Raw genomic sequence first — 1,002,866 nt, 5'->3', positions numbered from 1 at the left:
AGGGGATGGTCTCTTTGGACACCTGCAGTAGCCTTTCTTGTTCTCTGTGCATGGATACCCATGCAAAATTATCAAGACCAGGGAAGGTGGTTGGTTGTCCAGTAAGAAAGACTTGGCTGGCTGCAGCAGGAGGGACACAAATGGCACAAAAATGCAACTACAATACTATTGGCTTAATTTTTGCCTTGTATTTTGGAAGAAGTCAGCATAAGGGACAGACAACCTTAAGAGCTGTGTGTCTGACTGTTGTTATAGTACCTTAGAGGTCTGCGCTGTGCTCCCTGGAAGAGTTCAAAAGACTCGTTAATTAGAAGTGATTGCCCTTGAAGCTGACTGATGATTGAACCTAACCCAAGAGGAGAGGGGACTCACTGTGACTTGTGACAAAGGCACTACTCACTGCATCAACATCATATTTGTGTTTTAATTATAGATTCTCTCTTGCCGTTCTCCTCTAATTAAAGCCATTGCACAAATTTTTAAAAAGTGATTGCTACCTGAATTTGCAGACGTAAAATATACAGCACACCTAAATGCCAGGTGACTGGAACCCACTCCTACCACATCACTCACCATTGCCCGTGTCCCAGGAGGGTCCTACGGGAGCTCTTCTACTGCATGGGTGAGCACAGTTTGGTATTACAGCCTAATGCAAGATGAAATATCACAGTTCAGTGGGGATCAGGCAACAAAGATTCAGGAGAGAGAGGGTAAAAACATGGAATGTGCTTGAGCAGTAAAAACAATGGAGATATAATTGCTTGGCATATTTAGTATGTAACAGAAATATGTAAATCAAACACACTGGTTGCCTTGATAGGCAGGTTGCCGTAACCACCTCTCCTATGTTACCTTTGATTCATTTGCTTCATACAGTGTGCCTGGCATTATGAAGTTAGAAAGCTGGTACTTACTTTGACAGCACTCTGCCTTAATAAAGACTCATATTTGTGTGGGGTTTTTTTCATTTATTTGTCAGTACTATCATTTCTCTTCTTTTCAGATCAAAAGCTGGATTTTGGTGATGATGCACACTTCCAGTTTTAAGCCCAAACCAGCTTTATGCAGATTTTTGTCTTTCTAAACCTCTGCCTCTGCCCTTCAGCAGTCAGCATCGCTGCCATCTTACCAAATTTGATACTATAATATTTTCTCAAACTGCCTATTTATTTCTCAGCCATTTATCTTTTTGTTTTGTTTTTCTGCCTACAGAGTAAATCTTTGCATTTGCTTTGCTGCTTCGGAAAAAAACAGAAACGCAGGTAACTAGGAAAACTCTTTATCATTGGCTTCAGCAGAGCCAGGATTTTATCCTCTGGTTTTTAGGTTTGTGTTGGCCGTGTGTTTTTGCTTTGTTCTTAATTCTTTCTGCATCCTTTCATATTTCTCTGCAGCATTTCTGAGCGATAGCACGCACCAGGAGTACAAGATCCTCCCCACTCCTGACTCTTCCTCAGCAGAAACCTCCTTAATGCAGAATCCTCCTTAATGCAGGATAGTTATAAGTAGCTCAGAGTATCCAGGGACTCTATGCCCCAGCACTCCTGTTTCTACAGGCAGAAAATTAGTCTTCCTTTGTTTGGCATGTGGGGAGCCTGAGGGTGCCCCTGGAGCCACAGGCACTGTTCATGGAGCAATTCAGCAGCAAGAGCGATGACTTTTCTAATAGCAGAAGGATCAGGCTCCAGGGATATGCATCTCTGTCTTTATGAAATGTGTATCGTGGAGAAAATTCCACTTTCCCAACCTTGATTTTGAGCATCTCCCGTGCTGAGATGCTGTGTTTCTCACTGCACATGTTGAAGACTTTCATCACAGGGAGAGAAAATGACAGTGCAAGAGAGGAATGTATTTAAAGTGGAATTGCAGCCCTGAGCAAAAAGATTTTTTATTATTTTGCGGGCTATTTGCTTATTCATATGTTCATCATGGCTAATTTCAACCAACATAAAGAAACTGGGCTGGGTTTTGGGGAAGGAAGGACTAACTGAGGTGCTCTGGGACTCTAGTGAACCAAATCTACTGTTTATAGAAAGAAATATATATATATATATATATATTTTTTTTTTTTTTTAATAGCAAAGTCCTAACTTTAAATTTCCAATTGGTCTACAATACAGAGCCAGTCTAAAGAATTAACACCCAATCCTGGAACAAGGCCTGAGGTAAGAACTTACACAAAAGGGAAAAACATGAAGAAAACCAACGTGGTGACAAGAAATTTAGATTGTGTGAAGATGTTTGCAAAAAAATACATCAAACTTTTACATTTAATTAAGTAATAGCTAAATTAGAAACTGGAATATAAATGTTTCCTCCTTTAAGCATTTTTTTTTTCAGCCACAGAGACTTTGTTCCAACACGAGCTTCATCATTTTGAGTGTATTGTCACTTAGTGTTCTCTCGCAAGATTTGTGTGGGTGACATTCCAGCACAAACCAGCTCCAAACAGATCTTCTAGGTTGAAAACAGTTTGTCTCTCTTCATCTAGTTAAATTAAACTCTTTCAGTAAAGTCAGCTGTTGTTTTGCTAATTAACCTCTAGACTCTTAAATACCTTCACTCCAAATGTGAAAAATTGACTATCCAAAAAGTCATTAAACAGAAGAATCACTCCAAGAAACTAAATAGAAAGGTCGTGCTTTCTCATTCTGTCTCATCTACTCCCTTGTGTAGTCATGCTCAAAACTCAAAAGGTTTACCAGCTAAAGACCATCTCAAAGTTGTAAGCAGATCTCAGCAAGCAATAATAATAATAACAACAAGAAAATTAAGATAGATAGGTAGATGTTGAACCTGCACATGGCAAAGCAAACGATGAACTGCTTGTCAGATTATTTGCAACCTCTCTGTCGTGTGACTCCTCCAGCTTCACGATGCTGATTTTGCCCCCACAGCTCCAAGTTTCTCTCAATGAGTGAAATGATCTGTCACTGGGTTTTATAGATTTTTTAAATTTTTTTAGAGCAGATGGCAGATTCTTTTTACCTGGAGAGCTGCCATTTTCTTTAGATGCATCTCAGTTTTTGTGGTGCTCTAATTTATCTGTTTACTCGAGAAATAAGTAATTTAACTTACAAGAGTGTTGTAATTTCATTGACCTTAGAGAATGTGATAGATTTGCTGCATAGCCTTGAAAAAACACAAAGGGAAAATAATTTAGTCCATTGGTAGATGGACTGCTAGGCATGAAAAAAACAGCCAAGGTCATTATTAAGTTCTGGCATCTGTGAGAGCATTTCATAGCTGCTTGCTGGATATTCTGCTTTACGTTTCAGCTTGCAGAGTTACATCAGGAATAAACTTGCTCTGTGTAGCCATTCACCTGTATTTATGTCTAGATTTCTTATTTCTGTGGGTTGCCTTTTATCAGCTTCTAGTCCTGAGCTGGAATTACTCCTTGTTTGTTTGTACCAGGTTGTTCTTTTCGTGCTGCTTCTTCCATCCTGCCTGACCAATTCTGCACTGGCTGATAGTGAAGCTGCCAGATATTCCTTATTCGGACATTAATCACACAGTTTTTGCATTGGTGACCAGGCCAGGGGTATTTTCTTTGTGTGTATTTGGGGCACGGTTTAAGGTTAGCAATAAATAAACAAAGATTTACAGAGAAGAGCACATGAAGACACCTTCATAGCAAGAGGTGACTGCAGATGAAGTTTGATTTTGAGTATTTGAGCTCTGACTTGCAGCCCATGGAGGCAGAGATCTTGCATTTGACCTCATGAACCTCCATCGTTGCTCATACCCCACTGATAGGAATAACGCACATTTTGCCCCAGTCAAACACGCTTGTGAAAATGTTCTCTGCCTTCTACAGAGCTATTCAATGAAGTATGAATGATCTTTCTAAATTCTACTCTTGCCAATTCCCCTTTGCTTGAATGTTGATACCCTTACAAGCCCCAGGTTTGACAAACATGACGAAGAAGCCATGCAGGCAGTATGACCTTGCTAAAAATTAACACCAATGCTAGGCTTGATAGTAGAAATAAACTAGTATTTTAATTAATTAGCTGGGTATGCTGATAAAAGATACATCCAGGTAGCTGGCACCAAGTCTAAGCTGACTGGTGTTCCTTGGAGAAAGCAAACCAGGATTTGCCCCCGTGGTACAGAGAACTAATGGTACAGTTCAGGCGTGCATTTCTAACTGTGAGACAAAGCCCGAGAAGAATAACTGTATAATCCAGGCCATTTCATTTTTTCTTATTAAAAACCGACTAGGGAATGCCCATTTTACCCTTTTTACACAAATTTAGCATTAAAGTTTCTGTTTTCTGTCATCCCCACGGACCCCCTGTCAGCGTGATATATACATCTATTTCTTTTCTTTTTGATCTTAACACTTGTAAGTAATAAATAATTGATTGCCAAAGGAATTCTGGGAATATATTCAGCCTTAAATTGAGCACTAAACTATTTGCAAATGTGCTCAGGCACTAGCCCAAAAAGATACATCAAAGAATGTCAATTGGATATTGGGAAGCGAAGTGCCATCATATGTTAGAATTAGGAAGCATAAAATATAAGTGGGGAGATAACAGCTGTCAGATCTGTTACTGGTACTAATAGAAAAAGGTATGTTTTTATAGAACTTTGTTCAAGCCAGACCACGCTTTCACCTCAGCAATGACACTCCAGACCCTTTTCATGGAATGCCTCGTTTTTGACTGTTTTCTTGAAACTGGGGCTTGACAGTGCACTCACCCTGGAGATATCTACAGCTTGGCCTGAATCATCTGTGAAATAAACCTACTAGAAAGAACTGGGGTATATTTACTGCGGTGACTGGCCATCTTTGGCACCGATGACAGATTTACTATGCCAGTCTTCACCATGGCTACAAGCCCCAACATACACTTGGTCAGTAAAGCCACAGTGTGTGTGGCTGTGGCCAGACTGTTTGTAAGGTCAGAGATAAACTGACTGCACCTACACGGCTGCACTTGCAACCCTCTCATACCCCAATATCTAGATATTTGTGAATAGACTTAGATGTTGTATGATGTTGGCCTTGGCATTGCACCTAAAGCCCAAATGTGCTTTTCATGGGGCACATCCTCTTGGAATCCCTTTCCAAACACGCAAATGACAAGAAGGTAATGACAAGGATGAAGGAGGATGGAGTTATTTACCAATGGTAAATCATGCTTGACCAACCTGGTTGCTTTTTGTGGTGAAATAGCTGGCTAAGAATATGAAGGGTGAGTGACGGATGCAATAGATCTAGTCTCCAGTAAAGTATTTGACACCATAGCATTATTATCTGGAAGCTGAGGAACTATGGGTTAGATGAATAGACTTAGATCAGTTCAAAACTGCCTGGGACCAGGAGATTTGAAGAACATTATTAACAGCCTGACACCCAGGTGGTGGCTGGTTAGTAGCTACGTACCATGGGGTTGATACTGGAGCTGATGTTGATCAGCACAGTCATTGTGATCAGTGAGAATGCACCCTCAGAAAACTTATGCATGATGCTAAATTAGAGGAAGCAATTAGGACGCTGAACAATAGAGCTTCGGTCTGGTGGGATCTTGAAACGCTTGTGGATTGGGCCTTAAGACATTCAGTCAGGTGTGTGGAGCTTGGTACCTGGAGCAGAATAACCTCATGCAGCAATACACACTAGGAACTTACTGAGAGAAACGGAAACTAAGGGCAACTTTGAGGGCAAGGGCCACAGTTTACATCTTGGGAGATTCAAACTGGCCATTAGCAATACTTCCTCAACAGGAGGACAATACAGCACTGGGGTACATTATTGTAGAAGAGCTGTGGAATCTTGATCCTTGGAGGTTTTCAAGATTCAGCCAGATAAAGCCATGGCTAATTTCATCTGGAGTTGCTGATGGTCTGGCTTAGAGTGGTAAGCTGGTTCAGATGGCCTTCAGGACCATTTCTCTCATTCTGTGATCTTTGTTTCCACATAGCAGCTAGAAGAGTCATGAGTGACTTCGCTTGCGAGCTCCCCAGATCTGTTGGGTTTTTCTTGCTTATAAGTTTCTTGCATCTGTGCAAGCTGGACTTCTTTGTCAAAAGCAGTTTTGACTTTTGATACTATGGAAAGCTGTGTCATCCGTGATGCACGTTACATCAGCCACAGGGATTCTCTTGAGTAAGGCAACTCTTACAAAGTTGCACATGTAGAGTGTGGCAAAGAGAGCACGTTGCACCCATGTTCACCTGGCATGCTTGTGGTTCTTCTGTCATGATGATGGAAGATGGTCATGGGAGCGACATAGAATAGAGTCAGTCAACAGTTTACTGATCAGTAGTTTTCCAATCAGAATATACACCAGTGGAAAACAAAAAGTTCTTGCAGATTCTCTTGATTGAATGAAAATAGGTTGGGTGGATTTCTCATCTTCAAAACTTCAGGGCGAGTGTTTTGGAAGTTGTTGAGGCATTATCGATCAGTAATTTTGATGTGAAAACTGTCCTGTGAAACAATTTTTCTGATAGATCTTAGAGTTAATTATACTAAGATATTTGAAAGACAAAAGGCCATAGTTGAAATGAAACATTTAAAAAATGCTCTAGTTGGCTCACTGGTGGATTAGAGTACAAGACTTTGCTCTTTTGGTTCTGAAGTACTGAAACTCCCCCAGGATGGGAAACCTCTCCATGCTGTTTGTTAAATAAAATAGCCATCCAATGTCATATTAGGTCAGAGTGGCACAAAATAGCCCTGCTGTGGGTCGGGAACACCATCCTGTATTTTGATATCCTGTATTTGGTGGATCCTGACACTGGTGCAAAACGTCACTTTGGGATAACTACTATTTCTCTGATTTTTAAATGTATTCACTTTGTTTGTGTTCATACCTGTTTCAATGCTTGATTTTCTGCAAACATTCTCACCAAAAGCTGCTGATGGGAATGCTCACTGAAGCAGCAATTTGTAAGAGAACGTTCAAGTATATCTGCAGAAAATTAATTAAAAATAGATAAATATAAACTCCACTCTTTCTTTTCATCAGCTGTATGATCTGTGTGCTCACATAAGCAGTGCTGGCCTTAATTTTCTGATGATATGTGTTTATAACCAACTTGCTGAGGGATAGGTTACAAAAAAGAGATTTCTTACAGAGAAGTTTGAAAAAAGGTAATGGTAGTCTCTGGAGAAAAACGGTGTATGATAATATTCCTTCTCTGCAAAGAGGTTTTTCTGAAATATTTGAGGATTATGTAGATCATGAAAACATGGTCACCTTTTTCGCTGCCATAATCTTCGATGAGCAGTGCAGCAGTGAACAGTGTTGCATCAAAACATTAGCTGTGAAAATTAAGCACTCGACTAAAACAAATCTGAGCAATTTAAGATTTCCAATGTGCAGGCTAAGGCTGCAATTGCCTGATTTTTTTAAAATGACATAAATTCACGCTGCTGCTACAAGACGTGATCCCTCTCTGGGCTGCACTGGTTAATCTCAAAGGCTGATTTCTCCTCCGTGAAATTTATGATCTCAAAAGCAAAGCTTAAAATTCTGAAGCACGAAATGAAGTGTCCAGAAGAAAACACCCTGTTGCTGGGCCATCCAGAGTTGATCCAAAAAGTTTTTGTGTGCCTGACTCAACACAGGGCAGTTTCTACCCTTTAATTAGTGAGGGAATTGTGACAGACCTGATAGGTTGAAATAATTTCTGCATAGATCATTTGAGTGCAGCAGAGTTTCAACAACAGTGATTTCACCCAAGATAGCAACTGAAACAAGAAATGTGTTATGATACTTCCTAAACAACTGCATGCAAGCACTAGCTTAGATTTATGAAACGGATGGTCAAAAACAACATGGCAAGTTGGGAATGAGTAGCAGACTTACAGGAGTTGCACAGCCCATGATCATGGATTTCTGGGAACATCTCCACGTCCACGGGGCATTTCAGAAGTTACCTGCAATACTAAAAATGACGACAAGGAGCCTCTGCATCAAGAGCAGGGTTTCTGACACACAACAGCCATCAACAAAGGTCCCTGGATTTCTGCGAGACCACTGCATTTTCCAGCAGATCTTTCTGTTGCTGCCAGCATCCCACGAGCTGATTTGTGTCTATGTTAACTGGAAGATCTGCTTCTTAGGAAGAGATGCAGTTGCAGCAGGAGAGCGAAGCATGGAAATATCGGCATCGTTGAAATGGAGCCACTGGTTTGAGCGGTATAAAGGGTGCTGAGAACAGAGCACTAGGAAAGAACAGGACTGGTTTGCAAGAAGAGAGGGGAAATAGGGCCTGATATGGTCAGGAGTCGGAGGTTAACACCACATCTTCTAAGTGAACTCAGTAGTTGCTAAAATTTGTGATTTTTTTTTCTGTGTTTAAAAATAACATGGGTTATTTGGAGAGTGAAACAGTTATGGGGATCCAGCAAAACTCTTGTCATCCCCTAATCTGGAGTCTTCAGCTAAATGTCGTGTTTGCCTGCCCTTCTAAAGTGAACCCAATAGTTCCTTTAAAAATAGATTTAAATAAAATAACCAGAATCTTTCCTTCCATTCCCCTTTCCTTTTTGTGCTGGCAAACAAAGCACCAGCAGACAAAAGCCTTCACTAGTGTAATCCCCAATACCCCAAATTAATTCAAAAGGTAACATGGAGGTAAAATAAAAATGTATAATCTGGGTGATTTTACCCATTATTAGAGCCTGAAGGCTGCATGAGCAAGTGTTCTCCACCTTCTCAAGAAATGAGGTGCCTCTGGGGAATTAAACAAAGCTAGAGAGATGAGGAGTCTCAGGAGCAGTGAAAGGGAACACACACATGGGCAGGTTGCATTCGTCACAAGGAACTCTGCTTATGGTTTAATGCAGACCTAAATTAGAGGCCTGGAGAAAGAAAGGGAAACAGTCCTGATGAGTGTGAGCGATTGTGGAAGTATCTTATGGAGGAAGAATTCCAACTTTATCTGCATCTTCAATATTGTCCTTTTTCTCTTGGGATCCTGTATTGGAAAAAATATCACATTTCACAATCCAAGGTAATTAGCCAACAGCTATGATTTAAATCATTAATTACAAGCATCTCTGCTTACATAGGAGTATGCATTGACCTTTGCATGGCTAGATGAACTGATGTAGCACTGCTTTCTTCTGTCACATTTTACGATCAATCTCTTTCATCCTTATGGCATATTGTCTTGTGCTTTGCCTGTGGGATCACAGAATCATAGAATTATTTAGGTTGGAAGAGACGCCCGAGATCATTGAGTCCAACCATAACCTAACTCTGGCACCAAACCATGTCTCTAAGAACCTCATCTAAATGCCTTTTAAACCCCTCCAGGGACGGTGACTCCACCACTGCCCTGGGCAGCCTGTTCCAATGCCCAACAACCTTTTCCACGAAGAATTTTTTCCTAATATCCAATCTGAACCTCCCCTGGAACAACTTGAGGCCATTTCCTCTCCTCCTGTCACCTGTTACTTGGGAGAAGAGATCAACCCCCTCCATGCTCCAAGCTCCTTTCAGGCAGTTGTAGGGAGCATGAAGGTCTCCCCTCAGCTCCTGTTCTCCAGGCTGAACCTGCGTATTTCAAGCCAGGCAGCAACCTGTGCTCCCCTCTTCATAAGCAGTTCTTTGACTTATGTCCTTTCCCACCAGAATACTCGGTCCTCAGTGGCAGCAGCGACTTGGCGAGGAAAATGATGGCTGGCAGGTTATCATAACACTGTCTTCACAGGGTCAGCCAGGTCTTGACCACAGAAAGAGAAATAAATGTTGATTTTTTTCCTCAGGCTCATCCACTCCGTTTCTATTAAACACGAGGTGAACCAGGCCCAGCCAGTGCTGAGATGTCTGCTGACGTTCTCCAGCTGTACATTTATCATCTGCTTCTATTCTTTGTTTTTTTTGGTTTTTATTTTTCCCCCTCACTTTTGCAGGATGAAAGTAATGACAACGTGGGATTCTAAATATACCCGAGCTGCCTGCAGGTTCTGTGATTGCGCTGTAGGCTGTGTGAAATCTGCAGGCGACAGTACGCCCGCTTGCCGTGTTGCTTTAGGTGAGAATCTGTTTAGTGCCCTAAGACAAAGTTAGACACGTACAAAGGCCCAAAGGCTAATGCACTGAAGGAGATGTTGGCAGTGTTTGCCTGAAACCCTGCTGTCTGTTAGCAGGTAATGTCCCCACTGGAAAATGATGAGTTTGGTTCGGTGGTAGGTCTCCATGACAGTGTATTAGCCACCCACCAGCACACAGAGGTTCAGCAAGTGAAGCATTTCAGGGAGAGAACACGTCCATTCTCACAAGGGCACCTGAGGAGACCCCAGTGAGGCAGTCAGTTATTTTTCCAGGCTGGGGGTCTCAGATCCGCCAAAGCAGCCCCTTCTGCTCCCTCACCTCCTCCTACTCCCAACCACTCATTCCCACTCCCTTACTCTTCCTTCTGCTACACTGGCACAAGCATTTGGACATGTGGTGAAGTGCAAAGGGAGAGCTAATCTGGCTAAAAAAATCCTGGCTGAAAAGGAAGGGGGGTGGGGGTGAGCCAGCTCAGCTCCCTGCTCTGATTTATTTGCAGCAACCCTGGAGGTACAAAGAAGAAAGATGTAGAATCAGAGAATCATAGAATGCTCTGAGTTGGAAGGGTCCCACAAGGATCATTGAGTCCATCTGCTGTCCCTGCATGTGACAGCTCCACAGGTCACACCATGTGTCTGAGGGTGTTGTCCAGTCTCTTCTTGAACACTGTCAGGCTTGGGGCCGTGACACCTCCCTGGGGAGCCTGTTCCAGTGTCCAGCACCCTCCGGGTGAAGAACCTTTTCCTGATGTCCAATCTAAACCTCCCCTGGCACAGGGACTTCTTAAGTAGACAGAGCTGCTGAAAATAACGCTCATCGCATATCTTTTTTGTGATGACTTCTTCCTGCCACCTGCAAGGAGACAAGACAGCCCTGTTAGAGTTTGCTCGGTGAGGATGAGTAAGAAATTACCTGCTCACAAGAGCTGAACTCCAAGCTGGGCATCAAAGCAGGATTCAAAAGAAACTGTCAAGTGATGCTCAAGATCTCTTACACTCTTGTTTGTTTGGCCTATAGTTCATTTTAAAATAACAGTTTTTCACTAGAGAGGCTCTGCATAGTTTGAACCTCACTACCTCCAAACAGAGGAGCTGCTGCTTAGTTCAAAACAGATAAGAGAAACCAGTGAATCATTAGAGAATCATCTACTGAAAGGGAAACATCTCCTTGGTTTTTATCAAGGAGTACCTCATTTATACTCAGAAGTTTAATGGCTTATGTAATTTGTAAAATATCTTTCTATGCTTTTTTATTGTGGTGTTAAATATTATAGTTATGTTTATATGCATTTATATACCCTCCCCTCTTTTATTTTTCAATCTTACTTACTTCTTGGCCTGAGGCGATAACTGGAGGCTGTAGAGAGCGTTTTCAATGACTCAGTTTGAAAGTTCCTCTGGGGATCTGAGGTTGCACAAGTGCTTTAGAAAGCACAACCAAGGACTCAAATATACCCAGTAGCTTCAGGCACTGCCTTAAAGTGAAATAATGCTTCAAAACTAAGTCCTGGCCATCAGGCAGTGATTCCAAGCTGCTGACCCAAATTCTGCGGGTCTCCACATAGTAACTGAAGGCAGATAGCTCGGAGGGCACGTCAGCCTGCCCAAGGCAATACCTCTCCTATGTGCAATGAACCAACTGGATGATGAAGCCTGTGGGCTGAGGAAGAAGCTCTTGGGCAAGCCGACGGGAAGCGATGGATGAAGATGTTTCTGAGAACAGGTGCCTGACTTGGGACTACCCAGGGATTGTCTCTGTCCCTTGCAGATCAAGAATACTGAGCTCTAGGAAGGTAGGTGTGCTGGTTTGACTGAACATGGAGTAATTTTCTTTGTGCAGTTAGAAACCTTTCTTTTTCATAGCTAGCATGCTCATTATTTGGACTTAGTTTGAGAACAAGAGATAACACCCCAGGACAGAGTTAATGTTTTTAATTGCTCTGGTCTGAGAGCCAAGGACAAGCTGAGCATTCGGTCCACAGGTGTGAGGCAGTGAGGAAGTGGGACAAGGATGGGGCAGAGCTTGACTGACATCCATCCCACTAGCATCATGCTTAAGATATAAGGAGTCAGGGCCTTCTGGTTGGCTCTGCTTTTCAGCTTGCTTGCTTGCTCTGGGGTGTAGCTGGGGGAGTTTCAGGCCTGAGTTTAAGTTTGACCTTTTGCCATTTTACAGAGGCTTTAGGAGCAGGCGTGGCTTGCTGGGACTGGCTGCTCAGTTGTGGACAGAGTTCGTGAGGAACTGCCTTGAGTATCTTTTATTTCTATTTTATATATATGTTCATCAGTGATTTGGATGAGGGAATAGAGTGTGCTATCAGCAAGTCTGCTGATGACACGAAGCTGGGAGGAGTGGCTGACACGCCAGAGGCTGTGCTGCCATCCAGAGACCTGGACAGGCTGGAGAGCTGGGCAGGGAAAAATTTAATGAAATATAACACGGGCAAGTGTAGAGTCTTGAATCTGGGCAGGAACAACCCCAGGTTCCAGTATAAGTTGGGGAACGACCTATTAGAGAGCAGTGTAGGGGAAAGGGACCTGGGGGTCCTGTTGGACAGCAGGGTGACCATGAGCCAGCACTGGGCCCTTGTGGCCAGGAAGGCCAATGGTACCTGGGGTGGATTAGAAGGGGATGATCAGTAGGTCAGAGAGGTTCTCCCGCCCCTCTACTCTGCCCTGGTGAGACCACATCTAGAATATTGTGTCCAGTTGTGGGCCCCTCAGTTCCAGAAGGACAGGGAACTGCTGGAGAGAGTCCAGCACAGGGCAACAAAGATGCTGAAGGGAGTGGAGCACCTCCTGTGTGAGGAAAGGCTGAGGGAGCTGGGGCTCTGGAGCTTGGAGAAGGAGAGACTGAGGGGTGACCTCATTAATGTTTACAGATATATAAAGGGTGAGTGTCACGAGGATGGAGCCAGGCTCTTGTCGGTGACAACCAATGACAGGACAAGGGGTAATGGGTCAAACTGGAGCACAAAAGGTTCCACTTAAATATGAGAAGAAACTTCTTCTCAGTGAGGGTGGCAGAGCCTGGCCCAGGCTGCCCGGGGAGGTTGTGGAGTCTCCTTCTCTGCAGACATTCAAACCCGCCTGGACACCTTCCTGTGGAACCTCAGCTGGGTGTTCCTGCTCCGGCGGGGAGATTGCAGTGGATGAGCTTTCGAGGTCCCTTCCAGTCCCTAACATTCCGTGATTCTGTGTGATTCTGTATATATTTACCAGTGTTGTATTAGTATTTTGTTATTTTATTAAACTGTGTTTATCTCAATCCAAGTTTCTCCCTTCCCTTTTGATTCTCTGCCCTGTTGGGGGTGGTGAGGGAGGGGGTGAGCGAGTGGCGATTGTGGTTGTATTGCTAACTCAGGTTAAACCACAACAGCAGGGAATGACAGGTGGGCTCTTAAATGGGAAAATACAAGCCATCCCTGAGTGAGAACCACATGCCTGCCTTCTGGAGATGATCACCAGTAAGAAGTCAGGTTCACACTTACTTTCTTACTGGCCCATTGAAAGTTGTCTCTGCAGCTCAGTGCACCAGCTGATACAGGAGATATATGGGAGTGGGACAAGATCTTGCCAGAGAAGTGGGAGCTGTGGAGGAGCTGGGTCTTTAACATGTTAGGAGTGTGTGGCAGACACTGAGTTATGATACAAAAGGCTATCACTGTCTTCTCCACCTGTGTAAGAGTCACTTTGATATACTAAGATAAACTCTTTTTCTTTTCTTTCTTCCTTTATTTTCTTTCCAGAGACTTTTGCAGGAAGCACAAAAAGCTCACAGCTATTTTGAGGCAGCCTTATGAGCTCTGCATGTTTCTTCTTCTCCAGACGTCAGGTAAGTTTGTATTTCAAAGCGGTGACAACAGTTAAGACAGACAAACACACACATATGTGTATGTACAGATTTAGTTCCTCTGGCAGCTATTTGGTACTGCAGTAACTGGTCAGAATCATTATCTGACAGTGAGTTCCCCCACACTGGCTGATTTGCTGCTGATGTAGCTGGGGAGGATCCAACCTTCTGGCTTTCAAATCAGGTAGACTTTTTTTTTTTTTAAACCAAACCTGAATTGTGTTAGAGAAGTACAACATAGAACAAGCCCCTTGTGTTCCACTTATTTCCTCATTCCAGCGGGAATGGCTTTGGGCAGCGGTGTGGTGCACAGAGATGACGATGGCTTTATCTTTCCAAAGTAAGGGTTCACGAAGTGATGATGCAGCGGCTGCATCCTTGCAGTGTGCTGGGCAGATTATAACTGCTGGATAATCTTGAAACAATTGCCTCACCCTCTGTAACTCTGAGCTCCTGAATTACTTTAGAATCTCATGTTTCATCTGTAAAGCTGAGCAGCAGATACATTTTTCAAACAGTAAGAAACATTTTTTTTCCTATTTTTTTCATGCCAATTCTATAGCTTTCCTGAGGGAGCCAGACTGCCTGGCTAAGTGGAAAAGTAATAGTGGGTCTGCAATAAATAGATAAGATTAAAAACTTGCCCTGTGGTAAAGGGTGCAGCTGCTTGATTTCATCTGCTTATTTTGTCAGCGTGCGATATCCACTTTCTTCGTGTCAGACTTTGAGATTATTAGTACTGAATCTTCACCTCATTGCTCACATCTACTGATAGTCTTTTTTTTACTTTTAACCTCATGACGTGATAGTCTCAGCTACTGTAATGATAGTTGACTTACGCAGAAAACCCTCCACAAATAACAAAACCAAACCATCTGAGGAAAGGCACGGCACCCACAGAAGCACTTTTTCCTCAGCTGCTCTACAGAGTTGGTACAAACCTGAACATTTATTGGAGTGGGAGTATTGGCAAGAGGCAATTTGGTGTGCAAGGGCTTGCAGAATCATGGAGTAGCCACTCACGTCTGCCTCAGCTGGGGGTCTGCTTGTAGTGGGTAAATACGTTTGATTTAGCTTTGATCTGCTTTGCTTGGGCAACACGCAGGGCGAAGAGATCAATGGAAGTGCCACCCACTTGGTTAATCACCTACAGCCCACCCCGTGCTGCTGCGTCGTCACTCCTACCCATAGCTGAGATATCTAGATTAGGAACAGCTTGCATATGTTTATAGATGCTGCAATTTTTTTTTCCCAGTTACTGAACAGACCTGTTGCTTTGTGGTATACGTGAAGGTGTTGTGTGAAATCAGGTGTCCACAGACTTGAAACTCTTTGTTTTCACAAATGCTGAAGCTATGATATAGACTTGTACCATGGGGTTTTGCCTTTCTACAGCAGTAGTACTGAAATATTTTGTTATTCATTAGCCAAATTCTATACTTCATGGAAAAGTCTGTCTGTTACTTGATCTATATGTCAGCTGCCGAAAACAAGTGGAGCTGGATGCAAGGAGCTATTAGTGGAGACACAGGAGTTGAAGGGGAAGAAGCAGCAAAGAGTATTTGAGAAAATTGTCTTTTTCCATACAGCAGAAGATGAAAATACTAGTTTGGGAAGATAGGTTTCCTTGATATCTCATGTAGAGAAATACTAAAGTTTGATGGTGAATGGGCTTGTATAAGTTAGAAACACTGAGGCTGGCATAAACCTTTACGGTGCTTGGGGTAGAGAAGCAAAAATGTGTAAATCAGTGGACAGTTGTGAACAGGATAACTCCCATAGGTCTGAGCTCTCTACAGCAGGTGACAGCTGTTGGATGCTTGACCTGAGAAGTTAAGAGTCAAAACCACAGCCCATACTCAGCATTTTTACTGCTAAATAGATGAATACTTGCAGTGAGCTAAGCCCAACTAGAGATGTTGGGGATTCTTGATCAGTTTCAATATGCAGATGACCAATAAAGGTATATTTACCTGAGTTACAAGTAAGGTCCAGCTCTGTTTTTTGTGAATCTTTTTGTGGCAGGGCCTTGGAGAAGGAAAGAGCCCATTCCCCTGCTGAGAGAAAGAATATTCCAGGATTTTTGTGTTACTGAGGAAAATGACCCCCTGGCCTCCGTGGAAAGCTGCGTTTCCATCCCCAGGTACTGTGTGCCAGTACCAGCCCCAGAGCCCTTCTGGTGTGTGACTTGTTGCAACCTGAAATAATCTCAAGTTTTTCCTCAAATAGCCTTTAAAAAGAAAATATTGTGCTGCTTGAGTAAGTTAAACACAGACTCAAAAAGATATTGGGTATAAATAGCAGGGGTTTAGGAGATGAGGAAAGGGATGCTGCTTTTGATGGTGCTGCAGACCAGCCAGTGCCCTTCTCCTGGGGCAAGGCTTGGTCAGACCCGCTCTGCGTCACTGGGGTTGGCCCTGTCCTGTGCAGTTTGGATGTCCATGATTCTGGACAGCTGTGTGCAGCTGCAAGAAATGTTTTCTTAAAGCCCGATTAGATCAAAATGATGTTTGTGTTGTGCGTGACAGTGCTTGTGGTGACTCGGAGAACCAAAGACTTCACCTCCACAAAGAGCTTTCTTGATATCTCTGGTTTGGCTGATTAACAAATGCATTTAGTAACTGGAAAAATATGTTGTTGCTTTGTTGATGTGTTGACTCATTTGATGTATTTTAAAAGCAAACAAACAACAAGCTGATTTGCTTGTCCAAACAAGTCTAGCTGACATATCTGCAGAGGTGGGCTGGGCTGGAGGATGTCAAGATCACCTCTCATCAGATTATTGTGATCTCTTGTTTGCTTCGTGGTCTGTATGAAGAAATCAGTTTTGTATTACCACCAGCTCTTCTGGGCCTCAGATGAGGTTTCATATGGCATCGTTGTGACAAACAGATCGATGCTTTATGAACAGCCTGTGATGGGAAACTTATCAAACCATGGAACTGGAGCGTGTTTGATATTGATAAAAACTACATTGCATAAAAGTTATCCGAATGGTATTTTAATTACTCAGACAGTAATAGGAGAAAATTATCCATTCACTGCACATGAGACAAGAAGTTTCCAAGCTGGAGTAACAGAGGGTTAGTTCAATCTGCAGGCAAATTTATTTAAGGATGGAAACCATTGGACAGGAGGTTCTGCACATACAAAAGTCTGCAGTTGCTTCTGAATGAAGCCTGATAGTGGGGGTGGTTCTATATAGTGTGTAGCTGGGTTGTTGTTTGCATCCTGGAGTATTCCTGAAGGTACTTAAATCTCTCTCTTTTGGTGTGTTTAAAAAGCCTGAATTGACATTTTTGGAACTGTCTGTAATGCATCTGTTTCCAAGCAGACAGAGATTTGGGCGGCCACACGTGCTCTAACGATGATAAATTCATCCCTGGATTGCTGTGTTCTGCACTGTTTTGCTGGCTTTCTGTAACCATTGCGGGAAAATTAAGCAAAAACTCCAGTAGATATTGGCACCTGGGAAGCTGCCTCTGCCATGTTAATTTGTTGTTGTCTGATGACACCAAATTGGGCAGGAGTGTTGATCTGCTGGAGGGTAGAGGCCATACAGAGGGACCTGGGCCAGCTGGATCATTGAGCTGAGGACAATTGTCTGAGGTTTAACAAGGCCAAGTGTCGGGTCCTGCACTTGGATCACAACAACCCCGGGCAGCGCTACAGGCTTGGGGAAGAGTGGCTGGAAAGTGCCTGGGGAAAGGGATCTGGAGGTGTTTGTTGACAGTGGCTGAACATGAGCCAGTGTGTGCCCAGGTGGCCAAAAGGGCCAACAGCATCCTGGCTTGTGTCAGGAATAGTGTGGCCAGCAGGCCCAGGGCAGTGACCGTCCCCCTGTGCTGGGCACTGATGAGGTCAAACCTCGAATCCTGGGGTCAGTTTTGGGCCCCTCATGACAAGAAAGCCCTTGAGGAGCTGGAGCGAGTTCAGAGAAGGGAACGGAGCTGGTGAGGGGCTGGAGCACAAGTGTGATGGGAGCGGCTGAGGGACCTGGGGAGTTCAGCTGGAGACCAGGAGCTGAGGGGAGACCTTCTGATCTCTGAACTGCCTGAAAGGAGCTTGGAGCATGGAGGGGGTTGGTCTCTTCTCCCAAGGAACAAGCAATAGGATGAGAGGAAATGGCCTCAAGCTGTGCCAGGGAGGTTCAGATTGGATATTAGGAAAAATCTCATCTCAGAAAAGGCTGTCAGGCACTGGAACAGGCTGCCCAGGGTCATGGTGGAGTTGCCATCCCTAGAAGGGTTTAAAAGGCATTTAGACAAAGCTCTTAGGGACATGGTTTAGTGCTAGAGTTAGGTTATGGTTGGACTTGATTCTTTTAAGGGTCTCTTCCAACCAAAATGATTCTGTGATTCTATGATAATAATGTATCTGTGCTGATGCTGCAGTCTGTCTGTGAGGGTGATATTGGACTTTCTCTGTAAATTTATTGGCTGTTTTCTGCACATAACTACTGGGAATGTTCACATCTTTCAGGTCTCTGCCCTTTACTCAGTCTTGGTTGAAGTTGCTCAGTGAGTTCAAGTTGGAGTGAGGGAAGAAACTGGCAGATAATACAAGCTTTATTTCCTAAAAATACCAAACTTGTCACAGAGGCACCCCAAAGTCAGTTTTAGGTGGACACCAAGTTCCAAAGCAGTCTTTATTCCAGCCGAAAAAGTGTAGCAAATAAACTGACTAGGAATAGGGTTTATATAATTAGTTAGCACTCTGACAACATAAAATACACGTTCGGAGATCAGTTGAGGAAATTATTGGGGTACAGCAAAATAAGAATAATGAGGATCCACATTGTGCACGCGCACACACACAAGAAACAAAACTAGAGCTCTCTGACTCCTGGGTACCCACAAGAAATAATCACTCGCCTGGGTTAGGCGGGGGCTTACACTTGCATGGTTAGGCAAGGACTCATTCAAGGATATATCCAGTAAATAACCACTCAACCAAATGAGGGGGTGAGGTGCTCTCAATCCTGGGAAGTCTCAACTGCCCCATCGAAGGCTCCAGATCACAGGGGGATGTGCAACTGCCACAAAACTGAAAACCCAAAGATGGAATTTGAAAGTGAATACTACAATTAATATAAAAACTTGACAAATACAGTTGACTTTATGCTATTCCCATCTTCAATATGGGCAGTCTTCTTTCTTTTTCCTTAAATTTACAATTCATAAATGCATGGCTGGTATTGTTTAGGAAGATAGGGATGAACAAAGTAGTTCGAACCTTCCCTAGGTACTCGCTGGACCTGTTGTTTTCCAGATTTCTTCAGAAGTGCAGAGGTAAAATCCTCTGACACAAAAACATAGTTTCTGGTGTATTACTTCTAAAATTAGAGGTGTAATGTTTGGCAAATTCCACGGTGCAGCATCACGAAAGACACAGAACTGAGTATATGGAACAAAACTGTATTCTGTTTTAAACAAACCCATGTAATGCAGTTGTGTTATTATATATACACATAGATACGCAGAGTTTTACTGTGTAGCTAATAATAACAAGATTTTAAGGTAGACAGGCACGTTAACTTAGGTGAAAGTGAGCATAAGAGTTTGCTGCAAGTCCACTGGCCTTAATTGCATCTGAGGAACTGCTGCTTTCATTAACTATGAATGTTCTATATCATAACATTTCTCTTAGAGAACCATCTAAATAGAAGCGTATTATTTACATGGGTGTCAGCATTACTGCAGTTGATATTTTCAGCTACAAGTGGGTCCCAGGTCACTCTGGACTGGCTTCAAATTTCAGACTGTTATTTGCAAAGTGCAAAAGGGTAATTTCACAGCTGGGCTAAACTGAAGTTGTTAGAATTCAGTTTTAAAGGCAAAGAATTGGAGTGGTTTAAAATAAGCTTTACATAGCCTCTACCTCAAAGATACTTTCTAAAGCATTCAGCTACCATGGTGATGAATGTGGTATAAATAGAAAGCAGATTAAATAGAACCCAAAGTGTTTCTATCTAAATTAACAGTGGCCATTCAGGAAAGAGAGGTAGGAAGTCACTGTGCAAAATTTAAGAAAATACATGCCAAGAGTAAATCTAGAGTGGCTTACAGAACGAGGAAGGTAGGAAGCAGTTGGCAATACCATGGCTGGTAATACAATACCAATGGGAATATTGAATTCTGATTCCGTTGAAGCCTAGCACAGAAAAGGCAGACACAGGAGATGTTTTAGAAACTTGAGAAGCACAGACAGATTTTTACCTGGGAGACAAAAAGCTCTTTTGAGCAGAGAGGTGCTAGAAATGGCAATGTTACCCTGTGTATCTGTGAAGCAAAAAAGGATCCCACAACAGTGGGATACACAAGTACGAAAGACACTGAGAAATAAGTCACTTATTCTGCAAAAGACATACATCTCTGCCCGCCCTCAATCAATCCCTCTTTGTCTTGCAATGTAAGACCCCAACATAATTTAAAGATAGCAAGTACTCTTAATCTGTTTGCATACGTAGCTTGTAGTTTTCTGCCACAATACATTCAGGTCAACTGTTTGGTAGGAATTAAAGCTGGTTTAGGCCCCAATTTGCACTTATTTGAAGGACATAAAACTTGAGGGACATGGATAATTCTGTTGTTTTCAGTGGGACTACTCATGTGCTTTAAATTGCAGGTGGACAGAAACACCCTCCTGAAGGATGGTCTTAGAAATAGCTGTGTACTGGTCTATGTAGATATAAAGAATATACAATAGGTTACAAATATGTCTTTGCATGAATGGTTTGCACCTTGTTGCTGCTTTTTTTTTGTCTTTGTTTCATCTGCAGCCAAAGGGAAAGCTGGGCTTCTCCAGCAACTTACTTTCCAGTGATTGAGTAATACTCTGTGATTGCTGGTGTGTGACCACCATCACTTGGTGACCTTTCCTCGTGATTGTACGACGACAACTGCGTAACAGCTGCCCTTAACCTCGCCCCATGTTGAAGATGATGAAAGGATTAAAGACCTGTCTTTCCTGCTGCTGCTTTTTGAGCTTCTGAATTGAGTCTTTTTTTATGCTGTCATCATTTCTGCTAGCTAGAAAACAAGTTGAGACTTCAATTGTGTATTTGTCACCAAGATGTAAGCACTGTTTTTGGCTGGTCAGATGAACTAAATCAGACGTTGCAGTTTATCCAACTCGAGTCATTCACTGAATGATCTGATAACAGTTCTCCACTACTTACCAAAAATCAAAGTTTAAAGGAAGAGTGCTGATGAATCACTCATCTAGAGACTGAAATTTAAGATTTGAAAGTATTTTAAAAAATATATATAGCTGAAATTATTTTGGATGAAGCGCAATAGCTGGACAGAATAGAAACTTCAGGGGATATGTGGTAGTGCTCCCTCATCCTCATGTTACTTGATTCAAGATACTGATGACCCCTCTGCGAGGAGGCAAATGTGCAGGAGAATATTCTGAGGGCCTCTATGAAGGTGCCCACTAAAACAAGAATGGGGGAATAATATATCCTTACAACCACCGCTTCAGCTAGAATGCACCATGAACATGCGGCCTGCAGGTAAGTTGTTCGGGCGATGTGAACCTGAGTGCCAGCACCACAGTCCTTCAAGAGATCTCAGGTCTTATCAGCACCACTGAGATAGCCCAGGGCTTTTACAGATGAGCTCAGCAATGAAGAAAAGCTGACTGAAGCTGATCTCAAGCAGGGGAGAGGTTATGTAAACAAAGAAAACCTTTGTTGTAGTCTCATTTCTTGGAGGGCATGCAAACGCAATTGGTTAACTTGCTAATTAATTTGGTGATGTCCCTGGCCTCTGAGCTGTCACTAAGCTTGTGCATGCATTTCGTTTAGGACCCCTTGTCTCTGCCTGCCAGATTACATATGTAACCAAAGCGGGGTTTCCATTACCCCTTCTCTGAAATACCAACATGATATATCTGGGCATGACACTATCAGCTTTGAAGATGCACGATCTAGTAAAACAACGTGCAGTTCATCTTAATAACCCAAAGCTCGCATAAATGCATCAAAAGCACCCTCTCCTCGCATATTGACTTCTCACAGCTAAGTGCAGGTTTGCTTTTTCAAAGTTATCTATGAGTTTCTTGGGAGCTGCTCTGTAACTGTTGAGTAAATTCTCACAGGAGTACAGGGTTATCAAAGCTTCAACACCTTCTGCTTCTTTAGATTACCTTCTTTATTGTAAACATACAGTAGTATCAACACTTTAAGATAAAAACCCTAAAATAAAAAGCAAAAACCCAATCTTCTCCTGCCTACGCAGTTTCCCCTTTGAGACTGAAATGAAAGAACAGTAGATATTAGCCACATCACTTAACACATTCCTGGAAGGCATTTGGATGCTGTGGTGAAAAGGGATGTAGGCAAACAAATGTAAAACAGCATAGCTGCAGTTGTGTAACTCATGGCAGGTTCTATAGACAGTCAAACCGAGACCATGTACACTTTTGGATGTCCATTTCCCTTTCAGTATAGCTTAAACTGAGCTAACTGCTGTGGTCTGTATGGTGCTGAGAGTGGGAAGACATAACACTCCCTGTGGGTTTAAAAGCACAAAATGACAATCAGAATGGCTCTGTTCTGAGGGAGAGGCCATGACATCCTCCAAACGCAGCCTGATGATGGTGTAAGAAAAAAATCTATCATTCGCTAAGCTGTATAGATCAGGTGTCTCCTCCTTCCTCTTCTACCTGAGGAACTAGTTATCATTATTGTCATTTAAAGAATCATTAGGTAGTTGATTTCTAATGCATCACTGGGGTGAATTAATGCTTTCACATTTCTCATTGCTGTAAGACTGTCAGCTGATGCATGTTATCGCAGTTTCACGGCACGGCTTTTGTTCCAGGTTCTCCATGGACTTGCCTCTGCATTACCTTGACTACAGGCAGATGTCCTCTTCTGGATCCAGGTGGAACAGCTGAAGATGTTACCATGCTTTACCCCTCCTCTTGCTTCTGCTAGCAAAGCAACTTGTTTGAGTGCTCCCTAACCCACTTCAGGCACAATCAACCGTGAGTTAGCACAGAGCTCAGATTTAAACTGTTTGAACTCCCTCAGCTGAATCTACTTGAAATGGGTTAGGGAGCACTCACACAAACAGCTGGGAGAGCTACAGGGGTAATAATCAATCCCCCAGGGACTCCAGTGAACAGCTTAAGAAGAGAAGGGCATGGCACAAATGTTTCAAACTTCTGCAGCTGTTAAATGGCTATGCAGAGCCTGCATGTGAGCTATGGCAATAGCTCTCTTTCCAGATGAGGGGCTCTCCTCTGCTGTAACAGCTAGCAACCTCTTTAAAAAAAGTTGACAATCATAAGAAAGTTTACAGTGACGTGTCCCTACAGCATATGAGCAGATATTCTCTGAGCCCAATGCAGCATATTGTGCAACAGCATGGGAGAGGGGAAATTTTGGCCAGGAAAGTCAAAGCATATTCTTTCCTTTATCTGTTGGATGCTAAAGCAGTGCTGCTCACATGATGTTTTGATTTGACTGGCCTGAAAAGGGGGGCAAACAATTTTTATTAGCCTTCAATCCTCAGTCCGGCAGCCCACTTATCAGAGTCTGAGCGTTAGCTGTTTCAACCCAGCGATAAGGGAGCCCTTCCAACAAGCAAACTGGGCTGCCTTCCACCACACTCTGTATCTTCCAAAATCTCCGAGGGGATCGGAGTGAACAAATATGTTGATCGAGTGTGCTCAGTTTGCGGCAAATGGCTGAACAACCCCCCTGGGTCATACGGACAGTCTACAGCCATCACACCAGCGCTGGGTCTGAGGACCAGAGGACCGATCTCATTGATTTTCCTCCATGGGTTTCTGGTGTAGAGGGAGCTGGGAGATGGTGACAGAAAACTGAACTCTCAGGAAACACGCTTGTTGTGGTGGTGCATGCCCAGGCATCCGGAGGGTCTATTTCTGGTGTTACCACACACCCGCAGCATGACCAGGGCTGAGTCACATCTGAGGCATCATTATTCTCTATGTAAATCAGGTATCAACAACTTTGCAGGTGATGTTCGTTGCAGCCTGCGGTGTTCTGTTTTGAATTACTTCAAGTGTACTAATATGTTGTATTCTGGGTCTGTTTATGGTCACCCCGGAAGATCTGTGGGCTGTAGTATGGCCACCTGCACCCACAACAGTTTTGTGTTTTTCTACAACTGACTGGTTCCATGTTGGTGTTTTTTCCTGGGACAAACGCCACCTTCACTGAAACGTGAACTCTGAGGCAAGTCTTGCTCTGAGGGGCAGCAGCATCTGCAGTGTTTGCTGGGGGGTGGTGAACCCTTTCTTCCCCCCACCACACGCAGGATCTGCTGTGGTCATACATGGCTTGAATGAAGCTTTTAAGCCGTTGAAATCCATCACGGCCAGTGTGTCCTTGCTGAGGTCAGCCCTGGCTGACAGGCTCGAGGCACATGCCTCAGGAAGCAAGAAAGCGAGTACAGCACCAAGCCCAGAACAAGGCCACAACCCCACTGACAGGCATGACCTCCAACACACTTCCCGCCCGCCTCCAGAGCCCGTGAGGACAGCTCAAAGCAGCCCGCGTCACCCCCTCAACCCCGCACCGCCCAGAGCCAAGATGGCGGCCCGGGGGCGGCCGCGTCAGGTGGCGGCGGGCGGCGCATGCGCCCCGGGGGTGGCGCTGACAGGCGGCTCCATGGTGCCCGCCGCCCGTGCACTGAGGCCGCGCCGGGCCGGCCCGGGGGAGCCGGCGGCGGCCTGGATGGTGGCGTAGGGCCCGCATTGCCGGCTCCCCAGCATGGCGAGCTACCTGCCCCCCTGCGTGATAGACGGAGGCACCGGGTGAGTGTGGGGACGGAGTGGGGGAACCAGCGCTGCCAGTCTGTTTCTGGGGAGTTGGGGGGTGTCTCCGCTGTGCTGGCGAGTGCTTTCAGCGGGGAGTCCCTTCCCCTGTCACGGATCCGGGCTCCTACTTGTCGCCTCTGGAGCGGAGGGTCTCCCTCCCCTGCGGGCCACTGGGGCGGCCGCTGCTGCCCCCCGCCCAGTGCCCTCCTCCTCCTGCCCTTCCTCCTTCTCCTCCTCCTCTGGCCGTTCCTCCCCGCTGGCAGCTCTGGGCAGGGCAGTCCTGCCGTGCCCTCCCGGTGCCTCCGGGGATGGTGTGTTTCTACGTGCCTTTTTCTCTCGGGTCCGATTTTGGTTCGTGTTCTCCGACTTCAAACTATTGCATCGCTAAAATGCTGAAACTGGGGGCGGTTTGTTTCAAACGACTGCCTGGAGAGAGGGGACACAGGTTCACTTTGCCTGGGTACTGTGAACCGGCGCCGGCCCAGAGGCAGGTGAGCTGTGTCCATGGGCTGCAGCGTCTCCTTCATCCACAGTGGGTCATCATCGCTGGGTCATATCTGCATGTACATCTTCTTGAACCTTCCCAGGTGTTACCTCCAGCCACCAATGAGACAACAGCCCACTGTCTTATACTAGTGGTATTCCTTGGTCACTAGGTCATCTGTTCTTCAGCTTTGTCAAATCAGTGCGAGATTTGGCTTGTATCAGGAATAGTGTGGCCAGCAGGACTAGAGAAGTGATTGTGCCATTGTACTCAACGCTGGTGAGGCCAAACCTTGAATCCTGTGTTCAGTTTTGGGCCCCTCATCATAAGAAGGACGTTGAGGTACCGAAGAGAGGGCAAAGGAGGTGACGAAGCTGGTGAGGGGCTGGAGCACAAGTGTGATGGGAGCGGCTGAGGGACGGAGAACAGGAGCTGATGTGAGACCTTCTGATCTCTGAACTGCCTGAAAGGAGCTTGGAGCATGGAGGAGGTTGGTCTCTTCTCCCAAGTAACAAGTGACAGGATGAGAGAAAAGAGCCTCAAGTTGCACCAGGGGCGGTTTAGATTGGATATTGGGAAAAATTTCTTTCTGGAAAGGGTTGTCAAACATTGGAACAGGCTGCCCAGGGCAGCGGTGGAGTCACCATCCCTGGAGGGGTTTAAAAAGTGTTTAGACGAGGTTCTTAGGGACATGGCTTAGTGCTAGAGTTAGGTTAGGTTATGGTTGGACTTGATGATCCTGAGGGTCTCTTCCAACCAGAATGGTTCTATGATTTATTTGGCATTTAGCTAAACCACAATTTTCGTCGCTCAAGTCTTTGAGGGCTAAAATTAACCTAGATTGCAGGGGCTGCGCTCAGGAGGCATTTCAGGAACAGGTCTTTCCTACCTGTCCATGGCTGGAGAAGACCCGTTCACCATCCAACAGACCAGTTCTGCTGTGCCTCAGGAGTGGGAGCTGTCAGAAGGTGCTACCGAATATGCAGGGTGCTCTTGCTAATATCTTTCTTTTGGCCCAGAACAGGAGACACCCGTCTATGAGTATCCATCAGCCAGTAGCTTTACTTGTCAGGCTGTGCCTCAGTGTCGTTGATTGCATCAGTTTATTGCAATGATAGACCTTTCCTCTGCAGGGAATTTCCAGCACTGCTTTTGTTTATTTAGTGCTTGGAAAGTTACCTTTGAACTACCCCAAACTGAACCATCATTAAAAAAATAACAAAAACAAACCCAAGACCAACCCAAACTCCTAGATAACCAGAGGAAGCAATTCCCAATGATGTGGTGTCACACTGCCTTCTCCTGAAAAAGTGGTTTGTATTTTGAAATCTGTCTTTATTCGGCTGTCACAGAGCTTGTAGAAGTCTCTTGCTCTGTTTCTACCTTATCTTACCAGAAATCAGCTCTGTCCCTTCAGTGGAGAGTACTGGAGTCCACAGCTGGAAACTTTAAGAGTAGAATAGAGAACAGGTTCCATCTTGCATGTGATTCTGCCTGTGTATTATATACTCCTTGGTAATTTCCCAGGTTCCTTCTCTTTATTTGCTGAAGGTATTCTCAATATCTGTTCTCCACAGAACCATTGGTGAATATTACTTAACTGTTGGAATATTACTTGGCAGCTTTGAAGAGGTTTTCAAGGAGAGAAATGGGTGCTCTAGGTGGATCCTTTAAAAAGGCTACAGTAAAGACTACAAAATGCAGCAAAATGTATTAAATGTGGTGTCTGTCTCTTGGAGGAGACCTCCTTTGCTCTCAGTTTGTGGAGGGATTACAGTGTTGCACTAGCAGTAGATATTGCGGACCAACAGTTGTACAAAATAAGTAAGGATAGAAAATGGTTTATTTTGTCCTTTCAGAGAAATAATAATTGAAGTAGAACTTCTAAAATCTATTTAGTGCTAGCATGGGAAACACTGGTGGAGTTTGTGTGTGTGGGCGTGTATATCAGTTTGTTTCAGGAAGGGTTCGGATAGTCCCCAAATGGTGCAACATTGCATTTCCATGGCTTCAAATGATCTTAATTCATATGAGACAACCTGTTGTCTCTGCTGATGGGACTTCTGCTTGTCTTTGCTGCAGGGCCCCGACATATGGAAGACTTTTCAGCAATGAGATTGTTGAATTTGAAATAAGTTATCTTGCAGAATTTGAGAAGAAATGAGTCTGAACTAAAGCAGCCAGAAGCATTAGCTTGACTCATTGATAAGCAGTCTCTGGAATTTTCCTCTGTGTGGGCTGAAAATCATCTTATTGTTAGAATGAATCTGCTTTGGGTTCAAAGCTTCAAACAATTCATTCAAATTATTTGTGAAAGTGCTTTCTGATGAAAAACTTTGAAGAGCATAGTGGAAAGGAAAAGGTATATGCAGACAGGAACTGTGGAACATTATGTATATAAAATACAGTTTCTACTTACATCTCTGGTACTGACTGAGGTGCATTGTCCAGGCACTAATCTGCCTTTGTCTAAGGGGATTTAAGAAGTTTGTGAAAAGACTCTTCTTGTTGGTTTGCACATAAGGAGCTTGGTGTAATTTACTGTTGTTTGTGGCCGTAGGCATCAGTCCTGTACAATGTGGGATTTTTTCTTAAAAAAAGGCAACAACAGGTGTATAGAAAATAGGTACAGACCTCCAGTGAGAAAGGTATCTTCATAGCAGGACAGGGTAACGTTCCTTTTCTCTATTGGATAGATGACTTGAACTTTCTTTATAGAGTGAACAGTTTATGACAGATTTTGCAGAAAGCGATAATAATTTGTTACTGCCTTTTCCATTAGTATTTGCGAATGACTTGTCCTGATTCAATTTTCATGCGCTACATCTTCATTTTCTTTGCATGAGGTTTTCCTCGTGATCAGTTTACACATTGCTATCGGTCTTTTTGTGGAGAAGGGCATGCTATTTTTAGTTTCTTAGGACTAGCAAGCCTTCCTGGTGTTGCTGTTTTAAGTAGCTTTAAACTTTGTAACTAGTTTTATTAACTGTCAATTAGCTGTGGGACATCAGAACACTAGTAGGTGGGTGTGCGAAACAAAGATGTCTTAAAATACCTCTCTCCTCTTCAGTGTGTGTATTTGCAATCACTGAGGAGTACTTCTATTCTGGGTGTGTTTTATCAAAGTCCATTTTTCTTTTAGTAAAGAAAAATTACTTTGGCAAAGTCTTGCTGATGAGCTTAGAGGTCAATACTTGATTTCTGGGAGAAGTGAGCTGGACTTGTCTAAATCTTGAAGCTTAAGGTGTTTGTTGTTGCTGGGCTATTAAAGGTGGCTGCAACCTCTGAAAATGTTACGTTTTCCCCCTCTTACTGTATTTCTGATGTTAAATGAGTTGCTTTAGCCGAGTATTACCTCTGCTCTTTACATGTGAGATTTGTCAGCAGGCGTTACTGTAATTGCTGGGTTAATTAACTGCTCTTTATAATCACAGGCTTCAGTTCTTTAAAGTTGCCAGATGCTCAAAAAAAGCACTTTATTCTTGATTCTATAGTGGCTGATGGTGCTCTTGCGTAACTTGAGCAGACATAATAGATTTTTTGACATTTCTCTCTTCATACCTCCTTTCTTCATGACCATTCCTTCATCACATCCTCTCCTGCGTTTTGGAAGTGCCTTTCCACATCTTTATGAAAACCTTGTGTTGCGAGTTTCTCAGCCATATTTGTAATAATGATAATACTGTTTATGGCGGTATCACATCCCTGGTGTTCTGGCAGTAATAACTGTTAGTTGTTTAGCATCAGAGAATACATTCCATTGGCTGAGGTTATTTTTTCTTTGTTTACTGGACTGTTGTTTTCAGTCGCTTCATATCTATCTTTTCAGAGCTTTTTTTGGCCGATGTAACACATTATTTTGAAGATCTGGACTAAAAAGCAATAGAAAGTGAGGAAATGCTACAGTGTTGACAGCTGGACTTTGGCCTTTTGCATACATGTCCAGAGAAGAATTGTGTATCTTATATTTTGAGACGGATAAAGCAGCTACCTGAGTCTGTGACTTTATACGCCGAAATTATGGTGTTCTGATGCTTTATTAAGAATTTTTCAAAATATACCTGTGCTCTTTAAAGTGGTGGAGAGTGCAGCATCTACTTCCGAGTCCGGTGCATTTGTATGTCTTTGCAGTTAGTTTTCTATGTACATTTTTCCATCTTTCCATGGCAGGACCTCACAAGGGAGGGGGTTAGGACAACCATTCCTCGTGCTGGTGAAACTGATTTGTGTACTAACTAATCACCTGGGAAAATACTGTGCAGGAGAGAACACTATTTTTAGAAACTGTTGTTTTCAGCAATATATAATTGCCAGTGATTTATTTTTTTAATGAGTATTCCCTCCAAATCTCTTGCATGAAGTAGCCTTAGTCTATTGGATCAGTTTTCTCCTCATCTTTAATGCAGTCTCCAGTATCCTATATTTTGGAGAGTTTCCAGTAGGTTCCTGTCTTACCACAATAAATCTGCTACTTATAATGAAATAGAGTTGGAATACTGATGATCTACATGTTCCCTACAGCTGTCTTTGTAATTTACAGATCACAAGACGTTGCGTTACCATTAGTCTGCTAGGCTGTAACCCAGGAGAAAGAAAACCATGTTTTAGATGCTTAAATATTCATTGGAGAAGGGACTGGAGACCAGGTAACCTCTCTAACTGTTTAAGTCCAGAGCCTTTCAGGTCAATGAATATTTAAATATCTTGTATAAAAGGGAACAATCTCTGTAGGAGCTCCTGGAAGTGGGTCACCCAAACACTTTAATGTACTCTTGGGTATGGCTCTGGAAGGTGGAACGTGTTTGGGTCCTACTGGGCGGAAGGAAAATCTGGGACCAAGCCTGCCATGGCCTGAGCACGTTGTCTCCTTTCCTTCTCATCCTCAATTATTTTGAAAGTAGTTTTAGTTATCATTCCATTTGGTTTTGTCAAAACACTTGAAATACACTGCTTGTTCAAGTCTGCTTGTTTCATCCTAAATAAGTATGAGGACAACAAAGCTGGTGAAGGGTCTGGAGCACAAGTGTGATGGGAGCGGCTGAGAGACCTGGGGGTTCAACTGGAGAACAGGAGCTGAGGGGAGACCTTCTGATCTCTGAACTGCCTGAAAGGAGCTTGGAGCATGTAGGGGGTTGGTCTCTTCTCCCAAGGAACAAGTGATAGGACAAGAGGAAATGGCCTCAAGTTGTGCCAGGGAGATTCAGATTGGATATTAGGAAAAATTTATTCCTGGAAAGGGTTGTCAGGCATTGGAACAGGCTGCCCAGGGCAGTGGTGGAGTCACCATCCCTGGAGGGGTTTAAAAGACACGTAGGTGAAATTCTTAGGGACATGGTGTAGTGCCAGTGTTGGGTTAACCATTGGACTCGATGACCTTTAAGGTCTTCTCCAACCAAAATTATTTCATGATTCTATAGTTCTAGTATTAATCTTTCATTCTTTCCAGATATTCACTTTGTGTGAGATGTGTTACTTGAAGAGAGCCGTTTTTTACTGATACCGAGAAAAAAGCTTATCTTATAGTTTTAACTGGAGTTAATTCACCTGGAGAAGAAAAAAAATCAGTAAAATATTGAGCTATAGGCTTTTGGTAATTTTAGGAGTTATTGTAGTAGGGGGATATCATCCCTGCTTGAGAGGGAAGATAAAACTATTGCAGGCTAATAGCCACTTTGAGAGGGCATTTTCTTTTTCCTCCTGTGAGCAGGTGCGAGTTTAGGATGTGGGTAGAGGGGGAAAAGGCGGTAAACTGAACTTACCTCTTGGGCAGTGTTTAGTTTAAGAAAACAGTTTTGGTTATATCGCAGGAGCCTTTTAATTTTTATATAGATGGATGTATATGCATATATATGGACGCAAATATATAAAAATTGTATAAGAGGGTGTAGCTACATATTTACATGCTTAGGTATATGCACATATATGTATGTATTGACTTGTTTTTCACTGGGGCTTGAAGGGTTGTTTTCATGAGGTTTCTGCATATTTGCAGTTTCTAAGGCTTAGAACTAGGTCTCTTGAATCCAGAAACCTTTTCCTTGGTCCTCACTATGTGCATTTGAGCAAAACCCATTTCAGAGAGAGAAACGAAGCAATGTGTCTTAAATCCCAGTGTAACTCCTGCTGTTGCTTGTTATGTTTTTAGCGATGTTCCCTAGATAGTCCTCATTCTAAAATGTGAAGAAACTATGCAGTAATAATAATGAAAAGAATTCTTGCTAGTAATGGCCTTCTTTACAAATCAGTCTAATTTTATGTCCTAATTATATTTTTTTGAGACTCACAGGAAGTATGTATAAACATTTTGAATGACTGGAAGCATATGCCCATATAATGATAATTAAAATACAACAAACCCTTGCCCCCAAAACCCAGTCCTTGTCTTTTTAGCCTTGGGGAAAATGACTGTTTTAGCTAGTATTTGAAGTCTGTTGAAGCTGTAGCTTTGAAAAGATGTTGAAAATACGATATTTGAATTCCTAGGTCATTACTAATTCAGTTTTGATTTAATTCCTTTATCGAAGCAAACTGACTCTTAATGAGTGTTTTCCTACCAAATACTCCATAAAGGGGAACTTACTGTTAAAGCTGCTAAAGAAGCAGCAACCTCCTGCTTGAGCAATGGCATAATATTGTTTGCAAATATTGCAAGTAGGCTGTAGACCAAGACTCTAAATTCACTTTAGGACCTGGATTGTGATTGGTCTTAGTTAAGTATGTCATGGCTTTAGACTTTCATGGTGAAAATGAATGTGAATAATGCTAATTTCTCTCAAATCATGCTATTATTGTACTTCTATTCCAATCTAATGACAATATTAGAGAAAGATTTCAGTCTATGGCATTTAATTTTTTTCTTCTTTTTTCTTCCCCTGTCTCTCAGGAATTAGAACTGGTTTTTATAGTCTGGGATGTTAATTATTTCTAGTCGCTCAAGACCAGAACTAGCTTGCAGCCAGTAACGCCATACAGAGATTATAGGTTTTGTGTGAAAATTCCTTTTCTTCTTTTTTCCTTCCCCAAGTTGCCAGTTGCTTTTTTTTGTCTTGATCCTTTGCTTGTTAAAATAGATATTAATATATATCATGTATAGGTATGTATCATATATAGGTATGCATAATATCTATGGCACACCTGAGGGCTGGGATGCCATCTGGAGGGACCTGGACAAGCTTGAGAAATGTGCCCAGCAGGTCAAGGTGATTCTGCTCTGCTGAGACCCCCCTGCAGTGCTGGTCCAGCTCTGGTTCCTCAGCACAGGTCACACATGGACCTGCTGGAGAGGGGCAGAGGAGCCACAGAAATGATGCGAGGCTGGAACAGCTCTGCTGGGAGGACAGGCTGAGAGAGTTGGGGTGTTCAGCTGGAGAAGAGAAGGCTCTGGGGAGACCTTATTGCAGCCTTTCAGTATTTAAAAGGGGCCTGTAAGAAAGATGGGGACAGACTTTTGAACAGGGCCTGTTGTGATAGGACAAAGGGTGATGGTTTTAAACCAAAGGAGAGGAAATTCAGGTTGGACATGAGGAAGAAATTTCTTACACTGAGGGTGATGAAGCACTGACCCAGGTTGCCCAGAGAGGTGGTGGATGAACCATCCCTGGAGACATCCCAGGCCAGGCTGGACGGGGCTCTGAGCAACCTGAGCTGGTGAAGATGTCCCTGCTCATGGCAGGGGTGGCACTGGATGAGCTTTGGAGGTCCCTTCCAGCCCAAACTATTCTATGATTTTATATTGAAAGTGACAGATGATGCTTCCTACCATCTGCTGCCTATTTCTAAAGCATTTTTTCAATGCATGCTTACTTTGGCTTAGGATGTATATTTTACTGCACACAGCTATTGTGATATTACACCTGTGACAAGGTGAAGGGTTTGTGCGAGGCGTGAATGGGAATTGTGTTGGGTTTGAAACTGGAGTTCTGAACTATGGTACCTGTGGTTTGTACTTAAGATATGCTTTTTTATTTTTTTCTGTGTTTGACAATATTAAACAACTATGCAAAGTTTAATGACATCTTTGGTCATAGTAGCTTTCTGAAAGGTAAGATCTGCACAGCCCTCTTTTTGCCAAAGGGTAGAATGTAACCTGCCCATCTTTGGTTATAGCTGGGCAACAAGATGGAGAAAGTAAGAGCTGAGTTCTCAGATATCATGGTTTGGAAAAAATACTACCAAAATTTGTAAACTGGAGGTGTCTGAAAAATAAATAACACCTAAAATATTTACCACTTCTGGGTTTTCTTCTCAGCTGGATGACACTTGCAAGCATAACCCAGAAAATGTAGATGTGGTGTGTGATTGTTTGGCCTTCACTTCAAGAAGTGTAGTGAATTGGAAGTGGTTCTTTTTTTTTTTAATTCTAAGTGCATCCAATGACCTTGTGATCATTCTTTTTCTAGGTATACGAAACTGGGCTATGCAGGAAATACAGAACCTCAGTTCATTATACCATCATGTGAGTAATTTCTTGTCTAATATACAGCACTATCATCGAGCACTTTCATGATCAAATGACATCTTTTCCTCCTCCACCTCAGTCTTCGCAGTCTCTTGTCCATCTGGGAAGCGATATTCATTGCCTTAGTATCTTTGGCTAGGGTGTAGCTGAACAGAACTCCTTTATCTCCATTATTTTTGTGCCAGGATGCTCTGAGCAGACAGAATACAATTTACCTCCTGTCTACCTGACACGTGGTTATTGCCTGGATAATCTGGAGAAGGCTTCCAATCAAATTAAGTACTAAAGTGGGGGTGGTGTGTGCCTTATTTACATTGTCTGGGACTGTAGACTGTTTAATATTCAGAAAAGTTGTTCCTTTTAGAAGATGTTGTTTTCAAGCCCCTGTTTACCAAGTAAAATAATTTTGCCCATTTAACATACTTTTGTTGAGCAGATTTACTCTCAATTTGTATGCATGTTAAACTTGTTTAAAATGTTCTACCTTTCTGGTGTTTTAGATTTTAATTGTTGTCTTAATGGTTTCTCTCACATGCTATATATGTTTATAAATAGTAGCCCTGACTATGTATTTGTGTCTATAATGACATCTGTTATCTCATGTTTATCTCCATGCCTTGTACTTTTTGTGAACTTCATCGATAAACTACTTATTAATGCATCTAGACTGCCTTGTAGCTACTCACAGAAGGTACAAAGATAAGGAAATAACTAAGGTAGTTGGAGGCCAAGGAAGTGGGGGGACACGCTCTTTACCAGGTGTAGCTGCACTATTGGTTGTAGTCTAAATATTTTAAGTATTGTAAAAAATTCCAACTGAAACCACTGGTAAAGATTTAAATGTCTCACGTTAAAGAAGTGGGATAGCAAGAGCTTCCTGTGAATTTGTTAAAAATCCTGTTACATAAAACCATAAACTTGTTGAGGCTTAGAAGTGTTTCCAAAAGAATTGTTTGCTTGTCGGTAGTTTTTGGCACTGATAGTATTCAGTGTCTTTGTGGAAGATGCCTGTCTACTCTGCATTTTCTACTGTGTGTTATTTAGAGCCTGATTATGACCTATTAAAAGAAAATGTATATAAATAAAGCTATGTTTTAAGAGTACTTTATTCTAGTTTTATTTCTAGCTTGCCCTAGATTTGGAGATTTTTTTGCTGTCTCACCTTCTCGACTATAGCAGCGATCATCTGATAATTTCAGTGATAGTTCCAGCCTGCTAATGGGAACCATAAGTGTCCCCAAAGATTTCTCTGTAACACCGTAAACTGATTTCTGCCCCCACCCCCTTCCTCCTTCTCACCAATTGGGATAATTATTCCAACGCTGATTTCTGAAGTATATAGTTTATTTTCTGCTCCTGTGCTCTGTCTCTTAATTCTCAGGGTTTAACCTCAGAAAAATTGCATTGCTTAGTGGCTTAAAGAGTATGTCCGGTGGAAAGCTGCACTTACACAGGTTTAGTGACTGCTGTAGTCTGTAACAGAGTAGATTTTTAAGATTTTCTTGGAGTTATTAATTACATTAACAAGGCATGGCTGACCGGAATCCTGCAAGATGCAGTGAGAGTGACCTCTGCTATACTGGTTTGTCAATAGATCGCTTGCATGATTTCAGCTTTCTGCAAACTAGAATTTCTATATCCCAATTTTTATTTCTGGAAAAGAATCCTTAAGTAAATAAATATTTGTTGCATGGTATTAATCTGTTTTGATTTGTTTGGGTTTTTATTTGAAGGTATTGCAATCCGAGAATCAGCCAAAGTAGGTGACCAGGCTCAGAGGAGGGTAATGAAAGGCGTTGATGATCTGGACTTTTTCATAGGAGATGAAGCCATAGATAAACCTACCTATGCTACAAAGGTAAGCATTAAGTATTTTCAAGAAGTCTTTCCAAATGTTCACATTTTTATTATTATATACTGTTCTAGGCCTTATTTTTTGGTAGCCATTTAAAACACACATTTGCTTTCTGCGAAGTATTACTGCTTTTTAAAAACTACATGATTTTGTCATGGCTTTGCTTTTTTAATGTCTATTTCACTAATACTGTCCTGTGTGATTGGTGTTTGAATCTTTTGTAAATATTCATCGATACAGTGCAGCCGTGCAATTTTCAAAATTATTAGCAATTAAATTAGTCACGAACACCGAATATTTAAATTCTTGCTGTATCCTCTTAACATGGCATGTGAACTGGGGAATGTGTTGGATACTTTTGCTTCAGGGAATGTCACAATTGTTTTGTGGAGCACTGTCTTCAATGCAGTTTTTCTGTGAATCATATTTTCCATACCCTGGTAAAGGACTTCTTGTACTTACAAAATGTTACTGGCTTGTGAATTATGTGGAAAAAAATGTATTTTATACATCCTACTGTATTACTTAAATGTCAACTGTGTTCTTAACATTGAACAAAATGTAAACATCATCCTTGCCAGAATTTTCACTGAAAAATATATAGCCTGTGTGGTCTTTATTTCTTTTAGTAGATTGGAAGGCATGTTGAAGCCAAATAAGATTCTCAACTTTATATATGATAAAATTGATACAAAAAGAGATTAAAACACAGTGCCTCAATAGAACAATAACAGTATTAGGAATGGAACCTGGGTTCTGACTTCTAGTCCTGCAAGATAGAATCACAATTTGAAGTACTGGAGCAGGAGGTTAACTTCAAATAGTGTCTCTAAATTAAAATTAGAATGGAGAATTTGATAAGGTAACCATGAGTGGAGGTGTTTTCATGCTTGCAGAAGATGTGAGGGTTTGGGGACTTGAGCTGTTCATGTTCCTGGGTTTCTTTATCCTTGTATGGTCTAGAGTATTGATAAGTTTTCTTGCTCCAGTGGCCTATTCGACATGGAATTGTTGAAGACTGGGACCTCATGGAGAGATTCATGGAGCAGGTCATTTTTAAATACCTACGAGCTGAACCTGAGGATCACTATTTTTTAATGGTGAGTGGGTAAGAAAAAATTTTTGTAAAAGGAAAACTAATATTCCAAGCAGAAATAGCTCTGTTGGATGATTTTTTCTGTGTGTGTCTTTTATTTATTCAGCGATGAAGGGCATGGTTGGGGCAGGGGGAAGAAAAGGAGGAAGAGGAAATTAATCTGGAAAGCTGCATTATGACTAAACTCTGCTCATTTTGTGGTGCAGGCTACTGCAGGATGGATTTCATTGAGCTTCAGTCACTTTGTTTAAACTGAATGATATTTGAAAGTTTCTATTTTGAGTGCACTGAGAATTTTTAAAGTTTCGTTACCACACTGAGCTAATCAATAAAAATGAACCATTAAGACTCTATTGAGGTGCTTTTTTTGCAGACAGAGCCTCCACTGAACACACCAGAAAACAGAGAGTATCTTGCAGAAATCATGTTTGAATCGTTTAACATACCAGGACTTTACATCGCTGTTCAGGTGAACAAAATGAATATATACTTCTGTAATAGCGTGGTCAGCAGGACAAGGGAAGTGATCCTTTCCCTGTACTCTGCACTGGGTAGGCCACACCTGGAGTATTGTCTTCAGTTCTGGGCCCCTCAGTTCAGGAAAGAGATTGAAGTGCTGGAGCGGGTCCAGAGAAGAGCAACAAGACTGGGGAAGGGACTTGAACACAAGACCCATGGGGAGAGGCTGAGGAAGCTGGGCTTGTTCAGTCTGGAGAAGAGGAGGCTTAGAGCTGAGCTCTTAATTCTCTAGAACTACCTGAAGGGAAGTTCTAGCCAGGTGGGAATTGGTCTCTTCTCCCAGGCAGTCAGCAATAGGACAAGGGGGCACGGGCTTCAACTCTGCCAGGGGAAATTTAGGCTGGATATTAAAAAGAAATTCCTTATAGAGAGAGTGATCAGGCATTGGAATGGCTGCCCAGGGAGGTGCTGGACTCACCGGCCCTGGAGGTTTTTAAACTGAGATTGGACATGGCACTTAGTGCCATGATCTGGTCAATGGACTGGAGTTGGACCAAGGGTTGGACTTGATGATCTCTGAGGTCTTTTCCAACCCAGTCCATTCTGTGATTCTAAAGTACAGTATAACTGCAGTATCTATAGTCTACTGTTTGCACATGTCTAAAATGTTTAACACAGTATTTTCTGAGCTTGTAAATTGTCACAGTCTGCTCACTCTAAACCTAAACTCTTTGTCATGTAGGCAGTGCTGGCCCTCGCTGCCTCTTGGACGTCACGGCAGGTTGGAGAACGCACTTTGACTGGCATTGTCATCGATAGTGGTGACGGAGTGACCCACGTAATTCCTGTGGTATGTAGCAGGATGTGATTTGAAATTATCGGTGATTTGGATAAGTATGGGGTTTGTTTACTATAGGTTTAAATAAGAAGTCCCAAACTAAGCTTTATTTTTTAGTGTTGCTTGATTGGGATTTCTTTTCTTCCCTTATGATTGCTTTGAAAAGTATGTATTTTATTATTTATGCAATTAATTTAGCTTGCTGACTATAGGAGTGTCACAGTTCATTGTATTTTAGAAGTTAGTGAACTCTGCTGGTGTGGAAACAATGATGAGCGGGTACATATACATGGCCGATCTCAAACGGCTAAGTTACGTTAGGATGATAAAAATATACAATTATCTGTGCATACTGACATCTGTTCTATTGATGTCATTTTGTGTATTTCTGAAGCATATAGTATGCTTGAATGATCAGTTATTTTAGAAATGAAAATTTGGTTCTCTTTAGCTTCATCTTGCATTTTGGTATTAATGTGGTCTTCTCCGTATTTTCTTCGTATGGAAAACGCTGGAATAACAGTATTTACCATATGAAACTTTAAAAAGTATTAAAAAAACAATGGAAGAAATGACGTTGGCTCAGCAATACTGACTTTTTCAGTAAATGCTTCCTGAAAAAAAGTTCAGCAAATAGATTTCTTATTTTTAGTGTGCTTATTGATAGTTACTTCACTTCATTTTTCTTGACTGAGAATTTTAATGAATTTTATACTTTCTCCTGTTCATTTTTCACTATCAAACAGGACATGAGTGATCTATTCATATTCCATTTGCTTTTCAGATCATACCTAAAAGGAACCATTTGATCAGACTTTGACTTCTAATGTGTGCAACATTTTTTGTCTATCACTTGCATGTCTATTAGATAATCGGGATCTGTTTATAAGTAGTAGACAAGGTCTTTTAAATAAAAATCATATCCACTTTGCAGCAGGCTGGCCATTTTTGTAGTAATTTTACAGTGTAAAGATTTTACTTTTAATTAAAAATCAAAACAATTATATAAATGAATTTTAGTTTTGCTGTTAGTTACTGGTACACAGTATGCTTTCCCCTAAATATTTTCTTTCCTCTCCTCCTACATAGGCAGAAGGCTACGTCATTGGAAGTTGCATCAAACATATTCCTATTGCAGGTAGAGATATTACTTACTTTATTCAACAACTCCTAAGAGAAAGGGAGGTGGGAATTCCTCCTGAACAATCTCTGGAGACAGCAAAAGCCATAAAGGTACATCTTTCTTTCTCTCTTAATAAATAAATACAACTCTTTGAGCTACTTTATATTTGGCTTTAACAAGTTGCCAGTGACTCTTTTAAAAATGCGAATGTAGGCAGTGTATTGTAATTACACAAGCTTCTGGTGTTTTATCCAATCAAGTGTGGGGGAAGGAGAAAGAGGAAGAAAATCTTCATGCTAGACTGTTTGGAGCGAGTGTTCTGCAGGTTCAATCACCATTTGAAGCTTTAAATTTGTTTAAAATTTGCTTTTTAATTTAATAAAAAATAAATGTATGTAACGTCAGTAGGGTGATAAGTGGGTCTGATCTTGCAATGAGAGCTCCCCGTTGAACTTCGTTATCGTCATAGACCTCATGGTTGTGATGTTTGCATTTTGAGAGACTAATCTGGGTGAGTCAGTGTGCAATGAGATTGAAACAAATAGGCCATGTGCATCATCCTGTAGGGTTGAGTCTTCAGTAGTCATTTGAGTGAGAACACTTGTTGAACAGCCCGATCTGTAAGAATGCTCACATACCTTTGTTTTCTGATTGTGTTATACTTTAATTCAATGATAGAAAAATTATTTAGGCAATTTTTAATGCATGGTGTTTCTTAACAGGAGAAATACTGTTACATTTGCCCGGATATAGTGAAAGAATTCGCCAAGTACGATGGAGATCCTCGAAAATGGATCAAACAGTACACGGGCATCAACGCCATCAACAAAAACAAGTTTGTTATAGATGTCGGCTACGAAAGGTTCCTCGGACCTGAAATTTTCTTTCATCCTGAGGTAAGAATAGAGCCGAGCAATATGAAGTTATAGAAACTTAACTGGGTGAGTGAGGAGCAGGGGGATGGAGGTGCTGTCATTTCTGGAGCCAGCTCGCCATCCTGTGGCAGCGAGACACCGCTACATGTCAACTGCAAACCACGGGCAGCCTCGAGTCACTTAAACGCAGAAAAACATAAGAAAAATAATTCTCTGCCCTGCTTATCTCCTGTGTAACATTTAAAACATTCTGTTCCTCTAAAGGCATTTAAAATTGAGAGGAAATTGTTTGAACTTACAGATTTTATATAGTGTTTTCCTTCTTTCTTTCAGCATTGCTTTAAACCAGTTTGCCTTTGCACTGCGGATTTGGTTATGTTGCCAATCCCTTTGGGCATTACTCTGACCAGTAGCAATGCACTGATAATATTCTAAATCTTAAGCACTCACTTTTGATTCTGAATCAGTTTATAAAGCATGGGTGCTAAATTTGTCCATTGAAATCTCTGTTGGTGTGTACATGTACAATTCTGGGAAACATTAAAATGCCTAGTATGGTTTTTGGTAGTTTGGTTTGGCTCAGCTTCAGGATATTGTGATATTGTGGGAAAGAGTCAAGTTTTAATATGTTACGGCATAGCAGAGAAGGTCCTCTCCATTTCTATATGCTCCATTGAGTTTATTGCAGCCACTCTCAACCTATAATGCTATTAAAAATACAATCAAGATCCACGTTAACACTGGTGAAGTTTCCCTTTGTCTACCCTCCTCCTATTGGAAGAATATTAAAAAAGCCCTCATTCTCATACCTTTTGTCTGAATTCCAGCCTTTATCTCTTTGTGGTCAGCTTGTAGCCATCTGATTTTGTGCCAACATTAAACCTCTGGGCTAAATAGTTTGTCCTCTCTGCTGTTTACCTGTGTGGTCTTACAGAAGCGTTGAATCCCATATCAGACATCATTTCTGCAGCTCCTCTTTCCATAGTTTCCAAAGGCTGTTAGGAACAGGATAAAGGACTAATTTCCACTTTCTTTATTTCTTGATATCTTCTTGGCTCTGTATTGAGAAAACAAAACAGAACCAACAAAAAAACCCCAAACAAAACAAGCACCAACCAATCAAACAAAACCACCAGCAACCCAAACAACAACAAAACAAGACCCAAACAAAACAAAACAAAACCAACACGACTGAACTGGCTTTCTAGATAAGAAAAACACACTAGATGGTATGTGCTGCATCCAAAGAGAATTTATCTCTGGACTTCATTAGCTCCTCACTTAAAAGGGTATCAAGTGAACAAGGTAAAAGCTGCCTTTGGTAAAGCCATCTTGTAATCTTTTGCTATTTTCAGTTTACAAAATTTGTTCTCACATCTTTAGTACATTTGAAGTTAGGCTTCGGGGTTTGTAGTTATCCAGATTATTTCTCCACTTTTAAAATTGGATATTTTACTTGTTGTTCTCCAACCACGTGGTATTTACTAGTGGACTGCAATTCTGCAGTTCTCTTGTCCCCATTCTGGGAGCATGTTGTGCTCTGCTTTGGATACCACAGATCTCACTTCTCCTTATTCCTTTTGCTCTGCTGTTTTACCCATATTTTTATGGAGAGCTGGAGAGAAGCTTTCAGGCTGTAGTTCATTCAGAGGAAAGGTCTCCATGTGAAGCAATGTTTCTTTCTTCTCTTTTAATTCATATGCCTTCATGTTTTAGCATCTTGCATGATTAATTCTTACTACTGAAATTAGCTTGAATTTTTGGGGATTTTTCACATCATTCTTATGGCTCCCAATCTCCAAGCCAACTTTCTTTGCTATAATAACTTCTCTTTCACTTCAATGTACACTTGTTTAGCTTTGGTTTTTGTTATTCATCCAGTTAGATACTGCATCTTGTTTAGGATGTGAATCTCAAATAGTTTCTACACCTTTGGGAAAGTTTTGAAGTTATATAATGTATCTATAGTAATACATTACTATGCATTGATAATTCATTTAATTTCTCAAAGTTTAATCTCTGAAAGAGCAAAACCTTGGCTATGAACTGGTTTGTTGGTTTTTGTTTAAAGACCCTGTTAAGTTTTAAGTAGAAAAGTTCCACCAGTCCAAGAATGTTTTCTAGCATTAGCAACTCTGATTCTCTAGTATTTAGATAATAAATGCAGAAATTTACATTGGCACTGTATTCATGTTCTCATTGATGAGGACTTCCATTCAAAACCTTAGAGTATGAATCCTTCTTTGAACATTGGAGACTGTGTGCTTGGAAAAAAAAAAATCTGACTTATTGGTGGAAATGTAACACAAGTATTTTGTTAGGATTGAAATTTTTTTATTTTTATTTTGATTTTCACACTGGTAGTTTTGATTTCTTTTCAAAGGGAACACAGGACCACATAGCACAGTAACAATACGTTTCATATTGCAGGAGAGTGCAGGCTCATGTGACATGCAATTGTAGGCCTGTAGTGCACAAATTGTCAACAGTCAATTTATGACCAAAGAGAATCTGAGTTTCTCAGCAGAAAAGGGAACTTTATTTCCCATGTACAGAAGTGGATTTATTATCATGTAGAATAAGCGGTGAGCAGGAGTAATACTGACCTTGATTCCCACCTCTCCTTTAAAAGTGCTGTTAGAAAATCTCTGCAGTCTCACTTCTGCCTTCTTGTTTCTCCATTTTGATGAAGAATCTGATGCCTGTTCTGTTTCATTTTAGTTTGCTAATCCTGATTTTATGGAATCCATTTCGGATGTAGTTGATGAAGTTATACAGAACTGTCCCATTGATGTCCGGCGTCCATTATATAAGGTATGATCTTTGTGTTGTAAGATTAACTTATGTGAAGGCTAAATATCTATATCATCATCGTAGAATCATCGCAACGTTTAGGTTGGAAGAGACCCTCACCACTTCCCTCACTATGAGACATGTGAACTTTGAATAGAAATAAAGTTCAAGTTAAACAAAGTATGACTTATGAATAAAGAGTACTTGGTATTTGCTGCTTTTTACTTTTGAAAGAAGAGTTATCTGTAACAGTGGCTTGATACATAAGTAAGTTCTTGAGTAACTGAGGCAGAGGGGAGTTATTTGTGTCTGACACTTGTGAATTCTGTGCATGAAGGACTTTGACCGTTGCCTGTTTTAAGGGTTACGTAATGGTCTCATCCCTCTTATTCCCATCACCCCCTGCTTTATTAAGTTGTGGTTTCAAATACACAGATTTTTCCTTTTTTTTTCTCTAGTCTTGGCTTGTGTCTGCCCACTGTCTGCAGTTTTAGCCAGATATTGAACCCAGTATTAAAATGTTTTAGGAGATAATTATGCTTGCTTGAACTTGTCCAGGGTGTAGTCCAGAGTACTTTTCAATCACCAATTCTTTCAGAAGTGAAAAGGAAGGTACTGACAGGCGTAGCCTATGGCAAACTCTCTCTATATTGGCAGCACATCCTATGTTTCCTGGTTGTTTTCTGCTTGTGGAGCAGCAAGTGCCCTTTTGGAAATAACAGCGTATTGTAATAGCACGGAGAGGTGATAGTTTTCTTCACCTATTAGTTCAAAATTAATGCTCATTGTAAGTCATCTCAGGGTGATTTGTAACTATTAGGATTTTTCAGTCTGTTTTACATGTCTAGTAAACGTACTCTGTAATTTAGAATGAGACATAGGGCTTCAGAGCAAACCTGTGGTGCAGGTCAAAATGGGAAGTTCAACTGCTTAACAAGCTCGTATGTGGAGTGAATTTTGCAGTAGATGTCTTCAAGGCTTTCAGCTTAGGTATGTTGCAGGAGACTTTAGGAAACTCTTAGTGTCTGGTAGTGCTTAGGTTCTGTGCTTTTTTTTTTCCTGAAAGACCAAAGTTGTCATAGAGTAATTGCTTCATTGCTTGGTGTAGAGTAGGGATTAGTACTGACTTCCAGAAAATGTTATTTAAAAACTGAGGTTGAGTTACTCTTTCCTCGCCTCAGGAGGCAAATAACTTTCCCTTGTTTTGCCATTTTCTGTTTTTTTGTTATACTTGCTTGATTAAAACAATGTAACACAACTACCTATTGAATAGAGTGACAGATGTCAGTAGTTATTAATGCCAGATCACTGCAAAGGGAAGAGCATCTCTGTTCTCACTGGTTAGAACGGTCTATATGTGCAGAAATCCACTCATACTTTCTCTTAGTTTCTGTGGTCTATAGAATCATTTTTGTTGGAAAAGACCTTAAAGATCATTGAGCCCAACTGTTACCCTAACATTGCCAAGTCCACCACTAAACCCTGTCCTTAAGAACCTCATTCATGCTTCTTTTAAACCCCTCCAGGGATGGTGACTCCACCACTGCCCTGGGCAGCCTGTTCCAATGCCTGACAACCCTTTCCATGAAGATTTTTTTCCCAATATCCAACCTAAACCTGCCCTGGCAGAACTTGAGAACATTTCTTCTCATCCTATCACTTCTTACTTGGGGGAAGAGACAGTGCAACAATTCTGAGGCTGTGCCTTCCCCCAGTAGAAGGGATACGTGTAGGGTCACTGGCTGTCCCAAAAGTTCATTTCTTTCGACCTTTTTCTACTTTGTTTTTTGCACAAGTATATGGATTAAGGAACTTAAAACAAGTGACATCTGAAACCAGGTAAATTCTGTCAGAAGTATCTCTGAAAGACCCTAGCCAAGCTTGTTTAAGTATTCATGATTAAAACTGATGGATCAAATTGTAACATCATTGACCTCAAACTTCTAAGCTACTTCTCAGACTGAAAACATTGTGTGAGAGGTGACTGTAGTATATGGGCAAATGTGGTGGTTTATTGTAGTTAAATCATACAGGTTTTCAGCATAAATGCAGGTACATGGAAAATTTAAAGATACTGGCTCTTTTCCTCAGAGATGATGATATCTTAGCTTTGTGCACAGCTATTGTGGACAATAGTGAACTTGAGCTTGCTGCTTTCATTAAGATTTGTACTAGACTCTGCTCTGTTGGGAGGTTGAACTGTTGACAGCTCATAATGAACCATCCTCAAAACCTGCAGAGATCTGGGATGTGGGAGGCTAAAGGGGTGATAAACGTACCCTCTAACATCACTTCTAACTTGAGTTTGTGGGAAATACATTTGAAAACAGCTTCACATGCGCTGCATGGTGTGTAGATGGCGCTGGCAGACTGCGAGCTGCAGGGAGAAATACCGGCTGCGATGGTGCCCAGTTTATTTGATGTATCAACCCTATTCTTGCCTTTCCTCTCCAAAATTGTAGATATCCTTGAGCTGAAGACTGAATAGGGTTCATATGACTTATCTGTGCTTCAGCAAAAATGACGATGTTTGTTATTAATTAGTGAGTACAGAGCGGAGATGCTCTGTGGAGAGACTGCCAAGCCATGAGCTCTGCATTGTATTTGCACCAATGATAAGACATAAAAAAGGAAAGGGATTCCTGCTGCTTGGTGTGGAAGTCTCGAGTGATTACCACTGTAGCATGGGAGTACTGTGAGAGTACTGTTTGCTTCTATAACAGCTGTAATTAAATTTATAACATTACCCACTCTATCTATTTAAGATTAGCTTGATGCATCTGCAGTATTTTGTGGTTACATTTGTGTCTGAGCGCAGGTATGGTTGTGCTGTTCCATAGAAATATAAGTCATGCTGAAATCTTTTGCTGTTACTTGAATTGTTTAATTAACTTCTAAAATTATGATTTTAAAGAAACGGAAATTGTTTCTTCATTGTTAAAAGCCAAACTTACTTAAATAGTGTTTCTCACAATGCATTTACTTTTTTGTAATATGTTTGTTATGTATAATATTTGTCCTTATACTTTCTACACAATGTTGGCAAATAATGCCCTGTTTTAACAAAACTAAGAGGCATGTGGTTTAATTATAGAATCATAGAACCACTTAATTTGGAAGAGACCCTCCGGATCATGATTCACTTCCTCATGAAGCGCTTGGCTTCAGCTTGTACACCTTCTAGTTTTACTAGTTTTTATTAGCAGTCATATATTACTCTCAGTACATGTCTCTGATGGGGGGGTTGTGTTGCTTTAAACAACCTTAATTTAGGCTGTCATTTGGAAGGAAGGGAAACTGGGATGTGTGGCTGAAGTTCGTATTCACAGAATCACAGAATGTCAGGGATTGGAAGGGACCTGGAAAGCTCATCCACTGCAATCCCCCTGCCGGAGCAGGAACACCCAGCTGAGGTTCCACAGGAAGGTGTCCAGGCGGGTTTGAATGTCTGCAGAGAAGGAGACTCCACAACCTCCCTGGGCAGCCTGGGCCAGGCTCTGCCACCCCCACTGAGAAGAAGTTTCTTCTCAAATTTAAGTGGAACCTCTTGTGTTCCAGTTTGTACCCATTGCCCCTTGTCCTATCATTGGTTGTCACCGAGAAGAGCCTGGCTCCATCCTCCTGACACTCACCCTTTATATATCTGTAAACATTAATGAGGTCACCCCTCAGTCTCCTCTTCTCCAGCTCCAGGGCCCCAGCTCCCTCAGCCTTTCCTCACACAGGAGATGCTCCACTCCCTTCAGCATCTTTGTTGCCCTGCGCTGGACTCTCTCCAGCAGTTCCCTGCCCTTCTGGAACTGAGAGGCCTAGAACTGGACACAACAGTCCAGATGTGGTCTCATCACGGCAGAGTAGAGGGGAAGGAGAACCAGAAAAGCAGCGGATGCTTCTCAGTTTGGTGCCGTGAAGTCTGACGTGTCCAGCGGAGCATGTACTTGTACTGCGGTACAGGCTGCGCTGTCAAGACACACAAATTTCATCACCTTGTGCTCGGTGGTGTTGAGATCTAGTGATACATTTTGGTACTTTTATGTAGAAACCCTCCAAGATGATTGGTGTTCACCCCCCAGTTTCCTTCCAGAAACAGCCTGCTTTATTTACTTGTGTGTGGAAGATCTTCAACCCTCTCTTCTAAGGGAATACATTCTTTCGAAGCTATTTTTCAACCAGTTAACTAAAATAAGTAAAAACCAGCTGGAGCCTGTTTCTGTCAGAGGGTCTGATAATCAGTGTTAGCTGTGAAACCTGTGGTCAGCTCAGAGCTGTTAAACCAGGCAAGGTGTGTTTGAGCAGGGTGAGATCAGAAGAATTCTTGTTTAAAGGAAGCAGCTGGAAACAGATGCTTAAATCCTGACTGCTGTTATCTGGGAGGCCAGAGAATTCCCAGGCAGGCTGAAAATGCAAATATCACTAGTAAGCTTTCTCCACAGAGGTATTTAGCATGCTTCATTGGTATGTTTTTTTTGTTAAATAGTTACTGGAATTACTGTCTTATATTACATTCAGTTATTCTAGAGAAGGTATTTGCTGTGTGTGGGGGGTGGTTTCATGATTTCTTTAATTTTTTTTAATCTGGCAGTCTTTTCCCACTTTCGTTGGGTCCTTTGTAAGTGGTGGGTGTGTTGCTTGAGGGGTGGGGAATGTGTGTGCATTCCGCTTTCACTGTGAGTCAGGACAACCTGCCTTCTGCTGAGCTGTTTGAATTTACTGAAGCCCAGACGTGAGCAACCTCCTGCTGAAGAATTAGCACAGTTTTGGCCCAGCGCTAACAAGAATTGCAGCGAGCAGGGGAACTGTAACTGTATAATTAACTGTCTTATAATGGCAGCTGGTGAGACATTTTCTTTTACATCCGAAATTCTGTTTGCCCTGGCTTGTCCAGAGATGTGATAATGAAATGACTCACCTTTTCAACAAGTATACCCTGGTGCTGCTGTTCTCCTTGACCAGTATTGTTATTAAACTTCTTTCAGTGTATAGGAGCACTTGAATAATCATCATCTGAGGAAGGTGTAACCTCTTAGCTTCTAACCCTGGAATAATAAAAGATTCAGTGTTACTGTTAATCCGTAGTTGCATGAGTTGGTCTCAGATGTGTTCAAACAATTATTCTTGGATATATTCTGCAATCTGTTTTTAGTGCTAGCATTTTCCACTTCTTGGAGTATACTTGACGTTTAATTTGCTTTAAATAGAATTATTCCTTTCACTGCCTTTGCCAACTTCATTATCTCCAGGTAATATTTTCTGATGGCATCTTTTTAATTGCTATTTCATCACTCAGGTTAGTCATTGTCTTTTTTTTCCCCCATTGGGAGTTTTCTTTTCCTATGTGGAGTGCGTGACTGCTTTGATGCAGGAGAAGGGATGTTCTTGTGTATGGGGGGAGCAGGGGGAATCTCCCTTCTGCTTTAATTTTAGTACCAACTATACACAGTGCTCCTCACCTTTGTCCTCTTTCTTTTGGGAAATGTTTCAGTAATGTTTTGGGGATGTGTGCTGGGTTTTTTTTAAATACACCTGCGTTGTTATGCATTCTTCTAGATTGTAGATAATCTGGAGCTGTGAAGAAATGAGTTTTTCCTACTGTGTTGGGTTTTTTTAGTGTAAATAAACAGCTTTCTTCTCACTTTACATATTGCAAACAAGATTTTCCTTGTTACCAGTTGCTTAAAATCCAGGTGGTTACTGCTGCACCCTGCAAGTGTGAACACTTACCATGCATGTCTCCGAGTGTTCGGGTCTGTGTGCAGGCTGCCTGGGTGAAAACAGTGGTTCAGGATTCTTTCATTACGTGCTCAGGCTTGGTCTGTAGTGTCAAAATCTATTACTGAGAGATAATCCTTTGACCTGTGTGTAATGAATTCTTAATCTCAGCTGAGTTCCTTGTGGACATGTGTCTAAGGCTTCAGAAAGCACTGATTAGCACTATGGTTTGCAGCTGCAGCAGTATGCAAGGGCCGTTCTGTCACGTATCAAGTTCGTTTTTCTGATTACAAAATGCATTTTTGCTTCCACCAATGCTGTGTTCTAGCGTTGCAGTTTTGAATCCCCCTCACCTTTAAAATAACTTTCCTATTAGTCTATGACCCTGTAACATTATCAGAATTGAGGACGTGACGTTCTAAAACCCCTGTTCAAAATCCAAGTATGAGTCCGGGCTAAGAGGCTTTTGGTTCTGCTCTGAAAAGTAAGTAATACCAGGCAAGCAGGTGTAGGCAGGAAAGGTGAATGTATTGCACCTCTCTCTGTGCTGCTGCCCTCTTTGGAGGTGTGCTACCTTTTTGAAGAATCGTTTGACTTGCTGGTAGCTATGCTTATAAGTTTAACTCTTAGAATAATAATTCATGAAAGAGTTCTAGATAACTTCACAGCTTTTGGAAAGACACTAACAGTAATACGAGGAGGTTACAGCTTACTCTGAGCTTCTCTGGGAAACTTTTTGATGTAGTGTCTTGTTTCTGCTGCTCTGCATAGGTAGGGTACTAGCTCACCATTTTAATGGAATCCTTCTCTTTTGTAATAACATTTGATATAAAACTCTTCTTTAAAGGGGGTCAAAAAAAAGAAAGTAGGAGACCATGGATCTCCTATGGAAATTGAGCAATGCTTAAGTTGTTCTGTGTAGCTTGTCAGCTTTCTAATGATGTTAAGATTCAAATAGTCACCTCTGCAGTGTTGACTTTTGGGAAACGTGCTTGAAGATAGATTTAAATAATGCATCTTTAATTTCTGCGCAGAATGTGGTCCTCTCAGGAGGATCCACGATGTTCAGGGACTTTGGACGACGACTGCAAAGGGATTTGAAGAGGGTAGTGGATGCGAGATTGCGACTTAGTGAGGAACTCAGTGGCGGTCGGATAAAAGTAAGTACGAATTTCAAGTGCATTAATTACATAAGTAGTGAACGAAATAAAGTTCAGAATTTTCACCTCACTAGTGAAAATTCAGTGTTGTAAAATGAGTAGTATATATGTATGTGGTATTAAACATGTTGGTAGCCTTGCAATGTATGACATGTCTTTACAGAAACCTTAGTTACTGTGGGCAGCCTCTAAGGGCATTTTTCGCTTTTCTTCTAGGAGATACATGATCTTAGCAGTGGGCGAGAGTGATTTAGCTGTTGTTTTAATATACATACTAATTGTGAAGAGTTTTATAACTTGATCTCCTGCTGGGTATGGCAGACTGAGTAATAAGTGTGGGATGGTGATGTGAATGGAGTGGGGAAGATGTCTGGGTCTGAACACTTTTGGTTTGTAAGGATCTTGCCAGAAAACATAAAACAACTACATATGACTTGTTTTTTCTTAGCCCAAACCAGTTGAAGTTCAAGTGATAACACACCACATGCAGCGTTACGCAGTTTGGTTTGGCGGTTCCATGCTGGCTTCAACAGTAAGTCTTCACCAAAATTGTTCTGATTTCTTTATTTATTTTAATTTCGTATTGTCTTCTGGCTCTAGTTGATCTGAGCATTAAGTTTTAAACCTTTTCATTTTGATTCCATTCTGGAATCCTTACCCAACTTCTATCCGAGTAATACTTTTATAGGGAAAGTGGAAGCTTTACTTATGTAAGAATAATGTGATTTGATCTAATTGTGAAGTACTTTTTACATGATAGTGGTGTGTTCCCTCCATTCTTGAAGTCAGAACTAGAGATTAGTTAGGACTTCAGAAATACAGGATCCAAGTCAATGATCTTAAACATGAGAGGAAGCAAATACAGGAAAATGGGAGCAAGTTCTGTCTCCGAAGTGGGTTTTCTTATTGCTGTGTTTAAAAGCAGTTTTCTGTCCAAACTTTTCTTGACTAGTTGTGTTCATATCCTAAGATTTCTAGCTTTATTCTATTTCAAAAATATAATACCACATCATAAAGCTGCAATCTACAAAAATGTTAAGGCATTAGTTTATTTGTTGTTTTTTCTACTTGATATATTCTTATGCTTTTGAGGGGATGTGTTTTATATTTTCATAGCCAGAGTTTTTCCAAGTATGTCACACCAAGAAAGACTATGAAGAGTATGGCCCTAGTATTTGTCGTCATAATCCTGTTTTTGGAGTCATGTCATAATGCTCGTCTGATGGAAACAAGATCTCTGATATCTTGCTGGTGAAGAAACTCATGTAAAGCAGAGGGAGGCAGCAGATACTGTAAATACTGAAGCAAGATGCGGTTATTGCTTGGAAGCATTTGGATCACCACCGTGCACTAAAGCACAACTTACAGCCCCAAGTCATTTCAGTAAAAGCCATTTCTCTGCTGACTACTTTAAAGCCTATCCTTCTTCCTTCCTAAATGTGAGGTAATTGAAAATAGGTAAGTCTCGGTTTAGGAGGTTGTGCAAATACTACTGAAACTGAATCTAGAAGAATAAGGCAGTGTTTTGCTGCTTGTGGAAAGATTGAAACCTTTCCCACTTGTGCCCTGATTCTGCAATCAAATCTTAGCAATGGAGCACTAAATACCACATTGCCTTTTGGGTGAGTTGGAATGGATGTAGGTACCTGCCCGAAAGGATTAGATTGCAGGACTGGGACTGTACTTTGTAAATGTAGGTTTTTTCATATCATTTTGTATTTTATGATATTGGTAGAGTGAATTGATGACTAGGTCGAAGCACGAACAGCTATCAATGTCATGGAGTGATGTTACGCTTTTCCAGGTGTGAGGCATGTATTGGAGTTGTGCTGGTATTTTTTTGGGGAAAAAAAAAACAAAGCCATGTATGCTAGAAACCGATTTGTTCTTGTTTGGATGACACAAGTGATTTATAGTAGTGTATGAAGTTTATTATAGCCACTGTTACTTTGTTTTGAATTTTCTGAAACTGTTTTATAGAAGAGTATGTTTTGTTTTGATGTTGGTGAGTGGTGGATGACACACAGGCCTTGCACCAGTGAAATAAAAGCTGTTAACATCTTTATTAGTGTTTGTGGTAGTCATGATTCACATACCCATCCATTTTATTTCACAAGGTTAGCTTTCCATTCGTATATCAATGTACATGGAATCACAGTAACACCGAAGTTGGGAGGGATGTGTGGAGATTTCTGGCCCAGACCCCTGCTCAGTGCAGGGTTTACTTTGAAGTGAGATCTGGTTGCTCAAACACAGTCAAGTTTCAAATTCCTGTGAATGGAGGTACCTTAATGTCTCTGCCAACCGGTTCCAGGGCTTCACTACCTTGTTATGGGTGGATGTTTTTGTGTTGCGGACACAGTGGTTGTTGTTCTATGGTTTAAATTTCAATCGAATAGGAAATCTTACTTTGTCTGTGCTGATTTTTATCCAAACTCTGTCAGCAGAGGTTTTATAGCAGTTTGTGCAGCCCAATAATTTGCAAGACACATCAATTTGGTTTTAACTGGCATGGAGGGATCACAACCAAGCAATTATTTGTTCAGCATAAATCAGCAATTAAACAAAATGGGACTCCATGACTCAAGCCTGGTTCTGAATGCTTTTGAACTTCAAGATCAGCTCTGAGGAGAAACTCACTGAAGCTTGCTTTGCGCAGTCCCCTCACTAAGAAATAAATGAGTAATCTAACATAACACGTACCATTTCAGCTTGTTCCAGTGTTACATCAGCGTATCTGTGTTTCAAGCCTGTCACTGCACTGGTGTCTACTTAGGTTTTTACCCTATACAGTGTAGTCCAGAACCATGAGCACAGCGTGGCTGGAGTCAGGCTTCAGAGGAAGATGGACACGTTTACTGTGTTAAGCAAGTGTGGGCCAAAATGCTGGCATACTCACTTGGTGCTACAAAATAGGGAATGCTGGGCATGTGGCACAGTCGCATGTGGCCTGCCACCAGTTTTAACCAGGAATTGAGATATATGGAGTTGACAGGAGGTGGTATTTTCACTGGACACTTCTGACATAAGACGTAGGCATCCATTTTTTTGGGGGGGGAAAAAACTTATTTCAAAAGTAAGCAAGACTCACGTTGAGCATTTTTCCTCATGTGTTTTTGTGTTTTCTTTGCATTAAAAAAATGTGGATAGTAAGAACTATGTTTGAATGACATGAAGCTGAGTTTTCCCATTGTTCAGCTTTTTGGAAGGCTGACCTACCATTCACTACAGACCAAGACAGTTTAAAACAGTCATTGGGGGGAAAAAGCTAAGATGAGGTGTGTCAGAGGAGAGATGCAAATGTGAGTTGTTAGACCCTTTTCTTTTGTCTTGCTGACTGTTTTTTATTTTAATTGTGTGGTTGGCCCAGGCTGCCCAGGGAGGTTGTGGAGTCTCCTTCTCTGCAGACATTCAAACCCACCTGGACACCTTCCTGGACACTCATCTGGGTGTTCCTGCTCTGGCGGGGGGGATTGCACTGGATGATCCTTTGAGGTCCCTTCTGATTGCTAACATTCTGTGATTTGAGGTTTGGCCTCCCCAGTGCCCAGCACAGAGGGACGGTCACTGCCCTGGTCGTGCTGGCCACACTATTGCTGATACAAGCCAGGATACTGTTGGCTGCCTTTGCCACCTGGGCACATGCTGGCTCATGTTCAGCTGCTGTTGACCAGCACCCCCAGATCCTTTTCCTCCAGGAAGTTTTCAGCCACTCTTCCCCGAGTTCGTAGCAGTACATGGGGTTCTGACTTTTATAATTGAGGTTTCTGACTTTGAGGGTTTATGATACCGTATGCCCATTAGAAAAGGGGATTACCTGTCCTCGTAAACCAATTAGCAAATGATGTGTTTTAGCCATGATTAAGTTTGACTTGATTTGAGTCAATGCTCTAAAAGTGCAAGGTATTGTTTCCTGCTACTGGTCCTCTATTTTCATTTTTTCAGTAGTATTTAAAAGCACTTAAGACTTTTTGAACCTGAAGAACATTGTGCATATATTCAGTGTGGTACTTTCAATTAAATACCATTAGTCTTGACGTGAACTGGAGTACTGCTCTTTCTGTAAATAATTCATTCTTTATGATCACTGGGTTCTTTCTCGTCTGGAAAAATTACTGTTGTGCCAAACAAGTGTTGGAGATAGAACAAGTGAAAAGCTTATTTCAAACCATGGGGGATACCGAGCATGGATAAGCAGCCTCCTGCTTAATTGAAAAGTGCATTTCGTAATATTAAGAAGTGCTGTGTGGTGGCTGTCAGATAATTACAGTGAATGAAAACTCAGATAAAACTGTGGCAAAGGAATAGCCAGTTACCTCATTTTTATTTGCTCATCTTTTTGCAAAAGGTAAAGAAAACCACAAAGGAAGCAGTGAAGGGGAGTGTCCATGTAATTTTTCAACTTCTTTAGTTTATTTTCTGCAAGGTGAATGTATGGGATAGAATAAAGAGGCAGAATAGTGTGTGTCCACAGCTTCTGTGTCTGCTTTTGTTCTTACTGTTTCACATCTGTTGATTTTCCTGTAGACACTCAGGGCCTGACCCAAAGTCAGTAGAAAATAATTCCCTTTGGCGTTATTGATCCTATAAAGTTTTACAATCCTTTCCATCTCTTCCTGCTGCCTAACAAGTCAGTCTTGGCCGTACTGCATCATTTTGGGCAAATCACTTCACTTCTGTGTGCTTGCTTCTGATCTTTTCCTAGCAACTGCCTCTGAGATGTATACCTGAGCATTTGTCTGCGCTGACATTACTGTCAAATCCTCAGGTGCGGATGTCTGACATGGTCACTTTGGCGTCAAAGAGAATAGCAGAATTGTATCCCGAGGGAAAGTTGTCTCATCCTGATATATGCACCTAACACAGGTTGGTTGGCTCCTCCTTTGGCAGCGCTTTCTCCATTCAGTTGACTATAAAAACTGATCATGTCTAGCACAGATGTTGCATCTAATCCTTCAAGGCTCAAAGTTAGAGGAAAAGAAAAAATTCCTACCCTGCTTTTGGTCTCTGGGCGCTGGGGACACTTAAGCAGTGTGGTGAGGCAGCAGAGTTGCTGAGGAGAAGGGCTCATGCACTGTACCCTTGAAAAACGGTGGAGATCAGTGCTGTGATGTTTTGGCTTCCATGTGGCTTGAGGATGTTTTTTGGTTTTTTTCACCTTAACTATTTAAATGAACAGCTTCTGTGGTCCTGCTTGTGTGTTCACAGCTTTAGTTTAACTGCCTGGTTTAAGAATAACTCCCGTAATCTGCAGCTTATTCAGGTGCGAGGTGGAGCTGTGCTAGCGTGGCAGTTTTGCCTCGGGAGCAGCCGCTGTGCTGTTCTCTCGCAGTGTTCCGCACAGAGCTCCCATGAGGCAGCAACTTCCTCACATATACCAGCACTTGTCACACTGTTCTAGAACAAAATTTTGTGCTCTCTATCAGCAGCGTAGCTTTGGTGACATCCACGTCTCGCAGCACCCTCCTGCCAGGCACGTGAAAGGCTCCGGAACAGCCCAGGAGTGTCTGCTGCCTCCAGCTGTTGTTGAAGTAGAGGTCAAGCTAAATCAAGACATTTGGATCATTTTTCAACTTGCCCTCTGGTGGAATTTGTTAGAAGAGGAAACATTTTGTAATTCTTCAGGGATTTAAATTGCTTTCATTTTTTACCAATATGTTACAATGAAAGGTAGGTGTTGTACTTGGGGAGAGGCATGGGGTTCTTAAGTACCTCTAAACAATTAAACAAACTCCCTATCACCTCTTCTCCTTCTCTAGTGCTATTTCTCTTCAAGTTCTCTAGAGTTCAGCTGATGAATGTAACTAGGTTATATTATTAATCATTGTTTCTTACTTATGTCTAGTTTGAAACCTGGTGCTACTTTGCTTGTGGTCCCAGGAGCCTGCTACATTTTCCCAGTTGTTCTAAAATTAAAGATTTTACATTCCCTGACAAAAATGGCATCTTGTGTTACATGTGAATACTTGAAAAATCATGAAGGAATTTTTTCCTCACTTCCAATTTATCTTCCTCTATAATTAGAGCAAGGAAGTGACAAGGTTACTGGTAATGGGGGATGCTTAACCCTTTGCCTGCTGGGGAAACAATGAGCTGATGTGGATTTGAAAAGTCAGACAATAAAGGGTATTTATGAGCATAAAGGCCACCACACATCTAGAGTTTCCCATCACATGCATCTTGTGTTTGTGATGTGTGTGCATCTCCACTTTAAGAAGTGCTGCCCTATTCTGTCTGTTGTACATCAGCAAATAAAGGAGCAGGTAGTTTAACTGGGAGGCTGCAGTCATCTCAAGCAATTTTTTAGCACTTTGCTGTGCTATTGTTTTTCTAGCACCCTGTGGGGTAATGACAAGAGTTGCAGCCACTTTTACAAAGGGAAAATGGTTCGCTGCCTTCGACAGGTGGTAGGTAGTGTATATGAAAGAGAGAGACATTTTTAATGCAAACATGTATTACTTGTTATTCTATTTCTACTGGTAGTCTGTAGTTTTGTACAGGAGACAGATGCTTTGGGTCAGTTTTGATAAGGATGTAGTGAAAACAAAATAGAAGATACATTGTTGAGGGGATGGGCACCCAGAGTAGCTCCAGAATTGGCAACTGGGTGATAAGGGTCCCCTGATCTGGACTGGTCCCTTAGGGTGGCAGGAATTATGAGCAGGGACACAGCCAGCCCCTAGGAAATACTGGGCATGACCGTGTCCTAATTCTTGTCCTTTAGATCCAGAAAAAGGATTGATTTGGAGTAGAGAGGTGTTACAGGGAAAGGTTCAGATAGGGTATCAGGAAAAAATTCTTCCCAGAAAAGGTTGAGAAGCGTTGGAACAGGCTGCCCAGGGAAGCAGTGGGCAGGTTCCTGGAGAGGTTTAAAAGGCATTTAGACGAGGTTTTTAGAGACATGGTTTAATGCTAGAGTTAGGTTATGGTTGGACTCAATGACCTTAAGGGTCTCTTCCAACCAGAATGATTCTGTATTTCTGTGACTACCCTCCTTCAGAGTTCACTAACTCGGCAGGGCTCAGCCTTTTTAATGTGGCAAGTGGTGTCCTCTGAGGTGCCAACCTTGGGGCAGGAGCAGCTACTGAGGAAACTTCTCAGCAGGCTGAAGGGGTTTCTCCTGGTTTTGAAGCCTCTTACAGCAGGAGAGGATGGGAGAGGCTGGGTGGAGCATCCAGGACTGGAGCGGGCAAGGTTTTATTTTCTACATTTGAACTGTTTATGCATTTGTAGTAGTAATCATTGCTTACAAATACAAGTAACTCTTGGATCAGTGAAGAGGTTCTTGAACACTGTGCTACCTACTTGAGAATAACGGCTAGGTTCCAAATTATCTTTTCAGTTTTTGCTTTCCAGTCCCATGTGTTGTACGTGTTCTTAGGCTGTAGATAAGCAAAAGGTTTAAGCAAACTGTGTCAGCTTCCTTGGCTCTGGTTTTCCAGGGTAAAACCAAAATGTTGACACTATCAACATGAAGAGCATAAGAGATGACCAGAGGAGTAATCCTTACTAGCACTTGGGTATATGGTCTGTTTTGGTTTCACTCTATTTTGGACTGGGTCAGCATCTACTGTAGTTCAAGTCCTCTTAATTTCTTGCCAAAGAATTGCTAGAAATCTATTTCTGCTGTTTGCTTGACAGTTGATTGATGTAAGTGGCAATTTATGACACAGATTTCTTTCAGCGGTTTTAATTTGTGCATCCAGTAAGGTACTCCAGAAAACCAACTATTGGTGCAACAAATATGCAAAGCGGGAGTAGAAATGCCGACGTTTCGCGGCTGTGTATTCTGACGCTTGTTAATCATGATTCTTGTTTAATAGCCTTCATACTGGCTGTGCTGTTGCTTTTACAGTGGCTTACTTGCAGAATGTTTCAGTACATTTGTTCATCTAGTCATAGAGTATGTCCATAATGCATTAGATGATATTGGCAATTAAAGGATTAGAGCTAGGATATAATTATGGCCGTGTGGAAGAGAGTTTTCAAATTATTCTGCTGCAGTCTGTAATTACCCTGTGTGTGCCCCTGATGCCAAGGATTAAGAGGGGGATTACAAACTATTTTCCTGTAACGTGTAGTTCATGGATACGTAGTTTACGATTCTCTGGTTTTGAGGAGCCAGTGACCTCTCATGGGAAATGCTATTATAGGATGCTGTCCACTGGAATGCTGCTGTTATATTATGTTTGTTTCTCTCCCTCAACCCAGAGTTCATCATGCGGTGCCCAGTCAGGGCAGCTCAAATCTTGAGCAGACAACCCTTAAATTGGAGTATTAAGGAAGTGAAAGCAGAGAAGCTTCAGTAGGCAGCCTTGCACTGTTAAACTTGCTTATATTTTGTGCTCTTCCTTCGCACCAGAGACATCTCAGCTAGATACTCTGGATTCTTCGTCTCCGTGGAAGGGAGATGGGAGCCTTTGTGATGTTATTACGTCTTACACAAACAGTAGGATTTAAACATTTTCTTTTTGTGTCTCTGAAAGTAATGTACTCAGAGAACCTCCGCAATCAGCGCTGCTCTGAAGAACCTCAGTTGTTTAGTTGTAATGAAGATAAACCAATGCTGATGCTATTTAAAATGGATGAGAATGTAACTATTTGAAAAAGCAAAATAGTGCTGAACTGTTAGTTGAATCCCCAAATGGGAAACATAGGCTTCTTTCTGCTGAATTACAACAAGTACACTAAATGTCATTTAATTTTCTGTGAACTTGAATGACTCTCTTTAAGGGTAGCATCAAACTTTATATTAACTTCAAAATGCACCATCTTGCTTCCCATGTCAGTTCTGGGTGGTTATAGCAATTAAATGTGCTCAAAACCCTCCTTTGGCACTGAGACCCAGTTGCATGGAACAGCCTGTTCTTATCAAACTCTGTTTAATTTACCAGTATAAATTGAACCTGTGTATTTTCACTGATGGAGTGATGCCAAATATTTCAAATGGGTTGTTTTATTTTCTTAAGGTTCCAGATCTTTGTCCTGCTCTTTTTTTTTTATTTACACAAACCTGATTTATATTTTAGGAAAAGGCTTCTTCTATAGTTGCTGAAGAAACATGAACCTCGGGCCGTCAGGTAACAATGACAAATACTCTCCAGTTTGCTTTGAAAAAAATATTGGAATTTTAAAGCCAATGTTTCAGTTCTTAATGTCAGAATAATATTTAAAAATATAAGTTGTACATATGTAAGAGTACAAGATCAGCTTATACTCTTTCTGTAGCATAGGGTGGTGGGTTTTGCAGTTTTCCGTAGTTAACAGTTTTTTTTCCCTTAGTCTTTTAATTTCACTCTTTTGCCTGAGTTAACATCACGTAACCTTAGTGAGGCTTTCATTGTAGAGATGTATCTAGCATCTAGTTCTCTTTGAGAATCTTTCCTCCTGATGGGAGCATGTGAGAAGGAAAAAGAACCCAGCTTGACTTTTCTGTTTCTCCGCATGGCTTTACGGAACTATAAATGGAACAATTTGTTCCGGAGCATTGCTGCAAATAAGGCCTGGCAGCTGGAACCGGCCTACTATGTGCATTGCATGAACATTAAAGCCTCTATGTCTTTCTCTTCAAGCAGAAAATGGTTTAAAATTGCAATAAATATTTTTCATGTCTGTGTGTGTTTTCCCTGTTCCCCTCTACCCCAGTTTTCTTCTGTCTTGGACCTAAAAAATTTGCATGGATGTCTTGATGAAATTATTAAATTGACAGAAGAGATTAGCTGTGATGAAATGGCTCCTTTCAGTGGGAATGGGAAGACTTTTTGGGCAACTCTACTAGAAAGTTTCTTTGCATAGTCATTTTTCTGAACAAGGAATACAATTCCCAGTGTTTGGCAAGACGCAGACATTTGAACCTCTGAGGTCCCAGATGGGTTAAAGAAAAATTGTGAAGCAGAATTAAACACGCTGCTGGATACAGTTGCCATCGTGGTTTGCGTAGCAGTGGAATAGCACTGAAAAACAAATTGTTAAAATCGGAGGACGATTCTGTCAAAGCCAAGCATTGCTTTCTGTTTCATAGGCTAGGCTGTATGCTCATAATGAAAAACAAAGCAAGCAAATCTTTAAAGAATAGTGATTTAAATCTATCCTGTGAGTTGGAGACGCTGGGTCATGATTGCTCCAAAGTCTTAATACCTGAAGGTAACACTGAAATTAATTCCCCGTTCCTCTTCTGGGGCTCAATGTAATTGGGCAGCAGATCAGTGCTATCATCAGTTACACTGCATGGATATAAATATCCAAAAAATTACACAAAGTCAACTGCAGCAAAGCCAACTCAGTTCTTTCCCAAGGGAAGGTCTGCTTGTTCCAATCATGATTTGCGCCACGGGCTTTTATAGCAGGATGGCAAAAATCTTACAAAAATTGTATTAGAGTAGGATCAGCCACCCTTAAACGTATTAAGCTTCCAGCTGTGAGCAAATTTGTCCAGAAGCCCGGGGAGATTTGAGTGAGGTTCCTAATTTTCTTAAAATCTTTCTTTAATAGTGTCTATTATTAAAGCTATTTCTTCCTCCTGGATGTGTACAGAGAAACAAGCAACTCGTGATTAAATGCATGTTGGGGTCCTGGCCATAGCCCTTGCTGATTCACAAGCCATTGCCTCTTCAGAAGCAAAAAGACAATCACGCTCCAGAGAGCAACGCTTTAATTGTTCAAATAGGTACATTAAACCTTTACACATGAATAATAAATTACGTGGAAGTAGATCTGACTCTCTGCAGCTATTTTATCTCTGCTCCAGCAATCAGCAGACGCATCAGCAGCCAAGGGAGATCATTCAGGTACTTTCTGGGTTCGTGCTCACAGGTCGCCTTTGTTTTTCAGGATTGAGTTTGCGTTTCCTGCTGCCTTTAGGGAGAGAGTTCTGCAGCTTCTTAAAGCAGCTGTCACTTCAAGTGAGATGCCCTGAATTAGGCGCTATTATTATTATTATTATTATTATTATTATTTTTAATGCATGTAAGGAAAGAAAAGTGCCAATGACTTGGTTACTGTATTTTGTGATCAGGCAGAAGTGTAATAAGGCTCAGCACTTGTGAGCTGGAGAATGAACCTAACAGGCGAGAGCACACACATGGTGTGGATATCAAAGTAAAAGCCACCTTTCTTTAAATGAGGCAAGTTTAAATAAAGTAGAATGATCCATTTTCCTTGTTCACTGGGGTATGCTGAAATTCTCTCCAAGCAGCATCACCTATGAGGATGATTTCTGGATCTGCACAACTGGGAGCTGAGCTGGGATCAATTAGTTCATGGGAAAGGCGCCATTCTTGAGCAGAACCCCTTGGTTTTGGCTGTCCCAGACTGGGCCTGGTTTAGTGAACAAGACTCAAGGAGGATTTGTGATGGGCTGCTTGACATTTTCTCAGCCAGATGAGATTAGTCCAAAAACCATTTTTTACTAAGCACTTCTTCATGAAAGGAGGCTTTTTTGTATGTGGAAAATAAAGCATTTCAATCCCCAAGCTGAAGAACTGCAAATTAAGTGCCACTGTTAAGCTGCACGTTCAGATTGGTACTGGTTGGGGTTTAGCTTTCCTTTGGAATTACAGGGAAGCGCTTCCGGGATTCTTCACCTTCATTTTGGTTGGTTGGTTGGATTTCTGTTGGAGAGTAAGTTTTCATTTAATTAAAAAAAAATCTTCTCAGAAGAGTTTGGTCAAAGTGAACTTTTGGTTTTGTGGGTAAAACTCCAATAAACCTAATATTTTAACCAATTTTACATACTGTCAGAGATGCACTCATGCTACCCAACCTTCGCAGCAATAATTAAGAGCAGATGCTAATTATCTTCAATCCAAATGATCTCTGATATGGTGAGTGCTGACGGGGAAGACGTTCCTGGCCAACACTAACATATCTCTTGCTCTAGATCTTTTTCTTTATTTTTTTGTCTTGTTGACCATGTTGTCGCAGCTTTTCAGCTCTCTGGGCAGCAGAATAGAGACAAATGTGAGCAAATCCACCTGGAAGGGGTTGTATGATGAAAAACTTGTTATTTTACAACCATTCCCTCTCCTGAAGGTGGCAGCTTGCACACAAGAAACACAGTCCTCACATTTGATATTCTGGATTCCTTAGTGGATGTTCAAGTAACTCACTGTTGTGTGCTAAGAAAACAGGGTTGGCACCCTGAGATGAGATGTTATTTTTTAGGACGGAATTAATCTGTTTGACTTGGAGCTGTGAACATACCTAAATCTGAGCTCATCAGTTTTGGCTCCCCTCATAATCCTAGGAGAGAAGTACGTGGCTGTGAATGCAATCAAACAGGTTTAAAATAGGTCAGGTAAATGATTTTGTGGCACCGCCTCTTTCTTTTAATGAAGAAAAATCCTCACAGATCAAGATACGCAGTGGAACTTCGGTGAGAAGAGTTTTCTTCTCAGAAACTCCAATCTGTGTCACAAGCTCTGGCTCAGATTTTCTGGTGATATTTCTGGTCTGTGACAAGAAGAGATGTTTGCTGAACCTTCTGGGGTGTATTAGAAGAGGGGTGGTCAGTAGGTCAGAGAGGTTCTCCTGCCCCTCTACTCTGCCCTGGTGAGACCACACTTGGAATATTGTGTCCAGTTGTGGGCCCCTCAGTTCCAGAAGGACAGGGAACTGCTGGAGAGAGTCCAGTGCAGGGCAACAAAGATGATGAAGAGAGTGGAGCATCTCCCGTGTGAGGAAAGGCTGAGGGAGCTGGGGCTCTGGAGCTGGAGAAGAGGAGACTGAGGGGTGACCTTATTAATGTTTACAGATATATAAAGGGTGAGTGTCAGGAGGATGGAGCCAGGCTCTTCTTGGTGACAACTAACGGTAGGACAAGGAGCAGTGGGTACAAACTGGAACACAGGAGGTTCCACTTAAATTAGAGAAGAAACTTCTTCATGGTGAGGGTGCCAGAGCCTGGCCCAGGCTGCCCAGGGAGGCTGTGGAGTCTCCTTCTCTGCAGACATTCAAACCCGCCTGGACACCTTCCTGTGGAACCTCAGCTGGGTGTTCCTGCTCCATGGGGGGATTGCACTGGATGAGCTTTCCAGGTCCCTTCCAACCCCTGACATGCTGTGATTCTTGAGAAACATGAGACTTCTTCTGAGTCCGAGAGCATCAGGTTGGGACTAAAACCACTAAAAGGCTTGAAAAACCTGTTTACTCTTAGAAACAGGAAAAGATCCTGCATTTCTTAATGAAATTTCTGGTAGTGTTTTCATCTTGTCCTGAATTTGAGTCGATTCAAACATCCATTTACCAATTACCAGCTGATAGTAGCACTAAATTGAGTGTAACAGCCATGATCAGATAAACTGTGAGTGTTTATTCTTTCCATGCATTCTTTCCACATTATTCAGTTGTACTTGGTGATGCTGTGTTTTAACTGCCCCATGTAATTTGCGTGAGTCTGAATATTACACATTTTCAGAGGTGCTGGGTTGATGTGCAGTGTCAGAACTGAGCAGGTTCATTTCTCATTGCTGCTGTTTGTGACAGTATTGCTTATGTTTAAAGATCTTCTTTTGACACCTTTGAGATCATCTGACTCCTGGACTGTAGCTGCTCTTGGGTCCTTCCTTGTTTGTGTTACATGGTTCTGCTTTTAAAGTTATTTTTCTCCTTATCTTCACTGAGCTGTCAAAATCTCTTCCTTCTAACAAGCAATGCTACAATGGCTAGGGCTAGGAACATCAACTAAGGCATTTATTATAGCTTTGTAGATCAATAACAGGGAATTCAGATTTTAGGATTCTGTCTTATTATCCTAAAGGCAGTTGTTAGTTCATGAGTGACTGTAATTCCTGTTCCTGAGCCTGTATCTGTTGCCACTGAAGGCAAAGACCAGACTCCTCAATAGCTTTATGAATTCATTTCATATCATTTGGGATTGCTTTAACCATTTCCAAAACAAGAATGAGAGTTTCTAAGAAAAAGCAGACAGAAGAGGAGAAGGAGAGCAATGTTTAAACACATACATGCTGTAAAAAGATGAGGATGAAGGGGAGCCAGCTCTGCAGGTAAGCTTGCTGTATCAGGATTTGTTTGATAAATGGATGCTGAGATGGAAGATGCCATAGAGTCAAGGGGGCACTGCTACCTTGAAGCCTGATCTTTTGGTTTTATTTCAGTCTTAATGAGAATTATTAGACCGGTGACAGCCCTGCCACGGCTTTGCTGTGCATCACCTTTCCAACCTGCTCGTTTTGACATCTCTGGTTGCTGATGGTGTTGATACGAGTGGTATTGACAGGGCTTTGAATGACAGTACCCAGCTCAGTGGTCCTTGTCGTGTTCTTCCACAGAGCGGGTGATGTGGTGTTGGAGGTCTTGGTTATAAAGCTGTGCTGTGGTTGTGTGACGTCGGCTGAAATCCCCATGTCAGCTCTTCGTGTAACATGAGCAGAGGAACAACTTGAAAGTCCCAAGGATTCCCCTCACATTTAAGTGACTAATGCCAAATTCATTGGCCAACAGTTCAAAAATGACTTTTAGCCAGTCTGAAGCATCACCTGTCACCAGTTTAACAACTATAGCTCGGTCACATTTTCGTTGTTGCTATAAAACTGAACACAGTGTTTTCATTCCTGCTGTCAGCTCCTATATGATGTTTGTTGTTTTACAGTGGCCATCTATCGTTCAAGCTATTCAGCTGCACAATATCCAGCTATTTGTCTTGCATTGGAAATTACTGCCAAGTGTCCTGTTGTTTCAGCTGTTTTTACTTCTGGTGAGGTCGTTACCTGTTGGATCAACTTAGATCTGTTGTGAACAATTGTCACTGACACCAGAGTGCTGTAAGTCAACTATCTCTGCGTTTTGAGGCTCATCTCAAGTTCCTCATCAGCAAAACATCATTTCAATAGTGAAGGTAAGTTAACCTATTAAGAATCACACCAAAGAAGCAAAAGACGTGCTGTTTCCTACACCTATTTGTAGCATTATACCTTCTCTTGAAATCACATCATGAATTGTATGGTTAAAAAGGGTGTGCTCGTAACAGAGAATAAGGAATAACACCTCTGCTTACATGTGGGTTTCCTTTTTGCAAGTCAAGAATTGTTCAAGGTGACTAGATACTTTTATGGCGTCTTCACAGGTGGAGGAACAAAGGCAGAGGACAGTAAATGACTTACTGTAGAGTGTACAAAGGATCGGTGACAGCTCAAGTATCAAAGGTTCCTCCCTGAGCCCAAACTGGAGCGTTTTCCCTGATAACACAAGGCTATTAAGAATCTCTTGCTGTGGGCTGCTGTTGTACTAGCACATTACTCTGAGGACAGGCTTCTAATTAAATTGTTTACAGATGAGTGATTTGCTGGACTACCCACACAGTGTCTTAACAAAACTGGCTTTCCTGAGGGTGTAGGGTGTTACAGTGAAAGAGTCGTTCAGCTGCGTTGATTGGGAGTGCTGAACACATCTCGGGGCTTTTTGGTTCTTTGCAGGAACATTTTCCCTGTGAGTGCATGGGGTAAGTGCAGCAGCTCAGCCCACCCTCACTCTTTCTGAATGACTGACAGACACTGGAATGTTGCTCAAAGCAAAAAGTTATTCAGGCAGCTCAGATGTTGGCCCTTGTAGTCTGCGTTGATGCTCTTGAGGTCAACACTGTTGTCTTCTTCTGGACATCTGGAAATCCATCATGTGGCTTTCCCACATACTGTGATGGTGTCTTTTGAAAGCGTACCACGGTTATGGGATATCAATGGTTGTAGCAGATCAATATTTCATGGGTGAATGTTCCTGAATAATGTATGTTTATTTGGTTATTAGTTGGCAACTTTAGAGGAAAGTTAGTGAGACACCAGCCTGCACGCAGGGGCAAATGTCTCTTACCTCCTTGGCTGGGAAGGGTCTTGGCGATAGATGTTTCTGGCAGCAAGGTGGGGTCTGGGGTGCTTGGGAAGGACCACCTGTAGAAAGCATGTAGTAGGGAAAAGGTGGCAGCCAGGATCAAGCAACCATTGTTTTTTCCGGGCTAAAAATAGAAGAGTAACAACAGTGGTTGCAAACAGGATCTCCTGTCACTCACTGGTACTGGAGAAGGTGCCCTCAGTTTGTCCTCTTGCTTGGGAGCGCAGTGCAGTTCTGTTAGTCGAGCTGTAAAATGCGTCACCTGTAACTGTAAGAACTTCCCTAGGGAGTCAAAAATAGTGTTAATTCACCCAAATGGCTTCATTACTCTGGATCGTGTTGACTTTTGAACAAAAAGAGTTGGAGGGCACAGAGGGATGGGGAAGAAGGTTCTGCTGACATTTAGTAAAAAGCCCTTGGGCACCTGATGCTGTTTCATCTTTATGCCTTTACTCCACAGGTACGTGTACCTGCTGGTGAAATTCTGTATCCATCTTCATTTGGAGATTGCTAGGCTTATCGTAGCATTACATTTTGTCCTGCTGATCACTGCAGTCCAAAGCAAGAACCTGAGTTCCTATGCAGGTTCATAATGTGGGAGAAGATACGCTAATTTATCTCATGTCATCCATAGGGGAAGTATTTTTATTGCTCTGTAGTTTTCTCTAGGGAAGTTGCTGAAAGTTCATATGCTTTTAAAAAGCTGATTTACTTTTGCCTGTTTGTTGTTGTGCTTAACTGGAATAAGAATTTGAAAACATTTGGTTTTCTCAATTTGGGCGAAAAATGTTTGTATGAAAAATTTCCCACCTGCCATCCAACACCACCATCTTGAACAGTGTCTATCAACCTGTTGGCTCCTACCTTTTAGCCAGTTTTAAATCCTTCTTGTAGTGCTAAGATCCTGCTATTACACTTGATAATTCAAAAAAATCCAAACTTCTGGTCAGTTAATTGCATGAAGTTTTATCTGATGCAAACCTTTTACTCTTCAGCTAACATTTGTATAAGCAAAACTAAATTGCACCACTGTGGTTAGCACAGAAGGTGCAAAGGTGTAGCTATTGGGCAGCAAATTCCTTCATTACTTTGATTTTTGTGTGGGAAAAGTACTTCTGGTATATTGCCAACCATTTTTTTTGAGGTCATTTCTATTTAATGTATCATACTGCTTAATTCTGCTACAGCTCTCCCTTTGAAAACATACTTCAGTTATACTTTTCAGAACAGTGACATGTCCAGGTATTAATAGGGCTGCTTTTTCAAGAATTTTGGAGATGGTAATAAAAAAATCTCTCATTCACCTCAGTGCTCTTTGCTGAAATTTAACTGGGGCACTTGATGGAAGTGTGGAGGCAACCCAAGAGCCTGGACCTGATTTACTTGCTCCGTTTCAGAGGTGAGTGGGAATCGGCAGAGGAGAGCTTTCAGGCTATGTTCATAATTGGGAATCTGATGGACAGATTTTGCTGGTTTTATGTGCCCTTTATACAGTCAAAATGTGTCTCTCATCAGTCTTAGCAGGATCCCCAAGTAATGAGTAATGAGTCCACCCACTGTCCAGTGTTGCAGTCCCATTGGAGATCAAATACGGAATATAATGTGAGTTAAACTGGGTCTGGGAAGGCTTCTAGTTCCTCATCTATTTTTGCCATCAGCAGAAGAGCACAGTTTAGGAGAGGTGGTGGGTTAGGGGGGTTCAATATCCATGAGTATCTTGCAGTTTATTTGGTAGAGAGTGGTCTCAGTTCTTCTCTGCTGCCTGTAGAGGATCCTGAACCTGGCAGGTGTAAATAGCAGCTTCTGGTCAGTGCAGTTGGGAGAGACTAGAGTGCAATCCACTGTTTGATGCATAGCTATGGTTTACATCCCATTTAGGTCACATATGGAGTAATGCTGTGTATGCATAGAAATGCTCCAGATCATGTAACCTGCTGCACCTTTGCCCAAGCACAGAAATGCGTGCATAGCTATTAGCTCCTCTGATGAACATTTATGTCTTTGCTTAAAACAACTCTGGTAAGGAAACCCTTCATTAAAATCGTTAGAGGTGGCAGGGTGATGTGTTGTTCTTCTCACAGAAAACTGTGTTTAGAGTAATTGAAAATTCTGAAACGAAGACAGAGAACATTAGGGTGAGCAGCACCAAATGAGCAGGGAGAAACAGCACAATACACCTGCAGAAAAGCACAGTTTCGTTCTGCCTGTTTGTACCAACCACCAACTCTTATTTACACCTGCCTCAGAGTCTGTTGGTTTGTGCCATGGGCAGATCACACTGTGTTTTACAGCCTCTCTGTTGTTGTGTGTATATTTGTCCTGTGCTACTTGTCAGCCCACAAACACATCTAAACACCTCATTAGCATCCAGGTGTCCAGGCCGAGGGGTTTTCTGTCCCAAGAAAGGTGGGGTGGTCTCCACTACAGTCAGAATTGTGCTGACCCTTCTAGGAATCCCTCTGTCTTCCAATAAATCCAGTTAACTTTGGGAGAGCTGACGACTGGCAGTAGAAGTTTTCCATTTGCTTTGCTTGGCTACGTAGGGAAAACACAGTGTGAGTTTGTATATCCTAGTTTCTAATTTCTTGCTTTTTATGAGTTTGAACTTTTCATAGTTTGATACTCAGAGATGACACCTGATCATAGAGTCACAGAATGGTTTCGGTTGGAAGGGACCTCCAAAGCTCATCCAGTGCCACCCCTGCCATGAGCAGGGACATCTTCACCAGGTCAGGTTGCTCAGAGCCCCGTCCAGCCTGGCCTGGGATGTCCCCAGGGATGGGGCATCCACCACATCTCTGGGCAACCTGGGCCAGAATTTTACCATCCTCGTTGTAAGAAAAATTCCTTCGTTCTATCTAGTCTAAATCTTCTGCTTTAGTTTAAAAGAATCACTCCTTGTCCTATCCCAAGAGGCCCTACTAAAAAGTCTGTCCCCATCTTTCTTATCGGCCCCTTTTAAGCACTGAAAGGCTACACTAAGGTCTCCCGGGAGATTCTCTTCTCCAGCTGAACACCCCAACTCTCTCAGCCTGTCCTCCCAGCAGAGCTGTTCCAGCCTCAGATCATTTCTGTGGCTCCTCTGCCCCCTCTCCAGCAGGTCCATGTGTGTCCTGTGCTGAGGACCCAGAGCTGGACCAGCACTGCAGGGGGGTCTCAGCAGAGCAGAATCACCTCCCTGACCTGCTGCCCAAGCTCCTTGTGTTACAACCCAGGATATGGTTGGTAATGGTGCTGGATGATGATTTAAAACTTCTTATCATGGAATAATGAAGGAACTTTAGATTCTGATCTGACTGAAGACAAGTGGGAAAGTGTATGTGAACTACAGCTTTGCAGAGGTAAGATTTCACATAATCCTACCCCATCCTTCAGCTGTCCCTTCTGCCCAGTTTCTGCTGTGCTTGACTTGACAGCCTCCTGTTTGGATTCAGTGCAGTAAAAGGAGACTGCATTTGGTAACCAAACCTAGCCCAAATTGTCAAAGGACCCTAAGAGTAAAGCAGAGGTATTGATGAAAGCTACCTTGTGTATCTGAGTGTTTTACAACAGACACATCATTTGCAAAACAGTTTTGGTTTCTTTTACCTACTTTTCTCCTCTAACCAGAAGCACCCTGGCCACCCACGTGGTGATCATAACGGATTTAATCTCATAAAAGAAACACACCATGTAGCAGTGTTTGGACATCACTGCAGCACAGTGATTTACCCAGTTGGCCACCTGCTCATCAGTAGATGGGTGTTAGCATCCCTCTGACTCTGAATTAAAATAAACCTGCAGCCAGCACTAGTTTGTTAGTTACGGAGAGGCGATTAAGGTACTAATTGGAAAGGGGGTGCATAAATTTGGCTGGTGTGAGTAGGAAATGCCTGAGGAAGCTGACAATCCATCTCCACAATGTTGTTCCTCAGAAATTCTAATTAGTGATAGCAATCGGGTTGTTTTAATTTTCTTCCATGTGCACTCCAAGCAACGTGAAAGTAATTAACTTTCTTATTGCATCTATACATTACTTTATGTACAGAACATAGTGATAGAAGACATTTCTGTTTGAATTCTTGCCTTTTGGCCTTTAATAGAAAATCAGATAGTTGCAGTTTATTAGACTATTAGAGAGTATATAGGAACACAAATTTTTATCTTTTCTGTACCAGAAAAGAAATCCTAGACCTTTATACTTCTAGAAACTTTTCTGTACAGTGCTTGTGATTTCTCAGCAATTTTCTAAGACCTGATAAGGATGCACATTAATTAAGTTTAGATGAAGGAAACTACTTTGCAGTTAATCTCTGAAGTCCAACTGCTATTCTGTACATGAAGTGCTCTGTGACTAGGAGGAGGTATTTAACCAGGGTTTTGTTTTGAGGCAAAGAAACATGCAAGCTTGAGTCTAAGCACTGTGCACATTCATACAGAGGATGAGTCTTAACGAAAAAGAAGTGTTTTGATACAGCTCGAGATGATTAATAGGTTTAACTTTGCCCTTCCTGGCTTTCTTCTCTTCAGGTAGGATTTGGTTCTCAGGGAAAGTTATACAAATCTGTAAGCTGAAGTTTTATGGTGATTCAAGTTACTTGGTTAGGTGTTGCCCTAATGAAGAGAAATACTGGATTGAGTCTGGTCTCAAGATGTTGTTCTATTCTAAGCCCTACTTCCATTTACTTTCTTTATCAGTTCTTCCTTCATAGCTCATAAATCAAGAACAGCCATGAAGACTTCTGAGAAACAGTGTCTGTATTTGGGGAAACTCAACCAGAGGTGACAATTGGCAGAGACTGAAGTACCTGGCACTGTCTAGATTTATGGCACTGTAGATTTATGGTCTTACAAACCCCACAGTGACCCTCCATCACGGCCTCACGTGGTGCTGCCCATGCTCCATGATGCAGAAGAAGAAAGAGGCTGTCTGCTCCCAATGTAGGACCATCCCCAGTCTATCACAGCTCTGTCCAGCCCTGAGAGAGATCCAGACCCAGCTCTCTGTTCAGACACCACCCCCAGGCAGATGCAGCTGATGGATAAACCAGTTTCTCTATTGCTCAATCAAGCCATACAGGGCAGCTGTACTTTATTTTCCTCATAAACTGTGCTGGGTTCTCAGGAGAGGATCAAAGCATGACATGAGTCCTCATTATTTGCAGCAGTGTGGTCCAACCTTTGCAAGTGCCAAATTTGGGGAGTGCGACCCCATCCTTATGATCTCTTTCTCCAGGGATGTAACCTTCTCTGCCATCTGGAAAATTAACCTCATTTTTCGTCTTCTCTCCCACATCTCCAGCTTTTCCAGCAGAGGTTGCAACCTCTACCTCATACCTGAGGTTGGGGAGAGGGAAGTGGGGCAGGGTGGGATGGTTGCTGCTACCTAACACACAGCGCAGGGACGCTGCTGATGGGCACGTGGGTGTTCAAGAAGCAGAGGGAGTGACTCAGACCCGTGTTGAGCCTGTGCAGGCTCAGGAAGGGGTGTCAGGGCAGTCAAGCTGCTTGAAGGCCTGTCCCCCATCTCTGCTGGGGACAAGGCAGCAGGTCACTCAGTCAGTAGCTTGGTTCATGGACCAGGAGACAACTCCAGATTTATCAGCATTCTGAGGGATTTGGAATAGGTGGAATCAGCCTTTTTGGGAATGCAAAAGGGCCTTAATTAGCATGGCTGCAGTGAGTGTAGGCACTGCCCTCGTTAGATTCTCAGGAGTCTGTTTTGCTGAGGAGTGTTTGTCCCTTTCTCCTGGCCAGTCAGCAGCTGTGTGTCACAATCTGTTTCCAGTGTGTTGGTTACTGGGGGAACGCTGAATCTCCCCGTTTGCTTTCTGACAACGGAAATCATCCTTTGGCTGGTGCTGCCAGATGCACTTGAAGAGGTCCTGCCTGGGCTCCCTGCGTTCCAGAGATAATGGAACAATTTCTGCTCAGCCATTTCCTCCTGGTGAACCTGGAGAGAAAACACCGGCCGCATTACACAGATTGACATAACAATATTGAGAACCATGATTTTTTAATTTTTTTTTTTTTTTCTGTAAGATGCTAAGAGTTACAAGAAGTGGCAAAAACCTCTTTTAAGCCAAATTGGATTTAACATTAAGGAAATAACCTCGGAAGTGACATTTCAGGAAGCCGAACTTAATGGCATACTCGTTCATATTTATTGCTGTTCTCTAACCTGTGGGGTGCCGAGAAGCAGACTTTCACACTGCATATATACTAGATGGCAATACTTTCTGTAAAGTACAACTTGCGTATGTGCAATGTTGCTCTGCGTTGCAAGAAATAGTTTTGTGCTACTGAATGCTATTTGGTTAGCTAGAGGGAGCTCTTTGTCTAAGATATACGCTGTTTCAGCTCTGCTTTTTCTCATCATTAAACAGTAATTTTAGTATTACCGACGTCTCACTACTGTTCCTTTCCAAACTCATTGTAAAATGACATTTAAAGATTTGGAAGAGGCTTTCTGCATAAGAAACTGGGTTTTGCTGAGTTTGTTTGCCTGTCTGATCTCCAGAAAAAGTTTGGTCAGCCTGGTAGGGGAATTTTTCTGCTTCCCTTGCTGTGAATTTCTACTACAGTGGAAAGACAAATAACTCAGTATCTGGTTTTGGTTTGTTTGTTTGTTTGTTTCTTTGTTTGTTTGTTTTTAATCCCTTTTTAATATCTGAAGCTGGTAGAGCTGTGTGTTAGTGGTGTTTTCCAGTGAGAGGAATATTTGCTCATGGGATGCTCATGTGCTTGCTCCTTAACAGCCTGATCCAAAGCTCTTTGGTCTGCAGGATGACACTCATTAACTTCAACAGTTTGACCCCAATTATTTCCTGCTGGAATTGTGGCTTCGTACAGGAAGGTCTCTCTGTCTGTTTCTTTTAAAGGTTGTGAAGACTCCGCAGGATTCCTCTTATAACAGCTTCTCCCTCCTCTCGCATTTGTATTTGGTAAAAATGTTTTGGTGCTTTCTGAATCTTGAATTATCGCTTTTCCCTGTTCAGATCATCTTGTGGCTATTAGTGAAATAAACCCTACAATGTCACATGGGCCCACTGATGCCACCATTCCCATTTTACACATGGAAGAACTGAGGCGTAACATGGGCCAGCAAGGTACATCGAGGCACGTGGGATTTCTGTGGCAAAGCCATTGAACCCCCAGACCTTCCTATTTCCCTGCCTTTGTGGCTTAGATGACAGTGCTTGTGGTCGTTTAGATGTTTGCACCTGTGTCAAGAGAGCAACTTGTGACCCTTTTCATTTCTGGTCAAGACTTCTGCTGTTTCATTTCTGAATATCACGCTCTCCATGAAATTCAATGTGCCAAAGCCAAAATAAACAGCTTGCCTGCCCCATTCCTCAGAATCCAGTTTGTTGGACCAGAGGAATAGTGAGATGTTTCTGATGTGTGTGATGGATTTATATCTGTATATCTATGACAGCAAGATGATAACTTCATCCAAAAATGTAATGTCTTAAAACTGGACTATCCGCATTTGTAATTCAAGGCTGCAGGATATGTTTTAGTGTGGGGACATAATGGGTATCAAGTCTAAAGTTGAGGGAGTTGTGGCTCTTTAGCTTGGAGAAGACTGAGGGGTGACCTTATTAATGTTTACAAATATATAAAGGGTGAGTGTCAGGAGGATGGAGCCAGGCTCTTCTCGGTGACAACCAATGGTAGGACAAGGGGCAGTGGGTTCAAACTGGAACACAGGAGGTTCCACTTAAATTTGAGAAGAAACTTCTTCATGGTGAGGGTGGCAGAGCCTGGCCCAGGCTGCCCAGGGAGGTTGTGGAGTCTCCTTCTCTGCAGACATTCAAACCCGCCTGGACACCTTCCTGTGGAACCTCAGCTGGGTGTTCCTGCTCCAGCGGGGGGATTGCACTGGATGAGCTTTCCAGGTCCCTTCCAATCCCTAACATGCTGTGATTCCGTGTGATTCTGTAAAAGACTCCTGCACAAGAGCAGCGCTAAAACCGAGCGGAGCATGGAGTACTTTTCAGTGCAGACGAAATCAATGACTCTCTCAGCTCCAGCTCCATCACACGTGATGTCCCAGCCAGGTCTGTCTGCAGGGAGCCAGCAATGCTGGGAAGACTTCAGCAGGCAGAGGGTAAGGTCAAGTACCTGATTTTGTGGAGGATCGGGAAGAACTGGCTGTGTAACTCCACCATTACCAGGAGTCTTCTTTCTCAGCCAACAAACAAGCAAATTTCAAAATGACAAAATAAAATACTTTGAGGCCCTTAAAAACTGCCTAATTTTTCCTCCTCCAAAATGATCCAAATAAACTAATGAAAAAATTTAGTTCCCTTAACAAGATATTTCTGTTATTAAGAAGGAAGATGTCTGGAAAATTTCGCTCAGCCTCTGCCCAGCATTACATGGCGATACGGTGCAGTTGCACACTGGCTGAGCTCCAGCTTGAAGAGGGGATGCTGCGCCTCAGCTGTGAAAATCAAAATCGCAGTTTGAATTATTTCTTCTGAACAACCTGGAGAGGCAAGGTGTGGTTTGCCCTTTCCTGTCTCTCAGGTGACTTTTGCAGGACTTGCTTTCTAGATGCTCTTTAGGAACCTCCTTCAGTCAGTTTGGTCTGTAGGGGAGCACAGATGAAAACAGAATTTTCTTCCTTATCTGCAAAGATGCTGCAATTGGCAGCTGTTGCTGAGGTCGCTTCCAGTCTTGCCTTGCAGAAATACGCTGTCAGTTAACATGCGCTGGACTTCGCTTTTCCCCATTACAGACGCAGCTGCCAGGAGCTGGGGATGGTCCCAGTGGGGAAACTGGCCACCAAGTCTGCAAGGTGATGTGTGTACAGAGCAAGATGGAGAAATGCTTCTTTTGTCTATGGATCTTCTCATTCCAGAGTGGGGATCCTGGACCTACCAATGATTTTCTCTTTTTGTTTGTTGCTGTCAAGTCTGCTTTACCTGTGAGTTCCTGCCCAGGGCCCGTATCTCACCATGTCTTTGTCCAGGGCTTGATATTTCTGTAGCACAAGAAACAATAGCAGAGGTCTGGAGGCTGCTCAGGTTGTGTGGATAGCAGCAGCCCCGTGAAAATCTACTGTAGGAGAAGCCGTGACAACATTCATCACAGCTGCACCTATGGACTGTACATATAAGCACAGATTTACAGGCAATGGGTTAGGAAAGATACAGTCCACCTTGCATTGAAACTGCTCCACAGCCCCAAATTTAATCTCTCAAAATTCCCAGGCCTGGCACACCTACCATTAAAAAAAATCCCTGGCTGAGAAGTTCTGGTGAGGAACGTTTTTAGGCCAGGATAAGACTCTGCTGAGTTGTTTTTCCATGGTGTAAGTTATTATACATATTTATGGTGTAAATAACTAATTTTGGGGAAAACTTTTAGAATGCAATTGTTAAGAGGTATAAGCCAAGTGGTGTAGACAAGAAGTCTTGAAGCTGCCCCAGACTCTTCACTCCACTGGTTCAGTGGAAAAGAATGAAAACGGTATAAGGATCATTTGATATCTGGTTTAGATACCAAAGATTTTGTGGCTATTGTGTAAGTATCTGTAAGTGAAGCAGACATCTGAGCTCTCATAGCTGATGATAATAGAGAAGTGGAGATGCCTGGTTTACACTGAATGGAATTATTCTCTAAACTGTTGATAGTCAACTTTACTGGGATCTTAGACACCTGGCTTCCATGTATACAGCTGTATGTAATCAAATTCATATAGTTTCGTTCATCTGGAGCCAAATCCTACTGTAGAAAATATAACCTGGATAGATTGAGAACAACATGGTTGCTCATCCTAAATGTGAAACTACTGAGAGGAGCAGTGTCGGTCTTCTGCTACCAAGAATAACTTGTTTTCCAAATCTCTGGAGCATGAGAAATGATGGATTTTGGTTGCAAAGAGGAGGATTTCAGATTAACATCACAAAAAACTTGGTGATGAAATACTTAATAGATTTACTGAGAAGGATGTCGAACTGTCAACATTGGAGGTATTTGTCAACAGGTATAGACAAATATATGTTGGAGGAGGTTGGCTTAGATTCCTTTCAGTTCAGTGACTGAAAGATAAGTTCACTTTACTATCATAATACAGTTGAAAGACAATGTATAAAATACCACACAGGTCACAGCTGAATTTATAGAGATAGTTCTTAGCCCCAGAACTGGGGATGTCATCCCGGACTGGGATGGTCCCTGTGTGTAGGTTACTTACCATGCTTCCATTTTCCTGAGGAGTTGCTGGTGTGACAGCACGAAGAAAAATGTCTTCCTGGAGCAAGGCAGAGGCAGTTCAGTTTTTAAAGGCTTAAACTACTTACAAAACAAAGTGTAAGTCATGTGTGAACACTTCTGCTAGCGTTTTGGCTCTTAAAGGAATCCCAGCCACCCTTTTGGAACTGGAGGCCATTGTGACATCCAGAAGCAGCTTGTGAAGCTGCAAGAGTCAAAGCAAAACTTGTGTGACCTACAGCACATCATACCGTTTCTGCTCTATCTTAAGGCTGAGAATTTGCAATATGCACCAAAAGAATACTTGGATAATAGATTTTCCTGGCAAAAAATAGAGAGAAATGAAATCTTCAAAGGCATTTGACATAAAGTAGTTTAAGCCTTGTGAACTGCTGAAACAGCATGATAGGGTAGGCCTATCTACTGTAGCTATTATAAATATCAAGCAATATATTACTGTGGCTGTGTTATCTCTGACAAGATTAAGTGCATTCCTGTCAGAGACAATTTTCCGATAAAGATTTCATTGCCTGTTCCCCACATACAAAATGATAAGTGACCCTGGTATTTCTCTGCTCCACTTTATCAATAAAAAATGTTCTGGTTGGATTATTTCTGTTTGTCTCCTAATGAAGTGACATTTTGTGATGTGTCAGTCAATCCTCGAATTGAGAAAGACATATCAACTCAAATCCACATCCAGAAAGGAGCAGATATGTACCACACACTGAAATATGCTGTGCTGTGCTTTTAGTCTGCTTCGCTCATAAAAGCATAAATCACCCATTAAAAATAATTCCAGAGGTGAAGGAATACATTATTTGATGAACCAGATTGCTCCCCGAGAACTGCTTGCTGAAACAGACATATGATGGTATGGAATTGGAGACATCGAAACTGATTTAGGAACAGACACTGGCAATGTTAAATCAAAGTTACTGCTTATAGAGCAGAATATATGGTCGCTGGGTAGACATCCTGAGGACCACATGGGGTCCCATGAATATTAAATATTCCATGCTACATGTGAAAAATGCAACAGGAAGGTCTAAAATATGCACAGGGATCTGAATTGATGACAGTGGCTGCTGCATCACTCTGCCATCGTGACCTTCTCATCACTCACGTACCCTCATGCATTTGTTTCCAGGGAAAGTCATCGAAGATGCGATGGACCATCTGCAGTCAAGTGGACCCAGCACAATGAAGGCAGTTGGGATTTCCACAGCTGAATTTACTCAGAATTAAAGTTACCCCTTGGCATCCATGTAGGTTGGAGAAGTTCATGATGGCCAAGGATGCTGTCGAGGGCTTCTTGTGAAGTGTGAATCCCATTTTAAGAATATTTTTAGCAATGGAGATGGCTTGGGGGATGCTATTGTAGAAAGAGTCTGTGGCCAAAGAAGTAGGAGCCTGGAATATCTGACCATTCCTGGCTTAGAGAGCTAGGGAGCTGCTGCAGGTGGTATCTGGTGGAGATTGCAACCAGAGTTTTACCTGCACCAGGAGCAGACATGTGTTAGTCCCCAAGCGTGAGACAAAGAAGGTGGAAAAGCATTTAGAGAAATCTGAGGCTGGTGAGATTGTATCATATCTGATTTAGAGAATGGAATTTGCTCTCTAAACTGAGACGTGGAACAAAGAGAAGAGCCAGGGAAATGGAGCAATGGGCTGTGACTAGAGAATTGACACCACAGCACAGATAAATGATTGATTCCTTCCACCCAGACAAAGACCCATTCATTCTTCTTGGACCATTGGCTGTTCTGGTGGCCTCAGATTACCTGAGCAGCAAGACCAGAGACTGAGAAAGTTGATGTGAGTCTGCAGCAGCTAGTGCTGCTGCTTCTTCAGGATCTGCAACTGTTTTCATAGGTGACATCATTTTCATTGCCTGTTATGCTGTCAAGTGTGTTAAATTTATGATGCAATGTGTTTCTTTTAATGTGCAGCATCTGCATCTCACCAGCCACATACATTTCAATCTTTAATGTAGCCATCTCATTGTATTATAACACTCTTGCATATTTACTCACAGTCTCTCTGAATGGAGCATTGAACAGTATCTCATGGCATTTTACTAATTAAATAGATTGTGTGTTTTGCTGGCAGTGTGTTGTGAACATTAACTTCTGAAAGCTTTTTCATTTGTCATTGTCTCATTCCTTGGCATTATGATTACTGCAATTTTATATGTGATAAGACTTTACAGAAAGTTAGACTGTATGTCAGAAATTCCTGCCCGCAGCAATCTGCTCCGCCAGATAGAAGTGTAATGGGATTCATAACGTTCACTCACACTCTCTCTTCATCAGCATTTCCTTCCTTCTCTTGACTGAGGGTTTTATTTGCCTTTCTCCCTCTTTCATTTGGACTCTGGGGCAGGGAGGCAGTGCTTGTTTTTTATTTCCGACTTTAACCTTGACTATGAAACACTCTTATCAGGAAGGTGGTGCTTCAAGAAGGCCTGAATGCTGAAGGAGGCTGTGAATAGGATAGGTGCTCTTACAACCACTATTGAAAGAATCCCTTCCTTTCAGGATGTGGAAGAAGACACTCCATCCTTAGAACTCTGTGGCACTACTCTGGCAGGGTGGAAGGCATAAAACCATGATGCTGAGCATTTGCTTGCTCCTGGCACTGAGTGAAGTTTATGTAGCAGTTTATAAATCCCCATGTTGGCTTTAGGGTTGGTGCTGCTGTTGCAGAACAGTGGTACCTCTTTGTGCCCGTTTTCTACTGTATAAAAGCCATGGCCATCAGTCTGAGTGGTGTGTATATCCCCTAATGTATGATGTCTATGTTATAAAAATTTGCCTCAACTATACTCTGATAGGGAATGGAAAAAGGATTTATCTTTGGAAAAAGAGATGTATTCTAGTCCTGATTTCAGAAACTGCTGGTGGGAATCACCTGGTCCTAAATTTAGGAATAGTTAAACTCCCAGATCAAGGTGGCTGTGTGCGAGCCAGCCCAAACTCCCATTTTAATCTACAAAGGGCCAGTTGATGGATGAATGTAGGATGAATACTCTCTAAATGTCACGAACTGTATGGACTAGCTCTCTATGGGATACAATGCACGCTCACGCATAGACATCTCTGTGTAGACACTGGCAAGACGTAGCGGCCAGAGGTGATGGTGCTGGATGTCGGAACGACTGTCCTGGCTGCAGACTGCAGCCACGATTGGGGGTTGGAGGTCCCTTCCAACCCAAACTATTCTATGATTCCATGATATCTGCCTCCAGGGATGGCAGGGACCTTGAAAATCGTGTTCTCTGGACACCTACCTTGCTTTGTCTGAGAGAGAGCTCCTTCTAGAAATGCTGCTGAGGTTAACCCAAGCCTCTCTTCCATGGACATACTTCTTTCTTCTTTGGTGATGCCAGGAGCTTTGTGTGTGGTGGTTTTCCTCCTGCCGGGGCAGTGGGCTCTGCATGGTGGTGCATCTGCTTCTGCAGAGGTGTTGTAACTCAATGCCTGTCCTCGGCTGCATCTCCAGGAGCAATCAGTCTCTTCCAGTCTGATGAAGTACATTCTTCCTCCTCCTCCCCTAGTGGCCTCATGGCCTGATGACATGCCTGTTGGTGTATTTATGTGTTTTGGAGCCCCTCTTAAGCTTTCTGATCTTTGGCACTTTTTTATGCTTGTTAGGCCCTTCAATTCCTTTAAGGTAGAGAGCTGGTCTCTTAAGTTATATTTTTTAATTGATTTTTTCTCAGGCAAAATAAGATCAATCAAATCATGTGGCTAATAAAATTGATAAAGGACCAATAAAAGCCCAGTGACACACCATCTGGCATGCTGAAGATGAACAGCAAGAAAACCAAGCCACTGCTCAAATCTTAACCCTCCTTATCATATTAGAAACTCATTCACACTTCATAATAGCCCAACATTTCATTTCAGCTACTGAGATTAATGCCAAAGAATACATAATCACACAATAATTCTCTGTATCTTTCTATCCAGATGCATCGCGTGGAGTCATCAAAATAAACAGATCAGCCATTTATTCCCCCCACCATATTCACTAAAACTGTAACAGCAACAACCAAAACAGAACCTCTGCAGGAACAGAGGATCCTGCTGCTAAACAAAAGGCAGCTTCAAAGAGCAGATTTTCCAGAGCATCAAAATTACTTAGGAGGAGAACCCCTGTTAAAGTCCACAGAATTTCAACTTATAACTCACAGGGCCTCATGCTGTCAAGCCATCAATGGGCTTTTGAAATTTTCATCTGACCTTGCCAAGAAGGATGTTACCACAGAATATAAAGTTGAGGCTTGGATGCAGATCTGATTTGATAGTTACCCATTGCCGTCAATGAAATTGTGTTTTCCCAAGGGCTGATTTTGGCTTTCAGAGTTCAGAAAGAAATTGCAACAGTGAAGTGGGGGTTATTGGAATGACTGTGATGCTGAACAGCCGCATCTATAATGTGAGTGACCTTTTAGAAACTGTATGAATGTATCCTTAATATGAATCATGGACCTGATGCACCCTGAAAATATGGGGTATTATGTATTGACAAGTTGTCAGCATAGTCATACTAGACAGGGCTGCATATTTGAAGTAGAGATTGCCAAAGGCTCCTCAGTTACAGCTGTCCCAATAGCGATCATTCCTCTAGTAACGCAGGATATAATGTATGTATCTGCTGAAGTATCGTGAGCTGTTCACAGTCCAAGTGATGAGTTTTGGTCATCCATCACGGCAAGTCCTAATCACAGTGCTGCTCTGCTCGTGATATGTTGGTGTAATACATCTGTGCAGAGTCGTGGGTAAGGATTGCATAACCGCATGTCTGGCAAATGCATACACCCCCCGTTTTTATAGATGTGTATGGAGGTGTGTGTAGGCACACACACGTAACTATGTACTGTTGCTCTCTTTGGCTTTAGATTAAAACGTTGTTGGTGTTTATAGTATAACTCAGGCATCCTGGAAGGGAGGGTGTGCATCTCTTGAAATGCCTGTGGGCCAAAGTAATTCTCGGTGTTTCTGCTCTGTGGGATGACATGAATTTGGACCAATGACTTTGGGGAGAGGGTAACAGCAAGGTGCTGTGTGAGTCTTCAGACATACACCCACTGATATTAAATGACCATTAAACCATTTATTATGCCGCACAATAAGTGGCATATTAATCCATGCAAAATGTCTTAAAAAGCTGACTGGATGAGCATGCATATACATAGGGTATAGCTAAGTGCAATGCATTTATCTGTGACCTAAAAGAAAATATCAGCTCATTACTAACAAGGTTTGCAGTTTGGAGCAATAGCTGGCAGTGGTGAATAATGGTAAGGGAAGGGCAGTTATACCTTGTTTTTAAGCTGGAATGACTTAAATAACAAATGCTTTTAATGTGTCCAAACGCCAGCGTACGCTTCTGGGAAGTGGAGACGTGCATAGCGCTTACAGGATGTGGGGCTGCCTCCTGGAAGGCATTGACTCGGGGAGGGAATGGGAGGTCATGGTCAATAAACAGCGCACGATGGTTGTCCGATATAATTGTGTGGCTAAGAAAGCTAATGGGAGCCTCGGATGTATGACCAGGGCAAAACAGGAGGAAAGCGATGTTAGAGCTGTATGCTGCAATAGTATGTCCATTGGTCAGAAGTGATCCTGGGGTCTGAATAAAGGTGCAATGCAGTAATTGCTACTAGAATAATTACAAATATTTTTTAAAAATTATCTGAGTTTAGGAAAAAAGCTTACTTACCAGAGGAAGGTTACTCAGGGGTAAAGAAGCATCTCACAAACTGTAAACACCTATGTAGGGAAAAAAATTACTGAAGGCAGAGGACTGATGAAATGAGGAGGTAAAGACATAGAGAGATCCCATGCCTGGAACTTCAAGCTGGACATATTCAGGATAACAACATGAAGTAACTTTTTATGGGGTAACAGTGCTGGTAATACTACATGTAATGATTTTCTGGATCTTCCATCACTATTGGATTTCTCTTGGTAAGTTTTTCTCAGTTCAAGCAGAAGTTATGCAGGAATTACAGGTGAAATGTTGTGCCCTATGCTATGATGCTGTCATACTCACTGAGCATAATGGTCCCTTCTGGCATTACAAATCTATGAACCTAAGAAATGTGTGACCGAAGGTCAGCTATGGTGCAGCTACTGCATTCTTAAGTGGCAAAAGCTATCTGGGTTGTATCTGGGGGAGAGAGACTCTGTTATGCTGGGGAGATGGGCAGAGGTGAGAACTGACCTTTGGCTTGTTCACAGTGACAGGAATTGCAAATACATGTTCTTTGCAAAAATACATCTTATCCTGCCAGTCCTGGAGAGCCTTGCTCCTGCAAAGATCTGCTATAGACAGCATCTGTTTCACTCTGCACCAGGTTTTGAGAAGGATTGGTTTTAACACTAGAAGAAGGCTATTTGAGTGGCTGCTGAGTGAGCCAGCATGTTTCTACCCTATTTGACCAACATTTCAGGCCAGTGTTATCCATATATAACACCATGCCATCCCATGCTGGCAATACCCCTCCTGATGTTAGACCTTCTTGGCTACAAGGGCACATTGCTATTCAGCTGGCTCATGTTGAACTTGGTGTTCACCCAGACCCCCATGACCTTTTCTGCCAAGCTGCTTTCCAGTCATCCAACCCCCCGCACACACTGATGGATGAGGTTGATCCTCCCTGGGTGCGGGATTTTGTGCTTGCCTTTGTTGAACTGCATGAGAGCCCTGTTTGCCCATTTCTCCAGACTGCCAAGGTCCACTGGATGGAACCGTGTTGTGCCACCCTGGATGGCACAGCTCTCTGGTGCATCAACCACTTCTGCCAATTTTGTATTGTCTGCACACTGGCTTATCAGTTTGGTAGCTTGAGTAGCCAAGCTACTGGTGGACTTTGTGCCACCTGAAGCATCTATCAAGATTTTCACCAATGCAAGGAAGGCATCGTGCCCAGGCAGCCTGACATCTCCAGGGCTGCGAACTGAATGCCACAGCTGGGACACCTCTACAGAGCATGTTTTTGTGACAGCAGCCCTCTTCTCTTACACAGGTAAGTGCAATTAGTGGGCTGGGACACAGGTATTTAGGAGAGGACTGATAGTTCCTGTGCTCTGTTTTTGCCTGACCTGTCAAAAATGTCCATGTCTCCTTAACAGCCTGCACCTTGTGCAAAGCTGTGCTAAGACTCTCATCGGATCTGTCCCAACTTTGGTTGTGTCAATGCCTTGTAGCTGATTTCAGTGCAAACAGCAGCAGGCTAATGTGGAGTTATCTGATTCAGACACATATCCTGTGGGCTGTTGAGTCACGCAGAGATACTTGCTCACACCCTAAGAACAATTTATTTCTCTTAGCACAGTGATAAACCCAAGATGATAATCTCTGCCTCTTAGCAAAACTTATGTACTGAGAGGAAGGGCTGTGCTCTTCTGGAGCCCAGGTGTTGTCATTTGGTCTGGCCTTTGTGCTCTGTTTCACAAAATCACAGAATCACAGAATGTCAGGGATTGGAAGGGACCTCGAAAGCTCATCCAGTGCAATCCCCCCGCTGGAGCAGGAACACCCAGCTGAGGTTACACAGGAAGGTGTCCAGGCAAGTCTTGAATGTCCACAACCTCCCTGGGCAGCCTGGTCCAGTGTTCTGTTACCCTCACTGAGAAGAAGTTTCTTCTCAAATTTAAGTGGAACCTCCTGTGTTCCAGTTTGAACTAATTACCTCTTGTCTTATCATTGGTTGTCACCGAGAAGAGCCTGGCTCCATCCTCCTGACACTCACCCTTTATATATCTGTAAACATTAATGAGGTCACCCCTCAGTCTCCTCTTCTCCAGGCTCCAGAGCCCCAGCTCCCTCAGCCTTTCCTCACACAGGAGATGCTCCACTCCCTTCAGCATCTTTGTTGCCCTGCGCTGGACTCTCTGCAGCAGTTCCCTGTCCTTCTGGAACTGAGGGGCCCAGAACTGGACACAATATTCCAGGTGTGGTCTCACCAGGGCAGAGTAGAGGGGCAGGAGAACCTCTCTGAGCTACTGACCACCCCCTTCTAATCCACCCCAGGTACCATTGGCCTTCCTGGCCACAAGGGCCCAGTGCTGGCTCATGGTCACCCTGCTGTCCCCAGGACCCCCAGGTCCCTTTCCCCTACACTGCTCTCTAACAGGTTGTTCCCCAACTTATACTGGAACCTGGGGTCATTTGTCATGGTGCGATGTAGACACAGTCTTAGATTCTTTTCAGACTCACTAAATGGCATTTCCCAGGAACTGAACCACGAATTGTGTTCTCAGCTCCCTGGAAAATTAGGGGTGTTATACTGTCACATCAAGAATTGGACAGGCGTTTTTACAGGCAAATAATAACTGATCAGGTGGGGAGATTGAGAGGTGTAACCAATAAAAAGAACAAAGCAACAGGGATGGAAAATTGTTTCAGTGCAGATTAATTGCAAAGCAGTTACAGATGTAAAGCACAAATCAAACAAGTCAGGTAGGCAAAAGACAGCTTGATAGATGATGAATAAGATGCAAAGTACAGGCACAAATGCAATTTCAACAGGAAATTTTATGAGGAATTATTTCCCTGAGGTAAAGAATCTGAGGCTGGAAGAAATAGCCAATAAAGCAGAGAGAAAGTATTTTATTATTTGAAGAGGTTAAGGTTTAAGGGCAACATCTGAGTGCCATTCTTCCCCTGGGTAACCTCAAGGCAGCTCTGAGGCTTGTCCAGCCTGCAGAATGAGTCCAGCAGTTGACTGTCCCATTCATAAAATGATTGTGGGTCCCTCTCCATAATTCAGCAACACAGGAGAGCAAGAAACTCAGAGGTGGAAAATGTGAACCTGAAGGCTGAATGAATTTGGTGAATATTTAACTTGTGAAATGTATTGCCCAGGGCTGTCATGGTGCCCACCATGTTGAGAAAATTCATTGAAAAAACAGTCATAAGGAGAAAGGCTACATTATGTTGACAAGTTGACATTATAGTTAAGTCTATCTGGCCTCCTGAGCTGGTGTAGGCAGCGTGTATTATACCATTATTTTAGGTACGTGATGGAGCTATCATCTGCTCAATGACGGGAGCAGCTCCTGCGGTATTCACAGACAACATTCCTGTCATTTAGGTTACTTGACAAGTCCCACTATAACACTGTCACCTTAGGCTGGCATAACTTTCCCAAACATGAATTGTTAGAGGGAGATTGTCTTGGATGAACAGGTCAAGAATCATGGGATTAGGCTTCCTCGGCTTGTCTCTCAACCATGCCCAGGTCAAGCATGGGTATATGATAACAGGCTTGTTTTGGGGTCACCTTGGGGCAGCCAAGGTCATTTGCCTTCTGCAGTTGGCATATTACTGATGTGCGTCACAGTGTGCAGTTACAGATGTCTGAGCAGGATTTTCCTTTCCAGGGAAAGAGGAGTTTGCCGTTTTTTCTTCCTTGTGAGTAACGCAGGAGATGGAAACCTTCCACATATACTGATTCCTGATCCAAAACCCACTCAGCCAATGGCTGTCTTCTGGTGAAGACCACCTTATGGATTGTGCTTGAAAACTTCTTAAAGATTAACCAAGTCTTGCAGACTTCATACTGCCCTGTAGTAGATGAAGGTCCCTGGAGAGCTTACCCATCAACTCCATCATGTTATGTGTAAATGGCTGCCGAAAAAGAAAAAAATGTCCCATTTATACCTTTTTGCTTTGTTAAGTTTTCCATGTATGAGGAAAACCATGTGGACTATCAGTCTGAAAGGGGCAAAATAGTTTCTACTATAAACTTTACTGAATGGACAATTCATAAGAATGTGAGAATGACCATACAAGGTCAGATCAAAAGTTCATCCAAGCCTGTGTTTCACACAGGCAATAAAGGTTGCACAGGGAAAATCAGAACAAAAGAGCAAGCAGACTATATACCCTTTTTACCACCAGCACTCTAGGGTTTCCTTATATGTATACTTTTTTATTTTTAATTGGTTTATTCTCTTGCCTTCACGGGCACAGATCATGGTGCTGAAGTCAGTAGCCATACTCTAGAATTGTATAAAAAAAGTCTGGTGCTGTCATCAGGCTGGGGCCAGTAGTGCAAGTCATGCCTAGGCAGACCTGTCACACTGATAAAAAGCCCCTTCTGCAGGAAGAGTCTGGAGCTGGAGATCTTTGGTGCTTAGATTTAGATACAGTTAAAGACTAGATAGGATTGACTGGCTCTCTGGGAATTGAGATACTGATTTGATGTTCTGTAAGAGTAAAAATAATCTGGTTTGATTTATCAGGGATTATATTTCAGTAATAAATAAACTTTGGTAGTGATTTCCCTCAAATGGCTGTCAAAGATATGCATTGGTGTTTCAGTAAAAATCAGAAGCCTTGATGATATAACAAAGCTGATGTACTAAAGCAAATGAAATTTTCACCAGTGAATGCTTAAGGTTCAGCTAATCAGTTCTTTAAAGCCAAGAGCATTTATTCTTTTAATTACCGACTTCAGTCATAGAATAAGAGTAAATACAGTAAAACTTGCTATAAATTGTGCTGGTCATTTATGATCACATTATTTGCAGGAATGATTGCTACATGGACTAGAATTACATTACCTCAGGTTATTGGATTACATATCATATCTTGCTGAATTTTAATATAATTTTGTTTAAATGCAAATGGTAAAATAAATGATAACTTCTTCTTTAGGGCTGTGGGCTAGTTATTCAAGATGATCTTACTATTAGCTGTGCAGGGAAGATAAATTGGTTAAAGGCAAAGCTTGACATCTTATCAATTTTTGCTATATAGAGGCTTTAGTGGGAAAAAATGCTTGTTGCAGCAGTTTCCTTTTAGTTCCTTAATCATGTGTTAAGTAAGCCTGTACTGGGAGTTTAATACAGAATTTTAAAGTGCTTGACCTACTGAAAGCTGAGAAATCACTGCACACGGGACAGTGGCACCGTGACAACAGCAGAACGAGGTGTTTTACGGTAGGAACGGCCCAAACAAGGCACATCAGTGTTCCTCCTTCCCTAAAACAAATCTGCCAAAGCATTTAGGGTGCCTAATGGCACCAAATTTGTGTGACAGAGATTCACAAGAGAGGCAGGTAGGTGTTGTGTCCTCCCAGGGAGGGAGAGGACACACAGTTGTGCACCTGTCCCAGAGAACAGTGACATTTTACCACTCAGTACAAAACTTCTGAGACAACAAATTGGACAGACTGGAGACCGGGACAGAGAAAAATGCAATGAGAGTCAATTTAGAGAAGAAAAACCGGGCACAAAACCCAGATTCAGTGGCAGGACCAAGGACATAAGGTGCAGTAGGAAGGGGGATGGAGTGAGGACATGGGTGTTGTGGCAGTGGCTCCACCTTCCCCAGACTGGTGTGCCTTGAATTTTCTGGTCTCCCTGGGCAGGTTATAACTGGGACACACTGGTGGGCTGGTTAGAATTCAAGCACAGATAATAATAAGGGCTGTATGGCAGGATTTATGAAGAAAAGTTAAGTACCAAATGTACACAGTTCATTTCCCTGACAGCCTGACATTAGAGCAGTGTAAATAGAGATGAAACTGTAGAGGTGTCGTTTAACATAATAGAAGGATGCTGTGAGCAAGGGCTTTCCCCAGTCCCTCACCTGAAGGAAATCAGCACATTAATGAAGACTAAACTAAGCAATTCAGCATGTTTGGCTGCTGCTGAGATCCCCCCAGCTCCTCAGCCTGTGCCCTGTCCCTCTTTTGTGCAGGCAAATCACTTCTAATCACATCCAGGTGGGATGAAGAGGGAGTCCCTCCTTCTCAGGGAGCCAGCAAAACTCCCAATTTCTCCAGAGGCTTGGTATAAATCCCTTTAATCACCATTATGCTGTACTCAAAAAATAGCTCTCCTACAGCCTGTAGCTCAGGCTATGTTTGAGTTGTAGCTATTGAGGTTATTATCTTTAGTTACTTGGGTTCTCCAAGCCAAGGAGCAGTGACACATAAATATCTGGGTACACTTGGCTCCGAGCAACCGCTTAAGCTAGTGAAGTGGGTCACAAAGTTACCAAACCTCAGGGTAAGCTTTGGAGACCCTCAGGTAGAAAGAGAATCCTGTCCAACAGGATAGGATTATCTTGCGAGCAGGAGCTGCAGCTCCTCTCTCTGTCTGCAGCTCTTCTTCCAAACCTCACTGTTTCCTTGCTCAAGGGCAGCAGCTGCCTGAAAGCTCCTACAGCTCAATATGAGGCAACTGGTGCTCAGCTACTAGGAAAGCACCCAGAAGTAGTAATTTCCCATTATTTCTGAGATTGCATTTTAATTATTGACAGGCAGCCAGCCAGCGTTGGATGGTGATGACTGCCGAGAGCCGGCGTGGTTAAAGGTGTTCTGTAGTATGGGGTTAAATTTTGTTAATGATCTGAGTTTCTGCCAAACTTGCTGCCACATATCATAAATGACACTAACTAGACTTGGAGGCTATTTCAGTTAAGTGCTTGCACTTTATTTACATGAGCCATTTCATATACTGTGGCGCAGAAAATACAGAAGAGCACAGAGAAGAAAAAAGGATGGGTGAGTATCTCTGGATGGCTTCGCTGGGTAAAAAACTGGCTGGATAGCTGAATCCAAAGAGTTGTGGTGAATGGTGTTAAATCCGTTTGATGGCTCATCATGAGTGGTGTTCCCCAGAGCTCAGTACTGAGGCCAGTTCTGTTTAATATCTTCATCAGTGATCTGGACGAGGGTGTTGAGTACACCCTTAGTAAGGCTGCAGATGACACCAAGGTGGGCAGGAGTGTTGATCTGCTTGTAAGCAGTAAGCATCCTGCATCTCGATCCTGTTCCTGGGTTTCTTTGGCCTCTGGGTCTCTGAGTGGCTGCACCACCTGCACACTTGATGGATCTTCTTGTGCTTACAGTCTTCATCTTCAGTGGTGTCTACCATGAACCAGATGCCCAGAATGGACCAGATGACCCGTGTCCATTGAGTATGCAAAGACACCAGAGTGATGAGCTCAGCTTTAAAGACCTTCACTATGAGACACTGACAGTCATGGTGCTGGTGGCTTCACTCTCCCTCACAAGTATGGGCTCTGCACTTCTCACTTGGTTGGTCACCTCTTGTCCATCACCCTACAGAGACGGACCAATAGGGAATATGAGTTTAATCTATACCTCTTGCTTGAGACAGCAGGAAAGAGGTGACAATACTGTCACTTTGCTGACTGAGTGACATGCTAACATGCTGTATCCACATGGCTGCATAGTCTTAATAAAACCAGCTGTTAATGCTCTAAGGCTGGTGATGTTTGTCTGGTTTTTGTTTTTGTTTTTACACTTCTTGTACAAATGAAAGTCCAAGAGCAATGCATTTCATTAGTGATCTTGGTTTTTTATTAGTCTAGGCAAAGCAGGAGAGGACATTGTATAAAGCACTTAATTGAGTAATAGGCTTAGCGCTAGAGTATTAGGAAAATAAAAAAAGAAATTCCCAGAAGGCTTAATGCTTTCTGTTTAGTTTGCTGCTTCACCTGGTTCCTTATCCTGGTAATAGACTCCCAGGAAAGTAAAATAATGCTTAATAAAACTTTCACTTGAAAAAAGTAATTTGCTTGGGCTATTGATTTAATTAACTTGAGTTCATTTGTTTAAGCACTGTTTGTTTCAAATGCATAGCACAGAACCTACAGAAGAATGTTCCATACTGCAGCTGAGTACCATATACCTTGCTGCAATGAGGTAATGCTTGGTGAAGAAGTTCCCTCTGCATGTGCCCTGTTGAAACTATAAGGGTGGATGGCTAAAATAATCCATCAATGACCTTGGGTGCTGGTTCAAAACTAGGCTGATGTCTATCCACTGGAAGCCCTTTGCGTGCTCGATTTAATGCAACGTGGTTCTAGCAGGGAGAGTGGGCAACAAAACATAAATGGGGATTTTCGGCGAAATTAGCTTTCTTCATCATTTTAACAAAACAAGGCCTTTAAAATACCATGAAACCTTTCAGGCTTCACAAAGCTGATGCCTATTCTACCAACTCTTTTTTTGTTAAATTTACTCAGCTGTATTATTTTGTAATGTCAATATCACTTCATTAGCTATGAGTCACACCATGCATTAGATCTGGTTAAGTGTTCTGGAAGACCTCACCTGTGAAAGGTCTTTGTGTGAGAGGTGGAAAGGTCCTTCTGTTTTGCCATTTGTGAAGTGGAATTGTGCTTTCCTGCTTGGCTTAGTGCTGGGAGACAGTTTTCAGTTGGAAGAAGTAGCAAGTAGGAGAAGGTAATTTTAAGAAACTTAACTCTTTAGCACAAGAGTACACAGACAAGTTGCCATGACTCTGTGATTGTTAATAAGGGATAGATGGGATGACAGATATCTCGTTTTCCCTGTGTATTTTTTTTAAGGCTGAGATGTGGAGAGTGCCACTTTCAGCAGTGGCATCCTTCATTCTCATCACTCACTCTGAACTGGGGACCGGTTTTGTCTTGTAGGGCTGTCTCTAAAAACTATAGAACTGATTAAAAATAATATTTCTGTAAGATTTCACTGGGCTAGTACAGAATAAAGATTGCGGGGAAAGGTTACAACTTCCTATTGAATTCTGTGCCTCTCTCTTGTGGGCATGAGACTAAAGAACTGCAATCAACTCAAATTACTAAACATTCTTTGTACAGAGTATGAAGTAAAGAATACCCACTCCTCCAAGTATTGCAGAGCAAGGCATCACTACTCCATCATCTAGGGACCCTGACAGGCCCTCAGAGAATGGCCACATCACTTCATTTTTGCTTGGAAGGCTCTTCAGCTCAAATTTCTATTCATGAAAGTTGCCTAAATATATTTGAGGGTTAGCACTCAGATTTTGAGAAATAAGGGTGGTATGAGAATCTGAATAGGATGAGTAAAAAAAAAGAAAATATTTTTATTCTCTTTCCTGATAAGTGCACCGTATTCTTTATAGAACCCAGAAGGTAGTTTTGTTTTTCTTCTGCTAGCATGATATAACTGTGTATTCAGACCTGATTTTTCATTTCCCTCCTCCGTGGCAAAGTTGCCATTTTATACCATCAACTAATTGATCATTAGAGTTGAAAAGGGGAGAGGAATTAGACACCTCCGTGGAAATCCAGAAGTCACTTGGTGTTTGTGGTTGGGTTCACGTAGCTAAGTGGACAGGTTTATGGTGCAGCTAATAACTTGTGCTCCTTTGACAGTCAAAGGAGATATAATCCATCAAGCCAATGAAGTGCATCTAACTAAAAACTCTTATTAGGTTTTGCAGTGGGAGCCTCATCACATAAGCTATTGATCTTTCAATTTGTTTGGAGAACTCTCAGCATCCTCGAGGTGCCTGATGCTTATGGACTGCTGGCCTTAGTGGTCAGGGATGCTAATGCTCAGTTAGTTATGAGCAGGTTAATTCCCAGTTAATTATAAACAGGTTCATGCTCTTAAAAATGCTAATGTGTTTACTGTCTGAGAAATTATTTCATAGTCAGCAAAGGTTTGGACAGGAAGAGCTGTTGGTGTTATTCCTCTTCTTGATTTAATTTCTTATGGATGTTGTGTTTTGATAAGTTTCTTTAACTCCTGTTATTTAATGTTTCTATGGGTAAAGAGAACTGGGAGCAAGAAGACACTGTGATTTATTATATCTATTTCGTAACATGAAAGATTTGTTAGAAATTTTTAAAACTGCAAATCCAGATGTAAAGAATTCATGAAATTACAGCCATCTCTCTCCCTCTTTGTGCATCGTTTAATGAGACATACATGGAAAAAAAAAGTGTGAAGATGCAGTTAAAGATTACATCCTGATGCATTTCTGGGGTAGACTGCTTGCTTTAGTATGGAATTTCACAGGGTGTTCTTTTTAAAAAGCCGAGGTCATAAAGTTCACTGTGTAACCAGTGGCATGACATCTGTCGAACCTCAAAACAAGGTCTGAACACTGGCAAATTGTTGCTTCCTCGTGTCACCCTGTCACCCTCTGGAGCTTTGAAATATCTTCTATTAGGTACAGATAGTAGGTTTTTCATAGCAACACAGCAAAGTTATGTATGAGCTCTAATGTGAGAGCTGTGCAAAACGCAGTTTAACATCGCAAATTCCCTCGGCTGTTGTACATATTGTGAGCTGCTTTGCTCCCCACCAGTTCAGCTGAGAAAGGACCACTCGCATTGTTACGGACCGTCCTGGTGAGCATCTCTGCTGAAGTTGTACAAGAGGGGGAACAAAAAGGGACCTGGGAAACTGTTGGTACCAGATTGATCATGTGCAAATCTTTCTCAGTGCTGCTGAGAATGAGAATAAAGAAAAGGAACAGCTTTTAAATAATCAATAATTATATTAATTAAATAACATTAAAGTGCTAGCTTTGTTTTTGTTATTTATTAATTTTGAAACAGCGCTTATTGTCTAGCAAAGCACGAGTTTTACTGACTTAATGAAAAGAATCATAGAATCCATAATGTGCCCCCTTCTTCCCCACCATCTCCTTGTTGAGCTAACACATACTTGGCCAGCTGCTACAACATACTGATTCTTTTAAATCCAGGCCATGCGTTTGTAATTGGTTGCAATCAGTGAGGTCAAGAGAGCTTTGCAGAATCATATTTTTTAGGCCCAACACTTGTAAAAAAATTAAAAGCCCATACTTCTGAGCTGAAGAATTCATTCAGCAAATTCTTCCTTTAATCATAATCAAGCCAGATTTCTATTAAAACTCTGTGAGCACTTGAGTGCATGTTATAGGAACCGCAGTAAACAATGAGGTATTAGTTGTTATTTTCCCTTTCCTTTTCCTGTGACCCTTAAATCTGTACAATATTCATTGAGTGCAACTAGTCACAATTCCTGTATTTAATCTTAAAATGTAATTAAAACAAAGAAGTGTGAAATGAAAAGCAATGAGACAGAAAATATGGACTCCAGTCAGAGCACTTCTGTCTTTTGTTTTGGGAATATAAATTGGACTGATTACATAACTTGGACCAGTCTAATCAAAGTAGTACTAGAAAACCAAGCCAGTTGTTGAGGAGAAAAAAACGGATGCAATCTACAGATTTTCCACTGTATAGTGGGCACAAAGCAGACAAAGTTGCAAAAGTCTTCTCTGATGTTGAGTCAAGCTCGGACTGTGGAGGATGAGCGTGTGCTGGGAGTCTTTGGGAAGTCTCCATCACTGGCATGTGACAACCCTGCCAGTGTTGGTTATTACTCTGTAATTGCTAAGCCAGAAATTACAACAGCGGGCATGCACTCTCAGCCAAATGAGCAGCGACAATGTCCATTTTGGTTTGGGATGTTTCTCAGGTCAGATCTTAGCTGTACTCTCCTTTGGATTCCTGTCTTATATGATCTTCACTGAGGAGGCTTTGAAGCCATTAAAAATAGTTCAATGCTTAATATTGGCAAAATTAATCTTAGGTAATGATCACATGCTCTATATGTGTACATCTCCTAGCCTAGTGGGAACTTCATCTCTCCTGACTATTATCATGTTGCCAGGATCTGTATAATAAATGAACAGTTCATGGCCATGTTGTTTTTATGCTGTAGATCAGCCCATTTGACTCAAAAATTAAATAATAATAACACAAACATCAGGTATTGATGCAGACAATAAAGCTCTCAACCAGCATATCTAAGAGCGCTTTAGGGAGGTGGTCAGGTACAGCAGTAAGTAGTCTGCAGACAAGGCAAATGTGTAATACTCAATGTTCTCTTTCTTAAAATAATGCAAGCAGGGATCCATTTGTCCTTATCTCCGTCCCTATTGTGCACTGTCTGGGATATATACTGTTCAAGAGTTGATTTATTTTTTTTTATCGGCATTTCCTACAGTCCCACCTCGGGGAGGCAGCTGGTAATCTTAAACAGACAGGTTTAAAACAAACCTCCAGTGTGTCCTCTCAAGAACCTCAAAATGAAAAGAAGGATCTCCCTCACCTTTGGCATATTTCACTCTGTTGGTATATTCACTTCTGCATTTGGCCTATATCCACCATTAGTCTTTGGCAGAATTAGGATCAATTCCGTTTGCTGCACCTCCTGGATGGACAGTGCAGGAAAGCATGTGATGGAAAAATATTTTTCTAAATGGCTATTTTTATCTTTATTTGAATCGTGGTGAAAAATCTCAGCACCATGTTGTCTTCCTAGGCTGCTAATCCTGTTAACATGAGCTCAAGAAGTTTGAGGATTATTTTTGCATTTATCTGTTATTAGGGGTAGAAGGTAAAGTGCAGAGAGATGTGCAGCAGCAGGGAAAAAGACAGCCTCATCACCTTGTCCAGGCTGGTACATCTTGGATTCGGGAGGACCCTGGGAGGCAGGAGCTGCTCCTTCCCAGCCAGCAGCAGAGCTCTCTTAACTGAGGAAAATCCCCTTGATGTGAGAATGCAGAGATGAGGAGACAAGCAATGGAGCTGTAGAAGAGGCGGTGACCAGGAAAATCTGAAGGGAGGCAGGGAGCAAACTCACATCCAAGCCTTCAGTGGGAAGGAAGGAGATGTTTCCTACAGACCCTGAGGGATGCAGAGTCTGTTGAGCCCCAGAAACTGCTGAAGGTTGCTGGGCTGAGAGGCAGTTGAGAGGAATGGACGAACCATATAAGGATCAGGACAGATCTGTGTACAGCCTGTTTACTTTCTGGTCTGCGTCCATCACATCCATAAGACCCAAGTTTCATACACCTAAAAGTTACCTCCTGCTAGTGTGTGCTCTGACAAAGTGCAGAACTTGAGCTTCAAAGACCTCTGGATGGAGGTAGAGCCCCTCAAAGCCTGCCACCTCCTCACAGTGCCAGAGAGCCCAGACAGGCTTGCTTTGGGACTCCAGCCATACTGTCCATCAGGAACTCAACCTTCAACCTTCCTCAGCACCAACCTAAGAGACTCCTTGGCATCAGGTGGTGGAGGAGAGGAATCGGTCTAGTTATATGAGAACACCACGTGCTTGGGAAGTGTTGGGAAGTGGTTTGGTGCAGCCAAATTTCTGATCAGAAAGCCAGACACCCCCTCAGTAGGATTGAGTAGAAAGAGGGAAATCCTGAAAATTACCTGCAGAGCTTTCCAGCTGATAATTTGCACAGTTTAACAGGAAGGAGGACTGTGCCTTTCAGCTGGTACTTTTAATGTGCCTCATGGCTTCAATGCAAAGGGAGAAGGAAGGCCGGTGAAACCCAGTGCTGAACGGAGTGCTCCTCCACTGATTGCTCATCGGGAAGGTGTGTTGGCCATTGACTAGAGGAGAGGTGCTGGATTTAGTTAGCGTCTCTGACTACCCAACTCTCCCATCTGGCAACATGACAACAACAGAAATTAATGTTCTTTTTTTCTTACTTCTGGTAGTGCTTTTGTCTCTTTTATTCTTTCCGTTTCCTTGCTCTCTGATCCTTTTTTCAAACTTTAATTCTCTCAGTGTTCTCCTCCCTGCACCGCCAGCACTGTCTCCTAATTTCTCCTTTCACGGCAGCTCCCTCTTATCTTCTTTTGAGCCCAAATTACTTTTGTTTAACACCACTCGGTGTTCTCTCACCATCTCTGTTCTTCCTCTTTACAACCCAAACTCTGTTTTCCCAAGAGGCCTGGCTCATCTCAGCTCTTTGAATTCAATTAATTGATCTTCATCAGCCAGATTGCCGTTGGCAAAGAAACCCAGTACGCGGACGGTCTCTGTGCTTTAACTTCTGTTTTATCCTCATTTAATTTGTGCCCTTTGTAGCTTACCGAGCCCTAATTACCTCTGCTACCACCTCACCGTATTCAATTATAGCCTTCATCTCACTGACCTGATGTCTCTGTCCTCATCAAATCTCACCTCTCTGACTTTGCCCATTATTTTTGTACGAAGTCAGTACCCTCCACGGGCACCTCGGTTCTTCCATCTCTTGCTTCATTTTCTTGACTTCTCCTAAGCACAAAGGACGTGCTTGCTTTGTGTGTGCTGTCGTGGGGACCACCAGCGCATGGATGGACCAGTGGCATGCAGACAGTGGCTTCAACCAGCACATCTTGAGGAAAGCTGATCTACATACACCAGAATTTTACAGTAAAAGTAAAAAAATCTCCCACACCCACTGCCCAGCTGAAATAAACCCTTCAATCTCCATACAAAGGTATTCAATAAAATTTTCATAACACTTTTCTGGTGAAAGCTATCCCGGTGGTGCCTGGGTACCTCCTCACCTGCTCCTTTCATTCTTCTTACTCTTCTTTTTTCTCCCACCATCCCATCCCACTGCTGTCAGGTCACAATTCCTAGATATGTCTCTTTCAAATCAGCTAAATTTCCCTCCTCCTTCACTCTCTGACCTATTTTTATTTGGTTCCTGCTCTTTTCCTTCTTACTAGCCCATCTATAGCCTGGAAGGGAGCTGCATACTGGCATGGCATTTCCTTCTCTTACACCCTCGCTGTTCCTCCACTCTCTCTTCCTTCTGCTGCTTATTTATCCTTGATTTTGTTATCTTCTCTGGAAAGGTCTTGCTTGTAGCTAACATCCTTTTATTTTGCCTATTTTTAATTTTTACCTTTATTTTCATATGCCCTGGCTCCCATGATGTTGACTTCTGAATGATTTATGGGGTGTTCTTTGGGTGAGGATGGTTTACCACTTGAAAGGCTGTTAGCCACAACACAGAAATGCCTGTGAAGGGTTATTTCTCACTGAGTTGATCCTTCAAAGAGCCTGGGTTTGACCATTTTCCTTCTCTCCATCCTTTCTTGCCTTCTGCTCTGAAACCCCTTCCTATGGTTGGACTGGGCTCTGGGTTGTGCCCACAGTTCTGTCCTCTTTCAGCAGGTTTCTTGTCACTGTTTATGTCTCTGTAGGTCACCAGAAGCAATGTTCATCTCCTGATGCTCATATACCAGGGTTTGTGGTGTCTCTTTATCTGTTAATTCCACCCATCTCATCAGTGCTTCTTAAAAATAAATAAATACAGGGACTGGCAACTGCTGCCCTTTTTGGGTACGTTATGAAAGGAGAAGATCCAGGCACAAGGACATTCTGCAGGAACACAAGCCTATTAAAAATGTCCATTTGTATAATTTCTTTTCGCTTTTGTAATACATCTCAGAGGTAAGGAGGGTCTGGGCAATTGCTCTTTCTAGGTGACATGAGTCCCAAACTCATTAATCAGGTTTCTGATTCCTCACAAAGGCCTGATTCCCATTTCAGCTTGTTCCTCTGTTAGATACTGGGCTTTGTCACTGACCCCAGGAGCTCCACTCCTCTGGTTTGGCTGAAGAGCAGTGCTGGTTTCCCACACTGCTGATGGTCAGAAGTGGCCATGAGGACATATGCATAGCACAGGTGTTGTGTTTTAGGTTGTATGTAAAAACCACCTACTTGGGTCTTTTGCCATGGACAGGGAGTCAAGGACCAACGTCCTGCAGCTGAGCCCCACTTCAGGGAAAGTCTCTAAACACAACTTTGAGTTTCTCTCTCCCACAGTGAAGCCTATTGCCTTGGGTGGGATCGTGGCTTCTGAAATCATATGCAAATTCCCCAGTTGCTAGTGCTATCTCAGATGAATATCTGCCTGTGAGGGAGCAGGCTGTGTGTGAGATTTTCCCTGAGTTATTTTCTTACTTGGGGCTTGCTCCAGGGGCAATGAGCAGAGTTACTGCTCGATCTCTCACTTGCAAAGAATGAAATATGGCATGCGAGGTTCCTACACTGATCTTATGTTAGAAAAGAAAGTCCTTTTTAGTACTTTTCCTTTTTGACATGACTGTACTCCTTTGTCTCTTTCATGTTCTTCCTGAACAGTAAGCTCATATTGTAATCCTCTTGCTAACCACAAAGTCCTTTCTTCATCCCTCCCTTCACTCTGCTGTGCTATTAGAGAGATACATGAGAATAAACTAAAATAAAGTGTAAATTAGAAAAACACAGAGCTGTTGTGATTATCTAGTTGCTTTTGTGCCTTCCTTGAAAATACTGTTTCTGCGTGGCATGCTGCTTTTTTAGGAGAGTTTTCTGCTTTCACTGCTCTTTGAGATCTTTTGTGGTACACACAGGTACAATAATATGATAGCAGAGCTTTGGGTATGCTCAAAGTCCCATTTATCCCAAAGCTTTGTATGAAAGCAAAGTATTACGAGGTCATTGAGTGAGTCTCTTTCTAAGGCTCCCAGAGCAGGCAGTCTGAACTCAAACCCTTCCCCAGGTGCAATGAAATGAGAGCTTCAACCCCATAACAGTATTTATCCCAAGGCATCAGAGGGAGATGACAGAACTTAATCCTGTAAGGTACTACAATAGCATTTTTTTTATCATGTCCAGCTTACGTCTCAGTTTTGCTTTAATTTACTTACCTTTAAATTCAGTGCATTTATGCTTCAAGTGTGCACTGTGGCTATTTCTGCTGAATAAATAATAGATACTGTGTGTTCTTACAGCTTGTCATAAATATATATAGGAACACATTATGAGGGTCAGATTTTCAACAGATACAAACCAACATTATTTCATTAATGTGTCTGTAATATCAGCCAACTTCGACTGCTTAGAGCTATTTATAGCCATTTCCTCCTTTATAAAATGTGTGGGTGTTGAGGCCACAGTTAACAATAAAACAGTGAAGAATTGGGTCAGGCTGGATTGTCTGCACCTACTGCGAGATGAATAAGGACCCAAGGGAGTGGCAGAAAGATGTGCTGGGGAGGTTTATGTTGGACATTAGGGAAAGGTTCTTCACGCAGAGGGTGCTGGACACTGGAACAGGCTCCCCAGGGAGGTGTCATGGCCCCAAGCCTGACAGTGTTCAAGAAGAGACTGGACAACACCCTCAGACACACGGTGTGAACTGTGGGGTTGTCCTGTGCAGGGACAGGAGTTTGACTTGGTGATCCTAGTGGGTCCCTTCCGAATCAGGATTTTCTATAATTCTAAAAGAAATGATGGTGCTATAAGCCCCACTTGACATATAAATTGGTGGGTGTTAAGTGTGTGGTCTTGGAAGCTTGCTGTCTGGAAGGAGAGATTTTGAGTTTTACTGGCTATTTCCTTATAGGCATGATGCAAGTGAAGCAGGATGATGCGATGATGGCGGCACTGGGTGCCTTACCCAAGATGGTGTACAATTCATGGCATACCCTTCACCTAGCCACAGTTTCTGCTCACTGCAGTGAAATAAAGGTACTGCTCTTCTCCTCTGTATTGAGGACCGTAGAGAAGAACAGCGTTTATTTTTTAACATAAAGCCCTCATTGAGAAAGACAGGTTGTGTCTGTACTGATGCCATGAGGGTGAACACCAGAGCTCTTCTGATCTGATGATGAATCATAAGCATTCCTGCACATTTGGGGTTCCCTGGGGAAACAGATAGAAGCAAATCTCTATGACTTCCATAAATACTGTTTTCTGTGAAACCTGCTCCTTTCCTAGCCAAGCTAATGGAGGCTCTGCCTTGCTGTCATGGAAGACATTTTTACATATAATATACTTTCGCCCCCCACGTTCCTCCTGGCAATTTTCTTCCAAAGCAATCTAAGAGCAGTAATTTGGGAGGTCAGGCTTTAAGTTTCCAATTCCTCTGTTGGCAGATCTCTTTCAGAGTCCAGGTCACTCCTTTAATGATGATTCACCTTTTGCCACCATGAGCAACAGGTTTACTACTTCATAAATTTAAAGCTCAAAACAACACCTTCTTTTCTGACATGCTGGTAGAGCTACAGTGCTGAAACAGAGGAGCGTTTCTTACCTTTTTTGGACATTTTCTGTGTTTTAGACTTCTGCCATATCTTCAGACCGTTGCTGCACTCTGTGCCATGTTGCTGTTTAAGCGGGATGAATGGAAGGGAGTGCAGATAGAGGAAGATGTGCTGAGCATGGGGTTTTACTGCTGGGTTTTACTGGAAGCATTGGCTGCATATTGCTCTGGAGTGAGGAGGAGATGAGGAAAGTGGGCGTTTGGAGATGCTGAGAATAAAATGCTAAGGAAGCGAAGTGATTATTGAGCAAGGAACACGGTCCTCCATGCAGAGTCACTCCTGGAGAGCACTGCATAGGAGAAGGGACTGTAAACAGAGAGAAATAGCTTTGTTTTGAATGGAAGACCTTAAGGAAGCTATGAAAGGCACTGACAAGTGGAAAGAAAATAGTTCAGTTCATTTTTGATATCTGTATTAATTATCTGTGCCTGACTATGTCTTGGGACCAGGTGGTGATTCAACCTTACTGTTGTGCTCGAAGTGGTGCAAGGACCAGAGAGCCAAGACCCCATTGATCAAGATTTCCTGTGGCTGAAAGACAGCTTCATCCAAATAGGCAAGATTTGGATGACTCTGTCATTGACTTTCTATGTCCTGTGTTCAGCTGAAAGGCCTTTGTGTGGCATCGCCACATACACACACTTCCCAGTGCCTGCTCTGGTCTCCTTCCCTGGCTCCCATTTGCAGATGTCTTAGTAGAAAGGGGTAACTAATTCAGTTTAGAGCTTGTCCATGTGTTTCCAGTGCTCCTTCCAGTAGCTATTGAACAAACTTGAAGGCTAACCTCCAATGAATGAGGCTGGCTGAAGTATAATTCACTGACTTCCCAGGATCATACTTTGCTGAGGCATTTCTGGTCCTCGGGGAAAATGAAGACTTACGTGACTGGTGCTAGAACTGGATACAAGGCACAGTGTGTAACTCTTCATCTTCTTGGGAGCTTTGTTCCAGGACCACTGGTAATTTCTCGGAGGCTGATGATGTTGAAAATTAATAATTCCCCACTTGAATTAATTGACGTATTTCAATTGTCTTAGTATTAGGAATGTAATGAAGAAAAAGTGGGTGTGGGGGAGGTGAACCCAATTAAAATGTAATTGTTTCATTTGCACTAGTGAATCTGTGAAAAGGTGCTTTTGTAATTAAAATCAGAAGTAGGTTTGATGATGACTACCGCAACATTGGGAAGCCATTATTTGTGGTTATCTTCAAATTATTTGTGGTTATCTCCAACACTTCCAGTTTACAACAACAGAAAGAAATTCAAGATGTCTGTTTGGAAGGAGCATCTGCTATGTGCCACTCCTTTCTGACTTGCTAAGAGTTTGTTAATCATTTATGTGTGAACAGAAAAAGGCAGTCAAAAAAAACAAAACATACCATGTTAAGCAGATATTTTACTATCACTTTTAATGCTGGAAATATGTAATGCATCATGGCGAAGACCCTTCTCCAGCACAGTAAGGTTTATAAGCTTGATGAACTGACTACCTACTAACTAAATTCCATCTGTTCAAGATTCTCCAGGAAGCACTGTATTGCACTAGATTTTGGCAAACTGTTATATGAGGTTCAGCCCCATATTAGCATTTTAATTGCTGGCTGATTGCTTTTCTGCTGCAAAACTCAGTTCACGACAGTATGTAAGTTGCAATTAGTTTTTACTGTGTGATTCATTAGTTCCTATAAAGCATGTTATGCTGCAACATTTGGAAGGTAATATACTAGAAACATGAGCACTCGCATTAAAAAATGTGGAGTAGTGTTGAAAATGTACCAGTCCTGCCTTTGACACACACATAGCCCACATTTGTTGGCACGACACATTCTCTCAAATGAGATTTTGCTGACAGCTGCAGATAAAATTGTTTCATATTGACAGGTTTTTCCATGAAAACAGCACCTTGGTCCCGCAGTCTGTTACATACAGGTTAACATCTGCCTGGGATTTTATCAACGTTGGTGGAATAGGAACAGGGGTGAGAGTTTCCTTTATGAGAGTTTGGCTGCCCAGCTCAACCTGGTTTGTAACGTTTCTCTGGGGAAGTATCTGACGTCTTTTTCAGGCCTGAAGAATCACATCCTTCTTTTGGAGATGCTATCTTATCCACATTGCTTGTGATGGGGAGGAGGTGTGTGTTTAAGTTACATTAATCAGTTCTGCCTTGAGAAAGGGAGATAAATTAAATGACTTTAAAACTTTCCTACCTCTATTGTCCTATATTCCTGAGGCAAAACAGCAGGTATTTTGACTGAATTAAAAAGCAGCCAAGAATTATTGCCTCCATTCTGATAAGAACTGAGGTTCATTTTGCTTTCTTCCACATCTTTTGGAAATTGTTGTATCTGGCAGAAAACTTCAACAAATAACACATGAGGACTTGATCAGCAAGATTTGTACTGGTAAGTGCACGGTATAACAGCTTTTTGAGTATACATGTCAGTCACACGTTACTTTTTAACTTCCCTGACTGAATGAAACTACCTTGGAAAGGTTATTCTGCATGTAGGTGTTGGCAGTCCAAATTGTAAATCCAGGCTGCGAACACTCTGCCTGGGGGATGCTGAGGTCTCTGCTGTGCCACACCATACATTGCACTTCAGCACTCACTGTCAGCACCTCACCAAGGGCGTAAAGCTCAAAATGTAGCCTATGCTTTTGAGAGAGTATTAGAATTTTTCAGGACTGATGAATAAAGAATGGATGCAAAGAAAAACAGTTGAAAAATCTCCCTTCTGGGCAATATCCCATGCCATTTTCTAGGTTTTATTTCTTCTGTTTTCACAAAAACCTGAAGATTTGAAGTCAAACTTTTGTCCCTGTTAGCTGCCAGAAGTTTTACACCAGGATCATTTGCCCAGTGAAGAAAAAGACTGCTTATTCCTGCAGTCTTTCTGTCTGAAGTCAAACTAAACTGGTACATTTGTAATTACACAACAAATTAAGTAAAATACAAACCTTCAAGACTTCACCTCAGACTGCGTCATCTCACTCTACCATATGCTTTACACCTGTAGGACTCAAAAGCACCTGCAGCCCTTCAGTCCTCCCCATTTATGTGGAATAAGTGGCAGCTGCCTCCCAGCCCTGATTTTGATCTCTTAGTTCAAGTATCTTGCTGCTCACACCAAACTGTAATGCATAGTATGGTCTAGCTGGGAGATATTAGATGTATGCTCTAGTTATATATTGAGAGCTTCTTAATTTCTTTTAGCTGAAATTATGCAATGGTGCCCATGTTAGGGCAGAGTGACTACTGAAAGTGTGAATGTAGCCATCAGATGTACTGATGCAGCAGGTCAAAACGCAGCTGGGATGGATGACTCCAAAAGTTTTGTGTTAGGTGAGTCAGAAACCTGGGATTTAGGTCTCTCTTAATTTTTTTGCTGCCTTGAAAGTGAAAACCATAGGAGCTGTATTGACAGCAGCAGAGGTATCACCAAAGTGGGAAAGATACGGAAATCTTTCTCCTTCCACCTTTTCCTATTTTCATAGTGCGTGGAACACAACCAAACCAAACCTTCACTGAAGTCTTGGTTGGTAGTCGCAGTTGATCTGCTGTGTCAGAAGTGCCCATCAATAATTTCTGTTTGAGATTTTGTGGAGTGAGAGCAGGTGGGATTTTCTGAAGAAGGGTTAACCTCACTCAGGTGAAAGGTCCAAGTCCCACTTGAGTGGCATAAATCGGCTTCTCTGATTGCAGCGAAATATGAGTGACTTTCCTGGGTGAACTGGTGAGGTTTGTGAAAGTTTATTATATCAATGGCAAGGCGGAAATAGTGCAGGCGGTGCAGAGCACCGTATATAGGGGGAAGTTATGGGCAGAGATTTGAATGGTGCGAATACTCATTTTCTGTCTGGGACGGAGGAAAGAAGGCACTGAACTGCAGGCCTATCTAGTTGCTTGGATCTTGTGTTACCCAAACTCTCCTTAGGATGCTGCTTATTCAATACTCAGCAGAGTCAATCTCCAGGAGCGTGGCTAATGCTCTTGCGGATCATGAAAATGTAACTGTGAGGACATAACTCCCTTGTAGATCCTTCTCTATTATAGTGAAGATATCTTTTTTTATTTTCAGCTTAACTTGGCTAAAATGACAAGCTAAGCTGGAAAAACAGCCATGTTATGCTGGAGTAAGAGTGTCTGTGGGGTATATAGCTGTAAGTAACTGAGAATTACATGGTGCATTATAGTGATCAAACTTTACTGCAGAGGCAAATCCTTAAGCTGGACTTGGTAACGTCTTTTTTTGGGTAGCATGGCAGGAAAGGTTTTTTTTTTTTACAGTAATTTTTTATCTATAGGCTGTAAAGGAAAATGGTGACTGTTAAATAAATTTACATTCAAGAAATAAGCAAGTATAATTAAGAATTTTCTCTAAATGTAGTTTTTATCTCACTTTCCCAAACATTTATTTGTGGGGGGAAGGTAAGATGGGAGGGTTGTCAAAATTTCCATGTTTCATCCCAGCACTGTCAGTCTGTGGTGGATTTACAGTCCTCTATAATCTATACTGAATTCATGATATGCAGCTTCAGGTGGGAAGCTGCTCCTTAATAAGCTAAAATGGAAAGGTGTATTTACATGTGAGGCACTTCTTTGCTGGAAGCTAAGAAGTGTCAAAACTCACTAAATTCACTGAGAGGTGTTTCATTTCAGAGGTTTCCTCCTTCTCTGGCTGCTGTTAGAGCTGACCTCGGAGACTCCCTTTGCAGGGATGAGGAAGATGTTTGGAGATGAGATATTCACTTTGTCTCACTGAGGGGGAGTGAAAAATAAGGAACAAAAACTGATGATAATGTGAGTCTTGGTACATACTTTTAAAAAATAATGTCTGGCAGCCCAGTGCTGCTCAGATTTCCAGCTTTCTTATTGTCTTTTTTTTTTATCGCAAGCTGTAGGTGTGGAATGTTGAATGGAGGTGACAGAGGCATCTTGTGTGAGTCTGTGCTCCGTTTAACACAGCGCACACATTGCTGGCAGCTGCTTCTGTGAGACTTCTGATGGTGAGACAGTGGCTTGCTGAAAACTCCTTGGATGCCCAGGAATCCTGGAGAAAGACAGATTTTCTATTTCACTCTTTTTTATCAAATGTTTATTCTGATGGACAAATGGAAAGCTTAACTTCTCTCTGACTCAATATTTAAATCATAAGGCATTGTGAGAGGCGAAGAGTATTCAGAGTCCAGCTTTGCAAATGCAAAGTGGGTGCAAAATTCTGTGTATGAGAGAAGAAAATTCCTTCTTATTTGGATGCCTATGTGCTCTGGGGGAGAGGATATGAGGGCAAGGCTGGGAACAGCCTAGCAAGGATGCAAGGGAGAGTATTTGGTGTCTGCTTCGTTCTGCAAGGCCGTGCCAGGTGAAGGGCATGGACACACCTTCAGTATTTTGGCGTAACAGAAAAATTCACTGTAATGGATGGTGTAATGTTCATAGGAGCTTGCAGGAAACTCCTGCTTTCCTGGGGGAAATGGGAGCACAGGAAACTGTACCTTTGAGGAGACTATGTAGAAATATCAAAGATGGCATAAAGCAAACGTGGAAGAAAAAAACTCCCACTTTTTAGCTTTGGAATGAGACCAGCCATATGCTCCAAGATGCCATGAAAGTGCCTAGTGATGGCCATAGGTCATGGTAAGACAACAATAAAAATATGGCAGTCAATTTCAACCTAGCAAACGAGATTATTTCAGTGCTACAGTAGATCAATTAATGGTTGATTTGATTATCCATGTATTTCTCTGCCTCATTCAGCCTCTCTTTCTGGAAAAGCAAAGCACTTGTGTGTTTGCTGCATGTAGGAGTTGATTTGTCAGTGGAGCTGCTCAGGATGTTAGTTAAGCACGAAATAATTTTGTGTGTTTTACTAAATATGATTCATCAGAAGCTGTGCAGATTAACTGGGTAGAGCTGCACTGAACACAATGGAATGTTCAGATACAAAATGACAAATGATGATGTTACTCCTGCTCTGTGATTCATTGGGAAGAACTCAGAAGTTGAGCATTTTTTTTTTCTTCAAACAAATTATTCAGTGAAGACTGAATAGCGACTATAAAACAACAAAACCACCTCCTTTGAAATGGTTTTAAATATACTACAAAATAAATAAATACTACAAATCATCTTTGGAAAATGCTATCTTGTAAACACATCATCAGACACCTCTCTAATAACTTTGTGATTATTAGTAAATGGAATTAGAGCACCTTGTAGTAGTTTTATTACATTTTGCACAGCTGTAATGGATGATAGAGAGGCTCACACTTCTCTAGTTCAGGCTGCATTTCAGCTTCCAAGTCAATATATGCTTTTCATAAGTCCTTTGATTTTTGGGAAGATACAACATTTTGCTCTGAAATGATCCATGCCTGATCTCAGCTGAATGTGGGAGTACTGGAACTGAACAGCTTAGGTTCATTAAGAAATCCCATTAGAAGAATAAATGCTCGGCCTTTACCACATATTTTTTTTTTCTTGCATTATCTGGCAACTAGAAGATCATCTGCTGCACCTCACTGAGTCATTAACAAGGTAGAAGATGGAGCAGGTTCACCTTAGGTGATGTTGAGTGTTGGTTGTGTAGGGTGCTGAGGAAGGGACGCCAGGCCTGCACCCCTCTGGGGTGGCAGCTGATGGCCAGACATGATAACCCACAGTGCCCAAAACAGCACCAGGCTCCTGTGTTTGTGGGACTGAATCTCGCCCTCTCTCTGCAGCTAACCTAGTCAATGTAGAATCATAGAACATTTTGGGCTGGAAGGGACGTCCAAAGCTCATCCAGTCTGACCCCTGCCATGAGCAGGGACATCTTCACCCAGATCAGATTGCTCAGAGCCCCATCCAGCCTGGTCTTGTCTCCAAGGATGGGGCATCCTGGGCAACCTGGGACAGTGTTTCACCACCCTCAGTGTAAAAAATTTCTTCCTTATATCCAGCTTGAATCTCTCCTCCTTTAGTTTAAAACCATCACCCCTTGTCCTGTCCTAACACACTCTTCTAAAAAGTCTGTCCCCATCCTTATAGGTTCCTTTTAAGTACTGAAAGGCCACAATAAGGTCTCCCTGGAGCCTTCTCCTCTTCGCCAGGCTGAACACCCCAGTTCAGCCTGCAGGCCAGGCTGGCGAGAAGTATGTTTAGGACACGAGTCATCTCAGTTTAGCCGTCTACTTTGTGGCATGCTAGTCTGCAATATGAATGTCTTCATTAGTTATATATAGAGATAAATAGCTTGGATGGATGTGTGTACCAATATGTTTAATCTAAACTAATTGTGTGGGGGTTTATGTCAACCACACAGGAACGGAGAGTGATTCATCTTATCCTTCTTGTAAACCTTCAGATGGGATGAACGGTATCTAGAGGTGTACTCCACTGACTGCAGAGAAATCCCAGGTGACTTGTTTAGACAGCATAGCTCACCTGTAACCAGCTCAGGTCAAATGGGATCAATCCTAGCTTTACAGGGCTGAAGAAAGATGTCTGCTGCCTGAAGTTTGCTAGCTTTATCCGACTACATACTGTGTAGTAAAGAATAAATACTATTTCCCCCAGAACTCATGTATTTTTGTTGTTAAATCACCATAGTTACAGCACCATGCCTAACGAATGTTGGAAACTGGTCTTGGGTTCTGATTTATATATTTACTTTTGAAAATAGAGCTCTTACTCAAGTTGTATAGTATCTTATCCCAGTAGTGACTGGCCCAATAGCATTGATAGGACAGTTCTTGCAGCTCTTATATGTTTCCTTATTCACAGAAGGACCCATGTGCATGCTAGATATGTGTTGAAGTTAAGTGCACACACAAGTGCTTTGCTGAACAGGGACTGATTAAAATACGTGCTTTGGGGCCTTAGTTAATTATGTGTCAGGGACTGCATAATTGCCACTATACTGAAGACATCTAATAGCTTTCTTCTGATAAATCTGTACATGCACAGTGGTCCTGGACTGTAATTTAGCATGATAATTTCAACTTCATCAAAAGCCACTTGGATCGCTGAGTCCCTGTGAGCTGAATGAATTAGCCATTGCAGTCTCTGGCCTGACAAAAAGAAGTTTCACTGTATTTTTCCACTGAAATAGCTTCTAACTTGAGTGGAACCAAAGAGCCCCCTGCACAACTGGCAGATGCTGAGCTTCCCCAGGTATTAAGGTAAATTTTTAGCCACTAGTCAGTCATGCTGACAAATAGTGAGTGACACAAGATAAATTAACTGTGCAAACTTAGATTATAGTGCCTTAAATAAGTTTTAAATAGTGCTTGATGTGCAGGATGCTCTCTAAAGCCTGGGCATAGTAAAAGATGTTATACTATTCCTGAGCTCTGCTCTGTATTTTCAGGGTCTCTACAAAACTAATACACTAACGGCAGCTATTGAGCCTCACAAAATGTGCATATTTAGTAAGCACCTTTCCTCGAGACCCAGTTGTGCCTGTTTTCTTCCTCTCTTTCTTGTAATACAGAAAGAAAAAGACAAACTCTTGTGATATCAGGCTACAGACATGTTGATGCCCACAAGGAATACAAATAAAGAAACAGGAGAGAGACTGTTGAGGAAGGTGCAAGCTGTGATCCAAAGGTTGCATGGGTCAGCTCTCCAAATAAAAATTGTGGATGTAACTGCTGATATTTCATTTCTAGTCATGGACAGGGATTACAACTTCTCTTCCCTGCTGTTGTCTTTCTTCTTGCAGTCATTCTGCAGGGCAGCTCTAATGTTTATACACTGGTGTGATCCTTGCTGAAGAAAGCCCAAACAAAGACGTGTAAGATGTGTTGGGAAGAAACGTGTTTTTCTCTGCAACTGAGAAGGCCTTGATGTGTATGTTTGAGTTTGAGTTTTCTTATGTGGTTCTGGAGCTCAGCATGTGCTGTATTGTGTAGTGCAGGGAAATAAGCCTGTACAATATTAATATCCCTGTGGTCAGGGAGACCATGGTGGGTGCAAGGTCCTCTTTACCTCTAGCAGTCTGCAAGAAGCAGACAGGTGAAGCAAGAAGTCATGAGATGTTTAGATTTGCCAATAAAATTGTCATTTGACAAGAAAAACTTTTGGACACCTACCACAAATGTGGGAAATGGTTGCTCTGAAGGAGAACTTGGCACCTCTACCAGCCAGTGCTTCACAGCTTGTGGGAAGGAGGGGTCTGCCTGGCCTGAGATGCATCTGTGGATATTTGTCATGTAGTTCATCCCTCCAGCCCATATTCAGGGTCCTGTTAATGTTTTTTTTCCTTTGTGGGGAGAGCTGATGACTTGAGCAGATATTTCTTTCCTGTTCGTTTACAAGAAACATTCAAAACCAACTCCTTCTCCCCCGAAGATTATAGAACTATGCAGTAGGGGAGGGTTTTACCACTTGCAGTTCCTTATTCTGCAACAGTCTATCCACAATATGGTCTCTTTCCTCACTCAAGCTTATAGGAAAATATTTGGATTATTTTCAATAAATCTGAAGGTCATTAAGTAGTGAGGGATTAGGTTTACATGGGAATCTGTGTGTCATCACAAAATGAGGGGAGGAGGAGAGTTTCTCTTGTATATACCCAACTCTTACGTGAGAATACTTTTCTGCGAGATCAAAGATCCCAAATCAATGGTCCACTCTAAATTTGGCAGTAGGAACATTTAATCAGGTCTTCCCCGATGCAGGGAATGGCCCTACCTGTTAAGCAGCCAGAACCAAAGGGTCACCTGGAATGCACCAAACCTGCCACGTCTCTCTTCTTACTTGTGCAACTGTAATCTGCTCAAACACTCTTTCTCTTGTTTCTACAATGCATACTCTTTTTGGTCTTCCTGCTTTCTGCTCAGACCTTCAGGAAGATCAATGCTGTGCGTGGTGGCTTCTGCAGTGTTGAACTTCACGCATGAACAATCTAATACCAGGGTAAGTGATACTGAAAATCTAGATTTGTAATGAGAATTATGAATGGCCTTCACATTAGCAACATTCACATTTGCCACCAACCGCACCTTGTATATTGGTATTGATGCTGAGAGCTTTTGGGGATGTAGAAAGCATTTTTTTGGGGGGAAGTGGAAAACCAAAACGAACAAAACCCCATAATGTTCCTTCAAAGCCAGAACATATTGAAAACGGATATATTGCATTGCTAGGATTTACTTGTAGCATCTCCAGCCAAGACTGAGCAGATGAACTGCTGCTTGCTGTGACCATACACCATCACAGCCCAAGGAGATCTGCCTGTGGGCCATTCATGCTTGCTTCTGAAGGCCTTGAAACAGCAACAGGTGAAGCTGAGACTTCCTGAGCAGTGAGCTAGAAGATGTGAGAAGATCTGGATTTGTTCACTGTCGAGCTAATAGGGCCAAAGTGTCCTCATAGATGCTTCACGCTATGTGTTGGGCAATGGGAAGGGGCAGCACAGACTCTCTCCACCTTTAAGGGAGTGTCTACAGCTTGAAGGTCATCCTGGTCAAAAGGCACTGTGAAACTCCTGTGTAGGCTGCTACATAGCTGAGATCAATGTAGAATCAAACAGAGATCCCAGAGATACAGAGTAGGATGCATGACTGTCTGGAGGGCACTTCCATCTGGGGACTGCTCCAGCTTTGCCAGCAACAAACTGGCCTGTGAAAAGTGGCAGGAGGCCAGTAGAGAGGGCAGATGGCACAGCTCTGGTTGCGACTTTGCGTGCTAAAGGGAGAACATTATTGTACGAGGCAAAGCATTTGCCAAATTCTCCCATATTCATTATATTTCCAAACATTTAAGATACTGAATGTATGCTGTTCTTCCCTTTTTATTTTAGCTTCTGTCGTCCAGATGAAATTCATTTTCTCTTGGCCTCTCTAGCATTATTCTTGCAGTGTGTTTATACATTGTTAGGACCAGCTTGCACAAAAGGAGGCTGAATAGCTTTTCTTTGTTTATGAACATACTGCTGACATAAATATTTTAATATCATTAAGTGGCTGCTCCTCTTCATGAGAGTGCTAAATACCATGCAAAACAGAAATAAATGTTATATCAGGAAGCTCTAGGGAACAGTAAGAAAAATAGTCTTTAAAACAGAAGCAGAACAGTAATTTATGTTTTTACTTAATTCTGTTTCATAGGAAATTATCCAGTTTTATAGTATAAAAAGAGCGATCTTGCCCAAAGGGAAGATATATTTTACTAAATGTTTTATAACCTTAAATCAGGACTCACTGTTTCTTGAACAAGGTGGAACAGATGTTAGAATGGCATAAAAGAAAACAAAGCATCTTTGACAGTCCCCTGAAGTTAAGCAAATGGCAAACAATTGTTAAATGGAAGGTAGGAAACGGGATGTAATTTTTGAGTAGGGTTTCTTCAGGAGAAAAAGAACCCCAACAATTTCAAGAGGTTTGGGAAGGGTGAGAGCTACAGACCGAAGAGCTGTAGTTATCTTAACCAGAAGTGTTTGTCATGCAAGGCAAACAGTAGAGTAGGCACAGATGCAGGCAGTGATCCCACCTTGTCCTTGCTTGTCAGAGCTGGTGTCTTCTGTAACTCTAGGCAGCACAAAGCCATCTCAGGTCAGGTTTCTTTGACTGCATGGAACTTTGGAGTCCTCTTGCCATCCCTTTATATTCAGCAGAAGTTCAGGACTCAGCAGTAGAGACTGAATCATTGTCATAGAGTAAATATCTACAGCAAACCAGAGAGATTGTGTTCCTAAGGTCTTGTCATGGGACGGAAAGGGATTTTGGGCTGATGGCTCAGCTCCTGCAAGTTCCAGCAGGCCCAGCAGCTGCAACATGGTTGGAAAGTTTTTGGGTTGTGCTGTTCACTCTGTGCCATCTTCCATGCTTGTTGTTAAGCTTTGGTGTCCAAGCGTGAGTGCTGCTCCATAGAGCGAAAACTGCATGTGTGTGGGCAGAGCACAGGGAGGTCTCCATGCCATCCTCACCCCGCAAAGCCACTCAGGCCCTTTGTTTGAAGAAGTATCGTGTCTATCAGCAGGAGCACACAAAATGCAAGGTAGGCATCTAAATTTGATGAAGGGTGGACTCCAAACAAAGTAGGAGGAATATTAACTTTGTCATAGTTAAGGAGCAAATAGAGAATAAAAAAACTTCTGGGAATAGACAATGATGAGGATTAAAGAGTTGTGAATTATCAACTTCTTGCCATCAGATAACGAGAGGCATAGTGCCACTCAACCTCTCCCCTGCTTCTTCCCTGCCACATCTGACTTACATCCACCTTAGATTACAGAATCTGTCATAAACATTAAATTGCATTACTAAGAACATTTGAAGGGTGAAAACAAAACACTGAAGGATGCTCCCACATCTGTAGATGCTGGTGGTCTGCGAACAGTGAGAATTCACTCAGCAGTTCAGATTTGTACCCCAGGGATTTCTCCTGCAGGTTGGTGACAATCTCCCTGTTCCTTCAAGTCCCTGCATCTCCTTTGCAGGGGTGTCCCTTCTGATACACTCCTGCAAAGACAAAAGAAGTCTGTGTAAATGAGCATAGCTCCACCACTCAGATGCACTCTGTTGTAGCCAGTCTGAGATATTCACAGCTCCTTGCCAATCCTTTGGCCGAGTGTCCCCAGTTGTCCCCCACTGAAATTACCCCTACCTGGATGCTGCTCCCCTCTTCTTGCCACTCAGGATGCTTTTGCCAGCTTTGTCAAGAGAGGGGATCTAAGTGCCATTGAATAGATTCATCCCCTTGTCTTATCTGCACGCATAAAGTACCGGAGAGCAACCACCCAGACCCCTTTCTTCCATGTATCCCAGCTACCTCTTGTGTTTGTCACAAGGTAGGTTGAATCAATGGATGACCTTTTCCTTTTCATCTGAATTTTCAACTATCAATACATCCTGATGTAGCCTGAAAGAACAGCTTGAAATGCTGCTGTCCAGCCTGGCAATGAAATACCCAGGCAGACAGTGCAGCCCAACACTCACGAGGCATCATTTTGAGCTTGCATGACTTTGACTCTCTGCTGCCTCCCGTGCAATATCTTCTTTGTGCTCCTCTTACCAAAAAGTAGAGTTGGGGATTGCTTTTGCATCAGATTTCAGGTTGATAACAGCCTGTTGACAAATGGTGCTAGGTAATACAGAGCTGATTTATGTTCTGCTTTGCTCAACTCTGCTATCAACTACCAGTTGGTGCTGCTTTCATTATTATCAGGTTGCTACAGAGACCTTAGCATGAGGTGCAATGTAAATTAAAGACAAAGAGGTGTGCCAAATAATTCATTGCCTTTCTCAGCTCTAATTTGGCATTGGGAGAATATAACTTCCTAATACAACATTCGGTGCCTGGCCAAATCCTAAATTTAGATATTAATTTTCCCCTGTTTACCATTCACATGCAGAGATAAATATTGCTCATCGAGTCACTATTATTACCTTAGAAATAGTTCAGCTGCCTTGAAAACTTACTCCTTAATTGAAATGGGCAAAAGGTATGTCAAGCACAGACAACAGAACAGCTAGCAGACGCAATGCCATGCCCTTTCCTTGTATACAACTTGATTAATTCTTATTGTTTACTGCCTGGAGGGAAATGTTGTGTATCACTTCTAGGTAAATATCATAGGGCATGACTCTATTTTTAATACTGGAGGCTATGACACTGCATTTATTATCACATTCTTAGCTATTGTAATTTGGTTTTCCTGACAGGCACAGATCCCAGTGTAGTTTATCTCAGAGGGAAACTGATGATGGGAAGGCAGTTTCTCCAGAATAGGAACTCTTTGTTGGGAAGATTAACAGAAGTGCTTTTCCTCACCACTCTTCCCTCGCTGACTCTGATAAGCAAATAGCAGTGGCTGACCATAGCTTGTGCACATGTGCTTGTCATATATAAAATTGCAGGGAATTGTGGGGGCAATGAGACCCTGTAACTATGGGTATAATGTAACCAGTGCATGGGGGTTTTATGGGAGGAAGGGGAATATTTGTATGTGATGTTGCATTCTGAATGTCTTCATGCACATATGCATAGAGAGATGTCTACAGCCAAGGCTTTGTGACTAATGATGCAACATTTAAGAAAAGAGTAAATTGTAGATTGGCCCAAGAAGTCAACATGGTTGTGACTGTGGCTTATGGTTGAGTAGCCACTACTTGTCTTGAGGAATCACATTGGTTCATTTATATATTGTACTCCTGCATCCTCATGCACAGTGCCAATTCCTCTTCTACTTAGTGCACCTCTCAGAAAGGACCACCGCACTTCATCACCAGGGCTGTGTTTCGGTTGTCTTCTTGGTTTTCATTCAACATTTTTGCCTGCTTCTGAGTTCCACACTAGATGCCAGACACGCATTGCTCCAGCAAACAACATGCAACATCCCGCAACACCCAGGTTCACAAGACTCACCTCCTGATTGCCTGGCACAGCTTTGAACTCCTGGCTCCCAGCTGTCCTACACATAAGCTGTGTCCTAATTCATCTGGAGGGTGGATGGTCACCTACTCACTTGCTTTGGTGAATTTTCTCTAGTTTCCTGTGTGTGTTTTGTTTAATTTTTTTTTTTTAAATCAATTTTTTCTTTGTCATTAGGTTTATCTTTGGTCTGTGTTTTTGCAGAGCCACCCCCAAGGGAGGTTTATTTCTTGACAGAGGCCCTGGGTGCTCCTGCATGTGGGTGAGCCACACGTGTTCCCTCCCGCTGCCAGAGTAGGTGTCAAAGCCATAAGATGCTGTAAACCCACAGCTCAGGCTGGTGCTGTATCACTGCCATTTCTTTTCTTAGCTGCTCATATGCAGAAAACCATGCTACGAAGATGATATAGCATTAAGATGTGGGCTCAGTTTTGCAATGTTTTGTACTGCTAAGAGCTGTTTAGAAGCTAGACAGTGAATTTTGTTTGCAAACCACACCTGCCTCTCGCTCAAAGACACAGGCCACTTGTTTGCTTCCTAGTTTCTATGCAAGAGCGTGGTGACATCTGTTCTGCTTGACATTGCCTGTGCTGTGTGCAGGATGCTGAAACACAGACTTTATGACTGCTGCCTCTTTGGGAACTCCAAGAAAATGAGATATTTGTCTCATGAGGTCCTACCAGAGGAAAAAAAAGAATTAAAAAACTGCAGAAGGCCAGAGTGATGCCATCTTTTCCCTTAAGATGAGAGAGCAGATTGGTTTGCTTTTGGCCCTCCACCTCTAATGCACATATATTTTGTCTCATACCCAGGGTGATGATTATCACTGACAAAGAGAGAACAGGCTGATTTCCACAGTGCTTTGGGCAGCATTTACACGAGTGCATATGTACTAGTTTTAATACCAAATAAAAGCAGTACATGGAGATACTTAGATTTGTGTGAGCACCACAGAGTAGTGAGAATGCATCTTTCTGCATGTACCCATGCTACTACATGTATTCCTGTTAATTATTGGCCTAAATGAATTAAATTCGACAATAACTGGCTATGTCTGTGTTAGGAAAAACAACTCAGAGGAGCTGATGCTGAGCACTCTCTATAGCTACATACTATGATGAATTTTATTTCAGACCAAATATAACCTGGTGCTCTGGAAGGAGCATTTCCACCTCACATGTAGCTTGAAGCTGTCCAATGGTCCAGCCCTTGGTTTGTGTCCCTACATCCCATTTGGGAGTGGGATTTGGGGTACATTTGGTGAACACCTGGGGAAGAGCTTCTGCTGTAATTTCCTCCACAGGAAATTTATTTTGCCAATGCCAACACTACACTGCAGACCAAACCAATGCATTGGAAGTCAGGATCGTTAGGGGATTCACTTTAGTGCCTCCTTGCTGCTTTGAACTAAAAAACTACCCTAAAGCAGACACAACTGTCATTAATTAGGCATAACTAGGAGTTTTTTCATGTGTTCCCTGTCCACATTAAGTAGAACAAATTCACATACTCCTTCCCTTTTTGCATTTTGGATGCAAATGGGGAAAAAAAATTATTAAAAAAATGCTGTTGTGATGGCACGTAGGAATTGGACTGGAGGTGAGTTGTAAACCCTTTCCTTACGACTGGGTTGGGTGAGCCGTGGTCTTGAGTTGAGGCTCCTTGAAGTTGTGTGGGATTCATCAGCTGCAGCCCACGGTGGGATGGGCAGCCCAGCTTGGGGTCTGGCCCAAGCACCAGGACAGAAAATACATCACCAAAACCCCCACTAGAGACTGCTGAACCACATTAGGACATGTATTTTTGGGAAGATTTTGTGATCTTTCTATCTCTCTTCTCCGCCACCCCCCTTTTACTTCACATTGGTTTAAGGTTTTCATTTAAATCTTGAAATTATCCTAAGAGAACATGTTCAATGAGCACAATTTTCTGGTGTAAGTCCATTATTAAACATTTTTGATCAGCCCTGTTGATCGTTGAATTCTTAAAGATTTCCTCTTGGCATAGTAATTCAGACTTTAAAAAAGAAATTTCTTATGAAATGACTCAGTGGTTGGTTATAAAAAAACTCAAACAGATGGGGTTAACAATAAAATCACACCATGATGTCTTTTAATTCTATATTAATACATAATTGAGTAATAAAGTAGTGGCCTAATGTTTTGCATGCTGCAGTTTTACATATAAATAATTTAGCCTGTAAAGTTACCTGGCTTTCTTAATCTCATCACAGTATAAAATTAGATTTTCATTATTGGAATGAAATTCTATTTCTCCTACACTTTATGTCTGAGTCTGCCAGGCAGCACTGAAAACCTTCAGGACAATTTACTAGAAGCTAAAAGTGCTGTTTATCTTTCAGCATAAGACCCAAATTAAACAAAATGACATCTTCCAGTAATGTGGATAATATACAAAAACTGAACTATATCAAAAATAAAAGGTTTGTTTATAATTAAGAGTAGGATAATCACTAAGCCTATATAGCCAACATGCAGAGTTGATTCTGAAATGTTTATGTCGCAGATATTCTACATGTTTGTGTTTTTTTTTTTTTTGAATCTGTAATCTTTCAAAAAACATACAAAGCTCTGCAAGCTCTCTTGGAGAATTGCTTACCAGCCTGTTTTGAATGCAATTGAAACAGGTTTCACTTACAGAAATAATTTCGTGAAGCTTCTCTGTCACCTGTAGATTCATTTCCCTCTGGCTCACTCTTATATCCAAACATTTCTTATAGAACAATCTTCCTGGCTTTAATGATATACAAAATAAATATATCACTGTTCTTATTCCTGGAAGTCATGACCATTTCCATAGGACGGAAACAATGCACATGTGATTTGATTGAAAGTGGTGTTAACACAGCGACTGCTGCTGCGTCAAGTTCTCTGCAGGCAGATTGCTTTTGGCTTTGGCAAGAAAATTAAATTAAACCTACAAAATGATGACCATCAGGTAATTTTGGGGCTCTTTTGTCATCTCCAAGCCGAGCTTTTTAGAGATGCCTTAGCTAGGTGCAACATTTCCAAACTGTACAATATTTTACCCATTTTCAACAGCATATTAAGAAAAAAAAAAGAGCAAATGTCACATGGGTAGTTAATTTTTGGATCTAGAAAACTACACGTGTTGCATCTAAAAGCAGAGGTAGATTTGATTTTGAACAGGAGCTGATGCTTTGGGCAGCACCCTGGGCTCTGTGGACAGCACCGGAGGATGGAGCCTGGTCTGATGTATCCTCTGAAACGCAGCCCTTGGGACTAACTGGTTTTTGCCACCAGATCACAGCTATAGGGAATAGATCAGGGTTAGAACAGAACATGGAAAAGTGCAGAAAAAAGCCTTATTTTATACATTTTTTTTCACGAAAGCAGCATTTCCCTTGCTATATAACATTTTTTTTTCTCAGATATATATTTCTACTGCCTTCAAATGTACTGTTGGCCATCACAAGCCTCAATTTATTGGTGAAAATGTTACATATTATCACTTTTCATATATTTCAGTGTATTTGGTTTGCGTAAACCTACTTATAAAAATCCATACCTGTTCCACTGACAGTTTTAATAGAAGTTCAGCCTTAGCAGAAACTGCATTCAGCGAGCTGCTGCATCTGCCCAAATCCATTTACAGAGAGAAATATTCTTTCTGTTGCCACATTAGAGATAGGAAAGGATGTAATAAATTCCATGTGGTTTAAAACAGTTGAGAAAACTGATGTTGAGTGTTTTGGAGGTTTGTGTGTACTCACAGTTCCAAGTCACTAGGTACAAAATATTTTTAAGACTAGAAGTTCAGATTGAACCTTTTATTAAGGTTTGGCCCATTGATGCTTGGGATAATCTTAAAAGTTAACATTTTTTCCCCAGATAAAATGACTAGTTCAGGGTAAGATTATCATATTTGCTGTAATATTTGGTATCCAAGCGTGTCAGATGCAACTTTCCCTCTCCTTTGAAAGCAACAGAAACTTCTAGGCTGATGGACCACTATGGTCATGTAAACATCCCTTGGTTGACAGACAGGACCTTTGACCAATGAAAAGCCTTGGTTGAGAGAAGCTTCTAGACCACTACTGGCCACAGCTGGAGTATAAATGGAGTTGCTAGAGCCTCCCATGGATTTGGTCTTCCTTGAAGCAATGGGCTTGTAGTGGAAGACTCCTCCTTAGACTGGGATGCTATTAAAGGAAATTTCCTGGAGGACTAAGACATTTTGCCATATTGGTAAGTGATCTTCTGGGTACTTTTGCAATTCCTTACATTTTATGATTTGAGAAGATGTGCATTTTGATTTATCATTCTAGAGTTATGGGATCCCTTGGGTCTGAAACGGCTATGTAGTGATCAAACTCCTCAACAGTATCTGAACCTGTGTTTTATAATATTGTTGGAGTACTGAATAATTTTGGATAAATCCTGGTTTTAGTTGGTTCTCTGCTAGACAGTTCTGGTTAGGGTAATGTCTGTTTGGAGCTTATTTCTGGCCCACATATATTTTTGGGGTTCTTCCATGACACGAAGAGCCAACGTATATCACTGAATTAAATGATTTTTTTTTTCTCTGAGATGTTTTTAGATAAGTTACATGTTTAACTAAAAAAAAATTGTTTTTTTTTTTTGTTTTGTTTTAACTTGCTCTTCAGTGAATCCTCTATGTCATAGGCCAGAGTACATCCCAGATAAGACTTTTCTACTTCTAAGACAGCACCTTGCAATTTTTAGCATGCAATTTTAGCACATAATTACTATTTAGTCACCAAAAGTGTCTTTCCACTACCTTCATCTTTGCCATTGTGAAGAAAAGGTACTCCTCACGTCGTCTCTAAAGAAAGTGATAGTCGTTGGAAAAGACTTAAGATCCTTTGAGCATATATGTGATTTTCTGTGTGCCTCAACATTTCATTATGCTGAAGGCTAACAAATAGATTTCCTATAATTTTGAAATTCTCTTGGCAGATGGTAAGGGATTGAAAACTTATGTCACATAAACTTCCAGATGAAAGGGTGAGTTTCCGATTGTGCTTTGCTGTGTTACACAGTATGGCAGTGAAGCACCTGGCTGGAAGCAAATATGTGTTCTTCTTTTACTTTGAATGGTAGACGTATTAAAATTAAAATTAGCAGCTCCAAATGAGGTTGCGTTTTCAAAGTTCCAGACATCTATCTGATTGCAGTAACCATTTTACATCTGCAAGTATTCCAAATAAAGTTTCCCTGCTGCCTGGCAGATAGTGATACAAAGGGTTGTTTCCCTTTGAAGCACAAATTCACAGTTTTTGGAGACGTTTCTGACATAGTCATGATTTCAAGTATTAGTGGTTGCAGAGAAAAAATAAGCTGTTTTCAACTGTTTTCATGTATTTTAGGTGGAGAAGTTGTATATATACGAACAAGGTATACAGAGGAAAAGCTTATGTATTTTTGGCCATGCACAAAGCTACTGAGATGCATCCTGTTATCTCTAAGTTTTGTTTTCCAAGATTCACACTTATATTTTCAATTACTCTTGGGGTATCCATATGAGTGAGTGTGGCTAATGCTAAAGGACATTTCTGTCCCTTCCGTAACCTTATGATCTTCTATCTCCTCCAAGGCTCTTGGCAACAGTGCGTTTCAAAAGTTTTGTTCTTTAAGGCAATAGAAAATTATTATAATGATCTGCTGCATTTGCATACTGCCTTATAACAGTCCACCATGACCAACTGAGAAACGCTGCCTGCATAAACTGCAGTAAGCCTTAAGGCAGTTATTGCTTTCCTTAGTGATCCATGGAAAATCATATCTCCACTCATTCAAGAAAATGTAAAGCTTTTCCTTATTTCAGGGCTCATGTCTTTCCTTGCTGATGGGATGTTAACATCTCCATCACTGTATTGGTCTTGAGCCTCTTAAGGCTGTAACGCAACTGACTGTAAATACATAAATAACCTGCTGATTTGAGTTTAGCTTGAGTTCACTTAATCTACTTGCATTCCTGCTGTGTTGGCTCACAGCTTCCCAGGCACTGTGACTAAGTGTGATTGGTACTCACTGCGGACAGTCAGTCACGGTTGAAGTAATTTTTGGAAAGTAAAAGTGTGTGTGCATATGGTAATCTTTATGCACTAAGCTTTTTATTCTGGCCAGGCTGAGGCTATTCTAGGAAATAGTTTGCTGTTGTGGGTTGTTTTTGGGTTTTGTTGTTTTTGTTTTGGTTTGTGGTTGTTTCGTTGTTTCTTTTTTTTTTTTTGGTATGTCAATAGTTATTGAAATTATGTCAGTTTGAAGTTTCTAGTGAAGCTTGTGACCCATGTGCTTAAAGAGATTGCATGAATGTATGGTCTTGTCTAGGGTCAAAAGTAGTGAACACAATATCAAGCAATGAAGTGTCTCAGGGATATATTTCAGTCTTCTCTGAAGTCCATCTTTTTATATGTGCTGATATTGCCAGATGAAGAGCTTTTTCAGGGTAGTCGCCTAGACTGCATCCTTTATTTTTTATTCATCTGATATTTTTAATCTTATTTGAAAGATACCAGTAAACTTGTTGTGCTGCCTACTATGTAATTAATAATTTTAGATTACACGTTTATCTCAAGATGTGGACACTGAAGGAGGAGTCAGTATACTGTGTTCCCTTCCTAGCAAGGCAGAATTGTTACTTCAGGAATGCTAACTGCCAGTTAGTGTCAGAAATGGATGCAAACTAACAGATTATTCTTCTGAGCTTCCAAAATCCTTAGTTGTTTCCACCTACAGATCGCACCAAAGCTTTGCTAAAAGGGAAATACAACAGATTCAAAATCCTCAGAGCTGCTGAAGTGCTTTCCCGGTGGAAACACTTTGGAATGCAATCTGAAGACCTGGGTGTTAGGATTCTAATGAGGGAAATCTCACAGAAATCATTGAGATGGGCAGCAAGTTGATCATCCACATAAAAGCTGGAGTACATCTACTCTCAGAAATAAAAAGTGTACTTGAAAAGACAAAGTACTAATGAGGTGTTGGGTCACTGCAGTACATTGGGTAAGGATGAACAAGTGAAAAACAACTCTGCTAAGAAGATGGGTGAAACCATTGCCTGTATAAATACTACAGAAAGTCCACGTCCCAGTAGTTATTATCACCATACATAAATCCAAGCACAAAACGAGAAGCGTAGAATGTGATTAATTAATAATATCTATGCTGAAATAGAAAACGTTACATTCATCAGAAGTGAACCTTTTGCTAATGGCTTCCTTGCTCCAGATTTCACAGAAGGATGAGTTGAAGCTTCACAGGGAAGAGATGACATCAAAGTACAAAAGATGGTCTCCTTGCTTTAAAACACTTTGCAGTCAATCATATATTTTTGCAAAATTATCTAGAGAGACAAACAGAAGTAGTTCATCAGCCAAAACAGAGGTACTAATAAGTTATTTCAGTGATGCCTTATGTAAGTGGAGGTGGGGAAAAAAAACATCTACTGAAAGCACATTTTCCTTCTTTTGCTCTGGTCATTAATATGGATTTTCTAAAAAGGGTGGTGCAATAATTCTCTTAGTAAATTAATTAATTACCTGTACTGTTCTACAGGACTTAGCCATTGGAAGTTAGGATTTCTTTCAGAACAAAACACTGTGTTTACAAGAAGCATTAATCTTGTGTGTTTGCTTGTCCAGCTTGGAGCAACGCAAGTAGACAGGAGCGGTGGGTGAGTGTAGGTGTTTACTTTAAACTGAGATGGATAACTCTGTTGATAGACTTTTTAACCTGATCACTTTTGGCTATAATGGGAGATTAGATTAATGCAGACAGATTAATTTAGGTGTTTGCTTCTTGAGCTGAATCCCACATGCAAGATAGTAAAGGTTCAGTTCAACTGCACACTCAGAGACCTCTCCCATCCTTTGATATGTTTTCAGGTATCCTGCTGAGCTACCTCTGCACTGTATGATGTACCTGGAGCTGGCATCTACTTTTCATTCATTAACCTGAAATTCAGAAAATGGCTGTTAAGGCTGGAAAGAGAAAGCAGAGAAAAACCAACATCACAACACTGGATCTGTAAAACGGTATTAGATTAATGTTTTTGGATCTCTGGTTTACAGGTGCCTGAAGAGACTGCAAAAGCTGAGGGTGAGCTAAGAGGAAGAATCTGCAGGCTCATATATATCCCCAAATAATCCCACTTGCTGACTATGGTTCTGTACTACTAATAGTGCGGTTGAAACAATGAACGGTGTTATCAATAACAAGACATTAGCCGAATGGGATGTTTCTGATCATTAGAGCTCTGTGAATATGCAGAAAGTAATAGAATTAATGTAGTGCTCAGTATTTATAAGGAGTTATAAGTTAAAAATGCTGAGAAATAAAACGGGGGATTAAACACAAACATGTATTTCAAAAACACAGGTGCAGGTTACAAAATCCAGTCTATAGTCTCATCAGCAAGTCAAGCCTTACCATGTTCTAGCCAGAAAAATGAGGGCGAAAAAGGTTACAAAGATGTGGTATGCAAGTTGTCTGTAGTACTTGTGAGCCCCTCTGATTCCAGTTGACTTAAGGCACTGAAAGGAAGAACTTCTGTACTCATCTCCTGAGGACTCACACTACAGTGGTTTTTCCATGCACTGTTCGTGTCCAGTAATAGATACAGAACATTCAATCAGATCTGAAGAAATTGGTGGCCTTGGGCTCCCTGTTGTGTATTCAGTGATGCCAATCACTGCCTAGTGTATAAAAAGTTGGAAAAGACTTTGACGTGGTCTATTGACATTGATGAATTAGCATTCTCCTTTGAAACTCTGGCATGAAAAACACTGGTTTTCCCGCTTGGCTTTTCAGGAGACTTTGTTAAGTGTGACATTATAATGTTTTTTCACTGATAAAGCTGGTAAACAGAGAACCTCTGCAAAGTCAGTGTCAGTGAATGCCTCTACCAGCCCTCCTATATCACGAGGAATGAATGTGACATCAATCACCCTGTTCCTGCATGTGTGATACACAGACCATTAACAAGCAATCAGGACAGCAGGAACATAGTCATGGGCATGAGAACTCTGCTGTTGATGCCCGTGGAGTTTGTTTAGGTAGGTCGTAGTAGCCAGATGCAAAGCTACCTAGGAGACTGTGAAATGCAGCTGTCTCCATTTGTGACAAATCAGTGCGTTAGTAATGTAATTGAGCATGCAGTGATGCACAAGTATTACCAATCACAAGGCTGGTAAGAGGAAAAGAATGTATTAGATCATTTCAATGAAGATAAAAAAGGAGGAAGAGAATTACCATAGTGTTTGAAGTACATATCATGTGTCTTACAAGTGCCTTACCATATGTCTGATGTTCTTTTATCAGAAGAAAATATTGGATTATTTATGTCACTTTTGAAAATGATTGTTTTACATATTTTTAGTTCCTTGTATATATTAGAAACCTCTTTTTTTTTTTTTTTTGTTTTTTCTGAATAGTAAGTAAGATTTCAGTGCAAAACTAAATTTATTGCAAAATTAAAGGTTATCACTGTTCAGATTACTACACTGCTTCTCAGCTGTCTTTCAGGGAAGGATATTGTACCTAAAGCGTGTCAGAGTATTCTCAGTAAAGTCCTAGCAACTGAGGTTGCTTCACTGGTGACTGCCAGAGTTTTCTTTCTGTTGCATGGTATTTGCTTACTGAATTCACAAGGATTTACTGGGAGCATATCACATTTTCTGAAGCCTTAAACAGGAAGCTAAACCCTTATTTTTCAGTTTAGGTTGTCAATTCAATGTAGAATTGTCCACTTCTCCAGAACTGGACAATTCTGTAGAAAAAAAGTTTTCTCCTTTTTTCTTCTCATCACCTTCCGTTGGAGTATGGGGTATATAGTCTCCTTTTCTACACCCCAACCTTTCAGCTAGCTGTACTCATTCTGAGCTTGAGCATCAAACACTGGGTTGTCATGCTGCATGTCTGGTACATGGACATTTCTCTCTTGGGAGCTGAATAGAAACTACATGGCTATAAGTAAGTGAATAACATCTTAACGTGTTTATCGGACACATGCCAATTGCTCAGTGGCCTCAGCTCTAACCCAACTTCTATTTTCAACGGGCTGCTAGGACCATTTACACAAGGCAGATTGTAAATGTGTTAGGAATATCAGGAAGCCATTTATCTGGTGGTTTTGTTTGTTTGTTTGTGGGTTTTTTTTTGTTTGTTTCGTTTTGGTTCTTTTGGTTCTTTACTGGACTTAAGGGCAAACTCCCACACTTTAAAGCTCTGTTTCTGTGTCACTGACGTTAGTGAGTGTTTCATTATTGATTCCCACAGAGGGAAGACTGAATGGTGCAACATGCAGCTTTGGTTCTGTTGCTTCATTTTCCTGGTGCTGGCAGAGGGACAATGTGAATGAGAGCAGAGTGGGTGGTTTGAAGGCACCAATTAAGACACTGATCTTAGTTTTAGGTCAAAACCGACTGTGCTACAGATACCTAGTGAGAAATCCTTCTATGAGCCCAAGCACTTAGGCCAGAGTTTAACAGACCATCCTCACTGAGGAGAACATACTGCACTTCATAAAGCATGTTCCCTGTGTAAGTCCCGTAGAGTTCAAGGGGACTAAAGCAAATGCAGTTTATGCGGAGTTGGGAGTCTCTTTTTAGCATTTTTTCACCCCATCCAATGTATTTGGTGGCTATTAAAATATCTTTTTTTAGCATGTACAACAAACTTTCATCTCCTCGCACTTGTTCTGAAAGCAGATTTTCCCCAGCATACTTCAGATATGTATGTGGAATCCCCCTTTAATTTGGCAAGAGTAAACAGCTGCAGAGCTACTTTAATTATTTTAAGATGAGTTGTTATTAGGGTTTTGTTCCAGTCTCCTTAGGATTCCTGTTTAATACTCTTATCGCTGAGAGAACATCAGTCTTTTACCTTTAGATGGAGAACAGAAAGTTTAGGACAGAAATACTAAAGTTTTTTTTTTTTTCAAATTATTTTTAGGGTTTTTTTTTAGCCTTAAATGTTGTTGTAGTGGATACTCTCCATGGCACTGAAAATAACAACGAAAGATCAGCCATCAATTGTAGGATATTATTATGTAATGGATAATGAATTAAATGCAACTGCATTTTCTTTCATTCTTAGTCAAGTTTAAATAAAATGTGACATTCAGATCAGGAGATGATTCTGATATTAAATGTCCCATTATCCTGTAATGGAACAATAAATACTAATGTAGGTGTTCCTAGATAATAACTCTCTTTGGAAGATGATCTGACTGTAGAATGCTTTAGCTTTTAGTTCATAATAGCATTTAATATGTTTGTGTATTATCACAGTATTTTAAAATGATTGGTTCCACCCTTAGGTAAAAAAAAATGACAGATAACAGATCTCTACATGAACTCGATTATCACTCCTACTTAGTGTCTCCCAAGTTTTTGTCCAAAAAGATACTGAAATCAGTATGCAGTTAGATTTGCTAAATGAACAGCAGAAAAGATGTAATTTTAGTGAGTCATAACAATGAAAAATAGACTGCATAATTAGGATATCAATTGTGATATATTTAAACAGAAAAACAATACTGCATCTTGATACCTCCAGCTCTTGGTTCTCTTTATGCACACAGGAGCAGGAGGCATTACTTTCAAAGTAGAAATACTAAATGTACAAGATTTGGGTATACGTTTGGTGTCCTGTGTACACTGGAGTTGACTAGGGCCTCGGAAGAAACCGGACAACAGTGGGAGCTCTGTTAGCACCATCCAGTTTATAACAGCTGACGGATACACGGTTGTCAGGGAAAGCAGATCTCAAACGAAGTCTGTCACTTTCTGGGCACTCGCGAAGCTGAGAAGATCAGTAATATTGCAACCTACAACAGGACCATCCCTGGAAGAGGTACTGTGAAGGCGAAGCATCTTCCTTCAGGACTAGTGGCACTAGGTGACTGGAACAGGTCTGGAGGAATTCTTTGAATAAGAGAGAGAAAATTCAACACTCCAAGTAGTAATAAAGGCTTATCCATTAACTTGTGTTTCTTCAAAACTTACTGGGTCCAGTTTTTAGGTGGTGTGAATTATCATGTGTTCCTTTTTCCTTGAGGAAATTTTTTTTTTTTTTTTGACTGTATCATGTTTTTAACTTCCAAATTCCAGGCAATGGTAATATACCTTGGGGAGAGCACAGCTGTGTCCTTAGCCTAATAGACATGTGGTGCTATGGGAAAAGAAATGGCCGTGTAACCGTGGGGTCACACAGGCTCAGTGTACCTAGAACTCAGTGGAACTAGAGACCGACCATCCAGCATAAATGTCTCCTGTGAGTCACTTCTGAGGTCTTTTAACTCATAGACATGTGGATGACATTTAGTTGGTCGTGTATTCTGTTGAGGCAAACCTCTTCTTGAAATACAAGTGAGAAAGCTCTACTTGCTTGGGTCTGATCCTATTAGACATCTTCTGAATGTTGCAGTTATGCATTGCCTGCAAACTTCAAAGTTAGGCTGACTTCAGAGGCAGAGTGGAAGAAGTATCTGACCATGATCCAGCTTCACAAAGAAAATAAATGTGACTGGCTTGTTCTGTGATCTCCTTTCCCCAAGGTTCCTCGTGCAGTTCTTCCAGGGTTGGCTCTGCTGCACAAAAAATGCGTCAGGTACTAAACTCTGATGGCAAGATGAGTGACAGAGGTCGGAAGTCACATCGTGCTGAGTGCAGTGTGCGCAGTCTGTTCAGCAGCAACAGGAATTCCCCCACCTTGGAAGCCACTGAAGCTGAGGTTAGAGAGCACTCACATTTTAACAGTTTCTAAGACACAAGTCAGCAGATGCATTGTCTTAAAATGATTTCCCTCTGCTCAGCTGTTTTGAGTGCAGTGGAGGAGCATGTTTTAGACAGCATTCCTGATTACTACAGTGTTTTCAATAGACAAATGTGGTAAATAATGCATCACAGCAATGGTGTGTCTAATCTGCTGCACCTACTGCTGCTAAGTGGGGCATGCCAAATTGTTTCACTTTCTGTGTAGTCTGAAATTTTTAGATATTTGATCATATTTTTCCAGTTTGCTTTGTCATTGAATAGAATATGGAATAGATTTTATATTGGTTTGCTTTAGATTTGCTTTGGGGTTTTAGAATGCAACACCAACAAAAGCAAAGGTTGGGCAATACAAACCTGATCTCAAGGTCTGTGTTATTCATGGGTTTAGCCTACCATTAACTCAATCCTCGTTTCTTGAATCAGAAGGATGGAACTGAACTCTTGTCAATCCAGCTAAACCCCTTAGGTATGAAGGGTTTTGTCTGTGAGTGTTGTATCGTGACAACTTGTTTAGTCAACTAAAAAGAACATATAGGATACCTTGTTTATCATAGGTATGCACAAGGCTGTTCTCCTGAATGTGTGTATCCTCCACCGTTGCCTGTTACATTGCATTAAGCAAATTCCAGTGTCACATCTCCTGCCCAAACTTTGCTAAGTTAATATGCTCAGACCTTTTACTTCCATTGCGTATTAAATGTGGCTAGGCTGATCTTAAACTCTTGTCACATTTTTGATTAATGAGTGTATTAAACTCTGATCTTGTGATGCAGCAAGAAGAAATAATAGTATGAACAGGAGAGTTTCTGTCAAAAGATGTAAAATATAACTTAAGAAGTCTTGTATCTGACTCTGAAACCTTAAAATTTTAAAGAAATATGTGCATATCTTCTGTTTATGATCAAAGTGCCCCAATTCCAGTTACATGTGTGTGGATCCAAAATAACTTCTCTCAAGACAATAAATCAAGGGCTTGGCTTTGCTGAAACAAGCCGAAATTTGCCAGGGTGAAGTAATGAACAGCATCTCACCTAATGGAAGATGTCTGAAGGACCAAAGTAAACAGTCACTTGGGCTTTGCTTGGCTAAATGAAAGAAGAGTTTGGCTGAAAAGTTGACAACAACCCAGATAGGTAGTTACAGAAGATGAGTTAATATTATTCATCTTTCCTTGCTTTATTTCTGTTTGCTCATAGCCAGAGAAGGAGGGGAAATTAAATGTTTTTTTGAGAAAATAGAAATCTTCCTGCTGAAGCCTTTGGTTACAGAGAAACTATTATTTTCCACTGAAAATAACATTTTGACTGATCATTCCTTTGGGCAGCTCCGTATATTTGCTTTTGATGTGAACTTAGTGTATAATGTTGTGTTGTTTCCTCACTGAGTAGCTGTGAGTGTGTCAACACTGACTTTAATCCCCTGGCCATCAGTGGCCATCTTAATCATCTTTAATCAATGGCCATCTTAATTCCCTTCATGCTCAAGTTGAGGCAAATGTATTCTGAAATGAAGAAATCAATAGATAATTGACATCTTGGAGGAGGTGAAAAATGAAATGAGAGGTGGGAAAAAGCACTACAAGAGATAGATAAATATGAAGGTGAAAATGGCCTTAGGCAAAATAGCTTCGTCTCATTTGTTACACCTTGCTAGACAACTGGTTTTGTGTGTTCGACAGATCAAGCAGAATTTTCTGATAGTTATGCATAATTTCTTAATGTGATATTGCTCAGGTCATTGTCTTTGCTGGTCTGTCTTGCCTCCTTTTCTCAATTGTGTGTGTTTTAGTAGTTCTTTATCATTTGCTTGCCGTTCAAATCCTGCACATTGTTCTGAGCCTGGCAACATCTCCTACCTCACAACTTTTTCTTTTTATCGTTCTCTCGCTTCTGGCATTCTTCTTCCTTTCATGCAGCACTCTGTGCTTTTCAAAGCATTATCTTGTGTGTTAATTGTGATCCTTATCCTTATTTAAATCTCATTTATTTTCTAAGGCTCTAATAAAAATCCCCCAGGCTCCAACAAAGCCTTTTGAAACTGGCTGGTGCTTCTTGCATTGGCAACAGCAGCCTCTGGATGAATCTAAGCTACTTTTCCTTAATATTTTAATGCATTAAACTGCAAGACCTTGCTGGTGAATAGCCTTCTTGTGTTCTAGCCTGCAAAGTCTAAATATTAATAAAGCTGACTTATGGGTGAGTAAGAGTTAACTTGCTAGTGCTGAGCCTGTGAGCGTTGAGAAGAGTTGCACAAGTGAGATGCAGGCAGATTTAAAAACACAACAGTTTGCTCTGTGACCAAGGGAACTGAAATCTTGGTTTCCCATGGCTTTATATTGTGTGGCTGGATTATCCTCCATAAAATTAAGTGCTGGCTCTCACTGAAACTTTTCCTGAATTTCTAACAGCATTTGTAACAGTCTGTACTCAGGGGAATTCTCTGATGTCTAACTCTATAATTAAACTCATGCTGAACTAATTTAAGTTTCTCTCTGTCGCATTGGAAAGTCCTTTCACAAATTTTTTAAGGACTAAACACATTTAAGACTTCGGTTCCTCTCTTCAGATTTTCCCTGAAACTGGATGAACAGTTCATATATTAAGAGGACACACAAGGCAGTGTGATTGCCCAACCCTTTTCTGCCTCAAACCAACCTTAGAAAAATGGTTGGAGCAGGAGTCATGATCCAAATCTTTTGAAAATTGATGGCAGTTTCCTAGTTATGGAGATGGATGGAGGATTGTCTACAAATTTCACAGAATCACAGAATCACAGAATGTCAGGGGTTAGAAGGGACCTGGAAAGCTCATCCAGTGCAATCCCCCCATGGAGAAGGAACACCCAGCTGAGGTTACACAGGAAGGTGTCCAGGCGGGTTTGAATGTCTGCAGAGGAGGCTCCACAACCTCCCTGGGCAGCCTGATCCAATGTTCTGTCACCCTCACTGAGAAGAAGTTTCTTCTCAAGTGCTAAGTGTCAGTAACACTCAATAGATACTCTCTGAATTACAAATATTCTGTCAGTATCTATCATCCATGGGCATATATTAAAAACCATCTTGGTGTGTCAGAAGATGCAGAGAACAAGGTTGATTCTTCTTTTACTTACAATTTTTTAAGATGGTTTCACTCTAAGTGAACTATGAGAAATAGAACTTTGTAGCAATATTAAAATATCTACTGTTTTCATAGACACTTGTTTTCAAACTGTATTCCTATAGAATTAAGAAACATGGACAACTTAGTGAATAAATGATGTAAATAGTGAGAATGTAATTTGGTTTTTCAAAAGTATTAGAAAAATCCACATTTTAAGCACACAGAGGGCACTTGTCGTCTTCCTTATGAAAGAGATTCTGCTTTTGTGGGTAGTGTTATGTCTCTGTCCTTCATAGTTACTGGACAGCACTGAGGGGCATGCTCATTTTGATTTAGGTTCTTGTTCTGAATGGGGAAATCACAAAAGTGTTGGAATGAATAAAGGACTCAGCATTCCAATTCATTGTGATTCACGCAAAGGCATTTATTACAGAAACAAGCCTCCTTATATATGCAACTATTCTCTGATCATGCGTCCATGCTTGAAGCATGCACTTCCATTGATTGACATCTTGTCGAGGCCCTGTTATTGTAGAACTGCCTCACTCCCACAGCAGGTCCTGTTTTCAGCTTTCCGAGGTGGTCTTGAAATTCCTTTGGGCCTGGATAGTTCAGTAACAAATCTCCATCTAATAGAAACCCATCCACACAAAAGGATTTTGGCAGAGTTTGGGAAGGAGTGGGGTTGCTGTTGTGTGTAGGCAGGAAATAAAATACTGATGCATCTAAGAATTCTGTTCATGAGAACAGAAAGGACTGGCTCCTCCATCCCCTGTTTTTTGATACTCTAGGTGATGGCATAGAATTAAATTTGCCTCCATTCACTGTGCTGCCTTGCTGTGTCTTCAACATTTTTGAAGCAGGTATCGTCTTTCTGCAGTGAAATCCCAGCTGACAGCTAATGCCTATCTGCCTTGTGGAAAAGCCAAGTGAAAAAACAGATAAGACTTGGTTCCTGATGGGAGGAATCACTTGGAAAACAATTTCTCTAGTACTTTCTGAACACAGCATCATTTCCCTCTGCAGAAACAGAGGGGAAGAGAGTGCTTTTAAAAGTGCACTGGTATTTAGTCAAACCTGTGCTGCACTTAGTCTCCCTGAATAAACATTATTTTTCAAAATCAGTTGGAAATTTTTTTCTAAGGATATGACCAGTGACTTGTAGTCATTTGTAAGCATCTGTTAGTGATTAACACTCTCTCCTAAAAAAATTGATTTTATTTCTTGGCTGAATTTGTTTCACTTCAGACTTCAGACATTGGACCATGTTATGCCTTCGTCTCCTGACTTGAGTCAGAAAACTCTCTTTCTTTGAGTAGGTATTTATAAACTACCTAATAATTTAAGCCAAATTGAATTATTTTAAATCACGTAGTGCAAACCTGATTTTACAGACCTTGAATTATTTTTCTTTAGCCTTTGTTAATCCTTCCCTGACCTCCACACTCTGAGAATGATGATTGCAAAAATGTAATGGGTTGATCTCCAGTCATGATGTTTTCATCATTTAGTGAAGAGGCAGTCCTGTATTCTAATGGGATATTTCTGGTTTTAGATTTCACAGTTCCACAGCCATCCCAGGCTAAGGTATCACCTTAGTTAGAGAGAGCAGAAGTATATTTATTCTGTTTGGCTTAATGATTTAATTCTTTTCCTCTTAAGCTTCACTGGTATTTTAAGATAAACGATAGCATTTTTCTTTTCACACTTTCCTCTTCAACTTGCCTGTTCTATCTGAAAATTTCACAGAAATTAGGTTTTTGAGGTAAGAAGCATATGCTTAGGGATAGAAGAGTCTCCCAAAAGGTCTTGCTTTTCACTCTTCATTTCATCCCAGCCACGTCCTAAGAGAGCTGGGCTGATGAAATAGCAATCACGGATGACTTCATTGTGCGTTCCTTATTTTGGTGTTACCAGACAGCAGAGTTAAAACACTTTTTTTCCACCCACCAGATATATGATGAAGCCACGGAACTTGTTGCAACAGAAAAATGTGAAAGCCAAGTGGAATGGGACAATTTCACACCGAAATTGCTCCACTTTTGGCTATTAAACACAATGATCCAGCCGCAAGCCTCAATTCAGAAAATTACTAGTCATCTTCTAGCTAGGAGTATATGCCACGTCTTCTTGTGAAGAAGACTTCTGCAGAGTTGACAAAGCCTGCACAGTGGGCATCGGTACCCTGAAGATGAGTTCCTACAGCACTTGACTCCTGACACTGGTGCTAATGAGAAAGAGAGGGATCCCTGCCAGGAGGCATTGTGAGCTTCAGGGCTACAGGAACGAAAGGGTTTGAAATGAAATCAAATGAGAAAAATGGGTTTGTAATGACTGTGAGACATTTGTTTCTCAGTATTGCTTGAGTATCAATAAGTCTCTGTGACCTCTGCTCTGCAGCAAGCAGAGTCTCTATTGCTTCAACCTTTTCTGGGGGTAGACTGTCCATGGTAAAATGAGCATTTCCAGAGGGAGGTAACCTGGGGTTTACTTCTGGCTTTGGTCCTATTAATCTTCCCTTTTTTAGAGGCACTCCAGCACGACACACTCCAAGAAAGGATTTCTGTAATAGGAACAGAGTTCAGGGAGTTAGCAAGTTTCTTCCTCTCTCTCGGCAATAAACAGATGTACTTTCTCATTATGGAGCTTTGTTGTTGGCACATTAATCTGAAACCAGGAAGAAAAAACCAACAAGTAGCAAGGGTGGTATGGGATTTGCTAATTTTTCATGAAGGCAGCTACATTGCTGCAATACAGCTGGGAAATTGGAATATTAAAGTCTACTCTAAACTCTGTTTTACTGTAATGATTCATAAAACATTGTTTCTTTGCTTTAAGAGACTGTGCCTGCATAGTGACTTTGCATTTCTGGAGAAACTATCTCTAAGTATGGTACAAAGACTAACTTATCAAATTGAGAAGAAATGAGTGGAAGAGTTTGTTTTTTTAAAGGCCTTTTTTTTTTGTCCCAAATTTTTGAGTAAAAACTGAAGTTAAATATTAAGGAAAGGGAAAATAGACTATAAATGTAATAGCTTGCTAGAGCACTTTATGAACCCTTGATACAAACAGCATTTCTTGTGATAGCTTTGAAGATGGAATTTAGGTCATTCTTCATGTCCGGGCACATACAACAATAGCTGTAGTATGTGACAAACGTAATGTTTTTTGAGAAAGGCTACATCTCATCAGTACAAAGACCTACCACCTAGAACACATATTGGATTTTGTTATCTTGCTTCCTATAAACATGTGTTTTGTTGAGGGGAAACAAAGAATAGTGGCAGCAAAAAACTGGATTATAATCTCTTTCATTTTAATTGAGTTCTTTGTTGTAGTCATTGGACTCCAAGTTAATACGGACTCTAGAAATGCTGTTTGCAATGAAACCATGTGGAAGAGCCAGGTCTTTAATTCGTGAAAATAATGATGCTCCACAGTGCAGCTCCGCACAAGTCAGCAGGATCGCTTCAGATAACCCCAGCGGAGGGTCTGCTCCATCTGTTCAGTGTCAGAACAACTTAATGCAGAGTTGATATCATTCTTCCCCTGTTCAGTTTACTGTACAGATATTAGGAGTGACCTCATCCCGTTCAGCTCTGGATGTCTGTAATCCATAGTCATCTGCAACTGAACCCAGCCAGCCTGTGCTCCTTTTAGTCAATAGGTTAGGTGAATTGGACCTTAAAAGTGTCTATTCTAGTGACTTGGATGAAAGGAGAAGTAGGGATCTATACCTTTGTGAAAGGAGGCAGAATCCAGGTATGTTAAGTGTTTTGTAGATGATTATGAGCATGTTTTGATCTGCATTTGGAAGGAATGTAACTATGTTAATGTGAACGCATCCTGTGTTTGTGCAGAATATACACCAGGTTTGAGCAGGATATACACCTGGGCTGTACACCAGGTACTCGTGGTTACTTGGCTTTGAGTTTAGAGCAAGAGCAGAGTGAGCGTATCTGCCAGCACAATACCTCTGTGGCTGTATCCTAACTATTGCCAACCCTACCCCGTGCAAGGACCTGGCACGATTTACATGTGCTATTACAGCAAGCTGGGTGAACGGCCAAACCAGCACTACCCAGCTTCCCCCTGAGCTGTGATAATCCACAGCTAGGGAGTATGGGATAAGAGGAAAAACTGCTGCAAAAGTGCCTTCTGGCTGCTTTTAGCCTGCAGATCCTTTTTGTGTTTCATGGGCACCGTCTAGCACAACTCAGCCATTTGAAGCAGGTATCCAAACAGGGGAAGAAAGATGCTAAATGCAGAGTGCATAACCCCCAGGACTAACCTACTGATAAGAAGACAGTACACAGCTATTAACAGATTCTATGGAAGTACACTTTACTTACCCCACGTGTTTTCCTTTCTCCTTGTTTTGCTGCTCTGAAACTCCAGCTTAAGGAGGCTGCTTATTTCTTTTGTTGCCAATAGCAATTTTTAGTGTCTTGTGATTCTTTCAGCCTACTGAAAGCTAAAGAATGCTGAAATTTGTTATAAATGTGAGGGGAATAAGAAGGAGGCCTGCCAGCCATCTTTTCACATTTCCTTGTCATTTTTGCTGTTTTATTTTGCTGCACCTCGTAACCCAACTCACAGTAGCTGCCTAGTGAACAAGCTCAAATGCAACTTAGAGCTCTCAGGCAAGGGAAGAAATACAAAGATTGACCTTGTGTTGCAGCAAGGACCACAGTGCTGTGCACCTTGCAATATTGTGGTGATGGGCAACATCAGTGTCCTTAAACTTGAGTTTACCCTCAGGAGCAGATCCTGGACAGCAGTTATTACAGCAGACTTTAAAGGAGATGATAAGGGTAGCAAATACTCTGCTAGACAGTGATTTCTGCACAGTTTACCCTTGATACCTTCTCTGTCTTTCCCAGCATGGCTTAGGAAAGGCAGGAGGGAGATGAAGTGGGTGCCTCATGGGGACCTGCATGTCCCACCCAGGACTCCGAGCTGGGACAGTGGTTCCTCTGCTGAAGGAGCAACATGAGGATGCATTTGTAGGGACAGGTGCCAGCAAATTGTAGCTGGTCCTGCCTGTGTCCTGGGCTGCTTCCAGTCCTGAAGCCAGAATTGGAGCGCAGCTAACACAGCCTGTCTCCTCCCGCCAGCTTCCACCCAATACAGACTGTTTTTTGGGAGTTGGTTACTTGGGGAAAAAGAAAAATTCTCTTGAAAAATCCTTAAATCTCTGTTCAGAGATACAAATAGTAATAGTGCACAAGTTAATCTGTGTAGGAACTCCACAATAATCTAAATCAGTCCAACATAACAGCAGCAAAATCTGCAGTGAAAAAAAACCACAAACTTTTCTTCCTTTTTTTCCTGAGCAAAGGCTCCAAGGTACTGAAAACATTTAGCCTTCTCTCCTCTTCTGTAAATATATGTCCCTTGAGAACCCAGACAATGTTTTAAATCCAACTGTTCAGTCCAGCAAAGCTCCAGAGACATCCTGCTGTTCTAAAATAGTGACTGTGAAACAGGATGGCAATATGTCTTATTATAAAAATTCCCTGTGATACCATTTGGGAGTCAATTTAGTATGCAAGTAGTGTCTTGGAGGAGGACAGAGGCTTTCCCATTTTTCATCCTCTGTTTGTATGTGGGAGGCAGCTGTTGGAAGGCCTGCAGGAGCTTGAGAATTTGACTGAAAGCCATAAAGTTGCACAAATATATTCAAAAGCTTTGTACAGTTTCCACTGGAATCCGGGCTGCAAGTTTAGAATGAAAATAGAAAACAGTGTCTATTATCTTTTTTGATGTGAATGTTTTGGAACATGTCGTTTGAAATACTAAAATATACCTGGAATAAGGAAGATGCATAAATAAATTCCAAGAATCAAACCCCATGCGAGAAAGTAATTACAGAAAAGAATGCTCTGCAATAGCTATCCACACGTCTGTTTGCATCTAGGGCTGCCGTTTGTTGCCATTCAGAGGTACTTTCAAGCTGTTTTGCACTACCATGTTAATTAAGATGATGTTTTCATTAGTTTCAGTTCACATATTATTTTAATCTAGATTTTTGAAGAAAGGGATTTTAGCAGATAATGGAATGTGGGCAGCACGGCGGAGGCTACAGGGAGCTCATTACCCTTTTCTCAATCCATTGTAGCTTCATCAGTCATTAATTCCACTCCAAGCTTCCTTGTTGTTAGAATGTACATTGCAAGTGACTTTATTTTTCATGTTCAACAATGTGCCACTTTCCATACATAATACAAAGGTAGAATGCAATTATTGGCAGCATTAGGATACTTCAAAAGATTTAAAGAAATGGAAGAAGGCTCCCTGAGGGGGGTGTGTTTGAGACAGCAACACAAATAACCTTCTAAGACTGAAGAAAAATGCAGAGGAGAAAAGAGATGATGTTGAACTTGGTCTCTCTTGTATCACAAAGCCATGGAGTGAGTTAGGTTGGAAGTGACCTCTGGAGATGTCCGGTCCAAGTCTGTGCTTAAAACAGGGACAGCTTCAGTTTTAGGTCGGGTTGCTCAGGGTTTTGTCCAACTGGGTTTTGAATCTCCAGGGAAGGAGATTGCCCACCTTTTCAGGACAATTATTTCAGGCTTTGACTACCCTCATAGTGATAAGCTTTTGTGTATGTCTAACAGGAATTTCTCTTGTGGCAACTAGCATCTATTAACCTCTTGCCTTATTGCACTGCACCTCTGAGAAAAGTATAGTTATGTCTTCTCTCTATAACCCCCCGTTAGGTAGTTAAAGGCAGTGATAAGATCCTCCCTTAGATCTTTTCTCTTTTCCAGGCTGAAACGACCGAGCTTTTTCAGGCTCTCATGGTACTTCATGTGCTCCAGGCCCTGAAGCATTGTGGTGGCCATCTGCTGTACATGCTGGTATATCTGTGTCCCTCTTGTACATGGGAACCCCAAGTGTGATGCAGTACTGCATATGCTGTCTTACAAGTGCCAAATAGATGGGGGGGGGGGAAATAACTTCACTTGCTGTCTGTGCTTTTATCCTGTATTTTTTTGCTTTTATTTGCTGCACACAGCTCACTTGTGCTGAACTTGTCCACCAGGACCCATGGGTCCTTTCCTGTGGAGCTGCTTTCCAGGCAGTTGGCCTCCAGCCTGTGCCACCGTGTGGGTTATTCCTTCCCATCTACAGGGATTTGTGTTTGCTGAACTCCAGGAAATTTCTGGCAGCTCATTTCTCCAGTCTGTTAAGTCCCCCCAAACAGCAGCTCTCTGGCATGTGGACTGCTACTCACCTGTTTGGTATCATCTGCAAAATTGCTGATTGGAGTCCATGCTTTTGCCCAGGTTGTTAATATAAATGTTAAACACTATTGGCCCTAGTAATACAATGAGCAATGCACCTCCAGTTGTACTTTTAACCTGTTACTGCTACTCACTGTGCCTGACAATTTGGACAGTCATCCAGTCACCTTTTATGCAACCCACGTGGTCCATATGTCACCAGTGGGGCTAGAGGATTTCATGGGCCACCTTGCCAAAATCTTTGCGAAATCCACGTCCACTGCTCTTTTCTTGTCCTCTTATTGCAGAAGGCAATCAGGTTTGTCAGGTATGGTTTGCTCTTGGCAAATCTGTGCTGGCTGATCCCAAACACCCGCCTGTCCTGCACGTGGCTGGAACCTGCTCCATAACCTTCACAGAACTGGGATAAGCCTGGCCTGTCATTTCCCAAGTTCTTCTTTCTTACTGTCCTTGAAAGTATGTATGATGATTGCTGTTTTCAAGTCATCAGAAGCCTCCCCGATCACCATGGCCTTTCAAAGATGATAGAGATCGTATTCTTAATGACATCAGCCAGCACGCTTTGATGCATCTGCTTGGCCTTATATACTTGGTACCAGCTTAAGTAATCCCTGGCTTGGTCTTCTGCCACAAAGAGTACTGTGCTGCCCCTGCCTCTGCCCTAAGCACAGGGACACACAAAGATTGAGAGAAGACCTTTCCAGTAGAGACTAAGGCAATGAAAACATCTGATACCAAACATAATGTCTATGTAGAGAATCAATGTCCACACTCACATAAATTTACACATATGTGCTCTTGACTTTAGGTATCACACCCCCCATTCCAACCCATTCACACAAACTTGTACAAACTTTGCGCCCTGACATCCCTGTGTCCTTGCAACCCTGCAAGTGGACAATATTAATACTAAGGCCCTCACCTGGGAGCTGGAAGCAAACTCCTCAAAATAGATTGATCTGATAACAGATTTACTGCTGGGCTGTGTTTTATTAATAGATTTACTATCCCATTTAAGTTGCTTAGGAGATGTTGCAGCTTTGTCAGATCCAGAAGTGAAGGATCCCCCTAGAAAAGTGAAGTGATGACTGGTTACGAGTCAGCTCTCAAGCAGATGTATGCAGAGAAAGGTAGGACAGAGGACTAGCAACTATCAGAAAAGCTGAAGTATAATCCAGGCACAGTCTTATAACTCACACAGCATATTAGACGCTGAAATTCTTATTCCTCATTTTCTTGACAAATGATGCAACACGAGCAGAAAATGGCTATTATGAATCTTGTCTCAAGACTATGATTGCAGCAGTAATAAGAAATGATGTAAAGTTAACTCGTTACAGAGTACTAAACAGGGTGACTTGGACTACAAGAGCAGTGTGCAGCCAGTGCAAAAGTTTGCTGTGAAATAGCTCTTTAATCACCCTTCTTCATATATTTTTTTTTAACTCTGTTCAGCAGGTGAGGTTCTTGTATAATAATCAAAGTGATAGAAAACAAATGCTTCTTGGCTGTACCTTTTGACTATCAAAGACAATTTTATTTAAAGGAAGGACATCTGTAAGGATATAAGGCCATGAAACTCTTGATCACAGGCAACATGTTCTGTTCAGGCCCACTGCTGCTTTACTTTACTTGAACCTGAAATCTTGCAGAAAACATAATATATGATATAGAAATTGTGGGAAAAGGAGGTTTCTGTTCATGGAGAACTCTATTTACTGCTCTGACTCTTGATCCCTTTCTATATTTTCTAAATAAAATGTTACTAAACTCATAAACTCTAAGGAATCCAGTAACTGACACAGCCCTTTGGTGTATTTTCATGCAGCTTTAGTGTGTCTCAATGTCTTAGGAGAGCGCACAGTCATTCTAAGCTGCTTTTTTACAGTCCTCTGGGGTGACAGGCTGCTGAGTTGTCAATACAGGGGTTATCTTGGGCATTATTTTTGACCCAGGTGGTTGCCCCTTCTGTCAAATTCTAGGCGTCTCGAAAGCCTGATTCCCTTAAAGGTCTTATTTTCAACTCAGATAAGTGACCGTGATTGAAATAATTATTTCTGGAATATGATAGCTTGGCTTATCACCTCCCATTTTGCCAAATTTTTGCCTTTTTTTTTTTTTTTTTTTTTACTATGGAAATACTCTTCTTCATTTTTAAAAAATACTTTGTTTTCAACATCTCTCTTCTTTTGATATGATGGTATTTCTTTAATACCTCTATTTATCTGTGGCCAAATGATAACTATCTTGCTTTATTGAGATTTTCTGTTTCTAGTATTCATTCTGATAGTTTCCATTCCATCACTGCAGAACTTGGTTTGTTCAGCCCTGAAAAGCATCCCAGACAACAGTGTTGGTATTTTGATAATGGAACTATGCACACAGAGTGATTCTCTTCTATTTGCAATGTTTCTTCTTGAGTGATTTGTATGGGGTTGATCTTGCAGACTTGCAGATTCAATGCGAAGCTTTTTATTATATCTGCATGCAGATTTACTGCTTGTTTCAGATCATTAGCTACTCTTGAAAGTGTTTGTGCCATTACTACTGGCACCTAAGCTGAACTTGAGTTCTAACAAAGTACTTCCATGTTTGCACAATCCTCTTTGGTGATACCTGTTAGAGTTTCTCTTTTGAGTCTTGCAGCCAGTGCTCATTGAGGAAACTTGGAAATGTTATTCATAGATCCTTGCTTAGGTCAATATAGCAAAGGTTGTGTACACATCTTCAAGTAGCTCTCAGAACTGTGGGTACGTAAGAGGCTGATCAACAACCTGTTTGGTGATTCCGCAGCAGTACTGCTCCCAGCCCTCCCTGCTGCATCTGGTAAGAGAGTTTGATGTCTTTCAACAGGTCAAAAGTTGATATTTACTACTGATGCCAAAAGGTTGTTTTGTTGGGCTCTTTTTGTTCTGTAGCATCAATGCCCATCAATAAACTAACATGAATCCTGTGAGTTTTGCAGAGAACTTATATTTCCTCCTCTGATTTTTGAGCTGTTTTATCTTCTAGACTTGGCACATGCAATATTGCTTGAAAATGACATTCAAGGGACAAAGGTTTTTTGCATATGAGAATTATGTAACTCTTGCTTGAAAGTAAGGTTTGGTCTTCTATGGCTTAAGACCCTTTTCTTCAGTCATCCCTAATGTTCTCTGCAGCTCAAATCCCTATGCCGTCAGCATGCCCTTTCACATTTCTCAGATGTACAACGTCTGGCTTGTTGTTCAGTGAAATTTCTTTGGAGACAAACATACTGCTACAGAATGCTTAAATTCTACTTTACAATGGTGAGGTGGACACAGGTGTAAGGGCTTCACTTCTGCTCATAAATTTAGCATCCTGCTTTCCCCGTTTCCTCTCTCTCATGGCACAGAAGCTGGAAAAGTGTAATTTTGGATTCTGTGCTGCACCCCATGGCCTTTTTCAGGACGAAAGGAGAATGCTCAGTTCCTTCTCTTACTAATCTTGATGCTTCTTCATAATTTTGACAAGCTGCACGTCAGAACTGAAAATTGTGCAGGCCAAGATAATAGCCCAGAATTCTTCCAAGGTGAAGAAAATGTTACCTGCTGCAATAGAAGTTACTGTGCAAGGGAGTTGTGTTAGAGGGCCACCTCCCTCTGATGGAGTTGTGTAGGAACACCTAGACTATCTGCATATGACACTTATCTAGCCTGCTTTCGAAAACTTCTATATGAGGAAGATTCATGAACTTCTTTATGTGGTGTGAAAAAGATTTTGTTAATTTTGATATAACATTGCCTTCTTCCTTGCTTCATTGGTACCAAGATAAAATAGGATATGTTGATTTGTCTCTTGTCTGAATGATATCTTCTGCTTTTGTATAGCAGATACCACAGGCTCCACATCTTTTTTGAGCTGCTGTGATTTTACTGATATACTATGTTTGTTCATATTTGTATTCTGGGCTCTGTGTAGGATACTCTTCTGGTGAAACAGCAGCTCCAAATGTGTTTAATTTGGTTGCTTTACCTAGCTATACTCATTCCTCTGTGTACATCTTGTATGTTTTATGTGTTGTTAGAATGCCATTCAATTAGCAAGATCTCTTTAAGAACCATGCTTTAAAATCCCTTCTGTGTTTAAAACACACATCTCACTGACTTTTTGGTACACTGAAGCGTAAATGTTGCACAACAGCATAGCCTTTTTTTCCATTGTCTGTATAGTTGCCTGAACAGGGCCATTTCCAGCAGCTGTGCTGATGGCTGGGTTAATGGCATTGCTTCCTGCTTTTCAGCCTTTACAAAATACATAAAATACATCCTTGTTGTGTGTGCTTCCCAGTTTTGCTTACAGTGCTTATTGATGTATCCTCTTGGCCTTTCTGTAGGGTTCTGTGTAATTGTTTATTTTGCTGCTTGATATATGCATCTGTATATATCTTGACTTCAGTAGCACCAAATCCATCCCAGCAGAGCTCATGGACTTGTTTTTTCACAGTTATAGCCTGTCTGGTTTTTAATAAGAAAGTCTTTTATGACCCCATCTTCAGAGGAAAGGGTCCTTAAATTTGCCTTTGCATTTCATCTCCTCCCGATTGCACTTTTTTAATAAGTAATGCAGAGTGCTCTAGACTGGCTATGGTCTATAAATGCATTTCTGTCTTGGATGTGCTTTTATTTTAAATTTCACAGAATACATCACATTCACAGGATTAAGAAAAAGTAAATGAGACTTCCTTCAAACCATGGGCACAAGCCTCATATTCACAAGCCCAAGGTCTCATTGTGGACTTAAGCCACCACAATATCTGCTGGAAGGGCCACGCATCAGGGAACAAGCAATCCAGCAGGTTCCTGGAGGGCACTATTGACAGCTACTTGACACACATTCTTGAGAAGCTGATGAGTGAGGAGACACTTGGCTGTACCTCATGCTCACAAGCAAGGAGACAGTGCTGAGGGATATGAAGTATGATGGAAATCTTGATGATGCTGACCGATGGTGCAAGTCAGGAAAGGAGGGAACAAGGCAAAAAGCAGGATCACAGCCCCAGGTGTCAGTAGAGCAGACTTTGACCTGTTCAGGAAGCAGGGCCTTGTCCTGTCATTTTGAAAATCTCCGAAGGCAGAGATTCCTCTGAGGACCACACACCCTGTGAATGTCTTTCTCCCTCTTCCATCATCCTGTCTTCTGTCCTTTTGTGTTTCAGCTGCTGTACCATCCTCTGTCTCTTCAGCAGCTAAGCACTTTGGCTGAACTGTTAGAGTCAATCTGCTGTGGTCAGCTGTGTACAGCTGTGTACAGCTGTGTACAACTGACATAGCCTTCAATTTCAGTGACCTGTTCAGGTTTCCCGTTTGGTGGGGCTTTTATTCTTTCCACTGAACATTTCAGTACCACAGGTCAAAGTGGTCATAAGGCTGCTGGGGAGATGCAAGGATGAGAGAAACAAGGGCAAAACTGATGTTATTGTCAGCCCATTCAGTCTGGGGTCAGTGTATAGAGAGGGTCAATATGCATCTTGGAATTAAATGCATGGCTACGTATCAGGAGCCTTTTGATTTCCTCACCCCAGAATGATGGTGATGAGCAAAAATGGAGACCAGTGAAGATCTTTGACTAGGAATTTATCAGACCCAGAAGTAGCATAAGCAGTGATGACTTAGATGAAAATAAATACAGGATGGGTTTTCTTCATAAACTCATAGGACTTGATTGCAATCACTGTGATGCAGGAAGGATGAAGAATAAGCAGAAGGAGCTGTAAGTCTTAATGCAGGTTATTAGTTACTGACATATCTGTTGCAAAGAAAATGTATTTCAGAGAGAGTCTGCTTAGCAAGTTCTTTGAACATGCTTTTGAAGGACTTTGGTAAAAGATGATTAAGATAACTAGAATATGGTGAACTTTGATACTGACCAATAGGAAGAAACAGTTTGTTTGGCAATGTGTGGACAAAGGCCAGGTTAGGTGAGAAGGACCATTAAATGATACATTTATGTCTCATAGGACATGAAGGAGAATAAATAGCAAAACAGTAACAATGGATTTCAAGTTGGAAGACTTCAATACTCACAAAATACGTAGGTGTTGCCTGGGAGGCAAGCCTGATGGAATAGGGAATTTAAGAAAGCTGGCAGTTCCTTTAAGAAGAATATTAATAAAGCATTCTCCTTGTGGAGGAGAGATAAGAAGTCAGTAAGAGATCAACTTGGCTAAATTATGATCTTTTCATTGACTTCAAACACATAAGGAGAGGATATAGAAAGTAGAAACTAGGTCAAGCCAGTAAGAAGCCAAATAAAGGCATTCCAAGAACTCTTAGTGTCCTAATCAAAAAGGTCAAGAAATAAAGTGAGGTGATATAGCAAGGTGCATTAGCTATGAGAAGTCCAAATGCTGACACTTAATAGACAGAAGATTTGGAGAAGCCTAAAATGATGAGTGCTTTATTCTGTATTGATCTTCACTTGCAATCAGGTGGATAGCCCTGGTGTTAACAGTGCTAAAGGAGTGAGATGCCAGCAGGAGAGGAACGTAGCAGAGGGAGTTTTCAAAATGATCATGCAAAGATTTTGTCAAAGCAATTTTAGTAGCCCTCAGAGCTTTTTTGAGATAATTAAGGTATGCAGTGAGTGTAGAAAGTGAATGGATGCTAGGAAAATGTGGTCTAGAGGAAATGACTACAGAATCATTAGTACTCTCAAAACAACCTAACACATGACCACGTTAGTGAAATTCTTCAAAGGTCTCCTATGAGTTTGGCTCTGCTCAGTGTTTTTGTCAGTGACCTGCACAATGGAGAGGATACTGGGATGAGAATCCCTATCAGTACACTGTGATGCAGGGCATAATTTAAAATGATCTTGGCAAAATGGAGGAGACTAATATTTAATAGGAAATGACTGTGCATTTGTGCAGGAATAATCAAGTATGTTAACACAGGATGAGCGGAAAACTATCTGGACATTCAGAGATGGGTAAAGAGGCCATGGAGGATTAGAAACTAGACACAAGTGAATGATGGCAAGCTTTTGCAAACCAATTAGTCTCACAGGAAAAGTGTTGAACAGGAGCAAAATCTGCAATGTGATGTAATTAATTATTTCATGTAGTGAAAAGATTGCCTTAGATTGAGAATTTTACCATTTTTAGTGCTGCCCTTCAGGAAAGAGATGATGTATCCTGTAGCTGAGAACAGCTAGAAATATGATCTGCAAGGAGATACGGAAATAATTGAGTTTGTTAAAGATAAACCATGGATGCTGAAGAGAACATAGCCTCTTCCTAGTTTGGTTTTTATTATTATTTTTTAATTCCTCTCCCTGCTATTTTCCCTATTTAAAGAAAAAAGAGTATCTTGTAGAATCATAGAACAGTTTAGATTGGAAGGGACCTCCAAAGCTCATCCAGTCCCACCCCTGCCATGAGCAGATATATCTTCACCCAGATCAGGTTGATCAGAGCCCTATCTAGCCTGGCCTTGTCTCCAAGGATGGTTCATCCACCACCTCTCTGGGCAACTTGGGACAGTGTTTCACCACCCTGATTGTAAAAAAATTTCTTCCTTCTATGTAGTCTAAATCTCCCCTCCTTTAATTTAAAACCATCACCCCTTGTCCTTTTGCAACAGGCCCTGCTAAGAAGTCTGTCCCCAACTTTCTTACAGGCCCCTTTTAAGTATGGAAAGGCCGCAATAAGGTCTCCTCGAAGCCTTCTCTTCTCCAGCTGAACACCCCAACTCTCTCAGCCTGTCCTCCCAGCAGAGCTGTTCCAGCCTCGGATCATTTCTGTGGCTCCTCTGGCCCCTCTCCAACAGGTCCATCTGTGTCCTGTGCTGAGGACCCAGAGCTGGACCAGCACTGCAGGGGGGTCTCACCAGAATGGAGCAGAGGGGCAGAATCACCTCCCTCCACTTGCTGGCCACACTCCTTTTCGTGCAGCCCAAGATAAGATTGGCCTTCTAGGCTGCAAGCGCTCCTTGCCAGCTTCTCATCCTCCAGTACGCCCAAGTCCTGCTCTGCAGGGCTGCTCTCAATCCCTTTAATCCCAGTTTGTGTTGATACCAGGGGTTGCCCTGACTCAGGTGCAGGACCTTGCACTTAATCTTGTTGAACATCACGAGGTTCACAAGGGCCCACTTCTTGAACTTGTCCAGGTCCCTCTCAACCCTCAGGTCTGTCAACTGCACCACTTGGCTTGGTGTCATCCACAAACTTGATGAGGGTGCACTCGATCCCACCGTCTATGTCATTGATAAAGATGTTTAACAGTAATGGTCCCAGTATGGACCCCTGAAGGACAGCACTTGTTACTGGTGTCCATCCAGACATTGTGCGATTGACCAGATCCCTCTGGATGCAACTATCCAACTAAATCCTCATTCACCAAACAGTTCCCCCATCAGATCCATATCTCTTTAATTTAGAGAGAAGGATGTTGTGGGGGTTCATGTCAAATGACTTACAGAAGTCCAGATAGACAAGAGTCTTCTGTAAATGCATTTTGGAAATGGAAAAAGGAAAGGACTTGACCTGCAGCAAGGAAGATTCAAGTTGAGCTGTGGTGACTCCATTATTAGCACTAGTTTAGGAGTAAATTTGACAAATATTCATCAGGAATGTCAATAGGGATCTTGCCTTAGGCAAGGGAGATGGATGGAGCAGTTAATGCCCTCTTGGATTTCTTCCAGCCTAATTTTCTATGGTGTGAGCGAATGGGATTTTTATTTGCATGGCTAATTGGAGTCAGTGACCCTTCTTATTATTAATGCTATATTGGCTTGTGAACAGAATGACATGAGGATGTATAAGAATACTGCTGACAGTAATCATTTGTTGTTGCCCCATCTTTAATTTCAGACACATAATCACTGAAAAAACAGATCATATCAAATGACATAGCTGGCTGCTCACATTATACAGACAGCTAGCAAAATAAGCCTTTGACTGAAAACAGTTTAACTTTGGAGAATACTTATGTGTTAATACTACATTTTCACATCACAATTGACAAGTGAACAGAAAAATAAATGTCTTTGTGATAATTTGTTTATAATATGGAAAAATCTGTTCACAGTTTGAAATGCAGTCAGTTTTACCAGCTGAGATTTCTTTTTCTATGTTCTTTGTGATTCAGAATTGATTAAATCTGAAAAAGCATCTTAAAGAGGCAAAATGTCATTGTTGAAGATGGAAGTTGGCTAGAGAGTTAGGATTAACTTGTCTGTCATCTGCCACATAAATGACTCTTGTCAGACTCTGAGATGGTTTGTGTTAAGACAATTCGGTGTGTTCAATAGCACTAAAACTATCTGTAAGGCAATATGTTTCAGCCTTGTGCACTCTCAGTTCTCTAAACTATTTGCATAATAGATAGAATTTCCTAGAACTAAATGCTGCTGTGGGCTGGTTAATACATACAAACCGAAAGTCCCCAAAGACTGTTTGTCAGCTAAAAAAATGTATTAGGAAACAATGACAAGAGAGAGACTTTTCTTCCAAATAAATCTGTTCTCATGAGAGGTGAATACTTCGATATCTCGTACAATGTTTTCAGGACAAAGAGCATCAAGTTTCAGTGTTTGATATGGTTATGCTTACATGTAATTTGTTCCTGTATAGAGCAAATAGCTGAATTCTGTTGAGGAAGCCAGTTTGAGCACAATCAGAATGTGTAATCAATTTTGTTGTTGTTGTTTGAATATTTGTTACTACTTGTGGGAAGGTATGCATAATGCAACATGTGAGAATACCTTTAACGCTGCTGCTAAAGAAAATCCATTATTTGAAAATCTCAGGATTTAATGAATACAGGAATGTGTTATTCCTTGCAGTCATTATTTTGAAGATTATCCCAGGTTATTAGATTTGATTAAAGGATTTTATGCTTGGCTTGCTTGAGAGCTGGGGATTAAGCAATAAGGAGCTTTTTCCTGTGCTGTATCTTTGAGCTTATCATTTCAGTACTGCAGGGCTCTGCTTACTTACCCATTTTTGTAAAACATGTAGATTTTGCTCATTTACAGCTTTTTAGATCAGTCAGAGCTATTAAGCCTGCTAGGTGATATCCTGGGTGACAAGTCCTGTTACAGGCTGGGTTTGCTTCTGTTGGCTTGACCAATGTATGTCCTTTGTCAATGCAGAGCAATCATCCATGTGAGACTTCAGTGCAGTGGAGACTGAACTCACCTCCCTGTTAGCAAATACACAGAACATTTTGGGATTAGAAGCTTTTTTGCTTAACTAATACAGAAGACTTGATATTCTTCAGCTTCATCCAGAGATAAGGACAGGTACTAAGATGGTTTGAGGGATGCCTGGTTGGATTGTTTGTCTACGAGTTGAACTACTCGTGATCCGTCTTTGCACCAGACCAGGCTTCATCTGGTGCTTTCTTCTAAAGAGTGTTTGGAGGGAAAGGTGAGGAATTGAGGTGCTCACTTCACTGTTACAGAGGCTTCCAGGCAAGAGAACAAATGCATTTCCACTATAGGGAAGCTGGGGACAGAGGGTGTAAGTGTGTGTCTGTATGTCCTTTTTCTGAGGCAGTGCATGAACAGGGTCAGAAACCACTGTAAATTATCCTCCTGAGGAGGAAAAAAACATCCGCACATAGTTCTGCCTCCCGTGTACCAGCAGTTAGGGTTATAAGAGGTCTTCTCCAGGTGGATGGGTATGCCTGGCTGTTGTGATGCATTTATTCCCATCCACATCAGCCTGTGTACTGGGGGTGGTCAGGTGGGAATGCCATCACTCACATCCCTACCAGCTAAAGCTGCAGCAGATTCAGCAGATGCTCTGCTGAAGGTATCTCTGCAGCCCAGTCTTCCCAGATACTTTGTCAATTATCCGGTAAAATTCAAGGATTCATCTCATGCAAATACCATCTTTGTCCATGGCAAATGGCTTTCCTTGTCCCTAGATAGCTGCCTCAAGGTTAGAGCTTTCTTACAATGGTCCTTCAGCTCATTTCCAGTATGGTATAAAGGACCTTGGAGTTTAGAACAAAACAAAATCTCTTTTTCTTCAATGTAACCTTCCACACATTGCCAACAGAAATAGCCCATCAGACTGCCCAGGCTGCTTTTTGATATTTCAAGACTCTGCATGCTTGTAGATTCCTCAGCATGTTCTTTTAAGTATGTGGGCTGCTGGACACTTCAGTGTTAAACTTAAGTGTATAGAAGCAGACAAATACAGTTGTTGAGCTTTCACAATCACTAATGCACTTAATTGCTACTGTCCCATCTGACTTGATGTTCCCACTTTGGTCTTTGACTTTGATTTTTTTCCAGCTTTGACCTCTTTTCTATATCAAAGAGCTGAAAAACAGACACCATTCTTTTACTTTTTATTCCCTGAGGTCAGTTCATAACTTATTCAGCCTATTAATTGTGTGTTGCATCATGCTTAGCTTATCTTTCTTCAACTTTCTTCAAACAATTCATTTGAAGAGTTGCAGTTCAATCCTGTTGCTAGAGCTCTGGTGCTAGTTCTAATTTAAAAGGGTTTAAAACTAGATTCAGTAGAGAACAGTGCCTGTAGCTAATAGCCCATGGGAGTGCAGGGAAAGCTCTGTACTGCAGAGCTATAGTTAACTTCTAATATATAAGGTGATCCAGGTGATGATGGGTGCACAGGAATAAATTATAGCAATGCCAGAGGGGAGCTGTGAGAGAGAGTGAAGACATTTGTAATGCTTTTGATCATATATCTTCCTTTGCTTTTCTTCTTTGCTGTTTCTTGCCACAACTTTCCTTCTTGTTTACATACTAGCCTTGGCAGGGGCATTTTGACAGGGTAGGTGGTACCAGGGTACATATATCAACATGAGCAAAATGTTCTGCTCAGCTGCTCTGTTGCCCATTTGTAAGTTTGGGAGGGAGGGTTACCTGGGTAACCTGAAGGAACAGTGAACAAATTACAGTGGCAAATAATTTAGAAACCCTTCCTAGCTGAAACACATCATGTTTGTTTTCAGTTTGATATTGTTTTTATCAACCAATTAAACTTATTAAAATATGAATCATATTCAGAGATTAAATGCCTTTCACCTAAAATAATGTTAGATAGAACCATTTTATTAGTGTTCTTAGGCTTCCAATGAAGAGTAATGCTGATAAATCATTAATATATATTCTTCCATTTTAAAAATTAAATCTGTGCCGTGATGTGTTTTACTGTTTTATAGCAATTATATGAAGCCCCCGGGGATGTTTTCGTAAAAGGTGCCCCATAAATTTTATATACCCTTGTACTGCATTATATTTTATTGCAATATTCCAGCTTTTTAAAAAACCTTCAAGGCATTTTTTTTTTTCTGAAGGCCTCCATGGGAGAAAGATATCAAAATTTGTGTTGGCAATTTGTAGTGAAAACACCTACTGTTTGCAATTGTCATCTCTGTTCTCAGTGACATATTGCCTTCTGTCATTTTCAATGGAGAAAGCTTAGGTGGAAAAGATACAGGGGGACATAAAGATGCAAGAATAAGAATAATTTCCATGTGTATTTCTTCTGTCTCTGATTACACATCACTTAGTTTCTCTCTGCTTCTTTTACCCTCCCACTGAGCTTTAGCGTGTTTTCCTGCAGTTCAGCTACTTCTGTAAAGATGAACAAAGCCACAATCTATAGGGAAGGAGAGAGGCAGGTGTTGGGTGTGTTCTTCATGTTCCCAACCCCAAATGATTACCCATGGGAGTAAGCAAACCCACCCTTGGGCAGCATCCAAGTTTGGGGACGTTGCCCTATAACCCCTCTTGGTATGGACAAGCAGAGAGATGCTAGTTTTGTCAAGGTTCTGAAGGCTTGTAGACCCTACAGAGGAAAGGAAGAATGGTCTCATGGATGCTAGCCTAAAATTTAGTACATGAACTTAATCCCTATATCTTCCCCAATCGACTGTCTGTGTATTGGTATAATATTGAAAGAGTGAAGGTTTTAAGGTTATTTTGGAAGCCTAAAGATACAGGCCTTCTGTGCTCTTCCAGTATGGCGATGTTAGAATGTTATGGGGTGCTTAAATGATAAAAATGGAGTTGGGTATGTGGAGGAGTATCTGGGATAGATGTCATCTCACTCTGAGTGTGCAGCGTGTCAGGCAGTGGTGCCTGAGGGACGAGGGTCCGTCAGGAAAGCGGCAGTGTCAGCTTCTGTGATTTTTGGCTTCCAGAAACAACAGTTGCTCTGGCTGCAAACTCCAACAAGGAGAGATTTCAGAAACCTAGTGGCTCAAAATAGAGTTTTTCAGATATTGGAGAATACAGAGGAACTTGCTCTGCGCTGTGAATATTCTTCAGCATCGCATCAGTTGTTTCTTAATGTGGAAATGAATTTATTGCTGCCACTCTACTTAAGGACAGAAATTAGTCTTTGCTTAATTACTTTGGGGCATGAAGGAGAGAGATACTTCTCAGGTCTTTCACTTTCTTCAAGAGCCAACAATGCTTTTCCTTAAAGCCTTGCAGTGTTTGTCACTTATCAATTAATACGCTCCCCTGGTTTCCAAGTTAAGATCAAAAAACATTGCAAATCGATATTCTTAAAGTAAAAGATACTTTCAAAAGAGTCTCGTGAGTTTTCAAGCTCCGCATGTTTCTGAACACTTGTCAGTCTCTTCAGTTATTTTTGGCAGGACCAGTGATGTCCCAGCTAACTCTGCTCATCGACAGATCTGAAACATGACAGGACATATCAGAGTCGCTGCCCCTGAGCAAATTACTCGAGAAGTAATATCTTTAAGTTGTGCCTTTCGAATTATGCATGTATCTTCTACCCCCTTCAACACCCACTTCCGCTATGATCTAATTCAAAATATGAACTAAAATTGGAAGAGGAAAGGTTTTGAGACACGCTCACTTCTTGTAATTCTGCGTCCTGAGTTTTTCTCTTGTGATCTGGTTTTGCTGTTCTATTAGGTGTGCTGCTATTCCTAATGCCTCTGCAAGCCCATTTACAGTCCCACTATTCACCATGCTCAGTTCTGTTCATCATTATTTTCCATTCTTGTCAGCAATTTTAACCACAGTGATGAAACCAGATTAAAACTATTTAAATATGCTAATATGGTGACAGGCAATTGAATGGCTTCTTATAAACGATTCAAAATCAAACATAGCTTCCTGTGCCTCACACAGCTGCACCTTATTAGCTTTGATATTTCTGCTTGTCAAATACATTTTATTGCCACTTACTTTCTTTGTGGTCTGACTTACCCTTTTGATTGCTCTTGGCTTATTCCATATTCTTCCCAAATTGCATTCCTGCGTTTCTCTCATCACAAAGGTGGTTTTGTAAAACTGCACCACAAATTGCACCTAATTGCATTTCTTACGCATCATAACCTACCAGAAAAGCAGGTGATCGGCAATGAACAGTTAATCACTGAAGAGCTTGAAAAGCTAAATCAGGAATTCTTGGCATCCATTTTGCAACTAGAAAGACTGGAGATATAAATTTGAACTTTAGAAACCACTGGCTAGCCAGAAGTAGGAATACAATGGTAGCACAGAGTTACCAGATCTCCCAGTGAGGGGTTTCAGCACTACAACAGGATTGTTACAGGGCTGATTTTATTGCTAAGCTTAATTTGGTCATCTAGAAGTATGACTTCATTTCATGCACTTGACTAACCTAATTATGGTGGCAAAACATTGTGCATTAGCGGTCTCCCGTGCAACCCTAAATGAAAATGACAGCCCAGATCCCAACAGAGAACCTGGCCTGTTTTATAATTCTGGCAGAGTTAGAGGGAGTGAGACTAGAAAAGGAGCGTGTCTGTTTTGTCTTTGCAGCAGAAGTGCTTGTCCCACATGGAGTTATGTGGAGTATGCAGACTTTACTAGAGGATGGGGCCTCTAGACATCTTCACAAAAGAAGATGTTGTTTCCTTCAATGTTCATGAACTGAGCTAGCAAATAAACTGGAAATTCATGACAGAAATATTTGAAATATTGTATTTTTGGGGGTTTAAATTGCAATATTTAGAGAAAACTGATTTGTGAAATCCTAGAGGGAAAATTCTTCCAGAAGTTACCAGTTCAGAAAAACTAGGAAAGTCTCATTTTTTGTATTATCTTTTTTTGACATCTTCATGAGCCCTGGAATAGTGTGATGTGCTATTGTAAACCCATATGTTTTGCTGGGAAATTTATATACAAATATGTATTTGCAGGAGACTTTAAGTTCATGAACAGTGTGGTCAATAGTGGTTAGATCTCACCTGCAGTGTTACATGCCTATATCAGTAAGACATATGAAGAAAATGCTGAACATTCATAGGGACCCTGGAGGATGATCTCCAGAAGAGGCCTAGAAAATACGACCCAAGTCTTCAAATTTGCTGAAAATAGGGAGTATGAATTTTATAGTGTTCTAGGAACTGGACAAGGAGTGAGCTTAACCCACAGAAAGGGAGATTCAGGTTATAATTAGCTCTCGTGCTACTATGTGTGACACACAGGGCAGTGATTACATTGAGCCTACACCAGGCAAGGCCACTTGTTCAGAAAAAAGTCTTCTTGGCAAAGCTTTAGAGCTGTGTGGGAGATGTGTGATATCTGTCATTGGAGGTCTCTGAGAAGCACTCAGCTGAACATTGCTGGGGATGGCAAAAGCGCAGCAGATTTTCAGATGGGACATAGCCTGTAGGTCTCCCAGAGTCCCTTGTTTCCTAATCACTGTATCAAGTGTGTAATAGTGAAATACAAATGCACAAATAAATAAATAAATAAATAGTGAGTTATAATTTTAAGTAAAAGACTAACAACAACAAAAAAAATACTTGGAAAGCCACAAACTCTTCTTCCAAATGAATCCCCAATTCTAGACTCTGGACAAATGAATGGTAGATAAATTCCATGAGAAATGTGGAAAGCATTGGAGAGATTAAACAACATGCATGTCTAAGCAGGATGCCATTTGTATGCTTTGCATCCAAACAAATATTACAAAACTGCAGTGGCTTGCACATCTTGAAAAATCTTAAGTCTGTCTTCACTCTAGCAAAAAAGTCTCTTACTGTCATGTACATACAGTGCAATGTCCTTGGAGGTGAGCTGGGAGAGAATGAGTGGCCTTCAGCAGAAGAATCGTGTTGAGGAAGCCTTGGGATACCTTGTCTGGTTACATCACCATTGCATGCTACTAAGAGTTTTTTTAAGAGGTAACTAAAATCTCACCCTTACAAACTCTTACAAGTATTTACAATCCGACACGATGAACCATGTTCACTACCCAGGCATGAGAATAATCTTGATGACGTTGCTACTACTCATAAAACAAGTAGCTTACTTAATGTAGGAGCAGGCATCAAAGCTAGGCAAGTCATTTTAGTAATTTTCTGCATCAATATAACGAATCGACACGTGCAAAAAGACAAAATTTGCCTGAGTTTAAAAGCTAATGGAAATAAATCAGTGTATATGAAGACAAGAGACAAATATAATTACTTAGTATACTCTTCTCCAAATAAAAAACCTTTGGCAAAAACTATACCTGCAAGCAATTGGGTAATATAAAGTGCCACTTACAGCCTTAGCTAATGGAGCTCTCAGTACATAAAAAGATGAGCTCCTAGCCATAGGGTTTATTGAAAATGTTAAATAGTTCAAGGCACATGAACACAAGCTGAGCTGAACTTGCTGCTCAGCTTTACCAAGCAATCTACAAAAGGCAGATGTAAATGGGAGATGGCAAAAGGCTTCTGCCCTGGATCCTAGCTCTGTCCCCAACCAGGGAAAGGCTCTTCTTTAAAGTATGTTTTCTAGTGTTTGTCTGTATGTAATCTGTGATTGAAAGGGACAGATCTGAAGATAATTGCATGTTGTTTTAAAAATAGTTTTCAATCAATACACAATTAGTATTGGGAGCTGAAGTGCTTTTATTCCTTTGTTGGATTATTATTGTCTCAGTGAGTTGCACCAGCTGGGAGGTGTTTGTTCTTTTTGTTACATAGATTTATTCTGCAGTATTCTGTGATTAGAGCAGGAGGAAAGCTGCCTTTCAAAATCTGTGAGAAAATGTAACGTAAATGGACTTAAAAAACATAATTGTTTTTGTCATCTTTTCACTGACGCCCTGCTTTGAATTTTTCTACTTTCATTTTCACCTATTTATATTCCAGCCTGTGTCCCTGATAAAACAGTGATATTTTACTTCTTTCCTGTTATTTCCCTTTTGTATGTCCCAAAGCTTCAATGCCAGGGCCCAGCTATTAAATATATCATGAGTTTAAGTTCAGTTCCTTGAAAGGTATAATTCGGTTGTAGTCTGTAGAAGATCTGCTTTCCTGAGGTTTGTTTTCGTAGAATGAACTGTTGGGGTAAGCTCTTCCATCTCTATGAATGAGCAATATTAGGCACAACAGAGTCTCCATTTTAACTGACTCCAATCTTCAGATTTTTTTAGTAAAAATATATAGTAATTAAAAGTGTTAAGGAGAACATTATTACAGCATTAATTACTCAGCATCCACACTCAAGTACTTTGCCTGGCATCATTGTTAATAGTGTTCAGCTAATCCTCTGAAACAGAGTTTTTGCAGCTTGTACTCCATTCAATTTATTTTCCATTTTCACTTCTCCTTATCTGTTTTTATGATAATGAAAGCTTGATCCACCATTCATCATTCCTGGTCTTAGTATGATCCATTTTTTAACATCTTAATCTGATTATATCAATGATGTAGCTCAGGGAATTAGCACAGCGAAGTGTGAGCAGCAAGACATTGGCTTTTTTGGGGGTAATTTTTTTTCAGATGGTATTTCTATTTTTTTTTTTAACAACAACAAATGCAATAACAATGCTGAAGGGGGAAGCAGGAGGAAGGAGGATTAAGCACAAGGTTAAAATGGGTTAATAACTGCCAGGTGGAGTAGTTGTGTGAGAGCTTATCAGCATGGATATTGGAAGGAGCCTGGATACTCTAACTGTTCAGGTGGAGATGGCTCCCCAGTGCTCTGGTGATTAATTTTTACTGGCTCCGTACAAAACCATAGAACTAGGAGAAACTTTACAAAAGAAGATATGAGTAATACTGTTAAAAGTGACAGAAGAGTCTGGACATGTTTTTGGTGCTAGACAATCCAAAGCCAATGTCTTGTTGCCTTTGAAGAAGAGTAAGACCTGAAGGGCAGTGGTTGTTTGCCAAGGCAGTTGTCTTGAAGAGTATTTCACTGGCAAAATGCAGGTAACTCCTATGGGGGAAGAAAAGTTTCTGCTGTCACAGCTTATTCCTTTCCCTTGAGCAGCACAGTGACGAAATTACATGCGCAACACAACCACACTGCAAAGCTTTTGCCAGCACAGCTGTTGGTCACAGATCGCAGCTTACCCAGCAGCTGGTGTAATAAGTATGGTAGAAACAGCTGGTGACAGAGATCTCTGCTATAGGCCTTGCCCCTCCAAAAAAACTCCACCTGCTTTAGCAATTCTGGCAATATGAGCAACCCAGACCTTGCTTTGCTTACACCAGTGTAGATGCTATTAAAAGTCAGTTAATTATAGAGTTATTTAATTATAAAGCTGCTCCACTGGGTTGTATTGGGGACAAGTACACAAACCTTGGGCAGAGACAAAGTTGGAACATCTTCTTTTGGTCATAGTTGAGTCAGTTCCCACCAGAGCTTTTTAAACCTTGCCAAAACCTTTCTTTGCTGTTGAGTCTTAATAATGGCATGCTGTAGAGGCTCCAAACTATAAAGGTTTATGAGAACAATATTGCACGATACGAGAACAATACAGATTATTCATTACTCTTATGACACTAACAAGGTGAGAATAATTAGTTGTTACACATGGAAATTAAAATAAAGACCATTTCTCTCTAAAGCATCTTATAACTTCCTACTTCACAGCCATGTCCTGGTCAGCTCAAATTGCTGCTTTTCTGTGTGACACAGTAAGTTCCAGGTGTCACAAACTGCTATCATAAGGTTGTGGGTTTTTTCACTCATGTTTGTACTTGCTGAAGAGTTCTCCTGCATTTATGTACCTGTGCAGCAAACATCATGGGGCATTTTGCTGACAACTCTCAAACTTCCAAACAAGGTCTGTGGTAAACCTCCCTTGTGTAAAGCACATGCGCACACACAGATCTACTACCACGGGCTTCACACAAGATAAGACACATCAAGGAAATTATTGGACAAAGCTTTAAGATTCTCTTTGTCTCAAGTGTTTTATGGTATAGAGGCTTTAAAGTCACTAACAATTTTCAGCAATCATCACCCCCAAGTCTACCCTAAAAACCCTGGCCCTGTAACACAGGGATTTGGAAAACATAGAAATTTCCTAGATAACAGTAATAAGCCATCTCAACGTCAGTTGACAAGTTCATAGCCTGGATAAAATATGAAAGTAGAGTGATTTATCTTCACTTTTCCCTCTACACATGAGATGAACTTGAATTGCACCATGTTTCTTGCAAGCTATGAGCGGCTAAGGAGTGTGGGATTGTGTCCATATGTTCAAATCATCTAGTCAGAACCAGAATCAAGATCAGTTCAGATGTGGAAAAGCTGGAAATCTTGATAAGCTCCATGTAAAACAGTCAAAGAAGAAAGGAGAAAGAAAAGAAAGGAGTAAGTTAACAGGCGTATCTGTGAGGGCAAGAAGCTGCTCTGAACATCAGGGCAGGGGATCTACTTTAAGAAGGCCAGTGCAGTGAAGCTACAAGGCATTAAGTAGAAATTTGGGGGGATCATACTGTAGGCAGATTCATACAGGACCTTTAAAGAAAAAGGTGGGAGGTCTGGACCTGACCTATTAGGAAAGAATACCTGGATTCAGTTGGACAAACAGGAGATTTATGGACCTTTCTGGGCAGTGTTCAAGACTGTGGCTTGCTGGGTGTCACTGCAACCAGTCCTGCTTGCCCTGGCCACCATAAAATGAAATATGAACCTGTTAGGAAGTGTAATGAAGAGAGGCCACAGCACGGAGAAGTGTAAGTGTGGCAATAACAGAGGTGCTAAGATCCCTGAGCCAGCTCATCAGCACTCTTTTCTTGTAAAGCTAAAAGCTCTTAAAGAACAGTCTCCATTTGATGGGCGAGAGGAGGGAATCCTGCAAGCTGATTGTCTTTCCAAAAGAGGGCTAAAAGCTCATGCAAAGTTAGAATTATGTCGCAGCTCTTCTGCCAAGAGCCATTGAACTTAGTGAAATATGAAAGTGCCATTTTTGGCCAGATTGGATAAGTAAAACAACTTCATCTATTTGCAAAACTTAAGCACTATGACATACAGTCATCCTATGAAAAATAATGTGCTGCAATATAAAAGGTGGCTTCACTGACATACTTGATACCTAATGATTTTGAAACTGCTTTGTTAGAGCGAAGGGGCTTATGAATAGGAACAAGAATGCTCTTCTGTATATATTAACTGTGAAATAACTTGGGGGTCATAAAGGAAACAATTTTCCCTTGGTAGGAAGTTCTTTTTTTCCCTCAGTCTTGGCTTCTTCCTCCGTTGTCACATTGTCATAAACAGGCTAGAAAGCATATGTTAGATGAACAGACAACTTGCATTCCAGCTCCAGCACATTTCATTATTCAGTGACAATGTCCCACCCAGGACATGACAGAGGACACAGGTACCTCAAGCACATTTTCAGTCATATTGTTCAAATGGAAAAAAAAAAAAATAGTTTCCTAAAATAACGCTGTTATGATCTCACATTTTTTCCATAAAAAGGGAATGAAGCATTTTAATCCATGTATCAGAGATGTGTGCCCAGCTCTGCCTCCAAAATTGCCTCAGTGGACAGGTTGTTGGGGTAGGGCAGGAAAAGCTGCCTTGGGCAGGTGAGGAGCCTGGGTCTGCCTGGGGAGCCACACAGGGAGTCATGTAGCAGCAAGTATGGAAATACTGCAGTTATTAGCTCTGCCCATGGAACTGTCCCTCTACTGCAAGTAACATTTCCATGGTTTCAAGTTCTGGCTTACTGACTCTATATTATTAAAGTAGTGAGGGTTTTGTCCTGCATTTATATTTCACAGATACGCCACTGTTCTCCATAAGTAGACTTTCACAGCATGGACAGTGTAAAGAGCTTGATTAGTTTTCCTCTTGTTTTTGCTGTGTTCTGTGTTGAATTATCTTCCTGCATGGCTGTAATGTGTAGTTGGGGGTGCTGTGGTGGGATATTAATTGATTTGTAGGGAATGTTCCCACTGGATCAAAAAAGTAATATAAGCATTAGACTCAGGTTTTGCCTAAAAATAAAATTAGCTGCAAACAATAAATTTTAATGGATAGTTTCTGTGATGGTTGCGGTGGAAGAGTCAGCAAAGCTTGTGGAATCACCATCCTTCGTGGTGTTTAAAAGGCATTTAGATGAGTTTCTTAGGGACATGGTTTAGTGCTAGAGTTAGGTTAAGTTATGGTTGAATTCGATGATACTTAGGGTCTTTTCCAACTGAAATGACTCTATGATCCTGTTAAAATGTCTAAACCCCATTGCATTTACTCATCCTTCTTATGATGCAATGATATGATGGCTATGAAAAAACAGGTTAACTAACCAGCAAGAAGGAAGCATGGAAGTATCCAGTTTTGTAAGTGAAGAGAAATCTAGATAGCTCAGATTAAATGAGTCAGAGATGAAAGACATCTTCTGGACTATGAGTATACAGAAATATTAGACTGTGCTTAATGGTATTGCAGCATCCCAGTCTGTGTCAATACATCAGAATGAATCCTGAGATCAATACTTACTTTTTTGCATACTTGCAAGGCTGAATGATTAATTTAACAGACAAACATCATTACAGAATGACAATTCCTTACTAGACACCTTTAGAGGAGCAATGTGATTCCCTAGTAGAGTTTGATTCCCTGTAGACTTTGAGGCCTATGTGTTTCTTTATATCTAGTTTCCAGATAGTGCTGCTTAGGTGCCTGCTTGATCGATCAAACAAAAGGGATTCACAATGCTCCCAGGTGAGGGACTGTGTGACCTGTCCCTTCTGCTATTTTCACTGGATGTGGAAGATGGGACAGGGGCTGTTGGCTTAGTACAGTGTCCACTGCATGTTCAGAAATTCCTGTAGCAGCTTCATGCTTTGGGGTGATTTTTCTTTTTTGTTTTTTGTACAGCTTTCAGCATGTTAATCAGTCTCTGTTTAGCTGTCTCTTGAGATGGAGAGTCCAGCATTTTACTACGCTTGTTATGTTTACTCCCCATTCAAAATATAGTCCTTATTTATAGTCTGAAATGATACTGCCTCATCCCACCTTATACATCTCATTCTACTTTCAGAAATTCTTTTTCTCTGTGGGATACAAGACTGACGCAGCCACTCTCTGTGAACCAAACTAAAACCACCATGAATCCCTGAACTAAGTAATTTCAGCTATGCCCACTAGACTCCTCATGGTCAGCTTCGTGTTTGCTGGTGAGCTCATGTATACAACACATCACCGAATGCTTACTTCACCTTGGTTCTCAGAGCTGGTTGCCTTGACTTTCTGTAGCTTTCAGTAAGTGACAAGGTTGAGCCTTCCTCCAGGAACTCATTTAGAGCCTTTTTCTCTTTCCAGTCTTTTAACTGGGGCTTTGCCTTCCCATAACTTCACCTTCTTGGAGATGCTGTCCATGCCAGGCTGTCAGATGTTGCTGTTGCTCCTTCTGCACCACCTCTTTACCTGTGCAGCTTCTCGGCATCTCTGCTGTCAAACCTGACTGCCCTGAACTCCATTATGGACTTTCAAGTACCCTGAGGGATGTAATGAAATGATGACAGGGAAGCTGTGTTTGTTCTTGCTTTCGTCCCCTGTTCAGGGTGACTAGAACCCTTAGAAAATTTACTTATTGGTATAGAAATTGTAAGTACTGAAGTGGCATTCTGTTTCCAAGGAGAGAAATTAAAAGTGGTGGTATTTCAGCCGCTTGTTATGCTAAGTTCTGCGCAGTGCATGGAAATGAGGACACAGCAGCATGCATATGGATGTGTTACCTCTGGAGTCTGGGTAGAGAATGTCAGCTTCCACTTTGGCAGAAACAGGTTCAAATCCCAGCCTTGCCTGGACGGTGACAGCACTTTCCTGTCCGTGTCATCCCGAATCTGGTAGAATGAGGAGCTGAATTTATCTCTTCAGGCATCCAGCTCCACTAATAACTGTGTTTTCCACCCCCAGCCTTTGGTGTGAGTTGCAGGAAACTGCAGAACTTCCACTAAATTTCTTTCTGATCAGCTCTGTACAGAGGAGATATTATAGACAATTAATTTCCCAGACATGCACAGTAGTGGAAATAGTACTTTCTAATTAGAGATGGAATTGGCACTTAGGTAGCCAGACAGGAATTAAGCCACCTTCTGAGCTGAAGGATATGGCTCCATGTCAGAAAACAGGCATAAGTCAGCTGGCGATACAAGCTTGAAGTGGTTTGGTGGGTTGATAATATAAAGAACAGCTCTTAGAGCTTTTCTAAATAGCTTGTATTTACTTAAGAATCAACATGAAATACAGAAGGGATGTGCTTTAGACAAACCCTAATTATTCAGCTTGTTGCAGGAGTATCTTCAACAAAGGAAATTCTGTGGCCACAGCAGATAAGAGTTGATGTTATAACTGGTCTCAAGATACTGCAGGGAGAGGGAGAAGAATCTGATATGAAATTTGCTTTGGGAGACAGCTGAACCTATGAATATCAGAACTTAAGGAAAACAATCAAGAGTTTAATTGAAAATGGGGAAAACATTTGCATTTAAAATATCAGGCCTTTTGATGCTTCTCCCTCTCCAGTTAGTTGCCAAAACTTTATTGAAAATTTCAGAAATACGAAAGATCCTTACCACAGGTCACATCTCTATCACTTTGTCAGTAAAAGATTATTTTTTTCCAGAAATACCACTAATATGAGCCACTGCCCCAGTGCTCTGCTCCATGGATAAGTCCAAGTGAAATCAGATTATGTCAGTGGAGGAAGGCAGGAATAGAAGCATTGGTGGAACTGGTCCCAAATATCTGAGGATTAAAATAGACTTATAATCATAGGGATTATGTCCCTCATGAACATGATTCCTTCACCATGAAACCAAAGGTGGTTTTGTTTTGTTTCATTTTGTTTTAACTTTTGATGTGTGTCCGCTTCATTTGGTGCACTGTAGAGGATAACAGTGTCTAAGGGTTGAAACAGCTCATGGGTTCTCCTGTGAGTAGGCTGAGACAGAAAAGAGTTGCTCTGCCTTTCTTCAGCGCTCAGTGGCAGAAAATATTTCCTTGGTTGTTGTCTAGAGCCATTAGCATTTCAGTTGTAGTCCTATGCTTCCTTCATACATGTAGTCAAAGCCAATGTCACTGCTCCTCCAAGACTTAGTGAGAGGGAATAATTATTAAAGGGTGAAAGGAGACTTCAGGGTAATGTTGCTATCTGCATGGTTCATATTTTAGACACCAGCAGTGACACAAGCCCTGGGACCTCTTCCATGAGCCTCACCTGCCTAAAAATAGGTGTCTGGCTGGTGAAGAGCAGCATGTCTACAAGTGTCCTTCACGTAAGTAAAGGAAGTTCAGACACTTGCCTTGACTTTTTCACTTTCAGATGGTTGTTTTGAGGTGGAATGAGACCTTGCTTTACTGATTAAAAGGAATTTTCTCTGCTCTCCAAAAAAACGTGGCTTTCAAAGGGTTGGTGATTCTGTTACCAGTGGGACTTTCTGTGCCTGATACAAGTCAGTCAGACTAGAATTTGTAGTTTTATATATTGATATATTTTTGAAGGAATTTACAGATAAATATTTAGAAAAACAGTATGACACAGGGATTGTTTTTCCTGTTTAGGGCTTTGCCCAGTGTTTTAAATCTGTGAAAAATGGGAACAAACTTGCAACGTGTAAAAATAAATGACATGCAGAGCAGAGCAAAATTCAGTCTCTTAAACCTGTTGAATGGATATGAAGTTGCTTTTATGATCGCAGCTCACTAGTTGTGCTGCACAGAAGGGTGCAATGGCTGCTTTCCTGACACCATTAAAACCTCCTCCTTTTTCTACAGTATTTTAAGCTGCACCTTGCCTGTGTGGTTTGCCGTCAACTTCTTTGCCCATTGGCTTGTAGTAAACATTCTTCTCTTTATACAGTCAGAGGGGAGGGAATTTTCAGGAGAAGCAAATCCCAGATAGAATTTTTGATAGCTTTTTGTGGACTTTTCCAAGCCAAGGTCTTTCTCCCTTCCCTTCATCTGAGAATCAGTGAAGATTGCCTTAAAGATCTAGTGTTGTTTATACTTACCCATGTGGAATACCAGGGCTCAAAACTTAATTGGTTTTGCCATTGAGCTCTGAGAGCTGTGAGGTTAGGGACTTGACATAACATTTCTTTTCCTGTCGTCTCTGATGATGCAGATGCACAAACGAGGTTCTAGCTGTTTACTTGCATGTTAATTTTAAGCATAATTAGTAACATAAGGGGTGTGGGGAATTAGTGTTTGACAAATGGAAAAAGACACGTTTGGTAAGAAAATGTAGCAGCATTTATTTTTAAGCTCCTAAGAGGCTGTTGCAAACTATGAAGAGAAAAAGAAAACAAAGTGGAACTGTAGGAAAAGTGCTTGAGAGTGTGTCCTTTCAAGTACTCCTTCCTCTAATTTAAAAGGCTAATGACTGCTAATATAAAGAATACAGCAAATTTGTCCTGTATTTCATTTGCTAGAGGAACAAGAGCAAGTTTGAGCCTGGCTGTTCCTTCCCCAGGGAAGAAATGAGACCAATTACAAAGGAGGAAATATCATTTCTGTGCTTCCTCCTAAAAGCAGTGGAAACACCTAGCTGATCAAGTTGTTAAACTGATAGAGACTTGCATTTTAAAAGATTTTAGGGCATTTATACTGTTCCTGGTAGTTTCCTTACTTTTATTTTGAGGATCTCATCCATCAGCCATATAGAATCTCTGTGGAGCGCCTGATGTGTTTCCTCTTAGGGCCTGGGCGTGTTAATGTCTACAACTGTCCTTGTCCCAAGGCTTTCTTATCTTCTTCTGTTGGTGCTCTCCAGGTATGCAAGATGGGTGAAAGTTAAATGAATTTCATAAAATCATGCTTAATTTCTACTTAAAAGATCTGTCACTCCACTGGGCTGAATCTACCTGTCCTGTGTTTATTTCTCTTTCTCTTGCACTGACCTGTTTGTTTCCTTTTGTAGCTATGCTAACCCAAAGCCAGCCTTTGGCAATTAAGTAAAGTGCATTTCTGCTGAAGGATGGTTTTGGTCATGAGCTAGAGGGAGGGATCGGTGAGGGTCCAACCTTCCCTTTCACGTGTCTGGCAGACATCCCACCACACTGACCTGTATGTGGGTGTAGAAATGGATCAGAGGAGCCTGAGAGCTGGGCTAGGAAACCTCGGGTTGGGGTCTAACTCAAGGAGTGAACAGAAAAGTGCATCCCATATAATTTTATCTCCTGGCCCCTCTGTGATTCCTGTAATCCATTAATGGCTTTATTCCAGCCTTGTGTTGACTAAACAGTCAATGGGAGAGATTGTTTCCTCATCCCTGTCCAGCCACTACTGGGGCATGGGGAGAATGGCTTTAAGGGTCTCTGCCAATCTGCTTTACCCCTAATCTTTCCCCTTCCTAACTGAACAGCAGCCTTTGTGAAGAATCTCACCTACTGTTATATATAAACTCTTTCTTAGACTCAAAATGTCAGCAAGGGTCATATAAAATAGACGGAAAGTCAAAACCTGACCTGAGGAGTAAGACAAGCACTAAACAACTGTATCAGTTATTCAGAGGACAGGATTTAACAGTGGCTCATGTCGTACTGTTCCCAATGCATTTCAAGGCAATATCTCATAGCTTCCTGCTGTACATGACACTCACTCATCTGGAAACACGGAGCAGCAAGATCAAAGCGCATGAAGCGGCTGCATCGCACTTGCAAGCTACTTCAAAGTTTTGTGCCTCTGTTCTTGGGAAGTCTGCAACCTGTCGGTTGTACAACCTCAGCAAAACATGATGGCTTTGCTCCACAGTTTGGTTTTGATTTCTGAGAGACTCTGGAGGGCAAGCACTTGATTTTGATTCGGAGGAAAAGAGTGCGAAAGTTCAGCAGGAGCAAGGGAAAGGTGAGAATTACTGTGCAGCTCGTGCATGAAAGCTCAGAGGTCACAGTTCCTGCAGCATTTAAGCTTCGAATGATTATCTCTTCTGCACAGTACTTTGCACAAGAAGCTTGTCTCAGGTCATCTCAGAAGCTGGAGATCTTTCTGGTTTTGTTGTGTTTAAAATGTCATTCAGCAACTCTGATGAGCAAGGGCATAGGGAGAGGCCACACTTAGTCACCCATGCTGGAGGTCATGACAAACAGCTCAACACTTCTCATCACCAGAATGGGCTCCTTCCACCACTATCCTCCAATGGGACACTCTTCTTCATGTGATTGTGCTGTTGTGGCAGCACCACACAGACGTGCCCAGTGACACCTATTTTGTTCTGCGCTGCCTGATTTATTCCCAGGTTTTCCTCGCACCCGTGCCAACTTCAGAAAGAGGGAGGTACAACAGGGTGTTATGCATTTGCTGGTCCATAGGAGGCCTGTTGTAGAGACATTAGGGACTTCTTCCATTTTCCCCACTCTACAGCTCTGTCACTAAAACTTTGATGACAAATTCATGTTTACATTTGGTATGAGCATTGGTGTTCGGCATGTTTCTTCTTGCATGTACAAGGAGTTGAAGAGTAAAGAGTGTGCCTCTGCTAAGTATCTATTGCTATATCAATCTGAAGACCAGGTTTGAAGTCCATGTGGGTTTTAAGACCCTTTTTTTTGTTTCTTTTTCCTTCTCTGAAAAAATACTACTCTCGTACATGGTGTTGGGCTCTCCTATGTTCCTTCCTAAGCTGGTGAGCATTTAGAGAAGTTTCAGTGTGGCTGGTTAGGAAGTGAATTTACTCTGGGGTTTTTGAGTAGAGCAGCTGGCCCTGCACAGATCTATCTTCATTGCCCTGTGTGAACTACTGTATGTAATTTTAATTCTGCTGCTTTACACCTCCCCTGAGAAACCATTTGCTTTTCCTTGAAATAACAGGGACTGCAATAGAAATTGGATTGGTTCCCAAATGCCATATGTCTTTTTCCTGTTTTTGGGAGGGACTTTCAAAATAATTGACTGAACTACAAGCAGAGTTAAATATATATTATACATCTACAAGCAATCTACTTCTAACACTTACTCTATGCTAACTATATTTATTTATTCATTTATGTATTTATTTATTTTAAAATCTATCACAGCCCTTCTTAGAGCTTCAAGCTGTTAGTGTATTCTGTAGTTATTTATGGATAAATGTGGTATCTGGCATTTGTGGGGAAATAGTAACCTTCAGCAGCCCTATGAGTTGCTTAAAAGGAAAAAGGCCATTCCATGTTTTAAATTTACAAGGTTTAATAAAAGTGAGTAGCATAGAAACATTTCTCCTTCATCCTTCAGACTGAGGTGAAGCCAAGTATTTTCTGTCTTCCACTAGGGACTAAGTGCAAGGATGCTCAGCGCTTCCTCAGCAAGGTTTCCTGAAATCACAGGGGAGACTCTCCTTGTCATGAATTCCAAAGGCATCAGCACAAATCCTTGTTCTTAAACCAGCACTCACAAACGCTTTTCTCTCTTTATAAAGTCAGCTTTTTTCTACAGTGAAGAAGCACTTTTCTAGATCTAGGAGTCATGTAAGGATACATGTTCTGGTTATAGTCTCTCAGCACAGGTTATCTGATGTTTCAAGAAGTTTCTGGACTATGGTTACAATATTCTTATTGCAGTCTTTTATTTTTCCATTTCCTACCATTAGTAATGGTCCTGGTTATTCAATGGAATGTCAAGATGAAAATTACAGCCCTATTTTATTTTGCAAAGATAATGGTGGGTTTTGTTGTTGACTTGTTTTATTTATTTATTTATTTATTTAATTATTTATTCTTTTTTAAATGTCAGGTTATAACTTTTGTTTTGCTGGAAAAGTTTTGGGTCACTATCATCTTTTGAGTTGTTGGCTGTCATAACTGAGTTGAGCCTGACAACATTTTTTTTTCAGTTTTCTGCAGCTGGATAATAATTCTGTTTGAGTTCATGTAACAATTTAACCCCACTTCACCTGCTTTTCCAGTCACTCATACTCAAGTAAATCTTATTAAGAAGACATCATGCTACAGACCTGTGCTGACTTTAACCCTGTTCTGCCTTAAAGTTAACTCCCACCCCTTTCCCTGTGATATCAGCTTCCTGTTCTTTGTCGTCTTACAGGTAATATAATGTATGAATTTAGTTTTTATGTTGGTCTTTTTGCCCTACTTTTTTAATGCATTTTTTCTGTATATTTATTCTTCCCACCTGTTTGAAATTTTTATTGCAAAACTTCTCCTTGCATTTTTATGAATGTTCCTATTGTTCCCCCAGAGAGACTCTTGTCTCCAATTTGCACAAAACTTTCCCATGCACTTAATTTTTTCCCTTACAAAAGGAGAAACAGTAAAATTTTTGTTCTGCTCCATCCATTGTAATTTGGAGAATGAGAAAAGATGATTCAACTTAATCCAGTTGGAAAAAAAGGACAGTTTTTCAAATCCAGAGGACATTTCTGTACAGCTTGTTACTGAAACTCATCCTTATTAATGATATCCTACTGTCTGGGAGGCCATTTAAGGGCTGAGTTGCCCCCCATATTTTATAAGATATGTGGAAACAACTGTTATTTTCCCTACTGGTGAATGCAGCGCTATTTCAATGCATTTATGCCTTTTCTTCAGCCTCTTTCTAGGTTATTTTATGAAATAGGATTTCTACCTACATTTAAACAAAGAAAAGTTATATTTTTTTTATTCTTGCTCTCACAAACCGCTTCCTCCCTTGATGAAAATCGTGGTGTTTGCACATCTTCTCTTCATGCAGGAACTTGCCTCCTTACTCCAGTTCTTATTTAAAGGGAGATTGGCTGGTTTTGTGTTGTCTAACCCCAATAGTTCAGGTGCCTCTTGCTAGGCTGGTTGGCTGCATTCCCATCTCCGTCTGTGGTGTTATAGTGCTGCTTATCAAGATGATAGATGAATATCCTGGCTCTGTGGGATCTGAACAAAGATAATAATATGTGAAAGAAAGGTTTAATGAATTCAATTAAATTAATGAAGTAACTTCTAGAATAATGAAGTTCCCTGGTCTGCATTCTGTGTGATATTCCCCTAATAGAGCAGACATTATCCTCCCATATTCCCCTGTTATTCCCATATATCCCTCCTTTTCTTCTCACTGAGGTACTGTGTGTATTGTTCCTGTGTGACTCCACAGAGGAGGTCCATGGGGATGAGGAACAGGAGCAGTGGGTGATTCAGACTACCTGAGGTTTTGCCTTGTAGAAGGCTCCCTGTTATGAGTGGGCTGAATGTCTCTGATTCTTTGGAGAGCCAGTGTGTGCGCATATGCACGTGTGGGTGTGTGAGCAAGGGCTGGCAATAGAACGGGATAGCAAAGCCTTCTGTTGGTGTATGCTCTTTTTGAAGGCAATGACCAAAAAGCAGAGCAATGGAGCTGGAATTTTAATTTTGGCAGTGTAGGAAATTATTGGAAAGAACCAGTGTAATGCCAAACACTCCATAGACCAATTTTAGAAAAGGCTGGTCTTTCTAATTACACCTTCCCCTGAGCCACTACAACAGACCCACTGTCTTCTGACAGTACTGGACTTACAGCTTTCATAGCTTCGTATGGGCTCAGAAAAGCTGCTTTATCCTTTGATATCTTTTCTTCCTTGGGGCAAACTTAATTTGCATTCACTTTTGCATTCCTGTACGTCTGTCTGTCTTTATCTTGGAGGAGCACTGGTACTTTTCCAGTGTCTCTCATCTAGGGGTGTTGAGGAGCCCTAAACAATACCTCTTTTTTCCTAAATCTTGTCCTGTCTCTGGTGGTACTCCAGAGGTAGACACAAACCAAGCCTAATGACATTACTTCCTCTGTTGTAATACACCTGGCTCCATTAACTTCAGAACATGAGGCCTCATCTTTCAAAAAGCATCACTCGTCTGACATGTTCAGGGCCTGGTGTGAAGAGCCTGGTGGTGAATGAGGAGGAAAGCCACATCCCACCCAACCTTCATGTGCTGCTTCTTTCCTGAAGATGCTTGTGTTTACTGGTGTTATTCATGGCCACAGAGGAACTCCAAACAAGGAGCTCAGCATGAGCTAGAAAACAGAAAGTTTAAATGACAGATAATTTGCAGCAATGAGTAGCATCTGTAGCAGATAACTCAAGGGGCCACAATGCAAACAAAACAGAAGGGTCAGCCTGTCTCTCCCATGGACTCTGCTCCTACCTCCGTAGAAGCACAACTAACCTCAAGCTCCACTTTGCCTTCCAGTTTTCCGGTGTGGATGAGAGCTCTTTTGTGCTTCTTCTCATTTTATACCCAGGACCAGTCCTGAAAAGCATAGGAGATGAACATAGTTCTCCTGATTCAAAGTGGCTACTGATCTTGCTGGGCTGTTTGTCCTTTGCTTGTCTTTCTTCAGACATTAGGTTTGGTTTCTTTTTAGAAGATATGGAGTAAGCAAACATTAAAGAATGAAAAATATATAAATAAGTGCCTTGATTTGTAGTGAGGGAAAAAAATAACTTGGCACAGAACTTCCTTCCCCTGCTGTCCCTCCTCTGTTATGTGTGGAGATCATTATCAGACTGTCAGAGCCTGGCCCATGCTTTGCAAAACGGAGATTGCCTTTCTCTGCAGTGGTGCTGTGAACTGGATTTTTGTGAGGAATCTCTTGGATTCCCCTGGGGTCTCTTATTTTAATCTTCCCACTCTACAGCTTTTGTTAATGCTACTGCTAAGCTTACAGAAGGACTAAATGGCCATAAGAGTCACCTGCTCCCAGACTCTGAAGTCTTGAGGAAGACCTCAGAAACCATATTGATCCCTCTGAGATAAAAGATTGTATTTCTATTCTTTCTTTCATGACTTGTCTGGTACTGGGACACGAATAAATATTTTAATCTGTTTGAGGAATTTTACCTATCGTTTACTGGTGAAACACATCTATGAATAATGGCAGTAGGGCAAATGTCTCTGTTCCTCCTTCACTGTATTTCTGTACCTAAGTAGTGATATAGCATAGATGGAGCAGCTTGATTGGGTCATAGTGGAAGCACAATTGCCCCCAGAGCAGCATGGAACAATTGTGTGATGGGGTTGATGCTGTGTGGTGGTGTGCAAGGGCTAGGAACTCTCTGGTAATGCCCCGACTGCCTGTTGTAAACTAAAATGCCTCCAGTTTGCCAGCTGTGGAAGCAACATCTCCAAAAGTGTCCAAACTCACTGATGACACAATCATCTCATTACAGGGGACCACCAGAAGCATGTCTCCAGCAATACTCTCAGCACTTATGTCAGCAATTCACAATGTGAATTATTTCCTAACTCAAAAAAAATTAATAATAAAATGAGTGGGTAAAAATGATAGCTTGAAAAAGTGAATCTCATAAAAGTAAATCAGGTTCAGTAAAGTCAAATGAGATACGAAGGTCTTTTATTTTTTGGCTCCTCAAAAATCTTGTTAATTTTAGGTCCTGGTCACTGAAGTGTTTTACATGATGAGATCACTAAAAATAATTAGGTATTTGTTGCTGATGTAAAGGAAATTCCAGCAGTGATTGTATATAAACTGATAAAGAATTGTTGTTGGTGGAGTTCTTGGAAACTGGAGTTGGAAAGAGGATAATTACTGTAAAAATCTTGTTGACATTAGCCAGTGGTTACATAAAACTGTACTGGTCTATTAAAGGCGAACTTGTTTCCTCAGAAATAAGGCAATATTTCCCTAACAAGGGTATCTCTTGGCATTGCTGATGGTATTCATCTAGGAAGAACCACATTTCCTTCATAGAAAGAGATATGTAGTGGACCATGTTTTACATATGGGGCTATAATTTGGATAGGATTCTGCTTGCTTCAGATGAAAAGACAAAAGACTCCTAAATAATCAAAGCTGGGCTCATGGTGTTGGGTAGATTCTTATCTATTCCTGCAGTTACCAGTTATTATGAAAGGTGCTTCTTCAGCCATTTCCATCTACAAGATCACAAGGGGCTGGTAGCTTGCAATTACTGCCAAGAATTTGGGTAATTGGAGGCAGACAAAGTTTTGGGTGCAAGTGTCATTACTGAAAACTGTAGGGCCACAACCTGCCTCTGACACCAGCCATCATCTCCTGCAGCATTTGGAGGCCAAGGTAGAGCTATGAGGAGCACTAGGGCTTGGCTCTGCATAGCCCAAGAGCCAGTTCTCCATGGCATCCAGCTCGGGGGCAGCCATGGGGGCAAGTCCAGAAAACCCCCAAAGAAGTCAAACTGGATTTTCCCTGCTATTTTTTTTTTTTTTCAAAACAGTTGTCCAGAGTGTGATTTGCCAATAGCCTGGTTATTTTTTAGAGACAAGGGCCACCCAGACTCTTGGATCAGAGCTCCTTCTGTGTAGAGGTATCTGTCAGGTGAGCATCTCCATTTCATCCTGTACAGAGGTGCCAGGGGTGTGCAGGCTTGAGGGTGTCCTGCCAAGTTGCACAATGGCCAGAGTAGTTTTCCTTGGGTTTTTTATGGCATTTTCAAACGGAGGCAGAGTGGTTCTGCTTCTGCTGAGAAGCTGAGTAATAACATCTCTGTGAAAGAGATATTTTGTTTTGATGCTTTTCTGCCAGTGGGAGGGAAGGCTGGAGAATACCAACACAAAATCCCACACACAAAGGCAAGCTTCACAATGAAAACATGGAGATTCCATGGGATTAGGAATATCCTTCTTGCAAATGGTGCCTGATTGCAAGCGAATTCCTCCTCTTTGTACCTCTGCTCTTCGCTGCTACTCACTGCTGATTTGGTGTGACCCAGTTGGTTCTTAAACCTCAGAGCCAGGCAAAGTGCTTTGAATTCTGTTGTATGTGGCACAACAACTGTTTTCTTTTGCTGTCAGCTTTCATACAGGCTGATAACCCCTTGTTGTTTTGGAAATAGGGCTGCTCAGTACCTGGGGAGGCTTAGGTTCACCTCTTGGCAGATAATTGAGTCTGAGTGTCACTGCACTCAGCTTCTTAAAATGATTCTGTTTGATTCGGTGCTCTTCCATGAATTCCAAACTATTCTTTTGTTTGCTTCACCTCTCCCCTAAAAGCTTGCAAGCCTTCAGAAGCAAACTCCAGGTAAAAGGTTATTGTTAGAGTGCCAAAACGTGTTCAGTGTGGGTGTTAAAAAGATACTATTAGCACTTACACTAGCTCTAATGAAGGTAATTGGAATTGTTTGGCTTAGGAGAAGCATGGTGATTTTAAAAAACCTAAAAGTACTGAATTCTGCAAATAGAGAGATCATCCTCAACAGGGAATGATTTAATTTGTTATACAGATGTGACTTCCTACCCTGGGCAGTAAGTACTGAGAACAAAAAGATTAGAAATGTTTCGGTTTTTAGAATAACTGGCCTAATAATTCAAGTCATAGAAGAGATTTGACTTATTAAATCCTGGTCTTCAGATAAGCTTTGTGTGAATCCCACCATTTAAGAGTCTTTAGAAGAATTTCTATTAAGAGGCTGGTTACACTGAGCTCATGCTTATAAGGAAAAGAGAGGCATGAAATGAAATCCTGATCTCAGTAATAGTAAAACTGCTATTTGCTTAAGTGAGAGAAATTTCTTCTGTGACTTATGCTGGGAGAAGCATGATGCAGTCTACGGTTGCTGTAAAAAGTGATTTCTTGTGTAAAATTAATCCAAACTGTTCAAGAAACCCCTCCTAAAAACCAGGGAACAGGCTGTTGGAAACTGCTCTAAACTTATGTTCATAACTGAGGCATAAAATGTTACTCTGTGTATCTGAAAAGACAAGAGTAGAATAGCAGAAATAACTGTATTTGGAACACTCTAAGTCCTGGTAAATGTGAGATAATGAGGTTTAAACGTCTTCTATTGAGATGAAAATAACTTGTATTAGCCTGTACTTGCTGTGGGCAGCAGTGCCTGTGGATGGTTATCAAAGCTCAGCTAGTCCATGGTAGCTGTTCCTCAGTAACTTGACTGTACATCTGAAAAAAAAAAAAGAGAGAGGGAAAAATGGCTCTGAACACTGCATAAAGCACCAGGGCTAGTGGGACTGTGATTTTACTTTATCATTATCTGGAAGATCAAAGATGCTGGCTGTCTAGTTTGTCTTCTCCTCTCATACCATGGCAAGCAGCACATTTACCCCATAGGTACGTAACAGATGATCAAAAGCTTTTATGCTTTTTCTGGCTATATCAGCTAGTGCAATAAAGATAAAGTCATCTTGCCCTATGCACAATGCTTTCCTTGTATATATAGAAGCCTACAGCGTTGTCACCACCATATCTTTAACATAAAAAATGAGAGGGGAAACAGATGAGAAACGGAAAATTTACCCTACGTCTTTCCTGCCCGAGTCAGGATAGCCCTGTATCATTCCTGCCCACTCAGTTAGGACAGTCATGTAATGACACTGTATCTGTTGCAGTGTTAAGAGTATTCAGGTTTATTTGGATAAAATATTGCTTTTTTTGACATCTCTTCTTTGGCCCTGATCTGATCCACTGCAGTCTTGAAACTTCTCTTCTGGGTTGACTTCATCAAGGTACAGGTGAAAACCATTCAGCAGGTGGTAGAACCTGCTCAGAACCGTCTGCAGTTCAGGTAGGAGACTCTCATGTCTGTAAATATTGACTTTCTTCTTAGTACCTTACTGTGGCTGGAATTTGTTGCTCTCTGTTCTCATTTTAAAGCCTGATTACTACTATTGGGGAGCTCAACGTAATCCTGACTCCTTCTGTATTATTAAGCTAGTAACTCCTTTTGTAATATTGAACCAGTTGACCTCTGATCTATTAATATTAAACCATGACATTCAGTAAGTAAAGGCTAGGCTTTAAATAATTGAACACAGGCTAGCGGGGTAATTAGATATTGTGAACTGGAGGTGAAGAAGATCTAATAATCTGGGGAGAGGTGTAAATCTGTAGAGAAAACATCTCTAGAGAACTATTCCTTTTTCATTTAGGGGCTGCTAGCCAGAAAATGTGTAATACATATGTCTGTGAACTAGTTTGTCAATACTGTGTAGGTTCAGGGGGAAAATAAGTACAATGCTGACATGGCCAATATGGAATACGTGCCAGAGCCCAAATAATTCAGATTAATATTTCTTAATTAGCTCAGGAAACATGTTGTCTTTCAAATATATGAACACTTCTAAGCAACTTCATGATTTATTTGTGGCTATTCCTGGCTGCTATGGAAGCAAACTATATCACACTACAAACCTCTTGCCTTCCTTTGGGTAAGAAAACCAAATCCAGTGGTAATTAACTCTTTATCAAGTTGATAGTCCTGGTGCCCCAAAAGATTTTTCTCAGGCACCGCTACAGGGAGAAAGGTTCAGATCCCAAATGTTCCCTTATTTCTGATGGAGTTAAAATACTTATTCAGGTCTTAAAAGATCAATGCAGTTGGAGCGCCAAAATTTAGGGCAGGGACTTAAGGTCCCTTGGTAGTCACCAGAGAGCTCCTATTGGACACAACTGTGTTTAAAATCAAGCTTTTGATTTCACAAAAACCACTGGTGTTTGGATCTGAAGATTTTTCAGGGAAATCTTGAGAAGTTCAGTAAGTGACTGTTTCTTGTTATTCCCTCCTGACATTTGCTTGCAAGAATTGAGTCAGTTTGCAGGTGCTGTTGAAATTGCCCACAATTATCCACCAGTTCACAGCAATTGCTCAAACTGTGATAAAGAACAATATTTCAGTATGATTAAGTCAAGACAGAGTCTTACTGGGCTAATGGCTTTTGAACTCCAGGGGACTCCTCATGTGGTTAGAATTAAATGCCCACATCAGCTCCAAAATTAGTAGTCAATGATTTCACTATCAGTTTATTCACCCGCTTTTTAAGGATATATAACACAATATGCAAATTGTATATCTCAAAAAAGGTAGCTATGAAGGGCACTCTCAAGTAGCTTGGAATCTCTATCACTACTGTATTTTTAAAAACTGGATTGGAAAAAGGGGTATTTACTGCTCCTGAAAAGAGCAATTCCTCTTCCTGAGCACCCACTGTTCCTAAAGAGGAGAGAAAATCCTCCAGACAGTTGAGTTACTGACATCTATAGCTGGACCAGTCATCCCATGCTCCTGCCTTACTATCTGAACTGAGATGCACTAAATCTCTCCCTGATTCACCTTGCTTTGTGTGAGTTGCTACATGAACTCATTCCCATCACCAGATGTGTCTGGGGATGTTGCGCTTGAACTGTTTGCAATGAGAAGCAAAGGAGAATTCAGGCTTATATCCTTTTCTGCTCGCCTCCAAACCTCTTTCTATCCAGGATAACACATAAAAAATTAGGAACACTTCAACTTCAGCAAGGAAAACACAGATATAAGTGCCAATATAGTAGCTATTCTTGTTCACATAGGCCATTTGGATGACTGTTTGAATTCTGTGTGTATTTGTGACTGCCTAGTAACCTCAATAAAAATCTTGAGGCCCCTTGGTAGCACACAAGGCAGAATCTCTTGTCTTAAATTAATTCTATTCAAAGCTTCTTGTGGAGTCCCAAGGAAAATCAGAATGCTGTCAGTGTCCCTGGAAAGCAGAAGAGAACAATTTGGAGGTAAACTCAGCATTTCAGCTCAGCTTTGGCATTTATTCATTATGTGGCAATTCCCAGTGAGGCTCTTAAAGTGTTCTGCCAGAAAGATACCCAAATGGAAATTCTCCAAAAGAGGGAACATAGATCTGTTTATAGATGAAATGCAGGTTATCAGGAATTTAAATTATTTTAGTAAAATTTCTGCTGAAAATCTTGAAGGTCTCTTGAGCTGAGATAAAAAATATTTCTACCAGTAATTTCTGATGACTTCAGTAGTCTCTAGAATTATGCCCTCTGTGTTAACAACATTGTTATACGGATCCAGATGAAAACGTATTCCTCACTTTGAAGAGCAGACATAAATGCTATAAAAAGAGAAACAGCACAAAGTGTAAAAGAAATTTCTCTCTTTAATCCACTTTAATATCTGTGCTACGAGCTTTGCTGCAAGACCCTTCATACTGATCAGTCTATACCCTCTGTTCACAGCTTAAAACAGAAAAATGCCTAAGTGAGTCAGCTTTTATTCTCTCTTCAAATACAAAGCTCATCTGCTTGTTTGTTAATCCTTTTTTATTCTCTCTTAATTGCATCCATGTGTATTAGCAACCATAATGTCTCTAATAATGTGGCAAAATTTGCAAAGGATAAAAGCTAAGAGGGGAAATTCTGAAGTGTAATTGTGCTAACACTGTTCTTTCTTGTTATGTGGGGGTGGGATTTTGTTTTTGCAGTGTGCTGCGGAGTGGCATCCCTTAGGGATGAAGAGATTGCTTCTTGTAACCCTAGCCAAGAGAAGAATTAGGAGTAAATGAGGGGTTTTCCTTTTTGACTTTCTGTGAAATGAGAAAACTTGCACTTGTAATAAGTGCTTGATGTTACAATTAAGCATTAAGACATGTTGAGCATCATATTTTGGGGTGATGATAGTGCACCTCAGTTGGCAATTTATTTATTAATTCATTCCCAGTTTCTACATGCACATTAACAGAGCATCTTTCCTGGATCTAGACACCCTACTGGATACTTAAAAATTCAATCAAGTTAAGACAAGAAAGAGTGCTAGCAAACTAGGAGAAGCCTATTTGGGCATTAAAATAGCTATCCGCAAAAAAACCCATATTTCTCCTTCCAGTGTTTTCTTCGGATCTTCTCAATCCTTATGTGCAAACACCCATCCTGGATCTCTGAAGCCCTGTAAATACCATCCCCAATGGGATTTTTGTATGTCCTCAAGAACAACAGACCTGGCATATTTTGGAAGCAGAAAAAATAAGGTTTATAGGCTGAAGCATTCTCAGAGAGCATATTCCAGCAGAGGCTTACTTTCTAATGTTCAAAAAAGGGCTCAGCACTTCTGTTTGCCTTATCTGTGGGAACATAAGAAGAGAGAGAGTGCCTTAGCATAGGAAAAAGCTATGAGGAAAAAATATTCTGATCCAGAGATGTAGCAGTGTTGCCCAATGCTGAAACAAAATACTTCAAACTACACAGAATTCTTAAACTTGTACCCAGGTGTTTTAACAGACTTGGCCAAAATATCCCACTCTGATATTTCACATATCTTGGAACACTGGAAAAATCCCGGCTTCCTGAACAAGTATAAAATGCTTGAGATTTATTAGTAGTTTTAGCTTTTCAAAGATCTTTCAAATCAGTTGTGAGGAAAAGAAGAAATAAACTGGTAACATAAGGTTTTCCAGAAAAATGTTGTTTGCCATCTGCCTTTAAAACACCAGCATGAAAACCCTCTTCCCGCTCTCGTTACTTGTTCTTCCTCGGCTGACCAAATTCTCTCGATCGTCCTAAAATCCAGATTTATGTATAGGTTTCTACTTTGCTTTTATCCATGTTAGTTTCTAGTGGAAGACTTCATAATCCTCTGTGAAAGAAAAACATGGGGATTATGTCTGACAGGCTTTCAGGAGTGGAATTTGCCAGCTTCACTGTATATTTCACAACTTTCTTCAAAAGCATCTAAATGAAGTTCATTTTTGTTTATTCTCTCTTTCAGACAAAAAAAAAAATAATGTGCCCATATATAGGATTTGCTATCCTGTCCCAAATGAATTTTGCAAAGCTATTAAATAGGTTTTTGACAGGACTTTTTTGTCACCTGCCAGTTAATTCCATTAAACTTTGTTTATTTTTTGTCACACTGTAAACTTTGCAAACATTCATAAAATATTAAAGTAACCCAAATATAGTGCTGTGTGTGATAGGAAAATTATAGACTAACATTTAAACTGCCATCTCTTGCACCTGCCAAGACAGCTTTTACACTTGGAAGAAATTATGTATTCTGTAATGATCTTTGTATAGTCTGAAAACTGCCATGATTTGTCACATCAGGGCGATGGAAATGAATAGTCTTTGGGTCCCAGGATGCCAAAGTCATTTAAAAGATTCTTACTTGTTTATACAGTGTCTTAATGTTGTCTTTTTGTGAGTGGGTGTAAGTGGATTAATACAAACAACTTTCTGAAATAAACTCTGAGCTCACGCCTTGACCGTGTTCCCCTTGAATGTGGTCGGGTCACGTTAGGTGGGTCTGTGGATGGGGAAGCGGGATTGTGTTCCCTGGCATGATGCTGGGGTGAACAGTATCACTTTTCTTTGGAAGTGGATGGTTAGTTTCTCTGACTGGTGCTCAAGACAATCCTCCTTGAACAAGTCTGACCTGCAACGTTGCGCTTGGGAGTAGCAGATGGACTCTCGTTTTGGTGTGTCCTGGTGTGTTCTTCCTTCTCTTAGGGCAGAGAGGACCAAAGGACTTTGCTTCTGCTGCTGCATGCAGCTCCCTCTGGCGTGAACTAGATTTGCTGTAAACTTACTACAGAGATGTGCGTTTTGGGGAGCTGGAGGAGTTCTTAAGGATCAGCCTTTTTGCTAGGTGCCCCTTGGGACACCGTGGCTCATAGCACTGAACGGCACAAGTAGTGCTGAGGGACCTGTAAAGCTGAGAAAGAAGAATTAAACTCTTCTATTTCAATTAAGATAATGGTTAGCAGAAAAGGGGCTGTAACTGCTCAGTATTGTTATTGCCCTAAATGATCTGCAGAGACTTTGGAGACTCATTTTACCTTATTACAGAAGACACAGCTATGAAACTCTTTCTCCAAAATAGATGCATGTCCTGGGCCATAGGAATGCTACTCACCATTCCAGATCTGTGCCGTGGAAAATGCAACTAATTTATTCAGTAATGCAAAGAGAAAAGGGAATTTGACAGTGAAGAGTAATGTATAGAATTAGTACAGAACTGGATTTATAAGGTTTCTTTCACAAACACAGCAACTACATGTCCCATCTGTACAGAACTAAGTAGAAGATGATACTGAGGTTCTCCTGTACCTTCAAAGTTAACTGTGGATTGAAAAATGTGAGCAGTGTGGCAGGTGTTCAGTTACCGATGCAGTGCACAGGTTTAGCAAGTCAAGCAGCACCTATGCAGTTCTATGCTAAAATACACTAAGCTACTGTAAAAGAAGGCCTACATGGCCAACTTCTATTGGAGAAGCTATAAGCAAAATGCCTTGACTTCTGAAAAAAAAAAGAAAAAATTGCTAAAGCTCATCTCCAGGAAAGCTGGAGAGGGCTCAGAGCCCCCAGTCCACCATGTAACATATAGGAATTCAGCATGACAAAACTTGGCTTCTTACTGAAGATACTGAGTGTCCCTTTTCAGATAAGTTCAATGTGATTTACCTTATTTGTTGGCGATGCAAAGCTGAGACTGCAAAGAGCAGATGATCTGGATACTACTTCATTTTAGGCATCATTAATAATCTAGATTAAGAAATTAAAATCATTTACCTTTCTGCAGCTGTGTGGCAAAGGATGATAAGGGTTTATTCAGCTTTTAGAACCCATACTGGTTTTTTTTGTTGTTGTTCAGAAGTCCAGAATCTGATTTATTCACAATGCCAGTTTGACTTTTCAGACCTGGTGGCTGAAAAATCCTATCACTTCTGGGTGAAATTTTACCTTTTCCTTTGGCTGTATGTAACATATATTAGTGTCATTGCATAATCTATATGAAAGGAGACAAATATGTCCAATGTACCCATGACAATTACAATTACGTTAATGAGAATATCAGCTAGACATACCTATAGTTGTAAATGTAGGGGATTGATCTGAAAATTTAAAAAATGCAGTTAAAATATATTCCATAATTTTGATTATAGTACTACTTCTGAAAAACATTTGGTACTTTAAACAGGGGCCCCTTCATTAAGAAGAAACCTTTAGATTTTAGTCTTCCTTGCAGCCATGTGTAGAAATGTAGATCCTTAGTGACTCAAAGCAGATTTCTTATTACTGATCTCATTCATTACCAGATAGAAAATCCAAAGTGAACTTGAGGAATGAAACGAATTCTTGTCCAAAACAGATGGACTGGGGATCAGTTTAAATTGCATGTGGGTTGCCTCCCAACAGTCATTCAGTAGAGCATATCAGCTTGACTTACCCTACAGAAGATGGAAAACAACCTGTCAGGAGGACAAAAATGCAATCCATTCAAACAGCGATCTGTGCTGATAATACTGGTAGAAACTCGACATGATTGAACTGTATGATGCTTGAATAAATGTCCAGTACCTAGCAATAGCTCAAAACAGCAGGCAAATTGAAGGGCATATATCAAGTTTGTAGTTTCATGTGGGAAGAGTCTGAAATCGAGCTTATTTTTCACAAAGCTTACCTGAACTATCCAGACCTTCAAGCACAGGTTGTAAAAGAGGTCGAAGTCATCTTTTAAATTCTCCAGTAGCATCTGCTTAGTGCTGGGTCACAGAAGATGGGACAGTTTCACTCCCTTTTCTTTGTACAGTTTGAATGGGTCCTAGCACATTAAAGGCAAGAGAAGAGTCCCAACCTCGCTCAGGCCACAGCCAGCCACGTTTCAAGATCACTGCAGGAGCACAGGCAGCTTTAAAGCTCCAGCATGGTGCATCAGCTGGACCCTGAGCACTGTCTATGTTGTGGTCTGTGCCTGTGACAAATGTGACCTATTGCAGTTTAGCTTCATCTTGTTTCACTGCAGGATAAGCTGAATTGCATTGCTACAGACCTGAGGAAGAAAAGGACCTGAGGGTATTGGTCGACAGCTGGCTGAACATGAGCCAGTGTGTGCCTGACAGTTCTGGCTTCTATCAAGAATAGTGTGGCCAGCAGGATCAGGGCAGTGACCATCCCCTGGTACTTGGTGCTGGTGAGGCCAAACCTTGAATCCTGGGTTCAGTTTTGGGCCCCTCTTCATAAGAAAGACCTGTGGTGCAGGAGCAACTTCAGAGAAGGGAATGGAGCTGGTGAAGGGTCTGAAGCACAATTGTGATGGGAGCGGCTGAGGGACCTGGGGGGTTCAGCTGGAGAACAGGAGCTGAGGGGAGACCTTCTGATCTCTGAACTGCCTGAAAGGAGCTTGGAGCATGGAGGGGGTTGGTCTCTTCTCCCAAGTAACAAGAGATAGGACAAGAAGAAATGGCCTCAAGTTGTGCCTGGGGAGGTTCAGATTGGATACCTGGAGGGGTTTAAAAGGTGTTTAGATGAGATTCTTAGGGACATGGTTTAGTGACAGTGCTAGGTTAGCAGTTGAACTCTATGGTATCGAGGGTCATTTCCAACCAAAATGATTCTATGATTTTATGATTAAACTTCTCTGTAGCCTGTACAGTAACATTGTGGTCATGCAGTCACCTTAAGGCAGATGAATTACCATTTTCTCCCGAACCAGGAGTGCACTTTCAGAGGTGCCCCATTTGCTGTCTTTGAGCTCATGTCGCAAAGAACTCTTGGAGCATGTGAACTGAACTGCTTAACAGCGTAAACTGTCCCAGAAGATGAGCTCCAGGAGTGCATATAATATGCTTCAGCTGCCAATACGTGGGAACATGACATGGTAACCAACTTGGAGCTCTTCTGAAATAAAAGCAGTAACATATAGGGTATATGTGAAGTCCATAGTTCTGTTTTATCTGCATATCTACTATTACTGGGCCACATTACTCACTATCTGGTCTTAGAAACTGTATTTAGCTGTCAAAATTAGCTGTGAGCTCCAGACGACCTTCCAACAAAGGAAATTAAATCTCAGTATTGCTCTTATTGCTGTGGTGTTTAAAGGGGTCTCAGCTGCAAGCAGAGATGGAGAGTGGCAGATACTGTGCAAACCCACAAGATGAGACAGGCCCTGTTCTTGTCACTTTGGCAGACAACCCATGAGTATTATCAGCCCCAGTAGTTTAAAGATCATGAATCAGGTTCATGTAAGTTTAGACTGAACCTTGAATTTATTTATTTACTTTTGTAATGTTGAAGTCTGGGTTCTTTTAGTTTAGCTCCTGGTAAGCAAAAGTTTGCAATTTGTGTTCTCGATCAAAGAGAAGGAAAACTATGTTTTTGTAGATGAAAGAGAAATGGCTGGAAAAATCCGAACTGGTGACACTCAAAGCACAAGGGGGAAATGCTGCTGTTGTTATCCCATTAATGCCAAAAGAAAGTTGCCATGCCCTTAGACTACGAGTATTAATTTCCTCTAAAAATTCCTTTTTAGATTAAAGCCTTGAAGGAAAGATTCCTACTCTCATAAACATGAGAAATCTCAAGTTCTTGAGTAACCTGATCACTCTTCAAAGCCTGACTTTCCAAATACTAAGAAATCTTTATATAGGGGCAAACTTCACTGATCATAAATCTTTAAAGATGAGATCTACTAAGACAAAGTGTTTGAAGGCAGACTTTCTGATGGGCTTTGAAGTCATAGGAGGCAGAAATTCCTAATTGCTAGGGAATTTCCGTTTAATCCGTCTTTTCAACTGAATGTTTAGTGTTACTAAAGCTGTTGTGTAAGATGTAAATGTGCATCCTGGTTCTCATAGGGAGCATCCTACAGCACAAACAGGAATTATTACGCTATTTCGTCTTTGCAAGAATACTTATAACTATTCTTGGTGGCCACACTGGATTTTCATCTATGTTGACTATTATAATTTGCTTCCATGCCCATTGAAGTTTGCTTTGGAGAACTGGAGAGAAGTAGTTGAGTTTATGTATCTCTTTTGATCGTCTTATGCTGTTGCCTAGGAAAAAAAACCCGAGACTTTAGAGAGCATAGCAAAGACAACAAAAAACACTGGGGAATGGTTTGATATCTTTACCTTTCCTCTAAATATTTCACTGTGGTTTCTGACTTTAACTCATAGACATATGAGCATTTGGGGCATGGCTATTACTTATCCTTGTGTTCTTATATATGAATAGAAAAAAAATCATATCAGTATGGATTAAAACTTTCCAGAGCTGTCTCCCAGATGTGTTTCTATTATTTTAATGTTAAAAAAAAAAATCCTAGCAAAGTTAATTGCTTACAGTACTTCAAAACTGAGTCTGAAACAAATGAGGTGCATGGAGTCCTTGTTGCGAATGGTGCTTTCTGTTTTCACTTGCAAAGATGGACCTTTTTTTTTTTTTTATCTTATATGGCAAGACTCCAGCCATAACTGTCTGGCAGAACAAAATCTTCTCTGAACATACAGCCAAATGCTGGAGATACAGTTCTCTGGAAAACATAGTGGGTGATAAAGATTTTTAGAGAGTAATAAAAGTAATATTTAGCTCTTGTGTAAAGTTTCCGTTTCCAGATTGCTCTGCAAATCTGTGCTAACTCCCATTTCCCTGGGAATGAGATAACAGCCATTTCCCCCATTTTATAAATGGGGGAGGTATAAAACCATAATTATGTTTGAAATTACTAGTTTTAGTATTTGTGAAAACCTTATGCAAAAACATAGAAGTGTCTGAACCTGATGCTGGTCCTACTTGGATCAATGTAATCTCAAGATTTCATTTTTATGGATCTCAAGGGCTGTGCCCTCTTCTGCAATAGGAAAATACTTACGGTTTTATTACCAAACAACTGGATCTTGATTTGTTGTTGGATGTGCACAAGTATTTGTACACATGTATGTTTGCTCATCTGAGCTAAGTTTACTCAAGCCTTGCTTTGATGAGCAAATACTATTTGTAAATAATGTGGCTGTTCCTTAAAACATCCTCATCTAAGCACTGTGGTGGCTGCTCATATCTGAATATTTGATCTGTGTTAAAACTAAAAATTTATGTGTTTTCAATCCATGTTTTCAATGTTTTCAAGATTTTGCTGAAAACTAAAAAAGGGAAGTTTTCAGTTGTAAAGCAGAACAGTCCAACCAAAATTTTCAAAAAACCTGCCAGCTCCTCATGGCAGCTGTTGCTTTTTTCTGTTTTCCTTTCATTGTAACACCTCTGCAAGACAGATGTTTCTGATTCTCCCCAGTCTACTGTTTTGAAAATAATTCCGATCCAAGGACTTCACAGAATCACAGAATGTCAGGGATTGGAAGGGACCTCGAAAGCTCATCCAGTGCAATCCCCCCGCTGGAGCAGGAACACCCAGATGAGGTTACACAGGAAGGTGTCCAGGCGGGTTTGAATGTCTGCAGAGAAGGAGACTCCACAACCTCCCTGGGCAGCCTGGGCCAGTGTTCTGTCACCCTCACTGTGAAGAAGTATCTCGTCACATTTAAGTGGAACCTTTTGTGTTCCAGTTTGTACCCATTGTCTCTTGTCCTATCATTGCTTGTCACCGAGAAGAGCCTGGCTCCATTCTCATGACACTCACCCTTTATATATTTGTAAACATCAATGAGGTCACCCCTCAGTCTCCCCTTTTCCAAGCTCCAGAGCCCCAGCTCCCTCAGCCTTTCCTCATAAGGGAGATGCTCCACTCCCTTCAGCATCTTTGTTGCCCTGTGCTGGACTCTCTCCAGCAGTTCCCTGTCCTTCTGGAACTGAGGGACCCAGAACTGGACACAATATTCCAGATGTGGTCTCACCAGGGCAGAGTAGAGGGGCAGGAGAACCTCTCTGACCTACTGACCACCCCCCTTCTAATCCACCCCAGGTACCATTGGCCTTCACTGCTGGGGTGGAACGCACTTAACATGAAATCTAAGGGGCCTAGAGCATCTCATCTCAAGCTGGGCAGGTGATCTTCAAAAAAGTGGGGAATATTTTGGAAAATTATGGTTGGTCAGAACAGAAAGCATTTGCTAGAAAAGTGTCCATCTTGCAGAAGGATTTTTCTGTCAGTTGCATAGAAAGAGATACCTACTTATTATAGAACAGCCAGCAGCTATTTTAGCCTGAGATGATCAGAATCTGTTGAAGAAGAAAATTTTCGTTTGCCAGTGAAACCAGTGACGTTTACAAGTGAGACCCACACAACTGACATTCACCTGTTCAAGCCCAGTGGCCATGAGGGATTTCGACATGGTGAACTTCAGACTGGATTGCGCACAATGTGCTTTATTTTGAGAATATTCTTGCATTTGTACTCTCCTAGTTAGAAAGGCTAGTCCTTTACATCTTACAGCATAAAAATGTAAAGGGTAGGGTAGGCCTGATATTTTTTCACTAATTATGACTGTAGAAGTTGTTCTCATTCATAAAAGTGTCTGATCTTTTAATGATTATAACTAAGTGGTTTGTTAGGTGAGCCAGGATTCCCCAGCTCTTTTGATTTATTAGTGATTTAAAGTAAAATAATTAGTCTCTTCCATATGGAGCAAAATGTCTTTTTGGTATTCAAGCGAATGCAAATGAACCAAAGTATTAAACACACTTTATCTCAGCAGCTCCTCAGATGCAGTTATGGTCTCCAAGAACTTGTAACACTTGCGTCTTTTAATATAAAGCATCTGATAGCAATACGTCACAGACCATACATGAAAGCAAGCATTCACAAATTAACATATGATCTGTTATTTATATTAGACGTACTTAAATTTTTTCTTGTTCTAAAAAGCCATGAGAACTCATTCTCTACCTGTATTGCATACACATTTAAAGCTGTTCAAAGTTGCAAAATAAATATCTCAAAAAGTTAGGAAGTGCTGGTATAAAAGGATCACACTCAATCCTTTTTTGGCCATATGCTGTCATGGTATTGACTTCAGTAACTTGTAAGCATAGGCGATATTTTAATTTGCACAGGATTGCTGTTTCTGTGTTTCAAGACCAATGACTTTCCCATTCCTTTTTGTGTCCTTAGTTGTCACCTGGCTGCAGAAGAAGCAATGAGAAGAAAAGTTTTGTTCAGCTACTGCAACCTTGAGTTAGACTCTTCTCACTACAAGCAGTGTATTCAGAAATGCAGAAAATAAAGTAGATGCAGACCCATGGTTGTACACCTGCATGTCTTGTAATCTCAAACCAGATCCAACCTCAGAATTTCCTTAATCATCTGGGATGGAGAGAGATGAAGTAATTTTGCATTTATTGACCAAAATGGGAGGCTGTGGAAAATGTGTGCCATAAACAGGTATCTTAGGTTGACTCCTGAATTTCCTGTTAGGAGCATTTAACAAAGAAGCAGGAATACGTCATGAGATAGTGCTAAGTATACAATGACAAGTGAAGTCCTGTATGACTGGATTCCAAGGCACAGAAATATTTCTAATCCAGGTGTGACTGGTAGACAGCAGAATGTAGGGTGAATGCTTATAAGGACATTTATTTTACATTCTGCTGCTGATTTTTTCCTAATCAGTTGCATGAACTCAGTAATAATGGGTCCAGGTGTGTTCTTACATGGTAAAATAAAAATAAAGCTCCATGTTCATCATTTCACTAAAAGCAGGTACATTTTCTGTGCAGCTCGTTAGTCACGAAGTGAGGGAGAAGCGGGAATGTGGCAGGCAGTCCCATCTGATGGCAACATTTTGCTGTGCGTGCCCTGGGCATGCTTTGGCTGGCTGAGCAGGTACCTGGCTGGCAGATGTGCAAAGAGCAGCCTCAGGTTTCAATGGGAGCATCCCAGCAGAGTCCCACGTGAAGAGAAACGTGCAGTGGCCCTTGAGTTACAAACCTGCTGCTGTCAGCTGATGGCGCTATCCTAGTGCTATCCACGCTATACCAGCATTCTGCAGAGGTTCAAGACTGGATGGTTTTGGGGTTATAGACCTTAGATTCCTCTTGGATACATGGTTGATGAAGCCAGCTACCTTTGCACAGGAACTAAGAGCAAAAGAGGGCTTTAAGAACGGACCCATGTGAAGAGTAGAGTCTGGCAGCTGGAACAGAACATCAAGGTTGGAAGAGGTCTGCATGGTTCTGTACAAGTGGCTGGAAAATGAGCTGGAGTAGTAGCAATGTCGACATGAAGAGTGTAATGAGAAACTGATAAAAGAGGGAGAAATTAGGATGAAATACTCTGAGGTATATGAATAACAGACTGAGAAATCTGCCACCTCACACAACTCAAGGTATTTGAAGGATCTACTCTTCTTCAGTTGTCCCAGGAACAATGTGCATTAGAAATCCCTAAACCAGTTTGGATTCAGCTTGAACCTCTTGTTGACAAAGTTGTCTTATTTCCAATTCTGTGCCCTACTGTAACCTGACAGCATTCTTCCCATTAAGATCAGCAATTGGATCATGCAGCTGAAAAGCTGTGACACCCACCAGAGACAGAGATGTGACACTGAGACACTTAATGTGCAGGATGTTTCCCGTGTTCTGTAAAGATTTCGATAGGTGAGAGTATCTGGATGCTAATGATGCAAATGATACCCTTAATGAGTCTGTGCAATGAAAGAGGTGAATTTTTCCTGTTAGTTGCACCTGTGTGAACCCAGGGAAAATTTCCCTGGATTTCCAGCATGACTCATAAGAGCAGAACTTGATTTACTCTTTGTCTTTCTTTTGCTTGCATTTGTCTGTGTCCTATCTGCTTCCCTCTGTGCTCCAAACCCATTTCACTTTTTAGAGCATCTTGAAACATTTTGCAAATGTAGTTTAATTACAAGTTTCAGACCAGCTTTTAGAAATAGGCCAGAACCCTTTATCTAACATAAGACATAAGAAGGCTAGAGGAGTTTGCCCTGTTAGTTTTGAATCTGAAGGGTGATGGCTATCCACTGGACAGAATGGGTATGTGCTTATTAAAGCTGACACCAGGAAAGTTTATTATTCTCTGGTGCAGGATGGAGTTTAGCTACCATAATCTTAGAAACCTCAACTGCTGAGAGTCTACACCCCTCCCTGCTGTCTGTTCCAGCTTTGAAATACCGGTAGAGTAAGAGAGTTTTCCCAGTGTCTAAATATCCATTTGTGTAGCTTAAGCTGCTTTGTTCTCCCAGCAATAGCAGGCATGAAAAACAGTTGTTTTCTGTCTTTTTTGCATATACATTTTATGTTGTTGATGTTTGTTTTCTCAGTCTCCACTTTCCAAGTTGAACTGACCCCATGGTTTAAGTCTTTCCTATAGGTCACATTTTCTAGAACTCTTGTTTTTTTCTACTCTCTCTGATCCATGAATTCCTTGAACTGTGATCCTCAAAGGAATACATAGCACTTTCTTAGGGGTTTGTTCAGCTTTGAGTTGCAAAGAAGGAATTCTGCTTGTATTTCAAGAGTCAGGATTTTTTTTTCCTGTTTTTACTGCAGTTTGGCATTTGCTTCTGTTTACTTTGTGATCCTCTAGAAACTTTTTTTTTTTTTTCTGTAGAATAACTATTTGCACTTTTGCTCTGCATTAAGTTCCTTACAGGGCATTTCTCCAAGGAGTTTTATTAATTCTTCACACAGAAAGGCACAAAGCACCAGCACTTCTGGCTGGTTCAGTGTCTAGGAAAAGAATACCTGTATCTGCAAGAAATTCAGGGAAAAAGTACGTAATTTTTTTTTTGCTTTAACTTGAGCATCATTTATCCCATTCATTTCTAATTTATGTACACACCATTAAATACTGACATGGAACAATTCTGGAATAGAGCAAAATTCAGATTTAGGAGGATAAAGGTTTATTGGAGCACTTTTTCTAGTGGAGTTTTACCGAAATCTGTAGAAACATTCAGAATTTGATGTTCTGGTATTTTCTGAGGCTGAAGTGGCAGGCTGTAGTGTTTCCCACTAGCTGAGTTGCAGAAGGGCTCTTATTATAGAGGAGATTTAGGAACTTTGTGCTGTCTCTTTTTTGTGTGAGCCAGAGGATGGTAACAAATGGAAATTAATAACTCATGGAAATTAATACACTACTAGTATAGGGAAATAATTTAGGTCCTGTGTATATTCTTCTGTAATGAACAGTACTTCAACTTTTGTGATTGCCATTACCACAGTGTGAGCTCTGATAGAATGAGAAAACTGGGGGTGTTCAAAACAACAACAACAAACAAAAATCAGTCCAATGGAAACCAGCTCAGTGACTGAAGTATCCTAAAGATTTTAATTGAAATGCAATATTGTTCACTCAATGACTATGCTGAGTGTTGATGCTGTATGTAGAAGCCCTAGTGTCACAGCTGTCATTTTAGCTGTCATATTGAGACAAGAGGAAATGGCCTCAAGTTGTGCTAGGGAAGGTGCAGATTGGGTATTAGGAAGCATTTCTTCATGGAAAGGGTTGTTGGGCATTGGAACAGGCTGCCCAGGGCAGTGGTGGAGTCACCATCCCTGGAGGTATTTAAAAGACATGTAGACGAGGTTCTTAGTGACATGGTTTAGTGCCAGAGTCTGGTTAATGGTTGGACTCAATGATCTTGAGGGTCTCTTCCCACCAAAATGATACTGTTTTTCCCAACTTCCAGCGGGGACAAGAATCCTACAAGTGAAGTCGGTCTTCTGCAATCTACATGTCTGTTTCCGTTTGAATTTTCACTTGTCTGGCCCTTCTTGGTTGCATGTAATTTTATGTTATCAGGTACTGCAGTTCCACTGAGGTGGTAGTTTTCAGCAAATACAGCTCAGATCTCGGAGCTCATAGGGTGCTTCTTGCTGTCTGCTGGCTAGAGGTAGTGTCAAATCAAATTCTACAGCTCTCTCTCACGCACCAATTAAAAATGATCCTAAAACGTGTTGAGGTACATGGCCTGAGAAACCTGACAGCTGTGTTATGAAAAGTAGGAAGATTAGTCTATAATCACGAAGAAATCCCCCATAACACAGTATTTGTGCACAATTAATATAAACAATATATCCAATTTTTACACATATCTTTTAAAATACACAAATCAGGAACTGGAGTTACATCTGTAAAATCTCTGTGAACTCTCTCATCTCTCTACTCTTCTCATCTCAGTAACATCAATCTTACCTAGGGGAACTATTTGAAAACTCAAGCAGGGGATTTCAAGCCTATATGAGCACCTCCTGCCCATCTCGCAGTAGATTAATCAATACTATAGCAGCACGATAATGCTCTGCATCAAAAATTCTGCAGCAGCCTTATCAAGAGCTACCAGGGAATGAAGTCATAAAGTGTTATTTTGAGTGCAAAGGCTGGCCACACATTTTGAGAGTGAAGTTATTAATCTCAGCACTGCCAAAAAGTATGGTACCTGGGGAAGAAGTAAAAAATAATATCAGCTTTCTTTTGTTTTTATATATATGGCTAGGGAATGCAGTATTTTCTTTTCTTCATCCTGATTCTGCCTTCCTCAACAGATTTCCCTCCATCATGGTGTAATAGGTCAAGTTAATAACTGATAGTGCCACTTGGTTTGACAAGAAGGCGGCATATGGCGTTTTTCCCCTTACTTCCTCTGTACTTTCACACAGCTGCCCATTTGTGGTATTCATATTTTACAGATTACCCTACAGGACTTGGTTTCTAAGGCAGAAGAAGAAAAACATTGTTATGGAATATTCAAATCATTTATACACATTTTGATGCCGACTCTCCAGCATCTTGTTGCAATGAAGCCAGTTCTCCTTTGAGAATGAGTTATAAAGTGACTACTACAAATGCAAGTAGCTGTAAAAACATACCGAGCATTACGATATCTAGCACTGTGACTCTAGAGTTGTAAGAGGGAGGAAAAACTATTGTATTTTAAGCTACAAAGCATGGCTTGCTCCTGCTTCTATTGGGGAAGATATCATCATAATACCTTCCAATAACATTATAATTAGTATTTTACAGTATTTACGTTAATGAGGGCCAAACAGCTGACTTTCATGTGGAAATCAAGAATACACTGTGTCTTTTATCACAGCATCAGTGTGATGGGTAATTAAAAGCTAATCAAGTGGTCTCCAAGCAGTTCTGGGCTATCACTTACCTCTATAACCAGCAGGATGGATTAAAGAGTAATTCTGCCTGATAAGATAGACTCAGTGTTGTTTTCCTCATTTTAATTCAAATGGTAGAATTTCATCCTTTCGGTAAATAGATGGTGCCATTTCAGAATAATATGTTTGTGGGTAGATTTAGGAGGGGAGGATATGATAATAAAGCACAGGGAAAAAGAGAAAGAGATTGTTGATAGAGCAATATAATACAGACAGCATGGCACGGCGGGCAAAATAGTAATCTCAAATCTCAACCTCTTTCAAACAAGAGCTGCAGTTTGGTGCAGTTCATCCTCTTGGATGCTCTGAGAGCTCAAGTTAAGTGTTTTTTTCTGACAGAAGAGTTCCAGAACACCACCTTCTCCCTCTCTCCTCATTTTCTACTTCCTGTTTCCTACTTTGATAGTTTGGGAAAATCTCACCCACCTGGAAAGCAAAAGTCCAGAGTTACAGACTAGCTACTGTAAATTATCATAGTACCTCTGGAGACTTGTTAGCTGTGAATCTGCTCTTTGATGTGTCTGTGAATGGTGAAACTGTCTGGATTGATGAGGATGCACATGAAAGTTTACACTGATTATCCTCTTGACTCGGCATTAACTTGGATTTATAGTTCTAGCAAGAGCTGCCAACCCCAGCCATTAGGTACCCTGAACCATTCTCTAGTAACACAAATGGAAGCACAGAGTTAAACCCTCGAGGCTGTTACGTGCAAGAGTCTTCTCCATAAGTGAAGGTAAAAAGCACACAGTGTAGACTAATCATGGGAAAAGTGAATTATTAAGAACCTAACCTCTCAAAGGCCATAGTGATGCTACGATGTATCATCCTACATCTACTAACATTAAAAACATACTGTGTTTAATTAAAATGCATGATGCAGATGCTTATACAAAGCTAAAGGCATAATTCTGAGACGCTGATTTCTACTGAAACCAGGATAAGTAGGGCTGAACAATGGTAGGTGAGCTTTTTTGTTTCATCCTGAGTTTGCTGAAGTTGTTAACGACAATCTCTGACAAGAAAACACCTTTTCTGTCTGTCCTCAAAGCAGTGGCACTGCGCTGCTTGCATCAGGGAAGGAAAACCCATGGTCTTCTCAGCAAACTGCCTTGCCCCATGTCAGTAGAAGTGATGCACAGCACTGATAAGTTCAAGATGGTATCAGTGCTTATTTTCAGTAAATCATATGACCTTGTATTTGACCCCATGACATTTGTCATCGGTGATAATTAGGTGTGTGCTGCATTCTATAGCTTGCAAATTTTCTCTACCCAGCATTTTCTCTTCATTTTCCTTTGCTGCTTTATTTTCCAGAATTCTTTCTCGAGCACATTACACAGAAATACAATGTTGTATTCAGGCTTTTAGTTCTACTTAATGAAGAGTATGAAGCACTTAGCTTAACCCTGGAAATTATTGACTATTAAGAAACTCCCAGATTCGACTACGTGTGATTAATGTAATTAATACCTTACTGTTTAGAAACACTTCAAAGAGACTCCTGGACAGATAGGGTCCTGGCTGCAAACCACCGGGTGTAAATAACTGGTTGCGTTTGTGTTGGCCAGTTTTATCTATTTGCTCCTTATACACTTCTCCCACTGAAGTGAGATACATACAGACTATTAACATGCATCTTTCTTTATTAGCAATAACGTCAGTAGTGGATTTGAACTGAATCAATAGACTCCCTGAAAGTGTAGCTGCAGCACAGAAAATTAATGTCACCGTAGGTTGGAGCAGAAGTCCGTCTTGCTTAGTACTGTCTCTGAGAGTGGACAATAATAGACACAACGTAAGACCAAGCAATGTGGACTTGTATTTTCAAACATATTCTTCCAGCCTCTGATGGTGCGTGGCTCATCAAATTCCTTAACCAGAGGTGGTAGATCTTTACATTTAACATCTTGTTCTCCATTAATATGTCTTACTGTTTTGAAATGTGTTTGTGCTAAAATTTGATGTAACAGCGATTTGCACAAATTCCAGAGGTTCAGCAGATCCAGACAGTGCTGGATGCTGACCCTTGTGCCACACTCCACACTGGGATGCAGGGCTCTCTTGTAAGGAGACATGTAGTCTGGGAGTCATGACACTATGTTAGATATTAGGTTTTTTAGTGAGGGAGTTTGGGACGGGCATTGTCCGCCTCCACATCTCTCCAGTGCTGTCCCAGCTCTGGGCAGCCTTGTGTGGTGGCCCCCAAGGCATCGACTGTTCTCACGTTCCTCCTGACATTCACACATATGAAGAAAGAGGCTGTTATGGTGAACCTCTGTGTTGCTCCAATAAACTGTGCATTCCTTTCTCAAATGATTTATTTCCTTCTGCTTCAGTGCTATACTGATTCTGCAGTATAGCTGATTTTCTGCCCTCCATAGCAGTGACTGGACAGTAATAAAACTGGACTTCTATATTTATTTTTTTCCCCAATAGTGATTGTATTTTAATGTGGAACGAAATATTCTCATGGAAAACATTTCTCAAAAGGAGAAGGAATAAAAATATATAAATAAATATCTAAGAAAAAATGGTAAGAAAATGGGACTTAGTGTGCTTGTTCTGCTCCCTGTGACCTGACAATAATTTACCTGCAGTATGAAGTAAAAGTTGCCATAAAGTTGCATATTGTCTCCCTCTTCAAGTGAATAATAATTATAAAACTGCAAAACCCAGATCCAGTTTACTGTTATAAATGGATTACATATATGAATAGCTTTTGGAGGTATTAGTAAGCAGCGAAACTGTTGCTTATGAAGATATTTATTTTATATTGCTTTTACATGCAGGGCAATAATTCTTCACTTGTTTGTGATTTTTGTTAAATGTGACGCCCACACATATTTTAAGAGAAATAGTTATCTGAAGTAATCTATTTGATTCAGCATCTCAATATTTACCTAATGAACACATATTGCATATAATTAATCTTCTTATATTTTACTGTTTGAAACATTTGAAAAAAGAACATAAACAGAGTGGGCAACTTCATGCTATGCAATAAACTGCAGGTGAACAGAGGCTTTTAGCAAAAGTGTTTGAATTTACAGATTGTGGCTGGCTTACAGTGTTTTGCCCTCAGACAAAATGAGATTTTTCAAAGAATTCTCTTGCAAAGCCTTTTTATTCACTAATACGTTCTTATAAATTAAAATGTCCTGGAAATTGATTTTTCTGTCTGTTACTGTATCAGGGAAAAGCATGAAATTCTGTGCGTATATATTCAGGTTCTCTTTTAATCACTATATCTGCAGGACTGGGAGTTCAAGAAGCTCTGCAGACAAACAGGCAAAGAGTGACACATGACACTTTTTACGTGACCCTTTTGTCTTGGAATCAAAGTTGTGTAGTGTAGCTCTTGGTCTGTCAGTTCCCCTCCTATAGCTTTTGATGCAGTTGACTGTTTTCACTCAAAACTAATGGAGAATTAAAGATCTTAATGATATCTTTTAAACTTGGGTAAATAAAGGACAAGAATGTCGAAGAAGGAACTCGGACCCACTAGAAGAGGCATTTGTAAGTTCATATATCCTGAGGGGCAAGGGCTCCAACAGCCATGTCACATAGAATCCAAATAGGTCTGCTGGAATGAGGTGGCAGTACTGGTTGAGGTGGATAGCAAAGCACACAACCTGACTTTTAGGATGTGAAACACAAATCTGCAAGAGAAGTCTTTTTAAACTTCACCATTCATGAAACAGCCTGTTAATTTTGGAGCTGGATTGAGTTTCTACTATGGTTAAAGCCACACTGTGAATCTCTACTGACAAGCAGGACACCTTTTGTTCGTGACTGACAGTCCCTGTATTGCCGTGCAAGACAACAGCTTTGAAGAATGACAGGGAAGCAAGGATGCTGATTAAGATATTAATATTATCCCAATAAGTAGGAAATTATCCATGTTCCTATAGGCTGGCAATTTAAAATACAGTATCCTGTTTTGTTTTCACACTTCCTCTAGTTTTCATACAGATATATAGCAGTTTGATTTAGTGACTTATTTTTTTTTAAATCTTCTTTCTGATTATTTAGTTTCAGACTGACTATTTCTTGGGCATCATGAATAATTATTTACAATTTTTCTTCTCTATGCTGTTCCTACTTATCCAGACCTCTCCTATCCTTCCCCTTCTATAATTCCTACAAGCTATAATTTTGTATGTGTAGTTATGCTTTTTTTTTCCCCTCACAAATGCATTACATTGTATTCATCAGTATTGAAATTCAACAGCAATTTTATCACCCTGTCACTCAGCATTGTGAGATTCTTTTGTGAGTCTTTGAAATCAGCACAGAATTGACTATACTGAATAATTTTGTGTTATTTATTCCGTTTTCCAGACCATTTATGAATATGCTGAGCTGAACAAACTCTGGGACAGATCCTTGAGGGACTTCCCTGGAAACTTTCCTTCACTCTGAAGAAGTTATCTGTTTTTCCTCTTGTTTCTTGTGTTTTAAATTTGTATTAATCCATAAGGAGATAGTTTGTTTGGTCAGTCTGCCTGTGGTTGCACTGTGTTGCTTCCCATCCTTATTCATGTGCTCCTGCTCCACCTGAGCTTTTCACAAAGGGAGACCAGTTCCCTGACGATTACACGGGAGTGAATCGGGAGCAAGTGGACCTAGGAGCAGCTCAGCCTAAAAATCCAACAGGTAAAGGAGACCGGGATGCTTTTCTCTTTCCTCTGTCACCATCAGAAGAGAACAATTGCAGCTACTACAATAAATGCAGCCAGCCCTTGATGTGACAGCAAGACAAGGGAAGGGGAGAGTAGCAAACCTGGCTGGCTGTTAATTGAACCTGACAAGTGTTTACACAAGGGACCAGACTGGCAGCCTAAAAACTCTGATTTATAAGGCTGTTGATGAGCAGTGACCCCGTCAGGAAGATCAGTGGCAAACTGCTGTTTCAGCATTGCCTGTCAGAGCAAAGTTCAGTGCAAACAGCCCACACGTGTGTATTTATAGACGTATTAATATCTATACAGTCATTACCATCCCAGATGTCTATTAGCATATACATATATTACAATATCTAGGCATTCACCATACCAAACATGTTATCCTTCATATTGATTAGGTTTCTATGTACATATTGAGACAGATGTACTAGATACACTTGTTTTTAGTTGATATTTATAAAGGCAGGCAACTAAATATGCACCTGTGGTCACAGTTTGTCTTTTGCTCCCTGCTTTCCCAGGAAGATTGCACAGCTCTGTTCAAGATTATTTCCCTTTTTATTGGTATCTCACCTTCCACACTGAAGCTGCATCAGTGTCTAAAGTTCTTCAAATTATAAATACATCTTAGCACTTCCTGGTGTAATGCATCATATGTATGCATCTCACTCTCCAAGTATGAAAATATTCACTTGGTTTACTTGGCTTGCTGTACGTGGAATATTTTAATATTACACAAATCAACTTCTTTTTTTTCAGACAAACTTTTCCATCACCTTCACATTGTAGGACATTTTTAGATGTATAAACAAATTCAGTGCTTTAAAATCCTCATTTAGAGTAATGGTTTTGAACACGAGATGCAGATACAATGCAAAGTAAGAGACTCACCGTTTGCTCTTTCTCTAATAGCACAGAGAAATTTTCTATTTCAAGTCCAGCTTTTGTTTTTTTAACCTGAGTTTGCCCATCTTGAGTGAGTAGGTAATGAACTGAGGATTAGCACTTTTTCTTTAAATGAGAAGACTTCAGGGTTTTCTTACCACCAAATTAAAATCTGAAATTCTGCAGACCTATAATCTGGAAAACCCCAAATCCTAATCTCAAAAATCTTTCAAACACAAAACCATTCATATTTTTTATCAAGATTTCAATTTTTATTTTAATCTTATATATATATTTATATATATATAAATGTGAATAATAATTAATTAACATTTCCAAACTTGAGCATCCTTTTAAAGAAAATTATTTTCATAATGCTGAAGGCAGTTATTTTTGAAAATTTGGAAGCAGTGGTATAAATACTCTGATTAGAAAAGTCAGAGAATCTGAGTCTCTCAGATGCTTTCTATTTTGATGAACTTCAATCTCCTGAGAGGACAGAAACCTTTAAGCAAAAAATTTGCAACCAGTTCTACTGGCATGCTCTGTATTTGAAGCTCTGCAATTCTCTTTCTCCGTCTGTGCCGTATCTATCAATTTACATGCAAAAAAATGATGAAAAATATAATGAACGCAGAACCTAAATGCGTTGGAGCCCTAGGGAACTGTCTCAGTAAAATCATTTCTCCTCATTTACAGAGCTTATTCATAATGGTTGTTATTCATATTTATTATTTTCCTTCTTCCCTTTGCACAGCTTGGCAATGCTCAACAGCCCTGGTGGCTGGGGAAGCTGGAACAGCCAAGGGGAAGATCGAGAGGTTAATGTCCTTCTGCACATCCAGGCTTCCCCTGACCTTCCATCAGGCAGGGACTTCTCCCAGCTTCCCATCACCAGATGTAGGATACTTTTTCTTTCTTCTTCTCAGGTGAATCAGACCTGACTTCAAAGTCCTGATTTCCACACACCACTGAGCTTGTAAGCCTCTCTGGGGGATACCTAGCTGTTGGAAGGTGGCTCTTGAGAGATGGCGGCTGGAAGTGATGGTCTGAAATCACAGGAGCTTCCTTTCAGAAGCAGCATCGTGGATCCTGAAGTCAACCAGAGCCAGAGGGCTGACACAGCGGGGTGATACCCGGGGCAGCATGGGCCCATTTTGCTTCCAGGGCAGGTTTTGGAGTCATCATCAACATTTGCGACTGATAAGCAACCCAGATGTCACCACACTGTCCTTCCGGGTTAGATGCATTGCCATGAGCCTTTGCTTCAGGCACCGAGAGGGACCTGCCAGTTCAGTTAGTTGTGGCATCAAGGAACTTTGGGATGGATGCTGTGAAGCGCAAAATGAACAACATCCTTTAGTACAGAGCTGAGGGCGCAAAGCAGGGCGGTCATCAGCAAAGAGAGGACACAGTGCTGTGAATGTCATCTAGCAAGACAAGCCAAAGTTTAGGGCTATATTAAATAGATCAGAGCTTTTTACTGCCAAAGCTCTCTCATTTGTACAGCAACTACTCTGATCATTAGTATGACGTTTGCCTTCAATATTATAGGAAAAAAGCATTTAAAAGAGCACTGCAAATGGGTTTGAGAAGCAATATTATTTGTATTTGTAAAGACTTGTTTTATAACAATAGTTTTGTTTTATTGGTCAGAAAGTCTCTGAAACAAGCAACTGCTCCCTGTTCCCTCTCTGTTTTGATCTGTTGTCTCCACTCTTACAGCTCCAGACAGTAACATCCTATTAATCAGGTCAGTCCCATACCATGACCTGGGTAAGACTGATCTGCGAGCAGTTCCTGGGTCCACATCACTAACTCTCTTCTCCTGGAGAACTAAATGAGCTTTCTGGGAGAGAGGCAGGAGCCAGAGTTGTTAGTCCATGAGCACAAGAACCATTTCTAACCATCTTTCACTCTTTTACTGGTTCTACAAGAATCTTTGCAAGAAGTTGTGAGTTCTGTGACTCTATAAATTGTTCTGGTAAGAAATCAATGAAGACTAAAGCCTCATGAATTAAGTTTCCATACCTGATTTCATTAGAGGCTGCAAATCAGCCAGATGCTTAGATAGGCTTACCTTTAAGCATCCGATCAGTATTGCTTCTAGTCAGCTCTACACTATCTTACCTCCGGGCATGCGAGCAGTTCAAGTAAAAATGCTTTGATGGAATAAATCTACGTGCGTGATAAATCACGATAAATGCAATATGTGCTCTGAGCTTTAATGTAGACCCAATAAAAAAAAGGCAATTACTGATTTGTTTTTGCCTTGAAAGTCCTTTGTATAGTAATGTTCCCTATTATCTTTAGGTATGACTAAAATTCACTGGACTGCATGAGCAGAAATGTAACTGGAAGAATTTTCTAACGTACATTAGTTTTAATGCTGCAGAGAGTTCAGGGGCAGCAATCGGGATCATCAGTAATCTGTTCTGAATGCTGGTTTGAACACTTGTTATGAGCAAGGCTTGGACAGAATGATGGGCTGGACTGAGGAACAGTCATCACTTTTGGTCTTGGAGGATATCTTACACTTAGCATTCCTTCAACTTTTAGTAATCTATAGGAATTACTAATTATTTTTCTTATTGGTGCCCTCAGAGAGCTTCAGTTTCTTTAGCTAAGAAAGGTTGTTGGAGAGAGGAAGGATTAAATGAACAACAGAAACAGAGCTGGAATCCAGAAGCTTTCCTGGTTTGCAAAGTACATTCAGCTGTGACTTTGTTTTGCATACACCATTCTTGGTTTGCAGATAAATAGCAGCACAAACAGTTTCACATGTAAATTTGTCCCATGATACTACGCAGCAGAAAAGAACATGGCTCTCCAGGGCTTGTCTGCTCCAGTTCAAGGGGTAGCAAGTCCCTCTGGCAAGCTGGCTGATGTGCTCAATGTTTGCAGAAGTGAGACCAGAGGAAAGAGTGAGAAATCACATGAATTCTTTTTTCTTTTTTTTCCCTACAAATTTCATGCAATCCAGAGGTAATCCCTCCAGCAGTTTAACAGCACACATGAGTGTGTGAGGGGCAAGGGGAGCACCTCCCTTATGAAGAAAGGCTGCGGAAGCTGGGTCTCTTTAGTTTGGAGGAGACTGAGGGGTGACCTTATTAATGTTTATAATGTTTATAAATATATAAAGAGTGAGTGCCACGAGGATGGAGTCAGGCTCTTCTCGGTGGCAAAAAATGATAGGACAAGGGGTAATGGGATCAAGCTGGAACACAAGAGGTTCCACTTAAATTTGAGAAAAAACTTCTTCTCAGTGAGGGTGCCAGAGCCTGGCCCAGGCTGCCCGGAGAGGTTGTGGAGTCTCCTTCCTTGGAGACATTCAAACCCGCCTGGACATGTTCCTGTGCGACCTCACCCAGGCGTTCCTGCTCCAGCAGGGGGATTGGACTGGATGATCTTTTGAGGTCCCTTCCAATCTCAAGCATACTGTGATACTGTGATATATGTATACATACATATGTATAAAATATATAAATATATATAAAACATTTGTTAGGGAGCTGATTTCCTTTAGAGAATCCTCAATTCAGAATGAATACAGTCCCCACCACTGTTTAATTGCTGGGCCTCAACCCCCAGAGCACAGAGGTCAGCTCCTGAATGGTAAAGGGGAGCCCAAGCAACCCAATATTTATTAAAATGCTACAGACCCAGCTCTCCTGGGCCAAGTGATGGCACACTTGTCTCTGCAGGAACATTTAAGCGACTCCCTGTGAAAATCAACTGTTTGTAATGGAAATGCTGATACTTTATCTGTAGTGACAATAATGGAGGAAGCATGAAAAGATGCCCAGGGAGCCCCTTTATTGGTTTTAACGTGAAAACAGAGGTGCATTCACAAACTGTAATCTGCTCGGGACAGAAATTCGCTCTTTGTTATCTGTGGGTCCAAATTTAATGCGTTTTTAATTGCCTATTCAATGCACCTAGCAATTAAGGCAAAATATTATCTCTTCTTTTGAAAAATGTATGAGCTTTACAATTAGAAGCAATTGTCCTCATTAATTGAAAGTGCAGCTTTACTTTCTGTTGATTGTATTTTTTTATTATTAAGGGATTCTAAAGGCTTTTGAAATCCCATTAAAGGGCAAACGCTATTGTGTGCTTCCACTGCAGTCACAAAGCACAAAAAACAAGGGGGTCAGCTCTGCACTTGTGGAGCTCTTAAATCTCTGTGATTATTCGGTGTAAAGTTACTGATGTTTACACTGAATTGTGCTGGAGTGTAACTATCACACTGGACATCGTGTTCTCACAACAACCAGTGCTCAGATTCATGCCTTTTGGGGCATCAGCCATTGCTATGTTATGTACATGTGCTTTTCCAAGGAAAATAGTGCCAGGCCCTTGTGTGCTGCTGTTTGATGAAGGAAGATTAAATCTAACCGCACTGCATAAAGAAGGAGACACTTGGACAACATCAACAATTTTGAAAAGTCCAGAATATTGGACACAGGGTCAGCAAATCCATAGCTGGATCAGGGAACCAGATAAAACAGAGCACACTGCACAGGAACTGCAGCTGGTACTTCACATAAAGGTTGCAGGAGATTGTTGTGACCAAGTTGTTTTTTCAAATGATCATCTCATTCAGTCTACAAGGGAGAGCTCCTGTCTGTTGCTCTCATGTTGCATCCTGGGAACAGTCAAACAGAAGGAAGACAGGAAAAGTGATGAGCTCAGATGAAAATGTTGGACAAAATACATTTTGGGAATGAAGACACCAGTGCAGTCCTTGTATGTCCTGAATATCTCACTCCAAATACAATTGTATCTATAATATAAGCTGTATCATGCCTTTGATAAGAGCATCACAACTACAGTAGAGGAATTGGGACATTTTCAACATCCAGGCTACTCTACCTGTCAGCAGATGCCAGAATTTAACATCAATGTATGATATCAAACCTCCCTCCTGTGCAAAGATCCTGCACAAGACCTTCGGAGTCCCACTTCACCCTTCAGCAGGGAGCTGGAGCAGGTAATGATGCACTGATTTACATGCAAAGTCACCTCATCTTTTATTGTCCGTGCCATTGTAAATGGAAGCAAATGGACATGGCCAGGGTTTTCTTCTGAAAACTCTCTGCCTTCATGTCACCTTTAAATTACTAAATGCTGTGTTTCACTGAGCAGCTCCAATGAAAGACACGAGGCAACTGCTTCATTTAACACTACTTGACAAAGTGATCTTTCCTGACCTCCCAACAGCAGCCTTCTCACTCATTTTAAGTACAATGTAATTGCTGGATTTCTGACTCACCTGGCTGTCTTTCAGGTGCACTTCTATGCCTACATTTTTAGGCATGGCTTTAAAATACACTGCTAAATGCTATCTGCTCATATTTCTGTGTTACTCTGGTGATCTGCCTGGGATGTCTGTCAATCAAATAGACGTTTAACTTTTTCTTCTGAGGGGAGAAAGTAACATGGGATAATATTCATCGGTCTGTGAGAAATAAGTACTTAAACACTGCATGCATCTGTGTACTTCTTTTAGTGTAACTGGATTTTATGGGACAATATCTGGGTTGCTTCTCCCCAGACCCGGTAAACAGCTCAACCATTTGATTTGTGAGTATTTCAGTAGTGGCAGTTGGGGTCCACCTCAGCTTTTGAGTGGTTCACTGTGTCTCTGACAAGAGACTGTGTATTCCCACAAAATGCTGGAGAATCCAGGCTGACAAGTAACAGGAAAGATGGAGCTATGGTTGTACTCCACATTAATGCACAAGAATATTACTTGTGCTGTATTCATGTCCTGAGGCTCTCCCCAAAATCGTGGTGCTACTGGAGCTGACAGGGAGTGAGCAGCATCCCCAGAAGGTAATTCATCCTGTCTTAACAGCAGTGTCTGAGCAAGGCACATGTATTATTCTCAAGGGGTACCTCTCTTTCTCTTAATTATAGTGGAAGGCTAGACAACTTGCCAGGCTAAATAGTTAGTATTAGCTGAAACAAATTCCCATCACGCTCTCTGTATAATCACAGTGTGATTAATGTGTTGGAAAATACCCCATGTAGAAAATCCCATTTACTCTACAAAGGAAATTCATGTTGATTTTTCTGACATCTACCTTAAGATGGGCTGAACAGCTCTGTCGAGGTGCCACTCTCCCCACCAGTTATTCCAAGAGCCCAAGAGTGGACTTTCAGATAGCCAGAGTAGGGAGGGCAACCCCAGTCTGGCTTGGTGAGCCATACGTGGCCACCTATTCCTTAGTTACTGCTTTTTTGCATAGTTTATTTTCCAAGTTTCCATGAATATATTTAGAAGGTTAAATATATTAATGGAACACAGTAATATAATACAATTTTAAAACATATGAGTAATATTCCCTTAAAGTTATTCCAGGGCATTCCAGCTCATGCTGCCATTTTGCACTAAAAATAGGTGTCTTTAAAATCCATAGTTCCTTCTGATTCCTGTTTGAGAATCTGTGGGTTAGAGTCATAGAAGCATAGAATGTCAGGTTGGAAGGGACCACAGGGACCATGTGGTCCAACCTTTTTTGGCAGAAGCACAGTTTAGACAAGATGGCCCAGCATCCAGTCCAGCTGAATCTTAAAACCGTCCTTAGGGATAGATTCTTGGTTGGTTTAAATGGGTGCCTGATCCTCTGTATTCAAGTGCCAGCTGTTATGTCTTAATCTAGAGACTAAAATGCTTATCAACCTGGAGCACGTCGTCCAATGTACAGGGCACTCAGGAGAAGTCTTCTCATTGCTACTGGTCCACTGAAATTAGTTGGGTGCTGCAGTTTTCCATCTCAGATCTCCTCCAGGTAGAATCTCTCTATCAAAAGCTTTTTCATGCATGGTTCCAAGTGCCTTGTGGGAGCCACAGAGCCTAGAACTCAATTCAGTGGTCTCCCATGAGCACTGAGAGGGCTGAGTCCCATCCAGTAAGGAGGTTTTAAAGAGAAGGGCTTGCATACTGCATATGTTCTTGTTGATCTCATTTTCCCCAGCCTTCCCTGCTGGTGTAAATGAGGCTTGATCGCTAAAACCAGAAGCCAGCTTTGCAAGAAAGTGGTTACACAAGGTGGTGTTTGCATTAAAAATTGTTAAAGTATGACGAGAATTTGGGGTGAAGCAATCTTGCTTACTGCTAAGGCTTGAATGGTACCCAAGGTGAATTTATAGTAGTTCATTCCTATGTTCTATAATTCATATGGATTTTTAATTCTCCTTCAAGAAACGTATTGCCTACAGTGGTGTGCATTTTTTACCATATTTGTTTCTCTTGCCATTCCCAAGCTGGTAAGTGGGGAGAAGGCATCTTTGATGCCCAGACTAGCAATTACAATGTGTATATGTAATTTAGCCATGAGCAGTAGAATATGTCTGACTCAATGTAGACACTAGTGCAGATGGGCCAGTTGACTGAAGCTGCCCCGGGTAATGGTGTTGATATAATAGAGGACAAGATCTGTGTCCTCCCAAAATGGGTATTTAAACTAAATCAGGTACACCATGTCTTTTTCTCTTCATCTGCTAAGAAGGGAGCTAAGAGAGAGTGGTTCACCTTTACAGTGTCTATACTTTAGATGTCTGAAGTTGGCTACAATAACACCCCTCACCTCTTACATCCCACTGGAACATCCCATGTGACAAGTGTTTACAGGGTTGTTGTCTAGGCTCTTGTTAGAACTCTGCCTCTCAAGAGCATAAGTTGATAATAGCAACTGACAGTTTTGTAGTTCCAGGATCTACAACAGTGCAACTACTGATGAGAGAGAGAGTTTTTTTATGTGTATATTAGCTCTCCAACTTGTAAATCATAAGCCTAAAATATTCTTTCAGTCTGTCCTCAGCAGTGCCTGTCTGTGGCCTTCTGGATGGACTGGGCTCTGACCCTAGGAAATAGTCTCTGAACTTCTGTAGCCCATTCTCAGGGAACAAAATCACAATTTATTTGGTCCAAGCTCACATTTCCTAGGAGAGCACAATGAACTGTAGAACTGGTTGACTTTATCACTGTACGAATGTCTAGAGACAGCTTTGAGTCATGAAGCATGACTGTGAACTCATCTTGCTCTGAGGATAGATGCAAAGCATGACTGGGATGGGTGACCTGGGAGTTTCCATCTTCAGACCAGCATCACTCCAGTCTTTCTTGGCTTTTGCTGGGACACAGATGTTGATCTTGAAAAATCATTAAAAAAACCCTTTATTGTGCTTATTCATGGTCTAAAGGAGTTTCAGAGTTGTTAATTATGAATTAATTAACACTTTAGTATGCATTTTGTATTACACCAGTGCCTTCAGGGAAACACTAATCAGGGTGGGGTGGTGACATGGAGAGAATAGGGACTGCATGTTCGCACTGAGGAAAAGCCTAAGAGAACAGACTTGAATCTAGGAAGGATCTGAACCATCACAGATCCATTCTCTCAGCCCATAGTGCGAAGAACTGCAGAGGTCTATGAGGAACATTGCCATGCATTGACAGGAGCCAGGCACAATAGTGGTAGAAAGTGGTCTCTGCAGAGAAAGAATTATAGTCCTCATTTGGGTTTGGCTTGTTGTGCCAGAAGATAGGTAGGGCTATCCTGAATGTGGGAAAAAAAACCAGAGAAAAACCACAAAAAATGTCAAATGTAAAGATTAAAAGCCAGCATATTCAAATTCCAAAGTTACCCTCTCACAGCAGCTTTCCTTAGTGTTTTCTGTCCTTTCACATTTTCTTGGCAGATAAATCTGATGCATCTTACTGCTCTGCTGCGATCTCTTGCCATGCAGGAATGGGTTTATTCCCATTTGTCTTTTCAATGATTTCTGAATATTTGATTCTAAGGATCACAGCATGGTCTGTGGTGAGGAAGTGTGCCTGAACTGAATGGTTGATAATGTGGCACATCGTCACCTGAATCATATTAAGTGGTGTTTTTAGAAAACATCAGCCTGGCTCCAGACAAAAGCATCTTATTGGTAGGAAGGAAGTGTTTAACCTAGAATTTGACTGTCTTGTTTCATTGATCTGAGACTGCTCACTATGTGCAGTACCATTAATAGCAAAACATCACAAAACCAAACTGTCTCCTGACAACTATTCCACTTTTTTCCCAATTGACCGTGTTGTACTGCTTCCCTAGCACCATATTGGAGTGAATTGATGTAAAGCTATCCTCTCTGCTCATGACATTAAATTAGTCCTTTACCTGTGCTATGGTTATGTTCTCCATAGAGAACAGGGGAGGTGGTCCTAATTTTGGGACATCGTGATAGGCTGGAGAAAAATAAAACAAACAGTTGCAAAACATCACCAGTGACCTACATTAGTAAGTCACAAATTTGGGGGTGATTTCTTACCAAAGGACAGTTTTCTCATTGGATTGAAGGTGACTGGGATGGCGATTAAAGGTGGCTCGGATGGGTTTTGTTGTGGTGATAAAAGGAGGTAAACCAGTTTTACAGATGGAGATGAAAATATCTCTGTTCTTGAGCATTTCATGATAGAGTTATGAGGACTAGGGATAGGTCCATTTATTTTTCAACTATTTGCTAGGCAAAGTTTCTTCTTGCCTATGTTCTTGCCCATTCCGATTTTAATTTACATGCTGAACTTCTTCCACTCCTCTGACAGTTCTTTGTGTGTCTTTGTGCTACACATCTGTTATTCTGCCTCTGCCTATTTATTTCCTCTTCCTACTTTCTAAAATAACTTAAAATCCTCCCTCCCTGCTCCCTTTCTTCTCTGTCAGCAGCCCTCAGGCTTTCCATCTACTGATCTGTTAATCTGCATTTTGTCTTGTATTACTTTGTTGTCTTAAGAGTGAAGTTTAACTGCGCAGGGGACTTGTCATTCCTGCACTGACAAAGCACAGGGCAGTTTAAATGGTATGGACAAGTTTTGCAATAATAATCACCTATAATGTTTCTATTTGTATGGCAAGCTAATAACTGGAGGGAAGTTAGGAGTGTAAATCCTGTAAATTGCAGAGGTTTCCAATTCCGTGGCTACAGGAATGACTTAATAATATTGAGGGCAGTTCTGTTCTTTTGTGTATGATGTGAGAAAACAGGCAGCAGAGACATGCTAGAGATTTTGCCTTTTACCTTACTCCACCCTTACCAGCAGAAGGACCACCACCCAGTTCAGCACCTAGTTATTTTTATCACAAATTTCTGAGATCAGAACTGTACAGCATTTTACAAAGCATATGTAGCTTTATTATAGTGTATGGCACAATATCAATTCAAAAATGCTGGAAACAGGAATTTTTATATATATATATACTCATCTTGTAGTAAAATTAAACTCTAAAGATTTTTATATGGCCTTTTCTTACAGGTGCATGTTGACCAGCAATGGGTAGACCTCATACTGTCCAGAATACAGGGAAATCTCACTGTGTCTTTTACAGCAGGTTGTCCGTGTGATGTGCAAATGGTGGCACACAGTCACTACTGAGATTTTTCAGCTATGTCTCAGGAATAAATCCTTATGAAAAGCAGACTCTTATTGACCCTTCAGCTTCTGCTAACATCAGGTCCAAATTAAGTTCCTGGGGGCACTCTTGAAAGCAAAAGGCATCAGATTATAAGAATGTGGTTTTTTTATTGCAAATGGAATACCTAAACAAATCACTGAGGTATTTATGTTAACAAACTGTTTCTGCACCCCAGCATAAAAATACTTATTACATACATGGATGAGTGACACACGCATATGTGCCCACACTGGCTGTGTACATACACCCCTCCACATACATAGGAAGAGAGTGCAAGGATTTTTTTGCACCATTACTCTCAAAGATATTTTACAGCAAATTCAGGGAGATTTTAAGCTTTGTCTGCCACATTCAGTCAACGGATATTAAAGGTGCAATAAAGATGCAAAGACATCAATGAGCACAACACCTGGTGCAGTCACAACTGACAGGTTGAGGTCTCTGGAATACATGATTTCTTCCCTTTCCCTTTAAAGTTTTTTTTCAAAAGTAGCAGTGAGCATAATTTACTGTCCTAGCAAGACATAAATTGTTTTCTGGGAGAAACACTGGGCTTTTGCCTACATATTTCATGCAGCTGTAATTGTAGAAAAAGAGGTTTTAGGAAACTGGCCGCCTCTGATTGCATCCTTGTTATAAATATATTCATTCCCGTATCTTCCTTTTGTTATAACTGCAGAGACATTTTGTGTTTTTTATTTTATTTAAATTAATGCTTACTTTTTAATTGAAACAAATATGTTGTAAGAAAGTTACTCATTTTGAAGAAAGTTCCTTAACCAAGTTTTAGGTATATTTTAGTAATTTGTTTTTCTCTCAGCAATGATTCTTGCCCTGGTGCTCTCAAACCAAGATTGGCTGCCTTTATAAGGAAATTAGGCAATCATCAGTGCTGGTTTGTTGGTTTGTTTGTTTGTTTGTTTTACCAAAAGCCAAGGTGGACGAGCTTTTGTTCAGGAATGGCAAAGACAGCTCTGATACTGTGTCTAAGAGTCCCACCCAGTCTCATTTTCCATAATTCCATGGTAAAACATCACTTCACCAAAGAAATTCCTGGACTAGTGTTCTAGGAGCAAGACGAAATGGGGAAAGATACCAGAGATGTAACCTGCTCTGTCACACTGTATGTAAATGACAAAATTCTGAATGTTAAGCAAGCTAACAGGGGTAAGCCCTCACAACCTGGTTCAAGAAGCACAGTCTGTGTTGAGAAAAAGATCTGAATCAAGGACAATCTGTTATTGTGCTCCACAGCGCCTTCCCCATGAATGGAGTTCAACCTCATTGTGCTCGTTGTAACGCGTTACAATGTCTGAGTACAAATACCAGATCCATAGAGACCCCAAAGCCTATCAGGAATATGCAAGAATTCAGGATTTCTCCTTGATTTCTGGTGGAGCAGAGTGGAGTGATAACATCCTCACACCTACCAGTCAGCTACCTGACAAGCACAATCCTCCCTGCCAGCACACAGAGAATAAGCAAAATACCAAAGTTGTGTAGTTCTTATTAAAAAAACCCAAACACAAGTTTTGGAGCAGTGGCCATCCTATCTGTCCACTAACCTTATAGCCTTACCAGTCCTCCATCCTGAGGAAATCTTCCTCAGAAGCAGAGTTGGCAGCATCGTAGCAGGACTCCTGGGTGTGCCTGCAATATACAGCAAGAAGGTGGGTGCTGCTGGAGTTTTAAGCTGGAATGTATTTCAGATACGGCCAGGCAAGGCTGTCGGAAGCCTTTGAGGGCTGTATGTACCTCTCCGAGGGTAAAATTTGGCCTTTGTTAGGTTCTTCACAGAGCCAACACAGGAAGTGTTGTGTATTGCAAGATGTGCAGAGCTCCAGCATATGAAACACGTTTCTGGTCACAATGGAAAGAATCGTAAGCTTGACTTACGGTTTGGACTTGCTGAATACATTACTTCTCTTTCTGGTACTTAAAACTATTGCAGCAGTTGTTACTACAAGAGATACCACACTTTAAAAAAGCCTAACCACTCTTACCTTGATGGGACAACTAGGATGTTCAGTTTTGCGATTCCTGGCATCTACAGCTGCCTCCTAGGAGTGGTTAAAACTCTACTCAGACCCCTTTTTTATAACTCATAGTTCTGATGGTGCTATTTACCCATATTCTCCATCATTATTGATACTTTCTGTTAGGGTGTGGTATGCAGTTTACACTTCGTTGCTAATTCTGAAATTGAAATGAAGACTTAATCTTCTACTTAATAAATAACATTTTCATAACTGCCTTTGAATGGGTAATTCAGAGCTGAGAATCATAAAATCATAGAGTTGTGGAATCATAGATCACAGAATGGTTTGGGCTGGAAGGGACCTTTAAAGATCATCGAGTCCAATGCCTTGCCATGGGCAGGGACACCTTCCACCAGACCAGGTTGTTCAAAGCCTCATCCAACCTGACCTTGAACACTTCCAGGGATGGGGCATCCACAGCTTCTCTGGGCAGCCAGTTCCAGTGCATCACCACCCTCATCGTGAATTATTTATTCCTTATATCTAATTTAATCTACCCTCAAAATCTGTATACCTCTGTCTATTTTACTAATGGATTGGATATTTAGTGGCAGTACAGATTCAAGAAACATTTCTACTGAGGCAGCCAATAAGGGAAGTCAAAGATAGACTTTTTATTATCCAGAAGCAATGGTAAATTTTGAAGCCTTGCAAATCAATTCTTGCTAAAAGAAATATCTATGGCATGGAATCCAGGTATTTTCTTAATCTGCATTCTTAATGAAGTTTATCTAACACATTCATTATGTAGGGAGGTGTTCAGAAAAAGCAAGTTAATCTCAGTCTAGACAACCCCAAAGCCATTCACAATTCACGCAAATTAAGTAAAAAAATAAAGTCCCTGCTTACAAGAGCTTCCCCAGAGGCAAGACATCAGCACAGTAACAATATGACATTTCTTCAACACTCTTGCATCCAGAGACATTATAAATATGGGTGTAAAGTCTTTAAGTGCCTTGCACAATAAGAACAGGAGAAGACTCTGTCCATGTTAGGTAAGGTAGGCAAATAATTAGCCATTGTTTGACATTTCATGAAAATTAGAACAAATTGAACTTAAGGTTTTGGGGGATGTTTTTAGCTACTTCTGGATCTATTCATTTGAGAAATAGCTATCTTTGAGCTCTTTAATGGGAAAGGACAAGTCTTTTGGTGGGAATGCTCCACGGTCTCAAGAGTTTTGTTTGGGTTTTCCTGCGTAATGAATGGCTGGGAGGAAGGCTGTGTTGAGAAAGGTGTGAAGAAAATCATGTTCTGCTTAATTATGGTACTTAAGGAATTTGTTCTTTTTCTTTTAAGTTGAAAATATGATTCATCAGAAATATAAAGAAAATGTAATGAGGGGGTGTAAGCTTCTGACATCATATTTTGTACTATACGTAGTCACACCATGGGGAAATGTTATAAGGAGGGTCTGTTTGTGTTCCATTTACTGGCTTTTCCTCCTTGGAAAGATGCTTTGATGATAAATGTGTTTAAAAACCCATTACAACTGGTACATTGGGTTTTTTTTTTTTTGAATTGGAAAAGGGTAAAAACGCAGCATAAACAATTTTGTATTTCAAATGCAATTCATGCTGAAACATTCTGCTGCAGCATAATTTAAACTGCAGACAGATTGGAACAAATAATGCAGAACCGCTTTGTTTTAAAATATTGGTATAGATAAAAATGTATTATTCAAGGGAGCTCTTTGAGCTAGTTCTGAAATAGAAAATAATGTATGCAGATGGTCTTATATACATATGTAAGTGAGAAATTTGAAGAAGCAGCAGCACATGGGACCCAGCTGTGATCTCATCAGATGCTCTACAGGGATGCTCTCTAGCTTGAAAGGCTATTTTTCCTTCTTCCTCTTCCAATTCCAAAGGCCTTTGTAATTATTTTCCACCTTTTATCTTCTTCTCTACCCACATTATTTAACCTTCCCTTGCCTCTTCCTTCTTAGACATCCTTGATAAGAATACAATGATTGGTCAGCTTGCTTACTCTATTATTTCTCCTGTTTGGTGTCATTGCTTTTGTGTTCTTTGTCCGCAATCTCTCTTCAGTGGCAACAAGAAAGATCTCTTCTCTGTTCCCTACTGTGGCCATCTCTATACCTCATTAGAGTGATTTCTGGACTACTTGGAAGGTATTTGGGACAGTGTCTGCTCTGTTGCCTCTGCAACACACAAGCTATTGCTTGACCTGGAAGGAGCCAGTGTACAGATCTCTCTTGTGACGCACTGGACATTGCTTCCTACACAAAAGCTCTTCCTGCAGCCTCTCTGTGAAGTCCTGTCATCAGGAAGATTATACAATCTTCAGCATCTTGTATTTCTTCCCAATGAACAGTCCTGTCCATCAAACAAGTGGAGTAGGAGGGTCTTCTCCATTTTCAGAAAGCAGTGGTGACGTACACAGTTGTGGGGATCACTTTGATTTCTGTAACGCACATCATCAGTGGAAACGTTGCGTTTCTAGGGTAGAAGTATCTCAACCAGTTGCTCCACCCTGTTCTTTTTTAAAGTGTAGATCATCAGCATTTTATTTTGCAGCATAAGCATTTCAAGTGGAAAGTGGCAAAGTGCAGTTTGTTGATAATGCCCACTTATGGTCAACGTTTAGCTCATAGCTCATGGAAAACCCATGTTAGTTGTTGGTGAGGATGCTGTACAGTCAGAAAACTGAGAGATGATATATCTACAGAAGTCTGCAGTGCTGTCCTCCTGCTTGAGGGCGATATGCTGCCTGAGAGGTTTTCTGGCTCTGCTTGCTGCCGGTGGAAATGGCAGCATTGGGGTTCAGGGCTGGCAGAGAGACAGAAGCGTGATGGTAACTGCAGTCTGCTGCGTCCTCCTATGGCTGCCCTTGAGCCAGCGACAGCTGAACCCCTCACCTAACACTCCTCACCAAGCACATTTCCCATTCCCAGCACACACACAGTATGGGAAAGGAACTGGGATTTATCTTCTCCAGCACAAGCATCAGGACCAGTGCTAGCAAACTGTCAGGGCTTATGGGTGCTGGTGTCTCTTTGCAGAGAAGACTTGCGGGCTGTAGGGGACCCCCAAACCAGTAGGGCAGACAGCGGGGCAGCTGGGGACAGCCTCAAGCCCAGACATCAGATGCTTCCATGGAGACAAGCTGAGGCCAATTTGTGATACTTCAACAAAAAAGCTGCAATTTTACACTCAGGCTTGCTCTGGGAGAGACAAAAGGCATCTGCCGCAAGCGTGGCAGGTATTTTTTCAACCCTCTTCACGTCTGGCAGCTGTAGACAGGCAAAATTATTCCAAACTCTGCAGCCTTTCTTTGTCCCTGGCCAGCATATAGAACCGTTCATGAGTTAATCAGCAGGAGGATGACCTTCAACAAGTGTGGTCTCTGCCTCCTGGTCAAAAATCGTAGTGACCCTCTAAGGCAGGGGTGTCAAACTCATTTTTACAGGGGGCCATGTCAGCCTCACAGATGCCTTCAAAGGGTGGGATGTAATTTTAGGACTGTATAAATGGAATTACTCCTACTTTTCTACAGTCCTAAAATTACATTTGGCCCTTCGAAGGCAACCACGAGGCTGATGAGGCCTCAGGTGAAAATGAATTTGGGACCCCTGCTCTAAGGGAAGTATCAGATCTTGCTGTCTGTGGTGGTCTGAGTTTCAGCTTTTGAATCTTCAGCAAATAACTGGCAGATGTAGCTTTCTAATCACTTGAGATGCTCAGGACTAAATAAATCTACTTACCATTGCATTCAACTTTGTGGCCAAAAATATAGGGCCAGTGCTTCAGCCAAAAAAGGCATAGAGCACACTCTAGGTGTGACTCACGTCTATTGCCATGTACATATGTGGGATGAGGCTTAACTTATTCTGGGTTCGTGTGGATGAAGGGTTAAGGTTTTCAAAGATGCCTAAGAGACAGCTGTTTCAAGGGACTGCAAACTTTATAGGCCAGGAGGACTATCTGTCTCCAGAGTCAATATTGCCATATTTTAAGTGACTGAAAATCTTGTGTTAGCCTTTCCTTTTGGTATGTGAGTAAAAGATCATGTGGACCAAGGTACTGGAGGAAAAAATCAGTAGGCAACATGACAGAAGGCAGAGAGTATATTTAATTTCTGCCCCTGAGGGAACTGGTGATGGGAGGGACGTTTCAAAGTGAAGACTGAAAATGTTAAATTATTTCATCTCCCTGATGTGTTTTGCTGTACATTTTTCTTCTACCCTTTCAGCTGAAGAAACTGTATAACAGGTGACATTTTATATAAAAGCAGATCTCAGTAAATAACAAGATAAAGTTAAGCGATATCTTTAATATTAGCAACATACATAAGTTCCTTTAATAGGCATGGCACTAGCTGTAAAAGTGTCTGTTCTTTATGAACACCTCCAATTGGCATATTCTGTAGGATCCTTTTGATGTGTAGATAGAATCTGTCTTTGAGCACTAATCATGCAGCTCACACAATGGTATTAGCATGTAGCCCATGCAGTTTGACTCTGTAAAAGCATTCTGCTGCAGCAGATGGAGTAGCAGCTTGTTTCTGAAATTGAGCTAAAATATAAAGAACTAGAAGCAATTTTTTGGGAGGATGGTATTGACTGTAATTTTGGAAGTTCTCAAGCTGTCAAGATCAAGCACCTGGACATTCTTTAACTAAAACTTTTATCACCATGAGATAAAAATGTTGATTCATTCTTCACATAATCAGTGTTTAGATTTTAAAAAACAACAAGTTATTTCTGGTGTCCCAGTTTCTATTTTTCTAGGGTTTTTCCACTATAGAGAGACCTATTTTTGCAAAGCAACACTTCAGAAATCAAGCCTCTTCAATGAGATTTAAATTGGACACTCAAAATCCCTAGTTATTTGTGAATAATTCAGGCCTAGATAATTCTAAAGTAAATATCCACCATTTACACATATCAGAATCAGCTAATATCTGAGAAACAGTTTAAACTAATATCGGTTCATTAATGTTTTATGTCTATGCGAAAGGAAGGAATAAACTATTCATCATCTCCCTTTTGGATAGGACAGAAAGTGATGAGATGAAACCCAATGGTTTAGCTTAAATACATAGATCAGCTTTCTAGTAGTAAGACACCAATTGAATAGTTTATTGGGAGGCTGGGCAATCTCTGTTGAGGTTTTTGTGAAAAGCTTAGAAAACCTGCCAGGAATGATCTGTTAGACCTGGTCCAGCTTTGCTAAAGAATATTGACTAGGTGAACTCATCATGTCTTTTTCAGCCTTACTTTCTATCATTCTACTTATGTATATATCATGTCATATGATGTATTTCTTCTGAACATCATCTATATGATTTAATAGATGTCAATTGCTTGTATTCCCACATATACAGGTCTCACAGACCAACAAATATTGATAGTTTATAGATGTGGCCTGCTGGATGAATACTTTCGTATTTGGCTTTCTAATTTTTCACGCTGTGGAATGAAAGGCTAACAGTCATGAAAGCCACTGTATTTGCCAGGCTGGCAAGAGCAGAGCAGATGCAGAGGTTTTGCTAAAGAACCCGTTCTTTTCAGATCCAAGAAAAGTCTGCAACGGGGCCACAAGGTGGCAGATGAGCTGCAAAGATTACAAATTAATAGCTGAAAAATAAAAAATAGATTGCAAATGACAAGTTTTTTAAAAAAAAAAGACAGTATTAAGCATAAGGTCATTACTTTGCTTTTGAATGCTTCCTAAAAAACCAGCAATGCTTCACATAATCAAATACTCCCACCTTCATTGCAACAGGTTTGGGCTCTATTTGCACTCAATGGTAACTAAATCAACCATGACCAGTTTTTGGGTGGTGTCCTTATCTTGGGCGTTATTCCAAAAAATTTACTGTGTTTGGCATTTCTTCAGTGTTCAGACAGAATCAGTTCAAGCATGAATTAATTTTTAGCTGTGAAGAAAAACAAGAGTTCCTTGAGACTATAGCATTTACATTGTATGTTTCTGCTGGAGTCTGCATCTGTGTGCTTAAATGCATTTATATGTCTGATGGTTGTATCAAGATAGAGAGGAGAGACAAAGAATTGGCAGCACCTGTTTTTTGCAGTTCAGAATGGGTGATCAAAAAGGGTGAGCAGAGGATCCTGATTCTGGACTGAGCAGTTCGTCCAGTGTCTGACAGACTCATTCTCTTTCTCAGCATTTTTTTCCTGAACTCTAGAAAGGCTGTTCTGCATGACTTACAATTAAGCTCAAAAAAAAAAAAGATCTCCTGAACTGTTTTCACTTTCCTTTTGGGAAAGCACTGGCTGAATCAGTCCCCACCACATCAAACATGAAGCAGACGGGAAGCATCCTGAGCAAGTTCTAATTAATTTCATAGAATCACAGAACTGTAGAGTCATAGAGTTATTTTGGTTGGAAGAGACCCTCAAGATCATAGAGTCCAACTATTAACCTAACACTGCCATTAAACCATGTCCCTCAGAACCTTGTCTAAGTGACTTTTAAACCCTTCCAGGGATGGTGACTCCACCACTTCCCTGGGCAACTTGTTCCTATGCCTGACAACCCTTTCTGGGAAGAAATTTTCCTTAACATTTCCTAATATTTCATCCTTCCTCAGACTATACAATCTAATTTCTATCCTGCACCTTGAAAACATTTAAGGGAAATTAAAAAGCTTCCAGGATATTTCTTGCTGCTTTAAACTATTTCTTCAGTTTTCAGGTGCTGTAAAACCCCATGACCTTCACAGGGAGTTGCTGTCAGCACATTCCTGGTCAGTGTCCTCTGTCCCTGGCCATCCTGGAGATGAGACCATGAGATTCCTCATGCCATGGTGTGTGATGCTCGAATGTTCAGAAGAGGCTGTTTAGCCCACCCATGAGGATGCAGCATCCTGAAGCTGCCATGGGGATGAACAGCCAGCACCACTCCACGTGTTTTGCCTCCGTGTTCATCCTTGGCCAGATCAGATCAAAGCAGCCTTAGGTAGACAGGGCAGACTGAGCTACCTCAGAGCCTGTGGAACGGGCAACACTTCAGATGTCATGGCCCCTCGGCACCACCGGGTTGACTATTTCCCATCTTTATTTCGCAAGTTCTATTTTACTTGGTTGTGCTAAAGAAGAGCGAGTTCTTTGGGTTTTCCTTCGAGGCTGATCTGATCTTGTTCTTGTAAGAGCTATTTGAAGCACAGAGTAGCTTTCAGACAGTGACAGCCGCTTGCTAGCGGTAATAAACCTAAGCTGAACAGAGAAGTGCTGCTTGTTAATGGAAACATTAATAACGGTTGTATTGCTTTTGTAGTTTTAAATAATTTTACTGAATAATTAAACAGCAATTTATTATTTTTGTTTAGAAAGCAGTCCTCAGACCTCTCTTCAGCTTGTTTTTGTTATGCTGTTGTTGATTTTCCCATGTTTGATCTTATGTTTGCTATAAGAAGGATATATACTGAAGTATTTTTAAAACAGAATAGATAAATGAATTTGCTGCCTGTGGTCTTATGAAAGGCTTTGTAATTACATGAGTGAATTTTTTGTCATAAATAATTCAGTCAGTATTAATTAAAAATTCTTGTTTATTAATCACTGGGTTCCATATCTTCTGTTTATTAATTTTCCTTTTATTACAATAGTTTCTGTTTAGTTATTGTCATTAAAGGAAATTTCCAAGTACATTCCAGAGGGATCTGGTGACAGAGTGAGTGGCTGAAAAAAGATTCCTGTTGATGTTTTTTTAAAGGCTCATCCTGTGTCTGTTACTTTTATTACTTCATTGTCCTAAGAATAAAAATAGCCAAATTTTCAGAGTGCACAAGAGAAATGTTCACAGCGCTTCTTGCTTTGCTGTTGGTTATGGTGGCTAATCATAATAAATCAAGAATATTTAATGAATACATTAATTAGAATTCAACGGAATCAAGAATACTTTTACGCTTTCTCTGTTTCAAAGGGTAAATATGAATTAATATCTTATATCTATCAACATATCCAGCTTCTTATAGTCAGAGAAGGAAGGAAAAAAGATGTTATGAGATACAGATCTCCAGAGTATCTAAGCTGAACAAAAAGAATGGTGAGTTCCTGTTCTCATGGTGCTGTGAGCATCTGCAGCCTTGGTGGAATCAGAGGCATTCAGGACATTTCAGGTGTGGGCTCAATTCTGAAAACATTAAGAAAAGAGTCTCATGACTCCTTGTTGGAGCTGGCACAGCAGAGACTAGAAGTGCTGATTTTCTCTAAGCTGCAATACTTACACTAATGAGATAAAAATCTTTGATTTGGGTAGTATTTGTTCACTCTTCTCCTTTGCATTTTCTGATTTATCTTGGTTAGCTATTTATGTCCCAAAACAGTGGTTTCAACAAAACCTCATCACTGCAAAGAATGTGATTTTCATAGTTATCAAAAACCTTATAAAAATAAAGTGCTCTTTTTTAATCAACTCTTTTGATATTACTCTTCAAAATGAATCCACTAGGATTTGCCATTCAGTGAGCTGTTTTCTTAGGGTAGCATGACATATATTATTAGCTTTATTGACCAAATCACTTTCAATATTTAAAAATTTAAGCATCAGGGAAGTGGCAGTTAAGAGATTACACTGTTTGTTAAGCCTTCTGGACATTTTCAGTCCCTTGAATCATGTTTCAAATTTTGTCTGACATCCTGAATGAAGTCAGTATTCTTTTGGAAAAGCTCAAATAGCAAGACCCTGTGCACAGGAGTTACTACATAGATGTCTACATCTGAACTCATTATCCTTGCCTTCCTTTACAGACACCAGAGTCAAAACATGGGACTTGTAGAGTGTTATTCCTCTCATCCCAAAATAATTTAAATGAGTCATATTCTTGAAGTGTCTAATTTTTCCCGCTGACCGTAAAGAGACACTGAAGTGATTAGTTTGGCAGATAACATCCTTTCTGGGGATGTTTAAAGTGAGATGAAATCCCACCCACATAGACTCTGTGAGACAAGGCAGGAAGACTTTGTACAGTACAGTGTCAGGAGAGCTTAAATGGTGTAAAGCTAGATTCATTGTATGAGTCAGTGATGCCATTGTTGAGGTTTGTGGAACAGCTAAATCAGCATCACAATTACAGTATCAGATTTTTTGCATATTTCTGGTTACAACACTGTGATTAGCTATGATATTATGCCATAGTTATGATACTAATATCATTATTATGAGATATTATGCTATGATGTATTTCCTAGATCAGAAAAAGGAGAATAAACTATCTTTAGAAGACTGAGCTGAAATCATTGCTGCCTTAAAAGTCTATGTGCTTTCTTTGTGTATCAGGTTTAAACATCGTATTTGTAATTTAGAATGAGCATTTATGAATATTTCCTCAGAGTCCTATCTGAAAGATCTGAGGTATTTCATATAAAGTGCTTGTTATAAAGTGATAATATGATACCCCACTTGAGAACTGAAGTGGAGAACCTCTGGCTTGATAATAGAATTGGCTGAACATTATCTCAGTTTTATAACCTACTGTATGTTAGTTATACTCTAAAGTAAATGGATATAGTACCTTGAAGGGAGGTTTTTTCTGCCATCATAGGCCTGCGGTGCGCATGAAGACCTGCCTTGCTAATTGCTGATGGAATAGAGACAATACCAGAAGATGGGGATGATCATGGTTCTTGGAAAAGTTAGTAGAAGACATCTTGAAAATTAGATTATTGCTAAAGCTAGGTAACATCTGCATTCCTACAACTGCCTACATAGAAATGAAAGCATGAATGCAGGAATCTGTTTAAGGAATGGCATATTATAGTCTTGGACACTGCTACAAGTGAAACTTCAAAGAAGGCAAGGTGGAGGAGATGATGGATTTGGAATACATTCCCACTGATCCAGGCAACACATATGTGTCAGAATCCATCATTAGAGAGCTTTTCTTCTTTCAAACTCCCTGTCTCTCCTGTAAGGAACCTGCAAGAGAATGCTCTTGGAATATTGTAGCAGATGAAAGATTGCCAAAGTTTATTAGCTGGAGTTAGCCTTCTCTGTATAGTTTTTATTTGAGTTCTGAAATTAATTTTATGTCCTATGGTTTTATCTGTTTCTTTCAATGACAAAGAATACAACAGAGGTAACTTTCGCAGGTGTAGCATATGTATACTTTTCCTCTGCTTTCTTCTCTGTGGACAGTTCCTTTTTACAGTCAATAACGTTTCATCCAGGTATAAGCTGGAAAAGCTCTACACAAGAACTATATGAATCATTGTTGTACAACACTAATAAAGCATTATTATATTTTTTTACCCTCTATTATCATTGCAGGCTTTGGTCAAAATCTCTTCAGACTAGGTCTTATAATACAGGAAATATAGACAAATAAATACAATATTCTTCACTCCAGTGTATCTGACCACTCTTCAAAATGTAGTGATACCACTTGGAACTGATTTCTACAACAGGACTCTGCCTCTGGGACCATTGCTGGATGAAGATGCCAGGAGACAGATTTAGACCCTTCTTTGTCTGCGAGTATTCTGAGCCTGGCACAATGTTCAAGTGGCGCCAGACAGCCCATTTCTACATTTCCAAGTTCTCTTACCCTCCAAAGTAATCTACTGGGAATGGCCAACTGTGCCCAGGAAGCCTGTGAGGTTCTGAGAGACGTTGTTCAAGCCTGCCTTTGGAAGCACTCTGACAGTGTGACAGGATGGACAACATTTCAAAGTCTGGGCACACTGACATTTTTTGGTTTAGTAGTAGAGATGCAGTTTTTGCGATGACCATAGTTATTTTGATATCACGGCTTAAGGAGTTATGTGCTAGTTACGTATGCTGCCAGTAAAGAGCTAGGGTTCATAGCCTCTGGGACTGGGGATTAGAGGAAAAAATACATGATTCAAGAATTCAGGAACTGAGTCACTCTATTACATATTGTCCCTTTTAGACAAATGCTTCTGAAAGCCAAAGAGTTCACATTGTTCCTCAGCTGCCTCCATACGCAGAAATGGCAGCATCCTGTCAGACATTGGGGCTATTGGTGGGCATTGAATAAAATGACCTCCAGTACCAAAAGAGTAAGACGTAAAAATTTGTGGAAATTGAATCCATGACCTTCAATACCAAAAGAGTAAGATCTGAGCCAAAAGGTAGGCCTCTTATCTGTAGCAAACCAGTGGACTGTTACAGACACCGGGGCTTGCTATTAGATGAAGACATGATTATACAGTAAGCCAGTGTATTATTACACTTTCATTTCCTCTGCTGAAAGGTCTATTATCCTCTCTGTGAGCATGATCTAATGTCTGTTGAAGTCAATGTGAGCTTTTCATTGAGTTTAATCGACTCTGAATCATGATCTAAATGTGTGAGCCTGTTCACACCTGCTAGAATTAAACAGGGTATAAGAGCTATGAAGAAGTGATCTTTAAATATCTATATATCTATCTCTATATCTACCTCTATATATACATCTATCTTCCATATAAACACTGGTTCAGACATAACAGAATAGCTATCCGAAGGTGATAACATAACATGTGAAGGAATCCAGCCTAAATTTAATCAAGGGGTTGTAAAGGGCAATTTGGGTAAAACTGACAGAATGATAAAGGAGATTTGTGGATGAAAGGAAAATGCAAGATGGGAGTTCTCAGGAGTAACCTTAGGAAAGAAGGGAAACTGAGATGCAGTTTCATGGTGGGTGGCTATCCTAATTCTGAAAACACATTCTCTTACAGCAGTTTTTTATAATCAGAATATATTTGTTTGAGGTTTATTTTCTACTTTTTCTTTCTCTATTACTGCAATGAATATTTTGGCTACTGATTTCATCGCAGTTCTAAATAGAACATAGGAGGGGGAGGACTCTTCTCAAGAGACTTTAGCAATACAAAGTGAATTGTCTGTTCTAGGTAGGATATGTAAACTCACCCTTTAATCAATGGAGAGAGATATTAACTCCACAGAAAGATGTATACCACACACCTCAGACACTTAGGATGAGATGACACAATTGTTGTGAAAATGCACGTCAGTTTGCAGAAGGCTAGTTGGCCACTTATGCCTGTGACAGGTCACACACTGGTTCTGTGCCTCTGTACTTGCGACCTTCCAGCTCTTTCCTGCTCTACCCTTTAAATATCTAATTCATATCTAATTGAACAGCTCCTGCCTATGAGCCTACCTGAGCAGCTTCATTGGTGGGCTGGTGCGTGCTCGCCACCTCACCGTGCACTGAATTTCACCACGAATGCCTTAAACATGTACAATAGTGAGTGTGACAGCTGTCGTTAAAGGCTGGTTCTCTGAAGGCAGAGTGGGTCTAATCCAAAATCCATTGGCAACAAATCAGCACTCTGAGGTTGTGTAAATAATATGGAAAATTTTCCTGTCTTTCTAATCCCGGACCATGTGAAATATCTCCCAGTGTCTGAATATTTAATTATTTGAAATTGTTATCAGAGGACAATGCTCTTGTAAGGACAAGACTGGGGCTTTAGGACAGTTTCATATGGCAGGAAAAAGGCTCTCAGTCGTCTTCAAGTTCTTGACCTGAATCTGTTTGGTCAGCTTACACTACAGTATATAAGAATAGTAACATCGGTCATACCAAAGGTTTGTCTGGAATTTCATCCTACACCTGACATTCAGTAGCCACTGTTTCTCAGAAAGCAGTGTATACACAGAAAGTGTGTATAGAGCTGTCCTGCTGTATGTATCCCTTATCTTCTCTTAGTCAACAGTTTCAGAAATTTGTGAGCTGCAGGTTTCTTACGTACTGTTATGTTTAAGAGTCAGTCTCAGTCCTCCCCTCTGGTGTTCTAGTTACATTTTTCAGCAAAGTAGGAGATTTTCTAATGTATTTATTTCTTGACAACTCCAGCTTATTTACATATATTCTCATGGCAATTCACTGATGACAAACTAACTTAGACTCTAAAAGGAATTGCACATGCTACAGTTCTGCCTACACTTCGGGTTTCCCCACTTTCATCTAGTGGTATAACTGCACAATTACAAATCTTTATTGTGACAGCCAAAACTTCCATTTCTACCAGTGGAAATTACCCCTGTTGGAAAGCAGGCGAAAAGCTTTTCCTGCAGATTCTGGTTGATTGCCATGAAGAGTCCATCCAAATGGAACTGCAGTTGTGCAGCTACAGCAGTAGATGGATCAGTTTAAATCTATAGTATAGACAAGTATAGACTATAAATCAGTAAACATTCTCAGTACACTAGCTATTTCAGCCACAATTATTTATTGTAGTGGAGATAAACATACATTTGATGTGTGTATATAAAAGGCGAGAGAATATACCAAGAGAGCATTACATGGCATGTGGCTGTGAGTTGCATACTGCTGGGATCAAATTCTCCTTTGCATCAAACTCACAGAAGTACTGACACAACTAAAATCTTCCATAGTTTGTCACTGCCAATAGAGAAATTGCCTGGCCAGTATTATGCTGTCTGGAAATAAAGGAAAACTATGATAAGTCATCCACTCACTTTTAAAATAAAAAATATATCTTAGTAATAATGCAGTGTTGACAACTTTAAGTTCTTTGAAGGGCTTACAGAGATTGGCATGCAAAATCCTCTGCAGAGAGTAGAAATAACTTTCAAGGATTTGAGGCCAGATTTTCTGAATTTCCTCATCTTCTCCTGCATCTTCCAGTCAGCTGACATCAGCTTCATTTACTATACATAACTGCAGGAAGTGAGAATGTTTTTCATACTGTATTATTGGTCTGTATATCATTATTTTGATCAACTGAACCTGGAAACTCGTAACAGGCCAAATCATGTGTTGTGTAGCAAGAATGCAGGTGCAGAATGGGAAACACTGGTTTCCATTTCCCTACTTTCTGCTGCCACAACAATGGAGTGGCAATGGCACAAACTCAGAAACCCCATGTTTCCAGGTGCCCTACCAGAAAACACACAATCACAGACTGGTTGGGGTTGGAAGGGGCCTCTGGAGATCATCAAGTCCAACACTTGCTAAAGCAGGTTCACAAGAGCAGATCACACAGGAAGGTGTCCAGGTGGGTTTGAATGTCTCCAGAGAAGGAGACTCCACAACTTCTCTGGGCAGCCTGTTCCAGGGTTCTGGCACCCTCAAAATAAAGAACTTTCTCCTCATATTCAGATGGAACCTCCTGTGCTTCAGTCTGTGCCTGTTGGCCTCATCCTATCACTGGGTATCACTGAAAAGAGTCTGGTCCCATCCTCTTGACAGCCACTCCTGAGATATTTATTAACATTGATAAGATGCCCTCTCAGCTTTCTCCAGACTGAACAGACCCAGCTCTCTCAGTATTTCATCATAAAAAAGATGCTCCAGGTCCCTCATCGTCTTTATAACCCTGACATGTCTGAGGATGTGGCTTTATCCTGCAACCTCCCTCTTTACCATCCTTCTCACACCACATGACATGGGTTCCTCTGCATCACTCGGTTCAAAGAGCTTGAAGTGCAGAAAATAGTAAGAAGAAGCTGGAAGATGCATTGTCTGGAGGTCTGGGCCATGTTTGCATGGCACAAAACGTGTGCCGTTTTGGCACCCTCAGCCATAGCATGTGTCTGTAGCATCTTCTGCTTGCCCTGTATGCATCTAGAATAGCTTGGGTTTTGACGTGGTTAACACCAAATCTGTGAATGAACATTGCTCTTTCAAGAATATCATTAAGTCTCTGCTATGGAGAGCCTATCTATTAATTATTATTATTAATGATTAAATATTATTATGATTAACTTCCTCTAGAAACAATGTGGCAATCCTAGGAAGATGATTTAGACAGGAAATGAGCATAACAAGGAAGGAAATTTAAGTATACAGTAATTTTTTTGACATTACCATTTTGGTGCACTTAGCAGGGGTGGTCAGGTTGTCTGATCAAATTTACGTTTGACCTAATGACCTCGGTCTGCCTTAATATCAGTGGAGACAAGTAGGCACTGCTAAGGCATGGCTCATCTTCTGAGAGCAGAACTCTGACTCAGATAAAGCCCCCAGAAGTGCCTGTTTCTTTCCATTGATCATACAGGTCAGATATAAGTGCTCACATTACAGATATATAAAGATGGAGGATGTGAAGCCTCCTGTAGAGACACTACACTCAGTGCAGATGTGCTGATTCAGGTACAAGTCTTGGAACAGCAATAAATGCTCTCAGTAATGTCAGAAGATAAATTATAATCATTTATGTAACTTATTGTCTTCGGGCTGATATCTGATATCTGGTGAGATGCTCAACTTTTTACAATATGGAAACTCAACCTGTACACTGAGATCCATCATAGAATCTGTGAAATACAACTGACAGGAAAAGAAAGGTAAAATAAAGAAGGGTAATTTGGTAACCTCTTAAATGTTCTGGGTGAAATTAGTTTTTATCAATTTGGAGGATTATGTTTCCACATAAACTTTTATTGGCTGCAACATCTTTATTACTCAGATCAAATAGTGTCTGGTGTTCTGGATTTTATTTTGGTCTTGAAAAGATACTTGATTTTATTAGATTGCTTGATCTTGTTTAAGTGCAGCTGTTAATCAGTCCCTTTCTATGTACTTCTCTCTTCCTTTGTCTTTTCTGGAAATATATTTGTGTCATTAAGACCAAACTCTACTAATCTGAGTGAAAATCATCTTGCCCATTGCTATCGTAGGAAAACTTCACATACATTCCAGAAACACAAATGCTTTCCACATGACTCACATATATCAGGTAGCTGAAGGAAGATCTTGGTGGATTTGAGTAGCCTTGTTACGCTTTCCTCTGTGCGGTGTTTTAGATTCACTGATCTTTAACCTCACATGTAATTTTCAAGAAATTACTGAGGATTTGGACCTTGCCTCTTTAATCACATAAAAAGTATCAGATTATCATGAGGTCTTTTGTATATTACACTTAAATATATAGATGGGTGCTGTCAACAGAAACAGTTGTGAGATAACTTCCGTTTTGTTTTTCTGTTCATATACAGATTTTTTTCTGAGTTACTGAATCCCAAAAATGTTCTGAATCTTTTTTCTGTCTCTGTTTATGCAAAAATAAAAATAAGTGCTGAAAAACGACAACAACAAACCCAAGCAAACCCACAACAGGTATTTGTTCTTTATAAATAAAAATCTTGTTGTTTTCCAAATAGCTCTCTATCCACTGCTTCACAGTATAGAAATAAATTACCAATTTATGCAGAAAATCATGGAACAAGAATCAATGAGGAGGATGAAAAGAAAACTGATGTTGTGCTAATCTGCTCTTTCAGCATCTAGAATTGGACATTACAAAAATCTTAAGTTATTTTTACATGATCAAGGGTATAAGAAAGCTAAAAACAGAGTCAAATTAGTCATTGTGTATCTCTGTAACATACTATGTACCTGTATATTTTCGAAGAAATCAGCAATGTTCAACATATACAAGAGGATTGAAAGATATAGTTGAGAGTCTGCTGTCCTCAATAGGATTAGATCAAAGGACATATTGAGCTCTACAGTTGTTCATTTCCTGTTTATTGTAGGTGTCTAAGTACCTCCAATGGGTGTTATTAGTGGATAGGCAGTCAGCCCACATCGTCACTGTGTTCTTTACATCAGTCACACACTGTGAATTCCTTAACTGGCTGCAACTATATAAAGTGTTCATGAACAGCTGGAGTTTGTTTTTTTGTTTGTTTTTTGTTTGTCTCATATGGTGTCATTTCAGCTGCCAGGATAATAATAGTCAGACTTTCTAGATTGTCCCTCAAATGAATCAACATTTTTCTCTATGACAGGGCAAACCCAGTGGCTCTGAGCAAGCCAGTCTGGTTGAAGATGTCCCTGCTCGTGGCAGGGGGATTGGACTGGATGGGCTTTGAAGATCCCTTTGAACGAAAACTATTCTATGAATCTATGACAGGACTGAAATTCCCTTTATATACCTGTGTGCTTTCATTCACTATTCATGGAGGATTGTGCTCAGCCAAGAGGGATGGAATAGTGCACTTCAGAAAGACCAAAACTACAAATGTCACATTAAAGACCACATTTCAACCACTTTTATGGTTAACATGAACAGGATAACTGAGGCACTGGAAAAGCAATAACCTCAGGAAATCATCTCTCCTCTCCAGGTCCGTTCTGTGATTCTTCCATAGCTGGAGGGGAGCAGGAACTCAGTGAAGGGTATCGCTCTGCACATCTTGGTGCACATTAACCCAGATGAAGTGCTGGGCTCACAAAACAACAACGATCCTCTTAATTTGGTCCATTCAGAGCTGTGCACACTTCGGTTCACTGCGTGTCTGGGGCAGCAATGATTTTCTGATTTGGGTTGTTTGCAGCATGTTGACTTGCAGGATGGAAGAAGTGATGCTCAGCTGCAAACATCCAGCAGCATGTGCTCCTCTGTCAGCACACTGGCAAATAAATTAGCACGCACTGTCTCTTCCTTTCAGGATACCTCTGAATGCTGATCATCAGCTCATAGGCTCTTGCTTATATGGATTTTGCACCTAATATGCTTTTTGCAGCTAAGAATTGGATCTAAAAGGAGAAATTTCTTCACCAGCGCAGTGGGATTGCTGCTTCTGTAGCTATATTTTTCTTGTCCTTACCAGTTCATTCCAGAAGCTTAACAGGCTGAGCATGTCTTTGAGCTTGAAAATCTCAGTTGTGAAAAATGCAGTTCAACAAACTGTGAAACTCCTGACAGTACAGAAACAATATTAACAGTAGATGATGATTAGAGCTATTGGAGCCTGATTGTTAATTGGATTGTTACAAATGAAACAAACGGACCATTAAAAGGACATCAAATATGGTGGCTTGCAGTAGAGACAGCATTCTTTGGCAAAGACAAATTGTTCATTAAGGCCATATGAAGACTATAAGTAGCAGTCATTAACACCAAATTTCACTCTAATGGGATGCTCTTTGGTGCCTGGCTAATTTCCCTTCTTCTTGTGCTTCTTTTTTAATGTGTTTGCTCTGTATTTTCATTGAATTTGTCACTCAGCCGTGTGCACTGTTACCCTGACAGACTCCTGACAGCTTTTCTGTTTGCCTGTTTGTTTGTGCAGCCATTTCTTGAGTCACTGACATACACCAGGAGACCTGCCAATCCTTTTTAGCCTGGTGGCAACGCTCCAGTGCACATGAGAGCCCCCTACTATTTATCATCCTGCTTGTTTCTTCTTTCTGTTCCATTATGGCTACCTGCAGAGCCACAATGCCAGACCTAGAAATACCTGTTGTTTTGCACCCAAACTGCTGCTTTTCTCATTTGCCCTGCCCAGATCAGAAGCAATCCCACCAAAATGGGTGTAACACAAGCATAAACAAGAACAGGAGCAAAGTCCATAAAGTCCATAAAGAGATCCTCCACATATTCCAGGGTGGTATGCTAGTGCTCTAAGTCAGAGTTGGTTCTGAGGAAACCTTTCAGTTTGCATTTCTTAGGTGTTTTTTGACTAATTTCAGGATGGACCTTTATTTTTCTAGTATTTAATTTCCAGAGGAGTTCTGCACTAACGAGCATTAAGCACTCAGCAGTTAGCAGCAGCTTCTGAGCTGAGCACCGGGTACATTCCACCGTGTGCCCTGAGCTCCTGCCTCCATATGTCTCACATCAGTGCCCTAAGCCCAGTGCTGGGTCTTGTGTGCAGCTCCCCTGAGAGGCTTTTTTTGCCCTCCAAGGAGCAGGTGAGGTGTGTGTTGCAAACTCAGGCCTTGTCCCAAGACCCTACACTCAGTTGGGGATACGGGTATGATACACACCCTTGCTTAGGGTCTTGGAAATGCTGTGAGTTTGATGGATTTTTCCAAACTATACTGGCCACGTACTGACAGCAACAGCCAGTGGCTACACTGCCTCTTCTTCAGACCAGCTCATACAGCTTTGGCTCATCATGCAGCTCAGTGCAACACTAGATTTACCACATTCCATTACTCAGAGCCTCCTGGTGCACAGTTTTACTGCTGCTGAGAGAGTGCATGGACGGGTCCAAGTTCCCAAAACTCCAAGCTCGAGGTATTAAAGATACAGTCCCTCTTTGTGTATATTTGACCAGTTGTTTGTATATTATGTAGCAATGGGAAAATCACCCCAGTAGTTCTCATCAGGCATCTGTTGTGTCTATTTTTATACCTTGATTACTTAACCCATACTCCTAGCATGCAAACTAGCTGTAGTCTTTAGCAATAATAAGTATTCAATTCATGCCATGTATCTTTAAACACTGTTTTTGAACATTTTCCCAGTCTACTCATCCTCCTCCATACAAATACCACGTGTATCTTGTGCAGACCTTCCTCAGTCCTCTGATGGATGACAGGTGGCCTGCTCATTAGTCCTGTGTTTAATTGGTTATCAGTCACACTCTCAAGCTTACCATCCCTTGGGTTGCACAGCTGCTTTTATTGAACCTCACTTTTTTTTCAGGCCTTTCCAGCATTTCTTTCACCCTTGCTTGGATATGAGGAAGCCTCAGAAGATTTCTAAGGGCATGGTGCTGGTCAAGAAAAGAATGAAGAGCGGAGGGATGCTCCATTGCAGCTTTGTCTCAAATAGTTGAGGGACTTCTGGGGCTCACGGCAATGTCCTTTTAGCTTGATTCACCGTTCTTTAGTAGCTTCTATTGTATTTTTATATCCAGTAGGATGTGGCTGCATGTAGCCCTGCCTGTGCGTGCAGACTTAGTGCAGGTAATCTTGTAAATTGACCAAATGCTTATGTGCTTCTGTGATCCATGGGAAGCAAAATAACCAGGTACTGCTCTGGGGGAATGGGCTGTCAGCTTGGCCTGTAGCTTTACTTGAAAAATTAGACTGAATAAATTCTTATGGATGCTCTGTCACTCAGCTGCTGCAGCTGTGTAGCTTTGTGGAATTTGAGAGTCGTTGGTGTCCTTCAGAGACATGTTTATAGCAGACCCATGGTGTGATAGCAGCATCCATCTCCACGCAGACCTTGATTCTTCTACTGATATTGTGAACAGAAGTCTTTTCACATGAGGAAACCTGCTGACAAAGATTTCCCAGGCTGGGCAGGGTCATCTGCAGACAGGTGACAGTATTTGTAACGCAGTGGCCTGTGGTCTATAGGGACAGAAATGACTTTGATAACAGACTTACTTTCAGTAAAGATTAAATGATGCTTCTCTCCTGTTGGTAAGATTAATACATCATATGTATTCTACACTCTGTCTCTCAAGCTGTCTGGCTCAAATTTTGGATAATGGAAATGATGTTTTTTTCCTACTTTCTACTTGCGGTACTCTTCAGTTGTTGAAGAAATAGCTTTTCACAGGAGAAATCACAGTTTGCAATGTTTTAATCTTTGTAAACTCAGAAAGCTGAGGTTTATAATTACTTCCAATTATTTCTTATAACAGCCCTATCTAACCCTAAGAAGTTATTGATGTAATTGTGTTTGTTCCTTGTTAGGGAAATGATATCCTGTACAGTGTCTTGAGCAAAATTAATTGCTCCATCTTTTATTGATCTTTTTGGTTCATGCAATTGATTTACCTTTTATTACTGATTGGCTGATGATATTTACAATACAAGCTGATAGTTAAATTCTTTTCTTGTGCCAAATATCACAAAAGGAATTGTTCACCTAAATATTTTTCTTTGCAATAGCTGTTCAACTGATACAGAAAGGAGGTCTGTCACAATGGATAAAAAGCAAAGGTAACTTTTGCAATGGGGAGAGATAATTCCTGAGAATTGAATCTGCTTTCTCTGGTCACAGGTAGTCTATTCCCAATGGAAAATACTCTTCTTCCTAAAATACCCTTCTCTTGTAAATCTAAGTAATCAAGTTCAGTAAACCAGTTATAGAGAATGAATGATGGGCAATGAATGCAGAATGATACGGGATGTGAAGCTTTTCATTTTTCTGTGAAATGACTTTTTGTAATGCCACTTCTTGAGGATGTTCAAATTCATAGCTGGTTGGAAATTACATAACTGTTGAAAGACATAACTGGATGGTGAAGCCCTTTGACTGCTCTTAGTGTTTTCCAAGCCACCTGCGTGAAATAAATGGGGGTGAGGACTGAGTCCATCACTCAGGGTGTGTAAAGGCCACTCTTGTTTGACCTAAATACGGCATGGGCCAGAGTGTGATGCGCACAGTTCACTACCTACTGTAGCACTATATTCCTTTGTAGTACATCATAAATAAAAGAGGTTTTAGAATCTAGTCTAATAGTATTTAGCTCCAGTTGTGTTTTTCTTGCAGTAGCTTGAAGGAGAGAGCAGATGCCAGGCTTATTCAGACAGACCTTGGTGGCTTTCACCCAGTATGCCATTGAGTAATAGGAATTACCCTTATAAGACATGGTCCATACCCATGAATTACCTTCTAAAATGTCTGTGATTTGTGACAAAGAGTGAGTTTACCTATACTGTTTGACTGTCTGTGTATGTGAAATTTCTAAGTGGATCCTTACCCCCACTGAAAGGGATCTACCAATCTGGAGAAGTAAGGCAGAGCTACATTAAGAAAATGGAAGACCACTTGCTCTTTCCATTTCTTCTCTAATAATCTTCAGGCTCATCTTTCAAATGCAAATGAGATCAAATGCATATAGATATGTAGAAAGTTTTTCCAAAAGTAAAAGCCTTAAAACAAAAGCAATGCCCAAAGTGTCATTGCATAACATGAATTTAGCTGTGAAATGTGCTTGGACCCGCTGTCCTGTGTCAGTCCTGTGTTGGGGGACAGAAAGGGTTTGCAGACTGTTGTCTTATGAGTATCTTAACTCACTACTCCCAAGTATCAGCCTTGCATAAGATGTTGGTAATGTCTACCACCACCACAAGAACAGAAGGTGTTTGTGCTGTGTACTCAGACTGTTGGTAGCTTTCCCATCAATATAGCATCACAAGGAGCTGGAATTCAGCTGAATTTATATGTGATTTTAAGGGAGTTTTTTGAAATCAAGAAGGGGTTATGCTGTCCATAAAAACATAGCCTGGGAACCAGGACCCTAAATCAGCCTGCTCATGCTGAAGTTAATAGTAGTTTCTGCCTTCATTTTTGCATGAGCAGGACATGAGAAAGCTGCTTCCATGTAGGTTACTGAAGGCAGAAAATGATGAAATAATCAGAATTGGGCCCTTGGATTATTTGCTGCTGCTCTGTTCTAATCTTCTAACCTGCTGCTGCTTCTTTTTGTCAGAAAATGCAGAACGCTATTATTTTATTTTTCACAAATCACATGTTCTTATTAAACAGACTCAGGCACCTGGATCATTGCTCCTCAAGAGCTCCTTTGCATATCCTGTTCTCTGACTGCCAGCCACACTGACCTTCAAGCGCTTTGTGCAAAATGCTGAAGAATGACCAAGAGCAACATTTTAATAACTTCACTAGCATATTAAAATATGGGAAAAGAGCTACTTTATTGTGTGGAGCAGCTGGTACTCAGTCCAATAGGATTTACCAAAAAACTTTTTTGCTTCTGGCTTTAGAATGAGTCATAATTGATCCCAAGAGGACAGCTCAACTAATCTCTGAACAAAATAGAATTATGATAAGTATTTTGCAAAATTTAATTATTCTGCCCCTGGGAACTCACAGCCTTTAGAAGAGATCAGCTTCTTACCGGATTTATTTGGACTAGGGATTTGTAAAGGGACAAATCATGTTTAACTTCTATCATAAAACTATCTTAATTTTGGTCTGGTTAAAAAATTAATCAAAGGGCATATTCTTTACTCCAAATGACCTTGGAGTGCAGGCCAAGACCCAGGTCCTCAAAGACACACAATTGTCCAAATAGGAATAAAACATCTAACACTCACTGATTTTGATGGAATTATTTACTGAACTACCTTTATGCATCTGATACTAAATCCTAGTGGGGACCTGGGCTTTCAAGAGACACTCGCAAGCACCAGCTGGTGTATGTGATGCTGTGTAAATGCTGATGTTACAGAGCATTGAGAGATACACTGAGAGAGCAGCTCTGACACAGCTGCCTGTGGATCAAGTGTGGGAGACCAGTGGTTTGGCGAGCAGAGGCAGAAAGCAGAGCGATGTCCATGCAGTCAGACAGAGAAGAGTAATGGCTTCACACAAGGGGAGCAAAGATGGTATCTTGAATTTTTAAGTACTAGAAGAAATTTTCCATAGTTCACTACTGCTCAAGTGTGTTCACAAACATCCTCTGAATGCCATCTGTATTTTGTGGGTTCAGACATTCTCTAGAGCATCTGACAAAAATATATTGAGGCAAAGATCAGAGCTGGAGAGGTTACACATTAGAGTAACAGCAAATCTTGCTCAGTCAGGCAACATTTGGATTTTGATTCCCAAAACTACTGCTGGATGTGTGATCCCACAAAAAAAGAATTAATTCTTCCAGTGAGTGGTGACTCAAACAGTATATTCTTGGTTTATTTTAAGATGAAACACTCAGTGGTAAATAGGGTTTCTGCTCTTAGGCACCAGGAGAGAGAGTGTCCAGGAAAAAAATGTTGATGAGGTACGATAAAAACCTTTAAAATGAAGAAAACAAACAAACAACACAAAAACCACACCACAAACAAACAAAACAAAAAAACCACAACCAAACCACAAAACAAAACAACAAGGGGAAAACAAATATATTTTCTGCTGACTTCAAATGAACATTCAGTCTTTCTGTCTGTGGTGAAATAATCAAAATAATTGAAAGAATCTATCTACGTGTCTCACAGAAACAATGTATCTTCTAGTTAAACAGTGTAAATGTATTTTTGTTGGTAGGAAAAAATACATTGCAACTAGACTTTTTTCTCAATTCCCTGAGATTGCCTTAATGGGGACACTGAAGCTAAACAAGTGCTCACATGTATCAAATTAATTTTCAATACATACCTGACACAGGAATACTTAAAGATGGAAACAGTTTGGTGGGCATACGTTCATCCAGTCTGCTGTGAAATGTGGATTTAAATCCTGTAGAACTAATTTTCATAATACAAAAAACTCAAGGTCTTATGTTAAGTGATAATGTTGACACCAGGAAAGCTGTGGAGTCAGACTCTGGTCCGTATATAGCACCGTTATGACACAGAGTGGTGTGTGTGAACCATCAGCTGTGATTTGCTGGTGTTCTGATACACGGAGTGCTGACAGGAGGGATGCATCTCTGCTGTATGCGATGCCAGATCTACTTAGGGGCTGCAGATGTTGGAAGGGACAATTTGGAGCCAGATGTGGGAATCTAGCTGCTCTCTCTCATTGGTACAAACTGCACTGGTGCGGCTAGAGATAAACTTTGTGATAATCTGCAGGGTGGAGATAGAAACACCGTTCAGAGAAGGAGGAGGCACTTCTGAATCCTTAAAGGAAGGAGCCAAACTCATGGATTCAGTTACTTGGCCCCAGGTTTGGGGAAAACAGTAACTGTCTGCAGGTGAAAGGCTGTGCTGCCACTTGCTTATTGTGGAGCTGGTGTCCCAAGAGAGTCTGCATGATGAATGTCAGCACTAAGATAATTTTAAAGATGGTTAGCTAGTAAGATGTGCATGTATAATCAGGTATGCATGACTTTTCTTTGGTACAACTATGCTTTACTGGGGAGGTCTGTAACTTCAAGAGACTCCCATAAGCACTGCTTGTTGCGTTGTGGACAATATTCACATTATTAGCACTTTGGAGGGCTGGAGAAGGTGGATTGCAAAATATAAATTTATGGGTTGGTGTTTCACAGACCTCTCAGTGAATTTATTTGTCTTGAAAGTAGATTAATTTCAGCCAAATATAAATTCTAAATTCAGACTCAAATCTGGAAGTCAAGCTGGAGACTCTTTCCTATTCATCATGAGTAGCAATAGGAATTATTTGGGTCAAACTGCTCCTGTGAAACCCATTAGCTTTCAGCTGAACTGTAGGATTTCTGTACCTGGGATGAATGCATAATTTGCAGACAATGGTGTTATATAATTGACAATATAGCACACATATATCCCTGTAACTTCTGCTTTTAGTCTGCAAGATGATCTCTATTGTTGATCCAATTTCTCACTTTTTTTTTTCTTCATTGTTTATGAGGGTTTCCAACAACTTGCTTGCTTGCTTGCTTTGTCTCTCTCTCTTTCTCTGTCTTTTCTGGGGCTTTTTATTGACCCTATTGTGTGGCTGTTGTTTAAATGAATAATTGAGTGGATTCAGGGTTAAATATTGATTAATTGTTAAGGAGTTTGGATTCAAAGTGGATGGCTGTACAAAGGGCTGGCATATGTGAGGAAGGAATTGCCAGAAAGGAAAATACCATATTTATTGGCTGATTTTGTTATATATTACTACACAGCTTTAAAAATATAATGCTGTAAGCTTTTCAGCTTCAGATCTGATCTGCCTATAAAAGGACAGTATTATTTTCCCTGCTGCAAAGAAAGAATTATGTGACGTGCCTGTCCCTACTTGCAGAGATGCAAAGACAATCCCGCCAATGCATCCAGATGCTCTTGTCACACCATCATGTTGCCTGTTTGTATGTCAAGTCTGGTTGGTGTTTGAAATCCAGATCCATTTCCTAAACTATACACTCCTCATCAGTAAGAATCCAGTTTTCCCAAATGCTCAAACTGTGAAAGATTCCTGATACAAATGTATATTTGGAAGCTTGGAGTCTTTGAATTTATTGTGCAGCTACGTGGTCCTAATGGCAAAATGTTAGTTTAAACAGTCTGTGTGCTACTGAGATCAGATAAGTCACAGTGGTTAAGAACAGAATTGGAATAAATTTACTTAGCAGAAACAGTTAATAAAGGGCAGAAATGTCCTATAGGTTGTTGCAGCCCTATGGATCACCAGTTTTAGGGAGCAGGAGAATCTATCAACTGCATATCTCCCTTACTGTTTCCTGCATTGCTATTTCTTGTAACAGGAGATGATAGCTGTGTGGCAAGGGCAGTTACACTACTGAAATCAGTGGAGTTAGTTTAGATTTACTACAGCAAAAGTGGGATGAGAATTTGGTTTCCTATTTTTATACCTTAGGTATTTGTCAGTTCATGTTTTTGTCAGGTCTCTGCCTAGGTGGAGATTGGCCAGGAAGAGCTAGGTTTAATAAACAGGTAAAACCATTTCTGTCAGTAAGCAGGGGAAAAAAAAATCGGCTCTTCTGCTCAATTACCCATACAGAAAGCCCATTTTTCTTTCCCAACAAAACCGAGGAAGTGATTTTCATTCTGAAGGAAACTACAGAAACAACATGAAAAGTGCTTCTTCCAAGGATTTTTCTCCAAGGCAGATGCACCTCGCATCCCAATGACGGCAGAGGGCTGGTGTTCTGTGCAGTCCTTGTGCACCAGAGGAGGATGGGGTGTATTAGTTCTGAATTACAAATTAACAAGCTAAATTCTCATCTTACATTCAGATCAGAGTAATCAGTCTGTCCATCAGTCTCAGCAACTGGTGCTGCTGCCCATCGTTACGATACATTAGTACTCACCATGCAAAATTCACTATCAATAGCAGTTTCTGACTCTGTTCCATTATCATTCATATCACTATCAGACTGCAAACCCCATGTGGCTAAGACATGTACAGAGAATTAAAGGAGCCCTTTCTGTGTGAAATAACTAGTAAATCTCTGATGCAGTTGTCTGTTTTGGTGATTCTGATGTGCAAGCCTGGATATACAGTTTCTGGTCACATCGATTTATCAAATCAAGAGATGTCAGGTCACCGTCAGAAGCTCCAAATGTTTCTGTGCCTGTATGTGGAAAGACAAAACAAGGAGGGAATTCTGGCTTTGGCTCTTTTTGCTACATATTTTTGTTGAAAGTGGTGATCTGAGGCAAGCATGAATTTGAAGGGGAAAAGCAAAATTGCAGAGACCAGTGCTCTAGAGATTTCTGCTTCTCAGCATTGAGTAATACATTTCCACAAGCCAGCACATTGGCTTCTGCAAGGGGGGAACAAATAGGACCTTAAGGATTCATTTTTCTCCCAGACAGCAGTGTTTGCTGCTTTGTGGACAGGTTTGTAACCCTGCACAACAGCAGTCTTTATTACTTGCTTGGCTGCCATGACTGGTATCACTGCCTTCCTTGCTGTAACTTGGCTTTTTGTGTTGTGAAAGACCTGCACTGCTGGGGTGAGAAACAACCAGCAGGCTGGAGGAGACACAGCTCTGAGGAGGATGACCACGAGGAGATGTTCGGTCTTTTCTACAGCCAAACAAAAGACCTTTGTGTTTGTACTTTCCCATGGCAAACTCATGTCTTGTTATTTGATAAATCAATATCTCCAGAAATAATCTGGCCAGGCCTGGATATCAAGCATTGTCCAAACAGTAAACTACTTCAGAACTGTGCTGCATACCAGGGGTGAGTGGAGAGGTCATTTATCCACATCTGTACCTTCAAGAAGAACTTCCCTGTAGCCCGGCTGAAGCTCTCAGCACAAATAAATTCTCTACTACCCAACTGAGAACTAAAAAGCTGCAGTGAAGCTTGTCTGGTTGTAAAAGCAGCAGGACTAAACTAGCACTAAGTGCTTCCTAAAACTTCAGCTTCCCTTGAGCCTTTTTGACAATTCAGGTCCTTTCCTTAATGTGCTACCTGCAGAAGCACTTATGTCCAGCATTAGTTTGAAGAAACAGCAGTTTTGCTGTCATGACTTAAAGAAAAACCAAAATGCAGGCTTGGAACTTTGCAAACAGCCAGTGCAGGGTGCCACAAGAGTGTAAGAATGTAAAAGTGGCCATAACAATTGAGATTAAAAGTCCATTAATCCCAGCAGTGCATCCCATTGCTGCTCACCAAGCTGCTGTGCTCAGTTTCTGCAAAACCCTGATGTGGAAGGTCTGGCTTAGAAAAACCTGTGTTATGGTTGTATCAAGACCACTGAGTTTGAGGGGTCCAGCCAGTTGTGTTGTGTTTTCCAGACCTCTGCAGCTACCAGTGCTGATGAAATGGCTACAACAGCAGCAGCTTCTCAACTGACTACCCAACCAATGCTTGAATATGAGGGGAGTCAAATCTGAAACAAATCACATTAAATCTAATATTGCTCTTTTCCTTATTATGACTTCTACAAGTTTGCCTGGTGGATCTTTTCAGCTTTCAGGTTGTTAGTGATCCAGATCCCTCTATGATCCCTCCATCCTCTACAGTTCCCAAAGACCCTTTACTGAAAGGTTAAATGTTGCCAGTAATTCAGCTATTTCATCACTGGGTCCCTTAGAAGGAGTTGTCACTTGCTAGTGTTCACTTTGCCTGTTTGTACCATCAGGTCTTCCATGATTACTTCAGTCTCAAACATACCTACAGGCTACCAAAGGATAAACAAGACTTTGCCCAGTTTCTTCTGCAGCAAACACCAATATGAAGAATTTATTAGCTGCCTGGCAGTGACCTTGTCATCCCTGAGTGTTCCTTGTCTACTGGGATCATCAGTTGGCCCTACAGACTATCTGGTAAGGTCTTTTGATCCTGGTGTATTGGAAGAATAAATTACTATTTGTTTTAATCTTTTGGTTGATTGCTTCTCAGACTGTTTTTTCGTCTGTCCCTTTGTATTTTTGTGTTTACTAAACAAATTGATAGTTCACTGTTATTTTTATTATAATTATTTGGTTTGGATACAGTTTCAGTATGTTGAATGATGCTTTCTTAAGTCTACTGACTCCTTTTTCTTTGCAGTGTTGTCACACTTATTTCCTTTTATCCTTTTTCAAGACTTTCTTAATGGGTGTTATTTAGTGGTGCTGTGCTTCCAGTTTTGTATCCTTCAGTAGTCTCCATACTGACTAAAAGGATTTAATTCCCTCAGCTGCCTGTTTTAACTTTTTAACAAGCTTCCTCACTTTTACTGAAGCTGTCTATGGGAGTTTAGCTCTACTGTACTGGGTTTTTGTTGCTCTTGTAAGGACATTGAATCTAAGTGCATTTTAGTCACTGTTAAAGCGTAGGGCTTCCACTCTGCAAGTTTGAATCGGATCCAGTGCATCGCTCAGTATCAAGGCAAGGGTTGCTTTTCATCTCACCATCTGCTTCAACGAGTTACTGCAGATACATGAAATCCCTGATATATTAAGAATATAATTCCTGTTTCACTGAGGTCATGGCAATCACCATTTTAGAGGATCCACTCAGGGGAGCTGCAGGCATACGAAGTTCAAGCCCATGCTCCTGAGATTGTTCATTTATGGTCAACCTTTATCAGTGGGGTGGAGAATAACTTGAGGAATGGGAGCTATTTTTGAATTTTAGAGCATAATTTCCTTTTCTGTGCATCTCAGTTCATCAGCAGCCAGAAACTGGTCTTTGCTGAGAGGCATAATGCTGCTCCCTAATTCACCCCCATATGGGCTATTTGCCAGACTTGTACAGGGACCGTCTATCCACAGGGTGGCTGCATGGTGGGAGAGGAGGAGGAGATCTTAACAACAACCCAGAAGGAAAATCCCCTCTGACTGCAAGCCAGCTGCAGCCTTTGGGGGTGTGTTTGCACCATATGGCACCGCACGGCTCTGAAAAACAAACCTGACTGAGTAGGCTTTGCACAGCCAACCTCACATGTTGTTTCTTGCTGTTATTTCACACTTCTTAGGTACACCTCCGGGAAATCTTCAGCATATGCCAACATAACCCAAATATGTATTCTACTTTGTCTTATTTCCCCGCCCCTCCCCCTTTCTTTGGGGTCAGTAGTATTAGGTAGAAGCTTTAGAGTGAAAAACTGACATCTAATTTACCTTGTTCTGCACTCAGAGAAGGTGGTATTCTGATTTCGTATACAAATATCATGTTTCCTATTCTGTATGCATTGATGTCTGTGATAAGTTTTCAAGTGTTTTTAGGAGGAGCGGGATTATGGGTTAGGGCTGGACTAGTTTTTGCAGGAGAGAAAACCATGTTTCTAAATCATGAATATAAGTGAATCATCACAGGGTTCTTATCTTGTGCTATTAAACACTGCTATGAAACCAGCTCCAAATACAGCTGAGGTGAAAGGAGTCTGATGCCTGATGAACCTCTGGCATTTTTATTCTTGCACTGTGAATATCCTTAGATAAGATGAAAACTTATCAAGGACTAAAGATATAGCTATGCCATCCTGGCAAAACCCATAGCAAGATGAAGGTATGCAGGTAAGAGATGCTAACTGAGGGAAAATATTCTTCTACTGAAAAATATTACTTATTGTTTGAAAATAAAAAGAATCCAAGCCCCTATCACAACAACGATTGAGCAAAGACAAGTTCCAACACTGAGTTTCACTCATGCTGTTTTTCGGACACAGTTTGTCAATGGTGTCATAGTGTTGGCAGTAACTCAAGTGGACAGAAACCCATGAAGATACCTAATGACACATTCTAATTTCTGAATGTATTTGTCTAGTGGCTTGTGCATTCTTAATTATTTATCCTGCTGACCAGTTCTCAGCACTGGCAGTCTGTGTTGTATGTTGGACCACTCAATGGAGCATAAAAGAGTGCAGAGATCTGTGAAACAAAGTGAAACATGTTGGAATTCCCACTGTATTTCCCTGGGCTGTCAGATGACAAATATTTAATCAGTCATAGATCAGTAGAGCACATATTTCACCTGTCAAGGTCTGTATTTGGAAACAAAGCCTTGAGAAATGCAACCATTGCAATGCAACTCTTGTGAAGAGAGCGTAGGACTGCGACAACATGGCTGTTGTTGGCAGTCTTATTTGCAGACTCATGTAATTTTATTAGGGTTTGATTGCTTCTCCTAGACAATTTTATGAGGGTTTGTTTTGGTTTTTTTTTGTCTCTTATGGTAGATTTTTAGGGAAGAAGACACTGTTCTGTCAGGTCTCTCAACAAGTGCTCTTATGAACTCTGGATGCTATATACACTATTGGGAGCTTGTCCCTTTTACAGTGAATTGCAAAGCTGAAATGAGAAAAACAAGTTTGTGCCCTTTATTGCTTCTTTATGATGCATAAAAGCAGTTTCATTGTGTGTTCTACCACTGGGCTTTCAGCACAAATATCAAACTCTCAGTTACTGGTTTTGCTCATGAGCTCTGAGGACAAAAGGTTGCAAGGGACAGAAGTTTCACAATGGGCAGAAGCAGAACCTGATTTTTATTTGTCATTCAGCCCCTAAACTGCTGTGTAACTACCCAACTCTACTTTCTCTCTCTAGGTGTCACCCTTTTAAATGAAGGGAAAGAAATAGGTATGTTTAGAGAGTGGCTCTTAGATGCTATCTTTAGCTTGAGAAGAATTCCACCATTGATCCAGAAATGCTTTACCTTGTCATAAAGTAGATGCCCAAAATAGGTCAGATGAATCACTTAAACTTACGAAATGAATATCACTGACAGGAGAACTTGGTGCCTCTTTAGCCTTATGTGCACATAAACACATGACTGTGCAACAGAGAGAGCCACCAAGGCCACAGAGGCCTTCATCTGATTCCTGCAATCACATCAGCAGCACTGTCTGATTCCCATGGCACAGTTCTGCTTTAGTTATGAGTCTTGTTGTTTTAAGGTGAAAGCTACCACAGCTGCTTCCGAAGAAATCCTCCAGTTTTACATGCAAGAGCAAGAAACTGCTTGTAGGCAAACAAAAAAAATCAGCTTGGGAGATAGGATATGGCAGTACCTTCCAACTACTATATATTTAAGTTTCAGAAAAGCAATTCCAGATGTTGTGTGGATGGAGCTGGCTGATGGCCCAGGATATGTTGAACTTGAGCCTTCACCTGAGCAAAGACAGAAAAAACACTAGGAAGAGATGGTGGATTTCACATACAATTCATGTTTCAGTCTATTTTGATTTCTACCAAATAAACCTCAGGCTAAAAAGATAAAAGCAAACTTGCTTATTCTTGGTAGACAACAGGAAAATAGCCCATTCTGATTAATGGACTTGAAGGGACGTAGTGACAGGCATGTGAAAGACTGACCTAACAGCTGATCGAACACTTCTATTGTGTTAGAAAACTTATTCCTGCTGATCAGTGGTGCTGATACACCCTTGGGACATGTGACAAGGACCAGACTTGAGTGTGTGCTGGAAAGCTTGTACTCTGAATAGGAGAAACCTGTGCATCATTATAATTACTTTTCATCCAGTTCACAGAAGCTGCTGGGGGCAATCTCTTGTAGATAGCATTAATATATCCCCATAACACACTATTATCCATACCTACAACTCCACTAGTATTTTATACTCCCACACTTCTTACACAGAGTTAGGAAAGAAAGATGGGGAAATGAATGGAGGGCTGTGTGTCATCTTTGTCAGATACCAAGTGTCCAGTGTATAGTGGCTGGTTAGGCTGCCAGTGCTTATCTTCTGAGGAGAATTGATTTCACCCACAGATACATCATGTCTGAATATGAAGGAAACCTTGAAATTTATTTAAATTAAACAGGTAGAGTGGGATCAATCTGAGGACTTGAGTTCTTCTTCCCAGAGACAGGAACCATTTTATCTTACTTTATCTTCTTTCTCAGTCAATTAGCAGACAGGAGCAATTTAGAGGATGATGTATGCGATTACTTAGACATCTGCTTTAGGGTGAGATAAATCATACTGCAGGTTCCCTTGACTGGGCATGAAGACAAAGGTTGAATGATGTCTAAGTGAATGTGAGCCAGACCTTACTGAATGTTTTCTGACCCAACTGTCCTTTTCTTCCTGCTCTGAATGTGTTTCTTTTTGCCATTTCAAGGGCAGTAGTTAATGGAGAACACAGCGGTGTCAGTCTAGCAACACAAGCAGCAAACCCAGCAGTACTAAGGCATCAGCTTCTAATGAAAAATTGTCAGGCAAGTCTGAGGAATGGGATTGTGCGAAAGATACCTATCAGACTGCATTTTGGAGACAGCACTGGAGCATAGCTTCCTTGGAAACATAAAATAAATAAACTTCAGATTTTAGCTTTGGGTTGAAAAGTCAACATATTTAGCTAGCTGGAACCAGTGGCTTCAGTTTACTATGTTCACCTCTGGAAAATTGTTGCTCATCCAACTGTGAATATCTGACAGAGAGTCAGACACCCCCAAGGGCACCTCGGGAACAGGCAGTTTCGGTGGATACCAGTATATTGTCAGCATACACATGCCGAGCAAAAGCGTGCCGGTGAGACCTATTCCCAAATGATGGCAAATAATTCAGAAATAATATCCTAGGCCAAAAGATTGCATCTTTGGAGGTTGTTGTGGTGTAGTTAAATGGAGAGCAGGTGAATGTGAATGACCTTCAGATGCAAGGAAATTGAGGGAGGCATCTGGGTTTCATGGGGTGCCTCCCAAGATGGAGAGGCAGGACTCAGAAGGGCGAGCGGGGATTTGGATGGCAGGTAGCACTAACAGCCACCACAGAGATGGAAGTGATGTGGTCAGAGGGGAATTAGACTAAGTTTTGCAGCTGGTGCATGAAAAGGGTGTTTCTGGACAGGGTGAAGCGAATAACCTGCACTCTGACGAGACAGCAAATAGATCAAGTCAAGGATCTAGCTAAAGGCTTGTTGTAGCAGGGAAAAACCTGGAAAACACAATGTATAAACCCAAGTATGGTTTCCCGTACTGAGGAAATATTGGTAGATAATTACTTGACTAAGGCCAGCTAGTGTGTGGAGTGCCAGAGGCCACCAGGCTTTAAGGACAAGCCACTATGCTTTGGGGGTGAACAACAGACTTTAGATAGGCTTAACTCACTTAAAGTTAGAGGACTTTTTTTTACCAGTACATGCCCAGTACTCAGATCAGATGTGAGAGAAGGGAATACAGGGGAACTGTTAATGATGCTATCTATCCTGGTGATATAGTCTGAAAATACCAACAAAACATTTTTCTCTTCCAAATATTTTGATTAAGCAAAATTCAGATGTTTCCATGGAGATGGCAGATTTTGCTGAAGCTCTAGTAAAACAGTGATCACCAGATGTTTTCCTGAACCTTCTTGTGACCTTTGTGACCTTCCCTGGGGTGTGATTTTATGATACAGCCAACCTGTTAAAATGAGTGGTGCCACTTTACCATCTCCCCAGCCCTGGCTGGCTATTTCTGTCCTCCCCCTTGCATTGCTACTGCTGTTCATCAAATCCTACAAGGAACTTTTTTTTTCTTCCACTTACTTTCACTGTCATTTAAATATTACTATTTTTTTAAAAAATTTTTTATTTTTTTAAGCACATCATTAGTCCTCTCTTACAATTTGTCTCTCCATGGCAGTCTCAGGCACATTGTAAAGACCATCCTAAATTCTTGCTCAGACACATCTGTTTTTATTCTCACCCAGCAGAGGAATGGTGCTGGAGGTAAAGCTTGTAACTGGCACAGATGAACTTTGACATCTATATGCCAGGAACAGCAAGAGCAGGGCCATGCTGTGAGCAAAGGAGAGATGATTGTGACAGTGGGGCTGGCATGGGATGTGGATGGAGGGTCTGGAAACTTCTTATACCTCCTTCTCAAACTTTGCTAATATCAGATAAATCTGATTCAAGATTACAGATGGTGTCACATGGGAGCAGACCTTGAACGCAGGCAGCCACACTCCTAGGAGTGGGAGAAGAGGCTGCAGAGCAGAATTGCGTAAAAACATGGTTACAGGATGCTCAGGGGAGTTACAGTCTGTCAGCACACTCAGAGCACAACTCTTCGTGTTTCACAGAATCACAGAATGTCAGGGATTGGAAGGGACCTCGAAGGCTCATCCAGTGCAATCCCCCCGCCGGAGCAGGAACACCCAGCTGAGGTTCCACAGGAAGGTGTCCAGGCGGGTTTGAATGTCTGCAGAGAAGGAGACTCCACAACCTCCCTGGGCAGTCTGGGCCAGGCTCTGCCACCCTCACCATGAAGAAGTTTCTTGTCAAATTTAAGTGGAACCTTTTGTGTTCCAGTTTGTACCCATTGTCCCTTGTCCTATCATTGGTTGTCACCGAGAAGAGCCTGGCTCCATTCTCGTGACACTCACCCTTTATGTATTTGTAAACATCAATGAGGTCACCCCTCGGTCTCCTCCAAGCTCCAGAGCCCCAGCTCCCTCAGCCTTTCCTCATAAGGGAGATGCTCCACTCCCTTAATCATCTTTGTTGCCCTTCGTTGCCTTCGTTTCCCTCACAGACTTCCTGACTATTTAAGTTCTTTTGGATCATATTTGTAATAAATATCTAAGTGCACCAGGAATCTCACTTGCAGTCAGAAAGTTGACAAGTGTTCCTCATGTAAAAGTTTTCGAAATTTTGCTGTTAATACTTCTGTGACTCCATTTCTTCACCAGAGAACAGGGACAGTTATGATTCCTTACTCCACAGAGATCTCAGTGGGTGGCTATAGCAGAATTAAAATGGGGAGCCGTGGAGATAAGTTTCCACCATGACATAGCTTGCTTGCAGGATGGTGTTTTGCAAGTAAAAAAGACATATCTGTATATTTTACAGTAGAATTATGTTTTATAGCATTCTCCATGACATCTCCCCAAGGCCAGTGCTGGTGTGTTGTATCTGCTAGAATCACTTGAACAGAACTGCTTCTGCTGCTCAAGAGAGGGGGGAATTTGCATTATTTTGTACTTCAGTCAGAGTGAGGATCCCACTGTGAAGTTTTAGAGAGTGTCTTTAGGGGAAATGGATGGGGAGCTCAGCTATCATCATGTTCTGGCTACAAATATGATAACTTCTGCATGAAGAACACCTTTGAAGGAGTCTGTGTTTCTGTTTCAATGATGCACAAGGTCCTATAATTGGGATTTATTCTAAGCCCATTGCAGCAGAAAAAGTGACTAATACTACCCCATGATGTCCATGTATGCGAGGTGGACAGGGGGCTTTCCGTGCATCATCCAGACCCATCCTTTTGCTATCAGTGAGTCTAAAGTCGTTGTTATTAATATCATTTGAGGCATGTGCAGTGATTAGTATACTCCAAAATCAGACCCTGTCTTGCCACTGGGAGGGTATCTGGAAAGAGATTGCAGTTTCCTGCAGAATTTACTCTGCAATCTTAATAAATTTGGAGCACAAAGTGTTTGGATTTGGGCCTTGTTTTCTGAAATCTAAACTCACTTAATCATTCAGGAGCATTTCTGTTTCTCCCCAGGATCTGCCCCTGTTGTATCTGGTGGCTGTTGGAGAACTGCAGGGCGATGCACTACCCAGGGACCTCACAGGGCACAGCTTTCCTCCCCATTCCCAGACCACAATTCCTGCTGCCATGTCCCAGCATGGACACCATGTCCCATCCCAGTGGAGCTGATGAACTGAGCTTCCCATCGCTTGCTAGTGCTGTACATTGGACACCTGATGCTTCTCTAGTCTCTGTCACAGCAGATCTACAGCGAAACACAACTGATCCCCTGCTTTTGTCATTCTTTGCCATTAATGAACAAACTGATCCCTAGTGAAGAAACAACCAAAATCACTTGCATGTGAGGTGAATATCAAAGATCCCTGTGTGCTGGAAAGCTTGGCTGAAGGGCGTGAGCCTGAAGGAGAACAAGGTAGCAGGGCTGTCTTTGCACAGCCTCACCAGGTACACTGTAGCCCTTTGTGCCCACAATGAATTGTGTTCAGCGAGTAAAACCAGATATCAAATTCATGTGAATCCAATAGGCTAAGCTATAAAATTGCTAATATGATGTGGAGGTGTTACTCTGATGTAATGGGCCATTTAGAAAAAAATAGATATAGATTTTCTGTCTTTAACCTGATCCATTTCCTTTCTCACAAAGGAACAGCTAAGAAGGAAAGTGCAGTGCTCTTGTTTCATGGTGATGCTTTAATGGAGGTGCTTTGAATCATTTGCTTTAAATCGCTGTTACCTATTATTTTCATATCCGCTTTCCGTTACAGTTAAGCAAAGCACCCATTTAGTAATTCTTACCCAAGGCCACAAGCAAACAATAGCAAGATATTTAGTGTTACTAAGAAGCCTCAGGAACCTGCTGTGTGTGTCCATAAACTGTACAAACATTTCCGTGGACCAAATGAGTTTGCACACATGACTGGGATTTGTGCTCAGAGTTACAGCTCTTAGTTGTGCAGGATTCTCATCATCTTTGCTCCAAGAGGAGGCGATTTCAGTAATTTATTAGAAAGTGCTGGATTGTGAAAGGTGTGAGGACTTTTTTAATGCAAAGGATTGAGTGTGTGTTGCAGATCCTCCTTCAGCACCTTGTCTGCAGGGAGGTTGGCCTCACAGCAACTGCAAGAAGAAGCAAATCCCTCATTGAAGCCGTAAAACTCCTGGATTTGGCCCTGGGGGTCCTTAAAAACAGCATCAGAGCAGATGAATGATGGGACTGCTTGTAGAGTTGATTGCAATTTCCTATGATTATGATTTTCTGTCAAAAATTTGTGGTTTTACACACACATATATATAACAAAGATCAACAGGAATCTATCAGCTTCAACAATATTTTGCTCAAAGCAAATAGAATGTTCTAAGCCACCCTGTCTCTCCCTATCACATGTGGTCACCCCCTGCAAACTAAGGAAGGAGTTTGAAGGCAACAAAACGTTCTACTTTTGACATTTTCTGAATGCATCATTTTTCGCTGCAAAGTCATCTCATGCTTTAGAATTTCCTAAATATTTGAGAGTTATAGTTAAAAAGAACAACCCCAAAAAACAAAACACACAAACAACAGCAACTGACAACAGCAACAAAACATAATGTACTTCACTAAAACCTTTAAATGAGATTGTTTTTCCCATTTTGCCTTACAGGCAGTGACTTCATTGAGTTGACGGTTTCTCTTCTGGGTGCTGAGGAACGCAGAAAGTTTGGCATTTGGGGGAAGAAGGGGTTCTTTTTGAGATACTCCATGCAGTCCTTTACTCTTCAGCCTCTGGTAGAGGTGCTTTTAATTATCTAGTTTGTCAGACATGCCACTGTGGGTTTATATGTAGCATACCAGAACTTACAACCAAGAGGTGTCAGGAGTGGGAGCCTGTGGAATAGTGGGAAGCTATACCATAGTATATTCTATAGCATATTGTATGAAACAAGGGACAGGTTCACTGTATTTCAGCCACTCTGAGGGCAAAATCTATCAGCTGAGTGCTGTGGAAACGAATAGGCTACATCTCCTGACAAAGTGGCTGTTTAATCTGTATGTACCTCTTCACTTAAATTAGGTGTCAAGTGCAAGCCTCTTTCCAAATTTAGAAAATAATTAGTTGGATACAACCAAATACAATCTGAGCAAGGCCAAGAGAATTAATGATTTGTCAAGTCTGTGTGTAGTAAATAACAAAGCAGAAATTAAGAGACTGTCAAAAAGATTTGCTTCAAAAAGTAAGTAAGAAGTTTTATTATGAAGTATAAATCAAACACTTTATGTTTTGCTAATTCATACTGTCATGATTGGTATTTATTGTGTATCTTGTGGTTTTCTCACTACCTGACTGTTAATTCAGTAAGACAAACTCAGTAGGTGACTGATTCAGCAGTAATGAAATTAAAAGCCCATAAATCATACTGGGCCAATGTTTAACAGTGTTTGTCTTTCAGTCTTTTTTTGAAAACTTGTTCCTAAAGCATTAGGACATGATTTAGTGGAGATGAGGGATTAATCTTTCTTTACTGTTCTTTCTTTTAGAAGCCTGTTTCAAAAAACAAAAGGTTGTTTGAATCACATAATGGTGCTAACACACACACACAAAAACCAAAACCAACCAAACAAAAGTTATTCTCAGCATAATAGTTGCTGAAACTCTAGTGTCTGCTCCCACTCTGTTTACCGTGTTGTAAGGACACTGTGCCAGAGCTGTACCATAAAAACTTGTAGTTTCTTTAGTTGTGCACAGTGGGGATCCCAATGTACTTGTTCCCTAAACACTCCTGAAGCATATAAGGGGTTAATCAGTCTGATCATTCAGTAAGCCCTGAATTACACAGCCTGGATTTCAGAGAGTCCTCAAACAGCTCAATTTCAGCCAAATTTCACCCAGAACTGGGAAATGTGCCTTTCTCATGACTAGGCTATACATTGCTCCATATGTCAAACTGAGCACAGATTTCTCAAGAAAGGCTCTTCCCGTGGAAGACTCTGGTACCAGTGGCAGCTCTGGACTCCCCTGGGGCATCCTTGCTCCTGAGGTCTGTGATGGAGGGTGTGCTGGGATGGTTGGTGTTCAGTCAATGGCTTTGACATGGGTCTCTCCCTTCCTTGCCTTTGAACTAAGCAAAATCTCTCTGGAGGAGTCTTGTAGATACCATGCTGTTTATCTTGCAGCATGAGCTCGTACTCTTGTTGAGACTCCTAAAGTAACTCTAAAAGTTAAAGGGCTGTAAAAGCATAGAGGTGGATAATTTGCACCCAAGAATTTTAAGGAAACTGGCCAAGTTACTCCTGGGTTTGCTAAAACTGATGGTTAGCAAGGCCATGAAACTGCAGGAAAGTGAATACACCAATGGTTTTAAAGGATAAGTAGAACAACTTGGATAATTGCAGTTCTTTCAGCATGACATATCCCAGAGAAGAACATTCAGTCTGGGATTTGACTGATAAAAATTAACAGACAGTAATGTAATTAATGCTAATCTACCTAGGATTATTGGAAATAGACCTTGTCAAACTAAAGTGGGTAACTTTATTTGATGTTTTACAAACTGTGTTGATAAGGGGAATAATATCAGTTTGATGGATTTAGGCTTTGCTAAAACATTTGTCTCAGTCCCACACAGAAAAATAGAAAATCAACATGGGGTTAATTGATTAAAAGCTGCTAATGGGAAGAACTCAGACCATTCCTGTAAATTTGGAATCATTGCTGGGCAGGTGAACTTCTAGTTAAGACTTCTATTTAATACTTCTGTCAATTCTTTGAAAGAAAGCATAAAATCCTTCCTGATAAAGCATGGTGATGACAGCAATATTGGGGGGACTGATAAATAGTGAGAGGAGGTGTAGATGGGCAAGGAGTGGTATGAATCGATCGGTAAACTGAGCTTGGCCAAGCAATGTGCCTTTTACAACAGCAAATATAAAGCTGTAAATCAAATAAAGAACAAAGTCATTGATGCTGGACAGAGGCTGCTGCTTCAGAAGCTGGTATCCTGGAAAGTCTGGTCATGGTGATAAAACTGACTCCTGGCTTGGTATCTCACAAGATGAGCTGAGGGGTTCCTTAGGTTGTCACATAAGGTGACATCCAATTGTCTTTGTGAGTTTTTAACATGTCACATCCACCTAGGTTGTGGCTATGGCCTGTGTTTGTTTTATTATATATCTATACACAACAAAAGCCTTTATTTTGCAGGATACATAGGGCCATGCTAAGTCCCTTCCTCCATCAAGCATGCACTTAAAGAGTTTGCTGAGCTGGGGACCTTTACCGCAAGATACTCTTCCATTATCTTGTGGTTGTTGTTTTTTCCCCCCTTGGTTTCATAAACTCATTTGGATGCAGTGGTTTTCTGTGGTTTAATTTACTTTCTCTGTGTTATTATTGTCTCCAAACTCTGTATATTTACAAAAGGAATTAAATGAGTACTATTTATTTTACAGCTTGTAATGGCCCTTTTGGAGGGAAGCCATTATGTAGATACTTATAACATACATCTTTTCCTATTAGAGAGCTCTCATGACATAAATACAACAAAACAAATATTGGGCTCAGTCCTGCAAACAGTTTCTCGCAAAACACACTTTATTTCCAAGAACAGCTCTGTAAAAACACGTAAGTATTCATTCAGCTTAATAGAGGTTGGGAGTGTCTCCTGATTTTATCCATTAAAGCAGATGTTTGATTATAAATGTCTGGGTAAAAGTGTCATTGAAAAATGAATGTGCTTGTGGGAACAAGTGCATGTGCAAAAATCTCAACCAATTTCAGTAGGACTGTTCCTATTGCTCCCAGTTTCAGCTCAGTAAACAAACTTAAAGTGATTTTAAAACTCCTTTGTGCTGCAGGGTCAGCACAGAAAACTTAGGCAAAAAAATATGAATCTGGGCCAATGTATTGGATTTTACATTGAAAGAAGATGAAAAAGTATTTCTGTTAATGGAGGAGAGGAGAGGAGAGGAGAGGAGAGGAGAGGAGAGGAGAGGAGAGGAGAGGAGAGGAGAGGAGAGGAGAGGAGAGGAGAGGAGAGGAGAGGAGAGGAGAGGAGAGGAGAGGAGAGGAGAGGAGAGGAGAGGAGGGGAGGGGAGGGGAGGGGAGGGGAGGGGAGGGGAGGGGAGGGGAGGGGAGGGGAGGGGAGGGGAGGGGAGGGGAGGGGAGGGGAGGGGAGGGGAGGGGAGGGGAGGGGAGAGGAGAGGAGAGGAGAGGAGAGGAGAGGAGAGGAGAGGAGAGGAGAGGAGAGGAGAGGAGAGGAGAGGAGAGGAGAGGAGAGGAGAGGAGAGGAGAGGAGAGGAGAGGAGAGGAGAGGAGAGGAGAGGAGAGGAGAGGAGAGGAGAGGAGAGGAGAGGAGAGGAGAGGAGAGGAGAGGAGAGGAGAGGGAGCAGAGAGAAGAGAAGAGAAGAGAAGAGAAGAGAAGAGAAGAGAAGAGAAGAGAAGAGAAGAGAAGAGAAGAGAAATGTGAAAGTGTTGTGGTTTAACCTCATTGACAGCTAAGCACCACACAGCCGCTCGCTCACTCCTCCACAGTGGAGTAGCAGAGACAATCAGAAGAGTAAAAGTGAGAAAACTCATGGGTTGAGATAAAGACATTAATAAGTAAAGGAAAAGCAATGCATGCAGGCAAAGTGAAACAAGGGATTCATTCACTGCTTCCGATCAGGTGTTCAGCAGGCAGGTGTTCAGCCATCTCCAGGAAAACGGAGCTCCGTCACACGTAATGGTGACTTGGGAAGACAAATGCCATCACTCTGAGTGTCCCCTTTTCTTTCTGCTTCCCCAGAAGTATATGTGGAGTATGACGTCACATGGAACAGAACATCTCTTCAGTCAGTTGGTGTCAGCTGTCCTGGCTGTGTCCCCTCCCAACCTTTTGCGCACTCCCTGGCTTCTCACTGACAGGCCAGTATCACAACCTGTAAAGCCCTTGACTGCTCAGTAACAACTAAAACATCAGTGTGTTATTAACATTCTTCTCATACTAAATCCAAAATACAGCACTGTACCAGCTACTAGGAAGAAAATTAACTCTATCCCATCTGAAACCGGGACATAAAGGAAAGGAAAAGGGAAGGCAAAAGGAAAAGGGAAAGGGAAAGGAAGATATGGAAAAAAATGTGAATGTTTCCTTTATGTCAAATAATCTGCAAAATTTGTTCCTTTTAGAAAGCGAATGAAAATATAAGCATTACAGACAACTGCAAAAATATTTTTCTTTTTGAATGAAAGTCTTTGGATAATTCAGGCTGCAGGAGACCTCAGCACGTCACTAGCCCAATCTCCTGCTCAAAGCAGGTCGGCTCTGAAGTCACACCAGGTCATTCAGGTCTGTATCTTGTTAGATCTTGGACACCTCCAAGGATGGAGACTGCACAAACTCACTGGGCAACCTGTCCCACTGCTTGACTGTCTTCATGGAGAAATGCAGAGTAAAAAGTAAGAAAAACAAGGCAGTCCCCACCTCTGACTTGTTGGCAGCAGGTCTTTTGGGAGAGCTTCAAGAGCTCTTTGCAGACACAGGAACCAATTTAACCGAGAGAGAAAAGTATGAGGTTGCTTGCAGTACGTGCCTTTCTCTGCTGCCTTGTGTCAGGGAAAGTGTTGATTGCTCTTTCAAATTTTGGGTGGGGGTGGTATTAACCCCCGTTGTCAAAAAAAAGTATGTTTGCTGGATGAAATGATATTATATTAAAAATTAGTGTACTGGGGAAATTTTGTGGAGTGAGTTTCTTACCGTCTACCTGCAGTCAGTTTTGAAAATAACTGGTGTAGGCTTAAATGCAATTGGTCTACCACAGATGAAGACAAAGGGTCTAATATTAAACATGAAAGTTGTCTGGATGTATTGACCTTAATGGGGCAACAATGATTTATTCCCATCTGAGAATCTGGCTCTGCCTGGTCATTTATTTCCTTTTGTTTTCTTCTCTCCCTTACTGTTCCTATACTTGGCTTCTCTCGTCCCTCTCTGCTCCTTTTGCAATCAAATATATCTAGACTTGTTTCTTATTCATGGATTTTTCATTTTACTGTCAGCCTTAAGGCTGATTTCTGAACAGAGGCAGGAGTGCTTCAGGTTTTAAGCTCAAGAAATTTTTGCAGTTTTTATGCTGCTCAGACCCAGCAATTTGTGTGAGATAAAGGCAGGCTGTGACTATCCAGGCTCAAAGATTGTTTCTTGACAGCATTTTAATACCAGAAATCTGGGTTGTTTTATTCTGGTCATTGCTGCTCTATGGACACAGGAAAACAGTTTATTCTTTTTGTATGTCCTGGAAAATCAACTCAATTTTATTTGAAAGCCTCTCTTGCCAGAATCTATGCCTTTGATGCAAAGCCTGATATCTTGATATTATGCCTAACTCACAGCAGGGTACCGAAGACCTTGAATAATTTACTTCAGAAGTGAGATGAAACAGATTTATCACCTACCGAACTGATACTTCTCGGAGACTAAACTTTTATTTTTTTTAAATGGTATTCCCCCGATCTGATCCTGAAAACAGAGCAACTTAGGACTTGTCACAGCTGTATTGATCAACTGAAGCACTGGAACCATCCATAGGACTAGTACGCTTATTAGTGATGAGTTGGTCAATCTTATCACTTTCTTCTGACCATATCACTTCTCTGTTTCAACCTTGGTGACTTTCTATATTATATATCAGAGCTCTTGAACTCTGCATGGCTTCTCCTTTTATCATATGCTCCAACTCAAGCTTTAGACTTTGCCCAGGTTTCTGCCTATTCACTGAAAGAAGGCGAGAGCACACACACACACACACACACACACACAAAAAAAACTTATGGAAAATGGTAAATGTGGTGTTGTTTCCAAAATTATTTCTTTGTAAAGGAAAGCCCCAGAAAGGGAGGTAAGGGATCATAGTGGCAGTGTAAGTATTACAAACTATTTTTCCTGAATTCTTGCAAATACAGCAGGTTACAATTAAGTGAGCCCCTTTATATCTCCTCCCTCTTGCATTTGTTGGATTGGATCTTACTTCTTCTTGCCAATGTCTTCGGGAGCTCCCTGTTGGTTTTGATTCAGCTGCACAGATCTTTGAGGTTCATTGCTGGAGTAGGTACCAAGAGCATTTTTCTGCTTCTGCCTTAGTTGGACATTTGCTCTGACAACACTGACAGTTGGTGGAAAGGGGACAGATAAAAGAGTCAAGTTCCTTCAGTCCTTGGACAGTAGCTCAGTTCAGACAGGAGACCTGGTCTGTGCTCAGCCCCATGTGACAAAACCAAGCACTTGGCACAGGGGCAGGAGGAGCAGAGGCAGATCAAGGCAGGCAGTGTCTTATACAGTTTATTTTTTTGGCATTTCCCATTCTAACTCCAGGTTTCATTTGCTGGTAAGTTTGTGAAACTGTAACTGTTCAGGCACCTTCTGCAAGGAAGATGCCACCTCAGGTTGATGTCTTTTTTTTTTTGTCTTCCCTTTTCTAATTTAAACTGAAAATATCCAGAGAATTAATCTGGTGATAAAAATATCATGTTAGCTGTTAGTCTTCTTTGCTGTTGAGAAGCTGTAGCCCCTCCATGTTTTGAGCCAAAGACTGAAGTCTGCAGCAAGAAGGTCTGTATTTCAGATCTGTGCTTTTGCCCTTCCTCTGAAAAATCTGCTGATGCCAATTTAATGTAATAATCTTTGAAAAACTGCAGTTTCCACATCTTTCGTATCAGATACAGAGATCCAAGGACAGCAGCAGCGGAGAGAGTTAGGTGGACCATGGGCCATGAAGTGCAAGGGAGCAGGAGATCAAAAATTAATCTAGTGTAAGAGAAGTCTAGTGATGGGACACCTGAGATGATACTTTGTGGGCAACAGCAGCACCATAACCTTTTCACTCTCCTTTCAGAGACTCAATAATCTCTGGTTGATAGCAAAGAATTGTCAAATCTAGTAGACAAGTGTGTACTTTATCTACATTTGGTGCTGCTTCTCTATAGGTTGAGGACTGCTGATATGGATAATGCCACTACCTCATCTGACAAGGTCTGTATGGTCTGAGGGTCTCAGGTGAAATTTTAGCTGATTTGTTCTTCTCAAGCACAGCTAGGGGAAATTGTTGTCTAAAATTGAAAGAACAGGAAAAGTGTTATAGCAGAAGGCAGTAACAAGATTCTGGTGACCAAACCATTGAGTGAATAAAAGGGAAGAGCCTTACTGTGTCAGTGGCTAGAAGACCAGGAGTCCCTGTTAAGACATAGACAGTAATATTTTTGTCATTGTTCTGTTACAAGGCTGGCAGATATTTGCTGATCAGTTGGCAGAGCTGTAAAGTTCTCACATATTATATATTGCATCCAAAATATCTCTAAATGTTTCTTTCAATGGTGCCGTTAATTCAAGACTTCTTTGCTTCATGCCCTTCCGGAATGGGGAGGGCAGGCAGATTCAAACCTTGTAAAATCAGGAGCTGGGAAAGGACCAGAATACCTAAAGGACACAGTCCTAAGGTTTTTGCTTTCCTTCACCTGTTTTAGTTTCACTTAAAAGCTTAAGCACACAGCACTGACATCTCCAGTTTATAACAAAGGCTACTTTCTTGTCCAACTGACAGCCAGGCTTGGAGCTGGGTAGTGAAGAAAATGAGAAATTTCACAAGTTAACAGGGAAACTGGTGGCTTTGCTGTCTCCTGTAGCCTTCAAATCAAGACTGGATGCCTTTCTGGAAGGCAGACTTTACCCAGTCAGTAATTATTTAATTTCTCACAAGAGTGACCAGGTAGAATGTGATGGCTTCTGTTCTGCTAGAGTATCAGGTGGTCCCTGCTGACCTTAAAATCTATGAATCTCTAAGAAGGAGACATAAAGAGACACTCAGGCAATGTGTTGTTGTCAACCTGTTGTCAGTGTGGAGTGTTTGTGGAGAACAGGAACTCTCCTGGCTTTGGCAAACAGCCGTTCAGCTTTGCTCAGTCATGCTTGTGCAGTTGATTCAGTGTCTTCTGTGAGTTCTGAGATGGGACCACACAGGTACCAGTGTTATCAGTGTGCTGATAACTGGAGCAGCAAAGTTGGCATGCTTTAAAGATCTTTGCATTTCCTTGTTTCTGCTATTTACCTTGAATATTTTGGAAGTGTCCAAAGTATAAACAGGTGTTCTTTCTTCAACACTTTTTGGGGCTGTAGTGAACAATACTAGTTATACAGCGAGACATTTCAAAGGGGGTAAATTTAACCACCAACACTATTTTTGTGGCTGCAGTGGCAAGAGTTTTGTCCATACTGAAGTTCATGGAAATCTTGAGTTATTGACTTCAGTGGGATTTGGATAAGACCTGATGACCTTCTGCTTCCATTCTTACAGTTAATAATGATGCATTATTGTCAATAGTGGGGACAGAAGGAAGCCATGAGGAAAGTCTTTACTTTTAAATGATTTGTCTTTAAACGATTTCCACTGTACAGGGTACCAGGCCATAGACCCTTTTTAGAAAAATGACTTAACACTGCAATTAAGTGGGTGCAACTTTCTCCTGTACAATACTCATCAGTCTCATCAGTCTAAAGAAAATAAATGCTCTAAAGCAAATTTATGAGGTTCTGCGGATTGATCAATGGATTAGTCAATATAAGAGAGTTCAGCATCTCCCACAAACACTTCATTCTAGTAGCTGTTGATTGTCTACCTAGGAAAGGGTTGCAAGTCTCCCAGATGTATCTCCTTCATACATCTCCTTCTGCTCTGAACAGACAGGGTCTTGGGGACGTGGGGATCAGGCTGTGGATTTAAGAGGCAAGCAGAAGGAATGGCCAGCTCTAAGGACAAGGTTTGGCATGAACTTTGTTAAATTATCACTTTTTTGTATGTGAAGTCCAAGCCCAGGGAATGGTTGCTGCTTGGGCTTTATAGGTTAAAAGACACCTGACATTTGTAAATGCCTGAGGGAAATTCAATAGTTACTAAACCACAGCCAGAACATGTCCTCAACTGAGATAGCATGCAAAGCTTTCAAAGTGAGAGTAGACCGCATTTTATAATAGTTTCTGGAGAAGTACCTGATTTCTGAGCAACTGCAAGGAATGCTTTTGTGTGTTTTTGTTTTGTTTTGTGGGTTGTTTGTTTGTGGGGTTTTTTTTGTGTGTTTGTTTTGTTTGTTTGTTTGTTTTCTTTCTTTTTTTTTTTTCTTTTAATGCATGCATTGCAAATTACCACAGGCTTCAGATTTTTAGGGAAGTCACTACGAGGTAACCATTCCACATTTGTAGGATGGTTCACTGGCAGGATTTGCTCTAATTGATCCATTCAGGAGAGTTATGTTGGTAGTGGGAATATAATCGACCCACCGCAGATTAGTATTTCTGTCACAGAGCTTCTCTGCAGATGTGATGGAAAGTAACTCTGGCAGGAGCTTCCGGGCTTTGGAGAATCTCATCAGCCTTGAGCAGTACACATACTTGTATGCTACTGAGATAAACATGAAATACAACATTCATAAATACCAGACCCTTGGGCTAGTAACACGTAATGAATGTGGAATGTGTTTCTTGTATTTAAGTAGATGTGAGGGAATGCTACATACTAACTTAAAATAGAGTACTATTCATTAAGCTTCCCTCGTAAAAATGTGTATTTATGTTTCTCCTTAATTAATACATTGCAAAAACATCTGTTCATATTAACTTAGGAAAATTATTACTCAAATACAAGTTATATGAAAAATCATAGGTCTCTGACTGATAGACTGACAGCAACATTTGCATTTTATATCTGTATCATGATAGGTCTGACAAATTGTATCTTCCTAGCCCATTATTATTCAGAAAAATTTCAGTAATGGAAGATATTTATATATTTTTATCATCTATCATATAGAAACAAAATCCAAAATTGAGTGAGATTTGGCTCACATTGCGATGAAAACACTGTACCTATAAAGAACAAACTGTAACTAAAATGTACTAAGGAGATTAATTAAAGAATATCTCTTGGTTTTGGATTTAATACTTCAATCAAGTCCTTTCTGAAATCATGGCATGCATGTAATCTTGCATTAGTGGTAGTGCCAGGGAAAAAAACTTCAGTGTTCCACTACTAACAGCTTTTACAGAAGCTGTGATTTGGCATCAGCTCCCCAAATCCTGATTGTATTCTCTTCTCACCCACCATCAGTAGATTGCCAGGAGTTTTTTGTATTTAAATTAAAAATGAAAATACAGGATGTGCAAACTCTGATGTAAGCCAGTATATAAATAAGTTGAACTGCAATGTGTATCACTCCAGAAAGTCGTTTAGAGTGTATTTCTGAAAATTGTTTTCAAAAATGACACATTCTTATCCATAGATTTGTGACTTCCTATGTTTATTTCAAGAAGATTGCTTGGTTTTGGTGACAAATGCATTTTATTAATTTTGTAACCAAGATTAGTGCACAGCAAAGAGGCAATGAACTGTGCATTCAATTCTTTGTGTGTGTTATCATCAGAGTGGCTTTCCTGACTCCAAGAAGTTGCGCTTGTGCAAAGCCATTGAAAACAATGGCATTGAAAACAATGTTTCTGAGAGCAGTTAAGGCTGAAAAACTTTTAGCTTTGCTGCAAAATTAGTTTAAGATTTCCAGCTCTTAGCTCAAGCCTTGAACACACAAACTATGAGATGGAATGAGCAGACTGGTCTTTATAGCTCATATAAACCAGAGTTTAAGTTCATGCAGCTCATCAGATTTTGCAAGTCAGTCGTTTGTGGTTCCATACAAATGCTACAAGTCTGTCAATGTCTTGTTGAAACCATATTCCCATTTCTGTTCCACTTGACCAGACAGACAGAAAGATTTTCCCTCAAAAGGAGGCATAGAAAGGTACAGTTTACAGCAGCACCAAGAGTTTGGAATTCCAGCTCTGGGACCAAAGGCTCTCTCTGTATTATCAGATGACTTCAAGATCAGTCCCTGGCCCTTGATCATCCACACTGTAGGATGAATGCAAACCACAGAATTTTAAACATGCATACCTCTACGGCTGGAAGGAGGAAACTGGAAGATTTTGTATTTATCTGGGTATGAGATAAATATGATACTCCACAGCCAGGCTTCTTGTCTCACCCCTCCTCAATCCTGCAAGGCTTCAGAGGATTGACCAAACCCATCCTATGTGACAGGTGTTTTGCAATGAAGATATTTTGCTATGAGAAATGAGCTCTCATGAACAGTTCAGGATGTGATAAAGTCCCTGGTTAGTGCCAGTCTTGCCCAGAGACAGCCCTAACCCCTCTTGATCTGTGAAGCTCACCCATGCTGTGATCCTTAGGGCACCTTAATCTCAAGGCATCTGAAGAGCAGATGGGTACCCCCTTAGCTGGCACTCCTGCTCACAAACAGCTGACTCAGCTATGTGTGGGATGAGAAGGGATGCAACCGTAACATGGAAAGACTGGTAGACAGGTTGGGATGTCAGCCCTGGGGCCACCATAACCTCCAGTACTGTTTTTGGAGGGCTCAATTTCTCTTGGATTTTTTATGTGACTTTCCAATCAGACTGATATTTAAATTTATCTGGTCTCCAGAATATTGTACTGGTTCATGATAGGACTGTTTTATCTCTGTTGATTTTGAGACTCTGCTGAGGTGGAAAACCTTAATTTAAAGTCTGTAGAATGGTTTGTGACTGCATCAGCTGCACACTGTTTTCTGCTTTTCATCTCCTTCAGTAGAGTGTGTTTGAGACTGGAGTAGCCTCATGTGAAAATGACTCAGTCCCTAAGTCCATTTCATTTGGAAACCACTGAGAAGCAATAAACACAAAATCCCACATTGACATTAATGCAAAACCACTTTTTAGAGCAGAAGTTAACATTACCAGGCACCAACAGATGGCTTTTATGAGCCACTGACAAGTGCTATTTGTGGAGACAATTCAGCATACTAACCATGTGTAGGGAGCAAGAAACAAGGTTGCCTCATTTTTATCAGATTACTTAGCATAAAAACATCATTTTTGCTTCTCAAATGTTGACTTATTCCTCTTGCTGCTGCTTTACTTGAACAGATTAAACCAAATTTGTCTAGAGTGAAATTTTGACTTAATTTAAGATAAAAGCTGCCTTTAATCAAGTACCTCATTCTCTGTAGCTTCCCAGGCATTCCTTATCTCTTATTTGAGCACATTACCTACTTCTTCATAATTTTAATTTTGTATCAACAGTTGCCAACATTGGTTGTAACTGTCCTCCCTGACCAGCAGATACTTTATCAGGAATTATTTGGGATGGCCAGACTCTTTCAAAAAAACAAAAGCAATGCTTTAGAAATAGTTGTTAGTGTTTAAACTGGTCTCCAGAGCTTTTCTGTCAAGTGAAGAGAGTTCTGTCTTTTAGACAAACTCCCAGCTTTCCAATGCCTTCTCTATTTCCATGTAAGTTCAATACCTTGGCTGATAAAATCACAGAATTCTGGAAATATTTCTCTGTAGACAAATGTTTTCTCTCCTTATAACCCTAGAGAGGAAAGATCGTGCTGGGTGGCAGAGACAAGTTCCCAGAGATGTACCTCTTCTAACTTTACAAGGGACCCGATCATGATGTCTCTCACATGTAAGATTTCTGGTAAAGAGGAATACCAACAGGACTTCTAAAGCAAGCTTTAGGACTTTGCACAGAAGCCACATCTCCAGTTCATTTGGGATTTTTTTTTTTTTTCTGAACAGCACTAAAACCTTTATTACCATTTGCCTTCAGATTTCCCACTGTTGCACCAAGACAGTTCAAGTGGCAACAGTAGGAGAACCAGTGCTTGCAGAATTAGTATCATCTAAGCCAGGTCTTTTAAATGGTGTTGGTGACTTTGGGATATGTTTCAGAGACAAAGAATTTTATGTGATTCTCTGGAGAGACTTACCATGGTTCAGGTTATGCAGTTGGCTAAAGAGGCCTCCAGAATCATCATCAACTTTAGAAAGTGCAGAATAGCTGAAAATACTTGTAGTCACTGTATACCTCAGTCGGATTAACCATCTTTTTCAGTGGGAAATATGAGAATAAGTAAGTGTGTTCAACAACACAAGCAAACACAAGCAAACAGAAGTGTATTGTCCTCAAGCAGTTAATGAGATGTGTTGACCACACAGATAACTTTTGAGACTTGGTTTCCTTCCTCTTCTTAAAATGAGTTGACTGGTCAAGGCACAAGACAACCTCTCTGGGATGTGATTTGAATTGCTATGGCTTGAGAGACATATTGCTGTGACCAAGACATGAGCAAGACACCATAACACAGTCCTTGTGCACAGACCTGTCAGTAGAAGCTAGTCCATTCTTAATCATACCCAACTATTTCCAGACCAGCCTTCAGCTAACCCATTCTTTCAGAGAAAGAATCAGTCCAGACACCTAGTACTTCAAAAAAGAGGGAAAAAACAAAACAAAACAAACATCTTTGAGCTGTTAGGTGTTGAAAACAAATTTTAATAAATAGAACATTTGTGATTTTGATGTACAGTGTTCAAATTTGATGAGCCCCAACATGTTTCTTTAAGAGTCTGTTTTATTCTTGGCTGGTTTTCAGTGCATTTGGAACAGGCTCTGAAAAATGTTAGGGCATCATATAGATAGAGAGCTACAAACACTCTGGGCTGGAGAGACACAGAAAAATCCATGCAGTCCGTTTTTCCGTCTGTGGTCTATGGATCCCTGGAGGGAGGATGAGGGCAGGGGGCTAAGAGGGTCTGTGCTTACTTTTTAGGGATCCTGAAGGAGTAATTAGGGAAAAAAAATACTCAGGCAACTTCACTATCCAGGGGTTCCTGTCTCTGCGGGAAATGTCTGCAGGTCTGCAAATTAGAAAAAAAAAAAACAACCTGATGAAAACCACTAAAATACATCAACACTGGAACAGCATAATCTTTCCAGACATTGCTGTGAATTCACTCACTTTCAGGCGATGCTGAGTGAATAATGTGTGACAATTTCTTTGACCTGTTTGTTTGTTTTCTTTTTTTCTTCTTCTTCTTTTGTTCTGTCTGTATATTGATCACAGTTTTAGTCTGTGCCCCCAGGCTTGTTTGTAAAATTGGGCCCCTATTGCTCGTTTATCACAGCAGGGTCTTAGGAGCAGCTGGGTGAACTCCACAGAGTCTGGTGGTGCAGCCCAATGCTGCAGGCTCTTTGAAAGTTCAACAAACTTCAATGTTCAAGGGATCAGGTGGGATTTGCCTCATAGAGCTAGGCAAACAGCCTCACTCTAGGTCTGAAAAGGCTTTTGAGAATGTTACACGAGGCTCAGTGAGTGTAGATCCAGCTTGTACAGATTTAAGGCTCTATGCAAATATATAGAGCAGTACTAGTTCCTAGGCTTTGTTCATTCACTTTGTAAAGTCCTCTTGAAGGATTAAAGGTGTTACCAGAGTGCATGATGAATTATGGATTCATAATAAATGTACCTGATCTTAAGTATATTCTGCACAAAAAGAACCCACATTAGCCATAAAGAGAAGCAAAAAAGACTGCTACTTTGAAGAATGGTGCATGCATAAGGACTCTATATTATTATAAAGTCATGCAGAAAACATCCCAAGGCTTGCTTCTTTGTCTCATTTAAATATGAGTTGTGGGCTAATAGTATTCTGCTATTCCATGGGGTTAACAATAATCATGGGTCACAAATGACCTGCATGACTTATTGACAGCTTGAGCATATGCTTATTTGAATAAGCAGAGATCTTTCTGATGGGAAACCCATGGCAGGAGGTATAAGGTTTAGTCTCTAATGGTGGGTTAAGGAGCTCATTCCCAAAAGTCTTCATTCTGGGAGAGTTCATCACTGGATTGAGAACTCCTCCATTGTGTGCATGAGTATAATGGTGAAGAAGATGCAGTCTCATAGCTAATGCCAGTTACCTTTCTAAGGTTTCCTTTTGGAAAACAAACCAAAACAAAAACAACGAACCACACCTTCGCTCCCCCCAAACAAATGTGCTTGTAATTTTGCACTTATAACTAATTTTGTACAAAAGAGTCTTCTATAAGATCAGTCCTCAAGAAACCACACCAGAAATTTCAGAGAAACAGATATTTTCTGAGATTTTTTTGATAAACTTTGGGTCTAACTAAGCTGGGTACATAATGACAGCAGTCTCTCTGGGAATACTTTTTATTCTAATCATAGACAAATCTAGACGTGTAATTAAAGAAAAACTCAACACGTTAAAGTTGACAGTATTTTTGGTTTTGTTTTCATTCCACCGGTTGGATATAGGTCTGTGTGCCTTCCTGGCTCTAATCTGAGCTGTTGACCATTCCCTGCCAAAGACTGCATCCAGCTGATGGATTTATTAACAGAAATGAAGGAGGTCTGCATTTGAACTTGAATGTCTCTAGTTTAACTTCTCTTGACAATCACTCAACTTCGCTCTTAAACTATTTGAAGTAATTTGCCCACAATTACTGATTGAGAGTGAACCAGATTTAGTCAATATATCTTTCTCTTTGAGGAAAAATATTGCAGTTGGTTCTCTGTGAGAGAAGTGCTGGCAGTATTTGCACTGGAAAGAAAAGAAAAAAAAATGCCCTGCATAAAATAACATGATTTATCTGGGAGAGATGTGATAAGGATGTTATTTTTAATGATAGCTCAGCTGATATAAAATGTGCAATGACTCTAGGAGGTTATCATTTGAGAATCGTGTCTTCTCATGAAGACAGAAAAAGGGCAGTATAAAAAATTGATCATAGGGATATCTATCTCACACAGAAGACATTTTTCAAAGGGGAACACCTTTCATGCTTACAAAGGGAGTCCTACCGCTTGAAAAGACGTTTATCAGAAATAGGAAACAAGAGGGCTGTGAAACTTGCAGCCTGAAACTGAAAACTGCAGAAACTTTTTCCTGGTTTTGCTGCAAACTTGAAATTTTGGATATATACAATATACAAATCTTCAGAAAAGTCTTTCCCTTAACCATGATGTCTGGAAAAGGGTCTATGGGAGGTACCAGAAGTACTGCCTTTTCTTTTTCATAGGATGCTAGGAAGTGGACAAATTATTGCCCATTAAAATAAGTAGAAGCAGAAAGCACTTAGCAACCTCAGAAAAACAGACCACCTACCTACATGTTATTTATGTATGTAAAAGCCTATTTTTAGTTTGATGCATAAAAAAACTAAGATAAAACACGGCCTGTACCTCAATTTGTTCCTTGATTTCATCCCAAAGCCAAATACAAGTCAGTGTGTCTTGCCTGTGGTTCTGCTGTAGCAGCTCAAATTGGCCAAGTATTTTGGTCCAAGCTCAAATTTTTAATCTTTAAAACACAGTTAGATTTTCCCCTCCGAGCACGTGTCAGTTTGGGCCATAAAACTTAACAGATTTTGTAGCACTGCTGCTAGATCTGTTGTTAAGTCTTCTGGAGATGCTCCTAGACACAGGATGTAGCTGTGTCATATTTTAAAAGCTGTTATCAGTAGTGTTCTTGAGCTTGCTGTGAACATAGTTTGTTTCTCACGCTTGTACAATCTTTCTGTTTCTCATGTATTTTTGATTTGGACTGCTATAACATTTGCTGATTCTGGTGATTTTTTGTGTCAGAATAAAGGAGCTGGAACTTGCTCGTATTTCATGGATATCTGAGACTTTTGCATAGCAGATAGGTCAACACAATCTCAGCAAAAACTCTGGGGATTCATATCTCTATGCAGATGACAAATACCTTCTTGAGCCAAGCTCGTGTTCTGACAGCTAATGGAATTAGTGTTTTTGGTTTGCACACCGTTGCCAAAGTATCTGATGCACAATACAACAGTGACTTGTACATTCATCAAAATCTGAACTGAAGAGTTTCTTGGTGTTTTCAGTATGACTGGAGAAATAGCTTGATCCAAATACCACTGGAATAGTTGACAAGATTCTGTTAGCTTTGCTGGAATTTAGGCTGAACCCAGAGCAGTTAGGGATTTTTGGAGGGCAGGTGTTTTTACATGGCCTTTTGAGATGTATCCTTTTAGATAGACATCCTACGTAGAATGTGCGCTGAAGGTTGAACAGTACAAACCATCAAAACTCATTAGGACCATCACATGGAGATTCATGAACTTCTTGCTCAACAGAATTATATATTTTATAGTCTCTAGACTCTTAAAGTCCCTTTTAGAGTTAGATTATGTCTTTGTAGTTCACATGTGACTTCACAACCCAGGGATCCACGTTCAGTCTACACCGCTTTTGGCCCAGTAATGGATTTACTGTTAAAGGTCATAGTTCACTTTCTGTCATACAGAGGTGAAACATTACCATGAATACATGCATTTTGTGGAATAAGTAAAACAGGCCACTTGTTGAGCAGTTTCTAACACCTGTACTGGATACTTAAAAATACTATGAAGCTGGTGATACCCCATTCAGCCCATGGAAGTCTGCATCCTGCTGAGAATACAAATGGTTTGTAGTGGTGCCTGTGCCTCATGCCCATTGCCATGTCAGGAAGTGAATGAATATGGACAACATGGTCTTGGCATAAATTGCATTTCTTACATAGATTTCCTTTTGTATAGCACTCTAAAGTCAATGGATATTTACAGAAGGCCAAATTCGCTCCACGGACTGTGCTGAACTGAATTTAGCACAAGTACAGAGAAAACAGAAGCAAAAATACACCACTTACCTTTTTCTTTTGTATCGTGAAGCCAGTAGACCAGTTCAGATCTTCATACAAGCTACAGCATTTTCTTCAGAGCCTTTTAAATCCCAGGTTGCTCATAGGAAAAGTTGGTGTCATCTCTCTTTGCAGTCTCATCTCATTATTAGAGTTGTTTATAGGGAAAAAAGCCCTCATTGGCAATGAGTGGTCAAGGATGATTGTTTCCCTATCCAGCAGTAACACCCCAGAAGCCACGAGAGCCTGGACTACTGATAATCATGGTCAGGAAAATGACTGAGATTTCCTGACAACCAACCAGTCAGGTGGCCAGGGAGCTGGGACAAGTGACAGAAAACCAGGTCTCCAAAGCTACAGGGCCGGCAGAGATCACCTGTCAGTCAGCCTGCAACTTCTTAGAGCATCTTCAAAACCAATACATCCTTGCAGAACTTTTCCATTCCAACAAATAGATAAGGTCAAATAGCAGAGTATCTATTAATACATATGGTATCGATCTCTGTCTGATCAGGAATCTGTTTTCTTCTTCTCACAGTTCAACTGTTTCTCACAGTAAGGTCAATTTTTGATCGCAGTCTAGTACTAGACTCATACCCTTCCTGCAGCACAGCTTCAGACTGATGGAAAATTGTTTTTTTCTTAGATTCTCAAAAAATATTTTTTTTTCTCCACCATCATTTAACTATTTCTCCAACCTCCATTAGTGCATCTGGTATAATATTCAAGTTTATGTGCTTCATTCAATCTGCAATGACTTCTTCCTCATGTGCATGACTTGCAAGACCGACATTTTGGTATTTTAAACTGTAGGGAAAGGTAGAAAAAAGCATAGAGAGAAGAAGACAGAAGTGTCTGGCTCACTTCAGGAGCATTTAATAAAAATTTGAGACAATCCTGGTTCATTTTTGAAAGTGAGTGAATTGCACCCTTTGGAACTGGAGGACAACATTGCCATTGAATAAGAGCTATCTCTCTAGGTTCCTACTGGATGTAAATAACATTAGAGAAGAAAAATATTTTACACATTAAAATGTTTGCTCTCCAGCTGTGAAGTGAACAGAGATGTATAGGTCTAGTTAAGCAGCACTTTTATTTTACAAATGAGGTGACTATGTGTTCATTTGCCCAGGATGAAAAATGAGATGCTTTCTTCTCCCTTTTTGACCTTTTGAGAAAAGCTGCAGGTGGACGTTGTAGGAAATGGTTGTTGCCTGTGAGTATAGCACAGAAGAAGTCACAAGTGAGGAGTTAGAACTGCTTCAGCCAAAGGTCAGAATTGGAATAGCACAAAATTACTATAAATTTTCCTTGGTTAAATTTAGACTGGATTGCTTGAATCAATAAAACTACCTTACAGTTAGTTTAATGAGGGCAAAGCAACTTGTCAGCTCTTGAAGCAGAGCTTGGTAAGCTTTCGAGATAAAACTACGTGATGTGGTAACTGCCATGGGAGCTCTGCAGCACTGCCTGCAGTTGGTGGCAACTGCCAAAATTCCCCTGGTCAGGTCCTTCTGCCTGGTAAAGGACAACTTGCAGCATGATGTGGCTACTGGGCACAGATGGCCAAACTCCTTTTCCTGCCCCCAAGCTGTTGCTGCCACTGTCATTGTGAAAGGTTGCATGGTGGCCTGTCTTGTCTGAAAATGTCATTCATTGTCTTTTTCTGCACATTGTGTGGGTCCGTTCAGTTGGAAACACACCTGAGGCCAGCTGAGATGTCCAAGGCTCTCCAATCCTACTAGTATCACTGCAGGAAGCAAGCCTTCTGTAGATCTTGTGTCTTGCCTGCAAAACTCGCTTCCTGGATACACAAGGGCATTTTGCACGGCAAGCACGCCTCTGTTTAGGAAACTAATTATGATTCAAACAGAGTTTTGTCTGAGTAAATCTAGGTATCTACAATGCAGACATCTGTATGAACTGGTCAATATCTCAGTTGACTACACCATGACTAAATCAATTGAGATTTAGTCAGTATAAGTCACTAGATCTATGGTGCAATTCGTCTTATCCTGAAGCAGACATCTAAAATTGGTCACGTGACTCCCACCCTATACATGCCAATTTCTCTTGTTTGACTGTAAAGGGAGACCATCGTGAGATGACCTGATGTATCCCTCCATTTTTCAGATGTCAAAAGTTAAGTGAGCTCAACTTCTTTTTTTGTAGCATGAACCCTAATGAAGCTCCCCAAATCCATGAGTTTCTGGTTGGAAGAAGGAGAGGTACAGTATTGATGATTTACCAGCCCAGATTTTGTCCGAGTGATAGGGTCAGCTCTGCCATCCACAGAGACAGTCATCAACTCAGTGTCTCATAGTGCCTAGTTTAGTTCAGGCCAACTGCCCAAGTCTGACCACAAAACCAGCTACTAAAGCTGCCCACTTAAACAACTATGGGTTGAGTGGCATTTTCCAGCTTAGAAACCAGAGTGAAGAAATTGATTTGCTAAGCTGTACATGTGTGTAATCCCATCTCTTATTAACATCTGTGGTATTTGCCGTATTTAAAGACTATGCCTTTTTTCTCCTTAGACCATTGGTGCTTGATTGCAATCCAGAGCACAACAGCTCTGTAGATAGTGCTGTTGCATGTTTTCCCCAATATGTCTGAAGACTGAATTAACTGATATAAGCAATTATAAGACCACAAGATTCATAATCGACTTTCTTTGGAGTAACTACATAAGATAAATGGATAAGATGTCACTAAACTGCTCTCTGATTATCCTTTAAAATCATAAACCCTCTTGCAGGTAACACTTGGGATGTTATATAGGTGCATAAATACAAAATTCATTGATGGCATATTGATTTTATACAGTGACTCAAAGCATTTATCTTAGCTCTACTTATTACTTAACTCCAAGGATGGCAGCAGAATCAGGTTCTCACCATTTTTCAGGTTTCTCTGAAGAGTGATACAAATTGTTTCATAACAGTATTTTGCATAATCACCTGTTTAAATGATTACCTTCTGATCATCATCCTTCTGATGATGCTCTATAATAAACCTAATGATTTCTGAAAACATTATATAACCTTCTCTAACTGGCCCAGATATGTCAAGGTTTTCTGGTCTAGCAGTCAGCAAGGTGAATAAATTGTGCTTAGCATGTGTATTGCTTTTTCCTGCAGTGTCAAAGCCAAATGTTTTGCCAAACGGCTTGCTCATGTGTAATGTTTTCTGAACAGCTGATACTGCCCTGCATCACAGAGCATTTGTGTTGCTGCTTGGATCAAGAAGAGAGAAAATCGTTTTGTCTTCGGGATTAGTCTAGTGATTAATCTTTTGTTTTGTTTTTGTTTGGTTTTTTTTTTTTTTAATTTTTATTTTCTTGTTTTCAGATAGAGTAACTATGGCTACTTGATACTGTTGTTTGAGTTTGTGATATTTATGTATTATTTTCCTCTCAAGGGAGGTGGGAAATCGACACCTCAATAGGATTAAAAGTATACTTATATAAACAACAGCATAAAATGCAAAACGTGTTTTGAAGTTATTCTGTCATTCCTTGCAAAGTGAAAGAAAATTTGAAGAATACTTTTCAGTGGAAAACTTACTTTGCTTTAGTTATGGTAACATTTAAACCTAATGGAAGCCTGTAAGTTTTCTGCAATGACATATTGAATGCTTATGATAGACAGGGATGGTGGCATGCAAAAATATTCATAGATGTCCAGATCTCTTTTGCTGATTCGTGAGTCCCCAGTGAAAACAATTCGGGAAGAGCAAGTCTTAATGTAGAATGAGGGTTGAGATTTATTTCATGTTTCAATCAACCCAGGAGAAATCTCTCAGAAAAGGGCTACACTATAATAATTGAAGGAGTTCCCAGCACCCTAAGGACAGACAGCTTGCTACTACTTCTGCTCTGGAGCACAATTTCTTCAGCTATGCCTGCAAAGCTATATGTGATGGATCAAAAAACAGATCTGGGTAAAAAATACCCTCTTTTTTTTTCTTAATTTTATTTTTAGCCTGACTCAGAAGACCCCATGAGTATTTGTGACACCACCATTGAGAAAGTAGAATTTTGTAGCAGGGTAACAGAAATCAGCACTGCAAAACCGTCACTTGTGGCTTCAACAGCATCAAACCACGGTTCTGGGCTTGACACCTCATGGTGGCAGTTGCGCATCCTTTCTGGTTCTGCTTGCTTGGTGGTTCACTTTACTGGCACTTTTAAACCGAACAAAGATGAGACGTTTTAAGTATCCTTCTCAGTTTAGTGGAAGTGAGGTCATTATTTAGCTATTTAATATTTTCTGTGTCAGCATCATTATTTTTTCTGCTAAATGTCCTTATCTCCTGTTGTGATTTGAAATTTCTGAGAGGATCACAGGTCCTCAGTAGCATGAAACTTTAAATATATTGATGTTAAAACCCACAGATACCGATGAGCCAGGATTAATCTCAAGGGCTTCCAAATGTCAAAGACAACATGGGAGTTGTGCAAGGAACTGATCTGAAAATTTCCACGAAGGCTGCCTGTTAACAAACACTGATTTTCACTTATTCCAGGCATTTCATTTAAAATTCTTATTCTTGGAAATTAACACTTTAAAAAGTTACACATTACTTGGGTTTCTGGGAGGATTTGTTACACCACTGAGTGCAGTTATTCCCAACATGTTGTGAGACAAAGCTCTTAATGCTAAAAGCAGCAGGGAGGCTGGGTGTTTGGGCCTCCCTCTTAAAAGCACATCAGCCTGTACACACTGGAGTTAATGCAGTCTGTTTTTCTCTAGATCCTATCTTGTGGTTGGCTGTCTAGTGTCTAATGAAGTGTGTGTTCATGTTGCATCTTTTAGTACTTTACAAGCTTTTGTTGGCAGCCAATTTTCATGAAACATCTCTGAGACTTCTGCTCTTATGTTAAATTTGGTTTTATTATAGCAGGACTGTCACACAGTTTCTCTTGCACACACATACACATATTTACGTACAATTGCTACTTAAGTTCTATATCCTTAGAAAAAGAGTTTAAGAAGCCTTGGCTGCAAATAGTTAAACTAATTCTGAATTTGCTGGCTGACTTTGCTTGTTCACGAATCACTGTTGCAATGGTCAATTTCTGTGTTCACTGGTTGTTACCATGATCCACATCTCAACTTCCAGTGATGTTCTTGCAGAAGCAAGTTGCCTTGGGATTGTTTTCATCAGGAAAGTGTGAAGGCTATGAATGCCAGTGAAAAGTGTTTTGGAGGGTTTTCTTTTGTCAAATGAATGCTAAGGGGTAACACTTTGTAACTTAGCCTGGTGATTGCAGTGAAATTACAGCTTGTGGGAGAAACATGATGGTTGTGTCTGCAATGCAGAGTCAGGGCATTTGAGTGAGGTTTTAATGAGGCAGAATATTGTTACGCAGCCCTAGATCCAATAGCTTGTCATCTAGTTGTGAGCAGAATAATTACCAGTGATAAGGATTCATTAGAAAGGTAACTTGCTTTTAAAAAGCAGTGCTGTCTGAAGCTCAGCCTTTGGGTATCAAACTTCTGAGTGGGATGCAGGGGAAGGCGATGAGATGACGGTTAGCATACAGCTTGGAGGATTGGGATAGAGTAGAATGCTTTGTAATGTCACCCTCCTCTTTCTAAAAAAGCACACTGGAAAGAAGTAAGAGGAATACCCAGTTGTAAGATTTGCAGTGGCACTTACCACTTCCAACCTTTTTAATTATAGAAAATACGAAGAGCTGAATAATATCTGACTCCACATATGTGCACAGGCTAAATAGCAGGGACAATGGCAGCAAATTGGATCTGAAATGAAAAGCGTTTAGAGCAACAAAGACTCTGGGAGCTTCAGAAGTAAGGAGGCTTTGGGGAAGATAGGAAGAAAAAGGAAAAGCTTTGCTTCTTTTAGGGGCGATGTCATCACAACTTTGTTTTTGCCCTTTGGGTTTGTGAAAGACCGATTTGGCTGACTGTCAGGATAAATAGAAATGCAGAAGTTTGCTGGCCTCTATGTGCTTAGGAGAAGGATCAACATCACTTTTTGACCTCTCACTGAGCTTCTTTTTTTTTTTTTTTTGTGAGGTTGGGAGTGTCTTCCTTCTTCCATTGCTGGATGGGACTGAATGGAAGAAGGGGACTGTCATTCAGGGAGAGGACCCATTCTCATCCCTACGGCAGCCTGGGCAAGCAGCAAGTGGGTAATGTTGGAGTAAGGTCATGTCCTCACAGCATGGCTGGTTGCTGCAATTAGACCATTCAGTTTGCTAAGTATTTCCATGTGTTCTGAAAAGCAGCTGACGGGAGTGCGATTTCACTGCTGGTTTGAGGGCTCAGAAATGTGTAACCAGCTCTCCCCACAACTATTTTTCGTACTGATCTTTAATGTCCAGTTCAGTGCTCTAGGACAACTACCCTCCCACCTTTATGGAGTCCAGGTCTTGGGCACTGAATGGGACGTTACCCTGACGGTCTCCCAGCCCAGGTTTTGGGCATGGTTTCTCCAGCCTTCATCAACCTTGATCCTGCTGGGTTCTGCAAGCACTAAAAATGATCTGCTGAGTGCTTTTTCTTCCAGTTCTGATCATTCTTTCCCTTTGGAAATCTCATCCATCAACACTTTATTGCTCCAACTGGCAGTATGTTAGGCGGAATTAAGGAGATGAAGGACAGAAAGCTTTGGGGTTTTTAGACACATTACTTTAAAAATGATCAAATTTCTCAAGCCCACATTCACAACGGAAGTGAGGAAAGACTAAACAATGTAACAGCATTATTATATACTATGTGTTTTATTTATTTATATAATTTTACTTTATTAGCAGGTGAAATGTATTGCTCCTTAGTGCTTCTCTAGGACACAATCCTCTTTTGATCTCACCTGAGTAATTTCCTTCTCTCTCCATCTGGGAAGACTTTTGATGCCGCTCATTTAGGGAGGAAGGGGGTGGTGCACCCCTGCACTCTCTGCTTTTCTGCACTTTTCCTACTGGGGCCATGGGGTCTCTTCTGTTGTCTGTTTACTGCTTTTACACCCCCTTTTGTACTCTTCCAGGGCATGTACTGTGAACTGGAGATCCCAGGAACAAGGATGTCAGTATTTCATTTCCATTTGCTTGAGTGCCAGACCGTCCTACCTGAGAGTGCTTAATGCATTTCAGGTCTGTTACTCCAACAACTATTTTGCAGTTGAGGTTGAGCAGTAAAGCTGAAACCCCACTGCCTCTCTCTCTTTACTCTTGTGGCACTGCAAAGCACATTTTAAAGTACATTTTTTGTACTCTGCCTTAAGAATACAGCACTGACCAGGGGCGAATGGTCCCTGTAGCTCTATTAATGTTAAATGAAGTTTTTCATAAATCATGACTGAATTTCCTGTGCTCCATTATGCCAAAAATTGTTATCTTAGTGCTCAGTGAAATTAAAGTAGCAAACAAGGATTGATATCTAAGTCACATATCTACCTATAAATATATTACAACTCTATTAAAGAGTACTCCATTAAAAAGTTGAAGATAATTTAACACATTAATTTATATTGCTACCATTAAATAGAAACAGAGTATATTTTTATTGCTGAAAAATGTTTATCTGGCAGCTTAATTAAATATTTACAACAAACAGAAAAAGCTGAGATCTAATTTTCAAATGCTACTTGGTCATGTTTGGAGAAGGGTAAATATACCTGCATCTGTCTGCCTTCCTAAACAAAGAGGTTGCCAGCTACAGGGGATCACTAGAAGATTTATATGTCTTTTTTTTTTGTCTTTCATCTACCTAAAACAAATAAAATTTGTGCTGCAGCTATAATGACGGAAGTAATAAGGGAAATGGTAATCAAGCAGCATTTAGCAATCTGAAATTGTCTAGAAGTGAAATGCTTCAAATGAATGTTTAAACTGCATAATAATTTTATTGGGAGATTGGAAAATGAGGACTCATCAGATGTTGCAGATAGATGGATGGAGAGCTGAGGGTCATCATTTTCCATGAGTTCACTCTTTGCTGATGAAAATGGTGCTTGCACTGATTACTGTGACATGCATGCCTCATTCTGCAAAACTCAATTCCTATTTAAATATTTACACTGGAGGTCTTACTATCTTCTTGCTGCTTTGGCATTGATCATCTGCACAGCCCTTTCCTATCATTTTGAAGACTGTGTTTACAAGAATTGGTGCAGCTGTTCTATGCTGTTCCCACCCTGTATGTAGACCTTGGTGCCTCTGAGAAGGCAGCGCACAGATGAATGCTGTGAGTATTTACAGCTTTTTATTTGCTTGAAAACATCTCACAGGTGCAAGGCTGGAGGATACTTGTGTGGTTGAATGAGCCAGAACTATTTGATTGAAGCAGTGAAAGCAGTGCCTTAGTTCTCTTTTGCTCTTTGCAGTCATTTGCACACCCATCAGTCAGTGTGGGAGTACCTCACACATGTCCAGAGTAGTGAAATCACAGCACAAGGCACTGGAGAATCCCAGATTGTGGCTCTTTAGTGTCTTCAGGCTGAAAATAGGGCAGGACTGTGTCACTCTTGGCTAAACCTCCTTGGGTCCCTCTGGTTTGTGTCAGTCTGGTGCAAGACTAGGCTTAGCATTGAAGTGTGAGGTGAATAGACAAGTTGTGCAAAACATGGGTCTGTCTCTGTCCCCCCTGCTGTAACTTCCACTGTGGGAATTCATGTTGCTAAAGGAGATTAATGCAGTCACAGAAGGAAAAGAGTTGTTCACTAGTGACAGTCAGCAGAAGTGGATCAAATACTTTGCGGCTGGTGCTGTTCTCTGCTGGTTCAAGGTTGAAGCTTTGCTCCTCACCTTTCTTTGTGTTGCCCTTTTCTGAGAGCACTGAAGAGTTTTCCCTGATGGCAAATTCCTCAGGAAATCACAGCTTATTTTGGCTGCCCTTTCCTCATGGTAGCTACAAACATGGCTAAGGGAAAGACAGTAATTGCCGATATCCACTTCTCACCACATCCATGTATATCCACTAGATGCAACTTGGAGCAGCAGTAGGGTTGCTCTTATTTATGGCAAATCCTTAGGGCGCACCTGTTGTCATTTGAGACATCTTTGCTCATCTAAGCCATCCGCATGACACTGGCAGACATTTTGTAAGGCATAAGAAGGACCTCATTGTTCCAGTCTACAGCTTCCACATATGAACAGGCTCCAATAAAGCATGTGATAGTATTTTTTCATGAGTGCTGACCCCCAAAAGGGAGGTTCATCCGTATGTTGGGGTCTGCGTACTGTGACAATGCACCTGCTCCCACAGCTGCATCCTGGCTGTGCAGTGGTGATGTGTTTCCCTGTTTCAAAGCAGAAGATTACTGTTTGGAAAAGTTCAGTGGCCTTACAAAGAAATGTTTCAAATGGGTGAAATCTCTCTGGCCCTCTGTTCTTTTTGTACTCACCAGCTTTCCCTGTGGGTGAGTTTTTCCTCCTTTCATTCAGAGGCTTAACAAAGTCATTAAAATTGCCACAAAGCTGTCTGTGAGCAATTCCTGTGTGTGGAAGAAAACAGACAGGAGGATGTTGAAGTAATGTTTGGTTTTGAAAAACTCTTTTCATTCTGCTGATCTCCTTGCCTGCTTCAATCATGTGAAACAGAAACAAGCATTTAACTAATAAAACATTTCCGTAAAATTACTTTTTTCTTGCCCTTGTTTTATATTACATGAATATATCAATTTTCCCTGCATAAACAAACAATAGTAATAATTCCTGGATGTTTGAGAATATAGCTATCTCTTATCACCAAGTTCATTTAAGTGATTAAAAGGAATAATAATAAGAATCATATTTCGTGTTGAATACAATGCCTTTTGTTTGGGCACTAACACACTGTGGTCTTTACTTACCAACATCCTAAGCAACTAAATTCCCATGAGGTAAATTAGCCTTTGAAGGCTAATCAGAAACCCAGCAGAAGAACATTTGAAGGGGCACATATTTCAGGAGCTGGCTGAAGGATGGATGTTAAGAGGTAGTCTTGAATACAAGCTGCTCAGAGCAGAAAATGGTTTGTTGTCACCAAAAGTGAGCTCGAATACATTTTCCCGTCTTGTGAAAAATGCTGAAGATTCAAGGAGTTCTTTGTGCCAAAGCCATGTGCATTGGAGACCTATCAAAATGGTTTCGTTTACTTATTTATTTTTCCTGAGAAATGAGGAAGGGAGGTTGAGGAACAGAGGAGACTTAGGAGAGTGAAGAGCATGGCAGTCGAGTCCCTTTCCTACATGTCCTGCAGATGTTCTGCTTCTTAGGAGGGAAGGGGCTCTTCCAACCTCCCCTCTGTGTCGAATACTGCTCTGAGTAAACAACCATGATGAACATGCATTGGAATAGGGTGGTTTGTGTCTCCTTTCTCTACTCAGCTACTGACTGGGGATTTTGATTTCTCATCTTTTACAAAAAAAAAGGGTAAAAAAAAAAAGAGAAAGCAAAGGCTCTTGTTGAGTCATCATTTTCGCAAGGAGTATTTTCCTGAACATTTTCCAATCATTTAGTTCTACTTTTTTTCCATGTTCAACTCAGCACCTAACTTTCCTGCTCTGTGCCAGAAGTGATGACATTGCTGTGATACGGAAGATAAAAGTACTGCTGTACTTCTTGTGACACAGTGAGGAGAGGCTGAGGCACAAGCAGCAGTGCTTTGTATGACTGGGATGAGCCTTGAGCACTCACTTGGTGTCTCAGGAGAGCAGTGGTGCTGGGAAGCAGAGTACAGACCCTTCAGGTCTTCTGGAGTTGGACCCAGTGAGCTTAGCCTGTATCGGCACCATTCCTACTTACGTGAAATACCTACCTATACAAACAAGAGTAACAAATCAAATTCACAACCATCCTGGCAGCATCAGGAAGAAAGGGAGATCAAGTAGACTCCCCTCTTCTCTTCTGTCCCCACCCCATTCCCTGGCTCCAGAGGTCAGAGGTCTGAATCTCTATCCAGAGGGCAAACCCTCTTGGCAGTGAAGCAGCCTTTGAGTTAGATCAGCTATGAGAAAAGGTAAAAGTAAGTTGATGCATGCCTGAGCACTAAAATGCACTGAAGAGGAACATACTGACCATTTGGGAAGTGTACCATTAAATGGGCAAACTTCTACTGTTGAGAGAGCATGCAGCAGGGGCCCACATAGATTGGCACCATCACCCCAACCAGGCAGACACAGAAACATGGGAGTGTTTTTCTATGTCCACTTGTCTTCTTTCTTCCACCCCACCCTCCAAGTTCAGTGTTTTGATGCTTTTTAATGCTTTTCAAAACCTGAACTGAACAAATCACCAATGGGTGCTGCTGACCTGGTAGAAACTAGCGATGTTCTGATAGCATCTACAGCCCACTGTGGTACATTCTGAGCTCGAAACATCTTTATCCATTGTCATATTCCTACTGGAGTTGGTCTAAGTCTTTAAGTTCATGGCCTTCTCTCTCTTTTCTCTTTAAAAACTTTCTCTCTTTTGGCCCATGAATATGGGAAAGATTTTGTGCTGGGTTCATCTTCAGTTCAGTCTTCATCAGTAGATATTTTGCAAGTCAAAAATTCACCAAAAACCACTTATTTTGTCAGCACAAACATTAACTCGAGTCAGACCTGCTTGGACAGTTGGATGAGGGGAGCGTTACGTGACTGACTTCAGAAGGGTTGCTCCAGCAAGTGTCACGGCTACTTGAATTTAAAATGTCAGAGACATGCTCCAGTTATAGCTCCTGCTGGGCACCAAAGCCTGTTGAAAAACCCTAAAAGACAGCTGGAAAGGGAATATTGTAGCAAATGTCAGTGTGTTTTAATTGACTGGTCTGAGCAAGGAAATCCACAAAATACTGAGAGGCCAAATCTTTGCCCTTAGATAGTTGGTTTCAGGAGAACTTGGCAGGTGCCTTCAAAGTGTACATCATGCATCCCTGTTGTCTAAGAAGATAAGAGTCTAATGCAGCTGGTGAAGTTCAGCTTTGAGTTTGAGAGGTGTAGATCTGTGCTTAGCTCCACAGGTCAGGGGTTCAAACCTTTCTAACGACTCTTGAAGAAGCAAATCTCACACATCTGTGGCAGAAATCAGCCCCAGAAGTTTAACACCAGAGAGTTCTTAGTAATCTATTGAAAAGCAATACTATGAAGAAGGGAAGTTTTCTGCCTGAGAAAACGCGGTCTCCACACCCTGCTGTATCTGAAAATGTGCTTTAGCAGTGGTGAAAATGTCACGTTATAACTAGCACTGAGCAAATTGCACTGGATAGACCTCCACAAAGCAGATAGGGACCATTTGACGTAATTCAACAATAAGTAGAGTTTCTCAGCATTCAGTGTATTTGAGGACTTTGGCTGAGCTATACTTGAGCCAACTCATAAGGTAGGACTAGTCCTATAGTCCTTCTTCATATATCTCTTCACACTTTTTCGTGACTTTCACCTAAGGAAAGCAGAGAGTGTGGTGAGGTGGTTTACTGTGCAGGGAGAAGGCAGGAGAGCTAATACATGTCTCAGATATGAAGATGTGCTGTTAGGGAGCTAAGGCCACAGGCATGGGCAGGATGGAACAGGTCAAAACATCTTGATTCACATTTCAGTCAAAGAATTACGGAAGCTTCTGGGGAAAAAATCCCGCAGATACGACCTTCTTAGCTGATACTACAGTACTTTTTGTATGTAACTAAATAAAAACAAGGCCAGTGTGCGGTGATTACTTGTATCTCTCATTTCTCTCATGCTGAGTTGTTGCCTACTTCCATGTATGGGGGAAAAGTGTGCACTTGAGCTTTATTTCCAGTGATAGGTTTGTGATGAACTTTCTGATATCTTCGAAGGCATCAATGACTGCTAGAGGGTGGGCTGAGAAACAGCAGCATAGATGCACCTTCCCAGTACCTGGGTCATGTGCAGCATGTTGTAATGCTCATTGGGAGAGACAGACAATACGGGGGAGGGCAGCAGCAGCCAAGGAAAGCTGGTATCAGGAGGAGGGGCTTAAGTGATTTAGAAGAAAGACATGAATACCTATTCCTTGTGAAAGTGAGAAAAACCCACTCTACTACAAAACCTCTGGCACGATGCAGAAAGAAATGAGTGCTGTACATTGTGGCACAGCCTTTTAAAGAGTGAAAAAGATGCTCTTGCTCCCCTGAGGTTTGCTTCAAATGAAGTTCCAGTTTCGGCTGGTGAAGAAGCCAGCCACCTTGCTCCTTTGCAGCCCTGCTCCCGTGTGTATACACGCTCAGTGCACAGAGAGGAAAGCTCATGCTCCCAAACAGTGTGGCTGCTCATGACACTTGGGGCAGGAAGATAACAGCTCAGCTTTCAAATGAGGGTGGAAGGTTAAAACAGAACCATAACCTGAGGGGGCTGCTATATTTTTTGTATTGTGGGAAGCATCGGGCGCCGAAAAGAAATGAAAGGAAAATCCACTTCTGTCCCCAGAGATCCTGCAGTCTAAACAGACAAGTGAACAAAAGGTGGGAGAGCAAAGGGATGCCTGGAGAAGTGAAGCAGTGGCCCAAGGGCACAGAGCCAGGGCAGGGTTAGCAGAGGAACCAAATCTTTCCTACTTGCAACCAATCCTTTGTCTATTTGTTGGATGATCTTGACTTAAGATGCCATTTTCAGTGCCAAGCTAGCAACTATAATCACAGTCCAGTCATCTTTATTGAGCTCTTGTAGTTTACTCAGACAGCCTTATAGGCACAGCGCTTTATGGACCTCTAAAACGGCAGGTATCTGCTGTGAGGAGCTCGGTTTAGACTGCGCTTAACACTGTAAGGTAATGGCAGACAATAAACCAAAGACGACAGGTGGGAGGGCTGTAACATTTAATGTGCTGATATATCAAAGAAAAGGTAATGAAATCCTACGTGGCAAGATCATCCTTCATCCATAAAACAGGACAGTTCACAGCAAGGAAGGATTACATTGAAATGCAGCTCTGCCTTACTAACATTTTTTGGGCCATCTTCCCTCCTCTTTTGCCTGTGCTGTGATGACCACTAGGCTTTTCTCACAAGATTTTCCCTTCAATCTTTAGTGGGTGAACAATTAAATAAGGCTTTTATAGCCTCTAAGGATAACCCAAATATAGGTCAAAAGCTGTTTACCTAGCATCATTTTTTACAAAAGAGGATAAGGTTGGACCTGGAAGTAAATGTGTATTAGTCAGTGAGAACGTATGTACAGAAAAATACATTGCTAAAGGAATAGTGAACACAAAGAGGTTACATTAGTCTGCTCTGCTTGGGGAGACTGGAGAATCACTGTCCTGCAATACCAAAAGCCAGGAGGGTGAAATCACATTCACAGTAGCAATTCTATAAATGTGCGCTACAACTGTTGGGCAATACAGTGCTTCATTGAGGAAGAAACAGGAAAAGGGGTACAGACAACTAAGCAGTAATAATCTGATTGCAATTGTACCAAATGTTTTGGAATCTGTGAAAGCAAGGAGCAACCAAACATGTGGAGCTGAACAGAAAGCACACTAAAAACCAACACAGGTTTATCAAAGAGACGTGCTGCCTGCTAACTTCCTGTGATAAAGAGATTATACCCATGGGATTGCCTTTTATAAAACATCAAAAAACACGTGAGACAGTGCCCCATGGGAAACTGTCAGTAAAATCAGAAAACAGTGCAAGAACTGTAAGGTGAATAAGAAGGCTTTAGTAGTTGCACAAAAAGGATCTATCAGTCTCAGGGAAGTAACTGACAATTCTTCTCAAGAATCTTTGCAAGATCTTTCAACAGACAATAAAGGAAAAATTGTAAAGAAAGAGAAGAGCCTTCATTCACAAGACGGCTGTGAGCCATAAATGTGGCATGGCTATGAACAAGCAAATATCATGGCAGGCTGCACTGGGAGAAGCACATCCAGTAGAGGTGGGTAAGTGGTGACACCACTGTGTAAGGCACAGGTCAGGCAACAGGAATTGCAGCATTTTGCTATATAAAATGTAAATGTAGAATTCCAGCCATCTACATTCAAATGAGATTAATCACAAGCCGACAGGAGAATGGAGAGGAGCAAAAGAGTGTCTTTTACAAAAAGAGTACAATTCTTACAGTCTAGCAAAAGAAGGATGAGCGAGTGTATGACTACAGTCAGCAAATAAATGATGATGAGCAAGTGCACAGGATGGGTACTCAGTGCCAGAGAAGATTAATGCAGGTGAAAGAACAGGCACACACAGACTAGCTAGGGACACTCTTGAGCTAGACATTTCTAACCATCAGAAGAGCAAGGCTCTGGAACAGTTTCTGGATGGAGTCAGGCTACAAGACCGAACTATTTTGAAGGTGGCACATAATTTGGCTGCCTGCAACAGCAGGGGCTAGATGCAATGGTCCGGGGGTTCCCCTCTTGCCCTGAGCTCCTCTAGGTTAAGGAGAAATGCTCAATGTCATGGGTGCACATAGGGAACTAACCTCCACAGGAATTGTTATTCACTGCCCTTTGTTGAGGGTGGGGTTTTTGTTGTTGTTGGTTTTGGGTTTTTTTTGTGTGTGTTTTTGTTGTTTTTTTTCCTGTGTTAACAGTTTTTGAACGCTGGCTGCCTGAGTCTTGATTGTGATATCTTTTGGAGTAATCTTCACACCTTCAAAAGCACGTCATCCAGCAGGGAGTACAACCCTGAGCATTCCACCCTCCAAGAATATGTCCAAAAGAGCTGAGTGTTCCTCGGAGAAGGCAATGCATCATCGAGACATAAAGGCACGTATGAAGTTCTAAGAGATGCTCTGTTTTATATATCTGCTGTGGGGAAGAGGTAGTATGCAAAGTACAGAAAATAAACTGTGGGTTTAGCACTGCTTTTATGATAACTAAGAGACTTCACAGTACATCAATTCTAAAATGACCTCCAGTCTTTAATCCAGTAGCTGAGGCTTACAAACAGCTTGCTATTAATACAATAACTCACTGAATCTTCATGACTCTCTGGGTCAGAAATGCAGCCCTGGTGATCATAATTCAATAGATCTCCACCTCTTCACACCAGGATTGGGTCTGGCCACACAGTCGTCCTGGTGGATTTTGGTTTAAGCTGTGTATTAATTTAGTTACAACATTTGTCTCTGCAGTTCAACAGAGTAACGTTATCAGTTATTTGAATAATGTAATATGAAAGGGAAACACTATTTCATTTAGAGATCTACAGGAAAAATTCAGTGTTCCAAATAGCCTCTTGACAGATATCTGCAAATTAAAGGTTGCTTTCTTTCTCAGTTTAATAATAGGGCTCTCCTAGACACATCCATCTTAGTAAAAACAAAAACAAAAACAAAAAAACCAACCAACCAACCAAACAAAAACAAAACAAAAAAACACCACAGCAAAAAAAAAAAACCCCACACAACAACAAAACAAAAAAACACAAAAAAAACTAATTTAGCAACTCCTCACATAGCTCTGGTGTATTTATATGGAAGTAATATCTGAATTATTTCAACCTTTAGTAAATCTCTAAATATCACTTACAAAAGTAGACACTGAGGTTTCTCCTTCTGTGAGCTGGAGTCAGTGGGTTGCCCTTCAAATCTGCCCTGACCACCTCCCAGCAGCTGGGCTTCAGATTTCTTGCTCCACAAGGAGCTGCTAAAAATGGTCAAAACCAGGTTCTTGATTTTGATTTGTATTAGTTGTATGCACTGCTCTGCATTCAGGAAAATGAGGATGGAAACAGTGCTGCTACCCATCTGTGGCATTTGCTTTTCTCCTTGCGATCTAAACTCCTCTGGGTCATTATCAAACAACATTTTTACAGTCTTTTGGTTCTCTGCTCAAAGCTGTTTCAGACCAGACCTCAGGAAACACCAAACATTTTATATTTCTGTTGAAAAGGACAGGTACAGTGAGAGTCTTAACGCCTACTCAGGTCAGGTACTTCTTTGATTCTACTAAAAAAGAGGGAAGTCAAGAGCTGCAGTTCCCGCAGAGTTATTCTGTGTTTATCTCCAAAGGGGTATGACATTGGAAGCTTAGTAACAAGCACCCATTCTCCTAAGCAGACAAAGCTAAATGCAAATTTCATGGCAATGCAAATGCAGAATTTCCATTTCATGCTTGGAAGAAGGGGATGGCTTTGTATGACCTGATCCAATTTCAGAGTTTTCCAGAACTAATAGATCTGATCTGATCCAAACTAGCTGCTGCTGCCCTTGGGTGCCTGCAGTCTTTGCTGTCTTCTTGCTCTTTCTGTATTTATTTCCTGGAATATGATCCTCTGACCTTCCCTGTCCCTCAGCATTGACTTTGTTTCAGCGTTTCATGAAGTTCCTCTTTCCCTCCCATGGGGGTTCAGTTAAGAGCCCACATTTCTAGTCTGGACTCCTAGCTTTGGCCATTCCAACCACTCCAGCTTCTCCAAATTCCCATGTCTCCCTGTCTACGCATTGACATCTCCACTGCCCTTCTCATGTGCAAACATTGAAATAGCATCCCATAGAGATGCCATAGTCATGCTTGGCTGCTACTGATTGCTCAGTTAGCAGGTTGTACGAAAGCTAACAGCCATTTAATTTAAATGCTGCTTCACTGTGTTCAGTACAAATCCCTGTGTGTGGCACCAAGCAAGAAATTGGGAACCAGTGGCAGCTTCTTGCCTTGATGCAGCTCTTATGTGTCCCCAGCGGGGCTGATCTGTGCAGGGATAGGGGTAAATGATAGTTTTGCCTCTTTGGTTTTGGTGAATTTTTTTTTTCATCCAGATAAAAGTCTTGCCTTGCCTTACGTTGCCTTTCCCTTTTGCTTTCCCTGCTGCCAGCACATACATTAAATTATCCTTTCGGTGGTGTCCAACGATGAAGGGCAACCAGCACAGACTGAAGCACAGGAAGTTCCCTCTGAATATGAGGAAAAGCTTCTTTACCTTGAGGGTGGCAGAGTCCTGGAACAGGCTGCTCAGAGAAGTTGTGGAGTCTCTTTGGACAGACATTAAAACTCACCTGGACACATTCCTGTGAGATCTGCTCTGGTGAACCTGCTTTAGCAGGTGGGTTGGACTGGATGATCTCCAGAGGTCCTTTCCCACCCCAACCAGTCGTGATTCTGCAGTCTGTTGGCTGGAGCAGCTCCCTGATGACATGGGGCAGCTACCCAAGGGCACATAGGAAGTCTGTGGTAGAGCAGGAAATCAACTCTCCATCAAAATGCAGAATCATCACTGTCAGAGCCTGAAACAATGACATATTATTCATTTGTTTAACTCGGAGCACAGGCAAAATGGCAGGGCTTGTAATCACTGTTGAGGGGGATGGAAGTAACTCTTTGCTGACTTCATACATGTGTTGCTGTCCTTGCAGCAGAGATAAGGCTCAGGGCTCTAATACAGGGATACAAGTGACCCCCCAAAATCTGCAGCTTCAAAGGCATGGGGCTCCTTCATCCTCTAGCAGGGACATGATATTGCTGCCCTTCATAGAGCTGTTATATGGAGCAGTCAAGAGCTTAAAGTCATAGAATCATAGAATCATTTCAGTTGAAAGAGACCCTTGGGATGAATGAATGTGCCCCAAAATGAGGGAGCAAAGCTTGCCCAGCCCCTGCTTATGAATCACAATACAAAACATGGCCACTCTGATCTCAATTTGTTCACATTTTCAGGAAAAGTGATTGGGAAGAATCCTCTCCTAAGGCTGCACCCTGTTCTCCAGACTGTGGGCTAGTGATAAGGGACAGCAGAGGAAGGATCTCTCGTGCCCAAAGCAGCTCATGCAGAGCAGCACAAAACCCTCCCCACCTAACCCACAGCACGCTCTTCTAGAGCTCTCCTTTCACTTAGCCAGGGCAATGCCATGGCCTTGAATCACATTCCTCCCCTGAGCAGCTGTGCACACAGTCCAGGTCCTCTCACTGTGCATTCATTCCCACAAAATGTGTGGTGCATGCGTGAGATCCTGTCTGCGTTAACTATTCCTCCCTTAATAAATTATTGATAAAGCTTCTCCTTGACAGATTGCAAAGCCAGGGAGCCCTGGGCAATTCTGCTCCTCCCCTAAAATGTTCTAACACTTGTATTTATCTGAAAATAAATGCATGACTTTCCTGATGACTTTGCAGCTTTTGAATCATCTTCTTCAGGAAGACAAATACTTTGGCTTCCTGCAGACAGGAAAACTACTTCCCTCTTGCCTCCCTACACTCAACTTTCAAATTTCTTTTGGGTTTCATAGGGAAATACTCTTCTGGAGACATGACCAGACTGCTTACTGAAAGATCATGAAGTATCAACTCTAGGCTGACAGCTGGCTTTGGTGTAAATGCTCAACAAAGAAGTGAATTAGCACACAAACACTATTTCGCAGTTGTAGCTGCCTTGTTCTAAATGCTGCTCTGTGATCTTGTCAGCAAGGGATGAAGGCAGTACTATCTCCAATAGGCTCCTTAAGGAAAACCCTGTTGGACAGTGGGAAGGAACAGAAAGCAATGGGGTGACTGCAAAATATTTAAACTCCTCAGTTTTGATGTTGTTTTCCTCCTGCTTGTATGAGCTGGCCCTGTACATGTTTGGTTTTCCGCTCTGCAGATGTGTGTACAACCTTCTGACAAACCACAGAAATGATCCATTAGTTGTGGAAAAAGACTGGGAGTCGGGATTATCAGTTTTTATTCAGGAAACCATCCCCATGCCACTGAGTGATACAGGAGACTCACTGAGCACTTTCTTGACTCAGCTAATCCATCTAAAACAGCGAACAGGGGCCAAAGCTTTTTAAGTCTTGAAAGCATTATGTATAATTAACAGACATGAAGAATGTATGTCAATTCTCAAAGGAAAGGTCAATGCCAGCAAGACTGACATTGTTACTGGTTTTGTTATTATGCCTGGTTCCCACTGGGAGCACAGCTTTTCACTGGGGTAGGGCAGTACTTCACGGGTTGTGTTTCTATACAGCTGTATATCTGAAGAGCTGAAGACCCATGGGATCATTCAGGTTTTAGAAACATGGGAAGTTTTCAGAACAGTAGGAAAACATAATTTTAGCAGAGTTTTCCCAAATACAGGTTCAAACTGACCACCTGAGAGCCAGCGCGGCAGATGTGAGCTTCTCAGAAGAATGCCTGCCCCGGGTCATCTTTGTATATCTTAGATCATTAAAAATATGAAGCACAGCCATATCTCTGCTGGAAACTGAGTTCCCCAGGCACACTCTGACTACAGTAAGTTGCCTTGGAGGTCTGTTAGCAGCAAAAACCTGGTTTATTTCTAGAAACAGACAGAGGAGCCTTCAAATGGCATTGGAAATTGTAAGTAATGCCACATACAGCACTTGCTGTCCCAAACACAACCAAGGTTAAGCTGGGTTCAGGAGACTCTTTGCAATGCTTGAGCTAAACAGGCAGGCTTGGGGCAGGCAGCTCTGCTGGACCTGTGCCCATGCACAGATCACGCCATGTTTGAAGGGCTTTATCGATTACTGGAGGTTCGTGTGCAGTTTTTAGAAAGTGGGATAACCATGAAACTTGATACTCTTTCCAATTTTCCCCATATCATCTTTCTAAAGTTCTGCATCCATTTACTGTGCCAAAAACATTCTTAAATATTCCCTTTTAAGTCAGCAAAATCTCCTGCCATTTCCATGTTTAACTTCAGCGTTATTTTTATCTGCTCTGTTTTGCTCTTCCAGAGTCAGGTAGGACTCTTTTGTTCTCATTGAAAGCTGAAAATGCTCCATTGCCAGTCTGGGTTTGTGCTGACATTAACCACTGGCTCCATGGACAGGGGTCCTTCAAATTCTGCAAGGAAGGGAGTGTAGAAAGGAGAAGGGATGGTAAAAAGCAGGTAGAGGTTGGAATATGGTCAACACTTATCAGCTCTGTTTGTATGAGTGGTTACATATATTCTCATTTAAAGCATTCAGAGCTGTCAATGACAGTCCCTGCATGGTAAGAACCTGCATTTTAGGGTTTTCTTTTTAAAATTTGATACAGCTGTTATCTCCATAAGTCATCAGATATCACACCCCAATGGCCATTGTTTCCTCACACCAGAGAAAAATACAAGCTAGTTTTCCTTCAGTATTCAGGTCTCACTAGCCAATCCTCATTTGACATTATGAAGTATCATAAAATTTATGTAAGACTGTTGTTTTCCCTGTATTTTTCACTATTACCAATATAGACTTTCAAGCAAAATCCACATATACTAACAAACCTTTTCTTGCTACTTCTTTCTCCAGACCTAGTGGTCTGGCTCAATTCTTGATTTGTGGATAAACTTAAGGGTACAATCTATTAACCCCATTTTGGTTTTACATGCCTTCTTTGCTGCCTGAGACCTGCATTTAAAACTCTAATCCAGAGTGAACTGATAGGAAAACCATTGACTGCTGGCTAGAATGAATATTTCTAATCCATCTTCATTGAAGTTACACCCAGTTCCCTCTCCTTAATCCTAAATGGCAACCGTTACCCATACACCTGGGAAAGATGTTTAATATTGAAAATAAACTAACTGGAGTGCTTCAGGGCAACATCTGTGGCAACAATTACCTTCCCAGTGAGGTAATCTCTCCATTCAGCTTTTAAAGGTTATAATTTTCGGTACCGGGGTCTTTAGAGGTCTTCAGTCAGGATTATGAGTTTTCAGGTGTCTTGCACTCTAGCTGGGATCTCTTTATATAACTTTTTTATTACTAGTGAATGTTTTTTAGGACACCACTGAAATGATCATGGGAAGGACACTGACAGAAATGGGATGACCCTGACCTGTTAGAAAGATTGCAGAACACTGTATCTAGCTATCTCTATGAACAGAGTTTCTGGGTCCTGATCTTGGGAACAAAGAGTTTATTTCTGAAGCTAATAATTTAAGATTAATCTGAATTAGATTCCTCAGTCTGAGTATCTCAAAATAAGATGTCTTCTCATTTATTTGACAGGTTTTGGAGAAAAGTTTTTCAAACTTTCTGCACCACAGAAAGGCCTCATAGCCCCAGTTGCACCTCACCCATGCACGCTCCTTGTACAATAAGATATTTGCAAAGGCAGCAGGGTTGTGCTGACCAACTGTGCCTCAGACTTGTTGAGTCCCACAAACAACAGCTAGGAGACCCAGTGGAGCTTGAACTGCATGGACACATCCCAAACAGACTGAACACAAACAAACACTGAAAAGAAAAGATAGGCTTGGCCTTCAAGAATTTGAAACCCGAAAAAGATGTCCTTAATTCCAGGGATATTTTTGAAACTGGAAGAGTGATTTCTCTGCTAGTTTTGTGCCTCAGTATCCTGAATTATGACATGTCAAACTGTGAGATGGAAGACAAGGGCCAGCAATGATCCACACCAGCACTACACACACCTCAGTGCAATGCCGTGGGAAGGTGCCAGCTGTGGTCTGGCAGCCATAAAGCTGCTTGGTCTGTGGCCCAGATGACCTATCTTGCATTTCCACAGGGCATATTAGCTCAGATGCTAACACATCTAACACCATTTCTAGTTCTGGTACTACCGTAGTCATCAGCGGCTTGAAGCTTGTGGGGCCACTTGGTGGGCAGCATTTAGGAAACTTCCGAGGATGATGTCCTTGAAGCTCATGGGTCTGTCTGGTAAGCATGGAGTGGTTTTTTACAAGGATGACACAAAGGATTTCTAGAAACTTCTTCAAACAAAACCAATTCAGCTTTGTGTTTCATTTGCACACTGAACTCTGGAACATGTAGTTACCTTGTGTCAAAAAATTTCAGTTCGTGAGACACAGATATAGGTGTCACAGGGAAAAAGCAGATTTGTCCTAAAAAAGCTACAATATAAAAAGAAATTTTTTTGCGTCATGTATACAGTAGAAGAGCGTAAACAAGGCAGAAGCATCAGGCTTTCGCATTTTCTAAGGGACCTTGCTCTGGATTCTGTTGTATTGAAAACACATTCTAATATGTGCATAACAAAAGCATCAACTATTCTACTATACCCATCCCCAAGAAATGCAGTTTTGATGGTATAATGGTACAACCAGAATTTCTTGTTACCAGAGCTATGACAATCATAGAATCATAGAATGGTTTGGGTTGAAAGGACCTTTAAAGACCATCCAGTCTTACCTCTCTGCCATGGGTAGGGGCATCTTTCACTAGATCAAGTTGCTTAAAGCCCTGTCCAAACTGACTCTGAACACTTCCACTCATGGGGCATCTACAGTTTCTCTGGGCAACCAGTTCCAGTGTCTCACCACACTCATTGTATGACAACACATGAGCCTGTCCATGCCTCTCAACAACACAAGTGGGTGCAGGTATCTATAATACAGACTTGAGCTCATCCATCCAGTCTACTCCCACTGCTGCCTCCTGTGCCTGCAGACTCCCAGAGGCAATGCAACCTAGAGCTAAAGGACGACTTGACTGTGGACCTTCCCAGAGACCTTTCATATACCCTGTCTGGATGACTGCATTATTCCTGAAGAGGGACCAAGGCAGGTGTCAGATTTGGACATGAATAAGAGATGAAGGAGTGGCTGGTTCTTCCCTGAGTCATGAAGTCCAGGCATTTTCACCTTTGTGAACATTATAAATCCTATCCATAATCTAGCCAAGGTCTATGTTGAAATAATATAGATTTATTTTCATCCGTTACTTTTACAATTGAGACATTTTAAATCCCCACTGTTCTAATAGAAACTGTCCTACAATTCTCAGACCAAACTTACAGACAGCTAAGTCCCTGTTCTAGCACTTTTAGTAGTTCTACCTCTATGGTTCATACCCAGGCCTTCATTTCACATTACACAGAATGATCACCTCTCTTCCATTTGTTAAACCAAACAAGTTAAACATGTTAGTGGCTTTAGGTTGAGAGGAGATCAGACTTGTCTCACAGAATTGCACAGCAAATCTCAAGCACCTCTTCCAAACCATGCTTGTTCTAGATCATGGGGGGCTGGAGTTGTGCAGTGAAGTATTAAAGACAGGGTGTTGCTGATTCCTGTGGAAAAAGCAAACGAAAAATCAAACATGCCCTGCTGTACCATTACTGGAAATATCTCATCTGAAAAACCCCTGGCTCACAGTGATTATTTTGATGCTGAATTGTCCCCTCCCCCAGCCATGCTGTTTTCTAGTCATGTGGGATTATTCCAAATACAGAAAGCTTTTTATAGTTCCTGCTATCAGGGTTGGATTTTATGTGTTGTGGTTTTTTTTTTTTTTTTCCCAGCATTCTAGGTTGGAGATTTTTCAATCCTCTGAGTGTATGGAGATCTCTGGACTTGGCTCTTACCTGGGATATGACTGTACTCTTCAATATGTGCTCCATTCTCCTGACTGCCTGGGTTTTACAAGCAATCCTACATCTTTCTCCTTACTAAAACAAGAAACACTGTGCTCATTTCATGTTTTATCTAGGACTTTAGTCCCCACCCCTATCCATATGGGCCCTGCCTCTTTTGTTCTTCTTGCTTTTAACAGCTAGACACCTTTCACTACCTCATTATTATTATTATTATTTTTTTTTTTTTTCCAGAAATAACTCAGTTTGACTCTTGGCATTTCTCATCCTGTTGAGAGAATTAACAGATTGAATATTTTGCTAATGCTTCTGAGAGGGTGGTCCCAATTTGCCTTTCTTATTCAGATTGGATTGTAGGAGTAATTTGCTAAAAGTGAATAAGCAAGAACCCTTTACTTGTAAACAGAACTTAATCGGTAATGGAATAATTTAGTGATAACATCACAGTGCCCTTCTGGCATGGGATGTACCATCAATTTCATGCTCATTGATTCCATTTACTTACCATGGCATGCAGACTGCAGCTCCCATCAGACCTCTGGATCCCACCATGGAAAGGTCACTATATTTGCCACATGCATTTAATTTAGCCTCCCTCAAAAGGGACTGTCTTGTGATTCCCGATTTCCCTGTCTCCCACCTTAAGTGATGTGCAAGTTCTGCGGAGCAGGCACAACTCATCCATTTGGTGTGTGCACCTCACCACAGGGCTCTTAGGTGTCACCATGTCCATACTAAGAAAAAATGATGGTTCTTTTCTCCACTTGAATCATCCCTCAATTTTGTGAGCACTAAAACCATCCAGTATTTTGATGTAAGTCTGGCTGACAGCTTTTTTTTATGTGAATAATGAAAAGAAGTAGAGTGAAATTAAATACCTCCAAAATGTTTTGTCAGTTTTCCGCCTATGTTCCAACTCTACTTGGCACCAACAAACAAATAAGTTGCATATGAAAATAAAATCACCAATGAATAACGCATTTCTTCAGGAGAGCATGTAAAGCCAGGAAGATTGTCTTTCCCATTTATGAGTTTAAAGAATGAATAATTTAGCAACATACTGGCACACTAAATATTTATTTGTGGTACTGCTCTGAGCAGAAAAGATTTTAAAAGGCACAGAAAACTTTACTTTGACCATAAAGCTACAAATAGGAGATTTACAGACCTTCTTAAGGGATTTAGGAGCAGGTACCTCAGTTGCAATAGGATTTATGCTACTAAATCCCTGAGTTTCTTCTGGAAACACCCTTTAACATCCTTTGTGGTTCCTAGACACTTACATTGGTTTGTCTCAACGTGCCTTCTACTTCTGGCATTTTTTGAACACAGCATGTGCTAACGCTGTAGATTCAGCACTTGAAAAAAACCACACATCAGCTGCTTTGGTTTTAATTATAAACACACTTCATGCAATTAAAAATTAAATCCACCATCCTTGACTATCTTTTCTGAAATTGGGCTAACAATCTGAGACTTGTTTTGCTGTGTGCAAAGCAAATCACGATCAGTCCTCCCTGCAATCAGCCTCTGGAGAAAAGATGGGGGTGGAAAAAGAGGATAGCAGAGTCTATTTGCTGTAAATAGAAAGGAAGGAACATGGTCACGTGTTTGCCACCATGCAGTTTCCAGAGATGAAAAGCAAGCACCTAAAATCCTCCAGGCAACTCAGTGTCTCTGTTTTTTCTCTCTGTTCTTAGGTGTCACCATTTGAAATGGCACTTAGGCTCCTAAATCTCTGCGTTCCTTTTCTGTAGCAGTTTACAGCAGTGGATGAAGGGACAGGATAGAGTGGACAACATGATCAGACAAAGCCCCGCTTTTAAGTACTCGGTTTTATAGTTCATACACCATGATTTTAAGATGGAGCTAACTGTATGTAGTTTTAGCTGGAAAGAAACAGCATAGATAAAGCTGTAAAAAGAGATCACATTTTAAAAAAAGAAGCACAAGATGCCAGAACTGTGACTGAGCATCTGGGTGTTTGCTTTCTGAGTCATATTAGGAGTATCTTTTCATGAAGCTTTTTCTGTGTTGTTCATTTGGCAGCTCCCTTTTTTTAACAAACTGATCATATTGTTTTCCTCTGCAAAGTGGTAAGATGAACACATTTTCAAACTAATGAATAAGCTGCCTGAATCCTTCAACAATGCATTTAAACCCAGTTTCTGCCAAATCTCCCATGCAGGAAAAGTGCCTTATGGGCCTAATAGTCTGACCATAGCAGAGTCTGGGAAACCCAAGATTCAGATGCAGTGTTAATTCCTCAGAGAGGCACAAAAAGTTTAAAGGGTCAATGAGATGGTTTTCCAAAAGAGGAGTCCTGGTTAAAAGTTAGGCCATGCATTTAGAAACCATTGGATGGTTGTATTGGGTTTGCCTGGCAGGGTTTGCTAGCGGGGGGACTACAGGGGTGTCTTCTGTGAGAAGCTGGTAGAAGCTTCCCTATGTCCAATAGAGTCAATGCCAGCTGGCTCCAAGATGGATCCATCACCAGCCCAGGCTCAGCCCATCAGTGACAATGGTAGAGCCCCTGCGATAACATGTTTAAGAAGGAGAAAAAAAACCTGCACAACAACAATCAGAAGAGAGGAGTGAGATCATGTGAGAGCAATAACTCTGCAGACACCCAGATTAGTGAAGAAGGAAGGGCAGGAGGTGCTCCAGGCACAAGAGCAGATTCCCCTGCAGCCTGTGGTGCAGACCATGGTGAGGCCAGCTGTCCCCTGCAGTCCATGGAGGTCCATAGCAGAACAGATCTCTACCTGCAGCCCATGGAGGACCCCACTCCAGAACTGGTGGATACCCAAAGGAGGTTGTGACCTCATGGTATGACCATGTTGGAGCAGGCTCCTGGAAGAACCTTTGGCCCCATGAAGAGAGGAGCCCACACTGGAGCAGGATTTCTAGCAGAAGTTGTGACCTCATGGGGGACCCAGTCTGGAGCAGTCTGTTCCTGGAGGACTGTACCCCATAAAAGGGAGCCACAGTGGAGCAGCTTATGAAGAACTACAGCCCGTGTGAAGGACTCACGTTGGAGATGTCTGTGGAAGACTGTCTCCTGTGGGAGGGACCCCACACTGGAGCAGGTGAAGAGCGTGAGGAGGAAAGAGTGGAAGAGACAACATGTGATGAACTGACCACAGCCTCCATTCCCCATCCCACTGCACTGCTTGAGACGTGGGGAGGAGGTAGAGAATTTGAGAGTGAAACTGAGCCTGGGAAGAAGGGAGAGGTAGAGCGAAGGTGTTTTAACATCTATTTTTTATTTCTCATTGCCCTGTTCTGATTTGATTGGTAATAAATTAACTTTCCCAAGTTGAGTCTGCTTTGCCCATGATGGTTATTGCTGACTGACCTTCCTGTCCTTATCTTGACCCACGAGCCTTTTGTTGTATTTTCTGTCCCCTGACCAGCTGAGGAGGTGAGTGGTAGAGTGGCTTTGGTGGGCACCAGGTGTCCAGCCAGGGTGAGTCCACCACAACGGTTTTATCTGGACTTTGTTATAGCAGATGGTTGGAGTCAGACTAGATAATAGCAATGGTCCTTTGTGGCTGAATAAGCCATAATTGGCATGAAGGTAGCAATGTGTATTCATGTGAAACCTGCAAAACCTACTTGAAACCATCACTAGAATTACAAAATCAGACACATGGAGGCTAGGGAAAGCCAGAATTAAGGAAAGACTTCTGATTTATGCACAGCCACTATGTTTGCCTTTTAAATTTGTATTTAATTATGCTCATTACTCTGTGATGTGAGGAGTCAGAAGGAAAAAGAGCTCTTTTCTGACCTCTCCTGACCAGTTGGTGGCAAGCCAGAGTGAGCAGACCCATGTCATGGGCCTCTGGGAACACCTCCTTTCCGTTTTGGGAACCCTGGGAACAAGGACCTGGGCACAGGGCTTCCTCTCACACTGCCCAGAGTGGTGGGCTGTGGGTCTGAACCCACACACCATCAGGGAGGGTTGTACTTTGCCTTTCTTTAATGTGTGCTCCAGCTGGCCCAACTCCGAGTTCCTCCCCCACAGAAAGGCTTATGGTGACATTCAGTCTTGCAGTGCCCCACTCCATCAGTGAACTAGACCTCAACCCTCAGGTCTCAGCTGGAAAATAGAGGCAAGAGCAATTCCCCACTGCACAGGAATGCTGTGAGGGCAGACAAGTCCATTACAGACAGATTGTAACGTGCTCAGATAGCGACGGTTAAATAAATGGAAAATGTCTCACACAAAACTGTCAGCTCCTCCACTGATCTTCTTTAGAGCAGAGGCTGGTAATTATAGCCTTGTACATTAAATTAAGTAGTGAGTTTGTCCAACAAAGTGTAAGTTAATTAATTTTTACTTGTTCTCTATAAGATTTGAACTGATCTCATTTGTGCTCAAAGGACAATGCCTTAAACCAACATCTTAAATGTGTTCTAGTCTCACTGTCTTGGTTTAGCTACAACTCAAATCACATCACTCTGAAGCTTGTACCATTCAGTGGCCAAGTGTTTAAAAGCTGATATTTTTTTCCCCACTTTGCTTGGTGGTAGGTGACTGCATATCTGAAATTAGAATCACGGCCTTTGTTTACTAGTCTGAGTACAAATTTTTCCTGCTTGAGTTTCCTCTTTATTCTTGACATGGTTTCAGGCTCTTTAATTATTCGACACAATGCATATTTTAATCTTCACTTCATAACTCTGTATATTTTAATTTCTTCTCCCTTTCTGAAAACAAGAATCATCATTTGTTTTGCCATTTGGAATAATCAATCTTCTGGGATCTCAAGAGGACATTAATCTTCCATCCTTCATCTGTAGATGAAAACAAGTGGCTGCCATTAATTAACCAGCGGAACACACTATTACCAACAGTGTTCACAGTGGGGCAGTTTTCCATCCTCTGCCTCTGAATGCTCTTTACTTCTTTCACAGTCATTGTTTCAGTTTGATGAGCTAAAGGCTCTCAACTCGGCATATCACTGCATTAGCTGGGTGTTGTTTGTGGATTTTCTTGAGAAGGGATACTGCAGTACATGTCAGTGTGGGAAGGTGGTCCTGGTCCACGTACTTTCACACACACAAGTGCCTTGGGCAGCCAGAATTATGGTAGCTCCTGGAGAAGGGGTGTGATTATGCAGGGTGACAGCTACTGCTGGAGGAAGAAGTGTTGTCCACCTCCATAATGAGCTGCACGTTGGGCTCCCTAGAACTCTCCTCCCATTTCCAGTTGTGACCTTTCTCTGTCCCCTTCCCATGGCAGCAAGACCCTGGCCCAAGCCTGGCAATTCTGTGTGGGTGGAGTAGCACATCCATCCCAGGAGAACCAAGAATCCATGTTCCTCCTCTGCCTGCTTAACTTGACACTGTCTTCTGCCCTGTAGATTAATAGAATCATTTAGGTTGGAAAAGTCCCTTCAGATTGTTGAGTCCAACCATAATACACATCGCTGCAAAGTACAGTCCCAAGCTGATGGTGATTTTACTTATGTATCTGTGTTTTCCAAGCTCTGGGACTCGCAGGACAGCTCAAAAATGACCCTTTTTGAGAGGTCTTTGGGACAGCTCATTGCTGGCCCCAAAATTTTGGTTTCTTTTGAGTTTTGCCTTATACTTTCATACTTTTGAATGCTGTATATTTTGAATACTTTTCTCCGTTCTTTGCATGTTTTGGTGCCTGGGCTGGTGGGCTGTTTTGCTGAACTCTGGATCTGACTCTAGAGTATGTATGCAGCAACAAAGACAGAGTAATCTAAATACTAGGGTACTTCTTATGCAAGTACACATTTAGAAGTCAGACTCTACGACACATTGCTCCTGGTGAATAATAATTTCCTTTGAGAAAGACTTACCTTTCTTCATTTCAGGTATGTTGATCTTTCTTAAGGGCAAACTGGATTTTGTACAATGGCTGACTGCAAAGGTATAGAAAATTACTATAATATAGACAGGACTGAGTGAAGATCCAATCAAGAATATTCAAAAGTGAACTTAACAGGAAATCAGATCCTGAGCCACAGTTTGTAATTACTCAAATAAATATATAAAGTTATCCCTGCCTATATATGTATATGTGGTTTTGCCTTATTTTACGTTGTCAAAAATTGTATTGTCAATGGTTTATCTGTATTAGAGTGATAACTAATTTTCTGTGGAGGAAGAGAATTGTATAATATACAGCTTTTTTTGTGGCTTTCAGGGAATAAAAGATGAGGAGAATGCTTCAAACTTTTTGTGAAAGATGAACCAATGACAAAGATGTAAGAGTAACCCACAACTCACAAGCGCTTTTCATTAGATACTACCCAATCGATACAACACTAAACAAAATTTAGACCACTGGGGTAAAAATAACACATTCAAGATCTCTTTGGGAATTGGAGTAAAAATAAAGATTAGTTTTTGCCTGGGAATTAGATTATTTGATCCTCCTTGTTCTTGTATTATTTTTTTTAATTGCAGGGTAGTTTGTTTAGCTGGGATCCTCTGTGGGAGGGATATGTTAAAGAAAATAGTGTTAATGGCAGGGGACCACAGAAGGAAGGAAATGATTTTCATATAAGCTGCTTATATGTTTGAAGAGGCAGTTCCAGCCCTTCATCCCTCCCTAGTATACCTGCAGCAGAGCCTTGCTCAAGGCAACAGGATCGTGCTTTTGGGAGGAACTGGAGTCTTGAGCTTTCCAGATGTGACATCTGTTTGGTTTTGTGAAAGCTATAACTTTTTGGCAGTGTTCAAAAAGTCAAAATATATCTGGCAGTTTAGTCACCAACTAAAACAGTTGCTGTGGGAGGTTGGTGAGAGCAAGGGAATGGAGAAAGTTGGCACAGTTCTCCCTCTGCCATGGACATGGGGGTCATTCCCAGATCATCAGAAGGAATTTGAGCAGCAAAAGTGCACTGACTTTGTCACCTTTCAGCCACCCCCTGTTTGGTTACATCCCAAGCTTGCTTTGAGATGGAGGTGGCTTGGCAGTTGCTGTTGATGAAAGTCATTTTACAACATGACTCTTTTTGAAAGAGGAATGGAGAGCTGTCTGAGCAGGGAAGATGTGGTCTGCAGAGATGATACAAACAAACTATTTTAAAATAAATTAGTAAGGAGACACCCTAGACAACATATATATGGTGTGGTCTCACTTGGAATACTGCATCCAGCTCTGGAGCCCTCAGCACAGCTAAGAGTTGGATCCACTGAAGCGGGTCCAGAGGAGTCCACAAAAAATGATCAGAGGGAAGAATAGCTCTATTACGAAGAAAGGCTGAAAGAGCTGGGGTTGTTCAGCCTGGAGGAGAGAAGGTTCTGGGGAGACCTTGTCCCATCCTTTCAGTACTTAAAGGGGGCTTATAAGAAAGGTAGAGACTTTTTACAAGGGCCTCTAGTGTTGGGAAAAGGAGTAATGGTTTTAAACTAAGAGAGGGTAGATTTAGATTAGATGAAAGGAAGAAATTGTTTACTATGACATTGGTGAGACACTGGCACACATTGTCAGAGAAGATCTGAATGCCCTGTCATTGGAAGTGTTCAAGGTCAGGTTGGATGGGAGCAACCTGATCTAGTGAAAGATGCCCCTGCCCATGACAGGGAGGCCGAAGCTAGATGATCATTAAAGGTCCCTTCTGACTGAAACCATTCTATGATTTTATGATTCTATATATACAGCAACTTAATAACAACTGAAAAATAATACGGAAAATAAGAGAGGAGCTGCTGTGAGTGTTCTGCTGAACTGAGACTCCCACCTCACTGTAGGAATTCAGAGAAAAAAGAATTTCTGTCCATGATGCTACCATTAGAAGTAGATTTTAACAGTGAAGCACAACAAACTAATTAAAGAGCAATCTATCTTAGGGCCAGTTGGGAGAGTAGCAAAATGTTTGATCAGCCTTTGAGTAGTAGAAGTGAGATGTTTCCATGATTTTATAATGAATCTTAATCCATTAAAAGAAATGATACATAACTAGGAAAGTAGTAACCTTAGTGGGATAAAGAATGATTTTTTTAATACCAAAGATGACTTTACAGAAACATGAAAGTCAGTCTGCTGCTGTTGTGAGCATCTGTGTCATACAACCAAATTTCTATTGTAAACATAAAGATTTTATATTTTGCATAATTGTATTCCTTCTTACTATTGACTAGCCTCAAGGCATTTTTTACTAATTTTTGCTTACTTTGCTTTGAAAAAATGTAAAATGTGATTGTTTTGTACCTCTTAGACATAATTTTTATTGTTTGTTATGTGTTCATGGGAAACAGAAACTGTATGTAAGAAGGAATGATAAAATTATCTACTCTAACATAGGACTGTATTCAACCTTACTGTAACCTCACAGCATTTTTGAGACTTACTCACATTTACAGCAAGGTTAAATTTAGTCATTGCCAGTCTGTTTTCCTAAACCTAGAATGGGCTGCTTAAACCTTCCAGTTTATGAAAATGCATTAGGAAATTAAATAGTTGCAGACATAACCTACCAGATAGCACACATACTAATTCAATGTTTCAGCTACTAAAATATCTTCTATGTGTTAGAATCTATATTGTGTTCTTTTTCATTTTAACAATGTGCTGATATAGGACTGTGATATTTTAAACTTGGTCTTCAATATTCTTTTGAACATAATCTTATGTACTTCTGACCACTGCCGACTTGTTTATCAGAGTCTCTTATTGCAGTACTATGCATACACACTCGTGTGCTAAAATGGGATGTATTAACTAAACCTGATTCCTTTGACCCCTGTAAATATAGAGATCCTGTTAGTTGTGACAAGTTGGCATACTTTAAAGAGAGCAGAATTTGATCCTTAGGATGTGGCTCACTACCTTTCTGTGGGTAAGTGCTAAAGAAAGTTATCTCTTCTCAAAAAGATTCATCTCCTTCCATACCACATCCACTAATTGATTCCTCTCTATAAATTGTGTAGTACTTGAGATGATAGTTTTACTATCTACTGAGGTTTCTGATTCATTGCTTTATTTGAACTGGCATTTTCTATTTCAAGGCACTCCGATTCAAGCACTCTGAGCTGGTATGACTTCATGGAAGTCACAACAGCAATAAGACACTGCACAGGTTGGGTTTGTGCTGCTGCTCTCATCTTCTGAGCAATGTTCAAACATGTAGGGTTGACAAATGCCTCAGAAGTTCATGGCATCCAAATAGCCTCATGTTACCTGCAGTTTCTGGAAGAAAAGCCATCTTTGTTTACATGTGGAGATAGAGACAAGACCTCAGTGTCTCTGGCTTCTGCCATTAGAATGAAGATGAAGGTACTTGTCTGGAAATACAGTGTGTGAGCAGTGGAAGATAATTGGAGAAATTACATCTCTTTAGTGAAAAGTGGTCAATAGCTAGGCTAAGTGAAGAGGCTTATAGCTGGTGGGGTACAGAAGATAAAGTGATTGAAAAATGCATAAAGAAACAAAGTGGTGGGAAAAAGAAAATTGTCAAGATCATGTGGGGAGTATTACATTACATGTGGGCAGAATTACATTTGCCAAGACCAGAGCAAAGAGTGTTAGCAGGACCATATGAGGAGACGCAAATATCTTTCTCCCCCCTCTCATCAGCTTCTTGGTTCTGCTTGATTATTTTTTTGGTGATGTTACAACTAAATGCTTCTTGCAGCTCAACTCTTCCTTCTCTGGTGATAAATTAGAATGGAATAGTTGTGACATGATTATGGAACATGACATTACTGAAAAGAACAAAGAAGGAGTGAGTTGTTGTTAGGAATGACATTAGGATGGTGAATAAGGTTTCTCAGCAGCAGTGATATTAAAGGCACTGTGTGAATTGTGTGCTGCAACTTTTAGTGTGCCTGCAGAGTGAAAGGAAGACGTATGGTTTACAATTTCCTGTAAGGAAATTGAGTGGTAAGGTCTGTCCTAAACTCCCAAGAGGAATCACTGAAAGAAGTTGTTTGATTTCTCAAAGTCATAGCATCAGTGTTGGAAAGGACCTCCAAAGGTCAGCCAGTATATTTGCTGCCCAAGGCAGGATCAACTTTACCTATGTTATTCCTGTCAAACTTGTTCTTGAAGATGCCCAGTGCTAAAGATTCATATGTTCCCCAGACAGCCCGTTCTCATGCACCCTGATCTGCTCATAAAATGTCTAGAAATCTTCTTCCCTGGTTAACAGTCTGTTGGTTATTAGTAAAATATTTTGACCTCCTGTTTTGGAAGTCACTTTATAGACTCAGAGAGATGGCAATGCTTGTCAGGACAACAAGGCAGACTCCTAATTCCTGTTGTAATAAAATACTGTTTTGCTATGGGGGTCTACTGGTTTAGTGGCCAGACCTTAGCAAATGTAGCCATGGCATAGAATTATGGTGGAGTCCAATAGCTGCACCTGGCATCATGCTGCAACACATGTTGTTATGCTGCAGTCTGGGAGTTCGCTAACATCATTGCCCTCCCTGGCTCTGATACAAAAACCTGAGATTTTGATTTTTTTTTTTTTTTCCTGAGAAAGACAAAACTGAGGGCCCTGCCACTGCTTTTTTAACCCAGGAAACAGGGGATCAAATGTGTTTTTCCTTGGGCTCCTGTCAGGTTCCAAGGAACTGCTGCACGCCTTCTGAAAAAGTTGCAGAGAGTCTCATCTGGAGGATGATTCTGCATCTTGAGTCATCTTAATAGTGAGAAAGGTTGTTTCAATCTTTTCTTGCTTATTCCTGTGAGATTAGAGTTGATTTAGTCCTCACATTCCTTTTGGTTTTATTATACGAGTGCCACTGTAACACTTTTGAAATATTTCATAGTTTTGTTATTTATGCAGAAATGATCCATTGAATTCCATAGATTTAATAGGTCCAAACACCCTAAACCAGCATTCCCAGAATAGAAAGAAGTCAGAGAATTAATCCCTTTGGATTTGTGCAGATATTGGGAGAACTTATTGTCTACTTCAGGAAGAAGGGAAAGCAAAACAGGGCGTGAATATTAGGCTTAATTTTTCATGTAAGATGTGAGCTCCTTGTGTCAAGAACTCTGATTAACTGCTTAGCTCTAAAGCACCTCATGCAGAGTAGCATTGCTTTAGATGTTTTCTCCTGCTATCATATTAATGATATCTAATAGGATAATAAAACCTTTTTTGTATCCCTCCACCATGATTCAGGGCAGGCACACTAAAAACAAAGTACTGGCATTATAAACATATTTAATAGACAGTTGCTGTTTCTAACCATTGAAAGGTCCTTTTTTACCATTAAGAACTTAGCATATGTTTCAAACACAACTGTTCTCTACAGTTGTGGAGAACAAGTGGTCCCCACATACTTGCCATGGAAAACTGAGATCAGTGGAAATGCTGAAACAGCAAGAACTCCAGGATTGCACTTCGGATGAATTTTGTGTCAAGAAATGGTTCAGAGACCCATGGTAACAGGCTGAGACACTTATGCACATGCAGGTACGACTGGGGCTTTCTTCTCTTCCTTCCACCTCTAATACACACTCTGTCAACACTTCAGAGTTTGTGTCTGGTTTCTGCTCTTTCTTCTCATGGTTACTTGAGTAAGTCACGGTCTTTCTTCTTTTGTATCACAACTATCTTTAAAGCAAGTAACTTGCATGTCATGGGTGAAAGAAATGTGTTCTAGTAGATGAGATGTTCGGTGGTGAGATCAGATTTCCTCTCTTGATGGTGGCCTATTTGGCGCCCATGAAGAGGTGTCATCACCTCCTCATGACTCATTTTCCTCAATAGTAAACAGAGATATTAATGCTCACCTTTCTTTTTGGAAATTGTTTCGTTGCTTGCCAATGAAAGATGTACAAAACAGCTAGTTGTTGTTATTATCAGTGTTAATACTAAATATTTCCTATGTATTTTAGGTAGAAGGAAAATAAATGTACACCTCCAAGAACCCCCAAACCCTCTGTTTAGTAATTGGATTGTTGTGACCAGGAGGATGTTCAGCTGTTTGAATCTGGTCCCTATATGCTCCTGGATGGAGTTGTTTGTCTTGTGCTGTCCTCCAGGCAATTGAGTTCTGTCTGCTGTCTGCGTCTGGGACAGTTCCTCTTTTAGATGGCCACTGAGCACTACCAGGATATTTCAGAAGTTTATTGGCACAGTACATCCTGGAAAATGTGATTTCACAGCTAGCAAAACATTAGACACGGTGATAAAAAGGCTTAATATGTGCTGTTTGTTTTTCTGGCAACAGTTTGGGGTTGTGGGTTTGTTGGTTGGGGTTTTTTATTGTTTTTTTACTACACTTCTGAAGCTGAGCAAAACGAAGTCTCTACAGGATTTTCTGAGTGATTTGGTTTTGATTCTCATCTGGAATTTATTGTTTCCTCACAGACAATAAACAACAACAAAAATAAAGAAAGAATTTTTTCTCTGGGTTTTTGACCATAACATGCACAAGCCATAGACACACCAGACTTGGAGCTTGCCTGAAATACGAACTCCGGTAAAACAAACTCTTCAGACAAAAACGGGTATTTGGTCTCTCTTTTGGCCTGTAAAACTATCAGATAAAGAATGGAATTTAACAGCTGGTTTAAGATAGCCTAATTCTCCACTGCTCTCTCCCCCAGCAGCCTGCTGTGCCCCAAAATCATCCTTCCCAACAAGTCAAGGGGAGCTGGAGGAGCCTGATCAAGCACAATGCTGATGCAGCCAAATAAATGAGGCTCCATTCAGAGTGGCTTCCTGGGGTGGCACAGCCCAGGGCATGGGGAGGGATGGGACCAGGACTTTCCACAGCAATTTCAAACTATGTGACTATGTTTTCAGGTTTTCAGGCAATTAAGTCAGGACTACTGAAGCCCAGGGCATTAATATAAACTGTAGCTGGTGGTGATCTTCATTAATCCAGGGTCTGTGAATTGTGCAGTTCAGGGGTAGCTATAAGCTGAGTTTGGATACCTCCGCAAGGAGGAAGGTTGAGAACGTAAACTTCAGCCGTTCTGAAATTGACTGTGAAATGTGAGTCAGAGCCTTGATTTAATTCTTTATTATGGCAGTGAGGTTCAAAGTGATGCGTTACATTTTACCTCCAAGCTCTTAGCAGTAAAGGCAACAGATTGGGAATAGCGACAGCCAGGCACAGGGCAGTCGGGGAAAGTGTGTGTGCCTTGTATTTAAATTAAACATTTTGCTCACCAGCAATATGTCAGTTATCTCCTACAATGCTTCCTATGCTTTCCGGTCTCTCATTACTTTCCTTGAAAATGGAGTGTTCAAAACTAAGAAGAATTTTAGGCACTGTCTGTCAGTTCCATGTCTGGGTAATGGCAGGACGGGGGCAGCAGAAGTGACTGCAGGCAGAAGGGTCTGTCAGGAATTGTATAACACTCCTGTTTTAATGTGTAACATTTGGGATCAAATCAGTGCCAGCTGAAATAGGGTGGCACAAAAATCAAAGCAACAAGTGAGGAATCAGCTGGCCAGAGAAGCAGAGCTGGGGCTCATAACCTGCTCTTTTAAAAGCATTCATGCTCTTCCCACATTTGCACCTTGGACAGGTGGACACTCAGGATGCAACTCCAGGAGCTTCCCGATGGTGAGGAAGGAGATCCACTTCAGAACCGAAAATGTCAGAGAAAATAAATCTCTCGATCAAGGGCATAAGGACGGAAGGCAGAGATAAAGGAGTGGGAAGTGATGCACGACTGCATTCCATCACCATGAAGATGCTGTGGGCTGTGGTTATTGGAAATGCTGCTGCCTGAGAGCAAAATGAAGTGTCACCTGCCCAAACTTCAGGAAATAACAAGAGGCCCTAAAGTAGCAAAGAATTTAACCTTTTAACCTTGAACACATATTAACCTTTATGTTTAATATCCACCAGTAGACATGCTGCCCATTAATATGGCTTATGACTAATTTGTTTTTTTAATCTATTCTTCTGGCTTGTATGATATATCGCAGCAATGAGTTCCACAATTTAAGTGTGTTATGGTCTTTGTGCAGACTAGTCTTGTGTACTTATATCGTGAGAAATAATAGTCAACAACTCTGCAGTGAAATAAACCTTTCTAGTTCTTCTTTTGCCTGCAAAGAGAACTTCTGTAAATTAGGAACTGTGAGACACTTGGGATCTTTCACCTAATTTTCTATTCTTTTGAGATTTTTCCTATCCTTCATCTCCCTTTTATTTCTTTTGTTGCCATGCACTGCCTTCAGATACGAAAAATCATGTTTCATTTGTGTTTCTGGTGGGTTTCAACAAATGTTGGTACTTCAGACTCTCCTTTAGAGTTTTGCTTTTGTTCTCATGTTATTCATCAGCTGTCCATGCCATAGAGGCTCACAAAGTGAATTCATGCTGATCATAATTTTTTAACATGAGCATCTGCTCTATGTAAGTAGTTTCAGTTGGTTTGGTGCACAGCCCCTGAAAAGCCCCAAAGCCAGACATAGTTTTCAGTGCACATGACAAAATGTGGATAATTCTGGGAATTAGCCACTTGTACCTTATCAGCTTCAGATGACTCTCCAGTATATAACTTTGCCAGTCCATTTATCTTTCCAGTTACTGCATATAGAGATCTCTCTTTATGGCCCTCTGCAGAAGATATCTGCACCTTTACAGAAGATGTCTTTCTCATTCTTTAAACTTATGCAAACCAGTAGGTTCTTGAGTCTCATGAGAAATATGCTATCAATATACATTAGATCAAAATTTTTGTTCGAGAAGGCAAATCTGTTACAGAAAAAGGAAGTAAATCTGTTGCTTTTGGTAACATCAGATTTCTAAGATGACAAAGCAGCCACAAGTGGATACAAACCTTGGGCAGCAAAGAGGTCCCTTCTAGTCCCTAGTATTCTGTGATTCTGTGATTCAAGCACTATCCAAATTGAGATATTAGTTATGAACCCAACAGACTGTACCTCTTCTCTGAGTGATGGAAAAAATCACCATTATGTACTGATAGAAAAGTTTGCAGATTATTTAGAAAACGTACAATGAAAGAAGAAGTGGCAGTATACAGATCAAGGCTCAGGCCTATTGGTTGATGACAGTTATAAAGATTGAAATGTTATTTACTGTTCACAATAATGCTTCCCGATCAAGCAGTACTGTAAATTACAATAAAATGTGCATCTTCTAATCAGATATACTTCTCATGTATATACTTATGTAGTTTATACTTCTTATGTGGCTTATTTATGCTCCTCTAACTACCAAAGAAAATGCAATAAGTTTGAGCTGAAATGAGCTAAGTTATTATTTCTTGTGTCCTCACTTGGGAATGCCAAACAGGCAGGGATGCAAGGCCGGTCAGACCTGTGCTGCTTCTTGCATATGTACCCTCATTGTACGCACAGATGGCTAAATAAGCAGATCTCTGACAGTGCTGTTGCATGTACCATCATGCTAGCTGACAGTACAAACTAAAGTTGCAGATGTGAACATATGCCTGCCTTAGCTGACAGATCTATCCTATGGACTGTGTTTCTGAATAAACTGTTTGTTTTGCAGTGAATCACAGAATCACAGAATGTCAGGGGTTGGAAGGGACCTTGAAAGCTCATCCAGTCCAATCCCCCCGCCGGAGCAGGAACACCCAGCTGAGGTTACACAGGAAGGTGTCCAGGCGGGTTTGAATGTCTGCAGAGAAGGAGACTCCACAACCTCCCTGGGCAGCCTGGTCCAGGCTCTGGCACCCTCACCCTGAAGAAGTTTCTTCTCATATTTAAGTGGAATCTCCTGTGTTCCAGTTTGCACACATTGCCCCTTGTTTTATCATTGGTTGTCACCGAGAAGAGCCTGGGTCCATCCTCCTGACACTCACCCTTTACATATTTATCAACATTAATGAGGTCACCCCTCAGTCTCCTCTTCTTCAAGCTCCAGAGCCCCAGCTCCCTCAGCCTTTCCTCACACGGGAGATGCTCCACTCCATCATCTTCATTCCTCTGTGCTGGACTCTCTCCAGCAGTTCCCTCTACTTCTAGAACTGAGAGGCCCAGAACTGGACACAATATTCCAGATGTGGTCTCACCAGGGCAAAGTACAGGGGGAGGAGAACCTCTCTTGACCTACTAACCACCCTCCTTCTAATACACCGCAGGATGCCATTGGCCTTCCTGGCCACTGAACTAGGTTCACATTTTTGAAGAAGACTTGACTCAGTGTCCATTGAAGTCAATAGGGGTAAAAAATACCTCCCAACAAAAACTAATTTTTTTCTTAAAATGGTGATGAAGAAATTGAATGTGCTTAGAACATGACCTTGAAAAAATGCTTCAAGTTATTTCAGGGAAATACAGTTTAGTCTGGCCCATGGGTACCTTAAGTGCAGTGTGACAGCTCTGACGTGCTTGTCCTTCAAAATGTTTAGCAATGGAAAGGTTTTGGCATATGAATACACTACTGGGGAGCAGTAAGTCTTTCTGTGTCAGCTACTTCATGTTCATTACCCAGGTACATGCATTTTTCTTAGAGGACCTGACAGTAAATGTGAGGGATTTTGGGGTAGTGTACTCAATGAAAAAGGGACATGTTAACTTATCTTCACTGAGGGCTAAAAAAATGAACACAGGGCAGCTCCTGTAGAGCATCTGGTGCACCGTGACTTGTTAGTCTGTGGGAGGTATTAATATTTCTGTATCCATGTTTTTAAAACTGGATTCTGAAAATTGGTGACCCTTCTGTCTGAGAGCAACAGTACTCTGCATTACATAATAATGCACATCTCCATTTTATGAATATATAGGATTTTTTCCTTAATGACCAGATGAAGATTCATTTTGTCCTGCTTGCTGGCTGAAATTTCAGAAGAAGAAGTGTTGCTCTTCGCTTTGAAGTGTTTATGGGTCTGTTATGTGGCTGTCTTTATGGTTACCATGTCAAAGGTATCTGGTGATTGGTCAGTATCTGGATGCCCAACTGCGAAAATCTCGCAGGTATCTCATCTGTATGGCTGGCACGTCAGATTTCTTGAAAAAAACAGTCCAGTGGAACATCTGGGGCTGATCATGCAAGCTGGTAGAAAACTATAGTCTCTGTCTGTAGTTGACAAAATTTCAGAAAGTTGATAATACAAGTGGGGAAACTTCAGGGAAGATTATGACTACATTAGATACATAGAGCTGCCGGGTGCTTAGATGGCTGTTTCTTGCCAGCATCAAGAGAACATAAAATCAGATGCTTTATACCCAGGTTGGAGGACTGTGTCTCGTGTCTCTCCTTCCTGGGCGGGGAATAGACCATCAGTGGGGAAAAGGAGAAGGCAGCAGTTTTGAGAGAGCTCACACTGTCCAAAACCTGTTAGAAGAAGATATCTCAAGGGAAATAGTTACAGTAAATCAGGTTTTTCCTGGAAATTGTAGGTAGTAAATCAGGGCTCTGCTTACTGAATGGGTTCACCAGAGTTTTCAAAGAAGAGAAAGCTTTTAGTACCCCTCAGTGCAAAGTGCTTGTTTCTGCCATAAGGGAGACAGCCACAAATTGGAGCACTTTTTTCTTCTTTTTTCCCCTCTATGTTGCATCCACACTCTGTTTTCTCAAAACCCCTTTTCTACTGCTGGGTCTTTTGCTGCCTTTCACCATGCCCAACCTGAATAACCCTTTGGTTTACTTCCTAACATACTATAGGCCTTGAATGTAAAAAGCTTTAGAGTCCCCAGAAGTCACAAGCTGGATGCTAGATTTAGCTGCTCTGTCTATGCTTTTATGTGTTGCTCTTTTTTCAGCATATCTAGGCCGAAGTGTTTTCATTAAAGGCACAATATCAGCTCTGTTTGAATGTAAGCATCAAATTAATTAGCAACATCTTCAAATGAGGTTAATGACTTAGATCATGAACTCTTGATCCAGAGATCACAGGAAAAAATTCTCATCTTCTTTCTTTTTCTTTCTTTCTAGCTATACCGCTAAAGGAAAATGCAAGGGCAGATATGCTGAAGGGTGATGAGATGAAGTATGTGTTGAAACTTTTCTCTTTGGAGGTATGAATTCAAAGCATGGAAGGGGGTGAGACCCTCTGACCTACACAAAGCCTCTAGACACTCAAAAGCAATTCCTTGGCTACTTGCAATGGCTGTCTTTCGACAATATTGCCCCATTTATAGTTTCTGAGCACCGAGAGTTTCTGAACATTGAGCTCAGTGGAAATGAAGACAAAACATCCCACAGTGTAGTGCTTGCAAGGAGACTAGCTGCCAAACAGATCCCATTGCCAGATGCTGCCTACTTTTCTTCTTTCATCAGCTATCACCTGCTTTTATACACTCAGCGATTAATGTAGGCCATCCCCAATCCTCAGGCAGAAGTTGTTACAACTAGATTAATATTAAATACTTATGGCTTATTAACATAATAATTTTGGTTTTGACTAATTAAGATCTTTAAGGGATTATATAGAGGTTTTTTTTTTTCTCTCTGTATGGTAGCCCTAAGAACTCAGTAGTTATTGATCAGTCCTTCACCACAAATCCTAATGGAACCGCAAGACCATGTGATGCAGCTCTGATCAGTCTCTGCATTGCTAATGAGTGCGCTTCAAGCAGATGAGATGAGCTTCAGCTTTATGTAACTCATACAGAAGCTTTGAAAATGTATGAAATAAGAGTCGTCCTGGTAATTTTGACATTATTAGAGATAAGAGTCTTTTCATAACATGGGGTAGCATCCTAATTTATTTTGAAAGCTGCCAGTGTAAACGTGTGGCTCTCTTCTGAATTAGCACACCAGGTTTATTGTGTTCTGCAGCAAAGACTGTGTGTTCTGCACCGTGATAACACCGCAGCCCCGGGGGATGGGACAATGGAAATAACGGCAAATGGTGATCAAAACGTCTGTGTTAAAGCTCATCTCTTGAAAAGTTTGCGTTGTTTGTTCAGTTTCTTCCTTCGTAAAATACTGTCCACTTCAAAAGGTTCTTAAGAAGCTCAGAAAAGTCACACATTTTGTTCTGCTTCTGGGCAGAGGGGCAAGATTAGAAATAGTGGCTTGACATCTGTTAGCACAAAAGGAAAGAGGAAAAGGGGAAATTTGCAACTATTCTAAGTCCCTGCAGGAGGACTTCTTGAGTGGTAGGTGCTCAAGAAGAGTCTTAAATTATGTTTTCTATTTGACTGTGATGAGATCAAGCCCAACCGCTCTGCAGACAGAGTATGGGAAGCAAAAGAAGCAAAGCTGGTCTCTAGGTGGCTGGAAGGAGGCTTCTTGGGATTGACTTGTCCGACAACTAAACCAGCTTCCTCATGGCCCAGATCTGGAGACTAAAGTTTGATAAACATTTCTGACAATGAGGGATGAGTTGTGACCTCCAGTGTGGTGACAATTCATAATCCTCTTGAGACTGTACATGATCACAGCACCCACATTAAGAGTGTGCATTGTTCGTGCAAGTTTTCTTTGACCATCAATGGCTCAAGTCTTTATATTTTACACTACTACATCTCTAGAATGCTACAAGACCAAAAAATACTTAATGATTACTAGGTCTTTGGATACTGTGGTAATAAAGCTGTATTAGTTGCCAGAAAAAATGTCAGTAATTGATAGGTGCGATGTAGCATGAATTGGACGATAGTTTATTTTTAGGTAAGATGTTTGCATCCATTTTAGCAATGTTTCACACTTGTTCTCAGAACCCTGAAAATCTAACAAGGCCCATTTTAGAAATTAAACATTTATGGCATGACGCTATTTGATGCTACCATTACGGCACTTCACTGCTGTATTCCTGGATCACCAGGGGACGAGGAGGAGGGGTGCCCTTCAAATTAGCAGCAAGCTGCACATTGCACAGTTGCGTGGCGGGAGCCGGAGTGCATTTTACTCCAGGAAAAAAAAGGTAGTGGTGGCCAGGAAAAGCTGCTTTATATAACAGAAGTGGCAAACAACAGTTAGGTGTGCAATCAAGAGGGAGAGAAGCCTCAGGACAGGACATGTCAAAACACTTAGGCTACTTTGCCACTGGATCCCAGTCACTTGAGAAGCCTGATGGCAGTGGAGACACCACACACGTGTTATTTGCTTTACATGTTTATCCCTTCTTTTAGGATGGTATTGTTCTTTCACTTTCTGGTCACATCAGTTTGGCTGTGTCCTGCTATTAGACAACCTCAAATCGTCTGTGCAGATAGCTTTCCTTCGATTTCTTCATTGTGCATGAAGAATAGAGTTGGAAAAGTCAAGGGCTGCATTAATAATACACTGCTCTTGTGCACGTGTGCACAGCACTGCCTTTAAATTCCTGTTGGCTAAAGGATTCAAAGCCAGGTGGCTGAAACTTGGCTGCTAACTCTGCATTTAAACTCAAAATGGTCTGATTTGTGAAAAATTACAGACACACACAGAAATTCCCCATCCTTCTCTGGATACATTTGGGGAATTTTCATTAAAAAGACTACAATACTACTTCCCACACCTTTCAGCTTGTTAATTCTGAGGGCTTGACTAATGGTAAAGAACTGACCTCTGCGTCTCCTCTGTTGGGTACATCTCTTTATTACAGGTGAGCTGGAATGTGAAGCAAGAGATGCTCAAGACCATATTCATGCCCTGAATCAGTAACAGAGCTCAAAGGAAAACACAGTTGTGAGCATTCCTACTTCCCTGCTCTATCTCTATTTGTGTAAGGCCTGGTTGATTACTGATTGTCGAAACTCCTTATTGTCATTATTTTGCTCTCTCCACTTCTGCAACAGCTACCACGTTCATTCGTAGCTTAGTTGTTTAAAGGAAGGAGATCAGAGATCCCAGTGTAGCCTTTGTATATCTGTGGGTGCTGGAGCACATTCTAGAGGAATGTCCAGCTCCGAGCCCATGCTCCACCTGACAGAAATGGACCAATTTCTCTCGAGCTTTTGTAAGTGTTCCTCAGACTGCACACAGGGAAAACAAGCTTTGGCAAGTGTTTCTTGATGTTAACACCACCTTCTGCTATCAGGAAAAATCACAAATTAGTGTTCTAGGGTTTGGCTGAAACTCTCCAAACTCTCAAATTTCCAACAACAGCTTTAGATGAAAATGCATGAAGTTTTTCATCTTAAAAAGGGCCATTAGTAGTCAAGGAAAATATCTCTGCTGTAGACTTTAGTAGGAAAACTCTGATTTCTAGAGGTAAAAAAACATTTCAGGTTTTAAGAAGTGACTTAGATTTGTATTTAAATGAGGGATAGCTCACTCTGTACAATATGAAGACCATCTCTTCCCAACTCAGTTTTGCCATATGACGTTTCATCCAAAGCTCCTCAAAGGCTCAAAATCATGCCACCTCGTGCCCATTTTTTCACCCACTGCTTGGGCTGGCTTAAGTCCATGAGAAACTCTTTTTAAGTTTGAATTTGGCCCCACGTTTTGAAGCTGAAACAGCTCCAGTGCATTCCCTCTGCGTGGCAGTGCACAGAAGCTGCATTTGCAATGAAACTTGTGATGTAGTGTTTCTCAGTCCAGACATGAGGCACTAAATCATGGGAAGGCAGCAGGAAGGGTTGCACTGTGACTGCAAAGTTGCTGGCACTGCTGTGATAAGCAGGTCATACTTAGTTAAGCAAACTGTTTATTTCCACTTTTTCTGAGCAAGAGGTCGAGAGTAGTTCAATGTAATTAACAGTTAAAAGATACACGGGATGGGAAAGTATGAGGCAGTGTTTATTTAAAGAGCTATAAAAGTGGTAAAAAAAATTTCCTACTAGAGAGGGAGCTATTAGAATCAGCTTTTCTTAGGAATGTTTCTGTAATAAAGTGTTGCAACTCCATAAAACAGTGTAAAACTGTCTGAATAAAACCCAAGGAACAGATTTCTGCATCCCAGAGGCCACAAGAGACAGGAGCACCAAATATCACTCATGGTTGTTTTACCTAACATGTGGGAAGCTGCATTTCCGCAAGTGCCCAGTGCATAATGGCCCGCTGTTGTCCAGTGGCCAAAATGGAAATTTAGGAGTCTCAGGGGGGAGCTGCCCCTCCTGAAGCACTCACATGAGAAATGTGTCTTTATAGTGCATGTAATGTAGCTCGGCACTCTGCTCTGCATCAGTTTGCTTTGGCCACAGCTGTAACCTGTGGTAATAATAATAATAAATAACTGTAATGCCATGACTGATAATGGTCCTTGGCATGGGTTTCCCAAGATGCAAAGCTTTTTTCATACCCTGAGGCTGTCCATTGCTATGTGCTGATCCTTCCCCTCTGCTTCTGGGAATGAGAAGGGTCAGAGGCACAAAACTCAGAGCAGCAGGGCTGAGCCAACACTGCAGCCAAAATGGGCAGAGCCAAAATAAATGTTTGAACACAGGTGGGTTTTTTTCAGGAATACTCTTGAACATCTCTCATACCCTCGAGCTCTCTTAAAATGCTGGTGTTTACTGGTAAGCACAGGTCTATTATTCTTACCGGAAGTTGCTTTAATGTTTAATTTCTGATAAGTCTCATTTTTAGATTGTTTCTCTTTCCTCCCATACATTGTCAATTGTCTCCTAAGGTAGCTTTCCTGCTCTAAACCACCATAAAATAAAAATAATAATTAAAAAATTGCTCCATTGACATTGTGGTTGGACTGGTGATATTTCAAAAATAAAAAAGGTCAAAAAATGGCTTGCCATAATTTAATGTGGAAATTAACTCCTATCCAGGGATCAAATGCTCTTTTTAGTTACAGAATTTGTCTTGCCCTTGCTCCTTTGCAAGCACTCACCACGCTTTTTGGTGCTGTGAAAATAAAAAATAACAATAACCAGCCCAATCAAATGTTGACAAAGATATAAAATATAAGTTTTATCTGAAAAAGGGACTTTTATAACTGTAAGTTTTGGCTCACTGTTAAGGATAATTTTCTATTTCACACCATTATATGAGCTTTTGGATTTGTAAGGAGAATACAGATTCTAAAATAAACCCCTTCTCTCTAAAAGCTGAGATTTCACACACAGTGCTTTACCATTATTGCTCAATGGGATAAATTTCTATGTAAAATTTACACAGAGTTTTATAAACCTCGTAAGATGTTTTCTATGTCCCAAAGTCCCACAATCTTAAGAAAAAAGGCAAATCATGTAGGTCAGGGAATACAGGAATGTTACCACCCAAAACCAGGCCTGAAATCTACCTTATGTATTAATATTACCTTGCTTCTGACACTGGCCCCTGGCAAGTGGTTCAGAGAGAAGCCAAAGAACTTGACAGGAGGCAGGCTCCTTTCCTTCCCCATGCTGACCTCTAATCACAGGAGATTGGCTTAAGTCCTGATGGGGGAGGTTTCAAAGCCCTTGAGCATGAAGGTCTCAGGGTGGAGGGAAGATGCTGAGGGGCAGATGGGGTGCAGACATCAAGGCTTTCCACTGATTCAACGTGGATACTGGACAAGAACTGTAAATGAATTGGTTCAGGTGACACTGGGAGCCTTTTCTAGACCCACAGATCAGATCTGGGGTCCACTTCAGGACCTGTCCTCTATACAAGACAGTAATTTCCACCAAGACATCAAACTGAATTGAAGTCAGACACTGAATTTGATATTAATAATGAAGGCATTGGCATCCCAGTCTGTGCTCAGCCAGCTGTACTGATCAGGTTCAGATCACCATCTATTTGTTGTAAAGCTATTTTGAACCCATATATTTCAGGAATAGTGAAATGACAGACAAGTCACAATGTCAAAAAAACCCAGGATAAATCCAGACGTTTCATGAGTATCTTTCATTTGAAGAAATTAATATGATGAATTAATTAGGAGGGAGACTATTTATGTTCAAAGAATGTGAAACCATTCTCTGAAACTGTTTGAAAGGTATTTCATACATTCTTTGTCATCTTCTTCCTCTCTTTTTAAGTAACTTGGCAACCTCTAGACCTGAAGATACTGGGAACAGCAGTATGCACAGGATTCACAGCTGCTCCCTGGGAAGCATTCATGTTCACTCCTATCCTTTGAAGATACAATGCTGCTAGACCCTGTTCAGTAGGTCTGAGGTCGTGACCACCCCTTTACCATGAAGACATGACTGCACGGTGGCAGGTGAGACTATACAACAGCATCTCACTGTCCCCTCTGTGCCTGTTTGCACTGTACAGCCAATGTTGAGTAATTTGAGGTACTTTCTTTTCTAAGGGTGAGCTAACCTTCAGACATACGAGCACACTGTAGATGGAGATGGAGAGAAAGCACCATTTGTGGATGTGACCAGTGAGCAGTGCTGCTGGGCTTGGTGTTAGCCTGGGCACCATCTTTTGCTGGGTACAGGAGGGAAACAAGACACAGAATGTTTTTACCAAAGGTTGTGAATTTCTGGTGAGCATTGATCACCGAATCCCAGGGTAAGAGCTGCCAATGCAAGAAAAATGTTAAAAGGCTCACAGAGTAACTTCAGACTGAGCTTTAGTCAAGGAGTGTGATTATCAACATGCTTGAATTTATGCATGTGCTTATGTGCTTGGTCAGATCAGAGTGACACTGCTCAGCATCAGCCAGAATTGAGCCCTTGTTTAAGCTTACCTTTGTGGCAGGGTTTTCTTAAGCTTAAAACCAAAGGTCTCTCAGAGACAGAGATATTTTTATTATTTTACATTGTGAAAACATTTATGGTCATTTGTTGTGGGGAATCAGAGTGTCCTGATTTTTTTTTTTTTTTTATGTGTGTGTGTCTTGTATCTTCCTAAAATGAAACTCTATGACTTTGACAATAACATTTGAGAGTGTTCACATCAAATTCACCTCTGTTTCAGGTGCCACACAGATGGTTGTTAGGTATGGGTAGCAGAGGACTTGACACAAGCGTGTAAGAGGAAATGTCAAGTGAATTTTTTTTTGAGAGAAAAATGTTTTCCTTTGTTTGTTTCTTCTGCTGGGTTTTATCATCAACAACAATGACAAGAGCAAAAGCTTTCCATAGTTAATATTTCCTTTTGTATTTGGAAGAGCAGAGGAAGAAGGGGCAGAGGAGTTTAAACCACAGCTATGTGGAGAAAGGAATTTCCATAGTGAGGGAGAGTCAATGCCTTAATATTTGTTTGCACCTCAAAATGAAAAAAGCTTGCAGTTTAAAATTGTAGAAGTTCTGCAAAAAGTTGATTCAAAAATGCTGGAAAGATTCTTTTTTCCACAGTTTCTGTGAAAATAAACATGCTGTTTGCAAGTACCATTATTGCACAATGCTGATTCGCAAGGAAGTACTTCATTCTGAAAGTCTTTATAAAAAATACAAATTAATCTTGTATTCCCTAGAAAGGAGAACTCTTCTACTTAATTGATTCCTCTGCCAGCCTCCTCCTTCCTCCTTTCCTTCATTGTGTCATTGAAGAAATAAAGTTAATTGAAAATTAGTGGTCAGCTCCACTTACATAGATCACACACAACAAATCACTGCAACAAAAGCAATGAGCAGAGATGCTGAAGCACGTGTCCCTCACACATGCTTCTGGGCTCCCTACAACCACCATTTCTTGAGTGCACAGACAACTTCCATCTCAACAGCCTCAGTAATACCTTCATGGATGATGGGTGCTTTACTCTCGAGCTCTTATTTATCTTTTATTTTGCTTACAGTGAGTAAGTGGGAGTCTTGCAATGGAGGTAAGTGGGAATAACTCCAGGTCTTGGTAGCAAAATCATCTAGGAATTCTTCTTTTTGCAAATGTGTTGAATCTTCACGGTAGGCTGGAGATTATTCTTCATTATTTGCCAGCAGCATGCTCAGATTGGGAAACAGGACAGCTCTACAGCATGGATTGCAGCAGGTGAAGGTTAAAATGTGCCTGTCTCTTCACCTGGTTTTAACTCCAGATCTTAATTTGACCACATCACTGCTAACCAGGCACTTTCCTGGATCAGAATTTTATTACAGTGGCTCATTATCTCTTTCAGTTCAAAATATACACAAAAACTTTCCCCCTCACTTAGGATACTGTCATTTGATCCTACAAAAAAGAATATCTCCTGTGGCTGTGCTTATAGACAGAATATTTGATATTTATGTAGTTCTCAGAAGAATGTGAAGTTACTCTTCTATGACATAAAGGACTCTATATTGGTCATTATAAAGCACACTGAATTGCTGTTGCAATGAGTGTATCACTGGTGACAACTTTAATCTGAAAGAGCGATTGAGCCACAAACAGTTTATTAAAAATTAATTCGATGCCTTGTGTAACATTGGCTCCAGTGCTGCTTTCTCTGAAGTCCTGCTTCCTTTGAAGTTTTGTCACTGTCTTCTTCAGTATCAAGATCAGATACTTCTTCTGCATAAATATTGCCATTCGGGCCAGTGCTGTGTATGACCTGTTTCCTTGATCAAGGTTTTTTGTTGACCCTATGCAATCAATTTGTATCTGTTATACTGCTGAACATCTGTAGCTCAGCCACGCAGATAGGAAGACTTTCACACTTCAGGGTTGTTTTTTTTTTTGCCATTTTGAGAGTGTGGTTTTTTTTTTTTTTTTTTCCTTTTAGCATCCTGAAATGGTTCGAGATATTGGAGATGATAGTCTGAATGCAGTTAGAAAGAACTTTATGCTTCAGATTCTGTTTTCTTATACTATGCCATCATAATGTCCCAATAAAATCCCCAAGTATCTATGGCAGTTGACAAAACATGCATTGCTCTTATTTATCATTAGTTTCATCCAAATGGAATAAGAATTAGAAGTCTTATTTTGTTTATAGCTTTTTCTCCCAGTTGCTGAGAGCAAGTTCACATTTATCAGACCCCCACCAAGTCACCAGGGTTGCTCTGCTGTTTTGCAATTTCATCAGTTTATGACAGAATGCTTACATTAGTGTAATTTTTCCTTCTACTTTTTCTTTCTCTGAAAGTATTCCTCCTTTGGATACTTCTGAATATTATTGTTATTATTCTGTAGATTGCTCTCCTGAGGCATAATAAGGTATATAAGTGTTTGTGCGTGTGTGTGTAATACTTTTTGAATCATTGCCCAGTTTCAGTCAAATTAGTGAGAAGTGACAAGGAACAAGGAAGAATAATAAAATTCCAAAAGGTTTTGTGGAAATGGGCACCAAGATGAACTCTGTAATTGCCCCGTATCAGTTAAAGCCTGCAACCTGAAGCTCCATGTTATTAAGTATCTGAGATCCCAAACCAAAGAGGTGCCAAGGCGAGAGAAAAGGGAGGAGAGAGAAAAAACCTTTTCTCTGCTCCAACCATAGGAAGTTCTGAGTCAGAGTTTGTACTTTCTTCAAGAGCAAGCCAGATGCACACAAGACAAGATGGGAAATGAGACTCCAGTACTCACAGAATTGCATTGCTGCATAGTTAATGCATTCGTAGAGCAGGACAACCACCCCATTTTGTTTGTCCCTCCCTGTTCAATCACTTGCTCTGATGAGCAAGTAGCACAAGTAGATATGACAGAGATATAGGTGGTAGTAGGAAGAAGGAGACTAACTGTGACAATTCTGCAACTTGTCTTAGTCTGAGAACTTATATTCTCTATCTTCAAAAGTGATTTAAGGAATTTGAGGATCTGAGAAATGGAAATTTTATTCCTGGTATTTCACCCAAGGTCACATGTAAAGAGCCTGTGTAAGAGCTGAGATAAAATATCTTGAGACCTGATTAGCCACAGGACTATGTGCCTTTTTGTTTATTCCCTCTCCTGCGGTCAGTGCAGCACCACACACTCCCACATGCTGACGCTATGGCTTTGCCACTCATATTTCGAACACCCCAAACTACAAAGATAAAGAAAAAAAGTCTTCAGCTCCTCATTTATAATTTCTGCTCTCACAGGATCTGTCACTGAAGAATTTGTTTTCAAAGTGAGTTAAGGGAAAAATCCATCTTAATTGCTAAACTTTTCTGGTTCTTCTCTTATTAGTTGAAATGAAACATATGAATTACTCAGATGTCTATAGTTTCTCAAAGATCATCATAAAGCATCTTTTTAAAGCACTTCAGGTTTTAGTGATCCTTTTCCCTTTTAGGGAAAATGTGATAACAACACAATAGGAACTTGCCAAAACTGTTTTCTGGGGTGGGTAATAAATTTATGTAGTAAACATCAGCTCAAGTAATATTGAAGGCAAAAGGCTCTATGGAGATTTGCCATAAATAAGCATGTTCTCACCTTGTGGATGCTTTGTTTTTACAGCTATCATATTTCACTGCCAGCACATTATAATCTGAATCCTTTCGAGACAATAAAAAAACCAGTCACACTCATTGCTTCCAAATAGTTTGCAAATTGTTCAATACATTTTGCCATTTCCTTGAAAAATCAATTCCATGTCTCTATTTTAGCTCTGATGAGCACAAAGAAGACAACTGTTTGGAAAAGTGCTGGTGTGCCAGCATATTCAGTGGCCAAGTGGGATCAGCACCAGTCAAAACCCCTGTGACTTTCCAGCCTGAGGCTTTATATATGAACACACCAAGCAAAGAAAGGCAAGTATTTCTTCATCTTCCAGGAGAAAGGCATTATGAAAACAAAATGTGGTTACTAGCTCGCAAATCTATGGTTAAAACAGAAACTAAGGCATGCACCTTTGTGGCATGTTATTGTTTTGGGTTTTTTTTAATAACAAGAAATACTTTCCTCTGGATTAGCAAATAATGACTCATGCCAGTTCCTACAGCAATGACACACAGTAAATTACACATCTAGCTCTTGACATCTTTTTGTCACCTGAAGAGTCAAGTTACAGATTATTTGCCTGGGATGCTTTTGGCATGATTCCTTATAAATATCTAAGCTCATATTTTTTTTAGCTTCCACAAGGCATTTAAATTACTTGTTTAAGTTTTAAGGCAAATAGAGAAGCAAAAGGGCACTTTCAGAGATTCTTTTTGCATCCTTGGGAATGGTGAGACCTCTACAAATGTTAGGCAGGTTTCAAAACTATACACAATGTTTTAGATATGACCTGGTTATCATTAGACTTGGGCAGTGTAACATGTGTGCTTTCATGCTGAAAACATTTTCTATTCAAGTACAGCTTCTGCTAGCATTTCCAGTTGAAGACAATAATTTGTTTCCAGACGACTAAACTCTGATATCAGCTTTCTTTTTAATTAACTAATCTGGCTATACAAAACAAGGAGTAAAGCCCACATGCCCGACTGAATACCCCAACAAATCATTAGCAACCAGTGACCCTCTGCTCCATGCATACCTTGAGGTATGACCAGAACTCAAAACAGCAAACTATGACCCACAGCTAAATTCCAGCCACCACAGGAACAATATTTTCTTATGGATTTGGGGTTGAAAGAGTGAAGCATTTAGGCAGTGAAAGATAAAATTGCAACATGATACAGTCTTAAAAACTGCAAAGCCACAGCAGGAGTAGGAAGACCTGCAGAGGACCTTGAGCTTCACCGACAACCACCTATACTTCTGTTCAGGAGAGGACAGCAGCTCACAAAGCTACAGAACAGCCATCTGTGTTGAGTTGTGTGTGGCAAGGTCACAGTCACAGGCAGAGATTTAATGGAGCAGAAAGCAGAGATGGGTAAGTAGAAGATGGACCAGCTCCATTCTCAAAGCTCTGCTGTCCTGGGCACCACCTCAGACACACAGTGAAGGCTGCAGGGTTTGGCTGACCTCTTTCTCCAGCCCCCTCTTTGCCTGTGATGGAGTCTGTTTTTGTGCACATCTATTTACATTGTAATGATAATACTTGTTTTGAAATGTTTATTTTCATCTAGGTGGGCTGTAAAAGCCTTCTGGTTTTCCTCTGCTCTTCAAATTCAGATGTGTTTTGAATAAAAATGTGGCTTCAAAATAATATGAGTTTTCATTTTGAAAGCTGTTATAACTAAATGCTCCATCATGCTATAAACGAAATAATTCATTTGTGAAACTTGGAAACAAAACTTCAATATTTCTAAAATCTTTCCTTTTTTTTTTTTTTTTTTTTTTTTCATCAGAAATAAACAAACAAAAAAAGCTCTGGAAATTAGATATGAATCTGCAGGGAGTTTGACTCATATAAAGCTGCATTTCACTCCCACTGAAACTCCTTCCTTCAGTCAATTTGGTGGTTAAAAGGAAAATAGTCCCCTCCCTGTTTAAGGAAGTAAGCAGAAGGGAATGAGAAAAATGTCATTAGCAGGTTGGATCATGGACTTAGGACATGACAGCACTTCCACTATTTTTCCATTTCTCATAGGAATTTGGTAATGGCCTTTTAGCCTGTGATTTGGGGGCACCTTGAAACAAAATCTTTGTAATAAAATATCCTTGAAATAAAATATCCTTGAAATAAAAGCAGTCTGATTTTCAGAAATACTCAATGCCTGCCACTTTTGCTGACTGGAGGGAAACTTCACTAAACTGAACTAAGGCACATTTTAGTGTAGGTGCTTGGCCAAGTACCACGTAGGTTATTTTATACATTGGATGTCAGCTATAAGGCATAATTTCTGTTACTAATACTGAGTATCTTAGCTATAAACAGTCATACAACCATATTTGGGAAAACCGGAGAGTGTTTCCAAATAGAATATGACATTTTCACACATGTTAAACAAATAGTACTTTACTGCATGTGTGCAGCTCCTTTTGGACTCAGGTGTACCAGAGCAAATACATGCGGAAATTTGACACCAAGAGATTGTGTTAGAATGTTCTTTCTAAAGCCAGATCTAACAGTTATCTCTTATTTTTCTAAATTTGTATTAGCTAATTGCTTTTCAAATCAAAATGAATAGAGACAAAGCTCCTCTGAGACTCTGGGGTGTGCTGGGAGCATGTTGTGTTACATCTGCTCACTTCACTTTGAATTGCATCAGATTTTGGAGTGTAACAGATTGTTAATGGGTGCTGTCACACATAGTTTGACACAATCATATTTCTACATCCTGAATTTGCAGCCCTGATCTTGCCCCCTCTGGCTCCATGAGAACTGTTTCAGCCCTCTGTAAGAGGCTTCTTTTAAATCTGTGTCTACACATTTTGAAGAGCTTTCTGAGGCTGCACTATTGCATAGCTGCCATTAGACAAGATTATATCTTTCAGCATCATAGGCCTGTCCTAAAACTGTCAAAGTCAACAGTCTATGAATTCATTCATTTTACAACTGCAGATTCCCGTGTGCTAGTGAAAGAGCCAATTTGCATCACTGAATTCAAAGAGAATATCACAAATAAAAAGCATAACAACATATATTATCACAGTGTGCAGAACCAACCAAAAGAATTCATGAGATGCAAGAGGCTTTAGAAGAAACCTCAGTGAGGAAATGGGCTAGAACAGTGAGTGTGGAATAAAACTGAGAGGAAGAAACAGGAAAAGTTTGGCACATAGGGCTAGAGTGAGGGCACAGGTGACATGAGGTAAAGCTCAGTCTATTCCACAGGAAAAACAGAAAGCAGATAGTTCACAGCTCTTGTAGCTACTGCAACTGTTCCTGCAAGCAGAAGTCATTTTGGCAAAGTTGCCTCCAGGATCTTAGATGGGAAGTGATGGAAGGAGGAGAAAGATGTCAGGAAAGGATCACAGGATCCTTTAGTCCACCAGGTAAGGAAAGGTCTCCTTTGCCTTTAAGGCTGTTAATCATATGATTTTACCACTCGCTTTTCCAATTACCTAAGAGATCTGTGCTCTCTGAAGATGTGCATGGGTTAAACAGAACCCAGGCTGAAAACTGGACCCCTAAGTTATATTTTAAAAGTGAATGAACTACTTCAAGGAGGTGAAAGCTGTCACTGGATCAGTCCATTCTGGAGAACATTGACCTAGACATGTAGATATTCAGAGTGAGCTATTTAGTTTCAGCAGAGAGATGTTCATTCAAACTCAGAGCCATGGTAGAAATGTGAAAAGCATTAAACTTGCATCTGATACTTACACAGTGAACCAAATTCTTACCTTCAGCAACGTAAATTTCAGACTGCAGTTAGCCAGTGAGGTTGCTCTGAACTACAGCTAATGGAAATGAGAGGCAAATCCGATCTAGAATCCCATGTGGAAACTGGTAATATAGATTGATTGAGACATTATTTTAGAAATATTTCATAGTCAATACCATGACTTCAAAGCTCAATGTCATCTCAAGTCTCCTGGCATGGATACCTGACATTTATTAATAGAGGTGCTGAAGGACTGGCAGCCAGTTGATGTCATCAGACAAATTACTTCTCCATTACCTATTGATTACTGTTCTGCCTGGCAAAGAGTACGTGCTTACTTTTCATACCAGTGGGACATAGAAAAATTCAATAGCTGACCACTTTAGGTAATTATCCAGTTCCTGAAATGCTTCATCTATAGCCAGATAGAAACTGTATTTTCCAGCACCCAGTAATCTGTCTTCTCAGCAGAAGAGTCACAGAGAAAATATTGCTCTTGGGTTGCTCACATTTCCCTGGATCTTTTCCATTAGATAATAAGTTTAATTCATGCTCCTGTCCTTATTTTCCATAGGTGTGGCACAGCTAATCAAAGGATGACTTTATTATGTCAGCTCCATGAGATGAGATAATCATTAGTAGGGATTCTGAAGAAGTTTGGATCCATCATGTTTCCATGAAAAAAATGAAAATTATTTCAATATAAATGCCTGTAAGAATGTGACAGTTTTCACAAAATATGACAGGAAAAAATTGGAGCAATTTTTTCCTCATTTTGCTTTGATAAGACAAAAATATCTTGTTGTGACTATATTGTCCATATTTGTTTTGCCCAAAGTGCTCTATCACATGCCAATATACATTTTTACAGTGTTGCAAAGGCATCACAATACCTCTGCAAAACATTTTGGCATCGCTGAAATTAAATGCTTCTGTAGTCTCAGAATCAAACAGTACATTGCTATGTATGAAAAGTCTTCTTGTTTCATTTTATTTTCCCACTTTTCATGAAACCAGCTAATATGACTGCAGATGTTATAATGTGTTCTGGTGACAGAATAGTATAATCTGTTTCCTAGTCATAGTTGACAGTACAGTTAGAAGAACCAGATCAGTTCTTGTTCTCAAAGAGCTGATCCTTCATATAGGAAAAAACAGCACAACTCTCGTTATGAAATTAGCCTGGCGTTGTTGCTTGTATGTAGAGGTGCTGTGGAGGTGACTTTATAGACCTTCTAGTTAGATCTGAGATAGGATAGACACAGCACCGAGATAGGAGTGCTAAAGGGCAGCTCATCAGGTTGGGAATGTGATGGGTAAATTTCAGGGTGCAGCCCATTGACAAAAGAACAGAGAAGATGATCAAGTGCCCTTAGAACAGTGATGAAGGAAACATTGTTTCTTTACTAGCATTGACAAAAAAAGGAATTTGTCGTATCATGAGTCTCACAAGACTCACAAGTCACTCACAACTCAAGGCTAAAGAAGCAAGAAAAATCACTGGCCATCTGTGACTAAACTCAGACCTTCCAGTTCCTCTGTGAAGTCCAAAGAGGATGAACTGGGATGGACACTGAGGTGGAAAGAAAAACCTAAAATTAATGGGTGAGAGGACAGCCAGCCTCTCGGGGCCAGATTTCAGCAATGGCCGGGAGATCATTATTAATATTTTAGTGCTTCCAAATATCTCTGTAAGACGAAGGGTGTGAGGAAGCATTTCTGCTGGAGCTAAGGAACAGCTATACAAGAAAAAACAGAAACTATCCCCTACCTCAGCAGCGCTGCAAGCACCCATGGGTGTGCTCTGCAGGTCTGTGCAAAGGCAGGCAAGATGCGGATTTAAAACCTCTAAAAGTTACATGGAAAGGACTTTGACAAAACTTTCCCTGATTTACATCTTTCACAACTCCAAAATTTCAGCCAACTTCCACAGGGAGTAAATCAGAAAAGAATTTGTCTCACTGATTATTTAATTAGTCTGCAGCTGCTTAGCAGCTCTCTAGATTGGCACACAGCGACTAGGGAACTTCAGGAGCCATGTCTTGCAGAGCATGAAGTGATTAAAAAAAAGTCATTCTGAAATCTACAATCTCAAGGGCAAGGTGGTGACCCACTGGTAAAATGGCCATTGAGCTGGATTTCATCAGTAGGAAAAAAAAAAAGAAAAATGCAAGGCCCACAGGCTGTGTTTTCAAGACTTCTTGTAAATACAGCTGGGGGAAGGTTGAAACCTTGCACTAGTCTGTATGACATCTCATATAAAAAAATAAATACATAGAACTATTTAAAAAGCAGCTACTGAAACCTGGTTTTAACATTTATTTCACAGAGAAGACCTCGATATCTCTGATTGTCCTACAGCATTCAAGTTTCTCAGACAACAGTGAGTCTATAGCCAGCTCATGCCTTCCTGCTTCCCAAACCAGAGAGAAGAAACACTCCACCAGCATGCAGTGAATATCTTGGTTATTTTGCAGTGTCTGCTTTGAAAACTTTGGATCGTTTCTTGACATCACATGGTTGCCTGAACACTGTGATTATTTATTAACTTTATAAATAAAAAGTAAGATCACATAAAAAGTTGAATGAACTCTGAACAGGAGTCAACATTGCGGAGCTATAATTTATTATCTGTAGACAACTGTGCTTTGTATATGGGAAGTGGGTGCATGGGCAGTTGCAGGGCTGTGGATGGCGTGTGTTTGACAGGACGATGTTTTCTCTTTCCTTGAGTAGGATCAGGCTGTTCTTGCTCTTCTGCCTCCAGCCCTTTTGACCAGGGTGACTTTTCCTCAACAGGACTGAATTCTTGGCCCTTTCCCATTTTCACAGTGAGCCCTGTTGCTCCTGTTGCAGTCATGTACATGTATCAGTAATAAGAAATAATACATGTGTTTATCTGTACCCATACTTGAGAGTTGCTCATGCTTCCCAGTATTGAGTGACCTAGCACTCAGACCATCTTTCAGAAGATAAATAAATGAAGAGACATTAGCTTTTTATTACTTCTACGATATATGTAAGTGCTTTTGGGAAGTGGCTACTTCAGTTTTAACAGCTGAAAGTTAAGCAGCCTTAGAAGAGTACAGTTTTGTGTTCACTGAAGTAGAAAGGATAACTTTTCTGGTATGATGGAGGTTTTTGAATGTTATTACATGCCCTGTGAGCAAGTGGGATTTTAAAATTACAGTTCCAGAACTGAAACCTATTGAGTGATACATCAAGGACTTGAGACTGAAACATAAGCCATGGGTAGGTCTGTTATCAAGGATGAGGCATGTGTAGCTTATAATCAGCATCCAAAAAATGTGAACATGTCCCTTGAAAAGAAGTTTACTGCATGTTTTAGTAGAAGTGGTGGAGATTTGTTAATGTTTCCAAAGAATTTCCCTCTATGAAAAAATGAGATAATACTAAGGCTAAGTGAATCAGGGACACATCTTTGCCTCACATGGCCACCACCATTCTCTGGTCTCCTGGCACAGGCATGCAGGCCGAAAGAAGAGACAAAGTCCTGCTTCTGCAGACTGTAGCACAGCTTCTATCAGCCTCAGCGTGACCAATTTCACCCAGTTATTTCACTGTTTAGAGGCTGAAGTAGCTACCTGTTTGCCTTGCATGAGGAGCTCTGTGTCAAAAAGTCTGTGGTATGAGGTATTTGGAAGAGATTTGTTGCTATGTGCCTGTGCAAATTACAGAAAATAGTAACTGGAATATGAACCCTAACAGTGGGACTCACTTCACTTAATCTAACCATTTTAAGTAAATAATGCAAAGTTCCTTCTCTGTTCAATGGATAGAGGAAGATACCTCCGAAGTATAACTCATTACGTCCATTTCAGTATGGAAAAAGGCCACCATGTTGGGGTGGCAGTGGATGGCAGGCAGCATGTTGCATCTTGGGGAAGAAGTGGATGTTGTTTATCTTGACTTTAGCAAAAGTTTTGACACTGTATCCCATAACATTCTCATAAAATTACTGATAAATATGGACTAGGTAAGTGAGGTAGATTGAAAGCTGACTGAACTGCCAGGCTCAAAGAGTTGTGATGAGTGTCATGAGGTCTGGCTGGAGTTCAGTCACCAGTTGTGTGCCCTGAGGGTTGTTGTTATTTTATAACATCTTTGTTAATGACCTGGACAGAGTACAGTAACAGTGAGTTTGCAGATGATAAAAACCTAGGAGGAATCATTGGTACAGCAGACAGTTGTGCTGCCTTTCAGGTGGAGTTCAACAGACTGGGAAAATGCACAAAGAAGAACTTCACAAAGTTAATCAAAGGCTATGCTTCAGGGGATCCCATCAGAGAAATTTCATTCTTCCTCAGGTGACAAATTCTGGACCCAGGGAGAATAACACTACACACCAATGAAGGTTGGGACCTGACCCATTGGAAAGCAGTTTTCAAAAAGGACCCCAGAGCATTCTGATGGACAAGAGGTTTACTGTGAGCAGCAATGTGCCCTTGCAACAAAGAAGTCCAACAGTCACCTGGGCTGCACGAGAAGGAATGTTGCCAGCCAGTTGAGGGAGATGGTCCTTCCCCACTGCTCAGCACTAGTGAGACACATCTGAAGTTCTGGTTCCAGGTCTGGGCTCTCTGGGACAATAGAGGAATGGCTATACTGAAGTGAGTCCACCGCAGGACCACAAAGGTCCAAAGAGACCAGAGCAGCTGACATGAGGAAAGGCTAAGAGGCCTGAGACTGCTCAGCCTGAAGATAAGGAGACCCGGGGGGATTTTATCATTGTTTATAAATTCCTGAAGGGTGGGAATAAAGAAGATGGAGCCTGGCTCTTCTCAGTGCTCAGTGACAGGACAAGAGGCAATGGGCAGGAACCGAAATACAGAAAATTCTATTTAAAAGTATGAAAACACTTTTATCCACGAGGATGGTCAAACAGTGGAGCAGGTTGCCCAAAGTGGTGGTGGAGTCTCCATCCTCAGTGTTATTGAAAGTGTGAGAGGATTCAGGTCTGAGCAACCCACTCTGCATGGCTCTGTGCTGGACTAGATGATCTCCAGGGGTGCCATTCAACCTCAGCCAGCCTGTGACTGTGTGGGTACCACTTCGGGTTGCAAATGTGAGGGGAGAGGATACACAGATGTATATATACACCCTTGCTCAACGGCGCAGTTACTCTGTGAAATGGAGAAATGTGCCAAAACTTCCCAAGCAAGTCCTGATGAGCTTGGCCAGAACCAGAAACACATCGGCCGTGTCACTGCGGTGTCATACCCAAATGTTGCCCTACACGCTGTCTTCTCACTCTGCAGTCAGGAGATGCACTGGTGCAAGACTGCTGGCTGATGAGCCGAAGTATCCTCTGTTCCTTGTTACAAAAGGACTCACAGTGTTTTGACTGACTTCATCTTTATTGTTCAGAGCCTGATGCAGAAATAATGCAAAGGTTTCCAAATGGTTGATAAGCAGACAAAGCAACTGAGTCCATGACTTCCCAGGGCTGTTGGCTTCATCAGCGTGATGATATCCACAGACTGATGATTCCCAGTTTTTAGTATACCTCTTTGGGTAGGGTAAATTGCACAGACATTCCTGCTCTTGTTTGATAGCTCTTTCTGCAGATTGCTTTCTTGGATTAACATCTTGCTTTAGTTCAGCTGTCAAAAATAATTCATGCAACAGTGCAAAATATATTTCAGGAAATAATAGCACAATAATGAATATAAACCATGTAGCATTGCACTGCAGGTGAAATAAATGGGGAAGGAGATGAAAGGATTAATAGCTACAAGTACTGAAAATTGATTCTTTTTTAAAAGATAAACACAGAGTGATAAATATCAGCCTAAAAAGCAGAAGTGTGTGCAGCCTGGAAACAAGGTGTAGACAAGCTGAACACAGCCTCCTCTCACAACAGCAGAAAAATAATTAGAAAATGTCTGGCAAGAGAAACTAAGTCGTCTTTAAAGAGTGCCAACAAATAATACATAATGCATTTGATTACATGCTTTGCTCTTTGCATACCCAAAGCTTTCGATGGTGTCAGAGGGAGATCTGGCAAAGTCAAAGGGGTGAAGTAAAACCCTGAACAGGACTCTAATACAAATTCTACATCACTTACATCCTTCTATGCAAGATTATAGGATTTTATACCATTGCTCATCACTGCAGCATCTGAAGGCTGATCTCAGCGGTACCAATCTACATAACGTTACTTCTGAACTTATTTGTCTGGAACAGCCCTGTAAGTTTGGTTGAATCTTTTGGGGTTTGTTTGTTTGTTTATTTTAACATCCTATTGCATTAAATATATGTAGTGTTCACTTTGTAAAAGAGAAAAGCTGAAGATTTGTCAAATTCCATGAAATAGAATTTCACAAATTGAAGACCTTATTTAAGCACATTTATGCAAGTCCTTCAATCCCTCAGTTTAAAGCCCCATTTAAACATGTGCATAATGCAAAGTATGTTTTTTCTGGCCATTGACAACAAGGTCTAGTAAGTGTATTTGCCTAGGAATTTTTCCTAGTGGTGCAAAAGTATATTTTATTGTACAAGAGTCCTAGTTAAAATAATATATATTTTTTCTGAATAACAACTTAATACAAGGCAGAAGGAGGAGTAAAGGTGGGTACCCTTCCCAGTGAGGTGTTTTTTGGCTACATACAAGGCAGAGATTTCCTGGGTTGTGGTCATGCTCCAGAACAACATTCTCTTTGTCCATGTCAGCAAAGGACTGAGGAGAGGGGAGAGAGCTCAGACCATGTTATGTTGCTTTCTAGCAACAGCTAGGCACCCTGTCCTTTGCAGTGACACTGACCTGTAGTGGTGGTGGTTAGGACAAGATTGAAAAGGGCAGTTCTCATCAGGCAGTGAAATTATTTTTTTTTCTTAACAATTTTAGTAATCCAAAAACTTCATTCTCCAAAGGAGATGGTTCGTTATATTTTCAGAGGAATTTTTAATCATCACGTTTGAGAGGAACAGAGGTAGTTTTGTTCCAAGAGCTCCACTAGGAAAAGCAAACAAAAAACCTGATTTTGTTTGCTGTCTGTGGGCATTATGTTTATGCCATATCAACCTCTTGCACTGAGATTCCTCCTGGTTATTTCAGGGGCCAGGAAAGATTTTTTTCCTCATTTTTAAACCATAGTTTGGCTACTTGGAACAACAATGAAGAATGGTAATGTGATAGGGAAGATGTGTTGGGTGCTCCTAGTGACATCAGTCTTTATATCCCTGTTATTGTGTTTTGTCTGTACTGAGGGTCCAGAGGTCATTTTCCTCCTAGGTTTGATTGTGGGAGAGAGGGAAAGTGAATTGATTTCCTCTGTAGCATGGTCTGCAGTTGCTTTCCTAGGGTACTTGGGAAAAAGCACATAGGAAAGGAAAAAAGGCACTTAGCAAGTCCTCAGCTAGAGGAGACATCTAAAGCAGTCACACTCCACTGCATATTACTGATGTGGCACATCACTTGCGTGGGTTTTTGTTTCCTACTCTATGTCTTTGGTCAATGTGGGGTGTTGGGAAGAAGGTCTGCAGTGTGAAGACAAATGTTCTCTGAGACAGCTAAAGAAAAAATCTGAATGTGCCATTTAGAGAATGCATCAACAAAAGGTTTGAGCATTGCCTTTTTTCCCCCACCTTTAGTTTTTGTCCAAATTTGACCTAAATTCATAGATATGGGTGGGGAAGCTCAGAAGGCTGAGCCCCTTTTTGAAAGGGAAGTGCTGCAAGCCAGTCAATTTGTCTCCTTCTGACTCACAGACTTGTTCAGGAACAAGAAGCTCTGGCTCTTTTTAGAAGCAGAGCAATTAATTTTCCACTAAGCTATGCCTTTCTCATTTAGAAAAATTACATGTGTTTGTCTATGTCTAAGACAAAATGCAGGCTGGATATTAAAAAGCATTTTTGTGTGTTGGTGATGAATGGGGTTTGCAAAGCACCATGATGACTACTTTTCTTTCATTTCAATGAGTGCCAGGTGATTTAGAAAATGCTGATAAGTACCTCTCTTACCTTTCTATAAATATCTTGAAGTATCTGACCTGCATGACCCAGATGAAAGCAGACAACATAGTTGCAATTGGAATGCTTTGCAGATAGTAAATGATCCACACTGATTATCTGGCTCCTCTTCACACCAGAGCATCTCCTTCCACTGCTGACCTGAGAAGGACAGGCCTGTCTGGAGTTAAACAAAGTTATACACATGAGTAAGGGAGTGGAACTGCTCAAAGGGGGAGGACAGCCTCGTCTGACAGCCAGGAAGGTCCTCCTAAAATTGTAGAGGTTACTTTGGGAAATGTTCCTGCAGAGGACAGATATTGATATCATCTGAGTCACTTAAACCATGACTGGAAATAAGAAGACCTAATCTAAGCTTTTCTGGAAGAGAAAACACTGTGGGAATAGCTGTTTCCCAGCCTACCCTATTCTTGACTCAGACATACCTTGAAAATTTGGGCCGTATATTTATTTGCATGTGGATTTGCCAAGGTTTAGAGAACATTTTTGAGAGGCATACATCCCTAGTGAAGAGGCCTCATTTAATTGCACTAAAAAAAAACCCAAACCCATCTCTCTCAAACTCTCCTTTTTTCTTTTTATCAAACTATAGCACGTAGCAACTACCACCAACTGGTGTGTCAGGAGATTGGTGCCAGGCACTATTAACATTTACATGTCCTTGAATGTGGCAGGGTGGTGAGTTTTTTTCTTGTTTGATGATCTAGCTTGTGAAACCAGTGAGAGCAGACCGGAAGAGAATGAATGCTTCACTTTTAAATTCCCGTCTCCTGTTGTTGTCAGAATCCATAACGTAGCAAGCTAAATACCACAGTACAAAAGTTGAGAGATTTTGCTTCTACAAACTCTTTTTATTCTTCTGCACTGCCAGTTCTTGAGTTGGTGTTTGGTAGTTGTGCCCTTCAGCTCAGCTTTTTACAGATCCTCTTTAGTTGTGGTTAAAACTTTTCAAAGAATGCCACTAAATTTTCTCTGAACATGCACCATACACTGAACATCAATATAAAATTGTTTCTTTTTCAAAAAAAAGAGAAGAAAAATAAGGAAAAAAAAAAAAAGATTGCTCCTAGCTCCTGACAAATCTTTCAGAGATGTCCTGACTTTCTGCCAATGGACATTCTGGTTATTAAAACAGAAGTCACGAGTACTAATTGTGACTTGTACAGCATGGGGACAGTGAAGCAAAATACAAGTAAGTTACAGAATTAGTAGGCTCAGTGGAGAAGTGAACCATAGATATGGCTCAGAATGTTGAATTCAGTAAACTTCCACCCGTATATTTCTGAAAGGAGACTACCAACAGAGATCTCCATCTAGAACTGAGGCCTCCAGAGCACAGGAGGCTATGAGGTCCTACCTAAGACAGACCTGAGGATGGCTCCTTCCCAGAAATGTCTCAAGGCTCCCCAGCTGTGCAAGACAAATGCTATCTAGCAACAACACAAGAATATGATGTGGAAGGAAGGGTCAGACTGTGAGACACTCACATATGGGGAACAGAAAGCCAGGATTGGGTGTGTCGAGACACCTAAGGAGCTCTTACAAAGTTGGGATTGGCCAACTGATGCTGGAAAGGGATTTGATCCTGATGGTGCTGTCACTAGGGGAAATAATCTCCCAATGAGTGCAGTAGATACTCCACTGCCTGGGCCCTTCTAAACAGCCTGGATTAAGCACTGGAGCTGTTAGCCCATGATCTCAGAGGCTTATCCACACAATAAACATGCCAGAGCACAGGCTCTGGACCACAAGTCATCTGGTGCAGTGCTGCTTGCGTCCATACAAACATTTATCTCAAGAAAGTAGCTTCTTCTGTACTGCCTTTGGGACCAGTCACTGACTTATATGATACCCCAGGAGATTAATACTACTGCTGTACTGCCCTGTGGATGTAGGCTGGGAGATGTCACAAGTGAAAACTGTTCCAGAATTCCACCAGCTGCGGCAAGCATGGGCTTGTGCCCAAGTCCTGCATAGTCTCAATGTGGTCTGAGGAATCATGGTCCTGTAGACTTAGGAACTGAAGTGATGAAACAGAAGTGCAGTCTTGTTCCAACAACTTCGTAGCACTTGCAGCAGCGTTCTAAAAATCTTTATGAGATGGATAAGATTATAAGCATATAGCAAAATAGGACTGAGAGAACAGGTAAAAATATGTGCTCCATAAGCCAGTCATAACCCTAATTCTTAGACGCCTGTCCCTCCCCACCATGTAGGGATCATCTCTTTAATTGTTTGCACTAATAAACTTCAGGAAACTCTCTGCCAACCCTGGAATGGGTGCTGGGGTACAGTGGCTAGATAAGAAACTGGGGATCACTGCTGCTTTGAGCCCAGGGTACTTCAGGCTGGTTTGCATCATTCTCCTGGAGCAGAAGGAAATGTGTCCAAAAGACCACAGAGACCTTTGAACAACACTGAGTTTGGGTGGAGAAAGGACATGGAGGATGGGTCTTCTTCCTTCTCTCTGAGCTTTGTCAGATCTGCACTGACCAAGGCAGAGCTGGTTAACAGATAAACTGTATCAATTCATCCATTGGTAAGGAAGACCTGCCAGCAAATTAATTTTTACTTGGGATTCTCTATACAGCTCTCCAAAGTGTAGATTTTCATAGGCTTGAAAGGTGGGTACAAATGCCATCAGAGGAGCATCTTACTGTTCTTCACACAAAGGAAAACCAACCCTTCTGCATGTGCCTACTTGGATGAATCTCCATTTGCTTATAGTAGAGTTCTCAATGCAGCAGGACTTCTATTTTAATGCTGTAATAAAATATCTGACAATAAACTCTTATTTAATTATCAGTGCTCTGTGTCCATCAGAAACTCCCAGTATACCTGTTTTCAAAATACAAGGTTTTTAACAGGTAAACTAGGTCAGTTAGGTCTTGACAGTAAATACTGCATCTATATAATTTCTATTTCTACTGAAGTCAAAATTATTATTTTAATGTATTATTAGTTGGTATTTTTCAGCAGAATATGTCACGTTAAAGTATCACATTTAGCATCCGAGTGTCACAAAAACAAAGATGTGAAGAAGCACAATGTGACCTGCAGAAATCGAAAGAAATTAACAGAGCCAGGTGCTTGCTGATTGCCTCATGGGCAATGTCATAGTGAAGAGCCACATCCTTTCCTTGGTGTCACCAGTGTAACTTGCAACAGGAGCACTGGAATGAGCATTACCATTATGTTCTGGTTATAAGGCAGGACAGTGAATATGATATCTGGGAAGAACTGTGTGCTTGAGTACAGGAACCCAGTGTATGGAGCAAAATGTGGTAAAGATATAATGTGTTCAATGAGTTGGCTTAAACAAAGGCTGTTGTTGAAAGGAAGAGTCCCTCCTCATCTCTGCTGCCCTCATCTGCAGGGTTCTTCTCCCTCTCTTCATGGTTCACATAATTTTACTGGGAGTTAAAATTTCAGCCAGCTCAGTGGAGATGGCTTGTGAGGCTTAATTTGGCATTTCCAGCCCAGCAGAACTACGGAATGTCTCAGCTTCCAGGTCCAGATATGTTTCTTCATCACATCATGATGCAGGATCAGGAGAAGATGCAGATACTCACTGCCTTATTCTGATTCCCACGGGCAAGAAACATGGGTCTGTACACCAGAAGGGAGCTTAATCTGCTGCAGTAGATTCCCATCTGGACATCAGGGCCACAGAACTCTTGGGTGGTCAAAGCATTTACCCCTCAGGTAAACACAGAAAATGAAAACATGAATTTGTAAAATGCCATACATGAACTCTACTGTAGGGCTGGAGATAAATCTCTTAAATACCAGTCGATAGTCTCAGTCACAGGGTCTTGAGATGTCTTCAGCATTTACCACTGAACTGAGCTCTGTCTGAACTGGGAATGATTAATATGACTGTGATGACTTCTACATCACTAAGCCAGACAGCTTGGCTTGAGGTCAAACTAGCCAAAGGAATATCACTGTCAATAAGCTATGGTTTCCAGAAGCCAAATTCTTTTAACTATTCTACCACAAGATTGCTACTGGGATGTGTTCTCTATTATCTAATTTTGTGAAGCCCATCCTTATTTAACATTATTTCAAAGTTTAATATAGTTTGTCTTTTTATAGGTCACAGGACCCACAAATCAATATATATTGAGATAGCCAACCGCAATGAGATAGTTAACTCTCATCCACCATGTTGAGCAATACCTGCATTGACTAAAGGTGGCAGAACTGGCTTCTTACACTTAAAAACAAGGAAAAACACCCACTAATAATGTCAAGAACAGAACCCAAGTTATTTAAGTTGGACTTTTCACTGAATTAAACTATCAGTTCTTCCACGTTCAGCAATGACTTTTCAAATGGGCATGCATTTGAAGTTTCTAGCTGCACTGTATGTTTATACTTCATGTCCAATTTCAAGAACATTAAAGGCAAGAATGCTAGAATCTGACTTATATGGACACTCATGTTCTTTCTCTGTTGTATAAATTGCATTTTATTGTATTTCAGTAAGAAGTTTCTATATAAACCTTGGTGCCATGAGTGAAAATAAATTTACTGCAGGGTGTTTGGCAACTATACAACAGCATAAGCCCATCTACACAGTTTATTTTTACACATAGACTTTACCAGCTGGTAGCAAGTGGTTATCCTACGTGTAACAGTGTGAAAGGTTTTAGCTTTATAAAGCACCAGCTGTAATTGCCAGCTTCTTCACAAAGCTCCAAATACTCAGCAGTTCCCTTCAAGTGCTAGTGTTTAGGTCTGTGTGATCACACACAGCTCTTCCTCTGATTAAAAGCAAAGACTTTAATGGCTTTATGATTAATGAGAAAAGCTTGGAAATGTCATTATTCACAACTTAAAACTCAGAAGGTAAACAGTAATAATCCAAATGCGTTTGGCTTAAAATTAGCAGAGTAAAATGTAAATAAAGACAAGCAGAAAAAATACAAACAAAAACCAAATTTCAGAATGGCAGTTATGAATGACCTGGAAAGGCAATTTATGGTTCACTAAGAGGATGGGGGGATGTATTATTGTCAGCCCCCCCATCGCAGGATTCCAGACCCAGTCAATGATTGCTTAGCATTACTATGGTACACATAGATAATGTATTTTTTTCTAAGTGCAGTGTTCAGAGTCTTAGCATTGTTTAGTAATGCTAAATAAAAGATAATGCCTGAAACAGCTTTCAGCTTCTGCAGGATTAAATGGACTACTGCCCAAAGCCCTATCAAATTATCACTTTGAGAATACCTACTGGAAAGAAGTCATGCCCAGCCTTGGTGTGACATACTGCAACGCCACAGGCAAAGCAATGTTAGGGTATGGCTTGTGTAGCAATGACATTACCCAAACCATGGCATGGTCATTCTTGACCTTCCATAGGTCCAGGAGCTACTTTCTCTGCTTGTGGAACCAGCTCCAACAACCACCACTGATGAAGGCATCTGACAGAAAATGTGTGTGGACTTTTGTTCATGCAGAGCAGGGAGCACAACCATTTTAAAACTCTTTTCCTTCATCAGTTCTTTACAACGCTTTTGATCCAAATTTTCCAGGTTCAGTTTTGATTCAAGCTGCATTTATAAAACATTTTTCGGTTAAAGTAGTTCTGCTCATTCAGAAAACAGAGATGGGGAATTATCTCAGCCAGTTTCTGTTGAAACATCTCAATATTTTTAAGCATTTGGCTTTGTGATATGCGTTTTTTACCATTTTTTTGTATGACAGTTTACAACTAGGTAAAGGCCATGTACAAATGCAAATTCCTTGCATTTGCTGCTTCTCTGGATTTGGGAAGTATGTAGTGATTTGGTTTTTTTCCATCCACTTTTTGTTTATGAACATAAAAGCAGTGAAAATCATGATGCTCCCATGACATGAAGTTTTTGTTCGTAATATCACCAGGAAACAACATTTATAATAGAGTCAAGCCAAACCTATTGCTAAGATTTCTTTTTTCTTTTTTTCACATAACATTGTTCAAGCCAGGGAAAAGCATAAACCTGCTGTTAATTTTTTTCCAGGATTCCCCTATGTCTCTGTCCTTCTGTCTTTCTCCTTGATTATTTTAACTCCTATTGAGCTTTGTGTATCTCTTGTACAGGACTACAGAACACTTTTCTGGATATTTTTGTCTCCTCCTTGTGTCAAACTCTATTAAGAAGTTACATCTATTCCTACAGAAAAGTAGAAGAGAAGGCAGTAAATAAAACCTTGGAATAAAAAGGATTGGGACTCTCTAAATAAATGTCTTTAAGACGGTAAGTTTCAGACAACCTGTTGGTATGAGGTATGTGGGTTATAATGATGGCATTAAGACCTTGTGGCTATGTACTTGCATAAATCTCTTAATCACAACCTACTTTTTCCCACCTGAAACATGAACTAGGATCAAGTGCAGGTGGTACTATTGAGGATTAAGTTTTAGTTCATTTTAGCACAGATTTTTAAGCTGCAGTTAAATAAAATTTAGACGGATGAGCAAACTAAAAGGTTTAATGTTTCATGCATTTCATTAATGTATTAGCCCATTTCTCAAGATTTTTGTACAATTTTGTAATTAAATCCTCAAAGTTTAAGAGTGAGGTTATAGAAGATCTGTCAGACGTTTCTTTTACTTCCAACAGTAAGCTGTTCTCTTAAATACATCTGTCTCCGGTTTTGATTCCAGGTAAGACTGTGAACTTTGGTTAGAATTGATGAAGAACATTGCAGTGCTTTGTCACCCTGCATCTTCAAAATTTGAACACAAATGGAGTATTTGCTAATGTGTCTCATTTATTACACCCTGTTCTCTGCAATGTCAAACATGTATTCTTCCAGAGACACTAAAAAGGGAGAGCCCACTCATTGTCCTTGTTCATAAAGAGCAGCTGAGATGGGTAATCTGACCCTTCATAGAACCTCTGGTCCCACTACCACTTCAATAACCAAATAAGCAAAACTCTAAATGGATGAAATTCGAAAAGATCGCACCAGAGATCGATTTTTTTCCCATTTTATTTTATACTTCCCACAACTGTCTGCAATGTTGTTCATGCCTTTTTTCTCCCTGCTATGTGGGTCACAGACTTGCTTGCTCCTAAAAAGTTATTGCATGCTTTTATCTGTGATCAGAACCAGTCATGCTGCTGCAGATCTACCTGTCCCATACCTTGCTGTGGATCATGACTGCTATTTTTTCCCATGCATGAGGTGTGCCAATAGACAGATAGAATAGATATGAGGAAGAAATTCTTCACTACGAGGGTGGTGAGGCACAGGGACTGGCTGCCCAGAGAAGCTGTAGATGCCCCATCCCTGGAAGTGTTCAAGGTTGGGCTGGATGGGGCTTTGAGCAACCTGGGCTAGTGGAAGGTCATGGCAGGGGGGTTGGAACTAGATGGTTTTAAGATCCCTTCTAACCCAAACCATTCTATGAAAAACTTCATTTTCCTAAACAGTTGCACTGTTGTTATAGGTATGGAAGAACTGGTGAGTAAACTGTGGAAGCTGCAAATGAATGGAAAGAGCAGGCTCATTTTCCAGCCTCAGCAATTGCTCAGATTTCCCTAAGGTCAGCTCTCCCACGCCTGCCTCTCTCTCTGTACAGGGCAGGGTTGGTTCCACAGCATGTGCTACCTGCTACGCGCTCCGTGCTGCTTCCATGGCTGCACCTGCCTGCAAACCACTGTGCACATCCCCTCCCTGCTGCTCACTCTGTCCAAATTCTCTTCTTGTAGGAGGGTGGTTCTCATTGGAAGAGTGTTTAGATCTGCCTGTAGGAGCATGTGAATTTACCTTCTTGTCCCAGGGCTACAGTGACTGCTGTCTGCTCAACTGCTCCTTGTCGACAATAGCTCAGGCCTGGTCACCTGTTTTGCTTCCATTGGGGACAGTGTCCTTTTTTTTCCTGATCTTCTACTAGAATTAGAAGGAGTGTGGGATATGCACTTCTCAGGAGGTGGGCATGGGTGCTTCCAGTGTGTGTGCATATTACAGTAAGGACCAGGGCTGCCAGAAATGCCTACAATTCTGATTATTAAATTATTAAATTGTTGGTCTCCACTTTTTAAAATACTTCAATGTGCTTGGAGCAGGAAGGTGCTTAATTTGTACTTCAGCTAGAACAGAGAATAGACTGTGAGTTGATTAGATGCATTGCAATTGCTGCCATGTATTCCTTCAGGCAAACGCCCAGGATTTATTTAGTGTAACACATGAACACCAACCAGCTGGTGGCTGTGCACAAGAGGGTGGGAACAGGGGGGATTTCCTTGTGCATCTGTCAGGATCATTCACAGGAGCTGATTCCCATCCTCAGCCTGGCTTCCTCCAAGCAAGGGAGAAAGGCTGAGGGAGCTGGGGCTCTTTAGTTTGGAGAAGAGGAGACTGAGGGGTGACCTTATTAATGTTTATAAATATATAAAGGGTGAGTGCCACGAGGATGGAGTCAGGCTCTTCTCAGTGGCAAACAATGATAGGACAAGGGGCAATGGGATCAAGCTGGAACACAAGAGGTTCCACTTAAATTTGAGAAAGAACTTCTTCTCAGTGAGGGTAACAGAGCACTGGAACAGGCTACCCAGGGAGGTTGTGGAGTCTCCTTCTCTGGAGACATTCAAAACCCGCTCACCTAGGCGTTCCTGCTCCAGCAGGGGGATTGGACTAGATGATCTTTTGAGGTCCCTTCCAATCCCAAACATACTGTGATACTGTGATACTGTGAACATTGGCTAAAGACTGGTGCATTGACCTCCAGCTGGTCTAGATCAGAACCCAGAAGACACAGAGGTTTGCTGAGAAAAGAGAAGGAAGGGCATTGCAGCTTTTCAAAGGTCATTCTTACCTCCAGGGCTGATCAAAGAGTCTGAGAAGTTATTCGGGCATGTCACTAACAAACAGTCATCCAGTCAATCATGTCATATTTACGTCCTTTGCCTAAATGGGGAGAAGGAGCCAAGAGAAAAATGAGCAGTTGGCAGAATGCATCCCTCAGTGTCTCCACTCAGAGATTCCTGTCCTTGGTGCATCAGCTGCTGGAGGACAGGGCTGCGAGTTATTCTCACTTTGTATGATCTATTAAATCCTGTAGATGAGCTCTTTATCATTAGTAATTATTACTAGCCAACATCTACCCAAAAGCACGTATTTGGCACCAATATGCAAAGTGAGGAAAGAACAACAGCCTTGGGTGATCCCTTTGGTGCCCAACTATTCCCACAGCAATGTGGGTTTAAGAATAATTTCAGCAGAAGTTCCGCATTTGGAAACTCCTCAGTCTTCTTTTTACTCCAGCCATCTTTTCAGCACAGCCTGTCAACAGCCTCTGGAGCTGTGCAGAACCATTTCTGTGGATATCCAACCTATTTTTCTAGTGCTTTTCACTTCTTTCTTTTTCAGTTTGTACACAGGCAGAAAATATCTCTGAATCTGTGGGATATATTTGGAAAATTAAAAAGAAAAACATTGTGTTTATTTTGAGAAAACAAAGAAAAAGGCACACATTTTGTAATAGAACCAAGGTGGCTGTTTAAAATATTGATACTGATACAGAAGGCCTGTTGACAGAATGATAGTTCAGCTTTGCATGTATTTGTCTTTCCCTTTGTTCTCCAATGAGACAAGCCTGTTTATTTATGCCAGGGGCAGATTGCATTGTGTAGATAAAGGCACTAAGAATGAATAATGAACACATTGGACAGGCGAGGAGCGTGCAGTAGCCCTTCTTGGCTGGAGACTGATGATTTTAATTCAGCGTGGAGGATCACATGCTGCTGGGGCTGGGAGGGAAGAGCTGCCCTTTGAGCCCTGCCCTGCTCGGAAACTTGGGGTGGATTTAATCTCACATAACTTTGGATATCTATAGCATCATCCTGTGTGTCCTTTACAATCAGTAAGAGTAATGGACACCTTTATGAGGCCTGTTTTCAGAGGAGGTGACCCCCCCAGACACTGTATCTCCACTGACTTTGAAGGAACCCTTGGGGGACCAGTGTGGATTGAGATATTTGAGTGCTGGTAGATACATTTAATCAACTGAATGCATCACTGGTGGGTAGAAGGTGCTTTATTTTTTTTTATTCTATCTACCAGAAGCTCTCTTTGCTGTAAATGTATATATTCCAACTTTTTATCTGCAACCATTCCCTGGAAGGAAGGATGCATGTGTGGCAGATTTAAGCCTACTGAAAAAGAAAGCTTGTTTTTCCTGTTTACTTTTCTCAGACTCCATAGAAATAGTCCTCTCATTTGTCAGGCTCCATGGATGAAAGGGTATAAACCACCCAGTTTTTGAAAGTGTATTGTCAGTGAAGCTATGAAAATAACCTCAGTGACACTGATAGTGGCTTGTGGTTTATGAACCATTGAGGTACCTCCAGAGAACATAATAACTAATTATGGAGGATGAAGAAATAAGAAACAAAATTCTGCTCCCCCTACACTGGTATGAGTGTGGAAAACAGTTATCTGACAGTGCTCAAGTTTTATCATAGTAGTTGCTGCTGGCCTAATTCTCCTCTCCAGTAAGCCAGGCTTTGACCTTCATGACAGGAGAGATAAGGCAGCCTGAAAATCTACTACTTTTCTCCATCACCAAGATGGATGCCTGTGGCACCAGAAGCATTTCAGGGGTTCCAGTCCATGTGAATGATTTTCTTGCTCTTAAACCCAGCTTGACTTTATATTTGTGAACTAATTTGTCTCCAGGTGCAACCTCTAACAGTGAAGAAGATACATCACAGGTGCTTTTCACAAAGCCTTTCCTTATGTGTTGTGCCTATAGTGACTTCCTTGACTGAAAAGTACACATTTTTTCCAGGAAACTCTGAAATCCCTCCATTGCCTTCTGAAAATCAGGAATAACTGTTCATCTGTTTTACAAAGAGACAGAAGCATTCTACTGCTGTCCTATTAAAATAATGACTGGTATGATTTTGAAAAATCAAGCAGGGGGAGTGAAAGTGCATGAGAGTGTGTGCACATTGCATAAAAGGCTGAGTGAGGATTAACATTATATTAGTAATTCAACAACTCTGAATCACGGCAGTTTTCATTTAATGTTTCACCAAATGACTATAACCTTAAAAGTCAAATACATGACAGATGCACTTAATTATCTCACTGTAAGAAAAAATAATGCTCAGGACTGTTAAATAGAAGAAATGAAACATGACTAAGCTGGCATTTGTTACAGTGTCTAGTTTTAGACTTTTCCAAGCCATCTGATGGCAAAGGCAAATCTGTAAGTGATGGGTAGTTACTAATGCCCTTTTGTCTTCAGGGAGACAGCAGTCATGGTCAAAGTAACACCTTCTGTGCCATTTTCCACATGAGGCTGGGCTAGGTCCTCACCAAGATGCTTCTGCCAGGAGAAAGGAATATCTGGGATGAAGAGAGCAGCAGAAACTGGAGCACCAGTCTGTCCTCACCATTGTCACCACTGGAACTGGGGGAAACATCCTTTCCAGAGCAAGGCCCATTGCAAGGTCACCAAGAAATTAATAACTTTGAGAGGTTTAAACTAAACAAAGAACAATATTTTATTTTTCTGTTTGTTGTTTGTGGTTTTTTGTTTGTTTGTTTGTTTTGGTTTTGGTTTTGGGTTTTTTTTTAATTTATCATGGCAAAATGTAATACCCAGTTCCTCATATGCGTGGTTCAGCATATAGGTTGCACCAGCAAACACAACCAAACACAACATACCGTTTTTGTGAGCAAACACAGCTGGCTGTCTAATGCAGAGAATGTTACCAGCCTTGTGACATAACTTGTTCTCATCTTTATCTTTTGAGATTAATTTTAATTCTGAAAAAAAACCTTGACATTAATGGTAAATCTAGCCATAGGCTTCAAAAAATGTACCTCGCTAGTGCCCTTGGCTACTCCATCAGAACACAAGGCTTCTGACTGGAGCACTTTTTAACCTAGTGTTTCTTTCTTCTTCTCCTTCTTTACTCAAATTTTTATTCATTGCGAATTCAAGAACTGTTGAGATGAAAAATGTTCACGTTTAAATTTCTTTTATGTTAAACATGTCAGTGAAGCAGCAAAGTGCTTTTTGTATTTCTCCATTGCCCAAGGCATTTCTTAAAGCCTTTTCTCATGAGCTACTTTTACCCAAATGCCTGGGAAAAGGAAAAAATGTCTTCTGAATGAATTGATTTATGAACACAGCTATTGGTTTTTAGCACGTTTCATTTTTTGTCTTTCTCTTCTGGATGAAATATATTTAGTCTATTAATATTATTGCTTTTAAAAACCCTCTCTCATATAGCTCATGTAATCACAGAGATTAGAGATAGAGAAGAGTTATTGGGTCATTTAATTCATCCCCTTACTATTACAGGACTGTCATCCAGAGTATATACAGTATTTTTTTGTCCAACTCAAAATAATCCAGTAGATGTGGGGTTTGAAAACGCCTAGAATGCAATTCCAGTGTCATGTCAGTCCCATGATGACTAGGATCAGTTGAGATAGCCCTCAGTCTATCTAGCACAGTCACAGAACAGCTGGTTTTGTGTACAATTTTACCGGATCCAGTGATACAACTGCCACCACATGTGGCTGCTTCCCCAGCCCAGCCATTTCTACACAGCTCAGACTGGGGCAGCTTTTGATGTGAGTCTACAGCAATGCTCATATTTGTACCCCTGCACCCTTCCATCTCTTGCAGCTTGAGGACTGGGGGCAGGAGGGAGTGTTACAAAGCTTTCACGTCCAAATTCCCAAGGATGCTCTGCATACCAGCTTGCTCCAACAACGGTGCTTAGAAATTTCAGATATACCTTTCTAGATGGTGCTTTTAGGTATGTAGCTATTATGATTTTCATCACTGGAGACTGCACCTTTGAATCCCATGCACAGTGTGCAGCAGTAATCTGCTTGTAGCAGATGGAAGGTGCACAACAAGTAGTTTCTGTAGACCAGGGATGTTGCATCAGTTTCTTGCTTTTGCTCAGAAAACCTCTCTTTTCTGGCTGCAATTGGGTCATGGCATCATCCTTCCCATCAGCTAGTTTTTGAGGGCAGCTGAGATCCAAGTTCAAGCACGTAATTGCTCTGTTATATGTGAGTGCCTTTGGCATATTTGGATACATTTATCTTTTAATTCACAAATAAGTATAACATCCTCCAAGAGCCAAGTCCTGACAAAGTGTTTTATTTCTGAGCAGAAAACATTGCGTTTCTCAAGCAACATAAATATTAGCTAAGGGCAGTATATTTTCAACAATATTTTATTTTGAGATTTCTATAATTATCATAGTTTTCCAATAACACAAAAACATTGACTGTCTTATTTCCTTGAAGAGACTGGAGCCAGATCCACTTGTAAAATCCATCACCAGACTGAGTTGTCTGTAATGCATAGGGCCAGGGTGCAGGTCCTCTGCAGAACTGCCAGTTGTTTGCAGCTGAGAAGAGGGCTCTCATGCTACATGTGACACACAGGACAGTGATTACATTAAGCCTACACCAGGCAAGGACACTTGTTCAAATACCAGCTAATTTTTAATGTCTGAAGTATCCAAGAATGAGGGTTGAGGGAAAAAGAGCAGAAACAGAGTCTCTCTGACAAGAGGTCCTTCGGGCAACATTGTGTTCAGGGTAATGAATGGAGTGCTCAGATTTTCCTACTTCACTGTTTGTTTTTGTTTGCTTGTTTGTCAATATGAAACAAAAGAGCAGCTTACACATATCTCAAGTATTTCCAGGGGATGTTTTCAAGCGGTAAAGTACCTACTCCTCTTTTTCACCTGATGTCTCTCACAGTGCTTATTGCAGTAATCAATTTAGGACACTGTAGTGAACATTTTTTTAACTTAGGCTCTTAAATACATATTTAGGAACCAGAGTAAGTCACTGGATTTCTATGTATGCATGCCTAAGACCTCACATGGGCACAAGGGACAGAGAAAAGGAGGAAAAACCCAAGGACTTTATAAATACGCCTAGTTTCATTTAGTTCATTTTTGAAAAATAATGGACAAGGAACATCGATATTTGCCTATATCCACTCAGGCAGACTTCAAAAGCTCAGACTCACCTATATGACTGAGATGTGTGTATTGGTTATGTGCTCTTCACTATGGAGACAGCAAGGTCCCAGAAAAGGACCTCCTTGAAGACAGGTGCACCTTAAATGCTTTATGACCTTGGAGAGAGAGTGTAGATGCCTGTGCAAATGCAAAGGTGTCTTGCTGGTTCAGGATGCTTTGCATAGAAAATGACCACATTCGTTGGAGTCCAGCCATGTCCAGCATGGACCTACCTTCCTTTCCTAAGTCCCTTACTGCTGCACCCTCCAGAATCTGGCTTGGGCCTTTCAGTCCATGCAACAGTCTCAGGTATCACCCCAGCTTGGCTCTTTCCAGCTTTAGCAGTGGCTGCCGTGAGAACAACATTGTGTTTCCAGGGCGCTGCTCGTGATCCCTCCAGACCTCTGGCCTCAGCTACAGACCTTGCAGCTTTCTGCACTCTGTTGTGTGAATCTTCTACCTACTAAACCGCATTGGGGCTTTCATGTCACTCTGAAAGAGGCCTTTCTTGTTTGCCAGCTTATGTGATAAAAGTGCCGTGTTATAAGAGTGATATGGTTGGGGCCAAGATCTGAAGCAATGCATGTGGGTTGCTACCTAGAGGAAGTTTCACTGAGTCCAACTCCTGTCCCTGCATATGACTGTGGCTGTTTCAGATATCATATTAAAATATTTGTAAATAATCTAGAAGTGTAGAGACAGAAGATCCTTGGTATTGTCCTAAAAATACTGCAGTCACTGTCCAGCCTTCTCTAGATGGAGCAAGAGGTCACCAAGTACAAAATCAAAGTCAAAATCAGCAAAAAGCAATATTAATAAGAATGAATGGAATAATTAACCAGCACAAAACTAATGGGACCTCCTGTTAAAAGGTGATCACAGAATCACAGAATCACAGAATGTTAGGGATTGGAAGGGACCTCGAAAGATGTGCAATAGCCGTTTTTCTAGTAATCTTCATTGTTTTCTATGAAGTAGCAAAGAAGTTGAGGAAGGAGAGTATATTGGGAAAGCATTACTCCCAATCCTGCTTGAGACACAGATTAAAATTCTGCCTCCCTCATGCAGCTGCTCTTCAGTGGAGCACAGGACTCCAAAACCATGTTTGTAATTCAGCCTTTTCAACTTTATTCTAAGCAGGGTGCTGACAATATCTGGGTAATTGCAGACTGCTTGCAGATATTCCCTGTTTCGAGTTTAAGGTCTCCCACAACAGCAGAAACAACAACGGAATTGCTTAGATTGTTACTTCAGAAACACTCAGAAATCACTGGTCTTCTTTCCAAGATGCTCCCTTGAAGCACAATGTTACCATTGTTCATGAGGAAGCACAATGAAAGCCAACAGTAAGTGTTGTGGCATACATCTGTAGTGGAAAAGTTTTGAAGGGGGGTAGCTCTTTATTGCTGTTATGAATAGCATCACAATGTATCTTAATGAAGCAGATGTTCAGATAAACAATTTCAGGCTACAAATGCAAAAAAAAAAAAAAAATAGAAGCGTCCACGAGTCTTGAGTTTCCAGCTCTGTTTCTCTTGTTAACCAGCTGTCATGCTCTACTTGGCACACCGTATGCACAAAGGCATCTAGTGGATGGAGAATATTTTTAAAATAGTGTCATTACAGTTTCTTAAATGCATCTTACTGTCATCTCCTTCATCATCTTTGATGGCGACTTTGTTTTTCACAGTTGTGATCTCAACTGCTATTTTGCCTTTCCTTCTCACCATGACCCTCATATGATACTGTTGCAAAACTGGGACCCTTGCTCATTTTTGGATGTACAGAGGACAAAATTGTAAGGTAAAGGGGAGAAAACCTTTTGGAGGAGAGGTCTTGTTCATACATTAAGTATGGGTTCAGAAAGTCACACCTCACTTTGGAGAAACTTGGATCACCTGTGGGTCTCTCAATTCCCAAACTGGAAAACAAGAGATGGCTTTGGAGATAGAGCACACAGCAGCTGCTAAAAAGGCTTCAGGAAGCTAGCGTTATGTTCAGGGCAATGACAATTAGACCACCAGGTCAAAACCAGCATTTGGACTGGGAACATCTGCTCCAGGTTTATGTCTGGACTCTCATGACCTTCTGCAAGCCAGAGGTTTGAGCATAAAGTCCAAGCAACCACCTGAAGAGTGTCTATCAGGGGATGTTACCCAGAGGTATGGGCAAAGGAATAAATCAACTCTACATTGCTCAGAGATGCGCACTTATTTGTAAGCTGCCATGGTTGATTTTGAAATGGTCTGCCTGGTTCGTTGAAAAAAAAGGAACTTGGCAACTGGAAGCATAAAGCTGGCTAGCAGGGAAGGGTGCACAAATCTCTGCAAAAAACAATATCTGGCTCTCTGCAGTCTGGAGGCAAAGCAAAAACCATCATGTGCACCGAGGTATAAAATGAACCAAATAAAAAGAAAAATGAGACTGCAAAGGGCAACAGCAGTGACTAGGGTGTAGCTGTGCTGCTTATGGCCTCCCACAGCCCATGTTAGCACAGATGTTGTAATCACTCCTCATGTTTTTGACTGGGGAGCTGAATATTTTCCTTATGATGTGGAAGAGCTGTGTGATGTGGTGGCCAAGACCGTCTGCCAGGACCTTCACAGCTGCCTTTATCCAGCATGCAGCTAGATAGCGCACGTCCTTGTTGTGAAAGTGATACAGAAAAACACAGGTCCCCTGGCTGCCCTATTTTAAATTATAAAGTAATAAGGTCTTGAGTTACAAGAGCCCTGCAGTGAAACCTCTATGGAGATAGCTGGAAACAGACTAAGTCTATCACAATAACAGGAGGTGGGAGTTAAAATTAAAACTTCTGAATGCAGCATCATTTGTGCAGACTGAATGAATAAACATGTGCTTAACCCACCATGCCCCAGACTCTGCAGCTGAGTGTGGGTTTGTGTCCACACTGTGGGAATGGCATCTGTCCTACAGGACCTGGAGTGGTACATGTTTAGACAAACAAAGCTCAATTTAGCACTCAGCAAGACAGAAAAGGTCCTAAATGTACGAGGTAGTATAAAGGGGACAAGTCATGTGGATTACGCCAAATCTGGAAGAGTTGGTGTCAAATTTTCACACTTACATATGGATGCTTATTGCTCCTATGAAGACAGACTGGATGCTGATATTCATTATGGACAGGTTTCTTTCCTCAGCTAAAAAGACATAGTTTTCTGAAGTCAAAAAATGCAGGGAAGGATCTGAGAGAAAAATTTTGCACTATGGTTACCGCATGTTCAGATAGCGATGACAGGCTACTCCTGAGCTACGTTAGTACTCCTCAGGAAGATAGCTTTCCTATGTGAGTTTCTGTCAGGACTGCAGCACCGTATCTCCTTTGTTTATTATTTTAGTTAATGGCTTGAGATTACTCCAGAAAAAGATGGTACCTGAGTAAGAAGGACTTTGTAAGACCTAAGTATGATGACAGAGGAATTGAAACAACTTTCCCCATTCGGACTTATCAGGAAGACCTGCACATATGGGACTCTTAGTTTACAATGCAGAGAAAAATTTCTTTTAAGAATGGAGGTTATCTGACCTATTTCAGATGTCTCTTTCAGGATGAAGATTTTCTCCCATCTCTGTCCGTATTCACTGGATCTCCATTGACTTTAAAGGGAGTCTACAGTAACTAGCTCAGCTACGGATGTCTCCATTTAGTCAGCTAAATCACAGAATCACAGAATGTTAGGGATAGGAAGGGACCTCAGAAGATCATCCAGTCCAATCCCCCCGTCGGAGCAGGAACACCCAGATGAGGTTACACAGGAAGGTGTCCAGGCGGGTTTGAATGTCTGCAGAGAAGGAGACTCCACAACCTCCCTGGGCAGCCTGGGCCAGTGTTCTGTTACCCTCACTGTGAAGAAGTTTCTTCTCATATTTAAGTGGAACCTCTTGTGTTCTGGTTTGTACCCATTGCCCCTTGTCCTATCATTGGTTGTCACCAAGAAGAGCCTGGCTCCATCCTCCTGACACTCACCCTTTATATATCTGTAAACATTAATGAGGTCACCCCTCAGTCTCCTCTTCTCCAGCTCCAGAGCCCCAGCTCCCTCAGCCTTTCCTCACACAGGAGATGCTCCACTCCCTTCAGCATCTTTGTTGCCCTGCGCTGGACTCTCTCCAGCAGTTCCCTGTCCTTCTTGAACTGAGGGCCCAGAACTGGACACAATATTCCAGGTGTGGTCACACCAGGGCAGAGTAGAGGGGAAGGAGAACCTCTCTCTTGACTTCTAATACGCCCCCTTCTAATACACCCCAGGATGCCATTGGCTTTCTTGGCCACAAGGGCACAGTGCTGGCTCATGGTCACCCTGCTGTCCCCAGAACCCCGAAGTCCCTTTCAATTACACTGCTCTCTTCTAGGTCATTCCCCAACTTATACTGAAACCTGGGTTTGTTCCTACCCAGATGAAAGACTTTACACTTGCCCTTGTTATATTTCATTTATTTTTTCCCCGCCCAACTCTCCAGCCTATCCAGGTCTCGCTGGATGGCAGCACAGCCTTCTGGTGTGTCAGTCACTCTTCCCAGTTTGGTGTCATCAGCAAACTTGCTGACAATGCACTCTATTCTCTCATCCAAGTCATTGATGAATATGTTGAATAGTACTGGTCCCAGTGCTGACCCCTGAGGCACTCCATTAGATACAGGCCTCCAACTGGATTCTGCCCCATTGACCATGACTCTCTGGCTTTTTTCCTTCAGCCAGTTCCCAGTCCACCTCACTACTCGATCATCCAGACAACACTCCCTCAGTTTAGCTGTGAGGATGCTGTGGGAGACGGTGTAAAATGCTTTACTGAAATCAAGGTAGACCACATCCACCACTCTGTCGTCATCTATCCACCTCTTTATGTCCTCATAAAAAGCTATGAGGTTGGTTAAGCATGACTTCCCCTTGGTGAAGCCATGTTGACTGCCCCTAAGGACCCTCTTATCCTTGATATGCCTTGAGATGGCACCAAGGATAAGTTGTACCATCACCTTCCCAGGGATGGAGGTGAGGCTGACCGGTCTATAGTTACCTGGGTCCTCCTTCTTGCCCTTTTTGAAGACTGGAGTGACATTTACTTTCCTTCAATCCTCAGGCACCTCTCTTGTTTCCCACAACTTAGCAAAGATGATGGATAATGGCCTAGCAATCCACAGGCTGATACAAAGAATCTGGGTCAGAGACGTCAAGTAAAAACTACTAAAGAAATGAACAGACACATTCATCTAAACTCTCCTATTTGATGAAAAGCTGGTGCATTAGCAGCAGTACACAACTATTTCTTCCCTTTCATTAAAATGTGCTTAATTTGGATTGCTATTCACTTAAAGGTCCTCCTTCACATTTCACCTTTTCCCTTAGATTTAGCCTTGGAACTCACAGCATTCTCTGAACATCATGACCTCAACCTGTACTAAGAGTAGGCTATTTTTTTTTACCAAGATTGTTCTTGTCTAAACAATGTTGTATATTAACCAAAATTAGGTTAAAACACTAATTCAGCCTCCTTATTATTTAGGGAGAGGAGGGCATTTGGGATATTTAAATGATGTTGCGAATCTAATTAGGCAAGTCCAAAGGACACTGAGTTTTCCAAGTCAAGAATATTTCCTGTGCTTCTTTCACTGTTGCTCTTGGTCATCCCAGTCACCTCTGCATCCCCCAGGAGATGTGAGACTTTGCAGAATGAATCGTTTGCCTAGGAAAATTAAATGTACTCAGTGTTCAGCAAAGTCTCCTAATTGATAATACACCCAAAGCACAGCACATGGTCTGCTTTTTCTTCTTTGGCTGGGTGCTGGGTGCCGAGTACTATCTGGAAGTCAGCAGACAGTGATTTATCTGAACCCCTCACTGCAGTCGCCGGGGGGTGATGGAAGGAAGTTGCTGGAGTCTGAGTTGGAAGTGCAGCAAGTGCAGTACTCAGGCACTAATAGCAGCTACTGTATTTCTGTCAGCAAAGACTCTATCTGGCAATGCAAGTTATGACCATTTCCAGTAATTTATGGGGAGGGTAGGAGCCAGTAACATGAAGAAAATAGTCAGGGAAAATCCTTAAAGGCATGAAACACAACACTAAGACAACAGCCTGTAATTTCAGGTCCTTCCAGCCCTAGCACAACATGACATGTCTTCTGTACTTAATTTTTGTTGATGTGCTATAATTTCCTGAAGGCCAGAAACAGCTTGAGATGCCAGATGAACCATGCCAGTCACAGGGACAACTGACTGCAGGCTGGGACTAAGTCTGTGGGGAGCAAAATACCCCTCTCAGCTCCTGTTGACCTCTGAGGACTGATGATGCTCCTCAGAGATGTGGTGCTTGCCTTATGGAGGAGAGCACCGGAGAGACAACCTGTCAGCAATCAGAGATTTTGTAAATCCATTTGCTGCTTGGTGTCTGGATTTTAGGTGATGGGACTCTGGCACACCAGGCAGTCTGCAGCAGAAATGGCTTCAGGAGTTCCTTGTTTTCCAACCTGAATGCATTGTCTCTTTATCTGCCCCATGTCAGACCTCACAGTAGTAATTTTAATATAACCTATACTCCTTATGAACATGTAGGGTTTAAGCACTTGCCATCCCTTGCTGTTGTGTGCCAGAAAGCTTTTCTGACTATCACTGCCGCTGCAAGTCATTTCTTCATCCCTTAAGTCTCTCCACATCACTTACAACAGTTTTGTGCAGCTCCCATGGAAGCTCTTCTATGTTACTGCCTACACAGGCAGATGGGGAGCTGGGCATTTTAGTACATTATTGACAGGACGTGCTTGATGAGATCACATCTCAACATTAAGATTTGCTGCTTTTGGGGTAATGAAACCCTTATTGTGTATTATATTAGCCCAGTAGTAGCTGTATTCAAAGTGTAAGAACAGAAGCACTGTTTACTTGAAAAATATACATTTTTAGTTTTGGAACCAAGTTACAAAAGAAAATTAAACTGCAAAATATATAATCAATACCCTTCTTGGCTACTTCATAACCTCACCTCTCTTCTTCTAGGTTATCTACTTAGTCTCTTTGACTAAAAGGGCTGGTTTTGCTTCTGTGCTTCTTCTAGGCTGCCTAAAAGGGTGCTATGGCTCAGTACAAGTGTTAAGGTCTTCTTCCACACTCTGTTCTCTACGGCATCTCTATATTTCTCACTTTCTGCTAAAGAAAGTCAATGCCTTGTTTCTGGTGTCACCGCAAGATTTTGTGAATATAGCTTACTATCTTCTTTACCTTTCTCCCTCATCCTTGTCCAGGTTCTCTAATTAATGTTTCTGTTGTAAAATCGATCTGGTATGTTGCTAGTCTCAGCTAATTTAGCTTTTTGTCTGCAAGATAGATATAACTTTAAACATTATATTATGAAACATTTTGAGTGCTCTGCATTTCCCCTGGCTTCACATCACTTGCTTTGCAACTATCATTGGTTGAACATTGTGCTCCAAATAACAAAATTGGTATGGAGTTCTTAATTTCAGTAGTAACCTCAAACCCTTTGAAGTCATTGGTTGTATGTGATCTCTGCTCACCAGAGTGTCAGTCTATACAAGAATCACAGAATCACAGAATGTCAGGCGTTGGAAGGGACCTCAAAGAATCATCCAGTGCAATCCCCCTGCTGGAGCAGGAACACCCAACTGAGGTTCCACAGGAAGGTGTCCAGGCGGGTTTGAATGTCTGCAGAGAAGGAGACTCCACAACCTCCCTGGGCAGCCTGTTCCAGTGTTCTGTCACCCTCACTGAGAAGACATTTCTTCTCAAATTTAAGTGGAACCTCTTGTGTTCCAGTTTGAACCCATTACCCCTTGTCTTACCATCGATTGTCACAGAAAAGAGCCTGGTCCATCCTCGTGACACTCACCCTTTACATGTTTGTAAACATTAAAAAGGTCACCCCTCAGCCTCCTCCAAACTAAAGAGCCCCAGCTCCCTCAGCCTTTCCTCATATGGGAGACACTTCACTCCCTTCAGCATCTTCGTTGCCCTGCGCTGGACTCTCTCCAGCAGTTCCCTGTCCTTCTGGAACTGAGGGCCCAGAACTGGACACAATATTCCAGGTGTGGTCTCACCAGGGCAGAGTAGAAGGGCAGGAGAACCTCTCTTGACCTACTGACCACCCACCTTCTAATACACCCCAGAATGTCACTGGCCTTCCTGGCCACAAGGGCCCAGTGCTGGCTCATGGTCATTAGTAAAAAAGAAAAAAAGAAACAAAAACTTATCCAATAGTCTGCTGGTTGTGCCAAGCTTGCACCTAACTAATGCGGTGTCCAGACTATGGTGTGTGACAGTGGACCACATTTTTCTTTTCATTGGCACTTCTAAGAAACTCACTACTGACTGACCTGTGAATTTACCAAAGTGTTGCCTCTCCTGATGACCAGCTTAGGTTCCTTCTGCTGGGTCATATATCATAAAGTTACCCTGATTGTTTGTACAATGCATAGCACAGATGGAGTCATGACCCCTGGCTGAGGTCATTAAACCTCCTATAATGCCAGCAAGAATGATAATAACAAGCTTGAAAGAAATCTGTGCCTTCCTAGAGGTGCAGGGCAGGACATCTGCTGTAAGCAATTCTTTCATACAAGGTGCAAAGAAATATTGTGAAAGCTGTGCTTATGATTTGTCACTGATTTCTGTCCCATTGTAACCCTTTCTCTAACCCAAATATTTTCATCTTCAGTTGTTCCCATATGGTTAATCTCTTTATTGTCATTCTTGTTTTCATGGATACAATTTCTTCTCATAAGTGACTTTTTATTGTTACAAACATTGTTTCATCACCATATTGTGTTGTACAGCTGCTGTTTTTTCCTAGAATTTTTCTTTTTTGTCAGTAATTTCCCAGTTAGCACAAAGCCCTATTGTCCTTGCCTACAATTTTTGCTTTTTTCCCTCCCTGGTCCAGTTTTGCTCTTGTCTGTGATTCAGCATCCATAGATGTGTTTCCTGTAGAATCCTTTTCCCTCTCCATAACTTGTATATTTTGCAATATTCATTGTGTTCCTTTCCCATTTGAAAAGAAAGTTGCAGCACTCTGTTAATCAGATTCTCTAGTTTCCTATATGCTGTTCTATTCCAGATTGAGCTATACTTTCTTTTTCTCCCAATTTCCACTATTGCATTACGGTTGGACTCAACGATCTTAAGGGTCTCTTCCAACCAAAATGATTCTGTTATTATCAGAGAATTTCTTTCCTCTTTATTATAAAGGATTCTTTTCTGTGGTTTTATTCTTTTACTTTTAGCCTGTATCTTTTTAAGCTGTGATGTGTTTTTCTATTTCTGAGTTTTTTTCCTCTCTTCAGTACCACATTCTTGATTTATTTATAGTTTTTTCCACTCTCTAGAACAGTATCTGATACTAAAGTATTATTACAACTCTGGGCTCACACCATTACTAAAGCTGATATTGCCCCTTTGGCTTCATGTCCTGCTGGTCTGCTCTGTGGTTTGGCAGGTGCTGGTGGCCATGAATCCAGCGCTTGAGGACAGACTCTGAGCCCATGTCTGTCGGTGGGTGAAATACCACCACTGCCCGCAGCAGGACTGGGCTTTTGATACCTTATTGGAGCCTTTCAGTACTTAAAAGGGACTTATAAGAAAGATAGGGACAGACCTTTTAGCAGGGGTTGTTGCAGTAGGACAAGGGTTGATGGTTTTAAATCAGAGAAGGGGAAATTCAGGCTAGACATGAGGAAGAAATTTTTTACACTACCCTCATGGTGATAAAGTACTGGTTCAGGTTGCCCAGAGAGGTGGTGGATGCCCCATCCCTGGAGACGTTCAAGACCAGGCTGGACGGGGCTCTGAGCAACCTGATCTGGTTGAAGATGTCCCTGCTCATGGCAGGGGTGGCACTGGATGAGCTTTGGAGGTCCCTTCCAACCCAAACTGTTGTATAATTCTATGCACACCTGGATGCTTCAGACCAGCTGCTGTCGAGCCCTGAGGGCTGATGAGGCTGGTGCAGGCAGGTGACCTCAGGTGTGAAGGGCCTTTCTCTGCCCGTGGGCAAGCGGTGCCAGTGAGCTGAGCCCTCCCTGGAGGCACTCGGCAAAGCTGCAGAGGTTGGCATGGGCAAGGACCTGGCTGTGCTTCCAAACTGGTGCTCTCCCAGCCTGACACGTACCATAGGGCTCCCTGCAGGCACTGTCCTTAACGGCGGGCAGGAGGCACAAACCTGCACTGCTCCCTCCCTGCCAGGGAGGCTGTGTGAGACTTCTGCTTTTCCCAAATACATCAGATCACCGTCTCCCTTCCCAAAGAAACCTGATAACTGAGCACTGCCTCTCCACTACCCTCTTATTCTCCTCTCATCAGGCTGGTTTTCCCGTCCTTTCTTTGCTGACCCTCCTGCTCCTTGCATCTCTCTCACTGAGCCACTACGTGTCTGCCTAAGCACTCTGAAAAGCGGGATCTAAATAATTATTTTGCTGTCAAATGTTCCATTTTCTTTTCCTTCTCCAGTCTATAATTCTTCTGTGAACGATGACTGCATAGTTAGTTGCAATTCATTACATGGCTGTCAGAAATCCAAGCCCTCGCTCCTCTTGACATATTCAATCAGCGTCCTTGGCTTGCATGCAGTAATATGTAGTGGGCTTTAGATTAAACTGTTATTGTTTTCTAACAGCTTATACATTTTCCAATGCAGTCAGTTTAGGACCTTGGTGGTGCTTGGGTGGAGAGATAGATAGAGTGAGCAGGAGAAATAACTGTTCCTGAGTGAGATCTGAGAAAATGTAACATTAATAATGGCTGACCCAGGACTGGTTGGAGGAGGCCATTGCCTGGTAGATCTCTCCTACATTGTGTGGCCAGGTGGGGCTCGGGAATCTTGGTCCAGGTTGTAGCTGAAGCAGATGGTACTGCTGCAAACTGTGACAAGGGTTCTCCTTTGAAAAGTCATGGAAATATTTAGTACGCTTTGAAGCTTGATGGGCCAAGGGTGTACGCGGAGCAAGTTTTGTGGAGAGAGGTAAAGTAATTTTCTGGATTGATTGTCATCACTGACAAAAGCAGGGAAACTTCTAGGTAAACAAGCCTTCCTTTCAGCCTGAAGTTAAATATCTAACCTTCAAAGCTAAATTAAGTTGATGGTTCAGCTAAAACTACCTTACTGCCACCATCTTAGTCATTAAGAATGTGCACTAGTATCGCACACTTGGTGGGAGCGCAACCTGTCCTGCATACCTACAGCCTGCACTGCGGAACTGTCATTGTCAAGTTCATATTTTTCCTAGCTCTCACCAACACATTTCCTCCAGACTATATGAATGCCTGTAGGCGCCGAAGTGGCTCTACACTGCAACAACTTCATCACTCAATGCTTAAGACATTTAAACAACCATAGTTTGAAGCCAACTTTAATCGGCATTTTACCTGAGAAACACAGATGGCATCTTCATTGTCTGGGCTGAAAGCTTTGTTTGCCTCACCGGTTTCTGTGATAAATTTACTACACTTCAGTCCTCCATCAAACTATAATCTCTTGAACACTGCTCTAGCAGTATCAAAGTCCAGCAAACCATGTTCAGCATAAAAATGCTAGTCAAAAAAGCATGCTATATAACATTTTTCAAGCCAGTACACCCACCTACACAAACCCAGCAGTCATCCAAAACATATCAAAAAAGATATAATAGACTGTCATGTTTTCAATACCACCACATCTACTCTAAGACGAACCATACCCCCCTTGACAGTCTAAAGATGTTGCTTATCCAGCAAATATTTTCAACAAAGACAGTAAACTTTGGAATTTTATGAGAAACTTGATTCCCAAACCTTAGGCTCCACTACAGATCACTAAACTCAGTATTAAAAGGAAAATACCACAGGACAACATGTACCAAGTGGAATCAGATTATTGTTTGAATCACATGTATGAACATTGTCAATATATTCCCAATCTTAAAAATATACCTGAACGCTATGCCTGATTCTCCCAGAACGTAAGACACTTCACCCACTCCATGTTGTCTTCATACAATTTTATACATGAAACGACCCCCATGAATCAGAAAAAAACTTGCACAAGTAACAGCAAAAGGGCAAAACTGCCCAGTTATTAGTAGACAACAAACAACACAGCCACTCAATTTCCATTGTCTCAGTCTTGAAAGCTACAAAACACTTGCCAAAGGTGACAATCAAAAGATATTACTCATGATAAGAAAAAGTCACAGCATTAACAGAGACAAACATATATGGCATGTTATAATTAATCCCTTTCACCACCACATTACAACTTGGTTCCCAGCGAAACCACTCAAGAGCCATCATCTATAAATTCTCCTCTCCCTTCTCTGATCCTGTGTATCTCTTTCCCGTAAAAGATACTGTAATGCCACCTTTCACTTTTTATTATTATTTCTTCTATACTACAGGTACCAAACTTTTTTCTTTTGTTTACCCTAACTGATTAAGAGAACCTAGTAAAATTCCATCCTTTGTTCTCAGCTCATTCTCAGCTTTGAAGTTTGATGTACCTATTCCTGACCCAGCAAAGAAAAATTGAATCCTGAAACATGTCAGTTGTTTCAAAGTAAATCAGTTGCTGAAACAAAATATGTTACGTTATCCCTACAAACTTTGCCTCGCTTAGTGAATAACTTAGATCAATGCTGAAAATAATAACATCCCAAATCTATTTTATTGCATAAATATCATTCAGACTTGATTTTCATAGCTCAAGTTGGTTTGTTTTGTTTTGTTTTAAGTTGTGTGGGAGCTTTAGTGGGCTAATACTGTCTGCCTTATTAGGATTTATACAAACTGGCTTGCTTAATCTTTAAAAAAGTGTGTACAGATTTGTGTGTATAAAATCATCTCCGCATCAACCTGAATGGTTTGCTGTAGCAACACAACACTTCATTCCTGTTGCTTTGGTAATGCATTAGAAGTCATGTACAGATTCCTTGGCACCTACATGTGAAATATCAGGATTTTAAGGCAATATATCTGTGTTAAGCTGTAAGATCTGTGTTTGTGTATCATCTGCTGCAATGAGACTTTGATTCATTACGTGGTCCCACGAGTATTGCCACTGAGGAAACTCCAGGCAAGGCCTGATCTTGCTGTTCACATGGAGTGGTGTCTTGAACTCAAAATCGATGGCGTGTTAGGTACATTGCTCAGGATGGGGACTGCAGGCAGAGCTGGGCAAAAGACCTTCCTGAAGCATGAATACATTAATAAGAGGAGCGCTGGGTTCCTCACAGCAGCTGATCATAGATGGAAAGCCCCCAGGTGATTTGCATAGTCTGGTACACCGTGATGAGCAGCGCCTTTGAAATGGGGAAGGTTTTGCCCTTTCTCCTGTTGAGCACAGCACGTGATGTGAGTGCAGGAACATACCGGCTGCTGTTCAGGAGAGTGAAATGGTTTGATAGTAAAGCAGTCAACAGGCATGAACACGTGAATTTGAGCATGTCATTTATGCTGCCTCTGATATTTAAACTTGCTAAATGATTCCCCATGAATTACTGTTATAATTCCAGAAGGATTATATTTTATCTTCTTTTTTGAAAGACTTGTTTTCTTTCAGTTAGTAAAAGCCCATAAGACTATAAAGCACTTCTGTACTCTTTTTGTCCTTAATAACAATGTATTATCTCCGTACCTCTGTGTACAGGAGTCTACTAGGGAAGCTCTTAGGGACTGAAATTCCAGGGAAAGGTTTCTCCAGGTGAACTGAAGCAAGTGAGGTGGCAGTTTTTACTGTAACATCTACCACAAATGATGTTTCAGTTCAGGATAATATACACCCAGGCATCTCTCTGGGTTAGGTGCAAGCCACCTTCATTACAAACTAGACTGATAACACGTTCAGTTCTGCTTTCTTCAGTATTGAATTAATCCACCACAGATTTCATATGAGTGACCCTGTGGCAGAGTCAAAGTCACCTGCACACTTCCAGACTGCAGAAAAGACCTGGAGGAAATGTAAGTTCTTAAGAATTGATGGTGCATTGACTTTGGTAGATGTCTAATGTCATTTTGGCATGTGATAGCACCAAAAAAATAGAATTGTGAAAACTTTGAATGTGTGTTTGTCAGTTGTTAATGGTAAGGACTTATTCCTGTGTGATATACAAAGTGGATACTCATTGAGACTATTCATAAAAATATAATTATTTATAAAAATATATTAGATGTAGTAGCTGAGTAAAGACAAGTGCCTGATTATGCTTGGGTGGACGCAATCAACTGCAAAAAAAAAATGCTGGCTAAGGCATGCTGGGGTGGGTAGTGGTGCTGCAGAAAAGGATTTGGAGATATGAGTAATTGCCATGGCAGATGCATCAATGGGCTCATGGAAACAGGCATCATGTTCATGTGCTTAAAACAAGTGGCACAAGTAATCTTCCATTCCCTGCAGAAAAGGTACAGATTCAGCTCAACCACTGCATTCAGTCCAGAACATTCCAGTAATAATGTAGACCATAAGTGGAAGATTTGAGGAGTTAACTGAAATTATTTTGTCAAAGATGAGGGGCAGTAACAGCCTTCAGAGATGCAAAAAATTATTTTAAGCAGCAAGAGATAAACTGCTCACTCTGTTCCTTGTGGGTAGGAAAGAAATAAACTGTGTACAGTGTCAGACTGCAGAAACACAGCCTCTTATTAGGCATTAGGAAAAACCTTTTAAGGTTACTGAAGCACAAGGAGGGCCCAGCATCTTCACCCTTGCAGGTCGTTACAAAGAAGCTGTGCAGACAATTTTGGCAATGATATGTTGATGATCCTGAGCAGCGTTGAACTCTGAAGGTCATGTCTGCTGTGAGTGGGAAGCCAGTGGTTCATGTAGTGCCCATACGTAATTTAGGAAGCTTGCAGCTGCTGCCCAAAGGCTTCCAAAACCAGCAATGCTCAAAAGTCCTTGGCAGCACTTTTCTGTTTTTCTCACTGGCACCCAGAGGTGTATGTGAAAAGGATTCATTTTTTTCTGTCTGAACATCAGAGTCTTCTGTTCACATATCCTTGACGAAGTGTACATTGGTGAAGTGAAAGGCAGTGGCCACATTTTAGGAATGCAGACCACCTGTCTTGCCTCAAATACTGGCTGGGCAAAACAGAATCTTTCTTTGAATATGGATAAAATGTAAAAAGAAACATCCAGAAGTTGTTAAAAACCTCAACCTTTAAAATAAAATTTTGGCCTATTAATTGCCTTGACAGTTTTTCAACAATATATTTTCTTTTACGCTGGTCATCTTGGATTTACGTTTTGTTTTGTTTTGGTTTTTTTTCTCTCAGTTCAGTATATTAAAATAAAATATTTAGACAATGAAAAATAATTTTATCAAGTAATTTTTCATACTGATCCACAACATTTTTTGAAGGTGGCTAGACACAGACAAGTCAATGCCTTCTGCTGCTTTCTTTGGCTACTTTAAGGTGCAAATAAACATCTGGAAATCCCATGAACCTTCTCTTTGATTTCAAGTTTATGATTGCCTTAAAAATTTAATTCCTTAATGATTATCCCACACAAAGTAGGAAAGCAGGGTACTCAGGACAGGTCCTCACTCTAACAACCTGATTTAGCAATTCTACTTTTCCCTGTGAAGAAATGATTGGAATTTAATTTGATTGGAGAAATGCTACTCTGCTTTACTACCTGTTCTGACAGTCTCTTAATCCATCTTTAATTTGACCCCACTGGTCCGATGAGCTTGGCCATACTTAGAGCAGACAGAACAATGCTATGGGACAAGAAATGCTGTGGTTTTCTCTCTGGCTATGAAAAAACTGTGAAATATACCTCTAACAAAACCTATTTCAAGAGCCACCAGTGCTACCTGACGAACAGGATGTCCTTGAAAAAGTATAGATTTCTTTCTTAGCCCAATATGTGCAACATTCACAAACTCATTGAGTAGTTGTTAAATAATGTATTCAGTTCCTAATTATTCTTGCAGATGAGAACAGCTGTATCACAGCCATCATGTTGTCCAGGTCTGCTTTTCTTATGAACATTGATATTTGCTTAGTAGGTTTTCCAACTGAATGCTACATTTGCTTTGTTTTGTTTGCAATGAGCATGAAGTTGGAAGGTCTTATGATCCTTTTGCAAACCATCATCTTCTCTGCAAACCTGACTCATTTCTGGAGAAGGCAGAGAGGACTGGGCACCTCACAGGGCCAAATCTGCACAGGAGTGGAATAATTTAGCATGAAAAATACCGTTGTAGTCAGCAAAATATTTCCCTCTAGGATTAGTGAATGCAACAGGAAAGCAAAGGATGTTAATGTTTGCCAGAAGGGAAATGAGAAAGCTCCTCAGTATGGGGCTCAGCTGAGCAATCAATCTTGAATATGCAGCCCAGCATGCCCAGAGCCAAACACCGTACTCCATTTCCCCAGTAGGAATTTATTAGTTTGATAAACTTGCCACTGCTTTCTCTCTGTACTCTATTTTCATAGCTTAGAAGTGTTCCTGGGGGGCAGGTGCTCTAAATGTGTGATTGGAGTAAAATGAGGGAAAATAATTTCCTTGAAAAAAGCAAGTGAGGAGACTCACACATCCCTTTCTCTGGCCAGGATGGCTGATCTATGGTAGCATGCATTTTCAACTGAAGAGGAATGTGGCACCTAAATGGTGGGGGGTGTCACCCATAGCTCTGATGCTGGTATCCTCTCCAGGACTTTTCCTGAGGGGCCCTGTTGAGAGTGGTGGTGGGTTATTGACCTACAGTCAAGGAGAGCCTGGATCAGCACTACTGGCTGAGCACAAGTGTTGAGACGGATTCTCCCTTATCTCCCTGGGCATCATTCAGGAAATCTTTTAATCTTCCAGGACAGCACAGCAGAGATAATGATCATTTTTAACTATAATCACTGCTTTCTTTGGGATCCATTGCACTTCTTCACATGGGAACTGATCACCTCCATCTCTGTTGTGCTGGGTTCACAGCTGATGAGACTTGCATTCCTCTCACCGACTCTCTGGGGTGGGATCACCTTGCTTAACTTGGCGTGTTTGCAGAGTTAAAGTTTCTGTCTGAACCAGTCATCCTGACAGTCAAGGAGGATGGGTAAGCACAGGAGGATGTAACTCACCTAGTCTCAGACCTTTCTTTTAGATGACTCGTTGTAAAAGCATGTACTTCACCAATGAACATAATTGATGTCATGGTCTCTGCATAACTCCAGACACCTGCATTTGGTCAGAATCAGCCCCATCTGTGGACTTGTGCCACATTTGGAAGATCTCTGGGGACAGGGCAAGGCTTCTGTCTGTTATAACACCTGACGCCTTAAGGAACCATGTTCATTACCAAGACCACCAGTTCTGACACTAATCTAGTTTGCAGGTTCAATAATTAACATGTTTCTGCTACCCATTTGTGGTCAACAATAAACATGCTATTTCTATCAACTTGTTTTCAGTTTGTTTTCTGAAGAGGGATTCCCAAAGCAGTAGCAAACTGATCAGAGGTTGGGTTGAAGGCATTGTTGATCTCAGTTTACTCGTGCCCCCACTAAATCTTAAACAGCCATTACGAAAGAGACCATGACATTGTTTCAAACAGCTGCTACTTAGTTTGAATGATGCTGTTATTTTTAAACCTCAGTTTATAATGAATGTTCTCAGCCTGACAAATCTTTATTTTGTGGACTTGGTTAAAGATTTTGAAGAACATTTTTCAGGAGGGGATGGTTTGATGATATACTTTGCACATAATACTTGAACAATTCCTATCTGAAAGCTGTGTTGTCAAGATATCATTTTACTTCTGGTGGAAGCAGGCAAATGCTGATAAATTGTCTATAAGATGCATGAGCAGAGGTGGCAAATTAAACAGCAGGGTCTGGATGAATAATTATTTTGTGTGCATACCAGAGGAAATTGATTATCAGACATTCTTGATCAATTCATTTTCCCTACATCTGCTTTTTCACAAGAATGAATATATTTCTTTTTATTAAAATTTCATGGTCTACGGGAGCTTTTAATACTGTGAACCAATAATGCCAATGAACTGCTACTATGAACAGCCCAGCCTAGTAGTGATGTGCAGAAACTTCAAATGTGAAAGTAAAGCAAGTGGAAAAGACAGGGCAAACAGGAACAGCTAAATGAAAAGAAAGAGAAGTTTAGTGAGTGCTAAGCTTATCCTTTGCCTCTTCCTCCTTGTGTTATTTCTTGATTAAAGTTTTCCGACTGTATTTCTGCCTGGAACTGTGTCCTTGCTCTCTAGAGCATCATGCACACATGAGGTGAAGAAGAAATACTTTATCTAGAATGTCACAGCAATTTTTGAGACTGGCTTTGTGAAATAAAAACATGTACCCAATGCTGTTACCAAAACTCTAGGCTTTGAAATGTATTGTTCAGTGCCTGGAGGCCACAGAAAGCAACAGATTTATGTAGAGGGGACAGGAGATGCGCCTTGGGCTGCTCAGTGCAGTCAAGAATCATGAGTCCCTCCATCTACCCAGATGCTGTGGTTTGATCCATCTGGAGTGGTGATGTGACTTCACATGAACCTGGAAGACTGACTTACCCTCTTAGTTTCTTCTTGGCCTTTCTTGTTATCTTGTCAGCTGTGAAAAGGTCCGTATAGTCTCTGCATGGACTGTCTCCTATCTTTCCCTTTGCATTTGCCAGCATTACCAGAAGCAGCCAGAAATTTGGCCCCAGAGATTATCTTTCACTCCTGCCTGGGGACTCCTGGGGGTCTGAGAGGGTTTTCACTGTTACTGTTTAATGTTTGTGGCTGATCCAAAATGCTGCTTAATGTTAAGCAGACATAATTTCTACCTTGACTTCAATTCCTTTAATTACGGGGTATGTTATGGTTCAGCTGTTTCACCATGAAGTATGGGAATGTGAGCCAGAAAGAGTTTGCAAGGTGGCAGAATACCTTACCATGATGTACCTGATAACTACAGTGTGTCTGCTTTTGCAGGAGTTGCTGTGCTGAGTGAAGAGAGACCATTCACATGTGAAGATGGAGCTGAAACCTTTATGTACCCAGTCTAGCTTTAGTACTCACTCAGAGCACCTGACCTGGAAGCAAACTTACTACCTAGTCATTGGAAAGAAGTGGCACATAGTGGCTTGGATCCCAGTGGAGTATTTTGGTTTGTTCACTGCTCAGGAGGCCTGGGCAGACACCTATGTTTGAGTGAGAGCTGTGGAAGTCAATAAGTTTGTCCTGTAGTGATAGTTGTGGTGCAGCAAGGAATCAGGCCTGTGATGTGCATACACATTATGAATCCTTGTGTAGTCAGGGACACCCGAGATGCACAGATGACAATGGCTGAAGTTCAAGTAATGGAGCAACCTGAAACAAGAGGACTAACTTCACCTTTCATTATCCACTGTTGCTCTCCAGGTGGGAATTTTGGACTGTCCTTAAGACTTCTCCAGGTGGTGTCTGCTGCGCCTAGACCAATTTTTATGTTTCAGAGCAATTTGTACATTTTGAAATGTTGATTAATGCCTAGGATGGAGAATCTCCATTCTCTGAAGTCCATATTTTTCCTCTACCTGCAAAATTGATCGAATTGTACAAAGATAAAAATATATGAAAAAATTCTCTTGCAGATACAGTAAGGGTCACAAAAGACAACTTTTTTTTTTTTTTTTTATTCTTTACTATTGTACTTTTTACTAAGACAAAAAATGTTTGTCTGTAGTTTAAGATAACCAATGACTATGGATTGTATATTTGTTGTAGTGGTCAGAGAGTGGAGAGAACTGTACTTTGGGGATTCTCTTGTAATTCAGATGGAGATGCTCTTGCAAGACTGCTTGGAACTCAGGCTCCCGTCATCATCCAGGCAGCAATCAGACACTGTTCAAGAGTTTTGATTCCCCATGGGAATCACAGTAAATCAGATTTTGTCAAACACTCTATTAATGCAACAGTTGGGTGATAAAAGGTAAGAAAGACTCGTTCACATCTGAACAATTTCTACTAAATTTCTACTAAAGCAAATTTCCTAATGAAGGAGCCAGATATGTCATAGAGTATTCCGGAAAAGTTGTTGTGACTTTGCAAGACATAATGCCTTGCTGTTGAGGATTCTCCTCTATCAGCTCAGAGTTCTGCTTGGAATATTGTGTATTCCTCTAGGAAATGCATTCTACATCAGTCTCAAAAGCAGGAATGTTTTCTTAACCAGCCGTAGACCAGTTGAGCAAGGGGGAATAGCAGCAAGGACAGAAGTGATGTCCTTGAATCCTTCATACAAATAATTTAGATTCAATCTGTTTACAGAGGTTAGATACCAATACATTATTCAAATTCCATTAGACTGTAACATCAAGGGTGAGATGGTATTTAGATAGATCCTGCAAGCACAAATCTCCATTTTCTTTTCTTAATGCAGTTAACCTAACACATTTCACCTTACAGTGCAGAATTAGCACTCCAAGAAGCAGAAGGGAAATGTAATTTAAAGCAAAATCCCAGTTTCTTGATTAATCTTGCAAACAACACTGTTGTTTGCACGGTTACAACTGTATTATTACAAGTCAGGACTCATACGAATTTCCAGGTTAAAATCCCAACATTAAAATAGAAGGAAATTATTTTCAGCATGCATTATGAAGGACAAAAGGGCAATCCAAAGACTTCATTTTTGGGCTCCTTGTTGACTGGAATATTGACTCACTGTGATCGTTATTGTCGAATTAATCTAACAGAATTTAGACACATAAAATATAGACTTCTGTGTAGGAGTTGGTAGTTACCTTGTACTCCTCTTGTGGCCATTGGAACTCAGCCAGGGAATTTTCAAGGAAGTTAAGATGCATTTCATCTCACCCTAAAGACGTCTACATTCATGACTTAAAAATGTTTGTTTCTTTCCATGAACTGAAGAAAACATCTTGGCAGACTCATTCACTTGTAGACGGCATAAGTGTGATGTTAGCTCAGGTGGAGCCTACACTGTTCGTTTATAAGAGAAGCTGTAGAAGTGCTTGAACTTCTTGTCTGAATCTGTGAGTACTAAACTTTCTGCTTTTCTTGTTGATCTGGTTCTGAAGAGAGGGGTCACACCATGAAATTCCCAAGGAAACCCCTGGGAATGAGAGCAGGAACAAACTCCTATCTCATGCATATCTTATAAAACTTTGGTCTTGCCCCATAGTGTAGGACTATGGGAAAGGAAAATGCCCTGCTCATTTTCAGGATGCTAAAAACAGCATAGCTGTGAAAAATTGTACTAGAAATAGAAAAACATCTGAATCTTTGTTGACCAATGGGAGCTAGGGACCAGCCTGACCTTCTGGAAACAGTAGCTTGCAAGAACTGATGAGCTGTACCCATTTCTGTGACAGACCTCAGTCAGCAAGTTCCCTTCGTTCAGTTGTAACTTCTGCTAGAGTAAGTAATTAGATTATGATTTTATAGCTACATATGGCCCTTACAACCAGTGAACCAAAACTTCCCTGCCTCTCCACAATCACTGATTCTGCCAGGACAAGGGTATTTTGCACTAAACTGGAAATCTGTGGCTTTAAATCCATCTTGCTCCAACAGCAAGGCTCTCTTGAAAAACAATGGTTCAGCCAATGACTAGTCTGTTAGTTTGCTGAAAATGTTATTGATTCTTGCCAAAATGCAAGAGAAGAGAAAGAAGAGCTGGGGTTTCCATCACCACTAATAAAAAAGTGAAAGTGATGAGACAAACTGTATGTACGGGAAATTAAATCTCTGGGACAAAAGCTGGTTAGCTAGAAAGGGAGCCAAGCAACCAGGAGACTGTGACACTGCAATCATAAAACATTCTCATCTTTGGCTGCCAGGTTCTTAATAAACACTCCCTTTGCTTCAGTGTTTTGCTCTCCACCTTCTGTCTATTCATTTTCTTATCCTGGAATAAAGCTTCCCACTTCATTTCTGCTTTTCAGTTCTGAATTCCAGCTTTCTCAGAGTTATTCTGTGTTGTGCTGTTCTATCTGCAGATGCCAAAGTCTCTAATGAATTATTCCAGAACTTTAGGAACAACAACAACTTCCTCTTCCAAGTGTTTTCCCAACAATCAGCTCAAAGGTGCTTTGGTCCATGATGGAATTCTTATGTCTTTCTGCAAATAGGTGCTGTCTCTTCTCACTGTCAGCCTGATTTATTATAAGATCTTGACTTTAACAGAGTAAAAACTTCCAAATGTTGGTAGCTAATGTTAAAAATTTATAAAAAAAACCCTACTATTCATGAGGAAAGACACTTAATCACAAGGACAGCATTCATATTAGAGTTGTTGGTCCAATGTTTGCTCTCCTTCCCTTCCTCATGAAGAGGAAGGAGAGCCCTACAAGTTTAAATTCATGAAACCTGGCTTAACACTGACAAGTAGGTTCTGAGATCTGAGAAACCCTTCCAAAGCAGATTGGTGCACTAGTCCTTCAGTCAACATGATTCCTGGAAAATCCTGTACTACACAACATGCACGCATCTAATCATGGGTCAAAACCTTCCAGAATGACTACACATTGGCCAACCAGAGTATTCAACTAGCACAGTCAGGACTGTGACCATGACAAGATACTATTTTGAAGAACCAAATGTTCACAAATAGGTTGAAGACAGGTTCCTGCTGAATGCTTGTTGTTTAATTATTTTTAATTATAGAGCTTGTCATGGTGAAATGTTTATGAGGCTCCCAGCTTTCACTGATTGTCAAAGGGAACAGGAAAGCTCTCTACCTTCATGCCACTGCAAAAACTGGCACAGTATAAAGCCATCAAGTGGAAACAAGGAATTAAACACCAGTCCTTTGCCAGGGCTTTGGTGACAGCCTTCTCCTCCCTCCTTTCATTGCCATGCTGATGGGTGATAGATGCACAAGGAAAGACAAAAGAAAAGAACCCCTTCAACAGGAGACAAAAAATGAATCACTTTAGAATAAACATAATTCCTCACCCATGAAGGGCAATTAAACCTATTTTACTAGTGAAAATGGGAGCTTAATAAAGTTATGAGTGTTTTAAAACTCATAAAAGCTGTTTTTACATTTCCCCTTCACGGATGAACTCTCACAAGTCACGAGTTTGTGAGCTCATTATCAGCTGCCATTCAGGGAGCAGCAGGCTGTTAAAGTGCTTTGTCAACTCTCTCATTTCCAAGCTTTTCACCATTAATTCAACAAGTGCTTTTTTCCCCTTCCATCCAAGGAATTCAAACTCAATAGCAATTATGATTAAAACAAGACAAATAATGCATTCAGATGCCCATCTCTTATTTTTATGTCAGTTCTGTAAAATGATATAATTGGTAGACTTCTGGTTTTTTGTTCCCCTCCTCCCTCCCCCCCCAAGTAGCTGTTGAAAAATAGACAGGTGAAAATATGTTACTTAGGCTCTGAACACATGACTGGAGAAGCAAAGCTCAAGGCAATACAATGAAGCAAATCCTGAGACATAGGAGTGATAAGCAAATAAGCAGGTTAAAGATAGGCATTTGAAAGCCTGGAAGGCTTAACCCTGATTAATCGATGAGCAGAACTGCCATTCTCTGAGCAGGTTCATATAGTTTTGAATGTTCACATCGTGTCTAGGGTTTTTTTGATTGTTTGGATTTTTTTCTCCTAGTCTGGATAACTTTACTTGCCACAAATTCAGTTGTTTTAGAGGCTCTGGTCTAAAATTTATTTGGATTCACAGACTGAAACTGCCTTCTTTTTCAGTGCTTATACAATTGCACATAGAACAGGGGAGAGGAGTGAGCTGGGATGAGAGGTCTTGATTTGTTTCTGATTCCTAGGAGCTCACATACAATAGAAGCGAATCTTGTTTGTGACATGCTGCATTGAGAATTCCTGCATCTGTGAATGCTTCAGGAAATTAATGCAATTCCTACTGCGACAGTGAGTAAAAGCTGTATGCACAAGTCCAGTCTTTTAGCAGCAGCTATGTTGTATCTAGCAATACGTAAGAAATAGTGACCTGAGAGGCAGTGCTTCAGTCACACTTCCCCATTCTGTGGTGAACCCCATGATGAAATTTCAGATACCTGAAACAATAGGACAAAGTATAATAGATACACTCCAGGTGGTGTTGCCAAAGGGGGTTAACATACAAGCAGTTGCAAGGAGGCTGCTAAAATCTCAGTTTTTGTTCAGAGACCTCTAGGTCGTCACCTCTCAAAAGCCAGCTGCTTTGTTCCTCTGTATAAAATGTTGAAAATTTGCTCCATCACATTTCTTTTCTGCATATCCTCATCAGAACTGCTCAGGTTTTGGGTATTGTACAGGTACACACACGTACATGCATATTTTAGGAGGTAATTCCTCTTTGAACACTCAGGTGTCAGGATAATGAGTATCACATTTGTTCTCCAGGACAATTATACTGGGTGCTTCTGTCTTGCTTGTTAAGCCAGAGGCCATATCACCAAACCTACTGGAGATATTCCCAATGTTAATCTTGTTTGTTTTTAAAACCCTAGCACAGGAAACAGTTTTTGAAACAAGAAGCATAAAAAAACCTACCAAGCATATATTTTTACGACCTTAGTGCTCCTGCAAGAATGAAATTACATGTAATCTACCCACACCAATATCCTTTGTGACTTCCATGGGCCAAAGAGGAATCAAATCTCAATATTCAGCCCTCTTCATGGTCATTGCAGAGTAATACATGAATCAGCATCACTTATAGCACCAGAGTCAGAAGGGTTACACTAACATCAACTGCATGTTAGCAGAATAAACTTCTGAAAATAATACACATTTTTCCCACTTGCGATGGTCATGTTTTTAACAAATGTCCCCTCAGACACAAATTCAATAAGCCTTTGGTATTCTGTGTGGTGCCCAAATACAATATCGTTATGTGATACACATAATTTTACTATTTTGTAATATAACAGCTCTCCAGTGTGAAATACTGTTAATGATCAGCATAATATACTGATCATTTTAGTACTGTTGTAAATCAAAATTTATTTTGTACCTGGGCTGCCATGAGGGTATGATTAACTTTTATAAAATGGGCAGGATTTGGGGAGCCATTTGATTGGTCAATATTAGCTCTAAGCTACAGGTATAAATCTTTATGACTAAACAGGTCGAAATTCATTAGCCCTGTGCCCCTCCTTCCTATCACATTGCTGTAACGCAGCAAGAAAAAAGTGCCAGTGGAAAAAAATCTTTGCATTTGTTCTCTGATTTATTTTCTCCCAGCAGAATACAAATATACTGCAGATTTTAGATCCATCCTTGCTTCATGACGATCTTTAAAGGTCTGTTACAGCCATGGGTTGACCGTCTTTGGACAAGCCTCTGAAGGTTGTGCAGCTTGGAAGACTCGTGAGAGCCAGCATCCTGCAAAAGGTGCTCAGCCCTCTCAGCCAAGGCCTGAAGCCATCACTGCTCCTTTCCTGTGTCCCAGGCCAAGGCTGAGCAGCATGAAGCCACCTGGTGCTGCTTGGAGTGCCAAAATAATAGTAATAAAAAGAAAACAACATGACACAGATTGAACAGAAGTCCCTGATATTACTGACTCTCAGTCATTGCTTCCTCCAGATCCTGGGGCAACCCCCAGGACAGATTCTATTTAAATTAAAGGCACTTAGTTTTGCACCGATTGTTAATTTCGTGCTTTTAGCTTTCCTCCGCAATGCACAGACATGAAAGTCCAAGGGACACAGGGGATTCCAGGTCTACAGTGCTCGCATGCAGGTGCTGCTGCCCAGAGCCATCAACACCGCTATGGCTGTGCTAGAAGGAAAAACCAGTCTGCTTCTTGCCTGCTTTTTGGTTTTCTACCTCCCTCTCAGGGAGGTGTGGATGTTGAGCTGTGATCAAAGTGTTCTGCAGACAACTCAGCCCATCACCAGGTTGGTGAGGGTCCTGCCTCTGCCAGCCACCATATTTTGCAGAGTTGCTCATGGAGCTGAGGAGTGTTTTACTTCAATCCTTGCCTTTGGGTGGGCATTGGGAATATCTCTGGTCGTGTCTCGATTGAGACATTCGCTTTCCTGCATGAAAAAATAGCCAAGAAACAAAAAGCCTTGCTAAAAAATGTGGGTACCTTTGGGGGGTTAGCCCTGCTGAAGACTGGCTTTGCAGCTAGAAAATTATCCACCAGCTACCAAACTAGTGAAGGGACCATTTGTGGAGCACATTTAATGTCGTGTTTATGTACCAGAATTTCTATCACTCTATAAGCGATTCATATAATGCCTTTAAACATCTTCCTTCAGCCATTTAAACTGCAGTTCCCATGAGATCTATAAATGAATGTTATTCATCAGTGAACAATGTTATCGAAGGAATCCAAACAGAATCCGTTGCTTTATACTTGGTAATTAGATGGTTTGATTATGGAAACTCTTCTTACTTTAATTACAGTGAGTGTTACTTTTGGCTGCACATATTAAAAAATATTTATCTCTTGTATATGCTAAAATACTGGCTCCAAAAACAAGTCTGAGAAAACAACAGAAAATATGGAGTAAAATATTTGTTATTTTGTTTACCTTAAAGCAGTCAGGGCATGACTAGTGCAGACTTAGAATAAGGATAACAGTAAAACCCCTGTTAGATGGGAAATAGCTTTCTTTGCTCAAAGGAAACCTAAAGAGATTTCCCCACTCTAAACAACAAATTTAAAAGAACGTTTAATCAAAACTGGAAGGAGCAGGTCTGCAAACTTTATTAAGCAAAGAGGACTCATTTCTCATCTGACTGGCTAGAGATTTATCCCGTCTGTGGAGTAAATATCCTCTGCAGCAGATTTTAGCACCTTTCTGACCTGGTGGCCAAAAAAGTACAGCCAAGCAGGTGAAAATTTGCTCATCGCCTCACAGACACTCACTGCTTCTTGTTTAGATAAGAAATGAGTCATCTGTGATTTTAACAGGAGGCATTGCTGGCCTCATTGCGCAGATTTTTTGACTTCAGAGGGTACTTCCCTGCCTTGGCCTGTTCCTTCCAAGGGAGGATTCTGCGTCTGCAGCAGCATCCAGCATGGCACAGCACTTCAATGTTCCCAGGGCTCTTCAGAGTGATTTAGTTTGATTTGATTTGATTGCTGTTGAAAGAAAACAAACAGATAAATAGCTATGCTGAAATAAAAGCTGTTTTCCTTATGGACTACTAGTTCGGGAACAGGAGAGCCTCTTCTTTCCGAGCAGCACTTGATGGGACACATTGTGCTTCTCAGATACAAGGAGCAGCCCCCTTAACTGAGACTCATACAATGATGCCAATAAGAATTACTTAATGCCCAGAACCATATCCAAATGGCATCTCTTCTCCATTAACACAGATGGCTGAGTGCAGGCTGGGCAGACCTTTAAATGTTCTTGTTTGACTTGTGCCCTCTGCATCCAGGGTTGATTCACAGTCTTTAGTGCCTTCACATGCCCATCTGCTCTCTTGGCTGGCTGCCCGGGGACAACCTCCTCCTACCCTTTCCCTTGGACATATGGTTGCAGTGCTGAGCGAGGGCAGCTGCCGCCGCAGGGCAAGAGGCAATGAGGGAAGGGAATTGTAAATTCAGGGAAATTCTCCTCAGTTTTCCCCTCTAATCTCAGTCTGTGCTCCTGCGGGGAACGGGAGAAAAACCGGCTGAATAAATATAGACAGGGAGCCTGGAGGGCTCCAGCATTCCTGGTTGCTTATGCTGTTCCCAGAGGACTCGTGGCCAGGCAGAGGGGACCCGAGGTAGGTGACCCCCTTGGAGCAGTTTACCCTGAGCTCCCTTGGTAATCTGAAGAGGTTTTTGAGTCACCAGCCATCTGACTCGCTTCAGGCTGTGTTAGGTTGAACATACCCGCCTCTGAAGGAAACTGGGGAGGGCTGGTTCCCCTTAGACACCCTGCCTGCAGACATCTACCCCTGCTTCCTACAGGCTTCACGAGTAACAGCTCCCACGGGATGCTGTGGGGAAAGACATTCTTGGGGGGAATGCAGCTTGAGGATATCCACCCTTTAAGGCTGGATTTGCATTTTGCACAGTGAGGTGCATATTATTTTAAGATCTGGATACCACGGCATCAAAAACATGACTGCAGTTCTCCTGAGTGCAACTCATGAACAGCTGATGTTCCCCAAACCCACCCTTCTTTAAACAGCAATTGCCAGAGAACATCCCCCCGAGAATTCCATTTGTGTGCAGACTGGCAGAAAGCAGCAGGTTGCTCTCGCTACAGGATACACGACAGGGATAATCAGTTTCAGGCTTCCATGCTTAGGGATGATTAGAGCAATAGAGTTCTTCGAAGGGAGGAGATATCCCCAGGGGATAGGAGGCAGCAGGTCAAAACCGGCAGGGAATTAAGTCAGTACTTCTTCCAGAAGATAGTTGATTTGCCATGAGTCGTCACGTAATATATAATTCAGAAATTACTGTGCAGTTCTGTTTCTTCAATAGTGTCTCCTAATGGTTTTCGAAAGGATTTATTTACAAAGGCTTGTTGTGATATTTTATTAATTTTATTGCAACATTTTATTGCAGGTAACAAAAACTGAGAAAATACTTTGAAATATTGCTACTATTTCTTGCATTCATAATCTACCCTTGACTAGAGAGTGAAGTGCCAGCTATTTTACAAAAAAAAAGTGAATTTAATTTCTTGCTTCACAGTTCACTATGGATTTGGAAGATTCCTGCACCCAGGCCGTGCTTTACAGCTGCAGAGTCGGTAAAAATGTTTCAAAATGAAGTGCCTATAGAAGAGATTTAGGGGTGAATTAATAGATTAAATAGGCCAAAATTGCTAGAGCCAGATGATATTAACTCAAGTGTTCAAATAGTTCTCAAATATGAAATTGAGGAATCACTAAGTACTGTTTAACTGAGCCTTCCTATTTGAGAAATGCAGGGTAATAAATACAATCTCAGTGGCAAATATACTGCTACTCTTTAAAAGAGCTTTAAGAGTGGTATAAATATCCAGAGATAAACAATTCTGTCTTTCGCATTGGACAAAAAGGTATAGGATACAATAAAGAAAAGAATTAGAAAATACTGATATGAAAAACTGATTTATTGTGAAGAATTAATGGAATTTTTCTAGAAAAGAAGTTGTGTCTTACAAATCTCTTACAATTATTTGCAATGAGCCAATGAGCATTAAGATAAATAAGGTTTTGTCAGTGCAGAGAAGATGGAGTTTCAGCATACTCAAACATTTCACCAAAGACTGTTATGGAAACTAAGTTCTCATGTGAGAAGAAGCTAAGTCCTATTCCAGATTAATTACTGAAAGCAATTAACTAGGAATTGCTTAATTAATTAAGCAATAGGGTAGGAATGAACAGTTTGTTTTCACACTAGAGAGCATGAAAAAAGATCTCTATTAAGGTCTGTGCTGTTCACATGTTCACCAATGAACCAGGAGAAGATACTTAAACAAGTCAACACCTGACTGATGAGCTGTGGAAGAGTCTTGTGATATTTTGTCACTTCAAGATAAAGGGACATATTTCATTAATTTCAGACCCCTTTCCCAACTCTCCCCAACAGGTAACAGATATGTTATGTGGCAACCCCAGACATGCCTTGTTCTTTCTGTCCCTGGTACAAGAGAGGTCTGATGGCTGTGGTGTCTTTACTGAAGAAATATGACATGGCACATGAATATCTCATGAAGCTATAGGAGGTATTTCTTTGGAAAATCAAGTCCTTAACATGAGGTGCCCAGACAGTGTGTGGTGTGTATGTACATGGTGCAATGTGGTTTCCCTGTATATCCTTTGCCAGAGACAAGGGGATGGAGGAATACAAGAAAACATTTGGGCTCATGAGAGAGGTGCCCACATACCCCAAAGCAGCCATAGGACCATGGACTTTGTGCATATGCAGGAATCTAGTGCAGACAATGCAAACACCTTTCAAAGGCGATTTGCTGAACTTTAATTTTTTCTCGCAGTGCTCACTGAGCTCTACATATAAATATGAACTGATAAACAGAGGCAGACAATACATCACTGGTAAAATAAGTCAAACTAGATGGAAAAGGTAAAGCAATGTCACTGCAGTGAAAGTCCAATAAACCAAGATAGCGGTGATATAAATATATTGGAAATGATATTTCTGAAAGTCGATACTGTAAATCCTTTCAAATCTACCCTGGTTCCTGGCAAAATGGAAACCTGCCCTTTCTGTGGCTCACTGTCCTGGCGCCACACATAAATCCTCCCAGGCAAAAAAATTATGCTGAATATTCCTTGGCCTTTTTTTTTTCCCCCTTAAACAAAACACAAGTGTTACCCCATACTCAGTCTGTAAACAGTGTTCGGATTATGAGCTGAAAATTGGACCTCTTAACAGCACACACCACTTAAAGCCCAAAGAGGAATTTTCATCCCACATGAAGGGAGGAGGCATCTTCAGTACAGTCCTTCACCACCTCATGTTCAATCAATTTTCCCTCAGTGCTGAACCAGTTCCTTTTACTCTATTTCCTGTCTTTCCCTTATGTAGGGTGAATCAGTTCCATCAAGCATTTATGGCAGCCCTTATTTCATATTGATAATTTTTAGCTCTCAGTATTCAGCAGCAGCAGAATTCTCTATTAAAGTTCAATGTGAAATCTAACTAGAGCAGCACTCTTGTGATAATTATTTTATGAATTAATTACAGGTAAGTGGCTGTGCATAAAGGCAATTGTAATTATCTGTGTCATACAGTGAACTCCTGCAAACTGTCACACACTTGGGCTTGTATACTTGTCCCCTGCTTCTTGAGAATAATCCCATCAAAGCTCAAAGAACTCCTTGCACCAGAATTTGGCTCACAGGCTGTGTTGATTGAATGCAGTATTTCTGTCTTAGGCTTGTGGGTTTTTCCCCTGAAGATCCCATTAGCAACTTTTTCTTCTCTTCCATATCCTTATTCAGTTGCTATGTGATGCTAGGTTCAAGGTCAGGCAATATCACCATGGGCTTTCATACCAACACCCTTTCTTTGGCCAAAAGTCTCATCAAAATGAATGAGGAAGGAGTGTGGAAGCACCTTTCTAATGTTGTTTGCTTGTTTTGGGGTTCTGGCGGAGCCCTGATTATTTATGTGGTATCTCATGTCTGCTGCTTCACTCTATCTTCTGAATCTTTCTAAGGAGACTATCAAAACTGAAGCCAAACAATCACGAAATGACAACAAATTCAGAGTTTATGCACATCTATCCTCACACATTCTCAATTGCAGTTTCATGTCTCAAAAGCCTTTACATTTTGCAGGGGTCAAGAGCAGAAGAACTGTGTGTTGCTAAAGCATCCCAATGGGGAGAGGTTATTATGCCATATCTCTGTAGGGCCAGTGTTAGACCCTGACCAGGATTTCCCCTACAGGAACTTCTACAGAGAGTGCTGAGCCAAAGGTACCTCCAGCCCTGCATGCTCTGCCTCTGGCCTCACACCAAGCCTGGAAATGGTTTGCAACTTTTTTGCATTACACATGCACTCCCCACCCCTGGTCATCCCTCTTTCCTCTTCCCCATGTATCTTGTCCTTCCTTAGCCAGTATTCCTCTGGACAGGACTCCAGATGCACAGAGGCATTTAAACAGTTAATTCCAGTGAAGGGCAGGGAGATGTAGGCATCATTGCAGATCTGGGTTGAAGAAAACTATCCTTCCCCCAGCTGGCTTGGCAGTGAACATTCGCAGGAAAGAAATCTAAGCACATTCAATATAGACTGTGGCACAACCTGCGAAGACAGAACAGGGTTTAATGAGGCACATGTAGGTATTCAGAAATTATCAGTATCTTGCACAATTAGTACGGAGAGTGTGTAGGGGTACTGAAAAATTTCTGTGGATCAGGTAGGTACCATCACGACACTCAGGAGATGGGCAGGATCATAGCTCAGCCCTGATCTGAGGGCTTCAGTGTCCCTTTGCTCTTCCCATCTCTCAGGGGGATGTCTGCACACGTTCTGTGTAGACCCCTAAGATCAGCTCCAGAAGGAAACCTAGATTTTGAAATTAAAGAAGACGGTTTGTGTGGGAAGAAGAAAAGATCAAAGACTAATTAACTTGGTTCTTAGGATATAAACCACAGCCTGAGCAAGAAAGAAACTAGGGAAATAAGAGAGATGTCAGGCTGCAGAATTCAGACCTGGAGAGCTGAATTACTCTGCAGTCTGCAGTCAGAACAAGAGGGTCTTGTAGCATTTCAATAATGAACATGAGACAGGATGAAGAACAGAAACACTTTTCTACACAACAGGTTACAAAAAAGCCAAAGGAAGCTAGAACAATGTATAATGTGTGCTAAGTGGTGTATCAAATGTGTAATTTTTTTTTTCAAATGTCAAAATCAATATAGATTATGAGGATTAGAAGTCACTGCTCCAAAAAGTAATGCTGAGAACATTTTGGTTGGGAGGCACTGAATGTTAATTGCCCTTCAGCCCTTATTCAAGAAGTTTTAAGTATATAAAACACCAGTGGAAGTTAGGAGAGCTGTACCTTCTAAACAGCTTCAAAAATTAATTTTTTAATGTCTCCATCTTCTGTATATTGTAAAAACATTTGATAAAATTTCTGAATATCCACAGGGAAAATAGAAATAGTCCCTCTCTTTACAGAGGAAAATAATTTTCTTAGACTTTGATTCTCCACAGATCATAGAATTATTGAATATTTTTGGTTGGAAGGGACCTTTCAAATCCCCTTCCATGAGCAGGGACATCTTCACCCAGATCAGGTTGCTCAGAGCCCCATCCAGCCTGGCCTGGGATGTCTCCAGGGATGGGACACCCACCACCTCTCTGGGCAACCTGGGCCAGTGTCTCACCACCCTCATTGTAAAAAACCTCTTCCTCATGTCTAGCTGGAACCTCCCCTCTTTTAGTTTAAAATCCCCTGAGCAGAGCTAAATAAGAGAACCTGGATTATTCAAATGCATGGGAAAGAGTTAAAACAGAGCAAAGGCTGAAACTTGGCCATATTGAAGCATGTCTAAAACTTCCATTTACTTCCATGGGGGCAGAATAACACATCAGCTTTGGAGAGGATGAGTTTAATTTTATAATAGGATTACCACAGTTCCTCTGAAGGAGGATCATTCAGCCCTAACTGCTTTCAACTTTCTGACAGTCTTTGGCAGACCTCATCTTTGATGTTGAAATGACTAAGAGAGGGTCAAAAACCCAGCTGAGCTTTGGATCCTGATGTCACTGAGGAGATGAACCTTAATTTCATAGAGCAAAACTGGGAGCTGGATTTGGCAAGACAAGGCTCTGATGGCAAAGACTTTCCCATCTCTTTTGCAGGAAATGTTTCAATGGGGGCCCTTGCCTGGCATGTGTTTATTGACAGGAAAGTGTCCTGGAAGTACCAAGTTGACATTATGAATGGGCCCTCGCAGTCTTACCACCTTGTCAAGTCACAGGGTTTGGGGAAGTTAACACCATAACACCCAACAACACCCACACACCTCAACCTGCTTCACAGGCCTCTGACATTTAGATAAGTTGGGTGTTTAGCTCTTCCCAAAGTCAGGCAATGAGGGTGAAATTCATCTGTAGTACAGACATTTGTATCCAAACAAGCTGATGGAGGCCACAGAGGGTAGGGAACAGCTCAGCACCCTGCAGTGGAGACAGTGAATAGAGGTGATCAATCATGCCTCAAAAGTGCCTATGGTCTCTCCAGTGACCATGAAGAGTAATGAGCTTGGTTCATAAGCTAGAAGAGATGAATCACAGCCCTAGTTAGCAAAAAAAGCATACAATACACGTAAAAAAAAAAAAAAAAACAACAAAAAAAAACCGAAAACCCCCTCTGAGACTTCAGTATTTTGGTCCTCAATAAGGACAAAAATTCCCAGACTGTCTCCTGTAATTGCTGTAGACTCAGAACAACTACTGAGCTCAGCAAGTGGACAGTTCTGTTCTCACCCTCTAAAGATCTGAACTGCTCTATCAGTACTGATGAATGGTGGTCTCCTGCAAAAGCAGAGACAGAAGCTGAGGCCATAACACTTCGCAATGCCATCAGGAAATCTTGCGGTAGTGAGGGAGTAAAATGTAGTTGGACTTGCTTTTCTTCATCTCTGTCTCATGGCTGCCCATAAAACCATTATTTCTACTGTCCAAAATAAATGACAGGACACAGGGCCCAGAAGTGTATTTCAGACCTTGCATGATAAAGCATCTTTCATTGTGAAGAGTGGAAAACTGACAACCCAGTGTCTATGCTTCTTAGCCATGTATTTTAGAAAGAAAATTGTCTCCATCCATTTTGACCTGTTTGTTTAAATACTGGAAATAAGAAAGATCTGTTTACAAGGAAGTAAATTTATTTTTTGTCCCTAGATGCATTCCTAATCTTGTCTTTTAATGTGGTTGAAGCAAAGTTCATAAGTGATGTGTGGCCAAAGACAGGTTTACGATTATTTCCTTAGAATTACCTATTTATTTATGAGCACTGTTAGCCTGGCTTAAGTAATATATTTGGCAGTCCCAGTTCTTTGTCAGGAATATAAAATACCATGACTGTTTGAGAAGTTGATTCTTATTAATTCTCAACCCTTTCAAAATTCAGTTTTACTGCAGTCCTTTCAAGTGTTCCTCTCTAAGACCAGGTGCTGACTACAGCAGCCCTCCTTGAGAAGCTATCAAAATTACTGAAAGAGAATAATGTCTGGGAGTCAGCCTGAGAGAAGGTACAACTTATAGTCAGACTGGCTCAGATGCTTAGAGATAAACAAAGTGACATCTGTCTCTTCCATCTCTGTATACTCTTGGTTTTGAGTGACTCCCATATCTCAGCTTAGATCACCCCTTTCCCCAGGGCAGAAATGTGGGGTTCTGGTTGGTGTCCCAACGTGACCTTGGGGAAGCCATCTAGCTATTTATGTCTATAAAATAGATTCTGCAAAACTGAATTCTGCAGGTATTAATTAGTATGAGCTGGGGGATCAGAGGAGGCAAAATATGTCTCAAATGTGGGTATTTTGTTTCCTCTTTCCAAGATTTTACACCCTCCAGTTAAGTAAATCACTTTATACACCAGAACTTCTTTACAGAATTGTAAACTGTAATGTTATTCCAAATTGCCAGTTTCTGCTCCGTTGTTTCACCTTCCTCTCCACACAGGTGAGCTTTGAGGGCTGAAGAATCAATTCTCATCTTGAAAGATGTTAAAGCATCTAATGAGATTGATAGGGTTACCTTCATCTCTAGGTAAAGCTGGCCAACTTTTACTCACTGTTCTATATGTCAAAATTTTCCACCCCTCCTTTAGAATAAGAAAAATAAAGGCTAAAATTCATTCTTGACCCATATCCTATAAACATTTACAGACACGGAGGAAAGTAATGTGAGTGGCGACAGAACTGGTTTTTTTTCATTGCTTTTATATATTTTATGAAAAGGGCACAAGAAGTTGGGGGATTTGCACAATTTTCCTTGGCACAAAGGTAAATTTCCTGCCATAGTTTCAAATCAGGAAAGGGGTACTAAAGCTGATAAGACAAGTCTCAAGGTTTGCCTGGCATGAGCAGTGCAGCTTGTTTTCCTTTATCTTTGCCTCAAAACAGCCATGATGTCTCTGCTGAGAGTTTCTGTGTAAGTTCAGCCTGAGGCAAACACATGGTGATGAGTTTTCTTCAGATAATGGATATTTGACAAACTTATAAACAACTGAAAGCAAATAATTGAATGGGCACCTTAGTAATCCTGTCCCACTGAAGATGTGTGCAGGTATGTGCATTTTGCAAGTGTTTGTTCACAAGGCAAGAAGCATAAAGAAGGTTGTTTTCCATCAATGAGTAGTTGTAATACCTTGAGAGAGCCTCTAAATCAAAAGGTCATGGAAAAGTCAAAGAACCCAAAAACCCACTGTGCTCCACAGGTCTCAAAGTTGGCTGAATAAGAATTGCTTCAAGGATTAATTCAGGCAAGCATCCTGCTCCAGGCAGGATATGCAAGCCCTTGCTGATGAGATTCAGAAAATGGAGAATGAAAAGCAGTGGAAACAGTCTCATCTTGAAAACATTTGCTCAGAAAAGCAATTCCAGTGAGCAGCCATGATAATAAAAAGAGGAACCATCATCAGGACTTTCATGCTTTGCTTAGGCTGCACCTCTGATCCTGCACGAAATCCCCAAAGCTTGATAGCACCTGACGTTGATGTCCTGCCTCCTTTGAGTGGAACTGGTTTAAAGGGGGGATCTGTTTCCAAAGAACACTAAACATGTAATCCGTGCTCCACTTCAGAAAAGCTATGTGATTTCCTAAAAAGAGGGTTGTGCTTCACTAGCTTGTTAGAACATGTTGAGTTTTACTGTCAGTGCAAAGTCTTCTGTAATGATACTGATCACTACACTGGATAGGATATTCATAAAGCTTTTAACGCAATTCCTTGGTTTCCAATTAAGATAACATCTAAGAGACAGAGCTGTTGAGCCACAAGGTATTAGTGCAGTGCTTAAAATTAGGCTAATTCTAGAAACAATCTTTAAAAAAAAAAAAATTATGACCATGAGAGAATCTGCAGAAACCAGCTGTGCAATGTGAGCTTTGTTATTGTTTATATTAACACTGGGTATAATGACACTGAAATCAAGGTTTTCTGGTTTGTAAATTATGCTAAAGACCAACAAATGATAATGACCTTTGAAATTGGACTCTGAAGTAAAATCAAATAGTGAATGTGATTAAATATAGATAAACAGAGAACGATCAGTCATGGAACAAGAAACCAAAAAAGCAATTGCAAAAATGGAAATTTTCTACTGCAAACTGCCAAGAGAAGAGATTTGTCAAAGAAAGAGAAAATGGAACAGAAAATGTCCTGAGTTCAGGTAGCAGCTTTGCTAATGAATGCAAGCAGGACTTTGTGTATACTGCTGAAAAATATAATCATTTGTAAATCAAAAGGAGATGTAGTACAGTGTTTCTGTACAATTTATTAAAGGTCATCTACAGTAACTGCCATTATGCTTTTGAAAGATTCTAATTTCTCTTAATGGAGAAAAATAGAGATGAAGCTTAATATCTTACTTCTCAAAGATTTGTATGGTGAAGTCATTTAAAAAAATTAGACTTGTTCTTCAGCACCTGATGAAAAAGTTTGTATGTGTAAACATCTCACACTGCATCAGTAACATTGCTCTTAATAAAAAATACACACACAGAGACAGGTGTAAGAGAGAAGAAATATAATTATCTCTGATAACTCTTACCCTAATGCTCTCCATCCTATGCCCTCCATCCCTGCCATGTGAGGACAACACTGTTCACTGGGGCAGTTGGCAATGAAATGTTCAGAAGGCACATGCTGGGGAAGGTTCCCCTCTGTGAAGTGTCCTTGGTGCAGTGTTGGAGGTGCCAGAAATGTCCTAGCAACCCAACAGCTTCTGTTACACACCATTTACAAAGAGATGTGCTCTGCTTTAGAGAGCTTTCAAGGCCAGTAGGGGAAACACAACCAGGGAGAGCAAGAGGTTTATAGTGACTTACATGGGTGGTAGGAGTAGAACCAGTATCCCCACGCACCGCAGTTTTGTGGGTTTAGAAATAAACCACTGTATTTCTGAGGTGTAGAACATGTGTGCAGAGAAGATTAATTCTGTTCAAAGCTTTCCCATGGGCATTTTCAGCATTTGTGCTTCTTTTCATTTCTGACCCTCAATTTCCAGATCTGCTGTGTTCCCCTTTCCTTTATTGGTGCTGCTGTAAAGCTGAGCTCTCTAATGCATTTAATACATCTATCCTGTACAGCACAAGCTGTTCAGCATGAATGTATTGCTCTTTGCTCGTCTCTCTTATGTTCCCATGACACTGCTGTTGACAGGTTTTGAACATGTCACAGATAGAGAGGAGGGGAGCGAGAAATGAATCAAACTAAAATCCCAAGCAATGAGCTTTCTTGCTTCTGAAATCTCTTATTGTTTTATGTTTGAAGAGAAAGTTCATTTATTACCTTATTGTTAAGTGAGTTGCCTATTCTACCTTCAGGGTCCTAATTGCTTTTCAGATTGTGTATATCATTAATAGTGTATATCTTCATTTTCTAGCCTAGGTAGTAATCGAGCATTCAGTCATTGTTATACTCACCATTCTGCCAGCATTTATTAAAATGAAGCAATTAACTATTGTCTGAAATGGAGTTTAGAGGTAAGGCTCATTAGTTTTAGACTCATTACAATTAAGTGGGATGATAAATGTAAAATTATTTTACTGCAGCTTTGTACAGAAACCTTGTTTGATTATGCAGTGTCAATGTTCATTTTGTCCTGTGCTTTTGCAGTTCATCTGGCTCCATTTTATGAAAACACAAGTCATTGCATGGACACTTATAACTGGGAAATCTCAGTCCACTCACAGTCCCTATGTTTGAATTTGTAGTTGTCCTGACTCACGTCCAGGTGAGCTGCCTGGTGACAACTAGATCTGCTGCCTTCTGAATGCAGTCAGACCTTCCAGTCCCAGGACACATTTCCTTCTCTATCTTGGACCCTTGGCATCTGATTTTACCCCTCACTATTTATGAACACAGCAGTTTAAAGGTCCATTCATTAACGCCAGGAAGCTGCTATTCCTCCATTCCCTTGCTGGGTCTCTCCATGGCACCAATGAGTCTCTCCATGGTACCGTAAGTGCTGCTCTCTTCAAGTTAGCTGGTTGGGATGTACAATGTCCTACTAGGAGACCTGATTTCAGAGCCTGATTTCCCCCCTGCATTCAGCTCAGCTATGAACCTTTCAGCTGAAATATTTGTCTAATTAAGGTCATTAATGCAGATTAATCTAATGATGTAGCTGTGTGTTCAAGAACAAGGTCAGAGAGATGAGGACTCTTGCTGAAGTCCGGAAAGTAGTACTCAGGGGCATAATGTTAAGGCAAATGATTAAGTACCTGGATGAATGAAGGCCTCAAGATCTAAATACACCCACCTAGGCTTGCAGATATTGGCATCAGCCTCCTAAGAGGCCCCATGCTACATCAGCTCAGACCTGAAGATAATACTGCTACTTCACTCCTTGAAAGCTTCTCTTTTAACACATAATTTCCAGTGTAGTATTTAACCATATTCCACAGCTTGGCTTGTTCTTTCTCTAGTGACACAAGTAGAAGGAATATTGTTAGCATAATAGGTAAGACAGGAGAGCCTGAGGAAAAAGTAAACAATAATCATAGTCACGCGATGGCCCCTTAGGGCTTAACTCTAAAGAGTACAGCTTTTCTGTGCCTCTGGCTAGCAGCCGAACAGAGCACTTTGAAGGTGTCTGCATTTCTCAGAGATGGGGAATTCTTGTCCAGATATCCAAATATGTCCACCCTTGCAGGACATATCTTGTGTTGCAGCTTTTGTGTCATTTGAGAGGTAAATTGCATCACCACTTTGCTTATATTTGCTTTAGGTGATAGAGGAAAGTCATCAGTATCTGGATCTGCCTGGCTCCACACATCACTAGCTTCCTCCCCTATCTCCACAATGAGATAAAAGGGCACAGTTAGAAAACGTCTCTTTGAAACCTGCCAGGCTTTGCTCTTGGTTTGTGATGGCTTTGAGAACCCCTGGGCTGGCTGCAAAAACAGTTATTGTAGTCCTTGATCTGATCTGCTCATGGTTGTAAAGCTGCACTGCTAAAAACAAGGGAAGTCTGGCTTCTGCCTGCAGGGAAGTCATGATCAAATACCTAAGAAATGCCTAAGAAGATTGCACTGAGCCACAGATGATCTTATTCATCACAGAAATACCACTGGCAGACAAGGAGGACTCCGTTCACTGGCAGACCCATCAGTAAATCCCCAAGATGGACAGGGAGATGTATCAGGTCCTCAGCAGATGCCCATGCTGTGAGTACATGCTCTGGGGTGTCGGGTTAGTCAAGTCAGCTTTTGATGAGAAAGGAACTGTGTGAATTTCCAGAAATAAAACTCTTTTTTCGCAGTATTTTCTGGATTCACAATTGCTTGTTAGCTTAGCTGTGCAAAGACCTGTTTTTTCAGTTCATTAGCCAAAATGAAAAGCAGGGCAGGGAGCAGTGGGAAAGGGGAAAGCATTTATCTCAGTTGAAAGTCAAAACCTTTGCAAATGGGAAAGTAACAAATAATTCATGTCACATTGGATAAAATCTTGTACTTGGTCCAAAACAAAACGCTTATGTGAGGAGTCTTCTTAATGTTGGAATGTTTAATAAAAGCAGTCAAATTAAATTAAATCTGACTGTGAGTGTAGGCCTCTTCTTATTAAAAATGTCAAAGCAAGGGGTGAGAATGCAAGCCAGAAGTCTGCGAAGTGCCAAGAGAATCACAGAATGATTTAGCTTGGAAGGGACCTCTGGATGTCTCTGGTCCAATCCTCATCACAGGGCAGGGCCAGCTCAGATCTGCTTGCTTGAGGCCATGTTCAGTTGAGTTTTGGATGTCTCCAAGAACGGAGATTTCACCATGTGTCTGAACAACCATTAAGAAAGATGGTCATGGAGTACCAATAGATGTGCTTCTACAGGAGGGGAAATCAGGAATGCAGAGACATGGTGCAACAGCTACCTGCCACAGCTCAGCAGTAGGGTGACAGCCATACTGTCCAGCATTCAATGTATTTAACATTGTCTGGGTTGCTCTATAAATGAGGAATATAATCAGCCTTTTCAGATACTAAAAAAAAAAAACATATCTCTAACACAGCCAACACTCACACGTTGAGTTAGTGAGTAAGGCTGGACCCATATTGTACAGAGGTCACATCACTGAAACAGCTGGGCACCCCACCAGCTCATGGTGCTGATTCTCAGCACAAGTTCCATGAGGAGAGAAAGTGCCTTTGGCAACCTGCAGAAGGATTTGCTATTCTTTCACTAGATCTACAGATAAAGTTATAAAAAGTCAAATGTGACCCAAAGTGAGGCCAAAAAAGCCAGTTTGGAGCTGGCCAGAAACTCACCTGACAGCCAAGTATTTGGAGATGAAATAAAACTGAAATTATTAGTTTGGTGTGTAAAATTCTTTCCTTGAGGTCCTTCCACCTTAACCAGTTTTCAGCTATATTTTTTTCTATAAATTTGAAGGTTTGATCAATTAATTGTAATGTGCAATACAACATACAACTTAAAATAACAAAATAAACCTGATAAATTTCTGATTAAACAAAATGACTTGATCTTTTCAAGAAAAAATATTTCAGTAATGACAAGTACCTTATTACAAACCAATCTGTGTTAAGGCAAAAAAGAAATACAATTCACAAACTGCAAACAAATAACGCTGAGCTTGTGTTTTCATCATAGTACTGGATTAAATTTCAAATATGAGAATGCTTCTTGGGTCAGAAATTTTGTTTTCAGCATTTTGTCATTTCCTGGGAGAGCTGGTGAGGTAGCAAAGCAGACTTCAGAGAAGCTACAGATACTCCAAAAACCTGTAAGTAATATTCCAGGAATGACCCTTTGCGGTTTTGTTTGGGTGGTATGACTTTGATGTAATCAAGAATAGAATTTGTGCCTTTCTGGGGAACTTTCACAGAATCAGTTGCTGCTATTCTTCAGCACCAAATCCTTAGGAGCCAGCAGATTCATACTTTCTTCAAATAAATAAGATCAACACTGAATTATTGTCTTCAGCGGTAAAATTCCAGGCAGCAAACTTTATTCCTCTTCTTTGGAAAGGGAGTTTAAATGAATGTAATTCAAAGCATCTGACTTACAGTGCCACCCTCCAAATGGCCTATAACTCCTGTCAATCTCTCTCAATTACCAGCCAGAGAGTTTCTGCTCATGATACACTCACTCTGATTTAAAAAAAATCTCATAGCTGCACATATAGGAAGCCCAGGTCACCTGCCTTCACCCACATGTCCTGTGTTTACCCAGAAAATACAGGCAGTGGATGCACTGATTTACCAGATTAGACATGATCCTCCTTCATATCTCGTTCAGAACAGAGTGCCTGTGATTAGTAGCTGTCTGTGAAATGTTCAAAGCGAATTGAGACTTAGCAGTCTCATCTGACTCCCTAACATTTTATAATCCCTCCATGTGGGGGCTGAGATGAGTTGATGTGACGCAATTCATAATTAGGCCGCTTGAATAGCAGAGAGCCTTCAGCTAGCTGGATAAATCCTGCTTTTCCCAAGGAGGGTGTTTCACAGAGCCAAAAGAAAAAAAAAGCAGCAAAGAAATCACATGGCTTCCAGCTTCCAACAAAGCCAAGACAACCCATGGCTCTTCGCTTTGCTTTTGCCTTTGCTGCAAATCGCATCTTTTCCTAAGAGATTCCCTATGCTTGATAATGTGGTTTGTTTCCAGAAACAGTGGCTGTTTCTCATGTCGGTGGTGTGGATATCGCAGTTGTGGCTCTGAAGAAGAGCAAAGCAACGCTACATTCATTCAGATCCTCATTTCATGCCTATTTAGATCACTGCTGACTTCAGTAACCCTGAAATAATTCTATTCCGATTTGTAGCAGATTTAATGGTTGGTTGTCACTCTGTCTTAAACATTAATATCACAATTTATTTCTATAAATGGAAGACCCAGCTGTTTTCTCAGGATTAAAAAGGTCTATTTCTTGTCTTATTTCTCTTTAATTTCCTGTTACAATTCAGAAAGATCTGTATCCTATGGCTCCCGCCTCTAAATCCTTGCTAGAATACAGGGGGTCTGTGTCAGGGCTCCTGGAATCTGAGTCTTGCTCTGGAGAAAACTGTTTCATATTGCAAGTTTATTTAAAGTCACTCCATTGCATTTTCACTGTTCAGCCTCCAATCCAAGATTATCTTTGCCCATCTGTTATTTATCCTGCTGGTTACATGACCCGTGGATCACCCAGCATTTCTTTTAAAATCTCATTCTGTGTTGTGGTTTTGTTGTTGTTTTTGTTTATTTTTTTAATGTCCATTCATTATTTGCTGCTTATTTGTCAAAAAATAATGCCTGCTTGCAGTTTTACCTGAAATAGTAGTCAGATGCATTATGTGCAAGAGAAGTGCTTCCGCACACTTCTGTAGCTATATGTGTTACTTTAATGTCAGCTCCCTGCTGTGAGTTTGTGATTCCTGTGTTACACAGGGACAGCAGAAGTCAGGAGAAGCACATGAGTATTCATTGCAGCTCCTGAGGAAGTCCAGATGGCAAAGATGTGAGATTTTACATATGTGATGCTTCTTGGACAAACATATACCCGTCAGTGTGATCTGAAAATTGACATTAGAAGTTTTCACTGATTGTTTTTTCACTGGTATCTGTAATCTGCATTCACAATCACCTAATGCTGCCCGTGCCTGAGCACACAGCCTTGCAAAAGGACTCTTTGGTAACCAGCTGACTTAGGGAGCAGTTTTGCTATCATTCCTATATTGCCATGCTACTGCCTTTCTGGATTGCAAAAGGGTTTTGACTATGACTATTTTTGCTGAGACATGTGGTGGATGTTCTGGCGCTGAGATTCAATCTTTGACCAGAAAGAAAATCCACCCCCCTCCGCCCCCACCAAAACAAACCAACCAACCAACCAACCAACCAACCAACCAACCAAATTCTAATCCAAGTACAGCTCTTGCACCTGAAACGTGAATTAATACCAAGCTGTACCCTGGACTTGTGTTACACAGAGGTCTGACAAGTTGTTTGCACAAAGTCCCTTCTGGCTTTAAAGATGTTCTTCCTGTCTTCTTTTTTACTAAATAATTTCTCAAGAGAGAGACTGAAAATACGATATTGCTGCTACTGATAGGCACTTTGCATCATATTGCATCTTTAAAGCTTTTCTCAGGGCTGTGTCCCATTACGCTGGGAGCTGTAAAAGTGGAGGGAGTCACTGTTGACCTCAGGGAAATCAGCATTTAACTTAATAGCATAAAACAAGCAGCTATGAAAACTTGAGGATGGCAAGGCCTGGAGGAAAAAAGCTGACAAAAGTAATTCAGGCAGGAGGAGAATATATGGGAAGTTAAACCCTGATTTCTTCCATTCTAACTCCTCTCCATTACAACCCATTTTTTAGGCTGCTGTAAAAGTAGAATTAGTCCCAACTGTTTTCTTTCCATTCTGATGTAAAATACAGTCATTTTAAACTAGGTTTTAAATGCTTTAAATTATTTAAATTCTTTGTTCTTGTAAAATTGTTGATATGATCTGGTGCTAAGTTCATCTTTTTGGTCAGGATCTGGATATCCAAGACTAGTGACTTACTATTTGTAGAGCACCACTGAAACCAGGATGAGGAGCAAAGTCTTCCACATCCAAACTCAGCATAGTACCCACCAGTTGTGCTTTGTGTTGCTCCTTCTTTTGTGTGTTTGGACAAGTTTTTGCTACCTAAATGACAACTAATGATATCCCTGGGAAAAATACAGAGATGCCTGGCACTGCCTTTGTCCTTCAGTGATGAAGAATTGATCAATGGGGGAAGAAAAGGTAGGAAATGGTGCTAGGAGACTTCATTACTCATGTTACAGGTGGGCTCTAACTGCTGAGCTCATGGGCATATGTTTATTTTACATGAGACCCAAGACCCTCTTCCAGGCTTGGGAAGGAAGCAGTGGGCCAAGACAGACTGCTGGCTTTCTCCAGGCTTGATTTCCTCCATCCCTTCAATTCCTCAACCAAAAATACCGTCCCAAATGCCTGAAAAGTGAAAAAGCCCAACCAAGTCATAATGGGCCACTCATGGAAAAGAAAGTACTGCTGGCTCTGCCTGTTACATAGTGCAAAAAGAATGAAGACACATTTCTGTTCAGAGAAACCTTAACTTTCTACCAACAGCTATGACTTGTCTGACAGACACAGGAGGAGATGTACCTCAAAATGCTGACTGATGCTTGCGGAAAGCAAAGAGATCTGCCCCACTCTCACCTGTGTGTGTGCAGAGGCAGATGGGTTCTGGCAGCTACATGCAAAGACACATCTGAGTGGACGAAAAATATCTTTTCCACAACGCCATATTAAAGGCGATTTTTTCTTTTTTCCTAAGCAGAATTTACAAGCCATTACCCATCACATACAGAGTATTACCAGAGCCGTCAAGAGAAAGGAATCAGTGTAGAAATATCATTCCACTGGGAAATGTGAAATGGCAACAAGTTGGTCCCTCTACAATATGTCCAACACTTAATATAAAATGATGTACAACTAACCTGCAATGAGTTCTGTGCAGGAACTCTCTTCTGGGATGCTTGTTTGTGATATTCTTGCTTGTTCAGAAAAAATAGCTTCTTGTAGAAAAATCTCCTTTTTTTCCCCTTATTTTTTTCAGGACAGGCTAATGAAGAAGCTGAATGATTCAGCTGCTTAATGTGATCATGGGTGGAACATGTTTCATCATTTACGATGATTCAATGAAGATTATAATTCCCTCTCAGTTACTTTCTATGCCACGATCTCTACAACATGAGTAACAAGTGGCTTCAGGCACTTTTTTTAGGTGGAAGATGAAGTGTTGGCTCAGTGACCAAGTCATCTCCTCTCTGATCTGCTCACTGTCCTTGATGGTTTGTGCTCTTCCATTTGCTTTCTCCTCATATGCTCAATCTCTCCCCAAAACTTCATTTTACATTTCATTTTTGATTAACCTACTGGTGCACAAGTTCTCCCAGCAAGGGCTCAAGGACACTGGAGGAATTTCCTGCAAGAAGTTGCCTTGTGCTCCTTCTGCTCTGATTTCAGCTCCCAGATTGAACCCCACACTAGCAAACCATGACAAAGTGGCTAACAACTGCATCTCCCTCCATCCTTCCTTCTTCATGATGTGCTTGTCCTTTCTTCCTTCATTCCCCCTCGACTTTCTTGCTCTGAATTTGAGGTCTCTTTCTTGCTCTTTATTCCCAGTTATTTGCTCCACTGATGAATCCTGCATTCCCAGCTATTGGCCACCTTTGCTTCTCTCATAGCTTCCTTTCCTGAAGCAGTCCATTCCTTCAACAGCCAAATACTTTTGAGGGAAAAAGCAGTGTTTGTATCACTTCATTGCCTAAGCTAACTTTACAAGCCATTACCTAGTACATTACCAGGGCTGTACTCAGCTGTTTCCCTGATAACCTTATCACCTCCCTGGTTTCCTTCTCCTCTCAGCTTACTGGGAATTCTGATGACACTGATGAATTCAAGTTTTTGTTCCCCCAGCCATTTTTTCTGGCTTGCTCTTCACCCAACTTTACTTTCTTCCTGAACACTCACTGACAATTCTAGTCTGGCCATGTCTCTAGGTGTCTATTCCCTGCCTGTCCTCCTTGAATCTTAGGCTGCTTCTGATGCTATTTTTTCTGATGCTATTCTTTCTGATGCTATTTTTCAGTCTTTTTCAACACTTAGTGGCCTATAGCCTCCTACAGCTGCAATTCTCTTCTAACTATCCTTGTATACATGTCCTTTTGTTGTGCTTTTTCATAGGTCTTCCTCTGATCACTTGCTGCTCCATAAGTGGTATCAACCCCATTCCTCCCTTCATGGTCCCAGTTATTGTGCACATGTTCAGTCCTGTAAATTCTGCCACCTTTCCATCATGCTTCTCGGCATCCCATATGCATCATGGTCACCTCAATTCTCCTTAAAAAAAACCTCTCCAAACAAAAAAAACCCAGGATGGTGGCTGAGGGAAAGCTTTCCATGGGAGAGCTTTGGTGTTGAAGAATTTTCTGTGCATTTTGCAATTCCATGTAAATTCAGAGGAGTTATTTGTAAACCAATATTGCAGAAAAGGAATTTTATGGGTAACTCAAACAGTTGTAAAAGTTAGGTCATAAGCAAGCACATCTTTACAGCACAGCAGAAGTTTTACAGCAGGAATTTTCCAGGGCCTTCTAGACACTATGTCCTATTAAGATGATCTGTTGTAACCACTGTTCCTCCCTTAGCATACAGTAAATAGTCATTCCTTATATATTATTTACACTGAGCTCTAGCCTGAGTAAATATATATGGTAATGCTGAGTGTGTAATTTTGCACCTCGCTGTATTCACGTTATTTTACTTGCTGTGGTAATACACTTATTTGCAGTGGCTGTTTCATCAGAATATCCTTCAGCAAGGGTAGTATCATCTCTCAGGCTCTGGTGCATTCATTTTCTGAGGGATACAGAGAAAATTGAAATAGAAGAGATTATTTTTTAAACCCCAAGATGTTTGTCACTTAGGCTGTAAATCAGCTGTGCATTATACAGATACATTACTGCTTTTTAAAGTGTTTGTATTTGAATATCAACTATAGAGGAAGCTGCAAATTCCCTCTGGACTTCCTTCCATTCCATTCTTTTAGTCATGCAGCAACGTCATCCTCATTTTGAATAAAAAGGGCCTGATTTTCATTGAAGTTAAAAACCCCCAGGCACTTTCAGTCCAAAGCAAAGGAGTTTTACAAGGAACAGCTCAGATCTCTTCAGGCCTCTCTCAACCTCACCCACCATGCATGGTGCAGGGAACCTCTAGGACTGAGGTGGTACCTGTGTAACAGCAATTAATAGATTTTTCTCCCCTGAACTTGTACAGTCTTTTCTTTAAGTCTATGCAAGCTTTTAGCATTTAAAACACCTATACCTCTCACAAAATTCCCACAGTTTAGATATTCATTGCACAAAAAGTACCCACTCTATTTTTTTTAAACCTGCCACCTCACATCATCTCTTGATGACCTCTAGTTCCTGTATTATGAGGACTACGTTCACTCTTCACTTTTCTTCCTCCACCGTGACATTCACAACTTGTATCTCTGCTCAGTAGTTCTATTCAGTCTAGTCACTTCTTATACAGACATAATTTCAAACCCCTGTTCACATTTGCAACTTCCCCAAGCATTCTGCAATTGTCTGTGTCCTTTTTTAAGAGGAGGGATTAAAATTTCAAGCATTGCTTCAAACATGGGATGATTTAATCCTAGTTGTGAGTTGTGTGAAAGTGACTTTTTTAACCTCAACATGTTTTTCTTGAATGGTAATAACTAGCTCACAGACCATCATCTTGTATGGAAAGTTAAGATTGTGCCTTTTTTTTTTTCAACACAGTGCATTGCTTCAAACTTAGGTGTTCTATTTCATCTGCCATTTTATCACGTAATACAGTAATTCATCTGCAATTCTTTGCAGTTAGCTTGTCTTTTACTGCCAGCAAGCTCCCCCATCTCACTGATTAAGGAGAGCAATAAGGTAAGAGGTAAACAGATAAAGCCAAATAATGGTTCAGATAACAGGTATTTTGTCCTTCAGATGGATCCAGATGGTGCTTCTGAAACATCTGGAAGAAAATCCTGCAGCTTGGATGTTGGAGAACTTTAAAATGGGGGATCAGAGAGTAGAAATAGAGATAAGCAGGTTGATGGTCCACCTGTCTTCTGTGAAGCAGATGATCTGTTTTCGGGACTTGACCAACGAGGCAGTGGATTCCCAGGGTCTGAAGTATCGTGATTTCTGTTACTGTCATTCAGCTTATTAACTAAACCGTACTGATGAGAAAGGTGCAGTGAGTTCAGACTTCTTAAATTGAATGGGGAACAGGGAGATGTGTATGAAGGAATTATGCTGGTTTTATATCTGTAGCTTTCCTTATCTGGAGATCTTGCTTCAAATCCTAACTCTAAACCCATGGATTATGCTTTTCTTGTCTTTAAAAGATAACGAACCAGGTTGAAACAGGTTATGGGGTTTAACAGAACTTGCTCTAGCAGCTGAACTCCAGCTGCCTCAATAATATTTAGTATTTCACAATTAAGTTAATTTATTTATTCTCTCTGCCTGTCTCCCTCCCTTTTTCTTTCTCCTTTTTTATTTTTTTTATTTTCCCAAAAGAAGAAAGTCTAAGTTTGAGATCTCCAGGAGGAAGTGAAATACTATTCTGCGATCTCAGAACTTTCAACAGTTCACTGATCCATTCAGTAATTTTCCTTTGCACAGCAAAATTCATCTATTAGAAATGAAGGCTATGTACAGCTAAACACTGCTGAATCACAAAATTACTGACTGTCTTCTAAAATAGTTATGGACCACTAAGGTAAACAGTTAAGTGCTTCATAGCAAGTAAATTATCATCTGAAAGACATGGTCTCTGCTTAGTAAATCTTTGGAAGAAGTGCAAGTTCTGTAGGCAATAGCTCAGGTAAAATAATGAATGATGGGAAAATTTTACTGCGTGATCTCATATATACATGGGCTGCTTAGCAGGTCTTAGGAAATGAACTTTTATTATCTAGCTTACAGCCTTTAGAATAAGGCTACATCTAAATGTCTCCACTGGCACAGGGTCACACTGTGTTGAGGACTCTGAATATAAAGCCTGTGTAACAATGTAGCAGCAAGAATCAGTAATATTATAAAATCAGTTATGAAGTACTTACCTTAGATCTTCTTTGAAGTCAGAAGAATTTTTGATGCAACAGTCCCTTGAGTTGAAATTCAGTTCTTTCAAGACGTACTACTTGTTTCTTGAAGTTGCTACAGACTGTTGGGTCAGGTAGTCTTATTTTTTACATATCAAAGACAAAAGGCTTTCATTTAGAGGTTCACACTGAGTCTGTACAAGGAGCCTAAATTGTAGATAAACTTCGAGCACCTATATAGGCAGGAGTGATGTATTTATTTCTCCTCTGATGCTGCTGTTGAAGTTCTTCTGAATAAAGTGCTTGTAGGCTGTCAACTTGCAGCATCAAGTTTCATCCTCTTCCTTTTCAGTCAACTTAATAATATTCTTCCTTTGGTGAAGGAGCTGAGGGACTAAGCTTTGAATTTCCAGAAAGCTAGGACTGAAAACAGTGAGTTTGACTTCTTTCCAGTAGCAAAAGTGACTTCATTAATCTAAGCTACAAAGGGATGAACCATACTGACTCACAAGTTATCAAAGCATGAACATAAAGATTGCAGACATCTATGTGTTTGCTGAATTGCAAAGGGCTGAGGTGGCCCCAAACCAAATGGAGAAGCAGGGGCTTCAGCTGCCACATAGCCAAGGGTCCATATTTCCATACAGATGATGCTGAACTAATGTTCAACATACATCAGTATCTGGGTGCCTGTGCTGTAGTACAGTTGATGTGTCACACATTGGACAATATCTGAATGTTTTAGACAAATGTATTTTTCTCCACTAAATTGATATTTCCTGAAAAAAAAGAAGGGAAAGAGAAAGAGAGAGAAGAGGAAAGGGAAAGGGAAGGGGAAGGGGAAGGGGAAGGGGAAGGAAGGGGAAGGGGAAGGGGAAGGGGAAGGGGAGGGAAGGGAAGGGGAGGGAAGGGAAGGGAAGGGGAGGGAAGGGAAGGGAAGGGAAGGGAAGGGAAGGGAAGGGAAGGGAAGGGAAGGGAAGGGAAGGGAAGGGAAGGGAAGGGAAGGGAAGGGAAGGGAAGGGAAGGGAAGGGAAGGGAAGGGAAGGGAAGGGAAGGGAAGGGAAGGGAAGGGAAGGGGAGGGAAGGGGAGGGAAGGGGAGGGAAGGGGAGGGAAGGGGAGGGGAGGGGAGGGGAGGGGAGGGGAGAGGAGAGGAGAGGAGAGGAGAGGAGAGGAGAGGAGAGGAGAGGAGAGGAGAGGAGAGGAGAGGAGAGGAGAGGAGAGGAGAGGAGAGGAGAGGAGAGGAGAGGAGAGGAGAGGAGAGGAAAAAGAAAAGAAAAGAAAAGAAAAGAAAAGAAAAGAAAAGAAAAGAAAAGAAAAGAAAAGAAAAGAAAAGAAAAGAAAAGAAAAGAAAAGAAAAGAAAAGAAAAGAAAAGAAAAGAAAAGAAAAGAAAAGAAAAGAAAAGAAGAGAAAAGAAAAGAAGAGAAAAGAAAAGAAGAGAAAAGAAAAGAAGAGAAAAGAAAAGAAGAGAAAAGAAAAGAAAAGAAAAGAAAAGAAAAGAAAAGAAAAGAAAAGAAAAGAAAAGAAAAGAAAAGAAAAGAAAAGAAAAGAAAAGAAAAGAAAAGAAAAGAAAAGAAAAGAAAAAATGAAATTGGAAAGCTAATGCCCCATCAACTGAATTTATTCCTAATAGCTCTTAATATGTATTTCACACCACATTAAATTGAAAAGTTTTGCAAATAAAAGCTATGAAATCATTTTAGTATTAGAGAAAGATGTCCTAAACCAGGACACTTAGGTTCATCCACCCAACTAATGGAAGGTATTAGAATCAGCTTGGATTGTTGTTGTGGGGGTAGGGATGTGCAGGGAAAGTCCTGCTTCTGAAAGGACCCTTTAACCTAGAAAGAGATAACATGTACCAGTGTCTAGAAGTGAAAACAAAGCTAAATTTGGAAGGATGCGTTTTGTATTATCATGATGATGTAACTGCTGGAAAAAAATCTCAGAGGAAATAATGGATTTTCCATTTGTTTGTCCTTAAAGCCAGCACAGCTTTCTGGAATAAGTGTTATAGTCAAACACAAATTTCCAGGATAAACAAGAGTATCTGTTTGTGAAGTGAAATAGTGAGGGACACCAAAGAAGTCAAAATAAGGGTTCTAATAATCCATTTAGTATTTAATGTCCCCTGAGTTCATGAAGCTGATCTTGTGCCTGGTTTCAGCAGGGCTGCAGGGATGCATGAGTTACCCCACTGATATGACCAGGTCTTATTATTTAATTACAATTAGGCAGATAGTTGTTGTCACTTCATGTAATACTCAGCAGCCTACTGCATGTTTGGAAACAGGGCATTACCTTAGAGGGACAATATATTCTCAGTGCAGTTGTGTTTGACCAGGTAATGACATGACCCTGAACAGGGGTTTCAGCTTAAGCTCTCAAAAGAAAAGGGTATCAGAGAAGAATTTTATCCCAGTTTGAAATGAGATTACTTGAGATCACTTTCAATACGTTTTCTTTCTTTTTCCAAAGAACATAAATCCTCTAACGTTAGAGCCATCTTCTGCATTAAGAGTCAGTGATACTGTCAACCCAACTTAGCCAAGACTTTGTCTTCACTTAATTTCCATTCATTTTAACAAGATTCCATGCTGAAATAAGATGCATCTTGGCAATGTAGGATTTTACTGCCTAACCATTTGAATATTGTCCATTCCTCAAAAAGCATCTTCTGATTTCCTAAAAGAAAAAGGCATGTCTTCCAGAAATCAAACAACTTTAGGGGAGATAAAGAGCACCATTGCCACTTTTTGCTTTTTTAGTTCTACTAGAAGATCAAAGCAGAATTGTTCTGAGCTGTTCCAAGATCCTCTAATATGTTTATTAACAAAAATGTTGTGTTGCTCTTTTCCGCCGGGTTGTAATAGGAAAAAAAACCACAACCAACCAACTAAAAAAACAACAACAACAACAACAAAAACAAACAAAAAACAAAACAACAAAACCAAAAACAACAACAACAAAAACACAACAAAAAACCCCACATAATCCAGCATCAAGAGAAAAATCCTAATTCAACACTGTCTAAACAACCGATTATGATACATTCAATGAAAAAAAACATATGTGCTTAAATGTGTAATTGAATCAGGACTTTTACATGCCCCAAGATGAATTGCATTCAGCCTTTTTTCTCAAGCACAACCAGAGTTTGAAACAAGGGGATATTTAGGTTCATGTTTAGCCCTTGCCTCCATTCTAAAGAATTAACCAAGATGCCTAAGAGTAGTTGGCTCAGCCACTGGTGGAAATACCTCACTCCTCTTGACATGGGCAGCACAGGGCTATGAATCTTCATAGACCACACCCCAACTCACTGTCCTCAGGCCCCTGGGAATGTAGCCACCTGGTTTCTACCACTTGGAGACAGAGACATGAACCATACTGGGACCAGTTTCCCAGGCACCAGTGAGAATGGCAAATAAGTACAGTGCTGCTGACCCAAGGGGAGGGTGGAAAGAGCTGCTGCTCTTCTGAACACTGTCTTTGCCAAGCCAGCCCTGCAAACCCTGCTGCCTTTTGAAGGCGGTGTCCTTGGAAACCACTTATCCCAGCATTATCCATTATCATTGTCTTATTAAGGAAGTTGCTGTTCTTCCTGTCTTTTGCTAGGAAGATACATGATGATAAAACCCAGGTTTCCATGTTCTTACCTCTCCATCTATCACCGCTAGAATAAAAGATACAAAAGCTTAACAATGGGAGATTAAAATTATTGAAATGAATGGCAACTGAGTTTTTCCATCCGTTTTTCTGTCACTCTCCCTCCTCTTTTCCCTGCTTACTCTTGAGAGTGGAGCTCTGTCAATTATCAGGCATGAACAGAATCAGAAAGAAATCATTGAGGTATGTCTATCTGCAGCAGGATGTATTGCTTGTTCTCTCCCCTCTTTGTGCAAACAGCTGGCAATCTTTTTTTGCCACTCCTGTCTGTCACTGTTTATATTTTTTACCAGCTTCACAATTAATGCATCTGAAAGCCATGCAGGATGTTTCAGGTACCACACAGAGGGCAGCGAGTTCTCAAAAGTGAGAGTAACAAACACACAATGCAGAAAAACAAACAAACAAAATACGATTCCTTCAGCGGCAAGCTTTGCTCACACTGTGAAACAAACAGACTCCTTTCTTCAGCTTTGGATAAAATATTTCATACTTACAACCTCCCCAACAACCCTCTTCTGCCTGGTTCAAAATGTAGATTATGGACATTTTACTTCTGTGGCCTACAGTTTTCATTTATATCACGTCACTTGACTTCCTGGTTTTAACTGTATTTTGAGTTGGCCACACTCAGACTGCAACTCTAGTGCTCACCCTGTGATCAGTCCCAGGGAAGGGATGATCCATATACAAGTGAGGTCTCACCCTGATGTCCCTAGTTCCGAAGACAAGAATTCATCTCCTATGGGAAGGAAAAAGAGGAATTCATTCCTCTCTCACCTTCATCATCATCAACTTCATAGGAGAAGGGAGAAGAAGGGATTGCATCCTTTCTGCTTCTGCTATCCTTCCTTGAAGGATCTACTCCCTATTACCAGCAGGACACGTGGAGTGCTCTTTAGACAGGGTCCATGTGCTTGCAGGAAGGAGGCAACACACAAATCAACATATCAGCTGCTGCAGGTGTGAGTGAGAAGTGTTGTGTCCCATCTGCACCTTTCTCTGAATCAATCTCATCTAATTTGGGCATTTAGATGTGCTGGGAGTCCAATCATTTCTGCAGTTGGTGCAGGAGTTATTAGATCTTACTGCTCTACTAAGCACAGCAGGATCATTTGCCTATTAGTTTTACAGCTTGGAGTACTTCAGGTATGTGCCTTTAGTTTGGGGAGAGGCAAAAACAAGGACTCCGGACTTTCATTCCTGAAGAGAAGGATTTTATGCTTTTCTTGAAGGAAAGTGGACAATATTGCTTTCATACCTGAGAGAAACTGCCTAAGAAACATTCCTTTAACTTCCTCCTCTAACCTATATATGTTCAGCGGAATAAAGTGTGAATACAGACCATACTTGAGGTAAAAGTATAGAGGAAACAGATTTCTTCTACATAGGAAAGTATGAGAGTGGTTATGTACTGAAGAAGCTTGGCTAATATTGCTGCTGTAACATGTAGAAGTGGAGGGTCATAAATCAATTGCATTGGAGCTGTAGGAAAACTGCCTAGAAAAACACATTCTAATGAAGCTTCATGATGTAAAATTGCATGACAAACCTCAGCCAGCTCAGGTGTAACTTCATAGGAAAATTAGATGTCTGTTTTTCCTAGACCATACCTTTTCTCCAAATAAGAAGTCACTCAAATTATTTCCTTAAACGTGTCTTGCATACATGAAGTGGGTACATACATTTGACACAAACTGAACAAGGCCGATTTACTTCAGTGCTACTGGTATGCGGGTGAAGATCTGTTACTGAAGATGTTTTTAGCAGAAAATCAATTAATACATTGCATTTGCAATGAACTTCACTCTGTGATGCACCTCACTGTGCTAATGTGGCTATAGCAAAATATATTTAGAAAAATGCAGAAGGCAAAAAGTCCATTGCAGATTAACTTCTCGAGACTTCAAAATGTATTCATTTTCCTAAACAGATGATTTAGAAGGTGGAAAGAGTAAAATGGGTAGTATATTTAGCAGAAAAAGCAATTTTCTAATCTTCCATCAGATTTACATGTAGCCTGCTAAAGTATAATAGTATCTATTACGTGAATTACTAAGTGTGAGGTTGAAGAAGAATCTAGTTATTATTCAGCTTATAGTTGTCATTAACAGTGGAGATTTGTGTGGCTATAACTATTAAACCTTGTTAACTGGAGTGTGACTATAGCATCATAGTCATCACTCCATCATCTGTGATGCTGGTATGTTGGAATACTCTGGATAACAGCAAAGCCCAGGTAGCACCACTATGCTGGGATGGATGGAGCCATTCAAGTTTGTTAGTTTTGTTCCCTGCTGACCCCAGGCCCAAGCAGGCTGCTGTATAGTCACTGGGTTTTCACTGCACTGTGTTCTTCATGCTTTCTGTTCTTGGAGCAGTCACAAGCTAAGACACAGTGCAAATCCGTGGGACCAATTCAAATCTGTCCTTGTAACTAAGCTAACAAGACAGAATCTGTTTGGATTCAGGAGGGCTTTTCTGATCCAAACCCAGTAGTTTGGGATCCAGGCTTACTGCTGAATCACAGGCTGGTTCGGGTTGGAAAGGACCTCTGGAGATCATTCAGTTCAACCCACCTGCTAAAGCAGGGTCACCAAAGCAGGTCACACAGGAAGGTGTCCAGGTGGGTTTGAATGTCTCCAGAGAAGGAGACTCCACAACCTCTCTGGGCAGCCTGGTCCAGGCTCTGGCACCCTTAAAGTAAAGAAGTTTCTCCTCATATTCAGATGAAACCTCCTATGCTTCGGTCTGTGCCCATTGCACCTCATCCTGTCTTTGGGTACCACTGAAAAGATTCTCAGATGCTAAGGTTATATCTGTACCAAGGGATTCAGGAATACTCTCCCAGTTTCAGTCCCACATCCTGACTGCATGGCTCCACTTGGCAAAAAGCATCCTTCTCTCCTGTTTCTCATTCCTCATGGTCATAGCAGTCGGTGCACTCCAACCAGTTTCCAGATGATAGCCTGGTGGTCCTGAAACCAGTCATAGCCTCAGTGTCTTGCACAGTTATCTTGAAGGTGATTCTGGCAGAGGGTTTGCTATCTTGGTTGTGATTCCTAGCAGGAACTAGGAAGATGCATTTTTCTGGATCCATCATGGTTGGAACTAATTATCCCAGCTCAATCTGTGTCAATGTGGAACCACAGGATGGGGGTCCAGAGTTTGGTCCAACCAATACACAAGAGGGGTACCTGTGCCAGCTTTAGATGGAATGACTTCTATTCTGGTTTTTAATTCAAGTTGGCACAGCCCAAAACTCAATGGACTTGTTTCTGGCCCTGGAAATAATGCAGCTGTATCTCCATGTGTTTCTTCAAATATAACACTTAGACCTGAGCTGGCTCTGAAGCCCCAGCATGGATAACCCACAGCCAAGATAGATGAGAGTTAACTGCACTCAGCAGTGCATTATCTTACATTTATATTTTTCAGGAGGGCATGAATTCAGTTAAGTGTTAGCATTGTAGGCTTCGGTAGAAGAACACCTTTGATGTCAGCTAATTAGCTAACCAAACGATATCCTCTGGAAGAGCAGACAATTTAGTTAAAAAGAACAAAGACATTATGTGAAATCCAGAACAGGAGTCTTCATGTTAGTAATATAGATACTTAACAGGTACAGCTTTTCAGCTCTCCACACATACAACTATCATAGACATCACTGTGCAGATGCTTGCACAAGGGTGGCGAGATTAAGTCTGTGGTGATCTGAGAGTCTCTAAGTGGACGGTGACTGCTTCTTTTAAAGGAAAGCAGATAGTGCACAAGTCAGATTTTTAATCTTCAGCATCATGAAATACCAGGAAAAAATATATTTTTCATTGAGAAATGGCTAGTCAAAACCATTTCTCCAATACAAAAAGGTTGGTTTAGACAAAAGGGAAAAAAAATGTAACATTGTTTGAAACAGCCAATATCCCAATGGCCAAAGCTCCTTCATGGCCAGAGAAACCAAGGCAAAATAGTACTTTGTCTCAAGTGTGAAGATGCATCACCAGTGTCCCTGGTTTTGAGTTATTTTGAGGTTTCACTGTTGAATTTCCTACATAAGACCTCGGATTTTTGCATTCTGATCCTGAACAAAACCTTCAAAACCTCTTTTTGTGTGTGTGAAGTACACTGTTGTGTTGTTTGTTTTTTTTTTTCTTCTGGCCAGGCCAGGCTGTCAGTTCCTTTGAGGAGCGGAAAGAGGGAACCCACACAGCATATGGTAACAGTTGGCTGCATTGCTGTTCCCAAAGAAAGCTGTCTGGCTCTCCTAAAATACAGAGAGACAAAGCATGTGAGGAGAAGTGCTTTGGATTAGCACTGATATCCTGTGTTATCTCAGACATCTTTTTTTTTTTTCTCAGAATAAAGCATGAAAGCTCAATAGGACAAGATACTTAAACATATACTTTAAATAGTGGCTATTCCTGAGTTAATCACTGAAATTACTCAATCTAGTAACCTCCCAGATTAGGTGTACACTGGTAGGCTGAAATGAAAGTCTAGTTATGACCTCTCAGATTTCACAGGTACAGCTAAATAGAAGGTCTAAAGAATGAGTGCAAGAAATGGACCTCTGATTTTCCACTCCTCTTGGTCATTAGCTGGCTCCTTGGGTCTACCTAACTCTCTCTATCCAGCACAAAATTTGGCACGTTTCTAGACGTGTCCTCTCCAGAGATGGTGCTCTGGAAGCTGCATGGACAAGGCTTCATTGTTTGGTCCCTTCCCTGCAAATGGTCTTCTGATAAGCCCAGAGCCAGGTCTTATGTAGTGTAGATGCTGTTGATCTTCTCTAACAGGAACGAGCCCTAAGCAGGGTGCACACAACCCAGTCTGTGCCATGGGGATTAGAGACCAGAAATTACCGCCTGACCTGATTTTATTATATATGCTAAATAATACATTTATAGTAGATATGCTGGTACATTCATAGCCCCAAGGCACATGGTAAGCCTGTACCATAGCCCTCAGTCTGAGTTCTAATCTGGTTACTGCTCATGAACCATCTTGAGTAGTGTCTCACCTAGCGCCTAAAACTCACTGCCTCTTAAGGATCATTGCAAGGAGGAGAGATCTTGCATCAGATTTATATGCAGTGTAAATGTACTTGAACAAGATTGCCTCAGGCAGTCTCCTTTAAAGGTTGTGCTGTGTTGATTACAAATGCTGCCTGTCAAGTGTATTTACCAGCAACACTTGTTCCCAGCCTTGCTGGTGGTCAAATGCCTGCTGAAACACCAAGAAACCAAGAGCTTTGCAGTTTTAATTCAAATACTAATGTGCCATTGAAAATTATCAGCAGTCTCCCTACCCCTGCTTATCAAAAGGCCTTGGGAATAAATAGCTTCTGTTGGCAGTCACTAAAGTATATGAAAAGCTCTCCTCCCTGCCCTTTTTCCTTTATCATGACTCACCTGGTGACCAACGATCCTCTGACTTAAGTATGTAAGTTGTTAATGTACCAGTTAGCGGAAGAGCTTAGAGCAGGGCAGGGACTTTGCCTAACAGCATGGATAGGAGACTTGAGGATTTTGCTAATCATTTAAGTGGATTTACTATGTGCCTCATTTTTCTTGCTTCTCAGGCAACCTTAGCTGCAAGTGCAGTTTTAGATAAGGTTTTCAGACATGATCAATCTGATATATTTTAGATTGTCTATTCTACAGCGAAATTATTAGAGTCCACTGAGTGGTTGATGAGATCTGCATTGACTGGAAATTCAGCCCTTAGTGGAGGGGTGTCAGACTTGTATAAATGTAGGAGTAGTTATATTTATCCAGTCCTAAAATTATATTTGGCCCTTTGAAGGCAACCGTGAGGCTGATGTGGTCCCCAATGAAAACAAATTTGACACTGCTGCCTTAGTGTAACTCAGAGGTAGAAAACTCTACTGTAACGACCTACTGCTAGGCAGATGGGTCCCATACTAAATACCTGTCCCAGCAAATTCAGTCAGTCTGAGCCCCAGGATTTTTTACTCGAGACCAATGTGAAATGTGAATGCGCCTTAAATTGAAATTTGTGATCCCTCTGCTTACATTTCAGTAATATTGCTGTCGATCGAAGGTTAGTTGTTTCATTTCATTAAGCAATTAAGAACCAGCTCTGCCAATCTTATTTTGGGGAGAAAAGCAGTTTGGTATCCAAGCACTATAAATCAGTTTAATCACTCTACTTATCTTGGTATATGGAGTGGCTATAACAAAGAATTTAGATGACCACCTTCCTTCAGCTGTCAGCTGCTCTGGAGCAGTGGAGAGATTTCTATCCTTTTGAAAGAGCTCTGCAGCTGCTGAATGTCTAAAGCAATTCAGGGACCTGTCACAGGCTTTCCTTGTGACCGCCGTGAGTGAAGTCTTGCTACAGAGGGAAAGGAAGTGAACTTACTTTGCTCTTTTAGTATGGATGTAATCAGCACCATTACCCAAGGGAATTGAGCTGTAAATCTAATGTCAACTTCAAGGTTAGTAACATCCAGAGGACTTCCTAGGAGAAGACTGTGACGAAATATTTTGACTTACTGCTGTTGTGTTCTTTCGATTATGTAGCTGAGGTAACACGAGCTGTTACCTCAGTGGCCATTTCCAACCTGTGTCCTCTTTTAAAGTGACTACAATAACTAAAACACTGCACATTGAAAATTCACATGTCAGAGGAGGGGTTGAAGTGCAGAATATTAAACTGCAGTGCTCCTTGGCCATCATAAACTCAAATCCAAAGGAGTGTATGGGTTTCATGAGACAGGAATCTCAGGATGAATTTCAGCCCTGGCCTCTTCTTTATCACCTTCCACTCTCCTGTACAGCCTGTGCACTTGGCCTTTCTGTATGAGCAATGGATCTTCCTTTCACACGCGCTTATGATGAGATTTAGACAGCATCCAGAGATGTGACCAATGCCAGAGTAATGAGCCAGTGATTTCCTTCATTCTCTCTCCTTTGCTCTGCCAGCTCTTCTGGACAACAACCTTCTCCTCTTGGGGCTCCTTCAAGTTTCTTGGGGAAGTTCTGAGGTCACAGGCATGCCTCTCTCTCTTCTCCAGATGTCTGTCCATGAATGGATGTGTGTCTTTCCCTCTACTTGTCTGTTCCTAAAATTCTTCAGGGAGAGTTGCAACCTCAGAGCTACACAACAGTCTGTTGACACCATCACAACCAAGCAGGCTTCTTCAGCCTGTGTTTACTGACATCATGGGAACTGATCTAGGAGGAGTATGGGGTTTACCTACAGATCAAAGCCATAACAGACTCTAAAAGGTGTCAGATTTTAAACCTGTAAGGAGTCACGCTTTCTTATAGCTCCATGCAGTGTTCCGACCACGCTGAGTTATTTGACCACAATGCCTAGCTGCATATGATTCAATCCCATAGAGTACAGTCTTACACATTTTAGAAAGTCTTCAGTGATCCTCTCCCTTCTCTATACTATCTCGTGCCTCCCAGCATGGCGGGCTGATGACAGACGTCTGGAGCTGACTCTTCCTCAAACAGTCTTTAAGCTCATGCATGGCTCCAAAGAAGGATCTGGCTGTTGTCAAAACTTTAAGCACAAGGTTAATGATGGCAGACAAGTAACTGTTTAAACACTTGTTAAAACTAAGTGAACTTCACAGCTCCTTGTTATATGATGACTGGTCACAAATTATATTGGAAGGGTGATAGTCCTAAAATAACCCAGAGAGGTTTCTCCAATATTGCTGTTTCACAAAGCTGCATTCATTTCCTTACTGCCTTTCTAAATGTCATTCTGGTGAAGGTAAGAATTTTGATACACAGATGTTATGGTCAGTGGCCTGGTATTTATCGTATCAAACACTGAGACACTGCACTGAGCACAGGCTGCAAGTGGCTATGACCGTAGATAATACAGGACACCAACAGGACTCTCTCATGGAACATAGTTTTAAATTGAATATCAAAACATGAGACTGAACAAAATAACCACATTAAAATCAATGGTGCTGTTAACCAGCAAAGTTCCATGAAAGAAACAAGAGGGTTTGTTTTTTTCTCAAGACTGATAGATGTGCTTCATCTTTGAGAAGGCAACCTGGTCTACTTTACTAACATATCTCAACCCTAAACTGGTAAAAGCCATTCAAATGTTCTTTCCCCTTCCTATTCCCTTCTCCATCCATGTTCCCTTACCTTTTTTTTGTCCCTATCTGAATAACTTGAAAGTGAACACCTATGCTTGAACACCTGCAATGGAATAGTTTTCTGTCCTAACTCGAATCTGTCCCCAGTGCATTACTTTATAAAATGCCTCCAAATATGAATACTTGCTGATGTTGAGTGGACATTACAAAACCCTCTGTTGGAATTTCACTTCACTTTCTAAATTCTCAGAATACGTTATCACCGCAATTCCTTATATTATGACTGAAATGGTAGTAATGCCCCTAATAAGAACATTCCAAGAAGACAAATTTTCCTGTTGTTATATTCCCATGTAAACCCACAGGCAAAATTTCAGTCAAAATACTTCACAGCAACACCTCAGTTGAAGACAGTAGAAGAAGTCACGCAGTTATGATAAAAAGGGTTACACAAAAGTTTTCAATTTTGCAGAGCTCAGTAAGACCTTACAGGATCAGATTTCTTTAATCTGAAGCCTGGTCTTAATGCATATTTATGCACAAGGACGCTCACCACTGCGCAGCCAAATTGTGTAAACTTCCAGTTTTATATAATAAGATTTACACATGCAAAGGCTTTAGTTGTTCTCATAAATAAACAGCTTCTAATGGCACTTGCTTTTATGTGCAGGGATAGCAGGTCTCTTTTCAGGCCTGCTGGTTTTTGCTACCAAATTTGGGTGAGAAATAGACTTCAGCATGGCTTTTGTATAACGCTTTTTATCATAACTGCATGACTTCTTCCACTGTCTTCAACTGAGATGCTGACTGTGCACCTCCAGATCTCAGACTATTAGTTCTGCTCTCTCTAAAGGAAGTTTAACATCCTATAGCTAGGCTGCAAAATGGGTAGTGTGCATCTTTCACTGTATCCTCCTAAGTTCAATTTCTGCTACACAAGTTCAATTTGAACTATATAATGTAAGCTAATAAGACTAGAAACTGCTTTTGTAGAAAACCAGAGAATACCTTCTCCCTGGATTGCTTCTTGTCATAATAACTTTACTTGGTGGCATCTCATCACAAGACTGATGGGGCCATGGTTCTTTGTGGAGAATGGATAATGAAGCACTGCAAAAGTGCACTGCACTACCGTATTTTAATTAGGAATAAAATACATTATATGCTTATTCATAACATATGGGACAGGAAGAGATTCGCAATGTAACATTTCCCACTTTCTTTTCTATGACTTTTTTTAACATACAAACGAATAACCTGTAACATATAGTAATTAAAATTCTAGTATATAAAGGGCATGAATGCCATTTAAACCAAGAAGAGCTGCACAGTGACGGAAGTCTTCATTTTCATGACAAAGTATAGTTGTAACAGTCATCATGCACATGTCTGTGTGAGTCCTAAGGAAGGATTAAGATCACATGTTACTACACTCAGTGCTATACTGAGAAGGTTCTGTATATTTCTACTAATTCTTGATGATATAATGTCAAACGAACATAGTCCAATATCAATGTAACTTTCACTCAAATCACTGTCTTGTTAAAGTGCCTATTACCTCCTCACTGATTTCATTTCACAGAGCAAATGGTCTAGTGGGGAGAATGCTCATGCAGGACTAATTTTTTGCTTTGCCAGGGGTGTCTTGAGAGGTAGGAGCACCCTTTTAGCCTCCTTGTCCCACTAAGTTCATTAAGGATTTGAATACTTGGCTCTTGGACTTCTAATTGGTCTGGCATCATCTCGCTGTCCTATGTAACACCTAGGGAAAACAAGTGTCTCAGAAGGGGGTTCACAACCCAAGTAGGAAGGTGTTTCCATAGAGACAGCAGACTGCAAAGGTGGCAAGGTTTATGTATCACATATACTCCGTGTTGGATAATTCAGTAACCATAAGGCACCAACATCACCTTCAAGCATGTTGAAGCCTATAGGAGGGTAGTGAGCCTATAAGAGGGTAGCGAGCAAACTAGAAGCCTGCTAATTATCCTAAACTATTGCGAGTGCCTAAACCAACAGCCACTTGAGCCATGCTTTTGGGTTTGGAAGATATTTACTCACAATGCAATGGAGGAACTGCAACAAGAGCAAATGAAAGTGACCTTCTTGCTTCCCAGTCCTCCCTCCCCAAAAAGGAGCCCCCCCCACATCCCAGATTCACCTTTAGTCCTAAAGTAGTGGATGTGCCCATAACCACCTATGGTAAAGGAAAGTTGAACCCAGGTCCCCCAAATCCTGGTGGAGTGCTTTAAGAAAGTAGTCCTTTCTGGAAGATGGAAACCACACACCCAACTCCAGCCAAGTTTTGAGGAATGCAACAACTGATGCTTGCTTTTTGCAAGCCAGCCTCAGCAAGATGCCCAACAGCCCAGGGGGTGGGAGGCAGATAGGCAAATACAACCTTCTCTGTGTTCTCCAGGCAGTTCTCCTAACTCTTCCCCCCACAAGAATTTGACTCACATTGTGAATTTTAACATTAGATGGAAGATGTCCAGTCTTTCACTACCTCCAGGGTGAGGTGAGAGGACAGCAGTGAGTGCTGGAGCTTTCTTTGGATCTAGTCCTGGGTATCTCTCTCTCTACCAGGGGAAAAAAAAAAAGCATTTCTGAGGGTAAATACACAGAAAATTGCAAGAGGCATAGTTAGATGTGGTGGTAATTGGAGCGTTGTCTCAGCTGGGCAGAATCAGATCTCAGGCAAATCTATCTGCCAGAGAAAATCAATCTGAAGGGAAAACCAAATCAAAACCATGAAGAAAACAGAATTAGAGTGGAGAAAATTCTTTTTAGCCACTTCCCCAGCATTATAAGGAGAATAAGCCAATTCAACACTGAAATGGTTTTACCTTCTTATCAAACAAACTGAAAGAGAACATAAAGCCAGTGCTTTTATATACACAGACTGCATTTGTACCTACCTATTTTTTGAAGTGTGCAAGTCAAGTAAGAAAAATCTGTTGAATTTCAGTATTCTTCTGACACAAATAAAAGGAATGACTGAACTCTTTTAATCTCTGTTACTTTTTATTTTTCTATTCAGAGACCCTTTAATTCAAAATTTCTGATCACGAGTTGACCTAAAATCAGGTTGCTACCTAAGTTTAACTTTATTCTTCTGTACACTAATAAACATTTATAGTATAAAGAACTTCCTGTTCAGTTGGCAGAACTGCCCTATTCAGTCAAGTTTACTGACTTCACAGAAATGCTGGAGATGGCACTTGAGCTGTCACAGATGACAGCTAGAAACTACTTAGCTCTAAAATCTGAGTACTTTTTCTTTTAATATGAAGTTTGAAAAATAGGCAAAGATGAACTGCAGTTTAAATTTCCTACCCACTTCACAACTCCAAAGGTAAGACTGGTAAGAATAAAGTCTTCAATTAGCCTTCAGAAGACCAAATGAGTTGGACTTTGTCATGCAGAGAAGTAGTAGCTCAGGAACAACCTAATAGGCTACCATCAAGATCATCCATTAAGACTCACAATAAACCTATATCATTATCATCCATCAGGAATTAGCAACCTGAGAAGTAATGAGATAGATACTGGCAGACACATAGTTGATCCTTCAACTCAGTTTGCTAAAGATACAGCTACAAATGCTATAGATATGATCATACTGTGCACATCTGGGTGCTTGTCTCTGTACACATACATTGGCCTGTTCCTCCCTAAAAGCTTTTGCACGAACTGGCCATTCTTAACCAGAATTGAGAATCTCAGAGTTATTATAAGATTCATGTAAATAACCCAGGAGAGCAGGGATAGAGAGGAAAAGGCTGCAGCCTGAAGCCAACTTGTACTGGACAACCCAGATTGAGGACAGCTGTTATGAACATCCCAGCTGGAACAAATGCTTCGCTGAGCCTTGTCCTGTTTTGGAGACCAGAAAGCTCCTTTGCTAAGAGCCTGGTCTTCATTTCCTTAATCTCTGAATGGCTCTTTCCCCTGATTTCCCCCATGTTCTTCCATTGGTAAAGTTTTCTGTCTTGATTGCACTGCATGCTATGGGAGAAATACAAAGATTTTTAATTAGCCTGGAAGAGGAGAAATGTAACACTTTATTGAAGGACCAAAATGAACTGTGAGGAGAAAAAGAAGCGGGGGATGGGGAATCAACCTGGAGGTAGATTGACATAGTGGATATTTTTAGTGAGCTTCACACCTCCTTTTTGTTTCAGCATATGTTCGTTTTTCATAGTGGCATTTTTTGGGGATTTCTAATGTTTAGTTTAAGACCTCTGCTTTCAAGAACTTGGTGTGGCCCTCAGTGTCAAATGGCTGTTTTCATTTATTGTAGTCAACCTTTCAGAACAAACAGTAAGAGCAGTTACATTGCTGATTATAACACTAAAGAACTGCATGTGCCAAGTAACTTGTGATAGGCTTTGACCATAAAATTGAGGTTGGCTGTGTACACTACTAATTAATCTGAGCACTCTCAGCATCTGGATATTCTTTGGATCACATCTGCACTGGGCACAGCATATGTATAAATCCTCATCCCTCCTTTACTTTCTTTTGCCATTCTGTAGACCTATCCTGAGATGGTCTTATCAGAAGCTTTTGTTAGACCAGGCACAGTGACATTAAAACAACTGGAATCTAGTTCTTTTGCAACAAATAAGCAGGCACTTGCAATGTTGGATGTTGTTTCTGTCTAACTTTTAATGAAGAAAATGAGAGTTTTATATTTGTAACAACTATCTTAATAACATACCTCCCAATCAGTCCTACACTGATTAATTCTAAATGTAACCTGTCAGCAAGAGCACCCCAGTGGCTTAATTTATTTGTCAAATAAAAAGTATGTTTGTGTTGCCATAGAACCACTCAGGTGTAGTGCGAGGTTAATGTGTAGGGCTTGACTCTAATGCTGCAGTTGATTGTTTTTATTTTTTTTCCATTTTGAATAATTCATCACTAAAAGTGATCAACTTATTTTCTCCCTCCCCTTCCCAGACAGACTGTAATTAACAGACACCACATTCCTTATGAGGTTTTACAACTGTAAGTACATAAGCTACACTGTGTTTTTGGTTTAAAAGACTGGACAGCATCCTTTCAATGTTAATTAGAATTAGGTAGTGTCTGTTTGCATTGCAAGCTTTTTCATCTTATTGATGAATTCTTTTGAGTTCCTATAAAGCATCATAGTGCAAATTATTCCTCATTGATCTCTTACATAGAGGTGGGGGAAGAACCCAGACAGGCTCTGTGTTCCAAACTAACCGGCTGCTAAATATTGATCTATTTAAGTTGACAAGAGCTTTCTTGTCAAGTTTTCTCATGGCTCCTGCATGATTTTCACTTTTCTTTAGTAGTCCATATAAAATAATTTATTTCTGTAAACAGTTTGATAAGGACACCAGAAGCACCATGCAGGAGAGAAAAACAAGAAGAAAAGGCACTTACCCCTGCACAGCAACACATTATTAATTCTTCTGGTAAATGCTACGGCAATGACTGCTTTCATTTGCTGCCCTTGATGCAGGGAGAGTCTGTCATCTCAAAGGTTTTCTTTTAATGTCTATGAATTCTCCTGAATGAAGGTTCTGTTGGATACCCTCCTTGTCTTCCCAGGCAACCAAAAGCTGTTCCCAGACAGCAGTGCTACAGGTAAACACTCCTGGAGAGATAATATAGCCTGCTTTAAAAGAAAACAAAACAGAAAACCAAATACAAACCAAACAAACAAATCTCATCTAAAACACAACAGATGCTGAAATGCCCTGTTAAATAGAATATGTTATAATGTGTATTTTCAGGTTTTATGCTATAAGGGTACTTTCAGCTGTAACAGTGTTTGTAAATGTCGGACGGCCCTTGGCAGCAGCTTTTACAGAAACTATTAACTTTAACTTAATTGGGGGTGCCTGAAGGTGCTGCCTCATTGTGTTGATGGAAGGGTTGACATAAGGGACAATTTAAGGGCTCATTGCAGCCTCAGGTTGTTGGAGGGCTGTAGACCTGACCCAACCACCAGGCCCTTCTCTGAAGGGGGTTGGATGTCCTGTGCTATCTCTCTGTCCACAGGTAGGAAGCACTGGCATGAGATGGGGATTGCAGCTGAAGGATGGAGGAAGGGATGGACCTAGGTAGATGGTCAGGCTGGATGAGTATGAAGGACAGTCTCTGAAGATGATATGAAGCTGAATGTACTCAGAACCACATTTAATCTAAGTTCACACTGTAATTAATATGCAGTTAAACCCAGGCTTCGGTAGGAAAATACAGACCATAAGATACACAACGGTGTTCTGTTTAGTGGATGACCAGCTAAATCTTGATACCACAAAATGTGCTTGAACTCTTTTGAGGCCAGCCCTGAAAATCTGGAGCTGCAGAAGATCTTGTGAGAAATGAACCAGACACTGCAAGAAGATTTTGGCTGGTGTGAAACTTGGTCCATCTCCAGCTGCCTTACAGAGTCTACCTTAAAGCTCAAATTCATCATCGCAATACAGGGCAGGTGCTGCAGTCCTGTCTGTGAAGATGTCTTTATCCCATTTTCTGCTCCCTGATCCCACCTTCTTGCACAGTAGAGCCATGCATCTTCTTCTGACTGCTTATTTCTCGTGCAGGAGATAAGCAAAACTTGCCCCAAAGCATGTATTCAAAGCTAAATCCTGCCCTCTGGTGCACTGCTCTTGAAGGGGGTAGGAGAACTTGATTAAACTCTATCTTTCTGTACAAAGTTTTTGCACCTCATTTACTCCCAATTTGACTGTCCATCATGTTGCAGCAGTCATTGCTACTCTTGTGCAGATGGACTTGTTCTGCAAAGCAGAATGTTGGTATTAGGGAAGTCTGTGGTTTTTCAATTATGGTTGTCAACGTGTATGTCTGTTGTTGAGTTATTCCTACGTTTGGGTTTTTGTTGTGTTTCTTTTTAAAGTCTCAGCGGTAGGCAATAACTTCTCTTGTTGCTGTTTTACAGACTGTATCTTCTGATAATTATAAGGAAAATTATGCCCAAATATAATGATACTTACACTGAAAGTGCAAGATAAGATGCTTAAGAAACAGTAGATAGAAGACAGGGTGGATTCCTGGGCAATTACTCCAAACATTATATGTTAGTTTGATAATTTTGGTGCTGTGTAGCTTCATGTGCCTGCTACAGTTTTCTCTAGAAATATATTTTGAGGCTCTTTGATTTCTTCAGAGTTTATAGTGGCCATGCTGGGAACAGGACCCTAACTGAGTCACAGCCCAAGGCTAAATCCATTGAGTTGGGTTGTTTCACAATGTTGAAATAAGGTGTAATGGATATTCCACCCCAGCTTGCCTCTTGTCAGTCACAACTCTTCCAAGATGACCCAATCAGCCCTCAGTCACCAAAAATAAGCTACCACAAACAGTGAATACAGATTAAATGCTTCTGTGTAATTCTCTCTAGCTAATGTCAGCATCACCAGCTTACTTGTGCTTCTGTACACCCAACTGTGGTTTTCAAATGCTGGAGTTTAAATTACTTCAACTTCTAGTTGTTTTGTTTTTCCATGCAAAAGTTGGAGTTTTGAACAGTGTGTTGGAAGACAACATGTAGTCTTTACATGGAGCTAACAGAGGGGTTTTGACATAGACTAACAAATGGGCAAGCCTACATGTGGGAATATTGTATTATGTTGCTCATCCTCTAATTTGATTTCCATCATGAGCTGACCAAATAAACAGTTAAAAATGCAACTCAGAATTCAGAGGCTGCTATTTGGTTTCTTCAGGAGCCTAAAAAATGCAAGTCTTCTTAAGAGCATCTGATTTTAGGGAGTGAAAGCTCACGGCTCAGCACTTTGTGAAAACGAGGAAGGTCTTTCAGGCTGTCTGTCCAATAATTCAAGCATTCAGAATAACTCGTCTGGTTTCAAGAATATTGGCTTAAAACATCTTTTTGCTACTCCTTTTCCATCTAAGTAAATGCTTTAGTTGCCTCAGGGATACGGCATATCTGTGTTGTGCATCCTTCATGCTAAAAAGTAGTTCACACAGAACGAAAATGAAATCTAAGGCTGCTTGGGAATTTTCCATCAAAAACTGACCATTGAAAAATATTGTGCTTTTGATTCAATATGGGCAGTGTGGATTTCCTCACTTCCTCGAAGAAAGGGATGGAGGAAGACTTTAGGAGATGGGGGAAGACTTTAGTATTTTTTTTCTGGAAAGTTTTAATGTTCTAATTTGAAAAAATAATATGTATAATATACACATACTTATATCAATAATGTATTTATATTATTTATTATTATATAAATTCTAATTGGTGGATCCAAGTCTTCTTATCTTTGTTTCTTTCTGTTCAGGATCCAAAAAGGGACTGCAGACCCATGCTGGGTGGCCTGCTGCTTCTCCAAAAGACAGTTGTTTCATGACATGTCAGATGTGCCAGATGAAGAGCAACTGAGAAATGCAGTGGACTTGAATTACTCCTTCTATGAGGTACTCGGCAACAATCTTTCCAATTACTTTTAATTTTTTTCTGGACCTATTCTAGATCTTGAACTTTTAATTAAAAAAAAAAAACAAACTTTTTTTCCTTTTCTATTTTTATTTTCTCTTTCAAAAATCTTCCTTTTTAAGCAAAATATCTCCTGTCATTTTGCTCTTAGAGGAACTTTGTCTAAAGAAGTATTTAGCTAAAGCTTTTTTCATTTTTTTTTTTTTTTTAATTTTGTATGGGTTTTGTAGACTGTTTGACAGCTATCAAAAGTGATCTGACCTTTCAAAACATCTAAGTGGTGACCAGTGCAAGGGTCAGCAATGCTTTTCAAACATGTCACCCAACTCGTGCATGGCCAAAATGTTGCACCATCTTGTGGTCAGCAGGATTATCGCACCAATGCACAAATCCCTCTCATCTATTTGAAGAAAGAAGTACTGGAGCTTTAGCTGGATAGATACATTTCATTTTCAGTACAGGTAGACCAATCTTTTATCTGCTTCAAACAGCTTCCTTCTTCTGCAAAGGTGAGATTTGAATAAAATTGTTTCTCATTGATTTATTAAATTAAAAGGCCTCATGTAGCCTTAATCTAGCCTCAAGAACATCTGATGGCGGGGTTTATCAGATGATTTTTCTTATGTTTATAATCTGTATAAATTATGCAGTATTTTTGTAACATGTCATATATCGTTACATGATTTAATATCCCATATATATTCTTGTGCCTGAAAGTAATGTGAAGAGATGTCTTTGAAAGACCATTAAGTATAAATAAATTAGAATGAGAGCTATAGTGGTGCTGATGAATAATATTCCTCAGTAAGGAGATCTTGTAGACTAAATGGGATGAGTAAGTTATTACTTAATAATGCCATGCTTAAAACATTCCTAATAGTCAGGGCATCCACCTGGGAGTGTTCATGCATCTGGCCAAAGCAATGCTTACCCAGCAGCTGCGTAGCATAAAATACAAAGCAGTTCCAGAAGCAGGCACAAACCCCAGAAATTCTAAGAAAAAGCTTTTATGACCCCTCTGTAGATGAGGTTCATCTTAGACGTGCTCTCTAGCTTTATAAAACCTGATTTATTTGCTAGGCAGGTTCATAGCTTTCAAGGGATGCAGATTGAATGCCTCATCTGGGGCATTCTGGGCATCCCTGGTGCCCAGTGAATATAGGAGCCTGTGGGACATACGAAACACAGAAGCGATGTTGGCTGTTTTCGAACTACCTTGGGTGTTTAACTTCCATTTAAGTCCTTTACCAAATCTAGTCCATTGTCTGTGCTCCAAGGGTCTAAAAGCAGCTCCTTGGCTGACCTGCAGCTGGAAGAAAATGTGGGTGATCCAAAGAACTGCAAGGACTCAGTGGATCAGCAGCTGAGCCAAAAGCAAAGCTTGGATCCTAGATCCCACACTGGTGCTCAAGTGTTTGAGCTACCAGTTCCTCCTGAACTGTGACGGTGAGATAAGTAGGCAGATAAAGGCAAGGGCATTGTTGTGGGCATACAGAGGGGTTCAGCGTCTGTGGAATTAATTGTTGCTTTTTAAGCTCCCTTTTACCATCATGTCTTGGGAAAACAACAGGCCAAGTAAAAAAGGAGTTGGAAAATGTAACTGAGGAGACAGGACGTGCTTGGCCAAGATGACAGATATTGTGAGCATACCAGTAGGAGAATGGTAGCAGAAAAGTGTGGAGTTTTTTGGCTTTTGCACACTTCTCAGATTCTCACTTGATCAACTTCTTTCAGCATTGCAGTCTGCAGGGGACTGCAGAGATGCTGTGAGCTCACACTAAACGCACTCGCTTCAGTACTGAAATTTGTCCTTTTTGGGGGGAGGATATTGGACCAAGCTGGGACCTTGGGGATTCCACCCTAAGTTACAAGCAGCAGGTCCAGGTTCTGTTAGAGTCTGCTGAGCAGAGATTCTTCTTCATAATTAAGTTTTAGGGGGACTTAGAATGCCTGTTTTTAACCTGTCTGTTCACAAAGCCTGGAAGTCCACACAGACAGCTCTGTTCTGAGGAGGCTTAATGTTCACATCTGTGTTTTTCTACACTGGCATTTTACCCCATCATTACATTAGCTGTGATTAACCTCCACTGCTGGTAGCAATAAAAGGTAAGTGGGGATGGTGACTGGCTTTTTGCAATTTCACCACAGAGCCACTGAACATAGTGTGGACAGAACAGGTCCAAGTGCTGCTGGGGTTATTCCTGCTTTCCAGCATTTTGCTGGGTCCAGATTGGTGGTCGCAGAAGAACAGCTGCAAGAGGAGATGTTCAATTTTGTCTGTAGGTAACATTTTTCAATAGGCTTAGAGACCTTTGTGTGTACTAGAGGATTTTTACCTATATTGCTGTAATAGAGACTAAAAGATACTGTGAACCTCCTCTGTGTTGCTGTCATGGGAAGAACTGTAACAATCAAGCCAAACTCTGCATTAACCATGTCCACTTGAGTGGATTCAAAAAGCTCAGTCAGGCTCCTGGCTATGACTAAATAATCTAATTATAGCCTTCCCATGCTGTGCTTTTTGCATTCGTTCCTGATCCATCATTGCATTGATTTTTAGAATTGTGTTCTTTAGCACTCCGTGGTCTCAGTTTTCACATCCTCCTTGTCTCTTGTGCTCTCAACTTCTCCGCACTTGCTGCATGTTGACTTCTCATCTTTCTAAGTGTTTTCCTTAAACGAGTCTTTTAATCACATTTCTGAGGTGAAGATCAAGGTGAATCTTGATGATTTCAGTAACACTTTGACCTTTGTACATGTGCAAGTTTGCATTAGACTTTCTGTGGCCCTGTACTGTGGCTTTTGACCTGTACAAAATAGATGTACTTTTCTGGTTAAGTCACAAGTCATGTCAAAAATTGCAGAGTGGTAACGTGCCAGACTGTCTCAGGCAGCTTTCTACCAAAAATATTGGTGGAGGAAATCAGAAGTGTTGTATCTGTGAAAACCTGAAAACCCCTGGAGTTCACAGAGCAGTGATACCATGCCCTAGACAGCCCAAATTTAGATCAAAACAGGTTCCTGAGAAGAACTTAGAAAAAGTGGGAGATATTTCTAAAGATCTTGTCTAAGTCCAAGCTGAAACTTGTAACTGCCTGAATTTAACAATGTTGGCAGTCCTGATGTTTTATCTTTTGAGTTTTGTGAGACTGGATGTTTCTCCAAAAGCCTCAAATTTTAGAGTCAAGACAAATATGTAGAGCTTTTGATTTTGTTTTTTATTTTCTCTCAATTTTCTAGAGTTCATTTGTGAAATAGGAATTCGAATAAATCAAATAAGCACTCAACACATTATAAAAAATTTTGGACATCGTTTTGGATTTAAAATTTTGGTTTGTTTTTAAATTTGATGTCATGGCTGCATGAATTTCCTTGCATCCATTTTGCATAGTTTTAGCTCAGCTCCAAAGACAGATTAGCTCTCTTACTAAATGTTCCCAAAAAGTATGACTGAGATTCCTTTTTAATACTCTTCTCAGCTGAGCTTATGTATAATCCTTTTCAAAGTGTAAAATGCCAAGGGATGTTTATATGCTACAGCTTATATGACAGTATATTGTTGTTCCTTTACACTTCACTGAACAGTCTACGAATACTAATCTATAAATCACTCACTTTTCTTACAGGCACTTGAAAACTTTGTGCTGTTGTGGCATTGTCTGTTCTTTTCTAGATATATAAAACACTTAAAGAACAACAGACTGTAATGATTTCACATTTGTTTTTCTGCTGTATTTAAGGGCCCTCACTGAAAAAGGGGCCAGATTGTGCTAGACCCTGTATGACTGTGTGGGTACGTCCTGCCTTAGGGAAGTTGTAAGTGGATGGGCAGAGGTGGGAAGCCTGGTGCGGGAGGGACAACGAAGGGCAAAGGACAATGGTGGTGGGTTCTCCCACAGGATCGTGTAGAGAGGCTTGGGCAGTGTTTGGAATTGAATCAATTCCTCCTGAATTTCAAAGGCTGCACTTCCACCATGCATTCAGCAGTACCCTTTCAAGAGCTAGAAAACATCAACATGCTTGTTCATATTTTTGAAAGCAAAGCCTTTCTCCTGTGAACTCTAGCCACTATCCCAGTTGGAAGATACCCTTTCCTATACAGAAGGGAGGACCGATGCCATCAGTTTTGTTGTGATTTTAGGGGAGAATGGAGATTCTCATGAGTGTGGTGGGCATTAAATGGAAAAATGAAAAGAAGCAGGAGACTTTCCCTGGCTCTTTCTTGTCAGGGCATAAGATAAAATGTGCCCAGCAGTGAAAATGGACACCCTGCCTGCTCTAATAGACTGGCTGCAGAATGCAGAGGAGGTTGCTCCTTGGAAAGGGTAGTAGAGTGCTGTCTTTCATATCCTGCTTTTCTTCAGGACAAAACTGTGATAAACCAGCATGCAGCAACACTCCCATTATCAGTCTGTGCAATGTGAAGAGTTTGTTGTTCAAGTAAGAATGTGTAGGCAGGAGTAAATTTCTTCTTTTCTTTCCCTGAAGAATTTGCCTTAAGAGATGGGACAAGAGTACAGATTTTCCACCTGCTCCATGTAATTGCCAGAAGAGTTTGCCATGGGTCTTACATCACTTTGAGCAGTTCTGCAGTTCTGCTTACCTACGTCTTTTTTTTTTTATTTGAAAGAGAATATAATGTAATCAGGGCCCATTTAACGTAAAGTTTATAACTGGATTTACTGGCGGACATTTTGTTTGGGAAGATATGAAAACCAAACCTCTGAATGGAGCAGTTGGAACAGTAAATTTAAATCTAAATCATTAAAAAAAAGTAAAAACCACCATAGGGCTGTAGCACGGAATAATATTAACATACTATTTGGGGCTGAGCATGCTTGATAGCTCAGTCAGGGTCCCAGCACCCACTGGTCATGAAGGTTGATGGGACACTTGTCCCTGAAGCAGACTTACTGGCAACACTTCTGAGCTAAATGCTTTGTTCTAGTAAAGCAAGAGGAGCAGACACTGCAAGATTTAGGAGCAGAGCATGGTCATTACAATACGAGAACTCCTTGGAAAGGAAGGACTGACCCTGAAAAGATGGTTTCTTGCTGGGGAAACCTGTTTCTCCTATCAAACTAGTCATTAGATGTCTGCTCTTGAAATCAGAGTGCTCTGCTGACAGGGAGGGATGTTTGATACCACACTGTGGCTTTTTGACCTCTCTCCTGCCTCAGAGCTGAAAAGCCAGTGGCTATAACAGAGTTCACCATTTAACTCCACTGTCTTTGCTATCTGCCATCATGGTGGTCTCTCCAAATCTCATTTAGCCACAGGGCTGGAGGATACAGCCAATTAAGCACATGATGGGATGTGTACCCTTCAGAAACGAAGGAGCTGGGATTCTCCAAAGCAGCGCTGGCTCTGGTGCATGATGAGCAACCAGAGCATTTCTGTTCTTCTGGAGGCAGTGCTGTATGGACTTGCTAACCTGAAAAAAACATAGCAGCACCCACAAGGGGCTTTATTTTCTTAATTATTTATTTAAAGGTTTTAAAGTATGCTTTAGAAACATAACAAAAATACCTGAAATAATCTATTCTGATGGACTAACCTCTAAGAAAAACAAACCCCACCAACCACCACCACCACCAGAAAAACAACCACAAAAACCCAAACCAAAACCTATTTGATAAAAGTATGATAAGCATGGATGCTTTTAGTCTTGGCTATCAAAGATCTTACTCAGACATAAGGTGGGTCGTGGTGTGCTTTTTTTTTTTTTCTTTGCTCTAGGAACTGAATTTCACAAAGTTTTTGTTTTAAGAAAAGAGCAGGCAACATCTGGCCTTATGGGCTGAAGGGGAGAAGTGGAAAAGGGATGAGAGAAAATATCTGGATAATGACTCACGACATGGATTTGTTTGTTTGCTTGTATTTTTACTTAAACACCATTTTTTACCAGCAAAGCAGAGCCGGTTGTGCAGCCTTTCTTTCACCAAAACAAAAACCCTGAACTCCAGCACACCTGCAACAGGAATTATGAGAAAAAGTAAGACCCAAATCCTGCAGCTCAGTAGTTAGTAAACACCTGTCAATCATAACACAACCAAACATTTATTTCACTGGAAGCAGCTGGAATAACTACCCCAAGAACCAGCGTGTCAAAAAACAACCCTGGTGGAAACCCTGGCAGTTTTTCCACACAATTTCCCACAAATAAACAAAATAATGCCGAAGAAGTGAGAGCTCCCCGGGCTCGCTGCGGCGGTCGGGGAGTCGGGGGCGAGGCCGGGCCGGGCTGCGGGGCCGCCGCGGCGTGGGACAGCGCGGAGAGGTGCGGACCGTGCGCCCGGGGCGAGGCGTGCGGAGCCGGGCCAGCCCTCCCCGCTGCCGCGGCGGCCCCGGAGGGCGGGGGGCGGGCAGAACCGGGCTCGCCTCGCCTCTGCTTTGGAGGGCGGGGGAGGAAAAGCGGTGCCGGGGACTGTGTGTGTGGGGGTGTCTCGGGTTTTGTTTTGGAGCCGGGAAGCCCGGAGCGCCGCCAGCGCGCAGAGCCCGGCGGACGGGGGCAGAGTCCCGGTGCGGGGCCAGCCAGCCCGCCCGCTCCTTCCTTCCGCGCCTCCGCGGGTGCGGAGCCCAACTTTCCTGCCCTCCCGCCGGCCTCAGCATGAACCAGACGGCCGGCGTGAGCAACAACGTCCGCTGCTCCAGCGGCAAGGGGCCCAAGGTAAGAGCGGCCGCGGGGGCTCCGCGGAGCGCGCAGCCGGTGGAAACGGGGCTCAGTGGGGTGCGCAGCCCGGCTCCCCCCTCCTCTGCTCCCTGTCACTAAACCTGTAGCTAAGTGCATCCCTCCCTTCCCGGGCAGCAACCCCTTGCGCTCCCCGCTTAGCCCATCACTTGGTGAAGTTCAGCATCCCACCCTGGCTCCCCGCCGACAACCTGGTTTGGGTTGTGGAGCCTCCTCATTGCAGCGGTACTCGGGGCAGGCGGGTATCGCTCCTCGCACAGAGGGGAGCACGATCAGGCTGCGGCTCGGGGAGGTGTTGAACCGGCTGCCCAGGGACCGAGGGTGCTGCGGCCTCGCAGCCCTAAGTGTTGGAACCGTCCGAACTCGTGCTCCTGCTTCAAACGGGTTAAAATGATTTGAAGGTAAAGGCTTGTGCTGATGTGTAATGTGGGATAAGGTATATCTGTATCTGCTGCTCTTGCTTCTTGCCACGGGGTGTTTGCATAGTCAGCATTAAAAAAAAATAACTGGGATATAAAACACCTTCTTGTGCACTCTGCTGAATTCAACAGAAATGTAATTGGGTGTCCGCACCTGATCCAGATAAAATTTAAATTAACCTTTTTTTTTTTTTCTTTTGAGTAATGAACATGGCCCTTGCATTTTGCTTTTACAACACCGATACACTGCAGTATAAACTACAGTTGGGTAGATGTATGTGTCCTTTTATAACCAGTTCTGTTGATGTTCCTTCTGCAACTCTTTGAAGTGTTTCTCGGTGTTTGTATTTCCATTTTATCATGACTTCCCCCCACCCAAAGATTTCAAATGCTTTTTTGAGACTAGCATTTTATAAAGAGACATGATTCCCTATTAGCTAATGGGATGCTCCTTAAAGAAATACAAAATTTACCTTTCACCAGAAATAATATTCTGTTAACTTCTTTTTTATTTCACCTCTTAATATTGGCTTCATGTTCCATCTTCTAAACTTGATGTTGTGGTGTTGTTTGAAATGCTGCTGCTCACCTGGTTGGGTACTTCATGTCTAGTCAGTGCACACCTGATTCTACAAACTCTTAGGCACACAGATTTACCTTAGAACTCTTTGTGAAGTGAATAGTTATTCCTCCGTTTCTCCTATGATGGTTTTAGGATTAAACGCACTAATCATAAGGCTATGAGAGTATCGAAAGATGCAACATGATGAGGGATGTGGAAGTACACAAACAGATTAGATGAGTCTGCTGAAATTATTTACTTAGCTCCATGACTAATCATATATTTGAAGTTAAAACAATGCATAAGCTCTTTGCATAATCTGAGGGCCTTAAATTGAAGGTTTGTTGTGGATCTTGCCTGTAATTTCAACACTGGGCCTCCTTTCTTTGCACTTTCTGGTTTTCTTTGAGTTTTGGGTTGAACACCTAAGGTAATTGCACAGCAGTAATAATTTATTCTATCAAGCTGCTGACCCGACACTTTAATGCAAAAGGAAGAGATGGGGCTCAAATGCGTGTATTCTTAGCACATGATAACTTGTATGTTTTTATTTGTCTTGAAGGCATCTTAATCTTATTTTCAAATGCTGGAGTATGTGGATATATTTTCTATTGGAAATAAATAGATTTTTTTCAAGACTGAAGATTGACATGATTGATGGTTTCAGGTTTTTAATTAAAACATAGATACATGACTGATTCTGTTGCAAGGAAACCTTGCAGAGTTCAGAAACGAGAGTGTATCAAACAGGGCTGAAAAAGGCAAATAACTGATCTGAAAGAGGTCCGTTATGGAGTAGACCAGAGGTAGAATAACAAAGTTTTTTTGTAACACTGACTTATAAAGCATAGATACACTTGTGAGATGTTTTATATTTGGGGGTTTTTTTGTCTGTAGCTATATCATAGATTGTCCCTTACCTGTCCCAGACTGCGTAAAGATTGGGAGGGAACAGAAGAAAGGAAGGAGAAGTTTGAGGCGGCCATAGAGGTGAGGGCTGGGGTATTCGCAGGAGGGAGTGGGGTAGGCAAATAACACAGGGCAAAAAAACATCATAAATCATGATTGTTTCCACTGCTCATGAAACAACTTTTTATGTGTGTGATGGTGTGTGTGTTTGTTTTGTTTTGTTGGTTTGCTTGTTGTGTTTTTGTTTTCTCTAAAAGGATAAGTCATCAGATCGTGTCAACTCAAAGAGCTGCAAATGCCAACTCACTGTGTAAGGTCACTCTTCTTCCTGGCTTTGCTCTGAGTTTTCCTCTTGTTAGGTAATGTGCACTTAGACTCCAACTTTTCTTCTCGAGATTTACAACTTTGCAGATGTCATGAGCAGTGACATTAACATTTTAAGGAGAGGGATACTATTAAAGGCCTCAAGTAGATAGCTTGATTGCAATTCCAAACTCTAGTAACACATGCCCACTAAAACATGTATATTTTTTTATATTTCTATGTAACACTTTTTAGCTGTTTCTAAACCAAGATCTTAGCTCTGAGCCACTTGAGACTGCTGTTGAAAGACTGATTTATTGGCTAGAGAGAACTATTTTTGAGAAAGAGTTTGTGTACATACAGCTTCTAATGCTCTTTTTTCCTGCCTGTGACTAATCCCATTGCCTTTCCCATGAGTTTGTGGGAGGAAAGCGGAGGATTCACCTCAATGCTGTAATGAAAAGCTTCATCGTAGGAATGTTTCTGATGTCTTGGGGTGGTGAGCCCTACGGCCACTGAGAGCCTGTATGGAACCAACCACCTCTTGTGTGTCCTGGGAGCAGGTTTGAGTCCAGTTATGAAGGTGCACATTACTGGAAAAATGCTTCAGTTATTCCGATCCTGGCATAAGAATTTGGGGTTCAGTTCCCAGCTGTCACATTTTGACAGATTTCTTGAAGGAATTAATGAGGACTAACTCCATATGGGGACTCAGACATTTCAACACTGTGTGTTGTAGCTTCTGGCTTTTGGCTTTTATTCAGCAGTCCGGAGTCTCATGCCAACCAATACAAGGTACTGAAATTGTGTCTTAAATTTCATTTCTTTTCTTAGGTTAGTACTAAGGAAGATGCTGTGACAAGGCACTTTATTTCATGGTGGGACTACCAATTTCATCTATCTTGAGGGAGAAAAATCTACAGAAAACATTTGGAGTAATTTCTTTCTTTAGAAACAACTCAATTTGGGGTCATCCATCTGGGTACACTGAACAAGGAGGTATCCCATGAAGCGAAATTCATGGATCTGGTGTTATTCTAAGCGTTGATGAGGACTTGGAGACCCACCCAGCTCCTGTTCTTCAACAGACTGTTGTATCTAGCAGGAAACAGGCTGCCCTACAGCAGGAGCCCTCCTGTGTCTCCTCTTGGAGAGGGGTCAGTGCAGGGCACAGGGCTGTTCTCTGGAGTCGGGAGATGAAAAGCTGCAGTGTCTTCTGGGGAGAGGGGGATGCACTGCCTATTTTATATGAAACCTCATTTAGCTCAACCATTGGCTGACACACACAGTCTAGAGGGTAAGGTTTAAACCCTCAGCTTTGAACGGCAGCCTCAGCTGTACATTAGTGCATCGTGGTTGGCACAATGCTGCTGCTGATTCAGTCTCTTTTGACTTCTCTCTGACTGTATTTTTGAATGACTGTAACTGATGCAGCTGTTCTGTGTAGAGCTCAGTCTCATTTGTGGTAAGTGTATAGCTTTTGGGTCAGGTATCCTAATTCTGAGCCCCCTGGTCCTGTGGGACAGGTCTGGTCCTGGGACCAGACTCTTTTCAGTGGTGCCCAATGATAAGGTGAGGGGCAACAGGCACAGACTGAAGCACAGGAGGTTCCATATGAATATGAGAAGACAGGTTGTGGAGTCTCCTCCTCTGGAGACATTCAAACCCGCCTGGACACCTTCCTGTGCGATCTGCTCTGGTGAACCTGCTTTAGCAGGTGGGTTGGACTGGATGATCTCCAGAAGTCCCTTCCAACCCCAACCATTCTGTGATTCTGCGAGATGTCAGTACAGCTCATTTTACATACATATACAGCTTGCGGCCCCAGCAGCACATCAGTGATGACTACCTAAATAGCTTATATCTGTTTTGAGGGTAATAAAGTCATTTTGCTACCTAAATTACATTGGTGTTTTGTTAGACATTTAAATCTTTTTGTGCATCTAGGCTTTAACCTCTTCCTGATTCTGGTCCTGACGTGTGGGTAGGAGATAAGTGTTTTCCTGTCCTGACTGAAGTGATGAGAGTCACTCAGGCTGTGCGATAAAATAAGTTAAAACTGAGCAAATGATGTGTTTCCATCGTGGGTTTCCTAGATATGGGTTACGGGACACACTTTGGGCTACAACAGATACTAAGCAACCACCCTTTCTCTCTTGACTTTAAGTACGTAAGCATCAAGAAAAGCTTGTTGAATCTAAGTCTTGAGATTAGGACTTTTTCTTGAATAACTATAAGGTGATCTTTAATCAGCAATAGTGAATGCTTGAGGATAACAGCAAATCATTTGAACAGGTTTTTTTTTTTTTTTCTTTTAAAGGAGGGACAATTGTACTCATTAACAATATAGGCATGTAAGAAAGTGGGTGTGAAAACAACTCAATGAAGTAATTTAAAGTGTTTGTTAAAGTAAAGTACACTCAATTAAGCTAAACTGTAAATACAGTTTTATTTGTACCCTTGATTGCCCTCCCATTGTTTTGAAAAGAATGAAATTAACTTATAATAAAAGCAGATTGCTGATGTGGGGTGTTCCTACAGAACTGAATCTTTGCAGGGAGTTGCCCTGATCTAAAGGGGCGGTGCAATGTTCATAAAGCTGTGGTCAACAGGTCAATAATGTCCTTTTGCCAGGATGTGAGTTTGTTTTCTATAGTTATTCTTTAAAGAATTAAGAAGATCTACGCTAGGTGAATCCAATTTTCTTCTCTTTTATGTTAAGTATTCCACTCATGAATTCCACTGATTTCAGCTGAATTACTACTTATTTATGTTAGTTTAATTGCAGAGAGATTCAATACCTCTGAAGTTATGGAAGCAATAGAGCCACAGCATTTCTATCACTCTTGGATGCTGAAAGTGAAGATAAGGAAGCTATAGCAGCTACTTTGTGTTACTGTTGAAGCAGAAACAAGTTCAGTTTTAGTGGCACGTTGCATTTTACTGTGTGTGGTAAAGCTTCCATGTATGGGCACAGCTAAGCGGTATATTTCTGAGTTGTCCAATTTTAATAGTCCAGTGGGAACGCAAGGTTGACTTCCACACATAATAAGTATTACAGTAGGACTTGATGTAGCTGCCAGGGCTTTAAAACATGATCAGTCAGCTACCTTCAAAATCCAGCCTCTCTCAGAGCGCGGTCCCTTAGAAATTACACTTCCATCTTGAAACATTAACCTTTTGGACTAATCTAATACAGCCTTGCGTGAGAGCCCCAGCCCAGTCCTGCTGAATGATGTAACCCCTGGATGCTGTAAACCCATATAGACAGAAATGGCTTTGCCTTCAGACTGTTGATGGTTTAAGTTGACAGTAAGAGGCAAAAAGTTGGGAGAAGGGGAGAATTACTCTGTTTTTTCATGCAGCAAAGTAAGGTGCTGGGTGTAAACCACCAAACCTACCAAGCTTAATGGAATATTAATGATCTCAAATTCTGTGAAAATTGCAGGCAGGGTGGAGAGGACAGACTGAAGTTGAGCTTCTGTGTCATGGAAAATGAAGGCAATACTAGCTATCAGCTGGCTTGTCAGCATATGCTCATGACATCCTACCACCGTATCCTTCTCTGTGAAATATGTTGTGCCTTGTCCAGTGTAGATGTCAGCAGGAAAAAGCCATGGACAAAGAAAGGGGAGAAAACCATAGACTTGGTTCCTCTGTCCATTTGGAAGCCAGGCGTTAGTTGGGCTCCTTATGGAGTGAGGGTTTTTTTGCATGTGGGGTATAAGTGTGTAGCGTTGATTTAACCCTTTTCCCTATATGAGCTTGTATAGATCCTCTGTCTTATTTGTTCTTTGTGGGGGATCTTTCACAAAGCTGCAAAGGCAAAACCTGACAAAACCAGGAATGGTGAGCTCTAAATCAAGAAAAAAAGCCAGGAGAGTAAAGGAGAAGTATTTGAAATGGAATTTTATCACATTATCTGTCTGTCTTATAAACTATAAGTTTTCAGTTGACATTATTCAGCACATTTCAGGTGCTGAATAAGTGAGAGAAGTTTTGCTTCTGTTGATGTAAATGGAAAGAAGATTTTAGGAATTTCTAAGACCTTAAGCAGCCTAGCCTTAAGGATTTTAGGAGTAATGGCTGTGGAAAGTTCTTGACCAGATAATGTATTATTTCAGACAGTGAAATCTGCATTCTCTATAATTCTACCTGTAAACCTGTTGGTTTTTTGTCAGTTAATTCCAGCTGTGTTCCCTTGAGTGCTTCCTGGGACTGTCCATATGTCAGCTGTCCTGTAAAGTTGCCATTAAAAGGAAATTTTGCAAGGAGGTTGATGGCGGGTTCCAGACTAGAAATTTCAGTGGAAGGCTGAAATGCCCCTTTGAAGGATGGGAAAACAAAAGGAGATGTCCAGGCTGAGTTTATAAATGCCCTGAATAATCAAAAACCCTCCTGGCAGGAGTCACGCTTTAATCCACTGCAAGGTGCACCCTGGAGAAAAGCAGACTCCTCTAGTCCTGATGTTGATGGAGCATCTTGTCTAGGGTATTTTGGGTGATGGGGAGCAAAAGGAGATGTTGATTTTGCACCATTGTGCAGCTGTGCACCAGCGAGGATTGCTTTGCCTACAACAGCTGTTATTTTAAGTTTTGAGGGTGTGCATGAGAAAAAGGCTGGAGAAAGATCGTTCCCCCCCAATAAATATTTTCTGGGAGCTTTATGATGGGGCTGAGTAGAGCTTGAGGGCTTTCCAGCAGTGCATGGGATTTTGTTCTCTGTGTCTGCTGTGCTCTCGATCATGGAGAGCCCTGAGCCCTGAATGTGAATGAGCTCTGGGGATCGTCTACACCAGAGCCATCCTGCTCCCTGTTTATCTGTGGGTGCTGCTCTCTGCTGCTGTTTTTCATCTTTAATGAGAGCTGAACACACCATAAAATTTTATTGGGTATTTATGCTAACAAAATTAACTAACAGTTGCTGCTTTAAAAATGCAGCCGGAGCTCTGAGCACTATAACTGGAGTCTGCAATGGCTTTTTAACTGGTGTAGGACACAGCAAATGTGTGAGCGCCAATGTCATTTAACAGTAAACCATTTTCTATTAACTTTTTCTTGACCAGAACTGATTAATTAAAATTTTTAAAAAATGTGCTTACAATAAAATAATTTTTTAGGCATTAGATAGCTAGATGCTCTGTCAAAATTGTGGGGTTAATTTATAATACCAAGACCAATGGGCTGAAAATAAAAGTAAATTAGCTTAGCCATTTCAATACCTTAATGCTTAAGTCAAATAATAGGAAGATTTATTTTAGCATTTTGATTATTGTGTTTCCCAATAAAATAGATACAATATCGTGCTGTGAATACTGTTTGGATCACTTGAGGCCAAGACTTGAATAGGAGCACAAAAGACCTCTAGGCTATAGAAAAGAAGAAAAAGGGATTAACTTCAGACTCAATTTCTTGTTCACTAGAGTTTATTTTGCTTATTCCTGTATTAGTGCGTTTAAGTAAGTATGGGAAAATGACTTGCTTTCATTCATTAATTTTTTTAGTGCTTCTATTCATTTTATTCATTTTCATGCAGTTTTCCCATGTCTTGTCTGGAGAGAGTTTGGTGTTTATGATCTTTGCATTATGCTAGGGATTTTTATATTGTTTTTAAAACAAAATAGCCAGATTTACATGCTGGGATTTTTGATTATTTTATTTTATTTTATTTATTTATGTATTTATTTATTTTTGTGGGTGAAATTATTTAATTATCAGTACTGATTTAACACATATTTACCTAGTTATATGCAGGGCTGATTTGCATTTCATAGAATGTCCTCAGTTGGAAGGAACCCACAAGGATCATTGAGTCCAACCTCTGTCCCTGCACGGGATAACCCCACAGTTCACACCATGTGTCTGAGGGCGTTGTCTGGTCTCTCCTTGAATACTTCCAAGCTTGGGGACATGACATGGTGTTGCCTGGAATAAAGTTTGGCTAAAAGATTTTTGTTACCACTCAAGAGGAATGTCCTAATCCTGAATTAAACCCTGAGTTACACTGGGACACTGACCAAGCGATTTAGGCTGTACATTTTCATGTTATCGCGTTATCATATTTCCCATCTGAATTTTCAGGGCCAGACACTGCTGCCATCAAGAAAATGTTCTCCAGTCTGCTCTTAACCTCCCAGTGTAAACATGTTCTCGGGATAGTTGCACCTCACCAAGACTGGGGCAAATATTCTGCCCATGCTTTATTTTTTTCTGTTGTTAAAAATAAAGATGAGCACTTTCTTTGCATGGACTGTGAGCTCTTTGGTGGAGGATAATAACTTGGTAACCCACCAAGTGGGGTTCCCATCCTTACCATTTGCCTTATGTTACTGTGCTTAAAATCTGAGAATTTAACATACTTTAGTGTCATTAAGAACATGTCCTCCTTTGGAATTAATAAGAAAATATGTAGGAGGGACAAAGATAAGTAGTTGCAGAGTCCCTATACAGTGGCATATAAATCTTGCTCCAGGAGATGACCTCAGAGGGAAGTGTCCCCAAAGGGGGAGTTGTGTTGCAAGCACAGAGCACATGGAGGAGAAGAGGGGAACACATCAGTGTTTCAACATACTTGAAAGAACGGTGGTTAAAATTGTAGAAACCTCGGGTAATTTAAAAAGAGAGCTTGTACAGCAGTCTTAGGTGTCGTGCTTTCAAGTAGACAGAGTGAAATATGCTGCAGCAAAGCCAAGGCTTGTCCTCAGTGAGAACCCCAGGGAGAAGGTTGGGGGCTGACAAAAGTGGTGGGCACTGGGTTCCTCTGTTGGCAAGTTGAAAAGGGGCAGGACATCAACATTTTGAGGTCAGGTAACCTGCTTACGTGCAGATGGCATCTAAAATTGGAATGCTGGGAGGAGGCTGAATTATGGCAGACAGATGTGCGCTGCTGGTAATTTACTGCTACTCAGGGCAGCAGATACACCATATGCTTTTTTTTTTTTAGTGTGTGTATTAGCTTATGCTTCTAAGGCTTTTGACTTTTCTTGGACTTCTCCTTAGTATCCCAACATCTTAGTGTTTGCAGATTTTTTTTAGTGCAGTTTTTTATTCAAGTCAGATTTTGCTGGATAATGACCTCACACAAAACCTTTACCACTGCTTTAACTCTCTTCTCCTAAGTAGAGGATCAGATAAGTAAAAAGTCCAGGAAAGGTCCAGCAGCAGGAACTCACTTCAGTGTTATTTCTATTGAGGCACTCCATAGGAATGGTAGTTGCATATTGGGATTCGATTTAACAAGAGGCTTTCCAGCCTGAGAGCATAATACTGCTTCCTACATCAAAGAACTTAGATTTTAAATTTGTTCATTGGTTTATGGTCATCCCTCGAACTAAAGATTTTATTCTTCACTTTATATTCTCACTGCTTAGCATTGATTTCTGTGTGTGATTCCATTGATTGCCATGGGGCTTCTCTTATGCTGCTCAACGTGAATCAGGGTTACATCTGGCGCCCACTGAAAACACACAGTGTCATATATTTTCCTTGACATGCTGTGTTGCTGCACTGCTAGTCCACTTGTCTGACCACCCGTTGCACAATTAATCTGCCAGCAGAGAGGCCACCAAAGATTTTCAGTCACTTACTCCAAGTTTAGCCACTTGTAATTGTTACAGATGTCTTCTGCAGCAGGTCAGGACTATCCTTGAATTTCCCAGGTCCACCTCTCTGCACACTCTGTACCTCTGTAACTTCTGATTTGTGCCGACTTTAGTTACTTATCTTTATATTACTGAAATTCCCTAAGGCTGCAGCTGTGTTAAAGAGCATATCTGCACCTTTCCTGTGTCTTTTGTCTTTTACTCCTTCATTTAGGGTTCATTCTTACTTCCTACCTGTACCACTGCTTTTTTTGTTTGTTTGTTTGTTTTTGTTTTGTTTTAATGGCAGGGGAAGGCACTGAATGTTCCACTTTACAAATAAGTTAATTTACTTCTAGTGAATAAAACCAACTGGTTTTCCCTTATGTTAAGTAGCAAGGGAAATTTGCTTGTGTTTTTTTTCTTAATCTGTGTGAATTGGTTGCACATAAAGGGCATTTATGCGTAAAAAAGAAACTGCCTTGCTGGTTTATCCAACCTGGGGACACTGATGGACTGATTCAGACTGAAAGACAAACATCTTCACATGGGCCTCTTAAAAGGTAGTGATGGCTCTTGGTCACTGCAGCTTGTGCTTTTACAAAGGTATTTCAAGCTGCACCTATAATATCTAGCCATGTATGGTCATAACGGAGGTGATGAAGGTATTAGCCAAGGACAGAAAGAAACTCTTTATGGACCCTCAAACTATTCATGGCAGTAATTCAAGTGGAGTGTTGTGGGGTTTTTTGTTTATTTATTTTTTAACCGCTTTTCTTTGCAGACCAGTAGAAAACTTCAGTGCTTTTTTTATTACTTTAGTGGAAAGTAATCAATGCTGTGCACCATCACAGTATTATGATAAAAATACCTCAGTTAAAACTGTCTTTCACAGCAAAATACTGTAAGTGACCTCCAATGGTTAGTTAGCCTTCCCAGGTGCTTTGCTGCTGTAACTTCATTATTTTTTACAGTACGTATTTTACACTAGAGAAATACTGACTGGCAGCTGATACGGACTAGTTAAAAGAGAGGGAGATTATTTTTTTACATTTTCTTTTTTAAGCATGGAGGGGACATCCACATTTAACTTTCAGTAATGTCAGCAGAAGCAACATGCCTTAATCTGTTGTGTGCTGGTGGAAGAATTGCCTCTAAAGCTTTTTCAGTGTAAAGCATTAAGCTTATTGAAGAGCCCAGTAATGAAGAACTATGGTTCCTGGTGCTTAAAATTTTAGTCATTGTACAAAAATGGGGCCTCCAGCACTTTAAATTATGGTTCGTAGAGACATTACATCAAATGACTTATTCTTTCTTGAAAGCTCTTCTCTTACTTCTTTGTAAGCATTTGTTATTGTAGATTTGGATTTTGATACGGAGATCATCCAGAAGAAAAAAAAAAAAAAGATAATCAATATTTTATTCAATAGAAGCTGTCACATATACTCTCATGCTTTGGAAACAGAAATTGAAAAGAGTGAGGAGAAAGCTAGCAAATTACAATGTGATCCTACTGCTGTTACTCCCAGACTTAGCAACTTATTTAAGATTGTAATGCCATTCATTCGAATGATGACTGTAGCCAACCGAGAAATAGCTGTTCTTTGCAGAGACTGAATCACACAGATGCATCCAAATACTAAAATAAGATGGTAAAATGTAGGTGTTACCAAAGCAAAATTATATATTTACATTCTGTTGTTTAAAAGGTCTACTGTCCCGTTAGTTGTTTGAAAGCCAGTATGCAGCAGCACCACAGAGTCCAAGTGATGCCGTTTGCCAAAAAATGGATTGTTTTGATGAGCGGGAAGGGTATACTGGAGCATCACTGGAAAGGCACCTTCCTTCTGATGTGTGAACATAAACAAGTGCTTGTTCCTCTTCGCATTTTCTCTAGGTGTTTATGAATGTTGTAGCAGCACTCATGTGTTTTCCAAAGTTTCCAATTTCATTGAATAAAACAAAAAAGAAAAGCAAGAAAGGATCAAGTTTATATCCGCTATTACTGCAGAGGCATTTTTTTAAAAGGTGAAGAAATACAATAAAAATTATGCTGAGGTGTTGACTTAAGTCCTCAGAAAGACTGAAACTCTCTCTCTGCAGTAACTGGGTAAAGACTGTAAGGTGATCCTTGAAGGATAGGACTCCATTTAAGGATTACAGCACCAATATTTAGGCATCTAATTTCTGTTGACATGTAACCTAGGGGCAGGATTTTGCTGTACTAGTGCATGCCAGGTTTCCTCTCAGCTGCTGTACCACAAGGATATAAATTTCCCGCAGGTCTTGTGTTATGTCTGCCAGCGCCAGCAGCAACTCTTGGAGATGCTGGGTTGTCTCTAATGATTCTGGATATCTTCATTTAAGCAGTGGAATTGGACAGGCAATACATAAGCTCCCATCATAGTCAATGGGACACAGCCAGTAGAGTCTAGAGAGTGATGCAGCTCACTGTGAGGTCACTGTGGGATGACTGTTCCTTGACTTGCTTATTCTGTTCCATTGATGTTTTTTGACTAGGCCCTGTTGACTATAATAGGAGTTTAGACACCTGGCACTCATATAAGCATCTAACTGTGGGCATCCTAATCTCAATTCACATCCCTCTTGTAGTGTCAGCCTCGTCTACTGTGTCACTAGTTGTCAGTGTGGGTAAGAAGAGCTGGAAAGAGTTATGGTATTAAATTCTTACCTGCCATTTCCTAAGAGCCAGGACAATTCTTGTTGGTCAGGACAGATGGCTGAATACTGGAGTGTAATCAGCATACCTGAGATTGATTTATCTCTAATAATACAAAGCACAGCAGTCAGAGCTTGGGAAAAATGACCAGTTTTATTTTCCTAAAATTCAGGTTTCAGAAAAACCTGGGTTATTCTGGTCCAAGTAATTGTGGCAGCAGACTTAGGTTGATGTCTGTCTTTCAATCTTGATGAACCCTTGGAGACATCAAGAGAAAAAGAACGCTTATGTGAATTGGGAGATATCTGTTTTCTTTATTTTTAAAGGTTGGTTCAGCCAAGCCAATCCTTTTGAAACGTGTGAATAAGGGTTGCAAAAATGCTGATATCAGTGCACAGAAGATTTATGAATCTCTGTGTAGGGCGGAAGGCAGATGTAGATAGAGCAGGCAAGGTTAAATCATGCTTTGCCTGTAATTGTGAGCGTGATATCAATGTCGGTGTCTTTGACTGCGAGGTCCTTTGGGAGCCATTCAGCGCACAGTACAAACATTAGCTGGTCAGCTACTACGGAGGCCGTGGCTTATTTCGTAAATGTTGTTCTAAATAAATTTAATCAATAAAGATCTTCTATTGAAAAATACCCTGCTTACAGTTGATATGTTATATTTTTTTGGCATGGCAGATTCCCCTCCCCCTACTGCTCTAATAACTAAAGATGGGGTATTTACTGCAGTGTTCAAAATAAGGGCCAAGGCTCATTTTCCACTCACTTAATATAGATTTAATGCCAACTTGGTGACATTTCCCTCAGTCCTGTTGTCATAACCTCACTGGACTCAATCCAACACATGGCTGATGATAAAAAAAATCAGGCTGGGCCAGTATTGCTAACAGCTCTTGTTGTATCAGCAGTCTTAGCATCCTGCCCTGGTTCTTTCATGTTTAGGAAATCAATTCTAAATTATTTAGATCATTGAGTTAAGCAAATGCTTGGAAAGTGTTTTTGGGAAATATGGCTGGTTTTAGTCTTCTTTTCTTGTAGGTAGCTTCGACTTGTTATATTTAGGATTCTTCTATTTGGTTATTCCTTTTAAAGAATATATATTTCTCTGTTTAAAAAAAAAAAACAAACTGTATGGCTAAGTGACAGTGTAATTTGTAAAAAACAGTGCGGAAAACATCAGCTCCTAGGGGAAAATGTGGATATGTTAGAAAGTTATTTTCAAAACTTTGCTGGAATTTAGTAAACCGTGTTTTAGAGGCATTATCTTCAGAAGGGAGGAGATTAGGAGTGAAGGAAGAAACAGTTATCAGCTATGGTATTTCTATGAACTCCATAGCTGTAGTATTTCCGCTCCTCAAAACCTCTAATGAGATTTCCTTGAGATAACTACTGATTGCTGTTAGATTGGATTGGATTACATTACATTAGATTAGTTTTACTCCAGTTTTACAGGCACTGGAATTGAGAAACAAGGACAGCATGGATCAGATTTTGAAAGATATTTAGTCACTTATAGAATAAAATGTGACATTTGGTGGTCTCTGCACAAGTGTTTGCCATTACATGGGATCTGGGAATTCTTTGTGGGATTTTTCTTTTTTTTGTTTCTGTTTCTCTCTTTTTTGAGCATCTCAGGGGTGCTTTCCTGTAACCTGGGCCATGTAATTTTGAAGCCCACCTATTATAACTCTCCTGGGTTCCTCTGGGTGGTCTGTGGAAGACCAAAAGAAAAGAGTTCAGGCTTCACTGTTATCTATCAATAAACAGCTCAATTATTTTTCCTCTGGCTGGCAAAAGGAAGGTGTTTCTACTCAGGTATCTACTGGCATCCCTGGAGACCACAGGCTGTTGCTGGTGGCCTGTATATCTCTGGAAATGTAGGTTCCTGTCTTGCATTGATTTCATTAGGCTTACGCGTCTAAACACTTCAAATGCTCTAGCCCTTTAGAACTGCTCCTGCCTCATTTTGCCTTAGGAGTATCCACTGCCATCAGGAATGACAGTTTCATGTGCAGTCCCTTGCTTTCATCTTCTAACTATCAAAAATACGATCAATTTTGTGCAAATGAAACACTTAGACTGTGGTTTCAGGTAAATTTTGAATTAGTCTTTGAATTATTAATATTTTTAAATTAATTCAGATAAATGGATGACATTTGTAAATATTAATTTTGTGTAGTCAGAATTGGGCACCATGTGTGATAATGGGAGGATGTTCCACAGTGATACTGAGCTGAAATTTTGCAAGCTGAGTCTAAGACTGCCATCAGCTCAATTACCGCCACTAGCTCTGACAATAACTAATGTGCATCACCGATGAGTTACCTGACTTTGATAGTCCTCAGAGCTTCATAAGCATCAGTTTTGATAGAATGTGCCCAAGGGAAGTGGACATCTCAAAAAAATAAAAAGAACTTCTACATGTCCACCTAAATCAGTGAGGGACTGAACTGGGTAGGAGGTTAAAGGCATGCCTAAAACACAGATGGGATCGTTTGCTTTCTTCCATTAATGAGTATCTAGCCATACCTTAGAAGAAGAGCATCAGCTTTCCATGGCTTTCCCTGGACAAAAATGTTGATGTGTCTGGTGGAAGACTGGGCAGTGTGAATTCAGAGTGGGGGGAGCTTCCTCTCAGCCCCAGGGAAGAGAAGGGTGCAGAATTCAAGATGTCCCCTTTTTTTAGCTTTTCCTGGTGGGCTGGTGCTGAGCAGTTTCAGGTGGTTTTAGGGTAGTTTTTAGGAAGTCCCTGTGCAGTAAAATGACAAGATCCTATTTTGAGGTGATTAATTCTCTGCGAGTTAGTACATATAATCTAGGAGTTTGGGCTTTACCAGTGTTTTGCTCCATTAATAAGTTTTGTGTGGACTCTTCATGCTAAAAATTATGAACAGTCTTCCTGTGCTTACTACATATTGTAAAATATTGTATATATCACAAAGGCAAGGAACACTAATGCCCAGAACTTCTATGGGATGAATATAGATTACTGGTAATAGTTTGTTATTTGCAAGATTGCAGTTCTGCAAAGGGGGTTTTCTGGGATCTCCTGTTTCATCTGATCAGTTCTGATGGCTTTCTGTGTGACATCCCCATGATACATGAAAAGATGTAGCTTCTTCACTTCTGCTGAACAAAACTCCTCCATGACATTTAATTAGCTTCAGTTTGTAAAGCTATAAACAAAAGTAGATGAGAATCTCCCTCCTTCACCTTTTCCCTGTGTTTGCTGCATGTGGAAAATAGGAGCAGGGGAGTTTCAAGCTATGTTTTTTTCCTGAATGCTACTTAGCACCTTTTCACAGAGAACCACTGTTCCCCAGCACTTTGTATGGGTGAGGAAGCAAAGACGCTTGCCTTGAGTGAAGCTCTGAGTTGTCCTCATTCAGGCTCAGGTTTTTGTTCACTTGGATTCATATGCTCTGTGCTAATAAGTAGAGTGCTCAGCTGCTCCTTAAAATATTTTGATCTTGAGATTTTTGGCATATTTTTGATCTTTGTAACATCCAGTTTTCCGATTTCCATCTCTATATGAAGGAAAAAGGCAGTGAAAGTTTTTGGAATACATGTATGCTTAATTTTCTGTAAGCTGACTTGTATCCTCCTGCCTTGCTGTGGAATGAAATGCATTTTAGATTCTTAGAGAAGTGATATGCACCATTAAAGAGCCTTGCTGTCTAACCAGGCACAGTGCTTTTGCAAAGCTGCCTCTTCCTTCAAATAAAGATCAGAAAGATAGCAGACTGAGAAAACCGCACTGCTTAGGAACAAATAGCATGTTTTATTGAACCAGAAAAAGGGGGCTGCAGTGATGTACTACTGGTGTGCAACATCTGCGCTTGTGCATTGGTTGTGCGCATGGATTGATAACAAGTAATAGCTAGCTGCTACTTTAAGATCATAATTTTGCCCTGTGCTTGAGGGCAAGGTTTCAGAATGTTATATGAGCATTTACAGCGTATTTTGACATTGATCTTTGAGTATAGCCCAATACCACAAGGGAAATTCAGGAAAGCACAGGGAACAGAGAAGGCTGTAAGGCTAGTGAAGCAGGCACTAACTTCCAGCATCCCAAGAAACTTCTGTTAACAGCCAGAGATAATGGACCAGTTGAGTCTCAACACTGTCATGACACTGAAATGTCTGAGTTAGACTGGGACACGGGTTACCTAACTCACGCGTGCCATTTCCAGCAGATAGCCATCCTTTCTCTTCTGGAGGCCAAAAGGGGCTTGCAGCCAATGCAGCTCTTCTCAGCGGAGCCCTTCTTACTCTCTGGGTGGCTGCCAGACATTGCAGCCCCCTCCTGCCAGAGCTTATCATACAATGCACGTCCACTTCCAAGCTACCTGTTTTGTTTTGGTTTAGGTTTGTTTTTTTGTGTGGTGTTTTTTTTTTTTTTGTTGTTGTTGTTGTTTGTTTGTTTGGGGTTGGTTTGTTTGTTTGTTTGTTTGCTTTAGATTATTATCCTCTTCTCAGCTCAGATCTTGGCCTCTCTTTGGTAGGTTGAGTGGCCAATATTTGCACCTGTTGACTGCTGTGTTGGCCTCTGCGGGGTTTGCGTTCCCAACCTGAGATTTGCTCTTGGAGCAGACTTTCCAGGAGGGCTTTAGCATCTCACAGGAGAGGAATGAGGTAATTTATTCAGCAAAGTTAGGTGCCTTCATATCGCTTTTTAAAAATCCTAACCAAAGGATATATACGTTTTCACTGTGGAATTCATCTATTTAGATGTTTTTAAAAAACAGCTCCCTTTTGTAAGAGCAAAGCATTTACCATGACAACCACTTCATCCTGCCCCTTTCCATCTGAAAAGGCTTAAGTTGCAACCTGTTTGGTTTTCACATTCGCCTGTAATTCTCTTTCAAAGTTCCTTTCACGGTGCACTGCAGAAGGAAAAAAAAAGAACAGACACAGAGAGATTTTATATGCTAAGGAGACTACTTCAGACAGAGGCAATTAACTGGCGTTGTACAGCTCATACAAGAAAATCAGGAGATGTGAACTGAAGATCAGTCTTTGAAAAAGTGGTTAACAAGCAGAGCTTGAAAGACTCATGCTGCAGCAGACTGGGCTGAGGGCTCCGTGGTTTGATCCTGTATCCTAAGCTATTTCCTTACAAACAGAGATGAGGACTTTGGTTCTCCTTATCCTCAGATTGCCAAGTATGGGGTAATTTTGCTCGATGCTGATGCTGGATGGAGGCATCCCAGAAGTCTATTACATAAAGGTAGTCTGTGATTTTTGTTTTTTTTTTTTCTTTTTAAACATATCAGTACCTACTGAATTATTTTGGGGCCACTTAAAAAAATAATGCAAAAGCTTCCCATCATAATGAAACAAGTTCTCTAAGCTTTGTTGAAGGTCCATGGCTGGTTTTACTCATTACCGCTGTGCAAAGCTCATGAGAAATGCTGTTGAACAGAAATCCCTCACTGCCTGGGAGCAGCCTTTTTGAGAGGGATGAGCAGCTTCCTGCAGGTGCATGGCTATGGAAACCAACCCTATGCTTCTCCTGACCATGAGTTTAGGATTTAATTCAGCTCACTAGCTGGTAACTCAAACATAAAGAAGAGCATCCATCTGTATCATCTTTGGACAAGAATCATATGTGGCCAAATTATTAGCTGGTGTTAGTGCTGCAGGGATCAAGTGGAAACGTGCTTGATCACACTAATAGAAATTTTGGCACAGCTTCGTCGTAAAGAGTCAGACATCCCCAAAGAGGGCTCATGTGTGTGCTGAGAGCTGCAGCTGCTCAGAACCAAGAAGGAGAACATCCGTGGGGATGGGGGACTGGTTGGATCTACCCCAAAGTCCAGTCATCCAACAAATGAAATGATGGCATGGAGAAAAACAGCTAATGACTCTTCAGATTAAAATACTGGGAAAGAATTCTACTCTAGAGGTACCAAAGGCATACAGATTGATTTCACCATGAGTCAGTAGCCTAAGTCATCTTTGAGCACCTGGGCAGTAGTTCGGCAAAAGCCAGGTTCGCACTGTATGCAACAGATTTTTCTTGGTTCATCCTGAAACATTACATTTCTGGGGCATATTTTATGCATATGAAACTGCTACAAAAACCAAGATGCTAAATTCATGGATACTTTTGCAGACAGGTGTTGGGAAGTCTCTGTCTACATGGGGTTTTTCTAACATCTTATTTTGCAGACTCAGACACCCAAGTGTAAACCCAAAAGCTTGGGGTTGTCATGTGAATTTGTGAAATTCCTTGCAGACTGATGAGCCTATAAGGCAAGAGGTGAGTTATGTTCTTTCATCAGTGCAGTTTTTCACTGTGAGAGAAATTCTGTGTATCCTTTCTTTAATGCATAAGGTAATTCAGCCTGCTACTGTATGCTAAAAGTTAGGAATTATTTTATGCTGTACAATTCTTCTTTGCATTCTTACATTTTCCTATATGATGTTTTTGGGTGGCTAGTGGCTAGCTGGCAGGGTTCAAGCACTGCTTAGTACAAGTACTGATGGACAATCAGAAGACATTGTCCTCCTTAGTTTGTCTCAGAGAAGTTTTAGCCTGATGTATATCCTCTCTTCTTCTTGTTTCCCTAATTAGTACAGAGTTTCCCTAATTACAGAGTTTTTTGCTGGTTAATTATGCAGGTTACTTGCTCAGGCATTGTTGACCTGAAGACATTAATAGAGTCTGAGCATTCTTTCTTTCCTCCTCCTTTCCCTCCTCCTTCCAGTGGTGTTTGTGCTTTGGGAACTAAAGGCTGTGGGTTCAGTGCCACCTTTAATAGAAACTATTCTAGTTTCTAATGTGCTTTATTCAGGGATTTAGGTAGATGTCACTCATAATAGAGAAATTTCGGTACCTGTTTGAAAGCTGCAGAATAAAGTCAGGCATTGTAGCATTTCAACCCGTAATACAGGATGTCCACGTGTTAATGCAGCTAATGGAAGAACAGAGACTCTGCATCTCTCAATAATAACACAGCGCATTAGCCTGTGATTCAGTGTTGAATAAGCTGGCACAGTTTTGCTTGAAATATTTGAAGTCAGAGCTCTGTTAACCAGTCCTGAAGTTTTTCTGGCAGCACAGCTCTTGCTCTAAGCACACCAATACTCATGGAAGTAACCCATGCCCCTGCCAGGCACAGTTCTAACATAGAGATTTTTTTTCCCTTCGTAATATCAAGCAAGACACACTTCAAGTCTCATACCAGCAGACTGCAGAAGTGATAAGTGGTGTAATTGGATCCAGTCCTTTTTTCTGCTCATTCAAATTTTTTTACACAAGGAACCAGAATATGTAAAATTCTATAAAGGGTGAGGTTTCAATTATTTACTTTTTTTTTTTTTTTTTTTTTTTTTTGCCAGGGTTGGTATGATTGCATAAACAGAGCTGGTTGTCTTGATCTGGCTTTTCCTGATGGAAATCTGTTCCAGTGGAAATCTTCTGCCAGATCTTGCTGAAGGACATATGGATCCTAAAACTGCTGTGACTGAGGAGTGAGGCAGTTGTCTGCCTGTGCATTTAAAAAACAATATATTAAAAAAAATCGAAAACAACAACAACAAGAGGAACTGCTGATTTGGGACTTAAGATCTCTCCATCCATCTCCAGTTTAAAGCCCTCAGTCTGAACAGAATTCCTGAGCACTGATTGTCATTGCTGGGAAAACAGTTTTGCACATAAGTAGCCTTGGACATCTCTCTAGAGTAAAGAAAGCATTACACAAAGCTTAATTTAAGAAAAAATAAAATAAAAAAATACATTTATTGCAGGTGATGGAAAGCTGTAGGTGGGTGACAGACATATTCAAACTCAAGATGCAAAGCCTGCTATCAGGGAGCTGAATGCACTGTCAGATAAACAAAAAACACTGTAGAAGGCAGCACATTCATAGTAACATTCAGAGAGATAATATATTCCAGGTAAAAGACAAGCAGCCTAATATATATCCTTCAATTGCCTGCACCAAATCACAGGAGTGTGCTTTCTTAAAATGAATATATGTATGTTCTAACAGCAATATTGAATTTGGCTTATTAGTTTATTCTTTACTTGTTCATGTAAATAGTATTTCTAACAGAGTTAATTAAGCAGGTTAGATTTTGTGGGGTTTTTCCAACTTCTGTATTGGACACTAGCTAAAAATCCTCCAGGGAGGGTCAAGTGTTGGCAGGAAAAAGTTGCAGTTCCCATGGGGTCTCGGCTGGGGCCTCAAGTTAAAATGGAAATGTAACTAGTTTGCTGTAGTAAAGAAGAAGAGATGCTTCTTTCCCAACCCTGACATCCCAGATGTGCTTCCCACATTATTTGAAATTCACGGAAATTAGATATTTATAGCACTGTGCTCATTAATTCGATAGAAATGGAGTCCAAAATAGTAAGTGAATGTTTTCAACTTTTATGTGCTCAGTTGCATCAGCCTATTCTTAGCTTATTCACTCCAGGTTTGATCAAATGGGATTAAGATGTGCATTCATACGTAGTGACAAGTTTGACGCAGTGCCTTGAAAGGTGGGAGGATAGTTAACTGATTCCCACTGCTATCAAAGTATTTGCTTGTAATTAGCAATCAGAAGCATGAAAGGATTTTGTTGCAGCAGGGATAAATCTTTAAATAATGCCAGCACATTTCCCAAAGCTCGCCATTCTGGTCTCTGTGGTTAAGGTATATGAACAGAGTTAGAGATGAACCAAAGGAAAAAGTGGCACTGGAGAGAAAGGGCCAAAATCAAATATTTTTTTGAAGATGTTTATCACAGAATCACTTTGCATTTGAATCAAAGTGAGCCTTTTATTAGAGATGTGTGCTAGTTGCTTTTAAACTGCTCTAAGAGAACATCCTTACTGTTCATCATCCCCCAAAATAAACAACAAATAACAGGCGAAACATCAAATAGGAGAGTAAAAGTATTTTGCTCGCCATCTCACTGCAGGTCAATGGCAGAAGGTGGGGGGAGGCCTGTAGATCCCCCATTCCCATTGCTTAGACATTGCTGTCTGTTCTCTGTAGCTGCTGCCTGGATTGGGCAGACAGAGACCCCACTGCCTTTCCTGGGGTGTTTGTGATCCTGAGACCTCTTGCTGATGGATGGTAGGGATGACCCAGATGCCTCTGACAGCTGCTGCTGAACTGAGAAATGGCAGGAAGATGCAGCTTGGAGCTTTCAAGCCATCTCTGTTTTGAGGGGTGCATGTGTATTTTGTATGCTTGAGTACAAGCTTGAAACAACTTGTGAGAGGAGGTCGCATACAGCTGACTGCTAATCGTGGCAGGAGGCTTTTTGATGCCTGGAAAGGACTGTCTCCTGTTGACCATGAACTGCAGGGGAGAAAGTAACCTGAGTGTGCAGAACAGATTTCAGCTGAGCTCTGGAGAAACATGGGTGCTGCTCTCAGCCTTGGTGTGACTGAGGGCTCTGGCATGGACCAGGAAGATGGAGGGCCCTCCCTGCTTCAAGTCTCTGGTGTGTTAGGCAAGATGATGACCATCACCTTAGATGAATTCTGATCTCTTGTGGGTCAAGGCCACATGGCCCACCAAGATGATCAGGCGGCTGGAACACCTCTCCTATGAGGACAGGCTGAGAGAGTTGTGATTGTTCAGCCTGGAGAAGACTCTGGAGAAACATTATTGTGGCCTTTCAGCACTTGAAAGGAGTCTATAAGAGAGACAGGGACAGACTTTTTAGCAGGGCCTGTTGCGATAGAACAAGGGGTAATGGTTTTAAACTAAAAGAGGGGAGATTCAGGCTGGACATGAGGAAGAAATTTTGTACATTGATGTTGGTGAGACCCTGTCTCAGGTTTCCCAGAGAGGTGGTGGATGCCCCATCCCTGGAGACATCCCATGCCAGGCTGGACGGGGCTCTGAGCAACCTGATCTGGGTGAAGATGTCCCTGCTCATGGCAGGGGTTGGACTGGATGAGCTTTGGACGTCCCTTCCAACCCAACCTATTCTATGATTCTATGGTACTAAGTCCTTTGGTTCTCTGTCAACAGAAGCAGGAACTGAATTATCTGGTATAGCCGGATACCCAAATGCCAGGCAGCTGGCTGGAAGTCCTGTGTTGCTGCAGTGTGACTTGTTCCTTTCCCTGCTGCACTCCTCATGTCAGAGCACTCTTCAGATTACTACCTAGTAATCTGCCAGAAACAGCTTTTGGATCGCATGATATTGGGATTGAATTAATTGTCCCTGTTGTTCTCGGGCACAGTGGTCCCCTCTCTGCTGCTGCTTCCCTGCGTGGTCCCTTCTGTAATGCCTCGTCCTTACGGAAACGTGGCAGGAGAAGGGGACGTGATGTCTTCATGCAGAACAGCCTGAACATTTCTGTTCCCTTGGACTGACGGGTTGCCTCGACTCCAGTAGATTAAATGTGCCTGGGACAGTTCTCAGACACTGAAGCCATCTGGCATAAACTGCCTGCATCTCTATAGCTAACTTCTTGGAGCCTTCAAAAGAGGCTGAATATTTCTTTTTGGCAATGGGCTGACACCTGTGCTAATTCCCAAATGGCACCCATGAGTTGCTTGCGGGAGTGCTAGCCAGCAAAGGCCAGAACCATGCCTGTGACTGTGTTAACGACATTATCATGGAATCACAGGCTGGTTGGGATGGGAAGGGACCTCTGAAGACCATCTAGTCCAAAGCACCTGCTAAAGCAGGTTCACCAGAGGAGAACACACAGGAATGTGTCCAGGCGGGTTTGGATGTCTCCAGAGAAGGAGACTCCACAACCTCTCTGGGCAGCCTGGTCCTGGGCTCTGGCACCTCAAAGGAAAGAAGTTTCTCCTCATATTCAAATGAAACCTCCTATAATAGAGGTGTCGGTACAAGTGCCCACGAATGGTCCTTAACACTGGCTAATTTATTATCACAGAGACACGTGGCCCTTTCCTTTTCTTCTTTTGTCATGCACCATTTTCTTATTTCTCTACGTGGCTCCAAACTCCAAGCTAGGACTAAAATTCAGAGGAAAACCTCTCCTGAAGCGTTTCACTTACTCTCACAAGTCAGTGAGTAGTTTCATAGCATATTTAGAAAATGGTAAAATGAAAGGACTGAAAATGAACACTGGTATCCCAAGAGCACGTTAGCTTGTTTTCAGTGTCTTTTCAAGGTAGTCATTCTGTTATTTAGTTATCGGAGGCACTAGAGTTTCTTCTTCAAGGACATGTGAATGGATAGACTATATGTCAAAATGCAATTTAAAAATAAAAAAGACACATAATAAAAACATTTGCCATTCCATAACTCTTAGTACCATTAAACCAGTCAGCAAGGGATGTAGAAGTCAGCCAGGAAAGAAAAAGCATGATAATTTTTTAGAAGCACATAGGCTGCTAAATTACTTTGCAGCTTCCAACCATCTGGGGAGAAAAATAAAGTATGCTCATCCCTGCTTGAACTGATGAATTGAAACTGCAAAAAAGTCTGGGTTTTTATATTGCTGGTCTGCACGTTAATTTGGAGCCTGGAGCTGGTGGATTCTACATTGACTGAGCATAGTTAGCACAGTGTATGTACTGAGAAGTGGCCCCTGTGATATATGCTGAATAATTTTGGCCTGGTGGATATGTTTGTTCAATGGCATGTGTAGAGAGTAAGATCTTTAGTCTGGTTTCCTGGGGAAATTAGGTGTTACATGATCACAATGTGTGAACTCACACTTGCTTCTCCTGCTCCTCCCCAGTAGTTTTTTAATTCAACTGGCCGATATCAACCAGATCTGATGAAAGGCCCATCAAGCCTCATGAAAGTCAGCGGCTTCATAGAGGAAAGAGACTCTTTTTGTGCCTCCACATTATAAAAAGGCCACAGGCCATGGAAGACCAGACTTCAGTAGCTCCATTGCTCGGGGAGTTAATAATTTTGCCCTTGGTTTTTCTTTCTACTCTTCCAGCCAACATTATAATGACTGGAACAAATAAAGAAGATACAGCATCCTGCTTAAGACTTACAGAAAGTGGCCCAGCAAATAAATAAGTAGCAAATATACTTCCATCTAGAGCATGCTGGCTTCCTGAGGCAGCAACACCATGGAGACACATCAGCATCCTTTGAACTTGTGGACATTCCTGTTGTAAGGAAAGGTTGGCCCCTTTGTGGGTGAGGAGCAGCTATTGCTGTGGGAATTGGCCATGCTCTGACAGGGCAGACACAAACCTTTTGTAACACAGGCTGTGACTTGTGCCCTCAGGACCAGCAGATAAAAGGGAAGTATATAGTTTTCAGCAGGTCTTGCTCATTTTTGGAGTGAACAGGTCTTTTTTAATGTCCACTGAGTTGCCATGAGGGGTGGGATTCCTTGGGCAAATGACCCCTGTACAAAGATCTAGGCTTATGTGGCTCATGGTGAGCCAGGGGAGGCTGAAGTAGCACCCAGTAATGACTCCAGTGACAGCACAAGTGGAAAAGAAAGGAAAGCAATTTTTGTAGGAGCAATAGGGCAGAAAAAAAATATTCATGTCCAGACTTAGTGTTCTTTGGCGCCTTTCAATAACATGATTATGTATACAAGAATTAAAAGAGAAAAAGGAATGAAGGCAGCTAACGAGTGTTTTGAGCTTCATTTATGAGATGTGATTGTGCACATGAGTGCTGTTTACATAGATACATCTTCAAATAAGGACTTCCACAGTTCCTTTCTTTGCATCAGAGGAGCTCTGTGTAAGCATTCATGAAACTGTCCCACTATCATCCTTTATCATCCTTCAAATTATTGCTCCTTACTGTCTTTCATTCCCATCCCTGATTTTCCTGTCTGCCTGTCTGTATCTGTGTGCCGTCTCCTCTCTGGTAGCTGGCTTGAGATTTCTGGTGCAAAAGCTCTCTTTCTGCTCTCATTTATATAGGATGTTGCACAATGAGTCAGAGCCCATAACTGATTAAAATAACGTATTACATTTACAATAGTAATACTTTACACAGATATTTAATCCTTTTTTTATTTCATGAAAAAAGATATGTGAACTCTGGCATTTTGAGAAAGAATTTTCCAGATAGAATTGCTTGTGGGCTTTTATTTTATTTTGTGGGCTTTTAATTAATTTATTTTTTTTCCCCAAATACAAGGGACTTTTATGCAGAATTTTACAGTGTTTCTGTTTACCCTTGGGCCTGCTTGGGATTTAGCTAGTGCTTTATCAGGTCCTGGCTCCTGTTCCTGCTGTATTTCTTGAATGCTTTCTTTTAGCATTTGTATCATTTTTGGAGCAACCTGTCCTATTCCATCTTCACTGTATCCACACAGTAGGATACTCTCCCACTTCCAACAGGTAGCTTGGATAACAGCAGCAGCATGTTACTCCTGATGCGCAGATCTGATTCTCTTTGCCACAGGGATTTAAGTGCCTGGGTTCATCCAACCTTACTGACAAATTTAAGTGAGAACACTAGTCCCCTGCAGGCTTTCTTTATAGTCAATGGGGTATGATGGACATGCCCAAAAGTAATTTTTTCCACCGGATATATGAAACATTTTTCACAAGCCTCTGTCCCAGAGCTTCCATCTTGGGTTTAGGCAGTGCCAGTGTTTAGCCATTGCATTTCCTGTCCTAAAAAGGTTGCAGAACACTCATATATTGGGAAAATAGACTAGTGACATTACTGCTGTTTTGATTTCTATTATAGTAAGAAATAAGACATTTGGTAATGAGTTTTTCTTATATGTTGTTTCTATTTTATGACAATAGAGCTGCCACTTATGGCTTACACTATATTTAACAAACAGATCATCAGTGGGGATACATGAGTTACAAATGAAGAAGCACAAACCAAGATCTTTGAAGTCACCTGAAGTGCAATGAAAAAGGAAGCTTGTGAGAGCCGATCACCCAGGGCAGAAGCTGGCTGGCTGACACATGACACATGGCGCTGATGGTGGAGAAGGGTGATAACAAAGTTGGGCTGTAGTTTGATGTCTTTTGGAGAGGCCATAGCTTAACCCATTGAAGTAAGCCATTCCTGGGCATGGACTGTAGTGAGAGGTAGCTCAGCTGCATGCCCAATTTAGTGCCCTGAGTCAAGAGCTGAAAGACATGTAGGATGACTATGGATCATCCTCTATCTTTTTGTACACACATAAAGAACTAAGAGCAGTGTCCTATGACTTTTGCATGAGGGCTTCATTCAATATTATTGAATTATTATGTTATTATGTTGTTTAATGGATTCACCGTAATGTTACTCCTGCACAGCAGGGAAGCCCTTCTAGCCCTCTTCTGCAACGGGAAACTGTGCAATGAAGTTCTTTGTCGAAGGTATTTCAAGAGGCTACTGCTGAAAGGAGTCTTGGATCAAGGCCAAAGGCTCACATCTGAGACTGTGTAAGACTCTTGAGATCTTTACTATTTGGTTGAGACCGGCTGCAAAGGTGGGTTACTTCTGGCCAGGACACATTCAGAACTTTGAAACAGATTCTGTTGTATTCTCAGAGAGACGATGGACATGGTGATATGTCTATCTGCATATTCATTGGTTTCAGGAAGGGGCAAGAATTCAATAAATAACCAAACTTTGGAGCTGACACACCTCAACAAATTTTTTTTTTGTTAATACCCAATATTCAGACTCAAATCTGTCAGGTTTTTTTTTTTTCCTGTTTGTGACTTTCTCGTCCCAAGTCTTTTTGTAGTTAATAATTTAAATTTTGCAGGCCTGTTATTCACTTTGTTTTGCTCTGCACTGCATTATTTGAAAAAGCATGGGAGCTTTACTCGATATGATAACCAAGACTAGGTATAATATACCCAGAGAGGTCTTATCACTTCCTTACAGTGTATAGCAATTATAGTAGCGCTTTTGATTTATGTTATATTCCCCTAGCAACCACACATTCTGTTTGCTGCCTTCATTTCAGCTGCACTGACTAACAGCTTTAGCATTTTTTTCTCACAGTAAAAATTCTTAATCTCTTGAACAGCTCCAAATCGCGTTCCTGGTCAGTGTGCTAAAACTTCTCATTACTTCTCATTTTTATAATGATTTTTCTTTTATTGCTATTACTGCTTCCTTTCACAGCTCTCCCCTACCCCCATTTTTGCTTAAGCTTTAAGCTTCACCACTTTATTGATTTAATACTCGACTGTAGATTTTTTAGATTTGAGGGGCTGATATCGGTACTCTGTGCCTACTCCAAGTTTGCATTTGCGAACTTCTCAACCCTATCCAAGTATTTTGTGCAGAGTGCATGCTGGCGCACAGAAGTTACCTGGAAACCATATACTCCATCCACAATACTTTCACTGTTTGTGCTGTTGTTGAATTTCTGCTGTGAATGCCTTGAAGGAAAAATAGCATTTCTTCCCTCCTGCTATCCACTGTGAAGAGAAGAACCACCCCGAAGAGTTCATTGCTGTTGGGAGGCTGTTAATTTATTATGGTGTTGTAAATTTATGTATAAACAAATATTAATCTGAGAGCAGGCAGCTTTTATAGTGACAGAGCCATCTGTAGGGGACTGAATCTAATTTAATTTCTTTATTTTTGTTTCTAATTTTAGAACACAGCTATCAGTCCGTACTCAGTGTGAAGACAGGTGGGGGCATCCACAGGCAGGACCCAGCGGGTGTTGAGATGCAACCCGGCTGGTGCTAACGTGGGAACTGTTTTCTCACATGAATTGCTCCAAGGACATTTATCCCAGTCCTGACGTGTCTGTGCTGTAGTTCTTGTCCATAGGCTCAAACTACAAAATTTGATCCTGACAAACAGTATTTTGCAGAGGCATTAGGAGAGTAGTGGGATCGAGTACTAACTAGTGTGTGAGGTAAACCTGAACTTTGTCTTCCCATCACCTTTAATGATCTAATGCCATGCGGTGGAGAGGCCAGCCCAGGATCCTAATCATACACTAATCATGAACTTGGGACTCCTCTTTATTCTATTTAATCAGTGGGACCTGGGCTCTTTGAGCCAATTTCGGTATCAGAGCAAAGTGGCAGCCTTGGTTTGGGCAGCAGATTTGAGCATCAGTGGCACTGAGCAAAGGGGTGTGTGTATTTGGAAAGTGGGAATATGGGAAGTGAGCTTTTCTTTCATGATCCATCCAAAACTATTGTGCTTGTATCATCTTGGGAAAATTACAAGCAAATGTGATATCGAGTCCTTTGGAAAATGCATGTTAAATGTGAGAGGCAGCAAAGAATGAAGCATACAGGTAGAACTGGGTATTTTAGCACAATTTCCAATCCAGGAATTTACGTCCCTTAAATTGAAAGTCTTTGAGAAACTGTTTTGCCTCTGGGGGGCTTCCCGGGAGTGAGCTTTGTCCCTTTACAATGCCTCTTGGTGTTTTTTAAAGAATAGTAACAAGGAGTTTGTTCTTTTACTCTTCATGTTTCAGGCTGTGACTATTTTGCATTTTGCAAATGCTTAGGCTGGATTTAAATACAGGATGCAAGAAAACACGTGGAAGTCAAAAGGTAAAATGTAATGTAAAAGCTATACTAGGAAAACACTGAAAAATGTCTGTGTAGTGTAAGAAACTAAGAGTTTGTGAACTGGACCACCACATGAATATGTGACATGAGGGCTATAAATGTGTTAGGCAGACTGATCCTGTGTCCCCCTCTTTTGATGTCTCTGGAAACAAATTTAATTTCTTTTTCATGCTGCTAAGTTGTGTTTTTAATTGGTGGCATTTACACTATTGGGAACAAGAGAAGTTTTGCAGTAATTTTGCTGAATTTAAATTAAACTGGAATCTACGCTACACTAAATTCAAAAGACCAACCATTACCTGTATTGTTCCTGGGAATACATTTTTTTCATGTGACAATGACACCTCAAATGTCCTGGCACCCCAGGACATTTTTTCTCATCATCTTGGTTCAAGCAGGATGATTATGGGGGGAATTTTCTGATTTAACAAGAAAGGACAATGAAACCTGTATAAAAACTTTGGGCAATCTCTGGCTTATCCTCGCTTAATATAAAATGTATTAGTAGGGAACATATTTGTGAAAGATGGCCATGTGAGAGATTTCACCCTGATGATGATGCTATGTGTCCCAGATAAAAAAAAAAAACTCACAGAAGAAATCTCAGATGCATTGGAAATTTATCTGGAAATGTTTCCTGTGTTTCTGTCCAGAATAAGCTTTGAAACCATGTTATAGAAAACCTTTGGGTCAGATGCTACAAATTTGAAGCAACCAGCAGTAGCAAAGTCTTTAAGGGACAGTGCAACAACCTGACAGAGTGAATGGTTTTGAAAATCTCACAGCTTTAATTTGTAGATCAGTTCCTTGGAGAAATACCCTTTCCAATGGGTGTTTCTGTGTATTGCAGGACTTGACTTTGCGCTGGCTTCTTTCAGCCCACACAATTGCAGCATATGTGCAGAGCAAGACCTAGCATCACTTTAATAATACCAGTGGACTCCTGAGCAAACATTCTATCCCACAATCTTGGTTGTTTCTCACCAACTACTGACCCAGAAATTCACAGCTCAGATTAGAGAGATTAAAAACAAACATGAAGAGGAGGAGCAGGAAGTATGTGCAAAACTGCTTTTCCATCTTTCACCTCCCTCCATCCCACACAGCCATTTCTGCTGTTCTTTTCCTCAATCAGCAGAAAAAAAGGATTTGTAAAGCAATTAGCTGTTTTATTCTTCTCTGGGGCAATTGCATGTCTTTCAAGGTCCAAAATTCCTCAGGGCTTTTTAAATTATGCTGTATCCTAGTACAGTGGAAGGGTGATAACTCAAGGTGACATATTTGAGAGACAGTGACTATTAGTTAACTGAAATGCTTTGCCTTCGGCGAGAGCCAGGTCACATCAATGGTACTTTTGAAAATCCCACCCTCTGTCTGTACCAGACACAACCTTCAGATGTAACTGTCATAGGCAGATAAAAATATCATGAATATTCTAAACCACTGACAATCATAAATCACTGAAAAGCATACACTTTTCATTTTCATCTTTATAATTTTAATGCTTGAATGGCTTCATTTGATTCTAAGTGTTTGTGGGAGTTGTGCTCGGTGACTGGAACTGTGGAGTTTCAAGCATAAACTTGGATTTGGCCACATCGACTTTGTAAATTCTCCAGTCTGACTTCAAGCCAGGAGGCAGGCTGGAAGGAGCCAATGATGGATGCAACCTCACTACTTCTCTGGAAAGAAGCATCCTCTTATTCCCAGTTCTGGACCTTCTGCAATGCTCAGCATAGTTGACGGTGCTGTTCTGCTATCCTACCAAAGGATGGTGGCAGCACTCCAGGAAAATATTTTGTCTTGATCGATGCTTTTCTTGGAGGACTGCGCACAGTCCCCCAGCCCTCTCTGGATTTCCTTAGTGCCATAGTCTCATCTCCCCCTGCATAACTGAACTCAGTTGTGCCATGAGGAGATTGACCCGCTCCAGTGGCAGCCCTGATGCCACCTCTGATCTCTTGTCTCTCCTTTCAGTTTGGAGCTAGCTATTTGTAGGAAACATTTTGTTTTCTTTAGGAACCCTTCCATGTTGCATCACTGATAAATTACCTGTCTTCTTCTCCGTTTCCCATAGGAGAAGCTGCCTTACCACCTTGACCTCTGCAAAACATCCCGTTCTGCTTCACAGGTGCATGCTGCCTTTCCTCTCAGGTGGTCTAACTGATTAAGATACTTCATTAAATTTTGAACAGCTGTTCTAAGCTTGCATTTTTTTTGGAAGATTGGTTTTTCTGTGTCAGACCTGGAGAAGGTCTTTGTGTGTCCAAAAACTTGACAGTTTCTCCAATTTTATCAATTGGTCTACAAAAATATATCCTCTCTCTCCACAAACAGAGAGGCACAAAGGAAATACTGGGGGAGGGACTCGTCAGTAGAAGTTAGTCTTCTGCCCATGGCAAACTGTCAACGGAGTCTGCAGTTTTGAGTTTTCCTTTGTAAGCATTTTGGCAACTCCGAATGACACATAGCAATCTCTGACACACACCAAAAAAATAAGAGAAAAGAAAAAAAGAAAGACGTACTTTCCTGTCTCTGGGGAGTTATGTGCCACCTTTCATCTTTGCTGGGAATAATGCAGGCTTCATGGCTTGATTGTACACTAAATGCCTTTGGTACTTCCCACCTCTATTATTGCAACATACTTTATCTGACCTTGAGAAGAATTATGCTTTTATGGCCAGGAAAAAAAAATCCATCTATTTTAGAATGGAGCTGTAAGCTTCCTCAGCAACATGGATTACTGAAATCACATCGCCTCTGTGCTCTGCTCACTCCACTGACTGCCTATATAGAGCAGCAAAAGGATTATGCAACTATCTAATAGATAGGCTGTCATAACAAGGCCCAAAATCAGGTGAGTTTGGTCTAAATTTGGGTTGTTGTGAATGCTTTTCAGATAGCTCTCTTTACACAGCTCCAGGTGTCCCAGTCTGAGGAAAATGGAGATTCAAGCTGTCTGATCTGTTTTTAACAGCTATATTATGCATAATTACATTTAGTCTTGAAATCCCTAGCAGTCTCTCTTTTATAGTTTGTCTTAATTAGCATTGATCTGGACATGCTGAGCAAAAGCTGAAATTTTAGCTTTGCCTTGTTCCATTCTTCTCTTTACTAGAGTAGTTTAAAGGATCAACTTGTCAAGAAGAATAAAAGACTCTCTCATGTTGAGAGTTCTCATAAAAGGCCCTAAGAGCTTCTATAGAGCCATTACTGTCTATTGTGTGCAGCAGATCTGTAAAATACTGACATGGGGCTATATTTAATGCACTGAACTCTGTTAACATGATTGGGAATCAGCATGTTTTCCTGTGGAATTGGGCACCTTTAGCCCCTGTCTCCATGAAAGCCCCACTATTGTGTACTTTCCACTACTTACTTTATTGCCTTGAAACAGTGTGTTTTGTGGAGGAAGAAAAAAATGTGAAAGTATGAGAGAAGACAGGAGACATTAACATTACAGGTATGAGTAAGCTTTGTGCCATGACAGCATACGTATTAAAAAGACAGCTTAAGGAATCTTAATTTCTGTTGAGTTGAAATAATTTAATGTGAAGAGACCTGAATGAGATGCATAAAATTGCAAGAGAAGAAGGAAGTAGCGGGTGTCACAAAACTGCATCAAGCTGAAAAGAAATGCACAGAAGGAGACAGTGAAATTTTGAAGGACTGATGTGGCAGCAGTTGCAGTTAAATACTGAGGGGGAAGAAAAAAGTCCTTTCTACACAAAGTACTGAAACGCTGGACTTTCGAATCAGTTTACAATGGCAGGAGTGCATTGGCATATACACAGTAAAAAAATGACACAGGATTTGTGTAAAGATAATTAATCATGCTTTTTTGGCAGTCTTGATCACTGAAAACTTTGACACTATAAGAGAAAATTATCCATTTGTATTATTTTTGGAGAATCATGTGTGCAGTTTGTGGGACGCAGACTATCTCAAGAAAGACCCAATAAGGCCATCTCATACACTCTGAAATCCTAGCAGTTTTTTTCAAACAGCTCCCTCAGCAACCCACCCCATAGCTGCAACAAGAAAAGGGTAATCAATGCCATCTTAAAAAAATGAAAATTCCAACGTCAAAAAGACATTTTGTCAGCGAAAAGTGGATCAAAGGCCACAGAGTCCATTAAGAGTTTTGCTATTATTGCCATTTTTTTTTTAGTCATGCTCCAATACTGTGTGGAACTAAGAAATGCTAAAATAGCTGAGTGAAACTAGTTGAGCTTGAAACAAAGATTAGCTTTTTCTGTGGCTAACAGAAATGTCCACTGTTAATATATGAATCACTACAAGCATCTTGTATTTTCTGATTCCTTTGCTTGTTTGGGGTGCAATTAATTTCTCCTAACTGAGGGCCAGGAGAGTTAATTTATGTGGGCAAATGAGTCACCAAAGGGACAATATTCAGGAAGAGACACCTCACAAGGACTGGTTATCACCAGCTGAGATGTTTAGATTAAAACTGCAGGGAATGCCCATTTTTCTCTATTGACAATGCCTGATATTGATGCCTGAGGTTAGGGTGTCAGAGGAAGTAAGAAGAATGCCATCATCAGCCTTCATATTTAATTTCAGCCATCACAAAGTCACAATTATGGACTTTTGGGCTGTATTTTATGATGCATTCTATGTATTTTATTCAAGCCCGGCTGCACCTTGAATATTGTGTTCAGTTCAGGGCCTCTCATGACAAGAAAGACCTTGAGGTGCTGGAGCGAGTTCAGAGAAGGAAACAGAGCTGGGGAAGGGGCTGGAGCACAAGTGTGATGGGAGCGGCTGAGGGACCTGGGGGGTTCAGCTGGAGAACAGGAGCTGAGGGGAGACCTTCTGATCTCTGAACTGCCTGAAAGGAGCTTGGAGCATGGAGGGGGTTGGTCTCTTTTCCCAAGTACCAAGCAACAGGATGAGAGGAAATGGCCTCAATTTGTGCCAGGTAAGGTTCAGAATGGATGTTAGGAATAATTTCTTCATGGAAAGGGTTGTTGGGCATTGGAACAAGCTGCCCAGGGAAGTGGTTGAGTCACCATCCCTGGAGAGGTTGAAAAAACATGTAGGTGAGGTTCTTAGGGACACGGTTTAGTGCCAGCATTAGGTTAACAGTCAGACTCTATGATCTTGAAGGTCTCTCCCAACTGGAATGATTCTATGATTCTGTGCTTTTTGCAAGGACGTTGGCTAAACCTGATTAACTTAGTGAACCTTGCCATTCATCCCTACAGCTTTTCTCATACCTTTCCGCTTCTTTCTTATTTACTTTGGATGATACTGTACTGCTGTGCTGATGGCGCATGACTTCCTTTGAAAGATGTGTTTGCTTTCTGGCAATGACACAACATGTTGCAGGTGATGTACATGATTTCTGCCTTGCAGTTGAGCTGGGCAGAGTGGGATCCTGATTTAGTAAGGGCTGGAAAGGTGGAAGCAATCAGACAACAGACTGAATGTAGATGTGGGAATCTGGGCATAGCTGCTGATGAGGTGCCTATCCAGACTCCAGAAGCCGGCACAGAATAGAAGAAAGTACAGTGTGGCCCTAATGAAAACAAAGAAAAACAGATTCTATGATAAAGATTTTTTTTGTCAAAAAGGGAGGTTCGGTATTGTGAGCAGAAAGCTCTTGCTTTGAATTGTATTTCAGGACACTACCTTCCCGCTGTGTTCCAGGAAAAAGAAAAAAAAAAAGTGTGTTGTTTGTTTGTTTGTTTTTCCTGTGAATAAGCATAATTACATCAGGGAAATATTTGACTGCCACCCACCAAAACAAAACATCAAAGATTGCCTAAGCACTTGGATCAGAAAGAGCTTCTAATTTCTTTGGTTTTGACCTTAAACCTTCTATAATTGCTTTCTGATATTTTTGCTAGTTCTTATCTAAATTTTCATCTTCAATATTGCTGTCTTTTGTCTCCTGGTATTGTTGAACTTGTAAATCAAGCGATAGCTTCTAGTGTAACAACTCAGCTTCATTTATTTCATGCACCCGTCACTGTGTTACTTGAAAATAAGTGGAAAACAGCTTATGCTTTTGCATTATCTAAACATAGCTGTTTCAGAATGCATTCATCTACAGCAGCAAAAACTTGTTCTTTATGCCTTTTTTACTATTTGATAAGTTTATGTGCTTATAGTCAAAGTAGTTGTTGCCCTGTTCAGAAATCTTGGTCTATTTAATTCATCTGTCCATCTTGAAAGTTGTGTCCTCAATATAGCTTATCTTTACCTTACAGTGAGATAGCAGAACTTTATCAGTATTTTTATATTCCAATAGCAAATGGTCCATATTCATGCCAATTCAGGAGCTTAATCTGTTTGCAGAACCTTTTACATACAGTGCTACCCCATTAGTTTGTTTTTTTCAGGACGTTGAATATACCAATATTGCATGGTTTTCCATAGATAGACTAGTAGTAATTTTTCTCTTCATGGAACAATCCTGTTTTATAAGTGCCCTTTCATGCGACAGGAATTTGAATTCGTCCATGATTGCTTTCAGATTTTTTGGCATCGCTGCTGTCACAATGCTCTCGCCAAAGTAACCTAAATTAATTTAGGTCTACTGGCTTTAGGAGCAATTTGCAGTAATTGATGATCTGTTCTTTATGGTTAAACCTTTAAATGTGTACTTATTTTCACTTGCTGCATTAGCCTGAATTGAAATAGGGAAAATTACATAAATTTGTCAAACTTTGCCTCATGCATACCGGTCATTTGACAAAATACTGGATTTGATCTAACCATTCTGTCATTTGCCTTGTTAACATATAAATACAGTTTCTTTCAGTGCTTCCTAGCTTGACTACAGCTAAGTAACTTCATCTTGCTTGCAAGTGTTGCAGCTTCTGAGAACATATTACCCCCAAAATCTATAAACAAGAGATCTTGGGAAAAACCTCTTCCTATCCTCACTATGTTGAAAAGTGCCATCTGTTCTTACTGTTTTATTTTTAACTCATTTCTAATTCATGGCATTACTTTCCCAGACTATGAGTCTGTAGAGCCTGACACGAGCCCATTGGAGCTCTCGCGAGTCTCCTTCTGTTGTCTCTAGAGGCCCTTGGGTTAAAACCAGTGTAAAATAAAAAGACAAAATTGGTATGATATCACTGTTAGTCTTACCTGTTCTGTTACGAAAGCACTGTATGACTGCAGAGGTCTCACTCCTTCCCTCCAAAACATCTGATGTGGTAGGACAAGAGGAAATGACCTCAAGTTGTGCCAGGGAAGGTTTAGATTGGATATCAGGAAAAAATTTATTCATGGAAAGGGTTGTCAGGCATTGGAACAGGCTGCCCAGGGAAGTGGTGGAGTCACCATGCCTGGAGGTGTTTAAAAGATGTGTAGACAAGGTTCTTAGAGACATGGCTTAGTGCTAGGGTTAGGTTATGGTTGGACTCAATGATCCTGAGGGTCTCTTCCAACTGAAATGATTCTATGAGTGTATCTCTGATAGAGAACTACACAGGGCCAGGGCAGGGCCTGAAAGCTGCTGGTGGTTGTCCATAATGTTAGTCTGTTCACAGAGCTGCTGGCACAGTTTTCATCTGTCACTAATCCCAGAAGTGTTTGGGCACAGCTCCAGCCATAGCAGAGGCTAAAACCCTTTCCTAATGGGTTCTCAGGACATGCTTCCAGTTTTGGAGGAGCAAGGGACTTCAGATGGGTGGATGCAACTATACTGCTTGGCCTCTGGACAAGAGAGTGTTCAGTGCATTATTTTATCTTTTTGCATAGAAATAACTATGTGAACTGGTACTGAAACAAGCAGTTCGAAGGTGTGTATTTTATGCATCATAGTGGGTTGATGCAGAAGACAGTGTTGCGCTTGATGCACGAACTGGATGCCAGGGAACTGAGTGCCTGAGAGAGGTTGGCAGAATTGCCACTGACTACTGGACACTAAGAGACACAGAGGAAACGAGAATTAGTTTTGATATCCTGTTCTTCAGTCTGCTGTCCTACTTAGAGCTCAGTAGGCACAAAATATCCTGGGCTGAGATCATGATGGGGTCATCTTCCAAATGATCCATGCAGGATATTCAATGGTGCTTTTAAAAATGATGGTTGCTTTTTTTAGTTAGTTGGACATTGTATGGGCAGTTGGCTGAGAGAAAAATGATATCTTTCACGTGTATACTCTTATTTCACAATTTAACTGGAAACAGTGAAGTTCACTATTAAGTGATCCACATTAAAAAAAAAAAAACAAACCAAACCAAAAAAACCAAACAACAAAAAAGCAAAACAAAAAGGCAAAAAAACCCACAAAGCAAATCAGAAAACAAACAAACAAAAAACCCCAACTGCAAGCAAAACCCAATATATGAAAACTCCAAACAGAAAACACAACATTGCAGGGAGTTTTCAATTATACTATTTCACTTTTTCAAGACAGAAGTAAGCACCAGAGTGACATTTGACAAGAAACCACCCTTGCCCCATAATAACCCTTTTTATTATGTGCAATTGTCCTCTGCCCTTAAACTCCACATCTGTTAAAAACCTTTTTTGGTAGTCTCTTAAGTCACACAAGATGCATTTTCAATTTCCTCTGAGAGAGACTTACCTTAACAGAAAAACAAAACCAAAAGCCAACCTTCTCACCCCAAACCCTGAAAACCCTGAAAATAGAGAGAGGCTGACCCTGAAGGAAGGACTGTGTTGGGCATTTCAGAGCACGTGAGAAAGCAGAGTCCTTCTCTCCAAGATTTCTCATCAAAACTGCCTGCCTCATAAAATGCTTTGCATTGGAAAATGGTTTAGGGAAATGAGACATTTCAGTTTACCAGGCTCACATTTTTGTGAAGTAGTCATTCAAGTGACCCATGCATGTTTCCATTTCTTAAATTAAAAGCATTACAAGAAACTTTATAAATAGGTGGGATGAGAAGTTCATGGAATAGATGTAGTTGTGCTCTTCCATGTACACAAAGGCATCAGCACTTACCAAGGCGAAGGTGAGTGCAGCCAAGGGTTGTGACTTGGTACCAAGAAAAGATGTCACCAAAATGATATGCAGGACGAGAGCTGCCTTTTCAGGTAGCCAGGAATTAGTGATCAAGAACAGCTCCTGTCCTCCGGAGTGCCACTGATCTCCATCTCCTTCACTTAGAAATTTATGAACCACCTTTCCTCACAATTTTGCTTAAATCTCATTGAAACACTCAATGCTTGCTGTATCAAAATGTAAAGTAAGAAAGAAATATTGAGACTAAGAATTGTAAGGACTTTGCCATGGTTTGCTTCCCTCAAAAAAAGCTGTGCACTTTCACAGGGATGGTACTCTTGCATTACCTTTGTATTTCACCATTTCTTATACTTTGTCTTAGCACCACACCACATTGCTTGTGCAAATGAGCTCTGATGTGTGTGTCTTAAAATATAATTACTCCATTCAAGGACCTTTTCTTGATGTTTGGAAAGTAACACGTTCATCAGTGGCACTGCATAATGGAATCACTCAAAAAATCCAAAACATTTTGGTTTTAGCAGCCATCGTGATACACCATTCAATAAGAAACAGAATTAATACCTCAAATTACATAGGAAAGTGGGGCTGTAAAGGACATCTGGGGCTGAGGCCAGCCCCCTGCCATAGCCAGCTTCTCTCAGATAAACCCTTTCGTGAATTAATTAGTGGGTCCATCTTAGGACAAATTAAGCCATTTGCTACCATTATCCCTACTGGAAAATTGTTCAAGAACCTCACTTTTCTGTTGCTTTGAAACATTCTTCTAATATTCAGCCTCAGTTTATTCATGGCCAGTTTATATCCATTTGTTTTTTTGGCAGTGTTGTCCTTTAGCTTAAATAGCTCTCCTTTCTCTCTTGTTGTATTCCTTGATGTATTTATAGAAAACATTCATATTCCCTCTGAGCTTTGGTTTTACTAGACTGAACAAGACAAGCTTCTCTCATCTTGAAAGACAGGCTGTGTTGGCGTGATCATCCTCATCGTTCTGCTCAGCCTCTCGTCTTATTTGAATTTGATTCACCCGTATGTATGTGGTGACAAATACAAATAATTGATGATAAGAGCAGTCGTCTCTATTCAATGTTCAATAAAGGAGAAATAATCTGCATCAAAAATGGGAAATGAAACTTGCAGTAGATAAGGAGGTGGTTATTTTTGGTAGCATTTATAAAATTCTGAGCTTATTTCAAACACAAAATGCATTCAGTGCTCTAGAAAGTTTCTACATTGCTTTCCTCCACTATCTGCCTCTAACAGTATGGGTTTTTTTGCCATTTGTGGTTGATGTTTTCTCCTCCCAGACACTTTTTCAGACCATTGTGTATTTGTGTGGCCACATGTCTCTTCAGCAGACTTTGAAAGGACATTTCTCTTTTCTACCCCTTATTCATGTGCAATTATATGCACAGAAGAATATGCTATGTAGGTTTGCCGCACACCATCTCATTACAGCTGACATTGCAGGTTTCCTCCTGCTCTGGTGTGCAGGGTGGTAGCCTGAGAACTGCTCTGCTCAGAAAGTGTTGGGAAGCTTTGAAAAAGATGTGCCATGGAGCTTGGGACATGTGGTGTGCCAGCAAAGGGTCACACGGAGCATGGAGGTCACTTTGGTCCCTTGAGTAAATCCGGTCCTGGAGACTGGCATCACCTTTTGTCAAACAGATCTAGTTCTCTTTCATGACTTCACATGCTCCCAAAAACAGACCCTGAAAACTTAATTGTTTATCGTTGTAGTTACTGTGTTGTGTTTGTTTTATGGTAAGAACCAAAGATGTTAACAACGTTGTATGAGATAGATATTAAAACAGTTTCATGGAATTTGTATTCTGATACTACATAGATTTAGGTACCTATTTCACTTTGAAAACAATGTATTTTAAAAATACATGTAACATTTAGAAATATATGTTCATCTGCTTCAGGTTAAGTAACTATGAAAGCCTTTGAAGAGTCGGATCCTAAAAGATGCATGTACCTGAGATGCTTTGGCAGATGCAGGAAAGGTGTTAGCACAGATTTATTAATTCAGTTACACAAACCCCACATGCTCTTCTCTTTATACTAAGAAATGTGACATTTATGGGCCTCACTGGTGAAGTAGGACTCTTGAAGGGACTTAAAACCCGGTGCTTCAGGTGTAGGAGATCATTTAATGTGTAGGAGTTTCTGAGAAGACATATACAATGTTTCACAAAAATTTCTGAAACCCTGAGTAATTCCTTTCTCTCTTTGTATTCTTGACAAATGCCATCATTAAAAGGCTATTTCACATACCCAGCATCTCTGTTTCTCATCTAAAATATTTCCTTTCTGTTTTGAGCAGTTCCTAGGCTTTAAGAGGTCTCTCAATTAGAGATTATCAAAAACATTTCAAATTTAACACTATCACAAAATGCAGCTTAATCAGAGTAGACGTATTTTGCAGGAACAAATTGGTTTCAGTTTTGATACAATTTTAAATGAAGATTAAATGTAAATGAATTGTGTCAGTTTTGTTTTATTTAAATATGTGAAATATTTCAGGTTTACTGTTTTGATTAATTTTGTTTCAGCTGTCATACTGTCAGTCAAAACACTGCTCCTATTGCTGCTCATTGTGCATTTGTTTATATTTCATATTTAACTAAAATGTTTTGGCATTTTGACTTAGAATTTTCCTGTTCTGATGGGCTTTTTTTTTTTTCGTTATAGTTTTGTGTTGGTGAGAATTTTAGATAGTCAATTTTTCTTTCTAATTCTCCATATTTCCTATGCTGTGTGGGGAATACAGCTTCCCTAGATTTTCATTTTATTACTGAATGATCCAGATCAGTTCTGCTCAGCCAGCATTTGGCACCAGAGGCTTCATCCAGATGTCACCAAGTACCAAAAACTGGCTTGGCAGTTCCAGATATGCCTTTCTCCAGGAAATGATTCATTGTGTGGAGGACAGCGGAGGGTTTTGGAAAAGGCAGTTCAAAGATTGTCTCTAAAAAGCAAGGGTACAGAGACTGGGGGAAGGCATGCTGAAGGAGCCTAAATGAGTCACGGGCTACAAGATAGTGCATTGTGACACACAAATTTTGTAGCTGAGACCACGGAGTGGAAGGCTGGAACAGCACTAGCCAGGTCTGGGTACTTATAATGTGAACTTGGCTGTCTTGGCTGTGCCCTGTGAGCAGTTTATTATCTGGAAAGTTTAAGAGTTCTGCATTTCACTGATGGTTATGCACCAAGTGTTGCCTTGGTTCCCAGGCTGTGCTCAGACGTCTTTCAAAGTTATGGTAAATATTGATTTAGTGCCCTGCTTAAACTTCCATCTCTGGCACAGACTCTTCAGCAAGTGTGCCTGTTTCAAACTGAAGAACTAAATTCACGGCCAGAGTTCACTGTCTTATCTACCTTGTCCTTGCCTTCTTGGAAAGCATCATACTGTCATGTGTGTCTCTGAAGTAGATAAATGTATTAAAATGGTAAGAACTTTGACAGCGAAATATCCCCAGTCCATTACTGCTTGAAAAGTCACCTTTGAAAAGTTACTGTAAAAATGGTGTTAAGCCTACCTGTGTCAGCTCCTAAGGAAGAGTGTCTCGCTATTCCTTCTTCCATTCTCAAGTTGTACTTTCCTTAGTTTCTAGTGTAGCACTTTCCACTTGAGAATTCACTATGATGATCATTCCATCTCATCCAACATCGGAAGTAAACCAGACATTCCTAGGAGAATGGGTTCTTGGGTTCACCCGTGAAAACATGGTGTCCAGAAGAGATGTGATGGAGCAGTTGGATGTTCTTTGGTGTGTGTGGTACCTGATGTGGAGCCCTCTTCACCAGTGATGGACCAAGTTGACATCTGTGGGTAGGCAAGCTTTTCTGCTGAGATTGAGAGGGAAGCCCACAGTGATTTATATGGCTGGTGGTCTTTGTGGACAGCTTCCACATGATTGCCTGAGAAACACTCTTATGTTACTAAATGGAATCTTTGCTTACTCACGCTAATATTAAAATGAGTTTCTAATTCCTCATTATTAGCTCTCTTGACCATAGTTTTTACAATAACAAAAATCGCTTTTGTATGTAAAATAATACAGCAAAAAAGAAAAGGGTTGATATGGTTATCTAGAACGGTTTGAGGCACAGGAAGGATTGAACAGACTCAATTTAAAAAGAAAAAAGCTAACTGCTGCTTCATAAGAAACTACGTTAAGTTGTGCAAACCCTGTCTCAGTTTTTTCTTTTTCAGGTACATGAAACCAACAATATTATTCTCTTTGATGTTGCATAAAGTCCAGCCACAAGCAGTATTTAATAGCTAGCATCTCTAGGAATCCATATTACTACAGGAATTCAATTTTCTTCATGAGAAACACGCTGTTGGCTGTACTGGATAGGACTATTGGTCCACTATCTAGCTATTAAGGATTTTGCTCCTCACCAATGTTACCTCTGCTATTAACTGATCAGGTTAAGCCGCATCCTGCGGGAATGACATAGCCCTCAGCAGACACGAGGGTGTTTGCCTGGTAGTGTCTGCTGCCCTGCTTGCACAGGAACTTTTATTGGTCCTTCCCCTTTACAACGCCACCTGTATTCACCAATGACTTTGTGCTCAACACAGCATCTCTCCTAGAGCCACATCTTTTGTAATCTGCCTACACATGGTGAAGCAGGAGTGAAGCTTTACTGATTTTTATTTCTGCATGTAGAACATGTAAAAATAAGAGGTTTTCAGGTCCTTCGTTCTGCAGAAAACTCACCCACAGTGAAGAGAGACACTGAAAATTCCAAAACACAGGGAAGTATCTGTGGTTATATAGGGGGCAGGCAGCAGAGGCCAAACTTGAGGGTTTTTTTGTGGAAAACTGAATTGTAACCTGGTACCATCACAGGCTGTAAGAGGTGGTAGATATCACTGTGGGAATAAAACTGAAACCTGGAGTACCTTGCTGTAATTGTGTAGCTACTGCTCTGCTGCAGCATTTCTTCTGGGATGGAGTTTTCACTCCAATATACACATTTTCGAGGTGGAGATCAGATAGGTAGATATTGGGGCATTTCTGCTTCTAGGTGGTTAACTTGCTCATTAGACGTTTCTTCTCAAGTAGACTTCACACTGAAAGGGCAAAAAAGAAAAGCGGGCTGATGCTGAGCCTTGTGGCAGGCTTTTCCTTCTCTGAAAAGAGAACGATAGACATAGTTCAGTGCAATATTTACGCTTCTTGCATTTATTTGTCTCTTTTTTTTCTTTGTGGCTCCCTTTCTGTTTTTTGGGTTTTTTTTTTTGTGTTTGGTTTGGGGTTTTTGTTTGTTGTTGGTTTGGTTATTTTGGTGCCCATACCAGTTTTTGTCAGAAGAAGGCATCTGTTTTGTGGGAGACAGGAGGCAAGGCAGCTGCTATTGGCTTTGAGAAGGAAGAGGATGTAACTCTTAGTGGTGTCAGTTTTAAGGTCCTGATGGATTGGATGACAGATTCAGACAGGCAGGGTGGTGTCCCTGACAATATCAATAATGTAAGTGGTTTAATTTATGGACATGGCTCATGAAGAGGCACCAGCTGGGCAGACCATGAGATGGATTTGTTGAAAGAGCATCACAGCTGAAACTGAATGTGTTAGGTTTGTTCTTCCAGAAATGAGCTCTTTAGGTGGACTTTCCTACACCAGCTTCATTGACGGTTCTCCAGGAGAATTTGCTTGAGTGTAAATAGTGCATTTGTGCTTGTGTCTATGTGTGCTATAGATATATGTGTGTATACCATTGTTGGCTCCCTAAAGGTCTTAGAGAAGATAAGGGTCTTCTGAGAGAGGATGTAGTTGATGATCCCTAAAGAGCCAACAGAAAGTTGTGTCCTACTGAGCACACTGTCTCCAATCCAGGAAGGTTTTTGATAATATGCTGAACTTCCAGCGTGGGAGTAGTCACAGCGGGTCCAAGTACGTGTGTAAACACTTTGCTGGTCTGAGTTTTGTTGCTCAGCATTTCGCAAGGTGGTGGCTGTAATGAGCAGGAGTGCACACAGTAACTGTGGCATTTCCCAGCATTCAGACATGATGGTGCTTTTAAGCACTTTATACAGACCATGGTTTTGCCTCATTTTAGTAACATATCTGGCAGATATGCAAATAAAATTTAAGTCTCATGATCCATAGGCCTGTGTCTGGACTAAGTTCAGCTGAGCCTCGCCGAGGAGCCACTATCACATCTAGATGGTGACAACTCCAGTGTAGTCCCTTTGGCTCTGCCATCATAAAAAGTCACTCTATTAGGAATTATTAATTGCCACTCTGCCTCTGTATCTCATACTGGTAAGTGTACTGGGTGATGGAAAGAGTGAGCAGGACTTCTTTCTGTCACTGTGAATGATGCCATCCCAACACCTTTTCCTGTGGGTGAAGGCTTGTTGTTGTGGGTGTGTGGGAAAAAGGTGTTGCTTATCAGTCTCCTTCAGATTTCCAACAGGAATGGGCATCACCACTGAGTCCTGATTTTGCTGCTTATCCTATAGAGAGTGAATTTGAGCTGGCCCTGAACTTCTTGCACCTCCACCTGTTGGCTGTGAGCCATTAGTTCTGTGAGAGGAACAGGGTACACATATGAAATGGTCTCTTACAAGCAAAAATTGTCTTATTCTATTAATTTGGCCAGGACCACGTCAGGCATTGCTGGGAAGGTTATGCCTGCTGTGCGTGGCCAATAACAGCAGTGTGATTTTGTGCTAGAGGCAAAAAGGTTCTTCCAGAAAACAGTCTCCAAACCCCCTGTATCCCTTCATAAAACCCATAACCTTACATTTTCAGACAGCAGCTAAGTGAAAACCAGACTACTTGAAACACGTGTGCTGATATGTATTTAATAAGAGCAGAGAGGTGACTTTGTTCTTTCTTTCTCTGTTACATATGTGGGGAAACTCCAGAAAATAGGTATGTAATTACTGATTAATCAAATATTGGAATTTATGGGATAAAACAGTTCATTAATGGAAAATATTCAAAACTTATATTCTTCTTATCAGTTTGTTGATTTTGTAATAAATACCGATTTGACTGAAAAGCCACTGAATGACAGGTAGGATTGATACTGTTTCGTCTTGTGAGTTCTGGTGTTGTAGGTTGCTTCATATCTTTATGGGTTATCAAATGCAAGATAAACATGTCTGAACATCTGCAGTTGACTGTCTTAGGAACACTTTGAGTATATATAGGCTAAGTTTGCCCTCTACTGGATTGCAAAATTACATCACTGACTTTATGACCAGCTAGAGACGATAGGTTCTTGTTATTCCCAAGGAAGTTTTCCATTACATGACATAACACATACATGCTTCACCCTCAAGACTATGTAATATCTTGTGCCATCTTTCCAGTCAATCACCTTTGCTGTGTGAACCTTTTCCTGAAGTATTTTGTGAAGAGTTGGTCCTTTTAAAAAGGACTCTGTACAGTGCTACTTTTGAATAGGGACAGGGTTTTTTTGTTGTATAAAAAGTTTCTGCAGTGGGAATAATTCTGAATGTCGGGAATAAACTCACAACTGATTGACAGGAGCCATCTGCACAAACAGATCCGCTCTTTTCCCTCTGACAGCTTGTTTCTAGCAAGGGCTGGGGTCTCCAGCAAGCTGTGTTCATAGCCAGAGAATAGCCCCTGAGGGGCAGCAGCTCCTGCTCTTTGCCAGTCAGGCTGCTTGCCATGTATTTACTGAATGCTCTTAGCATGGATGCAGCTACTTGCATTCAAGACATTAAATGATGCTGCATCCTATTTCCAAGAATGTAGTGGGATTTTGAAGCTCGTTTGTTATGGTTGTTGTTGTTTTCTTTTAGTAACAGTAACAAAAATATACATCTGTGACAAACTGTATTTTGACATCAGCTCTACAAGGGTGATCCCAGAGTTATGAGGTCATATCCATGAAAGCTAATTCTGCCTGTAATGAATCATAAAGTATATGAGGCCAGATGCTCATCCAATGTAAATCAGTGTAGTTTCTCTGACCTGAACAGAGTTGTGTTGACTTGTGCTGGCAGAAGATTTGTCTCATTTTTAATGTCATTTCTCATTTGTTGTTTTCCTCTGTTGGAATGGCTTGTAATGAAGGCTTATTGGCCTCATCATGCCACTTCAAATTTCTGTCCTTGCTCATCATTTTTTGGTCTGCCAGGTTCTGTTTTAGTACCAGAAATGCAATGTCAGACACATATTTGTTCCAAAAAGAAAATCAGTGGCTGACGGAACAATGCTCAATCTTTGTTCTGGCCCTGTGTCCGGATTTCATTGGTAATGACAAAGCAGTCTCTGGCTCGGTGGGACACTATTGTCACTATCTGTGACAGTACCAGCAACATGTTCTGAGCAGCTGATGACAATTTGTAGGGCTCCTTTTGCAGCTCTCCTGTAGTCTTCCTTGGAGCCCCAGCAGGAGTGTGAACCAGAAACCCATGCTGAGAGCAGTCAAGCTGACAAAGCTCAGGTATTTTTGCTACAAAATTGTGTAGTCACATCCTGGTGTGCTAGAAAGTTATGGTGAAAACCCCTGAAAACTAAAAAATCTCTTTCCAATAGCACTATAGTTTTCCAGAGCTAGCAGGCTGCTTTTTTTGTCATGGTAGTTTTATATATAGATAACCTGAAAGAGGCATGGAAATTGAGTATTATCTGAGCTGCCCATAGTCAAGACTGAATTTGGAGGTGAGGAGGAAACCAGCATATCTTAGAGCAACAGGTAATAGAAGGGGAGATATTTCTGGCTGGCTGATTTATTTGTCTATTTATTTCACCATCAATTTTGGAGTTAAAGTCAGTCCCTGGGAAAATGGGGTAGGCAACAAATGATCAGTAGTGAAAGGTGTAAGATAAATTAATGTGCCCAAGGCTCTACAGTTCATCTCAGGGGAAGCACCTCCAAAGCAGGCAGAGGAGAGTCAGCTGCTTGTGTTTGGGCAGAAATCTTTTTTTAAAAAAGAACAAAACCAGAAGAAAAGTATTTAGATATTTGAATGCTGTGTAGGTGGAAAAGGAGGACCACTGTACCAGCTGAGAGCCCCACTAATTGCTCTGACCATGGAGGCTTCTCTCAAAATCTAGGGGGGGTCAACCTCATCAGCATTTGATTTCTGAATCTCCTTAGGGGAAGTCAGAGCTTGACATTCGTCACAGTAACTCATGTCTTGTAAGTCCCAGCCACTCTCTCAGTCTCTGTGGGAACTTTGTGCTGTGGTTTCTTAGGCTGGACAAATTCTGGTTGCACTGGGGAATGTGTCTGAAGGCAGAAACCAGCCCAAACTCCTCAAATCAGAAGGTGTAGCTGCACAGAGAATAGCTCTGCTGAGTAATTAGTTTCTGTGATTTACGTTTTGGTTTTGTTGTGTTTGGGTTTGTCTGTTTGTTTTTTCAATTGTTCCTAACTAGCCCCTCTGTGCTGAAGTTAAACTGCATGGAGGTCTCATCCTGGATGATCTGAACTCTGTGTTTCCTGAAATTTAGGACTTCAGGACTCTTTGGGTGGCACAGAACTCCTCTGCAGGGAAGATGATCCAGCTCGGCTTCGTAAATGTCATAAGCAAGGCTGGTTACGGAAAGCAGCACACAGGTATTCCCCTACTGCATGGACCCTGTGCAGTGCCTGAGGAGCTGAATGGGATCTGCTGGGTGCTACCAGACCTGCAAATTCTGCCTTTCAGTGTAGTCTTTTTCCTCTTTGTTAGTGAATATTCAAGAACAGAATATGCAGAGAAGACCTGAACAGTTGCGTTATCACCAGGCAAGCTCTTTTCTTGACAGTAATCACTTAACTTTTGGCCTCTAAGTGATGTTAATAGGACAAATCCTGAATACCAGTACGTGTTTTCTAACGATAAGCCTAGAGCAGAGCCAGTAATGGCCTAATTTTTACATGGACTGATGCACAGAGAAGCTAAGATCTGGGTCCTCAAAATTTTTTGGCATTTAATGTCAAAGTTGTGGGTGCAGTAACAGGCCTGAATTGCCGTGATCAGCCCTGTCTTGGACCTCTGCCTCCACCCTGCTCATGGCCCAGGAGCTCTGTTCCAACTTGGGCTCAGCTGTCCAGGACTTGCCTGAACTATGTTTTAGGTGTCCCTGAGGCCAGCCCTGTCTCCTGCTGTCCTGCCCCTAATTTCCCTCCCTGGATGCCCCCCAAACCTAAGGTGTTGGTAGCTTCCAGTATAAGTTGGGGAATGACCTATTAGAGAGCAGTGTAGGGGAAAGGGACCTGGGGGTCCCGGTGGACAGCAGGGTGACCATGAGCCAGCACTGGGCCCTTGTGGCCAAGAAAGCAAATGGCATCCTGGGGTGTATTAGAAGGGGGGTGGTCAGTAGGTCAGAGAGGTTCTCCTGCCCCTCTACTCTGCCCTGGTGAGACCACACCTGGAATATTGTGTCCAGTTCTGGGCCCCTCAGTTCCAGAAGGACAGGGAACTGCTGGAGAGAGTCCAGTGAAGGGCAACAAAGATGCTGAAGGAAGTGGAGCATCTCCCGTGTGAGGAAAGGCTGAGGGAGCTGGGTCTCTTTAGCTTGGAGAAGAGGAGACTGAGGGGTGACATCATTAATGTTTACAAGTATGTAACGGGTGAGTGTCACAAGGATGGAGCCAGGCTCTTCTCAGTGACAACCAATGATAAGATAAGGGGTAATGCGTTCAAACTGGAACACAAAAGGTTCCACTTAAATTTGAGAAGAAACTTCTCAGTGAGGGTGACAGAGCCTGGCCCAGGCTGCCCAGGGAGGTTGTGGAGTCTCCTACTCTGGAGGCATTCAAACCCGCCTGGACACCTTCCTGTGTAACCTCATCTGGGTGTTCCTGCTCCAGCGGGGGAATTAGACTGGATGAGCTTTCGAGGTCCCTTCCAATCCCTGACATTCTGTGATTCTGTGTGATTCTGTGATTCTCTCCAGCCTGGTCTCCTGTTGGAGCTCTCTGAACAGACCTGGACCTGTCCTACCATTACAGGTTGTGGATGGTCCTGTTACCACCGTGGCCCTGCTCAGGTGCTGTGGTTTGGTTCTCTGTCAGTGAGGCCTTGTGTCACCCTTGGCATCTGTCTCGTTCTCCCCATGGAGCAGCCCTGCTGTTGCTGCTCCCTGGCACTCAGCCCGGTTGAAGTAAGTTGGCCATTTATAGACATTCAAGAGTTAGCCTGTGTCTTGCCCTGAGGCCATGGAACAATGTCAGCAGACATGAGAAGTCCCTGTTGAACTGTCTTTCTTTTTGTGCTGCATTGATCCTCAGGAATTAATAAGATTTACAAACTTACGTCCATTACTTAATTGCTTCTGTATCCATAAAAATGTCACAGCATTTAAGTTCCTTTTATATTTAGAAGCTAAAACTATGCAATCTGTGGGGCAATATGCAGATTTCCACTTTGTTATAATATAAGCCTGACAGATAAAGACATGAATGTCTTTGTCATTAGCTGAGGCCTGAGAATTCACCACTGTAGACCACAGGCTATTTCAATAAAAACATATTTTTGATAGATAAAATGAAGACAAGTGATGGAAAAGAATTTGGAAAAATGAAGTTGACAGGTCATTTAAAAGGGCTTGGGAGCAGATGTGGAGAGAGAGAAGAGATGAGGACCTGGGTCATGAGCACATTGCACAAAAATGGTTGGGGGGTTGTGCAGCACCTCTCATACAGGACTTAGAACCATTCATTTTTTCTGTAATTCGCATAAAAGGAGAAGAAACACCTGTGTCCATCTTGTGCAGAAACATGGCTCTGAATTCAGTTCTCTAGGTATCACAGAACAAGCACGTTAACTCAACTAGTAGTCTTCCATTTTTACTTTTAAAAACAATAGCTATGGCATTAGAATGAATCTGTTGGAGTTATAAAGAAGGAAAATAATTCCTCTTATATTCCATCATCTCAATGCACATCTAATTTATTCACTTCATAGAAGCATAAATTCACACAGAAGTCAGACTCAGCTGAAAACAGAATAGACAGAGTACTTATTGCATAGGCAAGAGCAGCCTGAGGAACATCAGGAAAAAGAGAACACCAAAATACATATTCTGAACTCCCATCTCATAAGCACCTTTGATTTTGAATTCTCTTAGAGAGAGGAAAATAGCATCAGAACCAACTGCCTTAACAGGCTTTATGTTACAGCTGACTGGGGAATAGTTTCATCTCTTGTATAAAAACGTGCTACTTTTTATTTAATTTTTAAAAAAATGGCAATGATTTGAAGAGGGAGTAAACCATAACAACTATAATGGCCGATCTCATGCAGCATTTGGACTTACACCAAATTGCTCTACTCTGACTTTGGCCCAGATTTGTAAAACCTTTTTTCAGTTCAGAAGTTTTCTTTGCCTTCTGTGAAAATGCTGAACACTTGAATTTCAAGGAGATTGCAAGCATTTGTCTGGAAGTGAATGAGAGACAGAAGAGAGTGGCTGCCTAAGATTAGGATCTCAGTCTACTTCTAACTACAACAGCAGATGTAGGAAGATATCTTTTATTCCTCAGTAAAGTCTTGAGAAAATAATGTCATTTTCTCCCTAAAAACTGCTCCCAAGCTCCCCTTCTCCTCAGCTCTTTAGGATATTAGACTTATATGTCTAGTCCCCAGAGGACTTTGGGTCCAAGTTCTTCTGGGTGGGAAGGGCTGAGGAGAGGGTGCCTTGTCCCGAACCTGTAGGGTGGTTGTTGAATGTTGGTTTTCATGCAACCCAAGCATACAGGCAGGCTTTGGAGCACCATGGCTGCTCACAACTGGGACACTTGTGCTAGGAGCCCAGGAATATGTGAGCCCAGGACAACTTTGCAGGTTGTAAACCCTGATGCCAATGGAGCTGAAGAGACACCAGAGTGAGGTGAGAGCTGAGCAGTAATTCTCATTATTGCATCTTGAGACTTAAATATCTGAATTCCACTTATATCCTGCTTTAGTCCTCCAAGTCTTCCACTGGCCTTAATCCTTTTGCTTCATGTGTTTCACTTGAAGAACTGTGGTGGTAATGTTTTCCTGACTCGGCCCATTCTGCTGTGTGCCTGATTTCTGTGTCCTTTTAAAGCATGGATTTGTTAAAATGTGCCGTTTACATTTTGAATTTACCATTAATTCATCCTTGGAACCACTGATTGCACTTCTATAAAGTATTTTGTTTGACTTTATAAATGGTAATTTAGATGGGTTCACTTTGTAAAGCATCTTGTAGATAGTTATCACAGGAGTCAATAGCTTTTCTTATATAAAATATAAGTGCTGATTACGAAAGTCTTTCTTTTAAAATATATTTTAGCTTAGTTTCTGAGAAATAGTATCCTGATTTTTTTTCAGCAGTCTGTACAATTGCACTGGATGCAACAGTTACTAAAGATTTACAGGATTCAGCTTCTCTGGAAATTAGAGGCTTGATAAATACTTAATCAAATATTTTAAAACTAAATGATTTTGAGATGCAGTTTGCAGGTTTTGATAAATAAAAGCTTTCATGGCCAGAATTTCCTTTTCACAGGAACACTCATGTTTTATTTTTACCTGTGTATTTGCTTGTATTTGGAGGAGGCAAGGGAGAATTCTTTGCCTTCTTGTAACCACTCTTTGGCTTTTCACATACTCATTGTTTCTGATTAACATTCCTTGTGTAGGTCACATTATCTGTTTCCAGGATGTGTATAATGCACCTGGTAAAGGATACAGTAGTTGAAAGCAAATGTCGTTTAACCAGGATCCAGACCTAAAGAGTTAATGGCATACGAACTCCCATAATGAAAAACAGCTGCATTTCCAAACCAAGTCACTCATGCAGAATAATTTTTCTTAAAAATATTCAGCGTAAAAATGTATTCTTGTCTGTAAAACAGAGTTTGAATCAGCTCGACTTCAAAATATTTTCTTGCTGTATTCCAAACACCGAACTTCATTGTTTCAGTTGCACTGATATTTAATAAATCAGTTTTGTTTTTCAGCCATGACAAGGCAAGATGAATTTTGTGGAAAAGGACGGTCTAATGGAGATGTGGTGTATAATTTGGATGATAAATTATCAGAGAGCCAGAATAGCCTGTGTTGTGGTCATTTTATTGTTCAGTGAAGTAATGGAGTTAAGTTATATTTACATTTTCTAATTATATTTTCTTATGCAAAAAAGTACGTAAATATTTCCTTGCCAAACCAACCACTGAACTCTATTCCTCCCTCAGAAAAAAAAAAAAAAAAAGAACAAGACTGAAATAGAAAACAAAATAGATAACGAAAGCCAGCTGAAATCACGGGGAGGCTCTGCACTGCATACCAGACAAGCATCCTGCTTTTCATCACAGCCATGGCCTTCGCTTGTCCACCCAGTCCACAGCTCAAAGTCTCTTCCTGCCAACAGCCTTGGCCAGGATCCCTCACTCCCTGCTGCTTTGGGAAACACATCTTTAAAACACCTTGATTTTGGGATAAGCCAAGGAGTGTTCTTGCTAGAGGGGACAGCACCCAAAAAGCTGTTTGAAATCATGCTCCCCTGTGCCACATGCAAAGGAGTTGGAATGGTGACCCTGAGTGACCAGATCATGGCATATTCCATCATTTCCCTGTATGCACTAAGTCTTTTGCTCCAAAGGGATGTCTCAAGCTTTGGTGCTCCTCTGTGCAGGGTGGTCACTCCAGAGCCAGGTGAGCTGTTGTGGGTTCATTACTCCTCTGGGGTGATTACAGAAAGGGAGGGACAAAGTTTTAAGGAATGGGCATTTTTTTCTTATATCTTTCCATAAAATACCTAAGCAAGCTACTATCTGTGTCACTGTTTTGGAGCAAAACAATATTTTTGTTATTTGTTTATTTAAACACATTATATCAGCCTAAGTTAACTGAGAGTCTTCAGAAATCCCGCTGACCTGCACCAATAGCTGCATTTCGGGCAACTCATTACAATCAGTGGATTTGGTTCACCCATGTATATCTATGTGTCTTCATAAGAGAAGGGTGGCACAATCCTTATTCTTTTGATTGGACTTCTAGAGCTTGTTCTTTGCTGCTTCCCAGGCATTTGTTTCAATGAACACCACTTTTCTTACTTGGCTCTTTCCCCACACATAAATTACTGTGTCTAAATTATACACAATAGGATGCATTAGAAAGCAAATTATGAATGTGTATTCATTTATGATTCAAAGTAAAATAGAGCTTACAACCATATCTTTTCATGAAAATAAGGTCTGAGGCAGGTTTAAATTTATTTTTTTCTACTGCAAAGCTAGCAACCTAACCTGATATCTAGAAAAAATAATTAATGACTTTCCTAAAGCTCCTTCTACTTCTTCTAGGAAAGGTGTTGATCCCGTATTAGGCAGCACTCAGTCTTTAATTGAATGCAAAATGAAGATATAAATTATCATTTGCTTTCTAAATACCTTGATTTAGAGCTGAAACCTGACCAAATCAAACAGATCCTTGGTTATTCTTCCTAAATGTTTTAGACATTCAGAGACAAACTTGGTCTGGACCCATCTTACTAACACTGGAAACCCAGTTATTCTTGTGTAGTATTTTAAATTATTGGACACAAGTCAAGGCCCTGTTTACTCCAGCATTTTATAAATGTGATAAGAAGTAGGCCCTGCCCAAAGGAGTTCGCAGTTTCATAGGCTCAAATCAAGAAAGTTAAGTGATGGGCACAAGAGATTAACTAAGTCCTTGACTTTGAACTCCTTAACACCATCCTAACAACTGGCTCACAGCAACAGACAATACAGATGACTTGTAGGCATGATATCCACTTCTTCAAAAGGACTTAGGTACCTAATCTCAAATAACTGAGAATTTGAGTTTAACTTACTACATACACCTAGGAAGGATAAATTATGTGGTCCTATGTTGCAAGATTGGGTCATCCACTGCAATTAAATTGCACTGAAAGTCCACTGAATAGTAAAGTAAAAAATATTTGCAAATGTGGTAGGAACATGATCCAACAGCAAGAAGTATTAGCATTGCCCTTAAGGTAGGGAAGAACTTGAAGTGAATTATATCAACCTCTTGTGATTAAAAAAAAAAAAAAAAGAAAAGAAAATAGTAACGCAATTAAGTGTAGTCTTATTTTGTTGAAATATTTTTGTCAGGCACAGGGTGTTCTGAGGTGATACAGATAATTAGCAGAGAAATTTAATCATCCATATCACAATGAAAGAAAAAAAAAAATTGGCTCTTTAATCAAAACAGAGGCCCACCTGATCTGAAATTAGAATGTTTCAGTATGTCTTCCAGGCTAGACAGTCTAGTTAAAAATTAATGGAAGTTGGCAAGCATTAAATTATCTACCTAAAAGATCCTATACAATTTCATGAATTAAATAGAAATACATTGATAGTCACAAAATTAGTTATCTGCAAGACTATTGCATTGAAATAGTGAAATTACATATACCAAAGGCAGAATACTTTCTGAGCAATGTACCATCACTAGGGCATGTATTAAAAAAGGTTCATACGTGGGTCCAGATTTTCTATTTGGCTGAAGTGGGAATTGTACTATTTTATACCAACAGTGAGCTTGACTCATGGTGATGTTGCTGTTGAAGGAAAGTTTATGGCCAGACCCTGGATGTAGCTGTGGGATTCAATGGCAGGACTTATATTGATTTCAATGGAATGAGCTCGCTTGGCATTTTCTTGGAAGTATGTGAGAACCCTCTTGATTCTAGGACTTATCATTCTGATATCTCTCCAACTTGGCTGGACTAACTGTAAGGAGTGAACACTTGAGTGAAGGGGACTTTGATGTTTTTTGCCTTCTCAACCTAATTGTCATTAAAAATGTAACTGTCAGAATGGTATTGAAATTAAATTAAAATTGTTTTAGAGGATAAAATCTGTTACATAACAAACTTTCAGTTGTTTTACACAAATCTGTCTATATTTCAGTTCAGTGTTAATGAAAAAAACTTAGCACATATGTTGCTTTTAGCATACTGTTTTAGTTACGCTTTTGTGTATTTTTATGTGTTTGTTTTTCGAAACTCTGAAGTACCCATTTCTGCTGAGAGAAGCTGGGTAGCACAGGATACTCTTAATTTAGGAAACCAATATGATCCATTGGTGCGGCACTGGAACCGGTGCAGTCCGGTTGGAAATCTGAAGTATATTTAAGGGTAAGGATACTTGCTAGAAAAGATTAATAAGGTGTATATGATGTCTACTACAGCACTTGCTTTGTTTTTAAGTATTAAAAAACGCTAGCTCTGATTAACCAGAAGTGGTACCTGCCTGAAAAGCAAGGTCTCATATTAGCATTTTCCTGTTACCACTAGTGAGTCTAATGATTCTGCCCAGATTTTCCTAGCATTCTCAGATATTTAAATTTAATATGCCCAACCATTATGCAGAAATTATATTCTGAATGCTTTTCCTCCTACTCTGAATCCCTTAGCAACTTGAACAATTTCATTCATGGAAAAGTAATTATTTGAATTCTGTATATTTTTAGCTTTTATTAATGAAGTTTAAAAGCTGGAAACGTGGGGAAAAAAAAAAAAAACAAAACACAGAAGCTTTAAAGGGGAATCTATACTTCTAGTAGGAAACCTCCAGATTTTGCCCTTTTGTCCTAGTCTGCATCTGTCAATGTTGCCTCACACCGAGGATGCTTTATGGACTATATCTCCTACCTGTCTTAGCAAGAAACCTCATGTGCTCAATATGGACAGGGACTCACTTGAGTCCCAGAATTTGAAATATATACCTGAGTGCTTCTACCTGACAAAGTAAAAATACAGGACATGTGGACCAGTAGCTCCGTACACCCCATAGTGCTCCAGATCTGCTTTGATGAGAGCGCAGTGGAAGCTTCTGTCTAGGCTAGTTGAGGCATCAGCACAACATCATGAAGGCAGTGCCCTATGTCAGCCTGTGAGCTCTGGAGTTTATCATGGACTACACGAAAACAAGCTGGCAATCTCTGTACCAGGGTTATGGTCTATTTGCAGCTGAATAATTCACTCGCGGATAATGGGGAGTTGACTGCATTCCAGGTAGCTGTCCAGAGGTGATGTGTCTCAAGCCAAATCCCTGATCGATCTGACAAATGACCCTGTTTTCTAAGAACTAAATGTCAAGCACATATACAGACATTTGGTGTTTAAATAGCATCAGGAGAAATCAGATGTGTTGAGCTCCCCACTCTTTCCTGCAGGATGGAGTTGGTACATGACAAATAAACTGTCCAATTATACCTTTGGGAAAATGTTCCTATTGGTGTAATAGGAAGGCATTGGTAAGTCTTTTCTCGAAGGCAACAGTTTTCACCTATGCAATTGCACATTTCCTGAGTGTGTAAAGTTGCTTAGTCCTGTGTCGCACTGGGAGGCATGAGAAGTAAATGGCCATGCTTGCAAAGAAATAAGGTGAAGAACATGGGGAGAGGAGGAGAATGTCACCATGCAGTGACAATGTTGGCAGTAACTCACAAAAATTCAGGTAAGGGTTACAAACCAAAATTAATGGTCCAAAGACAAGTAATTTTTATATTTGGCAGTTTCTGTCGTATGTCTTTTTTCCTCAGAATGTCTGAGATAACAACATTTCCATTTTTTCAGACTCTTTCCTCTCATTGGCTGAACAAAGATGGCTTAAGTACCCTCATGCATTAAGAGCTAGCAAATATTACCTTTTTAGCAGCAGCTGCTCTGTCATTATTCTAATTTTTGAAGAATTATGGATCCTCTGAACTGATCTTTGAATGTATTTAACAGTGTATTTACTTCATCTGACTCTCCAATGTCATCTTTTTAGTAGAAGTAATTACTGAAATTCAAAATACATGGGCAAAATTCTAGCATAGTATCAGTGGAGATTTTTCAGAATAGATGTGTAGCATAACTTTAATAACAGAATTCTCAAAATTGGTTCACTTAGGAAGAGAAAAAGGTTGTTTGTTGTAATTCTCTATTTTTCATGTGCTGTATTACCAAATACCATTATGGAATACATTTACTATTACTTTAAGCTCTGTTGCTAATTTCCATTAGGTTTGCACTGGATAACCCTCAACTATTCCATTTGGGATATCACCAACGCCATCCATCTTGAATATTTTAAGTTAATAGCAAAGCAAGTACTACAGATTTTATCTCTCTCTCAGCAGTTATCTCCTTTTCTTAGCAGTCATTAGAACATATCTGTGGTCCAGTTTTGTGCCCTCACTACAGGACTTCTATAAATTGGAGCCAGTTCATCAGAAAACCACCAGGATGGTGAGGGGCTGGAACACTTACCCTTGGCAGAGAGGCTGGGGGAGTCATTCACCCTGAAGAAGAGACAGGCTTGGGGGAACGTGGTAGAAGATTTCCAGTTCCTTGCGGAAGTTACCAAGAAGATGGAGCCAAGCTCTTCACATTGAAGCATGGCAGTAGGAGGAGAGACCATGGGCATAAATTGAAACAAGAGAAATTTAGACTGAATATAAGGAAAACCCATCAGAACAAGTTGTTTAGTGAGGCTGCGCAGTCTACATCCCTGGAGGATTTCAAGACATGGCTTGACAAAGCCCTGAGGAACTTGGTCCAACATCAGAGCTGACCCTGCTTGAGCAGGAGCTTGGGCTGGAGAGCTCCTGAGGTCCTTCCAGCCTGAATAATCCTCTCATCTCAAGAATTTGGATGGCGTTCCTCCTCAGTGTTTCTACTGAAAAGCAGTAGTTTTTCTGATTTTTGAGATAAAGTACAAATCAGACTCCCCTGATGCTCAGTTCAACCTGCTGGTCCAGTAGAAGGAAGATGTGGGTTTTATGACAAAACAATGTGCTGTGGACCTAGGTCTGGTGGGATTTAAGGAACAGGGAGATTTCAGGAGGAAGGTGTAGTATGACTTGGCCTGAGATTAGAGAGCAAAGTCTTAAAATTAGGCTGGAGAGAAGCCTGAGCACAAACTTGTGGGATAAGGCTGACAGGAAGAAAATAGGATCCTCTCAAAAGGGTCTGACTGGGAAGAAAAAGCCATTTGTTACATTTTGAAAACATGAATTCTTTTACTGGGGAGAATAAAAAGTAACCTTAAATTAAGCAGAGGAAATGAAATCCTGATACTCTTAGAAGTGACTTTTAGTAAAACAGCTGTTGTATTTGTCTGTGGTCTTACGTCCTTAAAATATTTTTTCTTCAAAAATACTGAATAAATAAAAGTCTGTGCTGTGCAGCCAGCTAATACTGTGTGAAATTAATTCTTTCCTGCTATTCAGGACTGTTCCCAGGCTTGTTTGGCTAGTGAGGAGAGCCACCATCAAATGCACTGAATGTGTTTTATTTGATAAAATAAATTCTCCCACTCTCTTATCATCATAGCTTTAAATAAAGCATTGTGAATAGGATGTAAGCACTGTAGCCTGTGTTCCTTTTCAGATAAAGAAAGTCAGCCTCAGAGTACTGAAATCCACAAAGAATAGAATATCTATAAGGCTTTTTTTTCATATATCTCATTCTCTGATGGATGTGAGAAAAGCACATTTCCTCAAAATGGCCTATAAAAACATTGGAGAATGAAGATGCCATGTTGGTTTTGTCTTATTACCTGACATATGGAGAATATCTCTAGATCACAAATAAAACGAAGCCTGTCTGAGTTCCCAAGGCTTTCCTCCTAGTATGTATCTTGGATACACATGGCTAGATTGCAAAAAATCCCCCTTCCTTATACAGGGATTTCACTTAAGATTTGCTGTTAAGATGCAGCTGAGCCTGGGCTGAATTTTCCCATAGTTACATCAAAAGTAACTCCACTGACAGAGGAGGTACACCGAGACTAAAGCAATCAGTGCAGAAGTCATGAATTTTGACAATTTTCCTCTGATAAAATGTTTCTTCATCATGTCAAGCTTTTTTATGTTTTATTGACATTTTCTGGTCCATATCTTTGACCTTAAATTCAGAATAGCCACCAGCAAGCTTTTTAGCTACTTAAATCATATTATTTTCCTGTGTCCCAGGGTGATTTGCTGTCCTTCCACATCATTCAATGAAAGTAAAAAAAGTGTTCTCTACAAAAATGTGGGAGAAATTTCAGATCATCTCTCTGCATTCACCATTTCACTTTCTAATCATAAAAAAGTTGATTCCTTTTCCAGTGAGAAGAGTAACTATTTGTTGCAGCTCTAGTGAATTTCCATTAAAATGATATAGAGAAAATCCATCAAGAGGAAAAGCTCAACAGTCATTTGAACGCTAGATGAAAAGGAGTCCAGTGGGGTTAATGTACTTCAGGGAGTAATATGGTAATATCACTTGTAGCTGGTTTCATCTTCCCAAACCTGAAGGACTGTTTCATGGACCATTTGCAGTGGAATCACCTGGCCACAGCTTGAGGTACAAATCTGCAATATGACTTAAGTCTCACAATTCAGCATCTGAGAGGAAGACTTAGCTGTCCCATCAGCCAAATGAGCGCGGTTCAGACATGAAAAATACCAGCTGAATTCGTGATTAGCAGAACCCAAAGTCTTTGGGCACATGAGGGATGCAGTTTGGGAATCATTTTAGGAAGTGACACAGCAGTCATTTCTTAAACAGACATTTTAATCCATAACAAAAAAAGTCACTCAGTTTGGAGTGTTGTGATCTTATGGATCATAGGGTAGTTGAGGCTGAAAGGGATCTCAGGAGGTCTCTAGCCCAATGTCCTGCTCAGAGCAGGGTGAGATATCAGATCAGGTTGCTCAGGGCTTCATCTGTCAACTTTTGGAAACCCCCAAGGGTGGACTCTGGTCATAAAACTTTCAGATGTAAACTGTTCACTACCTTTTGTCTCAAACTGGAAGATAAGTCAAAAAAAAAAAAAAAAAAAGAACTAAAAGCTGCAAATCAAGAATTTCTCTCTCATAATGGGATTTTTTTGCCCCAACATCACCAATGTCATCATTTTGCACAGCGTTGAAAAACACTGTCTTATTTCTCGTGAAATCTCTGGATTATGATGATGGGATCATAGTTTATGGCAGAAGTGGAAGCACAGTAATGTACAAATGCTGGCCAAGTGGACCCTGGTTGGTGTTCAATAATAACAAAAACCCAACTCAACAACTGGATGTTGTCAAAGGTGAAACAAAGAATTTTTCCGGTAGACTCAACTTTAAACAAAGCTGTTTTAATCAAGGCAATTGCTGTGGTTATGCCAATAGCACATAAATTAAATATTAAATGAAAATAAGCAGACAAACCCAGTAACTGCATTATGACAAACCTGAGGGAAAAATATAAAAAATCCCACTATTACCAGAGTTCAATATATGGTAAGTAATTCTATTGGTCTACAAAGTAATGCAGGATGCAAATGGGACTACTAACTGTGACGCAGATAACAAATATTTTGCGTTTATACATAATTAAAACACCTGAGGGTAAAATACTGAGATGCAACAGGACCTGCCTGATAAAACATCAAAATTGAAGTAAAGAAATCAAGAGACAAGAGTTTGAGGAACATACTGAGAAACTTCCTGCTCAAGAAGAAGCATGTATGAGGTGTAAGCAGTTCTCAGATAAAGACCAGGGAGAAAATAATCAAGACCTGCAAGTGAGGGGTGACTTTTCTGTAGAACAAAAGCTCCCACAGGTGATCCTCAGGGGCACCAGCATCATCTGTCACTGGCATTTCCCAGGGACGCCTTGTGGTCTCGCTTCGTTTTTTTGGGGTGGATGCTTAATGTCTTAGGTGAGATAATTTATATTTGAATATCTTTCAACAGCTGGGTGGCTTAAGGAAAAATACAGTGTGAGCAACACTGTGGGATTGCACATGTTGTGTCCTGTCTCTCATGAACAGCCATTGCTTATGAAATGAAGGTGCTGCAAGCTGTGAAGGACCAGAGTTCAAGGTGCTCCAGGTGAGCATAACAAAAGGAGCCATGGGTCTCCAGTTCCCCCACTGAAAAAAAGAAAAAGAAAAAAAAAGAGCTTCTGCTCTAGATGTTTGCTTGGTCAAACTTTGGATGACAAGAAGAGTTTCTGCTTTTTCTTCTTGGTTTCCTTTCTCATCTGTTAAGTGAATCACTTTCTTCTTAGAGTTGCTTCTCTCCTTTTGAGTGGGCAACATCTGAAGCAGTCCTGTACATGACAGACAGAATCAATGGGCACCTAGTTCTCCTGGAGCTGACTGTAGCTGCTTCTGGTGCATCAGGGAGAGAAAAAAGAGACAACTTGCTAGAAGGATATTTTCCATGTATGCAGGCTGAGGTGTAAACCTTTGGGATGAGAGCCAAGGCTGTGTGCCCCTGGAAAGCTGCACAAAGGTGAGGAGGGGCTGCGTTCTCACAAGGGCAGCAAGAGAGGACCATCTCCCGGCAGTTGCTCCAGCCACCTGCGGGGCAGCTCAGCTAGGGGACTGCAACTCACAGCTGTGGAAAGCCTCACAGAAAAAGTGGGGACACAGCTAGAAAGGAGCAAAGGGGATGGTGGGGGCTCAGCTGCAGATTCAGGCTGTGCCCTTGCCTTTGCAGTTCCCTGTGGTGGGGCCGAGCTCCGGCGTCCACCTGTCCGTTCCTGCGGTGTGCAGTGGAGTTCATCCCAAATCCCAAATCCCGGCGTTGGGGGAGATCCCTGGAAATGCCTCCTCCCCCCAGACAGCGCCCCGAGCACCCTTCGGGCTGCGGGAAGCGGGGGTCTGCGGGACCGGGAGATGTGGGCAGAAGGGAGCGGCGGGGCTGGGGGTCTGCGGGCGGGAGGGGTCTGTGCGGCCGGGAGGATGCAGAGGGCGGCCGGGCCGGGGTCTGTGGGACCGGGGGGCTGCGGGGCCGGGGCGATGCGGTTGAGCAGCCATGGAAACGCGGCGTGCGTGCCCCGCTCACCGCAGCAGCCTGATTCCCGTTCCCCACCCTCCCCGCATCAGACGTGGCCTGGCTGGGGCCGCGCCGGCTGCAGCCGGTGAACAGTTAACGCCGGGAGAGGCGGCTCCTCTCGCCGCCACCCCCCTCCCCGGTTCCTGTTTGTAAAAACCGTGTGGACCCCCCCCGGGAGAGCAGCGAGCCAGGCACAGCCAGGGGAGGGGGCGATCGCCCCTCCGCCCTCTCTTTTTATTTATTGTCCGTTGTCCCCCCCGCTTCAGCTTTTTTGCAACTGGTCTCCCGGGGTTGCCTCGGCGGGACCGCCCGGGGCGGCGGCCAGGCATGGCCGGGGCGGGGGGCGTGTGTGCGGCTCCCTCCTGCCCACCCCACCCCGCCGGTTCCCGCAGGGCAAAAGCTGAATCTGGGTGGTGACTGAGCCCGGCCGCCCCTCGCCACTCTTACCTCCCCTTTGAAAGGGGCTGTTTGAATTTTACTGCCTGTATTATTATTTTTTTTTTTTTGGGGGGGGGGCAAAAGGAAAAATACATATTGAAAGGGTGGGGAAGAAAAAAAAAGGCAAGCAGGCACCCTCCCCCTCTGCTGCTCGTAGTCCCCTCCACTCCACACCCGAAAAGAGCCATCGCAAGTGCACGCCAGTTCTTCACTAAAGTGATCCAGCCGCTGGATTAAGTAACTCTCGGAGACCAGCACACGCACGCACACACACGGCAAAAATGAAGGAAAAGGCAATGTTTCAAACGGCTAAAATGCAAGGAAACATGATGGTAAGTGGCTGCTGCTGGCGCCTCGAGTGACTGTAAGTAAGTAGCGGGGCTCCGTAGTCGGGCTCGGTGCTACGCAGAGCCCGTTCATCGCCCGCACGGTGGGTGCGGAGACCCCGCTGCTGGGGCTGAGCTCGCCGGGGAGCCAGGCGAGCCTGAGCCTTTGCTTAGTGTCTGTCTCCCCCGCCTCCTGAAGAGGGTCGCTGGTGATGCGGAGCCTGCCGGGGCGTCCCCCTTCCTAAGGGGAGCTGGGGGGCCGGGGCTCCGCGGTACCGGGGCGGCTGCGCGCCCGGCTCGCTCCGGAACGGCCAACTTCGCCAAGTTGATGACCACTGTGTGTTATGTGTGCGAGAGCTGCGGGGTGTGGGGGTTACCTTGCCTTTCCTCCGGCATTCCTAATGGAAATATTTGTCTCCGTGCCTTTTTTTTAAAAACCTACTCGGGATGCCTTTGAAATCCTCTTCCTCCCCCCTCCCTTAAGGAAAAAAAAAAGAAGCCAGCTGCTCTCCCGGAAGAAGCGCTGGTTGCCATCTTGTGCTGATCGAAATATATGTGTGTGTTTTGCCTGCTGGCTGGACCCGCTGGGGGTGTTGGGGTGCGGGGGGTGTCCCGCATGCGGCTGCTCCGGCTGCCGAGGGAGGGTGGGTCTGCACCGCAGGGTGGGAAACGTGATGGCTTCAGGGCGCTTTGCTTTTAAAACTACTTATTTCAAATAACCTGAAGGTTGTAAAGGACCTGTTGGTCTCTTGTCACCTCCCTCCTTTCAGGGAAAGCACTCGTGTATATGTTTTGCCTCTCCTGTGAGGGGAAATGCTAATATTTAATATAGAGGTAGTACATGTGTCTCTTATGTTGACGTGTTCAAGGAGCAGCCAAAGTATTCTCCATCCTTTAATTAAGTTCTGTAGTAAAATGCTTTGTTGGCTTTTTAAGGAAGTGCCTTCTGTTCCAACTCCAATAGTATTGCTTTTTCCAGCAGTAGTTTTTGAGAGGAAGGTGCAATGCTATGTGACCTGTGAATTCAACTAAGGGAACTGAACAGGAACTTCTGCAAACATTTTTTCCAGGAGAATTGCACAGCCTGTGTGATTGCATCGTATTCCTTTCATTATGAGTTTTAAATGCCTGGAGAACATCTGATGCTGGAACTTTTTAACATTGAGAAATTGAGATTATTATTTGCCTAAGCTACTGATCCTCGAGGACATTATAGCCTTTGATTAGGATGTTCTCTATCAATAAGAAAAAATCACCAGCTGAGATGACATTATTCTATTAAAGTAGAGGACTAACCTAATTTACATACACAATGTCACAGAATTAATAAAAATGCCTTGCACATTTTCCTTGCTGGTCTCTGAAGTCAGGGAATGATGAGTGAGCAGGGATTCCCCCACTGCCACTCAGCAAAGGGTTAGAGCTTCTGCTGGGATTTTTTGTCTTGGGCTTCTGAGCGTGGCAAAATGGATCCGCATACCCACACCTCCGCGAGATGGGCAAAGGCTGGGGTGATGGATCTGTGCACAGAGCTGTGTAGCAGGAGCTCTCCACAATTCAAAACCTTCTGCCAGACACAATAGCTTTTGCCTCTGATTCAAATGGGAGCAGAATCCAGCCCCCCAGGCTACTGAAGTAACAGTTATTTCTTATTGTCACTTGGGGTAGTCTCCCTGGACCTGAATGCAAGGTTTTCCTTTGGTGAACTCATTTTTGAGATGCTGTCAATGGAATTTCAATACAAGGAAACTGTTACACTGACACAGATGATTTCTTTAATTAATACTTGTGTTTTTATGGGCCACCTCTAACACAGACAGCTGGTTTCTGTGTTAATCTGCTCTGTGATGGCAACTGGATCTGCAGTCTATTTAAGCAAGAATTAAATTTAGGTGAATATTTGAGCTTTAAGATATTTGGACAGATTTTATGTTTCTTCAGGATAATAATTAGTGGACCTAATATTGAAATCTCAGATACGCTTTTGGTGGAAGTTCTAACAAGTTAGCATTATTACTTTCTTCACCCTTTTTCTTAAGCTGTTGTTTAAAAAAAATAGTATTTTTACTTATTCCTTTTGTTACAACAAAAATTAGAATCTTGAGCTAGTCACATCAAAACCCAATACTGTGATTGTCCTGTCTCACATACCTGGCAGTTGCTGAGAATACAGGGCTGGGTATGTGTGGAGTCCCAGGAGGTGCATTACAGTGTGTGCTGCACTGATTGCGTAGCAGAATTTGAGAAGTCATTGAAAATTCAAAGACCACCATGGTTTTCTTTTTTTTTTGTTAGTTTGTTTGTTTTCTGGCAGTTTTGCTGTTGCTTAGAATCTTGACTAGCTTCTAACTATGTATTGATTTTCTTCTCTTTAAAAATCTTTCTTAAATTGAGGTATTTTGTTCTTGAAATGATGTGACAGCAAGTGATAATATTGGCGTGCTGGTCCCTGGTCATGCAATGAGCCCTTTTTAAGTGTGGTGATAGCTCATGAAGTTGCTCCACTTGTGATTTCTTTATTACCTAATTAGACTAGCAAAAACAAAGCCATTCTTGTGACACTGAGAGAAATGTTTTTATCTCTGTGACAGTATTTCACCAGGGCCTTGTTTTGACTTTTTTAAACAACATTTACCTGGAAAGGTGCCTATTTTTATTTTACTGCACTGTTTCCCATTCGTCATTTGTGGTGGTGAAATGGAGCTTACAGAAATAGTTTGGGCTGTTACAATGGGATTTCTCTTAATTCTACATAAATACTGTAGGGAGTGAGTAATACACAGTGGTTTCTTCTAGTAACAACTGACATATACCCCATGAGTTTTCCACAGTCTTTTTCAAGTTAATATGCAACAGTAGAGTGTGGAGATAAATGTAATGCACTTATATTTGATCCTAACCTTAGGTACAGCTATATAATTTATTTCATTAAAATATTCCTGTCTTTTCCCTTACACATTCAGTTGTCAGGTCAAGGACGATGATACCAACTACACTTGTTTTATTCTACTCTTGCCTATGTCTTCCCAGGGACTGATTTATCATGTAGATGCATGCTTGTTTTTTTTTTTTTTTTTCATGGATTTGTGATCAAATAGATAAAAAATAACAGTTTGGAAGAGGACCTTTAGAGTAGTGCCAGGTTCTTCTCTTATGTACCTACTACGCAAATGCTGAGAACCCAGTTTGGTAGAGGTATAGGTGCAGTAAAGATAAAAAGCAGCTACTACATTCAGATGTAGACAATTAGGTGAGAGGAAACAATGGGCTTAGTGAGAGTGCGTAGAGATATTGAAGGCAAAATTTATTGTGCTGTATGTGAGCATGCTGTTATTTTGGCACATTTAGTTGTCAGTGAAAGGAGTGAGCGCTCTGCCGTAGCCAGCTATCTCTGTTTGAAGGATGTTGCTGTGGAGCTCTGGTTCTGAATTTCAGTCTAGCCAGCATCTGCTCTAATGCTTGGAAACTACCAAAAGAAACCTTGATGAATGTGTCACTTTTCTGCTTTACTCTGATGAAAAAATTTATGAATGGGGCAAAAGAAGGAATTTCCGCTCACTGAGAGGAACTGTAGAAAAGTCTAGAGATTTAGACGTTTAGTCTGACCATTTAAATCCCAACTCTGATGGCTGCAGTTTAGATGTACAAAAAAAAATGAGGCCAGTGGCAAGTGTTGTCCCCTAGGAACTCTGCTGGCATCTCTGAGACCTCAAGAGTACAAATGACATGAAGACAAAGCTACTCTGTTGTCTTTAGAGTGCTCCTGATATTCCTGGAGACACTTCGGTGCAGCCAAATAGTGAATCTAGCTTTCCTCCTGCCCATTTTTATTTCTGGTGCCTCTCATGAGCAGTAAATTCATATTAAAAACATAAATAAAAGACACTGAAGCTCTATTGTAATTTCCCTTATTTGCCGTATTTTACCTAGAGGTTTATTGCTCTCAGTGATCAATCACATTGCACTGAAATATGTTGCAATGCTTCTCAGCCAAGAATGCAGCTGTCCTGCCATGGGGTAAAGAAACTGCGTAGAGATTAAATTTTTTTGAAACTCCCACACTAAAGTAGGTGATGGAGTTATGGAGTTTCTGATCCAGGGCAGACTCCTTGCTACTTTATCCATTCCTCTGTCTCAGATTCAACCTTAGAAGCCAAATGCAGTCCAGATTTTGTCTGCTATTCATTAGCTGGCTACTCTCTTAGCTAAAACACAGGGATCTCCAGAGCTGAAAGCTGGGGAACTATGGTAGCAGTTCCAAGATGCGCTGTTGTGATTCCAACTGAAGTTTAAAGCCAGGCAGAAATTCAGTTGCCAAACTACAGCAAGAATTGCAGCAGCAGATCTTTGGGCTGTTGTTGCTGCTTAGTGAGAGTCAAGTTGTGTTTTAAGGACTGTAACAGTCTAGTTTCCTTTCTTGGTCAGTCATAAAGGTGAACAAGATTTCCCCTTGGTTAGGATAATACATGCAGGAGGGACTAAAATCCATGAGAGGTACTGGAATTGCTGCATCATGACCCAGTGGAAAAGCTGTAAGATGTGCTGGACTTGTTCTAATGCCATGTTGCTAAATGATGGAAATTAAGTCTTTGGACATTTAAAGTGGGATGGCAGAGAGCTCCACAAGGAAATATCCAGTAGGATCCTGACGTTGTCCAGTTAATGTAGAATGTCCCTTTAGATATGTCATTACTTAGGGGACAAAGTGTAGAGTCTGCCCACCGTGTATTAGAAAATTATAAGGGATCCACTGAAGTTGCAGGTCTTATGAGAAATACAGGGGGCCAGGCTGTCTCAGAATAGCTTTGACAGTTGTGTGAAGTAGTCCACATTGCTAGCTCACTGTTCAAAAATGTGAGAATGAAGGGGGCCGTGTGGTCTAGCTTTAATTGTCATAATGGGGGAGGTGCAAAACTTTGGTGATTCTCCCACTTGCATCTCTCTCTTCAGTATAACCCAGCAGCTCCCCTGCTCCCTCTTGCTTACAATGAAACAGGAACACTTTTGTGATCATTTCTTCCTCCTCTGAGTTGTCTTGACTGTTCACAGGATAGTGTATCCCCTCCCCTCTTTTTCTGGATCTCTTTGCTGTTTTCCTAAACAATAAGAGAGGAGAAATGGAAGGGACTTAGGATTTTACTGCTGCCCACTCAGTTGTCGTTCTGTAAAGCCCTGAGCAGCAGCCGAGGCTACGGAGCTGTCTGTGCCATCAGGAAAACAGCATTGCAGTCCGTATTTGAGAGGTTACTTTTGTTCATTAATGAAATCTGGATTTCCCTGATATTTCTAAAGATAAATAACTAAAATGTGCATTTTGGAGAGGTTGATGGCCTGAGGCTTTATTTGATGAGGAGAGGTCCCTGCTCTGCAGTGTGGAGCGAGTCTTTCTACTGCCAGAAGATACTTCATAGCATGTTCCCTTGCACCAAATGTTGCTCCTGTCTATCTTGGAGATTGCATTCTTGGCAGAGATTTGCACTCTGTTAGTATTGGTCTAACTGACTATGTCAAGGGGAAGGCAATAGAAATTATGCCTAAGCACAACTGTTGGTACAAAACTTCTCGTAGCCACAGACTCTTTAATACAGCTGACAGAGGCAGAAGGAGATTGAAAGCTGGATGTTGGAGTCAGAGCATTTTGGACTCAAAGTGCCCAGTTTTTACAGTGAAGGTGATGAGCTACTGGAGCAGTCTCTGTGGGAGTGAGGTAGTTTCTCTGGCTCTTGACGTTCTTCATGAGAACAAGATGGGGATAGAAGTCCTCCAATTAGACATTGGTTTCTTCAATGTAGACATCTACATCTAACATAGTCAGCCTAGGCTCTCTTTATAATTTAGGCAGTGGAGTCTGGGGTGTGATTCATCGCATTTTTGTGTAGATTTATAAAATGGGCCAGAGGAACTGCACTCTTAAATGCCAATTTCTCACCATTGACTTAAGGAAAGATAGGGTACTAGCTGAACCATAAACATCTGCCCTGCAGATATTTAAGGCTCAAGTCCATTGCTTAAACAGTCATAGATATTCCAGAGCATCTCAAGTGACACTAAGGACCCCAAGTAGGCCACTGCAACTATGTGAGACAAGTACTACTCTGCACATCTTTTCAGAGTTTGTCAACCACATTTGCAGTGGGATGTGGGGAAACAGGAACTGTGTGTTTGAAGGTCCCAGCATGCTTGTTGGGTCTCTCGGTGTCACAGTCCAGCTGTAGCAGGAGAGAAGCTCCATCTCAGCTAGATGCCATCTTGCTGCAGAAATCACTTGATCCATGGTTTGCATGTATACAGAACTGCCCTAGAACATTATAATGTACATCTAGCTTTAAAATGACTTAATCCAAATGGTTTAAAGTCATCACAAGTGCAATACATGCATTTATCCTTCTAGGTCTGTGTGTTTGCATGTGTGTTGTTTGTAGGCTATTGTACTAAACAGTGACTCACATGAGAGGAACAAGCAAATCTCATTTATTAAATTGTTTTATGTACTGTAAATCTTGTTTAATCCACTAATGCATAATGCTGTCACTTAGGACGCTTGGCATTCCTTCCCAATGGACCATCATATTTAGCCGGTTCTCATGGTATTAATTTTGAAAAGGCTGCAGTTGAGAATAAAATTTTAAAAATAAATCTAGTTTACAGAATAAATCTAAACCATTAGAGCCCACATGCTGACAATATATTTATAACCTGAGAGAATGGCAGGAAGATGTGCCGGGGGAGGTTTAGGTTGGACATTAGGAAAAGGTTCTTCATCCAGAGGGTGCTGGACACTGGAACAGGCTCCCCAGCTGGCTTTGTGCAAGTGTGGTGGTGTCAGTGTGGTCCTGGGAATTCCTGGAGCACCTGTGTTGTAATAATTATGCTGTGCACTAGGAAGAAGACAGTGTCTTGCAGGTGGTTTCCAAGCACAAAATGTTCCTTATGGGATTTGTATGTCCAGCGATATCCTCTTCATTGCTATAGAAGTAGAGAGTAGGGACAGGAGCAGTGGAATTGCATGTGGTATTTTGACCAGAGAGGTGAATTATTGCGTGTATAGCTGAATCTGCGTGCAACGTTTGGTTGGGAATAGGTGGTTCCCAATCTGTGCACTTACAAGGCACAGTAGAAGAATTGCAAACTCGGTGCACATCCAGCAACCACTACAGGATTTTGTTTGTGACAAGGCATCTTTCATGGTGTGACTCATTGTTTATTGCCTTTATTACCAAACATCAAGTATTTCCACCATCTCATCCCCCATTACTATGGAGGAATGACTTTAGGGGTTACCCTGAAATGCACCCAAATGTCCAGTCAAAGCAAGTATGAGAAAACCGACCGTGCAAAACAGTGGGATTAGCTGCAGTGGTGAATGTTGCACACTCAGATAAAGCACTAGGCAGTAAGCAGAGTGGTCAATTCTGTGAAAAATCCCTCTAAAGTTACAGGGAATATGGACCAGAAGATTTTTATCAGCTTAAGCATGTGTATAGACAGTTAGACTTGGCACGAATTCCAGTCACACATTAGATGGCCTCATTCTGGTGTCATTATTCAGCACTTACTCAAGCAAAACTTTTGCTGAACTTAACGGGTTTACTACTCCTGCTGAAATGAGTAGGAAATTTGTCAGAGGCTCAGGTGCTTTCAGACCTGAGTCTCAACACAGAAACCCACCACATTCTCTGTCAGTAAGGATTTTCAGTATTTTTTTTAAAGATAGTAAACAGTGAAATATACTGGAGTTGACAAAAAAAAAAGGTGAATGGTGGGGTAAGAAAGCAAGCAAAGGTAAAGCAGAGTGAGGTGGTGATCTTCGAGGATGCTGCAGATGAAGAAGAATGCTATGGAGTTTTTACTTTGTCTCATTTTGTAAGCTGTCCCCTGTGGAGAACCCCATTAGCTCCTCTATCAGATATTTCACAGAAGATGCTGCATTCCTGCACCTTTGCTTATGTTTGTTTTCACTGATGATAATAAACTGGAAAGCATGTTGTAAATGAAACATTTTTATTTGTTTATCATTTGGGACCGAAGTTATGGAAAATGAGGAGAGAAACTGAAATGATAGCTTGGCATGTTTTCTGTAAACACTGACTAGCTCTTCTGCAGCATATCATGTAACCAAAGTAACCTAGAAATAAGCTTGTATTGCTCCTTTCTTGTGCCTAATTACGAGGATGTGAAAAATATGCTCATATTAATGCCTTCTCATCCGGCTGTGAGGGGGCTGAAAGTACCTCTTATGAAGATCCAGTTTGTAAAGCGAATGACTATAATGCAGGAGTATTACTATTCATGAGCTCTGAGTTTATTTGCTCTGTTAAAAACTGAATTTGTGGTCCACATGAAGGATATGTAAAATACTGTGGGCAGAGCAGTAATTCAGAAATTAATTGTAGTTCATATCAGCATGACTGAACCTTTCCTGATCTCACTATTTGAGAGTTTTTCTCATGAAGGGGAAGTTTGTGCTGTTTGCTGTTGATTCTAAGTTCTTCTCTGTGCATTTTATTTCATTTGCATTAACCATGCACATTTACTATTTGTTAAAAACTTTATTAAGGAAGGTGCTGTTCATTTGGGTTTGGACATTCTTTTAGGAATCAAAATTGGTCTAAGGTTGCATGAATATTAAAAACGAAGTTTACTTATCTCCTTTTTTGTTGCAGTGTTTTACAGATATATGTACCTTGTTTTTTATAAAGGTAGCATCTCTCACCATTTTGTTACCCAGATTTTAATGGAACTGCAGTCTTAGTAGGGAAGGGAGGCTGTTCGTAATATCTAAGTGCAACAAATAAATAAAACCTGTACGCACGCAATAGCAATTAAAGCAAAAATCACGTACTCCAGAGGCGTGCTCCTTGTTATGTTCCCTGTTCAGCAGAGTACTTAAGCACCTGTTTAACATTAATGGTAAGCATATGCTTAAATGTTTCTGCTGACTCGGGAGTTAGGAGGAGTCCACCTTGCACACACAATAGTTGAACAGCCCGTTTTCCATCTGTGTGTGAGCCCAGAGCATGGTGCTAGCTGAGCATTTTCCAGGTTAATTAGATTGGCATAACAAGATCCCCAGCGGACTCTGTGTAGTCATCAGCTCTTCTGTGCTTGCCGGTGACGGGGAGCTCTGCTTGAAGTTGTGTATCTTTTGCTGGTAACTGGAACAGAATATTGCACAGTATTTCACCAGTGTGTTCAAATGGAAACAGAATTGAATGGATTGTGAGTACACCATAAATATCAATTTGGCTCCATATTGCTAGCGTGAATATGGTGCATCCTTCAAATGCACAGTGTCTACCAAGGACTGTTTATTCTATAGAGCTACGAATAATGGCTGTGCTTTCATGAATTATGCATATATTTGTCCCTAAACCTCACCTGACTGTGATTTGGAGTGTTTAAGATTTGAAGCTGGCTGTAATTATAAATTGCAGATATTTTTCATAAAATATAATGTCCTTACAGGTTTCTTTGTAATATTAGTCAGAATCTATCATGCCTATATCTACATTAATAATAATAACAATGAGTCAAAAGAATTCTAATTCAGTACAGGGAAAAAAAAAAGAGCTTGATGCTCTGAAATCTTGCAAGAAAAGGCAAAATTACATTAAGTCAAAGGTGACCTATCCCTCTATTCACTAAAGCAGGTGAAATGAGATGGAGTCCCATTGTAGAAATAAGGGGGTTATTATTTACCAAATGAATAAAGGAAAATGACCCCACAGTATACCTAGAAGCAACTTGCCAAGGTATAAAAAAGTAGCAGTGAGAATCACATTAGCCGTTCAGGTCTTTTGATGGGTTAAAATAAGGAGCAAAAGCACACACTTTTAGGGAGAGATTAAATAGATAGGGAGTATGATCATTTCAGCTGAATTCAGTGGCACAGAATTTAGCTTTCCAGTATTTTCAAGAAGAAGCTGCCATGGTTTCCTCTGAAGATTCCCTGTTTTTCCTCTTTATACAGTTCTATCACATCTGAATCTTTGGTTTCTAGAGACTTACCAAGTATGTAATTTTCACATTCAGGTTTGTTTTGTTGTTTTGGTTTTGCTTGTTTGTTCGTTTTGTTTTTTAACCTAACCTCTTAAGTTTTTAAGGAGTTGTATCCTTGTGAAGCATTGCATATGTTAATATGTTTGGCATATTAACAGTGCCATCACAGGCAACATTGAGACAAAGTGGACTAATCCGCAGAACGATGACAAATGGCTGTAGTGCGATCCTGGGCTATCTGCTTCCTGCTACGTTGAAGAAGACATATTATGAATAGATATGACTAAAGAAAGGCAGACCGGAAGGCTTTGGGCAGTTTTGCATTTAGGTATGGGAAAGCTTTCAATCTTCAGTCACCGTCTGAATCTATCCTAAACTGATAGTTATTGATGGTTGCTAACATCCATTGCCTGCTTGCTAATCTTTGTGTGCTGTAGGAAGAGGAGAGCCCCAGCTGCATGAGTGATTGCTGTTAACCAGCTTGTGACCACTCTCTGGAGGTGACTGATGAGTCCATGTTGCACATCACTTGGCAGGAACCTTCCTGGTCCCCAAGTGGCCTCGTTGTTACAAGAATTAAAATAATTTGCATGTGATTTTTTTTTCAGCTTGAAGGGCAGGATTCAGTCCTGAATGAGTCCTTTTGTTCTGTGACATGCAAATGTGTGTGTGTCAAATGCAGGGGTTGAGTGCAAGGCCTACTGAGGCAAGGCTGGAGGAGAGTTGCAGGAAGAGATGTCACTGAAGTGTACATGTCTCTGTGGGGCAGGCTCTGGAGTGGACTGTCTTTGTGAATTGTGCTTTTTGCCAGGAGCTAACAGCATTGCTTGGAAAGCAGGTTAGAGGTAAGTTGCCGTGTATGAGTCTCAAGTCCTTGTTTCTGCAGTTGAAATAAAGAGAAAGCTTAATTTGTAGTCAAGACACACAGAGTCTCTGTTTATGGGTAGAGTTCATATGTCCAAGATCGCTGCAGTTGGTAAATTCATGCACAGGCACATCAAGAACTTGCAACATGTAGGAAGTGTTGGATTGGAGGATACAGAGTCTAGTTCCCAGCTATCTAAGGAAATGGTAGCATAGTGTCTTTGTCACTGGTGTTCAGAGGAGGAACAGTGCTGGAGGCTATTAGAGTCCATTGGACCACATAAGCTGAGTCGAATAAACACATTTACTATCTGAAGAGTGAATTCAATTATTTCTCTTGTGCCTTGTAAATGTGTCAGACTGGCACATCCACTCTGGTAGATTCAGTATCTTGTGCTTTCTCTTTCTGGAGATTCTCATAGTAAGCTGTTTTTCCTCTCGCATAACTAAACACATAGAGACTTTTAACAGAAATATTAAGACTGGTATGAATGAAATGCTGATGCAAATGTGTTTCTGTAAACACTGGAAAAAACAGCTAAGTAAGTGTGAGAAAAATGTCATGTATTGATAATAAAGAACATTGTTCCCAGCAATAAAACTGAAGAATGTGCTGTGTTCTCATGCCCAGAAGGCCTGGGCTCTGATAAAAATGACAGTACCTGCATCTCTCCAGAAGAAGACCCTGCTTTCTAAGGACACAAAAAAGCTGTGAGATACTAGCACAATTCCTTCTCCTGTTAGGCCAGCAAGGAGCTATGCTGTAACCAAAGAGGTGTATGTTTTTTCAGACACTCCATACAAGCAAAGCCAGATAATGAGCTGCAACCTGGCTAATACTTATGAATGCCTAAGTAGGCAAGATTCTGAAGCAAAAGACCACCCCTTCTCAACTGTTGGCTCATAAAAGGTATAAAAGCCCTGCCCAAAAACTACCATGTCATTGCTAGTCAAGAAAAAACAAGTGTTGCAATAAGAACTTAATAGTCATTATGCCTTGTCCACTGTGACACATACAAATCTCAGCCAGTCCACCCAAACATGTACATCTTGGTGCATGTGACAATGGTGAATGAACTCTAAGGGAGAATGACTGTGGGTAGATAAAATCTGCATATTCAGATTTTGTTAGCAAATACCATCTTCTTCCCTAAGGTATTGCACTAAGGCTTGTTACACTAATTTCACACATACTCAGGAATTGATGTCTTTCATTCTTTGCATGCTAAGAGCAAGGATCTGTATGTTGTGGTAGGTTACACGTGGTAGGAGAATGGGGGAAGTTCACATCTTCTGACCTCCCCAACCATTTGATGGCAGCCAGGCCAGTGAAAAATGTGACTGGAAAAGATGGTAGCAGGGGGCTGGAGGCTGTCAGAGTCCAGTGATGGAAAGTGTTCAAATAATGAAACCGTTTGCATTTCCAAATGTCTATTATCCCTACACCATTACATTTATCACTCAGATCTGTAATTTCATCAAGTGAAATCAGGTTTGTTTGACAAGACCTGTTTCCCAGAAACCTGTATAGGCTAACATTAACTATGCTCCTGTCTTTTAGTTTTTTATTAATTGACTCTCATATCAGCTTTACTACTTTTCCATTCTTAAAATGAGTCATTCTAAAGGGAGACTAGCCAAGCTGTATCATTTCTGTGTGTAAATAAAGCATTAGTTTTGAAAAGATTCATTGTGAATGCTGTAAGTCATGAGAATAAAATCAGCAAGGGTAGAAGAGGAGATGCAGGGAGCCGCTTTGTGATGCAAGGTGAGACAAAGCACCATCGGCAAGAAGGTCCATTCAAAATTCTGGGGCATCAGTAAAATGATAGAGCCTGTGCATCTGTAAGAGGACAGGAGAGTATGAAGCAAAGCAAATTGATGTTAGTGAAAGCCCTAAGGTGGTGGTATTGTTTGTTATACATTTTGTTTGCAAGCAGTAGGAATTTATCCTGAAGGTGTGAGGAGAGGCGAAAATGATATTGATGATTCTGTAGAGAAACAACTTTATGATGGGAAGAAAGGCATTAACAATTCTCAGCTATAACGAGGACAGACTAGGGTGATGTATTGGGTTTGTGTGGCATGGTTTTGGTAGCGGGGGGACTACAGGGGTGGCTTCTGTGACAAGCTGATAGAAGCTTCCCCTATATCCAATAAAGCCAATGCAAGCTGGCTCCAAGACATTGGCCGAGGCTGAGCCCACCAGTGACAGTGGTAGAGCCTCTGGGATAACATATTTAAAAAGGAGAAAAAGTTGCTGTGCAACAGAAAGCTGCAGTCAAAGAGATGAGTGAGAACATGTGAGAGAAACAACTCTGCAGATGCCAAGGTCAGCGAGGGACAGGGAGGAGGTGATCCAGGTCCTGAAGCAGAGGTTCTTTGCAGCCTGTGGTGCAGCACATGGTGAGGCTGGCTATCGCCTACAGCCCGTGGAGGTCCATGGTAGAGCAGAGATCCACCTGTGGCCCATGGAGGTCTGTGGTGGACCAGAGATTCACCTGCAGCTAGGGGAGGACCACTTGCTGGAGCAGGGAGGTGCCCAAAGAAGCTGTGACCCTGTGGGAAGCCTGTACTCAAGAAGGTTCCTGGCAGGACCTGTGGATCTGTGAAGAGAGGAGCTGACCACAACGCCCATTCTCTGCCCCCGTGCCCTGCTCAGGGGGGAGGAGGTAGAGAAATCAGGAGTGAAGTTAAGCCCAGGAAGAAGGGAAGGGTGGGGGGAAGGTGTTGAAAGATTTAATTTTTATTTTGTCATTATTGTACTCTGATTTCACTGGTAACTAATTACATTAATTTTCCCGAGTTAAGTCTGTTTTGGCCATGATGGTAATTGGTGAGTGATCTCCCTGTCCTTATCTCAATCCATGAGCCTTCCATTATGTTTTCTCTGTGCTGTCCAACTGAGGAAGGGAGTAATAGAGTGGCTTTGGTGGGCACCTTATGTCCAGCCAGGGTCAACCCACCGCAAGTAAGAAGCAAAAGAATACTGAGACAGTTCTGTGTATGCTGTGCTGGAGTGGAGATATGCATCACGTAATCTGGCTGAAAAGCCTATGCCACATTGCAGTGATAGGGAGCAACTTCAGAAGCTGTTAATGCAAATGTGTCCTGCCATGGGGAGAGAAAAGCAAGGCTAGAGATTTGACTATAAACGAGAGGAAGGACTAACCTATGGTAATGAAATGCAAAGCATCTGATCAGAATTCGGCATGTTAATCTGAATAGTAAATCTTTTATTTGAACATGTCACTTGAGCCCCATAGGCTACAAGGTCTTCTTCATACAGTGTATGTTGCCCTTGATGTCCATTTCGATTTCAGAGTGTGGTAACACTGCACCGTTGCCACTTCATTTGCCCACTTGAGCTGCTTGGGGTCAAATGGCTCTAAAGTTCTTTCCTGACTACTAGGTCTCCAGGATGTGTAAGACAACTGTGATTTGTTAAAACAGAAAGCATGGACCTTTGCATGTGATTAAAAGAGTGTGATACTGAAGCAGTGGACATTGCGTCTGATCTATTTATAATATATATATACATATATATAAAATGAAAACCATATTTAAATGCCAATAAGCGTCATGCTCAGAGGAACCCATGCTGAGCAGTGACCATCATGGTATCCTCAGCTTATCTCCTGCATGCAGGCTTTAACATGTCATGTGGTTTCTTAGGAGAAACACTGTGTTTGACTTGGCATGCAACAAATTTGAATTTAGAACGAATATGATGCCGATTTCCTGTGTGACCCTGGACAAATCTCATAATGCTGTGGTGCACAGGATAGCTGTGTCAGTGCAGGGCAGCTCTTTTACCTCCTCCTGTGATAACTGCACCCTGTGTGGGGCTTCTCACTGGTCTTTGCCTCTGTTCCCTGTTCGTAAAACAGGGATGATAATTTCTCCATTCCCTTTGTTTGTATTGACTGTAGTTCTTTAAGGTCCCATACTATCCATCTGTATTTGTCTACTACATAAACTCTGTCTAATTGTGCTAGGTTTAATTACTTGTCTATAATTAGCATTATATTAAATGATATGAATGTCATTGATCTGTTGGAGATCCGGTTTTCAGTAAAAGATAATAGGAATGTGTCAACCTGTATGATAGCACTTGAGCTACACTTGTAGAACAGGTTTATTCCAAATTACAAAGAAAACTGAGGATGTCTTTTATTAATGTCCACGTTTGTGTCTGAATCAGAATTTTATTATTAATCTAAGCAGTATTTGTCACAGATGGTGCACAGTAATTAAGTTTCTTACTGTATCATGCAATATCCTACATATTAATAAATTGGTAATATTTCAGTTGATGAGAAAATTCTGACAGTGGAATCTAATACAAAATTTTCAGATCAAATATTTCTGTATTTTTACTATTAACCTCCTATAAGAACATCATGGTTTTGATAATGCTTTGTTCAGAAAAAGAATTAAAGTACTCTGCCAGAGTCTGACTTCTGGAAAAAACTTTGAAACATAATCCTTGATTTTTTTTTTTTTTTTGCTTTAATGTTAAATAAATAATTTGTGGAAAATTAATTATTTCAATTTTAATAAAATGAGGCATTTTGATTGATTTGAACTGAAAATTTGTTTGCTGGGAAGTTTCAGCAGTCCTTGTTTTCATCCTGCTTCGGAAGGAAAACAAATATTGAAATAATTTTTCTGCTAAATGGCAATTTAGTTTCCTCTCCTCACCTTGCTTTGGATTTTAGCACATGATTTTCCCATCCATCTACAGCCTATCAATACCATTAAAAATGAATTGTAAGTTGAACTGACTGAAGAAAGCATATTTAGACATAAGCTATTACTTGGTGCTTAATTCATTCTTTGCTTATGCAAGACCACAATCTCCATGCACAACTCCTTTAATATCCAGCATGGTATTTCAAGCATGCATTGACTCCTTTCAGGTTGTTTGTATAAATAACATGAGCAGGATTTGGTCTGGAACTGTCTACAGAATGGAAAAATATTATATTGAGGAGTATCTTGTTTCTTCATCTTCATCAGAAAGACAGACATCTGCTGTTTGAGATCCATAATGGATGTGTGTAGCTTGCTTTGTCTTGGTGCCCCAGTGGATCTGAGATGACTACAGAGAAGTCGTTACAGCTTTTACAATAAAAATGCAATAGCTACTTTGCAGCCATGGATATTCCTGTCAAATGTACTTTCACAGTCACTCATTATTGAAGTATTAAAGGCATCCCTAAGTCCTTGGCATACATCGTGTGTTGGTTTCAAGCAGAGCCTTCTAAGATCTTGAAATGGACAAAACTTTCAAACATGTCTAACTGAGTATGGCATCCTACTCTGGTTGCAATGCCATCCATTTAGGGCTTGATTCTCCATGTATATCATATACAGTTGTGTCTTTCAAGGGGAGTACAGAGAAGGAAATGATGCTCAGGTTGAAACCATGGCACATAAAGACACTCTTTATCCTGTTTTCAGGTAGTCATTCACTGACAGTGAATCTGGGTCAGGCAGCTACTCTGAGCACCATATTCCCATAACTAGTCTAATATCATCCCAGATCTACTTTCATAGATACATAAGAGCTGCTGTCATGCGCCGACTTCATTTAAACTTGCATTTGGCCACAATCCCACCTCTGTTCATTTGTTCTAAGTGCAGTTTATTCTGTCCTTGTTTACCTTACCAACTTTGCTGAAATGTGTGTGTTGACTTTAGACAAATAGCTCCTAGAGAAATTCTATCACTTAAGGTAATCCTTATTATATAGCAGATTTGTGTGGCTGATAAGAGTGTGTGTGGGATATTCTCAGGAGTGTTTGTGGTGAAAGATCCAAGTGTCCCAGGGTAGCAGGAAGCTATCTACAAGAATGGTGCCAACTGACTCAGAAAAGAGTTATGCACAAAAGCTGGCCCTGTGGTTTGCTGTTTTTTCCTAAAGCAGATACCTCAAAGTTTACACTCTAAGTCATGAGCTTTTTTAGAAGGAAGTAACAGAAAAGAAGTGCTGAAGCATAGCATTCAATGAGTTATTTGTAGCTAGTCTGTAAAAGATGATTTACTTAAATACTGTTTCAGTTTCTACAGTGTCTTCACTCTTTGCATGGACTGCATGTTTCTGGATCATTGTCTAAAATAACTGTGAAAGCATCAGTAACAAAGATTTTGACTGAAGTCCTAACCTAGTTGATTTTCTCCCCAGTTTGGAAGATCTAGCTTCCACCTTCTTCTTTCTTCAGGCCTTTCCTATCATCACAAGTGTACTGTGGGATGAAAATCAACCCCTCCTTATGGTTTGTCTTCCTGTACTTTTACAGATTTATGGTGTATATCTAGGTCATGTTCTTATTTTGCTGTGATGTACAGGAGAGACAGTCTTTGAACTTTACCAGGAGAGAATTTGGATGTTACACTGTAGTGTTCCCATTTCCTACTATTTTTTCACTCAACAATGTGGAAATGAACACTTCTATATATTTTTTTGCAAAATGTAATTGATAAATATTGAATCCAAAGCATTGGATTTAGCCACTAGCAAAGTAGGTGCATATACCTGTACATTGAACTGTCATGGACTTTGACTGCCAAATGCTGTTGAGAATGAGGTGGTGTGGCTTTTTTAAAACAACCTAAATACTTCATCTCAAGTTACAGTGCATTAGGACCATGTCTTTCTAACCATGCTATCTGCAGTCTTCTCTGTTGTAATGACAAAAATTAATGGCTATTAGCAAATTGACCCAAGTAAATGAAGGGATGGTTTTGTTGCAAGGGATGTTTTTGTTTCCTTTCCACTTGGCTGCCCCAGCACTGCATGGCAGAGACTTGTGGAGCTGTGAGTAGGATGGAGTGATCCTATAGATGACCCTGATTATCAGTTTTATAAATGACTCTGCATTTTCCAAGCAAATGACCAATGAAGCGAAAGACACTGAACAAGATTTTTAATTATAACAAATGAAATCTGTGCTCTCTAATCAGATTGTTGTATAGGTGGCTATTATTCATTGCTAAAAGTGAGTGCAATTAAACTTCAAGCAGTCATTGAGCAGGTTGTATCAAAGAATTGCTTCATCTGAGAGTTTGGATGTTTTTGGGTTGTGCTTGGTTTTTATTTTTTTTTAATGATTTTTTTTTTTTTTTAAACTTAATTACTATCTCTAGTGGAAATTCACAGTATATTGGTCCTTCAAATCTGTCTAAAGGTGAAGTATTAATACTGGTGCCAAAACAACTGCTGCAGCTGTTAGTGTTACTGACTTGCAAACCTGAACAAATTTAATATTGAATCCCCATTTTGTAAGACAGCAAAGGGAGCAGACGGTAATTTAGGGTTTTCTATTCTGTTTTATTTTTTGTTTTTAGCATGTCTTTCTCTGCATTTTCTATCTATCTCTGAGATGACTTTACTATGTCCTTTCTATTTTTCTATTTTTCTTTTCATCAAAGCTGACTGCTTGGCTGTTAGACAAACGTGGAGGGGGTGTCTGTCTTGTCTGATTGGGAGACTAGGGTATTCTGGAGAAACCCTGAGAGTAGATATGATCCCTCAGTTCAGTATGCATCTTATTGCTGACGCTGTATGATCTGATTTTGAAGAATAAGGCATGCTGCTCTTTTGTAACATATTTGTGCCAGGGATTTGCACTGATGCAGCTACTTTTGATTTTCAGAAAACTCTAATTGACCTCATTTTATCTCTGTTTACTCATTTGTAAAATGGGCAACTTAACATTTGTCTTTCACGTGGGAGTATTGTAAGGTTTGCTGAAGAGTAACTTTTGAAGCATTTGGAGGTCCTTAGATGACAGACACTATAGAAAATCTCTGATTCTGTGCACTGTTTTACTGCTTTTCCTTTCCATTTTATGTCCAGCTCAGCACATAAACCAAAACGTCAGCACTCTGCTCCTGTACAAAAGCAGGTTTGCTCACTGTTTTTATTGAGAAGTGGTGTTTGTATTCCCCATGCGTGCACACGCAATCCCTTCAGAAATCAGAGTGAAGCCGCCTAATTCCAAGTAGATTTAACTCACAGCAGGGTATGCAGAAAAGTGCTTCCACATCCAGACTGGATGTTGCCAGGATTCCTCAGCAGGTTTTACTTACAAAAGTGAGGAAGAAAACCAAGTCTGTAGTTCAATTGCTCTTCCCTTCAAGCCTGATCATTTGGAAACACAGAATCAGCTGGTCACCTAAGTGAGCTTTGAGCAATAGTATGAGCATCTTTCTTAAAGGTAAAAGTTGCTGCTTAGTTGGATGTTTTCCAAAATCGTTGATGAGATTTGAATGCCCAGTTCTTAGGAAATGAAATAATCCTCTGAGTGGCCTGAAAGAGCCCTGTCTGAATGCTGCGCTTCCAGAATGACCTGTGCTTTGTTACCTTACCCGCTGGATCTCAATTCAAAGGCATTTCTTTGGTTGGACTTTACAAAAACCTTATAAAATGATGGAAGATGGAGTGGCCGGTGGGCGGGTGGGTGGAGCTGGGGAGGTGGGGGGGCACGGCGCTATCCATGTGCTGAACGCTGCCCGTGACACTGAATGCTGTCTGGCGTGCTGGGCGCTGTCCATGGTGCTGAACGCTGCCCGTGACAATGAGTGCTGCCCGGCCTGCTGGCTGCTGTCTGCGGTGCTGAATCCTTTCCAGGGTACGGGGCGCTGCCAGGCGCTGTCCGCGGTGCAGATCGCTGCCGCGCTGTGGGAGAGGGGGAGCTCAGCACAGGGATGGACGAGTGTCTGTCCCAGGTCTAAACCCCCCAGTTCTCATCCCTCTTCTTGCCAGTCAACACCAGGGATTCATTTGAAACTAAGAAGTGATTGTGGTAGAATCCTGTGTGCAAGTGCAGAGAGTTGGGATGTGTAGATGTGGCCCTTAGGGACATGGTTTAGTGGTGGTCTTGGCAGTGTTTGGTTTATGGTTGGACTCAGTGATCTTTAAGGTCTTTTCCAACCTAAATAATTTTATGATTGTATGATTCCAGTAGTACCATGATAATGGCATCTTCTTAAAATATGGTTATAATTAGCCATTCATGAGCCAGTCTGAAAACACAGCACTACTGTTCTCTTCTTTGTCCCATATCAGTGTGTTGCAGATGAGGGAGAACACTTTTGCAAGAATACCTGCCCCTTCTTATTTCTGCTTGGGCACTGTCAGAGCTCATCTACTTGAGGGGGTCCTTAGCAAGTTCATCTGAATTAACTAAACCGTTGTCACTTGACTATTTAAGCTACGCTGAGCTCTTGTTCAGAATTAAAGTACTATTCATTTCACTTTATTTATTTTACTCATGAAGTGGATTAAGCTAAATTAAATTAAAGCTATTTTAATTCCATGTGGGGCTATCCTCTCAGATATTTAATGTGGCATAACTCATCCATCTACAAAGTAAACTTACATGTATCTTCCTGAGAATCTCAGTGTAAACAGGTCCTTAGTCCTTATCAATGTTTTGGGTGGATTTTTCGCCCCCCCCCCTCCTGTTAAACAGTATGCTTTGGAAGGGTTTAAAGTTATAATGAACAAGGATACCGAGTGCTTACCTGGGGAATTGGTGTGGAACAGCAAATGGACTATAAGTTCACATTCTAGTTGAATTTGTTGTACTTTTGCCTCTGTATAGACAAAGCAGATTCTGTCAAGGTGTATAATAATTTTCCTGTGGAATTTATGACCCTAGGTTCTGCTTAGAAAGATGATAATCACAGATTCATAAAGTGAAGTTGGAATCTGAGGGCTGATTCAGCAGGGAACACTATGCACATGCTTAGCTTTAAATATAGAGGTAGTTTGATTGACTGGTTAAGAATTATACTGAATCAGAGCCAAAGCACTGTGGCTTTTTGTGACATTTATATGGCTTCGGGATACGGATGTTCAATGAAAACTTCTATGACAGTCTTCCTTAATAATTCAGAAGTCCCGATTTTTCTTCAGAATTAATATCAGTCTGGATTATACATTCTGCTCCTTTGAGTCCTGGCTGTATAAGGACTTGTTTGCAGGAAGTGGCTACTGATTACAGCTTTATTACAGGCAGCAGGAGCATTGGGCTGTAACCTCTCTTAAAATTAAAGTTGTTTGGCATTTATTAAGGCTATTTTAAAACTAATTTTTAGTTTCCTGGTAAAACGACAGTGCATTTTCCAGCAATTTTAATTCAATTACATTTATATATGTGCAGCTTTTACTACAAGAAGTCTCTCTTTGTCATTAGGAGATGAAAAACACAAATAGCAACAGTATTGTGAAGTAATGCAAAGCTGTTGATGTACTTTATTGCAGTCACAGATTAATATTTCCTGTGGAAAGAATGATACAAAAGTAATCATTGGGGAAGGCTAGGGGAAATCATGTGGTACCTTGTAATTGCTATGAAATTCACACATTTTTGCCACTGTAAAAAAATCCTCCACCACTAATCCTCTTTTTAGATTTTAAACAAAAATGATATTTAAATTAAAAAGAATGCATGTAAGGTGAAAAATGGCTAAATTAATAAGATTTAATATTAATTAAACCGTTGAAAATTTCAAATATGAATGACTATTTCTATTCAGTGTCATTGGAATAGCACAGAAAACATCTGATTTGTGCCCTTAACATTCCTGCAAAATACTGCAAAGCAGAATGAACAATATTTGTGTAAAGTCCACAGTTAGCTGAGATACAAGTGATCTGCCAGTCAAGTTTTAGGAAACATGAAGTATACTTCAAGAAGGAACAGTTTTGTTTAATGCATATGTATTATTTGCTACTGATACATACATAATTTTTTCTAAGTGTGTGGACTGACATTACAGATATAATTGAATATGCCTAAAAACCTTAAATAGCTTAAAGTTAATAACCTAAAGTAAACTTATTTTAGTATCTCAATAAACAGGAGCAGGGAAAAAAAACAAAACCAAATCACGAAAGCAAGTGTATTTTCCTAAGAGCTTGAAAGGAATAAAATTATTTCTATGTAAAAAGTTGTTGCTTGATTGTAATTACAAACTTGTAATGGGTTTCTACACTGAAGTCTAAAGAAAATTTTAGAAAGGAGAAATGCATTATATGAAAAAAAAAAATCAATTTCATAAGAAACAATTGACTTACTGAAAAGTTAAACATGAAATTGCAACAGTTTGGCCCTGGCCAGATAAAATTTTCCTCATCTGAGGCCTAGGCAAAAGCCAAGGATTTGAATCTGTAAATGCTTAAGGGCATGAGCACCTTGTGCCTGTATTTTGTACTTGGACCTCACTGGAGAGTGTGTCGTGCAGAGATGCTCATGGGGGTGAGCATCTGCAGGCCACCAGAGCAGGTCTTACACAACGGTAATAAAGCAAGTGCTCAGAACTGCACTAGTCCAGCCATCCCTCTTTTCCAGCTTCAGGGTCTGGGACTTGATCACATATGCTTGTGTTCAAGCTCTTAGCCAAGAGCACGTATCAAATAATTTTCAGTCGCTCGCGACCTTGTAAAAGAGGAGCTGGTGACTACACTATCACTTGTCAAAGGGCAGGAAACAAGGCAGTAGAGATGGAGGTAAGATACAACTTCAAGGTGGGACAGAGACAAATTTAGGAATAATGTAGAATTGTGCTTCTGAGTCTTGTTCAAGGCCCTGTATTGTGTAAGGTCAACCCTACCCTACAACCTGTTCCAGTATTTCATTGTTAAGTAAATTGATCTAACATCCATGTCCTTCCTCTAAAGAAAATTCTACCTTGGGAACTATTACAGCTTTTTACTTTAACTACTTTATTTTGTGTTTTAGTAAAGGACTATTTTAAATTAATTATACTCTAATTTGTAGTTGAGGCACTCAGTGGCTCTAAGTGATAACATCTCCACAGTATCATTAATGTTATGCTTCTTTGTGTATACAAATACTTCATAGATGCATTTTTCTTTTATGTAGATTGAATTTTAATATGTTCAACAGGATAATTTCTGTATAGTGCTTAGCAATGCATTCCATGTGCTTAGAAAGCAATTTTAGAGAGGGTGAAAAAATTTCCACAGATCGTTCATATCTTAGAATTTGTAAGTTTCTCCTGTAGACCTAATGTTCAGTTAATAGGAAACGTCAAATGTTTTAAGATGAATTTGGCTATTTGGGTACAAGGACAATGAAGTAATTTGGATTTTCTGGAGTTTTGATAGAGCTTTTTAATGTAGGTTCAGTTAAGAAACTCCAATGAAAAACACATTCAAAGGTAAAATAAAAAAGGCATGATTCTTTTAATCTTCCAATATAGAACTTTTTTACTGTAATGGTGGGAGAGCAAGAATTACAGGAGTGATTTCTGTAGGAGGGTTTTGTTTTTTTCCAGTGTTCAAGGGGACATGTTAAAGCTTCTTGGTGGAAGATCTCTGAACTTTGAGGAAAAAAGACCCAGTAAAGGGTGGGTTGCACTGGCGGAAAATTTATGAGGTTGGTCTTTGGAATTACAGTTTTCTATTAAAAAAAAAAAAAAAAGTCAAAAGATCTAGGATTTAATAGGATCCAAAAGTGTTCTGTGATAAAGGAGTACTAGAGACTAAATTTTGTATTTGTGCTGTTAATATATTGTTCATCTTAATTCATCCACAAGGGAAAGAGGAAAAAAGAAGACATAGTTACTAGGTGGGTTTTTTGCTCTTTTAGATAAAACCCTAAACTTTAAAAGCACTCTCTGAGATATTTTTATTCATGTTTTGATTGCTATCCCTCCATCATTTATGTTATAATGCATTACTGGAAGATCTGGAGTAAATTTAATTTCCTTACCAGCTGCAGTCTTATCCTTTTGGCACAGAGTGAATATGTTTGATTGTGTTTAGAATGAGAATAGACAAAGCTTTTCACAGGGCTTCTCAGGTCTGTGGTTGTGTGCAAAGAACTGAGGTAGGAACTTGTCATAGTAGGGACCCTGCAAGATGGGACGTGAGACATTCTGCTAGAGCAGCAGTTCCCATTCGCCAGTGACATTGCAAGAACTCTGAAGGAAATAACTTGTTTTTTTTTTTTTTTTGCCAATACTTAGAATATAAACCATATTAATACTGCAGGGAAGATCAGTGAAACTTTAAAAGTGAGAGAACAATCTGGGAATTTTTTTAGCAGGTCTTCATCCAGGGTGATGTAGTTAAAAGGTAGCAAAAAGCCTGATCAGCAGTTCAGTGCTACAGATGTGATTACAGAAAGTGTCAGACTTAGCAGTGGTCTTATTGAGGCCAGCAGGCATTTTCTCAATGACACTGTGGGTATGGGGAACTTGTATGCTTTAAATAAGCAGTTTGCAAATGCATGTCCCGTGGGTACATTTCAAAGACTCTCAATGCAAGAGCTCCATTATCTTGCCCTTCTTATAATTTCTTTTGATTATACCATGCTAATGTTGACCGTTATGATCTGTGGGGTGGGTGTACTCTGGTATTGCTACTAAGTCTGTTCTCTTACTGGTAAGCATTTATCTAAGTCCCCAGTATGACTGCATCATCAGGAGTGGCTTTGCACCAAGAATGTTCTGCTGACCTTTAGGTACTGTAAAAAGCCCTTAGAAAACAGAGGAAAAGATAAACACAGCATGATAACAGCAACAACTCAGCAAGCTTCAGTCTTTCCTAAATGCAAATCAGTGCAAACTTAGACTAATTAAATTCTTCAGTTAATGACAGACTATACAAGCCTGATTTAGCAGATTCTCTAATGAGACTCTTGGGACTTGGAGAGCAGAAGCATGCTGCCCTCTGAGGTTATTAACACACAGCATCATCCTCACCTAAGATTATGGAGCTGCTACTGTGAGTGGGAGGCCAGAGCAGTCAAGATTGCCAGCCCAGGTTTCCTAGAGCAAGTAAGAGCTAAAAAAGTAGAAGGGAAGCACAATACTCTGTCATTGCTCCCCTAGTTATTGCCTGTTTACTCAGTCTGAGAGAAGGAAGGTTCCCCAAGGAAGAAAAAGCAAAGAGTTTGGGGTTTTTCCAATATATTATGCAACAAAAGATTCTTGGGTTTTTTTTGCCTGTAATGAGAGGGCTAATAACAAATGTGATTTCATTTGTATTATTCAGCTTTGAACATTATTTGTGCACTGTTCAGAAAAAGATAATTTCGATTTATTTTATTTTGCCATGACAGAATTTGGTGTGATTCGTCAGAGGTGTACAACTAATGCCATTTTTTGGCATTGTATTTCAAAGTGTGTTGCCAAAGAAGTGAAATGTGAGGAAAGAACTAGTACTGTTTTTTGCATGTTAGAAAGAGCCCGGTGCACACGTAAGCAAAGGCCTTGAACTTTCACTCTGAAGTCAAATTTGACACTAATATCTACAAGCTGTGAAATAGCCTTGATATGGAAAAGCATTCTAGGGATTAACATGCAAATAATGGCACAAGTCTTGTGGTTTGTTTCCCATTCCCACATTCAGTACTGCTACAATGGCCTTTTGAAAGTGGAACAGAGTTTGCCCCCAGGACAGGCTTATAAGATCACTGCAGAAGCTTATTCACTGCTGTTAGGTCTAATCACTCTGATGCACTGATTTGACTTCCATGCTAAGATCCAGACTCTGTTTCAGCAGAAAAATACTTTTTAAAAGAAAGCTGTTTCAGCTCCAATTTCACAGCAAAGCAATGTCAGAGCTCTGTGAAGTGTAAGATGTGGACAAAACAAGCTAGCTGGTTTTGTTAGAGTGAGCTGTTTTTGTTAGCTGTGCTTAATGAGCAATAAACAAACAAAAGCCTCTCAAACAATGATTGGTTAATTTGCTTCTGAATAATGAAACTGTCTTCTGAAGGAATTATGGACCACTGTGTCATATTATCCCTTCGTGAATCTGCGCTTACAGCCTAAACAGTTTCTTTTCTGCCAAGTTTCCGTAATCTGTATCTGGGAGGAGATAAAATTAGCATGTCGTGTGATATCCCATTGCTTCACTAGTGCTGAGTGTCCCGAAAGGGTCAAAGTGAGTATTTGTTCATATTGGCAGTTTTTTACTAGTTTGACTGTTTTTAGACCATCTAGCGCAGTAGGGCATAGACCAACCCGACAGTGGCTGCCATAACAACTTTCCTCCTGCCACATCTTCTGAGAGCAAAAAGATATCGGGCTGAAGTACACATTGTCACACTCGCAGTGGTTTAGAAATGCACTTCATTTTCAAATAATAACAAGTAAAAGAACAAAACATTGAGGGAGGAAGATAAAGCAGATATTTCAGTGTTGCTTAATGTATGTTTTCACTAAGCTTTTGAAATTTAAAGCTAGCTTTGATGGAAAGGAAGTTGCTGTAAATTTACATGGTGACAGTTTCTCTTTGAGTGAAAGTTTTTCTAGGAAAGAGGAATAGGAATAAAGAGAGGCATTCAAAGATATTTAAGGGTGAAGATCAGGAGAGGGTTCTTTGTGGATGGAGAATTAATCTGTCCTTGCCTGACTTATCCCAAGAACTACCTACCACTTCTATTAAAACAAAAGGAAAACAGGGTCTAATTATTTTCTGGGAAAAGGTGTGGGACTTGATGGTACAAACAAATTTCTCATCCTCCCCAAGCCCAGTTCCCTGTGAATCTTTATTCCCTTGATGACTGCCCACAATTATTCCTCGTTCTGTTTCCTCTAATCTGTCCTCAGTGTGGATAAAGGTCTTGAGTCCATCTAATTCCTCACTTGCCTGTTGTGTTTTGATTGTGGGATTTGTTCTGTTTTTCAAGCACAATTCCTTACTCATCTCCACTGCTTGTTCCTGAGGCACTGGCACGTTCCCCGGTATGATGGTGAAAGATGTGCTCCACCACACAGCACAAGGTGCCAGGGGCTGCAAGCCTTGAGGAGCTGCCTAATGTGTTGGACACTGCTGGGAGAGCTATTATTCTGAACTGAGTGAAACTCCCTTAACTTGTGAGCCTGACCAAACACCCAAGCAAAAATGTTGTGAGATATGGGACATGATAGAATCTTTGTCTTTAATTATGAATGACTGTGTATGACTTCAGTGCCTCTGAGGCCTAAGTTACAGACCAGGACTCCCAAGGTGCTCAGAGCAGAATAAAAACATGGTTACTGCCCCAAAACCCTCATAATTTAAGATTTACAAGCCAGCTGGTGGCAAAAACTAGTCTCTGAGATGACTATGGTGTCAGGAAAATAATTCACAAGGAAATGGGAAATCATCACTCTGAAGACAGATGAGAGCGGAGCAAATTAATGTATAATAAGAAATCTACATGTAGTCATCTGGATGTAAATTATTTTTTAAAGCATGTTTCATCAATACGGTGGTTGGTAAATATTCTCTGTGTCTGGTCCTAATTTGTTGAAAATACTTTTTTTTTCTTTTAAAAAGTACTTTTCCAAACTTTTATTGAAGATCTCACAAGTTTAAAAAATAGTCATGTAAATGCAACTGTTATCAAAATTAGTAATAATTACTTACTTCCAGCATATTAGTATCTAGATCTACTTTCATAAATGGAAAATGTTGAGAATGACTTTCTCTTCTTTTAAGAAGTTTAAATATTGATTGCTAAGTGTGTGTGTATATATATATATGTATGAATATATACATGTATTTTTGAGTCCATTACAAACATCTCAAAATGAAACCATTTCAGTATTCCAAAACCAGCATTTCATTTCTCTGTCAGCTGATTGATAAGATTAATTTAAGTCTGATGTCCATACAATGCTAAAGAAATACACAATTTCTCTACCACAGCATTGATGTCAAATTTTCAGCATCTTCAAGTGACAGCTGGATTTTTTTCAGTACAATCTGTTTTACAAGGTTGGGCCTCCTGCTGGGGAGTAGAGTGCTATATCACTGAAGGTAGATGTCAAAGCAAAGTGCTTTTTGTTTTTTTTTCTTTTTATTTCCCCTCCCTTTCTGACAAGGTATAAAGCAGCCTTAAGGGCCTTGCCTCCACTGGGAAATCTAAAAGTGTCCCACTCATTCATCTACAAATGATGAACTATCAGCTGGCACTACTGTTTCAATCCACAATCCTGAGGAACCCGCACAGCAGTAATGGCCCAGAGGTGATGGAATTTCCCAGGTGTAGTCAAAACTAAAGGTTTAGTGGTGTTCCCTCATCGTGGTTTTTAGGGCTATCAGAGCTTTAGTTTTTCCTTCTTTGTGCTCAATGGCTTCATTCATAATTCAGGTATTACCTTTATTCAGTGCTGTAATATAGGTCCTCTAAAGTTGCTTGCAGCCTTGTCCAGCAAAAAGAGAGGAGGATGAGGATCTGATTGTTCCAGTGTAATAAATTCCAGCAAACCAACAACAGCTTTGAAGATGTTTCTGCTAACTGGGTAATGTCAGTATTATTGTTTTGTACCTTACTAAAATTATAAATTGATGTGATGTGGCTTGTGAAGGAGTTTGATGCAAAGGAGACACCTACAACAAAATGAACAATTCTAAAGGCCCAAAAGACTAATTTCTCCAACCCAGTCCTGGAATACCATAGCTGCGTAGGCAATGTTGAGTACTGGCAGTGAAGGAGAAAAGACAGAGCTTGTTTACAAAGAGGAGTTACTGCAGAATTGCTACAAGGTGGATACAAACCTTCCTTGCTCTGCTGCAGTAAAGCTCCTTGTTTCCAGTCCCATCCCACAATCAAACTGTTGTTGGGTGTTTGTTAGAAATCAGTGCCACAGTCCTCTTGACTTAGTAAGGGAGGATGTTTCAATATTGGTAATAGAGGGTGGGACAGATCTGAGTGAATGAAAATTGAAAAATTAAAAGAATGGTGTAGAGATAACATGTTGGAAGCAGGACAGTCTATGGCTTCAAGCTGGAATTAGCTAAACTGAGAGAAACCAATGAAAATGGCTAAACAAGGAGAATAAATGTGAGTAAGACACAGGAATTTTTTACTACTTTCATCTTCCACTCTATGCGATTTGTTCCTTTTGGGGGGTCTGATTCAATAATGTGTTGTGCCAAAGTCTTACAGTCTTTATAATCAACTCACTGTTCAAATATCCTTGAGCGATGGAGCTTAGAGATATCAAATGCAGTTACTCCGGTTGTGTTAAGAGTGCTGAAAGATGGAGGAGCACAGGGAAACAGTGGCTGATCCCAACGTGGTTCTACTCAGTGTGTGGTAGAGAAATACCAGCCAGTCACTTCAAACATAAAGTAGAGAAAGATTCCTGGGCTTCTCTGTCACAGGTCTCCTGGGGGCATTGACACTGTTTTTGTCCAATAAAAGCCTCTCTCCAATAGGATGAGTGACAGCTTATTTCTATATATATTTTTTTATGAACAAAACTCCTCAACTCTGGTACCCTTGCTCATTAAAAAATGCAGAGTTCAGAGGAGAACCATAAATCTGGATTTTCTTTTTACATCAGATGTGACTAAAAGGTCATCAGACTTCCCTTTGTGATTTCAGCAATTCAGATGCCTTTTTGAGCTTTGTTCCTCTTTAACAGGAGTTACTTGGTTCTTACAGTATGCTGATTACATGTGAGAAAAAGCTTTGAAATGAGCTGTGGGCAAAAGGTCACCAGAGTACCAATTTTTGAAAATCATTTAAATCATTCCTGTGAGGAATTCAGTTTAGATTCAATAAATCAGTTTATTGTAACCAGATACAATTAATTTTAGAGTATTTAGTAAAACAGAAAAGATAATTTCTTAAAAGCATTTAACTTCTATGATATTTCTTGTCCACAGAGATAAAACTGCTTTTCAAAGGAGAATAAATAACTTGATTCCAGTTATTCAACAAGGAAATGAAGTCACCAAAGAGGTGACCTGAGAAAGACACATAGCAACAAGTCATCTACAATGTGAATATCTCCATTTGTATGAGTTATTCTGGGCTCCCTTTAGAGTCAGTGGAGAGAAATTGGCATGTTGAGGGTTCAATTCCACCGACCTATTTTGGGTATCTTCACTAGGAAGAGAGGAATCCTGTTGGCTTTTGAGGAAGCTGAGGATGGCCAGCTCAGAAGCTTGCAGTATCTACATTTGATCAGATAATATGTAATAAGTATTTCATTCTCTGGAGTGATTTGTTGCAGTGTCTTGGTTTTCCTTTATGGATAGCAAGCACTTAGCCAAGGCTCATTGAAATCTTATGTGGAGGAAGGCTGAAAATAAAATGTGGTAAATAGATATCTGCCAAGTATCTCTAAGCTGGGGAATGGTTCCCTTATATCTGTGACCCTGCACTTTTCAAAGCCCAGAAGTGAAACTGTGGTATAGCTGATAACTGCATGAAGCCCAGGGTGTCTCTTCACCAGGAGTTTAACACTCCATACTAGGAGTGTTAAACAGTAGCTGGTTTATTGATTATAATTTTCACATGCAGTCGTGATTACCATCTTCATAGTCTTCAGAGATTCCTTCTCCCTGAGGAAGAACCTGACTCAATTCATTTCAGATCTCTGCTGGAAGTTTCAATTCAGCGTTTGGCACAACACAAGGAATTACGGGAGGAATAGGGAGGTGAGAGTGACTGAAGTGACCAGCTGCATTCTCAATTTCTGGCAAATCGAAGTACTTTCTTGCCCTGTTACTTTTTCCCTCCTCCATCCCATGTAAGTGTCTGACTCTTGAGGAGTGGTTTGAACGGCTGCACTCCCAGCATGGAATTTTGCAGTCCAAGTCAGTGTAAAACTCTCTCCCCTGCTCCCTCGCTGCTCGCATGGCTGCATGGTGCTTTGCCTTCCCTTGCTACGCAGTTGTGCTCATGCCCAGTGAGATCAACTCATTGATCCAGCTGAAACGGAATCTTATTTTCTTTTGCTGGGTCTGGCTGGTTGAACAAGCCGATCTGATTCACTGACCCACAGTGTGACAAGTAGGCCAACAAGGAGCACGCAGCAAAGAGCCTGGAGAAGGAACCTCTCTGTTTAGTGGTGTTGTAGTGTAAGATGAGCTTAAACACAGCCTAGTGAAGGGAAAGGACGTCCATCTGGATTTAAAAATGATTTTTTTTTTCTTTTAAGTGTACTTTTACTTGATTAATGAACTACCAGTTATGCTTGCAAGGCAAAATTAATAGTGGTAATATAAACAGATGGAGCTGGCTCAGTTCGCAGTAGCCCAGTCTACATGTGTGGTGAAGAATAGTGCAGCATGGCAACAGCCTGGATAGCTATGTGTGCACATCCCTCCATTTCCCACCTTTCTGAGATAAAAAGTGTTCAATAGAATAAGAAAAAATTAGCAGGAGCTGCCAAGTTAGCAGGCAGTAGGGCTACTTTGGAACCAACCAGGGTGAATGCTGACACATGCGTCAGTGGTTAATTGGTCACTCTAGCAATGCAGGGTAATAATCAATGGTGCAAGGACTTTCGTTTTCTGCATATGGAAAGCAATATCAATGTAAAAGATTAAATATACTTCTGTTGCTAAGTAGGTCTTAATTTCAGATTAAATATTATTTCAGAATAAAAATGATTTTATTCCAGATTAGAGTGCATCCACTGGAACAGTATTAATTTATCTGTAACCAAGTATTTTTTTTTATGCTTTGTAACCACACCAGTTAATTTCCTCCTGTAGCTGAATACTGAAATGGTTTGGCTTTGAAGCCCAAATGCAGCTGTGAGACATGATACAGTGTGAAAATTGATCTGAACGTCACAGCTTGTAATGTAGAGGACACAGGTACCTGTTAGTACCTGTAATGTTCTACTCCTCAGCCTCGGGCATGATGGAGTAATCACTTTGAAAATTATCCAGAGTAGAGGGTCATCTCACACAATTTGCTGAAAATCACTTCCTGTGTAGTTGTTCCTGCTAAGCAAGTACCTCATTTCAGCTTCATGCTGATTAAGGACGTCTTTCTATATACAAGGATATTAAAATGAGGTGGTTCATTTTTTATTCCTAGTTGATTTAACAGATATTTTGTCTCTTGGCAAGAACTTTATTATTATCTGTTTCATTTGTTAGCAGGTAATAAAGCTCCATTTATTACTAAATAACCAAGGAGAGAGCCCTGGATTCTTAGACACTATAGACACAGAGAATAGGCAGCTCTTGCTCTAAAAGCGTGTGGCCTGTGTGAGATAGATCTGTGGGGAATGGGTCAGGAGTCCACATTTTAGGCTTCACATAAGCATTAAGACAGTCTTAAATGCAAAGAGTTGGGCACTGACCTTTCATAATAGCTTCTGGGACATTTTACAGTAGTTCTGCTTGTTCAGCTGGGATTCAGCTAAAAGCAAAGCAATGGAGCAGGTGTGAAGTGAAGTCTGGGGGCAGAAGATGTGAGAGACGGGGTGGAGAAAGCTTGAGCCTGTAATGTGTTAGTATACGATGGAGGAAGTCCAGGCAGCACTGCATTTCTGTGAACAGCTGAAAAAGATCTTCTTGTATTTGCTTCCAGAATTGTTTCTATTTTCTGGACTGTCTCAAGACTCTCTGCAGCTTTTCCTGGTGCTCTTTGCTGGAGAGGAGACACTGGGAGGATTGCACAGTGGGTAGACCATCCTCTGCTCAATTTCTGGATCAGAAGAGAGAGAATTACAGTGCTCTCCTTATCTTTCTCTGATCCAGCTCCCCATCTGACAATAAGAAAATCTCAAGTAGCATTGCTGCTAGTTTACTGGCAAAACAATGATTCACTTCTTTTTCACTACAGCAGTATTTCTGTCATTTCAACTTTCACTGGTAATTGCAGAGATTTTATGGAATGTGAAGATGTTGGTAATGTTGACAATGTCAGTGCTGTTTAGTTTCATGGGTAGCATCCCCTTTGTAGGGATAGCAGACAAAATAAGGAGGTTGGAAAACAGAGGTGTTAAGTGAAATCAAAGCAATCACTCAGGTGTCCCAAACGAAGATGACAACATTCTTTTTTGTTAATTCTGACTGACATGAAACCTTCTGCAGTCCTCCTGACATGTGCTGCAAGACGTGCAGCAGGATCAGAGCTGATTCCAGTATGAGATTGCAAAGCAAGAAATACTGAGCCTGAATCCCTATTCTGATAGTTGTTCCCACTGACCTGGAGGAGAATTTCTGACCACCACATCTGCTTCACTCTAGAGCAGAGTGTGACTCCCAAAAGCCACACACTCTCCCATGCCCCTGTGTGGATCATAGCGCTTAGTGCTGTAAGCTTTCGATAATAACCTCATGTACCACATGTCTTAAGCTTGACATACAGTCACCAGCCCTGAAAAGACTGGTTGGTCAGTCCACACCAATTTAAATAATCTCTTCAGGAAAAAAACAAGACATCATCATTAACCTCTGCAGTGGCAGAGGATTAAAAATGGAGGTTATTAGACAGGTCTGTTGCAGTAGTATTTGTTGCCTCAGGACTTCACGTCAATGCAGATAATAAAACACATATGGATATTGGCCTGCATGCAGCTGTGCATAAGAAAACTCTTTTCTGAGAGAAGGGGCAGTTTCTCATTCCTTTCTATAAAATGTCAATGAAATAATGAGCTTGATGAGACCACGTAAGTATGGCTGTGGTAAAAATTATAAATGGTAACAATTAAAGCCATACTTAATTGAGCTTGGATTCTCTGGCAGCTTAAATGAAAAGTTTTTTCATGCCAATGACCGTCACCACAAAGGATCCATCTCATTTGGTGATACTGTTTTGAAATGATGGATCGTTTAGCAATAAAGAAAACTGTAAATATCACCTTAAATCTTTGAAACATGAGACAAACCTTAACTGGTGAGAGCTTTCATTCTCCCTGCCAATTGCAACCCAGGGAACAAGTTGGTAATAGCACTACTTACGTGTCACCTTACTGTTAAAAGCAACTTTTGATAGGCATCTAGCAGAAGCCTTTTTTATTCTCCAGAGTATGTGATATAGAAGAGATGTTCAGTGTTACTCTGTACAGATGCTCTTCTGAAGTGTGTTGGTCTGGGATTGGATTTCAGCATTTCTATACGAGAAAGAATATCTGAAAAAAATGTAAGTGATCACATATTTAGTCTTTTAATGAAATGGATCTCTTGGTAATAAACCTCTTTGCTATTATGAAGGATATCTTTTAGAAGAGTATAATGACAAAGAAGCAAACATTTGATTAGCACACTTACACCACTACCTTAAAATCTCTTATTAAAAGTTTGAGCTGAGGAGTCTGCACAAAGATTGATTCTTCATTTTTATTGGTGTTTTTTTAAAAATTAGTACATGTGGCTAAATTATGATTGTTTTGTTTTTACCTCTACAACTATAAAATAATTATGCTAAGGAAAAAACAGTTGTGACTCTTGACTCCATGAATTTTCTTAGAAAACCTAGGAAGAGGGGCTACCTACATGCACCCAAATTAGAACTTTTCTAAAAACTATTCATTCATCTGCTTCCTGATGTAAGCAGATCATCAACTGTAGCTAATAGGGTCAAACTGTGCTAAGGTTCTTGTAACAGAGTATAATGCTTATGAGCACGTAGATACCCTGGTCCAGCATGTCTAGGGTATTATAACAAAAATGTTCTGAAGTGTAGAGCTCAACAGTTCTACAACGTTATCCTGTCCCTTTGAGTTACATGTGCTGAATGGAATAATTAAGTCAATAATCAAGAGCTGAAACTTTGCTGATGCATAATAATCCACTTTCTGGTTATGGCTTGATCCCTGTGAAGAGTCACCATGAGGTGCATTTATGAACAAGATGAGAGACTGCAGCTTGATAGGAACAATCCACTTAGTGTAACTTGCATGAACTAACAAAGGAGACAGCAGGAATGAATTGATGCTTGGGCATTTTAAGATCTCTTGATGAAAGTGCCTCTGTAGCATCAACAATAAGCTACACGTCTTCACTTTTAACTGTCTCTAAGGGAATGCAAAGCAGATCAGTATGTCAGAGAATAAGCAGGAAGCAACGGATGTTCAAGAACTGGTTGTCCATGGTGCACATGGGTGCCTAAATTATTAGTCTACATAAAAAAATCTATGGCAAAGTTCAAGACACAAGACAATAAATAAATGCTTGATAAACAACTGATCTCCTAGAAACAAATAAGAAAATTAGTAAACTGCAGCTTGTAAAATCATATTTATACTTAACTTATGAAGAGAATATCAAGGACCTTCTTTGAGTAAGCTCCATGCTAGGCTTTATAGCTCCACTGTTCTCAGAGTTATGCAAAGTATGTCTTGGTGTGTATTGTAACTACTAGCAAAAAACTACCAGGAAGTTTGGAATGATCTTCAAGCTGTGAGGTTACTTCCTTGAACCCTGGGTATCACTCAGCTTTTCCTAGGTGGGACTGGGATGAGTCCCTCACAGTGCCTTGGTAGTCTGTTCTGGAGAGTTCTTTGATGTGGACTGTGGTGTAGGAACCTCATCTTTGTAATGATTTTTAGAAAGAAAGAAAGAAAAAGTTATATTTGACAGAGTTTTTACAGGCTCAGTTTCTTGATTCTCATAACAAAGGAAATATCTGAGGCAAAAATATTTAAATGTTGATTATGGAAAAAAATATACACATTACCTAACTCTGTACTATTTTGTAATTGGGACAAACGAATTCCAAGAAGGAAAATTGTATTATAAAAGCAAAACAACAGCAGCAATTATAAATGAAAGCAAATAGGAATAAAAATACATCACAGAAAAATCCCCAGCGAAGCAAAATGTTTGCATTCATGGTATGAATTTCCTGCTGACTTCAGGGAAAGAGGGCAAGGAGCAAAGGTGCAAAGTTTGACAGAAGATGTTACTTAAACTGTCAAGACAATTCCGATGAGCCTGTCGACACAGTGTGGATACCTAATCTCACAAGTGATGCCAGGACCATAAATTTGAACTAATTTATTTGTGGAGAATTAATCTGCCAGTGTCAGATGTCTATTCTGTGAGCTCATTTACTGATATATGCCCTTAGTACAAAACAGAGAAATCTACTCAGTGAAAATCTTTTAAACACATTTTTGCAGGGAATGCCTGCATTCAATCATAACCATAAAAGCATTCTCTTGGTCCTGTTGTGAATTCTTACTATTGATCTGTAATGCTTCTCCGAGGTATGGAAACCAGGTTTGGTGAGGGTAAGCATGCTTGATGCTTGTTATGTCCTACGTAAATCTGTTTCTGAAGGGTTTTTGTGGTTCCGTGATCCTTTGCACAATGAGCTGCCTGGGGCACTTGGTGCAACACAAAGGCTAAAAGACTTCTACAGGACATATCATGCTATGTGCTATGTTGTGTTTTAGGTGGGATGACATTGTTCAAGTGGCAAGTTTATGCAACAGTGTATTGTCAGGTCAGCCAAAAGTTGTGCATTAATTTGCTCTGAATCTAGCAAATCACTTTTAAACCCAGAAAAGGAAAAGCAAGACTTATAAGTCAAAAATATTCTGCCTTAGCATTTTCTAAATAAAATATTTTGACCTTTCCTCTCAGAACAGTGTTTTGCTTTGTAGTTAAACCACATGTGCTCACTTTCTCCAAAGCACAAAGCTGATGTATTCAATGAAAACAGAATTAGTATTTTTCTGTTTCTTATTTATTTATTTATGAAGATATAACATCCAACTTTTAACCTAAAACCTTCACCTCTCTCTGTGTCGTCTACTTCTTTCTAATCAGTCATGAGCAAAAAATTCAGCATTCACGCAACACAGGTTTTATTCTTCATGACCCCTCGTGTTCCCATTGATGTCAGCAGAAAATGTTTCAGAGCAAGAGTAAAACAGGGTTAGATGCTGTTTGTGTCTGCCCTAGCAAGGTAGAGATTACATATTTTGAGTTCATCAGAACTTCTGGCTCCTTTCATAGGCGGCTGGGCTAACCTCAAATTTTAGATTCAATTTTACCTTTTTAGAGGAGGAGGAAATTATAATAGCAAGAAACTGTTGCTTTTTAGAGGGTTAAGAGTTTATGTTGATGATTTCTGTAACTTTGTAGGTCTCAACAGGAAGGTTAGAGGGATGAATTTGATTCCAAGGGTGCTCTTAATGGATGCCAAAAACTTCTATCCATTTAATGGCTTTTTCAAGTGGAGGTGAGAGAAACTTAAGATGGTGAAGTGGCTAAATGCATTTCCTGAACTCTCAAAGCATGTTTCTTCTTGTCATTAATGATGTGGTTCACGTTTTTGAAGTAGAATCTCATGACTACTTTAAATGTTGAATGAACAACAAAATATAAACAGAATGAGAGAAAATTACTTCCCTTTTTGGAGGCTGTATTTTTTTGTTTTAAAAACATTTTAGTATCAGGTCTCTCATAGCTCTGACTTTGAGTGTACTTTTTCTTGTCCACATTCGTTTTGTATGTTCTTGTCTAATCTGTCATGATTTGTGTTTTAACTTCTGCTTAAGAGTCTGTAGAGGGTATGTTAATTCTTTATGCTTTGAGGAGCTGGCCTTTAATTTGGACATCACCACCATCACCAGTCTATCATAAAAAACACCAGAGCAGTATTGCTTTAATCAGTCATGTAGTTTTGTAGAATGCTGATGCCATTGATATGATTTACTCTAAACCACAAACATCTATAGAAATATCCATAGTATTCCTTCAGGCAAAGATCCCACTGTAATCACAATTGGCTTCAGGGTCTGGCTGGGGAGTACTATTGCCCATAGGGATTTTTTATTGCTTTGTAACAGCTAAATTCTTATTATATTGTATAGCATTCACCAATATTTCAAACCAGCTTGTTCATTACTCCAAAGAAAAAATGGAATGTGATCTGATACACGATAGGTCTCTTTTGAACTTCTCTGTTTCTCTTGGGTATGTATAGACTAGTCTCATAATCCTAACCTTTGCTAATCAGTAACTATCAGTTTACTGGAAATTCCAATAGATAGCGTTAGTTTTTGGAAAATGGACCAGCTTAAATTAACTTTTGTTTTTCCTAAATCAGACAAGTAAATTCAAATTTAGACAAAAATAATCTATACCATCCTTCTCTTCTTCTACTTTATTAGTTTTAACACCCTGCAAGAATTAATTTGGTCTGTAATAATGATTGTTTTCTAGAGATAACAATCATGGACAGTGTGTTGACATGAGTTGCATTCCATCCCATGAGCATCTTTTCCTCTCACTCCTCCAAATTTGTATCTTGGGAGCAGAGCTAAAGACTTTTTTGCTTTCCCCTCCCCACACAAATCCCCTGTGTAGTATTTATTTCTTGTCCCATTTAAATACAGAGTTCAATACTCAGGTGTATAAGTGCAACATAAATAAAATGGCATACTCTGCTGAGCCAAAGGGACTATTTTCCTGGGAGCTGCTGTAATTTATGGTAGGCTTGGCACCAGCATAAATATTGTTGGTTCGTTATCACAACCAAACAGCAAACCACTTTGGGCTCATGGAAGGTGGGTGGTCTTGAAGAACAGAGAGGAGAAATAAAAGCTGAGAGCTGCTGATGCACAGCTGATGAACTGATGCTGAGGGCTGGTGAGGGGTCTGGAGCACGAGTCTTAGGAGGAGCAGTTAAGGGAACTGAGGCTGTTTAGCCTGGAGAAGAAGAGGCTGAGGGGAGACCTTATTGCTGTCTACAACTACCTGAAAGGAGGTTGTGGCATGGAGGGTCTCTTCTCCCAAGCAGAAAGTGATAGGATGAGAGGAAATGGCCTCAAGTTGTGCCAGGGAAGGTTCAGATTGGATATTAGGAAAGAATTTTTCACAGGAAGGGTTGTGAAGCTTTGGAACAGGCTGCCTAGGGAAGTGGTGGAGTCACCATCCCTGAAGGTATTTAAAAGGCTTATAGATGCAGTTCTTAGGGACATGGTTCAGTGCTAGAATTAGTTTATGGTTGGACCTGATGATTTTAAGGGTCTCTTCCAACCAAAATGATTCTCTTCTGTGTTGGGATGAGGGTTTGAAGCAGCTGTGACTGCCATGGCTATGGCTGAGCCAACCCTGCGCACCACCACACATGGCTGGGGGAAAAAGGAGGATGGTTTCCTTGAATAGAGAAACTGTTTGTTTTTTGTTTTTTTTTTTTTATTTTGGTGACTGATCACACCCTGGGGCAGGCAATGAGAGGCTGATGAGAAGACTGATGACTGGGCACAGGGGAGAAAGATCATTAGAGACTTCAGCTGGAGAATAGGTCTGCAGCCAGGACCTGGTGGGACTTGTGCCCCTGCCTGTTGAAAACAGCGTGAGCAGAGACGAAGGGAGTGAAAGGAGGGAGAGAAAACCCTGCTGAGGGGGACAAGTCCCTTTCAATGTCCAGCAGTGCTGCCGTGTGTCATCCACCTGCTGAGCGAGAGAGGTTGGTGCCTGTCATGGCCACGATGGGAAGTGGGTGCTGAGCTGAGACACCCCAGGGCCCCTCCTGACTGGCAGCGTGTGGGGCTGCGCCTGCCTCTGGGGAGAAAAAAGGGCTTAAATCTCAGCCAGTGTGCTCCTCTAAACCCTGAGGAGGAGGGGGAGGCAGTTGTATTCTCAGACAGCGATCTGGAGCTGTGCAAAGTCCCAAACTGGGCAACACGAGGTCAGCTGGATATTTATTTGCTTGATGGATCCTCCTCCCCTTCGCTCTTCAGATACTGTTGCCGGGTTTTGGCTTAGTTTATTGCAATTAGTATATGTGCACAGTTTTTTTATTACTAGATGAAAAACTATTATGCCACATCACTCATATTTCTTACTGATGTTTTTCCATTAAATGTAAGACCACTGAACCAAAAGCTAGACCTAAGGTTTAATGTATCACCTGCACACCTATAAGATCAATCACTTGAATACCCTTAAGAGTATAGTTTTCAAGGATTAAGGTGAAAGTGTGTGTGTGTGACCATTCCCCAGGATAAAATTTCAGTAATGCTTCATTTGGGTTAAAATGCTGGTGTTTTTCATCCCTTAAGTACTTGGCTAATAGAAGGTAATAATTGGGTTGATTATAATGTTTAGTTTGTTTTGTTGGTTTATTCTGTTTCCTACTGTGAGAAATATATTTAAGATTGCTTTAAGCTGTTTCATTTTGTGGCTGGAAATCAAAGTTAATCATAAGGCTCTTTTTTCTTTTTAATAGAATTTAAGTATTTCAAGTTGTAAGATTGAGCTTGCATTGTACACCATCTCATACAAGCTGCGTGCTTCACGGAGTTAAATAACAGAGTCAGGGCTTTTAATCATAAGTAATAGCAAAGGCAGAAGCAAATTAAGAACTGCAGGGAAGAGCAGAATAATACGTCCTGGTGAGATCTGAGAATTGATGGTTTATGTGATTTTTTCATACTCCAGGAGCACCTGTGGGCTTCACTCTGGGAAGAAGGGACAGGTGCGGTAAACACACATCATACAGGACATTCCTGATGGACAACAAGAGGTAGAAGGTGAATGAAATACACAGATAGAGCAGATGATAATAGAGCAGATTTCTGTTGCATTGTGTTTTTTAGGAGTGTAGCTATGGGCATAATAAAGCTCTGTGGATGTTACGGACATTTGGCAGCAGCAGGGATGCAAGAGGTCCAGCGGTGGCTCCTTGGGGGAGTTTGGTGAATGTGTACAAGCACAGAGAGAAAAATGCTCACAAAGTGGTTCCGGGGCACAAGAGCTATAGAGGAAAAGGTGTTTAAACTTGCAGTTTCCATGTGATATGAAGAGATGGCAAGAAAAACACATCGTGGATGTGATATAATACTTCAGGTTTTAAAGCAAACAAAAACCCAAACCAAACAAAAGACCAGAACAGAAAACCCGAACAAACAACAAAACCAAAACAAAATCTAAAGCTTTAAATAATGCAGGAAATGCCAACTCTTGCCTGGAAACTGAGCACACAGTTACGAAGCCTGGAGAAGAGACTTGCTGGCTAAACCTTGCTCATATTTTCAGATCTCTGGAAAATCAATGCATGCAAAGTGATTTTTTATAATTTCAAATATTAAGAATTTATATTATTATTTATTAATGCATGTGTCTATCAAAATATGCTAATTCAGTGCAATTGGATCATCATAGCATTTAGTATGTTTGGCTGATCCCTTAACTCATTAACGTTTCCAGCCTGCCTCTCCAATGCTTTGTGCTTGAGGCGGTCATTAACAGCCTGGGCAAAGAGGAACACCCTCTGCCACAACAGGATTGTTGTGATGTGCTTTCACTTTGCATGAGTGGAAATCATCTCACATGCTGGGAGATAACCCACGCTTGTTTTACTTTCAGGACTCGCGAGCCTTCTCAGGTTAAGGCAAATTTTTACTCCAATTTGACAGTTTGGGCTGATGCTCAGTCTGTAGATGAACAGACTAAATTTCTGCTGCTCCTCTGAAGTTTTCCTGCTGCTGCCTGTGCACCACCCTGCAAGTCTCATGCAGCGTCCTATGTAATTTTTGTATGGCAGTATGCAAGACACACGGTTGCCAATTTGTAGTGCATTTTTATATGTGGCTGTTAATAGCAAACCATTTGGATGACCTACACCCTGTGCTCTGGTAAACACTGCTCAGTCATTTCCCGTTATTATTGGTGTTGTAGAGGACTCTGTTGTTGGCTGACACCATAGTGATCCTCAAGCTTGGGTTCTGCTCCTTCAACATAGAGCAAACAGAATGCTCTATTGCCCTGATCAGCCCTTTTCGTCCATTTCTCTGCATTTACTCCATAGTCACCTTCACTGCTCTCCCCCCGCCTCACTTTGCTGCGTCTGCAGTTGTTTAGTACGGCGTATTTTCTACTGCAGTTTAGCTTGTTTCCTTTTTGTGGCTGTTTCAGAGCTGGAAACATTCCAGATCATGTTTGCAATGGCTTTAGGTTCTTGACTTCTTTGCTTCAGTAGGTTTGCACTTCTTTTAGCTGCTTTCTTGGCTTGATGTTCTTTTTCCTGCTAGGGTGCAATTGTCCTGAAGAGACCAAACAGAATCCTGACTCTGTCCTCTAGAAGGAGATAGTTGCAATGTTTCAGTATTTTTGAGTAGAAAGTCCATATTTTCCCTCTCACCTCTGCTGTTTAGTCTCTTGATGCTCGCACTGCTGCTTCTACCTTCCTCCATAGATTAATTGGGAAAAACTAGCACCATAACACTTCTGTGTTTCACCATGGTTATTGTTGTATTTATTTTAGTCCCTTGTCTGAACCCAGCACAGCAGATGTACTACCTATGGCAAACTTTCCTTTTGTTTCAACAGTCCATGCTTGAATTTCTCCAGAACTCTCAGTTTGGAGAAACTGGAGCAGTAACCTGTGAGCAGACACTTCCCTATTCAGTACTGTAGAGGGTAGATTGGAGCCAGACATCCCTCAGTGTTCATAAATGATTTTTCTTTTTGCTGTTGATCATCAGCTCTGTGGTCATTTCAGTGGATGCAGTGATGTTCCTGATTTCCATCATCTTTTTCAATGACTCCTGTGAATTTTGTATTTCACTAGCCTCCTGGGCTAAACGGGGTGGTTATTTCAAGCTCTACCTTGCTGTGTTTTAGTCCCTTACCTCAAAATATGTTTTTTGATTGTAATACAGTGCAGCATAAAACCTCTGGTTACAGTTGTCCCTCCTGTATGACATTAAGATTTCCTAATGTTTTACTGGGATTAAATCCATAGCTTGTGGTTCCCAGCAGTGGTTGGCTCTCTTGCTCACAGTTGCCATGGTCTGCTGTTAGTGCCTTGTCAGTGTTGTGGGGATAACATTGCAGCTGGCTACTCAGTCCTGCTGGAACAGAATTGCTCATTGACCTAAGAGCATTGCTGCCGACATGGTGATTGAATTGTTGGCAGTTTTTTCCTATAGTATGTATACGTTGATAGCCCTTGGATTTGCTAAAGTTACAGTGTATAACTCTGTTTAATTGGAAATCTCTGCATCTTTAATCACTGCATATATTGCTTTCTTCTCAGAATGGCTGTGGCTTTTAAAAATAAAAGACAGTGATATTCAACATATTTGACATGCCTGTCTTTCTTTTCCCTTCCCCACCCGCTTCATGTATCCTGGATCTGAATGCCTATATATCCGTTCTGCTTCTTGTTTTCTTCGTACCTCGGACTTCAGTATTTGTTCTGACTGATACTGTTTTAACCTTTTTTTCTGTCACATTACTTACCTTTGCTGTTGGCAACCATTTCTCTAAGGTCAGGTGCAATTCAAGCCCCTCCCCTACGTGATAGAATCAAATGTCTCAAACGTTTCTCTGATTGCAGAAAGGTCCTTCTTACTACAACATGTGGCCTCTCAGCACTATGTTGCTCAGCAATGCTTGGCCAGCAGCAACCAGCCATTCTGTTCCATTTCTTGCTTCTGGCTGTCTGAAGAAAGGTATTTCTCTCCAGGCTTTTTTTTTTTTTCTTTTACCTAATTTTTGTTTGGTTTTGTGTGGGTTTTGTGTGTTTTTTGTTTTTTGTTTGTTTGTTTTTTCTTTCCTTGAATGCCAGTACTTACTAGAGACTCTTATTGACTGTTACGGGGTTTGAGGCAGTATTCCTGGCAAGTCTGTCTCACAAGCCTTTTATTTTTGTCCACAATTACATTGTAAAATTTCTCATTTTTATTCCCAATAGTTAGCTGTTAATACAGATTGTTCTTTCAGCATCTCCACATTTGTGGGAAGGTTTTGTGTCGAAGCTGCTTTCCTCCATTTGCCAAACAGAAATCTGAATTCCTATCTGCCTTAGTTTCTAGTAAATGCTCTTGAGTCCTGTTACTCTCACTCTGTTCTTTGCTACATTTCCGTGGTTTTTGTATCAGTTGGTAGGTCATAACATTTCCTATTTTAAATGTGAACTTGCTTTTTATTCAGGGAGATACTTGAAAAATACTGTGTGTAATATGAAAAATGTGAAAACATATTGTTTGTCGTATACATTCATCAAACTCTTTTCAAGATCTGTGTTATTCTCTCCCGTTTTTGTGGTGTCTTTTGCTATTCACCATCTCACAAGATTTCATGTCTTTATTGTTTTCTTTTCACACATGACTTGAGTAATGATTTAATAGTAATCTGGATCTCTGGTTTTTCTCAATCCACATCAGCCTTACTTTTTGCACAAACTAGGGGTAAAGTTGTGATACAGACATGTTTGTTGTAGGCAATAAGAGCTTAATCCAAAGCTGGGACTCAGCTGATTAAACCTGAAGCTGTCAAGAATTTAGTCATGTAAATCTAGAATTACAGTCCTGGGAACCTGGTCTCAGCTATAGCCTAAAACTCAGGATACCTACATGACTTTAATATCTTACTTTTGAATCTTAGTCAGCCAAGAGCCCGGACAGCCTCTCTTTGTATGCTGAAGTTTGTCTCTTTTTTCCAAACTGGAACAGCCTCCTGCCTGTGCCATGTCAGGACAAAGTGTCCAAGTCCCAGCAAGGCTGTTCTCGTAGGTACTGCCACTGTGTACTTGCCAGGTACTCATCAAATATTACTGAAAAAAACCCATTAACAGCTGCTGCTTCAGATAGAATTATGCAGGAGTATAGAGGATGGATAACTTACTTTTTTCCGTAAGACCTGTAGTTAGAGTTTTCACCTATATAAAGCATAAGAACCTTCCTCTGCATGAGTGGACTCAGGCCCATATGTCCCTTCCTGGATGGAGAAGAGTTTTTTCCCTTTATCCTTTAAAATGCATGCATGCAATTTGGGATTCATGGGACAAGGGGCACAACAAGACCCACTGGCCGGCTGATTAAGTGTTTATCTTTGAATGTGGAGTCTTGAACTCTCATTCTAGCTTCTAAGCCTGTTTATGCATTTTGAATTAAGAAGTTACTGGTTATAGCTCTGAGTCCTTCAAACTGATATTACATGGCTTATTTAGTTTTATTTTTAAATAGCATGCCTGTCCTAAAAAGCCAGGTGATAAACTGTGTCTGTCAGATCAAAAACTAGATAAATGTAAATATCCCTCAGGCCAGGGAAATTCTCAGTTTACCTTGCTATTTTTTCAGTAATAAAAACGCTTGGAAAAATCAACACCTCAAATTCAAGAGGATTTTTATACAGGAGTAGAATGAATACAATAGAAGTGTGTGCAAAAACAATTTATTGCTTTCAGTGGTTCTCTGAAATCCCACTGTGTTTAACCTTTATCCACAACATATATTTAAAAAGCATTCTCTCTGCACCTGGTCTAACCAAGAATCCTTATTCAGATCTTTGTCACTATAGTCTGTTGCAAATATAAATTGGAGACAAATCACAAATATCTCATTTTATTAACATAGCAAATAACCTTTGGTGAGGAGCTTTGATTTGTCTCTGCTACCATTGATCTCTGTGACCTTGGGCAAATCCTGGAGGCTTTGTGTGTAAACTAGAAACTGAAGCAAGTCATAGAATCATGGAATACCCTGAGTTGGAAAGGATCCATGAGGATCATTGAATGGAACTCCTGTCTCTGCATATGACAACCCCAAAATTCACATCATGTGTCCGAGGGTGATATACCTGGCTAGCAGCAAACCCTTGATTTTTAGGAACTCCAGGAAGTTCTTGTATAGCTGCATCAAATTTATGTCTGAGCATCACCTATGTGTAGGCATTGTGAACTCTTCTCCCTGTAGCATCCTGTCATAGAATGAATATCTTTTGTAGCCGTGGGCATAGGTGTTAGTTGGTGGTAAGCAGGACTTTCTCCAGAAATATATATGGGGATTGGCTTGTAACCAGATTTAGGAAGGACCCTGACAAGACCAGCTGTAGGTTCTGTACTTTACAAGCATCATCTGAGCTTGGCAGTAGAGTATGGATGTGCTTCCTTCCCTGTGCTTAGAGAGCAATCCCTTCGCTTTAAGACATAGGAGAAACATCTATCCTTAGCAAGCATTAAAAAAACCCCACTCTGGAGTGCCACTCTTATTCGTCTGTTATCTGCATCCATGCAGGTACAAGCATTATCAACAAGAAGAAATGAAAAGGAAAGGTCAGAGCATAATACTGATGAACTGGATGCTCCATCAGTGCGTGTGTGCTGCCCCAGTCAGTCTGGGCAGGCTGACTTGGATTGCGCACCAGCAGACCTCAGCTTTAATTTAATTTATTGGGAGGTGAAAGAAGTTCTGTGCTTTTACTGACATTTTACTATGAATATGTTGCAGAAACACTAGACTAAGCTACTTTTATGGTTTATGCACAGACGTATGCCTTCTGGATTGAGAATAAATTAGTATTTATTTCAATGCAAATGTATTTTCTGTTTATGCTCTGGTCTTGTTATTATCTTATGTTCTCCTCTCCCTGTTATATTTGGCTATTGTACTCTGATGTTAAGGCAGTAATAGCCTTTGTATTACCAATTTTTGAGAGTCTGTCAGTGTTGCTTAACGTTTTATAGTGAACTTTCTCCCATCTTACAGTCACAATCTTGCAGTCACACGTTTATTGGAAAATATATTCTGATATTTAATTATAGTATTTTAAAGGCCATTTCTGTCCATGATGCTTATGAAGGGACTTGCAGATTGAAATCTTAGTCATTTGAAAAGCGAATGGCCAATAAAAGCACTGTAAGTAAATAATTTTTAGACCTTATTATTTTTAGGCCAGTTGCAGTGTTTGCAAAAGAATAGCACTGGAATTAATTTTTCTTGATAAAACTTGCAGTGCTGACTTATTTGTGTATGTTTTTGTCATGTATTCAGTGATGCCTCTTGGTACTACTTGGAAAAATAATGAATAATAATAACTTAATAAATTGAACAGGGTAAAGTGTAGAGTATATAGTTATGCAAACACAGAGAGAAGAAAGCACTCTGTTTTATAGTTTTCTTGAAGTTTTTCTCCAGTATGAAAATTACCACATGAAAAAAGACACTTTATAGAAAAACAGTGAATCTTCAGGAGAGTTCTAAACCTTAACTGCAGCAGGTGCTACCAAAAAGATAATAGATCCTCAAATATCTTCTAATTAATTTCACGTTATTACACACCATACTAGACATATGGCACAGCACTAGCAGAATATTAAAAAATACTCTTAGGGAGAAAGTGATGTTTTATCTACATTTTCACTTATTTGTAAGAAAATAATTTTCACCCAACTTAAAAATATTCTAATTCAGTTTGAGCTGTAGCTATGAGCCCCGTTCACAAAGACAAACTGTGACTTTGGTGCTGTGCAAACACTGCACCAAGTCCTAATCCAGATGCTTAAGACGGAAGTATGTACAGTGATTTCCTTCTCTGCTAGGATAACCACATGTAGAGGAAAATCTGTATAGTGAAATAGGTTCTTTTGTCCAGGAATAAGCCTTGGTGGAGGTGCTGAAAACATTAAGGAATATACTTGTATGTCAGGAATGTCTTTACCAGGTGTGTTTTTTCTCCCATGTCTCCCTGGTCGTCAGGTACCAAATGATGTTTGAATTTAACCCCTTAAAATATGTTCTTAATTGCTGCTCATTTTAGAAGCTACCAGTGTGATAAAGAATAGTATTTCAAAAGTACTTCATAATGGGTGGAGTACCCAGCTGTCTGCTCCTGTTAGTGAGATGTGTTTCCTCCAGTATCCAGCTCAATATAGGACTGAGGATCAATTTTAGTTTTAGTTAACTCCCAAGGCCCAAATATTGCCGAAGCTGCATTTTATGTCATTTCAGACATCACAAACCCTTAAAAAAGAGTAAAGAGTTATAAAGGCTCTTTGTTCTCCTGCTTGTAAGAATACTGTAGGAAAAATCACAATTCTGCTAATGAATCACACCAGCTTAAGGACATTTCTCTTGCAACATATTGATCTAAACGTGACTGTTGTATAGTGTGTGTTTGTGGGTCTTCTGCTGATTACAGAGTTACTAAATGGTTTAGTATATTTTTGTGTGAAGTATTTTACTTCACTTCAAAAAATGAGTGCATCCAACAAGTGTTCAGTGCTATGCATCATTGGTTTACAGGTAGGAATGGTCGAAGTGTGACTGATAATGCTCTGATCTGCTTCAGAATATGAAGAACTCAGTTCAAGTCTGTATTTAACCTCAGTGACTTGTTTAAAACTCTCTGTTTCGTGCGCTTCCAGAGAATCTTGCAGAAGTGAACAGAAGCAAATCAAGCCAGTCTCATTGGTGTCTTGGTAATGGAGAAGGTCTGTTGGGCTTGCCTTCCAGAAGAGGCTTGCTATTAGACTTAATACTTACCTTGCACCAGAATTTATTTTTGTATGTATTACCAAAAAGCAATATAATTTTTCAGTTGTGAAACTCATTCTTACACAGTTTGCATTTACAAAGAGAGAACAGGGTTTTTTTGCCTCATTGGAAAAATCAGACTCCCCAAGATTTATCGCAAGTAGTACCCTCACTAGAAGCAGTTGGTTTGTGTCTGTGCTCTTACGCATTTTAGGCACTCAGCAGCTTAGAAAACTAACCAAGAGCCCAGACATTTGAAAGCCTCTGAAATGGTTAGGTGGGTAATATTTCTGCCTTTTCTCTTTTGATTTGTATTTCTGAGCTTCTGTTGAATTTGCTGAATTGCCCACAATTGCTGAAACACTGTAAAAAAAGTTATTTTTGCTATTCTGTGCCATGATCCAGACTTTCTCTTGTCCTGCATGGTTGCTGTAGAAGCTTTTCAAACCACATTAAAGCTCAAGGACAGTACAGATCTGTGGGAACAGGCAGGCGTGTTTGTGTTCCCTGGGGAAGACAGAAGCTATGGCTTCAAAATCATTTGTACTCATCTGTGGAATACCAGATCACCCAGCACGATGAACTGGATCTAATTTGGGTTTTGGCACAAGCCCACATTTCTGTCAGCTTCCCTAGCATGGATGCTGGTGTTCAGGGCTGCTGTGGAAAACAAAACTGTACCTGATCTCACCAAAAGTAATGGTGATAGAATCTCAGTTTGTCTGTACTTCTGTCATGAATTCAGACCAGTAGAATGAGTTTCCATTGGGCAATGTTTTGTGTCATATATCTAGAAGATTTTTGATCTGTTTCTGGTTTCCTGTATTGCTTAGCTGTGGTCTGAGCAAAGAAATGTGAGGTTTAGAAGTTCTTACTACTTAACTCTGCTTGTAAACAGTTACAGGGCAACACATGCTTGTGCAGTTTTTGTTGCAACAGGAATTTTAATAAAACAAGGTTAAAAACTTGCATGAAAATGGATTTACATTATAAAGCTAGATTATACTTTTCATAATATAAGTCACATATAAGACATTTATAGCTTGCTACAGATGCCAATGGCAAGTGGACCCCTGAAAGCAGTGCACTCCCCAATCTCACTGCTCAGGCTGTCAGTATTGTCTTCACACTTCGGAAGCTGGTAAGACCTTGATTACTAATTTATTTTTCTATACGATTGATCACAGAGTGTGCAAAAAACCCAGAGGATGAACAGTTATTTTCTTAAGGCTTTTAGATTTGTTCAGTGTTTGACTTACACAAAGCATTTCACTTGGTTGTAATAGTTTAGCTTAGGCCTCTTGCTTCACTCTGTGTGTTTTTGTTTTGGTGGGGGGGACAGGTGTTTGTGGGGGATAAGAACCAGGACGGATGGTAATATCCTGGGTTGACACTGCTAGTCAGAGTAGCAGAGACTAATATATGCTAAGAAAGATGGCACTCTTCAACCTGACAACTTGAGAAGGCTTATCAGACTGAGTAGTTGTGTGGGTAGTAAACCCTGTCTTAATTCTGCCAGTCTGTACTTGAATAATGGATCTATGTACTAAACACCTGAATGTTGAGAATTGACCTTATCACTAGACAAGATTTAATGATAAAAAAATAAAACAAATGTGTTGTAAAGAAATTAAAACCTGAGAGATACCGTACCAAAATGTGTCCCTAACGTTGTGCTTAGCAATAGGGATTTTCCTTATCTGTTTCAAGTAAGTCAGCTAATTAACTTCTACAACCCATCACACCTGATGTGCCCTGGAGACTTCTTACAGCTACATCTTTTGTTTTTAAAAAGCAACATGCTGTCTTTTTAACATAAGACAGAGTAATCTAGCCTTGATCAGTTATGCCTTTACAGGACCTAAATTCTTTGTTACTTGTGATTTGGCACTGGGACATCACAGGTACTATGACCGTATTAAATAATACCTTTCCGCTGACCTTCCTGAGGTTTTATGGCATATATGGATTGGATTCTATTCCTGACTTTAGGCTCTATGTTGCCTACCGCATTTTACAGCCTTTCTTAAAGATGGTGATATGACTTTAGAAAATATATTATGAGAAATATTTGCAGCATAAAGTAATCTTAAAATTTGTAATATATAGCTCACCACAGGCTTTTATCAGGAATATATGTGTGCATGTATATATGCAGATAAAACATAGATTTTTAGAGAATATGTAAGGCTAGAAAACCAGAACTGTCTAACCCATGAGTTCCTTTCACGTACACTTAGTTAGGTTTGAAGGGATTTGGCAGACCTTCCATTGCAGGAGTCTAGTGCTATACTGTATGCTCTGAGACTTATTTTAGGAAATACTAGGCTATTTTCTGACACAATACCTAACTTGAAATGCAGTAGCTGTGTGTCTGTTGCCTTTTGCTGGCTGTATCCATCATACCAACTGCTATTGCTCAGAAGAAGTACAATTTTAAGGAGATTTTCATGGTTTAGTTCCCATATTGCCTTATAACCACTGTCTCTGTCATGCTGGGTAAAAAACCACTGTGTTCTGTAGTCCATTAATAGAAGAAAAAAAAAAACCACAACACATCTTAAAAGAATTCCCCCATAAATTTTCAAAGCTGTGCTTAGAGGTAAAATAAGTCTCTCTCACCTTTATTTGTCTTCTAAACCAAAAAAGACTAATTAAACATTTCCAGGATTTTGGCTTTTCTTATAAGTTCCAGCAGCCAGGATAGACTTCAAAAGAATCAGTGAAAATACTTAAAAGTACTGATGTGGGGCAGGAAGGTGACTTGATTCTTGGTGTGTCTGTTCGCCAGTCTTGTTCTTTCCTGTGGAAAAATCTCAAAAATAAACAAACAAACCAACCTCTTGTGAGCAATAGCTCAGACTCTGAAAGGAACAGTCAATCAAATGCCTGATTTTTACTGTTTCTTGTGCACTGATGAGGAGGACATTTAGCTTCTTCGTTTTCCACTGGTATGTGTTTGCTCTGCAGTAGGTGGCTCTTCTCTCCTGACTCTCTCCTTGATGGATGCTTTGGGCTAAAAGGCAGCTCTATGCAGTGCCTCACCCCAATTTAACTTTCAGGTGTGATGCAATAAGTTGAGTCAAAAGGGGTTATCTGAGCTATTTGTCCATGGTGAGGGTCCTTATACGTGAATGCCTACATTTAGGATCTTTAAGCATAAACGAGATCTTAAAATATGCCATAAAATTAGCTGATAAAAGGGATGCATCAGAGGAAGTTGAGGTCTTGCCAGCTGCGATGTCTACTGGTGTGTTTCCAAAGCAGAGTTTCTAATTATTTGAAAAACCCATTGAAAAATCTACCACTGCATAGGAGGAGGTTGAAGAAGGTGGAAGTTATTTCCTTGAATTTGTTAATAAAAGCAGTAAGATTTTTAAGTGCATCTGTTAGATTTCCTTGAATTTGTTAATAAAAGCAGTAAGATTTTTAAGTGCATCTGTTAGCTAATATCAATTAGACCAGAGAAGCTTACAGAGGACTCTTGTTTGACTAAACAAATAGGCTTGATACTTTCCCTGAGTTCTGCAAATACTACAGTCTGTTACTGATGCAGTAGATACACGCAAAGACTCTTAGGAATTTATTTTAATGGTCAGAGTATTGATCACATAGTAATCTGAGTTTCCCTCTTGTTGACATCAGTTCACAAAAGTGTCTCTGATAATGTTCTAGTTCAGATTATGGAAAATGCCATAGATTTTCTGGCTAGAAGGGATAATTATGATAACCTAATCAGAGCTTTCATGCAACACAGGTCCACAGAGGACCCGGTAGAGCTTCTGAGCTAGTCTGGCTGTCAAGCTTTACTTGCAGGGTGTACTGTCTCTTCTCTTGTGTAAGACTGGGATGCTTTCTGGGAAGAGACCATTTTTCTGCTCTGCGTGTGTACTGGGCAGCAGTATATGATAGGCTGCTGGTCCATGCCAGTGGTTCAAAGAATCTCAAGAGCAAGGAGAAATATGGATGTTTTTTTTAAATTATAATTGTTATTTTTTGCATGACCCTGTGCCTGTTTGTTTATAACACTGGAGAACTCTAAGACAGATAAACAATACAGATAAAGATCTTGAAATTTTATTGAAGTCCTGACTGAATACAACTTTAACTAAGGGCTTGGGGTCTGGACTGAGGTTTCTCATTTAGGAAACTTTAAATAAGTAATTTGGAAATGGTAGAAAAAACAGTCTTGATAGAGAGAGGGAAGGAAAAAAACAGGTGGAAACATTGACTTTTGTAATTGGGGCACTTAGAAGAAGACATTGGGTTCTCTTAAAAGTTCTTGGTAAGAGAGAATGCATATAATCCTTCTTATGTGATAGCCCATAGTTTCCTTGAGTAAGTACTTTGCTTTGCAGAAACTGCCTAGCATTATTACATCTTTCTGTGAATCTCAAAGAAAAATACTTGTCTAGCACTGGATGCACTAAGGCCTGCTTAGGAAGCATAGAAAATAAACAGAATCATATAGTGGTTTGGGCTGGAAGGAACCTTTCAAGATCATCTAGTCCCACCCCTCTGCCATGGACAGGGACATAGATCAGGTTCCTCAAAGACATCCAACCTGGCCTTGAACTCTTCCAATGATAGGGGATCTACAGCTTCTCTGGGCAGCCTGTTCCAGTGCCTCACCACTCTAATTGTAAAAAAAGTTGTTCCTTATGTCCAGTGTAAACCTACCCTATGTCAGTTTGAAACCATTTCCCCTTGTCCTGTTGTTATAGGCCTTGGTAAGAAGTCTCTTTCTTATAAGCCTACTTTGGGTATTGAACAGCCACAAGAGGATCTCCATGGAGTCTCCTCTTCTCTAGACTGAACAACCCCAACTGTCTCAGCCTTTTGTCATAGGAGAGGTGTTCCAGGCCTCTGACTATTTTTATGGGCTTCCTGTGTAACTGTTCTAACAGGTCCATGTCTTTCTTGCACTAGGGTCCCCAGAGCTGGATGCAGCACTGCAGGGGATCTCACCAGAGTGGAGCAGAGGAGCAGAATCACCTCCCTCCACCTGCTGGACACACTCCTTTTGATGCAGCTCAGGATATGATTTGCTTTCTGGGCTGCAAACGCACATTGCTGGCTCATGCCCAGCTTTTCATCCACCAGTGTCCCCAGGTCCTGCTCCACAGGGCTGCTCTCAATCCCTTCATCACCCAGCCTGTATTGATATGGGGGGTTGCCCTGACCCAGGTGCAGGACCTTGGCACTTGGTCTTCTGGAGCTTCATGAGGTTTGCACAGGCCCACTACATAAGCCTGTCAGGATCCTCCTGGATGGCATCAGAGTTGCTGAAGGTTATGTGAGAGCAAGATCCAGTTAAAAAGCTGTATGAATTGTAACCTTTCATCTTAAAATAGGAGCATACTCTAGGTCTGCTGTTTGGAAAGCTTTGAGCATACCCTTAACCCTGCATTCAGGACACAATTTTATTAGCACTAGTAAATGGTGCACACTTACCTAAAGCAAAGCATAGAGTAATATTAAGGGGAAGTCTAGTTCCCACACATAGCCAATGGGCAATTTTAGTTTGTCAGCTGATTTCTCCACAGCTTTGCACTCCCAGTTGATAGTTCTGTGCAGTGTTTCCCAATTTTCCATGCACTGGAAGGGTTATAAACTTCTGAGCGATGCCACTGGACCTGTTTTTTACATTCTTTTCTGACTAGCTTCTTGCAACTCTAACTTTGAAATAGTTTCAAAGGTGTAGTTTTGCTGTACATACAGATCCACTTATATTGCTTAAGGCAACATACTGTTCTCGCATACTCAAACAGCTTTACTCAACTACCATTTGTCAACAGCACTTCTTTTGCTCCAGGCTATTTTGGGGAGGATATGTCATTCAAAACCAGGGCGTTCTAGCTATGTGATTATATTAATATCTCTAGTCATGCATGCACAACACCTCCCCATTAATTAGGTACTTGTTCCTCTGAGGTGATGAACAAACTAATTTATTCTGCTAATTGCCAGAGGATTTGATCTCTGACCTGGAGAATCATTGTGGATTTGAGACAGGACAATGCTCAGGATTTCTTCTGTGATTAGAGATCCTCTCAGCTGTTGGCAGTCTGCACAATCAGGGGAACAGTTCTCTCTTGAAATGACTCCCCATCAATGGTGCACTGTGTGAGGAACAGCAGGAGCTCTTTTTATTGGGAGGAGAGGTGAAGCATTGCCTTTGGAGTGCTTATTTTGACTGATGATCCACAGAACTGTTTGAGGTGTCCTCAGTTAACCCCAGCTCTGGAGCTGAGATTGGTTTTCAAATGCTGGGGTTCATGGGCTTACCTCCATTTTAGGCACTTCCTTTTTGCCTCTCATATAGGATTCCAGGATCTTCTGCTTATATCATGGGCAGAAATCAGAAATTATCATTTATAAAAAGTTCCATAATGACTTCTCTTACGAGAAATGTATTAGAAGTGTGGTTAGGCAGCCAGGATTCCTTTGCCGTGAAAGGAATTAAACTCTTCCACCTGAAAAACTCTTCTACCTTATCTATTTGTACTTGCAAGGGAAGATAGTCTCTGTGATTATCAGCACTGTGAATTTCCTCAGGTTCAACCTTCATGAAAGAGTTTTGCAACGTAAAAAGGGTCATGACATGTAACTTGATATCTCCTGGCTCCCTAAAAACACAGTTTGACACTGCCCGTTATCTTCAGGGTGAAACAAGGTTTTGGAAGGGGACCTGGATTAGATTTTACTTGATTGAGAATTAAACCATTTACCCTTTTGATTCTTTAAAAGACAACTATGTTTGGAGAAAAACTGACTAAAACTTATCTGCTGTGACTTTCCTAGAGCCTTTTGAGATGGAGCATCTTCTTGAATAGCAGGACTATTTGCTCTTGGAGGGTCTCCGGGAAGGACAATCTCAAAAATGCTATCTGTGGCAGTGCAGTGTTCTTGATATTGAATGGTTATGGTCCTGTTCTGGGGTAGGCTTCTTCAGAGAGTTCTCAGAGATATACAGAGTTAAATTCTCATTCATGAGTTTTCTGTTCAAATCTTACGAGTTTAACATTCTAAAGCTGGAGAAGCTTTAAGTCTGCAAAAATGAAATTTGTGTGTGGAAGATGCTCACCTGAGTAATGATGTGGCACTGCTGGGAATCTCTAATATTTTAATATTGAATGTAATTTTAGAATACTTAAAAGAATGTAGTTACAGAGTACTGCTGGCTAAGTTAAACTTATAGGTTGTTAGAGTTATTGTTAGGGTAATTCTTTTATGAGCATTTCCTCAGATCCAGCCCCTGTGTAAAATACTCAAGGTCTTTAAGGCTTTTGTCTAGAATCAGACTGAGATCTAAAAAGCTCCCCAGATTCTCAGTATTCCTCATTTTGTGCTGCTGCATTCATGAACTCGGAAGTGCAACTCTGCAGGGGACATAGTCACAGCAACTAACTGGAAAACCCAGCCTCTTGAGGAAGCTTGTCTTGTTGCATGAGCATTTTCTTACAAGATGAATACACTGAGTCACTTCTTCTGTTGTTTTTAAACAGACTGCTGTATTCAGCAGTTTGCTGAAGAGCTTTTCATGTTACCTGTGTTTAAGAACTGCTGCAGCAAGTTACAGATCAATCTGACCCCAGCTGCAGGGTTCTGCAGGGGTTCATCTGTCTTTCTGTGCTTATGGAAGCAAGCGGTGTCTTAAAAAAACACCCTCATGCCACTGCCATCGAAGGGACAATTTATAGGCATAAATGAAACCTGGAGGACAGTAGTAAATTACAAAAAGAGCCCCAGAACATTAAGATCTTGTAATCCCAGATCCATTTTACTGCTTTAGGGCTGGGACTATTCTCATTTAGTGTCATGTAAAAACAGGAGAAATAATGCTATTGAAGACAGCAGGAGCGATGCCTGCTAAAGTGAGAAAAGAATCAGAGTATAATCAAGTGAGAGATGTGTAGTATAATGAAAATCATCTTAAAAATACCTACTCAGACACATGATGGTTTGAAGGCTCTGAGGGTTTTTCATGGAATTGTATTATTTCAAATGCGCCCAGTTTCCATAGAATAGGAAGATTGTTTCTGTATGTTCAAGCCCTGCAATCTCCCATGAGTGCCTGAAAGCCAGACTATGGACCTTCTCTCTTGTTCATCCACAGGAAAAACGAAACAAAGAAGAAACAAAGCTCACCACCACCAACAGGAAAAAAAAAAAAAAAGGCGAAAAGGGGACATCAGGTTTTACTGAGTTCATTGCCCAGCTGTAAGCCAAGATCAGCTCTGTCTTAGTCATTCTTGGGATGTGTCTGTTTAACTTTTTTGAAAACTATAAAGGGATAGGTTTCACAGTCTTCCTGGGTGATACCACAGCATCCCTAGAAAGGTTTTCTATTATCATTAGAAAGGTTTTCCCTCTCTTACTTTCCTAACTCGTAGTATCTGTTCTCTCCAGCACACATGTGGCAATTTTTGCCACTTTTGTAACTGGCTGTTAAAAAGCAATGGGGCCTTTTTTTTTTTTCTCTTGTCAATTAAACAGTTACTTCTCCTTCTGTGTAAGTGTTTCTCCTGGTTCTTCTGCATGCTGTCTCCAAACTGATCTACATTTTATGTCTCAAAATAGGCACAGAACCCTAAATGCTGTGTCAAGCAAAAATCTTACTTGAAGCTTAGCTCTCCTTCAGTATAGTGTTTGCACTACCCAAAAGTATGATGTTATTGTCTCATACTCAGTTTAAGATTCATGTTAATAGAGGATCCTTTCCTTCAGAACCTACATCTATCTGGAAATTCCCAGCCCACATTGGTGCATTTCATTATTCTCACTAAAGTGTAGTTTCTATTCCTTATTGCCTTTTTTTTTCTTTTTTTCAATTTCTCTGGTTGAAAATCTGCCTGAATTCTGATGCTCTGGTCTTGACTAATACAGTAGTGTGTTGATCAGCTTATTCCAAGACTAGGCATACCTGTGCTCTGTAATGAACTGGAGAGATATATGGTACAGTTGATGCACTCACATTTGTTGACTTTGCGGTGGGTAGGAGTACAGCTGTACCCTTGTCATGACAAAGTGATGCTGATTGCATAATGACCGACGATCTGTCCCATCTGTGATGTTAACATCACTTTTCCAAACCAAACCTTATAGGTTCATTAATGTAAACTGCAGAGTAAGACAAGCAATCTGCTCAGCTCCTGATATAAAGGTATTCATCTCTTCGTGGAATTATACCCAGTTATATTTTATAAATAATGAGATACTACAGCATTTTCCAAACATCTATTAATATCCAGGAGGTACAAGTGCTAGTGATAAAAATCACTGCAGCATTACCAGTTTCTTCTCAGGGAGATTTTTTCTGTCATTCTCAGGCTGAAGGCAAAGCAGAAGAAATGTATTTTTTTTCCTGTAATGCTTTCACCCTCCAAAGAAATCAAAGTGAAATTAAACCCATCATAGCTATGCTGAAAAAAAAAAAAAAATTACACGAGGAGAATATGAATGCGGTTTGTGGGCAGACTCTGTTTTCTGCCTCTAGGAAACACAATGAAAATACAAACCAGCTGGTTGAGTATCTGTTTGCGAGTGTTTTTTTAAGGCTGTAGGCAGGCCTGACAAGTCTCACACATAAAGTATAAGATCACACATTTGGCTTCCACCTCACACTCTCAAGTCCCTTGGCTTGTGCATCTTACATTTGAAGTACGCGTGGTTTCTCCCCTGAGCTGTGACCCTGTGGGGCGTGTGCTCTCCAACAGCAGCCTGGCTTCATGGTTCTTTGCTTTCATTGGGCTGTGATGCATGAGGAGGTATCCACATCTGACAGAAGAGAGACTCCAGATCTGAATATCTCTGTAGATTTAATCTTGGCTTCTCCATGCACTTGATTTTGAGTATAGCAGACACTGCCAAACGCTGGGAGTGCCCGTGGCCTGCCAGTGGGAGTTTAAGTACATGGATGCAAGCAAGAAGTGAGTGATAGAATGAGAGGAAATGGCCTCAAGTTGTGCCAAGGGAGGTTTAGATTGGATATTAGGAAAAATTTCTTCACAGAGAGGGTAGCCAGACATTGGAACAGGCTGCCCAGGGAAGTGGTTGAGTTACGATTCCTGGAGGGGTTTAAAAGACACGGAGATGAGGTTCTTAGGGACGTGGTTTAGTGCCAGTGTTAGGTTAACAGTTGGACTTAATCTTAAGGGTCTCTTCCAACCTAAATGAATCTATGATTCTATGATGCTTGCCTATGCATGGAGCAATTGTGGTGTAATTATACAGACACTTTTCTTCATTGCTTTTTCTGCATTAGCTTAATCCAGTGTGAAGGAGGATTAAACCAGAAAAGAATATTCTTCATGTGGAAGAAATTGATTGTGGTATTACTGTACCCCCTCTGTCACTCTGAGTCTGGGACCAGCTCTGTTTGCTTTTCCTTTTGCATTCACTGGTGAGTGACTCCGTACGTAATTAAAGTCACAGGTATTCTCTAAGGATCCTTGCAGTTTTCACCACCCTCAAGTCAATTGGCCTGTGCATCCCAGTTTCAAAAGTGGTTGAAAATCAAAGGTATTTGTGCTCTCAAGTCAAATGTGAAACTGAGGCCAGGCATTCTAGGTAACTGGAAGTTTTGCAGACATTTAAAATGAATATTTGTTCACATTCTTATGTGTTCACAGTGCCTTTATGTATGATATTTTCATATATACTACAGAAGTGCTTATGCATGCAATTAGGAAACCATACATGGCTCATGATTTTGGCATATTTGAAAATTATTTAGTGTGCATAGAAATGTTAGACAGACAGTTCTGGCTAGATTCAGTTTGGGTTAGACCCCAAGCATACCACTTGTTTAACAGCTAGGGTGTCTCCTTTGTTGTGTCCAAGACTGGAAGTCCCCTCTTATTTACCTGAATTCTCTCCAGGAAGGTGTCACAATATATGGTTCTTCGGGACCACTCAGTCTCAGTTCTGCCTTGTCTTTCTGTGGCCACACTACCGTAATAACCACATATAACAGTCTTCAATGCCTTTTTCTTCACAATATTTTTATGAGACAGGACAGCGTTATTGTCCACTTAGGAGACTGTTGGATACAGAGCAGGATTAATTCAGGATTCATGATTAAATGTAGACATATGCAGGGTAAACACCTTTCATCCTGACTTCCTACTGAAATTTGTGGGGGTCTAGTGAGGGTACTTACTGAGGCTTGCACAGAACTCACCTCTGTATGAAATAGATGCTAAGTAACACCAAATGATTCCTAACCTAAAGTGGTTATTACTTACAAAGGAACCTTATATAACTAGAGCTTACCTATAATTTTCTAAATTGTAGGTGCTTAAAGGTGTGAAAGAAAGCTGAGCTTGTACTGTGAGGGTATAGCACTGGCCAACAGTTCAGGTGATAAGAAAACAGTGAGTTAACTGTGGACTCCCTGCTTGGTTTCTAGGGAAAGTCTGACACTCTGTTGGCTTGAGATTCTTCTCTGTCATGGTTGGGTTTTTCTTGTGTGACCTTGCAGACGTAACTGTGGATGCAAGTTTAAAATGGGCAGCTGTGGTGCATTGGAGCAGTATAACAATCTAAATATCACAAAAGAGAAGTTTTGTGTTGCAGAAGCAAATCCATAGAACACAATGCATGTCTAGGTAGCATACTTTATGCCTATCTATCCTGTTTCCACAACAAAGGACAATCTAGAAGGAGCAAATTTGTGCTGTTGTATTGAAATGAAGAAATTTTGTTTGTTCCTGCTGAATGGTTTATTGCATGCTGTTAGTGAAGTTATATGAAGAAGGAGGACTTTCTGTGTTGCTATCTGGAAGCTCTGAGGCTGGTACTTGGTATTGATTTAGCCATTGTCCACAAGAACACTAAGAATTATGCCGCTGTGCTTGTTATGCTTTCATCGTAAAGCTTTTATTGAGCAGCCTTGGCCAGTAATACTAATGGATGGAGCACTATCAAGCTCCCTGCTCTTGTAGGTCAAATGAAGTCTCAAAATTTAGTACAAGTTCAGTGTGTCCTTTCTTTATCAGTGATTCTGCTCACAGTTTTCCTGGAGCAGGTTGCAACAACTGAATTGTGTAAAAAATCAGGTTTTTCAAATAATGTGACTTCAAAGACTCTAGACACATGAAGAACCTGATCTGGCAGTTACTGGAGACATTAGGAGCTCTCACATACACCAAGACAGGATCTGAACCTCTTCTCCTAACGCTGAGAACAGACCTATATTCCAGTCCTGCATATAATCAAAGTAGTTATCAGCTACTCTATTGTAAATACTGTTTTTCATCAAAGTTTTTAGAGTGTGGGGAAAAACACTTGCTCTTGGTTGTAAACTGCAAAACTAATGGGCCAGATAATTGCATAACTTTGTCATCTTGCGTTGTTAACAGGTGTTTTTAAGAGCTTAGAATTTCTTGTGGACCTAATGAAAAGTCCAGGTCAGCAGACCCTACACTAGTATAGTTGCCTTTGATTTAATAGGATTCAGATCTTGGCATATCTAGATACCTAATTCATCTTGTAAACTTCATTGATTTATTTGCAAATAAAAGCTTTCTTGCTTCAAACGTTTTGTTTTCTGTTTTATCAAAGTAAGGAAATATTGATAAAGAATGCCCCAAAGTAGGACTGGTTTTAGTTGAAAAATGTATCCACATGAGGGAGCTGTCAGCGAATAGGCTGCCTTAACTTATTGAATTATTTAGTATACTGCTTCTTATAGAATTTGTTTAGAAACTGCTTAGATAGAATTGCTTAGCATAAGTCAGTTTGCTTAGCATAACTTCTGCAAGCTGTGAACTTTTGAACTTTCTATCTCATTAAGAAAAAAATGCCCCAGAGTCTTCAAGCTAGAAGAGCAGGGGATCTGTGCCCCTGGAGATAAGTAAAGGAACAGAACGGCATCTAGAAGAAAATGAAACAGATGAAAGTTTTGAATTGCCAAGAACTTATTTTTCTAGAGCTGCAGGTGCAAAATAGCTACTGAAGATCAGGGCTTTGATAGAAGGTCTGCCTGATGAAAGTGAAGAGATCCAATGAAGAACAGGGAGACGCCAGACTCTAATTTTGCAGTTGGCCCAGAGCAACATGCAGGGGATGGGGACTTGGATTGTGGGGGTATAATTGTCCAAGTGTTTTTTTGGCTTGGGGTCTCTTTTCAGGAAGCACCCAGCTTGATCTGCTGTACCTTGCAAATAAATTATTTATTCAAGAAAAAATTCTGGAATCCATGCCTGAGTCTCTGCTATGGGAAATCTAGGGAAAAGAAACTTACTTAACAGGAGTGAATAGATGCAGAGGAATGTCGACTGTATTTCTGGTGGTGGTAGAGTGCATGGTCTTGTAGTTAATTCCTAGGGAAGATATTGGATCATAACAATTGTTGATTCTTAGGAAAGCTACTGGTCTTTTAAGGTAAGGGAAAATTTGAGTTAGGAACATCTTTCAAGATATAGATTCTTAATGTGTTGTTTTCTGCTTTAACTAAGGAAGTCTTCCTGTTATAACTTATTTTATTTCTCATATACTGAAAAGAGTCTGTGGGATTATAGAGTTAATTTCTTAAGGAAATACACTATTAGTCTATTGTTAGGAACATTTTGCATAACACTGAAATGCCAGCTTTACAGTGTATTTATTCAAATGAGCACTTGTGAATCAAGGTTCTTCCTGACTCTCTTGAACACTGTGCTTTCTGCGTATATGTGAGCATGTGTGTGCTGTCTAGTACGTTCATAAATAATCCTGGAATTATAGCACCAGCATTCACTTCTCCATAATATAGGCAAAAGATTTCCTTCACTACAAACAGCTTGAATGCAAGCTACCGTGCTTTACTCTGTGGGTTTTTTCAGTCTTGTCTTATGTGGAGAAATTTCCTGAGAACAAGAATCTGTTATGAATAACATCATTTTTTTGTGGTGTGAACTGAGACCTCTAGAACTAGTACAAACAGAAATCAGTAAAAAAAACAGATGCAAAGTAAGAGTACTAAGGAAGAATAAAGTGCTTGATTTTATTCTGCAAAGACTTTGTATTTTAGGCATGTGCAGGGTTTAAATTTCTGTCAGCATCACTTGTTTGGGAATTTTATTTTCTCAAGAACCACTTATTAAAATGTAATTGAGTATCGTATGTGAAGAGTGATTGTGACTGAGACCACTTTAAGTGATTAGAAAAGGGCAGTCTATAAAGATGCTTGTAAATAATAAGTTTAATATAAATGTGTATCGAGGAGCAGAGAGAAGTCTGAGAGAGGGGAAAAAAATCCACAAAACCAAACAGAAAACAACAACCAACAAACACACAACCATTAATGACTTATATTAAGTCTAGCAAATGAAAATTCTCGAATGAAATTAGTCTCAAACTCTTATCCACCTTTGGACCAGCCTCAAATGATTTAGTGGACAACTTAATAGCAAGAGTTGTTCTATCTTCACTGTTGGTTCTGTCCTGGCTGTATTTGAGATATGCCACAGGAGCATAACAAAGGCATTTGTCTATTCTTGGTAGTCGATGATGAACCTTGTAGTCATTCCTATACTTCTTTCAGTAGAGAAGATCATGCACACAGAGAGGAATAAATCTCCTTTATGCTTTCATAGTCTTGCGGCTTCATACTTCAGGAGATGAGGTGACCTACTTAGGGGAAAAAAAAAAAAAAGAAAAAGATGGTAAAAGAGAGGTAAAGGACAAAGGAGCAATAACCTAGTGTAGATTCATGAAGAATTATTGCAGAATAAACTGATCATTTTGGTTTCTGGAGGTGTGATTCAGCTTGCTTTCTGCTTGGGGCTCCTCAGAGCTTAGCTTGCAGAGATCCTACGGACACTGAATGAGTTCAAGATGTCAAAGTGTTTTGATTACTAAGCAGTATGACAGACTGGACAGAGGAGAGGCTTTGGGATTTGTAGGGAGACAGTTTTACTCTTAGCTTTGCGACTGATTTTGCTGTGTGTATGCTAGTTCTCTGTTTCTTTTCTCACCTTCTGTCTTCCCTCTGAAGACTGTAAGCTCTTCGGAGCCAAAATTGGCTTCCACTTTTTGTTTATATGTTGTCTGGCACACTGAGACTCAGATCACAGTTGGGGTTTCTACATGCTGCTGGAATATAAATAATAAACCTCCTTTTTCTTTCACTAATTCGAACTCTGCATCTCATGATATTTCCCTAGTTGTCCTCAGTTATTTGACAAGATTCCTGAGACATTTCAGGAAATGCGGAGTCCTCGCTTACCAGTTATCCAATTGGTATCAGAACAGAACCCCAGTGACTGCAGCTGAGCTTGGGATGGAGCATTACCAGAAATAAAGTTGTAATCCCAAATGGCCTTCCAGTAGTGACAGGTGCAGGAATGGCGACGGCTTTTCTATACATGTAATGCAGCTTGTTTTGTGCACATTCAAGTGATGTAAGGAGCAATTGTTTTGGCCAAATGCAGCATCCTTCTCTTGCTGAGACAGTACTCACGTCACACCATATCATAACATTCACAGGTATCCCAGAGGGTGTGTTGGATTTATGCCAGAACAATCTCACAAAAGCTCCGTGCCTTTGAAATCTCACCACCCCTTGGTTTTGTGCCAACTCTGCTTCAGCATAAGTGGTCCAGTTGCTTCTTTCCATAGAACTCCTTTCGAATGAGCTTCACCATGTAGTGCTTGTGGGGCTGGTCAATGACTGTCTAATAGCAGGAACCATTAAAATGTGACATTCACACTTCGAAGGAAACTCACTGGCTCCATGGAGAGGAATGTTTGGGGACATCTGCTAGATCCACAGAGCTTTTTATCTCCAAAGCTGCCAACTTAAGGGATGTTCATTGTAGGCATTCAGTTCAGGTGCCTTAGGGATGAACCTGAGCTCTCTGTAGCCGGTCAAGAGGAAGATAACCTTCCAGAGTCTCATTTCAGAGCTCCTAAGTTTTAAGCATGCTTAATTCAATTAACTTTAGACCACAACTGTAGACAGTAAGTATACTTTTCTAATGCTTTCTATCTTTTTTTTCCACAGTTTCTAAAGAAGATGAAGCATTCAGAGTCATGCTTGTGTGTTTTTGTCTTCCCTATTTCAGTAATTTTAAAACCAACTCTAGCAAAGCTGAGGGTAGAAGTCTATATTGCCACAATTTTCTTTGAAAATAGATAGTCTGGTAAGAACAGACAGAACCCATAGCCCCTTGAAGGGAGACTGCAGTGTAATTTTTGATCTTACCAAGCACTAGAAGCTTTATAAAGGAGGAATAGCTATGAAATGCCCCACCTGTAGGACAAACTTCAGTTGGAGCTGATACCTCATTAAACATCAGAGAATCTAACCATCAGTTATGTCTCACTAGTTCTGCTGCTCCACAAAACTGCATGTTGTTTTTTTTCCTCCTGCTTTTATTGTCTGCATTTAGGCCAGTTCTTTATTGTGTGACTGGCAAATCAAAGTACTGCAGTCTGGGAGTAGCAGTGCAAAATACCATCTGCTGTGAATGACTCCCATTGCTGTGTACCCTTTAGAACATCACCAAAGACCTATGCTAAGATACGATGGCTTCAGGAGACAGAAGTGCAACTGAAGCAACATTTTGCTCCATATGTGATCCCACTGACGCCAGTAGGATTGTCTGGAGTTTAAATTAGCATAAAACCTGACCTCAGCTGTTTAACATTAAGCAGTAGGGACAAATCTATTTCCATTAATCATAGCAATGGTGGATGTAAAATGTCTGCACTAAGTCATTGTGCTAATCTAAGCAAGCAAAGGTTGCTGCTCTGATTTGAGACAGTAAGAAATAGGAAGGATATCTCCACTAATGAAATAGGCAAAGTGAATGGTATAAAAAATTACTTTCATATAACCCTTTTTGTGCTGCATTAATTTTTTGCATTGTTTTGCCAGAAGGGAACCAGTGTAATTCCAGCTGGAAAAGTGTCCACTTAATACAAATTTGTGGCATTGCTATTACAGCCACTGAACTTGAGGATTCTTCTGCCCTTTTCACATATATAGAAGGTTATTGCTTTTCTTGTGCATATTTGCCTTTCAAATAGTAGGAGGAAATTTGGTTATTGCAGATGGTCAGTTAATTCAGACTCATAGCATTTCCCAGCTTGTGATGTGGGAGCTTTGGCAGGGAAGTAAGCAATGAAATACTGTTCCGAACTTTTCCCTTTTATGGGTCATCAACAGGAAGCAGGTTTTGGAAAGATTAGAATGTATTTTGTAGTTGCAATAAGCGATATATTTTACTGCACTGTAGTACAGTAAAAAACTGGTGGTGCTTTGAAATGTCTGTGGTACCTATTTGTACCAGAGTCATGAAAGACATATATATATACACAAGGGCATCACAGGTAAAATTCAGGGTGCAGAAGGAGAGTTAAATATTGCACCATTGTATAAACAGAAAAGCAAACTGAAATATCAAAAGATATTAATTTAAACAGGATGCTGTGTCTATACTTTCTGCACAAATAAACAAGAAACGTAGTTCCTGACATAAATAGGGATGAACAGAGTATTTTATAAATGTTCTACTCCCCTAGTCAGTACCTATATGGAGTTAATTTGCTAGTCTTGGGAGGATTCAATTATTCTTTGACTACATATAGAGAGGCCTAATGTCTTTGTGAGAAGACTGCCATTGTCTTTAGTGGACTTTGGATCAAGCCTGGGTTCCAGATTTAGACTGTCAAGAGTTTGGAAGCCCTGAATGTCTCCTGTCTGAACTGTGGTTCCAAACTTTGCCGTGCCAGTGCTGTGTGTTTATGTATCTATATAAGCACTGATATATTTGCTAGTGTTTTCAAAAGTGAATCCGGAGTAGTGGAAGTTCTCTTCTCTCTCCAGTCATATCTGAGTGTGAACGAACATGAGCTGGCTGAACTTCATTTAGGGCAATATGGGCGTCCTGAAGCAGCATGAGGAAGCACGTATTTTCTGTGCCTTAGAAAGAAAGAGTTGCATGTAATCCCTTTTGGACAATGCCTGCTGACCTTTATTTTCATCTGCTGTGTCCGTACCTGGTCATGTATGGCCAGATTATTGTTACACTGTCACAGACCAGCTATGGAGATGCACAGATTTTTCCTTCTGAGGGAAACATTTTTCTTGGTGTGGCCAGCCCAGGATCTCCACTGGCCATTTTTAGGTCATGAGTGGTGCATAAGATGCCAGTTATGATCTATTGTGCCTGGAGCTTGTCCAGCAAAAGGATCATGTTTGCATCATTGAGCTGAGATCAGAAGGGTGCCTGACCTGTATGCCCATTAACAGCTAATGCAATTAGCAGAATATTCTCCAGGACTCTGGAATATGTTTCTAATCACAGATCTGAAATAGCCTATGTTTAAAGAATTAGAGTATTCTGCAAAAGGCAGACAGGACTTGGGTTTCCTTCCCCTTGCACTGAAGCTGTTGAAGTAGCTGCCTGACTCGGTTTCTGTAAAACTGATTACTTTAAAGCTGTTGAAATTTTATTGAGTGGTTAATGATGTTAGGGCACTGAGAGCCATGGAGAGGCAAACTTATTAATAGTTTTAAATCTGAATAAACAAATAAGATGTTATGGCACATACCATATTGCTGTTCTGTTCTTTATAAATTACCCTTTCCTCCAGAACTCCCTTTGCCTGGTGCTGCAGACATAAAGTATCTCATTTATTTGTTTCAATGGGGTTTAAAAATGGATGTGAATCATCCCATACTTCCTCATCTCACCAGTAATCCTAGAAACAGGAAAGTAGCTGTGCACAGAAACACGGCTTCTGTCCTCTTGCCTTCCTGTGATGTGCCGCCTCAGACTGCAGAGCCCTCTGGCCATCCCATGTGGAGAGACAGTCTGGAAGCAAGAGCATATGGTGCTTCTTGTAGGAAGGAAGTGAGAGAGCTGTGCTGTGTGCTATCATGTTCAGCTGTCTGAACATGAGCCAGCAGTGTGCATAGGTGGCCAAAAAGGCCAACAGAATCCTGGTGTGCATCAAGAACAGTGTGTCCAGCAGGACCCGGGCAGTGATTATCTCCCTGTACTTGGCACTGGTGAAGCCCCATCTCAAATCCTGGTTTCAGTTTTGGGTCCCTCACTAGAAGAAAGACCTTGAGGTGCTGGAGCGAGTTCAGAGAAGGAAATGGAGCTGGTAAAGGGGCTGGAGCACAAGAGTGATGGGAGTGGCTGAGGGACCTGGGGGTTTCAACCTGGAGAACAGGAGCTGAGGGGAGACCTTCTGATCTCTGAACTGCCTGAAAGGAGCTTGGAGCATGGAGGGGGTTGGTCTCTTCTCTCAAATAACCAGTGATAGGACAAGAGGGCAAAGAAGATGATTAAGGGAGTGGAGCATCTCCCTTATGAGGAAAGGCAGAGGGAGCTGGGTCCCTTTAGCTTAGAGGCGACTGAGGGGTAACCTTATTAATGTTTACAAATATATAAAGGGTGAGTGTCATAAGGATGGAGCCAGGCTCTTCTTGACGACAACCAACAGTAGGACAAGGGGTAATGGGTTCAAACTGGAATGCAAGAGGTTTACATTAAATTTGAGAAGAAACTTCTTCTCAGTAAGGGTAACAGAACACTGGAACAGGCTGCCCAAGGAGGTTGTGGAGTCTCCTATTCTGGAGACATTCAAAACCCGCCTGGACACATTCCTGTGTAGCCTTATGTAAGTGTTCCTGCTCCAGCAGGAGGATTGGACTGGAAGATCTTTTGAGGTCCCTTCCAATCGCTGACATTCTGTGATTCTGTGAAATGGCCTCAAGTTGCGGCAGTGAAGATTCATTGGATATTAGGAATAATTTCTTCATGGAAAGGGTTGTGAAACACTGGAACAGGCTGCCCAGGGAAATGGTGGAGTCACCATCCCTGGAGGTGTTTAAAAGGTGTGTAGATGAGGTTCTTAGGGACGTGGTTTAGTGCTAGAGTTGGGTTATGGTTGGATCCACTGACCTTGAGGGTGTCTTCCAACCTAAATGATTCTATGATTTTGTGATTAGCTACATAACCTGCTTATCTGCTCCCTGAAGACCCTGAGAGAAGGAAGGGAAAGCCTGTCTTTCTCCTTTGTCCTTCTGCTGATACATGGTAAATCAGAATTGCTGTGCATAAGGGTGAAGTACATGTATCTTCTTCTTCTCTGCCCTGAAGTGTGGCAGAGCTTTGGAATAGATACGTAAATGGCAGAAGATGATGGGCAGTGCTTACCTTACACAAAGCATCATCACTGTGTAGCTCTGCCCAGCAAAGGAACTTTCTCTGACATACCCAAACACAAGCTCAGAATCGAAGTGTCTCAGAGCAGAACATAAGTAAGCACTCATGTCTGAACAGGAGATGTTAACTCAGGCCTTTCCATAAACTCATATGGGAACCAGGCAACCAAATACTCAAAATGCTTGAAAAGCTCAACCTTCAAATGCAGTGATTTTGAAAAGGGTTTTCTAGACTAGACCAACCCCTTTTAAGAGTAAGGAAGCCCCGTGGTGGCTTGTCCCAGTGCAGTGGGTGACCTTCCCTCTCTGTCCTTGAGCTAGGTAGGAACAGGAGTTGTGCAGATGAGGAACTGCTTGTCAGTGTCTGGCCAGGGCTGTGTTTAGGAGAAAGGTATGTTCATGCCTTGAAGAACTACATCTGGTGTTGTGGCTTAGGAAGGAAGGAGCCTTGTGTAGTGACAAGCCTGGAGAGAGCTGTCTGTGTCCTAGGGAGAAGCAGCATGGGGAAAATCCCTCCAGAGCACAGGAAGATGTCTTCTGAAGAGAAATGAGGTAGGGCATGACCTGGGGTAGCATAAGAGGAAGGATGAGATAGTTTCAGCTACTGTTTCTAAGGGTCCTGAATTTAGACACGGGGGTGTTGATAAGTCTTAATTCTGCTTTGCATGTTTTTCACTCTCCCTGAGAAGCAAAAGAAGTTACTAAATATTGAGAAGTGGTCAAGCTTTGTCCTTAACAGGAAAGAGAATGATAGAACTGGAAGAAGCAAGGAGTGAAATAAGGACTGTAGCTCTTTACAGTAAAGGTGAGGGTCCTGGTTCATGAGGTATGTTACCATAATATAGAACTGTAGCCCTGATCTTGCAAAGATTTCTGTGCAGACTGAACAACATTTCTTACAGGACTGGGCTGTATGATCAAGTTATTAAGATCACTCATTTCTAAGGATGAGCATCTCCAAATTCAGGTGCGATCCCACTATCACTGAACTCAGTGGAGAGCTTTGCAGGTGCTTTGCTGATGCAGGATAGATGCTTAAGTGAAAGATACAATGCACAACCACACGTTTTCCTGCACAAAATTGGAAAACAGATTGCAGTTCTGGAGTGTGCTCTAGCTTCTTGCTTCCCCTCCCCTCCAGCTGTTCATTATTCTTCTAGTTTAGATCTTAAGGGAGGAAATATTTATCTTTTGCTGTTTGTGTTTCAGTGAAACATTAACACTCTCTTACTAATTGCCTGTGCTAATTATCTCAACAGTAGCAGCATTCCTGCTCATCTGTTGAAGCCATGAAGGGAGAATATGGAGCAGGAATAATGAAATAACTTTGTTGTCCCCTTCCTATGCATGCTGCTCAGAAGCAGAGTAAAAGCCTGGTAGATCCTGACCCTGCTCTGCACAAGGTGCAGTGCTCAAGACCTGCCTGTAGGAGCACAGATGGTTTGAAATGCTTCTGTGGAGAAGTTTGGGGTATTTTGCCATAATTCAGTGTTTACACAGCTGTCACTCTCTCCTGTGTACATTGACACAAAGCAACTGCATGCTCCTCTGAATTAAATATTTCAGCCCGAAGATTTGAATGTTTTAAAAACATTTGTGCACAGCAAACCACAATGGTTTAATATGATTGACAAGCATTCTTCATTTGTAATGGGTGCTTACAGGCATTTGCTATGATACCAGTTATTTACAGAAGGCAAATTGGAAATGTTACCCAGCATGTTACTGGTATAATTAAACTGGATGAAATAGAGGGTAGGAGTATGCAATAAATGATAACATTATTTATTGAAAAAATTAGGGGCTACTAATGCTTATCTAATACAAAAGACTTTGCAATGGCAGGCTTAATAAATATGCCTTTTCTGTAGTGCTGTTTTCCAAAAAACATAAATACTTTTTGTTAAATAAGATGACTGAAAGAAAGCACAGCACTATGGAAATACATGACTGGTGAAGAGGAGGCAATATGAGTTATTCTGATGTAAAAGGCTGTTTCACATCCCTAATGCTGACCTTTTCCCAGTGAAATACGTTTACAGTGTTACATGTTACTTGTTAATAATTTCAACTATTCCAGCCTTTGAATTCACAACTCTTATCTTGAATAGATTTTTTTTGAAGTAACTGTGACCATCTTCTGAGAGACAACAGAGTCTGATAATTTTTCATATGTAGACATAACTGGGACAAATGTCTGTCCTTGGCATCCAGGTGCTTTCATACCATTAATCTTCACAGCCCCCTCGGGGGTAGGTGGAGGTTATTATGCACACATCTTATTCCTAGGGTAACTTACACAGAATCAGAGCAGCTTGCCCAAAATTTGATCCTGGTCTGACTGAAGTTAATAAGAGGTAAATGCATCACTTTACCGGAGGCATAATTTCCCACAAAGTCAAGTCAGTAATCACGAGTTCATGTCTGTGCATCCAACAGTCAAATCACTTGGCTGTGGCCTGTTTGCTGATTCTTCCTACACATGTAGGCCAAGCTGGAGCTCCACATAAACCTATGAGATGAACTCATGTATTAAACGAGGCCAAGGTGATATTCTACCTTTTTCTGCTATTTTTGTCTTTTTTAAAAAGTTCCCACAGCAGCTCTCTAACTTGTAAAAATTATACATTTCTTTTACTTTGCTCATTGGAAATGTTCATCTGGCATTTGTGACCTTGGTAAAGGGAATTGGGTAGGTCTTGTGCTAATGTTCATCATGTGTAAAGGCATTTATAAAGGTATGTAATTGGTTATCATTTTCAGAGGAATAATCAGGACACTGTCTGCAAAGTAATGAAAATTTAAAAATAACTAGTTGAACAATGCAATGTAGAAATGAATAGGCTGTAGAAAAGCCCACAAAATGTTAAGATTGTCTGCCTATTTCTAACACACTTTTTGTAAAGAGAGGGAATATTGGAATATTGGCATATTTGCTCTCATTTCAGATGCCCTAGTAAAACAATGTCTTGCTACATAGGCTTAGGGATTATTCCTGTCTGTGTAAAGCATCTGCAGTAGCTTTTGCTCTTTTTCTGATGCTGAGTATTGCAACATAGGTGCCAAATTACTCCAGTCTATTAGAGATCTAAGGCCAAAGAAGTGTGTAGCTAATCATATAATTTGCAGAATGAATTTCTGCTCTTGCACACTTCTCCTTGATACATTCAGCCTTATCTCATTGCTTTCACTTTTCTGTCTTTTGCTAGGAAATTGAGGCACAAGCATTTGTTCAGCTCTGTATATATACTGTGTAAAGATGTTCATTGGGATTAAATCAATCTTCTTTTAAAATTGGGTCGGTTCCTTATCTGTGTGAGTACAGCCCTGGGAAATGCAGGTTGTGGATCATGGGTGGTATCAAATTCAGCACCATCATGATGTTGAACATTGACCTAAGGGAGAGGATGTGGAAGGGGGTTGAGATTCTCTGCCTCTCATTGCAAAGGACTATTCCTAGTACTTACCTGCTCTTCAATTGTGTTCACCCTTGCACTAGGGTGCTCTTACTCTTTCAGCTGATGGCAGTACTTTGACTTTAAGACTGAGGTCCAGGTAATCATAATATTTTTCAATATTTTTAGAAAGCCTTTCCACCTACTGTGTTGTAGCAGGCACCCAGATCAGAGCTGAGAAGGACTCAGGTTTGCAGGTATTAGAAACTGAATTTGGGATGGGTCATCAGTCTTGGAAATGTCTGCTCTATGGCAAGCCAAAGAATAAAATTAGTTTGGGTCAACTGAAATAACTTATTCTCATTTCAAACTTACTTGTGGTGTTTTGTGTTTTGTTTTGTTGTTTTTTGTTGTTGTTGTTGTTGTTGTTGTTGTTGTTGTTTTTTCCCATTCTTCATTGGATTTTCAAAACACCATTTTTTTTTTTAAATAAATTTATTTTCAGTATGAACTTGGTTCATTTATATCTTTTAACCTTAAGCAATAAGTCCCCCTCCACAAATGTCTCAGAAGTGAGAATTTTGTTTTAAACCATACCTTTTTCCACTAGCAGTTTTAACTTCGATGGATCAGCATTTTCCAAGGGTATCATCAAATAGTTCCTGACCAGCTCTCTTGAGTGTCTGATGGGAGCCAGATGAAAGAACTGGAACTGGACATGCTTTCTAAACCAGAGCTCATTTTATGTGCAGTCACTATGCTTCCACATATATAGTGATTTCATAAGTTTCTTTTAACTTTGTTATCATCTATTCTTTTTTTCAAGTTTTTATATCCTCATGAGCAAATAACATCTTTTTATGATAAAAGGGAGGTACTACAAAACCGCAGAATCCTAGATAATGTTTGACTCAGACTCTCCATTTAGTTTGCCGTGGCTTTTTTTGAAATATTTGCTATTGTATTTTAGTATTGCTTTGTGTTTTACTGTCTATTCAATATATTTCCCACAGAGACTAGTTCTGTGTGTTTCCTGTAGTGAAGACTATTCAAATGGACTATAATCCTGTAATAGTTTATTGCAAAATCAATTTGAAATGCCTTGGAAAACATTTGCTTGTACTACAGTCAAAGAAAATGTGTGTGCAGAGTTGAGAATTTATATTTGTAATGAATTTTTTGAGGCTGGAAATGCATGTGCTTGTCCAATTGAGAGTCCTCTTTTGTTCTCCTTAATTTTTCTTTTTTCCACATCTTTTTAAGGAGAATCTTATTTTATCACCTTAGTTAGCTAGGAAAGTTTTAGGATTTAAAAATCTGTTTTAGAAGAAGAAGATCTCCTGTTCAGCTGTATTTTGTGCAAATTTAGCTCCAAATGTTCTGAGTGCTTCCATGGAAGTAATTAGGTGAATTATTGCCTTGTAGCTCTGTGTGCAGTACCTGACTGGTAGTACATCCTTGAGTTAATGTTTAAGAACTACTGCAGCACCCTCAAGTGGTGATGCTGATCCGTATTTATAGGGTTTTTTCAAATGTTTCTTTCTAGGACTATGAATCATTTTAATGTTTTGGGCTGACCTGCTCCGATATTGTCAGACCCTGCAGTCCTTTCTCAGGTAAAGCTCCAACTAAATACTATTAATCACGTTAGGATCTGAACAACAAACGTGGAAAAGTTTTCCTTGGATTGTCAAATAACTTTATGGAGGGCATAAAGCATTCTCTGTGCCCGCAGTAACTCTGCTTTTTTCTGTCAGTTGGGCTGGAATAAACAACCTGAGGACCCTACAGAAAGAACAAACCAGCACGTTAGGGTTTTTCTCAAGACTGCAGTTGCAAATGTAGAACAACTGTGCATGAGAAACAGAGCTGAGAACCACACGTATTCCTGGAGCACACACATATCTGTAGTAATGACTTAGGAAGAAGGCTCTTTCTCAGGGAAGTTTTGCTATCTTTGTGGTCTAGTTCTCTGACTTCAGGTTTTTTTTTCCATTAGCTGCCTATTTTTAGGGACCAGCTGTGTACTGGACCAGATAAATGGCCCTGGGTCGGGGCTTGTTGCTTCCAAAATGAACAAGTGGCATCTCTCCTCACGCTCCACTCCTTCTAATTCTGCTAAGCTTTCCCAGTACTCATCGTAAAGAGAGTCATTAGGCCATAGAATAAACAGCCATAGAATGAAGCCTGTTCCCTCTTCTGTCCCCAGTACAGGCTTCCATGAGCAAATCACTTTGTTCCCCTGGTCTCATCTGTAAAACAACAACAAGGAGTTTTATTTCAGAGGCTTACTCTAAGTTTTAATGGATGTTCTCTTCACTTTAAGGACATTAAAAAAGATATTAAAATGCTTACTCTCGTGTCACTTGTCATGGTGTGTGCTGGGCAGAGGGCACAGGCTGGTGGCAGTGGAAGTGTCCCCTCGCCACCGGTTCTGCTGCAGGTTAGCAGAATGGCACAGCTGCTTGTTTACCACTGCAAATTCTACCAGGTCCGGCATGTTTTCTGTATCAAACTCAGAGAACAGGCTTGAGAAGCACTATAAACAAAACAATGTTATTTCTGGGGGGTAGAAGGTGAATCCAGACTCTTATTTATAAAATTGTGTTGATCCAAATGAATTATCATCTTCAGAATATTGTTAAGAATTATCAAGATTTGTTTTTCCCCTCTTTCCTAGTTATTTGACTTAAAAATCACTAGCATTTTAGGCTTTGTCATCACATCATTCTTTCCCCCCCCGCCTTTCCATAAAAGACTGATCTCATTTAAAGTGTGCCATCTAGGTTGTCATGTATATAACAGACTGCATTGTGTTCACAAGAGAAGCATGTCAGTAGAGGGCAGGGTCCAACAGTAGTGAGTTTCCAAAGAGATCTGATAAAGAAATGACAACTATTTTCTAAAATGAACTAGATAATAGACAAAAAATTGCGTGTGATGGAGCATATTTAATATGTCCGTGCTCTCATCTTAACAGCCTGCTGTCAGTTTAGAAATCACACTGTGAACATATCAGTATCTTTTTATTTTATTTTATTTTTTTCTACAGAAAGGCACTACCAGTAACACAAAAGAGAGAAAGAGAGAGATTACTTTGTAAACTTGCCTTAGGCTGCTCCTAAAATAAGCTGAAAGGTGCAATCAGACCTCTCCTACCATGGCTGCAGTACTAAGCTGGGGTGTGCCAGCAGCCCACACTGCAGCTGACCCACAAACCTACTTTAAAATATTTTGGGGCACATGTGGGGCTTGCGAGGTGGCAGGATGTGCGGCTCCTTCTGTCTCTTAAACTAGGTGGCCTGGCTAGAGAATTGCCTGTGGTGGAGAGGGTAGCTGGAGCTCGGTTTGAGAATCCCAGCCAAGAGTGAGCCAGGAGAACAGAGAGACCCTCAGCCCTGGATCTGAAACTCAATGCACAGATACATCACAGTTAAAGCGGTGCTTCTCTACAACCCCCTGGAAAAAGCAGATTAAAGATGAAATCGCTGCCAGTGTATTTATTCAGAAATAGGACTTGGTGAGTGTTCTGAAAGTAACACTATTCCAAGCTTAAGAGACCAGCAAATTCCAAAAGTTTGAGCCCCTTACAAGTGCTTTCTTTCCTTTTTAATACAACAAAAGCTTTGTGTGTTTCGAGTTGAGGCAGATGCCTTTGGTAGGAAAATACCAGGTCATTTAAATTCTTGCAAGTCCAACATGACATCTCAAGTTCTAGCCAAAACATAGCATTGCTCCTCTTTGGGGGTGCTGCCCCGCTTTCTGGTTATGTCATCTCTGTTATCTAGTAAATGTTTCCACCTCTGACAAGTTGTTTCTGCATTTGTCATAATGTGCTGCAAATGTCAGTACTGCATGTGCTTTATCTTGAGGAACCCGTATGTTTCTACATGACACAACTAGGCCATGCTAACTGGTTTTGAGGTGTCATCCACTTCCCAAAATACCAAGCAATACCAATACAAGGATATGTTCCTTTGAATGAGGATACTCTTTTCTCGGTAAAGGATATTTTCAATAAATTTATTATCCCCAGAATCAGTAGTGAATTCTGTTTTACTGGGTTACTGGATAGGCAAAGACATGTTTAAATTGGTGAATAATGGCTAAAATAAACAATTTCCACAGGAAAATGATAAACTTTCCTCAGTCTCATGAAATCGAAGAAGGTTTTAGTGTGGTTATTTATATGAAATCATTTAAGATGTAGTGCTGAGAAACAACTTAATGATTATCAAGAACCTTAAATTCCAGACAAATGGTGGTGCTGTTTCCGTCTGCTCATTGCTGATGGCATTCCTGGAGGGGAGATATCAGCTAGTGGAGAAAGTGGTGTTTCATCAGAAATTGTTACTGCCTAAAGTCATAGTGGCTTCATTTTTTCAATGATTGCTTTCAGTGTTGGTGCTTTTCCAAAATGCGGTTCTGGCTGTGTTGCTGAAGTCTTGTTGATGTCATCGTTGCAGAAACTGTGATGGACTCCAAGGTTGTTTTTCGGAGCCCTGTTGTGACATTTTTAGCTGCCTGGTTGCTACTTGCCTGCTTTGTGGAGAGGAACAAGAGGATCTGAATACTCCTGCGTGCTTGCATAACTTGGAAGGAATTATATTATTTTTCTCTGGAAGAGCAAATCAGACTTCTTTCAGAGGTCTGAAATTATCAGTTGCAGTCAAAATATCACAGGATTGCTTTCGTCACAGCCGTATTCACATCATGATGAAGCAGCCTGTGTTTTCTTGCCCAGCAGAAGCCTGGACTGCTTTTATCTTTGCGATGAAATTATTAAACATCCCTAAAGTTAGTTTGCACACTTTCTTTAGTTTGGTTCACTTGGCATGCTTTAATGATTCTTTGACATGTGCAAATAAATATAGATATAGATCTACCTCTAAGTCAGGAGGGACTAGAAATACGCATGTCTTGTTTCACGAAGCTTTGGGATTATTTATTTTTTAAAGATATTACTTAGCAAGACAGATAAGATCTATATCAGCTTAACTAGCAACTAGAGATCAAATGCCTCTAAATTTAGGTACATCCAGTGAATACGTAAAGATGCACGTGAATATTCACTGGAATTTTCCAAGTAAGAAGCTCACATTGATTGTGCCATCACTGATCTGATTTTGATCATTCTAGTGTGTATTCCAGTACCTCACATTGCTAAATACCTTTGCAAAGCTGACCTTAGTGACTCTGTTTGACATACTTTTAAAGATTACAGTAAGGTTAAAAGGAAGCAGATATGTTGATGAGTTAAATAAAGGCATATCCTAAGAGGTATTTAAAATGAAAATCTCTCTTTGGTTGGCTTGTTTGTTGATCCTAAATAACTGTGCTCATAAACCTCTGTTAAATCAGTAAGGACATAATTTATTAATCTCTTATCAGTATTCCATTCTTGTCCTTGTGTCTCCTGCCTCTTGAAAAATGAATACACTGTTTGGACAGCCATTTATAATCCTGTATATTTGCTGTTACATAATGGTAGTTGACAGAAAGCATTAACAAACCTTTAAAATAGCTTCCAAGAGCCTCAGTCATTTTAGACTTTATGTTACTAAGACAGGTGAATTGGACGAATGGGGCAATTTGTACTTAGAAAACAGTAAGTGAACAAATAAGCTTTTTTTCCTAATCAATGTATAAAGACAAATGGGTGGAAAAGAACATGCACCAGCACTAATAGTGAACTGGCACAAACATCTACCAATTGAAATTAGTGCCAAATCCCAAAAGGATTTATTTACTTTTAGGTAATTTCAGGGGACTTCAGGCAGGTAATCTAGGACTGTGTTTCATAAAGTCCCTGCTTACAAACCACTTAACTCCTGATGACTGGAACTTATTAGATGCTTCTCTGTTCAGTCTGAAAACTTTCTGAAGTACCTATAGTGGCAGTTCTGTACATTCAAAACTGCCTTGAGAAAACAGTTCATGACAGCTCCTCACTTATGTTTTCAATCCTGATGGGAAACAGAAACCAGACTGAATTGTGCCTGCAGCCTTTGAGATCCCTGCCTCAGTATTTATTCCTAGAAAGTATGCAACGTGCTCTCTCACAGGGTGGGCCTTTTTACAAACCTCCATCATTACTCCTTTCTTTATAAGACACTGCAAGAGGAGAATATTTGAACCTGCTGAAGCTGTGCCAAACTGGAGGAAGAAGTGTATGTCTGGCAAGGTCAGAAAGAGAACAAAGGAGTAGAAGGATATTTTGTTAGTCTAATGGTAGCTAACCTTTCTGAGATGTCCATCTCTAGATATATGCTTTTTTCCTCTGCATATTCATATATTTCTCTAGGGTCTTCTTTCAGCTCTGGGGTTCCAAAAATCTAAAATTGTGTCATTGCATCCCTTGGGCCTTTTATTAGATCTAGGTTTTAGTTCTCTTCCAAGCAACAGGAAAGCTGTCAATTTAGTGACAGCTAGTCCAAAGAGTCATAGATTGTTTAAAGAAAATCTCTGTATTACAAAGAAGGCTTTAAATGAAAGTATTTTGTCTTGTCTGCTCCCTTTGAAATGTGTGGCATGCATTTGAAATGCTGACTGGTTAAATCCCTTCTGTTTCTCTAGCATTCTGCATGCACAAGTTCTTCTTGGCAAGTGGAAATTCAGAATTTCTCCAAGGTATGCTGCTTGTGCGTGCTACCAATTTTATAGTGCTGAATTAGAAAGGAGTCACATCAGATTCTCCAACATGAGCAGCTGAGGATATACAGATGTGGCTCAGACACTTAAGATGGAGCAGGAACCTTGTGCATCCATTTCACATATGAAGCTGAGCATAATCTCTTGCCTCAAGACAGAGTTCACCTGAAGTAGCTGACTGAAGTGCCAGTGGATCCTTTTGCAAGATAGTTACTCTTTCAGTAGACCTGCAACAGCCTCATTTACCTTTCTGAAGAAAAAAAAAAAATCATTTTCTTACTGAAAGCCCCCTCAGCAGATATATTAATCAGGCAAACTGGTTGTGGTTGTTATGGCATATCAGACTTCGACATCAAATACTGGCAAGTTGCAAAGCAGAGAAGAATATGCATAGTGGAGACCAGTTCAGCAACACTGACTGAGCCTTGCATGGCTGCCAACAGCTCTTGGCATCCAAAGAAAAATGTATTTATCTGTAACTTTAATGCTCAACTTCCTGGCTTGTCTTTAAGACATGAAATTGGGATTCGTCCTAACTTCTCTCAGATAAAGCTTCCAAAGACAGGATATTAATTAAGGCAAGAAAGTCACTCTTCAGTGCAAATTCCTATTTTCATATATTGCAATACTAGGTACAGTGGTAGACCAGGACCCCAGTGTGGTGTACAGCTGTTCAAACACATGTGCATCTGTACATTCTTTTACTTAGGCTTTGCAGTCACCTTTTCTAGCAACAAACTTGCACGACTGTTTTTCCTCAGTGCTCTCTTCTGTGTGATGTATTGTTTTTGCTTTTGTATTTTTGGTTGGTTGATTGTTTTTTTTCTGCCTTTCATAACCCCTGCACCAGTTGCAAAATCATGCAAAATCATATGGGAAAGACCCTGCTGCTCTTGTGGCCTATCCTTTTGCCAGTTGGCAGGATTATTCCTTACAGCACATTTTCGAGTGCCTCTTGCAGGCTATTTATAAACATCCTTGTTGTCAGGACTTTCACCCATTTCCTCAGGAAATAGTCCTGCTCCTGCTGCTGGGAAGTACTTGCTGATATTCAGCTATGTGTTCTTGATTTAATTTCATTAGGCCTAGGTGTGTATTAAGACTCCTGGTGGATAAAATCACCTGTCTACTGACCACTGAGTGAACTTAGCAACTAAGTGTTAGAAATACCTTCTGGAGCTGCTATCTCCCTGGCTTTGAGTATCCTCCCATTGTGTGGCTCCAGTTAACCTCCTACCACTCCAGCCTGTCTCCCCTAGTGTCCTGGTGCTTCCCATCTCATCTAATTTTGTTCCACTTCTTCTCTGCATTTTTTACTTTACTTGCCTTCACCTCCTTTCTCTCTCAACCCTCCTGGTACTTCACTGTGTCCTTGCCTCTTCTATGGGCTTTAGTTTTTCTTCAATCCTCCCCCTCATTCCATCTCTTCCCCTCAGCAGCCTTTTTTCCCAGCCTACTTTCTTTTTACCCAATATCTTGTATCCTGGAAAGCCGTCTTGCCTGCTGTTCCCAGCATTTGTGTATGAGTGTTTTCTTTTCCTCATAAAGGGCCTTCATTCAACCACTCGTGGAATATTGAATTATTCTTACAGGGCCCAGAAAACATTTATTTACAATGCTTCTCTTAGTTCAGCCTGGAAGGCTAGCTTGTTTGTTTGTTCAGGGGTTTAGGTTTGGTTTGGGATTTTTGAATCATTATAAGGCCTTCAAAAGTATTTTTTTTTAATGATCTGTGTGATACCAGAGAAAAATATGCCTCTCTATGTCCCAAGCTCACTCACTGTCCAATGCTGCATTTCTACAAAATTTACTCTGAGATGCTGTGAGCACAAATAATGACCTAAGGAAATGAACAGATTGGTATATAAATCCACAGTATATAAAACCTCTCAGTCTTCATCAGCCCTGGTGTCACTTATCTTGACACAATTGTATGCTCCCCCCAGCACACACATTAGATCAAAATCCATGATCAAGTGTATCCTCAGGGACTGCTGAATTGGTGCATTTGACATAGGAAAGAGAATTTCTGTTCTGTTTTGGTTTGGTTGGGTTTTCAGATGACACCAGGCAGCAGATGTATGTATGGTATAAGCCTGAGGCCATTAGAGATTCAGAAACAGCATGTTTTTTCTTGGCTAACAACAGTAATAGGAATTAAAGTAGTGTGTCTTTGTTTCTGTAGTGCCTGGAGACTTGCTATTTAAACAAACAAACAAACACACAAACAAAAAACCTCAGAGAGATGGTAATAATAAATATAGTCATTTTAAGAGCAAATGTTAATTTTGGGTTTTCTGGAGTGATATCAAATGATAATCAGGAAATTTTAAAATTCCTTTAAAAGTTGTTTGGAAATAGAAAATATAATATTTTAAATAATAAAAACTGCGTTTGAAGTATTGTAAAATTATTTATGTTTAAAATTTTTCACTAATAAATTGCTTATAACTACCACCACATGAAAGCTAGAAACATACTTAGCTCTGTCTGCAACAAACTATATATTATTTAGATGACAAGTTCAAAGTTTAAGCAAACATAAATTGCATAGTCAGAACAGAAGAATGGAACATGAATAACAATGCTTGAGTTCTCTGACAGACAGAAGTAATATTTTTAAAAATATATCGAAGAGAAATATTGTTGCATTGTTTTTTGCCAGTGTTATTATGAGAAAGCTTGCCCAAAAAGAAATCTTTTATGTATAGTTTTCAGACAGTAGGGATTGGGTTTGACCTGCTTTTGATAGTGTTACATTAATAGTGCTGAAATGTGGCAATGCTGTTTATTTGTACAATGTGGAAAAACCAAGTGTCATTTTTATCTGTATGCTTTAAAAAGTCAGTAGAGCATAATTACTTTGCTGCTGCAGGGAAAGTATCTTAAGCTAACACACTTTATTTTGATGGAAATGTCACTAGTTAGGAATCAAACCTCCTTGCAAAACTTTGGATACTGAATTAAATATACAACTGAGAGACGCTTGAGAACACTGTTTGTTTTGAAATGCCTTGATTTTTATCTTGGGATCTGTTTGCAGGATGTGGGGAAAGTATCTTTATTACAAGATGTGTGTTTAAAGACATGATTCTTATGTTTGTACTTATGAAATATTTTGCCTCTTCAAACATATTTCATAATGTGAGTTGCTTTCCTCTCCTCAAATCTTGCCATAGGCAGAAAAGGTTGTTTGTGGTTTTTTTTGTAATGAAACCCTGGTTAGTGATACAGTGTTTGTTTATTACCATTTTACTATCATGTCTCGATGATTCCTGTGCTGCTTTTTTTGGCTCCATCCTGTTTTCCATGCCCTGTTTCTGTGCACACTGTATGACAGTACCTGATCACGTAACCGGGACATTGTGCAGGACTCTGAGCTCCAAGTCATGCACAGGTGAACAACAAATTAACCATGGAATTGCAAGCGGAGAGTAGAGGACTTCCAGCACTGAGCTGTGACTCAGGAGCTTCTGGAATCCATGCCTGAGTCTCTGCACCAGTAAAACTGGGGAAAATAAACTTCCTTAACGCTCCCTGAGAGGCGAACAGGACTACCATAATACATGATTGTGGGGGACAAGCTACATCCTGAGGTAACTGGTGCACAGTCAGAACTGCTCTCCAGAGTCCCTAATGAAATCATCCAGGTCCCCTGTGACTCAGAAAAATCCTCCTGCTTTCAATAACAGCCTCAACAGACTGGTTCTGATGAATCTTAGTGCAGGGGGTAATTCAAGATATTTCTGCTTCCAGCTGCCTCCTCAGCCCTTCTACACAAGGTCACTCTTGCTGTAGCAGGGCTATGGAAATGTGTCTTGCACTTCCCAACTGGTGCAAACCATCTGCTTTCACCCACCACGATACCCGGAGCATGACAAGACTTTCCTTCTGGTGTCCTTGGTCTGTCATGGAGTAGAGAGCTGGAACCAGGAAGGCTTTTAAATAGCTGTAATTATTTATTTCAGGGCAAAGCTGCGTGATCAGGATTTTTTGGTGGATGAGAACCATTTGGCTGATTTTCACTGAGCTTTTAGAGTATTTCACGTAACAATATTACGTACCCTTAATATGACTTTTCCATGAATCGTGTACACACATACCTGCACAATATGTGCATGTATGACTAGACAAACTTGATTATGTGAAATCTTGGTTCTTAAGAATTAAAACCACAAACTGCATGTACTTGGAACTGAATTGGTCCTTAGTGGCTCTTCCAGTTTTGAAGTGAGCTATTAGACAAAATGTTTTCTTTTTTCTGTACTTTCTTTGAGACTTTTTAATTTAGACATTTAATCTTTGGTGTTTTTTCTGCCTGGTGGTTTCATCTTGCTTTTTTTTGTGGCTTTTTTTGATTATTCCTTTGTGTCCTAGTTTTCCTTAGAAGTTAAAAATGTATTATTTCTTTTAATTTGATTCTCTTGTTTCTTTTTTTTTTTTTTCTTTTCAGTGCTAGTTGTCACCAATTCCATGTAGTCATAAAGTCGCTGTTAATGCCATTCAAGATGGAATTTAGCTGAGCTAACTGTCCAGATTTTTGGTAATGCATAGTCAATTTGTGTCCAAAACATAACTTGTAGGGGGGTCCAAGTGGCTTCTGGAGAGTTACTGCTGTTATGATGTATGTTGCTATGATTTAGAAGGTAGACTTTTGCTTCAGAGCATTGTGTGCTCATCTCATTTTTTAATTAAATGTCAGGATCTCAGTTGTGAAGATCAAAATGATTCCTTCTTTCAAGTTCTGTCAGGAAGGATGCAGAGTGTTTGTTTTTGTTCTCTCTTTTGATGAGATAAGGTTCCGTTTTCATCTAAATGTTAAGACTTTTCATCCCTGACTTTGAAGATGCAAATAAAAAGCAGAAGATGAAAACTATTAAGATGTAAAGAGATTTTTGATCAGGCAGTTGTTAAAATCATAGGAGGGGGGTAGTTGCACTTTAGAATATTGTATGCATGATCTACTGAGGTGTTTTTTTTGGTTGCGTTTTTTTGTGTGTGTGTGTTTTGGGGTTTTGTTTGGTTGTGTTTTTTTAAGACTATGAAATTACTTATATCAAAGATAGCATTTTTAACAGCTAAAGCTTTAAGTAAGAACCATGTTTAGAAACATCTCAGTCCATCAAATCCACTTGTTAAAGTATAATCAAGTTTGTGAGCTTTTCAGCAGCAAGTCTCTCAGTGGGCATGGGCAAACTCTGGTTTATGCTCGGTGTGTTTCCCATAAAAGGACGCCCGGTAATCCCAATATCTCTGGCAAACTTAAAGGTCAAAGAAGAGGATTTCGGGAAGGAGAAGAGGGGACAGCAACTCTACCACTTTCCTTTAAACCTAAGCATCTGTTGCTATGGAAACCTGGGAGCCTGATGCTGGAGCAACAGGAATTGTCACCCTGTGTCCCGATGCAGCCGTGCTGGGAGTGGCTGGACCCCCCCCGGTGCCTACCGGAGCACATCCCTATTTTCTCCTCCGGGAGCTTAATTACCGGCCGCAGTTCTCCGAGCCGAATGAACGTGGCCCGGCTCCCCCGCTCAGCGGCCGCTTAGAGGCAGCGTAAGGACCGCGGCAGCGGGCGATCCCCGGGGCGCTCCCCGTCCGGATCTGACCCTGGCCCGACCGTTCCCGGCACGGGGACCGCGCTTGTTTATCCCCCGGCCGGCGGTGCCGGGAGCCACTTCGGGCGGATTCCACAGAGGGGCGCTGAAGCACGTTTTAATGCAGCAAAAAATGAATTAATACAAAAATAGTAAGAGACACAATTTACCGGATTCTTTGAAAAAGCGACAACAACAACCTCCAAAAACCCGCAACCTTCCCCCTCTCCCTCCCCTCCTCAGCTGTGGAGAGGCGGGGGGAGGAGGAGGACAGGGTGGAGGGAACGGGCACCAGGCACTTGCCAGCTCGCCGCGGCAGAGCTGGGGCAGGGCAGGGCAGCGGGGCAGCTTCGCCCCACCTCCCCGTGCCCCTTCCCCGGGGCCGAGCCGCTCCGGCCACACCGGCCGCCCGACGCCCCTCCAGCGGCCGGTCCCGCCTCCTTCCTCCCCGCCTCGCCTTTCGCTTCCCCACCTCTTTTTCTCTCTCACGACTGGCGATCAGGTGTCTGTTGCCTTTTTTTTTTTGAGTTGTTTCCCCGGGAAAAAAAAAAATAGGAAGAAGAAAAAGAAGATGCCGAAAAGGAGATGATTGTAGAAGAGCCCTCCCTCCCCAGAAGAGCAACGTGCTTTGAATGAGGCTTCCCAGCCTCTTCCACTCCGTCTCACACACTCTGTCACTCTGCCTCTCGCTTGTGCACACTGTTGGTATGCGACCTCGGAGGCGACTGCTCTGCCACCTCTGCCTGGGGAGCCGCTGACAGCCAGCGATTGAGCCAGCCCCCCCTTCCTTTTTTTTTTTTTTTTTGTTTTTTTCCCTCTTGCTTTTGCAAACACACACGCACACCCCCCAAGCACATTTAATGCTGATCCACTCAGGCGCCATTATCGGGGGTACGTCTCCGTGGAGTGTTTTGCTGTTTCTTTCTTTTTTTTTTTTTTTTAATTCTTTTTTCTCTTTCCCAACACTGGATGGTGCAGCATTCCCGGGGTCTGTGGTGTTACGGCTCGATTGCGTTTTAGTATTTATTTATCTATTTTCTCTTCTCTCCCACCTCATCACTCGCCCCCTCCCTGCTCTCTCGATCCCCCCCCCGCTCCGCTTCTCTCTGGGTGCCGGTGCAGAGAACCGGGGAGCAGGAGCTCTCTCTTTCCCTTCCACTGATGTGGGACTGAGCCTTGCCCGCGTGTAGCATGCTGTAGCCAAAAAAAGAAGACAGGAGGGGGCGAGGGGAACGAAAAAAAAAGAGAGGGAGAAGCGCTTCTCTTTCCCTCCCTCCCCCTCGTTTCCCGCGGATTGACTTCATGGCTTCACTGTACCAGCGGTTCAGCGGGAAGATCAACACCTCCCGCTCCTTCCCCGTTCCCCCCGAAGCGAGTCACCTCCTGGGCGCCCAGAGCAGCGAGGAGGACGGCGCTGCCGGCAAGACCTCGCGTCCATTGCAACAGGAAAGCAGCCGACCCCGCTTCCAATACCAGCCGCGAAGTGACTGCGAGGAGGAGGATGTAAGCGCCGGTGTGGTTCGCGTTGGGTTGGGTTTTGGGTGTACCCCCCTTTCCCCTCCCGTCCCACCCCCGTCCTGCCGGGTGCCGATGTGCTCCGCTGAGCTTGGCGGCGGTTTCTTCCAAGGGGGTCTTTGCGCTTTTCTTCTCCCCCGAGGTGCCAGGGATAGTACGGGATGGAGCCGGGGCTCGCTCGCCCCCGCGCTGCCCCCGCACCTCTCCGCGTTATCTGGCTCCTTGCGCGACTCTCCGCCGCCGCGGAGATGGGCTGAAGGTGCGGGATAAGCGCGTTTGGAAACCAAGTGCAATCTCCAGTTGCCTCCCTCCAAGCGAGGCGACAGAGCTTCACTCTCCCCCCCCCCCCCTTTTTTTTTTTGTTTTTTTTTTGTTTTTTTGTTGTTGTTATTCCATGTTTTACCTTTTAACTCTCCCCCAGGGCAGAAGTCTTCACCTCGTCCCTCCCTCCTTGCTTTCCCGTCAGCCTCACCCCAACCTGGCAGAGAGGAAACTTTTTAACCCCTGAGCAACCGTTTCTGGGTTCTTTCTCTCTTCCCTCCCCACCGCCCCCGGGCGAGCCCCCGCGGGAAAGTCGCAAACTTTGGCCGCGCACCTTCCGCTCCGCTCCCGCTCTGCCTCCGAGAGTAGCGACTTCAAAGATGCATCTGCATATTGCCTTAGTAACGAGTGACTCACCCAGGGCTCGCTGCTGTGCCTGATGGAGTTAAACTGGTTTGGGTCGATCGTGCCTAGTTCTTTGTGAGAGAGGGGGAGAAGAGAGGGTTTAGAAAGCCAGGAGGAGAAGGAGGGCCGGCATGGGTCCCCATTGCTGGTGTAGCCTGTGTGGTGCTAGGTTTGCAAAGGGAATTGAGGGTGTTTTGCTTCTGTGGAAGTGCACACAAGAGGAAGCAAATGGCTGCAGTTGGGAATAATGTTTGTGTCTGTTACAAATACTTCTTGCCCGGGTAGGACATGCTAGATTTGCAGCAGGGGTCAGCTCTGGCTCCAGGAGCCTTCCCAGGAAAAGCACTGCTTCAATCTGAGACAGCAGGTCAGTCTCACTCAGAGGAGAGAGTTTTGTTCACAGGGAAACTTCCTCGGGTTGTGTTTTAATTCCTCATCCCTTTTCCTGTACCTTTCTAGAGAGTTTTGCAGTCGATAAGAGCAAGTGAACTTTTTCTAAATTGGCCTAAAGCTCCCTGAGGTGGCTGCTACTCTGATAGCCCCTGGGGACCAAACGGCGACAGGACACTGAATTAACTCTTTGCTGTGACCCTCAGACCAGCAACGGTCTTGGTGCTGCTACTCCTTGGCCCTGGCCAAATGTGAGACGGGACCCATCCGCGTGCTCGGTCTCTCCCACCCACCCGTGGCCTTTCCCCGGCGTGGTGGGGACACGGGGCCCTTCTCGGCGCCGTGCTGTGCTCTAGATGTCGCTGCGGGCCGGCGGAGTGTCGCCGGCGGGGCTGGGCTCAGGCACATCTCCCTCTTTATCTGACTCTTTTAATTTTGCTTTCCTGGCTTTGGAGACGACAGATGTCTGGAGCCGCTTCTCTGATCACCAGAAGCGCTAAGCTGGGAAGCAAAGGACGCAGTTTAGCGTGTGCAAGTTATTTGTGCTGACAGGCTCCAAAAGAATGAAGAATTATATTAGCTACTAAAAGGAGAGTTTGTTTTGCTGTTCTTTTTTTTTTTTTTTTTTTTTTTTTTTTCTTTCTTCCCCTCGGGCTTTGTGTGTGGGTGGAGGGCATTGGTGTGCAGTGCCATCTGTAGAGGAAAAGGTGCCTGCCTGGGTGTTTTCCGCAATGGAATGCCAAAAGCATGGCTAGTTACAGGGTTTTGGGGTGACTTATAAATGCACGTGGGCACCTCGTGCGAATTGTTTTTAAAGGGGGAAACATGTCTGGGAAAGTTCAGTGGATGGAGTCGAGCAGTTCGAATGTGCTCCTGGCCAGCAGAGTTGGGGCAGGCTGGCCTGGGGGTCTCCAGTGGAGGCTCGTTCAGGTCCGAAGGATAAAATCATAACGAAGCCAGTGGAAATGGCCTTTAAAGCGTGTATTGGGAGAAGAAGGCGGCCGGCCCGCGGGGGGAGCGGAGGCGAAGGGCGGGCAGGGGCAAGGACGTGGGCGGGGTCGGTGGAGCTGTCCATGGTGCTGAACCGGGGTGAGCTGGGAGCGGGGTCGGTGGAGCTGTCCGCGGTGCTGAACCAGGGTGACGAAGGAGCGGGACCGGCGGAGCTGTCCGCGGTGCTGAACCGGAGCGACCGGGGCGGGGACCGGCGGAACTGTCCGCTGTGCTGAGCTGCACCGGGGCGGAGACCGGTGATGGTGTCTGCTGTGCTGCGCCCCGCCTGTCCCGTGGCAGGGGGAGCGGTCTGCGGTGCTGAACCCTCCCGGGGCCAGCTCTGAGATAAGCCGGCAGCGGCCTCTTGCCCTTGGCTGTGGCGAGATCATTGTGAAGAGAAGTGGGGGTTGTCTCTCCTGTCCCCGGGGGCAGCAGGCAAGCTCGCCCAGGATGAGCTGACGTAGCTTCGGCTATGAAATCCCTGAGGCAAAGGGAAAAGTGAGGCAGGCAGCAGGCAAGGACTATGGGAGAAATCCAAGGAGGGTGGTCTGCTTGTGCAGGGTGCCAGGAACATGTGCTTATCATGGGGAAGAGCTTAACAAGATGGCATTGGAAACTCCTTTCTCAAGTGATTAGACTTCTGATTTCTGTTTTGCACATATACTATAGCAGAACATTCACGTTTTCTTTTATCCTTCAACATAGATCTAGTAGGAAAAGCCAGAGCTTAAAAACATAGAAACAAAGTTTTGTTGGTTGGCTACACTTGGCAATAACAAAACAAACCTGAGAATGAGACTGTTCTCTTCCTAACTTTGTCATGTGATTAATGATCAGGAGACAGCTGAGATTTTTTTATGCTTCTGATTATGACTTTCCCTATTGAAGTATGTGTGCTGCACTCAGTATTGTACCAGTACAGACCTCAGTGCAGTACAAAACAAAGGGAAAGACAGGATCTTGCCTTTGAAGGTCACAGTATTGTTAGTAAGCATTTTGTTCACTGTAAGTACTACTGGTGGAAAAATACTAGATGAAACCTACAGAAGCCAAAGAGGAAGCAGTGACTTTGTAATAAACAAGTTTTAAACCAAATACAATTGTGATTTATTGTGACAACTGCTCAGTTCACTTTACAGCCACCATTGAGACAGGCTTGAGAACATTGCAATATGAAAGTACAGCAAATACAAGTCACAACATTCTTAAGTACTTATCTTAGCAAGTTTCACTATGTTTTGGATCATGGTAGGTCTATGAGAACATACATATAGTAGACCTAACTTGTGAACAAAACCTGGCTTAAATATTGCATTTTTTTTCGTGTTAATTGTTAGGCTGATAAAGCAATCATTTTATTTATGGGAAGAATATTGAAGAAACTGGGTGTTGTATAAATGACCCCAGAAAACCACTTCCCAGTTGGCTTTGTGGCAATATTGATACTGAAGTCAATTATTGCAATAGGTGTAAATAAACTTCTGTCAACATTTTTGCTTCATTATAGGGTTTCCTTTTCACTACATTCATTTAGATATGAGGAAGTATCTGTGAAGGCTCTTAGTGAAATCTGGTGTAGTGGTATAGCAGATTATGAAGAATTTTGGTAGCATAATTCTCCTTTTTAGATTAGGTTAATATTTTCCATATTGTACTGTAGAAGGAATTTTCTCCTAGATGTTGACTTGAGATTTTTTTTTTCCCGTAAAGTAAAGCTTTTTCATTTTTTCCAAGCTTTTTCTTTTTTGGCATCACAGTGATTAATGAGTTTAATTTTTGCAGGCAACTGCCAGGAGGTGCTGAGTAAGATGTATCATGCTGATTGTGTGTAACCCCGCTCCTTTTAATTACTGGGATGATAACAATGCATTAATCATGTGCATAAGAAATTCAGCAATTCTCTGTAACACAGAATATTGATCTATTTTATAAGGCACTGACTATAAAATGATGACCACAGAAGTCCTTTTTAAATTAAATTTTGTATAAGTTATGTGTTAGAAATATTGAACCCTTCACTGAAACATCATAAAACTTTTCTGTATGAAGAGCCATATGCTCCATGCTTACAGGTTCATTACTTAGCCAAATTTCCCATTGTCTTTAATAGGACACTTAACCATATAAAAATGACCAGACTCACAAAAGCTTTCATTACTTTGAATATTCTTTCCATGACTGAATTCTGAAGATTTATTTCTTTTCTACATTTGCTTAAGACTACATATGATACTTTACTAGTTTTGCAGTTGAGTATTCAGACGGATTTACATTTTGAGAAGTTTTTCACTCATATATAAATAGTGATAATTTTGAAATGCTTCAGTAAAACTGTGTTTCCTGCTTGAATAAATAAAGGATTAAGTAAATCAAATATAATTTGTTAATAGAATGAGTCTGAGAAAGTGAGAATCAAAGTCATTAGTGTAAAAAAATCGTAATTTGGTATGTCACACTTGCTGTTGCATGTAATTGAAAGTGTTAATTTTCAGTTCATTATTTGTCTAATGGGAAGAGATATTGCCTCCTAGAAATGTGTGTCAAGGACAGTGTTTAGAAAGGTTGAGGCCTGAGTGGCAGACAACAGGCATTTCAGAAGTGGTTTGATTTTTTCCCAAAGAGGTTAGTGATTTGATTTTATAGAAGGGTTTCTAGGGCTGCAGGAATCTTCTGCCTCTTTTTGGTGAGTTCTTGTATGCTGAACTCAGATACGTACAGCCATTAAGATGTAGAGAGCTGGGACTAGTTCTTTTGATGGAAATAGTTGGGCCCTACTGACGTTCTGTAAGCTCAGCTTTTGAAATTAATAAAAATTATAGCTTACTTCTTCTAAAAGAAATAGCTACAAACTTCATAAAAATAATAGATTTTATTTGCATGGAAGCCCATAATATATTTTGTGATTACTGAATAATGAACACTTTGATCTGGAGCTGATATATTTTTTAAACTTGGCTTTATAGTTATATTTGGAGTTAAACCACCCTATGATACTGCTAGTTTAAAATCAGCCTCTGTTTCTGCAGTCTTTACTATGCATGATGATGATGCATGCACTAAAAAAAATCTGCCAGAGAGAATATATTTTTAAGTATTCAGGAATAACTCTGCTAAGAGGCTGAATCATCTCTCTAATAGTAGTGAACTGTGTAGTGAGTTGGGATACCTCATACAGAGTACTCAGCTCATGTGATTTCTGTTGAACTAGTAGTTCAAGTGCAGAAAGAAGATGCTGAGCCCAGGGTCAGAGCAGCTCATGTTGGTTTCCAAGGGACTTTCAAAGACACAGGGGGTGGGAAAAAAAAAATCTAGGAATATGTTCTGCTCTCCATTCCTCTGCATATTTATGTTTCAGAAAAGAAACAAGACAGTTCTTAGGGTGTCCATCACAGCTTTGAAAATGCTCTTTGGGAGTCAGAAGATTTTTGTCCCTGGAAATAAAAAACTTTACATTAATTTGGGCTAATATATTTATGTTTGCGATGGTCCAGCAAAATCTCCCACTACAGTTCATTAAGTTGATTTTATTGGGATTTTTGCCTGATAAACTGGATGATGCCCAGCATGTTGCCGTGATGTACGTGCATTTTTGTTCTGTGACCAAGGGGTGGCAGCGTGTCTTGATTACACTGTTCCTATAGAGCGCTTGGCATTTCATTGCTTTTATAGTCAAACACTAACTAACCATTTGTTTATGTCCTCACACGTGAGGGTTATTTTCAGTTCCTTATTGCTTTGTCTAGGTTTGATTGACTTGATGACAATGTGGTAACTGTCTTTTTCACCATCAGGAAGAAATATTTGTTTTCAAAGCTCATAAAAAAATGGTTCAACAACAGTTTTAAATAGTCTCATATTGAAGCATGGAGAAAAGAGGGGAGAAACAAATCCTTCTTCTAAGGGAGTGTTTTTCTCCTTTCTCCCAAAGGAAAACAAAACCCAGCCTTTCCAAAAAGCATCTCGTGCTCATACTGGGTTGTGATAGAGTGTAAATTTTCAAAAGTACACACAGATAATTTAGGCTTTTAAATTCAGGATTTTTTGAAACATGATCTGTGATCAAATCCAAAAACATGTACTTGAATCTAATTGCTACTTAGATGCATAAGTGCTCATTTTGGTTCAGCTTCTTACTCACTTATGTGCCTTTGAAAATGTTATATATATTCATTAAATTGCATGTGTTTGGTAATGATGAGATTCAGTGTGGGTGAGTTAACTGAGTTAAAATGTATTTTGAGTCTGTGCATTAGTCTGTATGAAGAGATCTGGTGTACCATGGTCTTTACTGCTGATATGTAACTGAAAAATGAAAATGAGACATGGGCACTGGGCCTGTTTCGCAGCAGTGCAGAAGGGAACAGAGCAGTGTGGTGGTACAACCCAGTAAGGTGTTTTAAAAGGATGAATGGGCTGTGATTTTTGTGTGGTGGAAACATAAGCCCTTCACAACTTTTCTACCTGTAGAGTGTTTGGGAACCTTCATTTCCCACATTCAATCAGAGTTTTAGTTATTTCTCAGTTTTTAAGCACTTCGATTTAGAGAACTTGCATAGTTTGTTTTGTTAAAATAACACTTGAAATTCTTACCAAAGATTACAGCAAGATTAATGCAGTTTTTAAGCCTCAGGGAACCTGTCCATCCAGGGAGAGAGGAGAAAGAGGGCTCTGATACTCGTCCGCATCACAAGCAGTAAGTTTAAGCAAAGCTAATGGAGTATGTGAGGTAATGTGAAAAAGGCCGGTATTGTGAATCTCAGCTGATGAACTCTTACCAGATTTCCATGGAGCATATTGTTTAATTGCTTATCATTTGCATAGTGTGCTTGTTAGCAGAACTCTGCTGTTACATAGATTCTTCCATGAGCTGCTGTCTCTGTGTTTAAGGTTATTATCTTCACTTTGCAGATTGAAAATCAGAGGCTGAGTTGAGACATTGTCTCATAGACAGTGCATCTCAGCTCTAAGGCAGTGACAGTTTGCTAGCGATCAGCCCTGTGAGCTGTTCCACTTTCTGGTCCTGGGATGCAGGGGCTCTAAAAACAAAGAATATTCCAGTTATCACCACGGCTATTCTTACAGGTGTAAAAGTAATTGTGAAGTCTGGTGCCTTGAAGTCTTTGCTGTATCTTGCATTTATTAGTAACAGTTTTCACTTGACATTTCAAGTGTCTGATGTTTTCCTCCAGCTGTTCAAGGGTTTGGAGTTTGCTTTGAGAGAAGGGAGGTTTAAAACATCCAAAAAGAAGGATAGAAGTATCTTAATACTTTCATTTTATAATATTGCAGGTGTGGTGGCCCCTTTCCTCCTTTCCTCCTTTCCTCCTTTCCTCTTTCCTCCTTCCCTCTCTGTCTCTCCTTCCCTCTCTGTCTCTCCTTCCCTCTCTGTCTCTCCTTCCCTCTCTGTCTCTCCTTCCCTCTCTGTCTCTCCTTCCCTCTCTCTCTCCTTCCCTCTTTTCCCTCTTTTTCATTTCTGTATTTGTCAATAGCATCTGCTGCAGCATTTCAAGTAGATTTGACTCTAGGCAGACATCAAAAGCAAATGCAAATTTCTCCCCAGGCTTGCTATCTTGGACATACAGAGCTCCACGAAATTCAAAAGCAGCAGTGGGAAATACCTCGTAACCTCAGCTCTGGTTATACCACAGTGCTTGATTTTAAAGTATGTATTTGTTCCTTACTTTCCATTAAAATGAACTGCAAGTCTCTATCAAAGAAAGTAGCTGTGGTATTTTGGTCAGAGGGGAAATGAAACCCGTGGAGACTGAGCAATTATGGATGTTACTGCAGTCTCCAAGCCATAGATCTGAAGTCACTTGGTGAGTTTATGCAGAATCCCTGTCCCTGCTGTTTACCTCCCATTCTGGCAGAGGCAGAATCATGTCCAGCATCTGGGCAGCAGCAGGAGGCCTGTTATTGCCTGTTGTCCATGCTCAAGGGTATAAGCAGTGGTTTGCAGGGCTCAATCATGTCATGTTTGTGTCTGTGAAGATTAACTCAGTTGTCCTGCAGCACCTCTTGCTAAGGTGAACTAAAAAAGACTCATATTTATAAGGCCAACCTTTGGCAAAAGAAAATGTATGAACTGCTGACAGTAGCAAAACAGACATTTATACTTGTGCCAGGGTCATAGAAAAACCATCTGTTGGCAGCTGCTGCTGGAAGGTAGGGTGGTATGGGAGATGGCACAGACTGAGGCATAGGAGGTTCCATCTGGATATGAGGAAAAACTTCCTTACTTTGAGGGTGCCAGAGCCCTGGACCAGGCTGCCCAGAGAAGTTGTGGAGTCTCCTTCTCTGGAGACATTCACACCTGCCTGGACGCATTCCGGTGCAATCTGCTCTAGGTGTACCTGCTTTAGCAGGTGGGTTGGACTAGATGCTCTCCAGAGTTCCTTTCCAACCCCAACCAATCTGTGATTCTGTGGCTCTGGCATGAATAGCTCTTCCCAGTTGCTCCCAAGACATCCCAGTACCTTAAGAGCAATAGGAGCTGCAAGCACTGCTCAGCTCTTTCTCTCTCCATTTCCCCAGCCCTACCTCATAGGAGAAAAACTCAGGGTTTTTTGCACTGCCAGGAAGCCATGAGTCAGTTCTTCCTCCTTATCTAACAGGTGGCTGCTGGCAACCTTATCTCTCTCTGCCCTGGCGCCTAAAGATGGATCTTCCAGCAAAAACCTCAGATGGCTCCTCTCCAGCTGCTTCACAGTGACATGCCCTCTGGCATTGCAAAACGCAAGTGTCAGCTGCTGCCTGTCTCCCCTGCTCTCCTCTCTGGACAGGCAGGTTGGGTTATCTCGTATTCCAGAGGAACACAAGGAGCCTTGAGCAGAGAGGAAAGAGGATGTTGGGATCTGCTTTAAATAGTGCTTGACCTCTTGTGTCAAGCTGATTGTCCCAAGACAAGTTTATTGCATACACAGCTCTGAGATTTGCACAGATTGCTCATGGGATTATGCTTCATGTGACTGTAGAATCCTATCTTTATTTGTTTGTCATTTATTGCTAAATCCCTCTTCGTGTTTCTGGATAATCTGTATTAAATATGGTTTGTCTTTGCTTTTCTTTTTCCTATTTCCTTTAGGTGCCAGAATAGAAAGGTAATATTTAAAAGACCGAACACTTTATCAGTAGGGAAGCTGTAGAAATCAACAGTGATGTTGCCATAGAGACATAGATGGTTTATAGTGAACCAAAGATTTCTGCTGTTACTGGTCTTTCTGCTAGGCATCCTGAACAAAATCACTTTATTGGTACAGTTCCTCAGTTCCTCTGTTCCATATTCACCTTTTTTTAATTTTTTTTTTCTTTAATTGAGCATTTGTAATCCCAAATACAAGAGGAGGCACCTGGAGAAAACACTAGAGGTATTATAGCGCTTCCCAATATTGTCTCTAATAAAGTGGATGCTGTTGAAGCAACATCTATTGTGAACTGCAGCATTCTATTGTGAACTGCAGCACAAACAACACTTATCAAAACACATACAGTGTTTCATTGCAAAAAAGAGTGATTAATAAAGAGTGACATAGCCAAGGTTTAGGATCATGGTAACCCACTGTATTGTACTTGCCTTGTTTACGCTCTCTGTGTTGGAGTTCTGAGTGCTTGGAAGAGGCTTCTGCAAGGAGTGGGTAGTTCTAAGTGATTTCTGAGCACATTTTTACACCTTCTGTTTGAGGTGCCATGGATCTATGGTAGAGCATTGAAATGACCATTAGGGAAGTCGTGCTGTTCCTGGGTCTGCCACTGACCTGCTGCATCACCTTCAGGAGTTATTTATCTATGTGGGGCAGGATCTGTGTCTACTGGATACCATAAAGGAATCAAGGCCATGACTTAATTTGTGGCTTTGCTGTGGTAGTAGAGAATTAGATAATTCCTGCTTTTGACCTAAAGCTTTGGGCTAAAAAGAACCCACAGAAACATGAGATTATTTGTAATTAGCAGCATGGCCATTAATTCTGACAGTGGCAACATTTGTGGGACCATTGCTAATAGCCAAACCAGACCTGATTGTACTTGTTTATGGTGGGCTAAAGGTCTCTCTCGTTACAATGTTTCACAGACAATGCCAGGAACTGATAATTACTATAATACACATTTTTATTTTAGCTAAGAAAAGCTAATAAGCATCTGTAGTTTTGAAAATGTCAGATTGAGCCAAAGTGCATGCAATTAGATAAGGATAATGTAGCAGATAATAAGAATATACATGATGCTGGACGGGCAGTTATCAGACTATTGTGCTTTGGTTGCTAAAATGCTATGTGTCGTATAAAATAAAGTGGTTGTTGGCTGAGGGAAAACATGCCACAAGTTGTGTAGAGATGGAAATGTGAGCTAATGTGGTAAGGTGACAAGTCCTGGGGGAGTATAAACATGTATGTCAGGCTCTTGATAGATAGAAGAATTGTCTGGGTTAAAAGTCATGTACTTGGGAAGGTGGCAAAGGCCACTGAGAAAAAAAAAAGAAAAAAAAAGGAAGCAAATGTGGAAAGGAAGATGGGCAGAATGAAGTCATTTGTGGTTACTTTCTCTAAGGTATATTTTTTTCCTGTTTTCAAAGACTCTCTGTCTTGTGCGTGTGATGTCTGGTCTATTCTGGCTGCTTTAGTGTGTTAAAACATTTCCGAGACAACTTCTTTGCCCAAAAGGAGATAGAGCTGTGATGCACTGAATAAGAGGCTGGATCTGAATTTTCAAGCAGTGTCCTCGGTTTAATTTGCCACTGGGGAGAAGAAGGAGGCAGACTCCAAAAGCAAGAGAAAATAGCAAGAGGAAAAACCAGACAATGGAAAGAAAGAAAAAAAAGGAAAGCTGTAATGCACAGAACTGGATGCCAGCTCTGATGCTGGAAGCCAGGGGATTTTGCTTCTAAAATATTTTTTGCTATAGGGCAAAAACATTGCTCGTGTCTGAGATAAAAAATTCCACATTTCCTCTTTCCTTTTACTTCTCCTAATCCAGGAACTACCTCTGTGCAGGAGAGCAGGTTCTCCCTTATCTGGAAAAAGAGGATTTTTTATCTGATATTTTTTCCTGAAAAGCCTTTCCCACCTTTATCTCACCCTGTTGAAGTGTTGTGATGTTCCCAGAGGGAGAGGTTGGAAGCCATTTCTCCCATATTTTGATTGTATGATAGCTTTTACAAACGTCTTTTTCTTTTTACAATGCACCAGGTTATCTCACCTCTTTATAAAATACCTGATGGAAAAGCTGGTTATGTATAGTTGTCATCCTCTTCTGTAATTACTTGTTCTTTGGAAGATATTCTATAAATACTTAATTAGTGACCAACTATGTAGTGTTACAGGTGCCATCTCATAAAAAAAAACAAACAAGACAACAAACAAACAACAAAACTTACTAACCTTATGAAATGCTTGCATTGCAGATAACAAATTCAAGGTATATTTTTACACTTACAAAACATTGTTGGTTTGCCTTTCAATTTTACACCAGAATAGATCCCTTTTTGATGTAACTTTGTCCTAGATTAACAGTGTTTGTATGACAGAGTTGTATGGAAGCAGGTATTTGATACACCTGTTTGGAGAGGTCTCAAGAAGAATCTTCTTATATCCTCAGGCCTTCACTTTCACATTGGAGCTGAGAATTTCCCATGCTATCACCGTTCAGTGCAGTCTGCATTCCTATGTTGCATGACATGATTGCAATTATGTGGCTTTTCAGTCTGAGCCTTCATCTTTCTGGACCCTTCACCATTACAGAATCATAGAATCATTTAGGTCGGAAAAGACCTTTAAGATCATCAAGTCCAACCATTAACCCAGCAACGCCAAGTCCACCACTAAATCGTGTCCCTAAGTGCCACGTCTATGTATCACTGAAACAGGTGTTCCTGCTCCGGTAGGGGGATTGGACTAGATGATCTTTTAAGGTCCCTTCCAGTCCCTATCATTCTGTGATTCTGTGTGATTCTGTGATTTGCTGTCTGAGAACATTTAAGCTCAGGGCTGGTTGAAATTCTCTTCCTATGAGTATCCAGGGAAGATTACTTAGCACATTCCTAGGATGCAAATTCAGAGAATGTGTAAACATGGCCAAAAGCATTAATTTTGTGGTTGTTTTTTAGGTTTGTTTTTATAGTTCAGTCAATAGCAAATTATATGCTCCTCAATAAGCTGTTCCTCTCCAGGTGTTGGGCAAGCTTCATATTAGAGGAGAGGGAGAGGAGAGGAAATCAGTTGTCTCTTCTTGTGTTGGGTTGTGAGAGAATGCTGTCTTTCTGTCACAAATACAAGGATGCTCATAGCAACTGCATAGCTTTGTGGTGGCTCTCTCCTCTTTGGATGAGGTAGAAAGAAGTGCTCCATGGCACTAGAGAGAGAAGGTGAAGGTTAAGAGCAAGGTTAAAACCATTTTAATCCTACTCAGTAAATCTGCATGTGAAATCCCTCAAATTACAACCATGTTCCTTCACTGTTTTTTCCTGTCTGTGCTAAGCTGAAGTTCTTCTGGAAGTGGGCTTTTGGTGGATAGCACAATGCTGTTGGGATGGAAAGATAAGCGAGAATACCACAGTCAGCTTTTTAACGGTGCAATTTAGTATAAAATGTAGGGTGCAGCAGTGTGAATCAGAGGATTGAATTTGCTCTAAAAGTTCCACAAAAGCCTTCTCTGTCGCTAAAGACAGATTGTGCCAGTCCAACCTGAAAAACTGTAATTTAATTTGAAAGCATTGTTCTGCATTTCTTTCACCTGATCTTGATTGGTGATGAGCCATAAAATTTTTCTGTGGTCCACTGGAGTTCAATAGACAAGAATATCCTAACTTCATAAAATGATTAAAAAGACTCCAAATGTATATTATTAGCAGGGTTTCTGTGAGACAACTCAATCAGCAGGCTTCAGGTGCCTCTATGAAACATTTGGTGAGCGTCGTTTGAATGGCAGATTGCTGAGATAGATAATAATTGTGGGAAGACTAGTAAAATGCAAGGCTTTATGCTTAAAGTAACTTAAAGAAAAATGAGGTTTTTCCAGTTTGCCACAGTGCTGTGTAGATGAACTGGACAAGGATCAATATCTCGAGCAGTGGTAAGTGAGATCTGTGTGGCTGAGTTTGGCAGCAGCCCACTCCTGTGTTTTCCTTTAACCCAGTGCCTTGGACAGCACTGGAAAGCAGAAAAAAGTAGATTGGTTTTATGTGTACTGCCTGTATCTCATCTAGAAAACTCATCTCCTCCAGCATACTGTATCATAAACAAAAAACTGAATCCACTTCCATCAAATGTTTGTGAGTGATGAACCATTTCAGGACCATTCTGTTCTGTTCAAGGCATTTGTACAAACAGAAGAGGAATGATGGATCAACTCATTCCAAAATACATGTTGGGCATTAGGGACAACCTTTCCTCTCTCTCTCTCCCTCAGGCTTGCTCTGACTTTCCGAACAGACAAGACAATACAACTACTTCTATTTTGTTTTTCTGTTCTGTTTGTTTTCGTGAATACCACGCAGAGACATTTTAAGGGGTGAACGGGCAACCAGATTTGTGGGAACTGAGCCTCTTAACATCAGTTTGGTTACCTAAAATTTCTAAGATTGGATCAAGACATCTGGTGGATGCTTTTAGTCTAATGGGTGTTGTGGTTTAACTCCAGCTGTCAACTAAACGCCACACAACCACTCGCTCACTGCCCCCCACTACAGAATGGGAAGAAGACAATTGGAAGTGTAAAAGTGAGAAAAGTCATGGGTTGAGGTAAGAACAGTTTAATAATTGAAACAAAATAGAATAAAATAATGATGATGATGGTAATCATAACAATAATAATAATATTAATTAGTAGTAGTAGTAGTAGTAGTAATGAAAAATAAAATAACAAAGAGAGAGAAATAAAACCCAAAAAGGCAAGTGATGCAAATGAAAATTGCTCATCACTAATTGACTGATGCCCAGTCAATCCCTGAGCAGCTGCCCTCAGCTAACTTCCCCCTAGTTTATATACTGAGCATGACATCATATAGTGTGGAATATCCCTTTGTCAGCAGGGATCAGCTGTCTCAGCTGTGTCCCCTCCCAACCTCTTGTGCACCCCCAGCCTCTTGGCTGATGTGGTGGTGTGAGGTGGCTCTGTGTGAGCACTGCTCAGCAATAGCTAAAACTTCCCTGAATCACAAATCCAAAACATAGCCCAGTACTAGATACTTTGAAGAAAATTAACCCTACCCCAACCAGAACCAGAACAATGGGTTATTTGAAAGTTTGTCTATTGACATTTTTTAAACTTTCTGATTAAAACTTAGAATAAATACCTGTCAAAGTTAGTACTCAGTTCTCTTCCCCTGGAGCTCAGAGCAGGTACAGCACCAAAATCTGTTCTTCACTTCATAGTGACATAATCTTCAGAGTTCTTAAATGTAAATTTGTGTGCTTGCTAAGAAGCAAAGAGGCTTTTTATTCTTAATCAATTTTCTTGTCAAATCAGGGGATTAGAATTTTCTGTGAGTTTGTCACTCCCCTTTGCTCATAATGGTGGAAGTGGAGAATCTGTCTAACCTCAGGATATCTATCTTGGAGGAAGTTTTGTTGTAAGACCCAGGCACTCCCAGCATTTTTATTGCTCAGCTTCAGTAATCACTGCTTTTCATTTATTCAGATCCCTTCTCCAGGGGACAGTAAAGCTTTTTTACAATGAAAAGTATTGTTGGAATATGAACAGCTGGCTGTGATCTGGCCATAAATTGGTTTAGGCTGGAAAATTTAACATTTCTGAGATCTTGAGCATTGAAGTATTGCAAGAGTCTTCTGGTAAGAGTGGGAAAAAAATAAGTCATATCTAGCTTTATGATAGATCTCAATAACTCTGTTTTTCTGGGATTATGTGTCTGGCTTGGAAGCAGAGAAAACATAAGATCCCCTTTTACAAGTAAATCTGTTGAAATTTTGCATACAGCCAGTGAAGAGGTGTCTGCCTCCAGCCAGGGAACAGGAACTCCAGTTTTAATCCTGCAGGCTAAACATACTTTTGAAGAATTTCCTGAAGGAGCAAAGGTTATTACACTCAGTGTTTGTAAACAACAACAACAAAAGTAAAATGGGTTATATGGGTTATACAGGGCTGAATCCATCCTTCGCTTCTAAGATTGCTCAGTCAGGTTTATTCAGGAGTCCCTGGATTGCTGCATTTTAAACAAATTTGAGTCAAGTGTACCTGGTATATATTTCTTTAAGGATTTCTAGCTACCTACCCAGTAGGCCAAAAACTTTTCTGTTTCAAGAGGGAAGATGTTGAGAGATCCGTCACTACAAGAGCAGCAGCATCTACAAGCCTTTTAGTTGCAGATGGTGTGTGTGGCCAAATCTAATTCAGAGCAGTTCTTTTCCCTGTACTCTTGTAGAATCGTATTGTCTTGTTTTGCCAAAGTCCTGGAGTCCTTTACACATAGTACCTTTGTCTATCTCAGCAATAGAGACAGGTTGCAAAGGGAAGCCTATAGCTGGGAAGCTATTGGAAGAATATCACACAGGTTTTTTTTTCTTGTTACAAGACCACTATGGTGTATTCTGAAAGCAGATTATCTCCAGATTATGTGGATTGCAGCTTTTGGTATCTAAAGAGAATTCAGTAGCTCAATACATCCAAATGATCCAGAAAACTAGCTCAGAGTTTGAACAACCTTACTGGATATTTTCCTTTTTTAGTGTAAGTGATCCACAGGCCACCAGAGCAGAGCTGTTTGTGTGACAGAATTGCCCAGCTCTAAGCACCCAAGTCCGTCAAAGTCTCTCTGAAACAGAAATAGGCAGAACAATAGTTCACTTAATCTAGGAACACACCTGGTGCCCTTCAATGGCTCATTGCATTATGTGGGTCCAAGAGTGGATTTAACATGCATTGGAAGGTTTGAGTCTGTTATAAAGCACCAGTTATTTTAGAAACTCTGCCTGGAGGAGGAGAAACTGCCCACCTGCAACGTGGTGCTTTATCAGCTGTGACGTTCATCTAGTTTGGGTTTGGATTTCAGCCTTGTTAAAAACCCCATCTCCCAGGGTGAGCTCTTGGCTGTTGCTGCAGGCTCAGAAGGGCTCTCCTCTCTCCTGTCCTTTCTGAACCCAGGAGAGATGAGTGAGTTGGAAAGGAAACTGACAGAAAGCAAGCATGGCTGTGTGGTGGTGGGAAGGTCTCTGAGATGTAGGGCTCTGCTCCTCAGCAGCTGGTAAGCGTTAGTGTTCCCGTGAAGGAGTACCACACATGCCAGGCAATCCCTGGTAGGTTCTTTCTACATTGAGTGCCCCCAATGCTGATTTTTCAGGCTCACAGTGGGCTCAAAATGTTGTCAATATAGGAATGGCAGTGCCTGGCTTGTAAGCAGCTGTGTCCTTTATTATGTCTGTCCCTGAGCACTTTTGAAAATTTGACCTATGGCACAGACTTGTTTGAAACTAATGCAGCCACTTCTTCAAATAAAGTGATGAGAGGCATACATATGAAGGTATTTAATGTAGCAAAATACTTTAAGGCAGCAAATTTCTTACCAATTATTCTAACACTGGCAGAGGAGAAGAGCCCTGTTGCTGTTTGGACCATGCGGGAGGGAAACAGCAGAAGTGGTGCTTCTGAAATGGGTGCTGAGGGAGAGATGATGCTGTATCAGTGTGGTTAGAGGCAGGAGATGCAAATGACAGCTTCTTACAAGTGGGAAGAAGTGGTCTGGGTTCAGAGGACAGTGGGTACATTGATGTGATGGGAATTGCCAAAGTAAATCTCAACCCAGTAGCAGAGGGAAAACATGCTGTACCTGAGCAGTAAGTCAGCAAACACCATGGCTGTAGCAAGTGATTGGGAGTTAGAAAGCTGGCTTCTGTTCCTGTATGCCATTTCATTTTTTATGAGCTTTTAAATCCCTGTGTGGTATTGGGCAGATTTTCCAGAAGATTTTGGTTATGCAATAAAAGCCATCCAATATTGTTTCTACACTGCTGTTAAGATGAAACATTCTTATATCCTATAATCTTACTTGTGCTTTCTATTCTTGATGGTTTTACTAAGCCCTGGGCTAAAAGGCATTGTGATAAAAATGATTCACCCAACAAAACGTCCAAACTGTGAAGCACTAAAGCTCCTGCCTTTTTTCTGCTTCTCAAGACAGCAAAGATCAAGCGATACAAATTATACTGTTTGAAAGTGCTAATATATGTTGAACACACAGGATTTTCACGGTTGTTTGAGCTGGAATTTCACATGCCACCAAACACGCAGTTGATCTACATCACTGCATCCCCAGGGCAACATCTTCCCAAGGGATGCGCTTCCCTAATGCTGAGGCTACGTGCACATGGCCCAATGCGGTTCTCTTCTGGAAGAGCTGAAGGTATCGTGAGTGCTGTGTTGTGGTGATGTAGTGCCAACTTTCAGCTGCTGCTCATTCATATTAGTCAGAACTAATTTATCTACTGATTACTCACATGGCTGTAAACTTTCATTTGCTGATAGAGGTTGTTCAGAGCACTTTTAGTTATCTCTGCATGGTATTACAATATACATCAGAGAAATCATTACCATGTCAGGCACTCAAAAATTACAAGCAGTGCTGGACTTAAAGTTGCCAGTGAATCCATTCAACTTTTTCTTGTATTCATTACTCGATTTTTCTTGTGTGCCTTATGTTAGTCATTAATTATATTATTCCATGTAATTCTGAGATTTTTTTGCACAGGACCCCTCTTCCTGTGCTCTCAGTGATTTTTATGAAAAGCTCTTCAACATTTCATTTTCCCCCTGTTGTTTAATGTGTGGCCCTAGGCTTTAATCTGCGCTCTCTTCAGATGCTGTTTAATTTTCTCATGGGCTCTTCTTTATCATTTACTGCCACAGTATTGAATGTGTCTCAAATGCTCATGAACTTGTTTTTACAGGACAGATGCTGAGCATGAGGAAGTTCTCACTATAGACAGATAGTGAGGAACAATTGTTAATGCATCGAGAATACTTTGATGTATGTGTGCGACTATTTTTATGGGAGTTGAAAGCACAAGTCCGTGATCTCAGTGACAACGCTGACCCTCAGCATTTATGCAAATAGTATCAGAAGTCCCAGAGGTGAATGTTTGTGAAGTAAGTAATACTGTAATGCTCACTTAGCAGAATTCATCTTAAAAACATTTAACAGAACATTGCCCAGCATCACAGAACCTGATTGTATAAGAGACAAGGTAATAATCTGTGTGTTCAGGGTGTCAGTCCACTTGCTTAGTCATGAAACTGTCCTTCCTCCTTCTTTCCAGCCCAGTGCTTAATTCACCACATGCTGTTTCTTTTCAGCCATGCATGTCACCATGGACCCTAGAGACAGCTTGCTTTGACTTTCTGATTCCCTTCTGAGGCAATGGCCTTTGCTGTGGAAGCCCCGCTGTGCTTGAAGGCAAGAAGGCTAAGTTAAGGTTACAGGAGACTATGTCAGTTCTATATAGACCCCTGATATTGTACTGTACTTAGTTTTAAAGCAAGACTTGTGAGGGTAAGTGATATCTTTTATTAGAGTAATTGATCCTGTGGGTAGACAAACTTTCAAGTGTGTGAGCCCTTCAGATCTGAAGCCTTTCCTTTTATGTCAGTTAACTTAATGACACATTTTAAAAAAGAAAGCAGGAAAACAAGAGATGACATTACATGACAGCAAATGGAGTCTCCAGAGATTCATCAGTGGGTTGGAAGTAGGAGGGTGTGACCGTAGACCATTGAATTAACAGAGTGACTGAGAATAGTTTTGTTCTCATCCTCTCCAAGAATCAACTATTGCAGGGAAGTAGGCCCATCTTTTTCTGTAATTTCATAGCTGTCCGGACACTGGAAGTACATAGTGGTTTAGGAATGCTGAATTATTTTCTAGTAGCAAAGGGCATATTTTGGTAATTTCTACTTGACTCATTAGGAAATCAGATTAACTGTCTCTGACACATATCGTCTATCTGTTCCTCTCTTGTATGCATCTGTCTGTCTTTTGTGTCGTGCTTTAATGACAAATTATTTTTGATAGAACTTACTTACCTTTCTGTTGTTATTCATAGAGTGCCTATCACAGAAAGGATGTGGGTTGTGCTGGGGTCCTTAGGTAAACTTAGCTGAGCTATTTTCCAGATCAACGGTATTCTTTTTCCAAACTGTAATTTCAGTTTTCATTAAACTGGCACGGTTGTCCTGACTTTATGGACAGTTTTGACAATAAAACTTTAATTTAGACTAACTAAAAAAAAGAAAAAGAAGGGAGTCGAAACAATCTGTTAGGGTGGGGTAAATAACCTCTCAGAATGTTTCCTAATCACTAATACCTTATAGAGGCCAAACCACCTTCTAGAGTTAATTAAACATTCCCTGGAGAAAATGTTAAAACCCAGGTTTTTCAAGAGAAAAATCCATTTTTTCAAGAGAGTGTGTTGGACCTTGTGGTAGAGAATTATTCTTGCTTTCTGTCCTATACAATAATTTAAGTATTCCATGCAAAGTGGATCAGCTAACATAGAAAAGAACAAGAGTATCCTCTCCCAGCATACTTCCAAAATGGTTAGCCTGGGAAATTCAAGGGTGAAATTCCAGGATTCCAAGCAGTACAACTAAAACAACTAAGCTGAAAGAAGCAGTGTCCACAAAAACATGAAGTACAACTATTTTTTCACGATCCTTCTTGTTTTCCCACGTTCTTCCAAAATTTTACATTATTCTGGTTGTTATTGCACACAGTTTACTTGTACTGAAGCATTTCAATATACTTTTACCTTTTGTATCTTCGTGTTCTTATTCCTGAGAAAGACTAGTTTAAATCTGTCTCCCATTTATCTTCCTGCTCTGTGGGATATTGTGTCTGAGTTAAGTTTAGTCAGAACTTCAGAGCTGATGTAACATACCTAGAGGATTTTCTTACTTTTAATAAAACAGAACATCCTTGGGATTTTAGAACAGTTCTTGGAGGAGTCAATAGGAAGAAGTGTTCATCATTGCTTAACGGAAAACAATAGTCCTGCTACTAAGATAGAAGTGCAGCACCACAAGATTTTATATTTCTTTATTGCTTTATATGAGAAAATATATGCTTCCAAATTCCCTGAGGCTGGTGAAACTTCATGTACCTGGAAAACAGATTTTTTCTTGTGTCTTGAGTGGCTCAAAAGACTAAATTTGAGGAGGAAATTAAAATAAACAAATATAAGTTTATGGACAAATGCAGGAGAAATTGTGATCTTCCCTTGGATTTTCAGTCCATAAAGCATCAACATCCTTGTCTCTATCCTATTAATCTCATTTCATGTTTCCTAACTATTGATGGAGTATTGCTTTAATGCACCACTAATTTGGGACCTGTATTTCTCATTTTCGTAGAAACATAGAGTCATTTTCATTGGAAGAGACCCTCAAGATCATCAAGTGCAGCCATTAACCTAACACCATCACAAAACCATGTCCCTAAGAACTTCATCTACACGTCTTTTAAACATCTCCAGGGGTGGTGATTCAACCACTTCCCTGGGCAACCGGTTCCAATGCCTGACAAGCCCTTCCATGAAAAAAAAATTCCTAATAACCCATCTAAACCTCCACTGGCATAACTTGAGGCCATTTCATCTCATCCTGAGTTCCTTGAGACTGCCAGGAGTCTCTTATCTGCTCTGCAGATAACAAGCTCATACTCTTTCTGCACTCTCCCAGAAAAAATGTCTGGATACCCCTGTGCTGATTATACCTGCAAAATTTCTCCTTCACTTGGAACTCATAAGGATACTTTACTGGTGTCGCAATTCATTGTGCCAGTCTTGACTGGACTATAATCAGTGAAGAAATGATGCACTTTATACAGATGTGTTTGTCTACTAGAAGGTTAAATTTGTTGCAATCATCTAGTCTGTTGAAGCCCTTCTGGTGGCTCACAGGTCAGATGTGGTTCATAGATACTTTCATCCATCCATCCATCCATCCATCCATCCATCCATCCATCCATCCATCCCTCTCTTTAGTTTAGTGAAGACAAGAGGAAGGTGCTTGCTCAGGAAATGCTGCTCATCCTTTGCCTGTGGAATAAGTGGAGCTGCTGCTGCCAGGGCTGTGTGGCAGATGTTGATGGAGCCAGAGTCATGTCTCATCCTGTCTAGGCCTGGTCCAGCAATGCATGGAATGTCGGTGCTGATTGTGGCTGAAAGAAATCTTAAAAAGTGCAGTGCATTCCATGAGGCTGAATTGTTCTGAAGTTGTCTTACTGGCACCTTCCTTCTACAGGTTGTGAGCTTCCATGAATTCTGCCTGCTTTGAGCTGAGGAACTGTTTGAGATAGACTGTAACCAGAGAAAAATGTCCAGTCTGATCTGAGCATGCCCTGGTGTCCATCAAGGTGTTTAAGTTATGCAGTCATTAATCACATTGCTCTTGACTGTGTGCCTCATTTTTCACCTGAAGTGGTCTGACTTCAGATTTCAAGCACTGATCTCTGCTGGGAGGCTGAAAAACTTTCTATCATTCAAAATATATGGTAGGGGAAGAAACAAGTGCTTGATAGATGTGGGTCTGTGCTAATGTCACTTTCTTTTTCTTTTTTTTTTTTTTCCCCCCACTTCTTTTCCTATTTCTTCTCACAAAAAGACACCCACCTTGTCTTGCTTCTGCAAAGGTTCATAGCAGAATTACTGCAATTGTGGACGTAGAACTGCAACTCCTGTAGATTTAGCCATGTCTGAGAAAGGGCTATTTTGACTGGGTACCATTAGGGGTTTTGTCCTGGCAGCACAAATTCCACTGTGGTCTCCGTATGGTTGACAGATATGAGAAGTTTGTGTTTGCTTGGCCGACCTTGCTGAACTTGCTGCTGGGGACTTTGCTTCAGGGACCTGAACTTGCTAGAACAAAGCGAGTGTGGGCTGCAGTCTCCTGTCATCAGGTATGAAGAAATACCGTATTTCTTAATTTATTTCTCCCTGATCCGTATCTCTTGTCATGAAATTCAGATTAGTTCTTACCACTTAGGAGTCAGAAAATTGCTTGTTTATTGTCTGTGGGACTAATCAGAATGGAAATTCTGTGGAATGATATTACTGAAGCTTGAATAAACAAACTCATTTCAGGTAGTGTCTGTCTGACATAGTTTTAACAGAAAGCAAAGGTTTAGAATGTGCTACTCTTAAAAATCATGATAGAACTTGTTACAAATCGTAAGAATAGTTTGCTTGAACATTACCTTCTGGTTATATGAGAGAACTGAGATCTGAAGGGCTTTGGCTTTTACGTATCTCTGTGGAGCTGGCCTGGAATCCTGCATCTTGGGCACCAGAATTATGGACTCATAGCTTCTGTGTGCAGACCTCAAACTAAATTCAAAGATAAAAGAAAGAAAAAGAAGAATGAGTAAGGAAGGGAACAGCCAGTTCTCTTGTCCGAAGTATACTACAGGCGTATGATGAAATACAATAGCATATTGAGAGAAAAAGCAGAGGCAAAAATACAATGATGGTGGCAAAAGGGCTAAGAAAATAGGCTGGAAAAAACACACAGAAAATATTTTGACAGGAGCCATTGCTGATGCAGAGGGAGAGATTAATTTCTCCTTCCTGTTGAGAGGGTATAATGGTACACAGTAAACTAACCTGAATAACTTTGGGTGTGGTTAAACTGAAATTCATAGCTGCTGGAGAAGCTGATTTGCAGAGATCTGATGCTTTACCAGATACATCTTCAGGTCCTCAGCACTGCAGCTAATGCTGTTTTTCCTGATATGCTTGTGTTTACTTTTTAAACATACTTCATAGGATGGCCCTAATGTTGCTCCGCTAGGCAAACTTTTTCCAGCTTAAGTTCTTAACACAGTTGCAGTGATAAGGAGAGAGATGAGACTAAGGAGGTTATCTCCTGTCCTTCCAGAGCAGGCTTTTCTCCATAATACATTCTTGTGTTTGTCCAGTTTGACTTTAAATTATTCAAACTATGGGCATCCCTGAAGTAGCCTGTTTCGTAACTGGAATTTCAATGAGCCCCTCAGTTCACGGAACAAACCCTGCTATATTCCTCTGAGAACTGTGTGTGCTGATTTGGGATGGGCTGTGGACCATAGAATATAAATTGTTCATGGCCAGCCACAGGGGTTGTACATGACTCTGTGATCTAAGCTGTGGATCTCAGCTTAAAACAAACCAGCTGACCCCATGTGCAAATATCTCTCTCTAGGCATTTTGAAGTACCATTCTGTGCAGGCCACGGTGGGGATTGGTTTCATTGGAGCCTAGGTTGTAGATGCTGTATTTAGACACTGTGAATGGGATAACGCATGATCTGTGTTTGGCCTTGCTCTGCCGTTCCTCTCAGCTGCCTGTTCTCAGATCAGTGCACAGAATAGTGAACTCCTTCCTTTTAAGGAGCTGAGTCAATGGAAATCTCCAAAGAAGAATTGGACTCAACATTGATCAGTTGGTGGTAGCAAGTCAAGCAGTGCTTGTTTTGCAGCTTCAGCTGTGTATGTTTGTTTTGCCATCTGGAACAGTGCTGCACATCTTGCTTTCCCTCCTGGGAGTGAACATCATGTGTGGCTGAGCTTTGCCAAATCTTTACTTTTCTGCTTGCACGTTGCTGCTGTGAGGGTGCACAGGATATAGAGGCACTGGGAAGATTCACACCATGATTTCTGTTGTATTGCAAGACCAGATAGTGTGTCATGTGGCAGGACATGCATATGCCATTCTATTATAGATACCATGAACACATAGTTTGAGAGGAGCATCCAGAGCAATTAATAGCCTAACTCCTCTGTTGCTGCTACCTCCCAGATTCTTCATGGCACAGGACAGCAGGATAAAACACCTTTATGAGTTGAGCAATGCACTATCAATGGAGAAATGGATTCGGTCAGTACTGAAACAGAAGATATGCAGAATCCATACTGCTGATTTCCAGCATCTGTAAACTCAAGCCTCCACAATTTGAGCTATGGTGAAGATAATCTTGTCATTAAACAATTCAAAGTCTCCTTAAGACCTTTTATGATTTGCTTCTATGATTTCAGGCACTGGGGTTCTAAAAGAAAGCTGAAGTCACCAAGTAAATTCCAGTACTAAAACATAGCAGAGTGCATACTGAATCACACCAAAGGTCAAAATAGTTTAGTTTTCCATGACTTTGAAAATTGTCATTAGCAGTTGTCTGGAGAAAGTGTATTAGACTAGCATAAGAACACTGCATAGCTCCAGCAGTGTGTCCTACCAGCAGCCTGTGGCTGAAGAAGTTTCTGTACCCAAGGTTGTGTCACTGGAGTTTTCATACAAACACATATAAACTTCTGGCATATATAGCATCCTGGGGAAGTGAGCTTCACAGTTGAGCTATCTGCTGATGAGAAGGGAAAAAAAAGAAGGAAAGAGGTCTTTTGTAAGAAGAGGAGAAAATAATAGCAGCATTGCTGTTCTTGCACACCTGAGCACTGACATCCCCCTTCACTGCTTGTCCTACCCCTGCAGTGGAGCTGTCAGTCCTGTATGACCTGATCAGCCCCTATCCCCTCTCTTTCTGAGACATCAACGGGGTAATCCTTATCTTTTGGGACACAGTGGAGTAGTTTCCCTTATGTCTTGTCTCAGTGTATCAAGGAACTGGGCTCCCCTCTGCAGACTAAATTACTGCCTACCAAAGTGAGAGAGACGGGTACTGACAGAGACTGACCCTGTGTACAGCCAGAACAATCCATTAGCACAACACAATAAATTTGCCAAACTATTCTAAGCAAGAAGTTTATTATTATTTACTAGTAACGTGGAGAATCTGGATGGTTTCCCTAAATGAGAATGAGCAGTAAAGGTCTAGACATTCCAGAAGTCTCTGGATTGCATTAAGCAGTATATTTGAAACACATGGCATGGGGAGTAGATACGGGGAGGGCAGGTGTTATTACTGTGAAGTTAATGAGCTGCTTCCCAAGAAGGTGTGTGTGAACCTAACTTTGCTGCCCCTTTTGCCCTCATGCTGCGAGTTTGTGCTGGAATGGAGACAGAAAGCACCAGGCTTTCCTAAGCAGTGAGGTGCAGACTTGGCTTTGATTTTTAGCTCCCAGGTGAGAGTTGTGTCAAACATGCATGAGTTTCAAGCTGCTGTAGAAGTTCTCCAAATTTCCAGGATAAGAGGGGCAGATAAAAGAGAGGGAAGACAAACTGAAAAAGAGTAAGTAAGGGAAAATACACAGAAAAAGGAGAAACAAATGCATGTGTGTCATTTCGTTTATCGAAATGGCTTTGCCACCAGGCTGGCATCCTTGTGCATTGTAATGCATTTCTCAAGCTACATGGTGATTTGAAGCCACGTCTGGTACCAGAGACTGGAATGAAAGTAAAAAACTGTCTGCCTTCTGCCCTGAAATTCAATCCTTGCCTTGGCTGGAAGCCACTAAACCACAATTAAAATAGCATGAACAGGATGTGTCACCGAAATGAAGATCACGGTGTTCCATCAAACCCTCTGGTTGTGCCCTCCGGAGACCCTGCGACAGAAGGTAAGCCCTGCGTACGGCTTGCATCCCTTGGGCACTGATGTACAGGTAAAAGGCCTTACGAGCACAGCCTGAAATTTATGGCAGGAGCAGATAAGGAGACAAAACCAAGAATATAAAGCAAATGACAACAGGAGACAACTGCAAGTAAACCATCTCTTCTTTTTTTCTCCCTCCTTTTCCAGTATTTTAGTACTAAGAACAGAGCTCTGCATTGTCAGCAGTAAAAAAGTATTCTCTGTGTCTCCAAGCCATTCAGCATGCCTTCAGTAAATGAGCAGTTTGATGATCGTTGCAGCAGCAGAAATCCTCTGTATTGGCACTGCCATGTGTGGTAGCAAATTGCAGAGCTGATGAAGTCACTCTGCATGTACTCTGCCTACAAATCCAGGGCCTCAGCTACTGTCTGCACTGACTTCTCTGGCCCTTCTGCTATACAATTTCTGTCCTAACAATTAGGAGACTGGTGCCATACAGAAAAGATTGTAGATCATTGTTTTTTGAGTCCTCTCCTGGTGTTTCATTACCCTCAAGGCATTGGAGCCCATCTCCCTGGCTAGTAAGATGATGTAACCTCCTGCTATGGTATCTTTCTGTAGAAAACTGTGCTGAACTCAGTTGCCCAAGCTTGTAGTGATGGCTACTTGGGTGGCTGGGTGGTTTGGCTTCTCCCACTGCTTTATGTACTACTTATAATGGGTGCCCCACATTTGCTCATTCTCTGGCACCTGTTAATTGTTGATACATCCTTCAGCTCCATATCAGATCTGAGCCCCTTCAGTGTCACATTGACTGATTTTGAGGCTGTAGGTGCCCATGTCTACAAAAGCATGCATCAATTGTGCCTGAACCCCCGGTGACCTCCCTGACCATTGTGTGTTCTATATGCAGCTTGTAGGAGTCAGCTTGGAGGGGCCCTTTGAGTACATGCTTGGGGGCTCCAGTTATTCTTTATCTTCATGGGGCTGTGGTGGAAGAACAACCTATGATTTCCCACTCTTCCCACCAAAAAAAAAATCATCCACTGGATGGGGAAACTGTTTGATTACTGCAATTTCTAGGATGGAGGGGGGATCCGCAGAGTGGGAGAGACATGAGGAAACCAATGATTTAGAGTTGGGCAAATCTAATATAATACATTGACCTTTGACATGCAGGTCAAAATTGCTTCTCTTCTGAGAGCTACTGCCAGTAGTCCTTATTCAGAAGAGCACGAAAGGGCACAATTAAGCTCAGTGTATGACATAAAACCCTCTTGGCTCAGCAGAAGACCCATGTTCTCATGACACACTGATTTAAGCATGTGCTTAAAACTGTGCACATGTAAGAGCTTTGCTGAGTCAGGGTGAGAGCAAACTACTGTGCCATGAATAGCAATGAGAGCCAGAAAAGTTTTGTTTAAGGACACTAACAACTTGAAAATCACACTCAGCCTGAAATTGTATGTGTTTAATTAGCAGTAGCCCCGTGACTGTGAGAAAGTAGCAGGGTATAAAATGTCTCTTCTCTTGCATTGATAATTATTCTCCTGGTTGTGCTTTCAGCTCTGTTGTTCTTATGGCTTTATTTGTTTTTCGTGCCTGTTTTGCCTTCGCCGTATGCATTAGCAAGATGGCCTTGCTCAGGCATGTGGCACACGCTTTGCCTCGGGCTGTCCAGAAGGGAACATCCCCACAGCAGCTGCAGGAGGACTCCACAGGTTTTGCAGAGCTGGGTCTTCACATTTGTTTCGCTTTCCCAGTGGCTTCTCTGAGGGCAGAGGATCAGCCTTGCTGAGTTGCGTGATAGGACTCAGGAGTGAGCAGGCAGCTTTCACTGCTGAGAATAATGTCTTTCCCTCACTTGCCCATGCACTGGATGAGGGTTAAGAGTATTTTTCTTCTTTTTTTTTATTTTGGGGTATCTCTCATGGCAACTGTAGGGAACAAGGGGAGCAGGAAGAGTAGGCACTCATCTCTTCTTTCTGGCGACCAAAGACAGAACCCAAGGGAATGGCAGGAAGATGTGCCAGGGGAGGTTTAGGTTGGACATCAGGAAAAGGTTCTTCACCCAGAGGGTGCTGGACACTGGAACAGGCTCCCCAGGGAGGTGTCACAGCCCCAAGCCTGACAGTGTTCAAGAAGAGACTGGACAACACCCTCAGACACATGGTGTGAATTTTGGGGTTGTCTTATTCAGGGACAGGAGTTGGACTTGATGACCCTTGTGGGTCCCTTCTAAATCAGGACATTCTATGACTCTATGAAACAAATAGGATAGAACTGTCACCTTTGGTTCTGGGCTGGGATCAGTGGGGTAGTTGTGGTGTAAAACTTGTCTTTCTTCCTTTTGCTGGGACTATTTTTAGCTTCCTTGCTGTGTGTCATCCTGACACAGACATTTGTGTCAATGTCAGAGGACGGAGAAGGCAGGATGAGTTTTGGCTGTGCTGCCAGCTTAATACCTTTCCTGAGCTATCTTATAGCTACGGTGTTAGCGCCATGGTGCAAATGGGTTCCCCTGTAATGAGAGCAGTAGAAATGCAGTTAACCGGTTTTCCCAGCTGTTTCCAGTCTTTCAGGTATCATCCGGTCCCAGCTCAGTGCTCTGTGGGTCACCTGGAGACTTCTCTGCAACTTGGCACCCAACTCTTCGTCCACAGTGCAGCTCCCAGCCTGGGACTGGCAGGTTGTGGCCTGGAGCCATTGGGCAGGGAAGAAATTGTGGTTTATGGGCCTCTCCCCCACATTTCTGCCTGCCCGTCCAGATCTGTCTCACCATGACAAGCTTTGTGCCAGGCCTTGCTGCTGCCTAGCGATCTGCAGGGGAAATTAAAACAAAAAACACTGAAAATTCTGAAAACTACTCAGTTTTGAAAGAGAAACGCAGTACGTGCAGCTGGCAGCTCTCTGCGGTGTTGCAGTAAACTCTGGCCACCTCTCTAAAAATCCAGTGACCTGCTGATCTCTGCCCCTCATATGCTATTTAGGTTTTGATGACTGCTCGTGTGCAAAGAGTTTGGTTTGTAGCAATCATAAAGGTATATGTGTTACAACCACAGAAATTTTTCTGCAATGGGAGGGAGATGCATGCAGTTTATATGGTTTGGATTGAAACGTATTTTTATGCTAATCTGATGGAAAAATAATTTAGCAAATGGGTATAAATATAACTGTTGAATTTGAAGTCTGAAAAAAGGCTTTTGCTAAGGATCATGTACATATCTGGATTTCACAATTTTCCCACTGTTTGTGGAAAGCTTAGTTTTCTGATTGTACAAATGTGATAAATTTAGGACTGATGATTATGCCAATTATTTGTTGTCTCCATTATTGTCTCCGTTGTGTAACTGGTGTCACGGTGAGCTGGAAGTAGCAAAGTGCAGTGAGTGAAATGTCTCAGCTTGGCAGGTGTGGGCTCAGAGATGTTCTGTACAGCAGCCTGACAGACTGAGATGTTTGCACTTTCAGTGGCAGAAGGATGAGGCTGGACAATAATTCTGCAATACTGTGTGATCGATCTGGAAAGAGGCGTTGTTTCATGAAGAGTAGAGGGGTGAATGCAACATGAATTGTCTATCTACATCATGCACAGTGGTCCTTAGTGTAGGTAACACAAACATCTATCTGAAAGAGAAGTAAAACAATTTTTTTTTTATTAAGACGTTAAGAGGGATAAATAAAATCCAAAACGTGCCACTGAATGGATTTCTGCCTGCATTTTTGATCGCAATCTGTGGGCAAATAGGCAAAAAAACCACATGTGCATCTATGTATGGCACTAATGGCATTTGGCCAGCAGAGGGCAGGGTTTGCTGAGTAGAAAACCTGCTACGAGAAGTACGGCTCAGAAAAGAGCTACAGAGCCCTCGAAAGTGGAATTTTGAAGACGTCAGTGCATCAATACTTACACTACCATCACTCCACTCCCCCCATCATGGTATTTCATCTGTTCTCCGTTTCAGCTTTGGCATTTTTACTTAGACCTACTTGAAAAAATAAAATAATTCTTTCTGGGTTTCCACCTATAACATACCACTAACGCTTTGGTTCAGTTAAGCAGTTTAGGATATATTTATGAGCTTTGTAGGCTCAGGGACCATGTTTTAATTTTCATAAATATAGATTTGAAAATAATTGCTGGCCATGTTCTCTCTTCTGGGAAATGTTAAAAAAGTGGCAGAGTTCAACAAAGTAAAATTGCGATACAGAAAGAGTCACAAGGATTTTTTTTTTTCTGAGCTGAGGTCAGGAAAAAGCCAAAAACTCTTACAAGAAAAAGTTTCAATTACAGTGAACAAGAATAAATTCTGGACGCTTTTGTTTTGGCATCATAATAACTACCAGACATAAAGTTTAGGGAGGCTATTTAAGTATGTTGTCAGTCTTTTACCTGAATTGATGACAAAGGCATTTGAGGCTTTAAACCTTTCAGGCTGTATGTGGCAAATTATTGAGCTATTTATATTATTGATATTGGTATATAATACCTGTGAGCAGTGTGCTAGTGGGAGATTTTTTTGAACTACATAGAAAACTCAGTGTTTTCCTTTCTTTGTCAAAATTAGAATAAATTGCACAGTAAGAAAACTGATTCCTTTTTTCAAAATTCCAAAAGGAAAAACTGATTATATATAGGCAAGGCTTAGATCTGGACCTGCTGGCTTAAAAGTTTCCCTTTAGCTGCTCTCGTCTGTGGCTGAATTTTAATCAGGTTTACATGTGATTGCACATATGAAATGTGTGCAAGGTTATTTAGAGGAAAATGTCACTGGGAAGAAAAAAGAGCCACAGTGACAACCATGAAAATGTTGTTTGCAATCTCTGAAGTAGTTGGGATAGTTATTTTTGTGTTAGCCTGATTCTGCTTTCATTAAGCTCTGGAGTTCCTGTTGCTGTTCAGTGTGTATTATTAGATGAGTTTTGTCGTTTGTCAAAGCAGCTAAATTTTAAAATGATGTGAAGAGATGCTACTGATGTTTCAGATATGCCTAAAACAGAAGGAATGAGAGAATTCGCTACTGTACCTCTTTTGGTTTTCTTTCTTACTCTGACGAGCGTCATTCCTCTGAGATGCTTGAACTAAATAGTAAGAAATGGGGGAACAGTCAGATTCTTGGAGGGGAATGAATATTTTGAAACAACCACATCATCAGAGTGGGGGGTGATATTTTGTTTGGTCCTTTTGAGGAGCCTCTTCTAGGGACCAGCTGATATTCTGAAATTGAGACCTTCAACCAACAACATTCTTTCCCTTGACCTAACACTATAGAAGAATTTGGGTAAGAAAGGGTGAATTGGGTAACCTAACAGTTACTTCATTTGCTTCTTAAGGAAAAAAAAAAAAGAAGAAGAGGCGGGACAGTAGGATGTCTAAGCAGAGAAGCAGTAAGATGTACCACATGGTGACAGTCTGGAGTTCTGGAAAGCCCTATGAGTCACCCACTGATTGTGCCGATGCTGTTTGTCACCTTAATTCTTGAGGTGATCACTGGTGAACTTAGTGTCTGTCAGACAGGGAGGACTCCAAATACCTTTTGGGAATTGAGGGAAGAATAGACTGAGAGTTTGCCTCTGTTGGCTGGAGAAGCCTGTGGCACCAGAAGGAATTAACTCCGAATTCCAGCCTAACACTTCTGACCATCTTTCAGCCTCTCTTCCTGCAGCTTTTATCATTTATTATAGATAAAGGATATTTTTTTTGCCATGCCTGGCTCTCTAAGCAGTGAGACTCTTGCAGAGGTCTGCTCTTGGCTTTGCTGTTCATACCAACACTCTTTCAGAGAACTATATGCAGGGAAAAGCTGAGCTGAAAAAGTATTTTTTATTTTAGACCAAACTTTGCTGGAAAGTTGATTTCCGAAGTGAGTTGTGGGTTTGTTAGACATGTTCAGATTAATGCACGCTGCAGTGCAGTGAATGTTAAAGTAACTGTCAAGAAGAAAGTCTGTGTACGGGATAAATTAGGACTCTCTAGGGATTAAAAAGATGTAGGACTTTTTTTAAGTAGCTAGCCTACTATTGAAAAATAATGAGTAGTTTCCATAGCAACCTCACTTTCACATGGCGCACACATACTGTAGCAACATAAAAAAGAACAGTATCAAAGAAGGAATAAAACTGAGCTGTGCTATTTGGATTTTTAGAAATATTCCTCCATCCTAAACTCTGTTTACAATGCAAAGATTAATAAATAACACAGGATTTTTTTCAGATAAAGTAATAATTATAATCTTCATCCAAATACTTGGGAAAAGGAAGCGAAGTGTGAAATATTGCTGAAAAGAGGACTGGAAAAGATTATGGTTCTTTCCTATCTCTACTGTAGCTTGAACAAAGCCAAAATTATTTCAAGTTTTCAGCATCTTCTCATGGCCCTGTATCCCTACTTGAGTTTAGTAGGATGAGGAGACCACTGCTGTTGTTTCCTGAACGCATGTCAAGTTGTTTGACAATGTGTGATACACACATGTTCCTCATCATTTGACCTGTGCAGAGTATTTTTGAGAAAGGCAGAAGATATGTCAAACTCACGTTGCTATAATTTCTAAAAATTAAGGTTAGGTTTCTCTGAAGGTTGACTAAATGTTGTGATTTCTTCAAGTAATGTTGTATTTGTTTATAGTTTCACAGAGAAATCGAGTAAAAATTACATAATCTCAAAAGAGAAAGTCCAACAAACAGCTGACAACTTTGACAGAGGTTTACTGTGATTTTTGCGTGTCAGTTTGAATTCAGAATTTCCAACAACTGCTGAAGACCATGAACTTCAGGGAACTGGAACTCAAGAAAGTTTCAGACATCCTGACTTTGACAAGAGCATCTCTCTCCATTCTGCTCAAGAATAGTCCCCACACTCTAGAAAGAAAAATACTCTTTTCTAAACTACCTATTTTAGAGAAAAAGTGAAAGGAGATTTTAAAATGCAGAGAGAGGAGGGATGGTAAATATTGAAATACTATATCAGGGTGGGAGCAAAAAAAAAAAAATAATAGTAGTAATCACTACAATAAATGAGAAGATTGAATTTCTAGACCTTTGGTAAGGAAAGATGGCATCCTAAAGATCAGGTCTCCTCAGACATAACTGTTTTTCCCCCAAGAACAGTCTTAGTTGGGTAATGGATGTAACATCTGAGAGTTTCCTGGCTCTGCACCACAGCCCCACACAGCACTCAAGAAACTGCAAGGGGACCAGGACATGTGCAGCCTGGTTAGATTAACATCTGCCAATGACTGTATCACAGTATAATTACACATGGAGAACCATCACAGAGCAAATGTGCTTCCTCAGATTCTTCTTGATCCACCATCTCAAACCGTATGTAAATCACCTGAGATGGTCTCTCTCAACCTACACAATTCTGTGATTCATTAGAGTGCTTTGTGTCAATACTAAAGATCGTGGGACAGATCCAGGACAGCTGGAATCTGCTGGTAACCTGAAAGAACACAAACCCTATCTAATTCAAGAAACTCACATACAACAACAGTAAATATGGGTAATATTTGAAGGTCAAAGAGGTAATGTCTGTAAAAGAAAGGACTTGATGTCATTGAGGAGTATCAAGTGAAGGGCAAGCTCTCTGTCCATCGGTGTGTGTCAAACAATGTTAATGTGTATTTGACCCTTCAGAAAGAAGAAAATTGCAGTAGATCTTTGACTGACCCTGATGGGTTAATTAAAAAATACATGCATGACTAGGGTCCATGTTTCAAAAAGTGTTGAACACAATGAGGAGGATCCATAGAACAGATGTGGCACTGAGTAAGGAAAGGAAAAATATGTCTATCTGAGTGAGTTTGAAGTGTTTAGTTTGTCCAAGTAAACATTCAGGGCCCCATCACATTTCTCTGATCTACTTGAAAAAGAAGTAAACTGAAGGTAGGAAAATGTTTCAGAATGAGGCAGATAAGTGTAGCCTGCTAGTTGAAAAACTTACCAGGAATTATTTGTAATGAACTTTATATTGGGAATTTTTTTAGCCATGCCTAATCAACTGTCTACAAAACACTCTAATTCAAACAAAATTCAAATTCAGAGAAGATCTGTAGCCATCAAAATTTCTGGGGAGATTTCTGTAAATTTTCTTTATAGTTGATGAATGTATTAATCTCTATGATTTGTGAAAGCTTTGCCATGTGAACCAGTTACTGCACTACAGGAATTGCTTCAGGACAGCTGCTTCAGAATTGTTGATATACATCTGTCTTACTCCACCATCAACTGCTCAAGGTACCTTGTCCTCTTTTTACTCAAGGCATCATTCAATCAGTCCAGACTTGATTAACTCAGCTTGCCTTACATTTACCTCTGAGTGCCAGGTCATAAACGTGGATATATGCATAGTTATTGCAGAGAAACTGGTATCTAGTAATTTCCTGTGCTCAAGACCTTCAGAAATGCCAGCAGGTAATCTGCTATAAACTGTATTTTTTTTTTTTTCCTTTTTTCTTTTCCTGGCTTTCAAAAATAGAAAGGGATGATTTATTAATTGCAAACAGGTGAAAAAAACCCATAAAGATCATAAGATTTTGCCTTTGCAGCAAAAATTCTTACAGATAGTAAAATGTGTTAAAGTGTGTCCTTTAAAATGGAGAGAGCAACTTTGATTCTGAGGTATCAAGCGTGATGCCAGAAGGCTTATATCCCTGAAGTGAAGAATTTGCTTATGTGATTTCCTGAACTGGGCTGTTTATTTACAGGGAAAAGTGTCATTTTCTAGTCAGACTGTTGCAAGTAGTTGTTTTCCTTGCTGATAATTTCCATCTGTTTTTCTTCTAAAAATCTGCAAAAACGGAAAGGTTCTGATTTTAACTCCACAATGACAAATTGATGGGTTAGAACAACAGTCACCTTAACCTTTCATTAACACCATGCAACACTTCTAGTTTTGTTACTTAGAGCTATGACAGCTTTCTTGATAAAATACTTCTTAATGCCAAATACTAATTATTCATGGGAATATGCTTTTCTGTAGCCCCAGGTTGTTGCAGAAAATGACAGCTTTTGATATTACTAAATAAAATAATATATTGTTTCTCCTGTGGCATTTTAGTGCATACCACATTTAATGAAAAGAAGATTTTTAAGGTCATGTAATTAGTAATGAACCCAGTAGGGCTCTTTTTGGTGTCTTGTACTGTTGTAGTTTTAAAAACAAGTTCCTGAGAATTTTATTTTTCTGTGAAGTTCACTAGAGTTTCCTGAACCTTGAAAGTCTATTTTCTCTATTTATATAATAAAAAAAAAAAAAAAAATGATTGCTTGGATGAAAGCTGTGATGTGATAAACTGAAAAAGATTCCAACTCATTTTGTTTCTGTGAAGATCTGAAGTGCATTTCCCCTTCATCGGTTATATGACTCTCCATCCCACATCACTTACTTTTCAATTAACAATTTTTTTCCAATTCCATGCTCTTTGGGGAGCATATTTTTATTACTTCAGGAGTCCTCTGCTGCTTTTTGCAACTGTTCAGATTATTTTAAATACTTTCCTTGTGAATCATGAAAACCTCTAGCTACTGCGGCAAGATGTGGTGTTCACCAGAGAGTTGTTTTATCCCATGCCTGCAGGCCTGGTCCTGACCTGTATGAATCCATAGGGAATTTTGCCAGTAAAGCCATGGAGGAGAAGATGTATCCCAGCCACGTGGACACAGCCTGCTGGGTATTTGCAGGTGAAGACAAGGGAGTGTGTGAGTTGTCCTGGTGGGAATTACCTCCCTTTGGAGTCACTCAAAGCCACTTGACTCGTGCAGGTTCATAATTAGTGACACAAGATCAGCCTTTGTTAAGCCTATCCCCATTCAACGTGCCCTTGCAAGATGCCTCTGTCCTGCTTTTCTCATCTGCTGTTACTCCAGGGGGACATTTGCCCTCCTGACAACTCTTCTAAACCCCACTGTAGCACTGAAATGGTTAAATAACTGCCCCTTTTTAGCTACCACTACTGTCAAAATGGACCTTCTCATCTTGTTTTAGCTTCATGCCAAGCCATGTCGCTAGCTGCTGCTGGTGTGTCTTCTACAAAGGATGGCAGCCATCCTTGCTTACTTCTCTGCAGAGAGCAAAAAGCCTTTGAAAGTACCTTCTGCCTCATCGGAGTAATGAGCGCTTGGAAAAAAAAAAAAGCACAACAAAACACCAACCCGAGAGTCAGCTCAACGGTTCAGAATTTTGCTGGATTCTGTGTAATTAATTAAGATTTTTTTAAACGTTGGTTGCTCTGCCAGTCTGTGTATCTAGGTTGTGCCAGTTTCCAGGATTCCCCTCCACCCCCATCCCCGCCCCTCGCCCCGGTTCCTCGCACAGACGTGAGCAGCTGCAGCAATGGAAGACTTCTTTGTAGAGGAGGCAGCTCCAGTGGAACAGGTAGGCGGGCTGGGGTGGGCGCTCAGCATGCTGAACGTTACCTCAACGGCTGGCGATATTTAAAACCAACGGGCCTCGGCTCCAATGAGCTTTCAAGCTCTTGCTAGCTGCAAAGGAACAGGGATGATATGATGGATCTCTGGGAGACACATCAGGTGTGGCTGAGAGCAGCCTCTAACGTGGGATAAAGGTGCCCCAGTGTCTGCTAGGTGAAGGTTAAAAACTTCCCCAGGTGACCAGAAACCTCTGTGTTTTGCTCATGGGGCGGGTGTTGCTGTAAGTAGCGAGATCTCCTCCAGGGAGGAGGGAATTTGGATGGAATGGTGCCAAGCAGGGAAGGAGAGGAGTGGGGTGGAGGTTCCCTGCACAGGCCTGGGTGTGATGGGTGTTTCACCGATCCCTGCTCGGATGGGTCTGTCGGTGCCGTAGTGCTTCTCTATCTTTTCCATTTCGCGTTGTGTTGCAGACAAATAACAGGACATCGTTGCAGTACAGGTTACATCAGGACCAAATTTGCTCCTTCTGCCTTGTGTTGACTTGCAACGTTTTCTTCCTATGTGATTGATTTTATTTCATTTTTTTTTTTTTATTTTGGTGTGTGTTGGTTAATTTTTGGTTATGTACACCTGCTCTTGCTTCAGCCATGCTCTAGATACATGTATTTCCAAGCAAGCGATACCATTGGACAAAATGATTTATAGCAATAGCTGCATGGCGGAGAAATTCAAAGCTCATTAATGCCATCGAGTTTGACCAAAAGGTTGCAGTGCAACCCATGACTTGCTAGTGTTGCAGGTCCTTTAGGCCAAACCTGATTTGGGGAGCATTTTCTTTGTTAGGAGAAGTGACAACTGCAGAAGTTACCTCTGGTGCTTCTCCCTCTCCACCATGCTGATGCTTTAGTGTTTGAAACGTTGTACATTAGCATTGATTTGGGTTGTCTAAGATGCAACTCCATACAAATGGAGATTTTCAAGGTGGAAAATAATATTAAATAAATGTTAAATATTCAAACTCGCTTTTTAACTTATGGGCATATTTAACACGTTGGGAATGTGGGCTGAGTTTTGCTACTGTTTGAATAAATCCTAAAAACATCAGCTGCATTAGCAGTATCAGAACCTTCTGCACTTTCCCAGTGATCCTAATCTAGACATATCATGCAGGAAATAGCAGAAATAGTAGCTGAAAGCAGACAATATCCTACGCTGACAGATAAACCTGCGAGTGCTGGAGAAATCTGTGCAGTGACTGGGAATCACTAGATCTGACGTTGCCGGTGTGTACCATGGTGGTACAAGGCTGGGTTGCCACAGCAGGTTGTGTTTGAGTGATGCTTCACCCAAAAATAGATTTCTTGCTTGGCTTCTGGGGGGACTGAGCTCTACTGCGTGGATGGGCAGTTTCTCAGCTATTGGGCTTTCAGTTCTTCACTGTTAAAGGAGGATAATGGCATTCCTTCCCTCAGAGGGATGTTGTGAGGGTAAATACTTAATGAGTCTCTCAGATACATATTATGGGACTCCAGCTACATAAGATGGCCTTAAATAGGTAGACTTCATTCCCTTTATGCCTGAAACAGTGTTTTGAACCCTATGAGGTGATCTGTGTCCCTGATTAGAGAAGTTGGAGAAGAATTCAAGCCTTCTCAGTAGCTTCAGAAGAAATGCTCAGGACATTCATGTGACGATAATATTTTGAAGTGAAAGATTAATGTTTTGCAAAGTCACATCATGTTTCCTGACTTTTCTTTGAAGTGAAAGCCCATTGTTTCTAAATTAATTTGACAAGTAAATGTACGTTGAGCTTGGTGATTTTCCTTTATGCGTAGCTGACAGTATCTGTGAGAAGAGTTAGGAGTAATAGTCCTGTGTTAAATAATGAAATAGACACATCAGTAATAGGCTACCACTTCTTTAAGCAGATTTATTTGAATTATTCAGATATAAGCTCATAATTCAGTCTATATGGGCAATTCTCTTGTGCTGGGTAGCTCATTTTCATCTGCATTGATGCAGATGTTTGGCTACCATGCAGAACAGGACTCCAGCGTAATGCTATTGTCAGTCTGGAATTTATGACTTTGAAAGTGCCCTGTTTAATTGTCTGTTTCCCTGGGAGTGGTGTGTCAGCGTGTGAAGAGCACTGTACAATCCCTACAAAGGGTTACATTCAGCTGTTTCTTTTAGTAGTACACCTGGAAGGAGGTACAGGGAATAGTGTCTTTGAATTGGTGAAATTCTGAACTGGAGAATTTACGGTGTGTTTCTTTCCATAGAAAGACCTTATTACGATGATTATATCTTACTATAGATTTTCACGTGCTTGCACTCTTTCTACAAAGGCTGATATTTTCATATGAGGAGGAAAGAGTATACAGTATAGCTACGTATTTGTTGTGTAAGCATTTTGGATAATGGAATAAGGAGTACAATTAAAGTTTGCAAAATGGGTAATTGCAAACACTCTTGAAGAGGGCAGGCTTAGAATTTCAAATGGTCATGATAAATTTGAATGCCAGTGTTAAATCGATAAGATAAAATTCAATAAAAACAAATGCTAAGCATTGTAGCTAGGAAGGAAAGTCATACGACACCAGGACAAAGTGACAAATAATTGGCTAAGCAGCTCTCTGCAGAAAAGGGGTTTTGTGGCTTATGTATTTAGAGTGGATGACAAGTTAAATATAGATTCAAAATGCATGCAATTGTGGAAGTAGTAGAGCTCATTCCAGGGTATATTGATGGATAAGTTGTATTTAAGTTATGGGAAGTAATTATTCTGCTCTATTTGGTAGTGGAGAAATCTGAAATTGAGTACTGGTTATAACACTTGGTGGGAAATTAGGGAAACTGGAAGGAGTCCAGATGAACTCGGACGGGTTGAGAAACATCACAGAAATTTGAAAAACTGCATTTGTTTAGTTGAAAAAAAAGAGAAAACTGAGAAACAAATTTAGCAGTCTTATCTATGCAAATACTTCATTAGCAACAATGAGATTTTGGTTAGGTTTTAGGAGAAACTTTATAATAGATGGCTTTAGGGAAGACTATGGAGTGCTTTTTTTGTGAACAGAATGATTCAGAACAGAGAAAACAAACATCTGTCAGTGGTAGTTGGGAAACTGTCTGTACTGGAACATACTGAAAAGTCTCTTGGGCTTTCTTCAGTGGTGTCTTTTGGTGGATTTTATTGCTATGGAAAGTACATGCTATGTGCTAGGAAAAAAATGTGTGCTTCAGAGGATTTTTGTGTTGGCATAGAGATGTGCAGGAACAAGACCTATGTACCTGCTGCCGATGGGTCCCATGGCGTCAGCCGCAGTGCGGAGCATCCTGAGCTGTCGGGACTGTTTCTCAGAAACAGAGAAGTGCTGCTGTCTCTGTCCATCGGGTGAAATGCCAAGGAGGGGTTCCTGTAACTCCTGCAGATGAGCAGCTTACTAACAAAACATGAGTTTATAAATGTCTGTCTTGGAAGAATTCTGGTTCTTTAAATGATACAAGTGATTGATCCTACATTACTCGACACCATCCTCTATCATCAAATAACAACCCATCTCTATGACAAAATTACCTATTGAGAAATTTGCTTGCAGAGGTATCATTATTTTACAGCTTTCCCAGCTTTTGACTAAGAGGAAGGTGTTTCACTGTGTTTTATGTTGAGGTGAGGGACACAGGAATAAGAAGTTTAGTCAGAAAAAGCTTTGGTGGTAACTGCTATGATTACTTTGCCAGAAAAGGTCCCATTTTACTGCTTTGCTAGTAGAGGAAGAGCTAAACAGAAAGTGTTTTCCCCATGGCTTCCAGTAAACAAAATCAGAGATTGAGAGTTGTCATCTGCCCAGCCAATTCTAGGAGATCTATAGCTCTTGTGTAGCAGGCAAAGGATTTTTCTGGTGAGTCAGTCAGTACCTAGCAAAATCCTTAAATGAAAATAAGTAAATGAGGACTCATGCTGGTAGGTTGATATTCTTGGATTTCTAAGTCTGGTGATATTTACCAAGGTTATAATGCAAAACTTGAAACACTTAATGCTTTCTGCTGAGAAGGGAGGTTGTTACAGCTTAAGCATGATTTAAAAGAGCAAACTGACATTTTAAGAAGCACACTGATATGTCATGCATGTTTTGATCACTTTGAAGGAATTCTTCTGGATTATCTGTTACTGTGACAATCCAAAACTCTAGTATAAAGCACGAAAAGGGCTAAAGCTGTTAGAATATAGCTAGTAGCTAGCAATATTTTTTTTTCCCTGAAGAAAAAAACAGCCTTACCGACAACTCATATCCTGGATGATCAAAACATTACATCAGACTGTTTGAGTTTCCACAGTAAAGTAAGAGGAAATAGAGAATGCTGTATTATGGTGTTGCTAGAGCTCGATCAATGAGCAATTAAAATAAATTTATCCCATTAACTTAGCCCTTTCATCTGTTTTCAAGCTGTTTGCAGATCAGCCTTGTCTCCTGTGTATTTGTCTTTGCTGTATGAGTATAAAGCACATTGAGCATCTAGGTCCTCCGCAAATTATGATCACTGTTTTTCCTGTTCTGTGGCTGAATAACTAATAAATTTTGATAAGGATACTGTAAAACCAACATCATCTTTTCTGGTTTGCTTGTTCAGATAACTAGACATCTTGAAATCTGTAGATTTTTAGGATTCAGGAGCACGGTCTTAGATATTTTCAGGAACAGCTTTGTAGCCTTCAGCAATTTAATGAGCCAGAGCTCCCTGTGCCTTTAGTAGTCCTAAATGAATTTTTCTTCTATGAATTTTTCCAGTACCTTTTGAATCCATGTAACCTTTTAGGCCATTTTATTTGACGTTGCAGAGTTATTATATTGGAAGATAGAATAAACAAGCATTCCACGCTGACCTTCTGCATTCCACACCTCGTTACATAGACCCCTCTTGTCCCCTTCTATACTCAGGAGTCTGAGTTTATACAGCTGTTCCTCATTTGGAAGCCAACCCCTGGCTTCAGTCATCCCCCTTGCCCTTGTGTGTACATTATCCATTTCTACTGCATCATTTTACGGACAGGGAGCAGTGTAGGAACTACACACTGACTTCAGTATGAGGATGTCCCGTAGATTTATACAGTGGTATATTTTTTTCTGTATTGTTCCCTGTTTCTTTCCCAATAATTCTCAGGATTTCATTTGCATCCTTGACTACTCCTGGTCACGAAGCTGACCTTTTGATAGGTCTATTTATTATAAGCCAAACTCTCATCCCTAAGTGCTAATTGCTCAAACCCCACCACAGTCTTTGAAAGGTTTAGGATTGTTTCCCCATTGGGCATCACTTTAAATGTATTATATTTGCATTGGGCTTTTGCCAGCTGTTTCATCATTCGGTCACCCATGAGGGTTTGGTCACTAGATACCTGACAGTCACTTGAACAAGTCTTAGTGTCATGCCTTTCCTACCCCACTTACTGTCTGTGATATATTGGGTCTCCTGTCTTTACTTGTCCTTAGAGCCAGTTATTGACATTAATTCTGGTTCCGCTGAATCTGGTGGGTACATTCACAGGAATGTCAGTGGGAGAGACGTGTGCCTGGCATGTGCCATGTTAAATTCCCTTTCCATGTGGTCTCTAACTTGTTGCTTTGATTTAGTAGTTGTTAGTATTTGTTTTCTTCCTGGCAACATGATCAGAGATGCAATCATTCTTTTCGGGAAGATAATTTTATTACAAGTTATATAATAAATCATAAAACGAACTGGCATTTTGGGGTTCTTCTTATGATTCTTACAGTTTTACCACTAGAACTCGGCAGATTATGCCATTTGAAAAATATAGTTGCTCTATGGAGATAATTTGTCAGTGGTTTGGAGATTTGACATGCTAGATTTATGGTTCTGGCAAACTAATGATCTCTTTTCCCAGTGCTTTGTCATATCCTGGTATGCTGCCCACAAGCCAGACTAAGCCTTGATGTCTTTAAGGGAATGTGTTTTGGTGATTAACAAGGTGTTTTTTTCGTCATGTATTTATTACACTGAATTGCGTCAGAACAATTCTGATCCAGCACATTTATTAGATTGTATCTCTTCATGCCATTGATGCCACTGTGATGGTTTCCTGTGCCTGGTTCCAACATTTAAAAACAAAACCTGAAGAGAAATGTATATATTTGCATAGATTGCTGGAAAAGATGTCAGATAAAATATTGCTGTGTTTTCATGTTCTGAGAATGTTGTGAATTGTAGCCTTCTGCCAGCTGATAAATTCCCTTGTCAGGTATGCTTGAATAAGTTTTTACCTTGGTAAGTCAAAATAAAGATGTGTGAGTGGTTGTTTGGAGAACTCACAAGGTGAAAGGAATATGAAGGTTAATGGTTTTAGGAAATGCAATGAAAGCGGGAGAGTGCAGTTTTTCCCAAAGCCTGGAACCGTTCACACTTGTTTAAGTTGCATCCTTGATGTGATACAAACACAGATTTATCTCATGATAAGAAGAAAGGAAGAAAACTCCCTTTCTTTTAACAGTAACTCAGTAACTTCAGGGAATATCTGTGTCCCCTTTTCTATGTATTTGATGCGAGTTGCATTAATGCTATCACTCTTCACTATCAAATCTTGCTGTTAATAAATACTGTAACCCTGTAGAATGCCTTTCTATGATTTAAAAATACTTTAAGGGAGACTTTTCAGAAGCACAACAGACATTCAGGTGCCAAATGCTCTTTGAAAGTCAGCAGAAAAAGTAGTAGGTTTTGCCCCATATAATCCCAGACCAAAAAAGCTGCTAGTGCTGTGCCCATTTCTGGGTTTGCAGCACTGTGCTTTGGGAGTAGCACAGTATTGCTCTACAGTGACATGTGAAAGCAAGTTTCTTCTGGCTTCAAATGAAAGGTTCATTTCCTCCTTTGAGCATTAGTGCCCCATATTGTGCTTTATCTGCCGGGACACTGATATGTAAGCACGTGAGACTGCCTCTTTCTAAGTTAGTAGGATAGTATTGTAGTGAGCAAGAAGCTGCAATGCAATAAGGCTACAGAAAGGGAAGAGACCATGTTATTAGTGGCCAGAGGATTTATTTTATTTTATTTTATTTTATTTTATTTTATTTTATTTTATTTATTTTATTTTATATTTTATTTTATTTTATTTTATTTTATTTTATTTTATTTTATTTTATTTTATTTTATTTTATTTTATTTTATTTTATTTTATTTTATTTTATTTTATTTTATTTTCGCTGTAGACAGGAGTTGGAGCTGCTAAAAATTACTGTTGTATTTCTCTCCAAGTAAATAAATGTATGGTTTACAATATTTTAAGTCTTTTCTGCCATACACTTTACTGTGTCTAATAATCTTAGTAAAAACAGTTTAAAAACTAGTTAATATGTGCATTTTTCTGTCATATCCTGATGAGGCTTTTTGCTAGGCAGATTTTCATGCCATTTTTCGGTGCACCTGATGAATATGTTGCAAGTGTTTTGTCCTTCTGAGTCTTCATTTCCTTCCAGACTACAGGTTTATTTAGCAATTCAACAATGTCATAACATCCGCCTGTTAATCAGGGTATGAGAAACCTGGCAGACATTTCCTGAGTCCTTATTGAGAAAAAAAAGAACAGAGAAACACAGGGTACATGAAAGGACGTTGTTTCCTCTGGCATCTTAGAGCTCATCCATACTGTTATACAAGGGCTTCATAAGAAAGGTCTCCTGGAAGGCCCTTCCAGCATAAGGTCCAGCTTAAAATTCAGCAGGAGCTTTTTTGCCGATGTAGCTGTCAGACCTTTCCGCTAGCAGAGGATGCACTGAGTCCTTACAGGAGGCATGTGGACCGGTTGGTGTAAGTATGTCAGCATGAGAGGTGGGAAATTCAGTGTCAGGGTAGAGGTTTTGACTCCCTCATCTCACCTGGCTGTGCAAACATTTTCTGGTGTGCACCTTTAACTTAGCGAAGGATTGCGGTGTGACCTCTGATGCAGAAGGCACAGATGTGGTTGTGTAATTTATGTAAAGCTTTCTTCCGTGCGTGCAAACGCTTGTGGAAATCTTGGAGGCTCAAAGCAGACTCCTTCATGGTGGGAGGCTGCAGGAGGGTGTCTCAGCAAGGGCACGTACACCTGCTGTAATCAAATTTAGACATCTAATCTCAGTTCTCCCAGCTATTTCATGCTGTCCCTGCTGTAGCACCCCTTCCCTTTCAAGTGTGACGGTAATCCTAGGAACTGGTGCTTATTACTGTTTCTCAAGCCAAAGGTTTCCTTTGAAGAGACTTTTTTATTAAAGCGTTGTGAAGACTAATGCAATCTTCAAATCTTTCTCTTGCAACCAGCTCCTTGCCAATGACCTCTCCTGCCTTTTTTTCTCAGGAAAGGCTTTGTGTCCTCCCTCAGCCTGGCACAGGCTCTGCAGCATGTGGTCCAGCTGTGTCCCCTGTGTGCAGGGATTCAGCTGGGTGTTGGGAGTCTGGAGCCATTAACACTGAACTCAGGAAAAAGAACAGAATGATTTGAGAGGTGTTTCGTGAGGCAACGTGTACTATATAGGCAGCTTAAGGAGGACAGATTCGTGTGATCAAGACTCATATGGGAACGAGGTAAACAGGAGTTCTAGATACACAACAAACACTGTCCTGATGTATGTACTCATGGTATGTTACCAAACTGTTAGATGCTTATGTAGCATTTTAGATAATGACTACTGCTTATTAAACAGCGGAGACCAAGCAAGACCGTGAGCTGGGCAGATGTCTGTGTTTCTGTAGGATTCACGCTCGTTTCCTATAGAAGAAGCTTCCTGTTTGAATGAGTCTGTACCCATCAGGTCAGACTTCGTGTGTAGTTTTAAAAGTACAACTATGTTTATTCATTCAGCCTTGCAAAACTGTCGTGGAAATTTATCAGCTTAACCACAAAGACTAATCTTGCAGCTTTAGCAGGATGGAAGTACTGATGACATTTTACTCGTCCATCAAAAATAATTACTCGTCCCAGCTGAGTGGGCAAGTAGAATTTGCAAGACTCAATTAAATACCTACATTTAGGAGAGTTTATATGATGTTCTTGTTGTAAAGCACTTTGATTCTTACCAGAGCTGTATAAATTAACCACTTCAGTGCTTTCCAAGAAACCTCCTATGGGTCAGAACTCAGATTTGTTGGCACCTTTTGTGCTGTTACGAGTGGCTTACACTGAAATCAGGTAATAGAAAATGCCTACAGGAGCAAATTAATTGCCACCAAATGCACTACTAGTAAATACATAATACTAAATGATACATAATAATAAATGAAGTGACACTGTATAAAAAGGAATAGTATTTTCTCAAATCTTTAAATGAGATTTTAGTGCTCACTTAGACAACTAGGAGCCACATGTTAAACTGAGACCCACTGAAGCAAAGCACAGCAATGAGGACTGCCATGGAACCAGTCCAGAGATGCTTGTGAAGAGATTAATTTCATGGAGAAAATAGGCTTCACGCATCTTGCTGCTGTGTCTCTGGTGTGCATGTCCTGGTCATCCCCACTGTCCACCAGCCCTGGGGAAGACCATAGAATCATAGAATAGTTTGGGTTGGAAGGGACCTTCGAAAGTCATCTGGTCCAACCCCCCTGCAATGAGCACGGGCATCTTCAACTAGATCATGTTGCTCAGAGCCCCCTTGGTCATGATCTCTCTGCTTTCTGCTCTCACACTGCATGTCCTTTTGGGGGAGTTGAAGAGGAGGGACTGTGCTGTCCTGAGCACTGCAGTGATGAGATGCAGCTGGACTTTAGAACACCTCTTACCTTAACAGTGTGATCTTATCGTCAGGCTTGTGACGAGAGGAGTCCCTGGATTACAAAAAGCCAGTGTTTATTCACATGCCATGAGCTTTACTTATAGCTACTTTAAGTCAGCTAGTGATGTTTCTCAGAAGCAGAGGACTAGTAGTCATCACCTGCAGGGATGTTGCATCGAACAAATTTGTGCCTGACTTTTTGAGGGAGGAAGATTCCTTGAGCTGTTTCCTAGGACCTTCCACATACCTCAGCATTTAAAGGAATTCTTCCATGTAGTTGATTTCCACCACTGCAAAGCTGGATGTTCTCCAGGTAGGTATTTCTGGGGCTAATTTCTGATAAAGAGGAGATTAGTTCAGGATTTATGTAACAAAGTCCTGGATGTAGGATAAATTGAATTGCTCCGTTTGTTCTGACATAAATCACAAAGCACCTGCAGTCTGAGTGACTGTTCCTTAAATGTCGCAGGGACATGGGTCATTGTGGAAATATTACAGGTATGAGTCACACACTTAAATAGAAACATGAAATTCGGAAATCAAAGGCAGCTGTCAGCTCATTGAGCTTGTCACCTCACTTGTACTGAATATGCCTCAGGACCTGTCCGGAGCAGTGGCTGTTGGCTAGACTAATAGTCCACCATCAAATCAGTTCAGTGCAAATCTTGAAAGATACCGACTAAGTCTAAATGTAAAAGGCTCTGATGACAGAAATCCATTATTTTATTTTTTTTTAAGTATTTCTGAATAGCGTAAGAAAATAAAAAGGCCATGTCAGAGAGTTTTCAGTGTGTATTCTAACATGTTTTATAACCGATAATGACACAGCATGCAGGAAAAAAAAGGGCAAATAATAAAACATTTTCCTCTTAAAAACCAAAAAAACTTCCATCCATGTTAAAACCTATAGACCACCCACTGGTTAATTAAGCCTACAGCAACATAATGACCATTAAACAGCATTAAGCACTCAAAATTAGGTAACAAATTTGCTCAGCCATTCAGCAGCATTAAATAACCATACAGACATAACCTCAACTAGTCAATAAATTGAAGCTACACAAAATCATTACTTGCTTGCATGTCTTCTCAGAGATTTCTGTTTCCTTTCCAACAATTGTGCACATTAAAGGTTTTTCCAGTGTGCCTGCTGGAAGAGCATCCAATTGAGATGGACAAGGAGAGGAAGCAAGTGCCAAGCCCAAAGGAACAGGCTGCTCAGGACTCCTTCCTGCAAGAAGAGGCTTGCAGCTCAAATGCCTCTCCTTTGTGTGAATGCAGAAAGGTTCTCCTGGAGGCTAAAAAACTACTAGTTGAAATTGTTACGAGTAGGTCAGTCCTGGTGCTCAATTTCAGTGTTCTTACAGACAGTCGGTCAATAGTTTGTTGCCTTGGTTTTCACCCATTAAAGAGTGAAAAATACTGGTTCCTTCCACCGCTGGGAGAGCAAATATGTTGCAAATGGTGAAACAGTCAAATACTAGATAACTGGAGCCAAATAACTGCCTTAAATTACAGGACATACTAGATTGTTACCCGTGCGTTGCAATCCACCCAGAGGCCTGTCCACTGGGACCCTGAGCTTATCTGTCATGTTGTCCATGAAATGCTCAAGGTTTATTGCTTCATCCATGGGCGGGTACAAGGGGAAACCTTCTGGAGAGCACATCAAATTGAGCTCATCTTACAGTTGCATGGTTTGCAATGTCTGAAAGTTTAGAAGAAGAAGGTTGTATAATGTAAACCTCTCTGAGCGTTGTTGTTAGGATCAGCCTTGGTGGGTCATCCCGTCAGACTGGGCAGTGAACTTCCTACCATGGGAAATTAAGCTGCTGGTCAGATAGCTGCTGGGAGACAAGCCATGACCCGGAGAATTGTCCTTGCCATCAGGTTTTTCATTCTTTTTAAACAAGACATTGATTCCTAAGCCTTCCCTTGAGCAGATGTCACTGGAGATTCTATGGCAATATGTAAGTGGATGGGACAATGTATTCGAATTTTCTCAGAAAAAAAAATGTCTGAAAGTTTCCAAATTGCTCTGTTGAAACTCTGAAATAAACTCCTGCAAATTCTACTGCTTTCTATGTGACTTTGAGATGGTAAGAACTACAAAGAGCTCAGTTTTAACGGTTACATCTCAAAAATGAAAGCAATAAAGAAATACAGACAGGACAGAAATTCAGGTAGAGACCAAGTCAATGGCCAAGGGGAAGAATGAAAGCTGTAAAAAACAGATGGAACATTATCTGTCTGTAGCAGGCAGGAAAACTAATATGACATGCAGAAATATTTAGAAACAAACTCTTTATGGATATTGATCCATATTATTCATGCTTTCAAAAAATGTTCTGGGAAAAAGAAGAATCCCCTCTTGTGAAAGTCACTATGCAAAGGGACGCACACAGGACAGAAGTGCTTGCTGTATAGTTGTATTTCCAGTATTCTATTGTGGAAACTAATCTCAAATTATTTCTTCCCCTTACAGTTACCAGCTTGTAATCATGGTGTCTTTTGGTTTAGAGAAACAAGGCATTTCATGAAGAAGAATCCGAATGCAAAATCAGGTACCTGTTGAACAAAAGACTCCAGAAAGCCAGAATTTATGGTTCCTATAAACTCTGTGTAGCGGTTCCTGAAAATTAGGGAAAATGTAGCAGTTCAAGGTTACCAGTTTATCAGGTCAATCAAAAAGTGCATCGCTCACCCCAACTCCATCCAGTGCCGGCTCGATTCGAGTCTCTAGCAAATCTATTTAGACAGTAGTGGTATGTGTACAAAACCTCAGCTGATCAGGTTTGCAAAACAAACCCAAAATGAGTTTGTCACTCTTTTAAATTCCCACATACATTGGTGGAAAATTGCTAGATAATGAAATGAAGAAATGGCAGAAGCAGTTTAGTTTCCCGTCAGCTACGAGGTGCAGACAGCCTTACACGATTATGATACATAAGCAAGTTCTCGTCAGCATAATCTGGATAGGCAGACTAGCATGAAAGAGATGCTCAGATATTAATGGTCCATTGCTGGAGTTGCATTCCTGGGTCTCATGGTCTCGTCACAGCAGTGGGTCTCTCTGTTGGCTTTCCTACCCTTTGCTTCTCAGCTAGGGTTTGCTCAAACTGCTCATCCCACAGCTGATCACGCACATATGAAAACAGTGGGAATCTGCCAGACTCCTGGTGAAGTGTATACCTGCTTGTGGTGGCCGTGCTGGAGCTCCAAGTTTCCCAACCCTCACACTACCTAATAAGTCTAATTTTTTTGTTTGTTTTAATGTGAGCCCAGCACATTGTGGCACTGACTTTTGCTGGGCCCCAGGGCCAAGTCTACGCTCTGTTTATGGATTAAAAAAAAAAAAGGAAGAGGTGGGTTGAAATCAGTGAGTTTTTTCTACTTATTATAGGCTTAGTGGGTGCTGTTCACTTTCAAAGTGGGTCCAAGAACCTCAACTTGAGACAATTCAAATGTATGAAACTGTGTGCATGGTGAGTTATTTGGAATAGCTTCTCTTTGATAGCTGTTTCTGGAGTAATTTCGGTTTTAAACAAGCTCTTGTTACTTGATGGTTTTCATTCTGTCAAGCTGAAACCTTTCTTCTTCTAGCCTCCTTCTAGAAGCCAGATGCAATGAGAGATGTGGAGTCCAATGGACTAGCATTGCAAATACTCAGTTTTAATATTAAGTTTTGCTCCAGGTGCTCTCCCTCACATCTGTGCCCAGGTCTTGCATACTGGAAAAAAAGCACGGGGGAGCAGAAAATGTACTTTATGTATTTGTGCATCAGAGGATTTCTTCTGAGAAGTGCTGAGTATTTCTTTATTTATTATGTAATTCCAGGGGATATATTGAGAGTCAAAGATAAAAAGTCTCTCAAATGATTGGGCCCTTAATAAGTAGTAGTGACCCCAGTGTGATAGACAAACTGGAACGATGTGTGGGGTCACACCTCTCATGTGGCAGTGAGTGACTTACATAAGGAAACCCCTGTGGCTACAAACAAGTGTCACATCACTTTTTCTATTAAAGTGATCAAATGGGTTGAAATCCCCAGAGATGCTGTTATTGAGGTTCATGCTCAGGGCTACGCAGCCCAATTGCTTGCAAATGTCGGGGGAGGGGGAGCTTTGCACAGGAAATGAACTCTGGTCAGCTGAATTTTAATAATTGCCTCAAAGACTATTATGTGTGCACAACATCACGTAATTATCAGTTCCCCCTCCCTTTTTTTTCTTTTTTCTTTTTTTTTTTTTTTTTAGCCTTTTGCTTAGGAATATTTGGCTTGGAAAATGAAACCCAGTTATTTACTCCTTAAAGTGTTTCTTCCTCTAATTTTACTGAGGTCAGGGATTTGTCACTGGGCAGGGTAGAGCCTCATGAAGGTATAGTAGCATTAAAGTACAGTGATATGTGAATTGGCCAAACAACGTAAAGGGTACTGAAGTCAGGCTGTTTTTTTCTTGCACTGTTGCTGATAAGTTGAACAAACCAATTTTTGTTATTCGCAGGTTTTACAAACTGTTCCTTTGAGCGATTTTTAGGTTTGTCTTTCATTTTGCGTGGGGCAAGGATGTTTATTGAAAACAAAGCATTTTACTTTATGGTGATGAATTATCAGTCAGTGAGTTTGTCCTGTGAAACCGGTGGATGTTTGTAATCTTTGGAAACCTTCTTTTACCTCTTCATGCTGCTCCACCAGATTCCTCGATGAACAGACTTTCATTTCTTTTCTTGTGAATGATGGTCCATGTCATGTGGTTAATTTTTCTTCTCATTGTTCAAAACTAATGGAACCCAGAAGCAGTTTTAAAGGGAGGAAATGCCCTTGCCCTTCAAGATGCCAGTGCCCTTGACTGACCACACTGGGCAAGAGCTTACATTAAGTAGTGGGTGGTAAATTAGTCACTGATTGACAGCACTTCTTGGTGCTATTGCTCTGATTCCAAAGGGTGGGAAATAACACACAAGCACAGGATTTTCCCTTGCAATCAAACTCTTTCTGACTCTGGCTCTGGTGGGTATGTGCAGGTGCAGTGAAGCACACAGATGCTTGGAGGGAGTTTTTGAATTTCAATTTCTGTTTCAGGCTGCGGTTTTTGGTTGCAATGTATGAGTGTGATACAGTAAAAACCATCACCACGTTAATCAGTTGGAATGATTTCTTTGCATTTTAAGTAGTAACACTCATCTTTTTGTATCGGGTAACATCCCAGTTTTCCATGAATGCCCAGTCCCAATTCCCTTGTAATTAAGCTGTTCCACTTCAGCCATAAATATGCTCAAAATATGGTATTTTTTAGTCATTCAGGCACTGGGCTGCAGCCCTTCTGCAGGTGTGCTGCAGTAAGCCATGGAAATGCAGCTGCCACAGAAGCGTTTGGGAAGAGCAGGGCTCAAATTACTCGAGCTGCATAGCAATCAGGCTAAATTGCTGTCGGTTTGATCGAAAGGACAAATAGGTTGACAATAACACATGACCGTATTGACAGGCAGCATTTCGCAACAGCTATATAAGCTGAATAGAAAAAAGGTAGGACAGGACTCCAGCACATAGCCTAACAATTAGATTGCCTGTTTCTGTTTTATTTCTCCACTAAATGCTATTATACTTGACATTTATGTGTGTGTTCACCGCTATAATTTTAAATTGTATTATTGAAATAAAGAATGGTATGCGAAAGCCACAAATGATAGCTCATTTAGTGCTTTCCTTGTGGCTTTGGCTCGTCTTGGGTTTTTTTGACTTACAAAAGACTTGGCAATTGCATAAGTGGGCATACTGGGAAAAAAATGCACGCGTTTTGGACCAGATTTTTTGAATGGAATCTTCTTTTCAGTGGATGTGCATGGTCTGGTAGAGTGTGTTCATGGATGGGGCATTTCTGTGGTCAGAGGTCTTCATGCAGCCAAGAAGGCTGTTGGCAACATGCTGTGGGGGAAACTGTGACATGAAGCTTTTCTGATATTTTCTGGTGTAAGCAACAAGCTACATAAGGTTCAGCTCTCAGAGGTCGGACTGTTTCAAAGGGCAACTTAGAAAGCCAGGCATGAAGGAATAACACGAGAATTTTGAAAGAAAGGAAATTGAGCTGAAGCACAGAATAACTTTCAGCAAGCAAGTCACCTAAAAGACAACAAAAAAAGGTACTTTAAATACATTAGGAACATACGGAAGGCAAAAGAAAGTGAAAGGCAATTACTTAATGTTGAAAGAAAACAAAACAATATGATGGAGAAAAGGCTGAAATTTTCTTTGCCCTTTGTTCCATTCTTGTAAAAGAAATTTGTGACCCTATAATTAAAGTGACTAATTTTAAAAAGGTGATAGGCGTCCATGTGGAAACAGGGGACGAGAAAAGGTTACACAATATGTAGATAAGTCAAAAGCATTTAGTTTAAGAGTGTCCAGCTAAAACTGCCTGTGAGTACTTGGGGAATGAACCACAAGGAAGGAAAAAGAAACCTGAGAAAATGGTCCATCAGTGAACCTGACTCCTTTAGCCGAAAGGAGAAAGGACCTGTCCCTTAATAAGCCTGTAGAGCATAATAAGGAGATAAAAATAGACCATGTGGATTTGTCAAGTATAAATTGTGTCATCCCTGTAACAGGGTAAGAACTGCCAACTGGATGAAACATAAGTGCTAGATGTGATATATCTCTAATTTAGTAAGGCTTTTGACACCATTCCAAATGACATTTCCCAAGCAGTCTAGAGGAAAATGCATTAGTGCACGATCATCTTGGGTGTAGGGCTACTTGAAAAGCAGTAGAGTAACCTATCAATGGTTTGCTGTTGAGCTAGGAGAGCATTTCACTGACATTTACCCAGGCATTGAACACTGGGCCTCCTCATACTCAATATTTTCAGTGACTTGGATGACAGAGGCTAATCTACCCTTTAACATTTCCAATTGATGCCAGACTGGGATGGGTTACAGAAACCTTGAAGTACGGGTTAGAATACAAAATGACATGCTTGTTAAATAACCTAAAATAATTAAATTAAATAAACACAAATACTAACTGCAAGACTGAAGGAAGTGAAATCAATGCAGAGATATAAAATGGGGAATATTCTACTGGGCAGCAGCAGCGCACATAGGGACCCGCTGCTTGAGTGGATCATAAACCAGGTGGGCATTGCTGATGCTGTTGTAAAGATGTAAGGGAACTTCATGTGGGGATATATTAATAGGAGTAGCATGAGCTGGATGTGGGAAATAGTTATTCTGCTACATATGTTTTTTTTGTGCTTTGAGCCATACTGTAAGAATGATATGCGCAAGAGAATCCAGGAGAAAGCAAGAAGTATGACTAGATTTTAAAAATAAAATTAAATAAAATACAATAGCCCTGTTGGAAGGCTGAGGTTGTTTGATTTCAAATGAGTGCATTTTAAGGCACCTCCAGTGTATAGTTGTTTCTTAGAAAATGGAGAACAGTGAGTCAGAAACAGATTTAAAAGTGAATGAATTTAATTTTCACTAAGAAAGATTTAAGTTTATTAGCAGGAAAAAACTTTATGATTCTAAGAATAGTTAAGTGTAGGAACAAGTTGATAGCAGAAATAGGAAATATTACCTTGTCTGATTAAGGATATTATGCCCAAACTGGTGATGTTCCTTAATAGCATTGAAGAAACTTATAATTGTTTTCTCTATCCACCACCCTGGAATTCTCATAATCATCAGTGCTGTGATGTAAGGGCTAGTCAACACAGTTTCTGTTTCCTGTGACTCACTCTTTGCTCATCCTCAAATCTAGGGCAAGACTGCAATTCACCAGGTGCATCCTGGAAAAAAGGTCAACTTCTTCCTTACCCTTTGCTGCCTATTCCCATTCAGCATCTCAGATTCAACATACAGCAAACATAACAGTTGTTGATTCCTAATGCTCAATGATTATTTAATGACAGTTAAAAAAAAAAAAATCAAAATACAATGCAACCATACATATTACATTGGATGTAATATTTATATGTACTCCTTTAGCGTAATACTAAATATTACACCCAACACTGAACTTGACTTGAAATAATTTAATGAAGAGAGTTTGCACTGCATGTTTCAGGTTGATAATTAGCTCAGCTCAGTGCTATTTGCCTGTGAGCATTAAGGTGGATGTGTGCGAGTAGAACTGTGTGGTGCCAAAGACTGTGAATGAAATCATGGTCCTATTGATGTCGGTGATCGTAGTTCTGGTTCCTTCTCTGAAGGGTAAATTGTACCAAAGGGAGTAGAGAAAATAAATGACAGTTTGAAACTTAGAAATAACAGTAAGTCACAAGAGCTATGCCTGAAGTCACAAAGATAGACACCCAGATCTGAGTGCCCATGTTTGTCAAGCCTGGGGATGCAGGGATGTCTTGTGCTGAGAGGATACATGTCTTCTTTGTTTGTTTGTTTTCCTCTCTTGCTGTCAGGAAGAGTTCACTGCTCTTCATACTGGGACATGTGAAGGGTGGTGGAGAATGATCAACGCTCGCAGTCTGCTAAAATGTGTAGAGGTCACAAGCAATATTTCAGTGAGGTTAAAGATCTAACATCACACTCCCACCCAGGGACTTCTCCCTTCCCCTTTTCCCCCCATAGACAAGGAAGGTATGGGGCTAAATCTGAAGAACTTTGTTGTATATTTATGCTCTTGGTAGATAATATACTGTTATACTATTATCTGGGATAAATATCATTTGCATCTTACAGAGAGAGCTTTTCTTGGAAAGGTGTATTACTAGTCCCTGGTGAGTTCAGCATACACTGAAACAGATACATTGTTGGTGGGGGGTGGAAAAAAAAGAAAGCTGTTCTGATCCAAAATAATTTTGGAATATTTTGTTTGATCTGTAAATGAAACACAAAATCAGTTCTGCCTTTGTTTTGTCTTAGCTTCAGACTACAATATTGACTGAACTTTAAGAAAGTGTGGGGGTTTTATGACATTTTAAAGAAAGAAAACTAATTCTGTTTGTAGAATGTCTCTTTTTTAACATTCCAGTTTATGAGAAAACAAATACATAACACAACATAGATCTTTGTATAGTGAAAATTCTATTTGAAATTGAAATACATTCCATTTCAGAAATAGTGTGCCATTCAGAAAACTTAAATATGAGCTTGAAAATGTGGAAATAAATTGGGTCTTTTCATTCTCTCACTAGTAAACTTTAACAAATAAAATTTGATATCCTTGAAGGAGAAATGATTCAGAGCACTGAAAACAGAAAGCCTCTATGGATTTGGGTCATGCACTCAATCATTTCTTCTAAACTTAAGCATAGCTATGAGAAACACTCTTGGTTCTTTGTACATTAAAGGCTGGGTCTTAACTCCACACTTTTGTCACAAGTTGATATTGAGATATAAATCACTAAACAGAAATCTCCATAAAGCCTCATCATAGAAGGGGCTTCTGTTAGTATCATTGATTGATTTGCTTATTTTCTGCATGCTCATCATTGATTAGATGAAGTTCCCAGCTTGCTGAATATATTCCACATGCATCTAGTGAAGCTGGTGTTTGTGAAAGCAACTACACTGAAACTCAGTCACTTGTGCCTTTCCGAAATGTAGTCCGAGCTTCGCACATCATGAAATTGTAGCATGCGTTTGTAAATAGTAAGCCAAATTAGGAAAATTACTTATTTCTGAAAATGGACTTCTGTCCCATTGAAATCTACAGTATTTAAGCTTATGTATAATTTAATTAAGCTTGTGGTTTAATTTGCCTCAGTTCTAGTAATGGTTTAGTATTTATGTTTTGGTATCTAAAAAAAAAAAAGATTCTCGATTGTGTTCAATGCACAGAGTTAAGCTGTTGGATTCATATTTCTCAAAACAAAACAAACAACCAACCCCCAAAAGAAAACATTTTCATTTTGATGTTTGTTTTATTTTTAAATACAACTTTTGAGCCTGAGCGATATTTAAACAGAAAGTCTGCTTGACAATTAGTGTGTATGTAGTCTGAAGTATGTAAAACAGACTCTGAGACACTTAGGTTGCAATCTCCTGTGACTGACTAGGTAATGAAAAACATTATTTCATGACTTCTTCACAGTAGGAAGTGATTCCTCTTTTATTATTTTTGCTTCATTCAAGGGCCTGTTCAGTTTAAAGAAGGATTGTATAAGGCTTTTCGGTGCTATTTATCAAAACAAATGCAGGTGTTGGCATTTTTTACTCATCTGCAACTAGTCAGAAGAATACATCCATTGAACTGGAAGTACCTTGGTCACAGTGATGTATTTAGTTCTACTCAGGTTTGACTGTCATCTTCCAATAGAGACAAAGTGGAGAAAGCTTAAGAAAAGATGAAAGAGGAAAAGTGTTTTCTTGGTTCAGACTTCAAAGTTCTTACTTCCAAGACAGACTTCTTATTGTAGTTTGGGGAAGATTAATTGTTTGTGCCTTCTCTACAACGCAGAGTGTTTGTTTTTTTTTTTTTCTGTTCATAATCTCTTTCATCATGTAAGATTTGTCACTCTTTTTGTAGAGGACATTCTTAGACCATTTTTTGTATAACATTTAGTGGTCAAGGTGCAGAAGTGGTTGCGGCACTAATATTGCTCTCTACAACTACCTGAAAGGAGATTGTAGCTTGGAAGGTGTTGGTCTCTTTTCTCCGGTAGCAAGTGATGGGATGAGAGGAAATGGCCTCAGGTTGCACCAGGGGAGGTTTAGATTGGATATTAAGAAAAATTTATTCACAGAAAGGGTTGTCAGGCAGTGGAACAGGCTGCCCAGGGAAGTGGTGGAGTCACCATCCCTGCAGGTGTTTAAAAGATGTGTAGATGAGATTATTTGGGACAAGGTTTAGAGATCGACTTGGCAGTGTTAGGTTGGCAGTTGAACTCAATGATCTTAAAGGTCTTTTCCAACCAAAATGATTCTGTGATTCTATAAATGCATGGATCTGAATTTTGATGTTGCATTCAGAGTATGAGCTCAACAAAAAAAATCAGAAGTAACTTAAAACATAGAGTATGGCAGATACTAAATTTGGAGAGCCATACTTCATACCTCATTGCTTAATGATGGAAAAATGTATTTCATAAAAATCTTAGTGTGGTCTTATTCAAGCAAGAATAAAGAATTCCTTTTGGAAGAAAAAAACAACTAGGAAAATGGCAAGAAACCACAACAGGTTCCACTTCAGAGAATCTGGCATTCAGAAAAGCTTCTAAAACTCATACAGAAGGCACTTATGTGGGTAAAATGTGATCGAAACTCTGTATGATAGGCTCATCTTCATGCACTACACACCTATCAGTTCAGTTAGCCTCCCTCTGTCCGATGAAATAATTACATTGAGAGCATGGTAATGTGCCATTTTAAGCCTGCCATTGCTGATGGCTTATTATTTTGTCTGCCCCAACTTAAAAAGGTGCGAAGAATGTGAAACCAGAATGCATTAGCCTCTGGTCCCACCGACAGAAAGTCTGACTTATCAGGTTTCCTCTAACAGCATGACTGGAATATCTGAAGAGGAAGAACCAGCATGTCTTGGAAGCAAAAAATGAACTCCTGATTTTACCTTGTGCAGAAGCTCATTTGAAGTGTGGAGTGTTCCTTTCTGTGGCTGCCAGAGGAGCCTGGTCTGTCCTGGACACCTGTTCAGAGGGGGATCTGACTCTTCCTGCTCCTTACCTGGTCTTTTGATGGATTTGCCGAACACTGGACTTTCCAACCCTTGTAGCTGCTTTACTTAGGCAGCTCTGCTGTCTTACAGCATGACATACAGAGCTCTGCAGTGCACCCTGAGCACTGCATGGGCAAAGTACAATTGTCTTAAGTTGACTTGTCTGCCAGGCTGGATTTACTCTATTTGGATTCAGCTGGCTCTCTCTGTTAGACTTGTTTGTCCTTAAAACTGTAAATCCATTTTTAAAAGTAAGTTTTGTGATAGCACTCTTAATCTTTCAAGATAATTATGCAGTCTGTTCCAAGAATTGTGGTGAGACAAATTCACCCTTGTGTCTTCTGTAAGATGTTTATAACCCATGTGATGTTTTTGATCCATATATTTTCCATTTCATGACATCCAAAACTGTGAAGGTGCTTGATCTTATTGAAAACCTCAAAGTTTGCCATTTAAACAGAAGGATGAACTTCCATTTACTTGGAGATTTTAATTATAGTATAGTATGAACCCTAGTATAGCGTTCATAATTGTAGTTTTTCATGTCTTTGAATACTCTAAGTGATATGGTCAACATCTGTCTCTATGGGAGGAGAATGAGATGAACTTTACAGCATTTGTGGCAGTTGCATGCTAAAGAAGAGCTATTAAATTCAGATTGGGACAGTGTGAGGTTTTTTCCTTCCTTCTCTCTTCCTGTGGTGATGAATATGTCCCACATGTCACACAGCATAAGTGGGGACTGCATGAGAAAGTCTGTGTTTAGTGAATGGGATGTTTAAGAAACAAAACCTTCAGTCCCAGTTCTGTGTAAATGCTCTGAGCATCCTCATCAAAGAAGGTGACAGCTAGATAAAGGCATCTCAGACTATATAACCCTTTGGTTTTTCTTCTGTGGTTCACAGATGTCAGATCTTGTTACTTCGATGATTTTCTTCTAGTTTTCTCCATCTCTGGTAGTAACAGATGAGAAGGATGAAATCTGCAATTTGTTCATGGTCAAGCAAGGTACTTAGGCAGTGGTAGTTTATTTAGAATTAGAAAAAGAAATAACACCATCATGCTTTGGACTGTATCCTTATAGAGCATTAAAGTCCCAGTAAATGTCATGTCCTTTGGTTAAATTTAGACGTTTTGGGAATAGGAAAATCTTGGCTGCCAGAACCGTTAGGCCATGGGCATGCTAACTTAATGAAGCAGTCAAAGTCATTGGTTACCTATCTATATTCCCAAAATACATCCTTTAAATTCCCTTCAACTAAAAAGTCAACGTGTTTTTTTTAAAAAACAAAACAAAGACCCCACCGGGCTTGGTTTTGTACAAACACAGAGCAGACAGATGGTCTGTGCCCTGGAGAGCTGGACTCTGAGACCTTGCATTTCTCATGTGTTTTCTCTGATTCGAACATAAGCACTGGCAGCAAGAACACTTTGTTAGCTTCTCCTTCTCCCAACTTCTTTCATATGTATGCAACATTCAGCAGAGATTTGGACTTGATTTGATTTTTTTTTTTTCTTTTCTGTTCTTTCACACCCCGGTACTACTTTATGAACTCTTTTGAAGTCTGAATGATACTGAGTCGATGCAATCCTTCCTTTTGATTGTGTCCCCTAAAAGCTCTATCAATCTGGTAATTGTCTGGTGCATCACTCCTCATCTGTAAGCAAACTGACCTTCTGGATGGAGGCAGAAACATTCAATATGTAATCCACTACAGAAAATTACTCTTTGATGTTGAATAAATTGTAAGATCTCCAATTGTCCTGCTTCATGTTAATAAAACACAGATATAATATTAGCAGGGTTGCTATCTTTTATTAATAAATGAAGCCTTATTTTTTCCTCTGAAGAGAATAATAGCTCATACAGGCTGGGAACATATAAAGGAAGCAACTTGCGTTTTGTTGTGGGGCTGGAATTTGCTTTCTTTCCTTCCCTTTCCCATCCTTTTTACTTGATTTAGACATAAAGTTTTATGCCTTTTACTAAACTTCCCTGCGGCATTTTTGTTACACTGTTCTGATCTTCTTTCCTTTCTTTCTGCCACCTTTCTAGAGGTGAGAAAGGAAGGATGAGTTTGTGTCTTTTTCTTTTCTTTCAGATTTACTGGAAAAACAAAAAGGAGAGGAAAAACAGAAGAAAAAGGGGAAGATTAGAGAGTGGGGAAAAAAAAGAAAACTTTTTATTTCACTATGATTTTTCTAGATATCTTTTTTCTCTAAAAAATTAACATGATACATTAAAAAAAAGAGTTTTTTTTCCCTTTATTTTTTCTTTATATTTTTCTTTTTATCTTTTGAGGTGTTCCAAGATGAGTCTTACATGTGTCTTTCCAGCAGACACCACTGTGAGTCGTGGTTCCCTACTCACTCTTACTAGACTATAGAGTACCAAACTGCAGAACATACTTTTCATACGCTTGTATGTGTGTCTGAATTAAGTGCAGATTGTCATTTCATCAGGACAGGGGCTACATCATTTGCTTTCTCTGTCTGCACTGCACCCAACGAGATGGGATTCGTTAAAACCAGGATGTTACCTGTCAGGCTTTTTATTAGTCAGCTTGTTGCTCTTCTGTATCTCCTCTATCTTTCCCCTTTTTCTGCCTGTTTTTACAACATTGCCCAGTGCTTAGTCATCGCATGTGCCTGCCACACTCTTCTGCTCTCCTTATCAAAGAATTACAGAATAGTTTGAGCTGGAATGGATCTTCAATGATCATCTAGTCCAACTCCCTGCAATGAGCCTGGACATCTTCAACTATATCAGCCTGGACTTACATCTGTTACCTGCTTTGGTTTATCTGTCCCCAGAAGCCAATTTCCTTCTCTGTTTTCACCTTCCTATCTCTCTCTCCCGCCTCTTCAAGTCATAGATCTTCCGGAACCATGGTGACTTCCCCAGGGAGCAGCATGATGCATGGTTGTGGTGTTCAACTCATCAGCACTTGTACACACTGATAATTAAAGGGTTAGTAAAATAATGCAGTGTTAAGTGTAAAGGATGTCAGATTAAAGGTTATGCAATGAATTTAGTTAAACTGACAGTAGATCTGGGGAGGCAGGGGTTCAATTTCTTATCCCAACTGGCAGCTGTTTTACCTCCCTAGCTATCATTAAAGAGAAAAAAACCTGAGCCCTAGAGACATCCCTGACTGCCAGTGCAAATATTCTCATGAAAGTACAATAAAATCCTTAGTAAATAGATAGGACTTATATCTTCTAAGCAATGTACTTGACAGTCCTTAATCCTGTTGACTTTCAGCATTCTCTGAATATTCTTCTTACGTTTCTGTAAGAATGTCTAAAAAGTGGGACAGGAGATTTTCCATCAAAAATGGTATGTAAGCGTCAAATCCATTTTGCAGCTTGCAAACATAGGGGTTTTTGAAGATAAGAGGAAACACTTCAGATCAAATTACGTATAGGAGAAGTACCCTGAAAGTCAACTGGTCTTTTAAGTCCCAAACAGTATGGCAACTCTTGGCCTCCCTATGCTGTAGCTGACCATATGATTCAGCATGAATATAATCACATTTATACATGTTAAGTTCAGAAAGGACTATCCCAACTGAATTCCTACATGCAGAGGTTATTAACCTTTCCTCTGACATCCCTGTATTCACCCCAATGACTTCTAGTACAGTAAAGACAGGGATTTGAAAACATAGTGGGGAGCGCAAAAGAAGAAAAATACAGATGCAGTATATTTCCTTTGCTGTGGTCTAAGTGTTAATGTTTTAGGAAAAGAAATACTAAGTATGTAATTCTGCTTTGTAACTGGACTAAATATAATCAGGTATCCTTTCTGTGTGATGATGTAGGTGGACAAAAATATACTGTTTTTTTCATATAGAGATATTTTAAAAAGGCCTCTTTTCTATTTTCTTACAGAATTTTAAAAAGAATCATGAAATAGGGTAGTTCTCTTGTGATTGCAGTCTTCCTGGCTGCCTGCTCTGAACAATCACCGCACACCATGTGTGTGTCAGTGCTTTTAAGAGTGTTATAAAGTCCTGGAGATTGCTTAAATTCACAGATTAAGATATTTAAATATCAGCATCTGCATGACTGTCTGCATTCTCCTTACATCCCATGCAGGTCTGACCAATACAGTCAATCATGCCTAGAGAGCTAAAGATGTTTTTGGGCTAATACAGGTCCTTAATTTTAGGTAGTTTAATTTGCAAGTTGAATCTCACCCCTAGTGTCCCACCACCCTAATAACAGTCCCTAATAACCAGGCACAGGTTTCCTGGAGGAGCTGTGGGATTTTTAGCCTTGTTTCCACCTCACTGTACCCACATGTGGCTCTGGGCATTTGCCCTGTCTGTCACCACAGGTACCACATTTAGGGAGCTACAGAGAAGATGTCTGTGGGCACGGATTCTTGATCACATCAGGATTAAGAAGATAGGGAGAGCTAAAGCTTTTCCCCATTTGATGTTCTAAATCATCCAAGACCTGCCTTCATCAGTCATGAAGTCATTTCTACCTCTGATATTCCAGATCATTAATTATCTCTGCCCTCACTAGTGAGTCTGGCCACCTCCTCCAGCCTGGTCCTCTTTAGGAGTACACTATTATTAAAAGGCACTTTGCTCTCCACCCCAGAAGAGGTGCAGAAGCACAAGTGACTTTGCCAGGAGACCAAGGACAGTGTTGTATTAGTAACACAGCAACTCCCTGTTCACAGAGAAGAAAGGAAGCGAAGAAACATACAGTCCTTGAAGCAATTTCCATGCTATTTCATAGCTCCCCAGAGTGTGCCAGGTGTTTTCCAGATGCTAAATACTCAGTCTTCACTTTCAACAGCTTCCCACATCGTCCTAACTAAACATCATCACAGCACATAGTTTATCAGGTTGGAGACCATTTCCTTGTGGTTGAAGAGCAGGGAAATATCTTGTCCCAGCTGTGTCATAACCCCTGGTCCTCTGCCTGGTCCTCAGCTGGTCCTCCTGCTCACAGTTATCTTGAAGGCCAAAAAGGGCTTTTCAAATCCTTGTTTATCAGTGCCCAGGTTGGAGGGAAGTAGCTGTTATTTCAGTTGCTCACTATAGGGAGTTGACAACTCAATTGGACCTGTAGGGAAAAATAATCTCCTCTTAAGTTTTTTATTTGTACTTACTTTTTTTTTTTTTTTTTTTTTTTTTTGTTCCATGGGGTTTTATGTTTGTTTGGTTTTGGGGTTTTTTTTAGGCTGAAAGACCCTTGGATTTATTATTTTCCAATGTGAACTGGGTTTTCTTTATAGAAAAACAAGTGCCAACTTTATACACCATATTATTTTTCAAGTATTTTACATATTTGAGAGGTGGTTAAAAATTAGCATAGTTTAATAATCACTCTTTCTAGTATAAAAGCCAATAAATTTCACATACCATCTGGAACTAGACAGTGATATTTCTCAATTATGTTAGTCATATAATGAAATGGAATTGAAATAATAGTTTTCTAAAATATTTGTGTTACAGTTCTGGCACTTTACTAAGAATAAACATTGCTGAGAAAGTCAAAGTTGTTTATTATACTTTCTTCTGCTTTCAAGTGATGCCTTTCTTCTTGATGAGTTCTTGATGGGCTTGTTTGTTAGGATACAGAAAAGTGCTGCTCTCAAAGTGATGCTTCTATTCTGATATTTTTTATTTATTTTATTGACTCCTGTAGTACCTTCTCCTAGTTTCTTTTTCAAATCAGACTCTAAAAGTGAGCTATACTCTTTGTACTGCCAGAGATAGAGTATGTCTTTGTGACATACTTTTATACAGATACTGATGTGTGAGATATCCACTTCTTCCAGATTCCTGATGCAATGGAATAATGCAGAACAGACTGAAGTTAATCTTGACTCTAGCAGTTAGCAAAGGTGTGAGTTTGCTTCCTGCTTCCATTCAGGTAGTAATTTCTCATCCTAGAAGTCCCACGGGAGAAATAAGACACTGCTCAGGAGAGTAAAACTATGTATAGACAGCAGCCATTGACAGTAATACTGTAAACAAATCAACCCATTAGCTGGGAAATGTGCTTATTCTTTCAGTTTTTCCAGAAGTTTACCTTTTCTCTCTGCATTATTAGACAAAGGAGATCTGTCTTTCCATTCATCATTGTACTTATATCTCAGCACCCTGATTAAACCAAAAAATGAAGACACAAAGTCGCTTGTTCTGTGGAAAGATAACAATAAGTGGCTTTTAAAATAATCTCTGATTTTGGAGCCTGATGGGAGACACTGAAGATTTTTTTATTTCAGAAGGAGCAAGTTCAGTTAAAGCAATAGGATACCAAATTAAAAACCTTTTTTAAAAAAAAAAAAACAAACATAGATACTAGCTATGCTGTTTCTTTCAGGAGTCTTTAATGACTGCATATACTATTAAAAAGGATGAGCTTCAGGACATTGGAGTTTATGTGACCATGTATCATAGCAAATGATGTAGTGACATTTCTTGGGCACATCTCCAGACAAAGCAGAGAGACAGAGAGCAGAAATGTCATTTCAAAGAGATAAAATATGTTTTATCTAAAGGTGTTTCAAGAACAACTGAATCTGACCAGTGCATTGCCTAGACAATCCTGTTAAAACAACTGAACTCAGAATAAGCTCACTGTTCTATGGGGAGATACTATTCCTGACAGCCTTTCAATATGTCTTTTGATTAACCTTTCTTAAGATGCACAATCAGTGAGCTTAAATTCTATGAATTTTCCCTGACCATTCAGGTTACCGTATTCCTAACTCTTTCTTGATATAGATCAGTATTTATAGAAACTCAGATCTTTAAGAAAGCCCAGTTCTCTTCTCAGTTGCTGGGCAAACATAGCGAGGCAATTTATTGTGTTTGCTTTTCTGCAAGGATTAAGAAAGTAGAGCATTTTTGTAAAGTTAAGGATCACTGACAAACAGTACCTCTGTAACAGATCTCTATCAACAGCCTTTGATCTGACAGGTTCAGAGATTTTATGGTGAATCACGTAGCATTACCTGTCAGACCACTTGCATGTTTCAGGTGATAGTTTGAGAGTCATTTACATAGCACTTTATATAATAAATAATTCTGCAACTCATACAAAGAAAATAATACAGCTGATGCACGAAAGGCAACCAATACAACTCACTATACAAATACAAAAGTGGTGCAACACAAAGTACTACGATGACACACCATTTTTCATGCCTTGGTCAGTAAATCCTGCCATTGACCTCTCCTGGAATTGGCTCGTGCTTCACAGAGAAGCTAGACTGAAAATTTCAGGGCAGAAATTTTGAGTTCACTCCACCCAGTGGATAACATTTGGCTACAGCTCCAAGAGTGCTGAAAAAAAGTTTGTTGGTTTTGGGTTTTTTTTTTGGTTGATTGGTTGGTTGTTTTTTGTTTGTTTGTTTTAAATTAGCTAGCAAACAGATGAGTTTGATATGAGTGCATCGGAAATGTCGTAAGATATTTAAGCAGTATAAGTGAATAGAAAAGGCCACATTCAGGAAAACAAACCCTTCAGAGGAGACAGCTGGAGCTCTGCTGGTACCTTATGGTTTGTTAGATGGCACCATCACCTGTGTTTAGACAACTGAAACAAACAATAAGGACGGGATCTAAACTGTAACTAAACTTGAACCAAGCTGCTGAGTTTCTATGTTATTCACTGGAGGTTATTGATTAAATTAGTGGAGTTGGGCGAATTCAGATCACTCTAAGACAGAAATCTATGTCCCATCAATTGAACTGTGCCCGAAACTCCATTAACTGCATTGACTGGATCTCCATGGTCTGTAGTGGGAACTCAGAGATGTGGTTTGAGTGGCCACACTCGAGCATCAGTCTACAAGCCCTGTCCCACCCTGAATGCTATGTAATGCTCTCTACGTTTTTTTTGGTTTTAGCATTGCATTAGATTCTCTATATGCAGTTCATTATAGCCTGTGAGGGCTGTCATACTAGAAATGGCAAGTTTTAACACAAAATAAGTAGGACATTTGTTAAAAAAAAATGCCTGGAAGGGATTTAGGTACTATATGATAATTATACTTACCATTTTCATGTAAAATCATCAAAAGAAAAACAGCTAATGAAGTGAATGTCCTGGTTCAGGGTTTATTTAAAGTTCATGGCAGAGAGATATAGCTCTTCCACTACATCCCTCTGTTTTTTCTCAGCCATCTAAACATTGAGGAGGAATTCAATGCTTTTGCTTAGCTCACACATTTTAGGTTTTCTTCACAGCCCCTGCAGCTAGAAACAGCACTCCCAAATAAAAGATGCAATGCTGTTTCATGTTAATGAAATGAATGTGACAGCAACCTGAAAATGTTGCTAATCACAACTCTGCCTAGGGATATGAGAAAGAAAAGCATAATTCCTGCCCTGTTTGGGAGAGTATTAAATACTGATTAGACTCCAATAAAAGTAACAGGTATAAGGGAGAAAATGAGCTATCCCTGTTTCAAGCACTGCTTCCTTTTGTCGCGGTGGGTAGTTTAACCTGTTTAGGATCTATTTTTCTAGCTATAAAGATGTCTGCAGATGATTGAGAATCACTGACTCCACAGCACGACTCAACACTTTTGGATCTCTTAGCCTCTGTTAGTCACAGTTCTGCTTCTCCTCAGAAATTCTGTTTCTTCATCCTTTTTTTTGGTGCTCTGCAGCTCTCCTTGGAAAGTCTCTTCATTCTATGTCCCTTTGTTCTTCTCTAGTCCTCTATACATGTGTTTTGGTATTTTGTATGTGTTTTATTAAATTATTATTATTTTTCTGGGTAGTGCTTAATGGCAAGGAGTGCCTCCTGATAGATGTTTACATGACACCTAGTCCACAGGCTCTAATTTCTGAAAGGGCTGTGGGCAAAATTATAAGGATCATTAATTATCTCTTCTGCTAGTAATTGCATTTTTTTGGATGAGTAGCTTGTTATCAGAACTATCAGTTTGCTAAATAATAGCACCTTTGTATATTCAAAACTGTATTGAACAAGAAAAGTCTCTGCCCTGGAGCATCTGAAGGGTACAGTAACTAATGCAAGACCTACTAGTTCTGTATTGCTATTTCTACTTTTTTAGGCACTGTTGACTTAAGTGAAAATACGATAACATGTCCTGAACTCAGTTCAGTTTAAAACCAGCAGCTTCCTGTATGATACTCATGGTGATACCAAGCCCCACCATCCCGAATTCATTGGAATCCTGCAGTGAAGTGGATATTGAGTCTAGTGAGATGTAAGGATTTCAAGGACTCTGAGGTGATGTTCAATACTTTTTTAGTATTTCCCACTCAGGGAACTTGAAGCCTAATGGCCAAAATGCTTAAGTGAATATAAGCATCACTAGGAGTATCAAAGACTTCTGATTCATATGTGACCATTATGAAAAAGAGTTTGATTTTATGCTTTCTAGGTTCTTTGTTGTTCAACTGTTTGGTCTGCTTTCAGGGCTGTGATTGTTCTCTTCAGCCTTTGAGTATTGAGGTCAGCAAGGGACCAAGCTGTTTCTAGTTGTCCTTGAAATGCAGGCAAGAGGAGGTTTTACGATGTCTCATTGGCGTGCTCCTTCCTCTGGCATCTATTGTTTCTTTTGAAAGGGGAAATAGAGGAAAATGTTCAGTTTAAATACAACATTTCAACCTGTGGGATTGTTTTCTTTGAATGTGAGGTAGGCAGGTGAATTTCTAAAGCCTCTGAGGTAGTCTTGAACACAGGAAACAAATGTAAGTGGTTTTATGTCACTCTACCATGGGGCATTTATGTAAACGGCTGTTTAAATTCCTAGGTGGTTGGGAAATCTATAAATGCATTTTTGAGGTACAGAAGCTATTTTTACACCTTTTTAGATTATTTTTGAAGGCACCCTGAAGTGTTGCATCCCTTGTTTTAAGCAGAGGATGGCTGTGGGATCATGTTGGAGGGAGTACATTGGGGAGGAGCCAAAGTGGAAAGGTCAGCCAGGAGCCAGGGAGCCAACAGGGCTGGCAGGACAGTGCAGAACAAGGCGAGTAGAGCTGGTCCAGGGATGGTAGCCAGGGTCTGCAACAGGCCAGGTCTCCAGACATGTCTGTAGGATGAGATAGGTCCACAGTGAAGCCAGAATTCCAACCAGCAGGTTGGGACCAGCAGGGCACATGGCCAGGTTCAGACATAGCTGCAGCATCACTCAGGCAAGGGCCTGGGGAGAGGGCTGGAGCAAAGGCAGCTCCCAAGAAAAGGGCTCAGCTCCTGGTGGAACCTCTCCCAGCTCATGTCACACAGCTCCTCAGCTCCTGTCCCACCAACCTGCTCCCAGGTTGCAGCTCCACTGCATCCAAGCTGGCCTGGAGCACCAGCAGCCAAACCCTCAGAGATGGGATGAGGTTTTGCTGAGGCTCTTTTGTTGCACCTGGGGTCTGGACCCATTGGTATCTGGTACCAATTGTCCCAGCCCTTGAGGGGACTGGGGAGAGGAACCTGCCTTTCCCTTGCTGCATTTCCCCTGCACATCTCCCAGTTATCTGCAGGACTGCCTGTGCCTGACGTCCCCACTGCGCGATGCTGGATTTTACAGACAGTCCTGAAGCACCTGCAGTGAGTGTCCCTTGCAGTGTCCTTCTCAGCTATGACTTCTGGGTGAAGCATAACACTGATTTCTTGGCCACTGCAGCTACATCCCCAGCCAGTTGGATAAAAGATTAGCCCTAGTCTTTCCTCACCATGTGTGGACAGTTTAAGCAGAGAGACATGAATCAGTCCTGTACTTCCTATGCAGAAGGTAATCTTTTCTGTGTCTTCACCCTGTTGCTGTAATGGGTAAGTCAGAGACAACGTGTCCTCCTCTGTGGCCAAACCTGCCACCTGAGTTTATTAAAGGATGTTCTATTGTGTGGAAAGCATGCATTAACTCAAGGGAAGTTTTCAAGTCTGGGGTTCTGCAGTTCGGTCTCTGGTGCCAGTCTGAATGGCCTTTGCTTTCTTGTATATGTGTGCTGAAGTCACATTCGACTGAAAGTTAGGCTGGTGTTTGTGCTATGCTGCTCTAGAAAATGCAGCCTTTTGCTCTGAATGCAGACACTTGGTAGGAGAAGAAAAAAAAAATCAACTGAAACATATAAAATATGCTACCCATTTTTATTAAACACTACACAATGCATGTATCAAAAATATTCATAACTCAGTTTTACTCCTAACTTCTGCAAATCCACTGTGCAGATCTGAAGGGAAGGTGACAGTGCTCCAGTATCTTTGAATGCTTTGCTGTGTCTTCATGAGACACTTGGAGAACAACCTAGGAGAACAGATGGCACAAAAAAACATATAACATCCTTATTCTGATGTAGCAACAGTACAAATCTGATCTCTCCCTCCAGGGCTACTCTAGTATCTCATGAGAGCTGAATGGATGGGCTCGCAGCAAGACGGGATGTATCGTGATTGCCACTGCTGTGATTCTACAGATATTCTGGAGAATCTGTCAACACCGTCTGAGATTACTTGATGTCCCTGTTCTTTGGAAAATCTGACAGATCAGTTTCTACTTTTATGAGAATACAGGAAGTTCAGTAACTCCACCCCTATTTGTTTTATTTGTTGAGAACAAGCTGTTGAAAGCAGGCTGCTTTATGGTATAGAGGATTCCAGGGTCCAAAGCTGCTGGAGGCTCATGTGTTTGGGGGTGGGAAGTGGAGATTTGTATGGGTAGGTTAAAGAGCAGTGTTCCAACACATTTGCACCTCTGCATGCAGAATGTGTTTTCACAGCTGTGTTGCATGGTGTAGACACACAGTGGTGTAGACACACAGTGGTGTAAACACACAGTGGTGTGTCATGGCTGCAGCCAGCTCAGAGTGATGGGGAGGTCAAACTTTCTCTGTTCTCCAAGTAAAGGACTTTAGGAAATCAATCATATGCAGAATAAAACTTTGCTTGAAATGCAAAGTCATTTTCTGATCAGCCTATTATAAAAACATAGTTTGTTCACTGCAAAATGAAAACCTTTTCTTCTTTGCTTTCATAGGGAGAAATGGGAGGTAACATTAAACAAAGGTTATTCTTAAGAACTTAAATAGAAACTCCTTCCTTGAAGTTTCCAGTGTTGCCTTTGATGAGAGGGACTGAAGTTGAAATATAAGGCCCTTTTTTGAAGAGGTTTTGAATTCACAAAGACTCTGTGCTGGTTTTTCTTATTCAAAACAAAACACTGCCTGTGGAGGGGAGAAAAGAAAATGGAAGTGGTTAAACACTCAAGAAAAGTTTTAAGCTTCTAAGTAAGCTGCTGGAACTGATATTAAATAGCAGCAGAAAGTTTCTTTATTGTAACATTGATAAGAAAGAGGAGAAACCTGGTGCGACAGTATTTGCATATGCAGCTGACAGAGCTCCCTTATTCAGTCTGGAAAACTAGAGCTTGCAAGAAGTTGGAAATAAACAGGTATGAGGTCTTAAACTTTTAGGGAAATACCTGCAAGAAGAGACAGAGAAGAGGAGACAAGAAGAGAAGAGACAGAGTTTGCACAGGGAAAGGCAAACAGAGCAGTGTGAGTTGATGTTAGTAAATGAAGAGATCAAGCTGCACTTGAATGACAAAACATTTCCAGTCCATTGCATTGCCCAGTAATTTTGAGAACTTAAATTTGAGTTTGGATCGTGTGATATTAAGTAGCCTGATGAGCCAGGTACCAGACAAGGTAAGTTGGCTGGCTGGGACGTGTCAGGTTTATGATCAAACCCTGGAAGTCTTGTCACTGTGTCTCCAGCACATCACCCTGGAATAGTCTCAGTCACATTGTAAACCTCACTGCAAAAAGCAACCTGAGTGTTTCATTTGCAGGTTATTTGCAGTTCACTGTTTGTGCTTATTTTGTATGTGTAGTGCTTTTCAAGTTCCTATTTTTTACAGGCTTTAAATTCACAAAAGACCGTAGGTTAATGTAATCTTTTTTAAAAATTCCACCTGTCTCTGGGTCAAACCCTGCAATTTGTGCAATTTGTCATCCAGGAAGACACCCTGTCTTATCTGGAGGTATAAACACTGGAGAATCTTCCCATTCTCTCAGCAGTGATGTACACCTGGTTGGAAAATCTGAATTTCTGATATCTCTGATTTGACATGCAAGACATTTTGTTTTGCTGAAGGGAAAAAATATCTCCATGTCCTTAAACCAGCTTGTTTCAGATACTTAAGGGAATTATCATGACTGCATTGATTTCATTCACATGTGTTACTGAACATGCTGTTCAGAGGCTGTGTGCTCCATCCTTTGCCCAGGCATGTCCTTGGTGCACAGAGGACACATGTATGGGTGTTGTGCTTATAGCAACCATAGACAAGATTGTGCCACCAGAGAACCAGGTTTGTAATGAAAATGGGGCTAACAGGCACCTGAGGTATGACAAAGTGTTCCAGCAGCTCAGGATGAGAACAGACCAGGGTGTTTTTAGCCCTGAGGAAAGTGGCCAGTAGAACAAACCAAAACGTTGTTTTTCAGTAGTGCAGATATGAAAAACTGAAATATGTGAACACAAGTGTCCCATGGAAAATATTGTGGGTTTTTTTTTTCCTGGAAATCGTGTTTCCTCCTGTGAAGAAAAAGTTATTTGACGGGTGTATTCCCAACCCACTCTAACACAGAGTCTGTTTGAATCTTAGTATTGCCATCTGGCACTCAGTTGGAGAACCACAACAACATATGCTTCTTTTATGTTACTATTTGATATTTATGAGTAAGACAACTTGATAATATATTTGGCTAATTACTTTCTAAAATTCCATGTCCAGAAAATTCATGGGAAATGTGATGCAAAACTTTCTTAGATGCAAGTGAACAGGAAACTGTTTTCAACCTGAAATAGAGAGGAAATCTGAAGCAAAGGTACAGCACAGAGCCACACTGCAAAGGAAAACTCCTCTCTGCAACACACTGGGTTCATCATGCAAGGCTTCAGTTCCCAGCTGGGAAGTGGTGAGCAATCAGGTCATCAAAGCCTTGGGCTCCCAAATCAGAAACATTTGTGATAATGTTCTGGTTGAAAATTATTGCTTTTAAATGTAATGTGTATTGCCATCCTTGGGTTGGACCCCTCTCTTCCATGCCTGTGAAAAATATATCTGCTTTTTAAAGGACATCCAAACAGGAAATTCTGATTGAAAAGCAATAAAAAATGTTTTTGTTTTAGAAATTATACCACAGTATTTCATGTCATTCTCATTCCCTCATTCCCTGCACAGGCTGTGGCTCCTTGGAAAGGTCACAGCTAAGGCTGATCAGGAGGTGATGCAGCACAGTAGGAGCAGGTCAGTAGAGCAAAGCAGTTGATTTGGAGGATCCTCACCTAAGAAGAATGATCCATAAATGATTCATCTCTCCTACCAGTATCTGAAACAGAGTGTCATCAAGCCTTCCAGGTTTGTGATGGGCCTGCAGAGCCCCATGAGGGCTGGTGGAGAACAGCAATTATAAGCAGGGTGACATTTGGCTACTTACATTTTGCAAGATGCTTTTCTGTGTGTTCCATGAGCTCATAGTGTTTTGAGAGCATAATGTTGGGGAACGAGTGCTCAGTGCATGTTGAAAGACATCGTAGTTCATTGGTCTGGACCCCTATGCTCTCTTTAACTGTTGGAGTGCATTCTGTGTACATCTGGAGTGGGTCCGCCAGTTTGGTTTCATCCAAAAGAAATCTATGCATTGTGCCAGACCTACTTCCTACCCTGCACCAAGATGTGGTAAGTGAGCAATATCAAGGGATCCACCTCAGAAGTATTAATACCTTATTGTTCCAACCTGAGTGCTGAGGTCAGCCAGCATTTCTGATGCCCTCTCTGCCTGAAGAGGCAAGGCCATGAGCAGTTGTTGCCATTGCATGTCACAGAGTAGCCCAAAACATCTGGAATGGGCTGCAACTGGAAAACAAATCTCCATTGGCCCCTTAGCAGTACTGTCAAGTATAACTAGTTTGGATTCCCCTTGAATCATTTACTGCTGAGCTATTTGGTAATTCAAGGAAAAAGATGGGCATTTGCATTTTTGCTATGCAAAGTTGCCACCTTTTGTGAAATATTGACTAAAATAACAGTAGTCCGTTTGAAAATAAGTTCTGAACCTCCCTAACATAACAATAATTTTAAAAAATCTTCCACACAGATGCTTTCTTGACTTAGAAAAAACCTATGATCCTCTTAACACTGAAGAGCAAAGAGCTGTGGAACGTATTACTACAGTGCCATGTGGCAGCTCCAGTAGAGTTCATGGGGCTGTTACTGGAATCCTACCATAAGCTGTTAAAAATTAATAACTGCACATTTTTTTTCTATTATTATTATTGGTAGCAATCTTAGATGCAAAAATATAAAAACCTGATTCTTTAGACCTTAACTGAATCCATAGATGTTAAGGAAAGGACAGCCACCTACTTCACTGGAAGTTGGCTCAGATCGGGAGAGACTGCATGAAACTATATATTACTTTAATAGAGCCACATTTCACAGTGCAATGCAATTTAACAGATTTAAATTGCACAACAAAGAATGCACTGTTTTCTAAGAGCAGTATAAAAACTCAAGCTACCTTTGGTAGAGTGTGTGCAGAGAAAATGAGAAGGGAACAGATGGGAAAGCATTTACATAGGAGATGGCAAGCAATTTCATTTTTTCTATTGGCATGCTAATTAATGATCTTTCCAAAGAAGAAATGCTATATAAATCTCCTAAAGGAAGGATAATAGCAAGGTCAGATGTATCTGCTAAACTATGCAGGAATTTGAATGCACAAGTGTTGCAAAATCCTATGTCAGATTAATAACCTGTTCTAAAGAAAAAATTGAAGTACTTGGTAAATACAATTTGAAATGCAGATACGAGATAGAGGGGTGATGCATTGGAATTTCAAGCTGCAAAACTTGAACTCTTGAGCTGTCCTGGATCCTGCAATTTGTTTAAATCTATCGCACAGGGTGAATATTGAAAAGCTGAGGGGGAAGTCAGAGCTGACATTTTCTTCCCTTTCCTGAGCCCATGGATGTCTTTGAAGGTCTGCATAGTTTAGCTGAGAAATAGTGATTCAAAGACTTCAAAGGCTTCAGTTTAGCTGAGATAAACATTTGAAATAGCAGAGGCTTTTCTATAGCTTAGAATAATAATGATGATATTTGCAGTACTTGATGTAATGCCACACGCTCCATGGTGCTGGTAAGTTACCAACTCTCCAGCCTGGTCCTGAAGTAGCTCACAGCTACCAGGTGGTCTGAACTGCAGTGTTTGAGGTGCTGATCAACATGGGAGTGTCACAGTGCCTTGATGCACACCAAACCCATGGCAGTGAAGGATTTTTCCCTTTTTCATAAAATAAATGGTGAAAGTGGCAGAGGACGGTAACCCAAGACTCTCCATCGCCAGCTTTGTAAGACTGCACTATATTGTGTCCAGTTCTGGGCTCCTCAGTTCCAGAAGGACAGGGAACTGCTGGAGAGAGGCCAGCGTAGGGCAACCAAGATGATTAAGGGAGTCGAGCATCTCCCTTATGAGAAAAGGATGAGGGAGCTGGGTCTCTTTAGTTTGGAGGAGACTGAGGGGTGACCTTATTAACATTTACAAATAAACAAAGCGTGAGTGTCAGGAGGATGGAGCCAGGCTCTTCTTGGTGACAAAGAATGGTAGGACAAGGGGTAATTAGTTTAAGCTGGAACATAAGATGTTCCACTTAAACTTGAGAAGAAACTTCTCAGTGAGGGTAACAGAGCCTGGAAGAGGCTGCCCAGCAGGGTTGTGCAGTCACCTTCTCTGGAGACATTCAAAACCCGCCTGGATGTCTTCCTGTGTGACCTCATCTGGGTGTTCCTGCTCCTGTGGGGGGTTTGGACTAGATGATCACAGTATCACAGTATGTTTGGGATTGGAAGGGACCTAAGAAGATCAGCTAGTCCAATCCCCCTGCTGGAGCAGGAACACCTAGGTGAGATCACACAGGAACATGTCCAAGCGGGTTTTGAATGTCTTCAGGGAAGGAGACTCCACAACCTCCCTGGGCAGCCTTTTCCAGTGCTCTCTCACCCTCACTGAGAAGAAGTTTTTTCTCAAATTTAAGTGGAACCTCTTGTGTTCCAGCTTGATCCCATTACCCCTTGTCCTATCGTTGGTTGTCACCAACAAGAACCTGGCTCCAGCCTCGTGGCACTCACCCTTTATATATTTATAAACATAATAAGGTCACCCCTCAGTCTCCTCTTCTCCAAGCTAAAGAGCCCCAGCTCCCTCAGCCTTTCCTCACATGGGGGATGCTCCACTCCCTTCAGCATCTTTGTTGCCCTGCACTGGACTCTCTCCAGCAGTTCCCTGTCCTTCTGGAACTGAGGGCCCACAACTGAACACAATATTCCAGATGGGGTCTCACCAGGGCAGAGGAGAGGGGAAGGAGGACCTCTCTCGATCTACTAACCACCCTGCCTTGTAATACACCTGAGGATGCCATTGGCCTTCCTGGTCTCTTCCAGTTCCTAGCATTCTATGATTCTATGATACCTGAGTGTGTTTCTGCAGTCTTTCCAGCCTCATCTCTCTCCTTATCTCATAGTCTGACATTTTTGGCTCTTTTACTCTATGATCTCTGCTGACTTTCTGCCTCTGCAGCCAAGTCCCTGAGAATTTGAGTTTTTTGGCAACTCTAGCTATGCTGAATTATTTTTTTTTTAACATGTGGCGATTATAGACCTAAAATACACTGTGGCTGGAAACCACTTAGAAAACATTGTGAATAGTGTAATTGTGAGGAGAGGAGAGGAGAGTTGAAAGATGTATTTGGGGGAAAAGACCACAGGGCCCTGCTGTGACTAATAGATTGGCTCAGAACTCTGATTCTGGGAAGAATTTGATGTATAATGTCTGTAGGAAATGTCTTTATTTGCTCAGTGCCTAAACTGCTGACTGTCAAATTGATCAATTGAGAGCAAGTATTTGATCCTCCCTTTGGATCAGTCGCAGTTATGAATACCTCGGGGCTGAATTCACAAAGGAAACTGAGATAAGGTCCAAAGTCCAAATTGTGGAGCAGGAACAGCCCTCTGACAGCCTCTTTGGAAGCCCTGCTGCTGGGCTTGAGCAGAGAGATGGGCACCTTGGCAGTGTGGAGCTACGTGGTTTATGTATCCCACATTGTAGGACTCATGAGCTCCATCCATTCCACTCCTTTTCTTGGTATTTTCCATAATAACTGAGGCTCTTCTGCACAGTGAAGTTTTAATGACTTTACATCAGCCTTTAGTGGGAAGCTGAGGACATTAATATCTAGAAATTACCTCTGCAGCACTAAGGCAAAACTCCATATACATCTGCAAGTAAACCTTAGGGTAAAAAGGAGAAAAAAAGGTTCAGAGATGGGAATCAAGACCCTAAACAATAGTAGCACAAACATAGCAGTTCACAAAATAGTACAGTAAAATCTACTTTTGAGTATTCACATCCCATCACGTGGAAAGCAGTCCCCATCCCAACATTTTAAAAGAAGGAATTTAGATGGAAGAAATTGTTCTGTACTTTTAGTAATAGATGAGATTCATTAACAAAATATGAGTTAGAGGACTTGACGAGCAAGTAGGATCCAGAAGAGCATGCAAACACTGAAAAAAGTGAATTAATACAGTTAAAAATACAACAAGGCAAGCAACGAAAATTAATTTTAACCTTGAGACTGTAGAAAATGTTGTCTGTTATGTATTGTTATATTTGTGTGAAAAGATGCAAACTCTAAGAACTGCATGAAGAAAAGATACTAAAATCTCTGGAAATAGTTTCTGAAAGTTTTTTTTTGTTTGTTTGTTTTTTAAATAGAGGTAAGGGTGGCTGTTAGTTCACTGGGTTAGCAACTAACTTAATAGAAAATCAGACACTGGCAATAAAATAAATAATGCTGTTTAATTATAGTCATGACCTTTAGTAATTGCTGCATTATTGCTTGGTATTGTAAGAGATTTATTGAATTTACTGAAACAATTGGTTTTTTTTCCTCTGCCAAAACCATCAAGCATTGGAATTAGAAAATATAAATTAGATTATCTAGTTTATGTATCCACTGCTGCTCAATGTCTTGTCCGGTTCTGCTATAAATACCTTCAAGTGTTGTTTTGTGTGAAATGCACTGGACGGTTATTCTGCGACCTGAAATACTGTTTTTTCTTACCATGGAAATATTTTTGCCTCTGATGAGTTGAGATTCAAGGTTACTTCCGTCTCATTTCTCCTGGCTGGATTTTTTTCATGCTTCTCTTTGTCGACAATGGTTTTACCAACCTATTCTTATTCACTGTTTTCACTCTTTTCCAAGAGTTAAACCCATATAAAAGGGAATAGTTTTTATCAGTTCATGGGACTGCTTCTCTGATACTGAAGAAAATATGAGAATGCATTTTTTCATCAAATCTTTGTGACATTTGTGCAATTATTAATATAAAAAGGCAAATAATGAACACAGCAGAGTTGTTGTTCTTTGAAAATGCAAATTCGAAGATATTCGCTGCTGCCTCTAATTGCATAACATTCCAATGGCAATGGAAGAAATTCCTAGGGCAAAAAGTAGTAGTTTAAAAGCAAAAAAAAACAAAAAAAAACAAAAAAACAAAACCAAAAAACAGGCCCTCCAGTGTCTTTTGCCTGTTCAGACCTACTGAGTAATGTTGGAAAGGCTTTATGAAAACTGCCCTAAAATAGAGGAAAATAAATTCAGGGAACTACAGCTAATATTTAAGATGTCTAACCAGTAGAGGATAGTCTGGCATCTGTAATGAGTTCTCACACTCTTCTTTCAGATAAAAGTTTGAAGAATTATTAGGAATCTGCAATGATCTGTAATTGTGCCAACTGATCCTATAGTATTTGGCTTTATTGGGTAGTCAGGTGAAATATATAAGTAACTGACTGTATGGGACTACTGGGTAAATGTACGGAGGTTGACATAGGATGTGTCTATATAATTCCAAAAGTAGATTTGGAAAATCACTTACTAAATATATGTAACTCATGCATCAGTTATACAGAGGGAATTAATATCTGAATGTCAAGAAAAAAAATAAACCAGAAAGAATAAATCAGCAAACTTTGTAAATATTACCTGGTTTTATAATAAATAAATGTCCTCAAAGACTCAGTGTTGAAAGGACACTGAATGGTTATTCTGCACCCTCTGCTGTAGCTCCTCTGTAGTCCCTTATGCCTCAGTTTCCCTTCAGCTCTGCCTTCTCACTGTTTTCTTTATGAGGCATGTGTGAATACCTGAAGACAAGGGTTATTTGTATGGCAGAAGGCAAATCCCAGCCTTGCTGGAAGCTGAACACCATGAAGGGACTTGAAATTAAGTAATTTACCCATATGAATAAAATATCAAGTGTTATTTTTGGAAGCTTGACTGTTCTGACAGACCCAGTAGTTTTTCAGCTAATCTCAACGCTGGTCTTCCTGTCCTCCAGAATTCAGAAAGTAACACCATTAATGATAATTCTATGATTTTTATGCAATTTGCTACTTTTTAACCAAGCGTATTCCACTGGGGGCCTGGAGGTTCATTTCAGAGGCAGTCTCCCTTAGATAAGCTACCTTGGCCAAACTTTCAAAAACTCATTCAGATCATTTAATTGAACCTCTCACTCTTGCAAGGAAATATTGCTTATACTCAAAGACTTAATAAGTTTCCTGGTCTAGATAATTCCCTCTCTGATTGTTACAAGAGTCAGGACCATTAACATCAGCGTATCAAGCTTTGCTGCTCTGTCATATTTTCCCTTTTAATTTTTCTGAAAGTGTTATATTAGCACAGTTCTTCTGAAGAAATATGGGGTTTTTTTGCTCTGATTTTCCTTCTGTTTATAAGACAGGTTATTTTATTCATCAGCCCATTGTAGCAACAAGGCTTTTATTTCTTTCTCAGTGGATGGGAAACACACTTCAGCTATGATTTCTGCCAAAGGGTTCCTCGCTGGAAGTCGACAGAGGCAGACGGATCTAGAAATTCTTCTGACTCCCCATTTTTCAAATTTAGGCCGTGGGTTGCCTCCTGCTACTGCGCTGGGCTGAGCTTGGGAGATCATAGTAGCCTGTCTCCAGCCTTTATAAAGCCACTTTGCTGTGATGCAAATGGCTATATCTCAACTGTCTGCAAATTTCTGGCATTGAGTCCTTCTAGATAGGGAGTCACTCAGTTTATCTGGCTAACATTGCTATCTGATACTACCTCCAGGTATCATGGGTCATATGAGCCAGACCCTCTGCAGGTTAGAAAGCTCTTTGGAGAAGCCCACGTCCACTATGTCTTACTGGGCTCTAGATCATACCTAACTGAATCAAACCTCAGCACATATTTGTTTGACTAACGGTTTGTCCATTTGTTTGACTAACGGTTTGTCCTTCCCCTCTACTCTGCCCTGGTGAGACCACACCTGGAATATTGTGTCCAGTTCTGGGCCCCTCAGTTCCAGAAGGACAGGGAACTGCTGGAGAGAGTCCAGCGCAGGGCAATGAAGATGATGGAGTGGAGCATCTCCTGTGTGAGGAAAGGCTGAGGGAGCTGGGGCTCTGGAGCTTGGAGAAGAGGAGACCGAGGGGTGACCTTATTAACATTTACAAATAAACAAAGGGTGAGTGTTAGGAGGATGGAGCCAGGCTCTTCTTGGTGACAACCAATGATAGGACAAGGGGTAATGGGTTTAAGCTGGAACATAAGATGTTCCACTTAAATGTGAGAAGAAACTTCTTCTCAGTAAGGGTACCAGAACACTGGAACAGGCTGCCCAGGGAGGTTGTGGAGTCACCTTCTCTGGAGACATTCAAAACCTGCCTGGATGTCTTCCTGTGTAGCCTCATCTAAGTGTTCCTGCTCCGGCAAGGGGATTGAACTAGATGATCTGTTGAGGTCCCATCCAATCCCTAACATTCTGTGATTCTGTATGCAGTATAAATTTGAGGTTTCAATAGATCATGGAGGTCCCATGTGTTTTTGAGCCATTCTCAAACTTGACATTTGTGAGAAGAGAGCAGTATGGGCTACCATATCCAATGATCTCTCTTAGGATCCTGTTTCTTACTGAAAGTTGCCTGGATTGGTGATACCACTTCAGTTTTATCTCTGATAGATGTACAAGCGGTTTCCAAAATCTAGTACTAGCTCGCTAAATTCCAATGGCAACAGAGGAGTAGCAACTTCAGAGAAACAAACCAGCCAAGAGACCCAACACGGAAGCTTTTTTAAATCATCCAACTCGCATACTGAATAGTTGCATCTATCTTTTGACACTTGTAAAAATCAACAAAAGTGGTAAAAGTTGACTGGTAATGCTTCTCATATTATCTTTAAAGAAAAGTGAAATCTGTACTCTTTCAGGGAACTCAGCAGGACTTTGCCTTTTCTTCATTCCCCTTATTGTTCATTGTGTTCATGATGGAATTAATGATTTTCTCAAAGGCTTATTCCTTTTAGAAATCAGTTCAGAAGAAAGATCTGTCATGGAAAAACAGATAGTAGTCTTCCAAAACAGACCTTTCTAACTAATAGGTTGATGCTAGAACTTCAATGACCTTCACAAACACTTCAGCTCAGAGGAGACAGCTCTCATCCCACAGAAGTGTTGGCCCCAGTGTGCAATTTTACAAATATGCATTACCCCACACGCAAATTATTAATTTTTCCACGTGAATATTAGCATAGTCTTGAATTTGCTTATTGTGACTTCCAAGAGTTGAAGGTTTTGATGAAGGCAGCAGGAGGTAAAAAAGGAAAAAATGTGGAAGTTGTTAAAACATGTCTATAGATAGGAATTGCCATTTCCTACTCTAAATAGGGGAGAAGATTATGTTCTATTTTGGGAGCTACTCTGCCCCAGATAACAACATTTCTTCTGTCTGTCCTCACTTTGTCAGGACCACATATCTTTCTTCTTGACACCTCTCTTTGCCTTTCAGCAACCTCCCCCTCCCATAACTTCTGTTATTCATATCCCTCTCACCAGGCTGCTTTATCGCTGTTTCCTTGAGATTCTCTATTTCTTTCTTCTCTGGCTTTCAATTTCCTTAGATGTGCTCTGACAGGATCTTTCTTATCCCATATCTTTCAGCTCCAGGCTTACCTTTCTGTCCTTCTTCATACATTCCTTTTCTCTCAGCCTCCCCTCCCTGCCCTGTGGGAAGGCTCAGGTAGAAGTAACCATACAGTCTGTGGCCCTGTGCCTCTGGAGGGTGCCCAGCACATCCCAACCTGGGCATTTATTGCCCCAGGAGCAGCACTCCTGGCAGGTTACCTCCTGCCCTTGGCCACAAAAGCCTTGCACTGCTGCCCTGTTTGTTCTTCCCTGTGCACTGGCAATTTGCTGTTACTGCAAAGGTGGTTTGAAGAAGACATGGAATGGTATGACAAGGCCACCCGAAACTGTATGCCATATTTTGAAGAAAGTCCTAGAATGGAGTTTTCCATACCCCTCATCAAGAATAGTGTGGCCAGCAGGACCAGGGCAGTGATCATCCCACTATAGTTGGTGCTGGTGAGGCCCCACCTTGAATCCTGTGTTCAGTCTTGGGCCCCTCACTACAAATAAAAGCCCTTGAGGTGCTGGAGTGAGTTCAGAGAAGGGAACAGAGCTGGTGAAGGGGCTAGAGTACAAATGTGATGGGAGCGGCTGAGGGACCTGGGGGGTTCACCCTGGAGAACAGGATCTGAGGAGAGACCTTCTTGCTCTCTAGAACTACCTGAAAGGAGGTTGTACCATGGAGGGGTTTGGTCTTCTCTCCCACGTAACAAGTGACAGGATGAGAGGAAATGACCTCAGGTTGCACCAAGGGAAGTTTAGATTGGATATTAGGAAACATTTCTTCCCAGAAAGGGGTTGTCAGGCCTTGGAACAGGCTGCCCAGGGAAGTGGTGGAGTCACCAGCCCTGGAGGGTTTAAAAGGCATTTAGATGAGGTTCTCAGGGACATGGTTTAGTGCTAGAGTTAGGTTATGGTTGGACTCAATGATCTTGAGGGTCTTCTCCAACCAAAATGATTCTATGATTCTGTGATTCAATATGAATGTTTATTTTTGCCAAATAGAAGCTCTGTGTGTGTGTGCTCATCCTCTCGCTGCTTCCCCATCGTCAGCCACTTCCATTGCTGGAACAGCTGATTTAGGAGCTTGCTCTGGAGACTGTAAATTTACTGTATGAGACTGCATTGGTTCAGGCTTTTGTTTCATGCTACTTTGATTCTTTGTTTGAAAAAATGCAGCCAAAATATGCAATTCAGTGCAAATCAGACACTTGGCTATGCAGGTAACACAAGAAATTCTCCAAGTGACATTCTGGAGATAAACAGTCTCTTGGATGCCATTCCTCTGCTCAGAACTGCCCATGCAGATGTGCTCTCACAAGACTGGGTTTAGTCCAACCGGTTTCTATTGTGAAGCAGAAAAACAATTCTGGCAGATGCTTATTCTGGAAGAGGGGCCACACAGATATGAGGAGTGAGCTGAAAAAGAGGTATTTTAGCAAGATAATATGCTCTGAGCTCTCTGAGCAATGACCCCTTCTTTCTTGATAAGGTGTACAGAGATGGCAGGACCCTCTTGCCTCTAGAGCTTGGCTTCTTTGGGCTGTGGGTGTGAGGTGCATGGGTCAGATTTGCCTTTGGTTGCTCCAGGATGCTCTGCTGTACCTCTGCAGCATCACGTGGGAAGGACAGCTGCATGTCTGATATCACCAGTAGCAATGCTACTCCGTGTCCTTTCTACTCAACACGATGCTTTATTGGTACAAACCCACCCCAGAGCAAGTTCATGCAGCAAACTCCATTTAATCAGTGACGAATATGTCATTGCTGGTGCAGCGCTGTGACATTCATTGGCAATGTCTCCACTTGGACAATTCATCACTGTAACCTAAGGGAACAAAAACTGGCCAAAAAATGACATATGAGTTTTCCTATCAACCTCTGAGTGCAATTGTAGTATATATTTTAAAAGGTGATATGAACTCAACTGAAAAAAATCTATTTCTACTGGATTTTTTCAGGTCTTATCCAGTTTATAACAATTAACAGGAGAAAATTATCTACTTTCCTGTGGTACTAAAACAAAAAAAAAAGAGAAAACATTCAATTTTTCAACTTGTACCAGACTGTTCTAACAGAAACTGAGGAAGTTTGCCAAAGGCTAATGATTCAGTTTTATATGATCAGTTTCTTTAGCCAGATCCAGATATTTAGAGGAACTAATAATTTTTTACGCTGCTAATCTCTAAAATGCCTGCAAGGACTCAGTCTAACTACAATACTTCAGTCATGACGTTTTTGACCATATTTTTGTTCTGTGTTGGTTGGAATTAATATGTTAATGTAAGACCAGAACAATGACAAGATTATATGACCCATATAATTTTTCACAGCTTGGCATCATAGGGTTGTATAAGCACAAACAACGTAAGGGAGTTGCACCTAGATGAAGCTGGAGGTTTAATTAGGGAAGATTATGTGGTTATAAAATTGTCAGTGATGACCTTGATCAATGAAACTGTCCTTACATGGGGGCACAGTACAACTTTTTGACTGTTTCTCTGGTTTATAGCAGACTTTGGTATTGCAGAGTGGCATTTCAGTGATGTCTGAGACTCTGGAATACCTTTGATCTTAAGTGCAACATGGAAAGAAGTCTAATATTCAGAAATGTAGTGAAAATCAGTTCCCTTTATGATTGCTTGTGCTGGACCTTTTGGACTTTGATATGCTCAGAATTAATGATAATTTCCAAAAATGTTGCCTTAGTGAATGTTGTCATACAGTCTATGTATGACAGTTTTTTTCTATATCTCACTAAGTACCAGCCAACGCAACTGGAGTTCCTAAGAGAACCTTCAGGCATCTGTATGATGCTGACTGTAATACTACTAAACTCTACATTTACTGGTACATATAATGCAGTGTTTAAGCTCATAAAAAGTTTAAAGACATCTGCCAAACCTGCAGATAACAACTGTGAAAAATGTTCCCTATTTCGTTGTGTGTCTGAAGTAGGATTCGGAGCCCAGATCTTGATTCCTGAAATCTGCAATGCCCCTTTCTTCCCTCCAAGTACTGTGCTGTGAAAATCTCCATTAAAAAAATAAAATGCTTCTCGATAGGAAGGGAAGAGGTGGGAAAAGATGTTCTTTTCCTATAATAAAATTGACTTAGACTGGGCTCTGTGGCCAATGCCCATATAAATTGTTGTAAAAAAATAACATAGGAATTACCAGATCAGAATGTTACAGACTAATGCTCCATCTGGTCCAGTGTTCTGTTTCCAGAAGTGACTTACACCAGATGCTTCAAGGGAGAAATAAAATATTAAACATTTAGAGACTGCTATAAGTGCCCTAACCAACCACTAACATGGTTGTTGGGCAGCTGCTAGGAAATCTACCAGCAGAAGGAACCTGCCAGCATTTCTGCTTTTCTAGTAAATAGAGCAAAGAAATGCACTTCCCTGTGGGATATCAGTATCTGTGATATCTGTGCACATTTGTCATTCCTCCTGACCTCACGTGCAAACATGCATCCAGATGTACACACAAATCCTGTTCTCTTAAGTGTAAAACGTGTGCAGGGGTTGAAACGCAATGCATTTTATCAGAGGTGAAAAGTTGCTCAGGAGACTCACAGGGCAAAATTAGTTTTAATCAAGCTGAGACATTTCCATCTGATCTAGTCACCCCAAGCTGCTTTTGTAATCAAAAGAGCAATGCCAGCACTTTGAGGTCATAACTCTTCTGACGTTTAGGTGACTGTGACTTCACCAACTTGTGCTTCATTGACTGCAAAAGGAATCCAGGATGATGAGCTCAGCTGGAGACCTCTACAGGGCAGATGTCTGTGTTTCACTAAAGGAGTTCCACCTTTGGTGGCAAAGCTAATATTTTCAGAATGATAAGGATTTTTAAAGAATTAAGATCCAAAACAGTTAAGGCACTTGGGGACATATTTCAGTCTGCCCCTCTCTTTAGTCTCCCTTATTGCTTTGGCAGTAATTACATCTAACAGAGTCTAGATGATTATGGGAGGGGGATAAGGAGCTTTTTACTTTTAACTAGCAGCTCAGAATGATCCGTCTTCATAATGGTCAAAATGTGTTAGCAGTAGATGACCATGAAATGGGTTGATTGCACTGCTAATGGTTGATCACACAAAATGCCCTCTGGATTAACATTATTTGGTCACCTTGGTGAAGACTTCAGATGAAAAATCTTTCTTAACATGGGCTTCTATTTCCCTTGTAGAGTTTATCCTTTAGAAGAGGTGGAAACACCCGGAGGGGATGGTTGCACAACCACTAGCTATACAGAGAGTTACCTGCCTTCTCCAAGTCTGATGTCTTCTGAAGTCACTATGTCTGTGCTTATCCTAATATTTCTTTATATTTCTATATAAGCTTTTTATTTCTATGTTTTTTATACTTGGTTATCTAAAATACAGGGAGTAGAAACTAGCTTGTTGTGTACTTTCTTTCAATTTATAAATCTTTGTCTCCCATGATGGGGGACAAATTGACTTTAGGTGGCTAAACAACAATAATGGGAATAATACCAGGGCTGGAAGCCCATTACTGTTGCTAACAACCTAGGTCTACACAGGATATATAAACAAAAGCAGAAAACTGCACGGCACAGTATTGTATCACCAATCAATGTCAGAGAGCAACATAATATAGAAAGACAAAACACACTCCCCTGAAGAGCAGCACACCATTAAATGCTATGTAGAAATCTTTATCTGTATCTAATAAGGAAGAGAAACTGAAGCTGCCTTTATAAAATGGCATATTATCAGGTCTGAGAATGAATATTACACCATGGATGGAAAATTAATTTGTGAAGTGTAAAACCAGGTATTGTTTAATGTCTTCCTTCACAAGGGCACAGAGTGACAGTTTTTATTTATCTGTAAAGTAATTACAAAGAGGAAAAAATATCCCTAGGTCTTGTGTAGGCATGGCATAGAATAATGAGCTTGAAAAATTGGCTTTCTAGCTGTAGAGACTGGGATAGATTGTGTACAAATGTTGTCAGGTCTCCATCAGTAGAATTTTCTAAACTAGTGCTGGACAAATATCTGCCAAGAATGGCCTAAATCTCTACTCCTGCTTTGTAAGATTTTATTTCAGATAATCAGGACTCTCTTACAACAAGACTGAATGTAATTCATTGTATTTTGTTGTATGTAGAACAGGTATGCAGTGTTCTGGTTTCTGAGCTCAGTTGAACTACAGAAATTCAGCGGAGGGCAGCCCTGGATCTGCTCATCCTGAAAGCTGCTGCTCATCTGGGCAGCCCCAGTTGCAGGGTACCTGAAAAGCTGAGATGCTCAAAGAGATCTGGTGACTCAGACAAGTGCATCTTCCCATGGACCCCAGATCTCTTTTCTACTATATTTGACAATCTGTAAGGAATTGAGCGTCTTAATATACTTCCAGGATAGTTGAGGCTTTTGTGCTTTCTGTCTGTTCTTCTGTCTATCCACCTTTCTTCTGCTTGCCTTCTTTGCCCTCTTGCTTCCAAGCAAGAGGAGTGGCTCACCCAGCTGTCTCTCAAAGTGGACAGTAAACCCTGTGGTCCTCAGTCTGTGGTGCTACTCCCAGTCCTTTCTGCAGTCCAGAAGTTCAAGACACTGGGCTTCTGAATGCAATAGCATGTCATATAGTGCTGGTGCTGCTGTTGAAGGAGTTGGGACTTCCCAATGAAGCCAGTGGAACAGCTGTTACTGTAAAACTGACACATGTGGAATGTTTGGAAATTTTCAGCTGGCTTATTTAGAAAACAAAACCAAAACCCTAGTTAATTACAGACCGTATTTACCTTACACATGAGTTTCTGTAAGAAGCTTTTGCCTCTTGGGATTGAATTTAATGAAGGCATTGGGGATCTTGGGTACTATGGTCTAAACACACTGATGCAGATGTGAGAATGTTATTGCTTTTTCTTCTCTAACTTAGTTCAATAGCTTTTATATGTGCTGAGACCCAGAACATATGCAATAGAGAAAAGGAGACCCTATTAAGTGCCTCATACTGAAACCCTACAATCTGTGTAGGTGAGTTTGATGAAGACACTGCTTGCAAAAAGTTTAACGTCTATAACAAATGGAGCATTTTATGACAGGCGATGGTGATAGCAGGCTGTCTCAGAGTATTTTGTTCCACCCAGAGCACATGCTGCTTTCAAGACTTGTATCCCACACCTCCTGCAGACTGGATATCAGCCACTGAGTGTGGCTTTGAATAACTAACTGATCTTGCTACTTTTTTCAAAGGCTTCATGCCTGCAAGTGTGCACACTCATATATGAGGAAGTACTTTATTTTTCTCCTACTGTATTTCTCTAGCACAGTGCGTGGATGTGGCTGAAGTATTCATCTGAGTTAATATATATGCAAATAGTAGAGACCATTAAATATACATTATCTGCTCCCACTAATGATTTTCAGTACTTTCAGACTGTTGTGCTGTGGCTTCTTCCCAGTGCTTTTTGCTTGCAAATGGCTGATTCTCACCCTGCGAGGGTCAGTGTTTCCAATGAGCAGGGGGCACGTTCAGAAGTTCACTGCGGTTCCCAGCGTGAGGGGATGGAAGGTAATGCCAGCAAAGGGAGATGCTTGTTCTCCACTTGCCAACAGAACTGCTTGCACAGCTGTGCTCTGAACCAGATCAATGTGCTGAGAAGTGAACCGACTTGCTTTGAAAATGACCTGGTAAAAAATAACCTCGTAAAAGACAATGAATTTTCTGATCCATCTCGCAGTGTGACCCCACAAGCAGTTGCATTGGTGCAACCGAGGGGACCCCACACTGCAGTGTGCTTCACGTGAGTAATGTCATCAAAAGTATCTCCTGGTTTTGTCTGTTAATGTTATTGAAAAGAACAGCAGTTCATACTGAGCCATCTTTGTAGCTCACATGGGCACCATCCAACAGGGCAACGTGTGGTAAGCAATGGGCATGTTGTTCATTAGTCTCCTGACAGTAACAGTTAGCAGGATAATACTATGTGGAAGAGGTTTGGGGGTGACATATCTCACTGCTGTGAAAGAGCAAAGGTTGCCATGCAATGCCCTGCTTCTAAACATGCAGCAGAGTCAATACTGACAGCAGAAAACTCAGCACAATGAGTCCTGGTGGCAAGGGAATAATGGAGCACTTTAGTTTTCTAGGTCTTGACCAAAAGCTGCTCTCATTTTGGGGGACAACACTGAGCAGCTCAGGTTGGAGAGATAGGAGAAAAGTCCAGATGTGAAAAATTTTCTCTGCAGGATTCTGACCATGAGCCGCAACTCTCAGTGGGCAGAGCTGGGCACAGTATCTGTTTGTCACTGTAGCTTTGTGTGTTTGTGCCCGTTCTTGTCACAGTGCTCGACTATACTAATGCATGTCCAAGCCTCAGCCACTATAGAAACTTCATAAAATAAGATGGAGAGTTGGGTGTTTCCGTCCCTCTCCTTTTACTTCTGACAGGTGCTACTTTTGATGCAATCATACTTTTTTTTTGGTCTGTTTATCTCCATGGGTTCAGCTTCTCAGTTTCCCTGCTCTTTGGTTTGGGCTGTGGCTCTTGGTACCATACCCATTTCCAAAGTAATTTTGTGAGCTCTGACTGGAGCTAGTGTTTGATTCTGCTCCTCTCACTCATGAGAACTTAATGAGCAAACAGGACTACAGATTGCCTTCCTTTCCTCTCTGCAGCTTTTCTTTGTGTTTTTAATGTTTTCTTTACTTTGCTTGTCAGCATTCTGCACCTCCTGCTTTAGGTTTTACCTTTGTCTTGTGCAGATATCATTTCTATTAGCTGCTAGAGAAATCATATTGTCCCCCATATTCCTCCTGTTAGTAATGATGGGGTACATTCAAACAGCTAAGTAGCTGTTCCTTCCTGTGCAGTCACGAATCCTAGAAAAGATTTGAAGTCTGATGGAGGCTGTTAGAATGTGATGATAAACCCTAGGCTAGGGATGACACATTTGGACTTGATAATGTACAAGCTTTGAGTGTTTTCACATTTGTGAACCAACGGGGTCCTGTGCCTTCAGCTTGGGAGCCAAGCAGCTGAAATGTGAGCTGAGTTAGTTTCAAAAGCAAAGGTTCAGACTCAAATGTGGTTTGCAGTATGAGTGCACCGTGTGTATCAAAGTTTCTTGCAAGGAGATATCTAATTCTGGAGGAAGGTAAAGCTTCAGCTATGCTATCCTTTGGTAAGTTCCTGAAATTGGGCAGCTCTGAAGTCGAACTTGATTTCTGTGACTGATCCCCAGTGCAGGGGTGTGATGAGATCATAACCTGATGAGCAGGTAATGCTCTGGTGGCATATGGACCCTTGGGCTTGTGTAGGTAGATGATGAAATTAAGAGCATTTCTAAAACCACTTCATGGGGCAGTGTGTGCTCACCAGGAGAAGAGGGTCATAGCTGGGGCTCACAGTGTAGCTGAAGATCAGGTCCAGCATGCAAACGTGTGCTTTACTCTGTCATGACACCACTGTGGCCAAGATATGTCTCTGTCAGGTGAGGGTAAAGTGTAGGAGGTCATAAGCTTGAAATAAGACTTATCTGGATCCTTCCTCAGAGGTAGAAATATGTATTTCAGTAGTTTTTTTCACCATTGTTTTATCACTTGCTGCATTTGAAGAACTGTTCTGAAGCAGCTGCATAGACTTCATTTTTGCCAGCTACTCAGAAGAGTAGGAAATTGTTAGCAGCTTTTCAGAGTCATTTGCCCCTCTTGTACTACAGACACTCTATCATCCTGTCCCACTCATAAACTACTCAACCACAATCTTAGAATCGTGTAACATTTTTTCCTTTCTATTCTTATTAGGAAGGTACTCTAGAGTTAGATGGTCACAAACAATATCATTTTTAGCTTACATTTGTCCTTTCTTGTTTATATACATCTGTGCCGTGTTGCTGTGACCTTGGGTTTAAATAGCTCTTCTTCCCCATTTCTGCTTCCTTCCCCAGTGTATTTATAGATGGCTGTCATATCCCCTCTTAGCCTCACTCTAATTAGGCTCTGATAATTTCTCTCATGTGACAGGTTTTCCAATCACCTGATCATTTGCCAGCCATTATTTGCATCTGTTCCACTTTTGCTTTCTCTTGAATATGAGTGACCAAAATTGTACCCACTATCCAAATGAGGTGTCAGCAGTACTCTGTGATTTCTTAGTAATATTTCTCAGTCTTTACTGAAAAGTAAAGACTTTCCCAATAACTCTTTGCAGTGCAGATTTCTGTTTCACTGCCTTCCACGCTGGTGGTTTATAAAACCATGATAAATTAGTACAAACAAGTCTTCCTCTTCTGTTAATTTGAGATCTGCTATAAGAACTTGATTATACTTACAGAAACACACATATAACACTATTGCTCTCAGTAAATGTGGCCGAGGTGAGACTTTGAGCTTGCAGTAAATATTCTGGGATGACTTTATTCCATTATGTTTAACTAAATTACTGGGTAAAGCTGAGCATCTCACCTTCCTGGAAGCAAAGCAGCAAACCCCACAGCAGTAGTTATTGCTGTATGGCACAAATAGCGTGTTAATGTATTACCAAGGCAGCCAAATGGAGAAAATTAATATTGAAGAATGATCTGTAAGGACTTGAGGAGAATTTGATAGTTTTAATGTCCAAAGTGTTCCATTGATTTTTTTACAAATTGTCAATAAGACTTTTTCTTAATCTGTGTTTGTCTGCCTTTCTTTATCTAACTGCTTCTTACAAAACACTGGTCGTGTACTAGAAGTTCTATGGTTCAATGAAAAGAGGACAGGAATTAGGTTGACACCTTATACTTGCTGTATTTTGAGGTCAGAGTTCATGGAAAGGAGTTGGGGGACAGGAGAGAGTGATTCAGTCATTAATAGTTGGGCTTTGCCCTGACCTCCTCCAGCTCCTTCGCTTTGATGTTGATACCTTGGAAATGCTGATGCATTGACATTTGTGGGCTTCAGACTTCTTAAATCTAGGGAGAAGCTATTTTCCTGCAGTGCACCTGTCAGTGTAATGAGAGTAGTGAATGAACTATGCCAGTTTATTTATGAATTAGGATTTTATCCTGAAAGCATGGTAAAGAATGTGCTGGACGCCACTTTTCAGCAGAATCTCAAAAGCCTGTAAATTGGTGAACACATTTTGGATTATTCTGAAGTGGGTTTAATTCAGAATAAACTTTTTTTTTTTTGGCTCCTAACCATAACGTTCAAACCACAAAGAAGAAAGCCACAAGGTAGAGTTATGTTTGGCTTGACCTTGGCCTGGATGTGCAATGATATTTTTAAGTCCTGATCATGCCAAGCAAAAGGAATGTCCTGGACAATTTCGCTTCTTATAGTATGTAAAGCCAAAAGCTGTTGTCCATCTTTTGAGAACAAAGAAATATACAGCAGATTCTTCTAATGCTTAGGGAAACCCATTCAAGGAATTACTCCATTTCATTTTGGGTATCCCTGGAGTCTAGGAAAATGCATCTTCAGCTGTAGGTACCTAGTGGAGCATAAACAAGTGTAGGGAAGAGAAGAGCACTAAGATACTGACCCAGCTTCTACTGGGCAGGGATGTGTTAGCATGAAGCTGTTTGTCCTTTTTTTTGTCAGTGGCACAGCGATGTGCAGAAACCATGCAACTGCACCTTAACTGCACCTACGGTTTGTGCATTTGCTTCCATAAAATCACTTGTCTGCTTTTAGCTTAACTGCAAGCACTTGGTGCCTCAGTACTAATACCACATAACATCAGGAAGAGTTTCTAGAAACTCTCTTACATCTAACTAATTGTCAACTAATCTTCCTAACAATAAACACTAAGGAATTTGAAATATTCTTATCTGTCTTTTCAATGGGAGACAGATTAAGAGCCTATTGTCAGTGTGACTGAAAATTAAGTCTGAAAAATTAAAATTTGGAATACTGTTGTTAGATTATTGAGAAGCTGATTACTAAGGCAGGATGAAATGCTTACAGAAAATGTAATGAGATATAGATAGTCCTTTTAGATGAAAACAATATGAGTCACTTTTATTCTTTATTAAAGAAAGGTCATATTCTGCTGCCATTAAAATAAATTGGAGTGCTCCCAGTGGAACAACATTAGGACTTCTACATCAAATGTGAGAAAAAAATGATCAAATAGATCCATAGGACCAGTTGTCATTTCTTAAAATGGTGCATAACTGCTCTCAGTGTCAACTAAACTTGGTATCCATGTTTAAAATGGAGCTTTGCATGTAATGAAACATCTCATGACCATTAGAAAGCATGGGTCAAGTCCTGAATTACTGGTCAATGCACATTCCCATAAGGGTTTTGCTATACTGTGTAAGTAATGACACATTGCACAAGTAGAACCTGACAGTTTCAGACCTGTAGCAGTTCGATCTAGACATTTCCTTGCACTCTATGAGAGGGCAAGTTCCATAAAGGCTGCATCTGTATTGACCAGTAATATCAAATGTGGCCTTGTATGCTATGTTATCCTATCAAGTGCACGCTGTACAGTATTTTAGGATGGGAAGAGAAGGTTTCTGTAATGCCATGACGCCATGATAAAGCTCTAGGATAGCACAGTGTGGCAAAGAAAGTGGTATCCTTCACATGAGAAAGTGGTGGTCACCCCTTTATGTTTGTGGAGACACCATCTCTCCATGCTAGATATTCAAAGCAAAACCTTTCTATGTGTCTCCAGTGAATGTCTGCCTTCCAGCCCCTGGATTGTTACACTACCAGGCTTTCAATTAGAGCTGACACTTAAAAAGAGTGTCCTCTATGTAGTCACATCTGTAGAGATGGCTCATTGGGCACCACAGCACTGCAGGAGATCAGCTTTGAAGTTGTAGCTGCCTGTGACAAATCATAGTGTTTGTCAAATAAACTTATTTTCTCATTCCAGAAATGGACTTGAAATGCAGTAGAGTTTTTATATTTTACCAGAGAGAGATATTTCACACACTTTCTGCTTTCTTTTCAATTTCCTGAAATTATAAAAGGGAACGTAAGAAGCCCAGATGTATGAACAATAGAACCAAATGGCTCTTCTCTCTTACAGCAACCTGGGAGGTGAATAATAAGAACTCCGATCAAAATTTTTTCATGGTTGGGACTTTCCATGGGGACTCCCTCCTGGATAGATTGATCACAGCCACCTTTCCCTTAGAATAAGAATCAGTACAATGTCCGAAGTCACTAACTGATTTTCAGAAAACTTAAAAATTGGCATCTTTGATACGTCTGGTTTATACGATTTTTTATTATTATTATTTTTATTTTTTTTAAGAGACAAAGGGTTGAAAATAATTTGGGAGAAATGACAGGTATGCAGATTCACATCATCGTCTAAACCTCACATCCTTAGGAAACCACAAAAAATAAGGTAGAAAACACTACATTATGTATTTTTCAACATCATTGCATTCCAGGACATTGCAGACATTTTTGTAATATCATGTGATTTCCATATATCCTAAGGAGCTTTCATTTTTTGGGATATAGGATTAAAACAATCCCTTTGTAAAGACTCATCATGACAGTGCTTTAAAGTGCCATGACTGTCAGCTCACAAGTCTTCTTAAAGTTGGATGGCTGACATAATAGCATCTTTTTTTTTTCGCTGACCTAAATCAAGTATTGGATGGATCAAGACTTCTCCCTCTATGATCTCAAAGGAGGGATTTTTTTTTTAATGTCATGTTCGGCTATTGGTTACTTTATGCTGAGCTGTGAACTGTGTGGTTATTGGAAGCAGCATTAAAAGCCAGGGAGTGCCTCTGTTTTCAAGAATATCTATGACTCTACTGTTTCAGGCACCCGACTGGTTGTAGAATATATTTACAGCCATATAGGATACATATTTGACCTGCAGACATCAGAGATGAACAAATCCAAATTGTCCAGAGTGAAGAGATTTAAAAAAATATGGAGGGTGAGTGAAAAATATGCGTTAATCTATTAGAAAGATTGCAGTGGTAGAAAACAAATTACAAGCAGATAATTTTGATGTTTGTGAACAAGCTGTCCTGCTGCATGCATTTTATTTGATCAGACTTTTTAATGCAGGGGTTGATGGTATATTTATTGTTTTGCAGGTTAGTTGCATCTTTGCAAATTTCTAGAGACATTAAGCATTCAGGTTAATTTAACTTTTGAGAAAAGTTTTAGAGAATTTGAAAAACCAACAACGTTTATACAGTAAAAACCCTTGAGGAAAGCAAGCTAAACTGATTTCCTCAGTGGCCTTTAAAAATGCCATTTAAGGGTGGATGAATATAAAAAAAGCATTACCAAAAAAACCCTTTTTTCCCTTCAGGCTGCATTTTAGAGCTGAGATATACTATAGAGCTGAACTATACAGAATGTGCTTAAAGCCAATGTAGCATTAGAATCTAGCATGATGGTCAAATGAATTAAATAGCAATAGAAGGGCATATTTACTTTATAAGCAATTGCATATCTTATATATTGGAAATAAGACCACAGAGGAATTGAACAGATGATTCTTTACCAAATGCAAAGTTAGTTTGGTGCAACAAGTGAAATGGGTATCTCTCTGATAACTCATAAACTCTTTTTATGGGTTTTATTGAAAAGTTTGAAGTCAGTTTTTCCCATTGTTAAAATATGGTGCAAATAGTGGTCATTTAAAAAGTATTTTAAAATCATTAAATAAATTTGTTTGATTGCTTTCAGAAGGTGGGGCTCTGATATCAGTTAATTATGATCACATAAATTATCTTAATATATATTTTCCCTGATCTGAAAATTTGTTCACTTGCTTCCTGATAATATTGATTTGAGTATTTAAAAGTAGCTTTGATTTGAGATTACATCAATGATGAGAAATGGTCGATTTCTGTAATACACAGCAATTTATAGTCAGGACATTGAGTAGTAGAAGATCTCTGCATTTTTAACTCTGTCTTGAAATATAAGTAATGTCTCTATTTATGGTTTTGCTTGTTGAAAAATGTTATTGCCTCAGTGAAAATTATATTTTAATCATTGTACAAGTTTCATTTGTGAAAACAGGCAGTTTCCTTAGAAATTAAAATATATCCATTAGGCATAAGTACATATTTTATCATATTAAGTGACATGAGATAATTACCGTAGTAAAAGCATCGTACTTAAATGGGCTCAGGGAGCGGTTTAGTTTTAAGAGGCAAAATGACCTTCTTGGATACAAATATTTTACTGCATATAGCTATGTATGTTGTTGTGCAGCTGAACACTTTGTCCTTTACCTCCTGTTTGTTAAAGCAATTAAACTGCAGGCTATTAAGCATCCTTTAATTGATGCATTTTCTGCTCTTCTCCCTAAAGCATTTGTCCTTATTCCATCATCGTGGTACCTGACACTTCAGGGTAATATAGCTGAAAATTAAATTTCTGTAGAAGCAAATGTCAGTTTTAAATGCTACTGTTTCTTCTTTCTTACTTCAAACTATTCTGGATAGGACTATGTCAAAATCTCGAAGAGGGTTTTATGGCTGGGTTTAAAACAAAAGGGGTAGACCTTTTATTGTGCAGAGTGTGCATTTATAATGAGCCATAATATATTTATGCAGGAGATTATATGCCTATGATATGGCGCACACTCCCTTCCTCCACTTAACTCTTGGCATTAACTTGCTCAGTATTTATGGATATATCAAAATTATGATTTACACTGTACTTATCATTAACATCCCTTGCAATAGCTCTCCATAGTTCTTGCCATCCTTCAGAATACAGTCATAAAATGAAGAGATTAACAGATAATTAAATTAAATCCTTAATTATTTGGGGATGATGAATTCACTCTGTGATTCCAGAAAGGTATAGAGAGCCTTTTTCACAAGCAGTATAAGTTCAAACCTTTGGAGCTATGATGATTTATTCTTGCTTGATGATCTGACTCATACTGTTAATTACCTACTCCTCTTTTAAAAACATATCAATAAAAATTGGATGTAGGAACTGCTTATTAATACATGAAGCTTTCAAGATATTTTTGAAATATTATATACATCTAAAAGATAGCATTGTTTAAAAAATATCGGTCATTTTTTTCATACCAGATAGAATGTCCTTCAGCAAAATGCAGGGAAACTTCACTTTTGTTTCTCTGGCAGTTTTTGACATCCATTGGAAGCCTTTCATTTTTTAAAATTATTTCTTGATCTGGCCATTGTTTCATGTGAATCTCCGAAGTTCTGGCACGTGTCCCTGACAGTTAAATCTTCCATGGTATTCAGCAAGTATCCGCTCCTGCTGCTGAAGTGTCTGGTAGCTAAAAACTCCTGAAAATAGGGCCAACTCAGCTAATTAAGAACAGAAAGCCAAACTTATCAGAAAAAAAAAAAAAGAAACAAACATGGAAATGAATTCTAGGGTCAAAACTGGTAGCAATAATAAACAATCTTTCTGTACTCAATTCTGAGCAGATTTGCTTAAAAAAAACCCTCTCTACTGTCATTGTAAAGAAGATTACGGATTATGATATTTAATGGGCATGCTGGGTTATCTTGAGGGCTGAAGATCACAATATTTAACTTACATATGAAGCTGTCTTGAGAACTCATTAGTAATTGTTGTTAATGATACAGAGGTATTTGGTTAACACTTGCACCAGGCTTGGTAGGAACATTGTGCCAAGTTTTGTTAGTAATAAAAAAAGTAAAGCAATTGTCATGGAAACATGAAAATTGATATGAAAGTCTGTAATGGCTACTTTGAAGCCACTGGGTCTCTTGTGTAAGCCCGTATTTAGAAAATGTTTAGAGCACGCATTATTTACTCAATAGTACACTCCATTGTGATCCATCATACCTGTAAGTATTTAAGATCTGTTTTCTTCAATGCATCTTTGACCCAACAGCATGTGATGGCTATAAAATCTTGCTGTGGTCTTTCATGCCAAGTATTTGAAGGGAAGTTTGGAGTAAATATGCCTTTTTAAAAAAACCTGTAATTTGCTCTGGAAAGTACTTATGGTGGTGGGCTGAAGCAATTTGTTCTCTTCAGGAACAGCTCCTGAAATTGTCACTGATTCCATCAGGAAGCTGTACTTTCCTACTTCATAATTTGTGTATTCTAGGCTGCAAATTGGCATAAAAGCACTGATCCTGGAGCAATTTCTCTTTCTTACTGCTTCTTAAAATCATATATCAATAAAGATTATTTTGGGTGGCTTGTGTTATTATGCATAGGGACTGAGATGTAGAAGGAATGTCTCATTTAAATGCTTTTAAAATACATTATCATTTTAAAGAATTGTAGCCTGACCCCCCAGCCTTAAAAGCAACAAGGCTGAAATGCTTACACCTGTTAACAAAATGTATACCCAATCTTGTAATGCTGCCTTTTAGATACAAAGGCTTTCACCCTTACTGAAGTGGCAGTGACCTGCAATTTCATTGCTGAGACATAGGGTATGAATGCAAGTTCCAGCTACTGTGACCTGATGTATTCTGTTTGCTCTCCATAACACATCCGTCAGGCAGCAATATGGTGTAATTCTAAATCTATTTGGAAAACGCATTTCTTCCTTGCAGCATGCAGGACAGATATATATGGGTCGTGCTGTGTCATAGCAAGCTGCAGGGGCTCTGTCTCAAGTACATCCACAGAGTAAAAGCTGATGGCACTAGCACTAGATTTGAATGAGAAAAGAAGGATTTAAGAAGGGAGCACCCATCTCAAGACCATTTCCCGATGACTTCTTTTCTGCCTCTCCCTCTAATAGCTTTTAACAGGAGACTAATGGGTGCAAATCTCCATCCATTAGCACTTCTCTGGCTTCCATTTTCAAGGGTGCCTCTCTCATCCTCTGCAGCTGGTGCTAATGGGAGAAGGACAACTGGGAGAAGAGTGCAAAAGAGGGAGGAGGCATCTGAAAGCCTTCAGGTGATCCTCAGGGCTGGCAGGGAAGGGCTTGGGCAGCCTCTGGCCCTTGTCTGAGCACCTTCTGCTTTCCCGCAGCAGAGAATGAGCCTGCAGCACCCATGGGTGCCTGTCCGGGCGGAGCTGGAGCAGCCCTCCTGCAGCGAGGACCTGCCCGATGGCAATCCGGTTAGTGCTGGCAGGTAGGAAAGGGGATCTGAGAGGCACAAGAGATAGAGACTATCCCCCAAGTTCGAGGTAGAGATGTGGGAAGTGGGTTGGGGGAACTGCTTACTGTCTTTGCACAGGGCAACAGAGGGGTCAGGATTTCTGTTGTTTTGGTCCTTCCTTTCGATGGCTTTGTGATCAGCCGGTGGAGGAAAGGAAAAGAAAGGGGGGATTTGGATGCAGCAGCTCAGACCAGCTCTGCTTCTGTTAGGGCCAACTGCTGTTCCTCAGAGTCCTTTGTCCTCAGGTAAGGTGCAACAGCGACTGGACCAGGCTGCCCAGAGAGGCTGTGGAGTCTCCTTCTCTGGAGACATTCAAACCCACCTGGACACATTACTGTGTGATCTGCTCTGGTGAACTTGCTTTAGCAGGTGGGTTGGACTGGATGATCTCCAGAGGTCCCTTCCAACCCGAAGTATTCTGTGATTCTATGTGGCTTGTAGTCCCCATGTCGGAGAAAGATTCAGCCATGTCCCCTACTTTCATGGAATTCCCATGGCTGAGTCAGGAAGCTCCACTGTGTTCTCCTCCAGACTGCTGGTTTGTGCCCTGCTTAGGACTCAGCTTTGCTGAAAGGGCTTTCCTGGCAAGTGCTCAAACATGTGAACCAGGAAAACTATTAAACACCAACCAATTGCATGTAAATCTGAATCAGTCACTTATTACTTTCTGTTTATGAAACTGATAACGTCCAAATGTTCATCTTGGAGAGGCCACTTGGCAGTGCTGCTCTGTGTGTGATGCACTTTTGCTGCTGAGGATGGCTGAAAACAAACTGCACTGATTTAAAATAATATTGGAAAACATTTTAATATGTTCTTGAGCATGACAATTTGTGTTACAGAGGTATTCCCTGCAAAGAGGTTTGCTTGAAGTGGTCGTAGTTATTTGGGACCTCTCCTTTTTGTTGTAAATCTAGTGAAACAAAATATAAATCAATATAACCATAGATTACAGCTGTGTATTGCTTCTTTTATAAATCTTACAGTGTTTCTAATTACACTTCATTAATACCCAGTGGATTGGTTTACAGTAGGAACTACTTAGTTCACTACATATGTAAGTGGTAGATCTATCACTGCTCATTCCCCAAGGTTAGTGAGGGACTCCCAAGTATGGTAAAGCTGTAAAGTGTAAACTGGATTAGCGAATTCACACATGCTTACAGATCTCAGTGACCAGGCTTTAAATGACTAATTTCCTTTTTTTTTTTTTTTTTAATGGACTTTGTAAAACAATCTACAGTTATATCCTATTGCAACTTTAGATGAAAATGTAGCATGAGTGAAATTGCACGTACTATTTTAAAATGGAGCTTATGCTTTCGATTAAAATTTTGCGAACCCCTATGGCTAAAATATAATATTGAAACTCAACATGCTGGTCCTGCAAACCCTTTTACTTGTAAGTGGTTTCACTCCTGACAGTTCTTTCAGTTTCTGTGGGGACTGCCCATAAAATTAAACATATCTATAAATGCTTACTGAACCATGAGGCAGAATTAGTGAATTGATTTGTTAAAAAATGGAGGAAGTTAGGTGTTTGCTATCCTGGCAACGTTGTGAGGTTTTTGTATAGAGTTGATTGTAATGTAGCTAAGCCATAGCTGCTCAGACCAGGAACCTTAAGGGTGGTCTTCTGGTGGACAGTTTATTCATCTCACCTGTGGGATGTGCAACCCTGGCAATAAACTGCCAAGGAGACCTCCCTGGAGGAAAAGGGCCCCTCCAAAGATTTTGGCTGTTTTAGCAAGTTCTTTTCATTTGGAGGTTGTTTTATCTGAAGATGTAAACAAGCCGCTTGCTTATTAACTTTGTTTCAGTTTGATTTACAGTCACACCAGGGGTGACATCAGAACCCCTTTAGCACAGGGGCAGCATCTTAAAATTTTACAGAAGAGATTAAGTTCTCAAAATATCAAACTGCAGTTCAATCACTTCACCAATGTAAAGCTAAAATGGAAAATTCATTGAGCAGATGAAAATGTGCATGTAGAACTTTTTTAAAGTGTTTATTTTTTTTGTAAGCCACTCTTCACCTGTGATCCTCATTTCACGATAGAACGTTCTAAGAAGTTGACTGCACATCTGTTTGGAAGTCAGTCTTGCCGATGCTGTGCTAATGGCTGTTTGTAATCATTGTTAGCAGTGACAGCATGCTGTACAAAATTTACTGCAGCATTTCTAGTTGGTATTGTCACTGTGAATGATGAGATCCAAGGTTTCTGGAGTGAAATCCTGGCTTGCTTGAAGTCACTGGCAGACCTCCATCAGCTTTGATAGGTCAAGAATTAGATACTGAGGGTCTTCTGGGTGAATGCATCTAAATTAACAAGCTTTGTGGCACAGGGGCTTAGCTACATTGCTTGCACAATTAGATAGCTTCAAATATTCAGCTCTTATTTAAATCAGATGCAACATATTCTTAATTGATTTCTTTTTAAATTTTAAAGAGAGGGGAAAGGGGAAGGACAGCACTGGAATTGAGCTTTCCTATTCAGGGACAACCTAAGCAGCTTCTCTGAGTTTGCATTATTTATCTCCAGGGTGGAGGGAGCTCTTACCACCACAGCTCAGTCTCCTTTTGCTGTTTTCTGGAAGCACCCACATGAGTTCTATGAGCCCATTATAGCTCCCATGGGCTGAGCTTCTCAGCACTATCAAAACAATGATGGGGAGCTGGTACTTGGCCTTTGATTCATTTTATATAGCCACAGTGATCTTCTCAGTAGAGTCTTGGGGTTTATTACAATAAAGGGTCCATATGCCACTATTGGATATAGGAGCCTGAGTCTAGTCCTTCAAATTTAAGTTCCTAAATAGGATTTAGCGTTTTTGCTCTCCTTCCAAGCAGGAAAAAGGGAGAAAGCAGTGAACAGTTTTGTTTTCTCAAAGTGAGTGCAGAAGTGAGCTATGAAGCAAATGAGGGGCCTGGAGCACAAATCTTATGAGGAGCAGTTGAGGGAACTGGGGCTGTTTAGCCTGGAGAAAAGGAGGCTGGGGGAAGACGTTAGTGCTGTCTACAACTACCTGAAAGGAGGTTGAAGAATGGAGGGGGTTGGTCTCTTCTCCCAAGCAGCAGGTGATAGGACGAGAGGAAATGGCCTCAAGTTCTGCCAGGGCAGGTTTAGATTGCATATTAGGAAAGCTTCTTCCCAGAAAGGGTTGTCAGGCATTGGAACAGGCTACCCAGGGCAGCGGTGGACTCACCATCCCTGAAGGGGTTTAAAAGGCATTTAGAGGATGTTCTTAGGGACATGGTTTAGTATTAGAGTTAGGTTATGGTTCAGAACAGACTGCTAGTGGGTTGAGTTGGTCTCGATTGGCAGTTACGTGGTCCTTCATGGGCCTGTTGAGATAGATGGCTCGGCCTACTGTGCCCTGTGATGTGGTTCCAGCACAAAGGCAGATCATCTTTGGGACATGTTACCTCCCCATCACCTGAAGCAGTGAGAGGTCCCTGGGTTCTAGAGGGTCTGCAGGAGATGGTCTGTGTTGTGACACTGCTCCTCTGTACCACAGCAGGTGATACCACTTGCCCCAACATTGAGCAGGAAGCAGCCTTTTCCCTTTTGCTGGCACCTCTATTGGGAAATGCCTTTCCTACAGAGGTTTTCTTACACAACTCAGTTACCGTTTGCCGCCTCCAAGTGGAGGGCAAGCTTTTATGACCCAAGGGTGCATGCAACTTTGACATGGAGAGTAGTTTACATAAGCAAGGAAGCACATGAGCTTGATCCAGGCTGGCACCTGAGGAGCACCACTGCTGGTTAATCTTGCTCTGTGCTAACTTGAATATTTTATCTAAAAATTTTATAGGTTATGCTCATGCAAACTAATGTGCAGAATTTAATGGCAAAAAATACAGTCAGTAAAGACATAATAATTTATTATTGTTTTTTTGCTTGTTTGTTTTTAAGAACTATTGAGATTGTACTGGGACTCCTCTTGACCCTTTCTCTTCAGAGGATAATAGTAACTTCTCCTCCCTTGCCCAGCAACAGCACTAGAGGGTGGGAAGGTGAAAGTATCCTTGAAGTGTGGCACAGAATGTCTGTGTGGTAGGTAATTGCTGCATTTAGAAAGGGTACAGAATTAATGGTATGGTGTCCTTCTGGAAAAAAAAAATCACACATATCAGAGAAACAGTGCTAATAGCTCAGAATGCCTCTGCAAATGCAAAATTTGCATAATTACACAAATTTTGTGAGTGTAAAAGCCATGTAAAAATAATAATTTCTGTTGGCAGTAAACAAAATTGCAAGCCTTTCTGTTCATAAAGAATTTGTTTATGTAAACTCTGGAGTTTACTGAAGTCTAAGGACTTTCTCCCTTTGCTTTAAAGTGTTTTATAGGTTGTCTGGGACAAGATTTCTTTTTTTTCCCCTGCAGTTATCAGTTCACATCTTCAGGCAGGATGATTGGCTTTTGCTCACATCTCATATCATATAGCAAAAATCAGAGTGGTCTTCAGCATAGGCTAAGGGCATCCTAAGATGGAGGGTTGGTCAGGAAAGCTGTTACCTCCTTCCTCTCCAGTGAATTTTGAACAGCTTTACCACAAGTTAATAAATGGAATAATTTTTCTTTCCATTTTACTGCCAGAGCAACTCCCAGATCCCTATTATCCTTGCTTCAGACATACCATTGTTGTATATATGGTCATTTTTCTCCCATTATGTTTTCCTTTTATTACTATTGGCTTTTAAATAACTCGTGTGAGGGAAGGGGGAAGAGTATTTCTCTGTGTTGACTCTGTTCTCCTCTAATACCTACAAGGGGGAAGAAGTGGCCGTCTTGTACCTTCCTGAGGTCAGTCTTGATTTTGTCAGTCTTGCTCATTGGTGAAAAGGAAATGCCCTTCCCATTTTCTGCACAAAGGACAGGACATCTGGAGCTGAGTGATGCCACCAGAAGGGTGGATGGAAACCTGCTAGGGTAGATATGAGAGCATGTAGCTTAATTCTGTCAGCCTCAGAGACTGAGAAGGAGAGAAAAAAGGTCTTTCTTAATATGTTGACTGTTAGTTGACTGTTAGTCTCAGCCATCTGGAAAAACTGTGTTTTTTTGTTTTTTTGGTTTTTTTTTAATAGAAAGCTCTCTGTCGTTCGGAGTACCCATTTGTTTTGAATGTCTCTGTCTTAATGTACTAGAGTAGCTGAGCTGCATTAAGTGTAGTAAAGCTGCATCCTACAGATGTTCGTAGAGAATAAAGAGGTGCAGCAACTCAGAGGAGAGTAAACTGATTTACCCCAAAATGATATTCACATCTAGACTTTGGACTTGTACAAAGTTGAGCCCTTGCAAGCAGGAGGCCTTAGAGTTGACTTGGTTGGCTCTTAGGGAATATGGCCAGACTCCCAGCTGCAAAGTCAATACGATGATGGCATTTATGATCATTTTGTTTGAAGCTGGGATATGATGTGTACAGGGTGTGGAAAGGATTTCTAGTGAGCATTTCTTGCCATTCCTTCTCCTATCCTGTTGTCGTTCCCCATAAAGCTTGGAGCAAGCACTTGCTGGACAACATGAATGAAACAGGTTTATGGCTGCTTTCTGAGTTGTATCCCTTTTATTGCTTCTGTGGAGCTGTTCCTGGGAACTAAGTATCTCTCAAATACTAACTTGGTTGACAATAAGTAGATGGGGTATTACTGTCCTTGACATCTGCTACAGTTTCAGGCTATGTATAGCAATTGATAGTCCACTTGGAAAGTCCACTTGGAAAGTCCACTTGGAAAGTCCACTTGGAAGTCCACTTGGAAAAGGACACATCATCCTACTGTCCTTCTTCTGGTGAAGAGCAATCCCTTCTGGAGCTGTATGGAGACTGATAAATGGCTGCAACTAAAAGCCACACTATGGTGGGCTGGAGTTTTTTGGGACTTTGTTCCTCACAGACATAAAGACATGTGACACAGAGTCTTCCAGCTCTCAACTTCAGTCGTGTTCCTTGTCAGCTCTGCCAGAATCATTTGTTTGCTCGGAAAAAAAGCAGTAATTACATATATTACTTCAAATAAATTCAGCTTACTTTAAAAGTAATAAAATAATACAGTGAAGCTCAGGTTTTTTTTTAAAGACACATGAATGTCTTTCCACAAATCATAGGATTTTTGGTGACTCAAATTCTTTGTGGATTCTTCTTCAACAACTTTTTAAATGTGAACTAGCTTTTGTTGGTTTGTAACTAATTGGTTTAGTCATCTTGACAGTACAAAAGCTAATATATTAAAACTGTAGATACTAAGTACAGCAAAGGCCTATACTTTCCAAGTCTGTCCCCCAAAGGCTTGATGATTGCCTCAGAATTTGCATCTTAGGTATGTATGCACATTAATTTTGACCGTTGCAGATTAAGGGCTTGGTTTTGCAGTGGGGTTGCATGCAAGGCAGCCATTGAGCATATCCATGATTCTCTCTGGGTTCAAAGTCTGTGTAGTTTGCTCTAGTTCTCCTGTGCATGGAGCTCCTCTGGGTGACAATCTAAATTAGACTCTGATATCTGAATGCTAGGTATAGCTCTAGCAGAAGCTATGCCCTGCTGACAACGCTACCCAAAAAGCGGCGATCACAATCTTTTGGCAAGACTCAGCACACTGCTCAGGCCAGCTATTCACTTCTATTAGTAAATCCCTCCTCCTGTACCCATTTCTACCCTCTACTTCTAACCATACCTTTGTATAAACTGATAATATTTTTAATGTTTCTACTTACAAGCAGTCTAAAACCACTGGTCTGTTCTGAGATGTAGCTCAGGGGTTTTGTCTGAGTAGGCAGATGCATCTCATGGAGGCTCTGCAGAGAGAGTGAGCTCCACTGAGTTCTCTATTAAAAACTCTCAGGCACTTTCTTTCACCCCTGGGACTGCTCCTGATGCTGAGTCTGCTTCTGCTTCTCTGTAGCTGAGTGCTCAGGGACCCGCGGGTGTCCCCCTAGGAGTTTGCTCCTTGCTGCAGGTGCAGCAGGTCTGGGTGCAGCCTTGTGCCCAGGGCTCTCTGCCCACAGGGGATGCCTGGTGGATGCTTTGCTGTTGGTACCCTTCAGATAAGTGCAAACTGTGCTTATTTACCTTCCTTGTCCTCTCCTCACCTGATTTCTTCTCTGCCTGCTGTACACCAGGGCACAGTAAAGACGACTCTACCTCCTGATTTGTGATAAAAGTGCTTCTAAGAATATCTTGAAGAGATCCTCTTAGCCTCTCTTCCTGCCATACCAAATACAGAAATCATGTTTGCCTTACCCCTGTTTGTTTTGCTTTCTGCTATGAATTCATTTCTAGGATTACAAGTGAAGTGAGAGGAAATGATCAAAGGATTGGAACAATTAGCGTATGAAAGAACATTAAAATATGTCTAAAATGCTTTGATTTAATGATGAGTAATGTGGAGACAGTTTTATAACAGTCTACATATTTATGAAAGATGTAAACATGAGGAAAACGAGAAAATATTTGTCATAACGAGTTGAAGTTTAATTTACATTTAAGGAATGAAATTTTAAATGGAATAATGTATGCTGAATATAAAGTAAAGCTTCCTGCCTGTAATGTCTCTTCAGCTATGCAATAGTTCCCAGGGGATGCAGCTAAATCTTTTTGCCATTATATAAAAATTTTCAGCTGACCTAGAGAAAACACTAAAATACTGATTTAGGAGAACAGTCGTGCATCACTAAAGAGGTGATCTGAACAACCTAATGTTTGGAGTTGTTTTCCACCACTAATTCCCAGGATCCAATGGCCTTTGAATTTGTCATGATCTGCAGAGGGTAAACAATCTCAGAGATGTAGTTTCTAGTTTTTGTGCTATGCAGTGAGGATAAACAGCAACTGCTGCAATGAATTCGTCTTCATGAGGCTGTGGTGGAATTGCATCTAATTGCTTTGCAGACTATGTTCTATTTTAGCTTGATGCTGCTTAAGGGGGAAAAAGTTTATTTCCTTTTTTTGCACCAGCAGTGCTTTAACTGATGAATGCTAACATTATTCCAGCAGCAACAGTGTCTGTGCAGGGTGGCTGATACAGTTCTAGAGAAAACAATCCAGACTACCTAAAGCACAAGTTCATGCTCAACCATTCCACAACATTTAGAAATTTCACAGGACAACACAAGCAGTAATTAATTCTTGAGCAACCCTCTGAGGTGGGCAACCATCAGTATCCTCGTTTTACAGGCTAGACTCCCTGGAAAGATGTTAAATCTCTCACAGAGTTAGATTTAAGGGAATAATGTGAACACCTGCTGCTGTATGCACTGGAGTTGCTCAGCACCTTTCAAAACCAGCCTGCTTGAGAGTGTCCACAAACAGGCTTAGTCTCCTAGATTAGAAAACTCTGTTTTTACACACCAACCCAAAGGAACTGATGGCCAAGTCTGAATTATAACGTAGAGTGCTAGCTTTTTCCTCTACTCAAACTTTTATGCCGGTCTGCTTTTAAGCAGGCATCCTCTGTTCTAGTGTTAGCAGTTTTTTCATAGGTTTTTCAGCTATGTTTGCCTGTCTCACAGCTCAGGTGAAGCTGTCACTGCTGTCTGCACCAGGCAGAAAAGGAGATGAACCCAGCCTGCAGGTCCATGGGTTGCGATGTTTCCCCAGGCTTGCATGGCTTAAAGCAGTGCCATCCTCTTAGCCTGACCAGTACCTGCACCACTGCGGATCTCCTGGAACCTCATCACGTGGCAGCTCCTGAGAGCCGAAGTGTGTCCCTCTCCAGAGGTCTGGCACTGAGAATAGTCTGGGGTGGCATTTCACCTGGTGGGAGATGAGCCATAATGGAAGCAAAGAGACGTGACACCTGTGCAAGCCTTTCAGAAACTCATCATGTTTTGCATTATCAAAGTCCATATACCATTCAGGATAACTCGCTAGTATGCAATTTGCTGTGTGGACTCCAGACATGAGTTCAGAACTATGAGATTCAAAGAGCATTTTCCAAAGAAATGGGGCTCTTACAGTACTAAATATGAATAATTTTACTTTGAATTTTACATACTTAGTAGAAGGCAATACAGAGGTGATGTGGCAGATTTATGCATTACAGTCACAGGGAATGTAAGAATGTCTGGTGATGTTGATAGAAAGTGACTAAATGTGAAAAAGAAAAGAACTTGTTAAAACAGGAAGAGAACAGCAAGAGGCAGGTAACTTTTAATTGTGGACAAAATCTTTCTCATCTTACCTCAATTCAGAAGTATATGTTAAGATTCAGGAGAGGTTTCAGACCACCTGCTAATTTAAAGCAGGTTCAGTGCCAAGGAACACCATTTTGGAACAAAACCAATCTGCCTTTTATTATTCTATAACTTGTATGAAGTTAGCTTAGTTTCTCTGCAGCAACTAAATATGGTATTATTAAATTATCTTAATACAAGCATGGTAAGCAAATATCCGTACTGCTAATTTGAAGTTATTTTACTCTCTGTAAGGTAATGAGTATATTTATTCACTGTTTTGGAACTCAGCTGGTTTTCTGACTTCTGCCCATAGAATGCTCCAGGCCACTTCCTTTGAATCTCTTCACTTTTAATGTTTTCTGGATTTTTTTGATTTTCTATTAGCATAACTAAACAGCACACGTGAAACCTATAGTTATTACTTGTCTATGCTAAGCTCCTTCATATATTGTTACATTATTCTGGATATCTTATTATTGTTCCTTTTATTATCTTTTTCTCAGTACTATATATAGCACAACAGAAAGAGTGAAGACTAAATGATAGGACTGCACTTAGCTCAGTCTTTCTGCCATTCTTCAGCATTATGTGGGATTCAAGTCTGTCATCTAAGGATTCATCTCCGAATTAACAGGTTTTCTTTGAATCGTTACATCTCACACTTCTCCCCACATATCTGAAGTGGTTAATGAGAGGCTCTTTCATTTATAATCTCCTGGTGTGCTCAGATAACTTTTCTTACATAGCTCAACACAGTATCAAAGTCCATTATTTACTTACCAGCCATAATCCCTCCCCTGGCCTCCCAGCAATGGAATACAGCTGAAGCACCAGCTTGTCTGGGACTCACCCAAATCCTGGCTGAGGGATGCTCAGCCATTGAAAGAGCTTTTCATAATGGCAAAATCCCCTCATTTGCAAGCTCAGTGCCAGAGGCAAGAACTGCTCTTATCCTCACAAATTCATTACGGGGGGAAATAGAAAAAGAAAAAAAGGCAAAGAAATTACGTATTCAAAACCATAATAGCAGTTTGATATAGATACGGAGTTCTTGGTATGAAATGTGATTCAAAGGAATTCAGAAGCAGACTCAAGAAATTTTGTATTCTGTTTTTACATATATTCTTATGAAGCTTGCATGTCTGTGTGTATATATATATATGTGCTGTAGTCTCATTAAGCATGGTTGATTGTGTGTGGATGTGCATGTACAGTAGTCATTCTCAGGGAGGAGAGCAGTATTGCTTCACCAAAAGGTGTTTAGAGAGAACTTTGAACACTGCAGTGGTAAAGCCATTCCAGCAGTACAAACTTGGGGGAAGATGAACCTCCCTTCACTTAAATGAACTCTGTGTAGGTTGAAAAACCTCTTTTCAACACTGCCAAATCTTTGAAGTGGAAATCCACATGTTGTGAGGGAATGATTGAAGTGTGAAAACCACCTGCCCATGAGAAGCTATAAAGGATACCCACCTGCACTGATCAGTGCGACTGTCTAACACAAGCTATTGCTGTATGCTGGTATCTCTCTATACTGTGTATTTCTCTAGCCCAAGTTTTAGTATATGGCTAATGCTGTAACAGTATGGGGCTGTCTATCAAATGCCATGTCACAAGACCACCCTGATAATGTAAAGGGCCTGGGGACACAGAACTGGGGCAGCCAGCTTCATAACCCAGGGATGCAAAGAGAAGTCTTACAATGAGCAAAGATAGGCTATCTGAGTGGTTTGGGTTTCACGAGCGCAGCAGAATTCATAAGGAACTTAATTGTGAAGAGACGTTGACCCTGATGAAGGCTTCTTCTGTTTGTTTGGTGTTTGTTTTTTTTTTTTTGTTTGTTTGTTTTTGGTTTTTTTTTTTTTTTTTTTTTGCTTAGGGGAGAGAAACCATCTTGTTCTAGTTTTGCAAAATTCCTTGCAGTAGAGTCCCCACGATCCCTTTGGCCAAGGGACCACCACCTTCCTACTCCCATCTCCATAGGCACAAAGCACTTGCAAGAGTCCCATTCCAAAGCATCAAGACTCTGCTTGAGACCTGAGGCTGCATTCCTCAAGAATGTGCACACCCAGCCTTGTGACTGGGTTTTGTGTCAGTCTTTATCAGCCATTCTCCACCACAGGCACAGGCCAGATTTCAGAAAAGTCTAATCAGGATGAAAGGATGGATGACAGGCTGCTCAGTTTATGTGATGCCTGAGCAGACAGTAAAGTAACACTTGGTTAAAGGTACTATTAAATATTTGTGGAAGATACACATCTTTTCTGCAGGAAGAAAATATCCCCTTGATTGTTTTGTTTGTTTGGTGGTTGTTGTTTTTTTAAATACCCTCATGCTTCAACTGTTACCATAAAGCAACTGCTGTGTATATATAAAATGGAAGGCACGCTATGATGGCTGTTCAGAGGGTCTGACAATGTGATTGGCTGAATGTCCTATACCTTATGAACTGTGAATATCCTATAAATATTTTAAAGCTCCTGCTTCAGCTACAGCCTCGCTGAAATCCATACTGAGGCTTCATTTTCCTGACAGCTGCCTTCGGACTTGTAATTCTGTCTGGGCTTGCTGTTGCAAAACTTGATCAAGAAAAACAGGTCATTGTTGGTTCAAACGTACTCATGAAGTATTTGGCTGAAACTGGTATTGCAGTCATTACCACCTTCTTGCATAGTCTTGTAACCTCACACCGTTTTCCCAGACCAATGGGCTATAGATCCCTTTGCAAGTACTTTTACAATATTGTCAGGAACTAGTTGCACCAAACGTTTATTCTGAGGCTGTGGAGAGTAGCTACGTGGAGTTCACAGTCCTTGAGTAAAAACAATGCCTCTTCTACCCCCTTGTTTCTCTTGGTATATGTTGTGTACTGTGTCCTTCATGCTTTAAACCTAAGGCTCCAGGAGAAGTGGGTGAGAAGGCCAGTCCCCTGGACAAGGGGGACAGCGGTTTTGATAAGGGACAATCAATTTGCAAGGTAAAGCAAATACTTTTTTTTTTTTTTTAATAAAAATGGTTATAATAACATTTCTATACTGTGCAAGCATGCTGGGAAGATAATATCCACTGAGGAGGGGAAGTGTTCATGCACAGCAGTGATTAGGACTGGCTTTGTGTATAGATCAACGACAGTGAAACATCCTTGAGTAATATCTGCCTCAAAGCAAAATTTGACTTTCCTAATGGTCTCATTTTGTCTTGTTGGGTGACTAAAAGGTTATGATAATCTAAAGGGATCCTATAATTTCTCCACTGAATGGCTATGTGCAGTAGGGCAACTTTTTCTACAAAAACGGGAAGGAAATTGGAGTTTCAGGGCTTGGTGTCTGGAGGAATTTCCATAACAGCTTGGAGAATGAGAAGAATACAGCATTTACCCCACTGTCATTTCCATGAGGGTCACTTGGCAGAGAGGTGTAAATTAACCCCAGCCTGTGTGTAGCAAGTCAATAATAGAAGGACTAACAAAGTGTAGTTTTTGAAAAACACACCCTCTATGATTCAGCATAATATTCTGATTGGCTTACCAATCAGAAAATATCCTTCCTTACAAATACCTACTAATTATCTATAAATACTCAGTAGAAAGCTCTTAGACTGATCAAGGATTTAAAAATATATTTTACTATTAACTGATATCCTGGAATATGTACACGGCTTTTACTTTTGCGGACCTGGAGTCTTCCACCATATTTCAAATCCTGCACTTTTCAAAAAAAGAAAGAACCCTCTGCTGACTGTCTCACTGAAATATTTTAGACGGTCACTGCAGTTGTGTCTTGTTTTCTGCACTCTATAATAAGTACCAAGCAATTACTCTGTGGTTATGTAATTTGTAAAATTGATCTGCTAACTAAATGTCTGATTCACTGACAAAGAAAAAGTAAAGACAAGTGAAATGTCTTCTGTAAAGGTTAAGCGTATATTTTATTTGCTATAGAGGATTACAGATCTTCCCGGCAAAGTTTTTTGTATCTGAGCAACCTTGTGAAAATGAACTTTCTTTATTTAAAAGCCGCAGTTCTATAGTTAGTCAGTTTTCTGAATTCTGACTGCTGTGGATGGTCTCTGGGGTGGATTCTCCAGTGCCTACTAACATGATTGTGTTCATCATCTGTCACTTTGTTCTGTATGGGTGATCACTCTCATCTGTCTTCCATGCTGGGCTGCCCATTTCCACAAAACTTCTGGGATCTTTAATGTATTTGTTGAACTTCTTTGCCAAATTGTGTTGAGTAGCCACAAGTCCAAAAGTGAACAGGCCAGACACATATATAGCCTGGTCACACCGGATTTGTTTCCTTAGACACCTAGGTTTAAAAAATGAGATTACAAGTAAGCATCCAGTGAGGAGCTCTATGAATCCCATTTCCAGTGGTTTTGAGGACATGATGATGCTCTGTAGGGTCTCAGCAGAGCTGGTGTCCACAGTCAGAAACAAGAGCAGCTGAGAGGGGATTTAGGGAGCAACTGCAATGTGAGGTAAAGCTGGAGAGAGCACAGTGTGTTCTCCCTCTCGCTCTGTACCTGCTGCTTTCTGCGGGTCACATGAAAAGAAGGACATCACAGTATCACACAGTATCACAGTATGTTTGGGATTGGAAGGGACCTCAAAAGATCATCTAGTCCAATCCCCCTGCTGGAGCAGGAACGCCTAGGTGAGGTCGCACAGGAATGTGTCCAGGCGGGTTTGAATGTCTCCAGGGAAGGAGACTCCACAACCTCCCTGGGTAGCCTGTTCCAGTGCTCTGTTACCCTCACTGAGAAGAAGTTCTTTCTCAAATTTAAGTGGAACCTCTTGTGTTCCAGCTTGATCCCATTGCCCCTTGTCCTATCATTGTTTGCCACTGAGAAGAGCCTGACTCCATCCTCATGGCACTCACCCTTTATATATTTATAAACATTAATAAGGTCACCCCTCAGTCTCCTCTTCTCCAAACTAAAGAGCCCCAGCTCCCTCAGCCTTTCTTCATAAGGGAGATGCTCCACTCCCTTAATCATCTTTGTTGCCCTACGCTGGACCCTCTCCAGCAGTTCCCTGTCCTTCTTGAACTGAGGGGCCCAGAACTGAGCACAATATTCCAGATGGGGTCTCACCAGGGCGGAGTAGAGGGGAAGGAGGACCTCTCTCGATCTACTGACCACCCCCCTTGTAATACACCCAAGGATGCCATTAGCCTTCCTGGCCACAAGGGCACAGTGCTGGCTCATGGTCATCCTGTTGTCCACCAGGACCCCCAGGTCCCTTTCCCCTACACTGCTCTCTAATAGGTCATGCCCCAACCTATACTGAAACTTGGGATTGTTCCTGCCCAGATGCAGGACTCTACACTTTCCCTTGTTAAATTCCATCAGATTATCCCCCGCCCAACTCTCCAGCCTGTCCAGGTCCCGCTGGATGGCGGCACAGCCTTCTGGCGTGTCAGCCACTCCTCCCAGCTTAGTGTCATCAGCAAACTTGCTGATAGTACACTCAATTCCCTCGTCTAAATCATTAATGAATATATTGAATAATATTGGCCCGAGTACTGACCCCTGAGGCACTCCACTAGATACTGGCCTCCAACTGGACTCCGCACCATTGACCACCACTCTCTGGCTTCTCTCTTTAAGCCAGTTTGCAACCCACCTCACTACTCTATTGTCGAGACCACACCTCCTCAATTTAGCTGTGAGGATGCTGTGAGGGACTGTGTCAAAGGCTTTACTGAAGTCAAGGTAGACCACATCCACCGCTCTGCCATCATCCATCCACCTTGTTACATTCTCATAAAAGGCTATGAGGTTGGTCAAGCATGACTTACCCTTGGTAAAGCCATGCTGACTGCCCCTAATGACCCTCTTATCCCTGATGTGCCTTGAGATGGCACCAAGGATAAGCTGTTCCATTACTTTCCCAGGGACAGAGGTGAGGCTGACCGGTCTATAATTACCCGGGTCCTCCTTCTTGCCCTTTTTAAAGACTGGAGTGACATTTGCTTTCCTCCAATCCTCGGGCACCTCTCCCGTTTCCCAAGACTTGGCAAAAATGATGGATAGCGGTCTAGCAATGACTTCAGCCAGCTCCCTCAGCACCCGCGGATGCATCCCATCTGGACCCATGGATTTATGGACGTCCAGACTACTTAATTGTTCCCTAACCCAGTCCTCATCGACTAAAGCAAACTCCTCCATTAACCTGGCTTCATCCGGGGTCTCAGGGGTACAGGGTTCCCCAGGACATCCTCCAGCGGAGTAGACAGAGACAAAGGCGGCATTCAGCAATTCTGCCTTCTCTGTGTCTTCTGCCACCAGGGCACCCACCTCATTCATCAGTGGGCCTACATTGCCTCTGGTATTAGTTTTATCTGCTATGTATTTGAAAAAGTTCTTCTTGCTGTCCTTGACCCCTCTCGCCAGCTGTAATTCTAAGGAGGCCTTGGCTACCCTAGCTGCCTTCCTGCATCCTCTAACAGCAGCCTTATATTCCTCCCAAGTGGCCAGCCCCTGCTTCCATGACCTGTAAACTCGCCTCTTCTGCTTGAGCATACCCAACAGATCCCTATTCAACCACGCAGGCCTTCTGGCTCCCTTCCTCGACTTCCTACGTGTGGGGATGCTCTGATCCTGAGCATGGAAGAAGCAATCTCTGAATGCAATCCAGCTCTCTTGGGCCCCTTTTCCTTCAAGCAGTCTTGCCCATGGGGTTTCCCTCAGCAGTTGCTTGAAAAGGCCGAAATTAGCCCTGCCAAAGTCCAGGGTTGCAATTCTACTTGCTATTCTGTTCCTGCCACACGAGATGCTGAACTCCACCATCTCGTGGTCACTGCAACCCAGGCAGCCCTCAACCTTTACTGCTTCAACCAGACCCTCTTTGTTAGTGAGGATGAGATCCAGCAGTGCACCTCTCCTGGTCGGCTCCTCCACCATCTGCATGAGGAAGTTATCATCAATGCACTGGAGGAACCTCCTGGACTGTGGCTGGCTGGCTGAATGGTCCTTCCAGCAAACATCAGGGAAGTTAAAATCACCCACAACAACCAGGGCCTGTGACTGTGAGGCCACTCTCAGCTGCGCATAGAAGGCCTCATCAACTTCCTCAGTCTGATCTGGTGGCCTGTAATAGACACCTACAACAGTATCACCCCTACCAGCCTGTCCCTTGATCCTGACCCATACACTCTCAACTCGTTCCTCATCTGCTCCTGGGCAGAATTTAGTACATTGCAGTTGCTCTCTCACATAGAGAGCAACTCCACCACCACGCCTGGCTGGCCTGTCTTTCCTGAAAAGGGCATAGCCATCCATGACCACATTCCAGTCATGTGAACTGTCCCACCACGTTTCTGTAATTGCCACCAGATCATAATCTCCCGACCGAACATAGGATTCTAACTCCTCCTGCTTATTCCCCATGCTGCGCGCATTGGTGTACAGGCATTTCAGGGAGCGAGCAGAGCACACCAATTTCTCCCTAGGGGCACAGGAGGCCACCCGGTCCTCATCTGTTTTAGAATGCTGCCCCTCTGGGGCAAGCCCAACTACAACCCCATCCCCCTTCGAGGCTAGTTTAAAGCTCTCCAAATGAGCCCAGCTAATTCCTGCCCCAGCATCCTTTTGCCTCTGCGAGATAAGCCTTTCCTGCATAACACTGTCCGGACTGGAGTCTTATAAAACCAGCCATTATCAAAAAAACCAAAGCCCTGCCTGTAGCACCAGTCTTGGAGCCAACCATTTAGAGATTGAATTTTCCCATTCCACCCCACATCGTCACTTGAAGAGGGAAGGAGTGAAGAGAAGATCACTTGAGCCCCTGAATCTTTCACCATCCTTCCCAAGACCTTGAAGTCATTCTTCATTCCCCTCAGACTACGGGAAGCAACTTCCTCCCCATCTGTCTGGAAGACCAGCAGTGGGTAGTAGTCTGTCGGTTGCACCAGTCTGGGGAGCTCTCTAGCAATATCCTTGATCCGGGCTCCAGGTAGACTACAGACTTCCCTAAGATGAGGGGACATGCAAAGCTCTTATTCCCTGTGCTTCGTTTTTCAGACTTTGTCAGTAACAGGGCTGCTTCCCGAAATCTGTTGCCTCTGAGGGCAGACAGGGCACCGTTAGTTCATACTGTGCTCCACTCAGTGAAACACAGCAAAATTATGTCCTGAAAAGAAGCCAGACTTGATTGTTGCATACAACAAATCTTACTTGAATATTTAGTATGAAAATCATTCTGTATGTGGTGTCTTAGTCTTCTAGTTTGTTACACCCATTCTAGACCACAAATGCATCGCCCAAAAGACCACAGGATGGAAGAGAAGGCATAAATCTCTAATCTTTGCAGTCAAAAGAGAGTGTGGTCTGTACCACGTGAGATTCGACTAAACATAGTATAGATCATGTTTAGAGGAGTCTTCAACCTGTGAGGCAACCTGTAAACTGATGACACTAACTTAAGCAGCATAGGACCAGATGACATATTTAAGCACCCTGCCAGTTAATAGGTGATTAGTGTAGACCTTTGCTCATTATTCTGTCAAGAAACTTGCTCTCAGTCAAACGACAAGCAATGAGAAATGCTTTAATTGTTCCTAAATTATTTAGCAGTAATTAGCTGCGATCCTAAGGAAGAAAATAAGTTGAGGATAATGGCAGTATCTCCTGAAGAAATATTTGTGCCCAACAGTGATTATCTAAAAGCAAGGTCATGCTTTGCAGCCCTATATGTGTCTGGGAGGACATGTGCTTATACCAGAGTCCTCAGTCTTTGCTGTGTGCTGTCGGGGTACTTATTAGCTCAGCATAAATGCCAAAATTCTGCCCCTTTTTACACCTTGGGTCATGCTTCACACTTTTCTTCAGAAGTTAATAAGTACAAAAAGCATATATAGGGGAACTACATATATTCTCTACACCGTGTGACCTCCATTGTGAGGTTACATCTTGTAACCACAGTTGTCTGCCTCACTGCCCTACATTTACATCGATGACTTGACATGTCTGTTGTTAGTCGTTAACCATTGCACCATTGCTTGAACATTTCTTGGCAGAATTTGACAATGTTATGAATTGCGGTTGCTGCATCATAGTCTAATAGTAATGTAGGGCTGAGTTTCAGTGTAGAAGTGAAAATTACATCTAAAACTGAATGTGTACAGCTAATTTTGTTGATGTATGAAATGTTTTGTGTATTTGCAGACTTGTACACAGTTTGTTATAATTTCATTAATGCTAATGAGCCCAAAATAGGTAAAGGCCTGACTTAACAAATTGTTTCAAATCAGAGCACTTCGTTGATAACTTCTATATTTCTGGGCATGAAACATATAGTTTCTTCTGTAGTCATACAGAATCTCCCCCAAATCCTTCATGTTAATCTAATAAATGTGTGTTTACTAGTGCCAAATACCATATGAGTCAAAAGCAATATTTTATTTTATTTTTTTTTTTTCCCTGAGTACTTTTACCGATAAAACAGTGTCTATTATGGACAGATAATTGAACAGTTGGCACGAGTCCTATCAACGAGCACAAAAGCTACCACAAAAGGTAGCCTGCCAGCTTTTCTTCTGTAGTTGTAACTTGTACAGTGCATCCTGGTTTCTTTCCCTCTGTCTAAATCAGGCAGATGTACAGCAATTACTGTCAGCATAAATTGAGCAAGCTTGCAAATTGTTTTCAAAGTCATCCAAGAAAGCAACTTTATCCTTCAAAGTAACTGAAATATTATGTTGATAGTATATGCCTTTATTCAGATAATTTATAAGTTTTCTTTGGGACAAGTTAAGTGCACTTTATGTGTTTTGTCTGGATGACTCCTAATGCATGGAAATGTGAATTATTCATATGTTGCCTTTTGGTTCTGAGTCTTTATATAGTTCTTGTTTGCTAATGTGTGTGTTAGGTTATTTTGTTCACTAACACATTATATAGATAATGCTGGCAGTAAAATAAATGCTAAATTATGCATTCTGTAGTTCTACATTAAGAGCTAGTGCAGGGTGCTTCATCATTTTGCTCTCTTCTACTTCACAAATCTAAAGATAATTGATACTGTGAAACTATCATCTAACTCATTGAAACTACACTGCTGCTGAACTATTACTGTATATGTTGGCATAGATCTGGGGGTGTTGACCAATTTGTTAAAGCAAGGAAAACCCAAATATCTAACCTGGAAGTTTCAGTATAATACCCATAGTCCATTTAGGGCTGTTTAAATGTGTAATATAAACAAAGAGAGTTTATAGTTATCATCCAGACAAAATAACTGATAGGAACCTTGAGTGCTTGTGTATGAATGTTGCCTTCTAGCTGAATGTAAGACCTAACTCCCCCTTCCACAAGAAAAACAAAACAAACCCAAACAAGCAAAATAACAACCAAAAAAAGAGGGGGGGGGGAAGAAGAGGTTCCTTCTGGATGAAAACATTGCCAAGGCAACATCCATGAAAGTCTTCCATTGCAAAATAATTAATCTTTCCAGGGAACCTACTTAATTTGGTCAACATGGTGCCTCGAAGCTGCTAAGTGGACCAGAGCTCCATTTTACTGGTGTCTGTTATGAACACAAAAGGTGGTTCCTGCTGGGAGTAGCCTGCCCATTGCTTTCCTGACACGTTGTTCACAGTATAAATGAGCCAAGGTGATTTAGGGAGAACTCTGCAATGACAAAGAGCCCTAGATCATGTGAGGGTGGCACAAAAGCTGGCTCCAGCTACCTCCTGCCAGATCTTCTGAGGTAGCAGCTCCCTCACGGTTTTGCCCAGTCAAGCATAGGTGGGATAATAATTAACAAGCAACTTTAATACAATATAGAATTTAAAGTGCTTATCATCGTTTAGTAACTGAATTAGCTACATGAAAGGAGGTTGAAGCATGGAGGATGTCGGTCTCTTCTCCCAAGTAACAAGCAATAGGATGCGAGGAAATGTCCTCAAATTACGCCAAGGGAGGTTTAGGTTGGATATTAGGAAAAATTTCTTCACAGAAAGGGTTGTTGGGCATTGGAAAAGACTGCCCAGGGCAGTGGTGGAGTCGCTATCCTTGGAAGTGCTTAAAAGATATGTAGATGACGTTCTTAGGGGCATGGTTTAGAGGTGGACCTGGCAGTGTTAGGTTAACGGTTGGACTTGGTGATCTTAAAGGTCTTTTCTGACCAAAATTATTCTATTATTCAATTCTATGGTTAATGATATTTACTCATGATCTGTCCACTTTGCACTGTTGGATCTCCTCAGAGACATCAGCATCGTGGCTGTTAGCCAGGGCTCAGCCCTTTGCTTTGGGCTCTTGCCGCTGTCCTTGGAAACAATTGCTGACAGGTTAGTATTGCTCATGTTCATTTTTCATGAGCAGGGTCTTCTTAATAGACTTCTGCAGTCTCTCAAAGTTTTTATTAAGATTTATGTCTCCTCTCTACTGGCTATCTTGATGTGGGATTGCTCTCCAATTCTGGGTTTGCAGAGCTATTTTGAACGTATCTTTCCCCTCAAAGGTCAGTGTTTGAAGGAAACACTGTATGTCTTAAACCCTCCTGCTGTCTCCCTATACACCTGGCAGTACTAACTGAGTCCCAGGTATATACCGTGGGCCCTTGTGGATTTGAACATTTTGGGACCACAGAATCATTCATCTTAGTGAAAATTCCTATTATCAAAATGTGGCTGCTGTGGCAGATATGTATCCCTCAGGTACGCTGAGGAAATTTTTCACGAGTAATGGATATTTCAGCAAATACAGCAAAAGAAAGAGTAACCTTAGAAGGCAAGTACCAGACATGAAAATACCTGAATTAACAACAGATGCAGGGGCATGAACCACCTTCTAAATTAGTGAGATTACCTTTTATGTGGAATTTATGACTCCAGCCTAGTGTCTTGCACATTTCCATAGCCATTTGGATCCTTAACTTGTGCTCTTCTGTACCATATATAAGATAGATTTTCTCCCAGCTACCTGAGCACCTTTTAGTGCTAGTAGTGTGTGCTGCCTTCATGCTCTTGTTGAGAGGCCCTGGAGTAGACGGATGTCCTGTTCTATATTTAGTAGTTGAATCACAGGGGAAAACAGGTGCAGTTTGCAATTTTGCACAGGTTGCATTTATCTTGAGCCTGGCACCAAATCCATGTTCCAGGTCCATCCTGAGTCTTGCTTAGTGTCTGTTAGTTACCGTCAAAAAGGTGCTCATCTATTGGGTTTGTATCTTGCCTCTGGCAATGATCAACATGTAATGTTTCAGAAAAGGGACTAAAGGAAAAAAGAAGTAATATACTAAACCAGTTGTACAGCACTATTAATTAGTTCTCAATGCCCTATAGGCACTATTGTGAGTTCTGTAGCCTAAGTTGTGTCTGGTCTCATGTTACATAAATAAAAAATAATTTCTGTTAATGAACATTTTTAGCATCTGGATTCAAACTAGCTTATCTTAATAAACTAAAATACAACTAGAAGCCAAATAGGATTTGCAGTGCACAATTTTCCAAGTTCATCCAGACCTCCAGAATTCTTATTCCATTGTCACTGTTCAGATTAATTTATTCAACTTTTCCCATTTCTCTTGTATGGATTCACATACCTCCCACTCTGATATACACCAAAATGATCCCATTAATAGCATTAGACCCTTCTTAAGGATTGCTGGTAATCCTCACCTGTGAATTAAGCTTTTATTTAGTTGAAAAACAGTGTGTGTGTGTGTGTGTGTGTGTGTGTGTGTTAACATTTCATGAGTTAGATTAACAGATATTACTTGAAAACAATCTTCCATTGATTTTTATTTTTAACTTGCTAATGGTTTTTTGGTGATGTGCTGAAAATGTTCTTCTCTGCTGCATTATCTTTCCTTTTGTTGTGGATTTTTATTGCTTCTGATAACTTAGGTGGTGGTCATTTGAGCATATTTGTTCAAGAGAGATATACTTACCAGAAAAAAAATGTGAGAGATAATTTCTACTTTTGAAAAAGTTATTAAAATGGTGTTTTGTTTTGTTTAAAGGTTGTTTCATTTTTATCATAGAATTTCAGAGCCTTTCTGAGTTTCCAGCGGAGCCATTGGCTCGAAGTTGTCAAAGTGTAGCTATTAAACTCTCTTGAATTAAGAGTGTGGATGGATGAGCAACTTTGGAGGGGATCCAAATCTTCATAAACTTTGTGAATTAGGATATAAGCACATATTAAAACATATCATTATTCAATTAATCCTTAATATAATGGAGCTTTGTTTCTATATTACTTAATCTTTATGCTCTTTAGTCTACACAAGATTTCCAAGTGCAGTAGAATATAGTAATGATTAGTGCTTAAACTCTAGCTTAGGAACCTGTTTCTCCATTGCCTTGTGGCTTGAGTGGTCTTTTCATCCTAAATCTTCCCTAGTGTGAAATACTTCTAAACTAGAATTCTCCATTCACATCACGTGTGGTCTGATGTTATCCTGCACTTTTTTCATGGAGATGGACTTACATGTTGAGAGCTCCAGGCTCATATGTTGCACAGCTTCCTGCAGTTGAGAAGAATCTGGAGATACTGAGCTTTAGAGGACCCATAGGAGATAATGTGGTTCAGGACCAGAGGTATGTAGAATATAACTACAGTGTCGATCCTACTGAAAATGGAACATGTATTCTTAAAGGACAGGGGTCAGCATGATGTCTCATTGGGAAGCTTTGTCCCTTCTGTTCCCTTTTGCTCCCTCTAGAACACCTTATAGCTCAGAATGTAACAACAGGAGTAGGGAGCACATGAAATTTGTCTTGGAGTGTTAGAACTATCAGTATACCCAGACCTGCTGCAAAGACACAAGTTTCATGACAGAAGATCTCATTTACTTAGTCATACTCTGTTAGCTGCCATTTTCTCATGGAAATGACAGCTGTGGACTATTCCTAATCATATGATAGGTTTTAAAAGTCATTTTTCATGGAACAGAATATGGAATGGACTGTTGGACACTTTGGAGACCTGGTTTAGATTTTCCTTGGCCTGATTCCTGATTAAATAAGATCACCCAAAATGAGAGACTTTGTAGAATCAATTGCAACTTTTCATCCTTTTTTAGAAGCAAAATTTCAGATAGGTCAACTGTGGAATGACAGAAGAAGGACAAATGATGGAGAGAGCTGTGCAGCTCTGAAGAGTCAGGGTTAGTTAGCAACGTGTGGTTAGGAGAGTGATTTCTTAGATCTTCCTGTTGCTCCAAGAAGTAAGACCAGTGTACCTGGCCCCTTAAATCCGTCAGCAAAGGCTACTCAGTGTCTTTTTGTGTCCCACACATTTATCCACACTGAAACCAACATTTTTTTTCTTTTTTTTTCCTTTTTTTTTTTTCCCATTTGCTGTTTTTTTTCTTTGCTTTCTGTGTTGCGAAAAAGAAAATTACAGAAGCCAAAAGTCATGGATTTCAACTCTTCAATTTATTTTAAGCATAATACAGCATCCAGACTTTCTAAAAAGGGAAAATCTAATCTCTTCAGAAGTTCTTTCCTGTCAAGATGTAAATTGCAGAATCTCCCAAATATAGTGTATAGAGTCATTGTTAAGGAGATTAGGCCATTTAGTACAATTGGTTCTAGAATCCCCTAGTTTAATAAAAACATGAACTAAGTGTGGTCATCCTGAGGAGAAGAGAGAATATTGATGAGGCAATCATAAGACTTGATCTCCAAAAATAATTTGATTAGTTTTTATTTTAACAGGGTAATTAGGAAAAATGATTCACATTTTACTGATTTCATTTCCTATAGTCCGCATAAGGACATAAAAATTAGTAATAAACTGTCTATGTGGAATACTAATTTAGGTATATCTTCTTACGTTCCCTACTTAAATTTTGTGTTCGTCATTATTCTTCATGTATTGCAGTGCTTTACAGCTGAGATATCTGAGATATATACTTCCCACTGACATTAATGGGAATGGTACATCAAAATCCACTAGGTGGCTTTGAAAATTTCAGATATATTTCAGCATACTGTGGAAATACTGCTGAATTTATCCTTACACCACTCCTCAGAGACAGGTAAATATCCTTTAAATATATTTTATTGAAGTTGAATTGTGCGGAACAGAGTTGTCAGAGACATAATGGGCCTAATCCTATTGACTTAATCTGGCATCGGAGGTATAATCATGAGCCAAATCCCTTAAACATTCACCAGCAATAGTAGCCTAATATCGTATTTGCCTAACACTATTTTTCAAAAGTATTTAGAAAAAAAATCTGTGGCACTCTGATTTTTTTTCTTTGTTTTTTGAGGGTGGGGAGTGCATTTTCATATATTTTTATGTGAAAACTGAAATATGCATTTATAATTGGCACTGTAATGCTTCCTGGGAGACATAGCTCTTGATCTCCATATTCCCTTCTCCTCCTTGACAGAATTACATACCGTTTTCTCTCTTGGACTCAAGAGCAATTCCGGTCTTGTCCATCACAAAAGAATTTGCCTGGTTACTGTAGGTAGACTGGGTCACCCATAGGTAAAGAAACCAATCTTCCATTAGTGTAACCAACTTTTTTTAATTACAATTGTTTAGTAGTAAAGTTAACATTTGCTACAAAAAAAAAAAAAACCTGTTAAGAATGTTTTCATTGTGTTGCCCAGCTGATTATTCATCTAACAGACTCCTTCAGCTAGACCAGATGAAATTTTTTTTCCCCATTACCTTAACTTATGTACCATTCCCATGCACTTCATAACTGGTCTTTCCCCTCTGTTCAGCACTTGAGACCTTATCTGGTGTAGTGTGTTCAGTTTTGGAAATCCTGGAAAAAGGAAGACATTAAGAAACTGCAGTGATTCCAAGGGACACCAGCAAGATGGTCAAGGGAGGGGCTGTGTGAGGAGAGGCTGAGGGAGATGGCTTTGTCCAGCCTGGAGAAGACACCTCTGGAATGGCACATGTGAAAGGATGACAGGGCGTGGACACAGGTTACAGCAGTGGAAATTAACAAATTGCTGTAGAATTTCATTTAAATCATGATGCAGTATGTCTTCATGTGAGAAATAACACCACAAAAGGCTCAATTAAAAGTGTTGGAAAAAAGTGTAAAGAATCATGGTTTTGTTATGATTACAACAAGAAATTATAAGGTTCAGTAATGTGTGATTGACATCAGACATTAGGAAATAAAGGTAACATTAAGCAAAAGTGGGAGTGGGATCAGTGTTTGATAGTGTGAGATCCCCATTACTGGAGGTGTTTCAGGACATCCTGGATGAACATCTTTCAGGAATGGCCTAGGGTGAGTTTACTTAGATTTTTGGAAGGACAGTTAGACAAAATAACCTCTCCCAGGCTCTTCCACACCTGTTTTCTTTCTTTCTTTCTTTCTTTCTTTCTTTCTTTCTTTCTTTCTTTCTTTCTTTCTTTCTTTCTTTCTTTCTGTCTGTCTGTCTGTCTGTCTGTCTGTCTGTCTGTCTGTCTGTCTGTCTGTCTGTCTGTCTGTCTGTCTGTCTGTCTGTCTGTCTGTCTGTCTTATAAAAGTGTATGGCAAAATTTGGGGTCAGTGCCTTGGCTCAGCTGCAGTCGTCTTGTGTGACCTTGGGTACCTCAGTTAATTTGAGCTGTGTTTCAACTCTCCATCTCCAAAATGGAGATTATTATTAGTATTTAGCATGAAAGGTGCAGTGAAGGTATAATCCATTAATGCTTTTAAAGCACCAGCGTATTACATTAATGATAAAGATAAAGAAATGTCCCGGCCCTGCAGAATTTATAATCTAAAAAGGTCAGACAAAGAATGTGAGAGGAAACATCAATATCCTTGCCTTACAGACGAACAACAGAGCCGCAAGGAGAAGTGATTTGTCAAATGTGGTAAAGCAGGACTGAGATAAAACACCCAGATTTGTGGTGTATTCCTTAAAGACAAGATCGTGCTTCCTCTCTTAGCATAAGTGATCACAAATACTGTAAGTGATTTTCTTTCTTGAGCTCCTTCGTTGGCGTTTCTTCACGGGAGTAATTTTTCCTGCCAGCGTCGGTAGGAGTAGTACAACTTGTGTACATTTGATTTGATTTTAAGATGACAGCAAGTATTTTCAAAATTAACAGGACTAACTAACTGGCATAACGCATCCTCCCATCTTCTGCCCAGCCACCACCTTGTTCACACTGATGTCTTTCTCAAAGGCTGTCTCGCTTTACACTGCAGGCACTGCTATAAATAATCCATATGTTACTTATTTTTAATGGCTTCCTGCTATTGTCTGGCATCTCTTTGTGCTTTTTGATCTCAAGATCTTTGGACCAGAAATTCTGCCGATCAGTTTGATCCAACACTCCTGCTCAGAGTAGGTGTCCTCCAAACTGCCATGAGTGCTGCATCACTACCATTCTTGTTGCATAGGTAAAGATGATCTCTGCAGCTTTGTTGGGTCTTGCAGAATTTACTGAGGCCTGAGGGCAACCACATTAAATAACTTATTTATTTAAAAAAAAATGAATCCATCAGAGAAAACACATGAAAGAGCTGGAGAATACTTTACTTTCGGGTGAGACCTGTTTTTTCTACCCCAAGTGAAGGCACACACAACCGGTGACTCATAAGATTATTGTGCTGTTGGAACAGCCTGTCATAGGCTGATGCATGATGTCACGGCAGGACACTGTCTCCTAGCAACTGCCCAGAGCTGCTGTCTTTACATTTAACCCTTCCAAATTTCCATGCATGCTTGAATGCCACCAGGATGTGTTTGCACAGCAGCTTCTGCTGCAGTTTAATCAATACTTCTTTTCCCCTGATCTTTGAACAATGCAGGGCAGGCCAAAGGGCTCTGGCAAATTGACTTGGCTAAATGAGATGGATCAGTCGGTGATGCCAACGTGACAGCATGACACTTGTTCCCCTTCTTTCACCTTTCCATTTATTTTCCCTGTGCTTTTTAGAGGTGGGATTTTTTCTGCTTTATCATGTGCAACTCCTATGTTTTCACTGATGTCTACCCTAAAACATGCTTCTCTGCAAAGCTCTGAGTACAAAGGAATATTTTAAAAGGATCAGTTGGTTTAAATAAGGATGGGGAAGATCTAGCAAAAGTCTCAACTTTAGGGACTTTCACTTGCCTATAGACTCTAAGATAGACCATACATTTGCAGGATGCATCAGTTCCTCTCCTGTTGCCAGTTCCTGTCACATGTGGTCGGTGTGCAGTGTGACAGTGGGAAAGATGCTTCCACGCTGAGAAGAAAATTGATAATGAAACTCTCTGCAGAGTCCTTCACTAACGTTTTTTAAAAAACAGGATAAAGGTAGATTTTATGGAACTAATTCAATCTCAGTAAGCTAAGTAAAGGAAATCATAGTGTCATTGATTTAGAGGTACATAGGAGTTAACAAGGCAAGAGAAGGTACGTATCAGTTGGCTGATGTTAAAGGGATGGCTCATGCCCAAGTTGAAGTGTTCAGTAAAATGACTTTTGTCTCAGATCATGACAGAGATGAGCTCAGGTCTTTGTTTAACTGTTCTTGTTTGCCTGTGCATTTGTGTTCAAATGCCCTTACCTGAATGAATAGAAAACATTTTCATATTTTGCCTTAGATCTAATTTTTGAATCATTTAAGCATTCATTTAAATGGCATTAGGGAAGTTGGCTCAGTCTGGTTGCTGTTGGAAGTGTGCTGTTTGTACCATCTGGGTGTTCGAACTGACAACATTATCCCTGTGCTTTGGCCTTCAGGGTTAGCATGCCTGTTGGCTGTTCTATCTCAAACCATGCACGGCATTTAGACCATGTATGTGCCCAAAGCCAGTGGCAGCTGAGCAAGTGGTACTTACTGAGACACATGCAACTTGGAAAATTTGTTAGAATTTTGAAAATTAAGACCAAATGGTGTCCTCAACTCTGATGATGTTTCTGCATTCCCGGATCAAGCTGTGAATGACAGAGAGGGGTCACAAGTAGGCAGAGACAGGGCATACACCCTGCCTTGTGTTTCCCACATCACCTCTCTGAGGTCCCATGATCAAAGGTCCTTCATTTATCTCTACTTAGCAGCACTAAAATCCCTATTGCAAACCAGTTCAGTAGTAGCTCTTATTAATTTATTTTTGTGAATTACCTTATTGCAACAGCACCATTGCCAACCTGCTCTGCTTTGCTGTACTGCAATCTATGTTCATTAAAGAAAAAAGTTTTAGACTCTTCACAGGTTTCTGTAATATTGTAAATCTTTCAACATCTATTAGAGCTGAAGCTTGGAGCTTGAATACTAATGGTACTGAAACTTAACACTGAGGTGATCTGACAAAGTCGCCTAAGGAGGTTTTCATAAACCTTTTGTACAATATCTCTGCTTCTTTGCCAGTGAAAATTAACCTCTACTTGCACAAAAACGAAACTTCACCTAACTCATTTAGAAATAGCAGAGGGAAAGAGAAAATCAATCCATAATGAACAGTATCACATTAAGAAAATCTAATTAGAAGTGGCTTCTCTTTTATTGCACTGATAATGGTAAGTTTTAAGAATGACATCATTACAAAATCCAATAGCTTGTAACTGAGTGAATTTTTTAAAAAGTGTTTAAACTACCAGATCAATAACTTCACACACCGCATAATTAAATTGTACAGAAATCCTCAATAAATACTAATGTTGGAAACCATGCTCATTTTTAAAATAAATTATATGTTATCTTGTGCTGCGTGTACTTCTAAAAGTTGTCCTGATATTTCTGAAGAGAATCTCTCTTTACACATTACACTGAGGGCAAAGTCTTCTCTGTTTAGTGTTATTTGTCTTCAGCTGGAGTTGGATGAAAATGTTTAATGGGTCTATGTGCCATCTTCTCCCTAGAAATGTTATCTGGATTTGCATGGTTTTTGGTGTTTTTTTTAAGATGGGGCCTTGACAAAATAGTAGAAAAATACAAAACTCTTCAACGTAACTCCTAATACTTTTCTTTTCAAATTATTCTTTTAATTTCTTCAGAAACAAAACTAAGAAAACTTCTACTAACTGGAAAAAGGCCCTAATTGTAAAATTTTACCCAGGCTTCCTTCTGTTCCATAGTCTTCAAACCAATATCAGTTTTACAAAAGTAAAACGCCCATTAATGAGTTTTTATTCAGGTACTGCCTGATTTTTTACTTTGAATAATCCGTTGAGGTTTGAATGGAGCTAAAATACAATAATGTGCTGCATACCTGTTATATGCAATGGCCTAAGGTATAATTTACCAGTGGCAAAATTATTTTTTCGAAGTGCGCACAGATAATCCGCACTCACATATTGTGCCCACTGAGGGAGCAGCATATCTAACGTGTAATCTTTTTGTAATGAGCCTATTACTCTGGTTTCTAGGTAGAGTTCCACCAGGCATATCTGTGGGCAGTTTTGTTCACACTCTTATTAAAAAACATCTTAGTAAGATTAGCTGCTGTTTGGCAATTTGGATGGCTAGATATATTTGTTTATAACAGGAGCAAGTGATAATTAATACACTTTATACATAAAATGTCAGCCATGAAAATAAAGAGGAACAAGATAAAATCAGTTCTGTTTTCTTTTTAACCAGTCAAGTGTTGCAGGAATTTCAAAAAATGTAGGAACAGGATTCAAGGTTACACAACAAAAGAATTTCTCTAGTGTGGAACTTGTAGATAAGAAACAATGTTCTGCACATAATACTTCTGAGATTTGAATTAAAACTGCCAGGGATGTTGGCACTGGAGATGAGCACTGTAATGTACTGTTCTGCAAAAGGAGTTCATCACTGGTAACAGAATTTGAATTATGCTTTTCTAGATTTCCTGCATATGTCAAAAATAAGCAATTGCCAATTATCCTGCTCAAAGGAGCTAGTGGGATACGATCATTTCACTTAAGCATAAGTGCAGAGTGCTGAGCGAAAAAGCTCTGCAGAGGGAAAGCTTCAAGAAGGAGTTGTTGATAAATTGAGATAATTTCAACTAAAGCAAAAGCTAATTTTAACTTTGTCCTAGCATGCAGATGTTCAGTGCTACTTAATAATCTGCAGCAATGCACCAGCTAAAGCAATGGGTTAATTCCAACAATATGCTTTCTCAGAAAGGCAGTACCATTAATTTTATTGCTCAGGAAAGAAACAGCCAGAAAGACTGTGGCTTGCTCAGAATAATTGTGGAAGACCAAGAATGAACCTGGGTCTCCTGAGCTCAATACCTTATCCACTGGAGTCGTCTTTGTCTGCATGACCAGGAAGAGAACTAATGAGAAAATACAGTAGGCTTTTTTTCCTCTTTTCTTTCTACAAAGTTTATTGAAACTGTTCAGAAACCAGAATATTTAATGGTTAGATCAGAATTCAGAACCAGAGCTCCAAATTTCTATTTCAGGTTCTGCCACTCCTTCATTTTAGGCAGGTTACTTGTTAGCTTCTCCAGTGGCTGAAATGGAAATAATTTTATGGAGTTTATAGTGGTGCTATGAGGCATACTTGTTTTAGATTGCTTTGGGATCTTTGCAAGAAAGTTAAGGGAATATCAAGTGTTGAATTATTGCAATATTTTCAATATTTGAATATGTATACCTAGAAACTGTGCACACAGTAAAAAAAGAGAACAACAACAAGTATAACCATATCATAATTGTAAAGGTTTACCTATAAATATACTTACCTTATACAATGCTTGGTGTGACTAAGCTCCCTTTGGCATGGGTAGAACTGACTTTGACTACAAATGTCAAGCAATTCTAGGTTTTACATACTTTTGGGTTTATATATATGTTTGTGTGAAAAATGTATAGGATTAAGAAAATATTTTTAAAATAGATTTGTGTGTCAGGCCTGATTGCAGCTTAGAAGTGTTGGGAATTCTCTAAAATATATCCCCCTAGCCCTTGGTGTAAGTACTCTCAGCTGCACTGAACAGGGGAATCAGTCACCTAAACCTACTCAACTCCAGCATGCTGTGGGGATTATATAATTAAATTATACATAATTAAGTACTGTAACTAGCACAGCTGTGTGGAGGATGGCCAGGTCTGCCCCAAGCGATCCTCTTTGACATCTCAGGATACTGGGGTAGCTCTTTTCCTCCTCAAGTGCAGAATGACACCTGTCAGCAGGTTGTGCTGCTGCCTCCAGGCTCACAAGATATTGCAGAGAGACCTCGTGGAAATCTGTCAAGTTCTTGTAGCACAGAGTATTTTGGAGATGGGAGCTGGAGGACTTGAAGTGCTGAGAGGTGCCTTTGTAGGTTGCACATCATAGAGTCCTAACTGAGCATTTGATCTTGGGTGTTCCCTGGGTTTAGGCTTGGCTTCCTGAAATGATGGGCTGAAGTTGCTGAGAGCAGCACAGCAGTTGAACTTCAATTGAATTTCACCTCTAAAGTTAAGTGGGCCTTAGATTACCATTTAAATTAATCTGTGAATTTTGGCATGGCTCCTTCACACTGTTTACCTTACTTGAGAGATCTGGCAAGCCAGAACCCAACGGAGATTTTTGGCTCAGAAATTTAGGTGAGAAGCTGCATAAGGCAATTGTCTCTAAAAACCTTTACTAGCTTCTTAGTTTGTCTGAATCCCAAATGTAGAGAAGGAGAATTGAAGAGAAAGAGAATGGTAAATGTAGATGTCTGTGAAACTCCAGCAAGATCTGAGATGGATGCTGTGATTGTACCATCTGCTTTGGAGTTTTATAGCATTGAACGTGGCTTGTGGTCTGCAGGGTCATCTGGTGCCTGAACCTGTCACTGGGGTTGTGTGATTTTCTCTGCCAGATCCAAACCCATGTCAGCCTCATTGTATACAGTGAGGCCACTGTAACATCTATTCTTTTGATAGGATTGTGCCTATCTTAAGACAATAGAGTCAGAAAAAGTTGATTATTTTTTTAATTTTTTTTTTTCTGTCTGCAAGTAAATGAGACTCACATAACCTGTCAATCAGATTGCCTGGAGGCTTGATAACTCCTGAGCTGGGCTGACCTTTGTAAGAGAATCTTTTCCCTTCCCTGTTCATGGGAGACTGTGGCCTCAGCAGGATTCAGCTATGGAGTGAGAATCCAGCCTTGTTCACAGCATCATGCTCCACAGAGAAACAGCTGCTGCATTTTAATGTCTGACTGGAGAGAAAAGTAGGTTAGAAGGTTTTGGTAACCCCCCTGGAGCTTCATCCCTGTCTGAGCAGATAATAGCTCTCTAGGAAAGCACTCCAGCTGTCTGGCCTGGTGTTTTCAGTCCTCCTTCCCTGCAAAACCCGCTTGCTGCTCTTCCATAAGGAGGTGAGGTGGTGAAACCTCTGCAGTTAGCAGCTGATCCTGCATTGAGAAACTCAAGAAGATTTGATTCGCATTTGGGGTATGGGGGGCCTTTGAAACAACTGGGCCGTAATCTTCACTTGACATCGCTCAATGCTACAGGGCAGCTAATGTGCTGCAGACAGCACCCTGTTTTCCTGTGAATCTGGTTTGTAATGTTAGTGTGTTCTATACAGGTTTGATAAACATTTGCAGTGGGGAAAAAAAAAACCAAAAATGGTGCCTTAAAGGCAATGATGTCCAGCTGTATTGGATAATGCCAGAAAAATTTGTATCTGGATATATGTTTGACCTTGTCACTCCATGCTCACTTCATAAACACAGAAGAGAAAATGGCACTTTAAGGGTGTGATTTCTGACCTGGGTTCCCTCAGGAATATATTGTCAGATAAGCTACTGACTAGAAAGCTCAGGTGTGGGCATCTTCCTTTAGCCAGATGAATCCCATGCCCAGGAGCTAGAGCAGCCCTCTGGTTTCAGGACTCTTTTCTGTCAGCCTGTGCCAAGAATAAATGCACATCTAATATTATAAGTTTTTCCCTAAAGTGTGTCAGAAGTCTATTCCCCTCCATTCCTGGGTTATTACCCAAATATCATCCTGAGAACAGTCTGTTTGGAAAGTCTTTTTGGAAACCTACTGTTATTCTTCAGCTTTTTCATTATGTCTTCTCTGAGGAAGAGTAACACGCTTAGTGGCTTGACCCCAGCTTCCCCTACTCATCTTATTTGGCTCAATTGCTCTGGCAAATACTACAGTGCTTCGTGGCTTTGGCCATATCTGCCTGTTCTTTATAATAAGCACTTTCCCCATTCTTTTTTTTTTTTTTTCGTTCAGTGTCCCCTCTGCCCTTACCTGTTACTGAGGCAAGGCCATGTGATGGGTAGCTCTGAGCCCTCTCACCCTCTAGCATCCTTTTTTAATAGGCAGACATTGCTTTGGCCATCCCTCCCACTTTTAAGCTGTGATTCAAATGGTTTAATTCTAAAATGTACGTTTACATGAGTCATTCACCTTCATTTCTTCTATGCTCTTGGAGTGATACCAACTAGCCTGAGTGATTTATTGCATTTTAATTTATTGAACTGTTCTTTCACCTCTTTTCTCAATATGTCAGCCTTTGCAAGCGCCTCAGCTTCATTACCTGTAAAGTGTCACCTTGGGATGGATATTTCCCCTTCACCTTCTGAAGTGAAAGAGAAATGAAAAGAAATCCGCTTAGTTTCTCTGCTCTCAGTCTGAATCCTTTGCTTTTTCACTTTCTTCTGTCGCCACTTTTACACCACAGTGATGCTGCTGACGAACTTCCCTGTGGGCTTTCTGCTGCTTGTGAACCAGGAACCGGGTAATTCCTCACCTTTGTAGTCTTGGTTAATTCATCTTCACCTCTCTACCAGCCCCTCTTTCACAGGTGTTTTCCAGTAGACCCAGAATGTAAGTGTGCACATATGTGAGTGACTTTATTACTTGATTCTCTTTGCCTGAATGTTTTTTGGCCTGATCTCATGCATCCTGCTGTTTAATTGTATTTGGAGAAAGGAGAGGAGCTCTTTGGTAGTGTTGCCTGTTTGATTTTTTTTTGTGGACTTTCATAGATACTTACAAGTTGGGCATTATTAAACTGCACACAGATTTTATGTCTGGGAATAAAATACAAACCAACCAACAACAACAAAAAAAAAGGATTTTAAATAATTTACTGTGACTTTCTTTTTTAACACCTTGCTGGAGTTCCTGGAGGGTTGTCATGTCAGTAAAGAACAACAGGCGTGCATATGAAGAAATGGCCCATCCCCTGAAGCCTATGGCTGTAAAAAAGAAAGAGAATTACTGCTAGTACTGCAGGACTTGGACTTTCCCTCTCCTGGGCAAGGGGTGGAGGGCTCTGATATTCCCCACCTGTCTGCTCTGGGGCCGTTTTGTTTTCCCCTGTTTACCTAGATACGAGAAAGAAGCAGAAGAAATTGTGCTCTTGATATAATTCTAATTTCAATCTAGCTTCAGAATTAATCTGTTTAAAATGTGGCTGATTTGACTTGTCAACTCAATCACCTGTAATTACAGAGTGAGTGCTTGTATAATACTGGAATTTATGAAATTCCCTTGTTTTTCATTTACTGATTTTTATTTATTCTCATTCTACATTATATTATTGGCATTAAAAGTCTCAGCTCTTTCTTCTCATTTCAATTCAGCAAAAATGGAAAAATATAGAAATAGAGCAGTTTCTGATATAAATTAGATACTTAGTTTGTTCCATAATTTAGACATCAGGATCGACTATGTCGTATTTAGCAGTGTCAGGGTTAACTTTTCAGATCGAACTTCTTGGATTTGTTCTTGTTAGACTGTCCTTTCTTAGCCCTGCCTGCCAACAACTAAAACTCTATTATCTGATCTCTATAAATACATAGTTCTGCACCTTGTAGGATTAATCATCTGACATGACTCTTCCAAGGCATCTTTTGGCTTCCTTTCACCTACTTAGCAAATCTTTTCTATCAGTTGTTCAGATAATATTTGTTTTCATTACTAACATCATACATCATTTTTTTATCTGCTGTATAAATCAGGCCTTTTTAATAAGCTACATCCTCAAAAAGTTCCCTGGTGCTTGTTCAAGTTAAGTATTAACCACCATTCTTCCACCCTGTCATGTATTTAACACGTGGAGAAAATACCAATAGGTTTTATTTTATTTTATTCTATTTTGGTTTCTATTTTGTATGTTATATTTTATACTTTATTTTTTAGATACATCTATTTTAAACCTCTGTAAAACACAACAGTTGGCCATCTAACCTACCACTGGAGCAACTAGAATACAACACTATACTTTTCAATTCCATAACATGTTTTCAGACTGTGTCAAGTATCAGCTAAAAGGCTTGTTAAAACTGAGCTTTATGTCCTTTGCATTAGACAAAATTAGTTTTTATTGACCAGCACCTCTTTGTATACCAGACTATCAAGGTAAGATCACCATTATTTCATCTTCTACCCCAATTTTTGAACAGCGTTCCTGATTCTGACATGATACGTTCAGCAGCTCCAATGTGGTCTTCTGTTGCACTCTTTTGTATCTCATATAATGATCAAATGCTTTATAATGAACTTTTATTAAATTACTGCAAAATTTTGTTACTTCTTAGGTTCTGATGTATTAGAAGTGCCCTTTAGATTACATTATTCTACAAAAATCTGCATTCATTGGGACTAAAACCTTTTCCTTTATTAGTCCAGAGACTACAATCCTTGTCTTACAAGAAAGACCGGCAGCTATTGCCAGCATTCACTGTCTAGTATCCAAGCCTAAAAAACACCTTCTCCATCTAGTTTCTCCCGTGGAGAAACTAGGCAAATGACCATCAGCAGCCACCATAAACTTCTGTGTCATTACCCAAACCTTTCCAACACTATTAAAGGAGCACAGAAACTCTTATTTATAGAATCCAAAATTTTAATGAGTGGACTCACTGTGGAGAGATACAGTAGAATCATAGAATCATTTTGGTTGGAAACAACCTTCAAGATCATCCAACCATTAACCGAACACTGTCACTAAACTATGTCCCTAAGAACATCATCTACGTGTCTTTTAAACCCCTCCAGGGATGGTGACTCCACCACTGCCCTGAGCAGCCTGTTCCAATGCCTGACAACCCTTTCTGGGAAGAAGTTTTCCCCGATATCCAACCTAAAACTCCTGTGGCACAACTTGAGGCCATTTCCTCTCATCCTATCTCTTGTTACTTGGGAGAAGAGACCAACCCTCTCCATGCTCCAAGCTCCTTTCAGGCAGTTCAGAGATCAGAAGGTCTCCCCATAGATCCTGTTCTCCAGGCCGAACCCCCCCGGTCCCTCAGCTATTCATCATCAGACTTGTGTTCCAGACCCTTCACCAGCTTGATTGCCCTTTCAACTTATAGTAGATGGCATATTTTCTGTAGATACTAAGTTAATGCTCAGTTGTGTTGGCTTTGTCCTCCAAAAGGTTCCCCTTTGTTAGAGATGCTCACCTTCCCACCATACACAGGCACCTGGTGTGGGAAGTGTCTTGTATTGTTTGCATGACATAATAGAAATCCAACATCAAGACTGTGGCCTTGTCCAAATGCAGAAACTGTTTGATTATACAATCATGAGCACAGCTAATGCAACACACAGCGTGGAGGCAGCGTGTTGTCCTTGGGGCTGGTACAGTGCCATCAGTAGGAAAATCCTTCTGGTCAGCATAAGCACATGGGGCTCTGCCCCACAGCAATAGGAACAGAAATTAGGCAGCATAGATAAGGCTACGAAGTGAGGGCTGTTGCATCTGGTAACCGACAGTGAGCGGGAAGAAACATTTTTACCTGCTAATGCAAACCTTGAAAGCTCAGTATTGAGTTTGACCTGCTTTACTTCAAAGACTTGCCATTTAGAAGATTCTTACAAAAGATAAACAGTTTTCAATAGGAATATTTTTGGTTCTTTCTCTTACTGGAAGTGTCTTGCTTTTCCAGACAATTGTCATTTAAAAAAGAAAAGAAAAAAAAGGAAAAAAGTATTTTTGAATCACCTAGATACCCAGAATTCCTTGGAAGTGAAAAGAGCATAATGAACAGAACTTGCTTGAGAAAAGTTGCCATTTTAATAAAGAATGAGAAATCTCAGGGTTAGATTTACACAGAAAATCTTCCTCAAAGCTGTGACTAATACAAAAAATTCCTGATTGAACGTCCGATGCCTCCTCTTCTCCTGAGTATCTAAATGAGCAGATAAATAACTAGAGCAAAGCCAATTGTTGCAACTCTGAGAAATTCACAATGGAGAATTTAATACTAGACATGAGGATAAGGGGAGGTAATTAAAATAAATTGGAAATTTTAATAGGTAGAAATAAAAATGGGGAACATTCTATCAATCTCTAATCTCAATTGCCAAAGTACTTGCAGATGGCTTTCAGGTTAGAGGATTTCAGCTGGGAGGATCTTCAGCAGTACAATGAGCTCTATGAGTGCTGACCCATAGTAAGTATCTAAACTAATCTTCATTTAAGATATCTGGGGAATCAGGAAACAACTGACTCTTACCCGAGCTTTTCTCGGGTGGGTTTTGCAAAAGGCTCCCAGCAGATAGAACGGAGCTGCTCACAAAGCCGTTGGTAATCTTCCCAACCTCATCTGTCCTTGTACAGACTTGTATTAAAAATGAAAGAGCCCTGCTGAAATTAATGCAAAATACAGTTGGGAACATAATGAAAACTCTTTTCTGATAGTCTTTAGACTGCTGCAAGCATCCCTCACTTCTCTGTTCTGAAAAGGATATAATAGTCCTATTTAGTGTTTTGTTATATTTGAAAGAGGAAGACATAAGTGTTTTCTACTTTTTTTTTTTTAACCATTTTTTAGTAAACTAAAATGCAAATTGGATGAGAACAACATAGAATGTCATCACTTATGATTTTTTTCTTTTTTTTTTTTTTTTCTGTAGAAAAGATACGTTTGGTATTTTAATAGCACCATCTGTCACAGTAGCAAGTGCCAAGCTGCAATATTGATCTTGTCACTTTGGGGAATGGTATGATATTTAGGATTATAAATAACATTTTTCTTTGCTGTTCACGTGTTTAATTTTTATATAGAAACCAAACTCAAGGAACCACTCTTACCACCTAATAAGACAAATGCTTTCTTAGAATCCACAGTAGAGGTACCATTAGAGCCTGAAGCAGTATTTGTATTATCAGCTGTCACACCTTGGTAACGTGAATAACCTAACTGGTCTATGCAGTTTATATAGTGACAACTATAGTCACAACTAAGCAAAAATAATGGCTTCTGCTGACCTTAAGTCATCACTGGGTACTAGTTTTCTCTTCTTAAAAGAGAGATGATTACACTGATGAGATTTTAAATGAAGAGCACTCAAGCTGAGATTACAAAGAAAGCAAGTACCACATTTTTCACTATTTTATATGTTGAACAGCAGTCTTGGGGTGTTTAAGGACCCTGTCACCTTTGTATCACCTGAATTTTGCTTAAATTTTTCATTTAGTCTGGCTTGGAAAAGAGGAGGTGCAGTGTGTAGCTCATTTTTATTTCCAAACAGACTCTCTGGAGAGGCCAGAGTGGTAGGATCAGGTTGAGGTCATCATGAACGTAGAAAGGTTTCAGCGTGTTCAGCTGCTTAATTCAGAATGAAAATTTTCTCGGCAGGTTTATGGTGAGGAGGAAGCAGTTGTCCTGTTAATGTGAAAACTTGTGGGTGTTTCCTTCCCTGTTTGCATTTCTGAATGTAGATGTATTTATCAGTGCACTGGGCAAAACTGTGATGCTCATAGATGGTTGAAGACAATGATGCTGGACAGATGTAACGGGTAATGAAATTTTCTGAGTGATAATGATATTTTCCAAGATTTACCTGATTGAATACTTCTGTCTGTGGTACTCTGTTGCACATGATTAACAATTTAATAATATGCCAGCACTTTTTTTCCTACTCCACAAACTTCTTTCTTTTTGTTTGGATATTACATGAGTTTTATGCTTGCCATAGTAAGATTTCACCTGGGCTTTGTAGTGTTAAAGTGTTAGAATAGAAATACTTTAATACTGTTTCTTCTGGTAGTAGTTCTCCTGAAACTGAACATGTATTTATCCTCTGTGTGCAATCTCACTCACAACTTCAAGCCAGCACATGGTGCTCATAGGTACTGCATTTTATAGTCCTTCAGCAGTTGTCATTAAACATCTCTCTTAGAAAAAAATACCAAAAACATTTACACAAATATCAAAAGCTTGTACTAAAATAATCCATTAGAATCCCATTCTTCATTTCTCACAGCCTGCACAAATTTATTTCATCTAACATATTGCCCAACTATATTCAAGGTTTGGGTTAGTTCTTTTATTTGTTTTGTTTTATTTAACTTCAGGAGTTTTACAAAGTGCAGTATTTTTACCAGGGAAAAAACAGAATCTAGTATATAAATTTATAGATACTGGATGATGCGGTCTGGATAATCCATTCCCCAACTCATTGCTTGTTTTTACTGCCTGATTGCCCAGACACTTGCTCAGCTGTGTTTGTTTCATTATAATAATACCTGGTGTGGAGGACAACCAGGATTGTAGCCATGTGTGCAGTAGAACTATATACACAGGTGGCACAATGAGCTTCTTAGGGAGGCTGTTGTGTATACAGTTGCAAACGGTTGGTAGCAGAAATCAATCAAGCACTACAGAAAATTTCACATGTAATTGTGAGTATATATATTTATATATCTATGTGTATATGGTATGGGATAAGGGCAATTGCAGAAGTCTCTGTAGTGGTCCTAGCATTGATTTTGGATACCAAATGTGAGTCCTGGGTAGCTTTTAAACATTGTGTGAGGGCTCTGGCAGGGTCTGACCTGCAGCTTTTGAGGCCGTGGGAAATCTGGTCAGGCAGTGGCCAACCTGTGATTTGTGGGAACTGGTCCTGCTCTCCATGGAGCTTCACATCATGGTGGATGGGCAGCACTGTGGTGTGGCAGGGTCCAGGGTCCCTGCTTCTCCAGAAGGAAGCAATGGGTTAGAATAGGAATGGGCATTATTTTACATGTTGTTGCATGGAAAAAAAGGAGGCATGATTTTGTTGGGATTTCCTCCCCCCGCCCAAGTAAAAGGGACTGTCTGCCTCACCTTCACCTCACTCTCTGGTAAAACTGGAAAAGAGTACTCCTGTATCCATTACTTATGTGTGCAAATATTCATTGCTAATGTTTTTCTGTACGTGCGTTGCTGCTCACAGGTATTAATTGCTAATCCAACCTCTACTCATGCCCCACTAGCTCTTAGAGCCAGTGATGCCTGGCTGCAGGTGGGAAAGGAGACAAGAAGAAACATTCCTCTGTTTGAGGCTTGACACAGTCAGCTTTTGCATATACAGTTCTCTGTCTTTTGGTGGTAGAGGGGAGCGATACAGTCATTATCAGCCAGCAGGGTGCTGTAGGGTATATATTTTTACAGTGAATTCACCTCCCCTGGTGCCTTACGCATCTGTGCCTGCCTTCCCAAGTGGATGAAGTGCAAGTGCTGGGCTGTTTGAGTTGGCAGCTGAGCTGTTGGGGAGAAAGGTGAACTGGCAATAGTCTCCCATTTTCTTTGGAAATGTTGAGTGACCTGCCTGGCCTCGGGACATGGTGGGGATGAGGTTTTGCAGAGAGCCACGGCGGGAGGAGAGCTGCAAGGAGCTGAAGCAGATAGGGTGAGATCATGTTTTGTAGGTGAATGAGCAGAGGGAATATGGGGAAAGGATTAATGTAATCTTCTATGATCAAAGATTGTGCTTGTTTCACCAAGAGGTGCATCTCCTCTCTGGCCTGGATTATACTACTTGGTGTCGAGCAGAGATTTCTAAAGCAAACGCAGGTAGTTCTTCCCTTTTGATGATCGAGCAAGAGAAATGCGTAAAGTTACTGAAAGCGTCTGATTGAAATCAAATCCCTTCACCAAATGCCCATGCTGACGGTTGTTTTTGAATACAGCCCATACAGACAAGGCTATAACTGGGAAAAAAGAGCAATTAATATCCCCAGGGAAGGAGAGGAGGAGGTGGTGAGTGCATCAGGGAGCACAAACCAGAGTGGAAGCATTGCTCCGAGGAAAGGAAAGAGAGACGTGCGCTCTGAGTGCAAATTAATTAAACAACAGATTTAATCTGAGGTTTATGGGCATGACTGTGAAAGAAAACATGTCAGACATATTACATTTAAAGTATTTATATATGCAAATAGATTGTATGAATTCACAAATCCAAGAGAGCATAAAAAGCAGCTGTTTTGAAGGTGGAGATAGATGTAGGAAGGTATATATTCCTTCATCAGCATGCTGGGAGTGGCTGGGAAGTGTTTGTGTGGAGTAGCTAAGGGGGAATGAGTGGAGAATGATGCATGGCTTTGTTTGTTAAGGAAAAGAAAAAAGAGTGAAAATATTTGTCTCCAGCTATTAGCAGAAACAAAGACTAGAGGCAAGTGCTTTCTGGTAATAAATTGTGCTGAGTATCATGACATTTCTTCATTAGAGAGGCCAAGAGGATGGTTAGAAGTGTAAAAAATGCCAATAACATAACTGCAGCAGGACTTGAGGAATATCCTGCTTTGGTGAAAGGCAGGAGGAGTTGTGTGGCAGACAGCAATGCTGCAAGCAGCTTCTCTGTCCTTGGTGAAACACCAAAATCTGCTGTCCCAGACGTGATTGACTGGATGCTGGATGTCTGCCTTCCCTGGTGTGGGTGCCTGAGTGGAGCATCCAGAATTCAGACACTCTCTGAGGCCCAGTGGGAGGACTTTTGCCATTGCCCCGGCATCTTGAGGTGCAGCAGTTCCAGTGCTACCCTTGAAATGAAGATTTAACAGGGGACTGAGCATCCACTGCCTCAGCCGTGGGATCCAACGGGAGATGCAAACCTGGAGCAATGACGGATGCGTTTTTGGTCTAAAATGCGAGGCTTGGGGCTGCAGGATTTCTGGCTGTGATGGCTTCTCTCTGTAAGAGAAATTTGGGCAGGCAACCTGTGCAATAAAAAGCATCAGAGAAAATAGGAGTGGAAAGGATCTCTAAAGGTCATCTAGTTCAGCCTTTAGTCTGAAGGCAAGTTTAATTATACTCACGCCGTTCCTGAGAGATGTTACATCTTCTTAGTCCCTGTCTCTCTAAATTAAACTGTCTGAATTCTTTCAAGTTTTTCCTTGGATATTATGTATTTTTGGAAATATGTGAGCCTTTTCTGGACTCTCTCCAATTGATTTATGTCCTTCAACAGCCCAGGGCTGACTACAGCTGGTACCCTATACATGAGCTCTCCAACTCTAGAGAGAAGCAAGGATCACTAGTTTTGTTTCACACCATTGATGACTCCATGGACGTATTCAGCTTTTCTTACTGATTTGAAAGGAGCGTATGCAGGGATCAGTTTAACATCTTGAAGAACTATTGGGTTTGTGTTATAGGCCCTATTTTACTAACTTCTGACAGGGTAAAATAATGGGCCAAATCTTAATTTGAAAACTTGTAGAAATTGCCTCAATGTAAACAACTCTGATCAGACTGAAAATTAGAACAAAGTTTTTGATAAATGGCAAAGACTCTGTTTACAAGGAAATGCTCGTGGTAGCTATCTGTGTTAGGTCAGCTCTCATTTTGCATCTTCTTCATTTATTAATCCTGAAGAGGGAGTAAACAGCCTGTTAATGAATTGGCGTGTGATGCTATATAGGGAGGAACTGTAACTTCCAGAAAAGAAAAAGACTACAAAGGGACATAGACATGATAAACACACACAAATAATGGAGGTAATTTCATCTATGCATAACACAAATTAATGCATTTAGGTGAAGTGGAGGAAAGGAATATGCTTAAAAAAACCTGGCTTATTTGAAGGCCAAGTAGACTTAGTTTGCCATGTGATATCACTCCCAAAAAGCTGAATGCCTGTTTGGATTGCCTGTTTCAAGGAACAGGTCACAGATATGTGGGAATGTCTCCTCTGTGTTGAACCGCTGGTTCTGTGTGTTTCACTACCAAGGACATAGTTAAATATACATAAAAAATGATAGTGAAGATGAAGGGGGAACTGCTTAGTGAGACAAGATTAGAACTTGGGCTGGCTGATTAACCCAAGAGACAGAGCAATGTTTGGATATAGATTTCAGTTGAGAAAACAGAAGTAACTTTATGGCAAAAGGAAAGAGTTATGAGAAAATGCAATTAAGAATGGGGAGACTGGCACCAGCACTAAGACATTTGAGCTGATCATGTGATGGGTAGTTTGGCTTAGGGCTTAGAAAAGTCTATGTAGTATATGGAGAAAAAAAATGTAGGTTTTTTGGTGTTTTTTTTTTTTTTTTTTTCCCCATCTGAACTGCTAGGAAAGATGGAATAGAGGGTAAGAGGTGTCATCCTGATTCTTATTTGAACTCCTCCTCACATTGTTCTGACAAGAGTAGCACAGGAGGAAGCCTAATGTAAATGAAAGTCTGGCCCTAAGAGTCTCTGCTGAGAGCAGGTTCCCTCTGGTGTTTCAGCCCTTCAGTCCCATTCGCATAAAGAGACAAATACAATGATCAGACATATCAGAAACTCAAAGATTTGGATGTAAAGACTCTCAGGTTTTCATTTAAAATTATTTCATCTCTTCCCCTTGTGAGTGTCCTGATGTGCAGGAGGTTTGAATAAAGAACATTACCTATCTAAACTACAACACATCCAAAGTCAGTTCCCAAATGAATGTGTATGCGCACATGTGTAAAGAGAGTGAGGGAATGTTTAATTATCCTTTTACTTTAAAAAAAAGTGTTAGGCCCTCAGTTCAGTGCAGTTGCCAGTCTTGTCACATTGTTTTTGTGAGAAAAGCTTTAAAAAAATGGAGTCTGCATAGAGAAAATAAAACGGTGTCTAAAATTTGAACTGGGCCAGTTAGACAGTAGCTGGAATATGGATAAACAGCAGCAATGTCCTTAAACATTGCAGAAAGAACGTAGCAATGCAGAGGTCAATGAGGGCATTAAGAGACATGAGCAGGGAATGACAGATGATGTTGTCATTGCAAGGAGCCTCCATGAATTCTTTGCCATAGGTATTAAGAGAAAAAGCTGAAGGTCACCTCAGAGACTAGAATACATTTTTCTGGGGGCAATACAAAATGCTAAAAGGTTTTATGATTATGCCAGAGCAGAGAGGCAATTAGAGCTGTTAAAAGTTGACAAGGCATTGGGTCCAGATGAGTTGTATCTGAGAACTGAGATGGAAGCAGCAAGTGGAATTGAAAGCTTTGGCAGAATTTTTTTGGTCTATCTCCAAGTATGGGGTGGCTCAAGGAGACTTGGAAAACTGGGAATAATATCGTTGCTATGTATAAGCAGTGCTCATGAAAAAATCCAGTATCAATGCAATTCTTTGGTAAGAATATAATTGATAAGGGAGAAATATGTTTCACTTCTACAAGCACATGATAGAGGATTGTTTGCTTTGACTCAGGAAAAGGGAGTTCTTGGTTTATAAATTTACTTGAGTTTCTGAAATACATTATTGCACCAGAAGACAAATGTCAAGCAAAGTCTATAATTTATCTGACTTTCCTGAAAGCATAGCATGCAAAATATCGATCTACTTATTAAATGCACATTACCTCCTGAAAATGATTAAAAATTAGCTCAGGAAGAAGAACAAATAGTGTCAGTAACATTGGAGAGGGATCACAGAGAACTGGAGAGGAAACACGCATTGTGTGCTATCTACTAGCATTAAGTGGCCTCTTACAGGTCCTTATGTGACATTTTTATTGTTTTGAGCATAAGACTTAGAGTATTGTAGTGGGAAAAGGGGCAAATCTTGTCTTTCTTTGTGCCACAGTTCAGGTTCAGGAAGTTGGCAGGACCATGACAAGCCATTCAAGACCTTCAGTCTGTATAAAATTTTGTGTCCACTGCTGGCAGAGGCACAATTCTATATTCGAAGGAGCTCATCTCTGTCTGGGGAGATGATTTGCCTTGTAAGTATTAATGATAGTAAAGTATATTGTTTCAAGCACAGCTGAATATGATTTCAGGAAATATTTAACAGAAGGTGAAGAATGCAGTGTGATAGTTCTAACACTTCTCTCGGCATCGGGCTCTTTCCCTAGGGAGGATTCCTACACTTGTTTGGAGACGGGAGCCCCCAGTAGCAGCTGCAATGGGCAGCTGTCCATCCCTATCCTCTGTGTGATGTTCTGCTTGTCTCCTCACATTTCAAAGTGATAGAGATCAGTGTTACACTGACCCTGCCACATCCCAAGGCAGTAGGCATGGCCTGGAGGGACAGCCTTTTTTCGCTTCGACTTTTGGTTATGTGCATTTCTTTCTCAGGGTGTTTTGTCTTCTTTTGTAGACAGAACAAACTGTGACAGGTTTCTTGCAGGTGAGATTTTTATTCACAGCAGATGGAACTATAGTCAGACCATGATGCTGTGGGATCTGTCCCATGGTGTAAAGGGAGCACACTTTTCATGCATGTCTCCGCTGCAGTTCTCTGTGTTGCTCTCTACCGTGCCAGAACAGCCCTATTGCAGTGACCCAGCAGGAATGCAAATAAGAATCATAAATACTCACCACCTTCAGGGATCTGGCATTGTGGTAATCTCCTCCTCTGGCATAATCTTCATAGCTGAACCACTGTTAATGTGTTTGCTATTCATCTGTTCTAGCATTTAAATAGTAATTATTAGTGGCATATTCTTTTGGGTGATTAGCCCAAAGCTGCAGTGGAATAGTGTGACCTTGAGTTTTTCTATAGACAATGGAAATTAGTTGATAATGGACAACAGTAATTGCTTGGATGACAGTGCACCTCTGGAGCTACATCACCACAATACATCACTGAAGCCAGGAGCTTAGCAGGATTCATAAAAAAAAAATGACAAAATGCAAACAAGATGTTAAAATGCATAAAAAATGGGATGGAGGATAATACAGAGGATAATTATAATGTAATTATATAAGTATAATTATATAAGTAAGCACTGTAGCTTCATTTGGAGCACTGCATGCAGGGCTGGGCTCAGAGGTGGCTGATGAGTATGCTTTGAGGCTTAAGCAAATCTAACGTATAGGGAAATTGTTAAATATTGATGTTGCTTAATTTTGGAAAAGAGACCACAGAGGGGATATCAGAGTGTGCCACAAAGCTCTTCAGGTGTCAACCTGTGGGCCAGATCTAGCCCATGAAAGGCAAGTGTCCTGGCAGGAATCAGCATCCCCAATTTTACCGCATGCATGAGGAGAATGAAAAGTGGTGGATGAGGAGCTGAGGGCACGGCAGAGAGGGGAGATGTGCCCACTGCCTGTCCCCAGGGTGATGAGGAAGTGGGGTAGGCACTGATCTCTTCTCTATGGTGACCAATGATAGGGCTGGAGGGAATGGCAGGAAGATGTGGCAGGAGGGGTCTAGGTTGGACATTAGGAAAACATTCTTCACACAGAGGGTGGTGGAGCACTGGAACAGGGTTCTCAAAGAGGTGTCATGGCCCCAAGCCTGTACGATTCAAGAAGCTTTTGGACAATGCCCTCAAACACATGGTGTGAATTGTGGGACTGTCATCTGCAGGGACAGGAGTTGGACTCCATGATTCTTGTGGGTCCCTTCCAACTCAGGACATCATTTTGTGATTCTAAGAGGGATGCGGTAAATGGATCTGTGGCAAGGTTGAGGGACTGGATGGTCCTGGGCTAGGGGACTTGGGTGGATATTTGAGAGGTGCTGAGGTCTGAAGGAGCTGGGCAGAAATAGATGGTGTCCTGTAAGAGGAGACAGTAGGTTGTTTAGCAACTAAAACTAAACAGTCATTCAGCAGTCAGGCAATAAGAGGTGTGTTTCTGTTTGGGGATGTGCGAAATAACCTTCAGGCAGAAGGAAAGGATGTGTGAGGGGCATAGGGTCAAGGCACCTGGAAGTCTGGAGCCTTTTTGTCTCACAGTAGAAGACTACAAAGGAAAGGGATGGAACTAAACAGATTATCAGGACATCTTTTCTCCTTCTTCACATGCAGATGGAGAAATGACCATGGTCTTTGTTGAACAGATACACAAGAAGCTGCAGGCAGGAAGAAATCAGGGTAGCAGAAACCAGAACAATAACATTTTCCCCCAAGACTCCTGTTAAATAGTTTTCCTTCTTACCCACTTCCCTCAAATATTTCCCTGTATTGCTTGAGGTTCTGCTGCAAGACATGGTCCAGAGATGGGAAACAAAATGCTTCTGAACAAATAGAAAGCCTGACATTTCCAATGGTTGAGTTCAAATTGAATACAAGGATGTTATTTTCATGTGTGAGCTTATTGCCATGAGAAGGTGCCAAATGACACATTCTTCCAAGCTTGGGAAGAATATGGAAACTTGTATCAAAACTAAGAATTCTGTTGGTGTTCTGGCTAACAGTAACACACTTCAGGAGTGATAATCAAACTCCATGGCTTAAGTCAGGTTTTATGTATTAGAGATGAGGATAAAAGCTACACTGGAGGAACAGCATCCTTCTTCATTATTTATGCTTTCTGAAATTAATTATGCTTTCTTCATAATTAAATCACCCACTTGTACTATCTAGTCAGATCTTCCCTGTGCTCCTGTGTTTGGTTGAACAAAAAGCATTCACAATTATAAGCATGAGGATTAGAAACATACAAAAAAAGCTTTTGGAAAGAACGTTAATATCTCTTAACAACAGAAAATTTGTACCTTTTAGCAGGTTTGTGAAAATCTTTTTGCACTTTCCTCTGGCTGATTCTGGCTGTCATACTAAGAGCTGTGTTAATCTGATCATTGGTTTGATCCAATGTAATGTGTTTTCTGTTTTTTGTCTTGCCTGCTGATGCAAAGATATCCTTGATTCAGAAATGACTTTACCTGTATGGTGGCTGTACCTGTAGTCTCCAATTTTATTACATTATCTGGCAGATTGATGTGCTCATTCAATTTAGTATTCCTGTATTGTAGATGACAATAGCAAAATTTACTAAGAAAACAGAAAAAGCCTTTAAGTTCTACATATTGAAAACCAGCTTAATTTCATTTTTTTGCCAGGCAGTCTTCATGCTGAGGAGAAAATGTATAATTTCATTACCCTGTGTTAAAGGGTTATTTTTCCTTTAGAGTTTCTCCAGTAAAAGCAGCATGAGCAAAATCTTGTTCACTTTTGATTATTTTTTTTCTTTCATGAAACTTGAAAATGGTAATATTTCCGTGATTTTTCCATTCCATGGTTTTATTGCTGGGACAATATTGCTTCTGTTACGGTTTGTGAGCAGTACTTTGTGTCTGTTCTTAAACAGATCTGATGCATGAAATGATGGTATTCCTGTGCTTTCTCAGTCTTTGCAGTTATTAGAGCTAAGTATTGCCAAGTTGCTAAATGTTCAGGTGGACAAGCTGCTGTACTGTCAGATCTGAATGTTCAAGAAGTAATAATCTGTACCAAAAAGAAAAGGAGTATCAACATAAAAAATAAAGATAAAGGGTATTGGTGTTTATAAAAAGGAATGTATTTTGGGGCTTCTTTATCCCTCTTCTGGGTTTTGCACTTTTTGTGATAATAAAGTCAAGCTTTTCCTTAGGAAGGTCAGAAATTGTTTTCTTATTTTTAATGGAATTTGGGCTTCTCACATGCCTCACTGAGTCAGGAGTTCAAAGAAACCTCTACACATCATTCTTTCCTGAAGATATACTTGCACCCTCTAGCAGCCTCCCCAAACACGACTGTCCATACTATCCTGTATTGTAAATACTTTCCCTCTTTATAGATGTATTTTAGCCCTGAGCAGCAGACTGATAGCTGAATTAAAACCTGAAAATAAAAAAAAAAAAGTCTGGTGCTATTCCTTAGTTGCTTGTAACTTGTCATTAGGGGTTGCTGTGATTCAGGAAGAGCGGCACCACTTCACTCCAGAACTGACTGTGTTTCTGTAGTGAATAAAGCAATTATTGTCGTTTTGTCTTGTAAATGTTGAAAGGCATCTGCTCTTCCTCTAAAGTGAATGGTGAAATGGAAATTGATGCTGATAATAAACATAATTATAAAGAAAACTGCTGGAAAGACTCCTGATCTGCAAGGGAAAAGTGACGTTTTAAGAGTTGTGATGTGGATCTAATGAGAATTGGTATTGCCTTTTAAACCATCATACTGAGGCTGGAATGATATGTCTGGTAAAGTTGCACCCATTATGTGACACTATATTGCAAAAAGTTCTTGTTATATTAAATGCCCATGATGGCACAATGCTTTAGGTTGGAAATTCTTCCTCCCTGTATTTAATTTCAAACCTCTGGGTTTGGGTTTTGTTGTTTTTTTGAGCTGGTTGATTTTTTAATACAAAAGAGAAAGGAGTCAGAGACATTCCCTTTGAAAATTTTCCTGAGTTCAGTAGAGCTTTTATTGATCAATCCATATCATCATCAGGGACTTGTAGGGCTGCAAAATATTAAGAAATATGAATATCTGTATTTGATATGAAGTGTTTGGCTTGATGCACCTGCAGGATCTAGTCTTGCAAACAATAATGTTGAATAGAAAGAGGATGACAACACATGTTATTCTAGAAGATTTGTGCTACCTGGTAGTTTATGTGCCAGGTGTCTAGACTGAGGTCACAAAATATCAGCGTTTAAGTGAGAGACAGCTTTGTGCAAATGTCAGTGCCAAAAGAGTTGAGTTGAAAATAGCATTAAATAATTACTGTGAAATTAAAGAACTATTTTGAATTTGTAATTGAGTTTGATGCGTCATGATTGTGTTAGTGGTAGCAGTTCATGCCACATCCAACGTTGTTATTGTAGAATCGATGTTTTCATTTAATGTTTTCTGGATCATTGTAATCTTCTGTGGTACTTAATTGAATAAAACAGAAGAGTCACTTGGAATAGATGCAGATACAAAGTACTAAATTTCTTGGAGGAAGAATATTTTCACTTTGTTTAACCCAAAGCATTAGTTTATTTGCAAATGTAATTGATACTGGCTTGAAGAGCTTTCCTAGAGTACATTAAATGGGACAGCCATACCAACAGTATTAGATTTATGGTAGATGAGTGTAAATAGTGCAATATTAACTGTAATGGATTCCGGACTGTAAATATGCCATTGTCTCCCACTAAGTACGGATCAGGAGTCTTAGTTTTGATGACTCTTTAGATGTGCATTATACAAAAGAAAAATAACCTGTACTTTTAATTTCCTCTTGATAATTAACATTAAAATGTACATTTCTGTAAGGCTGAGCTGCAGGGTAAAACCCAGGTCCCAGCCCCCAGCAAGGTTGTGATCTTGGTAGCCAAGCCCAGCACTGCAAGTAGAAAAACAACGTTGAGTTCAGTTGAGGGTGCATCAAACCTCAAGTGCCAATGGAGGACTGAGAGAGGCTGGAAACCTGTACAGGGAAATGCATCTTTTAAATCCTTGCTCAATACAAATGGAGATGTAACATAAACAGAAGCTGTTGAATGAGGATGTGAAGCACTCAAGCTTTTTCTATCTAGGAAGGGTACTTTAAAACAGTTTATAAAAGGATGGGGAGAGATTCAACAGTGCACACACAGAGTCTTTTAACAGGGTGCCTCAGAAGTGAGCCCTGGAAAAAGAGATCTCTGTCCCATATGGACAGAGAAACTCACTGGTCTCTTTAGGAATCAACAACGGTGTACTGGGAAGATGGCAGGCAGAATGTTCTTCTTGGGACTGTAAGTTATTTTCAGCAGGATCTGTTGTTGTGTTGGGAGCATCTCTAACCCAAAGCACAGTGAGCTCACGGCTGTGCAGCTCCTGGGTGCTGCTGGAATACAAATAATTAAAAAAAGTTTATTTTTCACTTAGTTTCATTACACTGAATTCCTAATATGTTGACTGTATTGATTTCATGCAGCTATACTACAGGATTATTTTATGAATAGATGCTTTTTGGTTTTGACTTCAGCACACAAAAATGGATTTTCATTTATACTGTGTCTGCATTGCACTTCTCTGACTGTGTAAGGAGGCTTTAAAATTGATGTGCATTGCACTTACAGCCACTTATATCCACTTTACAGAGCCAGAGTAATGTCAAGGAGCTTTAGTGCCTCGGAGAAGAAGATGCATAGGATTTTGCCAGGATGGAAGCTCGATCAGCCTTTTAAAGCAATTAAGCATCTTTGATGATAGAAATTTAAACCTCATTTACAGTGCAAAATCTGATGAATATATTGAAGTTTGTGGCTCCCGGAAAGGCATTTGTCCCAGGTAAAATAGCTACCCCTTTTTCCTCTTGGAAAGAAGGTCAAAGTGAAGAGGCGTTCTGGTACCGTGCTCCACAATGTGATGTGGGCTCTGCTTTTTTAGCAAAGGTCCACATGCATCATAAGGGTTTATTCTGCCATCTGTGTTTGTGTTAACTTCTGTTAACATGTCATACTCTTGTTGGGGAGAGAATTAAATCTTTGAAAAACATTTCTCGAAGGGAACTGCTTGAATCCTCTAACTCTGTTGCTAAGGAATGTATCTGTACCAAAGAAAATTATACTTATTTAGCAACGAGATAAAAAGAGCTCATTCTTATTATAAGTCATGCCATCCTAATGATCCAGTTGATAAGAAAGTGTTAAAATGTAATACTGGATGTACTATAAATGAACATTTGCTTGCCTTCTACAACTACCACATAGGTAAACCCACAGTCTCAGGCTACTACCTAACTGGTAGGATGAACTATTGAATCAGGTGTATGCTCTTCTGCTCTCAATACTATCTGTAGTGAAATCAGTTTGAATAAAACACCAAATGAAAGCATCTTTTCAAGACTATAATGGACTATTATGCTATTTTTGTAACTTTTAATCACATGCAGCCTGTCTCTGGCATCTATGAAGGGGAAAAAATGTTGAAAACAGATTCATCTGTTTTAGAGAACTTGTCTCTTGACTTCATTTCTGGACATAATTAAAAGCTTGATCTATTGGCTAGAATTTTCCCATTAATTTGACTTTTCTTTGAGTACTGGAAGGGGCAAAGCGATCACATGAAGTGCTACTGAAGAATCCTGTCTGTTAAAGCTTTGTACAATAGTTTCCCTTTCATGCTGAGCTCTGACTTACTGGCAGGCATGAATGTATATACTGTTCCCATCAATCTATTATGCCTTCTCCTTGTATTAATCCTTTCAGAGTAGCTGTTGCTTGTTCTGATATCACCAAAATACAGCGTGAGGTAAAAAGTAGTTAACCAACTATTCAGTGCTCTGGATTGCTTTATAGGACTGATGGAATTGACTTTTTTTTTTTTTTTTTTTTTCCACTGGCCAGCTTCTATTTCCACTGTTTCAGACTCTAGCAGCTTAAGCCTCTAAATGTCCCATTCTGCAGCCACTTTCCACACCAGCAGAAGTCTTGACCTATAGAGGAGAACAATAGAAATGAAAAGACTGCTGATTCCATGAATAAATATAAGCCCTAAGCTGCCTTATTATCCCTGAAAAATATGTCCAAAAGACTGTCTTTGGGTAATATTTGCAATAAAAGGCTGATAGTGTTCTCAGGTCTGATATAATTTGCCACTTCTTGTTTCAAGAGGTCTGATCTGCTCAACAGAGCATTCAGTGATGCGTGTTACAGCTTCTTTTTCCAGTGTGAGTTCATGTATGAAGGTGAGACTTCATAAGCTTTCCAAATGCAACACATGGCAGTTGCAGACATTTCACAGATAGAGCTGGGCAATGTCCCAAGGCTTTCCAGAACACGTTATTTACTGCAAAGCCTGATCTGAGCACATGGTATTGATCTGCTATTGCCTCCTACTGCTGACATTTAGCTGATGTCCTTCTGCATCTCTTCTTCTAATGAGGCTGAAGGCTGAGGTAACAGAAGGCTTCGCTGACAGCTGGAAGCAGGACTGGGCTCAGCTTTTGTCTCTTTGTGGACATTGTTGTACTACAGGCTATGTAGGTAATCACCCATGCCACTTGTATCTGTGATATACATGTGATCTGATTTTCTTTATGTGTATATATATGATGGGCATATAACATATGTGTAATTACATGCAATTTGAGAGGTATATGAATGAGACGTGTTAGTTATTTGTGACAAGCATATGATTCTGTCTGGTACACTTTGTCACACTTGAGCTTGAATTTCATACTTGAATGGTTTCTTCAGGAATATATGTTTGGAGGGAAAAGGACACATTCTTGTGTAGCTTTCTTTTTTACCTCCTAAGATTTGTAGGAATTGTGTAGCAACATAATGGAACTTTCTATTTGTCTCCAGGTATCTCAAGTTCCCTTCCTTGTGCTATTTTTCTAAACTAAAGGCAAACACAGATTTATTTATTTATTTGTTTGTTTGTTTTTAAGTGGAAGAGATGCTCATTTATTCATCTATAGGCTACTTTGAAATGTTTATGTCATTTCTTTTTTGTTGTCTTCATAATATGGTAAAATGTAAAGGTCACAGAGACCATATCAAACAATAATATGGTGAAAACTGTGTTATTGGAGGCAAACTCACTTGTGAGTGCTATGGAAAGGATGCATTTGTTGATTTGGGCTGTGTGGGGGAATGTATGATTATGTACATCACAGTAAGTATGTGTAATGTTTTGGGGAGGCTATAATGTACTTTCTCCATGTTCGCAAAAAACAGTGAAGCCCTGCAAACAGTAGTGGGACAATCTCAAAGTCATATTAGGTCACTATGTGTTAAGCAGAGGTCCTCAGTCCCTCAATGAACGCTACTCACCCCTCCTGGGACCCTTATGGCAGCAATTACATGTACTCAAATCACTGCCACTTCTTCACCCTTCCTCTGCCTGGCTGCTAGACCTCAAAAGAACAAATATTTCAGATGGGAAGACACAGGGAGTGCTCTTGAACCCTGTCAAGACACTTTTTTGTGCTCCCTGTACACTTTTGACATCCCACCTCTGCTACTGCTGCTCTTGTGCCGCTGATAGTTGCAGCCTTCTAAAGTTTTGTTCTTGCTTCCAGAAGGGACAGATGAGGGCAAAGTTGAGGCCCTCTTTGTCATTTCAAGTAGAGATGTGAGGGTTTTCACACCTCCTCTGCTTGCGGCACATCAGGTGCTGTGCAAGCTGCCCTTGCTCCAGCTCTGCCTGAGTGCCTGAGGTGGCATTACTTAATACCTGCTATGTCTCTGGAATTGTTTAACATTATCAATGTTAAACAAAGGATGTCTTATCCCCTTTTGGAGGACTTATGCTTTGCTCAGAGCCTTACTGTTCTCCAGAAGGTTTCAGTAAGCTGTGTAGGATGTATAGATCTTATGTGTCCCTTCTGCATCAATTATCTTGTGTTACAAGGAGATTAAATAAATGGATGGGAACAGGACTTTGCCACTACATTACTTGAATTACTTATGCTGTTTAAGTTTGTATTCAGGCAGTTATGTATTGTATGTGTTTGCATTAGTGCAGTAAGATTTCTGCTTTCTTTACTGTGTCATCTGGTTTCAAGTGAGTTGGGAATCTAGTTTGGTGCAGTATTCTCAGAATTGAAGAGTACCTCACCAAGGCAGTTAAAACAAAGATATAGTACTAGCAAACTTTTGAAAAACACCTCTCATCTACTGAAAACGAAAGCCCTCAAAGATGCTCCAAGTAGCATATCAAAACTGCTGGTCAGTTTTGAAAAATTAAAGCAAAGCATTGGTCTGGTTTCTGTTTGCTTCGTCACAAGGAAGACAGACTATTGAGGTTCTACCAGTAATAAGTCAACTCTGTTTATACCGTTCTTTCTCTCTTTGAATAAAGACATACCTTTACATCTGTGTTAGGTTTTTTGAATAGGCTTTTCCACTTGGCCCATTTTCCATAAATAGCATTTCCACGAGAGGGCATTCAAAATAATGGTCACAAGTTTTTTGGTGTCTGCACTGTACAAAACCTGCAATTCAGAAAGGTAAATCCTGGGGGGTGTACTGAGGCACAGAGGGGGAAAGTGACTGAAGTGACATAAATCTGTGCACTATTTGTTTCATGCAACTAGAGAGGTTGAATTATACCCAGATGGTGTTTTCTCCTTCTTCCTTATGCCTTCAAAGAGTTGAGTACAGGAATATGAAGATATTTTGATTTTGCCTTCTTCATAAACAAAGATATGAACCAGACAGGCAGAGCCTTGGATCCCTTTGTGCCACTTTTAGAGAAGACAAGTGTCTGCCGTGTTTTCATTGTTCAGGCTCTTGAAAAGGCTATTTTGGGCTGGTGGAAAAGCTTAACTACCACAGAGGAGGGAGAAATGCAGCAACATATGTTTACCATAACAGATTTCTTCCCAAGAGTTCTAGAAATACTTGACAAAAAACACGGTAGTACATAAACACTTCACAGCCCCCACCAGTAACTGAGGGCAGTGACCACCACAAGACATCCAATTCCAGTAAGCACATTGGAGTTTCCTGCCTCCCCAATGAAAATACTGGTGGAGGTGGCAGAGCTACTCTGCCCTGGTGAGACCACATCTGGAATTTTGTGTCCAGTTCTGGGCCCCTCGGTTCCAAAAGGACAGGGAACTGCTGGAGAGAGTCCAGTGCAGGGCAACAAAGATGATGAAGGGAGTGGAGCATCTCCTGTGTGAGGAAAGGCTGAGGGAGCTGGGGCTCTTTAGCTTGGAGAAGAGGAGACTGAGGGGTGACCTCATTAATGTTTACAGATATATAAAGGGTGAGGGTCAGGAGGATGGAGCCAGGCTCTTCGCGGTGACAGCCAATGATAGGACAAGGGGTAATGGGTACAAACTGGAACACAGGAGGTTCCACTCAAATTTGAGAAGAAACTTCTTCTCAGTGAGAGTAACAGAGCACTGGAACAGGCTGCCCAGGGGGGTTGTGGAGTCTCCTTCTTTGCAGACATTCAAACCCGCCTGGACACCTTCCTGTGTAACCTCAGCTGGATGTTCCTGCTCCGGCGGGGGGATTGGACTAGATGATCTTTTGAGGTCCTTTCCAATCCTTAACATTATATGATTCTGTGATTTTGTGTGACTCATGGTGTTGTTTGGGAACGTTTATGAGAAGTTATCACAGTGCTACTGTGGTGTTCAATGGGTCACTGCTCATCAGAGTCCCGTGGTCTCATCCTTTGCTACAGTTGGTCACAGTCCCAAGGAGATCCTCTCCCTTGTGTAAAGCCAGGCTCAGCCCTGCCCAGCCTACAGGATATGATGCAGCCACCTGTCAGGTTTTACCTGCAGAAACTAAGGACATATACTTGCATAATTTGTGAAACCTCATCATTTGTGGTGGCGTAACTTCTACCAAAATACAGCATCACTAAGAATAATGTATGTTATGTGCATCTAGCTGCTTTAAGTGTCAGTATTTTGCATAACCTCAATATTGAAAGTGTACAGATCATGTTGTAAGTTCAAGTGTTTTTTTCTTTTATTTTTTTAGTTAAAGCTGATATAAAAGTAAATGAGAAAATAACAACCATTGCAATGAAAAGTGTACTTCATAAAACAAATGCTTAAAAAGCCACTTGCTCCAGCTGTGGCTTTTATGTATGAGGATCTCTCAGGCAATTGCATGTGCTTACATAAGAAGTCTTTCAGAACATTTACATTTAAACCAGGCATCATCTTATATGCAGATCATTTATTCATCCTATAAGTCACTGTTACACCTAAAAATGAAGATGAGGCGAGGCTCTCCCTTTTCCAAGCAGTAGGCTGCTAAATAGCCTAATATTTTTGCCGCAGTTCAGAAGATGATGAGTCTCTGACAGTAATTTGGGAGGGAGGATATTTTGTTATTTCTGTTTTCTTTTCACTGGTGGTCTCTTTTACATTTTCTGACCTGGATATTTGAGTTACGAAATATATATTGTGGCTATTCTGTAGAAGTTATGTATAAATAAAGAGAAAAAAAAACAGTCAGCAAATAAATAAATCCTTCTACTTCTAAAACAATAGTCAGAAAGAGCCCATACTGACTCAATGAAGAAGGAATTCAGCTGCTACCCAGAAACAACCAGAGAGAAGGGAGAAAAATGTCAGTGCAGATTGATCCCTAAGATCGCAGGGAGCAGCAATAGTAAGCCAGACTGTGAGGAGGCAAACTTTGAAAAACCAATTTGGAGGCGATTCACAGCTGGCATTGAAGTTGGGGCCTCAGAAGTCTCTCTTACACAGATAAACAAGCGAGAAAGAGGCATCTGTTGCATTACATCTGCCAAAATTAGGCCAGTAGGAACAGGCAGAGGGGAAGGAAAAAGGCAGTGGTACGGTCCATATTCCTTGCAGGAGTAACATAGTGCCAAATGACTATGGCACTGCTAATCATGTGCCTTTGAGGTGGGAATGATGTATTAAAATATATATGCAGACTCAAAAAACAGCCCCACAATGGATTAAAAGTAATGGTTTGAAAAATAAAATCCACTTGAAAAGGAAAGTCTGACTGTGAGTACACATCCTTGATCTTTGGGGTAAGCAAACCAAAGTGGATATATAATCTAGAAGTGATAAGGGCACAAGTACCTGCTGTGTTCCCCAGAGTCAAGCTCCAATTTAGGCAGGGAACTGCTATGCAAAACAGCTCTGAGCTGTGCAAATGCAAGCAGACTTCTTCACAGCTTGCATCCCAGTGTTGTCTTATTTGTTTACCATGAACTGTGGGGTCCTGGAACTTGGAGAAGCAGTGAGAAATGGGAAGCAGCAGAATATAGTGCTTCAAATAAAAGTATTATAGTCACTTTGAACCACCTTCTCATGCTCAAGTTGAAAAAAAAGGCAACTTAGTGAGGCTTCAGTAATGCACAAATAGTAGCAACACCATGGGACTGTTATAGAGGTCCATAGGTTGTTCTTGCAATACCCAGTCTCTCTGTCCTCTGCTGCGCGGTTTTGCTCAGATAATAGTTCTCAAGCTTGTAGGAATGTTTTGAAGTGTAGCCCCTGTAGGAGCAGATATTCATGTGAATAACTAATTAATGGCATTGACTAAATAAACTGGATTTGATCTGTTAAATGAAAATACCACACCAAATTGCTTTCTTAATGGGCTGGGTCATGGGTAATGGAAATGTGATATATTTTTATCTGTAACTATATTCATTATCTATTATTGCCTCTAGCATGTTCAGATCCCCCATCTGAGGGGATCGCCAAGCTACAGAGGTCCTCAGTGTAGCCTCTGAAACTTTATCTGGACATAGAGAATCTTCCATGAACAACCCTTGGCAGAACCAACATGTTGGAGACAACTGGAGAGGGGCAACAGTAGCAGGGCTGGTGCAAGATGAAACTAATTAATACACATGCTTAAAGGCTAAAGCTTTCCCCCCGCCTTGATAAAAAGAAATAATTTTGGAATGCCCTTTGACAAGCTGAGAAATCTAGCCAAAAGACAGGGATTACTTTAGAAGAAGGTTAAGTGTTTTTGTGGTCTTCTAGTAGAAATCAAGGTTGGGAATCAGTTCTAGGGCTGGTGTGTAAGCAATAGAGGTGTTCTGCAGCCTTTGTGGGAGTAGGGCTGATGTCAGCTGATCTATCATCTAAGTGTTTCCAGTTCAGACTGGGGACATTGCTGTGCAATAACGTGATATTACTGTTGTCACATTCTTGGAGAGGGGCAGGGTACAAACAGTGATTCCAGAACAAAACAAAATTAAATTCTCCCTCTTAAAAACTTATGCAGATGAGCACAGAACAGAGACCTCCAGAAGGAACAGCCAGGATGTCTGGCTGCTTTTGCAGTATCCAAAAGCATAAACTCCCATAAGAAGACTTTATAACCCTGCAACCCTGATGGTTTTACAGCTCTTTGTTCTGCTCTGGCATCTTCTATATGAGGAGTGCTTGACGTCAAGAAGGATCTGCAAGTGGAGCACAGATCCCCCTGACTCAGTGCATCTGGGTCACAGAAGCCCAGAATGAAGAGGGCCTGTGCCCTTTGTATGGATAGGATGTTGATACTGGGGCTAACAAAAGTGAATTGGTCACCAGTGTGCCTTGGCATATCTTCAGGACCATGGTGATGCCATGGACAGCCTACTTTGTACAGACCCTTCCCTCTTGTTCCTCACTCTTCGAAGTTCTCAAGCAATGTTGGAAAGGTGGGGCAATAGGCCAGCAGCAAATGTATGAAATCAGCCTTGGAGATTAAATAGATTTACATCTTTGATAGTATGCCATTAGTCTTAGAAGAGCATGGGTCAGGTAGACCTTCTTCTCAGGTAGCTGCTGCAGGAGCTGTCAGCCTTATGTCCCCACCATGCTGTCTCCTCTGCTGGAAAGCAGCACTGATGTGAGCTGAGCACTGTTCCACTTGGCATCCTGTGGGCCTGTTTTGATCCAAGCTACATCAGTCACCTTTCAAATGACTGAATTCTAAAATCCATGGCTACAACATTTTCACAAGCTCATCTCACCTTTCCTGTTGTGGATGCCTATGCTGGTAGAGTCTATTTCTCTTTCTGAGTTATCTTACTAAGGTCTACTGCCTCTATAACACTGTATTCTGAAAGCTGTTGTCCTTAGGAGTTTTCCTTTGTAAGTAGTTACATTTATCCGGGAGTAGTTACATTTATCCAGTCCTAAAATTACGTTGGGCCCTTTGAAGGCAACCGTGAGGCTGAGGTGGTCCCCAGTGAAAATGAGTTTGACAACCCCTACCTACGTGGAGAAGCAGATCAAGGATGACCTTAGTAAACTGATCTGCTTAGAAATGTTTGGGAACAATAACAAGCTGCTTCTTTCCCTAACATGCATTACTGTAATGCATGGTTATAAACAATGGTTATTGTGCTTGAGCTTCTAAGAGTACATAGTTCTTCATGGTGATGACTTCTAAAGGTTTTAGTCCACCTTGTCCTCCAGAGGCTTTGCATAGTTATTTTCTGTTTGCAACGATCTTGGAGCATGAGGGAGCTTTGTGGTGGTGGTAGAGATGCTCTCCAAGAACTCCAAGGAGTGTTTTGAGAGCAATCCTAGAGTACAATCCTGGTTCCTGCCGCTGTCAGGAGAATGAAGCACTTCCCTTCTAATGTGAAAGGCTCTAAGACATGTGTGACTAATTTGTTACAAGGTAATTAAAAATTATCTGTCTGGCTGCAGTGCTGCATGATTTTGTTGAAACAAGCACTCTGGGTGAAGATGAGTTGAGAAGCTGGGAGCAGTTCCTTTAACCCATCACTGGTTCCTCTCCTGATGGGAGGGAAATAGTGGTCTGTTGTGCCATGGTGCCTGAGGAGCTAATTGATGTCAAGTGTGGGGTTGCCATTCATGTGGTTGCAGCTGGCATTTTGAACATCTGTTTTGGTTAACAGGGAGAGCTGTCTGTGCTCATAGTGGTGCTCCTGAGCTGTCGCAGTGGTGGCACAGTGTGGAATACATGGATTAATGGAGGATGCTCATGATGGGAATGCAGCTTGCGTGGCAGGGAGCAAGCCTGGAGAAAGAACCAGGAGGCCAGTGGAGATGAACCTGTTGCAAATGATGAGTGGTAAGGGATGAACAACCTGGCAGGGAGGAAAAATGTGCTGCTTGTATCCCTGTGATGAACTGGGGTGCTGTGGGGTGAAATGGATGAGAAGGCCATATTCCCAGGGTCCTTATCTGCCGGTGCCTCCTGCAATGGCCTAAATGGAACTGTCTGTTCCTTCTGCTTGGGCAGCTGCTGGGGTATGCAGATCCTGATTCCTGTCCTGTGATAGGGATGTATTAATCTTTCATAAGTGATGACTCAGCCAAGCAATAACGTTGGTACCCTAACATAGCACAGGGTCAGGATGGATGGCCTCAGCCCTGCTAATAGGTGAGCAGATTATTCTGTGCCTCTTAGTAATGAGTTAGTATTTCTGAATGGCAATGGCCACTGCTTCCCCCTCTAACATCTCCCCAGGAGGTGCCTGGCAGCCTCTGAACCCTTTTGATCAAGGAAGAATGGTGGCAGAGAGCTGGAAGATGTGACTGCCCCTTGCTTCCATGTCCTTCCAGCAGTAAGCAGCAGCTCATGGCCCTCTGAGGGGATGGAACCCCCTCCCAGGTCAGGGCTGACAGAAAGGTAGAGAGATTAAGTCATTTCAATAACGTCAGAGTAACTGTGCCAAAACATTGGGATGTGCAGTGAGAACAGTCATCATCCTACTGCATCTCTGTAATGAGGCTAAGCCATATGTATTTGCATAGCTAACTGCTGGACTAATTAGTACAATTAACTTATATATCCAACAACATTCTTATCAGAAAAAATCTGCGTTGTAAGGAAGAGGGGCCATTGCCAGAGCTAGTGAAAACTGTGTCTTAAATTGTTAACTGCGGAAGAACTAAATGCACATGCAGAGGACATACAAGGATGAACAGACAGGTAGGAATACACTTATTTTCAATAACAGTGCAGTTAAGTTCAGTGACTGACAGTGTAAGGACTGAGGGCTCAGGTACAGAGTGAATGGTCTGTGTAGTGAGAGGGATCTGTTTTGCAGAAATTTCCAGGATATACTGTAAGAAAGTCTAAAAGAAACAAAAAACCAAAACAAAACAAAATACAGTTCTGTTTAGTTTGAATTCCTTTTGGAAAGAAAACCAGTAAAACTGTGGAATAAAGCGAGCCTTCATTCTTATCCATAACAGGTAGAAAAATAGACCAAGTCAACTGTAAAAGTCAAACTGATCCACTTATACAAGACCTTGAAAGCAATTCTGTTCTCATGGCTGAGGAAAAATGTATGAGCAAGAATGACCTCACTGTAAACATCTACAAAATATTGTGACTAAAACTACTGGGACTAAAGAGATGAAATTGCAATGTAAGTTAGGACTGTGTCATAGCATAACACAGCAAGAGGTTGACATAGGCTGGTAGATTTAAATGTAAATTATTGTTTGTTAGAGAGGTGCTATTCATTTTTTTTTTTTAATGAGCCGTTGCTTGAATCGTGGCGCCTGGGACTAAGCAAGATTGTCTGTTTTCCTACCAGCACAATTACATGTTGCAGATCTTTTACATCGTAGTTTCTATGAACTGATGTGGTATGTAATGATGAAAATACAAAAATACTTAGAAAGTCTTAGTGGTGACTAGTAGATGATCTCTAGGAAGACTTTGCTTACTGTTGCTCTGCCTCTGAACCAAAGATCAAATTCATTCCTGGTGTAAAGAGAAATTGTCTCAGGTGGAGCTGTGCTCTTGGCGAATGTAACCTTGTATAATAAATCTCAACTGTAAAACTGAGGACCAAATGGGGCATAATCACTTCCTTGTCAGATAAATACTCTTGATATTCCCTTTCCTTAGCTGGTTATCTGCAGACTCAGCAGAGATCCCAGTATCACATGAGTGAGAAAACATGTAGCTTTTCTACAGTGCTATGGCACAGAGATGAGCTCTGGGCTCCTTCCAGCCCAGTACATTGGGTGCACTGGTGAGGAGGTGAAAAGCAGCAACATGGCAGTTCCGTGTTGCCTGATGTTGAGGTGAGCTAATGCTTGCATTATTCCCCAGAAAATATTGAACCACCTTCATTCTGCTCCAAGTTTTGCCCATCTGTGTAAGGTCCCCTGAGGGTTACTGGACAGTGGTACTTGTTTTATTCCTCATGCTCAAGCACACCCCATGTCACTCCATGCTGACAGCAAGGCAGGCGAGCAGGGCTTGTTTGACAGCTCTGCCGTGTTGGAGAGTTCTCCCTGATGGCAGGGACTCCATGGGGAGTGAGCTACAATAGCATGGAGCGGAGCAGGCAGCGCTGGCTGGTGTGTCACCCTGCAACGTGACCTACATGGTAGCCGCGAGTGTGCAGGAGGCAGCAAGGATAACTGTAACGAAAAGTGGTCCCCGTCTCATCAGAAACATGCTGGGGGCATGTTTTACCCTGGTGAGCATGCTACCATTTGGCAATGAGGCAAGCAGCTCCCCGAGGAGCACTGATGCTGTCTGCTCCCGTCAGTGGGAACCTGCTTTTCTAGGAGTGCGCATAGCATCCTCCAAAATTGCCCCAGCAGCAGGACAGAGGCTGCCCTTGGCACAGCCTTTCTTCACAGACGGGGACTGCCAGGGCATTGAAACATCCGCAAGTTGGGAAAAGAAACAAGCGCATCTACCAGAAACTCCACATCCGCAGGACCCCCATCGCCAGCAGCGTGGGGGGATGCGAGATTCAATTCGCCAGCACCGGGTGCCTGTGGCCCCTTCCCCCCCGGCTGCGGGAGGGGAGAGGACTGCCGAGCTCCAGCTCTGCACATCGCCAGCGAAGCTGCACATTGTGCTGCGAGGTGCATGCGCAACGCGCGGAGCTGCCGCCGCGGAGGTGGGGAGCGAGGACCACATCGCTGCCTCCCGGCTCTGAGCTGCCAGTTGCTGGTTGCCAAGCAGTTATCATTGTTTCTGTGACGATTGCAGAGGCTGTTGCTAATTGAAGAAGCCCCCACAGCATCCTTCTCTCTGCTCCTGCTCCTGCTTTTATTTTAGAGCCTCAAGGGAGAAGACAGCTAGACCAGTGTTTTTTGTTGTGTTTTTTATTTTTTATATGTTGCATTTTTATTTATTTCTTTCTGTGGGGCTGGGAAATTTCTCAGAGGGTGATTAAGTGATGGACTAGTTACTCATCCTTATACCTTTAGTCTGTGTGTGAGTGTGTGTGTGAACACACACAGACAATCTTACACACACACACTGTAAAATCCTGTTTGCCACTGCAGTGGGCACAAATAGGTGAGCATGACTACAGCCAAGGAGCAAAATGCATCAGGGAAACAAGCCCAACAACAAGAACAGGTAATGCTTATTTTCCTCAATTTCAAACAAATACAGATTTGCAATGTATAGCTCTGTGTTTCTTGTATGATTATTATTATTTTTAATCTTCTTGGTGTGCATTCCTAAAATTGTCAACTGAGTTACCAGTCAGTGGCAGGAGGAAAGTACTCTGTAGCTGGGTTCAAGGTCTGCTTTCTCGGTGTGTGTGCAGGCTGGTGGGGGGGAAGCTGAAATTGTGCTATTTTTAACAGCCTGTACCTCTTTCTGAAGGCTGTAGAGGTTTGTTCTGTAACTTGTTCCTTACATGGGGGGTGGAGGAGGGCAGGATGTTGGGACGGAGGCCCCTTCTCGCCGGAGGAAGGGAGCAAGGCTTTTTAACAGCCCCTCTGCAGATGGATATAAAATTGCAGAAGAGGGTTTCAGCTTCTTACTTTGTCATGCAGTTTCAGAGATATGGGGTTTTTTTTGTCTGACATTTTTTTGGAGGGACACTTGAGAGCACAGCATGTGCTCAGGCTGTGCGTGTACAAGCAGGGATGGGGGCGTGGGGGGAGGGAAAAAGCAGCTGTGAGTAGGTATAACTCCCGTTGACTTTGGGGAAAATTGCAGTGCTTACACCATAGCTGAACTTGATTCCTTTTTTCTTTTCTCTTGGTAGATGCTGTGTGTGTTTCTATAGAGGCAGAAAGTTAAAAACTTAATTTTCTCTGTCATACCTGTTTTTTCAGAGGGTATTCCTATCTGTCTGCACTTACCAGGACAGAATGAAGTCAAAACTTTCCCTGTCAAAAAAGCAGCAGGGTGCAAAAAAAAAAGGGTCATACCCTCAGCTGTAAAGGATAGGCATAGTTAAGAAGTGGTGGCATAAGGGAAACTCTGGTTGCAACCTCTGAGCTCCAACTGAGGATGGCAAAGGCTTGTGGGCAGATCAGCAGCTCCATCCTCCTCCTCGGCACCAGCCTCCCCTCCCCATGCCTGGGGGAACCGCCAAGGAGCCCGTACGCTCCAGTTCTTCAATTTTCATCGTTTCCTTAAGACATTGGAAGTTCACTGCTTTAATCTTCGGTTAAGGCAGCACAGGAGGATAATTTAAATAGATCTCTCAGGGCACAAATTAATTCTTAAAATAGTTCTTCCTGGCTTGATAGGCTGAGAGCTTTGCATGTTGGGGTTTTTTTGTTTGTTTTGGTTTGAGTTTTTTCTTGGTGCTTTGTTTTAGGAAACTGGGGAAGGGAAAAGCATGGGAAGACACTAGGAACCACAAGTAGCATCATATAATCTGCATTTTCAGGGTGATGTTTTACTAATGGCCAAAGCAGGATCAATGGTTAAGTGAAAACAAGAAGAAAACAACTTTGAGACTAAGGGTAAAGATGCTGTGCCTTCATCTAACCTTACATCTGTCAGGCTTCTCTGCCCATTGCTTTTGGAATATGCATTTTTGTCACTGTTTGCTGGAGATTAAAATTAGTCTAGCTGTGTTTCAGGGAGGCAGGGCTGTATGAGTGCCTTTTCTGGACAGAGAGGGCTGTGGGGCTGTCCCCTCCTTCTTAAAGCTGTGAAAAAGTGTTGGGTTTTCTAAGTCAAGAAGCATAAGTCAGTTTCCTTTCATAAAGGGGCAGTGATTTTGTTTCAGGTAGCATCACCTGCCTAATGCCATTTTGCTTCCTGTGTGCCATGTCTTTGCTACTTCTTTCTTCCCATATGAAGTATAAAATGTCTAAAATAGATCTTTAGTATTATGCAGAGTCTTGATTGAATATATTCTATAACTGATTGAGTTGCAATTATACCTGTATGGTATGCTTAAATATTCTGAAAGTACATGCTCTCTCAGCTCTGCCTTAGTGTGAGCATGAAATAGAAATATCAGGCATATATAAATACCAATGATATTGATGAATATTAATGTTTGAGTCTGTAAGCATTTGACTTATTCCCATAATTTTTTTGTTTGTTTGTTTTCACAATACACTATTAGTAAAATGGCTTAGCAATGGGGGGCCGAATCCAGTCTGTGCCCATTGATTTGGGTGCACTTGTATCTTTTAACACCAATGTGGATCTGAAACCTTATTTTATTTAAAACATTTCATAACTGAAAAAAAAAAAAAGGCTCTATTCAAATTCTATTTCCAGCTGAAATTCTATTTCCAGGCTTGGGCATAATCACAAATTGCTGAGTTTTTTTTCTTGCTTAAAACTGATCAAGAATCTGAAAATTGTAGCTGGGAGACAATTGAAGGCAAAGTGCTAGTCTGTCTGTAGAGAACTGAGTCTTTTTCAGAAGCAGCTGCTGCTGTCGTAAGAGATTGTGACTGTCCCTTTTCTGTATTCCTTGCTGTGACATCCCCTGGATACAGAGGCAGGCAAGTGACACAGTTGGCTTAAGTCTATGCCATGTCCTACCACGCTAACCCAGACAGAAGCTGAGCACAAAAATACACTGCAGGAACAGGGTGGGGAAAGTTTGAAAATATCTGCAGAAGCTTTGCAGGCATACATTTAAAAATGTAATTCAGACCCATCTGTCTGTATGCAAATGAAAGCATGTTCTGTCTTGAGATTTTAAAAAATTATAATAATTAGAAAATGATTGGGATGCAGAGATAAGCAATGCACTGCCTTACCTGTTTGAAGCCAGGCAATAAGCATCTCTTTCTTTCTTTTATAATTAAAAATATTTCTCTACACTTTCTTTCTGATAAACAATGTTGCCCACCTCTATGTTTATTAAACTGTTCAGAATTTTAATCATTTATCTCCTTGCTGATCTGTTTTGTGGGTCTGAACTTTAAGTCTTCTGGGCATCGTGTACAGAAAACATTCTGTAAGTGGTATGTTACACTGTCTCTTATGGTCAAATTGTGATTGCTTGATCAAGATGTAAGTTGAAAGTGATTGCCTCTGTACATGTTGGTGCTTTTTACACAGCTCTGTTTTCTTGTTCAGATGGCTGGAGTTGGATACTGTGCAGTGTGCAATGATTACAGTTGGCTTTTTGCTAGACCCAATGCTCAGAAGTCCGTAGAGAAGCCCACAGACACCAGTAGGCTTGGGATCTGGCTCAAGAGGACTAGTGAATCTTGTTCACTGTCTTGGGGATTGTTAGCTGGTTGTCTGAATATACCATTAAAATATTTTTTTTTCCAGTAAAAAAGGAGAAGAAAATAACAACAACAGGTCAAGTACTGGGTCAATGTGCTTTGGTAATTTACACCAGCTGAAGATCTTTGTCTTTTAACATGAGCCTGTACATTTGTTATCTTAGTTTAGCCCAATTCTTGATACTTTTAATAGCCTTTGGGAATGCAAATAGTTCTACAGTCATACATAAAAATAAGGAAACTAAGGAGGCTTTTTTAAAAAAAAAATGAAAAATGTAGTAATGCTAAAATGAGACTTTTAAGTATTTTTAAAAATGAGTCAGCATATCAAGGATAACAGGATCACAGATTCTCAAAGAACACCTTTTATAAAACATATTTAAAGGGTTGATTGGTTAATTGGGTACTTGAACACTCAGAATAAATGCTTGTTCCCATTTCTTTTGCTGTATAAAGAACTGACATGGACTTACAGGGAATGAGAGCCTGCTCCAAAATGTATGCATGTCCTAGACAAGGTTGTTAATGATTGTTTGCATGCAGCTCCATGTAAAAGACCAAAAATTAAGTAAGGAGATGAAATAGCTTGAAGGCTGCTTCGTATTGAAGGGGGCTCCATGAAGGAGTGGAGTCAGATCAATAGAACAGTTCTGCCCGTTAGCTGTCATTAAGGTAGTGAATTTTGAATTTTATAGAACAGATGGAATTCCAAATAATAGGTGTCTTCAACTGGGGAGAGAACGTGTTTAACTTGTAAAACCTAGGCCATACTCAGTAATAAAAAGATGGAATGATAAATATTTCGTGCTTCTGTATTCTCCTGCCACTCTGTACTTCACAGAAATAGCCCATAGTATGTTGAAGAGTGAGTACAGTTGGAGTATCTAATATACTATGCTAAAATGTGCCTCTATTCAAGTAAATTTATCCAAATAAGGAAAACAAACAAAAAGGGTGCACTTAAGGTGCATTATGCAGGCTTTTCCCCTACATGGTTATAATTCTGGTAATTCTGGGATTCCTGTAGCAAAGGGTGTCAATCCCCATTTGCCCTGATGTATTCCTTCAAGGTCATAACTATCCTCAACCGTTATGAGCTGAGTCCTATGCTGTTACTTCATTTCCAGAGTAAAATAAACTAGAAAATATGGGTGTGCTTACATTGGGAAATAGTGTGGACCCACCCCATGAGGGTGAGAGATGGCATTGAAGTCCCAAATGCACATTTTGGACAGGAGGGTAAGTTCAAGCTTGTTGCAGACAGGTGTGAATGTCCATTAGTGGTTGAACAGCATCTTCTCATTTAGCTTCATCCAAACGGAAGCCAGTTTCGGTGCTCTGAGGCCGCTATAGAATGTGAGTTAGAGCATGGTAGGTGGGTACAACTGAGAGATTTGGTCAGCAGTGCAGTTCTGAATGGAACAAAAATACCAGGTGTGCCCCACGTCTTTGGCAGGGTTGGGGAGATGTAGTTAAATAAATATAACTTCATCTGAGCTGTGCTTCTGTATCTGAAGATATTCTTACATGTTCATTTTTTTTTTTCCCTGTGAGGTGTGACTTAAAATCATTCCAGATCTGCTCTGTTCACCTGAGTGCTGTTGAGCAAATCATCGTCCCCAGGTGTCAAATGTCTCAGTTAGTTCAACATGCTGTATCTAGGAATAGTCTTCATTCTCTGTGACACTATGGTATCTCTACATCATGTGAGCAATACAAATTGGCTCCAAAGAGCGCAGGATCCCCTCACATTGTAAACAAGCTGTAGTGTAGCAGGTCGTAGAGTTGTGAGTTTTATCTGTCAAAATAGGGAAGGGACTTTATCCTTTTATTTGTCAGTACCATCCCTGGTGCATTCTAGACCATAAAGCCACTACTGAATGTTACGTTTACTTAGCAAGTTTTGAGATAGCACATTGTAACTTTATGTTCAGAAGCAGACTGAGCTTTGAATGTGTTACAAGAAAGACCTAATTTACCATTAGCTGGCACATTTGGACTCCCCACTGCAGCACCCTGTGGCATAGGATCCATGCAGAGGAATTGAGGAGCACCAGGATGTACTTCTGCGGTATCCAGATTCAACACGGGGCTGAAAGGAGCTTGGCCTGGAGATGTTGAACAGGTGGGAGTGAGTCTCCCAGGAGATGAGCCAGTTTAGTGCATTATCTTGGTGACTTGTGACAGCAGAGCTCCTGGGGTTGAAAACTGTCATATCCTAAAGGTGAGTCCCTGCTTGTGAGAATCTCTCATTCTTGCTGACTTGCTGTGGTATCCTGGCTGTGATTATTACACCTGTGCACAAAACAGGGAGGAAGATAAAAGGAAGGTATCTGACAAAGAAAAGGGAAAGAGGAGAAACCTGACTCTGAAATGCATAGAAAACATTTTTTTTTTTAATGAAGTGGTTTAATGCTAGTTGTTTAAGTGCACGTTTTTTAAAAAAATAAAATTGTTGATAACAACTGGATAACAACTCTGTAAATTGCAAATCTTATTGTGGACCTAACACAGGCTTTTTCCAAGAAGTCATAGAGAACATTTGAGTTTCATTCTGTTAATGGTATCTGATCTATTTCTCAAGAGATTAAATTTCTGTAATAGTGCTCCTGAGAACACTGTATTCAAAAACATGAAATTGCATCAAACTGGCAGTCTATTCAAGCTGTTGATTTGCTGTGAGGAATGCAGGCAGCAAAGCAAAGTGGAAGGGGAGACAGAGATGGAAAGGAGCGTGTTTGATGTAAAACTGGTCTGAAAAGGAGAAGGCTGGAGAAGAGGTTTTTTGGTGTTCAGTATAGAAATGGAAGTGCTTTTGGAAGGCCTCAGATGTGTCAAGACTGCATTGTGGTTGGTGATCTAAGCGCACAGGTTCTAAGGGTTGGTATACTTCCATAGGATGCTGCTTGAGAAGTCCAGTAGGATCTGCTCTACCACTTCTCTTTCAGACAGTGTTGGTTGACTGATGCTACCTCCACTCCTAGCAGAGGTGCCTTGTGTTACAGTCCTTCTCATTAAGTCTTTCTTTTGTTGTTGTCTCTGAAGCTCTCCAGTTATCTCAGGGTCAGGAGACTTTGCTTGAACTCCACAAGAAAAAAATCATCTTAGATTTTTCTTTTTTTTTTTTTTACTCTTATCTTAGAACATCTGATGGTTCATTCCAGTTGTGGTCCATCAGCAGTGCTATGCATTGCTACAGTCGTTTTGTGAACAATGGTTTTTCTTGCTGCCAGTTCTTATGCCTTTAATGCTGCTTCTTTGTGATCTTTATCATACATTAAGTTGTGGTGAATCATGGTTACTTTGCAGAATGTGAGGGAAGGTAGCACTTTTTAAATTATGTAGAGTACAGTAGTATCTATTATTTATGTAGTTTATTCTGTATGTTTTGCATTTAAGTCTTTTGTTCTTCTACCCTTTCATATTTCCTTCCTTTCATCCTTTCCTTTATCCTTCCATCCTTCCTTCTGTGATTCTTAAGTGGAATTTAAGTGAGTGAAATAGATTCAGAGAGAGTGCCAGCAGCAACAGAACAGGAAAGCTGAGCGTGCTCCTTCTCCCAAGGGCTGCTGCAGATGTGGAAAATAATTGCAGAAGGGAGAGGAGTGCATTGAGCAAGGTTGCAAAACCTTTGTTAAACATCAATTTAGAGAGGGACCTATATTTGAAATTAATGAAGACGATCAAGAATGGGAAGATGAAATAGTATCAATTTGTGATTTAAGAGCAAAGTCTGAGTGGGATTATCAGGTGGCTTTGAGTGATGGTTCAGTGGTTGGAGCGTAGAACTTAGTGCTTCTTGTGCCACAGACTCCCATGGTGACTTTTAGCAAGAGTGTTAGGCTTAAGGTCCTTGGTGGCAGTCAGCAGCTGCTCTTCTGCTGAGATAGTCCATTGTCATCTTGTGTTAGGAAAAAAAAAAGACCTAGGGTTATCCTCGGGAAAAGTACATTAAATATGAAGTTCTGAGATACTGTAGTAACTCAGTCTGCACAAGTGCCTGAGATGTTAGAGAGATGTATTCCTTGATGTTTAGAGAATGTAGGCAAAGGGTCATAGGAGAAAACCTGAAAGTTAAAACTCATTCTGAAGACTTAGATATGAATAAGAATTTCAGCAGAAAAAGATCAAGATAAAGGTAAATCCTGGCAGGACTTTGGATACTTATACGCAAACTTGCAAATGAAGCAGAGATAATGCATAGAATTTTGGGACTGTATCTGATTCTAAGATTTTGGGAACTTGAAGTAATTTTATATTTTGAAATAAGACAGATGCATCTTTCAGCTCTCTGTTGCATGATATAAAGAGACCTTTTCTGAGAAGGAATAATTAATTTTTTTTCAATAAGAATACTGTGATGTAACTACGAGCCATAGAAATGAAATGGAAAAGTAAATGGGGGGATGATGAGCCTGGGATATACGTGGTCAAGGGTAAAAAACAAAACCTTTCGGAAGTGGAAGCCGGATACTGAAGCTCAGGGCCCAGGAGGTTGATGGAGAACATCTTTCTGAAAGTCCAGATGAGGCTATGAGCCAAGGCTGAAGCCCAGAGCATGATACTTGTAGAGTGAAAGCGCTGACAAAAGCTGTGGACGCTGTAGAGAGAGCTCTCAAGTATGATGGAAGTGGAGAAGACATCGCTGCTTCCCACCACCACTGGTTGAAAAGCCGCCACAGCTGAAGGAAAATGAGGGAGGAGAAGACGAATGAGCTAGAGAGTAACTATGAAATATCTCACAGTTAAGGGAATTACAATGGGAGTATGATTGGATTTGGTGGTGAAAGACACTTGTGGAGAAAGAAGCTGTGGCTTGGCAGCTGGTTCATAAGGAAGCAGGGAGCACATGGCAGCACTCTTCCCTGTCCCACAAGGAGGTGGTGGCAGGAGCAATGAGACAGGGAAAAATCAGCTGTGGCCATGTTTTACAGGGTTATGGTTAGGGCAATGGTTCCCTGCACAACAGCCAAGTTGCAGAGACCAGCAAAATTCTCCCAGGAATGCATTCACTGGAAGATTTCAGCAGGCTTTGCAACCTTCCCAAGGGCTCACAATGAGGCATAGTGGCTGCTCTCCATGTAGTGTGTGGGTGATGTGGTCCCCTTTTGCTTCCCTCATTGTCTCTTGTATTAGTCATCCCTGGGTGTCCTGTCCCAGGGTGCCCTTACTGCTGCAGGAGTAGTGCTTTTCATTGAGAGACAACCTGTGTGCTGCACACATGGTGTGTGGTAACTGGCAAGCAAAGTATGGCTGTTACAATTATGAGATTTTTTTTTTATGATGGGAATTGCAGGTGAAAAGTGCAGATAGACCATAATTTCTAAGACTGAGATTTGTCCCAGTCAGCTGGACAACATCTGCTGAAAGAGGTGTAACAGGGACTCTGTTTTGGGATCTTGTCTAGTGAAATAGCCCTGTAGTGTCATCAGGGTTCTGCCTCTGGGCTCAGCGACCTCGGTGGGAGAGGCTGCTGAAAGGATGGAGCAATCTCCTTGCATCCCTGTGAGTGATGAGTGCTGTTAGAAGACATTTCCCTGTCTCCACAACCACCTTAAAAAAGCTGGATGGCAGATGATCATGTGCAGAAGATTGGCTAGTTCCAGTAGAGTTGTCATGAACTGGGATGGATAGTTAGTCGAGAGGGGATGGTGATGGATCACCAAAGGAGAAGAAGCATCTAGATGTCATTTCTCTGCTGCTGCTTCAAACTTGATGTGTCCCTTACAGCTCTTTGGAGGGCATATGCACTGCCACCATCCCTGTGTGGGCAGGCCTTGTGCCCTTGGTGCATCCACTTTCATGGGTGTGAGTACACAAGTCTTGGCTGAGCAGGGAATCAAGCTCTGAAGATCGTAGAATCATAGAATGTTCTGAGTTGGAAGGGACTCACAAGGATATTCTATGATGTCTCATGATGGAGGATGAGACAGACTGAAGCATGCACTGAGGAAGAGTTAAGCTGAGCTTACACATGAAATGATGAGGAAACCCATTAGAAGGGGGAGGACTTTGAGAGAAATAGTAAAAAAAACTCCACCAATTCTCATTGCTGAACTGTTAGTTGAGTTTCTTTTAACCCTTCAGTTTACATCCATACCTTTGTCAGTCTGAAAAGAAATGGTTGTTGTTTTTTAGTTTATAAAAACTTAAACAGATAAAAGTAAAAGTAGATTTTATATCAAGATTCACAATGCTTTGACTAAAGTAGTTCATATTACTGCTTAACTGCTGCTGAGCTTGAAATTGAAGAGATAATAAGCCTTCATCTGGAGCAATTAGTCTGCAGTTTTGAACTCCATTACCTTCGCTTATGTCTGTAGCCTGAATAGTTACATGCAGATATTTAAGGCATAGTTGTAGTATATTATTGTGAAAAGTGAAATCACAGCTTAGACATTAATTTATTGTTAATTTAGCTTGTCAGAGATACCATAATAAACATATAATCAGCTGGGGGTGAACATACACAGTAGCATATTATGTGGACTTCATTTTGGGTCTTTAATTTGACTTAATCACACACTGTGACCAACCTATTAACTCTTTTTTTTATAGGGTTTAAAGGGGTCTGATACTTAATCTTACCATACTTGTAGGAATTAATGAATGGTACATTAAGTTGTAACCGTCCTTAAGTATGCTGACAGCTTTACACTTTTATCTTCCTGTTTCCATGGCCAGGAGCAAACAGGTTAATTTCAAATGCATATGCAGCTTTTTGTGACCACTGTTAGAGGGAAGCTCTACTTAGCCTGTATTAAAATGAGAGAGAGAAAAAGCATAAAGTCATGGGCTTTTAATTGTACAAAACAGTCTTAGGCAAAGTAGATTATATAGCCTGAAAGGCATAGTAAGCAAAAACTTCAGGCTTTTTATTATTCTCAGATAATGCAGTACTAGAAAAAAAAAAAGAAGGAATTGCTCAAGGTGGGGAAGGATAATGAAACTTCTTTTTTTTTTATTACCAAAATTTCAGATGTAGATGCTGTTTCACTGAATGTAATAAGCATTGACTAGTCCCCATAGCAGGAAATTTGAATCTAAACTTTTTTTTCCTCTACTTAAGAAACCCTGATACGTCACAGTTTAGTAGAATCTAATAATACTAACAGCCTTCTTTTTTATAATTTTCATGTCCCAATATCTTTGATGTAGAAGTTAATTTATAAACATTGCTGAGAATGCTGACTGTTGAATCTAACGAGTATTTGAGATTAATCTGTGTGAGTTTGATCACTGGAGGCTTCAGTTGCATTAAACTGATTATTTTCCATGGTCTTTTCCTCTAAGGTACAATACACACTTTTACATGGATTATACTGATGCTTGACTTTGCTGTTGCAAGTCATGCTATAATTAGAAGTTTTATCCAATCAATCCAAGCTAAACCAGCTAGATAAAACAAAGAGCAGTTGTGAGTGTATGGGACAGCAAAACCCAAGGAGAAATTGATTGAAATTGCCTTGGTAAGTACTTAGCACATAAGGTTTGTCCATTAGTAAAATGTATATTGATTAGGAAATGTTTTGACTTTCCTTGCTGAAGGCTTTTCAATTCTCTCTTGTTCAAGTAGGTATCTCTTGGTAGGACTAGTTGACTTCAGTTACTACTCGTCTACTTGAGAAATGTTACCTTCCTACCCATAACATCTTTAAGGTTGATAGTAAGTAGATAGAAAATGTCTTAATTTGGTTTTGTTCCTTGTTTACAACATGAGCTTTCCAATGCCCTTCTGGGACATTAGGAGACTGTGTTGTTATCTACTAGGCCTCTTTAGCTGAAATGTGTTGAGGAAATCAGTGTTGATACTGGGCTGCATATTGACAGAGTATCCCTATATAAAACAGAGAGCTTTAAGGAATTCTGGAAAGTGCACATATCTGAAATACAATGAAGATATGTTTGGAGTGAGTGGTCAAATTTAGAATAAATCTCTTTACTTTATCAAGGTTTAAGCTGACCTCTGTACTGTCTTTCACTAGTCTGAAACTCCTGATGTAGACAATTGAGGCTTTAAATCTACAAGAGCAGCAAACTTGTATGTAACAGTTTTATTCTAGCTGACCCATTCTGTCATCATGTGGCTTTTATGATAGAAAAAGCTGATATTGTAAGTGGCTCTTCTCTATACTGCTTTGTCATGATGGAGACAAACGCTTCCTTCAACTGTCAAATTTCTCCTAGGTCCTCTGATGGAGCTCTGTCTGAGAATGGCCTTCAGGATTAGGACCACAATATAAATCAGGCCATGTTTGCATAGTAGAATAAGGTTGCAGGCCTGGTTTCCTAATAATTTGTTTCAGAAAATTTATTTTAGCACCTGTTGGCTCCCATCATCTTGTTTGTACTGTTCATGTTGGTCTTCTCCTAACCTTGAGGTGGGAGGTGACGAGAACGCACTTGGGGACCAAGTAGGTCCGCCACCAAACCTCCATGCTAGATAGAGTTCTTCCTATAAATTCCTGTATGTTCCTATAAATTTCTGTAAGTTCCTATAAATTTTAGGACATCTCCAGCCAGTTATAATGCTCTTAGCATCTGGATGGGTCAATAAATAAATTGTTATCCTGTATGTCATGTCAGAAGGGAGCAATTATTTTTGCTCCTCAGCATCCTGGTGTGAATTCCAGAAAGACTATAGCAATCAGTAAATAGCACACAGCCACTGTCATAGGCTAAGCCCAGGTTTTAAGTCTTCAGTGTTCACACTGCTGCGAATTAGAGCTCTTTGAAGCTATGATGCATAGTTGTGATTTTAGTTGTTTTTGTGGTTTATATTTTTGTTTATTTGTTTTAATTTTCTGTAGAATTCACTTATACAGGGATATTCTCACTAAATCATCTAACTCAAAATATTTGGGGACACCTTTCAAATCTTCATGTTGAATGTGTTTGGACCATAAACTTAGTTTTACTTAAGAATTTATATGCATCTACATTAAAATGGAAAATGGAAAAAGATTGAAATCAAGATTTGTTGGGATGGGGAATTACCAAACAAAAAAAATCCCATTGTTCTGAAAATTGTTTCTGCTGGCAAAATAGACAATATGATTCTGGTTTTATTCTGGAGGGTTAAAAGTATCTGAAAGCTGAAAATTTTTGTCTCAATTCATGACACAACTGGAGTTAATGACACCCCCCTAGTAATATCAGAGAGCTCTTGCCCATTGTGCTCTAGGACAGAAAAGAGGGCTTGGCTGGTTTCTACTTCTGTAATAAAACATTCTAGAAATACTGTTTTATGTACACACAGATATGAAGTAATTGAGCTCAACAGGTCATGTAAAATACACATGAGAAATAACGTATATACTTGAGGCTAAAAATATAAGCTTAAATGAATCCTAGTGGGATGCTCTGTGCTCATGCTGCTTCTAGTCCTCTCACTGAAAACAAAGCTTATATCTCTTTGCTTTATTTTATTTTTTTTTCCCAAATAGCTTCTTTGTCATCTTTTCCTTGACCTCTGTGAAAAAGTTTGAGCAAGAATCAATTCTTTCTTTAGCTAAGTTGCTGCGGCACAATCTACTGTGATACGCAAGTTGTACGTAATCCTTCAAAGAAGAAGAATAGATGTGCCAGAGGTTTGGGGAAGCAGTTAATGAGAGATTATAACAAAGCTACACAAGTGTGCTCTTTCTCTGGGGAGTCACAGTATAAGGGGACAGTGATACACATTTTTCAAACCATGTTCCATGTTATATTTCATTCTGTTCTATCCAGGCTCTTATGTTTTTCATCGCAAACAGCTATGGGTTGCCAAAAACACAGCCTCCAATGTCCACTGAACCTGTTTTGTCTTTCCTTGGCCCATTTCTTGAGTAAATGCTTTGTGTCAAAGAGAAACTGTTTCTGTGAGGAAAAAGGAATTAACTTGTAAGCTATTCACCAAATTCTGTTTATACATTTATGTGTGGTTTGCTGCTCATCGGGTGTAATGCATAGCTTTTTACATAGTTTTATTGCTGAGACAGCTGAATAAAACAAGAGATGACAGTTATTCTAAGGAGACTGAGTTTATATGACACTCGGATGTTTATACTTCATTACTTTTCCTTGTCTTGACAGTTTCCATAGAGTTTCTTTCCATCACGTAAGCCTTCAATTACCAAATGAAGATTAATCCATGGCCCCAAGCCAAAAAAAATTTTGAACAGCTTTTTTTATATATTATTAATCAACATGGATAATACTACTAACTCAAGAATAGATCAACTTCAGTTAAATGTTTCTTTGTGACTGGATGTGTTGGCAGCATGCAGAAGTGAAGATATAAGTCTGTCTGAAAAAGGTGTGGCATTGAGTTGGCCGTTTGCATCGATCGTCTTTGCAAACGCTAATTATCACTACATTTTCCTTTTGCTTTCATACCCTGTGAGGGAAGAGAGAATACACAAAACTTTGCATTAAGCCAGACTATTAGCTTAAGCAAACAGACCGACAGAATCATTGTTGTCTCTACTTTGTGAAATTCCAGTGAGCAGGCGCTTTATTTTGAAAGAGGCCACCTGTGACTTTTACCTGCAGGAATTATGGATTCAGGGGAAGGAAGATTTTTGCAGAAGTAGCTGCTGCTATTGCTAGTCTCTCCAATTCCCTCCACCCCACCTGGCTGCAGCATCCATCCTCCTGGTGCCTCGGTTGCGGCACACGGTGACACCAAAGCACAGGCAGATGGTCAAGGGTGGCACCGAGGGCTCCCCTCCAATTTTAACAGCCGACTTCAGTGCCTGCTAGGTGTTTTATCTTTTTATCAATTGGGCGATGCTTCAAACTCTGGTCACATATTCAGCTTTTAAAAAGCTTGAGTAGCTCCTAATTTTTTTAGAGCGTTTGGGACAAATATCCTCCTAAGTTTTTTCTCGGTAATGTGACTGAAAGATGCAGTTCTCTTTGTTGTGAAATGCACTCTGCATGCATGAAACACAGCTCTAACTACTGAACAAGCTGCAGAGTCTTATTTAGATAGCTGGGATTTGGCAGGAGGTGACCAGTTAACATGAAAAGCCAGGAAGAAAATCAAATTGCTGTGGGAGATGTTGAAAGTAACCGATGAGAAGAGGTTGCTCGCAGAATTTTGATTCTACACAATAAATTATTGCTGGCAAATTGAATTGCTGCCCGCTTTTCAGTTATATTAGGTAGCTGGAAATAATGCATATTTTGGCCAGGCAATCATCTACTGTCTTTTATTGACAGCCAAGCAAAACCTGAATGGGGAACACGACTAATTAATCATTACTTTATGTAACCTTTACCAGCATGATACAGTTTTGACATTTGAGTCCTAGTCTGCAGCATTCATTTAAATGAAAGTCTTGAGTTTTTTAGCTGTAAGATCCTGGAATAAAACATATGGAAATACTTGGGGGTGTTTTAGGGAAGCCTAAGACAGTATAGGTGTCCAAGTCCAACCAAAAATTACATTCTCAAATGTTTTATCTTTCTATATACCACATAGTTGGTAAATAATGCCCGAGGGGAAATTGTTGAGCTGTGATAAATTGTTGAGCATCGAAAAGCTATTGCTGGTCTCACTGGGGACCACTGAAAGCTCAGTACTCTTGAAAATCCAGCCAGTTATGTAGGTGCTTATGCACGGGCTTTGAAGGCTCACTTTTTTTGCGTATTAAAAATTACGTTTTCTTAAAAGCTTTCTGCTGTTACTAGCCATTTATTTTCCCTTATGTCTTCTTTTGAAAACACCTAAAAATGTAGCACACTTGAAACAAATGCATTTAAACAGCTGTTTAGCGAAATTATGACATTTAGTTATAGGAAACTGAGGGTGGTCTGTTGGTCAGTATTAAGAAGGAAAAGGTAGCACTTTCTCAGATTTAAAGGCATTAGATAATCCTGTTGAGTTTTGTCTTCCTCTTTGCGTCCAAGTGATAATAATGGAACTGAATTGCCATTTTAATGATCGAATGTAGTTTGCTTTCTTTTTTAAATTTGATTGTAACCGATTCTGAAAGACCTCAGGAGAGGAGATGCTCTAAAATAATGATTTATACTATTGATGATAATAAAATGTAATTATAGGGTTATGTTATATAAATATAGCCTCCTTACAGAAAGGTGTGTGTTTGTAAAATGGCACTTTCACAGGTAATAGTAATACCTAATGCGTTCTTTGTGCTGTATGTTTTCAAATTGCTTTAAAAATATTATTTCTGACATCTCAGTGATGTAGGTAAACTGTATTACCCACAGGCGGCAGAAAGGGAAGCTTAATGTGAGAATGAAGTGACTTACCCAGGACCCTAACAAGTACCTGTGGATATTAACACAACATCGACAGAACATACACACACCACGAATGTGTATGTTCATGCATACAGGCACAGATACGTATGCATATAACCCCACCATGAAAATCATTAAGTAAATCCTTCTGCCTGCCAGCACCCAATGAACTCTGAACCTGAGAGCAAGAAATCACTGCCTTAAGGCCAAGATCCATCCAGAAAAGTGTCAGGCACTATCTCTCCCTTTTGAGAGGCAGCATTTTCCAGTTTACACTGGATTTCTACTCACCTAAGTAATAAATGGCTTGGGAAATCAAAAGCAGAATGGTGTACCACTCAAAAAAATGTCTGGTTTCAAGAGTAAAGAATAGGAACCCTCCCCTGCAGATAGTTTTTAATTTGAAGTGGTTTGTTGTTTGTTCCTGAAGGAAGAGGAATTTCATGACATTTGCTGGTTTGCGTCAAAATAATCAAGAGCCGTGGGTCAATGCTTTACAGTGACAGGATAAAATGAGCCCCAGAACTGCTTATGGGATGCACTGATGTAACTTACTAACATATCTAAGTGCCTCAAAACTGTTAATGAGTTTAACCTCAGCAGTAGGGATGCTGTCACGGCTTATGAAGCCTGAACGGACAATTTTGGTCATCTGCTTAGTCTTCCTAACTATCACAGGCACAACACTTTAGTTTGGTCTTCTCATTTTCACAGAGAGAAGACAGGGCACAAAGTGATGAGCCAGCTCTGTCTCAGACCCCACACTTAACCCTCGCCTCCCAAGTCTCCAAGGCTTTCACCACTGATCTAGTCTTTCTCCCAGAAAATTCAGTATCTCCTGTTTTACCCGGCAGTGATGGGAGTATTTTATGACCTGCAAATCTGTTTGCTTCCCTTGAGGGACAGAATAAATGTCATTCCTTAGTGGGCAAATTAGAATGGCATGAGGAATGTGTGAGAAGTGCTGCTTTTAGCTGTTCTACTAGACAGATAGTTCAGTGGCCATGGGTCACTGCCTTGGGAGAAAAGATATATGAAGAGGCTTTGAGGAAAATCCCTGAAATTTCTCTTTCTGGTTTTCATAGCATGGCAAAACAACTGCATTTTGAATAACCTACAACTAATGAGGACAAGGAGGGCCTAGAGAAAGCATGGAGGCTGGAGGAAAGGGAACCTTCCTTCAAAAATAGATGTAGTAGTGTGTTAAAAATATATATGTGAAGAAGAGGAAAAATCACTAGGAAAATAAATCATCGTGACCCTTTGTTTCCTGTTCTTTCTGGCAGTTCTGCATCTGAAACTACAGACAGTTTCTGTCCTGAAATACTCCAAGTGGGTCTTTGCCTTCCCTGTGGCTCTGCAGTGTTAGTGGCATAGGGCTAGCCGGACAATCTTGCATTTTCCAAAAGACAAGGATTCTGGCACTTGGTTGACTGCAATAAATGCTGTTTTCAATAAATATTTTCCAGTTAAGTAATATAGCCCTTTACCTCTAATTATTTTCACTTGCTCTCCTTCCTTGGCTTAATAGTTCAGTTTTAAATATATCTATAATACATATGCTTTTGGTTGTTTGACTAACTTTGACTCCTTTGTAAAGGTTCATAATATGGAAGACTACCCCAAATATTCCTTTTATTTTCATTACATTGATGTATTATCAGATAATGCATACAAACATGCACACATAAATGGACATACCCACCCATCCAAAACCAACCTCCCTTATCCAAAGAAACAACCAAATAAGAATTGAGCCAAACGTTAGGGAACTTGAAAATATCTCATTTGCTTAATTTAAGGGCTTTCAGGAAAATCAATCTTTGATATTAAGGGTGATTTTTAGAGTGTAATACCGATGAGTTTACTCTCTAGGACTTTGGGTTCAGTTGCTGAAGGTTTCGAGTGGGGTACAGAGTCCAAGAAGGATGGTCTGATGGCCACACCCTTATGCCATAGTTTCCATGTGATCGGGTGTGATCCCCTGAGTCTAATTTCTCTGAGGTTTCATAGTTCCCATTTGTCCTTTTCTTTTCTCTTTTTTTTTTTTCCCCCAATGCTTAGCTGGATGCAGTTGCTCAGTAAGGCACTGGATTCTAAACCAATATATTTTTTTTCTGACTTTAAGAAGTGCTAGACATTTCTAGCTACAACTAAACTAGATAGGAGCTATACTTAACTATAAAAAGTTATGATAATTACTCTGAAAAAAATCTGATCTCAGGCGTTTGAAATTGAACACCCTAAATTAGCAAAATGTTTGACCTTAATCATTCTCTGACTCAGCTCCCCATCTGTGCAGTAGGATAATATCTTCTCTTCCCCATGTAGAGGTGCTGTGGGAAGAAAGTGATGAATATTTGAAGCACTCACGTATTGTAGTGATGAGCTCCATAGAAACCACTATGCGAAAATTGATAATTCTGTCTTTAAAGCAGGGTAGGATTGTGTGCTGCAAATAAGGCTGCACACACAACGGTGAGGATCAAATGAAATATTGAAGAAGCCTCATTACATGTGAGCACCAGCCACTCAGTGCAATGTCTGAGGCAGTTGAAAGTGTGTAGGATATGTAATTAGACTCTAGCACTATACATACACAGAAGGGGCTGAATTACAGCTTGTGGACCTTGAGGCTTGAATTTGACATTTTCTGACTTGCTGCCTATGTGTGAACCTTAACCTTAAATCAGATTTTGTCTATTTCTGTTGAATACAGCTGAGATTTTCAAAAGCACTTGGCTCTCCTGTCTCTGTTGCCAGTAAAGACAACAGGACTTCAATGATGACTTCAGTGGGAGCAGAGTTAGGCCAGTGTTGAGTATTTTCAGCTCACAAACCATGATTTATGTTGCAAATTTTCTGAAAAATACACTGGGAAAAAAATTCAGTACTTAGTGCTTGAATTCAGTGAAACTCTTGTCATTCCTAAGGAGTATTAGCTTTCTCTATGAAGAACAACCTTGTATGTGAGATGCTAAAATTAGGTATTGGCAGTGTTTATGGTTGTTTGCTGTTGCATAACATGAGTATGCACGACTTCTCTTATTAACCTTGAATGTGGAATTTCATTGACTTGATTCTGAACATCAGAAACCTTGAGGTAACCTACAGAGGTTTTTATTTGACGTGTACTGAGTGGTATTTAAATGACCCAGAGCCAGGTTTTAGTAGTATTTATATTATGGCAAGCATCAAAGATCAAAACCTAATTGTGTCAGGTTCTTATCAGACAGTGCCATGAAGATCTGACAGTATAAATCGACAAATGTAATTTTCTTATTCCCGTTTTACATGCAGTGGAGGCAGAATCTGGCCTACAGGGAGCGGAACTTGCTTTACGCTCGCTGAAAAAGAGCAGAAACTTCCTCAAAGTCAGACACAAAATCTTTAGCAGAATCACCAGCAGAATCCAGAGCTGTTGGGTCAGAACTGCAATTTTAACAGTGTTAATTCATTTATCTTCTCCTTTGCAGATACAATCTTCCAGCCTGCATGTTGAGATTTTTTCTTCCTTTCTTTTCCCTTTTACATATGCAATGTCTTGTTAGTAGCAAATAATGGTCTTCCTCTGCAAAAGAGCAATTTTTTCATCATAGCTTTACTCATGGCACCTGCTATGTCTCTTTCAGACTTCTGAAATCAGAGTGTATGGAAGTCAATGCTACAGTGCATTCCTCCCAGACACAGTGTAATTTTCTCTCATACCCTTGGCATAGACTCCCTGATCCTGTACATTTTCTTAGCAGTAAAGAAGAAACATTATAACTGCAACAATTTATGGGACTCCACAGGGAAAACATTATTTCTTTAGAAGTTGCAGAAGCAAATAGAAGTATTCCTTGCAGTGAGACTTCAAGTGAGCCAACAATTGAGTTGAAATACCTGTTCTAACTCCAGGATGCTGTCCACTTTCACAAACTATAGGAGTGCTTTGGCAAACATCTATCAGCTCTCTCCCCCATGGAAGCCAACTGGTCATCTCTTGGTAGCACAGGTTTGTCCAAGTATAAACTGAGATGTCCATCAGGAAAGAATATCTCTTCACCATGCTGGATGTGGTCTACCATGCTAAATTCTATTTTGGAAGCTACCACAACTGGAGGTAGACTAGATGAAGAAACTGCTCTTTCTGGGAAATCATTGTCTAAATTTTTGCCTAATATTTCTAACGCAGTTGACTTTCCAACACCCTCTGTTTTCTCTTAGCCACCAAATTAAACTATTTTTAGGTTATCCTGTATTTGCTTATATTGTAATAATATCTAGTAGTTCTGTCATTATGGTGTTCTCCATGGCCAAAGAAATGAGGATCTTAGTGTAAAGTGAGAAATGGTGTTGATGATGAGGACAAACAGTGAAACAGAAAGAAATACAAAGACAATAGGAAGACCACTGTATTCCTAGGATTTGATAAGGATTTTAGAGTACAGGGTTATACGCTAAGCACATTATAATGCCTAGGATCAATTAACAGAAATGAGAGATGCACTCATCCTGAGAGAGATGACGTTTTGAAAATCAGTGTTTGAAAGGGAGGAAAGAGAGGAAAAGGGAGGAAAATTGCACAAGTGGAATCCCTTCACCTACCGTCGTGTTCAGGAGGGAAGTTCAACATGCAACTCAACAAGCCTGGCTGGACGGTGGCTCAAAAGAGAGATTCTGCATTGCTTATTGCCTACGGTAGTTCTGGCAACACAATTCAGAGAGGAATTCAAACAAAGTGGTTTTATTATTCCTTCTCTCCTAGTATCTCATCTCATCTCATTCTGTTTTATGAGTACTAAACTCTTGGTTTTAAATTTGTTTAAATTGCATTTCTGTATTGTTTCATTTTTATTGTGTTTATTATTGGAAAAAAAAAAAATTAACAACCTTAAATGCGATAGTAGCAGTCCATAGGATGCTAAGTTTTTAAATGTTAGATATAAATTAGTCTTAAGAATAACAAGGTTTCATTCTCTTACACAACAGGAATATATCACTAAATCACTAATATTATGTGTTGAATGTGTTGCTAAGAGCAGTGGAGATTTCACATGGTCTGTGATCATGTAAGCCCATCTGTAAGAGATGAGTCAACTTCTGGAAGTCTCTGTGATTTGGTAGGTTGAAATCTCACTTCTTTATCTACCACGCTTCAAGATTTATTCTTAAAGGAACAAGATTACATTGCTGAAAGACTGAGACAAACTCCGTGTATCAGTGCACACCTGTGCTTTTTGTGGGCATCTGTGAGGTTGCTGTCTGTTCCTCTGAGGGAAAAAATTAGTCCCTTGTCTCAGCTGAGCTGGCTTGGCAAGGGAGAGAGTAAAAACTTTATCCCAGTATGTTTCTGTAAGATAAAGAAAATATACGAAAAAGAGATTGCATCAGAAATTGAATTATGGTGTACACTACAAAGCTCCATTTAATAGTGAAGTTAATGACTGATGTACTTTCATATTCCATTTCCTCCGAGACTTCAGCTGTTTTTCTAGAGCTGGATGGAGACACTATTCCTCAGCTGAATAGGAACACCATTCCTCGTCACTGTGACAGGATGACTCTCGGGAGAAGTTTATAGGAAATAACTTTAGTCCTCTGCTAGAAGGTTTGTGCAGCTCTTGAGGTGTTCCATTTCTGCAGGTCAGTTCATTGAAGGACCTGGAGCATCCCACTCTTTACAGAGTACCTCTGTGTCTGTATGATCCATTGCTCTCCTGTGCAAGTGACTAAAACAAAAGATGCTCTCTAGCCCATGATGAATTAAAAATGGGTCCATCATCATGAATGTTTTGTTAAAGTGAATAAGATATGGTCTGCTATATCTGTTTTAAATGGTTTAAATACTCCAGTTGTAGCCTTCTCCAAATCATGACAGAAGACATTTATAACCAAACCATTTAAACACCAGAAGTCAAACCAATTTTTAGTCCTTGGAATTGGGGTTACTATTTATAAATAAGAAGAGAAAGTAGTGTAACCTGCACATCAGGCTTCCTGAAATGTTAGTATTATTTAAAAAATACCTACATGGCAGGTGTTATTTGGAGGCACTAAACCCTACTACTTGAAACACTGTTATCCCTTTAGTTATATTGATTTCTTTTGTGACTCTTGGTTTCTTTCTCAGGAGCTTACAATGCTTGCTAAAAGCTCATGTTATTTATCTTCCATGAACTCTTGTAGATCTATGATATTTCAGCAAAATACTATTTTTTAGCAATCTATTCTGGGTTACATTTTTTTCCAGAATTTAGCCACAGGCTAGATTGTTTTTCATCTGATATCCAAATTATTCAAAGATGTGATGTCTGAGAAATATTGTAAGCAATAAAAGGGAAGGATTCTGGAATTTGTGGGTGCAAAGCTACTTGAAATCAGGACTTTGTTAGTATCTTTCTAAACCTTCTTTTAGCACAGGTCTGATTTAATATTATTCCATCCTTTTATCCCTCCTTGCTCCTCTTGAGCTCAGGACGCAAGTCGTATCTATGTAGAAAAATGTTTCAAATATACTCACAAATGTCTACTAGCAAGGAATTCTGGACTCGGTTTTGCTTGAAGTATGCCTGAATTGTAGGAGTTTTTCCATTAGTCTTAAGTTAGACATTTAGTACTACCATTTCTACTGCTGTCTGGACTGTCAGTAGCTGCATTGCCTTCACGTGGTTTCCTCCTCAGACACCTTCATTATGGTGAATTTGGGTGAGACATCTCCTGTGTGTCTACCGAGGCAATGTCTACATCTGAGAAAAAGGAAATAAACTGCTGGTGTCTGCAATTTGTGTGTCTGCAGTTATTGTACCTATTTCTCTATTGGCAAACGTGCAGGAATGAGTACCTGGGAAGCGTTTTCTCTTGTGTGCACATTAGGAGCCTTTCCCTGCATAGTTCTAAGAAAATGCTTCTTAGTGTCTTGCTTTTCGCTTAGATACATCAAAGATGTTATTGATGTCTCCTGATAAGCAGATTTCCTGTTATGCTTAGTGGCTGCCTTTTATTATGATGATATTTTGCAACTTTTTGTGTGTATTACTTATGAGTAGCTTACTTCATTTCAATGAGCTATTTCTGTCCAGTTTTATTACTAATATTAGAAAATGTGGTGTTTAATATTTTTATTTGATACCTGTAAAAAGAAAAATGGTTGCTCAGCACTTCATGAACCTTGATAGATATTTTTGGCTTAACATTATTGCACAGGAGAAGTCATCATTACAGAAAGCATGAATTTGCTTGAATTAACAACGGGACATTGAAAGATCCTATAGGAATAGTCTTGTAATGACTTGGGCATGTTCTTTGAAGTGCTGCATTGGAAGAAATGTTCTATTTCTGATAAAGCAATTCTATTTGTAATGGTATGAAACAGCCATTACTCACTTAAACGCCTTTGGCCAATGAACCTGAAAACATCCTCATGCTTTAGACTTGCATTCTTCTTAAATCCATACTGTACCAAGGCAAAGATAATGTTGAGAAATTTCCTTGCTGGTTATAAGCAGGATATCATTAGTCATCAGACCCATTGTTAAATTGTATGATTTGTTTAATGGATCTGTATTATAATTAAATTGCAGAAGAAGTAATTTTTTTTTTTTTCTACATAGAGAGTTAGAAGAGAGTACCTCGAACACAAATAAATACAAATTTATGTGAGACTGTTCTGGTAGGAACGAGAATGGAGACTGAATTGCTGTGATAATTGCTAATTGTGTAAAGCCTTTCTTATTTGAAAGAGTTGGAACTTGGTCAACTTTAAAAATAGCACTTATGTCAGTCATGTTTCTACTTTGACCTCAAGTCAAAGCTTGAAGTTGGACCAAAATGACATTGTACATAAGGAGTCATTACCTCACAGTTATTCATTGTGCCTGCAAATGACTCCACATATGATCGTGCTTTTTTTCTAGCATTAGGAATGGCATTCAATTATTTAAATGTAAGTATCCAGTGCCATTTTTATGTCCTTAGTTGTCCAAGACACTTGCAGAGGGTTCACGTCTGCCATATACAGAGAACTTGAGACTTGCATCTTTCTGGAATGACAGAGGGAGGCCAAGCAGGATGCCTCATGAAATCTAAAATAGTATATGACATGTATGATTAGGGAACAGAATCCTACTATTATCTTTTTAGTTATATTCATATTTTAGTGACCTTTCATTTCTTTCTGGTTTCCTTTAATGCTGTCTAACAGCTGATGTTATTTACATTCCACGCAATCCTGCTGATCCACAATATTTTAGCAGCATGTATTTTCTTAGGAAGCTTTCTCGGCTAATATTCTTTTTAAAGATTTTGCATGAATTCTCTTTGTTGTAGTGTATTTTGTATCACATAACAATAGTTTCATATTAAATTCTGTTTACCTCATCTCAAATAATAATTCTATACACTTATGATTGATTTAAAGATAACAAATACCTACAAAACATGTACAGATGTGATTTTTACTTTTGTTGAAATGAAAGAAAGCTGCTGGGCACTTACATAGTATGTCTTGTCTACTTGAAAGAATTACAGCTAGGATTACCTTCTGTATTCAAGTTTATAGTATTTGAAAGTGATTTTGTCTTCTATCTTTATTATTGCATTTATGAATCACAGTATCTGAGTTCTAATGGTTCAAGAGAATGTAGTCAGGATAGGCTGAATAATTATGAACTACTTTTAAAATACAAGCTACTTAATGCAGTACTCCAGAAAGCACAATTTTTACATTTTGAAAGAATGATAGGATAAATTGTTCTGTATGACTCAACAAAGGACAGCAATAATTGCCAGAAGGTTGTGTACCTACTAGATTTAATTTTTATAATAGTGATTTCTCAGTTGTTCATTGTGAAACTACATGTAAGACACCATGCAACCAGAGAGGATCATAAATCTAGTGTAATTTCAAAGCCCAAAATTCTGGAACTACTTTTTATTTTGGAATGCAGCAGGAAATACAGAAAACGGTACAGTGGCTGCTGAAGAATTAAAAAAAAAAAGAAAAGCATGCCTGTCGTTCCTATGGACAGCTTGGAATATGATAAAAAAAATTGAATAAAGTTATATGCAAGACATTTCATACCCAAAACTAAGTCTTTGCATGTTGATACCAAAAGCTCTTAATTGAAAAAACACCCCTAGGCTTGATTTGGAAAGATAAGTACAATCTCTTTGTCCATACCTTCACCTTTCTGTCCATCTCTGCCAGTATCTGTGGAATCCAGCAGCCAATGTCAGCCAAATCGGACAGAGCAGGCAGTGATCTCAAAAGTATTAAGTCCAAATATGAAAATTAGTGGCTGCATAGGAATAAAGAAACTCAGATTAATGCCTCTGAAGGGAGAAGGGATAGAGGATGAACTCGACAGTTGCGTGATCTGACTGTCCTGCCAGCTGGCAGATTAGCACACAGAGGAGTTTCTTTTTCCATGGCCAGTTTTCTGACTTGGGCTGTATCTCTGTCCAGATGACAGCTGTGAAGTTCCCTGACCCTTTTTGTGTGGATTGGAAGAGATTTGATACACCCTTTTCAGTAACAGTAACTTCTAGGGGAACAAGATAATCAGAATTCATAAACTGTACACATGCAAGCATTGAGTTCATGTTGAAAAAGTGTCTAGAAGGTGAAGTCTGAGGTTCTGAGCAATAAAGTGTTGGAAGTTGTTTGTTTTGGCTGCAATACTTAGGATTCCTGTAGGTTTTAGCACTTGTCCCACAAGTTTTCCTCAAGCAAAGGAATTCAGATTTCATAGTGCTTAGTGACAGGAATATTGCAGTTTGGGAAGTGGACTCTAAATCCTGGAAGTGGGCTGTAGTAAATCCTAAGGGAACAGCATATGTCACCACAAATGAAGTGTGAAGCTGATAGCTTTTCTCTCTCAGATATATCAGAGAAAACTCATGTAGTAAGGACTCAACAGCTTTGTAAATCTCCACCTGAAATAATGGAATTTGCTTGAAGGATTCCAGGCAGACTAATGGCTAATGGCTTCCAGCTGGAATTGCATTTTTGTGCAGTTTTTGTATGTTGGATAATGTTATAATAGCATAACTAATATGTTTCTTTACTTTGAAGGTCTGAATAGGGAAACAAATCAAGAATCCCCCAACAGAATATAGCCACTTGAGATTTATAGCTGTAATGTTTAGCTTTCCTTAATTTCCACAATGTTCTTTGTTTCTTCTCCATCAATCTGCTCATCTCCCCACATTCTTGTAAGAGAGATACATTGGGGATACATTGGCTTTCTGAAGTTGTTGTTTATTTGTTTGTTTTACCTATCATAAAGTCTTCAATCCTCTTTGATTCAGCTTCTTTTTTTTTTTTTTTTTTTATTCTTTTCCTGTGTTTTAGTTGTTTGTTTGTTTTAAATTAATAACTTGTTGGGTTTGGTTTTCTCTTAATACATAAAGTTTTTGTTAGATGTCAGCTTTGCTTGTATCTTCCACCCAATCAAGTTACAACCAGTGTCCAAGGTTTCCAGCCAAAGTGAAGAAGACTAACATTAGCCTTCTAATGAGTGTGCAGAAGTCAGTGTGAGCAAAAACTCTTGCAAATGGCAATAATCCTCCTCTATGATTCATGCATTCCCACAGGATGTACTCATGGAGGTGAGGATGCCAAACAAGACTTTAAAGTCATATGCAGTTCAAGGGATGATCTGTATTTCTGTTGATTTCTGTAAAGCATCCAGGGTACTTCCATCCTACACAGGTGTTTTATTACTGTATATGAATATGCATATTGAAATACCACCTGAATGCATGCCAGGAATAATTTAAGCTGTATTGTACTGGGAATTTTAAGAATAACAGTAAGTAACAGTTGTGACCCCCAAAGGGCTGTTGTCTGAAAGACAGCATGGACCATGCAAAGAGATGGACAGATGAGGTGGTACTGGGGGGAAAGAGGAGCAAGAAACTACTAATGAGATAAATGCAAGCATGATAAACACTAACATTTGATGTGGAAAAATTCCAGTGAAAGACAGAATTTATTCAATAACAAATATTGTTACCTTGATGAGCTGCTACGTCCAAGAAGACGAGCGTGGTGAAGTGAGGGTGTCTGTTTTCATATGCATTATTGTGATTCCTTATGCATGGCAATGCTTCTGCTTCTTCCAAATGCAGTCGAGACAAAGAGCTTACAGCTACTTCGGAGCCAGATAAAAGTGTCACCAGGAAGCTTAATTTTTCAAGATGTGTGAAGAATACACATGATTTAAGTTGTAGGCCAATGCGTCTATTAAATACCGAGCTACTCTGTGTCTCCTTTTTCACTCCTATCTTTTGCACTTCTTTCCATTTCTAGTTACATAAACATATTAATTATGTATCTGTGATGAATAAAGTATAAGTTGTTATTGCAGTTACTACTTTCTCAAGCCTTTATATTCCTGGTTGTGTCATATTTATGGGAAAATCCTGCACACCTGACTCATGCAAGTAGATCCGTTAGGTTTAGAGGAGGTATTTTTTAATTAAAAATTGTTCTTATAATAATGATGGATCAAACAATACATTCCGTTCAGAATTTTTCTGTCAATATTCGCTCAATTTTAGAAATTGAGTTTAGAAACAAATTTTGTTTTCTCTGGTTCCCCTCACTGTAGGAAGTACTGAAGAGGATCATAAAATTCTCAGTAGTGGGGCTTTAAATCCTGCATGACTATTGGGATATCATGGTCTGCATTCTTTTGTACAAGGTTTCCCAGCTGTCTGAAGCACAAGGGAAACAGTCCATTACAGGAAAAGCAAACCTTATTTTAAATGATCACATAAACTCAGCATAGAAGACTATTTATTTTATGCATAGATATAGCTATACTTGCATTTCTGCATTTTAAAAAAATGTTTGAAACATCAAGAATTCTAGGTTTTGATTTCTTGTTTTGAAGAACTAGAGAAAGTCAATTGTGCTGTCTCTTGTTTTATTAAAAAAGAGTCCGTGCTATTGGATCTCTCCCAAAGTCTTCCTTTACTAAAAATTATAGGTAGTCATTGGAAGACATTATAATACACATAGCTATATTGAGCATAGTATTTTAATGGGCTGTATATTTATCGCAGTCACAATGCAACAGAAGGACTTGTATCAAATAGAGAATGAGAAAGGATAATGGAATAGGAAACAACCATTTTAAGTCTTTGTTTTTCAAAAGAAGCATAACTGAAGTGTGGAGGTAACGTTAAAATGCCTTGGTGTGTGAAAGGGTTCAGGATCATCTGTGTGTCTACATATGTGTGTGCATGTATATATATTTATGTATATGTTTTGCATGCAACCTTATAGAAGTATTAGCTTTAATTTCCTATGCGTTATATGCAGTGTTGTTCTCTGCATGGAGAATTTTCAGTCTGATTACCCTGTTTCCCCAAAAATAAGACCTGTCCTAGCATGTAAAAAAGGAAGCATCTTTTGGAGCAAAAATTAGTATAAGACCATGTCTTATTTTCAGGGAAATGGAGTAATGCAGATTATTATTTGAACTACTTCTCACTAATAATTTATCCAGGTGTAAAGTGTAAGCTTTACAAGCTGTATTTTGATTCGTGAGGGAAGTTCTTACTATGGTAGCATGGGTTTCTTTCACCGAGGCAGCAGGTGTTGGCCTCGGGGCACTCACTGAGCTGGCAGAAGTGAACGGCTTGTGATTAGGTGCGTGTGAGAATGATATTTTGCATATCTCTGTGCAGAATTTAGTTGGAGATTATTTATTTCCCCCAGCACATTTTAGATTATAAGAGACTTTTTTTTTTTTGGTCTTGGTCGTGATGCTCTCAGTTTTAACTGCTACCATTTTATTCTTCCCTTCTACAAAATACTTATGACTAACCTACATTATCTCTTGGTAAATTTATTTTTTAGTGTCATTGTCGGTTGCTGAATTATCTCTTAATCAAGCAGATCAACATTATGAAGGATAAATTTTTACCCTAGTTTAACAAGAGTAAACAAGAGGACACCTCATAACCTTAAATGACAGCACTGTTAACCCTAATACACAAAGATGAATACACATAAACTCCCTTCCCAAAAAGTAGATTATTATGGACACATCTCTGACCTGAGATTAGTCCTGAACTTTCATCATAAAATCAGAACTGAAATGATGGATGTGGCCTTAGGACCTAGATATGCTGAAATGTTCCTTTGGTGAACCTGCAGTATCTACTTTTTATTGAAGTAAATAATTTTACTTTATTATTTGAAGTATTCACTCAATTTGAGAGTTTTAAACTAGCCCATACAGGGCCAGGATTTCTCCTTATCTAATCCTGCCTGCTCTCCATAGCATAGCTCTTTATACTGAAATGTGCTGTTATCAGATAGTCCTACTTGTTCTGGGTTTCCTGTGGTTGTCTGTGGAGCACATATACATCTCTGAGGTTACAAGTGCTAGTGATACTTGGAAATAGGGTACCCACTCAGATAGAGCATTGTTCTGATCCTCAGTATAGAATCTAAGGTTCGCTTTGTTGTTTTGTTCAGTTCAGTTTTATTGGACTGGAGTTTGAAAGTACTAGGTGAATTTTGTCAGTGTCCTATTTCAAGAAAATCTTATTAATCACTTTCAGCCATGCTCCATAGTCTCCTGCTGTCGTTGCTGAAGAGAGAAATTCCAGCCTGATATTTTTGCAGAAAGTTGGACTGGCACTACTTACAAATGCTGAACCAAGAGGGGTTATATGAACACTTTTCATATGTGAACTACATTGTAAGAGAAAAGTTGTACCACGGTCCTGTTCTGTCTCAATTAAGGATTATACTACATGAAAGCAACAGCTGAAGCAGTTACCTGCAGAGAATACCAGCCTTATGAAAGCACTGTAGGTGTTTCTAGCTGTCTCTTAATATGTTGGAAACTTGCCAAAGTATAGGAAGTCAAGATCTCAATGGGTTCTTGAAAAGTTCTTTGGTGGGTTTTCTCCTTTTTTTAATGCAGGATAATGAATGATAACCAGAGGTACACCAGCACCATGTGAACATCCACTTCTCTGGATGCTCTCTTCATTTCCATAGGTCAGTATCTTTGCCCTTTCTTATTCAAGGATTGCATACTCTTAAAGAAAGAATACCAAACAGTTTTCTGCACAATTGCATAAGAAAATAAAGTTTAGGTTAAGCTTGAGTTTTCATTCGTTGTTGGTATTTCTCTCTATTTTATGTGTTCTTGTTTGCCCATACAGGAATCTATATTACCTCTTTGGGAGCTCTATTGGGAACTGCCTGCTGGTGAGTTGTGGACCAGCAGTGGCCCAAACACTTCATTGAGATACACTGCCAGGCACCATAGTTTGGGAATCCATGAGCCAAGCTGTTATCTAATGAATATACCTCATGAAATGCTTGTTCCTCTAAATTTTGAGAGCCCTCCAAATCTTCTGAAAATGTAGTTCAAAGTTCCACGCTTGCAGTTGCTTAGAATAACTAACTTGCTTTCCTACTCATCTAGTTTAGGTGAAGGGTCAGGATTTTGCTTCTGCTTAGTTAGATATTTTCAGTCTCCTGATTCATTGCTCCTTTTGATATATGACATGAGTTGGTTGTTGGAATGTATTTCAAATCTCATTATATTTGCAACATATTCTAAGTATAGTTTGTTTAATGTGGTGTTTCATAGTGATTCAGAATAGATGCAGGTGACTCAGAATCAGGGAGAAGTGCCTAGATTTTTTTGCCTGCTCCTGAAGGCATTTCTGTCATAAGGAGATACTGGGAAAGGATGCAAATGTTGCTTCAGAAGAGTACGAATTAAGTCAGAGAAAGGAAATGGAGTGCGGCAATGGAGAGGATTGATGAGCTGGATTGGATGGAAGATAAGAAGCCCATAGAACAGTTAAAAGCCAGTGTTGCTGTTTGGAGATTTTAGAGAATAAAGAATTTAGAGAGAAGTACTTATGGAGGAATATTGAAATGAAAAAAAAAAAAACAAACACAAAAGTTTCTCTGTGAAGACAGATCTAACTCATTTGATATAAATTCTTGCTGATTTTAAAGTTTGTATAGTACATATGATGAACTTGCTTGATGTAAATTAGGTTCCGCATCCTTGCTTAGCATTTGAAGTATTGCATAAACGGCAACAATACTTTTAAATACTTTATCATATATAAGTACTGAAAGTTGTCTCATTCTTTTATTTTCTCTTAATAAATGTTTTGCTTAGCTTGTTGAAGCAGGACTTTTTTATTGAATTCTGGTGGAAGCCTTCATGAATGATGTATAAAGTCTCACTTAATTGGTCTTTTGGTCTTTCCATTGTCTACTGAACTCACTTCACTTCCTGACTGAGTTTAATGAACTTGCTATCTCTAGGGAACATGGATATTAATGCTGTTGTAGTGCTCAAACATCCTGGACAGAACTGGTGCAAGGTGCTGTGCAAACACACAGATGTGATCATGAGCCCCAATTTCATTTTGCCAAACTCATTATTTTAATTTCACAAATGCCACAAATTCAGCTAAAAAAATGTGTCTTTTGAAACCCGTTGTGGTAGCCTAATTACTGCTCAGCAGCAACAAGGGCAGTCTCTTGAACCCTGCAGAGTCGGATTCAAGGGTCTGAATAGCTGGGACCATTAAAAACATTATATTAGGTCTGTCCATTCCCTCTAGTGGGAATTGTGCAGGAATAAGGTCAACAGGTCCTGCTGTACCGGCTCAACAGCTCAGCTTTCTTGAGTGGGGGTGGTAGGTTTAGTTTTTTTATATCACCTGGTTTACTCCTGTATTACTGCATAGTTTACCATACTGTGTGACAAAGGGGACAGGAAAAATATCCTCCTAATATTAAGCAGATGTTAAGGTCTTGTTAGAGCTCTTCATCCTCCAGTTTAATAAAAAGAGTAGTGCGGAGCAAAAAAACCACCAGAAATGAAAAGTCATTCTTCTACACACATCTAATTTAGTAAGGGAAGAGGAGTTTTACACAGTGAGGGACACAGCTATGTAACACTTGTCCTCACACCAGTTGGGTATGTCTGATGCAGCCCTATGGGACCCCACCACCGTGGTGGCACAGTGCTGGGACACTCGCAGACCTCACAGTCAGATGGTTACTGGAGAGGCCAGTGTGGACCTGAAGAGCTGCTCTGGTGCCAGACAGTGATGATGATATTCTGCCTTTAGTTCTCTAGATGTATGATCGGTAAACAAAAGAGCTTGCAGGCTCTAATTAGGATAATGCAAAGATGGAATTGATGTACAGGCAGAATTAATTTTCATTAATTTAAATTAATTTTTAAATTTTAAATTAATTTCAATAGAATTGTTTCTATTAGGAGATCTGGCTGCTACAGTCAGTCATTGTGATCACCTCTGCAACACAGTTGCAGAGTACTGTTCCAAGATTAATGTATGAAAATTAGACTGTCAGTGTTCATATTCCTGTGTCCAATTTTATCACTGATTATTAGTGTAGCCTTGGTAAAAATACTTATTCACCCTGTACTTCCTTTCACTTTTTTTCCTCTAAAAAGAACTCTATAGAGTAGCTTTTAGTTCACAGGGGTAAGGTAGGTTAAGCTTCACCAAGTATTATAAAGTGTTTTGAAATTACTTGATGAGAACAGGCTATCAGTGCAGGATATTGTTAAATTATTTCACTGCCAAATGACTCATCCCAGTAAGTTAAAAACAGGCTGCCAATGGGTTTTGTCTTTCAACTGTGTCGTGACTCTAGAATTATATTATTGCAGTTGCGTGGTCAACACAAAGGCCATGTCACCTACTGTAAGAAAGACTCCATAAGCATTCTCCCTGCCCTGATGATCTCCTGGCGTTTGAGATGTTTGAATCTGGGGCAGATGTTCACAAGAGACTTTTCGCTTGAGCAGGGGGAATTGACATGATGAAAGAGAGTTTTCCACTCTGTCATGAGGGTGCCCCTGCAGTTTCTCAAACTCTCATCTTAGACTCAGAAATGCATTTTTTGATTTTTGGAACTGCAGCTGGAAGCTTTGCAGAGGTCACACCTTCCGTATGTTTCTGCCTGAAGTGGATTTGATGAAATACTCCCAGTTGTTCACCTCTCCATCAGATTTATTTTCTCATTCAGCCTAAGCAGTTTCAGTGTGCTCCACAGTCAGATACTCTGAACAATCGTGGTGAATTTGTATCTACTTCTTCATTTTTATTTCATATACTTCTGATTGTTTCTTGGTTTTGCTTTATTGAGGTAGATGAGAAGAGGGCAATTGAAAAACCAAAGAAGAACATGTCTGTGTGACTTCCCACGATGATTTCTGTCAGTTTGTTTTTTCTTATCTGAGGTCAGACTATGGCATTTAAGCCTTTTTGGTTTAGAGAGGAATATTAAAACCCCAAGTGTTTTCTCACTTGACACCGGCGCAAGTTGCATGTGACGGGAGATCAGTTCATCATTCCCCTGCCCCAAACTCCTCTATCTGACTATGATGATGAGTCCCCAGATTCACAGAGTTTTGCTGTCACCCACATCCTAGAGTTTTTCATGCCTGTGAAGGCTTAGAGGCAGCCAAAAAAGAAGCAGTGTGTGCTGGGACCTGAGTGAGATGAAGGCTGTGTGAAACTGGGCCAGTGGTGCTCTACAGAGGGATCTGCCCTTTTACAGAAATTTCTTACCGGTGAGTTTTGCTCAAGGACACCCTTTTCATTTATGCAGAGGCAGTGTGGCTTTCCTGGCAACTGTTCATTGATGCTTTCTGTCTTCCAGCTTTTGTCTTTTATTTGATAGACCTTTTCTCAGTTCTGAACAGATGAGGTATACCCAAAATACTATTTTCACATGTCCTGCTCCCAGGAAGTGGAATGTTTAGTGTTAAGCCCTGATTTTTTCTGAGGTGCTGGAGCCCGCAGGGCTCCCATGAGCTTTGACCTTTACAGCTCACTTTCTGAACAGCTTTTCAGAAGATGTGATTTTCTACACTTTCTGGTTTCAGTAGCAGCTCTGATTGCCGACTACTCATGCTGAGGCCTAAAAACTTGTTTCCTTTACTCTCCCATTTTCACATTCCTGAATGGTGACAGGTCAAGAGGTGCTTTGGTTCTGTATAGAATAACATCTGTAATGTGAGCTCAATTATTTGATGCGGTAGGGCATGAAGTAAAACGAGGACTTCATACGTCTCTGTAAAGTGGCTGGGGAGGGGACAGAATCTTATGGCTCTATTAATTTGAGAGTGAGCTTTGGTGAATCGCATTGATTCAGCCAGGGAGGACTTGCCCTTCAGACAGTGAGTCTCCTGTATGAGACTTCTGAGAAGCTACAACATGTGGATTGTGATAGGAAAGAGGAAAGCAAACCGGAATGATGGACTTGGCTATGTTGGAAACATGACAGGAGCATTTCAGCATGGTGCAGCCTGATTCCATATCAAGAGTTACAGCCTTTTCGAGGTCTTACCTTACATTTTTGCAAATTAGTTATACTTCAAGTTTTCTATGTTCTTTTCCAGACCCAGATTTGGCCATAAAACTACAGACTTGCTTTGTTATTTTGATGTCTCTAAAGAACCCCAGGCTGCCCTGAAGGCATTTCCCAGACAATACCCCACTCTTGCCTGGGACTTGTCCTTTTTCTCCATGGTGTGAGATACTTTGGGTGCATGGGCTTGCTTGACTGGGAGGACTGTGATAGTAGGATACAACTGCAGAGCCCACCAGGTAGCTGAGCTCTTCTGAACGTGTGGTAGGTGCTGTCCTCAAAGTGCAGTGCAGCCCATCAACAGCTCGAGGACTCACCAGGGACTGCATCTGTCACTGGGGAAAGGAGTGTGAAGAGGCTGCTGAACTGCATCAGTCTAACTGCAGGGAAGCATGGGGTAAGATAAAAAAGTGTGATCTCACACTGAATGAACTTAACAGGTCTGATAATCCTTTTGACTACAGCCGAATAACACAGAAATCTGGTTGGGTGGAATATCTTGCAGCTTTATGGGAGTTTTGGGTAGCTTGCTGGAGATCTCGTATGCCTCTCCGGAGACCCAACAGGTATCTCATGCAAAAGAGTATTTCTAAGACAAGTAAGAGGTGCGTGATGAATTAAAAGCATGTTTGCATAACCTTGATTTTTCTACGTAAGAATAAGCTGTTACATCTGGCAAATAAAATACTGTGTAAACTTTCTGTGACCAAAAGCTGACATTAACACAAAATGAATTGTAATTAATCTTAGTTGACTGCTAATTACCTGTAAAATCTGATTAAAGGGAAAACTAAATTTGCCTGCAGTAATTAGTGTTTTGATATGAAGTCTATGTCCATTTAAATATGTCTAGTTCTCTGTGCTAATTTATCACCACTGATATTTATGAGCTTTCTTTTAACTTGCTGCAAAGCTTACAGAGAATGAAGGACAAAATTAGAATAATGAATCTTTGTTTATTAACACAGCAACAGAATAGTGTATAGATGCTTTATAGACTCCAACATTACAATATTGCCAGAGAAACAGTGCTTCAAACGTATTAGCATAGAAATAGGTTCGTTTCCTATTACTTCAAATAGTTCTGCTTGCACTGGTTTGTCATTCAGCTGTCAGTAGAAAAGCAACAAACATTCTGTGTGAATTGACCCCCAAGAAAGGACTAGAGATTCTGCTGTTCATTGACAAATGGATTTTGAAATATTCACATAATGAAATCCCCAGAGCAAATGGACTTTAATAGCTGATAGGGTTTCATAAAGCAACATAAAATCACAGCTGGACATTCAGAGTGAATTTTCAGTAGGGGTAGCAGGAAAGTATATATGCACTTGCTAATGTGATTGAAAGGAGTAGGACATGTAATTCTGCAGTCTGACAGGTAGTAAGTCTTTTCTCTGTCTGTTTAGCAAAAATTCCTTAGCTACCTTGTCCTCTATCAAATTGTGTTAAGAATTTTCCTATATCAGGAAAACTTTGTAGTTATCACATTCAATGGCAAAAAGAGCAGTAAGTATTCACCATAGAAAACTTACAAACCTAGACTCTTACTGCTACACAACAAACTATTATTCAAAACACACCTCATACTCATTGTGTAGTTAGACATCACTGCATCTGCTCTGAGGGGAAAATGCATACAGCCCATCTCAGCCATCTAAGTACAACTTTCATGCAGCAAGATACTTTTCTATGGAAATAATTACATCTTTGAATAAACCACTTGAGCGACACACTTAAGCAAACTACTAGAAAACATCTAGGGGCTTTATGATACTACCCCATATGGGATACAGAAAATCACTCCATGATTACATCCTGTATTGGAAAAATAACATGCTGATCCTTTCCCTTCTATCTTTCAGACAGCTCTCCCCAATCTCAGAAAACTGATAATCAGAAGCTTTATGGATTCAGATTGTGTGAGAGCAACAAATACAAAAGCTGCCGAATATCTCCAAAGCCACTACAAAAAAATTGTTCTTCACAAGCAAATTACCAGTGAGCTCTACACATGGAAACCTTAGAGTGTGATATACTTTCTCTAATGCACTAAATACCCTCCTAGAGTTATGCAAGTGAAACAGTGACTTTGCACCAAAATAATTCTCTGCTGATAATTGGAAAAGGACAGCAAAGCCAGTACTCAGAGAAGAATACTTCCTGCAAACAAATACTTTATCTCTGACTTGCTGAGCCTGGTTCTCAAGGGCAATGCACAAAATACCTTTGAGGGAGGTTATTTGGGATAAAATGCGTAACTTTGCTGGATATTAGAAATACAGAAAGAACAGATTCATTTTTATGTTGAATTATGAAATTTTTCTAAGCCTTCCTTCTTGATAAACCCGTTCTGTTCCACCTTCTGTCCTACTGATAAGGAAATGAGCCTTATCACCTCTCCCCTTGGTTACCCTTCATGAAGCTCTTCTCTCAAGTTTTTTAGCTGATTAACATAACTAAACGAAGCTCAGAACAGCGTGTCCCAGTTTGTACTGAGATTGAAGTTTGCTGTCTCTGTTTCAGCCAAAACTCTATCAATTGCTCTATAAAAGATATTCAGATCTTCAAATCTTGCCAGTCTTATACAGATAAAACATGTCATTTAGATGTTTACAACAAGACTACTGGTAGCTCTCTCCTGAAATTACTCTCCCAGGAGAACAAGGAAGCAAAAGTTGACACAGGTTTTGTCATTCAAGTAGGAACTGGAAGGATATCAAAGCAACTCCCTTGATGTGATCCCTTTTCTCTTTTTCTCCTTGGAGTACAGCTAAATGAATGTTCTCCTAGTAGATATGTACCGTCATGTTCTGCTTATACAAAGTCAAATAAGAAAACTGCAAAAGTTTTCACCAGATCTCAAAAAAATACGGTTCTGAATTAGGCCCTTAATACTGCCCTAGTGTGCCCAAAGATTCTAGTGTTAATGGTTAACTAGTCAATGATCTAATAACACAAGTTATTACACCATCTCTGTATGCCTCTTCAAAAATTTGTACTGCCATAAATCAAGGTGGAGCAGAATTTGTTCCTGTACAGAGAAATTGATAAAACATTTATGTAATTCAAGCTTGATTATATCCTTGATTATTTCTATGCAATCACATAATTTTGAACATCTAACCAATTGTTATAGAGAGCATGAGCTATTCAGAAATACAAATAGACAGTGTATACCCAAAACCCCAGCAAAAATAGTTTAGTAATTTCTGTGGCATGTACTTTCTGCCATTTCTCTTACATTCCACTGTTACCAGATTAACTGCACAATCCACAGTGACCACAGTCTCACCTGATACTGTTCAGTGGCTTGCAGAGTTTGAGTTTTTGACTGGGCCAATGTCTTTGTCAAAACTTTCCATGTCCCTGAAACAACTATGCCGTTTGTCACCCTGAGAACCCTCTGAGCACAGGTGTCAGAGATCACAACTATGAAGCTTGAGCTGTGCAGTTAGGCTTTGAGTGAACATTTCCATAATGCGAGTTTGATCAAAATCCAAAGTAGATACGTGAATGTGTGTGTGTAGTTAAGTACAATATTTCAGTCCTCATAGTTTTCTGTCCATTAGCATTAATTCAGTCAAAAAGAAGTGATACTGTCTTACAATCTCATGACTTGTTTACTTAATTCTGTAATAAAACTGACACTGAATTTGAAAATGGTCAGGTTGTGCATCTGTGGGAATGAGTTATTCTATTTCTGTTACTTTTGTTCTTTCTTCCTTTCTTTTCCATATGCAGTCATTCCATGCAGTTCAAATAAAACTCTATTTGTCTTTAAACTGGGGTCATGCATCAATCGCAATGCCTGAAGCTGTGAAAGCAGTTTTCACTGGAGCTTCTTGCAATAGAAATAATGATGCAGTAGAAACCTTTCTCGTATGTACAAAACATTGCAAGTGCCTTGTAATGGATCCTTTGTGGCAGATTTTCAGGCCACCATGTTCTCATTTTGGGATGAGAAGGAACCTCATTCATTTTATCGTGAGGAGTGGGAGGTGAGCTCAGCATCCTTTAAAGATATGTTTTGATTTCTCTGCAGCAGTGTCCTTTGATATTTGATCTTATTTAAAATCTACCCATTTGGTTGTATTTTTCAGGAACTCTTGAGTTGCTCATATTCCTCAGAGCTTGAATTTTGACAGATTCTCCTGTTATTACAACCAAATATGTTAAAAACACTTAAAAGACCCCGATGACTAGAGCAGAACTTAGAGCATCTTCATGAATAGCCATAACTTGCCTTGCCAGCAATGACTGAGCTTTTCACTCCCTTTCACTAACACTATGAGCTGTAACCATTATTTTTGAAACCAGACTGATTTCTCTTCTTTTCCTAAATGCTGTGTGTAGCAATGATTTCACAAACTAGTGTCCCATGTTTCAGAGAATACAAAACTTCATTAAAAAATGGCCATCCCAATGAGTGAATGGTGTTTTCTCTCCAGCGCTGGCCTGGGGTTCGTGTCCTTTCCTATGCTCTATTGCTGAACTTTAGAGTGTTAAAATAGGAAGATACCTAGCAATGTATTTGAGAAATAAGGCCACGAACCTTTCTCTGCTACAGAATATTTTATACCAGGGTGATACATGCAAATTCACCCATCTGTTTGTCATATGGAAGTGTGTATTGTAATGCTGATGTAATTGAAATGCAGCAGAATTGTCATTTATAGGTAAAACTTTGTATATAGAAAATAATATATTGGAGAGTGAGGCAAACCTGCAGTTTTTTCAACATCTTTCAATAATCAGAAAAGGGAGGTTTTAAAATCAGATGAAAAAATGTCTTCTGTCTCATGGGAGAACCTGTACCTGAACATTTTGATATGGTAAAAAGGTACAAAATGGGAAATGACTGAAACTGCCAGGTGAATTTTCCTATGGGCAATTTAGGGACAATTCCACAGTAATTGAGCAGAGTAAAGCATGCCTTTTTTCTGATGATCATTATCAAAGAGCTGGTAAAATATCTAATCAGATTAAAAGGTCTTTGGTTGTTAGGCATTGGATATAGAGTTTTTAACAGTGCTCTCTTTATGCAGTGGACGTGTGGGTTTTTGGCACTGGGAAGAAAGGGGTTGTTTTTTGTTTTGTTTCATTTTTTTCCTCCTGGTGTTGACACTTAGCTCTGATTACTGAGGCTCATTCTTCTTTTATGTAAGAGACAAAACCAGCCAGTGATTCAGTCTATTAAAGCTGAACTGTATCTAAATGACTGGTGATTCTGTGCTGGAAATCAGCAATGGGCTACTGCTCACATTAAAATAAAAAACAATCCTGATAACATCATTGATTCAAGGCTATCCAGTCTACATCTTTAAAATTCACAAGAAAAACAAAAGGAGACTTAACTGCTGAATTAATCAACACAGGTTCAACTTCTCTTCAGCAAACAGATTATCTTGAAAAAATAAAATTAAAAAAAAAAAAGTGAGCAAGAAGATAAGAAATGTGTATGACAAGACTGTAAAATGGAAGCTACAGAAAACAACAGACCCTGAGCAACCTTTATACACTTCTGATACAAGAAGCCAGGTAAGATTAAATCCTTTAGTGTTGTAAGAAAATAGTAGAACAATCTCCCTCTGGCTATTGCAGCAGAAGAAGGAGGTGTGAGGGTCTGAGGCAAGCCTGCATATCCTTTAGTGCTGACTTTCAAGTGCCTTTTTTTTGGTCCTAATTCCTTGAGGCTTGAATTTGCCTGTTACTTTGACTCGAATAACCGAACGTCTAATCGTGTGCTTGAACCATCGGTTAGAAAATCAATGGCATAGCAAGACAGCCCAGTGAGATATGTTGAATGAAGGCTAAAGGCAGAAATAACGTGCATCTTCACAAATCCTAAGGAAAAGATAGGTGAAACTGGGTAGCCCTTGCAGCAACAGCACATTTCAGTCTGTGCCAGCCAGTCGTGCTCCTCCTCCCACTCCCTGCAGGAGCCAGAGCCCTGAAAGGACTGATGCTGGTTTTCTCTGCTGGAGGTTTCTGGAAGTTTATTCAGCATAAAGTGTTCCTCTCAGCTGTTTTAAGTCTCTAAAGGAGTTGTGATCAATGGCAAGTCAGGGTGAATGACAGGTTCCCTAATTCAGATCATGTCCAGTAACAGTTTTTGTATCAGCAAGTTAACGTATATAAACTGTGTGGTCTTAGCTAGATTTTCCTTTCCTTTAAAATACACAGATAATGTTAAAATGAAACATTTTTAACTGAAGGGAAATGCTAATAACGTTGAGACAGATTCTCAAAGGCTGTAAACCAGCTTTGACTTTTGTGGGGATGCTCTGAGCTATCCCAGCTGAGAGCCAGACCCAGAGGGGATGGCAGTGTTCTTGTGCTGTCTCACTCTTTTGGTGTAGCTGGGATTATCATATTGCCTAGCGGAATTAAGCAACCTCATTAGTTGCCTAATTTCCTTTTAGTGTTTTGAAAGAACTAGAGGTAATTAGTGGTTTTCCTTCCACTGTTGACTGTGAGCTCCTTTCCTTCCCCACGTTGTCCAGGTGTATCTGAAGGGTATGGGAATGCCACAGGACTATGGATTTGCTCCTGCTCTCTGCCCTTCTCCAGTCTTTCACATCCATAGTGCTGTGCAAATGATCATTTTTTCATTATGCAGCAGTTCCAAAGCAAAAATTAAATATGCTTCTTCCCCAAGGGCCAGGAAAAAGTTAATACCTTTGAGCCAAATTGAAAATGTTGTTCTGTCTTTGTTTGTGTCTAGTATACCTTTGAAAAGAGACAAGAGCAGACTCATTTTGGAAACATCATAAGGAAAAAAAAAATCAACTTTCTATTAATCAAATGTTTTGTTAGAAATCCCTTTTGCTGATGGTGTTATAAAAACAGTGTTCTGCTGCTCAAATTCTACCTGGTTCTAGGCTCATTTTACTCCTGCCCCTTGTAACTGGAGTTTTGGCCCATTCAAGTCCATGTCATGGCTGCTTTGCAGTCTCAGTACTTCACTGAGGCCACACAATGGTTTGCCTGTGCCCGCCTCACATAACAGTGCAGGAGGCTAGGAAAAGCTGCCTAATTTATTTTTCTACCACAACCTACAGTTAAACGGTATTTAGGCTGTCTGTCATAAGCAGTTTTCCTTCAGTCCTCTATATCATTGTTCCAGCTGCAGCTTCATAAACTGGTGTGCTAGGTTAGAAAAATGAGTTATTCAGGAGTCAGATATCTGAGATTAAAACTAAACTGCTGTTTGAATGCTTTTGTGTGGTGTCATGGATGTCGATTGGTTGAAACACTACATCTATATGTCTAATCATATAGGTACTGCTTGAATTAATAAAGTTAAACACATGGAGATCTATTTGAAATACAAATCCAAAGAAAAGACACTTTCTTTAATCTTGGACCAATACTTGTATAGAGGCTGTTTCATTAATATGTTATCCCTGAAAGGTACCTGGGTTTGCTGGAGTTGAAATAAGATTAAATTAATCAGCTATTGTAGTTCATCTGTTAAATCACAGCACTTTGCTCTCAGTTTGTAAAATAATCTGCAGACTAATGAAGTAGGGTCAATCACATGCATTTTTGCTGGAACCAAATTGCCATTAATTGTGTCACAGCTATGGATAGGTCAATAAATGTTGCTGCTGTACACTGACTATTGCAGTGCCGGGAGAGAAGCCATTTTTTCATTATGTGGTGCAGATTTCGATTCTGCACATGCCAGTGTCTAATTTCTGCAGTGTAGAAGCTCCTCATATAGCTCATGTTTCTTGCAGCAATATCACTGGCTACTTCATCTGAAAGTGCCCCATTGCTGAAACAACTGATTAGCAATGGGCAGCTGGTATTTAGGACTGTGGTAGATGTGAGAATCATTTAGCTCCCATATATCCCCTTGTAACTTTGGAGCATTGAACAACTTCTGAAAAACATCTATTATCCACAGTTGTGCTATTTCGGCTGGTGGTTCACTGACAGATGAGAAATGGCACGAGAAACATTTGCGATAATGTATGCAATGTTGAGTAGGTATTGCAGTGATTTCGTCAGGGCACATGCTGAGTATTTAATTTGCTGATAAAAAAAAACCCCAACCAACCAAACCAACAAAAAAACCCCAAGAATGGAAGGAAGGGAGGACTGTGTTAACTGAAAGTATCACACTTCTTGGTTGATGTTTCTTGCTTTGATGTGAAACTCTGACACTCTGCAGAAGAGGTTTAACCAGGCTGAGAAGACACAGACAATAACAGTGACCTTGGGTAGGAATTGAAAAGGGCAGGTGAGATGAGGTGAAAAGGAGAGGAGAAAACAGCCACCATCCCCTCCTCAAAGGGGATGAGATAGGAGTGACCTACGTAAAAGTCTTGACTAAACTAGACCTCAACACAGATATTTTTCTCTGTATTGCAACTTTTTGTTTGTTTTCTTAATTGAATCTTTATGTTTGTTTCTTTTGTTGAGCTTTGATAACCTTTGACCAATCTGATTACTTGTACTAAACATGGGTTGCAATCTTTGGAAAGTATGTCAGTGCCAAAGCCAGCTGGGCTCTGGGTGGAAATGCTACTGGTGCAGAGTCTATGGTGAGTTGTCTTCAACTGGGAGGGAATAACTGGGACTTTTCCTACAAAGCAGCAATGGGGAGAGTCACATCAACTTGTAGAATCCAGAGAGGGACCAAGGTTGCACCACGCTTTTTATTTGTGATTATATGTGAGAAGAAATTTTTTTGTCTGACAGAAATGCTCGGTTTTGTAGTTCAGGGTTGTTTGGGTTTGGTTGTTGTGTTTTATTTTTAAGATATGCTCTTTTTTTCCTGTTTTGTGTGGATGAAATCCCAAGAAAGTAAGTTCTTGGTAAAAAAATTAGAAGAGCAAGCTGCAGAGAAATGAAGATATTTGCCATTCTCCCACCTCCCCAAGGAATGTGCCAACCATTCAGCAGTTAGCTGCTGTGCTGGATTTCTCTCAGTCTTTCTTGTTGCAGCTGCATAAACAATTAAATATTAATTGCACTAGAAAAACAGGTTGTCTGTGTGGAGAAAAAAAGACGCTCACCTGGGACATGAGTGGCCAAGTTCAGCTCTCAGCTCTGAAACCGGTAAAATTTTCTGACCTACTTTTGAGTTTTTGGTTTCAGTCACCCCATTATATTTTATCTCTATTGCTGTTGCCCGTGGTCTCTCTCATGTTCAGCCCATTCAAAATATAAAACACCTTTTCTAATGATTTCATCAAAATTATCACATTCCCAGGAGAAACACTGGTTTCAGTGACTAGATTGTGTCAGGTTCACCACTTTTGTTTCAGAAATTTTCACTAGCTTCCAAAGCGTTCCAAGTGTTAGAATATTTCTTTGAATGGACCTCCTGCCGTAGTTGTGGCAGTGGTGGTGTTTGTTTTGTTTGGTTGGTTGTTTTTGTTTTGGTTCGGTTTGGTTTCGTTGTTGTTTTCCCCAGATGAACCTTGGAAGCTGAAGCATGAAAATATATTCCTATTAGCTTGCTCTGCCCCTTTTACTGGGAGGATGAATATTATATTACCTTTTGCAAGTTGCGAGATACTGTCTTAGCACAAGACATAGCATATGCTGTTTTTCTCTCCAGATATACTATAGTTGCTCTTGGGTATCCAAATACTGAGTTTGTTAGTTCAGAAGAACTCACAAGCCCCCATATTTTATCAGCACACGGTGCAAAAAGGCCAAAGAGAAGAATCTGGCATGATGAAAATGTCATACCTAATTCAAAAAGCAAAGGACCAGATATCAAAAAATGACCCCAGTGAGGTTTTTATTTTAGGAAGGAACAAAGCTCTGTTTTTTGATCTTTGAGCGTAGAAATTTTTCATATACCAAATCACTATTACGGCATAACTTCTTACGTATATTCAGGCTTACTTGTACTTGGCGTTCCCAATAGAGTGGAAACCAAGTCAGGAATATTGTGCAAACAGGACTCCTTACTAGTATTCTTATCTTTCAGTTGTTTTCAGCTTTGAATTTGATCTCATTTGGTCTCAAAAAGGTTAATGATCAAATTTAATACTTGGAATGCTGTTCTGTCCCCAGTTTGCTTCTTGTACTTCTCTCAAAATTTCTGTAACTAAGATTATAAATTAGCTACTGGAAAAAAATTAGCAGTGATGCTGTTGATTGAGATGGCATGTTTTGAAAACTGAGCTTAATTGTTCTCTGTTTCCTGCGTATCTTCTTTGAAGTTCGCAGGCCTGGCGTGGGAAGAACAGTATTTGACTACTGCTTGTCTGCCTGCTGCAGCTCATCTTACAATTTTAAACTGGGTAAGGCACAAGGGGATTTCTATGGAGATCTCAATTGTGAAAAGGGCACAAGATTCCCAGTAATTCTCAGAGAAGAGCTTGGTTTCTTGTTGTCATCGTTTTTAACACTGTTACAACAAATGTGCTCTGCATTTGTCAGTATTGCAGCAACTTAGTATGCTGTTAAATTCAACTGAGTAGCAGCATTTGCCAAAAATTGTTATCCAATGAGGCAAACAAAGTGTGAGGGTGGTTTTTTTGTTTTCTTTTTGTTTTTCTTTCTTATTAAATGAAATGATTAAAAGGCAAGTCACATAGACTTTTCTTGGAGCCATTTTAATATGTAAACCTGCAGGAGCAAATGTGTTACAAGGGCATCTGTTATGGGAGGATGGAAACGATGACAGAGAGGTTTGAGCCATACAAATAGGAATTTCAGGGAAAGGGGGAATCTGTTTCTTAATGAGGGCTGGCTGCAGAGCTGCTCCCCAACACCAACCCCGCATTTGGCTGGTGTCGCTGGAGATATAGTCAAGGGCAATGGGGCAAACTGTGTTAATCAGGGATCTGTTCTGATTTTGTCACCCCTGCTGGTCTTTTGCATTAGGAGGCTGCGACTTTGCCAGCAGCACAACGTTAAGGACAAATCTTCCAAAATCTGCAAGTCATTCAAATGCACTTTTGTTTGTCACTTGTCCTGCTTGTGCTTATGGGCAGCTCATGACAATGTCCAGAGGGTTCCTGGGATGTCCAGCTGCTGGGGCAGCGACCAGAGTGGGGACAGGAGAAATGCCTCATGGTGGGAGATGGGTTGAACATCCTCCCTTGCACCATCTTCAGTGCACCTGAGCAACTGGAGCAACACTGCTGAGAATGGATACTGTTGGATGTGGGGTTTCGTTTTTACATCGTTTGCCCTCACAAAAGAAACTGCAGCTGCCAGAGCAGTTTCACTGGTAGGTGCCTTAAGGTACCAATATGTCTTTACTGTGCTGGTTGGTCAGCTAAAGCAACGAAGGGTTTTTAATCATGCAGAGATGTTTGCCTCAGGCGTTTATAAATAATTATTTGAATTGCCAAGAAATTCACAATTGCCCTAGAAATCAGGACATTTAAACTGGTATGTTGTTTTGAATTACCTTTCGATTATCTGAATCTCTAAGGGGTCACTCAAATCATGTTAAACTATCCCTACACCATAAAAGCTTTTTTTCTTCCCTAGAAAAAGTATTTTTTTTACTAATCACATGGCTACAGTAATAGGAGCATTAAGGAGCTATCGGGAGTTTGCCAATACTGGTGAGTAAATCTGCACGCTTGCAGCTCTTATTAAACTAAATAAGAGTCATGGGAATTGGAAGACTTTGGAAAGGAAGTTTTGAATCATTAAATCCTTCTGATATCTCCATGGGGGCATACATTTTTGAACTATTATATTTACAGCCTTCTGGCCCCTTACTCATCATTGCTCTTCCCTTACGATGCTGCCTGGCATCTCACCAAATGAAGGGACCAATGGCCCTAGCTGAGCACTGGACCTCCCCAGGCTGCTCTCAGGGTAACAGTGGAAAGTGGCCTTTTCCAGCCTGTCCCGATTCCTGTTTCACAGTGCGGGTCCCATGGGACAGGAGATGCATTCTGCTGAGAGAGTAAGTTAACATAAATGCTTCTTTGGAAAGGGTTTTAAAAAATAATGATCTGTAGCATGTTTGGATTGGACATTACAGGGAATTGAAGGTTCGTAGAGTAGCTCTGCACTGCAGAAGAAATTAACTTTGGTAGCAGTTGGTGTTTTTGCAACATGGGCTGCATTTGGGAGCTCTCAGCCATGGCTGTTCCCTCTGGTCATATGTCTGGTTGACCAGTAATTAGGAAAACCTAGTAAGTGTGAGTATGATTTCTGATGATCCTTCAGCTTTTCGGTCATTAGCAGGCAAGAGAGTGACAGGGTTGGTGACAACCTGCTTTTCTAGCAGGCTCGCTGTCCTTGCTGACATGTAAAATACTTACTGTATTATAACACTAAGAGGTTTTTTCTCCATGATGGTGAAAGAGGCTATGTCTGGTGGTTGTGATACCAGCTGGAGACCTGGGTGCCACACTGGGTGGCACTGGAGGACTCTGGCAGGTTGGACTCTTCCTTCACTGGAGCCAATGGGACTGTGATTTTTTCTTTTATTTTCCCTGTTAGTCACTCTGTACCTTAAGCCTCCTTGAAGCAAAGTGAGCCCAGGAGTACTTGAGCATTTCACAGGAATGCAGAGGGGACAAGTCGTTACGATTTACCTAAAGTGAAGCTAGTATGGTTCAGCCTGAGCAATGATTTAAAAATCAAATCAGACACTAGATCAGATGAATGAAGTTGTGACTTTTATGAATTGCTTCTATAAAGCGTCCCTAAAAGCAAAAGACCCTTCTGCTGATTAATCTTGCTTAGCAGGGGGAAACAGGAATAGAGTTTCAGTGTTTCACAATCCTACAGGGCTGAATTGGTACAAGCTATTTTGTTCCACCCTTTCAAAAGACAAATGGAGTAGGGAATTAATTATAATATTGATTCCAAATTAACTAAGTTAGGTTAAATGGTTAGTTCGATACCAGGTGATTTTTAAGATGCATTAAGCTGTGTATTATTTACAATCTCCTCTTAAACAAAAGGATCCAAATATTTTATTTAATTAAAGAAATGGATTCTGAGGCATAACTCTACAGGCTAAATCAGTGGGCTATGTGCACTTCTGGAGATTTATGCCCTACAAAACAATATAAGAATGACCTTAGGAGAGCAGACAGAGGATCCATCTAGTCTAATGCCTTGTCTCAGACAGCAACCAGTAGCAAATAGCCAAAAAAGAGTATAAAAAAGGGCAAATGCACAGCTGTATTTTCTCAAAACACTTTCCCTGTTTCCTGCTGTATATGGAAAAGGGCTGGTACTACTAAAGAGAGCATCTAACCACATATAGTGTCACTGAAATCAGTGGTGTTGCAATAGACTTACACTGCTGAACCAGGTGTAAGGTCTAGCTTTTAGCTTTCCACCAGGAGAATGCTGTTGAGTCCCTCACTGACTGTAAAAAAAAAATGAACAGCCAAAGATGATTTTATTGCGTTTCTACCTCAACAAGTCCAAATGGACACCTTTAACAGGAATCAGAACACGATAAAAGCCAGGAGTGCAGTAGTATGTCAGTGATAAAAATCACACATCAAGATTATGAAGATGAATTATATGGCAGTTTGCTGTTTCTTTCAGTCTGAAGATTTCTCTAGAGAATTCAAGGTTTAGATATAAAATGTTTCTGGCTGATAGAACTACTTATATTGTTGCCGTATCTTGCTGATGTTTTCCCCTAAATGGATATATTTAAATAACATCTAAGGTTTGTGTCCTGCAGTCCTATCAGTGCTGACACCTCTTAAGCTACAGAAAATGAAAGAAGATTATTATCTCGGAGCTGAAAAGACTGGTTTTGACTTTAAAATTTCCAGAGGTAGCCAGCATCTCAGGACTGTCACTGTATGTGGCAGGACTGCTCAGTATGTGAATCTCATGTGTTTAAATTCTGCCTTTGACACTGATGAGTCAATGGTCCAGTGTATTGTTAGGCTGGGATGTATTCATGAAGATGAAAAAACAGTAAAAAGTTGTATTCCTACCAGTCCCTGTGTGGTCTGTTTCTCATCAATTCCCTGTTGCTTGTGTTCCTGACCAATTTCATTCAAATCCTGACCACACACAGCTCCTACAAATACTGCAGCCTTTTCTAGCACTGTTGAGGACATTGTGTAGCCACCAGCATCTCTGCAAGTTTCGAGTGAGATTTGGAGAGCAGCAAATCTGGGGCTTACCTGGGGCTTCCTCCAACAAAATGTGTGTTGAGGAAGCACCTTAGCTAGAATGTGAGCCATAGTTTTTATCACAGTTCTCTGAATATTTGGCATATCTCTTAATGTTCCTACCCCCCGAGGCGAGTGGCTATATGCAGACCTCAACTTAAAGCAATCAAACAAATGAACGAAAAAGCCCTTGCAATGAATGTGTTGGAAAGATCAAATCCAGAAGGCTAATACTACATTTTAGGTTTTCTGTTTGAAAATATTCATGGCTTTTCAAGTAGTCGTATAACTTTGTGTATGTGTGAGTCTGACTCACACATAATCTTTCAGTAATCTTTGATTACCAAAGGGTTGCCAATGCTTAGTTATCAATAAAAGTGGAGAATGTTGCTTCTTTGTTTTGGCTGTGGTATCCAGGCATTTGAATCTCTTGTGCAGATCAGAGGAGTTCAGTATATGAGATTTGCAAGGAGGATCACTGGCTTGAAGCATATTTTCCTTGGATCTGGGAGAATTTCCTGGTAGAAAAGTGTCAGAAGCATGCTTTGGAGAGGGTTTATGTGCAGGAAGGCAGGTGAAATAGCTGCAGTCATACAATATAGCTCTGCTATGAAGGGAAGTTAGAATCCTGGAGCACAGCAGAGCTTCTCCCATACCTGCATTTTGCTGTTTTCTTAGCTGTTTTCTGGATGAAATCCCAGCCAAATCTCTTCTCTCTGGTGATGAATCAGTGGGAATGCTCTGTGCATACTCATTAGTCTTCAAAATCCTCATACATAAAGAAGGGCTCACAGTCAGGGCAAGTGACAGTGTTCAACCAACTGCATTTTACTAAATTACTTTTATGTCCAGTGCTGAGAAATGTTGCACTATAGATTGTCATTTGTTGGGTTGTTTTCTCTCATAGCATGAGTTTTCCCACATGGGAAATATTGTGCTGTTTGGTAGATGTTAAGCAATTAATAAAATGGCATATTTTGCATTCCATTATGTGGACAGAATGACAGAGCTCTTCTTGTGCATACAGATAAAGGCAGCAACAATAAATTCCCACTGTATTACTAAACCACATGTGTTCTGTGCTGGACTTGCACTGTACTGCTGTTGTAGCTTTTTTTTTTATTATGTGTACTAGAATATCTTTCATTGTGTGCTGTTTTAAAGGAATTTTTTGTTTCATTATTCAAAGCTAGCAGCAAAGAATTTTCACATAATTTCTCTTAGACTTCTTTTCAGTATTAGAATTCCCATATGGACAGTCAGTTTTGTCATTAGCTTGGGACACAAAATATCTGACTTCATCTTCTTCTGCCAGATATATCCTGTGTGACTTCGGGTACTGAGTGTTTGTAATAGCTTTTTGCTATAAACAGGTCAAAGATTGCTGACAAGCCATCAGCTTGCAATGGCTTTAATGCCTTGATTATCACACAAAATTGGTGTTTGAAGTGTATTTGATAATTTATTTAGAAATCTTTCGAAAACAAGAAAACAAAACCGCAAACAAATCCCAGCCCTGTAGTCATTAATTTAGGGCCACGTTACCTTCATAGAACTCTATACAGAGCAGTTTGCAAGTCTGGATCAAGAGCATCCATACAGGTCTCAGTAGGAAGCATGGGCAGATCCTCTCCTGAAATCATCTGCTCAGGACTTATGCTGCACACTATACCAAAAATCAGGGAACCATATGCTGCATTTGATAGTTAAACTGAAATAGCCTTCATTTCCACCAACAAGAGTAGTAGGAATAATGTAATATTTTACATTTAATTAGGAAAAATGAGTTGAGAGAGTATGTAATTTTCTTTTATATGACAATTAGAAATATGCCAAAAATTTCAGTCTGGAATTTATGGGCGGCTATCTTTTGTGATTAGTTGTCTTATTTACTGCCAAATAGATGTGGCTTTAACAGAATTTCTGTGAAACTGCAATTACATTTAGGGAATGAGTAGATTAATCCCATCTGCATGTGCTATATGGATCTTTCCACAGATAATCTGCATCCACATGCTCTATTTGTCAGTGACTTTCTGAATCTTATAAGACTGGGAGCACAAAATTCTCTGTTCTCTTCAAATGAAAAACTGAAGCAATATAACTTAACCTTATTTACCAAAGAAATATTACATTTCTCTATGCCACCTACTATCATGGCAATTCTGGGCAGGCAGAATGCATCATTCTGCTTTGGAGAGAATATTGGTTGGAGGTCAGGATGTAATCCTGCAGCCTTCCTTCCTTTGCTATAAACAGAATGATTTAGAAGAGAAAGGACTACAGAATCAGGCCATGACACAAGGAACAATTTAATTATTGCATGCGATGAAGGGGATAATAAATCATGTCAGGATTGACTTTTTTTTTTGAGACAATATGTGCTTCCAGAAACTCTTCTCCTTTAAAATGAATATGGTACACAGGTTCTGTTTTGAGGAATAGTTGGAATTCTTTGTTGTAAGGTTGTTAGGTGATGAATTCATCTAATGCTTGGAGATATCAAGAATCATGTTGCGTACTTGTATACAATACACAAAACCTCGATACAAATAAGGCTACACACCAGTAAAGTCTATTTGTATTGTAAGGCAGCAAAACATGTCTCCCAAACATATTCATATACCTACACATTGCAGCACATATATGAACATCTGAATTTACAGCAGGGCTGGACGTAGGCATAGCACTGGCCTTGCTGCTCCTTGGCATTTTTTTGCCTCATGACAGTCAGAACTCTCCCAGGAACACCAGAGGCACAGTTTGGGGAACAAGGTGGCCCATCACCCTTCCAAACACGACCATCCTATTTTGAGAAGCAACTATAGCACTTGGCCTCAGACACAGAGAACAAGCTCTGGCCTTTTTTAGGTAACAAAATGTAGCTTTCTAACATCATTTACTGATGCATACATTGGTCTTGTGTTTTTTCATACTCTGGAAGATCTTCCAACTGTCTCAAAGAATAGTTTCAAAGTGAGAAGTGTGGAATCTGAACTTGATATGTTCATTGTTACTAACGGCATAATAAATAAGTTAATTGTGGTTACGTTTAAGTTTTTTATTAAACTCCTTTTTGAAAGTAAAGAATATCTGAAGAAAATGCCCTCTGAAGTTTTACCAGTGTATTTCACTGAACCTGCCTGATGAGAAGGACCCATTCACATCTGCAAGTTGATATTTCTGCAAATATTGCTGGTTTAACATGTTTTAAACTGTACGCATATGATCATTACAGCCATTTGCTAGACCATATGTTTTTCAGGACTATCAGAAAGTCTTGATGGATGATACTACAATTTGGAACTAGGTGTTTCATTCTCTTGAATTTACCTATGTCAGACAGAATATAGCTCATTACTTTTTCCAGTAATGACCATCCTCAGCCAAACTGTGGTATCTCAATGGGAATATACATTTGTTCCATGCTTACTCAGTCATGGGGAGACCAAGAAGGAATTGTGCATAAATAAGCTATCATATATGAGTATGATTGTGCAAGTGGTATCTTCAAAATGAAGTGGATCAGGAATGTGCTCCAGTTATTTCCTTTGTAGTTGGAGCAATGAACATGTCCATGGTGCGGTGGGGAGAAGTACACCCCATTGTGTAACATAAGCTGTGAGGAGACATCCCAGGACAGTCGCAGAAAAGCTTAGATTGGAGGTACTGCTGCAGTAACCCGTTCCAAACCTGCTTCAGGCAGGGCTGGACTGCAGTTATATCAGGTCACTCAGGGTCCTGAGCAGTCCAGCTTTTAAACTCTTCAAAGATGAGGATGACTCGGACTCTCTAGCCCTTGTTCCAATGCTTTACTACTCCTATTATTTTTGTTTATGTCTAATCAGAGTTCCCCATGTTGTAACTTTTGGCCATTGTACTTGCCCTTTGCTGTGCATGAAAGAACTACCAAAATAACTTTCTCAGTTTACCAAAGGTCTATTAAAAAAAGAGAAGAATCAGGTGTATGAGAGACACTCCATTCATCAGCAGTGTCCGCTTAGAAGTTGCCTGTAGATTGATCAGCAGAGTCACGCTGCATGCAAATATAGTGTGTCTCCTGTGTATACAGGTATCCTTACACAGCCTCTTATTACCTGTTCATAACCCCCAGGTGTTTTTTTCACTGGACTCTGTGTCCTATTCAGTTTTCAGGCTTGATGACTTCAGTGATTAAGTTGAGGTTGTGAAATAAATTTTTGTGTTCAAGATTGGTTACAGAAGTAGAGAAGGGCACAGTGAATGTTACCTTAGGCATCTCAAATTAGAAGTAAACTTGGACATCCATCTGTGTAGGCATTGATTCTACATTTGTAAAAAGAAAGAGGATAGTAATTCTCACTTTCTTAAAAAAAGTATTAGTAAGAAAAATTCCTTAAGTGAATAAAGCTTAAGGGTTTTAGACTGATTGATGCAACAGACTGTGCCCATACTGCTAGGTGAAAGCAGGCTCACAGGTAGGTTGTCCACAACCAATATGTGACCTCTCACATTGACACCTATAGTATAATCTTAATGACTACAAGTCTCAGGAGAGGTGGCATCCAGATGTATATTAGCAGGCTGGGGTGTGATTCACTCTGACACAGCCATGCTCAGTCCATCCAGACAGGACTGAGGGCTTGAAGCAATGCCGAGCTCTGTCTCGGAGGTTGTCAGCTGCAGAATATGAGATTGCAAATCCACCCTGTGAACAGTGGGAGAGTCCAGACTTCACAAAGTGCTCAGACCTCATCTGAAGGTGTAGAAATGCTAACGGAAAACTTTCAAGGAAGCTAATAATCTTTCAGTGTAACAAGATTTGAGTGGTGTATAGTAGTAAGGTGAGAGATACAAATGGAATAAAAATAATTAGTGAAATAATTGCATTGAGCATACCCACAGTGTGAAGTAAACTTTGTGAAATAAGTGAGATGCAAACTTAGGCAAGGATGCTTTATGAACTGGGTATGGTGCTGCATTCAAATGCTTAAAGCCTGAAGAGGCAACATAAGCCTTGGCTTTTTCTAATCCCTGACACCTGACTTTGCAACTCTGGTCATATTTTCTTTTAAGCATTTCATGTCATTAGTATTAAAGTATCCAAAACTGGGCCAGCATTTTTAGAGGCCAAATACATTAGCATTCATCTGTAACAAATGTTCCATATTCAGATTATTCATATGGTACTTTGGAGAGTCAGCTGGTAATGGGTATTTTGCTGGATATGTAGAGATTTGTGATTTGTGGTGAAGGACAGAGTAGTCATGGATCTGAGCAGATGGTGGTCATTACTTGTGCAAACGTGCAGCTGCATTTAATTATAACAGAAGTGCTGAGGAAGATTATTTTTCTGGGCTCTTTGCATATATCTTCATAGCAAAGTGAGTCAGTATTCAAGGAAGCATTGCATTTAAAAGATCAGAACTGCAACAGATTTGTTTACATCTTTGCTATATGGCACATTGTCTAATATTTAGAAATTCATGGTCTCACATATGTTTCCAGGTAGATCCTTCACTTGAGAGCAATACACTCTTCTTCTCAATGTGCATTGGCCACTTAATGCAATTCAATTTGATGGAAACTACATTTTTCCTTGAATTCATGAAGTAATAAACTGGCTGCACATAATAAGTGTGTCTGCACACCTTAAAATACAAACACAGCTTGCCATTTTAAACCACATTATGTGGCATTATCTGTAAAGCAATATGATTCCATCTTGGGGACCACAATTTTATGTTTATATGCTCTCACTGGGTCATATATTCAATTTTTATGTATTATTTTATTATTATTTCACTAATGACACTCAAACCTCTTTCTCCTGCATAATCCACCTTCAGTAACAGATAGTGTGGTCTCTTGGCTGTGAGTTTGAGGTTGTGGAACAATTTTCAGCGATTAAACACTTTATTGATTAAGCTATTCCTTCTATTCCATGATTCATGTCACCAGACAGTTCACAAGGAACAAAAAACAGCTGCAAGGAGGACAAAGTGTAGAGAAGAAGGTGGCATCTGGGTAGGATTCTTCCTCACCAACACCATCTTTTTACAGCTAACTTTCACCCTCAGCGTCTTGCAGCCAACAACCAGCACTGAAATGCTCCAGAAAAAAGCTACGTGGAAAAGCAGCACATAAAGCGAGTGCTGCAGAGGCAGCACTGACATTTCCCATGTGCTTTGAGATGTGTCCTGGAAAAGTGGCAAAAAGCTGCTTATGGGCTTAGCAGCCTGTGGCATTGTGTTGTCCACCCTGCCTTGTGTGGCTGGCTTGCAGAAGCAGATACACTGAATCCCAGTGTATTCCTTTTATACTTAGAGAAAGGCCTATCTGGCTATTTTTCAGAGATTTCATATCTCTGCGTATATTCTACATGTCATACTACCCACACTGTCCTATGGCTGGGACCAGCACATACTTTTAATGTCAGAGGAATTATGACGACACCAGTTGAAAGCATTTGTACATATTCCTTTACAAATATAAAAAGCGTTGAAAATGAAGTTCTTTGTTCAGTAGTAAAATCTTGTGTTTGTTGCCATATGGCTCATTTTGCTTCCAACAGTTGCTGGACCATCTTCTAAACCCAGCTCCTACCTGACTGCCAGGGTCACTGATGCCTGCTAATGTTGTAGGTACCATTCTGTGCTTTTCAACTATTACCATATATCTTTTGATGTGTTTCTGAATCAGCAATTCTAAACTTGCCTATATCAACACCTTATTTGTCACCATTTATTTGTTAATATTCTAGTGATAGAGAATTCGGCTTCATCCATCTCATGATGCAAAGGCCTTTTGAGGTTGGTTCATGGGCATCCTCAAGTGATGCTGTTCTTTTATATTTAGGGAATTTTAGTTTTTTGAGATTAGGGCTTCAGACACTTTTAATGTACGTGGGGTGGATGCAGAGTAAGGAATTTCAGTATATGGTAGGTCTTGGTTTGTAACTAGATGTAGGTAGCTGGGGAAGAGGAGCAGACCAGGTGTGTCTGTATCACAGAATCACAGACTGGTTGGGGTCGGAAGGGACCTCTGGAGATCATCCAGTCCAACCCACCTGCTAAAGCAGGTTCACCAGAGCAGATCACACAGGAAGGTGTCCAGGCGGGTTTGAATGTCTCCAGAGAAGGAGACTCCACAGCCCCTCTGGGCAGCCTGGTCCAGGACTCTGGAACTTCAAAGGAAAGAAGTTTCTCCTTGTGGGAGAAGTTTCTCCTGTATGGGAGTCCCTGGTTTGCTCTGGCATGGTGAAGCAGGATGAGATGTGGGGGGGGTACAACTGAGCCTTGTCCAGGAGTGAGTAGAGCCATGGTCTCCTGCCAAGGAGGAACTACAGTCAAGATAAAATCTTGCAGTGTATTTTTGAGGCTTTGTATGCAGCTGACCTTCACTTAAGCATTTTGTACTATATAAATATTTCAAGTGAGCTGTGAATCAAGATTAATGCATTAGGTGACTACCAAATCATTAGCAGTGCAGGATGTAATAAAGTTGATGCCAGGGCTTTATTAAACAGGGCGTGTTAGTCATTAAGATAAAGTAATGGTGTTGTGTAAATGTGAGAGCAGAACCCCGTTTCCTCTGGGTGTCTCATCTCAAACAGGTAGCAATGTTAGGAATGGCAAGTAGCAAGCTAAGAAGTCAGGCATGGTTTAAATCACTATGGTGACTGAATTCTGATTAACTAATTTGCTGCATCTCTTCTCACAAGGAAGATGATGCTATACCTGATTTTTTCTTTGGCCTCAAAACCATATTCTGGATAGTGCTAAGAGAGTCGATTTGTCAGAGTTGAAACCAGATACTGAAAAGAACATAGAGCTGGGGAGCAAGGCAGAGCTCATAGTTTACAGCAAATACACAAATGTCTAATCTTCTCCCTTTTTTTTTTTTTTTTGTTAGTAATTAAATAAGAAGGGGCAACAAAACATTTTTAATCTATTGTCAAAACAGGTTTTCAGGAATAAATAGGAAGAAAAACAGAATCTACAAATTCTTTTTATGCTTGAAAATTGACTTGTTTCATTGATGATCATCCATTTAATTTATTCATTTTGTTTGGGTCTCCACATAGTCCGAGTCTGTGCTGTGAATTAGATCGAAAAACTTCCTTTGTTTTAATTCCTGTGTATTCCCAATGATAAGAACATCAGACAATTATAAAAATGCAAACCATGTTTTTTATTCAAAGAGGAATTATTGCATTTGCACCTGAGTTCATCAAGAAGGGCTGAACACTCCTTTCCCATCCCCTGGGGGACCGTGGTTCATCACTCAGAGGCCGGGGAGATAAAATGACCTTCACTGACACTCACTTGTTATCTCTGGTGTCAGCAGCTTCCTTCCCCCTTCACCTGCTGTAACTTGTTTTTCTGTAACTTTTAGGCCACCAGTGTTGATTTCATAACTATTTTGAGCTCCTGATGATAGTTTTTTTACTTATTGTAAGTTAATCCCTTGAGATATTGGTGCTGATTGTCCTGCTTACTTTCATTTTTGGTCTTCTTCTCTCTTATTCACTTCTGTCTCAAGTAGCAACTTCACCACTCCTAATGGTTTCTTGTGAAAATGCTGCTTTTATCATCTTCCCATCCCTGTAGCATGTCATTCATCTCTGGCTTTTCTCCCCCCTCATACCACTGTATTTCAGGGATCCATCCAGCCAATGGATCCATCCTAACAACAGCCACACAGCCTTCGTCACAGTGATTCTCTAGCCAGGATAAGAGCCTTCTTAGATATTTTTTTTCCTCTTTTATCTCAAAACATTTATGATTTTGATCTGCTCCTTGCTAGTGCAGTACTTTTTGTTTGCAGGCTTCTCATCTTCAACTTTTTTCTTGAAATATCATTCATTGTCGTCTTCAGATTGTTTCCTTCTTAGCTGTCAGGGAGTCTTTAGAAGTATAGTAGTTACAGGGTAAAATACCAGTATAACATTTTTCATTGGGCAAATCCTGCAAACCGGTCATCTGCTATTATATAGGTTTTTTGGGGGAAAAAAAAGCACCTGTGATGACTTTGAAACCTGATGGGTGTAACTGAAGTGTGTTAATGAAGAGTTTTAACTTTACATACATATATGGTTTAGTCTGTCTTGGAAACTGCCCTGTCTTTTATAACACATTGTCTATAATAACATATTTTTTGTGTTGCTTATTTTTGTGAGCAGTAACTAACATGTGATTTGAATGATCAATTTATAACTATCTGAGGTTTATACCTTATCTTATGGTGATTTATTATTGTGTAGAATGTGCTTTTACTACAAGTGACTCTCTGGAGTCCTTGAACTATTTCCAAGCAGTGAGCCTGCTGGGGTTTAAGCCAGTTTTGAATCTGTCCGTTGGGTTGATGGATTATAGTCCATGTAGTGAGCACTCAGCCTCCACAAGGTTCATGGCATCTTCACCTTTAAGTATCTAATTTATGTAGAAATGCCAATAAATTATTTAGAAGGGCATGCTTGCTGATATCAGCAGTTCTAGAGCAAGTAAAAATGGTGTGACTTTGAAAATCATTGGAAATGTTGGCAGATCTTCAACAATTCTTAATAGGTTCCGACTATTAAACATTTGAGAAGGAAAAGGCTCGTTTTTCTTCTTTTCCCCAAGATTTTCTTGTCAATTCTTTAGGAATTTATCAGATTGTTCGTGAAAAAAAGTCCACATTGATTCTGGAAAAGCGTGCATCCCAGAAACGGATGAGACGACAGCAAACATTCAATACAACATAAATATAGAATAACTTCTTCCTTTTTTCCTGGCTCATTGAGGATTTGATCCTGAGTTTGCAGAAACATCATGTCTATACTGATAAACTAAAATGTTTAATGGCCCATTCAGTGACAGCAGGGCATCCTCTGACACCTCCGTACCATTCAGCTCTTTTATGGTACAGATCAAGTTTGGCACCTGATGATCCTGGGCTGAACTCAAAACTTTGGCGTTTATTTGTTTTCCTTGTGGCACGAGTCAAAGCCGTGACAGGGAGTTGCTATGGTATGGACAACTGAGTCCCACGGCCTGGGCCAGGTTATGTTTAATTGCTTAGTATAGGCACATCTGTAGGGACAAGGCAAGGATTCAGTTCAGTGCAACATGCAGCACATTTGACGATGTAGAAGTTTGCCCTGAAAGCCTAAATAATCCTGCTGGAGAACTGCAAATGTTGACTCTTCAGGTTAAATACCTCAATCTGTCTGAAGGTGTCTATCTAAACAGCAGTATTTTTGCAAGTGCTGAACACCTAAGTTCTTTATTAAATCCACAGGAATTTGAAAATCACCTTGTAGGCACAGTGGGACAAAACTAATATTTATTCATGTACAGGCTTACAGGAATCTGCTGCAGAAAAGAGAGCAAAACACTACTGTGCCATTTCTGCACTTGGGGTTTATAAGATACCACCAGTAAGGGGAACATTTACAAACTCTAGTGGCCAAAACTTCCTCTCTGTTTCCCCTGCCCCCTCCAAGATATCTGTGAAAGCAAAAAACAAGGAAAGTAAAGATAGCAAGTGAAGAAATAACTCGACTAATTTGTATTTGATGGTAAGTGGAAATTGTCATTGCACTGCTATGTCAGATGCCTAAAAAAAGGCAAGTGCCTCCCTTTGGGAGGCTGTTCAGACCCAGGGCTTCTGCCCCCCTGAGCCACTCAAAAAAGTTGGGGCATTACTTGGCCATCTATTGTAAAAAGAAATAAGTTTGTATGGAAGGTGATTTTTTTTTTTTTTTTACTCTTTTTTTATTTAATGTTCACACCATAATAGCAGTCACTAAAAACTGGACTTCAATTTTAGCTTCGTGCACAAATGAGAAAACAAGCTGTACCGCAGATAATATTTTACAGGAATATGACACAGTATATTGATTTTCTTTAATCCTGAAATTCACTGGAGTAGTGGTGCAGCTTTGTTCTTAGCTTAGATCTGTTTATCTAAAACTTTAATGACTAATTTGTGTGTGTGTGTGTGAAGCCTAATTGAATTTTACCAACAGGATTAGATCTTTAAACTCTGAAGCATAGCTGGGAATGTTTATGGAAGACCAAACTAAAGCAGTTTTCTGTTATTTGCAGTGACAGCATGGCAAGCTGCTTTCTAAGGGCATCATGTGCAAACAGCTGTTATCTTAGCATGGATCTGGCTTATGACTTTACAGCAATTTGGGAAGCTGATGGGTTTTCACCTGAAAGAGTAACTTTGGGCCACAGAGTCTGATTTCTGTGTGTGGACACATGCTGCTAAGCTGGGAAGCAACGTGCATCCCTCTCTATGGCAGGTAATGCTGCCTGCTTGGATTTTGGTCGTGTGCTGACTGCTGCAAACTTCTGCATCCATGTGGTAGCTCATTGCCTGTTTCAAAGGAGATCCATCACATCTATGCAATAATCTTATTTGAACCAGTAAACTTAGGGTGAACATAGTTGCTTTTTACCGTGGCCAAAATACTGCAGTTTTAGGTGCGAATCTGCTGCAGGGCATTGTTTTGAGACAGGATTCAGTAGCAGAAGGTAAAGCTTCTTGAAATGGATGCTAATTCACATGGATTTGATTCATATTAACAAATTAACACTCTGACGTGTTAATATGTAGAGGGAGACTCTGAAAGCCCTTTTTTACAGCCAGGGTTGGGAGAAGTACCTTAACAATTTCAGAGAACATCATGGTTTTCAGCTGCTGGCTGTCCCAGGGGTACAATAATGATGTTAAAACATTTCAGGTTGTCAGCAGTGATTGGCTTAAGAGAGGCTTTAGGGTCAACACAGCTTCTTTTAATTAAGCTCTTTACATGTAATTTTAGGATGATTTCTAACACAGGGAGGTCATAGTTTTGATGGGAACTTTTAGCGTCCACTGTCAAGACTGCTGATAATTTGAAAATCTGGTTATTAGCAGAATGATAGTGACTATTGGTAGATTTTATTTTATTTTTTGTGAATATATGTCTATTGTTACAACTCACTCTCCCCATACAATACCAACCTAAACTTCGCCGTCTTCTTTAGACACTGCAACATTTCCTCTGGTAATTGCCAGTTTATCCGATCATCCCATTACCTCACTGGGCGGCTGAATGAATTTAGGGGAGTCTATAAATGAATGATTAGTCTGAGGAGGAACAGTATGTGAGAGAGGAGTAAAGTGGTGGTGTTAGTATAGGAAATTTTATTTTTGAATAGTTGAATAGTTGTGATCAGTTGTGGTCATTACATTTTCTTTCCCTGTAGATTTCTTGGCTGCTGCAGGAATTCTTTTAGTTTTGCATTTATTTCCAAGCATTTTGCAAATTATTTGATGTGTGCTGGGCTTTCCCTTTTATCTCTGTATAGAAACACTTCTCAGAGACAAGTGAGACCTGTGTGGCTATCTCAGGGACTTTATCTCCAATAGCTGCTTTGATGAGTAAGTAACCACCACAGTCTTGCAGTAGTAAGAAGGCTGTAGGTATGTGAAACTGTAGGTTTTGAAATATGAAATATGAAAATACGACATGAAAAGTGATGAAAAGTCAGTCAGAATGAAGATGGAAGTATGAGATCTGTATTTCAGTCTTAATTTTTAATCGCTATCAAGCTCATTAGAGAAGCGAAAATAGGGTATGATCAATTTATATTAAAGTATTTTTTGCAAAAGTGTTAATGTCTTTATTATGAAGTAGCACCTGCTACTGCATCAGAAGTTATTAGATTGTGTGTGCATGAAGTAATACCCACAGAAGAAATTAGATGAATAACCCATAATAAATCATATACCACAAGGGTATGCAGTTAATATCAAGATTAATTATGGGCTGATTTGTAAGTCATTATATCATAGATAGCAATGTTGAGGTTTAATTTTTCTCTAAAAACTGATGAATTCTGATATAGCTGCTTAACTATTTATAAGCACCCTTGAGATGCGGGCTAAACCAGACAAGGAAACATATCACTATTTCATTGGTTTGCCTTGCATAATGGAGTGGTTAAATCCACAGTATCAATTACATCAAAATTTAATTAGAGTTTCAGTTTTCTGGCCCAACCTTGTAAACACCTCTTTGTGTTTTGTCTTCTGAGGTGTGCGGTAGCAGACTGTTTTTCCTATTTTTTACATTCCTGATAATCTTGTTTTGTAATGATTGCATTGTGGCACCATTTTTATCTGATTTATTAAAATTATTAAAAAGCCAGAAAACAGGGGATATATTGTGCCATATTGATGAAGTTTTATGAGCTGTTTAATATGTTGTGTCAAATATAATTTATAATCTTGAGTCATTAGCATATGAAACAACCACAATATTTAGTTCCCTTTCTTGATAAAGGGGCAGATCCACTTAGAGACAGACACACATGAGTTGGTCTCAGCTCTCCGCATCATGCACAGAGAGGGCTGGGTGCTATGGGGATGTGGTGCAGGAGTTTCTGCACAGGGAAAGGATACCCTTGTTATAGATACGTTGTATCTTGGGTCTTCCTCTGCAGAACAAGTGTTTACTTTGGTAAATCATAAATCAAAATATCTAAGTATGCAAACACTTCTATCTGCATCCCTAATACAGAAAGGCATGCCATTAAATGCTTTCCTGAGTTCAAGGTAACCATCACACTTTCCTGGCAATATTTTCCGTGTGGGCAGATGAGAACATCCTGTTGGAAAGGAGGCAGAAAAGCCATCGTGCAGTATCATACACTAACTGACAACAGCATTTCTTAATTAGGTTCAAAAGGATTTAGTCAAGTATTAAACACAGGTACTGATTTTAGAAGATGCCCATAATACGCAGTGTTTAGTGTATATTTAGATGAAAAAATCAACAATACTCCAAGGCACACTGTGCAGTTACTTAATAAAATATAGACAGACAAAAGGAAAGCAACTATTATAGATTCATGTTTTACTTTTTTTGGAAGTGACTTATTTTCTATTCCTTTTCTTAATTGCCCACATTTCCTTTAAAATAAGAGAAAAGAAAAATAAAAACTGCCTGCATGAACACATGACTGACACAATGCAGAATTGTGTGTATCATCCTCATACACCACACACCATCCCTCTGAGCTCAGAGCTTAAATGGTGCACAGAGGGTGATGCATGTTGGGCTAAGGTAAATGTCATCCCTAATGGACATGGGAAGCATTTTTCCGGAGGCTGATTCCAAGCAGAGCCCAGTTATCAGGCAGACGAAGCATCACCACCTCTTGCTGATCCTGTGTCCACCCATGGCAGTGGTCTTTGCTGAATCAGGCTCCATGAAACATGCTCAGGTAGTTTGCTGTGACTGCTACACTCAGCACAATCAGAGAGAAGTGTGATTCTTCTTCCTGCTGCAACAAATGTTTTAATATTTGATAATGAAAGTGGTAAGCTGGGACTCTATGTGGTATCCGTTCATGCAGTGTGAGAGGAGCTAATAAAGTACATGGACATTACATCTACCTGTGCTGAACAGCAGATAATGAATAGCACACCCAATGTTGTTCAAGCCGAGTTCAAATGCTCCTGTCCTGACAAGGCAATGAAGAAGGGCTGTTTGCCGCGGTGACAGCTGATGAGCTGTAATCACCTACTTTTCTTACTTGAAGTGATGCTGCTTACATCACAGATGTGCTGCCTGTGGGCATGGAGGCAAGACCAGCTGCAGCGCAGAAGCATGTTTTGGTATCTGGCCATGGCTTCAGAGGAGACATCACTGGGATGGGAGAGCAGAGCCAGGAGGCTTGTGTTCTGTGGGTGAGCTCTGGCATCTCGTGCTGGGCAGAAATAAGGGAAACTGGACTCTTACTCTGTTCCCTGGCCAGCAAACCCCTCACATGATAGCACTGACTTTCAAACGTTATTCCACTGCCTCAAAAACCTCAGAGAAGATTTTTTTTTCTGTATGTGAGCGAGGAACTCAAACGGTGCTATCTGAAATGGAAAGGTGCTTAGGAATTGAAGTGTGAATTTTTACAAATGTTTGGGAGTCTCATGTACAGGGAAACTGAGGGCAGTTGGGCATCTAAATGGCTTTTAAAAAGCTAGCCCTGGTTTTGGTGTAATTACCCAAACATCTTGTATAGATGACCTAGTAAACCCTCCATTTTTCCCACAAATCTTTGTTCCTGGAGTGGGGGTGTCCCATCTCCTCACACAATGAAAACTACAGGGAAAATGGCAGCAGCAAAAGCTACAAACCGGTGAGGAGGTTGGAAGATGCAGATTGGGGGGTTCACATCGCTACTCAGTGAGGTTAATAAATTGTCAATTACTGGATCAACAACTGGATACATACCATGGGCTCCCACTGTTCCTGGTTAGTCACTTCTACCATGGAGTGACCAACTGATGGGGAGACGGGTTAGTTCAAAATCTGAAAACCGAACCGGTACAGGTATGGAAAATCCTGCAGAAATTAAACTTTTTCAGCCATTTCAGCCAAGACTTAATAGAAGTGGGAAATTAATTAAGTTGTAATTAAAAGGTATGTAAAGTGTGGATTGTATAACATATAGGAGGATCTTGGGAAGTCCATGCTCAGCATGAACCCAAGCACGGAGGTTTCACAGACTCGTCTTTTGAGGGCGTCTGGGTTCAGAAGACTTGTTGTCAAAGGATCAGGATTATATCAAGCCATCTTTCATTCCTATGGGGGATAATGACTTCCTGCCTGGATAGCAAATGTTCTTATTTCCCATGAAAAGCTATAGGACAAAGGTTAAGTACCTCCTGTAATTTCACAAAGATATTTGATATAAGCCTCTAGCTGTCTTTTCTGTCTGTGCCAGACATTTCTTGTTGTTCTAGAAGCTGACTGTGTGGTACAGCCTGTAACACGGGGGCTCGTTAGGACCTTGGAAGATTGATTATTTTACACTTCAAGTCTTCAGCCTGCAAAGGGGATGTGTTGTGTGACTGAGTAGCTCGCACCAAGTACCTCCACACATGGCATTTGCATCTGGACTCTTGGCATCACTGGAATCGTTTTACCAGACCCCAGGGGAAAAAAATTGGAACTGGGCTTATTCCCTGCAAAGGAATTTTTTTGTTAATATGTTTTTTTTACAGAAGCACAACAGAAGCAGACAGATTCCAGCTCTTTGTCCTATTACCCAAGGGAGTTTTTATCTCTCTCGGGAGGGGAATAAAATACCAAAATCACAAATAAATAGTGATGAAGCCATTAAGCAAATGGAAAATAAGGGAAAAAGTGGGAATGCGATACTGTTGATATGAATTTTAAGAGTCCTTCACAGAGGTTTATGTAAGAGAATGAACTAGATTCTGATTTTTTTGTTGTTAAATTCTTGCCAAGAAAATGAAAAAAGAGTAATATGAGGTTTGTAGAGCCCCATTAGTTTGCTGTGAGGTTTTCTGAAAATAATATGACTTTTTTATTTTACATGATAAAGCTATGATAGCGATACTTTGCAAAGGCAAAATACTATGTACAAAAAAGCAATGCTTTTCTATTCCAAGACTGCAAAAAAGGGTTGGGTACCCAGGCATGGTCTTAGCATATTTCTTGTTAACAACAAGAGGTCATAAAATACACATTTTTTTTCCTCCTCTGTCCTCCTACTAAAAAGTAAATGAGAACATGTCTCCTTTGTGGTCACTGTCCCAAGTCCCAGCTTTAAATAATCTTGCTGGGATCCCAAGAGCTGCATTAGCCTGATGTTTAACCCAGGCTGACTGCCTCAGCATCTATCCCAGCTTCTCGGGCAGGTATTGCAGCACTGAGATCCATGTTTCAAATACAGCATTGTGCAAAGTGTCCTAGTGAGCTACTGGAGACATAGGGCAGATATATCACACCAACAGCCACCGTGTTCCTGGAAACACACATGGCAATGGGGTTTGCCCAAAAAACAATGACCACCCAACAAAAAAATTGAATAAAATCCAAACCAAAACAACAACACAAAAAGAACAGAAACAAAAACCCCCAACAAACCAACCAAAAAAACCCACTAAAAAAATAACACAAAAGAAACCACCAGCCCACACTAGCTTTTAGTTCTGCAATTCCTCTCATTCTTTTGAACTTTTGATCAGACATGTTTTTCATTGATTATTCAATACAGTCATAGTCGCTCACCATATGGGTTGTGGATCAACTGAAATGATGAAACACTGCTGCGGTTCACTGCCGTTGCTTGGTCCTGGCAATGGGGAAGGCGCTGCAGCTACTGACTTGTGATGTTTTTCCTCAGAGGAGCCAAAGTCCAACTCCACTCAGCTTACAAAAGGACAGTTTTTTTCATATTTCAAATGAGGTGAAAACTAATGGATAAAAAGAAAAAAGCCCTGACTTGTCATACAGAGCTAAGTAGGTATGTGTGTAGTGGGTGAGCCTCTGCTTTCTCATGCCAAGAAGTTGAAAGAAAAAAAGAGGAGAGAGGAGAGCATGTGTGTACATATATCTACATATATACTTCTCTACTGTAGCAATATAATGCAGTGAATGAATCTGTGCAAGTCTAATTGTTTTTGTTTTGTTATTTGTTTGTTTGTTTGTTTTTATCCTACCTCCCTCTTTCCCCTTGTCCAAATTAATGTGACAAAAATGACTGCAGTCACCATGGCTTGCTTGTTTGTTTTCCATTTTTAGGTGAAGTGATAGACTTTGAGATTGTGTTTTATCTTGGCAGCTGAAAGATTAACACTTGAGACTCCCTTCATTAATAGCTCAAACCAGCTGTAAGAGGAGGGAGTAAATGGTCTATAGCAGCCTAATCAGATATAAAAGACTGTAGTAATATATAATCACATACTCTTGACATTACCAACAGGTGAAGAATTTCTGGAAAGAGAGACAAAAAATACCACAATACCATGAAGGGACAGACAGGGCAGTGTGGGAAATGATCAGCAATGTGGGGGACACTGCAGGAGAGAAAAATGGCAAGAGCAGGAGATCCTTGGCCTCTCTTGCTTAAGACAGCATTTGACAGTGGTTGAAGATTCATCTGTCGTTGTTAAATAACTGAGATTCTTTACATGTGTGATTATCTGCTCTCTATAGAGGGAGGTTTCAGTGATGGACCAGATGGAAGGTTTTTGAACACACAAGGGGAATGACACAGGTATTTCTGTCAATGAAGTGGAAGGAAAATAATGCAGCTGATTTATCTTGAGTAGCCCATACGACCTGTCTGTCCCTTCATTGTGCTGCTGATATCTTTTGGCAACCAGTACAGCAGCCAGTGTATGAGCACGGATCAGTTGTGTCATATTCTTTCTTCACTTCATTGACGTGGAACATGTCATAAAATCTTGCTGTCCTCAGCGCCACCTTTCAGCTCCTGAGTTTGGTGACAGCAAATGTCACTTGAGAAAAGCACAAGAACTATGACTGGTGATAGTTTTTGGAAACATTGTGTGGAGCTGTGTCACCTCAAGGACATGTTCTTATCATAGCTTTGAGTGTGAATGTCACTGTACTGCTGGAAGATACCCTACATATAATTGTGACAGGGAGAGGAGTCCATAGTTTGCAAGTTAGACAATGGGGAATTGAGATCCTGTGACAGTGCCATCAAATTATGGGAACTGTTTTAGCCCTGTTGAAAAAACAGGAATTCAGCTGAGGTTTATTTTACTGTCAGTTAATATTAGTGGAAACCTGGAAACTTTGGTTCAGATCTTCTGTAAAGATACCACGAGTCAAATAGCTTCATCATTTTTGCCCTTAAATTTCTTCATGTCTTTAGCTGCAGCTCAGCCACTGTAAGGTCTTGCTGAATGGGAAGACTGGAGTTCAGAAGCCAAACCCTGTTTTTTCTGAGTATACAGAAGTATATGTGACCGGAAGTAGAGAGATCATAACCTCGTGAATGTGAGGAGAGTTGACAAATGGGATTTCTAAACAAAATGACTTTATATTGCATTACATAAAATGTTGAGCTGTGCGGGCTCTTAGGAGGGAGAGTCTTGCTTCTAATTATGATTTGGCATTATCTTTCACTGATAGTAGCCTTTTTGTAATCAAAGAAGGTAAAAATCAAATGCATGATGCTGATTTTTGGGTGTGCACTAATGAACAATATAATCACAATGTAGTTTTAAATTGAATTATTTTGTTTCTTTTTCTTAATTTCAGTCTGGTGGTTTTCCCTGGTGCCATCGCCTCATTTACAGCAGAGAAAATTCCCTTAAATTGATTTTTAAAAATGCTCTCACATACACTACATTAACCTTTTCATTCCCTGGTGGTGTGTGTCAAAGAAAAATGATCCCTGTAACTCTGCTTATTGGAGAGACACATCTGTAGATTATATTAATTGATAGAGTTCCCATTCTGCTCTGGACAGATTTTTCACATGGTAAGTGAAATCCTGGGTTTGCTAATGCTCTTCTCTCTCTTTAAAAATATCAGTATCGCAGAACCCACCATTTGCCTTCTCTCCCTGCTGTGTATCTGATCACTTCTGAACTGTTTTATTAGTTATGGAAGGGTTTTATGTTTGAATTGACATACACAGAACAGAGGTACCAGGGCCCAGGTCCTCAGGAGTGTTTCTGTGCCTGACCCCTGCTGCAGACACAGGGAATTAAGGATCTGAACACCTCTGAGAACATTGGCCTGTGCATGGTACAATGTGGTGTTTGCAGCACCACATGAGAGGGCTAGATGGAGTACTCAATAAGGAAGTCTGTATTGGAAGGTTTGTTTCAGCATCACGTGGGTTTAGGATGTCTCGCAAAGTGGATGAGTTGGACAGGGAGATGAAGATAAGGAACGTTTTTAGGTGTGTTTAGATCTGGAGTTGATCTGAAGCTCTGCTGAGCACTGTAAGGAAATGTAGGCATGTCTGCCCCTGCTCAGTCTGTTAAGGCCACTTAATTTCAGAAGCAAAACCCTGCTTCTTGAGAGAATAACGGGTTCCTGAGGCGCAGGGAAGAAACTCCTTTCTTGTATACTTGTATTTTTGCTTCCTATCTCTGGAGCATTGTTTCGTGGAATGCAATGAAGTTGCCACACAGAAGTCATCATGTCTGCTTGGGTGATTTTTCTCTTTCCAAATCCTACAGCACGTTTAAATCAATATGTTATCCCTACATTTAACTTCAGTTTCAAATACAAAGGAGACCTTTCCAACCCACACTCTCTCACTTTTGACGTCAGAAGTGAGAGAGTCACAAAATTAAAAGGAGAATTTTGATTACAGAGGAAATTTTACAGCTTGAAACCAGTGAAAAGTAGACAGATAAACCAGCAGCATGATTCAGGAGAAGAGGTGCTTTTGTCAGTGCTGTTAAAATGCTAACATGAATTGTGCAGGGAGATTAAAAATGATTGTGATAATGAAGTGGCTTTGCTGCTGAGTGGCAGTGACCCCCATGAAATAGATGTTCTGGGATCAAAAAAATAGCAATTCATGTGTCTGTCAGTTTTGCCTTTTTTTTTGAGTGGGAATGTGGATATAACATTCTTTAATTCACTTACTGAGTCTCAGGATTGTATTGAATTGAAGATATTTCTCTCAAATGAAAAATGAGAAGGAAAATTGTTCTTTCAATGGAAGTAGTCATGCTCCCATGGTGTTGTGCCATAGTTAACACAGCTCAGTATGGGAAAGAAATTTGGCATCTTGCTTTCCTGAGGAAAAATTACTGTTTGCTGGTTGTGTTTACTGCTGCCCAGTAAGTTTTGAAAATGAAAATAAATGACTTTGCAAAGCTATTTGTAATGTGCTGTGAGAACCCTAGTAAAAATAGAAATCAATTAAAACAGGCCAAGCATAAGACTCGTAAACCTTTGGAGACCCTGGAATCACTTTGCCTGACAGCAGCACTTGCTGATGAGCCAGCCTGTGGCACCTCATGCCAAAAGCTCGAGTACCCTTCAAAGAACTGTAATTCTTCACACTACGGTTTTCCTAAGCTGGAGCTGGACAAAGGCTGGGCAAAATTAAGACTTTTTTAAAAAGCTTCAAATCAGGGTAGTCATGAAGTGGTTTCTGGTTCAAGAGTACCTGTGAAAAGCCTAAGCAAATCCCTTGAGGAGACCTGAGAGATCTCCCGGATGTTCTGAGGACAGTCTCACGATCTGTGGACTCTGATCCTTTCACTATTATCTCCCTTGCTCCTTACTTCTGTGTGAGTAACGGTATGAGCACAAGCAAACAACTTTTCCTTAGGAGTAAGAACTGTAGAACTGGAGGTGAATTGTGGACTGTAGCTTAGGTTTAGGATATGAGATTCAGGTGCAGTTTAGGGCTGCGCTTATACGGTGAAGGAACCTGGAGGGGTGCTGGGGACCAAGCACAGGTGATCGCTGGCGTCATTTGTGACCATGCTCCCAGGCGTGGTTTTGACCCATTACCAGCAGGACTGTCCCAGGGCTGCCACAGAAAACCTGGGGTGCAAAGTGGGCCAGTGATTGTTTTGGGAAAGAAGTTGTGATACAGTTGTGCTGCACTGCAGGGTAAGAGGGTTTGGCTGTTGTGGGTGAGAGGTGTGCTCTGCCAAGTGCCCTTGGGACAAGAAAAGAGATGCTGGGTTACTTAATTTGCTCTTTGTATTTACTCGCAAAACTGGGAATGAAAAATTCAGGAGATGAGAAGAAGAGGAGGCTAAACAAAAATATCTTGGGTGTACAGGGGAACTTAGCTGGGAGAAAAAAGCTTCAATTCCGTGTCCTACTCAAAGAACTGCTACTGACTTTTCATTTAAAAACATTGTGTAAAGTACAAATCCACACTTACACATTATTTTTTCATTGTTCAGCATTGTTAAAATTTGTATCGAAGGAGAATATTCCTTCTGTAGTTTTCCATTAAAATCGTAGCTACGTACTACAGATGGAAACACAGCATTAGAGACCCACACATCAAATAACTTGAGTGTTTTGGCCTTTGATCCTAGAAACAACAGAAAATTAAGATTCTCTTAAAGGTAGAATTAAAATACATTAGCATTTTAATATAAATATTTCTACAGTAATGAATAATGCAATAGTGTTGTCTTTGAAACATCTATACATCAAAAAACTAGTATTTTTAAAAACAGTAAATGATTGGTGTTTTAAATAAAAGTTGTGTAAAAGATGTATAAAAATAAAACGTGAATTTTAGCATTCAGAATAACTCTGGAGTTTACATTTTTCTCACCTCCTACACTATACTTTGACTTTAATAGGATACTCATATGCTTGAGAAATCCAGCACCATAATGTGATTTATTTATGTTATCTGGAAAAGATTAAGCGACTCAGGCATACTATTAAAAATGTTGTTATTGACCTCTCTGAGGGTGGGTTCTGTCTTGAAATGGGGAGAAACATTTTGCTCTTGTGAGATCCTGCTGGGGATTGAGGGACTTCTTTTTTACTGCTGAGCTCAACTTTTACATAAAACACATGGAGAACAGAAATATGTGATTTTCACTGTTTGGGGTTAGTTAGGTTGTTTCTTTCTTTTGGGGGTTTTGTTTGTTTTTGTTTTGTTTTTTGAATTCAGGGAGTGTTTTAGTAAGCACACAAAACAGATTTTATCATCACATGCTTGTTAGTTCGGATATTTTTCTTTATAAAAGAATTTTATGTTGTGCCCCATAATGGAGGTTCAGGTGATTTTAATTGCTTTAGAAATGCCATTATTATGGGCAATGATCAAATGTTATCTCCCCCCAAAAAGCCTCCTTCTCCCTGCAGTGCCTTCCCATGCCATCCTCTGTCTGTGTCCCTCTCTTCCCCGTGTAACTCCAGGACTCGAGGGATCGGTCCTCTCTCTGACCTGGTTTACCCAACTTTTCCCATGGCCATAGGACCTGGAGCAACTGTCACCTCACAGCCCTCATGCCAGCCAGGGACCTCATCTGCAATTCCATTGTGCTGTAAGAAGTGATAATGATCGAAACATATTTTGAACAAAAAGCAGCTGATGAATTTCAGATACTCATTTTAGATGGTGGCTGGCATGGTAGGTTGGACTGAGGGTGCTTTTCTCTTTCTTTCTGTTTTCTTATTTCCCCATACGTGCACAAAACTTTGCTGCGTGTTAATGAGTTATGTTGACCAATGGAGGAGCAATCCTCCCCTAGGCCCCAGTTGCTTTAATTCACACATGAATTAGTATAATTATTGTATCACAGAAGTGTTTGCAAGTAACCTGGCAAGGTAATTTTTACTTTCTTAGCACGCAGTGCAATTTCTGCATCCTCAGTTTGATGGACACCTCAGGAGAGTACAAAATGAAATTGCTAAACCTGTTTTCTTCCCCCCTGCTGTACACACTGTTTCTGTATTCCTCTTCCCACTGTCTCTGCAGCACAACGACCTCAAAACTTGGCTATTTCTCACGTTGTTCCCAAACAAATTATTTAGGAATTAGATTTTGTTCACCTTGTGTTTTCTTTCCTGGACCATTTAGAAACAAATTATTTACAAACTAGATTAGAGGGGGGAAAATAGTGCCTAGAAGTTAGTAAAATAGAATATTAGACAGAATTTCTAATGCTGCCTTTCTACCCAGGGAGATTAAACACCTGACTACTTCCCTTATCACAAATTCTTCCTTGGTTTTCAGCCATAAATTGAATGATTTTTTTTTTTTTTTCTGAAATATAGTTTTTCTAAAAATTGTAATTGCTTTTTTACAAATGTAAGCAGAATGGCATTTTGTTGAAATTGGTGGAGGTGACAAAGCTGAGAGGTGTTTTCTCCAGGCTCTCAAATCTCGAAGATAAACTTCTTTTTCCATTTCTTGAGATCATAATTCACCAAGAAATAGAGAGATGTCATCCTGGTATGCTTTGGCAACATCCCCTTTTGCAGATACTTTCTGCATGGGTATGAGCTGTTTCAAGTCTTGTGTGTGTGTTGTGTCTCAGTTTGGAGGGAGCCAGGCTGGCAGAGCGTTATCGTGGAAAAACTGGTGCTAAGCAAGTGCTGTGGCATAGAAGGGTCCTGGGATCAGTGATATAATCTGTGGCATTTGGGCTTGCCAAGACTTTTCATGGATCTGATGATAACACAGACTCATGGAGTAAAATTCTGAGCGTCAAACCAAGTTTTACTGCTGCCATGGCAGATATTTCACCCGAGGAGATGATTTGGTTCTCTTTTAGTGGATGAATGTGTGTGCTTATATCAAACACTGAAATAAAATCAAAGAAATGCTGTTGATTTTATGGGCTCTGTCACTATTGGGAATGGATCTTTAATTATGACTTGAATTACAGTAGCAGCTAAGGGCCCCTGTGAGGATTCACAGTCCCATTGCGCCAGGTGCTATAAAAACATCTCGGTTACAGCATGAACGAACCAAACGGATGGTGGAAATGTGAAGAGGATTAATAAGATGACATTAAATCAAGACCATCACAGTTCTTGGCTAAAAGTATCTCTAATCACATATGTTGTGTTGTGTACACATGTACAATATTGCCATCTCCTTTCTCCTGGCCATGAATCACAAGATGACTATGACCTTGGATGGAGACACCTTTAGTGCAACAGGTCCAGCTGGTGTTCTCAGCTTGAATTTTTGTCACCTTAAGAACAGGTTTCTGGCAGAACTTCAAAGTTCACATTCCCAATTTCTAATTTGTTTTGGAAAGTCCGCATCATTACTCTATCCCTAACTACTAGGAATAATTTGGGAATGCTTAAAGTGGCATGTTGCAGTGGGGTTTCTATATTCGGGTACAAAAGTCACCTGAGGTGCCAGTTCAAAATATAGAGATGCTAAATTAATCTTTTAGTGCTGCTAGATCTGGAGGAAATCCAAAACAGTTTCATCATAATGCTCATAAAAATGATGTGAAGTTATTAAATATCCATTTCTGCAATAGAGCACAGCTAGAAATCACAGATATTACTGTATTTAGATCTTTTTACGTATATTTTTTTAATTTAGAAGTAGCACTGGCTTTCATTTGTAGCTGACACAGACTGGCTTTGCTCCAGTGGAGCCAATGATCTGTGTCAGTCAATGCTAGATGAGGATATGGTGCCTTCTGCTCTAAAACTGTGAAAGACCCATCATCTGCTAGAACTAACAGTTAGGCATAAGGTGCAGGTGGCATTCATTTTCTCCTGTTGGCTTTGTAACAGAATCATGTAAGACTGAAAGCTCCATCAAGGCATAAAACATGCAAGGTTTATTTTTACAAAGAGCTGAGTGTTTTGGATACAACCTTTTCCTCACTCACTCTCAAACACTCCATTAATGCCCAACCTCAAAGCAGTTGCATATGCTCACTTTGCAGAAGATGGTGAGAGGAGATGGAGCCACAGGGCCAAATGGAGTGGCTTTAGGGTATTTGTAAAAGATCCTCCCAGAAATTTTGGGCAGGATAATGTGTTGTATTATGTTCAGGCTAAAAGATTTTTCTCATCGTGCTGGGGAGTAGACAGAAAAAATGTTTACTGTTAATAAGTCATTTCTCCATATCAGTAAAAACATTTATTATCAACAGAAGATGAAGAAAAACATAGTTGTCTTTCATCACCACAAAAGGCAGGATGGTTTTATCCCTCTGAATCTTTCTGTTGCAGGAAAGCCCACATACATGCCATGCTTAATTTGTAAAAGCATACCAAGTTTTTATTCCTCTCACTGTAAAGTGTCACCTTTAGCATCTGAACAACTGAGCTTTCTGTAGCCTCAGGCTTAGGCTCTCTGAGTCTGTCTACAAACTGATTGCTATTCAGCATCATACTTCAGCTCCGGGTGGTTTGCAGCAGCAGGAGTGAAGGGAAGAGAAGGAAAGGAAAGGGAAGAAAATAAAAAGCCCCAAACAAAAGTAACTCAGCTTGAATTCAGAGATGAGAAAGATGCAGTTACATGCTTATTGTTGTTTATCCATATTATGATACTGCTTAAGTTCTATAGTGATTGAGGTTTCCATTGTGACATGCAGGGTACCAAAAATGATTCCTGCCCATGAAGAACCTCCATCCTAAATGTAATGCAGGAGAGCGGCAGAAGATCCAGGCAGACAGAGGAATGCGATGCGACAGTAAGGCAGTATCGACCAGTAATAGAACCAGAGGTCTCAGCAAACAACCTGCTGTAACCACGGCAATGCATCTAGTTTATTGCCATTATCATTGCAAGTAATATTTCTTTTCTGTAACACAAAGTTAATAATCTAACCATATGGGTGACCCACTCTTTATCTCATTTGTTGTACTGTTTAGCAGCTGTAATCTGCAGCAATTTTGCATTGTAAAGAACTAATTAATAGCAAGATTGTTTTTCCATTGAACATCATAGGAGTTTTTGCCATGGACAGCAGTGTTCCTGCACCTTAATTTTTCAGCAAAGGTTTTATTCTGCATCATGTACTGGAATTGGTGAGCTGACTTGCCAGAGATTGCACTCGCTGTTATGTTGTCAGGCAAAAGGCTTAATTTAGAACAAGGTAGCATGAGTTGAAAGTAACTGTGTGTTGACAAGCTTACTGGAAGACTTTTTTGTTTATTGTCTTTGTGACTATGTTTGAGCATTTCAGGCTACTTAGTTAAAATTTAGAAACAAATTGAAAAAAAGCAAGAAGCAGAGCTTGCAAGAGTGGCAAGTATGGAAACCATACAAAACCACTGCTGTAAACCCCATCCTACCACCCCTGAAGCCAATAAAACATCTTGCACGTGCTTTTGTTTCATACCTTTTTTTTAAAAAATATTACACTTATGTAACTGAGAGGAGAGCTCAGTCTTCTATCTGCAGCCATGGCCCAGTGCCACTTGCTTAAACAAAGACCCTCACATCCAGCACATCTATCTGGAACATATATGATCCAGTATAACACAACTGGGTTTCATTGTTATTGCACAAAAGTTGCAAGTCTGTGTTGAAAACAACTATAAGGCCCACCATGACCATCCCACTATTGATCCTTCAGAAATTTTGGTCCAGGATGTATAGCTTTTATTAAATAATACCAACACTCGACAAGTGATGTCTATATCATCCTTTTTTAATTTAGCAATCTGGATGTGGCTATTAAAAAAAAAAGAAAAAAAGTTGCGTCTGGTGAGTCTTTGTTTTAAGAAGCTTATTGTCGTATGGCCACCGTGCTGGCAGACTTTTGGCAGGTTTCAAGTAAACATGCCAGAAATAATTTTGTTGACAGCATCTTGGGTTGGAGCACATCCAGCCTTCATCCGTAACATGTCACTACAGTGACTCTTCTAGAGGCAAGAAAATATGTTATCACATTTCTGTATGTTAGAGTCTTAAAATACTGTAGATGTCTGGATTTATGGCTTCAAAGTCAACTTCACAGTTGGGTAGCATTATTTTTCAATCATAAATGAAGATGAAAGTGATAACATTTACGGTTTTTAATATACAGCATCAATGAAGTGTGCTTATGTTAAAACCTGTGGTAACATCTGTTTTACTCTCCTAATCCGAAAACAATTAAGGTTTTATGTAAGAGAAAGAAGGGCATGGAAAACAAGCAGAAAAAGAAAAAAGGACAAAAAACAGGCTGAAGTTTTCTAGCTTGCTTGCAGAGGTCGTGCAGGAGTTGTGTTAGTTCTTCAGGAGAATAAGAGAGCAGGTGACTCCTACCAATGAGTAACTTTGTTTTAATGTTCTCTTTTATACAATTTTGAGTAGAATCATTTTGTCAGAGCAGAAATTGTGTGTGCTTGGTTTATTTCCATTTGTGTGATATGCTCATATTTCAGTATTAAAAGCAAAGAGATATCTTTAAGATTAACAGCTATGGTTTGTGAAGGATATCTGCTTGCTGATCAGTTTAAATCTCTGTCTTTACACCTGCGAGGTAGGATCTTTCAGGAATGGGCAAATTATAGCTTTGTGTTGCATGTTGGAAACAAACCCTTTGAGATGCCACTTCAAGAACATTGTTTATGTGCTTGGATCTGTACCTCCCTAAGGCTTAATTAAACACCTTCCTGGCTTGGGTCCCAGGCACAGAGGTTTTCCTGAACGATGTGAACAGGCAGCTGATGTCCACTCATGGGGACGCCTGTTGAAGTGTTGGGAGTTTGCTGCCAAGGGCATGGGGTGTCATGGACCAGTGGTGAGGCCGGCATCTCCTGGAAGCAAAAGCTGGTCACAGTGACACAGCCACATCTGTTTGGAATTAACAGAAATACAGAAAGGAGAGACCTAAGACAGCTTTGCTCACATGTGTATGGTACAATGTGTGTGCAGTAAATTTACTGTAAGTGATTCTATCAAAAGAGACTTCAAATGATGGAGAAGAACAGAAAAGCTGCTTTCCAAGCCTGTGCTGAATAACACTGTTTACCTTTCTTTGAAATGTTGTTTATCTCTTCTTGCTTTTTACAAGGGGGAATTTCCAGATGGAATTTTGAAAATAAAGTGAAAACTTGCTTTTCTGCTTCCTTGCAGTGTGTTGAACCCCAAAGTTTGTTCATGAACAGTTTTCCTCCTCTTGATGGACTAGAAATCCCTGGTCTTATTTGTTGTGATTTTGCTGAAATATTGATTGGACGACTGAAGAACAAATGGGATTATGATGTGATAATGGATTCAGTGGAAGTATTGATATCCTGAAAGCTTAAGCATGTGTGTGGAGTTCTGCCATAAAACCCTACTTAATGCAAGGTTTCTTTATGCTTTTGAACTACATCTGGGTTTGTAGATTTGATTCAAGTCTGTGAACTTTTTTTTCAATTTTAAAACTTCTTCTGGAGGGAAGGTTCTTAGATTATTTTCAGGAATATGCCTGTTGCCACCCGTCCTATAGTGCTGCCTCTGTCTTACCTGTATCCTTCAGATACTCTTAGGGCTTGACTGGGTAGAAACACCGTGGTACCTCAGCTGCTTCTCCCCAATTCTCCTGTCATCCCTTTAGGTCCCACTGTGCCCTGCTGTGGAAGGAAGCATTTACTAGGAAGACCTGGATTCTTTTCCTGGCTTTATTTCTTGAGTTGTATGTGACCCCAGGAAAATTACAGGCCCTCTGTTGAGCCTATTTGCATCACTGAAAATGGAGACCATAACAGTTTCCTAAGAAAAAGGTTTTAGAAGACTTAATTAATTAATATTTGTATTTGTGCTTGGGGTGAAAACTCTATAAAAATGCAAATATTTATATGCTTTCTGTTTGCTTGTTGGCAAAATTCCATTTCTCAAGGCTCCTGACCTACTTTTCAGACTTTTCTCCAGTAAGAATAATAACTATAAATTTGTTCCTTCAAATTATTTTTCATTTTAAATAGAAAGCCAAGTGCAAATGAGGGGAAGGCAAGGAGTGGAGGAGGTGCTAACCTCTACCCCTCTTTGCCAGAAGGAAGAGAACCACTGTGTCTTTTCCAGAACTAGAATAAATAATAAAATACAGATGCTACCCTCAGGTGTTTAATGCCTCAGACCTGGCTTTCCATTACAGATTTATAGCCTTTCTTATGGATAGATCCCCAAATACATATGAAACAAATCTCAACATACTATTTGGATTCTTGATATGGGCAAGTTGAAAAATATTTTCAGTATTTTCTGAAATCAAAAGTGTGAGGTTTGCCTGAGCTCCCTGTTCAGGTTATGTTGCTGTGTCTAAGAAAAAGTTATAGGAAGAGAAACACTCTGAATTACAGAAGTGCTTAGTCTTTTATAGACCTTTTTGTTTTCCTGAGAATATTAAAAAAAGAGAAGAAGAATCTTTTAAAGAACTGTTAAGTCCTACCATCTCCCAGATAAAGGAAATGAGGCAAAAATTCTAAACTGGAGAGCTTGACAAGGAGGAGGAGCATCCAGAGTTGTTCTGGCTGCGAGGCAAGGTCCCTTGAGTGAATTCAGCTTTCCAGCAAAGTGGAGTGCACTGATATTTCATATAGTTCCTGGGGATGATTCAATGTGTGCATGAAATCACATTTAATGCACAATGCTAAGGGGAATACAGCAAAAAAGCTTGAAAGGGATAAAGTGCAATAAATATTTAAGATCTTGTGAATGTGAACACAGCACTTCATAAAAACCTCAGTCTCGAGAGCAGGGGTGCTGTATACATTGTAGACAGAACATATGGTACAACCACAGCGTCAAAGCTAATCAGTGAATAGTGATGGAGCTTTTATTCTAAATTTTTAGGGACGTGATTAAATTTAATGTATATGCTAGACATGAAGCCTGTCTTCATGTACTTAGACTTACCAACTCTGCGGGGTGGCCTGAGAGATGTGATGTTTTCTGGGAAGGCAGAAAAGTTCACCATGGGGGTATCTTTATTGATTTTTATCCCCATACATGCCCCTGTGAATTATTTATCTTCCTGTATTCTTCTCTGGCAACTTATTATAAAAGTCTCTTGAAAGTTACTGTGAGGTTCTTTATTCCCAGGCTTAATGAGGCTTGGTAGGAAATTGGCTTTAGATGGGTGAGATTGGCTGAGTGCTGGTGTGGGCAGCTTGTACCCATGTGTGAGGAGGCAATGGTGAGTGTGGGTTTCATTACCAAGCATCCTACAGGTGCTTTGCATTTATTCATTTTACAATATGACTCAGGATGGATTCAGTTAATACCACAACTTATTATAACAGCATGAATTGTATTTGGCTTACAGGCTTCACCCACCACAGTCACAGAGTGCGTGGTGTGGTTCTGTAGACACAAGATGCTGTTAGGATTCTGCTGTTTGTTTCCTTGTCGGAGTGCCTTTTCTAAATTCTCATTTTCCTTTGATGTTTCTAGGAGCTGGTGGGGAGTAATCCTCCTCAAAGAAACTGGAAAGGAATTGCAATTGCCTTACTTGTTATTCTCGTTATCTGCTCCTTGATTGTCACCTCTGTTATACTCCTGACACCAGGTATTTATAACCTTTAACTCACTTCCATTCTGCTTTTCTTCGGCAATTTTATACTTCCAAGGTTAAAGGGATAGAAAACTGACTGCAAATTCAACATCAAAGGAATCTTTCTTCCTGTTCTTTACCCTGATGTGACGCAGAGTTCGAGGCCATTCTTAGATTGTTTTAGAGTTTTGCATTTCAATTCAAAGATCAGGGCTGCTGAGCTCAAGGTACAAGCATGAAACTTGATTCACTAAACATAGATGGGGAGTGTTGTTTTAGATGTGACATCTACATAGGGCAGTCACTTAGGACATGGTTGGGTGGCATATCCTAGACCATCTAAAATGGTATTGTATGCCTGTGCTTAGGCACCTAAATCCCACCCCATTCAGATGGACTGATTTTTAGATCAGACCACAGCTTTTAAAAGCAATTCCAGTTAACTATATGCCAGATGGTAGCATCTAAGCACAGGAAATACTTAGTAACTTCCCAACAAAGGATTCTTTAAGTTAATCCCCTTACCAAGTTTCAGCAAAATTCTGTGCTTGTAACCTCTGTAAATTCTATCTCTTACAGTAGCTGCTAAGGGTGCAGGCTTGAATTTTAATGTGATATCATTAGGATTATTGATTACTGCATATTTATATAGCCCTGTAAATTTCCATACCAACTTATGGAGTAGAAATGTGTTTTCGTGGCACTGAGAAGACTGTGATCTGAATATGAAGACAAACAAATGAGGAACAAGACATAGAAAAGAGAACTTAGTGTCAGAAAGGGTGAGAAGCTACAAAACACAGGAGAAGGCAGAAGGTCCCCTGCAGAGGGACATGGAGGAGAAGAGGCTCCTTCTTGGATGAGTATGCACCAGTGATTCTAGGGGGCAGCAAGACAGAAAGCACAGAGCTGGGGAGGGAATGGAGGCAAGGGAGAAATGAAACCATAGGAAATGGAAGAGCACAGGGTGGTGAATTGGAAAAATGAGATGGAAGTTGTGTGGCAGAAATTTCTAGCTCATAGCATGTGAACTGGCATGTAGTTCAGCAGATCTGGACCATCTTCTCTGAAACAATTCTCGTCCCACAGTCCTACCATATGGTAGACTGGAGACAGTGATAAATCAAGAATGCAGGACTGCGCTGAGTTAATTTGAAAATGAGTTAAACAATCACTACATTATCCTTTAGGTTATTTATTGTCATTCAATGTTCAGTTTATTTCATGCTATGCTGAAGTTTTCAATGCAAATGTAAGCACATGGTCATGCCAGATTAAGTAAGTAATTAAATTAATATTAAACTTAATGAAGGATCATTTTTTAAAATTACTTTTGCTAGAGTTCAGATTTAACACCTTCGGACAGTACAGTTCATCTCTGAGATGTTTTGGGGCATGGTCTGTGGACTGTACTCACATTAGGCACCACTTATTTGCAGTGAAAAATATTATCCATTACCCATTCTGTATGGAAATGTTGCCTTCTATTTTACAGAATTTCAGTCCCAGACTTGTAAAAAACAGACACTGAAGCCTGGATTCCTAAACCCATACCTGTGTGCTTCCAGACACTGTCAGCGGCTTGCACTGCATAGATGAGACCATGGGTGCCACTTCCATTGAAGACCAGAGTTCAGTATAGAGGGATACATGGGAAGAAGCATAAACATACCTGTACAGTCCTAAATACAGTCAAAATCACAAGTCTTTCCTTTTACAAGACATCTGTAATTATTTCTTTATAAAGATGGTCAGAAGAGTATCTGGTGAGGATTTAGCAGATCTGTTTTCAATTCTGGACTCCCCTATATACCTGATTTATAACTTCTCCTGAACCCTATTTCCACTTCTTCATAGAGAAAATCACACATAAAACCTACTAATGGCTATTATGACTATAGATACTGCAGTGCTGTTCTCCATGTAAATGCCTAGACAGAAAAGGTGTACCATGCTTTGGGATGCTGTAGTTAATGTTCTCTAAATTAGAAAGACACAAGTAAATATCATTTATGATGATGACCTTCTTTTTATGCAGTATGAAGTGGGAAAGTGAAATACCCACCTTCAATTATAAGTAAAATTCACAAGTGTATTTGTGTGTTTATATTTGCATATGCATACAGAAATAGATTGTTTGGGATACATGTTCACACACATGTATACACATAAATCACACAATTATTAGTATGTACTTTGCAACAACTCCAAATAGCACTGTTGAGAGAGTCTCTGAGCTTAAAACTTAGGAATACACAAAGTCATTTTCTATGCTAAAGTTTCCATCCGTGGTTTTTGAGATCTCCGATTACCTGGTTTGCTGGGTTTGGGTTGTTTTTTCCCCTGCTGGTGTTTCAGAGCTGTGTCCTGTGTGCAAATACAAAAACTCTGAGCTCAGTACTGCTTCTGTTTTTATGATGGATCCAGACTGCTTCATGGGGAGACTCTGCCAAGGGTAAAATAGATAGCTTAAGTTGCTGCTATGATTTGGCAGCAGCTGAGTTCTGTCTTCTTCTGGGCCACTGACCCCAGAACTTATTACTAGGATGCACTATGGCAGAGGGTAACAGGAGGCTAATTTCACAGGCATTTCCCACTAGCCAGTACTAAGTGAGACATTGAGACTGGTTTGACAAATGTAAAAAATATTACATTGGTAATCCTGACTGGAGATGTCACGTCCCAAGAAGGTAGGAGTGGAGAAGATGGAGGAGGCTGTCCGAAAGGAAAAGCGGAGTCTACATTTCCCTGCCATAAAATTGTTCACTGGCAGAAGAAATGTTTATCCTTTGGTAGCCAAACTGAAAAATAAGTGATGGATACTTGAACAAGAGGTGAGGAAGGGACAGGATGACAGCGAAGGAAGGAGGAGAAACAGTTTTGTGGGTGTGCATGGGGAGCTGCTGCCAAGTGTGACGGTGACATCAAAAATAATCAAATAACACAAACAAAAACACCTTTGGAAATGTTTCAAGTAGGGTGATGCAGTCTGACAAAGGCAGAGCACAGTGTCTTGGAATACTTCAAACATTTTAAAATCTTCCTTCTGATGATGGTGTTGGAGTCCAGCCTGGCCATTATGCTACTACAAATATCCTTTTGCATTTTACCTCTGAATTCCTTAATTGTTCCTGTCTATCTTTGCCCTCTCCCTGGCTGGGAAACCATTGTTCTCTAAGGACTTCACTGTTGGTTTGAAGGCCCATTTTGCAGTGTAATACCAAGGCAGGCAATGCAGATACTCTAAACTCAGTGCTGAACATCATGCAATGCCTACAGAGAGTAATTTGGGACATACACGAGATAGAGTGCAGCATGCAGTCTTGTAGTCCATGTTTGGACAAAGAAAAGTGGTTGACTGCACCCATAACTTGCAGCATGATGATGTTATTTCCCAATACTGTGAAAGCTGGGGTAGTCTCAGACAAAAACAAGAATGAGTGACAGAGTGGGGGAGAGGGAAGGTTTGCTTAGCAGGGCAGATGATGATGATTTTTAATAACGGAGGAAAAAAGGGATTTATACACTTCTTCGAGATTCTTTTGTAAATCAGCCCAAACCTTTAGAGAAAGTTTTAACTCTGGATTCAACTGCAGAAAAGCTGAAATCCCTGTTGGTCTGGGTTTCTCAGGGGTAGGACGCTCACCCAGATTTAAGATTTACTCATAAACTGAGAACAGTGCTTTTTGTATTCCGTGGACATCGTAATTACAGTAGCAGTGCTTAATTGCTAACTAAGGCTGATGTCTCATTTTATAAAATCCTAACAAAATTTCAGCATTTCTATGACTTGTATATCCTTTGTTATTCTAGAACGACATTCTCAAAAGAAGCAGTAACTGGTGAAAGTTTGCATTTAATTACACTATAGTACATCACATACACACAATTGCCAATGCTGAGGGACTCTGATTTCCCGTGTGTGTGAGTCCTGACCTTCCACCCACTTTTGAAAAATTGTGAAGCTATTTATACAAATGATTAAAGTGTGGGACTGAGTTTTCCCTACTTGGTGGCTGCCCACTTGTTGCAGCAAATGGCCCTTGTATGGGTCCTGTCCTAGCAGCATTGTGTGTATTTGTTTAATATAAACACATGTAAAATGTATAGTTATGCGTGTATGCATGCACACACAAAAACAAAGCTGAAAAGAGGACTCAATTCTACAGAAATTTTGATTAAAAAAACCTCCTCAATGTTCCATTCGACATTTTGCTTAGGAAAAGGCTGCTTTCTAGTCCCCTGTGGAGATGGAGGCAAATAAAGACTTTTTGCACATCTGTTCCTGATATTTAAAGCTTTCTGGACATATACATCAAGTTTGCTCCTTTCAAATCTGACCTTTTGCTTTAAAAAAATAAAGTCCATGCAATTCCATACTAATTTTTTTGCAAAATTCATAGGAAACACTTTTTAACAGGAGTTGCTGAGGAAGTCATTGTATGGCATTAATTCACAGCATGCTACCAGACAGCCAAATGCATCACCTAGCATGACTTTTGCTAGTTGGGAAGAGCAAGGAAATATCCTGTGACCAGATGTGCATAAGTGTAATATCTTTGTTTAAAATAGTTATATATAAATGTATGTTATATGTCTTTAAAATAAAGTAGGATTTTACAGAAGGGAGAGAAGCTGCTTGTCTGCCTTCTCTGGCCACCACCTTTTGGGTACAGAGACATCATCTGAGGGAAAAAAGGGATTAGGTCTGCCTGGGGATCCAGCAGGTATGCTCAAGTGGGAAAGGAGCTCCTGGCATGCTGGCTGTTGAGAGGTGGACATTCATGGACACTCACCCGCGTGCTTGCAACACACAGTAGCCTGAGAGTTGTGTGAGGAAAGCATCTCACACCGACCTGGAGCTGAGCCCGAGGGATGGCAGAAAGGAAAGTGAGCACCCAAAGGTGACTTAAACCTTCTGACCCATCAACCAACCTTTGAACGTAGCTGGAGTTGAGAGGAAGCTTCAAAGAAAGGATTGGTACTGCAGACGGGAAAGAGGCAGGAAGGTCAGTTCGTAGATCTTTTTCCTTCTGTTGTGAGTTTTCTGGGTTTTTGGAGGATCTTTGTTCTGTTTGTATTCTGGAGAACAGGATTGTATCAGTTCAGTGCTGACTTCAAAGTTGAGATGCAGACAGATGAACCCAAAAGGTTTGACCAGTGCTGGGTGCCTATCATGTCTTCAACATTGAAACAAAAATAAAACAAGAAAGTTTTTCACTTGTTCCTCTCAGTATGTATCTTGGCTGATTGGATGCTGGGTTTCTGACTTGGCACTCAAATTGCAAGTTCTTGTGCCACCTTCACTGCTGGAATACTGCTGGCCCTGGTTGGCAGCTGCCATCTGGGTCTGCTGGGGATGGGGGACATGAGTGTAAAAAAGGTGGTAGCAGATGCTTGATCCTCTCCTTCTGTAAACCCAAGGAGACCTTAAGGTCTCTGCAGTTGGGTGTGGACACAACTTGTGTCCAGCAGCTGGCTTAGACACTCTACGGCATGCTCAGAGACTGCTGCTCAGGACAGGGTGGGCTACCTGAGATCCCACAGTTGCATTTCTGTCAGGCATTGGAACAGGCTGCTCAGGGAAGTGGTTGAATCATCATCCCTGGAGGTGTTTAAGAGACATGTAGATGAGGTTCTTAGGGACGCGGTTTAGTGACAGTGTTAGGTTAATGGTAGGACGTGATGATCTTGAGGGTCTTTTCCAACCAAAATGATTCTATGATTCTGCAATTCTTCCCCTGTAAGTGTTTTCTTTGGGGACAGAGAAATGGAGTAGACATCCTTAATGAGCTATCCAACTTACCTATCTGTTAGATGAGAGGTCAGTAAATCTGAATTTTTTACTAAAAAAAACATAAATTGATTGATTATTTAGTTACTTGTTTTCTCCCCAGCTCTATGGCTGAGATTAATGTTGTCCATGCTTCATTATAGAACCTATTGCAGCTGAGATTAATGTTGTCCGTAGTTCATTATAGGACCTATTGTGTGTCTTACAGCCCACTGCAGGAGACAGAAAAGGAATCTCAGTGTACCTCAGGAAGTCTTCTGGGTGTGCATGCTTCAGTTGCTACCTGCCCCCAGACCGTTTGTCCCTATCCTGCACAGAAAGAAGGAATGAGAAAGGCTTCCCACCTTGCCCATACCCAAATCTCCAGCACAGAGATTTGCTTGTGCCTGTCTTTATGTCCTCATGGTGGTAAAGAAGGTGTCCGTGTTCCTCAGGGTGGCATTTTGGAGGCAGCACCTGAAACAGCTGCAAGATCGGGGTTGTACGTGAGCTCCAAGCTCCTGCTCTGCACTGCCTGGTCTCCCCGAGTATCCAGTGCTGGGACCTTGCACCATGGTGGGAACTAATTGGAACAGTTTCCTGGTGCTCCTCTGATCTCTATTTTTCATTTTAATAAATAAAATTATGCAGAAGAACTTGGCGCAATGCTGTCACACGGAGGGATTTGGCTGAGGACTTGTATTACTGTGCCTTGGCATTTGGAAGCCACACTGCGCAGTGTGATTGAAACCTCAATCAGACTTAAAAAAAGATAAAATGGAAATTGAAGAATATAATTTAATTTTGTAAAAACAGTAGTTTATATTGAACCACTTTTTAATGGAACAAAACATTGTTCATAAGTAATTTTCAGGGCTCTCAGCTCAGAGGCTTCAATTTAGTGTAGTAGAGAAGACTTTTTTCCTCAGTTAAATGGTATCAGAGAGTCTGTTTCCACTGTTCCTAAGAACCAGTGTGTTCAGTGTAACAAGTTTAGTATTAAACGATGTTCAAGAAAGCTAAGGCTGCATGATACCAATAGAGCTCAGACGTGAGGATGCTGTAGTGAGGAGAGATACTGAAGCACGCACACCTGCTGTGGAAAAACTCGGAATGTGGCCTCACATGCTCCTTTAAATAGCAAATGTGTTTAAACTGACTGAAAGGTTTCCATGAAAATATTTTTTCAGCAAAAAATTGAAAGTTGGAAGCAAATTATTCATAGGAGGTGACTTCTTGTCATTAAAAAAAAAAATACTGTATGGAGAAAAAAAAAATAATAATATGTTAACCAAAATTGTTGGTTTCAGTTTTTCTTTAAAAAATTCAGCTTTGAGAAAATGAAAAATACATTTTTGTATCAACTAAGCACCCAGTAAAGAGTTCTGTGATGTAATACATATACTTTTCATCTGTAAGGCCCAAGAATCCACTGATTCAACATAAACACTTCAGTTACAAGCCCAAGGACCTCTGTGTTGTGTTCATGGGAATTATTATAATACATAGTGAAGAGATGGTGAGGGAGATGAGAAGCTGTAATTTTGGCACAGGAGAAGATGCTGGCTGTGGCAAACCTGAAGTGGCTCAGTTTGTGTCTTGGTTTTATTTGGTTTGAAATCGGTTTTGTGGTTTCTTCAGGTGATTATTTGCATCAGAAGTCTGTTGGCAATCTGACTGAATCACAAGAAACATGAAGAGGACTCTATGTAGGGCAGCAGAGAAAGATGTACAGCGAGTATTTCTTTGTGGAGAAAACAGTGCTAGAGTAGACTTAGGAAGAGCAAACTAAATGAAGGAAACTTTATTACAAGTTGATCTTACAGTATCTTAAACTGTCAATCTAATTCTTCACTCTAAAAGCTGTCCAGATTCCCATGTTTGCAAATGAAATTGTATATCCTTTCACTAAAAATGAAAATTAGTATGGGCCAGCTATGCAACACTTAAGGATTTAGGGTTATGTCTCATAGATTTGTCAAAGATGTTTCTACAGTCAAGTGTCTGATTCCCATGGAAAATCCTTTGTGAATTTCTGAAGTAATCTGTCTAAGCCCTTATAATGTTAAATACCTTTCTAGTGGTGGTTCTACATGACAATTTTTAAGGAAATAAAAATATTAGCTATAAAAATGTCTTTTTTTTTTTAAATTTAACTAATTATTTCAGAATAATCTTAGTGTTAAGTAGCTTTAATATTTTTCAGAATTGTCAGCACTATATAGCACTATGACTTCTACAGGTGTGTGTTGATGACTTTTAACATCTTCTTTGGTCAGGTTATGTCCAAAAATGTGTGTTTTGGACCATATTTTGGTCTTTTTGTGATTGTTGAATCTGGATACAAATAACCAGGAGGTTTCTGTTTCTGGAGAACTACATGGTCCTTTTATAACACTGACAGTGGGAAGAGGCTTATGTGTGACAGAAAGCTTAATGTGCACTGGTTCTGAACGAGACATGGTGCTATTCACAGCTGCTGTAATTTCAGATACATTTCAAAGTAGAAATAATGACAGTTTGTTTTCAAATGTTTTACAGCTGAAGATAACAGCTTGTCTCAGAAGAAGAAGATAACAGTGGAAGATGTCTTCAGTGATGATTTCAAAATTCATGACCCAGAGGCTAAATGGATAACTGGTAAGTGAGGCATGAACGTGTTGTGGTGTCTTTGCTTTGCTTCCTTGCTTTCTGGGTGTCTCTTTTTTATTTCCTTCTTTATTTCTCCGATTCTTTCTTTGCTTCTGAAATTACAGAATCAAGGGGTGGTTGAGGTTGGAAGGGACCTCAGGAGATCACCTTGTCCAACTGTCTGCTCAAGCAAGGGCAACTAGAGCTGGTTGGCCAGAACTGTGCTCAAAATTTCAATCCTGAAATTCTTGTTCCAGCTTTCACCTGATAAATATGCAAATACTGCTCTGTTATTATATATATATATTTTTATTTTTTTTAACTTAAGGCTCTCCAGTGGGCTTGTAACTAAACATTGAAGACTGCAGCCTTTGTCCCAAAGAGCTTCCAGCATTCAGTAGGTGATGTAGCACCTGGTTGGAAGAAGTGATTGGAGCACTATCACAGTCATTATTTTACCATAAACAAAACTTCAGGTTTATATTCCCCCATCAAAACATTTTTTCTGGCTGAGAGCTAAAGCATTACTAAGCAACGGGCAAACAGTGGTCCAGCAGCAGCTGGGCTGGTGCTTGCACACAATCCATGTGCTCTTTTCATCCTCTGCTGCCTTATGTTTTCTAGTCAGGGGAAAACCAAATAATACTTGAATTAATGCACGTTGTATTTGCTGGAGTAGAGCTGTTTTGGGGATGTAGTTTCCAGCTCTCCCTAGAAATTGCTGCAGTCTGAACAAGCTTTGGCAAGAATAAAATGATTTGTGGTATGCTGTTCATGTAGGTTCCAGTCCAGCTTCTATTATCACTGAAGTTATTAGTTTTTCTTTCGAATTTAATAGGGAACTGGATTGAATCCTCCTTTGTGTTTGCCTTATCTTGTCTGTTATGGCCATTGGGAACAATTTTAATACCTGTAATGAAAAGAGAGAATGGTAAAGGCTAGTGCTGAATTAACGTGTTCCCCAGCCATCCTCAGCACAGCTGTTTCTGACTTCTCCCACCAATCCAGCTACAGGGGAAAGCAGTTGCAAACCATACGCACCTTCACAAACACACCTGATGATGGGCAGAAACTCTTTTTCAGGTTGTGTAATCTGGGGCAACGGTGCTCCCCATAACTGCTCTCTGGGAATAACGATAGTGGAAATATTAGCTCCATTGAAGTTCAGGATTATTTGTCTAGCATCCTGGGGGTTTTTTAGCACTGATACCCCTTATGGTGGAAGAGGTGTTTTATGGAGACCTTCATTGCTATTTTCTTTATTTGCTAGAGTATGAGGGAGTGATAATGATTTAAATAAACTTTTTCAGGGACAGAGAATGAAGTATTGCCATAGAGCTAGGTATAATATCCCCCATCTGATGAGTACAGCTTTACATGGATGTAAGGCATATTTTCCACAAAACTGTAGTCTTCTGTGAAGAAACAGTATTTCCCATGCTTCTCCAATTATGGTCATGTACTGGTGCCATATAAACTTTTATTAAGACTCCAATCGTGAATGTTTTCAAATCCATCTCCATCCTCCCATGCACTCTTACTGACTTCACTGCAATTTAGTATCAGCCTTGCCTGATCTGAAATTACTGAAATATTATTTCTGTAAAGGACAAAGCACAAAGTAGAGTTGTGTACACATGCATAGATATTTTAGAAGGACTTGTTCTGTTGCTGTGCCATTAATACCACTGATACTGATTTTAATATGTCTAGAGAAATTTTAAGAAGCCAGTAGATATTCTGTAGATTTACCCAAGGATGATTTCACATTCAAGGGCAAGTTGCTAACCTGCAATCTCATTCATCCAAGGACCCAAAACCATTTTACAACATCAATTACTTTTCTGTGTTACAGTTGTGTTTCACAGCTTTCTCTGGCTGGCTAAGTGGTGGAATTTTGATTAAGGTCCCTGATAAGTAAGATGAAAGACCAGTAGCCCGATTCCGAAGCACACGTTGCAATTGGTCCTTGATTCTCAGTTTTTAGAATGTAAATAAAAGACTTTGAAAACATGAAAGCCGAACTAATAAATCTTAGTATAACAAGAGCGCTGGAATGCCTTAACAGAAAAATTGTATATTTAAAAATTGCTTGTTTAAAATTGCATGTCAGCTCACAAAACGAGTTGATATTTTGTGCAGAATCCACATAATTGTTAAAATACAGGTAGATGTTGTTAATCCTTCTTTCCCTTCTCCAGTTAATTATATAGGAAAATATCATGGTCATTCAGAGATCTGCAAAAATTGGTCCTCTTGGCACTTCAAAGTTTTATTTCCTTCCTTTCGCCCTTCGTCATTGCAGATGATGGAAGTTTGGTGGCCTCACCAAAGATCAAGTGTGCTGCATGTTTAGGAATATTTCAATCATTTGAGGGATTTCCTTCCAAAACAGTTCAGTCAGTAAAATATCTGTGTTCTTCCCAGCAAGTTGAGGCTGATTCAAAATCTATAAAGGAGCAAGGTCTTTCCTTTGACTTGAATGAGTGTTAGAGCAAGTGTTAAAATTAAAAAAGTATTTTTTATTCAGGGTGGCACTTAAAACTATGCTGAAAGCTCACTGATATTGATGGGATGAGCTGATTCTTAAGCATTTTCTTTATTCACAGTGGGCAAGTAGAAAAATAACGTATTTCTGATCAATAGCACTGTCATTCCATTGATTTCAAAGGAGCTAGTGAAAAAGAAAAGAAAAAAAGAGAGAACTACACTTCCATTGCAAAGATTACAGACTTTCTCTAAGCTTTCAATCAAAACTTGTGGGTGGTTGTGGATGTTTGGATCTTTTTTATTGGAATTGCAATTAATTTTACTTGAGTGAGAGATGTGCCAAAGGTCGAACTTTGAACCTCTTAGAACGTCTGTGATGCCATCTGTAATTTCAAATTCCCATTTGTATTCTTATCCAGTGGTTTAGGGAGAGAAAATATTTTTTTGTTTAATTAACTGCTCCTTTCAGTGTCTTCTACTGCCCCAGATATTGTTGCCTCAGTAAGAGCACTCCAGAGGGGAGCAACACATTCATAGACCAGAAATGACTGCTCCATAGCTTATTTCTAGTTCATTTCCAGGGACTACTGTCGCTCATATTTGCCCTGTAGCATAAGTAAGAACTGGATTTACTGTGAAGGTTTCACTCTTGCTGACATGGTATAGTAGGTATATAGCAATGTAGTACAGGACATTTGAGATTGTGTTGGTGATCAAATCGTGCAATCCAGGTGCAAAGAGTCCAAGCTGCGTCTCTGTTCCAGCCCCATCCATCCCGTGCCTCCTCCTGTACTTGTCTGCTCATCGCTCGGTGCGTCGCACCCCACTACATTCCGTCTTCATCCTCTATTGTGAGCTTTCCTTTACTGTACAACTGTAATTATGTTGTCCATATGCTAAGCATGCATGCAAGCTCCAATTAGCAGCTCATTTCATACCGCATCTCTTAAAAGTTGTATTTGGACATTTCCTCACTTACATATCTTCCTCCATACCCCATCAGGAGTGTCCTGTGCTGGCCCTTTGTTAGCTCTCTTACTAATGACAGATGGGCCACTCGTTAGTCTAATCTCTAACTGCTCAGCAGTTCTGCTGTCAGGCTGCACAATTTTGTGATTAGGCTTCACAGTTACTGGGCTTTCCCTGTGATTCCTCTCACACAAGATTTTAGTTCAGGTTTCCGAAGAGCTCACTGGGATACTGCAATGTTCCTGTAGTGGTGGAGAGAACCCAAGATAAAGAAGAGTGGTTGAATTTTGTGCTGAAGAGCAGCTCAGTCAACCAATTTGTCCTGAAAACAATAATTCATAGTCAATACCTGGACCTGGCCTGAGAAGCCAGTCAGGTTATGAGTACTGTCTTCGTGGCCTTCCAGAGCTGCAGTGATTCCTTTCAACTGTGAATCTGACCCCCATCATCTCAGGAGCACTCCGCCATTTCCACAGGGATGTAGCATCAAAAAGCGAGCAGGGATGTAGCATCAAAAAGTGAGCAGTAAAGCAGTAAAGACTGAACCATATGGAATCAATAGAATCATTTTGGTTTGAAGAGACCATCAAGATCATTGAGTTCAACCATAACTTAATTCTAGCACTAAACCATGTCCCTAAGAACCTTATCTATGTGTTTTTTAAACATCTCCAGGGATGGTGACTCAACCGCTTTCCTGGGCAGACAGTTCCAATGCCTGCAACCCTTTCTGGGAAGAAACGTTTCCTAATACCCAATCTAAACCTCCCTTCATGCAACCTGAAGCCACTTCCTCTCGTCTTATCACTTGTTACTTGGGAGAAGAGACCAACACCCTCCATGCACCACTTGCAGACACTTATGCCTATCTTCTGTCTTTGTGCCTAATAGCAAATATATTGTGCCCACATTGAAAGTACTTAGCTGCTGTTGAAGTTAGAAGAACATAATAGCAGTCTATAATATACTGTCTGTGGTTATTACAATTGATTTGATGCAATGTGCCATCATTACTTACTTCTCAGCGGATGTTTTTCCTGCCTTGCTGTTGTCATCTTGCAAGACAAAGCTTATGTAGCGGCAGCTGTTGCCAGGATTTTTATCTGAATGTTAGTGACTAGAGGCTCCAACTAGGAGTGTATCTTCTTTGTGCTTGACACTGGCCAGACACAGCGAGACAGTCCTTGCAAAGAGGTTGTAGCCAAAGGCAAGAACTTGGAACACTGGCAAGCTAGTATTTATTTTGGTCTGAAGAGGAACAGTGAGTAAATTAGCAAAAGACTCTGAATGGCATTTTCAGAAATGGTTCAGTTATTTGGAAACCTGCCACTCAGTGAGAGCTAGAACCACCATGAGCCTAGCTTGCATCTGAGAATGGCAGCTAGGCTTTTATCTCACAAGTCCTTCTGAAAAATGCACTAATAACTAATATCTAAATATAATAGAGTAATTATTTTATCTTTAATATTGAAGCACATATGTTTTATTCCATGTTTTGCTAATAACATCATAGAATCTCTAGGCTCTTTTAAAGTCTAATATTGAATTTAATGACCTGGAACTAATAAGTTTTATTTACCATACTGAAAAAAAGTAATCATGTAGTAACTGAGGTAATTTATTTCGGTTTACTTTCAGTAATAACACTCAGATCGGCAATACTTGGATAGCCCAAATGCCCTCAAGTCTTTTCTGTACAGTGTAAATCCATTGCTCTGTATTGATAAAAGCATTGATGCATTTCAAACGATGCAAATGATTGTGGAGTAAATGAATTATTTATAGTTTGCTTTGCATAGATATTAAGAACTTGGTGATTGCTAATATTTTTCATTGTGAAAAAGGATTTGCTGTAAGCTGCTGCTTTGACAGCCATTAAGATTAAAATTGCCCTGCTAGAGAGCTGTTATGTGGTTAGTTGGGTTGAGGCTTCTCTCGGCTGCTCATCCATGGACCAAAATATTGACAGCTTCCAAGTGACCATCTGAGTTGTCAAACCTTTCCCTTGGCAAGGTTGGGCTGTTGGCATGAAATAAAAACTCATTTTTTTCTGTTTGTCATCAGAGGAACAAACTCTTCTACCTTGGGCAGTGCAGTTTTCAGTCTTGTGCATGTTTGGGGGTCTGCATTAGGAAGGAACTGCAGCTCGTTGAACCCAGGTCCTGCCAGATGAGAACCACACACTTGCCCCAGTTCCTGTCTTGTTTTAAGTTGATGTAAGCTAGAATGTGCTCACAGGTGGTTTCGCTAATGTAAATCTGGTGAAGGCATAAAGCAAATTGGGTTACTCCGATTGTTTCACTGTCCACCTTGCTAAAGATACTAGTTAATTAATTTTGATGTGTTTTAAAAAGGTTTAAGTGAATGAATATACTGGCCTTAATGGTTTAAAGAGAATCCATCCCACTCCTGATTCTGGTATGCCCAACCTCATGGCAGCTTATTTCTGCAGTATTTTTCTGAGTGCTCTGGCTTTTCAAATGTACTTGAAACATTTTCTAAGAGGCACAGCTGGAGCAGAGCACATTGGTTTGTGGTGTTTAAGGTTTCAGTGAACTTCCACCTCCAATTGCAAAGAGCCCCACAACCCTAAGGGGCCCTAAGGGTGACCTTATGCTGAGGTAAAGACACCGCACTGAAGGAAAATACTTTGTGGACCAGATGAAAATACAGAAGGACTGAAGAAGGCTGTTCTGGTCTAGAACCTCACGGAAGTGTGTGGCACTGCTGCTTGGTCACCCGCACATGGAGGTTTTGCTGGGGATGGCCTTCAGAAAACCTCTGTTGTGACTCATGAAGACACAGGTGCTGGTTAAATAAGCACACAGTGAACTTCTATGTAGTACTGGTGTCAGTGGAAATGTCCACATGCTTTAGAGATGGTTGATCACTATTCTTAGTCTAAAAGACTTCATGAAGTGACAACCTGTGTTGCCAAAGCAGAATAAAGGCTCATGCTCTGTCATGACTGTCACAATGAAAAAGAAGATAGGAAAATGTTAAACCGTTTGAACCATAATTTTGATTTTACACCCCGTCCTGGATCATATTCTTCAAAGATTTCTGTGTATCTCTACCCTGAGAGCACTGAAGAGAAGTTGCCCTGCTCCTGCCTTTCAGGTACTAGGCAATTGCCAAGGCTCAGTAGTGACAGTAACCTGTTCACTAAAGGCAGGAAACACAGGAATTAATGGCCTTTTAACAGACTGTAACAGGCTGTGGAGGAGACCGTTTCTGCCATGTAGCTGTTTTGTTCATTACTGCTAGAGAGAATGAAATGAGAAATCAATTTGGCTCTTTTAAAAATTAATACAGTCTGCAGGAGCAAGCTGGAGAGAAGCTTCATATCTTGTCTTAGGAGCACCTCAATGCCCAGCTCTCTGCAGTGCTGGGGTGCTGGTGGAGCATATGTGCTGCAATAATCTGAGAAAATAATCCTTTGGCATGTACAACAACTTCTGAATTTAGAGGGAGAAATTACTTGAGAAAGTCCTGTTTGTGAAGAATGTCACACCCTAGGAAAGCAGAAGTAACACTGTAATGGTCAAATATTTAATTTTTTTTTTGTGCGTTTTTTGAGTAGTTTGATGTCTTGAGGAGGTCAAGATTTTCATATGTGCAAAACCCTGTGTTTAAGAGTCTCTTAGGCAACCTAATTGTTCCAAAGCCTGCTGGACTCTAACCATTCCTTTGGGTGTCACTGACTGTTGTTGGGCCTCCAAGTCAAATATGCTCTTGAGGTGTCAAAACATGGCTTTAGCTGCTGAACATCTAAATACTCGTATGCAGTAAAAAATGTCCTCGGACTTTCAGTGCAATAGCTTTATATTTGTCACATCTCTGCATCTTGCCAGGTTGAGTGAAGAGTCTGGCCCAGGGACAGGGCTGGTGGCATGAAAGTCACCTGGGAGAACCGAGATGAAAGGGAACGAGTGAAGAGGAGGGCATTGGCAGTGCCATGCTACACAGAGAGGATAGGATGCAGAGTCCCTTGGGGAAGAAGCCCAGGCAAGTGGGGAGGATCTTGGGGGTGTACAAGGAGGAGAAAGAGCTGGAGTTGTGCAAAGGGTGAAAATGAGCCTGAAAGTCAGTACTGTGATGTTCCCTGAGAAATGGCTTAAGTGCCTAAGATGAAGAGCTGGAAAATACATTTAATTGCTTGAGTAATATCAAATGGAACAATTAGTGAATCAAAGGTGGCTGGAAGAGACAAGAGATGTCCTTGGGCTTCAGTTCTCCTTCTTGTCAGAGTCCTACTAACGCCTGCTCCCCATAACTGTGAATTTTGTTCCTGCTGATTTTTTAAAACAAAGCAGGAAAAATAGGTTTCCCTCTGACAGGCAAGATGATGGTCACACTCTCACATGCTGGATCAGCAAGCTGGTTTCCTATACGTTATATAGGCATTAGCAAAACCAGATTCCCTATTTCCCTTTCAAGCCCAGCTACACTAAAATTAGTGCTTTTCTCTCAAAGTTACTCAGAAGCAAGGTGGTGTCTCCTGCTGTGGCCCTGTCTACTACTGAGGAGCAGCTTCAGGGATGATCAGAGGTCTGGAACAGCTCTGCCAAGAGAACAAGATGAGAGAGTTGGGGTGTTCAGCTGGAGAAGAGAAGGCTCCAGGGAGACCTTATTGCGGCCTTTCAGTGCTTAAAAGGGGCCAGAAAAAGATGGGGCCAGCTGGGGGAAAGGGGCCAGAAAGATAAGGACAGACTTTTTAGAAGGGTATGTTATGACAGGACAAGGGGTGATGGTTTTAAATGAGAAGAGGGAAGATTCAGGCTGGACATGGGGAAGAAATTGGTGAAACCCTGTCCCAGGTTGCCCAGAGAGGTGTTGGATGCCCCATCCCTGGAGACATCCCAGGCCAGGCTGGATGGGGCTCTGAGCAACCTGACCTGGTGAAGATGTCCCTGCTCATGGCAGGGGTTGGACTAGATATGCTTTGAAGGTCCCTTCTATCCCAAACTATTCTATGATTCTATGATGATTTTGAAGCTTTAAAATATGTGAAAGGTAGGACCATGTGGGTGCCTTTGTGTGTTATATTTGCAGATTTGAGATAAAAATCCATGGGAATTAGGTAGAAGCTGTCGCCTTGGCCCCTCGTCATCATGCTTTATGTCAGACCAAGTGCAGAGCTCTGTGCTATGTCTGGTGGCTAATACAAACTGCTGAATTCAGTGCTGTGTCCTTTTACCCTGCTAGCGAGGCAGACATACTGCAACTGCACCCAGTTCTCAGCAGGGGAGCCTTTTGATTAAAAAAGAAAAAAAGGAAAACAGCAGGAATAGAAACAGGAAGGAAACATCAGGCTGCCATGGGGAGCGGCTGCATCCACAGGGGACTTTTGAAGATGCGGCTCTCATCAGCAGTGTTTTTGCTGCTGGAAGAAAAGAAATGCATGTGGCAGTTCTCCCTACATGCCTCCATGCTTGACAGTCTGAAGCCAGTTAAAAAAGGATGTGTTGGTTTGGTTTTGTTTTCATTTGTTTAATTTTCATTTGGCTCAAAGTTGTTTGAAATCAAAATCCACTGCTCTCAGAGCCGAAGGAAAGGCACTAGTTACACAGGGGTTTAAATGGGAGAGGGATTAGGTGTTCTCTCGGTGGGTGTTAGTTAAAAAATCCAGGTGAAGAACTAGATGTACAGTGTGACACTGTGAGATTCACTTCCCTGCTTGACACCTGCAAAGAGGGTAACCATGAGTTCTGAGCCCCTGGAGAAGTGGGAATTGCTGTGACAGAAATTTTCTTCGATAAGCCTTTAAAAGGATGGTCATAATTGCAGCATGGCTGGCTGAAGTTGTACTAAAATAAATTTGTTTTTTTTTTTTTCTTTATTTGTTTATTTCTTTGTTTCTTCACAGTATAGCACAGTAAAGAGGAGGGATAGAAACAAGGAAAGCCATACTCCTGGGTGATGGAGCAAGCTGGACACAGCAGAGCATGATGTTTTCTCTTGCCCTGGGAGGTTGCCAGTGTCTCACCTTGAAGAGGGTTGATTTGGGGGGGAGTAAGAAATGTATTTCATTTAAATCTACCACTGCTAAGAAAATCTGGGCAGGTAGGTGGGGAATTCAGTTTTGAGCTGTAGAAAGGGAAGATCAAGAGCGTTTGCATGAACTCGTTGAAGGTTTTCATAAGACTGGTCTAAGTGTGGAAAAGTTTTGGGAAAAGAAGACCTAGGAGATGATAATCTAGGAAAAAGCAGAGGGAAGAAATAAGGTGCATAATTGCAGGATGTGCCGGGAAAGAAATACATTGAAGGGAGGGCTGTAAAGGGATCATAGAGAAAGGAGAGCTCTTCAGGGTGTTTGGACCTCTTGTTAAGCAGATGATCCCGATTGCAACATCGTGCTGGTACATTCAGTTGTGATTTCCAGAAAGGTTTATGTCTTTAGATACAGTTCATCTCCAGGTACCCTCTATTCTGTGGGAGACAACTTGCCTTCTTCAAACAAACAAAACCCAAAACCAACGAAAACCACAACAAAAAACAAACAAACAAACAAAAACCAACCAAACAAAAAACCCAAAAAACCACGATTTTTCATACTGCACTGCCTGAGTTTGTTGAAGATTTTGATGGTGCAAAGCACGTTCTCCTGCCTCAGTAACTTTCCCTGAGCTTGCTCCTCTGCTCTTAGGCACTTGTTGATCAGAGTGCTTACCAAGGATTAATTAGAACAGTATTTATTCTTACATTTGTTCCTTTTAATCAACATTAAATAAATATATGATGAGATACAGTAATTTCCTAATTTAGAGATGGGAAATACTGTATTTTTGGTGATTAAACTTTTTATCAGATATTTGTAATTGAATATTTAACAGGCAAAGATTTATTTATCTAAGACAGAGTCTCTGGTGACTTTGGATCTCCTGGCTGTATTAAGCTGTTGAAACATATTGGAAGCAGTATTTTTTTTTTTTTCTTACAAGAAATAGTACCAGACTTACATATTTAATTAAAAGAAATTTAGAATGAGATAATTATCACTGATAAAGGGAATATAAAATTATACTTTAAAATGCAGATATACAAATCTCACATTAGTGAAAATTCATTTAAGAACAGAGGAGACAAAAGGTTTGTCCAGCCCAAAATCCTCTTTCAATGGGAGGCAGTACATGTGTGCAAGAGGACAAGTGAGAGCATGGAGAACTTCACACACTTTTTAGGATAGGGAATTACCAGTTCCTCTTGTGCTTTCTCTATTTAGTAACCCCAGAAGTATTCATTTTCCAAGGCACTTGCCAAGTGTTCTCCAGAGCCTCTTGCATCAACCATGTCCTTCATCAAGTAGTTTCACTGGCCTAAGACCTGTTGCATGAGGAACTGCCTCATTTTGCTTATTTGGAAGTTTGCTCCCATATGCTTTGCTTGATGGGCCTTACATCAGTACTTTGGATTATTCCTGTTGTTTCTTGGATGTTTTCCATCTCTAATATATCATTTTGGAGATGATAGGATGAGAATTACATGTGAGATTTACATGGAAGTATCAGGATTGGCTTCTCAAATGTGTTCAAATGATTTGAGTTTCATGTTACTTTAAGGCAAGGGCATGCATGTAATATAATTTGTTTGAACCCAAAGAAAAGACAGAAGATTTTTCACTGTGTTAGGATTAAAATCTATAGACTTCATTACCAAATTCTACCACACTGACTAATCACAATGCCATAGAATCATGCGATACATATACTCAGCAGGGTTTTTACAGCTTCCTGTGAAACTAATGCTGGGTCTATACACATGCCCCTGAATTTTAAAACTGATTACTTTGCAGACATCTCTTTCCATTGCCAGAAATGAGGAATAATGTCTGGTAGAAAATAAGGTGCGCCTATAAGTGATCCTGAGACAGAAGCGGCCATGCATACTGAGAAGTAATCCCTGAGATTATCGGAGTGTAACACCTATTAAAAACCACTTCCAGTGCTTCACAGTAAAAGAACTCAAGGTATGATAATGAGTACAAAAAGGTGAGAGAAGGAAAACAAAATGCAAGGAAAAAGAAAGTGAGAAAAACTTGCTAGAACATTTGCTTGATGAAGAGAAAAAAGATGAACAGGTTTGTGTATGGTTGGGCAGGGAATTTGTCGTCACAACACTGCCAGCTACATATGATGCCAAATTTTCATTTTGCTGCTTGACTTAAAGTCCCAGCTTCTGGAGACAGATGATTTACAAAATTACTTACTTTGATTCAAGAAGAGAATGAAATAAATCTTAAAATTTTTAGTACTCAAAGACATTTTTGAAATTATATCTAAATGGCCTTTCAAAAGCTAAACGTATTTGGAAGATAAATGAAAAGAACCCAATTTTTAATTTCTTTAGAAAAGATATTTTAAAAATATGAAGTTCTTTTAAAGCCTTATACCTGATTTGTCAATGCTTAAGATTTGTAATAATTCACAAAATCTGGGTAATCAGCTTCAAAGCATTTTCATTTTCCAGGGAAGGCAAATTACAATGACATGGATGGAAAAAAAAGCTAAACAACGTCTAGTAAAAAGGCAGTGGGAAATTTCAAAGCTCAAGCCAAAAAGAGAAAAAAGTTTCTGCTCAGAAGCAATTTCACTATAAAGGTCAAAATTTTGGATCTACTGGATAAATGGTGGTTATTTTGGCATGCATTGGAACTTGTGTGTTGCAGGGCTGGTAAATCTAGCAGTTCTTTAGGCTCATTGTAATTGTGTTTAGTGTGGTCATTCATGCACAGTAAGTCTGATCTATGTGCTGCTTGGAAGTGTTGGCCTTACCATCCACGTGCGGTAGGAACATCTGAATACTGAGGTACCATCAGGTGGGCTGAGAAGAACCAGCAAGACTTGGACAAACATATTATATTCACCAATTCTGCCTGAATAAAGCATCCAGAAATTTTTCCAACAGACTAATTTACTATTGCCCTAATAAACACTTCTACTCCGTTCAGCAGTCAGTTTTCCTGTTTTCTACTGGATAAGAGCCCATACCCCAAACCTGCTCCTGAGCTGGTGCTGGTTGCCCACCCACCTGTGGGGGCTGAGCTGGCCCATCCACACCTTAATGGAATTAATACACATACGCTGGGCCATATGAAGCTGTTTTTACAGCTGTTTATTGTTACTTCGGTTGATGGACTCACTCATTTTATTAGACATATTTCATGGAAGACTTGTGCATGAGCCAAGACCTTTATTAATAATTTGGAGCTATCTTTTACTTCCCAGTGGGAATGTGGGCTGTGACACAAAATAAGTCTAAAAACCTTTTTTTAAAATATTGCCAAGAGTATATGTGTACATATATTTGTTCCATGTGTTCTGTATTTTCCTTCTTCCAGGTCTTAGTTTCAGGGGCAGCATTTGTGAGACTTTACTATTACCTTTTGCCTTGAAGTATTTAGCTAATACCAGACTGGATAGCATGCATAAGATATGGCCTTAAAACAAATTAACCTGTTACTTTTATTCCTTATTTCTTTTCTGGTTTTAATGCCTTACAAAGGAAGTGTGCTGGTTTGACTGAAAATGAGTTAATTTTCTTCATGTAGTTCGAAACCTTTCTTTTTCATAGCTAGCATGGTCATTATTTGGACTTAGTTTGAGAACAAGAGATAACACCCCAGGACAGAGTTAATGTTTTTAATTGCTCTGGTCTGAGAACCAAGAATGTTCTGAGCACTCTACTCACAGGTGTGAGGCACTGAGGAAGGGGGACATGGATGCGGCAGAGCTTGGCTGACATCCAGACTGATCAATGAGAGTATTCCATTCCATTAGCATCCTGCTTCAGATATAAAGAGAGTTGGGATCTTCTGGTCTCTCTCACTTCTTCACTTTCTTCATTTTTCCTGTCAGAGCCAGGAGAGTTCTATTCAGGACTTTTGTTAGTTTGGCCTTTTGCCATCCTAATGTTTGCAGAGGCCTCTGGACCTTTCTGCCGTTTTCCTCCTTTCTCTCTCCGGAATCAGCTTTGGAACCAGGTGCTGTTTCCTGGGACTGGCTGTTCGGTGTGGATGGAGTTCGTGAGGAATTGCATTGAGTGTTTTTTTATTTTATATTCTATTTCTATTTTATATATGTATATTTACTAGTAGTGTATTAGTATTTTATTATTTTACTAAACTGTGTTTATCTCAATCCACGTTTCTCCCTTCTCTTTCAATTCTATTCCCTATCTGGGGATGGGGAGGGAGGTGAGCAAGCGGCTATTGTGGTTGTCTTGTTAGCTCGGGTTAAACCACAACAGGAAGATATTTTATAAGTAGGATTATACTACCTGTAATTGTTATATTCCTGATTTTTTTTTTCCTGATGTGCACAGGATGGCTAATATGGCTAAATTATCAGGCCAGAACAGTATGAATATGAAAAACATGACAGGGTTTATTAGAATTCTGTATTTTATATTTTATTTCTTTCTCTTAAGGGAGGAAACTGAGAACATGTAATCAATTTTCTGTTGCAATTGAATTTTTTAGGAGAAAAATATTGAACTATATTCAGGAGAAAACAATGCCAAAAATAGCATGTTTTTATCCAGTTTGAGGGACATTATCACCTTGACTGCTACAGTGAGTTTGGGTTGCACCATCCAAAAGAGATAGATTTTAGTGGCAATAGGCACGGTCCAGAGAAGGATAAAGACCATGACAAAAGCATGGAAATGCATGATAAAAAGGAGCATTGCCCTGAGTAACAAAAACAAAACAAAAAGTATATGGAAAATAAAGAAAAAATATGAAGTTTTAGACTAGATATAAGGAAGAATTTTTTACAATGAGGGTGATGTAACACTGGCCCAGGTTGCCCAGAGAGGTGTTGGATGCCCCATCCCTGGAGACATCCCAGGCCAGGCTGGACGGGGCTCTGAGCTCTGGTGAAGATGTCTCTGCTCATGGCAGGGGTGGCACTGGATGAGCTTGGGAGGTCCCTTCCAACCCAAACTATTCTATGATTCTGAGAAGTCAAATTCTATTAATCGAACAAGAGCATTCTTTGGTTTTAATGCCATCTGATTAAAGTTTTGACCCATTGAGAATCCATTGAGAAGATACTTTTGGACAGAAAGTTGACCAAGATTTAAGGAAGGGACCACTCATTATTTTGATGCAACCATTTTTCGCTTGTTATACTTAAACCAGGTGCTCCTATTGGCTCTTTCAGTGCCTGCATCAGCACATTTGCACTTTTAGCAGCAAACCATTGATTCAAGACCATTATCATGCAGGGCACTGAATGATGTGTGATGTCAGTTCCTTGGCGGAGCAAGGAATAAGAACAAGAATAAGTAGAATAAGAAATTCAGGAATCGTTTCTGGGATTTGGTATGAGAGTTCCTGCAGGAGCCGGCCCACTCACTGCAGGCAAACTGATTTGAGATGTTAAGGAAAAGCTATATACTAATAGCTGACACTATGTTTTTCATTCCCCTCATCAGCAGTCTGATTTAAAATGATTATATAATACATATAATTGCAGACTGCTCCCCCTATTAGCAGTTCTCTTGCAGTTGGGTGTGGGGAGTCTCTCCTCCCCTCCAGATGCTGTTTCTTGCAGGGTCTGTGCCCCAGGATCACACTCAATTATTTAGTAATGGTTCTTTGCAAGTGTTGAATGTGTTTCCATGAGCTCTGTAACGTGGTGCCCTCTTGTGACCAGTCCAAAACCAGTAATCACACACCAGTAACCAAAATGTGTACGATGTTGGATTTCATGTCTTATCCGCCTTAATTTTTGAAAGCCTGGAGTCCAGGTGATGGCCATGGTTCTGCCAGCCGTCTTTTACAGCTGGACTTCAGCATAATCATACTTCACCAGAAACAACTGAATAAAAGAGATTGTGAAATATTGCACACAAAGATAATTAAAACCCCATCTAGAGATATAGACACAGAAATTGTGCTTGTTAATATACATAGATCTCATCTGTACTGAAATTTCAGTACTCTCCCTATGATAATAATAATGAAAAGAAAAGCCACTTAATAAGTTTTTTCTCTTTGTCATGGCCACTAACAAGTGTAATTTGGTTGTGGGCAAAGAAAAGAAGGTGAGGAAGTGCACAGAGAAATTAAGCAAGCAAGCTGTGGGGTTACACTTTAATGAACATTTATTCATGTGTTCCTTTCTTTCCCCATGTCAAATGGATTATTTCATTTGTGTATAATACTTTGGGTTATGCACTCCACTGTGTGAAGCTGAATGAAATGAGGCAGATAAGACCTGGCACATTTGGAAGAGAAGAGACATAACTGGGCACTGAGCTGATACGCATTACTTGTTGTCTGTGCTTTGTTTTGCTGTTTAGATGTTTCGTGAGATCATGAAAAATATATGAGGTGTGGATAAAGGCACCGGGGACTGTTTCTGGGGAATTAGTTGTTTGGAGTTAAATTGCTGTTGGCCGGTGTTGATTGTGAGAAGTTTCTGGCGGGCAATCAAAGGGATAAGTGTAATCTGGTATCTCCAGCTGTCTGGACTTGGGTAATCTAGGGATCATCTGCACTTCTCCTGCTGTAACATCTAGGGTTTGACGAGCACATGGCATGAGCAAAACTGAACTGGAAGAGACGATGGCAGAGAATTTTTGAGGAAGATTTCTCAGCTCTGGAATACACCAAAGTCAGCTCAGTGTGCTGCAGAGTCCTAATGCTGCTGTCAGTTATTACAGAGAGATAAACAGAGGGCAGCAAGCAACAAAATTTATTATTTTACTGTTACTGTTAGGATTTTGGAGCAGTTTTGTAATAGGGATGATTTTTCACTAGATGGTGTCAGAATGGATTAGTCCAGAGGATTTCTCATTCATTTTTTTTTCTAATTGTCATGTCTCTCCCCTGCCGCCGTGTGTTAGAAAAGCAGGTAAAAGCAGGGAAGAGGAGTTATTTGAATTTGAGATGGGTTCTCTTATTTCTCACATGGACTTCAGCTTTTCATGCCTATGCCACTAAGCTGTGATCTGAGCCTACAGAGTTCCCAGATTGGGGTTCTTTGAAGTAGAGTTCAGTCTCGTAAATGAGAGGCAGCAGCAGAATTGTACCTGGTTTCAAATTTGAGACTGAAATTTCAAAGGTGTGCTCTGTCTGGGTTTCAAGCTTGGTGCTGAGGTCTTCTCTTAATGAGATTCAATAAGCTTTTTTTTTTTTTTGAGTTTGGATCTTGAAAGATTTGCGACTAGATAAAAAGGAGAAACAGACTGGCATTACTGATTTTTACAGTTTTAAGTTTTCACAGGACCCAACCTTCTTTGAGCTTTTGACAAGTTAATTTATAAGCCTCCTAGAGATGCACGTTGATATGGGAGTTTTCCTGAGCTCTAATTGCCTTTTATTTTTACTAGTACTACTAAGAAAGCAGTATATTGGTGCACCAAGTGCAACTGCAGTGAGGTGATGAGCAATTAAAACGACTTCTTGCATAGTAAAGCACATTCTATTATTTTCCACTTACTTAATGTACCAATGTAATGTGTTATACAGCATTTAGCTAAATTACAGTAAATCACCTATTTAAAGAAGTTTTCCTTGCAGCCTCTCATGTGAAAACAATAAATGCTGGAAACAATAGAAGGATGGCAACCATAATGCCAGAAAGATAAAAATGGGATTTCACTTGTCTCCTGGAATTAAAGGCTATAGTGACGTTTTTAAAGGCAAGCTGTTCTCTGTCCCCTGTTCCTCCCTTGCATCAGCATTACAAAGTCTAAGAGATTTTTACTTATTTCTGCACTGCGGAGTAGCAAAGCTGGAGAAAAAAGAGTTGCTGTTGGAGGACAGGTGGACTGAACACAAAAAGCAGGAGGCTGTGATGAATTACAAGTGCCTAAGTCTATGAGGACCTTAGGACAAGCTCTCACTGAGGGTGGGATAATGTTGTGGGGATGGAAATGGGGTTTTGTTGTTCACCGCTCACGCTCCTTCCCTCCCTCTCTCTCTGTTATCCCAGGGGACAGGGGATGCAAAACCTACTTTGGGGAGGGAATTTCAGAATCAATTGTTTATGAGTAGATGCTATAAATATCAAATGGATGCGCTGCAACATGTCCTGAAAGAACAACAGATCATAGTATCTTAATACTATTCATCATCACAATGGTCTTCCTTCCACCTGAATTTAGGTTTGCGTCTGTCTGGACGCTTGAATAGATTTCCATCAGGGACTAATCATGCTTTTATTTTGCATTGTCTACGTGGTTAAGTTTCACAGCATTTAGGGAGGATGCATGGTCCTACCATTTGTTGAGCATCTATTCCCCATGCTTTCCTGAGGAATAAACCATACCTGCCCTGGGGAGTGCAGGTCCTGGGGGGACCACTCTCCTTGTCATGCAAGGGCATGTGAGTCCAGTTAGGCAAATATTGTCCTAAGTGGGTCGTTAATCCTGCAGGCCTCCTAAATAAGATACAATTTCCCCTTTCATGAATGCGAAGTAAAATAACTCTTTCTCTAAGACTGTCTGTGCTCATCCTTCTCACTGCTCATATCGTGCTCAGCCTTTTTCCTCTTCTTTCGTGTTTCTTGTTAATGTTTGCTGGTTTTTACTTTCTTTGTGAGTTTGCCCTCTTCCGTCATTTTTCTTCTCTGCTTCTATTATTTCCCAAAACCTCCATCTCTCTCTCTCAAAATGAGTCTCTGAAGATAGCAGACCTGTGTTTGTGCTGCATCTGGCAGGATTAGGGCTTTTTTTAATGTCTTGGTCCCATGCACAGCAGCCTGTTTACCTTCACTTGTCCTATTCCCTCCACGCAAGATGCTCACGTAAGCCGTGTGGATGCCTGTACTTGCCATGTGTGCCTGGTGCTTTGCCTGGTCATGATGCCGTTCACACAGAGACATACTGTATTTCAGTGCAAACTGGCAGCCTCCCCTGATCTGGCAAACTTTGGTAATCACTGCAAGCCAGTATTTTTTTCACTGTGTGCCACAGGTCTGCTGTGGATAGTCCAGGTTTTTCTGTGTGTGGGGCTCACCAGGCCCTTCAGAAAACTTGTTGGGATGTTAAACAAGCAGAAGATGTTTTTTCTTTTAATTTTAATTCCACTGCCCCCTCCTCATGTATTTTTCCAAAGGAGTATAATTGCAGTACATTCCGTTGCCAGTCTGAAAATGCCAATTCTGTCTGAAAAATCACCTGTCCTCCAACCTTCCTGCCTGTTGTCCTGTTAGAAGGTAAGTGCTCACCCGTTGTGTCTGATTGATACCTGCCTGGGAGGACTGCAAGAAAACCCTGGCTGGTTCAGGTGCTGCCATCATGTCAGGAGAGGGGTCTCAGCCGTCTGACTGCTGAGTGATGCCCTGCACCGCGGTGCACAGGACTGCAGGGCTGGTGAAAGGCTCATCCTTCAGATGTAATACAAAATTTTAAAATTCTGACTGCTTTTGGTCATTAAAAACCCCACAATAGCTTTTATTTTTTGAAAGAAAGAGAGTGATAACTTCAGGCACTCGACTGTTTCCAGCTGCAGTAATTGTCTTCGTCAGGTTAAATCGTATGTGGTGTTTTCACTTCTTGCAAACTCAGAGTACTCTTTTAGGGTTTCTAACCCTACTTTAAAGCTGATCAGATGCAAACTGCCTGCTAGCTGCTGTGGGTCTAGCAAAGACCTTCCTACAGCAGCAGGGATGAGAAATAACAGAAGAGCACCCAGTCCTCTCCTGGTTCTGTCCCATCTCAAATCTCAATCCCAGCAGCACACATGGCCGAGCACAATGTCACTTCTGTCTCCAGGGAGCGATGCGGGCTCACTCCCATGGGATGTTCTGCCATCTGCTCTCTTGACACAGCATAATTTGTTTGCCAACCTTGCAGGTCATGCTGGTATCTGGAGGCTCGTTTATCTGAAATGGTTCAGAACAACTTCAGGACTTAAATTTCCTTTATTCACCAATCTCCCTCAGTCTCAGAGATTGAGAAAGATAATTCCCTATATGTTGACTTTCATCAGACTGAGATTAATTGAATTATCTTTCACATCTCTTGATCTGAACCTACAGGACTTGAGAATTTGCCTTTTTCCTCTAATTCTGTGGCTCTAAATAACTCAAGCTGTCCCAGAAGTCCTGGTACTACCTTATTCCTTTCACTAACTGTTACTACTGACTTGCTACTTGTGAACTTTACAACTTATTTTCTCTGGTTTTTATTCATCAGTTGCTAAATGGTTAGAAAATTAAGATTTCATTATTTATTTTTTTTAGAGCTAGATTTAAATTCTTGTTCCTTCTCATATTTTATCACATAGTTCTGCTTTCTGCTTTCCACAATCTCTGCCAAATAATGAAAATTCTCTTCAAAAGCATGCAGGTCATGCTGTTATCTTATAAACCAGTCTCATCTCTGATAGTGTATACTTACTCAGTCTCATCACATAAGCTGTATGACCATAAATTCATGAGCATGGAGGCTAATGCAAACTTGTGTTCCTGTAGCTGGATGTAATTTATTCAACTTCTTTGCACCACCAGCAATCAAACTTACTCCTTCTAGAATTAAAGTTGTCTCAGACTTTCTTGTCCACTGTGATGAGCCGTTTAGTCTGGTGCCCAGTTTGACACATAGCAGCGTAAAAAGAAGCTGTGTTGGCTCAGACAAGCACTCCTCTAGCCAATGTTGAGTCTTGAACCATGGCAATAGCTGATACTGTGTTGGACTTGAGCCTGGCCCCATTTGCTGGTCCATAATGAGGCAGCCCTGCATTAAGGATGATAGAGGGTATATCCTGCCTAATTCCTTTAATATCTGTCAGTTTATCAGTTGTCCATGAATTTTTGTACTCCCTTGTTTTATATCATGGCAAATGATCCATGCTGTCTTGCTCTCTTGATGGTGTCCAGTGTTTTGGCTGTTTATCCTGCCTCTGCATGTTGAAATGATGATTTGGGGTACTCAAATTATATCACTGACAGCCTCATGATCTTTCTCTGGAGTTTGAACTGCCAGTTCCAGATTCAGCATCATGGCAACACCCATGGCAGGTTTCCAGAGACTCTGTGCCTTTTCCGATGGTAAAATCTTGGGAAGGGTTGGCCACGTAGCATGCCTGAAAATGCAAAACTTACTTTGGGAGCATAACGCATCATTCTCTTAAGAGAAATCCCAGCATTTTGTCTTGTTTCACCCTAAATGAGGGACCAGCGAGCAGAGCTGACAGACTAAACAAACCCATGTATGTGCTGTTCCTGGTGAGGGCTTAGTCTGCTTTCTCTGTGTGCATATTTTCTGACTGAATTTGAGAAAAATGTGTACAAAGAAGCTGGGAAACTCTGACACTGCAAATATATCATTGGTCTTCAGTTTTCTGATTTCACCCGTTCTGCTTAGCAGGTTTTTAAAAATTTCCATCAAGGCTGCCCCATTCGTCTGCACTGACTCTGTACAGCACCAAGGCTGCTCTGTTATTTCTAGCAATCATTGCTTTTTGTAATCAGTCACTTTTGTAAGTGTGACTATATATCTGTGTCTTCACTCACAGACACATAATATATTCTACCAACCGGACAATTTCCTGGAAGTTGAAAGAGGGGGAGGAGTTGGCAAAGTGAACTCTGCTGTTGAAGAAATCCATTATATAATGAAATAAATGGGTTTATGCCTGAAAGTTGCAATTTTCAGCATCATTTACACTGAACATCAGCCCCAAAGAAAGGCAGGTATAAAAAATGAGATGCAGTGATGACCTTTATCAGCTGTGGTGACAGGTATAAATCAGGCTGCAAATTCTCATCAGCTCGCTGGACAGAATTCATTACAGACAGAGGTTGCTGCGTTGCTTTTTGTCTTTGATTGAAGTATGTCCCATTTAAATAAATACTCCTGCAGTGGAACAAATCACACATTTCAACACAGAAGACCAGGAATATTATTCATTGATTCTTTTGAGAACTAAGATAATATGACTTACAGACCAGCTAAACCTCACAGTGTTTTGCTTGGAATATAACGCAGATCAATTTGTTCTTCTTTTAAGCAGAACGATTTTCTGTTCATTAATTCAGACACTCTGTTGATAGCTTGTGTTGAATATAATAGCAAGATTTACAGCCCTAGCAAATCAGCACTATTTCATTTATTCTTCCTTATTCATACCAAAAGTATATGCAACAGATTAGTATCTGATTTTAAACTTGCTACACTTGAACAAATAATGGGAAAGTCTTTCATCTCTTACTTCCAACTATGGAGCAACTTTCATGTCATCATTTTGAAGTTTCACAGTTTATTAGCGTGTTATGGGTTTTTTTTGGAGCATAGGGAGCAATAAAAGTTTAGTAGCAATCTCATTATGGGAAGTAATGTAACTTCCATCAGTTCATGCAATGCTCAAGAAACAGCTACCAAATATTAACAACCCTACTGCCTCATTAGATTAATAAGCTGTTTTACCTGCATACTGAACTTCAAGCTGAGTTTTATTGCTATTTTTTTCTGTAATTAGGAAATATCCTGAGAGGCTCACAAGTATCCAAATGCTTGGCTGGACATATTTAAAATGTGACTTTTCTGTCTAGAACTTAGTATGCAATTGGAAAATGTTCTGTGGTTTTGATATAGGTTGATTACTAAAGCAGTAATATTTTCAAAATATCTGATAAATCGGTAATATTCTGTCTCTCAGGTTAGTTATTCCTCTTTATTTCTTCAATAACAGAAAATAAAAACTTGGACTGTGTATTTTGCTCATATAACAAATGATGCTTCATCCTTAAGAGCCTAAGGATATAAAGGCAAGGTGATTAGGGAGCATTAGTACCTTTTATTGTATAGCTTTCTAAATTGTTGGCATAAAGGTGCTTCTTTAGGATCTGGACACAGAAGCTGGAAGTTAAAGTTGTAAATAAGTTGGTGCTGGATCAGACGCCAGAGATCATCTCTTGTGGTGTCTGGCTCAGGAGAAGAGCAAACGCTTAGAGAAGGATTTTTAAAAGTGGGTATATTTCTCAATATGATAATTCAGGATACACTCCTAGTCCCTTGCAATCTCAGGTTCAAGGACTTTCAGAAAAGTGTCTAAAACCCATAATAATGGATGGATTTTTTCTTCCTCTTTTTCAATTCTTGTGTGGACCCATATGCAGTCCTGGCACCCGCTCTACTCTGGGACTGTGACTTCCACAGCTTGTTTACCTTCTGAGTGAAGAAATAATCCCTTCTATTTGTGTAGAACCTGCCAGTGACTGGTGCCGATTAATGCCTCCTAATGTTTATTTTGGAAAAGGCAGGGAACAGGCATTCATTATTTATCTTTTCCATGCTGCTTATGACTTTTTTGACTTCTGTCTAGTTCTGTTCAATCAGTTCTTTCCCAGGCTGAATAATCTTAGTTTGTTCAGTCATAAATCACATGAAGCAGTATTTTAAAATCCTGAATATAATCAGTCATGCTTATGAAAATTCCGTGGACTTGGACAGCACTCTAGAACTAATGACAGAATTTTAATACTGTCAAATCCAAAAAAGGACTTTCTTCATTATTCTGGTGTCAAATGCATGCCTTAATCTAATTCAGATCCTGCAGTTTTTATTCAGGACTGAAGGTGTTGATAAAATTTATTCCATAATTAAAAGAAAGAGACGCTTTGAGAACTTTACCTATGCGCTTGGTGCTGTGATTTGGACACTGAGAATCTTAAGTCTCTAAAATCTTGTTGTCTGGAGAGGATCATCTCTATTGCAGTAACACTTCGGCCTCACAGAATCTGATACATCCCAATCTCATAAAGGTTGTTTCTTGCTACACTTACATGTAAAACCGTGATATGTAGGAGATGGCTGTTCTTATTGATAGTAGTAAGTGGAGTGGAGATCCTTTCCATCTGCACTTTCAGAGCATTTCACACAGATGGTTAATGACTGTGAGTAGGATTGTCATCAGCAGCTTAGAAACAAAAGAAGACTGAAACACAGACAAGGAAGGAGTATGCTGTCTGCACACAAAATGTTTGAACGAACTGGGTCTCTGTTACCCCAAGCTGGGCTGTGTGCATGTTTGCGGTTGCAATGCGTTGGGTCTGTGCTTTAATTAATCTGGTAGGATTTAAACTCGCCTTTGACTAATCCCAAGACAACGCATGGATAATGTTTAACCATTCACATGTCCCTAACCCCTGTGGGTTGCACCAGAGTAGCCACCTTGGGATAGCCACAGAGAGAGAAAGCAATGAAGAATTGTTTCCATAGCTGAAACTGGAAGCAGAAGTTTCATGGGATGCATTATATCTCAATCTTAGTTTAACCAGGTTGCAAAAAAGCAGTAACCCTACTCCTGCATCAAGACAAGCTGCTGAATCCTTTAATGGCAGTGTGCCTGGAACTTATGTTTTATGTTTTATCTGTGGGGCAGTGCATGGAAGCACTGCTCAGACTTGAACTTCAGTTTATGACATTGGACGAGTTGACAAGCCTTTCTTCTTGTAACGTTTTTTTCATCCTGAACCTTTGACCTGCCACCCAACCTTCATTTGGAGTTTCTTTCATAAGTCTACCACAGCGTTTTTGTCAAGTAAATTTTGAACTTTGAGAGCTGGAGACTCCTGTCTGTGTGGGAGCTGCCACAGGGGATTCTTGTCCTTGTCTAGATGTCCTGACTACTGGAATAATCCCAAAGTGCAATGGGGACAAACTGGTTTATCTTGTTCCATGTAGACATGGCAATTTCTTTGCATGCATCTCCTTCTGGTATAAGTTTGGAGGACAAATGGTGGAGCTGGAAGATCTGCGCAGTATTAGTTTTCAGAATCTGCTTTGTTAGAGTGATTTCCTTTAACTTTCAGAGACTTTCTAAGCATCTGGCTTATTAAACTCATACAGAGACTAAGGATCTTGGCAACCTTTAAGCATAAGGAATGTTTTTCAACCGTGTTTTCTACCTGCGTTAACAATATCACAAGCTTTGTATGGATGTTTGAAACAAGACCATATTGTGTTCAGTTTTAGGAAACTGTGGCAGAATAAAAACGTGACAAACACTGACCATATTATTTAATTACTCACCTGGAAGCCACTTTAACATCACAGCAATGGCTGCATTAATTAAAAAAAACAAAAGTTCTCTTTAGAGGGACATTCCCAGCAATCCTTTTGATTCAAGCAATTAATTAGCTTCTAGACAGAGAATTTCAGATTTTGTTAATGTTCTTCTCTTTTCCTCCTTGCAGATAATGAATTCATTTATAGAAACCAGAATGGCACAGTGATTCTGAGGAATGTTGAAACTAACAGTTCAACAATATTAATAGAAAACAAAAAAATTGTAAGTATTTTCTATAATGAGTAGCAGAATTTCATATTTCTCTTGAAGTCGGATCAGTAAAGCAGAAAATAACTTGGGTTTCAACTTCTTGTATTGTCAAGGAGAAGCAATACACTGGTAATACTATGGCCTCCACAATGACTGATAATGTAAAATTGAACTCCAGCTTTTATTACTCTGCAAGCTCAGTTTCTTTCATACTACAGGAGGGTATCATACAGATATTTGAAGCTAGTCTTGCATAGCATATATAATTGAAAGATGCATAATTCTCATCTTTGCATGCTTAATAGAAAAGACAATTGATACAATTTACTGTCTGTTGGTAGCATTCCTCCATGCAAATACTTATTTTTTAATTTGTGGATTTGCTGATTTTTCTTGCCTAGCAGTTGAAATGTAATTTCAGTGTTGTTAATGAATACTGTTGATGAATGAAAATGGGTCGCATGTGAGAGAAACACTAAGAAATTATTGTCAAGAGAAGCTAATGAGGAAAGTGGTTTTTAGCATTGTTTTTTGTAGTAGATGAAGCCAGAATTTTGTCAGTAGTACATTAAGTGTCAGAGTCTTTTCAGTATTTTCTGCAAGAAGTCAATTTCCAGAGTAAGATACATTTATGTATCATGTTGTCCTGGTAAAATGGACGCTTATGCTGTACCTACCGAAGGTTTTGGTTAACTTGAGGTAATTTTGTTGTACTATGTCATTGCAAAACTACAAAAGCAGAGGAAGGCTAACAGAGACTTGCCTTAATGTCCCAAGGTCTGCAGAAAACAGCTTTAGAAAATCAAAATATAAAAGTAAATCTACAAGAAAACTATAAAAAAAGTGTAAGTGTACAACCCATACAAAGCTAGACTACAATATTAATTCTTTTTTAATGAGACAAAGAATTCATTACTGAATTATTATTGCAGGACCCATCCTTAAGCTTCACATTTTGCCATTTGCCCTTCAACCTTTGCTATATCACATAAGCAATCCTCTTTTACCAGAGCGTCACCCCATTCTTTACAGTTCTGCTAAGGGTAAAAGAATGGGCTGGCTTGCTTTAATGTCAGGGACTGTTGAAATCAAACTGCTTCTATCTGTTTATTCTCCTTGTTCCCACATTAGTTCAAGAAGTCCTGATACAAGAGCCACCATTATTACACCTCATCTGGGCACATTGGCTTTGTCCTCTTCCTTCCCAACTCCGGGTCAGAATAACTTTGGCTACCTTGTCATGTTTTCCCTTCTTTGTGTTATTAATATAATTATAAATAAAATCTGTCTGTCTTCATGCTGACACTGCTGGATCTCACAGTGCTGCTCCACGCTGGCCCACCAACCCATTAAGTTGTCCAGAGGTGGTGGATGCCCCATCCCTGGAGACATCCCAGGCCAGGCTGGACGGGGCTCTGAGCAACCTGAGCTGGTGAAGATGTCCCTGCTCATGGCAGCGGGGTTGGACTAAAGGTCCCTTCCAAGACAAATCATGCAATATTTTGGGTTGGAAGGGACCTTCAAAGGTCATCAAAAACCCTTCTATGATTCTATGATTAGTCTCCTCTGCCTTTGGCTGTCTCCTGGATTCCAAACTCACTCCTCCAGCCTCGCTGCCCTTGGGGAGGACTCTTGCAATGGGATGCTATACATTTCCCTGTAGCCCAAATTCCCCCTTCCAGTATGGTCCTCGGGAATCTCTCAAGGGCTTGCATCTAATTTTTTGAGAGGATGCGATTTAAAAGGCAGTGGATGAGCAGTTTGTTAGTGGCACCTCTCTTGGACCGTGGTGCCCCAGAAATGTATTACATTGGAATGTCCTGGGAAGGAGTGGGGAGATCTGCACCGTACAGATGATAAGTGGAACAGGGAAAGTGTAACTCCTGACAAGTCTGAGATAATTTGGCATCTCTTATTTGTAGTAAGACTTAAAGTGCAGCTTTTTGGAGAACTCAGGTCAGGGTGCACCTGGAAAACTGCATCACCACAGCATCCCAAAGACTTCTCTAAGTGGGGAGAATGGGATAGTTTTCTTCAGTGTTGTCTCAACTGGGACAGGTAGTGGTGTCTTTTTATAATAATTTGCTCCAGCAGGTATTTACTGTTTGTTGTTTCCACCATTTTGGTCACTGACTGCAGGGAATGAGAGAGAATTAATAAATTGTCATTAATTAGGGTTTTCTACTGCCTGCTGCCCACAGGTACCTCACCAGCCACTGTGCAGTAGGTTGGAAAGGAAAATCCTCATTTTTTGCTATAGCTACCTGGTCTGACTCACAATGCAGTTATACTTTGACTTATGGGAGCATATATGTGCCCACGTAACATTTCTGGTGTTTTAAAAGAGATGTATTACTTATCAAGACACTCTGGCAGTATTCTCTATAGTTAGAAACATGGTCATAACAATTATTTCTAGATGTTATTAGCTTGAAAACTGAAAAATATTTATTTTGATGTCTGATTTATTTTCTAGGTCTCCCTAAAGGCTATTCGATATGAAGTGTCACCTGACCGGGAATACGCACTTTTTGCTTTTAATGTTGAACCGGTAAGGAAACAGATTCAATTTCAAAATACACAGCCAGTAGTGGGCATTTTTTTTTTCCATTTCTATGCCAGTAAGATGATATTTTAAATTAATTGCTTTCTCTGAAATGAAGAAAGAAAACTCCTCACTTAGTTGTTCTGAGACCATGTCATACTGCCATCTAGTAGAGGAGAAAAGTATAAATTACACCGTAGAGGAAACACTGTCATTGCCAAGATGTTACAGTCTTTGGGAGGGGGATTATAAGGACATGTCTTTGCTACGAGGATTTCTATTCCTCTTCTGTGTAATTTTTTTTTTCCATGGTGCCTTTTTCAGTCACACTATAAATTTATTTGCAAGAACAAAAAGCGACTGTCAGTGTCTCCCACAACTGAAATAATACATTAATTATGGTGTCACTGTTCCCAGTGCTGCAGTTAGGGTTGAGCTATCACTTTCATTATAAATCCTTTTCTTCAGAGGGTTAGGTATAAATCATTTGTAAGAAATCACGATTGGGGTTACTACTGAGTTTTAGATTAGGATGAATTTTCTAACAAACTTCAAAAGAGAAAAGTGTAATGAGTCATTTTTAAATGATGACTGAAGAATCAGACACACGGAAAGTGGTTCTTGGACATGAATAATACTTATTTTCCTTTTAAATTCTGCTGGTATAAGACCTGAAATGTTTGAATGATAGCTGTGCTGTACTACTTGGATAAACTATAAACCACATACATCTTGTTTTCGCCATCTAGAATTGCACCAATTCCTCAAAATGAAAATAATTCATTTACCAGAAACTGTAGTTCTTCTTCCATAAAATAAATCTAGTTGCAGCTGCTAACCAAAGGAAATTTGTTGGTCCTTTAGGTAGTTGAGGTTGTGGTTCTGTTGCTCATCTTATTTCTCTGCTGTCATCTTTGGAATTATTCCTGACTCACAGTGGTATAAAAGTCGGGAGAACCATGCCTGGCGTTAAAAAAGTTCAAATAAAACTGTATGAAAAACTTAAGGGGTAATTCATAAAGACTTTATGCTGGAAAATGATTGTTGGTTCAGCTTCACTTACCTGAAGCTTAGAGTTCTAGACAGAGATGGATGTGGAAGTGTTAAATTAAATCTAAATATGGGGAAGGCAGCCTAATGGCGATGGAGCGAGCAGAGCCTTTGCCTGAAAGCCCCCCTGCCTCGTGTGCCAGAGGTGTTTTGTAAAATTCAGTTCTTTTAGTGGAGATTGGCCTTTGGCTGTGGCAGGCCCATGCTGACACTGCTCAGATGCATTGTGCCAGCTGGAAGAGCCTGAGAGGTTGTCCTCAGTTCCTCTGAGAACAAGAGAAAATTTCCTATAAGGAGAAAAATTAGAATGAGAGAAAAAAATCCATTCCTAAAAAGCAGTAGTAAGAAATTCCTTTTTTATTCTCAACCTTTAGCCATCAAAAGGGCTGCACATTCAGAGTATCTGCAAGAAGCAAAGTTACAGAGGCTTTTGTGGCCCAAACTTTCTGTTCCACCTGCAAAGGAAGAGGAGGATGAGGACAGCAAGGGATGGGCACGTTGCCTCCACATCCTTCCCATCATTCCAGTGCTTGCAGATCTGTGGTTTTGGGGTGCAGGCAAAACACTGGGGTTTGAGTGCTTTAGATGCCTGGCTGGAGAAAACAGAGCAGCACACAGCCAGGTGCTCCCTACCCCATACCACATCTTCTTCCAGAAAGGAAAACCCGAGGTGGCAGGCTGGAAACATGAACTCTGGAAGATTTCAGGATGTGAATAGATGTGTATTCCGTGCCAGAGAGATTGCAAATTGTTCAAATATTCATAAATGAGATTATGATAGCAAGAGTTCCTGAAATAGTTTTCTGAAACAAAACAAAACACATCATTTTCTCTTTAAGATCCATGATGATAAAATATTCAGGTTTTCTTTTTTTTTTTTTTTTTTAAGAAGCTGCATACTAATAAAGGGATCATAAGGTTTGCTTTGAATATTGCATCTTAAGCCATGAGGGGCAGCTCTTTGTTTATTAAAGTTGCAATAACTGTTAAATTTCTTATTCAGCTTTCTTCTCATTTGGTGTGCAGACTGTGGCTACAAATAATTGCACGTTAGTTAGCTTTTCACATTTTCTGCATTTCCAACTGTATTCTTGGACAAAATTCAAATTACGCTGTTTTCTGCAACGTAAGAAATTGATTAGCAAAGCCTTGAGCAGTTGTCCTTGTTGCAAAGTCAAAAGGAAATTTCAGGAAATGTGTTGGCAAAGGACATTTGTTTAAAGTTTAATTCTACAAATACTTTCATAAAAGAAACTTATTGAAACTATTGTATACCTGTTTTATAGGTATCAGAATGTATGGCGCTTTTTCGCCATTTAAAAGTGTCATGTGCATCCTTTTGTTTGAGAATTTTTTACACAATACAATTGTGCTGCATTTACATATGTGTATCCTATCTTAATATACATCACATGAATTAATCCTGTATCTGAATTCTAATATGAATGGATTCAGCCATGATGTTTAATACCAGCTAAGAATAAACATCAAAATACGAGAGCATAGTGTATCACTCCAATGAAGTGAAATACTTTAAAGAAGAATGCTACAAAGTAATTTCCTGCCAGTAATAGCTTCCTTCTAAGGTTTTTCTGTCTATTTGCACAGAAGCATCTCTGCTCAGTGTTGGGTCTGACACCCACACTGGAATAACGCAGCCGTGAACTGACAGACACCTATTTTGCAAAGATATTGTGGCAACTAGTGTGTATTTTCCTGTTGTATCACTTCATCATCTTAGAGGATGATGAATTAGAGCATGTTCCTTAAAATATATTTCTCCAAGGGAGTTTGGCAGGTGGTTTTGAGACTGGCGTGGGTATATTGTGACTAGTCGGGCTGTCAGGTTTCATTCTAAATGCTTTTTTGCAGTGCTTATATTTACAGAAGTTTAATCTTTCAGGCAGCAATACTCTGGGTAAGCCTTGTGCTAATAGGGAGCTTTTCTAACCTTGAACATGGAACATTTGTTCTTTTTCTGGAAAGGTCACCAGGCTTCTTTGTCTTTAAAATACTTGTGCAATTTTTCTGTTGTTTGGTTGGTTTTGGTTTCTTTACACAAGAGCAAGGTCAAACCTGAGGCTGAAACCACAGGGTGAAGTTTTGGGAAAGCATTGGGGAATAAATACACCCATAGAGAAACTTTGATTTCAATCATCCCTCTGCGAAACAAGCATGTGAGGCTCTGGCTATAGAGTTCAGTAACCCAAAAACACATCAGCAAATTGGAGTGTAACCACAGCACCACAGTAGAAAGAGTGCAGAAGGTCAAGGCTGTGTTTGGTGGAGTCAGGTCAAAACCACCTTTGCCCAGCATGTAGCTCCACCATCATTTTTAGATGAGCTCCATGCTCCCTGCACGCCTTCCAGGGAGACACAGAGGTCTCTGGTGTTTGGGCTGGAATCATGTTTGGGAGTTTCCGTGATCTCCAAAAGGAATTTCCTAAATAGCCAAGCGACAAACTACCTCTTAAATTTGGTAGCATTTCTGTGACTGGGAGAGTGATGGAGTAAGAATAAGGACTAGTAACCAAACCCCATGGGCTTGTGTGCCTTTCTGTGGTGGTCAGAATTAACTAGAGGAGCTTGTGTCATGGTGATAAAAGAAGTAAAAAAAACTAAATGAGAAGTCATGTTCTTGAGTGGCATGGTGAGACATTAAATAGAGAATATTTATTTCCCTTTATTATGAATAGCTGTCATTATAATGCAAGTGTGAAAATAAAGTGGCTAAGATTCTTCTTAAAGCTATTTGTTCTTCATTTCCAATTTACCAGTCCATTACTGTGTTTGAGCTAGCTAAGAGTAATTACACACAGGAAATCCTGGCTGATTAATATGGACCGAATGGCTAAGTCTTCTGAACAACAATTAGGGCTTAAAGACTTTTATGGCCAATACAAGAGCCACTATCACCTATTCTGCAGTTACAGGAATGTGTTTTTATAATACTGAAAGCTGCAAAGAATTAATCATCACTGTAATTAGAGCAGGCCCAACTATTTTTTTAGAGTAGTTTATGTGGTGAGTTTAGTATTTCTTTTCACCTTGGCAGTTGCCATAGATCTCATGGCAGTGGTTGGACCACAGGAACCTCAGAAAGACCCAGTCCAAACCTTGGACTTTGTGTTTGGATCATGAGTGAAATGAAAAAGCATTATTTATAGAAAGCAGCATATCATTATTGTTGTTGTTACTATTTTTTACTGTTTGTCCAAGTCTGGTTGTTACGTGGAATGAACAGGTTTTGTGCTCATGGGTCCAATTACAACCTCATACTGCTTTAATTAGTTGTGTAAAAATTAAAATTATATAAAGCTTGTTGTTTCCAAAAACACTAATGGGTATAAATATTAATGAATCCTCACAACATCCTCTTCAGTTAGGTGAGCACTATTATTATGATAAATATGCCTCTGAAAATTAGACAGTCATAACTAACATCAGTAATACTGCTAATATTGTAGCTGTGATATTTATTACTTAATTGAAATGGATTTACCGGGCTAGAAATGGGTTTGCATAAACCTCTTTTCTTTCTGTGGCAATAAATATGTTTGAAATTTACTTTTTTTCATTCCTGCCCAATGTTGTTTCCAGCAACAATGAAAATGCATAGTGTTTACACTATGGAAAGTGCTCACGGTTAGAACATTTGTATCATAAATTTTATAATAATAATAATAATGCCACCTGGTTTAGCAATTTGTTTAACTTTTGGTATTTGTTGTAAACCAGTAGAATTTTGAGTGGAGCATTTTGATGTGGAAAACGTATGTTTATTTATATGAAAAGCTTATAATTTTCATATCCTTTTTTTCGTATTAATGCAGTTTTGAATCTTTGTTGTTCATAAACCAGAAAGGCATCTTCTTTATTGTAATGCTGCACGATATAAGGGCAGTGTTGACTATTGTCAAATACTAATGGCTAAAACTATTTACCCTACATTTTCAAGGCTAAAGCACTATAAATTAGTTTACTTATGTGAATTAGTTACTTGTTATTAGGATAATTAACTGTAGTTTCGCTTCCTACATAAAAAGTAGAAAAAATCAGTAAATACTGAAAAGATTGTATTTCTTACAAAGCTTTTCTGTTAATACATTTGTGCAAGTGAGTATCTTCAAGCAGGCTGTCTTCTCTCGTCTTAATTTACCGGAGGACTGTTGTCATTCAGTGCTTCTGTAATTAGCAGAAGTCAAATTATGAATTAATTAAGTGGAACCACATAGGTTAGCCATGCTTCAAATCTGATGATTTGCTAAATTTTGGGTCTTTTCAGGAAAACAGCATCTTCACTCACTTCCAATAGAATAAGTATTACTAATATCATTCAGTTGATATTTAATATTTCAGTGAAATGCTCACAGCTTCTGAAAATTGCATCGTTTTTATGTGTGCTCATGTGTGGTTTTACTGAGGTAATTTGTGGCCACCAGGGCTGAAAGTGGGGATCTGCCGCTTTCCTCCTTCTTGCATATTCTTACATCCTGTTTTGAGTCATATTATTTCAATAGCGAAGATCAGTAGAGTAAATATCCTTGTTTAATGATGTGCTTTTATCCTATTTGTAGTGACAAGGAGACCAGAAGTGCTCCAGCTACATTTACATAACAAAAGCTAAGGCTTGTGTGTCCAGAAGTATTGTATTAACAAGAAGTATTGAGAACATAGGAAAGGTTAATTTTCTGGGTGACAGTTTGCTTTGGATTTGAAGCTGAAGCAGCAGCTATTATTGGAGAAAATTTAGAGACAATAATTTATTTTAAAAGGAGAGTGTTGGGGTTTTTATTTGGTTGGTTGATTGGTTGGTTGGTTTTTTTTTCTAAATTATGGATCTGGTCTACTATAATACCCTTTGTGAAAGACTGCCCATCTTTTCTAATCCCAAACCCACCATGAATAAATTCCTCAATCTGTTGTTTTCAATGTGGGCTGAACAGCAACAAGATCAATGAGAGGATTTTCAAAGGCATCAGAAAAGGTTGATTCAAAAATGTTTCCACACTTAACTTGCTTTTCCATCAGACCTGGAGGTGTGGAACTCACCTGGGACACCAGCACTTCGCAGTCACCTTCCATCAAATAAACCAAAGCTGCCAATAAAGAAAGTCTGAGCAACTGGGAGATTTTCCTACCGATGAATCTCAGTTCAGGCAGGAGTAGCAATATCTCTGTCAGACATATTGATGTGCCCTGGTTTTCTGTCACGTGTTGGTATCAGTAATTGATTAAACCTAATTAATATTTCATATCTGTGGTGGCACAGAGAGAGAGGGAAGTTTGCCACACAACTCTAGAGGGATTCGTGGGTTTTCAAAACTCTATTACAACCTTGTGCAAACACCGTCTTCTCAGATGTCCTCAGTTGCGCCTTTGACAGCAGAGCCCTTTTGATCACAGTTTTTTTTCTGCTGCACATGCTTACAAAATTAAAAAAATATTGCTATGGGAGGGTGGATACTCCTTTTAATTGAGTAAACATGTTATCAGGTGCTGGGAATATTTGTTCTTACTGCTCAGCTGTCATTGCTCTGTCCAATTTCTGTCACATTGTGTGTTTAGAATATAAATTTTGGGGCACAGGCACAGGATAGTGGAGCAATAATTGGTGACAAGTTTAATTCCACAGCTCCGTTTTGAAGGTGAAACTACAGAAACTAATTTCACGTTGGTAACTTTCGGGACCAATTTTTGACTAACACAGGGGAAGAAAAGAGGTCAAAACTATTTTTTATTTTGTTTATTTTGGAGGAGCCTCATGGTTCATTTCAAATTTCTACAAAGCTCTAGCAGAAAATGTGTTCCTTTATGTAGCCTGAATGGTTCTTTCCTCTTAGCTGAAATCCTTATGCTTTGGCACAGCTCATTTTAATTACAGAAAAATTTCCAGCCGCAACAAGGAGGTAGAGTGGGGTTAGGCATTCAAATGCATGAACTGCTGGGACATTTTGGTAGTTAAATCCCTTGGGCCATGGCGCAAGGTGTTGCTAGTTAAAATTAAGGGTCTGTCATTGTAACTCTGGGTAGAAGCAGCAACAAAAAATGTGGGGTGAAATGACATATACAAAATCTACGTGTTTTTCTTATATCCCATTCCTATAAAGGGGAAATGATAGGTAATGCATCTCAGCAAAGAGGAATGGGTGGGTAGAGCCTTCCTGTGTTTCTTGTCTGTGAAAAAAGGTGTTTGCACCCCTTAAATGCAAGGAAGGGGTGCACACCCCAGCATCACGTCCTTAGCAGGTAGTCTAAGAGTGGGATCACCTCAATGTTGAAGGGACTGATGGGGACCCTTTATTTATCATGGGTAGCCACTCTGTTTACATGTGGCCTGCATCTCTTTCCTGGAGAAAACAACAAAAAACCCCATGCATCGGGATCCTAGTTTTTTAGATTTGTTGATCCCTATCACTGGGTGGTGTTTTCAGCAGGAAAACCGTGCTTCTGAAATGATGATCTAGATGCGCTCATAAAACATGATTAGCTGCATTTGCCTGAGCTGGGAAGCAAAGCTCTGCCCAGCCAGGCTTCCTGCAGTGCTTAGTCCCCCAATTCTAGTTTTTATACTGCATGTTCCTTCTATAGCAATTGTTTTAGTAAAAATGCACCCAATCTCAATTTCTTACTGAGTATCCATGCCAGTGGGTGTTGTTTAGTATGGTTATTGCAATAAAATACTAACTGCATGAGATAGAGAGCGTTAAAAGCTAAGTGTACTGACTTCAGCTGCTGTGCCGCCTGTGAGCTTTAACTATTTTCTATTAAAAACAAAGGATTAAACTCTTGCTGTTCTTCTAATAATGTAGATCAATGGATTTAGGACTAAACTTTAAGCCTCCTGATTTGAGCTGGGAGACTTCAATACAAATTGCACAGACATGACTGAGTGCAAAATAATATTTCAAACTAAGCTGGGCAGCCTTGCTCATGTAGCAGAGGCCAACAAACTGTATCCTACATTTATTCACAGGCACAGATATACATCAGTAAACTGAAAAGCAAATCCACAGTTCCAGGGAAGACTAGAGTAATATCAAAAGTCAGAAATAATTAGCCTGTCATGCCAGAGTACATAGGTATATTATGTATCGGTATCAGCTATCAGCAGTCTTCCTCTGTAAATATTTTCTTTAGCAAATGAGATTTTCATCAAACAGAGAAGGGAAAATAAAAAGGCTCAAGGCGAAACACTATGATACAAAAATAACCATTTTTTCTTTGCTTGGATAAGATTAGATTTTTCATTCTACTTCCTTTTCTGAGTGTATAGATGAGCTAACTTGAACTGACAGTCTGCTAGAGATGAATGTTCTAACAAAATTCACAAAACACCTTAAAAATAACCTGCAATTTATTTTTGAATAAACCATAGGTAAGGTAATTGTACAAGGTCTCCTAGATAGTCAAATCAGATAGACAGTCAGGAGCAGAATCATTGCAGTTTTCTTTTTTGCACTTGTATAGGAATCTATCTCAGTGAAACACAGGGGAACTTTTCTTGCTCTAAGAGGAATGAAATAAATGTAGCTATATAAAAATTATTGTAAAAAAAAAAAAAATAGAACTTAACAAAGAACTAGGCTTCTTGCAACATACAGAAGTTTCCAAATTACATTAGAGGTGAGTTCCTCTTTTTAGCATAATTTTGCTTCCTAAATTTTTTTGGGACAATAAAAATCTCATTTTGTGCTGTATTATGCTAAGTATAGATAGTAATTTTAAACTGTTAAGAAAAGAAATAGGATGCAAAATGGGAAAATAACAGTGATTCAAAAGGTATTAGAAAGCACAATCAGAAAGAATTTAATGCTGATGTCTGTGCAAAAACATAAGAAGCAGTCCCAGCTTGCAGGAGTTTATAATCTAATTCTTCCGATTTCCAGTCCCTTTTATTTATTTATTTTTATTCACTGAAACAGGAAAAAAAATATATTTAGTGCCCTCTTCTGGAAAACCAGATCTTACCATGCAGAGCACCCCAGTGAAATTCATGTACTCAGAAATGTAAATCTTCTGATGCACATGTTCTCCTCTTTAGCTGTGTTACATGCTTAAATCCAAGGAGCATGTGGCTCTGTGTTTACCCCAAAGAAACATCTTTTGTCTCTTTGACTGCCTGCAGAACTCTGTTTTTGTCAGGGCTATGTTAAAACCAATAATTATTGTTACTCCTTGGGCAGCTAATGACCCAGATTTGAAAATGGAATCTTCTATTCTCTGCTCAGTAAAGCCTCTTTCTTGTAAAGGGAGATGAATCAGGTCTTTAAAAACAAGACTCCTTGGGTTTTTATGTGCAAGAGTTTAAGAGCACCCATACAGCGATACTGTTGATGGTAGTGCTCTGAAGGGCTGTGCAGCACGCAAGGAACAGGGGATACTCTGTTGTTCTTCTTGTCCTGTTTGCTCTCCCCCAGCTTTTTGAAGAGATGCCCTTCATCACCACAGTCCATTTATGCCTTAGAAGATGTCCACACCATCAAAAGGGTGACACACAAAATGTCCCGCTGTTGTATATGTAATTTCAGTTTATTCTTCCTATGTCAGAATGTAGAAATGTCATCTCCAGTGAATTAGATTCATGTGTACGCCAAGAAACAGCTCAAAGTCTTCTAATCTCATATGGTACTGGAAAATGAATCATTCGCTGAACAGAAAGAGTGTTTTTGGACCAAGGTCCCTGGCACATATCTGAATACTTTCATTCTTCTTTCACGTCCACTTTGGTGCTCTTAAACTTATGCTCTCTAATGCTTTTTGAAGGTCTCATCTTTCTTGTCTTGGATTCCTTTCTTTGGCTCTTATTGTAAGAGTGCCCTGAGCCTATGACCACCATAAAAGATTTCAGTGAAAGTGCTAACTTCTTTGTACTATTCACCCTCATAACCGCTACAGTAGAAAAAGCAATTTTGATATGCTAAGAGTAAATTTTAATAGAAAGAACACATGCTGTGGTTCTGCAGTTGCTAACTTCTGCTGGTAAAGTGAATTATTTAGAAGTGAATAAATTAATTAGATATACTAAGCATTCAGCCCATTTTCATGGCTTAGTTCTCACATAATTGCTACAAACCTGCACCATTTGGATTGTAAATTTAATGAAAAAAGATTTTTAGAATATTTCTACCTCCAGTCTGCTCAGCTCAAAAAATGTTTCATTTAAATAAGGCATTATCTAATGTTTTGCTAAAAGTATTGATTATTAAGCATTGATTTCTCATGCTGACCTTCAGCCCTCAGACTTGTAACTCCAAAGTCAATGAAGGTAGATGTGAATGTTGTAAATCTGCATCAGCTGTCCTGGCTGGATTATAATCAGCATACTCCAGGGTGTAAATCTGAGGCTAAAACAGACACCAAAGACTGGTCAGAGGAATCATACCCCAAGCAGGCTTTTGGCACTATTGTCTGAGAAGAGGGTGTTGTTGCATGAGGTTGTAGATGCAAAAAGGGTAAATGCTTGTAAAGGATGACTGGAGACATCAATGGCAGGGTAGACAGCTAAGAAGAGCGTGGCTCCAAGCTGCAAAGTGCGAGAGTCTGGGAAGGTATTTTGGGGAAGGATGAGTATAAATAAGCTAATTCTAGTTTTCTTTCTGAATCGGCTTTGGGTTACTGTCCAAGCCAGGATAGTGAACTGGATGGACTTTGGGTCTGACCCACTACAGATATTATTATGACCACAGATATTACAGTAGAATCAAGGTTGTATGTTTTGGGTGTGTTTGTGTGGATTTGAAGGCTTTCTATGTTTCCTGGATTTGGGATAATTGCTGTTTCACTCTAAAACTTTCATTTGACCTCATGCTACTTTTATACTCCTATCCTTATTAAAAAATAATGCAAAGGGTTTGTTTATCTTTTCTGTAGGTATATTGTGTGGTATGATAAAATGGCAACATCAACTTTTTACTAGGTAATTTAATTCTCATGTCCAAGTTTCTGAACAGGGCTTTCCTTGGAGAATCTCCGTCCGGTGTTACACTACACCCACTGCAGAGTGGGAGGGGAACCTGGGACTTTATACCATGTGATGTGAATACCAATAAATGTTTAAAAACAAGATTAACAGCAAAACAAGCTCTTTATTCATAACCCTCACTCATAATTCTTAATAACTTGATTGCAGATGCTTCCCATTAACGTGAGCAACAAGAAGCATGCAAACACTGGTGCAAAAATCCTACTGAGTGTTTTGCAGCTGCCATTTTATTTACCAGTTAAAAATGGAGCAGTCGTCCTTTAATCCAGTGACTGCAAGTGTTTGCTGGTGCCAGCGGAGCGCTGTGAGGGACAGGTGGCTCGGGAGGAGAAGGAGGTTTTTGTAATTGCTTGGCAGGGCAGAGCTGTATTAGAGTGCAGCAGCAGTTGGCAGATTGGATTAATGCTCTCCTAGGGGTGAGATCTGGCACACGAGCTGTATGTTAATACCTGTAGCCGAAGTTGGTTCTGGAGCTGCATTTGTAACAAAAAAAAAAAAAAAAAAGAAAAAAACACATCCGCTGCTTTACCTCCACCATATCACAAAGTCATAAATCCTAAGGCAGGCCTTGAGATTCCCTTTTGGCATTGTCAGCAGTATAAGGCTCTCAAAAGTGTAATTTGGAAACAAATCTTTTTAATAAAGAATTATTATCACGAAGTAACAGAGATAATCAGTTTGTGGAACGTGAAGTAACAGCATTATCTTACAACGCTGCAGTCCATCTATTAGTGATGTTGCCATCACACTCTATTTATGGCTATTTTGCAAACTAGAGGTGACGCTATTTGTGAAGGAGTAACTCCTTGGCTTTGCTGGTTCAGGAACCTTTGGTTTGGTGGCTGGAAAATCAGCTTCTAATCCCAGCACCATTGTATGTTTGTGGGAAAGATTTGCATATTAACCGTGCATGTCGCCTGCCGTGCATGACCCTCTAACAATTGGCTTCAGCTGGAGTTACAAATGCTTCTAAAATGCAAGTCCCTGTGACATGAATGTGCTGTCCCTTCCTGATGTCACCTTGATGTGAGATTGTTGCTGTGCCAAGGAAGCCCTTCCAGTGTGACAGAGCATTCACAGCACTGTATGACTGGATAGCGGTTCTGGTTGTCCTCTGCACACCAAGGACAAGCTTATAAAGCCTCCTTCAGGCTTGTATTGCCATGATTTAACTTTCAGTCTCAGAGATTAAATTGTTAAAAGATTTGAAAAACAGAACCAAGCAAGACTCTTCCTAATGATCCACTGCCTCTTGTGTTCTTCCACTCTCCATCCCTTGTATGTAGCATTTTATTCCCTTGCTCCAAATCAATTGCTATTTTTTTTTCATGGGTCTGGAGGTATTCAGTTGCTCATCCTTGGTTTCCTGTGACACTGGATAGCAGTGGAGCAGCTCCTTACTCACACTGGTGTGGCTGAGTCACTGACCCATTGGATCTCTCTGAGACATTGACCACTTAGTGTTGACACTTAGTGTCATTTCACCCATGTTTCCTCCCATAATTCAACTGTAATATGTGCATTCCCCAGGTATATATCTTACTCCTTTTGCCCATATGTTAATTTAAGCTAGTTCCTCTGCAATGCAGAGACAATTTTAGCAAAGGCAACCAGCTACCAAGTGCTCTGTATGTCAATTGATCCAGAGACCTTTTCTTCTTATCGCCTTTCCTGCTCAACCCTATTTCCCTCATCTCTGCCCTTTCCTGAGCTCCCCAGACCCTCCCAGTGTAGCACAGCTCTCCCAGTGTGCACTTTTGGTGGCAGTGACCATATTACATATGTGGCTGATCAGTTGGATGTGGTGCAATGGGTAAGAGCATCCCAAATCAGTGGTTTGATAACAGCTGTGGGTTATTTGGCTGCCAGCCAATGCACAGGAAATGCTCATTGATAGCATTTCATTATGGTTTTCCTAATTTGTGAAAGGCACAAAGAGAAATGGACAGTTTTCCCTGGGGGGCTGTAGAAACAGGTTGGCACACGGCATGAGACAGTATTAGAGGTACGTTACTTGGAAAGTGATAAAATATCAAGGGATAATCCAATGTAGAGACAAAAGAGAATTTGCTGTCTCAGAGGAAAACAAAAGTCAGTATCGCAATGAATTTGAAAGGTGAGAATGTTGAAAAGACCTCCAATTATATGGTTTTATTGATTTGTTTGGTTCTTGCAAGCGATTGAGCCTCACTGAGTGTAGGGTACAAAAGACCAGTATGGATTTTGGTGTTGGGTTTTTTTGTATTGCAGTGACACAAAAGGAATGGATAGCATGTGGTTTTTCAGAGAATCTAATTCCAGACTGGTTACTGTAGAGTGCCTATTAGCAATAAAATGGTGGTAATACTTTACTAAAATAGTTGGACTAGGGAGAATACTGCTGACCAATGTATCTCCACTGATAGAAAAAAAGTAAAAAGACCATTACCTAAATTCCCACAAACTATGTCTCAGACAGAGGTAGCTCCTTGTGCTGTAAATTACAAATACATGGGAGAATGAAAGATCAGAAACTGAACAAAACTCTACCAAGAACTTGGTTGTCAGTTATAGGAACTGATTTTTGGTCCCTTTGAAGGGCCAGTTCAACACATAATGGGAAAAGGATTTGTTTTAAACAGGAGGGTTCAAGTTATTAATCGGTTTTCAGGTTGTATAACCCCAACAAAACCAACGGTATCATAAAGAATTTTCATCAAGGCAAATAATGTTGACTCCTTAAGTGAAAATACAGTCTTTTGATGACTTTCATTAAAAAATACAGAAAATTCTCCAAACAGGTACAGTGACCTCCTTTAATTCACCACAGAATACCATAAAGAATTATGGCAGTGAGGTATTTTTAGTCAGACAGTTATCCTTTTCTCTACTGCAAGATTTGTATGAATGACATAGTTACACTGTAAAGATAACACAATATTCGCTTGTTGGTGACTGACCAATAGAAGAATCAATGTGACAGTATGGTAGTGACTTGGGTCATCTTCTACTGTGCACAATATATACATGTAGTAGAAGGAAATCCAAACTCTGGCTAACATTTTCTTGTGATTTTTCTTCTGAACTTGTTTTTCCCTTCATTTTATGCCATCATTAGATAACAGGGCACCAAATACGTGAGCTGTTTGCCAATGCAGACAGAAGCCTTCCTGCATTCTACCTTATTCTCTTCTCCCTCTTAATTTGTCAACTTCAGAGCCTAGTTAAATATCACAGATATTAAAGGCCAAATGGCAAGTCATCTTTTACCTGCATATTTTGCATCACAGCATGAGTTACTGTTTAAGGGTACCAGGGCCATTTTGAAAGGTGGAGTATGTGATTATGTCAAATGTTTGGGGTTATTCAATTGGTTTGACATTCATATGTGCATTTGGGGATTTGTCTGCTCATAGCACAAGTAGGAAAATAGACTATAGAATCTACTTCCAGCAAATGTCTTTTTAGAGACTCTTTGTGGGAAACCTTTTTAATGAATCTGGCAGTTCCTGTTCTACCAGCCACTTGTGCTGTATTTTTACTGTCTTACTGTAGAGTATAAAAGGGAATAGATTATAAAGATAAGTTGGGTCTGTAAAGTATCCCAAGGGGATCTATTATTTGGAGATTTACTTTATTGTTACAGAAGAAAAAGTGATTCGTTTCACCTGGATAACTACTGAGTGCTTTATGATTTATTACATTAAAGCGTATTCTTGCTAATTTTAGACTTTAGTCAACTGTTGCACAGTTTTATTTCTGATGATTATTTAAAGTGTTCATTTTTCAAAAAATTGCTAGGGGTAATCCCATGGGCAAGGGTACTTAAAGATAAAGGTAAAGGGGCCCAAGATAGTTGGTTAGCATTCAGGGACTGCTTCTTCCAAGCTCAAGATCAGAGCATCCTGACAAGGTAGGGAGGCAGCAGACCTGCTTGGTTAAACAAGGAACTGCTGGGCAAACTCAAGTGGAAGAAGAGAATTTACAGATCGTGAAAGGAGGGGCTGGCCACTTGGGAAGAATATAAGGCTGTTGTCAGAGGACATAGGGAGGCAACTAGGAAAGCTAAAGCCTCCTTAGAATTAAACCTTGCAAGAGGGGTCAAGGACAACAGAAAGAGCTTTTTCAAATACATGGCAGATAAAAATAATACCAGAGGCAATGTAGGCCCACTGATGAATGAGGTGGGTGCCCTGGTGACAGAGGATACAGAGAAGGCAGAGTTACTGAATGCCACCTTTGTCTCTGTCTACACTGCTGGAGGCTGTCCTGAGGAGCCCCGTACCCCTGCGGCCCCAGAAGAAGTCAGGACAATGGAGGAGTTTGCCTCAGTTGATGAGGACTGGGTTAGGGAGCAACTAAGCAATGTGGACATCCATAAATCCATGGGTCCAGATGGGACGTACCCGCAGGTGCTGAGGGAGCTGGCTGAGATCATTGCTGGACTACTCTCCATCATCTTTGCCAAGTCTTGGGAAATGGAAGAGGTGCCTGAGGACTGGAGGAAAGCAAATGTCACTCCAGTCTTCAAAAAGGGCAAGAAGGAGGACCCAGGGTAACTATAGACTGTTCAGCCTCCCCTCCATCCCTGGGAAAGTAATGGAACAGCTTATCCTTGGTGCCATGTCAAGGCATTTCAGGGATAAGAGGGTCATTATGGGCAGTCAACATGGCTTCACCAAGGGGAAGTCATGCTTAACCAACCTCATAGCCTTTTATGAGGACATAACCAGGTGGATAGACAATGGCAAAGCAGTGGATGTGTTCTATTGTGATTTCAGTAAAACGTTTGACACAGTCACCCACAGCATCCTCACTGCTAAACTGAGTAAGTGTGGACTGGATGATTTGTTAGTGAGGTGGACTGCGAACTGGCTGAAGGAAAGAAGCCGAAGAGTCATGGTCAATGGGACAGAGCCTAGTTGGAGGCCTGTATCTAGTGGAGTGCCTCAAGGATCAGTACTGGGACCAGTACTATTCAATATATTCATCAATTACTTAGATGAGGGAACGGAGTGCACTGTCAGCAAGTTTGCTGATGACACCAAGCTGGGAGGAGTGGCTGACACGCCAGAAGGCTGTGCTGCCATCCAGAGACCTGGACAGGCTGGAGAGTTGGGTGGGGAAAAATTTAATGAAACATAACAAGGCAAGTGTAGAGTCTTGCATCTGGGTAGGAACAACCCCAGGTTTGAGTATAAGTTGGGGAATGACCTGTTGGAGAGCAGTGTAGGGGAAAGGGACCTGGGGGTCTTAGTGGACAGCAGGATGATCATGAGCCAGCACTGTGCCCTTGTGACCAGGAAGACTACCTGGGGTGTGTTAGAAGTGAGGTGGTCAGTAGGTCAAGAGGGGTTCTCCTTTCCCTCTACTCTACCCTGTTGAGACCACATCTGGAATATTGTGTCCAGTTCTGGACCCCTCAGTTCAAGGAGGAAAGGGAACTGCTATACAGAGTCCAACACAGAGCCATGAAGATGATGAAGGGAGTGGAGCATCTCCCATATGAGGAAAGGCTGAGGGAGCTGGGACTCTTGAGCCTGGAGAAGAGGAGACTGAGGGGCGACCTCATTAATGTTTACAGATATATAAAGGGTGAGTGTCACAAGGATGGAGCCAGGCTCTTCTCGGTGACAACCAAGGATAGGACAAGGGGCAATGGGTTCAGACTGGATCACAGGAGTTTCCACTTAAATATGAGAAGAAACTTCTTCATGGTGAAGGTGCCAGAGCCTGGAACAGGCTGCCCAGGGAGGTTGTGGAGTCTCCTTCTCTGCAGACATTCAAACCCGCCTGGACACCTTCCTGTGGAACCTCATCTGGGTGTTCCTGCTCCGGCGGGGGGATTGGACTGGATGATCTTTCGAGGTCCCTTCCAATCCTTAATATTCTGTGATTCTGTGACATTTTGGATGACGTGTGATTGCTGAAAAAGAACAAGGACAGTAAATACTAGGAATTTTGTATTCAGCCTTGCAAACTGCTTTGTAACACAGCTTGCACTTTTACTCTGCCCTGTAACTCTTCCCTTTCAAATTTTACATTTTATGAGATTTTTTTTGTCAGTTTTCTAAATAATTCTTTAATGTAATACTACTATTAATTCTTTAACATAAATAACACAACTACGTGAAGGACCAGGCTCTATGATATAATTTAGAAAATGGATGCAAAGGATGTTTTATTCCGGTATTTATCAAGTAAGTAATAATCATGAGATCATGGCAGCCAGTCCACCCGAGTTTAATCTCAGATCCGCAAATGGAATGGTATGCAGTTTACCCTGGCTATAAGGTATCCCCTCAGCCTCCTTTTCTCCAGGCTAAACAGCCCCAGTTCCCTCAGCCATTTCCCATAAAACTTATGCTCCAGTTACAGTGAATAAATGAGTCCAAATCAATTTTACAATTAAATAACATGTTTTCAATTTAAGTAAGCCCCATTGGACCAGGACCTGTATCCTTGGAGATGAAGCAAGTGTATTCAGGATGTTACTCTGCCATTCACACCGTACTTTATCTGCAGTGATGTGGCACAGAAAGTTGCTGCTTCTGTTTTGTATCTGTAGCTTGTAGGAACCACCATTTACTTGTTATTTTAGAATTTGGTGGCAGGGGAGAGGCAGATGCTCTTCTCCGCTGCTGTATGCGCTGCAGTGTTTGCATTTCCACTGTCATCTGGTCAGGTCCAGGTTTCTTTTGTTAATTACATAAAATGAGGTTAGTGGTTTCACAACAAAGTGTTGTCATGTATAATTAGTCCTGTATTTTTCTGAATTTTAGAGAGATAATTTGCTTTCCAAGACTTAAGTGGAAACAGACAGATCCGTCTTTTAGACCCTTTATGATTTCAGTGTAAACATGCATATGTTGCAGAACATAACGTACATTGAAAGTCAGCAAGGTCTGTTCTGTGACCTGGGATGGAAAATCCAGTGGGAGAGTGTTTCTGGCATGGTAGTTTTAGCATAGTGACTTTTACAGCACTCATTGGTCACAGCTGGCATGGGACCTTTTGTCACCCCGTTGTGGTCATACCTAGAACCCTTCAGAGCAGTCTCAAACCTGTTCTAACTTGCGTTGGCAGGATGACTTGGCACACAGGGTCTACAGAGCAAAACACTTGCCAAAACTTCTGCTGCCTTCAAATATGCCTCTCTACTGAGAGGAGCTGTGTGCTTCTGGGATCCAGCCAAAAATCAGGGCTAAGAGCATCAAATCAGTGCAATGGCTTTTACCACACCCCTTGCATAAGGAAGGGGAACACAGAGAGTTAGTAGAGTTATTTTTGTTGGCTAAGCTGCAGAGACAGAGAGGTCAAATGAAATAAATGCTAACTTTTAAGTGCTATCCCATCTCTGAAGCTTAGCTTTGGTTTTCAGAAGAATGCTCACCTCTTTCTTGTACTTTTTCCTGCTGTGGGCTTTTCCTGCTAGTAATTGAATAGCCTAATTCAGCTTGAATCCAGCAGACATTTTATTTGAGCTATTAAGCAGACATAGTCATCCTCTCAAACTTAAAATAACTTCATTTTGTTTGCATATCTAAGAGGAAAGCAACCTTTTAATTTCTCAGAAAGACATTAAGTGATCTTTTTCTTGGATTCCTGCCTGCTTAGGAGGGTTGCTTGCAGTGTGTCTCCCAAATGGGTTTGAAATAGTACAAATGAGAAGGACTTCCAGTCTGCATACACACTTGTTCTTAAGAACTATAATAATAACAAATGTCTGATCGTGAAATCTTTGCTCATGTAAGTAGTTGTTTACATGAGCATACATACTGATTTTAAGGATTTATCTGAAAAAGGATTGCTCCTGTGAATGACCTCTGTCAGCTGCAAGCCTTTGAAGACTACATTCTACAACTGCAACTGATGTCAGATATTTTAGAGTCTGGTCAAAGACCCACGAGGATGACAAATGATGTTCAGAAAATAAAGGAGTTTCTTGCCACTCCTAAACTCTCTCAACCAAGGAAATGATATACCTCCGTCTCCATTAATGGCCCTAAGACAGCTCTAAATTATCTAACATGGCTGTGGGGACCTTGTACCACAAGCAAGACATCAGCCCATGTCCTGCTCAAAACTGCTCTGGCTGTTTCTTTTCCCTCCAGCCTTCCACATGTCTGTGTTTTCCACTGAAGGTGTCTGTTCATACTCATTTTGGGGGCTGGCTTCTGCGTCTGGTAGCTGACAACACATCATGGCTTGGTACCTTGGTACCAGTCCTTGCCTCAGATCTCTATTTATATATCTACATCATTTTCTATGTCCTACTGTCAGAATATTTGAAGACAAAAGTTGCTCAGCATTTAATGGCAATGTGTTAGTAGGTTTTCCAGCTCTGTAGACTGATTTCGTCTTTCAGTGCATTTTTTTAAGGAATTTTAGCAGTTTTTGAACTTCACCAAAGCTAGAGCAAAATCTAAGGCCACATGCATCAACTGATTTCCAGTGTTAGTATTATAAGATTCAAGAGCTCTTTCGTATGATGGATATAGACGAGATAATAGTATTTTGTTTGACATCGTTTGAAATGAGTGGATCTAAAAAGGACATCTGTACTAAAATAAAAGCTAGCTGGCACTGAATTCACTTGTGTTCCTAGATCTTCTCTGATATCAAAACACCAGAGACTCTCCTTGTTGGAGGAATCTTTATGGATCTGGATGACTAAAAGGAGATATGATTTTGGGATGTAACCTGATGATGTCCTTGTAAAGAAGGGAATTGATCGCACAGGTGAAGAATCGCATCAGTCTGGCACTAGTCTCTGCATTTCAGTGCTTTTTTTGGGGAGTTTCATGCAACAGTGTAAGGATTTAATGTTTGGGTGTAAATTGCAACAGAGAAGCTTGTTTTACTAACTACAGGATGATGTGTCATGCATTTATTTGCCTCTCTACTAAGTCCTCAGAAGATGTAAGCCTGCTATAGATGCCACTATGCAAGCTTGCCCTAGAGAGTAATGAGTAGTAAGTCATGCTTACTTGACTGTGATGCTAGTGATGTGCTTGGGATGACCACTGCTGAGGCCAGCAGAACTATCCAGGACATATCCTGGTTTCCTAGCATAATTAAAAAAAAATGCATAGGAAAATTAATTTTCATCAGACAAGCTTGACTGGTGAAGTAAGTATTCAAGAAATTCCTTCTTTGTCCTCTGGGGCAGAATGCTTTATGACACCTACTGGAGAGCAAGTGGCTTAAAGATTTAAGTAGAAGTCAAATGATATTATTGTTAGGAGATTTATGTATTTTATTTATGTATTTAATTATTTATTTAAAAAATATATTTATTTGTTAGCATGCAGAAAGATGCCAGAATTGCAAAAGTGAGTGCCTGTATGAATGTGTATATCTAGACCTTTCACACTAGTGCCCTGACTCTTGTGTTCCTCATCATTGCTCACCTTGGGAATCCACAGATGCCTGTAAGGGACTGAGTTGTCACCAACTCTTAAAACACTGACCTTGACTCTGGTGTTGTTATTTACTACTTAGAAAATAAATAATGAACTCTCCTTCCGAGATGACCTGCCATACAAGCTGACAAGCTCCTCCTCAAGGCCCTAAGAGTGCAAATTGGTATGAAGATGAAATGTAGCAGTTCAAACAAACATGAGGTCAGCTTTACTCCCAAAGTCAGTAAGGTTTCATTTGCTGACTGACAAGATCTTACAACCTGCTCTGAGATCACCCAGCACCACTCCCTGTTTTATTTATGTGGGAATAAAGTAAAAAAAATACGCATTATATCCCTGTTGTGTCTAGTTATAATGATGGAGTATGTCTCCAGCTGACCAGGGTGTCCTCATTAATGATTGTTCTATATTTAGCCCTTGCAGAGACCATGTGCCCCCAGTTTAATCAAAGACCTGGTAGTCATGGAAACAACACAGAGCATCTGGATGTATACGATTTGCCAAACACTGTAATAAAGTGCAAGATGAAAAGAACACACAACAGCGTTAGGTGGATTAATGTATTGTTCTTTTCTACTACAGATTTTGAAGTGTTTATGAGAGCTTCCTAGCCATAAATGCTAGATTGATTTTGCAGAAAAAGAGCCCTATTAACACAAGTGACAATTACTAATCTCTTTTTTTGTTTGTTTTGTTTCTTAATTTTGTTTTTGCAGGTGTATCAGCATTCATATACAGCGCATTATGTCCTCAGCAAAATACCTCATGGGTAAGCAATTTTTCAATGTCTTCATTTTAAAACTCAGCCATTAAGAATTCTGCAAAATAATGTCTATCGTGACAAATGGTTTCCTGTGACAGCCCTTTGCAATGGTCTGGCATTCAGGCTGCAGAATCCACTGAGCTGTGTGTTGTACAAAAGATGACATAGTCTGGAAACAGAAGTATTCAGCTTCCCCAGAGAGTCAGACTACATGAATTCCATATTCCAGTTTTCAAATTTTTGGCTAGAATATAGATGCGTTGGCGTCTGGCTTAGAGCCGCAGTTGGCCACTCACCAGAGCTCTGTCAGAGGATCTATCCAGGGGTGTTTGGTCCCTAAATTTGTTCAGAATTGAAGCATCACCCTTCAGTTTTTAAGTCTCTTGGCAGATTCCCTTGATACAAATGCTCTCTCTAGCACCCCATCTGAAAGCAGGAAGACCAGTAGTCTGTTGCCAGGATCATTATGCTTTTTAGATGCGTGCATGCACAATTATACTGAAGCTACGAGCCTTTGGGTCTATAGTTCATCTTTTCAGGGAGTGTCAGGTAAGTGCAGACAAACAAAAATGCCACATAGGCTTTATGCAGCATTTCTAAACTTAAGGATAGCATATTGCATTACCTAAAGCACATAGTATGAAAGGCTGTGTATCATTACAAGCAATACACTTCCATCACACAATGCCTTTTCATTTAGGTCTCCCTGTCTAGCAAAGGTCCTGAGGCAGACTCAGTATTTAACGTAATCATCGGTTAGCTTGAGAGGATCATTCTTTAGCTTTGATCAGTTGCAGGTTTTTTTTATCCCCCTTTCTCAGCTTCTTCTCTGTGGCACTGCAGGTAACCTGCAGCTCATCTTGCCTGCCTTGTTTCTGTAGAGTTTAACCCATAGTTTCCACTTGCTTTTCCCTTAAAATATACTTTAAAGACTGGCCCAACTGGCTGGGAATGGGTCGCCACCATACCAATAAGACACATACAGGCATATGGTGATACATGTTGTTTCAGAATGACATTTCCATCGCACCAATGGAAATCCACAGCAAAATTCCTCAAATCCTTGCCAGAAAATAGAAAACTAAAAGCCAGGAAGCTGGTGCCAGGTTGTATGTTTTAAGTATCATACTGGTGATAACTGTGCAGGAACGGTAAAAAGGGACAATATAGTTGTGCTCTGCCATTTCTGTAAAACATTGCACATAAAAGATATCATTTCAGTTTTTGCTGTACTTCTTCACTGAGTTGACATTTCCGTGCATTATGGCTAAACAGGTAGTAGATGATTTGGATCCTTGCAATAGCTGGCGAAACCTGCAAAGTTTAAAAAAAAATCTGCCTGGTTTGTACACAGGGTCATCATAGGATCAGCAGGTAACTCAGCTGGAAAGACTCTTCCAAGGTCTACCCTCCTGGTCAAAGCAGGTTACTCAGAGCTTTATTGAGCTAGGATTTGAAATCTTGCAGGAATGAGAACTGCACAGCCTTGCTGGGCAACCTCTCCCATTGCTTGACTGTCCTCACAGGGAGAAAGTCTGCGCTTAGATGCAGTCTGAACCTCCCATTTCAGTTTATACCCACTCTCTTTCACCCAGACTAATGTATTAAATGGATCACTGTGTCTCTGACTTAGGAAAACACTAGGTCATGTCCGAAAGTCCTGCCGATTTCTGCATATATGAGCCATGTGCCTGCCTCTGAGAAAAGGCAGGATCCTGGCCATGCCTGTGTGCTCAGTGTTTCCTCACTTTTTAGCACAGGAATGATATTTTAAGGGCAAAAGTCCTACTAGTAGACATTGCACCACCTGCCTGTCCTCTCTTTCCAATCCAGTTTCTTTGGTACAGTAACCACTGGGATTAACGACAGAAGTACATATTCAATGGCAAGATATAAACATATCTCTTGGCATTTTTTTCCCCCAAAAAAACTACTATTGCACCTGGACTGAGGTGTTCCTCAAGGATTTGTCTCAGCACACTTGTCCACACATCCTGCCCCTGCCCCAAATAAAAAGAAAAAGGAAGAAGAAGAACTAAAATAACCTCAAAAAACAACAACAGCTGAAATAACTTTCTTTGGCTTCTACCTAACAACAGAGAAACAATACTTTGTGAAAAAAACCCCTCTGTACTAGAGACATACATGTCTTGAATCTGTGAGCCCAGGAGCTTGTGAAGTCCGCTTCCCTACAGTTTGTATCTTGTGACTGACTCACCACAAAAAGTCAGGAGCTCGAGGTTAAGACGTTTCAATGTACAGCTGGATCATGGGAATAAGGAGATTTCCCACCATCATCCACATGAAAGCTCTGGTGTTCCAGTGAGACATCTCCAGACTTCTTCAGTCTCTTTCGTTCCCTGACTCAGTTTGGTCTTTGTTTTTGCTTTTCTTTCTTCTTGTTGTTCTTGTTCGTTTGTTTGTTTGTGGGGGTTTTTTAGTTGGTTGGTTAGGATTTTTAATTTTGGTTTAGGGTTTTTGTTTGTTTGTTTCAGCAACTTACTGGGTTTATTTGATGTTTGAAAGCTCCATCTTTCTGGCAATATATCTGAAAAGATCTTGTGGGCTGAAAGGGTGTTGAGCAACAGGATGAACACACACCATGAGCACACAAGCTTTGTATCTGCAATAAACCTGGCTAAGAACGAAAGCATTTGACTGACAGCACAGTTGTATTCCAGAAAAGGTGGAAAATAATAGAATTATCATGCATAGTATGTATTAGAAATGCTAAACAATAACAATACAGTGGTCCAGGCAGTTTGCTGCTACTGCAGGATCTTTCTTCATCCTTGACAACCAGCTTCTTGTTCCCCCCAGCTTGAGCTCTATTGCACACTCAGCTTCATGTTCATGTTTCACCTCACTCTCTGTGTTTGCATGAGCAGCGGTGCCGGCAGCTGGAGGGGTGGATTTGTCAGAGGAGAAGTGTCCAGCATAAGGGGAAGATTTGGAAGGTGAGATGGTGCCAGAAGGCATGTAGGTGTATCGGGCATTGGTGTCCCCGCTGGGTGACATAGTGATGGATCAGGTGACCACTGGCAGGAGGAGGGTTGGAGAGATTGCTCCATTTTGTGTTGGTACAGCTATGATTTATGAAGTGTTTTAGGCTGCGGGTACGTACACAGGCATTGCAAACCCTATTGTACAATAACAATTGCATTCATCTTTCAGGTGATCATAGTGCATGTGAGTGGTGGAAAGGGTGGCACATAACTATTTCCCCAGAATATGGACATTTATTGTTCCTTTAGAGTTCTGTGTGTATTTTAGGGTGGTACATGAAGAGAGAGGGCAGGTGTAGCAGGTGAACATGATTTAAAAGGTCATGAAATACATCAACTGAAAGTAGGGTCTCTGTTGGGTAAAGGACTAAAAATCTTTTCATTATGTATTTCATATTTAACAGAGGAATATTGCTCTGGCAGATGTGTGTGGATGAAGATTGTTGAGTGCAGGATCAAGCACACTGACACAGCACAAGGCTCCGCTCATTTTGACATTCCAGGTCCTTTGGTGATGACAGAATTTGCAACCCACAGGCAGCATCCTTAACTTCCATGTGACAATGACAGAAGTGACAAAAGCCTTTGATGCTGAGCAACAAGCATTGAGCACCCTCATTCCCCTCTGTAATATCCCTCCCACTCACAGACACTCACTCCTGGAAATCGGCTGGGACAGTGTGACTTTCCCTGTGCTTTTTCCACCCTCTTCCTCATCCTTGGCTGTGGTCTACCTCATCAGGAAGGCCAGACAGTTCAGGCTTTGTACCCACTCACGCCCTTGCTACACCCCTGCTGAGGCTAACTAATTAGGAAGGCAATTAATCTAATTGGTGGCATCATTTTTTAAATAACATGACATTGATCTGCCAGCATAAATTGCTTTTTAAAGGGAAATTTCTAATTATTTTTGCTGCGTTCTGCAGACTCTTCAGGCTGTGTTTGATGTCAAAAAGGGCTTGTATGAGCATTTTCCAGATTTCTTTCTGAGCTCTCTGTAAGTTTGACAAGCCAATTCGGGCATGTCCCTAACACAAATGGTATTTTATACAGGGTGCATGGATGCTACATTTTACCATGAGAGGTGTTGTGAAGTCTAACTCCCCACATAAGGAAGCGTAGCACAATTTGGTTCTCTAAAGAACAACTAATATATACCAATGACACAGGCTCAAGAGATCTTATTTAAAAATGAAAATAAGGCTGAGCTAGAAAAGGGAGTAAGTATCCATAGAGGGACCCTGCACAGATTTAATTTCTCCTTTTTTGTTATTTCAGCCTTCTCACAGCCTTTTGGTAAACTCAGGGTAGAAACCCGTGCCATTTTCACCACATTTGCCTTCTGTTTCCAATGATCTGTGGTTTTCAGTTTTCACAGGGGAAGCCAGCTGAGATCCACAGTTCTCATTTTCCTGGGCTGAGATGGGCAGGCAGGTTATGTTCAGTTCAGCTTTCCTGCGTGTCACCCATTTTTCTCCTGCTGGTCACCCAAAAAATGAGATGCTGGCGCCGGGTGCCATCTAGTGGAACAAGCCTCCGTGTTTGCTGCTCATGATCCCTGCTACGAACATTTCAGTACCATCCCATCTGCTCTCCTCTGAACGGTGCTGCTTTTCAGATATATCTGCCGGTAATTGCTTACAGCTGTCTGCATTATAAATATTTTTGGAAAGCTCCTCTCATAACCCCACAGTTTCACTTGCCACATTGTAATTGCCAGATAGTGGTAGTTTATAGTTACTGCAATAGCATCTGCAGGTCTGGATGTGGAACAGGGAACTCTCGTGCAAGGTGCTGGGAAAAGAGAAATACTACATACAGTTATTTCCTAATATTATTTTTACTCACTTTTGAAAATAAAACTTTAGCAATACAATGTAGGCAGCAACCTACTTATGAAATCCAACCACTGAAAATCATTTTGTTCTTTTGTGGATTTTAAAAATATTGCTCCAACTGTATCCAGTATGGATGATTTTATTAATTCACATCATTCACCAAAATAAGGGAAAAAGCTTAATTTGTTCAGACTCTTCATGTTCAGGCCATGAGTGACCAGAGTGTTCCTGTAACCTTGTTGCAGGATTTCCCTCACCAGTGTTAGGGTCATTTCACACCAGTGTATGCCACTGGACCACTGGTTTAATCTGGCACTGCAGGTCTTAAGCAAGAGCTAATTTTGGATTGATATCCAAGGAAGCACCTCTGTCTTTAGCTTTTTGCTGTGACCAGCGGATATGTTAAACTTTTTTACAGTTCTGTATTGTGTTTGCATTCCCCAAAATAAAGCCCCGCATAAAACATACATTTCCTCAGACCTCGCAGTGCTCATCCAGTTCTGCATGAGCTGTTTCCCTCTAAGCATAGCTAAGTAGCAGGGATTAGTCCTGACCCCCTTGTATGAGCTCTCAGCATGGTGTTAGCACATCCAGCTGGGGCACATCAGTCGTAGAATCATCGAAGAGTTTGGGTTAGAAGGGACCTCCAAAGCTCATCCAGTGCCACCCCTGCCATGAGCAGGGACATCTTCACCAGCTCAGGTTGCTCAGAGCCCTGTCCAGCCTGGCCTGGGATGTCTCCAGGGATGGGGCATCCACCACCTCTCTGGGCAACCTGGGACAGGGTTTCACCACCCTCAGTGTAAAAACTTTCTTCCTCATGTCTGGCCTGAATCTCCCCTCCTTTAGTTTAAAACCTTGCCCTATTGCAACCAACAGGAACTTCCAAATTTGCTTATAGGGATCAGGGAGAAAATCAGCAGTTATTCCCACTCCTCATTGATTTTGTGTATGGGAAGAAAGGAATCATGCACAGTTACTCCTGAACAGAATCCATATTTCTTCTCAAATTTATATGGTGTAGTCAGAGGAACATGGTAAGTAGATCACAGGAGCAACAGCGGAGCTGAGTTCAGCTCTTCCTGCCGACACTGCCGAGGGTCTGTGAAATACTGCACGTGTCCCCCACACTGAACTCCCAGTAACTTCAAGAGAAGTCCCTTGAGTGTTGTGACTGAAAAAAATATGCATTGGAGATTGAAATGGTAACAGGAGGAGGAACAGAGCCTGTGCTTCACTGAGAGTAAATTTTCAAAGCAATGTCTGTAGAGCTCTGTGCAGAGCTCTTGCTAATCTTCCTGTCTTCTTATATACAAGCTGTTGGCAGGAAAGAGGCTAAAGTTAATTGCAGAAAATTTAATCAAATTTGTACATACCCTACTGTACAATATTTTGAAAGACAACAAGGTTTTTCTTGCACATGCTCCCATTTCCACATTCACAGTAAAAGGAAAATGTGTTTCATTATTTAAAATCATAGTTAAAAAAAACTGCAGGGAATTGGCTCTGCTGCAGACATCTGTCTGTTTGACCAAGACTGCTCTATTTTATATTGTTCTGGCTTGTTGTGCATCTTCTCTGTAGCATTAAAGAGTCTTCCTTTGCCTCAGTGTCCGCATCCACAAAGCAAGGAGAGAAATATTCCTTATTCGACAGAGGCAATGTGTGATAATTACTGTAGAGAGTGCTCCACAATTTCACTCTTTTACATTTACAAACTTGTACTAGAGCCCACATTTTCTTTTAAGAGGAAAAAGTACTGTAATTAATAGAGTCTGTTTTCAGCTAATTAAGAAGGAGCTGAATATTGTCCCCCAACAATGGTACAGAAAGGTTGAAATAAACCCTTATAAAAAGGTATGTATAATCGAGCAACAATGTGAAATTTGTTAAATAAGTAGAAAAATGTATTCTGCAGTTTTTGAAGAATCTGCTATTGCTACTTCTCTCTCATCCCTCTTTAAAAAATTATCATTTCATAGTTTTATTGTCTTTTTGAGATAGTTTACATAGTTAATTAAGGCACCTGTGCTGCATAGTGTGGTGACTTTTGTGCCGGACCATAAATAACAACATCCTTATGATGTGATATTCTTTTTCAGTTGTATTTTGACAGCAGAAGACTGGCCCTTTGAACAGTTAAACTTGATAGCTGGATTGTGGAGCCTGACCTTAAATTCTCTGAAGTGAATAGAAATATTTCACTTGAGTTTACTGGCATTTGGCTCAAGCCCTGATGAAGCTGTTGGGCTTCTCGCTTTTTATAATCATCCGAATTAAACACTCTGTAAAGCGTTAGATCAGTGGTTGAATCACACACTGACTTACTGCTTGCAAATACATTTTGTACTTCTTTAAAAAGAAAGAGCCAGCATTTTATTAAGCAAAGCCCTTATTTGAGCATCACTCACTTCCAGACAGAGGCAGGTTGAAAGCAGCTCAGCCTCAGAAGGTGGTTCAGGCAGGACTCTTGGCTATGCCAGTGGGAGGAAATCCACTTCAGCAGCTCAACACCATATTATTTCTCCAGGAGATTTGCCATTTACTCGCCCATGTTGGTCACTGCAGAGCATTTTTAATGTGAAATGTTCCTTTCATGTGTAGGCAAAGCAATTCTTACCACATGATTCTCTCTTCCAGAATCAGTTGTGATGTGGGTGGACACCTTAGAAACCATGTATAGCTATAATAATAACCAATAGTCCCCTGATGGGAGGATTTGATATTAAGGATTAGAGTAATAACTACTGAGACTGGAAAAAAAATAATATCTTGGGTAATTAATAGTTAGATGCAGATGTTAGCAGTTTAGCAGAGAAAAGCCCAGCAACCAACCTCCTTATCTTACAGAAAAGGTCAATAGCTGATGTCTCATCAGGAGAAAAAAAAAAATAAAAGGAAAGAAGAAAGGTTTGGAACAAACTCTAACATAGTGTTTATCTGAGGCAGCATCCCATGAAATGGAGGCAATGTTCCTATTAAATTCTATTCTTGAATAAAATGTACTTCACTGTTGAGAAACTTCTCTGAATTTGGAACTGTTTGCATGTCTCAGTGTGAATAAAGTTCCTCCGGTCCCCAGGCGTTGATCAGCCTCCAAGCTGATATTGCCACAGGATACATGCACATCCCAACACTGACCACAGCTAAAACTTGGCACGTTAACCTGGGTTTTCCTCCTTATTCATGCTCAACAAGGTTGAGTTAGTACGTGGAGTTTTGACAGAAAAGGGAAATAAAGGTGGCTGAAAGAGAATGTGTAGAATCATGTTGCGTAGTACAGAATAGGCACCTAACCACAGCCTGTACAATTGCTGTTTCCATGAATCACCATCCCAGAAATAAAATTGTTCTGTAGGTGGATTTCCATAGTGGAGATTAGGATTTTTTTTGTTTGTATTTTAATCCTAATGTTCAAGGTTCTGGGGAGTTTTCCACTAAAATAGGGACAAGAAACATGCATTTCCCCAGAGGGAAGTTTTTGCTCTGCTGCTGTTGAGCTGTGGAGACACCCTGCAGCCTAGACCTTGGTTATTTGTTGCTCTGGTTGGGTGATAAACTCTTTCAGCCTACTTAAACTCGCAGTGTGTTGTGTGATTACACAGCATGAAGAATTTCTGCTGCATGTTACAGGACACAGATCTATTTTTTTGTGGGCATCTGAGAAAAAGACAGTTTGCAGGACCAAAATCTGCAAGATTATGGGAATTTCCTCAGTGCTGTGCGGTTTAATGGGGCCCGGGCTCAGGTTATATAGCCAGGGCTATATACAGACCTGTGCCCAGTCACTGAGGGCTATATAGTGATCTGTGTCCCGCCTCTGAGGAATATATAGCAGTCTGTGCCATAGTGCTCATGTGCATCAGCGGTGTCCTGGGGCTCCCTTTCGTCCTTGCTACCTGGTTCTATGACCATTCACAGGTAGACACTAACCAAATTTAATAGGCTTAAAATCTCTCGTTATCCCAAAATAGGCATCCTGCACCCTTAGGGAGTTCAGAACGCATGGGGAAGAATGGAATGAGGAAATTTTGGAAACACAAAAAAGGGATTGAAAAAGGATGCTACAGCCACCGCTTTCCTTGATAAATTAACAACTGAGAAAGTCTCTTTATGGCAAAGGTGAATGAATCCCAGGCTGGTTGCCCAGACTGTGTCACACCAGCCCTGATGTCTCTCCACCCCTTACCCTAATCCTCCATTTATTGAATGCTCCACTACAAATTTGAGGAGATAAGACAGGAAGAAAAAAGTTTGTTTTCCCGTGTCACACATGAGAAGTAGATAGGGGAATGAAAGCAACATCTTTGTGCAGAGACATACGGCAGAAATTACATCCCCTTTCAAAGGCGAGCATTTCCTCTTGCGCATGTACTTGAGGTTTATACATCCCAGTTATGGGGCTAGAGTGGTATTTTAGTCCTTTAAATAAGGAGAATATTTTATAATCGACTTTTAAACTGTGTCTGAAATCAGGCTGATTGTAGTATTGCTTAGAAGTGAAGGTATCACTACTGATAAGAAATGGAAATAAGGGCTCTACTAAGTGTTTGCCTTGTTGATTTTAACTGACGAGGACATGATCTATGTGGGGAGAAGCAGGTAAGTAGAATATTGTGTTTCAGTATTCCTGAGAACCTCTGCACAAACCTTCAAGATCTCCTATCCTGTTGACATGTGAAGAAATAAGATTTAAACAGAGACTCTAAGTTTTCAAAAAGATATGGAGAATACTGAGTCATTCTGGTTTTCTCTGAAACCCAGTAACACAAACTGTCAGATTAGTTTTGAGCACCAGCCTAAGAATCAATCTCTTGCCCCAATTAAAGGTGTGACCCAGCATCCAGTGAAGTCATATTGTAACGAGGCACTTCTGCTGGTGATGGTAGCAGGAGATCACAGCTGTATCTCATTTTATGTACTAATAATCCCATATTGCTCTCTGCAGACATCACAGCATGGTGCTATATTTTTATTAGGGTTTGGAAGTCAGACAAGGTCAGCTGGATGGAAAATGCTATGGTTTCATCACAAACATCCTTTCCCATAGACTGAGTTGCTCTGAAGAACCGTGTACATTGATCCTGGGCTCATTAGTGTTGAGATCTTCCCAGTTCATTCTTAAACATTGCAGTGTTTACTGAGTTGTTTGGTTTTGATTTGTATTTTTTGCCCATATTTTAGCTAGCTGATCTATGAATAACTGTAATTCTGACTGGCCTTGATAGCATTCAGACATTTTGATTTTCATTTTTCCATACCTCTGTTGTAGATAAATAGACCTGAAATCCTGCTAAATCCAGTGTCTTACCTCATGCCTTGAATAGCTTTGAGATCAGAGCTGGCTGAGAAACCTCTATAGAGTAACAGAAAATTACATGAAGAAGACAAAATTACTTTTAAGTGGTTGTGTTTATCACCTGAATGCTATCACCTCTCATTGTCTCTTTAGGGGACAAAATAAGACTCCAGGACAAAAGTTCTTTAAAAAAATGTAGTAAAAAATTCAGTCTGTCATCTATGATTTAAAGGGGTCACATGAGAACATGATAATGTCATCATCTTAAAAGCAGTGCTACCAGTATCTAAGGACTATTTCCACTGTTTGCTTACTAAGGGAAGCCTAGAGATTTTGATCAAGACCTTGCAGTCCTCCAGCCTGCATTACCATGACTCATGGCCGTGTACCAGTCTACAATGCATTTTTAAATCAGTTTTCGTAGACCTTCACCAGAAAGGCAAGCCTGTGCCATCCTTTTCCATAATTCCCAATGGAAGCTGGTGTCTCCTTTTTTGACACGTGATTGATTTTAAAGTTGTATTAGTATTGTGCATGATCTTGCAGGCCCAGTACCAACTATTACATCGGTGGATGCTTTACAGAGACAGGCAGACTATAATCAAAAAGACCTCTGAGCTCATATCAGCTTAAATCTGACTGGATTGCCAAATTAAGGACAAATGTTTTAGATTCCCTTGATCCTTACCTTTTATGCTCTAAATCCATAGAATTCATTCATCTTGGATAAAATAGTTGGTGAGCTCTGTTTTTAAGAACAGCTGAATGACCTGATGTGTGTCTGTAGCTGAAAATAATAAGTTCAAATTGCTTTCATTAGCTCCTTCTACTTTCATTCACTGAAAAGTGCTGTAAGGAATATATGTGTACGTTTGAGTATGCGCATTAAATATTTAATAGCAGATGAGCCTAGATGAATGGAACAGCCTTCGCCATCTATTTAAGCTCTTTTATTAGAATTCCAGGAGGATTCTTTTAGTTGCATTTTCTGACAGTCTGATTTCTTGATTATCTGTTCTGGCAAGTTTTTGATTCCCATTTGTGTTATGTTTTATTCTGTCTCACTGCAAGTCTCTGCAGGGCTGTGTATCTCCTGGGAAGCAATTTTCTTAATGGCACCTGTTTCCTCTTCTCCTCAGTGAATAACGAAGTAAATAAGACATTTAATTGTTCAAGAATGCATTTTTGCTTCTCAAGAAATGGCATTCCTGCTTCTTGGAAATCTTTCCCTCTTTCTCCAAATGCTTATCAATGGTTCTTTCTACATTTATGGACACATGTTTTACGTGCTTTTATTTCTTTTTGCAAATTTTCTCCAGTGCACTATTTTCTCATAGTACGTCAAAAACTCTTAAATATTATGAAGTTTCCAGTTCTTTATAACTATTCCAGATTTCTTCTCTATGGTAGTTTATATCTCTTTTTTTTCTTTCCTTCTTTCTAAGGAAGAAGAAATCTAAGTTGCTGTCTGATTTTATGCTATTAGAAGTAGATGTGAAGACACCAAGTTCTGATGCTGAGACAGATAGTTTAGATATATCTATATCTATATATATATATATTTATAGCTAATCATTAAAAAGGCCTAAAGTACTGTGAGTTGATGTGTTTAGGGCTGTTGTCTTTCAAAATATTCGGTGCTGCCTTGATGCAAATAAGAGGTGATATTTCTGCCTTCCCCAGACTTTTTTTTACTGTCTTTATTTCTTCAATTTCTTTGCATATACTATGGAAATCTTAATATACTTTCTATATTTTCCAAAATCACAGCACAATTAATCAAGGGGTTTCAAAGTTTTTCTTAAGAACTCACTCTGGCACTATTTATTTGTTTAGAGGATGGACACGTCAGAGCAGCCTTTGGTGCAAATTTTTGCATTTTTGTTCACATTGGCAGCATGAGCAAAGAATTTCCATACAAATCCTATTGTTCTGTATTTAAAGTTCAAATTAAAAGTTATCACAACCGACCCTACAAGAACAGCCTATAACATACCTTAGACTTTGACTGCTTTTTTCAGTTTCAGACTTTTCCAGTCTGGCATTGTAAAACATTTTTGCTGAAGTAAAAGGAGCCTCTCCCTCAATTACAATGGAAAATTTCTACTGTTTTTTAAGTTGCTTGTGGAGAACTTAATGTAGGACAGTTTGTCATGTTTGTGCTCAAGGAGAGACTCAGTGCCATGAAGTCTTTGAGGGAAATTGCTCTTCTTTAGAATAGGAGAAAAGTGTCAGACAATACAATCTGTGTAAAACCAGTTCTTCATTAATCATGGTATTTTATAAGGTCAAAAATAGGTAGCCTGATATGATTATTAAGGGTTTTTTTATTACACATATAAGTTCAGAGCTAAATTACAAGCAAAAATGATTTCGCAGACAGCACGCTGATTGCACTTAGGGATTTTTCTTATTCAGAAATTTTGAGCTGAGTCTTTTTGGCAGAAAGCTTCATCTAAATGAGCAAATTTCACAATTTACTACTTCAGTAATGTTTTTTTCAACATTGTGCTGAAATCATGCCCATGTCTGGAGCAATTTAGCAGCTTCTGGTCCAGACAATGTCTTAATGTGGAAGAGTTTATACAGAACCTGCTTTATCTTCTGTCTGGCCCAAAACAACATTATTCCTCTCTTTTCTGGGTTTTAAAATCAATCATTTTAAGAGATGAAAGAAATAATGGCAACCCTCTAATAAGGCCTTGCTCTTTCTTTGGCTGGAAATGAAGATTAAGGTTCTTTTCTATAAGGAAATAGCAAACATGGTGTGAAGATGCAGGGAATCAAGTTCTTCATGAAAACCAGTAACAAGAGATGTTCAGATTGCCTTCAAAACAGCCCATTTCCAAGCCAGCATCCTACACAAATGAGCTCACAAGGGGAAGGCTCAGATCCAAACAAACCCTAATTGTGAGGGTCTGTGAGGAGCACCAGAGATGACCCATAATATTGATTGATTCAAGAGAAAAATACCAAGGAATTTAAGCAGGCTGTTTTGGAGGAGAAGCAAGGGTGTAGCTATGGAGGACTGTAGCTTATGAGCAATAACATACCTCCCAGAAGGAGCTGACCAGCATGAGATCCCATGTATGCAGCACTTGGAAAATAGACAAGTGATCCTGGGATATGGGTGTGAGCCTTAAGGCATTTTTCCAAGGAGAGCTAAAGCTCCAGAATAGTGTTAGAAAATCAGAAATGTGTGTGATGGCTTCTCTCTAAATGGACTTTTCAGTTTGAGGATCACCAAGAGCTTTCCTGAGGAGAGGAGTAGAGGGTTTTGGCCATAACTCCTCCTCCTCTCTCTATGGGTGAATAAAGGGGTTGCTTGGGGCTGCTAGGGATGGAGTCAATGCATATTCCACCACAGACCATGCACCCAGTGTAGTCTGAGTAAGCATATGAGAATCTGGTCTTTCACTGTAGGGTTCACAAGTAAGTGAACTCCATTTCCATGCTGCTTACAGGGCTGCCGGCAGCATGGTCTCCCCTGGCCATTGCTAATACAGCCCATATCCAGATCACCACTGCAGTGTCTCTGAAGACTGCCAGATCAGGCCTGGCAAGGAGGCATGTCTTCTCAGTCCCCTTGCACATGACACTGAAATTTACTGCAGGCAAGGGAGTGAATGTTGCTACTCTAGGGAAGAGGACTCTCTTCAGAAGAGATGAGGAACAAGCCAAAATCTATCAGGAAGAAAATGTCCATCTCTCAGGAAAGTTTGTGAGGGAAAACTGGGATCTTAGACTGCTTTCATGTCCTGTTTTAGGAAAGAATATCTCCCAACATGAAGATGGATACCTGGCTACCACCTGCCTTGAGTGGTCTACATCACAGCCTGGATGTGCTTGCTGTTAGATGCTGAACATAGAGGTGGTTTATAGTAACTAGATTTGTAAATCAGGCACCTCCAGATAATATGCAGTTCCATCAGTCAGCCTTTCAATCCACATGTTTTTCAAAAGATTTCAAGGTAAACAAACAAGGTTTTGCTACAAAAGAAGGTTCCCAGCTGTTCCGAACAGCTTGAGAAGGAACTCAGGAGATGCAACCCTTTTTTTACCTCAGCCATACCAGAGAAATGGAAGATGGCTTTACTTTTTTGTCTACAGCAGAGCTCTTTGCTAGTAGGTCGAATGGAGTGCTTTTCCTTCTGCCTTATCAGCTACCAAGGCTGGTTTATGCAGCATTACTCATTGTGTTATGAGTTTTTCCTCTTCTAAAAGAGGAAAACTCTGCTCTGAATCATTTGTTGTAGTTGATATGACTATCCCTGAGTTCTACCTGTGTTATCTGAGGTATTACAGCTTTGAATTCTTACCATTTGTATAAACTTTTTATTTAGTGATAATATTTCCATCTCTTGCTCCACTGTAGAACACAGGCTATAAAAACAACAACAACAACAACAACAACAAAAAAAACCAAAAAACAAAAAACAAAAACCACCACCACCACCAAAAATACACACACACAAAACAAAAACATAAAACAAAACTACCAAAAATACCCCAACAAAACTAGGTAGTTTGTGTGGTAAACAGTACTTTATTTTCTCCCATAAGAGGTTTTGATTTGATTCACTATTTTTCTCTCTTGTCCTGCACTCAGAGGTTACTGTCTGTTAAGATAATCAAGATATCTAACCAAAGAGATTGAGTATTAACAGGAATAGCTGACTTGAAACTTAAGCAGCTATTGCATACAAGCTTGAAAAGATCCAGAGGAAGTTATATGGCTGTTCTTCTTAGTGGAATGGGAATTTTGTGGCTGCTGTTAGCGTTCGAGGTCAGAGTTCTGTGTTCTCTTATCCATACCTTACAGAAGTGATTTTAGGCTACACACAAAGACAATTTCTGGTTAAAAGCCATAGAAAGAAAATACATAGTTTTACTCCACCAGTAGCAGTTGTGGATGACACTTTGTAGAGCCAAAAGCTCTCCAGGCACCCTGCAATACACTGAGACATGAAGGGTCCGTGCATAACAAACCACACTTGCCCTTCCATATCCCATCTGCATTGGGCCTGTCATCTTTACCATTTTAATTTTATTCAAGTCCATGAACATCTTCCCAGTGGCCTTATAGGCATTATGGGTTATGGTTTATAACCACTGGTACACACCTCATAGCAGGAGAGCAGAAGTTGCTGTTCCAGCTGCAGGTGTGATGGAACGGGGAAGGTGTAGGTATCGATGTGGGTATCGGCTCTTTAAATGGGAATTAGAAGGAAAACCTTGTTTATTTCACCTGCACAAAATTTCTAAGCATTCCTCTTGCTGCTGTCTTTGAGCTTGGTACAGTGCAGCGGGAGTGTGCAGCCAAGGGAGAACTTGCCTGGAAGGGCAGAGCTGGAGCATAACTGTGGCACAGTACTGGTCACAAAACAGGCAATAAAGATAATTCAGCTGGTGTCTAATTATTGCATTCAGTTTTGTTCTGTTTTGAAAATATGGTCTGGAAAACATTGCCTTTAATGAAGAAATAAACTCTGTATGAAAAGAGAGGCCTTTTGCTTAAAGGTTACGCAGGCTTTGGCTCCTTTCTCTGGTTTTGGGTGATGTTGACCTCAAATTGCCTTGTTATTCCTATCTGCAGACCAGTGATGATAATTCCCTTACTTCTTAAAGCGGTTTGAGATCTGCTAATGAGCCATACAGTGTACAGGCTTTATTAGTGTTCTTGTTTGTTGAATATTGCTGTACACAGACTTGCAACAATGTGACTTAAGAATATTTAATGTAATTCTTTGTGCTGAGTATAAATACAGCCAAGGCAATGCTATCTGTGCTGTGATAAAATGGCATTATGCTGCCCTGACATTTACCAATGAAGTCTCCTTCTTCTGTATTGCATTTGCTATGTCTCGCTGACGTTTTTCTGCAAAATGAAGGTAATGGATGAAAGAACAAGAAAAGTATTTTGATTTTATTTTCTAAAAAAAAATGAGATATTTTGTATTAATTGGAACTTTTGCCTTCATAGCCAAGCTGCATATCAGTTGTTATACAGTCGCTAAACTTTCCTGCCATTATGTTCAAATGAAAATTATCAGACACATGAGATTAATAAGATGAAATTATATTTTTTCTTGTGGCAATATGATTTTTAAATATAATTATTGTTTATCCTTTATAGACCTCATTAGTGTTGATAAATACAATTACTTTGTTTGCCATCCTTTGACTAATTCTTAAGGCTTAGGCAAGTCAGCAGTGGAACTAATGTGTTTGACTTTATATCAATAAGGAACAGAAATTGTCAGTTAAATACTTGATCTTACCAATGCTTGCTAGTGGTATAATGCTTATCATATTATTATAAAAACAAAACAAAACAAAACAAACCTACTGAAATCTGACACTAATCATTAGGTGATTCCAGCTGAAAGATACTTTGTGAGGTCATGATGGATTTCCAAAGCAGGTATGCGCCAGCTTAAATAAGAACATTCCTGAAGTTGAAATCTTATTTTTCTCTTTCTGCAGGGATCCTCAGAATTTGTATCCCCCTGAGGTCAGCAATGCAAAGCTTCAGTATGCTGGTTGGGGTCCAAAAGGGCAACAGCTGGTAAGAGAAAGAATAAGTGTGCAAATGAATTCAGAGAGTGTTGTTGTTTGGAAGTAAAGAAAGAATATTTCTTTATTGACTAGTTTTTTAGACCTGTGTGGTAGCTTCTAGCATCTTTATGGAGATTTTTTTAGCATGTCATTTTTTTATAAAATTCCTGAATATTTACAGCACACATTTACAGCAAAGTAATTGTGTCTAAAAATGCAGAGAAAGAACACTTTATGAGAGGTTTTTGAGAGAATGCACCTGCTTCTCCCAATGTTGGACACAGGATAGGTATTAAACATAATAGACTGTATGATTTAGTTAGCACATCATTGCTTCACAAGGGCATCTTCAGCCTTGCAAACTTGGCAGTAGGGATATTTTATTATTGGCAGCCCTGTTTAGAGTATGCATCTCTTTAGAACACAGTTGCCCTGAATTTGCCCTCTAGTTGTTTGCAAAACAGGCACAAGTAGAACTTTTTCTGGAAAGTTTTCAGAGCACGCTTTAAAAAGCAACAAAACCCCCACACTTGATGGGGGTTCCTTGTGTTTCATGGAGCCTTTTATGCTGCAACAATCCTGAACCCTCCAGTGTTTTGTCCCTCAGCTGCTGCCATCTTGGATTTGCCCATTTTTTAGAGCATGTATTTCCTGGAGAGATCCCCTGGCTTCTTTTCCTGATGCAAATCCAACATTAAGATTTTGCATATGCCAAACACGCACTTTCTACTGTAACAAGAAAAAAATAAGTGGCAACTTTTTTTTATATGGAATTTTTATACCAGAAAATGAGCTTGAAAAGCTCATTATCTGAGAAAATCTGACATATGTCTCCTGTCCTCAGTGCTCTCTTGGGGATTTTTGTTTCTGTGTCCTTAACTAGATTGTTTTCAAATTTTGTTATTTGAAAAACAGCAACAGAACATATTGTCACTACCATTCTGCCAATGAGGCTGGAGGAAACGTAACAGATACAGGAACAGGAAGGTCTCTCCTCTGCTCCATCAGGAAAATTGGTTTTGAGAGAGTCCTCGACCTCAAATATGACAAGAGTGAAGATGCAGCAGCCTTTGCCCCTATACAAAATGACTTCCGAGGAGCTCTTTTTTTCTCATTGCACACATGTACATGCCCCATTTCCATCCCCTATCATGTGCAATTTCAAATGCCTAAGTCTTCTGCACAACAGATCACTGCTGAGCAGCTGGCATCGATTCACAAAAGATTGAGGGCTGATGCTGACCAAACCCTCTCTTTTATATTAATTTGTGAAGACCTATGTGTTCTTGTCATTGGACTTCTGGTCAGCTGATAATATACAATCAGTTGACAACACATTATGCTCAACAACTGGAGACTGCCTTCAGGCAGGACATGACGAAGAATGTAATAATAGACCAGCCTTTTGTATTTTAAGTTTAACAGACTGAACTTCACAAAGTACAGTAAAAACTACATCTATTAATTAAAACCTGATATTGAGTTGTTAGTGGTTTTCTCCATTTCACAAGTGAATCTTCCTTTCTTTAATAGAGTTTTGCTGTGAACTTGTGTGCCTTCAGCACCTTGAGTCACAGCATGTCACTGATTCACATACATTCATATACAGTTCGGAAGAAAAGTCTTCTTTACTCCCAACTTCATCCTTTAATGCTGAAATATTTGCACCACTTCTCACCATCTTTTAAGAAATATACAGTGAAAACTTAATTCCTTAAGATATCAAGTTTAGTACATGTCCTTTCTGTGGGACATGTGGCAGATTTTTTTTAAACTCCAAATATTCCTGTTAATATTGAATTCCATATGAATCTTGGATACATCCTTCAACAGTGGCTTTGTTCTGTATGGTGTTTGTTTATTTTGGCCTGTAATTCAGCCACATTTCCTCTTCTTGCATTTGAAATCAGGGTAGGTGAGAAGAACCTCACTGGTAGTTTAAGCATTATCTTGCATACCTCTAACACAGGTGCCTTTTTGCTCTTTTCCTTAACAGTCATTTACCTTAAAATAAAATGGTAGCTTCAGTTTATAGAATAAGCAGGCTTTCACATGCATCCATATAATCCATTGATAGCTTATGATCAGCAGAGGATTGCCAGAGGAAAAAGAAGCATTATACAAGCATTATAAATGAGATAGATAGAAAAAATATACAATGCTTATTGTTCTGTATTTCAGGACTAATTGAGTTACTCAGAATATAATTGCCAGTGAAATGTGTGTCTCTGTGGGGACAACATCAAGTGCAAAGGCAGAGAAAAAATAAAGTTAAAATTAAATTTAAACTTGTAAATGTGAAATGGTTGCTAAATGTAGGTTGGGTTGTGTTGCAGGAGAGGGAGGCAAAAAATGTCAAATGGGATGGAAAGGGATAAGGTGCTGGGAACTTCATGTCAGGTCCCCTGGGTCTGGGTGGTTATGGGGCCAACACATGTCACAGTATCTCGGGGTGGTCCTACAACTAAACTGAGGTACACGAGCGTGCACCAGCTCTGGTGATGCTCACAGCAGCCCCTCTCTGTGCACAGTCTGCAATCGAACTCATCCTGCATCTCCCGGGAAAGATGGGAGCCATGGGTGAGTGGGTTTGCATCACCTTGAAGAACATACCCCAGCTTTCAGGAAATAAAAAGCTTTCACCCTGAAATCTCCTTGTTTGTTGTTCTTCAAAGGAGAGGCAAGGCAAGAGAGCAAGAGGGTTTGGTTCCGAAATATTTTATTCCCTTTGTAGCTTCTATTTTGTCCTTCCTAGAGGAGCTTTTGGTTCCTGTGTCTGACCTCTTTGTCTCTTGCATGTCTAATCATTCAAAAAAAGAAACAAATCTAAAACAGAAGCAGCCTGAGTGATCTGTATTCTTTACGATTAAAAATAAACAGTTTAACTTTCCCAGGAGCAATTTTCTATTTATCTTGTTTTCCTCTGTCCTTACTCATTACATTACGTGCCAAGTTTTAGATGATGAACTCCTCAGAGCATGGTTCTTGACTTCTTGCTAGCCTGCAAAATGCCACACGTGCCAACAGATCTGTATAAATAATGGCAGATATTGAATCTGAGAAAATCTATGGCAGAAGATCAGAATGCAAAAACGCCCTAATTTCTGGCACCTCAGAAAAATGGTTCAGCCTATCTGAGATTTCAGACAAAGTCTTAACAAATTAGGTTTTACAGAGCTGGTGGAAAAATTAGGCCACTACCAGTATGGGCTCCTAAGTCAACAGAAAGAGAGACACTAGCTTCAGTACAAGAGATAACATTTCCTAAATGTGGTTATTATTGAAGTGCTCATTCCTCTCATTTGTCCTACAACATGAGCCATCATTTTTGCCTTTATGGAATGACTGAAGAAGACCATTAAATTGTCATTATGATATATTCACCTTTTGCAGGTGTAAATTGCTGTGCAAAATGACTGTGAAAAAAAAAACACAACATCTTTTCCATGGTTCAGTTGACAGCCCAAAGTTCCCCTTGGTATTCGATGGCAAAAACAGCGTGCTTGCTGGTTTTCAGTAAATGGACTTTGTTACTCTCAAACAGTTCATGTGATACTTTCAAGCAATGTGAAGGTGTTGGTGACACGAGAGGTCTGAAAAGAAAGAAAAAAAGGTTTAGGCTGTACGTTTGCCCTGTTCTGCGTATGCTTATCATTGTAAAAATCTTATATATTCTCTCTTTTAGTGATCTTGCATTTATGACTCAACAGTTACCTAACATTGGAGTTTTAATTCTGCCACAAATAAAACGGTTCTGTTAATTTATCTTGTTGGAATATTTTGCCAGTTTAATGCTCTATAATAGTACATCTTTTAGACTGAGGTTCTGCTCACGTGCAGAGGGCTCACATGAGGCTTTTGTGGTACATTTGCCCCAATATCTATGCAGACCTTAATAGTTACTTTCACCTGGAACTCAGTTTTCATAAAACTTGTGCAGTTGACAGGCTTGGACCCCTTTATTTATTAAAATATTTATGCATATATTTATATAAAATACAATGTGAAGAGGTTTTCTTTGCTGGTTCGCTTGGCAGCATGGCTGAAGTCAGGGAGTGCTTCAGGAGCGAGCGCCTGTTTGGTGCGTATCTGTAGCTGAAGTGCTCAAGGAATCAAAAAAAACTGAAGTTTTCAGAATGCTTTTGTCTAAGTTATCCCAAAATGAGCACATCCACGTTCAAAATATTTGCTTTAAGGACAAGCTGGGTTTATCTGCGGGCCCTATTGTAAAAAAGAAGGAGCAAGCAGTAGGACTGCTCTAATGCACAGTGAATATTTGCCTGTGTTGACAGCACTAAAGTAGAGTTCATAGCAGTTCTTAAACTCCAGTTTCAAAAGTACTTCTGCTGTGCTACTATTTTCTTTTTTGTAAAATCAGAATCTGTAACAGCCCTGAGAGATGCTAATGATAATGGTGACACACCAGGTGCTGGGGAAAGCAGTTCTGCACAACTTTAGAGGCAGCAGTTATAATTCAAAAAAATATCTGTCATAGATCATAGCATTTATTCTTCAGCAAAGAAAAACTTTTTTCTTTTTTTTTCTGAGATTCTCCTGGCCAGTCAGTCTTTTACTGTTTCCACTGTTTTCTTTAAAGTACCAAAAATGTGTAGGAAGAGGATTATAGTTGCTGAAAGTTTTGCCCTTGCATTTATTGCTGCCCCACAGAATGGTCAAAATGGGTTTCTTCTGCATTCATAGTCAATAAACCTTTTCCAGTGCCAACTCTTAGAGCAGGAACTACCTTTTAGTCTTGTAGATTATGCAGCAATCAAGTGTATAATTGGTTCTAAATAATAGAAGTTATGTTTCACAGCAGGTGCAGAAGGTGCATTAAAAAGTCTCTATTTCAGTGAAATGCAAATGCCAGGAGGAACAAGTCTTTCAGCCCCTACTATGTTAGAGGTTTGCAGGTGCCCTCAAACAATGAATGTTAATGCTGGTAAACAACTTATTGTCATAGATATTCCTGTCTAAAAAAGTGCAGTGCAATTTAGAGCAATATTAGCGTTCGTTCATATATAAAACATTTGAATGATGGATCCATTTAATTTCTTGTTATCAATTTTTTTAACACTGTAGCACAATGTCTTGCTAACTAGGATATCTAGATGCAAAAGGCTGGTTAAGTGATGACACCTGGAACTAAACTGGAGTGACTCTTCTAATTAGCAGGTTTTGCTTTGCCTAAATTTGTGCCTGTCATGCCAGCTTAGTTCCAGGCAGAAGTGCTGCACAGATATCAAGTGAGGAGGACCATTTTCACAGGAGGTACTGGATCATCTCCTGTTGTTCCTGCTGTAATTCAGCAGGGCTTTTGAACTGCTGTGTGTATAATTGCTGTAGGTCTATTTGTCTCCACCATTATTTCATAGATTTCTACATCATTATTTTCAAGCTGCTGTTCTCTCACCTTTTCCTTTTGCAGTGACATCTGAATCAATATTTAGCTGTGGTCTGCTTTGTGTAATTATTCTGACTTGGTTATCTTGCTAGTTGAAAGGAATAAAAGCCCTCCCTTCCTAAGGACTATATAAGCCCCATTTAAGCATGGTAGGGGATATTCAGACAGCTTTTTACACGGTTCCTGCATTATGGGAAAAGCAAGAGTTTCAGCATAATGACATGCTGTCTCCCCCCTCATCCCCTTTTCCAGTGTCAGAATATGAACTCTTTAAGAAAACCCCAGCAAGACATTGCATGTATACTAAATACCTCACCAGGTTACTCTGAGGATTCTCCTTCCCCTCTCCCCACATTTTATTCAAAGAATTCCACTGGAAAAGTGTTGTGTTTGTTTTTTTTCCCTTTGATCCTCTGCTCTTTGATCACAGTGGCCATAGCGTCCTATTTTTATTTTTGCACAACCCTATCATTTTCTTTGGTATCAGTGGGCTTGATGTGTTTGATAGTTATCCCCCAAAGCAAAGTTTTGGCACAGTCAGTGTTGTGAGCTCTGCTGAGAATGGTTGTGTCCCTTCCCATCTCAGCGGTTTTGGTACTGCATTTTCATCAGTGGCAAAAGAGCAAGGCATGTAAGATAAGTGAAGATGCTACAATAAATGTTACTGAAAGAAGATATAGGTGATTATTATAAATAAGATGTTGCTCTTAATGTGGGTGTGAAAGATTTCAGAGGAAAAAATGAAACTGATTATTTGCCATAGAAGTTTTATCAATCAATCAGAGAAAAAGTTACTGTTCTTACATCCGAATATGAGGCACGGGATGAGGTAGCGTTTAAGGCATCATCCCTAGACATGAAACACTGTGATAGGCTTCCTCTGTGGCTTCATATATGTCACTTTGTTTTCTGGTTGAGTTACAGCATGAAAGTGGCACTGAATTCCTACCTTACAGTGGACTTACAGAATTAAATATTAAATGTGGATGTTCACACTCTGCATTAGGGAAACAATGTACTTACAAGAAATGCACGTATCAATGGACATGCTAGCTTAGAAAGACCATCTTGTTGCACTGTAGGGCAAGTACTGAATTATCTTAATTTGTATGTTACCACGTTTCATTATATGGTACTGCAGTTTCATAAAGTGCAAAATTCCAAACAGTGCAACACTGTAACATAGGGCAGTTCCATTTGAAATAATTCCCTCCTTTCACAGAGATCTAAAATGTTGATATTCCTTTAATTTCAACTGAGCTTTATGGATTTGAACACATATCTTTGGTTAATGGCATTTTTCATTTCTGAAATCTAACAGCTGCAAATACCTACTTTAGGTCTGCGCATAAAGGTTTTTGGCATCTTACAAAACCGTGGTTGGTAGATGATGTCCACTGAAAAAAGTGGTTATGAAAAATGTTGTTTCCAGAAAGCCGCTGTTTTGTGCCATGAAAATAGTTACATTTTACTTAGATCGCAGCAGTCATGGGTGAGCATGTGCTTAAGCGGCAGATGTTGGGATGCTGCAGGCAGGACTAAGCAGTCCCATCTGAGGGGCTGTGGAGCATCTCACCTTGGTTTGTGGTGGTGGTCTCACCTTCCCTAGAAACTGCCATTCGTCAGAGCCCTGAGAAAGCCTCAGGAACAATCCCGTTAGCTTTACTCTTCACCTGCTGGAAATGGATGTTGATGGTCTCTATTATTAAACATTGCATTAAAGAGGAATATTACTCTGAATAGCTCTCCATCTGAGGTCACGTGTACTGAGAGGAACCCTGAATCCCAGTTGCCAGTTTCTTAATGCTGACAAGCAATCTGTGTGTTCTCCTTTGCCAGATATTCATTCTATAACACAATAAAAAATTTAAAATTAAACACTGTATCATCTCACATTAAATAATCTAATTTATAGTGATGCCCTACATAACCATCAATGATATTAGGTTACAGAATACAAGATAATCCATCAAGCAGAACTTAAAAGCAGAATCAGAGTTCCATACTAAATGGTACATTTACTGATACATTTTTTAATACAGCAAGGCAGTTATAAATTAAAATAACCACATTAGAATCCAGGGCAGGGAAATCCAAACAGACATGATTCTCTTTGTTGAGGTGAAATAAACCTTCTTTTCTTCGCTGAAGAACAGAAAATAGGACAGCATATTTTTCTTGAAACACATATTTTTAAAACTCCAGAATCATTATAATTGCTTGTTTGGCTGGACTCTGGCAGATTCTAGATATGATTAGAATCCGTATGTGTTGTGGACTAGCCTGCTCACAGAATACAAATGGCAATGCGCTGTGTTTATAGTGATGCATTGTCAAAAATGTAGAGGAGCTTGTAGAAAACTGAGGAGAATGTTAATGCACTTAAGCTGGGAGAAGCAAGACAAAGAATCTCTTCTGTGCTTAATTTAAAAGGTCTTGTCCGTGTCTCCCTTTTGTTGCCAGCCTGGTCTACCAGTGCCTTGCCCAGCTGTAGGCCATCATCTCCCTCCCCAATTGTTCTGGGTCTAAAGCTTCCTCCTCAGGCAGGACAGAGCTCCCACCCCAGAACTGAGGCACAGAACCTGGTCTGTAGCTGCAGGTCTGTCAGGAGAGAAGGATCCTTCCTCATGGTACTTTAAGTTATGAGTTTCCAGCCTTTGCCTTCACTGGAGTCTCCATTTACCAGCCCAATCAGCTCAGACTCTGCCTGCCCTTCCTTTCATGTAAGGGTCTCAAAGAAAATTCTTCAACATCCTTTTTGACACCTCTGATGGTGTCAAAGGTCTTCTGACCTTTTCCCACTGCTCCTTTACTTACTCTACCCATGCCCACCTCCTGCAGGCAAGGTGTTCATCCTTGTCAGCCCTTGAGCAAAGTCGCTCCAGACCTGGAAAGCTGCATCCTCTCTTGGGAGCTACTAAATGGGACTTAGACACTGTTCATGTAAATATAAAATATTTTTTTATTTGAAGATCTGAGGGAAGGCTTTTCCATTCTCTCTGACTTCTTAGTCTTTTTGGTGATCATGTACGATGAAAACAAAATTAAGTTCTTAATGTTTATTTTACAAGGGATATTAACAGTTTCCGAGACATATGAACAAAATCAGGAGCTTTGCAGAATTTACAAGTGTTGACTCTTCTGCACATCCTTTCCCAGAAATGTAATCAAAGCCACTGAAGGCAGCAGATTTTTCATTCATCTTTTACAGTAACTCTGACAGTTTTCCATTGCAGAATCAATTACATGTCCTTTCATTTCATTGATTTCCATGCAGTTAATCTCTTACACCACTAATATCAGATGCATACAAGCCTTTGATCTCCAATGAGAAGTCATGAATACTGGTTTTGATGTGTCTATGAATCAGCAGAATTCCTATGTGCATCAGTCTATACTACTGTATTCTCTGTTTTTAGTGCTTCCTGGGGTGGTTTTGCCTTCTCTGTCATGAAAGCCTTCCTGCAGAATGATTTTAAACCGAGTGTGGTCCTCACATTGGTTTAAACACCATGTTTACCCATCTCTGGGCTGGGTAAAGTTGAATTAAAGTAAGCCTTATCTATTTGTTGGATACCTTCAGAAACTGATGTGTCTTGACTTAGAAAGGAGTTAGCTTCTTTCTTTGAATTTTAGCAAAAATAACCCCTCGCATGAAAAACTTGAAACCACAGCCTTTTCTGCCAATAATTCATCAACATGTGATTCTCTGCAATGTGTTGATTGTGTGGACTTTTCATTGGTTCAGCACTGGTTTTAATAATGACATTTTGGTTTTGTAAAGAAAAAAAGTTAATTTAAAAATTCTTTATCTCACTCCTCCATCATAATTGTTATCTGTCTCTTTCCTAAGTTGTGTATATAAACCATTTGATGGAGCGAATTAAAATATTAGGAAGTTTTTTGTCTTACATCTTTTTTTTTTTTTAACACCTGCTGTCAAGCTACATTTAAATGGCAACAAGAAAAGCATAATTAAAATACTAGCTCTTATTATGTAAGCTCAATGGTGAGGAGATGTTTTATTTCCCTTTTTGAAGAACTGATAAGAGTTGGCATAATGTCATATGCTCTAAGAACAACCCTCATGACAGAATGTATTAATGGAAGCTATTTGAACATCAAAGTTTGCATTTCATGAGGTTCAAAAGGAAAAATTGGCAGAGTATTCATTAAATAATGCATAGTCAATCAGCAACAAGCTTTAGAACTGATTTTGAATTGATCACACATTTTCCTGCTGCAGTTGATGTAAGAATGAAAACTGCAAAATGCCAAGACCTTTCCAGTACAATGCTCTTTAGATTTCCTTGATATGGCACAGTGAAAACACAATTATCATATCTGCTTCAAAATGCTACATGGACGAGGATGGGCATGCTAATTTTGTGTAGTAAGGACAAGTTTTAATTTGGACAAAACAGCAGGGAGTGTTTTTCTCTTTGCAGTTTTTCATTTTTGCAGCCCTCAGCTTCCAGGTTTCATATTGCAGTGGAAGAAACAAAACTGGCTTGAGAAGGGCTATTTCCAAAATATTTAGATGGAGTTGGAGAGCACTAGGAATGGAAGCGAGAAGGGAGAGGTCTTTCTCTGTGTCTGTTCCCAGAAAGAGCTTGATTGTGCTCAAAACTATGTGTTCGTGATCTGACATTTCCTAAGCCCAGTTACATGTTGTGACTCTGTAACACAGACCTCAGCCAGACCTTAACACAGAAATAAAGAGGTAATACTTTTCTACTTCCTGGACATATTGGGAAGTGAAATCTGTCTATTTTCCTGAGACTTTCAGGCCAATGCGATGTGTAACACCATATGAATATTTAGATAGGAATGTTTTGTGCTGAACTGTTTATTAACTATCATTGACACCCCCCAAAAATGAATAGAAGTTAAAAAAAATGTAAGGAAGTATCTTGCACTGAAAAATATCTTTTTTTAGAAAAAAAGATGTCCTTGATTGAACTGAGGAACTGTTGTAGCGCATTGACTTTGGCTGGCTACCAAATGCCCACCAAACTGCTCTAACAATCTCACTCCTCAATGAGAGTAGGGAAGAAAATACTATGAGAAGCCCATGGGTCAAAATAAGGATAGGTAGATATTTAAAATCAACATAATGGGCAAAACAGATGGGAAATGGGGGTTGCATTCAGTTCACAGTGCTTTGTTTCCACTGCTCCTTCCTCCTCACCCTCTTTCCTTGCTCCAGTGTGGGGTCCCACCCATGGGAGACAGTCCTTCATGAACTTCTCTAGCATGAGTCCTTCCCACAGGCTGCAGTTCTTCATTAACTGCTGCAGCATGGGTCCCTTCCATAGGTACAGTCCTTCAGGAACAGACCGCTCCACACTGGGTCTCCCACATGGTCACAAGGAATCTCTGCGAGGAGTTGCAGTATTCATCTGCTCAAAATAGTTGGTCACTGTAACTTTTGCAGTGGTCTTAAAGAGATTATTTTTATTAGATTCCTGAAAAGGTCCATAAGTTAATCTATTCAAAAGTAACAGTATTTTAATTACTGCGGCATAATTACTTAATACCATTCTGGGTCAGTTTGGTAGAGCATATGACTTCAGAGGCCTTTAAGCAGTTGCAAAAACATTTAAAATTAATCTTCCTTAAATCAGTTAGTGTTGTTAATGCTCGTGTGTTTTAAGTGAATTGAGTTTATTTTGTTGTTAGTGTAAACATTTATCTTACTGTATAAATTTATCTTTTTGGATAAATACTTAGTCTTTGACTTAAAGCTCTTCTTCTGTCTCAAGCTTGTTGTCCAACCAGTCTAGTATTTTTTCTCCAATATTAGTTGTGTCACACAGGATATCAAATGTATTAAACTGATTGCTTCAAACCATGTCGCAAACAGGCAGAGATTTCTTCCCAGCTCACACAAGTTAGTGGTACGTTGATACCTGAGGCTAAAGGGGTTTTATCTTATGCTGAAAGTTTCAGGTGACATCCTGAGCCACACAAAGCCAACAGCAAAATCCCCATTGATTTTTATTACCCTTGGAGTGAGCTATTTAAAACAAACAAACAAACAACACTTTATCTTAGTTCTCCAAGACATTCCAGTTATCTTTGTTAAGAAGTATTTCTTCTTTTGAACCCTATTATAACATCCAGCGGGAAGAGAGCAAAGTTCTTGTCTTCTGTTACATCAGTAGCAGGAAGTTCCACATGTTAATTCTGAGTTCAGGCTTGGAGGGGAATTATTCACTTTTAAAGAACTTTCCTCTAGGTTTCATTGGTTTGCCTGTTTTGGAAAAGCAAAAGGGTGAAAATATCCTTTTCCTGTTTTCTGTTTCCTCTTCATTATCTTGGATAGCTTATGTCTTCCTTGTTCACTCTATATAGTTAGTAACTTGTTTCTTCAGTTTATCTGGGAGTGGTTCCATTCTTCTTACTTCTTTCAGAATATCTTCTCTTTCCCCTGAGTTGAATATGTCATGATGAAAAGGAGTGTGGTATTTAATGTGGGGATATCTTCCCAACATACCACAGGTTTATTTTCCATACCATTAGTTACGCTCAGTGCTGGACTTTTATGTGCTGTCCATGATAAAAGGCATATCCATAGCAAGAATATTATGGGTAACGTCTTGTGCAAATATGCACACCAAAAGAAAAGACGCCAGAAATTCTGAGTCTGCGCTTCCTCTCCAGTACGGAGAGAGACATAAAACTGCGCTTGACCCCTTCTGTTGTCATTTTATGTTAGTCTAGAACTGCTATGTAAAGCAAGCATCAAATAATGTGAAAGTGTTGTCTGTACATTTTTTTATTATTTCTTTACAAAAAAATATTATCCTCTTATTAGCTGAAGAAGTTCTGATCATTTAATAGAAAGCACTGCTTTGATGTCATAAAACCGTAAGAAGTCAAAATATGTAGGTATTTCATAATATCATCTAATATCTTTCTAACCCAGAATGTGAAGTAATCCAAAGACATTTCATTTTGATGAATAACACAAGTTCAAAAGCTTTTTCTTAATTTATAAGATACATTACACAGAAATCTTCCTTGTGGTGCTTCAGTTATCTTTTATTTTGATTATGGTTGACATTTTTAGGGTACAAGACACTGTAAGGAGGATAATTTTAAATTCTCTATGAGGTGCTGCAGTTTGGCTCTGAATTATATGGGAGACAGTTTGAAGTCAGAACACTATATTAATTTTTCCATTGCAGCTACCATATACCTCATGCAACCTGATTAGTGCAGTGAAGCTTCGAAAGACAAAATAGTGAAGACAGAAAGCATTGCAATGCTTTACAAAGCAAAGAGCAGGGACAGGTTGTCAATCCACCTTCTTTACTTCACTTGTAGATTCATTTAAAATTTAATACAGTACAAAATATTGCAAAAACCTTCATTTGCTGCGAGAAGCTAGGCAGAGGATGGGTTGCATTGCTTGAATAACTCCACCTGAATGTGTGCCTGTCACAGAAGAGCTCCCACCCCATCATGCCCAGCATGTTTAGCTCTTGGACATTGGACACAGAGATTTGGATTTGTTTGGCCCCAGAGTACCTTATACTGCTTAGTCTTCCTGATTTTTATGTACATTTAAGCTTCAGGAGCCTTCCCATATGCCGACTGGCTAACGCAGAAAATTCTTTACTTGGCATCACTCATCTGGCTCCTCTGCTTACTAAAAATCAAAGTAGGAAAGAGAATGTAATATCTTCCACAACATATTTTTCACTTTCAAAAAACATTAATTGGATGCAGCCTGTCTTAGTTTAAAACCCCCTGCAGGCCAAAGGAATAAAAGCAAGCTACAGTTGCAGTCATACTTTTTACCTTTAGGCAAAGTTGCTGTAACTGCTGCCAAAATCAAATTAGGATCTATACTTTCTTCTGGAATCTTTCCAGCTCATCTTTAGGTGAAACACATACCATAATAGGAAGTGAAACAGAAGCTGAAAGCAAATATTTTTCCCAATTCTATATTTTCATGAGTGTAACATGAGAAAGTGCATTCTAGCATCGTGGTAAAGATACTTAACATTTGTTTCAGTATCTTCAGGTGCACAAAACCCCATCTGTAAATGTCTGCTAAATTATATTAATGATTTGTCTTTCAGTCTAAATGTCTTTCTGACACCCCGTTCAGTACTTCTTTGAAGTCTGAATGGAGTTTAAAAATAGATTCAAAACATGAGTCCTACTTCGAGCAGGATATAATTCACTTTGGGGCGAGGATGTGAGATGATCTGTGACATCAGCAAAGCATTTAACCAGATGATAAAGACTGATGCTGTGGACCAATATTTTTTTTAAGTGGCTGGCTAAAGTTTTGCTTACTCATTAGCATTTAAACACCTAAATAAACCACCGGATTCCCAAAAGCATTCTCATAGCAGTAGATATAATGACTCACATGAAATTAGCTTTAAAAAAACGCAGGAGGTTTATTTAGGAGTCTTATGTTAGACTCCTTTCCTGACAAACTCAGATTGAAAGGTTTATGATTGATAAGAATTTTGTATTTATAAATTCTTCTTCAGGATGGGATTGCTTTCCCATAGACAGCTGTGTGAGCAGGTGTTTGCAGAGGCTGAGGTACCCTATAGCAACCCTTGGTGCGGACCTGTCCCAGGGAGCTGTGAGATCCCATGACACTTTGATCATTCAGTTTCTCAGCAGCCTGAAGCCGCCTGATTTTTGCAACAGGAGAGGAAAAGCTTCCAAAGATGGGCTGAGGGTTATGGGAGGCTGCATCCACGCTGGCAGGGAGGTGAGACCCCATGGGTACCTTTGTCCCATCCACCCTGGTTCCTGCAGGAAGGTGACTGGGTGACCAGGGCAGGGCAGGAGGTCTAGGACACCCCATTGAGTCCTTGGAGCATGTGCACCCCCTCCCCAGCCAAAACATCAACCTCCTTATGGAGGTTGTGCCTTATTTGTTGCCCTGCATGCTGCGGTCACGGAGACCACCCCCTGTTCCATAGCTCATGTTGTCTTGTTGCATCTGCATTAAAAACTGAATTCAAATTCACTTAATAGATTGCCAGTCGTGTTTTAAGGAAATGGGAGCAGGTGGAAACAAACAAGAAGACGTTTCCAGTAGCCCGTTCAGTCAGTACATGCATCACCATCAGCTCTGCAAGCTGCTACCGTGTCCTGGACTAGTTTTTCAAAATCCTGAGTGCTGCCATTCTTCATTTCATGCCCTCTAACTGCGCTGCTCAATTTCTGAAATGAAGACAGGAGCAAGAAAAATAAAGCTTGTATCAAAGGACCAACTTTGGTTTCTTGTATAATAAATTAGCACCTTTCTACTAGATGATGGCATTGGAAGCAAGCTGTGGAAATACTTTTCTTGACAAAAGACACCATAAAAATGTGATATGTGATTTTGTACTGCCAATTATTGTAAAAGCAAAATGCAACCTTTTATAATGGAGCCACTGCTTAATGCTGTTCTCTTTTTCTTTTCCCTTCAAATCAGATATTTATCTTTGAGAATAACATCTATTACTGTGCCCATGTGGGGAAACAAGCCATCCGAGTGGTCTCCACAGGAAAGGAAGGTGTTATTTTCAATGGGCTCAGCGACTGGCTGTATGAAGGTAGGACATGACATTTAGGGCAGCAGTTAGTTATGAGTTTAAGTTACACTCTAGATTTACAGAACTGGCTGGAATTAGATGTTCAGCATTGCATTTCTGAGAACTGGTGGGCCACAGAGCTGAAAATCTGCTATTCTAACAGTTGTCTGAAGTGTTGGACTGGAAATAATGTGAAATGATGTAAGAATTCTGTTTTCAGACTGTTTTTCTTTCCCGTAGTCCAAAGGTAATAAATCACCAAGCTTTAATGAACAGAACTGCTTCATTATTTAATGGCATCTGCAATCACTCATAGACATGCCAGTTTTCAAATCACAGAAAAGGACAGAAATGAGGAGGAAAAGGGGTTTTCTTTTAAAGGAAGAAGCGAGGAAACAATTTTACTTGATTGGTTGTTTTCCACATCTCTAGGTGGGCCCTGGAAGCTGCCCAGATCTTGCTACCTAAAAAACTCCTAAAAGCAAACAGGTCATTGCGGTAACTGGCTTATTTCTGTTGAAAATGGGCCTGATGGGGTAGAGGGTCATCACTGGAGCACTGCTTTACTTTGGTCCTTTCAGATGGTAGATGGCCCTTGAGGTGTCTGTGAGCAAAATAATCTCACCTGCTCACTCGCTTAGGAAAGGATCCCAGCTATCCCCAGTTTTTTCGGGGAATATTATAGTTTTTAAGCTAACACTTTATGAGAATTAAAATTAACGCACATGTATATATTTATATAACATGTACACAACATGCATCCCCCTCTCTGTGGCCGGCTAATGCTGCCTGCAGTTCCTTTTCACAAGGTTCTTGGGTTTGGGACCTGGCAGTGTCTCTTTCCTGTGGCCCAGTTTCCCTCTAAAGTCACACATTTTCCTGCAGGTCCCAGCACAGTCCCAAGCTTTCCTTACCTCTACAGATATATGTGTCCAGATATATCTATTAACCATGCTCTGTTGGCTGCTCCCAGTTTCCATGGGGTATAATGGAAGAAAATAGATGGCAAAATGCCATTCACCATTAATCAGTGTAAAAATATGAATCACTCCCTAAATTACTCTGGATCGCAGCTAAACTGGTGCTGTTGGACTCAAAAATGGGGAAATTAAAATATATTATTTTGTTTGCCACTCCCAGAGAAGCTGGTCCCATAAATAAACTCTTCAAACACATTAGTAGAAAAATCTGATAGCAGTTTAAATTACTTTTTATATTTAAATGTGTGTTTATGCTGTACCACAGAATATTTGCAAGTGAATGTCCTCTTTGTGAAATACTTCGTAACCAGAGGAGTGGTTAAAAAATTACAAAATGCTAATTGTCTTTAATTTTTGTTTGTTTATTAATTTGTTGCTGAAGTTGTGGGCAGGCGTGTTTGACTCTGTAGGTCAAATTAGCATATTAGTCCCTGTATTTTGCTGATAAACATCATTTAGTACCTAAGGTCTTCTTGTAGAGTCTTGGACGCAGCACGATGCTGACAGGAGTTTGTCAAGCCGGTGAGCTTCAAGCACCCTGGCAAACCTGTGGTGACACTTGTGTTTTGCTGATACATATTTTTATTCAATTATGGGATTGCTCAGGCAATTTCTTGGCTGACATTGACTTTCAGGTTTGTCCTTTATAATGAACTTCCTTGTTACCTTTATGTTAATGTACTGGGATAAGAAGTGAATCTATGATCAAATACAGTCTGGATATATCAAGGCAGCTTCTGTAACCTCTCTGAGCAACATGCACAGAATAGGACGACTGAACCTGCTATTCACTGAGAGAACATTTTGCAGAAATCTGGATATATACTCCTTTTGGAGATGTCACTTTGTGCCCAAGTATGGCTTATATTGAAATAAAAACTTATCTTACTTCACAAGCAAGGTGTAGAAGTACCCAAAGGAAAAGCTGAGATAAAAATGTTCCCAGGTGATGGGGTGGTGAATCCAAAATCAAATCCAGAGCTGGACTGTGGGAGCTGAGCTCCCTCTTGTGCACTGTATCACTTGTGCCGTCTTCATGGAGGTGAAGCTTGGACTGGAATCAGGACTGGGCATTTGTGGCAAACGTATGAACAAACCATGAGGCCGTGGGATCGGATGGGTCTGCAGCGTCCCCATGTCAGCTCTCTCAATCTGTGGATGAATGGAGGGGGATCCCAGAAGAAATAGAGTATTGCATGAAGGTAAATGCACGAGGACCGCTTGGTAATGGATGACATTGCCCCACCGGAGTCCGTGGGAATTCAGGTGGTGTTGTCATTGAGGCTGAAGTTTTACCCGAGCAGCAGCTGGCATGCTCTGCCAGCACACTTACTGGCACCTTTATTTTTCCAACTTCTTTTCTTGGGTACCACCTCTTCAGTGGGATAAACTGAAATATTTTAAATCCAAACTTACCTGACCGAAATTGTTTTAAATCTGGGCAAAGGTCAAAATTTACCACCTCAGGGCTATTCTTTCTCTTCCCCCATTCCCACTGATGTCTGTAGACATGTCTTCCCCACCTCCCCAACCAAGCTGTTTGGGATGCTCAGACCCATGTTTGTTTGCGCTGTCACCGTCTCACTGAGCTACCAGAAGGGATGCTGAGCATATGTAGAAATCTCATTCCATCTGTGCAGCCATCATCAGCAGATAGACTTGCAAAGGAGCTGTGAGAAATGCTGAAACAGAATCACTGAGAGTTCAGTGCACTTCTTTTCCCTTGCCTGCTCTTTTTGTTGCTGAAGTTCGCCACCTCCGGCAGCAGCAACCGGGTCACTGTCACAGCTCATGACCTGCTTCTCATTTCGCTAAATACAGCATGCAAAAAAACCAACAGCTTCATGTTTTCTATTTGAAGAAGAAACCAGTTTTTAAGGTCTTTTATCACAATCAGCAAGAGAACATCGACAAAAATGCCCCCCAACAGCACGCTGTGCAGACTGCAGTACCAGCAGTGCCACCGTTTGGGGTAACTCCTGACTCTTCTTATGAATGGTAGACCCAGAGGGAACACTTTTCTTCATAACGTGGTTGCTTTTGTCACGACAGAATTGATGCACTGTGCTATTAATCACAGGTTTTTACCCAGTGCAGAGGCAGAGCAGATCTCGAGTAGATTTGACAGGCTTTTTGCCCTGGAAAAATGCAGAAGTTCATTTCAATTCAAGTTAAGCTCTGCTTTTGTAAATCTGCCAAAGGGGAAAAAAAATTCTTTGAGGTATTTATGCTGATCTGTAGACTTTTGATAATATAGTGAAAAACATTTCAAATCAATCAGAGCTTAATCTACTTAGTGCATTTAGCTGGAAGGTTATAGATTGATACATAGATTACTGTATCATGAAAGCATAGATTAAACGTGGGGTTTATTACTAAAATAAGCATTGACAATGTTTTCATAGTCTGCCTTAACATTTTCAGAGCTGTGCCTGATAGATGCTTTTACTAAAACGGAGTGATATTCTATAAAAGAGAGTTTTAAAGTTCCGCAGCTGAAACCAGCTAACCATGTAAATGCATAGCACCAGCGAAGTGTTTTATGTTTCATTTTGCTGTGTGAACATTGTTTGTTTGAGAATATGCTTTAGCAAGGAGGCTTAAAGATAGTTTTAAACCAAGTCGTGGTTTAGCACAAAGTACTTCCAAAGCTATAGGGTAAGGGTATTTATGTATTCTTTATATAGATATATACTTTAACAAAAGTAATATGCATTTTAAAAAGTAAAGTGCAGGTAAAATTAATTTCATTTAAACACTTTATTAGAGCATTCGTCAATGGAAATTAATTCTGTCGTGATGTAATTAAAGTACCTTTGTTTGCTACTGGGCATTTGGAGAGACTGTTCAGATGTGAGGAGGAGTGGCAGCAAGATGCTCTGCGGTCACCTGTGTGACCATGCTAAGCGACAAAGAGGAGAATGTGGTGTTCCTCTGTTGTGGTTTGGAAGCTCATTGAGTTTGGAATTGTGTGATGCTGAATCCTGGGGAATGGGACAGGACGACCTTCCTCTGTGCTGGCAGCCTGACGACAGGCTGGGGACACCCCAGCAGGGTAATCCGTGGTCCCTTTATGTGGCTCTGCTGAGCAGGACAGGGACCTTTTCAGAGCTGCACTGCTACAAAGTCCTGGTGTGACCTCCTTTGAGGAATTCTGTGTTCACAGATAAGGTTGGGAGATTTCTGGAGTTGTGCTCTGCTGCTAAATGCACAGTTGGAAGTCAAGGGGGGACAGGATGTGACATGGTGGTGTGTGCTCCTGTTACCAGTGGGAGGAGAAGGAAGGATTTGACCTATAGATGAGCCTGTTCCATCTGTGGAGCCTGAAACTGAGGGTTTTTCCTTATGTTTTGCTGCATGTGTCCTCAGATGTAAGAGTAGTCCCTTAGAAGCTATTTTACAACTTGGTCTGCAGGACACATTTTGGTTTTTAGGGACTTGGCTTGCAAAAGGAAGGATTGCATGTGAGTTATTCCCTCATCTCATGTCACTGTCAGAGTGATCAGAAGTGTTTGTCCTGTTAGTCTCTAAAAATCTTCTCAAAGTCAGCATCCCCATTCCAGATTTAGTCCTTACAACCATGCCTGTGATGTCTCAGCTGGATGTCTCCTCATCCTCACGTCAGAGAGAACCACATCTGGCTGCCAAGCACCAGTCCCACCTCACAATGCATGCATTTAAAACTCTTCTACAATATGAGCTAAACGTACCCATCATTTAAAATTGATATTCTGCTTTGTTGAGTTTAATGCACAGTGGTGTTGCTGTGCTTTATTTTTGGCTAGGGAGCAAGAGGAGGAGTGAAAACAGACTCTTCTTCAGTGATGATTCGTATGCCTTATTAATCTTCTTTCTGCCTGCATCTTATCACCAACAGATTCTCTTATGTGACTTTGCAGTGACACCTGGTGGGAGAGGCCAGGATGTCATCGTCATTAAGACAATGAAACTGCAGTATTTTTTGCTGCAAGATCTAGTAAAGTCTCCAAATTTCCCCTCACATAACATTTCCCTGAAACTCCCTCTGCGCTTATGGGAACTACATATCCAAAGCTGCTGGCTGATTCATGCTAATAGTGGTTCTGTTCCTTTTCTAGATTTCATAAAGAGAGGAAAGAACACAGTAATAAAGAAAAGTCTTTTCCATAATTGAATCAACATCTCGCAAAAATCAGAGGGTATATTTAGAACATGTGTGACTGGTCTCAGAAGTGCAGTGCCTGGTAGCAGCTGCCAGATCGAATAGCAGTTATTTTGAGCAGTATCTTTTATACTTATAGTATTTCAAGCAACTAAAGTAGATACATTTCTTAAGTTTAGAAGTATTAATCCTGGGATTCTGTAAATGGTCCTAATATTGGAAAAATGCTAGGTAAGTCTGCTGAAACAGTGCCTTACCTAATTTGTCTATCTGCTCAATTTTTCATTGTATAATATGAGAACACCGAAATTCTGCTTAGAAACAGAAACTTTGATGGGCAAATTATACCTGAATTTGAAAAGGGACATTCATAGTGAGGCTGAAAGCAAGTAACTCCTAAAATTCCTGTTCAGTGCCACCAGAGGAGGAGATCAGAGATCCTAATATTTCACAGTGCAGGGCTAACCTTTCCCAGTAATTAGTAGCTCCGAGACCTGGTGGGGGAGGATGACATGAAGAATTAGACTGAGTCATCGCTGAATTTTTTAAGACACTCTGGATAAATAGATCTCTTGCCAAAAGAATTCTAAAGCCAGGGCTCCAGATAGTAATAGGTCCCAGCCTTAATGGGACTACAAATGATTTTGACAAAGTATGTGAAGAATCACTGGGACAGTGAATACAGATTTTAATTTGTTTTTAAGAATTTCACATTTTCAGTCACCAAGAAAATATTTCATGAACATGGATACATTTCCAGTTCTATACACCTGCTATGGGGTAAGGGAGGGTAGGGAAATACTTGGAACTAGGAAATGGCTTCAGATGCACCCCAAGTCTAAATGTCAGTAGTTTGTCTTCAAGTACGTGTTGGTGTTATTCAGAGCTTCTGGGGAAGCTGCGTAGAATTTGTTCCCTCACTTCTGTGCTCGTTCAGGTGAGATACAAAGCCAGTGTCCTGCTTCAGTGACATTGTCACCGCATTAAAATATCAAGCTTTCCTCTGTTTTGCATATTGGACATGATTCAGTGTTGTGTATTCAGAACATGCAGCTGTTGTATTGCGCTTGGGGCCGTACAATTCCCAGTTAGCCATTATTTAGCTGCCTGTCGAAAAAGTAGGTGATTATTTTTTGTGGACTTTCTTTTGCATGGTCATTTATACCAAATGTACATAAAGTCTGGCTGTTTCAGTTGCAGTCAAAATAAGAATAAAGAGCTGCTCTTGGCCTCAGCTATGTGTTTGAAGTGGATATTTCCATTGTAGTTAATTCTGTTGCAAGGAAGGTGAACTAGATGCAATATTATTTTGCCTTATTCATGTTAAATTAGAGGAAAAGAGAGCCTTAAATTTTGCCAGATCATCTCATGAAAGGTTTGGTAGAAGTTCACTCACCTTCTCGCTTTGATGGAGGTTCCACTGTCATAGGGAAGCTCATATTATAGATTGTGTCACCAGAAACAGGCTTCTGGCCCTTCTGGCTAAGGTCAGGGAAAACTGACCCATTTTTAATGCACATTGCGAATTCCTGCCTAGAAATCAGCAAGCTCCTGAAAACTTTAAAATGTCTGCTATCTGGACTGGCTTCAAAATCCAGCACTGCACCACGATAAACCTTGCCAGCTCTAGCCCAGTCTTTAACCTTCCCTTTCTGCAGAAGGTTGTTTGGAATGAGGCTGCCAGCCAAAGCCAACACCTGTCATCCTCTAATTTTTGGATCGCCATCATTCAGGCTTCAGGATGGCTTTTGGAAGGAAAACAGAATGTTATTTACTGTGGTCAGTGATCTCCTTGGGGCAGTGGAAGGAAGCCAGATGTCCATCCAAATGTTGCTGGTCAGTCAGCCACTGCCAGTGCTCCAAGTCAGGAGGATTTCAGCGAGGAAAAAAGTCTCCATGGAAGGGGTTGTCAGGCATTGGAACAGGCTGCCCAGGGAAGTGGTGGAGTCACCATCCCTGGAGGTGTTTAAAAGGTATTTAGATGACATTCTTAGGGATTCTTAGGTTTAGTGCTAGAGTTAGGTTAATAGTTGGACTTGATGATCTTGAGGCTCTCTTCCAACTAAAATGATTCCATGATTCTATGAGTTGTTTGTATTTGCCCCGCAGCTTGCTGTCTTTTTTTTCACAGAGGTCCTATATTTGAAAGTGCATTTCTTGAGGAAGAGCTCTGAGTCTTGATGCTTCTCTTGGCATCGTGCTTAGAGGCATTCTTGTTAGCTCAGGTCAGGCTGATAATGGAGAAGAAAATTCTCCTTTGTGGAATTAGGTACTGTGTTTCAGACATGATACCAGCATGGTCACAGAGGGAAAACTTTAAATAAGTCCAAACTGGTTTTGTAACATTTTAGGTAGTTTCTTATAGTTCCACACAGTGTCTTGCAATTCATTCTTTGCTGGATGAAGTTGTTTCTTTGTTGGATTAAATCATGCAGTCATTGTTGCATGATTTCTATATGCTTGCAGTAATAGTTAAAATAAAAATGTCACTTTCTGCTGTTGCCAGTGTTTTAATCTTTTAAGTTAAGGCAACACTCATCTGCATTGCAACAAATTGCGAGTGACTTGTTCAGGTCTGCTTGGCTATGTGATTAAAGAGATTATTGAAACTTATATGAAGCTTTTCCTGAAAATTGATTTGCAGACTATACAGCAAACACAAAAGCACAAATTGTGTTCAGTTACTGCAGTTTAAATCCAGACTAAGTCTTTCTTTATCTCTGGAGATTTAGTTGGGATGTGCAACTTCCCACAAAATTTTACCAGCTGCTGTGGTAGAATCTCTTTTCCACTGTTATTTCACCACCACTGCTTTGTCAGGGATACTGTTACCTCTTCAATTACCTTATGTGAGAAAAGAGCTACCCAGTTTGCAACCAAATTAAACCCAATTTGTTAGCTCCTGTTCTGTTTAAGCAGGAGTATGTGAATAAAAATGAAAAATTTACAAATAAAATACATAGAACTGTATCAGAGTATGAAAGTAGCACCTGGTAGGTATCTGGAAATAGATATTATATTACTGAGACAAATATTTCCAAAAAATGGCATATTAGAAGTTGTATAACAGAGCTATTATGGATTTCTGCTTGTACATGAGTTCTATTTCTCTGCACCGAATTCATTACAGTAGCCTTGGGTGAAATACACCAATAGAGATCTGTGTCCTCATTTTCTGATTATGCTGGTATTTTTACTAACTAATTATTGTACTAGCATTTTAAATATTGCAGGATTAATTTTGACCTGTGCAGTGCTAAGTCGGGAATAACTCCATGGAAATTAATACTTGCTCTGGATCTGCACCAGGGTGCTGAATGCAAGAGCCTTGCAGTAATATTCATGCTTTATGTCCACTATCAGGGTTGCAAAGGAAATATCTTAAACTGACATTATTCCCAGGGGAAAAGGAAAAAAAAAAGTAAAATGAAAAGAATGTGAAAGTTAGAAAGTATTTGCAAATTCACTCATTTTTGAGAGCTATGTTTTTCCTCAATAAAATCATATATGTTGTTTGTTATGATAAAACACAGAGACTACATTTAGGTGATCAGGTTCACTGCAGATAAAACAAAAATGCATCATTTTTGTGTTAGTAGAATTGAGCTTGGAGGCTGTGGCACACAAAACAGTTTTCCATGCTGTAGAATGTTGGAGAAGATTAGAAGAATTGGGTTTATTTGTACAAAAACTATGTACATTAATATTGGGGGGAAATACGTCTGCTAGGGCATGTTGCCCAGGGATACTATAGGGATCTTTGTCCTGAGGGATTTCTAAGAGTGAATTAGACAGATTTTTGTCATAGTTCTTGAGATAAACATCAATCCTATTTCAGTGCAAGGGGGGATTAGAAGATTCCTTTAGGCTTCTATCTAGACTTTCAATTATATGGTTTTATGTATAGTTCTGATGTCTTTTTCTGATTTCTTTGCACTGAGACCTGTTGGCTCTGAGATTACAAAGTCACTGTAAGAGCTTATGGAATATTCCTTCAAAAGTTACAGAATACCTGGTTTTATATATAGTAGGGTAAATACACATAAGCTGCTTGTATAGGATAGGTGTAGGGAATGGAGCTCTCTATCATAATAACTTTACATTTGCCTCATTTATTCCCCTGAGGGAAATTGGTGGTTTTCTTCTGAAGATGTCCATGAACTTTTCGTGCAAAAACATGTTTCTCAAACAAAACAAAAAACCCAACAAACTTAATACTTTTTCTAAGTGCTACAATTAAGAATTGATTAAAAGGTCAGAAAGAACAACCAATTGAAAGATACCCATAGAAATTTTATGTAGTGCAGAATTCCATCAGTTTGACCTGAGAAGTAACTTTTTTTGACGCACCACTTCTTCCTTGGTGCAGCCTTGCTCATGGAAATTCAGGGACCAGTGCAAAAACTGCTTAAATGGCAAAAAAAACCCCATAGTCTGAATTAGAACGAATGAAAGCCACATAAAAGGGATGAAAATTCTGCTGAGATATGTAATTCTCACTAGAGACCTGGCCTTGTCCATTGTTGTATAATAGCAGGAAAATCAGAAGAATATCAGAAAAAATGTCAGAAGTCAGCTCATAATTTGTGCATGTCAGCTGTCCTAATGAAATGAAAAAAAAAAACAAAAGACAAAGAACCAAACTGTATGTGAAAAACAACCTTCAATATTCCTGTCTGTGCTGCGTGTGCTTGAGGTTGCATGAGGAATGATAACCAGCATGCTCAGATCCCAACACTGGGAAAACAAGACTTATTTGCACCAGCATTTTGAGCTACCAGCTCTCCACTGGACCTCAGATCTTTAGTATATGAGGGATATGGGTGCTACAATACAAGGTGTTTTTTTCAAACTGTGGAAAACAAGCCCAGTGGTGACTGCAACGCTGACACCAATGAGGACATGGAGGTGACTCTACCTGGTTTTGCTCTGGATCAGAACTGAGGAACTAGGGCAGATTTTTAAAAATCAGGTTGACATACCATCAGTTCCTGAAAGATAAAGCATCCAGGGATTTTATCACCCTCAACACTCAATTAGTTTATGTTGCTATAAGTTACTACCATATGGTGTAGCTTCTGCACCAGCTGTTTTCCAGTCTTCGATGGGTACAGGTCTACAGGGTAAACTATGGCACAGACTTAACAGTAATAAAAAAAAAATGGAGAAAAATAGCGTATTTTAAAGATGATCTTAAAACTTTCACATGGGTAAGTCGTAAATACCAGGTGCCTGCAAACACCCTATGTCTGCAGTGGGGCAGGTTGCAGAGGTTCCAGCTGCTCCTGGTCTGTGGTGGTGCAAAGCAGCCAGCGTGAGGCAGCAGGAACTGAATCCAGATGGATGACAGAAACCTTTTTAATCATGTCCTGATATCCTGGGATGTGTGTTGAGGACTGCAGGGACTGAGCAATGCTGTAACCAGTAGGAGATGTGCCAGGGGAGAGTTAGATTGGATATCAGGAAAAATTTCTTCCCAGAAAGTGTTGTCAGACATTGGAACAGGCTGCCCAGGGAAGTCATGGAGTCACCACCCCTGGAGGTGTTTAAAAGATGTGTAGATGGGGTACTTAGGAACATTTTTTAGTTACAGTGTTAGGTTAATGGTTGGACTTGATCTTGAGGGTCTCTTCCAACCTAAATGATTCTGTGTTTTCTATGATTCTATGTTTTCCTTCAAATCCATGGCAAGCCAAGGCAGGCACTGCTCCAGCCTGCACCTCGCTTCTGCCTCCTGCAGCCCTTGACCGCATCCACTGTGATTTTCTGGGGTCTGGAGGTGACACATCACAAGCCAGGTTTCATTGCCCACCATGGCAAAGCCAGACCACAGCTACTATACTGGGGATAAGACTGAAGAATAAAGCAGTATTTTTACATCTGCTCACATTTGTAGCCTCCAGCAAGAAAAGCACCAGCCACTTATGTTTTTCCCAGCCCCTCTGCCTGCTTTCCACTCTTTCAATTGAAAAATGAGTTTCCTACTTTGAGAAATATTTCCATGGCACAGCCAGGCTGTGTAGAGCTGGTTTTGATGTCATTTTTCACAGTACTTTTCTTCTAAAGGTCTCATGGCCATTTCCATGTTCACCTGTGTTGTCTTGCTGCTGAATGATCAAACTTCCAGTCAGCTCGTGCCACCAGCTCAGCAAGCTGTTGTTTGAATATCTGCAAAGTATGATTAGACTACCTTTTTTTCCCTTTCCTTTCCTTTCCTTTCCTTTCCTTTCCTTTCCTTTCCTTTCCTTTCCTTTCCTTTCCTTTCCTTTCCTTTCCTTTCCTTTCCTTTCCTTTCCTTTCCTTTCCTTTCCTTTCCTTTCCTTTCCTTTCCTTTCCTTTCCTTTCCTTTCCTCTAGAAACTTGTGTCCTAATCCCCAACCATAAAGAATTTTAAGATCATGAAAGTTCTTTCATGTCACTCTGCACTTGAAAATTTTAGTCTTATTGTTTTGAATCACGTCAAACAGCACAGCAACACAAAATGCTGCTAAGAGCTAAATGCTATATTTATAATTATTTAAAATGCTTCTTATTAACAAATACTTTCATTGTGGACTTTGAAGGAATCTCTTCTTGCTTTTAAAGGATTTTTGAGATCTGGTAATAGTTGAAGTCCAGAGTGTTTCAAACTTATTTAAAAATGCAGAAAAAAAAAAGGTTTACATTGTACTTTAGATCTAGACTATCTCTTCAAAACTATTTTAAAATGAAGGAGTAACAGATTTAATTTTAAAAATTTTCTGAGTAGCACAGTCACTTAAAATGAAGACTACAAGTTTAGTCCTTAGTGTGGTTTAAAAAGGCCTGATCTCTCAAGGATCACCTTTTCTTACACATCTGTATTTCCTTTCCAGGCTGAAGCTTTTACTGTTTTATTTCTATGTACATATTCTTAATTTTTCTTTTTTTTTTTAATGTGTTTCATGTATTATTTTTATGCTATTTTTAAATTATTTAAGACTTTTAATTCTGAGGAGGCAACAAAGGCAAAAGCAACATAGACTAAAGGAAAGAGATACTACCTTGGAGGGTAAGAGTTAATACAGAAGGGATATGGATGCATGTTGGTAGAAAAGAATAATTCCAGAGTGGTCCTCAAAACTTCATTAGAGATCAGAGACACATGCAATATTGCATTAGCTGGAAGAAAAATTCTGCTATAGCAGGGTTTAATGTCCTTGGAAATGTTGCAGAGTTTATTTGAAAAATAAACCAAACAATACTCTATTAAATTTTTGGAGGAAATGGAAAGCAGAAACGCAAAGGACTGTAATTGCCACCTACAAATATAATCATTAGAGTGAGTTAACAAGTGATGAAGGAGGAAATCAGAGTCAACCCACCTCCTGAGCAGGAAGGTGGACGTTACGTTGCCACCATGTGGTGAGACTGTGGAAAGCTGGGAGCAGGGGGCTTCCCTGCCAGGATTCAGTAGGAGTGCTGCGAACAGTCAGAAAAATGCACGATTTGCTGGGAAAGCATAGCGTGCAGATAGCACGTTGATTAGAAAGAAGCAATGCGAGATGAAATCGCATTTTGCTTTTAGTTAGTGTGTATGGTCGGTTCTTTGGTGGTGTGTTTGTGGGGTTTTTTTGACTTGAATTTGAATTCAAAACTCTGCTACATAAAATATTCAGTGGAAAAAGTGAACAGAGTGCAGAAAAGAATTTTTTTAAAGTTCTGTTTTTAAAATGAGGTCATTTATAAGCTTTATGAGTACAAAAATCCATCATTCTGTTGCATGTCTTCTTGAAATTGTCTCCAAAGTCTCTGCATTTATTTTGATTTTTCTCAAATTCTTCTGATGATCTTGGGATATTTCCCAGTTCTATTGCATTTGGAAATACAGTGTTTCACTAAGAACTTTTTAGAGCATGCTATATAGAAACATAATTATTTTTCAAGCAGGCGACCTTCCAGTTCTGCCTACAGCAGGATTTGGGATTCACGAAATTGTGTCAGCTTGTTCTTTCCTCCCCAACTTTAGATCGTAATTCTTCGTGACGTGACAACTGGTTGCTGTAGAAATTATTAGGATTCGAGAGCGTGATTTCACAGCCTGAGTCGGATGAGCTTTTCACAATCCCCTTTTTGATCAGATTAACAGTGGCCCCTGAGCTGACCCGCAGCCAAGGAGAGCCGGGTGAGCTGCTCCTCCCAGACTAGAGATTTCTGGTGGCCTCACATACATTCCCTTTAGAGGATGTCATACTCCTGCAAGGTCCTTTTCTTCACTGTAGCATGGACCTTTCTCTCATCTCTTATGTGTATAACATCACCTGCACAGGGTTGCTCAGGTGTCAGTGTAACAAAATGCTTAAAGTTCATGCTAAATACAGCAGTTACCTTTGTTAGAGCAACTCTCCTCCTCACCACCCACAGGCTTGGAGCTAAAATACAAGAATGAGGTTAAGTGAGCATCGCAGATGACACTCAGCTGTATCTCTTGGTACATGTCTAATTATGACCTTCACTGAGGCAATTATTCTGTCTTGATCTTAATGCCTTTTGCAACCATCAATTAATAAAACTTCACATAATGTCCTGATAGAACAGGAATTACTACCATCTTTTTAGAAACTGGCAAACTGAGGCACAATTATTGACCTGGTTTTAGATGAGATGAGAGAAATTAGGACACAAAACTGAAGTGAGAGTCTCACTTGGGCCCCTAGACACCAAATAAAATGCAGAGCATCACACAAACCCTCAGATCTGGCTTTTCTCAGCGTGTTGCTGGGAGCTCCCCCAGCACAGACCACTGGCAGGTCCCTTTCAGGTTCACTCATAGGGCATGAGGGATGCACAACTGGAGAGATGTGTCTGTGTGAGTCGATGTGTAGGAAAGCTGGGCTGGTCACAAGTGATGTCAACAGGAGCAGGAGCCTTTCCAACCAAAGGGGCACCCTACGAACAGAGGTCAAATGTCTGCTGTTCAAGGTGCCCCAGCTCTGCCAGGCTGTTACTTCTGTTCTGCATCATGGAGGGTCTGATGGACTCTTATCTGATTTGCAAATCCCAGAAAACAGGAGCAAATCACTCCAAGTCCTTCCCTTTCTACACATATGACTCACAAACATTTGCCTCCTACATTAGCTTTGCTTTTCCTTAAAGTTGAGTCATTGTCTTGTATTTGATTTCACAACAATAGCATTAAAAAAAAAAAAAAAAAGAAAAAACAGCATTGGTTGCTACTGTGTAAGACTAGATCAAAACCAATTATTTAAAGGAGGCTTTCAAGATAGCTAGATTAAAGATTTGAGAAACTGGTAAGAAATAGAACTGAAGAAAAACAGCTCCTAAAAGCAAAACGTTATGTTTTCATGCTATTGTGCTTTTGAAATTGCAGGCAACAGTCTGAAAACAGGCATAGAAATAAATCTTACTTGATGGGAATTATCTGGAGATTGTTGTATTTATTGCATTTGTTTTGATTTTCCAGTCTCTGTCTCAGACTGTAGCACAGAGATGACTTAAAAGATTCAATATCTCATTTTAAAGATTAAACTCTACTTGATTATTGAACTGACCCATACTAACCCAGAGACTGTTAGGTATTATTCTGGAGTAACACCAGCAGGCTAGAAATTGCGAGAACAGGACAGGAGGTATGAGCTCGGTCCCCAATAGCTTAATGATTTTGGCTGTGATAACTGAGGCTGTGCTGCCCCTCGGAGGCACGGCACAAAATTGCAGTACATCAGGAGGAAAAGGATTAATTATGGTGTTTTAAAATTACGTTGGTTTTTTTTTTTCTCTCCACCCTCTCTACCCTTCTTCCCCCAATGCCTCGTGTATTGACCAAAGGTCTGTATGAGTGGCCACGCTTGATAAGAGTCTAAAAGCCCCATGATTTAGCACTTCTTGTGAAGGTTGTATCATGCATGATGATGCCCTGGATAAATGACTTTCCAGCCAAATGTAGATATTTTAGGATCGTCTCCTGCTAAATAAGCACTCTTCTCTATTATGTGGCATCTGGTGAGACTTGTGGAGGTCTCATCAGCTACTGAAGTTATAAAACCTGGTAGGATGGGAGGGTCAGTAGAAGGTTCAGGGAGATCATGTGGTTATTGTCCAGCACTATGGAGCAAGGTGTAGATTTGGAAATTTCCCTGGGAATTTCCCTGGCTTAGCCAGGTTTGTCACTGAAGCTGCTGCTCTGGCTCATGGCCACCACTGATAAATGCTGGACACAGAGCAGTGGTGGAAGTTGGCGTTCTTCTGCTTGCATGGCTCGAGTGACAACACAAGTCTACGTATGGGACATCTCTTGTTAAAGAGCCTACCCCTGAATTTTGGGCATCTGATTTTGACCTTGCTAGTGAGAAGAATTTGAAATGGATGCTGATCTGGCAGATAGTGAACTGGGAAAGCCTGGCATACACCAGAAAAGTTTTGGTGCTTTTGTGAAATTTAAAATGATGCAAGACAGAATACTAACCCTGAGCAGGAGAAATTGTAACTTTGACGGGGTTGTTCTGGCTCTGTTAGCAGAGAGCATGTGGTGCCAGATGAGAGGTGGGAGTTGTAAGAAAGAAATGCAGAGGTAACAACAATTTTCTAGTAGCGTGAGCGACCGTTCAGAAGTGTTGTAGTCTGTGATCTACTCATTACTGAGGCTGAAGTTTGACTTGAATTAGGAGATCACCTAACACAGCACTGCTGAATGGCACCTCAGCATGAGGAGAAGTTGCAGGAAGACTGGAGACATTCAAAACCTGCCTGGACACGTTGCTGTGCAATCTGCTCTGGTGAACCTGCTCTAGCAGATGGGTTGGACCAGATGATTTCTACAGGTCCCTTCCAACCCCAGCCACTGTGATTCTGTGGTGATGGGTGTAGCCATGTTGCTCAAAGCCCAAGCATTGTCCCTCACTAAGCACATTAGGATTGAACCAACCAACCTTTCTGTTCCCCTCCCAGAACTGATGTTCTCCTGCATCAATTATTTGCTTGGACTGTGTAGAAATTACAAATGCAAGTCCACCGAGTGCTTGGTAGTAAATAGCAGATCACAAAGTATTTGACTTTGGTGCCAGAAAAAGAATGTTCCTGGGACAACCAGAGACTGTCCTTCACCAGTGCTTTCCCATGTTTGACCTGTTCGTCTCTAAGAGAAAATGCATTTGAAAGGACAGATGAGATATGGTGTAGAGGAGAAATAACCCCTTTGCCTTCAATGCAGCAACTAAAATGTATCTGAAGATCAAGAGTCTCTTCTGCCTGACTTTACTTCATTTTAAGCTTGTAGTTTAGATTAGTGGAAACAGTGTGCACTTTACTGACCACTTGAAAAAGGAAAGAAAGCATAAAATAGTTGCTTGGCTGCCCAGTTTTCCTGAATAGATGTCTATTTTTGGTTTCAATTGGAAAATAATGGAGTGTGTGGTGCATTTACAGGAGTGAAAGGAGTGGATTTGGCTCATATGAACACGTAAGTCCTTAGTGGACAAGCATAACACTGTTACGTTTCTTTACATTATATTGAAAAACAAGAACTGGATCCTTAGTTAGTAGTATCACTAGATACATTATTTATACCTGTTATGGATTTGGACTTAAAACTACGCTAAGCCAGCTCTCTCAGTACACAAGACATAAGAAGATAAATTACAGCCAATTAGTTAACCAGGTTGTTGTGTTTACAGCAGTATATCATGGTCCCTTTTTCAGTTCATGAAAGTAGATCTGCAACCCAGAATCCAGATGTCCTGTTAGCACTCCTTAAAGAAATGCTCTTCATAATGAAAAATAATAAAAGGCTATGTAATCACAATGTAACCACGCTTTGAGTAGTTTCACATCCTGGTGGAATCCCGCTAAACCTGATGAGGATGAAACCTCACATCTAATGTGCCAACAACATAACTGGGATTTTTAGCCACAGAGTGGAGCACACAGTCTTCAGAGATTGGAGGCAATGACAGAGAAATATCACTCTGAGGAAGCCTGAAGAGTAAATCACAGCCTCCCTCTCTGATGAACATTCCCACACATGCATCTGTGTCCCTGCAGGAGCAGGGCAGGAGACCCACCTCAGGGACAACTGCAGCCCTGCATCATTGCTGGGAAGGGATGTTCAGCCAGCCCAGAGCTGCTGGGTTTTCCAGGGGAAAAGTTACCATGAAAAGATGAAAAGTATCCTAGGAAGCCTTGGAAAGAAAGGACAATATGTGTTAAAATTGGCACCTCTGAGTGTAACCCATATCTAAATACTCCACAAATAACATGACTTAGAAAATTACTTCTCTGAGTGATAAAGTGCAAGTACTACAATTCAGTAGTTCTGGTCCTACTCAGCAAGGATGACAGTATTTTCTTTGCAATTTGATAATGTTTGCGATCTGAACATTTTGACATGTTTTAAAACACACATTTCACAGTCTCATGGTGGGAAAGTATCTGCCAGCTTGCTATGTCCTATGGCCTGGTTGTACCTAGTACTAAAAAAAAACCCACCCCAACAAAAATGACCCAGCCCTCAGACTGCTGCAGGGAGTATTGAGACATTGGTCAGCCCTGACTGCAACACAGCAGCGCTGGTAACGTTGTGGATGTCATGGTAAAAATATAGCGGTAGAAAACAAAGCTTCCATAATGAGACTTCTTTTATGTGGGAATTTTACTTGATACTAAATAGGAGGTGTTCAAGGGTGGAGAAGGCTATGAGGGCTGTGAAAATGAAGATTAGTCTATGTCAGAAATGGTGAGCTGTTTGGTAGATAAAAATGGAGCCATCTTCATCCTGCCAATAAATGCAAGACATAAAGTGGAAAAAGGCAGGGGGTATTTTTTCCAAAGCCACCCTTAATCAGCAAAAGCCAGCAGACAAAATTATCTTTAGTAGGTGGGGATTTGTGGGGTATAGGTTACATTTATTATCTGGTACCTTATAAGGTTTATTATAATTTCCGATATTTGCCTGCTACATCCTAAGGAACAATACGAGCTGGATCTAGTGCATGTCATTTATAACTCTGTGCATGTCATTTATATGGTAATGGGGGAGTTTCCCCTCATCCCCAGTGATTTCTGCAAAATTCTACATGCTGGTTCTCATTCTATTTAGCTTACTCCAGCATAAATTAAAATGCACATTCATGATCTTTGAACAAAGCGGGCAACGATAATTAGTAATTTGATACTATTCTGTACAACGCAATTCAAAGTAATACTTACAATTTGCAGTTAATTAATCAGGGATATTTTTCCTCAAATTTCTTAATTGCCTTTCTATGATATTCATTTTAATAAGTCTTTTTCCTCCCAGTTTTAGATCCAATTGTGCAGACAATTTCCTTTTGTTGTTACTGCATGGCTCAGTGTGTGTGTTTACATGTACATTTCTCTATGCATTTTGGTATCTTTTTCTGAAATTTTTATGTGCTGGCTTATGAATGGGGTTTTTTTCAGCTGAAATTAAAAAGTTGAAAGTAACGTAATTGGTGCACAACTATGGGAAACAAACTACATCGAGAAATAGAAAATCCGAATAAATATGGCAAAATTTAAAAGAAAACTAAACCAAAACCAACCAACCAACCAAAACCGCCAGACACTTAAACCTCTGGAATTCCATTGCCAGTATGAATATTTAACCTCATCTGGTATTTAACTCACTATCCAATTAACACTCTCATTAGAAGACTCAAAGCGTTGTAGCTTTAAAGTGAAATCAGCAGTTAGAGAGACAGACTTTGGACTCTCCAATAAAATGATCAGAAATTCAAAAATAAAAATATTAGCAAATGTAGACTTATGTGGGGGTACATAATGAGAAAAGTGTCATGGATGAGACCTTTGCTGGGGAAGGCAAGGAGCATCTCCCTTCTCATGAGGAACAGCTGGGTGACACTACCTTGGTCAGCCCACTGGTGTCCCTTTAGGTCCTCCTGAAGACCTTCATACCCGTCCTGCTCTGCAGATGTGAAGGGAAACACTCCCAATAGCTTTATTTCCACCCCTTCCACCTCACTAGAAGAGAAGGTGTTTCTCTCACTTCTCTGTCCTTGTCTGGGCATGTGCTTATTGCCTTCAGATAAAGGGCTTTAAAGTGGTTGTTTCAGAAATGCTCTTCGCTGCAAACTGCTTTATTCTTTGCCAGCATTTCCCTGTTCGGTATTCAGCATATATAAAACACTGGATTTTATTCACTATCTCACTTACTTAGGGGAGTTTCTGAGCTCTGGATGCCGATTGGGGTTAAACAGACCCAGGGCCCTTTCCCTGGGTGCAGGGGACCACGCGGCTTTCCCTCTTGTCAGAGTGCAGCTGAATACATCACCTGGACCCAAGGCGTCTGAAATTGTTTTCTGGGAATACTAGTGGGGTAATTCCAGATGTGCCAAGGAAGGTGACTGTGCAAGCTTCTGCCAGTAGATTTAGAATTACTGCACAGTAGTCTGCAGCTCAAAGATATTGAAAGAAGGGATTTCCTAGTAATAAAGATAAAAGAGATTTTGATGAGTGGACATTATCTTACAGGTATGTTTGTCTTTTCTGTGTGCCTACCTGGGTCAATAGTGGAGGTTCTTCAAGACTTGCACCTAGGAAGAACAGAATTTATTTTCAACATGCAAGTGCCACCACTGTGATAAACACAGTCAAATCACACTGATCCATCAGTGGCATAACCTTATTACATGCCGTTACCTTCATTAATAATAAATGTTTCTGTTATATAAGAAGAATGTCATTCGGAAATATGGCTAGAAGCTAATTTGGATACTGCTTGTGTCCTGCTCTCTTTTTTATTATTCGTATGTAACTCTATTGATCTCAGTAGTTCCTCTGATTATTCAGTACTGTAAAATCAGATTCATCCTCTCAGCCAAATCCTGAACCACTGTTCAGGTTGAAACCTCTGGGAATACTGCCATAGTAGGGCAATATAAACTCTGAGTGGGTTTTAATGGCTGTTCAATGACTGTAGCAGTTTAAGAAATTTGGAGCTAAACTAAATTCAGTCAATGTGCTACAGTTCCTTTTTTATGAAGCAGGGCCATTTTTTTCAATATTAACTGGCGTTTATTAGCCCTCATGCTAGGTGACTTGCAGGTTCTGCTCAGGATGAATAAATCATGCAAGTAATTCATGTGAAAGACAGCTTGTGCAAGTGCTGATAGAAGTCCATGGGGTTGAAGAATCAAGTTCTTTATTAGCAATGTCAGGCTGTTCAGTCTTCTTGTCTCTCATATTTCTTTATGAAACATTAAAAGAGATTGCTTTTGGGCACTTGTGTTCTTGAACTATTGCAATCGTCTAATGAATTTTTGATAGTCAAATTCAGAGAGTTTTGTGATCACTAACTTTCTTGATACGTCTGTAGCTATTGAAATGGATCCCCTGTGTCAAGGTTGGCTGTCTGTCTTCCTCCTATCATAAAAACCACCGATTGGTTGAGAAGAACCTGTAACTTTTAATTTAAAGGAAAGGTGAAGTGGAAGCTACTTGAGCGGGCTTGAATAGAGTAATATTCAGCATATAATGAAAGCCTTGATTTGTCTCACTGCACTGCACAGATAAGCAAATTGTATTTCCAGCCATAGCAACCTGTTAAGTGGTGAGGGGCAGGGGGGAAGGGGAGCAAAGAAGAGAGAGAGAAAGAGAGAGAAGGAAGGAAGGAAGGAAGGAAGGAAGGAAGGAAGGAAGGAAGGAAGGAAGGAAGGAAGGAAGGAAGGAAGGAAGGAAGGAAGGAAGGAAGGAAGGAAGGAAGGAAGGAAGGAAGGAAGGAAGGAAGGAAGGAAGGAAGGAAGGAAAAGAATATTTGACTATAAGGAGCCCTACTGTATCCAGTCAATCGTGCAACATCAATTCTGTCTTGTCTAGGTCCTTAGCAAGTGAAAACCTGCCACACTCTCTCGAGAGGAGTGCTGCTTACCAGGGGCTCCTGTCAGGGATGTCACTGAGACACCGCCAAGCCTTGTAACAGCCCACTGACTGTTGTCCACCTCTATTGTTTCACATGGGCATGTGTGACACAGCCAGGAGCAGCACAGGGACTATGGAGAAGGGTTAGAGAGTCCTGGGACACCAGTAAAGGACTCTGGAGTGCAGATAGTTTCATCAGTCCTCCCAGTCCAAGGGAAGAGCTTTGAAAGAGCCAGTAGAATGTAGTGAATCAACAAATGATTACAGAGCTGGGGTTTGGCTACTCAGACTATGGGGGTCTGATCTACTGGAGGCTGATGGGGTCCATCTGTCAGAGAAGGGGAAGGACATCTTTGGTCATAGGCTTGCCAAGCTGGTGAAGAGGGCTTTAAACTAAAGTTGCCAGAGGAGGAGAACCTCAATCCATCCCGATCTTTCCACTTTGATGCCGGTGCCAGCAAGAGATGTCCAGGGCCTGGAGAAGGATCACAAGTCAGCAGGAGAGCACTTTAAGAGCATCACAAAGTAATTCCAGCTACCCAGACAGTATATCAACTTCCTCAGAGGCCCGACTCCAATGCCTCTGTGCATACACATGTAGCATTAAGGACATACAGCAGTGTGCGACTGCAGGTGGGTTTTCTAGATGCATTTGTTCTTTAGAGTGAGTGTTAGAAGCAGGAATATCTGATTATATGATCACTAACTTATAATTCTAATTTCATAATTCAGTTCTCATTTTCATTATTACATTGGGGCATCCTGACAGATCACAGACTTGTCTGTGTTGATGAAATGTCTGCATGTCAGTCTAGCCAAGATGGTCCAAGAGGGTTTTACTGTGGCTGCAACTGATGCATACCACTAAAGGAGGAAACCTGCTAATTGCTAGGAGCTAGTGTGAGCATTGATCAGTAATGCTTTTGAATGCAAACAGCTAAGGCTTTTTAAGGATGTTGCACAGGGGAGAGAAAACAAACAGAAGAAGAGGGAAGGGAAACTTCTGAAAAGAGCAGAAGAAGGATGTGGAGGCAGCTCAGTGTTGTCTTGCTGTGTTTGTCCAAAGAGGTGTACATCTTCCTTTATCTTTTGCAGTGCTTAGTGCAAAACAGGCTTCAAAATACTTGGAAATACTGGTGTGTGCTCAGGGTAGTATGGCAGTATGTATGGTATCCTTGCTTGCCTGCCTGCCTGCTGTGTTTGCTTTGGAGAGGGTGGCAGACCTTTTGGGGAGCTGCTCATTCCTGCTGTATCCATTTGCTAAATCCATTTGTATCAAAGAGGGAAATTTTAAACATTTGTGATTTCTTAGTTATTACAGCCAGAGCCTGCCTCTTGTATGTATTCTGGTAGCGGCTGCAGAGATGTAGCTGAGGGCAGGATCAGGCCTGTAGTCGATACTCCAGCATTTTGAAGCTCCCAAGCACTCAGATGGCAAAGAAGGTCTGGCAGCTACTTGTCGATAACCTTGTAAACAACACCCCGATGTCCCGACTCATATAACAACTACAGGATCTTTTACTGTCAGAAACACAACAAATTAGAAGGAACAATGGACCAGGAAAAAAAAAAAAAAAACAACAAAACCAAAAAACAAACACAGCAAAACAAAAACCCCCGCAAAAAACAGAAGTATTCAACCAGCAGTAGCCTCAGAAAGTCTCTTCTGTCTGTCGGGAGCTTTGCATCATCCTAACATGATCTCAGTCCTCCTCATTGGAGAGGGATGTCCTAAAGATTGTCCTCAGAGAAACAGTGATGGGTATTGCTGGTAGCTGGGACTGTGGATAAGGAGCTGGTGTTGGAGTGGTCAGGATTTGGCCAGGCTGCCCCTGATGTGCACACCCTGGCTCAGCTGGACACTGTTTGCTCTTTGTCCCTGTGTTGTTCCCTCAGGGGTCCTTGCCAGGTATCAGAAAGCAACCAAAGGTGACATGTCTTCTGCTGGAGCATGGCAGCTTGTGATGTTGCACAGAGCCACCTTCATTACACAGAAGCAAAAGCAAACCAAGGCTCTTTTGCCTTCAGATTTGATGGGGTTTGCTGAGCTTGGGCTTGGCTCGGGCCATATAGCAACTCTTGAGAGATGTGGAGGTAAGAAGTGACCTTGTTGACCATGCAGAACACATGGGGTTGTCCTCAGAGCCCAGCATGAACCACCCCCCTGAAATCAGCTTCTTTCCAGGCTCTCAGCATCTGGGCACAGGGAAGCAAAAAACACTGGCCAAACCCTTACCCACTGCCTCAACACAATGTTCTACAGGAGCAAGGGGGCTGCACGGCTGCGTGAGCAGAAAATGAACTGTTCAAGCAGTTAAACTACATGACAAAGGAGAAATTAATGACATTTGCAGCCCACACCTTCCTTGTGCTTGAGGAGGTGTAAATCTCCTGACTGGGCTCCTTTCCCCAAGACGAGGGGCTGCCGCCTTCTCATGGCTGCCAAACACATGGGAGCTCCTCGCCTGCGTCTGTTCAGCTCCACAGCTGTATAACGCTGATGCCATCAGGTGGTGAGCTTTTTGGACGAGGATTTGATGCTTAAAACATGTTCTATAAAACATGTCCTCAAAAACACCAAAAAAGCAAGTAATACTGTGTTCTTCATAAGCTTGTTGCCCGTCAGTGGTAGAGGAGACCATGTGTTCGAGAATGAATAAAGGGTCACTGGGGTGAGCCTTGCAGCTCAGGTTTTCTTAAGGATCTCTTGGACGATGGCACAAACATCTTGAGAATGGTTGTTGTCTGCTTACAGGGACTGTGGCATCAGGTTGAGCCTAGAATTTGGACTTTTTTTTTCTACAAAAGGTTGTTGAATTGTTTAGTGACCCTGCAAAATTACTTTTTTCTTTTTTTTTTCCACCTGACTCAATGAGACAACTGTGAAAGAGGATTAATTGTACTGAAATTAATAGTGCTGCAAGGCTATTGCTGATATCAGCACAGGAAAATGTAGGTTGGATATAGTAATATAAAACGGTTTTATACTATTTACATGCACACAACTACTTTTACACCCATTTTACACCTATTCCAATGCCTTAGTGCAAGTTGGTGTAGATTTACGCTACAGCAACTGAGAGAAAAATTTGCTTGTGTATGTATGGAAGATGTCACGGTGGTCTTCTGAAGCCCTCCCTGAAACACGTCAGTGAAGGTTGATATGAACAATGTGTTTTCCCTAACCATGTAAAAATACTTGCTTTCAAACTATACGATAGTAATCGATTTGGACGTGTGGTTGGTGGTTTGAGATGATGTAGTAATTGATTTTAAAACAGATGGCAGCTGTCAAATAAGCATTTGTATTTATTTGATGTTTCTATGAGAACCCTTGGGGTTTCACTATCTCAGAAGTCTTTTTTTTCTCCTTTCCTAGACCCCCCCTATCTGTTCTCTGATCTCTCTTCCTCTTATGTTATTTTGATGCTTCCTACTGACAAATTCTTTTGAGCTTTCTTTCCTAATGTAAGCCATGGCCTTTATGTTAGGCTTTAATTTCATCTTGTTTAAAATACCTTTTCATTAACATTTGTAATAAAACAACAAAATGTCTTAATCACACCAAATACTTAATGATATAAGCAACATTTACAATATATCACACAAAAAAACCACATTGATTACAGTTCCTGGAATTGCTGCACTTTACCACATCAGCAATAAATAACATAGAAGGGGATGTTCCCTCCTTAAAAAAAGAAACAAAAACAAAAACAAAAAAACAACAACAACAAGCAACTCACATAAGTCATTGCGTAAAAATTAAATATTCTGTAATTAATGGCTCTATTGACAGAAAACTAGATATGTTTGTGTATGTGTGTACGTATATCTGTATCTACTCAGAGGAGAATCAAACTGTTTAATTTCTGTCTTTGTCTTCTGTGGGCACATTAATAATATTGCTCTGATTTCCTGAAAAAGAAAAAGTGGTGTCTGGAACGAGAATTTTAATTGTATAAAATAAATTTATTTATTTAAGTACCTCTACCTATTTAAGTACCTCTTAAGTACCTCTACCCATTACACCCTTATTTTGACCTCTTGAGATGCAGGAAGCCTCTGCTTTTCTAGATGCAGTAAAAAAAGCCTTTCTGCTTAGTCTCCAAGGACACCTCCTCAGCTGTTATGAATTGAATTGATTTTTTTGAAGTTAATGACACTGCAGTTGTTAACTGCAGCTCATCTATATAACACGAGGGGTTTCGCCAAGGGTGGACACATCATTCAGATCTCCAGATCTCTTTGTTAATCTGCAGTACAAATGAGTGAGTCATTTTTTTTCTTGAAAGAGAAAAGGTTAGTTTCTGTGCATTTGTTGTAATATTTTTTCTCTGCCTTCTTATTTGAAGACATTAGCAGTTGAAGATTGAAAAGCTCTTGGGACCAATCTTGCATTGACTTGTTGGCTCCTGTGGAAGAGCTTTATGTGCCACCACCATGGGGGTTGTGTTCCCAATGAGGGGTAGCAATGTGGACACAGGGATGTGGGCACATCTTGAGGATGGCTGTGGAGTGTTGGGATCCTACCTTGCACAGAGCAGAAGTAAATAGGCAGCCAAAGGAAAGTGACCAGTCAGGGTGGTGCCTCCAGCTCTTTTCATTGTATATGGGAACTGAGGTATTAATGCTTGTAGTATGTATAGCCTCAGTGGGTAGATTATACAGCTAATACAGCTGTATGCCTCTGTTGACTGTGATGACAGAAAAACCATTTTTTTTTCTTTTTAATTTGAAAATGATTTATTTATTCTTTGTTCTCAATTTTTCTTCCTGACATGAAATTCATTCATAATTTTAGAAGTATTAGAAATGGCTTGCAATGGTATTTGTCAGAGGATTGGTCTGTTGAAGCAGCCTTGTCTTCTTGTACACATCTCTGCTTCTCTTAACTCACACTTCCAAGTTATTTTACAAGTTATAAACAATGTCTAAGCCATTAATGGATTTCCCTGTCAGTCATTGGTGAAGAGTTTGTGAAGCCAGAATTTTGCCACCTTCAGTGGAAAGGCACAATTCACAGGTATGACTCAGGATAGACAGAGGCTGCAGAACTAGTTAGATTTTTAGAAATGTATGAAGAAACATGAAGAAACCCCCATGGCCATGGCATTGACATGTGTTTATTAACAAAGAGGAACGCTCCCAGTCTAGAACTCTGCATAAGCCTGGGAAGTGGATTTGTCATGGAAAGGTCTGTAGAAATACCACAATGGCACATTATGGTTCACAAATTTAAAACATCCATGTGGATTTCCAAATGTGGTCTATATGACAGGTTTTATCCAGAATCTGCTGGTTGCCACTGAGGTTGCAGCAGGTGAAGTCCTGATGCTTTTCCCTGCATTGACTCTATAAGGGAAGACAGAGGTCTGGACCTACTTCAGTGGGACTATTCAGTGCTTATACAGAAGTAGATGTGAAAATTAGAAGTGTTTGCTTTCTGTGGACAAACCTCTGCTAAAGGTGCTAAACAAATATCAGAAGCAATAACAAAATTCACTTGTGAAGATGCTTACAGGATTGTGGTGGATATTGTCCATGGAGGATGGGGCCAGATAATTTTTTAAAATCTCTTCCAGCCCTGTTTCCTATGATTCCTTGAAAAGTTTGTCCCCTGAAGTAAGTACAAATCTCCCATTTCATTGCTCTTGCAAGTACTGCTGGCATTAACTCGAAGTTTGAAACAAGCAGACTCTTCCTTTCCTTTTATACATGTGCTGAGCTACTTTTGGATAACATGCCTTGTAGAAATATCCATCCAATCTCTGAACCACTGTGCAATGCATCCAAGAATTACCCTTGTGGTATCACAGTCAAATGCTATTTCCAAACCCAGATGCATCACATCTTGTTACTTGGCAGCTGAGAACCACAGCAAGGGGCTTCTCCTTTCTGCTTCCTGACAGTGAGCGGGAAAGCATCTATCAGGAAACATATTCTTCTGAAGAGATGGCATTGCTGCTGAGGACAGCCTGATTAACTCTTGATACTATTTGGGTCTTGCTACCAAAGACTGCCACCTATGTACTGCACTGAATGCAGCAACCTTTAATTCAGTTCAGAATATTCCTCTCATCACCCCTCTATTGCTGCCTCCAGTTTCTTTTCTCATCCAGTGATATTAAAGTCTGTAAAATGGATATATACCTTGTTGTCACTGAATATACTCTCACCTAGTACTTTAAATGCTCCTCCTGAGGGTCTGTTAACTTAGAAGACTTAGTTTCACACAGCTTTGACATGATTATTCAATTGATTCTTATTCAGCTAGAAAAAGGCTTAAAATACACATCCTGTAACACTCCTTCAACATAAATATACCCCAGGATTACCAGCTGGCTAATATATGTCCCCACTAAAGAGTCACTGTTTTTAAGCAAGGCCATCCGTCTGTTTCAGAGCGGTTCAATATTGAATGTGGAGTAAGCATTGACTTGCCCCAAACACTGTGCTTGAACCCAGCCACCAAGCCTGAACAGTCAGTATCTCAGTCCTTCTTCAGTTACGGCAACTGCACGCTCCACTGTCCCTGTTTTTCGGGTTTGCACGCCCCAGTGTGATGGCTGGCAAGCGAAGCTGTGGAGAAAGGAGCAAAGAGCCACCAGCAACTGAGTGTGACAAATCTCTGCAGCTCACTCATATAATCCCTACAGCATGTAGCACCCAGCAACTACAAGCTTTGAGGAAGAGACTAAAAGTTTTAATTATTACCTTATAGTCTGAGCTAGGAGCTCATGAGGTATATGTGGAGGGGGGCTTTGGTATTTAAGAACCTTGTTTCTTATATATGTGAAGTGGGTTCTGAACTGTCTTTAGAAAGACCCAGGAGTACTGAATGCAGCTGAATTTCTGAGAATGTGGTACGATGCAAGCACAAAGAATAAAATGTCCCAAAGAACAAATGGTCTGCAAATTGGGTTTTATTTTCAGCTGAAACTTTCTAGTATTAATGCATTTTGTATTTCATAAGAATGTTCTCTGGTTTGCTCAAACTAAATGATCTCTTTAATAATGGCAAAGTCCTGGCTTTGTTTCAAGGCAAAGGTTCACACAATTAAATCTTATTAACAGAGGACCACAAAACCTGCACTAAAACCTTTCTTGGCATGTGACTTTCAGCAGAACTGCTTCATTAAGTGTGAGATCTTGGAGAAAATGTTTACTGATTAAAGTCATTCTTAATTAATGTTAAAATGTTAAGGATTCATCTGCCATCCATTTTTATTCCTTTCCTTTATGCTCTTACTTATGTCTTTAATGAGCAACCAACAACAGGCGGGACAATGCAGCAAAGAAATCTGCCAAACGTGCTTTCCCGTGTAATATTCGTAACTTCCTAGACATTTTTCTGAAACCTCACTTAGGTATTGCCATTAAGTATTGATTAATTAATTTTGAATTTTGTTGTTTGTAGAAGGTTGTAAATACTGATGGTGATTTTCCCTTGCACCTTTTCTAACATTACCTTGAGTTTTATCTCAAGCCATATGCAAGTCTGCATTAACAAAGGTATTCATTTGCTCTTTGATAATTGTCTATCTATTGTCTCTAACCAATATATATATATGTATTTTTTTTTTAATATATACTCTTTGGTGCATTTCTACTTTTCTGGTTGAATTGTCATAGTGTGGTGTACAAACATGATGGGTTTGAACTCTGAAAATCCTCATTTGATTTTTGCAATGACCAGCAGTAACAGGAGACGTTGGAACCACTTGGACTTATGTAGCAAGACATCAGTGATGAAGGCTTAGAAACACTCTGCAGCCTCTTTAATTCTTATTCTCACATTAAAGTAATGAGACCTGTCTTCCTGCTCATCAATCTGTGCAGCATATGCAAGTCCTTCTGCTATGGTTTAAATAGGAGTGACTCATATGATATTAAGCCTCTTAATGAAAATGGATTACATTATTGCCTTTCACAAAATGGGAGGTTTAAAAAGCCAAGTTAGTGTCTTCCAAATGTCAGTAACTGGAGACACTTTGGACAAAGAGTGAATTTTATAGCTTTTCTGGATATCTATAAGCTGAAATAATTTTTACAGTGAAGGATAGTAAATGATAAGAAAAAAAGTATTACAAATTAGAAGTTCTTTGAATTTGTGTTTAATGAGAATTAGGTTCTGCCAACCTTCAAAATAATTTGTTATGATGACAATCTTGTTTTCTCCTTGCATATTTGAACTCTGATGTATTTATATTGGCATCTCTCTGAGTACCTTTTCAACAGCGACTACTTTATTCAAATCACTAAAAAATCTGTAATCCCAAAATTCTGTGGTAAAAAGGATCAGTCACTGATTCTGCCTGGTTTTTGATAATTGCTTTGCAAAAGTGACTTAAAAAATGAAATACGAATAAAAATCAAGCCACAGACTCTAAAGCCTGGTATCTTGTGATGTGATACAAAGTTCCAGCATTGCATAGCCTATAGAAAATTTATATTTTTGTTTATTCCCACTGGCAACAGACCTTAGGAAGATTTAAATTGTAGCTGAAGCACTTGTATCTAACTATAAACAGTGTTTTAATCCATTGATATGTATCTGGTGTGACTTTGTGAACTCTTTATGGAGAAGAACTAAATCTCAGTCGCCACGGTTCTCTGCTAGGGCTGTGTGACCATGCAGTAGGTGTGAACCCAAGCTCTGCCAACACATGCATGTATATATTACATGTTCACAAAACCGTGTTCAGGACACGTAGTAGGAGTAGCAGGGCCTTTTCTGCTGCCATGAATTTACGTACTAACATTAATAACTTGATGTTGCTTGAGAAAGCTAATTATGTTTAATAACCCATATATTCAGAGTAATTCTTATAAATTGTGTTCATTTGTGTATACGGCATAATTTAATGAGTATTTTTAATTGTGGCATCCTCCCTGTGCTGTGACTGGATTGGGATTTTCATATCTATGCTGTCTCATTTATTGCTAACTGGTAATTGATGTCTGATAGCCTTTTTTATTATTTTTTTTTTATTAGAGGAAATCTTGAAGACTCATATTGCTCATTGGTGGTCTCCTGATGGCACCAGGCTAGCATATGCAACAATTAATGCCTCCAGAGTCCCCACCATGGAGATACCTATATACACTGGCACCCTTTACCCTACTGTTAAAACATATCATTATCCAAAGGTAATGTAAAATATACAGTCCTATTGTTCTGTCAAAAACCAATATTTTCTTTCCAGTAAGCTCAGACAGAAGACTGTAATAGTGCACATTCATAAGCAATAAAAATAAACAGATCTAAGGGAAGATCAGCTGTTCCCCAGTAGTTGTGATCTTCATTACTCTTTAGTTGCATTTGTAAAATTGCGCTTTTCTGATTTGAGCATCAGTCATTCTAAATATAATGATAATAAATTTTAAAATTCTTGTTTTCTACCAATACAAAAGCAATTGTATTTCCGTGCTAGAATGGAGTTATTGGTGTCTGAGAGTTTGGTAGCCAGCATTTCTACATTTAGATAAATTTTCTTTTATATGGAAGGAAAGTGTAGTATTTGGGTTTCCTTAGAATGTCCAGGATGGCTTAATGTCAGAGGAAATAGTCTGGTTTGGGAGACACGTTGTGCCTGAGCGTTACATAGAACACAGTGAATTACAGAAAAGGCTTAAAAGTAAATGTCTCCTTGATTGCAGTGCTCCTGCAGCAGACACACAGCACCGACACAGCTCTCCACCTGTATTGATACACTTGCTGCCCTTATTGCTGTAATTTTCCACTATAACGCAGTACTGAAGCGTGCTGTGCTGTGGTCATTTCTTCTGGGTGTCTTGCTTTATGCACTGATAACTGAAGATTGGCTCAAATTGAGCCATAATTTAATAGGAGAGATATCCACATATATGCAGGTTTTGTGGACAGTAACAGTGACTCAGTGGAGGATGCCCTTTCCTATAATACAAAATGAATCAGTATTTTACCATGTCTACCATCGTCCTGTTAGACAACCTTTTCTCAAAAGATGCATAAAATAGCAATATTTCTAGTCACCATGAAAAGTAGCATCTTTTACCAAGGCTAGAGGTGTCCTAGGTAAAGTTACCCATTGGTTATGCCTACCTACCTCTCCATACCTCTGTGCCATGTCATTGAAGTTTTCCTGTGAATCACCAAGGCAGTCCAGTCCTCATACAATGGGATTATATTTTATAACTCAAGGGGATTATAAAATGATAAGTGAAAACCATTCGGTGTTGTATAAGATATGGTAATTTATTCTTATTTTAAAATCCAGGCTGGTATGGAAAATCCAACTATTTCTTTGCACGTAATTGGTCTGAATGGACCTACCCATGACCTGGAAATGACTCCACCAGATGATCAGAGAATGAGGTAGGTGCTTTCTAACCCTAGGATGCTGGACCCTATTTCTCTCAGGGGTTTTCATCAGACCTTGACTTTTTTCAAGATGGTCTTTCTCTGCCACTCTTAAAGAGTTTTATTTTGTGTAAATCTGCTTACAATTTTTCAAATTGTTTTTCTTCTTACGTGTATATTTTTAGAACATTATTATTTTTTTACTTGAAATCACTGTGGCCCAGGCTAACTTCAGAGTAGCATTATTTTTACAGAATTTGTCAGAATGTCCCCAGATCCATAGGAAAACATTAACTGCACATGTAATCACAGGAATTGTAAAGGGGATATTGTCTGCAGCCTGTGTGAAATACCATGAAATAGAAACAGGGTGGCCCTATAGCACAGCAAACACGAAGTCACCACTTCAGGACATAAACAAAGGAATGAAACCAGGTGAAGATTCTGCAAATACATTGCCAAATCAACACTAAATATTAGAGCAAAAGCTCATTGCAGTTTCTAGGCCAGGTTTGTTTTAGAAGTTGGCCTGCAATTCAACCAACTGCTTTGACACCCTTTTCTAATTAAGTGCTTAAGTCTGCATTTAGAAAGAGTTTAAGTTTGACTTGAACTTCAATGTGTGGTCAAAGCTTGAGCTTTGTTTATAGGTCTGCGAACACTTGAAATGAAGATCACGTTGTTCAGTAGAGAAACAGCTTTAGCTAATGCGTAGCACTCCTCCTTGCAAAGCTCAGAATTAGAATCCAAATCCAGGTTTCAGTAACTTTAATTCAAACTTGAAATAGCTTTATAGCAGGCCAACAGAAATGAGATTCTGCTTCCATGTCTAAAGTATCCATAGTGAACCCTCCAAATGTAATTCTGGAAGATTACCCTTCCTAGGTTCAGCACTTCTTTGTGTAGGAGTATCCAACCAACATGTGTGCTCACGTTTTTTAAATGGTCACTAAATTAAATTGCTCAATCTGTGCTTCCAGTGACAATAAAGACAGAGTAGAGCACAAAACTAAAGAAACAAGGCAGTTTGGAGGGCAGGGGAGAATGCAGGGATGATCTTCCTTATGCACAGTAAATATATAGGGCCTGTGTATAGGCTGTGTAGTCATCTGATGAGAGGATATTAAACCAGTCAGATTATGCACGGTGGGAGTTGCCTTTCTTTGCTGGGAAAGTTAGTGTCAGCCTCAGAACATGTTTTCCCTGACTAACTCTAAAATATTCCAAATCTATTTATGCAACAAAAGATATATATGACCTGTCACCAAACCAAATGGGCATAGCTGCAGTTGCCTTTGAGAAAAACAACTTCAGACTTGTACACAACAGGCAGCCATTCAGGATCAGAGGGTCCCCATCACAGTATTGCAATCACAGTACCAGAATGACGGCTCCTGAACAATATCATTTTTCTGGTGCTAGCATGATCTGTAAACAGAAAGACTCAGAAACGTTTTAATTATAGTAATAACTTGAGACTTCAGGATTCGAGTGTTATTAATGAATTTGTCCTATATGTTTATGGGTGGTTGTGATTTATTTGGTTGCAATCAATATTGTAAAATAATGCAAAATATATCTTAATTAATTAGCCTCTGTATATTTCATCAAAACCATGGCGATTTCCATCCCTAGGGCATGATATAAGTAGTGCTGCTAGAACATTAGGGATGCATTTTCATTATGCATATGTTTTCTGAAATGAGAGGATTAGTGTGATAACATTTCATTAAAATAGACAAGAGGGATGTAACGTACGCTTAGTTACAGAAGATAGTTTCAAGGAAGGAGAGGAAGCTGATTATAGGGATCTTCAAGCAGAGTGGTCCTATCGGAAGCATTTCAATGTGCTCAATCTGTTCACAGAGATGATATATGGACAGAACAGTGCGTCTTGGTGTTCTTTTTATCTGGAGCAAAGTGGTTTATTACAATTAATAAAGCTGAGAATAAAGTGGAGATATGCCAGGGTCTTTTTCCTTTCAGAATTAAAGGAAGTCAGAAATCTTCCACAGAACTGGGATATTTTTCAGTTAAAAAAAAAAAAAAGCAAAGCTGATGATGGGAAAACATATTTCATGGGAAAAGGTACAATTTTGATAATATTTTCTTTTTTAGAAATCTTTCATTCTGAGCATTTTTGCCAAATTTTCTCCAATGCCATGTTTTTCTACTCTAAGACTGGAAGAATAACTATACAAGTATCTGCAGTTGTCTGCTGGCTGCCATATCTGTGGACTTGATGGCTTGAAGAGGCTTCAAAGAGAAATTGAGACTCCGTGCCCATCTCTGGGGTTGTAGGGAAGATATTGGCCTAAAATAATAATTAAAGTTTCTGAGAAAGAACTGTGGCGCCTGTGTTCAAATAGTAAGTGGGATGTAAAAAGTGAATGTATGTTGTTCAAACTTTAAATTGGATTTATGGAAAAAATGCTCCAAGCCACAATATGTTCTAAATTCGCATTCCTTTTATGGGGAGACTGAATCTGCTCAGTTAATTTTGGAGAGAAAGAAGAGATGGTTATACAGTTTAATTTTACTTTGTTGTTTTTTTTTTTTCCCTCTTAGGGCCTAGGCTGTTGCTGATAAAGAGTAAAATTACAATTTTATTTCAGGCACTGAATTCTCAGACTGCTGTTGTCTCACCTGGAGGTTTTCTTCCTTCCAGTGCAGTGGATGCAATCATTGAGGTCTTTTGTTACTTTTCCCCAGCCAAATTCAGGCACTAAATATTACTGAAAACTACAAAATCAATTTCCAACTTGTTATTTTGCTAGACAAACGGGTCTTTGTTGCTTTTGCCCTTTCTCTTCAGTATATGCAGGAGCGCTTGCCAGAACACAAAGTACTCTCCAGTGACACGGCACATTAATTCCAATGAGAACAACAATTCCTTATACATATTTTATAGCAAACAAATGAACTAATAAATTTTTTATAGACTGTATGCAGTGAAAAGTCATATTTTAATTTAAGGGTGTCTTTGGCCCACATAGCCCAGCAGTATATCATAACATCAGCAGTATATTATAACATCACCAGCTTTGTCATCTCAGCCAGAGTTTTATGCCACAGATAAATTGGTGAAGCCCTGAGTTGCTGCAGAGGTGGACATCTGTGAGCACCACTGCAGACCAGCTCTGAGACGATGACCATCGCTGTATTTATTTGTGACCCTGCATTTTCCAGCCCAGCCAAAGTGGTTTCATTGCTCACTATTACACAAACCTTCTCCTTTGTTGTCTAGGGCAAGATATTGATTACAGGACTGTGCAGCCCACACCGGTGATTTACTCCAAGTATTATCACAACCTGAGTATGTCCAGCAATAGAGGATGGTACAAGGATTGTGGGATGGTTGTTTTGCCGAGGCAACCTGTCACATCCCAGCTGCATCTGCTTTGTAGAAATTCTAAATTCTTTGTAGAAATTCTAAATTCTAGCTTCTTGCTATTTTCATTTTAATACAACACTCATGGATATTGCAGTGTGCAGTAGGGATATTTAAATGCTATTAAGTCTTCAGAAGCATAAAGAATCCAACCATTGGCAGTGATAGGTCTGAGCCAGCCAGTTAGTGTGCTCAGAATGGAAATGGTTTGCAATTTCTTTTCTACCTGTGCATAAATTTGTAGCTCCAAGCATTTCAGTCCTTCTTAGAAGATGAAATAGCTTGAAAGATTCTTTATCTCAGCATTCATCTCTTCTTTGAAAATGACTTTCAGAAGTGGCAGATAAAACACCTGTACAGCCCTAAAAATGGCATTTTTAGGGTTTGAAATCCACACATAAAGAAGCCCAGAGACATCAAGACACGGCATTCTTAATAAGCAGGTATCTCTCCTGGACCGTTTGCCTGCAGCAGCCTCCAACTGCTCTGCCGTGTGGCGATTCATTAGGATGTCAACATTGTGACTTGGTTTATGTGTGTCTGTTTGCAGGGACTACTACATAACCATGGTGAAATGGGCAACCAGCACCAAGGTGGCAGTAAACTGGCTGAACAGGGCCCAGAACGTGTCAATCCTGACGCTCTGCGATGCCACCACGGGAGTCTGCACAAAGGTAGGAGAGATGAGACCAATGGTCATTTTTGATCGGTTTTCATAACCCGTGCAAGGAGAAAGTATTTCAGTTTTCTTACCTCGCAACCCACCAGCTGGCACACATTTATTTAGGCAAACGCAGAATACAAACAATGTTTGCAATATTTACTTCTTTTTTTTTAATTTTATTTTAAATTATTGTAAAAAGCCAGGAACGATGTGCCCCTGCACACACTCTGTGTATGTATGTGTAAGAGACTGTATACAGTTATTTCAAGAAAAATAGCCATGCACGAGCACACACACATCAATAGTTTGTAACCTGAATATCTTTGCAGCATTCTAGTTTAATGGCATTGTATATATTTAATTACATTACAAATGGATCATGCTTATCTGCACACAATTTCATTTTAGTTAGCGCCTTTTATAGACGTACTAATGTGAGTGATGTATTGATATAACCTAAGTATTAGCACATATCATCTTTTAAACTGGCATAGGTGTTTCCACAGTAGAAACGTGTTCTGATATATCTATCCCTTGAAAAAGATGATGCAATACTGTGCACAGAGCAGAATCTTTTCTTATAATAACAACTTTTATTTCAACCTTTATTTTCTTCTTAGCAAGCTTTGTTTCTTAGGGGATTAATGTATTGTGTATTTATGTGTTTTGCCTGTGTGAGTAAAATGCTTTCCTGAATAAGTGTGTGTGTATTCATCAGAGAGGAAAGACAAGGAGAGCAGTCACTGGGTTATACTCCCAAAATACATATTTAAGCAGTTTTCTTGTGCTTCTGCACAACTTTTCAGATTCAATCCAACTGCTTCCTGCACTGCTAAGTAAAATGTAATACACAAAGTATGGTATTTAATGATCTTATTTTGTTTTAGAAACATGAAGATGAAAGTGAAGGCTGGCTGCACAGACAGGTAACAGTGATCTTCTCTTTGCGATCAAGTTTTTGGTAGGTTTTCTTTCTTTGTTTTTCCCCCAAAGAGAAAAACTGATTTCCAGGCCTGAGAAAGTCACTTGGAAGATGGCGTGGTTTGTATTACAGAAAACAGTTTCCCAGTAATAAACAAGTTCTTATTGGAGATGCCATCTTCTCTGGTAGGTCCCACAGTTCATAGCCTGTAATTTACTTGGGTTTAAAAGAGGTGAAGAGCTGATGCTGGTGGAAATTCACCCACTGATGGCATCTGTGTGACGTTTGTCAGCCTCAGGGGCAGTCCTGTATACCGTATGTCGAGACTGATGAAGAATTCAAGCAGTACAGTGCTTATTTTCTGGTCTTCTAGACAGGAAAGAAGTCCATTGTTGAAAACAGATCAAAGGTCAGTTTATTAAAAGTGCCTATGTCCATTTAGAGACAAAATCATGCAGAGAGGACTTTTAGGTCATTTAAGCCAAATTTGGCGAAATTATCTATGTTACTCTGCAGGTGTTTGCATATGTAAGAAAGGTGAAAAATAAAATTGAAGTGTTGATGAGGTAATTAAAACAATGAGAGCTTGCATAGTATCTCCCCATTCTGTGCACTATCTGATGCAGTTTAATATCCTGTTCTAACATACAACTATGTTATGTAATTCTTCCGACACTGTAACTTGTGTGTCATACTTTTATATTGTATGGATGTGTGCTGCCATCCCCTAAATGAAATAAAACAAAGATGAAAATAAACCCTGAAAAAAAATAGAAATAGAAAATAGGATAGAAAATCTAAACCCTAAAAAAGTTTTGATTTATGGGATTTTTCTTTTTGTTTTTGTTTTCGTTTTTCAGAAGAAGGGGCTTTTTTCAACTTATGTCTATATAAAACCGCTTCATTTCCAGCACATAAATCTCTGAAAGATCATTTATAACACTTCTCCAGCAGTCAGTTTGTGAAGTGACCTCAGATTTGATTAAGCTGTTCTCTCGAGAGAAGCTGCTGATGCCAATTCAGCCACAACACTGAACTGTTTTTCATGGGATACGACAACACCAGACAGGGAGTAGCATGTCAGATAAAGATCTTGTACTGTATTTTTTTCAAGTACAGATTTAAAGCATTTCACATTTTTTTGTCACAGCTTGTTCAAAGGATCCAAGAATCTGTAGGAACTGCAGTACAATGATCTCCTCTAGTTCGGTGGTTGTCCTACAGCAACAGGCTATGTCTAATCCAGATAAAAAATTATTTACAGAGGAAATAGGTTCTGTGCTACAAGTATTTCAAATAATCTTTCACTGGTATGCTCGGGTATAGAATAAAGATGCTGCTGAAGTGTTCTTTACATTCATAAGGACAGTGTTGGCCTGAGTAGGAAACAAAAGCTCCAAAAAGAAAGAGAAAATTAAATTGCTTATATCTTGTATCTGGGGGGAAAAAAAAAGTACATTAAGTACAAAATTGCATTAAGGGATTCATTTATTTAATAAATCCAAGCATAGTTTTCATCCTTTCACTGCTATTTACTGGGACTTTCATTAATACAGTATAGTAGAACTTCTGTTCTCACACTGCTGTGGTTCTTTAGTCATTTACCTACTACATGAACAGGCATTAAAAGATGGTGCTTTGTCCTGAACAGCCTCAGTAAATGATCTGTGAGTCTCTAACAGGCCTGCTCCAGGGAAATACAGTTTGCTTTACTACATCTCCAAACATTGTACGCTTAGTTTGAGGTTAGAAGAGAATGTTCACTGCAGCCAAATGAGTCAGACATCAGTACTAAACTAAAGGAATATTTTCTGTGGATTTGGAGTCATTTGATAGCACTGTTTGACAGCTTTTTTTAAGAGTCTGAAGAATTACAGAGCTCTTTCACCTGTATTTCTGACAACAAAATTACTTAAAATTCTAGTTTTGACTAAATATATGATTACTAGGATAAGTGTATTCTCTATATTTACCTTTTTCTCTATGACACATTAATCTAGATAACTGGAAAGTTATTTTCATGGCATGTGTGTCTGACTGAGAATGATGTGAAAATGTGAAATGCTTGTGTGAGTCCCCTAACCTCTTTAAGTAGGAGATGCATTGCACATTATGCAGCTACTGAAGGAGCTCAGGAGCGTGTCTCAGCTCAGGATGAAGACTCCTTGGTTGTGACATTGTAATATAGGTGTATTCATAGGAGTCAGGTGCCTAATTCCCCCTGTAGACAGCCAGTGTGGTCACACAATCAATGGACCTAAAGCATGATCCAGCCCACCCTGAAGAGAACACCCACTGCCTGGCCGGCCAACTTGTTCTGTATACACCGTTGACCAGAGCCGCTCCTTGAGAAGTCCCCCAATTTTTAATCATAAGACCGAGGAATCTAACTGCTTGCCTCATTCTTTAAAATACTCCTTCAGAGTAGTCCATACACCTGATTTGAAAAGCATACAGGAACTTTACCTTTTTCTTGGGAATTTAAGTGCATCTTGTTTTCCTGGAAAAGGGGCAGGCTTCATGGTACGCTGTGAGCAAGAGACGAGGAGAGAAAAACACCAGGATCAGAAGGTACCACGAATATGAAGGAGTCTCGAAGGATGACAGGGTTGACTTTTTTCAGTTGTCTGAAATACTGAGAGATCTGAGATAGGGCATACCACCCATTAATTTGAATTTTGTTGTCAGTGTAGTAGTTTGGGAACTCTAAATGATGTTGTGTTCCCTTCATGAATGGATTTTATTCAAGTTCAAAATCTTTGGAGAGCCTCTCTCTAACACAGGCAAAGAGAAACACTGCTGTCATTGTCTGTGTAGCTGAAAAATAGGATATATTACTCAAAGTCTGCACAGGTTTTGCTAGGAAGTATCTGACACTCCTTGTCAGATGATATGGCCAGTGTTCTCAAACCTTTTGCACGAACAAGAACAGGCAGAGGTTCGCCAAAACTGCCTAGGGACTTTGAAAGTTTTCACTGCTTTTATTTATGTATTCGCTTGTGTACTTCTCAACATAAAAGCCAGACTGAACTTTACTCATACTTTTGCTTAAATATAAAAATTCTTTGAAATGGCAACTATAGCTTTAAACTATTTCTTTTCAATTTTTGTGAAGAAGCCATTTTCTAACAGTGCCATTGATGGTCATATACAGACAATGAGTCAGCAAGGGAGAAATAAGACAATTTCTGAACACCTTCTGAGGATAAACTTTACTGACATTTGAATTCATTTATTTATTTAGTTGTTAATACAGCCTGAACAAATCTAATTATAAACCAGGGTGCAATTTCAACTCCACCAGAGGCTGTAGGCTTTGACATTGATGTTGGCAAGACCAGGAGGTTACCACAAAATTGTTTAGTGACATGTAACCTCCAAAACTGCCTGCGTGGGCTGGCTGACCTCCCATGACAACAGTTCCTTTGGGTTGCATTTCTGTCTCCAGTCCTCCTATTTCCCTCATGGTTCAGATCACCTCAGTTTGAAACTGCAGACTTTTTCTCTGTCAAAAGTTGAGATGCTGGAAACCTCACACCATTTTTCTTTTACAACTCTCTTGCCTTAATCCTGGCAAATTACAATGATTCTTAGACATACTTAATAGGTGGTATGAACATAGATTTTTAAAATAAAAACAGAGTTCAGAGAAACTTACAAACAAGACTGACTTTTTCACCCTGTAAAGCCCTTTTGTCATGTAACAGCCACATAATAGACCTAATGTTGCCCTAAGACAAAGGATACAGCAGAAATAAGACCCAGAGTGTCATAATCCAAATACTCAAATTCTTCTGCAGAGCTAACAAAGCAGCTTCTGGCTACAAACAGATTCTTTGGTGCTTAAATGAAGAGACCTGATTTCATCCAGTGGAGGGGATCAGTACCCAGAAGCACAAGCTCCTCCTCTCTCTAGTTGATGACCCTGTATTTTGGTGCAGGTGCCCTGGTTTCAGAGGTGGCCATTGGTGTGACGTACCCAAGCACAGATGAGCATGGGGACAGGGATGGAGGGTGAAGCTCGGCACTGCCCCATGGGCTGAGTGTGACAGGAAACGGAAAGAGATCTTGCCCCTGTGCCCAGAAGAGGAGGTGACTTCATTGTCGCAGTAAAGCCGATGTACATTTTCAACAGTTTGTTGAGTGTCAGCAAAGTGTTTGCCAAAATGCAAAGGGTTAAAAGGATTCATGTCATGTCTATCTGTTTATCAGAACTATGACCCTGTGGCGCTTGAAGTATTGGGACATTTCCCTGATCTTCTATTATTTTCAAGGAGGGTTCTTCTGTTCTAGTGTTTTGGGATTCAGTCAATAATAGTCAACCAAATGCTCTAACTGTATCACATAGAGAATGTTTTAATTATGTGTCCAATGTAGCTCCATACAGTATAAAATCCTGTACCAAAAGCCTTTCAGCCTGACATCCCCCAGTTGCTATCTGGAATAAGTGACCATCTCTGTCAAGATCCTAAATGAAGTTCTGGTTGTATTAATGCATTTTCTTTCCAGCAACAGGAACATGCAAACAGGCTGTCTCATAAAATCAGCTGAGTGCTGAAGTTTCAGATCTGTTATCCATGCCGTCTACCTCCTTCCCCTGTAACTGAATGAACCTCAAACTAATCTGCACAACATCTGCTCTCACTGGCAGACGTATTGCTGGAATATATAATGCAGTAGGCACAGATATATAAATATAGGGTGAACTCATTGCTATTTACTTCAGTAAAGGAAAACCTGTCGAGTAGAAGGCTTGCCCGGGTTATCACAGTTGTTTTTCAGTGAGGTTTCTCCTGTCATGAAAGACATTTGGAAATAATATAGTTTCATGTTTCAGGTTCCAAAACAATGTCAGAAACAAATGAAACTATTATTTCATAGAGCTGCAACAAGCTGTAAATGGGAATATTTTAAAATATACTGAAAACATGAACAGGGGAAAATAAAAGGAAAAACAAACAGTTTGAACACTTAACACAGTGTTGATAAATCTGTTAAGTAGTGGAAAAGGATTAGTCAGTAAAGGCCTGGGAGCAAAGCATACAACAAGAACAATGTGTTAGCTTAGGCAACATAAAAATGTTTATTTCTTTGCTCTAGGTGTTTGCGTTATCCACAAGTCTCTTGGTACAACCAAGTTCTTGCTGGTTCAGTGTGGTGTCTGCACACATGCCAAACAGAATGCCAGGGTGTTTGAGTAGCATTGAACCAAAGGAGGACCTAGAAGAGGCTGAGCAACAGCTTCCCTGTTGGTGGCCCTTGAAGAAGAAGGATCAATGAAGCTGGGCCAGGGAAGGCAGGGCTCAGCCAGTCCCAGAACAGACTGATACCACAGGACACATTCAGCATAAGTTCAGCTCTTTTTTCAGTCACAACCATTGAAGATTCAGAGTAAAGAAGCTTCATCTAACCAATTCCCTTGGTACAGCACTACTGTGTCACAACATATGGACCATCCTTCTGCTTTCCCTTGTAATCTGCTGTTCAACCATCTCCTGCAGTGGAGACTTCCGGTATGCCTTGGGGTTCCTGTACAAAAAGAAGACAAAGACCCTTCCAGGAAATGCTCGCTTGCCATATGTGATGTTTGATTTCCTTCTACTGTGTCTCTTCTGTCTCTGGTTGAAAGTTCTAGTCACTCAATAAAAGTCAATCATCATGTTCACTGGGGAACTCTGTGTTGAAGAGAGTTTTCAAGATATCCTCCCCTTCGTAAATAATTCAGCGAAATAAGCATTTGTAAGATAGCAGGAAAATACAACAGTTAGTTGCTGCTAGTGGTGTTTCCTCAAGGACAGGAATAGATCAGTTCTTCCCACAAAGTAAACAGTGTTTGTCATACTTGTGCCAGAGAGATTCAGACCATTTCTAAAGGCTTTATTCCAACTGCCCCAAGCAGTCAGCTGCCTATGTGTTCTTTTTGCTTTGCAAATGGGAGTTGACTTTCTAGACAAGGAACTCTCCTTCATCCCTGTGTCCCTGTCTTCCACAGCTGAAGGCTGTCTGCTTTCCCAAGAGCAAGAAGCAATAAACTTCAAAACTTCCTTCAGAATTCAGTGGGCTTTCTGTTTGTTCAGGTTGCTGTTAAAGACCTCTGTGTATATCACTGGCTTTTGCTGTGTTGATCAATTTTAATACAATAAATTAATGATAATACAACCCTTAAATTTGCCCCTTACAGAATGAAGAACCAATTTTTTCCAAGGACGGCCGGAAGTTTTTCTTTGTCCGAGCCATTCCCCAGGGAGGACGTGGGAAGTTCTACCACATTGCCATGTCATCATCACAGGTGACTCGCTCGTTGCCGCTGCTTTGGGTCTCACCTGAAGCAGAAAGCAATAAAAAGTAGTATATGTGCTTGTATCAGTGAGACTGGAAGGTGCAAATGTAGAACGTGGATCTTGTGCATAAGAGAAAACCATTAGTGTGGCTTTATTGGGCATTAGATGACATGAATTTCCAACTGAGATACTTAGAAGAGAAGGTCAACTGACTGTCTCTTTCCAAACAATACCATTGCTTTGGTTTGTTTTTATAATACCTTCTTAGTTGTACGCAAATAAGTAAATCCCTGCACTGCCATAAGGGATTAATCAGAAGCCCATGGGCATGCTGGATTAGAGGAAGGGGTTTGAAGCTGTTCTGTGCTGAATTCATCCCATTATCTTCACCGGAGTTATGGTTAAGATAATTCTCACTCTCTATTATTTCTATGCCTGAAAATTCACAGAAATAGCAGGGGGAGGGGTGAAAACTGCAGATAGATGTTTTATTTTTAATAAGGAATGGAGTCAAAAGAGCTCCCTTTTTCAGAAGAGGAGCTCTGCTCAGAGAACTTATTTTAAGAATAAAGAAATATAATTCTCTTTTCTTTTGGCAGCCCAATAGTAGCGGTGACACCTTACAGTCTATTACATCTGGTGACTGGGATGTCACAAAGATATTGGCATATGATGAAAAGAGGCATAAAATGTAAGTAAACTTTGGTCTGACAAATCAGTCTCCTCCTTTGTTTGGCCCGGGACTACAGGGTTAGTAACAATGGTGTTGTGTATGTGTCTGAAATGCATGAGCATAAGGAGATGGAGATAAGGGAGCAGGAGAAGCTGGCTCCATTTAGGCTTAACTTCTCACGCCATTACATGTATCTTGTGTTATTTTGATTTTCTCTGTATAGTTCAAAATTCTTCCTGTGATTATTACATACGTTTGTGTAGGGGAGTGATTTATCCTGCTGCAGCTTCTGGTATTAACCACTGAAGGAAAGAAGTATATTTTCATTGACCACTTAGATAGTCAATTTTAAAAATAATCCTTTATTGACATGCAAAAATATCAGTGTGTTGGAAAAAAGTGTTTAGTTAGAATACAAAAAAAAACCAAACACCTTCTTCACACTTGCCCTTTATACTTGTAAAATAACTTCTGTAAATGTTTACTTTTTCGAATACATTTCAAGAAATTATGTAAGAAAATATTTGGAAGGCTTTCTGGAATCAAATACCATATCAGTTCCTTTCCAGACAAAGTTTCAGGTGGATGCAAGGCTCTCACCTCTCAGTTTCTTAAGATCACTGAACAACTGAGTAAAAAGTCTCTGGAATATGATAAACTTTGAATGATTATCAAGACCATGCTGATCCTTCAAGGTTTGAATGCCCTGAAGTATCAGCAACTTCAGTATGATATAAGGATCCTTAACACTTGGCAAAGATAAGTAGCAAACTAGCACTCAAGTCTTACTTGCATTTTAACTGGCCAGTCAAGCAGAAAATACCATGTACAATTTGTGCAATCCAGATGTACATCTCGGCAAGTGCAGCTTTTTGGAAGCGGATTGGCAGGGCTGAACAACCTGTCTGATGTGTTTTTCAGCCCATGGATGCTACATTTTCTCCTGTGGTCTGTCATTATTGCCATGAAATGTATCTGGGGTATCAGTCTGGACCCTGCATGTTGGACTGAGCTTGGGTCACCTCCAGGAGAACATCCCTGTTGCCTTCAGAAGCTGTCCCCACACCACAGGGCTTTTGCTGTTTAGCCAGAAAAGGAGTTCACCGCAGTCTCAGCACAAAACAGGGGCAAAGAAGTATTCTTCAACTTCATACTCTGTCTTCCCTGGAAGTCCAACTCCCTTTTTCAAAGAGGACATTTCAGTGGGTTTCACATAGATAGGATAAAAGATGGTAGGTAGGTAGGCAGGTAGGTAGGTAGGTAGGTAGATAGGTAGGTAGGTAGGTAGGTAGGTAGGAAGAAGAAAGAAAGAAAGAAGGAAAGAAGGAAAGAAAGAAGGAAAGAAAGAAGGAAAGAAAGAAGGAAAGAAAGAAGGAAAGAAGGAAAGAAGGAAAGAAAGAAGGAAAGAAAGAAGGAAAGAAAGAAGGAAAGAAAGAAAGAAAGAAAGAAAGAAAGAAAGAAAGAAAGAAAGAAAGAAAGAAAGAAAGAAAGAAAGAAAGAAAGAAAGAAAGAAAGAAAGAAGTGGCCAGAGAAGTAAAAACTGGTTCTAGAGAAAAAAAGAGAAAAAAAGTGTTTAAAGGAAATTCTGAGCCGTAAATCTTGAGGTAAAAATGTGAAGGTCTTTCACTTAATCACTGGATCCTTTTTGATCTGCTGACATGAGCAGTCTAGAACAAAAGATTTCCACGCTGTTTTAACTGCAGTACTGCCTATGATGTACTTGCTTGAGCCTCTGCAGTAATGTGTCCCTCTGTGTGTTTTTGTACCTCATTTAAACTTTCCTTGCCTTTACAAGATCAGGAAAATGGCCATGTGAATGAAAATGCTGTAGTATGAGATACTTGTGAACAACTTTCTAATGATGCAGTTGCCTTTCAATTTTTTTCTTCCTCAGTTACTTCCACAGCACAGAAGATTTGCCAAGGAGGCGACATCTATACAGGTATGTGCTTTACTAAATTTGCATACAGAATTTCCTGGTTTTTTCAATCTTACACAAACCATTACATAAGTAATTGCAATAGAAACAGTTTCTTATGTGTTTGTCTTTCATGGCCTTGAAATATCTTGCAATGTGTCACTGGAGTAGGTAGAAGAGCAAAACAATAATAAGCAAAATGCTTGACTTTTGGAAATGTGGGGGGGTTTAGCAATTTTCTCATTTTATTGCAAATTTTCAATTGGTCTTAAGAGTGATAAACTGTCACAAAACTGTCCAACACAACTGCTTAACATGTGAAAGAATTCAGAACTATAGAAACTAATGGTATAAACTGGTTTTATACTTCTAAATAAGAGTTTGTGGAAATGTGATAGCACGTCACCTCTTCACAAAATTAAAAAGAAATAACAATATGTTATGTTTGCAAATGTTTTTCTGCAATTCTAGATGACTTTAAGTATCCTCCCTAACTGTATGATGAGTAAAAGACTGTTTTTTTGTAATCTCTTGGGACTGTAGCTACTGCAAAGTATTGTGGGAGCAGATTACAAAGAGAAGGAAACCCAGGCTTTTAAATCATCATTTTGGAATCATTATTCCATTTGTCCTATTTTCCCTCTCAATCACCCTGCTGTCATCTCAACATTTGCAACAAAGGGCAGAACTGGTGATAGTATCAGTTGATGAGGGGCAGTCAGTAGATTTTCCTTCTCTAACATGGTCATACTTTTTTCCTCAGTGGGAAGGAAACTAGAGTGAACTAAATTACCTGTAATTGAATCATTTTTTCCCTTTCAAGGCTTCTATGCCTGTTCACTGCACTCCACCATTTTTTGAGAGTAGCTCAGCTCAGTGTTTATTTTCTTGAAGAAGAAAAAAAAAAAATCAAAATTATATTGACCATTCCTTTCTATTGCAATGGGATGAAAATCTCATTTTAAAAGCTGAGCCCAGGCACAGCTGCTCAAGAGCTGCTGGCATGACCCAACCTGCTTCTTGGCACACAGCTCACCCTGGTGCCTCATTAACCTCACCTCCCCATGCAGGCAGCAGGGAAAGAGAGGCCTAAAATGTCAATGTCCTTGACCTTGCTTTGATTACACAGTGATCTTGGCCTCACTTCAGGTATTTGATTTTGTGATCTGGGTAGTTTGACTGTCTCTTGTCCCAGCCCAAGAGTGTCAGATCAACAGCAACCTTGACATATGTTCATTGACTGAACTCCACCGGAGCTCTGACAGCTTATGTCAGATGAAGATCTTTAGGGTTTTTTTCATTTTTGTGTTTGATTTAGTAGCTTTAAACAGGATTTACTTTAGTGACATGATCTGAACCTAAACAAGAACCCAAGAGCTACTCAGTTCAGTCTCTGTGGCCCTAAACGTGTCTTTCTACCTTGAAATGGTAGCAAAAACAGTCATCTGCTTTACAGTAATACTGAAAATATCTATTGTTTAGTATTCTTCAAGCATTTTGAAGTTTCAAAATGCTATAGCAGTGCAAAATTCTATTTATTAATATTTGCTAATAATCTGTGATTCATTCTTCAACGTATCGCAGATTCTTAACAAAGCACTCTGAGTGTATGAAAGGCCACATTACCTTCTTCAAAAACAGATCTCTAATTACAATCTCTCCTTTCTACTTGGGTGTTATAAGAGCAACTGTTTAAATCCCCAGAAAAGGCTTTGGCCTCTGAGGCAGCTGCCAGCAAATCAGACTAGTGAAGCAACCAGTAAGAAACTTACAGAAAGCAATTACAGCTCTTTATTGTCTGTTATAATATAACTAGGTTTAGAAATACTGCTCCATTGTTTCATGCCTTCATTCACCAAATTATGACTTCCTCTTGTGGAATTGCAACCATCATTTTCTTTTAAGGACTATACCTTCCTTCATAACCACCTGACCTTGCAGAAAAAGACATCAATATCCTTTTATATATTCTCCATTCAGGCAAAAAAAAACCAACACACCATTACTGCTATTTAAACTCAACCAAATGGAAATGCTTTGTCTCTTACTAGTATTGGACACATTATATTTATGTTCTTGTTCTATAGTACAGTAAGGCTCAAGTAATTTTCCTTCCAGATAACATTTGTTCAATGACCTTCATGGACTTGTATTAACTTTTTCAGCGCAAGCACAAATGGAAACTTCAACAGGCGGTGTCTGTCTTGTGATCTGATTGAAAACTGCACTTATTTCAGTGCATCCTTCAGCCACAATCTGCAATACTTCCTGCTGACATGTGAAGGTATGTTGGATTTTGTTATTCCAGTTGTTGGGCCTTAGGATTTAAAGCCAGCATTGATATCTTTAGATATCCTGTGTACTTGTGGGCATCTTGCAAGACTGGCCATAAATATCTGGGTCACCTTGCTTTTAAAGCATTACTCTTAACATTTATTTTTTTCTTCTGTGTAGTTTTATTTTTAACTATAAAGCAGTTGTGTGCATCCTTTTTCTGTGCATATCTATTAAAGATAGAGTTACGTTCCTGTAGCTACTCCAAGCATCCTTAAGTTACTGTAACGGCAAAACCTAGAGGACATAACACATCAGAAAGTTTGTAAGAGATAAACCAGCGAGGTGAGATTAACTGTGGGTGACTGAGATTGAGTTCCAAATGCATCAACTCGTACCAGTACTGTGAACAGGAGGATTCAAAGAAAGTTAAAATGAAAAGACAGTTTGCCAAGAAAAGGCTATTTCCAGAAAGATACCTACTCAACAATGTAAGTACAGGATATCTTGTGTTTCACTCCTCATTCATCATGAATTTACTTTAACCTGGAGTAATCTCCAGGTCCAACAGAGATTTCCTGTGTTGAAAATGCCTCAGAGTATCCAAAAGGCTAAGGATAGAGGACATTTCAGGAGGAGAATCGTAATAGTCAGCTTTCAACAGCTCTGATAGGACTAAATGCATAACTCCATAGCATTTAATCCTGTGTAATTTAATTTTGTTTAATTTTCCTAAATTCCACACGCAATGCATGCACAGCAATCACTCACTGTTATGATTGCAACTGCTCAAATGGCTGTGTGCTCTCTAAAGCAAGTATTGCAAAGAAGCAAGACAACAAGTGATGCCTCAATTTCCACAGCTCAACATAAAATTAACGTGTGTAATGTAAATAAAAGTCTATGCTGTCATAGAGCAACTAAGTGCCCTCTGTGCTGATCACCAGCAGTCTGTTTGGTAATACATGGGCTGACCCTTTTCTTCCTAACAAGTGTTCAGCATTTGTGAATAACAAGATTAAGGTTTCTAAAGGGTCTAATCAACAGTTATGGGGTGACATGTTTGGATTACATTGCATCTCACTCACAAAAACCTGCAGTGATACCTGAAGAGATCAAGGAGTTTTATTAGTTTGTACATTAATCCAGATCCACAAGATAATGATTTTGTATAACAAACTGTGGGCAAGATTCTCAGCTGCTGAAAACAATACCTCCACTATAAGGTCATTAGAGTTAGACCTGTTTATATCTGCTGAATATATCTTTGTCTGAATTTTCATTGCACAGGACTAAATTCTCAAACTGTAATCTCAGTGTAACATAAATTCAGCACAGCTTGAACCATGGAACTAATATCAATGTTTCCATTCAGATACCTTTGCAAAGTATCTATACATAGAGAAAATACAGAGATCTTGCTAGGATTTCCATTTTCAATGGTTTTATACAAATATTAGTCAATTGCATTTGGTGGTTTGATTCCTCGTTTACATAACCAAAAGTGAGAGGTCTTTCAACTTCTTTGCTTTCAAGCAATTTACAGGAACATCACTACTTTTTATTGTAGCACTTTTCATGTAGGATCCATCTAACTTTGTTTATCTCCTATGGGTACATTTACAGCAGAGACAACTCCCTTTGGTTCCTGTTACAGATGATGTGAGTCAGGTCAGTGGAAACATCTGGTTTTGGCTGAAATGCAGACTTCTGTATAGAAGTAAACCCGTCAGACTTTGGTCATCCCACGAGGTTAGAAATGTTGTGGTTTGATGGGGAATCACTTGGATCCACTAATAGGAGAGTTCCTTTTCCACATCTCCTCAGGCTGCTTAGCTGGAGCTTGGCCTTGCCTCACTCTCTCAGGGTATTTTATTACTCATAAGCAGTTGGACATTAGTATCTTTTTGATTAGCAGGAAATACTATTTATTCATCTAGACAAATAACACAAAGATGGAAAAGTTGCTTGAATGAGGATATATCAAAGAGTCCTGCTTATTCTTCAGTTGATCAAGAACGTAGATCAGCAGCAGCCCACCAGAGTGGACGGACTTTTTTCTTACATCATCAGCTACCCAAGGGCTTCTGCCAGGAGTTTCCACCTCTGATTCTCCAAAAAAAAATCACATTTGGAGTCAATGTTAATGACCAGACAGCAGCAGACAGCCCCTATGGCTGTTTGGTGCTTTCGTCTCCATCTGCATTGTATAAAAGCACTCAGAGCTCAGGTCTTACTGCATACTCTGTGGCTGCCTACAGAAGTGGGTGTTTGTAGCAGTAGCTGGTGTATGACTTTATGTCAGACCCATATGTGTCTTCAAAGGTAGATCATAGATGATTTTGTGGTGATCAAGCCTGTAATTATTTTAAAAATTGTATTTTCTCAGCTACCCACACGACAAATGCATGGGAAAATATTTGTGACTTGAAAACAATTTCTGTACCAGCACTTAGAGACTGACCCCCACTATACCTCAGTTTCACTTTATCCCTTATGTTATCTTTATGACCTTAAGTTGCAAACTTCACTTGTTTAGAGACACAGGCACGGCTGTGGCTCAGCTGAACCTCTCTGAAATGGCTGGCAAGGTTTCTAAGATATGATTAAGCAACTGACGCTTCTAAAGTGCTCTGTGATACTTAAATGAAAAGCAACAGAAAGGGAAAATACGTATCTTTTAAAAATAAATGAAAAAAGGTCTGGCATTGCTCATTTGACCCCAAAGGTCAAGGCTGGTAGTTTTCTGCTCAGTGCTTTGGTGCTTTAGAAGCAGCATATAATTGTCTTAAAGGACTTATTGCTGTCCTGCAGACTATGCTTAATAGCAGTGCTACCTGGCACAGACTGAAGTGAGAAAAGTATGCTATAATAAAAGGTAACCTCTCTTTCAAGAGGACAATGTAATGCCTACTGTCAGGAGGCAACATTTATTGCAATCACTCAGTCCCAGAAGGCCAGTTACCTTATTTTTCATCTAATTTTATGTGCTCATGATTAAATTACTGTAGCAGGATCTGAGGAAACATGACACTTTGCAGACTGCTGTTGGATTATCTCTTCTAGACACTGGCAAAAAAGCAGTATGTGCTGGAGCAAGGTCACTCCTTCTGTCATTTTCATCATAAAATATGGGCTTACACTTCTGTCTCTCTCGTAAACCAGCACAGGCACTGCCACTGATTCCCTCTAAGATAAACAGAAAGAAGATCTGGATGGGAGGGTTTTGCTACTTTCTACATGAATTTAATTGAGGGTTTTCTTATCTGGAATGAGATATAAAATTCAATTGCATAGAGAAGAAGGTAAGAAATTACGAGTTTGGGCTGTGGAAAGCAATTTATTCCTGTTTCTTTAGTGGGACTCAAGCATGTAAGGTGCAAGGCTGAATGACATGGAGCCAGTAAAACACTAAAGCCCGTTTTTAGGTGATAGCTCGTTCTCCTTTGAAGGATGAAGCCTAATCAATGATTACCACTGCAGACAGTTTTGCAGTGTTTTGATATTTCCGTTTTAAATAGGTGCACCTTGCCTTCAATGCCTCTTTTCCTTGCTCCCCAGTGTAACCTTCCAGCGCTATTAAAACTTGAGTCCCAATGAGGTTGTTCATAGGGGAAGAAAAGGACATGCAACCATTTCTGTTTCAGGCTGACCTGTACTCTGACAGTCTGTGCAGCACGTTTGATTACGGTGCCTTCACTCTCATAAAAAATCCGTGAAGTCACTGAGACTTTTGCTTAAACACCCAGAACTGGCAAAGATTTTCTGGATCCTGGAGTTCAAGCCCCTGTTGCTGCAGGCAGTGACATCGTAGCATTCTTTACATTAGCTGGTCAGTCTCCACCCACTGACCTCAGCCATAAGCTGATCTTGGCCATCTCAATGCACTTGAGGGGGTGTGAGGCTCCGCACAAAGGGTTAATGCCTTCTAGCTCTGAGATAAGTACAATAGTGATGAAGACCTCTAGCACATACATACATTACTGCATTTAATGCCGTTTAATACGTGATGAAAATGATAGGGGTGTTGTTCATGGAATGCCTACCAGCCTGCTAATTAAAGTTCTCCATAATCATGCATTATCAAGGCTTTGTCACCATTTAAGGCTGGGCTGGCAGATCAATAGGTGACAGATGCTCTCAATTAACCCCCATCTTCCCCACCAGGGAAAGGGAAGGAGAAAAGGAAGAGAGACTTATGGGTAAAAGCAAAACAAAAAGCCCTACAGCTTTAACAAAACAATAACAATGAATAATAGTATTATAAACATTCATACTATTAGTAGTAGTAGTAGTAATGATAATAATAATAATAGAAATAATAGAAATATACACAAAACCAATATTGCCATGCCCCAACAATGATCCAGCTGATGCTGGAGGGCAGGTGCCGGGAAGTCCCAGACTGGATTTAGCATCAAATGGGAACCAGATTCAGGAATGCATGGATTAGGATTGTAGTCAGGAGAATGGGCAGAATGTTTCATGGACACCAGGCATGAAAGAAGAGACCAGGACCTTCATGATGCCTCAGCTTTAAACTGAGTATGATGTTTTATATATATGTAGATAGATAGATAGATAGATAGATAGATAGATAGATAGATAGATAGATAGATAGATAGTATAGGATGGAATACTTCATTAGTTAATTTTTCGTCACCTGTTCTGTCCACTTCTCCTGCAGGTACAACCCTTTTACAACCCTTCACTTGGGGAATGTAAGAGATCCATCAGTCACCTTGGTTTCTATGGAAAGTAGTTTAATTTGGGCCTTTTCTGCATAACCTTTCTACCATTAGCTCAGTGAAACTGTAAACATTAGGAATTATCAGTTCTGGGAGCAGACACTGTGTGCAAATCATGTAGCCAGCTTCAGAAAGTGCAGTTACTTAGAATAAACTTAACTAAAAAGAAAAAGTACTGAAAGGAGAATTGGTCCTGTTTGAACAAAAAACAGGACAGAATTAGTCATTTTTACGGATGACACAAAGAAAAAGTTACACAGAGGAGAAATGACTGTAATGAGGGCTAAGAGAAAACTATTGTCTCATGCTTGGCATGGTTGCTGGTGATAGAGAAGTGCATTTGCTGCTGCACTGTGCATTATCCTTCCATTCATTGAGCAAATTGGGAAAAATCAGCTTTCACTTTGCTAAGAGACATCAGACAGGGAATACTATTTTCTTCTATATGTCTGAAGTCCTTCTTCCTTTTCCAGAAACAGTAGATTGTTTTGATTCAAAATACCGTAAAATCACTATAGTTTATCCTATCTTTTTGAAGATTATCTCTGCTGGAACCTGAGTTTGTAGCTGACTAGTAGTTTTTATTGTCGGTATTGCCCAGATCAAATTACTTCAAAGCCATCTCTCTCTTTGAAGAAAGGAAAATAGACTCTTCCAACAAAAATGTTTAAGTATTATCATCTGATTTGGATGTCTCTCTAGCACTCCTGTTATCAGCCTGGATGCTGTAGATCAGTAATCACAGGTAATGGGAATGAAGTCATTTCTGCCTTTACTAGCAGGCAATTTTGGAGCTGTAGAGCAAAATGATATGTTTGTCACTGAGCCGTGTTTGATAAAATACATAAAGAGACAATGGGGAAAGGATTTATCTGAGTATATATCTGATTTTCCACAGGTATGTCCTCTAAGCCAGGAGCCACAATGACAACAGCTCTGTAACTACACTCCCTGGCCCTACAGTGCTGAAGGATGCCTATAGGCCTGGGAAATCATCAAAAATAGGATTTATAGCTCTTCAATCCTAGCAGATAATATCCTGGTTCAGTTCCCATAAACAGAGAACAAGTAGTGCAAAAGCACTGAGCAGGAAAATGTTGCAATTCAAGGATCTCCTTTGAGAGTGATTCAAAGTAATGAAGAAGCAACACAACCAAATTAGTGATAATCTGAGTCAAGTTCCTCGTATCATTGTACAAGTAATTCATTCTGTCTGTGTATTTATGAAATTTAAAGGCAAGTGCTGCAAGTTTATCCTTTATGGAGGCAGCGTGTAGCTGTAAACTTCTCAGCTCCTTAAACTGTTTCTTGAGAATTTAGTTACCTTCTTTCCTCCCTCTTGGCATACAGTGGAAACACCATCTGGACACGGGCACACTTAGGAGCTTTACTTGCTGCTTCCACTTGCTAGGTTTATTCTGAGCATTAAAAGTCCTTTTGTTACTTTACATTTATTTTATTTTCCAGATTTTTGTTGGAGTCAGCAAAGACTTTTACTACCAAGTTTCGTAAAATCAACTGTCTCTGCTTTATGGCAGGTTGTCCTAACCTTGATTTTAATCACATTTTAACACCCCAAAGTTCAGCACATGGTTTAGCAAGGTTCGGTCTTCAGTACAGAGAGGTTTCCATGTTTTGGAATAATTTTACAAATCTAGATTTTTATGCCCTCTGATGTGGTCACAGCGCAAGCTCCCACCCACACAGATGATACAAGCCTGAAATGTATGGTTACACTTCTCTAAGATACCATATATGCATAAATTATTAGTGTAGGTGACAAAGACATTAAGTGAAATCAATAATTTATAATGAGGGCTGCTTTAGTACAGTGCATCATCTCAGTATTTATGCTTGTTGGGACCGGGATTCAAAATGGACCTGAAGTCCTTAAGCAGTTCAATCTTTCTAAACCCAGATACTAATTGCTAATTAGCATCTCTCTTACGTTCTTTTAATAACATGGCAAGGACTTTTTACAAAAAACTACTAGCCAGCAATCATGTGCAAAAGAACTTTTAAAGGAGGCTGGAGGTGGTCAGGAAAGTGGGGAAAATGTATCATTAATTCTTTCTTTTGTGGTACATTGCCCAGTGCTGTAGAGCATGAGATAAGCTCAGCCAACAGCCGGGTGGGTGGGAACATCCTTTGGAACACCAACATCCAGCACCATTACCATTGGCATCATTCAGCTCAAGGATTTAAACCCTGTGATTTTTTTCTTAAATGTGAGTAAACATTAAATTCTGGGCATTGTTTCTAGTATTGTGGCTATATTTAGATACCATTACTGCATAAAAACTTTGTCTTTCATGAGGAGATACAGATTTTGGAAAATCTCCTGGTATTTTATTCTCTCATGGAATTAGCAGCTGATTTGGATAAACTTGAATGTGTTCCAAAGAAAAGTTAAATTAAAACAAATAAAGTACCTGGGTTTGTTGATGAATTTCACTGTAACAAAGTAACATTTTATTTGCCCATCTTCTTATGGGTTCAGTCAGTTTCATCTGCACTTTCTATAATCCTGAGTTTGGGGAGCTTTCTTCCCTGAAAATCCCATAAAATCTTCAAGGTATGAGTTTTAATCATCAAATATCTTCACAAAAGTTTACTAGTTCTAGCATATCACTCAGGAGATATTTTTGTCTGTAAGGTTCATCACAAAAAAACCAGATGCTTCTGTTTCCCTATTAATATGAGGTGGCAATGGGATCATCACAGAGACATTATTGGCAGTAATTTGTATATCTGTGTCACTTTGAACAGGAAGAGCTTCGTATTATTTAATATCTCAGGATAATTCTATATTGAGATTTATCAGGATACAGGGAGGAGAGAGTAGAAGTTGTATGGTTGGTGAAATAAATACCGCACTAGGCATTTAATTCAAGTTATGGAAAGATGTGTAAAGCCCTTTGCAGCCTTTCCCCAGATGATAATTTTCATGCTTTTACCCAGTGGGGAGCAGAGATACAGTGAGAATTAGTGGTTTGCCTATGGCCACATCTTGAGTCAAGTATCGTGACCCCCATTTCCTTCCTCATATTAGAAGACATCACTCCAAAGAAAAGCACCATTGGCTACTAGAATAGACCAGGACTAGTGCTGTAGCCTGTCTCCATCCATGGATGGTGCATAATTACTCTCTCAGGATTTTAGCAATCATGTACCCATCAGGAACATATCTGCCCAGCACCTGCAATAAGAGGTTGGCTCATACCTTCAGGCAGGAGAATAATGAACCCTTTTCCACATCTTTCCCAGTTCCTTCATTTAATCAGACCTTTCAACCTGTGCCATTTGGGCCACACTTACCATTCCTGGAAAGCAGTGTAAAATCTAGAGACAAGGATATTTTATACTAACTATGGACAAGCAGAAGCCAGGAGCCGTAAATCAGTGTGCGATGTCTACCATTCATAAAGCACAAGTTTGTAAAGCAATGTTTTGTCCACAAAACCTAACTACATTGCTCATGTATCACTTTACATATCACACAGAAATCTTCCGTATCACATTCTCATCAACAGCATCTCTGGAACCAGATTGTTCCTAGTAGTTGTTATGCTCAGGTAAAAATATATTTGGCTATTTATAGATTATAAAAAACTTCAATATTTAGGAAAATATATCTGCAAAAAGTAGGTGGACTGCTTTATTTTTGTCCATTTCTATAACAAAATAAACATGTTATTTGGATAGTACTGTTGGATTCTCTAAATACTGAATTGAAAGTAGACACTTATGATACATATCCATCTTAGGGCCAGCACTCATCAATGTCTTTATAAATGACTTAGACTCAGGAATTGAGGGATTGCTTAGCAAGTTTGCTAATGACACAGAATTGGGGGGAGCTGTTGACACTCTTGAGGGCAGAGATGCCCTGCAGAGGGATCTGAACAAATTGGAGAACTGGGCAATCATGAACTCCATGCAGTTCAACAAGAGCAAGTGCCGGATTTTGCACTTGGGACACAGCAACCCTGGCTGTACATACAGACTGGGGCATGAGATGCTGGAGAGCAGCTCCACAGAACCTCCCCCTGGGGGTTCTGGTCAACAGCAAGTTGAACATGAGCAGACAGTGTCCCTGGCAGCCAAGAGGGCAACCGTGTCCTGGGTGCATCCAGCCCAGCATGGCCAGCCAGGCAGGGAGGGGATTGTCCCGCTGTGCTCTGCACTGGTGCGGCCTCACCTGGAGCACTGTGTGCAGGGCTGGGGACACAGGATAAAAAAGATATTGAGCTGCTAGAGAATGCCCAGAAGAGGGCTATGAAGTTGTGATGGGGTTGGAGAGGAAGCTGTATGAGGAGTGGCTGAAGTCACTTGGTTTGTTCAGGCTGGAGAAGAGGAGACTGACAGGAGACCTCATTGCAGTCTACAGCTTCCTCACAAGGGGAGGAGGAGCAGGGCTGAACTCTTCTCTTTAGTGACCAACGAGAGAACCTGAGGGAATGGCAGGAAGATGTGCCAGAGGAGGTTTAGATTGGATGTGAGGAAAAGGTTCTTCACCCAGAGGATGCTGGACACTGGAACAGGCTCCCCAGGGAGGTGTCACAGCCCCAAGCCCGACAGTGTTCAAGAAAAGACTGGACAACACCCTCAGACACATGGTGTGAACTGTGGGGTTGTCCTGTGCAGGGACAGGAGTTGGACTCCATGATCCTTGTGGGTCCCTTCCAACTCAGAACATGCTGTGATTCTATATGCTTACAAACAGGTGGCTTTTATAATAGTTGTTTTAGTTTGTTGACCTGTACTAGACATGAAGATTTCAAAGACAGGTTTGGTAACAGTGGTCTGAGAAGTCCTACCTATCTGCAAAATGCTAGTTAGGACACATGGACTTGATTTTTTTTCTGTGTCACAAGCTCCTTTACAGAACTCAAGCAGGTCTTGTATTTCCAGCTTCCTAGAGGTGTTGTGAAAATAAAATCCATTACTGACTGCAGAGAACATGCAGTGACAATAAGGGGCATAGAGGCTCCTGGATGGATAAATTACCAGAGCGGTTTTGAAAGATTGAGTGAATCTTCAATCTGTTCACTGCAGAGAAACCTTCCGAGCAGAACCCCAGCTATTAGCATGCAGGAGAGCACTCCCATAACAAAACCAGCATGTCAAATTATTAAATCATAGCGGACTGAAGAGTTAACAAGGCATGTTTGTGCACGATTGCTGTTAGCTCACAGCACCTCCCGATGTTTCATCTCAATAGCAATTCAATAACTAGTCTGTAATTACATCGCAAGCCTTAATAAGTGTGGGGACAGTCGTCCCAGGTGCTGAATGCTCTTAACTCCCAGCAGCCGCAGTGGGAGCTGGAGATGTTCAGATGCTCGGCACATTGCGGGATGGGACTCCAGCAAGACCAACCTCCTGTGCCACTGTAGCATTGCTCAGTGCCTTTAGAGACAGGCAACAATCTCTTGAATGAGGGATTGAATTTTGAGTTATAGCAGCAGTAAAGCAGTTATGAAAAATATAATAACCCATTTTGGCTCAAAGCATGTCATTATGTATTATATGTTTTTATAGCTCTGTGAGTGTGTTAGGAACTGGGAGACCCAGTGCAGCTGCAAAGGGGAATATCATCCTGTGGCTTTTTCAGTTCAGAGGGTCCCTAGATATGTATATGTGTGCAGTTTTCTCCTGGTGAGTGCTATGGAAGTACTGATCTTCTAAGAGGGATTTGAACAGGAAAAAAAGCATTTGCTTGTCAAATGCTACAGAGAGACTGTTTCTTTGAGAGTGTTTTCTGTCAATAGCACCCAGATTTAAAAGGTAGAAACTCTTTTTCTTGCTTTTGAGAGATGTAGAAGGTGAACTTCCTATTTAACCTCTCCAGATAACCACTTCATGTGGTTAGGGGCATCTCTGGCAGATGGCTGGGGAAAGCTTGCTATTGTGGCTACAAGTATCTCATTCTATGACCTGAAACAAGCATTAAACGCACAGAGGGGAAATACCTACATTTAATCCCTTCATAACCATAGTTATGTAGAAAGCCTGACGCCTGGCATTATTCCTGAAGCATGTGGGTTTAGTGTTAACTAATAACATCGTAGAACTACCCATCATGGCAATGGCAAAGCATCTTAGAGTGTCTCTAAAGTACTTCTTACTGAAATTCAAGTAAATGCTAAGTGCAGCTGGTCCTGCTAGGATGCCCAAAACTTGGCTATTCAGGTGACCTTTAACAAGGATCGTAATAAATTGTGTCACTGAGATAGTCTGAGGAGACTTAACTAGATGCTGAAATAACTACTAGTGCTGAAAATTAGTTTTGTCAACCAATCAAGAGTCTATGGATAGAGAAACGGAATAGGCATACCCTGGTTTAAACAAATGTGAAAGATCGCTTTTACTAATGGGGTGTACACCAGCTGCCACCAAACCTCAGTGTAGCTGCATCAACAGCTCTGAAGAGCACATCCAAGGCTGAGAGCCAACTTTAGATGCTCTCCTTACTGCAGGCGCCATAAGTGATACCTCCCAGGTGGTAACTGAGAGGAGGAGGGTCGAGGGGAAGGTGGTTTCTACCTCCTGCCCTGGCTGATTTTGCCTCTCTCTGCCCCACCTTGCCTTGCTGTTAAGTGTAATAACCCCCTAAAAAAGCACCTTATAGTATTTTTCACCAGTACATCTCGAGAACCCCGGCACTGTATGTCCTCAAGGTCTGGAAGACAGCAGTCAGTTCTGCCACTGAAAGAGGCAGCTCCATTCTCTGTCCACCTTAGGTTTTTTTCACCAGTCTGCTACCTGTTCCACAAATAGGCTCACTCTGAGCCAGGTCCAGGAACTTAACTGTATGAAAATTGTTTTATTTTTTTTGTTCTGCTGGAGTCAGTTCTAGAAGCTCTTCTGTTGTTTTGCTGGGTGCTTGTATAAACATTTCTGATCGTGCAAGGGAGTGGGACATGCTGGGATGGGACCAAGTGGCCGAGGTGGGGATAGAAGTGGGCAACACTAGTTTAAATTTTGTAGGGAACCACAAAGTGAAGTTTTGGGAATATTTTATGGGCCATCCAATGACTGCAGCTTGTTACTGCTGCACCCCAGAGTAGACTGGTGTCTATATTCTCTATTATTCACAAATAATTATGATTTTCATCTACTAACCTGGAGTTACATTATTTTCCAGCACGTCAAGTAGTATGACATACTTCAACAGAAGGGTTTGCTACTTACTGTCTCATGGGGGTTCAAATTTTCTGAACCATATGAGCTGTTCTTGGCCTGGATCTGATGTCTACAACAAGGGGTAGAAAAACAGTGGCTGACACTGTTCTATGGGGCTTTGAACATGGTGCTGCCTTTCTGGGTAAAGCAGAACAGGCAAAGCCCAAGAGCATGTTACCCTTGTGCTACTGCACAACCCAGGCATCCTAGCCCAAATATCTGGCTGACAAAATCCAAGATGCATGAGAAACATGGAGGTAACACCAAAGTGCAGCTAGAGGAAATGGCCTCAAGTTGCACCAGGGGAGGTTTAGATTGGATATTAGGAAAAGTTTCTTCACGTAGAGGTTTATGAGACAGTGGAACAGGCTGCCAAGGGAAGTGATTGAATCACCATCCTTGGAGATGTTTAAAAGGCATCTAGATGAGGTTCTTAGGGACATGGTTTAGTGCTAGAGTTAAGTTATTATTTGATTTTATGATCTTGAGGTTCTCTTTCAACCAGAATGATTCTATAATTCTATGTGTCTATGATTCTAAATGCCCTGCGATGTGATAACGGCTTCCAGAAACCAGTCACAGCCCAATGGTGTGGGTGCAGGTTCCTACCCAGCCCCACACTCCATGAGCACAGCAGCCCTGCTCATGCCTAGAAGGTGATCCCGGTGGTTGCTCACATATTAGGTCACTGGGTGACTGTTATCTGTTGTGACCAGAATGGTTTCCTATACAAAGATGATTACAACAACGCTTCTTTTTTTGTATACCCAGTAGCAGGAGGCTGTAATTAGTGCTTCCAGGCAAACAGTGACCTTTTGGAACTTTTCCTGAGGCTTATGAAGCTTAAATTAGTTTCTGCTGTTTGAAAGCATGCACAGACTTAATCTCTGGGTCCTATTTATATTATAATTACTATATAATTCACATTTACATTCACTTGACTCCCTTTCTTACTTAACAGCCGAGGTTGGCTCTTGCATCTCAACTCCTTTGTGTGCAGTTCATGGGTCAGATATCCCGTGGGTAAATGCGGGACGGGGAGAGCTCATTCCCACTCCCTCACATCCTCGCAACAGACTGATAGGAAAAATCCCTTTTGCAAAACAGAAAGTACCACAAGAGCTTTTTCTCTAGGAAAAGAGAGGATGCTATTAGTGGTTTGGAATCTGCAAGAGAATTTCTTTTCTGTCAGCTGTTAACAACACAGTTATTAAAGTAGTCTGAGATTAAATGAAATAGTGGCTTTTGTGGATGTTCCCATCAGATTTTGTCTTCCTTTAGGTAAACCATTCATTTATGTTCTAAAATATTTCACTGTATTGTTATACAACCTTAATGCAGTGTAAAGTACTCGTGTATACCCAGAGACATAGAATAAGTGGGGGAAAGAGGCATGAATAGTTAATAAGAAAATGAATAGAAACCACCTGTAATTTCCAGTGCATGAAAAAAAAAAAGACTGTGGGTTGAAATTGAAACTTTTATTCCCTTTAAAATTAACCTCATTCTGCAAAGCACTATGTGTTCCTGAGTTTTACATGCTTTGATCCTGGTTTTGTTTTGTCTTTTGCTTGTAAATATGAGCTGTCTGGCCTTGCCCAGAGGAAGGTGATCTGTCACCTGCTCACAGCCAGAGTTCTTGTCATTTGGTCATTCTGTACATATAAAATTTTATCTGAATTCCACTCATAGGAGATAAATGACCGTGACAACAGGCTTCCTCCAATGCTTCACAAATCAGGCAGTGGCCTCCTGCATGTTGAGACTCGGGTGCATGTGCGTTATTTCCAGCTATATGAGCAACCTTGGTCGAACTCATTATTCTGCAGTGGATAGTACAGATGTTACCATCCCACAAGATTTAAAGCTTCCTCTAGGGAAAGCTGGTTTTTTCACCTTGTTTGCCAGCTGGACCAGCCATAAGGTTTATTGCTGGCTTCTTTAGTCCTTTATTAATGTAGTCAGTACATTAAGGATATATTAAAACCTGAGAACTCATGAGAGGTAAACAGCTTAATAAACAGACAATGTGAGGCCATGTTATTTATATTCAGCTAATATCCAGCATCAGTTATTACTTACCTAGCTAGGATACCATTACTTTGTTGCAAGATAATTTAATTTTTACTTTTGGAAAAAAAAATAAATGAAGTTTATCTGCATCAGTTTTTACAAGGCTTATAATGGAACGAGCACAAAAGGTTTTATTCTGTCAGTGTCAATGAGTTGTAAATCGCACTGAGAAGAGAGTATTTTCTTTCATGCTGTTATTAGAAGGAAATACCCTTTTCCCTTTAATATATCAGCAGGATGTTTATTAGAGGACCCTTCCACAGCTCTACCAGGAAATGGCTACACAGTCTCTCCATTATGACTACGCTGCCATTTGTGCTACTTTTTAATCACAGAATCACAATATCTTAGTAAAATTCGGATCGGAAAAAACCTTAGGAGGTCTCTAGTGCAACCTCCTGCTCCAGTCAGTGTCAGAGATCAGACCAGATTGATCAGGGCTGTGTCTAGTCTTTTCTTAAAACACTCCAAGGATGGAGAGCTGCACAAGCTCCCTGAGCATCCTGAGTTATCCGGTGACTTTCCATGGTGGACGAGGAATACAGAAAATGTCAGACATGTTCCTCCACATATCGTATTTCTCTAAGGATTAGCATAAACTAATCCAATAAGAAACAAGCATAATTTTTAAATAGGGACAAATGTTAAACTTCTGCTTTAATCTCTTTTCAAAGTTTGCAGAAAGCCTGGATTAAAATTGAATTGAAAGAGGTTAAATTAATTAGAGATTCAATTAGAATTAGAAGGAAATGGAACAGAAATTGGAAAAAAAAAAAGATAATTGAGTATGGGGATTTATCTTGTTTAGATTCCTTCTTCCAATCATAGATCTGAACCAGCACATTAGAACAAAATAACAAAGCATTTTGGGAAGTCAGTGATCCCCACATGATCTGGAGTGGTTCCTTCCTACCTTCAGTACTTACATCTCCAGGTACACAGTCTTGATGTACTGTCAGGTTTGGGAGTTCTGCAAGCAATTTCTCCTAACTTGCCTCCTTTCTATGGCTGATTTTATCACTATAATGGATTAATACACCTGCAATGTTTCTTGAGGGCCATAGGTATTCTGTTCTTCTTTGGGATCATCCACATGCGTTATTGCATTATGGTTTTTGAAAACCTTCACCAAAACCTCCTGAAAGGAAGGAAATGCTTTCACTCAGCCCACTCAATGTGATGCCTCATTGGATGATATTAATTAAGAAGGAGAGGATGGGGATTAGTGAAGGAATTGTAAGGGAAGGTTAAGTAGCAGCTAAATGAAAGAAGGCGGTAGATTATGATGAAGAGAAATATAAGGCTAATTGGAGATCAGCGGCGGGGTTCGTTAAGAGCTGGTCTTGGGAATAACCCTACTTAGACTGTTCCCTGGCAGCCTGGGAACCCAAAGCTGGACGTAGCTAATGAAATTTGTTAAGGCCACAAAGTGGATAAGCATTATCAGAAGGCAGAGAGAAATATTGAAGAAGCTGGCTGTCTTTCAGGGCTGGAATGGGAGAAATTAATAGAATAAAGAGCAAAACTAAGCATGTGGTGACTCAGGGCAAGAATTTGTCTTGTGTGCTTGAAACTCAAGTGTTACAAATGTCTCAAAAGAGCAGGGGGTTACCTGGGCATACAAAGGTGATCACTGGACGTCTGCAAACCGTTTACTGGCTGTGGCCATGGAGAAGGCTCTTTCATAATGGATCAGGCAAACAATTTTCCACAGAACTGAGCAAGTAGCAGTTTCGCTTTATAAGGACCAGTTAAGACATCCTCTACAGCAGGGCCAGGGTCCTGGTCATTTCTGTTTAGGAAGGAGAAACTGAATTGACATGCTCTTGTATTAAAGAATAAGAGGAAAAGAGATTTTGTCTTACAAAAGGGAGCTAAAATAATCTATTTTTTTTATATTGGATGAGATCTTTGGGGACACATGACTGCTTTAATTATAATAGGAATATTTGTGATTAGTAGAAGATGGCTTGTTGGCACAAACTCAAAAAGGTGTAAATTGGAGTGACAGCCGGTGCAGCTTCAAGTTAGAAAGCAGCTCCTACCAGAAGAGTGAGACACCAGTAGGAATTACATCCATGAAAACAGAGTTATATTTAGTGGGAGTTTGTCAATACTTTTGTAACACAGAACTACCTGAAGAAGCAAGGGAGAGTCTTCTCAGACCCAGAGGTCCCATGTTATTCTGCATCTCGGCAATCGCACGACAGACAGTTGGATGGAGCCAGTTAGTGTCAGCCCAGCTTCCACGCTGTTTTGTAGGTACCACTCAAAATCCCACAGAACAGACTCAGGACCTGACCACGCTTATTCATTCAAGCAATCTTTTTGAAGAACTCACTGGAGCTATTTTGTGTAGTATAATTAAAGACAGATCTCTTCCTCATTTACCCTCTAGACACTGAAAACTGAAGCCGCCTCAGAACAACCAGATTTATTTCTGCTCTATATAAAGTAAGCATGAAATTTATTACTGGTATCAGACGAGGCAGAAACAAGCAGTACCATCGGTGCGGTTTGTGCAATCCTGTGTGTTGCGTGCGAACAAGACAGTATTGATTATTTTACAAGACAAGTTACATTTGAGGAAGTAGATTAGATTAAAAAATTAAATGCCTTGGGGAGGGTGAATAGCAGCACAAATCTGTTTGATGTTTGTGTCAACAAGGTTGCCAAAGCAAACAGCACGAACATCTGTCTGTAGCGTAGACTGGAAAATACTGTAAATGGGAAAATATTTTAATTGTTAGCAGTGATTCACGGAACTCCCCATGTCTTAATTTATTAGGCTGATAATATCGCCCCAACATATGAACTTTATGCAGCGTGTATAAATAATTCATGGACTAGCAAATAAAGAGATCTGGAATCTGTACGCAGAGATGGCTGTTGCCAATTATCTCACTTGTGCAGAGCCAGACCCTCTCAGCTCCTGTCGCTTGCAGCTGCTCTTTTAAATCATTCATCAGCGCTTAAGAGATATGCTGGTGGGGCTGGCAGAGAGTATTTGAATTTTCATTGTTTACACACTGTGAATTTAGCTTCTGGTCTGAAATTATCTGCCACATTGAAGCCTTTGAGAATATGGATGAGAAGAATAAGACAATTCCTCTTTTTTTTTTTTCTTTTTAAACACTTATGTAAGCCTTCATTACTTTTTTTTTTCAATTTTACTTTATGTTCTTTTTATAATCACTACTTTCATTTTAATGTTGTAACTGATATAATTCCCTATGCTGTTTAAATCATGAAAACATCAGGAATATTGTGGAATATTATCTTCAAAATATTATAAAACAAATGCCTGGTAAACATTTTGTTCAAAATTGTATGACTTTCCATTGTTATTCTATAAATCTATACCTTACAACCTTAAAATCTAGAGTCACTTATTTCTGATAGTGTTTAAGCATAACCTTCTTGGAAGTAATAATGAAAGCTGCTTAAAAAATTGATGACAAGCCATGGCCAATGCTTTTTCTTGTCAAATTACCAAGGCACTGAGTTTCTGTGCACTTTCAGATCACAGCAGGTCATACTTCCTTGATGATGAATTTGCCCGTGTCATTACGGTGATATGGCTTAATTTACTTCTAGCATGGATAATGACAGTAACGTCTTTAAAGTCAAAGGCCTTATGATAAAGCCAGACTTTTAACTGTAGTAATTGAAAATCTCATTCCTGTAACTAGAGATTTATGCAGCATTATTAACTGTGCGTCTGTCCGGAAATGTATAGAGTATGTCTATACACACAGAAGTTTTCTTGTCAATACTTTTGGTCCTTTCTCTTAAGCTATAAATAAAGCAAAGGCATTAAAACTGCTGGCAAGTTACTGGAGTTCACTGGTGCAATGCTGGAGCCAAGGAAAGGGGAGCAGAGCCCACTCCTGCCAGAGGGATGCAGGGAGAGATAACAGGGTCACAGAGCCCATATGGTGCCACCCAGCACCTTAAAAATTTGGGTTGATGTGGCAGAGAGCAGCAGAACCAGGTCCCACACCTCAGGGTGTATGACAGCCCTGTGTGTAACTACCCCTCCGCAACCAGGGCAGGGGAAGAAATCCAACAGCATCATCCTCCCCTCATCCTGCAGGAAAGTGTCCTGCCCAGGATTTTGGGAACACCCACCCAGGTTATGAGGTGTGCACTGGGTCTTTCTTACCTTTTCACATCGGTGCAAAGCAGGTCAGTATCTGTTTTACTTTCTTAAAGTGGAGCACTTTGTGTTTTATTCCACAAGAAGCACAAGCAAATGTTTAAATCCAACCTGCACCTGATGCCCATACACACTCATCACCTCTGTAAGCGAGAGGCAGAGTGTTCACAAAATTTCTGAGGGGGACGGGTAGACACGGGTGCTCAGCGGCACTGATTAAAGAACAGAAGTAGCAGAATGTGCCAGGGCTCAGGAGTCCCAATCAAAGCCCGTTTGGAAGGGCTCTGGAGAGAGGGGACACAGAGCAGGGGATGTCCTCGCTCTGCTTCTGTCAGCTCCCAGCAGTTCATTGAACAAATTAGGTTTCACTCTCAGATTCACAAATGACAGTGGATGGCATTTACCAGATGGCATGTGTAATGGGGCTGTCACACTGTTATAGGTTTAAAAATAAAGTACAAGAGGCATCTGATGAATATACACTTCCTAATTTCAAGAATTTTGTTCTATCCCTGTCAGGCGTTAGGTACTTGTGAGTGTTGAGAGACTTTTGATGTGTGTGTACTAAAAGACATAGTCTAGCGTGTAACTAGGTTGTTTCACTTTAAGAATTGGCATTGAAATAAGCCATTTACTTCATTCCTAAAAAGTGATTTTTCTTCTTAATGACTTTCAGCCTGCTCACAAGTGAAATGCATTCTTTAACTGGAATGTCATCACTGGGAATATTTAATATCAAGACTGGTCTTCCTCACAAACCTGATTATTCCACTCTGTAGATTACTGTCTTTACCATTTTTCCTCATTTGTTGAAAAATAAAAATTGAGCAACTCGAAAGTCTGCTTTTTCAAGGATAATGATGCATAGTTTAAAATATTTTTATTTCATATTACCTCAAACTGAATATCTGTATATGGGACCTCACATTAAAATATTGATTTGGGAAGATTACAGTAAGCTAGTGAGAGACTAAGGAAACACAACACATAATACATAAACTACATACTGGCTTTTTTCTTTGTTTATTAGTTTCTCATAGTCTTTCCAGTACCAACACAAAAAGGAAAAATAGATTAGAAAATAAAAGGATTATATGCGTTGTTTTTCTCTCTTTATCCCTTTCTTTTTGTTAGGCATTTTTGTGTTAATTAAAGGACTGCTCTAGCTCCAACTGAAGTCATCTGGGAGGATTCCTTTTATTTTCAGTGATGATTTTATCATGCCCATGATGAATTGTTTATTAGGTTTGTTGCTTTTCCAGCAGATTGGCTTCTGGGACTTCAAGAAAAAAAACAGGGCAGATTTATAAATAAATATGGTCAGCATATCAATGTATATTGGTAGTAGAAAGGCGAATTCAGCCGAATCCCAGTGAGTAAAACACAGTTTTCTTCTGTGCATTATACTCAGCTGCATTTTAAGAAAAAGGTGCAGACAAAGGAATTGGATTGTTAGTGAAGAAAATGCTCAATTGCCAGGAAACTAAAGTCAGGCTGCTATATCAGTCAGCTTGATTATAAATAAAACCTTTTTCTACCTTTTCACTGTGTAGGTCAGGCTTACATTAAACACTCTCAGTGGGATGGGATGTGGTTTCTTGACAGCATAGGGATAAAACATTGATACCACTGTACCACCCTAAAGTCTTTCTTGCTCTGAAGAACTTATTTCACTTACTGAACCAGTATGCATGACTCACAGTAACCTGGTTTTGTTGCCATTTGTGACAACTATCATTTACAGCATTTGAGGTGCTTTTTCTCAGCCATCTCTTCACAAATTACTGGTGCTTAACTGGTGATCACATTGGATTTGCTTGTAGCTTGAAGGACCCATCTTAAAGGAACTTGAATCACAGTGAATATCAAGCTTCATTAAGCTGTCTTAAATTTGAAGCTTAAAAATATTGGTTTTGTAATATTCAGTGTAGTTCAACAGCAAGATTGGCCTGCATTCCAGCAGTGTGCCAACAGACTGTCGGAGCCTGAGAAAGGAGGAAACACAGTTTCTCATATGGGCCGTTTGTACAGATGGTTCCATATTTTGCCATCCCCACCAGCTGCACACCCTCATTGTGTAGTAATTTTGAACTGGAAATAAAGTATGTACAGAAGAGTCCTGCCACAAAGACTGGTGAGATCACACCTTGAATCCTGTGTTCAGTTTTTAGCCCCTCACTACAGGAAAGATACTGAGGTGCTGGAGCAAGTTCAGAGAAGGGCAACGAAGCTGGTGAAGGGTCTGGAGCACAAGTCTGGGGCTGTTCAGCCTGGAGAACAAGAGCTGAGGGAGACCTTCTCACTCTCTGCAACTACTTGGAAGGAGGTTGTAGCATGGAGGGGGTTGATCTCTTCTCTCAAGTCACAAGTGAAGTGATAGGAGGAGAGGAAATGGCCTCAAGTTGCGCCAGGGAGGTTTAGATTGGATATTAGGAAAAATTGCTTCCTTGAAAGGGTTGTCAGGCATTGGAACAGGCTGCCCAGGGCAGTGGTGGAGTCACCATCCCTGAAGGTGTTTAAAAGATGTGTAGATGAGGTTTTTAGGGCCATGATTTAGTGGTGGACTTGGTGTGGGAGCCATCTGGCCCTGCTGTTGATTCTGAGTCTACAGGTGATCTTTCCTCAGCTGCTTACACTTGCTGCTGCTGCATCATATTACATTATGGGGAAAGCGAAGGAAAGTAAGACAACAGCTATCTCCAAAGTTAAAAATTAATCATTTAATCACTGCTTCTTCCACCTTCCTGAGTCACATTATCAAGCTCAATGGAAAATCTATGAACAGGTATGGTAGTAACATGCAAGTGGCTGGACTTGGTCACACTGAGGCTCATCGTGGCCCAGCATCCTGTCTCCAAGAGCAGTCAGCAGATGCTAATTGAAAAACAGTGAGAAAGAAGCTGACAACTACAAAGTGAACCTCATCTCATCTACCATCCCATTTTTGTGTCAATTTCTGTCATTTTTTGGTGACTTTCTGAACAAGAAATTGAATCCAGACCACTGCGCTAAGGACTCTAGTGTCCTACAGCACCCTGTGCTGAAGGTATAGCACCCTGAGGTAAAGACTATAATATCCTAAAGACTGTAGCATCCTATGGCAATGAATTCTGTGGTTCACTCGTGCATTGCATAGTAATGATAATCCTCTTTGTGTAATACTGACTGATTTCAGTACCCAAATACTGCATTTTAAGACAGCATATGTGATCATTTTTAGTGTGAGAGCCAAACTGGTGTTTAATTCATTAAAAAAACAAAACAAAACAAACACACACACACACAAAAAAAACCCACCAACAAAACAAAACCAAAACAAAACAAAAAAAAAAAAAACAACCAAACAAACAAAAAAACCACACAAAACCCCAAAACATTTGCAAACCAGCAACAGTTATCCATAGCAAAAAAAATGTAAATGCTTTGTGCTGTGGTGTTTGAGTATCATTAGAATAATTTTAAAAGCAAGTGATTTAATTGTGTTTATGCTAATTATAATGTTTACAAATTAGGGAAAGATGCATTTAGCGGTCTGTTGGGAATGGGCTTTGAAACCTCATATGTCTTTGAGTCTACATTACTGTCATTTATTCATAGACTCTTTCTAATACCAAGGTGATTTGCTTTTTAGATTACTCTTGCGTGGAAAGCGAGTCTCAGGAGTCTTCAGCTCAGTGGAATTCAAAACCAGGTTCACGTGCATCTGTGTGTGCTTCAACAGACATTTAACTGAGTTCTTTTCTTCTTTTCCAGGTCCCCGAGTCCCGATGGTGACTGTTCACAACACAACGGATGCACAGAGTAAGGATGGGCTTGAGCTTTGTGATTCTTCCTACAGAAGTAGCCAGGCAGGACAGTGAGATGTAGCTGCTCTTTGGTAAACTCACACTAGCAGGGAGCCCAGACTTTGCCTAAATACAAGTCTTGTGCAAGACAGAGAGACTTGCAGAGCTGTGGTGCTGCCATTGAAAAGCTTTCTGTTTGGGGTACAAACACAACGGGTTTGGCCATAATATTTGTTACCAGCTTTCTCAAAAAAAAAGTGCAAAGTCCATATCTCCCTCTTTCTTTTTGTTAGTCTTTCACAAATTTTGTTTCTTGTCTCACTCAAAAATGATAAATATTTAACTTAATCTACAGTTTTAATAAAATCACTCTGATATGGATTACCAGGTTGAGAGAGAGAACACAGAGCAATGAGCCCCAGAAGTTGTGCCTCTCCCTGGTTTCCTGTTCTGTTCATGGGGTTTGTAGCACTTATTGTCTGATAAAGTTTTTTCATGATAATGGCTCACATCTACACCACTGTGAAGCTGAAATTATTCCAAATATAGGGTTTTTCCCTCAAATTCTTTGGTACTGGCTGTAGCCACTACCAGATGGATTAGGACTCCCTGTAGAGCCCAGAGAGCTGAGGTTTCTGGGATTCCTCTGTCACACCTGCAACAATACAAATTATCAAGAAAGATCATTTTTTTACCCCAAGTCAGCATGACATGAAGCCTCTAATTTATCCTCCTATCCTTTTCAATTAATTTGTTCCAATTAAAATTTTCCTTCAGAGAAAAGAACATGCATGAAACTTAGCAGCATCCTAGAACAAGTTGGGTTAAAGCAATTTGCTGCTGTGTGACTGTACTGTAAGGGCAGCAAGAGAGATCTTCGCTGCCAAAGTAAAGCAGCACAACATACTCTGGACCATGGCGTAGACCATCTGCTATCATCTTGCTTAGAGAGTGACCGTGACATAAATATTTAATTTCCTTGTGACTCAGTTTCTGGTCTATAATTTCTCCATAAAAGCACCATGACAGAGCTGACTTATTTTGTTGTCCAGAGGAGGGCTCTCGCTTTTTGTTCATGTTCATGTTCATGTTCATATTCGTGTTCATGTTCATGATCATGTTATTGCTGCTGGCAATGGTGGGATAGAGGTATAAATGCACAAAGGTTGGCACTTGTAGCTATTCTGGTCTACAAAAATACAAGAATTGGGGTTTTTTTAAGCAATACTGAAAACAAATTGCCAGTTCCTAGCTTCTCAGTCTTTCTGCATCAGTGACCACTCATATCTCAGTCATTGCACAAGGGTGTATCATCTCTTCTTCTTCCCAGCAGAGACCAGGGCTTGGCAGTGCCCTCACTGAGTGTAAGTCCAGAGCAGTCATGGTGATGCAGTCATGGTGAGGCTCCTCAACCCACAGAGGATGTTTCCACAGGGCCAGAACAGTTGGCTCCAAGTTGCAGCTCCAAAGTGGCTTTTTTCCACCCCTTAAACATAATATTTTTATTTTACCATAGGCATGGAGATGGCTGCCTGGCTATAACAGCTCTCATGAACTGTGTTACAGTCTCCTGTACAGTTTTATAAAATACTTTCAGGTGAATAAAACAAGAGATACTATAAAACAGAAACAGCAAAAGAAGGGCTTGAAACAGTAACATAAACCACACCGAGACTAGCTTTATTTTGAGAGATATAGATGTGTAGTATTTATTACATAGAGAACTTGATCTAGTCATGCATAGAACACATTCCCTACTGAAGTTCATGATTTTCTGCACATGATCAGCATTTCCCCTGCTTCCTTTCCTCCCCTCTGCCCCATTTCTTTTGCTTTTGAATAAAGGGCAACTGACAGTTCCGTGTTACTGAATTTACTTATTTAATATGAGCCCATTCCTCTATAAAGAGAGTTTGCCTCTGTATTCTGCAATAATCTGATAATAGTGAGTTGCGCTGAATATTATAGCATGCTTACATTTAATTAAGCAATGACCGTTTGTACTCCACAGACTCAAGCCCCCTGTGGTCCTAAAGCAGAAAAGAAAGTCCTTTAGGAGATATGCCGATCTTTTTTATTTCCTCCACGGTCTTCCTGGCTTTCTGTGAATGCAATTATATGAACAAATAAAACGGCTTGACTAAATTCCCCTACGTGGCAAGCCCCTTTCTGCTGATAAAGCTACTTGTGTGTGCCATAATTAAATGAGAATCTTAATATTTAACTAAACGTAATAGGCTGTTGCTTTGGCACTTTTGTGGGGTTGTGGTTTCAATAGAGATGAGCCAGGCTTTTCAGAAGCAGTGTGAATAGTCATTGAATCAATACACTGTAGCTGAAAGATCTGTGAAATGTATTAAGTGGGAAGGGCATGGCTTTGTGCTGTGCCTGCCTATTCAGCAGAGATGGGCAACGACAGCATGATAATCAGGTACTGCATTATTTTCAGAGCTGGGGTCACACTTCTATTTATCAGTGTGTCTCTAAAGGGAAGTTACAGTCAATGAAACACATAATTTGATGCGAAATCCTCAAACCCTCCTTGGGTTCACATGATAGAGATGGTGCCCTGGATCTCCCTGGTCCAAACCCAGCTGGGTGCCACAGGGATGAGACAATGGGCTCCCCAGACCAGGATTCACTACCATCGCCATGGGTTTCCCCCAGCCCCTGAATCCTTTCCGCATGGGACTCAGGAGCCTCACCGTCACAAGGAGATATATCCCACCACCTAGGACATACAACCTGAAATGTCTCCTAAAGGTGGGCCCTTTCCTTGCCCAAGCTGGGAGGGACTTGCTCTTTCTGATGTTGGATGTAGCTGCTTTTTCTAGAAGAAACTCAGTGGTTAGAGCACATGGCCAGGATGTGGGGAATAAAGATTAATTCCTGGGAAGGAGGAAGGAATCCTCTATTTCAGTCCCAGAGAGTCTTTGGATAAGACACATAAGCAAACTGAATGATCACTGAAAATCTCTGAAAGCCAAGGCTGCTCCAAAACCAGATGTTTTAGGGCTGCATGATCTTTGTCCACCCTTCTCTACCTATGGCTTTCCTTCTTGTGGATTTTTCTCACAACCTTGTCCCGAAGTTTTCCACAGTCTCCTCCTTTTCTCTATTTATTATGTATAACTTGGGCTCAGACTTGAGGACTTCTTAATTTGATATCTAGCTTTGCATGTCAAGTAGATGTCTGCCTGGGACCCTCTACATGGAAGTCACACTCCCATTTGCTGTAAATCAGCTGAATGTCACTGATTTCAGGAATATAGCTTTTTGCCAACACAGTACCTGGAAGGGGTTTCAAAGACTTAAGTGAACTAGATCTCTGTGAGGACTACAAGGAAATTCTTTCATAAGGAAACTTGTGTTACAAACATTCAGGTGACCATAAAATGTTGAAACACTTTTCCATGAACAATGCCAAACGTTTTTCTGACCTTGTCCTTCATCTTTCAGAAATATTTGAGCTGGAAGTGAATGAAAATGTGCAGCTGGCTGTAAATGACAGGCAAATGCCTAAGGTAGAATACATGGAAATCAAGATAGACGATTACAGTAAGTAGCACCTCTCCTTTCCTTTCTTTTTCATTGCTATTGCTGTGAAATGATACAGTCATCTTGGTTAGACTGGCAGGAGGAAAAATTACTTTGACTTTCAATAAACTCACCCAGTCCGCATACACTCTCTTAGGATGTGCTAAATAAGGAGGTTATTACGGAGACAGGATTTGATGACAATGCAGCTGAAGAAAGGCAAAATGATAGGGGTGTGTGAGGGGTTTCCTTTTGAAATTTTCTCTTTAGAGAAAAAAAACACTCTGAGAAATGACACAGTGTAGTGCCCCCATTCTTCAGGGCATTTGCCCCAGCAGGACCGGAGAATCATTTGAGATAGGTTTGAAGTGGGATACTGTCTGTGCTTGCTGACTATAGCTGTGGCCGCCTTTCAGTGTACAATGCTCAACTGCAGTGAATAGAGATGACTTGCCAATGACTGCCCACCAGAGTCATTCAGGATTCTTTGAGAAACCAATATCATTTGATAGGGTTGGAAAAAAAATGCTTTATGAGGAAAGCCAAAACAGTAAAGAAGGCAGAAACTCAGAGCAGTTTGTATCTGCAGGTGGTGCATTATTTGTGTAATCATTCCCTGCATACCTATATGCCGAAGAGGACAGAGAGAGAAAAGCCTAATGGCAAACACTTAAAGCGTAAGCGTTTTCTGCCTGTCTCTATAGTTGTACCTGAAACAACCTAAAAAGCATCTCCTCTGGCTGTAAGCAGGTATCTTACCTATATGTGGAAAATCTGCATACCTGGAGTTGTTCAGTGCTCCCAAAAATTACAGTTTATGTGTATGATAGAAACTAAAAAAAAACCCAAAGTCCCTGGATTCAAAGTATGACCAATGCTATTTCCCGTGCCAAGAAGGATTGTACCTCTCAGATTGGATGCAGTGAAATAAGGCAGTGAGGTGTGATGGATGACAAGTTACTAATTTTGACCATTGCCAGGTGTTATAAAATGTGAAGCAAAGTCTGAGGGACAGTTGCCATTTGAAAGGGATCATAATGGCCCTAACATGTTCTGCTTGCCACATGGGCATTAGGAACATAAACCAGTGCATGAGATAACAAGAACAGACATGACTTCCCAGGGCTTATGGGCAGGAAAAGATGGGGAAAGAGCCTGTCACAAAGATCATGCCTATCCCTACCATGAGCCAATTCGTAGAGGCACTGGCATCTTATTAGGAATAACTGAGCTCAGTGCTAAATTTCTTAACTGCAGGTATCATTGAAATGTGATTCTAGTCATTTAATGTAAAATATATATGTGTTTGTGTGTGTGTAATAAATACAAACTGGCGGCAGGTGTGTGGCTGTTCTTCTGCACTCTCCCTATATATTCACGGCTTTGGGCTTAACAGCCTTGGGAACACTGCACGTAGTGCTTAGTTATATTTAAAGTCAAGTGATGGCCTTTTTGGCTGCCCCTTGGCCATTGAGGCAATTTGCAGCTATTAGCATTCAGATGGAATAACTAATTAGGCGGAGTGTCAAACAATGATTGCCAAGCAAACCACTTAAACTGCGTGGTTAATCTGTGTATTAATCTATGGAAAATGCTACTAATACCAATTTGATTGCTGGGCCTTTGCTAATCTGGGTTGTAGTTAACATTTTAAAAATAGATGTTGTCGCATTAATGCAGAAAGCGTTTGTATAGCAGCAGTTTGGGCTGTCAATATGATGCCATAGGAAGCATTAAATGAAGCTTTGGTGATCACATCCCATACTTACATTGGTTCAGTACCAGTACAACGGTGTGGGTGTCAGCACATTTACCTCCTGTTCTATAGCAAAATTAAGCCCTCTAGAAGTTAGGATTAAAATACATGTTTCTTTATCTGTTCTCACACCATTATAGCAAAATAATCCTATTCTATCCCCCAGCCACTGTACTTAATTGGGTTTTAAATTATCATTTTCATCACCAATTTTCCCCCTCCTCTGCTGCCCTGAAATATTGATTTCTGGCTGTGTCACTCTCCCAGCTGCCAAAAAGGAAAATTATAGCTATTGCCAGATGTTAATTGAATGCTGTAAAAGTGAAGCATGACTGAGCAGCTCACACTGTACTCCTGAGTTACATTTCTTGTCACCTCAGCTATCATAATATGGGTCTTTTCTTTGACAACATCTGTGTTTCTAAGGTGGTATTTACTAGTGCCTCTGATGAAATGCCATTTTGTTCCTGCTCATAAGTGACCAAAGCACCAGAAAAACCTATTAGAGTTATGTCAGCATTCCCACACTGAAAACATGTTGTTATTTGGGTTTGGTTTTTTTTTTGTCTAGGATTGCCAATGCAGATCTTAAAGCCAGCAACCTTTTCGGACACTGCGCACTACCCCTTGCTTTTGATTGTGTAAGTTCTAGCTCGTCCTTTCTTCCTGTTCACCTTATTAGGGTAGGATAGAAACCTTGGCCATGATCAAAACCTTTTCAGATATGGTTTGTACAATAAATGCCAGACTGTTTTAGCACCTTAGTCTGGCGCATTGGTCCCTACCCCCTGTCTCACCTCAGAGCTGGGAGAGGTTGGCTGTAGGTCCCTTCTTCCCCAAGTTTGAGCCAAGGGTTTCAGCTCTCAGGAGGGTGCCCTAGTGAAATCCTGCAGAGTAGATTGTAATATTCTGTAAAATTGTTCGACATACATTTGCAATTCAGTAATAAGGGGGGCAGAAACAGGACTGGGAGGAATAAAAGATGGATGTTGACTTTCTGTCCCAGTGCCTGGAGCACTCACCGTGTGCTTAACGGCAGGAAGTATTAGAGTGGGATGCAGTCAACATTACAGCTTGAATTTTAGACACCCTCATGCAGCAATCCTTCCCATGTAAATGCCATTGTCCTCTGAAGTTGCGATAAAGCAAGAGCTAAAAACCTTTGAAGATCTCCACAACATTAACGTTTATATTAGGTAGGTTCTTCCTGGCAGACATAGCAGATGAGTATTTCTTTGAGCAACGTTTAGTAATAACAATACAGATTCCTGAGTTTTTTCTGGCAATTTGGAAATAAACTGGGGGAGGGAAGTCATTGACCTTGGAAGAACCCATTTGGCCCTGGCTGCGTCCCACTGCATCACTTGCTGCTTGCCAGGGAACACCCCACGAGAGAGATGCCTCATGCAGGAGTGACGAATGCCTGATGAATGCCTGAACACCATCCTGCACATTCCTCCATGAAGGACAAAAACACTGCAGTAAGTGTGCCGTTACATCACAAAATTACTGCAGAGAAAATATACTTCATTATACAAGTGCTTGAGGAAGATTGGTACTCATCAAGCTAACAGCACTTGATTAGGCTGCCTCTGAAGCTGGATGTGCCTGCATCTTGCTTGAATAAATGCAAATAACTGATGTCACATGCACATTAAGATCCTGCAGTGAGTTGCCTAATGTCTCCAAGAACCCCAAAAAGGACAAGAAACAGATGGAAATGCCAGTGGCTGTACAGTAATCCCAGCCTTAAAATATTACTTACAACCATCATCATCATCTCTTGACTTTTTCCAGCTGTCTGGCTGAAGTGGGTCGATATTTCTCAAGACAGTTGTCCTATGCAGGATCTGGCCCTAAGAAGAAGAGTGAAAAGGGAATCTGCCCACCCCTTCCCCTTACCCACCAATTTTGTGCCAGCCTGAACATTTTTAATCTGTTATATTTATCGCATTGAAAGTGTCCTTTCCCTCTGTACTTGTGTGAAGCAGTGGTGACAGAAGTGATTGACAGCTCCATCTACAGCTGCTTTTGAGAACCACGTGGGAAAGGGAAGGTCTGGGCTGGATTAATGGGGGCAGTGAATGAAAGCTCAGTTCTTGCCAGTAGAGGATGATAGATGTCGGCAAGTTTCATCCAACATATTTTGGCAGTGCCAGCGCACCCCAAAGCCAGGGTCCTCACATAAACCCCTTCACCAGAAAAATACCATCTTTGGAGAATGCAGACAAAAGATATAGATCAGAACAGGTGTAAAAAGGGAGAACTCAGCTGACCTCTATGTCACTGCCCTGGTTTATTCATGGGAGGAATCCTGCCCAGTTATTGCTGTGCTTGCTAGATTCATTCAAAGCTCGGCTTAGCACAGTGATAGCTGCTGTGCAAAGAGGGAGGCAGAAAGCAACCTGCAGCTTCTACCCCAGCCTCAAAACCCGTCCCACACAACCAGCTTTCTGCACACCATTTTTGCGGAGATTGGTCTCCCCATCTTGAAATCTACCCTGCTTTATGATGCATGCAAGAGCTGCCGGTCCCCATCTCCGTGGCAAGCCCCAGGGAGGGCTTTTGGCCTGTGCTTGGTGCCATTGCCTTTGCTTGATGCCTGTTTCTGTTTCAGAGATGGGACACCTGGTAACCAGATTGTAACAGAGAGATTTGAGGTGACGTGGGAAAGTGTCATGGTCAGTTCTCATAATGCCATCGTGCTGAAGTTTGACGGTCGTGGGAGCGGCTTCCAAGGCACTAAGCTGTTGCATGAGGTTAAGAGGAGGCTGGGCCTTTTGGAAGAGAAGGATCAGTTGGAAGCTGTTCGGTGAGTGACACTGTTATTGAAGAAATTAATTCATTAATGATAATTAACCAAGACTGCCAAGACTGTTCCTTTAATGGTGTGTATGGTAGAGCAAGGAGATGGAAGGAAATCATAGGATCATAGAATGGTTTGGGTTGGAAGGGACCTTAAAGATCACCTAGTTCCAACACCTTAAAGATCACCTCATTCCAACCCCTTCTGACACCTTCCACCAGACCAGGTTGCTCAAAGCCCCATCCAACCTGGCCTTGAACATTTCCAGGGATGGGGCATCAACAGCTTCTTTGGGCAGCCTGTTCTAGTGCCTTAACCATCCTCATGGTGAAGAATTTCTTTGTTATATCTAATCTAAATCTACATTCTTCCAGTTTAAAGCCGTTAGCCCTTGTCTTATCACAAAATGCCCTTGTAAAAAGCCTCTGTCCAGCTTTCTTGTAGGTCCCCTTTAGGTACTGGAAGGTTGCTACAAGGTGTCCCTGGAGCCTTCTCTTCTCCAGGCTGAACACCCCTAGCTCTCTCAGCCTGTCCTCACAGGAGAGGTGTTCCAACCCTCTGATCATCTTTGTGGCCTCCTTTGGACTCTCCAATAGGTCCATGTCCTTATGTTGGAGGCCCCAGAGCTGGACACAGCACTCCAGGGGGCTTCTCATGAGAGAAGACTAAAGGGGGAGAATGTAGTCCTGCCTCTGTAAGCAGGTGATGGCATGTGAGAGACAGCTCATGCCAGCCAGTGCAGGGGGAGAAAAACAAACCTGAAACAGAGTTAGATTAGAGCACACTTATCTGTATCACGTGTTCAAAACCTGTTTATTTTTAGCTCTGTACAGTCATATGGCTACAAACAAGCTCGAATATCAGTTCCTACTTATTTTTTTGCTAGACTGGTATAATAGTTGGAAAAAAATCCATCTTTAAACCCTTAAACTTCTAAAAAGAGAAAAAACAGTGCAAACCCCTAAGTGTCAAGTCCTGTCATATTGTTAGATTTATTCTGCACATAATCACACTAAAAACACTATCAGAGTAGTGCAGTAGGATCAGCTTTATTATGTCTTTCAGAAGTATTGCAGGTTATTTGCTGCCATTACTTGATCAAATCCAACACAACAGTTTGCAAGATTAAATCAAACAGAGATTCATGTGAAAGCGGCATGTAGCAACGTGAATTTAGGTTGTGTACATCATTTTTCTGCCGCCCCCCCAAATTCAAGCTGACATCACATTATGTTTGTTATATCTAAGGGAAAAATATTTTTAACCCATTGTTTCTTCTCTTTCATGTTCTAGGACGATGCTGAAGGAGCATTACATTGATAAACTGCGAGTTGGTGTGTTTGGGAAGGTAGCGTTTTCCCATTGTTCCTCTGTGCTGCTCTAGTTGGCTGATGCAGCTACACAGCTGAGCTAAATCGTGATTTATCGAATATGTCAGGGGTGTCTTTTTCATTATTATTTGTTTTTGAGATAGACTCCTTCTTTCTCAGATGTGTGAAGATGAAAGCTCTCATTTTATCAATGTATTTGTCATTTTTTTAATTAACTTCCAAGCGCAGAAAGTGACTAGTTGTCAGAAAAATGCTGTCAGATAATTAATTATTTTTTCCCCTTGCAAACTTTCATTTCATTTTTGTCTCATAAGGCCTATGGGAATGGGGGTAGATCTAAGTCGTGTTGTACAAATGTACAACAACAATATTGATTTCTGAGGCTGATTCACACCACGGTGTGCGCCCGTCTGGGAAACTGCAATTGCGAAGTGAACATGGTTTGAAATGAGAGTGGGACTAAGAGCAGAAATTGTTTTTTGTGGGAGACAGAAGCTTAAGGTGGGCAAAGAGAGCTGCACATACAGCAGCATCTCTGCAGGGAATTGTTAACAGGGTGATGGCAGACACTGAAATTGTGATGCTCATTTTAAATAATGAAAGACTGGGGTAACATTTTGGAGAGGTAACATATCTGATCAGATCCACAGCAATAACGTGGGATGAAAAGAGACAAGTTTTTGGGCCCACAACTCTCCTGCCTTCAGGAGAGCGCAATGAATGTAGAGTTCATCTTCAGCCGCATCCACCAAAGCCAGGGAGATGTCCTTTCTTTGGTCTTTTTTCAGGGAAAAGTGTTAAAAGCTCTGTAATGAACGAAGTTTTGCTGCAAGGTCTCAGCTGCCCTGCTTCTGTACCCAAAAGCAGCAGCATCTCATGACAGGACTGCTGACGTCCCTGCCTTGTTTGTGTTCCAGGACTACGGTGGTTACCTGAGCACTTACATGCTTCCAGCTGGCGAAGAGAACCAGGTGTTCGCCTGTGGAGCTGCTCTTTCCCCGCTGACAGACTTCAAACTATATGGTAAATCCTGTCCCAGAGCCCACAGACCCTCGTGTTCACCACAAATTATGTTTCTGCCCTAACATTTCCTAGTTATCATAGCTTTCTTCCCCAAGATCCTGCTTGTTTTCTATTGTGCATCTTCTTAGGACCAGCCATAAACTCTTCAAGAGCAATTTTGCTGGCACCAGTGTGACCAGCCATGGTGGTCAGAGTAATAAAGTAACTTTTATTACTTTTTTCTTTTAAATAATGGAGACTTGGCTCTAGACCCCTCCAGCCTCTGACACCACCGTGTACCACTGCATAGAGTGTGCTTCCTCCTTGCCTGAACCATCCATGGGTGGGAGCTGTGGTCCAGCCTGCCCACCTCATCCTCTCTCCAATGACAATACTCCACTGCACATTGTGGTACTTTCAGGGACACCAGTTATCTTTGCACTTGATACCAGTGGAAATCAAAGGACTGTCACAGAAGACAGTGATGTTAAGCCAGCCTTCTGGTCCCGTACAGTTATCCGTGGGACCAACAGGAGCTTGCAGTAGACCATTGATGGAGATGGCTCCATGTGAAAGGAGAAAAGGACACAAGAAGATAGTGCTCTTCTCATTTCTTGGCTGTATTCTGGAAAAAAGGGGGAAAAAAAATGCTCTTCTGTGACTTATTTAGAAACCATAAATACATGGTGATAATGAAAGACTGTAGTATCATACGTATTCTTAGTGCATTTTCAAAAAAAATTATAAATATGCCCTGTGTAAGTAAGGCAAGCTTAGAAAGGATCTTTTTTTCAGTATTTGCAATATTTGACTCAGAAGCACTTATGACTGAAGCCAATGTTTTCTTTTTGTTTCTTTTCAAGCTTCAGCCTTTTCTGAAAGATACTTGGGCTTGCATGGGATTGACAACAAAGCGTATGAGGTAACTGCATGGACACTGCATTTCCCTGATATAATGTGAACAGGGGTTTTAACGCTTCCTCAACATGTTCTCTTTTAGGGGGTGAAAAGAAATATGCAAGATGGTTTCACTAGTAAAACTCCCTATATATAAAAGGCAGGAAGGTGTCCTTCAGCCTGCTTACTGCTTTTGTTGTCTTAACAAACTCAAACATTAAAAGGAAGCCTACAGAGAGTGGAAACAAGGACAAGTAGCTTGGGAGGAATACAGAGAATTGTCCAGGCAGCCAGTGATCAGGTTAGGAAAGCTAAAGCCCTGATATAGTTAAATCTGGCCAGGGACATCAAGGGCGATAGGAAAAGCTTCTATAGGTACATTGGTGATAAAAGGAAGACTAGGGAAAATGTGGGTCCTCTTCAGAAGGAAAGAGGAGACCTGGTTACCTGGGATATGGAGAAGGCTGAGGTACTCAGCGAATTTTTTGCCTCAGTCTTCATGGGCAAGTGCTGTAGCCACACCACTCAAGTTGCAGAAGGCAAAGACAGGGACTGGGACAATGAAGAACCACCCACTTCAGGAGATCAGGTTCGAGATCATCTAAGGAACCTGAAGGAGCACAAGTCCATTGAGACCTGATGAGATGCCTCTGTGGGTCCTGAAGTCACTTGTGGATGAAGTTGCTAAGCCACTATCCCTTGTACTTGAGAAGTCATGGCAGTCTGGTGAAGTTCCCACTGACTGGAAAAAGGGAGACACAACCCCCATTTTTAACAAGGGAAAAAAGGAAAACCCATGATGGGTCATCTGAGGATTAGAGAACTCATTAATGAAGTCCAAAAATAGAGGGAAGATCAGAGGCACCCTTGCAAAATTTGCAAACACTGTCTAAGTCCATACAGAGTGTAAACCTGCAAGAACGCCAGAACAAGCTTGCATCCACCAAAATTCCCCAAAACTTGCTTTTAATGCTAAAGAAATAGGCAGGCTCACTTCTAATGTTCAGAGTTGATTTATCTTTGAAATGAAGCGAGACACACGTAATCTGTAACGTAAAATGAGAGTGACGATAACTTAATAATACATGCCAATATTTTTAGCCAGCTAATTTGACCTCTGTAGCCAGGCATGGAAGTTTCTGTTGCTGTTGGAGACGTACTTGCCTGTCTTTTGTGAAAACCACATAGGATAGTGGGAAGATGAAAACAGGTGTGAGATAGGACTGATACAAGACTGTCTTAACTGAAAAATACATTAAGTCATGTAAGTGAATAAAAGCCAGGACACATGCATTTAAACAGTGAAGGAAGCATGAATTTAAATTGACAGGTATTCTTCCCTGCCCCCCTACAGAGCAGTAACATCTGTATTTTGAGATGTACATTCCTTTTGCCACTTTGAGACTTTTTTGGAGTCTCTTGGAGCTTTTTTGAGACTTGTATTCTTCTGAACACGGCAACAGAAAGTGGAGAAGTCCCTCGTTTCTCTTACCCAGTCACTCAGATTTGTATTTCTCCCTGTGCACTTGAGGGCAAAGGCATTCTCAGCAGTGGACACTTGAATTTAGCATCAGATCCTCCCCTGGGCTGTCAAAACTCACTGAGGTTGGCTTTCAAACCATACCAAAGTCACTCCACCTCTCTGAAGTGTTCTTAGGCATAGCACCTGGGCACACTTTTCATCAGTGTTTTGTATTCACTGGAAATTCACTTTGGCATTCTCCATGTGTTCTGCAGTTCAGGCTTTCAGTGAACATTATCAGAACAGACGAGGGTCTCTGACCTCTTCCTGCTGCTGATACTGAGCCTAGAAGGACAGGGACAGGTCTGTTTTAACCTCCAGACTGATTCAAGTAGCCAAAAGAATATGCTGTGCTGGTGTCTGCTTGTTATCCATGTGATGAAGTATCAAATGGAATTAAGTGCTTCTATTTTTTCCATATAAATTGCTCATTTCTAGCAAGATTTTAATCTTATTGCAACCTTTACCTTCACAGATCACCAAATTAGCACACAGAGTCTCATTACTGAAGGAACAGACGTTTTTGATCATTCATGCTACTGCTGATGGTAAGTTAGCCCATCATTTGAGCTCATTATATATTTGGGATGGCTTTGATTTTTCTTAATTACATTTGCCCCTTTAATGATTGTAATCTGTTTTTACAGAAAAAATCCATTTTCAGCATACTGCGGACCTTATCACACACCTAATTAGGGAGAAGGCTAATTACAGCTTGCAGGTACAGTATATGTTTCTTTTTTTTTTCATATTTGAACAGTTATTTCCCAGTTTGAACTCAAACCACTGTTATGAAGCAAGCTTTGAAAAGCCACTTGCAAACTCAGCTTAGCAGTAGAAACAGCACCAGCGTATAATGTGTGCCTATGTTGTACTCCCGTGCTTATTTGACACCACTATTTTGGTTTGTACAGTTGTAGAACAATTATTAAATTACAGTAAATTAGGTTTTGAGAGATGTATCTCTAAGAAATTGATACCTGTTGGCTTTCTGTGGGAACAACAGGCCAAATTCAGGATGAATTACAGAGAAACAGGGATCTAAATTAAATCCATCAGAAAAGTGGAGTGAAATGTCACTTATATCTGGCATCCCACTGCAAAAGACACGCTCTGGTCTAGAAAGCCACTCTTTCCACTGAATTACATCTTTGATTTGCTGAATGCCCCATGTCCAAGCCATTCAGTCTTCCAAAATGAACCCATCCACCGACCATGGGGATGGTCCCTACCCTCTGCTACATCCCAAGGCACAGCCAGGAGAGTGCAACTAGTCCAGGCTCAAACCATGCCAAGGATCATGCTACAGTTCACAGTACAGACAGTTGCATTGCAGTGCCCAAGCCCTACTAACACTTGATTTACTGAATACCAGCTCCCTCTGGCTGCGTTTGTGTGGAGCTTCATGTGATGGCTACGCTCACTCCATCATGCTCTGAAGACAGATAGAATGGAGCAAAGACACCAGAGACAAGTAATAAGCCCAATGTGGGCACTTCTGCACATTTCCCAGTGCAAAAGCATTGGTAATTTGGAGCTTGAAGGCACTGATGGGCTTGATACTCCTCAAAGATTAGTTGGGGACTGAGTGGGGGGCTCAGGGATCTACATCTTGGATCAAGGTACTCAGAGCAGTCGTAAGACACTTCAGTCCTGCCTGCAAGGATGCAGCCCTTCAATATCCCAGTCTATGATCCTCCCCATTATGATCCTCTTCCATTCCTTCAACATGTGCAAAAGTTACCTGTTCATTAAAACGGAAAGCTGTGTTCAAACTATTTCATTTCTAGCTTCCCATGTTTTTCTAGTTAATTACTTTTTCAGCAAGATTTATTTCGATTTTTTACTTACTATCATTTTTTTTTTCTTTAAATCCGTCATTTCAGTTAGTAAAACCTAATGCTGTTTCTCTAAACAGACTTGCACCGGGATTTTTTCCGTTTTCACAAGAGCAAGCACTGCTTTTTCTAAGTGTGGTCTGGTTCTTCTTAGACCGAACTTGTTCCGAATGGAGCTAAATTTAAAACCTTTCCCTTAAAAAGTTCCTTTTGAAGGAAGATGCAAGTCTGTGCTCAGAGCACTGTGGTCCCTGAATTACCCTGGACCTCACGTGCATCCGTGGGAAGACGTTCAGTCCCAAGGAGGAGCAGTGGGTTTGCAGACCAGCTCGCATTGCAGATATGGGTGGTCAGTCACAGAATCACAGAAAGTTAGGGATTGGAAGGGACCTTGAAAGATCATCCAGTCCAATCCCCCCGCCAGAGCAGGAACACCCAGATGAGGTGTTCAGACAGCTTTTGAATGTCTCCAGAGAAGGAGACTCCACAACCCCCCTGGGCAGCCTGGGCCAGACTCTGGCACCCTCACTCTGAAGAAGTTTCTTCTCAAATTTAAGTGGAACCTTTTGTGTTCCAGTTTGAGCCCACTACCCCTTATCCTATCATTGGTTGTCACCGAGAAGAGCCTGGCTCCATCCTCGTGACACTCACCCTTTATATATCTGTAAACATTAATGAGGTCACCCCTCAGTCTCCTCTTCTCCAAGCTAAAGAGCCCCAGCTCCCTCAGCCTTTCCTCACACAGGAGATGCTCCACTCCCTTCATCATCTTTGTTGCCCTGCACTGGACTCTCTCCAGCAGTTCCCTGTCCTTCTTGAACTGAGGGGCCCTGAACTGGACACAATATTCCAGGTGTGGTCTCACCAGGGCAGAGTAGAGGGAAAGGAGAACCTCTCTGACCTATTAACCACCCCCCTTCTAATCCACCCCAGGTACCATTGGCCTTCCTGGCCACAAGGGCACAGGGCTGGCTCATGGTCATCCTAGACTTTAAGCTCCTACTGCTACAATATTTCCCTGTTTCTTTGCAGATCTACCCTGATGAAAGCCATTACTTCAGCAATGCAGCATTGGAGCAGCATTTGTACAACTCCATTGTCAACTTCTTTGTGGCGTGTTTCCAAGTTCAGGACAAACTCCCGATAGTCCCACTGAAAGAGGAGGAGGACGACGATTAACCCTACTTGTCCGTGCTAAGCACAAGGCAGATCTCTCTAACAATATGCAACTTGGATCATTTTCCTGAAGAAAGAGATGTTACATTGTTAGCATGTATTTAAAGAAAACTGAAAGCAGCTCATCTGCTTTACTTGACAGCAACTCCTTCCTAAATGGAAGAACATTAAGCATGGGGAACTCAGCAGAAACTGCTGTCCAAAATTAATCCGTCACAACCAACATTTTTTTCTTTCTTCTTCTTTTTTTTTTCTTTCTTCTTTTTTTTTTCCCTTTATTTTTTGGGGTTTGTTTGTTTGTTTGTTTGTTTGCCACAAAATGACTTCTAGCTTGAAAGTGGCAAGGCCCTGGACTTGAAGGGACACCCCAAGAAACTGCTTTGAGGACTGGAAGATTTAATGTCTTTGCATTCAAGCAATCAAGCAGTACCAATGAAATCTATCATCCATATGAAGGTTATTATAGTTAGCATCACACTCTGTCAGAAAAAGTATCTAACCTAATACATGGAAAAGATTATAGCACAATCACTTTGAGGGATACCTACTTGCCTACTCTTTCCCATGTTCAGAAGTTTTCTCATTGGTACAGGACACGGAAATTCAATTGTACGAAATATTGCTATAGTTAAACTGTTCTTTACCTTCCCGTAATTATTTCTTCATTTTGTATAGCTTTTACTTCTGTTTTCATTTGGTGTCATGCTTACCTTATTAGCTTCTCAGCTTGTTCTGGATGGGAAAAAATCATACACTGAATTAACCAAATCACTTTAGACCTTAGGGGTCTAAAGAGGCAATGGGGGTCAATGTACCCAAACTTTAAAAAATCTATTAGACTAAAGCAAAGAAAATCTCACTCTCATGTTCCCGGCACAGCCTTTGCCTGCAAGATTGAGTATTTTCTTTGGCAGCCTCAAAAAATATGCACATAAATAAGCTAAATCAGCCTAACACTGAGATATTTTTATTGTACTACAGAAAAATAGGTGAGAGGCATAGTTATTTTTTCTTCTTTTAGTGTTGGAAGAATTGGTTGGCAACCTATTGGGGAACAGCTAGATGAGGCTATGGTAGTAGGAATTTTTTGTACCAGATACTTCACAGATCATCTCAAAAAGCCATTTAAACAAAACCCATGTGCTGGGCTTTATTGCTTAGTTTTATTCCGGGTCACTGATTAGCACATTCCAAACTGGTTTAATTATCTCTTCTTCTCACACTAGCGTAAAAGAAAAAAAATGGGAGCATTTTTGCTTTAAAATATCTAACACTTCATTATAGCATTGCAAAGCAACTTTTAAAACTTCTTATGAAAACGTTCAGCTCTCAGAAGGAAATCCAGCTTCATCCACATCCACTTACCACAACATAAGAATTTTGCCTAGTGTCACTCCTTGTAAAGTATTCTGACCAAATGTACAGCCAGTATTAATACTGTATATTTCATTTTGTTGTATATAAAGGAATGTAAGTCAGTTATTTGTCAGGTCCCCAAGCCAATATTAGTCTTGTGTTCAGCATGCATGCGATAACACTTCTTTGCTGATCAGGAGTCTTTAGAAGTACTAGCTTGGGAATATAACAATTAATGTAATTTCTTTTCTTGTTTTGACAGCTTGAATGTCAATGCCGGTTTCTACTTTTTACATAGTACTATGGGTAAACTCACATCCTGACAGCAATGATGATGTTTCCATTGTGTTCTTTAGTGTGTCTTTTTTATTATCATTATTTTAAGCTTTGAATGTTGGTTGTACTTTGACCATCATGACAAATATATTGATAAACCACAGAAATTACCTAGTTTGGTTTTGATTGTCTTCTTTAATTTACAGTGCATCAACAATGCGTGAACAAGAACTACAGTATAAATCAGCTTTATCTGGCAAAATGCCAAATAGACAATAAGAATGCTGCGTGTCCAGATTTTGCTACACTGAACAGGCTCAAAATCCTGAAATGAACTTGACCTGAAAAATGTAAAAATTTGCTCTGTCCACAATCTTTTGTAGAAAGAACTTTAGGATGTGGCATGGTAGTGTTTGTTCATTCATGGAATAAAACATTATTTTACCACCCTGGTTGCTACTCCTGTTATTTAATTTAGAGTACTTAGATAAACATTGAGTTGCTTGAAATGCTATTCCTGGTTGAACTGAGCCCACACTCCAGGATGCAGGTCAGAAAAATGGAAACAAGTCCTTATAAACAAATACACGTTACCATTCAGTCTGCCCATGACCTTGGTAGGTGGTGTCACCATGATAAGCGATAACTGCTTTTGAGGAAAACATGAAGGAGCACAAAGTGGGTTCATTCCCAAAGTAGCGATTTGTGAGAAGACCTGTATCACCCTCTAGTCTTTGGTGAAAATGCAGCTTTCCTCCCTTTTCTCCTGCCGACCCTGGTGCTGGCGTAGCCGCTGACCTGGTCCACGGGCTTCCTGGGGCCATGAGCCAGGCACGACCGCTACCATTTCACACATTGTCCCTCTTCCCAAAAGTCACTTTTGGGTTCTGAAAGCTCTAAAACTTACTAAGACTACCATAGCAGATTTTTCTGCAGGTGGTTCTCCATCAGGAATGGGACAAGCAAGAGGAGGGAGTCATCTCACACAAATACAGATATTTGTTTCCTCTCCAGCCAAGAGGTGACCCCGACACCTGCTCAGACACCTTCCTCAAATGAGTGGCAGCTTTTCCATGTGCCCATTTTGCTCTACCAGCTGTGGGGATGGGGGTGACTGTCCCAGACTGAAACAGCCAGGGAACAAGTTGGAGCCATCCCTAGCTGTCCCTGTAACAGAATTTTGTGGACTGTAAGATCAGCTGGATGTTCCCACATCTCCTTCACATCTGGAAAGCAAATCCTTTCATTTCATGGATTTCCTGGGAAAAGTGAGTTTTTTACTCAAATTAGAAATCCTGGCTATGACTCTACCCTACAATACTCTGTCATCTTCATCTCAAGCATAACTTCAGGAAAGATTTAAATGTGCACAGACATCTGTGTCTCCAGGCCTAATAAAGATGTGAAAGACCTTTTCACCTTACGAGACTTAAGTCATGTAGCAAGGCTGTGATACTGAGCAGCCACTCAAGAGGTACAAGGTTGACAAATACGGTTTCCAATGGCACCATGTTGACCTGCTGCACCTCTTCAGTGTCCAGGATGATGTCCCATCAGCCGATATCGTTTGACCGAAGGAAATTAACAAGACGAGAAATGTGATATTTCACAGCAAAACCAAAAAGCTCTTGTGGATGCTTTCTGCAATCTTTGCTGCAAACAAATCGGGAAACAAGGTTTAGCACTGATACAGGGCAGAAAGATTGCATTGGTACAAAAGAGGTTTGCTGTTTTTATTTATTTATTTATTTATTTATTTATTTAGTTAGTTAGTTAGTTAGTTAGTTAGTTAGTTAGTTAGTTAGTTAGTGTTTATGCAACTAATATTTTTTTATTATCCACCAAATTCATCTCCAGAATCAAGAGGAAAGGAGGTTACATCTGGTCTGCATGGCAGGAAAACTGGATGAGCAATGATCCTGCTCTCTGGGAGCAGCTGCTGACATCTTTGCTAAGTGTTAACGAAGGCAAATCTTTTACTATCTCAATGTCACATTGGTGTGACACTGTGTCTTTTCTTAAAAGATTCCAGTGTGGGACTTGGGCATTTGTATAAGAACTACAGTTTCAATTTCTAAAACAAGTCCCAAAAACCTAGTGCTGCTTATTTTTTTTTGTACGTGTGTGTGATTGTAGCAACCTGAAAACACCATCTGGCTTTAACTGCAGCTCAAGAAATGAAGGGCTGAGGACACCCTTTTTTTGAGTACCTTCAATTGGGATCACCCTGGCTGACCATCTCCAAAGGAGACAGAGGGATAGTGGGGGGACCTCTGGGAACAGGGACCAGTGGGAGAGGAGAAATCACCCTTCCTGCCATTTCAAGACAGTGCGAGGCAGCTGGGGACAGGTTCCCAACCACCCCAGCCTTGGAACTGCTCTGGGATGGGGGAACCAGCATCTCCGCATCTTGTGGCTGAATGCAGGACCACCCTCCCACAGTGGTCTTGGGTCCTTTATTTGGCTACAGTAATCAGTGTCCTCCATAAGCAACAACTTTTGCTACAGTAGTTATGTTGCCAGTAGCTGTGAAGGGGAAGATTCAGAAATCTTTTGTAAAATGGATTTTTTTTCTTTCCTCTTTTTTTCCCTTGAGACATTCATTAAAAGCCTTATTTTAAACGAAGCTACATTCTGCCTCCTCACTGGGATAACAGCTTTAATCAAAATGTCTATTTCCATGATCAAAAGAGAAGAGTAGTAAAAAGAAAATATAGATGTAATGAAGCTCCTGGAAAACACAGAAGTAAAGCATACTCCAGTATTTCTTTGGAATAGCAAGGTTTCCCTCCATTTTTTTTCCCTTCATTCTTTATAGATATATATTTTGGGTCAGATTAAAGCAACAAACAACTCTTTCAGTGGGCTGATGTGAACGCTCGCATCCTTTCTGGAAAGGCATCCAGGTCTTACACTGTCTTTACAACAACTGTTGTCAGTGTCCTGGAATGTAGTTTGTTTTGAGCATTTCCAGTAACTCAAACTGACGCATAATTTGTAGTGGGTGTTGGTGAGCAGCCTCCACAAGCTGCTGAGTACGAGAAGGACCTCGAGGTACTAGAGAGAGTTCAGAAGAGGGTGACGAAACTGGTGAAAGGTCTGGAGCACAAGATTTAGGAGGCACAGCTGAGGGAACTGGGGCTGTTCAGCCTGGAGAACAGGAGACTGAGGGGAGACTTCATCACTGTCTGCAACCACCTGAAAGGAGGTTGGAGCATGGAGGGTGTTAGTCTCTTCTCCCAAGTCACAAGTGACAGGACAAGGGGAAAAGGCCTCAAGTTGTGCCAGAGGAGGTTCAGATTGGATATTAGGAAAAAATTCTTCACGGGAAGGGTTGTCAGGCATTGGAACAGGCTGCCCAGGGCAGTGGTGGAGTCACCATCCCTGGAGGGGTTTAAAAGGCGTTTAGATGAGGTTCTTAGGGACATGGTTTATTGCTAGAGTTAGGTTAGGTGATGGTTGGACTTCATGATCCTGAGGGTCTCTTCCAACTGAAACAATTCTATGATTCCATCACGTGAGGCACAGTACACATGAGGCAGTGTAGCCACTACATGAGTCCAAAATGCACCCGAAAGTTTGTCACTTATTAAAAAGTGTTGCAGAGGAATGAGGAAAGACAGAGAGACCAGAGATGAGACAGCCCATCCTGAGATGCAGTCCCTCCCTTGACGTGGTTAGGGTTCTACCCATGAAAATCACAGAGGTCCTCCACCCCAAGTATTTTCAGTCTGTGCACTAAGGTCCGTGAAAGGCAGATAAGAAAAGAAAGTCTAGCATCAGTAAGTTTAAATTTATGAGCCAGCAAGCCTCAGTGGGAAATCTTTAGGAATGCAGAAATCAAAGTGAGTTGAAAATGGCTGAGATCTGGCTGTTCCCCTGAGGCAGACTCTGAGCTGCACATGACAGCCTGCACCGTTGGAGCTGCACGGAGCAACCACGGCACCCACAGAGATGCTGAGAGCGCTGGGGTAGAGCAGAAATAGGCACTTCTCACCCAAAACCTGCCAGCTGTGCCTGCAATTTTATCTTGCATCTTGCATCTTGCACTCCTGAAGATGGATGGTCAGGGAGGAAACCAGCGGTGGCAATGTGAATGGCAACTACAAGTCAGTGGTGCGGAGAATTGCGCTGAAAGCCAGAGAGGGTCTGGTGCAATAACAGGGATGGAAATTCCCTCTTCTTGGCTATCCATACCAGAATTGGCAATAAGGCGTTTGTCAGCTGTTGTTGGTGATGGTATTGTGGGGGAAAGGAGCGAACAACATCCCAGTTTTGAGTGGAAACCAGAGCTGGTGCATTTTTCATCCTTATCAGCTCTGCATGGTGGGCTGCAGTTCTTCTTGAAGAGGCGTCTCCTGAAGGTAGAAGCACCGACAACATTAAGTTCAAACCTTATTAACTGCGTAGAATTTATTTGTGATCCAGTAGACTTTTGTTTTCACTGTGATGATTCTTATATAATTTATGAGGAAACTGGGATAGGAAAAACTTTTCTCACTTGCTTCTAGTGGCAGACTATAAACAATTCGTCATGCAACACAGCGACAGCAGCCAGAAACTCAGCCCAAACTTCCCTGGTAATATCTGCAACTGTGGCTCGATAAATAACAGTTGGAAAAGCACTGCCCTTTCCTATAGCAGGATTTTAAATACAAAATATCCTTCATTCCTTCACTCAGCACCTTCAGAAAATAAACTAAAGAGGAAGAAATCCCTGTCTGAAGCATTTCATTATATGCAAAGGCTTGCTTTGCCTGCAGAGCCTTCAGGTTACCTTTCTGGGGGCTTCTGTACCAAGATACTTTTAAGAAAAAGTTCCAGTGCCACATTTTGTTCTGGACAAGTGTCAGCTGGTTTTGTGGAGTGAAATGTAGATGTTTACATTTAACATCTCCACAGCTGAGACATCCAATAGAAGCTTTCTTTTTAGCTTTTTTTTTTCAGAAGACTAATAGGCACTTCAGGGCACAATTTATCCAGCCAACTCCAGACATCCACTTTGGGAGGGCAGGAGCTGCATAGTCTGCATGGACCAGAAGCATCTGGGTAAGCAAATCAGCTGTAGATATCCCTTTCCTCCCACAGAGACAAGGAAAACAAAGAAAGCATTCAATTTCTAAAGGAATAACTTTTAAGAAATGAACAAACACCTCAGTTTCCTACCAAATTGCTTATTGCAGCTCTAAGCAGAGCACCGACACTTGCTATTATATATTTATTACACTTCACTGTGCCAGGGAAGCTTTTGGGTGGTAGGATGCCATCTGCTGCTCCGAACTGTTATTTCCTCCCTGCCTGCCCCTTCCCAGCATGTGCCAATGGGGGGAAATTTCGGATATGTTGGGATCATCTGCAACATAAAAACATTCTCATGCACAAAACCAAAATTTGCATGGGTAATAGAAAGTGAAGAGTTTAATCTCACAACCACTGGTTCAATTATGAAGAAAACTTTGTACAATGAATGAGGCATCACAGAGAAGACGTACGACATTTACCCACAGACCGGCTTGCAAAGAAGATTGGATTTTGTATAATTTCCAGCTTAATGCCAAGACTTGCTGCTAATTCCACTAGTGCCCGTCTCCATTACTGCAGAAACGATCATCTCCACATCTGTGAGTCGATGTGATGCCCTGTGACCCTGAATTATAGTCCCAGCATGTCTTTCTAAAATCTGTGGAGTGAAGAACAAATTAAAACATACTGTCAGCTCTTGGGGACTGGAACTTAAACCTGCAAGCAAGCTCTATTAAGTCCAGTAATAGACACCAGTCTTACTCAGCCACACAATGGAAGTAAAACTGGATGAATAGCACACCATCAACTCCGGCACTCCAGCAGTAATAAGCGTCACGCTGGGCTCACTGCACTGACTAATCCATAATTTATTTGGCTTCATAAATATCAAAACATACCACAGCTGTTAGTACTTCAGTGCAAAACCCACAAATATCGCTTCAATTATTCAGGAGCTCATCGCAGGAGCCAGTCAACTGCTTCAAAGGTGCAATTTTAGAAGGTATCAATTACTCAGGAGTTTCAGCAGCACGGTTGCCAACCAGGTCCCTGGGGCAGCTGGCACAGGGAGCACTGGGAGCACCAACGACAAGAGGAAAAACTGCCTCTCCCTCAAAAAAAGCCTAAAGCCATGAGCCCCACACAGGGAAGGGTGCAGACAGCTCAGTGGCAGTGCTCAAAGGGGCTATGTGCCATCCCCTGCAACCCTTGGAGAGATCTCTGCTTTAGCATGGCACTCTGAAGGACTGCTGAAATGGTCATTAAATCAACAATCTCAAGAACCTGCACTCCTCAGTTTACTCTCTGTGCAAGACACAAGGTAGACTTGCTTAAACGATGAAGCCCAGCAGTTCAAGTACCCTCTCTGGCAAGGAACTAACATTTACAGAATCATAAAATCATTTTGATTGGAAGACACCCTCAAGATCATCAAGTCCAATCATTAATCTAACTCTGGCACTAAACCATGTCCTGAGAACCTCATGTATACATCTTTTAAACCCCTTCAGGGATGGTGACTCCACCACTGCCCTGGGCAGCCTGTTCCAATGCCTGACAACCCTTTCCAGGAAGATGTTTTTCCTAATATTCATTCAATCTGAACAACTTGAGGCCATTTCCTCTTGTACTGACACTTGTTACTTGCAGAGAGCGAGTGTGAGTGCGAGAGTGAGTGCCCAGTACAGGGGGACGGTCAGTGCCCTGGTCCTGCTGACTACGCTAGTGCTGATACAAGCCATGATGCTGTCGGCATTTTTGGCCACATGGGCACACACTGGCTCATGTTCAGCCACTGTTGACCAACAGCCCCAGATCCTTTTCCTCCAGGCACTTTCCAGCCGCTCTTCCCCGAGCCTGTAGCGCTGCCTGGGGTTGTTGTGACTCAAGTGCAGGGCACGGCACTTGGCCTTGTTGAACAACGATGGCATGAAACTGGGCACACAGTGCTCGCTTGCTTTCAAGGGGCGTGAGGAGGGTTATGATACCATTGCTGCAGTCTTTGGGGATGTGTGGGGTGGATCCAGCTGCTCCCTGGGCTGTTCAAACATAGAGCACACAGCTTCATGGTGTTGAATTCATCAGAGCTGTATCAAAAGGCCCCTCTGTTTTGATGCTGTGCAATAGCCCCCCACAGATGCACATGCCATCCTAGAAGCAAATGCCAATTCCCAAAAGACTTGGAGAAAAAAAGAGGGGAAAAAAAAATAAAAAAGAGAATACATTAAAGAGCTTCACTGCTTTGGAAATAGTTTGTTAGCTTACAAAAAAAACCATTCTGAAGTAAGTGCCTGAGCAGCACTTATATCTCAATTATCCCCATGTTGCATTGCTGTGCATGAGATTATGAGCTAATGAGTTTTTCATGTCTTCTTCAGCATGAGTTTAAGAGCAAGATTTGTCTCTGGTCACATCAATTCTTTGGTCTACTCAGCGGCAAAGGTGATGCTTGCTGCCCTCGTGCTGGAGACTCCACTAATGAGATGGAGTGATTTATTCATTAAGGGCAGGGAAATCTGGAGCTTTATTCAAGAGATCCTGGTGGGAAATTTGCATGAAAATTTCATGTTATTTGCTTGCAGGAGCCCTGTCTGGCAGCAGGTGCCCTTCCCTGCTGCAGGCAATAGCCCCACTTTCCTTCCAGAAACCCTTTAATGGAAAATATAACTTGCAAAGGGTTGTTTTTTTGTTTTTTGTTTTTTTCTTATTGGTTGTTGTTTGGTGTTTGTTTTGTTTTGTTTCGGTTTGGTTCGGTTTGGTTTGGTTTGGAGACCTGTGAGGCCTCTTGACAGCTCTGTCCATGTTGAAACACCAGGATTTTGCTCTAGTCCCATTAAATATCAAAATATACCTTCCACAGACTTTTGATGTGCAGAAAAGCAGCTTCCCAGTTTTGGACCAAGGGAGTGGACCAAGCTGGGACAGCAGGTCTCTAGTGTCTGGACATGAAAATAAATTTGAGTTTACTTTACAAAGTTTGGCTTCAAATCCTCACATGGGATTTTTTTGGAGGTCTGGTCACGTTTGTTTTATCTGACTTTGTCCCTTCTGTTCGACTAAAGGTACTGCAGGCATTTACCAGGCTAAATCGCTTTCCTGGGGTACACTAACACCTATTCCAGATAATATTCTTTATTTTGTTTCATGATGTGGAGCCCTTGAGCCCATATGTGCACCCAGGCTCTGTGTTGCTCCGTGCTGGGCTGAGCCCATGATGGCTGCTGGTCCCTGGGATTTCCCTTTTGCCCCACATCCCAGCTGCCCCAGAAAAGAAAGTGAAACATATAGACTGAAGATCTCCACTGGCTGCAGAGAAGCCAAGGGGCCAGTTGCACTGAGATGTCTAACCATGGATGTGCTTGTAGATGACTCTACAGTAAGAATCTTCCAGGGGTGAACAGCCACATGAGTCTTGTCTCGACCTCCAGATAAGGCATGGAAGAGATCATTCAGCACATACCCACACAACAAAAAAGAGTCAGTGTTGAAGCAAAAGGCTTATTGTGCAACCTCCCATCCTCGCACACCCCAGTGTACGGGCAGGTCCTACTCCAGGATTTCATTTACATGGGACACTAGTCTGCTTTAAGGCATGGACGTTACCTAGGAACTCCTTGTGGGAATTTCAAGTCCTCCAAATGCAGCTCTCTGTCACTCGAGGCCAGCTTTAAATTTTATCATATTTTGGACATATGACTGTTGCCCAAGTGCACAGACATTGCTCATCTGCTGAGAACTCCCAGGCTACAGGGTTTGCGGGTTAGTCTCCACACACAGAAGCTACAAAGCAGAGTGTTGGTGTATTATTTCTGCTGTAACTTATTTAACTTACAAGTAATAGTGTTCTTGAAAGAGAGATGGAAAACATGGAAAAACAAACCCATCTACTATGTGTCTCCCCAGGACTGACCACTTGCTCGCACCTCAAGAAGTACATTTCTAGGTACCTGCCACATTCAATCTCTATGACACACTTCAAACCCCAGAGTTTTGAGCCAGGGATTCTCAGCACTTTCTCTACAGCAAAAGTCTAGTAAATCTAATGCATATACATTGAATCTAGCTTCAGTCAAGGAAAACATATATGTGGAAAACCTACTACAAGAAATGTAGATTAGCAATTCCCAGGCTTTTGGTCAGCATATGAACATATGGAGTCTGTCTGCTTTTAAAGTTCATAACTTTCTTGCTCTATACTATAAATAGCTACTCTTCTATGTACACCTCTGAGAGCTTTAACTTCAATAGTCTGCTGTCCCCAGACAAACGCTTCACTGTGCTGAAGCAGATGAACTCTTCAAAAGCATCACAAAACCATCCATGACTGCTGGATTTTGTTTGTTTAACAGTTCAGTTGATCGGGGTTATCTGGGAAGTGTCCGTGCTGCTGGGATGAGCTGTGTTCAGCACTTCTAGCCCCGTGGCGCTGCTGCCATTTGTGCTGCTAATGCCCTGTTTCGCAACACAAATGTTTTCTTCAAGATCAGAACATTTGGAGTAATGAAAAGAAAATAATACAGATTCAGGCATGATTCCCACTTTTGGGAAAACACCAGGCTAAGATCAATACTAACTTACCCCATCATGCCATAGTGCAGAAGCTCATGATTCAAACTCTGGAACAGGTTGAGTCATATGCATACAAAGTCTCTCAAATGGCTAATGGGGCCCTCAGGAGCTGTTGAAGAAAAATACTATGTATTTGACTGGATAACAAGTTTATTGAGAAGTCAAAGGATTGAGAGACTTCAGCTCTGTCTGCTGTCATGTCATTTCATCTCTGGAATTATTCCCACTTGGAACTTTCTGCTCCTTAAGCCCTGAGCTGCCTGTACCTGCATCCCTACAGATGGCAGACCTCCAAAATATTGCACAGGGAGGTCTGGCTCTGCCAGGAGATGCTGAAGTTGTCTCCTGCTTTTTACACCCAAACTTTCCCCCTCTGCACCACTGCTAACCTACAGAGGTGGAACACAGAGATGTGACCTGTGAGGTCTTGAGGACATCTCCACAGGGACAGAAAACACAGCAAATCCAGCCTAGTTCGAAGCGTGAGCTGGTGCTCTGACTTCGGACCATCCTTCCATCCAGGCAAAACAACTTCATCTTGGTTTCCATGACAGCAATTGAATGAGGTGTTCATCTAGAAGCTGAAGAATGTTTTATAGCTGTGAATCATGATTGTGTGAAACAGATAATTAGGTAATTAGAACAATTAAGTGTTAAAAAGACATCATGTTTAGAAGAAAGGGAAGGCAGGAACATTCTTGCCGATTTTTTTTTCTCTGAAAGTTTTTCAGATGTCAATGATGCAGGAGAAAGAAGCTGGAGCAAAGAGAAGCAGGGAGGAGACAGATGAGACACCGGGCTGTGGGCTGTAAGTATCCTTGAGGAAGGCATCCTAAAATTAACAGTTACTCCTGTGAATTTAAGGTGGGATTTCCTAGCTGGTTGATTTCAGCCATCAAAATTGTCAGTCAAAAACCTATGGAGAAAACCAATTGCACATTATTTGGGCTTTGGGGCTATCGAGTGACTTTTTGCAACCTTAACATTTCAATTGTGTAGTAATTGAGAGCCACCGTTCAGAGCATGGTCTTGCCTCTGGACACCTCCCTGGGAAGTTGCATTTCCTATCAGGCTGCAGCATCCTGTTTTTCTTCTGGGGCATAAAATTTACTTTGTCTACCTCGAACTTTTGAGTCTCTTGTGTCTCATACATGATTGTCCAAAATGTGCTTTTATCAGATTTGGATAAAACTAATCAAAAATTCATTTGTGGTCTTTCTCTTTTCCTGGCTGATAATTTGCTTATTTGCACAGGAGCTTCAATGTGAACCTTGGCTTGGACAAACCTCAGTCTGCCACATCAGGAAAGTAGTTGGCTGCCCAAGCCAGGTCTTCTCTTTGCAACACCACAAGGATTCAAAGCTCATATCCATATTTACAGGTGGCGTGGGACACATTTCACAAGCGTGCCCCGATACCCTTTGTTGATGACCACCAGTGTGGTAAGTGGGGACAATCAGGGATTTGGTTTAAAAAGCACGTTCCTGATCTGGACTAGGAGGTGAATGGAGATACACGGGAAGTTCTTTCCACTGTTCTGAACCGCTTTCAGCTTTACATGGCCATACTGGCTACACATAACAAGGAGCCAACATTTTGGGTGCACCAACAAACAGAAGGTGCATTTGCAGAGCTAAATAACCCCTGGAGTTTAACAGAGAGAACACTACACAGCCAGCTTCAGCTGCCCTGTCAGTCATCCTGCCAGGACCCACTCTGCTTCTCATCACCAGGACTAAGTCTGGTACCAGTAGAGAAGAGACTGCGGTTCTCCAGACTGGGACTTTGAGATATGCCCAAAGACCGCCCCAGCCCTCTGGCTGGGGACTGGCTTTGTCTGACTTCTATCTGGAAAATCATATCCAGAAATGCAGAGCAGAAGGTTGGGTTTGGTTTCTTGGGGCTGAGATTCAGGTACCTGGGTACAGCTTATAGATTTACTCTTGGCTTTCTGGGGATCCTTGGCCACCTTCTGGCTTGTCTAGGCACTAATGCTTGCAGATGTGGAAAGCCGTACTGATTCTGCTTGTCAAAGTCCATCAGGTAAAACCACTTTGGCACAGGCAGACATTCCTTTTTTCTTGTAGCAACTGTACAAGAAGGCTCAACTTGCTGACGCTAACACTCGAGGCTTTTTTCAGCATTTATCTCTTCCTCGCACATTGAGCTCTCCAGCCTCCAACCAGTGCGGAAAACTGGGCACCTTCCAGACTTCTCACCCCACACTGTATCTCCAATTGTGCCTGCTCAGGCTGCTCCCCCCACCTGCCCCTGCTCCACACCCTCAGTTCACCTCTCCTCTGTTGCCTTGGCTTGTTAAACCAGCCTTCCCCAGCTCTTTGTCCTGCTCTCAGTGGAAGGAGAAAAAAGCAAATTTTATGTGCAAAGGGGCTTTTCTTGTTTTCTCTGTCTCTGTTGGCTTTTGCGCTGGAAGAATCCCTGATGCCTGGGAAGATGCTGGGTGCAGGTTTTCATCACAACAGCACATCCCCATGGATGGGACCACAATGAAAGGTGCCACGGTGCTCATCTCTCCTGCCATCACACCAGCCTCTGGGCTGGGCTGAAATAATCCCTTCTTAACACAGCAGGTAACAAGAAAATCATTATGAAGATTCACTTCCCATTTTCTGTGTTTGCCAGCGGAGCAAAGGGGATGCACAGGGCAGCTCTTGCTCCGCTCTAACCCTGTGTCTGCCGCCCGGCCCCTCCTGCAGCTGACATTGTTTGATATTTTACCTTCACTCTTTTGCATTTACCCTAGCCACAACTCATTTTTCATTTTAATTTACAAAAATTATTTGAAATCTTTTGGTGCTTGCCAGCATTTCAGGGGTGTAGCATCTTCTAAGCAAATCTGTCCATTGCTTTCTCTCTCTCGTACAATTCAAATCCTGCCCAAATCTCATCATACGGTATTAGACACTCCCTCCCATTCAATATCTGGCCTTTTGCTGTTATTACTACGTACAAGTGCCATCCATGTCTAGGTTTCCTATGGCATTCGTTGTCACAATCAGATTTTGCAATGACGTTACATTTTCTCAGGCGACCACTGACACTCTTCTCTAAGTGGTTGAGGTACTTGTGCTGCAAACCCTTTCAAAGTACTGAGCATTACATCATACAGTATGGGATATCGCCTTGATCAGTTGGGCTCAGCTGTCCCAGCCATGCCACCTCCCCACTTCTTGTGCAGCCCCAGCCTCCTCGCTGGTGGGTGGTGTGAGGAGCTGAAAAGCCCTTGGCTCTGTGTAAGAACAGCTCAGCAACAGCTAAAACATCCCTGTGTTATCAGTGTTATTCTCAATCCTTATTCAAAACACAGCACTTAGCATCTACTAGAAAGAAAATTAACTCTATCCCAGCCAAAACCAGGATAGGGGAATTAAGGAGGAATTAAGCTACAACGCTGATGAACTGTCTCGCTGAGGGTTTACAGAGCAGTAATTAAGAGAAGCACTTTCTGCATAAGAGAGCTCTTCTGCTGCTGAGGAAGAAAAAACATTTCTGCTCATTTTAATCAGGCATTGACAAATGACGTTAATCAATTGTGATAACATGTCAGCATCCTCCTCGTGCTACAGCTCTGCAGATCTCCCGTAGCTGTCGGATAACCTCAGCACCTTCTTTTTTAGCCTGGAACACAGCCCACATCACTGGGGAAACACACAGCAGTTTCAGCGGGCACTGGATGTGTCCCTTTCAGGTCTATCGGGACAGGGAAATGCCATCCCCACTGTTTATCCGTTTAAACATTTCCAGTATGGCTTTAGAACCCCTGTTGCTTCGCAGACATTAAACCACAACCTATTGGCACACATATATAAGAAGACAAACTTGCTTCCTTGAGGTCAGGTTGCTCCTCTCAGTGGGCAAAAATCATGGGAGCAAATTTCAAAACAAGTCACACAAGCTGGACACATACTACAGCAGAGATGGACTTGAAGGACCTTTATACAGGGAGTGCTTCTTTTCCAGAAGGTTCTCATCCACCTCCCAAAGATGGACTCCAAGGACTCTATATGGTAAACACTTCTTTCCCAGCTGGCTCTAGTCCACCTCCATGAGCAGCCTGGCTTTGGGAGGCTGCAGGAAGGACACCAGAGCAGCAGAGCAGTGTGAAGATCAAAAGGTCTCCTTGCACCACACTGCAGCACCAGGAGCATTCATCCCTGTGGTGTCTCCACATTACAGGCAGGGAAGCAGAACATGGCAAGGACAAAGCACTCTGCACTATGTTCACAGCCAGTGACACCAGTTGCACACCAGGACCACGTTTAAAAGAGTCTCCAGTGCCACACGGTCTCACCTTTGTCATGTCAACTTGTACAAGTCCATGAGGACTGAAGATGGTTTTTCCCCTCGGCCTCCTAGAAGCAGAGGGTGCAGGCTCTGCCTTTTTCCCCTGCCTGGTACAGAAGATCATCCAAAGCTCTGGCATAGAGAAGGCTGATGTTAAATGCATCCACCAGGACTGTCTGTTCAGCCTCCACCGTGTGCTGGGGGTGGTGAAGGACCCAGCATGCTGTCCCCAGCCTGCAGCTACACAACAAAATGCAGCTTGCTGGAAGGTGACTGAACTATCAGCACCAAGTGACAAGGCTGCACGTGTCCTTCTCAGGGACAAGGGATGGGGGAGAAGGAGGGAGTCATATTTGCCAGATTTCTAAGAGTCTGCTGCAAAGTGCTCCAATGCAAGAGCTACAGAGACTGCAACCTTGAAGCATGGCAATAGCTGAGAACAAACTTTATTCTTACATAAACAGACAAATAAAACCCAAAAAACACTTTTAAAAAGCAGTAGCAAACAAGTCCAAGGTTACTGGCTAATACATGTGATTTCAAAGGCTGAATTTCTGACTCTTTCTTTTTTTAAAACCAAGGCTGAATCTCTCTGAGAGTTATTATTTAGATTACAGTATTGCTCTGAAAGAGGATATGTCTACGTCTCTGTGCCAGCAACGAAAAATGTTGCTATTCACATCTCATTGGAGGTGCTAGAAGAAAGTAAGTGCCACCTGTAAATAAGCTGCCTCGATAATTAATTACCAGCACAGACAGCACCATAGAAAAGCTGTAGAAATAAGTTATTGTAAATACAATTTCAAGCTAACAGTGCATGAATTGCTTTTCAAAAAACCTCCAAAAAACAGACCCTGAGTTTCAGAGAGAGGAAAAACATTACCGATCAACTTGTGAATGGGACATCTCAGCCCTTTGCACTTCAAGTGAGGCAGCACATAGCACAGAAATGAGCCCCCATCAGCAATCCCTGGTTGGCAAAGAATAAAACAAAAAGAGGGTTCAAAGTAGCAGGGATGAGTGAGCAGTGTCATGGTCATAAGGAGCAGAGAAGATTGAGGAAGAAATGTGATGGATGGGTGGAGGATGGATGGATGTGGTGGGTGGGTGTTGGATGGATGGAATGGTTGGCTGGATGGATGCATGTGGTGGGTGGATGTTGGATGGATGGAATGGTTGGATGGATGAGTGGACAGATATGGTCAGTAAGTAGGTGGATGGATGAAATTAATGGATAGATGTGGTCCGTAAGCATAGTCAGTGACAAATGCCATGGTACAGAGAGAGCAACCACGGGAAGTTTGCCCACGGAAGTTTGATCCAGCAGCAATCGGAATAGGAAGAGGCTGGGGAAGGCAGGACCTTTTTAGCCCCTGTCAGGACACAGGACTGTTATCTGTACTCTCCCCTGAAAAATTCAAAGTATGAGGCATATGGAGAAGACAAGTTTTAATGGGACTGGGCTACCACAAACTTGGCCTCAGCAAAGGAACATCTCAACAGTCTGTCCCTCAAACCATGCAACCATAGATATATCCCAGGCTCTCCAGAGAGCAAACAGGCATGGGCTGAGAACATACTTTGGTACAGATATTGTGCAGGGCAAGGTCCTGGCATGGTTACATACATGCCTGTGTATACGTACACCCAAAAGCCAGACACGTTAAAAAGAGTAAAGATATGGGGTAGTCAATGCCCCAAACCTGTCAGTGTTTAAGAGGCATCTGGACAATGCCTTTAATAATAATATAATATGCTTTAACTTTTGGTCAGCCCTGAAGTGGTCAGGCAGTTGGACTGAATGATTATTGCAGGTTCTATTCTATTCTATTCTATTCTATTCTATTCTATTCTATTCTATTCTATTCTATTCTATTCTATTCCATTCCATTCCATTCCATTCCATTCCATTCCATTCCATTCCATTCCATTCCATTCTTCTATTATAGTCTATTCTATTCTAGTTTTAGGACAATTCAAAGCTCACTTCAGGATATCATTAGCAAACAGGCAAAAGAAAAGGAAGCAGGGAGGAGAAATTGTAAATAGAAAGGGAAGAAAAAAATACACATCCAAGTGAAATTTAAAATTCCCATATAAGTGAAAGGAGAGGTAATGATGCACATCAAAGTAATGAAATTATCCTGCAGACTGACTGCTAGCTAATGAAATTGCTTACTTAGCATACATTAACTGAGCTGCAACTGGCGTTTCACTGTGCTCATGCTAGCTAAAACTCATCCCGTCAGCAGGTAGAAAAATGCCACAGGGTAGAGCAAGACAGCTTTATTTTACACTGTACCCACCACAAAGTCCAGCCAGAATCAGAGGAAAGCCAAGGCGTAGGGTCAGCTGCACATGAGATCACAGCCCTGGCGTGGTGCTGCAGGCACAAGCACCATTGTGTGCAGCCCTCAGATAAAAGGCCACTCTTTACACATGACATGGAAGCGGGGGGAGGTCACATTTATGGTTTTTCAGTGGCTGCAGACGAGGCGTGCTCTGATTGTGAACCGAGGAAAATGTTCTTCTGATCTGACAACCCCTCTCATGAGGGCTGCAGCACAGAAGTCAAATCCATTTTTTTTCTGGTTCATGGGTAACCAGCAGGACTATATTGTGGCTGGAGAGTCATTATTTACTGATTTTGCTGAGGACAGTTAAGCTGTGTTGGGAAACGGCTCTCAACAATCGTGTGCTGATAACTCTAGGATGGCAGAACAACACAGCTCGGTACACACGCACCCCCCACACCCCAGGTGCTTTTCTTACCCTTAAAGTGTGATGGACTCCAGACAAGACATTAAGGTACTTCAGGTTTTAAACAGTTACAAGTGTTTGGGGTTTGGGATTTTGTTTAGTTTTGTTTTCTTTGGGTTTTTTTTTGGGGGGAGTGTTTTTTTAATTTGTTTGTTTGGGGGTTGTTTTGTTTTGTTTTGTTTTGTTTTGTTTTTTCTAGAAACACAGCCACAGGAAATGGCCTCAAGTTGTGCCGGGGGATGTTCAGATTGGATATTGGGAAAAATTTCTTCCTGGAAAGGGTTGCCAGGCATTGGAACAGGCTGCCCGGGGCAGTGGTGGAGTCACCATCCCTGGAGGGGTTTAAAAGACGTGTAGATGAGGTTCTTACGGGCACAGTTTGATGCTAGAGTTAGGTTATAGTCGGACTCCATGATCCTGAGGGTCTCTTCCAACCAAAATGATTCCATGATCACCTGCAGAGCCCACTTTAATCCAGGAACAGGAGATGGACAATAACCAACCATGTTTGGAAGTCCAAGAATTAGACAGAGAAACTGTCCTGTTGCCCATCCCATTTCACGTCCTGCTGCTGCAGCTCTGGTCTCCCATATCACTGTGGTTAGGCCAAAAGCAAACGTGCTGAGTGGAGCCACACCTGTGTTTCCACCTTTATAGGGTATTTCACAGTCTGTGTCACTCAGCATATCCATGGGCACAACCAAATAACACCAACCACAGCTTGACACTGTTCAGATGGGCAGACTTATCCAGTCAGTGCTGAATAACCGCCCCTAAATCAACTGTGTCCTCCTGGTGGGTGAAACAATCCCCATCCATAAACACCATAAAAGGTCTTTGGGACAAGAGACACAACATCAAACTGAAAGGTTCCTGAGTCAAAGCTCTGCTCCAATGGTCAGTTGAAGCATTGCAGGGCAAGAGAAATCGTCTCCACTTCCCACAGATCAATGTTTCTTCAAACCCAACTCTTTAAGGTCGGTTAAAGTTTTCAAAACATACTTGACAAAAGTTGTGCATCTTTAGCAAGTGGCCACCCCTCCAGGGCCCCGGCTCATCTGAATAGCGTGCCCCAACCTTCAGCCTGTCTTGACATCTGATTCCCTGCTTGGATCCTACTATCATTATTCACTGGGGAGACCAAGTATGTTTGAAGGAAGCCAAGTCTTCCAGCTTGTCAGCTCTGAAGTATGTTGCCTCAGGCTGCCCAAGCTCTTGTTATTACTTATTCTGTATGTGGGTTAAGGCTACCTGCAGCTTTTGCCCTCTTTGCTGCACAGATGGATTTATCTTTTGACCACTGCCATTTACAAAGAGGGGAGAGTAGTCTGCAATGTCAGACACACACAGCCTTTAGCTTTATGAAACACAACATTATGCAGAATTGCAGTGCCTCAAAGGGACAGAAGGAGTGTTATCCAGTGAAACCTGGTGGTAAAGCCAGCTCAGGCTCACTGCTGGTCTGCTGCTCTCCAGTTCACCCAAATTCATTCACTTCTCATCTTTGCTCATCCATTAGTCACATCCTCCCTATCTTCTCCCATTGCCCACCTCTAAGTAAGGAAGGGTTGCTGCCAAATGAAAGCATCACCACCCACGCCCTCACCCCATGCCAGCACATGCCCTCCTCATGGTGGGGCATCGGATCTGGGGTTCTGCAGCCTTGTGTCTGCATCTCTGCATCAGACCACTTCTGAGATGCATACCGTCTTGCACTAGCACCTGACACTGCAGCTCCTGAAACACCTGCATGCACCACAGGATGCATTTGTGCATGGAAGTGTCAGGACTGCAGAGCACAAGCAGCTCACAGCAGGGCCAGGAGAGGCAGGACAGACTCTTTCAGATTACCTCCAGTTCTGCTGGCACCCTCCTCCAGAGCCATTGGCATTGGCCACCCCAGAGGGACAGTGAGTGAGATGGACCCCAGCAGGGGCCCAGACTGGCAACGTGAGGTCACGCAGGTCAGAGTTGCATGTGGTCATTGGACTCAGGTGGCAGTGGCACCAGGAAGGAAGGATGTGCCTGATCCAGACAAGCAGTGCCCCAAGCACCAGCCCTGATATTCCACATCCAGGTAAACACCTTGGCTGTGGCCAGGCACCATGCTGGAGGGAGATGTGGGTGGTGTCACCATCTCCAGCCGTGGTGTGGACTCAAGAAGAAGCAGGATTTGGACACCTGGGGTCCAGCCTGCCCTGCCCAGACCCCACCTTCCATGTAGCCCAGGCTTCCCTGGGTTCCTTCTGCAGTGAGAGCTTCCAGCTGGTGGCACGAGGCTCTCATGAACACCAAGGTGTCAAAAGTCAAGCCAGACCTGGGGAGACACTGCATTACTGTGAGGATGGTCACAAGGGTGGTGCAACCAGGATTGGGTTACCCGCTGCAGAGGAGGTAGAGAGAGAGGGACCCCAGAGAGGGGTCCTGAGGAGAGCGAGCAGGCCCAGAAACGTGGTACAAGGGTGTCACCATCCTGTGACACAGGGCCACCAGTGCCACTGGCTACCCCTCTCACAGTGGGGGCTGCCAGGAGGTCATTTCATTCCATGTTGTAAGAGGAAAGTTGCATTTCCCTATAAGGACACACAGCTCTTTGTCACATATCTCAGCTGGGAAACATTTATTTTATAAAGAAGTCTTAGGAAAAGAGAAATCTTTCACATTCAATGTCTGTTTCCCTTGCAGTTGCTTTAAAACCACATCCGAGGCTTTGCCAAGCGCTCAGACACCGCTCCATCTAGTGGAGTCTGCTGCGAGGTGCCACCTCCAGAAGCACAAGGATTCTTGCAAGGCCAGAGCTGTGAAACACCAGGGTTGTGACACAGAGAAGGCTTCGGGACAGCCATCTCGCAGGCTTCAAGTATCTGCTGCAGCCAAAGGGTGCAGGCAACCAAGATCTGACCTTTATTTCTTCTGCGACACCTAGAGATGCTCTGGGTAGGTAGGGAGGATGCTCACAAGAGCTGGCAAAGGCAAAGCAGGAATTAAGATCTTACCAGTCATCTCACTCTAAATGTCATCAAAAAACCAACTGAACTCGAGGAGCGTGTGTCCCTGGTCCATTTCAAAGCAGGGAAACTGCAAACCATGATTTACTTGAGTTCAGGCTAGGACTTGAGCAGAAATTTCTCCCCCTTTTGCGAGTGCGCTCCAGTGAGCCAGTCAGTGCATACTCCTTCCCTCCCCTCCTGTTTTGGGGATGAACCTCCCTACCAAGTTTAGCCCCAAATTTTCAAATTTCCTTTGAGATTTGTTAAAAAAATCCTGAAAAAAAACTCACCAAACCAAACCGAAACACAACAAAAAAGATAATTTGATCAGAAAGAAAGTCTTTAAGCCCAGGATAAAACTGGGATGTTTACAACTTGCCGGCTGCTCCCTAACTTCCCCTGCCACACTAACAGGCAAACAAACAGGTTAAAGGCTGGTTCAGCCACAGAATCAGGAAACTTTTCTATTCAACTGAAAATAAAAAAGAAGAACTGGAAGAAATCACATGAGAAAGAGTGGAAACTTGGATGTGGGGTTACTCACATTTTTAGTTAAGGCCTGTGCAAAATTATTCTTCACAGATGTATGTGCTGATTTTCTTGTCCATTCCCCCCTTCCTCAGCCCTGCCAGCTCTCTAACCCGCTGTTCAGTGTTAGCAGAGAAGACGGTCCCAAGGATACTGAGCTACAAGTTGTGTGAAAACAGGCGTTGGCATCAAATGATAGCCTTAAATGTCCTCCCTGAAAGACTAAGCATTTACTACCTATCTGTGAATTTACACATTATAAAGTCCCTGAAAAGCAGGTGGTGTTTGTTCTGCTGTTCTAGAAACCATTTATTTCTTGTGGAGTGGGCAGAGAGATGAGTTTTTACCTGGCTAAGCACTATCACTTGAGTTAAAATAGGAAGGGAGAAGTCAGACAAGCAGACCAAAGCCATAGACACAATTTCACATTGGTATAGTACTACCATGGTAGGTTTGGTTCATAAACCACATCCCAGGCCTTGCACAGATGCAAGCAGATAGTCAGCAGAACTGGGTAAAGCTCAGGCTTAGCATGAAAGGTTCAAATTCACTGACACAGCTTAGAAGGTGCACAGAATCCTGACATGGAGACTGGTGTCAGTGTTCGGAAAGAGGTTTCTAACCTCAGGCTGCTGCAGCGCTGTTGGAGGGGAACTACGTGAGGACAGCAGAAGTGACTCAGCCTGTCATCGCCATCTGCACTTTGTAATTATAATAGATAGCACTTTCCTCAAGGAGCGGCACACAAGTTAGTGAAGCGAGCCTCATGCCAGCCCTCCATGGGAAGCATTGGGAGCCCTGGGCAACCACTGGGAAAACACGCAGGAGGGTGAGAAGTCTCAGCTCAGGGGCTGTGCCGCAGGGATGGGGGTAGGATTGGATCCCTTGGCTCCTGCTCCGCTCTGGCATCGCTGAAGGCAGCGGTTGTGCCAGCAGCTCTCAGAAGGTACTTCAGTCTTCTTGACAGAAGGCTCAGAAGTTCAGAGGGGCCTTCTCCCTAAACCTCACTACTTTAATGAATGCTGCTCTGGCAAAACTGTAACTGGAAACGGCATCAGTTGGTGTAGATGTCAGGAGGATATTTTTCTTTTTTTTTTGTAGTCTTAAACGTGGCCTGGGCTTAGGTGTTTCCAGATGGAGAAACACGTCACATTGTCCAAGTTCGCTTGGGGTGAGCAAAGATGATGAAGCAGCCTTTCTTACAGGGGAGAAGTGCAGGGGTTGTCACTCTGGCAGTCCCACCCCTCAGCTCTCATAGAATAGTTTGGGTTGAAGATCAGCTTCAAAGATCGACTAGTCCAACCTCCACCATGAGCAGGGACATCTTCACCAGCTCAGGTTGCTCAGAGCCCCGTCCAGCCTGGCCTGGGATATCTCCAGGGATGGAGCACCAAACAACTCTCTGGGCAACCTGGGACAGGGTTTCACCACCCTCACTATAAAAAATTTCTTCCTCATGTCCAGCCTGAATCTCCTTTCCTTTAGTTTAAAACCATCGATTCCCTGGAAATAAACCTTTGGAAGCTGTGGCAGTCGAGGCGAAGGGTGGGGGAATAATGATTTCGCTCATTTTACGGAGGTGAGAAGCCCCGTGTCCCGGCCGGAGCGGGCGGCAGGTGGCAGCAGAGGCCGCCAGAGCGACCGCCCGGCTCCGAGCGGCTCCTGCCGGGCGCTGCTCCCGCTGGACCTGCCCAGCCCGGCAGGTGCTCCTGGTTTGGAGGAGTGCAACGAGCTCTTTAATTTGTTCACACGGGAAGAAGCTAGATGGGCCTGGGTTCAGATAGACACAAGTTTTGAGGAACAAAATCTGGCTCTGAAACCCAAATAAAAGCAAACAACTGCAGGGACGCAGATGTTGCTGCACCTCAGAGGTATAGAATCACAGAATCACAGAATGTTGGGGATTGGAAGGGACCTCGAAAGATCATCTGGTCCAATCCCCCCACCAGAGCAGGAACACCCAGCTGAGGTTACACAGGAAGGTGTCCAGGCGGGTTTGAATGTCTGCAGAGAAGGAGACTCCACAACCCCCCTGGGCAGCCTGGTCCAGGCTATGCCACCCTCACTGAGAAGAAGTTTCTTCTCAAATTTAAGTGGAACCTTTTGTGTTCCAATTTGATTCCATTACCCCTTGTCCTACCATTGGTTGTCACCGAGAAGAGCCTGGTTCCATCCTCCTGACACTCACCCTTTATATATCTGTAAACATTAATGAGGTCACCCCTCAGTCTCCTCTTCTCCAAGCTAAAGACTCCCAGCTCCCTCAGCCTTTCCTCACACGGGAGATGCTCCACTCCCTTCAGCACCTTTGTTGTGAGGGTGAGGGTTCACTTGGAGGCTCCAAATGTGAAGTGATGCTCTGCAAAGATGTGCATCAACAGGATGAATCTACAACTTTCTGAAGACACAAGCACCAGTCACTCCCAACCTCCCTGGAAAGATTCCCTCATCGTCACTTCAAAGATGCTCATTCTTGTGAAAGCTGATCTTGTTAGACTAAGCCTTATTTATAGCGTAAGCTATAAATTGTAACTCCCTTTATCTTGTGTTGTTTTTTTTTTTCTCTCCTGTTTTCATTTCACAGGTGTTTTCCACTAGGTGACTCTGTCCTTGTGGTTCTCAGCATCCTTAGTTACAAAACTGCTTCTTGAAGCAAAGCTGCTAAAAATTATGAAAACAAAGTTTAAGGACACCTCAATGTGACCTTCAGAATACAAGAGAATCTTCGTTGAAGACCAAAAGCAATTAATCACTGTGGCAGTACATTCATACCAGCAAAATTACATAGGAGTGTGTTTTTAACGTTTTTATCATAGCTGCAACGCGCTAGTAAATTGTAGGGTACAAATTGTGTGACAAGACATAATTAGCAGCACTATTTATTTTAATTAAGGTGTATTATTAGATGTAGTATTCCAGATCCCCAGAGGTGCAGAAATAGGTCTCTAAAGGAATGTATGCAAAACATCCTTTCATCATATGGGAAATTTTCTTCACATGTTGTGTCTCCTGTGCAAAACATACCCACAGAGAAAAACAGCTACCTCTTCAAAGATTTTTTTTAAAAACTACTGTACTGGTGAACATGAGAAATAGAGTTTTAAGGGGAAAATACTGCTGTAAC

General features: G+C 40.7%; 2 protein-coding genes and 1 long non-coding RNA gene across 8 annotated transcripts; all 3 read left to right on the top strand.

Moving 5' to 3' along the window:
• The first annotated feature begins 24,508 nt into the window (after positions 1–24,508).
• ACTR3B (actin related protein 3B) lies at positions 24,509–51,592 on the top strand. 2 transcript variants are annotated; one of them, XM_065832768.2, is made up of 12 exons: positions 24,509–24,674; positions 33,561–33,616; positions 35,353–35,477; positions 36,464–36,574; positions 36,944–37,039; positions 37,772–37,879; positions 38,957–39,100; positions 39,713–39,886; positions 42,587–42,679; positions 49,402–49,527; positions 49,976–50,059; positions 50,648–51,592. In XM_065832768.2, the coding sequence occupies exons 1-12, from the start codon at positions 24,631–24,633 to the stop codon at positions 50,780–50,782; spliced, it is 1,296 nt and encodes a 431-aa protein (XP_065688840.1). In that variant the 5' UTR covers positions 24,509–24,630; the 3' UTR covers positions 50,783–51,592. The 2 variants fall into 2 exon arrangements, with proteins under 2 accessions (XP_065688840.1, XP_065688839.1); XM_065832767.2 differs by having other exon boundaries at positions 50,644–51,592.
• Positions 51,593–298,680: 247,088 nt separating this feature from the next.
• LOC139827453 (uncharacterized) lies at positions 298,681–302,314 on the top strand. 2 transcript variants are annotated; one of them, XR_011737994.1, is made up of 3 exons: positions 298,681–298,778; positions 299,575–299,686; positions 300,744–302,314. It is a non-coding gene; the product is annotated as an uncharacterized lncRNA (long non-coding RNA). The 2 variants fall into 2 exon arrangements; XR_011737995.1 differs by having other exon boundaries at positions 299,575–299,714.
• A 114,504-nt stretch (positions 302,315–416,818) lies between these two features.
• DPP6 (dipeptidyl peptidase like 6) lies at positions 416,819–980,020 on the top strand. Of its 4 annotated transcripts, none has more exons than XM_065831232.2 (26): positions 416,819–417,059; positions 804,045–804,159; positions 812,459–812,557; positions 837,163–837,257; positions 839,722–839,796; positions 860,946–860,998; positions 877,621–877,702; positions 892,557–892,677; positions 922,649–922,803; positions 923,913–924,010; positions 927,937–928,060; positions 928,938–928,976; positions 935,154–935,261; positions 935,853–935,944; positions 937,821–937,868; positions 940,010–940,128; positions 962,040–962,087; positions 965,531–965,629; positions 967,936–968,005; positions 969,982–970,176; positions 971,464–971,518; positions 972,419–972,524; positions 973,367–973,425; positions 975,398–975,470; positions 975,570–975,643; positions 977,793–980,020. In XM_065831232.2, exons 1-26 carry the CDS (start codon positions 417,000–417,002, stop codon positions 977,937–977,939), a joined length of 2,409 nt encoding a protein of 802 aa, XP_065687304.1. In that variant the 5' UTR covers positions 416,819–416,999; the 3' UTR covers positions 977,940–980,020. The 4 variants fall into 4 exon arrangements, with proteins under 4 accessions (XP_065687304.1, XP_071661427.1, XP_065687303.1 ...); XM_071805326.1 differs by lacking the exon at positions 416,819–417,059 and adding an exon at positions 479,234–479,476; XM_065831231.2 differs by lacking the exon at positions 416,819–417,059 and adding an exon at positions 563,706–564,600.
• Positions 980,021–1,002,866: the final 22,846 nt, after the last annotated feature.

This window comes from Patagioenas fasciata, chromosome 2 (assembly GCF_037038585.1).
Source record: "Patagioenas fasciata isolate bPatFas1 chromosome 2, bPatFas1.hap1, whole genome shotgun sequence".
Classification (NCBI taxonomy): domain Eukaryota; kingdom Metazoa; phylum Chordata; class Aves; order Columbiformes; family Columbidae; genus Patagioenas; species Patagioenas fasciata.
This window is presented reverse-complemented; position numbering and strand designations above follow the sequence as displayed.

Excerpts from the sequence above, each read along its gene's own strand:
- DPP6 (XM_065831231.2), top strand. The coding sequence starts at position 564,400 with ATGGCTTCACTGTACCAGCGGTTCAGCGGGAAGATCAACACCTCCCGC. Across the intron at positions 804,160-812,458 it reads TGTTATACTCCTGACACCAG|CTGAAGATAACAGCTTGTCT; the intron begins GTATTTATAACC and ends AATGTTTTACAG. Across the intron at positions 972,525-973,366 it reads GACAGACTTCAAACTATATG|CTTCAGCCTTTTCTGAAAGA; the intron begins GTAAATCCTGTC and ends TTTCTTTTCAAG.
- ACTR3B (XM_065832768.2), top strand. The coding sequence starts at position 24,631 with ATGGCGAGCTACCTGCCCCCCTGCGTGATAGACGGAGGCACCGG. Across the intron at positions 33,617-35,352 it reads TCAGTTCATTATACCATCAT|GTATTGCAATCCGAGAATCA; the intron begins GTGAGTAATTTC and ends TTTTATTTGAAG. Across the intron at positions 50,060-50,647 it reads GTTCCATGCTGGCTTCAACA|AGTTTTTCCAAGTATGTCAC; the intron begins GTAAGTCTTCAC and ends TTTCATAGCCAG.